General features: G+C 45.7%; 1 protein-coding gene across 4 annotated transcripts; it reads left to right on the forward strand.

Moving 5' to 3' along the window:
• The first annotated feature begins 107,967 nt into the window (after positions 1 to 107,967).
• EVA1A (eva-1 homolog A, regulator of programmed cell death) lies at positions 107,968 to 826,905 on the forward strand. 4 transcript variants are annotated; one of them, XM_069236050.1, is made up of 9 exons: positions 107,968 to 108,251; positions 276,672 to 276,886; positions 352,675 to 352,798; positions 445,219 to 445,371; positions 461,177 to 461,320; positions 667,684 to 667,848; positions 673,386 to 673,559; positions 686,664 to 686,776; positions 709,683 to 709,877. In XM_069236050.1, the coding sequence occupies exons 1-9, from the start codon at positions 108,152 to 108,154 to the stop codon at positions 709,734 to 709,736; spliced, it is 1,242 nt and encodes a 413-aa protein (XP_069092151.1). In that variant the 5' UTR covers positions 107,968 to 108,151; the 3' UTR covers positions 709,737 to 709,877. The 4 variants fall into 4 exon arrangements, with proteins under 4 accessions (XP_069092151.1, XP_069092152.1, XP_069092150.1 ...); XM_069236051.1 differs by lacking the exons at positions 686,664 to 686,776; positions 709,683 to 709,877 and adding an exon at positions 825,982 to 826,905; XM_069236049.1 differs by lacking the exon at positions 686,664 to 686,776 and having other exon boundaries at positions 107,970 to 108,251; positions 673,389 to 673,559; positions 709,683 to 711,173.
• The last annotated feature ends 326,528 nt before the right edge of the window (positions 826,906 to 1,153,433 follow it).

Below are 1,153,433 nucleotides of genomic sequence, written 5' to 3' on the forward strand. Positions count from 1 at the left end.
TGAGAGCGCGCGGGTGTGATTTACAATTGCTCATCCGATGGATCTTCAGTTGAGTGAAACGCCGAGGGAGTTAACAATAATAAATCAATTTTCGTGAAGCCCATTTAGCCACTCAGTAGGGACCTGTAGGTGACTGAAGTTAAGAAAGTTTATTACCAATTAAAAATCAATCCAATATATATTCATGCCAGGAGAATATTAAAAAGATTCAAGATTACAGCTGGCAAGCTGAATTCTCGAAATAGGTTTAGTCTCAATAGAATAAGATATAAAACAGTACCAGTCGTTGCAATTCAGAAACTGAGAATTAGAAATACGCATTCCACCAAGAAACTCCTGGTTCTCTCCTAAACATGAAATGATTCTAAAATCATCTAATCAGAATTCTAAATAAGGAATGAGGATGGTTTGAATAAAGTCTTAGGGAAATAGGGAAATTTGGAATTGCAAGAAGTTGTCAGCATAGTGAAGGCTTCAGTAGAAGTCTTCCCAAAAACAGGAATAAGTGTTCAGCATAAAGCGTCACACTTGCAAGAATAGAGGAAGCAGAGAGGTCTGTACCCCTCAAAGTCTAAGGGAATCTGCTCCAACCTCTAACAGAGGGAACATTAATTAACACATTATTTAGACAAACAGAAACTTCAGCAACAATGGTATCTCTGCCCACCCCACCAGGAAGCAAAAATTTAACTTCTTGTGGTATGCATTCGCAACTCCACCTGGATTCCCCATTCCTCTTAATTTGGACAGTTACAGCAGCCTTCAGCATCCCCCGGTTCCTGATATGCAATGAATAGGAGACTTCATCTGCTCATTAGGTCTTCACATTTTTCCCCAAGATTTCTCTTTTCAGGCTCTACTATCAATAAACTAATCCATACAACAATACTCCTTTCTCTAGCTAATGCAACCATGTGAAATCACGCTAACAAAGCAATTACATTTCAAAATTAAGGTCTTAGTCAGGTTCACTTCAACTAAACAAGTGTATTTTGAATATAGGCTTATACATGCAAACATCTAACTTTCATAATAAATGCGTAACATGAACAAAATATATGCATGGTACTTCTGCAAATACAACTTTAAGTGTAAACATGAACATTAACAATGAATACACGAAAACAATTTAAATGAACATTAGTCCCCACATTTATAAAACTTCAGTTTCTCTGTGGGTACATTTCATTAGTGCATTTAAATGTTCACACCCGTTAATATTCTTAAAAGTACACAGTAAATATGTCAAAAATAAATTGGAAATTGCACAATGATGACGTGTAAAGGTGGAGTCTAAATTGAGCTAGCTGCTATGATATCCCAGCCATGAATGTCGTATTTCAGTCCCCTTATTGACTATAGGGACTCTATTCTGCTGTCCGCCCCCAGAAATATTTTAAACACCTTCAACTGATCCAAAACGCAAATGCTCATTCAGTGTGTAGAGCTCCCAAACGCCAACATATCTCACCAACTCTGAAAGGTTTAAATTGGCTTCTTGTTCAGCAAAGAGTTATCTTCAAGTCAATGATCACTGCGCACCTTGCAGTTTGCCAACAATTTCCATTTTTTATGATCCCCTGAATCTGAATAGTACAAGGGCTCTAGAAATTTGAGATTTAGGGACAGATGTATCAAGGAGGCCTTTTGCGAGTCGGGAATAGCGATTTTTAGGAAATCGCTATTTCTGATTCACAAAATGCAATGTATCACATTTGCGAATCGGTAATAGAGATTTTAAAAAAATCGCAAATGCTATTACCGAATTGCAAATTGCGATACCGGCCCCATTCGCACCTATGGGCCTGTAGGCCCATATCCGCGATTTTTTTGCATTTCCAAAATTGCGATTTCTTACCAGAAGTCGCAATTTTGGAAATGCAAAACCCCAGGGTGCTGGGGGCCTAAGGCCCCCTCTACTGCACCCCAAAATCATTTTTTTTAAACATGTGAGGTGCACACATGCCAAAAGGGCATGTGTGCTTTACATGTAAATTTTAAAAATGCATTTTAAATGCATTTTTAAAATTTGCACATGGTTACCACCAAGTTTAACTTGGTGGTAAATAGCGATTCCTAAATGCCCAATTCACATTTAGGAATTGCTTCTTACATGTGCTTAGAAATCACTAATAAGGAATCCTTATTTACGATTTCTTATTTAGAGAGTTGCAATTTGCGACCCGCTAAACAGGGCCGCAATTTTAAGGAATCGTTATTTTAGCGATTCCTTAAAATTGCGTTCAGAATGTCTTTCATACATTCTGAACTGGCTTTTTGCCTTTGCAAACGGGCATTCACACCATTTGCAAATGCAAAAAGCTTTCATACATCTGGCCCTTAATGACCAGTTTCTTTTAAAGGTCCCTGCAGCATCTTCCCCAGCCCTGGACCACATACATGAACGACGTCACACAAGAGCTGCGTTCAAATGTTACTTTATTCCTCAGCATACACTAATGTATTGTGCATTACATCATACATTCTGTTAACCACACCTTAACACCTCCCAACCATTGCATACTTCCTGTTCAGAGTCTGCCTAAAACTACGAGGGCTCTACATTCAATATGCTACATCTCACCCTTTGTTAAATGGAAAGTGGTAAACCACCAAAATCACATGTCCTCGATCGGCAAGATGCTCTCACTTGTCTGCCAGCTAGGGAGGTTCGAGATGATTGTGGTTCACCCTGATCCAGCAACAGCACCATAGTCTCAGGCTCTGGAGCCGGACTGGCAGGCAGGGTCATTAAAACAGCTTCAGGAGTTGATGAGTAGGTAGGTGTTTGAAATGTAAAGAGTCTGAGTGATGGATTGTCCAAGATGATGTGCTGTCACCATATGCCCTTTGAAATCCACAACCTGCAAAGGATCAGCAGCAAAAGGAATTACCATTTTCTGTCTGTGTTTCTGCTTAAACAGTATCCAGTCTCCTTTGTGAAAAACTCTCTCTTGTATATGGCAATGCTGATCTGTGTCTGTTTTCATTTTTCACTTCCGAGCTGTTGGTGTCTCAAATCTTGTCAGTATTCACTGATCGATCCGGAGTCCATTGAAGGAGTTTCATTCTGATAGCTCTCCCAAATAGCAAGGTGGCTGGACTCTCACCCATTGTGGATTGAGGAGTTGATCGATAGGACCAAAGGGCCTGACACATGGGTTGAATCAAGTCAATTACATCCATGGACGCTCGTTGAATGACTTTCTTGAGGGTGCTCATGAATCGTTCGACTACACCATTGGCTTGGAGCAATAAAGACGTACTCTATTGGTGTTTGACATTGAGACAATTGAGGAATTCTTTAAACTCTTTGCTGTGAAAGGGTGGGCCATCTTCAGATTTGAACATTTTGTGGATGCCCCATTTTGCAAGAATATCATCAAGCCGTTCTAGGACTTTGTCAGGAGTTGTCAAGGATAGGTTTTCCACTAAAGAGAAACTTGAATTTTTGTCTATGACTACCATGAGATGGTGTCCATTTCTAAAGGCCAAAAAAGTCAACTGCAACTCTCTCCCAGGCATAAGCAGGACGATCAGACATTGTTTCTGGATGTTGCATCACTTTTGGTGATAGACATTTGCAAATGGGGCATACCGTCAGGTCTTTCTCAACTCTCTCATTTAGCAGAGGGACCCACACTTGATCTCTTAGTGCTCTTTTAGAGGTCACACCACCACAGTGTCCTTCGTGATCCAGATGAATGACACACTGTCTGAGGCTTCCAAGTAGGACAATTCTCGAGCCTCTTATTATTACGTCTTCTCAGGTGAGTGCTAACTGCTCCTGTACATTCTTGAACTTTTGGAACATCCTCAGCCAGGGGTTAGGTCCTTCTCCTCTAGGACTGTTTGGTATTAAGTTCTTTTATCACATTCATGTCTCTATCTTCATTGGTCGCATCAATGATGTGTTCCATCAATAGAACTGCTGGTTTGCTCCAGTGGAGATATGCTTCAGCTGTCTTGGAAGTCAAACTGAGACGATGCTGTGGCACTCACGAAAAATAGTCTGCTGGGTTTTGATCCTTCTACAATTTGTGTACTATGCGAGGGGGCATCTCAACCTTCGGTTGTAACGTTGTACGTAACTCCTAGTGATCCGTGATGATGGTGAATCATTTTCTGTAGAGGAATACATGAAAGTGTTTGTAGGCCCACAGCACAGTAAGACTCTCCTTCTCTAACTGAGAGTAAGCAAGTTCTGTATCAGACAGGCTTCAACTGGCATATACCACAATGTGTCTTGGAGCATCTTGATAGCCACTGTGTTGAGCAAGGATTACCCTTAGCCCTACATGGCTCACATCAACTGTTATTTCAGTATGTAACTTGGGGGTCAAAGTAGGCCATGTCCGTTGCATTTTTAATTGCATGCTTAATGTCTTTGAAACTCTGGTTGCATTCTGGAGACCACTGTAATGGTACATTTTGCTTTGTCAAGTCCCTCACTCACTGAAGCAAAGTTGCGGATATATCTTGAACAATAATTGGCCGTGCCTAAAAATTGATCTCAGCATGGTGACATCTTGGGGGGGCAAGTGGATGATGTTGCTCGCACCTTGACTGGATCTGGAGTCATCCCCCATCAGAAAATATGTGCCCAAAAATATGAGTTGCTCTTGTGAAACTCACTCTTTGCAGCATTCAGAATGAGGCCTGCCTTAGTGAGTAGCTGGCCCACTTGAGTCAGGGTTTTATCGTGTTCTTTGTGTGTTCGCCCAAAAACCAGTATGTCGTCACTGTAATTGAAAGGATTGAATTACTCTGTGAATAACATCCTGAAATATTTCAGCAGCTAAAAATACCCCAAAGCTCAGGTGGTCATTCCGAGTTTGACGGTCATTGCCAAAGATCGCCATGCAAGCGGCCGCCGAAAGACCGCCAGTGATGGCGGTGTGAAGACCGCTGCATTACGAGTCACCCCAACAACACCTACCAAAATACACCCAAAAAACGACACCATCGGCCGAAACTATGGTGTGAAGGAGGCGGCTGCACCACCAGCACTGCCACGTGAGAACATCCAGCCCACCTAATAATGATTCACAAATCAGCACCGTGGTCCCAACACAGCGGCAATCCATTGGCGATCTGAACCGCCGCTAGAGTAAAAGGCACCACCACTAGAACACTGCACCACATTGGACAATATCATTAACCAACACCTGAGACACATACACACACCTGTCCACAGCACTACAAAACACCCCCCCACACATACCCAGAACCCTTTGTAACCAGAAACTCTGATAGAGCAAGGCAAGAGCACACTGAAAGGAGGCACTGCACCTAGAGATTACAGGCACCACCACACTGAACACACATCACACAACACACAACACACCACTGCACACAAACACCACAGAGCTCACGCACATACCACTGCCCAAACTCACACCAACAAATAGCACACCCAGCATCCCTGCACAACATACACCCCTACCCACAACGCAACCACCATGGCCCCACAAAAAAAAACACGATTCCGAGACGAGGAGCTGAGGGTAATGGTTGATGAAATCGTCAGAGTGGACCCATGACTGTTTGGAGCACAGGTCCAGCTGACATCTATTGCCCGGAAGAACGACTTATGGCAGAGGATAGTCATCAAGGTGAATGCGGTGGGGAACCATCCAGTAGAAGAGAGGAAACTAGGAAGAGGTGGAACGTCCTACGTGGGAAGGCACGGGCCATGGCTTCCAGGCACCAAATCGCCGTCATGAGGGCTGATGGTGGGCCCCCACTGCCTACCACAGAATTGTCACTGTGGGAGGAGAAGGTCCTGGCCATTCTACATCCAGAAGGGCTGACTAGAATACCTAGTGGACTGGACACTAGTAAGTCAACTGTACTCCCCGGACAACGTGCATTTAAATCGGGCATTTATTTTAAAAGAATATTTAAAATATGTACCCCCAGTACCCTCTCACCCCGTCAGACCACCCTAACGTGCACAAACCCACCATGGACTCAATACTCATCCTTGCATGCCACAGCCCCCTACTGATACCATTCCCTCACAGGCCCACCTAGTGCATCAATACCTCACACTGCAGCAAGTACCACAACTACCACAATGCAACACTCCCTACCCTTGCATGACTGCTACATCCATTTTGCATCTCTGCAATTGCACGTTAAACCATGTCACTCCCCATCACCAATAAGTATAAGGAATGCACATCAGTACATGGCAATGACAGTAGCACGACAAACATTAACTATTCTTCAAAATAGGCCCATCGCAACATTCCACTGATGGTAACACAAGCAGTGGACTGGTAACTGTCAATACCATTACTGCCCTGCAAATCCAGTCAATGATGGCATACAACCATGTGTGTCACTGCTACAATACCATCATCTGACACAATACCTCTCATTACACAGGTCTCCCAAGTACTGCCACACAGCAGAGGAGCCCAGTGATAGAAATCCCAGGCCTGGAAGCAGTTCCAATAGGGGAGATCTCCCCTGGAAGTCTGGACATGGATGACAAACCTGGCCCATCAGGCATGAGTGGTCAGTCCACCACCACCAACCTCACCCTGCCCACAACTGAAACCACCTCCCCTGTGGCAGCAAATGCACAGCAGAGCCCACCTTCCTATACCAGTGTCTCAAGGTCATATCAAACCTCAGTGTGCCCCACAGGACAGGGGCATGAGTCAACGGTGCAAACCGAAGACAATGACTGTCCTGGTGTCAGTGGGAGGGGGCAGTGGGCCAGTGGGAGGGGAATTGTGGGCCAAGGGACAAGGCAGGTACACAACACGACTGGCAAGGAGGCCGCCTCCAGAGTCCTGGGAGCCTACCTGCAAACCCAGGACAAGATGGGCCAGCTACTCACCTCCTTGCAGGACACCCAAAGGCTGCAGGGGGAATAACACCAGGAGGCCTTGCAGCAGTGGCAGGCACTCAATGCCACCATGGTCTCCATATTAGGGGAGTTCAAGGAACTGAACAATATCCTGCAGACATCCTCCACCGAACAGCAGGCCCCATCCAGTAGTCAGATAACACCACTGCTATCAACATCAGCACCTGCTACTGGAATGGATGCCCAGCAGGAGGACCCACAGGCCACCAGCACCGCTACCCCTGCAACTGAGGGACCCCCCCCATAAAAGAGGTTGCCCATCCAGACACCTTGCAGGACCTGAGGCCAAGACCAATCCCCCCACCAGGAAGTGATCCCTCTTCTGAACTGTCACCCTTGTGTGCCACTGTTACACCCTGTTGGCTGTCCAAAACCAAGTTCATATCATACCGGGCAAATGGATACAGGACCTGTGAGACAAACAGCTGTACCACCCACTCTGATCAGCACCCAGACCATTACCCCACTCCTCTATGCTGTTATGTCATATACCTAACAAACACAAATTAACACAAGCCATGGTGAATGTCTCTTCATTGTATGTAGTGGCAATCCTGTTTCCAAGCAGCAAATATTTACACATGTCGGCACCACAATAATGTTGAAGTGACAGATGTAGTGGACACCCCAGCAGGTGTGTAAGTACATCCAAATTGTAATGATATCCAGTGTCAATGATGGCAACAAACAACACAGTAATCAGCTTGCAGACAAAGATGTGACCTGTAGAGGGAAAATGAAATGGAACCCGGGCACAATGTTGTAAGGCATGTGAACCAAGTCATACAACCACAGCATTTGAACACATACACAGGATGCCTGCCCAGCAGCTATGATACCACATATGTAAGGGCCTGCATAGGCACTCACACATGTATGGGACAGGGAAGATGTAACATAGGTAACATCCTCTATTGTTCACCTACCTGAGTAGTAAGGAACAGGTACTTGCCACAGCAGCTGACAATGTAGCATGGCATGCCTATGCAGCAGGACAAGACTGACAAGTCCCCCTAACATTTCCCCAAACAAGCAGACTGAGGACTCTAAACCTTTGGTACAACTATAAGGCTGTACCGCAATGGCACCAGCATTCCATACATGTCCTTACCAGCAGTGCATTTCCAATACCACTCATGGTAAGTCACCTACCTTTCAGGGTCGGAAACCAAGATGGAATGCTGTAGTCCCCAGACACACCTTGATGCATGCAAATACTGGCTACAGACTGGCTTCAGCAATACATCTTCCATGTGTAGATGACATACAATTCACACATAGCTGGACATCATTGAAATTAGTGATGAATCATGTCAATCCTGTTGTCATGTGCCTCATCCTCGTCTGCCTCCCCCTCAGCATCAGAGTCACCGGCCCCAAACACTGCACCACCATCAATGTCCCCCTCCTCCAACAGTGGGATGTGCCTTCTCAGGGCCAGATTATGGAGCGTGCAGAATGTAACAATGATCTTGCAGACTTTTCCTGGTTGGTGCTGTAAGGCACCACCGGACACATGTAGGCAACGAAATCTAGCTTTCAAGAGACCGAAAGTCCGCTCAATCACTCACCTCCTTCGGTCATGTGCCTCATTGTACCTGTTCTCCCCTCCTGTAGTTGGATGTCTCACAGGTGTCAGGAGCCAGAGCAGGTTGGGTTATCCGGAGTTACCTGTATGGAAAAGGGAACATGACTATAAGTAACAATGCTAGACAGAGTGCTGACTGTGTTTGGAGGGGCACAAACGTCTGACATGGAGAGCAGTACACATACCTTTGAACCAGGCCATTTCTCCCTGTGGCTGTGACATCATTGCAGGGACACTGCTGTTCCTCAGGATGTAGGAATCATGTACTGATCCTGGGAATTTTGCATTTAGAAGTGTTATGTATTCATCTGCAAGACACACCACTTGTACGTTGACTGAATATGTACTCTTCCGGTTTCTGTAGACCTGTTCATTGGTCATCAGAGGTACCAAGGTGATGTGAATCCCATCAATGGCCCCAATTACATGTGGGACATTTGATATGTTGTAGAAGGCAGCTTTTACAGTGGGAAATTCAGGACGTTGTGGGAACCTAATGTACCTGTGCACATGCTTTAGTAGGGCATCCAGCACATCCTGCAACGCCTTACTGCACTGGGACTGTGAAAACCCTGCAGCCGGTCCCACTGTAACCTGAAAAGAGCCACCCGCCAGAAAACGCAGGACTGACAACACCTGGACTGTTGAAGGAATGGCAGGGGGATTTCTCAAACCCGGCAGGAGGTCTGGCTTCAACTGGGCGACCAGTTCCCTGATGCACAAACGATTCAGTTGATAGGTCAGGATGATGTGGCGCTCTTCCATGGTATCAAGATCTACGAGTGGCTAGTAAACTGGCGCATTCCTCATCACTCCATTGTGGCGATATCTGTGCGGGGACACAAACAACAGTCTGGGAACCTCTCAAAATGTAGGGCACCAAGTATGACATACGACAGTCACAAAGTTTTATTCATGCAAGTTGGCTGTCATGTTGTGGGAAGACACATTACTCCACAATCCATTCCTAACCAGATGATGGCACATAATACCTGTGACAATGGGTGGATACAGGAAATGTACACTTACACCTTCCATGTGTTCCACTATACGGATCATATATGCTCACAACTGTAGTGACAAGTGTGGTGATGTCACCAGACACTCACTACATGTGTCATTACCCACAATGTGTGACCTAATGTATCTATTTGTGACGCATGCAGGTAATTATGCAGTGTGAACCCAGGACAGTCATGTTACAGACTAATATGTAATCCGCCTGTCCGGCATGCATTGGACAGCTGAAAGTGACCTTGTTCCGCCAGCGATAGTCGCCATGGTGGAAGGCTGTCTGAACCGCCATGCAACTCCTCATTGGTTAACATTGACGTCTACGGGAGACTGGGACCACTGACAATCACCACCGGCGGTGACGGTCATTACCGCTGCGGTTGAAAGCACCATTTTGTATGGGCTAGCTCACTTGACTCCTGGCATTTGGGCAAGACAGACCTCCACTTTGTGTGCTGCTGTGTCCTGTATCTTGGAGCAACAATGGCATGCACTGCGGGGGATAGGGCCCCAGCCTTCACTACAGAGGAATTAGAGAAACTGGTGGAAGGGGTCCTACCCCTGTATGGGTGGTTGTACGGTTCTCCAGGGCAACAGATCAGTACAATGTCCTTTGTCGCACATGTCGGGTGGTGTTTGATGATATATGTGTGTGCACATTGACATGTCATGATTGATCAGGTGTTTTACATGCACATGATATGTGCGGGATATTGGCAGTGTGCATTGTCCATGTATGTTGTGTATCGCCAAAGTATACAGCTGTATTGGTATTATTTACATCATGTCCCCCATTTTCAGAATGTTTCCCAAGCCAGTCAGTGTCCACCAGAAAAAAAAGTTATGGAGAGCCATCGCCAAGGAAGTGCAGACCCTGGGGGTCCATAGCCGGCGAAGCGCCCACTGCAGGAAGCGGTGGGAGGATCCGAGATGCTGGGCCAGGAAGACCGCAGAGGCCCAGCTGGGGGCGGCCTCCCAACGTGGAGGGGTGCCTGTCGGACCCTGACCCCCTAATGGCCTGCAAACTGGCGGTGGCCTACCCAGAGTTGGACGGGCACTTGAAGGCAGCACAGGAGCCACAAGGGGGTAAGTGTGACTGTAAGGTGACTTCTGCATGGTTGTGTACTGACGACCCTCACTGGGCTTAGAACTTCCGTGGTCAGATGAGATTTAGGGAAGGTACAGTCCTGGTTGTCACACCAATCATGTTGGAGTGTGACACGTTAGCTATGTTGAGCCATGCAGGAAAAGAAGTGGTGGTACTGTGACACACGTTCACCTGTATGTACGTGTTGCTCAAGTATGCCATCATGTCACTGGCTGCATCCTCCATCTCTGCGTGTACTCTAGTAGTACAAGGTGGTCATATTGGCAGTGTATGTGGGTAATGACAGGCATGTTACGTGAACATTGTAATTGCTTTACTTGCCACATCAATGGACGTTGTACTACATGTACTCCACACATTCCTGTCAATTAGTTAGTGTACTCAGTCCCTTTGAACTCAGGTTTGTATCATCCTGTAATGAATGACACGTGGTTGGGTACGTTCCTGGGCTGGATTGTTGGATAAGTCATTTAGGCAGTTGATAGGCATGTAGTGGTCTTCATTCAGGTGTTTAGGCTGCAGGGTTGAGATGATTGCTGTTGAGTTTGGGTATCGCTTGCATGAATCAATTGTAATTGATTGCAAAATGGTCTCTTGTTTGCTCGGCAGGGCATGTAATAGGTAGTGTTTGTATGTGAAGTGGATGTGTGGGTTATCACCATTTCCTCCCTTTCTGTTTCTACCACCCTCCTTCTCTAGCCACCTCTGTCTATGTGTGTGTTAGCATCATCTGACAAAGGAGGAAGGGCACCGGCGAGTGGGGATGCAGCAGCCCATGGGACCCAGGAGGTTGGCACCAGCGAAGCCGAGGGGACCAGTGGGACGAGGGTGAGGGGAGCACCACAGGGGAGACTAGAGCAACCAACATATCTGATACAGATTCCTCCTCCGATGGTAGCGGACCCATCTGGGAGCACCCCAGCACCATCCTTGTCCACCACCCACCTTACCAGCACTCCCCTCCCTGTAGCACCCCTCCCAGTTGCCCGTGCCCACTCACCCAGGAGATCCATCTCTGCGGGGCAGACAACCATCGCGAATACCATCCAGGGACTGGAATCCCAGATTCAGCAGTCCAGTGCGTTCCTGGAAGGCATTCACAGTGCCTTGTCTGGCCTACAGAGCTCGTTTCAGGCTCCTCCTCGTTGACGGCAGCCAGTGTCCCTTTATCTTTCATCCCCCCTCCAGCTACCTTTTCCAAATCCACAACCCTTCTCCCTTCACCCATCCGAAGCACACCTACAGACTAGCATACACCCACTACAACAGACAAGGTGCACAAAGACTGTCATAGGCATCACAAATGTTCACACAGGCATGCACACACACAACACACATCTGCAGACACAAAAACAGACACCTTCCCCTCCACCTCCTCCCATATAGTCACATCTCCACTCACACCTGCCAGCACTGCATCATCACACACTGGTCCTGCTAGCATTCCTGTCATACCCTCAATCACCACAACAGCAGACTTACAGACACACACCCCACACACCACATCCGCACTCACCACAACTACATCTCTGCCACCTGCAGCACATTCACCTCACTTGCACACACCACCGTAATATTCACTCACACATCTCCCATTCCCTCTCCCTGCATCTCTACCCCCACCTCCCAATGAATGCACACGCACCCACTCACCCACCCAACATTGACCCACCACATACATGCACACATTGCACACACCAGCATCCACGTACAGCACACCAACATGTCAGACAAGCACTCCCTCTATATCCACTCCCAACCCTTAATCATGTGACTGCTCCTTGTACCTAAGAAAGTTTTCCTTGCTGCCCTCGACCTCTTTCCTACTACTCTCCCACCCCGGATTCCTCGTAAACACCGTGCCCCCTGCCCCTCTCAGGCCCTTGCCATTCCTCGGGCACCACCTTTGGTGTTTCCCCTACTCCTCCACCCAGCAAGAAATCCACCCCTCTCAGTGCCAAAGTCACCCCTCCCAAGCCCAAACCGAAACATGCCCCTTCCACATCCAAGCCACGTCCACACCCCTGAGGTGCCTGCCTGTCCCATTGATGCCCCTATGATGTGGAGGCCTATTTGCTGTCAGGAGTCAAGTTGGGGGTCATGATTTTTGAACAATTCTTCCTGAATTTCTGGACATTGGACTTACCGTTGGCGCATATTGTATATAGTTTATTTTTCTATTTTGGTGTTGAATACAACTGCCTACATTGCTATGGTTGTCAAGTTGAGATGCTTGTCCTAGTTTCCTTCTACATTGTGGTGTGACATCTGTGTGCAATGGTGTGTGAGGTTGTGTCTGTGTTGTTGCATGTGTGGGTAGATGGGTTGTGCATGTTGTAATGTGTCGGACTGCTTGCTTGTGGGATTGTATGGGATGTAGTGTGCGTCCGTGTGTATGGTGCTGCATGTGTGGATTTGCTTGATTGTTGGTTGTATGTGATGTGTCACCTGTGTCATTGTTTGGATGTCTGTTCACTGCTATTGATTGTGTGTCATTGCTACATACAGTTCATGGTGTGTGTGTATGTGTGGTTTTGCACAGTGTGCCTGTCTCTGCCTGCGTTGAGGTGTTTCTGGTCTAGTTGTCCTTGTGTGGTGTTTGTGTGCGTTGTGCTGTATGTTTGGCACATATCTACTTGGCTTTGTGTGTGTATTAGGTACTTGGCATTAACAAATATTGTGTGTGCCTGTGTGTGGCCTTCGCTGTCTGTGGAAGGAATGTGTGTTATGTGTGGGAGTGTATCACTGCCATTTCCTCCCCTCTGTGCTAGGCGTACTTCCAGTTGTTATCTTCGTCATTGTCGGTGGCCCTGAGGGTGTATGAAGTGATACAATGCTGGGAAGGCTAGCAGTTTGTTTGCCATGGCAGCCGCCGGTGCATCTCTGTGCTTGGAGGTGGGTGTCTCCTTTTGTATTTTCTGTTTCCACCAGGTTTTTCGTAGCGCCCAGCCCGCCCCAGATATCCTGGTGGTGTGGTGACTCGGAATATGGTAGGCAGGACCTTGGCTTTCGCCAGCATGGAGTTGGCTTCCGCCGCCGGTTGTTGCTCGTCGGCGGTGGCAGTGCTGGCGGTGAGTTTTCTGTGTTGCGTTGGGTTCACCTCCTTACTCGTTATATGGCGGTATGCACCACCACCCTGGCGCCGGTCATAACACCACTGGTGGCGTGGCGGTCAGGTTAACACCAACCTCGGAATGAGGGCCTCAGTCTCTTATAACTGAACATGAGTTGAAAAGGCAGTAATGTACCTGCAGTTTTCCTCTAAATTGAGTTTATGGTACCTTCTGTTCAGATCAAGGTGGGTGGCTTTGTTCCATTGCATGATCATGTTTGGTACATGTGTACCAAGAAGTCTCACCTTCTCAATGACTTTGTTTGCCTGGCACATATCAACGTAAATGCACATCGCTCTGCTACTGTCCTTTTTTAGTACTTTTACTATAGGTGAACCCCATGGTGTGGGGTCTGTGGAGCATTCAATGATGCCATGTTTTAAGAGGGCTTCCAGCTCTTTCCCTACAGCTTCTTGTAGATTTTCTTGAGTTTTCACAGGCCATGGAATAATGGGAATTGGCTCGTAATTTCCAGTTGGACACAGAGGTTGTAGTTGAGGGTTATCAGTCCCATACCAGCAGCAGTGGCAAAGCTGAGTAAACAAGCACTCAACGGAGTCCCCTGTAGAACGCAAATGGTTGCTTGCACCAAGCCCTTTTTGTACTGCATTGTCGCTAAGAATGATCCTTGGCTTTGCAGTAGTTTAGGAGCAGCCCAAGTATATATCTTTGTGCCTGATGGAGGTAGGCAAATTACAGGGGATAGGCTGTTAAACTTTTCTATTGGCACAATGTTAATCGATGCACCACTGTCTATGATGAAGGTTATTTGGTGATCATTGACCTTCAGCTGGATTTTAAGACAGTGTCCAAATGAAATTTGCTGTTCTGTTTGGTGAACCTTCTTTTAATTATGATCCTCTTCATGTATAGCTAACCCTACATGTGCATGCCATCTTTTGGTGGATATCATCGTTGCACATTCATCCTCTTTGCTGGTGCTTGATAGTGATGTTGAAGTACCTTTGTACGATGAACTCGATGATGATTGATTTTGCCTGGTTTCTATTTGTCGTACCTGATGTTGCTTTGGGGCTTTATGGCTGTGGAGCAAATGCTTCTGGAACATTCTTGTGGGCATTTTCTCTTGTCATCGTGATGCATTCCTCTTTTCTGTGTCTCAGCACACAGTTATGATATGGTTCTCTCTTCCACAACCTTTGGAAACCTGTACTCTGGCTGGACATTCACCTTCATGAGGAAACGAAAATCCACATTGGACGTGTCAGAAACTGGGTCTCTAGTTGGCAGAGGTATACACTCATGTCCAAGTAGGGACCACGATCCTAGTCAAGGTAAGTCACAACACAATCCAAATTATGCTGTGCTTACCCTCTGTTAACTTGGCACAGAGCAGGCAGACTTAACTTAGAAGGCAATATGAGAGCAGGCACACGTAACTTAGAGAGGTAATATGAAAAGTATTTGTGCAATAACCCATACAGCAACACAGTAAAACACCACAGAAATACACCACATAGGTTTAGAAAAATAGGTAATATTTATCAGAATAAAATAATATAAAAATGACAAAAATCCAATATGCACAAGTCAAGATATCACTTTTTAAAGGTTTAAAAGAGTCTCAACCCTTAAGAATCAGTGGTTGTATCCTTGTAATACAGTATCTGGGATGCATCAAAAATAATGATTCACAGGGGCCTTAGAGGAGGAGATGCATGGAAAAATAAGGCGCTGCAGCGGATTTTCCGGTGTGGCACTGAAAATGTGTTTTTTTCTTTCCACGCTGCAAGGTCATGTGTTAATTTCTTGGTTCCTCACTGTGATGAGGGGATATTTTGACACCCAGGGACGATGCATTAAAAATCTTTGATGCACTGGTAGAAGGAGCAGATGCTGCGTCAATTTGGTAGGCGATGTGGTGATTTTTCCACTGCGAGGCAGGCGCTGCATCGATTTCTGCAGGTGTTGCATCGATTTTCTGACGCACAGGGATTTTCTTCTCTGGGGTGAAGTCTCTGTTGCCCTAAGACTTCAGAACAGGAGGCAAGCTCAATCCAAGCCCTTGGAGAGCACTTGTGGAAAAGGCAGCGCCCTTCCAGCACAGTCAGAGGCCAGCAGGCAGCAGTGCAACAAGCAGGGCAGCAGTCTTTTTCAGGACACAGTCAAGATGAGTCCTTTGGTCAGCCAGGCAATCCCTACGATGGAGTTCAGGTGTAGATCCAGAAGTGTCTGATTTGGTGGGGCCAGAGACCCAATATATATGCCCAAAAACGCCTTTGAAGTGGCGGAAGCTTCAAAGAGTAGTTTTGAAGTGCACAAGTTCCTCTTTCAGCCCAGTCCTGTTTGCCAGGATCCTTGTGGGGAGTTGTCAGTCCTTTGAGTGAGGGCAGGCCACTGGCCTTTGAAGTGTAAGAGAGAGCCCCTTCACCCTTCCTGCCCAGGGAGACCCATTCAGTATGCAGATGAATGCAGATGTGACTGAGGGGCATATTTATACTCCGTTTGCGCTGGAATTGCGTCATTTTTTTTGACGCAATTTCGACGCAAAACTAACTCCATATTTATACTTTGGCGTTAGACGCGTCTAGCGCCAAAGTCCATGGAGTCAGCGTTATTTTTTTGCGTGGACACCTACTTTGCGTTAATTATATGCAAGGTAGGCGTTCCCGTCTAAAAAATCGACTCCGAGGCATGTGCGTCGGATTTATACTCCCGGGCAAAAATCACACCCGGGAGTGGGCGGGTCAAAAAAAATGACGTACGGCCGCTTTTGCGCCGTTTTTTAGCGCCTGCAAAAGGCAGGCGTTAAGGGACCTGTGGGCTCTGAAGGAGCCCAGAGGTGCCCTCCCATGCCCCCAGGGACACCCCCTGTCACCCTTGCCCACCCCAGGAGGACACCCAAGGCTGGAGGGACCCATCCCAGGGACATTTAGGTAAGTTCAGGTAAGTGTTTTTTTAATATTTTTTTTGTGGCATAGGGGGGCCTGATTTGTGCCCCCCTACATGCCACTATGCCCAATGACCATGCCCAGGGGACAGAAGTCCCCTGGGCATGGCCATTGGGCAAGGGGGCATGACTCCTGTCTTTGCTAAGACAGGAGTCATTTCTATGGGGGTTGGGAGTGAAAACAAATGGCGCAAATCGGGTTGAGGCGCAAAAATTGCCTCAACCTGACTTGCCCCATTTCTTGACGCCCAAGCCCCATATCCCCCTACGCCGGCGCTGCCTGGTGTACGTCGTTTTTTTTAACGCACACCAGACGGGGCAGGAGGCTAACGCCGGCTAACGTCATTCAATAAATACGGCGCCCGCATGGTGCTTCAGAATGGCGTTAGCCGGCGCTAATTTTTTTGACGCAAAACTGCGTTGGCGCAGTTTTGCATCAAAAAGTATAAATATGGGCCTGAGTGTCCTGTGTTTATGGCTGTCTGGGTGGAATGCACAAGGGGAGCTGTCAACCAGCACAGACCAGACCTGGATTGGAGACAGGTGTAAGGCACAGAAGGCAGTAAGTGCAGCAAAATGCCCAATTTCTAAAAGTGGCATTTCTAAAATAGTAATATTGAATCCAACTTCACCAGTAAGCAGGATTTTTTATTACCATTCTGGCCATACTAAACATGACAGGGGTACTCCTTTCAGATGAGAATCTACCACTTAAAAAATATATAAGGGCAGTTCTGATGCTAGTCTATGAGAGGAGCAGGCCTCACTGTAGTGTTAAATGAATTTGTGAGTTTTCAACCCCCAGGACATATAAAACACATAAGTACATGTCCTGCCTTTTACTTACATAGCACCCTGCCCTATGGGCTACCTAGGGCCTGCCATAGGAGTGACTGATATGTAGAAAAAGGGGGGGGGGAGAGTTTTAAGGCTTGGCAAGTTTTTTTAATGCCAAGTCGGAGTGGCTACTTATGTGGGTGGCACACTCAGTGCTGCAGGTCCACTAGTAGCATTTAATTTACAGGCCCTGGGCACATGTAGTGTATATTACTGGGGACTTACAGTTCAATAAAATATTCCTATTGGGAAGGAACCAATTTTACCATGTTTTTAGGGAGAGAGAGCACATGCACTTTAGCACAGGTTAGCAGTAGTAAAGTGTCCAGAGTCCAAAAGTCAACAAAAATGAGGTCAGAAAAAGAGGAGGAGGAAGACAACAATTTTGGGGTGACCCTTCAGAGAGAGGTCCATTTTCCAACAGGAAGCATAGCTTTATTTTCTTTAAAGATGTTGGCTCATATGTATCTTGTTGGTGCTTGTGCTTGCTTTTCACAATCAGGGCTGGTTTATTGTGTGCTGTTCCTGTTTCAATGTCAGCAGCTTGTCGGTATGCACATTCTTCTGCTCTCCCAGCCACCAGCATTTTTTCTAGACTGTGAGTTTCTTTCAGCATGCACCTTCTAAATGAATCTGTAAGGCAGCCATCAATAACTCAGGAAGCTTGGCTTCTTCAGTGAAATCGCAAAACTTACAGTGTTTTTAATAACTACATTAAGGGGGTCATTCCGACCTCGGCGGTAAAAGTCGCTTACCGCCGGCCAGAAGGCCGCCATAACACCGCCGCGGCTGCGGTAAACCGCCACGGTCATTCTGACCCGCAACTGGCAAACCGCCAAAAACCCAACATCCACAATATTCCGCCACACCAAAGGTCAGCGGGAAACTGGCGATGACCAAACCTCCACCGTCACGCCAACAGAAATACGCCCATGCCATTCCGACCCACAAATCCCCGCAGCGGTCTTTCAACCGCGGTATTCCATTGGCGGTACACACCGCCGCGCTCAAAATACACAAACCTTTACAAAACACATCCACATTGGATAATTCAAAATACACACACCTGAGACACATACACACACCACTCCCACACACCCAATCCAGTATAAAACACACACCCACATCACCCACAAACCCCTACGACCACAATTGCGAGTGAAGGACAGAGAGAGAGAGCACAGCATAGAGTACACCATCACACAGAGGCAAATCACAACATCACCCACACACTTTCCACGCACAAAACATCATACACCACCACACTCACCACACTCTACAACACATACACCACCCCTCACCTCATCCACACCACCCCATGGCACCCCAAAGACACCCCAGGTTCTCTGACGCAGAACTCAGGATCATGGTGGAGGAAATAGTACGTGTAGAGCCCCAGCTCTTCGGGGCACAGGTGCAGCACACCACCATTGCCAGGAAGATGGAGCTATGGAGCAGAATAGTGGACAGGGTCAACGCTGTGGGACAGCATCCACGCAATCGGGACGACATCAGGAAGCGGTGGAACGACCTACGGGGGAAGGTGCGTTCCATGGTATCAAGGCACAACATTGCGGTGCAGAAGACTGGCGGCGGACCCCCACCTACTCCCCCAGAATTCACAGCATGGGAGGAGGAAGTCTTGCACATCCTGCATCCTGAGGGCCTCGCAGGAGTAGGCGGAGGAATGGACTCTGGTAAGGCAAATCTTCACTACTTCATTCCCCCCACCCCACCTGCTTGCCAAATCATACCCCCACCCTCACCCCCACCCCATCACACCAACGCCTTGCTAATGGCTCACCATCACAACCCACCCATCCCAAAACCCAGCCCTGCATGCCTCCCCAAAGCATGGACACCCATCCCCAAAGCATGCCCACTGCACACACCCATCACCCCCACAAGCCACCGTCACAAAAGCCCCCACAAGGGAATGCCAGCACTGGGGGACACGGCCACCCACCCATTACACGAAATGCCACACACAGAAGCAATAACCATACTCTTATACCCCTGCAGGACCCGAACGCCTCCACACCGCCACGGAGGGTCCAGAGATGTCCATCCCACCCCCAGAAGAGGCCCCCAGTAATGACAGCAGCTCTGTCTCCCTGGACCCTGATGACCAGCCCGGCCCATCGGGGACCTCGGGACAGTCGGTTCCCCACAGACAGCCACAGGCTACACCAGACCTAACCCCCTCTGGGAACACCAGCACAGCTCCCACCCAGCGGGCCCATGCCTCTGTCTCCAGGACACGTCAATCAGCGGTGTGTCCACCACTACAGGGCACCCAGGTTGACCCACCACCCCAACAACAACAGGGACCTGGGGGCAGTGGTAGTGGGCACAGCGTCCAGGGGACAGAGGCCCAGGGAAACAGGGGAACTGGGAGGGCTGCTGTGCGACAGGGGGGGACAGGCCCAGGGAACCGACTCTCCAAGAGGCCCTCTCCTCCATCATGGGAGCATACCACCGCTCCCAGGAGACGATGGCTACGGTACTGGCCAGGTTCCAGGAGATCCAGGTCATGCAGGAGCAACAGTACATGGGGTTCAGAGAGGAACTGAGGAACATTAGTTCCGCAATGGGGACCATCGTCGTGGCCCTAACCCAGATAGTCACCACATTGCGGGACCATGTGGCACCACAAAGGGCCCCTGTCACTAGCCTGGACCAAGAACAGCCTACCACCTCCGCCGGCGCTAGTGGACAGGAGGCCCCCACACAACGACGGGCCACCAGAACCCCACCTCCTGCAGAAGAAGAACCACCCCGCAAGCGGAACCTGAGATCTCACAAGAAGACAGAGTAGGATTGCAAGACCCCCGCCAGCAAACAATACCCCCTGATGTCATCCCACTGTCCCACATTGTCACCCTGTCCAACCTTGAACTGCCCCTGCTCCATCCTTCCACAGGCATATGGACAATGCACCTGTGCGACTGAGAACTGGACTCTGCCATGGACATTACTCCACCATCACCCATCCCCGTTTTACAATCATGTTCCATAAATTTAGCACTTGAATTAAATCACTTTTTGCACTAAAAAAATCTGGAGTCTGCTTGTAATTTGAACAAATGTATTAGACATAACGGTGCCAAAATATTCAGTTACATTGTGATGACAACATACCACTGTCACACAGCTGTAGTACATGGGCAAACAAAGCAGAGGTCACGCAGTGGGGCCCACAGCTCTGAAAACGGAAGGGAAAGTCACAACTCAGTTCACAGGAACTGGGGGGGAACTCAGACAGTAGAGAGGCAGGAGACTTTAAGTAAATGTAAAATGGCGTGGTTGATTCGTACCTGTGTGCTACTGAAAATACTGTTGTATCACTGTGTCCCTGTTGTCTGTGTCGTCCCCGTCGTCCTCCTCCTCTTCACTCTCCACAGGCTCCACAGCTGCTACAACACCACCATCTGGACCATCCTCCTGCAGGAAAGGCACCTGGCGGCGCAAAGCCAGGTTGTGAAGCATACAGCAGGCCACGATGATATGGCACACCTTCTTTGGTGAGTACATTAGGGATCCCCCTGTCATATGCAGGCACCTAAACCTGGCCTTCAGGAGGCCGAAGGTTCTTTCTATAATCCTCCTAGTTCGCCCATGGGCCTCATTGTAGCGTTCCTCTGCCCTTGTCCTGGGATTCCTCACTGGGGTAAGTAGCCACGACAGGTTGGGGTAACCAGAGTCACCTATTAGCCACACACGGTGTCTCTGTAGCTGTTCCATCACATAAGGGATGCTGCTATTTCGCATGATGTACGCGTCATGCACTGACCCAGGGAACTTGGCATTTACATGGGAGATGTACTGGTCAGCCAAACAGACCACCTGGACATTCATAGAATGATAACTTTTTCTGTTCCTGTACACATGCTCACTGCCACTGGGGGGAACCAAGGCCACATGTGTCCCATCAATGGCCCCAATGATGTTGGGGATATGTCCAAGGGCATAGAAATCACCCTTCACTGTAGCCAAATCGGCCACCTCAGGGAAAACAATGTAGCTCCGCATGTGTTTCATCAGGGCAGACAACACTCTGGACAACACCTTAGAAAACATAGGCTGAGACATCCCTGATGATATGGCCACTGTTGTTTGGAATGATCCACTTGCCAAAAAATTTAGTACTGACAGAACCTGCACCAGAGGGGGAATCCCTGTGGGTTGGCGAATGGGGGACATCAGGTCTGGCTCCAGCTGGGCACACAGTTCATGTATAGTGGCTCGGTCAAGTCTGTATGACAGTATGACATGTCGTTCTTTCATTGTCGACAGGTCCACCAGCGGTCTGTACACAGGAGGATTCCTCCATCTCCTCGCAAGTCCCAGCGGACGGTGCCTAGGAAGGACAACATGGAGCACAGAGTCAAGCAACCCACAGGCACGTAACCACAGCTTGCACAGTACACGATTCGCTATGCATTGAATGGCTTGTATGAGTGGCAATGCAAGGCCTAGGCCTGTGTGACGCCATAGGAATTCAGCCATGTGGGCCCTTGAAATGGCAGCTGCCTGACCTGTGAAGTGTGACAATGGGATGTGAGGTCAATGCGCTGGCGTGGCACACCGTGGCGGTAGGCGGTCGAAGACCGCGGCGGAAAGCAGCATTGGTTAACATAGAACCCTATGGGTCTCAGGAGCCAATGACGATGTGCGCTGGCGGTCGCGGTACGCACCGCCGCGGTACGCACCGCCGCGGGCGTGACCGCCATTTTCTAACTGCTTAATCACTCGAGACCTGATCATCCACAGGAGAGGACCTATACTGCAAGTGCTGCTGTGAACTCGGTCTGGAAGAGACAATAGCTGCTGCGACTGGGGAAAGGGCCCCTGCCTTCACATCTGAGGAATTGGATAAACTTGTTGATGGGGTCCTCCCCCAGTATGCGCTACTCTACGGTCCTCCAGACCAACAGGTAAGTACACTGGGAGCACGTAGTATGGGCTATGCCTGTGTTGAGTGGGGTGGATGTAAGATGATGGGGAGGGGAGCGTATGAGGATAGCAACGCACGACAGATGAGAGCATGTGCCACATGGCAAGGTTGGGGAGGGGGGGGCCACTCACATCGACCATGCAGAAAAGTGATGATATTTCTTTTTCCACCCTGTCCATGTCACATAGGTCAGCGCCCATCAGAAGATCGACATTTGGCGTGCCATCGCCAAGGACGTCCGGGCCCTGGGGGTCCACAACAGATGGGGCACCCACTGCCGCAAGAGGTGGGAGGACATACGCCGCGGGAGCAGAAAGACCGCCGAGGCTCTGCTGGGGATGGCCTCCCAACGTAGGAGGGGTGCCAGTCGTCAATTGACCCCCCTGATGTCCCAGATCCTGGCGGTGGCCTACCCCGATTTGGATGGGCGCGTGAGGACATCACAGCAGACTCAAGGGGGTGAGTATCAGCACATTCTGCTATATTAGCGCACAGTGGAGGCGACAGGGTGGGGGAGGAGGGCTGTGGCTATCTCTAGGCCAGGGCGGTTTCTGTAGGCTAGGCCCCTCCGTTAGACATGGCCCTGTGCCCCCGCCCCCCACCTCTGTAGGGTGCTAAGTACAGCTATCCATGGCCCGGGCTCACCTATGTGTGCATTTGTCGTCCATAGACTTGTAGGCCAAGTCACAATAATTGAGTAGTGTACCCCGAGTGCACGGCGTAGTGCAGGGGGCTTCTGTGTCTGTCCTCTCCGCCAATGGTGCCGCCAATGCATGCACTCAACATGTCTTTCTTTCTTCTCTCCCCGCCTTATTTTTTGGTTTTCCTGCTCATGTGTGCATTAGCATCATCAGGCAGAGGAGAAGTGGCATCGGCGCACGAGGGAGCTGCATCTCACATGGGCCTGGAGGGCCCTGCAACCGACTCGGACTTAACCAGTGAGACGGAGGGCGAGGGGGGCTCCACAACGGGGACCCGTGGAGACGTCAGCGACACCGACACGTCCTCGGAAGGGAGCTCCCTTGTGGTGGCGGCACCATCCGTGCCCACCGCAAAAACAGGTACAGCCGCCACCCAGCGCACCAGCTCCGCCCTCCCAGCAGCCCCTCAGCTTTCGCCCCGTGCCCGCTCGGCCAGGAAGCCGGCCATCTCCTTCACCCCTGGCACCTCAGGTCCTGCCCCAGTTACCCCAGTTACCCCTGCTGCCCTCAGTGAGGAGGTCATTGACCTCCTCCGGACGCTCATTGTTGGGCAGTCTACCCTTTTGAATGCCATCCAGGGGGTGGAAAGGGAGGTGCATCGGAGCAATGCATACCTGGAGGGCATTCATTCGGGTCAGGCTGCCCATCAGCGATCGTTCAACGCTCTGGCCTCAGCACTGACGGCAGCAATTGTCCCTGTGTCTAGCCTCCCCCCTCCAACTTCCTCAACCCAGTCCCACTCCCCTGTTCCTCTGCCTATCCCAGACACACCTACAGACCAGCCTGCAAACACATCAACACACAAGGGCAGCTCATCCAGACATAAGCACCACAGATCACACAAGCATTCACCCAAGCAACATCCACATGCAGACACAGCAACACCCACTGCCTCCACTGTGTCCCCCTCCTCCTCGTCTCCCTCCTCCCTCCCTGTGACGTCTCCACTCACACCTGCATGCACACCACCATCAGCCAGTACGTCCATCACCACCACACCCACCAGAACAGTCCGCACACGTGCAGTCACCACCCCCACTACCATTTACACGTCCCCTGTGTCCTCTCCCAGTGTGTCTGTCACCCCCTCTTCCAAACCACACAAACGCAGGCAGCCACCCACCCAACAGCCATCCACCTCACGACAGCCTCCGTCACAAGCACCTGCACCCAAAGACAGCACACTTGACTCTCCTACAACCACATCCTCTTCCTCCACTCCCATACCCACTACAACTACCCGTCCCTGTCTTTCGAAATTGATTTTCCTTTCCAACCTTGACCTCTTTCCAACAACTGACCCACCCCCTCCATCTCGTAAGAGTCCAACCAGCACCTCAGCCACCACAAGCCCTGCACCTACTAGGACCATCGTTCAGGGCTATTGGAGTCCACCAGCTCCTAGGGCAGGAACATCGGCCAGAAGCAAGGGGACAGCCAGCCCACCCCCTGGGAAAAGAAGCAAAAAAGTGAAGGGCCGGCGCCACAGGCCTGAGACGGCTGCCCCCAAGGACACCAGCCTTGCACCGTCACCTGGCCCATCCACCAGGGGAGGCAAGGGCCCCAGAGATTCTTCCAAGGAGGGCAAGGGCCCCAGAGATACTTCCAAGGGAGGCAAGGGCCCCAGAGATTCGTCCAAGGAGGGCAAGGGCCCCAGAGATACTTCCAAGGGAGGCAAGGGCCCCAGAGATTCGTCCAAGGAGGGCAAGGGCAGCAGGGCGAAGAAGTCCGGCAGCAGGCGAGCTGCCCAGGAGGGCCCCACCAGCCCCATTTGGGGTGTGACGGAGGACACCCACGGGCCCAGGAGTCCAACACAGGAGGGCCCCGCAAGCGATAGGTCGGATGGCGACTGAGCGGGAATGATTGCCCATATCTGGTTCCCTAGGAACACAAGACAAGCACCGCTGAACAGGGCCCCGCCGTGAGAGGCACCGCTCCGCTGGGCCCCGCCGTGAGAAGAACCGCTGAACAGGGCCCCGCCGTGAGAAGCACCGCTCCGCTGGGCCCCGCCGTCTCCTGTCAGGCACCGCTCCGCTGGGCCCTTCCTGTCAAGCACCGCTCCGCTGGGGCCTTCATCTCAAGCACCGCTCCGCTGGGCCCCGCCGTCTCTGCACCGCTCCGCTGGGCCCTTCCTGTCAAGCACCGCTCCGCTGGGCCCTTCCTGTCAAGCACCGCTCCGCTGGGCCCCGCCGTCTCTGCACCGCTCCGCTGGGCCCTTCCTGTCAAGCACCGCTCCGCTGGGCCCTTCCTGTCAAGCACCGCTCCGCTGGGCCCTTCATCTCAAGCACCGCTCCGCTGGGCCCCGCCGTCTCTGCACTGCTCTGCTGGGCCCTTCCTGTCAAGCACCGCTCCGCTGGGCCCTTCCTGTCAAGCACCGCTCCGCTGGGCCCCGCCGTCTCTGCACCGCTCCGCTGGGCCCTTCCTGTCAAGCACCGCTCCGCTGGGCCCTGCCGTCTCTGCACCGCTCCGCTGGGCCCTTCCTGTCAAGCACCGCTCCGCTGGGCCCTTCCTGTCAAGCACCGCTCCGCTGGGCCCCGCCGTCTCTGCACCGCTCCGCTGGGCCCTTCCTGTCAAGCACCGCTCCGCTGGGGCCTTCCTCTCAAGCAGCGCTCTGCTGGGCCCTTCCTGTCAAGCACCGCTCCGCTGGGCCCTTCATCTCAAGCACCGCTCCGCTGGGGCCTTCATCTCAAGCACCGCTCCGCTGGGCCCTTCATCTCAAGCACCGCTCCGCTGGGCCCCGCCGTCTCTGCACCGCTCCTCTGGGCCCTTCCTGTCAAGCACCGCTCCGCTGGGCCCTTCATCTCAAGCACCGCTCCGCTGGGCCCTTCCTGTCAAGCACCGCTCCGCTGGGCCCCGCCGTCTCTGCACCGCTCCGCTGGGCCCTTCCTGTCAAGCACCGCTCCGCTGGGGCCTCCCTCTCAAGCACCGCTCCGCTGGGCCCCGCCGTCTCTGCACCGCTCCGCTGGGCCCTTCCTGTCAAGCACCGCTCCGCTGGGCCCTTCCTCTCAAGCACCGCTCCGCTGGGGCCTTCATCTCAAGCACCGCTCCGCTGGGGCCTTCATCTCAAGCACCGCTGGCCCATTGGCAGGGCCGGATCTGTGTCGGGCAGGGCTTCACGAAGCACTCTGGGCACCATGCCTCCTCCATAACCAGTGGAGTCTGTAATCCACCAGATGGACTGTGGCTTTGCACTCCCCAGGATGGTACAGTGGGCAATCCACCCACTGAAAAGACTTGTGAGACTGTGGCTTTGCACTCCCCAGGATGGTACAGTGGGCAATCCACCCACTGTAGAGACTTGTGAGACTGTGGCTTTGCACTCCCCAGGATGGTACAGTGGGCAATCCACCCACTGTAGAGACTTGTGAGACTGTGGCTTTGCACTCCCCAGGATGGTACAGTGGGCATGGAGGCCCCTCGTGGATCTGGCGTCGTGGACTCATGTGGCTGAGGTGCCTCCCCCTTCCCTTCCCCCTGAGGTGCCTGTGGTTTTATTATCTGATGCCCCAGCAGTGTTCTCTCCAATGGAATCAGGTTTCGTGTGTGGGCTTTGCCCATGTGTTTATGTACATTGGCCCACGGACAATGGCATGTAGCCAATATGTGCCGGACTTTTGGACTATGTTCATATTCTTCATGTTGTGATTTATTTGTTTTAATAATCTAATATTTCACTTAAGTTCAAATATGCTTTAATATACTTCTATTTTAATGATCATTTTATTTTGTCTTTGAATTATTCCAGGAGGTTTGGGGGGTGTAAATCTGACTTGTTGCTCTGCATTGGTGTGTGGGGATTTGGGGGGGGGGTGTTGCGTATGTGTGTGCCCGTAATCTTTTCTCCTCCCCCCTCCCCTGTGTCGTAGGTGCAGTACTCACCGTTGTCTCCTGCGGCGGCGTTCGTGCTCCTGGTAGAGGAGCAGGTAGACAATCGCTGGTAGGATGTTTAATTCGGGTTCCATGCTGTCCAGATTCCTCATGGAGTGTATAGAGGTGAGCGTTTTCCCGTTCGTGATCTGTTTCTGCCGTGTTTTTATCGTCGGGGCTCCCGCCCCGGAAAAGGTGGCGGATTGGTGGGTCGTGATAGGGTGGGCGGTACATTGTCTGCCGCCTGTCTGTTGGCGGTGACCGCCGCGCTGTTTGTTTGCCCCGCCGTGGCGGTCGGAGTGTTAAAGTGGCGGGCTGTGTTGGCGGTTCCCGCCAGGGTCTGAATTCCATTTTTTTTACCGCCTGCCTGTTGGCGGGTTGGCCGCCGCTTTAACACCAACCGCCAGGGTCGGAATGACCCCCTAAGTCTTTCAACAAACTCTTTTTAAAAAATATATTTTTATTGAAATTTGCAAAACAGATCTCTGTGCCATGCTTTTATGATCACATTAACAGGATGCGGTTGATCTAGTGGACCCTTTACATTCAAACAACTAAAACAAAACAAAATGTACACATCTAGGTCCAGTTGTATCATTCAGTATTCTTGTCTGCTGCTTCTGGCTGATACGTCTTATATTTTATTTTAAGTTAGCCCCTCATCCCTCCTGGGGTCTACTTGTTAGTGGTGGCCGGGGGTGCCGTTCTGTTGGAATATTAATGGCGTGTGTTGGAGATGTGCATGTATGTGAGTTCTATGTATGTGTCCTTCACTTGGTGGCTAATATGGATGTCGGCGGGTGTAGGGCATTGATAGTGAGATTGGATATGTCCACGACTGGTGTGTTATGTCACGGACGGCTGCGTGACAGTATTGTAGGTAGGCGGGTGTTATCTGGGTGTTTGTGTTGTTCATGGTGGTTTCTCATCGTTTTTTGCCTCTAGTTTGGCTACTAGCATTTCCCATGCTTCACAACCTGTGTGTTGTTGACCCTCCTGTGCTAGTTTCCTTAGTACCTGGTGCTCTGTGCGGGACCAACGCAGCGTGAGGGTGCGCCAAGCTTTCAGATCGGGCGCGTTGGGTGCTTTCCAGTTCATGGCTATCAATCTTTTGTACATCACATAGGCCAGGTCTGCAAACTTATGTAGGTGTTTATGTTTTTTTTCCTTTGTCCTAAGTCCTAACAGGCAGGACTTGGGGTCCACTTCCAGTGCGAGTCCCGTCATTTCTGTGATTTCTTTTACCACCCCAGTCCATTCCTTTTGTACCCGAGGGCAATCCCAGACCATGTGGTAGAATTGTGCCATTGGGGCATTACATCTAGGGCAGGCCGGGTCCGACCCAGGGAACATTCGGTTAATCCTGGCTGGCGCTAAATATGTTTGATGTGTGTAGTTGAACTGTGTGTAACGGAATCTGGGATTTCTCTACACCCTGCGGGTGTAGTATAGGGCTTTTGACCATTCTTCTTGTGAAATCGGGTCCGGTAGAACAGCGTTCTACCTATCCCTTGCCTTCTCCAAATTGGGTTCAGGGGACTTACTCAAGAGTTTGTATAGGTTCGACACTGCTTTTGTTTGGGTGTCATAGTTCAACATGTGATGTAGTGTGGGAGAGATCTCTGGCTCTTGATCTCCGGCCGCCCATGTTTTTTTAATTGAGTGGCATATGGCGTGGTAAGCTAAAAATTGTCCCGGGTTTACTGCTGTGAGGGCTTGTATAGATTCAAATGACATTAGTTTTCCTTCCTCAAAGCAGTCTCCCACTGATTGTATGCCCGCTTCTGACCAGACCGTGGGCGAGTGCGACCCAGCCTCGGCCCAGCCAGGGAGCCGATCTAGTGGGATGAGCGGCGAGTAAGGGAGGACCTTGTATCCTTTTTGAACGTACCTCCCCCAGCATGAATGTGCCACTGCCATTAATGGGTTATCGATCGCACTGTGTGTTTTTTTATTTGTTAGCCATGTGAGCAGGGAGCCCCCTGAAGTCGAGCCAACAGCCAAGCGGACTCTGCCGACTCGGGCCTGTGGATCCAGTTCAGTATCCACTGTAGCTGTGCAGCAGCATAGTAAAGTTCAAAGTTGGGGGCGCCCAGACCACCTGCGCCAATTGGACACTGCAGCGTGGAAAGTGCAACCCGCGTCCTACCCCCTCCCCATATGAGCTGCAGTAAGACCCCATTCAGCTTGCGGAAGAAGCTCCTAGGGACACTGAGTGGCAGTGCCGCAAAGTAATATAGCAGCCTGGGCAGTATCAGCATATTCGCTACAGCCACTTACCCAGTGGTGATAGTGGTAGTTTATTCCAGAATCGCAGCGACCCCTTCATGGAGGCCAGTGCTCTCCCCAAATTGCCATCCCTGAGATCCTCTGTTTTATGATATATGTGGACCCCTAAGTAGTTAAATGTGTCGAAGAACCATTTCAGGCGTCCCACTGGGGCATTTTCTTGTTTCGGCAGGGGCCATCTAGTTAGTGGGAACACGCACGATTTTTCCCAGTTTACCACTAGGCCTGATATTCCTCTGTACTCGGACAGCAGTGATATTACTGAGGGCAGCACCTCACTTACTCTCCATACATATATTAAGGCGTCGTCTGCATATAGTGGTATAGCGTGATATAGCCCATTTCTGATTATCCCCCACCTTTCCATCATCGCGCGTATTCGCGTGGCTAGTGGTTCCATTGCTATGGCGAACAACAGGGGGGATAGGGGGCAGCCCTGCCGTGTGCCCCTAGTGATCGGTAAGCTACCTGATATGACCCCTCCCGTCTTCACCCTGGCTTGTGGTTTGGTGTATAATGTCTGTACCCAACGTATATAGTTAGGGCTGATTCCCATTCGCTGCATGGTGGCGAATAAGAAATCCCACTCTAGTGTGTCAAATGCCTTCTCGATGTCTAGTGAGAGCACCATTTCATCGTATGCGTTCGGGTGAGTGTCTCCCATTACGCTCAGCAACCTCCGGATATTTAGGAAGGCGTTACGTTTTGGGATGAATCCGTTTTGGTCCTCATGTATCAGGGTGTGCATGCAGGGCGCTAACCTGTTAGCCAATATTTTACCTAATATTTTACAATCTAGGTTTAGAAGCGAGAGTGGTCTGTAGGATTTGAAGTCCGTGGGATCGCGCCCTTGTTTAGGAAGGACCACTATCATTGCCTCTCTCTGTGTTGGGGGTAATATCTTATTGGCCCATGCCTCCTCGAACACTTTCAGCAAATGAGGCTACAGGCGTGTTGTAAAAGTGGAGTAGTATTCTAGCGGGAGGCCGTCTGTGCCTGGTGCTTTGTTTCTGGGCATTTGCGCCAGAGCTAAGTTTAATTCCCCCAGCGTCAAAGGGGCCTCCAATGTCTCCCTATCTGCTTGTGAGAGCTGCGCCAGGGGTGAGCCCGCCAAGAAGGACTCAAGTTGTTGGGTCGTGCATGTTGTGCGTTTGGTATATAGGCTCGTGTAGTATTCCCTGAATGTGTCGTTTATCTCTTCCTGCGTGGTGGCCATTGTGCCTGCGCCTGTTCCTATAGCCCCAATGGGTGACCGCTGCCGGTCCTCGCGTAGGAGCCACGCCAGCAACCTGCTGGATCTGTCTCCTTCCGTTTGTAGTTGCATTAAGTGGTATTTATGGTCAGGTCGGCGGAGTCTGGTATCAGCCTCAGCGTACTCTGTGCGCGCTTCTTTTAGCACCGTGTAGGGTGTTTCATTTCCCGCTACTGCAATTTCTATTGCTCTCAATTTCTTTTCCAATTTGCTGACCTCTGCGTGTAGAGTGTGTCTCACTCCCCAAGTGGTTGAGATGCAGTGGCCGCGGACCACTGCCTTTTGTGCATCCCACTCTACCGCTCTTAGGTTTGTAGATTCGTCATTTATTTCCCAGTACTGTTTCAGTGCTGTGCTCAGTGCTTCTGTGAATGCCTGATCATGGAGAGCTTCCACCTGTAGTCTCCATATGGGGATCGCTGGGCGCTTCCTACCCCAATTCAGTGTTATTTTAAGCGGTGAGTGATCCGATAGTGTCTTGGCTAAGTATTCTGTCCTGTTAACCATTGTACATATGTCCTGGGTTCCCCATATTATGTCTATTCTGGTATGTACCTTGTGTGGTATTGAGTAAAATGAGTATTCCCTCTGTTGTGGGTATTTCATGAGCCATACATCATAGAGTCTCATGTCGCCAGCCCATGCCTGCAGTGGGCATCTGGCGTTTCTGTTTGCTGTCGCTTTCGAGAGGGTGTTTGACCTGTCTAATACTACATTCGGTATGCTATTGAAATCGCCGCCCCATATGGCCGGGGCTTCAGGGTTTACCAATAATGTCGGAGTGAGTGTACCCAGGAATTCAGCTGTCGCGCTATTAGGGGCATATATCCCAATCAGCGATAACTGTTTGCCGTCTAACCGACCTTCCACTGCCACATATCTGCCCCCTTGGTCTATCCTGTGTGAAGTTTGGAGATATGGGACGCCTCCAACAATCCATATCAAACTCCTCTAGCAAAGGCCGAGTATGATGTGCCTATGATCTGTCCTCCCCACTTACCACGCAACTCCTGTAAATCAGGGTCCAGAAGGTGGGTCTCCTGTAGGATGGCAATGTGTGTGCCCTGGCGCCTGAGGCGTGCGTATACCCGGGACCTTTTGCTTGGTGCTCCCAGGCCCCTCACATTCCAAGTGACTATTTCATATTGATGTATGGTGTGGTTTGCGTTTTGAGCCATGTGCTAGTGTGCGGTGAAGCTGCGTGTGACACACTCCAATTTGCTAAACCCTTCCAGGCACCTCCCGGCCCTGCCGCGTATATAGTTAAGCCCATCAGCCTCAGCAGTGTTTCCTGTGTTTTGAATGGACCTATAGTGTACAAGTTAACTGTTTCCCCCCCCCACACCAACTGGTTCCCTAACCCAACTATATACTCGTGATAAACTACACACCCCACAGGTGTGTGAACAAACTTGTGTCCATGTGGATATCTGTGAGGGAGCTATTTTACCGACCAGATGTGGCTCTTTTACGGGGCTCACATCCTTCCGCAGACCTAGTCTGCAAATGCAGTTGGGCGCTCCCGGGATGGTTGCCCCCCCCCACTCACATTTTCTGCCGCTTCAAGCAGTGCGCCTAGTGGACAGAAGAGAATTTGTTCAAAAGATACTCAACGGCTGAAGTAACATCCTCCGACGTTTATTTGCGCACACAGGTGTCCTATGCTGTCCTTCAAGTTTAACAATCGGTTCAAGTGGAGGAGCAGCTCAGCAGCTTACAGTCAGAGTGCAACCGCAGACCTGGGAGTGAGCTTCGGGCCCTTTAGCACGTCTGTTAATGTAGAATCCGAGCTAGCCGAGTCTGATTCCAAGCTGTCCTCGGGGATCGCCCGGAGAGCCTCGAAGGAGTTCTGTGTTAGCAGGGGAGTTTCTTTCAGAACTTTCGCCCTTTCCTCTGCAGCCTGTTTCTCAGTGGGTTGTCCCTTAGTTTGTTTCTTGGTGTGCTTCCGCGAGGAGGAGATTAGCCATTCCTCGCCCTCGTCAGTGCCCTCCTGGGATCGTGCGAGCCCTTTGGCGTGGAGCCACGTCCAGGCATCCTCTGGGGAGGTAAACACATGAGTGCGATTGTCTGATATCACTCTTAATTTAGCAGGAAACAGTAGGGCATACTTGATATCATGCTCACGTAGCCGTTGTTTAATTTTGGCATAGGAATTACGTTGTCTCTGTACCTCCTGAGTGAAGTCTGGATAAGCGTTAACGACTGAGTCCTCATATCTGAATGGGCCTTTGTTTCGGAACTGCTGCAGTATTGCATCGCGGTCTCTGTAATTTAGGAATCTGGCTATCAGCGGTCTTGGTGGTTCGCCCGCGGCCGGGGGTCTCCCCGGGACTCTGTACGCCCTTTCCACAGAGAAGAACTTCGATGGGACCCCATTTAGTACTTCTTTGATTAGCCAATGTTCTAGCTTTGGTCCAGTGATTTTTCGGGGAATCCTAGAAAGCGTACGTTGTTGCGGCGGGATCTACCTTCCGCCTCCTCCACCCGTCTCCATAATGTCTTCACCTCTGCATCCAGGCGTTGAATTTGTTTTTGATTATCTGAGGCCGTGGGGGTCAGCTCACTCAACACCTCTTCCGCTGATTTCACTCTCTCAGACAGTTTGCGATGGTCCAATCTAAGTAGGTTCAAGTCTTGTGATACTGTGTCTATTCTATTTTCCAGTGAGGATTTAGTGTCCATGATCGCCTGTAACACTTTTTTGAATTGTGAGGAGTGGGCTTGGAGTGTGCTTTCCAGTGACTGTAAGGTTGGTATTAGCTGTTGGTCGCTAGATGCTGGTCCATGTGTATTTCGGTCTTGACTTTTCGCTGATTTGGATTTCCCAGCCATTTTGCTTTACTGTTGGGCACCTTCCGAGGTGCTGCGCAGCGCTGTTAAATATTACTTAGGCGGCAGATTGCACTGATGGTGCGCCCTCGCCCCACCGTGTGTGACTCTTTAGCTTTCTCGTGCTCTTGTGGCCTCTTGTGTTCACTCCGGGCAGGCCAGGGAGCAGCGGCGCATATCGCCGGCAATTAACTGTAGGGCGCACAGCGGCCTGAGGCGTCCCCACTCGTGTGGCCCTCTGTGTGTCTTCTGGGTGCCGTTATAGCCTCCGGCTGGAATGGGGGGGGGCGGCAAAGGCACCCCAGGAGCAGGGGCGAGGAGAAAGGGGGGGCTGCTCCCTCACTTCCCCCACCGATTCCCCCACAGGCGCCGTGCCCCCATCGCCGGCTCCGCCAGGAGGGGGAAGAAATCTTCAATTAGTGCCGGGCAGGGGGCCACGGTCCCGGTCTCCAGATGCCCCTGATGTCACCGCCGCAGCCGGGTGCACAGACACTGATGCGGCGCCGCGCGCCTTCCCCCGCATTCGGGCAGAGACTGTTCTTGTTGCTGTCCCTCAATTGGAAGACGATGGGCACAGCGCGCAGCCCCCAGGCCTTCGCTGGGGACCCGCCGTGCAGCAGAGGCCGGGGCGGCACGCCCAGAGACCGGGGCGCGGGAGCCGCGGCGGCCGCCTCCTCTCGGCCCCAGTAGAAGGGAGGGGGGAAAGGGGGGGGAGAGAGCCCGAGCCAAGGCCTATCCCCCCTGGGTGGGAGCCCCCCTCTGCAGCCGCTCACTCACCGCGCTCCCGTCCTTTGCTGGCAGGGCCGCAGAACGAGCCCCGCTCCGTAGCGGCCACCACAGCCTCCCTGGGTCCTCCGGGCTCCACGCGGCCCCCGCCCGATCCGCGTTGCCGCGTTTCCTCACGCGGTGCTGATCGGCTCCATCGTTGTGGACCGGCCCCCCGAGCCCAGTCACCGCTCCCGCGGGCGCCGAATGCCGCTCCGGGAGCGCCCTTAGGATATTATCGGCGAGACGGAGCACACGATTAGGAGTCCTTCTCGGCTGCCATTTTGGCTTTTCCCCGTCTTTCACCAAACTCATTCATTATTTCACCAAACTATTGTCGGGCCTGACTGAAGATATACCTTTCATTTTAGACATTTAGCATTGGACTGAACTTGGCCTCTAATGCTTCTTTTACCTTTTGGTATGATTATACATCAGTCTGTGATGACATTTTCTTTAGCACTTCTTTCGCTCCATCGCCTGCAAGGTTTTTTTAACATATTTGATGATCTTCTTGTCATCCTATTCCTTTAGTGCATCTATGAAGTCCTCGAATGTTTCAATCCATTCAGCCCACCGGGCACCACTGTTTTGCAATTTAGAAGTGATCAAAGGCGGTCTTGCCTTCAGGAACACAGCCACATTATATTTTGCGCTCTCTTTTGCCACCAGGAGAGCACATGCTGTTCTGACACATTTCACTGCACAGAGTGGCACTGACAACTTCTGCAAGCGGAGGTTGCTTGAGGAGTCTGTATCACTGGGAGCTTTAATCACCCTTGATCGTGAGTACATTTTCTGTATTTCGTACCTTGCTGATGCAATTGTTATTTCTTGCTTCACCTGAATATTTGTTCTGTATATGATGCATGGTGCAAAGTCTATATCAACCACCTCCTTTGCAGTTTTGCCAAGCATCTTGAAATGTGCTCCTTCGCAGGGCCTTATATTTCTTCCCCCGCTGGTATGGCTGGAGCAGAGCCTTGATTCTACATATACCAGTAGCAAACCACTCTATATTGATTTTTACCACATGTGGCATGCACAAGCAATTTGCTGTATCATTGCAAACTCTCAGGGAGAACAGTCTTGTCTACTCGAGGCATGTATCTGCTACTTGTCGCCAGTTGTAGGGTCTTCCCCAGCCGTGGAGCACACACATGAACAATGACACATTGGAGCTGCGTTCAAACTGTGCATTACATCATATATTCTGTTAACCACACCTTGACATCTCCCAACCAATATGCAATTACTGTTCAGAGTCCACCCAGAATCACAAGGGCTCTAGTTCGCATGCCTTTAAGATGCTACAGTCCCTAAGTCAGAATATACTCTTTTGGTCACCGGACCAAATCAGTGGCCTTGTCTAGACTTCAGAACTCATTAATGATAGCCCTTCATCCTGAACCCCTACTCAAGCAGTTCAGAAGACATTTGTAAACATTTCTGTTTCCCTAGCAAGTTAGTGGTAACTTGCTTATGGGCCGGGTTATTTAGCGTCAAGGAACTTCGGAGAACATGTGCTTTACAAATAACTAATGAAATTGGAGCCTGTAGGTGTGATTCTAAAAGGTTACTGGAAGCCCGTAAAGAGGAGATCAAGGCTAAGGCATGGAAGGAACTATTTAAGGCCAGTGATCTGATCTGATTCAGTAAGGCAAACTGTGTGCCACCACGATCGAGTCTCACCGCAGGTTCCAATGTGACGTATCACAGTCATTCCTGCTCTCACTACAGTGGTATTGGAGCCATTTACCTTACTGAATCAGATTTACTTTTACTAATACTGTGACCATTCACATTGGGAACTGGCTTCACTTATTGCTATGTGACGATACCACATCAGGGATGGTACTATTTTGACAGTTGTGTTCCAACGTCTTTCCACAGACTCGTTGTGGTGGGTAGTGAACCCACGAGGTCACTACATAAGCCCTGACTTCACTTAGACTTTTTACAGAATTGCGCTCTTTGGTGGACGTTGAACAACATTTATATCTATTTGAGCCTAGAGAAAGTTGTCAAAGATGAAACAGGTGTCCGCTGCCAGCTCATCGTGGAAACAAATAATTCTTCTGAATCATTTTGGCTTTATATACTAATTGGGAACTATATTTGATTGTAGTAATATGTTGAAAATGTATTTTTGCTCTGGGTATTATATGGATTAATACAACTGTGGATCAGCTCATTCAAAATGTTTAGACACTGTTTAGGTAGCACAGTTTACCTGTTGAGCAGAGGTTTTTAGGCTTACAGGTTTATTGCACGCTGACGTGAGGTGTGGTGATTTCAATACCACTGCTACCCCTCTTGCAACAGCATTACATCGATGATATATTTCTATTGACACCCTTTAGAATGGATTTAAACCATGTCCTAGCTTTGTAGCCCACTGTTAATGATATGTTGTGATGGAGTGGCAACCCAAAGTGCACTACACTTCTTAGGTGCAACCATGACCGGCTTTAGTGCTGGTGGCTCCTGGTGTGACAATTCTTTTTGGCACCCCCCTCCATGACCTCCTCAAATTCCCTCACTACCACTCAGCAAATGTGCCCCTCATCTCTCCATAACCCCTCTCTTACATACATTTCATTTGTTTTAAAGCACTGGTAAAGGCTGGCTTTACCTATCCACTCAGCTATCCACATAAAATATAGATCTGATCCTTGTAGTAGGTATATTAACCATCTGCTCTACTTTATGGTGAGTCAAACCTGCCACTAGACAAACCTCCATCCCTTTCTCTAGCAGGAACATTAATCACAAGAGTTATCTTGACATTTTTATTGCTGCCTGAAAGCTGGATGCACAAGAAACTCTGCAGCAGATGCTTTTATATTTTAAGTTATTGCTAAACACAGCGCCCCCCCATGAGGTCAGTGGCCCCTCTCCAAGTCATCACCCGGTGCAGCCTCATCATGTAACACTGACTGTTTCTATGTTTTTAAATATTTATTGAGATGTATTTCTGTGAGTGTACTCATGTTCTTTTAGCTGAAAATTGAATAAAGTTATTGAATTGAGTTGAATTGAATAAATAGCTATATCATAACATAAAATCTAGAAAAATAGAGAACAAGCATTTTCAATGCAATAGGTCTCACATTTACTTGAGTTGGAACTATTGGCATTGTAAATGCATAGTTGGACTTTTTTGCCACATTAATTGGTCAACCCTCCCACATATTTTTGCCCTTTCTGCCACATAATTCCAGTGACCCTGCATATAACAAGGCCTACTCTCAGGCTCAAAACATATTTACTTGGCAGTTGGTACAGGCGACATTGCCCGTGGGGCAATGAATGAATAATTGACCTCCAAGAATCGTGCTTACTGGATCACTTTCCCTTTACCGCAGTCTTGGGAGTTAAACAAAACGCCTATGATTTTTCACACGCTTGAGGAGAGCCATCTCACATGATATTAATGATCCTCAGTTAGTCTTGAAGTGAAATATTAGTTATAAAATATTGACCATTGTACAGCATAATCAACTGTAAGCTCCCCTCAAGGTTAGTTTTATGAATAGACGCACACACAGCTCAAGTTTCACAGACTCAAACGTGTGTAGTTCATCTAGTCAGGTTTCTGCTTTGTATACGCAGCTTGTATCATGTGATAAAAATAAAACTACAAGTCACAGACTGCAAAGCAAAAACATAAACTAAATGAGGGAATCACGTTTTGAACTAGGGAACTGAACAACTCTACAAATACTACTCCAAGGGCTGGCTTCCAACTTTACGATATTACAGTTGGAATGCCCTCTTGAATAGTAGTGTGTCATAGTAAAAACACAGCAAGCCAGGATTTCAGCACATTATCTGATCGTTTTCATCACAGACTGCAGCTACAGATTATGAGCTGGGGTTGGCTGCCTGCACAGGGTTTGAAAACAGCAACAGTGCACACATTTCTATTTAATAAGGAGTTCAGTAAAGTTGTACTATTGCTCTGAAAACAAATAACTCATTATTCCTGGAGGCCCAAAATAACAAACATCTTCAAAGCAGAAAATAGCTTTAAAGCGCTAGGCAGTAATACGGCTACTGCATATAAATGTTAAAGCACTACATACTGAGGCAATGTAATTTTAAAGCTATATCAGGCCTACATATACCTTGTCTAGCCACTCCAAACCTCTTCGGCTCACTTTACATCTGTTTTTTGTTTTCATTTGTGACATTTTTCTGTATAGAGTGCATCTGATGTAAAAATGTCAAACTAACTCTGGTGATTAATGTTCTTTCTGGAGAGAGAACGTACTTTTGTCTAGTGGAAGCTTGGACTAATGATAAGGTAGCACACAAGGTTGATGTGCCTGCTGCAAAGAACGTGTACTAGGCAGATCACAAAGTGCATGTAATATAAACATGTCATAATAACTCTGGCGATCAATGTTCTTTCTGGAGAAACAACATACTTTTGTCTAGTGGAAGTCTGTAGTCATCATAAGGTAGAGCAGAGGGTTAATGTGCCTGCTGCAAAGAATGTGTACTAAGCATATCAGAGTGCAAATAATGTAAAAATGTCAAAATAAGTCTGGCAATTAATGTTCTTTCTGGCGAGAGAATAGCTTTGTATTTCTGCCTCTGGGTCAAATCTCGACTAAGAAGTCACATGAGGTCTCTGCTATGTGTGCTGGTGACCCTTTGTTTTGTCCATGCACCCTACCCTCAGGTTCTGACTTTACAGAGACCTCATTTCCCACACTGGACACAGTGACACCCGCCTACAGCTTGTCCAGGCATGATAGGCAACGTTGCTTTTAACACAGCTCGGGATCTGGAAAGAAAATGCTTTCCGATGTTCCTGGAAGTGCTAGTACTAATAAGACCAAATACATAAATATTTTCCATGAATTATCCGAGAAGGTAATCAGGTAACTGTCAACACCAGAGCAGTACGCGCTCTACTGGTGACAAAAATGCAAAAACCCAGCACTCTCAAAACAACATAATTTATGCATTGTGCTGATATGTTGTGGTTTAACCTTTTGCATTGCAGAGTTCAATCCTGAAAACGTATTTTTAATATGCTTACAAATACTGTTCCTTTGCATTGTATTGCTGCAGGTTTTCAGAGTGTGTTAGAGTGTGGCCCCTTTTCAGGGCCTTCCAGAGACTTTCCCTGCAACATGCCTGGGCGTGGTTCTGGGCTGGGCCAAGACTCTATAAAAGAGAGCCAACCCAACTCCCAGGGCTCACTATTCAGAGGTCCTGGTGCACAGCAGCAGCTTCTTCCTGAGCTCCTGTCCCGGCGGCCTATTTGGATCTTCCAGTCTTCTGCCCTTCATCCTTCATTGGTGATCATTGTTCCAGGCGGTAGAACGGTGGTTGGACTGTCCCGACACCGTTATTGAGAATTTTCATATTCTTGGTTTAATTCTGAAATGAGTAACAGATTACTTGCGCGCTACCATTTCATGACATTTATATGGTAGTTTACAAATAGGCAAGACGCGCGATTCATTTCATAAAGGTTTGACTTTGTTATTCATTGCGTGCTACCATTTCTTGACATTGGCATGGTGGCTTCAAGAATCGGCAAGACGCGCGATTCGTTTTATGGTGTTTAAACATTGTTGTCCATTGCGCGCTACTATTTCTTGACATTTACATGATGTTTTACGAATTGGCAAGACGCACAACTCGTTTCATGAGGATTTAACTTTGTTGTTCATTGCGCGCTACCATTTCTTGACATTTACAGGGTGGCTTAAGAATCGGCAAAAAGAAGCGCGATTCGTTTCATTGTACTTTGATCTTGTTATTTATTGTGAGCTGTTATTTCTTGACATTTACATTGTGTTTTACGAATCGGCAAGACGCGCGATTCGATTAATGATGATTTGACTTTGATATTCATTGCGTGCTACCATTTCTTGGTATTTTACATGGTGACACTCAAATCGGCAAGACGCACGATTCTCTCCTCGAGTTTAATTCATGTTGTTTATTGTATGCCACTATTCTTAGATATTTATTATGTAATATTCGAGTTGACAAGTTATGTGATTTGTTTCCTGAATCCATATTGTGTTATTCATGGTGCACAATCCTTTTATGGTGTTTACTATATATATATATATATATATATGTATATATATATATATATATATATATGCAATATGCGCAATTTGTGTTGAAACATTTTAAGAGTACACAGAAGGCCAGAGTTTCTAGATGCAATATTGTATGGTCCTAGTATACATTCTCAAAACAGGATTTATATGACTGGTTTAAAATTTAGTCAGAATGTTTTTCTGATTCTCATGTAAAGGAAAGTACTTGAATAAGAAAGTTTTCATTTAATTCATCTTGATTCCCCTACAGGTATCCGGCCATCTTGAAACTTAGTCATTTTAAACTTAACTCTTAGGTTGTTCATGTTTCAGAGTGACTAGGCTTAGAATCATAGTCTAGTATTGATTTCAGGAGATATAATTTTCATATTGTGTGTTCTAACCTTTTTCTTTCTACAGGTCTCCTTCCCAGCTGTTCCCTTCCTAATCCGCTCTTCCCCTCTTGAACTCTCTCAGTCTCTGTGATTTATCTATCAGAGTCTTGGAGCTGTTCAGTGGTGGACGTGTTGGGAACTTGCACAGACCCTGAGGATCTGGTGACTCTGACAGTAACCTACAGATCACATGAATAAAAATAGTAAGAAGCATGTCAAAGCACATTTAATAAAAGGAGTGGCCCGGTAGCAAACAGAAGTTATTGTAAAAAGTAAAAAAAAAAAGCAGAATGAAAAACAATGTGATTGGAGCAGTGAAGGAGCAGTGGACGGGTTAGGGCAATAAATCACAACACCTACAGGCAGAAATGAGGAAGATAGAAGCCCAGGGTTAATAATAAAAAAACTAAGCCAGATGGAGAGGAGTGGATGAACCAATGGAGAAGCAAAGGTGTGGGGAAGAAACGGAGAGTACGTAAGGAAGAGATTTGAAGGGGAAAAGCAGAAAACAGATGGGAAAATGCAAGCACTCTTATCGAGGGCTGAAAAGCAAAACAAAATGTAGTTTCCAGAATGCAGGCAGAGGAAGGATGCAAATCATGCACCAAAAAGGACAGTGAAGGGGCAATGGTCCAGGGAAGGAACAAACACAAGAAGAGTAAGGAAAGCCATTGACTAAGAAGCCAGCAGATGAGGTTGGCAAGAAGGCCAATTATAAGCAATGGGCTGACTCAAAGCTTATTGTACATTTTGGTATTGGTATTATACACAGTAGGTCTTTCAGCAACAAAAGACTAAAAGAAATAACCATGTTTGTCAAACATTACTTCTAGATTTGCTTAAAAATTTGGTAGCTACAACAAGGTGAATTTAAAAATGAAAACTAGTGCGTATTCTGTGGTTATTGATGTTGTAAGTGAAAGTATGAACATTTCTGATTGAATACTTTTGATCAGTGTTTAATCGAGCCAGTGGTTGCAGGTGGGCTCATGGGCACTCATTTTTGGGGGTTCAGCACTTACTTTTCCTCATAAGACTTTGACTGAAAGCATTAGAAAGAAAAAAACAAATGGAGGGAAGGAGGAAGATAAGAGAAGGAGAAAAACAGAAAAACAGAGATACGGAGAGAAAGCAGGAATGAAACTATAACTTGCTAGAGAAATAAAGGAGCAGGGAAAGAAAGAGGCATGAGGTGAATCCAGAATATGCAGCCTTGGTATTCTGCAATCCTGACATTCATAAGTGCTGGCTGCAAGCTTCTGAGAAGAATTTAGGCACCTGCACTTATCATTTCAAAAAATTAAACACTTCTTTTGATACAACAAAACTGTAGTGAATCAAGTGGAATAAAAAATGAAGGAGACTGGTGGGGGGATGGTGTGGTTGTTCAAAAGTGATATGAAATGAAGGTCCTCATTATGACATTGGTGGTAAATCCCGCTTACCGCCACAGTCACGGATGCCAACATACCACAGCGGAGGCGAAGATCCGTTCGCCAAATTATGACGCACACACACCAGTCTGACAGAATACTGCCACATACACAAATACACCAGCCCAAAGGTCAGTGCTAAAGTGGCGGTACCAACACCCATACCGTTACACCAACAAAACAACGCCCACCACATTATGACCCATGAATCACCATGGCGGACATTCAGTCGTAGTAAACCATTGACGGTACACACCGGCGCACACAGAATGGACACCCATATTCTAAACTCATACACACACCACACACACCCACCCACAGCACTATAAAACACACACCCACATTACCCACAACCCTCTACGAATACAAATTATTGCCACCAGACTGACACCAGTACCACTGCGACAACTAGACACACATACCACATACACCCATACATCTCTCACGCACCCCACTTCACACACCCAACGACAGTACCCAACACCCACACACTTACACACACCACACAACACCCATGTCCCCACAAACGCACCCCCGTTTCACAGGTGAGGAGTTGCGGGTCATGGTGGAGGAAATAGTCAGGGTAGAGCCACAGCTGTTTGGAGCACAGGTACAGCAAACATCCATTGCCAGAAATATGGAGCTATGGCGGAGAATCATGGACAGGGTGAATGCCGTGGGATAGCATCCAAGAACAAGGGACGACATCAGGAAGAGTGGAACGACCCATGGGGGAAGGTACGCTCTGTGGCAGCAAGGCACCAGTTCGCCATACAGAGGACTGGCGGTGGACCCCTCACCTCCTCCCCACAGCTCACAGCATGGGAGGAGCAAGTCTTGGCATTACTGCATCCTGAGGGACTCACTGGAGTTGCCGGAGGACTGGACACTGGTGAGTCAACATTTACTACCTATCAACCCCCATACGTGCATGCCATCTCACCCCCTCACCCTCACTCCCTTCACTCCACTCCATCCCACACACTGCACTTACACATATGACTAACCCCAATGCCAAGCCCTGCATGCTATATCAATGCATGGACAGCCCTCCCAGCCCTGTAGAGACCCATCACAAAAGCATGCACAGCATGGAGAACAAAAAATCACACAATACCTCACCATACACAAACAAAGGTGGCAGGGCAACAGCAACAATACAGGGGAAGATAGGGATGTACAATATGTCACAGACATGAAGCATAATACATCAGTTACATCCCCCCAGGTGCCCCAGCCAATGTCAGAGGAGGTGCCACGAAAAAACCAGTCCCCCAACAGAAGATGCCCCCAGTGATGACAGTAACTGTGGACTTCTGGATCTGGATGAACTACCTGGCCCGTCAGGGACCACTGGTCAGTCGGTCACCCCATCCCACTCCCAGTCAACCACAGAGCCTCCCTCATCAGTATCCAACACCTCTGTCCCCAGGACACATCGGTCAGCAGTGTGCCCACCTGTACAGGGACCCCAGTCCACACCTCGCCCCCAAGACAATCAGGGACCTGGGGTCAGTGGCAGTGGGCACACCGTTCAGGGGACAGAGGCACAGGCCAACATGGACACTGGGAGGCCTGCTGTGCACCAGGGGGAGGACAGGCCCAGGGAACTGACTCTCCAGGAGGCACTCGTCAAGATCCTGGGGGCCTACCAACAATCCCAGGACACAATGGGCCAGATCCTTAACAACATGCAGGAGAACAAGCGGCTACAGAAGGAACACCATCAGGGAGGACTTGCAGGCTCTCAGCACAACCATGATCTCAATAGCAGGGGTGCTGCAGACATGGCAAACAAAACGAGGGAATCAACAGCACACCAGGGGGCCCTACCACTGGCCAGTCAACTGACCAGCCCTCCACTTGAGCTGCAGCTAGTGAGCAGGAAGCCTTGCACAGGACCCACAGGCCACCAGCACCCCTCCCCCTGCAGAAGGTGAATCACCCACAAACGTTCCCTGCGAGCCAGACAGAAGCCAGAGACACTTGCTAAGACCAAGACCACCACCAGGAAATGAGAATCTCCTGATTGTCCCCCTTGTGTCCCACCCTGTCACCTTGTCCACTTTGAACTGCCTTTGCTCCCCTTCCTATGGCCCCTTGGACACTGGACCTGTGCTACAAACAGACTGGAACAATACCCTGGGTGTTTCAGTCAATTATTTGCACTACAATAAACACCCTTGCACACAGCTTGAGTGACACCGTTTTATGTGTTGGAAATGTGCATTTATGGGAACAGTCACATCTGGTGCAAATGATCTGAACACTGTGATAGCATACAAATAATGCCCTTTAGCTGTCTGCAGTAAACACACCAGGCCACTGTTGTCATATCACCAACATCTGTTAAATGACAATCCATATGTGACAGTAAGTCGCCTTCATGATACAGCCACACAGAAAATATCAATAGTCAGAGTAATGGTCAGTTCCACTGTCTCACCTGTGTGTCATTGGAAGTATTGTCGTATAACTGATGTTCTGTTGTCCTCATCCTCATCGTCTGCCTCCTCATCCTCACTGTCCTCAGGGTCCACTTCTGCCACAGGGCCATCTCCAGTCCCCTCCTCCTGCAGAAAAGGCACATATCGTCTGAGGGCCAGGTTGTGCAACATGCAGCATGCCACTACTATCTGGCAGACCTTCTCGGTGAGTAGCACAGGGATTCACCTGCCAGATGCAGGCATCTGAACCTGACCTTCAGGAGGCCGAAGGTCCTCTCGATTGTTCTCCTGGTTCGCCCATGTGCATCATTATAATGGTTCTCAGCCCCTGTCCTGGCATTCCTCACAGGGGTCAGGAGCCACAATAGGTTTGGGTAGCCAGAGTCACCTGCAAGTATTGAGGGACAAAATGTAGCCTTACACAATGCAATGCTAACACTTGAAGGCATACACTGACATACAGTGGATGGGGACTCTGGCTCACCTATTAGCCACACCCTGTGCCTCTGTAGTTGGGCCATCACATTTGGGATGCTGCTATTCCTCAGAACGAAGGCACCGACCCAGGATACTTGGCAGTAACGTGGGAGATGTACTGGTCCTCCAGGCATACCATTTTCACATTGAGTGAGTGGAAACTCTTCCGATTCCTGAACACCTGTTCAATCTGGCAGGGGGGACAAACGCAATATGTGTACCGTCAATTGCTCCAATAATATTTGGAATATGTCCCATTGCATAGAATGCCGCTTTCACAGTGTCCAAATCTTCCACCTGGGGGAAAGAAATGTAGCTGCACATGTGTTTCACCTTGGCAGACAATACTCTTGCCAGCACGATTGAGAACATTGGCTGTGACATTCCTGCTGTCAAGCCCACTGTCAGTTGGAAAGAACCTGTTGCCAGGAAATGGAGCACTGATAGAACCTGCACAAGAGGGGCGATCCCAGCGGGATGACTGATAGCTGATATCAGGTCAGGCTCCAATTGGGCACACAGCTCTGTGATTGTGGACCTGTCCAGTCTGTAGGTGAGTATATTGAGCCTGTCATCCAGTGAAGCCAAGTCCACAAGGGGTCTGCATACGGGGGTATGTCTCCACCTCCTATTCATCCGCAGTGGTAGGTATCTAAGGGACACGAGAGTGAGTAGGCTGTCACAATTTGAACAATGGAACCACGTCAGTGTACATAGGGATTTTATGTGATGGGACAGTGGTAATGGCGAGGCATGTCCTAATCTAGGCTGTTACCCAGTTAATATCCATATGACCATTTCCCTCTGCCATGAAATGGCGACCGCCTGTCCTGTATGTAGGGACAGGTGGAAGTGAGGTAATTCTGCCGTCGTTTGGCGTTGTGGCGGAAGGCAGTCTTGCACCGCTGTGCAATTTCTCATTCGATAATATGGGGCACTATGGAGTACAGTGGCCAATGGGGATCTGCGCTGGCGGTGTACACTTCCGCAGACGTGACCTCCATTTTCTATCTGATTCCTTACTTTTTTTCTGACCTTCAACATGAGAACACCCACACTGCGTGTGCTGCTGTGACCTGTGTCTGGAACCTACCACGGCCCGTGTGACCGTGGAAAGGGCCCTTGCCTTCACTTCGGAGGAGTTGGAGCGATTGGTGGATGGGGTCCTACCCCAGTACGGACTGCTGTATGGCCCTCCAGACCAACAGGTGAGTACACCTTGGGCACGATGCATGTGGGTGGGTTGCATGGAGATGTGTGTTCAGGCATCGTGTCATATGTGGGGTGGTATGTCTGGTGGTAGTGTACATGGCGTGCGCCGGGTGATGTGTCTGCCAATGGATTTGGAAACAGGATTTGGGGGCCATATGTGTGACAGGCTGGATTGTATGTGTAATGCTGTCCTCCTGTCTGTATTACCTCTGCAGGTCAGCGCCCATCAAAAGAAGGGATTGTGACGTGCCATCGCCAAGGACATGCGGACCCTGGGAGTCTACAGCAGGCAGAGCACCCACTGCAGGAAATGGTGGGAAGACCTGAGCTACTGGGCATGCAAGACCCCAGAGGCCCAGCTGGGGATGGCCTCCCAATGAGGAAGGGGTGCCTGTCGGAACCTGACCCCCCGATGGCCTGCATACTGGCAATGGCCTACCCAGAGCTGAATGGGTGCTGGAGGGCATCACAGCAGCTACAAGGGGGTGAGTACAGTGGGCATTACTACAATCATTGGTAAGTGGCATGGGATCCGGGTGGTGGTTGTGAGTTAGTGGGTGTCCCTTAAAGACAGAACAGACATTACAGTGTGATCCAGCTCAAGGGTAATAGGTGTATGGAAAATGCAGGTAACCTAGCTCGTTTGCATTCCATGTCAGTCTGGGCTTTGTGTGTCCCAGGAGGTGTACAGTTGGCGGTATTTGGCCCTCATCTTGCTGTAGCATTTAGCCAATTCAATGCCAGTGCAATGCATAGTGCTCAATCCTGATCCCTGTGTGTGACGGTGCTGTGTATGCCAACTGTGGTGTTGGTGCAGTAATTGATCCAGTGTTTCCTTTCTCTTCCCCCTTTTTTTCTTCTGTCATTCTGTTCATGTGTGCATTAGCATCATCTGGCAGAGGAGCTGGGGCACCGGCAACAGAGGGAGAGACAGGACCCAGGAGGCAGAGTCGCTCGGAGTCCACCGACGCCGAGGGAACCAGTATGACGGAGGGCGAGGCGAGCACCACTCTTACTTTAGGTATTGTTTTAAAAGAAGTATTGCTCTAAAAGAAAAGTTTTCAGTTTTATGTGAAATTTCAGTAGGCATCTCAATGCGACTGAATTGTAGCTCTTTCTGAACAGGAGGTATGTGGTCAAATGTTCTCATTTCAGTTAAACATTAGGCTGTCTAATGCCGTACCCCCATCAGAGGGGAAAGTGTGGATTTGGGAACTCCCATGAAGATGCCATTCCCATAATCACTTCAAGAGATAACCGGGGCTTTTACCACTAGTCAGAAGTCAGTTTGCAAAAGGTAGAGCTTGGTATTTTTTTTAGGGAGAGTAGTGTTGCTCTGGTGGATTTGACAGTACGGTCAAACTGAGTTCACAGAGAGAGTGATCGATCCAGATTCCCAACAACTTAGATTCATATTTTAGCAGTGGGTTGAAACCCTCAGAATTTAAGTCATTAACCCATTTGTTGTTGAATTTGTGCTTTTGGTTTCTCTGAAGAAGAATATATTGGGTCTTCAAGGGGTTAAGTCAGAAGACATTTAATGCCATCCAGTGAAGAAGTTCTTGAGGCATACTTATTGGATTTGGATATCTTTGATAGAGTTGGTTTTCAAGTAGATGTGGGTGTAGTCTTTTTATTTGTGGCTCGTTATGTCCCTCTTCTCCATTAGGTCCTTCAGTGAGTCCATGTATGGACTAAGCCACATAGATGCTAGTATAAAGCCCCGAGGAACTCTGCAAGTGTTTGGTTGAAGGTGGCGGCACCCATTCTGATGTTTTTTTTACAGCAAGTGAGAAAGGAGGTCAACCATTTTAGGACCTTGCCACCAAGACACATACGTATTGTTAGGTTCTTGATGAGCCTTTCGTTGTCCGTGGTGTCAACGTTTGCCCAAAATCAAGGAGAATGAAAAGGCACATGCCGCTATTGTGTAGAATACTGTGTATATTGTCTAGGATCTTCATGGTAGCCCTTTCTGTGCTGTATCCCTTACAGAAGTTACATTGGTAAGAGGCTGAGGTTGTTTGGTGGTTTGTGAAGATATCTCTGTTGCCACTATTTTCTCTATGTCTTTGCCTAGCCGTCAGAGTTCAGTGATTGATCTGTAGTGGTGAGATCATTTGGGTCTGTCCTGATGTTTTTTTTAAACCAGGTGGTTTGGCTACTCTCTAGTATGTCTGGAAGATACTCTCATTTAAGGATGGATCTATTAGCTGGCTCCATATCGTTTTGAAGAGATTAAAATTATTTTTGATGATGTAGACTTGGATGAGGTCATTGTGATATTAGGTTGATTGTAAAAAAAAAAATTATACTGAGTTGGCTACCTTCTGTGGTTAATTGAAAGTCAGACCATGCGCTGCATCAGTGGCAGGGCAAGTTAATCCCTATGTTTGGATGCAGTATGAATTTAATGTCTCATGGTTTCTACTTTATTGAGGAAGAATTGTTGGATTTTTTTCACAGTTTGGGTTGGTTTGAGCTGGATATTTTATTTTGTAGGAGGTGTCAGGTTTTTTAAAACTATTTTGTAGAGGCCTTTACTTTTGTTAAGCAAATTGTGAATTTTGTTTTTGGGATACAGAGATGTGTGTAGTTTATAACGGCGTGTTTGTATGTTTTTCCTGATGGCCTTAAGGACAAAAGGATCGTGGAGTTTTGTCAGATCCTCATTTTTTTCTCTATTTTTCAGTCTTTTTTCTTTTCAGAAATAAGTGGAAGGACCAGGGATTGACCAATTTGGGCTAGTTTTCTTGAGTTGGTGCAGCTCTACTTTGTTAACTGCTTAAGTGAACGTTTTATTATAAAGGATGAAAAAGGTAATGGTGGAATTTCCTTTTTGGAGGCTCATTGTAACTGTGGCTATTGCAAATGTAAAACCGTCTTTGGAGACACGTTCGAAGGATTTCATTTAAATAACTTTTTAAGAGGGGTATAAGGTTTTGCATGGCTGTCTATAGAAGTCATACCTATGCTAGCATGATCAGACCAAAACATTTTTATTGGTTTGTGGCAGATTACGTTGGCGTTGTCTGCAATTACTAGGTCTAATATCTTGCCTTTGTTAGGGGTAGGAAGTTCACGTAGTTGTTTTCTGCTGAGAGTTTGGAAAAGATGTTAAAAGAGAGGGATGTGGTATCTCCATTCGTTTTTAAAGTCACCCAGGTAGATATTTTTGCACAATAGATTTTGTTATTCTGTTCTATAGTTTTATAATTCATTAAGGAAGTATTTATACTTCCTTGGAATGTGGTAGAAGATGCGAAGGAGAACAGTCTCAATGGCAGAAAATTGCCATTACATTTTTAATAGTACAAATTAATTGAACAAGCAAGTTTCTTTTTTGCATGCAAAAGAGTTACTACGATGCCATCTTCTGAAAATAAGTCCCTGTCTATTCTATTTAAAGTAAACCCAGGAGAAATTAAACATCCATGGGTTCAATTGTTTATAATGTATATTTTGCAATGACCACAAGGTGGCACTATTTTATAATAGAATGAACTTAAACCTCTAAAATGTCTTGTGAATATCTATTAAGCTATGTTCCTGAGAGGAATATGAGGTTTATTTAACTTCATCTCCTGAATTTTATCAATAATGAAAGCATGATGTGCGTTCGCCAACTTCTAGTTTTAAGTCCTTAGTTAACTGAGTTCGGAGTCATTTTTTGCATTGTTTTACTGGGTATCCCTAGGTAATGTTTGGTGATAAACTGCCTTTGGGGATCTGCCTTGATTTGTTGGTGTGGGTGATATTTTGTGATAGTAATGGAATTGACATTGCGATTGGTGGTTTCTATATTGGCCAGGTGTGTTTTTGTGAAGTTGTATTCTCTGCCTTGGGGATCTTTCTTGTTTTGTTGATGTGAGTGACATTTTGTGATAGTAATGGAGCTTACATTGTGATTGTTGGTTTCTCTGTTGGTCTGCTGTGTTTTTGTGAACTTGTGTTGTCAGGAGAGACTAAAATTAGAATTGCCTGATCTGCTGGGTTGAAGTAGTTGTCATGTTTATTAAAAGCAGCTGACATAGTTCTTAGGGGGCATATTTATGAGCCCCTAGCTCCACCTTGGCCACAGTAGCGTAATTTTTGTTTATGCTAATGTGGCCCAATGAGGTCAAAATCCTGCATTGCGTCACTTTCTAACCCTTTGCGCTACATTATTCCTGCACCAGACATAATGTATGCAAGGGTGGCGTTCCCCCATTAGGAGGACCAAAAAATGTCGCAAGGAAATCTAACAGATTTCCTTGCATCATTTTTTACAGCACTTTTAACGCCTGCACAGAGCAGGCCTTGAAAGGGGAATTCCATTATTTATAATGGGTCCATATGTACTCTGCAGGAGTAGCACCAATATTTTGGCGCTACTCCTGCAGAATACATCAATAGCTATTGCCCCCTACCCTGCACCATGGTGCGTGTATTTTAAACACTGCGCACACATGGTGGCGGAAGGGGGGAGCTAAGGGGCACAAGGAAAGGGGTGCTGCACTAGGTGCAGCGCCACTATTCTTAAATATACCCCTAGGTTTTTCACTGTTCATTGCTGCGACTTCGAGTGAATGAGCGGTGCGACCTGAGAGGAAAGTGGTGGCATCACTCAGGCATAAAAATGAGAGTGTTCAATAGTTTTTTCATGAGAGAACACCCAAATAGTGAGTGAAAGACAGGAATTGCAAAAATATTTTTTTTCTTAATATATTTTGGATAAGGTTGAGCCCAGGATGGCTCCACCTTATACAAAACATAAGAATGACAGTATGATTGCTTCCATTCTCATCTACCCAGGACGCAACGCTGCACCAACAGACAAAATCCAGGGGCGGCTCCTCCGCTAAGGCAGAGGAGTGTTGCCCCACTGGATTGTGGTGAAAGGAAAATTAAAATGATAATAACGTAACATTACGTTATTATCATTTTATTTTTCCTGGGAGAAGGGGCGGGGCTGGGCTGAAGGGAGGGGGGTACATGAAGTGCACATGTTTGTTTGGCCGGCTGTGTTGGGATGGCCAAAAAGACATGCTCACTTTGCATGTTCTCTACCCGGCTGTATAGCACAGCTGAGTGGAGAACATGCCCACGCCGCTTGGACCAATCACGACGCTGCTGCTGCTGGTGACATCGTGATTGGCTGAGAGCCAGGGAACAGGTAAAGGACGAGGACGCGTCTCCCCGACAGATAAGCTTTTAATTTTTTTAATTCACCCCGTTTCTCCCTTCAACCCCTGCCCCACCCTGTCCCCCCACCGCTTTACCCCTGTTCAGTGGCAGCCACCACTGTGTTCCCCCCGAAGCCCTCTTCACACAGAAAACGTTCTGCCTCTTAGGGCCAAACCTTTCAAATTTTTAATAAGGTCCATCTCACCTGAAATTAACCTGTTGGTCGTCTGTGAACTTTCCATTGAAATGCATTGGTCTGAAGACATCATTTGTAGGTCTGCTGCAGGGCAATAGTAATGTCTTAATGAATTATGAGTGTAATTTGGACTTTCCACATGAGATTTGACCAGCCTTTTAAGCTCATTTATATTCAAAGGGGTATATCTCTCTTAATCCAAGTACCCACTGCACGGCTCCCTACGCTGGATGAAAAAAGTGCGAGGGATTAGAAGGGAAAACTGGCACAGTTACTCAAGGATCACTCTTGTGCATCCATCCTCCAATTCATCTCTGCAACATACTTTCATTTATAGCAAAAACCCAGACCTTTACCTTCATCAATGTGAAAAAAACGTACAGCGCTTTCTGGCACTTTGCTTGGCGCACAATACACACATGTTAGAGCGCACACATACACCTGCACTTCATTATTTACTTGGTGCTTGTTACCAATGTCTTGTAGTTTTGTAGCACTATAAAATGTGCTATTATTACCCAGATCACTGGCAATCATTTTGTTATCCTAGAAGGATGAAACGCCAGGTTGCATGCAGCAAAATTGGAGCCTGCGATTACGGCAGTAAGAACAGTACCAATGACAACAGTATCTGCTGGCCAAGCAGATCTGCTTACATGCTGGTCCTCGCTGCATGGATCGGTCTAGCACAGGATCTGTCCTGGAAAGATACCCTTCCAGTATGAGGGGCATATTTACAAGCCCCCCCCTACACCTCCTTGCACCACACTAGTGTCATTTTTTTACGCTAATGTGGCGTTAAGGAGGCAATTTCCCCACGCCATATTTACAAAGTGGTGCTATGCACGCATTGCACCCCTTTGTAAACCCTTGCGCTACTTTATGCCTGCGCCAGGCACAATGTATGCATGGGGGACGTTCCCACGCAGGGAGGTCCAAAACAATGGTGCAGTGAAATTTACTAGATTTCACTCCTCCATTTTTGGCGTAATTTTTAATGCCTGCTCAGGGCAGGTGTTAAAATGATGCACCCATAATCTCCAATGGGCCTCCCTGTGCTTTGCTGGCTAGAGTCAACATTTTTGGCGCTAGTGCAGCAAAGCGCCGCAATAGCACCAAAAATGTTGACGCTATTATGATTTTGTGTGTCATGGTGCGCCATATTGTAAGTATGGCGCACCCATCATGGAGTTCTTGTAATTATGTTAGCGACATATGTGTCGTTACTGAATGTCACCATGCACGAAATTTGCTAAATTTCTCGACATTTCGCTTTAAGCAATTTTTAATAATTTTTGCATGCACAAGACTTGTTTGCACAGAAAATGTCTCGCCAAGAGATATTTTCTGCTAAAACAAGTCTCCTGTCAGGATCTTGTGGGCCATTCTTATGAAAAGTACATACTTGTATAATAAAAAAAAGTCACATCAGATACTGGAAAATCACATTTTGTAGAGTTTTGTAAAATGTTTATGGGATTTTGGGAACTTTCATGAAAATAACATGATATTGCACTTCCTTCATTTGCAAAGCGAGCCAGAATGTCTGACTGCAGCTCCTGCTATCTGCTCAATGCTGCAGGCCAGATCCTCTGGGTGCAAGGAATAATTTACTGGTCATAGGACATGGGCTCAAGCAATTGCTTGTGACCAGTGCCTGCTGGGATAGCCATGTCCAGCGGGTACCAGAGACAAGGGGTATTTTGATTCTGACTCAGACTAGTGGCATAACATTAGCTCCCACAGTCCCCGTAGCACAGGGGCCTGATCTCCAGGGGGCCCCCTAAGTGCAGTAGGCCCCTAACATAAGAACTCCTGACTGGATTCTGGGGGAGAGGGTGCCCCTACATGTACTTTGCAGACTTCCATTCCCCCTAAACGGATAAGCTGAGTTCCGTAAATTGGACAATAGCACATCTGTCATGTTTACAGTGTTTAGAAATGGCAGAAATGCAGTATTTAGTGGGGCATACAAACAAGTCATTATTATCATTTAACTAATTTTAATATAGCATATATGTTAGGAAATGTGTCACAGCAAGAAAAAGCAAACCACTAGAAGGATGTTCTAATTGTATACACATGTTCATTCACTTTTCTTGAGAGTGTAAAAGTCATTTTCACATTGTTTCTATCTGACCACTGTTGTGGGAGATAAACCCCAATATTTTGCTGCACCGTGATATTTTGATCACCCCTACATTTTACCTCTGGCAACTCAGCTCCTTCTCCCTTGGACTTGTGCTAAGAGTGACCACCCTCCTTGACATCAGGCCCAAAAATCATTTTAGCAGAGTAATAAAAATAGGGACTGGGATCAAATAATAACTGAGTTCTAGATTAAAGGGTTTCATTAAAAAAATCTCAACATAGCCATTACAGTGAAATGCAAAATATATGTCAGGAAGGCTCAGATACAAAATGCTTTGTCAGAAATCTGAATTATTCTAAATCTAAATATGTAACAAAATCCATAAAAGAACGGACGGCATCCTTAGCTAATGAATGTTCAGGAAAATCTTTGGCTCACACCAAAACCCTGGGTTTTTATACACATTTTATGAATAAGTAACAAGCAAAAACTGTAAATTCAGCATGGCATGACTAGGGATAACACATACTGAGCAGATCAGGATAGAGACACTAATACCTTTCTAAACAAAAAAGATAATTCCGTTAGCTTCCACAGCAACAGCACAGTCCAGAAATGTACAACAAAATATGAAACATTTTAAAACTTGGGGCCAGATTTACAAGGTCCTAGCACCACCGGAGCGTCACTTTTTGTGATGCTCCGATGGCGCTAACCACTTCTCCATATTTACAAGGAGGTGTAGCACTACTTTTTGTGGCTTTACGCCTCGTAAATATGGGCCCTCTGATGCAGTTTTCTGCGGCAGAGGGGCGTGCAAAGGGTGTTGCAGTGGGCGTTCCACCGCAAGACCCATTGCTTTTGATGCTGCCCCAGATTAACAAGAAGGCCTAAATCTGTGGCAGCTCCAAAAACTAATGCCACCTCAGGTGTGGCGTTAGCGTGGCACAACGAGGAGGAATACTTTTATTCCTCCTTGTTTTTTGCGTTTTCCATGTGTGCTGCACTCTGCAGCACACAAAGAAGAAGCAAAATACCATGGATGAAGGTTTATGTGCACATAAACAATGACACCCCTCAATGTAGACACCCTTGCACTATGGTGCAAGAATGCCGGCGTTGGCGAAGGCTGCTTAATTTAGCACCAGCACAGAGGGAAACGCAGGGAGATGCTGTATTCTTGTAAATACAGTGCATCCCTGTGTTTCAAAACTGGCGCAGCACGGCACAGGTAAGTTTGGCACAGCACCGCACCAGTTTGTTGTACATCTGGCCCAAAGACTCATACACTAGTTTATGCATCGAAACTTCCAGTGGATGTGTCCTTCAGAATGATACATTCAGTACGTGATGTAGTTTCATTCACAATACATGCCTTCTATGGAAAAAAAACACATGCGTCACAGTGTCCTGCGCTCTGTGATGACTGTGGGAAGAGAAGACATGCAGGGGGTGAATTGATTGGGGAGGGTAATGAGCAGGAGCAAGATGAACAGGGCACCAAAACCACACCCATATTAATACAACAGTAGCTCTGCAAAAAGGTGACATAACTAAACTGCATTAAAGACACACTTCTAAACCTCTAAAAAATTGATCCAAGTGCAACGCTAATAATTCATCAGTTACAACTATATTAAATTTGAAAATCATAAATATTCAATAATAATTTTTCACCCAAAATTGCACATTTATAAAAGGACCTTGTGATGAGATATTGCTGTATTCTTGTTTTCTGTAGTGGGGGCGTCAGAGGATACCCCTACGTCCATTTATCCATCATATCTCTGCTTCAGTCTCTGATGACTTTACAGATGACACCAGGCACTTAAAATAGTGCAAGTCATTATTGGTTATCATGAAAGTTAAGTGGTTAGGCTAAGAGAACATGACTGTAGACCCTGTATGGGCTATTACAAAAAATAACAAATGGTGACTTTCTACTTGTGAAAAGACCTCGGGTGGGCCTTTAGAGTTCCTTAGGTGGGCCTCGTCTTCCTACCTTTCAGATCCCCAACTTAAAACTAGGCTTGGTGCTGTAGCTGGAAGTTTTATGGGGACAAGGTGGTCAACCATTGACAGCCAGTGATACTCAGCATGGCTATCATCTTCATACAAGCGAGGAGGCTGTTGTCTGTTTTCACTGTGATAACAGAGAGTGCTACAGCAGATGACCAGTCACTAATGTCATATTTCCAACCCCCTTCCATGGATACTATTAAAAAGAAGATTCTTGAAATTAAATCGGGCTCCCCTCTGGATCCGTGTCCTCCTTCTATTTTTCACTTGGTTCCGGATTTAATGGCACGGATGTTGGTCCCCATTTACCAAGAGGTAGCTATGTCTGGGGAGTACCCATCTATCTTGAAAGAAACAATAGTAGTACCCCTCAAGAAAAAACCAGAGGGGGATAATCAGGACATGAGTAATTTGCGGCCAATAGCACGTCTCCCGTTTTTGGCAAAGATTCTAGAAAAAAAATTGAACTCTGAATTGATCGAGTTTTTAACAAAAGCGGATGCTCTTGATATCTCCCAACACGGGTTCAGAAAAGGGCATAGTACTGAAGCCGCCCTAATCTCGAAGGATGGTTGATGAAGGCAAGGGGGCCGTTTTGGTTCTTTTAGATTTATCCGCTGCCTTCGACACTATCTCTCCCACACTATTAATGTCCCGTTTGCATCATGTGGGTTTGAGGGACAAGGCGCTTAAACTTTTGAAGTCTTTTCTTACAAATAGATGGACCACAGTTAGCTGTGGTGATTTCAAATCTAGACCTTATCTTCTGCCATGTGGGATTCCGCAGGGATCTTCCCTCAGCCCCACATTGTTTAATGTGTATGTAGCGCCTTTGGCTAGTCTAATTCGTACTTTTGGTTTCATTCCATCTTCCTATGCTGATGACTCCCAGCTTATTATTCCTATTAATCAGCCATGGGAGGAGGTTGCAGATCGGTTTAGTAATTGTATGGTGGAAGTGAGTAAATGGATGAAGACCAATTGTCTAAAAATGAATGCCACCAAAACTGAAGTTTTATGTTTTGGACCTGGAAAGAATTTATGGAACTCACGGTGGTGGCCCTCTGAATGTGGTAACTGCCCTGTGCCCACTACTGTTACTAGAAACCTAGGCATCTTGTTCGACGAACATCTGTCTTTTAAAAAACAGATTAATCATGTGGTAAACATCAGTTTATGGTCAATTAAAATGCTCAGAAAAATTCCCCTATCTGTTACATGAATGGGGAGTATCTGCTATCCTGGCATTGGTAATGTCCAAGATAGACTACTGTAATGCACTGTTCCTTAATCTGGATAAGGGGCTGATAAAAAGACTCCAATTAGTTCAGAATTCCGCTGTCAGAGCGGTTCTTAATCTCCCACGATGTACATCAGTTAGAGAGAGTCTTAGGAAATTACATTGGTTACCAGTTGCGCAGCGCATCCAGTTTAAGTTACTCTGTCTTACTTTTAAGGCAGTTCATGGACTAGGACCACGGTACCTGACTTCCAGACTCCTCCTGCATGTACCTAAAAGAAGCTTGAGGTCTTCCCAAGCTTACTTGATTCAGGTCCCTCGCACACATAAAGCCAAATGGGGAGACAAAGCTTTTACAGTAGCTGCAGCCAGAGGATGGAACTCTCTCCCACAGAATATTAGGCAAGAATCAGGTTATATGAAATTTAGGAAAATGGTGAAAACTTGGCTCTTTCCTCGTTAATTTTTTGGTACATCAAGATCAGGGTCTTTGATTTAGTTTGTTTCAGTTTCTTCTATTGGATGTTTTTCTATCTTCATTATTTCTGTTATTTTTCTTATCCTCTGTCTATTTTTTACTACGTGCTTTCTTCCCAGTGCTTCGATGCTCTCTGAGTAGGAACGCGCTTTATAAATCTCGAATTACATTACATTACATTACTGTAAACTGTAGACACCAGGTTATCATCAGGCTCATTATTTTGGAATGTATCTGTGGTGGTCAGCTTCAGAGCTCAGAACTAAATTTTGTTGGCAGGATAGTTTGGGGCTGATTTAAAAAAAGTGGCACTGCACCCAGTGCGGCACCACTTTCCTTGCGGCCCTCAGCACCCCCCTACTGCCACCATGTGTGCGCTACTCCTGCAGAGTATAAATGGGCCCATTGTATCCAATGGCATGCCCCCTTTTAACACCTGCTCTGAGCAGGCGTTAAAAGTGCCGAAAAAAATGGCGCAAGGAAATCTCTCAGATTTCCTTACATCATTTTTTTCGGCCACCCTAACGGGTTCTAATGCCAAACCCCGGTTACAACTTGAAGTGTAAGCTCCATCATCCTTACCTGTATTCTTTACTAACCTAGACATACTCCAGGTGCCGCCAGAATCTACAGTAGTAATGTTTTTCTTGATGACCACAATAGTGAAGGGTCCCGCAAACTGAGTTACACCCTTCTTTTCCCATCATAGTTTTTCACCCATACTCTGTCACCAACATTCCACTTCCTATACCTAGTGGCAAACTTAGCATCATACATTCCCTTGTAGTTCCCTTTATACCTCTTATACCTGCTTTTCCCATTATGCTCACCTTCTCCTCTAATTAGCTTGAGGCGTATAAAAAGCTACCTTATGTTGGACAATTGCCAAATCTTTCAGGAAACCCTACATTTCTTGAGACACAAAGGGGCATATTTATACTCTGTTTGCGCCGGAATTGCGTCGTTTTTTTTTACACAATTCCGACGCAAAACTAACTCCATATTTATACTTTGGCGTTAGACGCGTCTAGCGCCAAAGTCCATGGAGTTTGCGTCATTTTTTAGCGTGGACACCTACTTTGCGTTAATGATATGCAAGGTAGGCGTTCCCGTCTAAAAAAGTGACTCCAAGGCATGTGCGCCATATTTACACTCCCGGGCAAAAATGTCGCCCGGGAGTGGGCGGGTCAAAAAAAATGACGTCCAGCCGCTTTTGCGTCGTTTTTTAGCGCCTGGTCAGGGCAGGCGTTAAGGGACCTGTGGGCTCGGAAGGAGCCCAGAGGTGCCCTCCCATGCCCCCAGGGACCCCCCCCTGTCACCCTTGCCCACCCCAGGAGGACGCCTAAGGATGGAGGGACCCATCCCAGGGAACATAAGGTAAGTTCAGGTAAGTATTATTTTTTATTTTTTTTGTGGCATAGGGGGGCCTGATTTGTGCACCCCTACATGCCACTATGCCCAATGGCCATGCCCAGGGGACAGAAGTCCCCTGGGCATGGCCATTGGGCAAGGGGGCATGACTCCTGTCTTTGCTAAGACAGGAGTCATTTCAATGGGGGTTGGGAGTCGAAAAAAATGGCGCAAATCGGGTTGAGGCGATAATTTTGCCTCAGCCTGACTTGCCCCATTTTTTGGCGCCCAAGCTCCATATTCCCCTACGCCGGCGCTGCCTGGTGTATGTCATTTTTTTTTACGCACACCAGGCAGCGCCGCCGGCTAACGCCGGCTAACGTCATTGAATAAATACGGCGCCCGCATGGCGCTTCAGAATGGCGTTAGCCGGCGTTAGATTTTTTGGCGCACAACTGCGTTGCCGCAGTTGTGCGTCGAAAAGTATAAATATGGCCCAAACTGTACTCCATTATCTGTCACAAGGTACTTTCATACACCTTCACAGGCAAATTCATCCTTGAGGATAGCTAAAACTAATTTGGTACTTTATGCAGATACACATCTGATTGAAGCCCATTCAGAAGCATAATCAACCAGCAACCGAACATTTCTTACTGTGGATGGTAACAGTTCAAACGGAGCCAGGATATCCTAACCCAGTTTCACCCCGGCATCCTCTGGAAGCAGTCTTGGAGATGAAGGCGTGTGACAAGATGGATGCTAATCCATTGAACTTTTCACACATGGGTTTGGCTCCCATCTGCATCACCAGTGTTGCGATGTGAGAAGGGCACACAAAACAGGTGGCCTATACAATTGGATTTATAGGTTTAGTTAAGCATCACCAACAGCTTGTCTCAGTTCAGCCTCTGGTCTACAACTACACTTCTAAGAACTTGTCCTGATCAACAAGATGTCAACATTCTTTGCATATGAAGAGTTATATGATAACATAAATGAAGGACTAACAAAACACAGTTCAAAACACAGTTTGTTACCACAAAAGTAGCTCCATTATTTTGGTTCCAAAATTAACTCATGGCCTCTGTAAAGCCATTGGATAATTCCAAAGTTCTCTTATGTGTGGGCTCAGCAAATTCGAAATAAAAGTAACTAATGTGATTAAATTATTAAAATCTCAGGTGTACACAATATATATTGATATTGATTATGAAGATTTTTGCTTCTCCGTACTACTATTTTTTTTATTTGCAATCCATACACTTGATTCGTTGAAATCGATAATTTTTACTATTATGCAATAAAAAAACTATGTGCCAGATGTACGATGCCTTTTACTAGTCACAAACAGGGTAAAATGCTTTTTGCTATGCACCAACCCTACTTTGAGAGTCGGTAACCTATTACCCCTTTGCAAAAGGGGCGCAAACATTTTTTAAGAGCAGGCAGTGGTCTCCCTCCCCACTTCTTACTCTTAAAAAAACGAAAAGAAAAGTTTTCATTTTTCTTTTTGTAACACCCCCCCTTTTCCTCTAACGAAAACGGGCTGCATTACAAAAAAAAGATTACTTTTTTGAAAAAGAAATCACAGACATGGTGGTCTGCCGCCCCCAGCAGGCAACCATTCCAGTGATTATGGCCATTCCCAAGTGGGTCGCAAATTGGGAACTGCCTCATGAATATTAATGAGGAAGGTCCATAGCGACACATTTGGGAATTGCAAACAGTGTTAAACACCCTGTTGTACATAGCTGTTTGCGATTTCCTAATAGCGAATCACAAAAATTAGCTATTAGGAAATTGCAAACGCCAAGCTACCTACCTCTGGCCCCAGTTTCATAATAAAATAGCAAATTAAGATGTAGAAGTAAGTATAACATGAGCGAGCCTCCTTAACACAAAAGCTAAAACAAAAGTTAATCATTGATTCAAACTAAAACTTGCGCTCTAAAGTATAAACATGTCTACTATGCTACAGGAAGAATATGCACTGATAAGTATCTCTGCCTGGGAAACAGCACTAGACCAATTTATAAGTTATAAATCTCCAAATAATTAACTCAAATACTGGATTTGTTCTTAATAATTTTCTCACGCAGTGGTGCTTTGATAGTGCAGTTCTAAGATTTTATCTTCACCCAGTGCTTAATTTGTGCTTGTTGTTTCCGGTGCTGAGCACCAGCACTTATTTTTTAGGGCCGGTGCTTATTCTCCTGTCCCAAGCATTTACTGAGAGCAAAAGACACATATTGGAAAGACGGAGGAAGAGAAAAAAGAAAAAGCGTCACAATGGGAGAAAGAAGACAGCTGCAAGAGTGAGCTGGAGGGGCAGGGAGTGGCTGTAAATGGATTGAAGAGGCCCGAGATGGCTTCAGGATTATGCTCCCTCAACATTCCATGCTCCCACATTTAATTGCAGCAGCGACGTGTTTAAGAGGAGGTCTTTGAGCATTGGCACATTTGTATTTACAAATTAAGCACTGGCTTCACCTAAGTTGTATATTAAGTTGTATAAACCCCAGAGGAGTACAGAACTGCCAACTCGCACAGTGCCACTGTGTGACACATGATATTGGCTCCCCTCACATGGTCTTCCGGTGAGGAGCCAAAAGCACACAGTGGCAGGGAAAATTAGGTGAAAACCATGGTAAGCAGCAATTTTAAGCTCGTACATCGGAGGCTTTTAACAGCCAATGTCCATTAATTGGAGTGAAAACAACCCAGGACATCTGACAGTAGCCTCAGCAAGCTTGTAATTTTTTTAGGAGGATGTTTGGATCCGGGGTGGGGGCAAACATGCCTCTTAAGTGCTTGAGTTAAATGTTATATGAAATATTCATACTGATTTACACGGTCAACATAACTACCAGAGATTGTCAGACTTTTAATCTTGCTTGATTACAAATGACCTTCCCATAATGTCAATTGGCATAATATCATTCGCATACCTCCAGGTTTTGCCTAAAGCCTAGTTTTTGGGGGTTGTGACTCAAAACGTAGGTTCCACTGTGCCTTCATGCATATCATTAAAGGCTAGAATGTTGTTGAAAATGTCTAGGTGAACATACAGTCTTATAAATAGCCAAATCATATTGATACCTAGAGACTTTGAACAATGACATCACAAGCGTACTGTTAAATGTATTTCTTGCAGTATAAGCTGTTGTGAGAAATGGGGTTGTTTCTTTGAGGGGGCCAGGGTGTGACCCCTTCTCAAGCAACATCCACAATCCTTTTCCAGGATGAACCACAAAAGTAACTAAATTAACCTGTGTTTAACCCTCTGGCAGCTTGGCACAAAAGCAGTGAGTCTTAAGTTAGAGGCAATGTGTAAAATATTTATGCTGCACTTACATAGTAATAGCCCCACACCAAATTGGGAAAAATAGAGTAAAATTTAATAAGTTATTTAACATCAAAATGACAAAAATCCAATCAGTATAACTGGAGATGTGAAATTTCAAATTCATGGGTAAAAGTAGTGCCAAGAACTGCAAAGGGCCTTCTGTAATTATCTGATCCCACCAGACAGGGACAAAATCACAAGCTCAGGCCTACTATGATGGAGTGCAGGCCAGATAAAGGACCAAGTAAATATCACTGAGAATTATACCGTATGTCCTTGATACGTAGCATTCCGTCATGCATCGTCAGCTCCGCTGAGGAGCTGTGGGGGCTGCAAAGTGAGGTCCTGCATTGAGTTGAGTTCTGCTGCACCAGTTCTGATGAGGAGCTGTGAGGGCTGCGATGTGAGGTCCTGCGTTGAGTAGCATTGCGCTGTGTCAGTTCCGATGAGGAGCAGAGAGGGCTGGGAGGCGAGCTTTTGCGACAAGTTGCGTCATGCTGCGTTTGTTCCGATGGGACCACCGATCAGGGACTGAAAGGTACTGCTACGCGAGGTCCTGCATCACCCTGTTTCGAGTTGCATTGCATTGCGTCAGTTCTGAGGAAACTCATAGTTGGGTCAGGAGGAGTACACTTTGATACCAGCTAAAGATCTATGACCGGGAGGCACCTCTTGGCGATCAGGGCTCACTCCAACAGAGGCTAGCAGCAGGGCCCAGGCAGGTCCAGTTGAGTATGGGTGCTGAGCAAGTGCAGGGCAGCGGTCTGGAGCTTGTTATGTTCCTGCAGCTCACACCAGTAGGCTAGTCACTAGTGTTCAAGGAGCAGGTCCAGTCTTCCTTCCTCAGGCAGCAGGGCAGCAGAGTAGTCCTTCTTGAAGCAGGGCACCAGGGCAGTCCTTCCGCAGCAGGGCAGTAAAGCAGTATTTCTTCTGAGTCTTCCATACATGCAGATGTGATCTGAAGAGTGGGTCTAAGGGTCCAGTATTTATACCTGGTGCTAACTTTGAAGTGGGAAAAACTTCTGGAGGCTTGCCCCCACAGAAGTGGTTGGAATGTCCTGCCTCCCAGTCCTGGTTCCAGGATGTAAGGGGGCACAATAGGCTAGTGTGCAAGTTTTTAGCAAGTGGGACTGTCCACAGATCGCCCCCTATACTGCTTTCATGGCCCATCCTGCAAACATCCAGTCCCTCTATTATGAGGCTGTCTAAGAGAAATACACAAAGGCCAACTGACAACTACACTTAGCCGCTGACCCATGAACAGGCACCAAATGGTTAGGACAAGAACATTTCATTTTTGTAAATGTGGCATTTTCAGAAGGGTGACTTAACGGTCGAACTTACTATTGAAGAGGATTTTAAATTACAGTTCCCTAGACACCAAGCATGATATTCCTACCTCTTCCCATACAAATGTTATCAGTTGTTAAAAGTAATAAGGCAACCCAAGGTTATCCTATGGAAGATGTAGGCCTCACAGCAGAGAAAAACAAATTTGTGAGTTTTTTACTACCAGGACATGTAACACTGAAAAGTATATGTCTAACTTTTTAAATACACTGCTTCCTGCCCTGTGGGCTGTGCAGGGGCCCCCTTGGGGGTGAAATATGTATTAAAAAGGAAGGTTTAGGCCTGGCAAAAGGCTTATGTTGCCAGGTCGAAATGGCAGCTTAAAACTGCTCACAGGCTGCAATGGCAGACCTGAGTGAAACATGTTTAAAAAGGTTACTTAATTGGGTGGCACTGTAAGTGCCGCAGGCCCACTAGTAGCATTTAATTTACCGGCCCTAGGTACATGTAGGATCACTTTACTAGGCACTTATAATTAAATGAAATGTACCATTTAGCTGTAAGCCAATTTTATGTTGTTTAAAGGAGACCACAAGTAATTTAGCACTGGTAGGAGTGGTAATGTGCCCAGAGTCCTAATGCCAAAAATACAAATTCAGCAAAACAGAGTGAAGGCACAACGTTTGGGAGTGACCATGCAGAGAAGGCGGAGTCCAACAGCTGTTCAGCTTTTATATTGTCTCATGTGAAGGAGAAGAGGGAAGGTCTCAGAGAGAAACTATACAAGCCTAGGTCACCCTCAAAATGAATGGAGCCTTAAGAGAGAGGGAGGACACATTCTGTCGAAAGGCCAAACCTGCCAACTCACATGGTGCCACAGTGTGACACACAATATTGGCTCCCTTCACACGGTCATCCGGTGAGGAGCTCATATTGTGTGGTGGCAGGGAAAACAAGCTGAAAACTACTGTAGACAGTGGATTTTCAACTAGTTTTCATAGGCTTTGAACTGATGACGCCCATTAAGAGGTGTGAAAACACCCTAGGACATTGGCATGAGCCTCAGCAAGGTTTACTTCTTTTTCTTTGGAGGAGGGGGTTTGGGACTGGGACAAAAATGCCTTGTAGGTACTTCTCGGCACTAGGCTCCACCCCCTCCTCAAACGGTGAATATTTTGTTTGGGTTTGCAGCTCTGAGATGCACTTGAATTAATAAATGGAGGATAAGGTCTCTCAAGGCTTTAATCGAAAATATGAGCAGTAAGACTAAACAGATTCAATTGACTTTTAAAACTGTGGAAGTAAAACTACAGGATGTTTCTGGAAGAGTAGTGTGCTTGGAACAAGCCCAAAAGAAGATGGAAACCAAACTAGGGTTAATGGAAGAGCGTAATTCAACTCCCTTTTAAAAATGTATAGTAGGGAGTATTCTGAAAATAAGAGCACTGGATAACCTGCTGAGGGGGTCACCACTGTGAGTAGTGGGAGCTTCTTCCTCTATAGATGAAGCTGAACTGAAGATGGCACTAGGAAGACTTCTTGATGAAATGAAGGCACTGGAAATGTTAGGTGAAGTCAAGTGGCTTTAATCAGACGCATGAAAAGAGGATGCAGACCTGCTCCTCCACTGTGTACTGCAACTGTCTCATTAGAACCTCCCTATCCAAACCTACAGTCGTATTCTACACTTTCCTGGACTTAAGACACTTAGGGGGTCATTCCGACCCTGGCGGTAAAATCCGCCAGGGCTGTGAACGACGGAAAGCACCGCCAACAGGCTGGCGGTGCTTTCCTGCCCATTCTGACCGCGGCGGTAAAGCCGCGGTCAGAAAAGGGGATCCGGACGGATTTCCCCTGTCTGGTCTGAATCTCCATGGCGGCGCTGCAAGCAGCGCCGCCATGGAGATTCCGAACCCCTTCCCGCCATCCTGTTCCTGGCGGTTTTTACCGCCAGGAACAGGATGGCGGGAACGGGTGTCGTGGGGCCCCTGGGGGCCCCTGCACTGCCCATGCTACTGGCATGGGCAGTGCAGGAGCCCCCTAACAGGGCCCCAGCATGATTTTCGCGACGGGTGCAACTGCACCCGTCGCACCCCTGCAACACCGCCGGCTCCATTCGGAGCCGGCTTCTATGTTGCAGGGACTTTCCCGCTGGGCCGGCGGGCGCTCCTTTGGCGGGCGCCCGCCGGCCCAGCGGGAATGCCAGAATGGCCTCCGCGGTCTTTTGACCGCAGAGCGGCCAAATGGCGGTGACCGCATGGCGGGCCCAGAATGACCGCCTTAGAGTCTGATTTAGAACTCATGGATGGGTTACTCCATCACAATGGTGGCTGATATCCTGTCTACCGAAATCTAGATCCCATTATCTTCTATGGGAAGAATTAAACCCAATTAAAACCAAGGGCACAACAAACATTGGCAAAACCAATAGGTTTCTTTTTTGAGACTGGATGAAGGAGAGCTGCCTCAAGCTCAACTCAGACAAGACCGAGGTCCTCATCCTGAGATCCTCCACACCAGCCTGGAACGACTCCTGATGGCCTTCTACACTCACCCCCCCCAACAACATGCAACCTCAGCTTCATCCTGGATTCATTTCTCGCCATGACCCACCAGGTCAACTCTTCCGCATCCTCCTGTTTCCACACACTCCGACTTCTCCGGAAGATCTTCAAATGGATCCCAAATGCCTGCTGCAAGACAGTAACCCACACCCTGGTCACCAACAGGCTCGACTATGGCAACGCTCTTTATGCCGGCAACACGCAGAAGAATTTAAAGAAACTACAGCACACCCAGAACGCCTCCGCCAGACTCATCCTGAACACCCCCCACTGCGAACACATCACCAGACACTTGAGAGACCTCCACTGGCTCCCTGTCAAGAAAAGGATCAACTTTAAACTCCTCGTACATGCATACAAGGCTCTCCATGACCTAGGATCCACCTACCTCAACCACCGCATCACCTTCTACTCAACCTACCAGACCTCTCCGCTCTGCTCAACAGGCACTAGCCACCATACCCCGCACATGGAAGACCTCGGATGTATGAAGATCCTTCACCTACCTCATTGCAAAGAGCTGGAACACTTGCCTCTTCATCTCAGGCAGTCACCATCGTCACCTCAATTCAGGAAGGACCTTAAGACCTGGCTTTTCAACTGAAGCAGAGAGGACTGACCCCCCACAGCACCTTGAAACCCTTGCGAGTAAGTAGTGCGCTCTACAAATCCCTGATTAATTGATTCATATTTGCTATGCCAATGCCTTTTGTTCCTGCTGTACAGCATCAGCAAAATATGTCAATGTTGTAGTGTTGATAACAGTTTTATTTATGAAACAAAAAGGTCAGCAGCAATTTGCTTCCTGCCCATCCACACAAAAACCCTAAAATATTTTTAAAAGATAAGACCTGAGGAGTGAAGCGTTTTTGGGGAGAGGGTGGAAAGAAACAGCATGCTTGGGTGGTAGGGGGGGGAGAGGAGGGAAAAAAAGCAAAGGAGAGATGGTGTAACAAGAATGATGGGGGAACTCACATGAGGGCTAGAACAACACTGGGTGAAGGGAGAAGCACATGAGCAAGAGCAACAGAGAGCAGGATGACAGAAGCACATGCAGGAGAGAAACACATGAGGGAGACAGCTGGAAAACACATGCATTCTTAGGCAGTGCTTAAGCAAAATGGACAATGTAGGTGACTTAACTTGAGCAGTGGAAGGACACAAGAAAAGTGACTTGTAGGAAAGTGCCCTCTTTCTTGGCATGGTTACCCCCATGTTCTGCCTGTTGTCTGTGTGTGTGACTGTCTTCACTGGGATCCTGATAACCAGGACCACAGTGATTATGCTCTCTCCCTTCTAACTTGGTTGCTAGAACCTTCTTCACCCCACATTTGGCATACTGGTACCCCCATATAAGTCCCTAGCATATGGTCCATAGGTACCCAGGGCATTGGGGTACCAGGGGATCCCTATGGGCTGCAGCATGTATTATGCCACCCATAGTGAGCCCATGCAAAGTGTTCTGCAGGCCTGCCATTGCAGCCTGCGTGGAAGGGTGCATGCATCTGAGTGGCCAGGCCAGGCAGGTGACGTCAGAGCCCCCTCCTGATTGGTGCTTACCTGGTTAGCTGACCAGTCCCCCTTTCAGGGCTATTTAGGGTCTTCCTCTGGGGTGGGTCCTCAGATCCGACTTGGAAGATTCCAGCAGGACTCCTCTGCAACCTCTGCTTCAACTTCTGGACACTGGAAATGCGACTGGACCCTCCAGGAACCCACAAGCTGTATATCCACAAGGAAGACTCTTCTGCAACATTGTATCCAGAGTTCCTGCCAGCTTTGCAACAGTTCCCTCACCATGCATCCTTAGAAAACTGCAACTCTTCAGCCTGCACAAGAAGAAGAAGGAATCTCCCTTGGAGTGAAGGAGTCACTCCCCTGCAACCGCAGGCACCTACAACAACCAATGACTCGCTAAGTGGATCCTCTCTCCTGCTGAACTGCATGGATCCTGCATCACAGGTGGTAGTCCGGAGCAGTCCTCTTGGTCCTCTCTGCCAGCTGTCCAACTTTGGTGGAGGTAAGCCTTTGCTTCCTATGCAGGACAGTACACCCCTGCACCACGTCTCTTGCAGCTGCCAAGGCTTGTTTGTGTCTCCTCCAAGGGATCTTTAGGTGACGTGCAGCTCCAGTCCGCAGCACTCCTTCCTGCAAATCCCAGCCTCTTACGTGGTTTTCCTGAGGTGTGGGATCCTTCTTTGTAGTGCAGTGTGGGCTCCTTCTTGCACCTTCTGTGTCTCGTGGGTGATGCCTCTGCTCCTGTGCACTCTCTGCAATGCTGAGGATCTCCTGTGACTCAACCTCCTGGGTTGAGTCCTCCTGGGCCTTGCTGGTCCCCAGCAGCACCTCTTTTTCTCAAACTGCGAATTTGCCTTTGCCAGGGCTTGTTGGTGGGAATCCTTCACCCACACACATCTGCAATCTTCCTTTCAGCATGGGACACCTTCTGCATCCATCAGGAACTCTTCTCCAGCTTCTGGGCTGCTGTGCTGACCTGTTATTCTTCACTGTTGACCAACTCCTGCATCATCAGTGTTGGGTAGGGGCTCCTGCCACCACTGAACACTGTTGTACCTTCTGGGCTTGGTCCCCTCTCTTCACAGACCTTCTTTCTTCAGGAATCCACCGCTGGTTTTCTTGCAGTCTTCTCTGGGTGTCTTATTTTTCTTATTTTTCTCCTTTTGGGTGGTTTGGGGAAAATCCAGTGTTTTACTCCTGCATTCCTGGTCGCTGGGGGGTGCTGTGTTACTTTCCTCTGTGGTTTTCTAATACACCCAGCTCCCCTCGACACAGTTTACTTACCTAGGTGGGGGTACCTTGTTCACATTCCATTCATTTAGTATATGGTTTGTGCTCCCCCTAGGGTCACTATTGGTTATTACTATTTGTACTGTTTTCTAACCTTTGCTATGCCTATTTCTGATTGCTAGTATATATGGTTACTGTATTACTCCTATGGGTGGGTCACTTGTCTAGTTTTTTGTGTGATTTGTGTAAAAAATAAAGTACCTTTATTTTTGTACAACTGAGTGTTTTCTTTCATGTGTATAAGTGTTGTGTGACTACAGTGGTATTGCATGAGCTTTGCGAGTCTCCCAGATAAGCCTTGGCTGCTCATCCACAGCTACCTCTTGAGAGTCTGACTTTCCAAGGCATGTTTAATGCAATATTTGTCAGATAAATCATGAGGTGCAGGCAAGATTTATCACTAAAAATTATAACCATGGAATCAGGGACATTGCAGTTATGGCTGCTATGTATTAACTCTGAAGAGGGATTCCAAATTGATAAATTCATTTTCACATTACTCTTGGCAACCTTGAGTGATGCACTGAGATAGTCACTGCTGATAAGTTGCCTCAGTGCCCTCTAATACGTGGTCACTATTACCAGACTAATAATATCAGGAGCTCGGTTTAGGAGCCCGGTATGATTTTCATTGAACATAAGTAGTTCTTATTACAGAAGAGGTTGGAGACCCCTCATTTAAGAAACAATGTTTTGCAGAGAGAGACATCAGTTTTCCTACAGCATGGCAAAATCCACTAGGTACATCATCAGGCTTGATCTCAACTTTGGTATCACCCTTGATTTCTTGCCTCGGAGCCTCATGCCAGACTATGGGCCTGATTATGACTTCGGCGGAGGGTATTACTCTGACTCAAATGTGACGGATATCCCACCCGCCGAATTACGAGTCCATTATATCCTATGGAACTCGTAATACGGCGGGCGGGCTATCCGTCACATTTGGGACGGAGTAATCCTCTCCGCCAAAGCCGTAATCAGGCCCTATGTTTCTTATTCCACAACTTTCCACCTGATATACATAAAGCTGACTTGGAAACTTCCTGCATTCTTTCCTCAGGTCAGAACTTGACATCCCCTTGTCTTGTACCACTGGACAATGTGATACACACCATGTCCACAATCTGGAAGTCACTTTGCTTCAAATTGTGCAGCACACCATAGCATGACTTGAATAGGAATTGAAAATTACATACATGCATCATCAGAAAATCCCTGCCAAAGATGTTATTATAAGGGACATGTTGAGGTCTTATGATTCTACTCCGAATACCACAAAGGGATTACACCTACTGAAGCGTGAAAAGGATGTAAAGGGATTACACCGTTTGAAATCTTGCTGGCTGACGAGGCGAGAAGATCAAGGAGAGTGCACGAAATGTAGAAAATGAACTGATGAGAGTAGAGGGAGAGAAAACCAATTCAGGCCTACACTTTTGACAAGCATGAGTTCTAATACTTTGATTGGCGGCAATAGCTAACAGAGTGTACAAGATTATCAATTTAACTTAGAACCAGGTTGTCATTAATCATGCTAACATAACAGAAATGCAGTGGAGGGGAAAACATCCATTCTGCTATCCCGGGGAGCTCTGCCTAGTAACTAACTTTGCAAGGCCATGTGCCCACATGCAGAGCAAATGTGGAAGGAAATCTGTTTTGATAAATTTGCATTCCTTCTGGAAATTTCACTGGCTCAGGCATTCTTCGTTCTATGATGTGGATGTGAGAGACTGCACAACATCTTCCCCTTCCCGCCATTCTATTCTATGCAGCACTTATACATAGAGCGCGTAGCTACCCGTAGGCCTCCCAGTGCTCCCATACAGAATCATTGGGAGATAGGTGTAAAGAGATGCAGGAGTTTGGGAGGGCCAGACACAAAGAATGGTTGCTTGGGGGAAGATAGATGGCAGTCGTTGGACTGCATGCCGGGAAGGACATAACACATGGGGTGATACCTGGCTTGGCATACATCAGTTAAGGAAAATGCTAGTCATTCATTCAATACCATAACCATGGTACTGATAATAATATAGATGGTGGCATTGTTTTTTGTTATGGCCACTATGATTACTCTAATAATTTTCATCTTTCTGATACAAAAGGTTTGTGTGCTGATTGTGCTAAGAAATAACCTTTTATTATAAACCAACACCAGCTGCGAGTGTTTACTGCAGGAGGTGGAGGGTGGAGTGTGGATTCAGCTTCCATAAATGTATGTGTGAGTCCATATGGGAGTTAGATCAGATACATTGGCATTGGAGCAAAAGGCAAGCCAGACGTTTGGACTCCTTGGAGAAAGCTTAGAATGGATCTCCTCCAGAAAGGAAGGTGCATGTAAAACTCGTAGAGGTGATGCTTTTGTGTGTTTGGATGACTGTGGGAGTGCTGTTGTCTGATTGGCTGATCTGTCTGAATGGGCGCATATGAAGCAAAAGGAAGTTTCCATTTTCTTCAGATTTTTCCTAAGTTCCCTACTTGGCTACTATTGTGTCTAGACAAGTGCCAAGAACCCTCCCACGTAGTGGCCCTTTACGAATGCAGTTAGTCAAAGAGGTAGAAAGAGTCATTGCATCAGCAGGTGGTCTCCGGTGCAGGCGGGGAGCGTGTGTGGGTGCCTCGCGCAGGGCCCCTGTCTTTGCTGAGTTGGAATGAGTGTCATTTCCACGCAGTCAGTCTTTGGAGCAGAAGCAAGGTGCAGAAGCCGGACCCACCAATTTTATGTTATGTTATTTACGTTTATTAAGCGCGCGAATCACCCCCGAAGTGGTCCCTCGGCGCTCGAGCGTCACACAGGTCAGGAAATGATTGAAACGTACATTTTAAAAAGTCACGTTTGTAAAAGTTTTTTGAACAAAACTAAATGAGAATGTAGATATAGAGGTAGCTGGTTCCAATATTGGGGAGCCAAAAAGGAAAATGGGCGTCCCCAAACCTCGCTGTACAAATGCACCTGGGATGTAATAACAGTTGCTCACTGGATCTGAGACTCCGGGTGGGGATGTCAGGCTGCAGCTTATTTTGCAGGTATCCTGGCCACTTCCTTGCAAGGGCGTACGGAGCACGCATAAAAACGTAAAAGGAGCGCGCGCTCTTATAGGAAGCCAATGCGAAGAACTTCAACGTAGTTTCAGAAGGAGCTCGCGCGCGGTAGGTTGCAGATCAAATGGGCGGCCGTGCTCTGTGTGACTTGGAGCTTGGAAAAGAGACCCTCTTTCATTGCAACCATTAAGGCGCTTCCATAATCCAGACAACTCACGATGAGTGCCTGAATGAGATATTTCCTGGTCTGTGAAGGTAGCCATTGAAAGGCTTTCCTGAGCATTCGCATCAGAAACATGAAACATGTTCCAGAGAGTGAGTTCACATGTTCTTGCATGGACAGGTGGAATACCTAGGGTTTTGACTTCTTTTTTTGGGACAGGAGTAGGCCCCAGCTTCCAGTGGTCATGATGTGGGCAGTAATTGGTGAACGTGGAGCAAGTCACACCTAAGGGCTGGTTAGCCAATGCACACAGTTACAGGGCACCAGGGAAGGTTTAGGTTTTTGGGTGGGTATGGGTTTTGGAGTGGTAAGGGCATTTTTAGGTTTTAGGGTAGGTAGGGGTTTTAGGTGGAAAGGTGTATTTGTATATACACATGTATATAGAAATGTACATATATTACATAGATTGGTAAATTTAGTAGTTATAGCTACTAAGCCACATCTCCTGAAAAGTTACAATAAAGTCAGCAGGCATGACTTTTCTTTTTTTAAAGGATATGTTAACATCAATAGAGATTTAATGGTAAATTAAAATCTGCAGAGAGGTATCTCACAGTTTACTGTCATATGCAAGGATATTAATGTTGTTTACTGCCAAAGGTGGGTTCTGCCTATTTAATCCCCCTGGATTTTTTGCTTACTGACTATCTGTTTTTTCCTGTATCAACCTCATGGTAAATTCTGTGGAAATATACAGAGACTGCTAGCTGCCAGTGGCTGCCTTTTAGTACTAGACCACTGCTGAACAGCTAGGGGAGATGCTCTGGGCTGGTTACAAGTGAACATGTGAGCCCATGTATGTGCTCACTTGTGGAGGCTGAGCATGTGAGACATCAAATTAGCTCCGCCCAGTACCTATGCACAGGTAGCCTGTCATAGAAGGGACTCTTCGGACATTGGTGCTGACCTGTTATAGTCCTTATAATGTGAGTGGGCATTCATAGTGTAGGTCTGTGGTGCTTACTGAAAAGGTTGCAGGTTCACTGTGTCATACCTTATGGTTGATATCTGTGCCACCACACAGTTTCTCTGCACTCAGGGTAAATATGTACACTGAGTGCTGATCCACCACCCCTTATGTGATAAATGTACTCCTTACTACACTTTACTAATTGTCATATTTCTTTCCCTGGCTCAGCCATAATCAGATTCCAGGCCTAGGCCAAGTTAATTAGTCTGCAGGCCAGAAGGAGGATTAAAGGCCTCCCCACACAATAGAGCCATTGCCAGTGCTCTGCCCACTTCATGGGAAAAGAAGAGGTGGGGAGGACAGTGGCTTGTCTCAATTAGCCCTTCACACTGCAACCAATGCTGGAAATCCCAGGCCCACATGAACAAAGAAGGAAGGCTGAACTCTACAGCCAAATACAGGAGGGGCTCCTTTTTGAAGTTTTTGTGGGACGGGATAACGTAACTGAGTATGTTGGGAATGTGGCTGGAGCTCTCAGGGACGGTCTTTCCGTAGACCACCTGAAGTTGCCATGTTGCAATGTTCCAGAATGCTGTGCAGGAGGGCTAGGGCAGGGGTGGAGTGATGATGTGACACTCTAGGTTTGGGCAAAGGTGCCTACCTTCCAGAACGTTCCACCCCACTTACAGACCCCTGCACAAGAGAGAGACATTTGAGAAGATAATGCACCTAGAAATTAAATGCAGGAAGAAGGCCCTTGAACCTCTGAAAGGATGGGCTTTGGGACTCTGAAACCTCATCTGGCACCCAGGACTAGGATGAGTCTCTTCAGGGATAGTGGCTCTGGCCCATTTATGTCCCCTAAGGAACAATAGGTGGAATGGACCTGCTGGAGGAATTTCATTGGAATTCTGTGGACTAGCCTCTGACTCAGCTGACAAGCGGGTGCCTTGCAAGTAGTTAGAAAGCTATGAGACCATGGGAGCGCAGCAAGGAGGGTGTTCTGCTTGGCAGGCAAGCAAGAGAGAGAGAGCAGCAGCTCAGGAAAAGCACAGGTTTCATAATTCCCAATGAAAAAAGTACAACTTAGTGGCCAGGAGACCTAAAGAAAATGCCCTGGTGACTAGGGCTGGACACCAGGAGCAAAAGGTGACCAATATTAATAGAATCATCCCAGAGACACATGATTCTGAACTTCGGTCCCTTGCTGGGACCGAGTGGGAAAAGGAGTGAGTAGCAGCTCTGCTACCAACATTTTAAATTCCTCCCGGGACGGCCAAGCCTGCAGGGTTCAGTGCATTCTCATGTCATTGATTACTATAGGGAGGGGGCATGCATGCTGTCCCCTTCCCAAGATTCTCTATGGCCCCAGCACACTATCCACCTGGGCCCAACTTGCGTAAAGATTGTCCGGGGAGCCACCATCCACCAGGACAGAAAGAGCAAGGAGCCAGGCTGTTTGTGGGGCAGACCAGAGTCACATCGATCGGTGGTGTCCCCCCTGCTCCCCTGTCTGTTTCTAGGGGGAGGGGAGCACAACACCAGCACCATTCCTCCCTCAGGCACAGGTGGGAAAAACACTGAATCCTGCTTCTGCCCGTGCTGATGCCATTGAGCAAGAGCACAGAAGGATCCGGCAGACCATGTGGGAGTAGCCTGTCCATGAGGCCACAGCCAAGCACTGATGCCTGATGCCCGAATAAAAGGGGTAGGGGACCCCGGCCTCTAAAAAATGAAAAGTTGCGGTGAAAGGCTACATGACTAACAAAACAAAGCACCTCCAACAAGTGGCAAAATCACTCATATAAAATTCACTCCTTGGAGGAAAAAGGTGCCCAAGAATCTTAAGGGGCACTCCAACAAAAGTACCTACTTGTTCCCTGTGGTGCTCCAGGAAAGGCAAGGGCACCTCTAACATTTAGAGAGTCCATTTGGGGGCTGTGGGGAGTGAAGCAGCCCCCAGAAAGTGTTCACCAAAAGTGTCCCTGAGACTTTTTGTGTTGTTTAAAGTAGACCTTGAGCCTATAATTTTACACATGGGCTCTGGAGTGTAGCGGCCGCTATTGATTGGTCCTGAAACTGCATTTGCAGCTTGTTAAAAGTTGAAATAAGACTCTACGACACGTTATTCAATCGATTGTTTAATTGTCATTGTAGATGATTCACAATGCAAGGGTTTATATTCTAAGCAATTGTATAAAATGTTGGTGCTATCCACATTGATTGTAATGGTGGATTATAACATGTTTTCTGCTTTCAATAATATAACTGTGAAATGTGTGTACAATTTATGGTCCTTGGTATGTTGGGGAAGCCAGAAATGGCATAAAACATATCTTTGATTGCAGAAGATGTATGTGAGTCAAGGGGGAATATAGGGCTAGATGTGCAAAGCTTTACCAAATCGGTAACCAGTTGCAAACTGGTTAACGACCGCTAAAATTGCATTTTTGAATGTATTAAAAGCATTTGTTGTGCTATTGTGCCGAACCGACAAGCTACCTGTACTTTAGCGACCAGGCTTTGCGAGTTGCTTTGACTGACTCCCTAATTCCGGATCGCAAATTGTATGTATCAACCATTCACAAATACCGACCAGCTGCAAACTGAGGATTTTGCACATGCAAATTACCACCAACTTGGATCAGGCTGTAACCTGGTGCAACATATATAAAAAGGCCCAAAATGCATCAGGGTGTTCCACGATGTCTGCGCTGTATGTGATTGCCAGAAGGGTGCAGATTCTCAATACCCTTCAGATAAGGAGGAGGAGACAGGAACAGACATTCAGAGTGAGGGTTAAACTTTTCCAACAAACTGAGGATGAAATATACAATACAGGCTGAGAGGTGCAGTTATCTTAGATTTGATTGCAGAAATAAGGCCTCAGCTTGAGAGAAAACTCTCAGAAACAATGTCATACTTTCCCATGTGCAGGAACTATGCTCACTCCATCTTTAAGCCTTTAGGAGTTACCAAGGTGTCATTGCTGCTGCAGGTGGGGTATCACAGCGTGCCTTTTCTAGGTTTGTAAATGCTTTCCTGGATGCGATGGTACAGAAAATTCATATTCATATAACTTTCCCTAGCACAGCACAGGAGTTGCATTTAGCCAAATTAAACCTTTACTGCATTGCTCAATTTCCTCAGGTAATAGGATTTATTGATGGTACCCATGTTCCCATATGCCCTCCATGTTACAATGAGTACAGATTTAGAACCAGGAAAAAAAGAATTAATTAAATATCCAAGTGGTGTGTGATGCAAAATGTATCATAACAGACCTTGTTGTAAAGTACCCGAGCAGTACACACAACTCATTCATGTTCAGGCACTGCAGTATATACTCATACCTTCTCCAAGGAGAGTTAGAAGATGGGTATCTACTTGGTAAATTTGGCCTATGAATATGACATAAATGCCCTAAATGTCTAAATTCTAGCTATGGTAACCACATTTCCGAAATGTTTTGTAGGTGACAGTGCATATGCCCTGAGAACATGGATTATAACACCACATCTTCATCCTTCAAAACAAAGTGAGGTACGCTACAACGCAGCATACAAATGAACCCGGTCTGTCACTGAGAGGACATTTGGATTAATGAAAAGTAGATTTCACTGTCTCCAAAAAAGTGGGGGTCCCTACAATATTCTCAAGAAACAGGTTGCAAGATCGTGGCTACTTTTGCAATGCTTCATAATATAGCAATGTGGAAAGAATTGCCAGAAATTATGTTTGATTCAGAATCTGATGATGATGAACCCCAAAACCCACCAGCACAGGCAATGCAGGAAGGTTCATTGGGAGCAGGGGGAAGAGCCGGGCACACGGCTATTACAGACCATTACTTTTAAGGTATTATGTTTGTTACGTTTTGCGCAAAGCTAAACACCAGAAGTGGTGTATTAAACAATATATAACCATTATTTTTCAGGTTGTAAATTCAAGTGAAAGAAAAACATCAGTACAAGTTACTGAACTAGTAAAATATGACAATACAATATGTAGTGCAAATGTAAGACTTATTTATTACTGTTTGGGTGCACTATGGACTGAACTTGGTTGCATAGGTGCAGTGGAGCCTTCGGTAACAACAACACTACCTCATGATCTACTGCAACGCACACTCATTGGCTCATTCAGGGACAATGCTAATACTGGATAACTACCCACTTTCTGCAGGTCCAACTGCTCCAGCTCATGCAATTTGAATGGTCTGTAAACTTTCCACCACAGTGATTACTTGCACAAGGCCCCGTGCAAAATCACCACTATAGTGACTCACTTCAATCTGCAGTCCTAAAGTACAGTTTGAGAGGGTTGACGTAGCCTGAGCATGGCGATTTATTGACCAACTTAAAATATCCATATGTGAAAATAAATGATATTGAGTTTGTCTGTGTGTTGCATTGTCTTGTTGCATCTGTCCACCTAAATAGTTCATAGTCTCTGTCATAGAGCCCATGTTTGCCTCCTTCGAATTGTGGACTCTTCAATGGTTGTCGCTAGATGTTGGAAGCCACTTGTGATGTTCTGTTCTAGTCCAGAAATATTTTTGGTTCATTATTCTCACTTGCTTGTGTTGTATCTTCAACATAGAGGCTTCAAGACCTCTAAACAATTGTGTGGAATCTCCTTTATCTTGTGTGGACCTTGATCTAGGATTAGGCTGCCTGACAACACTGCAATGTCAGAAACGATTACTCCTGTGCACTTGTCTGCACTTCACTGTAGGTTCTTCAGTGACATTTGGACTCCCTGCATCATCCACTTCTTCAATGGGCAGTGTGTGACTGCTATGTTCAGGACTGGGACTTTGCCTCTGGGGTGATATATGTGGCATATTGGACTCATACCCTTCGATACACATCTGTGAATCTTCCTGACCATCTCCTTCAGACTCATGGCTTGTTTGTGCTGGAATAGCAGTTTAGAAATGCAATATGAAAAATATTTGTAAATAAATGTTGTTATGTATACCTTTGTATCATTTAAAGTATGCTAAGCTTGCTTTGTACTTTAGGTGTTTACAATGGAGTACCAATGTGAGAAAGTAGCCTCTTTCTAGCATGGTTACCCCCACTTTGGGCCTGTTTGTGAGTATTTTTCAGTGTGTTTTGCCTGTCTCACTGGGATCTTGCTAGCCAGGACCCCGGTGCTCATAGTTTGTGGCCTATGTGTGTGTTGTCAGTATGCTTAACTGTGTCACTGAAGTTCTGCTAACCCGAACTCCAATGCTTATGCTCTCTCTACTTACCAAATTTGTCACTATAATTTAGTGACTTCATATTCCAATTCCGATTGGCACACTGGACCCCCTTATAAGTCCCTATTATATGGTACCTAGGTACCCAGGGCATTGGGGTTCCAGGAGATCCTTATGGGCTGCAGCATTTCTTTTGCTACCCATAAGGAGCTCAGACAAACCTTTCTTCAGGACTGCCACTGTAGCCTGAGTGAAACAGTGCCCACACTATTTCACAGCCATTTTCACTGCACTTAAGTAACTTATAAGTCACCTATATGTCTAACCTTCATTTACTGAAGGCTAGGTGCAAAGTTACTGAGTGTGAGGGCACCCTTGCACTAGCAAAGGTGTCCCCACGCTGTCCAGGGCCAATTCCCCGGACTTCTTGAGTGCGGGGATACCATTACATGCGTGCACTACATACATGTCAATACATATATTTAACTTCACAATGGTAACTCCGAATATGGCCATGTGAGGTGTCTAAGATCATGGAATAGTCCCCTCATTCCAAATCTAGTATTGGGGGGCCAATCCCATGCATCCTGGGGCCTCCACCATGGACCCCCAGTACTGCCAACCAGCTTTCTGTGGTTTGCACTGCAGCCCCAGCTACTGCCACCTCACAGACAGGTTTCTGCCCTCCTGGGGACTGAGCAGCTCAATCTCAGGAAGGCAGTACAATGCATTTCCTTTGGGAGGAGGGTGTTGCTCCCTCTCCCTTTGGAAATAGGTGTTACAGGCTTAGGAGGGGGTAGCCTCCCAGAGCCTCTGGAAATGCTTTGAAGGGCACAGATGGTGCCCTCCTTGCATAAGCCAGTCTACACCAGTTCAGGGACCCCCAGTCTCTGCTCTGGCATGAAACTGGACAAAGGAAAGGGTAGTGACCACTCCCCTGCACATCACCACCCCAGGGGTGATGCCCAGAGCTCCTCCAGTGTGTGCCTGGCGTTAGCCATCTTGGATTCCAAGGTGTGGGGACACCCTGGAGGCTTCTGAGTGGCCAGTGCCATCAGGTGATGTCAGAGACCCTTCCTGATAGGTGCATACCTGGGTAGGTAGCCAATCCCCCTCTCAGGGCTATTTAGGGTCTCTCATCTGGGTATTTCGTCAGATTCAGCTTGCAAGACTCCTCCAGGAATCCAATGCATCCTCTGCTTCAGCTTCTGGCCGGCGGATCAACTGCAGACTGCTCCATGAACCGCTGTAACTGCAGCAAAGTATCTAGGACAACACCTGTGACCTGCAACTTCAGCTCCACCCAGCATTTGCAACAGTTTCCAAGGTGTGCACGCTCTGAGGACTGCCTGTCTTCATCCTACACCAGAAGAACCAAAGGAATCTCCCGTGAAGTGACAGAGTCACTTCCCTGCTTCTGCAGGCACCCTTCTGCGACAACGACCGGTACGTTGGGACTCCTCTCCTGATGACGAGCATGCTCCCTGGAACACAGGTGGTGAACTGAGGTGACCCAAACTGTCCTAAGGTCCAGCTGTCCAAATTTGGTGGAGGTAAGAGCTTGCCTCTCCGTGCTGCGACAGTACTCCTGTGCACTGCGTCATCTCTAGCTCCTTGGGCTTCTGTGCACTTCTTCCAAGAATCCTTCATGCATAGTGTAGCCCAGGTGCCCAGCACTCCATCCTGCGACGCACAACTCGCTGAGTTGTTCTCCAGTGGCATGGGACCTTCCTTTGTTGTGCTGCAATGACCGCACTTTGCATCTTCTTTGTCCCCGTGTCCTGGGACTCCTGTGGGTGCTGCCTGGTCTTCTGTGGGCTCACTACGGTGCGGAGAGCCCCCTCTGTCTCCTCAGTCCAAGTTGAGACCCCCAGGTCCCTCTTGGGTCCAGGCAGCGCCATTTTGATGCAAACTTGTGCAAACCAAGGCTTGTTGGCGGAATCCAGCGACGCAAACTGCCTGCATCCAACAACTCGACATGGGACATCTCCTGCATCATGCAGGAACCCACAGCCATCTTCTTTGGTGCTCTTCTGTACTCTTCTTCTAACCAGAGAATCCACTTTTGCACCATCTGCTAGGTTGGCAGGGTCTCCTGTCCTTCCTGGAATCTTCTGTGACTTCTGGACTTTGTCTCCTCTCTTCACAGGTCTTCAGGTCCAGGAATCCACCAGTTGTTGATTGCAGTCTTGCTTAGTTCTTGCAATATCTCTTATCACGACTTGTAGTGTGTCCTGAGGAAACTTGCAATACTTTACTCCTACTTTCCTGGGCTCTGGGGTGGGGTACATTACTTACCTTTGGTGTTTTCTTACACTCCCAGTGCCCCTCTAAACACTACACTTGCCTAGGGGGGAGTTCATGATTCGCATTTCACTTTCTTAGTATATGGTTTGTGCTGCCCCTAGGCCTATTGCATTCTATTGTATTTTCTACTGTTTGCACTATTTTATGACTGTTTACTTACCTGATTTTGGTTACTACTGTATATACTGTGTGTAAAACTTATGTCCAGAAGGAGTATTGCCTCTACGATATTTTTGGCCTTGTGTCACTAAAATAAAGTACCTTTATTTTTGGTAACACTGAGAATTGTCTTTTATTGGGTATAAGTACTGTGTTACTATAGTGGTATTGCAGGAGCTTTGCATGTCCCCTAGTTCAGCCTAAGCGGCTCTGCTACAGCTACCTCTAGACAGCCTAAGCTGCTAGAGCACTGCCTACATTTCACTTATAAGGGATAACTGGACCTGGTATAAGGTGTAAGTACCCTAGGTACCCAGTACAAACCAGGCCAGCCTCCTACAACTACATATTTCATAATACACTACTAGGGTAAACCGAACACTTCTAATGGTATTTTTAATGTAGTATAGTCTAGGTAAACATTCCCCAGCCTAAAAAGGTTACAGTGTTGCCTCACAAATTGCGGCAAACATGTTATCGTGACACTGTAAGTGTATGCATGACTCTTACCTTTTGAAGTAGCAGGAACCTTCGAAGTGACAATATTGCTGACGCCAGGCACAGTTTCTGGCTTCATGGTGGACTTGATCATTTCCTCAACAGGAGTTGGTGGTGATCCTGCCGCCTTTTATGGATCTCTTTGATTTGTCTCTGAGTGACCTCCACAGAGTTTTTGTGCTCCTGGATGCTGAGCCAGATTATTTTCTTTTGGGACTCTGGCACAGATAGAGATGTTTTGCCAAACAAGGGATCATGATGGGATACACACTCTTTAGTGAGTATTTCCAACTCCTTCTTTGACATTTTTAATTTTCTCTTCCTCCTTCCAAGGGCCTTCTCCTTCTCAGGATTCTGCTGGGACATTCTCCTGCTTTCCAAGGCTGGATCGCTGAAATTGGTGCTGATCTCAATTGGATTTGACTAGCAATCACCTATCTCAATGCTCTCCCGTGTTCTTATAGCCTGCTGCTACCCTTCTTCCTGTTTGTGATGTCATCATTTACTGTCAGGTAAAAAATTGGTATTTGCGACTCAATTCGCTATTTACTGAATCGCTATTTTTGATTCCTTAAATTGCAAATGCAACTCATGACAAATTGATAATGGACAGTCAATCACATTCTTACATACTATTAGACCTGTCAGTTCTTGGCATGGTTTCCCCTGCCTCTTTGGCTTCTGACCTTCTGTTTTACTCCTGTGCTGAACTTTGTTTTTGCTGACTTTAGGGTTCTGGGCACTTTACCACTGCTGACCAGTGGGCTTGGATTGGCAATTGGTTCATACATAATTACCATAAGTCCCTAGTAAAGCGCACTAGAGGTGCCCAGGGCCTGTAAATCAAAGGTTACTAGTGGGCATACAGCACTGATTGTGCCACCCAGGGCTGGCTTTAGGGCGGTGCGAGTGGTGTGGCCGCCCCGGGTGCTGACCAGGATTTGGGTGTACTGATCTCAGAGGGCACTGTGTTTAGCAATAACTTATGAAACTTGCAATTTAAAAGCACCTGCCAAAAAGTTCCTTGTGCGTCCAGCCTTCAGGAAACAATTAAAATGTCAAGATGCCTTTTGTGATTAATGTTTCTGCTAGGGAGAGAGAGATGGGAGTTTTGTCTAGCTGCAGCTTTGACTCACTATAAAGTAGCATGGAGGGTTAGTATGCCTGCTGCAAAGAACAGAACTATATTTTATGTGGACAGCTGAATGGATTAGTAAAGCCAGCCTTCACAAGCGCTTTAAAACAAATGAATGTAAGTGAAAGGGGATCTATGGTGAGACGAAGGGCACATTTGATGCGTGGTAGTGAGTGAATCTGAGGAAGTGATAATGGGGTGGGGGGTGCCCAAACAAAACTGTCACACAGGCGTCACCAGCACTAAAGCCGGCCCTGGTGCCACCCACATGAGTAGCCTGTAAACATGTCCCAGGCCTGGCACTGCAGTTTCTGTGTGGGCAGTGTGGAACTTCCAGTTTGGCCTGGCAAGTGTACCCTCTTGCCAGGCACAACCCTTCCCTTTTACTAAATGTACGTCACTCCTAAGGTAGACCTTAGGCAGCCGCAGGGGCAGGGTACAGTGTATTTAAAAGGTAGGACATCTGTTTGCGTTTTACATGTCCCAATAGTGAAATACTGCTAAAATCGTTTTTCACTATTGCAAAGGCTATCTCTCCCATAGGTCAGCATGGGGATTGCCTTGAAATATCTTTTAAGTGTAATTTCCTATTGGGAGTTTGGGGTATCTGAACTCACAATTTAAAAATACATATTTTGGTGAAGTTGATTTATAAATTGTACATTTTAAAATGCCACTTTTAGAAATTGGGCATGTTCTTGCTTAACCATTCTGTACCTCTGCCTGGCTGCGGAATACGTGTCTGGGTCAGAATGGCAGGTGGGCTGTTTGTGAATTCACTCTAGGCAGTCATACAAAGGGAGCTGAGGTGTGCCCTGCATATCCTGATGGGTCTTCCTGGGCTAGAGTGTGGGGAGTAACTGTCCTTACATAAAGTAGTCTCCAATCCCTTGGTGTGTGTCTGGGGCCAGGGCAGGAAAGGCAGGGTCTTGTGCACTACAAAGACTTTTCTTTGAAATTTGCCTACTCCAAAGGCAGAAATGAGTATAAGTATTGGGCCTCTGAGACCATATCTTCAGAACACTTCTGGAATGAGGACATTCTGCCAGGAAGAAGAGCTGCATGCTGTAGGAGGAACTGCCACTCTGCCTGTTGCTTTGTTGTGTTGGCCAGCTGCTTGCTGCTTCTGTCCTGGGAGTGAAAGAAATGGACTTTGCTTTCTACATTCTACTTTCCAAGGTTGTCCAAAGGCTTGAACTGACCTTGCCTCCTATTAGAAGTCTCAGGGACATCAAAGACTTCATCTGTCAGTGTCTGTACCCTCCTCGTCTGAGAGTCCTGATTTGCCAAGTGGGGTCAAATTCAGTCCATGGGCCCTTGGAGGTAGAAACTGGTGTCCCGAGGAAGAAAACCCATCTATCAGATTGCTGCGGCTGAAAATCGATCCATCGCCTGGCTTGCCGCAGAAGAATTGACGCAGCGCCTGCATTATGACTGAGGAACCGGCGCAGTGCCAGCCTGTGGTAGAAGGATTGATGCAGCACCTGTAGGACTGGTGCAGCGCCTGTTCACCCACGGCTCTATCATCACAGTGTGCCTGAATTTTCCCACGCATCATCCCTGGGCATCAATTTTGCATTGACCCTGCACTGCAGCAAGTAACCAAGGCTGTGTGAGCAGACACGATGCATCCCCTCACCTGTGGGGAAAGAAACAATGCATCGCCTCCTCTGCCAGTGAGGAACTGACGCATCACCTCTCCTGCGAGGGCAGAATCGACGCATCACCTCCCTGTGAGGAAGGAACTGATGCCTCTCTTCCCCTGAGCAGTAAGGAACCATCGCATTGCTTTGTTTTCTGGCGACTCACCTCCTCTGTGGCCTGCATCATCTTTGTTTTTGATGCATCCCAGGTACTGTGTGTTATAATTAGAAAACCCTTTTTTTTCCTCTGGATTAAGACTCTTTGCAACTTTTTCAAAGTGCTATCTTTGCTTGTGTATGTTGGGTTTTTGTCATTTTGTTCTTATTTAACTCAGATAAATATTAGCTGTTTTCCTAAACTGGTGTTGAGTGTTTTTGTGGTGTTTTTACTGCCTTACTGTGTGTCTGTGTGTGTATACAAATACTTTACACACTGCCTCTGAGATAAGCCTTACTGCTTGAGCCAAGCTATCAAGGGGGTGAACAGGGGATATTGTAAGTGTGTGACCCCCTTGCCCTGACTAGAGTGAGGGTCCCTACTTGGACAGGGTGTAAACTGACTGCCAACTAGAGACCCCATTTCCAACACGTACCAAATACCGATTCATAATGTGCGATTTGGTAACAATTGCAAATTACAAATTAGTACTCATTTGCTTCGTACATCTAGGCCATAATGAAGAAAGCTGCTGTCACCTAGCTTTGTATTTTTTTAAAACCTGGGTGTGACAGTCCATGCCCTTGTATGCTGTATTCTGCATGTTGCAAGGAATTCAAGCACTCCCAGAAATTCAAAGACCCAGATTTACTAATGGCTTGGGTTGCCCTTGCAGCATGCAAGGCAACTGAAGCCCTTAAATCAGATTTGCTAAGCTACGCAAAGTCACCTTGCAAAGCTCTGAAAAGCTTAGTAAATCTAGAGTAACGCAAGGCAGCGCATGTCGCTTCCTTGCGTTGCTCTGCAGTGGGAAAGTGTTACGTGGATGGAGTGTGGTCATTTCCAAGCATCCTCCCATGGATTTTGGTGCATTCCGTGAATAGTAAACCCCTGGAATGCGGCAAAATGGTACTCCATCCCAACAGAGGCATGACAAGGAGAAATATGTTTGCTTCTCCTTGTTATTTCCTTTTTCTACGTGTGCTGCATTCTGCAGCATACATAGAAAGAAGAAAATGCCTCTGAGGATTTTTTTTGTGCAGGAAGGTGCCCCCACCTTCATCCACAAAAATAATCCTGCCTGTAACATAGGCACCCTTACACCATGGCTTAAGGGTGCCTGCATTGGCGCTAGGCAGCACTCAGTGCACCAGCGCAGAGAGAGAACAGGAATGCACCATATCTTAGTGAATATGGTGCATTTTTGCTCTTTTTATTTGACACAGCAAATTGTCTTGCTGCTTTGTGTTGGACCAGATGTTAGTAAATATGGGCCCAGGAGTGGAAGCGTGGCAGTACGCAGACCAATACTGGGATGCAGAATGTCTCCTCTTGAGAATAGCAAATGCCATATTGTGTCCATGTCACGTCTGCAGGAGGTGAGTACCTCTGCTGGCACGAGGGAGAGGGGATATAGCCATGGCCTCTTAATCCAGGAGGCCCTCTGTCTTTGCCTCCTTGGACGCTGCAGCACTGCCAGACTCCTTTTGTGCTGGTGCACAATGTCCTACTGAAGTTTTGGTTTTAGGCACATGATCAAGACGTGTTCCAGTTCTGTTGCATTCATAGTGTGTAACACAAAATCTGCCTTTCATGTAGATTTGTTTTGAGTCGATTTGTCAAACCTGTGCTCAGATCATTGGGCTTGTGCACTGGTGTATCTGATTGTTATCTGCTAGTTGTTCTAGGTTATTTTCATGATTTGTAAGTGCCAGTTGCTAAATGTGCTTTTCAATGTATATTTGTTGTCCTTGCTGTTTACAACTTTTATCACATTTGTGTGGTGGAGTAAATTTCAGTGCTATTTTCCGGTCCTTTTCATAATTCAAGTAGATATGAGATAGTTTTTACCTACACTGGATACATATTGCCTGCATTATATATCGCTATTGATATGTATTCCATGTGTCATTTATCACATATGGTAAATACTGGTGATAATATTTTACACATACAATTTTTATCACATGTGGCATTTCAGCTTTTGATTCTGTGGAACGCTTTCTGCCTGCATTACTTGGCGATATGTGTGTAAATGAGTTTCTGCATTAGAAGTAATGAGGGCTATAAAGTTTGAAATCTATTTGCAGGGAGTTTTCAAAACATGTTTTAGAGCAGCAAAAGCACTTCTTGCAGCAGCCTCTTACATTTATTATTTTGCAAAGGCTGGTGGCGAGCCGAAAAGATGTATGGCCCAAGAGTGCATTCAGGATGGATGCATTTGAAAATGAGGCTACAATAATTTATGTTTCAGTATAAATTGGGGCTTGGTTCCCCGGTAACCAATCCCTTCCCAATCAAGTAGAAAACAAGCATTTGGCTTTATCAGTGATTACTTTGGTTTGTCAGCATTTTTGCTAGGGCAGCTGCTGGGCCCTCACCAATGTAAAAACTAAATTGTTGCTTGAAAGAAATATTGTTTTGCCCCAAATAGCATACATTACCATAGTAACCACGAGCACTGAAGGGAGCTCCTTTGTGTGTGGATATACTCCTAGTGAAAGAGCAGAATACTATCACTCACAGTGGTCAGCCTATGGCTGAGGTGGGATGACCCATTGCCCCAAATGGTGTACTGTATGCAGTGGAATTAAAATGCCAATGAGAGAAGAACAAACCAATGGATGAAGAGGGCTGACTGAACTCCTATAAGTATAATAAAAACTAACCTTAAGTAAAATCAAACGATCTTGGCTAACGCCAGACCTAAAAACACACTCATATAGGCAAGTGCAGCAATTTGCAGATATATTTAACAGTGTTGCAAACACTAACTCTCTCTCGATGCGGGTGTTGGTCCTGTGGTGATTGCTGCTTTCTCTTTTTCAACAGGCGGTGCCTCCCCTGTACCCCGGCTCCTGTTCCCAACCTGTTGACAGGTATTTTGCCACACACAACTGCAGCACTAGTTAATTAGCAGTTGCAGTGCATGCTGTGAAATATCTGTGTGTACCCCTTTCCCAATCTACTTCACACTATTGCTCCGCTTCATTGTAACACTGAAGCACAAAACAACATCAGTTCAAGCGACAATTCATGTATACAAGGGACAACATCCAGTGCATGCCTCCTCATTTCTGCCACAGCAGCCGACATGGGACTAATATCCATTAATTATCGCCTGTGCACTGACTCTGACATTTCTCAAAGATTCCCATCCTATTTCATGGTTTTGGGAAACTAAAAGACACACGATTATTTGCACATCAACAAGGACATTTCCCGGGTTGCCAAAAAACATCGTAGAGTTGCTTTTCATTTACAAGGAGCTGTGAAAAAAGAACGACTATCTCTTCTGAAACATGACATCATTAAATGTTCCACAGGACCCACCCCATGGGTCTCAACCATAGTTGCAATGCCAAAAAGGGACAACAGTGGGGAGGTACGCATTTGTGTTGATGTGTGTCAGTCAAACAAGGCCATAGAACATGAAAGGAACCCAGGATCTCACATAGCTGGCATGATACAACTCAATGGTGCCAAAGTCTTCTCCAGACTTGATTTGAACAAAGGGTATCACCAATTGGAGATGAAGGAAAATTGCAGATTCATTACCACCTTATCGACACGTCAGCCTGTTCAGGTGCAAACAACTGAGTTTTGGTGCCTATTCGGCTTCTGAAATTTTCTCGAAACGTTATTTGCAGAATCATCCAACCTGTGCCGAATTCTCTCAGTTACAGTGACGACATTCTGGTTTTCGAGAGGACTCAACAAGATCACGAGAGGGCACTCATAAAAGTATGTTAGTTGTGCGCTGATGCAGGGCTTACATTGAATGTCACCAAGTGCGAGTTTCACATGACCAAACTCAAATTCTTCAGTCTGATTTTCTTGGAAGGCGGCATGAGACTTGATCCAGACAAATTGAAGGTGTTATCAGCAACATGTCCTCCTCAGGATGTGGGGAAGCTGTGATATTTCCTGGACTTGGCCAGCTATTACGCCCGCTACATACATGACTATGCCACTGTGAGTTCCCACATCTGCGGGAATTGACGAAACAGATTGTGTCTTTCCAGTGGCTGTTGACCTTCTAAGAAATAAAGAATGCTATTGAAAAAGCAACGATTATAGCCTACCTCAATTCCAAGCTTCACACAGAAGTTACTATGGATGTGAGCCCGGTAGGTTTAGGAGCCATTCATGCACAGCATAGTGGTCATTCAGTGCTCAGAGACATGTTCTTGCATATGCTAGCAAGAGTGTGTCTGATGCTGAACACACATTCTCCCAGCCAGAAAAGGAAAGCTTGGCCAATGTATGGCCCGTGAAACACTTTCATGTTTTCCTATATGGTAAAAGATTCACAGTCATCACCGATCATCAGGCTCTGCTTACAATCTTTGGGAAGCTCAGGGCTAGGGTGCCTCCTAGAATTGAACGGTGGGGGCTATGCCCTCAAGAGTATGATGATGGCATTGTCCATAAGCCCAGAAAGTTGCAGAACCCAACTGACAACTTCTCTCAAATTCCCTTGCAACCAACAGTGTTGAAGACTTTGTTAGCGGAGAAATACCTCAATTTCATACTAAGGTCGCACACTCCCCTGGAGCTATCAGAGGAGCAGATCACTGCTGCCACCAAGGACCCAAGGACGATGAAGACATGGCCATGTTCAAGAGATTGATTGATACTAAAACAAAGACACTGAATACTAGACAAGACGCGGAGTCAGAGGAGCTCCAAAATTTCCACAATGTTCTGGAAGAACTAGCAGTAACTTAAGAAGGGATTATACTCTGAGGATCAAAGATTGTCCTTCCAGAAACCCTAAAACCGAGGCCATAGAACTGACTCATGAAGGACATCAGGGCATGGTATCCACAAAAAGAACTCTGAGAAAGAGGTTATGGGGGGTTCCAAAGTTGGAAGGGAGAGTGGAGAAGGAACTGAAAAAATGCCACATTTGCAACTGTCTGTCAGCAAAAGTGACACAGCACCCTCTAACAATGTCAGATCTCCCAACTCTAACATGGGAGAGCCTGCAATTGATTTCTTTGGACCTTTGGAAGATGGCCAACATTTGATGGTCCTCATCAATGAATATTCTCGCTTGTCGTTACCCACAGGACATGAAAAGGTAATATAAAAAAGCTAGATGTCATCTTTGCAACATAGGGGCATTCCCCGGGTCTCACAGTCAGACCATGGACCCCCCTTTCGAACAGAAAAGAGTTCAATGAATTCCTAACTCACCTTAATGTCAAACATCAAAAGAGTATACACCATTGTGGCCTCAAGCCAATGGTGAGATTGTAAGGTTTATGGGCACTCTCAAAAGAGCGGTGCAGAGAACTGTAATGGAAGGGATGGACCTGAACCAGGCACTGTGTCAAATCCTGCGAGCTTATCACTTGACTCCTCACCCTACGCGAGGAGAGAGTCCTGCCACCCTCATGTTTAGGAGAGCAATTAGAACAATGATTCCTCAGTAGACGGTGGAAAGGCAAGAAGATGTTGAGAAACTTTGCAGTACTGATGCCTCTTGCAAAGATAAAATGAAGGCATACTCTGATAAGTAGTGACAAGTTTGAGAAATGGCACTTAACAAAGGGGACTGGGTGCTTGTGTGACAAAGGCAAAGATGGAAAATGGATATTCCTTTTGCCGTTGATACTCTAAAAGTGGTGGAACAAAAGGGACACATGGTAATGGTGACATGATCAGGGAAATCCATAACCCAAGATATGGTACATTTCAAAAGGATACTGACTCCCTCAGACTCATCATGTCCTGATGCTGGAAATGCATCTCAACAACTCCTACCGCCTGTCTAAGGATCAAAGTCTGAAAATCCATTGGTGTTATACCTTCTTAGACTGTCAACGCACTATCTGGAAGATCAGTATGCCCACCTTGCAGACTAGTTGAAGAAATGTAGTTGGGACATTTGGAGTTTGGGCAGTTGGACCCCTAGTTCTCTGACTAACTGTGGGGGGGTGGAGAGGTGTAGTGTTGAGCCCTAAGACCCTGCAGGGTACTCCAGTCTACCTTGGAAAGGAAAAAGGTTGTAGCTGGGGTGTGGCCTGAGGGAGGAAATGGGGAAATGACGTAGGGGAAGAAGAGTGTGTGAGAGGCTACGGAAAAAAATTAAGAAGTTGTTCCTCCTACAGAGTGTTGGTATGACTTCTTGCCACACCCATTGTTTCCTACTCAACAGTAATCATTAGCAGTGAAAAGAACTCCTTTGTGTGTGGATGTGCTCCTTGTGAAAGAGCAGAATGCTATCACTCACAGGGGTCAGCCAATGACTGAAGTGGAGTGACCCATCTCCCCCTGCGGTATACTTTATGAGGTGGAAGAAAAACATGAATGAGAGGAATCACAAACAAATGGAGGAAGAAGGCTGAATGAAAGCCCCTATAAGTATATTAAACATAAATGTTTAGAAAAATCAAAAGGTCTTGGCTAACACCAGACCTAAAAGGCACACTCATGTGGGCAAGTACAGTGATTTGCAGATATTTCACCGGGGTTCAAACACCCGCTCTTGATGCTAGTGTTTGTCTCGCAGTGATTGCTGCTTTCTTTTTTTAACCGGGGTGCCCCCCATACTCCAGGTCCCCTTTCCAAACTGTTGAAAGGCTTTTTGGCATCTACAGCTGCAGAACTATTTAATTAGGTGCTGCAGTACATGCATTGAAATGTCTGTGTGTACCCCTCACTCACCCATTCTCCAATTTCTACCTCCCACTATTGCTCCCTTCATCCCTGTCCTCCTACCCGCTTCCTAGTCTAACACCTTCCCACTCCCCACCCCCGAAATGGCTGATTTGACGCTGTCTTGTAAGATACGTGGGGCTCCGCGTAGGGCGGAGCAGCAAGTAACTTGCTGCGTCTCCCTGCGCCACTGGGAAAGGGCAAAAATGTGCGGTATCTACAAGATACAGCACATTTCTGTCCTCTCCCCTGCACTGGTGCACAAATTAATGCCTAGTGCCAACACAGGCACCCTTTCACCAAAGGCACCCTTGCACCACGGTGCAAGGGTGCCTGCATTGGGAGAGGATTGTTTTTGTGAAGGAAAGGACACCTTCCTGCACAAAAACGATCACAAGAGGTGTTTTCCTCTTTCTATGTGTGCTGCAGAAAAACTGGGAGAAATAAAGATATTTCTCCCCATTGTGTCATTCTTATGCCACCCCTGATGTAGCGTAGGAATCTGACGCATTCCCAGACTTGTAAATCTGGGAATGCATCAGATTCACTGGGTTGAATGGGTGTTGTGTTGAAACACCCCAAGCATCACCCTTGGGACGCCCCTTCCATGCGGTGTTATGCATGAAACAAGTCCATATTTACAATGCTATGAAAAGCCACGCACAGTGTTTTTGCGTGGCCTTGTAAAAAAACAACGTGACGCGTTGGTGCACAGTGTGCCGCTAGGGCCTCGTAAATGAGGCCCATGGTTTTTCTGACTAGATCACTCCATTTACAAGACTCCTCCCTCTTTCCCTTTCTGCTCTTCCCTCCTTTCCTCTCTGCTAGTATCTCCTTTCCATCTGTCAGATATCCCCGTAGTGCTTTGATACTACCTTGCAGCGGGCTAAAGCGCTGTACAACCAATCGTGATTTCTTGGAAAAGAGATTTTGTAAAACGACTCTTTTTGCAATGGTTGTTATTATATCTATGTGATGTAGGAAAAGCCGGCATAGTGTTTGTTTCAACCCACAATCAGTACGAGCCACTGCATTCCTTGTTCAAAGATACATTTATCAGCAGTTCTTCCTGTGCAACTCACAAGAGGGGAGAACTGACAGAGAGAAACCGAGCGGCATCTTTGAGGAGGGAATCTGGATCAAAGTCAAAAAGATACAATCTGGACTTGTTGAGTGAGCTCATCATGGCGGAGACTTTACTGTGTGTTAGATTTATTTCATGCACACAGCCGGTTCACAGCTGCTCCTTGCGACGAGCAAGCTTCACCTATTACCACCCGGGCAGGATTTCCCGGATCTATCTTTAATGTTCTTGCAATGAATGCGCATGCGCCATTCGTGTGAATCCAGAGTCTTTGAAGATGTTGTTTGAGACGCGCTTCATCCTGCCAGATTCATTCAAGATTTCATCTGCAACAACAACATTTTCAACTGACTCTTAACAAGGCAGTTAATAGATGACGAGGTCGCCTAATGTGCTGAAGATTCTTAGATAAGCCTATTTTAAGGCTCTGAGCACAGAGGCTTTTTTGAAAATAAATCGCCCAAAAAGAAATCCATTATTAACATTTGAGTGGAGTACACGCGTTCCTTCAATCATTTTTCAAGAAGATAACTGTTTTATTTCCTCCATCAGAATTCGGCCTGGGTGATAATCCCTGTCGATTTTGTGGAATATTGAAGACGCTATCTGAAGACAGAGTCGGACGAGCCCAATTACGTCAAAAATGTGGGTGGGGAAAGATCAAGGAATGCGCGGCAAACGCCATTGTGCGAAGACGGGAGTCCGCGTGAGCCCTCGCAAGAGGGTGGTCGTCGACCCACGTGATGGGTAATACTAATTCATGCACAATCAGGAGCCCGACCTAATCCACTTATCAGATAGTCCCCTGTTAAAACCTGCATCATTGTGTGTGTGTGCTTTTCCAACAGACAGTTGATGTTATTAGAAATATTGGGTATTAATTAGAGGAGTTGGACCTATGTAGTAAGGCCAGGGCCGGCTTTAAGACTGGTGGCGCCCTGTGCAACAGTTTATTGTTGTGCCTCCCACCCCATGGCCTGCTCCTCGGTTTCACTCACTACCACCCGGCAAATGTGCCCCTCATCTCTCCATCGCTCCCCTTTTACATACTTTCATGTGTTTTAAAGCACTTGTAAAGGCTGGCTATACTAATCCACTCAACTAGCCACATAAAATATAGGGGCATATTCAAGAGCCCCTAGCGCCATTCTAACGCCACATTAGCGTCATTTTTTTATGCTAATGTGGCGTTAGAAGGGCAAAAACGCCGTTCCGTATTTACATAGTGGCTCAATGCATGCATTGCGCCTCTTTGTATCCCTTTGCACTACATTATGCCTGCACCAGGCATAATGTATGCAATGGTGGCATCCCCCTGTTAGGGAGGGCCAAAACAATGGCACAAAGAAAGCTGGGAGATTCCTTTGCGTAATTTGTTTCTGGCACTTTTAATGCCTGCCTAGAGCAGGCGTTAAAAGGAGGCTTCTGTTGGTAACAATGGGCCTCTGGGTGCTTTGCAGGATAAGCATCAACATTTTTTACGCTAATCCTGCAAAGTGCAGGACTAGCGTTTAAAATTCTGACTCTAGTCCCCAACTACCCCCATGGTGCGCCATATTTAAAATATGACACACTTGCTGCCGTTAGGGGGGGTGATAAAGGGCGCAAGAAAAGTGGCGCTTAATTTGTAAATAAAAAGGTGTTGGTGCTCAAAGCCCTCCTCTTAAACATGCGGCTGCTGCAATTAAATGTGTGAACATGGAATACAGAGGCAGCGTAATCCTGAAGCCATCTCAGGCTTCTTCAATCCATTTACAGGCACTACTTGCCCCTTCAACTCACTCTTGTGGATTTCTGCTTTTTCCCTTTGTGACGCTCTTTCATTTTTCTCTTCCTCCGTCTTTCCCATATGTGTCTTTTTCTCGCAGTGAATGCTTGAGGCAGAAAATTAAGCGCCGGCCCTCAAAAATAAGTGCTGGCGCTCCGCACTGGAAACAACAAACACAAATTAAGCACTGACATAGGGGCACATTTAAATGCCCCAAGTTCCATCCTAACACCACATTAGTGTCATTTGTTTTACACTAATGTGGCGTTAGAAAGCCAAAAACGCGACGCCATATTTACAAAGAGGCTCAGTGCATGCATTGCACCACTTTGTAACCCTTTGTGCTACATTATACCTGCGCCAGGCATAATGTATGGAAAGGGGGAATCCCCCTGTTGGGGGGGACAAAGAAATGACGCAAAGAAATCTGTTAGATTTCTTCGCGTAATTTTTTTACGGCACATTTAACGCCTGCTCAAAGCAGGCATTAAAAAGAGACTTCTGGGGGCGTGGCTTTGGGCGTCAAGATGGCGGTCGCACTCTGAGAGTGCTCTGGACCCCTCCGTCATCCGCCCTTAACTACCGCGGTCCAAGGGAGCAAAAAACGCTATACATGGCTCCCCGGCGTCCCGGGGGCCCATAGAGAGGTCTGCTGGGGCGATCTGGTGGGAAGCCGGCGTCCCGCCTTCACATAGCGGTCCGGCCGATCCCGTGATGAAGTGTTCAAGATGGCGGCCGCGGCGAGATGCGCCCGGCGGAGCTGATACGGGCTTGAGAGCCCCGCCGGAGACGAGTGCTGCAGGTTGGAGAGCGGCAGGAGGCCCGGAGAGGGCTGGGGCGTGCTCCGGCGGTGGATCCCGGCCGCTGGAGTGCCGACGAGCCCCCCGCCTCTCGTCGAGGCGGAAGACGCCAGGTGAGCGCCGACGCGCGGAGGCGCGGGTGCGGCCCGAGCAGCTTGCGGGACCGCACTGAGGCCGCGGCAGAGGCCCTTCCCCCCGGGGTCCTTCTCCTAGCTGGAATTAGGAGCTGGAGGCGCGCTTGGGATCGGGACACGACCGGAGATCCAGGTGGTGCCCCGGGGGGGCAAAGACGTAAATCGGAGATCAGGAGGGGGTGGAGGGGAGAAGACAAGCAGTGATATCCCCACCCCCCCATCCCTGCAGCGGCGGGAGAGGGCCTGAGGGCCTGGAGGCCTGGTTCCGACCTCCCTCGGGCCCGGATCCAGACGGAGCACGAGCTGGACTGCGGGCTGAGCAGTAGAGAACAACACCTTGGGGCATTCGGATACCCTGGTCAGAATCGACTCGAGAGATTGAGAGCCCGGTCGTGACGGCACGGGGCCTACGGCGGGGGCAGAGAGGCCTTAAGGTGGAGAAGCCTGGGTCTGGGTCTTGGACGGGTCCCCCCCACCCTGATGGAGAGAGCGAGAAAGGGACCTGAAAAGAAGGTGCCAACGGTGCCAACGCTGGCCGCCCTTGCGTGATCGGACACTGCAAACCCCCATACAATCCAAGGCACCGGACAACACACCGAATTCTCAGGCTTGAAACCGCATTAAAGAAGGTGTGGCCCACCTGACACCCGCTTCAAGTGCCACAATGGGAAAAGACAAAACGAACAAACAACCTCCGCCCTCCCAACAAAAAATCGACCAGTTCACAACTACGATGGGCCAACGGGGAGGGGGAGAAGTGGCTGGTGGGGGCCCGGCCCCAGACGGGGTGAGTGCCATTCTCCAAGCTATTCAATCATCGCAGATGGCTGTGGAAACGAAAATTGGAGAGGTGCGAGTGGACATGGGCCTCATTAGGCAGGACCTTAGGAATGCAGTAACTCGAATTACGGAGGTGGAAACCCGAGTTTCCCAAACCGAAAGTGATTTGTCTGACCTCAAAACCAAAGTAGCCCAACTACAATCCCGAACAGGCAAGCTTCACCGCCGCGCAGAAGATGCGGAAAACCGGGCCAGACGCAACAACCTACGCTTCATAGGTTTCCCGGAGGGCATAGAGGATGACAAGGCCGTCGAATTCCTGGAGAGGTGGATTAAATCTTGGATGCCGGACCAATCCCTCTCGCCCCTGTTTGCAATTGAAAGAGCCCACAGGGCGCTCGCGCCTCGCCCACCCCCGGGCGGCCCGAAGCGCCCGATGATCGCACGATTCCTTAACTTTAAGGACAGAGACAATATCCTCAGGGAGGCGAGGCGGCAAGATGGTACGCAGTGGGAAACCCACAAAATCCTAATTTTCCCGGACTACACCAGAGAAGTCCAAACCCGCCGTAGGTCGTACGAACATGTTAAGCAAAAACTTAGAGCAATGCAACTCTCGTACATGCTCCTTTTCCCCGCAAGCCTCAAAGTCCTCATGGCTGGGAAAGCTTATTTTTTTGAATCTCCTGAGGAGGCTTGGGACTGGCTGACAGAGGAGGGCATCGGAGCCCGAAAGGGTCCCCCCATAACCACTGGAAGAACCCCACATGTCGAGCCCTCGCCGTCGGGGGGCCCCGGAGGAGCCGGCGACGCACCAGATCCCGGAGAGGCAGACAGAAAGACTCGATCGCTCCGGCAGAGGATGGAACAGCCCGGGACCCCAATCCTCATACCGAGACTAGCACTGAGGCTCTTCCGATGCCTCGGACACCGTCCCAGCCCGCCGAGGACGGGCGATTGAGTCAGTCTCCGGTACTCGGTTGACGGGATATGTGAGGCCCCTGCGCGAGACGTGGGGGGATTCGGGCTACGTTTGATCCACTCAGGCGACCCCTGGCGAGACTAACATTGATAGCACCGAAGACTTCCTAGAGTATGGTGTTGAACGCTTGATTTGAGACTGCTAATTGCAATTGATCCGAAGGAAAGGAGGGGTCCATCACTCCACTCCAACGACAGCTCCACTGGCTGTCTGGTTTTGGTTGGGTACATGGGCGACAGATGCTTCCGGGGGGGGAAGTATGGGGAGGGGGGGAGTTCAGGGGGGAGGGGAAGTTTAAGTTAGGTTTAAGAGGCGACAAGTTAGTTAGCCTGGTTTGTAAATTTAGAATTTCGCTGTCACGTTCGAAATGGTCATCCCAGGGCCTGCACCCACACATCCAAACATGCCCAACATCGGCACACCTCACGCTTGGTCCTCAGTAACCCAGGTCCTCTCCTGGAATGTAAATGGCCTATTAGACAAGATCAAAAGATCGGCAGTATTTAATACCCTCCGCAGGTATTCCCCCTCAGTGGTTCTCCTGCAGGAGATCCATCTTCTTGGGTCCAGATGCCCTATGCTTGAGAGGGGAGGATACAATAGGGTATACCATGCAGGATTTTCCAGAGGCTCTAGAGGAGTGGCTATTCTGCTCCATCGATCTCTGCCCATGGTGATCACTTCCACGCAATCTGACTCACAAGGTAGATTCATGGTAGTCACAGGGACTCTTCACGGACAACCGCTAAACTTGGTATGCGTATATGCACCCCCGGCAAATCTTGACTCCTTCCTACTTTCGCTCCACTGAGTAACCTCAGGATTACCCCAAGGAACCACCCTACTGGGCGGCGACTTCAACGCGGTCCTTGACCCAAAGCTGGACATCTCTGGGGAAACTACCATAAATAGATCCAAGCGGGCCTCAGCCCTAAGTAATTGGGCGGAGAGCCTCGGCCTGTGTGAAGTGTGGCGCACCTGGCATCCCAGAGAACGCCACTACACACATACTTCGGCAGCCCACCAGACGCAGTCCAGAATAGACCTGGTGTTCATGCCCGCCCTAGATTTCTTAAAAGTCGCAGGGGCAGAGATTCTTCCACGGGGGGTCTCCGACCATGCACCAATACGAATCCGACTGGGCAGAGCAGACCTTACCAGACGGCCTATGTGGCGCTTAAATGCGTGGCACTTACAAGATAAAGAGTATACCCAAGATATCAGGTCGCACCTCGGCCAGTATTTCGAATTAAATGAGGGCTCGGTTCGGTCCCCGGGAATGCTATGGGCTGCCTGCAAGGCCACTATTAGAGGTCACGCCAGAAGCATTCTTCGGTCCCGTGAACGGGATCAAAACTCACAGATCACCGAGCTAGAGAACAAGGCCCGGAGACTCGAATGCCAACATGTAAACTTGGCATCTGTTTCGACTATGAGGAAACTGACCAGGGTAAGAGAGGATATCAAACATATAATGCTAGAATCGGCCAAGCACATGTGGAGAGACTCAGCAGCCCGAATCTATGGATGGGGGGATAAGAACGGGAAGCTACTGCATTGGCTGGCCACCCGCCCCATGGCTAACAGAATTATACCGGAGATCTTAGATGACTCGGGCACCCTTGTCAAAACAGCAGTGGAAATTGCACATAGCTTCGCCTCCTACTACGCCCGTCTATACGCCGGACACCCACGCCCTGCTGTTGAGAGAGAGTCCCCCCTACTAAATGAGATTACCCTTCCCGGGGTATCCCAAGAGGCGAGAGACAGACTGGACGAGGCCATTGGTCTTGTAGAGATCTGCAGCGCAATATCGGGCCTGGCATCAGGCAAAACACCAGGCCCGACGGCTTTCCAGCGGAATTTTACAGTAAATGTAGTGATATTCTGGGCCCCCACCTGCTCAACATGTACGAAGAAGCGGAGAATCAAGGCCGCTTCCCAACAGAGATTGATCAAGCCACTATTGTGGTGATCCCCAAAACCCAACCCCCATCACGACACTGTTCGGCGTATCGGCCTATCTCGCTCCTAAATGTGGAAGTCAAGGTGCTTTCTTCGATCCTTGCTTCCAGACTGAAGGAGGTAATGCCCACGCTGGTGCATCCTGATCAGTGTGGTTTTATGCCCACTCGTAGCACAAGGCACTGCATCAGACGACTACACCTTGCTTTGGCACACCGCGAGGCGCTATCGCATACACAATTGGCACTGCTTTTACTCGACTTTGAAAAGGCATTTGATACGGTAGATTGGTCCTACCTCGAACAGGTCCTATATAAAAATGGGCTTGGACCTAAATTCCGGGGATTGGTGAAACTCCTATACTCTAACCCGACTGCCCGTATCAGGGTGAATGGAGTGGTCTCCGATCCAATCCCTATTGGCCGTGGGACTCGGCAGGGATGCCCGTTATCTCCCCTGCTCTTCGCACTAGTAGTAGAGCCACTGGCGATATTACTGAGAAGCGATCCACTGATCGAGGGCTGGCGCTGGCCCTCTGGTTCGGAGGACAGAGTGGCCTTGTACGCGGACGATGTGCTCCTGTACATCTCCAACCCATCCAAAAGCGGCCCACGCGTTCTAGAGATCCTTAGACTTTTCGCGGAAGCTTCAGGACTGACCCTGAACCCAGCCAAATCTTTGCTGATTCCCCTTCATTGCGCGGGCGACTGTATAGATTGGCAACGAAATATCCCTGTACGGAAAAACAGCTTCAAATACCTCGGATACACATCTCACTTCTCCCCGAGCTAGCGTGGGAACTCAATGTCACGCCGCTTACAAAGAAAATCAAAACCGACCTTCTGCGCTGGAAGGCCCTCCCCCTGAATCTACTTGGTAGAATAGCGCTGTACAAGATGATGATCCTCCCCAGGCTCTTATACCTCCTACAAAATTTCCCACTCCCCATCCCCGTGAGATGGTTCAAGGAGATGGACTCTTTAGCACGCCAATTCATATGGAGTAGCTCACGTACAAGATTGTCGCTAAGAACCTGTCAGAGGGATGTATATGAGGGTGGACTGGGCATGTCGAAAATTCAATACTATTATCTAGCGATGCACACACTTGTAATCAATGACTGGATGGGAGGTGGATGGACAGACCCCGCATACCAACTAGAATTACAGACAATGGGCTACCCACGGATCCTTGACACACTCTACGGGAGCCCGATACCCCGAGGGACCCCAGATGTGACCAAAGTGATACTTCTGGGATGGCGTACTGCCCAGAAAGTGACGGGGTGGTGGGGACGTCTAACCCAACAAACCCCGCTTTGGCATGGAAAGCAGCTGATACATGTGGCAGGTCTGGAGGGCTTTCAAAAATGGGACACCATAGGGATCTCCACACTGGGAGATATTTGGAGAGGGTCACACATACGATCTTTTCAAGACCTCCAGAAACAATATTCCTTAAACAAGACACAATTCCATCGATATCTCCAGTTACGCCACGCTCTACTAGTTCACCTACAGACAGGAGACACCATACCTGAACATAGCCCCATGGAAGCCAAGGCACTGATGGGAGACCTGGGAAGGGGAGGGGTTTCTCAGATTTATCGCACCTTAATCACCGCCGCTGGGGGACCCCTGAAAGAGCTTCGCCAGAGGTGGGAGAGTTTGGTGGGACCCATGGAGGAAGCGGACTGGACAGAAGCACTAATGGCCCCACGCTCCCTAACAATGGCTACACGCTTCCGGTTAATACAATCCTATTTCCTACATGCTGCATACCTCACACCCGCCATGTTACATAAAGCAGGCCTCCGCCCCACAGCGGAATGCCCCCGCTGCAGGTATCATACAGCCGATTTCTACCACATGGTATGGGCATGTCCGACTATAACGGCCTATTGGGAAAAGGTGGTGCAGGAGACATCCCGGGTCCTACAGGAGGAGGTAAAGACGTCACCACTGCCCCTCCTTCTCGGGGTCATGGGAGATACAGAGCTACGAAGAGCAGATCGGTCCTTCTTAGGGGTGGCATGTCTAGTGGCCAAAAGGGATATAATGGCAGATTGGAAGGCCAGGGTGGCTCCGACATTGGCTAAGTGGAGACGGGGTGTGGATTGGTGTGCGCAGCGAGAGAAACTAGTGTACGAGGCCAGAGGCTGTTTACACAAACACAAGAAGATATGGGGGAAGTGGGAGGACGTAGCAGGCCTTTAAGCGTTGATGGTGAGCAATATTTAGTAATAAAATGTGGCAGGGACCGAGGATTTGACCATTATTGTTTGATGCCCGTTGGCATCATGTTGTACTGTAAGCACAATTGTTTTATGGAAAATTAATAAATTCTCTTTATCAAAAAAAAAAGAGACTTCTATTGGTTACAATGGGCCTCTGGGTGTTTTGCAAGATTACCGTTAACATTTTTGATGCTAATCCTGCAAAGCGCCGGACAAGTGTAAAAAATTCTGACGCTAGTCCCCTAACTACCGCCATGGTGCACCATATTTTAAATATGACCCACACGTGGTGGTATTAGGGGGCACTAAGATGTGCAAGAAAAGTGGCGCTGCACTTCTCTTAAATATGTCCAATAGTTCTGTTTTTTGCAGCAGGTATATTAACCCTCTATGCTACTTTATGTTGAGTCAAAGCTGCCACTAGCAAAACTCCCATCTCTCTCTCTAGCAGGAACATTAACCACAAGAGATATCCTGACATTTAATTGTTTCTTGAAGGCTAAACACACAAGGATCTTTTCAGCAGGTGCTTTTAAATCGCATTATGGAAGTTATTGCTAAACACAGCGCCCCCCTGAGGTCAGCGTCCAGTGCGGCCCAAAAGCCGGCCCTGAGTAAGGCTTAGCATTTTGATGCATTCCCAGATCTACCACTAATGATAAATCTGGGAACACACCAAAATCAATGGGTGGATGCATGGAAACACCAGCGGTCCACCCATGTAACGCCACCCTGTCGCAGAGTAACGCAAGGCAGCAACTTGTGCTACCTTCTGGTACTCCAGATTTACCAAGGACCCCAGGGCCATGCAAGATGGCCTTGTGTGGCTTGGTAAATCTCATCTAGGTTTTGTGTGACCCTTCCGTTACATTGAGTGGCGCAAAGGCCACACAAACTTCGATACATACGCCCCTAGCTTTCCACCTGCAGATCCTCAGCTGGCTCCACTGGCAGACACCTCTGACAGGCAGCTCATCTAGCACAGGGCCTTTGATCAATGCAGGTCACAAACTGCCTTAATTAGGGCTGTCTTTCTAAAGCTTGTTTTTAGGTCGAGCCTAGGCAGCACGCATGTGCTGTCTTCGACATGTTGTAATCTACTTCTGTGGGCTTTCACCACGCTCAGCTCATGCCCATCACTTTCATTCGTCCCTTGGCCTGCCTTTCAAAATTTATTTGATTTCGTAAGTAAATGCTTTGCGTTTGTCTTTTTAAGCTCTCATGGCTGGAACTTTTGTTTTAAAGCTGGGAATGCTTTGTCTTTTTAAGGGCCTTGTTTGTAATATTATTGCAATAGGCCTGCTAGGCCTGAAAGTGTGTAAGGCACTACACCCTCTAGGGGCTAAATACATGATTACATCGTATTAGAACATTGGAATGCTGGGGGCTCCATTGGAGACAATGGAGTGCTGCGGGCTTTTACTGGCCGGTAAAAGCCCGCAGCGCCAACATTCCAATGTTCGCTTTGTTCACAGCAACAGCTGTGAACAAAGCCTCACGGAGCCCGAGGGGATTTAAATCCCCTCGGGCTCCGTGAACATTTTTTTTTTTAATAGAACATTCTGCCCTGTGTGGCAGAATGTTCTAATAGCCTTAGAACCCGCCGTAGCGGGCTCTACCGGCTATTAAAGTCCCTCTCCCTTGTTAAATGCCCTCGCCTTCGGCTCTGGCATTTAACGCGGGGAGCGGGCCTTTAATAGCCGGTAGAGCCCGCTACGGCGGGTTCTAAGGCTATATTACATTCTGAAATTCTCTTTCAAGTTGTTAAACTCTCTAGGGGCTTACTAAATAGTTACATGACCATATTTCTTACAAAGGCTATTTTTACGGTGGTTTCCTCTAGGGGCTGTCCCGAGTATTAGATTCAAAATACTGCAATATTCGCTGCACTTGGAATCTCGCCCCATAATCCTTTGCAGGGCATTCCTTTTACAAAACATGTTTGCCCATAACTCATCGTGTGGTGGTCCTAGGACAATGGGACCACCATCAAAATGGTCAGCACGACATTCTCTTTCTGTCTAGGTCGTTTCTGGGTTCCCACACTAGGTTGGGGGACCCTAAAATAATAATATATATAAATATAACAAATAATGGCTATATTTTCAATATTTTAATGGCAACATTTTCAATGTTTTCATTTTTTGTTGCAGATAGAGGAAGAAGGTAAATGGAAGTACTTTAGTTATATGCATGGCCACTGGAATTATGTGGCAGAGAGGACAAAATTATGCGGCAGGATTGACCAATTTATGTGGCAAGTAAAGTCCAGCTATGCATTTACAACGCCAATAGCTCTAACTCACACAAATGCGAGACCTATTGCATTGCAAATGCTTGTTCTTTTTCAAGACCACCAGGAAGAGCCTTTTGGTACAAACAGTTAAATTAAAAAAACATATCGCATGAGTTGGGAGAAAACTCCCAACCTGGCATAGCTATTGATTGCTTGTTTTTCAAGAACAAAATTGCTCTTTAAGTGTTAGTTAGTGAAAAACACAAATGTTTGCAGTCCGAGCTTATCAAACATGGCTCCCACTTGTCACAGCTTTAGTGCCTTGAAGATATATGGACATCATTTAGGGGCTTCTAGGGGTTGCAGCTGCTACCCCTGGCTTGCCCTTTGCAACCCCTGGCACTGTCTTTGCGACCCCTGTATAGAGAGGTGGCAAAATCAGCACCAGGAACACAGTAGCAGCACATCCTTATGGATGTAGGATGGGGCTCCTTTCTCTTTGTTTTCTTTCTTTTTTAATACACTAATAGTAAATAATGTTTAATTATTCACTTTTAGTATAATAAAAATGGAGTACAATTAGCTGGACAGGCAGCTGACGTATGTGAAAAATGCTTTTAAATGTTTGTTGAGTGCGTGATAAGGGTAAGTTTGTGTTTACATGAAAATGTGTGTGAATGTGTGTATGTGTAAGCATGTGTATGTGAGTGAAATTGAAGCACAAAGGGGGTGTGTGATGTCACTTCCGCTACCCCTGGCATTTTGGTGAATTGACGTTCATGTGAATATGGTGATGGTGGTGGTTACTGCGCTGAAGGCAGTGTGATCGCCACCTTTCCAGCAGGTGTCTCAATACATGGCAGGCCAAAGCCTCAACGTGTCAAGTGGGTTGCCCGCCATACCTTAAATGAGCTAGAAACAAAATTGTGTTTTTGTTAAAATCTGCACATTATGCAGGAAATGATGGAATATGAGGCAAATGCAGCAAAGTTTTAACTATGCAAAAATTGCTGCAGCCGCACAATCGTATAAATCCAGTGGCCCTGCCCATAATCCCTCTTGACCTATACACTCTCTGAAAAGTACCCATATTTAATTGTATATGTTATATATGATAAGTAACTTCACAATATATAATAAATCGACACATTCTCAGAAAACAATTCAGTTGAAAGGACATACTATCTGAAATATAAAAAACACACTGAGGTTCACAAGTTAAGGACGTTAAGCAGCCAAAACTTTCTCACCAATTCACTGGCCATACCCTCACACATGATATTGCAATTTATATATTCAATGTATTAGCACATCTCCCATCTGCAGTTCCACCTGTATGCAATCTCCCACCCCTTTGGGCAATGCCTTTTGCCATATCCAGGAGTTATTGGGGTGCCAGGCAATACTACTGACTATACTATACTCCCAGTCATGCATACCAACTTCCTGTTAGGCATAGCTTTGGGCCCTGCCCAAAGGGTATAGCACAGGAAATGGCCTATGCCCAATCACCTTCCGAGGGACCCAACCCGCAGTATCTGCTGGGGATATTTTACTGCAGTAGGAAGAAGACATGATTTGGTTGTTGGCCCAGAAGCCGCTGAGCACAGGATGTGGCCCTCACAGACCTCGAGGCCTAGTATTTGGCCTCATTGCCCACGGGGCACGTTTTGTGCCATGCCTTGCACCACTTAGCACAACACATAGCTTTCATACAAGTTTAGTGGTTAGTACTGAAAAAAATCTGTTTTTTCTTTCTTACTCATACAAATTTGCTCTAGTAATTTCAATGGAAAGTGCAGCCTTGGGAACCCACCCCATAACGTATTCCCTCTTCAACAGTTTGTATGCCTCTCTCCATAATCCAACTTAAGTGGACATATTTTGCTTTTGGTAAACTAATCCAAATTTGTATTATAGAGTGAAAGAAAAATTCACGAAATTATTTTTCAAAGGCTGCACACAAATCCAGTGTGTGCAGTGCATACTGGGCATGGCCCTCTACATTGTACATACCGCTATCAGTGCAGACTTCAGGTTATGAATAGGGTCAGGGATAGGGTTAGAGCTTAAGTGTAGCCTACATTATTCCGATATTGTAGCTACTGAGTTGAATACACTGTGTATGGAGATGCACACCTTATGATAATTTGAAGGTGCTGCATAATTTATAAATGTAATGTATAACTATAACTTTAGCATTTCTAATGTTTGTGTGGCTTAAGTTTTGTTTCTATAGAACGAATAAATAAAGTTTTACTATAGCGGAGGTTTAACTTTTTTTTCAATGATTTATATAAATATAAATAAATATATATATATATATGTCTATATATATATATATATATATATATACACATGCACACTCAAATGCACTGCAGACATTGTAAAAGAAAGGTTATTGCTCCTTTCTTATAAATAAAAAAAACATTGGTTTTAGATAAACTAAATTCTCCTGCCAATCTGGGTAATTATAGAGGCCACTTGGCTCTCTCCTAATGTGGAAAAGTGCAGGGTCTCTAGTTATCAGTGCTTAAGGCACTGTGGTGCGTCACTTGAATCAGTGGAAAGCACAAAAAAACAAACAAAAAAATACAAATCAAAATACTCTAATGTATTACATAGATAGTGCAATGAACTTATGATCTCAGTGTAAAATTGGTAATCGTATGTGAGCACCAGCCAGACCTTTAGCAGATGTAAAAATACTAAACAGTATTACAACTAGGGCCCAAGCTGCATTGTATCCAATATTTGTGAACATCTTTGTTTTTTGTCGATAAAGGGGTTCTAAGTAGTAGTAGCAAGTTGGCCTCTCTGTATCAAGTCTGTTTTAGCCACCTTTGATCCAGTTAAACTTTTGGACTTTACTGAACTGCTGTGTTCTTTGAAGTCTACATCCTACCTGTATGATCCATTCCCATCTAATTTTTTAAAGCCGTATCCCAGGTTGATTTGCATCTATGCACGTTGGTTGACCGGTCTTGGCCAACCAATTGTTTCCCTTCCAATAAAAGATGGGATTCATTTCCATTCTTTTAAAAAAAGGTGAATCTTGACCCTTGTCCAGAATAACTGTTATCCCACTGCCAGCTCTTCTTTTGATTGGAAGGTTACTGAGAATCCAGTGGCTTTGCAACTCCAGGATCACACTGCTCACCTTATTAATATGGCTTTCAGTGCAGACACAGTGCATAGATGGCCAGTTTCCATGTGGTGGATGACCTTCTATGAGCTGCTGTTGACCTGGGCACCAAAGCCTGGAAAGGTGGGAGACAGGCATTGGAAACTGGGTTCACATAAACACTAGGTTGCACAACCAATTTAATCTTACATCCCCACCTCCTGGTAAATTTGATTATTTCTGGGATGTTAGTGGGAGAGGCATGGTTACTGTTGTCCTCTGCTTCGCTTTAGTATACATCTGTTTACATGTGCTTTCACTTTTGCTGCTTTCTCCCTTTCTGATTCCTCGTGGATAGGGTGTCTCTTTCTTCCCTTCGTGGCCTATCAGTCTTTGTGATTGGCCCCTTTTGTTTTCCTGCTTACTGTTTTGATCCTTCGCTTCTGACCTGTGCTCTGCCTTTCCGGAGTTCCTTCCTGGAATCCTGGTCTGTTGGGAGCCCATTTCAACTCATTCTGCCATTACAAAAGGTAAGCCTTATTCTATCCATCTGCCAAGTCTTCCTGGCAATCCTCTATCGACCATATTCCAAACTTTTAAATGTGTTCTGTTTACCCTCAATCTAGGCCATAATGCCTTGAGATTCCAAAGATTACATGCAAGAAGTCCCCACGGCACCACTAATTGACCAAATCCACCTAGTGTTAGAGTCCAGTCCTGGTTTTATCTTATCCCATTCCCTGTTTTCCCCTGGTTCTTACCAACATTTCAGTTGCCCAATACTTACATGCAGTAATTTATGGGCACTAGGAGTTTTCAGCAGATCTGACTACTTGGAACCTGACAGTCTGCTTTTGCTACTGGATCTCTCGGTGTCTTTTGATGCTGTAGAGAGTGGGACACTAGTACCTATTCTTGACAATTATGTGAGCTTAAATGGGAGGTAACGTGAATGGATTTCATGTTTTGTCACATTTAATATGTCCAGATAAGTTCAACAACCACTCCATCCCCTCGCTGCCAAAATGCTGTGGTGGGCTGTGGTGGGCCCCAGCCATCCACTTTGTCTCTCATTGTTTTCGGTATGCATATAAATGCAAGTGCTTTAGTTATATCCATGGCCACTGGAATTATGTGGCAGAGAGGACTACATTATGTGGCAGGGTTGACCAATTTATGTGACAAGTAAAGTCCAGCTATGCATTTACAACGCCAATAGCTCTAACTCAAGCAAATGCGAGACCTATTGCATTGCAAATGCTTGTTGTTTTTCAAGACCACCAAGAAGAGCCTTTTAGTTACCTTGCCTGTAAGTCCCTAGTATATGTGTAAAACATACACCCAGGGCCTAAAGTTAAATTCCACATGCATACTGCAGCACTTGTTGTGTCTTTCGCTATGGTGGCAGTGTACACATGGCTTCAGGCCTACCCTGTGTAGTCTGACTCATGAACTGTAAACATGCATCAGGACATGTCAAAATAAACCCTTTTTTAAAGGTAAAAAAGCCTCCCTTTTAAATATTAATAGGTTACTCCAGGTGAGCGTGTAGTCCACAAGATAAGGGGCAAAGGACTTAAAAGTGGGACAGGTTCAAAGTTAATGGTACTGTGTCCTTACAGTGACAAAGGCATTAACATATTTTCACTGTAACAGGTCTAGCTGCTTTATGTAGAAAAACAGAGTACAAGTTATAATACTAATACTGTATATCAAGAAAGGGACCAGCTAGAAAAATTCCTAAGCCTTAATTTTTAATAGCTATTAATCTCCAAATCAATGGTAACGTCAGATCTTTAATAAATATTAAGGAAAGGTATATTCTAGAAATGTACTCTTTATTTGCCTGAACTCTCAGAAGATTAATCAGTGTAATTCTCTGCCAGCTCTTAGCCTGTGCCTTAAATATGTGTGAAAAAGGTGTATCTCATTGAACCAGCGTGGTCATTCATCATTCCTTATAAGTAAGGACCAATCAATGTGTTCAGTGTTGCGGCTGAGTAGGTACGTTTTATGGCCTTGTATACAAACAGGTGCTTGCTGCATCCCACGGACACCTTTGAGATAGTTCAATGATAGCTCACACTTCTAGAGTGAGCCTTTGCATCACCAGGGCTGGTGGCAGGAAGCGGGGGTGTTTAGGACCCCGGGACTCCTCGTCGGCTCAGGTAGGGCTCTGAAGTGCGCTGAAGTTTCTGCCTGGGAGTTCTCCGTCCCATTCATTCCCCGGGAGTGTGGGAGGCACACGGAGGACCGGGACTTCCCTGCTCTCTTCACTGGCGATGGGACGAGCAGCTGCTGTCCGCCCCGCGGAGTAACTGGCTGGAGGGGGGCGAGGGGCCGGACCTGCGCCCAGTGGAGAAGAGTGCAGGGGCGCTGGGGCGTCGGGATGGGCGCCCCTAACCCATGCCCGGCTTCTGCCCTCGTCCTGGGGGTCGTGTACCTCGCAGCCTGCAGCCACTTTGTCAGGACGTCTCCCGACTTCTCAGGTAGGGGAGGAGCAGGGAGTGTTCCCCATAAGAACAACGTCTCCTCTGGGCTTGTGGTGGCACTCCAGAGGTGTGAGGTGCGTTGCAGAACGATGGAGTAGTAGTTGTTTACTTTTTCAGTCTGGGGAGGAATATTGTTTTTCCCTACAGGACTTGCACAGAGCAATATGTTTGATGCTTCAAGTGTAGTTGGCTATAGAATGACATGTTTACATGCTTTGTTCTTGACCTGTGGATGCAATTCCATACTTAAAGGCAGAGCGAGTGGATGTTGTGTTTTTCATGTATAGGCGGGGGTGGGTGGTGTCTGCCTTCTGTAACAGGGACACTGGTGGCTCTAGGGTGTATCTCAGTTGGTTGGCAGCACACGCTTCTCGCGGTATATTTCATTGTGGACAGAACAGGTCAATTATTATTATTTTGTAACAGTTTGCAGTTTCCGTTTTCTCCTGTCGCGTTGGTTTGTGACCGAGGTGTCGTTGCCACACGTAGAATGGAGGGACTTGCAGGCGGGGGGCGTCCGCCACTTGCACGTTGTATTGTTGATGACGATGCTGCGTTGGACTGTGGGCGCGGAAAGCACCATGTTGGACGGAGGGGTCACGAGAGGGCAGCCGCTCATCCTGTGTGGCATTTCTGCATTGTGCTGCTCAGCCTGACAGCCTCTGCTCACAGCGCATTCCTGGTGTCCTAGGGCTCCCGCGCGCAAAGGCGCACACCGAGCATCTGTCAGGGCGGCCGTCTCCGCATAGCTGTGAGGCCTAGGAGAAGGCTGAAGTGACCCAAGCTCGCCGCCTGGCACATGTAATATAATATAATAAAATAAAATATGACATAATATAATAATATATTAATATAATATATTATCACTATCTGGTATCTGCATAGCTGTGAGGCCTACGAGAAGGCTGAAGTGACCCAAGCTCGCTGCCTGGCACATGTAATATAATATAATATAGTATAACATAATATAACATAATAATAAAATATACCATAATATATTATACTTATAATATATTATCACTATCTGGTATCTGCAGTCTAATTTATCGAACCCTTACTACTGTGATTAATCACATTAATGTTAATACATTTATAAATTCATATTTACATATTCAGATTTGTACCACTTAGTTTGGTTATAGTTGCACCTGCTATTCGCAGCACTACAGGACATCACAATTGAGACACAAACAGCTATACAGACCAGACTATATTACAAAAAACCCAAATTATTATTTATGATTTTGTATTGTTGTGACAGACTTGCTAACTGCCAGCATCTAAGCACTTCCTTGCTTAAATAAAACGGACATGGTCAATGTTCTAATCTGTTTTAAGTTCTTTTATTTTGTCGTGGGCTAAGCACCAAAAGGAAAGACTATTTCTGTGGTGTAAGTTGTGGTTACAAATATGTTAAGTAAACCAAAAAAGTAATGTTGGCAAAATGCTTCACTGTGCAGAAGAAGTGGTTTAATAGCTAAAAGACTATTCCAGGGCCAGATAAAAACCATTTGCAACTGGTCAGCCGGAACTTCCACCAGCCACCAAATAGATGAATACTTAAAAACGCACGTTTTTGTGATATAATCACCTGAGTGTTTCTGTCTGTGATCTGTGTTTTTTTGTTGGCAGGACCTCTGTAGACCCGTTCCCCTGGCCACTCGGGCCTTTCAATGAGTGTGGTCGGTGTTGTGACGAATGCTGCGAGCGGCATGTGTGGCTGGCAGCGTTTGTTGACATGGCGCTTGCAGCCCTTTCCCTGCTCCGGGGCTCGGTGGAACACAGCCCTCCTCGCCATCGTCTGTCCACACTGTCCCTGCCAGCTGAGGAATTTGCATTTTTACTGAGGGGATTTTATTTTGTAAAAGGGGTTGCTTTCTGAGGCCTTCCATTGAGAGGGGCTTGGGCTACAGTGGTCTCACGCCATTCACCCAGAGGAATGAAAGGGACTGACCTGCCTGCTTCAGTCCCCCGCGGCCCCCTCCGTCTAGAGGGCAGGGCAGTCCTGTGACTCTTATTCACAGAGGATTGCCTGTGCACGGAAAGCACCAATGTTTTTCCAGGACGATGACATTTATTGTGAAGGGGCTGGGGCAGGGCGGTGATGGTACATTGATAGAATTAATGGGACTTAACACACCATTATATGTTCCTCGTCAGGCACGTCCGGGGCTCTGCTACTGACGGAATGACGATTCATCTGGCTCGCCAGCACTAGGGCCACTTATGGCCCCTGCATCAAACTGTGAAGGGCCGAAGTGGCTCTATAAGGTGCAAACGTGGCCCAGTGGACTAATGCATCATTTGACCAAAGCCTCACTTTCAAACTCTGGTGGTTCCACTCAACCTTTCATCTTTCCGAGGTAGATAGAATGAGGACCGCTGAGCTAAGTAAAAGGAAGCGTTTGTGTCTGTCAGTAGCGCCAAGAGGAACCCTTGGGGTGAATCTACGCGCTACAAATATACCCGTTCGGTTATTGTAAGCAGAGGGGGCAGTGCAATGTCGCTTCACCTTTAGCAACAGAGTAGCGTGCTACTCGCTGAAAAGCGCTTCGACGCCTCGTCAGGGGCAGTGAGCGCTATATAAATACAATTACAATACAGCGTTTCACCCACTCTGATGCCATGTTGAGAAAGGCATATCTTCCACATGGCCTCGCGTTTTATGTGACGTTTCAGCCAAACCTTATTTTTTAGCCAGGAGCACATTGCAGTGCGGGAGCTGTAATTTCATTTCAGCAGTGGGTATGTCTGGAATCAACAATACTTGCACACAGAGTAAGGTAAATCCCTCACTACATGTCATTACACACACCTTTTTCGCAAGGGCGTAGCTTCGGGGGGGTGGGGGGGGACAGGGAGGGGGCGGTTCTGCCGGGGAGAGGCACTCCCCCCTAATAAATGAGTTTTCTGATAAAAAGTTGGATACAGATGTTGAGATATCTGACGGATTTCACCAGGGATTTTTACATTAATTGAGACAAAAACGCGCCCTCTCAGTTTTTGAAGTCGTCAAAAAATTGATAATTTTACAAAATATTGTTTTCCCCCTCTGTTAGTACCCCTACCAATCTGCATTCCTCTCTCTATCCACTGCCCCTTAGGCCCCTCCCATGCACCCTGCTTGTCGTCGAATGTATTTTTATATTATATGCCAGTCTAATTGTCAGAAAATCCGAAACTCCCCCCGCCCCCAATCTAACTGACCAAGTTACGCCCCTGCTGTTTCATTTCTGGGCTTTTCACCTGCGAATAACTGGCCTCAGATGTGTTAGTCTATTTAGAGCACTGGATGCAAACCAAGGCCACAATACTCAGAACGCATTAGGGTGTCACACAGAAGCTTGACGTGGACTGAGGTGGTCATCATAACATAAAGTGCTGTTTAGCCAAACAGCCAGGAGTGGCTGAAGGTGGCACACTCAATACGTGCTGCGGCAGGAACAGAAAGAATAGTCCACAGCAGTGGTCCACATTTAATTGGCTGTGGCGCGTTAAGCTGTGAGAGGGCTAACATGCTCGACAAAGGATTTCATGGGATGAGATTGTGAGTCTGTGACTAGTGGGTAAGTTACTTACCTTAGAAACTGGAGAATTGTCTTTTTTAAATTGTAGCTCAAATTCTTTTTTTATTAATTGCATAATAATGGTACAATAAATAAAAACAAAGAGCATTATATTGAACAATGTAGAATGTGACACCAATACATTAGACCTGTAAATTAAATTAGTAGCAATATAAACACAGACATGTTACATGTAATAAAATATGTTTAGGAAGGTTATGGCCCATATTTAGTAGAATGCACTGGTGCCCTAAAAAATAATAATGGATGCATTCAACAGCAACATCAGAGAACAGCCAACAGTGGAACGATACAGCCATTATCCTAAAACTGTACATTTAAAAATAATAGCAAAAGTCAAGGACGTTATAAATTATTCAGATACAAATCAACTGTTGATCGCAGATCTTTTACAATTTTGATTTATATTGGTGGCTACAAATGTATTTGCCTCTTGAGACGTTGGTTCCAATCCAAGCTTTTGCACCTGACCAAACATTGTGTGATTCTGGACAAGCGCTGAGATCCTCCTGTCCTGAGGTTTGCAAATATGTGTAATTTAATAAAAATGAATGAAATGTGTAATGTGAATTATATCTGGTGTTTGCCTCGCTCATCACCTGTTACCCCCATCACTGGCCTTCATAACATTACACCAATTATGGTGTGATGTACTCCCATGTTTCTGTGTACACCGTTTCATGTGCCAATTGTTTAATATATGTACATATATGCTGTGGTGCCTCTGCCTCATTTGGCATCCATTACTCCCCGCCTCTGTTCGCACACACACCCACCCGCTATGGTAGTGTGCCGAGGGAACTGGTCCAATTAGGCGCGGACAGACAAAGGAGAACAGAGGCTCCATAGAGTGACAAAATAATAAATGAAACAGTGCAACAAAAAGTTTCTTTAGCTTTAATCCTACATTCAGCCCTGTTGAATGTGGGCGGAGCAGACAGATAGACTTATTTCCAATCTTAGACAGAGAAAATAAAAGCATTCTTGGTTTTAGCAAGCTGGGTTCACCTCTGATGCCTTCCCCAGCACCAAAAAAGGGAAATGAGTACAGGGCTGCAATGAATAGGCCTCTGAGGAAATGAAACAGGGTTGATCAGATTCTGTCCATTGTCTTGGTGCAACAAATATCTATTCACAACTGATTTAATGGGCCTTATGAAAGGGTGTGTGGACATTGGGCAGTGAGGTTGGTCAGCAAGTTTTGTGACTGGGCTTTGCGCCTTTGATGCAAGGTCAACTCTCCTGTGTAGGCATCACGACTTTTGCTGATATTCGGCTACTGTGTAATCTGGGGCCAGATGTGGCAAAGGTTTTTACCCATTCTGTGTCTATGGGAAAAAGTGTTCGTACATATGGCCCCAAATGAGGTAGGATCTCTGTTTTCTTCAACAGAAGGTTTGGGATTCGTTTGTGGTCTTAAAACGTCAATTCCGTGCTCTCAATTTTTTGGAAACTTTTATGGAAGACTTCCTAGTGACCGGACACCCCTGAAGAGACTCCGTGCTTCTCCTCCTGCACCCACATCCCTCACAAACCGCGCCCGTCTGCTGCATCCCATCTCCATTTAAGCTTGTGGTTGCCGGTGCTCAGATGCAGGCCTGGTCCCCACCGTGCCCCTCCCTCAGCAGCTATCCCCTCCCTCAGCAGCTATCCTCTCCATCTGCAGCTCCTCGCTGGCTCCTTCTCGCCCAAGTAGTTGATTTTGTGCTTTACTGCATTACTGTGCTTGAACACCAGTCCACTGCTTTGCAACAAGGTTCACGCTTTTTAAGTTGCTAATATACCTATACTAAATTGTGGTGCTTATGTGTGTGAACCCGGGTCCGTCTGCTGTTTGTACTATCTGGTGATCTGACCTAAATATATGATTACACAACTGTACAAAGAAATTGTCTCTGACTCTCCAAGTACTCACAGTCAATGACGTAATCAATCCTTATTATAACTACACTAACAGATATTTACTTCTAATAGATTCTGACCATTTCCCGACTACCCAATTGATCATACATACAGAATTTATCATTTTTTTCGTCAATACACCCATTATATACAATAACAACAATATACTTATTAATTTAATTCACTGCTCTTATCCTACTTTGAGTTCATTTCACATCATTTAATAGAAAGCGACTTTTGTGTTCACAGTAATGGGAAGGATCATGAAACTACTTCCCCATTCAGTCTCTTCTTAGTTTAAAGCATTGGTTGTTGTCGCCACATACGGCTAACGTTACTGACTCTTCCACGGCTCCACTGGCTTTTCACTGTCTTTGTCTGGCAAACCAGCCTTTCAGCATATCCTCCAGTATTTATTTTAAACATGACTGCCCCTATTTCCACACAAGAAAAATATCAACATTAAACTGGTGGTAAGGTCTCCAAGCATCAGCTTCCACAGAGCGAAATCGGTTAAGATCAATAGGTGCAAACTGTTCTGCGGAACTCCTTTCAGTGGGTATATGGGCTGTGTGGAAAATGTCACTTTAATAGACATTTTAATGTGGGTGAAAATAACTCGTATGTGTGTGTTAATGTGGGTAGCATCTAGGCTTAACAATGCATCTTCAGAGTCACTCCTGCCTAACAAAGGTTGCACCAGGGTCACACCTATTGACTGAAAACTTCAGGAATGGTAAGAGAAACCATTAACAATTCCTTGTAACTTTTCTAGAAGAATTGTTTGTTTGACCCTCATACAGGAGCATTTGCCATGTACCCCAAACCCAAGGGGCTTAGCTTGTGTTTAATTTGGCTTTTTTGTTTCGCAGACAAAATGCAGAAAATCCAAACCGCTGTTATGCGAAGCGGTGCATCCAACTAATGACTGAGTAGTCCCCGTCAGGAGCCCACAACATTCCTCCATCCCACCAGCCAAACCTTCATACATTCAAACCCAACAAAAAGGCTCAAGCTAACTGTACTTTTACGACTGCAGCTAACACAGCGAAACAATGACCAACCCAACAATAGCATCCATAGAGAGGAAGATGTCACAGCCATATAAGTGCTCACTACTTAGCAGGTTGATTTCTAAACTTGTAGTCAGGGGCACTGGCGTTATATAGCATGGTTGAGTAAGTTATGCGGCAAGAAAAGGCAACTTTTCTGTCATTACGCGGTACATTTTGTGAGTATTACTTCATTATTTAGTAATTTTTAGGTCGAGCAGATAAAGGAAGAAGGTAAATGGAAGTGCTTTATTTATATGCAGGGCCAATGGAATTCTGTAGCAGGAATGGACCAAATTATAAGGCTGGATTGACCAATTTATGTGGCAACAATTTACAATGCCAATAACCCTAACTCTCGCAAATGCAAGACCTATTGCATTGCAAATGCTTGTTTGTCCATCCAGTCGGTTTTGGCAGTCCAAATCCTGGCCTGTTACTGTACAGTCAGCAGATGGTACAGGACACTCACTGTCTGAGCCGTGGTAATTTTGGTGGAGGTAGGACCATGACACAAGTGTTGTCATCTTAAGTAATTACATTTAAAGGCCACAAACCATGCCAGCAGCATCGAGAAACATGTGTTCCCACACCAATCAAAGACCATCAGGGCGATATGTCACAAGGTAGCACTGTATGAGCGTTCTGTAATTAGAGATTCATTTTTATCAATTACCCACATCGTAAGCACTGCCATGTATGCGTACCTCTAGCACTTAATGGTGGTTGTGTTAGTTCAGTGTACCGTACATTCTTCCTCTAATGCTACTGGATGGTGATGAAGGTCAAGACTGATTTGCATATGGCTGGGTCCAAACTGTGGTGGCATGATGGGCAAAAGACAATGGATTAAACCCAGATCTGTGACTGGGGGTAAATGTTTGCATTGTTCAGCATTCCACCCATCATCTGTTCTTTTTGTTTTTGGTGATGAGAGTAGACAATAGTCTAGCCATAGCACCCATTGAAACAGTTGTTGGGATGGTTATATGATAACGCTTGTCTACCATGGGTGAGAGGTTTTGAGCACCAGATCATCTCTTATGAATATTGGGACGTAGTTCTTTAGCTCTAGGTAGGGCTTGTTGTTCTGTGCCATCCCTACACAGAGGCCAGATAAAAATTTAGGGGGTTATTACAACTTTGGAGGAGGTGTTAATCCGTCCCAAAAGTGACGGTAAAGTGACGGATATACCACCAGCCGTATTACGAGTCCATTATATCCTATGGAACTCTTAATACGGCTGGTGGTATATCCATCACATTTGGGACGGATTAACACCTCCTCCAAAGTTGTAATAACCCCCTTAATGTTTATTATGCCAATGGTTGTGAATTGTAAATTCATTAAAATATGTTTAAAAAAACACAAAAAAACCCAGAAGATATGTTACAAGCTGCCACGATTTGCTACTGAGGGTCACTTTTTTGGTGTAGATACCTTTTTTTGGTGCCCAGATCTATTTTATACCCCTGTGCGACACTGTTTGTGGGTGCTGCAAACATCACTCTCTCAGCCCCAGCACAATATCCGTTCACTAGGAGAATGAAATCTGGACTTGTGTGATTCTGTAACAGTGGCTCTGACTTTGCAACATAATCGTCCATCTGCTGGATAAAATTCAAGATTTTAACAAAAAACTGAATTGTTTCTAGGACAAAGGGATGAAAAGTTATTAAACATGTCACACTCGGAAGCTTGATACATTGCAAAAAAGTAACTGTTCAACTTTCAACTGCTGATTATTGGCATAGGCCATCTGAAGAGGTGCTCATTTTGGAAAGATGCTATAGACACTCCCAAATGAGATGCTCAGGGAAGTGCTTTGTCTGCAGCAAGAAACAACGTTTTGAATATCTAAAAGCAATTACAAGTGGTAGTCATAATGATTTCTTCTCTGTCATTAAAATATTTGGTTTAGAATTCGCACAAATTCAGGCTTACATCACAGAGAACATTGTGAAAGCTAAATCGCCTTCAGAAGAGTTCTCGAGAAGAATTCTGAACATGTGTGTTTTTTTAAGGTCTGATGTGTTGAATCCCCAAACACTTTCCAGTGAGACATGTACATAATACATATGGAGTGTAGTGTGCGATTCTGTAGTGCTGGTTGTTTACTGGGACGGGGTGTTTTCTAGAGATCCCATTGAGAGAACTCTGACGACATGTTGTGAAATGTAACTGGAATGCACTGAGTAAATGTGACACACCTTTTATTACAAGATGTTTGCAGACTCAGTTTTTGATGAATTCTAAAATGTATATAATGTACATATTGTCCCCAAACCAAACTGTTTTTAACTCTGGGCAGGAAAAAGGACAGTTTGAATAAAATGATGCACCTCTGAATCCTTTCAAAGTGAAATCATCAGTTATTGATGAATGCCATTTTGCATAATATGTGCTGAATGTTTAAAGTTTTTTTAGTTTGGGCCTACGTAAAACCCATGTATTCTTATAGAATTCGGATGCCTTTTGTATCGATGTGTGTTAAAATATCAAACTAGTTAATACTGCTGTCGAACATTCTCTATACTTTGTTTTTCTTTTCATCCTATGCAAAAAACTTGCCTTGAGTGACCTCATAATTTGCTTTTCTTTACCATATCATTTGGCTAACCCTACCGCATAGTTTTGCCCCTCCATTGCCACATAATTTCAGTGGCCCTGAATAGGAGGCATTTGAAGATTTATCAGGAGTATCCCAACTTATAAACAAGCATTTTCAATTCAACGGGTCTCGCATTTGCTTGAGTTAGAGCTATTAGCGTTGTAAAGAAAAAAAAAAAAAGAGAAAATAAACAGATAGAGTAGTCCGGACTTCATGCTGAAAACATCGAGCCTCGTAGGTTTTTAGTAGTTTACCAGTGCTGTGTAGGTGGGCTCAGTGCTTAATTTGTGCTTGTTGTTTCCGGTGCTGAGCACCGGCACTTATTTGTGAGGGCGGGGCTTATTCTTCTGCCTCAAGCATTTGCTGCGAGCAAAAGACACATATGGGAAAGACAGAAGAAGGAAAAACGAAAAAGCGTCATAAAGAGAGAAAGTAGAAAGTTGCAGGATGAGCTGAAGGGGCAGGGGTTGTCGTAAATGGATTGAAGAGGCCCGAGATGGCTTCAGGATTACGCTGCCTCTGTATTCAGTGCTGCCAGATTTAATTACAGCAGCCTCCTTGTTAAGAGAAAGACTTTGAGCACCGGCACCTCTTTATTTACAAATTAAGCACTGGGTGGGTTAAACACCGGAAAAGGCATGACGTATGCATGCTTTTCACAAATGAAAGCAAGCGGATTTTAAAAGGCAAGCCCATGAACCAATGAAAATGACTGACGTGACATGGGCATGGTTTGAAGCCCAAAGAGAGATTACAGAATGGGACTGAGCGCCCATAAAAAGATGTAAAATCTTTGACATGCCTCAGATTTCTTACTGCTCTGCAAGGAGCACTGTTTTTAGGGTCTGGCCCCTGTTGTAATCTCTCTGTGGGCTTTTAACCATGCCCATGTCATGCCCGTCACTTTCATTGATTCGTGAGCTTTCCTTTTAAAATCCCCTTGATTTCATTAGTCGAAGGCATGCATACGCCATGCCTTTTCCGGTGTTTAGCCCCCCTCGAGCGCACCGGTAAAGTACTGAAAGCATACGAGGCTCCATGTTATTGGTGGCATTGGTATGGTTTCTGGACTACCTTTTCTTTTTATTTCGTGTGCAGAGCGATCTTGCTGGGCAGTAATCGACCACTTTGCATGGCTACCAGTTTACTTCTATTGTTTATCCTTACACAGTGCAATCACACAGTTTTTTTTATTACTATGTAAAGGCGAACCCGGTATGGTTTCTGGACTACTTTTTCTTTTTATTTCGTCTGCAGTGAGATCTTTCTGGGCAGTAATCGAGGGCTCTGCATGGCTACCAGTTCTATTGTTTATCCATGCACTCCTTGACGAATTCAAGGTTTTACACGGTGCAATTGCGCTCATGTTTTTTTATTACTATGTAAAGGCGAAACCGGATGGACTGGTGTTCTTACTCTGATTAGTCTCCTTCACGCTCATGGCGTGGCACTTTAAATCGGCTCCCTTATGTGAAACTGTATTACTTTTCATTTTCAGTTTATGTGGCAGGAAAAGTCTGGTTAGGCTAATAGCTCTAACTTGAGCAAATGCGAGACCCATTGCATTGCAAATGCTTTTTGACCTCGCTAGCGTGAATACATTCATACAGCTCACATTATATTTTCCATCAAGTCCTTTATTTGTTAAAACTTAACTTTTGAAAGAATTCTGACATGTTTGACTAACACTCAGTTCACAACAATGGTGGAATTATTTTCTCCACTATATTGTTGAAATAGATTTTTGTCACTACTAATGATTTAATTTATACAAAGCACAACAACACCTCTCTCTCACCTTAATGTAGCTTTTAACATGTGGCTGGTGGTGGGGTTTATCTTCTGAGCCTCCAGAGCCACATTTGGATTCCCATAAAACAACTACTGATCTCTTGGAGATAAATAGTGTTTGCTGTGATCATGGATTATGAATCTTATGTGGCAAGCCCCACATTATGCTGATTGCATTAGCTCCAGGATTATTTTAAGCAGTCCTTGTGATTGATACTTGTGAACGCTGCACGCTATGCAATGTAAGTTACGAATGTATGGCTGTGTTGGTTGGCTGCACTACGTTGATATAGTCAGAACCACTAGAAATATGTACAATGGAGGACTAAATTATGTGGCACTTTTGAGTAAATTTTGGGACAAGAAAAGGCAAAATGTGGAAGTCATTCAGCATCTCTTCCCTTTGAAAGTATTTTTGCAGACCGATATAATACATATAACACTTTTTTAGCAGGAAATATTTTAGGATTCAAAACGTGGGACATCTGAAGTTCTGTTGAAATAATTCCCACTTTTGGAACAGTGTCTGTGATGGGTGTATTACTCAGGAGCAGCTCCCGGGGCATGAAAGGGGTGGGGCGGTGCGGGGGGGATAAACATTAAAATAAATTAAATTAAAAAAATAAAAACACTTACCTTGCTCCTCGCCATGCCCGTGCTGCTCCTTTCCTTCATCTTGCTGCAGGCCGAAGCTGCCGCCTGCCCTGCGGCCAATCCTGACGCTGCTCAAAGCAGCATCAGGATTGGCTGGGAGAACCAGCCAGGGCGCTCCTAGGCAGATTGGGAGCCTGTGCAGGCTCTCTCCAGGTTGCCGGGCTGGAGAGAGCCCACTGCGCATGTATGTTTAGCCAGTCCGAGTCGGCCGGCCAAATACATGCACTTTGAGGGGTAGTGCTGCTCCCCCCCTCCTCGTTGCTCGTCACCCACGTGGCCCCACCTCTTTAAAAGAAAAGGATAATAAACAAAGTTCATTATCTTTTTCTTTCAAAGGTTTTGCAGCTGCTGCTGCTGGCGGTAGGGGGGTAAGGGAGGTGATGCTCCTCCACCCTAATGGAGGAGCCACCCCTTGTATTACTTCAATCAACGGCAGAAGGTGACCATTTAAGTTTCACAAAGTACCTAACTCAGAATTTCTCCCCTTGTGAAGTGATTTAAATAACTTTAGATCTGGTGAAGCTAGATCCTACCTCGCCTCCAAAACCTGGAACACCCTCCCCACCAACCTTCGCAAAACCAAAGACCTCCTGCTCTTCAGAAAGAACCTCAAGACATGGTTGTTCGATCAGTGACCTTCCCTGCCCCCCCTCCTTCATTTTCTCCCTCCCCCCAAGCGCCTTGAGACCCTGACGGGTGAGTAGCGCGCTCTACAAATGTTTTTGATTGATTGATTGATTGAACCACATGTTTTTACAAACTGCAAAATATTTTAATGATGAATTATGCAGCAAATGCAGCAAATATATTTTAATATGAAATGCATTGTGGCCACACAGTTATGTTTCTCCAGTGGCCTGGTTTCTACATAATTAGGAATTTACAGCAGTTGTCTCATAATCCATCATCTGCTGCATAATTTGCAGATTTCAACGAAAAATGGTTTCTACCTCAAAGGGATAAAACTCACTAAAAACTCTGCAAACTGTGCATTGCAGTGCCAGACCCATTTCAAAGGTTAACTTTCGACCTTTTAGTTGCTGATTGCAGTATTCCGGCACTAAACTGGTAGTAATGAGATGAACCTTATGCTCACACTATTAATTTATCGCAAAATGGTAAAATAATCATGCCACAAAATGCACATTACAACCCACAAGTTGCCTTTTATAGCTCCATAATTCAGTGAACTCTCCTGTATAATTTGGTCCATCACTGCCGCATAAATCCAGTGGTCCTGTGTATACTGCCTAGGCCGGGCATATTGGCTTTGCCAATGATTGTTTTTAAAGTAGCGTTGGTTCTCTTCAGAAACATGTAAGGAAAGTTTAGTGTGTGGGAGTGCAAACATGGAGATTATGGTTTGCTGTTCTCTGTGGGCCACTATCCCTGTAGCCAACCACAGAGGACATGAATCAAGATCTGCCTAATTAATATTCACTGGGCAGGTAGTTCTGAGAGACTCCCTGTACCTAGTGATTTAGCTATACAACCTATTAGTTCACAGGTCATATAGCAAACTTAGAGTCAGGTTGGTACTGGATTTACAAACTCTACTTGTGTCCTGTCTCTTTGTACATCAGGCCCCAAATTCTTTATCTTATACATGCATTATATACAGAGAGCAATCATTGTTGTGTTGCATTTTTACTGCAGCAGCCTGTCTTAAAAATATTTTACTGATGGCTCAAAATGCAAGCCAGACCTACTGGCATTGCCACCAATGTTTGTTTTTTAGGGTCGAGCCTGCGATAGCATGCGCCAGCACATGCGTATCGCTTGCAAGGCGCTGTTGTATTTAGAAAAGGGCTTTGAGCCCGCCTGTGGCTTATCATTTGTTAGACTGCATGGCACTCTTCTTTACAGCTTCACAACTTGTCACGGCTGGCATTTCACCATTTTCATTCCTGTACGTAGAGCAGGGACTAAGCACTGATTGATTCAACTAAATCAGTGCACGTCTGCAACCCCCGACGTGGCTGAGGTACTATTATGTTCTTTTTAACTTCTAGGGCCCTGCAAACAGAAGGCACATGACTGGCAAAAACGTGCTCAGCAGGACAAACAAAATGGCAGAGATGTATTTTCTAAAGCTAACGTTTTGCTTTATTTTGCCAAGTTTTCTTTTCTCATTTTGCACTCATGTTTTGTTTTGTATTTGCTTTTGGACACTGTTCTCGAAAGTTGACTATTGTCTTGTTATAAATATTGCAAAGCAACATTGCTTTTCTCATGTGTAATTTTTTTAATGATGCTTTAGCAAATGATAGTGCAGTACACCCCAATCCATCCCACTTCAATCCAGTCCGCCCCACTCCAGTCAAAACCACTCACCTCAATCCACTCCAATTCACCACACTCCAATCCTCCCAACCCACCCACTCCAATCTGCCCTACTCCAGTTCAAAACAATCTGCCCAACTCCAATCCAAAAAAATCTGCCTACTCCAATCCCAAAAAAACTGCCCCACTCCAATCCAAAACAATGTGCCCCACTCCAATCCAATCCACCACACTTCAATCCTCCCAGCCCACCCCACACCAATTTGCTCTACTTCAATCCTAAACACTCTGCCCCCACTCCACTACTGCACTCCAAAACTATCTGCCCCAATCCAATCCAAAACAATCTGCCCACTCCAATCCAAAACAACCCACCCCACTCCAATCAAAAACAATCTGCCCCTCTCCAATCCAAAACAACCTGCCCCACTCCAATCCAAAACAATCTGCACCACTCCAGTTAAAAACAATCTGCCCCACTCCAGTTAAGAACAATCTGCCCCACTCCAGTTAAGAACAATCTGCCCCACTCCAGTTAAGAACAATCTGCCCCACTCCAGTTAAGAACAATCTGCCCCACTCCAGTTAAGAACAATCTGCCCCACTCCAGTTAAGAACAATCTGCCCCACTCCAGTTAAGAACAATCTGCCCCACTCCAATCCAAAACAACAATTTAAAACAACCTGTCCACTCCAATACAGAAATTCAAAACAATCTACCCCACTCCAATACAGCAGTCCAAAATAATCTGCTACACCCCCAAAACAAAACAATCTGCCCCACCACAACACAAGACAATCTGCCTCACTCCACCCTCTCCCACTCCAACCCAAAACAATCTGCCCCTCTCCAACCCAAAACAGTCTGCTTCACTCCAAACTAAAACAATCTTCTCCACTCCAACCCAGTCTTCCCCATTCCAATCTGATCCACCACACACCACTCCACCACGCCCCACTCCACTAGCCACACAACAAACCAGTCTGCCCCACTCCAATCCAGTCTGCCTCAGTCCAGTCCACCTCACCCAGATCCACCTTACTCCATCCCACCTCGCTCTGCCACACCCACTCCGATCCGCCCCACTTCGATCTGCCCCACTCTGCCACACCAGCTTCAATCTGCCCCACTACAATCTGGCTCACTCCGATCTGCCTCACTCTGATCTAAAACAATCTGCCCCACTCCAGTCCAAAACAATCTTCCCCACTCCAAACCAAATCAATCCGCACTACTCCAATCCAAATCAGTATGCCCTTCTCTGATCCAAAACAGTATGCCCCACTTCAATCCAAAACAATCTGCCCTACTCTCGTCCAAAACAACCTGGTCCACTCCAGTCTGTCCAAATACAATAAAAAAAATCTGCCACTACAAATCAAAACTATCTGCCCCACTACAATCCAAGCTATTTGCCCCACTACAATCCCCACTGCAATCCAAAACAATCTGCCCCACTGCAATCCAAAGCAATCTATCCCACTACAATCTGTTCCAGTACAATCCAAAACAATCTGCCCCACTCCAATCCAGAACAATCTGCCCCACTCCAATCCAGAACAATCTGCCCCACTCCAGCCTCAAACAATCTGTCCACTCCAATCCAACACTCCAATACAAAACAATCTTCCCCACTCCAATAAAAAACAATTTGCCCCCCTCCAATCCAAAACAATCTGCCTCACTTCACCCTCCCCACTCCAATCCAAAGCAACCTGCCCTGCTCCAATCAGCACCACTCCAGTCCAGTCGACCACACTCCAATCCAGTTCACTTCACTCCATCCCAGTCCACCACACTCCAATCCTCCCCACCCACTCAAATCTGCCCCACTTCAATACAGTAATCCAAAACAATCTGCCCCACCCCAATCCAAAATAATCTACCTCATTCCAACCTGCCTCACTCCAATGCAAAACAACCTGCCCCACTCTAATCCCAAGCAACCTTCCCCACTCCAATACAGCAATCCAAAACAACCTGTCCCACTCTAATACAGCAGTCCAAAACTATCTGCCCTACCCCCCCAAAAAAACATTCTTCCCCACCCCAATATAAAACAATCTGCCTAACTCCAATCTCTCCCACTCCAACCCAAAACAATCTTCTCCACTCCAACCCAAAACAGTCTGCCCCACTCCAACCCAATTCCAATCTGACCTGCCACGCACCACGCCCCACTCCAATCCAGTCTGCCCCACTCCAGTTCAGCCTGCCCCACTCCAATCCAGTCGGCTTCACTCCAATCCAGTCCACCTCACCCAGACCCACCTCACTTTACCCCATCCCACACTGCCACACCCACTCCAATCTGCCCCACTCTGCCACACCAGCTCCGATCTGCCTCACTACAATCTGCCTCACTCTGATCTGCCCCACTCCGATCTGAAACAATCTGCCCCCCAGTCCAAAACAATCTGCCCCACTCCAATCCAAATTAATCTACACTACTTCAATCCACATTAATCTGCCCTACTCTAATTCAAAACAGTATGCCCCACTTCAATCCAAAACAATCTGCCCTACTCCAGTCCAAAACAATCTGGTCCACTCCAGTCTGTCCCACTACAATTAAAAAAATCTCCCCACTACAATCCAAAGCTATCTGCCCCACTACAATCCAAGCTATCTACCCCACTACAATCCAAAACAATCTGCCCCACTGCAATCCAAAGCAATCTGTCTCACTCCAATCTGCTCCAGTACAATCCAAAACAATCTGCCCCACTCCAATCCAGAACAATCTGCCCCACTCCAATCCAGAACGATTAGCCCCACTCCAGCCCCAAACAATCTGTCCACTCCAATACTCGAATACAAAACAATCTTACCCACTCCAATCCAAAACAATCCGCCCCACTCCAATCAAATACAATGTGCCCACTCCAATCCAAAACAGTCGGCCTCACTTCAACCCTCCCCACTCCAATTCAAAGCAACCTGCTCCAATCAGCCCCACTCCAGTCCAGTCCAACACATTCCAATCCAGTCCACTTCACTCCATCCCAGTCCACCACACTCCAATCCTCCCCACCCACTCAAATCTGCCCCACTTCAATACAGTAATCCAAAACAATCTACCCCAATCCAACCTGCCTCACTCCAATGCAAAACAACCTGCCCCACTCTAATCCCAAGCAACCTGCCCCACTCCAATACAACAATCCAAAACAACCTGCCCCACTACAATACAACAATCCAAAACAACCTGCCTGCTCCAATGCATAGATTCAAAACAATCTTCCCCACTCCAATACAGCAGTCCAAAACAATCTGCCCTACCCCAAAACAAAACAATCTGCCCCACCCCAATATAAAACAATCTGCCCCACTCCAACCCAATTCCAATCTGACCTGCCACACACCACGCCAAAACAATCTTCTCCACTCCAACCCAAAACAGTCTGCCCCACTCCAACCCAATTCCAATCTGACCTGCCACACACCACGCCCCACTCCAATCCAGTCTGCCCCACTCCAGTTCAGCCTGCCCCACTCCAATCCAGTCGGCTTCACTCCAATCCAGTCCACCTCACCCAGACCCACCTCACTTTACCACACCCCACCCTGCCACACCCACTCCAATCTGCCCCACTCTGCCACACCAGCTCCGATCTGCCTCACTACAATCTGCCCCAATCTGATCTAAATCAATCTGCCCCCAGTCCAAAACAATCTGCCCCACTCCAATCCAAATTAACCTGCACTAATCCAATCCAAATCGATCTGCCCTACTCTAATCCAAAACAGTACGCCCCACTTCAATCCAAAACAATCTGTTTTACTCCAGTCCAAAACAATCTGGTCCACTCCAGTCTGTCCCACTACAATTAAAAACATCTGCCCACTACAATCCAAAGCTATCTGCCACACTGCAATCCAAAACAGTCTGTCCCACTGCAATCCAAAACAGTCTGTCCCACTGCAATCCAAAACAGTCTGTCCCACTGCAATCCAAAACAGTCTGTCCCACTCCAATCTTTTCCAGTACAATCCAAAACAACCTGCCCCACTTCAATCCAGAACAATTCGCCCTACTCCAATCTGCCCCACCCCACTCCAATCAAAAACAACCAGCCTCACCCCAGCCCAAAACAATCTGTCCACTCCAATCCAAAACAATATGCCCCATTCCAATCTGCCCCACTCCAATCCGAAACCAGCTGCCCCCTCCAATCCAAAATAATATGCCCCCCTTGAGTCCTAAACAATCTGTCCCATTCTAATCCAAAACAATCTGCCCCCCCCCTACAGTCCAAAACAATCTGCCCACTCCAATCTGTTCCAGGACAATCCAAAACAATCCTCCCCACTCTAATCTGCCCACTTCAATCCAGAACAAGCTGCTATACTCCAATCTGCCCATTTCAATCAAAAACACTCAGCCTCACTCCAGTCCAAAGCAATCTGCCCCACTCCAAGCAAAAACAATCTGCCCACTCCAGTCCAAAACAATATACCCCACTCCAGTTTGTCCCACTGCTAACCAAAACAAGTTGTCCCACTCCAATCTGCCCCACTGAAATTCAAAGCAATCTGCCCCACTCCAATCCAAAATAATCTGCCCTACTCCAGTTCAAAACAAACTGCCCCACTCCAATCCAAAACAATCTGCCCCACCCCAATAAAAAACTGCCCTACCCCAATTCAATCTACCCCTCTCCAATACACCACAATCCAAACCACTCTTGTCCAACCCACCCCACCACAGTCTGACCCACCCATCTCTGTTCCATGCCCACCCATCTCCAGTCCAACCCACCACACCCCAGTCCAGTCTAACCCAATCCACCAGTCTTGTGCCAGTCCATCCACTCCAATCAAATCCACCTTAATCCACCGCAGTCCATTCCAGTTCACCTTAATCCACCCCAATCAAATCCAAACCACCGCACACCAATCCAATCTACTGCGCCCCACACCAATCTAATCCAACTCCATCTGATCCAGCTCATCCCACTCCATTCCAATCCTCTCCACTCTACTCCATTCCAGTCCATCCCACCCCAATCCAATCCACCCCACCCAATCTAATCTGCCTCACTCACACCAATCCAATCCACCCCACTCCATTCCTGTCCATCCCACTTCGCACCAGCCCACCCCACTCCAATCCAGTTCACCCCATTCAATCGACCTCACCCCACTCCAATCCAATCTACCCCACCTCAATGCATTCCACCCCACTCCAATCCATACTACTACGCCCCAAATCCAAACTAACCCACCCCACCACAATCCACCCCATCCATTCCATCACACTTCAACCCACCTCACCCCACTCTACACCAATCCACTCCAGTCTACTCCAGTCCACCCACTTTACTCCAATCCACCACACCCTACTGCAGTCCACCCTGATCCAATCCAATCCACACTACCCCAGTTCAGTCCATCCCACTCCAAAACTATCCACTCTACTACACAATCCATCCCAATCCAATTCACCTTAACCCACCCACTCCAGTCCAATAAAGTTCACCTTAATCCACCCCACACTTGTCCAGCCCACACCACCCCAACCCACAGCAATCGAATCCACCCATACACCAATCCAAACCACCCCAATCAAATCCACCCCAATCCAACCCATTCAATCCAATCCACACCCCTCAATCCAATCCACTCGAGTCCACCCACTCCAGTTCAATCCACCACAATCCACCCTGCTCAAATCCATTCCACTCCAATCCACCCGACTCCACCCCACTACAAAAAATCCATTCCACTCCAATCTACCTCATCACACCCCACTCCAATCCACAGCACCCCACTCTAAGCCAACCCACCCCACCCCAATCCGATCCACCTCAATCCAATCCAGTCCACCACAACCCAGTTCACTCCATCCCTCTTCAAGTGCAATCCACCCCACCTCAATCCACCCCACTGAAATCCATCCCCCCCACCCCAGTCAACACCACCCCACCCCTAACCACACTGTAAATCCAGTCAACCCCACTCCAATCCACCCAACTCCAAACCACCCCACTCCAGTCAATCTAACTCACTCTACTCCATTCAGTCACTCAGTCCACCCCATTCCACTTCAATCCACCCCACTACCCCAGTCCACTCTAACCCACTCGATCCTATTCCACCCCACGCGACTCCACCCCACAACACTCTCTGCCACTGAATCACTGAACTGTACTCTACTCCACTCAACTCAACGACACTCTACTCCCCCTACTCCACTCTACAACACTCTACCCTCACTACAAAACACTCCACCCCACTAACCTTTAGCCATGCTGAACAGCAGCCACACTGATGTACAACATGGCAAAAACACATTGCCAAAGCCAATAGCTCTAGTATAGGTGAGATCAATTGGCTGTGCCAACGCTTGTTTAAAGTGCTTTAAGGAACAAGCTGGAAAGCGCAAACAGGATAGCATGCTGTCACTATTGTACTGAACAGTAAATGCCTATTTGTTCCGCTTTTATATTATTTTAACAAATTAATTGAATTCTTAAGGATAAGAAAAATCAGTCTAATATTTTTCCAGGTTTACTTTACTTAAAGATGTTTCTTATTTTTTGCCATGGTTTTCAAATAATGTTAGAGGGGGAAGTCGTATATTTCATTTAACAGAATTTATTTCCGAATATGAAGAGCTAAGAGATGAAGATAATATGTCAGCTATTGCAGGAGCGGCTCTTGGTGCTAACCGGGGGCGGGGCGACGCTGGGGGATTAGGGTGTGGGGGGCACCATTAGCACCGCCGCCATCACACCTGCACCGCTCCTCTAACGCAGGCTGCAGGCTCAGGCTCCCATTCCAGCCTGCCCTGCGGCCACTCATGACGCTGCTTAGAGCAGCGTCAGGATTGGATGGGAGCGCCCAGCCAGGGTGCTCACAGGCAGACTGGGAGCCTGTGCATGCTCTCTCTAGCCCGGCAACTGTGTTGCTGGGCTGGAGAGAGCCTACTGCGCGTGTGCGTGTGACCAGCCTGAGACGGCCAGCCAAACATACATGCGCAGTGAGGGTGAGTGCTGTGCACTCCCCCTCGGTGCTCGTCAAGCCTTTGGCCCCACTCCTTTTACCAAAAAACGATAATAAACATAGTTTATTTTTTGGTAAAAGACTTTACAGCTTCTGCTGCTGGTGGGGGGGGCAACATACCTCCATCTTAGTGGAGGAGCTGCACCTGGGCTATTGGATGCACTGACATATATATTTGTCAATGAATGTAGTAGCTGCTAAGGGGGACGTATAATTTCAAATTTGACTAGGTATTATGGCATGTCTTTATGAGATGCCAAATCCTTGCTTTATATGTCCAAGGGATGGTTGTGGTTTATATTTCAATGTTTTATAATGCCCTCAGGTCAAAGCTTCCACTTACAGTCACTTTTAATTTTGCCTTTTTATATAGGAGTCTCCAATTGCTATATTAATTTGCTCTTTGCTGCTATTTACTAGAGTCCAAGAAATACAAATCAATGGAGTTGGCTGAAGAGTTAGAACTGTTGTGCAGGTTTCTTAGGACTGACAATATTCGCTCCTTCTACAAAAGTCAGATGCATTTCATTTTGGTGACAGGGCAATTAGTAGGAGGCAAGGGGGAGTAGATGGAAAGTTGAGAGGCCCGTGTTACTAGGAAAATAAGTAAAATAAATGAAATCTTGAAAAATACCTTAAATTAAACTGAGTGTCAACACAGTGTATTAAAGTAGACCTTTGCACAATGTTCATAACATAATAGCGCTGTTCCAATACACTGATGACAATTATATATTCATTTATTTCATTGATTGGGTCAGTCTGATTTATATAGTTCCATGAATTTACACAATAATTCCTATGCTTGTTCAGTACCACTTTCTCGCTTTCTGGGCGCTTGAAAAGGGCTGAATTTGGTGAGACAGCGTTTCCATTATGGTCCAACAGTGTACAGGACTATTACTTGTGGGATACCATAGGAGAGTTACAGGAATAACTATGGTTCTGTTGGTTGGCTAGTCTTATCCTTTTAGTACATAGCTTGTTGGGAGAGCCTGGTCTCAAGCATCTTTTTAGGTCAAGCGCGCAAGCGCTTTGACCGGTTGCAAGTATTTTGGGCTTTTAACCATGCCCATCACTTTAGTTCGTTCCTGGGCTTGCATTTGAAAAATCACTTGATGTCATTGGTACATGCTTTACGTTTGTCCTGCCTTGAGGCTGTTTTTGTCACGCCTTGCAGGCTGCCCCTATTACATGGATTATTGCATGATTGTATACTTCAGCTTGGGCAAACAATTTTTTTTAATGTTGTCTCTCCCCTTCATGCTGCATGGCGGCCATGGCACTCACAGCGCGAACAGGTACAACAGCATGAACACGATCTGTGGTATTGGAGTGCTGGTTACATTGATCACAGTTACCTAATTAGAGTAATTTTTTGTGGCTCTCCCCTTAAACACTTGAAATTAGTAAATGCTTTACATAAAACAGAAATCCTCAAAGCAGGAGAGCCGATACTACAATATTCACTGCACTTGGGAAACTCGCCCCATAATGCTTTGCAGGGCATTACTTTTACACAATATGTTTGCACATAACTCAGCCTATGGTGGTCCTTGGACAATGGGACCACCATCAGAACATTCAGCACAACACACTCTTTCTGTCTATGTCATCTATAGATCCCCACACTAGGTTAGTGTGGACCTGAAAATAATAATCCTCACACTTTTCAGGGTCTTTTTAAGTGCTGTTAAAGGCTGGAACTTTTGTTTTATAGTTGGGAATAGCTTATGTTTTAAGGGTCTTGTTTGTAACACCATTATTATAGATCTGCTACTCCTGAAAATGTGTAATGCACTACATTCTCTAGGGGCTAAATATATGGTTACATTGCATTATTTATTATTGTTTTCTTTGTGTGTGTTTATGTCTTCTAGGGGCAAACTAATTACATGAGCAAGTTTCTTATAACTATGATTTTCATTGTGGTGTCCTCTAGGGGCTGTTCTAAGCATTACAGTCATAGCAACATACTAAAATATTCATGGCATGGAAACTTGCCCCATAATGCTTTGCAGGACATTATTTTTACAAAACATTTTTGTGTGTAACTCAGCCTGTGTTGGTCATATGACAATAGGACCACCTTCAAAACATTGACCACAGTGTGCTCCTTCTGTCTACAATATTTCTGGGTCCCCACACTATGTTAGTGGTGACTCCAAAATAATAACCTCTTTTTAAGTTCTCACATGGCTGGAACTTTTGTTTTACAGCTGGGAGAGGTTATATGTTATGATCCTGACATGTAATATTATTGCACTAGGTCTGCTAGCTTTCAAAATGTGTAATCCACCATGTTCTCTAGGCATGACATATAGGGCTACATTGCATTATTTTTCTCACTCTTTTTTTCATGTGGGTATGCTCTCTAAAGGCTGACTGTATAGTCACATGAACATGTTTCCTCCAAATGCTATTTTTATTGTGGTGTCTTCTAGGGGCAGTTCTGAGCATCGTAGTCAACATAATATAATATTTACAGCATGAAAACTCACCCCATAAAGCTTTGCAGGGCATTAATTTTACAAAACATTTTTGTTCATAACTCAGCCTGTGATGGTCCTAGGACAATGGTACCACCTTCAAAACACCCTTTATGTCTACATCATGTCTGGGTCCCTGCACTAGGTTAGTGGTGACCACAACATATTAACCCCTTCCCATGTCTTTTAAGCTTTCTTATGGTTAGAACTTTTGTTTTACAGCTGGCAGAAGTTTTGTTTAAAAGGCCTTGTTGGTAATATCATTGCGGTAGATCTGCTAGCCCTACAAACACCCTATAGGAGCTAAGTATATGGTTACACTGCATTACATTCTACTGTTCTTTTTCCATGGAATTATGCCCTGAGGGGCTAACAATATTGTTACATGACCATGTTTCTTACAAATTATATTTTTGTTATGGTGCACTTTAGGGGCTGTTTTGAGCATTACAGTCTAATGCCAAATGTTTATTTCTGTAAAAGATTTATATGATAACTGTATATGTTTTAATAAATCTCCTTATTACATTTATGACCATGAATCAGGCCAACGTACCATCTTTATCACACTATGACTGTTTGAACACTCTTGATAAGTTTGGGTGACCCTTCTAATTTATTTCTCCTCTTTGGCTGTCTTGCTCCTTTTTGGGGGGAATTGTGTTAGCCACCCAGCAACTCTGATAGTGAGGTGGTAAAAGTGGTATTCTATTGGAATTAGCATGGCAGATTTTAATTAGTTTGCTAAATGGCAACATTTCCATTTTTTGCTGCAGATAGAGGAAGAAGGTAAATGGATGTGCTTTAGTTATATGCAGGGCCACTGGATTTATATCGCAGGGAAAGACGCAATTGTGAGGAAGGGCTGACCAATTTATGTGGCAAGAAAAGTCCAGTTATGAATTTGCAGTGCCATTAGCTCTAACTCAAGCAAATGTGAGACCTATTGCATTGCAAATGCTTGTTTAATTTAAGAGGGCTGCTTTAATCTCTTAGTTCCGGGAGGTGGGCATTCCAACCTGTTGTCTGTCATAGTAGAGGAGACTGTGTCCCAGTCATGAACTTTTGTGTTCAAATATTTTTATTGCTTTTTGCAACAGAAAAAAACTGAAGTTCCTAAATAAAATGATCAAAAACAAATCATATTGAATGGCTATGAAACAACTACCCAACTTAATATATTAGTATATTATATAACTTCCTATTGCCTATTATTCCCTTGCCCCCTCTCGTCACATCCTTCATAATTATCCATGTCTGTTTCTTCTTAAGTAGTACAAATATATCACCTTCCAATCCCCCATCTCAATCCCGAGGTACTCTTGTTTGCATGCCTGTTTCCTCACTTTATTTGCACCGGCTGTGTGTCTCTCAGCACCTTCAAATGCCAGGGGTCCATAACCTCCTTAAATTGAGTTGATAAAATATGTAAGCATGGCTTCCACATTTTTAGGAATTATTCTTGTTTCCCTGCCACCCATATAGTTATCTTCCCCATTCCTATAAGCTCCCGAATTCTATATTGCCATGTCCTATAGCTGTGAACTTCAGGGCTTCCCCAATCGCTCCGTACGGGCGATCCCCAGTAATTGTCCAATTCCACGATGTCCTCCAACTGCTCCTGTCCTCCTGCAGCCCCGAATAGGGCCTTCCAGCAGCGGTCAGGGTGATATACCGCTGCCTGATTGAAAAGCATGCAAGGTAATGAAAAGTAGACAGTGGTGCATGCCACACCTTCAATTGGTCACCACTCATTCCGCCTCCCTGCTAATCCTTATGAAAAGCTGGGAGCTGGCCATGCTGAACAGTGCCACTAGATTTTCCTCCTAGCAGGGTGTGTAGGGGACCGAAGGCCACCAAGAACCAATATTGTTATACAAATTGAATATAAGATACCCCCTCTGACAAGTTTAGGGGCCACATGACCTATTGCATGAGTTTGTGACTTCCTAATGGCGATTCTTTGTGACTCGCAATTAGAAAATTTAAAATTGCGTTGTACAACAGTGTCTAAGACACTGTTTGCAATTCCCAGATGGGTCGCAAAGGAACTGCTTCATTAATATTAATGAGGCAGGTAGCAGTCTACGATTCATTGGGAATGGTGGGCACCACCAGGGATGGTGGCCTGCTGGGGTCAGCAGACTACCATGTCTGTGACTGCTTTTCAATTAAAATATATATATATATATACTTTTTAAACGCAGCCCGTTTCCCTTCAAGGGAAATGGGCTGCGTTTAAAAAACAAAAGAAAACTTTTACGTTAATTTTTTAAGAGTAGGCAGTGGTGCCTACTCTGAAAAAATGTTGGCGCCCCCATTCACAAAGGGGATGGGGTCCCTTGGGGACCCCTTCCAGTTTGTGAATGGGTTATCACCAATTTGAAATTGGTGGTAAACTGCAAATGTTTTGCAGATGGATTTTAGTTGCAAAACTTCCACACATCAGTCTGCAAGTCCGTATTAGGAAGGGACTGCCTTGACATGCCCTTTCCTAACACTGAATTGCAAATCCTATTCTGCAAGTCAGTAATAGTTTACCAACTCGCAAAATAGGGTTGCTACATTTCAGAAGGTCATTTAGTGGTCCCAAACTGCCAAATTCGTAGTTTGCGACTGCTAAAGCCTTTCGTACATGTGGCCGTAAAAGCTTTGTGAGGTCATGGGATTGCTAGAGCCAGAGATATTGCACATACAGGTACTTAGGAGGTTAAGAGATGGAGTAAGGTTTAAAGGTCGATGTGGACTAAATCTTACACATTTATACGTTTGCCTGAATATTTACATATCTGGTCATATTTCCTGACCGTGCTACTGTGGTCTGGTATGACAACAATCGTAAAAAAAGCATAGTTTGTAATACTAGTTTCTCAAAAAGATGCATAACAGTGCTGTTCGCGTTTATTTCACGACTAGTGTTCACAAAGATTTTGCTAAGAGATGGTGTGATGTACTCTGTTGGCACTCCTAGCTTATTTTTGGCTTCGTTCTGGAATTCAGGAGTAATCCAGGAGTGCAATTAGAATAAATTACAGTTAAATCTTTGAGAATCAGATCTATTGAGTATGATGTCTGGGTACAAAAACTCTAGAAGACTTTATTACCCCTACCTGTGAAACTCTTTTTTAATGCCCCACCCTTCAGAGGAGGGTCCTGTGCATCTTCAAAACCCTAATTAGTATTTGGATTGTTAAATCCCAACACTGGAAGAAGCTTTGGCTTGTTCAAAAAAGTGCAGAAATCTCTGCTTCTCTGACACAATTTGAGATCATGGTCTGGAATGGTGCGAGGATTATTAGCACCATAGCCACACTGCAAAACAAAGGCTGCACATGCCATACCCAGGTTCACTATGACGCTCTTCACTGCCCCCTGCTGGTTGTGCCTTAGGAATGCACCAATGGGGTGTTAAGAAGGATGACACTGGTTCATTATACCAGGGCCTTTTGTTGCCTCCTTTTCTGCCTCTTTATAGCTGCATTAAGTACTCATTGGGAAGGACCTTGGCTTACCACGCAGAGTATACAACACTAGCCACTGCAAAACACCTACAACCATACATATACACCAAAACAACATGTTAGCCACATCACACTGCTAGTGATCCAAATCAGTCAGAAAACCGACTCTGGTCCGTGACGGAGACCAAGGACTGGAGACATTCGAAGTCCAACAGCACTGCAAAGCTATACTAATGGCTATGTGGCGCTATACAGATCTGTGTAACATAACATTTGCCTGCCATAGGACTGCCTGGTGAGCACAAACAGGGGTTAGTGTAGCACCTGTGCTTGAGCTGTGTTCTATGGTTTATCGTGTCTGGAAGTTTTCCCAGGACTGCAACCTGTGTAGTGCGCCTTAGTGGAAACATCTTTTTGAGTTCCTGTGCTGTATGACTCCTGTGTCTGTGAATAGAGGGAAAGAATGGTCCTCCAATGCCTGAACCTTACAGAATAAGCTCTGTGAATTGACAGTTAGTTTTGGAACTAAAGACTGAAAGGGATTGCCAACCACTTTCATCTGAAGAGAACTTCACACATGTAGTTCGATGGATTCTTTAAATTAAACCCACTCAGGACCACTCTGATGATGGATCTCGATAAAGGTTCCTGTGCCTAAAATCTTCGCCCAGATTCTTATCACTGGCGCATTCTTTAGTTTGGCACTGGCAGGCGAGAGGGTGTCTTGACCAACACTAGATAGACTGTGGAGTTATAGAGTCTTTGCATAAAGCAGCAGTGAGGGGAGGCGTAAGGATTCACCTTGGGATACTAAGAAGCTAGCGGGTTGGACACAATGTACGAGGAGAGTGGATGCTGTAGGGTGAAGTCTGTCATTGTAATCAAGAATGACTGAGTATCTCAAAATGAAGCCTGTTGAGAAAGTGTTACCAATTCAAGGAGTGTGAACACTGCCAGTGTAAGGTTATATCATCACAGAACACAGAAATCCTGGACTTGGAGAATGAGCACATATGAGGTTTTGTGACATAGTCTGATGACTGAGCAAGACAATATATGTTTGTTATATTCAAAGTCTTTAAAAAGTTCAGCTGGATACTTCCTCAGTCTGTAGGAAATTATGATATGAAAGTTCAGAGCATCTTTATAAAAGACTTGGGCCCTCATTACGAGCGGCCCTTAGATTCCGATGGGCCCATTGAAATTACGATTTTTAAGTTTTGGTTTTTCACACTGAAAGCAGCGGATATGTCTGTGTGACACTCCAGAGGAAAGCATGGGGAATCGGCACAGAACGACAAATCCCCTCATAGTATTCCTCAAAAGCATGTAATTCCCATTATTTCCCGCCCTTGGAATTACAGTGACTCCTGGAAAATAACGGGTATTATAACGGGCCGGTCATTATGGGGACTTGGATTTTTTTCAAACATAAAATAAGGAGAGTGGCCCTAGGCTGTGTACTCCCTTGTAACACAGTTAAAAAAAATTATTATGATTTACTACAGAACTATTAATTTATTTATCCATGATTTGGGGTCTTTTTATTTGTGACATGTTATTGCCTTGGGTTATTGCAGTGTGTGTAATATACACACTGACAGATAGTCACCTAAGAAGTTGATATCCCACATCCTCACACACGAAATAATGCATGTAACCTTAAAGGCATTAAAGAAGAAGGGTTCCTTTATATATTCTCGTAATTTTATTAACTATGAAAATATGTTTATAACCACTTTGTAGTTTATTAAATAAATAGAATCTTTTTACTCATAACCATGCTTTGGAGTGGGCAGTCCTTTCTAAGCTAACTCATTTTGGTTATCCAGCAGACAGTATCTTAGCAATAACTTGATCGATTGGTGAACCAGGAATAATGTTGGATAAAGAAATATTTCTAGGATTGTAATAATATGTTATGAATGAGTGAAGGCACATTTGACATTACCTTAAATTGTTATGTTTAGAAATAGTTTACATCCTTAATCATTGTTTTAATTAATCTGAAAGGTTGGAAATCATACTCACATCACACAAAGTCCCATATGAGTACTGTAAATTGAAGCGCTGAGGTCTATTTAGCCTTGACCAGACAAGAGAATGCCAACCCCACTCCTGAACACTGCACAGGCTCCAGCACAATAGTTAGAACTGAAAAAAGTTAAGCACTTTCTATCACACGATTAGAAGATGGAGTGGGCAGCCACTACAGAGGAATACACTCTTGATGCCATCCTTGTTGAAAACTGTAGCTGCCTGCATGATTTATTCCTATCGATTCTCTAACACATCAGAAGAGCTGGCTCCAATCACAGGAGTATTACTCTCTTACCTTATGCCATAGACTCTTTGGTGCATCCTTCTGCCTCCTATGAGGTGCTTAAATTGCAATGCTAAAGGGGCTATTTTAGATCTCAAAAGTACACTGCATCTTCACACATTAAATTATTTATCTCATACATGGGCCATTGTTTTTTTGTTTTGTTTTTCACTGGGTCAGGCTTTTAGAACAGGTTTAAGTCAGGACTTTGAGCCAGATCTATTTGCTTCGACAATGCTCGTGGTCTGTATGCCTTTATTTTGGTGTACCAGTGTGGCACTTGTGCATCTTAATACACCACATAATTGCATCTCTATCCACTTACAAACTTTCTGGCTTTCATTTCCTTAACGTGCTACTTTTCTGCTCTCATGTTTCTGTAGGTTAGTGTGCATCAGTTTTAGATCACGTTTGTAGACAATTATGTGAGTACCACCAGGAGAGGGGAGCCAGGAGTACATATTTTGATTAGGCAGAAGTTGTTTGCTTCCACAAAAAAGTTCTTACTTGTCACACAGCTTTGGTCATTTTGTTTATTCATCTAGCTGTCTGAGATTGAACTTTAAGGGGCACCATTGTATTAAAGTGTCTTAGATAACTAGATAATTTATGGTGTATTTCTGGCAGCAGCACAGATAGGAAGAGACAGCCATTAACGTACATGGATTTCTAGGTCTGGCTTGATAGGACATTCATAAGCAAGACCAATCGGCATTGCCAATGCTTGTCAAAGTCTGCATCAAAACGTGCATTCACTGTTGGTTATGGTGGAATTGGCAAACAACCGAACCATGTACCTGTGAATGGCAGGATGCGGCATAAAGTTGTAGGTGATATGGGGTCATTAGATTTTTGCGGGGCCCAACAAATTCGGGCATAGTTAGTGCATTTCACTGGAAGTCTTGTGATTAAACTCTTGACAGCAACATGTGCTTATGTATTTTGCTCTCTTCCTGCCACATAATTACCGTAGCTCTTGCATTTAGCACGGGCACTTGGCAGCAGTTGACTGGGCTACATGAGACCCTAGCACTATTTCCATCCACCTCCTATTGGGTGCTAGTTTTGATACAGGTGGAAATGGCATTTGGCCTTATTGTAGCCATTCTACATTGGCTAGATGATCCCTTCTGGCTGACACACTTTCAGTACAGTGCAATAGATGCCAACACCATTGCTGCAGTTTGTATAGGCACCACAGAGAAAACATCATTGTTCTCAGTTCACAAAACAGTAAATGAATCTATGCCTGAATTTTGGGAATTCTCGGGGAAGCCTAGGAATATACCTTGGAGGGTGTGACAGTCACAGCTTTCCAGAAATACTCAAGATCTTAAGCAGTTGTGCATAGATAATTCTAGTTTAAGTTAGTTTCTTTTAACTCAAAGTGGTGAACTAACACCTTCCTCTGTGCTTGCACCAGTTGTGTGAGTATTCTCTTCCGATTCCCACTCTAGAAACTGATCTACTCCCATGGAATTAGGAGTAAATCCCCAACCATTTCCAGGGTGGACAAAAACTTTGTGCATATGGGTGTGCACCAGTTTTGTAGGCACCCATATTGGAAATGGCCACTCATCGCTACTGGAAGAAGATTTACTCACACACAAATCTAGGTGAGTAACTCTTTCTTCTTCTACAAGTGTAAAACTTGTTTTGCTTCAAGCTCATCAAAAAAGGCTGTCCTTTCCTTTAAATAACTTTCAAATGGATTTGTGAATCCTGACCAAGGTTTCTTCTTGACAAAAAAAAAAAAATAGTAAAAGTCGACTCTGGTAAAAATCAGTAACACTATGAAAGCATGCTAACAAAAAATGAGAAACCAGACTGCTATCATTTCACTGTCAAGGCAGACTACACAGGCTGGAGGGACGGGCCATGCCCATAGGTCAGGCTGCCACATGCCTGCCTGCCTCGGTTTATTAGGGAGAATCCGAGCCCGCCCATATTAATTAATGCCTTCTCTCCAGCCCAGTGCTCCGGTGCCCGAGCGTGGGACGTGTTTCTTCATGCCTTGCGCAAGGAGAGACAGTTGGGAGACTTCTGGAAATTAAAATAAAGGAGGTGGATTTTTGGTGGGGGAGGCGCCGAAGACGAAGGAGGGGTGGCGGTAGGCCTTGGATAAACAAAAAGGGGTCGAAAGAACATTTTTGAAAGTTAGGGGGGCCAGCTTTGTTTTCATGCACACACAAGGAAGGATTTTTCAGACGTTTGAGGGCCAGCGGGGAGGGAAGAGTGGTTTGAAAAAATTCCACACTTTTCCTCTTGAGTGACGAGGTGTGGAGAGATGGGATAAGTGATTGGAAAGAGGTGGGAGCTGGGGAGCCAATAAAATGTGATATCCAGAAGGGAAATGTTTATGTAGGAAGCAGTGCACTCACAGAGCAGCTTTAATGACAACAGAAGCAAAACACAGTTATAAAACCCAAAGTAAAACAGATCCCCAAACTAGTATATATTTATACTCACTCTTCCTTGTGTATAACTACGCGCATGATATTTACGACGCAGATGTCAAAATCACCCCCCAATTCATTAATGTAGATTAATTCCTAACAAACTTCGCTTCTCCTTAATGAACTTTTTAAAACTTCTGGAGAGCTCAGAGAATTAAATACTCACTGCTGACATCTACCACAATGTGCAGCTTAAAACATTACAGGGTGTCTATCCTTTCATTGTCGGTAAATTAAATAACCTTAGATTGAGCAAAGGCAACGTCTGTTGTTTAGAAACTTAGAAACCTTGCAAGTGCAGTATGAAGCACTACATAGGTACAGGTTTTACATATGATATCGGGAATCATCGACCTGTACCTGGGTTCTTGACTAGTAGCGTAGCCAGTGTGTCAAAGGCCCTAGTGCAAGGAAGGAAGTGGGCACTCTGGCTTTTGTTTGAATTGTAAAATGAATGAATGGATGAAATGGGATTTATATAGCGCTCAGCTACTCCTAGGACTGTCCTGGAGCTAAGCTGATAGGTAGAACCAACAACACCTGACAAGACCTCTTACTCTTGAACAAACAGCCATGTCTTCAGTCCTTTTTAGGGTCGAGCCTGCGTTGCATGCGCTCGCGCATGCGTATCGCAGCGAGATGCTTTAGTTATTAGAAAAGGGCTCGGAGCCCTGTCGACGTCACGTCAGTGTGTTTCATTGGTTCGTGGGCTTGCCTAGTAAAATCTGCTTGCTTTCATTAGTGGAAGGCATGCATACGTCATGCCTTTTCCGGTGGTTAACCCTCCTCGAGTGCAGCGACCAAGTACAGAAAACATGCGAGGCTCGCTGTTTTCTGTCGGATCGTGGACTACTTTTTCTCTATTTTCCTTGCGCGATTTCGCTAGGCAGAAGTTGAGTGCTTTACACAGTTAATTTCACTTTTTCGGTTTACGTACATAAAAGCACTTTTGCCGATAGATGAAAAGTCGGGCTAGGAGTTTACAACGCGATCAGCTCTAACATGAGCAAACACGAGACCCGTTGCATTGCAAATGCTTGTTTAGACATGGTGATTAATTCCAAAGAGCGAAGCTCAAGAGGGAGCTTATTCCATGCTGACCGCCCCAGATAGGAAAGAGCACCCTCCTGCTGTGGCGTGGCGAATCCTGGGAACCCTTGCCCGCAAGCTGTTCCTGGTGATGAGGTAAAAGGTAATTCTGGCACCAAAGTAGCCTGAACCCGTGTGATGAAGCGCTTTATGAACTAAAACCAGTGCTTTAAACAGGATCCTCTTCCTCAATTGGAGCCAGTGAAGGGCGTGAAGATGAGGGGACCGATGCGTTCTCAACGACAGGTGGAGGAGGCCTGGACTGCCGTGTTCTGGACCACCTGGAGTCTATTAACCATGCAGCCATGAAGTCCCAAATACAAATCGTTCGCATAGTCCAACTTCGATGTGATGAGTGCCAGGATGACTGACTTTTTGGCAGAAAATGAGAGAAAATGCAGAATTTTTTTTTTCAGAATGCGAAGCAGACCAAAGCAAGAGCCTATCACAGAATTAAGTTGTGCTTGAAAAGAAAGATGGCTGTCACATCTGACACAGAGATTTTTGACAACACCACCCTGAGGGCCTGGTTGCGGGCGCCATCTGGCCAGAAGATCTGCCAGGTTGCTGGGGATTTTGAACGAAAAACAAAATTTCGGTTTTGTCTGCATTACACTTCAATTGGTTGATGGCCATCCAGTAAAATACAGCAGATAAACAAAATTTAATTGATTGCCTTGCAATCTCTTCTCCCTTCTACAGGAAAACAGCAACTGTGTCATCAGCATAGATCACTTTTGCCCCCAAGACTTCTGCCAGCTGTGTTAGATAAATATTGAACAGCATGGGGGGCAGAGCCCTGAGCCACCTCCACAATAAAATATAGCAATAATCTGGGTTCAGTGAACCCCCCCCCCCCCAAGGCCCCAGGTGCCACTGCACCTGCTGCACCAATGGAAGCTTTGCCCCTGTTCATGACATAAAAAGTACATATTTACCATTCATATATTATTCAACTAACAGCAATTCTAGCTGAAAGTCAGCCAGTTTTTAAGTCTGGATACAGACAGCTTGTTATGGTCTCACTACAAAGAGCTTCTACTATCTATCGCAATATTACAAAGAGTGGGTCAGCTTCTTGCTGATAACTGGATGGCTTTCCTGACTATGTCAGTTCCCGTCTCCTTACTGAATGGTGTTTTCCCTATTCTGTGTTTGTTCCTCCCTGAAACATAGCATTTTTAAGGTCGAGCGTGCAAGCACTCTAGCCTGCTGTAATCTCTCTTTGGGCTTTTAACCATGCTCACCGCACACCCATCAGTTTAATTGGCTCGTAGGCTTGCCTTTTAAAATTCACTTGATTTTATTAGTGAAAGGCATGCATATGTCATGCCTTTTCTGGTGTTCAGCCCTCCTCGAGCACACCAACCAACTACTGAAAACATACAAGGCTTCATATTTTCCGCATGGCTTCTGAACTACTTTTTCTTTTCATTTCCTATGCACCGCAATCTCGCTGGGCAGTAGTCGAGCGCTTTGCATGACATCGACCCTGTTACATGGATAATTGCATAACTGCTGATAGGTTTGACTGTGAGCGAACTTCTGTTTCCTTTTCACGCTCATGCTATGGCGTTTTAAATCGGCTCATTGTGTGAAACTATTTTACTTTTCATTTTCAATTTATGTGGCAAGAAAAGTCCGGTTAGAACTTTACAACACTAATAGCTCGAAGTCAAACAAATGCGAGACCCATTGCCCTGCAGATTCTTGTTTACTATTGGTAGTCACTGGATAAAGCGTCTCCTTCCACTTCTAATGTCATGGAACTAATTTCCTCTTTTCTTTCTTTCCCGCTTTCATTCCTCATTTAGCCTTCCATTGGAGTGCTTATACTATTTTCTCTGGCTTTAATAATTCAAATTGCGCTTGCGCTCCTTCCCTGCTTCCCAAACCTCCTCACCGCTTCCACCATCCCTTCCAGTAATCCTCAATGGTTTGCGAGGAAGTAAATGGTGTGCATAGTGATGCCCTGGATGAGGTCCAGCGGCCTCAAATTTCTCCGAACCAGTCTATCCTCTATCACTTTCCTATTACTTCTGCATGAGCTCCATATGCCAGATGGTGAGCTTGGTGATGTCCTGTTGTACAGTCCTGTGCCTTGTGGTGCTCATTTCGCTGTCTTCTCTCCCTTCTTGCCACCCTTTCCTGCTCCTGGTTGGCTGCTTTGGCCAATGTCAGCTACTTTTAAAATGTGCAGGCGTTGGCAAAATTAATAGAAGTGACCAGCCATCTTAAAATGGGTCCCATGGTATTGGACGCAGCCTGATGATGCAACCTGGCAACCATCATGAAAGTATAAAATACTTTATCAGACTTTCAAGGTAGTAGCCATGTTGCGTCATCACATTGTGTTATGCAAAATGGCAGCCATGTTGAAAGTATAGAGATTATTTTTTCTATGATTTCAAGATTGCGGTAGTGGTTCATCTTCACATTGTCTCATGCATCGTGGCAGACATCTTCAAAGTATCAAAGCATTGCTTTCTATACTTTCAAGATGGCCGCCATGTCGCATCATCACGTTCTGTCACACAATGTGGCAGCCATCTTGAAAGTATAGAAAACAATGGGCTCTTTAGTTTTAGGATGGACATTAGTTGTTGTTGGATTTGCCAGTGCCAGAACACTGTAAAAGCATCCGGCCACCAGCATTGGCAGAACAAGAACAATTGGCTTTGCGAGTGCTTGTTTGTGTGTCTAGTGGACAAACTTATTTACAACGATAAATACTTTTCAGTGGTCTCTTTCCACTCTGACTTTCTTTGTGTGCCTAAACTGTGAAGGTGGTTGATTAGCAGGGGTGGATAGGATTTAATCGCAAAAGAATTGTGTCTGTGGTTCAAACTTCCTGCCGCTGAACAGCACCACCGCATCATGCCCTTGGGAGGACGAATATATGTGCTACAGGCGTGGGTCATTTCCAGCGCGAGTGTTGCCCATAACCTTTATGCTAGTAACTGACATATAGGGGGTTATTCTAACTTTGGAGGAGTGTTAATCCGTCCCAAAAGTGACGGTAAAGTGACGGATATACCACCAGCCGTATTACGAGTTCCATAGGATATAATGGACTCGTAATACGGCTGGTGGTAAATCCGTCACTTTTCCGTCACTTTTGGGACGGATTAACACCTCCTCCAAAGTTAGAATAACCCCCATAATGTCTAAAACATATATGAAAATATGCTCACCTTGGACTTTTTTGTGTTCTTAAAGAATTCATGACATGATTCTCAATAGTATTTGCACACTTAATTTACACTTTTAGCAATAAACATAATTTAATAGTGTAAATCCACGTTACTGACTCCCAGGGCCCGAATTACAAAGATTTTGTTCTTAGTCAGTGTGACTTGCTGTTTTAGCGCTTACTGCGTAGTCTATATTTTGGAGTCAATATATATGTCCAAGTCAATATTTCTGGGCGATAAAAACCACAACTCACGAATTAGGGGTAAAAGGCTGTTTTAATAGCACAGGTCTGGAAAAATAACTTTGGCATTAAGCCTTACAAAACTAAACCTCCTAATACATGTAACATCCCAAACCCCACCCCTACCTTGTAATGAACTTACCCATAGATACCCCCTTCCCATCCTCACCTTGACCTGCCTAATCCAGTACCCATCTGTTCTGCTGTCCACCTTCTGTAGTTACCTTTGCCTTTTCCTCCCTTTGTTCCTTCTCCAAAATCCCTGACCTGTCATCTTTGTAATCTATACCCTTCCCTCCCAAAGCACGTCTGTAAAAACCCACCACACAGGAAAACCTGCTAGTTGTTTTCCTGCCCGACCAAAAAGGATTTATATCTCTCACCTATCCCATAAATTTTCACCCAGGAGATCTGCAACTTGCATCCTAAGATCCAACAAATAATGCTCATTAGCTAAAAATGATAAGTGAACCCCATCCTGTCGAAAAAGCTTGATGTCCTGAAAGCCAACCTCCTCATGATGTAATACTGAAATATCTTGCGAATAACAAAACTCCCCTCATTTCCATGTTCACCTTTTTATGCTGTTTTTCCATCCCCATGAAAGGTCTAGCACCCCTCCAAACCCTCCTAGGTACCAACTCAGTCCATATAATGTGTGTCCCTGCCAATTCCTCCTCAATCCTCAAAAGATCCATTTTCATTGCCTTTAAGAGACCCAAACCTGACAAGGCCACTAAGCCATTTTTTCCCAAATGCACCACTAGTAAATCTGGACAAAACCATTTAGCTAATTTTTTAGTAAGAACATATATCAATTCCCCCCATCTCATGTCACTTTTCCCCACCCAGTAAACTTTTATTCTTGCCCCGTCCAATCCCAATTGCCGACCAAAATGCCTCGCTGAAGCATGCTTCTCTGCCTAACGCATGAAGGAATGCCCCACTATCCACATTGAACATACTGTTCTGTCCGGACCAGCCACACAACCTGAAAGGTAAAAGACAGACAACGTACCCCAAAAAACAAAATACAGGATATAATTAACATAAACTTGAAGGACTAGGTCTCACATATCTCTTATAGCATTGAGACCTCCAACGCCCTAAATCCATTATAGCCCTGTCTGATAAACCCATTTTTCTTGCTTCGAAATGAAATGAAATGAATGAATACTGTAAAATTGTTGTGGCAAACCCAATTTTCCATCTTTAAAACTGACTATAACTGGTGTGACTGACAATGTAGACCATTTTGATGAACGAATACAAACCTGGAGTCCTGCGGTAAAAACATGGAAAAAGAAGACCAACAATACACTGGACCCAATGGGGGGGTCATCACACTGCAAAACCACTTTATAACCTTTACCTTGCTGATCCATTTTGGAAGTCAGTAACTACAGATAAATGACCCCCGGCCTCAAACACATGTCAGAGCGCCTAGTACCCGTCTTACCTTTTACAGTTCTGATACTCTAAAGGCCCCATGGAAAGGCCATGACATACAAAGTGACAAGCTGAAAAACAAATTTCCTCTAAAATTTAAATGATATCCCTAAGCAACTGCAACGTTATGGGGCTCTTTGATCACACCTTGCATCCCCTCGCCTCGGCCATCCTGCCATTATCCATCAACAATTCTCCTCTTCCATTGGATCATAACCCCAGAAATACTTACCATAGAAGGGAATCCCGGACAACTTACCCAATATGGTAACCGCAGAGAAACCCAACTCAGTTTGCTGCATAATAACTCTGACTGCATCCTCCCATCTTTCTCTAAAAACAAAGGGCCCACCCGACCTCTGAACTGCACCTGACTTTAAAAATTCTGCCCAAGCCTTATCATAACTTTTTTGTGTAGACGGAGTTATGGACTGCTGAATCAGCTCCAACATCCTCAAATTCCTATCTTCCATAATGAACACGGAATTGCTTTCTTCTGTGCATCTGCTCCCGGTGCAAGACCACAGAATCTCTGCCACTGCGAACGAGATAGCGCATCAGCAATGTCATTATTAACACCTGGAACATACTTAGCCCTGCACATTATATTAAACTTTAGACAATTCAACATAAACACCCTTAACAATTTCAGCACGTTCTCATCTTTAGCTTCTTGAGATGTCACTAAGTTCACCACAGCCTGGTTATCAACATTAAAAACAACATCCCTATTGGCTAGTGTTTGCCCTCATAATGACAGAGCCAAAGGAAAGAACTCCAAAAATGCAATACTATCCCTAGCCTTTTTCCATGAATTTGGCCAACTCTCTGCAGCCCAATGACCATCCCAGAACAAACCAAAACCATGTGAACCAGAAGCATCTGAAAATATTTGAACCTGCCATAGCCAATCTTCATCATCCAAAAACATAGATACACCATTGAAATCCTGTAAGAATGAAATCCATAACTTCAAATCCGCCTTAACACTGGCCCGTATTCGAACATGATGATGAGGTAACACAGCACCACTAAGTGTAAAATCCAACCTCCTGCAAAAGGCCCTTCCAACTCTCACCACTCTACAAGCAAAGTTTAAGTGTCCAAGTAAAATTTGCACCTGCCTCAATTCCAACTTAGGTTTCTGTACTGCTTCACTTAATAATGTAATAAGAGTAAGCACATTCTCCTTTGGCAAATGCACCTCCAGTTTTTACAGAATCAAGTTCAATGCCAAGAAAATTTAAACAAGTGTTAGGACCTTCAGTTTTCTCTGGAGCCAGCGGAACTCCCATCTCAGTCATAGCATCTTGAAAATCCTGCAAAGCTCTCTGACAATTTCCTGATCCAGCCGTACCCACCAAAAAGAAATCGTCCAAGTAGTGGGTCACATACTTATACCCACTCTGTGCCTGATAAAACCATTGCATAAATGAACTGAATGTTTCAAACAATGAACATGAAACTGAGCAACCCATGGGCAGCATTCTGTCTACATAAATGGCATTCTCAAACTGAATGCCTAACAAGGAAAAGTCATCCGGTTCTACCGGAAGTAGTCTAAATGCTGACTGTATATCTGATTTTGCCATTTCATCACCCTTGCCACATCTTCTTACTAATGCAATTGCCTCATCAACTGACGAATATTGAACCGCCGAGTCTTCCTGGGCAATAAAATTATTAATAGAAGCCCCCAGAGGCCATGACAAATAGTGTATCAATCTAAATTCACCTTGTTGTTTCTTTCGCCCAGTGGCGAAATTGTCAAGTTCAGCAAAGGTCAACCATCAGATTGGCCCACAATTCGACCCAATTCCAATTCCTTATATAACTTAGACCTAACCACCTCTGGTTTTTAAATAGCCGATCTCAAATTTCTCGCCCATTTCCGAATTCTTGGTCCTTGATAACATAGATGAAAAACCTTCCTCAAAACCCAGAACAAAGTCTTTGCCTGATATCCCATAGGATAAAATTGCAGCCAATAATTCAATGTCTCCAATTTAATAGGAGTAGGGCCCTTTACCTGCCACATGGTGCATGGCACCCCTACCTCTCTCACCACCCCGCCTTGGTTTCCTTGCCATCCCCAATGCATTCCACCGAAACATTGAAAAACTGGGTGCTTACCCCCACAGTTGGAGCAATCATGCCTAAATTTGCATTGCTGTCTTGTGCACATTCCGCTACTAAACGACCAGCAAGCTCCGTTCTGAGGCAGCTGTCCTTTTTGCACATTCCCCTCCCCATATTGGGTGGGACGACCATGAAAGGGTTTATATTGTAAAGGCAAACCACTAGCGGTATGCATTACTGGCTTATTCTTAGCAGTGCTAAGCCACTGCATCCATAATTCATTATATATCTCACCCCACTCCTTGTCAGGATAAATCGCCATCCTTGCCCTAACATCCTCATCGTACCTAAACCAACCGAAACCACCATAATCCATTTGTGCTCTCCTCACAACGTTCATGTATTTAAACAAAGCCAAGCACCTTTCCAGATAACTCTCGCACTAAACGCTCGCATATATCAAAAAGGCCGAAGTCCAATTCTCTATAGTGGTAGGTACTTTGGGCCTACGTGCTAATTCCCACTCTTCTTCTTTAGAACCCTCCTTTGTCTGACCTTCCCTATGGAGTAGTTTAAAAACATCAATAAATTCACCTTTACCATTTTTTTCTTTCAAATTTTGAGTGAGATGCGCCCCCAAAGGCATCGACCCTCCCATATAAGGTAGCTTTTTGTTCCTCACACTTCCAACATTATCCTCTTTTCCCGTCTTACTTTCTTGGGCCTGACTTTTTCCCCTCTTGAAGCAAGGCCGACTTACCTGCAAACTCTACTGCATCTGATCCTTGCTGTTTTAAACTGACTTTACCAATGATACATTCTTCCTCCATGACCACTTGAATCCCCATATCCTTTTCCACAGTTTTTTTGCCTACTTCATCCCGTATCCCATGAAACATTTCCCTTTTTTCCACTCCTTTCCTTCTATTCTCACCTCTAGGTAAGTGTACAGCACCGACAGTCCTCTTCGTCATACCCTCTCGCCGATCGCTCCAGACCGCCTTCTCTGTATTTTCCTGTAAAACACCAAAACTTCCATCCTCGTTAGCTCTAAACCTCCTCCCACAATCATTTCTTTTTTCTGTATGCTAAACAATCTCCCCTTCCTCTGTTTCATCCTCATCATAATGCAAAACTTCATCTTGTAAGTCATAATTATTCGCTATGAGATCAGCGCCCTGGCTGGTAGACGGTTTCTCCAATAAAAGTTGAGAATCAGATCGAATTGGCGCCCTCAATGTCAGGTGAGTCGCTCTAGGTCTCACCCTCTCTTCAAAACGTGTCCTAAGGGTGCCCTGACCCCCACTGTCACTTTTTGATGACCTGCAGACCACCCAAGCCGCAGCGATGACACCAGCTCCTCCTGTGCACCCTTGGTATGAGCACTGTCCATCATAAACTGAGGAACATTTGCACCTGACAGCCAAAATTCCATTCCAACCTGTGCTATGCCTGTCTGACCACTAACGTCATTTTGTCTATACAAATTGCTTCCCATCACCAAACCACTTTTATCATTTATCACGCTGTACTGCCCTGTTCCATTCAATGCCTGATTATTAACATTGCATTGCTGTACCTTGTGCAACATGGGACTAACTAATCTAGGGATAACTTGCAGCATTGTACCTCCTTGTACCATGAAATGCTGTTCTTATGGCTGAAATTCCAAATTGGGACCCCCTGCAGCCGGTTGACATTTTTCTTCTTCATCTGACACGATCCTCATTGTGTCCCGATGAAAATCTATGGGCGGCGCCATACTGGATGCCGCCCTTAACTGTCTTCGCCCTAATGGAGCCTCTCCTCGTTCCTGGGTTGTTTCCGAGGGGAGTAGAACTTTTTTAGCTCTTCCCCTCGTGACGCGATGCTTACAGTTCGCATGCATGTCTGAATTCTCGCCCCCATGCGGCTTTGCGCTGCCACTGCACCCTGCACATTCATATCTCGTCCTCTCCCTGCTACGCGCTGTCGTAAAGATGCTCCAGAACGCTGTGCAAACCGCAGACCACCTCTCCTGGCTACAATACTTCTAGCCGGTAAGCCCATTTCAACATTGATCGCTCTGACAGCATCACGCTCCGGTGAAACACTGACCTTTCTCCCACTCACACTTTTTTGCTTAAATTTCTTGCTCTTTTGAGGTGACACACACGCTGTAACAGCTCCCGCCACACCTTCTGACGATGCCCTCTTTGGCCTTTTCAAACATACCCATGCATGTTCTAGAACACCTTCAAACAACAAATCCTCCCTACCTTCAATGTGCAAAATATTAAGAGCCTGTATAACTCTATTATTATCCATGCCTACTACCAATACAATTAACACAACTAAACCTCTTTAAAAAAAAAAACGGAATCTAAATTTACTTAAGCCTACCTCACCCCCAAATCTCTATCTCTGGGTGTGACAAAACGGCCAAAGAGGCCACCCACACCTTGTCCCCTATATATAAACCCCTATCTAACTCCCGCCCCCTGTTCGCCTCAACCAATAATTTCTTTGACGTGGTGGATTCTACCACCGATGCCCGATCAGCCCGGGGGGAGACCGGGCAAGCCCTAACTCACCCCAAACCCCCATTTTGACATATAGCTGTCACCTTACTGTGGAGTGCTGCTGGCGCTTAGTGTATTCTTCTGTAATTGTTATGTGCTCTGTGTTAAAGCCACATGACACCCATGATAGAACTATTAACAGTGTCAAAGTAGGAGAAAGGTCCACTATACTGTGGGGACGAAACGGGCCACATGACATGACTCCACACCACTAAGGACACCATATCCCAGTCCTGTGACTCCAAGGCCTTCAATGAACTGCTATAGGCTTAATATATTGCATTGTAGTTGCATTTATTTAGCACTTTCTCTGTCCTCCCCTCTCCTATATACTTCATATATATTCCCTTGAAAGTGCAGGTTGCGTTCTTGGTCTACAGAGAATAAAAATGGGCTAATTCATTCAGTTCCTTCCAGCCCACACAGCGAAAGAGGCCATCTTCATGTGATTTGTCTGGTTTTTTCCTCCTCCTTTTTTCCCTGCCTAGTTATGGATTTGCTGCATTTGCCATATAATCTGCAGGCTCGACAAAAAATTGTTTCTAGTGCAAACGGTTCAAAAGTTACTAAAAATGCAGCAACATATGTTGCGCAATGGAAGGCCCTCTGCAAAGGTTGACTGGTCACCTTTATGTTCCTTGTTGCTATATTTATGTGTTAAACTGGTACCAATGAGGTGAAACCTAAGCCCAGAGAGTGTTTACAAGTGTAAAATGACAAAATAATGAAATAATACTATCACAAAATGTGTCACATAATTTAGTCAAACCTGCCGCACAAGGTGGCCCTCTCCTGCCACTGGAAGAGAGCCCCCCCAACATGGGGGGGTCGCAGCCCCTTAGGGGTCGGCAACGCCGGGGGCCGGACCCTCCGCACTAAATGTGCGCCGGCTGGCCAATTACTTCCGCCTGCACGCCTCGGGCCGACGTTGTTGCCATTCCAGTTTGGGCCGCCGCGCGCCAGTGAGGGGCTTATAAGTGCCCCCCAGAAGGCTCGGCCTTCTTCTTTCCAGTGCGGCGGCCCGGACTCACGGAGACACTTTGTTGACCCACCCACCCTCTCCCTAATATCAGGTGGAAGAAGAGGTATTAAAGTAACCTGGAGCAACAGAGGGGTCCCAAAGGGTGGGGCCCCTGTATAACAACAGAGATGGGATCCTGAAGTCCTGGACCAACCTGCGGATGTACACACCAGATTGTGGGTAGGGAGCCCAGATCACTGGGGTGGTCACGGGGCCCATGCCCTGGGACGCCCCGGTACACCCCTTGGCGGATTGGTGTTTGGAGAGGGGGCGGAACCCTGAGCATGGGTGCAAGGCACAGAGGAAGCAGGGGTACCGCCCCCCCCTAGGGATACAGGTGACGTCCAGTTCCTGTGTGGTCCAATGGTGGTTCAGGACCGGAAGGGATCCTGTCAAAATGATTTATGGTTACAGATGAAAAATTGTATGAATTCTTTTGATATTAATTTTGGATTTGCAGTAAAAAAAAATGTTGGAGCAATATATGAAAATGATTAATGTTTTGAATTTAATGAAAGTAAATAAATAAATACTTCTTCCAACTAAATGAGGTGTCGGCCTGTGTATGACCGGTGTTGGGGCAAGGGCCTACTGGCGGCTTCCGAGTCCTAATAATTCCAGCGGCCCTGCAAATAGTGGAGTCAGACTTAAAACCATTTTATGGTCCTTGAGAAGAGACCAAAGAGTGAGGAGAGGGAGGAGAGGGGAAGAGTTTGTTGGTTCGTGGGTCACACGCTGCCTGGGGGGAACGAACACATACCTCATGTGGCAAGTTCTGGGTCTATGAAGGGTTATCAGAGTAAGGGAGGTTATTGTTGAGTAATTGGTGCATTAGCCTATCAAAGGCTCTACCTGCATCTGTCCTAATGCCAAGACTTGATATGTGGTTAGGTTGCCCCCCCTCCCCTTATGGATGAACCGTGCATGTTATCAGAGTCCGCGAGTTATAAAAATCTTTGCTGCTCCTCGTGCAGGTGGAAGAAATGATGTTTCCTTCCAGAACAGTCTATGTGCGCCTTGTCCTCTGTTTACCTTCCTCTGAGGCGATGGAAGGCCGTGTTTTGTCTCCGTCACACACAGATGTTCGGATACGGGGGAGACGGGGCGGAGAGATAATACAGTTTATCTGTAAACTCTCGCCTGATCGACGTTGTCTCGCCAAGGGCGGGCATTCCACACTTAGAAAGCAACCAAGGGTGACCCTTCCACGAAGGTGGGCGCTGCAGCAAGGGTCGACACCTCAGGCAAACGAGTTCTGGATCAGTAAACTTGTTTATCGGGGGTGCCCTTAATTATACAATTAACCGCCCTTCATTACAACGACACGTAATCTGTAGCCAAGTGTCGTTTGAAGTGCTGATAATGACTCATTAATCAACGTTTCTCGCAATTACACACGGCCGAACAATGGCAGGGTGGCCACAAAATGTTTAACTAGTGCCGTGAAGGGCTGCCCCCCCCTAATGTGAAATGGAGAGCCCAGGGTGTCACGGGAGTCCTTACAACACACACACGTTCAGGTCTGAGGCGTCGTCGCACCTGGCCACGTGCTTCTTTTGAGACCCCCCCCCCCCCCCCCCCCCCGCAGGTTATCAGCGATCACTAGTTTAATGTCTACCTTCCCGACGCCATGTCTAACTAACCCATAGCTAGCCAACCTCTAGTCTAAGCCATCTCTAGCAATACCTTAGTCTAACCTTTACCTAACTGTTCTTTATAATTACTTAACTACAGCTAGCCAGTCTCTAACCTAATTAACCTCAGGCTAGCGATCTCTAGTCTTACTAATCAATAAAGAGATCACCTTTCATTTTTCTACAGCTATCTGATCTCGTCTTTGACACCTATAGTATACCTAGTGACTGTGATAAGGTATATCAGCTACCTATTGGTGAGGTAGACTATATAGCTAGTGATTTATAGTCTAACCCATAGCTAGCTGATCTGGAGGCTGACTCACAGCAACAGAACACTCGTCTAATTAGCATTTAACTAGTTGATATTTTGTTTTTCGTAATTATGGTTATCTTATCTCTTGTTTCACTAGTCTGTAACTCGCAGAGCTCCAGTCAAAGATATTGCTAGTAGATTTAATTAACTGACCCGTAGCTTGCAATAAGTAATTGACTGTACCCATAGCTACTTGACTTCTAGTTTCTTTAATCCTTATCTAGCTGATGGCTAGTCCTATGAAACAGTGGGTGATCTCTAGTTTAACTGACATGCAATGTACTGATCAATAGTCTGATCGCTAATTGATTTCTAACCTGTTACAACCTAATCTCTTCACTGACAAATAACTAGCTAATCTCTTTGTATGACCTACCTTTAGCTAGATCTGTGATCTAACATAGCTAACTGATCTTTAGTCTGCCTCACAGTTAGTTAATCTCTTGGCTAACACAACTACAATGAATAATTGTGTCGTGAGCCTTTCTGTCCCAGGGTGCTGTGTGGATGCTGGGCAAGCCCTAATGGCCCATGTCAGGCACCGTGCTAGATTGAGGTACGCTGTACTTTGGATAAGTTCTGTCTGCGTTGAAAGGTTTGTGGCTTGGTACCCAGGCTGTGAGAATCCAAAGAGCTCTGATTTCCGCCACACTCCTCCTGCTTCTTCTAGTCACTGCTTTCAGAAGATGGCTCGGAGTCCTGTGAACAGGCTCCTATGTCTCTACTTGTACTCATTAATTCAAGCTTCATTAAGCCCATCCGGTGTCCTGGGCTGTGCCATAAATGACCACAGAGCCAGAAGTCATGCTGTTGTGTCTGTCTAGCTGGAGAGACGACCCTTTACTCGGAGAGGCGCTTAATTTGCAAAACCTGGAGCCAAGCGCAGGCCACTCTTTGGATGTTTAACGGCTTACTTCTATGCAGTACTTAATTTGTGTTAGTTTTTTCCGGTGCTGAGCACCGGCACTTATTTTTGAGGGCCGGGGCTTACTCTTCTGCCTCAAACATTTGCAGCGAGCAAAAGACACATATGGGAAAGACGGAGGAAGGGAAAAACGAAAAAGCGTCACAAAGGAAGAAAGTAGAAAGCTGCAAGAGTGAGCGCAAGGGGCAGGGAGTGGTTTTATATGGATTGAAGAGCCCCGAGATGGCTTCAGGATTACGCCGCCTCAGTATTCTGTGCTCGCACATTTAATTGCAGCAGCTGCGTGTTTAAGAGGAGGGCTTTGGGCACCGGCGCCTTTTTATTTACAAATTAAGCACTGCTTGTGTGGTATGGCCACTCACAATAAAACACAGATGAGGCTGAGGGAGAGCTTTGCGATGGTAAGGCTGGGTGGAAAGGTGGTTGCAATGATGGGGTAATGAATGGATGGCACCGGATGAATGGAAGAATGAATGAGCGAGCTGGACGGTGGATAGAGAGAGGAGGCTGGACAATGGACGCACAAGAAGACAGATAGGTGTAAGTTTAGATGGATGCATCAATGATCTAATGAATAGCTGGATAGGTTGAGGAAGTGTGCAGATGGATGGAGGTCGAATGGTGGCGTGGAATGATGAATGGTTCGAGGGATGAAAAGATGACTGGGAGAGTGGACGTTTTTTGTAAGTATTGATGGATGGATGGATAAATGAACTGATGGATGTCAAGATAGATGTCGTGATGGTTGCCGTGAATGATGTAGAAGGAGGGATGCATGCATTAATGAATGAGTGGGTAATGGATTGACTGGTTTGTGGATGGATGGTAAGATGGATGACTGGAGATATAGATAGATGGGTGGGGAGGGGAGAGGTGTGAGTGAAAATTGATGGCTGGAAGAATGGATGGATGAATGGACAAAAGAACTGAAGAATGGAAAAAGGCAGGCGTGGATAGTTGGATGATTTTATATGTAGATGGGTAAATGGATGAATGATGGATGTGCAAGCACATATTTATACCATAAAATATTGTCCCATCTGCTCGCCAATCGGGAATTTCAGTTAGGAATATTTATAATATTGATTTATGTAAATATTTTGAATTGTACCAATACTTGGTAGATGGTACATATTGTTTAATTGTGTTTTTGGAAATAAATACGGCCTGAGAATGTTATTCTCAAGTCCGGGTCATGGGGCTCTCTGGCGGTTCCATTGCTGAGGTACTGATTGGGGTATTAGTTATGGTCTGAGTGTCTGGGTTTTCCCGCTCAGCCTCGGAGGGTTGCTCGCGCAGGGTGTATGGCTGCTCCCTTGCGCCCAACGAGATATGCGGCCTCTCTGGCTGTTTCTGAAGGTCCAGTCATCGCCACAAGACAGACAGACCTCAGTGTTCTCTGAGTGCTGGCAGGAGGATGACTTGGGGGGGAGAGGGTGCGACAAGGGGCCAAGGAATGACAGCAGTTGAGGCTCTGCTCACTGCCGGAACCAGCCGAGTTGTGAAAAAACAACAAACACCAGATGTAGGTGCATAGCTGCCAAATTTCCCCGATCCATGCGTGATATGCCGCTCTAGTCCGAATTTTTCTTTGAATTCAGTGATTTGTAGCCCTGTTTTAGAATGGAATAAGCAAGACTACAAGTCCCAGAATTCCAAGAAGAATACAAAAATCCTGGACTACACCAGCACCTGACATGAACCTGGGAAATTTGTCAGGGCTTCGGGTGCTCCGGAACATATGAGAAAACACAGCGGGCCAAACGAATCTGATGGTTATCAGTGCGGTGCGAGCTAACCAGCAGGCATTTCGAGAAGCAAATTTCGAAGGAGAGGCTGAAGTGGGGGTGCACACAGAAGTAGATGTCCCAGCAACCTCTTATTCTGTGCTCCGTCAAGAAAAATGTGTCTTCCGTGGGATTGTTTCTGGTTTCGTATCTTCGTCGTTTCAGAGGTCTCTGTGGCTGAGACCAGTGGCGTAATGTAAAATGACTGGGCCCCACTCAGAATGTGAAGAGGGGCTATGAGTCTCCCATATAGCACAGATATATTGACAGGCTTTGGGCCAGAATGTGAGACCTCCCCCCCTCTCAACCAAGCAGGGGTTGTAAACGGTGCTTAATTTGAGCCGGTGGTTTTAAGTGCGGGGCACCGGCACTTATTTTTCTGCATTAGGTATTTACTGCGAGCAAAAGACACGCATGTGAAAGGCGGAGGAAAAGAAAAGCGAAAAAGCGTCACGATGGGATAAAGCTGACAGGGCAGGGAGTGGCTGTAAATGGGTTAAAGAAACTCGAGACGGCTTTAGGATTACGCTGCCTCCGTACTCCTTGCTCTCACATTTAAATGCTGCAGCGTGTTTCAGAGGAGAGCTTTGGGCACCCGCACGTTTTTATTCACAAATTAACCACTGGCTGCAGGAGCTCACCATACTCCCCTGACTGAGCCTAGAGCTGACACCTGGTATTGTGGGTGTTTTTATTCATTGGTGTATCTCTAAGGTTATTGTAATGACGTCAACATAGCCAGAGTAACTTCTAGGCGCTTGTCCTGATGTCGTCAGAGAGAGCTCATAAAAACCCACGTCTGCAAATTGCGGCCTCTCTTTTGTTTTCCGAGTCAAGGTATCATGACGGGCTTAGCTGGTATGAAAGTGCTCGGCCGTTGGAAAATAAACGACCCTCGCCCTGAATCCCCTTACCAGACGGTTCCCGTCTATCCTTTGTGGTCACGGTGTTAGAAGTGGACAAGGCACGCTGACCTTTGAACTCCTCTCGGATACAATGGCCGATTCCCACAGTAACTTTTCTTTTCTTTGTGAATGGGGGTAAAAGCCCTGCCCATTTCGTTCTTCCTCCTCTCACGCGCCCACAAACCCCGCTTTTTCCTCAGCTCTGCATCGGTCAGCAGGTTTAGGGCCTTTCAGGGAAGCTCCGCCCCCAGAGGTGGAGGATTCTCCCAGAAGGCTCCTCTAAAGGTTTTGCGTGCTAGTTGTTTTCCAATACCTAACTTGAAGCTCTGAAGGGCGTGTGGGGGCAGAGAGGGAGGTTGGGTGCCAATGTGGTGGATGTAGTTGGGTTTGGTAGGGAGGGCTTGTTCCCACTGGTGTCTTACATTCCCTGAACCAAGTGCTGTACTTTTGAGTGGCAACATGGCAAGGACCTCTCAGGCAAATCCCACCCAGACGAGCTTTTTTGAAAACACTGATCTCAAAGGGAGTACATGGGGATAAGTAGGCTGTATTATTTTTCAGTACATAGTGGCTGTCGAAAAAGGGCTTGATTTAGGCAGGGTGTTAAGGTTAAAATCCTCAGATTTGTGGAAGAAGTGCTAAATTCCGAGGAGACAATCCACAGGTGGAATTTCCTCCTCCACAGTGATATTATTTGGAAGAAAATTCGAAGAATGACTGGTCTCTTGGATTTAGAGCTTCTCCAAGAAATCGGAGGAGTTCCCTCTAATATTCTGCTCTGTATCAGGCCCCATGTACCACACAATATGTCCTGGAAAATAGTTGTACATTTTATGTGCGTGTTTTTACTTATTACAAGCATCACTTCACCAGTTTTGTTTTCACGAGAGACGATAACACCAATGACAATTACTTTTCTGTTCTTCTTTCCCCACAGTGGCCCTCAATTTGAGTGACACATTTAATTCCGGTATCTTCAGTAACAGCTGTCATAGCACATGCCTGAATTATAAGTTTTGTGGCCAATATCACATCCCACAATTTTCCCCGTTAAATTTCATCAAGTCAAATCTGGGGAAAAATTCTCACTAATTGCTGGAACTTGCAGATTTTAGTGCAATAAGCAGCAAAATCCACAGGTTGTTCAACAAAAACTTGCAGTTGATGTGATTTATCACACCCGGTAAATTCTCACCTCTGCAGAATTGGTTTTTATCAAGTGTGATCAAAATCTTCGCCAACACTAAGCCACTTTTTATTTGGGCCTATGTCTCAAGTCAGACAGCTGTAAGCAATTGATGTAGCACCAAGATACCCTAATGTGAAGGTATAGGTCGGACCTTCTAAATGACCCGTTATATAGATAGAATATCATTCTAAACTAGAAAATTACTAGATTCTGTAAAATAGAATGATTAAGTGGTCCTTATATGGGTTTTTAGTTCTCCTGCCCATCTGAAATCATTAGACTCAGAAACATATGTTGGAAAAGGCGCATCACCCCCTATAAATAGTGACGCGGTTTGTTCGCATGCAGAGGTTACCCTGTAGGAAACAGATAAGGCCACAAAAGATGCCCTTCCTGAATCTCTATGTAGTGATGAGGAAGCTCTTTGAGGGTCGATTTTGAGGTAGGTTGGGGTAATCTAATGGGCCTTCTCTCTACAAATGATCTGCAGTGTTTATTGTTGAAGTGTAGTGTACTTAAATGCAGTAAAGGCAATGCTTGTGCTGTAGAGGCTTGTCCGCGCTATGAATGTCATAGTTTAAACACCAGGAGGATGGACTCGCCTCGCTGAGTATTATTAAATTGGGTAACAATGACTTTAGCAGTGCTGAAGAGTCCCTGGTGTTTTTCATTACACATGCACCACTTATTATGTCTGAAATTACATTTATTTAGTTGATATTATCTGCAAAAACTTTTTTGTATGCAAAGTATGTGTTGGTAGCCTGCTTCTCCAGCGAGCTGAACTATCCGGCTTGCACGCAATCATAATCTTTCAAGCTACACAGATCCTGTCTTTGGGGAGATTACCATGTCTCAGGATACAGGAGGGCAGAGTGCAGGAAGTGGATGTCTGAGGCTTGATAAGGGGTCCCTCACAATAGGGTATATGTATATAACCAGCACTTTATCACCATCTCCTTGAGTGACTAGTTAAGCTCAGCATACAATTCACTTATTGTCTCGATTATAGGTCTTACAAGACATTGTCAAGTTCTTCCGCGAGGAGTGTTTTTAGCTATTCAGTAAAGCCAGCGATACCGCAGGACCCAGAAACCGCCGTGTAAACAGCACGTCTGTGACACAAAGACTTGTTGCTGCAGATATGAGTGTGAATGAGATTTTAACAGGCTGTCCTGCCCAACAAATGTTCACCTGACAGATAAAGTCCTTTAAAAGGTTTTAATAATCACATTGAGCCTTGAAGAAGTGTTGGGATATGTGACGTCCAGTCTTCTCTTTTTATAAGAAAGTAGAAACTTTTCAGCAATCTTTGGGTGCATACCTCTCACTTCACACGCAAGGACGAAGGCACTCTGGAGGGTGTTCTGCCCTTGGGGTCACCTTCCCAACAAGCCAGATGCTTCCATTAGACTTTACTGTGGTCACTTGGTCTGCAAACCTGTCTAACCCTAAAAAGAATTATCTTGTTGACTTTAATGGGATCATCCTTCAAAAACATCTACAGTCACCCACGTAGATTGGAAAATCTATGGACAAGGTCTTTCTTAACTACTCAGTAAGTGGCCTCGTCATGCGTCTGGTCAACCTCAAGAAATGCTTAGAATCAGGCATCATTTAGCACTCGAAAGGTAACAGTATCGGGCATGTTGATAGTTTTTTTCTGTGTTGCTCTTCTATAGAATTGTGTGACTGTCAATAAATGATTGTCTTGAAAAATGTGCATGCTATTGGGTCTGCAAATCATTTTAATCGTAATGTTTAAATTTGATGTTTATAATATTGATAATACATTCTACAAGCTAGAACTCCCGTAAGAAAAAAAAACAACTCCTGATATTTGGCAAGACATGTTCAAAAGTGTGTATTCTGTGGTTCCCAGTGTACTTCATGATTCTCTCTGGTTATTTCAATAAGGCAAAATCTTCCTGGGAGTACCTGGAACCGTAAAAGTGTACAATTAAAAACATCAAATCAAATTCATTAAAGTAACCAAATGATCATAAAAGGTACCCCTACAGTTGTTCATTTTAATAGCAGTTTCTCCAGCTATTAAAATGAACCACTATTACTTATTATTGCATGTCAATTGCCTTTCAACCACTGTTTATTAATAAGCTGATCCTGGAATTTTTGGTAAATATTCTCTTTTTTCTAAGGCTTTGCAACGTCACTTCTTGTGGTGTCATTAGAGACCAGATTACATGTGATGTCACTTCCCATATGCTTGTGACACAGTGTGACTATTTTATGGTTCTTAAAAGCCCTTCCAGGTGCGCATCATTGATTCACATCATCCTTCGCTGTTTCTTACATTTTATAATTATTTTTGTTTTGGATTTTACAGTCACCTGGAATGTAAAAGAGCAGCAGATGTTAGGATGGGTATTTAAAATCCAGCTTTAGATGAGGCTTTTTTATGCAAACAAGCACCCTGAATGGAAGTAAGAGGCCAACATTCTGGGAATAAGGGTTTACACAAGAATACTCTTCTATGGATAAATATGGGGAAGAACACCTTACGTTTTCAGTTGATATTAGGACTAGGGCGACATCTAGTTGTAAATTAGTGGATACCATGGCTCAGATTTCCAGGCCTCAGTGCATTTTCCTATCACTCCTTAGCTCTCGAATGAAGTTTTAGCAAGAGTGGTGTGGGTGAATAAAGACTGCCAGAGAAGAATGGAAGATGGAGGACAGAAACGTTTGGTTTCTAGTGTGGACAGGCTACCAGGGTTGCTGAAATGCACACAAATCAGTAGTTTCAGAAAATGCAGGTAGGTGCAGGATTCGAAGGAGGACCTAAAGGTCCAAGTGGTATGACCAAGGAAGACTGATGGATTAAGAAAGGGTAAAATGATCAGTAGATTCAGGATGATGTAGGCTTGTTTACAGCACAAACAAGCTAGATGAAGAAAGGAAGAGAGGCCATTGAGCAGGTAAGCTGTTGAGGACCATAAAGTCAAGGATTTAAAGTATGCCTCCAGAAGATACAAGGAGGGATAGGTAGAGGAGGCTGGTAGATTAAGTAGAAGAAAGAAGATATGGCGTAGAATTCATACATATGGGGTTGAGCTTTCGAAGTAATTGTTTTTATGCTGTGAATGGTAACATTTGAGTGAGTAGGATAGGGTGTATTAATTGGTCAGTAAAATATGGTGCATAGGAGGGAAGGAGAGAGTGGATGTTGGCCAAACATGCATTAAGGTGTCTTGTTAGCAATGGTGAGGGGGAGGAGGGCATGAAGGCACATTAGTAGGGAGACCTGAAAGTTAGGGAAGTTGCAAGTTCAGTGGTCCTTGGCAGAGTGGCATTATACCTATCAGTTTAGGTACGGAGACTTGTAGTGTGAGAATGTTTAGACAAGATATTATGACAGAGTAACGGACAGTGTGTGGGGATAAATTAAGGATGGAAATTCCTTGTGGGGATTCCTGGGGGATATTGGGAGTTTGAGTGACAGGAAGACTAGTAGGCCCCAGTGGTAAGAAGACCAGTAGTACCAGGTGGAGTGAGGACTACTAGTTCCACGAGGTCTAGTTCAACTAAGAGGTTTGAAGATGATTGGTTGGCTAGCGAATAGACTGGGTGGCTTGGAAAAGTAAATGAATAAAGGGCTTGTGGGAGTTAGGGACGCCTAGAAGAGGACAAGCGTATACGTGGGGTTGAGATGGGGTTGTAGAAACAGTTAAACCACAGTGAGTTATGAATTTCTAGGTATTATGTTTGCCTGTTTGGGATAGTTTTTGAAGGCCAAGACCCGGGTTTAACTACGTTTTGTGAGTTGAGGCCGTTCACACTAAAGTACCCTTTCACAGACTACTTGGCTGTCTGTATTCGATTGTGTTGCTTCGTCTAAAGTAATACTGGCACTCCGTGTCTACATTATGCAAGAGATGGCTTCTGTCGACTGCAGCCATGTCATGAGACTGATGTTGAGCTAGTCCTGGTCTTTCAGCACTAACTATGCTGAGACATGCACCCGCATAAAATCAGGGAAATTATAAATTACTTGCCCCAGCATGATAATTGCTGTTGAGTGAACTACTAGAACTGCCTCGAAGTCACCCATTTGAGACTGACCTATTCAAGAGTTGCTCAGTCGTATGGGACGAAGGAAAGAATCCAGTACAGTTAGCAGTGTTCAGAGTGAGACAGGCGAATGGTCTCCCAGTCCACAAGCCATGAAATAATCCTTGTCAGAGCAGCAACAATCTTTTAAAGTCATATAAATTATCTGATGCTGCTATGTATTGATGTATTGGGATATTTAATATTTTTTCAGAATGTCCTTTAAAATCATTGACATTTCAACCAATATATCTGGAAAATTGTGCTGAAAATGTAATAATTTATTTCCATGTAAAGAATAAAGCTTGGACGATTGTTAGGTCATCAGTTAGTATGATTTATTTAATTATCTTTAGAAGTTTTAGTTGATAGTGGGTCAATTTTTAGGCTGAAGCCTACCAGACAGGCAGCTGTCTGGCTGTGAAAAGGCTTCTTGTGGGCATTATTTTTTATTTTTTCATGCACTTTTGCACAGTAACTCTTTTTCAGGCACTTTGTTGTTTTATAAAGAAGCAACCATTGTATTTCAAATGATGTGTATTTATTACTGTTTTCTAATACAATTGGAAGTGTTTTGCATAAATGTGCTTTTTTGCTTATTTTTCTCTCTCCTCTTTTCCATGAATGAATATTAGATTACTGTATAGGATTGAAGATAATACATTCCTCTCATTGTTTACCATTAGCTTTGTGGTTTGTAACTCACATTTTCTGGTTTTCTGTTTGCTGGCCTTATTTGTTTTAGGCTTTCCAGTGTGTCCTTGTCTCTTTCTGTGGAGCAAAGCATGTTCACCATGGCTCCTTGTATTCTTCCACAAGTCGTAGCTTTCTGCAAAAAGACTTTAAAATGGTGTTCTTATCTCGTCACATTTGCTGTGTGTTCAAAGACAGAGGTCAAATGTCAGGCTCAAAGACAGAGGTCAAATGTCAGGCTCTGTCTTCTGAGGAAGCTTGGTGTTTACTTTTCTTTCTCTGACTTTAAAGTGAGAGGATTTATGTGACAATCTTGCTGGGTACTGGGAAAGAAAAGTTTTATCTGGCACACAACAAAGTTTAAATGTTTGTAAATGAACTGTGCAAATATTTCAGAATATATCAGAATTAGGAGACACAAATAAAGCAATTTATTTTGTAATTCAGAAGTGCAATGGATACAAATATTGTAATATGATTAAAATAAATTGGTATTCTAGGTGATATCATTTCCACAGATTATTGTTTGTGCGCTGTAGAGTTTTATCAGTAAAATTGTATGTCTAATGTACCGGTCATTTCAAATGAAAATGTGCTGTCTGTTATGGCAGTGTGCTAACACACCATGCATACTGCTCTCAAAGCCACTTCACTCTGTGCCACTCCACTTAACTCTACGCCACAACACTTCACTCTACATGACAACAGTCCACTCCACTCCACTCTACTCCACCACAAAACACTCCACACCACTCCACACTACTCCACAACACTGTATGCCACTCTGATATTCCATGCCACTTTACTCCACTCTGCCCCTCCACGCTATGCCACTCCACTCTGACACTTTACTCCACTCTGCACTATGCCACTCTATGCTACACCTCTCCACTTCACTCTACAGCACTCCACTCTGATACTTTACCACACGACCCTCCAATATATGCCGTTCACTCTACTGACCATCATCTCTACGCCCCTCAACTCTACTCCACACTATGCCACTCCACTCTACAACATGCTACGCCACTCCACTCTATGCCACTCTACTCCACTACATTCAACTACACTCCACTCTACTCCACTCTATGCCAGTTCACTCTAGGCCACTGTTCTCCACTCCTCTCTATGACTCTAGTCTACTCTTTGCCACTCTATGACATTCTACTCTACACCACTTTATGACACTCCACTCTACTCCACTTTATTCCACTCTACACAGTATTAGATCTCTGTATAGGATTGAGGAATAATAATTGATGTATAATCTCTGTGTTGCTAGTCCATGGGGCCATTTTGTTGCATGTACTAAAGTGAGGAGTAGGCTGGATTTGTATTTAACCCTTTGATGCTTGAGATTTTAGACAGCGTAAGAATAATTCATTTTGAATATTAATGCTCCAGACACTTAGGTCTTGTATCTCTTTAAAGAATGTGAGCCACGCTTTGGTAGCTCTTTTTGAGTTCTTTTTTCGAAACCAGAGGTAGGGCATCCACAATGGCTAGACTGAATGTTGTAGTGTTCTAAAGAGTAGGCCTACTTCTGCTACTGGGTTAGACTAGTTAGTGTGGTAATAGCTGTGTGTAGTACCTCGAGGCAAACAAAATGTATTCCTTACCGACTGTACTGGGCTTTGAAGTGGGTTTGTACAGATTTAGTATGGATGGTGAGAAAGAATGGGATTATAAAGTGATCAAAATATTCAATATGAATAAAGCTAATAGGTTCAGCAATAACTAGGTCATGAGTAGCTCTCTTGCGATGAGTGTTCTTTGTGGCAGCTATGTTCAGCCATTATCCAGGTGGAATGAGGACAGCTTAGTCACTAATGCATCTTTGTTATCTTTAGAGGGTAGCATTGTATTTGTGGTGAGGGCGGGTGGTGATACAATGCAGTGGCATTAACCTGCCTGTATTTAGACAGCTGAAATTTAGATAGAAAGCATTGTACGTAGTTTATTGTTAAGTGAACTGCGTATTATGGCCAGCCAGTGCACCTCCCAATTTTAGGTCGAGCGCACAAGCGCTCTGACATGTTGTAATCTATCTGCGGGCTTTTAAACACGCCCACTGCAAGCCCTCCTCTATCACTCATTAATGGGCTTGCCTTTAAAAAATCCTTTGTTATCATTGGTAAATACGTTTGTCCCTCCTGGGGGCAGTTTTGTTACCGCCTTGGCAATCGACTCTGTTACAGGAATAATTGCATGTTTGCTGATACGTTTGACTGCGAGCAAACTTCTTTTTCCTTTTGTGTCTCTCCTTTGATCTCATGGCGGCCGTGGCGCTTTGAATCGCATCGCTCATGTCAACTGTTTTACTTTTCATTTTAAATTTATGTGGCAAGAAAAGTTCAGTTAGGAATTTACAACGCTAATAGCTCTAACTCGAGCACATGTGAGACCCAGCAGAATTTTGGATCCCTGATGGACCAACAGGTCACTGCAGGCTTTGCTGAGTGAGAGAGACAAGTTTAACTCAAATGGCTAGAGCGCACCCCTTCAGGATGCGCAGCATTAGGACCCAGGGCCCGCGTGGGCCTGCACCCTACCCTGCTCTCACAATTCTTTGGCCAGGGAGCTAGAAGAGAGAATACAGGTCCACAGGTCAGGCTTTCTGACCCTTGTCTTGCGAGTGCAGGCACAGGATGGGAAGCAGGGAAGGGACTGCGCAAGCTGCTTGTCACTTTCGCCATGGCAATATGCGCTTTACGCCCGCATCGGCGTGGCCTCGGCCTTTTTGACTTGGCCATCACAACAGGGGGTTTGGGACAGCTGCGGCGCCCTGCAGTGGGGGTCTCCGGGTATGGTTATTAACCTGTTGCTGTCATCCCGGTCAGGTCCTCTACAGCCCAGTGAGCTGATGGTTTTCAATCTCAGTAAAGAATGGTGCTCATAGTCTTTTCTGACCACAGAGTGCCACCCTAGGTCGCATTTTGTGCCACAGGAAATCCTCGTTGCACATTCAAAATTGTGTATAGTGAGGTGAAAAAGACAAAAATCTACAGACCGTGCTAGAGGGAACTCAAAGCAGGTGCAGTGCTTAATTTGAGCCGGTGGTTGCAGGTACGTTAAGCACTTATTTTTGGCGACTCACAACTACTGTTCCTCATGAGGCTTTGATCCAGAACAAGAGAAGGAAAAACACAAAAGGAGGAAAGAAGAAGTAGGAGACAGACGGGGAAAAAGTGCTAAAGGGAGAAACCAAGGATGAAAATGAATCTGCAACAGTGAGATCAGGAGGCAGGGAATGGTGAAGTTAGGAGGCATGAGGTGAGGCTGCCCTGTCCTGGTATTCAGCACCCTGACCTTCCATAGCACCAGCTGTGGGCTTCTGGCCAAACTGTGGGCCCCTGCCCTTAATGTTATACAAACTAAGCAGTCAGCCGTGTCCTCTCCAGAGGTAAGCAGAGTACGACCCTTTTGTGGCCCAACAAGCAGTGTGCTTTTTATAGGGTGATTGTTACACAACCTCTCAGTATGTGCAAAGCTGACAGACCGAGACAGGACAGTCCCCAAACACAAACAGGAAGCTATTAAGTCATTCGCCGTTTTATGGCTTTAGGAGTTGTTTTTAGTTCACTTTGAAGGTCAGGGCTTATATATTCCACCCTCTCTGCACTATGCATCAGGTCTGCCAGACAGAATGAGGTTTTTCACGGTTCCCCTGGAGTTCAGGGACGAGGAAGTAGCTGGACTAATACACCTCGGAGGACTCTTTCAACAAATGTCCAGACACGGGTGGTCCATAATTTACCGGGGTGGTGGTGGTGGTGGTGAGGGGGGGGGGCAGATGATCTCTGCCAGGGGAGGCTCTTGTGTGCTGCTGCAGCACATCCAACAGAGTGACCGGGGCATCTTGCAAGAGGCATTACTTACAACAGGAGGCTCTGCACAACGCGCCTATCTCTTGTCTCGAGCTAGAAGGATTTTGATGAATGATGAGTTTTAGTTTTTTCGGACCTGTGAAATCCTGTACAGTTTCTGTATTTTGCCACTTTCTTTGAAGCCGAGATTTCTTTACGCTGTCGACAGGAGGTACCCAGAAGCCTAATCCATGAAGGCAAATAAAAAAAGCAACCTTTCCATTACTAAACCTAATAGCACTGTAATAATGATAGCATCAAAAATATCATATAGCCTTAAAGCCCACTGCCCAGGGCTATACCTGTTGTTAAGGCCCTGAACGTGAAATACAACAAGGGTGACGGCCTTTAACAACAAGTATAGCCTGAGAAATGAGGGTATAAGGCTTTTAGAACATTCCACTCAATAAGGGTTAAATGTCCTTAATTAACAAGCATTGGCAAAGCCTATAGGTCTTGCCTATGCAAGAGGTATTGGAAAGCCATGTTGTTCATCAGCGTGGCTGCTGTTCAGCATGTCTAAAAGTTACTGGCATAGGGGAGAGTGGTGTGCAGTATCGTAGAGTGGAATGGTGATAGAGTGGAGTATAACGTAGGGTGGAGTGGAAGAGAGTGTTGTGTATTGGAGTGGTATAGTGTGGAGTCGCGTACAGTGGCACACACTGGAGTGGCACAGAGTAGAGTGGAAAGGTGTAGAATGCATTGGCGTAGAGTTTTGCTGAGTATAGTGGTGTAGAATGCAGTGGCATTAAATTCAGCAGCATACAATGCAGCATCGTAGAATTCAGTGGTGTAGATTAGAGCGGTGCATATAGAGTGGAATGACGCAGAGTAGAGCTGCCCAAAGCATAGTTGCACAGAGTAGAGTGGCACAGAGCAGAGTAGCGCACAGTAGAGTAGAGTGCAGTGGCGAAGAGCGGTGCAGAGTAGAGTGGTGTAGAGTTGGGTGATGCAGAGGGCAGTGGTGCAGAGTAGAGTTGAGTGACATAGTGCAGTGTCATAGAGTACAGAGTAGAGTAAAGTGGCATAGAGTGGAGTGGCGTAGAGTGGTGCAGAGTAGAGTAGCATAGAGTGGTTTAGAGTAAAGTGCTGTATAGTGCAGTGACATACAGTAGAGTAGCGTAGAGTGGAGTAGTGCAGAGTAGGGTGGCTTAGAGTTCAGTGGTAGAGATTGCAGTGTTTGAGAGTAGAGTGTCAGAGTGCAGAGAGTGGCGTAGTCAGCGGTGGCATAGAGTGCAGTGACACAGAGTGCAGTTGTGTAGAGTGCATTGGTGTAGAAAGCAGTGGTTAAGAGTAGAGGGACTTAGAGTGCAGTGGCATAGAGTGGAGTAGAGAGGCGTAGAGTGCAGTGGAGTTGTGCAGAGAAGATTGCTATGGCCTACAGGTGGGGGACCGTATCGATACCTCCAACCAAATAGCCAAATAGTTCACACTGGTTCCCATCTATGATCCTCTCACCTGGAGGAGCGTACTTAATTTTTACAGTAAACAAAGCAGGCTGAAACCTTCCTGCGATAAAGAATATAACAATTCTCAGGCCGTATTTATTCACAACCACATAAACATGACATTAAAAAAAATCATCACATTTACTGTATTTTCTTTCATCCTTAATTTTCAATATGTATTTGCAATATGCATCTCAAGTCATAGTTTAGGTTCTTTAAAAGGAGTCATGGTTGTCCACCCACCAGGCACCTGTGGCATCGACTGTAGACTGTGTTCCCCCCAAACCAATTACACTTCACAAGGTGAGACTCACCTGCCCCCTCAAGATAGAGGGGGCGCAGGCCAGCATGAAAACTGTCCCCCAATCCAACCATTCCAGAGCCAACCCTAAGCAAGGTATCCCCCCTGGCACCCGATGGGGATGGTCCTGGGCAACCGGGCCATACATTGGTCCCCTGGTGCAGTCTTCATCCCCCCCAAATTCAAAATTCCAGGGCCATGTAATGGAGTACCGTGGGGGAGCTATGGACATTCACGGTAGCAGTCGTCCCAAGCCCATTTCCTACACCCACAGCACCGCCACCCTGGTTTGAGCCAAAAAGCTTCCTACCGTCTTGAGTTCGCCTGCACTTGTATCCTTGATGCCGAGGTTATCCACCTGCTTAGTGCCCAAACATGACTCCTTCCCTCCCACAGGCCTGGTTGGTTTCCCGACCAACCAGGCCTCCCCCCAAAGACAAAATGATGAGTTCTGAGAGAGACACTGTATTGAAAATGCTACCAGGTTTTCAACAAACACAATATGTCCACCATCCGACAGGTGTATTCCATCTTCGTGAAACATTGCCTCTCCTGGAAGGCACCCGTGCACAACAGTCCTTATCATTTATGTGTTTAGAAGCCATTTCATGCGGCTGTTCAGCTGTCTGGCTGATTCATTCAATCAATCAATCAATCAATCAATCAAGGCATTTATAGAGCGCACTACTCACCTGTGAGGGTCTCAAGGCGCTAGGGGTTTACTGCTGCTCAAAGAGCCACGTCTTGAGGCGCCTCCTGAAGGCGAGGTGGTCCTGGGTAGTTCTTAGGTGAACGGGAAGGGAGTTCCATGTCTTGGCTGCCAGGTAAGAGAAGGATTTACCTCCAGCGGTGGTTCTGCGGATACGAGGGACGGTGGCGAGAGCGAGGCTGGCTGAGCGCAGCTGACGGGTGGGCGTGTAGAACGAGAGGCGTCTCTTGAGGTATTCGGGGCCCTTTTTGAGGAGGGCTTTGTGTGCGTGGGTGAGGAGCCTGAAGGTGATCCTTTTGTTGAGGGCCTTTGTTGAGCGCCCTGACCTCCAAATCCACCTATCCACCTAGGAGTGATATGGGACCACAATGTGATAGCCCCTGGACACTGTTTTGCTAACCTGGAGATCTCCACCATCAAGTCCTCAAAAACCATTCTCCTCCCAATTGTTGGCAGATCATTGCCTCCCACGTGAAGGATGATGAGCGCTGGCGGCAAAAGCCGCCGTCGCAGAACCACCTCAACGAGCTGGTAAAGACCATCAAGGCGCAGACCCCTCTTGCTATTCAAAGAAACCGGAGACCTGCGTCCTGCGCCTGACTGCGGTACAGGTTGAAGAACGCCCGCGCCCAACGCACAAAGGAATGTCCAATAACCCAAACACTGGCGGGAGCCATGTGCCCAATGGTAAATTGAGAGATCCTGATAACAGAAAGGAAAAACCGTTACACATGTGATCATTGGCGTGTGCCCAAAAATTGTTCCTAGATCATATGGAGGCGTACATAGCGCTTATAGCAATCTGACTTCCACCTCCCAATTCCTTTGACCGTCTCGGTATTGAGCCCTGCCCCCACTGGTGATGTTGCCGCCCCTATCCTAAATGAATGGGAACTAAATTTGCCATGCATGCCAATCGCCAGCAAGGCTTTTCGTAATACTTGGGAAAACTGATACCTAGTGAGTGGGACACCAGATGCATGAACCAATAAAGAGGTAGAAGAAACCTGGGGACGAATCTGCAAGTACCTTTGAACTGCACACACTGGGCAACCACTGAAGTCACCAGCCCTCCCCAGTACTAACTGTTCTCCCCTCCCAGACTGGTCTGTCTTGAACCATGGTAAAGAAATGACCAAATTCCCCCCCTTTCCAGAGAACATGAGTCACCAAAATTCTGCCGTGAAAGTCCTGCTTAGACCTGGCCACAAGTTCTGAGACTCGAAAAGCTCTTTAAAAGGCAAGCGCGAAGGCTTCTGAGAATAAAGTGGCTTCGAAATCAGAGTCACAGATCCCTGCCAGGGCCCCCAAGACCTTTTCCAGCTTGTCGACGTCAATGGGGCCCCGCTGGTCTGGGATTGACTCTTCCAACCTTTCCCATCCCTTGAGTGCCTGTCTGATAAGAAAAGATCAAGAATGATCAGCCCCCCCGTCACTAGTTTGGTAAAAAAGGCTACAGCTGGGATGTGGCACCTGACACTCGCAGCAGATTTACCCTGACCTCACAAGAGCTCATGAAAACCCAACCAACTACTCAAGGAACCAGGCTGCACTAGGGGGTTGGCAGATGTGTGATTTATGTAACTATGAAATGCATTCTCATATGCCCTTCTGGTTTTTGGTGCGAGGCTGGCTGCCACTAGATCTGCCATGGGTGAGTTCCAAGATTCCACAGCTGTCCCAGGAAATATGTGGGCTCCAACTCGGCCCCTGGATGGAACTGCCGAAAATCCTGTAACTTGAAACAAGACAATGCATCAGCTGCGTTATTAAAATTACCTGGTACATGTTTCACCTGAAAAAGAATGTTATTCTTCAAACAGATCAATACCAGCTCTTTTAACAGTCTTAACACCCTTCTGCACTTAGCATGTTGAAAATTAATACTTTGGACCACCGCCATGTTGTCAGAGCAAAAAACCACAGATTGATTGCGGAGTTGGTCTTACCCATATGTGTAGTGCTACCACTATAGGAAATATTTCAAGGAAGGTGATGTTCTTAACCAACCCGGATGTCTGCCGAATCTGAGGGCAGGCTGGTGCGCACCACCTGGTACCCAAAATGGCCCTGAAACCACTACTACCCGCCGAGTCAGTAAACAAACCGAGTTCCTGATTGGACTGCCGAGGGGCCGGCCACACCACTGCCCCGTTGAAATCCTGGAGGAAAGCCAAACAAATCCTTAAATCAAGTGGAGTTGTGCAGAGTAGATTGGTATGGCCTAGATTGTTTCAGAGTAGAGAGAAGTGGCATAGAGTGGAGTGGTGAAGGGTAGAGTGCAGTTGCGAAGAGTGACATAAAGTGTTACAGAGTGAAATTCATAGCGTAGAGTGTATTGGCATAGAATGCAGTGGTGTAGAGTGCAGTGTTCCAGAGTGGCGTGACAAACAGTGGAGTTGTGCAGAGTAGATTGGTATGGCCTAGACTGGAGTGCTGTAGAGTGCAATGGCAAAGAGTGCATTGGCATAGAGTACAGTGGTACCGGCTAGAGTGGAGAGACCTAGTGCCTGATTTATGAAAAGATAGCACCGCCTTTGCGTCATTTTTTGACGCAAAAGCGACATAAACTTACAAAATATAATTATAAAATAAATTATATTTTGTAAGTTTGTGCTGCTGTTGCGTCAAAAAATTACGCAAAGGTGGCGCTAACTTTTCATAAATCAGGATCTTAGTGTGAAGTGGCTTAGAGTGCAATGGTGTTGAGTGGAGTGGTGCAGAGTGCAGTGGCATGGAGTGGTGTAAAGTAGAGTGGTGCAGAGTAGAGCGCAGTGGTGTGGAAAGATGCAGAGTAGAGTGAGTGGCGTAGAGTGGTCTTTTCATGGTGCAGTAGCACACTGCCATTAGAGACAACACATTTTCTATTGAAACGACCACTACATTTCCACAGACACACACTTTTACCAATAAAGTATACAGTGCACAGACGAAGATGTGTGGCTATTGCATCACCTAGTGTAATGATTTGTTTTGATCATATTAAAGTATTTGTTTCTAACACACTTCAGAAATAACAAAAAATGTGCTTTATTTGTGTTCCTAATTTTGATATATTCTGAAATACTTACACAGTTCATTTTAATGTTGTGTGCTAGAAAAAAACTATTTTCTACCCCAGTATCCAACACTGTTGTCACATAAATCCTCATACTTTGAAGTCAGAGAAAGAAAAGTAAATAAGCACCATGATAGACAGCGGCTGACAGTTCACATCGGTCTTTGAATGCACACAAAATGTAACTAGATAAGAACAAGATGTACAGGCGTGTTTACAGAAAGGGAGCATGCGGAAGGATACTTAAGCTGGGCAGCCTAAAACAAATCCAGTCATCAAATGGAAAGCAAGAAAATCTGAGTTACAAACCACAAAGCCAATTTCAAGCAACGGGCAGAATGTATCTCTAGGTCAACTTTCTCAATGTCCCCAAGAAGCCTTTAGCAAACCAGACAGCTGCACTGTGTGGTAGGCTGCGGCCTAAAAAGGGGGAAACAGAAAGACAAACATTGGAATGTTAGAGCTCTGGGCTTATACCAATCACTATATGTCCAGAGTTACTCCATTGTCTTAAATGGAGCTCTCAACATTCCAATGTTCTAATTTATAATAAACAACACTAGTGTTAACAGTAATAGCGATAAAAGTAATAGTAATGATAGCTGTATTAGTTATTATTGTAATAATTACTTCAATAGTAATACATGTGTCTATTAATAACTTATTTTATATAGTGCTCCTGTATGCAGTGTAAATAACAATTATCACTATTGGTCAATGAAGGGCACACAGTTAACCAATCTTCGAAAGACAGCAGGGAGCTGTGAGGAGGGGTGGGTTTCCGGGACAGAATCCAGCAGGGCCGACAAGGCAGGTTAGAACAGTGAGGCCCACCATGCTCCAATGCCTCTCGGGGTGGGGCTGAGCGACTGTCCATGCCCCCAGACACTCAAAAGGAGGGTCAGGAGAACAGCATGATGTCTGAGGAGCAATGCAGGAGGAAAGACGTGTGAAAATTAGGACCGGGAGTGCCAGCTACAGATGAAGAACAACAGCAAGAGGAAGCCTCAAGGGACGGAGCAGTCAGCTAGGCGGGAGAAAGAGCCGCTGGAGAAGAGGATGCGACGTGGAGGGATTGCAAGGCAGTCCGCTTCACCAAGGAAGCAGAGGAGGCTGCAGGACGAGACAGACTAAGAAAAGCTGCTGGCTTCCAACACAAGCCCGGAGGGGAGGCCATTCCAGGAGATCCGGTACTCCTCTACTATGTTGTTACGCGCAGCAGCCAGAGAAATGACACGGACGCACAGATCCCAATGCCACGACCCAGGGAGTAGGTCGTGGCCAGAGACAGGTGCCAGGGCCATGCATTTGTTTTGGTGGAAGGACATGCGCACCGCAAAATAAAGCACCAGTGGGCTTGGCACTGCACTAGGGTGAAAGGTGTTCCTTAACATGTACATAGAGGGGAGACAAACCTGACTCTAAATAAATACGTAAGGAAACATTAATCAGTGGGTCCTCCTCTCCTTTCACTACCACAGCTGCCTTTTGGGGTTTGAACTTGTGATGTTGAAATTACTGCAGATGTCAGCAACAAGCTGATTTACTTACCATATTACTGACTAAATGCCCCCAGACAGGCCCAACAGTGCCTGGAAAGGGCAGTGGTGTTAATTTAGTCATTTCTTTGGCTTTATATATTCTGTGTGTCACTACCTACCCCACAAGGGCCTTTTTACCACCAAGCATGATTTTGTAATATGAAGCATGTGCACTTGCTAAAGGATTGAGCCCCTCATATGCATGGTGCCAGCCCTACATACAATGAAGGAGTGCAGTCCATTGAGTGGACGCCTACTCAGCTCCTTCTGTAATAATAATTTCAACCTCTTTAGGACAAATGGTCCGTAGGTCAGTTTATGCATGGGGTGCAGATTCTCTAATGTATTGTAACATCTATATTATGTAGTGCTTACTATCCCAATGTGGGGCACTGAAGCATTTCCCTACATGGGTTGCACGCTACACTGTGTATGGGTGGACGACAATATGTGGTTATCATATTATGGGACACAGCTCTCAGAAGCATGCTAGATGAAGAAGTATGAGATACAGATGCGCAATGTGTGGTTTTCAATAAGTTTGTACCTTTGATCAGCTCTGCAGGTAAACTTATGTTATGTATTAATATCACATTCCACTGAGACGGTTACCGCAAATGTTTGTTCATTCTGAGGTTTTAGTTTAAGTTTAAGGAACTGAACAGGCTATGTACTTGTGGGGCTGTTCTTTAGCTGTAGATTGTAGACTGTAGATTGTAGTTGAAGAAGTGATTATTGTTCTGGGTTCGGTCTCAGTTTTATGGGATGGTGTAGTTATCTTGGAAACAATCATAGTTTCCCCTCTTCTCTAAACTGTAAATGCTCCTGGATGCTTAAAATATTGGCTGGTACTAAGTTCCAGAGCTTGGTGACTTGAACTGAGAAAATGGTGACTCCTATGGATTTCTTATAGTAAATCGGTATGATCTTGAGTGCAAGCTTGGAGCACAGAGTCCTATTTTGCTTGTATTACTTGATTTAATCTTTAGATATAATGGTCCTTTTCCTTGGTAGGTTCTGTGGCCAATGTAAAGTGCCTTGAACATTGCTCGTCAAACTACAGGGAGGGAGTAGAGTGTTTCAGGACTGGGGTCGTACGTTCTTTTGGGTGGAGGTGAAAAACAGTCTGGAAGCAGGATTTTAAGTGAATTATATTTTGCGTATGATTAAAATGGAGATGCTGAACTATATGCGGTTGGCATTGTCAAGCTTGGAGAGTACAAAATTGAGGGTAGATTGTAGCTTTTGTTGATATCCAAGGTATGGGAAGATGTTGTGCAATAATTTCATTGTGTAGAAGCTGCTGTTTGCAACCCTGATGACAAAGATTGGTCTGATTCCATGGTTACCCCTGCATTTCTTACCTCTCTGGTTGTAGGTTGAGGGCCTTGGGGTTCATGAGCCATAGGGAGGTAGGCTTTTGTGCCATTCTTCACAGGTCATGAACTGTTGTTGCAGTTTTAAGCTTTTGGTTCTTAAGATCCGGAGACCGCCAGACAGCCCACACCCCCCCACCAGCTATACGCAGACCGACAATCTTACTTGTTAGAAGAAGCTTTTTATTACCACAATTTTTTAGTATTACATCAAATCATAAATCACTTCACTTAAAACTTCAATAATATTTACAAAACATGAGATACAAATCAGCAACCATAAATCTTTTTCGGACAGGATCCCTTCCTGTCCTGAACCACCATTGGACCACACAAGTGAACCGTACCTCACCTGTATCCCTAGGAGGGGCGGTTACACTGGCTACACCGTTCCTTGTCCTCACGCTCAGGGTTCCTCCCCCCCCTCGAAACACCAATCTGTCTCGGGGTGTAACAGGGCAGCCAAGAGCGGGAGCCCCATGGCCCCCCAGCGATCTGGGCTCCCTTACCCCTTAGTCTGGTGTGTACATCCGCAGGTTGGCTCAGGACTTCAGGATCCTATCCCTGGTGTCCTCCCAGGGCCCCAGCCTTGGGGACCCCTCTGTTGTTTCTGGTCACTTTAATACCTCACTTTCACCTTATACCTTTCTTCGCAACCTAAATTAAGGAGAGGGTGGGTGGGACAACTGCGTGCCCCCGCAAGCTCCAGCTGCCACGTCACCGAAAGAACAAGGACGAGCCTTCTTGGGGGGCTCTTAAATAGCCCCCCACCGGTACCCGGTGGCTAGAACCGGCTAGCGGCTAACGCAGCCGCTACATTCTTTTTCCCAGTCTGACTTCCGCCCTCACGCCTTGTGAGGCGTGAGGGCGGAAGTACCCGGCCAGCCCATCGCACAACTAGTGCGGAGGGGAGTGTCGGGCCTCGGTGGCCCCGTCCCCTAATGGGCTGCGACCCCCATGTTGGGGGGGGGCACTTTACCCTACACATTATGCACACATTTAAGGCACAGAGACAGTTTTCTAATCTTGACTTGCATGTAGAGTCTTTCTGCACCCATTTTTAGAATGATTTAAATATAATTTTCATAGTTGTAAAGTGAGGTTGGACAATGTAATCGGGATCCGGTAAGGTAGATAATGACTAAGTGAGGAGATATGATCGACCCCTGAGGTGTGGGATTCTAGGGACTGATATGAAGGTGAAAGGTACACCTAGCTTTGTCTTTCTTTGAAGTATGAGGTGATCCATTTAAGAGTATTTTCACAGAATCTGATTTGATGGAGTCTTTATAGTGGCGGATAATGGTGAAAGGTGTCAAATGTCACTGATCGGTCCAGAAGCTGTAGGATGCCTGCTCTGTTCTTGTCTTCTGCAAGTTTGAGGTCATCCTATATGGATATAAGGACTGAATCTATGCCTCAACTGCGTCTGAATACAGATTGTTGAGCTGATATGTAATCAATTTCCTTGGTAATCTTGGAAAGTTGAGTAAAAAATGCTCTTTCAAATATTTTATTTTGAACAAGTATTTATATATTGTTCTGTAGTTTGCTGGGTCAGATGGGTCGGTTCTTCTAGAGAGGAGTGGTCTAATTTAGAAGGTTTTTAACTTGGGTGTGAAACAACCTTTTTCAGGGACCTGTTGAATAACCTTAGAGGGTTCTGTAGGAAGTTGGCTCTGTATGCACTATTTCAAAGTAAGGAATAGTATGCACAGAGTCCAAGGGTTCCCCTTAGAGGTAAGATAGTGGCAAAAAGAGATAATACTAATACTCTATTTTGTGGTAGTGTGGTCGAGCAGTAGGCTTATCAAAGGAGTAGTGTTAAGCATTTGTTGTACATACACACAGGCAATAAATGAGGAACACACACTCAGAAACAATTCCAGGCCAATAGGTTTTTGTTATAGAAAAATATATTTTCTTAGTTTATTTTAAGAACCACAGGTTCAAATTCTACATGTAATATCTCATTTGAAAGGTATTGCAGGTAAGTACTTTAGGAACTTTGAATAATCACAATAGCATATATACGTTTTACATAAAACACATTTAGCTGTTTTAAAAGTGGACACTGCAATTTTCACAGTTCCTGGGGGAGGTAAAGTAATGTTAGTTCTTGCAGGTAAGTAAACCACCTACGGGGTTCAAATTGGGGTCCAAGGTAGCCCACCGTTGGGGGTTCAGAGCAACCCCAGAGTTACCACACCAGCAGCTCAGGGCCGGTCAGGTGCAGAGTTCAAAGTGGTGCCCAAAACGCATAGGCTTCAATGGAGAGAAGGGGGTGCCCCGGTTCCAGTCTGCCAGCAGGTAAGTACCCGCGTCTTCGGAGGGCAGACCAGGGGGGTTTTGTAGGGCACCGGGGGGGACACAAGCTCACACAAAAAGTACACCCTCAGCGGCACTGGGGCGGCTGGGTGCAGTGTGCAAACACGCGTCGGGTTTTCAATAGGTTTCAATGAGAGACCAAGGGGTCTCTTCAGCGATGCAGGCAGGCAAGGGGGGGGTCCTCGGGGTAGCCACCACCTGGGCAAGGGAGAGGGCCTCCTGGGGGTCACTCCTGCACTGGAGTTCCGATCCTTCAGGTGCTGGGGGCTGCGGGTGCAGGGTCTTTTCCAGCCGTCGGGATTTTAGAGTCAGGCAGTCGCGGTCAGGGGGAGCCTGGGGATTCCCTCTGCAGGCGTCGCTGTGGGGGCTCAGGGGGGACAACTTTGGTTACTCACAGTCTCGGAGTCGCCGGAGGGTCCTCCCTGAGGTGTTGGTTTTCCACCAGTCGAGTCGGGGTCACCGGGTGCAGTGTTGCAAGTCTCACGCTTCTTGCGGGGATTGCAGGGGTCTTTAAATCTGCTCCTCTGGATACAAAGTTGCAGTCTTTGTTGAACAGGGCCGCTGTTCTCGGGAGTTTCTTGGTCTCTTGGAAGCAGGGCAGTCCTCTGGGGATTCAGAGGTCGCTGGTCCCAGGGAAAGCGTCGCTGGAGCAGTTTTCTTTGGAAGGCAGGAGACAGGCCGGTAGGACTGGGGCCAAAGCAGTTGGTGTCTTCTTTCTTCTTCTGCAGGGGTTTTCAGCTCAGCAGTCCTCTTCTTCGGTAAGTTGCAGGAATCTAAATTCTTAGGTTCAGGGGAGCCCCTAAATACAAGATTTAGGGGTGTGTTTAGGTCAGGGAGGGCAGTAGCCAATGGCTACTAGCCCTGAGGGCGGCTACACACTCTTTGTGCCTCCTCCCAAGGGGAGGGGGTCACATTCCTATCCCTATTGGGGGGATCCTCCATCTGCAAGATGGAGGATTCCTAAAAGTCAGAGTCACTTCAGCTCAGGTTGCCTTAGGGGCTGTCCTGACTGGCCAGTGACTCCTCCTTGTTTTTCTCATTATCTCCTCCGGCCTTGCCGCCAAAAGTGGGGCCATGGCCGGAGGGGGCGGGCAACTCCACTAGCTGGAATGCCCTGTGGCGCTGGAACAAAGGGGGTGAGCCTTTGAGGCTCACCGCCAGGTGTTACAGCTCCTGCAAGGGGGAGGTGATAGCATCTCCACCCAGTGCAGGCTTTGTTACTAGCCACTGAGTGACAAAGGCACTCTCCCCATGTGGCCAGCAACATGTCTCGAGTGTGGCAGGCTGCTCAAACCAGTCAGCCTACACAGGTAGTTGGTTAAGGTTTCAGGGGGCACCTCTAAGGTGCCCTCTGGGGTGTATTTCACAATAAAATGTACACTGGCATCAGTGTGCATTTATTGTGCTGAGAAGTTTGATACCAAACTTCCCAGTTTTCAGTGTAGCCATTATGGTGCTGTGGAGTTCGTGTTTGACAGACTCCCAGACCATATACTCTTATGGCTACCCTGCACTTACAATGTCTAAGGTTTTGCTTAGACACTGTAGGGGCACAGTGCTCATGCACTGGTGCCCTCACCTATGGTATAGTGCACCCTGCCTTAGGGCTGTAAGGCCTGCTAGAGGGGTGACTTATCTATACTGCATAGGCAGTGTGAGGTTGGCATGGCACCCTGAGGGGAGTGCCATGTCGACTTACTCGTTTTGTCCTCACCAGCACACACAAGCTGGCAAGCAGTGTGTCTGTGCTGAGTGAGGGGTCCCCAGGGTGGCATAAGCTATGCTGCAGCCCTTAGAGACCTTCCCTGGCATCAGGGCCCTTGGTACCAGGGGTACCAGTTACAAGGGACTTACCTGGATGCCAGGGTGTGCCAATTGTGTAAAACAAAAGTACAGGTTAGGGAAAGAACACTGGTGCTGGGGCCTGGTTAGCAGGCCTCAGCACACTTTCAAATCAAAACATACCTTCAGCAAAGGCAAAAAGTCAGGGGGTAACCATGCCAAGGAGGCATTTCCTTACACAACCCCCTCCCCAAACGAAAGAGGATGAGACTAACCTTTCCCAAGAGAGTCTTCATTTTCTAAGTGGAAGAACCTGGAAAGGCCATCTGCATTGGCATGGGCAGTCCCAGGTCTGTGTTCCACTATAAAGTCCATTCCCTGTAGGGAGATGGACCACCTCAACAGTTTTGGATTTTCACCTTTCATTTGCATCAGCCATCTGAGAGGTCTGTGGTCAGTTTGAACTACAAAGTGAGTACCAAAGAGGTATGGTCTCAGCTTCTTCAGGGACCAAACCACAGCAAAGGCCTCCCTGTCAATGGCACTCCAACGCTGCTCCCTGGGGAGTAACCTCCTGCTAATGAAAGGAACAGGCTGGTCAAGGCCATCATCATTTGTTTGGGACAAAACTGCCCCTATCCCATGTTCAGAGGCATCTGTCTGCAGAATGAACTGCTTGGAGTAATCTGGAGCTTTTAGAACTGGTGCTGTGCACATTGCTTGTTTCAGGGTGTCAAAGGCCTGTTGGCATTCTACAGTCCAGTTTACCTTCTTGGGCATTTTCTTGGAGGTGAGTTCTGTGAGGGCTGTCACTATGGATCCATATCCCTTCACAAACCTCCTATAGTACCCAGTCAAGCCAAGGAATGCCCTGACTTGAGTCTGGGTTTTTGGAGCTGCCCAGTCCAGAATAGTCTGGATCTTAGGCTGGAGTGGCTGAACTTGGCCTCCACCTACAAGGTGTCCCAAGTAAACCACAGTTCCCTGCCCTATCTGGCATTTGGATGCCTTGATAGAGAGGCCTGCTGATTGCAGAGCCTTCAAAACCTTCTTCAGGTGGACCAGGTGATCCTGCCAGCTGGAGCTAAAGACAGCAATATCATCCAGATAAGCTGCACTAAAGGACTCCAAACCAGCAAGGACTTGATTCACCAACCTTTGGAAGGTGGCAGGGGCATTCTTTAAACCAAAGGGCATAACAGTAAACTGATAATGCCCATCAGGTGTGGAGAATGCTGTCTTTTCTTTTGCTCCAGGTGCCATTTTGATTTGCCAGTACCCTGCTGTTAAGTCAAAGGTACTTAAGAATTTGGCAGCACCTAATTTGTCTATCAGTTCATCAGCTCTAGGAATGGGATGGGCATCTGTCTTGGTGACAGAATTAAGTCCTCTGTAGTCCACACAAAACCTCATCTCTCTCTTTCCATCTTTGGTGTGAGGTTTGGGGACTAAGACCACTGGGCTAGCCCAGGGGCTGTCAGAGTGCTCAATTACTCCCAACTCCAGCATCTTGTGGACTTCCACCTTGATGCTTTCCTTAACTTGGTCAGACTGTCTGAAAATTTTGTTTTTGACAGGCATGCTGTCTCCTGTGTCCACATCATGGGTACACAGGTGTGTCTGACCAGGGGTTAGGGAAAAGAGCTCAGCAAACTGCTGCAGGACCTTCCTACAGTCAGATTGCTGTTGGCCAGAGAGGGTGTCTGAATAGATCACTCCATCCACTGAGCCATCTTTAGGGTTTGATGAGAGGAGATCAGGGAGAGGTTCACTCTCAGCTTCCTGATCCTCATCTGTTACCATCAACAGATTCACATCAGCCCTGTCATGGAAGAGCTTAAGGCGGTTCACATGGATCACCCTCTTGAGGCTCCTGCTAGTGCCTAGGTCCACCAGGTAGGTGACCTGACTCTTCTTCTCTAGCACTGGGTAAGGGCCACTCCATCTGTCCTGGAGTACCCTGGGAGCCACAGGCTCCAGAACCCAGACTTTCTGCCCTGGTTGAAATTCAACCAGTGCAGCCTTTTGGTCATACCAAAACTTCTAGATGTTGGCTGGCCTCAAGGTTTTTACTTGCCTTTTCCATGTACTCTGCCATCCTTGAGCGAAGGCCAAGTACATAGTCCACTATGTCTTGTTTAGGCTCATGAAGAGGTCTCTCCCAGCCTTCTTTCACAAGAGCTAGTGGTACCCTTACAGGGTGGCCAAACAGAAGTTCAAAGGGTGAGAACCCTACTCCCTTCTGAGGCACCTCTCTGTAAGCGAAAAGCAGACATGGTAAGAGGACATCCCATCTCCTTTTGAGTTTTTCTGGGAGCCCCATGATCATGCCCTTTAATGTCTTGTTGAATCTCTCAACAAGGCCATTAGTTTGTGGATGATAGGGTGTAGTGAATTTATAAGTCACTCCACACTCATTCCACATGTGTTTCAGGTATGCTGACATGAAGTTGGTACCTCTGTCAGACACCACCTCCTTAGGGAAGCCCACTCTGGTAAAGATACCAATGAGGGCCTTGGCTACTGCAGGGGCAGTAGTCGACCTAAGGGGAATAGCTTCAGGATACCTAGTAGCATGATCCACTACTACTAGGATGTACATATTTCCTGAGGCTGTGGGAGGTTCATGTGGACCCACTATGTCCACACCCACTCTTTCAAAGGGGAACCCCACCACTGGAAGTGGAATGAGGGGGGCCTTTGGACGTCCACCTGTCTTACCACTGGCTTGACAGGTGGTACAGGAGACACAAAACTCCTTAACTTTCTGGGACATGTTGGGCCAGTAGAAGTGGTTGACTAGTCTCTCCCACGTCTTGGTTTGTCCCAAATGCCCAGCAAGGGGAATATCATGGGCTAAGGTCAGTATGAACTCTCTGAACGCCTGAGGCACTACCCCTCTCCTAGTGGCACCAGGTTTGGGATCTCTTGCCTCAGTGTACAGGAGCCCATCTTCCCAATAGACCCTATGTGTTCCAGTTTTCTTGCCATTGGACTCTTCAGCAGCTTGCTGCCTAAGGCCTTCAAGAGAGGGACAGGTTTCTTGTCCCTTACACAACTGCTCCCTTGAGGGTCCCCCTGGGCCTAAGAGCTCAACCTGATAAGGTTCTAACTCCATAGGCTCAGTTCCCTCAGAGGGCAGAACTTCTTCCTAAGAAGAGAGGTTCTCTTTTTGTTGTTGTGTTGCAGCTGGTTTCCCAGCTGGCTTTCCTTTTCTCTTGGTAGGCTGGGCCCTTTTTCCAGACTCCAGCTCTACTTTTTCACCCTGAGCCTTGCACTGTGCCCTTGTCTTGACACACACCAGTTCAGGGATACCCAGCATGGCTGCATGGGTTTTCAGTTCTACCTCAGCCCATGCTGAGGACTCCAGGTCATTTCCAAGCAAACAGTCTACTAGGATATTTGAGGAGACCACCACCTGTTTCAGGCCATTGACCCCTCCCCACTCTAAAGTTACCATAGCCATGGGATGTACTTTAGTCTGATTGTCAGCGTTGGTGACTGGATAAGTTTGTCCAGCCAGGTATTGACCAGGGGAAACCAGTTTCTCTGTCACCATGGTGACACTGGCACCTGTATCCCTCAAGCCTTCTACACTTGTCCCATTAATTAAGAGCTGCTGCCTGTATTTTTGCATGTTAGGAGGCCAGGCAGCCAGTGTGGCTAAATCCACCCCACCCTCAGAGACTAATGTAGCTTCAGTGTGACACCTGATTTGCTCTGGGCACACTGTTGATCCTACTTGGAGACTAGCCATTCCAGTGTTAGCTGGAGTGGAGTTAGAAGTGGTAGTTTTCTTGGGACAGGCCTTGTCTCCAGTTTGGTGTCCAGGCTGATTACAGCTACGACACCAGGCCTTTTTGGGATCAAAGTTTTTACCCTTGTACCCAAAATTGTTTTGTGAAGAGGCTCTGGGCCCACCCTCCTGTGCAGGTTTGTGGGGGCCTGAAGAAGACTCTTTACTATTTTTGTTTTTGGATGTCTCAACACTCTTCCCCTGGGGAGGCTTTGTGACCCCTTTCTTTTGGTCACCCCCTGTGGTAGTCTTGGTCACCCTAGTCTTGACCCAATGGTCCGCCTTCTTTCCCAATTCTTGGGGAGAAATTGGTCCTAGGTCTACCAGATGCTGATGCAGTTTATCATTTGAACAATTACTTAACAGGTGTTCTTTCACAAATAAATTGTACAGCCCATCATAATTATTAACACCACTGCCTTGAATCCAACCATCCAGTGTTTTCACTGAGTAGTCCACAAAATCAACCCAGGTCTGGCTCGAGGTTTTTTGAGCCCCCCTGAATCTAATTCTATACTCCTCAGTGGAGAATCCAAAGCCCTCAATCAGGGTTCCCTTCATGAGGTCATAAGATTCTGCATCTTTTCCAGAGAGTGTGAGGAGTCTATCCCTACACTTTCCAGTGAACATTTCCCAAAGGAGAGCACCCCAGTGAGATTTGTTCACTTTTCTGGTTACACAAGCCCTCTCAAAAGCTGTGAACCTTTTGGTGATGTCATCACCATCTTCATATTTAGTTACAATCCCTTTAGGGATTTTCAACATGTCAGGAGAATCTCTGACCCTAGTTATGTTGCTGCCACCATTGATGGGTCCTAGGCCCATCTCTTGTCTTTCCCTTTCTATGGCTAGGATCTGTCTTTCCAAAGCCAATCTTTTGGCCATCCTGGCTAGCTGGATGTCCTCTTCACTGGAGTTATCCTCAGTGATTTCAGAGATGTTGGTCCCTCCTGTGAGGGAAGCAGCATCTCTGACTACTATATTTGGAGACAGGGCTTGAGAGGCCCTGTTCTTCCTAGTTAGGACTGGTAGGGGGGAATTTCCCTCCAAGTCACTATCTTCATCCTCTGTGTTGCCATCATCAGAGGGGTTGGCCTTTTCAAACTCTGCCAAAAGCTCCTGGAGCTGTAGTTTGGAAGGTCTGGGGCCCATTGTTATTTTCTTTATTTTACAGAGTGACCTTAGCTCCCTCATCTTAAGATGGAGGTAAGGGGTTATGTCGAGTTCCATCACATTCACATCTGTACTAGACATTATGCTTCTAAAAGTTGGAATACTTTTTAAGAATCTAAAACTAGTTCTAGGTTCTAATTCAAACTTTCACAAAACTTTTAAACTCTAAAAGGAAATGCTAAACAGGGACTAACACAAGGCCCTAGCAGGACTTTTAAGAATTTAGAAAAATAGCTCAAATTGCAAAAATCAATTTCTAATGACAATTTTTGGAATTTGTCGTGTGATCAGGTATTGGCTGAGTAGTCCAGCAAATGCAAAGTCTTGTACCCCACCGCTGATCCACCAATGTAGGAAGTTGTAGAGTCCAAGGGTTCCCCTTAGAGGTAAGATAGTGGCAAAAAGAGATAATACTAATGCTCTATTTTGTGGTAGTGTGGTCGAGCAGTAGGCTTATCAAAGGAGTAGTGTTAAGCATTTGTTGTACATACACACAGGCAATAAATGAGGAACACACACTCAGAAACAATTCCAGGCCAATAGGTTTTTGTTATAGAAAAATATATTTTCTTAGTTTATTTTAAGAACCACAGGTTCAAATTCTACATGTAATATCTCATTTGAAAGGTATTGCAGGTAAGTACTTTAGGAACTTTGAATAATCACAATAGCATATATACTTTTTACATAAAACACATTTAGCTGTTTTAAAAGTGGACACAGTGCAATTTTCACAGTTTCTGGGGGAGGTAAAGTAATGTTAGTTCTTGCAGGTAAGTAAACCACCTACGGGGTTCAAATTGGGGTCCAAGGTAGCCCACCGTTGGGGGTTCAGAGCAACCCCAGAGTTACCACACCAGCAGCTCAGGGCCGGTCAGGTGCAGAGTTCAAAGTGGTGCCCCAAACGCATAGGCTTCAATGGAGAGAAGGGGGTGCCCCGGTTCCAGTCTGCCAGCAGGTAAGTACCTGCGTCTTCGGAGGGCAGACCAGGGGGGTTTTGTAGGGCACTGGGGGGGACACAGGCTCACACAAAAAGTACACCCTCAGCGGCACTGGGGCAGCCGGGTGCAGTGTGCAAACACGCGTTGGGTTTTCAATAGGTTTCAATGAGAGACCAAGGGGTCTCTTCAGCGATGCAGGCAGGCAAGGGGGGGGCTCCTCGGGGTAGCCACCACCTGGGCAAGGGAGAGGGCCTCCTGGGGGTCACTCCTGCACTGGAGTTCCGATCCTTCAGGTGCTGGGGGCTGCGGGTGCAGGGTCTTTTCCAGCCGTCGGGATTTTAGAGTCAGGCAGTCGCGGTCAGGGGGAGCCTGGGGATTCCCTCTGCAGGCGTTGCTGTGGGGGCTCAGGGGGGACAACTTTGGTTACTCACAGTCTCGGAGTCGCCGGAGGGTCCTCCCTGAGGTGTTGGTTCTCCACCAGTCGAGTCGGGGTCGCCAGGTGCAGTGTTGCAAGTCTCACGCTTCTTGCGGGGATTGCAGGGGTCTTTAAATCTGCTCCTCTGGATACAAAGTTGCAGTCTTTGTTGACCAGGGCCGCTGTTCTCGGGAGTTTCTTGGTCTCTTGGAAGCAGGGCAGTCCTCTGGGGATTCAGAGGTCGCTGGTCCCAGGGAAAGCGTCGCTGGAGCAGTTTTCTTTGGAAGGCAGGAGACAGGCCGGTAGGACTGGGGCCAAAGCAGTTGGTGTCTTCTTTCTTCTTCTGCAGGGGTTTTCAGCTCAGCAGTCCTCTTCTTCTGTACGTTGCAGGAATCTAAATTCTTAGGTTCAGGTGTGTTTAGGTCAGGGAGGGCAGTAGCCAATGGCTACTAGCCCTGAGGGTGGCTACACCCTCTTTGTGCCTCCTCCCAAGGGGAGGGGGTCACATTCCTATCCCTATTGGGGGGATCCTCCATCTGCAAGATGGAGGATTCCTAAAAGTCAGAGTCACTTCAGCTCAGGTTGCCTTAGGGGCTGTCCTGACTGGCCAGTGACTCCTCCTTGTTTTTCTCATTATCTCCTCCGGCCTTGCCGCCAAAAGTGGGGCCATGGCCGGAGGGGGCGGGCAACTCCACTAGCTGGAATGCCCTGTGGCGCTGGAACAAAGGGGGTGAGCCTTTGAAGCTCACCGCCAGGTGTTACAGCTCCTGCAAGGGGGAGGTGATAGCATCTCCACCCAGTGCAGGCTTTGTTACTAGCCACAGAGTGACAAAGGCACTCTCCCCATGTGGCCAGCAACATGTCTCGAGTGTGGCAGGCTGCTCAAACCAGTCAGCCTACACAGGTAGTTGGTTAAGGTTTCAGGGGTCACCTCTAAGGTGCTCTCTGGGGTGTATTTCACAATAAAATGTACACTGGCATCAGTGTGCATTTATTGTGCTGAGAAGTTTGATACCAAACTTCCCAGTTTTCAGTGTAGCCATTATGGTGCTGTGGAGTTCGTGTTTGACAGACTCCCAGACCATATACTCTTATGGCTACCCTGCACTTACAATGTCTAAGGTTTTGCTTAGACACTGTAGGGGCACAGTGCTCATGCACTGGTGCCCTCACCTATGGTATAGTGCACCCTGCCTTAGGGCTGTAAGGCCTGCTAGAGGGGTGACTTATCTATACTGCATAGGCAGTGTGAGGTTGGCATGGCACCCTGAGGGGAGTGCCATGTCGACTTACTCGTTTTGTCCTCACCAGCACACACAAGCTGGCAAGCAGTGTGTCTGTGCTGAGTGAGGGGTCCCCAGGGTGGCATAAGCTATGCTGCAGCCCTTAGAGACCTTCCCTGGCATCAGGGCCCTTGGTACCAGGGGTACCAGTTACAAGGGACTTACCTGGATGCCAGGGTGTGCCAACTGTGTAAAACAAAAGTACAGGTTAGGGAAAGAACACTGGTGCTGGGGCCTGGTTAGCAGGCCTCAGCACACTTTCAAATCAAAACATAGCATCAGCAAAGGCAAAAAGTCAGGGGGTAACCATGCCAAGGAGGCATTTCCTTACAGGTTCTTGCTACCTCCCCTGCGTAGGTTGTGTCAAAGATATCTTTAAGTATTTTTGGAGGTGCCGGGTCTTTAGGTTATACTGATGTTCTGCTTGCAGTGATAATATTATGAACTTCTTTTTTAAGAAGGTAATAGAATTGGTGGAAGATTGGTTTTGTCTTTTTTGGTGGTTGAGTCATGTGCAAGAGTAGAGTTAGCTGTGTTTTAACGAACTGCCAAGTGACTCTGTGGGCCTGGTTTCTGTGTCTCCTGGCAGTTCTCTGAATGGGCCCAAAGAAGAGCTAATGTAAGTTCTGAATGAATAAGCAATGTGACCTACAGGCAGATTTTGCCTACGTCTACGTTCAACAAATCCATTTATTTTTCAGAAGGAGAATGTTGTAAGTACTTTGCAGATTTCCTTGGGAGCCTTCCTGTTGTGTAGTTTTTCGTGAAGATTGTACTCACAGCATACTCAGGAATAAGTGCTTTAAGCAGCTGCTCGGCCTTCCACTTTTTTGGGGGCAACTGCCTGTACTTCAGAGAGGGGACAGAGATCCCTCTGCAGACTTAGGGTTATGTCCGGGGAGACATGAAACCCCCTCTTCCCTCCAGCGGGCTGTCCTCAGAGGTCGCAATAACTGTGCAACACTTTTTCTGTGGCGCAGCCACTGCGCCTCCTGGTAGTCGCTGTACCTCTGCATCAGTGTACGTAATAAAACTAAGGGCCAGATGTACGTAAGGATTTTACCCATTCTGTGTCTATGGGAAAAAGCTTTCGTACATATGGCCCTTTGTGTTTCCCTGATTTGCATGGGGCCATGCCTCAGTGCAAATGAGGGAACATCCTCTTAAGACAGTGCTGGTGTTATGTGTACACTGGCTCTATCTTTATAACAGTAGGCACAGCCCTTTTTTTAATACAGAAGTGCTTCGCGGCGCAGAAAACAGGTGCGTATGCCCATTGTGCCCCTGCGCACTGTTGTAATATGGCCCCTGCTTATCACATGCTTTGTTTCTTTTCCAACTTATTTTTCTTTCTATAATTTGTTCAGGGAAAATTGTGGATGTGCAGGAATTGCCATAAATCTAGGAAAACTGACTCGCAAACTCCTGTTTGCGCTTAAATTAGGACTTTCATGGCGCTTTCTAGAAGGACATTGATCTTCAGCCCCATCCTTACTTTGATCCAACCTAGCTTCCTAAATGTGGTCTACACCAGTGGTTCCCAACCTGTGGTCCGGGAACCCCCGGGGGTCCGTGACTACTTAGAAAATTAAATAAAATGAACAGATTAGGTCCCCAGCTTTCAGTAATGACTCAGTGGGGTGTCCACAGGTTCCTATAATGTTTCAGTGGGGGTCCCTATATTCCAGTAATGATAAAGTGGGGGTCCACAGAAGTCAAAAGGTTGGGAACCACTGGTCTACGCCATGTAGATTTCTACATTATTTGATTTGTAGTCCACAACTCATCCCATGTATGGGATGTCAGATTACTGATTTACTTGGTTTGGTTAAAAAACAAATTGACCTGAGACTGGAGACATTCTTAACCTATAAATAAATGTTCTTGTTTTATGGGAACGTCATGTTAATACTCTCTTTCTGTGAGGGGTTGCAGCATTTTTGAGTGGCAGGCGATTTCATTACAGTTTTCCTTTGATCTTTGCCTCAAGTGGTATTTAAGTTTTCAAAAATGCCATTGTTTTGGAAAAAGAAAGTTTTAAAACTTTTCGATGTTCCCGTATCTATTTTTGCGTTCACAGGCTCAACTTTTGGAAGAGGCGGGAACCGCCTTAACAGGAAGATTTACGTTAATGTGCGTATTTGACTATTTACATTTACAAATTAGGGGGCTGTGTGTGTTAGTGAAAGTGGATTGCGATGGGAAATGCGCGCAGGCAGCCACGAGCCCTGCAGGCCCCTTTCTAAGTGGTGTTTTCCTAACACTAGCCGCTGCCTTTATAAATGGGACCTGACACAGCTGTCAGGGCCGACGCGGCTGTGATAGATGGCGGGGAGGGGCGCTGGAAGCCTGCAGAGTTCAAGGAGGGCCCTGACCTGCGAGGGAACAAAAATCCACCACAGTTGATTAAAGCCCCCTGTTTATCCGAAGGGGAAAGGTCACGCCCCGCCCAGATAGGCCCCCCGTGCTGGGATAGGACGGGGGGGGGGAGGCACTCTTCTTTGCTGAAGATTCCAACGTGGGTCCTGTGCAAATACTCACAGGCATGGAAATAAGGCCACTGCCCTATCTTTTGAATTACATGGCAACACCAAGCAGACACCGGTACAGTGGGGGGAATAATGCTGTTTCGAGAGGATTGAAATCAACATAGCATACAGAAGATTGTACCCTTCCGCCATACCACACTATTGTAACTTTTTATGTAGCGCTTCATACCGTACTTCTGCTCTTTCTAAGCGCTGAAAAGTACAGATGATACTATTGTCCAATCCGTGATGCTCGAATTTGAAAATAACACACATTTTGCCACGAAAACCCAAACAGCATTTTTTGGGGTGGGGGAAGGGGGAGGGAGAGGAGAATCCCACAGTGGCCAGCAGTGGAAGGGCGTATATGTAAAAAAACACCAAACATTTGCAATGCAATGGGTCTCGCGTTTGCTCGAGTTAGAGCTATTGATGTTGTAAATTTCTAACTGGACTTTTCTTGCTACATAAATTGAAAATGAAAAGTAAAACACTTGACATAAATGAGCCAATTCAAAGCGCCACGGCTGCCATGAGTGTGCGCGCAAGAGTTATTGGATCCCTGCGTGAATGTCTAGAAAGGATCATGGCTGGGATGAAAGGCAAACCGAAACCAGAGAAGGGGCAAACGCACGCTGTAACAGGAGGAAGCGTGACGTAGTGTGATGGCCAACAAAAATGTTCACTTAGTGAAATCGTCTGGGGGGGACCCAGCATGCAAAGGAGGGACATTTCACAAAATGCACCAATAAAAAATGAAGCATTTAAGACTAGCACAACAAAGAATGAATAGCAGTAGTGACCGTGGTTAAGAGCCCACAGAGAGATTACAACAGACCAGAGTGCTTGCGCGCTCGACCCTAAAAATGGGATAATGGTTTCTTGGTTTCAGCATTCTAGATTACCACATTGCAACAGCTGTTGGATTTGGAACACTATTCAAGATTAAACAGTCTTTTGGAAGAGTGCCCCCCCAACATGGGGGGAGCGCGGCCCCTTAGGGATCGGGGACGCTGGGGCCGAACCTCGCACTAGTTGTGCGCAGGCTGGCCATGGGCTTCCGCTCGCGCGTCTCACGAGACGCGCGAGCGGAAGTTCGACGCTTGGAGAGCGGAAGTTCGACGCTTGGAGAGCGTCGGTGGACGGGGCAGTGCTGGACCGGTTTGGGCCACCGCGCACTGGTGGGGGGGGCATAAAAGCGCCCCCCCCAGAAGGCTCGGCCTTCTTACTTCGTGCGCGGTGGCCCGGGACAGGCAGACCTATCGGCGATTTTCTTCAGTTCCCAGTAGGATCAGGGAGTTGCAGCACGGCGGCGAGGTCAAGTGCCTTGGAGGCAGCATGCTATCCTTGATCGGGGGTTCGAATCCAGCCCATGCCGGGAGGCGCCTGAGGACGGACCTGTCGGCAATTAGAGCGTCTTGTGCGAGAAGGGAAGCAGCATTACCGGAATTCTTGTCGTAGACGAAGAATCAGAGGGTGCCTGAGGATCGGATAGCAGAGGAGCGACCTTGTAGAGTCGGGTGCAGCAAATCGGAGGCATAATTACAGGCGCAGGAGAGCGACCTCGTCAGTCATTCGTGTGGGCAAGTAAAGGAAAGCGAGGTGAGTGAGCGCACAGAGGCTAACTCCGTTGTTAGGAGGTTGTTTTGTGCGCGCTCTCACCTGCTAGGGGTTTCACCCCAGGTCAGTTAGTTAAAGGGTTTCTCCCTACTTTTAATAGTTAAAAAAAAAAAAAAACATTTTGTGTGCCACGTGGGAGAGGGCGGTGGCGCTGGGGCAAAAAAGTGTTTGTGGCAACAGATATTTGTTCTCCTCCCATTTCTCTTCAGCTTTGTGGTAAAGCGAAAGGGGGTCATATATTCAATTGTTGAAGGTGCTTATTTGCAGGTATAATTGTGATATTGGTAGGTTGGTAATTTTGTCATTAATTTGATTGTGTTTAATTGTGCATTGCGTGACAGTGTCCTAGGACTGTTATCCACTGTATTGTGCAAAAAGTGCTGTTGGCATTGGGCTAACAGATTATTCCTTTTAGGTTAATTAATTTAGAAAGTTGTCTTACCACTGCTTACAACTTGTTTACCTAATATTGGCATTATGGCAGCTAATAGGGTGAGAGGAGGTAAGAGGAAGGGCACAGATCCTGATCTTGCCCAACTATTAAAATTGGTCCTAGCTAAGTTAGGGGGCGGGGATTCAGAAGGGGAGGCTGCTCCTTCAGATGGAGATCACGGTGAGGTAGGCGCTTCCCGCCCGCGCCGCGCGAACGTAGCACCACCTGCAGCTTTTCTTCCAGTTAAGCGTAGGAATAAAAAACAGACTGGGGAGACGGTAGTTCAACAGCCTACGCCTTAGGCAGTTCTGGCCCCCCCCCCCCCTGTGATTGAGTTAGTCACAGTGGTGGCCCCCAGTAATGCAGCGGCTGCGCCTTCTGAAGAAATTGCTGGGCATCACGCAGGGGTAAGGTCATCTAGCACGGGTCCGGCGGGAGGTGTGGAAGCTATGCTAGCGGATATACGGCGTTCTGTAGCAGCATTAGCAGCACCAGCCAATGATGTACCCACACAAGCATTACCCATTGCGCAGGGAGTGGCACCAGGAGCTAGCGCAGTCACAGAGCAGGGGCAGGCGGCTAGGGCCCATCCAGGGGCATCCCAGGACCTGACAACCCAAACATTGGTGTCAGTATCACAGATGTTGGCCAACCTCACTGTGCCAGTGCCAACACCACCACCCACGACCCCATGGGCTAGTGACCCATTGCAGAACTCGGTACTTGAACTTAAGCGCCAGGTGGAGGCATTGGTAGCAGCGCGTAATGTTCCTTCATTGCAGGTGGCGACCTCAGGCCCCAGTGTCAGCCAGGCACCGGGCCCGCTGTCACAGACTAATCCAGGTGGAAAAGAACATGGTAAGGTCATAGAACAGGGTGGTAACACCATAGTAATACCGGCTCCAGCTGAAGTCACGGTTGCAGACACATTGCTATCTAGGCCGGGGAAGTTAGCTGCACATGTGGCTTCTGAAATCAAGGAAAAAATTTGGAAAGGGGATTTTGTGGACATTTTTAGCCTGGTAAGGGCTAAGAGAAGGGAAATAGAATCAAAGGATAAGGATACTAAAGCTTCATCATATACAGATAAAAAAACAAAGATAGAAGACAATATTACAAATTGGTTATTCGGTTTTAATGTGTTTATGTCAGTCATGCTGGAAAAGAAGCCTGACATTGGTCTGTCAATGATATTTTATGCAAACAAAATTTTAAAAGCTCACCATATGTACGGTGGGAACGCTTGGCTGGAGTATGACCGTGATTTCAGGTGGGCAAAGGTAGAGGATCCAGCAATTGGTTGGGACCAGACTGAAGTAAATGTTTGGCTGGAGTGCGTGAACAACAAATTACCCAACAAGCAGCCCTTTCGAGCACAGTATACAAGCGACAAAAAAGGGTCTTGCTGGGCGTTTAACAAGAAAGTATGTTCACGCCCCCCTGGGACGTGCAAATTCAGGCACTCCTGTGCATTTTGCGGGCACCCCTCTCACCCCGAATTTAAATGCCTTAAAAAAGCAAAGGACAGAGCTAAGGAAGGGAGTAAATCCAGTACCTAGTTCTTCATTGCCTTCTCCCATTCACTTAGAGTTTTTGTTGCCTTGGCTGAAGGTTTACCCAGTCAAGGCTTCAGCTGAGCTACTGATTAAAGGTTTCTCACAGGGTTTTAGAATTCCAGCATCCCAGGTCCCCCCCTTAGGTCACTGCAGAAATCTTATGTCTGCCGTAAAAAACCCCGGCGTGGTGGCTAGGAAAATTGCAAAAGAATGCGCTCTAGGGAGACTGGCTGGCCCCTTCACTTCCCCACCCACAGCTAATTTTGTCTGTTCCCCATTAGGAGTAGTACCCAAAAAAGAGCCGGGACAGTTCAGATTGATCCATAATCTATCAGCCCCACGCGGCGCCTCAGTGAATGAGGCAATAGACCCGACTTTATGTTCAGTGCGTTACGCTACCGTAGACCAGGCACTAGTGTTGCTGAGGGGTCTGGGGCGGGGTGCGCTCTTAGCAAAAACAGATATCGAAGCAGCTTTCCGGCTTTTTCCAGTTCACCCTGAAGATTACCATTTTTTGGGATTCCAATTTAATGGGGAGTATTTTTATGACAAATGTATGCCCATGGGATGCAGTGTGTCCTGCAGTTATTTCGAACAGTTCAGTTCTGCTTTGCAATGGATTTTCACCAGGCGTACAAGTCATGCGAATGTTATACATTATTTGGATGATTTCCTAGTGTTGGGCCCTCCTGAGTCAAACAAATGCCTTTGGGCCCTGCAGTCTCTGACAACCATGTTCAGTGAATTCGGGGTCCCAATAGCCCAGGAAAAAACAGAAGGCCCCTCCACTTGCATCACTTTCCTGGGCATAGAAATTGACACCATAGCGGGGGAGTGTCGCCTTCCGCTGGACAAGTTTCAAGTTTTTAAGGGGTCCATCAGAACTGTCTTATCCCATTCCAAGGTCACCCTGCACCAATTGCAAGTCCTGGTGGGTCAATTGAATTTCGCCCTGAGGATCATTCCCATGGCCCGCCCCTTTTCCAGATCCATAGCTAGGTCTATGGCAGGGTTGACCGAGAAACACCATCACACCAGGCTGTCTGCTGAAGTAAGGGATGATTTGAGAGTGTGGGAAGCATTCCTTCAAGACTTTAACGGGGCGGTGATCTGGCCTCTTCCCCCTGCCGACAGCCCTTCTCTTGGCCTATTTACGGACGCTGCAGGCAGTGTGGGCTTTGGGGCTATACTTCGTTCTGCATGGTGCCGGGCAGATTGGCCAACTGGTTGGGTAGAGTTGGGGCTCACCAAAAATATAGCATTCTTGGAATTATTTCCCATCATTGTAGCGGTTTCTGTTTGGGAGGACACATTGAGAAACAAGACAGTAGTATTTTGGTCAGACAACATGGCAGTCGTGGAGTCAATCAATAGACAAAAAGCTAGCTGCAGATGGGTGTTGAGACTACTTAAGTATCTGGTGCTGCAATGTTTGAAACTCAACATCACTTTCCGGGCGAAACATGTTCCTGGGGTAAATAACAATGCAGCTGATGCCTTGTCTCGATCATTAATGCAGGATTTTCAGAGGTTCCACCCACAGGCGTCGGAGAGGATGACAGAGTTTCCAACATCACTGTGGAAGATTGGTGTCCCGCGCTGTCAGCCCTAGTAGGGGCTTCTTTGGCGACACGAACAAAGGGGGCATACGAAAGGGCCTTCTTGCATTATAGACTGTTTTTGAAATCAGTGAACTCCTCAGATTGGTTTTCATCTGAAGCAATCTGTGCCTTTTTGCAACATTTAAAAAACAATGGTAAACCGGTCTCGTGCGCCAAGGCCAACTTGGCAGCCATCCGTTTTTTCGCCAAGCTAAGAGGGCAAGACGCTAAACTCCATGCCTTTATTATTAAGCAGGCACTGGTGGGGTGGTCAAGAGCGGAGGGCCCCAAAGTAGACTCCAGGCGGCCTATAACCCCCCAGGTATTAGAGAAATTGCTGGGTGCAGTTGCTGTAGTTTCTTCCTCCCCTTTTGAGACTGCCTTATTCACATCAGCTTTTTCAGTGGCCTTCTATGGGGCCTTCCGTATTGGGGAAATGTTAGGTACTTCCAAGAACGACCATGCAGGGGGTCTCCAATGGCCAGATGTAATAATCAGTAATAACTCCGCCACCATACTGCTGCGCAAATCAAAGACTGATCAGTTAGGAAAAGGGGCGAGGATTGCTCTTCGGGCAGCGCAGGGGTCTCTTATCTGTCCGGTTGCCAACCTAGATGCTTACCTAACCCTTTAGAAAAATCAACGGCGTTATTCATACACGCAAATGGGGACTGTTTGTCGCGCTACCAATTTACAGAGGTAATGAAAATATAATTAAAGGCAGCAGGCATAGAGCCTCTAGGTTACTCTCCTCACTCGTTCAGGATTGGCGCAGCTACGTTAGCTGCGGGGGCAGGCTTGCCCATCTCTGAAGTCAAGGCCATTGGCAGATGGTCGTCTAACTGTTATAAGCGTTACGTTAGGCCAGAGCTGGTCTAATTTGGATTGTTTGTGTATCTTAACATTCTGTATCATTCCTCACACAATTTTCCCTTTATTGCAATAGATGGCTCCGCGTGTGGTTTGGGTACTGGGGCATTCATTCGTTCGTCGGGCGGCGTACCGGTTGCAGCAGCTCCGTAAACCGAATCCGGCGACAAACTTAGACGTGGCCTTCAGGTGGTGCGGGGTTGGCGGCAAAGGAATTAAACAGCTACAGCAGCTGGTTGGTTTGGCTTGCGGATGTGCAGAGCTCCAATCCCCGGACATCATCATCATTCACCTTGGGGGCAATGACCTGGTACATCTGGGGCGAAAAGCCCTCAGAGAGGCAATATTCCTAGAAATAATAAAGCTTGCTAAGCAATTTCCTAATGCAGCCATCGCCTGGTCTCACATGGTGCCACGGAAAAGATGGGGCCCAGGAATCAAACCAAGAACAATCAATGTGTCAGTTAGGCGGCTTAACGCGGAGATGTCAAAGCTTTGCCCTGGTCCAGGCCGTTTGTGGAACATCCCACATAGACAATTGAAAGGACCTGAAATGTTTCATAGGGATTTGGTTCATTTATCCGATGCAGGTACTGACCAATTCATGGCAGACATGTGGTTTTTCGCTAAGTGTTTGTTTTCTGGTGGGGAGGGCGTAGGACCCTGGGGCCCTGGTCGCCCTCGTGGCGCAGAAAGAGAGAATAAAGTAACCGGAAGCAACAGAGGGGACCCCAAGGGTGGGGCCCCGGTATAACAACAGAGATAGGATCCTGAAGTCCTGGACCAACCTGCGGATGGACTCACCTGTTTGGGGGTAGGGAGCCCAGATCACTGGGGTGGTCACGGGGCTCATGCCCTGGGCCGCCCTGGTACACCCCTTGGTTGATTGGTGTTTGGAGAGGGGGCGGAACCCTGAACATGGGGGCAAGGAACAGAGGAAGGAACAGAGGAAGCAGGGATACCGCCCCCCCTAAGGATACAGGTGACGATCAGTCCCTGTGTGGTCCAAAGGAGGTTCAGGACAGGAAGGGATCCTGTCAAAATAATCTATGGTTACAAAGTAGCGTCTATAACAGTTTATATATATTAAAGTTTGCAGTGAAATGTTTTAGTTGAGTAATGTGCATATGATGACTTGCATAAATTGTGTTTATGAATGTTTATGAAAGTATATTTGAAAATAAATACTTCTTCCAACAAACAAAACTGTCTTGTCGGTTGGTGTATGACCGGTGTTGGGGTGAGGCCCCTATGGCGGCCTCCGAGTCCTATAGCTTTTGTCTTGGAAACAATTAAGAAACATATTGCCACATAGATGTCTTGGAAAAGTTACTGTTTGCCTCCAGTAACCATGATGAATACTCAATCATGACGGACTGGAGTTTTCTCTGCAGTAGCCCAGTAGCTACTTACAAATCCATAAATCTTGGTACACAGGCTTAAAATTAACACCTTTTGACAAAGAACATGCACTGATCTGGTTATGACTGACTAAACACTCTGAACAAGGAACAAACATAAGTGGTCAGTGGCTGCCACTTTGGAAAAGTAGTGGTAGGGTGGAACTCAATTAAAAAAAAAAAAATACATAAAATAAAGGTTCACTTACCTGTGAAAGGCCGCTGCCTGTTCTCTGTCTTCTTCCCTTCCTGGAAGCATGGAATCACACAAGCACCCAGACTCCCCTAAACCAATCACAACGCTGCTGTCACCAGCATTACAGCAGTGTTGTGATTGGTCTGAGTGGCCTGGTTCGGCGCTCAGGGAGTAGGAACCTGTGCATGTTCTCCACCCGGCTGTGCAAAACAGCCGGGAGGAGAAATGCTAAGTGCGCATGTCTGTTTGGCCGACCGTACAAACCATCATGCGCAGTTATGGTGCACATACCACTCTTCCTCCCTGTGACAGCCCAGCCCACCTTAACCTAGCTCGCACTGAAAAATAAAATGATAATAACATTGTGTTATTATCATTTTATTTTTCCTTTTTTGCACTGCTCAGGAGAAGCATAATCCACCACCAACAGAACTGATAAGGCCGGCACTCAACTAAATCATTATCAACTATCACAAGAACCGATGATGCTGCCATTCAAAATAATTCTTATCAGCTGTAACTGGTTAAGCCCTTGCTCAGAAGAATCATCACCTAGTACAGATGAGGCTGTCACTCAGGAGAATCATCACCAATAGAACTGATGAGGCTGTCACTCAGGAGCATCATCACTAATAGAACTGATGAGGCTGTCACTCAGAAGAATCATTATACGGTACTACTAGAACCAAAAGGTGCTGCCTTAATAGAATCATTATCAGGGGCCCTCACTTAAGACAGTTGTTACCAGAAACCACAAGAACCAATGAGATCAACAATCAAAACAATCATTGTCAACCCACACTGGAACTGACAACCGAGAATCAATGAGGCCATAACTCTGGGGAGTCATTATTAGCCATCAGTAGAACAAATGAAGCCCTTACTCCACAGAATGCTTATCAGCCAACACTAGACCCCACAAAGCCCTCTCTCAGGCGAATCCTTATCAGCCACCACTACAAACAGCGAGGCCATCATTCAGGATAATCATTTCACCCACCACAAGAACTGATGAGACCCTCTCCTCAGGGGCTCTTAGGACTGCAGTGGAACTAACAGACGAGCAGAGCTGGTGAACATGACTGCAGCATCCTCAATGGTCCAGAAGGGCTTCCTAGAGGTCCTTCAGTCTTCACTGATCTGGGCTTGGAACAGAATGGGAGATGAGTAAAATGTAGTAATGATATACTATAATGTCCGTACCAGAGCTAGCCAAGCCATCTATTGGACCATTCCACATCTGCCCCCTCTGGCGGGTGAGGGATGAAGCATGAGACATGAATACTACTGCTACTGTTATTAATACCACTAATAATAAATAATCGAAATAACCTTGTCCGATGAGGTGCAGAGGTGTGAAGAGTAAAGAAAAAGAAGTGATGGATGACAATTGAGGGATGAGAAGAACACTGCTTAGTTTGTTTTTATATTGTGTTTCATGAAACACTTGTGGCGTGTGGGATGAAAATTGAAATAACAGTATTGAAGGATGAAGGATAAGGTTAAGCAATGAGAAATAAGATGTAATGCTGATGTTTTAGATTTTGATAATAATAGTAATAATAACAATAAAAGTGACTGTAAGGATAATGGTAGTGCTAATAATTATATGTCCTTATTTTTAGGTCTGGCTTGACAGCACATCTGTTGCTAGACCTTACGTGATCAGCCTAATAAAAATGTTCAGGAGTACTATAGGGAGAGGCTGTAGCTTCATTCAAATATTGGGGGACAGCAGTACATGTTCTGATTGGGCAGAGGTTGGGTACTTCTACAGAAAAAGTGCTTGCCCGCCATGCAGCTGTGATTATTTTGTCTGCTTATCCTGGTGTATAAGCAAGCAACAGTATAGCTGTCCAACTGAGGCTCACTAACATGCAATAACATATTGAGCGAACAATGGAATAGAGCTTGAATTTTCAGAGGCATGCACATGACACTTTTAAAGTGACTTAGGCAGGAAGACAATTTACATTGTTTGTTTTTCTCTGGCAGCAGAACAGACTTCCTTTGCTTTTCATCTTTAACTTTAGACTTCAGAGTACAGTTGTGTGTTTGAGAGCTGTATAGGATGCCCAGGGCTATAGCAATCTACATGCCTTTTTAGATCTGCGTTTACAGCACATTTGTCAGACTGTATATGATCAACAAATAAGAGCGTTCAGAGAACTACTGGGACAGGGGCTTAGGCTCCATTCACATGTTATTTTCCCTTAGTAGAGGATTTAATTGAGCTGAAGTTGTACGCTTCCACCAAAAAGGGTGCTTGTATTGCACTCTTTGGCTTAGGACAATGCTTACACTCGGTACAGCAGGACAGTTAGGGTGTCATACCAATGATCATAGCCATAGGCTTGTGTTTATTATGGAATTCTATAAAAAGGACAGTGGGCCTGATATCTTTGTTGTGGAAAGCATATTTTAAAGTCAATAGGAATCTAAGGGTGGATGGTTATTACTTAGTATTAAAGTCTATCTCTAGGTATTGTTTTACATGGAATCTCACAGATTACTGTAGCAGACAAGGATTTGGTGTTGGTTACTGCTCTGGGTAAAAGATTTGCACTGTGGGAATTCCTTGTTAGGCTGTTTAGGGGAGATATTATTTTACTTAGTCAATTGTAATTTTATGCACAATTAAACATTTTTGACAGTATGGCTGATGGTTCCTTTGTGGGAAAGCTTCCGCTCAGTGCAGTAGGCCTGAGTTGGTTATACTGACAGGCCAATCATAACACCTATGGGCTTGATTGTTGCACAGGTAAACGTTATACAAGATTACATAGGTCTGATCTGTTTATTATGGCACGTTATGACAAAGGAAGTAGGCCTGGCTTATTTTTTGTGAACAGCATTTGTTACATCCAATAGACCTCTAATAGTGGATTGTTATCACACTATGTTAAAGGCTGTAGACAGGTATTTGATTGCACGAAATCTCAGAGATTACCATAGTTGGAAAGTGTTTTGGTGTTGGTCACTCACTCTGACAACCTCTGGGAATAGAAGACTTTCAGTGTGATGATACTTGTTAGGATCTCTTGAGAGGGGCAGCATACTGTGTTACCACCTGTAATTCTGCATCTATTTGTAATGTTATAAGTGCATGCATGTGTGCAAAGGTGAGTGCACATACGATAACTTATTGAGAGCCTAAACCCATGAATGGCACAAAAAGGCAAGCTTATTTAGGTAGTATGTATGTGTTGATTATTTATTTGACTGTTTCACATTTTCGCTTGGCATGTTCTATGCCAGGCTGTTGTTATGTTATGTGGATTTGAGAGGGTATCCAGGAGCTGGACGGATGAGAAGGGTCCCACCGGCATAAAGGCTGTGACTACCTTTGACACAGGGTTACTTGAAGAGCCAAAATTCAAGAAGCGAGGAGGAGGCCCTGATTGTAAATTGTAAATGTATTTATATAGTGCTTCCGGACCCTGCCAAGACATTGAAGCTCTTTCTCTGCAAGATAAACAGCATCCAATCAAAATACTTAAAACAAAAGACTATCTTTCCCATGAACCCCAGTAGTCCATAATGTCCACCAATCACAGGTCTGACCCCTGTAAATCTGTCCCTGTTAACACAGTCCTTCCTCTTTCTTTGCAACTCAAAACCAAACAAGTACTTGACACCTTGGAACTGGAATCTCCTCGAAAAAACTGGAACTCTGAAGATGTCATTGATTATCCTCCTGTCTGAAGAATATCCAGATTCACTTCAACCATCGTTACCACACAACCGCTCAGGTACCTTTGTTCTCAGTACCTAGAAATAAAGAGAAATGCAAATCAATAGCCTTTTCCAGAAATTATATAATGGGTGGGCATGCAATTAATTGAACATAATGCATAAAATTTCAACAAGATAATGACACAATAAATTATCTTCAGGGTGGGATAATCCTCGCCTCCGTGTCCTTAATAGAATTGAAAATACTTGACGCATAAGCTAGATTTTTTTTTATTCTATTTCAGGACCGGAGGCTTTGGATTATGCTAGTTCAAAGGTGATCCACCACTGCGGAAACAACATCAACAATAGGTTTGTGATAGAAAACTTTAAATGTGAAGTCTGATGACCAATCAGCGCCTCTCCTAATGTCCTCCAAACGAGAACCAACAGAAAGCGCCTTAGATGCCATAGCTCCTTGATCTGAATGTGCCCCAAACATAGAAACATCTATCCCAGCTTCCCCCAAAATCCATCGAACCCAACGTGCTAGAGTAGCCACAGAGACTGGACCAAAAGGTTTCTGCAAAGAAATGAGCAATTGTCCCTGAAAATCTCTACGGATTTCACAGGTACACTCCTCATAAGCTTTTAAACATTTAACAATGCATAACTTCTGATGATGAGGAAAAGCTGGTTAAGAGACATATCTAGAAGCTGTCTTGGTACGGTTTGAAATAGTAAATGAAACTCCCGAAGGAGTAAATACTCTACCTGCAAGATCCAGTGCATAGACATCCGATACTCGCCGGCAGGACAGAAGACAAAGAAAAATAGTTAGTTTCGCTGAAAGTTGCTTACGTGAAAGATCTTCATTACACGGCCAAGCTCGCAGGAATCATTAGACTACATCTACATCCCATAGAAATGAATATCTGGGTTGAGGTGGTTTAACCATTCTAATATATGCATCATTTTACATATTAACGGGTGTTCCCCTAAGGGTTTCCCTTCTATATCGGGATGTCCCGCTGAAATCGCCGATCGAAAATTGTTAATGGTTCTGTAAGCTAAACCCTGTGAGGCTAGGTCGGAAAGAAAATTAACGATCATACTAATAGAAGTCCCCAGGGGATCAAGACTTGTTCACCACACCAACATACCCATCTCTTCCATGAAGATTGATATCTCTCGTGAGTGGCCGGTGCCCAAGATTGTGACAAGCAAAACAATGCTATGTCCGAAACTGCAGGCACTTGCCATCATCTCCGGAAACTCTGCACGCCATCAGTGACAAAATTGTCCCATTAGTATCAGAGCATGTGGATATATCGCTGGCTCCAGCAACACCTGAGGATCCCGTGTGATCACAATTGGACATGCACATGACATTGACATCGCCACTGGAAACCACGATTGCGCCTTCCAAATGGGTGTCACCAAAATTAATTCTGCCTTCTGTCTCCTCAGCTGAGAGAGTACTCTCTGAATCATGGCGAAAGGCAGAAACGCATAAAGCATCCCCTTCCCCCATGATTACAGAAATGCATCCATTCCCAACGCTAAGGGGTCCGGCCTCTAATTGAAGAAGTGAGTCATTTGAGCATTGAGCCTCGAGGCAATGACATCTATCAAACAAGGGCCCCAGTGAAGGTTTAACCTGTAAAAAACTTGAGGGTTGAGTTTCCAATCGCTGCCATCTCTGAGAAAGCGAGAGTTCCAATCCACAATCAGATTGGTTTGATCCGGAATATATTCTGCCGTCACAGAAATGTGATGTTGCAGGCAAAACTGCCAGAACTCCTTCGCGATTTCCACCAGAACCTGAGATCTGGTCCCTCCTAGACGGTTTACATACTGAACCACCGAAATGTTGTCCATTCGAAGAAGAATACAACATTTCACCTGTCGGGGAGACAGGAAGCGAATTGCAAATGCCCCCGCCAATACTTCCAGGCAGTTTATATGGAGTTTCAATTCATCTGGAGACCACCGGCCTCCTGTCTGGACTGAACCACAATGAGCACCCCAGCCCCAACGACTGGCATCTGACTCTATAATCATCTCCGGGACTGATGCAAAGATGGCTCTGCCATTCCACGCATCTATGTGTGCTAACCAATAGTCGATCTCCGCTCTGGCTTCCTCCGACAGAACAATATATTCCGGGTAGGATACGCCCTTGCAAAGATGCATGATCTTCAGGCGTTGTAAAGCTCGGTAATGAAGAGGCCCTGGAAAAATCGCCTGAGTGGATGAGGCCAAAAGACCCACCAATCGTGCTAAGGTCTTCAATGATATAGTCAGAGAGGCAAGGGCTCTCCTCCACTCATTCTTGATAGAATTCCTCTTTGTCGGAGGTAATAATAACTGGGCCTTGACAGAGTCCACCTGCAACCCTAAGAATTCTGTGACTCTGGAGGGGGTCATTATTGACTTGTCCGAATTGATAAGGAACCCTAGCTTCTGAAGAAGTTGAACTGTCCAAGACAGATGTAACAAGACCGACTCTTCTGTCTGAGCCATGATCAGAATATCGTCCAGGTAAATAATGAGGCAAACACCTCTTTCCCTGAGGAATTGTACTACTGGTCTTAAGAGATTGGTAAAACACCATCCAGCGGAGGACAGACCGAAAGGGAGAACGGCAAATTCATACCATTGGTCTCACCACTGGAATTGGAGATAACGACGATGAGGTTCGAAAAAAGGAACCGTAAGGTATGCGTCTTTGGGATCTAAACGCACTAAATAATCTCCCTCCTGAAGAAGATCTCTTAAGAGATGAATACTCTCCATCTTGAAATGGCGATAGACCACCCATGAATTGAAATCCCTTAGATTGAGGACCAGGCGAGATCCGCCACTTTTTTTCTGAACCAGGAAAATAGAACTGACAAAACCTGAAGGGAGAGGACTTGATCTGAAGATAGCTTGTTTCTGAAGAAGGGATGCTACTTCTGTGTCCATGAAAGAACTCTCTATTTGGAAAAAATAAATGGGATGAGGAAGAAACCTCTGCTGAGGGGAGGTGTAAAATTCTATTTTGTAACTCTGCACCGTCTGAAGGACCCAAGGGTCCTGTGAAACACGCTCCCAAGCCACAATGTGATCCTTCAACGTTCCCCCCAGAAAAACCTCTGAGAAAGGAATAATTCTCACCTGTGGAAGTTCCTTCGGAGGAGTTAAAACCTCTGTTGTTGCGGAAGACCCGACCTCTACCTCGCCAAGCTCTCGTTGGATAGAACCCCGAACTGGAGTAAAAACTATGGCTCTGTTGATTGTAACCTCCAGAGGTCTTGTAGTATCCGCGGCCTGGCGCTCGACCTCTGTAGCGTCCGGCCCTGAGAAAAAGGCCCCTGTTGAACATCTTCTTCATTGAAGATTGGGCTTTGTCCAACGCGGAAAAGGTGGCCACCTACTTCCCCAAATTCTTGACAAATTTATCGCCAAAAAGCAAACAATTCACCAAAGAACCAGCCTCATTAGTGGCCAATTCCGCTAGCTTAGGGTCAATGCGCATCAAGAAGGAACGCTCCGTAGATATAGCATAGGTTGCATTGCCCAACAAACAGACGGCTCGCTGAGCCCATTCTAACAGGGTCTGGGGATCTAAAGGAGTATCAGATTCCTTAGCCAGGATGGCCAGTTCTAAGATCTTTGTGAGTGGGCCAGCTATATCTAACAATTTATCTTGCCAGCCTTTCCAGGCCCAGTCCAAGCCCTTCTTCGGACTTTTAGAGAATCTTTTGATGAAGGTTGCCATGTTTGGGTCCAAATCAGGAATATCTGCCACTTTGCCCAAAAAAGAGGGGCGAGGACATTCCGAACGCAAAGTACTGCGCACGTCACGGTCAAAACCCTTTCTAATGCGATCCTGCACATAATGAGCTACCTGTGCCATGGGATCCCTTCAGATGAGCGGAGATGGATTATGCCTTCTGAATCGAATGATAATGTGCGGGGAACTCGGACACTCTCCTGCATATTATGAGGCTTACGTTTACGCTTGCCCGACGGCTTAGGCTCATCCTGCTCCTGGTCAGAACCTGAAGAGTGAGAGTCAGAAGAAGGAACACCTTCTGTCAAACTGGAGGACTCTAAACCTGTCTCAGACACCTCCAATGCTGGAAAAGAACCATATTCATGGTCCTTTATCACAGATGCAGCCATCTGAGCCAAGATGTCTGCAGATGAGGCTGGACCTTTTAAGGCTCCCTGGGCACGGCTGGTCTTGTTGAGACCCCGATTCAGGAAGAGAGCCACCTCTCCATTGACTTTGGCCAAATCTAACAAGAGGTTGGGTAAAGGGTTTCAAAGCCTTAATAAGAGCCTGATTCACTGAGTCCTGGACATGATACCCCAGGGCCTCAACCAATCTCTCCTCCATATGGTGTTCATCAGTTACCTCAGGAAAATCCTGATAATACTCATCCTCTTCAGCGTAGTATGCCATGATTGCTGAGGATGGGTGAAGGAGTTCAAATGGGGGGCAAAACAGTTGCAGCAGGAAAATCCTCACAAATTGAAAAGCACAAAATAAAATAAGCCTCAATACGATTAAGCGCCCCATGGGGCGTTCAAGGGCTATAAATATTGAAGAAGCAAAAAGACGTGTGTCCAGCGTTCTCCCCAATCCGATCGAGAAACAAAGGAGATCTGGGGAGGATGCATGCGCACCGTAGACATAAAAAGAGGACAAGACATCTTTCGATACGGTCGCGGTCTAGGAGTCCTCAGGACTCCTAAGTTGTTACTCGGGCAGGACCCGTATACGGAGCGCAATGAAGACGCCTCAGTCCGCTCCTGTAATGAAGGGGCTGGAGCCTGACACGCTAAACGATCGCGGGAGAAGCGATCAATCGTGTCATAAAAACAAGGCAATCAAAGGATAATAACAGCACCGCAATGCGTTTCAGAGCCTTGCTCCCGCTCCACGATGTGATATTTATAAAAAACTAGAATTACAAGCGATACGAAAATGTTAACAAGCATAGGACAGTCGCTTATCTGTAGGCTGCAAGCAGCAAAGAAAGAGGAAGGGCTGTGTTAACAGGGACAGATATACAGGGGTCAGACCTGTGATTGATGGACATTAGAGACTACTGGGGTTCATGGGAAAGGTAGTTTTTTGTGTTAAGTGTTTTGATTGGCTGCCGTTTTTCTTGCAGTAAAGAGCGAGAAGCATAATATGAAGCCTCCAGTCCTGACATAGAATTGAAAATATAAACAACACAACTCTGTCCATGTTCCCTAACCAATTATTACTTTTCTGTCACTCTCAGACCCACTCCATAATTGCACAAAAAAAATTGTCTAGTTTGCTTAGAGTAGTATAGGCAGTGTGTATTGGACCTTCGTGCAAGGAAGCAAATGGATCCCAGGCTCTCTTTTTATAATAAAATGCAGCAATAATGGGACCCCTTAAGCCTCTGTGTCACTGCACCTGCTGAACCAATGGATGCTACTACACCCATGTTTGCTTATAGGAAACGTTCTACACGAATCACATTACAATATTCTGTACAGAGCGCAATATCTGGTTTGTATGATATCGGCACGGCTCCATAGTTGATCTATTTTATTTTTGGGAATTGTGTTCATGGCTTCTTTTCCCCCGGCCCCTAATACTGCACTGTTTAGGTGATTGTATGTGCCTGTACGTATAGAAGTAATATACAACCGTACAGCAAAAACGCACCAAAGGCCTGTATTCTAAATACGCTTCCGTTGTATTACGTTTCACGTGCATGGCTTCGTTGTACCTCGATAGCTCCAAAACCGAAATGTTTCATAAACTATGTGTTTTAATCTCATTCACGGCGGCTCCAAGTGTCCCATTTTATCGCTCGATTGACTTCAAAAGTGGTTTGCGGTAACTTGCCATCCTTTCTTTGTGTCGTGGTGAAGGCAGCGAGATCTTTATTATTTTCATGTCTTTTTTTCAGCGAACATTAGGACAGGCCTAATGAGCTGTGTGAATAACCGGAGGCAATTTACAAGGCCAAAGCGGCCAGGCGGCCTCCCTTCCCCCACCTGGCAACTAAGATTCTGTTTGGGGCTTACACGAGGGTCCGCGCTTTCTGAATGAAATGCAGGTTCTGTTTCTGAGAAGAACTTGTTCGGTGCTCGTGAGATCCCTCGCAGTTCACAACCTGACATACCTTGGTTTTGCTTCCTGGGTTAAAGTTCAGGCATCATTCATTGTATGGGCATCTGTCAAGAAAGTGTGATTTCTGTTGGGTATTGAAGGATGAAATATCAGTTAACTAATCGGCCTTTCTGGTTGGAAGAGAAAGGAATTTCAGTCACACACCCTCCCCCCATACGGATTGCATTGGACGCTACTTATTGCTGAGTGAATTGTTGTTATTTTATGCATAAAACCAATAACATTAGGGCTGTGCTGGGTAGTAAAATCCAGTCGTTTTCAGAATAACAGCTATTAATATGCTTGAGAAAAAATGGCCTATTAGGAATTTCAGTGGAAGCTGCTGCTTGGTGGCACGTGGAGCCCTGGGCAAAAATAATATTTTAAGAGACCTCCCTCAGGAAAGACTCTTGGCTTGAAAGATAACTCCTCCCTGCGGGATCTCTTTAACAGTAAGTGCCTGATAGAAGAGAGGGGATATTACATTAGATATTGCACGAACTTCACGCATCACAGTCTATTTTACAAATGTAAGCGTCTGTGAAAAAAAAATTGGCATTCACCTCACCCACACCTTAGTAAATCAGAGCAGCCGCAGAAATGAACGGGTTAGACCTCATCCCTCCTGGGCTGGGTGGTCGGTTTTGATTCAAGGGAACACCTTCCCCATAAAGGTTATATGTGACCTGACCCTCGGGGAACCTTTTGTTGGTGATTCAGAGAAGCCCTGCCTCGTTGATTCTGTGGTATCTTTGGATCTTCAGAAATCCTAGCATATTGTTGGTGACCTCTCGTTTTAACTAAAAGTGCCAGCGCCTAAGTGCGGGATGTTATATGGGAGCTATCACAGTCCATAGCAGCATGCGAGTCTGCTTTTATAAGTAGTCTGGCCTACTAATGCGTTCGCGCTAAACACACTCGTACGTATGACGTCAGAAGCATAGATTGTAAGAAAAAAACACTAGTATTAAAACACATTGTGGACAACTATTTTTTATCAGTGCATATGATTGTACATTAATTTATTTCATAGCTGTATCTATTAAAGGAAAGTGGTTAGCTGGTTGAAGGAGCGTGGTTAGCCGGTTATTATGGTTGCTTGCAGTGGGTTGGTGTTCTGTATGTTGGCAACCCCGTGTTTCCACGGCGTACGCTTGCGCATGAAGCCTATGTACAAATTATGGCCCATATTTATACTTTTTTAGCGCTGCATTTGCGTCATTTTTTTAAGCAAAAGCAGCGCAAACTAAAAAATATAGGTTCATATTGATACTTTTTAACGCCGCATTTGTGTCGTTTTTTGACACAAAATCAGTGCAAACTGACAAAATACAATTGTATTTTGTAAGGCTGCGCTGCTTTTGCGTCAAAAAATGATGCAAATGCAGTGCTGAAAAAGTATAAATATGGGCCATAATTGTATTTTGTAAGTTTGCGCCACTTTTGTGTCAAATAATGACGCAAATTCGGAGCTAAAAAAATATAAATATGGGCCTATGTGAGAGACACCAGTATATTTTTGATATCTTAGCTCGCTAAAACTCAGATTCCTTCAGTAGGTCTCCAGTGTAAATGTGAATATATGTGAAGGTACTTCCAACCATATTTTAAACTTTTCGTTCACTAAGGTATTGGTATATATATTGGTATATGTCAAAAGACTATGAGTGTGCATACATACTCATCCGTGGTATGTTTAATCCAAGCATCTCTTCACCTCTTTCTATTTCATGTATTTTCAAAGGTGGCCGTATTTCAATACCTTCTCTCACAAGGTAGTGAGGTGTCGAAATACCATTAAATGTTTCAAGATAGAATTATTTGCTAGTTGAACTTTATTCTTGCAAATCTTTTGGGGGAAGTGTATTTTTGCATGGCCACAAATATCCTTAGATTGAAGTTGCAATACTAAATAATTCTGTTCTGGAATATTTGGGGTATTTCTATGCATCCCTTTCACTCTTAAGGAGAGGCATAGAAATACAGCTTGTTTCACCAGGCACAGAAGCAGCAGTTTCTATACTTCTCCTCTGCTTTCTAGAGGGGAGGGGGCTATAGAAAATGGCAGTACATATACTGTAGTATTTCTGTGCCTCCCTAAGCTTCCTATGGGAATAGAAATTCAGGGCTCTCAAATGGTTAAAGCACCGGTGCTAATTTTGGCTAGCATCTCCAGAACCCAGAATCTTTCAATGAAAGGTCTATGGCAGGGGTTACCAACCTTTTGACTTCTGTGGACCCCCACGTAATCATTATTAGAACTGGAGACCCTCACTGTATCATTATTGGAATCTGGGCACCCCCCTCCCCCACAGAGTCACTTCTGAAAGCTGGGGATCTTATTTGTTAATATTATTGAATTTGTGAAGCAGTTGCGGACCCCCTGATGAGGCTTCCCGGACCCCTAGGTGTCCCCACACCACAGTTATGGTACAAAATGAGCTAATAGAAGATGTGTGTGAAAAAATATCAACTTCTTACATACCTTTAATGTCAATGTATTATTCTTAAAAGTATTTTAAACTTCAGTTAGTCTTCAATTTCAATTAGTGTGCAATTTCAGGAAATAAACAGATTGTGCATACATGGTATGGGGACACACACCAAGTACTCAAGCTCTAACAAAGCCAGTCGTTTGAGCTTTTGTATGGAGATTAGATTATGTGCTAGTGCTTTTTAAATAGTTTTAAGTAATCAATTCCTTACTATACCCTATAGGGAATCAGTCACAGATATACGTGGTTTGCTGCAAGTGTGCTTTTTGCTGTGGAATTCTCCCAGATTTCTTTTATTGCTTGTGCTGAAAAGTAGGCATTAAAGTGTGTAATGCTTAGATCGCAGGCGTTGCCATGTATTACCTTTACAACGCAGCAATTACCATTATGCAGGTAAGTACCGCACATGCCATATTCTGGCACCTTACAATGCGGGACATAAGTACCCAGGTATTGTTTAGTTAGGTTCTGAAGTTACTCGCACAAAAACATAGAAATTCAGCAGTTATAGATCGAGTTATTTCAAATACTACTGAACGGATTTACGCTAAACAACAAAAAGACTTCTTTATGGACCAAAAGCTACCATTCTGCTAAATTTGGTGTAATTCCATCCAGCCGTTCGGCATGGGTAGCGGAAGTGACATCACACGATAATCCATCTTTACTTTCACTCACACACATGCTTACACATACACACACATACACTCATACACACACACTCTTGCACATAAACACAGTCTCACCCGCAAGCATGAACACAACATACATTTAAAAGTGTTTTTACATACCGCAGCCACCAATGAGGGTCATATTACAGCTAACTGTACTGCATTTTTATTACATCAGTAGTGAATAAAATATTATTCACTATTACTGTAAGAAAAAACTGATTAAAAGCAGGGAAGTGGAGCACCAAGTGACTCCAGAGAGATGAGCTGCCCCAGTGTTGCTGGCACTGATGTTGCGACCTCTGAGGCTAGGGGTCGCAGAGGCAGTGCCAGAGGTCACTAGGGTCAAGCTGGAGGTTGTAGCTGCGACCCCTGGCAACCCCTAAATAACATCCATGCCGTTTGCACTGTAGTTGTGTTCAAAATCCCTATGGGAATTATACTGAAAATCACTCTTTTTTTACCCCTCCCCCGCTTTTTCTTAGCCCCCGCTTGACAGATCACAGCAAAACTTCCCATGTACAACAAGATTCTCTGTAACGCTTTTATTGAAAAATTTTTGAAGATTCATCAAACGGCACCAAAGATATAGGCAAGTCAAAAAACAATTTTCCCATGGAAACTAGGTCCTCACTATATCACTACCTATTATTTCATATTTGGGGGGGTGCGCCCCCCATGCCTTGTGAAAGCCCTGGGGAGTCCATCCCTAGGGATGAGTTGTAGTTATAGGGGAGGGGGGCGTTTGGCCCACCTCACTGAACCTCTTAAAAGTCCCGGGGACCCCATCTCCCAGGGTCACGTTTTTAATTCTTGGGGTAGGGCATGCAGCCTCCTCTGCGAGCTGTTCACTAGCACTGGGGACCCCATCCGCCGGAGTCCAATGGGACTGGGTCACTGGTGTTCCCTGCCTAGGAGAGTGCAGGCAAGGAATGTATATTTTATTCCCTGCCTACACTGTCCTCAGCAGGGAACACCAGTTTTACTCCTGCCTGGCAGGAGCTGAGAAATAAGCTACTCCCGCCCAGACGGGAAGAAATGAAGGCTGCTCCCACTGCAGCCAGGATGGGTGCTGGCCGAAGAGCCAGCAGAGGCCTCAGGGACTTGGGGCTCCCCCGGCTGCCCGTTTTGTGGGTGTTCCAGGTGGGCACCAGGGCACCCACTGTAAAACAAAGATGCTGGCTCCCTCCGGCACCTGGTATGGGTGCTGGTTGGGGAGCTAGCAGGGGCCTCAGGGTCGATGGGACTCCACCTATGGCCTCTGACAGTGTCTATGTTGTGGGTGCCCCTGGTAAGCCCCTGGTAAGGTCCATGCAAGGAGCGTCCCATAATGCCCAGGACTTTGTTTTTGCTGGGGGGTGGAGCTGCGGGAAGTGCAGGAGCCCCTCATCAACAGAAAAAAAACACAGTAAGTTCCCTGGGTCATTGAATCAATGATTCCAGAGAGCTTACCATATATTTTTTAAGCATTCTGAGCTGTAGATGTTTGCTCTGAAGCTGGGGAGTAGGGATCTCTTGTGGCGGGTTCTAAGGTTACATTTTGAGACCTGAAAAATATTTTTTTTAAATTAAAAAAACTGTTGATTTTTTTTTTAGTAAGGCTGTATTGAAAATATTTTATGACAATCACTTATTAAACATTTCATTGTCTGAATATATAAAATAGAAGTTTGAACATAGTTATTGGTGACTTTTTGACAAAGACAATAGATCTGCCTTTAGGTTGCGGTGCCTTTGATAAAGCCAGTAGGCTTACTTTTTATATTTTGGTGTTCTGTCCCTTTGAGAAAGTCAGTAAGTCTGCCTTAGTTAAAATGACAACTTTTATATTCTTACATCACATAGTCAGTTGTGCCCGCCCGCAGGAGTTTGCTGTGCATTGGAGGGTTGGACACCAGGCCGAGCCGCAGGCCGGGCCCTGTGCCCAACCCCGCACTGAGCACAGAGATGAAAATCTTACTCTATGTTGAAAAAAACAGAAATTCACTGAAAAAAACAAAGGTTAAAGTGATGATATAGTTATGAATTCTAATAATATATATTACTTTAAATTAAAGAATACCCTTAGAAATTCACTGTAAAAACGATGGTTAAAAATACATTATAGTTAGATGAAAATATTGAGTGTATAGGCATAGTTGTGTATGTCTGGGTGTTAAATGTGTTGTGTGTGTTATCAACAGACAACTCCACAGACACCCACCCCACAATGCTTTTTCATGTAGGAAATTGCTTGTGAAAAACTTGTTTTGGTCCCCCCCTTTTTCTCGACTGCTGCTTGTTTTAGGATCACACCAAAATTTCTAGAAAAGAGCTGAGGCGGGTAAGCCTTCTTTTGGAAACTTTCATTAAGATATGTCAACCCGTGCCTAGGTTGTTAGCACACCAAAAAATCAATTTCTATGGAAACCTGGTCCCAACTATAACTGAACAGCAGTGACCACCACAGTGTAGCAACTGATATTATATTCAGCATGAAGGATTCAATCACTGTCCGCAAAATAGTGTGTAATTAGGTGGTGTGAAGGTTTTGCTAGATTATTAGCGTAGTTCTTGCTTTCACTTTGCTTCTCATTGCCCACAATGGTTTCTCGTACTTTATGTGGTGAAGACAGTAACTTGCCAGCATTTTGTACACAAATGCATATCTTGAGGAACTTTTCCTCGCAAGTCCTTCGACTTCTACAAGGGAAAAGTGCAAACCAGTAAGAATGGGGATTGTGTGAATTTCACCCAAAAGCCCAATTGTGTAAAAAATTGTGACTGTTGCATATCAGCCATACTTTTTGCAAGAAATATGGAATGGTCGCGGGGAAAAAATCCTTTGTACATCCCTGGTATAACCCAACCAAATTCAAACACTTTTACCTATATGACCTTTTGAACTGCATACTGCATGAAATGCACATTGAGGTAGCAAGCTTTTTGTGTGCGCTTGAGGCCGCTCAACTACAAAGCGCTCTGATTATTTGAAGCATCGGCCACATAGTGATGTATGCAGTTCCGAGTGCATTGTCCATGCTGTAAGTACACCACAGCTGTGTGGATCTCGTGCTAAATAAGCATGCCACATGCACCAATTACATTAGTTCCAGGAATAGGTGTTGCTGGTCTACATCTTGGTGTAACAATTGGAAGCGTGATTGAGCCCAGTGATCTGAGTCAAGCTTTAATCTAAATTTTTCTTTATTTGTTATTGTGCTGCAGTTGGGAGCTGGTGGGAGCTGTGGGAGGGTCTAGAATCTAAGTCAGGCCACACACAACAAGGAGGGATGATCCTTTTAGTACGTCACCACCGAGGAGATGTTAGGGTATTGAGTTTTATAAAGCTAATGGCTGCCCCCAACAGTGCTTTCAGCTACTAAAGAAATCGACCAGTAGGACCATCACTTGAGCTTTGGTGTAGATACAGAGGTGAGATGTTGCAAAGTAGGGATGCTATAAATCTGAAAGAGCCTCCCCATCCCTCCGCCTGGCTCGATGGATGCTGAGGTCTTGGGCCATCTTGAAGAGTTGACAGTACATTGCTTAGGGTCACCTTGAAGATGAGGAGGAAACAGAGTTTGTGTTGACTGCAGGGAATATTTCTTCTGCCAGGGGTCTATTTATGGGAAGGGTCGGTAGAGGCAAATGTGAGGGGAAAGACAGGATGTAAGCCAAGCTTTTCTGGTTTCCGTACAATCCAGGATCACAAACCCATCCAGCAGGCTGTGCCGTGCAGGGAGCAACACTTCAGGCCTGTAATGAGGGGGGAAGCGCGCCTTGAGCAAGTAGCAAAGGATGGGATTATTTATAGCGATGGCGGCCCAGACAAAAGGCTGAAAGGCGCATTCATGTGTCTTGGAGAAAAGGACCGCAGGACTCCGCCTTTCAGCTTCTCCAGTGGTCGCCTCTGAAAGGGAAACTGGATATCCCTCCGGTCCTGGGAGGCGGCCGAAAATTAAACTGGAACTACATTCCTCTTGGGGCACACGTTTATTAAGAGGCATCTGTCCTGCCTCTCAGCTTTGTTTTGGGGGCTTTCTGGTAAAAGCAGTAAACTGCTCCCAGTCTACATAAACATGATTTCCCAATCGAGAAGGTTGGCAGCAATTTGACTGGAGCTCATTCTGAGATTGTACTCTGACACTAATTGCCTTGTGTTGTCACAATGCATTCTGGTCTCTGTAGTTTGTGAATCGCCTCTGAGAAACCCCCACGAGTATAAATACTTCTTTGACGGCTTAGAGAGCCGGAAGTACGAGAGCACAATTTCAGGTGATTTAACAGCTCTGCTTAGCATCTTGTGTGAGGTCTCGGAAACAGAATTGCTCTCAGGAGGACGTCCAACCGTGCACTTCAGTGAGGCCGGAAGTGATCTCCTTTTTGAGCCCCCAACAATGTCCCTCCTACATATAGTATAAACCTGTTTCACATCTCAGGGCTAGCTAGCATCCTGCTAACCCTCTGCATTCTTAATCCTAGCTCGTGATTGGTTTGAAAATGATGGAGCAACTGCAACACGTACACAGACAAGGATCCTGACTCATTCTTGGTCCTTTAGCTCTTTAATAGACAAGTTGGATTCATACTATCGACCTCAGTGCATCTTCTGATATGCATCAGTTTACTGTAAGAAGCTTACAGACTTTGCCTAATTTAAGAAAACAAGATTTATGCCGGTTAATGCTACATATAGTACTAGCAGGTGGTCTTTACACAGTAAAACCACTGAAGAAGGTGATAAATCTATGTGATGAGATCACATCACGTTGCCCAAAACTGCCTATAGTACCCACAATTTGAAGAACATTTCTAGCGCTAGACATCTGTTTCGGAGTTGGGACAGCTGTGAGTGAAATTAATTTGCATAATGTTACACAGTCCGTGATTATTCTAGAATGTGGCATGGATGCAGCCCTACAGAGAGCAATAGCGCAAGGAGCCAGCAGAAATGCACCATCTCTTAGTTGATTTCTTCTGTCTCCCTTTCACGCAGCATAGCGCCGAACGTTTCATGCAGTCAGGTTATGATTTTCTTTCAAATAGGGATCCACTTGTACAAATTGACTCAATGTCAAATTGTTCTCTCCACTCCAAGATGTTGCAGAGACACATTTAGCCTTGTTCGGCCTGGTGTGCGCTTGTAAATCCTCCTCTGTGTTCCCACAGCGCTAACTTAATGATAAATGTCGATTCAGCACCAGCCTGTTCGCAGTGCCTATAATCTGGGCAACATTGGTTTCTCTTGTGGGAAGGGCAGTGCAGAGCCTGCCATCCTCTTCATCACTAGAGTTGGAATAAGAAATTTGTGCTTTTCATCCATTCGTCCTTTTCTTCTATGACGATGTAAGCATCACACAGATATTTTCTTATTTGTCATTTTAAAATGCAATCCAACTTTTATGTGATTTGTATTCCCAACCATGGTTGGTTTCCAGGAAGACATGGAAAAGATCCCTTTGTCAACAATGTCACTTTAGGGGAAGGGAGATAATAAGAGTGAGATCAGGGGTGTTTTGACCTAAACTGTTAGAAAGGTACATTCTGATACAGACTTCTAGCCGCAGGATCCCCACCTTTTTAATATTCTCCAGTCATCAGCCTGGATCGGAAACTTTTTTCATAGTACCTCTGCACACCAGACGGTGGCGCTATGGGGCACTCCGGATTTGATGCACCGAGCCTAAATAGGCCTTACTCCTGCACGCTAACATCAGTTCCTTTCTTTCTCACTACCAGACAAGGATCCCAGGCTTCTTCTTGTCTTTTTTCTTCTTTAACATTTTTTCAGTGTGCAAAGGATGTCAACCCCTAAGATCACAGGTTTTGAACCCTGTATGGACTGTTGCAAGCAGATGTTTGTGACAGATCTCCACCAGGTATGCCTGTGGTCCCTGAGGTCGAACCAGGGCATCAAGACCTGCAGAGACGGGGTGTCACTGAACCCGAACGCTATCAAGGAACATGAGGCAAAGCTTTATGTTGCCAAGCACAAGAAGACACAGTGTCAGGACCACTTCAAGTCCTGCTGCAAGTCCAAAGCACAATCCAGGTCCCTCTTCCATTCCTGGAGTCGACTGAGCTGCTCTAGAGGTCAGTCTTAGTCGTGCTCCGAGTCCTCTGATGAGCATAAAAAAACACAAGAGGTCGAAGTGAAGCTCCGCTCCTTCACGCCATTCCCACTCCCTTGGCGAAGCCTATGGTCAAAATCAATGGTCTCCCATCCTCCTAGATGGCTGACTTCAGAGCCGATTCTGCAGCTGGTTCCGGCACAACCCAGGTTTCTGAGGCCTTCAGCCATGCTGCACCAGATTGAAGCGTTCTATGCAGCTGTGCTCTGTCTTTTTGGAGCGCTATCGACTCCCTCTGGTGTGCCTTTGGGACTCACGGAGCCGAGAGGCCTTCCACTTTGGCTACAACCAGCAGGTTTACCCTTGGTGCCAGCTGGACCCTCTAAGCAATTTCAGCCCTCACTACAGTTCTGACACTGCCCCAGTACTTAAACCCACTTCAGGCCTAGGTACATTGATGCCGATGCTGACCCTGTTCCCAAGGAAGCGGTTCTAGATTGTCCTTTCTGATACTGCATTGATGCTGTTCTGAATTCGAGTGACTCTGCACCCAACTCCAAATGAGGCACCAGTTCCTGCTTTCGAATTTCCACAGGGCAGACAACGTTCACTGCATTTCCTCTTCTACACTGAATTTGACAATGACTATGACCAGGGTGCTGAGTTCATCCAGCCCTATGTCGAGGAGAACTGGTTTGAGGATTTGCAGGAAGCTAGTGGCCTATGTACCTCCTCAGAGACAGCTTTCTCTTTTCCCGGCCAAGCCATGGAAGAATCTGCCTCGAAGCTGACTGAGGTCCTCCAGCCAGGCTATAGACTGCTTCCGAGCCCCTCCTCCCTTTTCATGAGGCCCTGACAGATACCCTGCTAGGGGCTTGGGCAAGCCTTATACTAGCCCTCCAGTTAACAAACAAATCGCCAGGCGCCATTGCCCTTCTGCAGCTGACCCGCCCTCTTTGTCGCACCACCCTTCTCCAGAGAGCCTTGTCGTGCCAGCCTCCCCAGCCAGGCCAACCCCAACAGTTTTCTTTCCCTCTCCCTGACAGGAAATCAAAGCAAGTGGAGACATTCAGAAAGCGCCTCTTCTCATCAGCCAATTTGGCCCTGCGGTCGATCAGCGCCTCCTGTTTGTTGGCTCGTCACACTCATGGCCTTTGGGACTCAGTGGCCAAAGTCCTCCTGGTCTACCAAAAGACCTTTGCCCTGCCTTTTTGCAGGAGTTTCAAGAAGGTTGTGATGTGGCCAGTTTACAATTTGTTGTGGCTTGAACTCCACCAGGACTGTTGGGTGAGCCATTAGCACCAGCGTTGCCATTTGTTGCCATGCTTGGCTGCTATCAACTTTGTTCTCAGACAATGTCCAGCCTTCCCTGATGGACATGCCATTCAATAGGGTACACGGCTGACTGTGCCCTTGAATGCTTTAAGGAGAGTAGGGCTACTGCTTGTTCTCTGGGCCTCTCTGCCCGGCATCACCAGCTGCAACAATTTCACCACTTCTTTTGTGGGTTTGGCCAAAGCCTCCCTTACCACCAGCTTGTCCCACACCAGCAGGGATCCCAGCAGTTTCGCAGGAAAGCCGAGGTGCCCACAGCCCCCTGCAACCAAAGTCCATGTGCCACTCTGTCCACTGCCTCACCCTCGCCCCCACCCGTGCAGTCCCACCTTCAGCCCCATCTTCAGTGTACCCTTACAGGGCCACAGCCAACTGGTGGGAGGCAGAGGCATAATCCACTGTTTTTATCTGGGTTGGCAAGAGATCAAGTTGAACAGGTGGGCCCTACAAATTGTTCGCAAAGAATATGCCTTACTTTTCCTTTCTTCCCCACTGCACCACACCCAGTGACTTACTGAGGATCATCTTTCTCTTTTGCATCAGTAAGTGCAAGCCCTTTTGGCCAAAGGGCCTATTGAGGGGGTGCCTGTACCAGAGGTAGGGCATGGTTGCTATTCCCCCTACTTTCTGGTGGCCAAGAACGATGGATGCCTTTGTTCTATGCTAGACCTGCGTCATCTCAGCTGTTCCAAGAAATGAAAAGAAAGGGTGCAAACCACAAAACTTCCTGTATAGAAATGCCTTTTCATAAAGCTGGGCGTGGGAGCTTAACCAGAGGACATGGACCCTAGTCCCCCATGAGAAGATACTTGCTAAAAGAAGGTGAGGTACCTTCTTTTAGCTGCGTCATCTCAGCACCTTCCTCCGGAGAGGAATGTTTACCCTGCCCCCAAGTCTTGTCTGCCTTCGACCTAAGCAAATGGATGTTAGTGTTGGACCTGCAGGATGCCAATTTTTAATTCCCGTCCTTCCGGGCCATCAGCATTGCCTGTAGTTCATGGTTGGAGAGGAGCATTTTTCAGTTCGCTATGCTCCCCTTTGGCCTCACCAGCACCCCTCGGGTGATCACGAAAGTGGTGGCTGTTGCGGCAGCACACCTTTGGACTTTAGAGATGCCAGTCTTCCCCTATCTTGACAATTGTCTGTTAAAAGTCGGCTCACCCCAGGCAGTCGTCAGCCACCTCTAGACTAAGACAAACCTTCTGTCATCTTTGAGATTCACTATAAATGTGTTGAAGTCGCATCTGCCTTCTTCTTAGACACCCCATTCTAGACACAGTTCGGTTTCGTTCCTTTATCCCGGGAAAGAGTCATGGACATTCAGGGAATGATCTCGACCTCTCAGCCTCGGTTCGAGATTTCAGTGAGCTCACCTTTGAGGCTGCTGTAACTGATGCATACTGCATTCTGATGGTTGAGGTGGCATATCTGCACTCTGCAGTGGGATCTGCAGCAGGATCTGAAGACCCAGTGGGCCCAACATCTAGGGAACAACTCCAACTTGGTCCAGATTTTGGAGGAGGCTGCAAAAGATCTGCAGTCCTGGTTACTGAATTGTAATTGGATCAGGGGCAGACCTCTCTCCCTTCCCCAACCGATGTGTCACTTCTGGACTGGGGCAGTCACCTGGGAGAGGTGGTGATCAGAGACCCCTGGTCTGCAGTGGAACCCCAGCTCCATTTCAACCTTCTGGAGCTGAGGGCTATCCTCTTGGTGCTGAAAGCCTTCCTGCTCTCCATCAAGGAGAGGCTAGTACAGATGCTTATGGACACCACTGCCATGTAGTACTGCAACAAACATGGCAGGTGGGGGTCACAGACCCTGTACCATGAGGCCTTGGACCACAAAGGAATCCTCCTCCTGGTAGTCTCATTGAGCACCAGGGTGGACAAACCCAGCCGTTGGCACTTAGTGGATCACAAGTGGCTATTACACATGAAGATGGTGCAAGGTCTTTTCCACAAATGGCAAGAACCCTGGCTCAATTCATTCACCCCCACTGAGAATGCACTTCACTACTTCTGAACATTGGAGTTTTCAAAGTGTCGCTCGCTTGGAGATGCATTCTGCTTTGAATGGAACTCGGAATTCCTCTATGCCTTTCCACCAATACCACACTTGCCTTGAGTTCTCAAAAAGGTCAGGACCGACTGGACCCATTATACTAGTGGCTCTGGACAGGGCACAGACAATATGGTATTGAGAAATCCTGGGCTTGATTATCTGTCCTCCAATTAGGCTGCCTCTCTGGGAGGATCTGCTGTCACAGCAGACTGATCAGGTTCTCCACCTGGGCCTTTGCACTTGCCACCTTCATGCATGGAGGTTAAGCTGCGAGAGCTGAGCACCTTCGACCTTCCTCTGGAGATAGTTGATGTGATCTTGGCAGCCAGGCACCCCTTGATGAAGACTGTAAATGCCTGTTGTTGGGACTAGTTTGTGGTATGGTTCGGCACATGCCAGATTGGTCCCCTCCAGGCCAAACTGTCTGATGTGTCTCTTGTCCAGCACATTCTTGCTTTGGGCATAGTTAGGAGTTATCTTTCAGCCCTTTTGACCTTCTTATGGTTGCCTTATCAGCTCTGATCGTTTAAGTCACCCGTTGATGCAATTTTTTTAATGTTCCCTTCTTCTCCTTTTATTATGCCACAGTGGGACCTCAATCTCGTCCTTACTTATCTAATGTGCACTCCGTTTCAGCCTCTCCACAGCTGTTCGTTACAGCTCCTTACCATCTACACTGTGTTCCTAATTGCCATTACCTCAGCACGGCGTGTAAGGGAGCTTCAGGCATTGTGTATCCAGCATACATCACCTTCTTTCCTGACAAGCTAGTTCTGCGGACTAGAGCATCCTTTCTGCAGAAGGTTGTGGTGCCATTCCACGTTGGTGAAGCCATCATCCTGCAGGGATCCTGTGCTCTGTCTCACCCCTCTGAGGAGGAGGACAGACTCCACCACTTGGACCCCTAGCGAGCTTCTTTATAGATCGTACCAAAGAACACTGGCTGGGTGACCAGCTCTTTGTGGGTCTCACTAGAGTGAAAAAAGGCAAAGCTCAGCAGAATCATACCATATCCAGTTGGATGGTGCACTGCCTTAAGATCTGCTATGCACTGGTGTTGGACCAGGCCCTTCTTGCAGGGTCATCCCCAAAGTTTTTGCCTCCTTCCTCCTAATTTTTGTTTGACCAGCTTTTGTTGGCTTTAGGACTCTGGGCACTTTACCACTGCTATCCAGTGGTAAAGCGCATATGCTCTCTGTATAAAGTGTATTGGTGATTGGTTTATCCACGATTGGCATGTTTGATTTACTAGTAAGTCCCTAGTAAAGTGCACTAGAAGTGCACAGGGCCTGTAAATCAAATGCTACTAGTGGGCCTGCAGCACTGATTGTGCCACCCACATGAGTAGCCCTGTAAACATGGCTCAGACCTGCCACTTCAGTGCCTGTGTGTGCAGTTTTAAACTGCCAATGCGACCTGCCCAAACCTTCCCTTTTTACACATGTAAGGCACCCCTAAGGTAGGCCCTAGGAAGCCCCATGGGCAGGGTGTGGTGTATATTAAAGGTGGGACATGTACTGATGTGTTTTACATGTCCTAACAGTGAAATACTGCCAAATTCGCTTCTCACTGTTGCAAGGCCTATCTCTCTCATAGGTTAACATGGGGGCTGCCTTTAAATATCTTTTAAGAGCAGTTTCCCTTTGGGAGCAGATAGAGATTTGGAGTTTGGGGTCTCTGAACTCACAATTTAAAAATACATCTTTTAGTGAAGTTGGATTTTAGATTGTCAGTTTGAAAATGCCACTTTTAGAAATTGGGGCATTTTCTTTCTTAAACCATTCTGTGACTCTGCTTGATTGTGTATTCCCTGGGTCAGACTGACAGTTGGGCTGTTTGTAAATCTCCACTAGACAGTGACACAAAGGGATCTGGGGTGTAGCCTGCATATCCTTATGGGCCATCTGGGCTAGAGTGGAGGGAGGAGTGGTCACTTACACCTGAATGGGCTTTGCCTTCCCTCACCCAATGCAGTCTCCAACCCCCGCTTGTAAGTCTGGAGCCAGGCCTGGGCAAGACAGGATCTTGTGAACAACAGAGACTTTCCTTTGAAGTCTGCCTACTTCAAAGGCAGAAAGGGGTATAAGTACTGGCCCCAAACCCCCAGATTTTCAAATTACTTCTGGAACCAAGAGGAACCTCTGCCAAGGAGAAGAGGAGGAGTACTGCTCCTTTGCCTGTGACTGTGCTTTGCAGGGTTGGCCTGCAGTTACTGCTTCTACCTGAAAGAGGACAAAGACTGGACTTTGTTGTATATTCCTGCTTGTGAAGTGTGTCCAAGGGCTTGGTCTGAGCTTGCCTCCTGTTTTTAAGTCTCAGGGCCATCAAAGACTTCCTCTGCCAGCACCTGTGCTCTCTGCTGAGACTCCTGCCCTGCCAAGTGGTGCCCTATCCAGTCCCTGGGCCCTTGAAAGGTGAATCTGGTAGAACAAGGACTGAAATCCACGCACAGGATACTGTGCGGGGAAAATTTTGACGCACCACCTGCAACGCGGCTGTAAAAAAAACGACACGCCACCCGCCTCGCTAACTCTAGCAAACGCGAGACCCATTGCATTGCAAATGCTTGTATTTTTACAGGTGCAGCGTGCACCGGCCCAGAGAAATGCTGGGTGTGTCCTTTGCTGCCGACTGGCAGCAGAGAACTGGAGCAGTGGCTTGACTGGACTTTCCAAAGTCCACATGTCACTTTGGCCAGCTGTTATGGGAAGTGGTGGGGCACTTCACTCACCCGACACTTTCATTGGGTACAAGCCAGCTCTGCTAGTTCTACTCCAAACAGACTTCCATACAGTTGCCAGGTTGGACGTGGAAGTAAGACAGTTAAACTGCAGTTCAGTGATTCATTTTTTTCCTTAAGTGTCCCCCTCCCCCTGTGGATGGACTCTGATATTGCTGTTCGGAATTGTTTCTTCATCTGACCGCAATTTGACAGCAATACACAAACCATCTATAAAATAAACACTATTTTGTTAAATATGCCTTGATATGCTCATCCGGAAAACTGCTCCAAAATGTTGAGTTGTATGCATGAAGTGAAATAAAAATTAGGCAACCTTGCTATTTGGAAACCCTGGCTTTTGGCTCAGTGGCGGGTTCCAAAGAAATACTTTGGGCCCCAGCGCATATTTATTTATTTATGTATTTTGCACAGTAAACACTGGTTGCAGCCTAAAGATCCTCTGAGTTTATATTGTGGAAATCTGAATTTTCAGATACGGTCCTAGCTGAATAATTGTATAGCACCAGGGCGCGAGCCAGTCTTTTTGGTTTCGTGTGACGCGCGTGCAGACTGGCAAACTGTGGGACGTAAGCGGTGCCACAGGGATCTAAGATTGCACATTGTCCTGCCTCGAGTCTAGTTATTGTGCGAGCTGGTCTTTCATCCTTTGTGAGGGCGGCGAGGCACAGACTCCTGTCTGAGCTGGGCTCCTTTGAAGCGCTCCTGTCAACAAAACATAAAAATGGTGTTTTCTTCTGGTAAGGATCAGTCAGACAAGTTTGGACCGAAGATTAGTGTAGTTTACAAGACCACACCGCCTATTTCACCTGCTCCTGTCAGACACCACAGAAACCCTTGAGCACTGGCGGGAAAGGCAGGGCGAGCTGGCTTTATTCACAAGAGGCAGCTGTCAAAGTCATCCTACCGCATGTTTCATTATCCGGAAGAATACCTTTAGTCTCGTCTATTGTACCTCAATTTGCTTCCTCCATCCCTGTATTTTCTTTTTATTTAAGAAAAACGGCTTTTTGCCCAGCTTTGAAAAGTTATGGATTAACGGCGCTCAAAATTGGATTATTTTTCATGACAACCTTTTAGACTGTTTTCACCACAAAGGAAAGAAAAAAAACACAGCGAACAAGAGGAAAAAAAATAAGATGGGCAAAGGGGGCGCGCCAGCAGCACGGATGCAGTTGCTTTGTCAGGCAGGGGTAGATGTGGCGGAAAGTTTCTAAGGACTGCTTTGATTTAGTCAATTGCACGACTATAGCTCCTGAAAAGACACTGTGAAGTTGGGCATCCCTCTGGAAAAACTAAGAAATCAGAGACAGGAAGCAGCCATAGCGTGACTTCTTCAAGCGCTTCTTGTTTTCCTATATTTTTTTATTTCGTGCTAACACATGGAGGTGATGCTGAACACAGAGCCTGCGCACAGTAGGAAAATGTACAGGGTGCCCTGACTCCCCACCTTCCAAGAGACCCCTGGGAAAGGGAGCTTTCTCTATAGTTCACTTCTGTGTATTTCTGTATCTCAACCTTCAACATATAATTCAGTATTGTTAGGCCACAAAGGGACTGAATTACTAGGAAATAGGTTATAAAATTCAAAGTTGTTCCAGACAGGGCCCCCTAAATATTTCTTTCCATGGGTCCCAAAAATCCTTAAAATGACACTGTTGAAACTTGGGTGACCAAAAGTCGTGTGATCCTGGACAGATCACATAATTTCTCATTCCACTGTATGGGTAACAACAGTTTTTGCTAGAACGTGGTTTTGCGCCCGAATCCTTATTACAGGTAATAAACTTACAGACTTGGCAGCCACACATATTACGGCAACTTAAATATAGCAATATTTGTGCAGTATGTGACTCCAATTTTCTGCATTTTGCAGCCATAAATGGGGGTAAACACGTGGTTCTGCTAATACATTAAGCAATATTTGTTGCATACCTAGGTTACCACCGTAGGATCCTAAAAGCTGGATCTGTGCCAGATTTTCAAGCTATCTTCATGAGGTAAATTTACTTTCAATTAATACACGAGAAATAGGCATGTGATCTTGAATCATCTCCCAATCCCTCAAATGATGGATAGCAATCAATTGCCCCAGCTCACCATCTGCTAAATGGACACCAAAACATGCACAAGTGTACATTTCATTTCAATTTTGGCTATCCTTCTGTATTAAATGGCAAAATGAATCCCATTTTATATCATCGTGTCTGCTGGCTGCTTTACATTTATTGAAGGTTACAGTCTGGTAACCTTCATAGATTGTTTGCAGAATGAGAGGCTCAACTGGAAATGTATTCACTTCTTTGTGCTTTGCGACAGAGGTGTCAAAATTTCCCCTCACAACCAATGTGGATGGCATGAAAAAAGTTATGCCTCGATCCGTGCTTCCGAGGTTTGCTGGATTCGCTTCACCAGTTTTAAAATGTTTGCTTAGGGATAAATAAGGGCCCAGATTTAAAAGGGCCTAGCGCCTCCTTGCGCCACATTAGCAGCATATATTTTTTACGCTAATTTGGCCCAAAGAGGCCACAATTACAGCACCAGATTTACAAAGCGGCACAATGCATGCAGTGTGCCACTTTGTAACCTCTTGTGCCGCATTATGCCTGCACCAGGTATAATGTATGCAAGGAGGGCGTTCCCGCTGTTGGGGGGGGGGGGGCGAAAAAATGGCACAAAGATTTATTTGCGCCATTTTTTGCAGCATTTTTAATGCATGCACAGAGCAGGCGTTAAAAGGAGGCACACCATTATTTATAAAGGGCCTCAATGTGCTTTGCAGGCCTAGTGTCAAAATGTTTTACGCTAATCCTGCAAGGCGCCAAACTAGTGTAAAAAAATTTGAACCTAGTTCCCTAACTACCGCCATGGTGCACCGTATCTTAAATAAGGCACAAACATTGTGGCATTAGGGGGGCTCTAAGGGGTGCAAGAAAAGTGGCGCTGCATTGGATGCAGTGACACTTTTCTTAAATCTTCCCCAAATTTCGATAGCGTGCCTCAATCAATGGATTCAGTGGATTACAGCCTGCCTGGACCAAAGGTGATTCTATCCATCTTACCACTATTTGCATTTTAGCTTACAGAAACACCAGTCCACCAAACTTGTTTTGTAGTGGCCTCAACTTTCATCATTTGTCAATAACATTTTTATTGTTTCACATGTGGGGACAACACCTGCATGTGGGCAGTTCCGAAGTCAATACATTAGAGGTCCATCTTGGGGTCTGTCGTGTGGGGGTACAGGGGTGTGTGTCTGCTGGCGAAAAATATTGAATAGCTTTTCATCTCAAATTGTGTGCCATATCTCTTGAGTTAACATACTTGTACTGGTCCATTGCTCATCTGAAATGCCCTTAATGTTTACTGTGAATACTGTAGCAATGATAGGTCCTTTTCAGTTCTGTGCACCCTTTTTTTACATAATACTTCATCATTGCTGTGACTGGTGGTGCCTTGGATAATTGCGGTCTTCACCTTAGCATATCTATTATGTCTGTGGAACGTGAGGTAAACCACAACCTGAAAGTTATTTTGTATTTTATAAGAGAGACCAAAAAAGGGGTATAAGTGTAACAGGGGACTAGGCTAACTGATACCAACCTCTATGTGAAGTTTTCACTGTACACTCCAGTGTTCCTTTATGAAACATACAATGACACAATGAGGGCGCCGTTTTAGCTTGACGTATTTATGGGAAAATCACTAGGTCTCATCCTCAGGTACCATTTCTATGTTAACTGGACAGTGCATGCTCTACCTGTTGCCAAACATGTTGTGGTTTACCAAGAACACAGAGGGGCTTGGACCCCACCTATTGTTTACCACTGATTGGATTTCCTTGTTACTCTCATTTCCCTGCTTCTTAATTTGTGTCCCAGCTTGTCAGTCATGTGTTAGTGTCTCCCGCGATGCATTGCCTGTTTACGATCTCGGCACCGCAAATCGCATGGCTAAAAACCATTGGCAAGCCCAGTAGGTCACAAATGCGAGACCTATTGGCTTTGCCAATGCTTCTTTGAGTTTTAGTGATGTGATTGCCTTCTTGCTTACTGGACAATATGACCTGTGACTGTCTATTAACCTAATGGTTTGGCTTGTAGCATGGCTATAGTATTTTCTTTGCTGGAGAATGCTCCAGTGATAATGACAGTATGGAAGACATTACTTTAGTCTTAATTATGCCTTTAGCAATGTCAAAAGAGGGGTTGGAGCATGGTGATCTTGTAAAGTGATGCATAGTTCCTCGCCATCTCCAGTGTTCGACTGCCAGGTGTAGGTCACAAGTCCCCACTGAAGCATATCAGGCTGATGTAGAGTCAGGTTGAAACGGATAATCTTCTTATTTGTGGGCAAGGTTTTAAAAGCTCAGTTTTGAGAGACTTCCCTGTGGTGGAGAATCTGGCAGCAGTGTAACTACTGCAATATTATACGTATCCCTGTGGGGGTGATTTAGAAGTTGTTGGGAATGGGAAATCCTGGGATTTGCGGAGGAAGTGGTAACCAGCAGCAGTTGCCCCCTACCTCACCCACTGCAAGCCATGCAGGCAAAAATAAAATGACAATGAAAAGATTTGATTTGAAGCATTATGTGGTGAGTTTCTCTAGTGCAATGAATATTTTAGGATCGTGCTGTACCGGGAGCACTGTGTTGTGGATTTCTGTGGTTTTTCTGTTTAAAATGCACCGGTTTGTATATTTGTGTATTTTTCAACTGCTAATCAGCCACTATATTTGTGCTTTTATTGACCTTCCTCTGCTGGACGATACATTCCCTGGGGCTGTACCCGTGATCCCAAACATCCGCAGAGTGAGGACTGAGCTGCCAAGGTCCCCGGCGCATCCACGTTGGCGGATCCTGTCGAGTGCTAATACCCTGTCGGATGCGCCATCCAGTGACAAGCAGAGCGTCAGCAGGGCTGATTTGTGGTGTGGAGCAGCCTTCAAGCAGCTAGAAGATTGGGGGCCGCTGAAGTGCTGGGCCATCCCTCTCCCTTCCTGTGACAGCAGCAGATTCTAACAGAGGGCAGGCTCCCACTGACTACGGGGTGATGTGACTGTCACCAGGGCTGCCACTCGGCCTGTGGTGTTGTAAGGCCACGTGGAGGGCCTATCTCCCTGTCCCCGCCTTGTGGCATTGCAGGCCTCATCTGAGATGTTGGAGTCACAGCTGAGCAATCTTGGAGCTCCCAGTTCTGTGCTTTTGCTGCTGCTGACTCCCGGGCTCCTAAAAGCATCTTGTTCTCCTGCTTGCCTTCAGAGGGGGCTGATCTGGACCTGAACCTCGTTCTTTCGCACCCCCCTCCATAGTTGAGCCACTGGGTGCTGCAGCTGAGAGCTGTAGTGATCACTCTGTGTGGTCTGGTGTGTGCTGTGGTCTGATCATCCTTGACACCACTCTGCGAGATACACTTGACGACTTAAGACTATGTGTGCAGCATGGTATGAGGAAAACAATGGGCTTCTACTGATCCTGAGCGTCTTGCACTGCCAGTGACCTTATTACACTCAGCCTGCCTCCGCTGTACTACACACCTTCTGTAGGTGCCTTGCTGCTTGAGCTACCATAAATTCTGCAGCAAGTGGGCTGGGCCCCTGAACCACAGCTTCCGGCATCTCCTCCATGTGTGTACATGGGAAAAGACAAGGCCCCCCATGCCCACTTCTCCCAAACTCGGATTGATAAATATGCTACAGCAGTGGAAACTAAAATCGAGGAGGTCCATGTGGTCATGGCACTCCTCTGCCAGGACATGTGTAACTCCACTAGCAGAATTACAGAGACTAAGGGACAAAACTCGAAAGGAGAAGGTGAAGTTTTTGACCTTAAAGCTAAAGTCTCTCACCTCATGTGTCAAACAGCAAAACTGCACCACCGGTTGGAAGATGCCAAGAACTGATCTCAGCACAGTAATCTCAGGTTTGTTGTATTTCCAGAGGGGACAGAGATGGCGCAGCATGAAGAGTTCTTGGAACAGTGGATTTGATTCTGGATGCCACTGGACAAGCTGTCTCCCTGGTTTGTGGTGGCGTGGGCACATAGAGCCCTCACACTTAAGCTGCCCCTGAGGGCGCCGCATAGACCCATGATCGTATGTATTCTCAAATTTAGAGACAGAGACTGCCTCCTTCCTGAGGCCCAGAATATCAAGGAACTGTACTGCAAAGATGCCAAGATCATGGTTTTCCTGGACTAAATAAGAGAGGTGCAGGCAAAACGGAGGTCCTAAGCGGAGGTCAAGCGAAAGCTAGAGGCCATCAACCTGTTTTATATACTCCTCTTTCCTGCGTGGATGAAAGTGATCTATGATGGAAGAACAAATTTCTTTGATATACCAGAAGCTGCCTGGGATTGGCTCACGGGAAAAAAAAACTCCACCACCTGAACCGACACATCCAGCTACTGAACGGTTATCTTCAGTGACAAAACCTGGTGCTGTTCAGACGAAGTGGAGAGTCCGGACTCGCTCCCACAAGGGATGTGGTTGAGTGAAGACTGGCTCGCCTAGTCTATCTTCACTCAAAATGCCAACATTCACAGACTTTTACATTTTGTCATGGAACATTAATGGACTTCTAGCTCACATTAAACGATCCACGGTCTTGTCTTATGCCGATCACTTCCTTCATGCAATTCTGATGCTTGAGGTGGCTCATTAGATGGGTACCCACTGTCCCTTTTTACTTCATCAGGTTTATAACCACTTCTATCATGCTGACTACGTAAGGGGGTCCCGAGGAGTAGCGATTCTCCCTCACCATTCCTTCCCTCTGACAGTCACTGGTGGACTCCCTGATCCCCAGGGTCGATACCCTGTCCTCAGGGGCAGGGTACAGGGCAGTAATCTGAACCTACCATGTTAATATGCCCCCCTCTGCAGCCAAATCCTTTTTGACTACTCTCACTAATTTAAACCTGGCACTCCCCAGGGGTAACACTGTGGTGGGGAGGGACTTTAATGCAGTCCATGACCCTGAGGCTGACTCTACCAGTATCCCCTCCAGATCCCGCTGTGCAAGAGCCTACCAGCTCTCCAACTGGGCAAATGCCCTTGGCTTGTGCGACACATGGCGATTGTAAAAACCTGGGAAACGGCAGTACACACACACCTCAGCAGCACACCTCTCCTTTGCGCATATAGATCTCATATTTATGCCAGTCACCGACTCCCTGCACGTTTCTGAGATACAGATTCTCTTGCAAGGGATCTCTGCTCAGCTCCCGTTCTCCTGTGTCAGGGCTCTAGGAGTGCTGGCCTGCGCCCGAAATGGTGACCTAACGCATGGAATCTTCAAGATGAGATGTATTCCCAAGTCCTAGCTGATGAGGTCCAAGCATACTTCCTGACTAATAAGGGCCCAGTGCTGTCTGCCTGCACCTTATGGGTGGCTTGTAAAGCACCCAATCAGAGGATACACCAGGGGTATTCTCAGGGGGAGAGAGAGGGTCAAACTTCAGCAAGTGACCATGTTAGAGCCCTCTCCTGTTAGCTAGAGGCGCAGCTCCCTGTTGACTCCCGGGGCAGGCTTAACAACAAGTTGAGCTTTTCCAGGCTGAGATTCGCCGCCTTTCGCTTGAGGCAATGCCTTAAGTGTGGTGCACCTCCACGGCGAGAGTATATGAATGAAGTGAAAAGAACGGCAAGCTGTTGTATTGGTTAGCTGCTAAGCAGGCTATGGCCAGCCAAGTGATTTCTGAGATATTGGGTGAGGCACCTTGACCATTGTTGAGAAGTCTGCAAGCTACTACCGCCGCCTACACACAGGGGTCCTGCACCTGCTGGTTGAACTTGACTCCTCTCGTTTAGAGGATGTACCATTGTCTAGGATGTCGCGAGTCGAAAGCATACTCTAGATCAGCCTATCTTGATTGAAAAAATTGGCAATGCTATATCTGCCCTGGCCGCTGGGAAGACACTTGGCCCTGACGGATACCCTTTCGAATTCTATAGCAAATACAGCAAGATTCTCTCTCCTCACCAGCTTACCCTCTCCAATGAAGCTGCTGAGATTGGCCACTTTATATAGGAGCTTGACATGGTCACCATTGTGATAATCCTGAAGTCGACCACCCCGCCCAAAGCTTGTGCGGCATATCAGCCCATTTCCCTAATTAACAGAGCGATTAAGATCTTCGCCACAGTGTTGGCCACAAGCCTGAAAAAGAATCTTAAGACCAATGTGGCTTTATGCCAGCTAGGGGCACAAAACACTGCCGCAGATGTCTCCATGTTGCGCTTGCCCACTGACACCTCTTGACACCCTCAATGGTCTTACTACTAAGAGACTCTGAGAAAGCATTTGACTTGGTAGATTGGAGTTACCCGTCTCAAGTCTTACAGAAAGCAGGTATGGGTTCCGGCTTTTGTGGCTATGTTAAATTGCTTTACTCCAACCTGACAGCACAAATTCAGATCAATAGTGTGGTTTCTGACTCATTCCCTATTTGCCATGGTACGAGATAGGGTTGTCCCCAATCCCCCCACTCCACTTTGGTCTCGCTATTGAGCCCCTAGCCCAGCTCAGCTGATGTGATGCACAAGTGCGGGGTTGGGAGTGGGACCCGGGACATGAGGGCCGTATCAAACTCTATGCTGATGATGTGCTGTTCCTCTCCAAGCCTCAAGTGCGTGGCATGCATTTTATTCATCTTCTTATGCTCTGCGCCGAGGCCCCCAGTCTACAAGTTAACCACACAAACTTGATACTGGTCCCGTTGCTCACCTCTCAGGAGTGTGTCGAATGGGAAATCACCATACCAGTGCGGCTGCTGAGCTTCCGATATCTAGGTATTCAAGCTGTGTCCTGAGTTGGCATGGAACCTTAACTTTACCCAACTCATCTGTAAGACGAAGGCAGACCTGAAAAGGTGGCAATCTTTCCTGCTCCCCATGGGAAGCGTTGCTGTTTATAAAATGATGATACAGCCATGATTTCTTTACTTTTTTCAGAACTTCCTGCTGATGGTGCCCCAAAAATGGCCCAAGGAAATTGACTTCTTGGCGACATCCTTTCTCTGACACAACTCCAGGCTGTGACTGGCCCTTGCAACTGGCAACGAGCACTGTATGGCTGCGGCCTGGGCATGACTAACTTATGCCTTTATTATTTAGCATCTCAGAAGTGATGTGGAGGATATTGTTCTCAAAACCATAAAGTTGTTTATAAAAAATAATCACTGAGTATTGAGCACTGTAGGCCTGTGAGTGTGTTGCCAAGACCGTAGCATTATCATACACAACCTTCCAAAATCCGGGAATCCATTTGGGTATCGCAGATAGTTTATAGGGACCACCTATATCAAAACACAATCAGACCTGAGCAAACAGAGGGACCTTCTAGACCCTTATTTATGTATTTATTGGTTTTGTGATTTACATGTCTACTTCTGGACACTTCCTTGTACACATGATTCAGACAGTGCGAACTGTGGAGGAAAGCCATGCAGAACTGGAAACAGGTCAGATCTGGACAGCAGATCCAGGTGTGTAGCTTGATGACTGCAGATCAAAGGCTCTGGTCCCTTTTTGAAGGAGACATGATGGTAGTTCGAGAGTTGCAACTGTACTAATCAAAAACCTTCTTGCTTAAATGTGCTCCGGTATGTTCTTAAAGGAAGGTAGGGAGGATTCGTTTTTCAGAAGTTGGTTTAGGTTGTTCCAAAGCCTATAGACCTCTGCCTTCTTTTTTACTTGACAGATACGTTTCTTTGTAGTACGTGGCTGCCAGTTCCCAAGTGATTGAGTAATCTATCAAGTGAATCCGTATCTCCCAGCCACAATTAAACCACCACTATACCCGGCTCGTGAGTCACTGCACTGGCAAATTAATTTGACTGGCAGGTGAGGCAGCAGCAATCAACCACAAACCTAAACCACAGACCTAGAGATATGCTTTGTTGCAGTGAATCACTGTAAATGAACGATTATGATTGGCAGATGATGCAAAAATGAACAACCACTAATTTGACGGTTCATCACCTTGTCAAAAGCCATTGGTTCACATCACGTACAGAGGGAGGATGAACTTTTCGTTGGTTGAGACATAAAAATCCTGTGCTCCTAAATGAATGTTATTTGCACAAAAATTTGCATTTGGGTCCACAAATGACAGAACCTGGTGAAAGTACTGCAGAAAATCTAGCAGAGAGGAACGTGAAAAATATAAATATGGGTATGCTGCAGGAAAAGCAATGTTTTCATAAAATGCCCTACATGGTGGCGTTGATATTGTGATTAACATCCACAAAGTAGTGTGACACAGGTGGGGGCGATATGCCACGTCACTCATATAGGAAGCAGCCCCCGCACAGTTCCTATGTACAGATAGATGTTATGCATTATTGTCGTCACATAATGATTAGGAATATCATGCAGTTACTGTACTTTGATTCTTTTGTATTGGCTTTGTAAACTCCATATTATAAATGCATCAGTTATTTTAAATTCTGGCCGTTGTGAGTTGCCATGTGCTAGCGGGGTGGTAATTCTGCACCCATAAACTGAGGTAGTGTGCTAGAACACTCAGCCAGTACTGTGCAGTTAGGAGTTAATCCCCGTGGAATGGGGAATAACTGTGGGGATTAACTGTGTGGACCCAGTTTTACTTTGCAGAATTCTGCATGATATCCCCTTTTATGGGTGAGTTCAAAGCGCTCTGTCCCATGCGTTAATCTCTCTTTGGGCTTCTAACCACGCCCATGTCACATCAGTCACTTTCATTGGTTTGTGGGCTTGCCTTTTAAAATCCGCTTGCCTTCATTTGTGAAAGGCATGCACGCGTCATGCCTTTTCCGGTGTTTAGCCCACCTACACAGCACCAGTAAACGACTGAAACCATTCGAGGCTCGATATTTTCGGCATGGTTTCCGGACTACTTTATCTTTTTATTTTCCACGCAGCGCGATCGCACTGGGGGATACATAGCGCAATTACGCTCATTTTTTGCGTTTTCAATGTCAGCGCGGTCGCGCTACATTTTACATAGCGCGATCGCGCTGTGGTTTTTTTCTTGTAATGTTTGTGGCAAGAAAAGTCCGGTTAGGAGTTTACAATGCTAATAGCTCTAACTCGAGCAAATGCGAGACCCGTTGCATTGCAAATGCTTGTTTTTGTGGGGATTAACACTCACATTTACCACCAGCTCTCAGCAAGTGCTGCATGCGAGCGGGGACAGGATCCACGGTGGAGAGAAAAGGTAGGATAAGGAAAGAGGGGACATTGTTTGGTTGTGGGGCGCATTACATGCACCCCGTGCCTTGAGAGGGGTTCGGACAGGGTCCAGCAAACAGTGCCGGCTGCGTCACAATCCCTTCTGAATGTCTTCTGCCAGGAAAGACGGGGAAGACATGGAAACAAAAATGGGACAATAAGAGGGAAAGGAGAAATGCACACGCTTTGTGCAAAACAGAAAGCACCATTTCAGTGCTCCCACATAAAGTAAAAAATGTAACAGAAGAAACAACATATAGCAGAAAACATATGACAGAAAAATAATCTTGTTTAATTTACATGTGCCGTGGGTCACAGCACTATTACATTTGGGGAACTGCAGAGCTAGCCTTCATCGAAAAATGCCCTACCTGTTCTAACTGTGTCCACGGAGTTGTCCATCGTAGACAACAGCAGCAGCAATACATTTTCTCACTGTGCCATTATATTCAAGCTAGCCTTTCTGATGGTGGGTGATACCCTGAAACTGGTCCTGGGATGCTTGTTTCCGGTCCAGGGAGGACCTAGCCTGGCGTTTCGGGCTGGACTGTTCCCATGGGGAGCAGGGTCAAAACTGATTTGCATATGGCTGTGTCCAAACTGAGGTGACATGAAGGGCAAAAATCGATGGATTGAGATGTGCGCCCGAGTGATTGGAAATGGCTGAGATTATTTCAAGCACTCCAGCCATCACCTTGTGTTTGTATTTTTTCTCAGGCCATTTGATTTGCAGATTATGTGGGTCCGAGGCGAGGCTTCCAGATTACAGCATCTGCCCCGTGTAGATACTCCATCACTTGCTTCTATTGTATCAGTTAGTGCACCTTATGAGGCCTCTTTATTGTATTTTGATTTCTGCAGCAGTGGTGCAATTGAGAGGCAGATGTTGCCATTACCAACCTGTATATAGTTTTTGATCACACAAGGTCTTCTTGTTCACAGTCCACACCTTTAGGAGCAAACTCATTTAATGTCCTGCTCTCTGGTTCATCATAATCCCAGTCCACACCTATTTCAACTCTGCAGACATATGTTGTAATTTGGTTCCTGCTATGGAAGGTATTGTCCTAAACCAGCCATGTCCAAGCATCCTGAAGTAAACAACCTGACATTATGTCATGTCAATGCCAACATTCAAACAATACCTTTAGCTAAGCATGTGTTGTGTAAAAATTCCACCAAAGCCATCCTTCTCTTAGACTCTCCCTGAATGTTCTGGGTCTCACCACCCAAAGCAACAACCCCAAGCTGACCGTCCAGCTGATTACACCTGACAGGACACCATGAACACACCAGACTGGATGCCAAAACAAACCTGCGCCAGCCCCTGAGTAGCCGCATGAGTCCTTAGAGTTATGTGAGAAATAATAGATGTACAATTATAATACTTGGTCAGAAGTCTACAACATATTCTATGAAATACTCTTAGGAATTGAAGTTTCATCCTGGATGATTTGTGGCTTCTGCAGCTTTTTTTTTTTGTTGAACTGTTTTTCCGCATGGGCTGAGCGCATACGATAAGTAGCACTGTTCCATTCAATCGCGAAGGCTTGCAATCCCACAGACTTGGCTCACAGTTGAACAGCATGTGGTTCATTAGGTTAGAATAACCTTTTGGAGCTACTGACTGGGTGGTAATCTGATTTACAAGCCTTCCCTACACCTCCTTTGGAGGGTATTTACAGTATTTTGCTTTCTGTCATCAACTTGTGGTACTCTAAAGCGGTTGTATTCATCGTAGCCAGCGATCAATTTCCAGGCTATGTGGGAGCACTGGATAAGTGAAGGCAGAAGAGAACTAACCCTTAGGGATGCAACCTTAGTCTTTCTAGCTACTTTGTGGGAATTTTATTACATTCCTACTCCGTTGGAAGCATGAGTTATACAGCAATTGTTTTGTACAGGAAGGCTCTTTAAATTCAGGCACTGGGTCATACATTCTCCTTCGAGCTGCAGCTATACTCATTTTATTGGATTGTCAGTATTGCCCTGTCATAAGAGGCATCGTATGGTAACCAGTTTTGGTCTCTGCATTACGCTGCCTTAGTTTGCTGTGATTTTTTGTTTTCTTGCTGTGCTCATGCCAGGTGACTTTGAGGGAATGGTGAGTTCAGGGGCCATAGTGTCTCTGTCGCATGCTGATAGACTGAAGCTATCACAGGCCAGTGTCTGTGAGAGACTCATGGTCGCCTGCTGCAGCCATGTGTGCTCAGCCATGGCACTGAGCCAACCGCAGTAAGGATGAACCATGATGTCTACAGGAACACTAGTGGACTCTTTAGTGCCAGGGTAACTGACTGCCTCACTAAGAAAAATTCCACTTCTTGCCCCATCAGATGATGATAGGTCAATCAAAAGCATCATACCTCAGGTCTTACTTTAAGAAGAACACAGTTTATAAACACTATCATGTCCAGATTCTTTAGAGGTATTTACTATAATGCTAGCCAATGGGGGGATTCTGTTTTAGGTTGGAATGCCATCATAATGATTTTTGGTTAGGCACCACTATAGTTTGAGCTCCTAATATAGGTTCAAATATTGAGTAGTAATACTCTGACTTTTATCCCTTTGTGGCCAATTAAATTTACACTGGTGCTAACAGATTGTTATTGGATGCTGTGTCACTGGAAAAGGGGGTGCCCTCTCTAAGCGTTCTTGTTGTAAGATATTGCACCCTGTGAGTTACAGTCTTGGTTGAATTTAATTGACCTAAACTAGCAGGCTACACTTGTTTTGCTGTTGATGTACTTATGTCCTAAATTTTTTAAGATAAATTCATTAGAACAGTTTGCAATACTTGGAATTGTTTTCTAAGAGTCAACCCTTTTTTAGGTCGAACGCGCAAGCACTCTGACCTGTTGTAAGTATTGTGGGCGTTTAACCATGCCCACCGCACGCCCATCACTTTCACTCATTGGTGGGCTTGCATTTCAAAAGTCCTTTGTTATCATTGGTAGATGCTTTACGTTTGTCCCTCCTTGGGGCAGTTTTGTTACCGCTTTGGCCATCGACCCTGTTACGTAGATAATTGCAGGTTTGCTGATACGTTTGACTGCCAGCAAACTTCTTTTTCCTTTTCTGTCTCTCCTTCACACTCATGGTTATGGCGGCTGTAGCGCTTTGAATCGGCTTGCTTATGTCAACTGTTTTACTTTTCATTTTCAATTTATATGGCAAAAAAAGTCCAGTAAGGAATTTACAACACTAGTGGCTCTATCTCGAGCAAACGTGAGATCCATTGCATTGCAAATGCTTGTTTATTTTATTTTGCAATGCAAAGGCCAGGCGTGCGTGTGTGCATATGGGTGGGAGTGGGTGCCAGTCCTGAATTTTTGTCCAGAGGAAGTTTTACTCCACGATATTTTAAGGGCATTTATTACCAAACTACTACTTTGAACAGACGAGGATATTTTTTTATGGTTATCTCATTTCATGGACAGAACTGTGATAATGTGCTACACATTGCCTCAAAATGTCACACACATGAGTTACCCAAGAGATGATTGTATTGTGACCCAACTGTGTCCATTTATGTCATCACTAAATTAGTTTGGGACTGCTACATATTTGAATGACCCCGTCTAGGTAATCTCATCACAGTCTCGCCAGCCCACTGGTGACTCCACCCAGAAGGCTGAAAACTCTGGCCTTCAATGCCACAGACTGGTCCTTCTTGAGCTTATGATTCTGAAAGGGTCTAACAGTTTATACAAAGAATGTGATTTTTGAACAACCTGTATAAGATGCAACAAACAAGTGATTGTAATTCCTGGGTATTGCTATGTTATTTTAAGTATGTAGTTTAATTGTTTTAATGCATATATTATTATTCCTACCATTGAGTTTGTTAGGTAGAGAAAAATGATATGTGGCCAGGGGCTGTAGTTTTCTGGTCTCCCAGGATATACCGTAGTCTTTTCCAGATGACCTGCCAGGGGGCAACCTGGCCAAACCTGAGCAAACACTACATGGGCCCCCGGAGGGATAGACGGCCTGACATGTGAATAAAAGAATGGTTTTGCCAGTTTGTTTGTGTAAGGTTTCCCACACTAGTATTGGATGCTGGAAGAATGTTTGCTTCTCCAACAACCATAATATTCCTAAAGAGGAAAAGACTATTTGGGGTCAAATGCGTCAGCAGATACCAGTAAGGGAACATAAGGCCTGGAAAGGAACTTGCCCAGTGAGCAAACAAACTAAACATGAAAAATAAATAAGACATGAATCAAACAAACAAACAAAAATTATTGTCATTGTCTCCGCTTGTGGAGAGGCAAAGGTTGGTGCAGCAATACTGTAGTGGTTCCCAACCTGTGGTCCGCGGACCCCTGGTGGTCCGGGAAGCCTCATCAGGGCGTCCATGACTGATTAGAAAATGAAGTAATATTAACAGATTAGGTCCCCAGCTTTCTGTAATGACTCAGTGGGGTTCCTCAGATTCCAATAATTATTCAGTGGGGGTCCACAGAAGTCAAAAGGTTGGGAACCACTGAAGCATGAAATGCTCAGCTCTCTGATATAACTTGTTTTCCACATTGACAAAAAAGAACACTCCCCTTCGATCTCTTGCTGCACCATACATACACCCCACGAGTAGAAGCAGTGAAACCTACGGACATAGTCAAGGGATAAGTGACAAGAGACATGCCACATCCCTGTGCGTTATCCATCTCAGGAGTTGAAGTCAAGAAGCTCATGGACACAGAGAAGGGACAAGAGAAAGTCCACATTCCGCTGCGTTATACATCTTAGGACCTAAAGGAGTAAAACTCATGGAAACAGACAAGGGACGAGAGACAGACCACATCTCAGGAGCTGCAATAAGTGAACTCTCTTGGATACAGTCCAGGGAAGAGGCGCAGAGCACAAGACGAGACGCCGCAAACAGCTGTCCAAACCTTTTTAAAATGGAGCCGCGGGGATCGAGGCCTAGCTGCTCATTTCTGAAGTTGCCCGCTGTGATGCATGGAGGGAGGGCCCAGAGGCGAAAAGCATACGTTACACGTGTTTGGTTGTATTCCTTCTCTACCTAGTTTAGCCCTCTCTGTCTAATGAAGACCCAATAAATTCTCAAGTAATGTCCTGGCTCCTTGTTAAATACAGGGGACAATCACTAAAGGGTTTGGGACCAAATGGAGAAGCAATTAAGACGCTATCAAGCAGAAGGTGAAACTTTAAGTGTCCAAATCTGTGACTGTGTGAGTTCTTTAAATGTCACCATTTCGGACAGTTGTCCAAAGGCTGCCCTTTCTAGCGTGAAGCGGGTGTCAGGCACATATTTACTCTGTCTTCCGAGAGACCGAATCCACTAGGTCACGGACAGGAGAAAATAATATATATTCTACCTTCTGCCCTTCAAGTCCTGCTACGTCCAGAGAGATGGTAAAGGGAATAATAATAGGAGAAATAGAAGGTGAAATTAATGGGGCACTGTAGATGTATGTGACACTGAGCAACCTTTTGTGGCTTTTGTGTGTGAAAGGATACCATGTACTAGGGTGCCTGATTCAGGGCTCCCAAGTTTCCTCATTCCATCCGTAAGTACCTCATCCACTCTAGGCTTATTTTTTATATGTTTGGTTTTTCAGATCCAGTTTATGCTAATGTAAAATCTGGACTACTACAAGTACCATAATGCAAAGGAAAAGCAAGGGATAGTACAGCTACTCCTAGAAACGGAAGCGCTCTCTGTCGAGATGGCCCGCGTGGGTTCCGAAGAGCTCACAGTGAAAGGTTAAGGAGAATTTCATTGGGATATAAAATATGTGGGACATGATTTAATGAGATAGTTGGAGATAAAAATCCTGGAAGTTGGTAACAGGAGAAAGGCGCAGGTGTAGGATTTAAAGATAAACATACCTTGAAAGCAAATTCGGATTGTCTGATTGGGAGAAAGAAAAACGGTCCAGTGATCTAGGCCAGGGAGTGGCAGCTAAAATGTTTGGGTGATAATTCATTCTCAGGAGTTGCACTACAGTCCTACCACTGAGCACGGATCATTGCATCTACTGTGGTAGTGGGAGGACTGTGGTGTTTACGATAACTGTGAGGAGAAGTAGACTCTTGCCCCTACATCTGTGTAGCTCACTGCTGCCACTGGTTTGTAATTTTGATCTGAATGCACTACTTTGTTATCTGGAGCATGCATAGTACAAAAGTGCACGATTGTTGTATGTCCCACATGCGAAGAGTTGGGTGTTATGCGTGAGGACCAGAGATGTTGACCAGAGAGGACCAGAGATTGTTGCACAAATGTGGCGTATCATCTGTGCGACTAGATGTCACACAAAGGTGTGCTAGCATTGCATGACAGACCTTCACGGGCCCTTGCATCAGGTATGTCGCCTATGGAATCCGGGATGCATGCGTTTACAGTCCCAGAGGATTATCTAGAACTATGACCACCTCTACCCAACCAAGGTCTCTCCCGATGAGCTTTACTCCATGTGAGGCCCATCTAGGTCAGTGTACAGAGATGTAGTTGTAGCAGAGGATTACTCATTACACCGCCCTCCCTTGTGCGGTAAACTGAGATCTGCTCTTCCTTCTGCGCTATATTGAGATATTGGAGGGGGACTGAAGGTGGTTGAGAACACCCCCCCTTCTTGATAAATGGTTATCAGGAACACTGTATATAATAATGGAGGCTCAGCAATGGGACTGCATCGCAGCCTTCAACATAATTCACACTCAGCAGTAGTGCTGTGTCACTGAGAATTATGCTCTGCTGTTAGTATTCCACACTGAGCAGTAATGCTGTAATCCTGACAGCAATCCAGGCTCAGCAGCAGCACTCTATCAGAAGGTAATCCAGACTCAGCAGCACCACTCTATCACTATAGTAATCCAGACTCAGCAGCAGCACGCTATCACTATAGTAATCCAGACTCAGCAGCAGCACGCTATCACTATAGTAATCCAGGCTCAACACCAGCACTCTATCAGAAGGTAATCCAGACTCAGCAGCAGCATGCAGTCACTATATTAATCCAGACTCAGCAGCAGCATGCAATCACTATAGTAATACAGACTCAGCAGCAGCACTCTACCACTATAGTAATCCAGACTCAGCAGCAACACTCTATCACTATAGTAATCCAGACTCAGCACCAGCACGCTATCACTATAGTAATCCAGACTCAGCACCAGCACTCTATCACTATAGTAATCCAGGCTCAACAGCTGCACGCTATTACTATAGTAATCCAGGCTCCGCAGCACCACTCTATCACTACAGTAATCCAGACTCAGCACGAGCAGGCTAACACTATAGTAATCCAGGCTCAACAGCAGCAAGCTATCACTATAGTAATCCAGGCTCAGCAGCAGCACGCTACCAGAAGGTAATCCAGATTCAGCAGCAGCACGCTATAACTATAGTAATCCAGACTCAGCACCAGCACGCTATCACTATAGTAATCCAGGCTCAGCAGCAGCAAGCTATCACTGTAGTAATCCAGACTCAGCAGCAGCACACTATCACTATAGTAATGCAGGTTTAGCAGCAGCATGCTAACACTATAGTAATCCAGACTCAGCAGCAGCAAGCTATCACTGTAGTAATCCAGACTCAGCAGCAGCACACTATCACTATAGTAATGCAGGTTTAGCAGCAGCATGCTAACACTATAGTAATCCAGACTCAGCAGAACCATTCTACCACTATAGTAATTCAGGCTCAACAGTAGCACGCTATCACTATATTAATCCAGACTCAGCAGCAGCACTCTATCACTATAGTAATCCAGACGCCGCACCAGCACGCTACCACTATAGTAATCCAAGCTCAACAGCAGCACGCTATCACTATAGTAATCCAGACTCAGCACCAGCACGCTGTCACTATAGTAATCCAGACTCAGCACCAGCACGCTGTCACTATAGTAATCCGGCCTCACCGGGTTTAACAGCAGCACACTATCACTATAGTAATCCAGGCTCCGCAGCACCACTCTATCACTATAGTAATCCAGACTCAGCAGCAGCACGCTATCACTATAGTAATCCAGACTCAGCACCAGCAGGCTAACACTACAGTAATCCAGGCTCAGCAGCAGCAAGCTATCACTATAGTAATCCAGGCTCAGCAGCAGCACGCTATCAGTATAGTAATCCAGGCTCAGCAGCAGCACGCTATCAGTATAGTAATCCAGGCTCAGCAGCAGCACGCTATTAGAAGATCTTCCAGATTCAGCAGCAGCACGCTATGACTATATTAATTCAGACTCAGCACCAGCACGCTATCACTATAGTAATCTAGACTCAGCAGCAGCACGCTATCACTATAGTAATCCATGTTTAGCAGCAGCACGCTACAAGAAGGTAATGCAGATTCAGCAGCAGCACACTATAACTATAGTAATCCAGATTCAGCAGCAGCACTCTTTCACTATAGTAATCGAGGCTCAGCAGCAGAACTCTATCGCTATAGTAATCCAGGCTCAGCAGCGGCACTCTATCACTATAGTAATCTGGGCTCACCGGGCTCAACAGCAGCACGCTATCACTATAGTAATACTGGCTCAACAGCAGCACGCTATCACTATAGTAATCCGGGCTCAGCAGCAGCACTGTATCACTATAGTAATCCAGGCTCAGCAGTAGTACTTTATTATCACTGGTAATAATCCAGTAATGATGTCTAACTAATAATAATCCACATTTAGCCGTAGTGCTGTATCACTATAGTAATCCAGGCACTGCAGTAGTGCTGTGCATCCCTGATAGTAATCCATCCTCAACCCAAAAATACCAGTCTTGAAAACTTTGGTATTTCTGCAAGGTGAAATTACCATAGTTATGCGAGTTTCAGTGTTCGGAATGGATAATTACAGCAGGAACCGGTTTACACACTCCAAGTGCCGCACTTTTTCCACCTCATTCCGAGCATTTGCCTGTGCACATTTTGCCAGGATTTTCCTGGCAGAATGTGCGGGAAATCAACTTTGCTGTGAAGTGTTTCTGCACAATTCAGTACTAAACACAGTGCTTTAAATTGAACCAAATAAGTGCAGGTACTCATCAAATTGAGGTGGGGCTAGGGACGGGGCTAGGTGGGAGGAGAGGGGGTGGGGGGCATGATTACAAAGAGATTTCGGTAATCTGTCCAGTATTCATTTTGTCCTTGTATTGCTTTGTTAACAGTCTCGAATTTCATATGTTCAGATTCCCTCTGAACATGTAGTACAGGACTTCTACAGACAATTAGTAACAAGCAGGTGTGAACCTCTGAAATATGTATACAGCCTATTGCATTTAAAGGCACATGTTAAATTGCACTGTCCTTTTTATGCCAGGCTTAGAACTCTGCACAGTGGTCAGCATGGTGTGAAATTAAGCTTGTTTTGACCAAGGTAAAATGCTGTTTTATTATGGGCCTTGCTGTGTGATCCTGGACCAGTACCAGTGCTTAATTTGAGCCAGTGGCTGCAGGTGGGGCCCACTGCTGCTCATTTTTGGGGTCAGAAACTTATCTTTTCTCATCAGACTTTGATCCAGAGCAAGTGAGAGAAAAACATGAAAGGTGAAAGAAGGAGGAAGAGAAAGTTGGAAAAACAGTGACAAAGAGAAAAAATGTGCAGGAGGGAGATAGAGGGGCAGAGTCCGTCAGTGTGGCTGTGTATTAAAGAAGCATGAGGTGGAACCAAGAACACGCACCCTTGGTATTCGGCACTCCAACATTTGAAAGAGAGGGTTGCAAGCTTGTGAGCAAAACTTTAGGCCCTGGCGCTTATTCTTCACCAAATTTAGCACTGATCAGGAATATCTGATTCTTTGTAAGCACTGTGTGAGCCTATTCCTCTCCCATCCCCCACATCAGGTGAGTCATCACTAAGCACACCAATTTTTAACACTGGAATATCTTTGGTTTAGACCTACAACAGTCTGTTCTGTTTGCCTGTTCTTAACACCAAGGTTATTGTCAACCACTATCATTCTCTGTCATGATTGATTACTGAGCATGTCTGCTTCTCTCATTTGGAAAAGTGGAAAAGGCTTTTAACATTTGTAGCTCCACATCACTGCTGCCACCTGGCTGCATCATCTTTAACCCCGAACTGGTATGATATATACATATAGGTTAATCCCTCGCTCACTAGTCCCTCCCAGTCTAAAATGCATTTTTTGTAAACAAACCAGTTCTTGTAGACAAGATGTTCATACTAACAAGCTCATGCATCGGGCTAAAGGCATTCGATTTTTAGCATTTAGGGCCAGACGTAGCAAAGGTTTTTACCCATTCTGTGTCTATGGGAAAAATTGTTCGTACATATGGCCCTTAGTGTCATAATTACATTTATATAGCCCAAGGCTTTGAAATGCTATAGAGAAATTCAGTGGGAATTTAGGCAGCGTTCTGTGCCACATAATCCCACTCCACTCCACTTCACAACACTCCACTCATTGCCACTCCACTCTACACAGTGCCACTCCACGCCACACAGTGCCACTCCACACAGTGGCACTCTACTCAATGCCACTCCACTTCACTCAGTGCCATTTCACTTAACTCCGTACACACAGTGCCACTCCCTGCCATGCCACACAATGCTACTTAATTTCTCACAATGCCACTCCACTCCACTGCACACAATGCGACTCCACCCCACTGCACTCAATGCCACTCGATTTCACTTAATGCCACTCCATTCCCCTCAATGCCACTCCTCTGCACATTGCCACTCCATTCCACTCCACTCCATGCCACACAGTGTTGCTCCCCTCCATGCATGCTGCACAATGTCACTCCACTCTAGCCCATCCTACCCGACTCCAGTCCACGCCACACAACACTCCACTCCATGCCACACAGTCACTCCATTCCGCGCCACACAGTGCCACTCCACTTCACACAATGCCACTCCACTGTCCTTTGCTAGTACTAAATATAGGAGCATGGTAAGGCAATTGATTTTCACACACACTATCTCCTAATTGTCCCCATCTGTTGTTGGCCTTTAAGCCATAAATGTCAATTTTATTGGGTGTCCTTATTTATACAGAATATTTTCAGCCAACAAGTGGGCCATGGGGTTATCACTGTTGACTTTAAACAATTGTAATTGTACCTACTTGAAACACAATCTCACCTGATTATGTGCTGCAGTAAGGACAGGCTCCTTGAGTTTGAAGTAGTTGTGGAGGTAAGTTAGTACATCTGGTGTGAAGTTCCTTTGTATCTGAAACAGGGAGAAGAGGGAGAAGACTCTGTGAGTTCTGTCTAAATGGATTTCAAGGCCAAGTAGGACTTTTTTATGTTGTTATGTGATGTGTATCAGTAAAGCACAATATCACTAGCGAGGGTATCCTGGCACTGAGTAGGTGTGTGCGCCCAGCCCTGCCTATGGTAGGTCGGATTATTGAAAATCAAAATCTTCAGCTTCTTGTGGAATTCAAGAAGAGAGGAGGAGGCTCTGATTTGCGGCTTTATGGAGCCTCATCATAGTCCTCTAGGTTTAACCCCTTGACAGCCAAGGACGTAACGGTTACATCCTTGGCTGCGGCGCTGAGGTGCCAAGGACGTAACTGTTACGTCCTAGTACCGGCTCATGGGGGGAGCGCTAGCGCTCCCCCCATGAGCCTCACCTCAGCACCCCCGCTGCAGGGATGGAAGGAGAATCTCTTCCCCTTCCAACCTCGCCCTCCTAGCCCCCCTGTGGCATCTGATGGGGTCAGCGCGTGATTGCGCGCTGACCTCATCAGAGGCCTGCCCCTCCGCGCTGGAAGGATCGGAAGAGAAATGCTTTTGCATTTCTATCTGATCACTGGAGGGGCCTAGAAAGGCATGAAAAGAGAGGAAAGGCCTTTCCTCTCTTTTCATGTCTCTCTCAGCATTTCTGCTGACCGATTGCAATGCGATCGGGCAGCAAAAATGCCCACTAGACACCAGGGTATTGTTTTTTTTGTAGCAACTGACATGAGGGGAGCGGCCCCTTGTGCAAGAGCCGCTCCCCAGGGGGCAAATTATTTTTAGGCCTTTTCTGTCCCCGTCCCCCCCCTGGGGCAGAAACACCCTAGACACCAGGGATAATTTTTTTTCTTAATTTGTATTTTGTATATGTGGGGAGCGACCCCTTAGGCTAGGGTCCCTCCCCCGGGGCAAAATTAATTTTAGGCCCACTTGGAATGGTGAGGGCTGCACTTTTTGGACTTTGGGACCCTGCCATGTAGAAAAATCCACAAGACCTAGACACATCTGAAAACTAAACATCTGTGTGAGTCCAGGGTGGTGTGCTTCACATGCACACTGCACCATTTTCTGACCCACATTGTCCTGCAAACCTCCAACTTTGCTGGAAATCACACATTTTTTCCCACATTTTTGTGATGGAACCTTCCGGAATATGCAGGAATCCACAAAATTCCTATCTCCCAGCATTGTCTCATCTATACCAATAAAAATTCTGCTGCACTTGTCAACCTAAATTTTTTTTTTTCAAAGTGCCCTTTTGGACCCACTTTGGTTCCCCCTCGATTTCGACATGTTTTAGGCTCTTCTCTGTCACAGGCACTTGTCCCACCTACACAAGTGAGGTATCATTTCCACTGGGAGACTGAGGGGAACGTTGGGTGGTAGGAAAGTTGTGCCGGTGTGGTGATCTCACACAAAAATGTGGGAAAAATGTGACTTGTTAGCTAAATTTGAGGTTTGTTGAGGATTCTGGGTAAGAAAGCATTGGAGGATCCACGCAAGTCACACCTCTCTGGACTCCCACAGGTGTCAAGTTTTCAGAAATGTCTGGGTTTGGTAGGTTTCCCTAGATGGCTGCTGAGCCCAGGACCACAAACGCAGGTGCACCCCCCCCCCAAAAAAAAACAGGTAGTTTTGTATTTGATAATTTTGATGTGTCCAGATAGTGTGTTGGGGCATTTCCTGTCACTAGCACTAGGCCTACCCACACAAGTGAGGTACCATTTGTATCGGGAGTCTTGGGGGAACGCTGGGTGGAAGGAAATTTGTGGATCCTCTCAGGTTCCAGAACTTTCTGTCACCAAAATGTGAGGAAAAGGGTTTTTTTGGGCCAAATTTTGAGGTTTGAAAAGGATTCTGGGTAACAGAATCTGGTGAGAGCCCCACTAGTGAACACATCTTGGATTCTCGTAGGTGTCTAGTTTTCCAAAATGTTTAGGTTTGGTAGGTTTCCCTAGGTGCTGGCTGAGCTAGAGGCCAAAATCTACAGCTAGGCACTTAGCAAAAAACACCTCAGAGTTCAGTGTAAGAATGTGATGTGTCCATGTTGTGTTTCCTGTTGCGAGCATTAGGCCACCCACGCAAGTGAGGTACCATTTTTATTGGGAGTCTTGGAGGTACACAGAATAGCAAACCAAGTGTTGTTGCCCCTTGTCTTTCTCTACATTTTTTCCTTCCAAATGTAAGATGTGTAAAAAAGACATCTATTTGAGAAATGCCCTGTAATTCACATGCTAGTATGGACACCCCGGAATTCAGAGATGTGTAAATAACCACTGCTTCTCAACACCTTATCTTGTGCCCATTTTGGAAATACAAAGGTTTTCTTGATACCTATTTTTCACTCTTTATATTTCAGCAAATTAATTGCTGTATACCTGGTATAGAATGAAAACCCATTGCAAGGTGCAGCTCATTTATTGGCTCTGTGTACCTAGGGTTCTTGATGAACCTACAAGCCCTATATATCCCCGCAACCACAAGAGTCCAATAGACGTAACGGTGGAGAAAAATGGCTGGTTTTTTCACCTCCATTTCAATATTTTTTTTATTTCAGCTGTTATTTTCTGTAGGAAACCCTTGTAGGATCTACACAAATTATCCCTTGCTGAATTCAGAATGTTGTCTACTTTTCAGAAATGTTTAGCTTGATGGGATCTAGCATTGGTTTCACACCCATTTCTGTCACTAACTGGAAGGAGGCTTAAAGCACAAAAAATATAGTAAAATTGGGGTATGTCCAAGTAAAATGCCAAAATGGTGTTGAAAAATGGGGTTTTCTGATTCAGTCTGCCTGTTCCTGAAAGCTGGGAAGCTGGTGATTTTAGCACCGCAAACCCTCTGTTGATGCAATTTTCAGGGAAAAAAACCACAAGCCTTCTTCTGCAGCCCTTTTTTCCAATTCTTTTTTTTTACAATATTTTCGCTGTATTTTGGCTAATTTCTTAGTCTCCTTCAGGGGAACCCACAAAGTCTGGGTACCTCTAGAAGTCCTAGGATGTTGGAAAAAAAGGACGCAAATTTGGCATGGGTAGCTTATGTGGACAAAAAGTTATGAGGGCCTAAGCGCGAACTGCCCCAAACAGCCAAAAAAAAGGCTTGGCACCTGAGGGGGAAAAGGCCGGGCAGCGAAGGGGTTAAGGTTGTCACATCTGTTGATACTAGGGATACAAATATTATTTACCTTGAGTGGTTTTCCCCATTGTCAATTTTCGCTATCATTTCAGCTTATTTTTTATTCAACTGAGGCAGCTCTGGCTGAAAGTTCGTCATGTGCATGAAGTTGTCAGCCATGCATATTTTCACCTGGCCCAAATTTTTCTCTGCTTTTTGTAAGAAATTATTTAGGTTAGGGAAGGACTTTGCAAAATATTGTCTCAGTGTTGTTTTTCCTAGTCAGGGCTTCCAATATGGGCTCTGAAGCCACTTTCTCCACACCTGCTGTCGACATGTTGCTAAAGGTGTGGGAAGAGTTTTTTTCCTTTTGGGCTTTATTGATGCCACTTATATTGCTCCTGTGACTCAGCAGCTCTTGCAGAATAGATTTATTGTTGTCTTCTGGACAGATAGGTGGTGCAGATGTGGGATACCACCATTCTAGGGAGCCCTCAGCCCGGAGATCAGTAGAGACGCTGCATGTCATGTCTCTGCCAAGGCCACGACTATATGTTTTAAAGAATTAGTAACAACAGGTTAACAGATAGATGCATTTTTCCAACCAGACCTAAAATGATGCAAAGCTTCTTGAATAATGAAACCAACCAACGCTTCCTCTAGCAAACAACTACCACTCGATACTTGGCCATGAAGGAGCTTCCTTAAACGTGCGGTCATTGTACCTATTGACGTCCCTGTTTCAGAGCCACAAAGAAGCCTGCCCACGGGCACAAGGACTAATGTCAGTCTTACTAATAACGCCAACCCGTATTGCTCATTTCCTGTGATGTGACCAAGGTGTCACATGCAATGAAGGGTCTTCTAGAACAGCAGACAAATACCAAGAAAGAGTCTTGCCCTTGGGGCAGTGCATGGTCTGTAAGCCCAAGCGTGACCTCCTTTACTTTGAACATACATTAGCGCAGAGTTTTGCGACATTTGAGTTCTGTGGATGACTGTCTAATATTACAAGTGGTGGAAAGTGAAACAGAGAGTGGCTTTCAGATCCGAAAGACAAACAATTCCATAAACTGAGCCGCTGATATGCTAAACCTTTTTACTTCGCTTAACAAAAAGAGATTTGTTGGGTGTCAAAGAGCTTTGAGTCTATTAGCACATTTTTAGGTTTTACCTTCTTCCTTAAGGGCACATGTTTTTATCAAGCTAAGTGAATGGCCACAGAGATCATTTCTGGCTAGAAAGTCCATGTAATGAGAGGTGATGAGCAGTGCTTAATTTGTAAATAAAAAGGTGCCGGTGCTCAAAGCCCTCCTCTTAAACACGCGGCTGCTGCAATTAACTGTGTGAAAATGGAATACTGAGGCGGCGTGATCCTGAAGCCACCTCGGCCTCTTCAACCCATATAAAGCCATTCCCTGCCCCTTCAGCTCACTCTTGCAGCTTTCTACTTTCTCCCTTTGTGACACCTTTTCCTTTTTTCCCTTCATCCATCTTTCTCATATGTGTCTTTTGCTCGCTGCAAATGCTTGAGGCAGAAGAATAAGCCCCGGCCCTCAAAAATAAGTGCCGGTGTCAAGCACCGGAAACAACAAGCACAAATTAAGCACTGGTGATGAGGTGTCAGGACTTTATATCTAATTTCTAACCATGGAGGGTGGAGAATGACATTGGGGACCTTGAGTCCTTTCAGGCTCTATCTCTTCATGTAGGAGGGAAGGTTCCATGCTCTGGCGACTGCCATGATCCTTTGCTAGTTTGTCGCAGACCTGAAACTTTATTTGAGCCGTGGTATGTGGAGCTCAGTATGCCATATTTAATGGTTTTCTTGTTTAGCATGCGGCTTCTTGTTTAGTGGCGGCTAAAGTCTGGGCAACGTATCGGTGTGGGGGGGGGGTCCCAAAACAAAAAAGACACAAAATAAAAACAAAATGCCTGCTGCCTCGCCACAGGTCGCTGCTCTTCTGCGTCCCTTGCTGAAGGCACAGGCTCCCAGCCTGCCCTACGGCCAACCCTAACACTGCTTTCATTCTGCTGGCAGCATGAGAGCAGTGACAGGATTAGCCTGAGCGCTCTCGATTTGCGCTCCCAGGCAGACTGGGAGTCTTTGCCTGCCCTCTCCAACCTGGCAACACAGTGCCGAGTTGGAGACAGCTCAGTGCACATGTGTGTTTGGGCGTCCTGAGATGGCTGGCCAAACATACATGCGCACTGAGGAGAGTGCACCTACTACTCCTCTTGGTGCCTGTCATCCCCATGGCCCTGCCCCACAATAAAACATAGGCCCAGATTTATGTAAAAGTGGCGCATCACCTCTGATGTACCACTTTTTCTGCACCCCTCTACCGGCACCTAAGGACACCATGATTGTGCGTATTTAACATGTGTCGCACCATGGCGGTAGTTAGAACGATAGCGTCAACATTTTTGAAGCTATTGTGGCGCTTTGCTACACAAACATCAAAAATGTTACCGCTAGTGTAGCAAAGTGCAAGGAGGCCCATTGATTTAAATCAATTTTAACACCTGCTCTGAGCACGCGTTAAAAATTACTGAGAAAATGGCGCAGTGAAATCTGTTAAATTTGACTGTGCTATTTTTTTCGGTCCTCCGATCACTGAAACGCCCCCATTGCATACATTATGCCTGGTGCAGGCATAATGTGGCGCAAGGGGTTACAAAGTGGCACAATGCATGCATTGCGCCATTTTGTAAATATGGCGCAGGGGAAATGCCATCTTAACGCCACATTTGGATTAAAAAAAAAAAAAATGTGGTGCAAGGCGGTGCTTCTTAAATCTGACCCCTAGTTTATTATTGTTTTATTTTTCAACTTTGCAGCTGCTACTGCTGGTGGGGGTGATGGTGGAGGAGCTGCCGCTGCATGCTACCCGAGGCAGTTCTTGTTAGAGCATCCTAACATTATGTCATTTTCCTGTGCTTCTGCCTAAAATTAATGGGTTAGCAATAGGATACTCCTCAATGAAAACATGACTGTCCTCCCTGCTTGTGACTTGATTCCTCAAAGAAACTTCGCAATGGGACGAGTCTTAGGGTGCGCACAATGGGGTAACGATTACAGGGATTGGCCCTGATTTGTTACATGTTTTAACCAGAAACCATTTTTTCCACAGTACAGGTCTTGAATATCAAGAAGGGAACAAAAATATCGACAGGTAAGTATGTAGAGATTTTCTATACTTCATTTCACATCTATTTATCTTGAAAAAAAAAAAAATATATATATATATATATATATATATGGTCAGAGTATACAGATATGAAATTAAGAATAGTAAATCTATACTTCACTATCTGCATTTACTCATGTTTGTCTTCAATATATTGGCTGCAATAATAAGGTATATTGATATTCACTACTTGATATTCCAGACTACGGCCTTTATTCACACCGTCTTTCCTTGTTTTGCCCGATTGTCTTCCTATTCCTGGGTTTCAGGGGAATGACCTACTAAACTCCTCCGCATATCCTTGCCTCTATTACATTACTACATTATTCTGAAGAGAAAACAGTTATAATTGTGATTCTATAGATAATATAGCCTTATAGCCCGCCGTAGAGGGCTATACTGGCCATTAAAGGCCCACTCCAGTGTTAAAGGCCCGAGCCAAAGGCAACAGCTGTGAACCTGACAGCACTGGAATGTTGGTGCTCCGGGCTTCTACCGACTATTAGAAGCCTGAAGCACTCCCATTGTTTTCAATGGAGCTCCCAACATTCCAATGTTCTCATACATCTGACAGTACTTTTTTAATGTTTGTTTTTGTTTGTTGGTCAGGTTCCTTCACACGATGCAGTACACTACATTTCATGTGTGATCTAAAGTGCAGGTCTTAGTCGCGCTTAACTACTTAAAGACATGCTAATTTGCTAATTTTTTTTGTTATAGCCCATGTATATCCTTTTTCACTCTTCTAAAGTTGCCAATTAATTATCAATGATGAGGGATATACATTCTCATAAACAGGTGCGGACTTTGCCTCTCCCCCACCCACAAGCATGAGTCAAGTGAAGATGGTAGCCGGGTGTGCCACAGGGTCCCAGGATGTTTCCAAGCCCTGCTTTGTGGGTGGTAAGCAGTGTTTGTTTTGAGCTCAGACTGCTGTTCTAAAGGTTTCTGCAAAGGGATCACGAATGTTGGCAGGAGAAGGAGGGAGTGCCCTGCTAGCATGCCACTCCTTCTCACATGCCTTTCTAAGCCATAACTCCCCTTCGCTTCAGCCTTCTGGGCAGATGAGCAGCTTTGAGTGCAAAATGGTGACTTATATGGGGTGTAATGGGATGAGGCTGGTCGACCCTGACTGCATTTACAAATATAGGAGCTGAAGATTAAAATCAGTAGTGTGGAAATCAGCACTTGAGTAGCGCATGGACTTGATGCTGCAAGGGCCAGTGCTGCAGGGAGGGCAGAGGCATAGCTTCTGGGGAGTGTTTGGGGTGGTACACCCCCGTAAAAAGTATTCTGTAGTAAATAGTTGGGTACAAGTGCTTTCAGTTGAGTATGGTGAGATGTGTGTTGGATTTCACTGGCAGTTTTACATACACACAGACAAAAACACAAACAACACACTTGCTCTCTTGTTTTTGTTTTGAAGGTCATATAAAAATGTTGCTTGGTTTGAAATATATTGTGTTTTAAGTACCCCTAACAATATTCACTCTCACTTAAGCCCTTCTCGTGTCCTTCTTCTGATACAATGTATTTTTACAAGATATGCCAGCGTTAATGTCGGTAAATCTAAAGTTCACACCCCTTCAGTCTTACTGACCAAGCTACCAGGCACGGCTTCTCTGCTGTGGCGGAGGAGAATTGCCCCCCTTGCCAGTAGCAGCAGCTGCAAAACTTTTACTACAAAATGATAATAAACTATGTTTATTATCATTTTGTAGTAAAAGGGTGGGGCGGGGAACAGCGTGCATGCATGTTTCGCCGGACGTCTTGGGCCGGCCAAACACACATGCGCACTGTGCTCTCTCCAGCCCGGCACTGTCTTGCCGGGGTGGAGAGAGCAGGCACAGGCTCCCAGTCTGCCTGGGAGCACCCTGGCTGGACGCTTCCCAGCCAATCGGAAAGCTGCTGTCAGCAGCATTCGGATTGGCTGCAGGGCAGGCTTGGGAGCCTGTGTCTGCAGCTGCAACAGAGGAGCGGCGTGGCGGCGATGCAGGTAAGTGTTTTTTTTTTTTTTATTAATCCCCCCTACCACCAAACCTCCCACGCGCTGCCCTGCCCTAACAAAGCCCTGCAAGCCTCTCCTGCAAGCGATGCCCCTGAGGGAGGGAACCATCTCCTTGGTTATTTCCTCTTGCCCTGTAGCTGAAATCACTACCAACTTTTCCAGTTCTCTACTTATTCTCGCTTCCACGCCGCAGTCAGACCTTTAATTTTGAAAGTTAAAGGGAACCAAATATAGTTGAAGAGAGGCCGCGAGAAAAGACTCACCGAAGACAGCATGGTGGCCATGTGCAGCACAGCCAGGGCATGTGGCCCACACCATTTGCTGATGACTGCACACTGGCCATGTATGACAGATTGACCACAACACACACCGAAGGAAACACATAAGCCAGGTGCAACATAGAGCATCATAAAGTGGGAATGGAGGCATCAGCACTTTTGCATTCGCACCGAACCAATTGGTCATGTGCAGCAGTCATGCACACAAATATAGACGAGTCTGTCTGGTCCCAGCACGTGCTTAAGCATGTACATATCCCATTCATAGCTCATGCTATGCACTAAAAGAAGCACACTGATTAATTTGTCAGTGTCACAAACGTCATTCCACTTGGCCACACCGAAGGCAGCACATGGACCATGCATGCAGAGTGACACACAGAGGAGGATGTGTCGGGCCACGTGACACATAGAACACGCTGATGGAAGCACAGTGGCCATTTGCAGAAGACTGCAGCTGTAAATATACACATACGTGTGCGCGCACACATGCACATACAGCTGTGATCTTCTTGGGTTGCATTTGTATGGATAATATCAAATTGCTTTACCTAGGTACGGTAAGGCCACAGTTGCTGTGGCACAGATTTACGTTACACTGAGCCACTTGCATAGTGTGTGTCCCCCTCCACATTCAGTCAACCCACTTGAAAAAGAAAACTGCTGTCTACATCACATAATGTAAAAGGTGCTCCTGTTACAATAAAAAAAAAAATCTTTGAATGTAGTTTTAAACACTGAATAACACAGTTTCTAGGAATTTTTGTGGCGCTTACAATTTAAGAACCGATAACCACTGAATTTGTGAAAACACTGGAAAATACCTACTTTAAATTAAAAAACAAGCACTGAAAACGGAATGCTTTATTTATGCAAGGCATGTAACTAGCTGGACAGTGCCCAGTAAGTGCAATCATGAATGCTGATATCCCAATTAAGTTCTGGCTTAAAATTACATCAGGTGCTGAAGTCTGGTGATGTGCCTCATGCATAGGAGTAAAACATGTCTGTCCCATGAAGCTCAGGTACACTCCCCCCCCCTCCCCCCCACTAGGATTACCCTTGCCGCCGAGTAATGCCCTCCCCTTACATACTGTTTCAACGTTTCATCATAGCGGGCATTAATGCACAAGTGAGAGAGGAGAGAGATGCAAGAATATATGCCAAGCAACGCTTTGATGTGGGCATCCATGCCTCGCTTTGTAGGCAGGGAAACCTGGGCTTGACAATTTATTAGTGAATTTGCTCCCAATAGTGGACATTATCCTGGGCTGGCTTCTGTGCTGCACTGTTTGCATCTGTATTGATGGGATGTGCATCGCTTTCTCTCAGAAAACGTCTGCTGTCAGACTGTTTTACAGTGTGACGTGGCACGATCATGTACATATTAAGACAACCACCATACAACTGAAGCAAATGGAGGTAAACAAATCTTCAGAATCAATTTTACATTTTGGCATGTGTTTCTCTCAAGAAAAGTGTTTTTTATGAAGTGCGGCTACTTATGTCAGGCACGCTAACTTTCTTTTTTTCCAGGCGCATTGCCTTTTTTAGCAGTTCGTCAAAATCCACTGCGGATGAGTATTAGTCTTAAAAATTTGTGAAACACCCGAATTCAATCAAGAACTTGAACCTTATTCCCGGGTGACCCGAGTAGAAGGTTTTAAATAATGCTGAGATCCTCAGAGACGTCCTTTGGAGAGCCTTTGCGTTGACCACAAGTAAGGAGGCACTGGGGAGCTAAGGTTCCATGGGTACGTTAGTTGGGTCCTTTTGCAGCTTCTGAGGTGACTGTCTTGTTAGACAGCACAATTCTGAAGCAGGGCACGGTGGGGACTGCATTGTGTTGTACTCCTGCTAAGTCAGGAGTACAACTAGTGGAGGTACCAGATCGGTCCATGTGCTTTAGAAAGCAGATACTTTCAAAAAATGTCTGCACTACCTTTTCTGTACCTGTGCCCGGTGCATAATAGGGTCATTATACGATGCCTACTGACTGTGTTATGTTCTTAGCATACGTACAGTCCACATTCTGTCATGGGCTGATGTCACTGTAATGACATACCAGTGATTGTCCATGTGATTAGAGTTTTCCATTACAGACCGGAGTCCATTTCAGCTTGTGATTGTGTTATACTATGTTACAAGCATTAGTATAGCACAGTTTTAGCATTTGTGTGATCCTGTTCTGTTTTCGGAATCTAGCGCTTGTTTCAATTCTGGGATCCTTGTTGATTGGAATCAAAGGGACCTCTGTCTTGTTGGCATGGAGTGCTATACTCCGCTAGCAGACAGTGTCTTATTCACTGAGCTGTCAGTGTATGCTTTAGATGTGCAGTGGATTAGCCACAGCTCTGTACTAATCACGTGGACATCTTCTAGGTCGGTAGACTTGCCCATTGCCTGGTGGATGGAGATGTGCATGAGATGTTGTTGGCCACCAAGACGGGAGATATTAATGTGCCCATAACTTCAAGTAAATAGATTTGTACATAGTTGAAGGCCTGCAGCGGTGATTGCATGATCAACTAAAGGGCGGTAATGTAATGGTGTTTTCTGTATCACTGGGTCCAACTTCCTTCGGATTTACATAGACCCAGCCCGTTCAGTTTTTCCTGCGTGATCAACAAATGCACCGTCTTTGGTACTCCACCTTCCACCAGTGCAGTGGAATATCAAAGAATGCCAACAAGAATAAATAAAAAGCTGCCACTGAAGATAATCTACCATGTCTAGCCGTACTAGTTTGTGGAGTGCTCAGCGCTGTTGAGACTCACACTTTGGTCAAAAATATACATGGAGTGTTTACACCACTTCTCAACGTCAGAAGTGTGGTGTGATGTGCTATATACAAAGTTATTTAAGGGCCGTTGTTCATAAGCCGAATCTCTTGCTATACCCACCCAGTACCTGCCCTAGCAATGTCAGTGCAAGGAGCGCTGGTACCCTAGGTGATGGGACTGCTCCTCCCCACCTAGGGCCATATTTGATGGAGCGCATCTTGCATATCAATACCAGAATACCACCAGAATATCGATGGGACGCATTATCGAGGACAAAATATTGAAAATAAACAGGTAAATCTGGGTTTTCTATACCGAACTCCACACATATGTACCTTGGTGATACATTTATCTTCAACGTACATAGATGTGGAGTTTAGGATTGTAAGTCTATACTTTGCGTATGCACCTACCTGTTGATATTTTTCCCTCTATATTCTGTTCCCTGTATTCTTGTACCACAATGTTCTGGGGGTCGATATTCATTAGTACCTCCATATTTGACGCATCTAGGTGCAATAGAAGGGCACCTCCTTGCTTTCGCTGCTGCACCTCATCTCATAGCTCCTTGAAGCTAGACCCAGCCTGGGCCGCAGTCCCTCTGCAGGGACAGAAGGCTTTTCCTCACGCCTGGCCCCCTCCATAAGGTACCTCAGGAGATGCTCATTTATCCATCGGCTCGGGATTATGTGTCTTTTAAAGAGTTTAACAAGTTGTGTTGTTATTGCACCCCCTTTCTCTTCCCACCCTTTTACAAGCACGTCCCAGGGGATGACCTGCCCTCGGCTCCAGCATTGTTCCGACCCACTCAATAAACAGCACTTTGTTTGTCGCGTCATTAAGTCGGAAACCGAGCCCCGGTTTGCTGGAAGGCTGCCGGCCTCAAGCCCTGATTTATGCCCGCGCTGTCCTCCTAAAGGGCCGGTTCTGCTTCACGGGCCGGGAGGCATCTGACAGAGTCCCCTCTCCCTGGCAGGTTGCCCCGGACCCCTGACCCCGCCGCCATTGTAGCCCCTAAATCTGAAGCGGAGGGAAGATGGAGTTACTGTTTATCTACCTTCTTCGCGGCCCGCCCTGTGTCCCCCCCTTGTCGCAGATACCTTGCATGCGGCTCTCTTTGCATTAGCTGGGCGGGGGCTGAATGCCGTCCCTTCATCCTATCTCCCGGGGTGTCTTACACCCTCTGCTCGACCACCCTCGTTTCAATTCCTCTCGGGCTCCCGGTGCGGAAGGAGACACCGTCGAAGCAGCTCCGCGTGCTGAGATAGTTCTCGTCAAAGATTATAAACTTCAGGGTAACTTTACCCAGGTGTCACTTTGGGTGTTTCTGTGGTCCACGTGACACACCAAGTCTAATAGTAGATAACGTGTGTTTAGGAAAAATGGCCGAATGTGAGAGCCTGTGGTGGGATTTGAGAAAGTCGAGCACATCTTTATGGTCAGGAATTTGTAATGGAAGCTTGTTGAGGAGATAATGCTGAGATTCATCTCTCTCCTCCTTTCCCCCTCCCCATTTCCCTCCCTATCCTCCCTCCCCTCTTTTATCCTGTCCTCCCCTCTCCTGTTAAATATCAAGAAAGCTCTGCCCTCCCTTTTCTTTCGTTTTTTTTTTGAGAGGGATAAAATCCCAAGTAGTGTGAAATCCCATAGGCCAAACCTGCATATAAGGCAAGAAGCTGTAGGTGTGACTTGTAGTAAAACATTTCTGTGGGACTCGTAGCTGGTAATATTCATGTCTTCTCACGTATTATTTACCGTCCAGGAATCTGTATATGGATACTGTGCTTCTATGTAATTCCATTATCCCAACACTGCTGCCCATCTTTCTAAGCAGACCCAGGATGAGCCTGGAGTTCCTCGCTCGTGGGATGATCTTGTGTGTCGATATGGGTTCCTTCTCCGAGTCCTTGGGACGAGTTGCCTTTTGGTGAAGTCCCCTTCTCCTGACAGTGTTGCATTGCAGACAGTCCTGACTGTACCATTACCATCTGAGAGAGCTCTTTGGCCGATGCTGTGAGTAGAGCTCAGTTCCTCTGCACTGGAGTTGATTCCCCCCTTACTTGGTACTTCCTATAATGGTCAGGTGTTCAGGGCAGCTCCTCACATTTATACCTCTCTATGTCCCTGCCTGGTCCTTCGTGTACATCTTCCCACCCAGAACTGCAATTGAATAGGTTCCTTAGGCTAGAAGGGGGGTGGGAGCACACCACCCGCCACCACAGCACAGTTCGCCCCTTTGCATTGTGGTAAATGAAGTACAAGGTTTGTGCTTATTTGAATAGTGCTGCACACCTCTAGACACGTGTTTCTGGATTTTATCCTTCATCAGAAGAGATCAAACAAAGTTTCCTTAGGTTACATCGCTTGACTCTTCTTGACAACTTTTAGTGGGTGATTGTAAAGTTATCTCCTACTGGGGCATTCTGTTCGGGTCTGTCTTGACCGTGCAGTCAAATGCATGCATGCAAACCCTTAACAATTCTTTAACATATACCTAGAGTGAGCTTCAGCTCAAACAAGCGGGTAATTCTTTCTCACCTCATGATATTGTTTTTTGTTGCATCATTCTGCCTCCTTGAGAGTGGTTTAATTGCCGAGCATATGGAACTATTTTAAATCTCAAAAGTACTCTGAATATTTACAAATTAAGTTCATTATCTCATTGATGCATTATATACATTTTTGTTTTTGGTAACATCCTACACAAAGCCAAAAAATGTCCCGGAGAGCTGTGCCGGGGAGGGGTGGTGGCGGGTAGACAGCATACATGTGATGTGGCTACAAAGCATAAATGCTACAATATTTGCTCATCAGACTTTCACCCAGAGCAAGAGACAGAAATAAAAGTGGGAAAGAAAGACAAAGAGAAATTTTCTAAAAACAGTGTTAAAGGGGGAAAAGCAGGGATGAAAAAGACCCTGTAAGAGTGAGGTAAAGGGGGAAGACAGTTTAGTGTGGTGGGTGAGAGAGGCAGGAGGACGACTCAAGACTGCACATCCTTGGTATTTACCATCCCAGGTATTTGTTGCACCAGTTGCAGACTTTTGATCTGCAGAACTTTGGGCCCAGGCACTTAGGGGGTTATTACAACTTTGGAGGAGGTGTTAATCCGTCCCAAAAGTGATGGTGAAGTGGCGGATATACCACCAGCCGTATTACGAGTACATTATATCCTATGGAACTCGTAATACGGCTGTTGGTATATCCGTCACTTTACCGTCACTTTTGGGACGGATTAACACCTCCTCCAAAGTTGTAATAACCCCCTTATTGTTTAACCAATTAAAACGTGCCTAGAGAAGAACACCACTGACCAATAACAAGCAAGAAAACGAACTGGAGGAAAACAGTAACAGGTCTCAGACATCTGACTGGACCCCTATACACCACAGTGGGAGACTCAGTAACTTGGGCATCTGAAGACAACTTGGTTACATTTGCAATTTGAAGACTATTGGGCCTGCAGACGAAAATGCCAGTTTACAAGCTAACTGGCACTACACCTTTTTGTGGGGGCCACGGACAAACCAAGGGGTATTACATGCTTTTATTAACAATTCACATCGCCCAGATAAGTCCTAGCGTCTGAAGTAACTACATAAACATTACTAAGATGACAAACTTCTGTCCTTACACTAAAATATTTTAAAATAAACACACGTCCAATCCTTCATCAATAATGCTGTAATGAGCTTCAGCCAGCCTGTGGTGACCAAGGCCCGGCCAGCGGTGCAATCTTAAAATAACAGGGAGGCACTGGCAGTCTGCATGATCACAGACAGCAAGTGCAATAAACGAGGTGTCTCCATTAGCTGTCTGTCTGCTTTTCCAGTGATGAACTCCAGGCTTGAGGTTCATTGCTCAGAAGTCAGTGTTTCTCTTCCTCTGAAAGCTTAAGCATTGATATGAAACAATAATACTGTTCTAGTGTTTTTGGCTGAACATGGGCTATGCAAATGTAGGCAGGGGATAGTGACAGAAAACACAAGAGCGCATTCCATGAAGAAGAGAACACTACAAAGAGAAATAAAAAAAATACATTGGCAAAGGCAGTAGTTCTGGTGTTTTGCTGCCTGTCTTTTGGTTTTGTGAATGCTTGTTTTGTTTTGTCTTGGTGAAGCTGCTGGACCCTGTCAATCTTAAAACAAGCATTGGCAAAGCCAAAAGATCTCACCTATGGGATGGCTATTGGCTTTGTCAATTTCTTTTAGCTATATCATACAGCAACATGGCTGAGTTAGACCACAAAGGGGGAGGGATCCATTTTCTTTGTATGGGATTACTTTCTTCCTTCAGTGTGAGCTGAAATTTGCTGTGCTGGCCCCACATGAAGACAGTGCTATGAAAGCCATGCACAGCACGTAGCGCATCAGCATCTGCATCTATTGCATTTGAAATCCACTGGTGAAACTTTTGGGCACTTTTTTCCTGGTGGGATGGGGGGGGGGGGCAAGCAACAAAGTAAGAGCGGGTGGGGAGTGGATGAGACAAGCAACAATGGGGGAGGGGCGGGGTGGACTGGGCAAGCAACAACACAGGAGGGTGGTGTGGGGGCTATTCAAGCAACAATGCGGAGACTAAGGGTAGAATGGGATGTAAGTAAAGGGGAAAAAAGAACCTCTGAAAAACAGCGAGCAGTAGAAGAACACTGGGCCAGGGAAGCAGTACTTGGGTCGTGCTCCAAGGTAGGGACAAACATACGAAAAGGAAGTGAAGCTGGCACTTGCTGACCAAAGAGAAAAAAGGAAATGAGAGTGAGGATGAAGCCAACCAACCATAAGCAGTAGGCAGATTCTAACTGCCTGTAAATAAACAAAATATCTTGCAAGCAATAGCGCATGTGCTGTCTCAGGCGAGACCTAAAGTGTAGGGTGTTGGGGGAGGTTGTAGAGAAGAAGCAAATTGTCAAAGATGCAAAAGTGCCAGCCAGACTCACTGAATGGCATAAAACAACGAACAATGCCCCCATAACATTTAGGGGCGCTGGGGTGAAGGTAGGAGAGTGTTATAGGAAGGGGCAGGGATGTACCCTGCCTGAGAGGAAGCAGACTTTAACATGAAGCCTTTACCACACCGGACCTTTACTGCACAGTCTTTACCATGCAGGTAAGTATTTGTACCTTTTAATACGCAGTACTTTACGACACAGATTTCTTATATTATTTCAAAAAAGTGATTTTAGGGATGAGTAGAGATATAGGAAGGTGAGGATGATGATGGCTCAGGTGGATAGAGGTAAAGGAAGGTACGGGTGACTTGAGGGCTCGGGTGGAGAATAGAGGTAAAGGGAGGTGAGGGCGACCTGAGGGCTCGAGGTGCGTAGAGGTAAAGGGAGATGAGGGTCACTTGAGGGCACTGGAGTGGGTAGAGGTAAAGGGAGATGAGGCTACTTGAGGGTACTGGGATGGGTAGAGGTAAAGGGAGGTGAGAGTTCTTGATGGCTCGGTGGGTAGAGGTGAAGTGAGGTGAAAGTCACTTGCGGGCCAGGGGGTGAGTAGTAAAGGGAGGTGAGGGTGTCTTCAGGGCTCTGGGTGGGTAGAGGTAAAGGGAGGTAAGGTTCACTTTAGGGCTCGGCATCGGTATAGATAAAGGGAGTTAAGGGTGTCTTGAGGGCTCAGGTGGATTCAGGTGAAGTGAGGTAAGAGTGACTTGAGGGTTCAAATTGGTAGAGGTAATAGGAGGGAAGGCTGACTTTAGGGGTTATGGGTGGGTAAAAATTAGTAAATGTGATACAACGGCAAATGTTAATTCAGAAACATTCATGATGTATGGCAACAGCCCTGAAAGAAGGGAGTATATTTATAGCTACATCATCAATAAAAGTGACAGGTGGCTGACGTATGTTTCGGAAATTGGTCATGTGCCACAAAGTTTAATTATTTCTAGTTGTTTGTGTTCAGCTCTTGGAAATACCCAAAAGTGCGAGCTTGAACTGTGATTGTTTCAAGTAGTCGTGCAAGCAAAAAAAGTACCACTATCCGAGCACAATCAGCCCAGAAGAATGCTAATCAAGGAATTAATCAGTACTTGATCCCTGCTCCAGGGAAGAAAATAGAAACACTAAGAGACAAAATAAAGCTGTCAGGCGCTGACACTTGGTCACTAATGAAAAGAAAGAAAATAAGATTGACAGTGAAGCCAACCAATAGTGAGTAATGGGCGGGCTAATAGCCCCTTTTTAGAGTTTTATTTTTCAGAAACAATAGATCAGTGCAAGCGACAGCGCATACGCTGTCTCGGGCGAGACCAAAAAAAATAATTGGCTAAAAGCATAAATACTGTTTTGGTCTCAAAAAGCACTCATTGAAATAGTAGTTGCTGGTACTTAATGGAATTACTCTGTAAGGGGATGTGCGAAAGAGAAGACTGCTATCCCTAACAGTGAAGTTGCCTCGTGTTGTATGCTCTGCCGGGCACAAGAAAAATGTGAATGACAGACCATTAGATGAAGAGCACTGGCTGAAAGTTCATAAGTTAAAGATTTTTTTTTTTTTTATATAGGTCAATCCAAAAAAGAGTAATAAAATTGGACAAAAGTTGAATGATGACCAGCTGCAAAATCATACAACTCAAAAAAGAAATCAGTATGTTATAGTAACTGGGGCGTAAACATCAGAAGTGCTGCATGGCATTTGTGGGGGGAAATTGTGCAGCCCCGTTTTTTACCGAGTTAGGCGCTGATAATGACAGTTCTGGAGCTAAGAAACTGTTTTACTGCAAAGCTAGGCTTTTTGAAACAGCACAAGGGAAATCCAGCATAGCCGTGCAAGAGGTTTGTCTTCCAAGATACACTTCTAGCACACATTTAAAAAAAACGGACAACCATCCAAGTGTAAGTCGCATGAAATGTGTAATTTCACAAAAATTACTCATTTTACACATCCATGGGTGTTTGCACTGTTCCTGCCGCTTTATGTCCCTTGTGCTTAAATAATGAGGAAGGATAGTGCTCTGTGATGCAAAATGATTTGTGCACTGTGTTCATGTCAACTTCTGACACAAAGTAGTTTTGCACACAAGAGTTGACAGCACTGCCCCTTATGCAGCTAAGCGTCAGTGTGTCGTGTCAGCATCTGCACGTACACATAGTATATATGGGCCAAAGCCTCCCGTGATAGAAACCTCATGTCTTGTACATTTTGATGTGTGAGCAGACCCACAGTGTGGTGGTCCATTCAAAGGGTACATATGGGGTGCAGAACTTTCCAGTCTCATAAGAGACCATTCTTTGACACCACCTTGTTCTTCTGGGTCCCTCAAACTTCGCGAGGCTTGGATGTTACAGTGACTTGCGTATGCTGTTGAGACATCCTTAGGAGAGGATGCTTCATGGTGTGGTTACCCATGAACATTTTATGAACAAGCGGAAAATCTGAGATTGGGGGTATTCGCAACCACCTTTTCTACCCTTTCCCACCCTGGCATATAACTGGATATTTATTCTGGTCTAAGGGAGAAGTGAGTGGGAAGAAGAACGGTTTATATCCCAAATTTCGTGGGATACAGAGAAATGTGTTCTCCCACAGGGGAAAATATTTCCCCGTTGAGAAACACAAATAATAATATTTGCCATTACATGATGCCTAATAGAACTAAAAATGCGATTTCGAATTTCAGGAAATGCCAACCAACTGCAACATCCAAACCGAATTTAACAATTTTATTTTACCATTACACCGAAAAAATTTCTAGCTCAACTTTCCAGGCGTAACCTAGGCAAGTTTTCTGAATCGTTAAAATGCATTTAACTGCGCTTATGAAGGAGTGAAAAACATCTCTGTGCGACATTCAATACATTTGTTTGTGAACTGCGTCTATAATGTTTCAGTAATGGCACTTGTCCTTGAAGGAGTGATGCAGCCTTGGAGTTGAAGAGCTGGGAGGGCGCAATAAGGTAGTGCAGGGTCCGTTTATATGCTCACCCAACCTACACGGGTGGCTGAGTACTTCTGTGGATTTCCAATGTCTTAGCCATCCAATTCGATTGTGTATACAATTGACTCAGTCACCTCTCCCCAGTCAGGATAACCTGGGTGGCTCAATTGTCTAAAGTGCCCAGCATTTGACATAGGCACACGCTGCCTGCTTCTCTTCACTAGATGTAAGGTTTTAGGCCTAGGCATTGCTGCTTGCCTCTTGTGATGGAGTACATACCATCACAATGCTCTGGGGAAGGATATGTGGCCAATATCCAACTTATAGAAGAATGATGACGGTGGTTACCATGGCGACTGCATCCACCACCAGTAATAGATGCAGCCCATACCTGCGGATCCAGCTCAGGTTGGCGGGCATAACGAGAGGCTGGGGAGGCAGAAAACTAAAAGGGACTATGGACACGGCTTGTCTGGGATTCGTGTGATGGGCAGTTAAAAGTTACGAGCCAAATGGTGTCACAGGTGGTATGCGTTTTGTAACTTGCTTGTCGGAAGCAGTTAACATCCTCGGGCTTTGAAAACGTGTTGCTACTTTCAGTGAAGGAGAGCGCACCTCTTTTCCATGGATCCTGTCGCTGGTATACACATACTTGCAATTTTGTGCTGATAGAGGCAAAATGCGTCAAGCACATGTTCTTGATGGTTTTTATTCTATTCTTTAGACTTTCTAATTTCACTTAAAGTTTGTGTTCTTTTTGGCTATGTAATATTTGTTGACTTCCAGAACATTGGTTCAACGGCATCCAGCGGATGGCATCTACACGTTGGTACATACAGTGCTTAATTTGTAAAAAAAAAAAAAACGTGCTGGTGCGCAAAGCCCCCCTTTTAAACACGCGGCTGCTGCAATTAAATGTGCGAACACGGAATACTGAGGCAGCGTAATCCTGAAGCCATCTCGGGCCTCTTCGATCCGTTTAAAGCCACTCCCTGCCCCTTGAGCTCACTCTAGAAGCTTTCTACTTTCTCCCTTTGTGACGCTTTTTCGTTTTTCTCTTCCTCCGTCTTTCCCATATGTGTCTTTTGCTCGCAGCAAATGCTTGAGGCAGAAGAATAATCCCCGGCCCTCACAAATAAGTGCCGGTGCTCGGCACCGGAAACAACAAGCACAAATTAAGCACTGGACATATAACGAACAGCTATTGAGACATTTTCAGCAGCAAGCTAACTCAGGTTTAGATGTCTACGGGTGTCTATTTAGTTCTTCAGATAATACATTTTAATCATTATTATTTCGCTTCTGGAAATAATATCCAGTATCAACTATCCATATATATGCAACTGACCTGCTTGATTTTCAGCAGCGATATAGTAAGATAGCTCTAAAATGCGAATCTGTTGTATTATGTAGTGATACATTTTATTCGTATCATTGTCAGATTTGTGTGTATGAGACATGTTGCAGAGTATTTACTTGGAAACCATAGACTTATGCACTTTTCAACGATAGGAGGGGCGCAGTTGCTAATTTGATCCTGACACACAGGGCCCGAATCACAAAGGCAAATTTACACATTTATGTAAGTTTACTATTTTTTTTGCTATTCACAAACCCCAACTTAATAGTAAGTTTACGAAAGACTCCGCAGTCGCGCTGGAGTACTCAGCACAAAAAAATAAAGGACTGGCCTATCTCTTTCTGTGTGGGGTTCTCCGCCCCAACTGCGGAGTCTCCGCAGTTGTCCACAAAGTCTGACCTAATAGTAAGTTTACGACTGTGGAGACTCTGCTTTTACTTCAAAGTGGCCAAACCAAACGTTAGGAGATGATTAGTTTGAGGCTCCCGGAATATTTCAGGTTACGTCCAGTTATTTCCATGATGTTGGAGGTCTTGCCTTGTAACAAGAACGGTCTCTGTTCTCTCTCCGTCCATTCAAAAGAGACAGATGGTTATGAGTCTGAAGGGTTGAGAGTCCTGTCCATGCTGAGCCTCGAGCCAGCAATTCTGATTCTCCAGATGGTTTATTAAAGATGGATGACCCATCCTGGATAGGACCAACATCTGAATATGCAGTGGAGCCTTTTCAAGCACATCCCTTTAACACAGGGATACCGCCATTACATTGTAATCCTAGCTTGGCTTCCAGCAAACTGAAATAAAGTTATATGTTATCCCTGGTACAAATGTAAGATAACACCAAATTAGTTTAATGCAAGGAAGTTTCATCAAACTTTTACTTACTTTTGAACATTCACGTTAGCCGTCCTTGCTACCAGGAAGACCTCTCAAATGCCTTTTTAGCTATATGCAAAGGTTTAGTAGCACATGGACTGTAGGCTTCTTTGAGTACACATGTGCTAGCAAGACTCAGAACACAGACTGACAAAACACAGGGAGACAGAAATAGATGTTTCCCTTGTGTGCATTACAAGGTCCAGTGCAGGTTAACTTGGTGTTATAGTAACATGGCATGGCCTTGTTACCAGTTTAATCTGCACAGGAAAGATTTCTCTCTCCATTTAAAGAAATAGGCGAGCGCTGAGGCAGTTACACAGGCCTCAATATTCGGTGGAGGTTAAACTGAGGTGCACAAATGCCAAAATGTTTGGGGTTCAAATACAGAATATATAAAAATATGTTCATTTGATCTGGGCATACTGTCCTGTTGTGAGGATCTACTGAGCTCCGTGACACTGATTTTCTACCTACACAACCTAAAAGCAATTTAGATGAGCACAGCTCTGGGTCATGTAAGCAGCACAGGTCTGTAGAGCTTTAAGGAGTGTTGTTTTTGTAATAAACCTTGGTTGAAGCATTCCAGGTCACAAATGCCTGACTTCGGCTAATTTAACAATTCTGACGTATTTATGGAGAGAGCCCAGGGCGTTGGGAGAGTTGTCTGGTTACTAATTCAAATGCTTTGGTCTGACATACAATGTCCAGGGCTTGAAACCTCACGGGCATTTAAAAATAAGCCACTTCTCTAAACACCACCCCCCCCCACCAGTAAAAATCCCAAGGCGAAAGAAACGAGAGTGTGAAATGTAAACCAGCCCAGAGGTCCAGACGAGGCTTCAGGACTACAATCAGACAAGGAGGCTTCATTAGAGGAATAAATAAACAGTTCTTCCTACTTAACAGTTCATCCAGACTTAACAGTTTGTAATTGAGCAGCAGTCAAGGGACTTGTAACAGGAAACATCTGCTCTGGGCGCACAGCTGCCACAGTGTCCAGACGGGCAGAGCCTGTGACCTAGGGGCAAGGCCATGCCAGGCTTCTTTTCTGCAGCTTTTTTTCAACCATAAGCAGGAAAACATACGTAATGAGGGAATTCATTTGAGGAAAATGTATTTAATTCACTTGTACTTAACTACTGGAAAAGGGGCCACCTTCTCTCAACCGGAGAAGAAGGTGAAAAAAATGAGAACGATTGTATAGTGAACAATGAAAGATGAAAGTCTAACTGGCTCAAAATGTCAAACTGAGTACTGTTACACAGGGCTATAGTAACATCAATTATTTATGGCCCTTTATGTTATGAATAGACCTTAAAAACAGCAAAGATGTGGTTTATAAGCGCTGTGATAAAATAAGTTATTATTGCTATCATTACAAACAAATTTGTGTACACATTAGTTGTAGCACAAAACACAATTGGAAATTTTAACCATATATCACCTCAACTCAAAATTCTCTTGGCGAGCCCCAACACAAAACCTGTCATCACAGCCACAGTCAAACACAGTGTCCCCAGACGTCCACCTCACTTTACTAAACTGCGCATCATAACAAACTCTCACGCCTTCTCCATCGTTCACAAGCAACGCCCACCTCTCTAAAAGGACAACACACTACACCATAACACAAAGCGGGTCCCAGTACTCCAGCATGCAGCCACACTAGCTGGCCAAGCCAACATGACCAAGTACCAGGAAGAAGAAAACATGCTCCACCACAACTAGTAACATAAACTTTGATTCCCAAACAACAGAAGTCAACTTACATGAAAGCGTAGTAACTCCACACATGCATTACCAATAAAATGTACGTAGTACATGTCCCTATGCAAAAATAATATCAACATATGCCCCAACCTAATAAACCTCAGAGTTAGTGGGAAATAAGGAACATTTCTTAACAGAACCACATAGAATAATACGAACTAAACGAATGCCAAATAACTCTGAAGAATAATCAAATGAATTACATAGTTCAACAATGCAGTTAGACAAGTGTCGGACAGGTAAGGTTTCCGCTTTCCATTGTTTCCGCACACAGCATACCCTTGTACACACAGTTCATATCTATCTCCAGTATCCTTGGAAATAGTCCTAACTCTTTGCAAAGTAACCAGAAGGCCTTTGATAGTCTTTCTTCAATGTCCCCAGACCTGTCCTGATCAAACATCAACTTAGCATCCTCCTTCATAAGTGTACATAGCCAGCGCCTCCAATCTGACACCCAGGCCTTGATCCAAAACACTGGTGAGTCTCTTTCTCAAGCACATTGCTCTGCTATGTCCCCAAGTACCACATCCTCTGCTTACAGCCCTGGCTGACTCACATGAGACAGGGAAGTTTCCATTTACCAGGTGTTTCGCATTGTCACAAGACCTCTGTCGATCACCTTGACCACAGTGATAGCAGGAACCACACCATTTCCTCTGCTCACACTGAGTCTCAAATGATAAAGAATGCCTTTAACCAGCATTACAACAGGTGCAACATAGCATCTGTATTTTGCCACGGAACCACCCTGCACAGACAATTCTTCACTTATCTTCTAAAACACTTCCAAATCTTCTGATAAAATTTTTTCTCTGGGCTGCCTACGCAACAGATAATTCTTCAGCTTGTTCATTATAACATCTTGTAAACTTGCTCACCTTCAGACCTCTTTGTCGCAAGCACGACATCATCATCACCTCCTACGCGGACGACACGCAACTTATACTTTCCCTCACCAAGGACCCCGCCAGCGCCAAGACCAACCTACAAGAGGGTATGAAGGACGTCGCAGATTGGATGAGGCTCAGCCGCCTAAAGCTGAACTCTGAAAAAACGGAAGTCCTCATCCTCGGCAACACCCCGTCCGCCTGGGACGACTCCTGGTGGCCCACAGCCCTCGGCACCGCACCGACCCCCACAGACCACGCCCGCAACCTCGGCTTCATCTTGGACTCTCTTCTCACCATGACCAAGCAAGTCAACGCCGTGTCCTCCGCCTGCTTCCTCACCCTCCGCATGCTCCGCAAGATCTTCCGCTGGATCCCTGCCGACACCAGAAAAACCGTGACCCACGCCCTCGTCACGAGCCGCCTGGACTACGGCAACACCCTCTACGCCGGGACCACAGCCAAACTCCAAAATCACCTGCAACGCATTCAAAACGCCTCGGCCCGCCTCATCCTCGACATACCCCGCAGCAGCCACATCTCCGCACACCTGAGACACCTGCACTGGCTCCCAGTCAGCAAAAGGATCACCTTCCGACTTCTCACCCACGCACACAAAGCCCTCCACGACAAGGGACCGGAATACCTCAACAGACGCCTCAGCTTCTACGTCCCCACCCGCCTCCTCCGCTCCTCTGGCCTCGCACTCGCTGCTCTCCCTCGCATCCGCCGCTCCACGGCGGGTGGGAGATCCTTCTCCTTCCTGGCGGCCAAGACCTGGAACTCCCTCCCCACCAGCCTCAGGACCACCCAGGACCACTCCGCTTTCCGGAGACTCCTAAAGACCTGGCTGTTCGAGCAGCGATAACCCCCCCCTTTTTCCCCTAGCGCCTTGAGACCCGCATGGGTGAGTAGCGCGCTTTATAAATGTTAATGATTTGATTTGATTTTGTTAATACCTGATTAGGTCGAACGCGCAAGCGCTCTTACCTGTTGTAATCTCTCTGTGGGCTTTTAACCGGGCCCACCGCACGGTCATTACTATCACTCGTTCATGGGCTTGCCTTTCAAAAATCCTTTGTTATCATTGGTAAATGCTTTACGTTTGTCCCTCCTTGGGGCAGTTTTGTTACCACCCTGGCTTTTGACCCTGTTACGTGGATAATTGCATGTTTGCCGATATGTTTGATGCGAGTGAACTTCTTTTTCCTTTTGTGTCCCTCCTTCGATGCTCATGGCGACCATGGCGCTTTGAATCTGCTCACTTATGTCAACTGCTTTACGTTTCATTTTCAATTTATGTGGCAACAAAAGTCTAGTTAGGAATTTACAACGCCAATAGCTCTAACTTCAGCAAAAGTGAGACCCATTGCATTGCAAATGCTTGTTTACCCCTGCCATCAGTAAGACGCACTGCACACTCTTGACTACTGACCTTGGTCAACATCACATCTTGACCAATAGACAACCTGAAAGACTATCTGCTCTAAGACTGCACAACCCAGCAATGAACGAGACCGTAAGACTGTACTCATAACTTTGCTAATCATCTCATCAACCTCAAAGACGCCTTGGCCACTCCATTTTTAGACAGCAGTGACTCTAATGGTTCAGATCTGTTCTCAGCTGAAACTCTCTTCCCCACAAGTACGACTTGAAGAGCTCCAAACTCCAGGCACACTCAAAGCATCCCTCTCAAACGTATAATATTTCTTCTCTGCCTCCGGCAATGGTGTGAATGCAAATGCTATAGTGCATTGGACACGCCCTGTCTCTTGACTCAAAACCACCCCACTCTTAGCCTGAATGGTAGAGACCCACGATCCACCTGTCACTGGGCTCCTCAGCCCGCCGAAGAGTAACATCAAGGCACGTTTTCAAAAGGAACACACACGAAAATAACGCTTTTGTCATTGATTGTAACTAAATTTGCCTCGTATTCGTGGCGCTGAGAGGATTGATCAGTGAGTGAATTCCTCAGTGAGTTAAATAATTTCTGCTAAGATCTGATGTGATCTGCAGGGCAGAGATCAGAATCCCGGGCAAGTGCAAGTAATCTCCCTGGGGTCGTTACTCTGAGTAGCATTAAATTGGCAAGTAGTTAGGCCTCTTACTTACAGCGCTTAGAAAAGGCAGTATTTCCATAGCAAACACTGTATAATAAAGAAAAGTTATTCCTATATCCGTTGTGTATTCCCTAGAAACCTGACTGGGTTTTGCTGTTCGGCAGGTGGTTATTCACATCCCGTGTTTTCAATCAGGAACCACTATGGATGTTTTAAATTACCCAGTGGTGTCCAGTGAAAATGTGTACAAATGGAGGCCTGGTTTTTAGGAAAACCACAAAATGTAAATTCGTTCCATTTCGATTTCCTGTTTGGCATTATTCTTATCTGTAGATCAGAAAATCTGGCATTGATCTGACTCCTGGACCAACGCCGGGGCGCCCCCAATCGCTCACCCCGCGTCCCCACTAGAGTTGTGGGTTAAGTTTGTGGGAAGTCAGTTCCCAGAAGCCTTGCGGCAGAGTGGTTGCCAGGAGGAGGGAGGGTGCCTGCCAACTCGTGTATGATTAATATACAGCGCCAGATTAAAGTTTACAGAAAACAGAACTAAAAAGTCCAGGCAAAGACGCATAAAAATAGAGTGAAGTTTTCCTTATGATAAGAAGGGGCCGAATTCTTCACAGGTCACGAAGTTGAACCGAGGCTTGAAATGAGTTCTTGTCACCCGAGCTCTGTGTGCACGAGCGTCAGACCACACAGCCGGGGTGAAGCGCGCGGCGCTGGGAGGCTCCGTAGGCCGCGAGCCACTCTTTCCTGAAGGGTTTCCCTCGCATGACGCGTCCCCAGTCTGTGTGAACGGCGCTTCGAAGCCGTTGACTCATCGACGCTTCAGCGGCGCTGTTAATCCCTTCATCCCATTCTCTGCCAAGCAGGGAAGGCCGCCCCGTGGGGCTGGGAGGCTCAATTTGTTTACACAACTCTGTGCGGATTATCTACCTGTTGAAGTGAGGGTTGCAGGGCGTTTCTGACTAGACACCCCCATTTTAGGCCCAGAAAGCAGTTATTTATGTGCAGGGATCGAAGTGCATTAAGAGAAGTGTGGGAACTTCGATTCTGCCTGTAGCGGGGGCGGGGTAAATGGTGTGGCTATAAAAAATAAAATATTCAGTACTTTTTTTTTTGGTCTTTCATCATCCGGTATCTACATATAACATAACATGCAAATTAAATGAAAAAATTCAAAAAGTTGTTACTCATTGGGACATGCACTATAGTGCATTATGAAACCTCTATTAGTTAATGCACTGCAGAGGTCTAGGTGTAATCAGAGAGCCACAGAATCGTCTTGGTGCAGTGGAGAAAAGTGAGGTGTATCTTTAGTGCTACGAGGTCACAGTCTGTGACAGAAAGCTCTGTGAATATATGTCATTATTTTAACCTTAAGCTGCCACAAAGTGTGCAAAATGTTTTAAGAGATAATGGTGCTTTAAAAATATAGATTTTAATAATGCCAAAGTGTACTAATGCATTTTTTTGCATTACCGTCCTTTCAACACCTCCAGGTGGTTTACATACAAAAAATATGATTACAATTACAATTAAAAGCAGGCACTTCACAGCCCGGTTGTTAACTTTTTATAGCCAGTACACCCCCCCTCCCATCACCCCCCCCAGCACCCTTTACATTTGCAGATTAACTCACAGTGCACATTTGCATTTCTTTCAGGCAAGCAGGCACCCTGGCAGGAAGGCTTGTTTTCCCAAGCTGCCTGCCCGCCTTTGGTTTCACACAGGAGACTCACTCAATGTTACTTCAGCTGAAGCATTTAAACTATGGGAATTAACCGTTGCAGGACGGTTGTGTTTCTGCAAAAGTAGGGGAACGGTGTTTCATAAATCAGAAAAGTATGGGCACAACCTGGCCCACTTCGACCACTGTTTATGTGTGAGGCGTGATTCAGACTGTCAGAAAATTCCTGACTGTAGCTAATTTATCTTTACCCTGGTATCTTCTCGGTACCCCAGCTGTGCCACATAAGGTAACAGAGACACAGAGAGTTAGAGTAATTTGCCACAGATCCCACCTGTGCCTCAAGAAATGTTACAGGTACAGCTCTGTGATTCTAAGTTCATCATCCTTAGATCTGCACTGGCAAGTCCAGTTTGATGCCCACAGCTGAGGTGTGTCTTGGGAATCCTGATAAATGCACCCACCAGGTAGCTCCTCAGAGATGATTTGGCCAAATTAAATCTTAAGGCATTTAGAGATTTGCCCAACCACACTGACTTGCAGCAGCAAAGGGGTACAAATAAGTATTTGCATTCTACATTGCGAGGTTCGTATTCAGCATATGCTCATCATTTAATGCATTTTCCCCTCTTCCCTCTTAATCAGGATTATGGACCCTAGAGGCCATTTATGACTTTCTGGTCGGCAATGTGTGTAATTGACCAGCAATGATGAGTCGTGGCTCCTTATGGCTAAAACAATGATTCTACACTGCTTGTGCCTGACCTGTACTTCTACAGAATGTTAGGACTGCAGCTAAACATTCTGACAAGCTGCCTTTGAACCCTCAAGAAACCTGAGAAGCCAGGCCTGCCTTGCGGTTCTTTTTCAATTTCCAAAGCCAAGAGGAACGCTTAGGTTCAGCAAAGATACAGAAGTGAGCAGGTGTGCCCATACCATGTTGACAAGACTGCGTTACGAACTATAAACCAACCCTCAGCGGTATCTCTCTTTCTTACCACAGCCATACAGTAAACATGTTTTTTTCTCAATAATGTCAGCCTCAACATGCCTGAAACCAGATCTGGGATTCTGCTGTCACCATGACTGTGGAAACATGAGAATGACTAATATCACATAAAGAGATTTGTGCTGGCGGCATTGGAATTAGTCTGTGGTATGAGGTGGGTCATATGACCAGTATGGCTATTTGGGACATTGTTGGCAGTGTTGTCTGGGTCACATGACTACATACATGCTGGAGACGTGGAAATGTATTGGCAGTGAAAGCTGGCAGCAGTATTACAATTTGTAGGGTGCTTGATGTTAGCATCACATTGGCCCACATAATGTATTATTGTTGTCACTGACATTTCAGTGATCAACACTTTGCTCATCAGATTAGACCAGTGGTTCCCAACCTTTTGACTTCTGTGGACCCCACACTTTATCATTACTAGAACCCAGGGAACCCCCACTGAGTCATTTTTGGAATCAGGGTACCCCCCACTAAGTCATTACTGAAATCTGGGTACCTAATCTGTTGTTATTATTTAGTTTTCTAAGCAGTCGCTGACCCCGTGAGGAGGCTTCGCGGACCCCAGGGGTCCACCGACCACAGGTTGGGAACCACTGGATTAGACTATAAAGATAACTTCTGGTGGTGAAACATCCGAATACTGCTACAAATCTGATTGTCCTAGGGCACTGATCGACAAATTCAAATACCATCATCATGAAACTGCGTGATTCGTCCCATGTTTCGTATGTGTAGATAGTCATCAAATGGGGCTGAGAACTCTCCCGGTTTGCAAGGAAGTAACTTATATAATTTAGCCAATTTCTTGTTCACCAATGGGAAGCTTCCTCCGAGCGGTTAGTACAAACCAATTGGCACATGATGATGAGAGCAAAACGTCTCTGTTTTGAAAAGTAAGAAGGAAGTATGACTCCTAACCGCAATAGAAAGCATGATTTGTTACCTCATACTTCACTCATTTACATACTTCTAAATATAGCTATCACTATATTTCAGTAGAATTTTACCTGCATATCAGAAATTTAATTTTTGTATTGAAATTGTAATTGCATTTATATAGTGCTTACCGCCTCTGACGAGGCATTGTAGCACTCTCATCTAGACTGCTTGATGTCCTTTATCGATACTGGTGCCCGAGGAAATGAAGGCCTCTTGTAACTTAATTCTCACATTGTCTTCTCCTGTTGTTGCAATGCATTGGCCAGCCTGATATTCTTTGTGTTAAAGCTACCCATCTTTCCATGCCCACCCACATGTGTCTCATGCCTGCTTAGAGACACCCCTTTATTTCAGTTTCCCTGCTTGCTCCGGCATGGCACCCAAAATACATTTGCCCTGAATATTCAAGGGCTGTTGTTAGAATAGTAAATTATTGTTTTGTTGAGTGTCAACGCACATTTCTGTGCCAATGTTCAGAGAAAATATATTTAAAACAAGCATTGGCAAGTCCCACAGATCTTGCCCATTCAAGCTTTTTTTGTCTTTGTCAGTGCTGTTTTTTTAGCCATGTTATAGGAGTGCGGCTGCTGTGCAGCATGACTGCAAGTAAAAAAAATGTTATGACGTGGTCCAGAAATACTGTATATTTTTGTGCACCGTTAGACACCATTAACACAAAGGACTGTTTGAAACAGGGTCCAAAATACACCTTGTTCTGACTGGAATTTTATTGAAGGTGGCTAAATTAATCACTTACTAAGGACCATGTTCTGTTCTAAAGATTGTCCTGTTACTCCATTTTGTAAATGAGTTGTTTGGCTGAACCTCCTGAGAATTGTTGAATACCGAGCTAGCCTTGTCTGGTGTGTGTGGCTAGTTTTCTAAGTTTTCACAATTATGTGGTCAATGGACAGAGGTCTTGTTCATTTTGGTGTACAATTAGTGTCAGAGTATTACAATACATCTTTCAAGAGATGGATCCCTCAGCAAAAAGGAACAGCGTGTTCTTCACAAATTCACTGCTTTCAATTTCATTGCTTTAGAAAAGTAGAGCTATCATTGCAGTGCATGGATAGTAAGGCGTCTACTTAGTATGGTGAAGATGCACTCATCGAATTCATGCTATTGACTTTCACCATCTTGCAGTGGCAGCCAGAGCTTTGGTTAACATAGTTGTGTTGCCGTGGCTGGAAGTGAGGCTGCAAGCGATGGCAGAGTCTCACATGCCCACGGTGCTGGCATGGCAGGGGTGTACTCCAACTCTATTTGCACCTTTCAGTGTGTCCCACTTCTGCACAGGCCCCTGACCGACCCCATTAGACTTCCCACAGTCTAAGGGGCAATTTTCTCTGAACACAGGAGACACAGATTATATGGTCTCCCTACAATCAACCACTGCCACATAGTGGGCGAAAAATGTAGGTGTCCAAATTGGTTGTGAAACTGCACAGGCTATGATGGTCACCATCGACAATGTTAAGATTTTGTAGATATTTACTGGAGTCCCAAAGGCTACCCCTCCCCGCCCTGCTTGGAACACTGATTTTTCCACCTCAATGTTAACACTCATTGGTTGGTTTGCCTAAGTTGTGCATTCATAAACAATCATAAATGTCTGCAAATCTATGGTCTATGAATAAGTACCTATCGTTTCTACTCATGAAGGACACTTTTTGAGCATCTAAGTGAAACTTGGGTGTGCAAATGTTATGTGAATTCTATCATGTCAAAATCACGTTTGTGTGGTATCATAAAATCTTAACAACTTCTTGTTAAAATTTCCTATACTATATTGCACTCTACAAGAAGCCTTCTGCTACACACTAACTGTACGCCTGATTACTGGAGCATTTGTTTGCCTAGTACGTACTTGGGAGAGTAATTGTGTTAAATTATGAGGTCCTTTATGTTAGTACTGTAAACTGACATTAAATTACAAGGATTAAAGGTTTTTTTGTTTATTTCCTTTGGCAGGCTATATTTCAAAAGTATTAAGAAATTATACAGACCACGCCTGCGATGGGGAATACATTTCGCTTCGATGTCCTCATAGAACCACCATCAGTATACAGTCTTCCTTTTATGGCCGAAACATGCCGAGCCACAAGATGTGCCCTTCTCGGTATCCACGGTCCTACGCGATGTTCCTGAAGGAAGACGTCTCTTGTTCAACTGATACGTCACTGCAGGTACAGAAGGGGTTCATGGTCTATGTTTCACTCATCCATTTAGTATGTTATAACACAGTCTGCCTTTAGTATGACCTTGTTTCGGTATCAGCTGTAATATCAGATCTAATATTTTTCTTCACAGTGAATATTATGGTGAAGTTTCGGCCCTTCTTTATAAGGAAGGAAGATAGTCGCTGTTTAGATCCTTCATATATCCTGTTTGGCTATAGCCCATTATCTTTTGGTGTTGCTATAGCCCATTGGTCTTCAAACCTTTTAACGCTACCCTCTCCCCCCAGTGAAAAAAAATTATTCGAGGCCCCGTCTGAATTTTTCACAATTATGCTATTAAACTGGCAATGTTTAAATATGTCTACACTTACTTAAACATTGCAGTTCTGTTACTGTTTCAGAAATGTAATCAAATATATGATGCTAAACATACTATTCTGGTCAGGCCTAGTGATGTAATAAAGGTGCTCCTGCGGTGCGGGGGGGTGTTAAGCTTTAGGGCCCCCCTCAGCACAGTGCAGTGACCTGCGACCTCCTAAGTGAGTCCAGAGAGGAGGATCCTCCAAATACTGTGCAGGGGACCCCCTCAAGTTTTGTTACGCCACTGAGGCAAGGGTTACTAACTTGTAAAAGTATCCACAGCATGATTATTAGAAGTGGGGGGGTGGGCTTTGAAGAATATTTGGAGTCCCTTCCCTTTTGACACATACTCCCAGCTTGGGTATAAATGACAACATGTGTGGCGGCCCCTTACAGAGAGGTTAACTGCTGCCCAGTTTTTTCAGCTTAAGACAAAGCCCTGTTATAAGCACATTGCTTCTTTTGGCCAGAGCCTGGCGCCCTCCCAGGGTTCACTTGAGGCCTCCCTAGGAGGGGCCGCCACCCAGTTTGAAGACCCCTGCACCGCTGCCAGATGATTCACAGAAGTGTGCCACTTTTCTAAACAATCGTGCCCTCGGTTTGGCCACTTTCTTGTCCACAAAAGGCCAAGAAATGGATAATCGAGAGCTGGATTTTAACTCTGATGTTTTCGGTAATTAACATACAATCTGGTTTGTATGTAGGTAGCTCCAACGTGTCATTGTGTTGAGTTAATCTGAAATGATAACAGCAGACAAGCATGTGTACGTTTTCCGTGTACGTAAATATACTAACATACATGCCAAAAGACCTGATTCAGGCTGGAGACTACCGATTTTGTTAAGCTAAGAGGTCTTCATTTCAGCTGACTCCCATTTAAATTTGTCTCTGCTTTAATGTAAGTCAACAGGGAGAATACATTGCCCCATGTTTTGTCCAAATCCCCCACTGTCCAGATTTAAAGTGTTGGCATGCATGTACTGAAGTGAATAGTAGGGCAGCTGTCAGGATGACAAGTGTGTGAAATAGATATTGTATGTTGTTTGTTCATTCAGTGTAGTCCTTCACGTAAAAAACAAAAACAAACGACAAACAAACCCTCTAGTACTTATGTAGTGGAATTCACTAATCACAAGCCTAGCTGGGGCACAACCAGGCACTGTACATTATTACATTTTTGAATTACCCAATTAAATTTCACATATTTACATTTGCGTTTCATATATTTATATTTGTGGGCAGAGGGCGATTAAAGGGTTGCTAAAACTCACACGATTTTCTGTTAAGTGCCAAGGCCGGAGTTCGAACTTCAGACCTCAGGTTCAAAGTGTGCACCCAGTGCATAATTTATAAATAAAAACGTGCCGGTGGCCAAAGCCCTCCTCTTATACACGCAGCTGCTGCAATTAAATGTTTGAACAGGGAATATGGGGGCAGCGCAATCCTGAAGCCTTCTCGGGCCTCTTCAATTTATTTACAGCCACTCCCTGCCCCTTCGGCTCACTCTTGCAGCTTTCTGCTTTCTCCCATTGTGACGATTTTTCGTTTTTCCCTTCCTCCGTCTTTCCCATGTGTGTATTTTGCTCGCAATAAATGCTTGAAGCAGAGAAATAAGCGCCGGCCCTAAAAAATAAGTGCCGGTGCTCAGCACCGGAAACAACAAGCACCAATTAAGCATGGTGTGCACCTTGACCGCTTGTAATTTTCTCGAGTAAAGGAAGAAAACTGATGAATTTATGATCACTTAGGCAGTGGCCAGACACACTATACATCTTCAGTTCCTTCATAAATCAAAGATCGATAATACTCTGCAACAATGTATGTAATGGTGAGAACGCGTTGTTTGAAGGCAGCCTTTGGCAACGAAGTCAAATTCCTTTACTCTAACCTCCAGGGTCCGTAGGAACGCATTTTTTGTTGGCTGCCTATCATAACTGTTGTACATTTTGAAATCTAATAGCAATCTAGAATGTAACTGTCTGAACATGACAGATGACTGTAATAAATGAAGATTACTGACATGCATGTTTAAAAAAAATAAAAATCCAGACAGGCTGCTACGGTCTTATGTGATGTAATTCAAACTTTACATTGTAAATGAAGCACATAGCACGAGATTTCGAACTTGAACATATTTTGAGTCGCTTTAATGATGTGAAACTAATGCAAGTTTATTGCGCTCCACTCCCAACAATCGCATAGGATCCTCTACAAAAGTTGGCCAGTGAGTTAACAAATTTAAAAACAAGTCAGGATTGCGCCATAAACAAGCACTGGCAAAGCCAATAGCTAGCAGTTTTAAATTCGTGCTCTATTGGTTTGCCAATGCTTGATTTTATAGGCAAAGTAAAAAGAAAAATCCAAAATGGCTGCCAGTGCATCACAACACAAGCGCGCATGTGAGTGGCCATCTTGCAGTATTTTGTCTGCAAGAGAAAAATCATTCCAAGAGATGAGTGGGAGAGTGAGGTGGTGAGTAGATGTTGGAGAGGGCGAGAATATGCTTGCTGTGCATCGCAAGTGGCATGTGACCAAATTATTTTCGGTTGATGAGTAGGGTGTGAAAACAGGCACGGATACCTACTGTCTCCAACACTATTTCCTGTAGCAATAAAACAATCCTCATGCAATGATAGGAGGCACTGGGTTTAAGAGATGAAATACCACAAAGAGGCACAAGCTGGACCATACTCCATTTTCTCTGCTTCCTGGAACCCCGGCTAGGAAAGGCAGGGCCAAGGACCCGCAGGTTGCCTCACGGATAGTGCTCCAAGAGCTCCTTACTGCCTACACTCTAGAAGAGTCTAACCTTCAGAAACATGCACTCAAGTCCCTTCAGAAACCACTTAGCAGACTACATTCTCTCAAAATCGGCTTATTTTATGAAAATGATCTTTATTATCATTTTCATAATTTCAGCAATTCATGTGTATGTCTCAGTGGAGCAAATCATGTGCCAGTACGCCATTTACAAATCAAGGATATATCTTCCTCCAGGTCCCAGTCATTTACATTCCTGACAGGCTACATAATCTGACCAAGCTTTCCTGGACTCTGGAGCATGAGTTTCTCGAGATGAAGGCATGCCTGCACGAGGGGATACCGACCCATCAGTGTGGTTCCCGCTGTGTGGGTTGCGATAGGGCTTCTCCTGAGATCACCAACTTATTTGCTTTACAAAATCTTACCACAATGAACAACTGGATAACAATATCATCTAACAATCTGAACCATGACCATGGCTGGTTTTAGCATAATCTATTCAGTATTTGGATCATGGAAGGACACAGTTGGTGTGCTTTCTTTAATCTTATAAACGATTATGGGGACTCTGCTCAACATGTTGCATGTTCGTGCTATTACCTTGGGTGATCTCACCTTCTATGTGGGTATGGGTGCCCGCCATGTCTGCCCTCCCCAATAAAAGAAGTGAGTGGTATTAGCTTGTATTTTGGTAAATATTTCTGGTTTATCCCTGCCTTCGTCTCATCAGCTCCCTCCCTTTGGGTTTAATGAGTCATCTTGGGTCTTCTCCGGGGCTGTGGTGTCTGCATGTGTTGTGTGGACCCTTGGAGGTCTCGTTCGTCCAGGTCTTCCAACATGTCCATATCTCTATATCACGTTCTGCGTGTTAGTCATGTCGAACCATTCCCAGCCGTCTGTCTTCGGCTATTTCCCATTCCCTAAGGTCTGTTCTCCATTGCTGTAATTTTGGGGGGTCTAGTCTGAGCCCAGTGTATCATGATACGACGTTCAGCCAAGACCAACCCTCAGCTGCACGAATCCGTAATGCCTTTTCTTCCCTCTTTTTGGGAGAGGAAGTAGGTTTAATAAGCAGTGCGTGGGTAATAATTCAATCTGTAGTGTTGTTATTTCTTTCAGGTTATCTATGACATTTGCCCAGAACACGTGTAACGGAGGGAAATCCCAAGTTATGTGTATGAAGTGTGCTGGTTTGTATCCACAGCAAGGGCATCCGGGCATATGTGTTTAACAAATTTTGTGGAGTCCCTGGGGAATGAGGTATGTGCAATGGAGGTAATGGAACTGGGTTTGCTTAAAGCGAGTGTTACTTGCTACTTTTCAAACCTGTGCAAATGCCCTTCGCCATTCCGATTCACTGAGGAGAGTTTCCAGGTCTGGTTCCCATCTACCCTGCACCCTTATCATATCCACCCTACGATCGGTCTTCAGGGCTTTGTATATTCGAGGCGTTAGACCTCTGGTTACCTCTGGATCTAGAATTGTGCACAGTGTGTGGGATTCCTCTGGTTCCTCTGGGAAGCTGAGCCACACTTCCCTGATTATATGAGAAATTTGATAAGTGTAGGAGGCTGGACTGGCTTGTAGTGAGTACCAAGGGAGTACTTGCACCTTGCACCAGGCCCAGTTATCCCTTATTAGTGTATAGGGTGTCTAGCAGCTTTGGCTGATAGATAATGGTAGCTTAGCAGAGCAGCTTAGGCTGAACTAGGAGACGTGTGAAGCTACTACAGTACCACTTAGTGTCATATGCACAATATCATAAGAAAACACAATACACAGTTATACTAAAAATAAAGGTACTTTATTTTTATGACAATATGCCAAAGTATCTTAGAGTGTACCCTCAGTGAGAGGATAGGAAATATACACAAGATATATATACACAATAGCAAAAATATGCAGTATAGTCTTAGAAAACAGTGCAAACAATGTATAGTTACAATAGGATGCAATGGGGAAACATAGGGATAGGGGCAACACAAACCATATACTCCAAAAGTGGAATGCGAACCAAGAATGGACCCCAAACCTATGTGACCTTGTAGAGGGTCGCTGGGACTATTAGAAAATAGTGAGAGTTAGAAAAATAACCCTCCCCAAGACCCTGAAAAGTGAGTGCAAAGTGCACTAAAGTTCCCCTAAGGACAAAGTAGTCGTGTTAGAGGAATAATGCAGGAAAGACACAAACCAGCAATGCAACAACTGTGGATTTCCAATCTAGGGTACCTGTGGAACAAGGGGACCAAGTCCAAAAGTCACAAGCAAGTCGGAGATGGGCAGATGCCCAGGAAATGCCAGCTGCGGGTGCAAAGAAGCTTCGACTGGACAGAAGAAGCTGAGGTTTCTGCAGGAACGAAAAGGGCTAGAGACTTCCCCTTTGGTGGACGGATCCCTCTCGCCTTGGAGAGTCGTGCAGAAGTGTTTTCCCGCCGGAAGGACGCCAACAAGCCTTGCTACACGCAAATCGTGCGTTTGGCGTTTTTGGACGCTGCTGGGGCCCAGGAGGGACCAGGAGGTCGCAAATTGGACCTGAAGAGAGAGGGGACGTCGAGCAAGACAAAGAGCCCTCACTGAAGCAGGTAGCACCCGGAGAAGTGCCAGAAACAGGCACTACGAGGATGCGTGAAACGGTGCTCGCCGAAGTTGCACAAAGGAGTCCCACGTCGCCGGAGACCAACTTAGAAAGTCGTGCAATGCAGGTTAGAGTGCCGTGGACCCAGGCTTGGCTGTGCACGAAGGATTTCCGCCGGAAGTGCACAGGGGCCGGAGTAGCTGCAAAGTCGCGGTTCCCAGCAATGCAGCCCAGCGAGGTGAGGCAAGGACTTACCTCCACCAAACTTGGGCTGAAGAGTCACTGGACTGTGGGGGTCACTTGGACAGAGTCGCTGGATTCGAGGGACCTCGCTCGTCGTGCTGAGAGGAGACCCAAGGGACCGGTGATGCAGCTTTTTGGTGCCTGCGGTTGCAGGGGGAAGATTCCGTCGACCCACGGGAGATTTCTTCGGAGCTTCTGGTGCAGAGAGGAGGCAGGCTACCCCCACAGCATGCACAAGCAGGAAAACAGTCGAGAAGGCGGCAGGATCAGCGTTACAGAGTTGCAGTAGTCGTCTTTGCTACTATGTTGCAGGTTTGCAGGCTTCCAGCGCGGTCAGCGGTCGTTTCCTTATCAGAAGGTGAAGAGAGAGATGCAAAGGAACTCGGCTGAGCTCATGCATTCGTTATCTAAAGTTTCCCCAGAGACAGAGACCCTAAATAGCCAGAAAAGAGGGTTTGGCTACCTAGGAGAGAGGAAAGGCTACTAACACCTGAAGGAGCCTATCAGCAGGAGTCTCTGACGTCACCTGGTGGCACTGGCCACTCAGAGCAGTCCAGTGTGCCAGCAGCACCTCTGTTTCCAAGATGGCAGAGGTCTGGAGCACACTGGAGGAGCTCTGGACACCTCCCAGGGGAGGTGCAGGTCAGGGGAGTGGTCACTCCCCTTTCCTTTGTCCAGTTTCGCGCCAGAGCAGGGGCTAAGGGGTCCCTGAACCGGTGTAGACTGGCTTATGCAGAATTGGGCACATCTGTGCCCAACAAAGCATTTCCAGAGGCTGGGGGAGGCTACTCCTCCCCTGCCTTCACACCATTTTCCAAAGGGAGAGGGTGTCACACCCTCTCTCAGAGGAAGTTCTTTGTTCTGCCATCCTGGGCCAGGCCTGGCTGGACCCCAGGAGGGCAGCTGCCTGTCTGAGGGGTTGGCAGCAGCAGCAGCTGCAGTGAAACCCCAGGAAGGGCAGTCTGGCAGTACCAGGGTCTGTGCTACAGACCACTGGGATCATGGAATTGTACCAACAATGCCAGGATGGCATAGAGGGGGCAATTCCATGATCATAGACATGTTACATGGCCATATTCGGAGTTACAATGGTGAAGCTACATATAGGTAGTGACCTATATGTAGTGCACGCGTGTAATGGTGTCCCCGCACTCACAAAGTTCAGTGAATTGGCTCTGAACAATGTGGGGGCACCTTGGCTAGTGCCAGGGTGCCCTCACACTAAGTAACTTTGCACCTAACCTTTACCAGGTAAAGGTTAGACATATAGGTGACTTATAAGTTACTTAAGTGCAGTGTAAAAATGGCTGTGAAATAACGTGGACGTTATTTCACTCAGGCTGCAGTGGCAGGCCTGTGTAAGAATTGTCAGAGCTCCCTATGGGTGGCAAAAGAAATGCTGCAGCCCATAGGGATCTCCTGGAACCCCAATTCCCTGGGTACCTCAGTACCATATACTAGGGAATTATAAGGGTGTTCCAGTAAGCCAATGTAAATTGGTAAAAATGGTCACTAGCCTGTTAGTGACAATTTGGAAAGAAATGAGAGAGCATAACCACTGAGGTTCTGATTAGCAGAGCCTCAGTGAGACAGTTAGTCACTACACAGGTAACACATTCAGGCACACTTATGAGCACTGGGGCCCTGGCTTACCAGGGTCCCAGTGACACATACAACTAAAACAACATATATACAGTGAAAAATGGGGGTAACATGCCAGGCAAGATGGTACTTTCCTACATTAAGCAGCCACCATTGTACCATTTTGTAAGATACATTACCGTTTGTGCCTGTCTGAAACTAGGTAGCCACTGTGTGGAGTGTAATCTTGCATATGGGGCACATTTTAGTACAGCTATATCCGTCCGTTCCCATATCTCTGCAACCTGGCGTACCAGAAAAGGGTAGCTGGGGTGCCTTTCATCAGGTATCCGGGAAGGTCGTCCACACCCGCCCAGTCATCCACTAGGTCTTTCTCGACATTCAGCCCTTCCCCACACCACTGCACAGCATATTGCAAGATTCCTGCATAGTAACACAATTTCAGATCCAGGACTTCTATCCCTCCCATTTCTGGATCCAGTTTTAACACTTCCAGTTTCACCCTGCTCTGTTTCCCCCATATAAAGGATATCAGAAGTTGGTTGAGTTTTCTAAATGTGGGTTTGGGAACAAGACATAGCAAATTCTGAAGCACCTACAGGCAACATGGGAGGAGAACCATCTTGCTCAAGGCCACCCTCCCCATTATGGAAAGTGAAAGTTTTTTCCAAAAGCCAGTGGAGGTCTCCAGCTGTTGTAACGTCACACCCATGTTTAGGTCATAATGGCCGTGTCTGTGCAAGCTATCCGGATGCCCAGGTATCTAAAATGCTTGCACTCCCACCTGAGCGGTGCCTGAGGGAGGCCCGTCACAGCCCGCATGTCCCGTCATCGGGGAAAAGTAATGATTTGGGTTGGTTAATATGTAGGCCTGACATACTGCCAAACTCTGTCAGGATATCAAGCAGTATGGGCGTAGAGTGCGTCGGGTTTGTGAGACAGATTAATGCTCCATCTGTGTATAACAAGACTACATGTGTGCGTCCTCCCACAGTCACCCCCCCATTCCGCCATTTCCTTCCTCCATTTTTGTGCTAGTGGCTCTATCGCGATTGCGAACAGAAACGGAGACAGGGGGTAGCCCTGACGGGTCCCCCTTTCCACACAAAAGGCTTCAGAGATCGTCTTCCCCTTTCGCTCACGTGCAAACGAATGGGTGTAAAGGAGGCGAACACAGGCAAGGAATTCTGGCCCTAGTCCCATCGTCTCCAGAACCGTCCACATGTATTCCCACTCAACAGTATCAAATGCTTTTTCTGTATCTTGTTCAGCTACAGCCACTAGAGCAGGGTTCCCTGCCATGGAGTGGCGGACATGTGATAGTCACCTCAGGTTCATGTGGGTTCCCCTGCCCAGTATGAAACCACATTGGTCTTTATGAACCGAGTTGGGTATGACTTGTTTTAGCCGTGTGGCCAGGACTTTGGCCAATAATTTGGTATCCACACAAAACATGGAAAGGGGTCTATACGAACCCAGCTCCTCTGAATCCCTGTCCGGCTTAGGGAGCATGACGATCTGGGTCTCACAAATTGACTGGGGCAAAATGCCCAATTTTTTTTGATTCAATAAAAGTCTTGAGCAGCTTGGGTATCAGTTGATTCCCATAGATCTGATAATATTCCATTGGTCACCCGTCTGAGCCTGGTGCTCTTTGGCGCGCTAGATCCCCTACTGGCTCTGTAAGCTCCCAAATCTGCAGCTCCACATCCAAGCCCTCTCGTTGCGCCTCTGTGAGATGAGGAAGGTTTAGTGTAGCCAGGTACATTTGTATCTCAGGTATCTGAATTCCCTCCCTTAACGTATACTGCCCTCTGGTGATCTGTCAGTAGTTTATGCCATTTTGCATGGTCACTCTTGTTCCGTCTACCCTTTTCAGAGACAAAATAAGGAGGAATCGTCTCTCCCGGCGAAGCAGCCAGGCCAGCAAGCGATCCAACCTGTCCCCTTCCCTATGTAGGAGCTGTTGATATTCATGTGAAGTCAGTTTATCAAGCCTGTCCCATAATTCTGTGATGCAGCGACAGATCTGTAGTTCAGTTTCACAGGTCCCAGCTGTGTCTGGACATGTCTGCTGTGTGGTGGCCAGGGAGCACTCAGCTTCCCTGAGATCGGACTCTAAGCGTCTACGTGTGCTAGAAATTCTGGACATGTATTCCCCTTGTGCAGTGACCTCTAGAGTATCCCACTCCAGACCCCTGGTTTCTGTAGATAACCAGTTTGCGGCAAAATATCCCACTAACACTTCACTAAGGTCCTCCGTGAAGGTGGGGTCTTTTAGAGTTTCCGGCCATAATCTCCAGGTTGTGACATGGGGCCTATGTCCCCCTCCCCCCGCTTGCCATTCTGCAGACACCTGAGAATGGTCTGACAGTAATCTACCCATGATTTGGACATTAGTGAGTATTGTTGCAATGTCGTGTGATACCAGAAATCTGTCAAGTCGGCTGCAGGTATGATGCATGGTAGAAAAGCATGTGTATTCTCAGTTGTCTGGATGAGTGATTTGCCATAAGTCTGTGCATTGTACCCGGTCCATGACTGTCTGAAGAGAAGTGGTTATGTGCGGTTCAGTTCGAATCTTTAGGGGGTGTCTATCCATTTCTCCATTAAGGACACAGTTAAAGTCCCCGGCCATATCAAAGGTATCGCAAGATAAGGAGTCAGCTCGTGTTTGAGTGCAGGGAAGAAGTTTCCATCATCTACATTTGGGGCATATACAATGAGTAAGCATATTTCCAACCCATTTAGCAGTCCGTGTACCCATAGGTATCTGCCATTGTGGGCAAATTCATTTAAAGGCCTTGCGGGCATAATTGGAGTAAGTAGCAGTGTATAACTGTCTCCTCAAATCCTTATGTAGTTTGGTGACCTCAGTGTCTGTCAAATGTGTCTCCTGGAGGAGCACTATTTGTATGCCATTTCGGCACAGGCATGTTAGAACCCTATGTCTTTTTATGAATTAGTTCAGCCCCCTTACATTCCATGTCAAAAGTCTATTCTGAGCCCCCATCTTAATTTTTACAGCCCTATATTGTCCTGCAGCTCCACTGCAGGTGTCAATTTCTCTACCTTGTAATTTGTGTAGTTGGTCAGACTAGCCATGTCTTCCCACCCACCTCTGGGTACACACATATGGACAATCTATGCATCCCCAACCATCATCAGGGTCCCCCCTTCTTGAGTCAACCAAATCAATGAAATATGAACATAGAACAGGGAACAGATCCTAACATCAACACTGTTAGACATGGGGTCTCTAGTTTGCAGTTGGTTTGCACTCTGCCCAAGTAGGGACTCTGACTCTAGTCAGGATAAAGGAGATACCCGGCTCAGATAACTCCTGCTCACTCCCTTGGTAGCTTGGCACAAGCAGTCAGGCTTATCTCAGAAGCAATGTGTAAAGCATTTGCACATAACACACAGTAACATTGTGAAAACAGTACAAAAGGACACCACACCAGTTTTAGAAAAATAGCCAATATTTATCTTTACAAAGCAAGACCAAATACAATAAAAATCCAGTAGTAGATATATGAATTATGTAAGATTTACTCAAAAATACAGTTCCTTGAAGTCAATAGCTTCACCTGGGGCTATCACGGTGTCATGATCAACAAAACCAACAGTTTAGGCTGGTTCTGGCATCGCAGGACAGCTATGGTGTCGGGAAGACCTGCAAACAGTACCTTTGGAATTGAAGGGCGTCGTGATCCTCGCGATGAGATCCAGAGAGCTGCGTCGCTGGCTTCGCGGTGTCAGTTCCGGAGTCGGTACGAGGGTTGTTGGGCCTTTGAAGTCACACGTGTTGCGGATCGAACACCGGGCTTATGAAATCAGGAGCGCTGGCGTGGATGCCTTCAGAGCTGCGGTGCAAAGCAGGACAATGTGACATGTGGTGCCCACAGGTCAAGGTGCAGGCAGCGACTTGGTGACGGCGTCCAGCAGCATCGGTGAGACCAGGGCTGCGGTGTGATGCGGGTGACATGCGGTGTCACCAGGTCACGGTGCAGGCAGCGGCGGCGGCGTTGCTGGAGCGATGTCATCGGTAGGCCCAAGCTGGCGGTGCGGAATGGGACGGTGCTACGTTACCCTCACGAGCGGTGTCCACAGGCCATGGTGCAGGCAGGGATACCTGCTGACGACACTGGAGTCAATGGTGCTGGCGTCGGTGGACCGGGGCTGCGGTGCGGGGTGGTGCGTTGTGTACCTTACAAGCGGTGTCCACAGGCCACGGTGCAGGCAGCGGCGCTGGTGTCAGCAGTGGTGGTGTCGTCAGGGGTGTCCAGGCGGCGGTGTGAGCAGGCAATGCAGAGTGTGGGGCCCACAAGTTGCGGTGTGAGCAGCGGCTCAGTGAAGTAGTCTGATGACGGTGTCAGTGACACCATTGTCGTGGTGCGAAGTGGGGCAGTGCTGCTCTGTGCAGCGTTGACAGGTCACGGTGCAGGCCAGCAGCTTCATTGACAGTGTTGCAGTGGTTTTTCTTTCTTACAGCACAGAACACACAGTTCCCAGTGCTGCAGGTCGAGGAAAGTGAAATCTTTGGTGTCCCTGAGAATTCCAACAGGAGGCAAGCTCTACTCCAAGCCCTTGGAGAACTTTCTCAAGCAGGATACACAGCAAAGTTCACCCTTCGCTCGCTTTTAAGGCAGAAGCAGCAACTGCAGGCCAATCCAGCAAAACAACACAGCAAAAGGACAGTACTCCTCCTCCAGCTCTTCAGCTCCTCTCCTTGGCAGAGGTTCCTCGTGATTCCAGAAAGATTCTAAAAGTTTGGGGTCCAATACTTATACCGCTTTCTGCCTTTGAAGTGGCAAACTTTAAAGCAAAGTCTCAAGTGTTTGCAAGATCATCTCTTGTCCAGGCCCCATACACACACCAGGGGGTTGGAGACTGCATGTGTGTGGGCAGGCATAATCCTTTCAGGTGTGAGTGACCACTCCTCTCTCCCCTCCAAGGACAGATGGCTCATCAGGATATGCAGACTACACCTCAGCTCCCTTTGTGTCACTGTCCAGAGGAGAGGTGCAAACAGCCTAACTGTCAAACTGACCCAGAGAGAGAATCCACAAACAGGCAGAGTCACAGAATGGTTTAAGCAAGAAAATGCCCACTTTCTAAAAGTGGCATTTTCAAACTAACAATCTAAAAACCAACTTCACTAAAAGATGTATTTTTGAATTGTGAGTTCAGAGACCCCGAACTCCATATTTCTATCTGCCCTCAAAGGGAATCTGCGCTTTAAAGTTATTTAAAGGCAGCCCCCATGTTAATCTATGAGAGAGATAGGCCTTGCAAAAGTGAAAAACACATTTGGCAGTATTTCACTGTTAGGATATGTAAAACACACCAGTACATGTTCTACCTTTTAAATATACAGCTCCCTGCCCCTGGGGCTACATAGGCCCTGCCTTAGGAGTGCCTTACATGTATAAAATAAGGAAGGTTTGGGCCTAGCAAGTGGGTTAAAGCTGCACCCACAGACATTGCAGTGGCAGGTCTGAGCCATGTTTACAAGGTTACTAATGTGGGTGGCACAACCAGTGCTGTAGGCCCACTATTAGCATTTGATTTACAGGCCCTGGGCACCCCTGTGCATGTTACTAGGGACTTACCGGTAAATCAAATATGCCAATCATGGATAAACCAATCAACAGTACAATTTACATAGGGAGCACTTGCACTTTAGCAGTGATCAGCAGTGGTAAAGTGCGCAGAGACAATAAACCGGCAAAAAAAAAGAGTCCAGTATACCATAAAAACAGGAGGTCAGAAGGCAAAAAGACAGAGGAGATGCCAAAAAGCTGCTGGTCTAACACCTGCTATACGGTAGTCTTTCAGAGTTACAGTGTTCATTGCCACCTAAATGAGGGGGGTCAGTCCACCACCAGGGGGGATTCCCTGGGTTTCCAGGCACCCAGCAGGCTAAACTATGTGGGTCGAAAACGTATTCCTGCAAGTTGGCACAGAATTGTATGGCCAGCGTCTCCTACAATGAGGGAAGAGTGGGGACCTCCACCCCATCCTTATATTTCTGAAAAGTTCAATGCACTAGTGTCACTTCACTGAGGGCCGTGCATGTTACTCAGGTCCCTTAATGTACCTCTATGTGTGCTTTTCCGTGGGCCTCGCTCTTGCCTATATTTGTCCCCCCGTGTTGGGGGTCGCAGAGCCCGCGGCGGCCCTTTTCTCCGGCCGAGGGCTGTTCTTTTGGCCCTGGCGAGACCTGAGGCCCAGGATTGGGCGTCGATCCTCGCCACACACAGCGCGCGACGCGGGTGTTGTCGTGGGGTGTCTGCGCCACCCCCCAGCATCACACGCTTACCGGGTGCCCCATTTCAGGGCCTTCCTTTCCTCCTTATGATTCCTGGAGCCATGCCTTCTCCTTCCCAGCACACCTTGCACCTCTCTTTTCCCTGCATGCATCTGCTCCCTTTTTTACTATGGTGCCTTTTCCTATCTATTACTATAGCCCCTTCCCAATCCAAAATGGTGGTGTTACTTCTTTCTGTCTATCACTTCCTGTCTACGGGTATATAAGGGGAATCAATTCTTCTTCTCATTGCGTTGCAACACTTCTGCTGTGGTGGTCACGCTCCGGCTGGTCTTTGCTTGGACTCCAGTTGTTCCTGTTTTTCCTCTGCTTTCCAGAATTTCCAGGCTTCTGAGTGCTAATTCCTTGCGTCCTCCTTCTGTTCCAGTGAGTTCCTGTTGGAGGTTTTTTCCCCTTGGGGTTTTTTCCTCTGGGACGGCTTCTGAAGGGCACGGACTGTGGTGGCGTACTATTGTCAACAGCACCGTGGCTACCGGAAGGGGTCGCCCCTACCTCGGTCAGAGTAGGACTTGCAGGAACCGGGGCCGCACACCGTCCCTTTCTGATACAGACGGTAAGCCGAGGGTGAATCGTGACAATATTAGATTGGGATCCCTGGAGCCCTGCAGCGACCCCACAAGGGCTACCGCCAGTCCCAGCAGAGGCCCCACACCCTCCAGGGCAATCTCCCCTCTGTACTGCTTCTCTGGTCACCTTAGGGCCCAATCCACCACCAGATCTCCGCTGGCACACTGTGGATGATGGTCCTCCCATCCCCCCCTCCTCACCTCTGGGACCGTTCAGGTCTTCTCTGCTCCATTACAGGTGCCTACAGGCCGCTGTGGTGTCCTCGTTACAGTCCAAGCAGGCCGCGATCCCACGAAGGCCGAACAGCAGTCCTTGCGGCTAGCCTGCCCTCCAATGCTCGTCCCTCAGCATATACCTCTCCAGCTCGTGTGGGCATGGTAGCCCAAAGTGGCACTCATTCTCTCCGTGGCCGTTAACCACACGTCCTCTCTGGGCAGCCGCTGTTCAGCCCACGTCCTGTGGGATTCTCAGCCAGGGCCGGCCCATCGTGTCCACTGGGCCCCTTAGCGATGCCGGGATATTAGGGGTGCATATTTCTGTATGTGGAGTATCTGGCATGCAGAATTCCTTAGGATTATTGTGGGGCTGCTGCAGAGCTTAGAGGCAAACCTACGCACAGCCACCATCTTGGCCATGCCCCCCTAAAATCGCCTTATAACATAACCCCTTGCTGCATCCTTCCTCCTATCTAGAGACCCATTGCTAAGCTTCCTTCTCGGTCCCCCAAACTATGGCTCACATAGGACTCTTGTAGGAAAGTCCTCCTTTTTGCCCTGGTCACCCCAAACATTTTGGACAGATACTGGTGGTTAGTGACTCTTGCTTATCAGTCCCAGGGCCGTGCTCTGTGTAAAGTGGATATGCAAAGTAGGCTAATTATAATTGGCAATAACAACTACCTATAAGTCCCTAGTATGAGATACCCAGTGTCCTTTTAAAGGCAGGCCTGCATTGCTGGCTGCTTTTAAACTAAAGTTACATGCAAATTCGACTTTGGAATTAAAAGTACTTCCAAAGTCTTAAACTACCTTATTTGTACATATAAGTCACCCACAATGTGCCCTATGTGCCCCTAGGGTTGGGTGCCATGTAACTATAAGCAGGGACCTTATAAAATAGTTTTATAAGCCCTGGTGAGGTAAAACAGCCAAATTTGTTTTTCCCTCATTGCAGTGAATGGCCTCCATAGGCTAAAATGGGGAGACTTTATTTTAATTTATAAAGTCCCCTTAAGTGTCAGATACTTCAAGTTTGGTATCAAATTAATTGTTATAATAAATCCCACAACTTACAATTGTTGGATTTAATATAACTTGTTCAGGTAAAGAGTTTTAAACTCTACCTAAAAAGTTGCCAACTTCAGTCCTGTAGTGACAACAGTCAAAATGGGGAGCACCCTGTCTTCTATTCCAGCATTTGTGACCCCAAGGCATCATGGTAAATGCAGTCATTAGCACGAATTTGAACAGAGTTTTAAAAGTTTTTCACCATAAGTTGGTGCGGCGAGTGCCGTATCTTCGGACACGTGTTTCTGGCTATTTGGCCGTCGTCAGCGAAGAGCAACGTGTAGCTGGAGGGGTTGCTTGAAATGCCGCCTTGAAAGTATTCACAGGTTTATGTACCACTCAAGAAGGCGCACAGGTGCTTCACCCGAGCTCGTCAGCTCAGAGGCTCACGGGAGCCTTAATTACAACAGTCAAAATGGGGAGCACCCTGTCTTCCATTCCAGCATTTGTGACCCCAAGGCATCATGGTAAATGCAGTCATTAGCACGAATTTGAACAGAGTTTTAAAAGTTTTTCACCATAAGTTGGTGCGGCGAGTGCCGTATCTTCGGACACGTGTTTCTGGCTATTTGGCCGTCGTCAGCGAAGAGCAACGTGTAGCTGGCGGGGTTGCTTGAAATGCCGCCTTGAAAGTATTCACAGGTTTATGTACCACTCAAGAAGGCGCACAGGTGCTTCACCCGAGCTCGTCAGCTCAGAGGCTCACGGGAGCCTTAATTACAACAGTCAAAATGGGGAGCACCCTGTCTTCCATTCCAGCATTTGTGACCCCAAGGCATCATGGTAAATGCAGTCATTAGCACGAATTTGAACAGAGTTTTAAAAGTTTTTCACCATAAGTTGGTGCGGCGAGTGCCGTATCTTCGGACACGTGTTTCTGGCTATTTGGCCGTCGTCAGCGAAGAGCAACGTGTAGCTGGCGGGGTTGCTTGAAATGCCGCCTTGAAAGTATTCACAGGTTTATGTACCACTCAAGAAGGCGCACAGGTGCTTCACCCGAGCTCGTCAGCTCAGAGGCTCACGGGAGCCTTAATTACAACAGTCAAAATGGGGAGCACCCTGTCTTCCATTCCAGCATTTGTGACCCCAAGGCATCATGGTAAATGCAGTCATTAGCACGAATTTGAACAGAGTTTTAAAAGTTTTTCACCATAAGTTGGTGCGGCGAGTGCCGTATCTTCGGACACGTGTTTCTGGCTATTTGGCCGTCGTCAGCGAAGAGCAACGTGTAGCTGGCGGGGTTGCTTGAAATGCCGCCTTGAAAGTATTCACAGGTTTATGTACCACTCAAGAAGGCGCACAGGTGCTTCACCCGAGCTCGTCAGCTCAGAGGCTCACGGGAGCCTTAATTACAACAGTCAAAATGGGGAGCACCCTGTCTTCCATTCCAGCATTTGTGACCCCAAGGCATCATGGTAAATGCAGTCATTAGCACGAATTTGAACAGAGTTTTAAAAGTTTTTCACCATAAGTTGGTGCGGCGAGTGCCGTATCTTCGGACACGTGTTTCTGGCTATTTGGCCGTCGTCAGCGAAGAGCAACGTGTAGCTGGCGGGGTTGCTTGAAATGCCGCCTTGAAAGTATTCACAGGTTTATGTACCACTCAAGAAGGCGCACAGGTGCTTCACCCGAGCTCGTCAGCTCAGAGGCTCACGGGAGCCTTAATTACAACAGTCAAAATGGGGAGCACCCTGTCTTCCATTCCAGCATTTGTGACCCCAAGGCATCATGGTAAATGCAGTCATTAGCACGAATTTGAACAGAGTTTTAAAAGTTTTTCACCATAAGTTGGTGCGGCGAGTGCCGTATCTTCGGACACGTGTTTCTGGCTATTTGGCCGTCGTCAGCGAAGAGCAACGTGTAGCTGGCGGGGTTGCTTGAAATGCCGCCTTGAAAGTATTCACAGGTTTATGTACCACTCAAGAAGGCGCACAGGTGCTTCACCCGAGCTCGTCAGCTCAGAGGCTCACGGGAGCCTTAATTACAACAGTCAAAATGGGGAGCACCCTGTCTTCCATTCCAGCATTTGTGACCCCAAGGCATCATGGTAAATGCAGTCATTAGCACGAATTTGAACAGAGTTTTAAAAGTTTTTCACCATAAGTTGGTGCGGCGAGTGCCGTATCTTCGGACACGTGTTTCTGGCTATTTGGCCGTCGTCAGCGAAGAGCAACGTGTAGCTGGCGGGGTTGCTTGAAATGCCGCCTTGAAAGTATTCACAGGTTTATGTACCACTCAAGAAGGCGCACAGGTGCTTCACCCGAGCTCGTCAGCTCAGAGGCTCACGGGAGCCTTAATTACAACAGTCAAAATGGGGAGCACCCTGTCTTCCATTCCAGCATTTGTGACCCCAAGGCATCATGGTAAATGCAGTCATTAGCACGAATTTGAACAGAGTTTTAAAAGTTTTTCACCATAAGTTGGTGCGGCGAGTGCCGTATCTTCGGACACGTGTTTCTGGCTATTTGGCCGTCGTCAGCGAAGAGCAACGTGTAGCTGGCGGGGTTGCTTGAAATGCCGCCTTGAAAGTATTCACAGGTTTATGTACCACTCAAGAAGGCGCACAGGTGCTTCACCCGAGCTCGTCAGCTCAGAGGATCACGGGAGCCTTAATTACAACAGTCAAAATGGGGAGCACCCTGTCTTCCATTCCAGCATTTGTGACCCCAAGGCATCATGGTAAATGCAGTCATTAGCACGAATTTGAACAGAGTTTTAAAAGTTTTTCACCATAAGTTGGTGCGGCGAGTGCCGTATCTTCGGACACGTGTTTCTGGCTATTTGGCCGTCGTCAGCGAAGAGCAACGTGTAGCTGGCAGGGTTGCTTGAAATGCCGCCTTGAAAGTATTCACAGGTTTATGTACCACTCAAGAAGGCGCACAGGTGCTTCACCCGAGCTCGTCAGCTCAGAGGCTCACGGGAGCCTTAATTACAACAGTCAAAATGGGGAGCACCCTGTCTTCCATTCCAGCATTTGTGACCCCAAGGCATCATGGTGAATGCAGTCATTAGCACGAATTTGAACAGAGTTTTAAAAGTTTTTCACCATAAGTTGGTGCGGCGAGTGCCGTATCTTCGGACACGTGTTTCTGGCTATTTGGCCGTCGTCAGCGAAGAGCAACGTGTAGCTGGCGGGGTTGCTTGAAATGCCGCCTTGAAAGTATTCACAGGTTTATGTACCACTCAAGAAGGCGCACAGGTGCTTCACCCGAGCTCGTCAGCTCAGAGGCTCACGGGAGCCTTAATTACAACAGTTAAAATGGGGAGCACCCTGTCTTCCATTCCAGCATTTGTGACCCCAAGGCATCATGGTAAATGCAGTCATTAGCACGAATTTGAACAGAGTTTTAAAAGTTTTTCACCATAAGTTGGTGCGACGAGTGCCGTATCTTCGGACACGTGTTTCTGGCTATTTGGCCGTCGTCAGCGAAGAGCAACGTGTAGCTGGCGGGGTTGCTTGAAATGCCGCCTTGAAAGTATTCACAGGTTTATGTACCACTCAAGAAGGCGCACAGGTGCTTCACCCGAGCTCGTCAGCTCAGAGGCTCACGGGAGCCTTAATTACAACAGTCAAAATGGGGAGCACCCTGTCTTCCATTCCAGCATTTGTGACCCCAAGGCATCATGGTAAATGCAGTCATTAGCACGAATTTGAACAGAGTTTTAAAAGTTTTTCACCATAAGTTGGTGCGGCGAGTGCCGTATCTTCGGACACGTGTTTCTGGCTATTTGGCCGTCGTCAGCGAAGAGCAACGTGTAGCTGGCGGGGTTGCTTGAAATGCCGCCTTGAAAGTATTCACAGGTTTATGTACCACTCAAGAAGGCGCACAGGTGCTTCACCCGAGCTCGTCAGCTCAGAGGCTCACGGGAGCCTTAATTACAACAGTCAAAATGGGGAGCACCCTGTCTTCCATTCCAGCATTTGTGACCCCAAGGCATCATGGTAAATGCAGTCATTAGCACGAATTTGAACAGATTTTTAAAAGTTTTTCACCATAAGTTGGTGCGGCGAGTGCCGTATCTTCGGACACGTGTTTCTGGCTATTTGGCCGTCGTCAGCGAAGAGCAACGTGTAGCTGGCGGAGTTGCTTGAAATGCCGCTTTGAAAGTATTCACAGGTTTATGTACCACTCAAGAAGGCGCACAGGTGCTTCACCCGAGCTCGTCAGCTCAGAGGCTCACGGGAGCCTTAATTACAACAGTCAAAATGGGGAGCACCCTGTCTTCCATTCCAGCATTAGTGACCCCAAGGCATCATGGTAAATGCAGTCATTAGCACGAATTTGAACAGAGTTTTAAAAGTTTTTCACCATAAGTTGGTGCGGCGAGTGCCGTATCTTCGGACACGTGTTTCTGGCTATTTGGCCGTCGTCAGCGAAGAGCAACGTGTAGCTGGCGGGGTTGCTTGAAATGCCGCCTTGAAAGTATTCACAGGTTTATGTACCACTCAAGAAGGCGCACAGGTGCTTCACCCAAGCTCGTCAGCTCAGAGGCTCACGGGAGCCTTAATTACAACAGTCAAAATGGGGAGCACCCTGTCTTCCATTCCAGCATTTGTGACCCCAAGGCATCATGGTAAATGCAGTCATTAGCACGAATTTGAACAGAGTTTTAAAAGTTTTTCACCATAAGTTGGTGCGGCGAGTGCCGTATCTTCGGACACGTGTTTCTGGCTATTTGGCCGTCGTCAGCGAAGAGCAACGTGTAGCTGGCGGGGTTGCTTGAAATGCCGCCTTGAAAGTATTCACAGGTTTATGTACCACTCAAGAAGGCGCACAGGTGCTTCACCCGAGCTCGTCAGCTCAGAGGCTCACGGGAGCCTTAATTACAACAGTCAAAATGGGGAGCACCCTGTCTTCCATTCCAGCATTTGTGACCCCAAGGCATCATGGTAAATGCAGTCATTAGCACGAATTTGAACAGAGTTTTAAAAGTTTTTCACCATAAGTTGGTGCGGCGAGTGCCGTATCTTCGGACACGTGTTTCTGGCTATTTGGCCGTCGTCAGCGAAGAGCAACGTGTAGCTGGCGGGGTTGCTTGAAATGCCGCCTTGAAAGTATTCACAGGTTTATGTACCACTCAAGAAGGCGCACAGGTGCTTCACCCGAGCTCGTCAGCTCAGAGGCTCACGGGAGCCTTAATTACAACAGTCAAAATGGGGAGCACCCTGTCTTCCATTCCAGCATTTGTGACCCCAAGGCATCATGGTAAATGCAGTCATTAGCACGAATTTGAACAGAGTTTTAAAAGTTTTTCACCATAAGTTGGTGCGGCGAGTGCCGTATCTTCGGACACGTGTTTCTGGCTATTTGGCCGTCGTCAGCGAAGAGCAACGTGTAGCTGGCGGGGTTGCTTGAAATGCCGCCTTGAAAGTATTCACAGGTTTATGTACCACTCAAGAAGGCGCACAGGTGCTTCACCCGAGCTCGTCAGCTCAGAGGCTCACGGGAGCCTTAATTACAACAGTCAAAATGGGGAGCACCCTGTCTTCCATTCCAGCATTTGTGACCCCAAGGCATCATGGTAAATGCAGTCATTAGCACGAATTTGAACAGAGTTTTAAAAGTTTTTCACCATAAGTTGGTGCGGCGAGTGCCGTATCTTCGGACACGTGTTTCTGGCTATTTGGCCGTCGTCAGCGAAGAGCAACGTGTAGCTGGCGGGGTTGCTTGAAATGCCGCCTTGAAAGTATTCACAGGTTTATGTACCACTCAAGAAGGCGCACAGGTGCTTCACCCGAGCTCGTCAGCTCAGAGGCTCACGGGAGCCTTAATTACAACAGTCAAAATGGGGAGCACCCTGTCTTCCATTCCAGCATTTGTGACCCCAAGGCATCATGGTAAATGCAGTCATTAGCACGAATTTGAACAGAGTTTTAAAAGTTTTTCACCATAAGTTGGTGCGGCGAGTGCCGTATCTTCGGACACGTGTTTCTGGCTATTTGGCCGTCGTCAGCGAAGAGCAACGTGTAGCTGGCGGGGTTGCTTGAAATGCCGCCTTGAAAGTATTCACAGGTTTATGTACCACTCAAGAAGGCGCACAGGTGCTTCACCCGAGCTCGTCAGCTCAGAGGATCACGGGAGCCTTAATTACAACAGTCAAAATGGGGAGCACCCTGTCTTCCATTCCAGCATTTGTGACCCCAAGGCATCATGGTAAATGCAGTCATTAGCACGAATTTGAACAGAGTTTTAAAAGTTTTTCACCATAAGTTGGTGCGGCGAGTGCCGTATCTTCGGACACGTGTTTCTGGCTATTTGGCCGTCGTCAGCGAAGAGCAACGTGTAGCTGGCAGGGTTGCTTGAAATGCCGCCTTGAAAGTATTCACAGGTTTATGTACCACTCAAGAAGGCGCACAGGTGCTTCACCCGAGCTCGTCAGCTCAGAGGCTCACGGGAGCCTTAATTACAACAGTCAAAATGGGGAGCACCCTGTCTTCCATTCCAGCATTTGTGACCCCAAGGCATCATGGTGAATGCAGTCATTAGCACGAATTTGAACAGAGTTTTAAAAGTTTTTCACCATAAGTTGGTGCGGCGAGTGCCGTATCTTCGGACACGTGTTTCTGGCTATTTGGCCGTCGTCAGCGAAGAGCAACGTGTAGCTGGCGGGGTTGCTTGAAATGCCGCCTTGAAAGTATTCACAGGTTTATGTACCACTCAAGAAGGCGCACAGGTGCTTCACCCGAGCTCGTCAGCTCAGAGGCTCACGGGAGCCTTAATTACAACAGTTAAAATGGGGAGCACCCTGTCTTCCATTCCAGCATTTGTGACCCCAAGGCATCATGGTAAATGCAGTCATTAGCACGAATTTGAACAGATTTTTAAAAGTTTTTCACCATAAGTTGGTGCGGCGAGTGCCGTATCTTCGGACACGTGTTTCTGGCTATTTGGCCGTCGTCAGCGAAGAGCAACGTGTAGCTGGCGGAGTTGCTTGAAATGCCGCTTTGAAAGTATTCACAGGTTTATGTACCACTCAAGAAGGCGCACAGGTGCTTCACCCGAGCTCGTCAGCTCAGAGGCTCACGGGAGCCTTAATTACAACAGTCAAAATGGGGAGCACCCTGTCTTCCATTCCAGCATTAGTGACCCCAAGGCATCATGGTAAATGCAGTCATTAGCACGAATTTGAACAGAGTTTTAAAAGTTTTTCACCATAAGTTGGTGCGGCGAGTGCCGTATCTTCGGACACGTGTTTCTGGCTATTTGGCCGTCGTCAGCGAAGAGCAACGTGTAGCTGGCGGGGTTGCTTGAAATGCCGCCTTGAAAGTATTCACAGGTTTATGTACCACTCAAGAAGGCGCACAGGTGCTTCACCCAAGCTCGTCAGCTCAGAGGCTCACGGGAGCCTTAATTACAACAGTCAAAATGGGGAGCACCCTGTCTTCCATTCCAGCATTTGTGACCCCAAGGCATCATGGTAAATGCAGTCATTAGCACGAATTTGAACAGAGTTTTAAAAGTTTTTCACCATAAGTTGGTGCGGCGAGTGCCGTATCTTCGGACACGTGTTTCTGGCTATTTGGCCGTCGTCAGCGAAGAGCAACGTGTAGCTGGCGGGGTTGCTTGAAATGCCGCCTTGAAAGTATTCACAGGTTTATGTACCACTCAAGAAGGCGCACAGGTGCTTCACCCGAGCTCGTCAGCTCAGAGGCTCACGGGAGCCTTAATTACAACAGTCAAAATGGGGAGCACCCTGTCTTCCATTCCAGCATTTGTGACCCCAAGGCATCATGGTAAATGCAGTCATTAGCACGAATTTGAACAGATTTTTAAAAGTTTTTCACCATAAGTTGGTGCGGCGAGTGCCGTATCTTCGGACACGTGTTTCTGGCTATTTGGCCGTCGTCAGCGAAGAGCAACGTGTAGCTGGCGGAGTTGCTTGAAATGCCGCCTTGAAAGTATTCACAGGTTTATGTACCACTCAAGAAGGCGCACAGGTGCTTCACCCGAGCTCGTCAGCTCAGAGGCTCACGGGAGCCTTAATTACAACAGTCAAAATGGGGAGCACCCTGTCTTCCATTCCAGCATTTGTGACCCCAAGGCATCATGGTAAATGCAGTCATTAGCACGAATTTGAACAGAGTTTTAAAAGTTTTTCACCATAAGTTGGTGCGGCGAGTGCCGTATCTTCGGACACATGTTTCTGGCTATTTGGCCGTCGTCAGCGAAGAGCAACGTGTAGCTGGCGGGGTTGCTTGAAATGCCGCCTTGAAAGTATTCACAGGTTTATGTACCACTCAAGAAGGCGCACAGGTGCTTCACCCAAGCTCGTCAGCTCAGAGGCTCACGGGAGCCTTAATTACAACAGTCAAAATGGGGAGCACCCTGTCTTCCATTCCAGCATTTGTGACCCCAAGGCATCATGGTAAATGCAGTCATTAGCACGAATTTGAACAGAGTTTTAAAAGTTTTTCACCATAAGTTGGTGCGGCGAGTGCCGTATCTTCGGACACGTGTTTCTGGCTATTTGGCCGTCGTCAGCGAAGAGCAACGTGTAGCTGGCGGGGTTGCTTGAAATGCCGCCTTGAAAGTATTCACAGGTTTATGTACCACTCAAGATGGCGCACAGGTGCTTCACCCGAGCTCGTCAGCTCAGAGGCTCACGGGAGCCTTAATTACAACAGTCAAAATGGGGAGCACCCTGTCTTCCATTCCAGCATTTGTGACCCCAAGGCATCATGGTAAATGCAGTCATTAGCACGAATTTGAACAGAGTTTTAAAAGTTTTTCACCATAAGTTGGTGCGGCGAGTGCCGTATCTTCGGACACGTGTTTCTGGCTATTTGGCCGTCGTCAGCGAAGAGCAACGTGTAGCTGGCGGGGTTGCTTGAAATGCCGCCTTGAAAGTATTCACAGGTTTATGTACCTGTCGCGCCGCGCGGTGCGGCGCGAGCCGAGAGCTCGACTTCGACCGGGCGTTCGGCTCGGGCCGCGCACCGCGTTATTAAGACGCGGCGCGCCCCCAGCCTCTCCTGCGCGTTTCGAGGCCCCAGATTTGCTTGGGGCCTCGTTCTTCCTTCTGCCTTTCACTGTCCCAGGGGTCTCTGAACCCTCTTACCTGTTTTTCTTCGTTTCTTTGTCCTTTCTTCTGTTTGCAGTCTGTTGTGTGCCTTTCTTTATGTCTTTTCCTCCTTCCCAGATTCCTGTGCTTTCCCAGCATTCCTTGTTCCCTATTCTCTATGGTTCCTCTACTATTCTGTTCTATATATTGTTTCCCTATCTAAGATGGTGTCCTTTTACTTCCTGTGGGTCACTTCCTGTTTGTTGGTATATAAGGGCTGTGTTTTTTCTCTTTCCTTGCGCTGCAACACTTTCTGCTCAGTTGGTGTCTTCGCTCCTGATTTCCTTGCCTTTTGGTTTTGGACTCAGCATTCTGTATTTTCTGATTTTTGCTCCTTTTGGATTCCTGTTTGTTGTTCTTGTTTTTCTCCAGGACTTTTCCTGTTTGGAGGTTTTTCCCCTTGGAAGGGGTTTTTCCCTCTGGCGCTACTTTCTGAAGGGCACGGTCTGTTCTTGGTGTCTCCATTGCCTACAGCACCGTGGCTACCAGAAAGAGTCGCCCCTTTTTGGGCCAAAGCCGAACATTGAAGATTCACGCCACCAGATCTGCAAATTCCAGGCGCAGGCAGCACGTGAGTCGTGACAGATTGCAGCGCCTAACCATTCCGACGTCCTCAAACACCATGGATAATACAGTGGCGGCTGCTGCAGATCCGGAGCAATCTCTGTTAACCACGATTCAGCAACAAGCCCAGGAGTTGCAACAACTACGTAATGAAAATGCTGCGTTACGACAGGCTTTGGCCCTCCGCACCAGTGATGTTCCGACAATCTCCGCTTCTACCCCTTGTTTCTCTGGTGAACCAACCAAGCTTCGCGAGTTCTTGGATGCTTTAACGGTGTATTTCGCCTTCCGACCTACTCAATTCTCCCACGACAGGACCAAGGTGGGTTATCTTATCAGTGCCTTATCCGGCCCAGCCTTGGCCTGGGCAACCCCGATGGTGTCCTCCGACGACCCTGTATTGTCAGACTATTCCGCCTTTGTGAGTCGCTTCAAACAAATGTTTAGCCGTCCTGGATTGGAAGCCTCCGCTGAAGAAGCCTTGTGCGACATCCAACAAGGCTCCCAAGACGTCCTGCAATATATAACCCGTTTTCGTCAGCTGGCGGCAGAGACCACTTGGGTGGAACGTACTCTGGTAACATTATTTCGTAGAGGACTCAAAGAAGAAATAAAGGATGAACTAGTGCATTCTACCAGAGCGGAAGATCTTCGTGGCCTGATGGATCAAGCACTGTCCATCGAATATCGTCTTCAGGAACGGAGATCGGAAAAGAAAAGGAGTAGAGGGTTTACCCAACCAAGTAGCTCCCGTGCATACCTACAGCGTTCCGAGGAACCTCGCACTCCTGCTAGAGACATCGAAGGGGAACCCATGCAGGTGGATACTACCCGAGGTCCGCTCTCTGCTAGTGAACGAGAAGACAGACGCAAGAGAGGGTTGTGCCTGTATTGTGGTTCTGCTGGTCACATACTCCGTACCTGTCCAGTACGTCCGTCCAGACCTTCGGGAAACGCCACCTCCCGTCCTCTGTAAGAAGGGAGGGGACGGGATCTACAGCTATACCTTCCATCAGCTCCTTTAATGACAATACAACTGCCTTGTTCATCTTTCCTGTCCTGTTACAACTTCCTGACGGTCGTCAAGAAAAGACTATGGCATTACTAGACTGTGGTGCTAGTGGTATATACATGGACAAGACATGGGCTGCTGCTAACCTAGTTCCTACTCAAGCAAAAGAAGTACCCGAACAGGTACACACTGTGGATGGATCTTTGATATCCTCTGGTCCTGTAGACACCACTACCCTGATGTTAAGTCTACAGGTGGGAAACCATCAAGAACACATCTCCTTCGATCTTATTACGTCCCCTAACCATACCATCATTCTTGGAATTCCGTGGCTCATTAGACATAACCCATATATAAATTGGGTTACCCGGACAGTCTCTTTGTCTTCGCAATTTTGTCACGAGAACTGTTTTACTTCCGACAAGTATTGGTCTCCGAAAAGATCCTTAGCTACTGAAGGTGCCACTGGTATGTCCATTAATACGGTCCAAGGGGTCCCAGACCACTATTTGGAGTTTCAGGATATTTTCCAAAAACCGTCAAAACCTGTGCTACCTCCACATCGAGAATATGATTGTGCAATTCCATTAGAACCCGGCACAATTGTTCCTTTTGGGAGGATGTACTCCCTCACGGAACCCGAAAGGGAAGTTCTAAAGGAGTATCTGGACAAAAATATACAGAGTGGTCTTATTGTTCCATCGTCGTCTCCGGCTGGGGCCCCTCTCTTTTTTGTGCCCAAGAAGACTAAGGATCTTTGTCCGTGCCTGGATTTTCGAGGTCTGAATAAAATCACCATTAAAGATCGTTATCCTTTGCCTCTCATCAGGGACATACTGGAAGCAATCAGAGGGGCCCAACGTTTTACTAAATTGGATTTACGAGGAGCCTACCACCTTTTACGCATAAGAGAAGGCGACGAATGGAAGACAGCATTCAGGACCCCATTTGGCCATTTTGAATATAGGGTTATGCCGTTTGGTCTTACTAACGCCCCGGCAATCTTCCAGAGATTTATGGACTCAGTGTTTTCAGACCTACTTAATCAGACAGTCGTGATCTACCTAGATGACATTCTTATTTATTCTAGAAATCCTGAACTCCATACTTCCCATGTGAAACAAGTTCTTCAAAGACTTCGTGATCATCAACTATTTTGCAAACCAGAGAAATGTGAGTTCGACATAACGGAAGTCAAATATCTGGGCTATCATTTAAGTCCCACCGGCATAGCTATGGACCAAGAAAAGGTACAAGCTATCCTAGAGTGGCCTTCTCCTTCTACCATAAAAGAAACACAATGTTTCCTAGGTTTAGCAAACTTCTATCGACAATTCATTCTAGACTTTGCCAGTCAGACTAGCCACATAACTCACACCTTAAAGAAGGACAATTTAAAGAAGGGATTTGTCTGGACTGAGGCTGCTGAAGCAGCCTTTCAAAGCTTAAAGAGAGCCTTCACCCAAGCCCCCATCTTAAGACATCCAGATACCACCAAGCAATTTATAGTAGTAACTGATGCTTCTGAGAGAGCCATCGGAGCTGTCTTACTCCAACGACAAGAGGATGATGGCCTTGAACATCCTGTTTTCTATTTGTCTCATATCCTTTCCACAGCTGAACAACATTATTCCGTACTTGAAAGGGAATTATTGGCTCTGAAAACAGCCTGCCTTGAGTGGAGGCAGTTTCTGATGGGTTCCAAGGAACCATTTGAGGTGAGGACAGACCACCGTAATTTACAATGTTTAAGAAATTTTGTATGCCAGAATAGTCGTCAGGCCCGCTGGGCCTTTTTCTTCAGTCAGTACGATTTTTATATTACATATATTCCAGGATCCCAAAACATTCTGGCTGATGCTCTGTCTCGCCGATATCCAGAGTGTTCTCCTTCCTCATCCCAGTATCTTCTAGAACCCAGTAAGATCATTGGAGTGGCTCAGTCTTTCTTGGAAGAAGTACAACAAGAATACGCCAACCAATCGGACCATGACATAGAAGAACTAAGACCATTATTGTACAAGAAACAAGGATATTTTTATTACCAAGACCTGATATTCCTCCCTACAAACAAGGTGCAAAAGAAAGCATTACAAATGTGCCATGATTCCCCTGTAGCTGGTCACAGAGGCATCAAAGCCACACAAGAATTACTTTCACGATTTCTTTGGTGGCCTACCTGGAAACTGGATGTGGAAAGATACGTTCAGGCCTGTCCCATATGTGCCCAAGTCAAAATACCTCACACCAGACCGGCAGGATTACTACAACCTTTGCCTGTTCCATCGGCCCCATGGCATACTATCTCTACTGATTTTATGTGTTCGCTCCCACCATCAGCAGGAAACCGGGTTATCATGGTCACAGTGGATTCTTTCACAAAGATGGCTCATTTCACTGGCCTAAAAAAGCTGCCTACTTCCCAAGAACTAGGTCAAATATTCATAGATCATGTCTTCCGTCTCCATGGACTTCCACATACCATAATCTCTGATAGAGGACCTCAGTACATCTCCCGATTTTGGAAGCATTTTTGTAAAACACTGAATATGAATAGAGCCCTGTCTTCAGGGTTCCATCCTCAGACCAACGGACAGACTGAGCGTCTGAACCAAGGACTAGAGCAATATCTTCGATGCTTTTGCAATTCTACCCAAAGTAACTGGAGCACTTACCTCTCTTTAGCTGAATTTTCCTACAATAACTCAGTCCATAGTGCCTCCAAGGTCACTCCCTTTTTCTGTTCCTATGGTTTTCATCCTACCTCTTTCCCTACTTCTCCACAATCCAACTCTCCTCTACCTGCTATTAACTATTTCTCCAAACGCCTTCTCCAACTCCATAAACTAATTCGATCTAATTTGTTGCATACCAAGAGGTATATGAAGAAGGCTGCAGACAAGAGACGTACAACCAATCCAAATTATCATCTGCAAGATAAAGTCTGGCTCTCCTCCAAATTCTTGCCCTCACGTCTCTCTCAAAACAAGTTCACACCTCGTTACTATGGGCCTTTCCGTATTCTCCAGTTGGTCAATCCTGTCACTGTCCGTCTTCACTTACCCCATACATGGAAGATCCATCCGGTTTTTCATGTTTCTCAGCTTAAACCTTATGTGCCTGATCCTTACTCACGTCAGTTTCCTTGTCCACCTCCTGTCCTTGTGAATGATGCTCCTGAATATGAAGTGCAGGAAATCTGTGACTCTCGTCTTTTTCATAAACGACTTCAGTATCTGATTCATTGGAAGGGTTATCCTCTCAGTGAATGTTCATGGGAAGATGCCTCTTCCGTTCACGCTCCTCTCCTGACTCAACGCTTTCACTGTTTATTCCCTCTTAAACCTGGGCCTTCGGGAGGGGGACCTACTGTAGCTGGCGGGGTTGCTTGAAATGCCGCCTTGAAAGTATTCACAGGTTTATGTACCTGTCGCGCCGCGCGGTGCGGCGCGAGCCGAGAGCTCGACTTCGACCGGGCGTTCGGCTCGGGCCGAGCACCGCGTTATTAAGACGCGGCGCGCCCCCAGCCTCTCCTGCGCGTTTCGAGGCCCCAGATTTGCTTGGGGCCTCGTTCTTCCTTCTGCCTTTCACTGTCCCAGGGGTCTCTGAACCCTCTTACCTGTTTTTCTTCGTTTCTTTGTCCTTTCTTCTGTTTGCAGTCTGTTGTGTGCCTTTCTTTATGTCTTTTCCTCCTTCCCAGATTCCTGTGCTTTCCCAGCATTCCTTGTTCCCTATTCTCTATGGTTCCTCTACTATTCTGTTCTATATATTGTTTCCCTATCTAAGATGGTGTCCTTTTACTTCCTGTGGGTCACTTCCTGTTTGTTGGTATATAAGGGCTGTGTTTTTTCTCTTTCCTTGCGCTGCAACACTTTCTGCTCAGTTGGTGTCTTCGCTCCTGATTTCCTTGCCTTTTGGTTTTGGACTCAGCATTCTGTATTTTCTGATTTTTGCTCCTTTTGGATTCCTGTTTGTTGTTCTTGTTTTTCTCCAGGACTTTTCCTGTTTGGAGGTTTTTCCCCTTGGAAGGGGTTTTTCCCTCTGGCGCTACTTTCTGAAGGGCACGGTCTGTTCTTGGTGTCTCCATTGCCTACAGCACCGTGGCTACCAGAAAGAGTCGCCCCTTTTTGGGCCAAAGCCGAACATTGAAGATTCACGCCACCAGATCTGCAAATTCCAGGCGCAGGCAGCACGTGAGTCGTGACAGTACCACTCAAGAAGGCGCACAGGTGCTTCACCCGAGCTCGTCAGCTCAGAGGCTCACGGGAGCCTTAATTACAACAGTCAAAATGGGGAGCACCCTGTCTTCCATTCCAGCATTTGTGACCCCAAGGCATCATGGTAAATGCAGTCATTAGCACGAATTTGAACAGAGTGGCTGCTCTCTGCTGATGACGGGCTAAACCTAGAAACACGTGTCCAGAGATACACAGCACTTGCTGCACCTACTTAGGTGAAAGACTTTTGATTACTTTTTCAGCACAAAACGAAGTGACTGCATTTACCATGATGCATTGGGGCTAACTTTTTGCTTGAGTGTGGGGCAGTGTGCTCCCTTTTTTCTTTTTGTCCAATGACTGCTCCCTTGAGCTAACGAGCTGACGAGCTCTGGTGAGGCACCTGTGCGCCAGTGAGTGGTACATAAACCTGAGAAGACTTTTGGCGGCATTTCAAGCAACCCCACAGACGTGGCTGCTCTCTGCTGATGACGGGCTAAACCTAGAAACACGTGTCCAGAGATACACAGCACTTGCTGCACCTACTTAGGTGAAAGACTTTTGATTACTTTTTCAGCACAAAACGAAGTGACTGCATTTACCATGATGCATTGGGGCTAACTTTTTGCTTGAGTGTGGGGCAGTGTGCTCCCTTTTTTCTTTTTGTCCAATGACTGCTCCCTTGAGCTAACGAGCTGACGAGCTCTGGTGAGGCACCTGTGCGCCAGTGAGTGGTACATAAACCTGAGAAGACTTTTGGCGGCATTTCAAGCAACCCCACAGACGTGGCTGCTCTCTGCTGATGACGGGCTAAACCTAGAAACACGTGTCCAGAGATACACAGCACTTGCTGCACCTACTTAGGTGAAAGACTTTTGATTACTTTTTCAGCACAAAACGAAGTGACTGCATTTACCATGATGCATTGGGGCTAACTTTTTGCTTGAGTGTGGGGCAGTGTGCTCCCTTTTTTCTTTTTGTCCAATGACTGCTCCCTTGAGCTAACGAGCTGACGAGCTCTGGTGAGGCACCTGTGCGCCAGTGAGTGGTACATAAACCTGAGAAGACTTTTGGCGGCATTTCAAGCAACCCCACAGACGTGGCTGCTCTCTGCTGATGACGGGCTAAACCTAGAAACACGTGTCCAGAGATACACAGCACTTGCTGCACCTACTTAGGTGAAAGACTTTTGATTACTTTTTCAGCACAAAACGAAGTGACTGCATTTACCATGATGCATTGGGGCTAACTTTTTGCTTGAGTGTGGGGCAGTGTGCTCCCTTTTTTCTTTTTGTCCAATGACTGCTCCCTTGAGCTAACGAGCTGACGAGCTCTGGTGAGGCACCTGTGCGCCAGTGAGTGGTACATAAACCTGAGAAGACTTTTGGCGGCATTTCAAGCAACCCCACAGACGTGGCTGCTCTCTGCTGATGACGGGCTAAACCTAGAAACACGTGTCCAGAGATACACAGCACTTGCTGCACCTACTTAGGTGAAAGACTTTTGATTACTTTTTCAGCACAAAACGAAGTGACTGCATTTACCATGATGCATTGGGGCTAACTTTTTGCTTGAGTGTGGGGCAGTGTGCTCCCTTTTTTCTTTTTGTCCAATGACTGCTCCCTTGAGCTAACGAGCTGACGAGCTCTGGTGAGGCACCTGTGCGCCAGTGAGTGGTACATAAACCTGAGAAGACTTTTGGCGGCATTTCAAGCAACCCCACAGACGTGGCTGCTCTCTGCTGATGACGGGCTAAACCTAGAAACACGTGTCCAGAGATACACAGCACTTGCTGCACCTACTTAGGTGAAAGACTTTTGATTACTTTTTCAGCACAAAACGAAGTGACTGCATTTACCATGATGCATTGGGGCTAACTTTTTGCTTGAGTGTGGGGCAGTGTGCTCCCTTTTTTCTTTTTGTCCAATGACTGCTCCCTTGAGCTAACGAGCTGACGAGCTCTGGTGAGGCACCTGTGCGCCAGTGAGTGGTACATAAACCTGAGAAGACTTTTGGCGGCATTTCAAGCAACCCCACAGACGTGGCTGCTCTCTGCTGATGACGGGCTAAACCTAGAAACACGTGTCCAGAGATACACAGCACTTGCTGCACCTACTTAGGTGAAAGACTTTTGATTACTTTTTCAGCACAAAACGAAGTGACTGCATTTACCATGATGCATTGGGGCTAACTTTTTGCTTGAGTGTGGGGCAGTGTGCTCCCTTTTTTCTTTTTGTCCAATGACTGCTCCCTTGAGCTAACGAGCTGACGAGCTCTGGTGAGGCACCTGTGCGCCAGTGAGTGGTACATAAACCTGAGAAGACTTTTGGCGGCATTTCAAGCAACCCCACAGACGTGGCTGCTCTCTGCTGATGACGGGCTAAACCTAGAAACACGTGTCCAGAGATACACAGCACTTGCTGCACCTACTTAGGTGAAAGACTTTTGATTACTTTTTCAGCACAAAACGAAGTGACTGCATTTACCATGATGCATTGGGGCTAACTTTTTGCTTGAGTGTGGGGCAGTGTGCTCCCTTTTTTCTTTTTGTCCAATGACTGCTCCCTTGAGCTAACGAGCTGACGAGCTCTGGTGAGGCACCTGTGCGCCAGTGAGTGGTACATAAACCTGAGAAGACTTTTGGCGGCATTTCAAGCAACCCCACAGACGTGGCTGCTCTCTGCTGATGACGGGCTAAACCTAGAAACACGTGTCCAGAGATACACAGCACTTGCTGCACCTACTTAGGTGAAAGACTTTTGATTACTTTTTCAGCACAAAACGAAGTGACTGCATTTACCATGATGCATTGGGGCTAACTTTTTGCTTGAGTGTGGGGCAGTGTGCTCCCTTTTTTCTTTTTGTCCAATGACTGCTCCCTTGAGCTAACGAGCTGACGAGCTCTGGTGAGGCACCTGTGCGCCAGTGAGTGGTACATAAACCTGAGAAGACTTTTGGCGGCATTTCAAGCAACCCCACAGACGTGGCTGCTCTCTGCTGATGACGGGCTAAACCTAGAAACACGTGTCCAGAGATACACAGCACTTGCTGCACCTACTTAGGTGAAAGACTTTTGATTACTTTTTCAGCACAAAACGAAGTGACTGCATTTACCATGATGCATTGGGGCTAACTTTTTGCTTGAGTGTGGGGCAGTGTGCTCCCTTTTTTCTTTTTGTCCAATGACTGCTCCCTTGAGCTAACGAGCTGACGAGCTCTGGTGAGGCACCTGTGCGCCAGTGAGTGGTACATAAACCTGAGAAGACTTTTGGCGGCATTTCAAGCAACCCCACAGACGTGGCTGCTCTCTGCTGATGACGGGCTAAACCTAGAAACACGTGTCCAGAGATACACAGCACTTGCTGCACCTACTTAGGTGAAAGACTTTTGATTACTTTTTCAGCACAAAACGAAGTGACTGCATTTACCATGATGCATTGGGGCTAACTTTTTGCTTGAGTGTGGGGCAGTGTGCTCCCTTTTTTCTTTTTGTCCAATGACTGCTCCCTTGAGCTAACGAGCTGACGAGCTCTGGTGAGGCACCTGTGCGCCAGTGAGTGGTACATAAACCTGAGAAGACTTTTGGCGGCATTTCAAGCAACCCCACAGACGTGGCTGCTCTCTGCTGATGACGGGCTAAACCTAGAAACACGTGTCCAGAGATACACAGCACTTGCTGCACCTACTTAGGTGAAAGACTTTTGATTACTTTTTCAGCACAAAACGAAGTGACTGCATTTACCATGATGCATTGGGGCTAACTTTTTGCTTGAGTGTGGGGCAGTGTGCTCCCTTTTTTCTTTTTGTCCAATGACTGCTCCCTTGAGCTAACGAGCTGACGAGCTCTGGTGAGGCACCTGTGCGCCAGTGAGTGGTACATAAACCTGAGAAGACTTTTGGCGGCATTTCAAGCAACCCCACAGACGTGGCTGCTCTCTGCTGATGACGGGCTAAACCTAGAAACACGTGTCCAGAGATACACAGCACTTGCTGCACCTACTTAGGTGAAAGACTTTTGATTACTTTTTCAGCACAAAACGAAGTGACTGCATTTACCATGATGCATTGGGGCTAACTTTTTGCTTGAGTGTGGGGCAGTGTGCTCCCTTTTTTCTTTTTGTCCAATGACTGCTCCCTTGAGCTAACGAGCTGACGAGCTCTGGTGAGGCACCTGTGCGCCAGTGAGTGGTACATAAACCTGAGAAGACTTTTGGCGGCATTTCAAGCAACCCCACAGACGTGGCTGCTCTCTGCTGATGACGGGCTAAACCTAGAAACACGTGTCCAGAGATACACAGCACTTGCTGCACCTACTTAGGTGAAAGACTTTTGATTACTTTTTCAGCACAAAACGAAGTGACTGCATTTACCATGATGCATTGGGGCTAACTTTTTGCTTGAGTGTGGGGCAGTGTGCTCCCTTTTTTCTTTTTGTCCAATGACTGCTCCCTTGAGCTAACGAGCTGACGAGCTCTGGTGAGGCACCTGTGCGCCAGTGAGTGGTACATAAACCTGAGAAGACTTTTGGCGGCATTTCAAGCAACCCCACAGACGTGGCTGCTCTCTGCTGATGACGGGCTAAACCTAGAAACACGTGTCCAGAGATACACAGCACTTGCTGCACCTACTTAGGTGAAAGACTTTTGATTACTTTTTCAGCACAAAACGAAGTGACTGCATTTACCATGATGCATTGGGGCTAACTTTTTGCTTGAGTGTGGGGCAGTGTGCTCCCTTTTTTCTTTTTGTCCAATGACTGCTCCCTTGAGCTAACGAGCTGACGAGCTCTGGTGAGGCACCTGTGCGCCAGTGAGTGGTACATAAACCTGAGAAGACTTTTGGCGGCATTTCAAGCAACCCCACAGACGTGGCTGCTCTCTGCTGATGACGGGCTAAACCTAGAAACACGTGTCCAGAGATACACAGCACTTGCTGCACCTACTTAGGTGAAAGACTTTTGATTACTTTTTCAGCACAAAACGAAGTGACTGCATTTACCATGATGCATTGGGGCTAACTTTTTGCTTGAGTGTGGGGCAGTGTGCTCCCTTTTTTCTTTTTGTCCAATGACTGCTCCCTTGAGCTAACGAGCTGACGAGCTCTGGTGAGGCACCTGTGCGCCAGTGAGTGGTACATAAACCTGAGAAGACTTTTGGCGGCATTTCAAGCAACCCCACAGACGTGGCTGCTCTCTGCTGATGACGGGCTAAACCTAGAAACACGTGTCCAGAGATACACAGCACTTGCTGCACCTACTTAGGTGAAAGACTTTTGATTACTTTTTCAGCACAAAACGAAGTGACTGCATTTACCATGATGCATTGGGGCTAACTTTTTGCTTGAGTGTGGGGCAGTGTGCTCCCTTTTTTCTTTTTGTCCAATGACTGCTCCCTTGAGCTAACGAGCTGACGAGCTCTGGTGAGGCACCTGTGCGCCAGTGAGTGGTACATAAACCTGAGAAGACTTTTGGCGGCATTTCAAGCAACCCCACAGACGTGGCTGCTCTCTGCTGATGACGGGCTAAACCTAGAAACACGTGTCCAGAGATACACAGCACTTGCTGCACCTACTTAGGTGAAAGACTTTTGATTACTTTTTCAGCACAAAACGAAGTGACTGCATTTACCATGATGCATTGGGGCTAACTTTTTGCTTGAGTGTGGGGCAGTGTGCTCCCTTTTTTCTTTTTGTCCAATGACTGCTCCCTTGAGCTAACGAGCTGACGAGCTCTGGTGGGGCACCTGTGCGCCAGTGAGTGGTACATAAACCTGAGAAGACTTTTGGCGGCATTTCAAGCAACCCCACAGACGTGGCTGCTCTCTGCTGATGACGGGCTAAACCTAGAAACACGTGTCCAGAGATACACAGCACTTGCTGCACCTACTTAGGTGAAAGACTTTTGATTACTTTTTCAGCACAAAACGAAGTGACTGCATTTACCATGATGCATTGGGGCTAACTTTTTGCTTGAGTGTGGGGCAGTGTGCTCCCTTTTTTCTTTTTGTTCAGTCCTGTAGTGCTCTGCTCTGATTGGCTAGCCTCTGGCAGCCTGGCCAGGCTGCATTGTTGAGGTGTGAAGTAGCCTGGGATGAACACAAAGAGATGTGCCTGGGGAGGAGAACTTCCCTCAGCAGATGGAGAAGCAGGAAGGGGGAAGGCTGCCAAACTGGTCTTCATTGGCAGGGAAGGACATTTGGAGCAACTCAGCACCTCCTTCACATCCTGCAAACCCAGACAATTAGGTACTACATTGGTTAGATTAGGAAAGGGCAGGCGAGGGGTGTGTTTAGGATTTTCAGTCAGATGTAACCTCCAAAAATAATTTCCAGCCATGATGGGTTTTTGAGAAATGTTGCTCCCTGGGTTTGATTTTTGCCACACTTCCCAGGAAGTGGTCATCACAGGGGGAAGGGCCTTGCACCTGATTGGAGAAACAGGACACCCCTGTTTTTCACTCGGGAGCAAGGATAAAACTGGCAGACCTGCACCCACATCTCAGATCCCTACAAGGAAGAACTACAGGAGAAGAAGGACTGCCCTGCTGGACCCCTGACCTGCACCTGGACACTGCACTCTGGAGGACTGCACCAGCTGCTCACTTGGGTTCACCACAAGAAGGACTTTGCCTGGCTTCATCTGGTTCAAGGAGGGACTCCCTGTTTACTACAGGTGGAAAAATTGCTAACCAGAATCCCCTGCACCAACTCCTGAAGAGATTGACCAGCTGACCACTGGCCAGAGGCCAAATTGAAGTTTGCGCCAGGTGCATTCTGGGAGTTGTAGGCCGCACTCTCAAGGAGCATCTCAGAGCTTTTGGACCCTTGGGGTGAGCTGTGGACCTTGAAAAAACCTTAAAATAACTTCTGGGAGAAGATCCAGAAGTTTGGAGAACTTTTTGAAAAAAGCTCCCTAAACTGTAGCCGGCTTGCCTTAACCGCGACCCGGCCTGACTTGCAGGTTCGTCCTGGTGAAAAAAATCTCAGAAAAATTGACTACGTCCAAACGTAGAAAGTTGATCGGGACCTCCAAGGCAGTGTATCCAAAGAGGGCTCCAAGGACGTCGGATCAAGATTCAGGTTTGCCCCGGTCGAAGGATTTTCATCTCGAAAAAACGACTAAGTTCAAAGGTAAAAATCTCCACCGAGGGCTCCCGTAACGCAGTCGGCCTTAAACTTTGACTTTGCCCCGATTGAGGTGCGACCAGATGACCAAATTGGCGCTATTAGTTTCTAAGCGCTGAAAAGCATTAATTCTTTAAAAATTCATATCTCTGGTTCCCTTTATCCGATTGTATTCATTTTAAAGCTAAAATTATTTCCTATTCTTAGAAATTGGTTTCGGATTTTTAAACTGTTTCCTCTGTTTTATTTAATTACTGTTTTGTGATATTTTAATGCTTTACGCTTTGTCTCCTAAGCTAAGCCTTGTCGCTCGTTGCCAAGATAACAACGGTTGAGCTAGGTTTAATTTATTGAGACCCAACTGGACCTAAGTGGAGGTTAGTGGCCTATTACTAAGTGTAGGTACTTACCTGCCCTTACCAATAACCCATTTTCCAATAACTCTGCTGCCATCTTTCTGCATTCTACATTCAAGCTAACATTTACACTTACGTATATGTGAAGCAAGTTGTCCAGAGACTAATGGGACAAATATTTCACAGTACTAAGTATAGTGCCAATTAGGGGAGTATGGGTGATTACAAGGAAGAAGTGGCCACAAGAAATGTTCACACACCCTCAAAGTTGGGTTTTTATGGTTATTTACAAACATTTTGCGGGCTTCAACACCATTAACTATTAAGTGCTACTTAAGTGCTTGTATGGTTTTGATATCAGGGGCTTAGACCTTGCTTGGCTGGACATTTTATTGTCAAACTGCACCCCAAGTCTCAGTGGACTTTTTAAAAAATGTGAAATAAAAATTCTGATTTATGGAGTTCCGTAAGCATCAGTGCTATCCCCCTTATCTTTTAATTTATTTATGGTCCCTTTGGCCCATTAAGTACAGTCATTTGGGCTGACAACACACAAATGCTTTTTACAGTGGACAGTAACTCTCATATGAAATTGTAAAATGTGTGTAATTGTTAGACAAAAGTTCAGATATGGATTACACAATACTGTTTGAAACTTAATGGAGAGACAGCAGTAAATATTGCTTATTTTTGTAGCTTATCTGTGTGCAGCGGTTCCCTCTGACAATTGCTAATGGATTCAAAACCTATACCAGTGGATAGACACTGTTAGAAACCAGGGTGTACGATCTGATAGTGCCTCAAACTGAAAGAGCAGATTGTCATTGGTGAAGGCTTTATTTTTTCAGATTAAAATTCTGAAACAAATTCTAAATTTTATCTCAATTCCCAAAGAATTCCAATCTTGAATACGCTCATTTCTATTAGATTAGATTATTGCAACGCAATATACCTACCCCAGAAACTGATGAATACATCACAACTTGTACAAAAGTCTCAGCATGGGTGATTTGCAACCTTAATAGATTTTATTCTATATTTCCTGCTCTTGTCAGACTTCATTGGTTTCCAGCAAAGAAAAAGATATTTTTTAAGGCCCTCTAGTTAATAAATCTTTGTATGATCATCGGCCATGTCTACTATCAAAGCCATGTTTATTTTACAAACTAAGGAGATCTTTGAGATCTTAAAAGACGTTTCTCCTAGCTGTCCCTTAGTTTCTGTTTGGTCAGTGTGTATGCACCCAACACTGATGATGGCGAGTTTATGGGTATGCTGGTAATCACAATGCAAGTTCTGCCTAGAGAAACTATACTGGTAGGGGACCTCAATTGCGCATTAGATGGGAGATTAAATAGACTCCCCCTCATGGGAGTAAACCACGCACAATGACAGCCCCTATATAAACACAAAAAAGTCTGCAGGTGATTGACATATAAGCGGTAATTCCTACCTTGGCGGGCGGTGGCGGGAACCGCCAGAAGACCGTACCACGGTCAAAAGACCGCGGCGGTCATTCTGACTTTCCCGCTGGGCTGGCGGGCGACCGCCAAAAGGCCGCCCGCCCGCCCAGCGGGAAAGCACCAGCAACGAGGAAGCCGGCTCCGAATGGAGCCGGCGGAGTTGCTGGTGTGCGACGGGTGCAGTTGCACCCGTCGCGATTTTCAGTGTCTGCCAAGCAGACACTGAAAATCAATGTGGGGCCCTGTTAGGGGGCCCCTGCAGTGCCCATGCCAGTGGCATGGGCACTGCAGGGGCCCCCAGGGGCCCCACGACACCCGTTCCCGCCAGCCAGGTTCTGGCGGTGAAAACCGCCAGAACCAGGCTGGCGGGAAGGGGGTCGGAATCCCCATGGCGGCGCTGCAAGTGGAGGATTCACAGGGGCAGCGGGAAGCCGGCGGGAAACCGCCGGCTTCCCTTTTCTGACCGCGGCTTTACCGCCGCGGTCAGAATAGCCCCAGAAGCACCGCCAGCCTGTTGGCGGTGCTTCCTCTGTCCCCTACCCTGGCGTTCTCGGACCGCCAGGGTAGGAATGACCCCCATAGTGCCAGCGCCACCCCAACTCAAGCATATATTCTTGTTATACACCTGCCACGTACATCCTCCTAGACTATTTTTTTGTTCAGTCAACTGCTGCACATAGAGTGGTGACAATATAATATCTGGCTAGATATATCTCAGACCACTCGCCTCTTATTCTTACCTACTCACTGAATAGGCAGCCTCCAAAGATGCCATTGTGGAAACCTAATGCCGAAACATTGACGGATTTTTTTTCAGGCATACACCGCATTGACACAATATTTTGACAAGAACTGGAAATCTGCGGGTGGACGGGCAATAGAATGGGAAGCAATGAAAGTGGTGATTAGAGGGGTGTGCCTGACCACTTCTGTAGGAGTGAAGTGCACAGTAGAAAATGACATTGCCCGACAGGAAAAGGTAATCAAAACATTGGGGATTACATTGCCCAAGAATCCAGCTGAATTAAAACAATAGGATAATCACAAACAGAAGTTGTATGATCTTTGGGACCAATTAAAGAAGTTCACAAGAAAAACGGTGCAGAGGAGGTGGTATCTTGAGGGGCGATAAGGCCGGGAGGATGCTTGCATGCCTGATTAGGTCAGACACAATGGGTAGTACATGCAACAGGACATTAAAGCCACACAACCTCGAGTACTATTTGACTACCTGGGGACACTCTTACTGCAAAGCTTGGACCAAGTGGAGAGGCAAGCATTGGCGTTTCCGATTACAAGACAGAAACTCCAAGGAGCTGTTAAGGCCTTGAAGCCAGCAAAATCGCTGGGTGGTGAAGGCCTACTGGCAGAACTTTATAAATGTTACCCCAGACACTGCTAGACATATTGCTTGAAGTGTTTGGTGAGGCTTTTGATAAAGGGGAGCTACCACAATCGATGAGGGCGGCACTGATAACGGTGATCCCGAAGCCAAGCAAGGACCCATTGGAAACGGGATCCTACAAACCCATCTCCATGTTAAATGTTGAACTTAAAATCATATGCCATCTATTGGCTCAGCGCCTCCTCCGATATTTACCATGACTGATACATGATAACCAGTCTGGGTTTGTCCCGCATAGGAACACCTTGCGTAGTTTTAGTAGTTTAGCACAAGCATGACACTTACTGGGTTCACTGGACGGTCAGTATGTGCTGGTGTTTTTAGATATTCAGCCGGGGTTTGATTTGGTGACCTGGGACTACATCTGGCAGGTGATGGCAAAGATGGGGCTCGGTCCTCGCTTATTTAGATAGGTTCAAGTAATTTACACAAGTCCCTGAGAGGGGTAAGCACCGAATGCACTGTATCTGCAGAGATCCATTTACAATGTGTCACCAGGCAGGGGTGCCCCCTATCTCCCCTGATCTTTGCTGCAGCCATGGAGCCTTTAGTATGCAGAGTCCAACATATACTTAAGGGCTGGGGTATAACAGTAGGAACTACGGAGCATATTGTTTCACTGTATGCCGATGATGCAATGTTGTATCTCCACCAGCCTGATATCTCGTTCCCAGTTCTATTAAATTTAATGGCCTCATTTTGGGACTTAAACTAAAAATGAACAAATTGGTCCTGTTCCCAGTGAGTCAGTTGGTTAATCAACCGCTTACTCGACTACCTAACATGGGGTTACAGTGGAAAAGGTTAAATATTTGGGTCTTTTTATTACACACGACCAGACTCAATTCTATAATAACAACATGGGTCGAGTACTGGAGAATCCGAGACCCTCCATCCGATTTTGAAATACGCTGCGCCTGTCCCTGATGGGGGAAAACAGCTCTTATAAAAGTGGTGGTGTTACCACGATGTTTATATATCCTGCAAAATGTATTTCATAAATTACCTAGGACAGTGTTCAGGGAGCTTGATAAATTATTACTAGAGCTCTTATGGCAAGGTAGGTGTTGTAGAGTAGGTCCATCTACCTTTAAGCGGGTATGAGGGAGGAGGACATGGAACTCCCAGACTTGAATTATATTACTAAGTGGCCCATAGTTGCAAAACAGCTTATTGCTATACATTGGACGAGCACGCATTCTCCCACATGAGATCTTGGAAGTTGGATATGGTGGAATGAGTGGGAGGTGAGGAAGCCAATCGGAAAAAGACAAGGTGCGATGAGAAAGCACATGAGGTTATTCATGATGGCTTGGGCTGCCATGACGTAGACTTAATTAGAGACATCAGACTCCACCCCCCCACCCCCGATAGGTGCTCTGGAGTAGGAGAGGGAAGTCGAACAGGGTGGGTGGCGGATCCTGATATTTGGTCCCAAGGGATGTGCATGCTGGAAGAGATGTAGGACCAACAGGATGAAGTGTATTTTTGCATCTGTGGGAGCTAATGGGGTGGATTGGGAGGTGGGAGGGAACGGGGGAGTTATTTAACCCTTTGCCGGAAGGAATTAAGGTTACAGTGCAGGATAAATAGTGTATTGCAATCTTCATCATATCATTCAAAAACCAACCTGTATGATCACCATTTACAAAGATCCGAATTGTGTTTTAATGCAAAATTGTTATTAAAGAAATATTAATACATTAATAAATACATGTAAAAAATAGTCATTCTCACCCTCCAAACCCTGGTGTAGATAAGTGTGATTTCATAGAGGAAACGATATACACATACTCCCCTATTCCATGGGGAGGGGATTTTTCCACTTGGAGAAAAAAAATATGCTAGAAGGAGAAGAAAGGAAATGTTACACCAGCTAATACATTTTTCTGCAAATCCTACTCCTGTGCATTTCCCACTGTGGACATTATGCAGGGCCGAGCATAGGGAAGGACTAGGGGAATCTTACATTTGCATTGACTCATTAGTAGGGCACTTCTGGGATGTTTTTGAATTCGCTAAAAGGTAACTGTATGTGAAAATCACAGACAGAAACCCTATAAAGCACGCTGTAAATCCTGCGCTTTTAAGCGTAACATGGCTTCATCCATAGTTTGCGTCTATATTTAAGTACATAGCAGTATCTGAGATTATCTCATATCTAAAGAAAATGCTATATAATCTGTGCTGCTTTCAGCAGCTTTTCTTTCAGAACAATGGCCTGGATTTAGCCTTTGTAAGCATACACGTTATTCTGATGGGTGGGACAGGCGCTGCACTGTGAAGAAAGGCCGGCACGTTTCCACCAATTGTGGGGATTAGTGTCATGCTTTATACAAAGCATACCCAGTGGAGAACCATAGACAACTCACTAGATCTGCTTAAGTGAAACTCTACAGACAGTGTGAAATAAATAAATGTTATTATAGTAACATTATTGTTCTGGGAGGGGAATGCATAAGACTCTTTTTTAAACTATCCTGCAACACACACCCTTTAGGAATTTCAAAATAGCATAACTCTGTTTTATAATTTAGGCCAGTGTTTAAAAAAGAGACCGGAGGGGGTTGCCATTTATGGTTCTCGCAGTATCGTAAACCTCAACATATTATGGCCCTCATTACGAGTTACCTGGAGCAGTAACCCCAAGGGATACCCTTCCGAGCAGCTACAAGTGGTTGGTTGTTTCTGGACCGCCGGACACGGTTTTAACAGGTGTTGATCTGGTTAGGGTGCCTAGTTTTGGGATGATTCTCCTACAGTTGGAGCCTTGAGGTTGTACATTTCTGCTGTGCAGTGAGGGTCAGACTGGGAATCTGCTCACCCAGCCGGCCCAGCATCCCATTGGTCCAAGCCCAGACTGAATAAGTCCTGTGGCCACTTGCCTGTGAGTGATAGTTTGTTGCATGTAATGTAAAATGCATACAAAATATCATTTGTCTGAAGTTGTTGTGAGGTGTATATCCTCTGAAGTTGTTGACTCAGGGCTTGATTACGGCCTTGGCGGAGGGGATTACTCTGTCCCAAATGTGACGGATATCCTGTCCGCTGTGTTACAAGTTCCATAGGATATAATGGAACTTCTAACACGGCGGGTGGGATATCCGTCACATTTGGGACGGCGTAATCATCCCCGCCAAGGTCGTAATCAAGCCCTAAGTATATGAAGATATGATTACGATGTAATCGGCGGGCCTGGTGCGTGAGTCTTTCAAGCAGCGCCTGGGTCACTCATGATGTGGGAGAGTGTATGAAGGTTTATGAGAGTGTCTGTGCCATTGACCCACAGAGCCTTTTGGTGATAGGATGTAGATGTCTGGTAGGGTGCAACTGTATTTAGCAGGGTGCACCGGTGACAGTCTGCCTTGATTTTTGTGGCTGTCTAATGGAGGATGTCACACTGCTTACGCGCCTGTTGGTGTGAGTAGGAAACTGCCACGAACGTCCACACCTTCTCCTTGTATCATTGTCATCATGATGTCCTGCACGTCACACACACGTACAGCGCCTCACCCGGCATCAGCTATTCTCAGAGCTGCCATTTCCCAATGCTGCACTATTTCCTTCTAAATGCAAAAAACAAGCATTCCATTTCTGATGTACTCACTTGCAGCACATCCCATTTTTGATATTTTTTATGCACCAGTTCTTTCAGAGCTTATGGTTTTTAACAAATTTAAATGTAAAATTAACCACTTAACCAACATTTTCAGAATTTTCTCAGGTGAGAACCCTGTGAACCGCGCTTAAGGAAGGTAGGCTCACTCACTTCATTCTATTTGTGCAATCGGGAATTGTGGGTTGTTCAAATTGGTAGCAGACTGTGCCAGTGCTAAAAATGAAAAGCACCCCTGGTGAGTGGGTGTCACCACTGGGGAAGTAGGTGGTGGACTCCTGAGAAAACACGCAGACAACCATGCTTATCTGCATACAAACCGAGCATTGAAGGTACCTGTGCTTGAGGGCTGTAGATTGCACCATCGGGCCACTGCGTAGATTAATCAACTGTTCTTTCCAACATCCTAAGCCTGAGAATAGGCGTCATTATTCCATGAGGAGATCATCCTGTTTGCATTCTTCCGCTCTCAGTGTGAAGTGAATTAGGCAGAAGATGCTGTGGTGGTGCAACGGATCAAAGTACTGGTTCCACTTTTGATTACATATAAGTTGGTCTTCACTCTTTGTTCCCTATGCCACACTGGAGTCCCAAATAAACCTGCTAGCAGGTGCTAGCCCTCCAGATGGGTTGATGTGGGTCTTTGTTAGATTTGGCAGGAAGATTTCACTTGAAGCTACCGCTTTCTGTCCAGCACCCCTCTGAGGGTGAAGTCTTTGACGCATAACCCTGGTATGATCGATCTTCACTTGGGTTGTGACATCCTCGACTTGACCTGTCGGCCTACATAGTATATCTGTATTATTGCTCAGTGGAAGAGGCTGTTGGTGCTGGTACATTCTTCCTCTCCCCTGGTCACTGTACCCCTATCTTATTGGGCTCTTTTTTGATCTTGGGTGGTTCTGTTTGATGCCGGAGCTCGCAACCCGGTTGTGGAGTGACATCATGGTGCTATCTCTGTCAAAGTATAAAAGTTTCATAATTCGGGTTAATGTTTGTGGATTGGAGTGTACCTATAATGCTGTCACCTCAATATCATGATGATTGTCAGCCCAATGTCAGGAGGATTCTGAAACATTTTGGAGATTTTCTTACCCGCATAGTGTGATAAAAGGGGCTGATTCACTCCACTGTCAATTTCCCTAGTTCTCTTAAAAATATTAATGCGCCCTATGCACACATACCTCTGAAAGCCCCTGTCCCAGTGGATTTTATCTCAGTAAATGGGTGTGTCCTACTCCATGACTCCTTGGGACGATCACGCCTTCCTGATTTCCACTCTCCATTTCACAAGAACGATCAGCCTTTCAGACGTGGAGGAGCCCGATAGGGAAATTACGTTTGTCACAAACACTCCTCCATTCTCTTGTGTATGTTCCACTTTGGACAATCTCCAGGTCTAAGCATGGGGAAGTATGAATCTTGCATATCTTTTTTATCAGTGCACTTCTGGGAAATTTTCTTAATTCCCCAAAAGGTAGATATCTGGGCAAATCTTAAAGGAACCCCTATGAAGAAGTGCGGTTTCAGCAGATCACAATTAGCTGAGTCCGGAAAGACCTGGGTGAAACGCCCCATGGTGAAGGAAAGAACATCTTCATTCTCTGTCTTGCTTCAGATTGCAGCACTTGTTCTGTGCATCCTCGTAAGTCTCGCCTCAAGACAGATTTTTTCTCTCTGTCAAAGAACTCTTGAGGACAATGACAATACTTACAGTGGGCTTTGGACCAGCCCTTGCTTACCCTTGATTATCTTACGTGTCATTCTCCTTTGCTTCTTATTCATTGGATTTCCTTCCTTCTCTTGTGTGACCCTTTCCTGGAACATAGCTTTTTTATCATACGCTTAATATGATGATTTACATCCTTCCACTACTCACATTCAGGCAACTACTTTTTTCTTTTTTCTTTTTCCTTTAGCACTCGATGTGAGTGCATGTGTTTTGTTGCGTCTACCATTGTGTTCTGCTTTCCCACCCCCCACTCTCTGTGCGTTGCTCTTCAGCCTCCACATGTTATCTGTTGCTTCCCCCACCTCTCAGTTGTGTTTTTATTAGTTATTTTCCAACACTGCTTTCCAGCCTCTAATATCTTCCCCTCACACTCCCAGTTACACACAACTTTTGTTTTTTTTCCTAAGCAGTTCCTCAGTTGTTGCCTAGCAGCATGTGCATTACCGCTGACCCGTCTACTATGACTCCCCTACCCCTTCGCTGGGCCATCCTATCTTTAAATTTTTGGGGGAGGGTCCCCCCCCTTGCAATTCACAGCCACGCTGCCTTTTTTATTAAAATGTGTTTTCTTGCACATTTCATTTGGCTGCTTTCATGGAATGATAAATAGAAAACAGCAAAATGGCTGCAAACACGTGCAAACACATAATTATTCTGTTTTATTTCTTTTTTTTGCCGGTCCTGTTCAGCATCAGAATACAAAGATTTTTTTTTTGTTGACATTATGGAACATGAACGTCAATTCACCAAAATGTCTGGGGTAACGGAAGTCACATCACATGCCCTTTGACCTTCAGTCCTACTCACACACACATGTTTACACATTACACAGCCACGCTCTCTTCTGTAAACACATACTCACCCGCAAACACGCACACAACATATATTTGAAAGCTTTTTTTTTTTTTACTTATGTCAGCTGCCAGGGAAGGTCATATTCCAGCAAATTGTACTCCATTTGTTTATTATGCTAACAGTGAATAATGGAATATTATTCACTGTTAGCGCAATAAACAAATTGAGAGAGGACAAAGAATGGAGTTCCAACTGACATCCACAACAAGGTGCCATTGCGTTCCTGGCACTGATTTTGCCACCTCTGAGACCAAGGGTCGCAAACAAAGTGCTAGGGGTCGCAAGGGACAAGCCAGGGGTTATAGCTGCGACCTCTGGTGACCCCTTGCTGATGTCCATGATGTGGAACAGCATTGAGAAAATACATTGGCAAGCCAAATGGGTTTGCATTTCGCAAAGCCAAAAAGCAAGGCCTATTGGCTTTGCCAATGCTTATTTTATTTTCCAGCGTACTTATACCCGGCTGCGAGGGAGTGTGTACATCTGCTTCGGCACTATGGTGTCTTAGGCCAGGCGAGTGCACCAGTGCTAATATATACCATCTTCAGCCCACTTTGCTAGTTTTTTTTTTTTAAACCTGCGAAAGGTCGCTTTTTAGGATCTCCTTTCAAGCCTTCATTTAATTAAGTGTCTGTGATATTTAATTTAATCCCTGGGTGATTTTTGCCCATCTTTTTGCTCCTTTTTGTAGGTCGAGCCTAGGCAGCGCGCATGCGCTGTCCATCAACATGCTGTAATCTACATCTGTGGGCTTGCACCATGCCCATCACACGCCTGTCACTTTCATTAGTTTTGTGGCGTGCCTCTCAAAATTCCTTTGGTTACTTTGGAAAATGCTTTACTTTTGTCCGGCCTTTTGGCTGTTTTGTTCCCACCCTGTTACATGGATTATTGCACGATCGCCCATATACATTCGTGTGGGAGCCATACTTTTTTCTTTTGCTTCGGCTTGTTTGTTAGTTTCTTGGTCATGTTCTGCTCCGTACCCGCAATGGTTCGTTTCAGGGCACTTGACTCGTGTCCATGTAACGCATTCAGCTGATGCCATTTGACAACCAGATTGTAGCCATGTATGCTGTGTAAACAAACTTTAACTCCCAATACCCTTTTGGAGCCACGGGGCTCCGTGCCATGCTTAATGTTTTTTATATTATTGTTCTTTTTTAATTAACTGCTCCTTGGAATGAAACGTAAGTTTTATAGTTTTTTTTTTTTTTAACTGCTGATGCCGAGACTTGAACCTGGCTTCCCAGCTCCAAAGTTGGCATCTCTAAATGTTTTGCCATATCCTTTCTCCAAGACAGTTGTCATTTTTTGTAGGGTTATGTGTAGCAATTGTATAGCTCTTCAATCCTTGGCAGCACAGCACCCAGGATAACATGCTGCATGGTTAAACACTATAAGGTCCCAAAGGCGAGACCTGTTGGCTATGCCAATGCTTGTTTATTTTTCACTGTAGTTTTACTGATTAATTTTTTCACCTTGTGAACTTCTTTTGTTTTTAACTACTTCAGTTCTTCTCATTCAATCGCTGGGAGATTTTTATCCATCCTTTTGTACGTCCTTCTTTTAAATTGCATTTTTATTGATTTTACCATATGGATTTCGTTTCTGACTCTACTACAGTTCTACTCGAGCTCTTTATTTGATTGCAGCTTCATTACCTTGCATAAATAAAGCAAATGTGGTGAAGTGAGGTACTGTATTAGAGGCTGTAAAATGCACTGATTTGTGCCTCTATTGTTGGTTGTATATTGAAGCGCTTCCTGCCTTCAAGCCTGAAATGTCAGATCGAAATGTGTTGAAAACAAGATGGCCCGCTTCAGGCCCTGTAGGTGAAAAATGTTAGGGGAGGGAATGAGATAATGAGATGCATGAATCACAGGGGCAATGCGATTGGTGTTTATTTTGCCTCGGTACAAGGGCCAGGGCCCTTTATCTCCCTGCATCTCCGGGTCCCCTCCCTGCATCTCGAGGGCCTGGGCTCCCCTCCTGGGCACTGCCTGTCAGGCTCGGCTCTGACTTCCCACTTGAACCCAGGATTAAGCTGTGCAGTGTGTCTGTTTTCACCCCCCTCTGCCTCTCACCCCAGGCATCATTCCGCCCTCATCTTCATCCAGGATATGCTGGTGTGATTGAAGGAGGGGACCTTGCTGTAAAATTCCGCTGTTTGACAGTCTGACAGGTAAAATCATTCAGCCTGACTAATTCCTGTCTCTGAGAAGCATGCACTGAGCACAGACAGGCCGGCCATTGTCTGATGCTCTGAGCTACCCAAGCTCCTTGTGCAGGAACAGCCTAGTGGTAAAGTAACGATGCTGGTAGGTATACCAAGCCTTTCTGGGAAGAAATATCAGGCGAAACTAGGGGAAAGTTGTGTGGGAGATATTTACCAACCTTTGCTTGCAGTGTCCTGGAAATACCACTGATTAAGAAATGACCAGTGGAACACAAGGAATTTAAAGCAAAAAGAGGTGTTAACTACTCTTAGGGCCAGATGTAGCAAAGGGTTTGCGCCTCGCAAACGGCGAAAAACGCCGTTTGCGAGGCGCAAAAGCCTCTCTGCTATGCAGAAATGCATTTTGCGAGTCGGATACGACTCGCAAAATGCATTTCCGACTCGCAAATAGGAAGGGATGTTCCCTTCCTATTTGCGACTCGCAATGCTATGCAATTTCATTTGCGCCCGCGAAAGCGGTCGCAAATGAAATCGCTGTTACCATCCACTTGAAGTGGATGGTAACCCATTCGCAAACGGGAAGGGGTCCCCATGGGACCCCTTCCCCTTTGTGAATGATCACAACAACAATTTTTCAGAGCAGGTAGCGATCCTATGGACCACTGCCTGCTCTGAAAAATACCGAAACAAAAGGTTTCGTTTTTTTTTCTAAGTGCAGCTCGTTTTCCTTTAAGGAAAACGGGCTGCAGATAGAAAAAAAAAAACTGCTTTATTAAAAAGCAGTCACGGACATGGTGGTCTGCTGTCTCCAGCAGGCCACCATCCCCGTGAGTGCCCATACACGCAATGGGGTCGCAAACTGCGACCCACCTCATAAAAATTTATGAGGTGGGTCTTTGCGACCCCATTGCGAGTTGCAGAAGGTGTCTGAGACACCTTTCTGCATAGCAAATTGCGACTTGCAATTTGCGAGTTGCACGGACTCGCAAATTGCAAGTCGCAATTTGCTTTTTTCCTACATCTGGCCCTTAGAGCCTATTACAGACTCGCAAAATAGGGTTTGCGATTCAATATTAAGAAGGGACGTGCCAAATGTGAGTTGTACTGGTATGTAGGAATGTTTTGCAACCGGGAGTGCGGTCGCAAAACATTCGCAACTACCACCAACTTCAAGTTGGTGGTAAGCCATTCGCAAAGGGGCTGGGGATGTAAACATTTTTTAAGAGCTGGCAGTTGTCCCACAGACCACTGCCTACTCTCAAAAAATAAAAACAAAACATTTCATTTTTTGTTTGAAGCACATCTCGTTGTCTTTTAAGGAAAATGGGCTGAATTACAATAAAAAAAAAGATTGCTTTATTTAAAATCAATCACAGACATGGTGGTCTGCTGACCCTCAGCAGACCACCTTCCCTGTGATTGTGGCCATTCCCAGTGGGTCGCAAATTACGACCTGCCTCATGAATATTAATGAGGCAGGTCTTTTGTGACCCATTTTGGAATTGCAAACAGTGTTAAACACACTGTTATGCATTGCAGTTTGCAATTTCCTAATAGCGAATTGCAAAAATTCGCTATTAGGAAATCGCAGACCTTAAGCTACAGCATCTGGCCCTTAGTTCTGCTTGTGTCTCAGTTTCCCTGTGCATTTTCCCTCAAAACATTTCAGCACGTTTGACCTGTCGAAAATTGGCAGGGAAAATTGCGGGTGGGTGTTTACCTTAATGATGTTTACCACTCGTGCAGGGATCGGAAATGATCACCCTGTTCAGAATCAGGGTCTTAATTGTGCAATTACACCTTGTATACTGTACGACGAGGCTCATGTGACATGCATATTGTATGGCTTTGCATGTGCATAGATTACATCTGTTCGGACATTCTTTTGCATTTCCCGGGTAAGTATGCACAAGATACTCTTGTACTACACCAGTCCTCGGTATTCTTGAACTACGCTGCTTTAAAATACTTTTTCTTTCTTAGTGTGCATGCTGCACATACGCAGTGTTAGGAAATGTTCTTACCCAACAGTGTTTCCATCACTGCTCCGATCCTTAGGGCAGTTATAATTACTTGTTTTTATATATAGCACTCCTTACCACACTAATGCCATTCCTAAATTACCCAGTTTAGTTTTGGAAGTTAATTTCGGGACCTCGGAAGATGAGTTGGATTCGGACTGAAATTCGGTTCGCCACATTCCTCACCAGCAAGCTCTCAACGCTAAGTACCGTATTAACCTAACATCTGAACTTAGTTGTAAGTCAGGCGCCTACATAAGCGTGGGAAATGCATTCCCAGTGTTGTAAATATCACCGCTTTACTGGTGTTTGGTTATTTTGTGTTGCATGACTTTGGCTGTTGCTTCCACAGGTATTTGTAACCAGCACTTTTCCACACACCCTTCAAGATTACGTGTATCTGAAAAGAACATGAATTGTGTGCACTATTAAATAGAAGGCATTTACCTGCCTGCATTCTGTGTTTGTGAATCATACATAGAGTGTACATGTGTGCTTTACTGGTCTGTCCAGACTTAAGCTAGAACTAAGACTGGATTAAAGCTCTATGGCCCTATGCAAGCAGCCAGATGCAATCCTCTCTTGTTAGGCACAAACCCACACAGAAGATGGTGTTCATTCAGTCACTCCAATCTTCTACACCGTCATCACATCTCCGCTCCACCACACAACGTCGTAGCATCCACTGGTATTCGCACCACCTCTCACCCTTTCCTCCTTTCTGTTTCTTTTACTGTATGTGTTTATATAGTATTTATGAAGTGCAGACCGAGCTGGGTAGTCACAGGGTGCTCTATGTCAATTGAGGATTTGCACGTTTGCATTTCACAGTTGCATTAATTGTCAGACCTATTTACAAATTTGGACATAGGGAGACTAAGGGAAACCCAGATTGACACAGAATACTGTGCCAGAGCCAGGAATGGGACCGGTGCCCAGAGTCCAGCGTTACCAGTGTAGTTGCTAGATCATATCCCACGTATTGTTAATGCACTTTGTACAGCACTCTGTTGTAGGGTGAAGACTCCTCAGACCATAAATAGAATTGACAGTGTTTTCTTGTTTCTGTTCGTACTGTTAACTTGTCTTCATGTCAATGGTAGCGGAAGTGACAACACATAGCCTTACGCCACTGATGTAATCAGAGGTTTGATTAGGTGTCCCACCAGAAGCAACCCAGCAGACTCCTGTTGCTGCTGAGTGACCAGGGAAGGGCCAAGAATGGACCCTTTTTAGGGTTGAGCCTGCCTTGCATGCGCTCGTGCATGCGTATTGCAGCGAGATGCTTTTGTATTTAGAAAAGGGCTCGGAGCCCTGTCAACTTCACGTCAGTGTTTTTTATTGGTTCGTGGGCTTGCCTAACAAAATCTGCTTGCTTTCATTAGTCGAAGGCACGCATACGTCATGCCTTTTCCGGTGGCTAGCCCTCCTCGAGCGCAGCGACTAAGTACAGAAAACATGCGAGGCTCGCTGTTTTCCATCGGGCTCGTGGACTTCTTTTTTTCTAATTTACGAGCGCGATCTCGCTTGGCAGAAGTCGTGCGCTTTACATAGTTAATTTCACCTTTTCGGGTTATGTACATAAATGCACTTTTGCCCGATAGGTGAAAAGTCGGGTTAGGAGTTTACAACGCGATCAGCTCTAACATGAGCAAATGCGAGACCCGTTGCATTGTAAATGATTGTTTCTGTTTTCTCTCGCTGCTCCTATGACCACTAATATCAGTAGTAGTAGTGACGTCATTTCCAGAGGTACTGAACTACAAGCTGGGCCGTCTTGGCTCCATGGTTCTCCGTTCATCAACTTCTGCAAAGCTCTGGCACTCTGATGGCCGATATAAAACTGTACCAGTAAACAAGTAACTCTGAAAAATGTAATCCATGCCCAATACAGCATTAAGCAGTGATAGAGCGTTCCGTCCTAATAAATTACCTGTATTTGGACGCTCTTGGGTCGATGAATCTTTTGACCAAGTGGGGCTCTCTTCACCCGAGATTAGTCAATTTAATCAGATCAATAATCAATAAGGAACATAAGCAATGCCCTGATCAACATAACACTTCACAATTAATCCAGAAAACATTTTGGCGAACCATGACCTTCCGGCCATGAATAACCACACCAGTTTATTCAAAGTTAATGAATTTATTTCCCTATATTAACAAAGCTAGCAAGATATAAATGTGTCTCAACACCAAATGATATATGTAAATGAACATTAATAGCTGTCCATAACGGCGAAAAAGATGCAATCTATGCAGCATTTGAATAACAATACATTCGATGATAGCAACGCAAACCACTAAAACTATAATCTGTAATGTGCTAATTGCATACATTAGTCAGCATAACAAGGTCTCAAATTGCATCGTGCGACAAATGAATCCTCATCTAACCTCAAATTAGCATCTGCATGTGGGACTTCATGCAAAAACAATTTAGCAACATTGATTTGGAAAACTCCTAACTAGGGCTCTTATCAAAAATCAGCAGTTGGTTACCTAAAAGAAACACAATGCAATTGTACATTTTCCTTTCATATTTACCAAATTCAATCAGCATTCAAGGAAGTCTTCGTCTCACAGGTACCGGTTTCGATCAGCATGGGACGGGGGCAAAGGGGCAGGGTGGACGGGGCAATTGCCTCACAGCGGCAAGATAAAAGGACAAAACTACTACTTTATGCAAAGGGGCAAATCGAAGTTAAAGTCTCTAGGGCGAGAATTACTTAAAGTCTCTTTCTCTCGATTAGAGAAAGCATCAAAGTCTCATTCAAAATGGCGTCGAACATCAATTGGCATCGTAGAAGATGGCCAAATGACGAGGTCGGCAAGATGGGCCATAATGGCTGCAATGTAATGGCTGGTAATGGGTAATGTCCAATGTCCGCTTTCTTCTTGTGCACCAGGTTTAAATAAACAACAGTTCAAATCCAGTAGGGTCTTCCATTGGAGGGTTCATAGGTTGGCTTCAAATTGTCCAATCAAAAACAACAATTCACAAGCTTCTACCTAGGCATACATTATCCTTGGAGTCGGGAACGTAAGTTGCAACATATTTTACCAATTAACTCACTTTCAGAGCTTCCATTGTCTGCACCTGCAGATTGACCTTGGAGCAAAGAAGAAGATGCCAGGCTGGCACGAAACCTTAAAGATAAGCATGTGAACCGATCTCACTGGAAAAGTACAGCTTCAAGCAAGAATACACGTTTTATTAGCACATTAGAAAAACACGAGCATCTAAACCGTGAGACAAGGCAACTAGGCCGAAGCCTCCCCTAAAGTTATGCTAAGTTAAAACATTTCAAACAAGCAAATCATGGCACACGTTTACGGTTATGTCAGATTAGTACAATTCTAATACATCACGTTATATAAAGCACGCTTATAAATGTTGGCGAACTACTCTGAGGGCACATTTGTCCCCGTACAATCTTTATTAGTTCGGTTAAAGTCACACTTGATTATTGCGGCACTACGTTTATGCGCTAATAAATGTAAAACCTTCGTTTCTGCGTCATCAATCCCTCCTCTGATGACTATTTGTCATCACACAAAATCATTCCCACAAATTTTATTCCATTAAAATTCTGTCAGTTCTCTTTGCCTTTTAGTTCCCCTTTTTCTTGCCTTGTATTCTTCTGCCATTCTTTTCATTATTTTCTCTTCCTTCCTTCTTTTAATTCTTGCCATGATCATTAGTATTCCCCTTTTTATTCCCCAAATCCCAAAGATGCAAATTAGTACTATTAGTATTCCCTGTATTATTTTTAGTAATATTCCATTCCAAATGCCACCAAGCCAATTTCCCACTGAAGCAACTCCCTTTCCAACCTTCTCCCAAACTCCTGGTTCTTTCAATTCCTTCAAGTCTGCACTCTCTTTTGTTAGATTTGCAAGCATTGTTTTAATCTTCACACTGTTGTCTGGTATATACGTGCAACAGTGACGCGCACCAAGCATTTTGCAAACGCCGCCATCCTTTGCTAAAAGAATGTCTAGGGCAAGCCTGTTTTGAAGAGTCATAGCTCTTTCCGCTGCAAGTTCAGCATCCATCAGGATTATAGCACCTGAAAACTTTGTCAACATGTTATCCACTATAGTAGACAACTTTCTTATTTTGATGGAATTCAACACAACTCCCAATGAAGGAATCATGGCTCCAAATATATCTCCTACCACAGCAGCTGCGGTCTCTCTTTTCTGGATACGATGAGATCCAGGCGTCTTTGGAATCACCGATAGGTCATCCAGTTGATAAACCTTTGGGAACACTATACCCAAATAACATCTCCCCCACCATCCCTTTGGAAGACGATAATAGGCATTATGCCCACAAATGTAATATACACCAGGTATGACAGGGTCAAGTCCGTTCAGCATGAATGTCCATTTGGCCTTAAAGATAAACGTAGGTTTACATTCACTCGCTCCCACGAAAATGTTATCATAATAAGATTCACCACGATATATACAAAATTTCCCTACATGCCAAGCGTCTAAAGCTATTTTCCCTTGTGTTTTTATTGCGGCAAAAGCATAATTATCTACTGAAGTCCTCTTACTTCGCTCTTTTTCTAATTTCGCATTCATTTGTGCCCTTCTATCATCTGTGCGATCTAAAAAGCTTATTTCTACTGCAGAGAGCGAGCAGGTAAGGTTTTCCCTATGAGCGTGAGCTGTTTCAAAAGGTTGCATTGGCTCGAAAAATTCCCTCATTATTTTAGCATCCCAATCTTTAGCAATCTGGCTTAGTTGCGTTATTATAGGAACATATGCAAAGGTAACATCATAATTTGAGTAAAAATACTGTATGTTAGTTTGACCATAAAATCTAGAAGTTACTAAACTACATGTAATCCCATATGTAAGAGGCATGTGGTGATAAGTCACCCCTTCCGTTACCGATGTCGGTATCTGTGTACACACATAACAATCTTTCGCATCCATAGTCTCAACATATTCTGTTAGTAGGCGATAGAAAACATTATACGAAAGTTCCTTCTTATCATGCAAGTGTCTCTCATCTAACTCTAGTCTTTTCAATGCGGTTAGTTCAGTGACAGTAACAGGAGCAGAAGTAGAAGCATCAATTTTCTCATTCTCACCCTTACCACGCGTTGCAAGCACTATTGCCATTATTATTAGTACACATGCAGTTATCAAGCCTATACACGCATATTTATAATATTTCACTCTACTGTTTTGTGTAGCGTACTTAGTCATGATCTGTATAGAATCAGAGAGCTAGAAGCACTTATAAAAGAAACTATTTAGCAATTAGTTACAAAGCTGAACGAGCGCAATGTTCACACAGTTTTCCTCAGGAGCCCAGTCACTTATCGGTTAGCAGCATTTGTCTCAATTCGGCAATAACTCAGTCTTTTATCAGTTAGCAACGTTGCCTCAAATCGGGTTTAAGAGTCAATCAGGTTATCAAAGTCTTATCAAGTTAGCAAATGTCTCATCCGGTTTAGCAATGTCTCAGCTGGTTGTATCACGTTAGATTATAGCAAGCAATGTCATTTATCAGTTTTTCAGTCAATAGTGTCCATAAAACTTTTCTTTTCTATTGGTATCTCTTCTTCTTCGTTCTCGAGGCTAAGAGATACAAACTCGTCGGTCCAATCGTCATTGACTACATATGCCCATTCTGGACCGGAATATCTCCTGTTTGGTATCCTTTTCCTTTTCAATTTTGCATCTCTCTTTGATTCTGCCTCACTGGTACTTTCCTCTTTGGCCAAGTCTTTTTCTTCACTTGATGTTGGTATCACGACAGACACTTCCTTTCTTTTCAATTTCACTCTTGGCCCTTCACTGTCATTCAACGTTTCTCTAGTTCTCAGTTTTATTGGTGATATACTTGGTCTTCTCTTTGCACTATGTCCACTTGATGGACCTGCGATCTCTTCTGAAGAAGTTTGAACAGTTTCGTTCTGTTCTGCCTTGTCCCCTCCTTCTGGGGAGTCAATCAGGTTTTCCTTTTCTTTTTCTGTACCGTCTGCTTCTGGGAAAGCCCTCCTCTGATCAGGCTCTCCTGCTTCTTCACCTCTTTCAAGCCCTTTGTCACCGTTACTTTCTTCAGGCTCTTTGTCACTTTCAGCTGCTTCAGGCTCTTTGTTACCCTCAGCTGCTTCGTCGCTGTCTGAGGCTTCTCCTTGGTCTTCCCCAAGTGAATCGGTTGTTTCGTCCTCAGAGAATATTTCTCTCTCCTCTATTTCTGTCTGTTCGCTTCTAGTTCTGTTTTGCTCTGTCTCAGCGCTCGGCACTTTGTTATCAGGTACTGGCAGTTTCAGCGCTTCAACTTCCTCATCTGTGGGACACAACACTTTCTTTGTATGACTGGCGTGGATCCAGTTGGGAACTCCCGCACACTTCACAGCGGTAGTGGTCGTCAGGATCACTTGGAAAGGGCCTTTCCAACGGGGTTCCAGACACGACTTCCTCACGTGCTTCTTTATCACGACCCAGTCACCTGCTTTCAGTGTGTGTCCTGGACCTTGGATCGGTGACAAGGTGGTTGCTTCCACCTGGTGAGAGAAAGAGCGAACCACGTCAGCCACACCTTTGCAGTAGTCTAACACCATATCATCTGTAATATTCAAAAGCACGTTTGCGGGAACTGCAGGAAGTCTCATTGCCCTGCCCATGAGAATTTCGTGCGGGGACAATCCAGTCTTTCTGTCAGGGGTGTTTCTCATTGACATTAACACCAAAGGCAATGCGTCAGGCCATTTCAAATTTGTCGATGCACATATTTTCGCCATTCTTGATTTCAGTGTACCATTCATTTGTTCCACCAGTCCTGAGGCTTCAGGGCGATAGCTACAATGCAGTTTTTGCTCAATGTTCAGCGCTGCGCAAAGTAACTTTATCACCTCGTTATTGAAGTGACTTCCTCTATCTGATTCTAAAGAGATCGGGAATCCGAAACGTGGTATCAACTCCCTCAACAATAGTTTTGCAACTGTAAGGCTGTCATTTCTACGTGTGGGGTATGCTTCAATCCAGTGACTAAAAATGCACACAATCACCAACACATACTTCAGACCTCCATGCACAGGCATCTCAATAAAGTCCATCTGCATTCTGCTGAACGGGTCACCCGCCCTGCCAATGTGGCTCACGTTCACAACCGTTCCCTTTCCTGGGTTCATCTGCTGACAAATGACACAACGATGGCAAACTGCTTCTGCAACTTGACGGAATCTGGGGTTAAACCAATCAGTTTTGAACAATCTTATCATGGCATCTCTCCCTAGGTGAGCCTGCCCATGATAGAACCGCGCTAGCTGCGATAAGAGACTATTTGGTAAAACAAATTTTCCCTCATTTGAAACCCATAACTCATCTGGTCTCTTTGTACATTGTGACTTAATCCAGGAAACTCTTTCATCCTCCCTGACGCTATTCTGTAATGCTTTTAGTTCATCCATTGTATCCACAACCTTCAAGGCAAATGCTTCAGCTGGTTCGAGTTCTGGCTCACTTATCAAATTCCATTCATCCCTGAGCAATATACAGTTCAAGGCACAAAATCTTGCGACCTGATCCGCATATGCATTTCCCAGGGAAACATAGTCCTGTCCTTTTGCATGAGCACTACACTTTACCACTGCAATTTCGGCTGGCATCTGAATGGCGTGTAACAATTCCCTTATTCTCTCCCCGTTTTTCACTGGGGACCCTGAAGAGGTCAGGAAACCTCTCTGTGACCATAGTTGCCCAAAGTCGTGCACAATTCCAAACCCGTACTGACTGTCAGTGTAAATGGTAACCTTCATCAATGTAGACAGTTGGCATGCTCTTGTAAGGGCTACAAGCTCTGCTACTTGTGCGGAATAGACTCCTTGAAGCCAGGACGCTTCCAAGACACCTGTTACAGTACATACAGCATATCCTGCTTTCAATATTCCCAATGCATCTCTTAAACATGACCCATCAACAAAAACAATTTGGTCATTTTCATCAAGCTTAGTATCCTTAATGTCAGGTCGGGGTTTTGTGCAAAATTCAGTCACCTGAAGGCAGTCGTGCTCGACGTCTTCAGCGTTCTCAATTTCAGCATTTTCACCGGGAAGCAAGGTTGCTGGATTCAACGTAGTGCACCTTTTCAGCTGCACATTCGGTGAGCCCAGAATTATTGTTTCATACCTTGTGAGTCTTGCTCCAGTCATGTGTTGCGTTCGGGAGCGGGTCAAAAGTATCTCCACTGAGTGAGGGACCATGACTGTTAATGGGTGTCCCATCACTATTCCTTCACTCTGAGTGAGGCTGATACCAACTGCTGCTACGGCGCGCAAACACCCTGGCAGTGCTGCTGCGACCGGATCCAAAGTAGCTGAAAAATACGCTACTGGTCTGTTTATGCCACCATGGGCTTGGGTCAAGACAGAAAAAGAACATGCATCACGTTCATGACAAAACAATGTGAAAGGCTTTGTGTAATCAGGCATACCTAAAGCTGGAGCCCTGCACATGCATTCTTTCAATTCAATAAAAGCATCCATCTCATCTCCTTTCAGCTCAATTTCATCCAAGGCATCCTTCTGGGTCAGTTTCAGTAAAGGCTTTGCTAGAGTTGAGAAGTTGGGAATCCACTGGCAACAGTAGCTCACCATCCCCAAAAACTTCCTCACCTCCCTCCTCGTCTTTGGTGGACTCATTTGAAGTACACTTGTTATTCTTTCCTTCATTATTCTCCGTGACCCTTTCTCTATTTGATGACCCAAATATTTCACTTTCTTCTGACAGAACTGCAACTTTGAAGGAGACACCTTGTGTCCATTCCTTCCCAAATGGTTCAGTAGAGCAATGGTGTCGGCTGTGCAGCCACTTTCTGTCTTAGATGCAATCAGTAAGTCATCAATGTACTGTACTAGGGTTGACTCGAATGGCAATTCTAACGCTTCCAAGTCTTTCTTTAGAATCTGATTGAAAATTGACGGTGACTCAGAAAACCCTTGAGGAATTCGACACCAACTGTAAACTCTGTATAAGAATTTGAAACAAAAGAGAAATTGGCTGTCCTCATGAAGAGGCACCGAAAAGAATGCTTGTGACAAGTCGATGACTGAGAACCACTCGGCATCGCAAGGGACTTGAAACATTATCACAGCTGGATTCGGTACTACAGGGCAGCATTTAACTATGATGTCATTTATTTTCCTCAAGTCCTGCACGATTCGGACCTTTCCACTCAGCTTTATTAGTCCCATGATTGGTGAATTACATGGACTGCTTAACACTTCTTTCAGTACTCCCTGTTTTACAAACTCGTCAATGAGTTGGGCGACTTTCATGAGGGTGTCTTGTGCCATGTGGTATTGTGGGGTCTGGGGAAAGGTTACATTGGGTTTTACGGTCACTTTCACTGGTTCCACTCCTTTCACCAATCCCACCTCTTTTCCTGTCATATCCCACACTTCCTTTCCGACTGTTTCCCGTAATTCAGCTGGAATATCTTCTTCAGTTATCATCGGAAAAAGGTTAATCAGAGGATATTCTTCATCGACAGTTTCCATCTCATCCCCTTCTACACTGTCCTCTTCTTCCCCATCACTGCTCGTCTGAATTCTAATTCCATCGTTCGAACACATAATCGAACATCCCAATTTGCACAATAGGTCTCTCCCTAACAGTGCTATCGGGCTTGAGTCACATACCACAAAATTATGTAACCCTTGATAGTTACCAATTCTGACTTGTACTGGATCTGTGATTGGGTTCGTCAGGTGCCTGTTTTCTACTCCCACTACTTGAACTGTTCTCCCTGAGAGTGGCAAATTTGGTACTTCAATGCTCCTAACAGTTGAGCGTGTGGCTCCTGTGTCAACCAAGAATGAAACACGATGACCCATAACTCTTCCCTCCACATATGGACCCTTTTGATCAACTTCCAAGGATGCTGCAAGCACACAATTTCCCTCCTCATTTGAACTTTCGCTCTCCCATACATTGTTTATTCCATTCTCACTGTGTAGTGGGAACTGTGTACTGTGCCATTTGTATTCATTACCTGACCCGAGACCTGAGGAACCATCACTTGCTGCTGACTCATTGGTGCCAAAGGTATTTGCATTTGCTGATTAGGTACCATGGGAAACTGCTGTTGCATTGGCTGCATTTGCGTCATCTGCATACGGGGCATCTGCACCTGCTGCGGCTGCATGGGCTGTAATCCCTGCAGCTGATTTATGGTCTGAAAATTTGGGTTTGGACCTCTCATTTTCGGTCCCCTCATTGTCTGGAATGCATTGACATCATTGTTTTGCTGACCAACACCTGCACCTTCCTGCATCACCATCGGGCACTCGCGTTTCCAATGCCCGACGATTCCGCACACGTGACACGGCATCACCCTTTTCATTGCCTGCACACCATTCGGAATCGCAACAGTGTTCAAATCCGGACCATTACTCCCAAAGCCTCCTCTGCCTCTCGCCTGTGGCTGAAACACCATGTTTCCCTGCGGCTGCGGTATCTGCTGTTGGAACCCTTGCAACCCTTGCAACCCTGTCTGAGCTGCTTTAAGTTGCATCACCATCACTTTCTCTTTCAACCTTTTCTGTTTCACTTCAATTTCGTCGCTACAGTATTTCGCATAATTCAACACCTCATCAATAGGTTTCGACTGCCAACAAATCAAATGCGTCTTTATCATCTGACTTATCTCTGGTCTCAGCCCTTCCACAAATCTAAACACAAAATGAAGCATGTCCTTCGCCTCTATTGTTTCCGTGCCACTGTAGTTCTTGAACGCCTTCAACAACCTCTCATAGTAACCATGAATCGACTCTTTAGCCTCTTGGGCAGTTCGATCAATCTTCTGCCAATCCACATTTTTCGCTTGAACCTTCGTCTTCAAATGCTCAATCACCTTATAGTACAAGCTCATTACCATAGGTGATGGTGCACCCGTATCCCTGTCTCTCTCTGGTTCACTTGTCGGCCAACCTACAGCCCTTTTGCAGTCTTCCCACAAATCTGCCGGAACCACAATCTCAAAGAGGGTGTTCAAGTCTTCCCAAAGACATTTTGCAAGCTTCACAAACCTATCAGTCTGTTGATACCATTCAATCGGTTTCTCTCTCAGTTTGGGAAAATCATCCGTAAAAGACTGAATGTCACTTCTGTGCCACAGTACATGTATTAATTTTCCCCCTGCTGTCTCCCTCATTGGTAACATGGTTATTGCATCACTACTCTGTGGTCTTTTCTCCTTGTGCTCTGGGACACTGTCTTTCTTCTTTTCCTTTTTCCTTGCCCACCTGCTCTCCCATTTGTCTAAGCACCTCCACACTTGTGCACTCTGCAGCAATTCTCTAAGGTGCATTTTCATGCCTGCTGACCTCATGTGTTCAAAGTCTGTGGTCCCGAAATCCAATCTATAGCTCCTGCTCAAGTGTTTTGTCTTGTCTATCTCAACCCCGTTTTTGTCAGCTATTTCTTGCAACCTTCTATGCACCTTGTTCACTTCTCTCGTAATCCTGGGACATAGATACCTCAGCTCTTCTTCCGAGTAGGACTCTAACCTATTCAAACCCATAGTCCCTTCCACCAATTCTTCTGCTTCCATGTTCAACCTTACCCTATTCAGATAGTCTTCTCCCTTCCCACTGGCTGAGCTTTGTGTGGAATTCAGACTGTTGAACCACTGTGTTAGCTGTTGCGCATTCAACCCCATCAGTGTAGCATTCACATCGACTGCCATTGATGGTTGCAGCAACTTTTCAGTGTTCGATGATAGCGGTATCATCAGTGGGGGACTCGACCTCACCACTGTTGACTGAGCACATATGGGACTAAACTCCATCAAGGACCCAGATCCAGTTGGCTGAGCCGCTATCGGAGTTGTCTCTGGAGTGTTTTCTATGCACCTCCTTTCCGTCCCATTCTGCACCACTGATCCTTGACCGCTCATACCTGAGTTAGGCTGAATGTACAAAGGTACCGGTGGACCTACAGTAATGGGTAGGGATATCGCATCTGGGTTCTGTCCATTTCCCAGGTTCTGAGGCATGTTCATTCCCACACTATGGGTCATCATTGCCGGCATGCCCGTCTGACTCCCCGTCATCTGAGCATGTGCGGTTCCCCCCTGCATCTGCTTTTGAGGCATCAAAAACTGAATTGATTCAGCTTGTGCCAATGTTGGGTTGCGACCATTCTGTACTCCCATTACGGTTGGATCTAGAATCATTCCCGTACTGTTGTCACTGCTGTAGTACCTTGGGACCTGCGGCTGATAATTTTCTGCTGTTTTCAATATAGGCACATCTGGATATATTCTCCTAACCTGCGGTATCTGCGGGGTGAACAGTAAACTCGGGTCCTTAGATACCGATGGCGTTTCTGAATTCGGAGTTTCATTATTCTGTACCGGTGCCGGAGGGGCAGAACTGGTACTTGGACCTTTTTCACTCTCTGCATAAGGTGGTGGACGGTCGTTCAGCAATTGCATGATGAACTCCTCATCCTCTGACTCGTCTTCTCTATCTTTGGAACACCTCCTGTTTGTCTTACAGGTAGCTTTCTTGCCTGTCGCCTCTTCTTCCTTAGCAATTGCGGGAAACAATTTTATCCCCTGCAATATATCTGACCTCCACACCTTCTGTGCATTATCCCACCTAGCGTCCGCTAGTGTCTTTTCTACCTTTCTTATCCTGGCCTCGAACTTCTTTTGCTGTTGCTGTCTAGCCATTAGTTCCCAAATCGCTAGAGCCTCAAACTGTGCTGGCCTTGGAGGTACCTTCATGTCGTACATCGCAAATCTCAAATTCTCTAGGATCCTTATATTGAATGTCCCATGGATCGGGAACGCTACGCTCCCATGTCTCTCTGTCAGCTTGTGCCATTGCTTTAGCCAAAGGCACGGAGCTACCCCCCTTTCCTCCATTACAATGTAAGCTGGTGTACCTTCGGGTGGCGTCTCCTCTCCTACGCTCGCTTTAATGTAAGACTCCCCCTTCATCGCACTCTTTAATGCTTTCAAAAATTTCATTTTCTCGTCTTTTATTTCACAAAATTTGTAATCAATAAGTGACTTTAATTCCCGGAATACTCTTCGCTTGCCTTTCCCCTTCCAATCGAGCCCCACGGACTGCGTCCAATCCGTGCGCGACCCTTCTCTGCAACCGACCTATCCCAGCGCGGCTCCTAGTGACGTCACACTCACACACTCTGCGGCTGACAAAGCCTCGCGGCTAGTCCTCCTTCACTCAGCTCCTCTCGTAACAACTTCTGGCATGTATCGCGAGCAACCAAATAATAATAATAAAACAGATCTGTTGGTTTACTACAGGAAGGGTAACACAATCGCTTCAGGACCTTAGGGATTTTTCACTAGCCTCGGCAGTTATTCCATCTTTCTCGGTCCCCACTTTCGCAAGCAAATTCTGACCCGCAGATTCTGCTCTCAACTTGTCAGTGATCTATTCTAGTGCACTTAGAATTTGTCAAAGCCCGAAGTCGAAGTTTTCTTTCACTCCCTTAACACACGTACCGACTCGTTGACCACGCCCGGTCAACCTATTAAACCGACCAGACCACAACATAAAACAAGTGTCTCATACACTTTTCAACATACTCCGGAGTCTCTTGACCTCGCAGGGCCCGTCTCAACAACAACAACCACGTGGACCTTTTTCTGCACAAAGCGCCACATGCACATGAAGTTCGACGACTTCCCTACTCTCACACTCGGAGTCGCACCTCCGCTATTCTCTAAAATCCTCGCAACCTTTTCAAACAATCTGCGGCAATAAGCTGTGCAAGCGCAAAACCCTGACTTCACTCATACTGTCACTAGTACCGCCAACGCCGATTTCACACCTCCATTCTCTCCATTCGCAAGCTCCGAGATCCCGGGAAAGTCGCGGGGGACTTAGGGCATCATCATTCTCTCAATCTGTTTTACCCAAGAAAAATCTAATTCAACACCATATACCTCTCGAGTGGGGTCCCAAAGAGCGCAACCGTTACCTCTCGAGTGGGGTCCCAAAGGGCGAAACCGTCCTCTGCTACCATCTACTGATAGAGCGTTCCGTCCTAATAAATTACCTGTATTTGGACGCTCTTGGGTCGATGAATCTTTTGACCAAGTGGGGCTCTCTTCACCCGAGATTAGTCAATTTAATCAGATCAATAATCAATAACGAACATAAGCAATGCCCTGATCAACATAACACTTCACAATTAATCCAGAAAACATTTCGGCGAACCATGACCTTCCGGCCAGGAATAACCACACCAGTTTATTCAAAGTTAATGAATTTATTTCCCTATATTAACAAAGCTAGCAAGATATAAATGTGTCTCAACACCAAATGATATATGTAAATGAACATTAATAGCTGTCCATAACGGCGAAAAAGATGCAATCTATGCAGCATTTGAATAACAATACATTCGATGATAGCAACGCAAACCACTAAAACTATAATCTGCAATGTGCTAATTGCATACATTAGTCAGCATAACAAGGTCTCAAATTGCATTGTGCGACAAATGAATCCTCATCTAACCTCAAATTAGCATCTGCATGTGGGATTTCATGCAAAAACAATTTAGCAACATTGATTTGGAAAACTCCTAACTAGGGCTCTTATCAAAAATCAGCAGTTGGTTACCTAAAAGAAACACAATGCAATTGTACATTTTCCTTTCATATTTACCAAATTCAATCAGCATTCAAGGAAGTCTTCGTCTCACAGGTACCGGTTTCGATCAGCATGGGACGGGGGCAAAGGGGCAGGGTGGACGGGGCAATTGCCTCGCAGCGGCAAGATAAAAGGACAAAACTACTACTTTATGCAAAGGGGCAAATCGAAGTTAAAGTCTCTAGGGCGAGAATTACTTAAAGTCTCTTTCTCTCGATTAGAGAAAGCATCAAAGTCTCATTCAAAATGGCGTCGAACATCAATTGGCATCGTAGAAGATGGCCAAATGACGAGGTCGGCAAGATGGGCCATAATGGCTGCAATGTAATGGCTGGTAATGGGTAATGTCCAATGTCCGCTTTCTTCTTGTGCACCAGGTTTAAATAAACAACAGTTCAAATCCAGTAGGGTCTTCCATTGGAGGGTTCATAGGTTGGCTTCAAATTGTCCAATCAAAAACAACAATTCACAAGCTTCTACCTAGGCATACATTATCCTTGGAGTCGGGAACGTAAGTTGCAACATATTTTACCAATTAACTCACTTTCAGAGCTTCCATTGTCTGCACCTGCAGATTGACCTTGGAGCAAAGAAGAAGATGCCAGGCTGGCACGAAACCTTAAAGATAAGCATGTGAACCGATCTCACTGGAAAAGTACAGCTTCAAGCAAGAATACACGTTTTATTAGCACATTAGAAAAACACGAGCATCTAAACCGTGAGACAAGGCAACTAGGCCGAAGCCTCCACTAAAGTTATGCTAAGTTAAAACATTTCAAACAAGCAAATCATGGCACACGTTTACGGTTATGTCAGATTAGTACAATTCTAATACATCACGTTATATAAAGCACGCTTATAAATGTTGGCGAACTACTCTGAGGGCACATTTGTCCCCGTACAATCTTTATTAGTTCGGTTAAAGTCACACTTGATTATTGCGGCACTACGTTTATGCGCTAATAAATGTAAAACCTTCGTTTCTGCGTCATCAGCAGTCATACTGTCCCCTTTGTGGAACGAAAGCAAAGCTCTTAAAACAAGAATAAAGTTTACCGCAGGGGTAGTAAGTGAGGCAGCCTGTTCTTTAAAAGACAGACTTGAGCCATTGTTCTAGCGGTGATTAAGATTTGTTTTTCAGATGCCCTTCAACCTTACACACCTGAAAGGCTGATACAAATATTGCCTCTCACCAAAGTATTTCAGGCGTCTGGCACTTCCTGTTGCACAATAGACGCTATCACTTGATTCAACAAGTGAGTCAACACACAGCAATGTGCGGCTTGTGAGAGCCTTTTGTGCTGCAGGAAGGCCGTGCTACCTGGGTTACTGAAAAGAAAAGCGAGGTGGAAAGTGTGGTTTGCTGTAATAACGCGGAGGTGCTAATCTAATCCAAGTTATCCATTTGACACTTTTGTTGAAAAGCCAAGACTGGAAAAAAAAGTAAATGTGTGTGCTGTCTCCACCTGCACAGACAGAATATTGTCTCTTAAGAAGCAGGCACTCCTTTGCTAATGGTTCATATTTCCCGGGCGGAGGACATAAACATCTGATTGCATACACAAGCCACATTGGAATGGAATTTAGATTTCTAGGGCGCTTCCCTCTGGCAGTTTTGTTTTCTAAGGGGTTCCAAGTCTGTAAACACAATGCAAGTTAAGCTTAATGTAATCAGATAAAAACTACTGACCTCCGATATACATTGTGTGTAGTCTGGTAGCAGCAGAGCAAAGAAACCCTCCCAGCCACTGACACAGAAGCCCTGGAATGCCGGATGTTGAATGACAGACGGATGAGTGGTAAAGTATAGAGCAAAAGGCTCAACCTAAGCCCACAACCAGGAACTATGACAATGTCCATGAACAAAGCTACTCGGTGGGCCCGATCTAAAGATGTATCATGTGGGTCCATCCATCACAACACATCCTTCGATAGTGGGTGGCATGAACAAGTAACACAAAACCCCCTTGTTAGCGTGCTCATCAGGTGGTATGCATGCCAGGCTGAACACTCTACTGGGCCTGCCACTGCTTCCAGTTGCTGCCCATCCCCTCACATGTCCTCCAAGAGGGATTAACCACGAGAGAAAGCTCACACACCCGCCCATCCTAGCTCAGAGCAGAAGCTGGGCTTCTTCTAACACCTTCCTCGCCAACCATCACCTTGGTCCAATGAGCATTAGATACTTCCTACCACCTCCTTGCACGAATGCTCTGGTTCTTCAGGTGGAACCCTGCCAGGTCAGCCACCGACTCTCAGATTCTTGAATAAGGACAATAGGATGCTTGAGAAAGCTCCTGGAACTGCTAGTAAGCTGAACCCAGGCCCTTCTGTAAGTCATCTCCAGATCTACATGCTTCTATCTTGCGGGCTGTCTGGAGCTGAAGTTGCTTTGCCTTTGTAATTGCTAAGGAAATGTGGCCAGATTCAGGGTCTGCAGGAAATCACAGTTTTCGATCTACAGTAAACGTGAAACCCTAGGTACAGCTTTGTCCCTATCTGTTGAAAGCTACATTTTTCTTCTCAGTGTCATTCACTCTGTAACATCATCTACCAGTCTCGACCTTTTTTTCTTCCTTTGATCTGTCGTATTTCCTATAATTTTTGTTAGACAATATAATAAAGGTTCACTAGGGATGGCATGGCGTTTGAGTTATAAAAAAACTATATTTAAGATTAAGACATTAAACCTGGAAAAAACCACCCTCTGTTCGGAGTATCATAACTATTGACTTCCAGCTCTTGTGCGGTCTCAGCTCCCTCCTCTGTGTAATGATCAGGGGTCGGCTGTAGTTACACCCCCTTTCACCATTGCAGATAGAGTTGTCTGTAGTTCTGTGAGGGAAGAGTTCCTGAAATCAGACATTTGAAAGTAATTTATTTCATTTTTATCACTTTTAGGCTTTTTTTTAGTTACCTGTGTACATTGCAATGAAAATCAAACAATGTCATTCTGATTCCAAGGTAACACATGAAATCATTTTATGGAACGCAAATGCAGTCGAGAATATCTGGCTGCCCAGAGCAGGGTGCAGGGCATTAGATTTTATGAGGGAACCTTACAGGGCAGCTACATTGTACATTTAATTTGTTCCATGAGACTGTCCCACCCAGTCACACCTCTGGCAGGATTCTTTTTCATTAAAGAAATCACAAATTCACCTTCAGGGATGGTGGTAACCTCCTTTTGATCAAGCCATCCAAGCAGCCCTGCCTCACCACTTTCGGGATAAGGGAGTAAGTCCACCACAGCTACACTCGGCCACCTGTTCCTTGACATCAAAAGCTTGTGAGAGGGCAGAGGCAGAAAAGTGAGGTCATGATTCACCATGGAGACCGTTTCCTGTCCCATCCCATAGAGACAGGTGACAATTAAGATCTGTGGTCTTCTGGCAGAATTATCCGACAACACCAAGAAGGCACTGGCCTGTGGAAGAAACTAAATGACATCTATCCTGGACAGATCACAGCCACCTTTTAAGATTACTTTTTTAATTATTGGAGCTGTCTGCTGGCATAATCTTATTATTTCAGATATATATTTAGAGTGGGTTTGGCTCCACCCAGAGGTGTATTACTGGCTTACCTCAAGCTGTTAGCTGTATCATTCTGCATCCTGTGGAATGTTTCCATTTAGAATGCACAATGAACTACGCTACCTCTGAACATACACTGAACGATCAAATTCTCCATCACATACAATTCTTATATACATTCTGTACAGGAAACAATCCTTTTTAGGTCAAGTGTAGGCAGCGCGCACTGGGCTGTCTTCGACATGTTGTAATCTACTTCTGTGGGCTTTCACCATGCCCATCACTTCCATTCGTTCTTTGACCTGCCTTTCAAAATTCCTTTGATTTCGTAGGTAAATGCTTTACATTTGTCCCGCCTTGAGGCTGCTTTGTTACCGCCTTGGAGAATTACCCTGTAAAATTGATTATTGCACGATCGGCCACATACCTTAGTGTGGTGCACTACCTTTTTCTTCTTTGTTTGTGTGCCTCTCAGCTGCGTGCTCCATGTCCGTATGTTGTTTCTTCCTCTTCCTTGTTTTTGGGCATGCAGCTGTTCCTTTGTGGTGTCGGTGCGAAAAGGCTGCAAGCTGGAGGGTGGGTTCTTTATTTATGTATTTTTTGGGGGGAATTTTCATATAGCATGAGCTCAATCAGAGGAGCACTTTACGTGAGTACCACTTATATATGTGAAGTCTCATATAGCGCAAATGTGACTGGAGGAACGCTTTACATGAGTACCACTTGCGTACAAGTTTAGAAGTTGAAAAATATACAAACTGGCTCATTTTAAACAGAAAAAACACAGAAATCCTCAATGCTGCACTCCCGACACAGCGGGAGAGCCGATACTACAATATTCACTACACTCGGGGAAACTCGCCCCATACTGCTTTGTGAAGCATTTCTTTTACAAAATATTTTGGCCCATAACTCGGCTTGTGGTGGTCCATGGACAATGGAGCCACCGCCAAACCATTCAGCACGACATGCTCTTTCTGTCTAGGTATGGGTCTGCCTAGGTCTGGATTCCCACATTACGTTGGGGGGGGGGGATAAAATAGTAACCTCTCCCACCATTCAGTGTCTTTTTCAGTTCTTATGGCTGGAACTTCTGTTTTATGGCTGGAAGTACTTTGTGTTTTTATTATTGCAATAGGCCTGCTAGGCCTGAAAATGTGTAAGGCACTACACCCTCTAGGGACTAAATATATGGTTACACTGTATTACTTTCAGCTATTCTCTCTTCTTGTGGTTATGCCCTTTAGGGGCTGACTGTAGGGTTATAGGATCATGTTTCTTACAGTTGCTATTTTTGCTGTGGTGCCCTTTAGAAGCTGTTCTGAGATTACAGTCCAGATACTACAATATTTGATGCACCTGGAAGCTTGCCCTATAATGCTTTGCAGGACATTCCTTTTATAAAACCTTTTTGCCCATAACTCACGGTGTGGAGGTTCTAGGACAATGGGACCACCATATAAACGGTCTGCATGATGTGCTCTTTCTGTCTAGGTCATCTTTGGGTTCCCACACTAGGTTGGGAGGACCCCAAAATAATACTATAAATAAATATAATAAATAATAGCAATATTTTGTTTTTTTGCTGCAGAGAGAGGAAGAAGGTACATGGAAGTGCTTTAGTTATATGCAGGACCACTGGACTTATGTGACAGAGAGGACCAAATTATTTGGCAGTGTTGACAAATTTATGTGGCAAGAAAAATCCAGTTATGCATTTACAATGCTAATAGCTCTAACTCAAGCAAATGCAAGACCCATTGCATTGCAAATGCTTGTTTGTATTATTGCCCCTGTATTGGCCAAGTCTGTAGATCTAGATTTAATGTGCTAAGCTTCATTTGGTCATGCAACAAACAAAAAAAACATTTGTGAATGCCTGTGGTTGTGTGCGTTGGCACTTTAAACCCAGGCCCATTGACTTTGATAATACTTATTTATGAGGCTGATAAATGAGATAAAACATCTCATGGTGCTAAAATATACCTTGGGACTGTGCATTTAGTGAGAGTTATGTAAACATTAATGCAAACCACAAAAAACAACATTGCAAAGTGGCGTAATGAAGTTTGGGGAAACTTTAGCGGTCAGTTGTCTTGTAGGCTGCACTCCGAATAGGGTTTTCGGAAACTACAGATAATGGTGGAGTCTGTTGCCATCTTTGCTGAATTGTTTTGAATGACTTTCTGTTCCTCGATATGTCCTTAAGAAAAGCCATTCTTTCAGAAAGGTCAGGGTATTACAACTGCTAGGCTACAGGGAGATCAAATAGTTGACTACAGTCTGGTCACTAGGAATGGGTGGATTTAATGTCACCACTTCAGACTCTGCAACAATAGTGTATGTGTCTGATTTGCGACAAGGGTCAGTTGAAAAGAACAGTGCAGCTTTTATGAAATGGGTATACCTTCTAATATAGAGCCTTGATACCTAGGGGCATATTTAAAAGCCACGTGGCGCAGGGCAGCACAGCAAGTAACCGTGCTGCGCTGCCCTACGCCACATGGAAAGGGCAGAAATGCACAGTATCTATATGGTACGGTGCTTTTATGTCATTTCCCCCTACGCTGGTGCACAAATTGCTGCCTAGGGCCAACACAGGCCTCCTTACACCATGGTACAAGGGTGCCTGAGTTGTCAGCAGGTTTGTTTTTATGCAGGAAGGGGCACCTATATGCAAAAAGAAAGAGGAAACAACGAGGAGAAAGAAACCTATTTCTCCTCTTTGCACCTGCCCTGGGGAGGCGTACAGTTTTAACGTATTCCCAGGTTTACAGATTCTTGTAAATCTGGGAATGCGTCAAAAACCATGGGTGTTGTGTGGGAAAATCCATTGCAATTCCCATAGAACGCCTCCCTGATGCAGTGTAAGGCAATGCAGCAACTTCCACTGTGTTGCCTTACACCATATTTACAAGGCCATGAAAAGCCACACAAAGTGGCTTTGGTGGCCTTGTAGATACGGGCCTCCACCTTCACCAGACCTGCACCAGTGTTTCCAGGCCTGAGCATTTCACTGACACATCATTGTTATTAGGTGGGGTGATCTAAATATATCAATGGACTCCCTCCCACAATCCTAGGACTGGGAATTGTGTCCATAATGACGTGGAGTGAGGTGATCAAGAGAGGCCAAAGAGCACTGTAGGTCCCAAGGGTCATCTTTAGTTGTATTTAAGAAAAGATGCTATTGGCGCCAAGGAGAAGCTTGGTCTTTAAAGAAGGGTCTAGTGGTCCAGCTTGCCAGCTGGTGTTGAGAGGCGGAGCATAACCCGCAATGAGTGCTTATGGAGGCTCATGGTCATGCAAGACACGGACGCAATGGAGCGATTTGGGGAGATCATAAGTTAATTACTTTGGCTAGAAAATGTGTTTGGCTATTATCTTGTACTTGGTATTATCCATGATGTTTGGGCTGGTCCTTCATAGAAAGGGGCGGCAGTGGCTTGATTTTGTTCAGAATACATACTGCCCTTCACTGGTATTCTAATTGCTAGGAACGTGAGAATGGAGCCTACATTGAAATAGAGTTATTTCAGAGCCAGATAGTATATTGGATTAGAGTACAGGTCAAGGTCTTGGTCGTGGGTGTTGCAAGTGTTGTTTCTTATGTCATGAGCTGCTTGAAGAAAGGAAAGTGGCTGATGTCGGTGATGGCATAATAGGGTATAATAGTCTGTGATGTGTATGGAGGGTCACCTGTTGAGGTGAGGTTTGACGTGTCAGTGGACATTGGATAGGGCAACAAGGAAGTGTTGGATATGCTACAGGGGTACAGTTTAGGGATGTGATTTGTCCTCAGCATGTTTAGGGTGTAGGAGGTATTTCATCTGTCAGTTCCGTGTGGGATGAGTAGTTTGATGTTGAGATAGGGTGAGGATTCTAGTGTCCCTCCAAGGAACACTTTCTAGGCCTTCAGGAGTGCTTCTTTGTATGCCTCTTTGACATCCTGCTGATGGGCAGCAGTAGGGCACTGTTGATTGCTCTTGGCAGTTCACCACCTCTGATGTTGTTAGTCTCATTTTCTTTTTTACATTCTTTTGGTGGACCATGCTTGTGTCATGTTTAGAGCTGGTACTGTGATGTTTTTGAAAACTATAGGCAACTTAGCGGGCCACATTGTACTCTTGCTCTGACCATTTGATGAGGAACCGGGCAAGGAGTTGTGAGGTATGACTAACATTGTTAGAGAATTGCTACTGCATTCATTCCTTGTTCAGACCCTTGTTAGACGCACATCCTTTGTGTTGATACATCGGAGCAATCTTAAAATGCTTAGTGTATCTGTCATTATGAGGCCTGAGTGAGAAGTTGAAGATGAAACCTTTAGATAAGGAGTGTGTAATACAGTCTAATTAATCATTGAATTCATTAAACCATAATTGTGTGCTATACTTTTGTTAATCTGAGAATGAGTATGGGAGAGATAAAAAACAGTGCTCTCATAAATATAGGATTGATATAGCCCCCTAGAAGAAAGGATGTGCATGTATTTACCTCGCTCAAGCTATGTGAATTTGACATTTATTTTTTATAGAAAATCAATAATTGCTTATGCCACCTCAATATATGTTAAATGTTTTCTGGCCATAGATTCGTTTAAAAATGCCTCTATGGTCATTTTGTGTACTTGCTATGAGGTAAAATATATTTAAATTAGACATATTGGGCCAGATGAACCAATCATTTTACCGGTCGCAAATGGCCCATCAGGCCGTTTACAACCGGTAAAATGCATTTTACCATGTACAAAAGACAAAATGCGACTCAGTAACTTATTACTGAGTCGCATTTTGCTTTTGCGATTTGGTATTAAGAAGAGGTATGTTTAGGGCGTCCCTTCCTAATACCGAATTGCACTGGCATTTATGAATTTTTTGCGAGAGAAGTTGCAAAACATCCATACTTTACTGACTCCGTAGAGGAGGTGGTAACCCATTCCAAACGGGAAAGGGTCCCCAAGGGACCCCTTCCCCTTGGTGAATGGGGGTGCCAATTTTTTTAAGGGCAGACAGTAGTCCCAGGGATCTCTGCCCACTCTTAAAAATTGAAAAGATAACTTTTCATGTTTTTGTTTGAAATGCATCCCATTTTCCATTAAGAAAATGGGCTGTATTAAAAAAAAAACTGCTTTATTTAAAAAGCAGTCACAGACCAGGTGGTCTGCTGACCCCAGCAGACCACCATCCCTGTGAGTGCTGGCCATTCTCAAGGACCTGCCTCATGAATATTAATGAGACAGGTCCCTTGCGACCCATTTGGGAATCTCAAGCATTGTCTCAGACACTGTTGTCCATCAGTGTTTGTGACTCACAATCTGCGAGTGGCTACAAATTGCGAGTTTCAAACACTGACGGTCATACATCTGGCCCATTATTCTTTGGTATATTCTATATCCTGTGTTAAAAGCTGGATTTCTCACTTGTGTCTAATTATGTGTTTTTTTGCTGTGACTGGATTTGAGAGAATTCCCTGTGGCGTATGTCGAGCATATTAATACTGACTTGGATCGGTAACTAACAAAAACAACAAAAGAATGCGGCTTCATTTTCTAGGTGCATAAGCCTGGCATTGTAAGTAAATTAATACATATATATTTAGCTTTAGCTATGCTGCGACTGGTTTGCAGCCAGGCTAACATTCACTGGCAAAGCCACTAGGTCAAAAAGGTGTGCCCTATTGACTTTGACAACTTTTGTTTCAGTATGCAGACATCTGAGAATTTGTTAGAGAGATGTTTTGTTGTTTCGTTTGGCGAATGGATTTCGTCTCCAGGGGCATCGATCGTACAAACCCTGCTGAAGTGAAAGACAGATGTAGTGCAACGTTAAACGAACTGACAATTGAATTTAAGGTCATGCTTAATGGTCACCATTTCAAGCCAAATTGACTCTGCTTATCTATCTACTGAAATCTTAACTAGCAGACACACTTTGAGTTAGAAGACTACATAAGCCCTCCTAAGATGAAGCCTACTCACCTGGCCTCAAACTGATTTTAGACTGAACAATTTCACAAACTGGGCCACTCATTGTTACATGACAGTGCAGAATATCTGTGCCCTAAATATAATGATTACAAGATGCATGATCTCTTAAGAGTCTGAAAATGTTAGCTGAAGTGTATTTTTACTGAACCTCACGTTTCTGCAGTCCAGACCCATGTTAAACCTGAAATAAAGACTGATTGTCCCCCGGGGGCTCCCGCTGCACATACTAAAGGGCCTCTGTTTTCTTCTCTGTGCACCTGCCTTTGTAGAAAATGTTGGACGAGTGCCAGGACCGAAGGAGCTGCCAGTTTCTTGTTAATAGCCGACTGTTTGGTGCAGACCCGTGCCCCGGAACCAGCAAATACCTTGTTGTGTGGTACAAATGCAGGCCCAGTAAGTATGTTTTACTTAAATGTCACCCAAATATTTCCTGTTTTTCATCTGTCGGCCATTTTAGGTGTCCTACTGAAAGGAAATACGATAAAAAGGGTTTCTGTCTATTTGAACAATTGCCAGTAGACTAGGCAAAATACTGAGGATGTATTTGCGGACTGTTCCGGCCCAAATAACAGATCTATAGTATTTGTTGAAACCAGGGAAGGTCGCTTCATGTTTGTGGGTTCTGAACTTGCCTGAGGCTGAGCCACGTAAAACACCCTCTAATTGAAAGAGCGCTTCTAAGTGGGTGGACCCTCACAGTAGGGGAGCAGCGGGTAGAGTACATGTGACGATTCAGGTAAAACCTCTCACAGGTGACAAGATGTAAGCAACAAATCGCAGAATGCATATTGACTGACTATTTGAGAACAGGGAAATGATGACAGGGAGCCGCGGGGACCACAAACAGGCTGGAAGGTGGTACAGGATTTCGAGTTGCATTATGCCCCACGGCTCGTTCCTTTCTGGTGTTTTATTTGGTCTTTGTGCATTCTTCCTGGACATTGCAATAAATTATCTTGTCCCTAAAAAACAAATGGAGGTATTTGCAACTACAAGAATAGGTGACTTTGAAGGTACGGTTTTCAGTTCAAGGTGAAAGCACTAGGACTCTAGTCCATGAAAGGAGAATGGGTGCCTCGCTTCTAAGGCGTTGACCCCTAAATTTAGGATCTAAAATCTTGGGATGTTAGAGAACATTGGTGAAAAACCTTAGTGGTCTGGAGGAGATGCGAGCAGGAAACAGCTCAAAAGAACAAGCATTGGCAAAAGCAGTAGGATTCACCTTTGGGACTTTTTGCTTTGCCAATACATTTTATCCATGCTCCACAGGATCCCTGGTGCTGTGCAGCATGGCTAAATAAGGGAAAATAAAATACTGCATAATTTTGCAGGCACAAGCACCACTCATGCATGCGCCTTCCAAATGACACAGCCTCTTTTTTCTTCTGTTTATTTCCAAATCCAACTCAGACTAATATACTAAAGGTTTTTTTGGAAAGCAGGTGGGGGAAGCAACACAGGACAAAGAAAATGAGAAAGCAACGTGTGTGGAGGGGCACAAAAACAAATCAAAGGGGCCAGTGGGGCTGAAGCAACATGGTGGGCCAAAAGCAGGGAGAGGGGAAAGCAAAAAGAACAGCATGGGGGTTCAAACATGTAGGAGGGAGAGCAACATGGAGCACGGAGGATGGGGAGAAAAGCAAATGAGCAAGAGAGAGAGTAGCATGGGGCAGCGAGAAATACAAGAGCGAGAAAGCAATGCAGGCTGGGGAGCACACAAGTAAGAAGGCATCATGGAGGGTGGTGAGGGAGAAAACACAGGTGAGAGAGACCAGCGTAGAGAGGGAAGGAGAAGCACACTAGGGAGACTGCTAGAAAACACATGCACTCTCTTGCAGTGCCTAAACAAAAAGAAAAAAATAGCACCCGAAGCAAGCAGTGGAAGGACACAGTAATGTCCAAGAGAGGGACAAACACAAGAAGAGAAAGAAAAACACACACACTAACGAATAAGAAGCAAGCAAATGAGGTTGACAATGAAGCCAACCAATGGTAGGCCATTAGCAGCTCTAAGCTCACTGTAAGCTAACAATATATCATGCAACAGACAGCACATTCTCTGTGTAGCAGGTGAGACTTAAAAATGTCAGGACAGGTGCTAGTGTGATGTCAGAAAGGGGAGGACCAAGAACAATGGTCAGAACATCCAGAAAAAGTTCAGTGGAAGAAATCATGAACAACTTGCAAAACCCGACTATAGTAGTTCTGGGCTACTATAATGAGTAAGTGCAATAATCAAAGTCAGAACGGGGTAGTAATTCACAGGGGTAGAAACACAGTACACTTTAATCTGGTCATATCTTCCTTTTACTAAGTACTTGTGGTCCTCTGGCACCAATGCAGCTGCTACTGTATACTGTAAGCTTGCAAGAGTTGGAGACGTCCACGAAGGTGTGAAAGGGATAGAGGAAATGGTTCACTGTGTAGGAATAAAGCCACTGGCCCGTATTGTCTAGCATAAACTCTGAAGTGGAGGAAAGATGAAAGAGGAGGACCCTAAATTCAAGTAACCATTATAGAACTGAGAAAGAAACAAAGGGAAGGTGTCACAAGAACCTTTTGACATCAACTAAGGTATGGTTGTACATTCATTCTCTGTGATGGGGCATTAAAGGTGAAAAGGGTTAAGGAAGGAAAAGCCCTTCCTATGCAACATGATCCTGACAATTAGTAGTTTAAGAATCTGTGGCCCATCTGTAAGAAACTGAAGAAAAGTTAGTAAGGTATAGTGTTGAGTGAAGGGACGAGGAACCACTAAGATTAGGGTGACACCTCTGATACACAGTGTTGTAACTAGGCCACCTTCCAGGCCCCTCCTGAAGCACTTAGGAAGCTGTTTCCTTGTGACAAGATACCAGCACTTACAGATCTGCTGCTGAGCAGAGATGGTGTTACATGGTTGAGCTTACTTCTGTTTAGTATAAATGGGTGCATCCTAGACAAGCATTAGCATAGCCAATCGGTCTCGCCGTTGGGACCTTATAAGTGTTCAGCCAGAGCTATTGCCTTTGCCAATGTCTTTAAGCTATGTTGTGGAGTATTGTGACTGCTGTGCAGCATGTTGAAAAGTTAACATACAAAAATAAGCTATCCAAAGCAGTTAGTGCAAAATATAGAAAGACAAGGGGAGATGGGGTGAAGATGCCAATGCAAGGATTAAAGTTTTTTTTTATTTGTACTAGTTAGCAAAATTAATTGCAAACATTTGCATATCACGAATGCAAAACTAGTTATATTAATTTTCTGAGGAGGGATCCCAGGCCCTAACGTAAGCAACAGATGTGCCTGTTTTGCCACTCAAGCACCAGGACAACATTTGCTCTAATTCAAACACCAGAACTCAGTTTGTTCTACTGGGCAGTGTGACAACCCCCACGTTCACTTTAAAAAAGTATATGCAGACACATAAGTGTATATATTTTTACTGCGGATCTGGAGAGAAACCGAATACACTGGCTGAAACACCCGGTTTACCAAAAGGAAACAGATGGGCAACTAAATAACAGGCCACGTATTATTTATTCTGACAAATATGTATTCTTTATTTGTGGCAGATACAACTGAAGAATGGCTCATAGAAGACCTATGAAAAGTAATACTTGTCATGCTATAGAGAATAATAGTTATCTTACTGTGCAAGCTGGATTAGAGAGCATAATCAGGGCAGCAAGGGGCAGGGATTGTGGGAGCTCACTGATGACTGGTGCCACCAGATGCGCCCTATATTATTGATGATGATGATGATGCAAACACTCCAACATGAAGGAAATGGTGCATAGATTAAGGCCCATATTTATACTTTTTTAGCGTTGCATTTGCGTAATTTGTTGACGCAGAAACAGCGCAAACTTGCGCAATACAATTGTATTTTGTAAGTTTGCGCCGTTTTTGCATCAAAAAGCGGCGCAAATGCGGCGCTAAAAAAGTATAAATATGGGCCTAAATGTGTTTACTTATTTAGACAGCGTGCCCAGCTGACTTCTGCATGCAATTGAGATATGCGCCACTGCCCCCCCTATCAGACCTTACAGATCATTGGGGCACTCGAAGTCCAGTGTACATGACACTGAACCACAGCTAAAGGGTAGAGTAGGGAACTGCCTTGGATGGGATGGAGTTGCACGAGAGTATGCGAGGCTTGGTGCTGCATACTTCCTCTGAAAGGATACTGCAACCTGTTGCCGGTCCTGGTGGTTACCTGGGGCTGCAGATCAGCATAAAGCAATCTGTGTGTGCAATAAGCTGCAAACAACAACAGAAACAAGAATAAAACATATCTGTGTCACCCTGATGGCACAGTGTGGGTAGGAGATATTGACCAGAAGTGTGTTAACATCGGAAGCAGCTATGAAAGGCAAAAAGAAGTTTGATGCCCAGAAATGAGCTGACCTCGGGAGTGCTTATTAGGAAAAAATGAGGAAAGCATCAAAGAAGCTTTAGCTCTGCATAACAAACAGACAGGTCTGTGCTCACAGGAGGGGAGATGTGTGTCCAGTGATGCCAGTACAGGCCGGATGGCTCTGTGCAGCACAATGCGCACTACAGCACAATGCGCAGCACAGCACAATGCGCAGTACAGCAGTGCTGATAAAAGCAGCAATGTGCAGAGCTTCCAAACAATGTTTGCTGTCCTCATAGCAACGTAGAATGTGTCTCCAGTTAATTACAGGCGGATTGGCACTTGGTCGGTGGCAGAGGACACCTCACATGCTGCTCGGCCATGCAGTCCAACAAATAATTATGAAAACAAGCTGCGGTGGTGCTGGACTCGAGCACTGCCACCTGTGGAAGCCACCATCGCCCTTCACTTCGGAGCAGCCTCTGCGGGGGCATCTCCCATCTATGCCCACCCCTGAAGGAGCACCAACAGATATAAGCAGCACACACCCTACCTCCTCGTAAGAAAAAAAATGAAAACATCACTCGTTTTAAATGGGGTGAAATGACTCACCTCGTAAGAACAGACGAGCCCACAGGTGCAGTCAATGAACTCGTGTGTATTTACTGTCAAAAATAAAATTTTAAAAAAGCTGTGAATGTCAGTGAAGTGCGTTTGTTACCGCAAGACAAAAGACACAACAACTCGAGCAGCAGCAAACAAAAAAATAGTGCATGAAAGTAACTTAAATAGGCAGAAGCGAAATGAGACATGTAACAGGGCCAGTCGTATGGGAGGGAACAGTACGCCAAAAGGAGAGACAAAAGGGAACAACTTACTACTAAAATGCGAGAATTTTTAAAGGCACATGAAGGAACAATAGAAAAGAGTTGGGCATGGTAAAAGCCCACAGATCGAAAACAGCATGTTTCGAAGGGACAGTGCATGCGATGCCTGGGTGAGACCTAAAAATGGACAGCAGCTGGTAGTTTACCCATGGCAATAATATGGGCACTAGTAGACTCAATAAATTACTTGATTAGCACCAATATGCAATTTTTGCAGTTGCAAGTCACTTAAGCAAACAAACAACAAAATATACACTTTGTTGATGTTCTTGAGGCAGGGGCTTAATAGAATTCACCCCTTGGATCCAAAATAGAAACCTTGGTATCTGTCTAGCTTGTTTCTGGTGCAATCATCGTCCCTAGTGGAGGTCTGCCACACCCTGCCTCCTCCTCCTCTCCATTCTTCCAACCTAGAAGCCAGATTGGAATATCCTAGCAGGCTACTGATTCTTGCTGCAGGACTCAAGGGTCTAAGCTTTCATCTTCCTTAGGTTCCTGGTGACATTTTGCCTACCTGTGGTCAACAATTCAGTGCAGTTGGTTTTTGAGTTTTTAGTTGGAGATTGTCAAATCTCAGGCCGTATTTATTACACTCAGACATATCAAATTTCTTTATCCTTCACAACTAAACTCAAAAATATAAATGGTTTTACATGTTTTTCCCTATGTTTAACACTCAGCTAGACATTGAGTCACCTAGCCCCTCTACCACCTTGGCAAGCAACTTCTGTGAGCTCGTGGTTGGCTTGTACCTGGATCACCTCATGCCGTAATCTGGATTTAACACTCTTACGTGAAAATCCCTATGCTTCTCTTTCAAAGCACTGTTTACACGAGATAGTGGAGCCAATCTCCATGTAGGAGTCCTGCTCACCCCAGAGTGCTCACTCCTCAGGCACCGCTCGTGTCCATCAGAGTGCCAATTAGTGCAACCAGGTCATGCCTTTGTCCCCTAGTACTGACTGCATCCTGCATCCTCCAACACCCCAAAGGGCCAGTGTCCCAAAGCAACAATGCAGTTGTGTAAGGGTGGGCTCAGCGCTGCAGGAGCGACCACCCTAACTCTGCCAATTGCAGCTTCTCTAACAAATGCTGCAGCCACTCCCCCTTCAGGTCCCGCTGACACTGATCTCGTGAGTGTATTATTTTGTGAAATGTGCAGGGTGACCCTGAAAAAGTCCCCAACAACTATGAACTCACCCCACCCAAGTATGACAAAAGGCATCTGGAATACTTGACAAAACATGCAAGGCAAAGGAGAAAAAAAAGAAATCACACAAGCAATACAACTGCGACTTGGAAACAAAAGGCCCTTCCCATGACCGAAAAACACACACCCTCCTGGCATGAAAGGAGAGGGTAGGCTGGCCGGGGAGAAAATCAGCTGTGGCACGATGACGGGGGGACTAGGGGCGAGATGAGGCGGCAAAGCAAAAGCTGAGCCCCCATCTCACCCCCTTTTTAATTCCACTCCCTGCGGCTCAGCCCATTGCCCTCCCACTAGCACAAGGCTTGCGATGACCAAAGGATCACGAGGACCAGGACATCAAAAGATGGCGAGCCATGCCCCATCTTGAATTGGCGCTTGATCCTGCCGCGGCCCCCCATATCTGTTAAAGCTCCCCATTTTTCGGCATACTTGTTTGTCAACTATGAGAACAAGATATATGTAGAATTTGCTTTTGATGTGGTACAAAAACTTTGCTTTATGCAAACCACAGGACTGGCCCTATAGCCTGGCACACCAAGACATTTGCCCGGGGTAACAGGAAATAAGGGGCAGCAACATAATTTCTTCAAAGGAAACCGTTTCATCTCAGCTTGATGCCTTCTTTGTAGTGGTGTCAGTTATGTGTCTTATAGGCAGCCTTCAGTGTACTGCCACTAAGTAAAACAAGCATTTGCAATGCAACAGGTCTCGCATTTCTCCGAGTTAGAGCTATTAGCAGTTGTAAACGCCCAACTGGACTTTCTTGCCACATTAAATGAAAAAAAAAAAGAGCGCAATAGTTCACTCGTAGTGAAACCTATCGGCAAAAGTGCAATTATCTACGTAACTGGCAAAAGTGCAATTAACTATGTAACAGGGTCGATGTCATGGAAAGTGCAAAATTTTTGCCAAGCAAGATTGCACTGCAAAAAAAGATAAAAAGTAGTCCACAAACTGGACAGAAAACAGCGAGCCTTGCATGTTTTCAGTACTTGGTTGCTGCGCTCGAGGAGGGCTAACCACTGGAAAAGGCACGACGTATGCATGCCTTCCACTAATGAAAGCAAGCAGATTTTAACAGGCAAGCCCACGAACCAATGAAAGACACTGACGTGACATGGACGGGGCTCCGAGCCCTTTTCTAACTCCTAAAGCGTCTCGCAAGCAAAACGCATGCGCATGGGCATGCGACGCAGGCTCGACCTTAAAAAATACACTTCTTGATCTTTCTTTCTTTAAAGGTGATGGTTTTGTCTGTAATTTTTCTCTCTTAAACCCAAAACCATTACACTTTTTTATTTTTGAAGGAAAATAAGCTGCATATTTTCCCAGTAAAAGCAATAGTGGCACATTTTACATGTGCTCATCAAAGTAACTCGGCATTTGTTTAAAAATGCGTCCACTTATAAAATGTGCGCTTCACAGTCTGTTTCTCTGGGGCTCGTCAACCAGTACTTACCTGAGGCACATCACCCAGTACCCCCATGAGGTGCTCCCGGGGTGTATCAGTAGTGCTGCTGTGGTCTGCACCGCATTGTGCTTCACAAGCATGTGACTGTCTTCTCCCTTGGGGCACATCTGCCAGTGCTTCCCTGAAACGCAGCACCCATTGCTCCCACACGGCAGACCAAGTGGTCCTTTCCTGCACTGCATCATTAGTGCTCCCTTGGTGTGATGCCACAATATGCTCATGGAACACATCACCCTCTGCTGTGCTAAGGCACATCACCCATTGCTCCCACAAGGCACATCAAGCAGTGCTCTTTTGAGCTGTACCTCTAGTGCTCCATCTGTGTGCCACCACACACTGCTTCTGAAGCACACTACCCTGCGCTCTGCTGAGGCACATCACCCAGTGCTCTCCGGAGGTACGTCAAGCAGTGCGCTCGAGCTGGATCTTTAGTGTTCCATTTTATGCCTGCACACAGTGCTTCCTTGGGCACGTGACCCAGTGCTTCTTTGCGGCACATCAAGCGGTGCCCTCTAGAGCTGTATCACCAGTGCTCCCATTGTGTGCAATCATACTGTGCTCCTCTGAGCAGGTGACCCAGTGCTTCCCTGAGGCACATCACCCGGTGCTCCCACAGGGAACATCAAGCGGTGCCCTCTAGAGCTGTATCACTAGTGCTCTCCTGGTGTGCAATCATACTGTGCTCCTCTGAGCAGGTGACCCAGTGCTTCCCTGAGGCACATCACCCGGTGCTCCCACAGGGAATATCAAGCGGTGCCCTCTTGAGCTGTATCACTAGTGCTCTCCTGGTGTGCAATCATACTGTGCTCCTCTGAGCACGTGACCCAGTGCTTCCCTGAAGCACATCACCTGGTGCTCACACAGGGCACATCAAGCGGTGCCCTCTAGAGCTGTATCACCAGTGCTCCCATTGTGTGCAATCATACTGTGCCCCTGTGAGCACGTGACCCAGTGCTTCCCTGAGGGACATCACCCGTTGCTCCCACAGAGCACATCAAGCGGTGCCCTCTTGAGCTGTATCACTAGTGCTCCCCTGGTGTGCAATCATACTGTGCTCCTCTGAGCACGTGACCCAGTGCTTCCCTGAAGCACATCACCCGGTGCTCGCACAGGGCACATCAAGCGGTGCCCTCTAGAGCTGTATCACCAGTGCTCCCATTGTGTGCAATCATACTGTGCCCCTCTGACCACGTGACCCAGTGCTTCCCTGAAGCACATCACCCGGTGCTCGCACAAGACACATCAAGCGGTGCCCTCTTGAGCTGTATCTCTAGTGCTCCCATGGTGTGCAATCATACTGTGCTCCTCTGAGCACGTGACCCAGTGCTTCTCTGAAGCACATCACCCGGTGCTCGCACAAGGCACATCAAGCAATGCCCTCTTGAGCTTTATCCCTTGGTGTGCTGTTACACAGTGCTTCTCTTGAACGCATGGCCCAGTGTCCCCTCGAGGCACATCACCCAGTGGTCACTTGGCCCAGGGTTATGTATGATTTATGTATTGGTACCTGCATGTTTGTTAAGACTGTGTGCTTGGTTTCATCTATACTGGTTGCTGTTTGTGAAAATGGCTCTTAGGTGTGTTTATTTCTATGTGCCTATGAACATGCTCTATGCGTACCTATAATCGTTGTGCCTCTCGGTGTATGCACTATACAAACCTATTGCCTTTGTCAGTAATTGTTGACTCGTGTAGAAGAGTTTGACCCTTGAGTATAAACTTCCTGAAAAATCATTTCCTGTTGTGAGGGGAATTGGAACCACTAGAGCTGCAGTTTTCCCTCTCCATGGATTGACATCTTCCAGTGAAGCCCCACCTCAATAAATACACGCTGGCATAACTGAAAAGAGCGTATTGGTGTTTGCATAGCGCCTTCTCGTCTTTGTGAGGCGCAGAGCGTTTGATAAGTGCAATATTGTGATGGTTACGGTTGTGTTTACATGGCGCTCCTCCCCCATGTCGCCATGCTCCGATGGATATGACATGGTACAGCACGTCACCTCCTGCATAATTGGTCTCTCTGATTTCTGCCAGAGGTCAGTGCCAAGGTCACATTCTTGCAAGTGTTGAGCCTCAGAGCATCCTTTAAACTTTGGATTAGCTTGAAATCGATTAACTCTTTGTGTCCCGTCCCTTTGTAACTGCCAATTACCATGTCCTAATTCAATATGGTACGTCGCCGACCAGCCCTTTGGGAATGTAAGCAGCTAGAAGGACACGGACTCTCACTGGGCTGTACTCGCTGTCGTGTTTGTATTTGTCGAATTTGTGTATTTTCTCTATTTGGACTGAATTGCGCCCTAAGGGATCCGAGCGCAGTACATGGCAACTAAATGCAGAAGATTGAAACACTGGACTACAACGGAGAGTTTCTATGGCTTATGGTTGAACCCGATGCGTTTTCTGTTTACAAATGAAAAAGTGTAATGCAACAATTTCTCCTCGTTACAATAACAGATTTTATATAACATGTCATATCACCCTTATATCTTTCTTAGCTCTTCAAATAACTATTTGCGAAAAATGAAGTGAATTGCCGACCTCAGAAGGATGAAAGGCTGAGTTGACCTTGCAGGTCTCCACACTGGTGCTGGGTGTTTTGCATACTGACCTAGCCTGCTGACATACCTTCTGGGTTGAAGTGTCATAATCAGTATGATTCAGAAAAGGCTCGATTAATACACTTTTTAGAATTTTGTATACTGCATGCCAGATTCTCTTTTAGCTGTGTTTTCCTCCTGAGATTATTAGTTTGTTTTGGAGGTTCATGAAGCAGTAAAGGTTTACACATAGTTCAGGAATTCTTGGCTTTATTTTTCTACTTTTGTGGGCAGCCAGTGAATGATAATCAAGGTTTTTAGGTCTGGGTTTTGACATCTTAGCTGTTAAACATACCTTTTGCTAAAAATATACAAATAGTGGGTGTTGGGTTTGACACTTCAACTATTGGTGTTCTTCGACCAGCCTCTTTCCGTCAGTGGCTTGAGACTTTGGGCCTCATTATGAGTTTGGCTGTCAGACCGCCAGACCGCCATGTTGGCGGTGCTGAAAAGACTACCACACTGGCGGTCTTCCAGACCATCCTATTACGAGTTATACAGACAGGACTGCCGACTGCTACGCAAAAAAGGCGGACTGCCAGTGGCGCAATGGCCTGGATATAGGCGACCCAACCTTCAGCTCTGCAGCCAACCACTGAACATATTACAATCACACAGTCGCCATGGCAGTCCCCTAGTGGCGGTCAGGACTACTGTGGTTTGCGGCCAGCAAAGTAACAGACAAGTGCACATTGGACGGATTACAAAACAGCACAGCTGACGCACATTGGCCGAGTGGACACACCTACAAAGGACACTATAGAACACACCCCTTCAAGACCACAATCCTTTGCATTTCCACTGCAAGACAACAAAACCCAAGCACCTTTTTTGAAGAGTACATAGATTAGACACCCTTGTATTCACCATCCCTTAGAACACCCTGCACACAATTTTGTCCACTCACACCATATTGCACTTCCCCTATTAAATAAGTCCCCGTCACCCTTTTTCTTTTTTTTCCACCATGTCACATTAAAAAAATCCCTGTTTTTCAGAAGATGAGTTATGAGTCATGGTGGATGAAATCATAAGAGTAGAGACGCAATTGTTTGGAGCACAACCCTACGTACACAGGGAGACATCAGGAAGAGGTGGAATGACTTCAGGGGCAAGGTCCGTTCCCTGGTCAGCACCAGCTGCAGACCAAGAAAATCTCAGGACTCATGGTATGTCTCAACATGTAAATGTACACCCAAACCTAAATGTAGTCTGCGTACAGCTACGTAATAGCCAAGATTTGTACAGTGTGTGTAGTAGAAAGAGTGACCTGACTGCAACTCCCATGTGGCCTTGTGACTAACTCCAAACACCAGCCCAGGATTCACTTGCCCAAAGACCCTTGTTTGTCAACTCCCAAATGAAGTTTAATCACCTGGGGTGATAACATTTGTATAGTATGTGTAGTAGAGAGAGTGACATGACTGCAACTCCCAGGAGGCCTAGTTTCTGTTACTCCAACCACCAGCCCAGTGTTCACTTGTCCAAATACCCCTGTTTGTTAACTCCCAAATAAAGTTTACTCACTATTTGTCAGGTGTGTGAAGTAGAGAGAGTGACCTGACTGCAATTCCCAGGAGGCCTTGTGTCTGTAACTCCAAACACCAGCCCAGGGTTCGCTTGTCCAAATACCCCTGTTTGTGAATTCCAAAATTAAGTTTTCTCTCCTGGGAGGATACCATTTGTCAAGTGTTGGGAAGTATAAGGAGTAACCTGACTGCAAAGCCCAATCTTCACTTGCCCAAATACAACTGTAAGTGAACTCACAAATAAAGTTTACTCACCTGCTGGGAAAACACGTGTCAAGTATTGGAGAGTAGAGAGAGAGTGAACTGACAGCAAACCCCAGCAGGCCCTGTTCCTTTAACCCCAAGCACCAGCACAGTGTCCGTTGTTTGTCTACTCACAAAGGAAGTGTACTCAACTTGGAGTGATCAAGCACAGATCATGCTCAAATCAGAGATGTGGATGATTACATAGCTCTATCTTGACTTGCTATGCCAAGATGAAACTATTGAGGACAGGAATTGTACCTTACCCAGGGTGTAGAACAAGTATTCATAAGGCCTCAAGATGCATCACTAGATTGGCAGGAGCAGCAGCAAACACATTGACAAAGCACTGTGCACATGATGATTCCAGTCACATACACAATAAAGGTCTGGGTTTGCCTGCATCCCCCTCAACTAGGCCTCAAAATGGCTAGGCCATATCTTGACTCTGCACTGTGTTGGCTGCACTGGTGGTAAAATGTCATTTTCATTCCATCCTCCAAAGTGCAACTGATATGCACATCTCAGCAGCTGCTTCAGTCAAATTGGATTGGCCTGCTTCACACGTTATATCAAATCACCCAATACATGATCACATCCCACAGTTGGAATAACTACAACTTAACTTTGGTCAAGGTCTCTGCTTACTGTAACACTAAACCGTTGCAGCTAGATGTCACAATTCAACCAGTAACAATGTATGTTTTACATGAACAGTTGGATCTGCCGCTGGTCACACAGAAGCCACGGAACAGACTGCCCCCCTGGATGAAGCCCTCAGTATCAACGACACTCCTGGATGTCTGGACGTGAAGGATGATGCTGGCCCATCTGGGCAACCTGGTCAGATGGCAACAGAGAGTCTCACTGTGCCCACAAAGTCACCTCCCAGCCCTGTTGCTTCAACATCACAGGCAACCATTCAACCTCCAACCAATGTCCCTAGCACCTCCCTAGTGCCGCCAGTCCTGGATCCTGAGATGCAGCGCAACACTTCAGGCAATGAGGGTCCAGGAACAAATTGGAGAGGGCCCCCTGTGGCAAAGACACAGGCCAGTGGGTGTAGGGTGCATGGGAGGGATGCTGTGGACCAGCAGGGTGAGGCCACTGGGGCTGCTCTTAGCCAGGACGCCATCAGCCACGTCTTGGGGTCTATTAGGAGTCCCAAGGCATGATACGTGAGGTGTTGACCAAACTCCAGGAAATCAAGCAGCTACAGAGGGACATGCATAGGGACATGTGGGAACAGATGGAGGCCCACAATACCAACATGGCATCCCTAACAGGGGTGTTGAGGAACATACACACCACCCTGAGCAGGGCTATTCAACACCACTCTACTATTTCCTTTGGCTCATCAACAGCAAGCCCATCAACATCGGAGCCAGCCACTGAATGGGAGGCTCTGCCAGAGGAACAACAAGCTCCAGACACCCTGCCTCTGTAGCAGTAGATCCACCCCATGAAAGCGGGGACATCCAGGAGGTGCGAATGGAAGACACTCACAACTGCAAGTAATAACCCTCTTCCTTAAGGCCCTCCTTTGTGTGTCACACATTCACTCTGGACTGATCTGAACCACCTACAACTTCCAATGAGAGGAGAACTCTGGGCTTTGGACTCCCAATGGTGTGGCATCTACTCCAATGATTTCATTCACCATGTCTGACCCCTTCACATTAGATTTCTTTTTTAGTCATATCACATATATTTTATGTTAATCATAGCTGCCCAATAAATTCACACTTCACTGACTCATTGTCTGCTGATTTTGATTTCACATTTAGCCATGTAGATATGTCAGACCATGTGAACCATACAATGATGATCGAAGGTACTTGTTCAAGATTGGATATGTTGCATGTAGGCAGTGTCCAGCTCAGGATTACAACCATTACACACCAACACATGAGTACAAGTGTCTGCTTAAGCTAATAATTTTATTACAGTGTTCAGCAAATAGGCTATCAATATGTCTGGACTGTTGGAAATCATGAATGATTGTCTCATACTGAGTAAATGAACATATTGACAGGTACAGACACCCAGACCACAGAAGGAAGGGATTTATCAGGCATTGTCCTGTAGAATAGGCAATCATTGATGTGGTTGATGTCATTAGCTTGGCCTTATCACATACCACACCAAAGTATTTCAACATCACATAATCCAAGATACAGACAGATGAGAGTACAACAGTCCCTGATCACAGGGCCATCATAAGCCATTGTCCATGCATCTGGTGGTATGACACAAACATATGTCAGTGTTGTGGCACAGGCATTGTGGCCTACAATGATGAAACACATCTACATCTACATACAGGTCATACAAAAAGAGTGTGTAGCCAATGTGAAGGACTTGGTCGTGGTCTAGGACTACATATTTTATGCCCACATGATGACACACATGATGCATCAGGCCCACTGCAGCACACAAAACAAGTCCAAACACTGTGCAAGCTGCCTTGGCACCCGTCTCATACACCCAAACTCTTTAACCTAGATTACCTGGAACAATCCATGTCCACTTGGTATGTTGGAACAGCAACACATCCCTGCAAATGTCACAACTCTGAAATGTCCACATGAAGATGTCATGGTGAAGCTACCTGTACATCGAACAAAACAAGGAGTATAGGCTTCAAACCATACAAATGGCACAAGTCACATAGCAAGCATATGGAAAACAAAGTACATTGCAAGGAAACTGACACAAACAAAGCAACATCATCAAAGTGCGGATGTGTCAAAAGCTATCTTATCAAGCAGACTTTGGCTGAGTATCACCTCCATAGCTGTATCCAAAACACTCAACTCAACACATTTTCCCAACTACAGTTCATTGTACAGTCACAGTCTTGACATCATGTGACATAATTCCACTCATGAGAAGATGCTGTGGCTGAGATCTTCTTGCAAGTCATCTTCTTCCTCTGCACCACTATCCTTCTCAGTTGGCATTTCAGGATTCTCACCCGATGGCACTGCAGGCTTGCCCTTCTGTGATGTATGGGATATTCTTCCGCAGGGCGATGTTGTGGAGCATTCAGCATGCTACAGTGATCTGACACACTTTCCCGGTTGAGTAGAGGAGGACTCCACCAGTCCTGTCCAGACACCTAAATACGGTCTTCAGGAGTCCAAAAGCCCGCTCCACTGTCTGCTGTGCTCTTTCATGGGCCTCACTGAAGTGAACTTTCCCTGGCGTAGGTGGATTCCTCAGCGGCTCCAACAACCAAGGACGGTTTGGATATGCTGAGTCTCCTGTTAAGGAATGGGGCATAAGTGCAACAGTGAGTCACTCACTTTATGATTGTACCACCTGACATTGCTCACACACAATCAGGACATATGTGATCACCAACCAGCCAGGCCCTCTATGGGTGGAGTTGTGGTATCAGCTGGGGTATGGTGCTTTTCTGCATTATGAAGCAATCATGGGCTGATCCAGGATAACAGGTACACACATTTGAGATGTAGAGATCTGCTAAAAGAGACAACTTGCACATTGATGGAATGGAAGTTCTTTCTGTTGCCACAGACTTGCTCGGTGGCATTCGGTGGCACCAAGCCAACATGTGTGCCATCAATGGCCCCCACAACATGTGGGAGGAGGGCAAAACCATAAAAGTCAGCCTTCACATTGCCTGAGTCCTCACATCGAGGGAACCTGATAGAGCTGTCAATGTGTTTCAGCATTGCTGAGAAGAAATCCTGCAACACCAGACTAAACATAGGTTAGGACATACCAATAGATAGGGCCACTGTACGCTGGAAGGACCATGTGGCCAGGAAGTGCAATACTGCTATGGCTTGTACAATGGGTGGTATGCAGGTTGGATTACTGTTAGCTGGCATCAGATCTGTCTCCAACTGATGGCATAAGTCCACTATTGTTTGCCTATCCAGACAGTATAACTGGATGTTGTAGGGTTCCTCCATGGTCTGAAGGTCTGGTAGAGGACAGTAGACAGGAGGTTGTCGCATCCTCCCTCTCCCAGGGTACCTATGTGTGACAAGACATGATAAGTAACATTAGACAGTGTGGCCACAGCAACATACATGATGCATGCCAACAATATCATGTGACAAAGCAATTCTGACTGGATAGACACAACACACAGTATACACATACCAGCTGGCAAGTACACAAGGGTCATATGTGATTCCCATGGTTGTGGACACATGTGTCCACCTCATGGATTCGGGCGAAACCCAACTATCTGCTACACAATTGCCCTTCAAAATGTGACTGTATTTCCGACTGCCAAAAATACCATCAGCAGTAGTGGGCCGTGCACTGCCGTCATATGCCATGTGTGCCCTACAACACACTACACCGGTGGTTGTGTAGTAGGACCTACATAACAAGACAGAATAAGGATGTTTGTGATGATCCAATACATATATTTTAGGTGTAACACAGTTTATGGAGCCATATACAGTATTTCAGACAAAATGGCGAATCCACTTGACATTAGGAATGGCCCACAACCGCCGGCGGAAGTCGTCTGAGCGGTAGGCAGTTACAGACTAATGGCTGTGTCCGTCGGCAGTGATGACTGCGTATGTGGCAGACGTGACCACCATGTTGTACAAATTCACTCATTTGATTCCGGACACTGCTGCCAGCAATACCTTCACTACTTGAGCTGCTGTGTGCCACCTCTGGGAGCAATCGTGCCACATCCAGCAGGTGAAAGGGCCCCTGCCTTCTCTCCAGAGGAGCTGGAGAGGCTTGTGAATGAGGTCATTCCCCTGTATGGACAGCTCTATCGCTCCCCAGAGGAGCAGGTCAGTACCTCAGAGGGACAATTGTCTTTGTTCAAAACCATCTTTTCCCTCCTCCCATGCTACAATGTGCCCCTGGGTGCCAGTGAGACTTCTTGAGTGCCTGTTGTTGCAGCCGGTCTGGCATCAATGGGATGTACATGGTGCAAGCTTTGGTGACAAGTACTTTATGTTGTGTTCATTAACATTTGTGTTGTGTGATGTTTTTGGTGTCCTAGATCCTTCTTGTGTTGGATGCTCATAACTAGGCAATGAGACTTTACTGCTATCAAATGACATTTCTTTCTTTATGATGGTTGTAAATGTTAGACAACAAATATGTGCATCACAGCATGAGCCGTGTAAGCATCTTGTCTGAGTCATTTGAGGATCTTGGAAACAATGTGTATAATGCCACAGATCTTTCAACCCACATCTGGCCTTGTAAAACTGTTGTCTGGAAGGCATATCATGACTCACTGTGCCCTTCAGGTTGCCAAACAAACCACAAGCCACATTGATGATGGCCACATGATATACTGTCATGCATGGAAGTGATGGAAATATGAGTGTTGTGTAGGTTCTGTATGCTCAGCCTGCAGAGACCAGGCCCTGTTAAATGTATCTCCCAGTATGAGACATAGTACAGGCTGTGGGAGAGTCACTGTGGCTATCCAACTGTGGCACTGTTCCCACTCCCTGTACACCAGCAGACCCTGTCAAGTGGACAATATGAGGCTCTAGTGGCAAAACTTGCCCTGAATGCCTCAGTCCATTGACTAGATTAGGAATGGGTATAGAGGTACATCCCAGAAGTAGTCCATATGTGCATTTTGCATCATTTTCAATGTGTGTCTTTAAGTTATGACAGGTCCCTTACTCCCACAGCTCTGTTCTCAACTTCTAAGAAGTCATAATTGGCCTGTACAGACTTATTGCACAAATAACAGACCCACAGTGCAGACAGTGTGTAGATTCTTCGAGGCCATGACGCGACTCAGTAGCTTGGTCACATAGAAATTTTAACAATGCATACTAGTGTATGTTGGATGCCATCTCTGTAGTTTAGACACATATGTCCAAAGGAGTGTTCTGTGGTCCCGGTACATATCACAGACTTCCCCCCCCCTCAAGAGGCATGAGTGTGCATTTGGTAGGCCACATGTCCACACATGTACAGGGAAGACACTTTCTGTACTCACTATGTCAGCCCCTTCATTGTCATGTGACAAGTGTAAGGGTGCAGTCTGTACTATGGAAGTTGCCTGTAGGGACTGTATGCAGTGAGTCAATCTTGCAGAGTGTGACTGTGTTGGTTCAGTCAGGCCTAAGGGGTTTATCCTTCAGAAGCTACTTATGTGTGTAGTGTTTCATTGTGGCTCACATCACAGTACACGTTGCTGGAGCATGGGCTACCTGACGTGAGTAGGCTTGCTTACTCATTGTAGGCCATGAGCAGGGTAGTGGGTTAGTCTGCAGAGTGAAACAAAAGTTTATAACCATGTCCCTGTACTTATTGGCTTGTGTGCTTTACACTTGTGGTGTGTTGACAAATTTACCATTTTTGCTTGGTGTTTCTGACATGTGTGACACAACCATTTTGGCAAAAACTTGTGATTGTAATCGCTTGATTTGTCTCTTGCATCCGTACAGGTAAATGCACATCAGAAGAAAGAGATATGGAGAGCAATCACCCGGAAGATGCGGACTTTGGGGGTCTATAGCTGGTGGAGTACCACTGTCGCCAGACATAGGAGGACCTGAAATGCTAGAACCAGAAGATCGCGAGGTCCAGCTGGGGCTGTCCTCCCAACGTAGGCAGGGAGCACATCAGACCATAACCACACTAATGGCCAACATTGTGGCTGTGGCGTACCCAGACCTTGATGGGCGTTTAAGGGGAGCACAGTAGCCACAAGGGGGTGAGGATAGGGCATGTCCCTTCATGTCATATTGCCAACTTAATGTGTTAGGTTCTGAAATCTCCCCCTGAAGATTAGGGATGAGCCATGTGTGGCACAGTAGATGAGTAACTGTTTGTGTAGATATTTATTGTGGTGCATACTGATGTGCCTTGCCTATTAACCCAGAGACCTAAGACACAACTGTCTACAATCCACAAACAACTAGCTCTCCAGTGACAACACATGGGTGTGTGCATTGACCAATCAATCAAGTAATGTTTGTTGTGAGTGTAAATTCTACTTTATAGCCCACTACTCCTCAGTGTTACAGGGCAAAGGAAAAGAAGTGATGGATCACTGTCCTCAGCCATGTGTCTGGTCAAATGAGTAAATTGACAGCTGCCCCCCAGAGGCCACTTGTCTTCAGTGTGTGATGAGTGCTGGTGCCTCACTACTGTCTGTAATGTGATGATGGCCATCATAAATGTAACAGAGCATACATTTCTCTTTGGGTCAGCTACAGATCAATACTTTCCCTTGGTAAGTGGGTAATGTCCATTGACATGATTTATGTGCCATCACTGTTGCAAACATTCCTTGTGCCTACATGTTAGCATGTGTCCATGAACATCTGCATGGGGGACTCAGTACAGCCTGGTGTGTAGACTCACAGTGCAGTGTAACACTACAGCCACTGTAGTGTTATACTGCCTGCACTAGTACAGCTACGGCCCCCCCAAAAACAGTCCGGCACATCCCCTTCCCTTGAGAAAATGTCTGCAGACTCCTTTCTCTTTTGACAAAATGTGTGCGCTGCTATTTCATGCATTGCCTACCTGTGTTCATTGGATGATTTTTGTATTCCCCGACATATATGTGCATGACAACATGTGTTTGGAATAGGACATTTCCAATGGTGCTATATTTCATGTGGCACCACAGACAGGAGTGTGTCACCATTGACTGGTGGCTGACACATGCCCTCACCCATCATAGCATGTCATTTGGCATGTACAACTGCAGTAGCAATGAGAGCCATGACGGGTAGGACTAGAGTTTTTACACACACTGTGCATTTCCATGCCATTGATCAGGCATCATGTGGAAAAGTGCACTGCACATGTGTAATGGGTAAGGTTTGTTATCTAACTGTTTGCATGCATGATGGAGTGACTTGCAGTTATGTTGGAATCATGTGTGTTTGGGTACAACCATTCATCCACATACTTCTGGGTTTGCAGGACCAAAATGGAGATAGTGATGTAGTTTCCCATTGGCAAAACATGTTGAGGGCCGTCTACAAGTACTTGCAAATCTCTGGGCATCTCCAGCCTACAAAGGACTGCTGGTGTCTACTGATGCAATCAGAGTATGCCACTTTAAGGGGAGCTAGACACATTTTAGAGACATTTCTCCCTGACATTTTGCACATTTTGTCTACAGTTAACATTTCCATGGCAAATGCGTAGCATATCTTAATACTGCCTCTATGACTCCATTAGGACAAATTTCACATGGTGAAGTGTGCATTGTGGATATGTTTCCAGTGTGACATGGGTATTTCCATGTCACCTTCTACAGGCTGCTGTGCTGTTGTCAGCAGCATGGTAGGATTTAGAACCATCATTTCTTATTGTTGTGTTATTGTGTATGTGACAAATAAATGTCTGCATACCTCGTGTGAGATCTGTTGGACTGAAGTTGGCATTGGCCTACAATTGTATGCAAAAGGTAACGGAGGTATGCTCCATTAGCCAAAGCATTGATGGTGATGTGGTCTCCTACTGTTCAATGGTTACTGTGATTGCACAACTTCAGCCATGCAATTATAGCTGTCTGAGATCCTGATTTTCATGTGGGCAACTGTTGACAGTTCAGATGGCATGAATGCATATGGTATGGTACATATAGGAGGCACTTTGATGTAATTTGTTGCTGGGGCCTACTTGACATCATGATAATGTTTGCGTTGACCCTTTTCCTCTTTGTATTTGCAGCATCATACCAAGAAAGTGAAGGAGACAGGGCACAACGAAATGGGGAAGCATCCGGCCATGGTACTTCCAGTCATGAAACCACTGACACGGAGGGACCCAGTGGCCTGAAGGGTGAGGGGAGTGCCACAGAGGAGACAGGATCAGCGTGATCATTATCGGAGTCTATCTCCAGTGGCCACATTCTAGTGGTGGCGGACCCATCAGAATATATTCCTGTACCATCTTGGTCCGCCACCCCCAGTTCTATTGCCACCCTCCCTGTTGCTCCCAACCCAGTTGGCCGTGCCCGCTCACCCAAGAGAGTGGATGTCTCCTTTGCCTCAGCACCTCAACCCCAGCCCTTGTTACCCCTGCTGCCCTGAGTGAGGAGGCTATTGACCTCCCGCGGAGCATCTCTGTGGGGCCATTGTGAATGTCATACAGGGGTTGGCCAGCCAACTTCAGCAGACCAATGCGTTTCTATAAGGCATTCATAGTGCCATGTCTGGCCTACAGAGATCTTTTTAGGCTCTGGCCTCCTCACTGATGGCAGGCAGTCAGCCCCCGACACCCCACCTCCATCTCCCTTTTCCAAGTCCAAATCCTCTATTCCCCTACTTGCCCAAGCACACAGACACATCCGCACACACCCACACCCACCTCAACACACACAAGCAGCACACATCGACACAAACACCACAAGTCTCACTGGCACTCACGCACTAAACATACACCCACAAACACAACATCAGACACTACTTCACCAGACACCCCCACCACCTCGACCTCCACTGACCCATGCATCACATCCAGCATACCCACAGACACTACCACAACAGCCAGTGACACATCCACCTCACCCACCATCCACCCAGACACCAGCACAACACACACAGACACATCCACCACATCCACCATACCCGCAGACACTACCATAACACCCACACACATCCACCATATCCAGCATACCCGCAGACTCCATATCCACAACATCCAGCATACTCAGACACCACCCCAACACACACATATGCACCACTCCATCACCCAGCACCTCCACCTCCCAGCCCCCCAAGACACGCAAATGCCCACACTCACACACACAGACACCACCCAAACAGAAGCATTCCTCACACATGCCCATACCCAAGATATCTACACCCACACACAAGACAACCACTCCCTCAACCTCCAAATCCCCAACCCCTTCTGCAGACCCTCCCCTGTTTCCCTAGGAGAGTTTCCTTTTTGAGCTTGCCCTTTCCCCTGTTCCCTCCACTTCCCCTCCCAAACCCAAGAGACCCCCAACCACATCCCAACCCATCCCTTCCACATCGAAGTCCTCCCCTGTCAAACCTGCCCCCCGCCAGCACCCATACTCCTCCCCCCAAGAAGAAGCCTACCCTTCCAAAGAAAAAGCCTCCCTCCAAACCCTCCCATTATAAATCCGACCTCACCCCACCCAAGGGTGATCACTAAGGTGCCTTCCTGCCCACTTGATGCCCCTTCCTGTGGGGGTTCCCTGGCAGTGATTGGAGTCAAGTGTGGGGACAGTGATGTGCATGGACATATCTATATGGACTGGCCAATGGCCTTTGCTCTTATGCATTTTGAGTTAATAAACCTAAGTTGTTGTTTTTTTTGGGTACCAATTTGTCCTGTAATTTCCTTTCTACCTTTATGTTGTTCCTGAGTAACTTTTGTTGTATGCCTACAGTTGTGTGTGTTTCAGCCTGATTGCTGATCCAATTGCTGTTGTTTGCAATATCTGACTTTGTGAGCAGTGCAGGTGTTACCCAAGACAAAGGTAGATGTTGACTGTATGGATATGTGGGTGTTAATCTTAATGGGGTGTCATTGCATTGTGTTATGCTTGGTATGGTGAGTATTTCAGCGTGGGTTGTCCAATGTCAGTACGTATGGTGTTAGACTTGCCCCTCTGATATGGATTGGACATTTGTCTCTTATGTGGAAGCTTCAGTTTTGTTTGTTCACACGTGGAGGGTGTTCAATTGTGCTAGCTTCCTTTGCATTTGACTGTGCATGTGTCCATTTTGATGTGTGTACCTTGCAGCTACTTCATCTAGATGCAGGGCCCATATTATTGCTTTTATATTTCCTTTATTGTCTTGCAGTTCCGCACTATGCAGATAGGCATGTTACTTGGCTCTGCTGTTGTTTGTCCCAGAGATAGCTGAAGGGCCAGTCCCTGTGCAAATGTTGTTTTAGGGGTATGTGCAAAGTGCAATGTGTCAAAGGCAGCATCCTTCCATGAGTGCTCCTGATGCCCCCATCCCAATTGTGCAGGTATTGCTTATATAGTGAGCTTTGTATATTTGTCTTTCAAACTATTGTGCATCCCATTGTTCTTCCTTTGTGTTGCAATGTGGGTGATGTGTGGGTCCATTGCAAGGCTGTTTCATGGGAGGGCTGTTTGTGTTCCATGACACATCCATACATACGTGTGTTCAATCTAACCACAGTCCCTGGCATGTGTGCAAGTTAGGGTGTCAGTTGTATTGGTAAATGTGATGTTGATGTGTTGTTGCTGTTGTGTGACACAATGTTGTAGACACTTCGCTGTCCCTGTGCCTGAGATGGGCAGACATGTTTTTGTGGAGTGTGGCTGTGCAGTGTCAGTGACCTCCCCAAAAGGGGCTTTTAATGGCTGTGAATGTGTCATTCTTTGTGAATGACTCAGAGTGTGGACACAATGATACGTGTACTTGGTGCCCATTGTGTGGGCCCCATATCATGTGGATGATGGCGCGACGATCCATTGTTAAGGTTAATGACACAGGTATGTGTGTGTACTTACCGTCGGTTGCGTCCACGGCGGCATGGATTTTGGGCGCCTTCGATGAGCAGCAGCAGGATGTGTGTGGTGGGCTCCATGGCGGCACAGGAAATGTAACGGTGTCTGCAGGTGAGTTGCTTCCTTTATGCTCTCCATTTCTGCCAGCTTGGATGTAGTGGTTGGATCGCCATGATCACGTTGGCGGTGTACAACATCATAATGAGTCCGGTAGAAACACTAGCTCTGCCGCCCTGTCTGCCCTGCCTCGTCACTGCGGTAATCTGCGCTGCCTGGTGGTGCTGGCGGGACGGCGGCGGTCTTTGCTCTATTGGCCCGCCATCATCGAAATACAGTGGTCCGCTCGTCAAGCTGATGGCGGTTGGTCCGCTGCTGCTGCCATGGCAATACACGTACCGCCAAACTTGCAATAGGCCCTTTGTCTATCATGTTGTGGCTCAGCTCAGTAAAGTATACTTCTCTCACCTATCTCCATTAGCTGTTTTGTCGTATCCTTCCACTTCCACTTGAATGCTTGCATTGAACTGCATGAGGAGCCAAAGCCCTCTCTGGCCGCTACTGCTGGCTTCCTCCAGTCTGTCTCACTCTAATATGCAAACGCTGCTTGTATTAGCACATTAAACCCAGACCAGTTGGCTTTTGCAATGTTTATTGTTATAGCTTCCATTACTTACCTGGATACTGATTGCATGAAGACCTTTCTTGGCACAGTGGCTATTTTGACATCTTCTGTTAGTGATTTTGTATTGTTGAGATTTTGAGGAATGTGGCACCAAAAGCAATGTACAGTTTTATAATTAATTATTATTCTGCAGATGAACTGCCCAAGGAGTCACACCTGAACATCATGGAAATAGATAATATATAGAATGTGAGTTAAAGGAAGACATTCACACAACACAATTTTGGACATTTAAATGCCCACATACAAAACCCCACAATCATCCAGTGATTATGGGCCTGATTACAACTTTGGAGGAGGGTGTTAATCCGTCCCAAATGTGACGGATATCCTGCCCACAGTATTACGAGTTCCATAGGATATAATGGACTCGTAATACGGCGGGTTGTATTTCCATCACATTTGGGACGGATTAACACCCTCCTCCAAAGTTGTAATCAGGCCCTATATGTTTTGCTAGGTTAATTCAGTCACAATTTCAAACCTTACCACCAGAAAGTGAACACTTTGTAGCTGCATCATAATGTTGTCGTAGTTTGACTCTTGCTCTACGCAAGATTGCTGGTTTAAGGATGACAGTACTTATGTTTGTAGGTGACTATGCCCGTCCTACAACATGTCGCAACTGTCGACCCAACCCTCCCGGCTCACAAGTAGCACCTCACCAAGAATCTAAACAGTAAAAGGTTATTTGTGGCAGCCTTTACGCATGGACTCAAGAGTGTGACAGCTCAGGGATTGTCGTGGTTAAACGGAAATTACCCCTTTCTCACATGAACAACATGTCTCAGTCAAACACAGGCAATGAAGGAGATATGCAGTAGAGTTTTCAATAGGTTTTATTAACAAAACTGCTATCTATGATAAGTTGCATGGGCTGCAGTGATAAAGACAATGAATAATGCAAGAAACAGAATTGTGAACACTAGAGTCATTAATACAAAGACCCCCACCATCTTGCAATAACATGAAATGACATCAGATATGAAATATGCCCTAATACTCTAGCATGATGAACCTGAATAGCCTTGATGGCATCTGGTAGGAATCCCTCTGACTGTCTATGTGAAGTGCATTTATGTAGATCTGCTCGGACCCCTGAAGTAGGTCTGTTCCCAAACAATAGATAACACGACATTCTTGGGGTGGCAATCACATAAACAATTCCCTCAAAAGCACAAAGTGGGAAAGTACCTAATGTGACTAACTACATCTTATCTATCTCTGGCACTGATAGTGACGCCCTAGCAGAGTGGCACTGATAGCACAAAACTAAAACATTGTCCTAACTAAAATCAGTGCAGCCAACTTGGAAAGATATAATTAAATAATTGCGCTAAAACAGAGCAAGCTAAGTAGGGTAAAAGTCACTGGGTGACGGGGCACAGGCCTGCAAGCCAGAAAGCTAAGCTAACTCCTGCTTCCCATTAAAACAAGATAGGATTCACTACAATGTAACAAGGTATCTATATATTTGCATTGATATAGCTGGAACCTACCTAGAAGCAAAGAAGCACTGTCCATTATGGAGGAGGGGGAGAACTGGCTTTTGGAATTCAATGGAAGAACGTGTACATTAAGTGGGGATTTGCATTTTATTTAAGTGGACAGTTGCATTGCTTTTTAGATTGTTTTTAGACACAGGGCGAGTAATTTCCCACCTCTTCATCGCTATATTTCACTCTGTCTGAGTGCTTACTTGCATCACCAGTACACCGCCGTCCTTTTTTCGCTCTCCCTGTAAACACAGCATTTTCTTTTTCTTTGCTGCTGTCAATCTTCCGCCAGCTGTGTACCTACTTCACACACGTTCACATAAAATGGCAATTACGGTTGGCACATGTATGATCATCATGCTGTGTGCTGTGCTGAGAGGGCAAGGGCTGGATGAGCATGCAGGCAGTGCACCTTAAAGACCCACTGACGGGCACTGTGAGAGTGTAACACTGCCTTCAGCCTCAACTCCAGAGCTTCCACGGCGCCCCCTCACAAACACGCGCACACAGTCCCAACTCACCCACACACCACAAGGCGACTCAAGCCACAGTATGCCCTATACAAGTCATATGTTTCATTAAAAAAACTTACAGGAAAACATATAGAAAAAGCAACTACCCCTAGGGAATGCAAGATGAAGTAAACATTTGAGATGGAAACATGGACTGCATCACTGACAGGGATTATCCTAAGGATTTTTAGCATCATTGTTGATAAATCGATTCATGTTTTTGCCTGTAAAGTGAAAGACATGAATATAGAACCCGAAAGGGAACTGTTTTAAAATGTTTAACTACTGCCAGATCTGAGGCTCTGAAAGACCCACCCTCTTAAAGCCCTGCATGTGACAGTCAGGTGGCCTGTGCTGCACAGCATCTGATTGTTCAAGTGCGAGTACGAGACTGGATCAAAATAATACACAATTAAGTTTTCTCTAATCCTAACCAAGCATAGAAACAGCATTTGTGCAAGCCTGTTCTTGCATGCTTCACCACAACAAAAGCAGACCTGTTGGCTTTGCCATTGCTTGTTTTTATATCAATCAATCAATCAGGGATGTGTAAAGCGCACTACTCACCTGTCAGGGTCTCAAGGTGCTGAAATTTCATATTTAATATTTTATTTTTCGGTGTGGTTAACTGCTAACGTTTGTTCTATTACGTTTGCATAATTTGCATATTTTATGTTTTTGTTCGATGAAGTCTTGAATGGAGTTATTCATTGGTGAGTTTTTTTTAAACTCATTATGAATGTTTTGCCTGACCAAGGTCTATATACTGATTGTCACATTTTCTGACATGGTCCAAAAAGACCTTTGCAGATTGCAATAAAATACCTACTATGTCCAGTTTGCTCCTGTCAGCATAATCAGACTTCCTCCTGTTACCTGTCACTTGTGAAGCTCTCCTCTGGCCATGTTCAAAAGTCCGCCCCCTTAAAAATATGGTTAACGAATAAATAAAAAAAGATATTTAACCCTTACAGCTTTCAGGCAAAAAATATTTTATTTACCCAGTGAGCATGTGTTCTTTTCCTAGCTGAATAAGCAACAAAGACGACGTAAGATAGAATCTTGTAATTAGTCCTTGTTGCACCATGGCAAAGACATGTAGACACATGTTCAAATAATAATAGCCTGGGGAGTTTACTCGGGTTCCTGCGAATAATATGAGGTAATGTCGGTGATACGCTGTCAAAGCCTTATCTTCGGAAATATTCTAAATATGTTGCACAAGGCGTCCAAAGGCAACCCTGGTCTGCTTGTCTGTCTATCTTTAAAAAACATGTCTTTCTTGTTCACTGTATCAGATAGATTTTCTTTCTAGATGTTTTTCCAACGTTGATAACGAATGCAGACTGAATGTGTTACTCCAAGTTCTATCTAAATGTTAGATATTTTGAAAAAAAAATCCTTTGAGGTCATTTATAAACAGGATATGGCCTGTCTCTGTTAAGTATATCTCTGCTGACTAAATTAGGCCCTTCTCTTTAAAGGCCACGTGTAAAAAAAAAAAAAAAGGTCAGGGCGCAGCCTTGTGCCTGGGCCTGGAGTGGGAAGGAGGGAGGGGCCATGTCACTTTGACCAATTGCAGGCCATGCGCCATGTGGAAGCCATTTATCTGTGTCAGCCATAGTGCAAGCCTGCGGGGCATGGAAAGTGCGCCCACAGCGCACAGAGGCCGCGGATGGGTCTGAAGTCTCCACCACTTTTGTATCCGAGGTCAGGGGTTGTGACCTTCGACTCCCAGACGGAATGCTGTTTACCCACCTACCATTGTGAGGGGCTGTTCTGAGAGACAGGAATTGCTTTGGTGCATTGTCATCTCTCAGAGTTAAAATGGAGCTCAGAGAGTTTAATGCCTCCATTTGACGCTGGGGTGCCATTGCGAGGGCGGGGTGCAGACTGAATGCTGCAGGTGCACGGGTCAACTACTGCACCTCCCGTTTACTGCTTGTGGTTAACTCTAGAGTGATTTATAGGCACGGAGCTGGCTTAAATGGTGTTCGCTGCAGGTCTGTGCCACTCATAATTTCTCAATGACAGGAAAATATTATTCAGATTTTGTTTTATTCTCAAAAGATTACACATTGTTTCGGTGTTCTTAGGATGTTATTGTATACATTTACTTTTGCAATACAATCCTTCAGTAATATCCTGACAAGTTAAAAACAGTTTTAGTTTAAGAGAAGCAATTCTACGGGGCGAGCAGAGAGCCCAGCGCTGTACTTCTTATTTAATTTATGCTTCAAAATAGCTATTAGGGCTGCTTTTTTTATTTTTTATTTTGTCATGTGTCCATCTGCAGCCACTGCAAAGTGGTGCCTTATTCTTAACCCCTTAGCTGCTGGGCCTTCCCCCACCCACCCCTCTGTGCTGAGCCCTTTTTTGGCTATTTGGGGTAGTTCGCACTTAGGCCTTCATAACTTTTCGTCCACATAAGCTATCCACGCCAAATTTGTGTCCCTTTTTCCCAACATCCTAGGGATTCTAAAGGTACCCAGAGTTTGTGGGTTCCCCTGGGAGAGACCAAGAAATTAGCCACAATACAGCTACAATTTTGTTTTTTTTCAGAAAAATGAAAAAAAAGTGCTGCAGAAGAAGGCATGTGTTTTTTCCCCTGAAAATGGCATCAACAAAGGGTTTGCGGTGCTAGAATCACCATCTTCCCAGCTTTAGGAACAGGCAGACTTGAATCAGAAAAACACATTTTTCAACACAATTTTTGCATTTTACTAGGACATACCCAATTATTACTAATATTTGTGCTTTCAGCTTCCTTTCAGTTAGCGACAGAAATGGGTGTGAAACCAATGCTGGATCCCAGACAACTAAACATTTTTGAAAAGTAGACAAAATTCTGAATTCAGCAATGGGTCATTTGTGTAAATCCAACAAGGTTTTCCTACAGAAAATAACAGCTGGAATTCTTTTTATTGAAATTGAGGTGAAAAAAGCAGCCATTTTTCTCCACGTTTTGCTCTAACTTTTTCCTGCGATGTCATATTTTCAAAAATAATATACTGTTACATCGGCTGGACTCTTCTGGTTGCGATACATAGGGCTTGCAGCTTCAACAAGAACCCTAGGTACCCAGAGCCAATAAAGGAGCTGCACCTTGCAATGGGTTTTCATTGTATACCACGTGTACAGCAATTCATTTGGTGAAATATAAAGAGTGAAAAATAGGTATCAAGGAAACCTTTGTATTTCCAAAATGGGCACAAGAAAAGGTGTTGAGAAGCAGTGGTTATTTGCACATCTCTGAATTCTGGGGTGCACATACTAGCATTTGAATTACAGGGCATTTCTCAAATAGACGTCTTTTTTTACACACTGTCTTACATTTGGGAGGAAAAAATGTAGAGAAAGACAACGGGTAATAACACTTGTTCTGCTCTTCTGTGTTCCCCCAAGTCTCCCGATAAAAATGGTACCTCACTTGTGTGGGTAAGCCTAGTGCCCGCGACAGGAATAGATCACACCACAGTCAATGTTGGTCCTTATATGAGGGCAACTGTTGACCCAGGTGTGATCCATTCCTGACACAGGCACTAGGTACAGGCACTCAGGTGGAGTAGCGTTTTTATCAGGACAAGTGGGGAAACAGTGGGTGGTAGGAATTTTGTGAATCCCAGCATATTCCTGTAGTTTGTGTGACAGAAATGCAAGAAAAAATTGAGTTTTTATTCAACATTTCACCTTTGCAGGGTATTCTGGGTAAGAAAAGTTTGGGGAATCCACACAAGTCACACCTCTGGGACTCCTCCGGATGTCTAGTTTCCAGAAATGTGTGGGTTTGGTAGGTTTCCCTGTATGGCCACCGAGCCCAGGACCAAAAACGCAGGTGCCTGCCTTACAAAAGCAGGTTGTTTTGTGATAGATCATTTTGATGTCTCCACGATACGATTTGGGCGGTGGGATTTGGGGCTGAACTAAATTGGGGAGCTCCCAAGAGAGCACTCTCTCTGTGCTTGCTGCCGCATGCACCTGTGCTCTGGGTTGGGCTAACCCGCTTTTGTTCCGCTGCACAGACTGTCCTTGTGAAGGGACAGCAGGACTGTCCTCATCACCTCCCTCATAATCAATGGAAGATGAGTTATTGACTGGGACTCCTCCAACTGAAAAATCACTCCCAGAATCTGCGCCATTGTCCTATCCCTCAGACGATGTCTGACCCCCCCCAAGTGATATCTTTTGTGTGTAGTGGGGTTTCCTGTCCCTCTGGGGCCAGTAAACCGGTTCAGGAAGGCCTCATGTGAAAGGGGAGAATTTTCCCTTTCAAACAATGCCTTTGCGAACATCGGGGAGGTCGTTTGGGCCTGTTTTCCCAGCAAGGCCGCTTCCTGTTCCGGTGGGGAAAACAACTCTTCGCGGCGTGCTGATGTCAGAAAGGGGCAGGTGGTGGGAGACACGGAAGATCTTCTGTGTCACCCACAGTTTTTTTTAAATAAAAAATAATCCTGATTTTTGAACCCCCTACCTGGTGTCGGCCACTGGTTGTGACCTGCACCAGGGAGGTAGTGTGGGCGTCGGCCAATGGCCAACGCCCGGACGGAAGCGGTTAAGCTGCCTCAAAATGCATCCCAGGATTTTGTTTTTATTTTGAAAGAGGCTGCTCATGCTTCCAGGAAACCTTAGCGGGGTGGAAATCCCTTTTTTATGCAATGTATAGTCTTGTATAAAACAAGTGTGTGTTGTGTAAAATGAACAAGCACGTACGGGAAATATAGTGATGGCAATTTTAAAGAACATATATGCTAACGATGTAAAGAGGAAAGTAAAAAAAAAAGGTTCAGTGAAAGCGCACGGCAAGTGGAAGGACACTAGTGGCCGGCCACTAACCACCGCCAGAAAAAGTACTTCGTCCAAGCTCTACGGATCTGCAGAAGCCACGGAAAGAAGATAGGAAATGGTGTGAGAAGCTGTTGCTGACCAGTGACAAGCAAGAAAACAAGTGTGACCAGTGAAGCTACCAATGGTAAGTATTGTGAGCTGTGGGCGGGCTGTAAATCCCTTTTAAGATTTTTTTTGTCACAAAAGATTTCTCAAGCCCTGCGCACGTGTGCAAACGAAACCTAAAAAATAAGATTGAAAACAACAAATGTATGTGTTCTTCTGAAATCTACTTAAAGCAAACATTTCTATATATATATATTTTTTTAATCTCTTCTTCTCTGTGTATGTTTTGATAATACATTTAAAAACCAGAGATAAGTAAGAAGTTAATAAAGGTTTACCTGGGAAAGCAAGCCTGAAACAAGTAAATTATATATATGATTTACATTTTAAAACGCTAATATGATATACTAAAGCTCCTTAAAAACCTGTTCCTTTCTGCACGTTTCTGCTGTGTTGCTAGTGTGCACTGCTAGTTTGTTTAAATTTACATACTAAAACAGGGAAGCAACTCTGACATGAAAGTGGCGCCTTTCACTGGTTCGGGCTTCGTGTAGTTCACGAGGAGGGCCTCAAAAAAAGGTCCTGGGGGTGCCTGTGGCCCGTACAGTGAGCATCAGTAGCCTAGGTGGTGATATACACCATGGAAATATGAACCCCTTCAAATTATTATCGGACTACATCAATAGAATGCCAATTTGCTGTAAAAATGGTGCTTAATAGTGATGTTCAGGCGTTTACTTTCCTAAGAGTTCCCATACAAGAGATACCGCGGCGTAGAGAGTGAGAGTGGTTTGTCTGTGTAGCGTCGCGCGTTAGGAGCTCCCGTGCGGCTACAGCAATTAAACACGCTTGGAGCCAGGTGTGCGTTTACTCCGTTTATTACTCCGTCACAATCCCCGACTGACTTTCCCGCTCTTCCCCTCCTCCCTTTATGCCCTCCCCCTCCCGTCACTGGTGCAGACCACCTTGCCCTCGTTCAGTAGGGGTCTCCCTCCGGACCCCCCTCTCCTACTTGCTCTCTTTGGTGTTGACCACATCCGTTGTCAACACTACATCCCTCCCCAACGGGAAGAGCTGAAGATTTTAAACATTTTATTAAACTAACGAAACGTTAGCTGAGACAGCTCAAAATCTCTAACTTTGTAAGTATGTACGACTCTGGTCATAACAGTATGAAACAGTGATCAGTCACATGCGAAGTCCGCATACCGCCGTGAAGGCCTAGGATTGTGCCGTAGTGAGTATCTCTTTGCGCCCGACCGCCCTGATGTCTGTGTTTCTTCTCTGCTTGGTTCGGACGCTTCTGCTTCAGTTGCTTGTGCTTGTCTTTGTTCTGTTGTTGGTCTGTTTCTTGGTTGTTCTTGACTTAGTCCTGGTCCATCTGGGGTGATGCTCCAATCGTTTAGTTCTATGTCTGACTCGGTTCTTGTCTCTCGGCTTGGTGTCTGTGGTGTTAGACGCTTGAAGAAAACTACGTTCCTGGTTACTTGTTCTTGGCCTCTCTGGGCTGTCACCATCGTGCCTTTTATGGTGACCACCGTCCATGGTTTAACTTCGAAAGGTAGTCGGAACTTGCTGGCTGGATGGCGGTCTTTCACTAGCACCGTGTCTCCCACTTGCAACGTTGTGTGCTTGGCTCCTCGTTTTTGGGAGGCATACTTGTTCGTGGCATTCCTCCTAGTTGTTGATTTGCTGGCTGGTTGTGTGCTTGCTGCCCAGGAGGGGTGATGTGGGATGGCATCTACTTCTGTCCTGCCGAAACAGAGCCGGCTGGGCGTGACTCCTGTGGTGGCATGTGGTGTTACTCTGTACTCCCTCAGGAACACATATATTGCTCTCTCAATGTCTCTGGCTTCTGCCACGGCTATTCGGATAACTTTATTGAGTGTCCTCACGAACCTCTCTACCTCGCCGTTCGCTTGTGGCCACCGCGGGGTGATGCGTCTGTGTTTTGTGTTTGTGGATTCCAGGAACTGTGCCCACTCGCGGCTATTGAACGGGGGTCCGTTTTCTGTGCGAATTTCACTGAAGAAACCGTGAGTGGCCATGATTTTTTCTACTTTGGGAATGACTGCTTGTGCTGACGTTGATTTTACTACTTCCACCTCCGGATACCGTGAAAAGTCATCTATCATAATGAGCATGTGCGACCCGTCTGGTAGGTGGCCAAAATCGGCACTCACTCTCTGCCATGGTGCCGTCGGGTCTTGTTCAGTTATGATGGGCGCAGGGGGATCTGGGTTCCCACTGGCTTGGCAGGCCATGCACTTTTGGACTGTGTCTTCCACTAGTTTGTCTAAACCTGGAAACCAAACTTTGTTCCTGATGCGGGTTTTTGATTTGACAACCCCTTGATGTGCTTCGTGTGCCAACGATACTACTCTGTCGGTGAGGCTGGTTGGTATGACTAGACGGAGTCCCCTGAGCAGGCAGCCTTCGTTGCTTACTGACAGTTCTTGGCGCACGTTGAATAGTGCGTGCAAACAAGCTTGAGCTTGTTGCGTGCGGAATGAGTCTGGTCTTTGGAGGGCTCTCCATTCTCCTGAGCGGGTTGCCGCTATGGCCAGTTGCAGACACTCGTCTTGCTTGGTTGCTTCCACTACCTCTTGGAGCGGTATGGGTGCTGGTCGTGCTCTTTCTACTATCAGCCTCACATATTCTTCTGTGTCTTTGGCTTCCTCTATTTCTTTCGGGGTGGCTGGGCGGGCGTGCCTGGATAGGAAATCCGCTGGGTTCTTCGTTCCGGGCTGATATGTGAGCGCGAAGTCATACTCTTGTAGTTGCAGGATCCACTTTTCAATTCGCGGGGGTGGTTTGGATGACGACCCTTTGAACAGTGGAAGTAGTGGTTTGTGGTCTGTCACTATTGAAAATGGCTTTCCATAAAGGTACAGGTGGAAGTGTCGGCATCCCCAGTGGATGGCGATGGCTTCCCTTTCGATTTGGGAGTACCTTTGTTCCGTGGGTGTGAGCGTGCGGCTTGCGAACGCGATGGGGGCCCATTCGCCACAGTCTTGTTGTTGTCCCAGCACTGCTCCTAGCCCTGTGGGGCTTGCGTCTACTACGAGTTGTGACTGACGTCGGGGGTCGAAGAATGCCAAAGTGGTGTCCGCTGAGAGCGCTTCTTTGGTGGCCTGGAACGCGGTCTCTTGCTCGTTCTCCCACACCCACGGGTGTGCGGATTGTGTGAGCTTTCTCAGGGGCGCTGTGATGTCGGCCAGATTTTTCATGAATCTCCCGCAATATGTAACCATTCCCAAGAAACTCCTTACCCCTGTGACTGTCGTTGGTGCTGGAGCGTCTTGGATGTCTTTGACCTTCTGTGGGTCCGGTCCGACTCCTTGCTTTGAGAATCGGTATCCGAAGAAGGAGATTTCTTCTTTGAGGAACTCACACTTGTCTCTGTGGAGTGTCAACCCTTTGGTCTGAAGTCTCACGAAAACAGCTCGTAGTCGTTTCATGTGCATTTCGATGGTCGGGGCATGGACTAAAATGTCGTCACTGACGTTTAACACACCTGGGAGGCCATGTAGGACATCCTTGATTACTTGCTGGAAAATTTCTGCGGCACTGGATATGCCAAAGTTCAGTCTTTTGTAGCGCCATAGGCCGTTGTGTGTGGAAAATGTGGTGATGGGCCTCGAGTCGGGGTGCAGCATGATCTGGTGGTATCCCGATCGGAGGTCCATTTTTGAGAACCAACAGGACCCTGTCAATTCGCTCAGGATGTCATCGATTGTGGGGGTGAGGTGGCGCTCTCGTTTTATTGCGAGATTTGGTACACGCATGTCCACACAAATTCTGACCGCGTCGGGTTGTTTGGCCTTCTTTGCGACCACGATCGGGGACACCCATGGTGTTGGCCCTGTGACCCTTTCGATGATTCCTGCGTGTTCCAGCATGTGAAGCTCTTGTTCCACCTTGGGGCGGAGGTGGAAGGCAACTCGCCGGTGTCTTAGTGCTGTTGGGGTGACCGATTCGTCAATGTGGAGTCTTAGAGGGGGCTCTTTGAGGCACCCAATTCCGTCAAAAAGGGTCTGGAATTCTTTTGTGAGTTGGAGTAATGTATGTGCATGTATGCTGAAAGCAAAATGTACCAGTTCTAGGTCCTGGGCCGTTTGGCAACCCAGGAGGAACCCTGTTCCGTCTTTTGATACATATATTTTCGTAGGTTTAGTGGCGTCGTCATGGCTGACCTCGGTGGTAAATGTCCCTGCTATGTGTAGCGGTTGGCTGTGTCCGAACGCGAACACTTGGACGTTTGTGGGTCTTAGCGGTGGCCGTGGTTTGGGTAGGGTGTCGTACACATCTGAGGCCATTAGGTTTATTGATGCTCCGGTATCCACCAATGCTGGTACTTGCATGCCTTGGAGTGTAATTGTGCATGTGGGGAGACGCCGGCCTTTTATGGTGTGTATAATGTGTACCACGTGCGATTCGTTGTCGGTGTCGCTCTCTGAGTCGGGGTCCCAGGTGGTGTTCACCATTTTGATTGTGGTTTTAGGGGCTGCCGGGTGCTGTTTTGGAGTTGACCTGCACACTTTCGCGAAATGATTCATCTTCCCACACGCACTGCACATTTTCCCCCACGCTGGGCAGGTCGTTGGGTGTGGCGCTAGTCCTCCGCACCATTTGCACTTCCTGCTTTTGGGTTTGTCTTTGTATGTTTCTTTTCGTCGCGTGGACTCCTTTGTCACCGCATTTGCTGTTTCCACGTTCGGTTGGGCTGTTGAGGGCTGTTCCATATGTGCTGCGCGAGCTCGTGCTAGCTCTTGTGATCGTCCGAGCGTTAGTATGTCTTTCATCGTCATATTGGGCTGTTGTAATATGCGTTCTCTGAGTTTTGATGAGGAGCAGCCTTGGATGAACTGGGCTCTGACTTCGTCATTTTCATCAGGCAGTGTGCAGGTGCTCGCTAGCTCTTTTAGTCTGGTGTAGAACACGTCCACTGACTCATCAGTAATCTGTCGAGCCTGGCGCAAAAGAAACCTTTCGTAGTCTGCGTTTGCATACGGTTCGAAATGTGCCGTGATTGCTGCCTTTAGAGTGTCGTACGTGCGAGGTGTGGCCTCGGTGACGGTCTTGAAGATTTTATGAATGTCTGCTCCTCCTATATGGAGAAGGAGTGGTCTTTTCCTTTCTGCCTGTATGCCCAGAGCTTCGAAGTACGTTTCTAGGCGTTCCACCCAGACTCTCCATTTCGCTGCTTGGGTGGGGGGGGCACCTGTGACTTGAAATGGCTCTATGGGTGGTATTCCGGCCATGCTGGCTAGCGGGGTGTTGCAGGGGGTGTTATGCACTGCCTGCTTTCTCTTTTGACTTTTTCGCCAGTGTCCTTTTTGTACTGCCAGTGTGAAAGTTTTTTTTTTTTCTGCTCGTTTCTGACTTGTTCTGTTTTTCTTGCAGAGTTGCGCAGCGGGCGTTTGGGGTTTAGTGTTGCTGGAGGGCTTCCAGGCACGTGCGCGGTGATTTATAGTGCAGAGTTGTGCAGCGGAGCGTTCGAGCGTCGCTCTGAGCGTCTCACCTGGTGTGCTGCCTGTTCACCGATTATGCTCTGGGGCCTGCAGGAGGACGTTTCTGCGGTCGGCGCATGGCTTGTTGCGGTCTGTGGAATGCGCGTCCTTCCGAGCGGCAACTCGCGTCAGTGTTGGCGTCATGCAGCGCCGTGCCGACGCGTCTGTGTGACTTCAAGAGGGCTCTTTGATCGCCGAAACCCAGCGGGGGAGAGGTTTCTCACGGCGGTGAGCGTTTTTTTCTTGACCGCCGTCTCGGAGAACGGAGATCTTGGTGTGGACCAATTTCTCCTAGGTGTCGTGGCAGGTGGGTATCGTTACTACCCTCGTCGCCAATTGTAGCGTCGCGCGTTAGGAGCTCCCGTGCGGCTACAGCAATTAAACACGCTTGGAGCCAGGTGTGCGTTTACTCCGTTTATTACTCCGTCACAATCCCCGACTGACTTTCCCGCTCTTCCCCTCCTCCCTTTATGCCCTCCCCCTCCCGTCACTGGTGCAGACCACCTTGCCCTCGTTCAGTAGGGGTCTCCCTCCGGACCCCCCTCTCCTACTTGCTCTCTTTGGTGTTGACCACATCCGTTGTCAACACTACATCCTGGGTCCAATAGTTTTTTTTCACCAATTCAGTAATCTGCATTCCACTTTAATACATTGCTAAATTAAAACTTTATTCATCGTTTTTATGTTGGGAATGGAAAGATCGGGGAGTGAAAAAAGAGTGGAGCCTGTTTTGGAGCTGTGATGGGGGTGTTACCGCAGGAGTAGCAGAGATATGCAGCATTTCCTGGTGTCTTTCAATCAAACGTTACTCCGCGTCCACCGCCCACTGAAAGCAGCTACAGCGCTCCGAACAATGGCTTGAACTTCTCGTGCCACCAATAAAACTGTCTGATCAGCAAGAGTAATGCTTTTCTAAAAAGGCTGATGAGCAGCGAATCACCAATAAACGCCAGCACGCACATCAATCACCACGGCCAGAAAACAAGCAGAAGCACGTGATCGGGTCCCCGCTCTGCTTCTTTCTGCAGCTGCAATGGAGCCGCGTAACCCAACCTTTTTTGGAGTAACTTTACAACTGTACCCTGGGTGCAAAGTGCTTATTAGCACCACAAACATACGAACGAATGATCTGCGCGTTTATCATGTCAGCCCTCTGTTTGCACCTCATCATACAATGGCAAATAGGTAACTCTGAAAGATTTTCTATAATTCCAACTATCTCAGTTCTGTGAAGCAGGAATTGCCATTTCAAACCCTAAATGCATTGTCTTTGCTGTCTCAGGGCTTGATTCACAATGGTAATGTACACTTCTGTGTAAGTTTAGGGCTGTTTGCTATTCACGAAGATATTTTGCTAGTAGTATCTTTACGAATGCAATCACTGCTGATTCAATAATATCATAATTCCAACCTAAACGCATCGGATAATTTTCATGGGTTCGTGACTTACGTGACTGTCGTGTTGTTCTCTCGGTCTGCCTTTGCTGTAGCAAACAGCAGACATATTAGAAGGTCTTAAGAACTGTCCATTAAAAGAATGTTACAATGAACTAACAGGAAAGCATATTCATAGACAGTGCAAGATGCATTCAGTGATGCTGGCATTTCCAATGTCATCAATTATGTCATTGCTCATGTCCTACGTGGTGACGTGCTGAGGTCACGAGCAGTGCACCGGGCAAGTTATGTTGCCTAGTTACTTTAACCAGTGACGTGCAGGAGAGAGGGTTTGTGATTTTGTACCATAATATTACCACTATTTCAGTCATAGAACTACAATCCTGTTCTTTTGGTGGGAAGGTAGCCTTACCATTCAGGTAACACAAGTTTATTAACTGAATTTCATTTGATTTGTAGTACTTTTATATTCCACTCAATATACACCAAAACCTGTTAGCATGATATGGCTGTGGGTTGACTGCTTAGTACATGTACATGGTACACACAGTAGCGGCCACCAGAAACATTGCTGAGATCCACCAAACACAGGCCGTATCCTTCATTCGTGTTTAGTGCATGTGTAGGGCACACAGACTGCAAAGCCACACTCCATAGAAATGCTGAACACAGGCTGTAGCTTTTGATTCCTTTCTTATTTAGTTTATTTGCACGATCCACTCACACAGTGCATCGCTGCCGGTGCCACTCCAGTACACCAAACTCTACCTACAGCCTTCGGAAAGGGGCCATGTTCAGCCAGCAGAAGTGCATTGTGCTCGACATTCAAATCCACAAATCATGGCCTCAGCAGTGTTCTGCAATCTGTGCTTAATGTATATGCAAGGTACACATGCGCGCTTACCACTAGGTTATGCTGCACGTGGTCTGGATCATCTGACTCAAGACCATTTTTTATTAGAGTATGTGTAAAATAATCAGAGCGCACCCCTCATCTGTGGGCCATATTTACTGCATGTGTGTGGTCCACACAGACAAAACACAGCCCACATCCCTTTGCTGCAGACTATGTTTAAGTGCATGCGTGGATTACACTCAGTCCACTACCCGTGTGTGGCATGGGTACCACTCAGATCATCAGGCACAGCCATCAGCCACTGGCTATTGAGCTCTTGTGGTGTATTTGCATAGCTCATTCAGATAAACAAAGCAAGGCCTGCCATCATAGGCTGTAGACTGTGTTTGCTGGGGGTCTATAAAATGTATAGCGTAAAGCCATGCACAGATTACTCCACTCATATACACCTTACTTTGCCTTTGTCTGCAGATAGTGTTTTGGAGTAAGACCATGGCCAGTTTACCCATGCCTATTGGGAAAGCACTGCGGGTTAATAGGTGTAGTATTTCCTCCCCAAAGTAACAGGTAACTCAGAATGAGACCCTTAGTGTTCATGGAAGAAATAATTTTATGCTCCGGATGTTTTTAGGAAGTGATGAAGAGCTGACAGAAGACGAAGGGGCCAATTCACAAAGACATAAAAGTACATGTAGAACTCTTTTGCTTGCTTTTAAATGTCTTTGTGAATTGGTCTCAAACCATCTAAAATGATAATAAAAGAGGACCATTCAGGGAATATTCTTATACAATTAGTACAAATAGAAAGGACTGTGCCCTCTCTGCACTTTCACTAATAGGGAGGTGGACGTTTTGGGGCTGATTCACAAAGGTAAGTAAGGGTATGTAAATGAATACTCCTGCAGCAGTATTTCCCCTGATCATAGATGCTTTTGTGAATCGCTCCCAAAATACTTGAACTCAGCAGAAATATTCCAGTAATCATCAAATGACATCCTGTGGGTGGGGTTATTAAACAGCATAAATGTGAGAGCTTGCTGGGAACTGACAATATTACATTCATGGTATCAAACCTACAGCAATGTTGTAGACATTGCATCGTCCTTATTTACCCAAATGCAACGTCTTCAGTTGCACGAGCATTAATTATTACCCTTGGCTTCCATATTGTATGCATCTTTCACCACACTTTGGTGCCCTTTCCTGGAAGGAATGCTGCTATTAATATTACTTCTTAGCAGTACCTGCACCAAAACACGAGTATCTTCAAATAAAGGCAGGGATTCTGCAAAGAAATCCTCTACCGTAAGCATTTTTTTTTTCCATTTCAGTGCACAGTGAAAGTAAGTAGACATAAAATCTCTTAAGACCTGTTAATACCATTTTGTTTTTTTGTATGCAAAGGAGACTTATGAAATGCATTGTATTCAATTAATCAACATTTCTGATAGTCTTCTATAAGATAACCCTCTTGTGTCAATATACATCACTTCAGAATTCTCCTTTAACACCAACCCAGTGAGGTCACCCTCCTAAATGTCTTACTTTACCCTTATTTAAAAGGTTGACTTCTGGTACCCAACCATTAATTGCCTGCCTATTGTGAATGACCTCAGCATCTGTGCTGATGACCTTAACATCTTCACCCAAATACCCTTAACATCTTCACCCAAATATTCTCCAAGGTGCCTTTTTTGCAAGTATTTAGGACATGGCCCATCATCACCCAAGGCAGAAACTGCCACCACTATGAAGTCCATCTACTTAGGGGCTTCATCAGACCCCCGCACCATGCTTACTCCAGAGGGCTGCATCCCTTCAGGGTCAGTCTCATACCCATTGCAAATGTCTATACCTCTTCTGCGCCTTTGTCAGATGCTTGGAAACACAGAACTGTCCTCTCACTGCTGAAGAAAATCTTCTTGGACCTTTCAATGCTTGCCAACAACAGACCGATCTCCCTGCTACCAATCCTGACCAAGGTCTTAGAGCAAGTCATCAACAGACGTCTCACAGAATAACTCAAGGGCCACCAACTCCTCGACAAGCAAGCTAGGCTAGGGGAACACCCTCGATGTCAGGATTGACATAAGCTCACCAGAAAGTTGCAGACCAATCAGAACTCGGCAGGCAGAATCACGCTCAACCTCCTATGCGCCACTCACATCACACCACATCAGAGGAGCTCCACCACCTCTCCTTTCACAAACAAGCACAATCCAAGGCATTCAATATAGGAATGGCAGCACTGGCCCCTAGTCCCCCCTCATCCCCATCTACATAAGAAGCCTCAGTCATCATTAAAAAAAATGCTAAATAACAATCTCGAATTCCGGTTCACACAGAAGGCCATCTTGAGTATTCCCAACACTGCAAAGGCCCTGGACGCCATGATATGCATGAAACTCTCTGTACAACATAGAAGCCAAAAAGAAACCTGACCAGGCTGTACAAGCAAAATCACTACATTGCTCATCTTCAGATAGGAACTATTCTCTGCTATAGAAAAAGAGTAGACCAAGCATTCCCCTGTTACTCTTCTCAGCAGCCTTTGACACCATTGCCCACACTATGTTGATTGAAAGCCTGGCATATTAAAGGGCTGAACCTAGAGATTAGGCATGTACAAATATTCACAGGGCCTCTGTGCACTCATGTAATCAATTTTCATAACCATTACTAGTTACCAATTTTCCCATTGCCCTAACAGGCTATTGGCCCACAATGCCATTTACCGTCATGACTCACTATGCCTATATCAGAAGCTTCCATGGTGCCCTTTACATAACATAACCAGTTTCTATAATGCTTCAATATGCCCACATTACCATTTTCATTAGGCCCCAGTATACCTACTGAATCAGTTTCTACAGTGCCCCATATAGTAGCATAACAAGTTGGCATAATAGTATGCTGGGCCACATTACCAGTATATAAAATGTTGCCATCATCCAGTCCACCGTATTACGAGTGCACTGATGTCAATGGCACTCTAAATACAGCGGACAAAAAATCTGCCACTTTCTGGTGGGTGCCCCAAATTCTAAATAAGCCCCTCTGTCTGGTTCCATAATTCTAAAGATTCCTAATGTCAGAGATTGTCCAAACAACCAGCTTCCATGATGCCCAATATTCCCATACCCTTTATGTAATGCCCCGGCATACACACATTTACAAATCTAGATAAGGTTTCTATCCATTTAACATACCACCACACCGCCACATGCCCACGTTAAGTGTCCTTAATGTTCATTGCGTTTGTATATATTTAATATTAATAAAGCTCACCCTCTATTAAACTGACGGTTCTTTTGGAGAACTTTTGAAAGGAAGTTCCTTACCGGATAAAAAGTGGATTTCTCAATATCATTGCCCAATGTCTCCTACATTGTCCTTCATGTCTCCCCAGCAGCATTACTGTCCCACTGACCTCTAGTCAGTCATGCATGCTTTGCCCACCAGCCCTGCGTCTTCTCATCAACCCTGCCCGCCTTTCCATCAGCCTCTCTTTTTACCCACCAGTCTTTCATGTATTCCTAACAGTGCCACCATTCCTCGTGGCTATAAGTCTCCTGTTGAAAACTCGTGTCTCCTTAGCAGCACCGTGTCACGCTGATGGCAGACGTTATCTTCTCCATGTTTTCTGGGCCATTAAAAATAGCTCCCTATTTCGGTTCCATCCCTCCCCAATCCTTGTTCCATTCAAACCACTGAGCTTCCTCATACCTGCCTCAGCCACTAGGTCTTTCCATTGGCTGCCGTATTTCTATCATAGGCATAAAAAAGGAGAAATAACTTATGAGAGGGTCTTTTTTTTAGGAAAGAGTGAAATGTTCCATTTCAGCTTAAGTTTGGTTGGAAGATGATTCCAGGGCGTGGGGCATTGGACACGTAATCCTATCTTCCCCCAAATTAGCTTGTAACCCAGCTACTCCAAGTCTGCTATGGCTGACCTGACATGGCTGGTTCAAGAGCGAATAGATAGAGAATTTAAATGCACGGGCACCACCACAGTCTGCTGCTGATGAGGCACATAGCGCATACGCCATGCCTTGCAAGTGGCAGAAAATCACCTGAAAAGAGCCTGGAAATAAGTTCAATAAGGCCGTACAGATTTTGTTCAGTTACCACTCACTCCAAAAGCTTGGCCATGGATATCAGCCTGAAACCAGCAGGATCAGCAGGAAAAAGATTTGATTTTGTAACTATGGTTGACATTAAGCCAAATACGAGGGAGGTAATAGTGGTGGCTGGTATGTGTGGGGTGCAATTATTTCAAGTAGCTATTAAGGCCCCCATTATGGGTAGTTATTCTAACACTCCTGATGTCTCAAGGCCCCTAACTACAGGTCTACAGATTCCAGACCCAATAATTCCAGGTCCAGAAACATCTGGCCCTGACTTTAGAGCAGAGCAGTGGGGCCAGATGTTCAAAAGACATCTACCATCTGCCTGCATGACTATTTAATTTTTCCTGGAGGGGTGGGGAAATACACAGATTTGGATCTAGTGTTCCTGGCTCCTATATTATTCCCCATTCTGGGGCAAATAACTTGTGATGCCTGGATGTAGGGATGGGATGTAATTTGGATTATGGGATGCTGCCCCTCCAGTATCTCCGCCCCTAAATTCAGGGACCTTCGCAATGGAAGGCCTACAGGCTCATGGTCGCCATGGACAGAATTTTCATGATCCTTGACAGAAGAGACTCAGCAGCCCTCGTTCTCCTGGACCACCTGCAGCATTTGCCATGGTCTCACACTCCCTCATCAGGCACCTGCACAATGTTGACATCCAAGGACTCACTCTCCGCTACATCAGCTCCTTCTTAACGGACAGGACAAGTTGTCAGCCTGGCACCTTCACTGCTCAGAAAACTGCAAACTTATACTCTCCTTCTCCGAAAAGACCCCCAACACATGAAACAAGCTGCATGATCAAAGTTGCTAACTGGATGAAAGCCAACTGGCCCAAAGTTAACACCAACAAGACAGAAATAGTAATCTCCTGCATGAACATGGGACCATGGGACTGTCACTTGAGGCCGGTCAAACGTGGACCCACACCCGGCACCCACACCAGGAAGTTCGGAATCATAATAAACAGCAAACTGGACATGAACACACAAGTCAATACCGTGTCTGCAACCTGCTTTCATACCCTGACGCTGGTGAGGAAGATCTTCAAATTGCTCCTGAGAAACACTATCTCTCACACCCTACTCACCAGCAAGTTGGACCACGGGAGCACCCTCTATTTAGGGACTAGACTAGAAACCATCCAGAACTCTGCATCTAGATTCATCCTCAACCTACCACACAGAACTCACTTCACACCACACCACACGTTAAGGAGCTCGCTCCACTAGTTCCTGATACACAAACATGCTCACTTCAAAGTCATCACACACATTCAAGGCACTACACATGTTAGGCCCCCAACTACCTGAGCAGTCACATCTCCTTCCACCAACCACCCAGACAACTCTGCAGGGCTCGCCCACATGCCGCGAACACAGAGACCAATCAGGAGAACAGGCATTCTTCTAATTCACTGATAAAGCATGCAATGACCGTCCACTACAGATGAGAGCCCCCGCCTCTCTCCCTGCTTTCCTCAAAAAGCTGAAGACCTAACTTTTTAATTAACAACCTAGCCTAGTCAGGGCTAAGCACACACCTGCTCAGCGCCAGGAATCCCCCTCGGGTGACAGTGTTAATACATAGAACAAATCATAAATATGTTCAGTGAATTAGTATACCACCAACTATAAACCAGGCAAAAAGTGTGAAAGGTTAGGCATTTACTCAGCGTTAGTGAAGGAACTAGACTTTGGAACAGGCAACATAGTTCATTCCGAGTAGATGCCATGTTCCAGGTTCTTTAGGGAATTAGGTTTTTTGTTTTGTGGTACTTGATGCTGTATTCCCCGCTCCTGAATCTGATACAGTGAGGGTGAGGGGCATGAAAAAGAGGGAAAGTAGTCCAGGGAGGGAGAGAATGGGCCATTTGAGGGTGGTGAAAGGGATGCTTGGCAGTAAGCCTGGTCCATCATATTTAATGTCTGTAATGGCAGGGAGGGAGAAGTGAGTAGACAGTGGGCCTATGCCATGAGCAGGGATGTGAGATAACGGGATCTGTTATTCCACAGTGGGGGTAAGATGACATAAAATGCAAGGCTGGAATGGATGGTTTCTCAGGAAATGGAGGGCCAACAAAGTGTAGCAATTAAGGGGTGTTAATTAAAGTAAGAGCACGAGACTGGCGTCAGTACCGTGCAGGTTGGACATGCAGGACAAACCTAGAGCAGTGGGAAAGCTTCTAACAATTCACAAATCCCTGTGCCAGGACTTCTGCCCAAAGTTTCAGACTGACCAGCAGCAGATAAGGGTGCAGCCCTCCTTCTTTTACAGCCCCTTCCCAACATGTCTTAACTTGCTCGTATAACAATCCCTCACCCATAGCATGCAGGGTATTAATGCTTACTTTACAGTTCCATGTATAGCATGATCTACGCTCACAGCAGCCCCACCACTGCCGGAGCTGCCATCTTCCCCTCAGTCAGTATCAGGTTCTACAGAGTTGGCTGACAGGAAATGCATGTCACCCTCCTTCTCTAGCTCAGTGTCAGCACCAGCCTCTACTCAGTCAACCAAAAATGTGCACTGAAAGTGCCACCGCTGAGTTGACAAGCAAGCCTGAGTGGTAATCCTACTCCAAGAAAAGCAAAAAAGTGATAGGTGGAATGCTTGAATTGATATTGGCCTCTGATGATCACTCTGGGTTGCATTTTAGTCCATCATTTGTTTGCTCATTATGTCACTTCAGACAGGGAGCAACCATTTGCAAATGAACTTGGTCCTCTTTTAGTGCAAATACTCCATCCTGAGCTGCAGGTCCATGTCCCATTTGCACAAGCAATCCCAGGTGGTCTTTAGCCTTGTAGGGCTGCCTCACTGTGGTGCAGTTCAAAGTTATGATGCTATTCTCGCACACTACTACATCAACTTAGGTGATGCAATACTGCCAACTGTGTTAGGGACTGTGGGGGTGGGTCCTTTTTCCACATCCTATGGGCCTGTCCCACAATTCAAGAATACTGGCGAAAGGTGACACACATTATGACCAGGGTTATCGGGCACACGGTGAAGCTGGAAGCCTGTTGGCTTATCCTACATATAACGGGTGAGGAGGTGTGGCACAAGCACAAGAAGCCCTGGTTAATGTTGGCAGTGGGAGTGGCAAAGATAAACATAGCGATGTCATGGGGAATAAACCGCATGGAAGGGTCACATGGATTGGTGCCAACGAGCTAAGCAAGTAATCTATAAAAGTCTCAGCTGTCTTAGTAAATATGAAAAGATTGGGAATTCCTGGACAATTTACAGAGAAGGAAGAGGAGCGTGGAAGGGGACGGGGGTGCCCAGGCATCTTTAATGCCCCCCCCAGCTGTTTAGGGTCGAGGGCGGGGTGGGATGGAATGCACTTCTGACATACATTGTAAGACAATAGTAGAAATTATGAGGAGTGGTGTGGTGTTCCCTCTTGCTTGTGTCAACACATTGGTTCATAATACTGTCAAGTTGGTGTACTGAGCAAAGGTTAAAAATAAAGATGTATTAAATAAAAGAAAAATTATGGTGCTGTGAGCTACAGGGCCCACTTCTGGGTATGACACACTGAGCAAAGCAAAAATATGATGGCAGAATGCTTGAATTAATATCAGCATTCCTGTCCGTCCGTTGTTCTTCGGCTCACTGTGCTACTTCCGACAGGAGGCACGTATATGGAAATGCGCACAAGTAGGAGCGGTCCAACCGGACTGCGGCCACTCCCCTTTGGAACGAGAACACAAGCAGCTCCAGAGTGAGTTCAGTCTTACCAGTGACCTGCACCTTCCTGTGGTATACCTCGGCATACCTTGAGCATGTTGCAAGTACATGCCAAGTGGATGGTGGCGGAGGCTCCACTTGTGCTACATGTGGGGCAGTGATGGCCGCCATGCTATGCTGCACCTCCTGGGAGCGCTGGCCTGTTGATGTCACGTTCGTGATAATGAGGTGCCTCTCCTACTCGTGTTTAGACTCCCAACCACATGGCACATCACTGACCACACCAGAGTGTCCCTGTGGTGGACTTCTTGCCACCCCGGTACAACGCATTACATGTGAAGTGAGTCAGTAAGAAGGCTACGTTTTGTCACTCACGCTGCCTGAGGCCACAGCAGTGAATGGCTGTTGAGTGGCCTGATCTAAACCTGATTGGCTGAAGGGATCCCACCCACTGCCTAATCTTATGTATAGTGTACTGTGGGGTGGGCTGATCCAACATGTAACTGACACTCCAGCTGAGAAATGACTGAAGGGGGCTAACCTCAAGCCTCTCTCTGTGCATTATTATATATATATAATGTATTAGTTCCAAGAAGTCTGGCAAGACAGCTAAAGCAATCCTTTATGCCAAACCTAAAAATGAAGTATTACCATATGCAAAATGTGCAAAAATATATGTTTGCAATAATGCATGTTTTCTTTATTTCCGGGTTGACCAACAAGGTGCAAAGGAACCTGCAAATCACGTGTTTCTTAATTTCCAAGCAGAAAAGAAATTACTTGCGTGGCAAAGTGACAAACGCACAAAGAAGGTGCAATTTTGCATTCTACACCACTCATGTCGTTATAAGGTATGTAATGTCACGAGCTCTCTTTTGCTTGACAAGAAAGTCCAGCTCAGTAACCCACTGCTATCCTTGGGAAATGATGTCTGGCATTTTTTGAAAGCTTGATTACACTTCCGTAATAAAATGCTGGAAGACAGGATTCTTACATAATGGACACGGCAGGGTGAGTGAGTGCTTGAAACAGTGCAAGTTGGATGAACACATCACTTGGATTGTTTTTTACAAGGCCAGGCACGTTTAACCACCAGGGGCGTTTAGATTTAGATACAGTTTAGCAGTGAAATCTTCATTTTGACGGATTGCTGGTAATCGGTTTTTAAACTCGGCTCAGTGGTACGTGGGGCAGATATGCACACACAGTGCTTGTTTTTATGAGCTTTACCAGGTTGGGTTGGGAATACTTGCAGTTTTCTGCTTTCTGTGGGAAACGTGTGTTTTAAACATAATGAACTGAGTTATTTGTCCATAAACACAAAAAAAAAACACCAATGTGGTGTTCTTTTTGTCTTGCCAATAAAAATAAACGTGGCTCAGTAAAGCATGGGGTCTGGATCAACTGTCCTAAAAGCCCTACGAGATCTGTTACCACAGTGCAAAGGTCAAATCCAGTGCTATTGATATGGTGTTGCCTGATGTAGGCATCACCGCCTCACAGAGGTGTTGCCATGGGCGTTATGACACCAGGAACGGGGGCACGCGCCAGTCTCACGATACTTCAGTATGTTTCTTTGGAGCAATTAGCGATTTAATTATTACCCAGAATAGTCAAGCACTGCACTAGTAAAGCAAGTTAATAACTGAAACCAAACAACGGCCATGGGTCTGGTGAAGAACTCCTCTTTGGCGTACTTGGCATCCCCCTCCCCGCCTGAGCATTAATATGATGGGTCTGCCTGGGCATCTTAGTTGGGGCTGCAATGGTTGGTGCTGTCCTTGGCATTTGAGGCTGTGCCTGGACACGTGGGCCTGTCTCTAGACATGTGCTGGTTTTCCCTGGGTGTTAATCTGTGGGTCTGATTCACAAAGGTAAGCTTACACTTAAACGCAAGTTTCCGATTTTTTGCAATTCACAAAGCAATTTTACGAGTAGTATTTTTTTACGAGTAGTATCTTTATGACTGTCTATTTTTTTTATATGCGGAGTTTCCGCCACAAGTGCTGAGACTCCACAGTCGTAAAGATACCACTCGGGAAATTACTTTGTGAATGTAAAAAAATAATAAGTTGTCACTAACGTGTAAGTTTACCTTTGTGAGTCAGGCCCTGACGTGGGAATAGGAGGTCTGGACATCTGGGGCTGTAAACCAGCGTTTGAAGCAGTGAGTGGGCTTTTGCTCGTCACTGAATATATTTATTGACTGTATGGCCACCATAGCTCAACTCCCAGTGGCATTTATATTATGATATACTTCATTATATAGTTTATCTGCAATAGAAACCTTTTTTCAGGTTTAGTGATGTAATTTGCTCTGATCCAACAGTACTTCCATAATTTTAATTTGTTTTCAGTAAATTGACATGAACGGCACAGGTATGCCCAGACTTGCACCCCATAGCTCACTATGTCATTGAAAGTTACGTTAAGCCTCAATATGAGGCCCAGCAAGAGTAAATGGTTCAGGCGTTACTTGTGTTGGTATTCAAATTGATCTCAGCCTGTCAATTCCGGTTGGACTGTCCTTTTTTGAGGCCGGGTTAAGAGTAATTTTAATGTAGTTGGTTCCCTGTCTGTCATGGTCCAGTGATTAAAAAAAAACAATGAAATGGAACTCACACAAAGGGCCTGACTCACAGAGGAAAACGTACACTTTTGTGTAAGTTTACGATTGTTTGGTATTCACAAAGGGATTTGCAGGTAGTACCTTTATGAGTGCGGAGCCTGCGCACATAAAAAGACGGGACTGTCCTATCTTTTTAAATGCGGAGACTCCGCAGTTGTAAAGAAAATACTCGAAATAATCAATTATTTTCACTTCTTGTGATGCCATTAGTGTGAAAGGTCATAGGACATTACTTCCTGTGATCTCATATGTAAAATCAAAGAGCCTGTGTTGCCATGTCCATTGCCTCTGACATTTTGGTGAATTGTTGCCCATGCTGCTGCAGGGGACCACAGGTATGTGAGAAATGTGAGATGCTGTTGCATCTGGTTTGGATAAAATGAACTGTTACACTTATAATTGTATTTGAGATATTAGAAACAGTATTTTGAGGATTTAGATTGCCAGAGGACATAGGAGAGAAGGGTCATATTGGTAATATTCTACCAAACTTCACTACATTGCCACTCGTTCTTTTCTAGTAATTGTGGCCTTGAGTCTTGCATAATTTATTTTTGGTGAAAAATAACGTATTGTTAGAGGTGGCAACTTGAGGAAAAAGGGTAGAGAGTGATTCATCTTGTTTTAACCAATAACAAAGAACATAAGAAGCTGGTCATGTGGGAAATATGACGGGGAAAGTGTATGTACTTCAGGTAATGCACACATGTTAAACATAAGCTAAATTACCTACAACTGTAAGACAAGCAGTTGTGATGAATAGAGAAAATTGTAATCCTTTTCTACATTATAAGAATATTGCATCCACTGGAGAGTTCTGTGACCATCTAGATGTAGGTCGAAGACCCTTTGAAAGGTCCCGGAGTTCCACAGTGCTTTGCAATATCCTTGTAAGGCGCAGTAGATGTTTTTTTCGTTCTGTACAATACATGGCTGCACCATCACTCTCCCTGCGACACATTATCAAACTTTATCTTGTTCCTTCTCACAAAAGAGGTCTTTTGACTTTAAGTAGCACATATGGAATAAGAGTTGTAAAAATATCCACTTCTGTAATTTTCCATAATCAAATCCAGTTTTGTGGTGTCGAATGAGTGGTAACTTAGAGCCAAATTACTTTTCAACTGTAACCAATTACATTAGTGCAATATGTAAAAGCAGAGCCATTAATGACTCCTTTTCAGCTAATGATTACGCCTTTAGGCAAAATCAAAAGAAAAAGGACTGAAAAGCTACTATTCTTTTAATTGTATAAACTGCAGTTGATGTTCTGCAACTAAAGCTAGTTTTCACACTACTTATCTACATGCTTTGGCAGCAGGCCCTGTGATGTCACACTTCAACTGTAAATATTACAGTAGGGTAGTGATGTAATTGTATTGTTACAAGTGAGAATTTGCCACGTTTTTTAAAGTAAAGTGGCAAGGGTGATGCTTTTACAGCTCACTCCATGTGGTGAGCTGTGTAATGCGTATTGCCTGCAAAGTAAATTGGAAGTTACTCCGAAAACATGAATATCTTGCGGTGCCGCAACGGAGCAAAAACATCCAGGGACCAGCGGAGAGGGCAGTTGTAGGAAGTTGGCTCTGTATGTGCTATTTCAAAGTAAGGAATAGCATGCACAGAGTCCAAGGGTTCCCCTTAGAGGTAAAATAGTGGTAAAAAGAGATAATACTAATGCTCTATTTTGTGGTAGTGTGGTCGAGCAGTAGGCTTATCCAAGGAGTAGTGTTAAGCATTTGTTGTACATACACATAGACAATAAATGAGGTACACACACTCAGAGACAAATCCAGCCAATAGGTTTTGTATAGAAAAATATCTTTTCTTAGTTTATTTTAAGAACCACAGGTTCAAATTTAACATGTAATATCTTGTTTGAAAGGTATTGCAGGTAAGTACATTAGGAACTTTGAATCATTTCAATTGCATGTATACTTTTCAAGTTATTCACAAATAGCTATTTTAAAAGTGGACACAGTGCAATTTTCACAGTTCCTGGGGGAGGTAAGTTTTTGTTAGTTTTACCAGGTAAGTAAGACACTTACAGGGTTCAGTTCTTGGTCCAAGGTAGCCCACCGTTGGGGGTTCAGAGCAACCCCAAAGTTACCACACCAGCAGCTCAGGGCCGGTCAGGTGCAGAGTTCAAAGTGGTGCCCAAAACGCATAGGCTTCAATGGAGAGAAGGGGGTGCCCCTGTTCCAGTCTGCCAGCAGGTAAGTACCCGCGTCTTCGGAGGGCAGACCAGGGGGGTTTTGTAGGGCACCGGGGGGGACACAAGCCCACACAGAAATTTCACCCTCAGCGGCGCGGGGGCGGCCGGGTGCAGTGTTAGAACAAGCGTCGGGTTCGCAATGGAAGTCAATGAGAGATCAAGGGATCTCTTCAGCGCTGCAGGCAGGCAAGGGGGGGCTTCCTCGGGGAAGCCTCCACTTGGGCAAGGGAGAGGGACTCCTGGGGGTCACTTCTGCAGTGAAAGTCCGGTCCTTCAGGTCCTGGGGGCTGCGGGTGCAGGGTCTTTTCCAGGCGTCGGGACTTAGGTTTCAGAGAGTCGCGGTCAGGGGAAGCCTCGGGATTCCCTCTGCAGGCGGCGCTGTGGGGGCTCAGGGGGGACAGGTTTTGGTACTCACAGTCGTAGAGTAGTCCGGGGGTCCTCCCTGAGGTGTTGGTTCTCCACCAGCCGAGTCGGGGTCGCCGGGGGCAGTGTTGCAAGTCTCACGCTTCTTGCGGGGAGATTGCAGGGTTCTTTAAAGCTGCTCCTTTGGATAAAGTTGCAGTCTTTTTGGAGCAGGTCCGCTGTCCTCGGGAGTTTCTTGTCGTCGTCGAAGCAGGGCAGTCCTCAGAGGAGTCAGAGGTTGCTGGTCCCTTTGGAAGGCGTCGCTGGAGCAGAGTTCTTTGGAAGGCAGGAGACAGGCCGGTGAGTTTCTGGAGCCAAGGCAGTTGTTGTCTTCTGGTCTTCCTCTGCAGGGGTTTTCAGCTAGGCAGTCCTTCTTCTTGTTGTTGCAGGAATCTCAATCTTTAGGTTCAGGGGAGCCCTTAAATACTAAATTTAAGGGCGTGTTTAGGTCTGGGGGGTTAGTAGCCAATGGCTACTAGCCCTGAGGGTGAGTACACCCTCTTTGTGCCTCCTCCCAAGGGGAGGGGGTCACATCCCTAATCCTATTGGGGGAATCCTCCATCTGCAAGATGGAGGATTTCTAAAAGTTAGAGTCACCTCAGCTCAGGACACCTTAGGGGCTGTCCTGACTGGCCAGTGACTCCTCCTTGTTATTCTCATTATTTTCTCCGGCCTTGCCGCCAAAAGTGGGGGCCGGGGCCGGAGGGGGCGGGCAACTCCACTAGCTGGAGTGTCCTGCGGTGCTGTGACAAAGGGGTGAGCCTTTGAGGCTCACCGCCAGGTGTTACAGCTCCTGCCTGGGGGAGGTGTTAGCATCTCCACCCAGTGCAGGCTTTGTTACTGGCCTCAGGGTGACAAAGGCACTCTCCTCATGGGGCCAGCAACATGTCTCTAGTGTGGCAGGCTGCTGGAACCAGTCAGCCTACACAGATGGTCGGTTAAGTTTCAGGGGGCACCTCTAAGGTGCCCTCTGGGGTGTATTTTACAATAAAATGTACACTGGCATCAGTGTGCATTTATTGTGCTGAGAAGTTTGATACCAAACTTCCCAGTTTTCAGTGTAGCCATTATGGTGCTGTGGAGTTCGTGTAAAACAGACTCCCAGACCATATACTCTTATGGCTACCCTGCACTTACAATGTCTAAGGTTTTGCTTAGACACTGTAGGGGCACAGTGCTCATGCACTGGTACCCTCACCTATGGTATAGTGCACCCTGCCTTAGGGCTGTAAGGCCTGCTAGAGGGGTGTCTTACCTATACGGCATAGGCAGTGAGAGGCTGGCATGGCACCCTGAGGGGAGTGCCATGTCGACTTACTCATTTTGTTCTCACTAGCACACACAAGCTGGTAAGCAGTGTGTCTGTGCTGAGTGAGGGGTCTCTAGGGTGGCATAATACCTGCTGCAGCCCTTAGAGACCTTCCCTGGCATCAGGGCCCTTGGTACCAGAGGTACCAGTTACAAGGGAGTTATCTGGATGCCAGGGGGTGCCAATTGTGGAATCAAAAGTACAGGTTAGGGAAAGAACACTGGTGCTGGGGCCTGGTTAGCAGGCCACAGCACACTTTCAATTGTAAACATAGCATCAGCAAAGGCAAAAAGTCAGGGGGCAACCATGCCAAGGAGGCATTTCCTTACACAACCCCCCCCAAACGAAAGAGGATGAGACTAACCTTTCCCAAGAGAGTCTTCATTTTCTAAGTGGAAGAACCTGGAAAGGCCATCTGCATTGGCATGGGCAGTCCCAGGTCTGTGTTCCACTATAAAGTCCATTCCCTGTAGGGAGATGGACCACCTCAACAGTTTTGGATTTTCACCTTTCATTTGCATCAGCCATTTGAGAGGTCTGTGGTCAGTTTGAACTAGGAAGTGAGTCCCAAAGAGGTATGGTCTCAGCTTCTTCAGGGACCAAACCACAGCAAAGGCCTCCCTCTCAATGGCACTCCAACGCTGCTCCCTGGGGAGTAACCTCCTGCTAATGAAAGCAACAGGCTGGTCAAGGCCATCATCATTTGTTTGGGACAAAACTGCCCCTATCCCATGTTCAGAGGCATCTGTCTGCACAATGAACTGCTTAGAATAATCTGGAGCTTTTAGAACTGGTGCTGAGCACATTGCTTGTTTCAGGGTGTCAAAGGCCTGTTGGCATTCTACAGTCCAGTTCACTTTCTTGGGCATTTTCTTGGAGGTGAGTTCAGTGAGGGCTGTCACAATGGATCCATATCCCTTCACAAACCTCCTGTAATACCCAGTCAAGCCAAGGAATGCCCTGACTTGAGTCTGGGTTTTTGGAGCTACCCAGTCCAGAATAGTCTGGATCTTGGGTTGGAGTGGCTGAACTTGGCCTCCACCTACAAGGTGGCCCAAGTAAACCACAGTTCCCTGCCCTATCTGGCATTTGGATGCCTTGATAGAGAGGCCTGCAGATTGCAGAGCCTTCAAAACCTTCTTCAGGTGGACCAGGTGATCCTGCCAGGTGGAGCTAAAGACAGCAATATCATCAAGATAAGCTGTGCTAAAGGACTCCAAACCAGCAAGGACTTGATTCACCAACCTTTGGAAGGTGGCAGGGGCATTCTTTAAACCAAAGGGCATAACAGTAAACTGATAATGCCCATCAGGTGTGGAGAATGCTGTTTTCTCTTTTGCTCCAGGTGCCATTTTTATTTGCCAGTACCCTGCTGTCAAGTCAAAGGTACTTAAGAATTTGGCCGCACCTAATTTGTCTATGAGCTCATCAGCTCTAGGAATTGGATGGGCGTCTGTCTTGGTGACAGAGTTGAGCCCTCTGTAGTCCACACAAAACCTCATCTCTTTCTTTCCATCTTTGGTGTGAGGTTTGGGGACTAAGACCACTGGGCTAGCCCTGGGGCTGTCAGAGCGCTCAATCACTCCCAATTCCAGCATCTTGTGGACTTCCACTTTGATGCTTTCCTTAACATGGTCAGACTGTCTAAAAATTTTGTTTTTGACAGGCATGCTGTCTCCTGTGTCCACATCATGGGTACACAGGTGTGTCTGACCAGGGGTTAGGGAGAAGAGTTCAGGAAACTGTTGTAGGACTCTCCTACAATCAGCTTGCTGTTGGCCAGAGAGGGTGTCTGAGTAGATCACTCCATCTACTGAGCCATCTTTTGGGTCTGATGACAGAAGATCAGGGAGAGGTTCACTCTCTGCCTCCTGATCCTCATCTGTTACCATCAACAGATTTACATCAGCCCTGTCATGGAAGAGCTTAAGGCGGTTCACATGGATCACCCTCTTGGGGCTCCTGCTTGTGCCCAGGTCCACCAGGTAGGTGACCTGACTCTTCCTTTCTAGCACTGGGTAAGGGCCACTCCATTTGTCCTGAAGTGCCCTTGGAGCCACAGGCTCCAGAACCCAGACTTTCTGCCCTGGTTGGAACTCAACCATTGCAGCCTTTTGGTCATACCAAAACTTCTGGAGCTGTTGGCTGGCCTCAAGGTTTTTGCTTGCCTTTTCCATGTACTCTGCCATTCTAGAGCGAAGGCCAAGTACATAGTCCACTATGTCCTGTTTAGGCTCATGAAGAGGTCTCTCCCAGCCTTCTTTAACAAGAGCAAGTGGTCCCCTTACAGGGTGACCAAACAGAAGTTCAAAGGGTGAGAATCCTACTCCCTTCTGTGGCACCTCTCTGTAAGCGAAAAGCAGACATGGCAAGAGGACATCCCATCTCCTTTTGAGCTTTTCTGGGAGCCCCATGATCATGCCTTTTAATGTCTTGTTGAATCTCTCAACTAAGCCATTAGTTTGTGGATGGTATGGTGAAGTGAATTTGTAAGTCACCCCACACTCATTCCACATGTGTTTTAGGTATGCTGACATGAAGTTGGTACCTCTGTCAGACACCACCTCCTTAGGGAAACCCACTCTGGTAAAGATACCAATGAGGGCCTTGGCTACTGCAGGGGCAGTAGTCGACCTAAGGGGAATAGCTTCAGGATACCTAGTAGCATGATCCACTACTACTAGGATATACATATTTCCTGAGGCTGTGGGAGGTTCTAGTGGACCAACTATGTCCACACCCACTCTTTCAAAGGGGACCCCCACCACTGGAAGTGGAATGAGGGGGGCCTTTGGATGCCCACCTGTCTTACCACTGGCTTGAAAGGTGGGGCAGGAGAGACAAAACTCCTTAACCTTGTGGGACATATTGGGCCAGTAGAAGTGGTTGACTAACCTCTCCCACGTCTTGGTTTGTCCCAAATGCCCAGCAAGGGGAATATCATGGGCTAAGGTCAGAATAAACTCTCTGAACGACTGAGGCACTACCACTCTCCTAGTGGCACCAGGTTTGGGGTCTCTGGCCTCAGTGTACAGGAGTCCATCTTCCCAATAGACCCTATGTGTTCCATTTTTCTTGCCCTTGGACTCTTCAGCAGCTTGCTGCCTAAGGCCTTCAAGAGAGGGACAGGTTTCTTGTCCCTTACACAGCTCCTCCCTTGAGGGTCCCCCTGGGCCTAAGAGCTCAACCTGATAAGGTTCAAGCTCCAAAGGCTCAGTTCCCTCAGAAGGCAGAACTTCTTCCTGAGAAGAGAGGTTCTCTTTTTCTGACTGTGTTGCAGTTGGTTTCCCAACTGACTTTCCTTTTCTCTTGGTAGGCTGGGCCTTTCTTCCAGACTCCAGCTCTACTTTTTCACCCTGTGCCTTGCACTGTGCTCTTGTTTTTACACACACCAGTTCAGGGATACCCAGCATGGCTGCATGGGTTTTTAGTTCTACCTCAGCCCATGCTGAGGACTCCAGGTAATTTCCAAGCAGACAGTCTACTGGGATGTTTGAGGAGACCACCACCTGTTTCAGGCCATTGACCCCTCCCCATTCTAAAGTTACCATTGCCATGGGATGTGCTTTAGTCTGATTGTCAGCGTTGGTGACTGTATAGGTTTTTCCAGTCAGGTATTGGCCAGGGGAAACCAGTTTCTCTGTCACCATGGTGACACTGGCACCTGTATCCCTCAGGCCCTCTACACTTGTCCCATTAATAAAGAGCTGCTGCCTGTATTTTTGCATGTTAGGCGGCCAGGCAGCTAGTGTGGCTAAATCCACCCCACCCTCAGATACTAGAGTAGCTTCAGTGTGGACCCTGATTTGCTCTGGGCACACTGTTGATCCCACTTGGAGACTAGCCATTCCAGTGTTACCTGGATTGGAGTTTGGAGTGGAACCTTTCTTGGGACAGGCCTTGTCTCCAGTTTGGTGTCCAGACTGACTACAGTTTCGACACCAGGCCTTTTTGGGATCAAAGTGTTTACCCTTGTACCCAGGATTGTTTTGTGAAGAGGCTCTGGGCCCACCCTCCTGTGCAGGTTTTTGGGGGCCTGTAGAAGACTCTTTACTATTTTTATTTTTGGTTGTCTCACCACCTTTCCCCTGGGGAGGTTTTGTGACCCCTTTCTTTTGGTCACCCCCTGTGGAAGTTTTGGACACCCTAGTCTTGACCCAATGGTCCGCCTTCTTTCCCAATTCTTGGGGAGAAATTGGTCCTAGGTCCACCAGATGCTGATGCAGTTTGTCATTGAAACAATTACTTAACAGGTGTTCTTTCACAAATAAATTGTACAGCCCATCATAATTACTTACACCACTGCCTTGAATCCAACCATCTAGTGTTTTTACTGAGTAGTCTACAAAGTCAACCCAGGTCTGCTCGAGGATTTTTGAGCCCCCCTGAATCTAATCCTATACTCCTCAGTGGAGAATCCAAAGCCCTCAATCAGGGTACCCTTCATGAGGTCATAAGATTCTGCATCTTTTCCAGAGAGTGTGAGGAGTCTATCCCTACACTTTCCTGTGAACATTTCCCAAAGGAGAGCACCCCAGTGAGATTTGTTCACTTTTCTGGTTACACAAGCCCTCTCAAAAGCTGTGAACCATTTAGTGATGTCATCACCATCTTCATATTTAGTTACAATCCCTTTGGGGATTTTCAACATGTCAGGAGAATCTCTGACCCTAGTTATGTTGCTGCCACCATTGATGGGTCCTAGGCCCATCTCTTGTCTTTCCCTTTCTATGGCTAGGATCTGTCTTTCCAAAGCCAATCTTTTGGCCATCCTGGCTAACTGGATGTCCTCTTCACTGGAGTTATCCTCAGTGATTTCAGAGTTGTTGGTCCCTCCTGTGAGGGAACCAGCATCTCTGACTATTATTTGTGGAGTCAGGGCTTGAGAAGGCGTCCCTTTGGAAGGCGTCGCTGGAGCAGAGTTCTTTGGAAGGCAGGAGACAGGCCGGTGAGTTTCTGGAGCCAAGGCAGTTGTTGTCTTCTGGTCTTCCTCTGCAGGGGTTTTCAGCTAGGCAGTCTTTCTTGTTGTTGCAGGAATCTCAATCTTTAGGTTCAGGGGAGCCCTTAAATACTAAATTTAAGGGCGTGTTTAGGTCTGGGGGGTTAGTAGCCAATGGCTACTAGCCCTGAGGGTGAGTACACCCTCTTTGTGCCTCCTCCCAAGGGGAGGGGGTCACATCCCTAATCCTATTGGGGGAATCCTCCATCTGCAAGATGGAGGATTTCTAAAAGTTAGAGTCACCTCAGCTCAGGACACCTTAGGGGCTGTCCTGACTGGCCAGTGACTCCTCCTTGTTATTCTCATTATTTTCTCCGGCCTTGCCGCCAAAAGTGGGGGCCGGGGCCGGAGGGGGCGGGCAACTCCACTAGCTGGAGTGTCCTGCGGTGCTGTGACAAAGGGGTGAGCCTTTGAGGCTCACCGCCAGGTGTTACAGCTCCTGCCTGGGGGAGGTGTTAGCATCTCCACCCAGTGCAGGCTTTGTTACTGGCCTCAGGGTGACAAAGGCACTCTCCTCATGGGGCCAGCAACATGTCTCTAGTGTGGCAGGCTGCTGGAACCAGTCAGCCTACACAGATGGTCGGTTAAGTTTCAGGGGGCACCTCTAAGGTGCCCTCTGGGGTGTATTTTACAATAAAATGTACACTGGCATCAGTGTGCATTTATTGTGCTGAGAAGTTTGATACCAAACTTCCCAGTTTTCAGTGTAGCCATTATGGTGCTGTGGAGTTCGTGTAAAACAGACTCCCAGACCATATACTCTTATGGCTACCCTGCACTTACAATGTCTAAGGTTTTGCTTAGACACTGTAGGGGCACAGTGCTCATGCACTGGTACCCTCACCTATGGTATAGTGCACCCTGCCTTAGGGCTGTAAGGCCTGCTAGAGGGGTGTCTTACCTATACGGCATAGGCAGTGAGAGGCTGGCATGGCACCCTGAGGGGAGTGCCATGTCGACTTACTCATTTTGTTCTCACTAGCACACACAAGCTGGTAAGCAGTGTGTCTGTGCTGAGTGAGGGGTCTCTAGGGTGGCATAATACCTGCTGCAGCCCTTAGAGACCTTCCCTGGCATCAGGGCCCTTGGTACCAGAGGTACCAGTTACAAGGGACTTATCTGGATGCCAGGGGGTGCCAATTGTGGAATCAAAAGTACAGGTTAGGGAAAGAACACTGGTGCTGGGGCCTGGTTAGCAGGCCTCAGCACACTTTCAATTGTAAACATAGCATCAGCAAAGGCAAAAAGTCAGGGGGCAACCATGCCAAGGAGGCATTTCCTTACAGCAGTGAAACAAGGTAATATTGCCACTGTTAGCTAAGAAGGCCCCCCTGCCGGTCCCCACCACTTGAGCTGGATGACGGCAGCCTCCACAAGTATTAGAGCACAGGAGGAACACGTCCTCGCTGGTAGAGACCCTTGGGGGAGCAACGCGGGGACCTGTTGTTGGAGGAGGCACCGAGGTGCCCATAAAACAATGAGTGACTGGTGTGAGACTCGTCCCCGGGGGGGCCCTGAAAACATTGCCTACATGACACTATGAGGAGGCAAAAAATAATAGCCAGGCTGAGACAGAGAGGAGAAGGCCCAGGCCAGCGCGCATAATCTCCGGAGGGTAAAGTATATCCTAGCGACTACCATAGGGACCCCTACCACAGCGCGTTCCACTATTGTGCCTAACGGAGTGACCAGACATAAACACTTTCCATCACACCTAAACTAGTGGGCACTACTGGGGGCAGATCGAGAATGAGCTGAAAGGACCTGTGAGCACGCACCAGGACCTGAGACTGTGTGTCCCCAACTGCATGAAATTGACACCCATTGGTGAGAGTATTGCCTCATTTTTGGGGGCTGGTGACAGTTGAACTCCCAAGCAGTGCAACATAGCTCCGAGTGAGCACACGGGACCCCATGCGAGCCCTACCGCCAAGGGCTCCTGGAGCCAGATAGCCCGGCCAAACAAGCTACTGGAAGCAGGGCTGTTCAAGATCCTCCGTACTACCCAAATAAGTGTATCCTTATGCAGCATTCACCGGACCAGAAGAGTAATAAAATTTAAAGACCGCTGCATAAAAGTAAACCATGGGGAAAGCGCTGAAAAAGAAAGACTAGGAATGAGAGGATCCCAGCACCTGGGGACCGCTGGACAGACACCAGAGCAAACCTATATAGGAATAGCAGCATCACAGGAAGCTCTGGAAGTTAAGATTGATATGCTTAGCAAAGATTTGGGACTGTTGCGCAATGACCATAGACGCCTATTAGAGAGGGTCACCGCGACTGAAAGGGAAATTTCTGAAACACTACCTACAGTGGGGGCTGCAGGAGGACGAATGGACTCTATGGAATCTAGGCTGCACGCCCTTGAGAGCAGAGCAGAAGATGCAGAAAATAGAGCGTGCCGCAATAACATCAGAGTAGTGGGGCTACCGGAGACAATTGAGGGGACTAATATGGTACGATACCTGGAGGAATGGATCAAAACGGAGGTGGCTCCAGAGGGTCTCTCTCCTTTCTTTGCTTTTGAGCGTGCACATTGGGTCCCTGCTCGGCAGAGGCCACCAGGGGCCCCTCCCAGACCAGTGGTGGCGCGGCTGCTTCATTTTAAAGTTAGAGACCATATACTGCAATGTGCTCAGATGGGTGGTGACCTAACTGTGGACAACAATAAAGTCTGCATATTTCCTGACTTCACAAGGGGAGTGCAACGCCAAAGGGTGGCCTTTACATCCGTGAAAAATAAACTGAGGGAAGCGGGAATCATCTATTCTATGCAATTCCCTGCACTGCCAAGAGTATGAACTCCCACAGGAGTACAATTCTTCGCTTCGCCCCAAGAGGCCTGGGACTGGGCGAAAGGACAGCCCAGCCCGAGCAGACCACCTCGCCTGCAGAAAAGGAAGCAACTCCCCCACACATGAAGACAAGATCAGTCAACACCATCTGGGTCACCAACGGCACAGGAGGCAAAAGAGGTCGACATGCGGCTGTAGCTGCGGTAGCATCCTTGGGGGATCATCACCTGACCCTGGATCTTTATTGAGGGAAGTGAGTGACGATGGCACGGATTCAGACAGAGACTCGGTGTCTTCAAAAACCTGCCAGCGAGATTTTATCCATGGTCACCCCACGAACTTCAGACAAGATTATTTAATCTGAGACCCATCGGAACAATTAATATTACTATGGACATGGCAGCACAGACGATGCCTACTTGTCTACAAAATTAATCTGTAGATAACCAGACGAAGTCCTTAATTGCACGGATTATGACATTTTATTCTAAATCTATATCTTGGTGACTCGGGTAGGTGCCTGGAGAGCCCGGGACTGAGAGCAGACAGAGCTACTGACCCCCCCCCGCTGAACGAGACCCGAATATCAGGGGGCACAACCATAGTTGAATATGTTATGGTTGACTGTTTGGACGAACGGCTCACACTTTTTGCCCTGGGGAGTGGGAGTTGGGTGAGGTTTCTGTTTATTTTGTTGGGAATTGTCCACTGCTGCATATGTCTGTACTTGTTAGTGATATTCTGGGAGGAACTCCAGATAGAGAAGAACATGGGCGCTTTGCGGTGCCCACACTCTGCCCTACCTTTCTTTAATGGTTGACCCCTCTACTCTTAAAGTGCTCACATGGAATATCAGAGGATGCATTCAATGGGTAAGTGGCATAAAGTATGGTCCTACCTCACAAGATGAGAGATACATACAGCCCTCTTACAAGAGACACGCTTAGATGCCAAAGAGTGGAGAGCACAGCAATGCAAATGGAGAGGACAAGTTTATTATACTACCTACTCTACTTATGCCAGAGGGGTCCCTATCTGGATTAAGCCTGGAATACCTTTTCAATACACTGAATCTGTCATAGATCCCTTGGGGGATATATCCTGATAGCAGGGAGGTTAGATGGTCGAGACATAGTGATAAGGAGTATTTACGGACCTAATGTTGATCAACCCGGATTCTTGAGGACTTTGTCTGATCGTTTGGCCTCCCACCTTATGGGATCCATTTTACTAGGTGGGGATTTTAACTGCATTTGTGATACAATACTAGATAGATCGCACCCACATCTGCAGTAGTCCCCCCATTCGATGCACCACTAAGGCATTCGGGGAATGGCAATGAGTACGGGGATTGATAGATTCCTGGCACGCTCACCACCCAGATTAGAGGGATTATTCCTTTTATTCCCCATTGTATGACCTACATTTGCGATTAGATACTTTCCTGTGTTCCCTGGATGTCCTTGAATCGACCAGCGCAACCGCGTATTTGAGTAGAATGATCTCAGACCATAACCCCCTATTGTTGAGACTGTGCTGGGCACTCCCCCATCCTCCAGTGCCTATGTGGTGACTTTGATTGGAACTATTAGAAGACCAAGTCTTTAGGACAGACATTGCAGCGGAAATAACTGCCTACTTTAATGATAATGAATGCACTACAGACACAAGACTTCTAGAATGGGACACCTGCAAGGTAGTCATAAGGGGGAAATGTATCTCAGCTGCAAAAGGGGTTCGATATATATTACAACGGGATATAGAGAGGACGGAGCAAGAACTGAGGGAGATGGAGAGTGCCCCATACAGCCAGGACTCTGAACGTCTGTTATAGACGCATGGGAGAGGAGTGCAGTAGGAGTTGAAAGACTCCGCTGCTACGACTACAAAACCTACCTAACGAAAAAACATGCTGAGGGCGACCGCGCAGGTTCACTTCTGGCATGGTTGGCAAATCTGGCAAAAAGAGGGTCGAGCATAGTGGAATTGGATACATCCATGGGCCAGCAGGTCCACAGTCAGGCTTCAATCAATCAGGAGTTTTATAATTACTATTTAGAGCTTTATAAAAGTAAAACACATACTACAGTTACAGACATCCAAGAGTTTTTATCACATGTCAACCTTCCGACGGTTTCTGAGCAAGAAGCTGAGTCCCTGGGACAGGCAATAGAATTGTCAGAGGTGAAGGCTGCCGTAGATAGTATGGCACGGAATAAAACGCCGGGCCTGGCTGAATTTTACCTGTCGAATTTTATTCTGTGTTTATGACTACCTTGGGACCCCAACTGGTTGGCATGTATTAAGCAGCTAGGTCGGTTGGGACCCTTCGTTCTTCAGCGCGGGAGGCCCTCATTGTCCCCCTCCTGAAACCTACAAAGCCATCCACTAATCAATGTTATCAATGTTGTCTGTGGACTACAAAATCCTTAGTAAAATACTTGCGACAAGCTTCTTACTATATATGTCTATGTTGAACCATACCGATCAGATGTGGTTCATTCCTGGATGATGCACGGCGATGAATATTCATCGACTTTCCTCGCTGCTTGAAGATAGTTCCTATAATAGGACAGATGCAGTGGTCTTTGCAGTAGACTTTGAAAAAGCATTTGATAGTCTCAAATGGCCCTATTTATACGAAGTACTATGCAAATTTAGCCTAGGTGAGAATTTTGTAGTCTGGACGTGCTTATTGTACGCTGAACGCGGGTTCGTACAGGCAGCACCATATCAGGGGACTATCACGTAGAACGGGGCACCAGACAGGGGTGTCTGCTCTCCCCTCTCCTCTTTGCTCTGGCCGTAGAGCCAGGGAAGGTAATGCCTATAGAGGACTGAGGATGGGAATGATACCCATTATAAGGCCTTATACGCAGATGATTTACTATTATTTCTAGCAGATGCAGATGCGGCATTGAGAGGAGCGCGACAATTACTAGATCGGTTTGGATCATTATCAGGCCTTCAAGTTAACTGGTGGGAAATCTAGCCTATTTCCCATGACCCCAGGCTGAGAGGCCCCACAAGATCTGAGTGAGAGCCACATTTTTGATTTACCTTGGGGTGCATGTCTATCATAACAGGACTGACCTATATGAAGGCAATATAGGATGAGCGTTGTGGGATCTTAGTAGTAACATGAATTTCTGGGGATCATTGCCTTTAACAGTTGCAGAGCGAGCAGCACTAGTTAAAATGGTTGTACTGCCACGATTGCTATATTACCTTGTTACACTACCTTTATGGATAGTCCGGGCTTTCTTTAAGACTCTGAATTCATTGATTATTGGGTTCCTGTGGGGAGAGGGTAGACGTCCGCTGGCACTTGAGCATTTCCAGAGGCCGATGAACGGCGGGGGCCTGGTGGTGCCCGACTTTGAGGCCTATTACCTTGCGGACCAGCTGCAATGGCTAGCCGGCCAGGCTGGCGACACCTTTTACCTCAGATCTAGAGACCTTGGCACGAGTGGTTCTTCGGATCGGCCCCCCCGACCAAGACGTTTTCAGCAGAACTCAGGGTGTTACACTCCTGTTGGTCACTCTACCTTCGTAGAACACATGTACCTTGCCCTTACACCACCCGGAGATTCCAATGCTCTTTTTTATCAGTTTTACCGCATGGAGGAGATTGGGGTGGAATTGCGGCCTGGGTAGAGGCTGGGGCAAATATCCATGGGGACACGTTTTGAGGCAGACGCACTACTACCCTTTGAAGAGTTCAGAACATGATATGACTTACCACGGGGCATTTTTTGGTCCATAGAGTGACTACAGAGGCAATCACTAAACACTGGCACACGGGACGAACACTTTCTTTCTTTTTCAGTATTTGCCAATATTTGACTAGTAGTGCAGGCACATATAAAGCTGTAACTTTTTTATATGGGAAGATAAGAGAAGTTCTCTATCCACCACTCATAGGCCTTAAATTGAAGTAGTAGGAGGGCTTGGGCACGGAGATAACGGAGGTGGCCTGGGAAAACATACTGACATGGATCCCCAAGGCGTCTAGGAATGCCCGGGTTCAAGCTCATTAACTTATACATACTCCACAGGGCATACCTAACACCAGGGAGACTTCAACGCCATTTTAATTTTATGGAAGTCAAATGCCCGAGATGTGGAGAGGAAGCAGAGGAGTTTTTTCATATGTTGTGGACCTGCCCTAGGATGGGGGACCTCTGGTACTCAGTGGTCAATACGCTAATAGAAGTTATTGAATGAGAAGTCCCCTACGATCCCAAATATTGTCTACTTAGTGATTATCCACATACACCCAAGCAAAAGGTGTCTAACCAGTTCCAGGACCTAGATCACTTGTTAGCCAAACGGGAGATAACTAGAAATTGGAAGCAAACAAAGGGCCCCAGATCGAGAGTTGGGGGAGGGAGGTAATAAAGTGGGCAAAAGATGAGGAGGTGGTGAGAGACCGAGAGGTCAAACGAGGCAAGGGTTGATTGAGTGCTTTGGTGGGCCGAATAGAGGAGGTGGATAATACTGCAAATAATGATATACTATCCCCTTGATTGATAACCTCTATGATATATTATATGGTTTTAGTCAGCAGTGAGTAATGGAAGATGACACGAGGAATATACCCTGCAGGGCCAAATAGGATTGTAGGAGTAGAGCTTTTTGGAGAATTCTGAAGAGAGGATGAGACCAGACCCAGGAACACATGGAGGGCTTAAAGCGGCAGTGGACACATGGGTAGGGGGAGGGATTAAGGGGAGGCTCCAGAGCTGAGGCATCTTCCTATATGAGCAAATACATAAACGATGATCCATTGACACACTATAGAGACTCAGAGACCAGTTTTTATTAATTGGTTCATGTCACGAATAATATGCAGGTTTGTCTTCATTAATGTGAAATATTGAAGTGTGTATGTTATGCAATATATTGACAATAATTGGCTAATGTTGAACGGAACATACCATTGTAAAGCTCTGGAAGTGCCTAACTGTTATGATTAAAACTGCAATAAAAAGTGTTTAAAAAAAAAAACAAGCTTGTGTGACTGCTCTCGAGAAGGTAATGTGAGCTTCTTCCTGTTGGCCAATACAATAGGTCAAACAGTATCTACCATCACGCTGGAGGCATGAAGTGGGTGAAATAGAGCACTTTATAGATATGCCGGGCTGGTCACATAGGATACACTGAAATGCCATTTTTTAGAGTAAAATTGTTTTCTCAATCATTATTAAAGGGTGCCTTGTTGAATGAGCTTTACGGAGTTTTGCAGTCTGATATGAGACAAGCAAGTAAGCAAATGCTTATATCAAAGTAGTCCTGTAACCCAATTCTTTCTAGAAGCATTCAAGGTACACACACCAGATGAATTGAAAAATGAATGTCAACGGTACACAAGGAAATCAAGCACTCATCTGAGGTAGAGAACAGTGACATAATAATATAGCACTTTTTTTTTTAATTGACAACTGGGAAGAGTAAATTTGGATCAAGAAATTGAAACATTGGCCTCTTCCTCATCTTTATTTCTATGCAGTACTGACAAACCGATATTGGGGCATGTGGACACCATATAGCCTGCAGGCAGCAAGGAGGACTCAGGAAAGCAATGTTTTAATTAACTTCCTGAAAGTGAGAAAAACATACTCTTATCGTAATTTGCATAGTTGATTCAGTGGCTGTAGTTTGCACCTTGTAAGCATTAGCTTGGAAAGTTAAGAGGTTTCAGATAGGGTCTGAGGGCAAAATTGCCTCCAGGTTTAAGACATCCCAGAATGGAAATGTATGCTGAAGAAATAGGCGAGAGACATTGTCCTCCCCGAAAGTGCTGAATGCCAACTTGAGAAGCAAATCATTGCCCATGGGATCATACGACACCACCTGCTTACATGCAGACCGGATGCAGTCATCATATACCAGGGCTTTAGCTGGCCTGAAAGCCTTGATTCTTATAAAATAACAAACAGGAAGAACCAGCTACCTCTTGCCTGTTTCTGTTCTGAGAGTTGATGCTGAAAGCCATCTGACAAGGAGCACTTAATAAGAGGGAACCCATATACTCAGAACTGAGACTGTAAATATGGATTCTCCTGCACAAAGGGAATTTGAGGAGGACCTGAGTGAAGATGCATAGGAAGGGAGAGACCCAGTAACTTTGCTGGTGAGATAACACCCACACATAGCACTCTGCAGGGTGGACCCCCGACCACTTGTAGTATGAAATAACTAGAGTGTGGGAGGAAATTCATTATTGAGATGATAAACATTTGAATCTAGCTATGAATTTGCAAGGTGAAGACTCAGAGCATGAATTGATGGTTCTCTATCTGGAGTTTATTACAAACCTCTCAGTCCACAATCTAGCTATGAAGACTGACAAGCCTCAGAGACCAGATCTGAACTACTCCACCAACCAGGTACAGCCCATGTGACATCTATAAAGGACGTCAGGCCCCAGTACCAGGGGTGCGGGAATCTTCTAACCCTATTTTTGGTCTCTACCCCAAATGCATACTTTGACATCAGATATAGCCCACAGACTTATGCGAGGGGTGTTAGTCTACAGGAAGATGACTAGGACACTGTGTGTAATCTCTCCAGCAAGTTTAGAATGTGATGTGGCCACTGCCAACCACGAGGAGAGAATTTGGGTGCTTCCCAGCTGAACAGCCACCAAGAAGCCTTGCCTTGATCGAGCAGTGTAGAGAAGGAACGCTTACAAATGCTTAAAGGCACTTGGGGAATACACGTCTTGGTTCCCTGAGAGATCTTCAGTGAGGTGGATCTGTGTATGAGGACCTGGGTGTACAGTCGTCACTCTGAACATCTGCTGTAAATAGTTGGGAGCCTTGACCTTCAGGTCCACAAAAATGAGGTCAGAGATAAAGTACAAACTCTGGTACAACAGCTAGACCATTTTCTAGAATAAGGTAGGCCCTGACCTACCTCCAAGGATGTATGTCGAGCCTTAATTAGCAACCCATCAGTTCTGTAGCAGCATTCTCAATAAGCCATAGCAAGCTGAGACTATGCGTTGCTGTTTCTGGGCCACAAGAACTTCTTGAGAATGGGGCATTCTTGCCTCCATGAAAACTGTTGCAAGGATTCATAAACAGCCAAATTCACCTTTTTCTGTTCTGTCTCACGAGACAGCCCTTTTAAAGTCCTTCTTCCAAGTTGTTAATATTCTCCCTCATTTGGCACAGATAGGCCAGAAAAACGTATTGTTGGGTATCTGCTTTAAGGGGTCACTGATCACAGCAACAAAAAACAAGTATTGTAAAATCCAATAGGTCTGCCCTTGGTGAGGTAGTGCAATGGTTATTTTTTTTAATGTTTATTTCATGTTTTTGCTACAAAGATAAAAAAGTAATAAAAATAAAATAATGTTACCAGATACACATGATTGGTATATGCTTGCAATAACTTTTTAAATTGAAAAATGTTCACTTATGTGGCTGTTTTATTAGTTATGCTTTAAAATAATAAGCCTTCCAGTTGTGATACATATTTTGTTTTTTATTATTTGGGAAGGAGACAAGAAGAAATCGAACCAAGTAACGAAATCCGGGGCAGCAAATGTTACAATGCCATTTAAAAGGAGACAGAAAATAAATCATCCTTATTAAAAGTTAATATAAAAATTTAAGAAAAGCACATTTAAACCAGCTGTATCACCAAATAGAAAGGGCCTATATTAGGCTGATGTGAACAATGTGCACAGGATTTGTGCAGTTAGTCAAAGTGGAGGGAGTCAGTCGATGCAGTTGGCTGAGCCGTTGCCTCATGCTGTTTGCTGTGTTGAGCGGAAGCAAAATGTGAATGACAATTTAACAGACCAGTGGATGAAGCCCACTAACCAAAAGCCCCACTATGCTTGTATATTATTTATTAATATTTGGTTAAAATAATAGTCCAGCGAGACAGCTAAATCTATCTCATAGGGCAGACCTAAAAAGCGTAAAACATTTGTGCCATGCACTGTCCCTTTTTGGAAGAGTGATCATTTGTTTTTTGCGTGCCCCTGCCTGTTGTCACACTAAGAATTCAGTGAGACTTGGGTGACTCTGCAGCATGGATGCGGAGTGCTAATGTTGACGATTAGAAAATGTTCAAGTTCAGAGGACGACCTGCTCCTTTTCAATTTTCTGATAGCCCAGTCCCCCCTCTTCACAGATGAGCTTATGGACTCGATAAAATGAAGGCAGCAACCTCCAGATAGGATGCTGCCCATGCTGGATCCCTGGCTCTAATGATGTAACAATACAAATATATATAAAAAAAAAAATATATATATATATATATATATATATATATATATATATATATATATATATATATATGTTATGGATCTTCTTATTATTTTAACTTTTATGTTGTAATAGTAAAGTCGTGGCTCACTGCAATAAGAGCACCACAATAACACATAGTCAAGTTGACTTTGTAGAGAGCTTCAGGCGTCCCCTGATTTCTCAGCTATATATTCCAGCAACTCCAGTTGTTCCCAGTTCCACCAGTCACTTCTTTAGAAGGTATCAGTTCTGCCGTTCCTAAATTCCATTTATACCCATGTTTAATCGGGTAGCTTCCCTCAGTTTTTCACAACAGGTTATGTCGGTGCCTGTATCTCCCATCAAGAATGACATCAGTTTTTATTTAGTGAGTAGGACTCAGGGCTAATCGAACAAATTCAATATCTCCACTCACAGATCTGCACTGGGATGCCTACGCATTCCCTTCTGCATGGCTATGCTGTGGTCACCCACCTCACTTTACCATCTGCTATGGGACGGTCCTTCAGGTGAGCGCCAGTGCATCACTGTGGCTTTCTTGGTCAGTACTAGGGTCAGGTCCAGAAACTTGTTGCCAACATTTTGGCCTTCGGGTGAGGATACAGGCCCAGTAAGCAATACCTCCAAGCTGCTAAGATCGGCCCTATTTAAGGTTCTTCCCAAGTTAGCTGTAAGCTATTACCAGACACAAATTATTATAGGGCAACTCCAGGCCATATGAAATAAGTCACAGTCCACTAGCACGCTCCTTGGACACCGTTTGTCTTTAGTCCCCACCAATGCTTAATTTGTAAATAAAAACGTGCCGGTGCGCAAAGCCCTCCTCTTAAACATGCGTCTGCCACAATTAAATGTGCGAACACGGAATACTGAGGCAGCATAATCCTGAAGCCTTCTCGGGCCTCTTCAATCCGTTTAAAGCCACTCCCTGCCCTTTCAGGTCACTTTTGAAGCTTTCTGCTTTCTCCCATTTGTGACGCTTTTTCATTTTTCTCTTCCTCCCTCTTTCCCATATATATTTTGCTCGCAGCAAATGCTTAGGGCAGAATAATAAAAGCCGGCCCTCAAAAATAAGTGCTGGTGCTCAGCACCGGAAACAACAAGCACAAATTAAGCACTGGTCCCCACAACAGTGTTTAGTTTGTGGGGTGTTAGTTAAGTAGTATGCAGACAATTAAATGGTGTCTACTGTACTTTAGCGTTCCTGGAGATCCTGTGTGGATATTCCAGAAAGGTTTACCATTCTCCATCCCTCCAGTCCCTGGCTAAGTTCCCTTCCCAGCCAGTTCGTAGATTTCTCAAGCTTCATTTAGTCATTAATAGGAGGCTCTATAAAGGCCTGATACCAGTCTACATCAACTCCTAAATGTGAGGAAAACCTGCAGCACCTCATGTGTTTATGGCCCCGATCGCCCACTCCCCTTGTCACTTTATTATTAACTGCACATCCGCTCGATTCCCCAGGATGTCCAGGAGTTTTCTGAACACTTCAAATGTATCAGTTCAAGTATCTCTTCTTCAAACACTTCTTCATCAGACCATTAATGCTTGGGAAGTGTTTCACTTTCCCAAAACCGTATACTTATATTCCAATCATTAGTGTTTATGATACTTATGCAAATTATGCCCTTGTGATGAGTGTGGCTTTTCATTTAAAAAAAAATCTGAATATAACTATTCACTACTCTAATCGTGTACTTCCGCCCTTACCTGGGTATCTTTTGTTATTACATATCTCATGCCAGCTTGGCACAACGTTTCTTTTTACACATAGAGGTGCCTGTGGGATTAAGGGGCGATCAGGGATGGGTTTATGGAGATTCATTTGTGCCTGCACACTCTGCTGCCTAAATGAATAAGCATTAAGGCAATTTGAGGGGCTTATTCACCCCCCTCGGTTTTAGTTCCTTCCTCTCCTGCATTAACCACATGCTTAGTTTTGATTCGATACTTATGTGGTATGTTCTACACCGCATACATTAAAAAAAAGGTTCTTATTTTAGAATCTGTGTGGGAATTCTGTCCAGCATCCAAATTGTCTTAAAGAAGCATACTTACATTTAACTTTAATAAATATGAAAATATTTCATGAGGTTTAAGATTAATCCCCTAGCCAGTGTGCATTGCTATGTTTTTGTTTTGCGTCTATGCAAACCTGTGCGTAATTGCTGTATCTACCTGCTATAAAAGCATAAATGGAACTCTACTGAAACTACCAAAACTCTAATTAGGTATTTGTCAACTTGATTGAGGAGTGCAGAGGGGCAGTGGGAACTGCACTCCTGATAACCACGTTTATGATTTGTACCACCACTTGTGCACTTCACATACCCACAACAAGCTTACTACTTTCCAGTTGTCAGTCACCAAAAAGCGCTTCAGTAATTGCTCAGGTTTCTAAACCACGAATTTGCAAAATGATAACGTAACTGAAAAATCGCATCACGAGGGGCAAAAAATACAGGAAAACAGAATGTAGCTTCTTATTCAATATACATTATTACAAATAAACGAGATCGCATGAATAAGCTTAGGACCAGGTTCATTAAATCCTCTTAAATATGCAAATTTGGCATCTGCTATATCTGTGCCATACTTGTACGTGTTGTCCGCTACTCGCTGAGCAGTGGTTGCGAGATTGCTTTTCACAACATTGTGCAGCTTGAAGACAGTAGTTGGCACATATTCGTCTTTCTGCGCAGGATGCAGGGTTTGATGTAATGCAATCAAGGGTCAGAGCCCACTGCCGAGAGAACTAACAGTTGTTAAAGGCCCAGGACCAGATTCATAGGTCCAAACTGCAGATGAGGGCCTATACAAGCATGAGGGCTTTTAACAACTGGTATAGCTGGGGCTGAATGACTGTAATGTGATTAGATCCTGCCACTCACTTGGATAGAATGTTATAAAAAGGCATAAACAGAAAGGCAAACATTGGAATGTTGGAGCAGAGGACCAATACCAGCCATTACGGGCCCTACACCACTCCACGGGCTTTAATGGAGCTCTCAGAATTCCAGAGTTCTAATATGATCTCACTTGCCCCGCAAACTGGCTAGGGTTAATTAAAAACTCTACTTTGTCGTCCCAGACACCGGCTTTAAAAAATGTGTCCCACAGAACCAGGAAAGATTTGTTTACGCGGAATTCAGTTATTTACCTTTTTAGGGTCGAGCCTGTGTTGTATGCGCTCGCGCATGCGTATCGCAGCAAGACGCTTTAGTGTTTAGAAAAGGGCTCGGAGCCCTGTGGACGTCACGTCAGTGTTTTTCATTGGTTTGTGGGCTTGCCTAGTAAAATCTGCTTGCTTTCATTAGTGGAAGGCATGCATACGTCATGCCTTTTCCAGTGGCTAGCCCTTCTCGAGCGCATCGACCAAGTACAGAAAACATGCAAGGCTCGCTGTTTTCTGTCCAGCTCGTGGACTACTTTTTCTCTAATTTACTAGCGCGATTTCGCTTGGCAGAAGCCGAGCGCTTTATATAGTTAATTGCACTTTTTCGGGTTACGTACATAAATGCACTTTTGCCGATAGGTGAAAAGTCGGGTTAGGAGTTTACAACGCTATCAGCTCTAACATGAGCAAACGCAAGACCCGTTGCATTGCAAATGCTTGTGTGTTTTGTAGCAGCCACAACTGCAGTAAGCCACAGGCGTCATCATCATCAGGGCCAAGATCACCAAATTATTGGTGGGAGACTATCTCAGGTCATTTTGAGGTCACTGGCAAGCTGGGAAGCAGCCTACTGTGTGATTTATTTTATTTTTTTGCAATCTGAATGCATACTAGTAGGTAACTACCATATTTGACTCCTACAGGCCTCCTTTCAGTATCCAACCACCGGGCTGTAATCTCCAGATTACTGTCTTGTTGAACTGTCCCATCCGCTCCTCCGTGGCTCGGCTGGTGGCATCATCAGCTAGCACTCCAGACTAGGATGCGGCTTTACCATAATATTGAAGTTTAAATATCAACCTGCTCTCATATCGACTCCACAATATTCACTCAATCAATCTGGTCTTTTGTAAAGCACGGCTTGTCAACCGTGAGGGTATCCAGGCGCTAGGAGCGGGTCTTCACTCGAAGAGCCAGGTCTTGAGCCCTTTCCTGAAGATTGACTACCAACATTTTGCCAGCTGAGCAGATGTGGAAGAATACAAAATCTCTGCTTTGCTGGGTATGACTAGGGATGCTTACCTGCCAGTATAAACCTTGTGAAAGGACATTTTGCCTTTGGTCACCAGTACAGATTGCACTTGTTCTCCCTCAGCCTCCATGTTTGAGTGACTGACAACCGTAGAAAATTCACGTTGGCTCCAAACATGGCACGTGTCCTTTGTGTGTGAATGACAGCACTGGGCAGCAAATGTGGTCCTTCACTCAACTGCTATAGAACAAAGGCCCTTTTGTTAGTTTTGCCACCCTGTACTGTCATTCACACTGAACTTTACGCCCGGTCTGCTGCAGCCTACCCTGGCAGACAATCACCACGCGATTCTTCCAGTGAATAGGTTGGCTGGGCTCCATCAGAGACCGGGCTTTAAGTGGGGCGGGTCCTGTTGGGTCCTAGTTCCAGTAATAATTAAAAAGCGAGTTGAAACTTTTCTCTATTGCTCTGTATTCAGCGTCTTAAGTCTAATTTTACTGGCAAAAACACTGATCGATTTCTCAATAAAGAATATAAAAAACCTTATGGCATTCCATGTCAGCGATGCAATTCTTGTACTCATTTCAAATGTTTTACTTCATCTTGTTTTCCCTGAGAATATTGGCTTTTTCAAGATGCTGTGTTTTTGTAGCATTTTCCATGCAGCATATGGTTCAGTTATAGTACATGCTTTAAACTGAGTTGCTACCAGGTTTCTGAGTGAGTTCAGTTGTTAGTGGGGGGTTTATAATGGTACACTCTTCAGAACTATGAAGATGAGGCACAAAACTATGTGAGTTTCTCACAGTGTCTGTCAGTGGATCGTAAAGGTGTGGAGACTACATAAACATCCAATCCTTGGCCTATTTGCAGAGTGCATAGAGCAATGGACAAATAAATGCTAATTGTAGGGACCTGTGAGATAGGCAGATGGTGGATTTCTGAAAGATGTTGGGAGAAAAAGGGCATAACTGGCTAAGAGAATGACTACACAAGGAAGTGGTGTGAAGGGGTGAATAGGAGTGCATGAGACACTCTAAAGGCCTCCAATTCACCCACAGACCTTGGTAATGTTTAATTCACTGTCTCAGAATTGAAACGTTTTCAATTGTAATTATTCATAACAAAACCCTTGCTGTTGTTCCTGTATCTGATTCAGCTAACATGCATTGGCAAAGCAAATAGGTCTTGCTTGTTTTAATTATCAGCGTTGGTTGTTTTATGAGATGTCTAGAAGCAATAACAGAAAACTTATAGAGAGGCACTCATATACTAGTCAGGTGGCTCCTTGTGTGAAACACAGGATTTTAGCTTGCATGTTTTAAGCCACACCATTAGCTGTGTAAGCTATGCTTTTTTAAAAGGATTCCTAGTTTGGTCACATCCCTTTTAGAAGCCCCCCCATTTTTTTCATTACACTTAAAGCACTAGTTCCTCAGTCTTTGACCCCTGATCTTCGATAGAGCGAAGATTGTATCTAACATTAGAGTGAAAGTGTGCATGTGTAGCTAACCACTCAGACAGTACCATGTGGACACTTTAATTCATTGTGTCAGATGCTCCCTGTCAGTCATGATGATGTGAGAGGGATTAACCTTCCCCATGTAAAGCATGATTATCTTCACGCGGAGGGTCAAACAGGCTGACCATCATAATATAAAGGAAAAGTCAAGGGAGTAAAAAGTAGTCATACACAGTGTTGGACATCAGGTGATGGGTAAGCGCCCCAATACAATATGAACGAGCCTTGTGAGAGGATTTTTCACTTTTGGATCACCTGGTTTTTGACCTTTTACTCTGAGTGAGCCTCATAGTTTGGGACTCACCCACAGTAAACTTATGGTAAAATGGACTGCGCGTGTTTACTGCCGGTGCCACCTTGTTAAGCAAAGGCAGCTGTGAGGCAGCAAGGGTAGAAGGCTCAGAGCTGGCTACACGTGATCATGTGCGCAAACACGTGTGCACCCATGTGAGTGTTGCGCAGGGAGGATTCCTGGCGTGTGCAGCCCAAGAACTGCGTTTAGGTAGCTTGCCACAGAAGGGACCATGCAGAGTGGGTGGTGACCTGGAGTAGGCCTTTTGAGATAGGTGTACACATGTGAGGGATAGTAAGTGTGCTTACTGTCTTGATTGCATGAACACTTGATTATATGTCAATGGGAAAGTCTGGCTCCAGTTCCTTAGGGTACATAAACTCCAGAGTCGCACCAATGTACACTCTAACCTGTACGAAAAGAATAATGCAGTAGGTTACAAAACCATGTTTGTATAGCTTATGGGTCATTTAGGAATATCATCGTTCTCTGACTCAGTTTAGGATTAGAGCCAATTACTGCTGTGTCCAGTTGCAGGAGCAGGACCTTACATCAATCAGCCAGCTGTCATTCCGTGCCAGGAACTGGGCCTGAAAGGCCCGGGTAGGAATGGCAGGGAGGAGGGTCTGAGTCTCTCAGAGCACATGTGGCAACTGACTCTTGGAAGGCGCCATTTTGAGCTATCCGGTAAGACTGTGCAGGAAGGTTGGGACAGGGGCAGAGAGGTGATGAGGCACATCTGGATAGGCCAGAGGCGCAGCTCTGCTGGTCACTTCCGCCCCCACTTAAAAGGTTTTGCACAGGGGAGGGCTCTCTCTCTTGGCTCTGCTTCTCTGAAGGACACTGGGATTGAAGACGGGAGCCATGGACAACCAGAAGGAAGAACCTCCTGACTACTCACTGCAACGACTCTGCCCCTGAAGGACTCCAGACCCAGTGGGGCACACTACAGGGCCAGGTGAGCTGGCCCTCTTAAACTCCCTGAGGACCAGTTGGGGACAGAGTGGGTCCGGGCGCAAGGAGAGTCACTGTCTAGAAGAAAAGAAGGCACCCATAAGGAACCAGTGGGACTAGCTTCCTACCAATTTGGGGAACCTCTAGGCCAGGAGGCCTGAGGAAACTGTTTCTGGTGGCAACGGCTCGCCACCAGGAGTGAAAAGACACCAAGATCTTCGGGGGCCTGAGATGTCCCTGGTGAAAGGTAAGTCACCATTGACCCCTGGGGAGAACCGACAACGAAGCACGTGGGGCTCCACCGCCAATGCTACACCTGGCGTGGGGCAGGGCCTAGGGGCTGCCCCAAGGAAGAACAGAGCCGAGAAGCGCTGTCGCTCATCTCCGGTGAGAAAAATGTAGTAAGGAGGGAGTGCCGTCATGTTCCCGCAAAGATGAGGGGCCCCGGACTCCATCCTGGGGCCCCACAAGGAAGCCAAGTTGGGGGGCACTGTAGTGCCCCTCGTGAAGATGAGGAGGGAAGCCCAGGACCCCATCCCAGGGCCCTCCACAGAAGTAAAGGCAGGGGGTGCCATTGCGACCCCCCCACACGAAGATGAGGAGATCGGCCCAGGACCCCATCCCAGGCCTGTAACTAATCCAAGCCAGGGAGTGCCATCTCACTCCCTGTGAAGATTCTGCATGGAGGGGAGGGGAAATGAGGACCCCATCCCTGGGCCCCCCCGTGGCCGAAGATCGATGGTGGGAGTGCCGTTGACAGGTGGCCAGGCTGGCTGCCGCCAGGATTGCATCTGCCTGCAGGAGCGGGCAGAGAGAAGAAGATGAGGCAGGGGAGCACCGATGCACCTACCCCCTCGCGGTCGACTCCTCCTGGTCTGCCGGCAGGAGTGGGTAGACAGCTGCAGAGTGCCGGATCCTGCTGCACCACTGGGGTGTGCTGGCCACGTGGGAAACCAGTGGGAGCGGCCGTGGGTCGGCTCCCTGCGCCACTTCCCCAACAGGAAACTCACCTGATGTGGGGGGTATCTGGGTGGGACCAGAACCCCCGAAGAGGAGGCCTGACTACACGGTGCGAGACCGCCAAAGGAAACTTACCAGAAAAGGAAAGAGGCTCTCCCCAGCGCACCAGGAGAGCCGCTCATCAATATGCACGCTCCAGTGAGGAGGGCACCATAATTTAACCCCATAGCTGCCCATTTTGGGCTTGTGGTGACCCCAGGAAGATGGGGCCACCACCAACATGCCACCAATGAATCAATGAATGGGGGGCTGCAGGAGGAGTGCAGCCTCCCCCTGAGGAGTTGCCCAATGTCCCCACCTTAGGTTGAGAGGGACTTGAAAAGGATAACCGTTCATGGGCTCCAATGTGTTTTAACCAAAGTCTCAACTGGAACATTTGTTCTGGAGCGCTGGAACTGCACCTTCTAGGGGCGAAGATTATGGCTGCAGTCCTTGTGGCCTGAATGATGATAATAACAGGATTGTTATAATGGTGAACACCCTCTAAGGGTGCAAGTCTGTAACTACAGTTTATTTTTTATAATAATTAAGTCCCTTAGGGACTAAAGCTAAAATGATAGCATGGTATGCTAAATGTGTTTTAAAATGTACTGACACCCTCTAGGGGTGAAAGATGATATTACATCATGATTAACCAGCAAGTGATGTCCTTTAGGGACTGGGTCAACTGTGCATCATTTTTATGTTGAACAATTCAATGTGGATTATGATGAACTTTGGCCACATCCTTTAGGGGTGTGGGTAGAGTGTGTACATCATGCTGAGGGTAATCCTAGCAACACCAACCACTCCAGCCTGCTTAGACATGTTCCTTATTGATGCATATTAGAGTAATGAGTCTGACAGCCAGTGATCAAAGTAGATGTACTTTATTGCTAGTATCAGATGCTCTCTCTCCCAAGTTACAGTCAAATATTGCATTAGACTACAAGTGAATGTTCTGCCATGTAGGTTGTTGGTTTATATCTCCCCTTGGGAGAGACAAGAATGATTACGCAGTGCCATCCAAAAGCAATTACATCGACTTGTGTTTATTTGTAAATTGTTGCATATTATTGAGTAGTGTGTGTGTGTGTAATAATTGTACTTTTACTTTATCAAAAGAAAAAGCACAGACTGGACAACCATTGATTGATTATTATTCTTGTGTGCTAGTGAATGGTGATTACTAGCCCACACCACCTCCCTTGAGAAAGCCTTGGACTGCTCCGCAACGCTACCCTATGAGAGTCAAGCGCTACAATGGGCTGTTTGGTTCCCAGTGGTGGTTGAGTGTGGACCCATTAGTTGTGCAGGACACACAACTACTGATCCACCCTCCAACAAGCCTCTACTGGCTGTATGCATGTTATTGTTCAAATACAGATACTTTCTGTGCTACACCACAGCGGTGCAAAAAGAAACGTAAAACCTCTGAAACAAACACCAAACTCCCAGATGTACAGATGCTCTCCTTCGTCCCCTTGTCCTGGAGGGGGTAGCTGTAGAAAAAGGAAAATGAAGCAAGTGAAAAACATTTTGCACATTGGACAACCTACAGTCATACGCAGAAGGGCCCAAGAGAGAGAGCTCAGGAGGGCACATGTGGAGCCTTCTGAAATGTGTATGTGCAATTCTGTGTCTCATTGGTGGCACTTCACAAGAAGTTGCTCATTACTGAATTAACTGAACACCCCAAGAATTGCAATCTCAAGTACTGAATAGCTGGGTAAACACCACAGAATGCAGTCTGAAAAGAAGAGCAAGAGTCTGAAGTACAATAGGTAGGTACATTTCAACCGATTCCAGGATGAAACATCCTTCTTCAGTATTACTCTAGCGGTTCTCTTATCAATGCCATACAACAGCGGAATGCCTCTCTAAAGAGTTCAGTTGTCAGGTGTTTTCTGAACATTAAGTGGGTTGATGCTACTCTTAGGATAAAGTCTGAGGGTTCTCAGGGCTCTTCCTCCATATTTGTTTGCCGTTAGAATGTTTTTTGCTGGAGGAGGTGTAGATCTGTCGATTGAAGGTTCATGGGTGCCTAGATTTTTAAGGAAGCTGGATCCTTTCTTCTATTGGTCCCCATGGGTGATAAACATGACTTTGAATTTAACACTAATATCTACTGGGAACGAGTGGAAGGACATCAAAGCCGGTTTTTCATGGTAGTGTTTCTGGAGATTGTGGCAGAGTTTGACTGCTTGGTTTTGCAGACGTTCAGTAATCTTTTTTTGGAGACGTCTGTAAATCACTTTACATAAGCCCAGTCTACGCATTACTGAGGCTTTTTTCAGCTCTTTTCAGTGATTGGATTGGAATACTGGCAAGATCTGCCAGAGTGAGGTGTAAGTGAATGCCACTAATAACAATGCTGGCTTACGCGCAGAATGAGAGATCTGAATCAAAGATAGTCCTCAATTTGTACTTCTTGAGATACTGATGGTGAAGATGATTGTTTTTGAACCATACAAAAAGAAGCTTGCAGGGCACCAAGCACCAGGATCTGCTTTTTAGATTCAGTCAGAGAAAGGAATGCTTCTTTCATCAAATTGAAAATGTGGCCAATACTTTCCATGATGTTTGTCTAACCTTCAAGTTGTTGTCCAATCAGAAGTGGATTTGGGTATCATAGTATATAGTAGTTTGTTGATGCAGGTATAGAGGTACTCACAAACTTATTGTCAGGGGTCAGAAAGTATGGTCTGTAGTGTCATTGAGGGCCTCATTGATGCTGCTTAGGACTGGTGGACTATGATTCTCCACCATCATCCTCTGGGATAGGCCAGATGCACAAAGAGTAGGAATAGCGATTTCGAATAGCAATTTTATCTGAATCGCTATTTGGAAATCACTATTCCTTATGTATGAAACTTTTTGTTTCATAATTGCGATTCTTAGTGTTTCGCAAACCGACCTACCTCATGAATGTAAATGAGGTATGTTACAGTTTACATCCTATTAAGTACTGCAGCCATCACAGGGATGGTGGCCCGCTGAGGTCAGCAGACCACCATGTCGGGGATTGCCTTCGATTAAAGTTTTATTTTTGTTGAAATGTAACATGCTTTCCTTAAAGTAAAATGGGATGCGTTTAAAAAAAAAAAGAAAATTACACTTTTTTTTTTTTTTTTTCCCTAAGGACCACTGCATGCTCTTAAACAATGTTTTTCCATCATTCGCAAAGGGAAAGGGGTCACATGGGGACCCCTTCCTATTTGCAAATGCATTACCACCAACTCTGAGTTGGTGGTAAAATACTGAGGTTTTGAGACCGCATTTCGGTTGCAAAACCTTGATACGTGACACTGGTTATCACTATTTGGAAGGCATGCCCTAAACACGCCCCTTCCAAATAGTGATGTTTACACTCAAACTCAGATTCTGGAGAATCGCAGTTTGGATGTTTGTACATTTGTAAAAGCATTTTTGCTGGCAAAAATGCTTTGTACATTGACTCTTAGTCACTTAAAGGGATACAAATCTAACTAAACACTGTGTTTCTCAGCTACGATTATTGTGTTGTACTGTATCTTAGTTTGTATCGGTTTATCTTCTCCTGGAGTTATTCTTTAAGGCTTACCATTAATACCCTTGAGAGTTATTTGTACAAGTGGAATGCCTTGGTTATCCAAGTAGCATTTAAATAGGATTGGGGCAATGCTAAACAATAGAATGCAACACGCGTACTGTGTGGTAATCACCTAGGCGCCAGCACCCACAGGAAAGACTGCACATTCTACACCTGTGTTATTATTCACTTACCTGCCAACAATGAGGCTGAGAAAAAGGCTTAATTAAGTTAGTGAGTTCTATTAAAAAAACAAAAACCTTGAAACAAGGTGGTCAATTTACTGAGATGGGTAAACACCACCCACAGTTCCCCCGCTTAGATGCTGCACAGTGGGTATGATTTAGACCTGGCTCTAGGAGAGCTGTCCTGTCATCTCAGCTTTACAATTGTGTAAAAATATTTGAAAATCTGGGCAGAGCCCTAGAAATTGTAATTTCCCTGTGGATTTCGATCTCTGGGCCTCACCGGTGGAACCACCACCACCCAGGAATGGTGCAGGAGGCACGCAGGGAATCAGAAGTTGTGGGGTTTAGTCAGTCAAGGTGGTTCTGTGAGTTGAAGAATTTGCTTATGACAAATGTGGTGCTCAGAAGGTCACTAGCTTGAATCCCAACAGACATCCGCTTTTCGTCCTTCTATCCCTTAGATGTCAGTAAATTGATTGCCATAAATTGATTAGTAGTAGCATTTGTTATTTACATACTTAGAATTGTTATTGAATGCTATAAAATTATAATAACACGGTATCTAAAATTCTGTATCTTAACTTACATTGTGATCAGGGTAGACTGGTAAGGAATTATTAAACTTCCAAAACTCAATTAGTGTTGGAAACAAGATTCCTTTTTTTTATAAAGAGATTTTTATTGTTTTGAGGAAATAAAACGTGACACCATGTACAAATGTCAAACAAGGGAAATACAATACAATACAATACAATAAGGTAAAATAAGGTAGGATGAAATAAAATAAAATAAAATATATATGTTCCTTATCAATAAATGCTGAATGGTGTGTATTTTAAGTGCTTGAATTATTTTGATGTAGGTCGACCCGGACAAATTGAGGGCCTAGCTCTTGGTGTCTATATCTCTCAGTGGCAGGAAGATAGTTGTTCCCGGGTCCCAGGCGAGTGTAAGAGTAAGGATAGGGAACTGGTCGGGGCACAAGCCCACCTGCGGGACGAGTGTTTCAGATGCGTGTTAAGTTCTATTCTGCTCTAGCCGTCTGCCAAGGCCTCCCACCCTCCCCAAACCCTGTCGTATTTACCCCAGCTGCCCCTGGCCTCATACACCAACCTCGCCTGCTGTGCACACTAGTCCATTCCCTGTCTCCATTTATTTAAGGATGGCGCCTCTCCTGCCTTCCATTTAGTCATTATATCCCTTTTAGCAACCAGGCATGCTATTCCCATGAAGGTCCGTTCTGCTCTCCTTAGTTCTGTGTCCCCCTTTACCCTCAGTAAGAACGGGAGTGGGTCCAGTGCCAAGTCAGTCTGTAGGGCCCTGGAGATCTGAGATTTGATTGCTCCCCAATAGGTCTCTATGATTGGGCAGGTCCATGTCATATGAAAGAAGTCAGCCTCCGGCTGGGAACACCTCGGGCAGTCATCTACGGAGCGGAGGCCCGCTTCATGCAGTCTCTTAGGTGTCAAGTATGCAGTGTGTAGGAAGAAGGACTGCACGAGACGGAGTTTGGTGGACACAGTCAGGGCTCTGGGCACTATCAGGGCCTCCTCCCATTCTCCCTCTTCGATTTTTCCCACCCATCTCTCCCATCTGCGACAAAGCCTATCTAGGGGACCGGAGGTGTTAGTTAATAATGAGCGGTATATCTGTGAGACTCCTCCTTTGCCGAGGTTACCCATTAGTACTTTCGCCTCCATGGGGGAGTGTTCAGGGATGTGCCCATCAGTTCGCATGTGTGTCATCAAGGCATGGCGTATTTGGAGGGATTTATAAAATTGTACTTTGCTCAGCGAGAAGAGTCTTAGGAGGTCCTCGAACGACTTCATGTGGGATCCCTCCCAGACATCTCCAAGCGTAGGGATCCCAGTGTCGTCCCATTTCTGGAACCCCTGTAGTCCCGCAACTTCAGCGAGAAGTTCACCATGCCACAGTGGGGTTTGTTGGGTAATTCGCTTCCACCATCCTGTGATTCTCTGGGCATCTCTCCATCCCAGTAGCGTCACCCTAGTCACCTCGGGAATGGATCGAGGGATTGGGCACCCATAGAGGGCATCGAATACGCCGGAGTAGTTCAGCGTGTGGAGTTCAAGTCGGTATTCAGGGTCCGACCAACCACCTCCAGCCCAGTCGTTGAGGACAATCAGTTGCGTTGCGAGGTGATACTAGTATAAGTTTGACATTCCCAGCCCTCCATCGTAGACATCTCGCTGGCACGTGGTGAGTGCCAGTCGGGGACGGGTGTCCTTCCATAGGAATTGGCGGATCATTGAATCAAGGTTTTTAAACTATCGCTTGGGGATTGGATAGGGGACGTTCTGTAGCAGGCAGAGGAGTCTAGGGAGGACCATCATTTTAAAGAGTGCAATTCTCCCAAGGAGATTAAAAGGTAGGGTTTGCCAGCATTGGAGGTGAGCTTTGGCTTTGGCTATGAGTGGTGTGACATTAAGCTCCCACGCCAGCTCCGGTATGAGGGCAATGGAGACTCCCAGGTACTTAAAACTGTTTTGACGAACGGGGATGGTCTGCTGCCAGTCAACACAGTCTCTTGCGGGGTGTAGCGGGACCAGCAGAGATTTGCGGTGGTTTAGTGTGAGGCCAGAGGCTTCTGAAAATAGGCCCAGGATCTGCAGGATACGTGGACCGCTTGCGGCCGGATTAGCGATATACAGGAGAACATCGTCGGCGTATAACGCTACACGATCTTCTGAGCCAGTGGGCCAGGACCATCCTTCGATCAGGGGGTCCTCTCTGAGTAGTTTTGCTAGTGGCTCTATTACAAGCATGAAGAGGAGTGGGGACAGAGGGCAACCCTGGCGTGTACCGCGACCAATGCGGAACGGGTCGGACACAACTCCATTGACCTGCACCCTGGCCTTTGGATGGGAGTACAGTAGTCCCACTAGCCTTCGGAACCTGGGGCCTATCCCGTTGCTCTGCAGGACATGGTGCAGATATGACCAGTCCACAGTATTGAATGCTTTTTCAAAGTCAAGGAGGAGTAGAGCCTTGGATGAGCTAGATAGGGTTTCACGGTGCGCCAAGGCCAGGTGCAGGCGCCTAATGCAGTGTCTGGTGCTTCGGGAGGGCATGAGGCCACATTGGTCGGGATGAATTAGCGATCGGAGGGTGGGTTTTAGTCGGGATGCAAGGATTGAGGAGAGTATTTTAACTTCGATATTTAAAAGGGAAATGGGCCGGTACTCTGAGCAGTGTCGTGATGGGGGCTGGGTTTTAGGGATTACCGCAATGGTGCCTTGGTCAATGCCTGGGGGGGAAGCGCCTGTTACACTCGGCTTCCTCATACATGTTGAGGAGGTGTTGTCCTAGTATATCGCTACATCCCCTGTATAGCTCCGCTGGAAAGCCATCTGGGCCTGGGGTCTTGCCCGAGGCCATTGCGGCTATTACATTTGTTACCTCCTCTAGGGTTAATGGCTCATCGAGGGTATCTCGCACCGTGGGGGAGATTCTAGGGAGAGTGATCTCGCCAAGGAGAGGAGACTCTCTCTCCACTTGTGGTTGGGGCACTCTTCGTACAGCTGTGCATAGTAAGCCGCGAAGTTCTGTGCGATTTCCCTAGGGGTCTTAGCGAGAGTTCCAGATTCATCTGAAATTTCAGATATCATCCTGTTGGCCATGGGCCGTGTAGCCAATCAGTGCAGGAGCTTCCCATTTTTGTCCCCCCAACTGTATACTCTGGCAGTAGATGCCCTCCACATATGTTTGGCGGACTCTAAGTTGTGGGTTTTGATCTCCTTGCGCACCTTCAGGAGCTGTCGCAGGTCTTGGGTCGAGGAAGAGGCAAGGTGTTGGTGTTCCAGGAGCATTGCTTGCTATTCAAGTTCTGCTATTTGGGAAATGAGGGCGCGTTCCCGCACTCGGATGAGGTGCTTGGCATGACCCCTAACTGTCGCCTTGCACGCAGCCCAGATCGTGCCCGGAGATTGTACCGATCCCAGATTTCCATCAAAGTATTGTGCTACTCGGTCTCTCACTGCTTTTTTGTACTCCTCGTCCTGTAGGTACCAGGCGTTTAGCCTCCAAATTGGTCTACCAGTTGGGGGAAACAAGATTCCTAAAGTCAGAAAGTTGTGTTTGGTATTTTTTTCTGAAACTAAAGCTGGCCATGCTCAGGTTTCATCACATCCCCTTGATTGGCCAATAATTATACTAATGTAAAGATTTTAGGTTGCCTGCTTGTTTCGGACTGTTTTGCAGTAGTAGGGCACACTTTTCCTTTTAGCGTTACTGACCATACGAGCTTTAGGTGCTGCAGCTTTTAAAGAAAGGACTGGCTCTTCATGTGAATCTTTGTGCAGCTCTTGGTCACAAAGACATCCTGGCAAGAACCTCAGGCTTCACAGCCCTTGCCTGCATCTTCTTGATTGTCTGCTGTCCCTTAGTAAACAGCAGCAGAAAACTCCTGATTACCAGGGGGTCGCATGAAATTGTGTATCGAGTTGCAAAAACCCACGGGCCGTATACTGAGTATCCATGCGCTAGCAGGTGTTCCAACAGAGCTTAGAAATATTGACAGGTAGTGGTGAGAAGGAGGAACCCCTTTTGGCCACTACAAATCCCAGTTAATACTGAGGATCAATTTGTTCTGATTCACATTCTAGCTGACACCTGTTAAGGAGCAAAGATTAAATTCCTTGTGAGGCCATGCCAGGTTAAGACTGCAAATTGATTGAGCCTATTCCAACAGATCTCGACGCCCATAGTTTCATGCGGTAGAGAGAATACAAGGGGGATTAGAGAGCTTGCTTCCCTACCTCAACGGTGGAGAGGTCTCCCCTAATGTTGCCATTGTGGTTTCTAGACCTTCTCTGCATGGATTTGAAGTGCTGATGTAGGTCATTTAGTGACAATAACCTACATCAGTAGGGCAATGCCACTTACGCAGGAACCACGACCAAGCTCCAGAAGAGACTGCAACGATACAGAACGCCTCTGCACGCCTCATCCTGGACATCCCCTGCCACTGCCACATCATAGCCACCTGAGAGATCTACACTGGCTCCCGTCAACAAGAGAATCATGTTCAAACTCCTCACCACGCTCACAAGGCACTGCACAACACTGGACCAGAATACCTCAACTGAAGGCTCTCCTTCTACACCCCAACCCGACAGCTTTGCTCCGCTGACCTTGCCCTCGCCACTGTCCCACGCATCCACAGAACGACCACTGTGGCAGATCTTTCTCCCACCTCACCACCAAGACATGGAACACTCTTCCCACCCACCTGTGACAGACACAGGACCTACTTACCTTCAGGATACACCTCAAGACATGGCTGTTTGAGCAGTCGCAGCCCCCCCCATCAGCGCCTTGAGACCCTCACGGGTGAATAGTGCAATTTACAAATGCTCTGATTGATTCATTGATTGATATTTAACTGGACTCAGTGTCTTCTTGAAGCTGGATAATGTTTGTCTTTTACAAGATGTTGCTGATACACAATAGGTTAGACAGTGCCCAAGGTCTTCTAGATTTGCTATGGGCTTTTCCAAGATTGCTGCAGTGAAGGTGCATTGAAGTTGGTCAGGAACCTATTCTCTGGAAAGAGATAGGTTAAAAACCTGTGTGATGTCACATGCCAAAATGTTCTATAGTGGTACCGCAGGACAGGGTTCGGCATCCAGGTTGGAGACTCAAATTTTTAATGCAAAAAACACTGCTTAGTCTGTTTCCACCTCTTTGAAGGATGAGAAAAGAACTAGAAAGGGAGGACTGTATCAATGTTTGTCAATACCTGAAGACTGTGTTTGAAGTCTGGGTGTTAGAAATGTTGTCCACGAAAAACCTCAGGAGATCCTTGCAATGCCTTCTAGAAGGACACAAGATTGTCTTAAGGGCTTCTGAGTTACTCTTTTAGTTTTGATTGATGCTGACAATACATTTTGTATTGCTAGGTACCTCCTTGATACAAATAAAAATGTAGCCTTTTTGGAAGTTGATATCCTCTCCTCTGTTTCTGTTGTTTCTTTTAAGTGGCCTTAACCAATGCAGACAATAATTTACATCAAATGTGTTTTAAATTATGGCAATATTCCTTTAGATTGGCCAGGGTTCCAGTAAACCATGTATTTAATGCTTTTAGTCCATATTTTCATTGATGCTGGTTGATGGGAGCAACCACGTCAACCATGCCCATGATGCTATGATGCAGCCTAGGTAGACGGATCAAGGAGTCGGAAATGCTTTGTGTTTCCCTGCTAGCAGTGTTGCTCGGAGCTTTAAAATGTTCTCCCATCAGCTCCCATCTGCTCCAAGTGGTCTTGGAACGTGTCCTTGTGTGCAGGAGGAACATCTGAGCAGGCTTCTGCGGCTGACTGTAAGTAGCCAGATTTGCCAATACCAGCAGTGTTACCAAAGGGCTCTTGACTTCAATATTGACTGTGAAGACCAAATTCAGGATGTGACCTGCCGCATGTGTGAGTTTGCTAATAAACATTACAGACATGCACTCAAATGACGTTTATCACAAGTCAGGTATTACTCTGCAGTTAGAATCTTGTGTTTTCTACTGCCCAGGTCTGAAGGTGAGTGCACACTGAGACTACTGATAGAATGCTGACTGCACGCTGGAGGTTGTGGGGCAAAGTGGGCTCTGGGAAGTATGGACCTGTGGGAGGGAGCAGGTTTTAAAGGCAGCTACTGTGGGAAATGATTAGCTCTACAAACCTCAGAGAATCCTACCATCCCCAAATCACACAGGGGCAGAAAAGGTTTGTAGGAAGAGTTCAGGATTTACTATTTATTTATTTGATATTGTGCCAACAAGGCAACACAGACATTACAAATTATTATACCAAAGACTTAAAAACCTTGGAAAATTCATTATATACGTTTCAGTACACAAAACACTTTCCATAACAAGAGACAATTCATTCCACTTATACACCAGAAATATCAAAATAACGCATGAAATAAATCCCTAAAACTCACGGAGTACAGAACGTTATCATAATGGGTATATGATTTTAAATTCATATATCTTAGGAAGAGTTACAAATTCTGGTATCACTTTGGAAACTCCCAAAGATATGTGTCAATTGTAAACGGAAAATACTCGTGTTTACTTAGGAAAAGGCAGTGGCAACTCTGGTAGAACAAGCAGAGAGGAGGGAGACACTACACAAGAACAGCTGTACGTATCATACCAGACCCAATTTCTACATTTATCTTAAGCACCATAGAGTTGTGAGCATTTTGTAGTGGGAGAGATTGATAACTAACTTACATGAAGACGAGACTGGCGGGGAGAGCTGCTGGGGCCTGAGCAGTTGGTCAGCCAAATGACCACTTGGCAGACGGGGAATGGAAGAACGATTGAACACAGGGAACGCTGACCTCCATCAACCCCGGGTTCCAACTTGTTCAGTTGTTCTACTTACATACAACCTAGATCACACCACAGAGCTTTCCAGACTATACCCACATCGATCATCAGCATGCACCAGATGTGGGCATGCTGGTGTGGCTTTAGCACACAGTCTGGGACTCCCCCAACAAATAGAGGTTCTGGGATGCAGTGGTGATCACCCGGCGCTTAAAGCTTCATTTAGAGTTTGGCAGGGAGGTCACTCCGTCACAACCGTGATAGATATCCCCTCCACCAAATATAAATCACATTATATCCTATAGGATTTGTATTTCGGCTGACTAACCCCTCTGCAAAACTCTAAATCAGGCCCTTAGTGACTGATTTGCTGCCAGAATAAACATGAAACAATGTCTGTTTGGGAAAACACAAAATAAGGCCTAGGTTTGTGGGACTGGGAACAGTGTTAGCAAAGCATAGAATATAGTTTCTTTGATGCAAAGAGAGAGCACGGAGATTCAAATCATGGAGATAAGACATTTTAGAGTGGACATTGGCAGAGGAACAACATATCGGAGCAAGGCGAAAATATCACAGGGCGAATGATGTTCTTATGAAATGGGCAAAAATACTGAGAAGTCTGACAGATCCACCAGATTCTAGGCCACCATGAATGGGATTTAGGACCGGGGTAGTATTACATAATTTAAATGTTATGAAGGAAGGAAACGAGAAGTTAATATCCATGTCACTAAATTTTTCTAGAAACTGTCTAGGAAACCTGAGAATGTGTATTAGCAGAAAGAAAGATGTAAGTCCGGAGATGGGGAACGTATCAATGATTTGGTATGTAGCCTATGGTTTTGATGATAAATGTATATGTAATAGATCGATCAAATATGTTGACATCGTATTGTTGCTTGTTTCTACCCCTTGGTATTTAGTATAATGTAATGCTTACACAATTCAATAAATATATGATTAAAAACAGTACGGGCAGTTTGTGTATTCAGGGCCGGCTTTAGGGCTGGTGACTCCCCAACCCCTTCACCTGTTCCTCGGTTTCACTCAGTACCACCCGGCAATTGTGCCCCTCATCTCTCCATCGCTCCCCTTTCACATACATTCATGTGTTTTAAAGCACTTATAAAGGCTGGCTTTACTAATCCACTCAGCTAGCCACTTAAAATATAGGGGCATGTTTAAGAGCCCCTAGCGCCCTTCTAACGCCACATTAGCGTCTTTTTTTTTTTCACACTAATGTGGCGTTAGTAGGACAAAAACACCGTGGCATATGTACAAAGTGGTGCAGTGCATGCATTGCGCCAGTTTGTATCCCTTTGTGCTACATTATGCCTGCGCCAGGAATAATGTATGCAAAGGTGGCATTCCCCCATTGGGGGGAGGGGAAGGCAAAAAAATGGCACAAAGAAATCTGGCAGATTTCTTTGCATCGTTTTTTTACGGCACTTTTAACGGCTGCTCAGAGCAGGCGTTAAAAGGAGGCTTCTGTTGGTTACAATGGACCTCTGGGTGCCTTGCAGGATTAGCATCAACATTTTTTACGCAAATCCTGCAAAGCGCGGGACTAGCATCAACGATTCTATCACTAGTCCCCTAACTACCACCATGTTGCACCGTAAATACAGCGCACTCATGGTGGCGTTAGGGGAGCGCTAAGGGGCGCAAGAAAAGTGGTGCAGCACTGTGTGCAGCGTCACTTTCTTGGGGCATACTTAAGAGCCCCTAGTGCCATTCTAACACCACATTAGTGTAATTTTTTTACACTAATGTGGCGTTAGAAGGCCAAAAACGCTGCGCCATATTTACAAAGTGGCTCAATGCATGCATTGCGCTACTTTGTAACACTTTGCGATACATTATGCCTGCGCCAGGCATAATGTATGCAAAGGGGGCATCGCCCCATTAGAGGGGGGCCAAAAAATGAAGCAAAGAAATCTGTCAGGTTTCTTTGCGTCATTTTTCTCCGGCACTTTTAATACCTGCTCAGAGCAGGCATTAAAAGAAGTCTTCCATTGGTTACAATGGGCCTCTGGGTGCTTTGCAAGATTAGCGTCAACATTTTTTACACTACAAAAAATTCTGACGCTAGTCCCCTAACTACCGCCATGGTGCACCGTATTTTAAATATGACGCACACATGGTGGCGTTAAGGGTGCACTAAGGGGTGCAAGAAAAGTGCCCCATAGTTCTGTTTTTTGCAGCAGGCATATTAACCCTCTGTGCTACTTTATGTTGAGTCAAAGCTACCACTAGGCAAAACTCCCATCTCTCTCCCTAGCAGGAACATTAATCACAAGAGGTATCTTGACATTTTAATTGTTTCTTGAAGGCTAAACACACAATTAACTTTTCAGCAGGTGCTTTTAAATCGCAAGTTTCGGAAGTTATTGCTAAACACAGCCCTCCTCCTCCCCCCCCAGAGATCAGCGCCCAGTGCGGTCGCACCGCTCGCACCGCCCAAAAGGCGGCCCTGTGTGTATATATCAAAATGTCTTTACAAACACGAACCCTTCTAAAAAAATATATATATATAAACATGATTCACAGATAGTAAAACAGTGATTTCGATGGCTTTGCACCCTTCGTTTGTAACAAGACACAAAGAGATGGGACCTAATTTCGAGTGCCTTGGGTTTTCTCCTGTATTCCCCATTCCACCGCCCATAGGTTACTGATACCAAAGATATTGGTAACTCCAGCGGAGGTAAGATTGGGGGATTAGGAGGTGTACCCTGAGGATACCCTCAGTAATGACTTCCAGGGGAATCCATAATTCCATACCTCTATCTCCTGATAATTCCTTATTTTCCCATGGAATTTCACCAAATAGTTTTGCCTTCTTGGAGCAGGTAAGCATGATGAACTTCAAATCTGCTGTTGATCTCTGGATCTCATAAATGCAATGGTGCCAGTACCCACTGTTACCGGCCCCATCGGAATTGCAGGAGCACTTGTAATAAAGCCTATTGCACATGGGTTACTTAAAGCGCTCCGAGCCTCATTACGAGCCTGGCGGTCTGATGACCGCCAGGGCTGCGGTTGGACTCCCGCCAATGCCAGATTACGACTTAACCTCGGCCTGGCGGTGCTGGTGGTCCTAATCCACCAGGACAGAACTGCAAGCAGCGCTGCCCTGGGGATTACAACACTCTTCTCCGCCAGGGGTTTCATGGCGGTAGCACTGCCATGAAACGGCTGGCGGAGACGGGTGCATGGGCAGTGCAGGGGCCCCCTGGCCAGCCCTGTCGCTTTGTTCACTGTCGGCTTTGCAGATAGTCAATCAATCAATCAATCAATCACAATATTTATAAAGCGCGCTACGTACCCGTTAGGGTTTCAAGGCGCTGAGGGGAGGGGGGGGGCTGCTATTGGTCGAAGAGCCAGGTCTTGAGGAGTCTCCTGAAGGTGAGAAGGTCCTGGGTCTGGCGCAGGGGGGTCTGGATGGAGTTCCAGGTCTTGGCGGCGAGGTAGGAGAAGGATCTGTCGCCGGAAGTCTTGCGTTGGAAGCGGGGAATGATGGCGAGAGAGAGGTTGGCAGAGTGGAGTTGGCGGGAGGGGACGTAGAAGTTGAGTCTGTTGTTCAGGTAGGCGGGTCCGGCGTTGTGGAGTGCCTTGTGCACGTGGGTGAGGAGCTTAAAGGTGATCCTCTTGTCCACCGGGAGCCAGTGGAGGTCCTTCAGGTGGTGGGAGATGTGGCATCGGCGGGGTACGTCGAGGACCAAGCGGGCGGAGGCATTTTGGATGCGTTGGAGTCGTTTGATGTCTTTTGCTGGGATGCCTGTGTAGAGTGCGTTGCCGTAGTCAAGTCTGCTACTGACGAGGGCCTGGGTCACCGTTTTTCTGGTTTCCGTCGGGATCCATTTGTAGATTCTACGGAGCATGCGGAGGGTGTTGTAGTGAACTTTGCAATGGGTGCTGGTGCACTCTACGCACTACAGCATTGCCGTCGACTATTACTAGCTGGAGACAATGCTGTAGGCTGCTATTCGCTGGGCCAGTGGGCCGAAACTGAGTTTCTGCCCGCTGAACCAGGGGAAAACTCATAATGGCCCTGACGGGGAGGCTGCCACACTGGCTGCAACCTACCCGACGTAACTTGAGCGGACAGGCTTTTCCATCCGCAGAAGTTGTAATGAGGGTAAGTATCTTTAGAGGCGACAAGGGCCAAGTGTTGAAAGCTAATTGTTGCGTTGTCTCTTTCATATATATTGTAAACTGAAGATGTCTTTCTCTCTCTGTAGATGAGTACAAGAGCAAAGTGGCCTGTGAAGATGACAAGCTGCGACTGAGCTGCAAGAGAAGCATGGTGATTGCCATCTATTCCGCCCTCTTTGGAAGGTCTCAAGGTGGCAGCCTGGAATGTCCCTATCGAAATCTGGTAGCTCCCACAATAGGTAAGATGGGCATCTCTAAGCTAGTCCCACCTGTTGCCACAAAGAAGTGCAATAAAATGACTCTAGAACAAGTTAACATCAGAGAGTGGAATGGGTCTAGTATTTGTAGCAGGGGTAAGCTAAGGGACCGTGGCCCCTGGACTGGGACAAGCAGGGAGGAAGAGAGTATTGATTTTGGAGGCAGTCCTGGCCAGTCTGTTATGTCCTCAGCCACCAGCCAACTGTTAAGGCGTGATGGGTTTGCCCGGATCACTGGGAGTCCATGTGGGGGATACTTGGGGGTGGGAACGTGACCAGTCTGGAGTTCTGCCACATCAGTTCTTTGATTTCGTCCTGAAAACATATTGTGACCAGAATATCGACTACCATTGTATAGTCAACCGAAATATATATCGTTACATCTATATTTACTACTATTAACTTCTCATAAGGGTACCTTGATGATAAATAGAGATTTACGATATTTGGTGCTACGAATAGTAAATCTATACTTACGTATGCACGCTCACTTTGACAATAAAGTGGTATTCATTATATTGGTATACATGCTTTTTGTAGAGAAATATATCTGTCCTTAAGTTTGTGTATACAACCACAAATCTGCCTTTGTCAATGGGGTTCTAAGCATAGACAGCCCGAGTGGTAAAGGTGCTGCTGGGAGTCCAGGGATTCCAAAATTAGTGCTTATGCGGTAATACCACACTTTTTCTACACACAAATGTTGCCAGGTAAAACCTTCCAGATTAGCTTGGAAGAAGCACCACAAATTCAGAGGTTTGTAGCTCCGACAGAGGGGAAAGTGTGGTATTACCATGGTGTTCTCATGCTGAGATGTGGAACCTAGAATAGGGTTGATACCAGTGCAGTATTAATATCCCAAATTAACTGAGCAGGTGTAATAAAGACCTAGATGCTAACTTTGCATTGATCATGTAAACTACAACTGCTAACTGTGCTTCACCAACAAAAGGATATTAGTTGGTGATAATTACGAATTTAGTTCATGACAATTTACTCCAACACCCTCAAAATAATTCTTAAGAAGCAAAATACATATATGATCAAGTTGTAGAATGCTGGAAATACACATCTTATCATATTGTAATAAGGTCCATCTACTTACGAGAGAGTTGAGCATCCACACCCGATCAGGTATCGTGGCACACGCAGAACTAGCAGCACATGGAGGAAATCAAAGAGTAGCCTTCTACTCCATGTAACCATCTTCATCCCATGTCCTATTATGGAGCCAGCGGCTAAACATAAAGATAAATATTGTAACAATGTTTCCGCTTTCTGTAGTTTGTTGACTTCTTCAAAATATTGGCCTAAACTGTAGACAAAATAGAATATATCACCATAAAGCCCTTTGCAACTCTACCAGGAGTGTGTTCTGCACCCACCTGTGCCTGTTACGCACCTCCACCTCCATTGCCTTGTAGCTTGCCTAGCTTCAAGGCAATGGAGCTTGTATAGATCTCCATTGCCTTGTAGCTTGCCTAGCTTCAAGGCAATGGAGCTTGTATAGACCTCCATTGCCTTGTAGCTTGCCTAGCTTCAAGGCAATGGAGCTTGTATAGATCTCCATTGCCTTGTGGCTAGTTTTGCAACGAATAGCTCCCGTAATACTTTTATGGACACGTATGAGTAATTCATTCAGTCTGTGACTGGTGCTGGTAATGATGATCTTCAGGATAACCTTTTTTTCAAGATTAACCTTTTTTCTGGTTTGAGATCCTTGCAGTAAATAAATAAGGTTCTTCAACACTCAGTTGTGCTTGTCTTTTGTCCTGTTCTCATTAGGTCTTGCTAGACCGCTTAACCTGTCTGCAGACATATTGTTTCAGTACTTTAATATATGCTTTGAGAGGGCCTTCGGTCTGCTTCTTGCTCATGATTGGATGGCTTTCTTGTCAGTCTTATCTCCCTGCTTGCAGTTGGATGGAAGGTCTCCCTATTCTTTTGTTTTTCCCATCCAGAGGATCATTTCTGTCTCACCATGTTTTGGTTAGTTGATGTTTTGTATCCTTTTGCTGTCTCCTTGACTTAATAAACATGGCCACCCACCTTCCACCACTGCTGCCTGATACTTATCACTGTGGGTATTTGCTTTATAAATGTAATAGGCTTTCAGAAAGCCAATATTGACATCAGAAGCCATCTTGGAATTCTATTATAGTTTATTAATCTAAATACAATGCCATGTTATATCGTATTTCTCATAGACACAATGCCACTCAGTATGGTGTAGTGTGGCGGCCATCTCGAAATTCTGTTTGTAGTACTAATTAATCCATTTATACCGTACCAAGATGGCTGTTAAATCATCGCTTGGTACAATGTTATGGCCATCTAGAAATAGTGTCACTATATTATACAACAAAAGAAAAAAGAGTTCCAAGATGGTCACCACATCATGTCATATGCATATAGATGCAACGTGATGCAGCATGACACAACGTGGCAGCCATCTTGGAATTCTGTTTTAATTGTATTATTTAATATTGGTTATACTGCTCCAAGCTGACTGTTATGTAGCTTTGAGGTGCAAAGTGATGGGCAGCAGTGCATGATTAGCTCTGAATATTTGCACTTTTGGCCAGTGAAGAATTTAAATTTTAACAAGCACTGGAAAAACAAACAGATGCATTAGCAAAGTCAGACTAGTTGACTTTGCCAATACTTGTTATACAGTTGAAAGGAAAGAGTCTGGATCCAGCAGCACAGTGGGTAGAACTTCGGTATTACCTTTCCAGAAACCTATGCTATCTTGCTTTACATTTATGGTCCACAAGATAAAAACTCCCAGACTGTAAACATTCTAACCTGACTAATAAAAATTCTGTTCAGTGGAAATGTTTCTAATTTAGTATATTTCTGCTTATCGCTGTGCTTTTCCTGGAAGAATTCTGCCACACTGTGCTGGTCTTCACAGACAACATAAACTGTAAACATTCAATCAGTGACAAAAATAGCCAGCCATTGGCAGATTATGATCCAGTTCTCTGATTTCTACCTCATGTATATCGAAATGCAAAACTCACCTCAGCACTAGATCAAGGACTTGTAGTAGCTCTAGGGAAAATGACATTTTGCCGTTCAAGCGCTTCACTTCCCTTGAGCATAATACAATTTTTAAGCCATAAATCTGCCACTCCCTTGTGATTGTTGTGGCGCAGTAATTCAGCTGCTTACCTTTGTTTTTTTAGAGCACTAGCCCTGATGGAGGCATGCTGCCCAAACAAGAACTAAGGCCAACCCTACTTTTTTGGATTTCTGATATTTGCTGTATTTTCCCTTGTGTTACCTGCTCTTCTTAAAGTCACGGTCTGCAGACCTATATCAAAGCATGACAGCCAGTCAGTGCTTAATTTGTAAATAAAAAGGTGGAGGTGCTTGTGCCCAAAGCCCTCCTCTGAAACATGCGGCTACTGCAATTAAATGTGCGAGCAGGGATTACTGAGGCAAGTAATCCTGAAGCCATCTCAGGCCTCTTCAATCCATTTACAGCCACTCCCTGCCCCTTCATCTCACTTTTGCAGCCTTCTGCTTTCTCCCATTGTGACGCTTTTTCGTTTTTTTCTTCCATTGTCTTTCCCATGTATGTCTTTTGCTCACAGTAAGGGACATATGTACCGAAGCATTTTCCCAATGGCACAGAATAGGTAAAACCCTTTGATACATCTGGTCCTAAATGATTAAGGCAGAAAAATAAGTGCCGGCCCCCAAAAATAAGTCCTGGTGCTCCGTACCGGAAACGACAGGCACAAATTAAGCACTGCAACGAGTAAGTACTATTTGCAGGTAGAAACACAACAGAGCTGGGTGGCTTTTCAGGGGCAAGATCCCTGGGCTGCAGGGAAGAGCGGTGCATGCCGGGATACCCAGTCAAAATGTGTATGGCATCCAGTGAGACAGGGAATATTATTTATTCGTCCTGCCCAAAATTGCAAAAGATATAGCCTTAAGCTACACTTCGTTCTGTTTCTCACAGAGTGCGGGATAATAATGGACGTTGATCCCTTAATCCAGCCGCCTCCGACAGGGATGTGAAATGCAGATTAGTGCTGAATGAGAGGCATAAATCCGTGTTTGGTAAAGAAAGTGCAGCTGTGTGTACAAGGATGAACTGGGAATGAAAGACACGAGTCTCAAGCTCAGATTTTTATTTGCAGTTAAAGTGCTCTCACTTTTTTAAGACGCCGTTTTCAGGGCCACTGGAATTATGTGGCACGGGAGGGCCAAACTGTGCGGCAGGGTTGAGTAAATTTACTTAGCAAGAAAATGCAAATTATATGGCTTAATGTGGCACTTTTTTTACTAGCATGCCTTATTTTTTCATATTTACACTTATCAATGTCTAGGAATTGGTTGCACCTCGTTTGATCCAGAAAAAGACTCAAATATAGCAACAGGCCCAAAGGGTCTTCCACAGCGCAACAACACGTGTCACTGCACTTTCAGTAAATTTTGAACTGTTTGAGCTAAAAACCATTTTGTTTTGTTAAAAGCTGCAGATTATGCGGCAGATGGTGGATTATGTGGCAAAGGCGGCAAATTTACATGTGAAAAATGCTGCGGCCGCACAGTCTCATAATTCCATTGGCCCGGCCATTTTCCACAACGTTCATTCAACTGCACGCTACACTGCTGATGCTATGTTCACAATGATATATACTGTGACAACAAGAAAAGTTCATCTCTTGTGTGTGTTTTACGGTTTTTCGTCTAATGCTTAGTGAAGTGCGGCTAGTGTTACACCAGGAAGAGAAAGTTGCAAAACAACTACTCATTAGGAATTGTAGCAGGAAATAAAATCCCCCACGTTCCTTGGTAAACGTGAGTCACCCCCCGATAAGAGTCTGGTGGGGAGACGTGGGGGCGTCGGGGTGAGACTGGGAGTAACAAATCAGGCTGAGAACCACAAATCCTATATCCTGAAACAGGACCACGTAATGAGGTCATTGCCCTTCTCGTAAAGCTAGCTGGTCTCCTTACTCAGATTGGTAACAATGAACTCAGTAAGTGAAGTCACGCGCATCGAAACAACAGTGAAGTCACGCGCATCGAAACAACAGTGAAGTCACTCGCATTGAAACAACAGTGAAGTCACGCGCATTGAAACAACATTGAAGTCATGCACATTGAAACAGTGGGTGTCTCTGTACAACTTAGGAGTCACCCTAGAATTAACAAATACAGTCATGCTTAAGAATTCAGATAGGTATAAAAAGTCGTGATTTTGCCTCCATTTATTTATTCTTATGTTTTGGGCACATGCCCAACTCTTATGGAATGCTGAAAGAATTTCAAGAGTACTCCTGGAAAACTTCAGCGGTCCGAGTATGCCAGGTGTTTTCAAACCTGTGACCTATGCATATGTAGAATGTTCACTTGGTGGAATAACTACTCAGGGAAGTGTAATATAAAAGTGCATTAGCATTTGAAACTTTTTTTTCCCAGGGGGGGAAAACATTTTGCCCATGGAGAAATCTCTTGCATACACCCCTACTGAATACTTGGGGATATCTCCCTTTGACTGTCTCAGAAACATGTTTACTCCTGTGCTTTCAAACAGTGCATTTTCAGATTTTGCAAAGCAGGGGTCTCCAACCTTTTCTGTAATAAGAGCTATATATATTCAATAAATAGCTTCCTGAGCTAGTAAGATTACTAAGGTTATAATAGTTACCACATTGGGCAAGATTGCTGCCCAACTGAATGGGTGAAATGCTTGAAATGGAAATTCAACTTTTTTAGACAAACATCCATTTACATGTTCTGAAAATAAACACATTTTCATCTCAAATACGCCCTCTCAAGTTTGGTATACATATTTTAATTCAACAAAGTTCAGGTTTCGTATTTAGAAGGCTGGGCTGCACGCAGGAGAGCTACTTACAGGCTGCCAAAGCGACCAGCAGCTCAGGAGCTACTCTTTGGAGAAGCCGGTTCTAGAGTAGCACACTTCCTGCAAATTGTTACTGAATATCCACAAACCTAACAAATATCATACACTGACTTTCATATGAACCCCCACAAACGCTCCTCTGCAACTCAGTTTGTAAACGCAGGTGGTGTGTCACATTTTGTGGAGGGAAAATTACATGAATGAAGATTTTGTGTATTGACATTGCACTCAGGTGCACAAACTTTGTGAATGGAATCCTGCGTGAGCATGTTTTACCCTTCTGGCGTACGTCTACCCTCTTTTTTTTAATTTTTCTGAAAACATTACGTATGTATAATTTAAAGAAAGTGTCACTCCCAAGATGCCTATAGCTGGAGGGTGAAATATTTGACCTTATTTTGCTGCAGATTGCAGAGTGGGGTGTTGACAGAATGACTGGGAGTGGAACAGTGGTGGGGTGTATTAAAAACAGGCAGACAAGTCTCAGCCTCAGAAAGTGGCACACCCGTTTACTTTTAGGACGGGTCTTAGGCAAAGAAAAAAATAATTTTTAATGGCTAACGTATGTTCGCTTATTCTTAAAGAAGAAAAGAAAAGCCTCCCATATGGCCTGCTCGTGGAAGGAGTCAAGTTGTGCGCTGTACAAAGTAAACTTTGCATTGCGTTTGCATTTATACAGCGCTTCTTACCCTGATGAAGTGCTGGGGCGCTTGCAGATGGTTAGCAGGCTGTCCTGCTGTGATACCCTGGATGACTGGTGTCTAGTGCCTCAGTTTTGTGTAAGGACTAGAGGTCTGCTCTCATCTTGTCGTTGTCACTGCCTGTGCGTGAGGTGGAGACTGAAAGAATTAAGAGAAGTCGCACAGGGGGACATACAAACAGTCTCATAAACTCAGAGTTTGTTATAAAAGAGTACAATAGTGACTGTCAATGCCATCACAGGCATCACAATTGACATTAGTAGCAGTTTGGGTCCATTTAAAGGGGCTGTATGGTGAATGATGTCACAATATGTCTCAAAGCCCAAACAAACGTCATCACACAAAGGCGCATTCTGGAATGCTGACTGGTGGTCGTTAGTGATGCAGGACTGGGGGGAGGGAATGGTTTTCTACGCTGGCCGGCCTCTTTCAAGCTTACTGAACTCTGGTAGTATAATTCCAGCACTGGAAGAAATACTGTGCTTATAGCGCTGTGAGGGTACAGTGCGAACTCAGTCGCAATATAACCATTGACACTTGCACTGAAATTATAAAGTGTATGGGAACCCACAGAACTCATGCTGGACTGAAGATGGTTTCATGTTGCCAGGGCCTAGAAAGCATGTAGGCCACCACGCTCAGACAGAAGGCAACGGAGGCACAAGTCCTCAAATTAGGGGGTGTTTCCATGGGAGATGGGACCAACGAAGGGGCCACCTACTGGGGAAGTTGATGGGCAGGAGCAACACTCCAGAGAACCAAAGCAAGGCTCTTAGCTTCCATGAAGATTTAATTTGGTGACAGCCACCACATGGAAAATTAATCAGCTAAAAAAATCTTAGTACAACTTTGAAAGGTCCACGCCAGAAACTGTCTGCCTGCCTCTGAGAGTGCACGCCACACTAAGCTCGATCTCAGGCGATCCCGGAAACGCTGGCTGTCTTTCCTGATCAGGTCTTTGCCGCATAAATGTTCTAGATTGAGAAGTATTGGGCATTAGGCAGGAACACTGGCTTTAAAAGCCTGGCCCAATGGCGTCTTACCTTGTTCTGTCCCAAGTACCGCCCCAAGGATATTGCGTGGCCATCTTACCCACCAGTGCTGCCTCCTTTTGGTTGCATTTGGGAAGAGATTCTTCACCATTATCTTCAGGTCATATTACCATGCAGCACATCCTGCTATTAACTTTAACTGTCTGCACACACCATTTCTATATTCCCTTTATGTGTTTCTTCTGGAATGAGCAGCCATCATCTGTCCCTTGTAACTTACTTCAAAGCTAGACGTGAATATAAAAATAAGCCAGTAAAATAGCGCTTGTTTACTTCTTGGTGAATCCTAGATGAATTACAGTTTTTTTTTATTGTTAGTTAACTCAATGGTACTCATTTTATCGACTTCCGAAGGATGAAAAACTGAGCGGCCCCACCAGTGTTTGTACCCGTGGCTATGAGAACAAACACAGGTTCCTCAGGGTAGATGCACTAGACCACTAAGCCAGCAGACAAGGGAGTGAGAGTCAGGCCAGCATGCTGCACTACTTGACACATAATAGTACCAGGTGATGAAGAGCGGGTCTGAGCAGGCTTTCAGTACAAGGCCACAACAGGCCTTTGACCTAGAGGGCCCTGTGGTTAAACCACTCTGACACCCTCTGCTGTAGTCCAGCCCACAAGCGGCTGACCTCAACTCTGGGTCACTGAACTTAAAGCACATTCATTACTGGCAGCTTCAAGCTGACAAGCGGTGTTCATTGAACAGAGGCTAACCTTGCTCCTTTCTCACTTGTATCTACTAAAACAAGCATGTTCAATGCAAAGGGTCTCGCATTTGCTTGAGCTAGAGCTATTAGCGTTGTAAAGAAAAAAAAATGCAGCGCGATCGCACTATGTAAAATGCAGCGCGATCGCACTATGTAAAATGCAGCGCAATCGCACTATGTAAAATGCAGCGCGATCACGCTGCGTGGAAAATAAACAGATAAAGTAGACCGGACACCATGCTGAAAACATCGAGCCTCGTATGTTTTTGGTACTTTACCGGTGCTGTGTAGGTGGGCTAAACACCGGAAAAGGCATGACGTATGCATGCCTTTCACAAATGAAAGCATGCGGATTTTAAAAGGCAAGCCCACGAACCAATGTAAGTGACTGACGTGGCATGGGCGTGGTTGGAAGCCCAAAGAGAGATTACAGAATGGGACGGAGCGATTTGCGCTCGCCCATAATGACCTGCTTGTAGACAATACTGGCATTGTAAGTGCATGCACATCCGTGGGTGGCCCCACAGCTTTCTGACTTGGCCCTTTTAAAACTAACTTAGGATCAGTATTCAGTCTTTGCTTTGGGAGCTTCCTCAGCCTGTCGGCAGCCTATCACAGCCACTCCTCTGCAACACAGTAAGCACATGCCACAAACCCTCTTAGTTTGTACCTTTCAGATTCCATTGTTGTGTGTTGTGAATACTTCGTGAAAAATTCCTCTTCATTGCGTTAAAGGAGGAGTTCCCTTCCAGTGAGGGGAAATTCTGCCCACCCGTAGTTTGGTTAAAACCTTATAGGACACTGAGTTTTTTCAGTACTGATCATTTTGGGTTTTTGAGCTGTTGTTTTTATTAATGTGTTTGACATGGAATTTTATATTGAAACCAAATACAAACAATAAAATAACACACTGCCAAATCCAGCAGTACTTGGTTTCAGGTCTGACAGCGGACCTGAGGCAGCAGTGATATTGAATATTGTCTGCCACATTGGCTATCGCGGACCACTTGATCCTCTTCAAGCATGTAATCCACTCAGGTTTTCAAGATCCTGCTTTGAAATAGCACAAATCCTTTTGCTATAACTCATCCTCCACTTTCTTATCAATTCATGCATTTAGGTCTGGATTTACTCCTCTGAGTTGTGGGGGCTCGCGCGGCTTGGCTCATTGTTTCTCTAATCAATTCATTAGTTTGGATTGTCTGCTTACAATTGTGCCAATGTTACTTGGATGACGGACTTTTAATCTGTTTTCCGGAGGAAATTCATCCAGTGGGAAATCCAGTGGTTTACAGTTGGCGTTAAGATGGGAATGCACCTTCACATTTTTCTTTTTTTCCCGACTAAAGCAAAACTCAAAACACACATTTTTAATTTTGTAGTAAACAAGATGATGTTCTAAGCTAAAAAAAAAATAGTGAGATAATGCATAACATGTCAATCTAGAATAACTTCAAGCAGCAAAACTATTGCTAGGGGGAATGACATGCTGTTTTCTGCTCTCCATGAAAAATGAGTGTGTTTGCACACCTAAAGAATCTTTTTTGGATAAAATGTAGGTGTACAAATTGTGTATAAAAATCCTTAAGGAGGAATTTGAATACCCTGTGCCTTCCAAATGGACCACAACCCCACTCCGGCAACTCCAACTTCTACTCTTTTGCTAAATTGAAACTCTACTGTACTGATTGATTTTCTGTTGTCAAACGTCAAATTTGCCGACTTACCATTTACAGATCCTCATTCTTCTTATAAGGATTTGCGATTTACTCCCACAGATTAAAACCTTTGTTCAATTAAATTGCACTTAATTGCACAAACGTTTTTGTGACTCTGTCCATAATATCCTTGTGTTTCTGTACGTTCATCTGCTTGATTGAGAGTGCCTAGAAACAGATTGAGCTCCATTATAAAGCACACAAACATAAGATGTGACCATACGGCTTAGCCTAGTTACATTTTTGTTGTATGCAAATCTTTTCCCTGAAACATGTCATTTATGGATGTTGCTGACTCGAATAACAATCCTACAGCATGTGAACACATTGGAAATGTAACCAGCATTTGCAATGCAGTGTGTCTCGCGTTTGCTCGAGTTAAAGTTATTAGCATTGTAAATTCCTAACTGGACTTTTCTTGCCACTTAAATTGAAGATGAAAATTAAAACAGTTGACATAATCAAGCCGATTCAAAGCGCCATGGCCGACATCAGCGTGAGCGCGAATGAGAGACACAAAAAGAAAAGGAAGTTCGCTCGCAGTCAAACGTATCGTCAGTCGGCATTTATCCATGTAACTCGGGCAGTCTGCAAGGCGGTAACAAAACTGCCCCAAGGAGGGCCAAACGTAAAGCATTTACCAATGATAACAAAGATTTTTGATTATGTGTTTAATAATATTTCCCTAGCATTAAAGACTTAAACATCCTCTACATATTTTCAGTCCTTATTGGTCCTATCAGCCTAACCAACTTTCCTTCTAAACACAAGTCTCTCTTATTAAAGAGCTCCAGGGAGAGCCATTTGTGAAAAGTATTTTTGGCTGTCACGATGAGGCGGGAACCACAATAAAACATGACACTTTAAAGGGCGAAGGACTTCATCTTTGTAAGTGAAACCCCCATAAGCTCTATCACACTTATTTCATCCACGATACTAGGATTGGGCTACTTGATTGAATCATCTAAACCTTAATTTGGTGCCAGCTTCTCTTTTTGGGATTATTAAACCTATTGCAGTCTCATACAAACTTCACAAGCTAGGGTGGCCCCCTTTATTTAGGTCATCATGGACACTGCTTTCAGCCCTCAACTTTTGTGTGATAGCCTATTGCATTCTGAGTGTTTTAGTCGTGTTCTGCATGCATTGAACTAATTAGCTGAACACCTTAAATCAGTGATTTGTTGGTGAAACGTTCAGGACTGGAGATGGTGTCCTTAATGACCTGGAGTGAGGAATTAACCTTGCTAGCAGAAATGTTGTGATATTTTCACATAAAGGCTCCCAAGTTGTATTTCGCATTAATTGAAGAACAGTAGAATTTCTACAAGAAACGCTGTGCGCGTGGTGAAGTGCTACTGTATATGGACATGATTCGCTTGGACTATGACGGGTACATAAAGCTGTGTGGTTAAAGGTGAGGAGGAGGATGAATTCAAACAAAGAACAGGACACTGCTTACATTAATATAACTCTTAAATAGCACACATTAAGGAACATAACACAATTTCATATTAGGAATACAGAGTTACATCCTTCCAAAACTGGCCACAGCTAATATCAAGTCTTCATGGTTTGCATCCGCTACCTGCGAAGCTGTGTCTCAAAATGCCTTTGCATTCTGCTTTGTGCACAAAGAGCCGCTACACTGCGCTGCTCCCGGCCTGGAGCATTTGTGGCCTCACCCACAACTCCAAAGCCCCACCATTAACAGGCAGCACTGCAGATAACACCTTTTCATCATCCATGCCCTGGAAGATTGGGTAACTACCTACTAGACCAGGTCAGGGGTGCTTTGAGGCCTTGACAAGAGCTAAGCGCTATATAAATGTTGAAAAAGAGGAAAGCCCTATATAAATGTCACAATACATCACAATGCCAACTTCTCCCGTTTCTGTTCCTGCTAACACTGACCATTTTTTTTAATTGACGCTTTTGCTTGTTGAGCTGATGTGAACTTGGCCACAAATCAACAAGTGTCATGCAGCCTGCTCTTTCGAGAATGTGGAGTTTTTCCTGGTGAAATAGATTGCATCAAACAATAGCAGAAGAACCTCCCTCATATTTTCATTCATTCATTTTCTCAGTCCCACACAAGACCTCCCGCCCCCCAGGGAGCACATGCCAGGAATGTGCTCTGTGAGGACCGCCCGGGGCGGGTCGTTCATAGTTCAATGAGGTCACTGCGCTGACGACGCAGAGCGTGCGTACACGTAACCCAACTCAACGTCAATGGGACCCTCTTGTGAACTGAGCCTAGAGCACAGAATTTGATATTGGCCCGGGAAGCTAACACCGCCCTCCTTGCCCCGGTGGATACCACGGACAGGGCTCTCTGAAAGGGCGGCCTGTCATGTCCAATAGGGAAGGAGCCGGCATGATTTATGGCCGAGGCTGAGAGTCATCCATCACCCAGCTGTCGGACAGATGTGTGGCTGACACCTTCCACTCACGTGAGGAAAGGATACAGGCTTCGATTATGACGCGGCAGGACTCAAAAGAGTCAGCATCCCTTTTTATGGCAGTCTTTGAAGTAATGCTCGGTACTCTTACTGCATTATCGAAAAATATCTGGAGGGAATCCATATGTAATATGACTATACTTCCCTTTTTAAACTCAATCCATGTTTACTTTATAAAACATGACACTTCATCAGAATTTTTTCTTTGGTCTGATTTTTGAGTTTCATTAACTTTTAAGTCAGGTAAAAACCACACTCAACCCTGGGGAAATATTGCTACAAACAGCATTTTTGCTATTGTTATGCAACGCAGTGGCACTCATTTGATTGTCTACAGAAGGATGAAAGGCTAGGTGAATTCACTGTGTGTCAAACCTGTGACCAGGAGGTTGAACACAGTTTTTTTCTGGCGAATACACCGCTTCACCGAGCCACCGAACCCAGTTAATGTAAGGCGCTGTTTCAGTTAGTGGTTGAATGACTATATGATACAAACAGTACCTGTTCTAATGTTTCCAACTTACTGCCTTACAGCCCTCTTTTTTTCCATACTTAATAATAATCGTCTGCTCGAGATGCCTGTGGAAACTTCCTGACAGGAAGTGAAGCTCTGGAGGCATGGGGGGAATTATGAGGCTGCAGGCCTCCGAGGTCCATGCTCCAATCTTACGAAAAACTGCCCAAGTCCATTCTCTCACAGGCAGCTCTCTGTGATGGGAAGTCCCCCTCTTGGTGTACAGGTATCGCCCCCTACCCTGAGTTCTGACTGCTTGTATCTAGTATCATGGCACTTGATTTTTGGCCCCATCCTTACGCTCACCTAGCGTGTGAGCGGAAGCCCTAGGCCAGTGGTTAACAAAACGTGAGTGGGCTCCCCTGCAAGATATGCTGAAGGCCCCCCCCACATTCACATCAGATGGGGTTGATAGTTTCGCTAATCCAGAGCCCCTCACTGCACCGTGGGGCTGCAGAGGCCTCTGGTATGATCCTAGGCCTGTCCCCTGACAAAGGTAAGGCCCTGAAGGGAATACCAAGCGTGCACATGGTGGACTACTGTCATGGGTTGAGCACATAGAGTGGTGGTGGCAGAGTATTTTGTGGATCTATAGTTTGACAGTCCTGTTTAGCTGTACCTCTAGAGTGTAGGACTGCTGGCCCACTAATGAACTTAGTCTCCGGCTTTATAACTTTGTAAAACTTTCTGTTTTGCCACAAGCCTTGAAATACACACACAGGGCTCTATGCCCATGGCTCGTCCATTTCTATGAAAAAACGACTATTTCTGATCCCCAGAACATGCTGTAGCGGAAAGGACTAACAGATTCACAAACCCTTTGTGGCACATCACTTGACCGTGAGAAAGAAAACTGGAGACACACCCTATTTAACCTTTGTGCCCCTCCCCTTCAGCGAGGAAGCACTGAGAGGTGGTGACATCAGCTCACCAGAATGCCAGTGACAGCGGAAGTGAAAGCAATCGCCCCTTCAGACCGTTCTATGGTGTCAGAGGAAGTGACATCACATGACCCTTGATCCTGATGATATAAATACTGCAACATGACTTTTGACGCTCGACATAGCACATGAAATGATTTTGTAAAACCAAGAAGGACCTTTTTTTAGCCCTTTATTGTATTTTTAGTTGCGGTCGGTAGTTTTTTTTAGAATAGCAGGAAACTGTCTGCGCTCTATGGTATATATGTTTGTATTGTGCTTACTTTACCTGAAGAGGCGCTGAAGCGCTTTGCAGGCGAGTAGCACTTTATTTGGTGGGAGCGCAGTACTAGTGATTGTCACGTACAAGGATTACACTTTGTCATGCTGTTTTATGCAGCGCCCTGCCTTTTGCATTTTGCTTCACGTGCAAATTAATTGGGCAGTTCGTCATAAACAGAAAGAATTGTGTGTTTTGAGTTACAGGGAATGCTTTAGATAATTAGGGCCTTTTTTTGTCAATACAGATGTTAGTGTTGTGATGCTGCTTGCCTTCTACACGTCATGCCATTGGTGTGCAGTTCTTTATACCGTTAGTTATGAGCGCCTGCACATTTAAGGCAATTTAAAAGTATTTTATTTTGCTTTGTTTGAAGTTCTGCTCCCTTTAGTTTGATTCCATTCTTTTACAGTGGTGGCTCCTACGGAACGGGGGTAACAGGTTGGGGGGATCAAAAAAGAACACCTACCTGCTCCGTCGGAAGACAGGTTCCGTCTCTCCTTCGTCCTCGTCCTCTTCCTGACTCCTGGCAGCACACAGGCTCCCAGACTCCCCTAAGCCAATCACGACGCTGCTGTCACCGGGCCAGGTGGAGGAATGCTAAGTACGCATGTCTGTTTGGCCGGCCCAACATTTATGGTGCACTCCACTACTCCTCCCTCTGACGTAGCCCAGCCCCTGCCCTAACCTGGCTGCAGCACTGAAAAATAATATGATAATAACACTGCATTATCATTTTCTTTTTCTTTTTTGCAGTGCTTAAAGCAGTAGGGCAACGCCACTGCAGTTCTTTTATGCCACCATGGAGGAAAGGGCGTATTTTGGAGGATAAAAAAAACAGTTTAAAGTGAGTAATAATAAACTGACAGGTAGCATTTTAGAAAGAGGGGCTGCGTAAAATGTTTCTATGCATTTTTCATGGCCCCTATCAACTAAGGGTTGGGGGGGTCAGAGGCGTTTTCTGCCCCATAGCATTCAAGCTACAGCGCACTAACAAGGCACAGCAGGGTCAAAGCCAGTCTGGGGTCGCTTGTGTTCCCCTTTGATGGGGGCCTCGCCTGGCAGCTCAGGGTGGACAGTTCCCCTGATGAGCAGGGTCAGTACTGATTTGCATAAAGTAAGCTTATGTCTAGAATGGCATAGAGGATAAAAGACAGTGGGCTGGAATGCTATCCAGAGGGATTGTCAGAAATTCAGATTATGTGAAAGGTTTTACTCCATCACATTTTGTGTGCCCTATAGCATTATTGCCCTTCTGCCTTGGCCATTGTGGTTGTTAAAAGTCCTCTCTCTTGTTGTAGTCCATTGCCCACAGTTCAGGGCTATGGCTTCACAAGCATGAAACCTCTCGACAGCGGGATGTAATGCTTAGTTACATCATTTGTATGTTGTCCTAATCGTCTTTTGTTTGTGCAAATTCTGAGGATGAATTCACATAAATGATATAGTGAGATACTTGTAAATCTCATCACCAGATCCCCTCAAACATTGTCAGATCAGCTTTGTTGAATTGTGGTATTTCCATGCTTCCTTTCAGAGTGCCAGTCTGCCTCCGCCCTGCAGTTGATGACACGGCGCTGCCACGGCAGGAGAAGCTGCAGCGTATTTGCCAGTACTTATGAATTTGGAGATCCCTGCTACCCAGGAATCCACAAACACCTCAATGTCATCTACACCTGTGGTAAGGCAGACTCCTCCTGAGACATAATTTGTTATCCATGTTGTAAATGCTAGTGTGTAATACGCAGCAAATGCTTACCCCTAGCTTGTTCTTACAGTCATGATTAGCACTGTGTTTGGCCTGTGATCAGGTCCATTGGAATTATGAAGCAGGGTTGGACCAGATTATATGGCAAGGTGACTAAATTATACGTAAAGAAAAGGCAAAATATGCAGCATAATGCAGCCCATTTTGTGATGGTGTGTCTTCAGTATTTTGTCATTTTTAGATATGCTAACACTTTCTGAGCAATGGTAACCTCATTAGTACTAGTTTGACACCCAAATGCAGCAATTAGCAACTGGGAGGTGACCAGTTAACCTTTTCAAAGGTCCTTCTATTGTGTGGCAAAATGTGTTGGTGCATTTATACCAACTTTTGATCTGTTTGAGCTAGAAACATTTTTTGTTAAAATCTGCAGATTTTGCAGCAGATGATGGATTATGTGGCAAATGAGGCAAATCTACACTTATGCAGAAAAAAACGTGGTCACTGAAACAATTCCGATGGCCCTGCCTATGCTCTCTCCTGCATGGTAGGGTAACATGAAAACGTTAAATACAACTGAAATCGCACTGTTTTCTCTTGTTTCGTGATGATGTTTGACTGGCTTGCACACACAACATGTGAATGTAAGGTTATCTTCCCAAGGATGGATCTTTGCATAGGCAGAAATACTGTGTGAAAGCCTACTACTGTGCATAGTCATCTGCATAGTTTGTGCAGTGTTTTTGTGTTGGTGGCAGGGGAGATCGAAGGAGTCACGCTTGGAAGGGAGATGGGAGAGAGGGAGATGGGAAAGAGGTAGATGGGAGAGAGGGAGATGTGAGTAGTGGTGTTCAGAGTGATATCATGTTATTTGGTGGGCCTCTTTAGTCTGTGTTGAAATAACATACTTGCTTTCTTTGGAGTTCATATTCTTCATAGTGTTTCAAGAGAATCATATTTTTAGTTACATTTAAGGGTCACACACACACACATACACACACACACACCCCTAGCCACTTGCCGCCCAACCCCAAGGTCCGTACACTGTTTATTAATATTGTTGAGTGTGGGGAGGGGCCAGGACTCATGAGAGACGTGCATCGGAGTGAATCGAGTGCTGGGAGTGTGGCACTGTGCTCCCTCCCTCCTTTGTGTGATAAGGCTCCCTTGAGATGATGAGCTGACAGCTCTGGTGATGCACCCGCGCTCAGTGAGTGCTGAAGAGACCCATGAAGACTGTGAGCAGCATTTCCAGCACCTCTAAAACTACCTGTTGCTCTCCACTGAAGAATCCTGAAACCCATGTCTAGAGATACACAGCACTGAAAAGTCTACAAAAAGTAGACCCCTAAATGCTAAAGTCAGCCTATTTTGCATTTACAATGGCCTCTTGTGTGTGTCACCCATTTGCACCAGAAATACAATACTTTCAGGTAATACGTCTAAGCTCAATTCACTGACTTAAATGTTTTATTTTCAGGCAACACGGTGTATCCAATCAATTTTAATACACTGTGAAATATCTTGTTCAAACGAAATCCTTGCAAAAGGCAGGCTTTGGATAAAACAAATAGTTAGAAATCCTTGTCGGCGGAGGTGGAGCAATGCATTGCCCACCTCCATGGGTCTGGACTCGACTACCTGCTGGAGTCCAGGCATAAAATCATTTTCATGAATAAATGAACAATGGTCCCAAGAGGTTCCAGCCGTGTCACAGTGCAGCCTCTTCTGGGCGCTACAGCGCACCTCTCTCTCAAACATTTCCACTGGGAAGTAATGCCATCTATGTCTTTCGATGTGAAGGCTTAACTTGTAACTGCATTTTTAGAATTGTTAACACCTATTAGTGAATCTTTTTCACATGCATCACCTAAGCCAGGTGGTATCCAATGTACATAAAAAGATAAGTAAAGTACAGAAGATCAGGTTCTCAGCTGTATGCCACAAACCCATGAAACCTACATGGTGAAGTGTAGCTGTGCATCACATAGCAATTGTATGGTAAAGCTCGTATGGCCTGTGCTCTTATAACAGATGAAGGAGTGTCCCTGGCTTTTTGATGTAAGGGTGTTCACAATTACAGGCTGCTAAGGGATGGAGCGGGCACCGATGACAGTCAAATGCCTCAGTGCTTCTTGTGACCACATTGGTGTTCCCAAGGAAAGTTACAAAGCTTGCCCAGAGGGGTTTGGGCTCATCCTTGACTGCCATAGTGCCTTGCTGAGGGATGGCCATGCTGCGCTAGCGACTCTCCAGAGGAACCAAGTGGCAGTGAAGGCCCACCGCTGCTTACATGGCGATTGCCAGGCTTTTCGGCAAGCGATGTGCATTATCATCACAAACCATGGCAGGTTGCTAGCGCTCTGTTGCTCTTTTCATGGATCTTCCTTCTTCTAATGTCTTGCATTAGTACATGTGGATCGTTTGGATGTGACTTGGGATTGCTGGTGTCTGTACTTTAATAATCTCTGAGCTGAATGTGTGCACGAGTCACTGGCTTCATTGATGGGGATATTGATGCTGCAGGAGTATACATTCTGCCCTTGATTAATGTGCTTTCTTCGTAACAACGCATCCCTTGTACTTTTCATGTGTGCTCTGCCGTTTCCCCCACACGTTTGTGTGTCTGTTCTCTCTTTATTGTGGTGAAGTGCTTATTGAGTGGTTGTTACGTAGTGGGTGGGTGTGTGAAAGATGGAAGTCCTCATCATGAAACTGATTTAATCTTTGTGGGGCTTAGTCCTCGATTTGAATTAGCAAATACGGTTTGATTGGAAATATCTTCTCTATTTGATCAATTTAATATCCTGGTGGTTACTCTGGATTTTGGAAGTATCTCTGGTCAAGTGACTCTTTAATCACATTTTTCATGTATGAGTTTGATGGATCAGACGCAGAGAATTCATTGTTGCAAATTATGACCCCGTTGTCCTCAATAACCAGAGTCCGGTTGCTGGGTTCTCTGAAGACTTGAGAAGTGCTTTGTCACGTAGCTGCGCAACATGTTAAACAAATCCTACACAAACATCAGCCAGGATTTAGGCCTTGACATGGAATGGAAACAGGACTGTTAGCTGTGATGGATGATATTCTTGCATGAGTTAATGTATAAATGAATGGATGAATATAAGTCATCTCAGTAACCCTAAAGGGTATTCTTAAAGAGGTAGCTGATAGGATTATTTCTTCTGTCCTTAGCCTTTCGCACTGTGGATCACATTGTCCTGCGCAGAAACACCTTCCCCGACAAGCCCCTCAAATAAGAGAATGTTGCTTTTCCATTTACAACCTGGAAAGACACGTACTTTTGCCCATGACAGGAGTAAATTTGTAACATTTCAGGGGTGAGAGACTATCTGCAAGGCCTACCTAAATACCTACAGAACCGAGTTCCAATTAAGATTTGATTGCTCCATAATGGCGTGCTATAGAGAAACGTCTCACATATAAAAATAATTCTCAAGGACAGAAAATGAAACGTCACTTGTTTACTTTTCAGAATATTGTCCTCCTTTCTGCTGTCACCTCTATCACCCATAACCCTCTAGGACCCCAACAGCCTTCATCACCATCACCCATTCACTCTCCCTTGGATGTGAACACCCGCCTCTGCCACTCGTGGTTGTTGGGACATATTAGATGTAACCTTTTATATTCTTACAGACTAAGATACACTCCTGTTCCTATTGTAATATCCATTTGGGGATGCTCACTCTTTTCAGGGGACCATACTTTTGGTTCGATGTGATGGATGTATAATTAGGAATATTTCATTGTAGGAGGGAACCTGCATCAAAAAAATGGAATGGTAATTTCAGTGGTGACCTATGTTGTCTGAATTAGTGAGGAAAGGAAAGAAAAGTACCTGTGTGTTCATTTTATTTTTTATAGCAAACATTTGCTGCAGTCACATGTATTTTGTAAACAGACGCAGATATATGCATTGTGTGTTTCTTCTTACGATTTGGATACATTTTCTACTTTTAGGAGTTTCACAAAGACCCCCAGGATTCCAAATGGACATCTTTGCATATCATGCATAATCCATGTTCTTCCTCTTTCACTATACGTATTCCTGAGGTTTGTCATCTAAGCAGACAATATATAGGGCCTCGGACTTGTGCATTAGAACATGTACTTTCTTTTTTCTAATTTTCCACCTGGAAAATAATTTTCAGAGTGGAGAAATCCTTTTATGTGCCCACCCATAAATGATGCTTACAGTTTCTAACCTGGAAACACACTTACCCTTTCAGGAGAGGGTGTTGGGTACTTCCAGGGTGGCTGTTGCCATGCAAATGTTTGTGGATATTCCCACTTCATCATCCACCACACTGCTAGGTGCTGCGTTCCAGAACACAATAACTGCACCTCGGTGGTCCTCACTTACAACATGGAAACACTCTCCACATAGGATCAACGAATAAAGACTACACCCTTCCAGCCACGCACCCTACTTGGCGTAACCTTTTCTACAATACAATGTAGTTCAAAGTTCAAACTCAGAGATTTATTTAGAGATAGGTGGAGATGGGACATCTGCAACAAAGGGCCAGATGTCATGTCTTTTGCATTAAGAGTGCATTGATGTCAATGGCACTCTACTTGCGGCGGATGGGACAGCCGCCATCTTTTAGTGGATGTCCCTTTCCGCCAAACTATAAGTTACGTGGTTACTGGTGATCCAAGCATTTTGTATGGCTTCTCTCTTATCTACCTCCTCTGTACCCTCCCAGTACCCCGCGCTCACAACCTGCAAAAAGTCCACTGTGGTAGTGAATTTTCAGCCAATTCGCAATCCATTCTAGTGGATTTTGTGGTTCCAAATATATGCAATTTCTGAATCTGTGAATCAGATTTTGCAAATTCAACTTTGGTATATAAACCTTGCTCCTACTGGCACAGAAAGTCATGTGCATTGGATCCCATGTTCTTAGGGGGGCGTGACGACGCTGCCACCATAGATTTTGTTATTAACTAGTACCGGCTGCATGTATCCTGCAATGTTTCATCTCACTTGGGTATTTGTGCTCTGTGTTTCTGATGCCTGCCCTCTTTGTTGTCGGACAGCGTGGAAAGTGATGTCTAATTCTGCACCATAAATCCAGGGCCTTCTGCAGGACATCTCTGGCCACAGAAGTAATAACCAGGATCTTCCGGCTTGCTAGTAAGTGTCAACTGGGATTAGATAAGAAAGTTTTATGTCCATTAAGAGTCCATTAGCCCAGGCAAAATAACAGGTGCTTCAAGTTGCGAAAAAACAAAAATTCCAAACTTACAACCCAGAGAGGCCGAGGTATTAGGGCTGGGCACAATGCCAACCTGACACAAAGGTATGGCATGTTGGGTGGATTTAAGAGTTCAGCTCAGCATAGCGGAACTGACGAGCGAAGAGCAAGTCCATTCAAGATGAGATGAAGGAGTGATGCACGGACCACCTTCAGACCACCCCGTGGCTGCGGTAAGTGCTCGTTTGGAAGAGCATCTGTGCCTTTACACTGCCTCCTGGGTGCCTGTCATGTGTCAACAGGATCACTGATTTACAGTAAGTGAAAGATAGCATCGGGGCATCCAAAAGAAATTGCATTTTGGGCATCCTACCAAAGATTGCGCGCGTACACGTTCATTACAAGGGTTCTTCTTTTTTACGTTTCTCAATATCTCCCTTGCAGGCTTCCACATGACAGTCGGTAAATCACCAACAAAAGACAACAGCGCCCTGTTTGAGAGAAGCGCTATATAAATCAGGCCCGGCTGGCTGTGCATCCAGGAATCATGCACCCACTGTAAGTGGTGACAGGGTTGAAGCTCACACTGTAAGGATTCCCCCAAGTGGGAATGCTAAGGTTTGAAGTGACAAGGGTACCCTCTGACGTCACTATGCAACTTCTGAGTAGGCAAAGAGGCCCTTTTAATTTACGAATATTTGATAAACCTAGTGGCAGTGCTCTCCCCAACACCACTGAACACCTATATTGGGAGCTTAAATTACAGAAAAATAAGTGCCAAGGTGCAAGGTATTTCTCAGGAGGTCACTACAGCATTCACCACCGACTCTCTCTACCAGTGCTGCCAAATGCCAGCACCTGGGCCAACTACTTACCATTACACCCCTGCAGATCTGACAATATGGACTACTCCTGGCCTCCCACCGCTGTAAGAATGGTGCTGGCATTATTCTTTTTTTCATGTATTTTGTGTATTGTTAAATAATTTGCGTATGTTTAAAAAAGAAACCGACAGCGCCACAGTGGGGTAGACTCTCATAAATATGTGCCAGTGTCCAAGAATAAGTGCAGATGTCGAGCTCCAGCAAACACCGGCACAAAATAAACACTGTCTATATTGAAGAACACAACCTGGTTTTGTGTATAACATTATTTGTATTGATTAGACATTTAATGCAGAGGGGTTCCTGTCTCTCACCTTATGATCACAGGAGCCTGGGTCACTGAAAGGAACTCCAGGAGTGTTCTGTGGACTACCAACAATCTACGCCCCCTCTCTGGCAGGCTCTCCACATCTTCCGTTTTGTGAAGGCCGCTCTTCTTATGTAGGAAAGAGGAAAAAGCCGGCATCCTTTACCTTAATTATATGCTGGTACCAGTACTGTTCAATCCCTTGAAAGGACAGAGGTTACTCTCGATTAAAAAGGATGCTCTTCTAATGCCCCTCTTTGAGCACGGATGCTCCCACACTAGGCATCACATCACAAGCCTCTGCCCTTTATGCATAATGTTCGTGTATGCTGAAGCAGAAAAGGGTTCAAAATGCACGAAGGCTTGTTAAGAGGAACTCAGGAAAGGGGCACACCTTGCTTTGAGTCATGCAAATCGCATTTCTGTCCCAACAGTGTCCATAATAATATAATCTGCTCTAATTTTATTCATTGTATTGCAGGTGTATTGGGCTTGTCAAATAATGGACTAGATTGTAAAGATTTGGGATGCACGATATCACGCTTTTGTGAAAGAAATACACAACACGCTGATAGTCAAGTGTACGAAAAGCCCAGTACCTGAGCAAAGAGCAGTGGATCACATGTGGAGTGACACTATAGTGACCACTATTTAAATGCGCAGGGCACCATCTTAGGATGGTTTTTTATTGTTAAATCTTATATGTGGTCGATTGTGTATGTATTGTGAGTTACATTTTTGTTTATACTTATTTATGTGATTTGTACTAAATCTTATATTTGTTTACCATAGATCCTTTTTGCTACATTAAAAAATCTTTGAAATAAATATGAGAAAGAAATAAACCCAGAAGTAACAGAATTAAAGACTGTTCTTACAACTTAGGATTGAATTTGTCCCTACCTGTCATTCTTCCCTGTTTTGATTGCTAATTTTATCAAGGTGCAGATTTAAGAGCCCTTAGTGCCTCCTTGCGCCACATTAACGGCATTTTTTGTTTATGCTAATGTGGCCCACCGAGGCCAAAATGGCTGCACCAAATTTAAAGTGGGGCAAAGCATGCATTGCGCCACTTTTAACCCTTTGCGCTACATTATGCCTGTGTCAGGCATAATATATGCAAAGGGTGTGTTCCCCCAGTAGGGAGGGCTGAAAAAATGGTGCAAAAAAATCGAAGAGATTTCTTTGGTCATTTTTTGGGGCACTTTTAATGCCTGCTCAGAGCAGGCATGAAAATGAGGCTCACCACTGTTTACAATGGGCCTCAATGGGCTTTGCAGGATTAGTGTCTACATTCCCATCAATGAAGGTTTTTTTGGTTTCCCTAAAACATTTTATGGGCATTGCACTCGGTTAGGAAAAACATAAGAACAAACTTTCTCTTCAAAGTTCCTGTGACAGGTCTCCATCCCTGCTGTAAAAACAGGCATTGGCAAAGCCAATAAGACTCGCTTAAGCGAGATCTACTGGCTCTATCAATGTTTTTCAGCCATGGTGCACACCAGCCCGGCTGTTGTGAAGCATGGTTGAAAGTTTAACAAAAAAAAAAGTGATATGACATGGCAAGCTTTGACCGTGTCATCACACATATATTTTTGTTTACTTTCAGCCATATTGCACAGCTATCAAAGTGTTGTACATCATGGCTTAAAAACAAAACACATTGACACAGTCAATAGATCTTCCATAGGCGAGACCTACTGGCTTTGCCAATGCTTGTCCTGTTAGTAATTCTGTAAAGAACGAGTGAGCGTTAACGGTAGGAGCCCAGTTATGTGCTGGTCGCACAGATCTGGTCTGTGCAAAAGCACTCCATCTTGGGTGCGCTTGAGCAGACAGAACAGTGTGCTCAATTATGGAAAAAATGCCGTCCTGAGAAAAGTCACCAGTACTGGGGAGAGCCCTACAGAGAAAGGAGAAGAGGTTCATGGGGCCCTTTTGTAAATAAAAGAAGGAACACCTGATGCAGGCGCAAAACACATCTCTGCTGGATCTATATTACAGAAGAGGCCACAGAAGTGTCTTCATCCCCTTCCGGGGTACAGAAGGCCCTACAGTCACATCTGATTGGTGCAAATGCCCGTTGCACTCTGGGTACTTGTGTAACACAACAGGAAAGTAAGCCCTACAAATGTCTTCTTTATTGGTTGACTAATGGTGCATTGTGGGTGTTAATCCTCTGTTGCTTTGGGTGGACTCGTAGCATAGATCTTGGTGTACCCACTTTCAACATAAGCTGTCCATGGTGGCATAGGATTCTTACCACTAATAAAATGGTGAGTATGTGCGACTGCCTCCATTCTAACCCGCTACGTGATACCTCATGCTTCTATTGAGCGCCAGTCATCGCACCGTGTTTGAAGCACAACTTCGAACCTGATACATCTCACCAAACATCTTCATACAGGCCATACCACACCCAACCCCTTTCTAACCATGCGCTCCATAATAGGGTCCAAGAATCTGATGCATATTGCAGCAGTTTAGTAGCCTCACGTGTGATATGAAGCACTACATTAATGCTACAATACAATCTGAAATCACAAATATACCACAGATAGATGAACCACAGTAAGTTCTCCATTAACAACAGCTCAGATTTACATATAAAAACTAATGCAGCCCATAGTTTGAGCTTGCACTTATGCGATGCTTTCGACTATGTCCCTTTGCATGATGTGCCCATGATGTTGGGGATATGCGTAGCTCCATGGTGTTCAAACATGTTTCCAGTTTTTGAGTATTTCCATCAAATGTACTCAGATCCAGCATCAAAAACATTGTGGAATTTCAATTTTTTTAAACATTTTTTCCTGAGCTGAAATAGTTATTTGTATCCTGTAAAATAATAACCGTTTGGAAGTGTTTCTCCTACTAACAATGCTTCTTTAGTGTCAGTGAGTACCCCAGAAAATGTGCAGGAAGAACATTTCCAATCTTTTGTCACAAGTTGCAGTGTTAGTCCTATGTGGGCAAGAGCCTCGCTTGCATTGTTTTTTCCTATTCATCCCTCTGTTATGCCCTTGTTCCTCCCTCTGTGTGAATCTAAGTCAGAATGTGCTTGTGCATACATTGCCTATAATACATACACCTATGGCTGTCATTCAGGCATGTGCCCGCTCCCTCTGGTAAGTAATGGTATGTGCTCCTCTGCACATTATGGCACTTTCTAGGTGTAAGCATTCCTTAACTCGTAAAACTAAATAATTAACAAAGCAAATAAATAAGTAAAAGCTTTTCTTAAGAGGCCGCTACAGGCGCTGTCAAAGGCTAATTTGCTGAATATCAAGTCTGGCTAGCCCTAATCCATCCCTATGTCTCCCATGCAGAGCCACTAGGCAAAGACTTCGAATTAGAACATGGAGCAGATTTATTACCGTTTGCACCATTGCAAAGTCACAAAAAGTGATGCAAACCGGTCAATGTTTTGATAGACTGTTAAGTTCCCTTCACAAAACTTGCTTTACTCTTGTAAAAAAACGTACCACAAATACAGGTTTGCTGTTTGCATTACTTTGATTCAAGGGGTATTCAAGAGGTGGTACCTGGGCGTTCCTATGCAACCACTCAGGGGGTCCGAAGCAAAGCCCTAGCTACTAACAATGGTAGACAAGCCACTGCTCCGAAAAATGATGCCCCCCTCCAGGCAGGTGTTCAAAATGAGAAATGTTCATTTCCCCTAACTTTTCCAACATTGCATGTGTGCTGTTCTGTACACACATTCAGTGCTGGAAGTGTTTTACAGTTAGCCTGAGGACAGTATCTTATACTGCAAGGGCGACCTTCCAGTACAAAATCTGTGGTGCACATAAGACACATACCCTTGGAGTAATGTGACAATTTTCTTCGCTGCCCCCCACGAAGACATATTTGATGCTGCGAGTTGTGTTTTGTCATTGCAGGCCTTTAGCCTTTATCTGCCCTAGCCTGTCCGTACTTGAACAAGCACAGGAACATATCTTCATTGGAGTGAGAATATAAACAAAGGAACACACAGGTGTCAGATCACTTAAATAATTTGATTCCTTAAACTGTTCAGCTAATGCAGATGTGCCACCACTAGCCATGCTGGAGACTTGTTCACTGAGGCACGTGACACCGAACCACAAACCCAAGCCATCACTCACAGGGGGACACGTGCAATGCAGCCTCACAACTTCAGATCCTCTCATTCACAGACAGATCAAAAAGACGACAACTGCAAAAATGTTCAGGTTAAAGGCAGCCCTCTCATAAATTGTCCTCCTTGGCTTATTATGGGATTCTAAGTATAATGATGACATTGACATAAGGTGACACTCAACTGAAAACTATGGGCATTCTACACATTTTGTGGGACACTCCTGCTTATATTTTGAACATTAGAATCCTAACTGTAGTAGTGACGGATGTTAGATGTCCATCCTTGGCTACCATTTGGCATCTTGAAATATGGTAGACATCCCTCAGAAGTCGGTAGTCACCACTAAGATGTTGTATGCATCAGTGATTCGTAATTAATAGGTAGCTGAGGCAGATTTTGTCAATGAGAGCAGTAGTGAGCAATTGATGAATTGACAATGTAGTGTTTAGGAACCAAACTCACGAATTCACTTAAAATTAAAAACTGGTATAAATGTAATGAAAAGTGAATTGAAAAAAAAACGGACAGATTTTTATGAGGAGGATTATGTGCTCAAAATATGAACTGCCATTTGGAAATAACATCTGTGTGTTTACATGGTTACAGAAAATGTCTATTATTTGAGTATAAAACTTGTGTATTCACAAAAGGTAGTTGTAGCTGCGTTTTGAGTGATAATGCATGCCACGTTGGGTACGCCTATGGCTAATCTTATTTCCTGGGTGCCAAAGGGCAGTTGCTACTATATATTTAATATCATGGTTAAAGTGAAGGTATTTCATCACCTGTATTGATAAAGAAAATCATGATATTTTTGTCACTTCTATTGGGGCCTGTAAGATTTGGGTAACCTTGCAGCTATGTGTGTTATCAGAACATATAAGGTATTTGCAACCCTATGTGGTAACTCCATTGCCTAAATCTGGGAGAGATGGCTACCCTGAGGGGTTGCAGTACAGTCCACTGACTGAAGTTATAAGATCTGTGCAGGTTTGAATTTTATGGCAAGACCGGTGGATAACATTTCTTGGTATCTGGAAATTATTTTCGAGGGGCACGGAAAGGAAATTGAAAAAAGTGATGGTAGAAGCAAAGAAAGCTGTTAAATGCGTGTTGTTAAAAAATTATAGCAGGCCATGTGAAGACGCATGCGTAGATTACCTGACCTTGCAAAATATTTGCTTTTTTCTAGCCAATTTTTGCGGACCCCAAGGATACTTTGCATCACCTAATAGCAAAGTTTAAGAGGGCTACATGCAACTGCCTTCTAGTGGCGCATTTTATCTTTCTCCATAATCGTTCGATGGTGTATTTATTTAAATAGATGTGCTGTATGGTTTTCACAACTAAATATTTTCAGGGCCCTATTTATTGGGCAGTTTACATAATTCTGTAACGCGATAGTCCCTGAATGTCCACCAAACATCTTATACTGCATCTAAATCTGAATATTAGCTAGCACGAGTCTGATGCTTAGGGGACATTACTCAACTTGTTTTCTCATGTGAGTGAGCCCCTTTTCAGTCCGCAGCCTGCACACTTTATAGGGCACATTTACAAAGTTTAACTTGTAAGCAAAAAAATGTAGGAGTCAAGAAAACCACATTTGTCTGAAAGAAAAAAGTGAGACAGGAACATAAGTAAGGTAGCAATGTATTTATTTGTAGGCATCTGTTTGTATTGCCTAAAGTGACACGTATTTTTAAGAGCGCACAGCGCCACTTACAGGCCAGTGTGTAAAATACCATTAACACAATTCCTTTTATTATGTTCTTGGCTCGGGTTTTCAGGCGGCTCCACAGAGGCCTTGGAAGATAATGTGTTGAACTTAGATTTAAACCAACGGGGCGGAGATTGTAAATATGTGGAGGCAGTTCATAAAGCGAAACACAGAACGAACTGAATATGCAGAATAACGTGGGTCCGATTCGTACAGACACTTTCGCCCGTAAATGTATAAATAGTGCTGAAAATGGCTCAATTTACGCCTGCAGGGTATTTACAAAAGGTTACCTGGCAGGTGAAAATACTTGTAGTATTGTGTAATTGTATGCGATGCCTGCATACAACCTTGCTGCAGTAAACTCACTGAAGGGCCGAGAGCGAGCGGAAACTTTGTGAATGTCAACAAACTTCTGAGGTTGAGGGAATTCGCAAACTCCTCTCTGACACATCTTCATTGGTATGAGAATTAAAAAAAAAGCACGAAATAGGAGTATTGTGTCAGTTCACTTAAATATGATAGTTCATTTAAACTGTTCAGCTCATGCAGATGTGTCACCACGAGCCCTGTCGGAGAATAGAGGGCAGTAGTGGCAACGTGTTCACTGAGGCACATGACACCGTACCACAAACCCAAGCATCACTCAGAGAAACATATGTGCAGTGCAGTGTAGTGCAGCCTCACAGCTTCTGCTCCTCTCACTGATACCTAGATCAAAGAGAGCACAGCTCTTACAGCGGCGGCGCCTCTGTTATGGCGGAGGAGCGTCGCCCCACTGCTGAAAGGGAGCAGAAAACAGAAAAATAAAATGATGCTAAAACTATTTTATTTTCATTTTATTTTTCACTTAGCCAGTCCGTCAAGTCTAGGGTGGTGCGGGGTCGTCCTCAGCAGGGAGGAGGTGTAGTGTGCACCGTTAGTGCACATGTCGTTTGGCTATCCGTCTTAGGCCGGCCAAACCAACATGCGCACTTAGAACTCTCCACCTGAGCTGTGTTACACATCCCGGTGGAGAGCCAGCGCAGGCTCCCAGTCCCTAACTGAGCAGCATTTCAGCCCGCTCAAGCCAATCCTGGGCTTATTTCATGCTGTCTAACAGCATGAGAGAAGCATCTGGATCAGGTGGGTTGGAGAGCAAGCAGAGAAGTACTGACGTGGCTGGAGCAGAGGAACACCGAGGCATGCCCGGCAGCGGTAGTTAAGTCGTTTTATTATTCCCCCTCTCACCCCACACTTCGCATGCTGCCCCACCAAGCGTTATTGGCAGCAGCCACCACTGGACAGCTGTGCTGTGCTAAACTCCTTGAAGGGCAGGGAGTGTGGGGAAACTTTGTGAATGTCAAAAAATGATTGAATTTTAGTGCATTCACAAACTCCACTCTGACTTTTTCCCACTCTAGAAATGTTCTGAGATTTGCTACAGAATACCCACAAAGTTCTTGGTTGTGTTGGAGAAAACATCCTCTGAGGAGAGGGCTACTCTTCTCCAGTGCAAAGGTACTGTGCATACAACGCCACAGAGCGGAAAACAGCAACTTGAGAGAATGTCATATTGCATTCCCATGCAGTAGATCAAGAGAACTGTGAATGGTGCTCCATGCGTACTACTGGGAGTGTTCGTTAGTTTCCAAAACTTGTAAATCTACCCCTGTCCTGAAGTACAAGTATGGGTGTATTTATAAGTGTCCTTTGTAAATCGCACACAATTTGACCTTGAAATCCAGACTGAGCAAAGACCTGTTACATCCAGTAGTATAGCGAGGCTGCCATGGGCCCTGGGGCAACAAAAGAAAATGGCTGATTTGACTGCAGTTGGGGCTGTAAAATCCAGCAACTATCACGGCTCACTGGGTCGTCATTGCGCTGGGCCGCAGTGCCACTGTACCTTCTGAACCAACAGCAACTACACTTTTGATCAGATTACACAAGTGTTCCCAGGACAGACAACGCCAGACTAAAAAGTTACCCGGTTTCACAAGGACATATATCCACTTACCATAAAGCCCTAGCATAATCGAGGGCACTTAATTTTTTCCTGAAAGTGACAACATTGAAAATGAAAGTTCAGAGTTTCAGATTTTCATTAGTCTCATGCGCAGGGCAATGGCTCGGTTTCATTTTAGGGTTAGCAATAGGCTTGTAGGCATACAATCAGCACTAGACTTAGGCCCAAGAATTAGGGTTGCCTTAGTCTTAGGGGCAGGATGAGGGTTAGTTTTTAGATTAGGTTTTAGTGAGGGCTAGGAGTGGGTATAAAATTAAAATTAGGCTTAGGGTCAGGTCTAGAGTTACGTTTAGGCTTAAGGTCAACATTAGGCTCACGTCTAGTGTTTGGGATTATCATGCATTTTAGGGTCAGGGCACCAGGCTAGGGCTGCTATAACGATCATGATTGGATCTACAGTCAGGACTAAGGTTAAACCTATTATAAGAGTTAGTGTTAATCCCTGGATTCAGGTTATGTTTAGTTTTGTAGTTAGCATAAGTTTATAGTTATGGTTTGAGTTGGTATTAGGCTTAACGTTTAGCGCTACTTCATTAGATTTGGTTAATTAGATTTGTTTTTGTCCTTTTTATGCATTTTCAGATTTACATTCTCATCATTATGGTAATATTTATAATCTTGGTTTTGTATAATTGCATTTCATTAATAATAGATATGTCTGCATTTCAGTGTAAATTTTGTGATCTACAAGAAAAGAACTAATCTACAGCTGCAACTGGAGACACATGTGACAAAATAAGAACCCTAATGAACAACGTGCCCAGAAAGGGTCTAAACATTTACTTATTGACTTATGTGTATGTAATTGTAATTCTATTTATGTAGCGCTCACTACCCATGACGAGGCTTTGAAATGCTTTTCGGCAAGTAACACGCTACTCCAGAACCCAAGAGGAATTAGTGATGGATTATTATAGGGAAATATGAGTACAGTTTTAGTATTATTATGAATTAATTTGAGTGGAGGATATGTGAGTTTGTTAGTTGGATTGAAAAGAGTAATGGAGGGATAGAGAAGAGAAGAATCCAGAAGTGTTAATTGGGAGTTTATATTATTAGGATGAGGCTTGGGAAGAGTAAAGGAGAGATGGAGGAGGGGAGAGTCTCTAGAAAGGGGTTAGGGAGGTCATAGCAGTAGAAGGGGTATGTCTGTGGTATTTATACCAGACCAAAGACAGGGGTACAGTTAATGAGCGACTGGAGGGGGTAGCTTGGTGCTGAGAGTGAAAGTGAACTGTTAGTGCACATTGATTTATTGTTCCCCAAGAAGGTGCATCTTCACCTCTTTCCTAATGCGGAGCATGGTTGTGGAAGTGCTGATGGATACGGGATGTCATTCCAGATCCTGAGGACATAGCTGGACAAGGCCTGTATCTTGATTTTGACAGCGTGCCTCCCCAATAGGGGAGGCGCGGTGTTTAGGACCCGGGGCCAACGCGGCCCTGGCCTCCTACGCCCATTCAGTGTTTGCTGAGGGGTGACTTCCGCCCTGCCCGTCTCGCGAGATGGGCGGGGCGGAAGTGTTTGTCACGGGGCTCTGGGGAGTGGTGCCCACGAAGCGTGTCACTTCTGCCCTGCGCCGCATCCCTGGGGGGGTATTTATTTATCCCTCCCCGAGTAGATTCCACCTTTCTGGTGGGTGCGGCATGGGCGGTTGGGCGCGGACTGGTGCATTATGCATGTCTTAGATCCTGTACAAATCTCGGCTGCATTTTTGACTATGATCGTGCTACAGGCAATGCTTTAAGTGGGCCGGTACTGTCTGGTACTGAATACCTGCATTTTTTTAAATTTGAAAGTTAGTGTACCTGCGCTTTCAGCACTGCTGCAGTACATTTAATGGGAGAGTACTGGCACTTCTGAGGAGAAAACCGGTACTCTAAAGAGTGAGTACCTGCACTTCTATTTTTCCATTTAAAACACTGGCAATAGGGATACCACATATATGCAGCAGTAAGCATGCTGGGACATGTAGTTTTTACTTTCCCATCACGAGTACAGGCCTGCTAGTCCCAGCAAGCTTGTCTCTTACATTCTAATTTAGGGTGTTTGCCTCACAGATGAAGATAAGCCCTTGTTTTGCACCTTGTGTTCTTCGAAGAACCCCACGCCTCTTAGAAAGTCAGCCTCATGATATGGGGCCAGCTGGATATGGCATCTGGTTGGTTTTTACTGACCCTCTTCGGCCCTGCCAATTTTCCCAGGTCCATGCGTGATGTGCTGCTGCATTTTGCCATTGAATTCTGGGACTTGTAGTTGTATTTATTCCATTATAAAACATTACTACACTTCCAGAACTCAATGCAAAAAAAATACCTGACCTGGAGCAGCGCATCAGGCATGGACCTGGGAAACTTGACAGCTATGTCTCTTTGCGCGCGGTACTGCATTAAACCATGAGTGGAAGCAGAGTTCCTTTGTTTTTATCATGCTTTTAACCTCTTAATTAAAAAAATGTCTGTCACATTCTTCTCACAACACGACTGGATAGGAGCCCAGCGTGGATGAAAAGTCTGCCCTCACAGCCCCACGGAGGAAGCCAGAGCGCAGTGACACGATGGCGTCATGAAATCTGCCCGACCCGTCGCGCCCTGATCAAAGGGGCCCGGCTCCCTTCCAGTAAAGCCAAGGAAGAAAGGTGAAATTTCCCGTCGTGTGAGTCAGTGTTTGGGAACGGTCTGTGTACGGCTGGTATGACGGGAAAATGGAGGCGTCCGACCCGCGGTCCAGTTACTCCTCCGTGAAGAGAAGGCGGCCTCCTCTGAAAAAATGGCCCCGCGTTGTGAAATTCATGTTTCCCATCACCGGTGCACATGACTGGTGCGTCGTCTCTCTGGCACACTCGGGGCCCACTCATCTCTCAGACCGGCAGAGCGTGGGCCTCATTGAAGCCATTCGCCGACCCCTGTTAATTTCTGCGCAATGCCAACACATGTCTCGGATTAAAGCTAATGCGTAATATCGTTAGGTGAGATAAAGTGTTACTTTGATCAGAGCAGGCGGATAAAGAAGAGAAATGTGGCAGAGGCGGGCTTTGGGTTTAATGTCTGTAATGTTCATTTGTATTTATCTCATACAGTCCCATCATGCATCACATTTTTGTTCGCTGGGTGTTTAGGGGAAATATTACCGAGTGAGCCATCCGTACAATCAGATCACTTGCATGAGGGAGCAAATGCATTTTCGTGCATCTAAATGGGAGTTGTGGCCAGCGGCGAAGTCTGGTTTCGTAACGCGCAGTTTCCTTTTTACATCTCTAGAAGCTTCTATTGCGCCTTCATTCGGAGGCCTCCGCTATTGTTTGGGGACCTGTCACGGATGAGCCGGTGGCCTCCATCTCAGTGGCAATGGCAGCCCTGCCAGGTTCGAGTGGCCTGAACACTCGACTGCGAATGGCTTCTCTGCGCCTTCATAGGGGACCAATGTAAGTTAAATGGTAACTTTACGGTCCTGAAGGAATTCTGGTCGAAGGTCTTTACAAGATAGTGTCTATGGACCGGATGTTGGCCTAAAAAGCATTTATCGGTCCTTCCGTTTCCCGCATGCTTCCTGTTTTTAGAATACAGCACAAACTGATGGGCCGTATAGATGGTTTGTGACGTAACAGTGTCCTGACAGCTGAAAAAAAGACAGGAACCCCCTGTCTCCACAGACGGGGCCACGGGCCACCTACTTCAGCAAAGGGGGGTGGGAGCCATTCTGTTTTTCAGCTCGGCTTCACTGCCAGCAGGCGGAGTAGGGACCTGGAAGGGGCCTGTGATCAGAAAAAGTTGCAGATCTGAGACTTGACAGATAAGTTAAATATTATGGTCACCGTAGTGCCGCCATCATTGCCCCCCACCAGTCAAGGCAGCATGTGTTCAGCTCTCTTTCCCACTTGAGTGTACCTTCCCAATTATTGGGGTAGCCCTTTGAGGTCGAAGAATGCAAGCGCTGTGCGCTCAAAGTAGCTGGGGAGATTGAGAAAGATGCTTGCAGTTGGGAGGAATTGAGAGTAAAGCCGGGGCCTCAGTGAAGCAGTAAGCACTGCATTCATGCACCAGGGTCACCCAAAGTTACGCAAGCGCTGCGTTCCTCTAGCGGAGGCGATACACTTGTCCACTGCTCCTGTGCATGGTGCGTGGGGTTTCAGGCTCTCATGGACTCAGGTCAATCCGGACAGCTACACATCCAGTCCTTTCACTATTTAAGGTAAAATGAATATTTTAGATGGGGTTTATTTTTATTCTATACATTTTACAGATATCTTGAAAACCAGTTACCCATTTCACTTAAATTACATTTTGTGAGATAATTGGTGTCATGGGTCATGTGAAATGACTGTGTAAAGCCTTTAAATATGCCAGCTAATAGTTACTTCTACGAATTAAAAAAATCTCGGCGCTCCGCCATTATCCCCTTCTTATTTAAATTGTTACTACTCTGGGGTTTGGAGTTGATTGTGGCCCACACTTCTAATACACTGTGAAGTGACCCTCACTCCCAATCCTCCTCATCTCCCGCCCCATGGCCGAGGCTGACACAGAGCCAAATGGCACTACTGCATCTCCACCACTGAGGGATATTACCTCCCCAGGTCCACAGCTCCTTGGTGAGTGTTCACAGTGCCACAGTGTGAAAAAGGCACTGTGCTACAATGAGTAGGTAGGTAACCAAGACAGGTCTAGTGAAGTCAAGCAACGAATGCCATATTTTCCATTTAACTCAGTCGCACATGGCTAGTACACAGTAGTAATTCTTATAACTTCTCAAAGTTATGCTTATGAGAGGTAGTTATGGTCCGCTACAGCAAAATATGAACATTAACTTAACTTAAAATTTGCATGTGCATACATGGCCTGCAAATATGATTTCAGGTCAACCACAGTCAGCCAATCAAAATCAGCACGTTAAGTGTTTGTACCAATCCATGCCAACTTTCAGAGCCAAGTGAGTTAGTATGATGCAGAAAGGAATTTTTTTAAGTAATAAAGGAGCAACTCTTGAGAAAAAAAAAACGAATCGTTTCCTATATTAGTTTGTGTTTTTACTGTACAGTTAAGTTGTACTCCTAGGAACATATGTTGTTGAGTAAATTCACATCAGTGGTCGCACTTTTTTAAATTCCACCTAAGCGTGTGATTGACGTCCAAATTATTTCTGAGACTACAAAGCACATTTGAACCACAGAAAAAGCATGATTTACAATCTAGATTTCTGGAAGCAATGACTCCAAACGAAAACAAATCGCTATTTTGGCCTCAGAAGTGAACCCATTCATTCTGACCGCACTTAGGACCAGTAGGTGCATGCTTTCATCAGCTTTGTTTCCAGTGGAAATTGCACCACCGACCTAAGTGGAAGTGACAGTAAGAATTGAATTACATCACCTAATGAATGATTCACGTTAAATGTAACAGTAGGTTTCATGCAGATAACAAAGGAGTGATGTTTGAAACAGGTAATTGAATTGGCGTGCGACAGTGCGTGTGACAGTACAAATTTAATTAAAGTCAAATTGAGAGCGTGTTGATGACAGTGAGTTTTCAATCCATCATGAGCTACTCCTTCTCAACCCAACATAGGACATCTCTTTTCTCGTTGATGAACTTGAGAACTGGAGTGACTTCTCTGGGATATGCTAGGGTCTTATGTACAAATCAAGTCCAATGGACTGTGTCATCGGCGCTTTTGGAATCTGTCCATTTCCACATCCAATATTCTCGAGGCCTTTTTAATATGTTTTTAGGTAAACTGTCATTCTGGTTGGCAGAGATCTTCTTGAGCTCTGCCTGGAATGCTGTGTGACTATTATTACTTTTTTTTCTAATGTAGCTGGGTATACCCGCGTGTTTCTGTTAGATAGAGAGATAAAACAGGAATATAACTATTTGGAGTCTGTGTTTCACCATGAGGCCAGCATGGATTCAGAGCTGGGTGGTGTTGATTGTGACTTATCTGTTTGTGGCATGGTTGCTCAGAATACCTAGATTAATTGCTTCGGCAGACAGGAGGAACCTGGTAAAACCAGAACTGAATCTATTACTAGGAGCTATGTGAAGGATTGCACCACCCAAGCTGCGTACCAGAGTTCTCAGAAGAGAGGCAGAAAATGCTCTTGCCAGGAGGATTGTGGACACATGTGTTTCTCAGCCCAGAAGTGCTAACAGCAATATTAGTATGCCCCAAAGATTGGACAGGCCGCAGGACAGACAGCTTCTTGAGTAGGGCCTACGGTACATTAAAGGCAGCAGGAGAACTAGACGCTTGATCTGAAGATGAAACCTCTTACTCAAGCTCAGAGGCTAGAATGACTCACAATTTTCACAGGGCACATGCATTAACGAAACGTAGAGAACTTAGAGTAAACTTGTTCCCTCGGCTCCCACTTACATTTATTCAGCTCTGGGCTACATCAAGGCCTTCATTATAAGTGTCGTTCATAATTCCAGTATGTGCAATAATTAATGTTATAGCACATTGAAGAATTATGAGTTTGGTGGCTATTAGCACAGTTCCGCATTTTCCCCTATTACATTTTGGCAGGTAAAAATTTATTGAGGTACACATGTCTGATAAGCACCAACATTGTCAAGTTATTCCCCGTTAGTTGTGTCAAATGTTAGATGGAGCTAGCAACTCAATTTTTGCCTATTTACCAAGACCTATGAATCTGCTTGAATTCAAGAAAGAAGTAGTGTTTGTTAGAAAGAGCTGGCTACAAGACTCTTATAGGACCAGAGAGTCTGTGAGATTATGGAACTTTTCTGTAATGAGGAATGTAAATTATGCATTAAATGTTGTGTGTATGGGTAATATGAAAGAGGCAAAAGAGACATAGTTAATCCCAGGTTAAGGCCTGAATCCATTTTAAACCCAAGTGTTGTTGCTGGCAATGGAGGGATCTGGTAGTTGCCCCACTGAGAGTGGCCAGAAAGAAAAGGAAAGGTCCTCAGAGTTCTGCATTACCGCCACCAACACTAACTCCTTTTATTATCATTCATCTTGTGCTAGCTCGTGCTCATCAGGTTGTTCATCTTGAAATGACATGAAATAGTGAGTCTAATATACATGTTGAGGGGTGTGGCTGCCAGCCACATAGGTAGAGAATGAAAAAACCTTTGAGTAATAAGGGAAGCTAAAGAGCAAACACGCTTTATGTACAGAGTGACGACAGCTCCAAACTCCTATTGTCAGCGGCCGGGCTCTGGAAGTCCATGGAACCTTAACGGTGCTCAGTTATCCAGATACAAGTGAAGACAGTCCAGTAGAGAACCTTGATCCTCATCTCAGTCAGTCAACTGATTAAAGAAGGAGAAACACCAATGAGTGATCTGATAATACCAGGCCCCTCACTCCACCACTATAAACAGTCAATCACAGGCCGTCAAGGGCAGACACCAAGACGGACTCTGTAATTGCCCACAGCAGAACGCAACTTGTTGATCGGCTCAGTGATCATTCATCATCATCTTGCAAACCTATGATGACGTCCTTTCCAGAAACTAACCAGAAAATTGCATAGTCATTAAAGTTTCTAGTAGTGTTTTTTGGCAACAGAAGTATCATAAATCATTTCAGAGATTTAGGTACTGAGCCTGAAACAAGGAGAAAATTCATCACTTAAGCCATTGAATGTCTACCACCTTTGTAGAAGCCTTCTAGGCTAGTGATCTTGAAGGAAAACATTTTAATACTGCAAACCAGTGATATAATTTTAGATAAGGTGAGTATTTGAAGTTTGCATGCCAGAATTTACACACATCTTTTACATAACATTGTAAATTTTTTCTAAAACATACCATACCCCCAAAAAGTGTCTTTGTGGCACTGAGTCACATAGATCTAGAAAAGCAGGGCTTGGTATCGACTGGAAGAACAAAAAGATGAATTCTCAGTGGAAGATAAATGTCCTCAGGCTTTCCTTAAGGCTAGATGTCTGTCTGTCCTCCCAGTCTTTAGTGGTAGCTTGTGCTACATCTAAATGAACCACCACAGCTTTCTCTATTTATGCTTAGAATCCGGAGTTACCGAAGATTCTCTGACTGTAGAAAATGAGCAGACCCGTGCTTTAGAAGGTGACTAGTATGATCCACACCCTTGCGACTCAAAAAATAATTATTTACGAGACATAAGCACATAAATTGAACCTGCTGCTGAACTGCCGTGCGATCTATACCTCTGCATACCTCAGAGACGTGATCACATTTACAGGGTGTTCACACAATTTTAACTGCAAAATAAGTGGTGTACCTGTTGCAAGGTGGTAAGAAGGCAGTCAGGCAGACCCAGAGATGGACTGTTTCAGCCATCAAAGCTCAAGGAAATAAATATATGCGGCAACAGCGGGGAGAATCGCCCTTAAGAGGGTGGAAGCAGGAGCTGGAGGCTTCATTGTCCTGCACTTTCATACAGACAGTCTGGACCACAATGACCCTCTATGTTTTAATTTTAGGGGCTGGTCTAAGAGGAAACTCCATTCTGCGAGGCCGATGCTGCAAGTGGGCGGAGGGTGAGGGGTGCCAATGTCCATACGCTCAGTGTTGTCCACCCTGAACTTCGAGAAGTTGTGGCCCGTGCATTTTTGGGTGGCATGTCCAGGCAGGAGATGATGCTTCTCTTTTGAAATTAATAATCTGCTGTCTTCGCATGAAAGTGTCATGCAACTGAACGATCTGGGCAACTCTGAGAGGGGGCTTCGTTCGCTTTGTCATTCTGTGAACATGTGCATTAGTTTTAATTCTTCTACACTGACAGAAAATATCCCAACACAATTGATGAACCCTGATGCAGCTTTGTGATGGTGTGTGGTGGTACCTTACAAATCACCCCAAATAGATAAATAAAAATACTATATTGAGGTACATATTTGTTGACCAACCCACCGTGTACATTCAGAGCTGAAACCTTCCCCTCTGGCTTCCTCACAACTACAGGAATGTGGGGCAGATTTATGAAAAGTGGCACTGCACTATGTGCTGCGCCACTTTTCTTGCACCCCTTAGCCCCCCCCTAACACCACCATGTGTGCGTCATATTTATTATACAGCGTACCACAGCGGTAGTTAGGGAACTTGTGTCAGAATTTTTTATGCAAGTTCATCGCTTTCCACGAATACTATCAAATATGTTGACGCTAATCTTTCAAAGCACCCAGAGGCCCATTGAAACCAATGGGAGCCTCCTTTTAACGCCTGCTCTAAGCAGGCATTAAAAGTGCCGAAAAAATGAAGCAAAGAAATCTCTTGGATTTCTTTGCGCCATTTTTATGGCCCCCGCTAACAGGGGAATGCCCCCTTTGCATACATTATGCCTGGCGCAAGCTTAATGTAGCGCAAAGGGTTACAAAGTGGCACAATGCATGCATTGCGCCACTTTGTAAATATGGCGCTGCGTTTTTGGCCTTTTAACGCCACATTAGTGTAAAAAAAAAGACGCCAATGTGGCGTTGGAATGGCGCTAGGTCCTCTTAAATCTAGGCTTAACTTTGACGTACAATCGAGAAAGTGCAAGAATCCTCCGTGCCCAGGGATCTGGATAACAGACTGGGATGGGGGTGGGAGAGGTGGAAGTCACATCATCTTCCAGTGGTCTGGAGTCAGCATTGCAACAAGGGTGTGAAAATGGTTGCTGGTAGCTAGGCTTTGGAGGTACTTAGACACATTTTACAGAAACACCTAGGACTCTGAGGACACCTGATCCTCACTGCATGAAGCATCACTGACTGTGTTTTATGTCTGAGCAGATTCAATTGGTTCCCTTCATCTCGTATATGAATGAAGAGTGGAGTATAGGTAAGAGACATCACGGACCGCACAAGCAGGCTTTGGAGTCAAAAGCCTTCAAGAAGGAGTTTTAAGGGAGTATCCTTGGAGCGCCATCTGGTGGTAGACCTATATTACTGCAAAATGCTTGAAAGGCTTAAAAAAAAAAAAGTATATGCTTATAGGGATGTCTCCCGCGAGTACGTTTCCGTTTTGCCTGGAGCATTGAAAGTCTTTCCACAGGCGAGAGCATAGAGGTCGTCACTCCCATTGGTGGAGTAAAAAACATACAGACTTCGAATACAGCTCATCTGAACTCTCAGAGTTTAAGTGGCCAGGCAGGTGTGGGTGTGAGTCGTGAGGGGGCATGTGTATTTTGCAGTTGTGAACACTGTTACCTTAAATTGACTACCGTGGTATCCAGTGCCACTGCCTCAAAAACTGTAAAAATGTTGGGGACTGGTACCTGTAGACGGGCCCTAGACCCCTCCGTGGACAAAAACTATGACACACGTGCAGTGGTGCATGTGGGACTGCCGGGTCAGCAGCCCCTGTTTTATTTTTATAACCTTGGGCTAACGCCCGCCCTCATGCCCTCAGAGGGCAACAAAGTATGGGAGAGCCCGGGTGACTCTCTACATCCCTCCAAAGCTTTAGTCAAAAGAACTAAAATAGGAGGCAAAGGAAAACCACATCAATAAAACAATGTACATAAACAAAACGCCTCAGTTGAAGCGGTTGCTTCACATAACATGCTCGTTCCAGCAGGATGTCCTCAACGTCTGGATGTCCCTGTCCACTATCTGGGTATAGGGTTCACCTGATCAAAGCCCTTGGCTCAACAAGCACAATCTCTCAGCCTTCTGCTGGGTGCAGAATTGGGTCGGAGGTGATAACTCTCACTCCGACCGACCAACACCCTATTGTCTGTTTCATCAGAATGGTCTGCCCTCGCGTGGGGCAACACTTCTTGTGCATCGATCCTTTCTTCTGCTCCACGTTCCGGTGCTACGGCACCCTCCTCCTCCTCTTCTTCCTCACCTTCGGTTACCTGTGAGGCACCAGCTCGCTTGAAATGCGACACGTTTCTTGTCACTCATCTCTCTCCCCGGCAGGCAGTCGCCATCGATCCTCGGACCGTTACCACCTCCCACACCTCCGGTTCAAATGGTGTCTGAAACTTTCCTCCGGGACGTCGGTTTATCACGACCACACGATCGCCCACCTGAAGATCACAACGACTGGTTCTCCTCCTCTCATTCGCCTTTGGTTTGTTCGCAACCGGCGCTGTTGTGTGGCTTCCATGACCAACTCTGGAGACTCCCATTGGGAGTCAGCCGGGATGCAATCTCTCTGAGCTACCTTGGACATCAGTGCAGCCGGGGCACAGCCAGTCGTACTGTGAGGTGTTTGTCTATATACTCTCAATAATTAGTGCAAGCAGTGTTCTCCATCTTCACTTCACTCCACACCAATTCTCAATGCGCAGTTAAGGGTCCTCATAAACCTTTCTACATCACCGTTAGCCTGGGGCCAGTAAGGCATGGTCTTGCGGTGATGTATTGCGAGCTTGTCAAGGTATGTTTTGAAATCCTGTCCCTGAAAAGGGGGACCATTGTCTGTTCTGATTTCATCTGGGAACCCGAAGACCGCAAAAGTTTTGTCCAATATCGGTCTCTCATTTTCGAAGGAAGTAGACACCACCACCTCCACGATGGGAAACTTTGTGAACGAATCAATCATGGCTGCTGTCAGCCTTCTGTCGGGAAAGCTTCCAAAGTCCATACTTAGTTTTGACCAAGGCTTCCGACTGGGAGGTTCAGTGACTATTGGCCCAGCAGGCTGTTCTTTGAAGGTGATTTTACACGAGTGGCAGCTCCCGATGAGAGCGTCTACCTTCACGCCAATGCCAGGGAACCACACCTTGGCTCTAAGCCGCGCTTTTGTCTTGGCAGCTCCCTGGTGACCCTGATGAGCGAGCTCCACCACTCGGTTCCATAGAAAGCGAGGCAGTACTATTCTTCACCCTCTTAGGATGAGACCATCGCTGCCCACAGATAATTCATCCCTTACTTTCCACATCCCTTGCATGGTAGCCTTTTCCTCTGGGTCACTTGTCCTCACCCCACCTAGGAAGTGTTTCCATTGCCTCCTGCAGAGCACTTCTTTGACGCGATTAAGCACCTGTTCCCTTTCAGCAGCCTCAGCGATGTCCGTCACCGTTAGAGCCACGGGACAGGCCGACTGGACAACCATGCTCACAAAGTTCTCAGTGCTCTTCTCATCCGCTTCTTGGGATTCATCAAGTGTGCTTGTTGAGGGGTGTCTGGACAGATAATCAGCCGGGTTGTTCACACACCTGGCCTGTAGACGACTCTGAATTGGTAGAGTTGGAGCAGGACAGCCCAGCGTTCAATCCTTGGGGGAGTCAGGCGCATAGTCCCCGCAAATAGTGAGAACAGGGGTTTGTGATCTGTAACTACTTGGAATTCTTGCATGCCCATCGAATCGCCAACGCAGCTCTTTCGATCTGGGCATAATGGGTCTCTACAGCCGACAGCGCCCTGCCGGCATATGCCACTGGGGCACACTCCTGATGACGCTGCTCTTGCAGTAGGACAGCTCCCAGTCCCACCGGGCTAGCATCCACCACCACTTCAGTCCGCTTCCGGGGGTGGAAGTACGCCATGGTCACTTTATCAAGTAGCGCTTCCTTCACATCATGGAATGCCTTGTCTGCTTCAGGGCTCCATTCCCACCGGTGATTTACCCTTGTAAGCTGCCTGAGTGGTTCTGCCATCGTGGCAAGCTGAGGTATGAATTGGCCACAGTATGTCGCCATCCCCAGGAAGCTTCTGACTTCAGTCGCACCCTAGGGGATTGGGGCTTGGCGGATGGCATCCACTTTTTGCAATCTATCTGAAGTCCTTCCCTCGAGAAGATGTATCCAAAGAAGTCAATGGATGTTTGGTAAAATGCACACTTTCATTTAAGAAGTGTGAGACCTGCGTCCGCGAGTCTCTGCAGAGTGGCATTCAGGCGGCGATGGTGCTTCTCACTTGTCTCAGAGAAGATTAGGATGTCATCCCTCAGGTTGATAACTCCCGACAGACCTGATAGTGTTTCTCTGATGGCATTTTGAAACACTTCCGCTGCTGAGGACACCCCAAAGCTCAACCTCTTGTATCGTCTTAACCCCACCTGGGTTGAGAAGGTGGTAATGTTCCTACTGTCCGGGTCCAGCTCTAGCTGATGGCAGCCAGAGTTCAGGTCTAGCTTCGAAAACCACTGTCCGCCGTTTAGGTCTGCTATTATGTCGTCCATGTTGGGTGTGATGTGACGCTACCTCCGGATGGCACGATTGCGGAGACGCATGTCAACACAGAGGCGTATGGCCCCTGGTTGTTTGGGCTTGGGCGCGATCACTAATGGCGAGACCCAGGGGGTGGGCTGATCAACTTTTTCTATCACCCCTTGGTCTTCCAACATCTGAAGTTTTGTCTTGACTGCCGGTCTTAGATGAAAAGGCAACCGCCGGTGTCTCAGCGCCACTGGTGTTACCTCCGGGTTGATGTACAGCTTAACACGCTTGCGTCTGAGTTACCCCAATCCTGCAAACAGCTGCGGGAACTCACTGAGAAGAGATTTGGTGCGCGATTCATACACCTGGCGGGCAAAAAAGACTAGTTCTAGGTCTTCTGCTGTGTGGCATCCCAGCAGGGTGCCTCGGTCTCCTTTGACCACATAGAATTTAGCACAGGTGGTGTTTTGTTCATTGGTTACGGATACTTCTATTGTGCCTTGCAGGGGAAGCGGGTCACGTCCTCCGTACGTGTAAATCATGGTGTTATTAGGGGTAACGCATGGTTTGGGAGAGAGTTGTTGATACATTGCATCGGCCAGCACGTTGACTGATGCCCTTGTTTCAAAGAGCACTATTGCTGGGGTGTTGTTTATCTTCACTGAGCTCATGGGGGACGGTCGACTCTTGTGCTGCCTTAATCCTGTGAAGCAAATGACAAAAATGTCCTCTTCCTTGTCCTCCTCATAGATTGGCATTTTGGTGGTCATTTGCCCACGAGGTGTGTTGTCTTCTGGGCTCACGTTCTATACCGTGGCCGCCTTCTCTTTGGATTTTCACTGCCTACCTCTCCCCGTCCGGCACACCTTGGCAAAATGATTGCTCTTGCCACACTTATTGCACGACTTCCCTCTTGCCGGGCACCCTCCCGACGTTTTGTGCTCATAGCCGCAGCTGCCACATGCTCCCTCTCCCTGTCTCGAGGCATTCTGATGACGTACGGGAGTTTGGCGTATTTGGATAGTGTCCACCTGTTCCTCTTTCACTGGGGGTGGGCGTGCCGCTGTTGCTGCAGATAGGGATTGCCCCTCACCACGGCCATGGCATCGGCTTTGACGGCTGATAGTTCATGTGAGTGTGCGTAAATTAAGATTTCATCTAGGGAGATGCCAGGTTGAGGCATGATCAGTTTCCGGAGCATGTTGGACCGGCACCCTTGGATGATCTGTGCCCTGATCTCCTGATCTACCGACTCAACGTCCGTTTGCTGTGCCTGACACTGTTTGAACCGCTCATAGTCAGGGTTTAGCTGAGGGTCAAAGTGCTTATTGAGCACTGCCACCACAGTGTCGTAATCCGCTGCGTCTCCTGTGTTTGGGAGTGAGTCAAAGAGTTCATGGAGTTTGTCGCCTCCCACATATAGCATCAGTGATCTGCGTACCGCCCCATCTGTCTCTCTGGTAGCGCAGAAGTAGTTATCTAAACAGCCGAGCCAGAGGCGCCAATGTGGTGCTTCTGTGGCAGGGTCTATTAGCTGGCTAAACGGGGGTAGTGCGGTTACCGAGGAGTGGGCACTTGGAGGGACAGGTGCCGGTTGCTGCTCCCAGTTCTGCTGTGGGACACTCATTCTTCCGTGCTCTACTATGTTTTTTTTTTAACAGTCAATCTGGCTTACCGTATAGTGATGGTTGTCCGTCATTTTTCTGTTTTTCACTTTTTTTTTTTTTTGCAGACTCTCCGTGTTCAGAGGCCTCAGTAGATTAGAGAAATGCTGCCTGTGCTCTCGCTTTTTTTTTTTTTTCACCTGCAGGCTGGCGGAGCTGTGCCCAGTCGTACCACCAATTCCTCTTTTATTGTGACTGCGTACACTCTTCTATTTCGGGAGCAGGCTGGATTTGCCTCGCTCCTGATTCAGTCCTGGCAGGCACTGCAGCAGACACCCTCCTGGGTCCTCCCAGCCGACAGGCCTTCGAGCCGGAGCCGCGTCACAGGACTCCTTGCATGCGGGAGGATGTTGACGTCGTGCCGGCACTGCAAATGTGTTGCGCCTAGCGCGGCCCAGCGAGAGCGCTCGCACCCTCGACAGCCGCGAGGACCGTGCAGCCTATTCAGTAAGATGCCGCCGCTTTCCGCAGGCCGTGGTGCTGGGCGTACGGAGCGCGCACCTTCCTGAAGCGGGCGAGGAGGTCACCGGCGGACTCTCGTGCGTGGGCATAGGTTTCTTTTGCCTTTTTTTTTTTTTTTTTTCTTTTCTTACTGATCCCGCCCGTCGTCGCCAGTCTCCGCGGACAAAGACTATGACACACGTGCAGTGGTGCTTGTGGGACTGCCGGGTCAGCAGCCCCTGCTTTATTTTTATAACCTTGGGCTAACACCCGCCCTCATGCCCTCAGAGGGCAACAAAGTATGGGAGAGCCCAGGTGGCTCTCTTCGGTACCCTAAATTCCTTCTGAGAGGGTTCATGGGAAGGTGGATTTGCATCTATTTGACTTATTCATTGTTCAGTTCATTCGGTACACTGACTGACGCTTCGTGTTTTCAGTTTTCAATTAACAATGCCTTATGTTCTTAGCAGTGCTTGAAATGGGAAAATAGAAGTGCAGGTATGCTGTACGTGAGTACCTGCTTGTTTCTGAGAAGTGCTGGCACTGTCCAATTAAAAGTATTACGTTTTTATTGAGAAGTGCAGGTACTCTACCTCTCAAAATAAAAAAGTGCCTGTACTCAGTACCGAACAGTACCAGCCCATTTAAAGCACTGGTTCTTAGGCCAAAGTCATGCGGCCGAATTACATTTCGTGAACTAATTTCCTTTGAACTTTCCTTTCGCTGGGGTGTGAGTGAGCATGCGCACTTACGAAGCACCTCTCTGCTAAATTACCACTGGGGGCAACCTTTCCAGGGAGCGCTGCTTGAGGGTCGCTGGTTAATCTGAACACTGCAGGCACAGAGGCACGTCAAAGCGTACAAGTCTCGGGTCATGTCCATGCCACACTGGGGCTCCGTCCTTCCCTTTCTGAGGAAATCTTTCATAGGCTCAGGCTGCAGACAGTCAACCTAGTCTGGCTGGCGACTACAGCTTGGTTTATTACAGGGATGCAATCATACTGTTCTTCAGGCATTCACAAATTGGTTAGGTTTAACTGTCAATCATCATGTATGGATTTTTTTCCTCCCTAGTTTTGGCTACTGCCCGGCAAGAGGGTTCAAGAACTTAAATGCTGGCTGCTGCCATCTGAATGTGACCTGCAGGTCATGACTTCGATTCCTGGCAAGGCCAACTCGGCCTTTCTTCCTCCTGATGTCGGTTAACTATATACAGTGAAATTATGACTAGTAACACTTAAGAGCAAGGTGTAGAAATGGCAAAAAGTTAATTTAAGTGCTAAATGAATATAAATTATTATTATTCCGCACATTTAATCCATGTGACCTCGCACTGCCAGCTAGTGAGCAAATACCCAATATTTATTAAGGGAAGTCATAAATATAGTGTATGATGTACTGGGGGTTATTGCTGACCTGCATATTTACATCGAAAGTTATAGCAGAATAGAACATCGCTGTCTTAAAATATAACTATTTCTGCAGTTTTGGGGCGCTGTTCACTTTATAGCTTTACTCTAGCGCCGACTAAGTGTAATGTTCTCTCCCTCCCCGAAGTATAATTTAGTGATGAGAAAAGGGGGAGAGCCATTCTCTAAGCAAAAAAAGGTGTCAATGCTTTAATCCTAAAATGTTCTGTGGGGAGATGCCAAGGCCTAGGAGATGGTCAGGGTCTCGTGCCATCAGTACGTGGTTTAAAAGAGTGGGTCTCATATAGACAGAAGCACGCCCAGGCAGGTTTCGGGGAGGCCTGAGAACGGATCAGAACCTGCGGGGCACAGAGTGAAATATGGCAGTGGAACTCTTCCTGTTTGAGCAGACTGTCAGATAACCCTCCCCCCCCACCCCCGCACACACCTCCTGAAAGTCTCCTTAGATTAAATGACCAATCGCCTTGCATATCACCTCTTGCCCTCTGGCCAACAGATGCATTTACAATTCCATCCCTCGGTTCTGCCCTATTTAGTTCAGTCTTCGGGAGAATCTTACTTAGTGACCTATTCTGTCCAGCAGGTGGCGCCCTGGTGCCCACAAAACTAATTTAGACTTTATTCCTGCCCTTACCCCCCCCTCCCCCCCCCCCCCCCCCCCCCAGTGCCGGCTAGTGGTTATCATCACACACTCTAACTTCTAGTCAGTGAGTCTGTAGTACAGGCCCCCCACCCAGGACGGGGCCTCTGTACCTGCCAGAGCATGTACAGTCACAAGAGGGTCTTAAAGAAGGAATGACAAGAGAAATGGCTGCATTTGATCCCATTTTCTCTGTTCACGTCGAATTGCCGCGTGCGCTGCCCTGTGTGGAGCCCGGCCTTGCCCGCAGTGCCAGCCGGGGTGGATCGTCGTGTGCTGGCTCGGCAGCTCAGTCCCTCCCTTCCTACCCTGTCTGCTCTGGCGGTAACCTCTCGCCCGGTGCGCTCAGCTGCCCATCAGACTGCTGCTGATTTCTCAATCCGAGTCCAGGCTCCGCGTGCCCGTGACGCACGCAGCAGATGGGCACGCGGAACATCCCACCAGCTGGTCGCCTGCTAATTGCTGACATATTATTTTAATGTTTCTTTTAGGGTAATTGCAGTTGTTGTGATAGCGCTGCAGATGAACTGTATCTCGGAGACTCCTCCTCCCTTAAATTGACTGAGGTCAGGAAAGGTACAAGCACTATCAACTGTACAGATTAAAATCGAGAAATTACTTTTTTTTTGTTGGTGGTGCTTTGCCATACAAAAATTACAGCGTTTGCTGTTCTCTGGGCCAGATTTACAAGGCCCTTGCACCACACTAGCGTCATTTTTTTTACGCCAATGTGGCGTTAAGGAGGCCATTTCCCTGCGCCAGATATAAGCAGTTGCGCAATGCATGCATGGTGCCACTTTGTAACCCCTAGCGCTACTTTCTACCTGCGCCAGGTATAATGAATGCAAGGGGAGGCGTTCCACCCTCGTAGGAAGGCCCGTGAAAATGACGCAGTGAAGTGTACAAGATTTCACCGCAACATTTGTTCCGTCATTTTTAACACCCGCTCGCGTAATCTATGGGCCTTCCTAGTGTTCAGCTGTACTAGCGCCATCATTTATGGCGCTAATCCAGCAAAGCGTCAAGATAGCATCATAAATTATGACGCTATTGTTGAAACGAGCGCCATGGTGCACTGTATTGTAAATACGGTGCAACCATGGTGTTGTTAGGTGGGGCAGGGGTGGCGCAAGAAAAGTGGCGCATCAGGACTGATGCACCCCTTTCTTGTAGGTTTGGCGCTCTGTTGCAAAACAATGCTCTTGTTGTCCTTGCGCCTTCTTGACACGGACGTGGCCGTAGCATGAGAGGCAGGGTGTAACACCGGCCCCGGCAGCGCAGGGGAGGGGGGGGTTCCCAAGCCTCCTCTGGGTCCCCATCCCTTCAAGAGGGGCTCATTCAGTACAAGTTTAATGAATATCTGTGAGATACGGGAGTCTCAGGGGCCCCTCATCACATTATACAGGGATCCCCATCCTTTTGCCTTCGCCACTGAGAGGTAAGGTGTCAGATTAGGCTGATATTAGTTGGGTTCAAGGTGCAGCTGTCCTCAGGGGCTTCGCTCTAATGAGGAGGAGGGGGAAGTGTTTTGGGTGTACATTTCCTAATAAATGTATCTTTTATTGGATAGTTGGGTTTAGGGGCTCTCAGGAGGTTGCATTCATTTATTAGGCACGGGGAGATTAATTAATATGCCCAGGATCACAGCATGTTGAGCCGACCTGTTTCCCCCTTCTCAATTCAGCAGCTCTGGCCATAACACCGCATCCTTTGCCTACCACCCCCGAACCCTATTCCACATGTGGCCCATGTGCTAATCCCCAGCCTGTGCCATGTGTAAAATCTCCTCACAGGCCCACTTTTAGAGCAAACAAGGCCCAAGGTAGGGTGACCAGACGTCTTGGATTTGCCCGGACAGTTCTGTGCTTTTAAAGTCTGTCCCGGTGTCCTGACACTTTTACTGTAAATAAACACATATCACATTTTTTTTTAGAAAGGCCCGGGTGAGAGCGCATATTAATAACCATTTAGTGCATCATACAATGCACATATAAAACAAGAAAAGGGTAGTAGTGGTATATTAACTGCACCTCCTATGTATGTCAAACACAGACAATAGTATTGTCCAGGTAAATCAATAATTGGGGAAGATGCTGAATGGTTCCCAATGCCCTACTACCCCAAGGCACAGAACATGTACTCAGCGGAGTACATAAAATACAATATACCAAGGTAGAACCACAGCACTCGGTATAAGTCCAGTGTAGTATTTGTTTGCAAAAATGAAGTCACGGAAGTTCCAATGTATGATCCAGTCTTTTTAATAGATGAGTTCTTACAAAGTCAAAGCATCAACAGTTTCAATCAGGTAGAGCCAGTCCTTCATTCTTCAAACTCATCGACAGCTAACACGTGTTTTGTCACTACTATGACTTTTTCAAGGCATCAAGTAGCATAATAAAATGCGGCTTATTGTTAACGAGAGTCATCCACATCCAAGTAACTGTAAATATATATCAAGGTCGAAAGGTATAAGCCTTGGGGATAGAGTAACCAGCACTCCACTCCTCCAAAAGTGTAGGAAGCAAATCGGATCAGTAATCCAAAACCAAAATACAAGGTTATTCAAGTGCGATGTAGGACCACGATACGTCCTAATCCATAATGTAAGCAGGAAGCAAAGTGGCCGCGTCGTAGGAGTCTCTTCCGACTCTCACGACCTCCAAATGTTAAAAAAATTTTAGTGCATACTCACATATTCACCAAACCTCGTCCCTTATGGGCTGGAACTGAATTCTTTAAACAGTCACCTGCCATGCTACCTCATGTCATTGACGCAGCACAGCGGGTTTTAAAGAGGGCAGATTCAGCATCTCAGGAGCCATCAGCCAAGGCCACACATGCCCTGGTTCTCCTCACAGCGCATCTGCTGTACAGAGGTTGGCACAAACGGACCCTCAATGTATTTTCTTTTTTGTATTCTCAGTGGAAATACACATTAAGGCTTATACATTCCCTTTTTCATGTTTTGCCTTCTGGTACTGGTAGCCCTGTACCACCATAAATACAGGACTTCACTTCCCAGAATGCTAGGCAAGTTGGGTTATGCTTTTCTTGGGTCATGTTAAACAACTCGAAATCTTCGCTTCCCTTGATTATTTGGAAAGAAGTGCACAGCACTTACAATGCTTGTCCTTTGTACATGTAGTCTTTTAACTAGGTTGTCTTGTGTGTCAGTGTAGTCCTTCTGTGATGGCGGGTGCTGTACTGTGCACCATCATTGTCCATGATGGGCATAAGCAGTTAGTCCTACAACTATGTCTCTGGCCGCCACGGTTTTTGGTTCAGAAAATGGTCACCCCAGTCCAAGGGCATTGGAATGCTTTAGGTCAGTGGTTCCCAACCTATGGTCCGGGGACCCCTGGGGGTCCGCAAAGCCGTCTCAGGGGGTCAACGAGAGCTTAGAAAATAAAAAAATATTAACGAATATTGACAAATTAGGTCCCCAGCTTCCAGTAATGACTCAGGCGGGGGTCCCCGGATTCCAGTGATGATTCAGTGGGGGTCCCTGGGTTCCATTAATGTTAAAGTGGGGGTCCACAGAAATCAAAAGGTTGGAAACCACTGCTTTAGGTGATCCCTACCAACATTACACAAGGGCATGATGATGTTCAATGAAAGATGGCAACAGAAGCAGCCACTCATCAGATGGTTTACTTAAACCAACTGCGGTGCTGAAAAAAAAAAGCCCTGGGGCGCTGGCAGTATGACCTAATGCATATAATATATTATTGATACTTCACCCACGATGCTGTTAATCATAGTCCAGGCTTGTAAAAGAAAACACTCAAATTTAGCTACAAATCCCAGATCAAAGATCCCTAACTGCAGCCCTTGCAGGTGGAGGTTGTTGTGATGACTGGGCACGTGCAGCAGACGAAAACGTCTGTTGTTTTTGGATGTTCTCAACATACCTTTAATCACAGTTTTCCAGATTTTCAATTGATAATCTACTGCATTGTGGGAGTATGTAGACTTACATCTGAAAACAAGGAAGGGTAAAGGAGGAGACGGGAAGTGAATCACAGTGTGGAGGCATCTAGTACCAGTTAGGGTAAGAAATGACCCCCTATCATAGGAATACCATGATCCAGCCCTGGGCTTTCCTCTCACAACTGCACTTGAGTGTCTTCGTCTCATTATGGGATCAGCTAAAACCAAACAAGACTACAAGTCCCAGAACATGATGTTCACGTCGCAGCGTACGTCTTTTATGTAAAGGGAGAAGCATCTCTTTAACACAACCCGCGTCTGTGATGCGTAGACCACTGTAAATAGTTTATCTTACAAAGTGACTGTCATTGGGAACATGCTTATGTGAATGGGTTTCACAGGGTGCATTGTGTCACACGAGGAAGCATTCTTTTATTAGTCACGGGACATAATGGATATGCCCAGGATCACAAGATGCTGAGCGGACGCCGGGACTCGAGTCTGGGTCCCCAGTTCCAAAGTCGACAACCCTAGCCGTAACGCCACATTCTTTGCGCCGCAATTTTTTCTGTCAAGCTGCTAAAAAAACAAAGCACTGTCAAAGCCAATAGATCTGCATATGCTTTGTCAATGTTTTGTTAGCATGTTGTACAGTGACACAAAATGCACTATAACGCAGTCGCCACTGGCACGTCATAGCGCATTCCTTTTTTTTTTTTTACTTACAAACGTGCTGCCCAGCAGCCGTTTGCTCGAGTTAGAGCTATTGGTGTTGTAAATTCTTATAATATAATATAATACACTGTTCCAAAAACTAACGGGAGGAAAAAGAGAGGGAGTCCTGATAGGAGCAAGAGTCCTCACACACCACATTTGGTGTCATGCTTCATCATCGGACAGCTCCTCGTCAGGCCGGCGCTGCAATGCCTGACGGGCACCCCCCGAGGGGGGGCTCTTTGCCGGAGATCTTTTTGTTAGCGATGATGCCGCGGAGCCAAGTATGGATCCAAGAGTGAGGAAGGAGAAACAAAAGAGAAAAGTAAAATTGGCTCAAGACCCTCACTAAATAATTTATTATTTGCTGTTGGGAAATGGTCAAGATTAAAAAAGTAACAACGGAGTGAAACAAGAGATAATGCTCAGACACTCACACAAAAATCAGAATAGAGGAAGACGGTGATTATCCGAAATCCCTCAATATATGGTCAATATGCGGTCGACATGTTTTGCGTCTCTTATGGTCCAACAGGATCCCCTGACGCTTCTTCAGGACCTACTTAAACATTGGATATCACCAATTGAATACAAAGGCAAAACAAATTTCCAGCTCCTACAATCTAGCGCTCACAGTCAGAACGTCCTCAGTCACTTACTGGAGGTAAACCGGACTGGCTTTCCTTTCCTATCAGTCGCCCATCATGCTGCAGCCGCAGGGGTAGGTGCTGTTCTGAATGCTGGTCATCTCACAAATTTCCCGTGAACCGGGCAACAGGCCTGCGTGATCCCATGAAGCCCTTTTTCTAATGGAGATGGGCGACTGATAGGAAAGGAAAGCCAGTCCGGTTTACCTCCAGTAAGTGACTGAGGACGTTCTGACTGTGAGCGCTAGATTGTAGGAGCTGGAAATTTGTTTTGCCTTTGTATTCAATTGGTGATATCCAATGTTTAAGTAGGTCCTGAAGAAGCGTCAGGGGATCCTGTTGGACCATAAGAGACGCGAAACATGTCGACCGCATATTGACCATATATTGAGGGATTTCGGATAATCACCGTCTTCCTCTATTCTGATTTTTGTGTGAGTGTCTGAGCATTATCTCTTGTTTCACTCCGTTGTTACTTTTTTAATCTTGACCATTTCCCAACAGCAAATAATAAATTATTTAGTGAGGGTCTTGAGCCAATTTTACTTTTCTCTTTTGTTTCTCCTTCCTCACTCTTGGACCCATACTTGGCTCCGCGGCATCATCGCTAACAAAAAGATCTCCGGCAAAGAGCCCCCCCTCGGGGGGTGCCCGTCAGGCATTGCAGCGCCGGCCTGACGAGGAGCTGTCCGATGATGAAGCATGACACCAAATGTGGTGTGTGAGGACTCTTGCTCCTGACTATCAGGACTCCCTCTCTTTTTCCTCCCGTTAGTTTTTGGAACAGTGTATTATATTATATTATCAGGTTAACTGGAGGGCATACACTGGACCTTAAATCCTCCTATCCCCACCTTTAGATATAAAAGTTGTAAAATTCTTAACCAGACCTTTCTTGCCAAATACATTGAAAATGAAAAGTAAAACAGCCGACATAAGCAAGCCACATCAAATTGCCACGGCCGCCATGAGCATGAAAGCGGAGAGGCCCAAAACAGAAAAAAAGTTTGCTCACAGTCAAACGTATTGGCAAACATGAAATTATGCATGCAAGGGATTGATAGCCAAGGCGGTAACAAAACCGCCCCAAGGAAGGACAAACATAAAGCATTTACCAATGATAACAAAGGATTTTTGAAAGGCAAGCCCATGAACGAGTGATAGTGATGGGCGTGGGGTGGGCGTGGTTAAAAGCTCACAGTTTTTTAACATGTCAGAGCGCTTGTGCGCTCGACCTAAAAACATTAACAAAACCAATAGGTCTCGCTTAAGCGAAACCTAGCACCAATGCTTGTTCAAAATATTGTTTTATTTCACTGATACCCTCAACAGCGACAAACCCTCCATCCTCTCACTGCCTCCTGAGCACATCTGGTGTCACCATTGGTGATTGTCAGGAAGTCTCAGGCTCACCTCTCGTCCCTCAGTGCTATTGACCAAGGTGCTCTTCTGGGCGTCCTAAGCCGAATCCTGTGATATTGAATCCAAATACTGGGATGATTCAAGCTTTAAAAATTGAGGCCGAATATACATCAAGTAAGGGGGGCGATTGTTTTGTGTTTCTGTGAATTTGCATAGTGCAACTCTTGCAACAACCTGGCTTCCTGGTGCTTTGTAGAATTCAGAATAAGGCTGAGACTGTTCTTGTGAGCTCCAAATCTTGACTCCTTGTCAGTAAGGTGGCACACAGCCCCATACCCTAGACAACCGAGGGTATCTCAAAAGTCAATGCGTTAGGAACTTTCTCACCACCCAGGGCATCTCCTCCCCTCAGCCCGCCATTTTGGGATATTATTACATCTATTTGCCGAATCAGGCATAAGGTGAGGACTCTTGGGCTATTTAAGTGTGCTATAACGTGCTACTCCTTTCCTCGCCTGTAGGTGCCATAGCAACAGACCTTTGCACCATCTAAATGTGTAAGAACGATGTGAACCATCCACCCTACCGACTGACATGCACAGGTGCTGATACAGCCTGATACCTGATCTGTGTACACCCTCTAGCCCATGGGAACTCACAAACATTTTCCCAGGGGCCGCACTATTTGGTCTGTGTTGTGACTGAGGGCCGCATTGATGCCAGCAGGGCGGCGGTCAGAGGCCTGGTGGTGGGGAGGATTAGTGATAAAGGGTTTGTAGGGTAAGTGAAGCATATACATCTGGTGTCTGAAATGCGCAATGTGAAACCATAAACTTGGGTATAAATCCCAGCTTCTTCCCTTTACCAAATTGTGTGCTCGTAGGCAAATGTTTGACTTCACTTTTCCTCCTTTTTCTTCATCATCACAAATAAGCACCTTGAAATACATCTTCAGGATGTATGCGGCATAATACCTTCTGTGTATGATTTAATAAAATATAATGTTGTTCACGTACAATAGAAACCCAGCCCTCCCAAAGAGTTCACATAACAGCTAGCTTGCCTCTTAGTTCACAGTTCACATTGTTGTCAGGGTGTGGGGGAAATGGAGGATGAAAGTTTCTTAATTTATGTTTTAAAACTATCACTCTAAAAATACATCTCAATGCAGTGATATCATTGTGAGTACTAAGGTGAAACGGTTGTGCAGGTTAATGAAATGCACTTTTTGAATTTCAAACAGATCAACAAACAGATACTTTTATATTTTTGCTGCACGATGTCTTTAATAATGAAGGTGTTTCTAAAGTTGATTTCCAGGACACCCTAATTACTCCCTTTTCAATTAGCCTCCAATTAAATACTTGCCCATTTAGTTAGCAATGTTTAGTGCTGGTGCCAAGTCAGATAAACAGCAGCACAGTGCTGCTGTTGATCTGGGGGCCACATGTAAATGTCAGGAGGGCCGCATGCGGCCCCCGGGCCGTACTTTGAGTATCCGTGCTCTAGCCTAATAACTGTGAAGCATGCATGCTCTACAGCACAGTGCCACAAACATGGACGGGGTTCCGAAGGCATCACCGGCCTCATCTTTGTACAAGAAAAGTACAAAATATGTAAGCAAATATTCCCTAGTGGTCCAGCTAAAGTTGTGGGTATCCTATTTGTGTTTTTTCCTACTTACTAGACTGCAGACTGGATGAAATCTCATCCTTCTAAGACACAGGTGAGCTCAAGTAGAGTGACAGAGAGGTCGGTGGTTAAGAAGTTAACCACACATTTCTAGCATTCCCACTCATTTGGAATTCTGCCGGAATTCTGCATTTCTTCTTAGAAATTACCACTAGGCAAAGGTTGGTGGTGTTGCAGAAATAACAAGTGGTAAAACATGCACTATATCAGGTGAAGTCCTCACATTCACTGTTCAGCTTCTATTTCTGCCTTCTTTTTACTTTAAATCATATTATAATGTTGAATATCCCAAATGCTGGAACATTATTCACGTACAGCGGTGTTAGCCCAGGATTCAGCTCCCAGTGCTAGAAGCGTGTTGCTGTACTACAAAGAGTAAGGATGTCTTTGGAAACCAACAGTATTTCTCAGCAGTGGATTCTGGAAGAACAGTGTGTATCTGAAGAGCAAGACTGAGGATTTTGTAGTTATTGCAATTATGGTGTGCACCCTGAATATTGAATCAACAATATTGATGGGACAGAATAAAGTACGTAGGTGCAGAGTTAGGAATAGTAAATCTATAATTAGCCGCATGCACTTACCTCTCAATATTTTGTCCCTCAATATTCGGTCCTTGATATTAGTATGCCACAATATTGTTGGTGTCAATATTCAGTAGTACAATCCCCAACTATGTAACTGTAATTTAGCAACCATACCCAGATATACCCAACTATTAACTGTCTAGTTTACACTCCAGTGCCATGTGAGTAACAAGCCTTGGCTGACTGACACAATGGGCCTCATTCTGACCCTGGCGGACGGCGGAGGCCGTCTGCCAGGGTACCGCCGCTGAATGACCGCACCGCGGTCAAAAGACCGCGGCGGCCATTCAGACATTTCCTCTGGGCCGGCGGGCGCTCTCCAAAAGAGCGCCCGCCGGCCCAGAGGAAATGCCCCTGCAACGAGGACGCCGGCTCAGAATTGAGCCAGCGTAGTTGCAGGGGTGCGACGGGTGCAGTTGCACCCGTCGCGTATTTCAGTGTCTGCTTAGCAGACACTAAAATACTTTTCGGGGCCCTCTTATGGGGGCCCCTGCCGTGCCCATGCCATTGGCATGGGCACGGCAGGGGCCCCCAGGGGCCCCGCGGCACCCCCTACCGCCATCCTGTTCCTGGCGGGCGAACCGCCAGGAACAGGATGGCGGTAGGGGGTGTCAGAATCCCCCATGGCGGCGCAGCAAGCTGCGCCGCCATGGGGGATTCTAAGGGCAGCGGTAAACCGGCGGGAGACCACCGGTTTGCCTCTTCTTCGGCCGCGGTCAGAATGCCCTGCGGGGCACCGCCGGCCTGTCGGCGGTGCTCCCGCCGACCCTGGCCCCGGCGGTCTTAGACCGCCGGGGTCAGAATGACCCCCAATGTCAGGTAGGCCACTGACTCTGAGGCCACCCTTCATCTCAGTCGCAGATATCCGATTGGTAGACCAGATAGCGGTGAAAGTTCAAGGCTGCTTTTGTGTAGCACAGCTGCATGCTTGCATCGGCCACCTGAGCATGAAAGAGAGGATGGTCAGAGGGAAGCCGCTGTTTGCGTGGCCAATAAGAGCAGATAGCAGGGGACGGGAAGGAATGGTGATTAACCAATTAGGTGAGACTGAAATTGATTATGATAGATTTACATAGTGCACCGCTACCCAACGGGATTTCCTGGTGCTAAGAGAGAAGTGCATGCTAAAAAAGAAGAAAAGAGACAAGTCTGGAAACTCGTCCATAATATTCTGTAGTCTTGGTGTGCCTGAGAGATATTGGTGGTGAGATTTAAAGCTTGGACAATTGGCAAAAAAGCAGAAAAGCAGCTGATGGGATAGACTTTTAGCTTGCCCTTGAGGAAAGGAGGTCTAAACTCTCTACAGGTCCAGTGGGCTACACAGATGGATTTAATGACCAGATCTGAGAAGACCTGCTATAAGAGGTCTGATATGGCTGTGAAACCCCACTCCTTCTTGGACCAGAATCTGAGTTCCACCAGAGTAGATGTAAAACTCAAAGCCTAGAGACCGATAGAAAGTGCCGACACAGACCAAAGTGTTCAACAACACTGCACCCTAAGACGCAGAGGTCCGCGGCAATGAGGAAAAACCATTTGTTTACTCTGCACAGGGTATATTGGTCACCGGTAAGAGTGACGGCCATTGGGAAAAGTAAAAAAACTGCCCGCAATGTGGGGATGCTAATGCGGATGACCTTCACATGTTTTGGTGGTGCCCGAGGTTGGTTAGATTTTGGGAAGGCATAGGAAAATTCTTAAGGAAATGTTTGGTGGAAATTTGGAGATAAGTTCTTTATTAGTTATATTTGGGTTATGTGATTCAGAGTCTCAAGGCCAGAAAATCTCTGTGCAGCAAGAATTATTTGTTGTTTGTATTGATACTCTTAGCTCGATGTGAAATTTGTTGTAAATGGGTTTGTCCATCACCTCCCACAGTCCAGGAGTGGCAAATGTCGGTAAAACGGTTATGTAATCTGGAACGAGCAGGTCCTTTTAGTAAAAGGGATGAGTTCTGGGCGATTTGGGAAAATGCTCATCAGCATCAAACATGACTTGCCTGTGTTAAGTGGTTCTTGTTCTTCAGCAGTTAAGTCCGATGATTAAAAACTCCCCTCCACCTACTAGGTGGTGCTCTGGTATGATCACCATGCGAGCAAATGGCACTGAGTGGCCAATGACATATGTGGGAAGACTCAGTGCGTGTCGAACAGGTGGTTTGGCTCGTTGATATTGAGGGGTCTGTCCCTGGAAGGTACAAACCAAAGGTCTCTCCTGCTGAAGCGGGGGTAGTGAGATGAGGACAAAAAAAAAAAAAAAGTTGCAGAGGTTGATGCCACAAAAAGGCCCTGTTATTCATCAGTAAATCATTAATAAATCATTGCTGCCCATTCATCCATCTGTACACTGAACAAATCGCAATGCTCATTAGATGGGAGAAAGGACATGACACCAGACCGCCCCACAGGCGTATACATAAATATTTCAGACTGTGTCTGCCACAAACAGAAACAGATGTGCAAAGCATTCTATTGTCTCCTGCCTAAGCCAAGGCAAGCTATTGCTTTTGTGAAACACAATTTCATATAAAGCGGCTTTTCTTGCCGAACTTTGGTCTCCTTGATGAAAGCCAAGCTCTAGAATTTTGTGCTGTATTTGGCTGGAAGAAGAGAGAGAAAATGTGCAGAGACTCAATTTTGTCAGATTACTGCCCCACAAAACTAAGTTTACCGCTCAGCCTTCGGAATTTCCCACGAGTTCTCTTGCCAGCAATCCAGCCACACGTCAGCTGTTTGCGTTATAATATGGATTGCCTCGATAGTTTGCCCTCTTGCTCAGAGCCTGTTATTTGGTGCGGTAATACCTCAGGTGATACAGATACTGCCAGGAGTGTGTTTGCGTGATGCCGCATTACCAGATCATTCTCCGCTGCACACCTCAGAACGGGGGCCAAGGTAGCAATACTGCATGTCAGATGTGCACATTTTCCAGCTTTTAACTGCCAAGAACCGGACAGGGAAAAATCTGTTGATTGCGGTAATTCACACTCTGTTTTAAATCCCAATTCGAGTGCAAACTATTCTTTTCGCCTCAATGGGGCTTAGAGAGGGTCAGAAAGAAGCTCTGTGTCCTTTCTGCTTTTAGCAATGAAAATTATTTATTGATTATCCATTAGGCAGAATACTCCGAGGAGTTTTCCTTCAGTGAAGATGGCAGATGAAGGGGAGGCCCACTGTTTGCTGATCTCCCTGAGCTCTGTCAAACCAGCTTGCCAAATTGATCCCTGCTATGTTGAGCTACACAATTTGGGAGAGGGGCGTGGGATCACTGACAGAACGAGTTTAGCTGGTCTCCCAGGAGGGTACCGCAGCACTGCTATAGCACTTTTTACTTTTTTGGGCAGCTGGAAGACTTGCAGCTTAGACTAAAGAGAGTCGAGAGTAATTGTCCATTCACAAAACCTTTTTTTTGCAACTGAATTTTACTTAGAACAGAAAAAAAGTTTGATTTGAAGTCGGAAACATAAAATCCAGATTGCCAAAAAGAATTCTTTGTTGTTAGGACGTCTGACAGTAAAATCTTCTAAAAACGGGTGCTTCATCTGTAGATTTCTGGTTAAGAGGGATAAAATGAAGGTGCTCGTATGGGTGTGTAGGAACATAGCAAGCACCCACATATTCGATGGTTTGTGGGTATTCATATACCTAACTGAGAGGTATTTGAAAACTTAATTTATGCACCCAGGTTTTTAGAGCAACACTATGAGTGGGCCATAAAACGCCCCAGTATCCACCTTTCCCGGACATACCACTATTGTTGGTATGGTTAATTCAGGGGCAAGGAATTGTCCCCTATTACAAGTCAGACCCCAGTGCTTTCCAAAAAAGCAGAAGCAATGGGGAATCAGGAATACCACACCAGTTCCTGCAGGCATTCCCCACTTCCACCAGGAGTTTCACCCAGACATTCTGGCTACTTTCTTATAGCTTACGTGTCCAGGTAAGACACCCTGGATCCATGTAGTTACCACTTATCCTGCAATGCTATAGATCCAGTTATCAATTGCATCCAGATTGCGCAGTATTCACAATAAGGCACTGTAGAAAACACCCTTAGACCCTCCATTTCAATTACCTGTAGGGAGATGGTCTTGTCCACTTGGAAAACATTCTTCAGGTGAAGAAAAAATTTGAATATGCTCATGCACGCTTCCACCACACTCATACCTGTGGAGTATCCACTCAGTGTACAGTCCACGAGAATGATCATGGGGATAGGGGGGCATGCATGGACAGTCACAATTTTCAAAGATTTCTAAGCACACTCTTTGTATTTCTGTGAATCTCCTAAAAGTCTTACATTTGTGCAGATAATAGAAACAGACCTACAATAAATACGTTTCTGATTTTCCCAAAATTACTTTGAGAATTGGGCACATAAAAAACTGCTAAGCACCTGCTCTTGGCTCAGTGGCTCTTTAATGCAAAGTGTTTCTGGGAAAGGGCCCTTCCAGATGTTAGCAATGCCACTAAAATAGTTTGTTAGGGAGAGGAGACAAAACCATTGACTTACCTTCTTCTGCCACGGTTCTATGACCTCTGTCAGACTTGGGGCCAGATTTAACAGGAAATGACGTTGCGCGTCGCTGTGCCAAATTTGTCCGCGTCGCTCACCGTCATTTTGAAAACACAGGGTTGTGTTGCCTTTAATAGAATACGGCGCACCCCTGTGCTCCCCCCTGTGCCGGCTCTAGATTTGTTGCCGTGCGCCAATGCAGCTACCTTTGCACCATAGCGCAAAGATGGCTGCGATGAGAGGGAGATTGTTTTTGTGCAGGAAGGAACATCTTCCTGCACAAAATCAAACTTAAATGGCGATTTGCTCTTTCTATGTGTGCCGCAGAATGCAGACACATTGAAAGAGCAAAAAACGAGGAGAAATGAAAGCATTTCTCCTCGTTGCGCCATGCTAACACCACCCCTGTGGTGGTGCTAGATTTTGGCGCTGCCTCAGGTTTACGAAAACACATAAGTCTGGGCCAGCGTCAAAATGCAATGGGTATTGCTGTGGCACGCCCACAGCAACACCCATTGCACGCCCCTTCCACGCAAAGAGCTGTGTGTGAAGGGGCTGTATTTACAAGGTGGTGTTAAACCACAAAAAGTGGCATAATGTCACCTTGTAAATACAGCGCAGGGCATTGTGCCACCAGAGTGTCACAAAAAGTGATGTTCCGGTGGCTCTAGGGGCTCTTAAATATGCCCCTTGGTCTCTTGGGGGCATATTCATACTATGTTTGCACCGAATTTGCTCCCTTTTTTTACGCAAATTAGGTGCAAACTTAACTCCATATTTATATTTTGATGCTAGGCACGTGTAGCGTAAAAAATTGGAGTTTGCACCATTTTTTGGATGCATGCACCTACCTTGCACCAATGAGATGCAAAGTAGGCATGCCCATCTAAAAAATGGTGCTATACCGATAGCCCAATATTTATCCCCCCATGCTAAAATGATACACGGGCGGGAGGAGGGGCTAAATAATGGTGCAAAGCTTGCTTTGCACCATTATTTAATGCCTTGGTCAGACCAGGCGTTAGGGGACCTGTGGACTCATTTTCATGGTTAGACACCATGGAATGGGTCCACAGATGCCCTCCCTAAGCCCCAAGAACATCCCCACACACACCAGAGGGACACCAGAGGATGAGAGACCCCATCCCAGGTAAGTAGGGTAAGTATTGGTTAGTATATATATATATATATATATATATTTTTAAGTGCCATTGGGGCCCTAACTTGGGGCCCCCTGTATGGCACTGGGTGCAATGGCCATGCCCAGGCGACCCTAGACCCCTGTGCTGGCCATTGGGGTGGTGGGCATGACTCCTGTCTTTTCTAATACAGGAGTCATGTTAGGATGGTTGTGTGCCAAGAAATTACGCTAGTCTGATTAGAGGTATTTTTTTGCCTCTACCCAGCCTAACGTAATTTTTTGAGGCAAAACCCCCTTCACCCCTACCGCCACTCCCACCCGGCTAATGTAATTTTTTCTGACACTAGCTCAACCTGAGCGTCGGCTTGCGGCATTCCATAAATTTGGCGTCCGGCTTGCACTTTGGAATGACGCAAGCCGGCGCTATACTTTTTGCCGCAAAACTGCATTTGTGCAGTTTTGCAGCAAAAAGTATAAATCTGGGCCCTAGTTTTTCAAGATCGCCAACTGATTACAGCGCCGATGCCTCGTAGCAAAGCTGGCTTTTCCATCAGCGAGAAGCACCCGAAGCATGGATAGAGACTTGAACGCCTGAGCAATAGTCAAAAGGAGGAGATCTCAGTGCATGCATGGTTTCAAATTATATTATGTGCACTTGAATACAGCTAGTGTTTGATAAAAAACCAAAATATAACACACAGACAATTAATGATCCTTGAGCGATAAGAGTTTACCAGATTGTATTGAAGATTAAAATTGGTCTGTGATTGGTTGTAATGCGAACCCCGTGACCACCAAGTAGGTTGTTCCCAGGGACAGTGTTTTTCATTTTAGAATGTATCCTGCCTGTGACTTCACTACCCATTGTGACTTCCGGTTTCATATTTGAACATCTTTTCTGAATGTGTCTGTTTTTGGCTGGCCGTCAGCTTTAAAGTGAATCGGATCAGTCAGTCAAACAAAGACATAAATTGTACTTGAATTGTCATTGATTTTTTTTTCCGTGTGGCGCTTTGCACTACTGATGGGCCACTTCAAAACACTTTGTGTGAGACAGAACAGATCATGGCTTGATGCTGGGGGGATTCTGCTGATCGATGAGTTTTCCAAAATGAGCTTGATTCTGGGATGACTTTCAACGATAAAAGGCTGTGGAGGGCTGTGTGATGGGCAGATGTTCATGCAGCCGCTTTCCTATATACAGCTGTATATCCATGACAATAGTGGCCACGGCTTGTGCCTGTGTAAGTGTGTGTGGGCATGAGGGACTGACTGGCAGCTGAGCTCCTTTTCGCCCATCTGTCAGTGGCCTAACAGGATCACCCCCGTCTCTGATCCCCGATGCAGGGATAGGGCATTTCCATTAAAACTTTAAAACCATAGGTGCATCACGCATCGGGAACAAGTGGTAAAAGACCTCCACCCATGCCACGTCTTGATAATTCAGTGGCCTTTGTTGAAGTTCAGAAGGCATCCCAGGCTCCATAGGCTATTGAGTAATGGGAGTCCCTGTTGTCACTGATTGAATTTCAGAAGGCTTCCTATGGTCCACAAACCACTGGCTGATGTCCTTCGTTGAATATTATCAGGCTACCGTTGAGTAATGCGGGATCATTGCGTTTCGGCAGGCATCCGTAGGATCCATGCGTGCTTGTGTCATGAGAAGGTGCTGAGGTCATTTATCGAAGTTCAGAAGACTTTCTACTGGACATATACCGTTGAGTAATGGGAGGGTACTTCCCAACGTGTGGATGCAGAGTCAGATCACAGTGGAACAGTACTCCTGGATTGTACACGTAAAACTGTTAAACTTTGCACTTGTATAGCGCACTGCTCACCCGTTAGGGTCTCAAGGCACTGTACTCATACCGCTATGGAACCCCTCCTGGCTTTTCCCTGTGAGGTGCCCACTCCTGGGCACCCCCAGGGTGAAGCCAGGCATCCAAGCGCTGTTGGGGCCGTTGTGGAGATTAAGCAAGCTATTGCCCAGAGTTGCAGAGTGGGACCCATTAATTAGATTAGGCACCGAGAATTATCTGGTCCAGGGGAATTGAGCCCAAGACCTGCCGAAGCGGGATTTGAACCCTGGTATTGAGCCAGATCTCTGCTTCAGGGTCTGCCACTCTAACCATTGTGCCACACTTCTCCACATGTGACATGGGCAGTGAGAGTGCCATAAATATTTGTGGGATTGGACGGGCCCTGTTTTGCCTTCAAACACTACTCAGTCTTCACAGTGATGACGGGAGTCGAGCCCTCACACACAGTAGTGATAAAGTCCAATATTTGCCCACCAGGAGAACTGAACCTTCGTGTTACAAGAAAACTGGTGGCACAGCTCACACTTAGTCACAACAGTAGCTCCCGCCATCCTTGTTTGTACCATAATGCCAGGAATAGAGACGTGTAGAGCACTGTGAAAAGTTCTGGGGCACAGGTCCATGCAAGAGTGCATGTATTAAGAGACCACCTTATAGGGCTTAGCGTGTATTGGGCAACACTGCGAGGCGAGTGTTCATTGAAGGAGAAACTTGGCCACACTTTCTCAACCCACAAATCGGTGTGTCAGCATTAAATCCACCATTAAACAGGCACTGGCGAAGATCTCATCATGGCCATAATCCAGAGCACATCTGCAAAAGAGTGGTAGCTGCATATGATTTCCTGCAGCTACTGCAGTCCCACAAGAGAAATGAAAAATCTTCAGACTTTCCGTTAGCGTGTGTAGTAGCCACCTACGCTTCGACAACCGCATGGCCCTCGCGTCATAATAAACACACTCCCTTCCTTCAAACCCTTGTTTGCTTCTTGGGCTCGTGGTGTAGACTTGGACTCGACGAATGTATCACATGAAAACCACAGCTAGGAAAAATCCCTCCGGATAACTTATTCATTAACATTTTTACAAATGATATTCTCCATGTGTATGTCTCTTCCTGACAAATTGCTTGGCGTGTGGTTCCAGGCAGACATATTTACAGTCAGTGGAATACAGATGTTTTGCATTAAAATGGCGAACGCCCTGGCCTGGGCTGTCAAGATCAGTTTTTTAAAGGGCAATCCTGTGAATGATGTCACAGTAGGTCTCAAAGCCCAGGCGGACATCATCAAAGGGACATCCTGGAATGCCTATTGTTGCTGATGGTTAGAGATGCAGAACTGAGTAAACAGTTTCCCCTCTGTATTCAGGATGCCCCCTTCAATGCATTCTACTTACCCTGAGAAGGGCCATACAACCCACACAGGATGTAGCGCTTATTCGAGCTTCATTTTGAGACATATTTTGGCACTATTTCCACTAACTCTTCAGTTAGAATGTTTTTAACAGCTGTTGAAGGAGCGAATATAATTGTTTTCACTAATGTTTTTCACATTCTGTTTACCTTCATTTCGAACCATCTTGCTTGGAATTTTAATAATTTCGTCCCAAGCCCAAATTACATCAGTGGAAGGAATGGAGTGGCAGCCAAGCTGCGGGTCTAAAAGAAATGTGGACCCTTAGGGGTGGATACTGAACACGAGGGTGGTCGCTTTTCCTGAGCTGAGAACACGCTTGAAGCCCATGTCTGTTTTGTGCCCTGTTGACGTATAAAGGGTCTTTGTGGGAGCTGCAGTCTCAAGCATGTGCCCTGAATTCTGCCTGGTTAGTCGTTATATCGCAAAAGAAATTAGGTCGGTAAAATACTGCTGCCTGTTTAAGAACTATTTATTTATTTAGAAATGATTCATCAAATTGTGGTATTTTTTTCATTCCAGCTTCTGGCTCTGCCAGTTGACACTGCTGGTGCTCAATCACACTGAAAAACAACAAGCCACAGCCTGGGGACAGACACATTTCACTGTCATACTTTGTACACTCAGCACATTCACTGAGTCAGTCACCAGCTTGTGGTAGGGGTTTTGTATTTGGAGTGTATTTCTGAGACTTTGGGTCTTTCAAAAACTGTGTAGCATATGTTGTGGCTTAAAATCAGAGTTCGGTTCACAGCATGTTTGATATTAGTATGCACTGGGACTTTATACCGTGGAGGCAGTCAACATCTTTCACATTGAGCTGTACGAGAAGTGTTCGGTCTCTGCTGTTTCAGGGACTCTTTTCTAACTCCCACTGGCGCTCTAACATGTGTTGGGAGGTGGGGTGGAGGGGGAGGTATGTATATTGCCAACCTTACTTTAAACATTCTTTCATAAAAAAGACAAAGCTCCATGTTAAATAAATGTTGACAAAGTCAATAGGTCTGGCCTTGGCTGCCGAGCTCATGGATTTGCCTATGCTTGTTTTGTTTTATTTATTTATTTTTTGCAAAACGTTATCACAGTGGAAGGTGCAGGGCCCTCATCAATCTACAAGAAACATTGATTGAAAGAAAAAATACATTTAAGTCTGAAAAGCTGATGTTGCCTTAGCAGTCTCTGACACTGAAGTGAACTACTTTGTGTGTGTATATGCTCCTTGTGAAAGGGCAGAATGCGATCACTCAGTGAATGTAGCCAATGGCTGAAGTGGGCTGACCCATTCCCCCATGCTTCCAGTAGCAGGTAGAAGAAAAATGTGAATGGCACAATAACAGAGCTATAAAGTAAGAGAGCTGTGTGAGAGCCCCTAATAAGAAAGTACATTATACATATGTAGGTCAGCTGGAATTATACGACAGGGGAAGGACAAATTATGTGGCACGGTTGAGTAAATTATGCAACAAGAAAAGCCAAACCATGCAGCATAGAGCGTCACATTTTGTGACAGTATTACTGCATTATTTTGCCATTTTTACACTGGTTTACTATTTCAGGGCATTGGTTGCACTTCATTAGTACCAATGGGAAACCCAAATATGGGAATAAGCAACAGAAAGGAGGCCAGTCAACATTTGCAAAGTGCCTTCTACTGTGAGGCGAGAGGTGCCGCTGTGTTTTTAGCAATGGTTGATCTGTCAGAGCTAGAAACACATTTTTTTGTTAAAATCTGCTAATTATGGAGCAGATGACAGATTATGTGGCAAGTGTGTATTGTGAACCACTTTTTTGAGCTGTACCACGTAGGGCAGCTGCCACTCTTAGCATGGGAAGAATCAAACAGTTAAGAGAACGCTTCCGAAGAGATGGAGATTTTTATACACTAATTATTTGGAAAGAGCTACAGGAACAAACAGAAGGCCTACATATGGGGAGGCACCTTGCATGTTGACTAATGGGAAAGGCACCAGGTCTGTCTTTGGGAAGTATATCATTTTAAGGTCTGCCTTGGCAATGCAGCTTTTGTCAGACCCATTGTTACCCATTCTTTGAAATACACAGAACGTGTGCTTTGGCTACACTACCCTTATGAGTATTTCTCCCTCACCTCATGCTCTTGGCTCTTTGGTTTATTTTTCTGTAGCCTAGTGACTGCCTGTACCATAATGACCGAGGGACTGTTTTACATCTCAAAGGGACATTAAATAATCTTGCACTAAAACCTTTATGTCGTATATGAGATGTTGACAAAAACAATCATTTTCTTTTATTATTTCACTACAACTAGCTTTATTTTAATGGTTTAGTCAGGAATCAAAATGTAAGCCAGACCTACTTGCTTTGCTGATGCTTGGCTTTTTTGCAAATGTATGCAATAGTATTCACAAGCTTAGAAGTAAAAAACAAAGTTCACGGGTTACATGCTGTATGGCTATGGTGAGTGGAGGAAAACTGACCAGTAGATGAACAGGGTTGACCTAATGTCCCTCTTTATGTGTAGATATCTCTGTATAATTATTTTTAAACATGGGGTTGGCAAGACAGATAAGGTTGCCTTTAGGTCATATATTAAAAGGCGATTCTGTCGAGGAGCAAGTAATGTTGCAGCAGTAATTATCTGTGGTACACACAGCGTGACATCCACAGGAATGGGGGCTAGATTCTAAACTTTGCAACATTTGGAATATCACAGAAAATTTCTAGAAGAGAGTCGTCCACCAGATGGATGAAAGCTTGTATCCAGCGTTGGCGGCTGGAGACAGATGTACCTTCAGGAATGGACCGAAATGAGTACCTTCTTACCCTTTTTAGGGACATTTGCTCACCAGTATATCATACTGGACAGCAAGGTTGCCTGCCCCAGGGGTAGGGAAAATTAGTTCTGTTACCACCAGTGCTTGATTTGTCTAAACAAATAAGTGCAGGACCCAAAGGTTTTCTTAGAAGCCTGGCATTTGCTGGCATTGCTAAATCCCAAGACTGACTCATTGCTCTTTCTTCCACCACCCTACACGTCTGTCACTCCATCTCACTCTTGCAATCTCTCTCTTGCTCTGGGGATGTCTGATTCAGAAAAATAAGTTCTGGTCCACAAAAGTAAGTGGAAGTCCCCACCGTCCGCAACCACCGGCTCCAGTTCGGAACTGATTACATCTTCTGAAGAACTTGTCATTGTGAAGATCAGAAATACCATTGTGACCTGTGTCATCAAAGAACCACCTGGAATAAAACTACCCAGCATAAAAGTCTTAGTTTCTCATTTGTTCTTGTCTCCTTTAAGTTTGTCAAGATTTGGCTCTGGACCAGAAAAGAAGAGCCTTAAGTGGGCTGTCAGTTCACAGCAGAGATAACTGAAAAGACACAGATAATATTATTATGATTTATATATTTCAAATGGCAAGCTGGCATGAGTATTATACTGCGATAATTTTATCCTCGATTACGAAGGAAACCCGTTAGATGCATGCATGTGCTCCTTGCTGACAGGTTTAATCAGTATACAGTTGTCAACAGTTACAATAAATGAGAGAATATTCTTTGCTAAAGTGATCATGAAAAAGAAAAACACTTCTAAAGATAGGGAAACACCAGTAGCATTCTAACCATGGAGGGTGTGTTTGGGGAAGGGGTGACTACGGGAGTTAACCTTTTATTCTCTGCCAGGACATTAGCAATAGATGAGACTTTGGCTGACATCAACCTTTGGTGCCAACACAAGCGGGAAACATGAAGGATGTTCACGGAATAGCTTATGGATATCTTCCAACGAAATTTTAGCCTTACTCTTCATAATGTAATTCTGGGCTCATGCACCTTTGTACAGACTTTGAAAAGTGAAGAAGAAAGAAAGAAGATTCCTTCCTCCTTTGCCGACAGTAAACAAGGAGAGCTGCTGTGATGCCTGTTTGACTCTTTGCTGTATTAAGGACTTGTTACCAGAAATAGGGAAGGTAGTCTCCATATGAACTTTCAGTCCTAGCGAAAACTGTTGTCTACTGCCTGCCCTGGTGAAGGTTGAGAAAGACATATGTGACTGATGGACAATCTAGTGGTGAGTTCTCAGATCTCCCCACGTGTTAAAACTAACACCGGAGAATGTTAGTAGCAGAGAAAACTTTGACCCTTTCAGAAATCCATCTCAGGACCGAGGGAACCCACTGTCATTAAAACGAGAAAGATGTGATTTTATTGACATGGGTGTATATCCTGTCTCATTTTGAAGAAACACTAGTCAACAAAGGTGGTCAAGAGGAGCTCCTGAGCCCATAGTCTGAGACCTGGAGATTTTGCCTAATACAGATCATCAGCACTGGCTGGTGCCTGTGTGAGCTCCAAGATATCCGCAAAAGGTGAACCAATTGGGGGAATGCACCAGGTCAATGCGACAAAGTTGCACTGCACATGACCTTTGAAATGCTTCTTCGTCTGGCTTGAACTTTTGACTACTGATTTTCCTTCTTCATCCCAGGCTTCTGCTCAAAATATCTGGACCTGCTGAATCCTTTTCAGATGCACTCTTCAGCCTCGGCCCGTTAAAAGAACACAGGCTTCATTCAGAGTTTGGTAGAGCAGGTGAACCACTGCACATTGGTAGATCAAACATTCCATCAAATTTATGCTCCCCCATCGGCCACATTTTGAGGTTCACAACTCTTGGGTTTCCTTCAGCAGAGCCTTGGCTGGCTCCACCAGTGTAATCCCTTGACCCGGTGGCTGTCTGCCACTCGACCTCCTGGTCATACTGTGGGTCACAACGTTCCATTAAGGGCAAGGAGATCATCACCACAGTTTTCTGCTTGGGACTGCCATGAAACGCATGGCACTCTCATGCAGGGAAATTGGTAGGTGCCCCCCAAGTGCAGAGAGAAAACTCTGATCATCAGCGCCGTTGATTTTTTGTTTTTCAAGAACAAACTCCTGCTTTGGGGGTTTATTCTTGAAAAACAAAAAAAGTGTGCTTAGCGGGCACAACAAATGTGGTGTCCAATTGGCAAACTCTTAAGCCTTCAGAATAATCACTTCCATAGCAGTTGCTTTAAAGGCATAGGGATCCCCAGCAGGGAGGTGAAGAACTCTAAATCTGGTAGTGGTCCTCGGCCCAAAGCCTTGTGTCCAGAGCACAGTTTGTTTTATTGTTTGTAGTTATATATAGTATGAACACAACTCCAGAAAGTGTTAGAGACCTCTACGAAGCAGATAGTACATTGATACCCTAGAATCTAACAACATAAGGCAGGTACAATACAATTACATTTGTCACAAATGGAATACTTTACAGGCGACTGAAATAACAATGGAAAGGGCAAGCACAAAGACGCAAAGAAATATACACTTAAAGGGTCATGTGAACACGTGCATTCTGCAACAAATTTACATAAATAAATATGTGTATATAAAAACAAAGAAGCAAAGTCCTGTTAAGTAACATTCATCTTTCTGAATTGAGCGAATGGGTGAAATTGGATTATTCTGTATTCTTAGCAGGAGGGAGCTCGAAGGTGCTATAAGATGCATTGGTTTTAATCTGTTTTCTTTGTTTTCTGGTGGTAAAGGCTAGATAAACCGAAGGACTATTAAATTGACAACAATATGTTGTCTTGGAACCCATTAGTAAATTATTTGATCATTTGTTGCATAGCCCAAGGCAGACCTTAAGGTAATTGTGCCATTGAACCAACTCAAGATGTATCAATAGACCTTTGACCTTAACTCTGCTTGCTCCAAGATCAACCTCTTTATAAAGACATGAATGTTTCCTAAGTTTTTTTTAATGAGGGCTCATTTTGAGCTGATATAAAAGCACTGAGTGCAATCATTCATCTGTAACTTGTACCTTTTGAACAAACTGTGCATTAAAGGACTACCAATGAGAAAAGTGACAGAGACTGCTTCTTTGATCCCAGAACCTGACATATTGTTTTGGCTTAATCTGTAGTATCTCCCATCAAGCCGATCCAACCCTGTGCATCCCTCTGTGGACATCCCCTTTAACGTTTCATGCTAGTTGTGAAGCAGCCAGGAGATACCCAGCACATGCTCCTGTTGCCTTCTTATACTGCCCCACCTTCTCTCTTCTAGAACTTAATTATCTTCTGAATCCCTCGCCAACAACAACGCCCCCCAAAGCAATCCATGGCTATGTGACCCTCTCAATAATATACTGCTACTAGCCTTCTTCCTGCCTGAACTGAGTGGCAGCTTTTCCCTTTTGGCCCAGCCCTATGTGCAGCCAGCCACTCTTCTCTCAGAGCTCGGTTTGACTTGGCGTGCCATTGATTGTGGTCCCGCTAAGCCCACCCACAAGGAATTTCAAAAACATGACTATCCTTTTATTGAATTAAACTGGATCCACTATAAAATGTTAAAGGCTATTTTATTCCTATTTATCTAATTTTCACTCTCCTGCTTTCAGTGATTTAGTACAATTGTGACTGTTCATTTCTTCCTTTGCTAACACCTCTACAGGAATGGGCAGCCTTATCTCAATGATGCTTTGGTTTCCCTGTGAAATAGCAAGATTCATGGTGTGTCGAAGCTCTCTTGCCCCAAGCACACTAAGCGCCCAGTAGGTTTTCTGCCTCTCCTCTGTCTGTGATGTCACGGTAGAGAACCCGACAGGTTTCTCCCACAGAGACAACATCCATCTAAGTGGTATCAAAAGGATATTCTGGAATTGGCTTATAAATATTGTGTTGAATATAACTTATTTTGAAAATTTGAAAAAGAAGGGGTGCTGGGAAAATGTTTTGTGGTATAAGCAATATTTGAAAATTACAGGTCTGATATTCCTCAACCTTGAAGCCCTCATTTTTTGTACCTGAGCTTTTTTTATTGAATGATTGTGTTTATATCTTGTTTTTATAATGTTCTAACTACTTTAGTTTGTTTAATCACCTAAACTCTATTTACTTTTAGCTAGCCAGATGATTCTCTTGTCGTATCATGTTTCTTTGATTTGTTTTAAATTGACGTAGGAAGTTGACACTACCTTAGATTCAGAGGCAGGAAAAAGAGTTTCAAATATGGAACAACTCTTAACAACACAATTACTGCTCCAACTATGGCAAGGAAATGAAGAGTGGCGAGGGGAGACCAAGGCCAAGTAGTTCTCTGTTTAGCAGCACGTTCAAACCACCCCGCCCTCCTCGTGCAGCCCTGCACATGGAACCAATCACTGGGCCAGTGATTGCTGCAAATGAGGGACCCGGCCAGCTCGCATTGTAATTGACGTGGCGTGGCAGACTTGAGAATGTTCTCATTAGCTCTGAAGATAAGGGAGGGAGGATCTCTGATTGGTTTGATTTGCCCTGAAATTACTTCTAATTAATGCGCGCAATGCAGCAATTATGGTTACGCCTTGTCTGTTCAGCTCAGCAAGCTGGCGTCCACAAGAGGTAATGCTTTGGTAGTAAATACACATGTAGCCCAAAAGACAAAGTATACTGAGTGCAACATTAAAAAGGCAGACTTTGGGTTACTTTGTTATTTCTGTCTCAGCCTCTTTGAAGGTTACGGAAGATATTGGACTAGTATTAGCAGTCTTTAAACGAGAAGCCGCCCAGTCTTTAGTTTGTAATTGTGGGCTGGACAGGGGCGTAACGCTGGCCCCTGCAGCCCCTGTGGCGCATGGGACCTCCAACCCTTCCAGGGACCTCATTGAGTCCAAGACCAATGAATATGTGTGAGATATGGGAGATTCAGGAGTCCCTCATCACATTAAACAGAGGGGCTGCAGTTTATTTATTAGGAAGTTTTTTTAAATTAGTAGGGGAACCTAAGTGACCATATCCAGTAGCCTTCAATCGCAACCTCTGGGTTGTGTTAAGCTCAGTTAAAGGCAAGTCTTAATAGTTTCAAGGTTTCCAAAACCACTTGTAGTTTGCTTCAAATCTCCTGCTGTTGCTGAGAAGGTCGAAGAGGGCTGTTGAGTTGTTCACAAAGCTCCTGAAGTTATGTGATTGTCCAGCTGTAGTGTTTTTCGGAAGATTATGATGATTCGTGTCTGTCTACGTTTTTGTAATAGGGTTTCTGGCGTTTTTAATTGTCTTCATACTCATAATAATGTGATAATGAAGTAACAATTCGTGCTCCAATGAACCTCATACAATTTTATGCCTTTTGGACATATTAATATGAATTTTAAAGAGAAACCTTAAAGGTTTGCGATGTAAGGTGTATTGAAATAATGCTTTGCTGTATTACGTTAACGAATTTCAGATCGTGGCCATACCTATGAGGGCGAAACGGGTCACTATAGCAGAGGAATAAAACACAACCCCTGCTGTGGTGTGCCGCTGTTGTGGTAATATATTACGGGTTGTTTAGCTCATATGGTTGGCACAAACAAAAATGACGGTGCTCTGCAACAAGAGAAGAACCAACATGCAGGAAGGATACTTTACAGAAAAGCTAGGTTCAATTAAAGACACAGAGGCTAGTCCCAGAACATAGGAAAACAGAAGGGAGCTATCTGATTGGCTCACTGATAAATAGTATCTCAGCCTCATAGTGTGTCATATCCTCTAGTGGCTCCTCCCCTCTTTTGTGGCGATTCACACTGAGAACAGCGATAACCAAGTGGACCGCATCAGGATGACCACACGTCCTCTCATTCGAAGAGTTGATAAATCTCCTGCATCTTCCAATACATTGTCTTTTAAGCTGACATTAGATTGCTATCTAGACATACATGATTTAGAAAACATGGATGTGACCCACAAAAGCCTCAAACATAAAGTTTGTTTACCACGTCTACAGACATGTTTGTGCAGTTGGGGTTCATGTTTCCAGAAAATGGAACTCTTTTTACTCAGGATGTATTAAGGAATAATTTTTCAGCTACATGGTGTAGTAGAATTTAAAACAAAAATAATGATCTCATCAAACATTATTTACAAAGCCACGGACATGATTCCAATACCCAACATGTGCTAGGAATGTTTGTTTCAGACTTCAGTAATCAAAGCAAGATATCCCCTCCAGATCATTATACGAAGGACTGGGATGAGATATTTACCTCCATGGCTTTAAAAGAATCTAGGCTTTCTGGTATATTGTCTTGTAAAAACATTATTAATCTATGTTAACACAAGAGGATCATATACATTTTTTAATGCCACGATGAGTGAACACAAAATATCTTTCAGCTTTACTACTGCACCAAAGCCGTGAAGACGATGACCCCTGTAGCTGAATCAAGACCAAAACCATAAGTGTCAATTTAGATTCAGCTTTGTCTTCATTTCCTTAACACACTTAGCAATCTTTCTCAATTCGTCAGCAACAAAATCACTGCCATTTACAGCAACTTCAACCCGCAACTGGAACCGACAGACCTCGCCAAACACCTCCTGGTCTTATCCAAAGAACCAATGCTCACCACACGACCCATCATCACCCCAGAAATAAACACCGCCGCCATAAAGTTCATTCACTCAGGGGACCCACTGGATTGCTGTCCCCACCACACCTTCTCCAGAGGACTTTAACCCAAATGCACCATGCTCATAGCCATTCGGAATGCATCCACCTTTTCCACAACCTTCCCATATGTTTGGAAACACACAACTTTCCTCCATTTACTGAAGACACCCTCTGCAGACCATCCAAGGCTTGACAACTACAGACTTCTCTCCCTGCTGCCATTCCCGACCAAAGTCTTAGAGAAAATCATCAACAAAAAGATACCTATCTCACCCAATACCTCAACGACCACCAACTCCTTGACACCACTCAGTCAGGTTTCAGACCCAACCACAGCTCAGAAACTGACCTTATCACTGCCACAGATGGCCTCTGTGTGACTATGGGTGGAGGAGACTTGACGGCCCTCATCGCCCTGGACCTATTCCCAGCATCTGACACAGTCTTCCACCCCATTCAATCCAATGCCTACACGGCATGGGAATCCAAGGACACGCACTCCAGTGGATGTGGTCCTTGCTGACTGGAAGGACCCACTCAGTCAGCCTGCCACCAAACCCTTCAAATACCCATGAACTTATCTGCGGAGTTCCAAAAGGACACTCCCTAAGCCGACCCTCTTCAACTCATACATGACCCCTCTAACCAACATCATCCACTCTCACAACATCAGTGTCCTTTCCTACACTGATGGCATGCAAATCATTCTCTCCCTCATGGACAAGAGGCCCATTACCAAGATAAAGTTCAGTGCCCCCTGGATGAAGAGTAACTTTGTAAAGCTGAACATCTACAAGACCAAAATTGTAATCTTTGGGAAGAGCATATCACTGTAGGACTTCACCTGGGGGCCAACAGCTAGGACCGACACCCTTCCTACCACCCACGCCAAAAACCTCAGGATCATCATTGACAGCAAACTCAACATAACTGCCCAAGTAAATGCCCTCCCTTCCTCATGCTTCCACACCTTGAAAATGCTGAGCAAGATTTTCAAATGGCTCACAATCAGCACCTGGAAAACTATCATGCACGCCATGGTGACAAGCAAGCTGGACTACGGAACACCCACAATAAAGAACTCTCCAGAAGGCTGCAGACATTCAGAACTCGACAGCCAGAATCACCATCAACCTCACTCACATCACACCGCATCTGAAGGAGCTCCACTGGCTCCCAGTTCACAAACAAACATTCAGAGTCCTAAACCATACTTTCAGGGACTGCATAACACTGGCCCAGCATGCCTCTAAAATTGCATATGCCGTCACAAACCTTCCAGACACCTCTGCTCATCCACACTCCCACTTGCACACATCCTACACATTTGCTCATCCACACTCCCACTTGCACACATCCTACACATTTGGAAAACCAGATCTAGAGATTGAACCTTCGCCTGCATCTCTCCTAAGGTGTGGAACGCCCCGCCACTACACATAAGAGCCTCCTCCTCACTTTTTGAATTCTGAAAGAAGCTGAAGTCCTGGCTTTTCTTGTAGTCGTACGAAGCTCTAAGTGTAGCTAGACTCACACATGCTGAGTGCCTTGATACCCTTCCTGGTGATAGTGTGCTCTACAAATCTACATAACATACCATAACACAACATAACATAACATAGGGAAAGAAACGGTGCCAACAGATCTTCTGCCCAAAATAATCTGTCAGCTCAAGCACTGTGACAGCTGCTTTCTACTCCTACTGTTAAAAAAGTTGAAGCCACTTGAAATACATAGCTGACTTTTGAAGGTTGGGAGGTGGCTGCAAGGCCTGTTTGTCAGCTGCACCTGTGCTCAAACCACCACGGATGACAAACTGCTGTGCATGGTTGAAGTCTGTGCCAACTGGGAGTTGGTAAAAGGGGTTGGCCAAAGGGCCTGTGTCTTTCCCCAGCCACCTGCTTTGGGCAGCCAACCCATGTTGTGCATGGCCATTGGAGGGAGTTGGCTGCAGGGCCTGGTCTACTGTAGGGTTGGCAAACCTGTGCTGACTTATGGAGCCATTTTGGACCTTCCACTCAGTTCACCCAGGTAGAATACCAGGGACCCTGCAGAAGGTCAAATATGGGTCTAAGGTACTTGATCTGAATTTGCAGTACCTTGCCCTTTCCTAAAGTTCTCGCACTGGGAACCATAAAATCAGTTTGTGGTTCTGCATACCCTGTAGTAAAAGCATATATTTTTTTTTATTTTGACAGAATCAGCTTTGGGTTCCCATCCCGAAATGGATGATGAGCTAAAAAGCCCCCTTGTCCAATCAGATTTGAATATTTGTTTTAATTTATGGCCTGCAGAAGATCCACAAACCCAGGTTCACTGACCTATGGGATTAATGGTCCAGATATCTCTATAAGGTAACCCTTTCAAGCCCACTTCCCAAAAAAGTAAACACTTCTCTAAAACTATTGGTTGGATTTACACTAATCCAAGCAAAGGCAGTTCTTTGACGCTTGGTTGGTTTTGCATGAAACTTGCCCTCCCAGACCCAAATCAGATGAACGTTTTAATAGAAAAGATTCATGCAGATTCGCCAAACTGCAACAAAGTTATATAGAACATAGAAAATGTCTTTTCACGTGAAATTCTGACCTAAGCGTAACTACAGAGGCTCTAATATATAAATACATAAAAAATAAAAGTACATATTTTAGTCATGTATGTAATTTGAGGAAAATTTGAAATAAGCAAAGAAAGTGTAGTTTGAATGTTTTAGACTCGTGTGAGGTGTACATCTTTCCCGCACATTTTAGATTACAAGCAAAGCTTTTTTCAGTTAATTACCCCATAAAGAAATTTGAAATGTCAGAGGGTTATAGCGCTGCACTAGAATCACGACGGAGACATTTATTTATGCGTCTTAACCATCCCCACCCCACACACAAACCATATTTTCTCACTTTTCTGGCCAGTAAATAAATCCCTCTTCCCGCAAAATAACGAGGCGGTTAGAGCAGACAGGGCCATTTTCAACCAAAAAAACCTTGTTTGAAATGCCGGGTCAGAGACGTTTATATAAGGGCACAAGGCCGACAGCTGGCCTGACTTCGACATGGCTGCGCGGGGCTAAAAAATGAGGCGTCTAGTCTCGGCTTACTTAACCAGCGAGCACGAGGCCCTCTGAGAACAAATAAACATTTGAGAAGTAAAGCTCACTGAAATTTGCACTGTTGAAAAAGTGTGTCTGGTGCGTAAGATAAACAGAGTCTTGCGTTTCAGAGCATTTTAATGGGCAAATGGTACAAAATGAGGCACTTTTAGTGAAACGTGACAAATGATCTCACCACGTTGAACAGTGTCCACCAGACCAGATACCCTCAGGATGGTGTCTACTTAAGGGCAGAACCTTACAGTAACATCTTTATATTACACCGACTGCAGGATTATGTGTGGCCTGTGTACTGGAAATTTCTTGGCAGAGCCAGGCACCAGGCAGATCTTTCTGGCATTTCACTGTAAGACACGTGTTTTGCTTTATCTGGGCATCATAAATTAAAAATTGTAATTCATTTATTGAAAGGAGGAGGGGTTGCCCAAGCTCCACATTTTTGTTTCTAAACCTATGATGTCAACCTTATCACTTTGGCCTTAAAAAGTTGCTTTAAATCCCAGTCTGTCAGTTCTCTTATCTTCCCAAAAATGTATATCACTTAGAAAAAACGTTATCCTTAAAGGTAGGAAATATGAAAAAAGTGGGATTTCTCATTCAATATTGAAATTGAGGTGGAAAAAAGAGCCATTTCTGTTCACATTTTCTTCTATAACTATTTCCAGCTATGGCAGATCTTTGAAAGCAATACATTGTTACGTCTGTTGGACTCTTCTGGTTGTGGGGATATATAGGGCTTGTAGGTTCATCAAGAACTCTTGGTACCCAGAGCCAATAAATGAGCTGCACCTTGCAATGGGTTTTCATTCTATAACGGGTATTCAGCAATTCATTTGGTGAAATATAAAGAGTGAAAATAGGTATCAAGGAAACCTTTGTATTTCCAAAATGGGCACAAGATAAGGTGTTGAGAAGCAGTGGTTATTTGCACATATCTGAATTCCAGGTCCCCATACTAGCATGTGAATTACAGGCCATTTCTCAAATAGACTTCCTTTTTACACTCTGTCTTACATTTGGAAGGACAAAATGTAGAGAAAGACAAGAAGCAGTAACACTTGTTCTTCTATTTTGTGTTCCCCCAAGTCTTCTGATAAAAATGGTACCTCACTTGTGTGAATAGGCCTAGCGCCCGCGACAGTAAACGCAACATGGACACATCACATTTTTACATTGAAATCTGACGTGTTTTTTGGAGAGTGCCTAGCTGTGGATTTTGGCCTCTGGCTCAGCCGGCACATAGAGAAACCTACCAAACCTGTGCATGTTTGAAAACTAGACACCTAGGGAATCCAAACCAGGATGGGGTGACTTGTGGGGCTCTCACCAGGTTTTGTTACCCAGAATCCTTTGCAAACCTCAAAATTTGGCAAAAACAACACTGTTTCCTCACATTTCGGTGATAGAAAGTTGTGGAATCTGAGAGAAGCCACAAATTTCCTTCCATCCAGCATTCCCTTAACTCTCCAGATAAAAAATGGTACCTCACTTGTGTTAGTAGGCCTAGTGTCCTTGACAGGGAACACCTGAAAATGCAACATGGATACATCAACTTTTTACATTGAAAACTGACATGGATTTTGGCCTCTAGCTCAGCCGGCACCTAGGAAAACCTACCAAACCTCTGCATTTTTTAAAACTAGACACCTAGGGGAACCAGGGAGGGGATAACTTGTGGAACTCCCACCAGGTTCAGTTACCCAGAATCCTTTGCAAACCTCAAAATGTGGCAAAAACAACACTTTTCCCTCACATTTTGGTGGTAGTAAGTTCTAGAATCTGTGAGGAGCCACAAATTTCCTTCCACTTAGCATTCCCCCAAGTCTCCCGATAAAAATAGTACTTCACTTGTGTGGGTAGGCCTAGTGCCCCCAACAGGAAATGCCCCAAAACACAACATGGACACATCAAAATTATCTATGACGATACTACCTGTTTTTGCAAGGGGGGCACCTGCGTTTTTGGTCTTGGGCTCAACGGCCATCTAGGGAAACATACCAAACCCAGACATTTCTGAAAACTAGACACCTGAGGGAGTCAAGGGAAGTGTGACTTGCCCCAGTGTTTTCTTAGACAGAATCCTCCACAAACCTCAAATTTAGCAAAGAAATTCACATTTTCCTCACATTTCTGAGTGGGATCACCGAACCAGCACAAATTTCCTATCCACCCAACTTTCCCCTCAGTCTCCTGATAAAAATGATACCTCACTTGTGTAGGTGGACCAAGTGACTGTGACAGGGAAGGGCCAAAAACATGTTGAAATTGAGAGGGAACCAAACCGGGTCCAAAAAGGCAGTTTGAAAAAGAAAAACGTTTTTAGGCTGACAAGTGGGGCAGAATTTTTATCAGTATAGATGCGACTGTGCTGGGTGGTAAGAATTTTGTGGATTCCTGCAGATTTCAGAAGGTTCCATCCCAAAATTTGGAGAAAATGCATGATTTCAAGCAACGTTGGAGGTTTGCAGGGCATTTTGGGTACGAAAATGGTGCGGGGTGCATGTGAAGCACATCACCCTGGACTCATCCAGATTAGTTTTCAGATGTGGGTAGGTCTGGTAGATTTTTCTAGGTAAATGTGAGACCTATTGCATTGCAAATGCTTATTCTGGATGAGGAAGGTGTGCTTGTCATGCCCCTATAAAGTAGCACCAGCCTCTCTTTTGTTCTCGAACGATGTCCGCAGATGACAGTACAGTTCCCTGTGGATGTCACATGCTGTCCTACGCTAGATACAAGGCACCTGGAATTTTGTGGTTCAGCAGCTTCAGTATTTTCTTTATAAATATGGATCTCCCACAGTTGTCACACAATTCACAGTTTGGGGATTAATTTATAGATTTCAATGAAAAAACTAGTTACTAGCACATATGAATCAAAAGTTACTAAAAAAAAAAGTGGTACATGGCAGTGTCATACCCTTTGCAAAGAACGGGTCACTTTTCAGAGGTTGATTGCTTCATCTTAAATTTACTTGGTACTAATGAGGTGGAACATTGGCCCAGACACCACTAATGTGTGTTAAAATGACACATTAGAGAAATAATGCTGCTAGAGAATGTGCCACATTTTGCTGCGCAATTCGCCCTCTCTCGTCGCATAATTTAGTTAGTCATTGCAGCATAATTCCAAAAGTCCTGGGTATAGATAAATACAATTTTTGAAACTTCAGAAAAGCACTGAACTGGTCGCACTATTCTTTTAAAGTGCACATAAGAAACTGAGCTCTGCACATAGCAAACTTGTTGTTATTCTTTCCTGAAGATTTTTCTGTAACTCATCCAAAAACTCCCTTTCCTGGACAACCTGGAGGCCCTCCACTCTTGACCTCCCACCCACAGCCAGCTCTACCCCTCATGGCCAATCTGCATGAAACCTTCAAGGATCAAACAATTGAATATAAGTTCTATATTTTTTGTGTTAAACTTCCTGCAGATGTGTCAAACAATGGCAAAATTATTATTATTTTAAAAAAGTGTTTTCCCTATTAATTTACCAATTTAACCATTAGTAATCATGCCCTCTCTATGCGACATATGTTTCTATATAGTATCTAAGGTGAAGATTGGCAGTGAAGTTACTTATTAATGCAATCAACAGACTGCATCGATATGCACAGAGCTGCACTTGAATAGACAGGGAACATGAGCATGTTTTTTTAAATGAAATCATTTGCATACCAGAGCTGAGAGGTGTTTCACATATCTGGGTATTTCTGTGCATGGCCTATTGCCTAGCAAGAAAAACATGAATGGACTACAAATACCCTGCAGGCAGCAGAGAGCTGCATTATTTATGGACGCACAGTTGCTCCTGTTGCCAGGGGCTGCCCCACCCCCAGGTTTATGTTCCCCTCCAGCGATTTGCCCCACGTTAACACTTGTCACTCAGAGGTTGGCATGATTTATTTATTTAAAGACGGGCTGGATTATTTATAAACCACGTGTCTTCAATCATCTTGTGTGCAGCAGTGTCCCCCCAGTGTACACATTTTTAATTGTACAGGTTAATTATTAGCTAGCTTACCCCCCTGTGAATGCAGCACTTTGCCTGGGGACCAGATGTACTGTAAATTATCAACGCTTTGTAATGCACGTGATTAGGAATGATGTTCACTTCCTGTTTGCGACTTCTGAAGCTGTCTGCAGGCGGATTCAAGAAATGATTCTTATATGCCCTGAAGCAGGAACCCTCACTTGGCATTTGGCACATGTAAACATCAAAAACCAATACAGCTGCGAGATATTTCTATTTTCATTTATTTTCAGGAATGAATATATACATCTACAGTATTTAACAACTAACTAAAAATATGTCTATTTTTTAACTATAAATGAAATAGCACCATTGGATGTTTTTACAGAGACCCAATGAACAAATACAGAAAATCCTGGAAAAATAGGGAGTCGTGGAAATCTTAAAATACATTTTTATTTTTTATTTTGTTCATGTGGTATCCGAAGCGTAAAATGTTTGCCCACCTACAATCAAATTGTGCACACAAATAAGATGGCTGTGTGAGTAAATTCCCACATCCACTTGCTGTTGGACTTTACTCTTGTAAGGCGATTTTGTAAATATGGAAATTATTCCAGAGTCGTGAAATTTCCACAATGGATAATTATGTGTTATGGCAGTTTTGTGGGCATTTCTCTGCAGTCTTACCTGCAAAAGTAAGTATACAAACTTGTATATTTACGGGTGATCCCCTACCTTTTGCAGATAGTTTTCCATCCGCTCGGAAGCGCACACAAATGTATTCATGCAAGAGGCAGGAGTATAGACAGGGAATTTGCGGGGTCGTAGAAGAAGCATTTTCTCCATGGGTGTAGGAAAGTAGCCTCTTTCTAGCATGATTACCCCCACTTTTGGCCTGTTTGTGAGTGTGTCTCAGTGTGTTTTTACTGTCTCACTGGGACCCTGCTAGCCAGGACCCCAGTGCTCATAGTTTGTGGCCTCATGTATATGCCTGTGTAGTGCCTAACTGTGTCACTGAGGCTCTGCTAACCAGAACCTCAGTGCTTATGCTCTCTCTGCTTTTAAATTTGTCACTGTAGGCCAGTGACTACATTTACCAATTTCAATTGGCATACTGGACCCGCCTTATAAGTCCCTAGTATATGGTACCTAGGTACCCAGGGCATTGGGGTTCCAGGACATCCATATGGACTGCAGCATTTCTTTTGCCACCCATAGGAAGCTCAGACAAGCCCTTGCACAGGCCTGCCATTGCAGCCTGTGTGAAATAATGCACAAGTTATTTCACAGCCATTTTCACTGCACTTAAGTAACTTATAAGTCACCTATATGTCTAACCTTAACTTGCTGAAGGTTAGGTGCAAAGTTACTAAGTGTGAGGGCACTTTTGCACTAGCAAAGTTGCCCCTGCATAGTTCAGGGCCATTTCCGCAGACTTTCTGAGTACGGGGATGCCATTACACGCGTGCACTACATATAGGTCAATACCTATATGTAGCTTGTCAATGGTAACTCCGAATATGGCCATGTAACATGTCTAAGATCATGGAATTGTCCCCCCATTCCAAATCTGGTATTGGGGAGCCATGTCCATGCATCCTGGGGGCTCCACCATGGACCCCCAGTACTGCCAAACCAGCTCTCTGAGGCTTGCACTGCAGCTACAGCTGCTGCCACCTCACAGACAGGGTCCTGCCCTCCTGGGGTCTGGGCAGCCCAGTCCCAGGAAGGCAGAACAAAGCATTTCCTCTGAGAGCAGGGTGTTACACCCTCACCCTTTGGAAATAGGTGTTACAGGCTGGGGTGGGGCAGCCTCTGCAAATGCTTTGAAGGGCAAAGATGGTGCCCTCCCTGCATAAACCAGTCTACACCGGTTCAGGGACCCCTTCTTCCCTGCTCTGGTGGGAAACTGGACAAAGGAAAGGGGAGTGACCACTCCCCTGTCCATCACCACTCCAGGGGTGGTGCCCAGAGCTCCTCCAGTGTGTTCCAGACTTCAGCCATCTTGCTTTGCAAGGTGTGGGGGCACTCTGGAGGGCTCTGAGCGGCCAGTGCCAGCATGTGAATTCAGAGACCCCTCCTGATAGGTCCATACCTGATAAGGTAGCCAATCCCCCTCTCTTCAGATTCTGCTTGCAAGTTTCCTTCAGGAATCCTCTGCAACAACTTCAGACTCTTCTGACCTCAGATCAACCGCAGCCTGTTCCAAGAAACGCTGTAACTGCAACAAAGTGTCTACAAGAGACACTTTCAGCAACCTCAGCTCCAAGTCAGCAACTGCAACAGTTTCCACAGTGTGCATGCTCTGGGGACTCCCTGACTACATCCTGCACCAGAAGAACGGAAGAAATCTCCTGTGGAGTCCTCTTACAATGACGAGCGTGCTGCTAAGGACACAGAGGGTGGACATCATCGACATAGACTGTCCTGAGGTCCTGCTGATGCAATTTGGAGGAGGTAAGACCTTGCCTTCTCCGAGAATGATGGTACCCCTGTGTACTGTGTCTTCTTCGCCTCCTGAGGCCTCTGTGCACTCTTTGTAAAATTCCTGCACAGCCTGGCCCAGGTCCCCAGCACTCCATCCTGCGACGCTCAACTTGCTGAGTTGTACTCCAGTGGCGTGGGACCTTCTTTTGTTGTGCTGCATCAACTGCGTTTTGCACCTCCTTTGAACCCAGATCCTGCAACTCCTGGAGGTGCTGGCTGGCATCCTGAGGGCTCTCTAAAGTGCTGAGACCCCCCTCTTCCTCCTCACACAGAGTTGAGGCCTCCAGGTCCCTCCTGGGACCATCCAGCACCATTTTGATGCAAATCGAACTTTTGTCGTAGTCAAGGCTTTTTTGGTGACTTCCGCCACAAAATTTCATCTGCAACGATCTTCACTCCGTGGGACATCTTTTGAATCATGCTGGAACCTGTTGGCATCTTCCTAGGGTGCATTACTGCAGTCTTCGACTAACAGGGAACTCTTCTTTTGCACCCTCTTCTGGGTTGGCAGGGGCTCCTGTCCTTCCTGGAACTTCTTTCGGCTTCTGGACTTGGTCCCCTTCCTTTGCAGGTCTTCAGGTCCAATAATCCAGCAGTTGTTCTTTGCAGACTTGGTTAGCTGCTGCAAAATCCCCAAAATGAGGTGTTGTGTGTCCTAAGGAAACTTGCAGTACTTTACTCCTGCTTTTCTGGGCTCTGGGGTGGGGTAATTAACTTACCTTTACTGTATTCTTACTCTCCCAGAGATTCTGCACACAGTACACATGTCTAGGGAGGAATTTGTGATTCACATTCCACTTTCTTAGTATATGGTTTGTGTTGCCCCTAGACCTATTTTCATCCATTGCATTCTATAGAATTTCCTACTGTTTGCATTGTTCTATGACTATTTACTTGTCTAATTTTGGTGTCTAGTGTTTATATTGTGTATAATACTTACCTTCAGAAGGAGTATTGTCTCTAAGATATTTTTGGTACTGTGTCACCCAAATAAATACCTTTAGTTTTGGTAACACTGAGTATTGTCTTTACTTGTGTATAAGTACTATGTAAGTATAAGTGATATTGCATGAGCTTTGCATCTCTCCTAGTTGAGCCTAAGCTGCTCTGCTATAGCTACCTCTATCAGCCTAAGCTGCTAGAACTCTACTGCATTTCACTAATAAGGGATAACTGGACCTGGTGTAAGGTGTAAGTACCCAAGGTACCCACTACAAACCAGGCCAGCCTCCTACAATGGGGAAACATAGGCCCAGATTTAAGAGGGCCTAGTGCCTCCTTGCTCCACATTAGCCTCATTTTTATGTTAACGTTAATGTGGCCGAATTAGGCCAAAATGATTGTGGCAGATTTACAAATTGTTGCCTTGCTCCCCTTGTGCCACATTATGTCTGCGTCAGGCATAATGTTTGCAAGGGGGTGTTCCCCCCCCCCATTAGGGGGTGTGTGAAAAAATGGCATGTGCGGCATTTTAACGCCTGCACAGTGCAGGCGTTAAAAGGAGACACACCATTGTTTTCAGTGGGCCTCAATGAGCTTTGCAGGACTAGCATCAACATTTTTGACACTAATCCTGCAAAGCGCCAAACTAGCATTAAAAATGTTGACGCCAGTTTCCTAACTACCGCCATAGTGCAGCGTATGTTAAATATGGCACACACCTTGTGGTGTTAGGTCAGTGCTAAGGGGTGCACGAAAAGTGGCGCTGCATCTAATGCAGCGCGACTTTTCATAAATCTGCCCCATAGTCCCTGTGCAGAGAATAAATGTGTCAATGCACATTGGATCATATTGTGAGTGCATGACAGATGAGGGTCCGCATGCTTACATTTCAAATGTGTGAATAGTGCTGGAGGATTACGGCTGGGATAGCTTTCCAGGAGTACACAGTGGATTCCTTATGAACCATGTGAAAGTCGTAAATGTAATCTAATTGGAAAAAATCGCCCCAGCAGAGCACATTTTTGACTTTGAAAAGCTGGCCCTTTGTTAATTCGGTGAAAGCGCCTAGACTCCACGGGCTCACCCGGATACAAATGTCCAAGACCCTCCACGGACTCCTCTGTGACCAGATCTTGATTGAAGGTGAGGGGTGAGTAAACCTTTGCTTAGGAGGCCAGCAGTTCCAGGCTCTTAGGTTTACACATGAAATCACCCACTGTCCATGCATGGGTTGTTCTTAGGAGTGTGGACCTCTGATAAGAGAACAAAGCAAGTCCCATTGGAGAAGAGAACGTTATCACTTTAAAGTACAGGGCGGATGTTCCAAAAAGGATGTTAGGAAGTATGATGTTAAGTTTTATATGCTAATGCATTGATGTGCAACATAGGTCCAGGAGGGCCAGATCCACGTTAAATGTCCAGGATACCCACATAACATGTAATGCATTAAATACTCACTCATAACTCACATCGTTAGCAGTCATCCTAAAAATCTGCCATGGAGCTGCCTCTCCCAGGAGCCAAATAGTGACCTGTCATCTAAAGAAATCTGTGACAACCCATGTTAGTGTTTGTCTTCCCCAGTGCAGCTTTCGGGGACAGTGTTACATCTGTTTTTCTGGGTGTAAAGAGGGAGTTCTTGGCTATAATTGGCCTGTGCTGGAAAGGAGCAGTGACACAACAAAACTTGATGGAGCCCCCTGCAAAGTACCTGGAGCGGGTCCCCTCCCCTCGGACCCAGTCAGGGGCCTGCTACCCATGCACAGTGTACTCTGGTGGGGTAGTCCCTAGAGCTCGGGCCCCTCCCCACACCATGGTGGCCTGCTGGGCCCTTTGTTAGGCCAGTGGAAAGGAGTGCATTTAATGTCAGTACAAGTTCTTCTAAAGTTTCTGCTTGAGGGATCATCTTATTTTAAGTCAGGGATGTGTAGATTCTTTAACGCAAACTCATGCAACAGCCTCTATATTGTTATTTTGGGCACTCCCTTCACGTTGGTTGTGTTGGGTCATTTTGTGGAAAATAAGAAACACACTGGTGTTTCTATTCTTCACGGGAAGGCACCAAGCGACCATAAGTGTCCGCGGATCCTGGCGAGGAATCACATATGCAGCTGAGGGATTTCCATATTCAAGGTTGATCTGGCCTCCTCCATGTCACGTGTTGTCAGGTCCATGGTGGTGGATTGCTTTGTGATGTGCTTTGAAGTTCACCATAGAATAGGCAGAGTTATGGCGATATCACTGGGAGATGGCAAGTACTCAATGATTTGATATGACGTTTAAAGTTGAAGAAAAGTCCCTTAGGTATCAGGAAATGTTTTATGTAATTGTGTTTGGGATTTTCAACTTCGTAGCCTGAAGGAAGATTATCTGTTCTTATTTACTAAGACCCTAATTACGAGTGACCAGAATTTAGTCCAATATTTATTGCACCTAATAAAATATGACTATACTTGCGCAATAAATAGCACCTAAAACGAGGTTTAGTGGTATAATGTGGATTTTGGTGCTTAGTGCCAGGACATAACTGGAAACCCAAAGCAACCCTGACTCCAAAGGGTGTATAGCAAGTGAGCCTGACCGCTACAATGGGGATTGGGGGCTTCTCCCCACCCCAAGAAAATTTGAGGAAACAAAATAGCATAAACAGTGCAATCTACCCCGCATTTTTCACTATATATTCAATTGTATTAGTGTCTAAAGCATAGCAAACGATAACCTCACAGTGCACCACGATACAGCAGTCCTTATAAGGGCTCTTCAATGATTCCCCCACCATCACCCTCTAACAGCGCCTCTCATCTCTCCATAGCCCCTCTCTCACATGTATTCAATTTGTTTTATAGCGCCTCTCTTACCAGCGTAGGGTATGGGAGGACTTTACATCACATATACAGAGACAATGAATCATATGATTCATATGAGTGTATAATTGTATAGAAAATGTGGACAAAGGTCCACAAGGACATAAGACGTGGAATTCACGTGTCATCCATACTGATAGGCATTTTTTAAGAGTGCTTGGCCTGGGGATGCATAAACGCAGGATTCAGAACGTAATACAGTAGTTACGGTTGACTTTACTAATAACAATTTATTTCTACCCAAAACAACCCCTTTTTAGCAAAATGAATATAATCAAAGATTGGGAAAAAAACTTAACTTTGTAACCTGTACCATGCAGTTTGCATGCAGCTGTTTGATGGCAGTTCATAGCTCACTGTGCTATTGTATGATTGTAGGTCATGAACTGCACAGTAACAAAAAGAGCTGTGTGACAGATGCAATATCCCACTGAGCTGTGCACATAAAATACTGTTCTGTGATCTGCCTAGTACACGGTCTTTGCATTAGGCGTATTAACCCTCTGCGCGAACTTAGATGAGTCAAAACTGACGCTAGATACAACTCCATCTCTCTCCAGTAGGTAAATGAATCACCAGAGCTATCTTGGCACTTTTATTGTTCCCTGGAAAATGTTGAATATACTTACAAGGAATTCAGCAGTGCTTTTAAAACTGGTGCACTGCTATAAAACCGACCCTTAGTAACAAAAGCGGCCTCCTTCCAGCCTCCCGGGGAAACGCCTGATGCTCCGTAAGGCCAGCCCGGCCTTGCTTACCGCACCACAATCAGGCTTTTCCTTCAGTAAATTTCTACAGGTTTGCTGTACCAAAGATTTACCTGGGGGAAATTGTGGCAGTTCTCTTTTAACCGCAAAACTAAAAGTCCCATAACGGGACTTATCACACATTGTGGAATTCAACAGCTTACCACACATACTGGAATTAAATGGTTGCACGACAGCCATGTTGAGTGTCAGGATTTTTCTGTTTTGTTCGGTGTTAGTATATTTGTCATGGGGTGAAATGGTAAAGAATGTGCACAAGCGTCACACGTCTAATGTGTAATTATGCATGCAATAGTTAAGCTTTATATTTTTTATGCTGCTTGGTTTGAGTTTCAGTATGTGTGCAAACACTTTGCTTGTATTTGTGTAGGCATGCTGAATTATTTCCATGGTCAGGTATCTTAAATTAATCCATGTATTCTATCTAAGGAAGATTCTCCTTGCAAATTGCTGTGTGCTATGTTTTGTTCATTGCACCCATATGGTATGTGAATGTTGTGCTTGAAGGGATGTTAGAGAAGTTGCTGTTTATACTTCGGTTTACCTATCAATGTGTTTATATTGTGTGCCATTTTCATTAGTTTGCCTTTGTGTGTTAGGAAGGCAGGGACCTTGCTTATTGAAGATGGATTGAAGTTGGTGTTTTACTGTTTCTGAACATATGCGAGTCTTTTCAGTGCTGTCGAAGTGTAGTTCCTCGTTCGTTGACCATGGCTGTGTGAACATGTATGAGGGTGTGGGCTTAATGTACCTGTTGCTGAGGATACGCAACTAGTTTTGCTGTGTGCATGGGTTTATGAGCCCCAGTTGCTGCCCTAATGCTGAACTAAGAAATGCCATGAGTTGATCCCCATTGAACTGGACAGTGATGACGGTGATGACCTGCTGAAATGCTGGCTTCTTCTGTGTGTATTGTTATATCTTATGATATTTAGGGGATGTGCCGTGGGACTTGGGTTTTAGTTTGTTAGTATGAATGCTCCTGTATTTAGCTGTTGTATAGAAAGTTTGTTTAGTGCTGGAAATGTGTTATACCCTAGTGTGTTTCCCACGCAGTGTCTGGGTGAGTGCGGTGGAATGTGGCGGGTCAGAAGGTTGGTAGTGGTAGTTTGTGGTTGAAGCTGAGAATTTATGGCAGCCAGTAGCTGATGGAACAAGTGTCCAATATATCTTGTCTTTACATGCAACCTACAGCACAGACAACTAACTACCATCTTTTCTTACCAGAGTCAGTTCTGCACCTGGCTTAACACCATTTCCAATCCCCCAAGTTTCCCTTTGCTTTGTGGAACCCCTTGTTGTGTATTTCACACTTCATCTGTTACTTCTGAATGTCAGGTTTCTGTAGCACTAATTTGCATGTTCCAATGCATTATGCATTGGAGCATACATTATGCAATGTGCATTCTCATTGTAGATGTTTATGTGGCGCGTGTTTCCTCTGTTTGTTCCATTGCAGCTCCCACTAGGAGTTGTGCTCTGTTTGACGCTCATCGGAGCAATGAGCAATGTGTCTGTGTTGATTTGTAAGCAGTTAAATAGCAATTAAATAGTCACATTGCGTAACGTTTCAGTAACTTTTCCAAGAACAGCCTGTGATGCAAGATATCATCTACCACTGGGCTCCGCATGGGCAGAGCAGCATACCTGTAAATTATTCAAATGAAGTGCGACAAAGCACTAAATGAATGCACAATCTGAGGGCCATATCCAGTCCCGCCTTCAGAATTTCTGCAGGTAATATTCATGATACCATTTTACATGCAGTGTATCTGAACTCAGGTCATTTGTATATTTGTTATTTATACTGAACACCTAAGTTGGACCATCATTAAGGACCATCAGAGAGTAACCAACGCTCAAAAGAAATTATGTGGTTACGTGAGACACCACGACCGGCATCCCCGCTTATCTTGCAGACACGCTCACCACCTCTGCTGGTTATTGGCACTCACACACCCAGGACACCATCGGCCCGCAGCTCAAGAAGTGTAAAAATTATAACATAAGGAAGCAGGTCTTTTCCATCTATGCACCCAGGACCTGGAGCACCAAGACTGTATCCAGCAGGACCACCCTAATGCTGCTTCAGTTTAGGAAATAGATGAAGATATACATCTTCAAAGAACACCACTTTACATGCGTTAACCATCCTCAAACCAGCAACCCCTTCTATCACTGGTTGACTTTCTGCTTCTTTTCGACCCTTTACAACTCTCTGCTGACATTTGGCTTGGTTCGTGCTATAGAAATACTGTATACATATATGATATTTTGCATGGGAATCAAAGGTCGAGTCATCCAGATACTACTCATTTTCATGGCGTGGAGATGTAACCACAAAGTGTGTCCAGGATGTAGGTAAGAAGGATTTTTATTTAATTTTCTATAGACCAAGAAGGAAAAGCTAGGAGAGGGCTAGAAATTGTTCCTCAAACTTTAGTAAGTTTGTTGGTAAAGGCCATACATCACAGATTTATGTATAGTTTCTAAAATAATATAGGTAGATACATACAAGGGACCTCTATAGTTAATCCATTTAAATAGCATCCAAAAATGCAAAAAAATCACATTCATGTTGTACAGAGTCATATTTACCACATAGTTAAGGCTATGAATTTGTGCATCAGGTTCACTGTCTGAACCACCTTCTGAGTGTCCTGTTGATCTTGGTAATGGCACGCTGGGCACTCCACTCCCTGTGGCTAGTGAAAAAGTCTTTTTACCAGTTTGAAGACATTTCATACTCTGCAGAGGCCTCCCTTCATGTTATGCCATTGTGTCCGTTTTTTATTTCCACTGTGGATAATATGTTTGAATCGCTTTTGCATACACATGCAGCAGTTCGCGTGCTGTTTGTTTAATCTCATCATTGCCTCTTTGTAATGAGGGAACAATGCATCTCAAAACTTCCAAAGGCAACGTGATAAGTCTGTGGAACAGAGGATGCGATTAGAGCCCCGCTATAGAAACCATTTCATCTTTGAATTGTCTGAGCACAAAGGTGGGCTGAGTCACTGCGCCTCTGACAGGGGGAAAACCTCGGCATGGAGGCCTGAGCTCCTCTGGTAAAAGAAATGTGAGCTGAAGGGAAAGTTGCAGACACCGACGTTTCTTTATGGCAGTTTCTGAATTGTAGTGGCGGGCGATGTACGACTATATTTGGATTTCTGACATTGCGTTGACGGGTTTCTTCATAGGGCTGAGTTCTTTACCCCCAGGGCACGTTCTGCCACAGTCCAGGCAGCGTTGAGACAGAATACAGTCATTGTGCGTTACTGTCATTCAACTGAATTACTGCGGCCTCTTTATATGAAATCATTGTTCTTTTTTAGGAACTGTAGCAAACGTTTTGCTCGTCTAGGATAACTTTCAAAAAGTTTCTTTAGGAACTGGACCCTTTTTTTAAGGCAATAAATATCATTGGTCGTGTTTTAGGATTATCATAAAATATGCAAAGTCACAAGATCATGTATTGAAATCTCAAATGTGTTCAAATATATATGATGACTTTATTCATGAATAAAGCTGTACTTTTACTCAGGACATTTCGCCTCAAGATCTTGCAACGAGTATTGTGTTTTGTTCCTCCAACTATTGGAACTGACGTCTACAAGCTAAACGAATTGCCAGCCACTTTCCCTGCTGGCTTAGACCTTCAGGGTGTAGTAAGGTTGAACAGCCAAAGCTAATTATTGGAAGTTGATGTGGGATCGAGCATTAATATAGCTAGCAGAAGGATAACACACAATAGATACTACGAGTTTTCACAGCAGTGTTACCAATTTTTAACAATAAACAAAAGTTTTATATATGTTACCTTCAGTTGCTAAGTCAAAGTGGTTTGGTTAGTAAAGTTATGAGAAAACTCAATCTCAACTGTGTAAGATTCTTCTGAAAGTCTTTCTGCGCAGTTGTGCCTTTATGCGTGCTAGCGGGGCTGGTGTGAGCGCAGTCTCACGCAGGCTATGCCTGATTGATGAAAAAAGGTCATATAGCTCGCTATACCCTCACTATGCAGCATGTGTTATACCACAAGACACACTTTATGCAGCTACAGCAACTCAACCACTATATTGCTTTTATGTCTAGCAGGTTGATGTGGAGGTAAGAATGGAATTCATATACTTACCAAGACAATGTAGTGGTAAGCAATTTAGTAGATGTACTTTTGAAGTAGGTCGAGATCATCTGCCTTTATGTATTGTCATAAACCAATAGCTCAGTTTAGTAGTCTTACTCATTTTGGCGTGCAAATTGACCCATTAGATAGATCTTGCCTATCTCCAGAATTTGCAGTTCTTATGCAAGTAGAGAGGTGCAGTGGCACTCAACAGGATCTGTGACCATATAACGAAGACTTCTAATATCCTTTTGCTGTTGCGGTCAGGCAAGGGTGGTGGTGAACGCTGCTCCCGATGCTGGTAATCTTGAATCTTGCTGGTTGGTGGAAACAGATCTGTGCAATGCTTTATGATCAAAAACCTCAGAGCCCCATGCAAGGCATCTGGGCTTGTAGTTCTGGGATTGAAAAGGTTGGTTCTCAGCATACCAGAAAATCTGTCTTTTCCAATTTGAGTCTTGGCAACAGTATATCTCTTCCGACATCCTTAAGCATGTTCCCAAGTCCTTTACGGGAGACAGACAATCTTCCTGCTGTAGATCTGCCCTTACCACTGTGCGGGTGAACGGGAGTTCCTTCAAGTCACAAGGTGAGTATTTCACCTAGCTCACCGCGTCAGCTGTGTTTAAAAAACTATGTGGCAGTTCGGACCAGGCCAGGCGTCCATTCAAATTCACATGTGCCTTCAAACTAGGAACCAGTCAGCATTGTGCCCATCTTGCTGGATATGGTGTTGAGCTACCTGGAAATCAGCTTTCTAAAAAGTCATTCTAAGAAGGTCACTGAAGATGTGTAACAGGGCCAGAGAGTCTCCTGCCCATCAGGTGCTATTGTTTGGCTTCTTCTGTCTTGGCAGAACTGGCACACAATGTGTTGGATTGTAAGGCAGCCATTCTTCTCTGTGAAGGTGCGTTGTATTGATCCAGCCTTTTGCCACAGCCATTTTTGGGGACCTGTCTGGAAGGACGCACCTGAAATGATGGAAATTAGCTTGATCCGGGGGACACAAAAAAACGTTCTTGCTTTATTGAGTGGGATGTGAATCCAAAATTAGACGCACAACACCTGGCTTTCAAAGGCTAATGCAGGTCAGAGGAAGATGATAGAAAAGCACGTGGGGCATACAGAAAAGAGTGGACATCGCTGTTTGTCACCACCATCAACCCCACGAGGAACCGTATAACCTTGCATCTTTATATACACAAAGACAGGGATACCTCAAAACTGAGGTACCTTCACCCCTCATGCATGCATCCACTGTGTCATTCACATTCCATTCGATTATACCCAAGGGTAATAAGGGTGCCCAGTCATAACATGAACAATAATAATATTAATGATTAAAAAAGAGATCATCATAAAACCTGCACCGAGAAAGAGGGAGCAATTTTTATACAAACTAAGAAAGCATGCATATATGAATGTTATAGACTTTTAGGAGGCACCAAAAACTATCGGGTGCTTGAAGAGGCCTCAACTAACACACTGAAATTGAGATGATAGTGAAAGCAGAGGACGCTAACAACAACCAATGGATTTCAAAGGATGGAAGACCTTAGGATGGGCAGTAGAAGTTGCTCTGTCATTGCTTTCTTCCATCTTGGTGCTTGAAGTACACTCAGCCCCTTTGCTTCTTGCTTTCTACGCCAATCCCGGATCCACAGAAAAATAGAGCATTCCTTGTAACATAAACCCACGGGGGGAAGGGGAGAAGGTGCCATTCACTCTTGTTATCCGAGGAGGGCTTTTAATCGCCCGGATCACATAGGCAAAGAGTAACAGACTTTGCTGCCACTTTAATCCTTCTGTTTTGAGAGCTCATGGATCCAAATGTATCTGCTGTGCTCACTGCCCTTTTCTATCTCTTTAAAGGGCAGAAGTCATAGTTAAAAGGACAGAAGCAATGTGAGAGATGATACATATATTATATTGCAGATTGCAATCCTAAATATTTCTTGCTCATTTCACCTTAACACCCTGTAAGTCAAACACACACACACACACACACACACACACACTTTCTCTCTCTATTTCTCTCTCTCTCCCTCTCCGTCTCCCTCCCTTTCTCTCTCTTTCGCTCTCGTTTTTGTTTGTGGGGGGGATTACCCAATGAGAAAAGCATAAGCACCAATAGAAATCTACAGATCGTAGACCTGTACCACGGAGCAGCCCTTCCTTATTTTGCAGCCTTTCTGGCAATTTATGCATAGTAGTCTATTTATTCTATTCCCATCCAGACTCTTCTTGTTTATTTTACCACCTCGCTGACAGCGAGTTATGCTACTTTTATCATGTCATGAACAAGCCCTCTCCGTGCTTCATGCAAAAGAAACTAATAATGATGAACTGACCACTGGTGCAGTCGCGACTCCTTAAAAACAGATACATCTTTTGCAAAAACGTATTCTCTAAACTGTAGACTGTCAAACTCTTCCCAGCAAATATTTCGACTTGGATTTCATTTGTGAATCCCACCGAAATGACATCCCGAAACCAGTGCTGCCTCGACTCACAATTCTAACTTCTCCCAGATGTTTGGGCAAGTGGTCGATAGTGGTGGTGGGTGCACGCTGAAATAGTTGTTGGGGGGTAATTCTGTAAGGTTGCGATTCTGACTCTTACGTTTTGAATCCGTTTTTACAACGCATCTTTTCAGTTCCATATTTTCGTAGCTTCCCTTCCCATAATCCATTGACCCATCGGGCCAGCTGTGAACAAATGATCCTACATTTAACATCTGGAAGCTTCGTGGGTTTCTTGGTAACGGGATGCTGGGGTGAATGGACATTGCAGAGTCTGCAAGGCCAGTCTTGGTATTAATATTAATAGGAATAAAGTGACATGGTTCAAAGGGGGCAATTGCAGCCTGGAGGAAACCAGTGTGTGTTTGGGGCAGAAGAAATCCACCCACCCGCTACTCAGATCCAGGCACCGCGGGCAGTACAAAGTTGCTGTTCCTCTGGATTCGCAATGACAAGGTGCTATAGAATCTATCCGCTGTCATTCTATAGTCAGGTCAATACGTGCAGCAAAGGGTGGAAGAGATCTAGAACCCCGGCAGCAGTCCTAGCTCTGATACCATTGGAGCTGGTAACTTGCATCTTCCTTGGGCATGTCATTTGTGTGACCCTTTCTTTTATATAAAGTTATGATATGTAGATATCCTGAAGATCTGTATTGATCTGGACATACTTTACATACTAATGTTGTAGAACGGAGCTTGTGGCCAAAAGAACCTCAAGACCAATGTTCCTACCATATCCTCATATCCTTTCAGCTGTCTTAAATGTATGTATGTATCCTCCAAAGATGTCAGATCAATTTTTAACAAGTTGTTGACGTTTACTTTCTTATCAGTCTTTTGATATTTTGACCATGGTTTTATTATTCTTTGTGCTCGTGTACTGTGCTGAGATTCCCTGGCTGTGTTTTAGTCTGTGCTCTGCAATTGTGAACTTTGCCTGGCACTTTAATGCACTTAAGGTTCTGGGCCACCTTTCCTTTGGAATGTTCCACCTTCGACAGTTCAGGCGCTGTCTTACCAAGATTAACTATTGGCTTTGATTTAACAATGAACATGTGAAAAAAATAAAACACGAGGACCTCCACCTGAGACTCTGCCGGCAGGTCTGCCCTCGGTGCCAGCCGGAACCCCGGGACCCACTACGGATCCTGCACTAGCATTGGCACCATATCCGATTTTAGCGCCACAAGCCATATTAGACCGTGGTGCATCGATGACGATGATGCCAGTCCTGGATGACAAAGCGCAACCCAGGGTGATTTTTGACTTTCAGTCAGTGCCCCTTTAACCTCGATGAAACATTGCCATGATCAACCTGGGCTACAGCCCTTCAGCAACCTGTAAGACTCTGATACATAGCCCCTCTTCAGGAAAGGGCCCACGTTCTTCTACATTATTCTGAACAGACTCATATAATGATGTTTATGATGCAGAGGATGAGTTTGCACAACCCTGTACCAATGACAATTGGCACGAGGGTCTTCAAGATTTCAGTGGCCTGGAGACTTCACGAGGCAGTGGGCTGGTTTCCCCACCTGGCCCAGCCACGGACGAAAGTGCCTCATTTGCAATGGTAATGCAAAGGACAGCCGACATTCTTGACCACCAGTTGACCACCATGGAGGTGAAAACAAACGTCCTCACTGAGGTACTTTAGCCGGGGTATTGAACTTCTTCTGCCATTTAACGGAGCCCCCACAGTCTTCTTGGGGCTTGGGCTATGCTTTGTTCCACACCACTGGTTTACAGACAGATAAGATGATGCCATCGCCCAGCCTGAGCAACCCTGCCTTCCTAATGCAAAGTCTATTCTAGAAAGACTGGTGATACAGGCATCCAGAAGCGGAATAAACTCCAGTGGCCTCCATACCACTCCCCAGATAGATACTCTAAGCACATCCAAACTTTGGAAATCACATGCTCTCTTCCACCAGCTTGGCATTACATTATTTCAACCCAGCTGCCTGCTGGAGTGCTACCCCCATCCTTTGCAACTCGGTCTCTCAGGTAGTACCAACGGTGCCAAATGATCTGCATTCCACCCTTATGCAAGCCATTCAAGATGCCCAAGATGCGGTGATGTTTATCATACATTGTGAACTGGGTATTACAGATTGCCTTAGCTGGACAGTAGGCACTATTTGGCTCTTCGGAGACACACCAGCATGAGATCTACAGGCTTCAATGGGGATGTCCTGTTTAGCGCTTCAAAGATAGGAGGGCCAAAGCGTGCTCCTTGGCCCTGTCTGCTCCACTATGCAACAGTTTTGTTCCCTACATGGCTAGAGTAGGGTCTTTCCACCAACTACCTATGCAGCCAGCCCAGCAGCCACTGCATCTTTTGCAGCAGGGGCAGTGGTACCCATAGGTAATGCAGGAAAAGGGGGGCACAGCAACCGAATCATCCACTGTCTGCAACACCTCTCTGGTGGACCCTTCCAGGCACACAGCCAGGAGGCAGGATCTGATATTTTCTGTCAGGGTGGCAGGCATTTGCTTTGCATAAGTGGGTCCTGCAATTATTCACTGGGGATATGCCCTACCATTTCACGTCACTCGCTGCATCTCCCACCACCCTGATGGAGGACCATCTGTCCTTCTTGCGGCAGGAAGTGCAGGCCCTTTTGGCCAAAGAAACCATATAGAGGGCATTAACATCAGAATTAGGCACTGGTTACTACTGCTACTTTCTGGTGCTAAATAAAGACAGACTCCTCTGTCCTATCTTAGATCTTCACCCTTTCAGTGCTTTCCTGAGGAAGGACACATACAAGAAGCTCAACCAGGCCTAGGTCTTGTTTGTTCTCGATCCAATATGGTTGTGTTGGACCTGCTGGATACTTATTTTCACATGTCCATCCTGCAGGCTCACATGCGCTATCTATGGGTGACAGTGGGACAGGAGCACTTCAAGTTCACTGTGCTCCCCTTGGGCCTCAACAGTGCCTCTCAGGTGTTCACAAAAGTGATGGCAGTGGCTGCAGCACATTTTGGAAGGTCAAGGGTTCCAGCCTTTCCCTACCTTGAAGACTGGCTGCTGAAGGCGCGCTTGACCCAGGCAGTTGTCAACCACCTCCAGACTACGGCGAATCTCTTAACATTGTTTGGGTTCACTAGCTGTAGGAAAGTACCATCTTGCCTGGCATGTTACCCCCATTTTTCACTGTATATATGTTGTTTTAGTTGTATGTGTCACTGGGACCCTGTCAGCCAGGGCCCCAGTGCTCATAAGTGTGCCCTGTATGTGTTACCTGTGTAGTGACTAACTGTCTCACTGAGGCTCTGCTAATCAGAACCTCAGTGGTTATGCTCTCTCATTTCTTTCCAAATTGTCACTGACAGGCTAGTGACCATTTTTACCAATTTACATTGGCTTACTGGAACACCCTTATAATTCCCTAGTATATGGTACTGAGGTACCCAGGGTATTGGGGTTCCAGGAGATCCCTATGGGCTGCAGCATTTCTTTTGCCACCCATAGGGAGCTCTGACAATTCTTACACAGGCCTGCCACTGCAGCCTGAGTGAAATAACGCACACGTTATTTCACAGCCATTTTACACTGCACTTAAGTAACTTATAAGTCACCTATATGTCTAACCTTTACCTGGTAAAGGTTAGGTGCAAAGTTACTTAGTGTGAGGGCACCCTGGCACTAGCCAAGGTGCCCCCACATCGTTCAGGGCCAATTCCCCGGACTTTGCGAGTGCGGGGACACCATTACACGCGTGCACTACATATAGGTCACTACCTATATGTAGCTTCACAATGGTAACTCCGAATATGGCCATGTAATATGTCTATGATCATGGAATTGCCCCCTCTATACCATCCTGGCATAGTTCGCACAATCCCATGATCCCAGTGGTCTGTAGCACAGACCCTGGTACTGCCAAACTGCCTTTCCCGGGGTTTCACTGCAGCTGCTGCTGCCAACCCCTCAGACAGGCATCTGCCCTCCTGGGGTCCAGCCAGGCCTGGCCCAGGATGGCAGAACAAAGGACTTCCTCTGAGAGAGGGTGTTACACCCTCTCCCTTTGGAAAATGGTGTGAAGGCAGGGGAGGAGTAGCCTCCCCCAGCCTCTGGAAATGCTTTCATGGGCACATTTGGTGCCCATTTCTGCATAAGCCAGTCTACACCGGTTCAGGGACCCCTTAGCCCTGCTCTGGCGCGAAACTGGACAAAGGAAAGGGGAGTGACCACTCCCCTGACCTGTACCTCCCCTGGGAGGTGCCCAGAGCTCCTCCAGTGTGCTCCAGACCTCTGCCATCTTGGAAACAGAGGTGCTGCTGGCACACTGGACTGCTCTGAGTGGCCAGTGCCACCAGGTGACGTCAGAGACTCCTTGTGATAGGCTCCTTCAGGTGTTGCTAGCCTATCCTCTCTCCTAGGTAGCCAAACCCTCTTTTCTGGCTATTTAGGGTCTCTGTCTCTTGGGATTCCTTAGATAACGAATGCAAGAGCTCATCCGAATTCCTCTGAATCTCTCTCTTCACCTTCTGCCAAGGAATCGACTGCTGACCGCGCTGGAAGCCTGCAAAACTGCAACATAGTAGCAAAGACGACTACTGCAACACTGTAACGCTGATCCTGCCGCCTTCTCGACTGTTTTCCTGGTGGTGCATGCTGTGGGGGTAGTCTGCCTCCTCTCTGCACTAGAAGCTCCGAAGAAATCTCCCGTGGGTCGACGGAATCGTCCCCCTGCAACCGCAGGCACCAAAAAGCTGCATTACCGGTCCCTTGGGTCTCCTCTCAGCACGACGAGCGAGGTCCCTCGAATCCAGCAACTCTGTCCAAGTGACTCCCACAGTCCAGTGACTCTTCAGTCCAAGTTTGGTGGAGGTAAGTCCTTGCCTCCCCTCGCTAGACTGCATTGCTGGGAACCGCGACTTTTGCAGCTACTCCGGCCCCTGTGCACTTCCGGCGGAAATCCTTTGTGCACAGCCAAGCCTGGGTCCACGGCACTCTAACCTGCATTGCACGACTTTCTAAGTTGGTCTCTGGCGACGTGGGACTCCTTTGTGTAACTTCGGGTGAGCACCGTTTCACGCATCCTCGTAGTGCCTGTTTCTGGCACTTCTCCGGGTGCTACCTGTTGCTAAGAGGGCTCCTTGTCTTGCTCGACGTCCCCTCTACCTCCTGGTCCAATTTGCGACCTCCTGGTCCCTCCTGGGCCACAGCAGCATCCAAAAACGCTAACCGCACGATTTGCAGCTAGCAAGGCTTGTTGGCATTCTTTCGGCGGGAAAACACTTCTGCACGACTCTCCAAGGCGAGAGGGATCCGTCCTCCAAAGGGGAAGTCTCTAGCCCTTTGCGTTCCTGCAGAAACCTCAGCTTCTTCTGTCCAGTAGAAGCTTCTTTGCACCCGCAGCTGGCATTTCCTGGGCATCTGCCCATCTCCGACTTGCTTGTGACTTTTGGACTTGGTCCCCTTGTTCCACAGGTACCCCAGATTGGAAATCCAGCATTGTTGCATTGTTGGTTTGTGTCTTTCCTGCCTTATTCCCCTATCACGACTTCTTTGTCCTTTGGGGAACTTTAGTGCACTTTGCACTCACTTTTCAGGGTCTTGGGGTGGGCTATTTTTCTAACCCTCACTATTTTCTAATAGTCCCAGCGACCCTCTACAAGGTCACATAGGTTTGGTGTCCATTCGTGGTTCGCATTCCACTTTTGGAGTATATGGTTTGTGTTGCCCCTATCCCTATGTGTCCCCATTGCATCCTATTGTAACTATACATTGTTTGCACTGTTTTCTAAGACTATTACTGCATATTTTGGTATTGTGTATATATATCTTGTGTATATTTCCTATCCTCTCACTGAGGGTACACTCTGAGATACTTTGGCATATTGTCATAAAAATAAAGTACCTTTATTTTTAGTATAACTGTGTATTGTGTTTTCTTATGATATTGTGCATATGACACTAAGTGGTACTGTAGGAGCTTCACTCGTCTCCTAGTTCAGCCTAAGCTGCTCTGCTAAGCTACCATTATCTATCAGCCTATGCTGCTAGACACCCTATACACTAATAAGGGATAACTGGGCCTGGTGCAAGGTGCAAGTACCCCTTGGTACTCACTACAAGCCAGTCCAGCCTCCTACACTAGCAACATGCCAAAATCACATCTGACTCCTTTGCAGACACTCCCATTCATCTGAGCCATTCTAGACATAGGGCACATTGGCACCATCCCCCTGGAGCAGAGTTCAGAACATTCAGGCTATGATCCTGGTGTTTCAGCCTCAGTCCTGGATACCACTGCAGATGACTCTGAAGCTGCTGGGACTGGTGGCCTCCTGAATACTGCTGGTCAGGCATGCCCAGTGACATATGTATACTCAACAGTGGGATCTGAAGCCCCAGTGGGCACAACGTCAGGAAAGACCACTGCAATCATATGCCGATTTCAGAGGAGACTCCAAAAGACCTGCTGTGATGGCTCCTAGACCATGATTGGGTCAGTCCAGGCCCCTCTTCTTACCTGACCCTGAACTGACAGTAGTGACTGACGCATTGCTTCTGAGTTGAGGAGAGCAGGAGATCACAGGCATGTGGCCTCCTGAGCTCTGGTGGAGGCCCAGCTCCCCTTTAATCTGCTCAGGTTGTGGGCTATCCGCTTGGCATTAAAAACCTTTCTGTCATCCATCAAAGGGAGGCTGGTGCAGGTGCTCACGGACAAAACCATTGTCATATGGTAATGTAACATGCAGGGCGGAGTGGGGTCATGGACCCTGTGTCAGGAGGTGCTACACCTTGGGATGTTGCCGGAACACTAGGGGACTTTTCTGTTGCTACACCACATGGCCGCATCTTTATACACCAGGGCAGATTAACTCAGCTGCTGATGCCTAGCAGATCACTAATTGCCACTACACCCGGAGGTGACGCAAGGTCTCCTCCACGAATGGCTCTCTCTCAGAGACGCGTTACACCTAAATTGGTGCTTGGGACTCGTGTATGTCTTTCCACTGCTACCGCTCCTCCCCTGAGTTCTGAAGGAGATGAGGAACGACAAAGCTCATTTCATCCTAGTGGCACCCTATTGGGCAAGGAGAGTGTGTTATCTAGAATTCCTGGCCTGAGCCTCTCTCCTGTGAACAGAATGCCACTTCAAGGGGATCTTCTGTTGGTGCTACAGGGAAGGGTTCTGCACTCAGGCCTGCGCAACCTCCACCTCCCTGCTTGGAGAGTGAGCAGTGTCAGTTGACTGCATTCGACCTTCCTCCCGAGATTGTTGATGTTATCTTGGCAGCCAAGTGTCCTTGCATCAAATCAGTTTACGCCTGCCATTGGGAAGGGTTGTGGCTTGGTGCGCTACTCAGCTGATTGATGCACTTCAAGTTGAAACTTTCTGAATTGTTGCTTTTTGCATTTTCCCTAGCTCAGCGAGGTCATGCTTTCAGCAGCGTTAAAGAATTCTAGTTGACTCTTTCAGCTTTCCTGTTCTTGCTGGATCCACCCTGTTTGTTTAAATCACCCACTGTGATGAGTTTTTAAGTGTTTGCAACATATGTTTCCACCCTCTCCTTTTCTAATGCCTTAGTGGGAGCTCAACGTGGTCCTCACGTTCCTAATGTGTACACTCTTTGAAACGCTGCACCAAAGCCATTGCCACTTCTCCCCCTCCAGATGATTTTTCACATTAACATAACATCTGCACCATAACATCGGCGTGGCAGGTGAGCAATCTACAAGTGCTTTCCGTCAGCCTTTCCATAAATCACATTCTTTCCAGATAAACTAGTTCTGGGAAGTCAAAGCTCATCTCTTCTGAAAGTAGTGGCTCCTTTTCATGTCAGCCTTCTAACTTTCTTCCCTCTGCCTCACCCCTCAGACCACCCCACGGCTTTTAGATCAATCACACCAGGGAACGCCATGTGGACAACCAGCTTTTCATTGGATTAACTGGGGTCAAGAAAGGAAGGCTGTGCAGAGGAGGACAATGTCTTGATGGCTAATTGTCTGCATCAAAATCTGCTATGCAGTGGCCAAGAAGCAACACCCAGGCAGTCTTGTGAGCTCATTTCACTAGAGCCGAAGTTGTAATCCCTGCGTTGGAATACGGAGTGCCTGTTCTGGACATCTGCCAGGCTGCTACATGGGTGTCACGCCACATGTTCATGAAGCACTACTGCCTGCACAGCCAGGTCCGTAGAGGTGGGCACTTTGCCTGCTCAGTCCTGCAGAGTTATGGCTTGAGCCAGGTCACAGACCCTCCACCTGGGAGATTCTGCTTTGGTACCTATTTAAAAGATGAAGAATCTGCAGTAAGAAGTGTCTGTCAGAAGGACGATTCGGTAACGCTCTTTCTGTTAAATACTCTATCTAATCGCAGATTCCTCACCAACCCTCCAACCTCCCCGTTAGGAGGTTTGGGCTCTTTGTCCATCAAATAAGGTCCAAAGTTTAGATATCTGCACGCTGTTCAAAGCCAATTTGCTGTTGGGCTCTGCGTCTGGGGGTGGGGGGGCAGCCTGCCTAAAAAGCAACTGACAGCGTGAATGAGTGGCGCTTATATGTGGCTGTGTTTGTCACTTCTGGAGTGGAATGGTGGAGGCAGGGGGCTGCATGACACCACCTACTGGCATGGAGGGGTACTCCTAGAGATTTTACAGCTCAATTCTGATGCCTGGAAAATATTCAAAGGGTGAGGAAGCTGTGGTTAGATTGAGCATCTACCATAAAGAGTGCTCTCAAAGGTAAGAAGTTTGTTCAATGAACACAATGTATGTGTACTTTGTGTTCAGATTTTGTTATAAATCCCCATACGGGAGGTGTTGAGTTGAAATTATCTAGTATACCCGGTTTGCATTCGTAGCCTTAGAACAGAAAACATTGTAAGGAACCTTCTCTGTCCAAAATGACAATACACACTAAAATGAAAGCCAGTTTAATAATTAAGATGGAAGAGTATTAAAAAGTCATAGCACGTAATTTATTACATTATTTAATAATGCTTTGGTTGTTTTGAAATGTACTGCACCCTTTGTATAGTGCTTCATGGTTTACATAAAGTATTTGTGTCATGCAACAGCAATGTGAAGTCATCTTTAAGGCATGAGTCATGATTATGCAATGCAGCCTTTAAAAACCTGTCTGAAATCCTTTATACATTGCATTTATAAGCCTGTCCACACTCAAAGCCTCTTGATCTTACTCAAATTATATATGTAAAGTACATCCTTATAAGGGCTTTCGTCCACCCCTCTTCATCCCTTGGTCTGTTGTTGTGTGATTCACATTTTTCATCTGTCCACTACAGCATACCACAGTCACTGGCTAACTTCTCAGCGAGTGACAGCATTCTGCTGTTTCACAGGGAGCACATCTGCACGCAAAGTACTTCCCTCCAGTGCCAGGCACTACCATTGCCATGTATGCATTATGAGACCAAAATATTTTTGCTTTTGGCCTCTTTTTATATTGACTAGGACCCGGCAGTCTCCCCTATAAAAAAGTTTAACAAAAGTCATGACAAAACAATTAATGACAAAGTCAAAAGGCTTGCTGCCACACCAGATCTATTGGTTTTGCCAGTGTTTGTCTACTCAGCATTCAAAGCCTATGCTGTAATTATAAATAACTTATGCCCCTCCCTTTTCATTGTATGTCATATGCACCTCAAATAATCAAGTAACGAAACATGTTAGAGTCAAAATGGTCTGTCAGAGTTCACAGTATTTTATATATTTTTTTGCACATGATTTTCTGTTCTGATTTATAGTGTTTTGCAAGTGCAGTTATTTTTTTATTTTTGGGAGCAGTTGCTATTTGCAGATGCTTAGTACATGAATAATTCACAATGTGGTAATCACAATTTAAATTTTACAGGTAGCAAAGCGCTTCTGTTTGCTATGCAATTTTTGGCTTTGGAAGCAGCAAGGTCTGAGTGGGCCCTGCAAATCTGCAAATGCAGGTCACACTGATATTGAGGGAGCGAGAGCTGAGCTTACAGAGCTACCTTACCAACTAGATTAACTGGTCACATGTCTGTCATCGCCCCCAGATGGGTAGGATACAATAACACCGGGTCAGGGATCTGGACACGCTTCATTCAATCAATGGGTAGATATTGACAAGAATGACGAAAAGCCTCGGTCCTAGTCCAGTGCTACCCTAAATCCCACTAATTCCCCGCTCTTAGTTTCAGAGAGAGCTCCCTTGTCCTGTACACAGTCACCCAGTCAAATAAATCTGATTGGTCGGCTCTGCTGGTTGCCTTTGAAATCCTAAACACTGCTGTCCTGTCTCCCTTAATCTTCTTAGTTCTGGGTTAAACCTAACAAAAACAGCTCGTCTTTCCTCATCCCTCCTCTCCGACAACCTATTTGTCATTCATGGATCCATTACAGTTTCTTTTCCTTCTCTTTGGGCCTGAACACGCCAAATGCAGAATTGTTGCATTTTTAAAAAAAAGGTGGTTACCCATTACATGGGCCTCCCTTTGCCTTTTCTGTTCACAGTTCTGTTATAGAAATGTTCTTTCTTGGCCCATGGTACATGGATTGAGAAATCCACTTGAAACAGCAGTGCAGCGCCTGTCTGTGAATTTATTTCATTATGTATCTATGGGGCCTTATTGGACCTTTTACCATATTACCTCTCTCAACAGGGCCTGAGGAAAGTACACAAGAAGGGTGACCAGGCGTCCCGGATTTTCACCCACTGACCCAGCAGATTGTGGGAAATTTAGCTCATGTCCCTGTTTTTAGAGAGGGTCGCCTGAAAACGGTGGGAAGTGAATTGTTTTAGTTTCCTAAAGCACAGATAGTTATCAGGAAGGAATTTAATGAACAGGCATTATACTGACCTAAAAAATTGCATTTTATGTATGATCTTAGTGCCTGTTCTGTAATTCAGTGCTGATGCGTGCTGTCATTCTGTGCGCTTGGTTAAAGTAAAATTGTAGTCCTTCTTCTACTTTTTGTGAAATGTCCCGGGTTTTAGCTTTAAAAATCTAGTCATCTACAAGAACATCTTGTAGTATTTTCAGTGCTGCATCCATGCAAAAGGTTTGGGGGGTTGGAGGTTGTGGGTAGACGTTGGAGGGTTAATTGGTTGGGTTCTTTAGAACGATAAGGTTGGGTTTTTGGTCTTTCCTGAACATTGTTAGGGATGCAGGCAGCTCTGACGTGCTAGTGGTGAGACAGGCAGATAAAGCGATCTGAACCATGGGAGAAGGAAGGGGGTGCGTGGCAAAGGTACAAATGGAAGAGAAGTGTGGCTCAGTGCGAGGGAGGGGTGAGAAGTGAACTCGCTGCTAAGTGCCTCCATCTTGCCGACATCATCAGAAGGAGCCGAGAGGCTGAGTTCTAATCCTGGCTTTCACACCTGACCCACATCCAGGTGGTTCTGGACACATCACTGTGTCTTCCTGTGCCTTAAGTGACCAAAATGTTGAATGTAAAACTGTGGACTGTAATATGTACAATAGATAGTACACATTCACCTCCGACCACCTTGGTCAGTTTCTCAAGTAAGCGGTCTGGCTCCAGTGACAGGCCATTAATACATTGTTTCTTCATAATACTTTATTTTAAAATACATAAAAAGGAGGCATGTCACGTGTTGAGGAGCTGGACTGGCAGTGGTGATGGAGGTGAGTAGAATGGGTCCTCAGGGAGCAGAGCCATCGAGTGTCCAATGGCCGTATAGCAGACAGAGATTTTGGTTTGCAGAAGAGCTCATGGACGTCTTTAGGGGTCGCAGCTGCAAACCCTGGATTGCCCCCTGCGATCCCCGGCACTACATTTGTGACCCCAGGCCTCAGAAATAGCAAAATCCGTGCCAGGAACACAGGGGCAGTTTGTCTGTGTGGACATTGGAGCTCCAATATCCTTATTTTTTGTTAATGTTTTTATTACACTATGAGTCTAAGGACTACAATTAGCTGGAATATGACCCTCTCAGGCAGCAGAGGTAAGTCAAAAATACTTTTAAGTGTATGTTGTGTGCATGCCTGCAAGTGAGAGTGTGTTTACGTGAGTAAGAGTGTGTGTATGTGGAAGTATGTGTGTGAGTGAACGTAAAGGTCAAATGGTGTGTGATATCACTTCTGCTACCCCAGACCTTTTGGTTCATTTGGGGTGTGGGTGAAAATAAAAAACCAAATGCTTGATTAGAGGGAGAAGTGGGGAAACCCCAGGATTGTTCTCTAGGGCACACAACGTTGCCCAGTCAGTGGTGAAAGAAAAGAGCAGCAAGGGCTCCAGAAGGAGCGGTTTATGCTCCAGGAAGAGACATGTCCCAAAGTCTTGGCTGTCAACTCTAGGGAAGTGAGGGCTGCCGTCACGCAGAGCTGAGTAAGTGTAGAACAAAGCTGGCTGTGCTGCGGAGAGGTGAGATAGTTGTGGAAGTGCATTAGGGAAGTTTCACTAGAATAACATTAGTAAAATCCAGTGCTTTTAGTGGGCACCAAGGACAGGCCATGGAAAAACCAAACAAGCATTTGCAATGCAATAGTCCTCTTATTTGCTTGAGTTAGAGCTATTGGTATTGTAAATTCATAACTGGAGTTTTCTTGCCACATGAATTGGTCAACCTAGCCTCATAATTTCGTCTTTTCCTGCAATATAATTCCAGTGGCCCTGCATATAACTGAAACACTTCTATTTACGTTCTTCCTCTATCTGCAGCAACAAATGAAAATGTTGCCATTTAGCATCCTAATTTAAATCTGCCATGTTGATTTCAATAGAATACCACTTTCACCACCCCACCATCAGTTTTGCTGGCTGGCTAGCACAATTCCCCAAAAAAAGACACAAGACAGCCGCAGATGAGAAATAAACTATAGAAAGGTCACCCAAACATATCAAGAGTGTTCAAACAGTCATAGTTTATAAAGATGTTAAGGTGGCCTAAATCATGGTCATAATTGTAATAAGGAGACAATATTAAAACAAATAAAATTATCATATAAACCTTTATCAGAAATAAATGTTTGGCATTAGACTGTAATGCTCATAACAACCCCTAGAGGGCACCATAACAAAAATATAATTTGTAAGAAACATGGTCTTGTAGCCATATTGTTAGCCCCGAGAGGGCATAAACCCATGAAAAAAAACAGGCGATAGTAATGCAGTATAACCATATAGTTAGCCCCTTGAAGGCATTTTTAGGGCTAACAGGCCTACTGCAATGATATTACAACAAGGCCTTTAAAACAAAACGTCTCTCCCAGCTGTAAAACAAAACTTCTAGCCATGAGAAAGATTAAAATGCACTGAATGGTGGGAGGGGTTATTATTTTGGGGTCCCCGCTAACCTAGGGTGCAGACCCAGGGATGACGTAGACAGAAAGAGCATTTTGAAGGTGGTACCATTGTCCTAGGAGCACCACAGGCTGAGTTATGAGCAAAAATGTTTTGTAAAAGTAATGTCCTTCAAAGCCTTCTGGGGCGAGTTTTATAGTATGTTGTCTGCAATTCTCAGAACAGCCCCTAGAGGACATCACAATAAAAATAGCATTTAGAAGAAACATGGTCATGTAACCATATAGTCAGCCTTTAGAGGTCATATCTGCATGCAAAAAGGACAGGAGAAAGTAATATAGTGTAACCATATATGTAGCCCCTAGAGGGCGTAGAGTTTTACACATTTACATGGCTAGCAGGCCTGTTGCAATTACATCACAGACCAGACCCATAAAATATAACTTCTCCCAGCTGTAAAACAAAGGTGCCAGCAATGAAAGTGCTTAAAAAGATAATGAATGGTGGTAGGGGGTTATTATTTTGGTGACACAGAGAAGATGAAAGAGCACGTCAGGTGGAGTTAGGAGCAAAAATATTTTGGAAAAGTAATGCCATGCCAAGTATTATGGGGCAAGTTTCCATGCCATGAATATTTTAGTATGCTGATATGACTGTAATGCTTAGAACAGCCCCTAGAGGACACCACAATGAAAATAGAATTTGCAAGAAACATGGTCATGTAACTATATAGTTAACTCCTAGAGGACATAACTACCCCAGACGAAATGGCAATAAATAATGCAGTGTAACCATATGTTTAGCCCCCAGAGAGTGTAGTGCATAACACATTTTCAGGGGTAGCAGGCCTATAGCAATAATATTACAAACAAGACCCTTAAAACACAAGCTATTCTCGACTGTAAAACAAACATTCCAGCCATGAGAGCGCTTAAAAAGGCACTAAATGGGGGGAAGAGTTATTATTCTGGGGTACTCACTAACCTAGTTTGGAGACCTAGACAGAAAGAGTGTGTCGTGCTGAACATTTTGGTGGTGGTCCCATTGTTCTAGGACCACTACAGGCTGAGTTATGAGCAAACATGTTTTGTAAATGTAATGCCCTGAAAAGCATTATGGGACGTGTTTCCCAAGTGCAGTGAATATTGTAGTATTGGCTCTCTCACTATGCCGGGAGAACCGCTTTCACTTGAGGATTTCTGTTTTACATGAAACATTTACCAATGTCAAGTGTTTTAAGGGGATGGCCACAAGAAATGACTCTGATTAGGTACCTGTGAACAATGTGACCAGCACTCCAGTACCGCCAATCAAGTTCAGGCTGTTGTGCCTGTTCACGCTGTAAGCGTCATGGCCGCCATACAGCACGACAGGAAGAGACAAAAGAAAAAAATGTTTGCCCACGCTGAAATATATCAGCAATCGTGCAATAATCCATGTAACAGGGGCAGTCTACGAGGCGTGATAAAAACAGCCTCAAGGTGGGACAAACGTAAAGCATTTTTAAAAGGCAAGCCTAGGAACGAATGAAAGTGATCAGCGTGAGATGGGTGTGGTTAAAAACCCACAATACTTACAAAAGGTCAAAGCGCTTGCGCGCTCGACCTAAAAATGGACATTTAACCATAGCCCTATAGGGCTCCCTATTTCTTTCATTCACTGGTTGGAAAAAAACACCCTGCCTGTCACATGCTAGTGCTGCAACGCAACTCACCGGAAGTCCCTAAGTGACCGGTGGCCACTGTTGTTTATCTTTGGCGTTCCAGTGCCTAAAGCATTATTTCATTTCAACTTTATAACTAATGTACTGCTACTTACTTTTAAACTCACCTTGTCTTGTTTTTTATTGCTTTTAGCCCTGGTTAAAGGTTTTGTAAAAGGTTATTTGGAGCATAGCGACACAAAGTCACTTAGTGCTCAAGCACTGTGACATAGACACTCAGTGCTCAAGCACAGTGACATGAAGTCACTCAGTGCTCTAGGATAGAGACACAAAGACACTCAGTGATCAAGCACAGTGCTGGGAAGAAACTCAGTGCTCAAGCACAGTGCCGTGAAGAAACTCAGTGCTCAAGCACAGTGACATGAAGTCACTCAGTGCTCTAGCATAGCGACACAAAGTCACTCAGTGCTCGAGCAGAGACACTCAGTCGCTAGCATAGTGACATGAAGACACACAGTGCTAAAGCATAGCGACACGAAGTCACTCAGTGCTCAAGCACTGTGACATAAAGACACTCAGTGCTCAAGCACAGTGACAGGAAGTCACTCAGTGCTCTAGGATAGAGACACAAAGACACTCAGTGATCAAGCACAGTGCCGTGAAGAAACTCAGTGCTCAAGCACAGTGCCGTGAAGAAACTCAGTGCTCAAGCACAGTGACATGAAGACACTCAGTGCTCAAGCACAGTGACATGAAGTCACTCAGTGCTCTAGCATAGCGACACAAAGTCACTCAGTGCTCGAGCAGAGGCACTCAGTCGCTAGCATAGTGACATGAAGACACACAGTGCTAAAGCACAGTGGCATGAAGACACTCAGTGCTCAAGCATAGCGACACAAAGTCACTCAGTGCTCAAGCACTGTAACATAAAGACACTCAGTGCTCAAGCACAGTCACATGAAGACACTCAGTGCTAATGCAGCGACACTCAGTGCTCTAGCATAGTGACATGAAGACAGTGCTCAAGCACAGTGACGTGAAGACACTCAGGGCTCAAGCACAGTGACAAAGTCACTCAGTGCTCAAGCAGAGTGACATGAAGTCACTCAGTGCTCAAGCATAGCAACATGAAATCACTCAGTGCTCAAGCACAGTGACATGAAGACACTCAGTGCTCAAGCAGAGACACTCAGTGCTGTAGCATAGTGACATGAAGACACTCAGTGCTCAAGCACAGTGACATGAAGACACACAGGGCTGAAGCACATTGACACAAAGGGCCTGATTCTAACTTTGGAGGACGGTGTTAAACCGTCCCAAAAGTGGCAGATATACCACCTACCGTATTACGAGTCCATTATATCCTATGGAACTCGTAATACGGTAGGTGGTATATCCGCCACTTTTGGGACGGTTTAACACCGTCCTCCAAAATTAGAATCAGGCCCAAAGTCACTCAGTGCTCAACCACAGTGACACAAAGTGCTGAAGCACAATGCCATGAAGTCACTCAGGAATACACTAACACATTGAGTGCTCAAGCACAGTGACACAAAGACACTCAGTGTTCAAGCACAGTGACCCACAGACACTCAGTGCTCAAGCACAGTGACATGAAGACACACAGTACTCAAGCAGAGACACTCCGTGCTCTAGCATAGTGACATGAAGACACTCGGTGCTCAAGCACAGTGCCATGAAGACACTCAGTGCTCAAGCAGAGACACTCAGTGTTCTAGCATAGTGACATGAAGACACTTAGTGCTCAAGCACAGTGACATGAAGTCACTCAGTGCTCTAGCATAGCGTCACGAAGGCGCTCAGTGCTCAAGCACTGTGACATAAAGACACTCAGTGCTCTAGCATAGTGACATGAAGACACTCAGTGCTCAAGCACAGTTACATTAAGTCACTCAGTGCTCTAGCATAGCAACACAAAGTCACTCAGTGCTCAAGCAGAGACACTCAGTGCGCTAGCATGGTGACATGAAGACACCCAGTGCTGAGGCACAGTGACATGAAGACACTGCGTGCTCAAGCAGAGACACTCAGTGATCTAGCATAGTGACATGAAGACACTCAGTGCTCAAGCATAGCGACACCAAGTCACTTAGTGCTCAAGCACTGTGACATGAAGACACTCAGTGCTTAAGCACAGTGACATGAAGACACTGCGTGCTCAAGCAGAGACACTCAGTGCGCAAGCACAGTGACATGAAGTCACTCAGTGCTCTAGGATAGCGACACAAAGTCACTCAGTGCTCAAGCACTGTGACATGAAGACACTCAGTGCTCAAGCACAGTGACATGAAGTCACTCAGTGCTCTAGCTTAGCGACACAAACTCAGTGCTCCAGCAGAGACACTCAGTCACTAGCATAGTGACATGAAGACACCCAGTGCTGAAGCACAGCGGCATGAAGACACTCACTGCTCAAGCATAGCGACACGAAGTCACTCAGTGCTCAAGCACAGTCACATGAAGACACTCAGTACTAACGCAGCGACACTCAGTGCTCTAGCATAGTGACATGAAGACACTCAGTGCTCAAGCACAGTGACATGAAGACACACAGGGCTGAAGCACATTGACACAAAGTCACTCAGTGCTCAACCACAGTGACACAAAGTGCTGAAGCACAATGCCATGAAGTCACTCAGGAATACACTAACACATTAAGTGCTCAAGCACAGTGACACAAAGACACTCAGTGCTCAAGCACAGTGACACACAGACAGTGCTCAAGCACAGTGACATGAAGACACAGTACTCAAGCAGAGACACTCAGTGCTCTAGCATAGTGACATGAAGATACTCAGTGCTCGAGCACAGTGACATAAAACACTTGGTGCTCAAGCACAGTGCCATGAAGACATTCAGTGCTCAAGCAGAGACGCTCAGTGTTCTAGCATAGTGACATGAAGACACTTGGTGCTCAAGCACAGTGACATGAAGTCACCCAGTGCTCTAGCATAGCGTCACGAAGGCGCTCAGTGCTCAAGCACTGTGACATAAAGACACTCAGTGCTCTAGCATAGTGACATGAAGACACTCAGTGCTCAAGCACAGTTACATGAAGTCACTCAGTGCTCAAGCAGAGACACTCCGTGCGCTAGCATGGTGACATGAAGACATGTCACCATGTCTCAAGCAGAGACACTCAGTGATCTAGCATAGTGACATGAAGACACTCAGTGCTCAAGCATAGCGACACAAAGTCACTTAGTGCTCAAGCACTGTGACATAAAGACACTCAGTGCTCAAGCACAGTGAAATGAAGTCACTCAGTGCTCTAGCATAGCGTCACGAAGGCGCTCAGTGCTCAAGCACTGTGACATAAAGACACTCAGTGCTCTAGCATAGTGACATGAAGACACTCAGTGCTCTAGCATAGTAACACAAAGTCACTCAGTGCTCAAGCAGAGACACTCCGTGCGCTAGCATGGTGACATGAAGACACCCAGTGCTGAGGCACAGTGACATGAAGACACTGCATGCTCAAGCAGAGACACTCAGTGATCTAGCATAGTGACATGAAGACACTCAGTGCTCAAGCATAGCGACACAAAGTCACTTAGTGCTCAAGCACTGTGACATAAAGGCACTCAGTGCTCAAGCACAGTGAAATGAAGTCACTCAGTGCTCTAGCATAGCGTCACGAAGGCGCTCAGTGCTCAAGCACTGTGACATAAAGACACTCAGTGCTCTAGCATAGTGACATGAAGACACTCAGTGCTCTAGCATAGTAACACAAAGTCACTCAGTGCTCAAGCAGAGACACTCCGTGCGCTAGCATGGTGACATGAAGACACCCAGTGCTGAGGCACAGTGACATGAAGACACTGCATGCTCAAGCAGAGACACTCAGTGATCTAGCATAGTGACATGAAGACACTCAGTGCTCAAGCATAGCGACACAAAGTCATTTAGTGCTCAAGCACTGTGACATAAAGACACTCAGTGCTCAAGCACAGTGACATGAAGTCACTCAGTGCTCTAGGATAGCGACACAAAGTCACTCAGTGCTCAAGCACTGTGACATGAAGACACTCAGTGCTCTAGCATAGCGACACAAACTCAGTGCTCGAGCAGAGACACTCAGTCACTAGCATAGTGACATGAAGACACCCAGTGCTGAAGCACAGCGGCATGAAGACACTCACTGCTCAAGCATAGCGACACGAAGTCACTCAGTGCTCAAGCACAGTCACATGAAGACACTCAGTACTAATGCAGCGACACTCAGTGCTCTAGCATAGTGACATGAAGACACTCAGTGCTCAAGCAAAGTGACGTGAAGACACTCAGGGCTCAAGCACAGTGACACAGTCACTCAGTGCTCAAGCACAGTGACATGAAGACACTCAGTGCTAATGAAGCGACACTCAGTGCTCTAGCATAGTGACATGAAGACACTCAGTGCTCAAGCACAGTGATGTGAAGACACTCAGGGCTCAAGCACAGTGACACACTCACTCAGTGCTCAAGCACAGTGACATGAAGTCACTCAGTGCTCAAGCATAGCAACACTAAATCACTCAGTGCTCAAGCACTGTGACATAAAGACACTCAGTGCTCAAGCACAGTGACATGAAGACACCCAGTGCTGAAGCACAGCGGCATGAAGACACTCACTGCTCAAGCATAGCGACACGAAGTCACTCAGTGCTCAAGCACAGTCACATGAAGACACTCAGTACTAATGCAGCGACACTCAGTGCTCTAGCATAGTGACATGAAGACACTCAGTGCTCAAGCAAAGTGACGGGAAGACACTCAGGGCTCAAGCACAGTGACACAGTCACTCAGTGCTCAAGCACAGTGACATGAAGACACTCAGTGCTAATGAAGCGACACTCAGTGCTCTAGCATAGTGACATGAAGACACTCAGTGCTCAAGCACAGTGATGTGAAGACACTCAGGGCTCAAGCACAGTGACACACTCACTCAGTGCTCAAGCACAGTGACATGAAGTCACTCAGTGCTCAAGCATAGCAACACTAAATCACTCAGTGCTCAAGCACTGTGACATAAAGACACTCAGTGCTCAAGCACAGTGACATGAAGATACTCAGTGCTCAAACAGAGACACTCAGTGCTGTAGCATAGTGACATGAGGACACTCAGTGCTCAAGCACAGTGACACAAAGTGCTGGAGCACAATCCCATGAAGTCACTCAGTGCTCAAACACAGTGACCGGAATACACTAAGACATTGAGTGCTCAAGCACCGTGACACAAAGACACTCAGTACTTGAGCACAGTGACACAAAGACACTCCGTGCTCGAGCACAGTGCTCCTCTAGGTGAGAGGTGTAGCTGGAGACTGGAATGGAGAGCTTTGCTTCTGGAGAGGCCTAGTCCTGAGTAATTGTGAAGTGATTCATATTTCTCTAAGCAGGAGGAGGGTTGGGGCTAATGCCAGGTACTTGACGCAAGAGCTCTCAGTGTTGTGAAACCGGCGGCCCCCGGAGGAGTGCACAGGGGGAGAGGGACTGCGCGCGCTGCACAGACACCGTGTGAAGCCCTGCTGGTGCCACAGATTAGTTCTCTTCCTGATTTGCTTTTTAAAAGTTTAGTTTTAGGGAGTCATGTTACTCTTATGTATGTTACTGGCCGTTTAAACAGTCGCACCAACCCGTCAAAATGAGTTGCCTCCACTATTCCAAGCAGTCCGCCAAAAAGCGCATTAAGAGGCCCTGAAATTTGTCTTCTTTGACAGTTCCTCCAGTGAAACTTGCCTCAGCAGTCCTTTGGCTGCAAGTCTAGCGCCCTGAAGTAACCGGACACAAGCCGGCACCCGTGTATAAAATCTACAATTACAAAAATAAGTCTGTGGTATAGTGCTTTCTTTCTGGCATGGAAGGCTTCATGAAAAAGGCCACTCCACCACCACAACCACCGGTCCCCAGAGGTGGACTGGCGTATGGCTAATTGGAAGGAGTTGTTGATTTTGCTCCAGGCTTGTAATGTAGGCACCTTCGGTGTGCGCCAGGCACTGTCTACAGTGGGTCCCTGCTACCCTTTGTAAAATTGTGACACAGACGACCTGAGAACAACAATAGTGACCCACGTCAAATTGTGCATAATGTCAGTAAGGCACAGTCTTTCCTGGAAACTTCTAAACTTTGCAAGAGGGCCAATCTACGTCACATTTAAATTACAATTGACCAGTTTCAAGTGAGTCCCACGGGGTCCAATTGGTTCCACATACAATTTCAACGAAGAGCATCGCTTGTGGTCAGTGTCCCATCTTGGGACTGTTTCTAAGTGTTTAATTGAGCCTGTTGGTTTCACTTGATATTTCCTTCTTACCAAATGGAGCATTCCTTGCTTTCCCTTCTGGACACATCTGCCCAGTGTTGACGGACCCCTGTGCTGCACACAGAGCGAGCAGAGGGTCTTTTGAGATGGTTACTTGGAATTTCCATCAGGGCCTTTGGGCGCCCCTGCGATCCTCTGACATTTACAGGCCCGCTCTTGAAGTTGGTTCATTTGGGGCTCACTGAGCCATGCCATGGACCAAATGCCTGCAGACAAAAACAATTTTCACTGGATGTTAGCCCCCAAGTATAAATACATCTTTATTTAGAAAAAGAGCAAAGTCACACAGAAGTGAAGGGTTATACACAGGGGCGGGTCCTCTGCTACGGCGGAGGTGCGTCACCCCTCTCCACCCCCGCCAGTCGCAGCTGTAGGCCTTTAAAAATGAAACGATAATAAACGTTTATTATCGTTTCATTTTTAAAGGAATGGGGCCGTGGGGGTGATGAGCACCAGTGCGCATGTGTGTTTGGCCGGCTGTCTCGGGCCAGCCAAACACACATGCCCGCAAGGGCTCTCTCCAACCCGGCACTGTGTTGCCTGATTGGAGAGAGCAGGCCCAGGCTCCCAGTCTGCATTGGAGCGCCCAGCCAGGGCGCTCCAGCCAATCATAACGCTGCTCTGAGCAGCATGAAGATTAGCCGCAGGGCAGGCTGGGAGCCTCCACTGTGGTGGAGAGCGGCGGCGCGGACGTCTGCTTAAGGTACGTTTTTTTGTTTTGTTTGTTTTTCCTTTTATTCCCCCTGCTCCGCCACCATGCCCAGTCACCAGCCGTGACTGGTTATACATGTATTTTATTCAGGAACATCAGCTGTGTCAACTAGGACGATCTATGTAAAACTGTAGAAAGCCCATACCAGAAAAACAAAACACAGTAATAAAACCCTGTTGCCAAGAAACCATTACCTGGATATTATTAATAATATTTGTCACTACTGGCCATTTATTTCACAAGTGAAATAGCCCGAACTCCACTTTTCACCTCAACTGCGTGTATAGAGCGTTCCAGGACGGCCCCTCCCCACTCTAACATGCGCACTCCCCTATATTCGTGGTTATGCTTTTTCGAAGATAGCTTGTGCACATACTGGCAGCAAGGCATGACCGCTGTTTTACATTTGGACTTGCAAACGTTATAGTAATGCACATGGAGTAATTTTTCCCCTCCTTTGGTTCAAGTTGTGAATATTCGCCTTTGGCACATCTGCAGACTCGCTTTGATCATCTTCCAAGCCTCATTTCCAGCCGCACGAGTTTTCCCAGTCTGGCGGGTGCCCTGTTTCCACACACCCAGTCACTGCAGCTGGATAAGAACATGCTTTTGGTTCACAACATGACTATAATTTCTAAATAATTTCTCCAGGTCAGAGCACCAACTCAGGAGGGATGGATAAAGCCGGAACAGTTCGTTCTGTTCTTTTTTTTTTAATTTAGCTTCAACTCAGTAGCAGGTTTCGTGTACTCGATGATTAATGGTCACCACCTCTCCTCCAGGGGCCGCTCACGGTTGTCAACTTCTGATCAGTGTAACAGTCATCAATATGTGGTCAGTTAATACTCAATATTGACTGCTTGATTTAGAACAATGCAGTCAGCTTCAAAAACATACAAAGAGCTTGAGATATGTGGGGATTGCAGTGTTGTGACTAGTCCCAAACCTTGTAAAGACCTCGAGGTAAGCTGGGAGGATGGCTGAGTGACCTGAACACTTGCCAAAAATATGTGCCAATATGCAGTTAACTAGTTCAAATCCTGGCATGGCTGTATCAGACTAATAAGTTATCTAGTAGAGTCGGCGCAGTGTTAAAGAAAAAGTCTCACGCCTACTTGGAGTCTGTCCAAGTTTATTAAAAGCAAAAATCAATAATCTGTCAGTCACATAATTGGGCAACAATAGGTTCCCTGGTAAACATGAAGATAGAACAAATGTATAGTTGTTTTTATACACAGGTACCACTAGGGATCGCATGGCTCTAGCCAATACTACACAAATGTTGCAGGTGCTGACTGAGCCCAGGAAGCAGAGAACATTCCACCTGTAAAATAATACAAAAATTTAAACTTTCAGGTTCTGAGCAAGCAACTTGAGAATGCTCACTCGCTGCTAGAAGGCCTGAAAGTGAGGCTTAATACATCAGAGGCAGCACACCTTGGAAATGTGGTAAGCACAGGCAAATATAATGGTGTCAGGATCACAGTTGCTGAAAAGGCAAACCAGAAAAAAATCACGATTTATAATTAAGTGCCAGAGCGCTTGAAGATGACCAGAAGCTGTTTGGCTGGCCTTTGGGTTTGGCTCAGTTGAATGCTTTGATGAACTGTTAGGTTTTCAATGTATCTTTGCAGATAGAAAGAAGACCTGGATGAAAAGACTCAGCTTGCAGTTTTCCAAAATTTGGGGGCGCGGCATCTGCCAAGGAAAGAAGGGTTCTGCTGATTCAACAACCCTACATGATTTCCTTCCAGTCTTTTTTAGGTACTCCTTAATGGTAGGTCAGCCCTCAAGCATTCTTCTAGCATCAGACAGCTGAGTATCAAGTACTCTATCCTTCCGCTGTCCATGACCTGGCTGTATCCTACAACGGATCCGTGCATACTCCGTCAGCCTCCTTCCACCATCCAACACCTGGTTCAAGCAATATCTAACATAGATTTTACAGTCAAGTCCCACCTCTCTGCATTATCTTGTGTAAAAACATGACCTTGGCAGGAGAGGTGGATCTTCTATTGTGTCCACTGTTTGTAACAGTCTTAAAGGGACTAGCAGTGAGAATGTAGACCACCTCATTTGCAGATAGGACGCCATTCCAGATCCCTTTTTTATTTGCTCACTGGTCTACCACACTACAAGAAAAGCCTCTCGACATTGTGATCGAACCATTTCCAACACTAAGACTTTGTCAAAATAGCTATTCTTCTTCATGACGTGTATGTGGGCTGATAAGCGTGCAAATGCACGTGCCCTAGGAATAGTGTGCTACAAGGAAACCCGAGGCTTCCAACAATCAACAAAAGACTCCACACACAGACTTAGGGACATATCCCTGATGTCCTGTTGTCCCTCATGTTCACCTTCCATCACACTGCCAAACCAACTGCATCCCTCCCAAAGGCCAAGAAACTGGAAAACTTCACTGCTTGTCCACAGCAACCAAAGAGGTGTGGAATTCTCCTCCATAGAGAAATCTTTCAATCTCCATCGGAGTGCCTGCCTCAAAGTGTTTCTAGAACCTGCAGTACTTTAATTCCAGCTTACCGCCAGTTGGTGGGGAGGGGGATAAATACCACCATTCGTAATTACCACCAGTGGTACTTGAATTTCGATGTACCTTCAGTTGGTGAGGGGTTTATACTGCCAGTAGTAATGAACACCAGCAATACTTTGTCTGGACTGCATCCATTTTCATTCTGGTGCAAGGTTGCTACTTCAGTACTTCAATTCTGGTGTACCCCTTATTGGTGAGGAGAAATACTGCCACAGTAAATACCACCGGCAGTACTTTCATTCCGGTGTACCTCCAGCTTTATTAAATAAATACTGTTTTTACTTGGCGCAGGTGTAAATACTGTCAGTAGTAACTAAGTATTAGTGCAACTGTTTCCATGAATTTAGCAAGTAACCAAACAGTACTAGGGGTACAATTCACCACAGGTCGGTAAAAATGTAGCTGTCGAAAAAAAAGAGTTTGGGGGTCAGGAATGGAGTCTCTGCAGAACAAACCCCCCTGCATCATTGACCTTTCAGTGACCAGGCAGAGCCAAGTCCATCGGTTTACCGCATTATTTCTTTCCGTAAAGTAGATTGGCGGCAACCAAAGAACACTAGACCTGGGAGTACCTCACGCGTCTGCCTAGATACTAACTCTCATCCATTTTCATGCTTTCCTGTTACTGTTCCTCGCTCTGAAGTGGCTAAATCACATATAATGCTATAAAAACACTTGTAGCGCTATTAAAAAAAAACACTTAAGTAAATAATGCTGTTGACACTGGTAACATTAACATAGTATAGCATCCGGCAGAGAAGATTTCACAGACAGAGGCACAGCTATCCATGGTGCAGTTGCACCGGGGCTCTGAGCTTTGAGGGACTTTCTGCACCCCAATTATGGATGTTTTTACCATTTAATAAGTGGCAAGGGGGCCATTTCCTATGCTTGGATTAGGGCCCCTGGCACTATCGCAACAGCACTGTGGACAGAAGTACTTCTAATGGGTGGCTGTTACCATCAGCTGTAGTCTCAAATGCCACCTTAAATATTACTAGTACCTTATAAATAGGGTCATGAGAATTATGCAACTCTGTGGCTGCAGCTTTTGTCGCATATTTATACATTTGACTCAGTTGTTGTAATCCATCATCTGATGCATAATCTGCACATTTTTCCCAAACAAAATGTTTCTAGCTCAAGCGAATCAAAAGTTACTAAAAATGTTACAAGATATGTTCATGTGTAGTGGAAGGCCCTTTGCAAAGATTAACTGGCCATCTTTCAGTTACTTATTTCTCTATGTGATTGTTAAGCTTGTAGTAATGAGGTGAAATCTTTGCCGTGACAGTAGTGCTATGTGTAAAAATTACAAAATAATGATGTACTACTGTAAAAAAAAAAAAAAAGGGCCACATTGTGCCGCCTAATGTGGCTTTTCTTGCCGCATAATTTAGTCAATCTTGCCACATAATCTGATGCTCCCCTGCCTCATGATTCCAGTGGACCTGTTTATAAGCACCTAAACCCAATGTTGTCGAAATAAGAGTGTGGCACATCGGTGACCGTGGGATGAGGGTATGTCTCTGCTCGTTGAGCCACGACGAAGGCCAAGGTGAGTATGAACTGCATGCCCAGAGGGATGTCCCGCGCTCGCCCATGCCCCTGTCCGCGCGCCTGAGCAGCCCGCCGAGAGCCGTGGCCCAATCACAACAAAAACAGGAGCACGTGCTCATCTGCAGCCTGCTCGGTGCACGGCCCAGTTATTTTATTAACCACTGTTCAGGGGCCCCGCGGGCGCTGGCCCGAGCTTTCCCACTAGAGTGATGCTTATGTCATCCTTCTGGCAAAACAGCCTTTTAAAGCATGAGTACCGCAGAAGAAGGCCGGCCCGGGCCTGGGAGGACTGAATGTTACAACCCTGAAATGTTTTGAGCTTTCCCAGGGTGTTTTATATTTAGAATGGTGACGCTGGATTTGGCGACTGTTTTCAACATTTGAAATTAAATAATCATTTTGGTGCGATCCCTGGAGCAGGATATGATTGCTGCTGCGACTTTTCAGATGTTGTGTCGCCTCCGGGTGTTTTTAACGGGCCACGAGTTGAGGCCAAAGGCTGTACGGGTGTCTCACCCTGCCTGTTAGTGGGCCAGAAGAGGTTCAGGATACATGGCCATCCACTCCTTGGCCTCTCTGCAGAGCACACAATATTCAGAGAACAGGAGTGACTGAGACACTTGGAGGACCACTACCCCTTCCACAGCCCACAGTAATGTGTAATTCACGGTCCCATATTTAAAACATTTTCAATAATAATTATTTACAACAAAATCATTGACAAAGTCAAAAGTCCTGGCTGGTTTTAGGAATGCCAGTTATGGTATTTACCTAGATGCAATAACACAAGGCTCAGAGGGGCACCAAGATACACATCGAGTGGCACACTATGGAAATCACAGCAAAGTATTTTATGTGTTTAAGCCACACCTTCAATTACATAGGCCATGTCCTTTTAAAGACCCCCCCCCACCTCCACACTTTTTTCATCCCACTTAAAGCCCTTTGTAGGGTGGTGGAAGTGGCTTGAGGTGGAGTAAGAAGTAACTCTTTGTGGCACGGGTGTCAGGCCCATAAGAAAACATTTGGACCCTCCTCTTAGTTTTTCACAATTAAGTATAGCTTACATTCTAACTGTCGATTTATTGGCTCCTTGTGCCTTCGCTGCAGGCACATGCTTCCCTGCTGTCATGCTGCTGGCAGCATGACAGCAGCGTTCAGATTGGTCGGCTCGCCCAGCTAGTGTACTCCAAGGCAGGCTGGGAGCGTCTGCCTGCTCTCTCCAACCCGGCAATGTAGTACAGAGCTTAGTGTGCATGTATGTTTGGCCAGCCCGAGACGGCTGGGCAAACATACATGTGCACTGAAGGGGAGTGGTGAGCACTCTCCCTTGTGCTCGTCACAGCCCCTGGCCCCGCCCCTTCTACAATAAAACGATAATAAACATAGTAACGATAATAAATTCAGTTTATTGTTGTTTCATTGTAAACTCAGTTTATTGTTGTTTCATTGTAGAAGTTTGACAGCTGCTGGAGGTGGGGTGTGACGCTTCTCCGCCTTAGCGGAGGAGCCGCGCCTGGCTGGGGCTTTATCAGTCACACACTTAAGGGTCATCACCTGTAACTAAATCTGGCCCAAGCAGTCAGGCTTTTGAAAGAACTAATGTGTCCTCAAATTAGTTGGACTTATCAACAAGCAGGCCAGTAGGGGTCAGGAGGCGCCACTCGCTTATCAGGACTATGAGATCTTGTAACTGAATGAGCCAGATAAGTAGGAACCTGGCCTGTAGACCTTTTTAAGAATGATAAAAATGAAAAACTAATTTCAATGATAAAAGCATAAACAGCTCAGTAGAACGCGGTACAGGTATTTACAAGAGTCTTGCTCCCCATAAAGAGTCAGCTAGACTTCGACATCCTCACCAGTGAAAAACATTGGTCGACCAAGTGGTAAGGAGCGTGGCAGGTCCAGCAGGCAGGTGGTGTCCTTAGCTTTCCTGCCATTGTTGCATTAACCGTGTAAAGGAAACCTTAATTCACCAAATACAAACGGTCGACACAAGTTTTGTTCTTGAATTCCACTCTTCGACTTGCAAGTTGTATCCATATCCAGGCATCGGCTCCTCAACCCACTGAACTATCCTGCCACAAAAAGAAATAATGTTTCCATTCCTACCTAAAAGAACTAGCCTTTAGGGAAACGCAGAGTTGTGTTGATTCACAATAACATTAAAGCCTGTGTACAGAAAACTAAAAAAAATCGTAGATTTGTCTGTGTAGGCATAAACCCAAATAAGGAAGTATTCCCCTGGGCCAAAGTCTGCTGCTGTAGTTTTTCCCTTCACCTAAAAAATGTTTTTCCAGGTGGAAATTCCTCTTGCCCCACAGCCCCATTCAATATGTTTTGTTTATATTCTTCGACACTCTTGAAGGACCCTTTTTAGAAGCAGCTGTGTATGTGTGTTTCCAGGAATAACTGTTCACGCAAAATATTTCTGAATGTCCACAAAATTCTGACTTTGTGAGTGTTCCAGGCGTTTTATTCTCCCTTAGCCTCTTTTTCTCCATGCACTAGTCCCAAGAAACATGACTTCAGAAAACCCAATATGCTTGCACTTTTCGCCTACCCATAAATTGAATTTGTAGCTAGAAGACTTTGCACATCTTGACTCTGGGTGTCAGGATTTTTTACTCCTGTCAGTTCAATGTTTACCATCAGAAGTGACAGTTGCATCGAAAATTGTATGAAACGGGGTCGCAATAAACAAATGTCCAAACTATTTGGGGCAATGAAAAAAATCTTTATATGTAAGTATACAACTAAGGAAGGGTAGTGACAGAAATAATTTTATTGGGAAACATAAGAATTAAGATCTCTGCAAAGACAAACTACACCTCCTGACCTGAATGTATGTTTTTTAAGTAGACAAACAAATAGACTGTGCGCTCGCGCCTTTGTCTCCGGTATGACCTGTCCCTGTGATATTTGACCCTGTGGGTGGGCATTAGGTATGCGCCTGGGAGCCAGGCACTCTGTCTGAGGGCATTTGCCGCCAATTCCGCACGTGGTGCAAAGGTGCCAATGGATACAGAAAGCGAGCGCCTCAGCACCGGACACGACGATTGGTTAATCCAGTGCTGAGCACTTCTTATATTTCATTGACTAATTGGGAATCAGCGCTTGTTAGCTGTGAGACAGCTGATACCCAAAACCCTCACATTCAGGTCTCCCCTGAAGGTCAAGGAAGTGCGTCCAGGGTTACGCGGGTCGTGACCCCGGCTAACATCAAAGCGATCGGAGGACAGTGGAGGAATGACAGATCTTTGGAAAACGTTTTGTATTCCGGGCTGTTTGGGCTTGGGTTGAACATCCGATACCTCAGTCATAACAACAATGGCTATTTTTCAGAAGGAATTTATGCCTGGCGCTGTCAGGAGACAAGAGGATGTTTATCCACGTAGCCCCCACCTCTGCTTCTGGGGGCCAGGGATCAAACACCCGCACTAAAGGGATCGCCAGCAGGGAGAATGGGAGTCTCACTGTTATGTTTTAGATATTAGCAAGTTCGATTTTTGATTCCAGAATTCTAAATATTGAGGTTAAAAATAAAAGGTAAGCGGACATTTTAGGTAATTTTAAGAGCCACAGTTCTGGACGGGGCAGGCGGAGATTGAGTGACTTTGAAAGTAATGCAGAAAATACGTGTCCACGGGCGAATCAGTATTAAATCGGCGTTCAGTATATTTTCAAGGCGGAGATGCTCTTCACAGTGGAGAACCTGCAGACCTTATTGCCAACATGTCCAGTCTTCGTAACATGCAGACATCCATGTAGAAAACTTGTGGAAAGAAGAGTCTCACGATTTTCTGACATTTTAAGATTTTTCCACATCCTGTATCTCAAAATGACATAGCCTTAAGTGGATAAACTAACATTTTTTGAAGTAGTTCTCCAAATCATCCACTTTTCACCGTTAAGTGGTGTTTCACCAGTAGTCAGATTTGCATACCATGACAACACCTACCAGGTTTTTCACCATTGTTAATACACTTTGCTTTTTGTAAATTCCACTTGATTCTGTGATTCAGGAAGTGGATTTTTTTCTTATATTTTTTTGCATTACTGAAGTACACTACAGTGTGCAAAAACTTTTGTGAATCGGCTTACAGGTGATTATTTTAAGAAGAGTATGATATCCTACTAAGGGCATCAGTGGTTCCATTGCTGTGGTCCATGTTGCTAGTGTGCGGTACCACAGTGTGGAGAGGGAGTGTTCGGAGCCTAGGGATGTTTTTCATGCCATGCCCCACTGGAGGCCTTTCTTTTTCTAAGGGCATATCTTACTTTTTGTACCAGGCCAAATGCACATGCCTGCATTCAGAAGAAGATCTAATTAATGTTTTAGGTTATTAAATAGATGAGGTTTATTGCAGAAGGGCCAGACTGGGAACCCAAAGCAGCCCTGGCAAATTTTGCCAGACCAGCCTCCATAGGGTACATAACACTCGAGCCTGACCACTGCAGTGGGGCTTGGAGAGGTGGAGTTCCCCTCCTAGAACATTTGGGGAGAAATGGCAAAAAATGTGCATTTAACAACACACTTTTCATTATATACTCAATTGTATTCATTTTTAAAGCATAGTAAATGATGACTTTCCAGAGCACCAGGCTACATCAATCTTTATTTGGGCTCTTCTATGATTCCCTCACCTTCACCTTCCAGCAGTGCCTCTCATCTCTCCAGAATCGTCCCCTCGTGTATTTCATTTGGTTCACAAAGCCTAGGGTGTGGGAGGACTTTACATCACACACGGAGAGACAATGAATCATATGTGCGTACATTAGTGTATATAAAATGTGACACATAAGACAAAGGTGACTATAAGACGTAGGATTCACGTGCCATCCTTAATGGTAGGGATTCTTTAAGAGTTCTTTCTCTGGGGAAGCATAAACTCAGGATTCAGAATGCAACACAGTGGTTAGGGTTGACTTTAACAATAACAATTTATTTCTGCCCAAACAAACCCTTTTTAGCAAAATTAGGATAATCAAAGACTGGGGAAAAAACATGACTTTCTAACATGCACCATGCAGTTTGCATGCAGCTCTTTGATGACACCTAATACCTCACTGTGCTAGACCATGACTGTATCTTATGAAGCGTACAGTAACAAAGGGTCTCTTTAACAAGAGCAGTATCCCACTGAGCTATGCACATTGTTCTGTTCTCTGCCATTCTTTGCAACAGACGTATTAACCCTCTGCGCTACCTTATATGAGTCAAACCTGCCACTAGACAAAACTCCGATCTCTCTGCAGTAGGTACATAATCACCAGAGTTATTTTGGCACTTTTATTGTTGTCTGAAACCTGTTGGATATGCAAGGAACACTGCAGTGCTTTAAAAACTGCTGCACAGCTACAAAACCGACCAACAGTAATAAAAGCGGCACCCACCCTTGCAGCCTACTGGGGAAGCACCTGATGCCCGGTATGGCCAGTCCAGCCTTTGATTGCAGTGTTCTTATGTGTTTTGTATTAAAGGCTGAAATCTGTCCATGCCGGTTTTTTTGTGTATTATATGCAGTTGTAATGCAATGTGCTTCTTTAGGAAGTCCGCACATCATACCTTAAATTACAATTTTAAGGTTATTTTGACCAGATGTTTCAGCTATGGACTCATCCGAGAGTGTTAGCTGGGCCATGAGGTTTGCTGGATGAAAAATAACGAACCAGTTGCCAGTCTAGTCAGAGGTGTCATAGTCAGATTTGCAGTGTCTAAATTGGAACTTCACCCACCCTTGCAAATAACTCCAGTCCTGCTAATGGGCCTTCACCTTGGCACTACTTTGTATGCTTTTGAAGCATTTTGGATTGATACTTACCTTGGATGATGGTAGTTACCTGTCGCCATCATCAGTCAATCTTACCCACCCTGTCCTGCTTGTTCACTGCTTACAGTAATATGAAATACACAAGATAGTGCCTCTCTGTGTGTTGGGTGCTGGTGTGTTTTGAGTGCCAGTGCTATGTAGTCTGATTGGAAGTTTGGAGAGTATTCACTGTCAGCTTCTGAGATAATTAAGACCACCATGGCCCATCCTAAATAGTCTCTTGGAGTATGTGTTGATGATCTTTTGGGATATTTTTCTGCTCTAGTTGACGTCCTCTTTAGCTATGCTTCGGGATGTAGTTGATTGTGTCTTCTTAGGTGTATATTATTTCCTTTGGTTATCTGATTACAGGAAAGGGTATCCTAAGGCACAGTTGATTCAAACATGATTAGTTTTGCTGTGCTCCCTGCCTAGACATTCTTGTTCCGTGACCACCAGGAAGTGGATCACTTTCTTAGACCCTATTACAGACAACTCATTCCTGCACATCTCCCAACCTAAATAACTCTAGCTGGGATTACATTCAGGCTTATCCTTAGGTCATAAAGCCTTGATAAAAGCTGGAGGGAAAACTCTCACTATTGAGCAAAACACATCCACTATTGAGCAAAACCGGTGTCAGATGTATGTTTTTCAAGTTTCTTCTGGTCAGCCTCTGGGTGAAGTAACTTTGATACATGGACCGATGTCTACGACAGGTCAGGCTTCTCCAAAGACTAGCTCTTGAGCTACTCGTAACTCTCCAGCTACCTGCAAGTAGCTTTCTGTGTGCGGCCCACCCTACTACGTAAGAAGCTGTTTCTTGGCTGAATTAATAAATGTATGCCAAAATTGAAAATTGTGTATTCTAGATGAAAATGTGTATTTTCAGAACTCGTAAGTTGATATTTGGGGGAAGAAAAACGGTTGAATTCCCAACATGTTTTAAAGTTGATATTTGAGTGATAAATAATGTGGCATTAGGGAGACTTTTTACTGATATTAATACCTTGGTGCCACACTCATTATAGCTATAGCTGTTATGTGTTTTACTCTCCTCTATGCCACTGTACTCTACTCTGCTCCACTCTATTCTGCACCACTACACTCTATGCCACTGCACTCTGTGCCTCTCTACTCTTAACTACTGCACTCTATGTCAGTACACTCTACACAACTGCACTATGTGTCAATGCACTCTACGCCACTGCACTCCACTCAGCATCACTGTACGGTATGCCACTGCTTTCTACCCCCTCTACTCCACTCTGCACTTTGACACTCAAACCTGCAACACTGTACCGCTGAACTCTGCCACTCTACTCAGCACTGCTCTACTCTATGCCACTGCACTCTATGGCACTATACTCTACTCTGCACCATTCTATGCTACTCTACTCTGCATCACTCTACCCCACTTCACTCTGTGTTACTCGACTGTACTCTGTGCCACTGCACTCTACTCCACTCTGCGCCACTCTACTCCACTTTGTCACTGCACTCTACTCTTAACCACTTAACTATACGCCAGTGCAGTCTACACAACTACACACTGTCACTGCACTCTACTCTGCTTCACTGTACTCTTTGCTCCTGCTTTCTACCCTACCCTACTCAACTCCCCTCTACACCACTGCGCTCTAACACTCTACTGTGCAACACTGCACTCTCTGCCACTGAACTCTACGCCATTCTACTCCGCACTACTCCACTCTACGCCGCTGCACTCTGTGGCACTGCACTCTAAGCTGCACCACTGTATGCTACTCTACTCTGCACCACTCTGTCACTGCAGTCTATGCCACTCAACTCTACTTTGCACTCTACACCACTGCACCGCATGCCACTTGACTCTACTCTGCCACCACTGCCCTCTGAATCACTCAACTTTACACCACTCCACTCTGTACCACCCTATGCCATTCTACTCTGTGCCACTATACTCTGTGCCACTTCACTCTGTGCCACTTCACTCTGTGCCACTGCACTCTGAACCACTGCACTCTACTCTGCACCACTCTAATCTATGCCTCTGCATTCTGCGATGCTCCATTGTATACCGCTGAATTCAATACCACTGCACTAAATGTCACTGCACTCTATGGCACTATACTGTGCAACACTCTACGTCCATGCACTCTACACCAGTCCACTCTACTCTGCCACTCCAGTGTATGCCACTCTACGTGACTCCACTCTATGCCACTCCAATACACAACACTCTCTCCCACTCCACCCTACCACACTCTACTCGCCATTCCACTCAAGGACACTCCACACCACACTCCTCTATGGCACTGACTTTTAGCCAGGCTTGTGAACAACATTGCTGAAACACAATGGCAAAGCCAATAAATAGCACTTGCATAGTCGAGACCTGTTGGCTTTGCCAATGCTGGTTTAGAATGTGTTGGAGATTTCTTGGAAAAGATTCCCTCAAATCCTTGGTTTCAAGAACTTCATCTGAAGAGTGATAATTTGCAGAATTGTGCTTAGTCAGCACACGAAGTATGTAATTTTACACGTATTACAAGGGTGAAAACAACTGCACCGCTTATACACAGAAATTACCGAAAAGGACTATTAAATGCGAAACAATAGGTGCAAACACAAATCAACACCCATTGCTCGAGTTTAGCAATAAATTAATAACACAAGGCCGGGCCTGCCCGGAGGTTTGTTCGCCAGCATAAAATTATTAACAATTTGTTTTTAAATGCAGCACGTAAACCAAGAGTTTTAAAGTGTTCCGAGGTTATCGATAATAGTTAACCCCCTTGGTGGCATTCCTATCGACCTTGGAAAGATGAGAGACGGCAGACGTCTCTAGTAGGATTTAAAACGGCGTCAAGCCCAACAGTTTCACTCGGATCTCTGCAGTAGGCGCATTAACCCGCTGAAATGTCTGTGCAGCGTTAATATGTTATTACGCATCGTACCTATTTGCCCTATCAGGTATATTTTCAGGGGGTACCTAAAGTTATTGCAAGGAAGCTTTGCCCTCTTAGGCAAATCGATAGTTTGCTGCCTTCTGCAGGGGGCATCCTTTTAGGGCCTCTGTGGGCACGATTGACCCCTTAGCACCCTTGCATTTTCCAGGTGGGCTGTAGGTGTCTGATTTCAGAGGTGGGTGGACTGCCAAGACCAACCCATGAAAGGCCCCATTTTAGTCCACCCCTCCTCGGGCGTGGGGCAGGGCTGCCTGGCACATTTCTGTCAGGACTGACTTTAGTTTCCAGTCCGGCCCTGTAGATTCAACCTGGTGCCCCCTGAAGGGGGCGCCCAGGAAGCCTTGCATGCACCACCTCCCACTTTCTGGAACCAGAGACACATTACTACCCACCCCTCGAGGTGGTGCACTCCCGGCGCCACCTAATCCAGAGCCCATGATGCAGATCCGTGTGCGCATTAATCTCTGCGCCAGACCGGTCATACCTGTCTGAAGCCACGTCACCGAGGAATACATCAGTTCACTTGGCCCTCAAAACAAAACGGTGAGGGTGGGAGGGTGTGAATGAACGCGTAACCCCTGGGTCTGTCCCCCCGGACTCCTCTGCACACCGCCCTGGCTGCTAGAGGCTGACTTACAACACAACCCGAAACTTACGTCCGTACTCCGGTTTGAAGCGAGGACTGCGTGCTCCTCGGCACATCCCCTCGTCCACATCTGCCTCGGTCCCACTGGCTGCCAAAGTTAGGAGTTCGAAGAAACGGCAGAAGAACGGGAGTGCAAATGTTGCGTTGTGTGCGAAGGAAATGTGGTAAAAAGTGTTTTCTAAAAACGATATTTGCCTTCGGTGCCCGGCTAAGCCTGGCACCGTTACAGCCTTGCTCGTTGGTTATTGCTAGCAGATGGCATAAGAGTTCGGGGGCTCAGAGAAGAAGGTGTTGGCACTGCCCCGGGGTGGAGGGGAGCCGGCTCCTCTAGCACTTTGAGTGCAGCTTGGCTTCTAGCTGCTATCTCTGCCTCCCCTGCAGTTTCCGCTGGAGGCGGCTCGGAGAAGGGGGGGCGCCGCCCTACAAGCGGACCGGGTCGGGACTGGCTCTCGGTGTGGGGCTCCGACTCATTTCCTGTTTCTGCCCAGGCCTTCGCCGCCCTCTCTCCTCCCCCTGGCTTCTCTCCTCCCCATCCCCCAGTGCCGGCTGGGTCAGGCGCCGCTGCTGGGACTCTCACAGGCGCACGGAGGGACCGCCCGGGTCTGCCACCCTCTCCCGCTGCCCACCGACCCGAGGTAAGACCTCACTGAGACCCGCCTCGCAGCGCTATGTGTCCTCGCCGGAGTTATGCCGTCTTTGCGAAGAGTTTCGTGTGCAGCTCCATCTTTTTGGGGGTGACGCCGGCAGCTATCGGAAAATCTTGTTCATAGTTGTAGGTACTTTTTCCATTGTTACTCCGGTGCCTAAGGAAGCTGTAGTGCGCGGGGAGCTAATGCATGTAATCGTTGCATCTTATTTTCGGATATTGCAATAAAGCGCACCAGTCCCTGACATCTTTATGCACAGTTCGTATCTGGAAAGCAAGCCTCGCCCACAGCGCTCGGTCCTGGCGGCCGAAGCATCCCATTAGCCCGTGGAAGCAGAGCGGAGAGACATTCTGGAAAGGGGGAGCTGTACCCCTCCATCCGGCGCATGTCCACAGCCTGGGCAGGACGGGGTCTGCTACCTGCCTGACCTCGGACCTACCGCGCGGTGTTACTGTTATTATAAGTATTTTATCGCTCGGCCACGCCCCTTTTACTTAATGTCATTATTTCAAGGCTTTTATTGAGCGCAAGCCTCTGGCCGCAGAGTTTCATTGCTGTCTGTACGCAGCTCGCATGGGCAGTTATTTCTTTCACTGTGGATGCACACTTGGTTTTCACAGTGGGTGCACGGTAAGGTTTTCAGCGTGGATGCCCACCTGTGGATGCACAATTGGTTTTCACCGGGGATGCACACTTGGTTTTCACTGTGGCTGTACACTTGGTTTTCATTGTGGATGCCCATCTGACTTTCACAGTGGATGCACACTTGGTTTTCAGAGTGGATGCACATGTGGTTTCACAGTGTATGCGCGGTTGGGTTTTCACTGTGATGTGCACTTGGTTTTCACCGTGGAGGCACCCTTGGTTTTCACGGTGATGTGCACTTGGTTTTCACAGTGGATGCTCATGTGGGTTCACAGTGGATGCACAGTTAGGTTTTCACAGTGTATGCACGCTTAAGTTTTCACAGTGGATGCACTGTTAGGTATTCACAGTGTATGCACGCCTAGGTTTTCACTGTGTAGGCTCACTTGGTTTTCACTGTGGATGCACACTTGGTTTTCAATGTGGAGGCACTTGGTTTTCACTATGGATGCACACTTGGTTTTCACTGTGGATGCACACTGGGTTTTCACTGTGGATGCACACTTGGTTTTCACTGTGATGCACACTTGATTTTCACAGTTGATGCACAGTTGGTTTTCACAGTTGGTACGCACTTTGCTTTCACAGAGGATGCACACTTTGGTTTTCACAGTGGGTACACACTTTGGTTTCACCGTGGATGCACAGTTAGGTTTTCACCGTGGATGCACTGTTAGGTTTTCACAGTGTATGCACGCTTATGTTTTCACCGTGGATGCACTCTTGGTTTTCACTGTGATGTGCACTTGGTTTTCAGAGTGGATGCACACTTGGTTTTCAGAGTGGATGCACTGTTAGGTTTTCACAGTGTATGCACGCTTAAGTTTTCACAGTGGATGCACTGTTAGGTATTCACAGTGTATGCACGCCTAGGTTTTCACTGTGTAGGCTCACTTGGTTTTCACTGTGTATGCATTCACTATGATGCGCACTTGGTTTTCACCATGGATGCACACTTGGTTTTCAATGTGGAGGCACTTGGTTTTCACTGTGATGCACAGTTGGTTTTCACAGTGGGTACTCACTTTGGTTTCACAGAGGATGCACGCTTTGGTTTTTACAGTGGGTACACACTTTGGTTTCACAGAGGGTGCACGGTTAGGTTTTCACCGTGGATGCACACTTGGTTTTCACTGTGATGCACATTTGGTTTTCACCGTGGATGCACTGTTAGGTTTTCACAGTGTATGCACGCTTATGTTTTCACCGTGGATGCACTCTTGGTTTTCACTGTGATGTGCACTTGGTTTTCAGAGTGGATGCACACTTGGTTTTCAGAGTGGATGCACTGTTGGGTATACACAGTGTATGCACGCCTAGGTTTTCACTGTGTAGGCTCACTTGGTTTTCACTGTAGATGCACATTTGGTTTTCAATGTGGAGGCACTTGGTTTTCACTGCGGATGCACACTTGGTTTTCACTGTGGATGCACACTTGGTTTTCACTGTGATGCACACTTGATTTTCACAGTTGATGCACAGTTGGTTTTCACAGTTGGTACGCACTTTGCTTTCACAGAGGATGCACGCTTTGGTTTTCACAGTGGGTACACACTTTGGTTTCACAGGGGATGCACAGTTAGGTTTTCACTGTGGATGCACTGTTAGGTTTTCACAGTGTATGCACACTTGATTTTCACAGTTGATGCACAGTTGGTTTTCACAGTTGGTACGCACTTTGCTTTCACAGAGGATGCACGCTTTGGTTTTCACAGTGGGTACACACTTTGGTTTCACCGTGGATGCACACTTGGTTTTCAGTGTGGATGCACACTTGGTTTTCAGTGTGGATGCACACTTGGTTTTCAGAGTGGATGCACTGTTAGGTTTTCACAGTGTATGCACGCTTAAGTTTTCACAGTGGATGCACTGTTAGGTATTCACAGTGTATGCACGCCTAGGTTTTCATTGTGTAGGCTCACTTGGTTTTCACTGTGGATTCACACTTGGTTTTCACTGTGGATGCACACTTGGTTTTCACTGTGGATGCACACTTGGTTTTCACTGTGGATGCACACTTGGTTTTCACTGTGATGCACACTTGATTTTCACAGTTGGTACGCACTTTGCTTACACAGAGGATGCACGCTTTGGTTTTCACAGTGGTTACACACTTTGGTTTCACAGGGGATGCACAGTTAGGTTTTCACTGTGGATGCACTGTTAGGTTTTCACAGTGTATGCACTGTTAGGTTTTCACAGTGTATGCACGCTTATGTTTTCACCGTGGATGCACACTTGGTTTTCACTGTGATGTGCACTTGGTTTTCAGAGTGGATGCACACTTGGTTTTCAGAGTGGATGCACTGTTAGGTTTTCACAGTGTATGCACGCTTAAGTTTTCAGAGTGGATGCACTGTTAGGTATTCACAGTGTATGCACGCCTAGGTTTTCACTGTGTAGGCTCACTTGGTTTTCACTGTGGATGCACACTTGGTTTTCAATGTGGAGGCACTTGGTTTTCACTGTGGATGCACACTTGGTTTTCACTGTGGATGCACACTTGGTTTTCACTGTGATGCACACTTGATTTTCACAGTTGATGCACAGTTGGTTTTCACAGTGGGTACGCACTTTGCTTTCACAGAGGATGCATGCTTTGGTTTTTACAGTGGGTACACACTTTAGTTTCACAGGGGATGCACGGTTAGGTTTTCACTGTGGATGCACACTTGGTTTTCACTGTGATGCACACTTGGTTTTCACAGTGTACGCACGCTTATGTTTTCACCGTGGATGCACACTTGGTTTTCACTGTGCTGTGCACTTGGTTTTCAGAGTGGATGCACACTTGGTTTTCAGAGTGGATGCACATATGATTTCACAGTGAATGAATGGTTAGGTTTTCACTGTGGAGGCACACTTGGTTTTCACTGTGAATGCGCACTTGGTTTTCACAGTAGATGCGCACTTGGTTTTCACTGTGATGCACACTTTTTTTTTTTTTTTTTTTACAGTGAATGCACGGTTAGGTTTTCACAGTGGGTACACACTTGGTTTTCACAGTGGATGCTGTTAGGTTTTCACCATGGATGCACACTTGGTTTTCACTGTGAATGCGCCCTTTGTTTTCACCGTGGAGGCACTTTCGGTTTTCACAGTGGATGCACACTTGGTTTTCACTGTGAATGCGCCCTTTGTTTTCACCGTGGAGGCACACTCGGTTTTCACTGTGATGCACACTTTTGATTGTTACACGGAGGTTACAATGACTGGTGTTTTAAAGATAGCACAGTTGGTTACAGCAGTGGCAAGGCTGGCATGCGGATACAGTGTTTGCTGTTTTCAATGCAAAAAGACATAAAGTGTAGCACCATTTGTGAAAAAGGTTACCTTTTCCTCGTTTCGGACAATTTCCTTCATGCTCGTCCTCTGCCCACTGCGCCTTTTCTCCTTCGCTATTTTTTCTATCTCTCTCCCTCTCTTTCCCTCTGTGCCTGCCCCTCACCCCCAAGCAACAGCTAGAGAGAACACCCGAGCATTGCTTCCAGCTTAGCACACTCCCAGAGTCAGCAAAGTCTGGCGCGGTGACGTTTGGACTTGCCTCGTTTTCAAATTAGTCGATGAGTGAGTGGGCGCAGACAGGGCCGATCAAGGAAAGCGCTACGTCACCTGACAATGCTCCCCCCAAAAAAGCCCCCTACACCACATAGCATGCAGTCCATGGCACGACCCCCTCCCACCCCCTCCCAAGAAGATTTAAAGAGTTTCGCAGATGAAGCGGAGACAGAGAGATTACATTATTTTTTGGTGTATTTGGAAAAAATATGGGTGACCCCCCAAAAAAATATTGTCTACCTTATGAGACCTTGAGATTCAGGGGTTCAAACCTAGGCTTGTAAAGAGCCAGGGTTTAAGTTTCTTGCGGAATTGTAGCTAAGAATTCAGACTCCTACTATGGACTCGGAGGGAGTTCCAGAGCCTAGATGCAGCAACTGAAAAAGCCCGGTCACCCCCTCTTGCTTTCTTGCAACGTGGTACCGATGCCTTAAAGAGGCCTGCAGATCCCAGGGGTCGACGAGGAGTACACCACATCTGCGCATGCCCAGATCCCCGAGAGGTAGGTTTTTAATTCCTTGGAGGGAGGTAAGCAGACCAACGAGTTCATGCTGTATCTTTTGGCTCCCTGGCACATCACTGAGTTTGTGTCCACTGACAGACAAACGCTTTTTGCATTTTTGTTAATTGGGCTAGGTTTAATGACACCCTTAGTTAGGGGGTTGGGAGCTCTGCTCTGCTTTCGTGTTCCTCACAAAGTAGAGGGCGTCTTCAAACTATTTTCTCCTTCCTGGTGCATGAAGCATCTTCATTAAATGTCAATTCAAAGCCCTTATTGGCAATATCTTTTGCATTTTCTGGTTTCTTTGTGTTTCCTGTTTGGTTCTGGTGTCAGTATTTATTCGTCACATGCTGAAAGGTTGTTACAGAGGATGCCATTACTTATATAGAGGCTTGTGTCATAAACCAATATTGGTCGTCTCATCAAATCCCTTTTTTATGGGACGGAAGATGGGCACTTTGATCATGGCTAAGGGTTTTTAATTTGAAATAGCTTTATCCAAGCCGCTCTTCGCCGTGAGCCCCCTTAACTGGTGCTGCCATATGAAGAACAGCACAGCGCACCAAGTGTATTATATAATAGGCAGGGGGTATAGTAGCATATTTGTTTAGTTTCTTTTTGTTGACGGTGTTGCACAGACAATTTGTTAGGACTTCTCCATTAAAATATGCCACGAAATGAGTTAAAAAGTTATTTTTGTACGGTACCAGATGACTCCACGTCACATGAATGCATAATTCCAGCCTAGGGTTTTCCTTTTACACATCCCCCTTTTCATCTTTGTTAGTAAAATTGATTTTGTTGAATTGAACCAAGACTACAAGTCCCAGGATACAATGATTTGCTAAATGCAAAACCTTGGACTGAAAATATGTTAAGTTGCGTTACTGTGGTTTTGTAAAGTGCCGCATTCACCCGAAGGTCTCTAGGTGCAGAGATGCAGCTGGCGCTTACCAAGAGGAATGGAAGAGAAGAGTTTTGAGGTTTTTTACACTCCAGATGAGAGGCTGTGACTTTTACACTCAGGGGTAAGACTATCCAGGCCATGTCCAGGATATAAAAACGAGGGACCACCCAAAGTTGATTTATACATTATTGGTCCATTCAGCAAGCGCCAATGGTTCCGGTGGTAGTGTGAAGCAGGATTCTAGAGGAGAAAAAGATGAGGGGTGGGTGAGTGGATGAACTGTTGAATATTGCTGAGGGCCTTCAACTGGACTGTAGTGAACGGAAGGGGCGCGGTGTTCTGGTAAAGCCGTGTATGCTGGGGAGGGCAGAAAAACAATCTGGCAACTTAGTTCTGAATGCAGAGAAACCGATGCAACAGGTTTTTGCCAAGATCAAGGTACAATGAGTGGCAATAATCCAGCCTAAAGCTCATGGGGCTGCGACAGAGGCTCTGCATCATTCCGGAGAGATTTTTTGTAACTAATATAGATGATAATTGAAATGAGATGCCACTGGAGACACCTTATCAGACTTTGTGAATTTGTCTTCTAATTTAACACCTAAGCTTTTCACAGTGGATGAAGTAGCCGAAACTGCGGCGAGTGTGGTGGACCAAGACAGTGGTCCAGACTGCAGAAGTGCCGCCTACTTCTTAAGTTTCAATCTTTTCCTAGTTGAGTTTGTCAGTTTTGGGACATCCACTATTTGTTCTAAACGGAGACAGGTCACCTTCACCTTGAGGGGTTCCATTTAGAAAATGGAGCAGCTGCGTGTTGTCTGCATAGGATTAGGATTTCCAGCCAGAGGATCGACTCAAGGAAGCTAATAGACGGTAAACACTGAACAAGTAAAGGGGCAAGGAAGAGCCCTTTGGGACCCCGTAATCAATAGTGGAGACTTTGGGAGTGTAGTAGCCAAAATGAATTCTTTGTGTACACTTCCTTAGTAAGGGGGAAACATGGCATCCTGGTGACGGGACATCTTGTAACCCTAAATTTGGGAGAAGGAAATGCTGTGGTGACCGACTGACATACCACCCCACAAGATAACTTCTGGGGTAATTTGGGCTATCTGAACGAAGAAGAACTCTACGCTCCTGTTCTACCAGTTAAATTCAGAATCATGATTTGCTTACAGAGTTTAGCAGCAGCTGGAGCGATGGTATTTGAAAGAAGACCTCTGCTGCTAGGTATCTGCACCTGGAGAAGAACAGAGGGTAAAATGCTCTATTCAAGAATCCATGTCTTTTGTTTGGTTGTGGCCCTAAGAACTCAGCAAGTACCCGGGCTGTAAAACAGGACAAGTACAGTGATTTGGCTATAAAACACACACAGTGTTGCAAAGCTGAAAAAGTCTGTGCCAATGTCCAATCCACATTTCTTAATCTGTTTCAACTGAAGGACCTTGGCTCAGGCTGTCTGTGAAGTGGTCGTAGCAGAAGGTTCTCTAATTTAAGAACTTCAGAGGTACCCATTCACCTATACAACTGAGGGACACATTACTGCACCATGTTTCCCATTGGTTCACCTGTGACCTAGATTCACTGTGGCTACCAATTTTGCTTGACTTTGTAAATACTCAGGCAGGAGGTACTGTGCTCAGCTTTGCACTGTGTCCTTTGTTAACAGTACACATCAAAGTGAAATAGCTAGCAGTTCGTTCTCAAAGTTGTCCAGAGTGTGACATCAGATGGCAACAAATACTGTTGTGCGCAGGGAAGACTTGCAGCAGTAAACAATCACATTTCCTTGCTGGCTTTTTTCTACTTAATATCTCCTTAAACTGTTTGCACCACCAGTGCCACAATGCAACCAACACCAGCATGCCACCTCTGCCACCATCCTTCCTCCAGCCTCGGTGGCCTATGATGGGTCTGTGGGTTGTCTGTAGCCCAGCCCCACGCACACAGGTGCATCCAGCTCAGAAGAACGAAAAAAAACACACACCACCACAACCACTAAAAATTGTAATTGATGCTAGGGATCTATCCTGGAAGTGTCTCGCAACCTGCCTGGAGCAATTCCAGACCCAGGAAGGTGCAGTCCAGAATCTTTGGGTTGGCTTGGATGTAAGTTTTCCGGAGTGTGCATGAACCTCCAGTCTGTGTGCTACAGGAAACACTGTTCTCTGTAGTTGTAGCAAGAAGAACAGCGAGATATGGGTTTGTTGGCCTGCAAACTGCCTTTTTCTGGCATTGGTTAGCAGTAGCACTGAGAATACTCAGTACAGAGTACAGTGACACACAGTTGTACCTCTTGGCGTCGCATTTGACATCTGATTGCATAACTCTTCTGTTTTAATTAAAAACGCGGATCAAGAGGAAGGAAGAGCCGGAAGCAGGAGGATTAAGGACAAGGAACAGACAAGGTTGCAGGATATCTTTGTTGTCTTTACCTTGTCGCTTCCAGGTTGTCACTGAGAAACTATGAATCTTCATTTTGTTATATCCATGCTGCACCAATAAAGAGCTGCACATTAGTAGTTTGTGACACCTTTCATTAGACAAAACCATTAAAAACAAAGCCAGTATAACACAGCAGCTTGTGGTGGTCTGTATGTCCTGTATATACGTTGTCTGTATATCCTGGTAGCACAGCCTGTTCTGTGCATGCAGCAGCAGCCAGATAGAAGTGATCTGCCTGCATCCTTATTATATAAATATTTTACAAAACACTTCTTTTCCTAGCTATGATTTTGTTTGCGCAACCTCTTAAAGGATACCTTTCAAAGGTGTTATCAAATGCTGTATTATCTTCGGGTCTGTTAGAACTTGCACAAGTCAGCTGGCAGGGATGATGCAAGCCTACCACAGTCCCCTGTACCTGAGGGGTCGGGGTGGCGTGCTGCTAACAGATCGACAGCATCACCCCTCCCTTATGCTCCCCTCCCCCCTCTGTGACCAAGTACTGTTTGCCCCTTTTATCTTCCCTCTCCTTCTGGGATATGACACTGGTTGACTGGGAACCCAAAGCAGCCCTGGCAAGTGTGTCATACCAGGCCCCCGCATAGGAGCGGTGTTACATTTTATATCTTTAAAAAAAAAAAAAAAGCAGTTGTGTGCAAGCGTGAAGCACTGGCGGGCCCTGGGAGGCTGGAAACAGAGTGAATGGATTATGCTGACTTGCTGCTTTTGTTCCTGTGGGCCGATATTGCAGCACCGTCCCCACCCTTCCAGCCTCCCTGGGAAATGCCCGATGCCCGGTACGGCCAGTCCAGCTCTGACAGGTTGTATCTGTGCATGTCAGATGCTTATTTTTCAGTCTTGACCCCAGAGCCTTAGAAAGGAAGGACAGCCAGGGCGCTTTTGGCCGGATCCGTCACGAACTGGGAGCCATGCCCGTGGCAAAACATGCAATTTACATACCAAAATTAGGTATGATTTATTTCTTAATGATGCAGCTAACTCTGCAGCACCAGTAGGCGGCGCCAAATACAGTGGTTTCCCTTTCTCCAGCGTATGTGTTTCCTAAAAGAGCCCTGCAAAATCCCTGGACCTTGATCTCACCAAAGCTTCTGATGTGCCGACTTGCCTCTAATAACATTCAGATGCTCCCCACTCCTTTACTTCCAGTTGAAGAAGTTCAGGAAGAAGCTGTTATTTTGGCTGATTGACAACATACAGGATAGTCATGAAACATGCTAATGACATGTTCCATGAATGGCTGATTGGGTCACTATCGCTTTTGTGTCACAGATCATTACAGAACCTGGCTCCCAGCAGTAGTAAAAGCGATCCCTGTGTGTGGTGATGTGCCTAAGAATGGACTCATGGACGTGGCACTGAGAGGAGCGGGGGACAGGGGTGCTTGTGGGGTGATGCCCACCATATAAATATATTCTTGGCTTGGTAGTTGGGCCTGGGGCCCGAGTCAGATCTGCTATGTCTGCGACTGTTTTTCTTATGATCTTGATTTCACTAGGATGTATTAAATTGTTCATTTTTTGGATCATGATTTTGAACATATATAGTGACAGGTCTACCAAATTTACAACCTCTTGGAATTCACAAACACTGGCAGTAGTAGGCTTGGAAAGCTATGCCAGACTCAGGTTTCAGGCATATTACTGCAATCAAACACTCAAAAGGTGATGGGACAAATGCTTGAAAATCCCTTGGGGTAACATTCCAAACCATTGTTTTTAGCCAACTGTACCACTCTAGACAGAGGGTGGATGACTTATAGTTTGACAGATGGAGTAAAAGCAAACAGGGTAGAGGAGGACTTTGCTGCTTTTCCTCTTCCCAGCAAATTTAGAGATGTCATCCGGCCTGCAGACATCTCTGTACATTACCACTGTATACAGTGTAGGAAACGTTTGACAGACTGCACCATCAAACATGATAGCAGGCCATCAAACTTTACCAACGTTTTTCATTTTTCAAAAACAAACTCCCAAAGCAGAAGCTTGTTTTTGAAAAATAACTAAAACTAAAACCCACCACACCATGCGATTTTTCTTTCATGGTTCAGGAGGGGGTGGCCATTTTTCTTTTTTTTTTAATGTCCCTCACCACCGGAATGTACGTGGCTGGGATAGACAGTAAATAAAAGCCACTCAACTGTCCACTCTAAATAGGTGGGCAGTCAGATGGCTTATTTCTGACTGCACCTACTTCATTGGCCTATCAGAGAAAGTTGGTGTAACACTTGCGGTCTACCTGACTCAAAATCGGGTGGGGGGACATTGAGTTTGGTGGACAGTGTACTTAATCACCATGCAATGGAGAACACCTGTCCGTCAAACTTTAAATCAGCCTCAGAGTCCCACCTAATTGAATACATTACTGACCCTGCTCCTCACTGGAACAGTCCATCCAAACCTTGAACACCTCACCAATTCACCCTGCAGCCCACTGCTTTTTAATTTGGAAAATTTGAGATTCACAGCACTGGACTCTCACTGACATGACTATTCCCCTGAATGGACCAGCCAATCACAGGTATGGGATGGCTCAGCAGAATGGCTCACTTCACAAAGCGCGCGCTCTCAGTCCCTTTTCTAGCTCGGTACCTCAAGTACACCAGCGTGGAGTGCTACTGCTCTGCCCTCCTTCTGGTCTCTGACGACACTCGGGCTGGAGGTTTCCGCACAGCAATGCTTCTGTGTTCAGTCGCACTCAAGCGGAGCTTGCAGAGCTCAGAATGGAAGTTTGCTTTTCTCATTCGAGCAAGAGAGGAGAGTTGGTCAACTTTTTTTTGTTCCTCTGTGCTCGAGCCACGAGCCCTTTGTGTCGCCCTATTATTTGTGTTCTGTAAAGATCCATCTGATAAAAAGAAAACCTTGTTTCCTTTCTAAACTTGTTGCCGGCCTCCTTCTGTAATATGCCTGCTTCTGTTACATTTCCATTTAGCAAATAAAGATGTGTCAGGCATGTAAAATACTCCCTATTGCCAGTGGAATTGCACAGGTTCTTTTCCTGTGAATAACCAAATCATATTCAAGGCATCACATTTTACTTGCAATGCTGGTCGCGCTCAAGTTCCCAGGTTTATCCAGGAAAATATTACCTGCTCATTCCAGTTGTCACATTCAGTTGTTCCTCTGATCTCAAACGCCTTTGGGTCCAAACTGGAATCTTGCTGGCTTGTGCACGTTCATGGTCCAGACTGTGTAAAGACTCGTGTGCCAGCGGTCATCGAGGTATGGCTATTCGGGCATTCTGCTGCGCTGTACGCTTTCCATCTGAGATTCAAGGTTCTTTAGCGCCCTGAGGCCACTGAAGCACCGTATGCTTTTCTCAACACATACATCAGCTTGAAAACCTATGGCAGACCCACTATTGAGTCGAAAGAAGTAAGTGGTCATGTGTTTTGGGAAGTGACAGCTGACTTGTGGTTACACTTTCTTCCTACTGGAGCTTCCTGGGTTCCTATAACTTAAGTGCTTCCATATTTGGCGACCAGCATAGGCTCCGCATGGATGAGCGATGGAACAGCACCCTAATACAAGCTTTACGAGTGCTTCCATATTTGTCGACCAGCATAGGCTCCGCATGGATGAGCGACGGGCACCCTAATACAAACCTTGACACTGGGGATTCCAGTCACATAATCAGAAAGGGGTTGATGTTCAGAAGGTAGCATAAAGGTAGGGTGTCCTTGTTTCATTCTCCCAGAATAGGGCCAAAAATAGCATGTGGCAGTTAATAAATACACTTAACCTACCTTCTACCTTTTATTTACTCATTGATGTGTATGTGGTTATCACAAGAGGGGCTCTACACCCAAGTGCCATGGTCTGATAGGCCACTAGAAGTTATTGCTTCACCTTGAATCCTCATATGGCTGACGTCTCCTAGGACCTTACTGTCTCTGTGCAACGGCTCATTGCTTCACCATTGATGCACATATGGCAGACCTCCCATAGGTCTTCTGTTCATTAAGCAACGGATCATTAGCGGTCACTATTACAGCACTGTTGGCATACAGCAGACCTCCCCTAGAAACTTAGTGTCATCGAGCAAGGGGTCATTAGTGGTCGCTGTTTCACAATTTATGGGCAAAAGACATATCTCTATTAGAACCTTTGTATTCTCAAGCAACAAGTTGTTAGCTAATATCCCTGAGCTCATTGGTGCACTCACTTTTCAAAGAGCGATCAAACACAAGGATTGTGTACAAACAACTGTAAAACAAAACAAATTGGACCCGATTAACAAAGGGGTGTAGGAGTGTTCACAAGAGTGCTCCTCTAGTAGTATTTTACATACTTGTACATCTTAGTGAATGGGCTGATTGGTGTTTGGAGGGGGGGCGGAACCCGAAACTGGAGGACAAGGTACCGTGTAGTCGGGGTAACCGTCCCTCCTAGGGATACAGGTGACACATGGGTCACCTGTGTGGTCCAAATGGTGGTTCAGGACAGGAAGGGATCCTGTCAGATTGGTTATGGTCACAAGAATTTCTCAGTAACATGTAAATAAAAACTGTTTTCCCTGTTGACTAACCTTGTCATGCTTGCTATTTGATGTTTGGCTTATTGAAGTTATGAGTCATTTTGAATTATGTCTTTTTGAAATAAAAGATACTTCTTCCAACGAGTAAAGCTTGTCGTCTCGTGTATTCCTGGCGTGGGGAGTGTGGGCCGTTTTGGAGGCCTCCGGATCGTATTACAAATAGGGAGCTGTACGTTTTAGGCCTACCATCAAAGGCATTTAAGAGTACATGAAGGACTACGTGAAAGAGTACTTCTGTGGTACTACTCCTATCATAGATTATTTTGTGAATTGACCCAAAGGATTGTGCACAACAGTAGTGAATCAAAGCGAAAAGTGCATTGTATAGTCAGTGTAATTGGGTAGGAATTTGTGTGAGATATTAAGAAGGCAGTTTGATGTCAGTGAATTGTCGTATTCTGGTGTCGCCACGCAATGTCTTACTCTAACTCATGGCTTCAGATTGAGGACGCGTGTTCATTTCACATTCTGGGCCTCTGGGGCAACCTTGGTCTTACATGCTTTCTTTTTATCACTCCTATGTTGGACCTGGGAATAGTCGCTCTTCACCCACAATGATGATGCTGTTCTTTGTATCTGGTCATTCCTGAATATTTAGTCTCTTGAGCATTTTCAGAGCATACAGGGACACGTTTGCCCCATCATCCATGTCCCTGAGGATCCGTCTGTGTTTCCTCGCTTTTTGCCTGTACGTGTTTGTAATCGCTATGGGCTTGATTCCCAAACCTTTTTTTTGTGAGTAAGTATGTTTTCATCCGGGACATCTGGGTCTAATTCTGAAAGAGATTTGCACAACCAAGTAGAATTTAAATACACAAATACCTGTATTTCTTAGTGCAAGCTCATATTTCTAATTCTAGAAATCGAATGTTACACTTGCAAACTAAAATGTGGCCACACTGAATTATATTAGTATGATGTAGTTTTATGTGTGAGAAAATCTGATCAAAGGTGCAGGCTCTGAGAGTTCCACAGCATCAGTGACTGTAAATAGCAAAGAAATAGGAAAATATTTCGCTATGGTATCACGTATGGCATTTGTATTAATTATAGGACACATCCATAGTCCACAAACACTCGATGTAAACAGACATTCCAGCATGACACTGCATTTCCATGCCAAAAAAAAGTTTACTCCAGTACAGTTGTTTAGAAACAAAGCTGAAGGAAAATAACCGAGTGCTAATGGTGAGCACACACTTAGGCATAGCATGGGTAGCGTGTAGATGTGTGGCTCCGAGGCATGAGACCATTTAGAAAACAGTAACCAGAAACCAGCCTATGCAAGACGGAAAAAAATCTTGTTCTAACTGCTGAGAGTGTCAGCCGTGTTTCGGCTTGTATATTACCGATGGGCCACCATCAGGAGGTCTGAAATGCACGGCTCTTGAACAGGGTTTGGTACTTTGGGCAAATTAATGCCACACGAATGATGCCCTCAGGGGTCAGGAGCAGTGGAAGACAACCAAGCCAGCCAGCCCTGTATGTTCATCTTCCATTGTGCAGCCAGCACACATTAACTTCATAGTCTAGACATGGGCCAACCAGTACTAAGTGTACCGGTGTTATGCCACTCAGCCGCATAAGTCGTCCATAAGGCATGTCTTGAAGAGAGCAACTCGTTCCAGCTAAGGGTTAAATAATATGTTACTAAGATGGTTTAGTCAATGACTAGTTTAGTCCGGGGGAAGAACTGCAGCAAGGAAACACCAGTGTCCACTGTCCACCAGCAATGACTGGCATTTCCCTTGGGAGCCTACTCCTTCTTGACCCAATTAAAGGTTGACTGACTCAACTTGGTAACAGATTAGTCTACCCTTAAACAGACCAAGGAACCCTGTTCAAGAAATGCTTAGAAACGCAGAAACACACTTTATATACCCTTTGCATCCTTCTCCGTTCATGATTTCGCTGACCTTCTAGTTTCCGCCCTCAAGACGCAAGTAGGCCAACTATTTCACGTGTATATTGATGGGAAGAAGAGCATCGTCGGCGCGTGCTTGTGATGGGCCGTGTCAGGGCGCGCGCCGGGGTACACATCCCACCGCCCGCCTTAATGTGGAGTGCTGTGCTCTGCGTGTGAGGAAGCGACTCTCACTGGGGCTTATCAGCGCGAGCTCATTAAAAGTACATTAGGCCGTAATAAAGCGCATTCTTCCTTTTCATGTGTCAACAAAGGAGAGACTTTGCGGGATGGAGTGAAAGGCTGACACCGCGGTACAATCACATCTTGTCCTCCCTGAAAAATGCACACATTTGGACAACACCAGCTTGCTCCTAGAAATCTTTGGCTGTACGCAGCCGAAAAGGAGCTGCGCCCTGCTCTTGTGAGAACTTGCAATTTCTGGGGGCAGCCCTCCTGTTAGATTTTGTTTCTTTTGATTTAAATAGAAAAAAATGATTTCCTTTAAAAAAAAATGTATTCGCTGTTTCTTGCTGTGCTGTCTGGAATCGGGGTTTTTCTTGCTCTGACATCCCCCACCAAAAACTGTCACCTTGTAATGGGGCCCAAGATCTTTAAAAAAAAAACAGAGGGATCCGGTTGAACTAGAAATACGTGCATACACATTAAATGGATAATAATAGATGTATGAATATACATACAAACGTTAGAAGCAAGTGGAAAGTATTACACAAAGATATTCAGTTTGTGTTGTGCTGACTAAAGTTGAGAGCACTGCATAACTATCAGAAAGCAAATACTCAAAACAGCACTAAAAACTTTATGGCATCCAAATCCCTAAAATCTGCCTAGATGTTTCTCAGACAGTAAGTATTCTGGCTGTGGACGTCCTGGCACCTTCTCTTGCCCAGTTTTCTGAAAAAAAGCACGATTTGTGTCTCCTTAGCAGCCTGAAGTTTTTTTGTGAAAATCAGTTTTATCTGTAACACACTGGTAAGGCATCATTTAAGTAAGGGAATTCTAAAGAAACAACTTCTTGGAAACAAGATTCAGGTCTGGAGAAACCCTGGATAGTTACAGCACCTCTTTAAAGGCTGCTGATCATTAACCATAAGGAGACAGAAAATACAGTTCAGCAAACTGTAGTCAGAACCAAAGTTAGCAAAGAGTGAACATAATACATGAAGAATTAGAAAAGCCGCAGAATTGAAGGAGGTAGGATGGGAACGGTTGAGCCAGAAGAAGTTGACTTGATCGTGGAGATACTCTAATGTGGGAACATTGTTACAGCGGATTAGTACAGGCTTCAACAATTGAAACCATTTTTAGTAACCTCACTTTATCTAGTACCATTACTTGTAAAGTGAAGTTCACAACACTTCCAGGGGCTTTAATATGAATGCAGCGGTTATGTAGCTAAACTCCCCCCGGGTGATAAACCAACATTCAAAGATCTACCTGGCTGCCTTTGCTTCTTGCAGTCAGTCTGGGGAAACACGTTAGAATTAGAAGGCTAGGGAAAAAATTATAAAATTAAGATAGAACCCTGAATGCTGACCCAGATCTGGCAACAGAGTCCCACCTGAATTCCTCCCAGGTCCTAACCTGGTAGCTCGTTGAATCAGTTGGGGAGCGTCTGAAGCTTGCTTCCTTTTGGGATTGGAAAGTCGCTAAGCTTGGGAGTCGTGGTATTAGTGGAAGTCTTGGGAGGTAAAAGAGGATGTTGCATTTGTTGTGGCATCTACAGCGCACTGATTGGATGTTTGAAAGGTTGTAGCTAATGGTCTCACCCTACTCATTTCCACCACTATTTGATTCACTAAACCAGCATTGGCTTTTCACCTGAGCCCATTCCCGTTTTTCAAGATCCACGCAGTTGAACAGACCAGGAAGAAACAAGCAGACCCACCTGACCCCACTGTATGTTAGATGTACTATTGATAATCCAACAACATGGCACATTTCCACCCACATACGTATAGCCCTAAAGATTTGCCTGAAAATAATAGTGAGTACTGTAAGCACTACACCTAGCTAACTCATAACATTGCTACCTAATCTCCCTATTGGTTTTCGAAATGTTAGTATTTTGTCACTTTGGGGGAGCTGGAAGTCGAACCATTGCACATCCTCCAGAAAGCAAACCAGAATCCACAAAGATACGATGGCATACAGGACGACTATAGATTGATTGTGCAACAACCTGGTAACCTATGTGATGCAGTATATATTGGATGAGGACGCCTCACCAACACTTTTGTGGCACGCTCCATCATAGGTATCTATGATGAAGCGTGCCACAAAAGTGTTGTCATTCCAATGTATACTGGTTCCAGGGTTGTTGCCCAATCTAGAGGTTCCTAGGTTGTTGCCCGATCAATCTACAGCCCTGCATGCCAATGTATCTTTTTGAATTGTGTTTCTAAATGTTAGGCCTGTATCAGTTCGTGCAACCGACTTCTGTGACTTAATATAGGCACAAGCAGGCTAGTCTTCTTAGAAGCTTTTGTGGGGCCTGGGTTACTAACATCATGTGCGGCCCAGCCTGGTGCATGACCATTTCGTTCAAATGAAACAATGCCGTGCCACACATTTCCAGCGAGCTCCAGTATATAGTGCCACCTAGTTGAAGCTGACGTTACCTTTTTCATGGGTATAATACTACAGTGACCATGTCTACGTTTGTGCTATATAATTACATTTAGCAATGACAGATAGGGCCTTGCGTAAACAACCTGGGACCTCCTCCCTCCCACCATTATGGTCCTGGTAGCATGCATGTGATCTGTTAGCAATCCCTGCGGCATGGTTGCATGACATACTATGATGAGCTAAATATGCTTTGAAGTATCACAAGACCCAAACCTCTTTAATAAATTCAAGAAGTGCCATGAAATGCCTAAAGACTGGATGGATACTTGCGAGTGGAGTGTGAAAAGCAGCGAAGACAGCGCTCAACATATAATAAGTCTAGTTTTGTTAAATATTCTTCTCTTTACGCGTCACTCACTATGAATTGATAATCTAAGCTTCCAACCACTGTGGCAGTCATGACTACGGATGTCAGTTCAGGGGAGCTAAGGGCCACACGTACAAAGCATTTTTCTAGTTGCAAACGGGTTGATTCTCAGAATTGGCCCATTTGCGACTAGAAAAATGCTTTTTGGGATGTACAAAGCCCAAACTGCGATTTGGTAACTTGTTACCGAATCGCAATTTGGATTTTGCAATTCAGTATTAGAAAGGATTGTGTTCAGGGCTTCCCTTCCTAGTACCGAATCTAAATGGTATATATGATTGGTTTGTGATCGTGAATGCGGTCGCAAAAGAATCGCAGTTAGCACCAATTTCAAAGTGGTGCTAACCCATTCACAAAGGGGAAGGGGTCTTCAAGGGACCCCTTCCCCTTTGTGAATGCATGCGAAATCATTTTTTAAGGAATGACCTATACATTCATGGTACTGAGTAGCTTTCAGCAGCCCTCAGTTGCCCTGACGATAATACGTACAATGTTAGACATAAACCATTAGACCTTAGAAGCAGAATTATCAAAGTTTGCCACATGTGTCCTCTCAGATTGTCTTGTGGTCATTTCTCTCCACATCAAGAGGAAAGGACATATTCACATTGGAACATTTTAAGAAAGTATGGTATTGGTTGGGGGGGGGAGGGAGTGCCCACCTCAAGCAATAACCAAATAACCAGCACTCTTGTCAGAATGAACCACTTAAGTCACTAAGAAAACCTGAGCTTAACCCCCGGTAGCTATGGCATAGAACACCCAGGCTTAACTTTGACACAATGTGTAAAGTATCTACGCAGTATGAAACAGTAATATAGTCAGAGCACAACACAAAAAATCACAAACCAATTTAGAAAAACAGGGCACATTTTAAGAAATACAATAACACCAATATGACAAACATTTAATAAGGAAAAACAGAGTTATGAATTGTTACAGTTTAAATTTAAAAATAGCACCAGAAATCGATAAGTGCTAACCGCGGTCATCTGTTGCATTTGACCAGTACCACGGAACATGTTAAGGCTGACTGTGATAGAGAGTGGGTCAGATTCAGAAACCAGGTTTGACCCGGTCAGAAGTTTTCCCTTCGGACATAATTTCTCAAATGGAAGTTAGAATTTCTCAGCCGGTCACAGCAGCAGGCTGTGGCCAGAGTGGGCTCCACTGGACAATGTTCCGGTAAAGTTGTTGACTTTTGGGGGAAAAGCTCATAGTGAGAGAAATTTGAATTTGGTGCCCAAGGAAGGTCCCTCCCCGGCTGGATTTTTTTGGCGCCTGGTGAAGATTTCTACGCTCTGTCATATGTCACTTTTTGGAACTCAGATTCTTTCAGCGGGGCAAGGCTGTAACCAAAACCAACTCCACATGGCCGGATACCTTCATTACGAGGTAATTCTGAATTGGATTTGATACTATGGAAAAGCTCCAATCAGGAGCAACCTGAATCTTTAGCCCAGGAGCAGTGCATTTTCATCAGCTCGGATTGGTGGGTTAGACCTGGTCCTTAGGAGGTTCTAGAAGTAAAAAAAAGTTTTTTATTCCCAGGTTGTTGGAATGTTAGGTGGGGTGCACATTGACAAAAGCCAAGGGTCCAGACCCTGGGGACAGCACCTAGGGGCTAAGACTCACTCCAGCAGAGTCCCGCAGCAGGGTCCAGGGCAGGTCCAGTTGAGACTGGTCAGCTGAGCGGTTGCAGAAAAGGCCTCTTGTAGTCTGTTGTGTCCCTGTAGATTGAACAGGAGCTCAGACCTATGACCCCTGGAGTCCACTTCTTTGTCCTGGGTACAGGAGTACAAAAGGGAGAGTAGGTCCAGCTGTATAGGCACACCTCAGGTCACCACAGCAGTTCTTCCACAGGTTCAGAACGTGCTATGAGGAGGGCACTGGGTGATGCCATATGTAAGCCTGGGACTATCTTGTGGGTGGGGAAAACCTCTGTCCACTCCTTAACCAATGGGATTAAAGTTCCAGAGGAACAGACACACCTCCCCAAGCCCAAGGTCTGAGAGCAACTTACCACAGCTCATGAATGGGACTATTCAGCTACAGGTGATAGTTTATCATGCAAATGGGCTTCAAGAGGCTTTAGGCAGGGAAAGGATAACTTTCTAAAAGTACCTTTCAAAATATATATTATAAAGCAGAGTTCACAAGTGAATTGGACCTGTAATAAATATTTCAAAAAGTCTAACAATTAAATTTGTAGGTGTTTCCTAGTTGGCGATCACATTATTAAATGTAATATTGTATCTCAGTGCTCTCCTGTGGAACAGCCAAGCAGCCCTGCTACAGTGAAAATAGCTTTCTGGGCCTTATCACTGTAAGGACATTTGTAACATTAAACTTGTACATGTCCTACTTTGAAATGCCATGCACCCTTGGTTATGGGCAATAAGGCCTACTTACGGATGACAGATTCATATTTGAAAGGAAGGTTTTGACTAATCAAAGGCGAATATTTTGATAGCTCTAATTTGCAGTTTGAAACTGCTTGTCTACAAATGGTAAGTCTGGGGTCATGTTTGCACTGTCGCTGTGGTGGGTGGGAAAATGGGTGATGTAGTCCACAGGCCTTGGACACACTTTGTACCGTATACTAGGGAGTTGTAGGTAAGTTTTGTGTATCAATAACAGGTATGCCAATTTCATCATGTTGAAAGCTGGAGCAAAGGACCTTTATCACCGGTTAGCCGGGATAAAGTGCACAGTTCTACAGCTAGGAAAAAATATAGGGTGCATTAAAAGGCCAAAAATCTGGGGTGGTCGTACAGAAAGAGAAAATTTACAGCAGTGGTTCCCAAACTGTGGTCTGGGGGTCTGCAAAGCCTCCTCAGGGGGTCAGCGACTGCTCAGAAAATTAAATAATATTAACAGATTAGGACCCCAGCTTTCAGTAGTGACTCCGTGGGGAGATTCTAGGATTCCAATAATGATTCAGTGGTGGTCCCTGAGTTCTAGTTAAGATAAAGTGGGGATCCACAGAAGTCAAAAGGTTGGGAACCACCGTCCTACAGTTATAGTAACACTGCTTGACCTGTCTCTTCTGGCAATAGAACAAAATCTGAAGAGCTAAATCAAAATGTCGAGTGGTCTGTTTTTTTGCTAGCAAGAGTTGGGTTTGTGGCCTTTGTGGTATGTTTTCTTAAAGGTAAGTGGATGCTACAGTTTTCAAAGGAAGTGCGTCGCCCACGTACCACTTGGATAGTATGTCAAGAAAAGTCTTGAATCTCCATTCGTGAATGTTGGATGATTTTCTCTTTAGTGCTTGTGGTGGTTTTGTTTCAGTCCAGCCCAGAACTTAGAAGCTGCATATGTACCTTCCATAGTGCTATGTAAATGCATGTTATCATCATGGACGTCAGTTCACCAGAATGCCGGGGGCAGCGGTAGTGACATCACATTAGGGTGGCCAGGCATCCCGGTTTTTCACCAGCTGTCTAGGCAGTTTTAGGCAAATTTGGCTCGTGTCCCGGTTTTTGGAGAGAGTCAACTGAAAACCGAGGAAGGCACTTGCAGGGCTATTTAGCAGCTATTATGAGAAAGAAATGTAATGAAAATGTATCTAGGTTTTAAAAACATGCATGTTTTTATGTTCTTTGTGCCTCTTCTGCGACTCAAGGTTGACGAGGGCTCTGATTCTGGCTGCTCGTTTGATCTAAAATTGCAGTCCTTCTTCTGTTTTTGCCAAGTGTCCCGGTTTTTGGGTTTGAAAATATGGTCGCCCTTCATCACATGCCACACTCCACCTTTACTGTTACCCACACATGCTTACACTTATACTTAAGCGAATTTTACTCCATTTTTATTACACAAATTGTGAATAATGTTATTCAATATCTGTGTAAAAAAAGACAGAAAACCAGGAAAGTGGAGCCCCAACCGAGGACGAGGTACTGCTGTGTTCCAGCACTGATTTTGTGACCTCTGGAGCCAGGGGTCGCAAAGGCAGTGCCAGGGGTCGCAAGGGACAACGACCCCTAAACGACGTCCATGGTTATTATACACCCATTCCTTTGGGTGGAGGCGTCTTTCTGTAAAGCTGTCGCCAACCTGTGTTGTCACCCTCGAGCTGATCCTGGTGTTTGGGCCTCTGTGTACCACAGAGCCGGGTAACGTGGCGCGCGGCCAGGGGGCGAGAAGTGGCCCGGGAGGGTTCACGCGCCGGGTCACGAGGCCCAGCTGCCACGAGCCCTCCCATCCTTGCATTCCTGCTGACAGGAGGCGCCGCCAGGGGCCCGAGGAGCGTGTATTTCTGGAATAACGTGAAAAGCCGTTGACCCCCGCAGTTGCTGATGCTGCTGGCCCATCACTCACGGTTTGTCAGCGGTGCAGGGAGGGCCGGTGCCAATCAGCCGTGATTAACGGACCTTGGGGGGAAGAGTCGGCGTTTTACCCGGCGACCACTCCGAGTGATGGCGAGTCAAGCCAATAAACTTCTGATAACGAAACCCACGGGGTCGAGGGCGCAGCGCTCATCTAATCCTGCAATAAACAGAGCAGTGTGTGAAACGCGAGAGTCCGTACTTGGTCACAGGTGCTGCACAACACAGCTGCTCCCTGTCTCTGTGGTGGGGGGAGCTCATGTATGCACCCACAAAGCCCACAACGGAAGGTCTGCTGCTGCAAACCTGCGAGTAGCCAACACACTGTAGGTAGTAAACATCCTTCCGTTTGACTTCCACAATATGGAATCCACTTCTGGTCTTTCCCACTTAAAACTGCATGTCTTCCGGTAGACCAGCGAGGCTGTATTAGACCTGCTTGTTAAAAGTAAATGTGCCTATACCTATAACTAGATATAGATCAGTACATCAGATGTTGGTGCTAACCAAGTTCTGATAACCACTTTTCTCACCTGAGAAGGATGCACTCAAACTCATGACAGTAAGAGCACTTAATTTGTCAGTGGTGAGCATAAGCGCACTGAGCCATCTCCCCGCATATGCATCTGAGCGCACCGAACCTCCCAGCCCAAGGGGTGTGTAACCAGGGGTACACTACAGTGGGGCGAAGAATGTATCAATCATAAGATTACTTCTGTCCACTTCATCGGTACATATTACACGCACCTACGTCTGTGGTACACCTATGGATAACACCTGCCACAAAGGTGGAGTTTCTCCTGCATCACAGTATGGACAAAACACAAAAGTTCTCCTCGATGATACGGGAGAATGGATATTGGCTGGATGTATGAAGCAGCTGGTAGGGGTTGAGCCCAGTTTCTATATGAGCATTTATTTTGCATTCAGACAAAGCACATTGTTTTTAAAATTGATTTTTCAGTAGCGTTCACTGTTTTGCTTTAGGAAATATGCTGCCTGTGCTCTAACCAGGTTTGTAGGCTGCTTTTACCCATGGGGATGTACACGGTGTGAGCCACTTAGGGTGTGCGACTGCTCTGGTGGGCTCCGTTTATTAAACACCTGCAAACAAAATTGATACAATTTCTTGTGTCTACCGTAGGCACTAGTAAATGTGATATTTCTTGTCTGTTGTAGACATTACCAAATGTGATAGCATTTCTTGTGGCTACAGTAATCATCAAAATAGCAAATGTGATAAGATTTCTTGTATCTACAGTGCTCCTGTGCATAGCAAGCGTGATAGCATGTATTGTGTCTACAGTGCTCACTTATACAGGGAAAGTTTGTTCCTCTATTGTCAGTACAGTGTGCGTTTATTGACATTATAATTGAACTAAAGATTGCTTTTTCGCTGTGCTCTGTTGTATATCCGCCATCCCATGATGCACTTAGCTTTAGGATAAGTGGATTTGGCTGCTACTAAGTAGGTCGAAAGGAAGCCAATTTAGTGTCTGCCGTATTATGGTGTGGTATTCTATGCCTCTCGACATGCAGATCTGTTTAATAAGGACTCTTATCTTAAAATTCCTTTTGAAATATATTGCATAAGATCATTCCTATCAAGCATAAGCCTCAAGATGGCCGAAGAAAGAAGAAGCTGCCTCAGTGTATCAGTATTACACTCAGGTGTATGCGTATGGTTGGGGCCACTGGAATCATGCAGCAGGAGAGGGCCTAATTATGCGGCAGGGTTGACCAAATTATGCATCAAGAAAAGGCAAATTATGCAGCACATTTTGTGCTACTATTACCTCGTTATATTGGCATTTTGAAACACATCAACACTGGCTGTGGTGCATTAGTTGCACGTTATTAGTACCAGTTTAACACCTAAACATAGCAATAGGCTACAGAAAGATGACCATTCAGTCTTTCCAAAGAACCTTCCACTGCGCGACAACACATGTTGCTGTGTTTTTACTAACTTTTGAACTGTTTGAGCTAGAACATTTTTTTTAGTTAAAATCTGCAGATTATGTGGCAAATGATGGATTATGTGGCAAATGTATGATTATGCGAAAAACGTCGCAGCCACACAATTACACAGTTCCAGTGGCCCTGAGTATAGTGAGTCAGTCGGATGGATGCTCTCTTATAAAATTGAAGACATCACCTCTGTTAAGTATTAAGTGATTAGGGACAATAAAAACAAAGAGGTTATGGAGGCTTTACTACTAGTCAGTTTTAGAGCCTTTACGAGCCATTGTATCATGTGTATATATGTTTGCACAGAATAAGACATAGTTATTTTTCTTCATACCGTTTCTATAAGTGTGGCTCTAGAAGAGGTTGCCCTTTCGGAAGCCCCAAGCACAATAGAGAAAATCAGAACCCCCTATATTTAGTCTATCTAACGGTAACACTACTGGGGAGGGTTGCATCCCAGCCGAGTTTTACAGGACTAGAAATTGCCCATTTCATTGAGGGTCATTAATGCTTTATTTGAAGGAAGTGAAAAACTGGATTATTGAAACTGTGTATAAATACTTGTTTTAAAAAAAAAAGGTGTGAGCCAAAGGCTGATCGGGAATCATATTGGCTAAATTCTTTAATTAACCAAGATGGAAAAATGAATTCAAAAACTCTTGCAACCCGTCTTGGTTAAATGATTTATAATATAGTGTCTCGTCAACAACACTTTATACTTGATTGTGATACCAAGTTACATATAAATATGTTTTTTTATTTTTTGACACATCAGAGATTACGCAGAGGAAAACATAGAACCCGGAGGCCACCAGAGAGCCCTCACCCCAACATGTGCCACACGCAGACCCACAAAACCTATTTGTTGGAAGGAATTTTACCAATTATCTCATAAACACAAGCAGTAATAATTCACCTGAAAAACAATATTCAAAACATATTATAAAAACCATTTCAATAAGGATTATTCATCAAACCATAAATCAATGTGACAGGATCCCTTCCTGTCCTGAACCTCCTTTGGACCACACAGGTGAACCGTACCTCACCTGTATCCCTAGGGGGGCGGCTCCCCCGACTTCACTGTTCCTTGTCCTCTTGCTCTGGGTTCCGTCCCCTCCCCAAACACCAATCTGCCAAGGGGGTGTAATGGGGCGGCAAAGAGCGGGAGCCCCATGGCCACCCCAGCGATCTGGGCTCCCTACCCCCGAAGCTGGTGTGTACATCCGCAGGTTGGTTCAGGACTTCAGGATCCTACCTCTGGTCTTATCCAGGGGCCCAACCTTGGGGACCCCTCTGTTGGTTATGGTGACTTTAGTACTTCCTCTCCCGCCAAATGCTGATCCCGGGTGCTCCGACCACCGCAACCATAAAGGCTGAGCCTTTCTGGGGGAGAGGTGCTTAAATAGTCTCCCCTCCAATGTGCGGCCACCGGGCCCAGAATTGACACGGCCCCCACGTGCCCCCAAGGGATTACTTCTCCCCCCCACACCTCGCGAGGTGTAAGGGCGGAAGTGCCTATGGCCAGCCCGACGCACGACTAGTGCGCAAGGTTTCGGGCCACGCCGGCCCCGAGTCCTAAGGGGCCGCACTCCCCCCATTTTGGGGGACGCTCTACCAAATGCAAAAAAAGCTTTCGATTTGGCCTCATGGGGCTATCTTTGAGCAGTTCTGAGAGGTAGGAGTTTTGGTCCTTTTTATCCGCAGAACAGAGGGATTCTAAAGAAAACCAGCAGCTAGGATTCTTGCAAAGGGGATTGCCTTGGAATCATTTTCAGTTTCTAGAGGCATCTGACAAGGATGCCCAGCTTCCCCTCTTCTTTTCGCTTAGTAACTTGAACCCTATCTGCGGCAGCTTATTTCGAATAGTGACATTCAGCCGGTAGAAATGAATGGATACAGTATCTTATGCCCACATGTGGCAATTTATACAGGGAGTGTAGCAGTGGCAAGTTCATTTATTGAAGATACTGTTAAAATATGGATATATTGCAGGTTACTATCTAGATGTACATTATTGTTACTTATGACATAGATGTGAATAACCCTTGTTATATTGTAAGCAATGTTAGATACTAATGGCGCTATGTTCTTATTCGTGGCGGTCCAAAAATAAAAACGAAAATCAGGTTGTTGAAAAAAATAATTATTTAGGAGTTCATGTGTTAATAAAATTGATGAAGGTTTCAAACTAAGTGATGAGCTTATGCTGAAAGATAGTGCAGCGTTAACGTGCATCTGGGCCGGGCTTCTAATCGTTTTGATGGGACGGTCTAGTGTCGAAAAGATGATTATTTGTGTTAGTTTTTATTTTTTTCGTTCTATTCCCGTGATGGTGCCCAGTGTCCTCTTTCACTGCCTGGATTTATTAATCTTCTTCAGTTTCATTTCGGGTGATGGGAGGGCCCATCCAGCTATTAATTTGTTAAAATTGCTAGGGATGGTGAGTGTTTTCGTTTTTATTGTTGGTCTGCCATGATTAGGAGAACATCAACCTTGGTAGCTATCGCTGCAAAACATGATACCCCCCTGTTTAACAGGAATGCTTTGGTGAATATACAAATGATTGTTTTCTGAGATACAACGATCCCAACTACTACAAGAAGCTGAAATTCAAGGTAGTGATCACCAGGTTACAGACATGGAAAGCACTGAGCAGGATATTCATCATCACAAATTATTAGGAATATACACCATTATGGGGGTAAAACGTCTCTTCCCGATAATTTGTATGTTGTTATTTATCCTATATGGGAGAATGTGGGCTGTTTAATTTGGATCTGTTATTCCATAGTGGGAGGGAAATGCGCTCATTTTCTGCTAAATGTGGATGCATTAAATGTTTGGTGTTATTTGCAAGCTGTCAAAGATTCAGTACATTGAAATCTTAACTTTGGGATCGACAGAAATGACTACAAAAATGCATCCAATAGTTCCAGAGACACTCCCTGATGATGTTGACTAAATGGCCCCTTGCTGGAGCAAGAAAATGAATAAAGAGATTTTGGATGATTTGCTCCCGAGAAACATTATCAGAAGCACAGAAACTTTGTTAGCAATACAATGCTATATACTTATAAAGCGCACTACATACCCGCAAGGGTCTCAAGGCGCTGGGAAAAAAGGGGGGAGGGGTGCTGCTACTGCTCGAAGAGCCAGGTCTTGAGGTGTCTTCTGAAGGTGAGCAGGTCTTGGATCTTTCTTAGGTCGGTTGGGAGGGTGTTCCAGGTCTTGGCGGCGAGGTAGGAGAAAGATCTGCCGCCGGAGGATTTTCGTTGGATGCGGGGGACGGAGGCGAGGGCGAGGTTGGAAGAGCGGAGCTGACGGGTGGGGGTGTAGAAGCTGAGTCGGTTGACTCGGCTTCTACAGCTTTTAGCAGCGAACCTACACTCATAACACTATATATATATATATATATATATATATATATATATATATATATATATATATATTATATATATATAAAATATCCGTAGTGAGTTATGCTGAGGGGATGTCGGGTGGACCCAAATTGTCCTAGATAAGATATGGATGATCTGCACATGCTCATCAGCTGTCACACGGTTCTGGGATACTATGTTGTATATGGTATGTGACAACAGTCCTGTTTTGAATACTATATGTAGGAAAATGCCTCTCATGGCATGGTTACCCCCTAACTTTTTGCCTTTTGTTGATGCTACTTATGATTGAAAGTGTGCTGGGACCCTGCTAACCAGGCCCCAGCACCAGTGTTCTTTCCCTAAACTGTACCTTTGTCTCCACAACTGGCACGGCCCTGGCACACAGATAAGTCCCTTGTACGTGGCACCCCTGGTACCAAGGGCCCTGTGGCCAGGGAAGGTCTCTAAGGGCTGCAGCATGTATTATGCCACCCTGGGTACCCCTCACTCAGCACATGCACACTGCCTCACAGCTTGTGTGTGCTGGTGGGGAGAAAACGACTAAGTCGACATGAGACTCCCCTCAGAGTGCCATGCCAACAATCCACTGCCTGTGGCATAGGTAAGTCACCCCTCTAGCAGGCCTTACAGACCTAAGGCAGGGTGCACTATACCAGAGGCGAGGGCATAGTTGCATGAGCACTATCTAGCTACCTCCCCCAGGAACTGTTGATTTTTGCACTGTGTCCTCTTTTAAAATAGCTTATTGCCATTTTTGTCAACACTGTGTATACTACTGTTTTAATTCAAAGTTCCATACTTACCTGTGTGAAGTACCTTACAATTTATGTACTTACCTAAATTCTGAATCTTGTGGTCCTAAAATAAAGAAAATAATATTTTTCTATATAAAAACCTATTGGCCTAGAGTTAAGTCTTTGAGTGTGTGTTCTCATTTATTGCCTGTGTTTGTACAACAAATGCTTAACGCTACCCTCTGATAAGCCTACTGCTCAACTACACTACCACAAAATAGAGCATTAGTAATATCTAAATTTGCCACTATCAACCTTAGGCGCTGTGCACACTATCTCTCACTTGGAGATAATATATACAGAGCGAACTTCCTATAACTATTTGGTATTAATGAACATCTGGATAGAGACAATGCTGTGCTTTGATTTATTGCTATGATTGTAATTCATGTATGCATCGCCAGGCACTTGAAGAATCAAGATCCTAAGTATTGAAGAGAGGTGGACATCATTGTGCAATATTTATGAAATTGAAATTTCGTGTTGTGGGAAGACGGGTCAGGCGGGATATGAAAGGGACTTGCTATATGAAGACCACTGGCAGAATGGCTGTTGTGAAGGCTAAACTAAGCAATGTACCATAGCATGCAGAGGTCTGTTTCTTCCTGCTTGTTACTTGTACTTCATATTTTCATATTTTTGGTTGTTCAAATGTAATATATTTGTTACTAACACAAATAAAAATAATTAAGGATAAATTCTGTAGAGGGTCTCGGTAACAATCACCATCGAGGGACCACATATTGTGGGCAGCCTGTATAGGATAGGTATACCCAGGTGTACTGCTACAAATTTATATAGTTTATGTTTTATGAGCTACTTAAACAATGACAAAAGATTTATAGCAGTGAACAGGTTTGAAGTTGGGCAAGTAGGGTTGAGCTCATCTGGCCAACCAATTGTAAAATCCAACCAGTTGTAAGGAAAACCACGCTGAATATCTATGTTAAAAATGTACGTATGTGATTTTTTTGATTTTTCTAATATTGTTAAAAGTTTTGCACCCCCCTCCTACATTTAACTATTTGGTTGTTCAATGAAACGAGACATTACGGTGCTAAAATATTGGAAATAAATAGGTGGTACTTGACAGGAATCTGTGCTCACGTTTCATATTTGAAGTGTTTTTATTTTATAATAACAATAATACCAAGAACAACAAAAATAATAATTATTTCAGCCGGGCTAGTGCACGATTTTCCAAGTTCTGCAGTGTAGCAAGTATGAGGGGGTCCCTCTGTCTTATCTGGCCGTGGTGCAATTTCCTCTGTCTCGTGCTGGTGTTTTGAAGAGCTGTCAACGCTTCCGGCTTCCTCTGAAGAAGATATATGGCCGCCGAACTGAGTGACTTGTTAGTATTAGATGGCTCCCAGCAGGCAGCGGATGGCGCAGACCAATAACAGCGTAATATTACATAACGTGATTTTGGCATCGGTGCAAGAAGCCTAGTACTCGCTATTCACATCTTGCATCTAAAGAGCTGAAAGATGAGGAGAAATAGGCCCCTCAGCTCTGGCACGCCTGCCTGGGCTGCCTGACCTCAGAGAGAAAGGACGTGCGGTGTTGAAAGGTCTTCAACGAGCAACAGGATATGAGCCCTCGGGATGGGGAAGCTGAAGTGATGCGCAAAATCTCCAGTAATAACACTATACTTATGGTTACAATATTGTAATTACATTTTTTATAGTGAACAGGTACCCTCACCTACTCTCAACAGGCATGTGAGGGGGAAGAAATTGGGGAGGGTATGTGGGGGGGCGGACGAGAGAGGGGAGTTGAGGGGTGGGGAGGGAGTCCAAACTCGAAAGGGGAGGGAGATAGATAGTAGGAAAGGAGGAGAGGTGGGGAGAACTCAGTGTAATATCTCTGAGGAGGGCCAGTCCACTGAGGAGGGCGGAAGGTGGTCGCCCGCATAAAATAGCATGCACTCCCGTCTTCTAGGTGGTGGAGGCACCTAAATATCTGTGGAAGATGAGTTCTATGAATTCCCGGGCCAATATTTGTACAAAGGGTCTACATTTTATCAGTCTGCAGCAGGTTGTTCTCCACAGCGGCTGTCATCTTTCTCATCCCCACTAGGTCCCAAAGTTTGTGCATCCCTTCCGAGTGGGTTGGCGTTTTATCTGTGCCCCGATTAGCTAGAATCGCCTGTTTCACTGTTCAAAGAGCGAGTGCCATCGCTCTCCCCTTGCAGGACCCGAGGGGGTATGACGGTACATTGGGTAAACCCAAAAAAATGTAGCTGGGGAAGTGTGGAAGTTCCATGTCAAAGATTCCTTTGATGTTGTGTAGAACTTCTTCCCTGTATCATCATTTTGGGATGGGGACGCGCACCAAGGCATAGTGCACCCCCAGGACAGGTGTGGGGCGGATCAGACCGGTTTCGACTGGCGGCCCAACTGTGGCCACAGCGCAATTTTTTTTAAATAACGCTCACCCCGAGGAGTGCGCCGATTGGCTGAAGGGGGTGTGGTGCGGGAAGGTTTCAGTCTGCTTTGTTTACTGTGAACATTAAGTACGCTCCTCCAAGGAGAGTATCATAGAGGGAAACCTGTGTGAACTATTTGGCTATTTGGTTGGAGGTATCAATGCGGTCCCCCACCTGATCTGAAGTGCACAGTTCCCATGCCGCTACTCGAGCTGGGGTGTAATACCAGTAGTTAGTAATCTGGAGTAGGGTTTCCATTCCCCTCGTGCAGAGGAGCAGATTCTTTGCAGAATATCTGCCCGGTAACACAATTTTAACATAATATACCAATATTGCTATTCTGCTGTTTCATAGTGCTGTAAACAAAATATGTTGTCATTTCCTCATTTAATATTGCTCAATTTACCAATGTCAAAAGGATGGAAGGCAAAGAATGCCCAGAGGCATAATGCAGGCCCCTGTAGCTCCTGTGGTGCAGGGGGGCTCAGCCCTCCAGGGGACCCCCAACCTTCCAAGGGGCCACTGTTCAACCTAAGGCCAATGAATGTGAAATATGGGATACTGGTGACCCCTCATCACATTCTGCAGGGGACTCCATCATTTTCCATTACGCCTCTGAAATGTCTTTCCATGATTCAGACTTGTGGCAGACAAGTCATTAAACGTCACTGTCCATTAGCTAACTGAGCCTTGCAGGGTAAGAGTGTTATGGAAACCTAGCAAAGTCATAGATTACTACTGCTCTGGGAATGTGCATTAGAACACAATTTGTTTTCTATTTTTTTCTTTGTGGACCAGAAAAATATTTTTCCTGATGGAAGTGTCTCTACTCTGCCAGGCCAATATTAATTAAGTGAATTTGTGGGTGTTTTCATGCTAATTTACACCCGAAAGGCAGCACTTTTTAGCACTGCATTACACAAATTGGTTGCCCAAACAATTGGCAAAGAATATCCACAAATGTATAACTGTTGATTGTTCACTACCTTTTTAATGGCAACACCCCCTTGCCCTTTACCAAGGTAACACACTTGTTCTGAACATTACCCTCAGCTTGGTAAAATATCTGTAGTAGGGGCTCATTTTCCTGAAATGCTGGAATTTCTCTCAGCCACTGATAATTACTTGTGGCCGCATTCCAATCCATTATTTTTTTTTTGCCCACCATGTCACCTCTGACATGAACTAGCCATGTGCACCTTAGCCTTGGTCCTGCTCCAATTTAGGAGCTGTCCAAACTAAACTGACAGGCTTGTTACCCTCTGGGACGGACGAAGGGACGTTTTGGCCTCGTCAGAGAGGTGTACCTTGAGTCCTGTGGCACAGTGAGCACGAGACCTACGTCTTGGCACGGCATCCTAGCCCATGTTTTTTTTTTCCACAATACGCCACACACATGAAACCTGACATAAGAAAATCAGCCTGGATCTTGCTCTAGTAGGAACAGTCTAGTCCGAATGCGAGCTGTCAGGCATTGAATAGTACACATTATGCAATCACCAATAGATCATTTACCTTTTCTTGCTGCATAATTTGGTCAACCCTGCCACATAATTTGGCCCTCCCCTGCTGCATAATTCCAGTGGACCTGAGAACATCGTGGCTTGTATCAAATGTAGAGTGTTGTTATATTATGCGTATGACACTGTTCGCCATCCGTGCTCAACTCCCAGTGAAGATGAACCAGTTCCACCCAATCAGAGAGCTCGTTAACTTAGAGGTTGCAGTGCTCTAGCTCTCCTTCCTGTGACGTATTTCCCAGCACTATCACTCTCATTAAGGATGTAAATTTCACACGTGAGGACTACATTTCGATGGCAGTCTCCCAGGCTCTGTTTCCTGAAGTCTGCTCTGTCACAGGTTCACCCATGTGGAACATTTTCTCTCGAGGCCAATAGTCTTCTGGGAGTGAACACGCTACAAGCACACGAGACATTTTCATTTTGTCGTACCAGTTTCTTTTAGATACAGGAGGTGCTCCGGAAATGTGGGGCATTGCTTTTTCAGGCAGCAGTCTCCTTCATGGACATGAGAGACATGCTCCAGAGATGTGGGCCATGTATTGTTTTGCTAGCAGTCTCCATCAGGGACATGATCCAGAGATGTGGGACATATCCTCTGGAGGCAACAGTCTCTTTCCGGGACTGGCGCATTTACTTCAGACATTTGAGAAAGTCCATAATGAGGGAACAGAGCCACCTCTAATAGTTTACTCTCAGATCTGCGCTACTGTTGCCTAAACCCTCTCAGCTACCTTCTGGGACCATTCTACAGGAGCAGGGCATAGGCTGGGGCCAGCACCCTCTCCCCTCGTCTACCGCCTGTGCCTCCTTGCCCTGTACTCTGTAAGGCTGCTTAGCTGTTCTGTTACTGCTCTATCGCGACAGAATGATTCCTATCAAAGTCTCTTTACCACAGTACCCACAGCAGTGAGGCTGTGGAACAAGGTGGGTTTTAAATCACACCCACAAAACTACCCCCTACGTCATTGCATGCCTGAGGTTCACTGATGCATCTTTCTCCTAAATCCATTTTAAGATTGGCAGGTTTAATGCCCCACCTCCCGAATTAATCTGTCTAATGCAAAATCGGAAACGCTTCCTGACCCCAGCTACACATCTATTCGACTTTCAACATTAGGAAGTTCTGCACCCGCACCACCAACATAAAGAAAACAGTCCACTGTGGAGCGTTTGCACTCTTTGCATTCACCACTGTTGTTTCAAGCCAGCTCTGGACAAACGTCATTTCCAGCTGCCCTGTGTTCTTGCCCCTCTGACCCGGTGGCCCGGTTCCCAGGGAGCAAATGTTGACATAAGTGAAACCACTTGTCCCTCTTGATGTCACTACCTCAAGGGGCATGAATTACAAGCCCCTGGGGCGTCGCCTGCATTACCTCGTGTTCACATGCAGACCTGGGCTATGACCGGGGACTTGGTGGGGCAGCCGCAATTCTGGAACAAGCATTGGCAAAGCCATTAGGCCAGGTGTTGGCTGCCAGCCTTATGACTTTGTCAATGTTTGTTTTGCTTTCTCATAGTTTTTGCAAAACTTTATTGTTGGGGTGTCTGCCACGACCTTGAAACAACGGCTAAACGCAAAAATATTTTGGGCTGTAAGAGCAAACTTTGCCATAGAAGCCCTGGCACTGAAGGGAAGTACTTTGTGAAAAGGAAGAATTCTGTCACTAACAGTGAAATTAACCAACTCCTGAAGTGGGTTGATCCACCTCCATGCTGTACGGTGTGATGGGTGGAAGAAATATGTGAATGACACAACAACAGACCAATCGGTAAAGAGGGCTGGCTGAAAGCCCCAATAAGGTGTTGTAAAATCAAAATTACCTTGCTAATGCTTGAGCTAAAAATTGTGATTGTTCAGTGTTTATCCTCCATTAAAGTCATTGATAAGGGATTTTGGGGGTTATTACAACTTTGGAGGAGGTGTTAATCTGTCCCAAAAGTGACGGTAAAGTGACGGATATACCACCAGCCGTATTACGAGTCCATTATATCCTATGGAACTCGTAATACGGCTGGTGGTATATCCGTCACATTTGGGACGGATTAACACCTCCTCCAAAGTTGTAATAACCCCCTTTAGGTTCTTTACTGTATCTCTTGAAGGGACCTTTCTCAATCTCCAACCACTCAAGCATTCGGTGGGTAGGCTGGCATGATGTCTGGATACCTCTAATGATATCTGTTATTGCGTCCATTTTCTAGTCCTGCTGAGTTTGAGTTTTTAAATGACTTTACATATATAGAAGGTGTATTATAGGTACATGCATCTCATGGTCCTACGATTCCAATTAGTGGCTCCGGAGACATCATAATAGATCACAAGTCTAAACCCTGATGAGTTTGAAAATGTCACCAGAATGCCAAGATGGCATTACTGTTCCATAATACACGTTACGAGTGATACTGATCCTCTGTATCTTATCCAACCATCCCAGACTCAAAAACGTTTCTGGGAACATCCACAAGCCTCATAAAGTGGCTCCTCGCCTCGGAAACTGGCTTCTTGCGGATGCAGCAGAAGTCCATACACACACCTCCCCCCAGAATCCAACATTATAAAACGTTTGTGGCTTAGTTGTCTTCTTAGACATCGAGGAGGTATGTCCTTTGTTATAGGCTCTACCTTTTTCGCTGGATGACTAGTTCTGTTTCTCATATATGTTCTGGTGTTAAAGGCTCTAACTTTTTCAAGTTTCTCAACTTTGTCAAGTTCTGTTTTTTTCAAATTCTTCTACTATGTGGGCTGGAGGCATCATACAGCAAGCCAAATCTCCCGAGATTGTACACTCAGCGGGAAATCCTGCAGTAAATATGTGTTGACTGGTTGAGCACCATTGACCTCAAACTATGCCTGCTTTTGGATTGCATGAAGTTGTTCAAACCCAAGAGTTTCATTTCATGTTGGGGTCTAACTAGATGGTAACTACCCCATTGGACGGTTCATGGTTAGCAGGCACAGCAAAAATCTCAGGGTAGCAGATCTCCCAGCTAGAGGGGGCTCAATGCCAGCAGTCCGCTGAGGGAACTGTGCCACACTTACAATGGAGTGATTGAGGGAAATGGCACTGTTGTATGATAAATGACAATCATTGTGGCTGAAAGCAAAGTTTAGTTTGTCGTATGCAGAGCAGCAGTGGGCAACATAGTAGGCCATTTTTGGTGTGGTAAATCGACATCCCGAGGGGGAAGCCTGGGTACATGATAGGTTTGCCTGTGGTTTTCAGGTTAGTCCAGATTGTCCACATATTGATGATGTCTTATTGTGAAAAAAATTAAGTGTCCAGTAGAAGGACCAGTTGAGAATTCAGTAGTTCTGATTGGTCCTATATTGGTTGTCACTGCAGTAGCCGCTGAGGTTAGTGCTGGAGACAGACCAACCAGAAAACCCTATTGAAAAATTCTGAATGTCAACAAGTTGGGATCGAAAGTAATTTTATGACTATGGGTTAACTCCGTGTTTGTGACAGCAATGCCTAACCTATTTGACAGTCTTTCCAATAAGCTACTGTGTTTATGCTCCTGTTATAAGGTGCAATAATCATTTGATAATCTCCTTCAAACACCCTTGGCCAAACAGTGATGTCTTCTTGATGCACCTTAGAACAGGACAGACAATTCAGTTTTATATTTAAGAACAGACCACGCCAAGGAGGCACTATGGAGTCGCTGCTAAAAGAGTGGGTTATATGCTAATAGGGTGTTTACCTGTATCTGGTTAAAAAAATAACTGTGTCTGCTCTCTTTTGTTCTCTCCGCCTCATTCTTTGGAGCACCTGACCTGCTTTCCCAAACCAGGCCCATTAAATGAGTTCTGGGGAAAAAAGGCAATGCAATGATTCATTTTGCCTCCACTCCAAAGGGGAAATTTAGAATGTTTAATTTATAAACAACAACAAAAATGAACAATAATAACAAATGAAAAAAAGTGTAGGGGAAGAAAAGTGTTCCTTAGGAGCCCCTGACTCTGCTGCCGAAATTCGGGGGTGCTGAGTTCTTAAGATGCCTACTCTAGATTTGACCTCATGCCTCTTTCGCCCACCACCCTACCCCTTCCTGTCTGTTTACCTCACTCTAGCACCTTTCCATCCCTGGCCTCTCTGTTTCTCTTCTTCATGTTCTCTTTTCAGCCTTTATCTCGCTCTTGCTATGGGTGAAAGTCTAATTAGGAAAAAACAGCCTCAGTCCCAAAACATGGGAGAGAGTTCCTGCCTCATCACTTGCACAAATTAGGCACTGGAAATCACACAGTGCTGATGAAGTAAAGTTGCAAAAATAGCATTTTGTTTGTATGCCAGAGTAGAAAAACATATTCGGTCAGACATCAAAAGCCCCTAAGAACTTCACCAGAGAGAGAGTACTGCCTGTGCCTGGAGGAGAGATGGTTTATGCATTACAGAATATCATATAGCTACCTGTTCCTCAACCCAAGAACACAGACTTTAATGTGGTGAGTTCATCATTTATTTTCCTGCGCTCTGTTCACTGCACCTGAAATAAACAATGATTTCCTATGTAGCGAGGCCCAGAGTTCTGGGCGTGGGCTGTTTGTAGTTATGTTGCTTGCCATACCTACTAGGTGTGCTGGGTTGAACTGTCCTATAGGGCAGTCTGGCAGTGAGGGCCAATTTTGGGGCTGTTCGTGGCCTGTTTTATGGTCTGGTGGGCCGGTTTATTGGTTGATACTCCCCACATTAGTACAAACGCTACCCGCAGCAAGTCTCCTATGCACTGCAAAGCATCTATACAGTATAGCATGTTTTAGAAGTTCAAAACTGTCCCTCTTTGCAGATGTCGGCCACTTTTTTGCCTATGATTTTCTAATTTTGGCCATTTTTATTTTGGTGTGCAGGCCTATTTTCTCTCCCAGACTGACACTGAGGGCATGGACCTCTAACTGTAAAGAAAAAAACAAGCCAGTATTTCTGTGCAAAAATTGTGGGTTTAATGTTATTACACACACAAAAAAATTCACAGGTAGAAAAAGATAAATTAGAAGATGTTATTTTTGTTGTCTCATAAAAAGAAAATCTACCCCTAAACTTTAAGCCCATCTACCTTAAAAACTGGTGTGCACCAACTGACCTTCAACATTCATTTAGGACATGTTCTGGGGCAACTAGCAACAGTATAGACCACAGCCCAGATCACTAACCCTGCCACTGGGCAAAACAACATCTCTAAAACATGGAACTGATTTAATTTAAATATCCACAATTTCTGAAAGGAAAATGATTAAAGATATCATATTTTCTCTAAAACGAACGTGACTGTAGAACCATATTAAAATATTTTTAAAACCTCACAATCAAAACAAGCTGTTGACCCATCACCCACCAACTAAACAAAAGCCTAAATAGATATGAAAATGGATTGGAGCAGTGCTAAAAAAATGGTGATCTCTAGTGGCTTGGAGAAGGAGCCGGGGTGCATTACCATCCACTCCCACCCAAACCCTAGCGACGGACAGGCACGTTAAGACGTCACTGCCGGTCTGCGGCGGGTGTGTGCCCCGGAATCAGTTCCATTTAGGGTTCAGGGGCTATAAGCGAGTACAACATTGTAGGAACAGTGCCATCTCCAGGGGTCCCCATTTTCACGTTCAACCGAAACCTTGTGCACATCCAGGGTTTGCTTTGCTTTGATATTTGTAATGAACCTGCAGACCTCTGTCATCTGTTTCCTATCAAAAACATGCCGATTTTTATTTTATTTTTGTAGTTAAGTAAAATAAACATGCACTGGATTGTGTAGTAGAACAGAAACATTCCCAAACTCCAACTACACACCATGCATGATGGGTAGCCCTAAACAAAGTTTTTTTGCCTACGAATGAGGCCACGATTCGAAAGTGTGGTTGTGCGAGGGACTTTTTCTGATTTCAGTCATTTTGAACATGGCTGCTAACAGGGCAACGCAGGGGGAGCTGCATTAGCCAAAGAAGCCGCAAACACGTGGCACGCGCCGGTAGGGCGCCTGGTCAGCAAAATGCCCCCTCTCTTTGTGAAACAAAACCACTGACTGTGGCCGCGACTCGAAGCAGGGCGAATCTGACATAAAGCACACGACCCCCTCTTATTAAACCAATTACATCTCGAATGAGTTGAAGCACGGCAGTCACATCCCGTATGTTTGCAGAGCTCCAGCCTTCTTTGGCTTTCCACAGTCGTGCAATAATTGGGGTGCCTTGTAGGGTTTTTGGCTGGCGAGCGGTCCCGCCCCAGACCCCTGCCCTCTGACCCCCTCCAGAGCGCGGGAAGTCCGCCCTGGCTGGTTGCGATCAGGCTTTGCTCGTTGTGTCTGAGGTGGCCTCAGAATGCGATTCGCACATGTTTTCCCAGGGCTGGGCCTAGATGAAAGGCGCCCCTCGTCACCTTTCTCCCGCTCGGCTGATCCCAGGCGTCCGCGGAAGTGCAGAGAAAGGCAAACCCCTCGGCTAGCTCAGAGGACGCATGAACCTTTAAAGGAGCCTTTTAAATGTACTGTATACAAATCTGAGGCTTCTACGCATTTCAGATATTCAGGCTTAAGGAGTAGAGTCCCTGCACAAACAGGCATTCCATTCAATCGTTTTTGCATATATTCCCATTTTGTGACTATATCTGACAAAGATTCAGAATTAGTCCACTTATCCATGTCGTAACACAGTATACGTTGTATAGCACCCACAGTGAAAAACCAGAGCGTGTGCAATGAGACGAAAACTCTTTGGGTGTGTTTAACGTCATGAAGTGACAAGCCCCCAATGGGGTAGCAATCGACGTGATCTAGACACAAAGCACTCATTGCATTATGACAGTGGAGCCTTCTAAAAGGATGTTTGAGTGTAAACTTCTGTTATATTTATTTACCGAAACTCTCTAATCCAGCAGTTCTAGGTCGACAAACAGGCTTCAAAGCTGAAAAGTGAAAAGGTAACCAAAAGCATGGCTAGAACTTCAAGAAGAATGGAAGTTTCCTACTCCAGGAAGGTGTGTTAATGCCACTGACTGCTCTGAAATCTGGACATGGCCTTGGTTTCAGGGGTATAGTAAAGAGACGCCTGTGATCATTCTTGAGAGGCCGGGTGCAGCAGCTGAAAATACGCTGCACCTTCTCACAGACCAAACCATTGATCTGTGGTGTATGCGCCTCCGCCCACTCCAGAGTTCATACTCCTGCTAGCTGGTGTGGTTGTTGCACTCACTTTGAACGTTCATACATACACATACCAAACCGTGCACCAGTGGAAGGTAAGGAGACACAACCTGGGCCTGTATAACCAAAAGTGCTCCTGGTGGGCATAGCGGTCATGTGCACACATTTTTTGTACCTCAAGGCACTTTGGTAATGCAGAAGGGTCTACAGGCAATTGTGCAGCCTTTTCTGTAACGGAAATTGTGGTGGTGCTAAATGCGCGTATGTTTGGTTACAAGGAGGCGTTCCCTCATTTGAAAGTGCTTGTGACCCTGTACAAATGAGGAAACACCTTTTCACCGTATAACAAATGGGTGCACAGAGGCATAGAGTCAGGAGGTGCACTGATTGTGCTCCACAAAGAGGTGGAGCACATTACGGGAGCCCCTCTCTTGCACCACTTGTGAGGTGGGGAGAGGGTTCAGCGATTCCTCAGACATACTCCTGCAGGGGGATCTCTGGCATCTCCTTTGAAAATCAGACTAAGGGCCTAATTTAGATTTTGGCAGATGGCGTGACGTCAACACGAATGTGACGAATATCCCTTCTATTGTATTACGATTACATTGTATCCTATGGAAATCATGATACAGCTGGAGGGATATCTCTAAATCAGGCCCCAAGTCTCCTCCTGCACAGTGAAAGCACACCGGCTGCTTGAAACAGCCAATGTGCCTTTCAGTAATGTATTGTTCCTAGTGCAGGCGTAGCTTCACGCCTGTGATGGAGGCAGCACATTAATTGTGATAGGGTGTACTGATCAGGTATACTCCTGTTGCAAAGGTGCTCCATCTCTCAGACCAGGGCAGAGCGCCCTAAGTGTTTTAGATGGCCCAGGTATACAACTGTCTTGTGAGATTGTTAGATGAATGAAAGATAGTAAACTGGTCTACAAAAAAGTGGAAAAATAGAAATACTGCTGGAGGGGACGAGGGACAGCAGTTTCTTTAACCCACACATTATCTAGTTAGAAATAGTGAAATCATCTCCTGTGCCAGTACCAACAGTGAAAAATCTCAGTATTCTCCTAGATCAGGGTCTATTACCAAATCTACTCTTTCTTGCCATATATGGCAGACTGGCACAATGGGTGGAATTCATTTTGTCAAGTCGTAGCTATGCAAGCTTAAGGTTTATAGACATTCCAGCATTTTCTGTGCACAGGCTGCAAAAAAGTTGGAACACAGCACTCAGGGTACCGTTTATATCAAGCGGACAAGATTAACTTGCAACGGCTCTTGTTAAAGTCCATTGGTTTCCATTAAAATCTAGGGTTGAGTTAAAGGTGGTGAGCTCAGCTAATAAAAAGGTTTGAATTTTAAAAAAAGGTGTTGAGAAATCCCTAAAGAATGCGTGTCAGCAAGAATCTTTCTCTCCAAATGTTCCAGCCAGATTGGGGAGATCATGTTTGGGTGTTAATGGTTTTGCCAGAATTACAGGGGCCTGTGGCTGCGATAAAATGCCACGATGTCGGGGGAGCAATATTTTGGTACACTATACCAAGAGAAATCCAATTAGTGGAAAACCATTGGATCATCTACCAGAAACTCAAACGCCTACTCTCTAGAAAAAACATATTAAGAACATGATACTGTTTAAGTACTTAGTAGCAATTTGTAGACACATGGGGAGTCCAACCCGCACTTCTAAGCACCCTCTGGGAAGCAAATCCTAGATGACCTGACATAAGGAAGTATAACCCCCTCCAGAATACTGTTCCGGCATGAAATACAGATGTGTTTTCACCCACACATTAAGGCCAATAGATTATAGACAGTTCTTACTACGCGCATTAAACGCTCTGCTAATGTCACCCAACCATGCAGTAAAACAATACCGTTGGTTAGAGGCACTACATGATCTGTACCAGTGCTTTAAATGGAAAAATTGAAGTGCAGGTACTCTGTACCAGAGTACCTGCTTGTTTCCGAGAAGTGCCGGTACTCTCCAATTAAAAGTATTACGTTTTTCTTGAGATATGCCGGTACTCTCCCTCTCAAAATAAAAAAGTGCCGGTACTCAGTACCGGAGAGTACCGGCCCATTTAAAGCACTGATCTGTACACAAGCGTGCTTTGATGCAATATTATTGGCACTAAGTGCTATAGAAATTAAAATAATGAAACACATGATGCCTCTTTTATCAGCATATGTTCTCCCAGTGCATTCAGGATGTCACACCTTGATTTAAATTATCTGGAAAGGATCACCACTGTCTATGCACAAAGGGTCACAGTCTCACCAGCAAAGCACACGCACACATTTTAGTGTTTATATTGATATGAACGAGGAATAGATCCTTCTTAATTTGATAGTAGTAATTCACTCCTGGGATCCCAAGACAGACAAACGCATCTCACACAGACACATTTTCCATCCTTCACTAGTTCTGGCTGGTAACTCGCAGTAGGATATGAGCACTCGTTAGTTGCCAATGGTGGTCACAACAGTATACGGATCAGGGATTGAAGGTCTTCTATTTTCAGTGTAGAAAAGCTCAAATTAATTTTCTAAATTTGGTAAGTCACATGGAAACTCGTATGTTACTATTTTTTTTAATGTTCTTCTGTAAACGAGACAAACTTCCACTTATGGTGAATTCAGCATAATCTGCAAGTAATGGAGGGAAATGTAAACAAGGGGGCATGAACAGTCAATATGTAAAAGACCACATGGAAAAACTACGTCTTGCAACTGGTTTGAAAAATTGCAAAGCAAGGAGTGCACTGAAGTTTGAGTTATTTTGTCAGTCCATGAGGCTTCCCACTTTCTCTGAAGGTATAAAGCTGGTGTTACTAGACCCTTGATACGTCAGTTGGCAGTACAGATGTTTAGATCTAACAAAACACTTATTGCCATCTTTGCCTACTATATTGTTCACGGGTAACCACTGCACATTCCACAAGAGAAATACCTAAAGCCCCAAACTTGAGATTCATTTCAGCACCCGCTGCTGTGTTCTGTACTAGCTGAGGTTCCCAGTCACACTTATGGGCAGCTGTCAGTAAAGGCGCTACTGAAGTAAAGATCTGTAACACATTTTGGAAGCGGGGAATTTGTCGGGTTGAATAATGTGTAAAAACCTTTAGTAAAGCTCAGTCTTTGTCATGCAGAAATATGTGGGAGGGAGTGTGCAGCATGGATGACCCATCACCATGGTTTTTCGATGTTGATTAGTTCAGAATGATCCTAAATTCTCTTTTTATCTTGCGCAGATTATGTACCTTAAAAACAACAGGAGTTTAACTGGGACAATCTCAAAGTATGATGACTCTTTGCAGAGATCTCTGAATTCCCTCAGTGTATTCATATGTCAGTGTCTGCAGTCCCATCAGTTTCCTGGGGTTAGGAGTGTGTTAGACAATAGGGCCCTGACCTGCCTTCCATATGCAGATAAGATAACAGATCACTGAGCTGAGGCAGACTGGGCCTCATTTCTCAAACCACTACTTTCTTTGCCAACAGGAATGTTTCTTGACCACAGGTTGAAGAACTAGTTTGAGGTTTCAGTCATGTGCGATTTAAGTTTTTGTTTTTCCTGAAACTTTGCATTTAGCAAATTGGCCAGTATAACCGGTTATTGGAATGCCTGCTACAATGTTTGTCCGCAATTTTTCTTTTCTGTTCTTTTTAAAAGGGCCTATTCATAATGGTATATTAGAATAGAAAATTAGTGCTCATGAAGTACTCGTTTAAACACTTCTGCCTTTATGAATCAATCCCAGTACATCTAAAATGAGAAAAAAAATGGGAATAGTCACATAAAAGGACTGTGCCCTCTCTGCACATAATAGTTCACCCAGATATATTGTGGTAAATGCAGTGCATGATAAAACTCACTTTATTTGAAATGTTTTCTGTTTACCATTGTTGGTGCAGCCAGTGCTGTGTATCTCTAGACATGTTTCAGGATTTTTGTCCTGGTAACTTTACCAAAGTGGGGATAGTTGTCACATCATGATATCCTCGATCTTGGTGTTCTGTCATGCAGAATCCATAAGTGGTTCTGAAGTGTTGAGTGGCAAAAAAATGGATCAGTTCCCTCCTTTACATTCAGATTGAGCCTTTTCACAGGGTTCTGCAGAATCCTTCGTCTATGGATTGCCATGTGGTGTTCCCAAACTTTCCACAGTCTTATTCAGTGGTTACATGTGGCTCCCGCCTCAACTACTTGATCAATACAAAGTTCACTTCCAAATGTGCGCTCTTGACACACAAATGTACGTTTTCCTGCGGAACAACTTAGAAGTCCACCACATTACCAATCGCCTCAACTACATGGGAAGAATGGATAAGAGAAAGTTTCCTTTGCTTAAACATTGTCTAAACAGAGGGCTTCCTCGCTAACATTTCTCTAAGCTTTCAGTTCAGAACAATCCCCCACCACTCAGATAGCAAACAATCTGGGATTCATCTTTCATTCAATAATTCATTCACCCCCACAGCCCCTACAATCAATACCACAATCAAGTTGGTAAGTGTGCACCTCTCCTTACTCCAAAAAATCCTCCCTCTTCTGCAAACCCTTCACAGACCTGGAACTGAGGATGTGATGTGCCTTACTTTAGGGGCAGTTTAATTATTGCAGTGAGAACTATAAAGGCTTGCCAAAGGATTGGACCAATAGACTCCAGGACTAACAACATCAAGCTGCCAAGATTTGCCCAAACCATGGTAAATTTCAGCATACAATACTCTGAGTGTGCTCCGCTGGTACCCAGGAGGGGTAATTCTGCATTATCCACTAGGACTTCATGAACAAATGTCCAGTATTCATACACAATCTGGCTCTCATAACATCCCTGCTGCAGGGAACCTCATATCAGCAGCTTCACGCTTGATTGCTTGCTGTCCCTTTAACCATCAGAAGCAATGAATCGATCCTGGGGACTGCTGTGCCCGAAACTCTGGAATGCCCTGAACCAAAACTTAATACCGCACCTAATTACATCTGATTCAGAAAACTCATCTAGACCGAGCTACAAAAGCCAGACTTTGAGGCTGGTTCAGAATTGGTTAGATGGGTACAAGATCTCAAAAGTAACACATACTTTGTCCAGGGCTGGCTTTAGGGCGGTGCGAGTGGGGCAGCCGCACCTGGTTCTGACCTTGGTGGGGAGCACTTTGTTTAAAAATAATTCATGGGTTTGAAAGCACTGAACTGCTTTGTGCTTCAGCAGCTTTCAGGCAACAATAAAAATGTCAAGCTAACGCTGCTGATTAATTTTACTGCTGGTGGGAGAATGAATTTGTCTAGCGGCAGTTTTACTGATCATAAAGCAGCGTAGAGGGATAATGTGCCTGCTGCAAAGAAGGTGTACTGTGCAGATCACAAAACTGAGCGAACTATGGGTAGCTGTTTAAAAAAAAATTAAATGTGTGTCAGAGAGGGGCAGTGGAGAGGTGAGGTCACTGGTGGAGAGTGGTAGAGAAGGAATATGTGGAGCAGGAGGTCGTGGGGGTCACCTAAAAAGACTGTCGCACCTGGCACCACAAGCGCTAAAACCAGCACTGATTTTGTCCCTCATTTTACACGTCTATTTGCATATAATGCACTTGTAATTAGGCAGACAGGCGATCCGTCACATTTGTGGTGGAGTGTCCACCTGCCAAGCTCTAAATCAGGCCCTTTGTCTAAAATGATAACAGGGTCCACGATGGTAAAGATGCCCGCCACACCTGACTAGCCTCGTAACAGGGGCGTAGCTTCAGGGGAGGGTGTGGGGTGTTACACCTTTCCACAAATAAATGTATTGTGTGTTAAATAGTTGGGTGCAGGTGCTTTCAGCCAGGTATGGTGAGGTGTCTGTCGGATTTCACCAGGATGTTTTACAGACACACAAAGACACACTCTCCTGCTCTCCGTTTGGAAAGACTTCAAAAATGTTGGTTATTTTACAAAATAATGCACTTTCTCTCGCTTAGTACACCCACCAATCCACATTCCCCTCTCTCTCCACTGCCTCTTAAGCCCCTCTCGTACCTTGCTTGTCGTATAATGTATTTTAACATCCTGTGCCAGCCTGATTGTCTAGAAATCTGAAGCTGACCCCCTCCCAATCATTCTGACCAAGCTGCTTAACAACTTGGCCACTGACCTAATGTACGGATTGTAAATAGATGTTTTCCCCCCTGTGATCTGTAGTGTCAGCCCTTCGAAGTTACCGAAAGATGACACTCGGCGCTTTACTAAACATGATCTACATATATAAATGAAAGGTGCACATCTCGCTGGTACCTACGGATGAGTCGGTTCAGGTTTCTTTGAAGGGCTCGCGGGCCCTGCCAGCACACCTCACGAGTCCATGAGGAGGACCAACCCACCAACAGCCACAACACCACCTGTGCAGAGCAGTCCGGGAGGAAGGTGGAGCCGGGCCTGGGACAGAAATGGGATGGTCTCTTCAGAGAGGCTCTCCCAGCTTGGGATGCCTGACCCGGCCCGGTGCCTCTTACGGTCGTGTCAGTGCCTGTCAGTGCCTCTCTCTTGGATCGTGGGGATGGGGGAAATGAGAGATGGTTCCTCCATGCCTTAACTCATCGTCCTCTCCAGGTATTTCAACAATGTTGTGTATACATTGTGCTGTGCACTGAACTCTTGCGTGTTCAAGGGTAAAAGGAAGGAGCGATGAATCAAAACAGACGTAGTAACGCGCCGGCGCTAATGGGGCCTGCCAGGGCCTTACCTTTCACATTGAACTAGTCACCGAGTGCTTTCCGCGGAGGAGCGTGTGATGTGCGTATGACTGCGGAGTGTGTTTTGTATGTAAGTGTGTATTTGTGACTGTTAGTGCCCAGTACTTCTGGCTGTATTAGAAGGTGGCATAGTGAATCTCTGTCGGCATGTCTTTGGTGTGCCTGTGTGAGTAAAAATAGACTGGGGGAGAGTTGGCTGGGGGTGGGTATTTTTGTTTGGTATAGTGCGGAGGAACAGACATGCTATGTGTGCGTGGGGGTGGTATGTGCGTGAGTGGAGGGGTGACTTGGTTTGTGCGTTTGGGCAAGACATCGAGCGTTGTTCATTGAGTGCATGTTTGTGGGGACGCACGTTTGCAGTGCGCCGCTTTGTATGCGCTTGTAACAATGTGTGCCTTGCACACGGAGGGGTGGGATGTAATGTGTTTGTGAGCGAGTACGAGGGATGCCGGGGTATGTTTCGAGTGGTCAGGAGCAGACGAGGCGCGTGTGTGTGTGTGTGTGTATGAGGGGGAGGTGTACATTTGCGCCTGTGTGCACTTTTGCCTGCGTACGTTTTTGCAGTGCGGCCAGGCCACGGCACACGTGGGTGTTTTGACAGTAAGAGGGTCAGCATGTGTGTGTGGGAGGGCGCGTTGTATTCCGTGCATGGGGAGGGCAGGTGACGTCTCTGAGTGTACGTGGGGCTGTTTTCCCCGGCCTGCCTGTGCTATTTAGGTTGGGGCCGCGGCTCGGTTCCTTTCATTCATGGGAGGCTGCTGCTGGAATAACACAGATAATGGGCTTAGCGCACTCAACTCACAAAGCAGATGTGCCTGACCCCGCGCCCGCCGCCGGGGGATGAACCTCTGCTTTGTCCCGCTGCGCAGGCTCTTCTCACGGGCCTCGGGAACAGCGGCTCCCCTTTCATAGTGTGCTCCGGAAGAGACCCCCGACCAGCATGGTCGGCCTCCCCTCCTGACGCACAACGCGCAGCCCACGACCTCGGGAACACGCAGCACGGATTGAAGGGACTGTGTAGCATTTAACTTGCAGAATTGGAGGTAAGGTTTTGGAGACGAACTGCAGGAAACACCCCCATTCTGCTCCCCTCCTTTTAGGCCTTATTCCTCTATTCCGGTAGATAAGCGAAGCAATGCGCAGGCAGGTAAAGTGATGGCCAGGCGCTTACAAGTTTGCCAGTCGGGGATTGAAAGGCCTGTCTTGTTAGGAAGTCACTCGAGAGAGAGGCCGAGTGCATGTCCAGGTTAAGAAGCGCTCTTGTCACTAAGAGCCGATGTAGGAACATCCTGTCGAAAAATACTGGTTGCAAATGGCGAGCAGTATTTTTGTGAGCAGTAAAGATATTTACGACCTCATCAGTGTACCAGTAGTTTCGCTCTTTAAAATTCGAATCGAAATCCAACCTCCCTCAGGAATGTGGCAGGCTGAAAATTGCAATGCAGTATAATTGGGGCCAACCCAGAGACTGCTTGCTGCCTGATGGGGCAAGCTCACCACCTTGTCTGTGATTGCCTTTCAATAAAGTACATTTATTTTACTGTAGCATGTTTTACTGAAAAGAAACAGGACTAGCATAAAAAGAAAAGCTTACTTTTGTTTGTTTAAGAGTTGGCAGTGGTTTTGTGGACCACTGCCTACACTTTAACTATTTTTTTTTTTAATATTCCCCTTCCAGTGTTGCTACCCTCAGTTACTTAAAAAAATGATTTTGCATGTTGATTTATTTTTATTTACCAATCCAATCTGGATCGCTAAGTAAGGAAAAAAGCTCTGGTGTAATTTAGTACGAACATGCATGCGTGGGGCACACGCCTACAAAGTGACCCACGGGGGGGGGTCATAATCTATTTTTTATTCTTGTGTTTTTTCATGGTGCACAACATCTGGGGTGCTGTACAGCTTTGCCAAAATCATTGTCAGTCCAATAAGTTCCAAAGGCAAAATCGGTTGGCTTGGCCGCAAATGCTTGTTCTTTCTTCTGGTTGAAGATGGAGCCCCGAGAATTTGCACCAGTGTTTTGTAATCCATTACCCCTACATCTCATAATGGCTACATGTCCCCTGCCCTGTTAGCACTTTACAGAAAACAAATCTGCAGCATCCACTGCCTGCAGTCACCTCCTTGGACTACCCCTTGCTTCTCTCTCCCACCCATCCCCCTTGGGATCACACACATTCTGTCACATTGAAGTGATTTGCTTGTCTCAGCTGGGAACAACACCATTACCTGTGTCTGCTTGAGCATGTGGGAAATTGGTCTGCCTCCTGTTAGGCTGGCCCGGCTGCTCCACCCCCACTGAGCCCCTGCCCTTGTGCACGCTAGGACTGCCAGCCAAACACATGCGGTAATTAATCAAGGTTTAAGAGGAATGGCCACCATCAAAGAGCAGAAAAAGTGGCAGAAAGAGATCAGCTTCTTTTTTTTGTTTTTGGAGCAATATCCAAAATCCTACCATTGGTATGGCCTCTTAGCCCTTCCACCATTTTGGACATGTTCTACATAGTTCCAGGGCTATCATACCAGACTATAGAGGTTTGATTCATTTTCTACAGATGTGTCATGGGTATTGTGTTCTGGCTGCATTCTTTCATCAGCTGTGGGTGTGGGCTTTGGTCAGATATGCTTGTTTTAATTTGTTTAAGGTTCAAACTGACCCAATGCCATTCCACGTTTGATAGAAGAATTCATTAGATTTTTCTGAGGTCTTGCATAGAAACTCTTTAGCTGTGATTGAAGTACCAACACCTACTGTGGGGGTTGGGCCATGCATTTGCTGTCAAGTTTCATTTGCTTGCTTCTTATTCAATAGATTTGTTTCCTCTTGCATTTGTGCAACATGGAGAATAGCTTATTTGCCCCGGACAGCGGATACAGCTATGCGATCAGCAAGTGCCGGTGTCAGCTAGAGGACGCATCACCAGAGGGACAGATCTAGGGCAGGTCAGACATGGGCTGCTAAAGCCCTGCGTGGATTGAGGCACATGTCCTCCAAAGAGAGTATCAAGAATACAGTGCAGGAGAGGCGAGCTAGGCAGATGACAGAACTATTCATGTTTAAGGGGTCAATCACAATACAAAAAGCAATACATTCCCAGTGAAAAGTAGAGTGTCCAACGTAGGTCCAGTAGAGCTAGATCCAGGCCACATTTTTTAGATAACCACTTGAGTATGTGAAACAGTTCCATTTAGATTCATTGTATGCAATTGTGTCTTATGTGGATAGCCTGAAAATCCGACATCGATCCATTTTTCCTAGATCCATGTGAAGCACCCGTGTCTTACACATGCAACTCATGTAAAATTATTAGTCGAGGCTCACAGATGAAGTGTTCATTCTTTGAGGAACCTTTCAGCTCGAGTGGTGGAGAGAAAACACAGTATTTGGACTCATATAGGGAGTGGTGGGCAAGGATAAAGCTGGAGACCATGTACAACCTAGAAGAAAGACCAAGGAGGAAACTGGCAGAGGTAATGGGTCTGTCACAGTGCATGTTCGTTTATTGTGGCAAAGGATTCCGGGTGATGTGGTCTAGTTTCTAAATAGACTTTTGGATTCTGGGTACCTGAGCTCTAATTCTGGGTTCCGTGCCCGACTAAACTATCATGTGATTCTTTGAAAAGCACTGACTCCCCCTTTTGCCTAAAACTTGTCACTAATATGTGACTAGCAATGATATTTCAAGTCTGTGTAAATTCACGTTTGATGAATATGATCGTAATTCGCCTCACAAATAACCCCCATTATTTAACTGAGATCTGTTCCTTTCCCACTGTTTGTAATGTAGACAGAGCCATTTGAATTATTTGATTTTGCGACCAGAGCATTTTCTAGATAATTAGGAATTTTCTGCATTTGCCACGTAATCCCTCATCTCCTGCAGTCTGTAGATTTCAGCAAAAAAAAAAATTCTAGCTCAAACAAATCAAAAGTTACTAAAAACACAGCAACGTGTTGCGTGCAGTGGAATGCCAGGGTTCACGGATCACCTTTCTATTGCTTATTTCTATACTTGGCTATCAAAGTGGTACTAATGATGGGGAACCCTGGCCCAGAAAGTTTTCGCATGAATGAAAATTCTCAAATAATGAGGTAATACTAAAACGCTGTATATTTTTCCTTTTCTTGCCACTTAATTTAGTCAACCATGCCCCACGTAATGTGGTCCTCTCCTGCAGCATAAATTGAGTGGCCTTGACTGTAGACGTTTTTAAACGTACATACACATAACAGAAGGCGCCTACCTCCTAACTACGTAAGAGCCACGCTGCTGAGTTCGTACACCACACAAAGGCCAAGCAATGCATACATTGACTTGGCGTATTACCTAGTCAGGGTGGCAGAGTTGTTTTGTTGCTGATCATGGGACACGTGCAGAAATGACTCATGAGCAAGTTCCCACTCTGAAGTGCTCCAAATGAAATCTCCATCCTGCAGCTTTGAGCTTCTGTGGGAATGGTGTTTACTTAGGGCAGATATACCATAGCCATGCAGACACTGAATAAAATTATGGAGACCACACCAGTTTTTGGTTGGAGGAAATGATACTGCAGGTTTTTGGGCAAGATAATGGGTTAATTTAAAAGCGATCCAAGGCCAACCGGTTATGATAAGACATAAGCGGGCTGCCAGCCTGGTTAGCCAACAAACACAATGACTACACAATTTCTGGTGCCTAACCATCAGTTTGCCTCCCATCTAATCCACATGGTCCCGGAAAATGAGCTCCGATGCAGGGGAGAGCGATACCAGGCAGATCCTCATTCCTCCGCTGTAAGGTCTCCCGGTTATTGTCACGAAGCACCCCTTTGGGCTCCTCCTTGTGGTTGCTCTCTACTCCACCAGCCTCTTTTGTTTGTTCCATTTTGCAGGACATACACATTACATACAATTTAGGAACTCAGTGTTGCTGCGGCCAATTGTAGGCAAAACGTGATAACACATGAAAAGTAAATATGTACAGAGTGAGTTAGGTTTACGCATGTGTCTATGTTAGTACGTGTATTTGTAAAAGACACCTTCACCCCTTGGAGCTCAGTAACAGACATGTATTGTTATTCAACTCAATGGTATTTATCTTATTCACCTCAGAAGGATGAAAAGCTGAAAGGAGACATCGAAACTATGAGCTGAAGCACTCACTTCGAGACTGAATGCATCAGTTCACATAGTCAAAAAGACAAAGCTCTGACTTTATTTTTATATCTTTTTATGTATTGCTATGTTGTGTAGCAGCATTTGTGAACTGCTGCTCTACCATTTGCGTGGAGCAGCCATGCTTTTGGAGCCTGGGCGCCCTTTCTGTACGGTTCTGGGTTTTTAATCAAACAGCCGGCTGGATTAGTTTAGTGGATAGTTGGTTGTGCAGTGCTTAATGGTTCATATTAATTATTGTTAAAAATAAAATGCGCCTGATCCCGTCAGTTGCATGTAAATTGACCTTATGTATCCGACAAAGAATTGGTAGTGCCTAGAAGCGATTCTGTTTAGTATCCTCCAGTCATCAACAGGTATTAATTCACAGTGTTTGTTCTATTTTGCGTCCCAAACAACACACATAAACAACACACACAAAGCACCAGCAGACAAAATCTACTTCACTTTTTGTGATTCAGGTATGCATCCATAAATTATATTATTTTTCTGGTGCTATTCATCTACGTGACATCACAGGAAAGGTGTTGTTTTTCTTTGTATATATTTCCCTGAAAAAAAAATAGGGAAATAAGCTTTTCTCGAAAAAAATATATGTAACCTTAGTATTTCCCACTCATACCCTTTCCATTACTTTCTTTCAGACAAAAATGATAGATTGAATTTAATTAGAAAATTTACCAATTCTTTATAAGTAATATTATCTGGATTAATAAAAAATATTTTCGAGCCGGATGGTTGAAAAAGATCATAGGCACATATGCAATTCACCCTTCTCTAATATAAAATACATTTTCAACCAGGATAACATTTTTCATTTCTCTGCAGGATTTTCAACTCATTCACTTGACATTTTGGGGTGAAGCTTGGAGAAGGCGGTTACTAAACCTGGGGTGATTGAGAAATCTTAGTGGACCCCTTGGTGCTCACTATGTGATGTTGGCCGTTCACCGGTGACCGTGTGAAGAGAGACAATATTGTGTGACACACAGTGGCATTGTGTGTGTTGGCTGTTCAGCCACTTCATGGCTACTGATGCAGCCGAACAGAAGTTCAAGAGCACACTTCCCCCAGGAGTTGAACATTGATGCTCTCCTATAAGCAGAGTACATCATAGGCCAAATTACTTATGTTTGCACCGGTGCAGAACAATTTTGCACCAGTGTTCACAGTGACCAACCAGTGCAAACATGACATTTTCGCAGACCAACAAAAAATAACACTTGCACTGATTGTCACTTAATACAAGCATTTTGATAGGTTAGTTGATGCAGATGCTGTTATTGCACTACTCTGTTGGTTGAAAGTCAGACCAAAACTGCCTTCTGCTGAGGAAATGTATGGAATTGGCGTCATACTGAATGGTTCCTGAGTGACTTTGTATGCAAAGAATGGGGCTAGCTTCTAGTCAGAAGTGAGACGTGCTGAGTGCCAACAGCGTTTCATAAATCCTGGACCTGCCTGATCTGAGATTTTGCTTTGACAAGTGTACAAATCCAGGTTGGACTGAACTGTTTTCACTGCAAGCCTTTATACAGTTTGTACAGTTTTAAATGTAATCCATTTCACCCCCAAGAGGCAGTGAATTTCCTTCAGGGCAAAGGTGATATGACCTGACCATCCAAAGATCTGCAATTAATGAGCTGATTAGATCCGGATCCTCTTAGACTGTTTGGATCTGTTATTTGGTGCTCAGGTGTTTAAAGTGTGTTTCAGTAGCCTGATTTGGGGAACATTTGCACCAACTGGGGTCCATTCTTGCTTCGGCTGCAACAGCCATGGGATTCTCTTGTGCAAAAGGAGCTGAAATTTCAGACTTAATACAACGGCCGACATTGACCACCATTAGTCATGAGGGGTCAGATGTGTATTGATTCCAATGCCCAGGTTCTTTTCTGTCATAACAGGGCAGGTGATGTGCCCAGCCCCTGTGGTAAACTGTTGACCTTGTTGTTTCCGGTCACTGAAATTTCAGTCTAGGACACGCTGTGGCAACCAAAAAACACAAACCTCTACCTCATTCAGTTTCAATAATATGTCATGTTAGGTGCATTTGTATAGTGCTTTAATACAATTTTTATGGTCCCATTACACTTTGTGAATCTGGGCATGTATTATGCTTCTGTGATACTCATTGGGAGAGTCAGAATGGTTTGCTTAACTTTTGTTTGGTTGTGCGTCCTATTGTTCAGAGGTGAGTCCCACTGGATAGTGACTGGAGAGGTTAGAACTGATAAGTGCTGTTTAGTGATAGACTGTAATGGATAGAGGTGTGTTGGCCCTTGGTGCATGTGTTGAACGGGAAATGCTGTTACCTTGTTCCTATCCGGACCGCTTTTCTAATTTATGCAAAAATGTCTTACTTGATACAGATCTGCAGATGATTCACATTCACTGTGTTTTCATAACTCCTGTAATTAACAGATATCATTCTTACCCAATGTAAGGATACCTGATCTGTTTCAGTAGGATGAAAGCCTGGGTTGGTCCTGCTAGCTTTTGGCCATGTATGCATGGAGGATATGTAAAAAGCAGAAAGCAAGCTGGATACAAACTGAGGGCATGTAAGACCTGCTAACCATGGGAGAGTTCTCTATACGTGGTGAGCAACAAACCCTTAGCTTGCTGAGACAACTTTCCAGCAGCACTGTGGCTTTTACTTTTCCTGTTGTAAACATAGCATTGCCATCCAAGTTAACACACGGTTTTGTGAGCTAAAATGCCAGGACTTCTTGGACACCGTACTCCAGGAAAAGAACAACTTCAGAGCCATACTTATATTTGTTTTGGAACTATCAGATTTTTATGCGAGTAAAGTATTTTTTTCTGTAATTTATACAGGGCTTTGAGTATGTAATTATAAGACAAGCAACCAGTAATTTGCTGTAATAACTCTGCCCCTCCACCATTTATGGTAGAACCTGCCTCCTTTAACACACTTACTTGTATACCTCCAGTGCTTAGAATGGTAAATAGCACGTGCAGGTCAGGACTTGCTTCTGAAAGCGCCAAGACAGCCTCATTAGAAGTAATGAGGCCCTAGTGAGAAAAGCCAGTGCTCTGCCTTCTTATTACATTATGTGATTTGTATAGCAGAGTGTGTTCCCTCCTTGAGGTTTCTCTGCACAGGACCCGATTATCTGACAGACATAACCCATCTCTTCGCAGGAGCTACCTTGTACCTCACACTGGAACCAGAGCGGTCTTCAGTGATTTATGAAACCGGAGGTGTTTACTTCTCTCTCAGGCTTAACGGGAGCTCCTTCTGTGCCTTTGTGCACACATCCAAAAAGCCACAAACAACCACATCTACTATTACTGCTTCTAGTATCTGATGACATAAACCTTAACCTTGGCGAAAAGATAACAAAGAAAGGTCAACAATGCAGAACAGTATAGACAACAAAAAAAAGTCATAATGGCCACCCCAGTATGATTCTATACATGCGCCTGTGCTACCATTCGAGCTTGTAGCATTATGATGCGACTTTTTGTTTACTTTAATTTCCTGTTCAAAGATTGCAAACACCCTTCTTGAAGTTGTGAATTAAAAAAAAAGTACATAAAAGTGCATAATAAAGAGCGGCTTGGTTGCAGGCAGCAGCCCTCCACCCACCCCACAAAAAAGAGAGAAGTTTGGCATGGGGGGCACAGAGGGAAAGCAAGTCAACACTGTGAAACAACAGGAAGCAACAGAGTAGGTGGTGGTTGGGGAGCAAGACAAGCAGCACAGGGTGAGGTAGTAAAAGCAAGGGACACGCTGTGGGGCAACACAGAAAGCACAGGAGAGTGGGGATGTGTCCAGAGCCAGCACACTGCAGAGAGAACAAGAAAACACTTGCTTTCCCATGGAGTGAGGAAATAAAAAGAAACAAGCATTTGCAATGCAGTGGGTCTCGTGTTTGCTCGACTTAGAGCTGTTAGAGTTGTACTTTCCTAACTGTACTTTTCTTGCCACATAAATTGAAAATGAAAAGTAAAACAGTTGACATAAGCAAGTCGATTCAAAGCGCCACGGCCGCCATGAGTGTGAGCGCCTGAGTTAGTGGCTCCCTGAGTGAATGTCTCGAAAGGATCGTGGCTGGGTTGAAACACAAGCTGAAACCAGAGGAGGGGCCATCACATGCTGCAACAGGAGGAAGCGTGACGTAGTGTGATGGCCAACAAAAATGTTCACTTAGTGAAATCATCTGTGGGAGGGAACTCAGCACACAAAGGCAGGGCATTTCACAACATGCACCAATAAAAATGAAGCATTTAAAACAAGCACACCAAAGAATGAATAGCAAGAGTAGGCGTGGTTAAGAGCCCACAGAGAGATTACAACAGGCCAGAGCGCTTGTGCTGCTCGACCCTAAAAAGTAGTTCCTTGATGTTAGCCAGGAAGGGATAGAGGTCCTCCATTGAAAAGGATGTAAAGAAGATATTATGTTTCTGGGGAGAAATAAACACAAGAAGAGGGAGAAAAAACATTGAATAGGAAGCAAGCGAATGAGACTGATTAGACAGAAAAGCAATGCGATAAACAATGGGCTGACCCACATCCCACTCTAAGTATTGAGATCTAGTAAAACACTTCCTTACATTTACTCCTGCATTTGGAGTAAATGTATGATTTTTCTATAATTCTTTCTAAATAGCAGGAGTACTCTGGGGAAGCTATGACAGTCACCGTTTTAAAGGAGTTCTCGCCATTGTAATCATTTACTCTAGCCTATGTTTGTATGATATACATTTAATGCCTCTATAAATGAATATTGAGTACATTTGCCTTGCTAACCTTTCTCCCCAAGAATGTATGGAAAAACTGTACTCCACCACCAATTATGGCAGGTGTCCTATCCCCGTTCCCAATCTGGATAGCGATCTGCATTTTCCTTTGCCAGGAGTAAACCTCTGCCACGTTCACAGTCCATGGCATCGCCACCCTGGAACACCCAAGTAGAATAACTCCCACGTAAAAATTACACATTAGTGGGGTAATTGTGTGTCTCAGTAAATGAGACTGGATCCGCATTTTCAGAGTTTGGCACTTAAATGTACTCCTTTAAACCATGCCCTTTGCGTAATTTAGCTGAATCTAGGTGTGAAAATGTGTGTTTGGATCAAGCTGGAGTGTGCTAGAGTTTGCCATATCACTTCCCCTCTCACCCGGGCCATGGATGCAAATACCTTCTCAAATGTGCAATTGCGCCCTGCTTTCCCAGGGCATGGAAGTTGCACTCAAAACCCTACGAGGGCCGGGAGAGAGGAAAGCCTTGCACCCTAGACCACAGGCAGGCCCTCCAGAGCTGCAGATATTGTAATTAGTCTCCCAGCAGACGCCAGAGCGCTAATCCGGCCACTAAACTGCAAATTGCCTCTCTGCTTAGTTTGTCAGACAGATTGCTACACCAGGGCTGACGGAAGCCGTCCCGGGGCGCGCGCCGAAAAGGTTATGACGAAGCGCGGCTCCTCCGCCAATCAGCAGCCAGCCTGAGGCACGGCGGACATTCTTCATCAGTGTCCCCTCTGGTCTCAGGGCTGGAGCTGTGTGTCTGAAACACACATATCTGTTTCCTAGGAAGTTACTTCTCATAATGATAGGGCTTGGAGGACTTTGTAGGCGTCACCCGTTGTTAGTGGCCCGGTTTCAAGTGGCTTCAGATGGGTTAATGGCTTTAAAAAAAAAAAAAAAATGACTAGGAAAAACAACGCAGAGTCAAATAGTGAAATAATAAAAGACAACTGTTGGACACATGCAGCTGTGGCAAGTTACACCGTTTTACACTTTTTTGAACTCTATTCGTCTCAACATACAGAAAGGACTGTTCACTTGGCGAAAAAGGTATCGCAGCTTTTAAGAATACTGAAAATTATTCTAATCGGATCGCAAGGTTTGGGAAGCCAGTTTAGCCTCGATAAGACACTCAAGTGCTGAACGTCTTGGCTGTGGAAGTAGAATCTTCGGGTTACATCAGTTCAAAGCACATGGTGCCATTTCTTTGCACCAGTATAAATTATATTTTGCTGAGATCTAGATTAAAAATAAAAAGAATCTATATATCTGTTCCACCTACACTACCCTGTTAGGAAGCTCCCAGACATTATGCAGGATAGTTATTATTATTAGTTTTTTTTGCATTTAAACTTTAATTGGAAACTTATGTCAGACACATTTAAGAGGCAGCATGTGTTCTTTTTTTTTTTTTTTTTTGTGGCACATACTTGTAGAAAGAAATAACACTAGCTTTTTACTGCCATACCTATAGACATAGGCCGTAACAATGTTTTTTGTTTGTTTTTAGAACCAGAGGCTGCATCAGCAGCTGTACCCCCGAGCAGCTCACTCGGCAGCCCCTCACACTCCCTGTGTTTCCCTGCACCGTGCTGCTCGCCCTCTGAGCGCCCACATGCACTCCTAGCTTTGGTTTGCCCTAAACAGGCTGCTTTGCTTTGAGGAATGCGAGCCACCATTGGGGCTGGGAGGGGTGGAGGTGGGGCTCAGAGGTGGGGGTGAGGGGCACTTTTGAACTGGCAGGAGCTCTAAGCATCAAAGAGGGAGAAAAAGAAAGTTTAAAAAATAATTGGACCAAACACAGAACAATGAGAGGCACAGAGTGAGTTGGACAGAAACCAGCCGTCCCAGCAGGGACTTTTTCTTTGCCCCTCCCCCACTGCCCGGGGATTCTGCGATGCTCTGTTCTCTGTACCAGTTCCTGGAGGGCTTTGGTAACCTACCTTCCTCGGATTCTGCCTGCTCTTGGAAGTCTGTGGAGTCCCTTTGTTACGTCACCCCCAGCGTGAGTGTAGCCATGAGAATTAGTACACAACAGAAGCAGGTGGGCCACGTTCTCCCTGTCCATAATACATCAAAGCGTGGGCACGCAAAACAAGATTTAGGAACGTTTAATAGAAAACATTAGAGAACAGAATTTGCTGGGAGGGAATTCTGTAATTTTGCTTAATGAGTAGTGATTGAAGATCCTCCAATGTGTTTTTTAATTGTAGCTACCCTGGGAATCATCATTCCCAGGAGACCCAGTAATTCCAGGGGTGAGGGAAGGGCTAATGGGAGAATAATGGGTAGTCTGAGATTTTGGGAGAATAAGATGCGTGAATCTGACATAGCGTGTCGTTTCCTGTCTATTTTTTACCATGAGTAGTGGAATCTCCAGGTCGCATAGCTCGAATTTCAATGGGGCTGATAACTTCTGTTGCTAGCTCCATTGGAATTACCTGTCTATTCACAAATGGGGTTTAGGAGATGTATTGTGTTAGGTAGTAACTTGCTGTGAAGTATCTCATTGATGGTGGGGTTTGTTAACAAGTAATCACCTCAATAGCACTGACTTTTCAGGGTATACTTTGTATAGCTGTTCTTGACTTCAGCTGTAGTAAATAGATGGCTGAAACTAAAGTGCTTTGCTTTGGGGTTGGCAAGGAGGCACGTATTTGTGTGGCTATTGTGTTGGTAAGTGTACTAATAGGAAGCACATAGACCGAGAATTATCTGGAGGTATTGCCAGAAAACACACCTATCACGGAGGCTAGCTCAGACTGTGTATCATCATGGGGGGTGGTGGGGGCAGCAATGGTGGCCAGGACCAACACGGGTTGGGAACAACACAGAGGGGCGGGTATGAGATGTAACGGGCCAGGCAGCAGCTTGGAGAAGATGAGGGAGAGGCACATGTCAAGCAGGCATTGTGGGCAAGTACGAGTGTGGGAACGAGAATGGGCAAAGTGGAGAGTGTGGTTGAGAAGGAGAAGCAATGGGTGAAAGAGCAACATGAAGTGGGCGGGGTGAAGTGACAAGATGGGACACGAATAAGGAGCATACAAGTGAGAGCAATAGAAAACCAACCAATGGTAAGCAATGCGTGGGCTTCCAACCGTGTCTGTTCTTGGGAAGCACACAGTCTGTCTCGCAATAGTGCATGTGCCGTCCAGTAGGCAAGGCCTAAAAAATAGATGTTAACAACTAAGCTGGTCCAGAAAAGAACTGTTTTCCATATTTATTTGTGTGGTGAAAACATGCAATTTAGAACTAGTGCAACTACTTGAACTGTTTTTTTTTTTAATTTATATTGCTTACATTAGTATTCATGTGGTTCTGCAATGAGTTGCGAAATCAGTGGGATCCACTTACATAAGCAATGCTTATATAGGATATGCATCGAAACACACTGTCCCATTACATGTTTTGACCATCAAAATCATCCCAGTTTTAAAAGGCTCAGCTTCAGGCTGTGGCCGTTCTCTCACTGAGCCCCTCTGAGGTCGGCGGGTCTCTCTTCCCCTTGTCCTTTGTGACTTTCATAACTCTGGATACAGGTTGCATGCATGGCTGAATGTGTGGGAAGCCATACACAATGCCCTGTAGGCTGACAGAAAGAGGCCTAGCTTGAGACATATGCTGGGGTGAATACAAGAGGTGGGATATATCCTCTGCATTTTAGGTCACCTCTCATCCTCCATGCAGTCAAATTCTGAAGCCACTGATAGAGCAATGCAGGGAGCAGTGGGATATTATTAATTAAATGCATACAGCATTGAAGCATTATAGCCTACTCACCCATGAACTCAAAGCCCTGGAGTCTACCCCTGAAGGAGACATAGAACTAGGACTTTCCTTTCAATAGCGATCACACAGCTGGCCCGTCCAGTTCCACAGAGCGTGGGCAGAGAGGCCAGTAGCTACTATTTCAAAAAGGGGTGCCCTTTAGGTGCCCCTCACAGTCAATTTAGTCAACCTATCCATCGGCTTGGTGGATTGTTAGGCTCTAACTGGAAAAACACCAAGACTCTTCAGAGTCATACAGGAGACTTGACGTCTCAGCACTGATGTAAAATCATAAATAGAATGGGATTTTTACTGGACTGTGGGTGAATGTAGTTTGGACATTAAAGGTGGTGGGCATGGCGGATTGCCAGCATATGATTTGAGGGCAACTTTACAGCTGCTGTGATTTCTCACAATGTGTTGGATACTTTGGTGGTGAATAGGGCAGTTAATGGCAGATTGTGTCTGTCCCATTGGTTACAACTGGATGGGTATTAATGGCAAATTTAATAGGAGGGTTGTGGCGTGTCTCCCCAAAGGAATGATGGGGAAATGTGCTGTCATGGAGTAGCACTTGTGAAAACTAAAATTGGAAGTACATTTTCTAGCGTGAGTAGGGGGGAATGGGGGGGGGCTTGGTGAATTTTGGGTATTGCTCCAAGGGCGTTTTCAGCACGTAGGTGCATCTTTTGGCATTTTAAAGTTCTGAACTGTAAAATCCACTTAATTCAAAACAATTTTACATTTTAATGAGCCTTTGTTAGTTTTAGCAAACAGCAAAAAGTACGTTGGGGAAAAAAGAGGTGCCTGCCACAAGCAAAATTCTACTCATAGACATAAAAGAAATGTATATGGGTCATAGTAGGCGACTAGCCATCTGCTTCATTTTTTTTTTTTAATGTCCTCCTTTCAAGTCTCAAAATATTTTAAATGCATGTAGAGGTTTTGTATGTAGATTTTGTATGTGGGTACTAGTTTTCCAGAAAAGGCGTATTGGTGGAATTTGATTGATAGGTCTTTGATTGCATATTAAAGGAGCATTTTAGATTTAGTATGGAACATACTAATTTACAGATCAATATACGAAACACATAGCTGCATGCTTCTTTTTGAAGGAAATAGGTTTGGGCAGGAAAACAAGGGATCTAGACAGCAAGACTTCTGATAATATGAATAGCCCCCCGTTGATGCCCTAATCACAGCAAATGCGAGGGTTTTACAAACTAATTAATTGAAGCACGTGACATTGGTCAGCAAAATATTTTACTAGTGATGCATTAGAGATCTGATTGTTAAATTTGTAGAGAAGAAACATGTTTTTGCTTATTCACAATAAGGTTGTATTATTTTCCATTCGGTCTATAATTCTGCTATCATCTATTTTTACGCATTGGACAAAATGTCTTCCTAATTACAAAAAAGATGTACTAAAACCAATAGGACACTTGGGCTTCCCCACAGAGAGTACAAAGAATTCACTGTCACCGAGGTCTCTAGCTGTCTCAATTGTCGGGCATGAGTACACCATCTGCTTCTGGTATTTGTAGTCCTGGTAAGCATAATAGAGAAACTAAACTACAAGTACCAGCATGCAAAGTGTATTATTGCCCGCAGTGTTGTGCTGACATAGGAGAGACATTTAAATGAGAGCTGCTGTGTAAGGAACGCTAGAGGAAAGGAAATAAGAGTTGAGATATGGACTGTTTAAGTGAAGTGAAGTCAGGTAAATATAGATAACACCTAAAGTGGCTTTGATAGCAGATGGTGCAACAAAAAACACCGGTAGAGTGTTCAAAGGGAGGTGAAGAGGCATTTTTAGATTTGCTTCCGATTCTCCTGTTGTCACCTAGTGCCCACATTCCACTATTGTCATAGCTTCTTTCGTCCTGTCTTGATTTTGTATTTGCCTGCCTCAATTTTAGTTATGTCCATGTGGGATATTTGTGATCAGGCCACGGGCAGTTCTTAGTGGCTGTTTCAAGAGAGTAGCCAGAAAATAAAAATACCCCCCACTTTGAATTAAAGCTCTGATCACATCAAGCAAGCAAATTGAGCGTGTCCAATCGTTCCTAGAAGAGCTCCATTGGCGCTTCCATCCATGCATATAATCATTCATCATTTCACTCTTCCATCCACTATTTCACCTTTACTGACTTTCATTCAAACTTTCCCTATCCATCCAATCACCCACTCTGCCGTTCATTGATCCATCCACCCACTCTGCTATCCATCCATCCACTCTGCTACTCATCCATCCACGCCTTCATCCATCATCCATCCACTTTGCCATTTGTTCAACCATACCTTTACCATGCCTTCTTTTTACATGTCCAGATACCTATTCATTCCTTTACTCCACCACCCCTTCATCTGTCCATCCACCTATCCATCCATCTCCTTATACAGCCATCCTTTCACCCCTGTCCGTCTTTTTACTCATCCATTCATTACTTTAATATGTCACCTGTCAATCCAGCAATCCATGTATTCTGCCATCCTTTCACCTATCCGTCTACCTAGTCATTCCCTCATCTTTTCACCCTCTCACCCACCTATCCACTCATTCATCCACTCACTCATCTATCCATCCTTCCACTTAATTTTTTGTTCCTTCCCTTTTCTATTTGTCCATCTTTTTCTCCTCCTGCTTGCTCGTGTGTTCACGCGTTAGTCCTAATCGTGTTAATTATGAGCTTCTGTATGCCAAGTTGCAGACAGAAGAAGCACGCAGTGAACCCCACCCCTGCTAGAGGTGGTGGGGAGGAGGCGTGGGTTCACGACGCCCCTGGATGTTTGATAATATCCAATTTTTTGCGATAAGTGTATACACTTAAATTCGACTTTGATAAAGACCATAGACGCGTTCTACACGCCGGGCTTCTGTTACGAGCATTAGGTCAGTCAGGATAACAGTAAAGATTATAGGCGTGTCATAACTGAGTGACAATAAAATACGATAATGTAAATACTGGATTGTAACTACAATAAGGAGTAGTAGAATTGCCATTTGTACAAAGCCAGTAATGCTGTACATGGAGCAGGCCCTCGTTTTGGTGGCAGAACTGCTCCAGGTGAATACCAATACTGCTGTATTTACCCGGCGTGTATCACCCATTTAGATCTGCGGATCAGAATGAAGCATGAGTCGCGCTATCGGAGCTTTCGCACCGGATTACTGAATTGTGTCTATTTCCGAACAGTTTTAATCTGACAAATTATGGTAGAATTTTCGTATCAAAATATAAGGGGGGAAATGAAAATGTGTTATTACCTCCAACTTTAGAATCCTGGCTTGGGTGCAAACTGTTGCTTGCACCCAAACTGGGATTTGCACACCACTCAGAGAGAGACTGTGACTGTTATTCTTCACGGTTGACAAAAAACAGAGACCCATCAAAACTTGAGGAGTTTTCAGAAGTAGGCAGCCCTTTAGAAATGGTTCAGTACAGTGCATTAGTGATATCAGTCTCAGTAACAAAAACAAAAAAACGTGTGAAACATTATTTTCGATAGCTACGTCATCTCAGAACTTCGCCTACATTATTACAGTCTTGATTTTACCTACTGTTTTTTTCACTAAGAAACAGAAAAATGTGATTGCTGTTTTCTGTATGGAAGCTTACTGTAGCACAGCCGTCGTTCATGGATGGTGTCGGAATTCTAATAAGTGCCTTTTAAGTAAATGTGAAAAAATACTTGCAACTTTTTCGTGGAATATAAGCAAAGGTGGCTATTAAATTAGCAAATCAGTTAGAAAATGAATATGGTAATGTGAATGGAAATTTCATAAAAACGACACATAATCATAAAGCCACGGGGAAGATGGGCACCTAGGCCTTTAGCCAGCTCGAAACTCTGGACGTTAATACCAGAGTTTGTATAACACCCAACTCGGTGTTGACTATTCGTGCTCTTCGCTCTCTGGCGGAACGCCTCGTGTAGAATGTTTGGCAGTTTCAATGCGCCCTTGACACGCCGTGCGTGGGTGTGAAAGGGTAAAGTTCACGCGCACAGACGCTGCATTGTGCCGGGGTCTCTCTACACCTGAAGTGTGAGCAGTGAAGGCCCATAGCGTAACTGCGCAAAAGAATGTGGGGAGCCAATCGGTCGGCTTTGATCAGGCGCGCGCTGCCCGCCGATTGGCCGGGCTGCTTCCGCCTCCATTGTTCTGCTGTCTCACCTGAAACTCGGTGACAGATGTCATGCACGCCTCTAAAGGGAAATCGAGTTAAAAGCATTCCACAAAATAATGGTGAAAAAAAAAGTCTGTTGGAAATGAAAGGCACCTTGCAGTCGTGTGGGAGGGAGAACACTGATTATCGGTCTTCCAGTCAGCTTACTTTTCACTTTAACTGACCTGCGATTGAGTTGTTATAATGGGTTACCAGTTAGGCTGCTGCAGTTATGGAAGTAAAATTCCTGTGCAATTTGAGCGGATGTCACAGTGTATGGCGATGGGCAATGCCAGGTGTGCATTCTGTTTTTTTCGTGGCCAATAAGCGTCATGTTTTAAAAGAGGCAATTTAAAATCTAAGACTTCGCTCCTATCACTTGGTAAATTAGTATTCTGTAACTGGTTTTGCGATTATAGCACCCAATTGTATTCTGTTCTTCAGGGTTGGGCTTGACTTATTGAAAATGTATATCCTGTGGTGTTTTCTGAATGATCAACAAGTATGCCGCTATCTCTACTCTGTACCATCGGTAAATTTAGTTTACAAATAATCCTTGCAGTTATACTGAAAAAAATGGCTTGATTTTAATATTCAGCTGGCAGACATCCACTATATGTGCTTAACTCAAAAAGTGGTTTCTGGGGCTCAGCCCTGCAGAACTGTAGGCCCTGAGTGTCAGAAGCAGGAAAAAAATCGACCATTGATTCAACACACAGTCTGTTCGGTTTGCACAGGTGTTCAACAACTTAGTTGTCATTTAAAGTTACGAACCAGGCTGCAACTGGAGAAGGTACAACTTCCTCTAGAAAACATAAACTTAGTAGCACAGTCAAAAAGGTGCACATTTAAGGACACTTCGTTCTCCTTCCTACCACTTTTTCTGACAGTTAGCTCAAATATGAAGGTGTGCACAGGACTCAGTTTATTTTACATGGCCTGTATGGTTAATGGTAACGTTTTTTTAAACATATTATTTATGTTATGGTAGTATTCAGCTATATACCATACGAACACAAAGTACAGGTAACTTTGGCATCTTGGGTGTCTGGAACACAATCTGAGCCATTAGCAGCATCCGTTGTGTTACTGGTTCCGATAAGACTTGTGTTCCAGGGCGCCTGCCCTTATCTGGCATTTCTAAAGGGGTAGCCATCAGCATTTTTATATTTCCTGACACATTGTCTCATGCTGTATGCTGCGGTGAGCAGAAGCAAAATGTGAATCACAGTTTACCAGTTCAGTGGGAGAGGCACCTCTGTATAGCTATATTATGTTTAAAAAAAAAAAAAATTTAGGCAAAATAGTAGTGGTGTTGCAAAGGCCATATCTAAAAATGGGACGCTGGATTCAATTGGTATGTTTCTTCATGGCTATCCTACTGATGTGCAAGGTGACTTGCACTGAATTAATAGCAGTTTACACCTGGAAGTACTTCACAGTGGTTCAATGACAGGCTGTCGTTGGCCATCAGATAGTTGATTTACCTGTACGCTGTGACAGAACACCTGGGTGAGACAGAAACTTACCATGCTGTACGGTGGACTGGAATGGCACAGACAGGCGATATCTTCAACATTTATGAGACAACAACACCTGTGCTTGAGATTAGAAAGATTCAGATTTACCTGTGACAGTTTTCCAAGGAAATGGCCTGTGACAGAAGACTCTGGTTAGACTGTAAAGTAACGCAGACTTACTTACCATGCTGTACAATGGACTGGAATGGAATGCATAGGTAAACTCTGTTTCATTTATGAGAAGGCACCACCTGTACTCGATCAGTCTTCCATCTCGATCAATCTTTTGTAGAAATAGGATCACACATTGAGGTATACCAGTGAGCTGCTGCTCAACTAATGGCTTACTGACAAGGGTAGCTGTCTGCAGGCATTTGGACCCAGTGAGCCATTAACTCATGCTAAATGGAGCGTGAGGGTCAGAGCATGTGATATCAGATGTCCTCGCTGGTTATGTTTCAGCTTCATTTCTCTGATACATTACTTGTGACATTCCTGTGCGCTTGGTGATTCCTTAGTCGAGAAGCAAGAAGCATTAAATGCAGCGGTAAACCATTTTATTTTCGTCTTTTTTTTTCCTTCACGCTATCCAGCTGCAGGGTCACTGTAATTAGTACATTTTGCTCAGACAAATCTTGATTTGAATATCTGTGTTCAATGCAGACAGGAGGATTGTTTCAGTCACATGGATCAGTTTTAATATATAACGATCAAACTCAATTCTGTAATTGTATTTAAAAACAAGCATTGGCAAAGGTAATAGGTCTCGGGTTGTATGATGGAACAAAGCATGCGCCAACCACGCATGCCTGAACAACGCAGTCGGAAACAACGACCGCGTTGGTTCCACACATGCCTTTACCACAATTGTTCGTTGGAAAGGCATGCCTAGTAAAGGCATGTGTGGGATGACATACGTGTTTTTCCCATGCCACTCCCCCACCTGCCCTATAAACACAACTACCCTGACTCCGCACCCGCCTCAAAACACGACTACCTTGACCCCCACTCACAAAATAAAATTACCCTGACCCATAACCCCCCCCACAGACACCAAAAATAAAACTACCACGACCCACCCCTAAAAAATACACCGATACCCACCCACCCTGAGCCCTAAAACTTACCCCAACCCGCCCTAAAAACAACTGACCCCACCCCTAAAAAAAATAACCCACCCCTAAAAACAAAATTACCCCGTGCCCCCGCTCTAAAAACCATAGTACCCCGACCCGCCCTAAAAACAAAACTACCCCACCCCTGCTCCTTAAAAAGAAAAAACACCCAACTACCTCACCCCTAAAAACTACCACCAATCCTCTCCCAGCCCCACTTACCTGACCGCATCCTACCCCGACCCGCCACTCCCGCACCTAAAAACAAAATTACCCGACCCCCACCCCTAAAAACCAGACCCTCCCACCCGCACTAAAGACAAAATTACACCAACCCGCCCCTAAAAACCCAAACCCGCCCTAAATACAAAATTACCCCACCCCTAAAAACAAAATTTCCCTGACCCCACCACCCGCCCCTAAAAGCCTGCCCCCACCCGCCCTAAATACAAAATTACCCTGACCCGCCCCTAAAAACAAAATGACCCTGACCCCCCCACCCCTGCCCCTAAAAACTTGACCCCCACCTGCCCTAAATACAAAATTACCCCAACCCCCTGCCCCTAAAAACCCGCCCCTCGTTGCATTTGGCGCATTGCAAGTGATATTTCCCTAGGTCTCGCCTTTGCAACATACTGGCTTTGTCAGTGTATTTTGGGCATGTGCTACCGCATCAGGCCTTTTCCCCAATACTGTGCAGCATAATCAAATAAATAATAAGGTGTGATGATGTTGCCACTGCTGGCGGTTGAGCCATTCTAGTGGCATGCACATGCAGGCTTTTTTCAGAAGCATACGTGTGTCAGGAGAATGACATGAGTGCCATTTGCTTTCATTTTTTATTTACTAATCCAAGCTGGATGACCCCACTTGGATCAGTAAAAAAAGAATAAAGATTAACCAAATAAGAAAAAGAAAATCCCTAAAAGTGACTCAGAAGGATAGAAGCCAGTTAATCAGAGATATATTACAGAGGCTGTGGTCTGGGGGAGGGACAAACAGAAGATAGACAAGCTGGGTCAAGAAAAGCCATTGAATAGTAACTGAGTAAAGCCGATTGACAGTAAAGCCAACCAATTGTAAGCAATGGGAGAGCTATGAGCCCCTGTAAATACTTGTTAATCCCACACTAGATTTTATGCAACCGACGTAAGAAAGTGGTTGCGTACACTTCAATTTTTCTTATCTTCAGTTTTGCACAGAAAATAAAAATGATGCGCTTGTAAATAACCTCCCAGCTGCATGTGTTACACCCTGTTTACAGAAAACAAAAATGTATGCGCTTGTGAACGAGCTTCCAACTATATGTGTTACATCCTGTTCGCAGAAATGCCAGTTTCTGAAAACTACTTGTCCAAAGAAGTTCACTGCAGAAAAAAACGCCCAGCTTAAACAATAGCTAAGATTGTTTGCTAAAGTAAATAGAAGACAAAACATCAATGTGGGCCTTCTGCTTTTTTATCACTATGTTTCTTCACATCATTGTTTCCTCCAATTGCGTTTGTTCTTTTCCAACTGCCTCATTTGTTTTATCCTTGCTTTTTATTCCCTGCTCATCATTTTTCTCCAATTAATTTTGATCTTTTTTAACGACAGTTTTCCTCCACATCCCTAGCATATTGAAACCTGTGGGTTTAGGTTTTTATTAAATCCACTTAACATAATCATTATTTTTTCTTCCCATCTGTGCATTCCAAATCCACACGTACTCTGTACTGGAATGTGTGTGTCTTCACATTTTGACTTTCCCTTACTCTGCTGCATTTAATGCTGTGATAGCTCAAAAAACTCCCAACCAGTAGCATATCTGGTTTCTCCCTTTCCTTCCTATTCCAGAAACTTCGTGTTCTCCTCTTGCTACCACCCAAGTCCGATCTCTCCTCCTGCCTTTGTTAGCTCGTTCAGTAGGTAACTTTATGTGGGACAGATTTCCCCAAAATTCATATTCATGGACTAAATAGGGAGACCAGGATTAATATAGTAATAACAGGCCTTTCACTTTGTTACTCCTGGATTGTCGTACAACAAATTCAGGAGAGCAAAAGAGCTATGAAGATACGCCTCACTTGTATATTTGTTCAGTGATGATCGGATCTGCTCTCTGCTGTCAAGATGAAGCTCTTTTGGGTTAGTTTCTCTGAACAGAACTTTAAATGTATTTCTGTAAGACATAAACGTGAAGTCTGTAATGTATTGAGTCTTAAATCTGTCAGGCTAACTATTGATCTGGAAACAACTGCAGTATTGTTTTTCATTTTCCTACTGGTATGATTCTATTGTAATTATCTAGAAACATCATTGTGTTTGTACTTTTTAGGGTTGAGCGCAAAGCGCTCTGTCCCTGGTGTAATCTCTCTGTGGGCTTTTGACCACGCCCAGCTCACACCCATCGGTTTGGTTGGTTCGTGGGCTTGCCTTTTAAAATTCGCTTGATTGCATTAGTGAAAGGCATGCATACGTCATGCCTTTTCCGGTGTTTAGTCCTCCTCCAGCGCACTGGCCAACTACTGAAAACATACGAGGCTCGGTGTTTTCAGCATGGCTTCTGGGCTACTTTTTTCTCTTTATTTCACAGCGCGATCTCACTGTTCAGTAGTAGAGCATTTTGCATGACATCGATCCTATTACATGGATAATTGCATTTTTGCCGGTTGCATGGATATTTGCACTTTTGCTAATACCTTTCACTGCGAGCAAACTTCTGTTTCCTTTTGTGTGTTTGCTTTGTGCTCATGGCAGCCATCGGCTCATTTATGAGAAACTGTTTTACTTTTCAGTTTATGTGGCAAGAAATGTCCGGTTAGGAGTTTAAAACCCTAATGGCTCTAACTCAAGCATACGCAAGACCCATTCCATTGCAAATGCTTGTTTGGTGTGTTGTCCAACTGCCATTTTCATTAGATAGATGGTTAGATAAAGTCAGTGTATTTACATTCATGCAGTGGTACACATATTCAGGAGTTTACATAAAAGTAAATAAAGAAAGTAAATAAAATTGGTATCATTATTCAAAATGCCCACATAGATGCAAACCTCGTTGAATTCAAGGGCAGTGGGAAATTGTGTAACCGTTCATATGATCAGGACCCCACCGAGACATCTGTTATCATGGTTTCCATAGCTCTTTCCATAAGGGCTGATTACTGGGATAGACATCTACACACATTTGACATCTTCTGTGTTTGGGTGGGGATAGGAAACTGATTACAGTCATATGCCCTCTATTTAAGATGCCACTTACCGGCATACATTCTCTACTGAAGTTGCGAATTACAGGCGCACATCTTCTGCTGAACGGTTCTGTTTGCTAGCATATGATCTCCTCTGAGAGGATGAAACTGATTGCATAGATGCAACTTCGGCTACAGGAGCTGATTACAGACATCTGATTATAGACTTGTAACTAATAATGAGGGTTCTAATTGGATACATATTACATCTGCTAGAGAAATGGGTAATTACATCTATATAACAGGGAAACGGTGGTACAGTTTATATAGTAGCAGTATGACATTTATTTTGTTAAGAAAAAACTGTGGAGTGCTGCTCTAAAAATAGAGATCCAAAGTTAAGCAACATAACTCTTGAAAAGGTTAGTGTAATTAACCTTCTTTCCCAAAATTCAGATTGTTGGTTATCCTTCTTGCAATTATATAGTGCTTATTACCCTAGAAGCCTCTTCTAGCCCACTCATCCATGTCATCCCTGCCCCACCTCCTGCCCCATGATGGTAAGTCATCAATGCTGCTATGTATCATTCTGATCTCAAGCACACTTATTTGTCAAAAGAAGTACATGCAGAAAAACCAAGCACGAATGCAACCCTTTGAAAATTATATTACACTTTGCCATTAAAACTGAATGTAAAATAACAAGTGTATCTTCAGTGTTTAGTTAATTTGGTGTAGTGCTGCTTTAAGGACACCTGAGTTAAACCATTGCATTAGTATTGTACTTAAGCAACCCCAGACTGATTTCAGTCTATTTGTGCCTTACCATTAGGGTGCAGCTTGAGTTCAAGGGCACACTGAGGGCACAGTGAGGATGGAACCCACGCTTAGGCATGCTCATTGCACTGAGAAAAACAATAAAGTGATGGGTGGAATTCTTGAATTAATCTCGGCCACTGGTAATTACTTTGGGCCGCAATCCATTCCATCATGTTTTTTGCCCACCTTGCCACCTTAAAACCAGTCATACGCAAATTATCCTTGGTCCTGCTCTACCTGGAATTGTCCAGTTTAAACTACCAGGTCAGGCCCCTTTGACCGGAAATACAAGTAACACCAGACCAGTTTTGGCCTATTTGGGCCTTGTCAATAGGGTGCAGCTTAAGTCATTTTAGAAAAAAACTAAATAATTTTAGCATTTAATAGCGCTCCACGCTATAAAGGTCAAGCCTAAAAATTATTTTTTTAATAAGGAATGAATTAGGTTTATTTTAAATTCCACAGCCATGAAAACAGTCTAAAATCTGATTGCCATGGAAACAAAGATTACTTTTCAAATCGATCAGGCTAAGTTTGCTAATTAAATATTCTCTTTAATGTGAATTTGTCAATGTTGATGATGGGAAGATAATGGGGATAGCAAGTTCATATACGTATATGAAAAAAAAGTCAAAGCCACTGTCTAATATAAAAGCTTTAGGGGGGAATGGTGGCATTGACGGAAAGCTTCAGATTCTGCTGCAACATCAACGAAATGGCGAAATGTTTTTGAGGCAGATTTCATTCTGTCGGCTCTATTAATAGGAGATACAAGTCAAATTGATTCTTGCTTTTGTGTGTCGTGAGCTGCATTGCTACAGCAGCTTACCAATAAGACAAGGAGGCCTCACGTGCATTAGTGCATCCTACTTGCACCAGTCAAAGGGCCGTGTGATGGGGTTGCAAATGGTCTCTCTTGGTAGCTGGGAAGGGGTGCAAATATGTCCTTGGTGACAGGGGTGGTGGAGTCTTCAAAGGGGCTGTAATTCCAGGCGAGGTGTGGTCGAGCAGATTCCACAGCCTGCCATCATGGTCTGCATCGCTGCACCAGCCCACCATCTAGAGTACTCAAGTGCATGTCGACCAGGTCTGCCACCTCATGCGTACGGCTTTGGTGCCAACAAGAGAAGGTGCAGTGTACCAGCAACTCACTCTGCTTTCTCACAGATGCTGCAGTGCGAGAGGACTTTCACAGTTTAGCACTCTGCCTCGGGTCCTGGATCATGTTTGTCTTTCTAGAAGCCATTTTGTGGACATGCGTACATCAATTTGCAATTAAGGTAAAAACCTAAAAGGTCCTACCTCACACAGTCTTATGATATCAAACAGTCCAAAGAACTGGGAGCATTACATATGGCCAGTCAGATAAGTTAGTGCATTAAAGTTAGTTATAGCCACTCATATGAAGATGATGCAGACTTGACTCTCCAAGTTTTAAGCCACCTTCAGGAAGGTCTCCTGACAGCAGAAGCAGGGCGTGCTCTAGCAGATCAAAATCAAACTTGGCTAGTGCCGCATGTTTCATAGCTTGCCACAGAAGCTCCCAATTGATTTACAAGGTTTGCAGTCGGATGTGGCACCACACCAGGGGCTTCAGGGCAGGTGAGACAGCATAGGTAGAGTGGCTCTTAGCAGAATATGGATAGCTTACAAACTGTACACGAGTCTCCTAAAAGGACATTGTCGAGACAAGCCCATCATTGAAGCAGACAATCACATACAAAATACTCATAGAAATGGGTACTGATGACCCCTGCATAGGTAATACTAACCTCACTTGATATGTGCCACCCCATAACTGCCGACGCACAGATGTGGCACTGTGCTGACCTCTGTGCAGCGGAAGCAGCTCGCCTAAACTGGAACCTTCATTTGGTGAGTCCTTCGTACCTGGAGCTTACTCCACTGATCTGTATTGTATTGTGTTGCATCACCCATATAAAGCTTACTACCCCTATGTGCGGTGCTGAAGCGCTTGCCTATTTAGCTAGCACCCTACGCCGTGTAGGGTGTGTTGTCGGAAGGGTGTTGTCTTTGTTCTGATCCTATGTGGGAAGTGTTTGAGGTCCAAGAATATTTAGCACTTGTCCACAGGCTGTGGCTTCAGTTTCTGATTCGTGACTCCTAATTCACTGAACCGAATGCTAAGTTGTGATACCTCTGCCCAACGGAGTAAAACCCTGAGCTGCTGGATGGCCCGGTTTTAAAAGTGAACATCCACTGCAATCAGATACAGAGCAGAGGACTCGCCCAGAGCTGCCATTACCTGCCCTGGGCCTGTTTTTCTTGGTTAGAATACTTGCACAGGTGCTTATTAACTTGTGAAAGGACCTTACACCATACATTGTTGTAATGAATGTCTAGTACTAACAAGGACCCATAAAAACTCTTCCTTACATATGATTATGAAAACCTGCAGCTACTCCTTTCAGGGAAGAGAAAGCGAGGTTCCTGCGGGATATCATAGCTGTTTCTGAAACGAGTGCCTGGCACAATAGGCCTCAGCCGGAAAGGGGCGCGGAGTACACAAATACGAAACAGATGCACAGAACAGACAAGTTAGATTTTCACTGAATAAATACAAACTTCCGAAAGTATTGTTGGTGATTGACTAGTCCAAAGAATGTTAGTTAGCTGCAGACTATTGATGACAAAGCAGAGGTTTGTTTTGGAATGGGATGAATGATTTATGTATAGCTCTGCGGGTTTGCTGACAATACTCCAACTTGCCGAATGGAAGTTTCCTGGCGTGTAGCCATGCTGTCATAGGGACTGCCGGATGCGTGCAGACCGGAAGCGCGCGTGCTGGGGGTGAGATAGTAAATCTCGCGCGCCGTGGAGTGGCTGCAGTCAGGTGCATTACTTAGTGCTTGGGTAAGCTTTTCAGAGCAGTGCGCATTCCTTGTGGCCATGACCGGGGCAGCCAACTGGTTCTGGTCCCTGGGAATGCACACAAGTAGAAGTGTAGCATAACCTCATTGTTGCCAAAGGGCTGCGGCTCGTAACTAGTGAGGCCCGATTCAGAAAGGAGTCCAACTGCTGTGCAGAGGCGTAAAGGGGTTTTAGAGCTACAGCAGACAACGAGCATTGGCAAAGGCAAGAGATCTTCTTTATTTAAAGGAGTTAACCGGCCTTTTGGCTTTGTGCTTGTTGCTGATGCTAAAAAGCGTTGGCAAAAATGAACAAAATGCTTGGGATCATTTTGGCCTTTGGCCCCAGTGTGATGATATATGCGTGTACGTGTCACGACACGCGAGCACGCACATGCATTACGATGGGGCAGGCATTTGTTTTTATTTAACTTAAGTTTCGAAGACGGTGCACGACCTTCTTGAAGTGCTATATTTTTTTTAAAAAAAAGTGCACAAGGTACATTTATTGAAAGGAGAGTCTCGGCAGCAATTTGCACCTCCTAACAAGTAAAGCAAAGTTAATATAAAAATTAAAACATGACGGAGAGAGGGGGAAGAAGCAGTGGAGGAGTGGGGTTTGACAGGAACAAGTCAAAGCTGTCCGACAAGTGGTAGTGAGCAAGACATGGCGGATGAATACTAGAGGGGCCTGGATCCGGAATGTTGCAAGGTATAAAATAAATAGCCGAGCCACACGTGAAAATGTGGGGGGACACAGCGGACCAGCTGGGGATAGGTTTGCGAAGGGAGCCCCACACAGGAGAGAGGACAGGGCGCAAGAGCCAGAACAGAGATACACTTACACGGAGTGCAGAAGTAAAAAGGAAAAAAGTAGTGCCCTGAATGCAAGCAGTAGAAGGATACCAGTCATCCAATCGAAAGGATGCTAAAAAAGCCTTGTTCTGTGGGTGTGACAAACACAAGAAGAGTCTAGAAAGCCATCAAAAAAGAAGCAAGAACAAACATTGACAAACAAGCCGAACAGTGGTAAGCAGTGGGCTGACCCAGAGCCCACACTTAAGCATTGCTGTTGGTCTTTCAGCAGTTGCGTGGGCGAGATCTAACTAGAAGGTTCATGTTGGGAACTTTCTGTGCGCATCTTTAAATATTGTGAGCGCAGACAGAGTATTCCTGTGCACGCTTGGGCCACTGTCATTAAAGCTGTAGTACCCCGGTTGTAACAGATATGTACACGGCTAGCGCAAACACGAGCGTCAGCACATCCTTTTCACGGGTCATGCTTTCATGTATCCCCCCAAGACCCTGTGTACTAAAATATTAACCGTGCCCAGTCTAATTTCCTGGAGCCAACTGTCTCCCCTCGCGAGATTCAGAGGCGGGAGAACTGATTGTGAGCGTGCGTGCACCGGTGTGTAAATGTGGGTGTCCACGGCGAGGATACCGTGTGCCCAGGTGTAAGCAAGGGGAATGGCCCCTTTGACTGCTGATGGGGTAATAAAATAACAAAATACAGCAATTGTCGAGATTCAGTGGGGCCCTCAGGACTCTGGGCCTCGGTGCCACTGCACTTGCTGCACCACGGGTAGCTATGTTCCTGCGAACGACTCACTTGGCCCCATGTCTGGCCCCGAAGGGAGCCTGGCCAGGCAGAAGGTTGCGAAATAGGGACCTGTGCACAGAGGTTCAAACAGACCCTCGTTACTGTGCAGATTGTGGTGCTGTTTCACTGCGAGGAGACGCAGTGACATCGTCTGGCTTCCAGCTCCTCCAGAGACCGCCTCGGCATGCTCTTCGCCCGGGGTATTCCCTGCAGGTCAAATGTCTTCCTCTCGTACGGTTGCCTGCGGCCTGCGGCCTGCTGAACTTCATCAATGGGCGCTTGTCAAGATTGGCTCGAGGAGCAGGAAGTCTGGCCTGCTGGGTCCATGAGGGAGCCATTGTGCCGTAGCCAAGGACAGAGAGGCCAAGCAGCCGCCGGGCCCTCAGGACGAGTTCATGAATGACACGGACTCCCGCAGGATGGATGAAAGGCCGTTTCCGAGCCCGCGCCACACACAACATTGATTTGTGGGTGTTTCATGTTGTCTTTATCAGAGGACTCCCCTCTGTTTGGCCTGTGATGCCACCTCCATCCTCCCCTCGGGGGTCTGAGGATTGGTGGCTTTTTCTCGGCACACTTGTGAGAATTGCCGCTGCATTCAGTTTCTGCGTCCCCGGTCTGTGCTCTCTGCTCTTGAGTGCATGCTGGCTTCAGGTTATTCACACGAGACATTTACAAACACAAAGTCTATATGGAAATCGTTTCGTCAGTAGTTATCCTCAAAAACTGGAATGGATTTGTCCCACTTAGACCCATGACGCATTAGTGGAACTGGAGACCATGCTATAGGGTGATGTAAAATGAATGCATCAAAACCACTCGTATCAGCTAAAATCTCAGTTTTACAAGACCTTTAACCTAAAATGCACCACTAAGGAGGCAGGGTCTGTGAGGATCAGAGCTACTATGGAGTCCATATTACACGCAAATAAGAAAGTGTATTCCTTTACTGTACTTCCATTACATGTATGATCAATACGTGCAGCCCACCACAAGGAGGGGAGATGTATATTGAGGGTCCCAGCACACGCTGGTGGAATTCTGACTGGCTCCGCCGTGGCTCGATATTAAAGTCACAGTCATGAGTGAAAAAGCATGTTGGATTTCGAAAATTATGTGGTGATAAACGGCATGTGTGAGAGCCATATATTTTATAACTTACACACGCACACATACATGCTCAAGTATTTGTATGCCTTTTCAATGGAAAATGCATCTCAACCTTCACCATTGATATCACCGATTGTGTAATACCTATTACTAAAAATCTGAACATTTAGACATGTTGCACTTAGTATTGGTAAAAGATGATTTCAGAATCAGTGCCTTCACCTAAAGTCATCAGCCAACCTAATTTGTGATAAAAGATAACTTCTCCCTGTGGCATGGAAAACTAATGTTCATGTTGTAAGGGTATGCGGCGCCAAGGAGTCTGGCGATCTAGCTTGCCAGGCTGGCATTTAAGATTATCAGGTGACTCCATATCACCAAAAAAGCAGTGCTGAAATACTGGGCGTTCACCAAACAGTGTAATGCATTCTGGGAATTGTAGTCCGAGTTGACATCGGTTGAGCCAAATAAACTGACCGGCCAGTTCCTCTGATTCAACTGATAGTTTGGAAGAGCGCCCCCCCAACATGGGGGGAGCGCGGCCCCTTAGGGATCGGGGGCGCTGGGGCCGAGCCTCGCACTAGTTGTGCGCAGGCTGGCCATGGGCTTCCGCTCGCGCGTCTCGCGAGACGCGCGGGCGGAAGTTCGACGCTGAGAGAGCGTCGGTGGTCGGGGCAGCGCTGGACCGGTTTGGGCCGCCGCGCACTGGTGGGGGGGCATAAAAGCGCCCCCCCCCAGAAGGCTTGGCCTTCTTACTTCGTGCGCGGCGGCCCAGGGACAGGCAGACCCATCGGCGATTGAGGACGGACCTGCGAGAAGGGGAGCAGGATTACCAGAGTTCTTCGGGTGCAGCAAATCGGCGTAATTACAGGCGCAGGGGAGCGACCTCGTCAGTTTAGTGTGGGCAATAAAAGGAAAGCGAGGTGAGTGAGCGCACGGAGGCTAACTCCGTTGTTAGGAGGTTGTTCTGTGCGCGCTCTCACCTGCTAGGGGTTTCACCCCAGGGTAGTTAGTTAAAGGGTTTCTCCCTATAATTTTAAATTTTGTGTCCACCCCAGGTCAGTGAGTTAAAGGGTTTCTCCCTACTTTTAATGGTTGAAAATTTTTGTGTGGCACGTGGGAGAGGGCTGTGGCGCTGGGGCAAAAAAGTGTTTGTGCCAACAGATATTTGTTCTCCTCCCATTTCACTTCAGCAGTGTGGTAAAGCGAAAGGGGGTCATATAGTCAATTGTGGAAGGTGCTTATTTAATTGTGATATAATTTTGTCATTAATTTGATTGTGTTTGTTTGCGCATTGCGTGACAGTGTCCTAGGACTGATATCCACTGTACTGTGCAAAAACGTTGTTGGCATTGGGCTAACAGATTATTCCTTTTAGGTTAATAACTTAGATAGTTGCCTTACCACTGCTTACAACTTGTTTACCTAATATTGGCATTATGGCAGCTAATAGGGTGAGAGGAGGTAAGAGGAAGGGCACAGATCCGGATCTTGCCCAGCTATTAAAATTGGTCTTAGCTAAGTTAGGGGGCGGGGATTCAGAAGGTGAGGCTGCTCCTTCAGATGGAGATGACGGTGAGGTAAGGGCTTCCCGCCCGCGCCGCAACGTAGCACCACCCGCAGCTTTTCCCCCAGTTAAGCGTAGGAATAAAAAACAGACTGGGGAGACGGTAGTTCAACAGCCTACGCCTCAGGCAGTTCTGACCCCTCCCCCACCCCCCTGTGATTGAGTTAGTCACAGTGGTGACCCCCAGTATTGCAGCGGCTGCGCCTTCTGAAGAAATTGCTGGGCATCACGCAGGGGTAAGGTCATCTAGCACGGGTGTGGCGGGTGGTGTGGAAGCTATGCTGGCGGATATACGGCGTTCTGTAGCAGCATTAGCAGCACCAGCCAGTGATGTACCCACACAAGCATTACCCATTGCGCAGGGAGTGGCACCAGGAGCTAGCGCAGCCACAGAACAGGGGCAGGCGGCTAGGGCCCATCCAGGGGCATCCCAGGACCTGACAACCCAAACATTGGCGTCAGTATCACAGATGTTGGCCAACCTCACTGTGCCAGTGCCAACACCACTCCCCACGACCCCATGGGCTAGAGACCCATTGCAGAACTCGGTACTTGAACTTAAGCGCCATGTGGAGGCATTGGTAGCAGCGCGTAATGTTCCTTCATTGCAGGTGGCGACCTCAGGCCCCAGTGTCAGCCAGGCACCGGGCCCGCTGTCACAGACTCCTCCAGGTGGAAAAGAACATGGTAAGGTCATAGAACAGGGTGGTAACACCGTAGTAACACCAGCTGAAGTCACGGGTGCAGACACATTGCTATCTAGGCCGGGGAAGTTAGCTGCACATGTGGCTTCTGAAATCAAGGAAAAAATTTGGTAAGGGCTAAGAGAAGGGAAGTAGAATCAAAGGATAAAGATACTAAAGCTTCATCATATACAGATAAAAAACCAAAGATAGAAGAGAATATTACAAATTGGTTATTCGGTTTTAATGTGTTTATGTCAGTCATGCTGGAAAAGAAACCTGACATTGGTCTGTCAATGATATTTTATGCAAACAAAATTTTAAAAGCTCACCATATGTACGGTGGGAACGCTTGGCTGGAGTATGACCGTGATTTCAGGTGGGCAAAGTTAGAGGATCCAGCAATTGGTTGGGACCAGACTGAAGTAAATGTTTGGCTGGAGTGCGTGAACAACAAATTACCCAACAAGCAGCCCTTTCGAGCACAGTATTCAGGCGACAAAAAAGGGTCCTGCTGGGCGTTTAACAAGAAAGTATGTTCACGCCCCCCTGGGACATGCAAATTCAGGCACTCCTGTGCATTTTGTGGACACCCCTCTCACCCCGAATTTAAATGCCTTAAAAAAGCAAAGGACAGAGCTAAGGAAGGGAGTAAATCCAGTACCTAGTTCTTCCTTGCCTTCTCCCATTCACTTAGAGTTTTTGTTGCCTTGGCTGAAGGTTTACCCAGTCAAGGCTTCAGCGGAACTACTAATTAAAGGTTTTTCACAGGGTTTTAGAATTCCAGCATCCCAGGTCCCCCCCTTAGGTCACTGCAGAAATCTTATGTCTGCCATAAAAAACCCCGGCGTGGTGGCTAGAAAAATTGCAAAAGAATGCGCTCTATGGAGACTGGCTGGCCCCTTCACTTCCCCACCCACAGCTAATTTTGTCTGTTCCCCATTAGGAGTAGTACCCAAAAAAGAGCCGGGACAGTTCAGACTGATCCATAATCTATCAGCCCCACGCGGCGCATCAGTGAATGAGGCAATAGACCCGACTTTATGTTCAGTGCGTTATGCTACCGTAGACCAGGCACTAGTGTTGCTGAGGGGTCTGGGGCGGGGTGCGCTCCTAGCAAAAACAGATATCGAAGCAGCTTTCCGGCTTTTGCCAGTTCACCCTGCAGATTACCATTTTTTGGGATTCCAATTTGATGGGGAGTATTTTTATGACAAATGTATGCCCATGGGATGCAGTGTGTCCTGCAGTTATTTCGAACAGTTCAGTTCTGCTTTGCAATGGATTTTCACCAGGCGTACAAGTCATGCAAATGTTATACATTATTTGGATGATTTCCTAGTGTTGGGCCCTCCTGAGTCAAACAAATGCCTTTGGGCTCTGCAGTCTCTGACAACCATGTTCAGGGAATTCGGGGTCCCAATAGCCCAAGAAAAAACAGAAGGCCCCTCCACTTGCATCACTTTCCTGGGCATAGAAATTGACACCGTAGCGGGGGAGTGTCGCCTTCCTCTGGACAAGCTTCAAGTTTTTAAGGGGTCCATCAGAACTGTCTTATCCCATTCCAAGGTCACCCTGCACCAATTGCAAGTCCTGGTGGGTCAATTAAATTTCGCCCTGAGGATCATTCCCATGGCCCGCCCCTTTTCCAGATCCATAGCTAGGTCTATGGCAGGGTTGACCGAGAAACACCATCACACCAGACTATCTGCGGAAGTAAGGGATGATTTGAGAGTGTGGGAAGCATTCCTTCAAGACTTTAACGGGGCGGTGATCTGGCCTCTTCCCCCTGCCGACAGCCCTTCTCTTGGCCTATTTACAGACGCGGCAGGCAGTGTGGGCTTTGGGGCTATACTTGGTCCTGCATGGTGCCGAGCGGATTGGCCAACTGGTTGCATTCTTGGAATTATTTCCCATCATTGTAGCGGTTTCTGTTTGGGAGGACACTTTGAGAAACAAGACAGTAGTATTTTGGTCAGATAACATGGCAGTCGTGGAGTCAATCAATAGACAAAAAGCTAGCTGCAGATGGGTGCTGAGACTACTTAAGTATCTGGTGCTGCAATGTTTGAAACTCAACATCACCTTCCGGGCGAAACATGTTCCTGGGGTAAATAACAATGCAGCTGATGCCTTGTCTCGATCATTAATGCAGGATTTTCAGAGGTTCCACCCACAGGCGTCGGAGAGGATGACAGAGTTTCCATCATCACTGTGGAAGATTGGTGTCCCGCGCTGTCAGCCCTAGTAGGGGCTTCTTTGGCGACACGAACAAAGGGGGCATATGAAAGGGCCTTCTTGAATTATAGACTGTTTTTGAAATCAGTGAACTCCTCAGATTGGTTTTCATCCGAAGCAATCTGTGCCTTTTTGCAACATTTAAAAAACAAGGGAAAGCCGGTCTCGTGCGCCAAGGCCAACTTGGCAGCCATCCGTTTTTTCGCCAAACTAGGAGGGCAAGATGCGAAACTCAATGCCTTTATTATTAAGCAGGCACTGGTGGGGTGGTCAAGAGCGGAGGGCCCCAAAGTAGACTCCAGGCGACCTATAACCCCCCAGGTATTAGAGAAATTGCTGGGTGCAGTTGCTGTAGTTTCTTCCTCCCCTTTTGAGACTGCCTTATTCACATCAGCTTTTTCAGTGGCCTTCTATGGGGCCTTCCGTATTGGGGAAATGTTAGGTACTTCCAAGAACGACCATGTAGGGGGTCTCCAATGGCCAGATGTAATAATCAATAATAACTCCGCCACCATACTACTGCGCAAATCAAAGACTGATCAATTAGGAAAAGGGGCGAGGATTGCTCTTCGGGCAGCACAGGGGTCTCTTATCTGTCCGGTTGCCAACCTGGACGCTTACCTAAAGGTGCGCCCTTTAGAAAAATCAACGGCGCTATTCATACACGCAAATGGGGACTGTTTGTCGCGCTACCAATTTACAGAGGTAATGAAAATATCATTAAAGGCAGCAGGCATAGAGCCTTTAGGTTACTCTCCTCACTCGTTCAGGATTGGCGCGGCTACGTTAGCTGCGGGGGCAGGCTTGCCCATCTCTGAAGTCAAGGCCATTGGCAGATGGTCATCTAACTGTTATAAGCGTTACGTTAGGCCAGAGCTGGTCTAATTTGGATTGTTTGTGTATCTTAACATGCTGTATCATTCCTCACACAATTTTCCCTTTATTGCAGTAGATGGCTCCGCGTGTGGTTTGGGTACTGGGGCATTCATTCGTTCGTCGGGCGGCGTACCGGTTGCAGCAGCTCCGTAAACCGAATCCGGCGACAAACTTAGACGTGGCCTTCAGGTGGTGCGGGGTTGGCGGCAAAGGAATTAAACAGCTACAGCAGCTGGTTGATTTGGCTCGCGGATGTGCAGGGCTCCAATCCCCGGACATCATCATCATTCACCTTGGGGGCAATGACCTGGTACATCTGGGGCGAAAAGCCCTCAGAGAGGCAATATTCCTAGAAATAACAAAGCTTGCTAAACAATTTCCTAATGCAGCCATCGCCTGGTCTCACATGGTGCCACGGAAAAGATGGGGCCCAGGAATCAAACCAAGAACAATCAATGTGTCAGTTAGGCGGCTTAACGCGGAGATGTCAAAGCTTTGCCCTGGTCCAGGCCGTTTGTGGAACATCCCACATAGACAATTGAAAGGACCTGAAATGTTCCATAGGGATTTGGTTCATTTATCTGATGCAGGTACTGACCAATTCATGGCAGACATGTGGTTTTTCGCTAAGTGTTTGTTTTCTGGTGGGGAGGGCGTAGGACCCTGGGGCCCTGGTCGCCCTCGTGGCGCAGAAAGAGAGAATAAAGTAACCGGAAGCAACAGAGGGGACCCCAAGGGTGGGGCCCCGGTATAACAACAGAGATAGGATCCTGAAGTCCTGGACCAACCTGCGGATGGACACACCTGTTTGGGGGTAGGGAGCCCAGATCACTGGGGTGGTCACGGGGCTCATGCCCTGGGCCGCCCTGGTACACCCCTTGGTTGAGTGGTGTTTGGAGAGGGGGCGGAACCCTGAACAAGGGGTCAAGGAACAGAGGAAGCAGGGATACCGCCCCCCCTAAGGATACAGGTGACGATCAGTCCCTGTGTGGTCCAAAGGAGATTCAGGACAGGAAGGGATCCTGTCAAAATCTATGGTTACAAAGTAGCGTCTATAACAGTTTATATATATTAAAGTTTGCAGTGAAATGTTTTTAGTTGAGTAAAGTGCATATGATGACTTCCATAAATTGTGTTTATGAATGTTTATAAAAGTATATTTGAAAATAAATACTTCTTCCAACAAACAAAACTGTCTTGTCGGTTGGTGTATGACCGGTGTTGGGGTGAGGCCCCTATGGCGGCCTCCGAGTCCTGTGTGGCTGAGGGCTGAGCACGTCCTTACCCGGAAATACTAGACTTTTGGGGACAGGAAGGCGTCAGTGTGAAGGCGGTCTTGATGTATATACATAGCCCAGCAGCAGCTGTCAGTCAGGGGAGGTAGAAGGAGGGTTATTTGAGTGTAAAAACGGTTCTGTTGTATAATTAGTACAATTCAGAGGTCATAGAGTGGCCATACAGTCGTAATAATAATGCTCTTAGTTGAATTATATAAAAAATAGTAATAACTTTAAGTGTGGCATTATGTAAACTGGAACTGTCTGTAGCTACCGAGGCATTCGGTGGCAGCCTATTAAACTAGGATAGGAGGCAAATCGGGTGTGATGTCACGGATCTCAGAGGGACTGGATCCAACGTGACGTGATATTATAAAGTAAGTAGTAGATACCTGATTCCATTTTGACTATTTACAGCTTTTGTTCTGTGGCTGGCTGAACTTAAATCATGAAGCTCACTTTGGCCGTAGGCAGGGCCATTGAAATTATGCGGCAGGAGAGGGCCAAATTAAGCGACAGGATTGAGCAAACCATGCGCTAAGAAAAGCCAATTTATGCGGCATAATGCAGCACATTTTGCAATAGTACTACTTCATAATGTAATCATTTGTAAATTTGGTAACACTTTCTGAGCATTGGTTGCACCTCATTAGCTCCAGTTTACACCAAATATAGCTATAAGCGACAGAAAGGGGACCTGTCCCGCTTTGCAAAGGGGCTTTCACTGCACCCCAACTCCTGCCGCTGCATTTTTAGTACATTTTGAACTGTTAGAGCTAAAAACATTTTTATTTGTTAAAGTCTGCAGATTATGCGGCAGATGATGGATTGTGTGGCAAAAGCAGCAAATCTGTTATCGTGCGAAAATCACTGCAGCCACACAATCACATCTTTCCAGTGGCCCTAGCTGTTGGCCTTGTCTTGCAACATTATACCTACAACTTTAGTTAGGGATATTTTTGCTTTGATTGGTACTGGCCTCTCTGAGAAGCTTCCCAAGCACCTAAAACAACAACATTATCCTTTCCTGTTCGAAAAGAACATCAAACATTCCCCTTTTCTCAAGAATATAATACCATGTGTTGTTTTTTCCCTTTATTTGTTGGATCTAGGCTGCGTTTCGATTGGCCGCTGTTCTGTCACATAGACTTCATCCCCTTGCTGCTCAGAATAGGTTTCTGTGGGATTATTTGCTCTGCTTTATTGGCATGCCTTCAATTATGTATCATATACTTATTCAGGCTACTCTCATTTCCTTTCACTTGTACTGATGTTTTATTTGGATGTTGCTTTCTTCATTTATCACCCATACATAATATTTTTAAATCAGGCATGCGCTTGGTTTCAAAGGAAAAATACTGACAATTCTGTCCACAGCGGAGTTATTTTCAATGAGAATAATCTATTTTAGAAATATGACAGTAATTCTCCATTGGAACCTGTTACATTTTAGGGAACAAATGCATGTAATTTATCTTTTCCTCTACCAAACACACACAGAGTCGTGCACATTTTCCATTTTAATCTATTTAATTTCTGCAAAAGAAAAATAGGCTGTAAGAGAGATTTTCCCAAATGTAGACCCCCTGCGTCAACATTCAGGTAGAGCCAAGTACCCACCATTGGTGTATAGGTTTGTATCACTTAAAGACTGGGACAATGGAATTATGCGGCAATGGAGGGCCAAATTATGCAGTAAGAAAATTCAAACTATGTGGTATAGCATTACTTCACTGTATATCAAACAAAGTTGATGGAAGGATGCTTGCAATATGTTTGACCTCTGGCATTCGCTCAGGAAGCATTCCATCATTTTTTTGCACACCATACCTCCAATTAGACCCAGCTATATGCAAATCAGTCTTGACCCTGATCCAATACAAACAGTCCAGTCCAAACTGCAAGCCAGGTCCTCTCTGAATTGGAACACAAGCAACCAAAGACCAGTTTCGCCATGATTGGGGCTCTTCAGTCAGATGCAGCTTGTTTCCAGTGGCATTAACTACTATGGTCATTCACTTAAGCTCACTATATGGTCATTTTACACATTAACAATATCTGAGAAAAGGTTTCACCTCATTAGCACCAGTTTAACACTCAAATACAGCAATAACCAACAGAAGCTGATCAGTGATCCTTTGCAAAGAGTCTTGCACGTTATTAGTAACTTTTGATCTATTTGAGCTAGAAACATTTTTTTTTTATTAAAATCTGATGCTTTTGCAGCTGATGCTGAACTATGTGACAATCCTTAGCTATGCAGAAAACACTGTGGCTGCGAAAGTCACAGAACCAAGTGGCCCTACTTAAGAGCCCAGAATGCACATTGTATAATGCAAAATGTTTGTCTATTTTGTGCTAGGGCCGCTGCTTTTTTCCAGAGAAACATACCAACCATTATTCATGTTTTAAATTTCTCTAAATTCCCAGACATGAAACTTAAATAGAACTTTAAATAAAGCGACCTGTTTTCACTGTTAACCTGGCCTTTCTGCCTTTAATATTTATATTATTACCCAGGGGTCCCTAAGGCAGCTCTGGAACACACTGTAAAGTGAATGTGCACTGATAAGTGATACAAAAAATAAGGGCTTTCAGTGATTTTTTTTTCTTCTAAATTTTGTACTGACCAGACACAAAAATAGTACCCAAGATGGTAAAAATCTGACTAGAAGGTACCCAGTCTATGGAAGTAATGTATTAGCTTATGCTTGTTGCCTCATTTGCAAATGCGGGAATCTCCGTTCGTTCACATTCTGTTGTTATCGAAGAATGTGTACAGAGTGAAGGTATTGACAAAAAATGTGCTACTCTGAGCCCTGAAGTCCTCCTGCAGTAGGATGCTGTCTGGGACTCCACCCTTACATAGGGTGACCAGGCCCAGTTTCCTAAGCATCTCAACTTTTTAGTCCTTCTGTCTCAATACTACCTCACCGAGGGAAATCACCTCCTTCTTTGACTACTGATCCCAACCCACCAGGAATTTCTCGTCCCCCAACCTGCTGGTCTCAACCAAACCTCTATTGAAAAGTCCAGAGTCTAGGTCTCCCTTCAGTGGAACTCACTGCCTCCTGGGACCCGTGCTAGCCCCTCACCAAGTGAGTTTAAAACTACCCTGAAGTGCCACATAATGTCATGAAAACACAACTACTAAAGACGCACCTTTTCTGTTTGTTTTGATTTGCTGTCGATCCATTGCAAACATCATCATTGGACCCCCACCCCTCTCTGTTTTATGGTATCCATCCCACCTGCCCACCTAGCTAGGCGCAGCTGTTGTTCTAGTGTAGGACGTTTCTGTTACAAGTGTCTTGCTGGTCGTACAACTAAATGAGCAAATATGTATGTTTTGCATAAATTGACTGAGCGTATTCAGGTCATGCGTTTATTCTGCCATTAGTTGAAAAGAAAGGCAGTGCTTAATTTGTGCTTGTTTCCGGTGTTTTGAGGGCTGGTGCTTAGTCTTCTGCCTCAAGCATTTGCAGCGAGCAAAAGGCACGTTTGGGATAGACGGAGGAATAGAACATCGAAAAAGCGTCACAAAGGGAGAAAGCAGAAAGCTGCAAGTGTGAGTTGAAGGGGCAGGGAGTGGTTTTAAATGGATTAAAGAGGCCCGAGATGGCTTAGGGATTAAGCTGTTTCAGTATTCCGTGTTCGCACATTTCATTGCAGCAGCCGCGTGTTTAAGAGAAGGGCTTTGAGCACCGGTACCTTTTTAATTACAAATTAAGCACTGAAGAAAGGCCATCATGGCGCAGGGATGTTCCGGTGACGGACTACGGCACGTGCAAGGTCACTGAAGTCATGGGATAAAATGGCTGCCTTAGACCTGTTCAAGAACAGCTGACATAGATGTGCGGGGTCGGGGGTTGATGGATAAGGTTAGGCAAGACTTGGAAGCACTGGGAGGCTCAGAGTATTTCCCAGAAATTAAACATCCCTTCTTGGTGTGCGTCTTATGTGCGTGAGTCATTTGCCACGTCTTCTGAAATTCTGTACTTTTCTATTTAATATGTCTGCCTGAGGTTAGCCGTCTCCGGGCATTCTTCGGCATTTAGTTTCAAAATGACGAGTCGGAGCGAAATCTCTTAATGTGGGTAATTTTTCAAGCAGTTAAACGTATGATCTCATTTGAACTACAAAATATCTCATTTTAATTGTTCTTTTTCGGTGGCAAAACAACAGTATCATTGTGACTTGTGCAGAAAATTGAATGTTTGTAAATACAATTTACAAGCCTCTCATTCAATGAGGTGGTACAGGTTGAGTGCATGAGATCTGATAATATCGGTATAAAACCACAAACCTCAGTGCAAGTTTTACAAACCCTGCTCTGACAATAAGAAGTAATGGTTTAAAGGCAGACGTGGCTGGCGCTGGGGACATTCACTTTCAATGAGTTCGTCTCACATTTGTTGGCAAGCTGTGGGTATCCTGGCCTTATGGGTCAGAAAGTAGAACATATGTGTAAACAAGCATTTGCAATGCAATGGGTCTCGCATTTGCTCCAGTTAGAGCTATTAGCCTAACCGGACTTTTCTTGCCACATAAATTGAAAATGAAAAGTAATACAGTTTTACATAAGAGAGACGATTTAAAGCGCCACGCCATGAGCATGAGTGTGAAGAAGCACACAAAAGGAAACAGAAGTTAATTGCAGTCAAACATATCGGCCAAAGTGCAATTGTCCATGTAACAGGGTCGATGTCATGCAAATCGCTCACCTACAGCCCAGCGAGATTTCGCTGTGTAGGAAATAAAAATAAAAAGTAGCCCAGAAGCCATACGGAAAACATGGAGCCGCGTAGGTTTTCAGTAGTTTACCGGTGTTCTCGAGGAGGGCTAAGCACGACGTCTGCATGCCCTTCACAAATCAAATGAAGCGAATTTTAAAAGGCAAGCCCACGAACCAACGAAAGGATGCCTGTGACATGGGCGTGGTTAAAAAGCCAACAGAGAGATTACAACAGGGGCCAGAGCGCTTGAGTGCTCAACGCTAAAATGAAGCCTCTCTGAAAACAACACTCGCCTCCTTCCATGCAGTATTTTTAGGTCTGATATTGCCAAAGACCTTTTGATATCACTAAAATTATATACATAATATAGTTACTTATATGAGCGTTCAGCCAGACCTCTTCATCCACTGGTTTGTTGTTGTCATTAACATTCTTCTTCCGCCTCCTACATAAAACAAAAGTAATGAGTCAGTCCACTTAAGCCCTTGGCTAAGTTCACTGTGAACATTGACATTCTTTCCTTGCCAAGGAGCACATCCACACACAAAGTAGTTTGCTTCAGTGACAGGGACTGCACTGGAAATGTTTGTTTTTTGAGTCCCCAAATTTTTTTTGCTCTTCGCCAATGTTTTTTTCTTAGATTGATGAAGGCCCTGCAGCTTCCACAACAATAAAGTTTTTCAAATACCATGACAAAGCAAAACAAGCATCGACAAAGGCTGGAATTCAGCCCCACACCAATTCACTTGGTCAACCAATCTGCCTTTTATAAAATCTGCCTTTGCGTTTGTAGGTCTCACCTGCAAAAAGCTTTTAGCTATTGTCAAAAGACTAATTGGGTAAAACACCAATACTTTACATGGGGAATGGTTAACCTCATAGATTACCATTGGTTAGTTGAATTATAAATCTCGCTTGAATACTTCTTTTTCAATGATTTTCCATCCTCCTTTTATGTTTGTACCTTTCCTGGATCAAAATCCCATTACCAGTATTTTGATTTGATGACTTGTATTCGTCTAGTGCTTTCATTGACAGAACTACTTTTTCGTTTTGCTTTCAGCACTTTATGGGAGTGCATGTGTTTTCTTGCTCTCCCTCCCTCTCCCCGCTGTGCTGCTTCCCCCATCACAGTCCAGCTCCCCGCACTCTCCGTGTTGCTTTCTCATCTTCCATCTTCTCATTTGCTCATTTCACCACTTCTCATCCCGCTCAACTTATTATTATTCCCCTCAAACTCCTGTTTTGTTCCCGCCTCTTCGGGCCGCTGTCGGCTGTATTGATTTACACCCCCCACCACCATCACCTCAGTCCTCCATTTTCCCCCCATTTTTATTTTATTTTTATTTTTAGGAGGATCTTGCCGCTGCAAATTGCTACCACGCTGATGCTTAACTAAATGCGCTCTCAGGCAACTTTAATTTTCTTATCTACTGGTTCAAGATGGGCGTCCAGTATCTCGGAATAGCTGGAATGGTAAATACAAAAAAGGACACACCTGCCGCGTCATGAAATATGTGCAAGAATGCGTGGTCATGCATACATCATCCCGCTGGGGTCAAAAGGAAAAAAAAATCGCTGATGTGTCATGTTGTTTACATGCTTGGAGTCACATGTACATGCATACCTGGGGCTGAATTTTGGCTTTTTATGGCTAATGTTTTTTAGCATCAGCAACAAGGATATTCTTTTTGCCAAAGATGTTAAGCAAAGGCAGAGGTCGCCTAACGCCTTTCAACTGGGCTTTGCTAATTCTAGCTTTGTTTCCTTCTGTACACCACTTCTATATGTATTAAGGGTTTCTTAGAAGACATTCTAGTATTAAAATAATGACATGCGGTTTATTAAGTGCTGATTTTATAAGACTTAAGAGACAGAAAATTATTTTAATTAGCCCAGTTTCACAAAATGAGAAATAAAAGCAAATGTAATACCGATTTGTATTTTTATGTGCCCCTTTCTGTGAAAGCGACTGAATAAAGCGAACAAGGCAGAGTTATATAAAAGCAAACATATTTCCCCACACAAAAAACGTAATACGCTTATTGAGCCTCAAAAATAAAGTTGAAAAAAGTATGGGAACTTGTTTTTCAATCGGTGGTTGTTCAGCACATAGCTACTTTTGCGAGTTAGTGCCCCCACCCTGCAAAAAAGCAATAGGTGAATTAGGGTCAGTGTAACTAATGGGTGTACTGCTGGCACCTGAATTTAGAAAGTGTCTTAGCCATGCTTTGCGACTAATTTATCACGTTTTTCGTGTGCGTAAACCGCGCCTAAGACCTTTACATCCATTGCGCAGGATAGTGTTGCAGCGGGTGTAGGAAATAAGACTTGAAAAAGCTGACACTCTTTGTGTCAAAACTTTAGAAACATAATTGGGAATTACCTCTAATATCTTTATTTTGGAGTTTCTTTAACCATTACAGAATTGCAATGTTTTAGTTACAAATATTGGAATCCAGGGCAGAGCTCCTGAAGGCTTACCGTCTAGGCCCATTCACGGGCTGGGCGCTCCACGCCACTCTCAGAAAGATGGTGCTTTGCACAATCCTTCAAAATAAGCTACAATTGTTGTAAAGAAAATACTATTATTATGGGATTACTCCAGGGGCTCACGGGATAGACAGTGCGATGAAGTCACGAGAAATCAAGATGTGTTGTAATGTTAAGATTACCACCTCAGGATCACACCATAGCTTAAAAAGTCACACACACTGCCACGTTCTCAGATTCGCAGACTTCCCTGCAAGAACAGTGGCTTTTGGAAACTAGTTTCATTGTTCAGTTCATAGACACAACTACATTACAAGTGGGAAATACAAGAAACAGCTTCTGAAGTGAAGTCAGAGGTGATGTCTTCCTGTGTTTTTTCAGATTTTACCTAAAATATCGGCTACTTAACGTACCAGAATGAATGGATATCAAATGACTTGTCGTTATTTTCAGAGAACTATCACTCGGCCAATATTATGTTTCCTTGAGCTAATGGGCCTGCTGACGTCATCTTTCTGTAAGAGTACACACTAACTGGTTTAGACCTCTTTGGGCTCGTCTTGGCATTTCATCTTCCAGAGGTCGAGAACAAGTGCGCTAAAACAGAAAGTCACAACTGACTCATTACACACGTTGAATTTCACTGACTGTCAAAGGGAGCACGGTCCTTGGTAAGCTGCCTTGTCAGTGGATGTGCAAAGATCTTTGTCACCGGTGTGGCCTACTCTGATAATTGTAACACTTAGTTTGGCACCTTAGTACTCGATAAGGAGCTATAATATTCCAGCCTTTGTTCGAGTTTGTTGTTGAACATAAAACATTAACCCACAGTTTATTCCCTGGTTCAGGTCTGCACTCAGTGACCCTCCACCTCCTAATGTTTCCATCTTCACGCTCCTTCTCTTTCAGTGCCTAAGAAACTCCTACATGAATCCCAGCCAAGGCCAACAAACTACCAGGGACTCCAGAGACCACATTTCCCACAGCTGCCGCGAGCCTATGATCCCAACGTGATAGGCGATGGTGCTTTCTTCCCCGACGTCTCTCATTTCATAACACAGCACAGCCAACCAGGTATTGTAGCCACAACTCGAGGTTTTACAATTGTTTCTGGATTATTTTTCATTGTTGGACCTCAGTTGCGTAACCCTTGTTAATCGCGGCTTGCACTAGGTCGAAACTGATGCATGGAGCATTTCTAGGTATTGGTACCACAGCGAGGCTGTCAAACAGACCTATTGCTAGTAGTATACAGAGTGGGCTTTCCCTCCATACTTTTCAACCATTGGCTTTCTTCATGCGGGTCCTTCAGCCTCTGCCTTGATACTGTGTCAGTTGCATCCTGACTTACCTAATAGAGTATTGATCTGTTACTTAATGCTGTTGGCTTTATGGGTTTATCCTTCCACTTCTGCACAAGTGCTTCAGTTGAACTACATGAGGGACTACTTGACAACTGTATCTCTCTCCCTTCCCTTCTGCTGGCTCCCTCCCATGTGTGTTATTGATAAATGTGTTAGCACCTTACACAAGACCTATTAGCATTGCCACTGCTTGTTGGTGGATGGCTTCTTCCCGCACTAAGGCTGGTAGTTATTAGCCCATGCTAGTTGTTGAGAGGATGAAGTGGCTGAGTACATTAAAGAGCAGGGACTCTGTTTAATGACAATGGTCTGTACAAGAGTCTTTAATTCAGCTCTGCAGTGCAGGCCTATCTCACTGAAAACCCTTCATCTCCTATCCAGGACTTAAGTTCGTTCTTGTTTACTTGAAGACAAAATGTGCGTTTCTAAGGGTTGTCTTGGTGAAACGAGTAGATGTGTACGCACTGCTGTGGCAACGGGGGTGGTCTACATGGCTGCTTGTGACATGGATTTTTGTTGCCATTCTGTAAATTCCTGATTGGGATAGTTAATGAAGGCTTGGTCGTGTTACAGATAAACACAGATCTCCTGCACGTCCTGTCTGATCCAAGTTTTTCTATGAGTATTTTTGCACTTTATTTTATAGCACCTGTACTGCTTACATCAAACACTCGAACGACTGAGGGGGAACACGGATGGCCACATGAACCACAACGACAGGGAGAAAAAGGCTCTGCAGCCCAGCTTGTGGTTGCTGCTTGGGGGGGGGGGGGGGGATTTTCATCATGTTTGTGGAGGAGATGCGAAGAGGCCGGTCTCGATCTCTGGTGGAAGATTGTTCTAGAGCTTGAAAAAAAATGGATCGGTCACCTCTCCCTGTTTACCTGGAGTTATGAATTCTTAGGCAGTTGTGCTTCTCCAAACCTTTTGGTTGGCCACGGCATATCTTGAAATATTGTCACAGAAGCTGGTGAGGGCATTTTTTCAGGCATTTGTGAATTAAGCAAATACATCAGGGTTGACCCTACCACTTATTGGGAGTCAGCTGGGTTTGGCGAGAATTGGATGACGTAGTCTGCTTTTTTAATAAGGGTGGATAGCACATTGACTATTAGTTTAACTTTTTGGGAGTTTGTCCAGTTACATACTCTGAGACACCAGGTGCATTGGCTTAGTTCACGTTGGCACCAGTGAACCCACCAGTGACAAGCAACATGGAGGACTAGCTTAATGTTGAGTAAAGCCTCCTTTCTTTTGGCAATGCACTTACCTGTGTGGCCGTCTGCATGTCACCTCATTGGTGAAACACTACCTTTTTCACTTGGTTAGAAGAACAAAGGGAGGGGAAATGACAATGCAAGGTAGAGATCTTGTGGTCAACGACTGAGATCATTCAGTTGTGCTTGGGGCATCCAACGAGTATTATTCTCAAGTCCTCCATTTAAACTGTTTGCTTGTTCAGTCAGGCCTATCTAAAGTAATCCGTGTCCAATTTTCATTTCTGTCGTCTGTCCTCTTAGGCTGGAGACAAAGCTAAGTTGCAGGGGGTAGGAATATTCCCAGACACTCTCCTGGTCACATCCCTTATGCATCATCTGACAGTACTGGTACCAGTCTACCAGGGAGTGGTAGACAGCATTAGCTCACCTGTCACCTGTTTTCTATGTATGCTGTGACTGCTGATACTTTTACTGTTAATAACTGGAATGAATTATGTTAATGTGCATATTTTGCAAGGAAGAGGCCACTCGTGTCTCCCTACCTGTAAAGATGCAGTAGGGGGAATTGCTGAATTAATGTACTCTTCATTTCATAATTGTTATATCTGAAACTTTGTGTGCCACCTCACACGACAGACAATGCTAGATCTAATGCCGTGTATGTTTTCCCTAATACTTCTGCTGAATTCACTGTGTCATTATTTTGACCCTTTCACTGCCATTATATTAACCCTTTCACTGCTGGTGTGTTCCTGCACGTACATGCCTGAGTTCCTTTTTAAAAACATCAGTGTTAGGTTGTTCAAATCCATGTACCTCTTAGGGCTCTTTGTGCCCCTCATGCAAACTATATGTCTTTTTGGCACATTCACCATTATCTATTGGTGCAGACCCTTCATCGATATAGCTTGGCAGCCTGAAGATATAAGGAATAATGAGGATACGTTTTGATTTTTTAACAAATTGTCTCAGTTTTTTGTTAGAATGTTATAAACCTTAACCCCAGAACACTAGCCAGGGAAATGGTGGCCTAAGCGCCTAGAGTGTGGCAGTACTAAATATATGTGGCTTTTCCTAGTCGGCACAATCAATTACGATATATAAGCGCACATCACTAAATTGAAGCAGAAACACCACTTATGGTGCACTGTTCAATTAATGGCAGATATCGAAATTAGGACTATGTGCAAAGTATTTTATATATATATATATACACATACACAATAGTGTACTGCGTAAGGAATCTAGTGATGGAATCAGCCCTCCCTTGCAGTGTACCACATGTATAGGGACACACAGTTCTGTGCCCCAGCAAAGAATCAGACATTGTTTGGATTTTTCTCAGGGTTAAAAAAAGAAACGATTCATGCAATGTCTGTCTCAGGTCTGGGGCACAAACACACAATTCTCTGCTCCAACAAAGAGCCATAGGAATCTGGCTCCTTCCTGAGGCACAGAATTTTGTGTCTGCGTCCCAGAAAAGACGACGAATACTCTGCTTTGTGTTTTTTTTTATATTCTTTGAAAAAGTTCCAAACGCTGTCTGACTTTTTGCTGGCGCGTAGGCACACAGGTTCTTTCGACAGTGCTTCTCCCAGATAGGAAAGCATTGCGACAGCCGCAAGAAACTGTCTGCCTACAGCCTAAGAAGGAACCAGGCGCTGTTTGCATTTTCCTTCGGCTAAGAAAACCAGCATTATCAATGCAACGGGTCTCGCATTAGCTTGAGTTAGAGCTATTAGCGTTAAGAAAAAAAATGCAGTGTGATCGCGCCATGTAAAATGCAGCGCGATCGCGCAGCGTGGAAAATAAACAGATAAAGTAGTCCGGACACCATGCTGAAAACTCGAGCTTCGTATGTTTTTAGTAGTTTACTGGTGCTGTGTACATGGGCTAAACACTGGAAAAGGCATGACGTATGCATGTCTTTCACAAATGAAAGCAAGCAGATTTTAAAAGGCAAGCCCACAAACCAATGTAAGTGACTGACGTGGCATGGGCGTGGTTGGAAGCCCAAAGAGAGATTACAGAATGGGACTGAGCACTTTGCGCTCGCCCATAAAAACCAAAACCGCTTTTACCTCTGTACTGCATGCCCGTGCTGGCAGCCCTGTACTACTGCACATGGCTTCTTCATTGACAAAGGTGAACCTGCACACTTGGGCAGTTGTCTGTGCACAGAAAGTGCAAAATTAATGTGCTGTGCAGCTTAGCCTAGACTCCGACAGGCAACGCTGTTTTGGTGCTGCAATTTAACTGTATTGTGGAATTTTCTTCACCCTAAGCTGAAGGCTGGCACATGGCATGCCAGAAGTGATGCCAAGCATTACTCGATGTTCCAGTTTGAGCCAGGCACGCACAGCATCAGTCCTCTGAGCCATGAAGGACAAAATGCTTGTTGTGCTGACTACTCTGCGTTGATTGTACATAATCACTTCAGTGATGCACTGAAAATTGTACTCTGACCGTGGCTGCCACCATCCAATATGATGCTCCTTTAATCTGTTAGCAACAGAACCAATACAGTGTCAACAGACCACTTTGACTCCAGCCAATAAAATCCCAGATCAGGTAAGGGTACCAAGGCTGAAAGTGGTAAGGGCAGTGCTCATCCTCGAGATACGGCTATACACATGTAGGTAACAACATAGCAATGTATTTTGCGGCATGTGAAGTGTCAGCATAAGACAAAGCTGTGCTACCAGTTGCAGTATACACACTGACGGGTCTCTCTGGGTCTCTGGTAGTGATCCCCTTCTAGGCTGCAGTCTTCGACGAACAACATCAAATCATTAACCAGCACCCACTCCCCTGCCCAGGGAAACCTGTGTTCTGGAAAAACTCAATGACAGCTTACTCTGAAAGGAGCAATGAGCCTGGGCCCACCCTGTTATTAATACAGAGCTGGGGCATGGCCTTTCCATAGCAGCGCCATAGAATCTGGGTGAAGCAGTGCGCACGTGTAGGCCCGAGTCTGCCCCGGGCTGTCTGAACCACTCCGGCCTGTGTTTGCTACAAAGCACTTCAGAATGACGCTGATAGCGCCTCTTTGATTTTCCCCAACACAGATTACATGTTTGCTTTACAGCTACTAATTTAACTTGGTGGGTGTGTTCAGTGTGTAAAAAAGCAGGAGGGCGACAGAGAAGATGAGAGGACAGTGGGGGGAGAAAGCACTGAGCAGGTAGGAGCTGCTAAGGAGGCGAGCGATGGAGAGGGGGAGGGAGGCGAAGAGGAGGGGTGGCAAGAGAGGGAAAGAACAGGAAAGCGAGCGAGGGGAAAAGAAAAGGACTCGTACAAGAAGGGGGCAGAAGGCTGGAGAGGGACACGAGGAGAAGGAGCTGACCAGTGCAGTCGGTTAAACCGGAGGGAGGAGGCGGCGGGAATCGAGGGAGCATCTGTGCCACCCAGAGGGGCAGGGTTGCTGTGCGGGAGGACGGTGATTTAGATGGAGTAAGGTGAGTGTGATGGAGAGATGCAGGGCACCTGGGTAGAGAGAAAGCTGCGGATAGTGGTAGGGTAAGAGACGAGTAGAAGTAGAAAGGCAGGTAGTGAGCCAGGGCAAAGCTTCCTTTGGAGCAGCAGGTGCAGTGGCACCGGGGCCCATTCAACCCTACTTATTGCTATCTTTTACAATTCAGACACTAGCTAGTTGGCGGCCCATTTCCTTCCTTGCACTAGGGCCCATGACACACTAGCTGGTAATTGTAGAGAGCTGGAAAGGGATTTGGGTGTGAGCGGCGAGAGACCAGAAAGAACGGGAAACAGCACAGAGAATAGAAGTACAAGAGAGATATGGGGAGGGAGAGAAATAAAGAGAGAGGCGGGTACAGAAAGAGAGAAAGTTGTTTATCATTGCACGATGTTGGCTCACAAGTATTTCACCATAAGCCCTGTCCTGCCTCACTCAAAGAGCCGGCAGATCTCGAGCCACCCATGTCCAATCTCCTTAGGAGACTTGAAGGACTAGTCTGAAGGACACGACCGACTTGGACTTTAATCAGCCTCTTTCCTTTCCACCGCACAGCAGAGAAGAAGAAAGGGAGGTCGGCAACCTTTTACCCGATAGAGCGCCCGCTGCTGCCAACTCTGAATGAGACGCCAAGGATGGGCTTCAACACCAGCACTGACCCCGTGGGAAGAGTCAGCACGGAAATGGCGTTGATCAGCAATCTCCTGGCGGCGTACTCCTTCATCTCAGGTAGGTGCAGCCCCTAGCGCGCATGCGCGTGACCTCCATGGTTGCCTAGGCCTTACTCTACGCCATGGCTGACATCTTCCTTATGCGCACACCCAGGACCCGGAGCGTCTCTGCGCGAGGAGGCTTGCAGCCCATATCCGCTCTGCTTTGGCTAGCCGCGCTGTTGCAGTTCAGTGAGTTTCTACAATTTCCCAGAAGGCATTCGTAGGCCCTCAACATGCGCATTTATCAAAGTAAAGCTGTATTGAATTACCAAGCCTCTCTTCCCTGAATATTCTGTTTGCCTTACCTGTTCAGAACAGGCTGTTATTATGGAGCAATGGAAGTGGCGGATATTGTTTGTACCAGTGCTTTAAATGTGCAGGTACTATCCGGTACTGATTACCTGCACTTTTTTAATATGAAGGGGCGAGTACCTGCACTTCTCAGCGCTGTTGCAATACATTATAGTGTATGCGTACCAACACTTCTCAGGAGCAAGCAGCTACTCTAAATAGAGAGTACCTGTACTTCTATATTTCCATTTCATGCACTGATTTGTATCCTACTTACTCAGGGCTGCCAAGTTTCCAGTCTGCTTAGATATGACGTTGACAGTGCGCTCATGTGTGACATTTCCCAGACTCGTGTGTGACACTATGAGTGACACTTTATTGCAAACACGAGTCATTGACCCAAGCAGAGAAATTTCGTTCATGAGTAGTACAGCCCTGCAAAGTTCACAGATCCTTGTGTGACTAGCTTCTCCTGTCCACGTTTTTCTTTGCATTCTGGGCTTTTAGGCTGATTTGTGTCCTTATAAACCCAGGGCTACAAGTTCCAGAATGCAAAGAAGAACCTAGACTGAATGGACCTGGAAACTGAAACTTGGCAGCAGGAATTTCCTTCACAAGTATAACCACTGCTTCCTAGCAGTGGACTTGCCTTAACATCAGCAGGAATTATCACAGCAGCACAAATTGACTTTATTGTTGCCTCTCACATCAGTGGGAACTCCACTGCCAGGAGCAATTCCCTGATGGTCACCCGCCATCATCACTTACCTAGTAAAATATTAGGCACAGCCCCACCTCCCGAAGGTCTCTAGAACGTGTGCTGCTATGGTGTCACTGACTAACTCATACACTGGAGGTAGATCATATATTGGAAATCTAAATAAATTCAAATAATCCATGCTGTGGTATGTTTGTGCTTTGGAAGGTCCCAACATAAAAAAAAAAAACATACTTAAATGGACACAAAGAAGGAGAAGGAACACAAGTCCCTAATGAGATCCACAAGACATTTACTAGGCCTTTATATGGAAACTTTACGTTGTTCAAGGGTAACCCGTTTATCCAATTCATGCTCATCTATCGCATTCTGGTATTTGTAGTCTTGTATCTAAAATGGCAAAAACAAAACTACAGTATCAAAGTGCACATAAAAAAGACAGACTCACACCTGACATGAGACAACATGAGCTCTTTACAAAGGAAGGCTTTAATGAAAGTGCTTGTTCATATCACTGATGCTGTTTGTATGAAGGTGAAACAATTTGCTTTGTTTATTGCGCCTGATTTTCTAAAATATCAAATAATAAAAGCTGACCATGTGTATACACGCTTGCCAGTTCTGTTCTTTTAACTTCATAGTCATGACATCTATTTATTCCAGGAATGTTATGCTATTTATTTTACTTTCCTTCTGACGAATGTCCATTTATCCAAAATTTGCGACTATAATCTCTGTTTTTCCGCCTATATAGCTGTGGTTTTCAAAAATGCAATGGCAGATTGAAACGCAAAGTCAGTCCACAGTGGCTAACAAATTTTCTGTTGTTGCCTTTGATTGCCTGACGTTCCATTCACTATTAAATGTGAATATATTTTGAATAAACATGTTAACAATGTTTAGCTGCGAAGATGTCCTTTATCATGTACCTCCTGCCAGTACTTACTTTAAAATCCCGTTCTAACATTAAGATCTACAAGTCTTAGAGATCTTCACTGGCTTAGCAGACTGATCTAATTTAAGACCTGGTAATTCGCCTCTAGGGCTTTCTCTAATACTGGCCCAGGCCAATCTGATCATCTCCTATATTTCCTCAAGAACCCTTTGGTCATCTGACTCTCTGTTGGCCATGGTGCCTCGAATTTACAAAGTGAGGGAAAGAGGGCGCTCGTTTAAATACCTAGCCCCCCAAACGATGGAACAACCTGTCTCTTCGCTGCAGAAGAACCCCTCCAAAGCAATTTGTAGAAATATCTGAAAACATGGCTTTTTTAATGTTCCCACCCATTTCAAATTAGGTATTCCACCAGACAGAATCCTGGGACTCTTTGTTCAAAGTAGCCATGCACACTGTAAGTGAAATAAATATAAACATACACATACGCACATTATGACGGTGCACTGTCCGTTGTGTGTGCATTCCACGGTGTAGGAGTAGGTAAAATGCACATTTTGCCTATTTTTTGTTTTCCGCACAGAATACGTGTTCAATGTAAAGAACTAACTTACCATACATCCCTAAAATGTTGTTGGGATACTTTTCCATAGTTATTGCATGGCGTATGGCTCCTTGATGTAGGCTTAAATTTAGAGGCCCAAACTGGGAAAAAGCAATGCCAATTAAGGTCAGGACGTTGTGGGTGTCAGCCACAGTGTCAATGAAACCTCCCATTGCACTCCACTGCCCCACCCCTAATCCACATCACAACTGCAGAAACTCCAACTGCCTGGCAGACTTTCACCAAATGCCATTTGAAGTTCCAGAATACCAGTGATCGTGGTTTCTGTGAATCGGGACATGCAATTTGCACATGCACTTTTCAGTCCAGTTTTCTGACTGCATCTAGTGCACTTCTGCAGTCTTCCAAACATTAAGAAGATATACGTTGTGGTGTGCCTGTAAAGACAACTATACGTTTCTGGCCTTCTATTGGCTGCTTCAGAAATAGTTCAGTGCTTTTAATCGTTTGTTGACACTGGACAACTAAGGTCCCAAGAAAGCACATTAGTGGAATGGGTTCTGCTGCAGAAACCACAACATGCGCTTTACATTAAGGAGAATGGACCGCGTCATAAGAATTGAAACTTTACAAAGCATGAATTTCAACACTTTATGCAACAAGAGCTTCTCTGCGGCAGATAGAATAAAACTAAGTCAGGGTGAAACAGGAGTCAGACATCAAATATAAGACAAGCTGTATGACAATATTTGAGGCAAATATCTAGCTTTTCTGTACAGTTTTTTGCTAGAAAGTGTAAAGGCACACCATCCTATCAAAGGGTGGTCAGTGTGAAGGACAGTCCAGTGGTGAGCACAGTCTTCCATTGTTTTGACTGAAGCAGGCTCCTCAGTCCAGAATGATGCCAAAATGTTAATTAAGGAAAAATAAAACTTCCTAGGAAATAGAAAAGTCACCTTTTTAGAACGGCAAAGCTAAACCAGGTGGCCATCCATAGAGGGCTCTTCAGAGCATAACTACAGTTTTTGGGCAACGACGGGCTCTGGTCTAGGTAATCTGGGACCAGATTCAGCAGGGGTTTGGCACCACAGCCAGTAGAGAGGAGTGGCATAGCGCAAAATGATGGTGCTCCCCGCAGAATGTGATGAGCGGCCCTCCAGTCACCCATATCTGACCAATAGGCTGAATGGGTGCCTCTTGAAGGTTCAATACCCCCTAAAGTGTTGTAGGGGTGGGGTTTCTGTGTTATGCCTCTGGTAAACAGTGCACGCCTGGTTGGACTGCCATGCAGGTGGTAGGATTCTGTGGAGGTGGGGTGTTGACTAAGATCAGCAAAGATGCTTCAACACGGGTTGACGGATCATGACATTTATCTTCATGTGAATAGAAGATCTCAAGTTCCTGAGGTCTCACACCTGTATCTTTAGTGTCTGCGTGCCTTTTGGCTTGAGGTCAGAAACTGCTAGCATCTGTAGCTGCCTAAAAGGACATGCCAGTATGTGAATGAATGTGGTCACATATGTTCTCATTACGCTGAGCAGGTTGATTGGTGGGTGAGAGCATTTGTCAGTTGTGCAATCACACCGTGCTAAAAGATTCTATGGATGTGGAACAGGTCACAACTGCAGTTTAAATCTCCTAGTGATGGTGAGTTTTAGGTTTAGGATTGGAGGGTTGTAGGCTTGCTTTAGATGTTTAAATCTGGCTTTGTGTGTATATGATATATATATATATATTTATATATATATATATATAGATAGATATATATAGATAGATAGATAGATACATAGACATATACATACATACAGAGCTATATTAAAAAAATGTAAGAAAATATGTAGACTCCCGTCTTGCCCCAATCACTGCTTTGCTGTGAAGGCAATACTGTGTGTGCCAAGATGCAGTGCTTTAATTAATTTATTTTTTTAGCTTTGCTTTGTTGCCTCCTACATTCAACAGCTGTTTTTGTGGGATCGAAAGAGGGCCAGGGCAAATGGAGCTGGGGCACGGCCCCCATCTGGGCCCCCTCTACAGATGCCAGTGTTGTCCGCTCTTAATCACGTAGGCAACCAGGGCACCCTATATTGCACAGCCCTGCCTGCCCCTCGTGCCATGTGCGGCGTACACACTGTGGTATTATGTCTGGGAGGCTGGTGGTGTCCTGAAGTGCCCGGTGTGGTTTATCATCGATATGCCCCTTCATGGTGGCCATTTTCCCACTATCCCCTTTGCTTTGTAACATATCAGCGGGAGGGGGTTATTTCACTGTGATTATTTCTTTTTAGATTAAAAGCAAAATTATTGCTGGTGCAGTGGCAATTTGACTATAGAATTTAGTAGGGAAAACACTGTTGATTCTGCTATCTTTATTTGAAGGGAAAACAGTATATTTTAGTTAATTGGGTAAGAAAATAAATATTAAAATACCACGCGTACTTTCCAGGGATGAATTAGAACATAACACTAATGATATGACAAAGTTCACAGTGGCTCATGGTGTATGTTCTCTTAACAGATTTGAAGTGCTGTTAGAGCCTATTTTACACGTACATAATATCTGTATTAAAAGAGAAGGCCTCGTGAGCTTGAGGGAAGGGAATGCAATTTAATCTAAATAAGTACAATTGTGTAGCTAAAACTAGAAGTGGAAAAAGTTAATTATCGTGAAAGTAAATTAGTATATTCATTAAGCACATGAATTTCAGAACATCCAGTCCAATGGGCAGGGCACATTCTTAGAAGAGAGACCCAGCATAAGTACCAAACAGAGAAATACAAGTTGTCTTCTGGGGCACTCCTGGTCTTACCTGTCCGTCTTTCATTGGTCTCAAATAAAGAGTGAGGCGATTCTAGATTATATCTCCCCGCACCCTCAGCCCCCCTTTTGCTTTTTCAAATTGGGGATCCCAGGTAGAGAGTGCCAACCAAAAGGGATGGGTGGGTTGGGGAGTCCACAAATGGGCAGCACAAATACCCAGGACATTAAACATAATCCTGGCAGAAATGGGGAGCAGGTGGGATCCCTTTCTCAGTTGAAAGTAAAGGATGCTATTCTGCTGCATCCCTGTAACCTCATCTTTACTTTTACACCACACAAAGATAGTAAAGAAGGTGGTAGGGAAGCCCATAAACCCACAGTGTATTTCGATATTCTCAGCCTGTATTCACGGTAGGGCATATGTTTACAGTATTTAGACGAGGGCATTATTAACTGGTTTTGGTTGTTGGAAAAGTTGAACAGCATAACAGAGTGGCTAGTCACTGCCCTCACAAGATTTTCCTGTGAGGGGAGTTTACCTTCTAGCATTCTGAACATTCCACCGTTTCACATATTTTCACTGATGGCTTATCTTGGCGGTGCCTACAACCTGTTTACCTTAAGAGTTTTCTGCTGATCTTTGTGATGTGTAAAAGTGTTGCCTCGCCTTGTCTCGTCATTCGGCTTCATTAAAGATGCATTCTCCACTGCATAACCTCCCTATTGTGGGATTTCAGCCCCGCAATTCATTACGCTTAACAGATATAAATATGAATATCTCTATTGTATGACCTTGTGTCACATGATAGGAGCTATTTATGTACTTATTCCCCCATATTAGTGCTATTTGCTGTAACTGGGCAATTCAGAGCACAGATGTGTATTCTGATTCAGGGATGTGATCTGCAGAGGGCTTACCTACGTGTTCTGTTTTTGTGTCAGCCATCATGTCACTCCATTCTTATTGTCCATGCTTCAGCATTGCCAGCTGTGATCAACTGAGATCATTTTCTTGGTTTTGAAGCATGAATCTAATACAGGCTCGGAGAGCCCCTGGGGGGTGTAATCCCAGTATGGAGTGGCAGGGGTCGAATGGCATCTTGTTTTTTTTGTCAGCTACAAAAAATGTACCCATCAACAATATCTAAAATAAAATGACTCCCTTGGAGCAGCAGAAACCCTTAACACCACACACCCCCTTGAAGCCATGTGCTTTTATTTTTCGATATGACAGTATGAAAGTCATCTGCAGATGCATTGTTACAGGGAAGTAGCTTGTTTCTTTTCTAAGGATCGTGAATAAATTATAGAACAACAAAGAGGATCTGAAGCAGAATTGCTGGTGACGTTCTGTTTATTTTATTCTATATTCTTGGTTAGATTACAGTTCTTCTGTTACACGGGTGCCCAGAAAAAAATGATGATTCAGTATATTTTTTAATCTAAATAGCGAGCCTGTGTAAAAAATGCATAACAATTATGAAGTGATCTAACATGTAACTTGTCTAAATTTAAATTATGGTGGGGAGGCTAATCCTCAGCAGAGAGAGTTGATTCTGATAAGAACTTGGTATTAGTATCCGATTTTGTGTCCAGAGGATAAAATATCTGATGAACTGGTTAGTTACTAAAGGTGTAGCTTCATGTAGGCTTGTCTCGACATAGTATAAAATAATTGCCATCGCCAACTATTTTTTCATGTGCTTACACATTTCAGGGAGAATTCCTTTCTTTACTAAAAGTTTCAAGAATCTATCATAAACCTTCACGTAATATATTCCATCTTCTCTGCTCAAAAATACATATTGCTATACTTTAGGCCAGACATTATCTTGTGCTGGGTAAAACAAATGCTATTCTATTCTCCCCACTGTTTACCTTTGTCCTTTTTCAATTCAGGACCATTTAATGCAAGAACTTCTGACACGCTTTTTATTTTTGGCTGGAACAACAATGATTTTCTTAGGGTTTTTCTTTCTTTTTGGCTTTTGGGAAGGTCAATGTGCCATTTTGTTAAGCCAGAATTATTTCTATGGTATGGCAGAGCAAGCACGTTAAAATCACATCAGCCTGCCAAAGTACCTCATTGTCAGGCATGCAAGCCAATCTCCTGTCAGCAGTGTTTTCATGTGCCCATGACGGGTATGGTGAAGTAGCTTATGCCCCATGAGCTTCAACTATTCCATGCACTAAGTATAAAATAAGATTTAAAATTCACATGGGGCATTTATATGCACATATATGAGAAATCCTTGGGACATACCTCAGAAAGAAAACCAGAGCAGACCTGATGCATAGCCTAGACTGGAACCTCTTCTTGGATATATGACATTTGACATCCTGAAGAAGGTACCCACATTTTAAGTATTTCCTACCAGAATGTGAAAAATCCTGATTTTCTTTCCTGGAAACCATCGCTGGGTATGTCTACCCTGCTCGGTCTGTTTAGTAGATTTGGGCAAGCATTAATCTATATCTTACCTGAAATCATTTACCCTCTTGGAGGTGTATTTTTTAGGGGAGGATGAGGCTGTCAAACATCATCTTTTCTATCTTCTTGAAGTTACTTTAAAAAAAAATTCTGACCTTTCTGGTGTCTATGAATTTGTCTAGGATTTGTTTTAAAAAGAAGATGAAATGACCCTCTAAATATAGGGGGTCATTCTGACCCCCGCGGGCGGCAGGAGCCGCCCGCCTGGAGGGAGCCGCCATATGGCCGCTCCGCGGTCGAAAGACCGCGGAGGCCATTCTGGCTTTCCCGCTGGGCTGGCGGGCGACCGCCAGAAGGCCGCCCGCCAGCCCAGCGGGAAACCCCTCCCCACGAGGAAGCCGGCTCTGAATGGAGCCGGCGGAGTGGGTATGTGCGACGGGTGCAGTGGCACCCATCGCGTATTTCAGTGTCTGCAAAGCAGACACTGAAATACAAAGTGGGGCCCTCTTACGGGGGCCCCTGCAGTGCCCATGCCATTGGCATGGGCACTGCAGGGGCCCCCAGAGGCCCCACAACACCCCATACCGCTATCCTGTTCCTGGCGGGCGACCCGCCAGGAACAGGATGGCGGTATGGGGTGTCAGAATCCCCATGGCGGCGCAGCAAGCTGCGCCGCCATGGAGGATTCTGCAGGACAGCGGAAAACCAGCGGGAGACCGCCGGTTTTCCTGTTCTGACCGCGGCTGAACCGCCGCGGTCAGAATGTCCTGAGGAGCACCGCCAGCCTGTTGGCGGTGCTCCCGCATCCCCGGCCCTGACCCCCATAGATGTTTGAATCAAAAATTATTTTCACTGGTTGTCGAAACACCATGTACCTTAAACTTCAGGACATCACAAAAGCTGCAACACGGCAGTCAGCTCTGGCAAAACTATGGCGGCAGGCTAGCATTCACCATCAAGAAATAGGAATCTAGTACATCTACATGGAGGTCCTCTATTTCCTATTTGCTGTGGTGTATGGCATGAGGTCACATATTGTCTTATTTCTTGTTTTAGGTGATCTAGCCACACTTTATCCGCAAGGGAAAAACTTACAGGCTAAAGTGCAGCCTCCCAATCAGCACTGGATAAACAGGATTGTTGCTCAGATTCATTACCAAAGGCTGAGATTAATTCAATCAATAAACCCAATACTTTTTGTTTTCTTCATTGCTACACCCTAAGCGCAATGGGTAGGCGCAGCGGTGCAATCTCATGCTCATTGTGCCATAGTATTCAAGCTGTACCTTACTGAGGAAACCCACATAAGCTGAAACTGATGTGGAATGCTTGTTTTCTCGTTCAGAGGTGACCTAGTTTGACAGTTCAAAGGGAATGATCCTACTGGAAGAGGACCAGGGCTGATTTGCATATGACAGTCTGAGGTGGCACATGGGCAAATTTTTCCTCCGTGTGAAGCCCTAGGGGCGATGGGTTTACTAATTTTGTCATTCGCCTCAGAGTCCCCTGCTCACTTTGCCTTAATACTTCATAATGATGATGAGGGCCAAGCAGACGGAGCCTGGTCTGTAGTTGCTTCTGTGCCTAGAATTTCAGGCTGGACTGTTCCCATTGGAAGCAGGACCAAGGCTGATTTTCATATGACTGGATCCTTTCTGGGATGGCATTGTGGGCAAAACAATGATGGGCTGGATTGTGGCCCTGAGTAAGTACCAGTGGTTAAGATTAATTTAAGCATTCCACTCATCACTTGTTTGTGTTCCCTCGTATGCAACTATGCCCAGACATGGGTCCTGTACTCACTGTGCCATAGGACTCAAACTACACCATACTGCTGAGGCCCAAATACGACAGATCACTCTGGGGTTGCTTGTGTTCCCATTCAGAGGGAACCTGGCTTCCTATTGGAGCACGACCAAAGCTGATTTAAATATAGCTGGTTCCTGTCTGAGGTGACATAGTGGCAAAAAATAATGGACTGGATTGTGACCCAGAATAATTGCCAGTAGATGACAGTGATTAAAGCTACCCACCCCTTACTTTTTTGTTTTCCTCAGGGCTACTCCTGAAATCATTTTGTTTGTTGAGTCATGGAAAACCAGACATTCATTTCTTTTGAAACATGTACAAATTTAGCTCATGAAAGACTATTAATTGGAACACATTGTTCTTTGTTGCGAATCGAGAGATATAGAGCTACTGGTGCCTGAAATGTAGACAGCCTGACTAGGAAAGCTGGGATTGGCCTAGGCAAATCGCTTCACTTCACTGTGCCTTATTTTCCTTGAATGCAAAATTTGGGAGCACCTTAAATTATCTGAGTTCAGAGCATGTGCCGTGCAGGCACAACAACCTCTCAGGGGTATAGTTTAGTAAACTACTATAATGTTGCTCTATACATAGATACATTTTAATATTACCCGAACATACAGTGCTCATGAGATACTGACTTGTCGCTAAGAACACACATGGCAAATATGTCAGGGGAGAGAATTCTCAAATCTTTTTTAGCCACCTTTCAGTCACTATTATTTTAAGATATGGGCTCAATTCACTTTTACGTCAGAATATCGAGAACACAAATGCCTAAATGCAAAAATATTGCTACCAAGGTGCCGACAGGTATTGTGAAGATAAGAATATATAGTAAGTATACAAGTACTGTTCTTAAATATACATCTTCATACATTGAGGATGCATAGATATCTCCAGGGTACAAATATGTGAAATTAGGTATACTGAATCTATACTTACGCACATATACCCACTGTCTTCAATATTCAATATATTCAATATTCAGGGCAATATATTTTTTCATGTCGATATTTAAAATCCCATATTCTAGCACTAGATCCTCAATTCATTGATATAGTATGATATACCATTTTAAAATATTAGGTCAATAAAAGCATTCTGTTCACTTTTAAAAAGTGGTATCATATTCATATATGAGATCTGCTGTGTGACTTGCATGACAAGTTCTTCAGTGACTTCGCTAATGATTTGGCTCCTAGGACAACGCTGGTCCCCTGGCTAGCCCACCGGTGCAAATCATAGTAAATGATGCAACAAAATGAAGAAAAAAATCCTCCGGGTGGTGTAGTTATATTGATGATATTTTAAAATATAAATACAGATTGAGTGGATCATGCGCCGACCACATGCTCCAACAGAAACACTTGTTAATCAAAAGATCCATGCAACTTTGGTGCCATATTTGGTTAAAATAACTCTGACCTCATAACTTTATTGGGTGCATAATAAGCGAACAATAAATTAACATTGAACTCTGGATAAAATCTGCTTAAGAAAAACACTAACTCGTTTGAGCATTTCCATTTATAACTCCTCAAATCAGCCTGAAATGCAGTTACAAGAGCTTTATTTATGGGAATAGTGGGTTTAAGGTCCAGTGTCGTGTTCCATGATTAAGAAAAACAGAATAGTTCTGGTAAGGTTTGAGCATTACTTAGCAAGGCTCCATTAACAAATTACATGACCATTTTATCCAGCTTGCAATAAAAACATCACTAGATGCAATATGAAATCCATGGACAAAAGAAACATCCTGGCGTCTAGAGTTTGGTCATGACAGATTTGCAACACTTAAAGAAGCTGGAGGAAATTCGCTAAAAGGATAGACAACTCGAGGGTGATTCTTTTGCTGCTGCACTTCTTTAGTCTAATTCAAGCAACAAGCATTGGCGAGCAACAGGCATTTTGAGTTCTGATTAAAATATTATTTAAAAACGCGCTACAATGAAAAATTAAATTTTGTGTGCAGTGCATGTATGCTGCTGAACATTTTAATGTGTGTTGATTCAGCGATGATATATCATGCTGCCAACCACTTTGCTGTGCTGTGAAACCAGATCTTAACAAGCATTGGCAAAGAAAATGGGTCTCACATTCTGGGGCTACTGGCCTTGAAAGTAGTTTTATCTGTGTCACATGATTAAAGAATATATTTTTTTTAAAAAGCACATGGAAGAAAAGTTAACGTAGGTGTGGTGGAGGACAAGAACATGGGTAAGACAGAAGAACATGGAGGGCTGTAGGAGACAGTGGAAAACACATCCTCTCTCATAGACTGCTTAAACAAAAAATAAAAAGTAGTACCTGAAAAAGGGAGCCGTGAAAGGACATAGTAATGCCGCCATGTTCAGGGGAAAGACAAACACTAGAACAGGAAGCAAATCCCACATAGTTAATAAAGAAGAAGCAAGCAAATGGGAGTCACAGTGAAGCCAACCAATGGTAAGCAATGGATGGGCTTTAAGCCTACTGTTAAATAACAGTGCGTCTCACAACAGATAGTGCATGCATCGTTTTAGGTGAAACCTAAAAGTGACCTCATCTGGAACATGCATCAGTCAACTAAACATGTCCTTCAGTTTCTTTCTGGAGGGAAACAAAAGATGCAGGTACAGTAAGATGTGGTTATATTAAATGGCGTAAAGAGGAAGGAACTGAACAACTAAAATGCATTTGAACTGTTTTTCGATTAACTTATATTAAAAGACTAACAACATCTATTATTTTTGTAGTGTCTGGCTTACTACTATATTTGGCACTTGACAAAAAGTTAGATAATGCATCACGCTTCTTTAGAAGTCGGTTTATTTTCTCACGGTTTTTGCTTGTCTCATTCAGTTGTGCCTGTTGAGTTACTGGATGTCTGGTTTTCTTCTGATTTGTGGGACATTTGTTTGATCCGTTCTCATCTGATATAAAAGTCATGAAATGTATCTGTGGTATTGCCAATGGAATGTCATTCTTTAAAGATCAAAGTGGGTTTATTACCAAGTTAGGCCATATATTAAATGGATAAGTTTAACATATCAATTGTCAAAAAATGAACGCTATTAGATAGCCGGGCCCATCTGACAGAGCGCAGAAACCTAATACGCCGCATGGTGTAATTACTATAATCCCCATTCTTCTCTTAAAATAAAGGGCAGCCCTTTAGTCCTTAATGTGGTTTGAGTTGTAAACTTAGCAAAAAAGACACAGTTTAAAAAAAAAAAAAATTGTGCTTATGAGCACAGCCTGAATAAAAAGTTCTAAATGCTCCAAAGGCAGACCTACATCTGGGTGTTTCAAACATTTATGACTTTCTCAATTCATAAAAATCACAGGCGCCTGCCAGACATCCACATGGCATGGCATTAAGAAAAATAGGCATTTGCACAAGTCCTTTTTTCCTAACAAGGAGATCTTTTTTTGTGTGTAGATGTTCTTTCCCTTGCACTTAAAAATAGTGTAGTAGCACTTTTGTATACTTACTAAACTATTTGCACCAACTTCTTTAGTTTTAATTTTACAAATGTGGAACATATGGAAGAAGGTCTTTGTACAACCACAATGTTTTCATTACCCTCTCCTTTCACACATCATGGGAAAAAACAGTTTCTCTAAAATACAATGGTGACTAAATCTGCATATCTTTTTATTGTTCCTAGTCATAAGGGGAATCTCCACCAAGAAATATCCACAGATCTTGAATTTTGGGGCTCAGGACCTCGGATTGACTAGCAAAGATTCCACGATTTGCACACATAAGTTGCACCTACATGTGAGTTTGTGATGGCACCCGCCATTATCTAATTTGTGCCTTTTTAGGGTTGAGCCTCCGTCGCTTGCGCATGCGTCTCGCTTTAGGAATTAGAAAAGAGCTCAGAGCCCCGTTGACATCACGTCAGTTGTCTTTCATTGGTTCGTGGGCTTGCCTGTTAAAATCTGCTTGCTTTCATTAGTGGAAGGCATGCATACGTCAAGCCTTTTCTGGTGGTTAGCCCTTCTCGAGCGCAGCAACCAAGTACTGGAAACATGTAAGGCTCGCTGTTTCCCGTAAGGTTTGTGGACTACTTTTTATCTTTTGCTTGCAGCTCGATCTCGCTTGGAAGAAGTCGAGCGCTTTGCATAACATCGACCCTGTTACATAGTTAATTGCTCTTTTGCCGATAGGTTTCATTACGAGTGAACTGTAGCAGCGCAATCGCGCTGTTTTTTTCTTTCCATGTGGAAAGAAAAATCCAGTTGGGAGTTTACAACTACTAATAGCAGTGCGATTGTGCTGTTTTTTTTCTTTCAATTTGGAAAGAAAAATCCGGTTAGGAGTTTACAACTGCTAATAGCTGTAACTCGGAGAAATGCGAGACCCTAGTGCATTGCAAATGTTTGTTAGTTTTACCAAAGAACTGCATAGGCTCTCACTTCTGAGATGTATTGTTAAATTCTATTACCTCTCATTGGCTTCATTGTCACTCTACTGTGCTACCTCCTAATTAACCACCACGAGCCTGGCATAATTTCCTTTTCTTTTTGTGGAGCATGGACCAAACACAGATTGATTCAACTTAATTATTGTCTGCACGCTGATTGTGCTGTGATTGAGGTACACATTTCAGGATGCTTACTCTGTTTCCAGATCTCGATCTGTTTTCTCCATTCTTTCTGTTTTCAAACATATTTTTGTAATTTTTGTATCTACCCCTTTATCTTTTGGCTTACTCGTACAGCTAACATACAATTACATTTTATGTGGGTAGGATTAAGTCATTATAATGTATAAATGTCACACTAACAACACATTTACACCATCATGATGCTTACCACTGCAGACCTATTTTCATTGCCTTTCAGCCATTCATCCCCTTTATACCTCATACTTTGCATTGATTTTACGTTTTGTTCCTTGTTTCGGTTACGTACACCCACAACTGTACAACACAACTCTACACTACTCCTACTCTACGCCACTCCACAACACTCCATTCTATGCCACATCACTCCACTCTATGCTACACCACTCCGCCCTACTCTATGGCATTCTGCAACATTTCAGTCCGTGCAGTGCCACTCTACAGAACTTTATTCTACTCACACAATGGCATTCTTTGCCACTCTACTCCATCCTACTTCACTATGCCATTTCACTTTACACCATTCCACAGTATGCCACTCCACACAGTGCCACTCCATTACATACAATGCCGCTCTACTACATGCCACTTCACTCTATGCCACTCCTCACTGCTCCAATCTGCTTCACTCCACTCTACGCACTATACATCACTCCACTCCATGCCACTTTACTCTGCCACTCCACTCTACTCCTCTCTACACCATTTCATGCCTCTCAAATCGACGCCACTGTATTCTATGCCATTCTACACCACGTCACACCACTCTATGCTACTCCACATTACTCTATGCCATTACATTCTGTGCCATGCCGCTCTACTCCACGGTATACCACTCTGTTCTACGCCACTCCATTTAACTCTACTCTGCCACTCCACACCACTCCACTCTCCCTTACTCTATGCCACGCCACTGTACTCTGCCATTCCACTATACTACTTTATGCCACTCCAAGCCACTCCACTCATCACTCTACAGCACTTTAAGCTGCTCCATTCCACACACTCTATGCCACTTTACTTCATACCACTTTTTTCTGTGCAACTCTACACCTTTCTACCATATGTCACTTCAAGCCACTCCATTCCACACAATTCCACTCTATGCCACTCCATTCCACTCTGTGCCACTCCACGCCACACTACTCTGTGCCAATCCACACCACTTTACTGTACGCCACTTGATGCCACTCAACTCTGCACCACTCTGTTCTACATCACTCTACCACTCCACACAACAGTACACCATGCTACTCTACAATCTGTACCACGCCACTCTACTCCACTGTACGCCACTCAACTCTATGCTGTTCCATGAAATTCTGCTATATGCCACTCCACACCACTTTACACCACTCCACTCACTCTACTCTATGCCACTCTACTTTACGCAACTCCATTCTGCTCTATGCCACTCTACTCTATGCCTCTCCACTCTATGCCACTCATCTGCACTTTCATCTTTGCCACTGTACGCCACTAACTTTGTAGCCATGCTGAACAGCAGCTGTTCCTCTGTACAACATGGCTAAAAGATATTGGCAAGGCCAATAGCTCTTGTATGGGCAAGGCCTATTGGCTTTGCTAATGCTTGTTGGTTAGTTGGGCCTAATATCAGCTTGAGTCCCCATGTAGTTCCAGCCCCTGTGTGCAAGCTTTTTTTCAAGCCTTAAATTCACAGGCACTACTGCCTTGAAGTGTAAGGCATAACATCAAGTGACTCCACTTATTTAAATTACAAAAATAGTTGCTGAGTTCAAAACCAATAAATGGAACAATTAATTAAATATAACTTTGCCATCATGCAGTTAAGTTTCATGATGTGATCTGCCATGCTTTGACACCACACATCTTTGACATGTTTTCTCATCACTGGTATCTTGTTGATGGCTCCACAGTAGCTTCATGATGGCGTGATCCTGGTGTTCACAACAAACAACATAGTTATTGTTGTTTTGTTTGTAGCCTCACTGGGGTTTTCTTCTATGTAGGAGCATGTCCATAGGTTTTTAAAGTTAAAACACGACCTAATTCCTATGAAAGAAGTTTAAAACAAGCCAATCCATACATTGTTGTGTGTGTATATGTTTTTATAGTAGAAATCTAACAGAGCGGGGAAGGACATCCTGCATTGCAATAGTATTTTGTATAATGTGACGTCCTTAGCACGTGTTTTCAGAACAAAAAAAAATAAAAAATAATATATATATATATATATATATATATAAACCACAGGTTACAGGGACGTTATAGTTAGGGAGTAGAATTAAAACTAGGAAATTCACTAAAAAACTAAAGATTACAGAGACATTATAGTTAGGTTCACATTTTACACATGACCCCCCTCCGCAGGCTTGATTTTGACCCCAGTGACCCAAGATCCAGATTTCTGCCCTTTTTAGGTCGAGCATGCAAGCACTCTGATGTGTTGTAATCTATCTGTGGGCTTTTAACACACCCACCCCACGCCCATCACTATCACTCATTCATGGGCTTGCCTTTCAAAAATCCTTTATTGTTGGTAAATGCTTTATGTTTGTCCCTCCTTGTGGCAGTTTTGTTACCGCCTTGGCCATCACCCCTGTTAAATAGATAACTGCACATTTGCCAATACGTTTCACTGCAAGCTAACTTCTTTTTCCTTTTGTGTCTCTCCTTTGCGCTCATGGCGGCCGTGGCCTTTTGTATTGGCTGTCTTATGTCAGCTGTTTTACTTTTAATTTCCAATTTATGGAAAAGTCCAGTTAGGAATTTACAACAGTAATAACTCTAACTTGAACAAACGTGAGACCCATTGCATTGCAAATGCTTGTTTTAAATGGAGCACCCTACAACACCTGAATCTGCTCACCTCAAATGTCTGTTTTTGTAGCAGATTTTTTAAGCATAACATAACCGCAATCCACACCGAGCTAGAAATTGGCAAAGCCTTTTTTTATAGGAATGTCTTTAAGCATAGGATTAGCTTGTGCTGTGTATGTCGAGCTGAAAAATGACAAAAGTCTTTTACCACTCCAGGCACAGTATTACAGCTTTAGATTGGTAAAATGCCATCAAAGCCAACCTGGAATGAATAAAAGCAGACCCTGACACATTGGCATATGTCCCACGGATTCACAAAATTTCAGTCTGTGAAAACGTGCGCAATTTGTAACACTTGCTGTAGTATGGACATCTGGATTGTTCAGGTGTTAGGTTTAAATGTTCAGATATTTATAGGACATGTTTTACAAATGTTTGTTAATAGCTGTAAAGGCATGCAGTTCCTAACACTTACTGCAGCATTTACATGGAAATGCCCAAACCCAGGTGCAAGATATTTATGCCTTGATGAATTGCCACTCAATCCCATTTAAAGAGTGGCTAGAGCCTGGTGAATTATTGCATTTGATAATAGTGCACCTGGTAATATCAATACCAGCAGTGTTGGTAATACCTGATTACAGTGAGAAATATAAATGAGGTAATACCACCTGGGGAAATGCCACAACTGTGGGGTGTGTTATTTCCGTGGTTTGCTTTTAAAACTAGAAGCTTAGTTGGGAAGGTTAGAATTGGGCATATTGTGTGGTAATAAGAGTTTGCACATTGGATTACTTTCAATTTTGGCTTTTTCTGTTCTCTATTCCATTCAAAAAATTCTCCAGGTTTGTCCGGGTAACTTGTTATTTTGTAGGTGAATACGCACTACTTGTAATCGTGCGCAACTCTACCAATTGAGATTACTATGCACTCCTAACCTGGCCACGGAAACGCATATGAGTTTACCAACTCGCTACCAGAAATGTTAGGACGTGAATTCAAGAGTCAAGGCCATCTGTTTTGTTTGCAAGTGTAGTTTGTGGCAGGTGATAGGTTTGATCGTGTCAGTGCAGGGTCGGCCTTTGGCCTTCAATAAAACAAAAGAAATTGGCATTGTATAAAAAACCTAGCTGCCGGGTGGTTAAAACCATCACCTTTTCTGTTTTTTAGCCAACAAGACTTTTCATTCTATAATTTTTGTACCATACATACATCACCAGAATTAAAACCACAAGTCTCAGAAGGGAACGGGCTGTTGGATTAAAAAAAAACAATTGATGGCTAAGGGTGTTTAGAGGCCACGTGGCTTCTCCGTGGGGAATAGCATCCTGTGTTGTTAAGAAGCTTCGAAGACCACTGCATTCCCCTTTAGGCGCTGTACACATCAGTATATTATCAGTATCTAGTATCGGGAGAGATGACCACAGCTTTAGGCTTTGAAAGACTTGCAAACTACTAGTCATGCTGTGCATTTGCGGCAGAAGATTGTAAGTGCTGCTGGATTTAGTAAACAATCCCCCCACTGTGCAGCTGCTCTGCCTCCGCCGTGCCTGCAGGCAATTGGTGGAAACAGGAAGACGCTCGTGCTTCCGGATCTCATTGACCTCCCAGCGCGCGGGCATCATTAGCGTCCTGCGGTGCCGGCTGCGGCCATCAGAGGCCTGGGACACCTGCCGCTGGCAACTGGCGGCTCTTCAGGTGGCCCAGGGCGGTGCAAGTCAGGGGCCTAATGCATCACAGACGATCGCACCTCAGAGCCCTCCCCATCACTGAGCAACACCAGCCACAAACAGAGCGACAGCGCGAGCCGCGCACCACTCATTCAGTTTGTCAGTCGCGCGTCGTTTTGGTGATTTGTGCCTTGTATTGTTAATATTGTGTTTGTGACCCGCAGGTTCCATGCGTATCTGTGCCAGGATTAGAATTTGTGCCTGGCCGATCGGGCACAGATTACAGTTGGTGCCGTGTAGACTAGGAACAGATCTCTACCGCAATTAGAATTTCTGTTCTGCAAACTAGGCATGGATTGGAGCCCAGATTAAAATGTATGTCCTGAAGTTTAGGCACAGTCTCTCCCACGATTAGAATTGGTGCCCCGCAGAACAGATACAGGTATCTGCCACGATAAGAATTAGTGCCCTGCAGACTAGGCACAGATCTGAGTTCAGATTGGAATTTGTGCCATGCAGATAAAGCACAGATCTGTGCCACGATTAGAATTGGTGTCCTGCTGACTATACGCTGATCTCTGTCACAGTTACAATTTGTGCCTTGCAGACCAGGCACAGAGTTGTCATAATGTAGATTTTCCTAGTAATTTATGACGGAAAGTCTTAATTTTATTAAAGACACGGAGGCGAATATTATGCGTTCTTTTCATGCTTTATTTAAATAGCAGCAGTCAAGAAAACTACAACTCCCAGCAGAGTTAGCGACCTCGTAACCAATGGGAGTAAAACTGTAAAGGCAACCAGCCAATCACAACAATACATGAACTATAGAGAGTACGCTTGACTGCGCACAGCCCTCTTTTCTTGAGCGAGCAAATTTAGTTAGAAACATAAAACAGCGGATAGATGAGTCCAATAATAGCAAATGCCAATGAGATTGAACAGAAGTCCTGCAGCATAGTGATGATGCGAACTGTATGTGGATGAATTTGTAGATCCCTCGAAGTTTGCGATGATACGTCCTGCGCCGTCCCGCTGCATGATGAGAGAATAGAGCCGGTAGATTCATCCTGAAGCTGGCGGAAGAGCCGGAGTCGCTGGGAGGGAAGAAACAAAGTACAGATTAAAAGCAGTACTTGTGGTGGGATAATATTCGCCTCCGTGTCTTTAATAAAATTAAGACTTTCCGTCATAAATTACTAGGAAAATCTACATTTTATGACAAGACCGGAGGCTCTTATTATGCGCGTTTAAAGCTTATCAACAACAATAGTAGCGGCAGATGTAACAGGTTTACAGTAAAAGGTTTTAAACACGTTATCATTGGACCAATCTGCGGACCTGAGAATGTGCTCCAAGCTGGAACCCAAGGCAAAAGCCTTGGAGGCCATGGCACCCCTGGCTGAATGAGCCCCAAACACTGAAATATCAATCCCGGCCAGAGACATAATCCACTTGACCCATCGAGCCAACGTAGCCGCAGACACAGGCTTATGGGGCTTACGAAATGATATTAACAATTGGGAAGATGAAGACGTTCTCAGGACCGCAGTTCTTTTTTCATATTCTTTTAAACAAAGACCCACACAGAGATTTGGTTTATCTGGAAAGAAAGGATAAAAGACCGAATGTAGATTAGTCTTAGTACGTCTGGAGATATGAAACATAACTCCCGATGGCAAATATTGACGGGCGGAAACATCCAAGGACTTAACGTCCGACGTTCTCTTCATGGATATTAAACACAGAAGCATAGTAAGTTTAGCAGACAGCATTTTGAGTGTTAGGAAAGAATTATCCGGCCAATTGACAATAAAGTTCAATACCAGTGAAACGTCCCAAAGATGTGAGTATTTAGCAGAAGGGGGTCTGGAAAGCTTAACGCCTTTCAGGAGGCGACAGATCAAAGGGTGGGAACCGATCGGAGTACCTTCCACTAGAGAATGATTAATAGATATTGCCGATCTGTATAGATTGATTGTCCGATAAGATTTGCCTAGACCCGCCTGGGCGGCTAGAAAGTTAATAATCAGGTTGACATCCGCTGAAACGGGATTGGCACATTGTCCCACACACCAGCTTGACCAAAGAGCCCAAGCTGACTCGTATGCTCGTCTTGTGCCTGGTGCCCATGCATTGTTAATAAATTCCGTAGCTTCTGACGAAATCGGGAAGGATTGTTGGGAAGGCCGGAAACAAACCATGCTGACAGAGTTAGGGAACCGTCTAGAATTAGATTGTGGGGACGCCCGACTGGGTCCAGGAGAAGAGATGGGAAATTCGGAAGAAGAATTGGAAAATCTACCGCAAGTTCGAGAAGAGGAGGAAACCATATCTGTGATTGCCAAAAGGGAGCCAGAAGAACCAAGGACGCCTGTTGGCGTCGGACTTGATTTAGAACCCTGTTGATAAGGATAAAAGGAGGAAACGCATAGTTTAGAGACTGAGACCAGTCTTGAAGGAACGCGTCCGTGGCTAGGGCTAGAGGATCTGGACGCCAACTGAAGAAACGGGGAAGCCGAGCGTTGAGTCTGGAAGCAAATAGATCTATCTGAAATGGGCCCCACTTCCTCTCGAGATACCGGAAAGCTGAGCGGTGCAACATCCAGTCGCTGTAATCGGATAAATGACGAGAATGCCAGTCTGCAGTGGCGTTCAAGGAACCTGGAAGATATTCGGCTATGAGAGAAAACTTGTGAGCCAGGCAAAATTCCCAAAGACTCTTGGCCAGAAGTGCCAACGGTCTGGATCTGGTGCCCCCGAGGTGATTGATATACCGAACTGCCGCGATGTTGTCCATACGAAGCAGGATAGCGCATTGAGCTCTGTTTTTTGTAAAGCTTTTGATCGCAAAGGAGCCTGCAAGAAGCTCTAAACAATTTATGTGCAATCTGGACTCCCCTGCAGACCATGTACCGCCAGTCGATATCGCCCCACACCGGGCGCCCCAGCCTGTGAGACTTGCATCTGATTCTAATACAAGATCTGGCACAGAGGGGAAGATGCACCTGCCGTTCCAGGCTTCTAAATGGGATATCCACCATTGGATTTCCATTTGCGATTCTTGGTCGAGAGTCACGAGGTCGGAAAAAGCCAAACCTCGGCGAAGATGAAGAATCTTGAGGCGTTGTAGAGCGCGGTAATGAAGGGGCCCCGGGAAGATAGCCTGAATGGAAGAAGCGAGGAGACCTACCACCCTTGCAAGGGCTCTGAGAGAAATAGAGTCTTTTTGAAGAGTTAAAGCTAGCTCCTTTTTGATTGCTGAGATCTTTGCCTGAGGGAGGAGCAAGGAAGCTGACACAGAATCTATCTGGAAGCCCAGGAACTCTATCTGTTGTGAAGGTATGATTGCTGATTTCTCGAGATTTATTAGGAAACCCAGATCTGAAAGAAGGGTAGAAGTTATGTGAAGGTGATTCAGAAGAGAAGCCTTGTTCTGGTGCATAATCAGAATGTCGTCCAGATAAATGATAAGTCTGATGCCTAACGACCTGAGATAAGCTACCACTGGTTTCAATAACTTTGTAAAGCACCAGGGAGCGGAAGACAGGCCAAACGGAAGGGAGGAAAAATGAAAAGTTTCTGAATTCCACTGAAATTGAAAGAATTTCCTGTGGGAAGGATGAATGGGAATGGTTAAGTATGCGTCTTGTAAATCCAATCTGACTAGCCAGTCGAATTGGAGCAAAATATCCCTGAGATGGATGATAGTCTCCATCTTGAAATGACGATAAACTACGAATTGGTTGAAGGCCTTCAAATTGATCACTGGACGAAGTTTCTTGTTCTTCTTGTGAACAAGGAAGATAGAACTGAGGAAACCTGACGGATCCAGACTGCAGTGCTGGATAGCCTTTTTTGTGATAAGAGATTGAATCTCTGCGGAAATTAGAGAAGACATTTGGAGGGAGAACTTTGGGAGAGGAGGGGGAGAGGATTGAAAGGGGGAAGAAAGAAGTTCTATGCGATATCCCTGTACTGTGGAAAGAACCCATGGGTCGGAAGAAATTGATTCCCACTTCTTTTGAAAGAAACGAAGCCGACCTCCCACGGGAAGGCCAGAAGGTTGGTTTACCTTGGTTGTTGGCCGATCTGGCGAAACGTTGGCCGCGACCGCGGAATCCCCTTGACCGCTGGGGGTAAAATTGAGGCTTGAACTCTTGTTGGTAGGTGCCATAAGAGTTTGGATATGCTCTGGAGCCTTGGTTCCTGTAGGGACGGCCGGTAAAGCGACTCCTACCTCTACCGGCCCGGGCGAAAACCCGCTGATTGAAAACCTTTTTCATCGATTGCTGAGCCTTATCAATAGACGAGAAGGTTGAAACAAACCGGTTTAGATCCTTGATGAAGGAACTGCCAAACAGATTGCCCTCAGCGTGGACACCGGGGTCCCGAGTGGCGAGATTGGCCAGTTTAGGATCCATCTTTAAGAGAAGACCCTTCCGTCTCTCGTGAATTATTGCCGAATTAGCATTTCCTAAGAGGCAAAAGGCCCGTTGGATCCATAGCGAGAGATCTGCAGGGTCGATTGACCCGTTTTCCATCCTTGCTGTTTCGGCCAGATCGAAAATCCTCGCTAGAGGTCCTACCACATCCAAAAGCTTATCCTGGCACGTGGTCCAGGCTTTATCAACTCCCTTACGGGGGTCCTTTCCGTATTTTGTAAAAAATGTGATGAGACTCTCATCTATAATTGGAGTGGCCGTGATGTTAGAGTCCAATGCCGGTCTGGGGCATTCCGATTTCAATTTGGCCCGAGTCTGCTTATCCAGGGGCAACCGTAAACGAGCGGAAATATATGCGCCAACATGGTCCAACGGGAGCCATTCCGTTGAATTTGGGTGGTGGATAAGGGATGGGTCGAACATAGGAACGCCATCGGCGTCCATTACACTGGAAGTGGGTTCGTTTGAAGAAATTTTTGCCCTTTTTCGAGGTGGGGAAGGAAGTGAAATTGCCTCATCCGGGTTATCAGACTGGTCTGACATGTCCATATCATCATCATCTGTGTCCAAAATTTTTTCAATCACTAATTTACTTGGCGCTGAAATATGCTTCGCTTTGTTCTTGCATTTTTTGTGAGGTGTCGCAATGGGCACCGAAATCCCCTCCTTGGAAGGAGGCCTGGGAGGAAACAAGTCCTCATCCTGGTGTGAGCAAAGCTCACTTGCCTTAACTGCGCCCTTACGTGATTTGTTCGACAATATTTTCCTTTTTCTGCTTTCCCCCGCAGAATGGGCCTTGGCTTTGGACACCATGGACAATACTGAATTTTCGATGTTCTTAGACATCTTATCCATCGTTGCTTTAAAAGCACTTTTCATGGAGGAATGTATAAACTCACTTATATCTTGTTTGAGCAAATCCTCCTCCTCCCCTGATTCTGACAACGAAGGGGAATTAGAATTCATTATTATCTTGACAATTTAGACCAAGAACGGATGAAATAGAGTAAAAATCACCAAAACTGGTTAATGAAGAGTTAACTAAGGAGCAAAACGCTCCCAACTGAACAGGCACGCCCCCAAGGGCTGGAACAGAGTCTAATGGGCGGAGACAAGGCGTGTTCCCTGAGGCGAGAGACGCGTGAAGAATTTCAGAGGAAACCCGACCGTCGAAGGGGCCTGACGCGGTAAGCTTTCCTCAGCCGCGCAATGCCGTGCGCGCCGCTGACAGGAGCAGGAACAGCTGTTCGAACGCGACCGTTGAGTCGCGCTCGACAGCAGGACCTGAATAACTTGACGGTGGTGGGGGGGGGGGGAAGAAAAATAGACGCGTGAAAGCGCGCGACACTAAAAAGGTTGGAAACCTTTAATTTATCTGCATTTCGGCAGAAATGTAACTAACACATACCAACATAAGCATAAAACAATTCCTGAGGAAACAAAGAGAGTACTTATCTCGACTGCGCAGCAGCAAGAAAAGAGGGCTGTGCGCAGTCAAGCGTACTCTCTATAGTTCATGTATTGTTGTGATTGGCTGGTTGCCTTTACAGTTTTACTCCCATTGGTTACGAGGTCGCTAACTCTGCTGGGAGTTGTAGTTTTCTTGACTGCTGCTATTTAAATAAAGCATGAAAAGAACGCATAATAAGAGCCTCCGGTCTTGTCATAAAATTAGAATTTGTGCCACACTGGCTCAAAAAAAAAAAAAAAGCAAGTTTTAGGATTTGTGCGCTTCAGACTGCAGGCTACACACTGTTCTGCTCCCGATTAGTTGATGCCCTCCCGACAAAACACCAGTCTCAACCCAGATCAAAATTTGTACACTGCAGACTACAGACAGATGTCAGTCAAAACTAGAATTTGTCCCTAGTCGCTATGACCACATCTGTGCCCCAATTAGTAAGTGTTTTGCAGAATACACACATGATTCAGACGAGATTAAAATGTGTTACCTGCAAACTAACACAAAATGTAGACCAGAATAGAATTTGCTCCCAGAGGACTTCACACAGACCTCAGATTAGAATGGGTGCCCTGCAGACATTGCACATACCTCGGCCAATATTAAAATGTGTGCACTGCAGACTGCGTCCAAATTTCTGTCATGATTAGTGTTTGTGTGATGCAAAATACACGCAGAGTTAAGCCCAGTATAGAATTTGTGCCCTACTGACTATGTGCCATGCGGACAATGCAGAGATCTCTGCCAGGATTAGAAGTTGTGCTTTATGGATGAGACGCAGGATTACAATTTTTGCCCTACAGACTACATCTAGATTTTTTCCCAGATTAGAATTTCGGATCTGTAGTTTATATTAGATTTTGTGAATTTAATAGTATAGACATCCCACTCCAGATTAGAAATCATGACCTGCTGACAACACATGATAACTGGCACATTCTTCATATGTTCCATCAGATAAATGTGCAACCCTGTGATAGTTCACTATTCCCATAATACATTGGCTTATAAGAAAAAGGGGATGGTGCTTGCTCCGTGTTTACTGGCCACTTGGCCATTCTTGTGAAGAATGTGGGGCACACGAGGGATGTTTGATGCTGGGTGCGTCCACCCCTGCCCAGGTTGCAGTTCTGCCTTTCATTGAGCTCTTACTTGTAGGTTTAGGTGTTTGGTGTGTTTCCCTCCATCTGGGATGAGTAGGCCTTCAAATCGCAACTCCCGCCAACCTCTAAAGGGATCATTATGCAATATGAAAGCACCACACAGGAGAGCGCTTGCTTAAAACCACTCTACAGACGTGCATCATTTCTGCTCCACCGTGCCCCAGCGGTCTTTGTTAATGCACTAGGATTTATATTTTGCCAAACTCATCAATTTAATCTAGCTGTACCTTAGGTGGGAGACACTCTTTCTAATTGGCACTCTGTGCATGGACGTACCTCATTTAGGTTCTCGGCCCCTAGAACTGCAAAAGCAGTGCCAAGAATAGAATGCAAATAGTGTTCTAATGAGCACATTTTTCATTCTGCAGTATGGGGTTACACTTTCAGTTGAAAAATAAATAAATTCAGAAATACAGTGTGCACTTTACACTTGTGATGTTTGATTAAAAAAATCTTTGAAACGCTGTCAGGTGTCCTCTTTGGATGTGATAATTCCTTACAAGTGACCTTGTGATGTAGTTCAGCATGTGGTAAGTGTGAGGATGTTAACTGGGGTTTGTGCTGGTGTTGGGGAGCCATGCCACCCATCTTCTGGGCTTGATGAGTTCTTGTTATCATGTTTTGTTGACTGGTTTTGGGGTGAAGTGTCTGAAATCAGGATCTCTATTTTGTTGTGGTGCAGTAAGCAACTCTATGTGGCCAGTATAGCGCTGTAAGCAAAATAGTGTTTTTTTGCACTGTTGGCTGGTAAGTTACCACTTGTGATACAGCCATACTGCCGACATTCAGAAGGGTTGACCATATAACAGTTAAGTTAAAAAGGCCCAAAGCTGTGACTGAATCCTTCCATAGAGTGACATGGAATGTACCATTGGACCTTGCATTACACAATGTAGCTGTTCACACACCACATCCCTCCCCGCAGAGACATTTTGGTGTAGTCCGTCACTGGCATTTTAATCCACCTCCTTCGGGGCATTGTCTGATTAGTGTCAGGAGACTCACCTTAAGTGCGTATTTTCATTTTCAGAATCTTGATACGTGTCTCTCAACTACGGTGTAGCACGGATCCATAGGTGCCTCCGGGCAGGTGTCAGATGGAAAGTGCGGTTAGGTGGAAGGGGCAATGACGAGAGAGAAGGACAGGGGTCAATGGGGGAAGCTCAGGTAAACTTTGATTCCAGGCAGAGTTAACACTTGGGTGTGTCTCTTGTCTACTCTGGTGTAATGAAAAATGAGGGCCCAGATTTAAAAAGCTCTTGGGTCCTGGGGTCACTACTGATGGGTGCCACCACCTGGACACCGACAGCTTCCAGTATGCCGTGAGTGCTGCTTCACTGCGTAAAGTTTGGTGAGCTGCCGTATAAGGCTGTGGGTTGTCTCCAGTGTGGACATTGTTTGATGTTTTTGTTTGTTTTGTTTTTTTAACAATTCAGGGCTAGACATTTTTTACAATTGTTGGAGCACAGGTGGACACCTTGGCACTTGAGCTACTCTTGGCCTAAAAATGATACAGAGCACTTTGTGCCACACCCGGCTTTCTTTCTTCATCATCATCATCAAAGATGGAAAAACAGATGATGCTATTGGAGATGAATAATGTGCAGGATCTTCTGTAGTCCGTGCACTAAGGTGGGAAACTGCTAGGTATATTACATGCAGATTTAGCATAGTTATGTTTAAAAGAAAATGTGCATTCTACAGTTTCTGTTTGCATAATGCAATCACTAGAACATGTACTATTGTCATTAGAAGAATATCTTCAGAATCTGCAGTTTTTGTTAATGATATGCCTACGTTAGTAGCTCTGAGGAGATTAGGTTAAGGTAAGCAGATACATTAGAAGTGGTCAGAAAATATGTTAGCATCTCAAACCCAAAATTTGGTGATGGAGATACAGTCATGTTGTGTTAGCAGAAATCCATTTGAGAAAATAGCAAAATGTTTAAACACCAGAAAGTACTCCGGATTGAGGAGTGGAAAAGTGATAGAGACTGGTGCATGCTGGCTGAAAAGGTGATCTATGAGGGGAGGGGATGTGCCCGTAAGTGGACAAAAGCGTGGAGCAAATGGAACGCGTACAGGGGGAACCTGTGTACGGACATGAATGAGTCTGTCGGTGACCCCATAAATGGGGATTGTTCTGCCTTTTCGGGAGGTAATGGATGGGTGAGGTTGGATGGATCAAACAATGTCCAAGAGACTGTGGAATGAGAGACCCTCTGCCTTATGTACTATCCTCTTACTATTGAAATATATGATGCTCTGCTTTTGTTTTTTGTTGTTGCTTTGTAGTAACACTTACATTAATAAATAGATTCTTTTTTTTTTTTTTAAAGAAAGTACTCCAGATTGAATGAACAGGGAGTTTGGTTCCCTACTAATCCAGGTAAATTGTTAGAGAAGATTAGATTAAGGCAAGCAGATATATTTGGATCGCTCTAAAAGGATTTTGGTTATCTTCCTGTGACTCTAGCTGTCTTTGTTACTTACAGCATAAGGGTTGGTGTGTCTGCACATGAAAGTTTAATATCTGAGTACAGGAGATAGTATGCTACAAGGGGGGAAACAGCTCTCACGTTCCTGGGTCCATATATCCAGTCCAATTCAGAGGAGTTAGAGGCAGCCTTAGCTGTCTTGGTAGCCTCGTGTTTTCAAAAAAATAATATATATATATATATATATATATATATATATATATATATATATATATATATATATATATATATATATATATATATATATATATATATATATATATATATATATATATATGCACACATGGGATTTCGGGCACCTGTCTTTATCTGCACATTGATAAAAAATCAAATTAAACCCAGTCAAGGACTAGTGGATTCCCTTTCATCACACTTTCATAGTACAATAAGAGACAAGCTTAATAAGATGTTGTCTCATTATGTCTCTCTCTCCAGTGTCAAATATTAGAGTAACGCTTCACAAAGTTATTGCTATCACAGAGGAAGAGTACCACAACCCCAATCTAGCAAAGCATCTGATTCGCCGCAGGACATCAGCCCAGCCTTTTGTCTCAGAACCTTTGCTTCACTCTTACCTCCAGGGAATGTCAGATCATTGATGCTTCCTTAGCTGATGGATATGTTCCTTTATGATTTTTAAGAAGACTGACATTGCACCCATCGTAAAAACCCACTGCAAGCCATGAAGATCCTGCAAACTTTAGACCTATTATCATTTGTCCATACATCACTGAAGTATTAGAAAAGTATTACAAGCCAAATTCACTCATATGTGGAGGTTATGCAGGCCTTGCTTTGCCAGGATGTTGCACTGAATCCATCATTACTTCAGCGAAGGATGATCCAAGGACGAGTGATGATAATAGTGGTTCAGGAGTAGCAATACTCCTGGACTTAGTCTCTGAGTTTGGTACTTGGATGATCAGACCCTTCTGCACTGACTCGGTCATCTCCACATAATAAGAGATGCCTTTTCTCGGCTTGAGTGCTAACATTCTCCCATAAGGTTACAATAGCAAACACATATGTACAGTCGAGCTTGGACTACGGGAGTTGCCTCTACTTTGGTCTCCCAATTATTTCCTTAAGCCACCTTTAAAAGATCCAAAATGCGCTAATGAGAGCAATCTTCAATCTCAAAGAATTGGAGCCGGTTTCTAGCTGCCAACCACCCTAGATGCTGTATAAAAAGCATCATGTGTAAAGCAGCATGTATGATGTATAAAGTCTTCCAGGATGCAGCACACACGGTCCTCGCCAACAAACGTAGAAAGAACATCTCTGTAAAAGATCTCAAACCGCCTCTAAATTAAACTTTGTAATTTATCGCTTTAAGTTTAAAAAATGAGGCGGTTGAGCCTTCTGGACACTAGGAGCTCAAATCTGGGACTCAGTACAGCTCGATATCTATTTGCACATAAAATGATAAAATTCAGAAAATCATTAAAACCCATGAGCTTCCAGTTCTCTCTTTCTAGGCTACTTCGCCAACAGCCTCCTTACAGATCGTTACTTATGCTTTACAAAAAAATCCAAACAAATCAATACAATTCATTCACAGTTTGCTCCATGGGACAGTGGGTCAGTCGACTTCAGCTATTAGTTTTCTTCGCTGTGAGTGGCAGCATTTTGATCGTGCACATATGCCTGGAAAGTAGTCCACTTCGCTACAAAGGCTGGTCTACCAATCTGTTTTCCTTTACATTTTATGTATGCCACTTTTAGATAGTGACATATTTACCTTTCACCTTGTGATGTTTTTTCATACATTTGCTTAAAAGAAATAAACATTCAGTCTTCCTTGTTTAATTTGTGTTTTCAATGCAGCAGGCATTTTTAAATATTTTAGTCGTGACTGAAAATAAAAGCCAGACCTATTGGCTTTGCAAATGCTTGCTTTCCTTAAACTATTATAATTTCAGGACTACCTATACAAGAATGTAAAGAGAAAACCTCGACTGGCTGAACTTCTCATTCCTAGAGTAGGAGACCTGAAAGCTCTACAGAATGCACATCTTCAGGGAGAAACATCTATTAGGACATAATAGGTGCATGGCCACCTCAGCACAGACCGCTCAACAGGGCATCATCTCTTAGACATGATTTTGGTGTTTCCTGGTCTGAACATACAAATGCACAGCGTTTGTTTAGGCCTTGATTCAAGGATGTAAAGCTTTTTACTGGCATGTGCATGTTCTTGTGTATGGCTGCTTCGTGATTCCATGGCACCCTGACACTCTTTGGCTCTGTGCTTTCATTTACCAATAGGGACATTTCTGTAAGAAGTTAGTTCTGGAAGGTCTGTGCATTTTGCTCGAGGTTATTTGCATAGTTATAAGTCATTCTAAAAAGCCACTGCATGCTTTGTCTTCCTGTTTGTTGGGTCGGTGAGCCCAACTCTGCTAACCATTTGCTCCATGTAACTAAGAACTTCATGTTCCACTTCTGGGCTTTGCTTTTACAGGTTTTACTTGTGTTGGTTCAGACGGTCCCGTTGAAGAGATCCGAGAGTACACTTCCCAGAACACATTTGTCCGATGGAAATTCCCAGAACTGGGCATAAATAGTGCCTTGTAATAAAGAGCAAGTAGTGACTATTACATCCAAGCCCGTGTTGGCACCACGCCATGTTTCCAATCCGGGACGTTTAGGAGACATTACAGTTGCTACAAATTAGTTCAATGGAATTAAAACAAGACTACAATTCCCATGAGGCCTTTTTGTAAAATGAAAGCCAACGATTTCGGTTTTTAAAAGGGTTACAAAGTGAATAATGCCGCATCAGAACTCAAAACGCAGTTTGCAATCCACATTGTTGAGGAAACAGGCGGTGGGAGGAGTTATATTCAAGAATAAATATTTTGGGCGGGGTTAGGTAAGTACGAAAGAGAAGAAACGCAGATTTCTAGAGTGTGTATTCAGGCTCAGTTGTAGTTGTGTTCGTAAAGGGGGGGAGGTGCAGGGAGAGAAATCAGCCCCTCCGAAACCGCCCAGACTGTAATTTAATCTTCTCAGCCCTGTCGGCTGCGTTTGACATATGGCTGTGGTTTATGAGACCTTAATAATGAACGTTTTTTTCTGGAGGGAAAAACCATGAGCCCCGTTGCTGTGCTTGGGGTCCTCCAATTCAGAAGCTAATTGGGAACATATTTGAGCAAAGCGGGAATCGGAACCTCGGTTTGCAAATCTCTCCCATTAGTCATGTGAAGTTCGGATCTTTCCCTGGAAACCCTCCTGAAGTCATCAACAAAGAGAGGTCTCTCAAAAGGAGAAATATTGACCACTTAATAACGCCTTTAAATGAACAGGGCGGGGAGTTTCTCCAGCGGGAGAGGGGTTTATGTCTAAAGTTCGGCCCTTGCTGGAGTGTGTGGTTAGCGCGCTCTGGTGGTCTGGGAACAGCGCCAGTCTGTTTGCGTTAAGATACACAAATGCGGACTGTAGAAAGTGTACTGCCTTATTGGTGAAAATGTCGTTGTTTTTGGCACGTCAAATCCTATAAACAACCAGTTGTGACGTTGGCGTCAACTAAACAAAAGAGAATACATTTTGTGGAAAAGGCAACATTCCGCTTTCTTTTGTAATATCTGTACTCTTACTGAATTCCCTTAGTTTAAGTGCAGTTTCACCACTTTCTACATGCGTATATTTATTATAATTCACAGCCAGGGCGTTAAAATTAAAGACGGGACTCGACTCCCCCCCCAGATACAGTTTAGAAAACTATTAAATATTGTGTTCTCAAGTTTCCAGGGGTTTATGCGAGAGTACGTCATCCTCTCGGGGTAATAGTTTGCATTCTGGGATTAGTAGTCCTCAATTTATAACGAGTCAAACCAGAATGGAAGTCACAGAAAAACATTGCTTAATTTTTACCGGTGCTTTCCGGTGCTGCAAGGAGGGTGTACAATAGACACATTCCCCTAGAGTGCAGACAGGCAATGAAGTGGGTTAGAGAGCAAGGAAGCACATGCCCCTGGTGTGCTGGCAGATAACAGAAGCAGGAGAGAGAGCAAAGGAACACATGAACCCCTATGGTGTGCTGGGAATGAAGTTATCTGTAGAATATAAAACTCAGTAATCACAAGATTGCAGGACTGAAGTGCTCCTGCGTGGAACAAACACAGTAACGGAGAGGAGAGACATTCAAACGAGGAGGCTCTCGAGATAGAAAACAAAGCCATCCAGCCATGAGCAAGTGTTTGACCCAAGACCGGCTGCAAGACTGATATTTATTAGAAGCAATTGTTCTGCTAACGCACAACTAAAGCAGTCTGTAGACAAGAACTTAAAGGATCTCCATTTGGGTACTCCGAAAAATAAAACAATGTGAAAATGTATTTTGATATTTTATAAGCTTTTTTCGAATTGATATCCTACTGAAAGGCTCTCTGGACGTCACAGAAGTCAACACATGATCAGTGAATGAAAAACCACACTGGATTGAATCCGGACCAGACAGCATTCCAAGAAAACCAATGACTCATGTATTACAGTCAACAGAATTGTACTACAGCGAGATCAGGGTGCCTCAAAGCTAAGTCTAGTGACTGTGCAGTGCCCAAGTGTCGCACACATGATAAATTAAATATATAAAAAAATAATAGGCAAGCACCGGCAAAGTCAACAGGTCTCTTGCTTGAAACCTATTCGATTAGTAAACACTTTTAATTTCCCTCTGACGATTGGCATTTGTATGCACACAGGTGCAAAGGCAATCTTTAACGCACCTTGAGACCCTCACGGGTGAGTAGTTGCGCTTTATAAAAACTGATTGATTGATTGAGGGGTGAAAGAAAGAATGTTCATTGAAATGTGGCCACCTTGTACCGGCATGCGTACTGATGGCTTGGCAGCCGTTTTTAATTTTTTTATTTATTTACTGTTCAAAGAAGGTTAACACCTTTTTTGAATGGTACAAAAATGTTTGCATGTCTGCTACACAAACGAATAGTAGAGAGTTGCCAAGTAGCAGTGTGTAACCCTGAGAAATAATGTCCAAAAATATATATCACATGGAGTCTTTTGGGCAAATCATGTGGCAGCAGGTGGTGAATGGCTTTTGGAAATAGCTAGCGCAACGAGGCAGCTGTTAGGCCGTCATATAAAAGATTAAAAGGAATACATGAAAATTAAAGCTGGGGAATATGAAAGACAGTAAAAAAAATCAATAAATTCACAGAAAACTCCTATGTCCCTGGTAGCAATGCCCCCGAGTCGGGCGGGAACTGTTGTCTTCTACATTGGCTGCCCAATTTCTGACATAATTTTCGAGGGTATTGCACCCACATCACAGCATTCCAGATCTAAGGAAGACCCCTTTAAATAATTTACTACCTTAAGAGTCAAAACTTTAGCATACATGCTGTCGGACTGCTTAAATTTCAAAACGATATATGTCTTCCATTTGTACATCACAATACTATCAAATGAATACGATAGAATTACGATTCTTTTTAGTCAGACTGGCAGCCTCTAATGTATTCTTCATACTTCATTCACCACACGTGTGACATGAGCACGGCGCCATCACATCACTTTGCTTCGTAGCACTTTGATGCTACGAACCAATTCTTTTGCCTATATTGCACGGGTTATTGGTTTTCATTGATCACTGTCTGGCTTGACCTAAAAACTGCATTTTTCATTCATTGTACGTGTGGACCCCTCTTGACCTTCACATAGTCTTTTAGTTGGATGTCAATTTATAGAATCCTGTACAAATCCCAAAATATTTTTTCTAGTTATTTGCTCTTTCCAAGCTCCCAAACAGGCCTTTTTATTATTGATGCTTGAAGCATTTATTCAGGACCCTAAGATGAGTGTGTTTGCACCTTCTCTTATTCACCCCAGTTTTGTTGACTGCATCCCCATGAGAATGGAAAAGCAGTCAAGGAAGTCAAGAGAATTGGTTAGTAAACTGGAACATGCCTTAAAACAATGGTACTGAGAGCAGATGACCAGTAATTCGTACATGCATATACTTAGTGAGTAAGAGGGGTGTATATAAATATTGAAGCGTGGTACATGAAACAAGTATATTTTAGCAGAATAGTATCTCCAAGAACTACAGCTCTCTCAAATTGTTCCTTGTCAGACATGACTTACTTATACAGTAGCAAGTTTGTTCTTTGCATTCTGATCATTATAGTTTTGCCTTTTCCAAAATATGCAGAATAAAATACCTGCTACCCTGTTATAAGGGTAATGTAATACCTGCTACCCTGTTATAAGGGTATTGTAATACCTGCTACCCTGTTATAAGGGTAATGTAATACCTGCTACCCTGTTATAAGGGTATTGTAATACCTGCTACCCTGTTATAAGGGTATTGTAATACCTGCTACCCTGTTATAAGGGTAATGTAATACCTGCTACCCTGTTATAAGGGTATTGTAATACCTGCTACGCTGTTATAAGAGTATTGCAAGCCACTGAGGAGTTCAGTGCTCATATAGAGGAACAAGACTGTAGACCAAGTGTTTTTTCCAAAGTCACATAGCCTTATTTTAATTAAGCTCTTGCCACTTACTGTTCATCCAGCCCTAACAATTCATCATTCGTTGCTATGATCTGGTTGCAGCCTAGGCCAAGCTGTAGTCTGACTGAAAGCGGACCTTCCTGCAAATTCATATATAAGTGGAATCCCTGGAACTCTGTCCACATGGATATTGAACAGGCCAAGGGATAACGCAGTACCATGCAGATCTTTATGGCCAGTCAAGAAGGAACTGGAACATTTGAAAACAGGGCCTCTGTGTCCAGTGGCATTCATTTATTTCAGAGGCTGGTATGATGAGTCGATAACCACCAGCATCTGAAACAAGATGTGGGTCACCAGTGACCACAAGAAGTACTGATTCTGTAATGCAGTTCTACAAAACACAATGTGAAACCAATCAAAACAGTTATTGGATTCAGCACTGGACTGATTAATGGAACACAGGGAAAGATCCAATAGACTGAGGACCAGGGGTAAGTTTGGGTTTTGGAGATGGACAGATCATCAGCTATCCAGTCTGGCAAACAACCCTGAGAGAAGACGTACAAGTTTCTTACAGGCACACATAATTTGCCCTCTACATCCTCCTGGAGACAGTTGGATTCACTCGCTACACTCTCTCGGTAAATATGTGGCATCTTTTCTAGGGATGCGTGTAACTCACAATTCACCGCTGATCGGATTCTGCACAATTCTGAAAAACTGCACAAGGGTGCACAAAGAAAAGAACAGAGTGGCTTGGGCACTTGGGAAAAAATATGTCTTTGTTATGAAAAACAACATTGAAATTAAATTGTGGTAGTGTGTTGTTGAAGAGCGACAGATGAATGGGGATAATCAGGAGGAGAGTGTCTTCAAGAGGAAATGAGAGGTTTGGGTAGGGCAAACCAATGACATTTTCCATCCCATGGTGTGCTAAATATAAAAGAAATATAATAAAAATAAAGTGTGAAGCGATGGGAAAGCAATTGAGATAGTAGGGTGTAAGCAACATTTACAGCAAAAGAGGGGGCTAAAATGTAAAATTAAACAATCATACAAGGGAGAGGGAGGAAAAGCACAAGCATTCCCAGGGAATGCTCAAAAAAGAAAAAAGTAATTTCCGTATTGTAAGCGGTGGAAGGATACAGTGTAATTCAGCTATGCTCCAGGGAGGAGCAAACATAAGAAGAAGAAGGCAAATCATTTAATAAGTAGCAAGGAAATAAGATTGACAAGAAAGGTAACCAATGATAAGCAGTTGGCTGATCCAAACCCCACTCTTAGTATTGATATTCTTTACAGAGGAAACTGTATCGAGGTTCTGTGCAATAGTTCTTTCAACAGTAGACAGCGAAATGTTTCTGTAGGCGAGACCGAAAAAAAAAGGTGAATTAGTTAATTGCACTATGCTACAAATATTATATTTCATGTAAAGTTTGTGTAGATGTTTTATTCACTGTATTGTAACTCCGTTCTTAGCTCTGATGTCTTGGTGTGATGCTGACTACTGTCTTTTCTTTGTTTTCCACCAGAAAATCCAGAACGGGCTGCTCTCTACTTTGTGTCTGGTGTGTGCTTTGGGCTGATACTGACACTGGTGGCTCTGGTGGTGCGGATCTCCTGCCAAACAGACTGCAAGCGTTCCACTGTGAAGAAGACCCCCCGAAAACCAGACGACGACAGTGACAGCAGCGACAGTGACGACAACTCTGACACCACCTCTGATCTGTCAGCCAGGCGGCACCGCCGCTTCGAGAGGACTTTGAACATGAATGTGTTCACGTCGGCCGAGGAGCTGGAGCGGGCACAGAGACTGGAGGAACGGGAGCGGATCATCCGCGAGATCTGGATGAACGGGCAGCCGGATATCCCAGGGACTCGAAGCCTCAATCGCTACTACTAGTGCTGCAATGGGGTGTGCAGCTCATCCTATCACCTACTACCACCATTCAGAAGCTAAGGACCTTTCTGTGTCTACAGAGGAAACCAGATGGTTGGTAAAGGAAAAGGACTCACTTTCTTGACTCTGCAAAGTGGTCATTCAGTGATCAAGATACTTAAGGAGCACAGTTGTGCATAAGGTATTTTGTTTACCTTTTATGGTCACCCAGAAGATCTGATCGAAGGCCAAGCAAATTGCCAGCAAGTGTTGTGCCGCAGAGTTCTATTCACATGGAATAGCGACAAGCAGGTGGGAGGGCACTCTCCCTCTGCGTACTCACCGTCGGGGCTTGGTGCAACGACAGAGGGACAGAGATTAAAAATAAACCTAATAAACAGTTTATATTTCAGCTGGTTATGCTGTAGGGAACAACTATGTTTACCTAGAATGGATGCTGAACGATCTGATTGGACAATGAAGAAAATGGCTATATTTTCTAGATGCCGGGCGGGAGGGCAGGGGTTTTATCTGGGCAAATTCTGAAGACTTTGAAGGGATATGATGCTGAACGTTTGGCAGTAGCATGACTGCTAAAAGAAAGACAACATTAATATAAAAAGAGCGAACTGATCAAGCGTCCTGAGGCTTTGAGGGAAAGGAGATCAAGCTGGCCGATGTGACTTTATAGTAATTGGAGACTCCCAGAGAGTGATATCATCTCGACATTGAAGCAGTATCCATTCTGTTCTGTTATTTAACACTGTCAATCTTCAGTGGCAGCATTTTTTACTGACACCTCAGGGATGAAATCCTATTGTGTTTTAGAAATTTGTGGACAGTAAAATATGGTATTATAGGAGACGTGTCAGAGATCCGTAAAGCGATAACCTCAAAGAGGTTGTTATTTTAAAGATATGAAAGTATATATTTTTTTGAAGTCGCAGCACAGTGATGTGCCTTATTCTTTCTCTGTGTTCTTTTTGTTTTTGTCGTTTGATCAAATATGAACTCCCCATGGATAGCAATGCACAATGTTTTATATATTTTATTAAAAAAAAAGGTTTGTAATTCAGCGAGTTAACCGGGGTTGATTGATACCAATTATGATGCTAAGAAAAGAAATAAACAAACTTCAGCTTTACATGTGATGCCTCACGCCGCTACCGAGAAATGGATTGCTGAATCAATGACAGATAGAACCCCTGGTAAAGCACCTCCAGGTCTGAGTCTGGAACTCTCCGAAGCCAGTGGGATGTATTTCCTTTGTAGTTAGTGCAGTTTATATATGAAGAATGGCAGAAGTATACTAACACTTTATAGTATATTATCCTTTAAATTATGCAGGTCACAGGATGTGAAATGGGTGCATAGCATAAAGACTGGAGCAGAGTTCTCTGATCAAGTTAAGATAAGTGATTAATTGGTAGAGTAAGTAACAAAGTTTCATGTTTCAGATGCTGAATTGACTGAGTTTGGAATATTCAAAATCTTGGGCTGGACATCAACTGGACATCAGCCAAGATCTCCTTCATTTTGCCCTTCCAGTAGAGATATGTGAGGCTTTCTCGCCACTGAGAGCACAATGTCGCTACTACGCACGTTTTGCATAGAAGTTCAATGTATTCTATGAGCTATAATCTCTTGCTTCACTTCAAGTGAGTCACCCAGACCAAGAGACACAATGCAGTATTTCTGAAAAGAAATTTCGGGTTCAAAATATGGTGACATGTTGCATCTGAAAACCCTGTATTCAGCACATAATAGTACAGAAAATCAGGCCTTCATAAACGTACTGCAATTTCGGGTAGAGTGGAGAAGTAAAAAGTCAGTATTGTTAAATGGAGCTGAAAGCATATTTTTGGAGTTTTTAATTTTCCAATAGGAGGTCTTCAGAGCTGTAACCTGGATAACATCCGGATCCTCGGCCAGTCTAATTGGCTAAAAGTGTATGTGACATACTCATATACTTTTTATGAGTGGTGCAACTGGTTGCTATTTCTGCTTCACGAATCTAAAGCAAGCAGTGAAAGAAAACAAAATAGGGAGCATGTAGAAATCAAATGTTGAAGTACGATCTTGAAATATGTGGTGGGCTACCAAGAAAGATTTCCAGTACCCATGTGACTCACGAGGCAAGCATTAATTGAGGGAAGGTCAAGAGAAGCTTGTTGGTGCCTAAAATTCATCACTGAGTTGATCAGAATGAATCAGAAACCATTCAGTCACAACCCTGTTACATACATTTTAAATCCATATTGTTACTAAAGCATTGTTCAAGGTGTAACAAACCATTTATTGATATCAATCACATTTGTATTGCTATTACATATCGTAACATAACACCCAGCATTAGCAGTTTCTCATCAGATTCATGGATGTCGACCACAATTTAAATCCCGTACTGTTATCAACTAGCAATACAAAAAACAAACAAAGGTGATAAACCTTTACAAAAATGATTTAGACATATACTTTAGTGACAGATGAGCAGCAGGACCAGGCCTATACATTGATTACATGGATGTATTTGATAAAAAAAAAATAGGCACATTGCTCTGACATCGCACCTTTGGCAGATACAGATGATTCATGGCTCTAAGGTTCTGTTTAGTTTTATGTACTCATAGAGAATGGGAATGTCCATTGAAAATGCTACATTGAAACAAATTTTGCAGAATGGAATTATGAAATACTGAAAATCAGTATCAGCATCCCTTTTGTTCTTTGTTAATAAATTGAATGGGGAAATAAGACCTTGAAATAACAGCAGAGTACACTGGTAAGATCAAATATTATCTGCCAATAATATCGGCTCTTTTGGACCAAATGAAGGAAACCACAATTTATTCCAAAATGCACCTCATACCATAACACCTGTCTCAAGCATGAGAGGGGACTGAATACACCCTTTTTCATACCAGTATAGGCTGCTTTATTACCAGGTTATGTCATTTTATTTTTTGCAGTGTTCTGACAGGTTTGCTATTTTCTAAATCAAATCTTAGGAGATCTTCTGGTAGATGAGGCATTGACCATAGAGGAACTTATTAAATCTGCGTTGCAATGTTTAACTTGAGCGAGTATACACTAAATAAATAGGAGAAGCGTTTATTCTCTGTAACTGGGCTGTACTATGTTGTATTGTAGCTTTTAATGGCAGCTTGGAATCAGTAATTGGGTTGCCAAGCACTCCAATATACAGTGAGTTCTTAGGGCCCTTTTGGAGTGCATGGGTGAAAACGGTGTTGGCTGTTCATTTTTGTATTTGGGAAGTGATTAGTGTGGTTGATGAGCTTTAGAAAAATGCCCCAAAGTTAGAGTTTTGACTTTGCTGCACATACGTGAAGTGTAGAGAGGAGTGTGAGAATAGAAGCAATGGTGCATGTGAATGCCTACTCATTTTAGTTGGGTTAATTATAACATAGAAGTTATAAACACAGCAAGAGCCTGGTTTTTAGTGCTCTTGTGAATTCAAGTACCCAGGAGTAAGGTACATATATTATTCATTTGAAATGAGAAGGGGTTTTCTCTAGTATGAGGTTTATTGAAGGAGGAGACGGATCGGAGTGGAGTCAGCCTAAATTGAAGAGCTTCAGGTTGGTAGGTACAGAGCTTTTGCTGAAGGAAGCAGGGACTTGAGCCATGAATGGCACAGGGATCTATAAACATTGCTTTGACTGTGATATATCTAGCCACAGTCTACCAGTGTAGAGACTATAGTGTTTGTGTAAAGCACGGTTTGATGCCAAGGAGATGTCTTGAACTATTTTCGAAATTATCTGTGGTTTCCGAATCACTAGGTGGGAGGCTCTGAGATGTATACCATTGGGTAATTTAGAAATGAGAGCACTAGATTTCTGGTGGCTCATAAGTTTTGGTGGAATCCTGGATAAGGCATGATTTGACATAGGCATTTGTTCATGTAAGAGTATCCTTTTGTAACTTTGACTAACTGGATAATTTGAAGTTTTAGTCACATTTGAATGTTTTCTGTGTAGTTATGTCAGTTGAGGTTGAAGGGGGAAATCAACACTGGAACAGGTCTAAGCTATATGGAAAAGAGGAGGCAGGGGATGGTTGACCCTTGAGGAACTCATTCAGTTGATGGAAAAGGTTAGAGCAAAATGGAGGCATGGATAGAATTAGGGATCTGATCATCAGGGTGGAATCCAGGAAATAAAGGTATCTTCTATGCTTATTGATTCAAACCTCCACATTGGACTGGAATGATGGATTGTGTCAAATGCAGAAGAAAAATCTAATGGCAAAAGTACTGCTGCTCCATTGCAGTCCAATTTGGTCTTGATAAAATCCCAGGTTGAGGTAAATGAATACTGTATACCCCTGGAAGTTGGAGAAAGCCAGGGTTCATTGCAAGGGATCAAAGGCGCACACCACAGGGGACCCCCAGTAACTGGGCAGGCAGGTGAAATGCTGACCCAAGGGAGAAGCATGAGCGGGGTTGGTATCAGATGATGAGGCCACAGATGGGCCCTCAATGGAAGCTAGTCCGCCAGGCTGGGAGCAGGCTTTGTTGGCAAAAGATGGTGACGCCCCACACCGTGCAGCAAGTAGAGTACTACATGCATTAGAATGTTAAGATAACCAGTCTGAGCAGGGCATTCATGTTTGGCATGGGAAAACCTGAGTTCCACGATACCTTTCCCCTTGTGATAGCTTTCTGATATACAACTAAGTGGACAACCTTTAAAACACTCGGCATTATCGACTTTCCTTATATCCAGTCTTTTTCTATAACTATTTTGGATAAACTAGATGTTAGGCAAAGGGTTGAAACAACTGGGATTCATGTGGGCAGAGGTCTCCTCCCCCCCCCCCCAACTCACTGAAATTTCACACAATTTACCAAACCACACAAAAGGGATCCAGTTGTCCCTTCACCCTGTATCAGATTGCAAAAATATGGCAGCCCTTGCACCAGTCTGCCACAGACCCCTACTTCCAATCTGACCCAGTGCTACTGACCTACCTTCCCCACACTTACAACTCTCAAAATATCTACCAGAGATTCATCATCCGAAAACCACCACTCTGCCCCTACCCCAGGTGAGCCAGTGACTCGCTTTTGAAGGTTCACAGCAACTAGTCACTGTCCCCCATTGTCCTAACTCTGCCTGAATACTGCTGCCCCTGTGCCGGCCGGTTTCACCTTACTCTCAAAAGATGTCCAAAGGGCCGGTTCTCATAAACTGTCAAAGCATAAAAGGCAGTTCTTGTCAGTGGGTTTACATTTTTAAATCTATGAAAGCCAGCTCCTCTTTATTAACGGTGTGAGTGAATCTGAGAAAAGGATTCGGTTTAAGCCAGCTAACAAATTCAATAGCTGTGCTTTTATTCCTTGTCAAGATCATAAAAATGTAGTCTATGTATCTACAACTCGTACATACAACTCATACATAGTTCTTTTCAAAAAGCGTACTGTCTATGTAGATGGTTGCGGTTTCAGAGCGATGGACATAGAGACATGCCACATTGCGGTAAAGGTTGTCCCCATAGATGTATAATGTATTTGATGATAAATTACCCTTTCAAACGCACAATGTTTATTGAGAATGCCAGTCGTGCACAGTCTGTAACAAAGTGTGTACTGAATCATATGTGATCAAGAACTGTTGGTAAGAAGACACTCATCCCGGTGGGATGCTTGCTTAGGGTGATTTTTTTAGTATTCTTTCTTCATTGTGGTTAGTACTGAAGAGTAAAACATGCACTGGCAACTGTAAGGCAGAAACGGTCAAGTCTGGACAACAACTCTTCCTTTCCCATTCATAGCAGCAACTTGTAACATCATTGACCGGTGCTGAGTAAAACATCTAAGTGAACAGTGATTGAATGCCATGCCGAATCATGTGTCACTGTTAGAGTTATAAACCAGATTCCGAATGAGGTTTAACATATCTTTAGTTCCTCGTAAAGGAGGTGACCAAACGTCTCATGTACTTATCACAGAGCTTAGATAAGTATTTGAGAACTAATCTCTTGTCTGAAAAGATAGAGCCTCCCGGTGATGGGCATCTGGCTCTTTCGATCTTAGGTAGGGAATCCGACGCACCAAACAAGTCTTAACCGTAACCACTGAAGAGATGCATGCACTAGAGATACAAAATCAGATTAGTTTTAGTTTTAAAACACGTTTTGCAGCTGAGTTCTAGACTTATTGTGGTTTCCTTACTGGTTTATCTGGTAGATCAAGATAAATTGCATTGCAATAGTCCAATCTTGCAGCTATAAAAGCACTTGATATCTGAATTTAATGAGAAGAGGAGAGAAAGTGGATGATACCCTTTAAAACTTGAAGCTCTATCTGATAAAGTAAGTCCTGAATCAAATGCTCTTCCCAGATTCTTTACACAGATGAGCACCTGGGCAAGGTGGCCTGAAGAAAAGATTCCTCACTTTAGATGCACGATTTAAATGCTGAATACAATTCTATGTGTTTACTTGCTGTACAACAGGCTAAGATCTGAACTGAAATCACCTGCAATGTTGAACAAAATTATGTAAGAAAAATGAAAACCCAAAATGTTGAAGAGGGTGCAAAACGACCACATAAAGAGTAAACAACGGTGGTGAAAGTGTTGATCTGTGCAGAACATCGCTCATTAGAGTCTTTGGATCAGATACCAAAGGTGGAACAGAAACATGGACTTGTCGCTCTATTAAGCAGAGTTTGGACAGGTGTGGCATTTGCGATATAGGTGGGTAACTTGGAGAGTACCTCTGGCACAGAAGAAGTTTCTCGAGTAACTTGGGCTGTTATCAACTGAGAGGGGATAATGCCTGTAGTTCAGGAAGCATTTATGATAATATGTACCCCTCCATGGTTAATTTGTAACAGGTCGTCATGTGGTTTAGCTGATGTGATGTTTTTTTTTAAACTTCTTTTTATTACGAAAACTTCCTTTTATTACGAATTTGCATAACGTTAATGCAGGCATAGATCATCATAAACAGTATTGACTGCTCATCTCGTGTTGAATGTTTTATCATTCTGTAGTTTGTAATTCTTCTGCTCAAAAACAGAGGCAGGTATATATACACGGCCTTTCTCACTTTGGCACCAATCCATATCTCTCCGCCATTCCTTGAGCATAGGAGGTTCCGTCACCCCCCACATTTTTGCAATATTTCTCTTTGCCACTACGACCACCACCTCCAGCCAGATTGTAGTATATTTCGCCATGTCCACTCCTCCTTTGCATTCAGGAAAAGCCAATTGGCATCCAAAGGATTTTCTACTGCTCTCACTCTCGCCATTAGGCCTATAACCGCTCCCAATAAGTCTGAATCATTTAAGTCCACAATACATGTATAAACGTACCTTCCTGACCACAGCCTTGTACACAGTCACATATAGTATCCCTCCCCATCTTATACAGCAGTGTTGTTTCATAACATGACCTGTGTAAAAAGCGTGATTGGACCAGGTGGAACCCAGCATGAATAGCTATGACTCTTGGACTTTGTAGGGCTTCTCCCCGCTCATCATCCTCCATGTTTCCCACAACCACCTCCCACCTGACCCTCAGGAGACCCAGAGCATGTGGGGCATTATTCATAATTATTTTGTACGTTAAGGAGATGGCCTTCTCACACATAGGGTATAGCAAGAGTCTATCCTCATGTGGGGATGATTCCCTGAGTGAGGTGGGCCCTTTGGGCGTATGCCACTTGCCGACAGTGTCAGTGTTCCAAGACAATTAGTTGAAACGTCCAGGCCCCCCATCCTTCCAGATACCTCCTAGTCTGTCTATGCCTATGATTTCCCATTTCAAGAAGCCCTTCAGGCCCCCCCACCTCTGAAAAAATGTCACTATAAGGGAGTTTGTTCCTTTCCTTGCCCATCCCAAGAACCGTGAGGCTGACCTCCATGTATCCGCAACTGTCCAAGTATGAATCGGCTGGGCCTGTCTAGATTTGGTCTTATAGAGTATTGAAGGGTAGCCAATAGGCCCCATCGCCTCTCTGTCAACCAGTAACGCCAGCTCTTGACGATCTGCATACACCTAGCCATTAATAACCACCAATTGGGAGGCCCAGTAGTATAAAAGAATGTCTGGGACCACCAGCCCCCCATCATATACCCCCCTCTGGAGTTTGTGAAGTGTTATTCTAGCTGGTCCTCCATCCCAAAGCAAAAGGGGGACTTCCTAGTCCTCTTTTTGAAAGAAGGAGCGTGGTATGGGGAACAGTGTATTTTGCAGTGCATATAATAGATGGGGCAGAGCCCTTATTTTATACAAAGCAGCCCTGGCCATCGGGGATAGATACAGCGTGTGCCACTGTCTTACGTCCCATCAGAGTCTGTCGAGTAACCCGTATAGGTTCTTCCTCAAGAACTCTGCCGCATCTTGAGTAATATACATTCCTAAGTAGGTGTATCCTTCTGGTTCCACCTACTTAGGAATATATATTACTCAAGATGCGTCTGGTTCCACCGGCAGTGTTATTGCACTCGGCAAGCGTGGTACTTTACCTGCCAATGGGAATAAACAGGATCTGTCCCGATTTATACACTACCCAGAGTGGTCTCCGAATATGCGGAAGACCTGTAGAACTCTGTCAATAGACATGGTAGAGTTACTTGGGTAAAGCAGAACATCGTCCGCAAAGAGGGAGATGTGCTCTACCCACTCTACCTGGCCTCCGATTCCCCAAATGAGTGGGTCACCCCATACCCAGGCTGCCAATGGCTCCAGCGCAAATATCATGGGTGATAGTGGGCACCCTTGTCGGGTACCTTTACCCAAGCTGATCTGTATGGATAGCACACCATTACCTTTGACCTGTGCCACCAGTTTTTTGTATAAAATACGGACCCAGGCACCAAAACCAGGGCCAAAGCAGAAAAGTTGAAGAACAGCAAAAAGTTAATCCCATTCAATGCTATAGAAGGCCACTCGCGTGTCTACAGACAGGACCACGGCTAGGTCCATTGGGGCCTCTTGTGTTATGTGGAGTACTCCATATAACCATCTCATATTGAGGCGTGTTCCCCTATGAGGCATGAACTCGACTGGTCAGGGTGTATTATCGTAGAGGTAACCTTGCGGAGCCGTAGTGCCAGTACCTTGGCCAGAACCTTAGCCTCTACATTCAGGCAAGATATAGGTCAATAGGAGGAACACTCTATTGGAGTTTTTTTTTTTAGATCATTACGATAGTCACCAATCTTTGGTCTATGGAGAGCTCTCCCCCCTGAAGTGCCACGTGGTACATCGCCAATAGGTGTGTGGACACCTTTGATACCATTCCTTTAAAGAATTCGATCAGTAGGCCATTGGGGCCCATCGCCTTTCCAACTGGTAGGGATCTCAAGGTTCCTGTGACTTCATTTTCGGTGATATCACTCTCTAGTGCTTCCCTGTCAGCATCTGATAGGGTTTGGAACTGATTGTCTCTAAGAAACTCAACACATTCTTCTGGCGTGATCCCGGAAGATGTTGTGTAAAGAGTCTCATAGTAATCAGCAAAATCCTATGCTATTTTATCAGCTGATCCAGAGAGTTCCCATTCTTCATGTTTCTTGGAAAGACCTTCAGAGATTACTTGGAACTTGCTCTGTTTAAGTTGGAGCCTATGGCTCTGCTGTGCTTGTGCCTGGTCTTGGGCACTACTCTCTAGCTCTTTGATTTCTTGCTCTACGGCATCCAATTCTTTTTGTTGTTCTTTTTTGATTCTCACGATCGTAGAGATTGCCTGGCCTCACATTACCATTTTGAACGCTTCCCACATTATACAAAAGGACTGTACTGTACCCACCTTGTCCCAGAAGTATTGCACTGCTACCTTTTTTAGCTGCATCATCTAATTTTTGTCTTTGAAATATCATGGATGTATATGTGGTACCGCTTCTCGTTGAGGAAGTGACCCTCAAAAGGTCGCCTCTAGTGGTGAAAGATCAGATATGCCTCTGGACCTGTGTTTGGAGCCCACAAATCTATGTGTATTTGTGTGGTGGGTCATTAGTTAATCCAAGCAACGAGACTGACAGAGCACTATGTCACCGAAAACCACCATCCCAACCATATGGAATGGGTGGTCATAAATCAACTCAAACCCACAGTAACAAATTTAAAACAAAAGTTACTACTCTACGAGCAAAGATGGGTATGGAGGCTTCATACCGACATGAATGGACTCAATGACAACATCCAGTGGTCCACCCTGGGCTAACTCCCTTACCATACTACTGTCTGAATATATAGAACTTATAAATTGTATATATTTTTAATCCAGAATTTTTTCCATTTGAACCATCTCACAATCATGCCCTTTTGAGCGTAACCATCAGTAACAGATATCTCCTGTTGGGTTTCTATCTCTTCCATGGGTCCCTCCCGCCACTTCTTTCTTCTTCTTCTTCCTCTACTTATTCTTTTTCTTTTTTCCTTTCCTTTTCTCTTTTCATCTCTCTCCTACCCCCTTACCCCATACCAACCCCCCCCACTGCTTCACTTCTCCTTTCTGCTACCATCCACTCTCTCCTTCTCCTCCCGCAGTTTGCTTTTTATTTCTCTTTTTCCTCCCTCCCTTCCTTTTTCTTTTTTCCCTCTTTCTTCTTCCCTTCTTTGCATTTTTCCTCCCCTTCATCTTCCGACTAACCAGCCCAGGTTAGCCCTTCTTTCTGGTCGTCCGGGTGCATTTATTTTTCTGTGCACTCGGACTGCCAGGGCACCGCACTACAGCCCCCAGGGAGACTAGCACTCAAATGAGTCTCACTCCCATTTTTTAACCTTACCTGCATGCACCTTTATTAAAATACTTAATCAATTGAGATAGGTGATACGTACGGTAATTTTATTCTTACCCCATCTGGATCCCTGATAATTATCCAGTAAGATTTATTTCAGCACTCCCTCTGTCGTTCCTTTAACAATGAGGTTGAGTCCGCCCAGGTAGTACCATCTTACCTGGGTGGGGCTAGGTGGTCAAATGATGACATGACACTATTATGTGTGTGAGACCACCTAGTCCGTAAAAGGAACTCCCCTTTGTAAGACACAGCCACCCTTATAGAGACACTCAACACACACCTCCCCATAGAATTAACCCACGCCTAACCGGTACTACTAGCTGAGGGTACATTAATCCAGTCTCACCCTCACTTCTGACCACCCCACACTTACAGTGGCATATGGATATGTAGATTTGCCTTGGGAGTATGTGTGGGGCGGTATGACTCCCACAACTCTCTTTTGTGTTTTATTAGAATATAATACCTTACATAATCTTGCATCCAGTTCTGGGCAAAAGAAATGGACACTGCTTGGCATTATTCCAGACCTTGTTTACCTATTAACTCTGTCAAAGCTTATCAGAATAACATGACTTGGTTAATGAGGCCATTAGAAAAAGAGTATATTATGATGTTAGAAGAAAGGAGATTAGTTCAAGAATATGTAAAGCTATTAATGCTAAGGATTGTTATGTGTGTGCGCACTTACAATCTGTGGCTGAGGAGGTGACATACCATCACATTCCTTTATCCTATGCAATTTCCTGTTGTATATTGGTATGTTTTGTTTATAGACAGCAACACTTTGAGTACTATTATTCAAATGATGACATGATTCTTTCCAAAGTACCTTTGCAGAAGAGCATGCATTTACACCAACAGGCAAAAGAAATGGACATTGCTTGACATTTTTGTAGACCCTATTTACCTATTACCTCTGTTGAAGCTTACCAGAATAACATGACATGTTGACTGAGAACATTAGAAAAGCAGTTTATGATGATGTTAGAAGAAAGGAGAACATATTTTACACACAGTCAGAATTCAAATTATGATTTTTTTAAAGAATGTTTTGCAAAAGGAACACGATGATATTAAGAAGAAAATAACAGATCCAAAACTTAAAGTAAGCAACCAAAGCAAAAGGACAGTATGTGTTTTTAGAAGAAGATTTCAAAACAGAAAGCAACATGTAGCGAATAATAATTGTGAAGATACTTTTTAATTATCAGGTGGAACTTTGCAGACTTTACAAGATGACGATCCAGTAATTCTAATTCCTGGAGTATATTTAATTTGTGGACAACGCAAAGACTTCAGATTACCTACAGTGCGGGAGGGTGTATGTTATTTAGGCTTCTTGTTTTTGAAGATATTTACAAGTTTACAAGCTTTAACGATGACTCCTGCACACAGATACACTAGAAGTTTGAATGAAGAAACACAGTTAGTAGGAGACATTTTTGGTGCTATTACTCCAGCTGGGGGAGTGATCCTGAATCATGGGAAAATCACAAAGCTTTCAACAATAGTAGATAGACTTGCAACTAGTACAGCTGGAGCTTTGCTACTCCCCTACACAGAACTAGTAGCAGTTAGGTCAATGGTTTTTCAAAATAGATATGCTTTAGACATTGTGCTCTCTGAGAGGAGTGAAGTCTGCAAGCTTTTAAAATGAGGAAATTGCTGTACATTCATTCCAGACGAGAGTAAGAAAATCAAAGAATGTGCACAGAACATTTCAGACTTCAAACTTGGCCTGCAACCATTAGAAACCACTAGGACAGTGAAAAACCTCACAAAAGGAGTTTCTACAATAGGCAATTGGATATCAACTGTAGGAGAAGGAATCCTCAAAGCTATATTATTACCTGTATTAATTCTAATTGTGTGCTTATTGACCACACTAGGTGTATATAAGGCACTTGGTGTATATAAGACACTATTGCAAAAGAAGAAGAGCAGAGAAATAAACAAGCACAAAAAGAATGATTTGGAGTTAAATGACTGCATTAACAGGGAATACCAAAAATTAAAGGAAAGGGAAACTTTTATATGGAAAAGAAAAGACTCAACTGAAGATGAAACTGAAATGTGAATCATCTGACAATGTTATGATGGTTAGAAACCATCAGACAGGGGAGGTTGCTGAAGCGTTTTAATTAGCAAAATATTAGGTACAGAGTTTAGCATGTAGAAATAAGGTATAGTCCTGAAAAACAAGATAATACATTTCCTTTTCTTTCTTAGCAGTCAAAAAGGCATAAGGCTGTCATATCAGCATGTGCTTAGTTAAAGAATGTATGATCATGCATATTTCATTTTTTTGTTGTCCCTGACCTAGGTCGAGAATTCAGTTTGAATAACTAGTAGAATACAAATGTGTTAAAGAAACAATAGACTATTTCAGAAAGTAATAGATTTTTTTTTACCTTTGCCCATACATAAGTTCATTGAATATAAAATTGTAATGAAATGTTTAGTTTAATATTTACAAAATGTATTCCTTATGAATGAGCCTTTTAAATGTATGCTTATAAGAAAGGAACAAAATCATGACGTTATATATTGCACTATCCCTGAACTTTTTGTCTGCCATTATAAGGCTGTATGCGAACCAACACTAATTTAGATAGTTTTATTTCTATGTATTAATATTGTATTAAAATGTTTTAGTAGTCCTATGTTAGATAGTTTAGACAGCGGAAGAGCCTCCCTCTTCCCATGATGACATTGTACAGTGATTGAAGGAGTCAAGCAAGACTGGACACAGAATGTTGCTAATGTCAGATAATACATGTTATAAGAGTGTGCGGCTCTAGAGAAGGCTAAGAACTCTCACTTCGGAGACTCTTTATTAAACTTGACTTTCCCTCGAGCTCTGCCAGATCTTCTGCAGATCCCTTTATTCTGAGAGATTCTTCTATTGCTTAAATCTTTGCTGATCTGAAACTTTACCAAGTTTTTTGGTGCTTCACCGTCTTAAATTCTTGAGCTCTTTACAGGTTCAAATTGGCTCTCATTTCCCATTTTAAAGACTTAGAATTGGGAATTAATTGTATTGAACATGCTTTATGCTTTGTTACATACTGTACTGGTGCTTTGATTAATATTTGGAGACTTTTCAATAAAGGAATATTTACTAAAATATTATAATAAATCTTTTAAAACTAAAGCAAAATCTCACTGAGTCCCTAAAAACGCAGCTAATTATGTATGAATTTATGAGGACTGTGATTTGATTTGCAGATTCTGATTAATTTCCATTTACCACAAATGTTACATCCACAGAGTGAGGACTCTATGTATTCAGAGATGTGTGGGTAAAGACCTGTACCCTAAACCCAAATATATATTCTGAGTCCCTGCTCCATTCAATCAATCTTTTAGTGAGTGTTTCTTTTTTTGTAAAGTCTCAAAAGGTTAATCAATGACATTAATACAATGCAGAACAAAGTATATAGGGGGTCATTCTGACCTCAGCGGTAAAAGCCGCTTACCGCCGGTCAGAAGGCTGCCACAATACCGCCGCGGCCGCGGTCAGCCGCCACGGACATTCTGACCAACAACTGCAAAACCTCTGAAAATCCGCCCTCCACTGCAGTCCGCCACATCAGCGGCCAGCGGTAAACTGGAGAAGACCAAACCTCCACCGCCACGCCAACAGAAATACGCCCATCCCATTATGACCCGCAAATCCACGCGGCGGTCATTCAACCGCGGTATTCCATTGGCGGTAGACCCCGCCGCGGTCAAAATACACACACCCCTACCACATTGGACAATTTGAAAGGCACACACCTGAAACCCATACACACACCACTCCCACACATCCAATACCATATAAAACACACACCCACATCACCCACAAACCCCTACCAACAAAAACCAGAGACGAAGGAGAGAGAGAGACACATCAGAGAATAGATAGCCAGACACACAGAGGCACACCGCAACATCACACACACCACATAGAAGCACAAAGCACCACACACCAACACACACATCATCACATACACCACCCCACACCTCATACACTCCACCCCATGGCACCACAAAGGCACCCACGCTTTTCGGACCAAGAACTCCGGGTCATGGTGGAGGAGATCATAAGAGTGGAACCCCAGCTCTTCGGCTCACAGGTCCAGCACACCACCATAGCGAGGAAGGCGGAGCTCTGGCAGCGGATCGTGGACAGGGTCAACGCGGTGGGACAGCATCCCAGAAATAGAGAGGACATCCGCAAACGATGGAACGACCTACGGGGGAAGGTGCGCTCGATGGTCTCGCGACACAACATCGCAGTGCAGATGACTGGCGGGGGACCCCCACCCCCTCCACCCGAATTCACAACATGGGAGCAGGAGGTACTCAACATCCTGCATCCTGATGGCCTCGCTGGAGTACACGGAGGAATGGACTCTGGTAAGTACAAGGCCAACCACTTCACCCCACCCCCAGCATGCTAACCCCCACCCTCACCCCCAACCCCCCAGCACACATCCTCCCTGAGAATGTCTCCCCAGCACAACCCACCCAACACCAACCCCTGCATGCCACCCCCAAACTATGGACACCCATCACCTAAGCATGACCACTGCACATACCCATCACCCCCCCCCCCACAAAACACCCTCACAACACCTCCCCCAAGGGAATGCCAGCACTGGGGGACAAGGGCACCTATAAAACGCAAGCTAATGCACACACAGAAACAATAACCATACCCTCTTACCCCATGCAGGACCCGAACGACAACACACCGGTCAGGAGGGACCAGAAATGTCCATCCCACCCCGGAACAGGCCACTAGTGATGACAGCAGCTCTGTCGACCTGGAACCTGACGACCAGCCCGGACCATCGGGGACCTCTGGGCAGTCGGTTCCCCTCACCCAGACACAGGCCACTGCAGACCCAACCCCCTCTGGGAACAACCGCACAGCTCCCACCCAGCGGGCCCATGCCTCTGTCTCTAGGACAGGTCAAGCAGCGGTGTGTCTACCACTACAAGGCCCCCAGGGTAACCCACCAACCCAACAACAACAGGGACCTGGGGGCAGTGGGAGTGGGCACACCGTCCAGGGGACAGAGGCCCAGGGAAACAGGGCAACTCGGAGGGCTGCTGTGCGACAGGGGGGGGAGGAGAGGCCCAGGGAACCCACTCTCCAAGAGGCCCTCACCACCATCATGGCTGCCTACCACCACTCACAAGAGACGATGGCGACGGTACTGGCCAGGTTCCAGGAGATCCAGGCACAGCAGGAGCAACGCTACATGGGGTTCAGCGACCAACTCAGCAACATCTCAACCGCTATGGGGAGCATAGTCCAGGCCCTGAACCGCATAGAGGACACGTTACGGGACCATGTGGCATCACACAGGGCCCCTGTCACTAGCCAGGAACAGCCTACCACCTCCGCCGGCGCTAGTGGACAGGAGGCCCCACCACAACGACAGCCCCCCAGAACCCCACCTCCTGCTGAACAACAACCGCCCCGCAAAAGGAGCCTGAGATAAAAAAAAACGACAGAGTAGGATGTCAAGTCCCCCGCCAGCATCACATACCCCCTGAAGTCCTCCCACTGTCCCACATTGCCACCCTGTCAAACCTTGAACTGCCCCTGCTCCATCCTGCCACAGGCGTATGGACAATACACCTGTGAGACTGAGAACTGGACTCCGCCATGGACATTACTCCACCCCCACCCATCACTGTTTCACCATCATGTACCAATATCTATGCACTAATAATAAATCACACATTGCACTGAAATCAATCAGGACTCAGGCTGTCTTATTTACAAATGTATGACACATTACATATCAATTACGTATTGTGAACATTGTGAATTACACATACTGAGGTAACTTAGCATTAGTCCATGGGCCAACCAAGCCGAGGTCACGCAGTGGCTCATACAGCACAGAAAAGGGAAGGGAAATTCAAACATCATGTCCATAGGTCTGGGGGGAAACCGACAAAGTTGAGATGCAGGAGGCTTTCAGGAAATGTAAAATGGCATGGGTGATCATTACCTGTGTGCTACTGGAAATACTGTGCTATTACTCTGTCCCTGTTGTCTGTGTCGTCCTCTGAGTCTTCCTCCTCTTCACTCTCCGCAGGCTCCACAGCTACTTCAACACCACCATCTGCACCATCCTCCTGCAGGAAAGGGACCTGACGTCGCAATGCCAGATTGTGAAGCATACAGCAGGCCACGATGATGTGGCACACCTTCTTTGGTGAGTACATCAGGGATCCCCCAGTCATATGCAGGCACCTAAACCTGGCCTTCAGGAGGCCAAAGGTCCTTTCGATGATCCTCCTGGTTCGCCCATGGGCCTCATTGTACCGTTCCTCTGCCCTGGTCCGGGGATTCCTTACTGGGGTCAGTAGCCAAGGCAGGTTGGGGTAACCAGAGTCACCTATTAGCCACACACGTTGTCTCTGTAGCTGCTCCATCACATAGGGGATGCTGCTATTTCGCATCACATACGCGTCATGCACTGACCCTGGGAACTTGGCATTTACATGGGAGATGTACTGGTCAGCCAAACAGACCACCTGGACATTCATCGAATGATAACTTTTTCTGTTTCGGTACACCTGCTCATCGTCCTTTGGGGGTACCAAAGCCACATGGGTCCCATCAATGGCACCAATGATGTTGGGGATATGTCCAAGGGCATAGAAATCACCCGTCACTGTAGGCAAGTCACCCTCCTCTGGGAAAATGATGTAGCTCCGCATGAGTTTCATCAGGGCAGACAACACTCTACTCAAAATCTTTGAAAACATAGGCTGAGACATTCCAGATGACATGGCCACTGTGGTCTGGAATGAGCCACTTGCCAAAAAATGGAGGACTGACAAAACCTGCACCAGAGGGGGAATCCCTGTGGGTTGGCGGATGGGGGACATCAGGGCTGGCTCCAGCTGGGCACACAGTTCATGGATAGTGGCACGGTCAAGTCTGTATCGAAGTATTATATGGCGTTCTTCCATTGTCGACAGGTCCACCAGCGGTCGGTACACGCGAGGATTCCTCCTTCTCATCGCAAGTCCCAGCGGACGGTGCCTAGGAAGGACAACATGGAGCACAGAGTCAGCCAAACCACAGGTACGTACAGACAGCTTGCACAGTTAAAGAATGGCAATGGGTTGAAAGGCGTCTATGTGTGGCAATGCAAGGCCTAGGCCTGTGTGTCGCAGTCAAAATTAAGCCATGTAGGCCCTTGAAATGGCGGCTGCCTGACCTGTGAAGTGGGACAATGGGATGTGAGGTCAATGCGCTGGCGGGGCACACCGTGGCGGTAGGCGGTCGAAGACCGCGGCGCAAAGCCGCATTGGTTAACATTGAAGCCTATGGGTTTCAGGAGCCAATGACGAAGTGCGCCGGCGGTCGCGGTACGCACCGCCGCGGTACGCACCGCCGCGGTACGCACCGCCGCGGGCGTGACCGCCATTTTCTATCTGCTTAATCACTCAAGACCTGATCATCCACAGGAGAGGACCTATACTGCAAGTGCTGCTGTGACCTCGGTCTGGAAGATACAATGGCTGCTGCGACTGGGGAAGGGCCCCTGCCTTCACGTCTGAAGAGTTGGAGAAGCTCGTGGATGGGGTCCTCCCCAAGTATGCGCTACTCTACGGTCCTCCAGACCAACAAGTGAATACACCGGGTGCACATGGAATGGGCTATGCCTGTGTGGATTGGGGTGGATGTAAGTTGGTGGGGTGGGGGGCGAATGAGGAGTGCAACGCCCGACACATGAGAGCATGTGCCATATGGCAAAGTTGGTGGGGGGGGGCAATCACATCTAACATGCAGGTCATTGATGATTTCCTCCTTTCCACCCTGTACATGTCAAATAGGTCAGCGCCCATCAGAAGATCGAGATTTGGCGTGCCATCGCCAAGGAAGTCCGGAACTTGGGGGTCCACAACAGACGGGGCACCCACTGCCGCAAGAGGTGGGAGGACATCCACCGCGGAATGAGGAAGACCGCAGAAACACTGCTGGGGATGGCCTCCCAACCTAGGAGGGGTGCCAGTCGCACCATGACCCCCCTGATGTCCCGGATCCTGGCGGTGGCTTACCCAGAATTGGATGGGCGCTTTAAGACATCACAGCAGACACAAGGGGGTGAGTATCAGCACATTCTCCTATCTTTCTGCGCAGTGGAGGCATCTGGGTGGGGGAGGAGGGCTGTGGGTGACATTAGGCCAGTGCGCTTTCTGTAGTGTAGTCCTCTCCCTTAGGCATGGCCCTGTGCCCCAGGCCCCCACCTCGGTAGGGTGACAAGTACAGCCATTGAAGGTCCAGCATCTCCCATGTGCGCGTTTTACGTCTCTTGGCCTGTTGTCCTAGTCAGTAGTACTGAGTAGTGTACCCCGAATGCGCGGCTTAGTGCATTAGGCTCCTGTGTCTGTCCTCTCCGCCAACGGTGTTGACATTGCATGCACTCAACCTGGTCTTCTTTTTTCTCCCCCCACCCTTTCTCTTCATCTTCTTGTGCATGTGTGCATTAGCATCATCAGGCGGAGGAGATTTGGCATCGGAGCACGAGGGAGCTGCAGGACACAAGGCCCCGGTGGGCCCAGGAACAGACACCGAGGACACCAGTGATCCGGAGGGCGAGGGGAGCACCACGACGGGGACCGCTGGTGAGAGCAGCGAAAGCGACACGTCCTCGGATGGGAGCTCCCTAGCGGTGGCGGCAACATCCGTGCCCCCCGCCTCTACAGGTACAGCCGCCACCCAGCGCACCAGCCCCGCCCTCCCAGCAGCCCCTCAGTCTTCGCTCCGTGCCGGTTCGCCCAGGAAGGCGCGCGTCTCCTTCGCCCCAGGCACCTCAGCCCCTGCCGCTGTTGCCCCTGCTGCCCTCAGTGCGGAGCTCATTGACCTGGTAAGGACGCTCATTGTTGGGCAGACGACCCTTTTGAATGCCATCCAGGGTGTGCAAAGGGAGGTGCAACAGAGCAATGCGTACCTGGAGGGCATTCATTCGGGTCAGGCTGCCCATCAACGAGCGTTCACTGCTCTGGCCTCAGCACTGACGGCAGCCATTGTCCCTGTTTCCAGCCTCCCTCTTCTTACTGCCTCCAGCCTTTCTCTGTCTCCTGTTCCTCAGCCTATCCCATCCACACCATCAGACCAGCCTGCACACACCTCAACACCCAAGAGCAGCTCATCCAAACACAAGCACCACAGATCCCACAAACACTCACCCAAGCAACACCCAGATGCAGACATGCCAACAGCCACTGCCACCCCTGTGTCCCCCTCCTCCTCGTCTCCCTCCTCCCTCCCTGTGACGTCTACACTCACACCTGCATGCACCCCAACATCAGCCAGTGATTCCATCACCACCTCACCCTCCAGTACAGTCCACACTTGTGCAGTCACCACCCCCACTGCCATTTACACGTCCCCTGTGTCCTCTCCCACTGTGTCTGTCACCCCCTCTTCCAAGACACACAAACGCAGGCAGCCACCCACCCAACAGCCATCCACCTCACGACAGCCTACAGCACCAGCACCTTCACCCAATGACAGCACACCTGACTCTCCTACAACCACCTCCTCTACCTCCACTTCCATCTCCACTTCTCCTACCCTTTACCTTGGCCCTAAAAAACTTTTCCTGGCTAACCTTGACCTCTTTCCCCCCGATGAGCTCCCCCATCCATCTTCAAAGAGTCCCAAGAGCACCGCAGCCACCACCAGCCCAGCTTCGGGTGTCACTGTTGTGCATGGGTTCTGGAGCCCACCCTTTGCCAGCAGTGACACATCGATCAGCAGCAAGGACACGTCCAGCCCCCCCCCGGCAAGAGGACCCGCAAAAACAAGGGCCGCCGTGCGAGGACTGACAGGGCTGCCCCCAAGGAGCAATGTGCGGCCACTTCACCACCCACACTATCTAGGGGAGGCAAGGGCCCGAGAGCCCATCAAAGGAGCGGAAGGGCAGCAGGAGCGCGGAGAAGGTGGACCCCACATGCCACATCCCAGCTGGGAAGGAGGACACTAAGGAGGCCAGGAGTCCGTCCCCGAAGGGTCCAGAAACGTCACGGTCCGAGGGCGACTGAGCCGGGAGTCCAGGCCAGGTCTGGCTCCCTTGACCTGCTGGATGAGCACCGCTGAACAGGGCCCGCGGGGCAGAAGAGCACCGCTGAACAGGGCCCCGCCGTGGAGATAGGCACCGCTGAACAGGGCCCGCGGTGCAGAAGAGCACCGCTGAACAGGGCCCCGCCGTGGAGATAGGCACCGCTGAACAGGGCCCGTGGGGCAGAAGAGCACCGCTGAACAGGGCCCCACCGTGGAGATAGGCACCGCTGAACAGGGCCCGCGGTGCAGAAGAGCACCGCTGAACAGGGCCCGCGGTGCAGAAGAGCACCGCTGAACAGGGCCCCGCCGTGGAGAAGAGCACCGCTGAACAGGGCCCGCCGTGGAGAAGAGCACCGCTGAACAGGGCCCCGCCGTGGAGATAGGCACCGCTGAACAGGGCCCGCCGTGGAGAAGAGCACCGCTGAACAGGGCCCGCGGGGCAGAAGAGCACCGCTGAACAGGGCCCCGCCGTGGAGATAGGCACCGCTGAACAGGGCCCGCGGGCCAGAAGAGCACCGCTGAACAGGGCCCCGCCGTGGAGATAGGCACCGCTGAACAGGGCCCGCGGTGCAGAAGAGCACCGCTGAACAGGGCCCCGCCGTGGAGATAGGCACCGCTGAACAGGGCCCGCGGTGCAGAAGAGCACCGCTGAACAGGGCCCCGCCGTCTCAAGCACCGCTCCGCTGGGCCCTTCATCTCAAGCACCGCTCCGCTGGGCCCTTTATCTCAAGCACCGCTCCGCTGGGCCCTTCATCTCAAGCACCGCTCCGCTGGGCCCTTCCTGTCATGCACCGCTCCGCTGGGCCCCGCCGTCTCAAGCACCGCTCCGCTGGGCCCTTCATCTCAAGCACCGCTCCGCTGGGCCCTTCATCTCAAGCACCGCTCCGCTGGGCCCTTCCTGTCATGCACCGCTCCGCTGGGCCCCGCCGTCTCAAGCACCGCTCCGCTGGGCCCTTCATCTCAAGCACCGCTCCGCTGGGCCCTTCATCTCAAGCACCGCTCCGCTGGGCCCTTCATCTCAAGCACCGCTCCGCTGGGCCCTTCCTGTCATGCACCGCTCCGCTGGGCACCGCCGTCTCAAGCACCGCTCCGCTGGGCCCTTCATCTCAAGCACCGCTCCGCAGGGCCCTTCATCTCAAGCACCGCTCCGCTGGGCCCTTCATCTCAAGCACCGCTCCGCTGGGCCCTTCATCTCAAGCACCGCTCCGCTGGGCCCTTCCTGTCATGCACCGCTCCGCTGGGCACCGCCGTCTCAAGCACCGCTCCGCTGGGCCCTTCATCTCAAGCACCGCTCCGCTGGGCCCTTCCTGTCATGCACCGCTCCGCTGGGCACCGCCGTCTCAAGCACCGCTCTGCTGGGCCCTTCATCTCAAGCACCGCTCCGCTGGGCACCGCTGTCTCTCCACCTCTACGCTGGGCCCTTCTTCTCAAGCACCGCTCCGCTGGGCACCGCTGTCTCAATCACTGTTTATGGTTCACTGTGCCCACCATGCCTCCTCCTTGACCAGTGGAGACTGTCATCCACCTGATGGACTGTGGCTTTGCCCTCCCCAGGATGGTCCAGTGGGCAGCCCACCCACTGTAGAGACATTGAGAGACTGTGGCTTTGCACTCCCCAGGATGGTCCAGTGGGCAGCCCATCCACTGTAGAGACATTGAGAGACTGTGGCTTTGCACTCCCCAGGATGGTCCAGTGGGCAGCCCACCCACTGTAGAGACATTGAGAGACTGTGGCTTTGCACTCCCCAGGATGGTACAGTGGGCAGCCCACCCACTGTAGAGACATTGAGAGACTGTGGCTTTGCACTCCTCAGGATGGTCCAGTGGGCAGCCCACCCACTGTAGAGACATTGAGAGACTGTGGCTTTGCACTCCCCAGGATGGTACAGTGGGCAGCCCACCCACTGTAGAGACATTGAGAGACTGTGGCTTTGCACTCCCCAGGATGGTACAGTGGGCATGGTGGCTCCTCGTGGATCTGGCGTCGTGGACTCATGTGGCTGTGGTGCCCCCCCCTTCCCTTCCCCCTGAGGTGCCTGTAGTTTTTACATCTGATGCCCCTGCAGTGTTCTCTCCAAAGGACTCAGGTCTCCTGTGTGGGCTTTGCCCTTGTTTCTCAAAACTTTGGCCCACGGACATGATGAATTCGTAGGATGTGCAGGACTTGTTGCTTCAGTTATACACTGATGTGTATGTCATTAGTTTTGTTGTGAATATCTTTCATGGTTGTACGATAATTTTCAGGAGCTTTTTGGTACATAAATATTTATTCCAAATTTGATTATGTCCTAGCATTTTTCAGGGGTGTTTGGGTGGTGTCACTGTGACTTGTTGCTCTGCATTGGTGTGTACATAGTTGGGGGGGGGGGGTCGCATATGTGTGTGCCCGTAACCTTTCGTCCTCCCCCTCCCGTGTGTCGTAGGTGCAGTACTCACCGTTTTCGTCTGCGCCGGACTTCGTACTCGTGGTAGATGAGAAGGTAGATGAGAGCAGGTAGGATGTTTAATTTGGGTTCCATGCTGTCCTCCTTCCTCCTGGAGTGCGTAGTGGTGAGCGTTTTCCCGTCCGTAGTCTGTTTCCGCCGTGTTTTTATCGGCGGTGCTCCCGCCCCGGAAAAGGTGGCGGAATGGTGAGTTGTGATAGTGTGGGTGGTACATTGGCTGCCGCCTGGCTGTTGGCGGTGACCGCCGCGCTGTTTGTTTGTACCGCCGTGGCGGTCGGAGTGTTAAAGTGGCTGTCTGTGTTGGCGGTTCCCGCCAGGGTCAGAATCCCATATTTTTTACCGCCAGCCTGTTGGCGGGTTGGCCGCCGCTTTAACACCGACCGCCAGGGTTAGAATCACCCCCATAGTGTGTTGCATAAGATACTTTCCTATTCTAAGTCTAAAAAATAAAAGAAAGGTATCAATCAGAACCTATATAGAGCACCAAATAAAGATGTGAAAGCATCAAGAAACTCAGTAAAGTTTCAAAGCAGTAAATAATTCAGGCAAGGAAAAATGAAAAGATCTCACACAATGAATGTGAGAAGCATCTGCAAAAGGGCTCTGCAGAGAGTCTGAGAAGTTAGTGATAAGCTCTACAAGTAGAAGGGGTTGGCGGCTGGTTGGCTTGGTTCGTTCTGTCCTTTTTCTATCAGCTCTGTCCTGTCTACTCTGGGAACACACATTTTTATAACATTCTTATATCTAGCATTTGCAACATTCTGTATCCAGTCTCATTCAATTACTCCAATCAATGTAAAATGTCTTCATGGGAGCAGGACAGCTTCCGTAATCTACGCTATCTAAACAGAGGACTACTGCACATTTAATACATTTTGTGTTACAACTGTGATAAAGCTATTCTAACTAGTACACGTTCCCATCATCTGTTTTCCTGCAAGACAAAATGGTTCAGGATTAGGTCTGTACATCACAAATGCAGTCACTTCTTTCCCATGCATTCAAAGTGCCAAACTCTATTCATGAAGAAACATCTTACAGAAATTGAACTAAATGTTTAAATACTTATTATATTTGATGAACTCATGTATAATATTGCATTCAATATTTTATTAATTAAAACTCTTCAGCACTTTCTATTAGCAGATAAAAGCAATATCCCACTGATAATGCATCCTTGATAACTGAACTACAGTCCTCTTTTAACCAAGTCTCAATGAGACATAGTTTGTCCAGGTTGAATTTTGAAATTATATTGTAAGTGCTGTTGCAATAAACTACAGTTGGGTGGGCATTAACTAACCTCTCTCTCTGTGATTTTACCAGTGAAGAAAAACAAATCTAGTGCAATGTCTATAAAAATGTGAAAACATTTAGAACTGTCAAGTGGCAGAGTTCCACAATGCTTTCATTGTGTGCAGTTATAAACTTCTCTTTGGCTAGTTTGATCAACAAATGTAGTGGTGACTACAATGATGAAAGCAGAACAGCTACTGATGGTTAACTAATCTTTACTGTCCAGTGAAACATACAAACTTAAATCAGTCATCAGTTGCTTAACAGCATTGCGGTCCAATGACCCTGAAAAGGACTTGTTTTGGCAATGTTTTCTTATGATATTTTCAGAACATAGGAAAGTTGAATAATTTCTTTAGGGTCCAAAATTTGATTTGGCACCCTTTCCCAAATAACTCCACCAGACAGTGCAAATATAGTGATGTTAACCGCATGAAAGTCTCTTTTAGCTTGGTCTGAAAACTAGTGTGTTTGCAACTCCTGTATTAAAAAAAGAGAGTCTCTGTCTTTCCGGAAGATAATGCCTATATTCCCTCAATAAAATGATAATCAACATGGTAAACCAAGCAGATAAAGTTGTCATGGTCCCAGCAACAGGTGAGAATCCATCCGTAGCATTGACTATTTGTAGAAGTAGCTGTTTCATGTGTTTCATGGAGATATGGGAGAAAAACAGCTCCTGTTTCAGGATTTGGATTGTTCTTATTCCCTCCACACTGCGATTTCTTTCATTGGTTATATTTTCAGTTGATGTAATTCTTTCAGTGGTGCACATAATGTTGCAGTTTTAGCAAGCATATATACGTATGCGCGTAAGTGTATCCTTTTTTAGAAAATGTCCTAGTCATTAATTTATATAAGGGCTTCAGCCACTTAACATAATGTTGCAAGTGAAGTCTTACAAAGTTCAAAATCCCCATCAGGATGTGCAATTTTCCCAGCATATTTGGAAGTTATTAATTAGCACACCTCTGTAGAAAATCTGGTGTCCATTATCATTGCTGGTTAATCCATTTCTAGGCTTCCTTGTTTTAGGTTTAAGCCTGTATTAACTGATTAAACAACACCAAAAGAAAGATAACAGAAGTTTGTACGCTTTAAATATTCAATGTAATGTGTAGTGACAGGTGCCTGTGAAAAATCTGTGCACACCATGTGCACGAAACATTTGTGAACGATTGACTCAAGACTGCCTACATAACGAAGCAACAGAACAACACACATTCAAGGCTGTAGGGTGTTCCATAATCATGTGTTAAATACTCAGCTTATCCTGACTTTTTAGCCAACTGCACTTTACTGCTGGGGGTTTCAGCTCATTCTTACAATGTAAAAGCCAAATCTCATATACTTCAATATAACGTGATGCTAGTTGAGAAGTCAGGACTGATTTACATTTTCACTCTCAACATCAGTTTTCAGGTGTTTTAGAATCCAGAAATACAAATTAATACAATTCAGTATTGTAAAAGTTGTGCAAAGTACTATGATGTTGATAGGATTAACTACTCCTACAGTGTCATCATACTAAATAAGGAGTAGGTGAATCACTCGACAAATGTGTCCAGGAAGTTGTGTATCAAGAATATGTTAATATAACACTTTGTTAATCTATTATTAGTCCTGTAAACCAGACAGAGTTCTAGGAGGTGAGTGTGAGAGGGAACCGGATTTGAAAAGTCTTGTGAGAGACACTCTAAGCGTGAGTGAGAGTGCAATACAGATTGGTATGCTTAGCACAGTCTACCATAAGACAAAAGAACACACTGCTAGTGGAAAGAGCAGGCTGAAGCCAATTTACCATCTGGATCCAGGAAGTCAGGTGGACCGTAACACACGTGCCTCCTATGATCATAATTATTAATGATTTCTAGAACCTCTTTTCCCCTTGGTTGAATACAAACTATAGGCCTGATTCACAAAGATGAGTCACACTGTTGAGTAAATTTACATTTTTGTAGTAAGTTTACTACTTTTGGTATTCATCCTTCCTGTAACTCTCCCTGACCCTACCTAAGCCACTCTTACGCCCAATAAACCCATCCGCATTGTAGTAAGACCACCCCTTTTCCCATCCACTCCTCTGTGTCCCTCCCACATTTACCTCTAACATCTCTTCTCACATGTGGAGACTCCACATTCGGGTTCGAGAGCTCCAGACACATAAATATAGGCAAAACGTACTTTTTGCATTACGTTTTGTAGTACAACAAAACACACTACAAAGTGCAGTTTGAGAATCTTCCCCTATATATCGAAAATGTTTTATTAATATTTAATGCCCTAGTGCAGATTATATAATTAGAGGTATCTACAAAAATAAACATAATGGTTGTAATAAAACCAGTGATTCAATAGTGTATTAAAAAGTATTGCGAACTATTAGATGGATTTTAGATGGTGTTCAATAAATAAGACAGTATTGAATGATAACACCAGCCTATGCTAAAACTCTCTCCCTCTGGCCTCTTTCTAAATCTTCTTGGCACCAAAGTCTCCATATGAGTTTTCCAGGTGGCCACTAGCACATACACGTTTGCTGGAAAATAAAGGTGTTTTTGATCAGGTACTGTGCTTTGAGAAGGACTTGTCTTTGCTCTGTTAGTTGTAAAAAACACAGATAAAGCTGGCAGGGCCAAACCATGGCCTTTAGGTAGAATGTTTGCAGTATACATCTCGCTCAAAGCTCCCAAGTAATACTGAATATGTATCCCACTTAAGATGCCTTTGGGTCAGACTTAAATACCGTTTGCTTCTTATTAGGAAAAGTCCAGACCTCATGTTTAATTATATATAATGCAAGAATTAGCATGGCTATTTTATTGCACATTTACTTAAATCTACTATATTTTATTATCTACATTGATACATGGTATATAAGTATTTGGTGCACTGCCAACTTGTAATAAAGCAAATACTCTGTAATAAACATGTGCCATCAATATTAAATAAAGCACATGTTTATTACAATTCCTCCAGCCGATGCACTTTATTGCACTTTGTGCTCTGTGAAACTATATAACACTACATGGATATGATTGCTGGTAATTGCAGCAAAACAATTTGTATCAGGAGTCATTACTGCTAACATAGAACCCTGATATCTGACCATAGGGATTATCACTGCTGTGCACCACAGTAAAACAATCTGAAATCATGACAAGAACAACTAGGGTACTTCTGTCAGTATCACTTTACAGAGAATTCTACGATTGGTTGCTGCTATCACAATTGCTATGACGTTCTTATACGTTTCCAAACTATGTTTGACTGCAGGGGGTGTCATTATCACTTTCCCTTCATGAGGTTTAGACCCTTGTTGCCTCAGGATAAGACATGAATATTCTGCTCACATTACTGTTTCTCTCACTTTGATGTTTGCAGTGATACACTAGGGTGCAGTGCATCTATTGTGTGACCACTAGATACACTTCTTATGGTATGATTTTCTTTACTTTCCATTCTGAGAAATGTTGGATTGCAGAAGGTTTTACAAAACAGTCTATCCTTTTAATTACTTTTTCAGGTAATTTTTGCAGCCAATAAACCTAAATGCAAGTAGTCTAGTCTAGGAAATGTATAAAGCGCATGGCTACCTGGAGGCCTCCCAGCACTGGTAGAGTGCCACTAGAAAAGACAGCAAGAAGTAGTTAGTGAATAACCAAGTCTTTAAGGCCTTGTGGAAAGAGAGATCACTGGAAAGTGACCGCATCTCAAGAGGAAGGGTATTCCACAGTTTGGGGGCTAAATATGAAAAGGACCGGCCACCCCATTGAGCTTTCTTCACTGTCGGGATTTGAATCAGCTGGGCAGAGGAGGATCTAAGCAGACTGTTTGGAATATAGGATGAAGCCAAATATCTCAATAGTAGACAGATTTATGCAGAATGCACAGAGCCTTAAATTGGATACAGTTTTGAACTGGCAGCCGGTGCAGAGTCTTTAAAGCTTTCCTCACAGAGTGGTGTCTAGACAGATCCATCAACAATCTAGCAGGTGCATTTTGAACAACCTGTAGCCTATTGGTGACATAATCTGGTGAACCAAGATAGAAAACATTGCCATAACGAGGCGTGAAATGATGAGGGTCTGGACAATAAGGCCCATATTTATACTTTTTTAGCGCCGCATTTGCGTCATTTTTTGCCGCAAAAGCGCCGCAAACTTACAAAATACAATTGTATTGTGTAAGTTTGTGCCGTTTTTGCGTCCAAAAGCGGCGCAAAAAGGGCGCTAAAAAAGGTTAATTACAGGCCTTAGTCTCCTTGCTAAAAAAAAGTAGAATAGAAAGGACCTTTCTCAGACGTCTGAGTGCCCCAAAGCAGTATGCAGCCAGCTTTTTGGCTTGACACTCCATATTAAGGCTACAATCAAGCCACGTTCTAAGACTTTTTATCACCACCTTTGGGCTCGGCAGACCTTTTAGGCAAGCTGGAGGAGCAGCTGGAACCTCTTTACTGTGGTTATTGCCTAAAATCATAACATCAGTTTTATCTTCATTAAGCTTACTGTTGGTCATTCAGCTTAATACTGCTTGTAGGCAAGCTGCCAGGTTGTGGTGACTGGAACTGGGATCACGAGAGATGGACATCACCAACTGAGTGTCATCGGCGTAAGAGATTAAAAACAGCATGTTTAATGTACAATGTCAGCCAGTGGCAACACATACAGGTTTAAAAGAGTGAGGCTAAGGGAGGAGCCCTGCAGAAACTCTACACCTTAGAGGAAGACTGTCCGAATAACAGGAGTGGCCAAGCACCTGAAAGGTTATGTTTTCCAAAAAGGAGGAAAGACTCTTGAGGGCAGAACCCATGACTCCAAAATTAGAGATTCTGTGAATCAGATTTTAATGATCCACCCTGTTGAAGGCCTCACTCAAATCTAATAAGATCAGAGCTGCTGTACCTCTGTGGTCCAGCAAAGATCTGAGTTCCTCAACTACAGTAAGCAGTTCTGTTTCTGTGCTATGTTGTGGTCTGAAACCCATTTGTGAGGGGTGGAGAATGCCATTCGTCTCTAGAAAAGAAGAAAGATGGTTGACATGTTTTTATGGATTTTTGATAGACCGGGTAAAAGAGAGGTAGGTCTAAAATTACTTAAAAAGCCCAGATCAAGCCCCATTTGTTTTATTAAGGGTTTTACCACAGTGTGCTTCCACTGTGGAGAAACTTCACCCATCGTAAGAGACAGATTCAACAGGTCCACCAGTAGAGGGGCAATGCCATGAAGAGCCTGCTCCAGAATATGTAAGGGGGCGGTGTAGGAAGTTGGCTCTGTATGCACTATTTCAAAGTAAGGAATAGTATGCACAGAGTCCAAGGGTTTCCCTTAGAGATAAGATAGTGGCAAAAAGAGAAAATACTAATGCTCTATTTTGTGGTAGTGTGGTCGAGCAGTAGGCTTATCAAAGGAGTAGTGTTAAGCATTTGTTGTACATACACACAGGCAATAAATGAGGAACACACACTCAGAAACAATTCCAGGCCAATAGGTTTTTGTTATAGAAAAATATATTTTCTTAGTTTATTTTAAGAACCACAGGTTCAAATTCTACATGTAATATCTCATTTGAAAGGTATTGCAGGTAAGTACTTTAGGAACTTTGAATAATTACAGTAGCATATATACTTTTTACATAAAACACATTTAGCTGTTTTAAAAGTGGACACAGTGCAATTTTCACAGTTCCTGGGGGAGGTAAAGTAATGTTAGTTTTTGCAGGTAAGTAAACCACCTACGGGGTTAAGATTGGGGTCCAAGGTAGCCCACCGTTGGGGGTTCAGAGCAACCCCAAAGTCACCACACCAGCAGCTCAGGGCCGGTCAGGTGCAGAGTTCAAAGTGGTGCCCAAAACGCATAGGCTTCAATGGAGAGAAGGGGGTGCCCCGGTTCCAGTCTGCCAGCAGGTAAGTACCCGTGTCTTCGGAGGGCAGACCAGGGGGGTTTTGTAGGGCACCGGGGGGGGACACAAGTATACACAAAAAGTACACCCTCAGCAGCGCGGGGCGGCCGGGTGCAGTGTGCAAACAAGCGTCGGGTTTCCAATGGGAGTCAATGGGAGACCAAGGGGTCTCTTCAGCGGTGCAGGCAGGCAAGGGGGGGGCTCCTCGGGGTAGCCACCACCTGGGCAAGGGAGAGGGCCTCCTGGGGGTCACTCCTGCACTGGAGTTCCGATCCTTCAGGTGCTGGGGGCTGCGGGTGCAGGGTCTTTTCCAGCCGTCGGGATTTTAGAGTCAGGCAGTCGCGGTCAGGGGGAGCCTGGGGATTCCCTTTGCATGCGTCGCTGTGGGGGCTCAGGGGGGACAACTTTGGTTACTCACAGTCTCGGAGTCGCCGAGGGTCCTCCCTGAGGTGTTAGTTCTCCACCAGTCGAGTCGGGGTCGCCGGGTGCAGTGTTGCAAGTCTCACGCTTCTTGCGGGGATTGCAGGGGTCTGAGGGGTCCTGGGGAAAGCGTCGCTGGAGCAGGGTTCTTTAGAAGGCAGGAGACAGGCCGGTAGGACTGGGGCCAAAGCAGTTGGTGTCTTCTTTTCTTCTTCTGCAGGGGTCTTTCAGCTCAGCAGTCCTCTTCTTCTTGTAGTTGCAGGAATCTAAATTCTTAGGTTCAGGGGAGCCCTTAAATACTAAATTTAAGGGCGTGTTTAGGTCTGGGGGGTTAGTAGCCAATGGCTACTAGCCCTGAGGGTGGGTACACCCTCTTTGTGCCTCCTCCCAAGGGGAGGGGGTCACAATCCTATCCCTATTGGGGGAATCCTCCATCTGCAAGATGGAGGATTTCTAAAAGTTAGAGTTACTTCAGCTCAGGACACCTTAGGGACTGTCCTGACTGGTCAGTGACTCCTCCTTGTTATTCTCATTATTTCCTCCGGCCTTGCCGCCAAAAGTGGGGCCGTGGCCGGAGGGGGCGGGCAACTCCACTAGCTGGAGTGCCCTGCGGTGCTGGAACAAAGGGGGTGAGCCTTTGAGGCTCACCGCCAGGTGTTACAGCTCCTGCCTAGGGGAGGTGTTAGCATCTCCACCCAGTGCAGGCTTTGTTACTGGCCTCAGAGTGACAAAGGCACTCTCCCCATGGGGCCAGCAACATGTCTCGAGTGTGGCAGGCTGCTAGAACCAGTCAGCCTACACAGGTAGTTGGTTAAGGTTTCAGGGGGCACCTCTAAGGTGCCCTCTGGGGTGTATTTTACAATAAAATGTACACTGGCATCAGTGTGCATTTATTGTGCTGAGAAGTTTGATACCAAACTTCCCAGTTTTCAGTGTAGCCATTATGGTGCTGTGGAGTTCGTGTTTGACAGACTCCCAGACCATATACTCTTATGGCTACCCTGCACTTACAATGTCTAAGGTTTTGCTTAGATACTGTAGGGGCACAGTGCTCATGCACTGGTGCCCTCACCTATGGTATAGTGCACCCTGCCTTAGGGCTGTAAGGCCTGCTAGAGGGGTGACTTATCTATACTGCATAGGCAGTGTGAGGTTGGCATGGCACCCTGAGGGGAGTGCCATGTCGACTTACTCGTTTTGTTCTCACCAGCATACACAAGCTGGCAAGCAGTGTGTCTGTGCTGAGTGAGGGGTCCCCAGGGTGGCATAAGCTATGCTGCAGCCCTTAGAGACCTTCCCTGGCATCAGGGCCCTTGGTACCAGGGGCACCAGTTACAAGGGACTTACCTGGATGCCAGGGTGTGCCAATTGTGGAATCAAAAGTACAGGTTAGGGAAAGAACACTGGTGCTGGGGCCTGGTTAGCAAGCCTCAGCACACTTTCAATTCAAAACATAGCATCAGCAAAGGCAAAAAGTCAGGGGGTAACCATGCCAATGAGGCATTTACTTACAGGCGGTATCAAGGGGTGAGCCTGATTTGAATGATGTTAAAAGATCGGTAAGAAGATTAACCGACAGTTGAGGGAAGGCTGAGAGAGCCCTCACTGGCCGTACATTTACGGGCTTAATGCCAGGTGCATCCTCGATAGTAGGACTGATGGGGAAAGAGGAATAAATATCCAAAACATTTTTCTGAAAGTGATCAGGTGATGCCTCCCGGGCAATAACCCTTGACTTTAGGATCTGAAAAATCTCCCTAGGAGAGTTGGCAGAGAGCTCAATTTTTGCGAAATAATAAGCAGACTGGGCAGATTTTATGGCGGCGTGATAGCACTTAACAGGCTTCTGTATTCATTTTTAAACCTCTCATGATAAGCCTTCTGCCAACGTCTTTCCAGGTGTTTACACTTCTTTTTAAGGGCAAGAAGGTTTCTTCTACGAGGGAGGGGTCTTGATTCTCTTAACATGTAATATCATATCCAAGAAGTTTGAAATCCATGTATTGGAACAGTGAGCGGAGGAGTTGACTGAATCCTGTTAAAGGAGTCTGCTAGACTGAAGAGTAACAGACCAATCCTCTGGTTTTAGCTTGGACCAACAGTGGGGCAGTTGCTTGACCAAGGACTTGGATGTCAGAGGTCGAAAAACCCATAAGGTAAATGGGACTAAGAAGTGGTCCAACCAAATTAAATGGATGGGATCCTGTACTTGGAGATAGTGTTACTAAAAACTATCACCTAAAAAGTATCACATCATAATTATAATTACTTGTGGGTACAGTTAGCTACATCCTAGCCCACCCATATTGGACCTAGGTATCCCGAGGACCTGATGAATGCAATATATCCAGTTCAGACTTAGAACATGACCAAAACATGTTGACGAGTAGATGATGAGAGTGACAGCATTGCCAAACATCAAATTCTCTCCCATTTTATTCTTACCAGGAGCTACTCTAATAAATGCCAGATTGGTTGACTTCTTGGTAACTTTATTCCAAATTCAAAATAGGTTAGACCCCATCCTTATCCTCAAGTTCACTTTTTAGAAGAAAATAAAAAAATATACTTATGAGCTCTGATCAGCGGTTGTCCATTCATATAATAAGTGTGATGCCTATTCTAAATGAGGAGGGAATCCAGTGATGAAATATGCCACATTGGAGGGTGAGTGTTCCATGTCCTAAAAATGACTATTTTCTATTGAACTACAATCATAAAGAACACGTTCACCATTCCTTTAGTTTTTAGTTTTCTGTTATTGACGGAGAGGGTTTACAAAGTCCTCTCACTTCCTCCATTAGTATGTAAGGAAAATAATTATTTCCATTTGAAATATGTCAAGTGAAGGTTGCTCTTTCAACTTTCGTCCCTCAGGGTTAGGATTACGTTTTTTGGTGTCAGGTTCTGTCATCACCAACATGCCTTTTTTGTAGTAATTCTGCACTTTACAGGTTTAATAAATAACTATATAAATAACAATCTCGTTCTCACCAGAAAAGTCTTTTCATGGCGATCCTGCGTCCAAAAATCCAAATACAACCTTAGGCAGATCTTCATCTTTCTGGAGTACCAGAAAACCTAAGATACGGAGGTTGGAAGCTTTTGTTGCATCTTTTGACCTGTCAACTTTCCTCTCCTGCTGAGCAATAGGAGAGGGAGTGCAGGTCTTAAATTCAATGTGATGTTCCTGCCCTTTACGCAGTGCCTGTATTTGTGAGATGCCTCTCCTACCTACTGCAAGACCTCTTGTACCTTCCTCTTGCTGTTCTCCATTCGGATCTGCATGTTCTCTAGCATATTCTGCATCGCTGTCACTTTATTTTCACATTGCTAGTCATAGATGGAGCTTCTTAATGGTTGCCAAAGGACATTCTCAGTGGGTGAGATCTGATTCCCATGCCCCATTACCTCTGTCTTCATCACCCCACATTCTGGAATGACTCGGATTAAAGAACAAATTTTCGTCCCGTTAGGTCTGTTTTTATCTTCTTTCCCGAAGCCCCAGAAATAATGAGCAACAAATCAATATAATGTTGCAAGGAAGAACCCCAAATAAAAAGTGCAAAGTCCAGTGTGTGAGAGAACATTTGCAGAGTTAATAACCATCGGCATCACTCCAGTACGCTGTTGCCATACAGTGGATTCTTTAGGGATCGACAATCTCCTGAAATGAAAACCGGTGCAGTGCCATCTACACTGCACGCACCCAGGCACATTTATGCACGACCTCTGCCCACACCCAGGCCTCTTGCATGCTCCGCGATCCAAGTGTCCAAAGTTACAGTCCCCATGCTCATAGTTTACACCACTCCTTTGCTGCCACAGATGACCCACTGCTTTCACCCGCTTATATCCTGGGGAGAGGCTGCCAACTTGAAATCTCCATGTTGCAAAAGATCCCCACTTCTACATTCTGCTCTGGAAGTCCTAATAATTTCACTCACTGATTATATATTCAAGGAAGGCACCACTGTCTTCATCGCCATGGTGTCTCACGTCAAACTCTGGCAGGCCTGGGCTGACCAGCGCTGGCGTGCTCGCGGAGGTCTTCTTCCCGCCTCGGGTTCAGAAACCACAAGCACTCTGGTGAGACACCATACCTTATCCCACCACTGCAAGTCGACTGGATTTTTGGACTCAGTAAGGAGTGTAGTATAAGACATATTCAACGCAAATCAATAACATAGGAACCATAGGTAATTCTAGACACCATGAACAATTTAAACACTAAATCAAACTCCAAACCAAATAATGTTTCAAAGCTTTATTACAAACCTAAAATCAATGTATTGTATATGGTGTAGAAAACTAAGTTATAACATACATGAAAACCATTGGCTGACCAAAACGTCTAAAAGATTTAGCCTACTAAACATCAATACTGTTAGACTCTCGAAAAGAATGACATAAGTCAGCAAAACTACAATATACACATTAATTTCAGATTTCAAAGCAGATGATGGTGTCTCAGTAAATCATGAAAATACAATTTTGAACAATCAGTTTATCAGGGCTGGGCAATCCTTACTTCTAACAGAAATCTAGACCTGCATGTGTGGGAACGGGTTAGCACATTTGAGCAAAAGCAAAAAGGAAAAGACTAAAATAATTTGGAAAATCATCTAACTAGGGCAACTCACTATACAAATATGTTGGTGTAATTATCTTGGCTGAAAAGGAAACAAGAAACCACATTTAGTTATATCTCTCCTCATGGGACAGCAGACAGAAAAGTTTCATCTAGCAGACTGTTCACCTTCTCACATCAGTAGACAGCAGCACCAGGACACTGCAGAACACAGGCTGCACATAGGACGAGTAAGCAGTTCATAATTGATTAGGCATATTAGTACTGAACAGCATAAGCAAATGGGGCAATTAAGACTGAGAGAACTCATCAGAAGACTTGGAGAGGGACAGGAGGAGATAGCAGCAGACTCAAGGCAGGAGTAGACTAGGCTGACTCTGGCAGACTGGCTAAATGTTTCATAGTCTCTCACTAATTAGAAATATCCAAAGGTTTTTGATTGGACCTCCAGGTGGGCTCATTTTACGCACAAGATTCAGCATCCAACGTTAGCCGCTGACACCATCCAGTTTGCAACTATTCTGGATCCTCTCAGAGGAAATACATTTAGTCATTTCAATGATTTCATACAGTTCTGCCAAAATATTACATTTTCTAGTTGTTACTCCAGAACTCTTTCTCACAGTATACAGGATGAGCTACACAGTTCTCACATGAGGTTAGTAAAATTTCCTGTATTGTTCAACACCTAGAATAAATATAGTTACATGGTAATACTGAAACGTTCTTCATCTTCAATACAGTAAGACATTTAACATTACGTGAACAAACTAGGAAAACATTTCAGGTCAAAGGAAACAGAACAAGTACGTAATTTTCCTCTACTGCTACGAGAAGGAATCCTCAGGCCTAGTCCAGTTAAGAAAGCCTAAATGCATATTGATATAATTAATAAACTTATAAAATCTATTGCATACCTTACAATTGAATCAAATAAGCAAAGCAAATTATGTCTCTGCAAAGATTATTCATGACATATTAGAACACAATTTAAACATGCATTTATTTTCCTGCATACATGTAACTCACGTTAATAAATTAATTTAATTCAATATAAGTATGATTAATTCATGATCATCTAATAATCATAATATACTTCATATCTACTGTTTCTCTTAAAGATAACACTTTCCATGTTCTTATCAATGATTCACTCAAATATAAATGCACAATATCTTCAGGTTAAAATGTGATGTTTTACATTTCCACGTTAATTTCTGTTAGGCCTTTAAATAAAGGCTTGTAAGTCACCATATGCTAACTTCTATGCCACTAATGTATTAGTAAAATTTGATCTCTATCACCAGAAAGGGAGTCTGTGCCAGAGCCCCAGGGAATAACAAGTACCGGAAAGCTCAGCTGGCTCCACCCATCCTTGGTTGCCTTTTTAAAGACACCAAGTGCTGGAACCCACATATTAGTCAAAGTAATCTTTTGAGAAGACATTGATATGTGTAAGCGAAAGCCAGTACCCGTTCATAGATGTTATCCCAACACAAAAGATACCAGGAATAAATATGAGGGGCTGTTTGCTAGCATTTTCCTGCGTGTGAAGGTGGCCTGAATAAATCACCAGGTAGATGGAAATCCCATGCTAAAATATTACAACTGTATTTTTGGCATGGTATCTTGCTAAGTCAGTCAGAAGAAAGGAAGGCTGGCACCCATTATAGATTCCTTCGGTCTAAAAAATCTGAAGTTATAATATCTTGTCACTAAATAAGACAACACATAAGCAGGCATGTCTAAAAGTTTGTCTTGACATTCTTCACTTGAAATGCCTACTATGTCTACATGCTGGATATCTTAAGCAGTAAATATCCAGTCCAAATTTCCCTTCTTGTAGTAATCCCTTATGATGGAGAGAGATGTTACTGAAAAAAATTCAGCTATTTTCTGTGAGGTCTCTTGGTCGGTCTACCAGGGTGATGAATGTCTATCACCCACCAAAAGAATTCCTTGGATATGAATGGATTGAAAATATACAGCTTTTCTATGCTGTCATTGTAGTGTTTATATCTACCTTCAATGGAAGCATGTCCTAGATAACTTGTCCGTACTGTCAGTTATAGCCAGGGTTGGTGTTAGATACCAGGCAACTGAATTAGGGATTCACCACGCAGGGTACCAAGTACCAAGTTGTATTTAGAGACTTAAAACAAGTCCCAATTGCTAGGGGAGGGGTAGTGCCAAAGTGGCAAAATGTAATTCAAGCTGTGTCCAGCAAAGCCTTGCATTAAGGCTGAGTAGTACACATTTAGGAAGTCTGCATTCCAGCACTATCTACTGGTGTGGAGATGTAACACCAGTCACAGACACACAGGAAGGAGCTTCTGCTTCAGCACTGGCAGTGTGAAATGAGATGCATGCATAAACCGTGAAAGCTTACGGAGGGAGGGAATGACAGTGGGATCACAGACGGTTGTATTCCACTAACAGTCCGACGCCATTGGGTGTACACTTCACTATGAACAGGGCTGCTGAATGTGACTTGGGAAAGTCACTGTTTCTTGAATCTGGGGCCTCAAGTCACAAAGATTTTGTATGAGCAGGTGTGACTTACTCTTGTAATACTTCTGGCGTACACGTGAACCCTGGGAGTAAGCCCTAGGCACACTAGTCTTACTACTGGAACTTAGGTTTAAGCCAGAGGTACTGCAAAACAAAACAAAGCCAGAGCAATGCCTTTGTAAATCCAGCCCTGGGTGTTGCTCTGCTGTGGTGTCGCATCAGAACCTCTCATCTATCATGAAGAACACAAATATTACTGGGCCAGATGTCCTCAACTTTTTTGCACTTGCAACCACACAGATTCTGAGTTTCTGAGTCCAAAAAATTAATTTTCTATATCAAATTGCACTCCGGCACACCAATTGCCCTTTGTGAATTGGGGTGCAAGTTTCAGGGAGACCACTGCCAACTCTCCGTGAAACTTTTGAAAAATTAAAACTTTTAAAAGCCGCTATGTCTCTTTTAAGAAAATCAAGCTGCTTTAAAATAAAAAGTTTTCATTTTTCTAAACCAATCACAGGGATGGTGCCAGTGGAGGCTGCCACCATCGAGAGAGTAGACAACCATTCCTCAGGAAGGGTGCCTGTTTACTGGGGGTATTTCACAATACACAGCTGTTTTGTGCATTGTAATGTTGTCTATTTAAAAAGCATTATGCTGCAAATTTGTATACATTTTTGTAAGCTGTGCTGTAAATTTGGGAGCATTTGGGACTATTGGGAACTCTCTGGAATCACCTTTTGCTTGTAGCCCCCTAGTCTTTCATATGTGAAAGATCACTTTGTATGCTTATTCCTTGCTCTCTCCCAGTGCATCTGGATGTGAGGATCTATCATTCCAAACTAGTACAGCCTGTGTATTGCTTTTTTTACCACATCCCTTGCATTCCTTGCCCATATGAACCCCGTTACCATTTCAGTCTGTGCCTGGGTGTAGATTGTGTACTGCTTTGTGAAATGCTACCTGCTGGTTGATTTCCTGCAAATGGGTGCATCTAGTGAGCTCCCTCCCTCTGTACAACATGTGCACCGATTTGTGAATTTCTACATCCTTCACATGTGGGTAACACCTAACTACCTTCTGTGAATGGCTACGTCCTTTCTTCCCCCTGTCATTTGTTCTGCATCTGACCCTTCTTTCTAACTGCACAGTTATAAGGTCGTAACTGTTGTCATGACTGGGATGTCTAAATGGTAAGGAAAAGACTTCAGAAGAGATGTATCCAAAGTATTTTGTATTCCAACGGAGGAACTCCAGCCACAACAGAGCCACATATAATCAGCCAACCAACTGACTTCATTGCTTCTTAATTGAAGAAATCATGATACAATAATATAGGTACAAGATGGAATAACCAAACAGGCCTAACACATGATAACACTTAGGGCTGGATTAGGAGTTTGTCGGATGTCGAACACTGGCTACCTCCCTGCCGGACCCATTAAGAGTCCTGCTAGACTGGAGAGCGGAAACCTAGGTTTCCATCCAGCACCCTAGCGGGAAACAGGTTACAGCATTGTCTCCAGCTCGTAATCGAGCCGGCGGCAATGCTGTGGCCAGCAGGGTGTGGTGTTATGGCCATGAAAAGGCTGGCGGAGAATGAGGTTGTGATCCGCAGGGCAGCACTGCATGCAGCAGTGCCCTGGGGGATTTGGATCTCTGCCTCTCTAGACCGCCGGGATCCAAGTTCCTGGCGGTGCTGATGGTTCCCTGGCAGTTGGACCACCGGGGTTGTTATGTGGTGGTCCAGACCACCACACTCGTAATGAGGCCCATAGTCACCCATTGTGACAAGGCCTAGGTCATACCACTCACTTCGCCTCAATTAGAGCACATCTCTGGTGCTCTCTGTGTCACATACGGGTATGAATACCCCATATCTCAAGCAGACAGTAAAACACTGCCAGCTTCCACAACACCCCACATTCACAATGCAAAAGCTATCAGCTAAGCTGCTCACTACCTTATTCCCACAATACACATTAGTTGAGCTTAGCTGCTGCATCTTCCCTGCAATACAATTGGAGCACATATCCTCTACTGACAACAATGTCTCAAAAGGCAATAAGGTAGCTCGTATACCATTGTAGTTTATCTCTTATGTTTCACACGCGCCGTTCACAAGCACTAATTGCACGATCACTTTGTGTTCATGTTCACATCCCTTGTTCATGAGAAATGTTGATGCTGCTCAACTCCTTATTGCTATATACTAACAATATAGACTGCAATAAGATCATGAGTGCTTCCCTGTGATATTCTATTATTAAGTAACTAAATTGTGGTTGTAAATAATACCTGTTGAGACATTTTCGATCTGCGTCGCAGTCCCTATGCAAAGTGCCCAGAATTCACAGACCACATTTGGGGGAGCCATTCATTTGCTTACCTAGTCCCCAAGTTGTGGAATGGTCTGCCAGAGACCTTATGGAATAGTCTGTCTTTGATGACATTTCGCAAGGACCTAGTGGGTTTGGAGTAGGGGGCGCTTCACTTTATATGGCTCCGCGCTGGGTAGCTGCGCACTTTATAAGACATGAAACAATAAATAATAATTGTTGCAGATACTTCCTTGTACCCGGGTCTCGACTGGGTTATCGGGATTCCCCTGTGGTTGGTTTTCCTTTACTACCTAAATAGCCCACAACAACCAACCGCCTTTGTGCACCTGCATGCCTTCGATGGTGAAATAATAGTGCTTAAGGCCACAAGAGAGGCAGCAATGAGTTATATTAAATGGCAATGGCAGTGCAAAGACAATCTGAAACCAGAAGCTAGGATGAAGGACTGCTGCCCTTAGAAGGTTTTCTTCCCTGCTTCCTTGGCTGTGCAATCATGCGCTACCTGTTTCACATGCATGTGCTCACTTTGCACCATGCTCTAATAGTACATCCAGTGCAAAGGGCGGACTAGTGCAGGAAGACTATCTATCTATCTATCTATCTATCTATCTATCTATCTATCTATCTATCTATCTATCTATCTATCTTTCTCTCTCTCTCTCTATATATATATATATATATATATACATATATATATGTCTTCCGGGATCTGATGCATCTAACTCTCTAAGGGTGCATTGTCTCTTAGCACAAGAGATTGCTGAATTACATTTGCCTAGCCACCGAGAGAGACATTTCAGAAAAGCTTGATTTTCCGCATTGATACATGGGCATGCCATGGGCTATTATTAACCTATTTGTTTAAACTGGTTGCATAAGATACTTAAACACTGGGCATTGTGCCAGCCTTCTGCCCTCAGACCATGCTAGTCAAAATAATGTCCGATGGAGCTCATCAGAGGCTTTTGCAGTTTGTGGGAATGTCAGTTCTGAGCTATGTACTTTAGTAGGTCACTTAAATTCTGCATATGCCACAGATTTGAAAGGAAACTTTTCTTGAAAGAGGGGAAGGCAAGAGCAAGAGAGAGATATTATTTCAGCTTTTTTTCCAGAAATGTTAATTTACATCTTTATGGAATGTATTGACAGTAACCATGTAATATGGACTAATATTCCATCTGGAGTTCTGGTGACATCATAAACCAAGACTGCTTTGTTAATGTCGCCAGAACCCCAAAATGGAAATATAGAACCACACTACACGATATTGTGGCATCAGCGCTCACTGCATAATTCAGGATTAATTACATTTGCTACATAATTTGCATAGTTAAGAGAGGTCACAAAAATGTTAATTGCAGCTCATATGGATGTAAGCAATACTGCCAAAGTTTAAGCCAGGGTGTTCTTCATATGTAAACCAGGATGCGACAGGTTAACTTTGTGCAATGAGCTAAATAAAATTGAACAGGTTTCCTGACTATTTGGGGAGTTGTTTTCTTGTGCAAAGTCATTAGAACATGCAATAGTTAAGGCAGCAAACCTCGCTTTTCTCGTGTCAGTCTGGAATTTGGCCTCTGCACTGCAGTAATAAATGTGTGCATTGATTAGTACAGTTTTCTATATAAGTTGCATTACTGGCCCTCATTAATTTTGTCATAGTTAGGTACGGTACTAAAGCCTTCGTTTACTTTAAAACGAATTCCAGATATTCACTGAAAAAAGGGTAAAGCAATATTATAGTCAGGTGTTGCAATAACACAAAAACTAACATTTAAAAAACCAAAAACACTGAAATTCACCAAATTATACAGAGCTCATGTTTAGCCTGCACCCCCACCATGCGCTCCTTATCATCTCACATATTGCACCATTGCTTGCCATTGGTTGTCTTTTTTGTTACTCTCATTTGCATGCATTTTAGTCATCAGTCTGTGTTGGCTTTACTTCCTCTTCTTGTCTTTGTCCTTCCCCTGGAGCATGGATGCATTACTCCTTCCACTGCTCACTATCAATGTACCACTTTTTTCTTTTTAATTAAGCAGTCCACAAGAGTGCATGCGTTTTTCAGTTGTCTCTCGTGGGTACCGCTATTCACTCCTCAGTGTAGCTACCTCTCATCCATGTGCTTCTCCCATGCCCCCTTCCATGTTGTGCTCGCTCTTGTGAGCTTCTCTCCCTGCATTGCTTTCTTGCTTATGAGCTCCCCCCCCCAGCAGTTCCACATTCCTTTCTCCAGCCCGTATGCTGTTGTCTCCTCGCCCTCCATGCTTGTCTCTCTTACCCATGTTGCTTCCCCTTGCCTCCATTTTAGTTCCGTCCCCAAGCTCTGTGTTGCTTCTGCCTCGTATGCTTCGCCACCATATTACTTCCTTCCCCATCTACGCCCTCCTTGTTGCTTCTCCTTACTTGCGCACTCCGTGCTGCTTCTACCCGCCTGCACCAAAAAAAGAACTCGGATAAGTAAATAGAAAGGGAAAAAGTGCCTCCACCATTTGGTAGTCACCTACATGTGCTGCACGTGTCTTCAAAGTGAGGTGGATGGACGAGTCATATCGCCTTTTTTATTTTGTTTACTCTTTAGCCATGCTGCACAGAGAAAAAACATTGCCAAAGCAAATATGTCCATGTCAAGAAAATAGCTCAGAATTAACTTTTGCAGAACTTTATTATATCACGTTGCACTGCAAATCACTTTACAGTCTCATGCAATCCTACATCTCATTGCTTAAAACAAACCTGATTTGAGCAAAACGTTCTAGTGCGCTTCAAATATTTCAGAAATAGTTCAAGTTTAGTCCCAGAGTTCCACGAGCAGCGGCCATCTTAGGTGGATCCCCGAACAAAGGGAGGTTACACCCAGAGGCATGCTCTCAGTATTCATTTTTTCAGCAGCAAGTGAGGATGGTAATCAGGATCTTTAATGTTCTGGTAGGAAAAAAGTTGCAGAATGGGATCTGTTGCCTCAAAATCTTGGACAGGATTGCAGTGAGTTCAATTGGAGATGGGTAGGTAATCCCCTTTTGGATTTCTTAATTTAGTGTTCAAGTGGTTTAGAGTTAGTTATGAAGTCGAAGAGTGCAGATTTGAGGATTAAGTATGTTTCCAGACAATACCTATAACCTTAGGAAAGATTGTGATTAAAGTCAAAGGACTAAGCACTTCAGAATTTAGGAGGAAAAGATGAACTTGAAAACCATGAGGTCATGGTTTGTGAACCTTAATTGTGTTCCTTGGGGGGCTGAACGTATGCTAATCTGCACATTTTTGTCAATGCACCCAGATTCTAGATAAAAAGACTAAAAGATCCACAACGTGTATGCGCAGGACAGTTCTCTAGCTATATTTACAGATGTGTGTTTGTTGAGAGTTGAGGTGATTATATCAGACTTCCTAACTTTTTTATAACTCATACCTGTTGTGGTTCATGGCTTAGTTCCTTTATACATTTCGTACATTGCATATTTAAGAGCCACTTTTTCATTTTAATGACCAACAATCAAAAAGATAACCTTCAACATTGGCTCTTGTTATTAAGCACAACATACAGCTAGGAGACACCTGTCAGTCAGTCAGGTAATAAACATTTATTCGGCAACAGCCATAAAAAGTACATTTCATCATTCTAAAAACATACAGTATCAGCATGCTGTATATGTATATATACAAACAGCAAAAGTTTATTACAATGTTTTAAACATTGATTATTATAAATATCCAAAAACAGTGGTGGGTATAGGGGGAACATCATCCTGTTATACATATATAAAAGTTCATAGGCACAACATTACTGTATTTAGCCTCAAGAGGCATACTTAACTATTATTCTTAACGCCCCTCGAATATAACTGACTGTACAATAAGTGGAATATTACTCCACACACTGCAAAATTTGCAGACCTCAATTATAGGACCTAATATTTTTGCCACGTAACATTAGGCACAGAAATTGTGATATAGGTGCCTTATAAAGCTTACAGAAGAGCATAAAATGTATAGTATACTGAGGTGACATATTATCACAGGGGACAGCACGGCAAAAAAGAAAACCATGATCCTTGCTGAGGAAACGCTGCTAAAAAGAGCACTGGGCATGATCGAAAATCTATGTTCAGGGCAACCTATCCACATGGGAGCAGGGAATGATTCTAATTTTATAAAATCTACACCTTGGAGATGAGCTGGCAAAATAAAATGTCTTAAATTCTCAGGACTCAATAATAATGAGGGTTGTGGTAAAATTTTTAAGGTTTTATTAATCATTAGTTCATAGTTTGTTTTATATCTTAAAAAATCAGGCAAAAATTTCAGAACATAGCATAACGCGTGTCCCATAAATCTAAACCTTCCTCTATAATTCGAAATCAGGAAAGTTTAAGGTTAGTTTAGCAAGTTTTGAGATCGCAATGCAGGTCAAGCAGTTGATAATGAATATAACAATATAACTTTATTAGCATAGGAGGGTTGCTTCATTAAAAGGCCATGTAAAAGTCACAAAGAAATATTTCTGCTGAGCTAAAGCAGTTTGGAATTTGTTAACGTTACCAAATTGAGCAAGTCAAACAAATGCTGGTCATGCAAAGTTTAGAAAGAAAAATTCATGTTTAAAATCAGCTTTTAGATAGGCCTGCATTTTGCTTATACAGGTTATTAATTAAATGGATTTTATTTTTATTGAAATAGCTAGCACACATTAGGTATGGTTCCGACCCTGCTGTAGTCAAAATCATGGAATGTTACAGAACAGAGTCCATTGAGTGTCAACAAACCACCCAAGGTCACTTCTATGCTTTAAACAGATTTTAAAAATGGGTTTTAGAATTAATATCAATTGTCCCGGCAGAATAAAAAAAGTTTGGGAGCCACAGTCCTAGAAAAGCTTGTATAACATAAAGTAGCCACGGAATCCTGTCCATGTGGTCCAGGTTAAAACAGTCTTCAAGTATCAAGTGTGAAAAACTTGCCTCTGTGGTTTGCCAAATCTTTAGCCAGAGAGGTAAGGGTAAGATTGTAACAGAATCTTCAATGTAGAGTAAGCCTAATTCGGAGTGCACCATATAGCTTGCTGTACTCTTGGGCACTGACAGCACCCTACACAGAAATCTATTTTCTAAAATTTGCTAATACCCTGGATTGACAGACAACCTCTTCATAAAGACCAATAGAGAGACATTTGCTTTTGTAAAGCTGGATCATTTGCTTAATAGGCTTATGTCCAATTTTTCCTGCAAACTTAAATATTGCTTTAGAGGCCCCTAAACCCTGCTGTACTTTTAAATTTAATAGTTTCCTCCACTTTAATTTAGAATCAAATATAATACCCAAATAGTTAAAATGTTTGACCTTGCTGTCTGGCCCCATCAATCATGTAATCCAGTCCTTCCCAAACTTTTTCGACCTGCGGCTCCCTTGACCTATTGGCCGCGGCTCCCCATTATGTTACTTTTTTTTGGCGGGTGAGGGGATGTAAGCCCAGCCTTAGGAGTACTTCCATTTTTCTCCCTGAAAATAATTAGGATGAAGTCGATGATGACGGTAGTAGGTATTCAGCATGTTAGGAAATGTCGTGTAATTCATTGTTTCGTGCCAAAAGAGGGAGTGGGAGCAAACGTAATTGTAAGAGGAAGCAGTACTCCCTACCTATCATGTAGTAAAAGAAACAAAACTATTGCTTGCTCTTCACAGTGTTCTGGGACTATGTGATACACAGTTTATGGCTATATAAGGTCACTCCTAGTTAAAATTCGTTGAAACCTCTCTCACTGCATGTGGCATATTTCACCATTGGCTCCGCTTCTATGTTGAAATGACCATCCACTGTGTAAGCTTGTGGTAAGCTGTCAAGTTGCTTCAAAAGATGGATAACTTCAAAAAGGAAACATGCGTATATAACTAAAGCAATCCTTATTACCATCTCATTCTTTTGCTAAGTGCCTGGTGTAGTTGTGATTGCTAAATTACAATAACCACAATGCACAACAAAAGTTCTGAAACATAGACCTAGGAGAGCATGATGTGGGGGAGATTATTATTGCAGCCACACGAGATACATGTATGTGCATTGAAGTTATAGGTTGTTATGAAAAACCGGCATGGCTGTGGCCATCTTGGACTTATATTGGTCTCCCCCTACTCTACATTTTCCCCGTTGCCTCTTCAGTTGAATTTGCCGGATTTTGTTTAACTGAAAATGTTGAATCCCGCCATCTTTCCTTGAGTGCAGCCGGTGTCTTGCATGTTATTTTTGCTTGAGCACCAACCACCCCAAGGAGCTGGTTTTGGTGAAATCACTGAATTTTTAATACCAAACTATTTTTTCTCTGCGCCCCCTCCAATAGTGGTGTTACCCATTGCTGTGCTTTCAACTGCTGAGTAGACGGTTTACCATAAAGATTTCCTTCCCTCCTCAAGACCACGAGGTGCCCTCCTGGTCCAGCAGTGGGATTCCTACAGCAGGAATACAGATGATGCCTTTGATCGGCTCCCCTGGAGGCGCCATGATGCTAATATCCCTCGATTTTGTCTTTTAAGGCAACTGCTGCGAGGTGGTAATTTTCACTTTTTTAGGTAAGCGTCCTGTCCTCATTAACACGTCGTAATTAATGGAGTTGGGGGTGACTTGCAGTTGTAATGATTTCTAAGCATAATCATGTCCTCTTTTCTAATATGTGAGCACTGCTGGTGTTTCAAAGCACGCCAAACCAACTATACATTTATTCACTCCCCCCCGCATTGGGTTTAATAGTAGTTGTTTACGTAAACATACATCCCATTACTGAATATCTTGTCGTGATATTAACTTGGAGCCACTCAAACGTAGGCCCATATTTATACTTTTTTAGCGCCGCATTTCTGCCGCTTTTTGACGCAAAAGCAGCGCAAAATTACAAAATACAATTGCGTTAAAAAGTGGTGCAAATGTGGCGCTAAAAAAGTATAAATATGGGCCGTAATGTTTGGGGGGAGCTTTAATATGAATGAGGGAATGCAACACTGGTATCTGTGCTGTGTGCATCTGTTTGCCCGTCTACTTTTGATGGCGGCGCAGTTTGGGAACCGCTGAGGTTATATTTGGATCTTGTGTTTTTGACACCACTAGTCATCACATCAGATTTGTGGTGTTTCACTTTTAAACTAAGGCCCATATTTATACTTTTTTAGCGCAGCATTTGCGCCGTTTATTGACACAAAAACGGTGCAAACTTACAAAATACAATTGTATTTTGTAACTTTGCGCCGCTTTTGCGTCATAAATTACGCAAATGCGGCGCTAAAAAAGTATAAATATGGGCCTAAGATTGTTCACAAAACTAGTAAAAGTATCCAGTAAACTTTGAAGACCATTCGCAGTGCAGGTAATGAGCACATCATCATCGGCATATGAAGGAACGCGGATGGGGCACGTCCCAGCCTTTAGGAGATCATTGTGTAGCAATTAGTAAGTGCTAGAAGTTTGAGATAGAATTCTTCATGAACAATCTTGAATGTAGTGAGGTTGGAGGTATGTAGGGGGTTGTATAGAATGTTGGGGGATGAGTAGTCACTGGTGCTTGGAGGCGGTTATCCAGTGCTGTATGTATCCTTGTTACGAATAAAGAAGCAACAAACCAACTCTATATTGCATGGAAATTACTACACCTTCCCTCTTCCTACTAGCTCGCCACCCAGGCCGTTGATATTAAATCGGAATAAAAAAGGTGCCAGAATACAGCCCTGCCTAACGCCATGATTCGACCTAAGAAAAGAGGAGCATTCCATGTGATGACCCTAACAAACTTTCCCCGCTATGCCCGAGTGCAGACGTTGGAGTAAATCGAGCATGTAGCTATTAATGCCCATGTTCCCCATCAAGTCCCACAGCATACCCCTGTCCACCATATCAAAAGCACAGAACAGGTCCATAAAGGCCATATGTAGGGAATCTCTCCTGGCTTTGACATATTTTCCAATTAACAGGTAAAAGTTTAGGGATTGTTCCACTCTTCCTGAATCAGGGTGGAAACCAAATTGGACTTCAGAAAAACAGTCATTTTGTTCTGCTCAGTCCTCAGGTTTTTGTAGGATGACCCTTCCTAATATTTTAGATGAAGTCCAGATTTAGAGCCAGATGTACGAAATTCTGTTTTTGCATTTCCTAAATGGTGAATCCTAAGAAATCTCTATATAGGAAATGCAAAACAGAATTACAAAAATAGAGATTTCATAATAGGGATTACTACAGTGTAGGAATCGCTATTAGGAAACTGTCATTTAGGAAATGCTACACCATTCGTTTCCATAGGTATTAATGGTTTTGCAGTTCCAAATTTGCAATTTCCTAATAGAAAATCGCAAATTAAGAAACACAATACCAAGGGTTCCTATGGGCTAACAGTCCCCCTTGAATCACCCCAGGGAAAAGGGGTACACATGTAAAGCACACAAATGCCCCAGGGGCATGTGCGCATTGCATGGCACTTTAAACAATGCATTTGAGGTGCCTTTTTTAAAATTGCACATGGTTACCATCAACTTGGAGTCAATGGTAATAGCATTTCCTAAATGCCTATTTCTCAGTTACGGAACGCTTTGTACATGTGCTTAGGAAATCCCTATTTGCAATTTCCTATTTTATTCTACTGGGTAGAAATCACATTGTGCGATTCCCTATCTGCCGTTGTACATATGGAAAGGCAATTTAGCATTTCTTAATGTACCGAAATTGTGGTTATATGAGAGTTTAGCCTTTCTGATGTCCTCTATATTAAGGAGTCAGGCATTTGTTACAGACCTGAGGTGTCTGTAGGCCACCGAACATGCAAGATTAAACCATCTAAGGTTGGGAGTGCCCTTACAGGGTTGTTTTTTTGTGTCAACATACTAAACATTGATTGACAGATTTCTACGAAGATATTTACTACTTCCCTTGGGTCGGCCTCATCTGATAGACAGCTCTTGATCCTTTCTTGGTTTTCAGTAATGAGTTTAGTAAAAAAAATGTATTGGGTCAATTCTGTTCCATTTAACTCATAACACTTTATAAGGACAGCAAATCAGATTTGGTTGTCTCTTTACTCCTTTGTGGGCGATAGTCAAGACCAATTGACAGAAGATTGTGATCGCTTACACCTGCTATGAGGACATGGGAATCTAAAATGTAAGGTGCAAAATCAGAGTAAAGTAATATAAAGTCTATATTACTGCCCCTCCTATTGCCTCTAAATGATGGAGGGTGAACAGATTCTTCCTGTAAGAAATCTGAATAAAATAACAGGTTATTTTTTTATTGTAAGTCGGTTCAGTGCCTCCCTATATGGTGTGTGAATGAAATGTGATGTAACCACCCCTTGCACGCCTGTGACACCACCTACTGGGGTGCCACTATGGTGGCATCTCTTAATGTTGAAGCCCTCGGCCCAAACTACAGCCATATGACCTGGACGTCTCCAAAGAGAATCTAGAATAGAAGCATCTAGATCTTTAATTAAATTGACAGGCTGTTTAGTGAAAAACTTATAATAAAAGTTAACAGCGGGTCAAGGAGGCCAGGTAACGACAAATACAAAATCTGAAACCAGGGAGTGCTTGTTAACATTTCTATTTTCGTTTTTAGGCTTTCCAGATAAATCCACACTGCGAGGCCCCCTTTCGGTCTGGCTGATGGAGATGTCGTAGCGGAGATGCAAAATGATCTAAAACCATTTAGGTGAAAGTTCTAAGTTGCCCAGGTCTCCTGACATCAAATAAATTCAAGGTCTTTTACCAGCGACAGACAATCTTCCTTTAGCAGTTTTGAGCATAGTGCAAACCAGCTATCTTCCATGACAAGATGCTGACGGCGTCCGTTTCTGGATTAAGGTCCATCCTGGCTGTTATTTCTGTCTGGCAAAGAAATTGGCAAAGTGAGGTTCCATTTACTCGGTGTTGGTGTGTCCAGTCACTCATTATCGGATAATCCACACAGGGCGCAAAACGATTCTGTAGTGGGAGAAGGTTACTAGACTGTTCTGCCAATTTTTGACCTGAACTCAGATGAATGTTTACAGCTCCTGGTGGTATTTGAAGTAGTGAGCTGTAAAAGTGACCTAAGGGAAGGGCATGGACCCTAACATGATAGTTTGCTCAATAATTTAAGAGCTGCAACAAACTGCCAACCAACTGTGGGTTTTTATAATGAACTACGACTCAGTCATCCTATGAAGGTTTCAGCAGATAGCCAATCCAATCAACTCTCCGTACCATAAGTATATCATTCACTAGATCAACAGGCCAACCAGAATTTTTCTTGCACCAGTGGGACACCCAGGGCTGGCTTCAGGGTGATGCAACCGGTGCGGTCCTGGGGAGGGGGTAGTGACTTTGGGGAGGGGGTGACTGTGTTTAGCAATAACTTACGATTTAAAAACACCGACTGCAGAGTTTCTTTTGCGACTAGTATTCAGGCAGAAATTAAAAATGCCAAAACAACTCTTAGGCCTGAATTTATACTTTTTGGTGCAAAACTGCAGGAACGCAGTTTTGCACCAAAAATCATAGTGCCGGCTTGCGCCATTCCTTAGCGCCAGCCGGGCGCCAAATTAATGGAATGGCGCAAGCCGGCGCTCAGCTTGGGCTAGCATCAACTAAAATGACACTAGCCGGGTGGGGGTGGCGGTAGGGAAGGAGGAGGTTGTGCTTCAAAAAATTATGCTAGCCTGGTTAGAGTAAAAAAAATGCCTCTAATCAGACTAGCGCCATTTCCTGGGGCACAACCACCAAAAACATGGTCCTGACCACAACCCCAATGGCCAGCACAGGGGACAAGTGTCCCCTGGGCATGGCCACTGCACCATATGCCATGCAGGGGGCCCCAAGTTAGGGCCCCTGATGGCACTTTAAAAAAGAAATAAAACATACTTACTAATACTTACCCTACTTCCCTGGGATGGGGTCCGCCATCCTCTGGTGTCTTCTGGTGGGGTTGGGGGTGTACCTGGGGCTTGGGGAGGGCACCTGTGGACCCACTGCATGGTGTTTAACCATGGAAATGGGTCCACAGGTCTTCTAATGCCTAGTCTGACACATGCATTAAAATAATGTTGCAAAGCCTGCTTTAGCCCCTCCTCACACCCGTGCATCATTTTAGCACAGGAGAATAAATATGGTGATATGGAGATAGCACCATGTTTTAGGTGGGAACGCCTGCCTTGCATCTCATTGACGCAAGGTAGGTGCACACATGCAAAAAATGGAGCAAACTCCTATATTTTGACGTTAGACGTGTCTAACATCACAATAGAAATATGGAGTTAGGTTTGTGCTAAATCTGCCTAAAACAATGACCCTAATTCAGTGCAAACAGAGAATAAATATGCCCCTCACTGTTCCTGCTAGAGAGAGAGATCAGAGTTTTGCCTAGTGGTAGTTTTGACTCAACATAAAGTATCGCAGACGGTTAATATGCCTGCTGCAAAGAACGCTACAGTGCAGCTCACAGATCTGTAGTTTATGTGATTATGTAGTTATGTGTATTTTGATGCTATTGTTGCACTTTGCTGCACTAGCGTAAAAAAATATTAACGCTAGAGCAGTAAAGTGCAAGTAGGCCCATTCATTTCAATTGATGCGTCCTTTTAACACCTGCTTTGAGCAAGTGTTAAAAATGACACCAAAAATTGTGCCATGAAATCTAGATTTCATGGCGCCATTTTTGTGAACCTCCTAACCCCGGAACACCCCCTTACATACATTATGCCTGGCAAAGGCATAATGTGGTGTGTGAGGTCGCAAAGTGGGGCAATGCGTGCATTATGCCACTTTGTAATTACAACACAGCGATTTTTGCCTCATTGAGCCACAGTAGCTTCAAAAAAATTACTCTATTGTGGCGCAAGGATGCGCTATGGCCTTGTAAATCTTGCCCTATATATACGCTGTAGCAGCAGATTGCATCACTGTGTTCTATCAAGGAGGATATTCATCTGACTTTACGTCTAATTTCACTGTCAAGATAGCCCATTCATCATTTGCTGTGCCTGCTTCTGCTCTGGCCCATGCTTTAACAACTCAGCCATAATCTTAAACTTGGTATGCTAGTTACCTTCCATGTCATCGCTATCCCTCTACTGTCCAATACAAACTTTAGATCAAACAAAGTGTATATATTGTCCCAATTTAGAGTGGCACAAAAAGTGGTGCAAAAATCTTTTTATAAGTTGACCAAGGAAACTAAAAAATCTTATTTCACATCTCAAGTCAAAGAGGCCCATCACGACCCTTACCATCTTCAACATCTACAAAGTATTCCTTCAACCTAAAAGCCTGTCAAGAGAAATTGCACAATTGCAGGCACTTTGTGATCAGCTCTCAGCCTTCTTTGTGGCCAGGATACAATCCCTACAACAGAGGTCTCCAAACTTTTTAATGCTCCGCCCCCCCAGCTGAAAAATAAAAATCATTGGGCCCCCTCCTCAGAATTTTTCACAATTATTGTATAAAGGTGGCAATGTTTAAATACGTATAGACCTATTTAAACATTGCAGTTAAGTAATGCAACCTTTTTAAAGATGCAATAACATGCTTCTGCTTAAAACGAAGGCCTGTTATTTGTATAATGCTTCTTTTGGCCAGAGTCTGGCCCGCCCCCAGTTTGAAGACCTCTGCCCTACAACAAGAATTTAGCGCCACCCCCACTATTAACTCTACAACCAATGTCCTCCCAGACATTTCTGGCAGCAACTCAAATGTGGGACTGACTGCTTTCCAGAAAATCTCCCTACCCCAATCTCACTAAGCCATTCTGTTGTGCAAGTCTGGCTCCCCCCACGACCCATGTCTGCCGTCAATACTGCATGCAGCCATAGACCCTGTCCATCTACTTATCAACCAGATTCTTAATGCATCTGTAGCCAAAGCAGAAGTGCCCCTAGACTGGAAACTGGCAATCATAAAACCTTTACAAAAACCTCTAGCGGACCCTTCCATCCTGTATACCTTAAGGCCAATGTCCCTTCTCCAAGTCCTAAGAAAAAATATTGGAAACATTTTCCTTGAAACACTCCACCGAGTCAGCCTTATTTGAAGTTTCTGAACCCATTAAAATGACTCTCGATTCCGGTAACAATGCTGTGTTGATACTGCTGGATCCTTCCTCAGCATTTAGTACCATCTCTCACATCATCCTTCTCCAATAGATCCAGGATATGGGGATCTCCCACAAAGTCTTATCCTGGATTTAATCATTTTTGACTGGTAGGAGACAATCAGTAGCCTTAGGATAATTCTCGTCTGCAGAAAGAGCAGTCACTATGGGTTTACCACAGGGCTCATCCTTTAGTCCTGCCCTTTTTAACATTTATGTGGCCCCCATCATTTCATTGATCACCTCATATGGAATCGCCACTACAACATAAACTGATAATACTCAGCTGATACTTTCGCTAGATAAAATTTCGGAGCTCAACATCCAAAATTGTTTTTCCAACATTATCCTCTAGATGGAAAACAATCACTTAAAATGTAACACCGAAAAGACTGGAATTCTACTTTTTGTCAAATCAAATCTTTTCTCCCCCACAAATTGGTGGCCCAACTTCACACCTCCAATACCCACCACGGTGAAGATAGCAAATTACCTTGGGGTCAAATTTCACCCACAATTCTCACCAGTGACAGGTATGTGTTTCAATCTAGTCAAAACTCTAAAAACAAACTTCCACTTCCTCCGTCTTGCCGACAGGAAAGGCGTAGCCTTTGCCCTAATAACATCAAGACTCAATTATTGCAACAGTCTGTACGCAGACTGTTCCAAACACCTAATTCATAAGCTCCAGATAGTACAACATGTGGCAGCTAGACTAGTGTTACAACTTCCTAAAAGGAGCTCCGCATCAGCCGCCCTAAAAAACTTCACTGGTTACTCACCTATAAAAGAATCTTATTCAAAATTCTACTGCTAGTATTTAGAGCCTTCAAGTCCAACGGCGCTGTTGGAAATTGGGCTATTAGTTGTGTAGCCTGCACAACTAATAGATCCATAATTGTCCATACTGTGAACCAAACACCCCTTTTGTAGCGCTTGACTCACACAGGGTAGTGGAGCTGAGCTTTTTAAGGCCTACTCCAGGGATCTGGTGTGGGCTAGTAATCATCAATCACTGGCAAACAATAATAACACTCAATAAATTATTGTCCATTCAGTACTTTTTCTTTGGAAAAAGGAAAAGTATGTTTATTACACACACTACTACATGGTGATTTACAAATATATACATTGCCAGATGGAACATACCATAGATTACATTGTGTAACCACTGGTGACACCCTAGAGGGGTCACCCAAACATATCAATGACTTCAAGAATTTGTTTTATGCTAAAACACATTTAGAAACCTTAAGCAGGAATTGTCATTATTGCAGTGATCAATAAAGCATTCTAAACCATTATTATGAAATAAAGCATTTGCAATCATTATGGTGGACCAGTAAGGCATTTGTCATCAACATACTCTGTGTTTGTGAATTTCATGTTTTTTTTGTACCAAAGTGCAATTATAAAAGCATCCCCTAGAGGATATCACTTTAAAATAGTATTGTATTGCAACCCTATGTTGCATAGACATTACATATGTCAATTTTAAGGCCTTCCTGAATGTCACTGTACGCATGGCCCGTAGAGAACACAGCACTCCCAGCTGAAGAGCAAAAGCTCCAATCATGGAACTGCTTAATCCAGGGGAGATAATAATTTTGGATTCCCCCAAACTTAGTGTGAGGGCTCAGAAAGTACCTTTAGGAGAAAGGGGGGTATTTTGCTGAATTGATTGGTGGTAGTTCAGTTGTCCTGGGGTCACCACAAGCAGAAATATAGGCAAACAATGCACTCCAAATAACAAGGCCTTACAAGGCATTATGGGGCAATGAGAGTGTAGTGGATATTATAGAAGCAGCTCTCCCACTGCGCTGGGGAGAGCCAGTCAGGCTCCCTTGGTGTGTTTTCTTTTTGGTTTTATTTCAGCGTCCCTGTATTGGGTTCTCAATCCAGTTCTCTATGGCAGTCCCAGGATCCAGCAGCAACCTGTGTAAAAATCTGCAGGCAAGAGAGAGTCTCCTCTTTGCTTCTAAAGGTGAGAGGAAGGTTGCAGAAGAGAGGCAATCCTGGCCAGTCCTAGGGTGCCACATCACTTCTCCACCCCTGTCCCAAACCCTCTGCACAGCATGCTTGGACAGGTCAAAATGGTGTCATCCAAGATCCACTGGTCACATCAGCTCCTGGGGTCTCAGCTCCACCCCTCGCTGACATCAGTGCCAGGGACTTGCACACTAGAATTTAAAAGGGAGCCCCTGGTGGGTTGGCTCAAGTTGTCTAGGCACTCTCCTTTGTTCACTGCCCCTCCCTGGTACAATGTGATAGATGGGTGATTGATACAGATCATTCCGCCCCACCCCTTTCCTCCTCAGTAGCTGAGAGTACTGCTAATTGCTCCTTTTGTGTGGGGCAGCCTCTGTTCCTGTTGCTGGAGAAAATGAAATTAACTGGGCACAGCAGGGTGACACAGGGCCTGTGCTCTCATCTTTAGCTGAGCCAGGGAAATATGGAAACTCTGAATGATCCATAAGATGTACAGTTATCATTTTGGATGTTACATATTTAGTTTTCTCGCACAGGTTACACTCCAATTCAAGACGTCAATATTCTCTGTTGGCCCAGGGGAAGTGAATTTAACCTCTAAGGCAGTTCCTTCCCTATTTGTATAATGGGGTGCAACTATAGCTGAAACAGTAAAGCACACTGACTTTCACTATTAATGTACACTACCCTGATAAAGCCTATCCCAGGTGAATACCTAATACTGAAGTGTCTCCATTGCACCAGGCTACCTTTGCGCTGTTACAGTAGTCTCCCATGCACAGCCAGCACAGATGTGCAAACGTATGCGCACATGTGTACACGATTAACCACCCAAGTGCCCCTTATCCTTGCTGCATCGCAGCAGCCTTATCTTAAAAGGCGGACAATGGCGGTAAACAAGTGCAGTCCGTTTGTCAAGTGATTACCATGAGACACCGACGGTGAGACTCATACGCAGTAAAAGGTCCAAAGCCGGGTGATCAGAAAAGCAAAATAATCCAGGCATATTGAAGGGACTCAGTGGTCTGGGGGTGGAACCCATCCCAAATATCTTACAACTTGATTCTGCCACTACACAACCCAAAGAACATTAAGATCTTCCAACACCAACCTTTTGAGGCCCCTCTACTTTCAGACTGAAATCCAGAGGTAGAAAAACATTCACAGTGCTGGGGTCGAAAGCCTGGAACCTACTCCCCAGCTCTATCCATTTCTTTGAAACTGAAGAAATATCAACGAAATCCTTAAAAACATGGCTCTTTCTTGCCCCCGATGCACTGTGTCACTCCCTCATCTAACCAAGCATTCCCTTCATTAAAGGATCCCTGTTGATCCCCAGCATAGCGTCAAGATGCTCAATTACGAATGACAGTGGGCTCTACAAGTCAAAATGAGTTCATTCTTTTAAAGATTTAGGCCCAGATATACAAGTGGGACATCAGCTGTGATGCACCACGTTTCTTGCACCCCCCCCTATTGGCACATAACGACATTATGGTTGCACTGTATTTATATTACGGTGCACCATGGCACACGTTAGGACAATAGTGTCAAAATAAATTGTGGCGCTAACCCTGCAAAGTAAAGGGAGGCCATTGAAAGCAATAAGCACATCATTTTAACACCCGCTCTGAGCAGACATTAAAAGTTACAGTAAAAGTGGATTATTTTTATGGGCCTCACTGCGCCGGAACGTCCTCTTTGCATACATTATCCCTGGTGCAGGCATAATGTGGCACAATGCAGCGCAAAGTGGCTCAATGCAAGCCGTGCACAGCAGGAGTTGGCCGCAAGGCCTGACCTGATGCCAGGCTATGCAACCAACCCCACGTAGGCACCCAATCCTGCGCCACGCACGACCACAGGGCCTGTGGCCAATCCCCCAAAGACATCCAACACCCTGTAGACACCCAAACCCGCACCACGCATGTCTTTTGGCTGTGCATGGCGGTAGTTGGCTGCAGGCTCCTGTAAACACCCAACTCCAAGCCCAGATGGCCTTCAGTCGTGCGCAGTGGGGGATGGACACCCAACTCCACACCACACACGAGATGGGGGTTTGTCCGCATAGCCTGCAGCCAATACCCCATAGCACCCAACCCTGCACCATGCACGGCCTTTGAAATGGCTAGGTGGCTGTAGGGCCTAACCTGCAGCCAGGCCATGTGGCCAACCCCCTGTGGGCACTCAACCCCATGCGGCAGAGGTTGCCCGCAGGGCCTGGCCAGTGGCCTGGTCCTGAGGTCAACCCCGCATAGGCATCCAACCTCATTCAATGCTTGGCCTTTGGTCATGTACATCTGGAGTTGACTGGAGGGCCTTACTTGTGGCCAACCCCCATAGGCAACGAACCCCACACCACGCATCAGCGGTTTGCCACTGCCAACCACCTTAGACACCCAATCCCCATAGACAACCAACCCTGTGACACGCAGGGCCTTTAGTAGTGCATGGCAGGGGTTGGCCACAGGACCTGGCCTGCAGCCAAGCCCTGTGGCTATACACGCCCAATCCTGTGCTACTCATGGCCTTTGGCTGTGTGCAGTGGGGGTTGTCCGCAGGGCCAGGCCTGAACTCTAGGTGAGGCCCTGCAACCAACACCCCTCGGCGAGGCCCTGCAACCAACCCCCCCACAGACACCCATGCCTGTGCCCCCCTCTGCCTTCAGCCATGCACCCCGAGGGGGTGTTGGCCACAGGGCCTGGCCCCACATTCATATATGAGAGAACGACATGCAACCCACTTCGCTCTGCCTATTACGGCCCCGGGAACCCCATCCTCCAGGGCCACCCAATAACTAAAAGGGGATGGGGGCCAAGCAGTTCCCCTCCCTGAACCGATATCAGCCATGGGGACCCCATCCCCCAGGGCTTGGCCAATTAGTAAAATGGGAGGGGACCCCCTCCCTGGGCCAATTTTGGCCATGGGGACCCCATCCCCCAGGGCCCAGCCATTTAGTTGAAAGGGAGTGGGTCATGTGCCCCCCGGGCCTATTTTGGCCCCTAGGGATCCCATCCCCCAGGGCCTGGCCAGGAAGTTGAAGGGGGCTGAGTCGTGTGGCCCCCTCCCAGGGCTGATTTTGGTCCTGGGGACCCCAATCCCCAGGGCCCGACCAATTATTGAAAGTGGGATGGGGTCCTGCTGCCCTCCCACCCTCACGGCCAATTTTGGCCCCAAGGACCCCATCATACAGGACCCGGCCACATGTTGCTGGGTGCCATAGCCTCACCCAAGGCACACAGTGTGCACTTTTTGAGACCACGGGGATCCTCAAAACCTTTGTGGTCCTTGCCGGCTCCACACCGTCAGCGGGAGCGGCATTGCTCCCTCATGCAGGGAGCAGCAAGAAATTATTTCATCTGTTTGCCTGGCTGCTTGACAACAGACAGGAAATCAGATGAAAAGTCCACTCCCAGTGAGCGGGAGCAGTTTCCCTGGCCCTGCCCACTGTGAGAGAACTTACTATTTGCTGTCACTTGGTGAGAGCTGTCAAAGCTCCCTCCAAGCGACAGCAAACCTCTATGTCCAGAGGGTGGGCACCTCGGAACAAAGGGAGCTGGCCCTGGGGGAAGGGGGGTCCCCAGGGACATTAATGGCTCCAGGAGGAGGGTGGGGCCGGCCCCCCTCCTTTCTATTTTCAGTGCCCACCCCTGGGAGATGGTGGTCCCCGGGCTGATTATGGCTTGGAAGTAGGGGGACTTCCGTATTCAAATTATAGCCAAGCCCCAGGGTGGTGGCCCCCAGGGCATAAATGACCCAGGGGGGGGACCACCCAGCCCCCATCCCCTTTTCCATCTATCAGCCTAGCCATGAGGAGGTGGTAGTCCCTGGGGCCATAAAGGGCCCTGGAGGAGGCTCTGTGGGCCCCCCTCCCTTACTTTTTAATTTATAGGCCTTGTCTGGGGAAGGTGGTGGTCCCCGGTGTTGTATTCAGGGGATTGTAGCTGGGTAGTTTAATTGCTGCCTGGCAAGGAGTGATGGAATGTAGAAGGTGAATAGAGTGTAAGGCGGTGGTAGTTGCTGCTGTGATCCGATAGGGTTGAAGGCTTGTATCTTGTTCAGGAATAAAGAAACTATTAAGGAAACCAACCCAGGATACGTGCTTCTTTTAGTGGTGACGACGATGGGATAAAGGTGTTGGATCAACCCTTGCAAGGGCCACGTGATGGCCACATGCTTTTGATAGTCGACAGTAGCTGAAAGGAAAAGGACTGATCACAGCAGGATTGTTCTCAGTAGTGTTGTGTGAGGACAAGTGGTGGAAACATAGGCTGGACATCGCTGGTACAGGCATCCGTACCAGTGGCATTTAGGGTATACCAGACTCTGGTGAGCGGCACAATCGTCAAGTGTATTTGTGTTTGGGAAGGCGTTGGCATGGATGGTGGAGTGACAAGAGCGTCTGTGAAGAGGATCGAGATTGCGTAAGATAAGCGAGCAAAATTATCAGTTTGTGTTTTGAAGCGCTGTTATTTTGCCTATTTAGCATAACAAAATTAAAAAAAATATGTAGCACAAGCTTTCCATGCTTACCTCGTGCTGTGATGGACGTTGACAGTCCCTATTGTAAGTAAACTCGGAGCGCGAGCTGTTGTCTGATGTTTTTTATGTACGTCGGAACAATGAGGAAGTAAACGACGTGGGAGATTTCCTGTAAAAAGAGAACCGGGCGTGTAATTTGAATATAACGCTGAGTGCAACGCTGTGACCGACGCCTGTTATACGCATGCTACCATTTACATTAGATATATTCATATATATTGTGTGATAACGTGGAGCGCGGTGTTTTGGATTTTGTAGCAGTTAATTAATTTTTCACAGCATGGTGCCAGCACGAGTGCTGTCACCATAATTCAAGAAGTTTCATCGTGTGGAACCAAGACTGTGTGGTAACCAGAACTTAAAAAAAAAAAAAGGGGGAGAGTTGTTCTCGATAGCAATCATCCAGAACGTGTTGGACAACAGTGATAGTACAGTGTGGTTTTCTTCCAGGACGAACGTATTGGACAACAGTGACTACTTTCCTTATGTTAATTTATTGTTTTGTCTTATAGAAACTAACTATTCTACAGGAAAACAACTCTATTGTAGTACAGAATGCAGGCCATAGCACCACTACCTGTTTTTTTAACAATTCCAGGTGAACCGTGTATGCCTTGGGAGGACTGGCAAGAGGCATTTGAAACATATTTGGAGGCCTTGGGAGGAGCTATTTTTACAGCTAAAAGAAAAGTAGCTTTGTTAAAACAAAATTTAGGGGTGGAGGGAAGGAAGATTTTGAAAACCTTGCCTTCTGTGAATGCAGTGGCGAATGAGAATGGTTGTTCGGATGATAAGGGTGAGGAGGATGATGTATACACCAGAGCAATGGGGGCGTTAAGGGATCATTATGGTCGTAAACTTAGTGTAGTGGTGGAACGTCATAAGTTCTTTTCAAGAGTGAAAGCCTCTCATGAATCAATTGATCAGTTCGTAAGTGCGCTGCATACGTTAGCGAATACGTGTAAGTTTACATTACATGAGGAAATTAACAGAGATCACTTGGTAAATCGTACGAAAAGTTTACGAATTCAAGAAAAATTATTGAGTTTAAAAGACAAAGCTATATCAGTAGCAAAGCGGGTAGAGGATACTTCAAGGTATGTTAAGGAATTAGGAAGAAATGAAACAGAGGATACGATGGTGTAAGCAGTCATTATGAGGAAACACAACAAAAACGGCAACAAGGGGGACAACAAAAAAATGCTATAGATGTGGAAGTGTAAAACATTTGGCATTTGCTATGAGTTGCCCTGCGAGGGAGGCCAAGTGTTTCGTGTGTGATAAGATGGGACATTTTTCAAAAGTGTGTAACCAAAAAAAAGGTTCAAGTAGGAAGAAAAGTGGCAATTGTTTGAATGATAATTTCCAGGAGGAAAATAGTCCTTCCAATGAAGGGGGCGATGATGACGACTTCATAGAAGTATTTATGATTAATGATATTGCCGCATGTGAACAAATACAGGATAAGAGAAGTCCTAATTTGGAACAAGAGAAATATAATCCCCTGAAGGGTGTGGTCAGTATAAATGGTGAGATGGTGAATGTGTGGGCAGATTTGTGCTCTCCATATACACTCATAGATAAGGTGACGTGGCTTAAACTAGGGCAATGTGATTTAGTCAGCCCTAAGATAGAGTTGATGGGATATCGAGGCAACAACATTCCTCTAATGGGGTGTTTTCATGGAGAAGTTGCATTCAAACAAAGGAAAACAGTATGTTGGGTGTATGTGGTGGAGAACGGTCGTTGTTTATTGGGATGGAACGAGCAAAAGGCGTTGAAAATAGTGTTGAATCCAAATGATGAAGAACAAGTTTTGGTAGTGCAGGAGGGGGCAAAAAATGGAAAATTGAATTTCCTGGTCTGTTTAGTGACAAATTGGGTTGTTTAAGAAAATTTCAGCATAAGATTGTGCTGAAAGAAGGTGCTGTACCAAGGGTGCATAAGGTAAGACGTGTATCTGTGGTGTTGAAGGATGCCTTGAAGGATGAGTTGGCAAGATTATTGGAGTTAGGAGTAATAGAGAAAATTTATTCATCAGAGTGGTTGAGTCCACTAGTTTTAGCTCGCAAACCTAATGGCAAGATTAGGATGTGTGTGGATTTGAGAGATCTTAATGATAACATATGGGTAGATAGACATCCCATTCCCAACATAAATGAGTTGTTGGCTGGAGTTCAGGGTGGGAAACTATATTCAACCTTGGATTTGTCAAGTGCATACCACCAAATCTTGTTGCATCCAGAATCAAGACATCTAACGTCTTTCATCATGACAGAAGGAGCATTTAGATTTATATGCATGCTGTTTGGTCTGGCATCGGCCTCAGCAGTCTTCCAGAGAGTTATACATAGTTTATTAGGTGAGATTGAATGTGTGAGATGCTTTTAGGATGTTGTGTTGGTATGGGGGAAAAACGTGGATGTGCATGACCATACATTAAGGGGAGTATGTTGCGTATTGGAATGTGCGGGACTGACTGTTGAGGTGAATAAATGCAAATTTGCATGTCAAAGTGGTGAATATTTAGGTCATACAATATCTGGGGATGGTATAAAACCTAAAACCAGTCTGATAGAAGCCATTGAAAAAGAACCTAATCCAGTAAATAATGATCAGTTGAGTTCATTCCTAGGGTTGGACGACTATTATGCCAAATTTGTCAAGAATTTTGCCGATGTAGCACAGCCCTTGCAGGTACTGATGAAAAAAATCAGCATTATGTTTGGTTGAACGATTGTCAACAAGCTTTCCTCAAACTCATAAGATGCATTGTTGATGCGGTTGAGTTGAAACCATTTGTAGCACAAAATCACACTATAATTTCAACTGATGCAAGTATGTTTGGTTTGGGTGCAGTGTTGATGCAGTGTCACAGGGGAAAGGAGCATGTAATAGCTTTTGCTTCACGAACTTTGAAGGGAGCTGAAGCGACGTATTTTGCAATTGAGAAGGAAGCTCTTGCTTGTGGGTGGGGAATTTAGTATTTCTGAAATTATGTATGGGGGAAGAAAATTTGAATTATGGACAGACCAGAAACCATTAGTGGATACGTTCTCCACAAAGGGAGATGGCCGTGCATTTTCAAGAATTGCGAAATGGTTGTATAGATTGCAAGAGTATACATTTAATGTGAGGTATGCACCTGGTGTGGCTAACGTGAATGCTGATTGTCTGTCTAGATTGCCAATTGAGGGAAGGTCTGATGTAGAAGATGAAGAATGGGTGGTGGCAGATTTACAACACAAGTGCACGAAGGCCATGAGCGAAGAAGTATGGAAAACATTGTTGGAGGAGGATGCGGAATTGCAAATTGTAAAAAGGAATTTGTGCAAGCATTGGTCGGAGTTAGGAGAGGAAGGCAGGATGGTGACAAATTACAAGAACGTGTGGTCTGAATTATCTGAGCAGAACAATATTATGAAAAGAGGAGACAAATTAATTGTGCAGTACAAACTCAGGGGAGATATTTTGGAAATTGTACATGATGGACATGGAGGTATGAAGAGGAAGGTGAGAGAGGATTTCTGGTGGCCAGGAATGGATAAGGATGTTGAGAGATATGTGCAAAATTGTGTGAGTTGTGCATGTAGTGATAAAACGCATGTTAGGGAGAGGACACCTGTGGTTCTTATTCCTTTCCCTACCAAACTGTGGCAGAAAGTGGGAATAGATGTGTGCGGTCCTTTTGAATTGGGTGGAAGTGGAAAGAGTTTTGCGATTGTTATGGTTGACTATCATTCTAAATGGCTGGAAGTAAGTGTGGTTAAGGGCATTAAGTCAAGTATGATCATTGCGTTTTGTGAGGAAATATGGAGAAGGGAAGGTTATCTGGAAGAAGCAGTAACGGATAATGGTCCGCAGTTTATTTCAGGTGAATTTGAAGAATACATAGTTGGATGTGGCTTTTAGCACACTAGAACTGCTATAGCACATCCCAGAGAGAATGGTTTGGTGGAAAGGTTCAATCGGGTCCTGGGTGTGAATATACAATTGTCAGTCCAAAATGGTTTGGATTGGAAGAGAGAAATAAGGAACTTATTATGGAATTATCAAACTACTCCACATTCTTTGACGTTGGAAACACCGTTTATGTTACTGAAAGGCAGGAAACCCTGTACCAAAGCTGTACCGGGTTGGATGGGGAAGGCAGGAAAGAAAAGAGTGGATGACAAGAATTTGTTGCGTCGAGTGGAAAAGATGCAAGGAAAGTATGATGAAAGATTGAAAGGTAAGGTGAAAGAGTGTAAGGTGGAGGTTGGTGAATGGGTGTGGACCAGATCAAGTCAGGGTACCAAACAGGGTTTGTCCAAATGGTCGGAACCTAAACGTGTGATCAAAGTAAGGAGATTTAGGCCCTCATTCTGATTCTGGCGGGCGGCGGAGGCCGCCCGCCAGAATTCCGCCCTCCAAAATACCGCGCCGCGGTCAAAAGACCGCGGCGGGTATTTCAAGTTTTCCCCTGGGCTGGCGGGCGGCCGCCAAAAGGCCGCCCGCCAGCCCAGGGGAAAACGACCTTCCCACGAGGATGCCGGCTCGTAATCGAGCCGGCGGAGTGGGAAGGTGCGACGGGTGCATTTGCACCCGTCGCGTATTTCACTGTCTGCCAAGCAGACAGTGAAATACTTGTAGGGGCCCTCTTACGGGGGCCCCTGCAGTGCCCATGCCATTGGCATGGGCACTGCAGGGGCCCCCAGGGGCCCCGCGACTCCCCCTCCCGCCATCCGGTTCCCGGCGGGAGAACCGCCAGGAACTGGATGGCGGGAGGGGGAGTCGGGGGGCAGCGGGAAACCGGCGGGAGACCGCCGGTTTCCCTTTACTGACCGCGGCTAAGCCGCCGCGGTCAGAATGCCCCGCGGGGCACCGCCGGCCTGTCGGCGGTGCCACCGCGTCCCGCGGCCCTGGCGGTTCTATACCGCCAGGGTCGTAATGAGGGCCTTAGTGTGGAGTTGGAGGACGGCAAGAGGTGGAATATGGCAGTGTGGTCAAATGTTATGGCAGGGAATTGCGAGGGTGGAAGGAACACGAGTATGGAAGGTCGGGAGGTGATGAGGAGGAATTAGGGCGGACAAGGATGGAAAAGAGGGTGGTCAAAAAACCAGAGTTCCTAAAGGGATTATTTCACCTGTTAAAGTGTATAGAAGTGAATAATGAGTACATAGGTATTTATATTTAAAAAATGTGTGTAGAAGTGTTCATTTTACTGTTAGTATAATTTATTCTCATATAATATTAGTTGAGGGTATTGTAAGGGGGGAGACCCGGGGCTGTAAACAGCCTGAGGAGGGGGGCTGCTCCCACCCACTTCATACAATATATTTGACTGGCCTGGCCCCAGAGAGATGGCCGCCTCTGGGGCCAATATTGGCTAATCCTCCACAGTATTATATAAATTGGCCCCCGGGACATGGCCAACCTGGGGGTCAGTTTAAACAAGAACAGGAGACCGCGCTTCTTTTTAAAAAAAAAGTTTTGCTGGATCCATGGATCTTCTGCAGGTTTTGCGGCAAAAATTAAAACAAAAATACTTTTTGGCCTAGGTGGGGTCCCTGGGGGAACCCACAACCAGGCCTAGGGGGTCATGGTATTCCTAGCCTGTCCCCCTTTTTTAACTTTTGTTTTGTGGCTTAGCTGAGTTCAAGTCCCAAAATGCCTGCCAATACTTCCCGGTTAAAATGTTGGCAGCCTATAAGATCTCAGCATGAGATCTGTCACATCCACTGGCGCTCTCAGGCCCTAGATATACAATTTTCTTTTTCCTTTAATTACTCAAAAACTACTGAACACCAAATCACAAAAAGGGCTCTTTCTGGACCAAGAGTCCGCTTTCTGCCAAATCTGGTGTAATTCCATCCAGCGGTTGGTGCTGTAGTCATGTTTAAAATCCCTATAGGAAATTGCATGGGGAAAACGTGTTTTGGGACCCCCCTTTTACTCAGCCCCCACTTGACGAATCACCCTGAACCTTTCAAAACAGTACCCCCTTTTGTTTGCCCCCGCTTGACGAATCACCCCAAAACACAGCAGCTGAACTCAGGTGTCTACTAGTTTTGAACATTTTGTGAAGATTTTCAAACGGCACCAAAGTTATTTGAAAAACAAAAAACGATTTTCCTATGGAAACTACGTCCTGGCAATCACCAGTAGGTGATACATTTTATATATACATATACACATATATATATATACTGGAAGATGAAGGATCACAAGAAAACAACAGCTAGCCAGGGCAAAAATCTGGATCCCAAAGGATACAATGAGTCACAAGAAAATGTAATATCCAAGAAAGAAGTGACTCAAACAGATGATCTCACTAAAGAACAAAAATATATTTCTACTACAACGTTTCAGCTTCCGCCTTCCTCAGGTAGTATAAGATGGTTTGCTCAGTGGCTGCACAGCTGACACTGGTGGATTTTCAAAAAGCATCATGAGTGAAGATTCCAATTGGAATGTGGAATCAATGCAGTCCTGAGAACTCTTCAGATATGCAGAAATCAAGTGGTATTGTCAGTGATGTTCAGTCCATCTGGATGCAGTGATTTTAAACGGTATATCCAGAAATTTTCTCTGATGTCCAGTAGTTCTTCTTTTAAAACATGTTCCACAGGGAAAATCTTCAAATCTGATAGTAAATGGTCCACAAGGTTAAAATGGTTGGCTACAGGCTGGTCAAGTTTCTTGTTAATTATTGCTGATTTGTGGTTCCTGAATCGTGTACGGAGGTCATTCACAGTTTGGCCTACATATTGTTTTTTACAGCTTTGACGTTGGCACTGAGGGCCAGATGTACCAAAGGATTTTACCCATTCTGTGTCTATGGGAAAAAGCTTTCGTACATATGGCCCTGAATCACATAAATAATGCATGCTGAGCGACATGTAAGATGCTGTCTTATTCCATAGGTCCTTCTTGTAACAGAGCTAGTTACTGATGATGTTTGTAAAAGGTATTCACATGTGATGCACCTTTTGGAATCACAGCAATGAACTCCTGCATTTGTTACCGATTGCTTTAGTTCAGCTCTCACAATAAGTGATCGTAAATTGGGAGCTCTGCGGTAAGCAATGACTGGCGGTTTTGGAAAAAGCTTTTGCAATTTTTCACAAGTAGATAGTAAGGGAAAAGTTGTTTGTATTATATTTCTGTAGTTGGGAGCTGATGGATGATAGTCAACCACAAATGGGATTCTGTCACTTTTGTTTCTTCTGTTGGTATTCCAAATAAGTGCTTCCCTCGGTAACTGCAAAGACTTGTCAATTTATATATATACATGTATATATATATATATACATATATGCAAAACAGAAGAGAGAACTCTGGGTAGTTCCCAAGTTTAGATGGAGAGCAGTTCCAGTAAGGAGCACCCTGCAACACTAGCGGCACTCTAGATTTGCTCACCTAAAATGTCTGTTTTTCTAGCAAAGTTTTTTAGCACAGTGCCATCCACGCAGAGCTAGAAAGTGACAAAGTATTTTGCCATTTGTGCAGCAAAAGCAACACCTGACACATGTTTCAATGTCATTTCATCTCTTCAGCTAAACCTCCCTCCATGCCACGCAGGTCCTATGACTGTGGGCAGCGCAGGTTGGCCACAGGGCCTGTCTCTGTCAGTGGACCTGTGAGTGGGTGTGTGAGTGTTTAAGTGGGTCTGAAAGTGGGTGTATGAGTCTGAGAGGGGGTGCAAGAGTGTCTGAGTGTGTGTGTGAGTGGACGCATGAGTCACTGAGTGCATTATGAGTGAAAAAATTAGTGTATGAATGAGTCTGTGTTTTTTTTCAAAGCTTTCCATATTTGCAAATAATTCGCAAAAATCCTTGAATTTTTGTGAATATTGCGCATGGTGATGCAAAATTATTTTAAACCCAAATTTGCACCTAAAACACACCTATATCACACCCCTAGGGTCAGGGTACCTTCACCCTGACCCCTTATGCCACTTTCAATCTGGATTTCCACCCCCAGGGACTGTGTCCCGTGAAATAAAATGGTAGCTGCAACTTTGTAGACAGGTTGAGGTCAGCCAATTGCAATGCTTCTTTTTGCATGCGTATTTGCAAAAAAAATCACAAATTCCGCAAATTATTCCTGGCCAGCGATATACAAATGTATTTCCCCTTCAATGTCTCAAAAACTACTGAACAGATTCACACCAAATAAGCGAAAGCATAATCTGCATCCCGACAGCTAGCTTTCTGCCAAATTTGGTGTAATTCCGTCCAGTGGTTCGGCCTTAACCATTACATTTATTTGTGCAAATAATAAGCCTTGGAGTGCGAGTTCTTTGCTGTCCGTAAACCATAGCACGGCACCTTCTCTGTATACTTCTGGCGGTATTTGATGTCCGCAACTCGCACGAACCCCGTTATGGTGAATGTGGCCGGGAATGCCAGAATTGATGCTATATATATATATATAGAGAGAGAGAGAGAGAGAGAGGGAGCGACAAAGAGAGAGAGAGAGAGAGACATATGAACATTGAGAGAGAGCGTGAGGGTACTCTTAACAGTGTAACTGTGTAATATGGTCCAATGATGTGTCTAAGGGTTCTGGTTTCCTCATAAACTATGATGCCAATTGGTTTGTAACTCCCACTGGGTTCCGTAGATGGTATATAAGACCATATTAGACATGTAACTCTTTATTTATTTCTGTTGTTGAATCATTTAGAGCATAAATATGGATTCACTACATGTGCCACATAATTTTCCCCATAATTTAGATAATTTGCAAATTTCAACAAAAGGTGCTCTATCTAGGTCAGGCACAGAATCACATGAAAATAAGTTTTATTTGTATTTATCTATTATTTTATTATTTTTCCTCTCGCACCCCCTCCGTCTCCCCGCCACGCGCCGCCCCGCTCCTTTTAATCCCCGCGAGCCGCGACCGTCCAAATGTACATGGAATATAAAAATACATAAAGGTTGACGTGATATGGACCTATCCTCCAAGCTCAGGGTTCTGGTGATGTTTACAACCTTCACCCTTGTGGTTTGTAATACAAAGTACTACGGGAAAATCGAGCACGAGAATAGAATGCATGTGAAAACTTTGGGATGGGTGAAGCGATGGCATTACATATATAATACACAGTCGCGTAGCAAGGATGCCATGGGTCCGGTGCAAGGAAGGAACTCCCCCCCTCTTTGACTCCTGTTAGAGTGGTAAAACACAGCAATTATCAGGGGCCAAGGGCCCCCTCAGGGTGTGGGTCCTGGTGCCGCTGCACCAGCAGCACCAATGGTACCTACGCCCCTGATATGTTAGAATGCCATGCACAATACAATTCACAATTATGAATAAATGCTGGCTTAACATTACATAATGTACAAAAGCATTGTTTCTGTCTGGAGTCATGGAAACAAAAAAAGTGAATTTTGCCATGAAAAATATCAGAATGTGACGCGTGCAACTCCTCTGCAAATTTTTCCTTAGCCCCACAAAATGATATTTTGCTGTTTGGGCAGTCCCGTTGCAACAGAAGTAAGGGTTTAATGGGGGTCATTTGTCGCAATGTGGTGCCCTCTCATTGACTTATAGTGGCATTATGGTAGTAGCCCTGGCCTTGAGCTCGAATAAATGCTCTCTATTCCATGGGGCTTGCATTGCTGTCTGTCTCAGTCTGGCAATGAAGAGGACGCGTACTAGCTAATGCTCGGTGTGTAGGTTTTAGCATAAGTACGTCTTGTAGCGAAATATTAGTTTATATTTTATATATTTCTTTGACCATGTCACGATAAAAGCTTTGCTTTTCTCCTTGGCGTGCACCCGGTGCATTTTCAGTCCTGCCTCCAAGCCCTGCGCCCCGCCCCCCGTGCCTCTAACATTTCTATAACACAGAATACATTGACATGAGTGGTTGCTTACCCAGGACCGTCTCACGCATTTGCTGAGTGCGCGCGAGCCAGACCACCCATGAAGGTAAACGCCGGTGACTTGGAAAGGCATCTAACATCAGCCCGGCTTGATTTCTTTGTGCAGGGGACTCTGAAAGCTTGCAGGCAGTGTATTATTACGGACTTCAAGGCATAGTAATTGTTGGCTGCCTCGCCTTCTTCGTTTTCTTTGTTTACGAGCCAAGCGTGGATCAGGGTCAGGAGGGTCCACGCTCAGGCATCAAAGACTGGTTTATAGCAGCAGAAATAGGCCCATGAAGTAAACTGTGGGTCCTTTTAATGGAATGATTACTGAACCATGCTACATAGCGCTCTCATACGCTAATATACATTGAGCCACCCATTGGAAGCTCAGACATTGGCTTGCTTTATAATTAGGGTTTAAGTAGCTGTTAAGGCACAGATTACTTACTTGTAATCTTCATTACTCCCAGTGCACTTCTTCATTCTAGTACTTACACCATGTTAGTGAGCCACCTCCCTACAGACACAGCATGACCTAGCATTAAAAACCCTACTCTCTGACCTCTCCCTCACACCCCTCCCTTCAGAGAGAAACTAAGGGGCATATTTAAGAAAAATTCTTGCGTCCCTTAGCGCCCCCCTAACGCCACCATGTGTACGCTGTATTTAAAATACGATGCACCACGGCGGTGGTTAGGGGACTAGCATCAGAATTTTGACGCTAGTCCAACGCTTTGCAGAATTAGCATCAAAAATTCTGACGCTAATCCTGCAAAGCACCCAGAGGCCCATTGCTCTGAGCAGACGTTAAAAGTGCCAAAAAAAATGGCGCAAGGAAATCTCTTAGATTTCCTTGCACCATTTTTGTGCCCCCCCTAATGGGGGAATGCCCGCTTTGCATACATTATGCCTGGTGCAGGCATAATGTACTGCAAAGGGTTGCAAAGTGGCCCAATGCATGCATTGCACCATTTTGTAAATATGGAATGGCGTTTTTGGCCTCGTTGGGCCATATTTGCATTAAAAAAATGATGTAAATGTGGCACAAGGAGGCGCTAGGGACTCTTAAATATGCCCCTGTGCTTTTATATGCTCCTCTTGTCCTTCCCCACAAGGAGGAACCATAAAATGGAGGGACTCAATAACACCTTCACCTAACATTACCACCCAGCGGGGACCGCAGTCTGAGATCAAAGGGAAAGCGGGTGGGCTGTAAGTACTGCGATGAAGAAGGGTGATTGGAGTAATGAACATTACTGGAAAGTAATATACGCATTAGATCTTCAGCCCTTCCTCATGCTGGTCCTTGCGTCCTGGAGTATATGTGAGAGCAGTAAGCCCATGACCGGATCCCCATGTAGCCCGTAAGACCGCTGAAGCAACGTACGATGCCTCACCAGGAGACGTAAAACACAACAAACAGGAACAACACAAAACTGGGGCAGTGGGATGCCAACCTAGAACAATACAGAAACCAATGAGGAGTAAAGCTGAAATCACCAATGACCAGAACCTAGAAGAGAGGGACCAAGAATCCCTACAACTCATATCATAGCTGGGAGGGAAGGCCACAAGGAAGAATGCAAAGAGAACCACCCAATACAGCACCACCCCAACCAAGAGGCCCAAAGACAGACCCCGGCCCTGCTACAAACCCCAAACAAAGCTTCAGGAGGGACAACAGGTCAAAAGAGGCAGCCCCTGAGGCCCAACAAGTCACTTGAGGGCTCAAACAGATGCATGCTAAAGGAGGCTCCAAATACAGTACAGAGTGACAATCCTGAGGAAAAGAAACCAACCTTGACCATGCTATTGGGAACCATCGAAGGCAAGAACCCCACCTATAGGTCACTAGCCAAACAACAGTGAAGTCTAAAGCAAGAGCAAAGGGCAAGAGCAGAATGAGAAGTGGTCACCCTAGACAAAGAATAATGCCCAGAGGCAAGCCTAACGACCCCAGGAGGCAGGCGACCAGAGTTTCTGGAGTTTCAATTATAGACCACCAAGAGAGAGCATGGGCAAAGGAGAGGTCAGATTAGCAGCCTGTGCACACACCACTTGAGCCCCTACCTGCCACGAGACAGTGACAGACAGACCAAACACCAACACCCACACCATGCAGCCTTCAAGCCCAGCTTAGAGTCAGGGACAGAAGAAAGAAACAAAGAGAAGGTGCTACCCATACCAGCCATAAGCCAAGCCATACTCTGGAACCAGAACTACTTAGCCCGCAATCCCTGCAGGAAGGCAGTGGCACCGGAGAAGATTAAGGAAACGGGCCACCCTCACAAGCCCCATTGAGCCCCAAGCACAGTGGAAAGCCAATAACGAAGAGGCCAAATCAAAGCTGCCATTGAACCTCCAAGCCCAGCAGGGATGCAGCACACCATCCCCACAAGCCCAAGCACAACCGGGAGCCAGGCTACATATGATCAAATTTCCAGTCCAGCATCATATTGCCCCCAAGACCAGCAGAGAAGCAAGCCATATGAGAGGGCCTGAGAGAGAAATCTGCTGCAACACCCACTAGCCTGAAGCTCAGCAGGGAGCCAGGAAAATAGAGGGCAGCCCCACAACTAGTACCAGAAAACTCCCAAGCTATGCAGGGAGGCAGGGACACACAAGAGTACCCTAGACATGGTCAAAAGGCAGCTCCCCCTCAGAACACAAAGGCCAGCATGGAGCAAGGAAATGAGAGTCCTATCACAAAACCTGCAGCACATGGCCCCAAAATCCACCAGTGAGGCAAGGGTACGGAAAGGAAACAGCGAACAGAAGTGAGGGTTGCCTCCTGGGCCCCAAGCCCATTTCGAGCACAGTGCGGTCCTATTCCACACTTCAAGCAGGGTGGTTGGAGCAGGCCTCAAGGGAGAGCTTGAACAAAGGACATAGATCCACACAGCCCCCAACAGGCACAAAGGGCACCAAAGTCCAAAACAAATGAAGGCCCGACCCGACCACAATTAGGCCACCAGCAGATCCACTGATGCCACCATAGGAGAAGACAAACACCCCACCACGCCCAATTTATCCCACCAACTGAGATGGCTGAGACAAATGACCATAACAGCACCAAAATCAGGTGAGACAGGAACAAACAAAAGCTTTTCTGGCTGCAGGAGCAGAGACGTGAAGTGCCATACCAAGGGGTACTGGAGGCCCCGCATAAAGCCAGAACTAATTATACGCTACACCCCTCCAATTGCATGAACAGGGACTGCTGGTAACTCTAAATCAGAGGCAGCATGAAGTGCCCAGAAGAAATACAGTCAGATAGAGGAGTGAGCACAGGGAGAGCCCACATGATAGGCAGATCACTGACAGAATATCAAGGACAAAAATATCATGTGGACAGAATATTGGCCCTCATTACGACTTCAACGGTCTTGCAAAAAGACCGCCAAAGCCGCGGCCGCGGGTGCCACAATACCGCCAGTGCTGGCGATATTGGTGGCTCCCTATTTTAACATTTCCACTGGGCCAGCGGAAAAGTCACATCAACATTGCAGCCGGCTCATATTAGAGCCTGCAGCAATGTTGATGTGCAGCGGGTGCAGCATCACCCGTCGTTCATTTCACTGCCTGAAATTCGGGCAGTGAAGTGCGCGATAAGGCTGTGCCTGGGGGCCCCTGCACTGCCCATGCCAAGTGCATGGGCAGTGCAGGGGCACCTAGGGGCATCCCGAGTCCCCCTTACCGCCAGCCTTTCCATGGTGTTCACCGCCATGGACAGGCTGGCGGTTGGGGGCTCATAATCACCAGGGCAGAGCTGCTTGCAGCGCTGCCCTGGGATTATGACCACCTGGCCGAAGCCTGCCGCTCAAGTGGAGGAGTTGACGGTATGGCCGTGGCTAATGCACCACGGTCATAATACACTGGCGGAACACCGCCAGCGTACTGCCGGCCGCCAGGGTCGTAATGACCCCCATTGTGTCAAAAATATCAAAATATTAAAAAGGTAAGTGCAGATAGGAAAGTATAGGTTTACTATTCTTAACTCCACAACTATGTACTTTATATATATATATATATATATATATATATATATATATATATATATATATATATATATATAGTCAAGGTGCATATATGTGAACTTAAGTATAGTAAAACTTTGCTTTCCCACAGAAACTTACCTTCACAATATTCATGCCCTTGATATTTCTGACATGATAGTTTGTCCACGATATTTTGGACTTGATATTTTGTCAAGCACCATTATAAGCGCAGCGTCAATCCCATTAAGGCTAACAAAGCCCGTAAACCATTCACCCGCGATCCAAGCAGGAAAGCCTGGGACTGACATCTGCACCTGGATTGGTGTGAAGAAAGTCGATAACCCGAGGGGCAGACAACACACCGATTTTAAGGGAGAATGGGCAGGCCAGTAAAGAGTGACTCTGAAGAACGTCAGGAACTAGCCTACTGATGCACTGTGTACCTGCAGGAACAGCCAGACTGACTGTCTCCCAGAAGAAGAGAGAGCGGTCCTGGGGCCATCCAAACAAATGGAAAGAAAAGTACAGAAAACAAAAGGAAACAGCCAGTGTAGGACCAGTCCAGCACAATTTTTTTTTATTGCTGCTTGAGCATCTCAACGAAATACAGTTCACTGAGTGCATGTGGTTCAGTTATTACTGATCTACAAAAAATATAATGTCTGAAAAGGGAAGCATCTTATCGGGACTGTACTAAACAGTGCATGTTTTTATAAATATTCATACTGCATGCATTTATGTTTTGAGGCACAGGGAGGTGAAATGATTTGTGAAGAATTCACCTCTTCACTAGGCTTAGGTGTTTTGGTGGTAGGCACAGTCAAAATGTAAGTGCTAACTATTGTAGGGATGGCACAACTAGTTTATGTAGCCCAACTCACATGAAATACAAATTATCAAAACCCATTTCAGAGGGCCACAGGCAAGCAGGAGCTACTGGTCCCACCAGTGGGTGTTGAGGGCTTTGGTTACTGTTGTCCCGGTCTCTAGCCTATTATGGATCCTGAGTAACTGGGCCGAGTACCCCTTTAGAAGTCCTCATCTTTGGGAAAAACACCTCGCTATGGAGAGATGAATGGTGCCCTGCTGAACTCGGCCTATCCCCCACCTCGACAGACCACGCCCTCTACCTCGTCATCATCTTCGACAGCAAGCTATCTATGAAGAAACAGGTAAACGGAGTCACTTCTGCCTGCTTCCACACCCTCCACATGCTCAGCAAGATCTTCAGGTAGCTCCCAGTCAACACCAGAAGGACCATCATGCAGGGCCTCGTCAAAAGCCGCTTTTTGCTGCATCCATGCGGGGAACAGAACTTGCTGCCTGGTGCTTATACAAGACCCCAGCCTGTCCACCCCTGTATCCACTGCTGTTCGAGGGTGATTCTATCCCGGCACGCCACATGCGTGATGGGAAGCACGATTGGAGGAATTATGGCCTGGCCTCTATACTGACCTATTCTTCTGCAAGGTCCATTCCCATCCCCTACCTAATTCTATGTGGATTCTATCATGGGTTGGTTTACTCCTTCCAAAAGGCGAACAGTACTCGCGGGCCCTTAACCACCGCCTCCACTGACCCTCTACTTTTAAACTTCCTCAAGCCATACTGGCCTGGTCATCGCTGCTTGTTCAGTATTCCACAGTCTCTCAGGCACATCCCATGTCCTGATGATGATCCTGGTACTAATTGTGGGATCAAAACGTTGTTGACTAAAGTTCAGTGACTCACAGTGTTGTATCTAAGTTAATGTGTATGAGCATGGGCAACATATGTATGTGACTTAGGTGGTCATTACAACCCTGGCGGTCGGTGTTAAAGCGGCGGTAAGACCGCCAACAGGCCGGCGGTAAAAAAAATGTAATTACGACCGTGGCGGAAAACGCCAACATAGACAGCCACTTTAACACTCTGACCGCCACGGCGGTACAAACAAACAGCGCGGCGGTCATCGCCAACAGACAGGCGGGAGACAATGTACCGCCCACAGTATCACAACCTACCAATCCGCCACCTTTTCCGGGGCGGATTCACCGCGAACAAAAACACAGCGGAAACAGGACTTCGAAGGGAAAACGCTCACCTCTACACACCCCGCGAGGAACCAGGACACCATGGAACCCGAGCTCCACATTTTACCAGCCTTTATCTTCTTGCTCCTCTACCAGGAGCACGAACGCCGGCGGCGAAGACCATGGTGAGTACTGCACCTATGACACAGGGGAGGGAAAAAACAGTGACACACACACGCAACACCCCCACCCCCACCCTTACCCACGACAACACACACACTAATACAGCATGATACATTACAGTTACACCCCCCAATCCCCCCAGAAGAATGCAAAGACAAAAGGAAATGAGCTGAACGATTGTAATATATTAAAATTCAGTAGTCAAATAACATACATACACTATTTACAAATGTATACACCAAGAATATTAGTCCAGGGTATTCCACCCTTAAAGTCCGTGGACCACTGGGCCCACACTGCATGAGCGAGGCCCACACAAGATACCTGAACATGACGGAGAGAACACTGCAGGGGCATCAGATAGAAATAAAACAGGCACCTCAGGGGGAAGGGAAAGGTGGGGCACCTCAGCCAGTTGAGTGCACGACGCCAAATCCACAAGGGGGCCCCATGCCCACTGTTCAATCCTGGGGAGTGCAAAGCCACAGTCTCACAAGTCTCTACAGTGGGTGGGTTGCCCACTGTTCAATCCTGGGGAGTACAAAGCCACAGTCTCACAAGTCTCTATAGTGGGTGGGTTGCCCACTGTTCAATCCTGGGGAGTGCAAAGCCACAGTCTCACAAGTCTCTACAGTGGGTGGTTTGCCCACTGTTCAATACTAGGGAGTGTAAAGCCACAGTCTCTCAAGTGGATACCAGTCTCCACTGGTTCAGAGTGCTTCATCCTGCCAAGGACAGAGGTAGTGGATGTGATACTCCACTGGTTCTGGAGGAGGCTTGGTGCCCAGAGTGCTTCATCCTGCCAAGGACAGAGGTAGTGGATGTGATACTCCACTGGTTCTGGAGGGGGCTTGGTGCCCAGAGCGCTTCATCCTGCCAAGGACAGAGGCAGTGGATGTGATACTCCACTGGTTCTGGCTTGGTGCCCTGAGTGCTTCATCCTGCCAAGGACAGAGGTAGTGGATGTGATACTCCACTGGTTCTGGAGGGGGCTTGGTGCCCAGAGTGCTTCATCCTGCCAAGGACTGAGGTAGTGGATGGGATACTCCACTGGTTCTGGAGGGGGCTTTGTGCCCAGAGTGCTTAATCCTTGCAAGGACAGTGGTAGTGGATGTGATACTCCACTGGTTCTGGAGGGGGCTTGGTGCCCAGAGTGCTTCATCCTGCTCGTGGCGGCCTCAGTAGCATCAGTGCTTTTGGCGCTCATGGGCCTGCGGTGCTTGTGGCGGCGGTGTCTTTGGCAGCGGTGCTTGTCGCGGCGGTGTCTTTTGCAGCGGTGCTTGTGGCGGCGGTGTCTTTGGCAGCGGTGCTTGTGGCGGCGGTGTCCTTGGCAGCGGTGCTTGTGGCGGCTGTGTCCTTGGCAGCGGTGATTGTGGCGGTGGTGTCCTTGCCAGCGCTTCAGCTGCTGGTGGTCCTGTCTTGGGCAGCGGGGCTGCTGGCGGTCCTGTCTGGGCCAGTGGGGCTGCTGGCGGTCGCCTCCTGGGCTGCAGGGTTGATGCTGGCGGTCGCCTCCTGGGCAGCGGGGCTGCTGCTGGCGGTCCTATCTGGGCCAGCGGGGCTGCTGACTGTCCTGTCTGGGCCAGCGGGGCTGCTGGCGGTCGCCTCCTGGGCAGCGGGGCTGATGCTGGCGGTCCTGTCTGGGCCAGCGGGGCTGCTGGCGGTCGCCTCCTAGGCAGTGGGGCTGCTGCTGGCGGTCCTGTCTGGGCCAGCGGGGCTGCTGACGGTCACCTCCTGGGCAGTGGGGCTGATGCTGGCGGTCCTGTCTGGGCCAGCGGGGCTGCTGCTGGCTGGCTCCTGGGCAGCAGGGCAGATGGCGGTCTTCTCCGCCGTGCTGATCTTCCCAGACTTGCCGGGTTTCTTGTGCCCCTTCGCCTCCTTGGAAGGTGTCGCAGCTGACTCCACACTCCCACCTGTACCCCTGGGAGTGGCTTTGCTGGCTGTTGTCTTCCTCCTCTCCTGCCGAGCACTGTTTGTGTACCTTGGGAGGTGGCGTCAGAGGCACACTGGGAGAGGACACAGGGGATGTGTGAATGGTAGTGGGGGTGGTGACTGCACGTGAGCGGGGTGTGGTGGTGGGTGTGCTGGTGATGGAAGTAGTGGCTGAAGATGTAGTGCATGTAGGTGTGAGTGGAGACGAGAATGGGAGGGAAGAGGGAGATGAGGAGGAGGGGGACACAGTGGAGGCAGTGGATGTTGCTATGTCTGCATTTGTGTGTGATGCTTGCGTGAGTGCCTGTGGGATGTGTGGTGCTTATGTTTGCCTGATCTTCCTTTGTGTGTTGAGGTGTGTGCATGCTGGTCTGATGGTGTTCTTGGGGTAGGCTGAGGTACAAGGGATTGGGTCTGGGTGGAGGAAGTTGGAGGGGGAGGCTAGAGACAGGGACAATGGCTGCCATCAGTGCTGAGGCCAGAGTCTGAAAAGCTCGCTGAAGGGCTGCCTGACCAGAATGAATGCCCTCCAGGAATGCATTGGTTTGTTGCAACTGTCTCTCTAGACCCTGGATAGCATTCAAAATGGTAGACTGCCCAACAGTGAGGGACCTGAGGAGGTCAATGGCCTGCTCACTGAGGGCAGCAGGGGTGACTGGGGCAGGGGCTGAGGTGCCTGGGGCGAAGGAGATGCCTACCCTCCTGGGTGAGCGGTCACAGGGCAAAGGCTGAGGGGCTGCTGGAAGGGCGGTGCTGGAGGGGGGGTGGCGGCTGTACCTGTAGATGCTGGGGGCACAGATGGGGCCGCCACCACAAGGGCGCTCCCATCAGAGGCGAGTCCGTATCACTGGTGTCAGCTCCTGTCCACGCCGTGGAGCTCCTCTCGACCTCCATCCCACTGGTGAAATCAGACTCCGTAGTGTCGCCCTCCAGGGCCATGTGGGATGCAGCTCCCACCTGCTCCGGTGCCACTGCTCTTCCGCCTGATGATGCTGATGCACACATGTACAGGGAAGCCACAAAAAGGGGGGGGGGAAGACAGAAGAAAGACATGTTGAGTGCATGCATTACCGCTACCGTTGGCAGACACAACAGACACAGAAGCCCCCTGCACTACCCAGCGCACTTGGGGTCCACTATTCAATCCCTGGGACATGGCCTACAAAGCTATGGCCGATATCTGCACACATGGATGTCACAGGAGCCTGACTAGGTGTAGTTGGTACTGTACCCAGGTGGGGTGGGGTGCCACAGGGTCTGCCTGAAAAAGGGGACTTAACTAGCACATTCGCCCTGGCCTAGGGAAACCCACAGCCCACCTCCCCCACTCAGACACCTCCACTGCGCGCTGAATCAGCTGAATGAGAGTGTACTCACCCCCTTGTTGCTGCTGTGATGCCCTCAAGCGCCCATCCAACTCCGGGTACGCCACCGCCAGGATCCTGAACATCAGGGGGGTCATGGTGCGATGGGCACCCCTCCCACGTTGGGAGGCCATCCCCAGCTGGGCCTCCACCATCTTCTTGTTCCAGCGGCGAATGTCCTCCCATCTTTTCCGTCAGTGGGTGCTCCGTCTGTGATAGACCCCTAGGGTCCGGACGTTCTTGGCGATGGCACGCCAAATATCCTTCTTCTGGTGGGCGCTGACCTACATGAATTGTACAGGGGAAAAAGAGAAATTATTACCAACTGCACCGTCACAGTCATTGGCCCGCATCCCTAGCCTTGCCATGCGGCACATGCACTCACCGTCGTTTCATGCACGCATCATTCTCCCCCCCCATCTTTCATCCACACCACTCCACACAGGCATTGCCCATACAGCATGCTCCCAGTGTACTTACCTGTTTGCCTGGAGGACCGTAGAGTAGCGTGTACTGGGGGAGGACCCCATCCACGAGTTTCTCCAACTCCTCCGATGTGAAGGCAGGGGCCCTTTCCTCAGATGCACGAGCCATTGTCTCTTCCAGACTGAGGTCACAGCAGCACTTGCAGTGTAGGTCCTCTCCTGTCGAAGATCAGGTATCGAGTGATTGAACAGATAGAAAATGGCGGTCACGTCCGCGGCGGTGCGTACCGTCACCGCCGGCATACATCGTAATTGGCTCCTGAGACCCATAGGGTCCAATGTTAACCAATGCAGAATTGCGCCGCGGTCTTTGACTGCCTACCGCGACGGTGTACAACGCCAGCGCAGTTACCTCACATCCCATTGTCCCACTTTACAGGTCAGGCAGCCGCCATTTCAGGGGCCCACATGGCTTTATTTTTAACTGCGTCACACATACCTAGGCCTTGCCTCAACACTCATACAGGCCAAATTCGGGTTATGAATGGTTTTCTGAGTAAGCTGTGTTTACGTACCTCTGAGTTGGTTGACTCTGTGCTCGCTGTTGTCCTTCATAGGCACCGTCCGCTGGGACATGTGAGGAGATGGCGGCATCCTCCGGTGTACAGACCACTGATGGACCTGTCGACAATGGAGGAAAGACATGTAATCATCACCTACAGGCTTGATCGTGCCACAATCCTGGAACTGTGTGCCCAGTTGGAGCCAGACCTGATGTCAGCTATCCGCCATCCCACAGGAATCCCCCCTCAAGTGCAGGTGCTGTCAGTACTCCATTTTCTAGCAAGTGGGTCTTTTCAAACAACTGTGGCCATAGCATCAGGGACGTCCCAGCCTATGTTTTCCAACGTGTTGTCCAGAGTGTTGTCTGCCCTGCTGAAACACATGCGGAGCTACATCGTGTTCCCTCAGGTGGAGGATTTGCCTACAGTGAAAGGTGACTTCTATGCCCTGGGACATATCCCCAACATCATAGGTGCCATTGATGGGACACATGTGGCCTTGGTCCCCCGCAGGAGTGAACAGGTGTACAGAAACCGGAAGAGTTACCATTCGATGAATGTGCAGATGGTGTGTTTGGCCGACCAGTACATCTCCCATGTTAATGCCAAATTCCCGGCTCAGTGCATGACACTTACATCCTGCGGAATAGCAGCATCCCTTATGTGATGGGGCAACTCCAGAGGCACCGTGTGTGGCCATTAGGTGAACACCTGGAACCAAATCAGTAGGAATATTTGTCTGGGGATATCCCTACAGGTTAGTGTGTGTCTAACAGTTGTCCCTCGCCATTTGCAGGTGACTCTGGCTACCCCAACCTGTCATGGCTACTGACCCCAGTGAGGAATCCCAGGACAAGGGCAGAGGAACGCTACAATGAGGCCCAGGGCGAACTAGGAAGATTATAGAGCAGACCTTCGGCCATGCTGAAGGCCAGGTTCCGGTGCCTCCATATGACAGGTGGTTCCCTATTCTACTCACCAAAGAAGGTGTGCCAGATCATCATGGCCTGCTGTATGCTTCACAACTTAGCTTTGCGACGACAGGTGCCTTTTCTGCAGGAGGATGGTCCAGATGGAGGTGTTGTGGCAGCTGTGGAGCCTGTGGACAGCGAAGACGAGGAAGCAGAAGAAGAGGACATCGACAACAGGAACTCTGTGATCCTGCAATACTTCCAGCGAGACACAGGTAAGAATACAAACCTGCCTACTACATGTACTTTAACACTACTACCTCTCTACTGTCTGTCCTTTTCACCCAGTGTATGGTCACTGAGTTGTCACTTTCCCTTACGATTTCACAGATGTGGGTCCCACTGTGTGACATCTGCTTTGTTTCCTCATGGACTAGAGCCGTGTGACATAGGTATGTTGACATTACAATTGAAAGAGCATTTTGTCACTGTAATTGCTAATACACTATTTCGAAATCACAGACAGACTCCAGATTGTTTTGTGCTTTAAGTGTGTTTATTTAAGTGCTCAATATTGGAGGGGGTTGTAAAATGGTGAGGGGTGATGGTGGAGGAATGTCCATGGCAGAGTCCAGTCTATTAGTCTCACAGGTGCATTGTCCAAAGGGGCATAGGAAGTGGAGCAGGGGCAGTTTGAGGATGGACAGGGTAACAAGGAGGGACAAAAGGATGATATTCAGGACGGTCTCATTTCTTGGCAGGGGTCTTGGCATCGTTCTCTGTCTTTGTCCTGGATCTCAGGGACCATTTGCGGGGTGGTTCTCCCTCTGCAGGGGGTGGGGTGCTGGTGTGGTGGTCCTGTGGCGGTGCCTCCTGTCCACTAGCGCCGGCGGAGGTGGTAGGCATTTCATCGTCCAGGCTAGTGTCAGGGGCCCCTTGTAGTGCCACAGTGTCCCTCCTGGTGTTGAGGACTTCCTTCAGCACCCCTAAGATGGTGCCCACGGTGGAATTGATGGATCTGAGTTCCTCCCTGAAGCCCAAATACTGTTCCTCCTGCAGCTGCTGGGTCTCCTGAAACTTGGCCAGTACCGTTGCCATCGTCTCCTGGGAATGATGGTAGGCTCCCATGATGTTGGAGAGGGCCTCGTGGGTTGCCAGGGCCTGTCCTCCCCCTGTCGCACAGCAGCCCTCCCAGTTCCCCTGTGTTCCTGGGCCTCTGTCCCCTGAACGGTGTGCCCACTGCCACTGCCCCCAGGTCCCTGTTGTTGTTGGGGTGGTGGGTTAGCCTGGGTTCCCTGTAGTGGTGGACACACTGCTGATTGACGTGTCCTGGGGACAGAGGTATGGGCCCGCTGGATGGGTGCTGTGCTGGTGTTTCCAGAGGGGGCAAGCTCTGTAGTGGCCTGTGCCAGTGTGAGGGGAACCGACTGTCCCGAGGTCCCAGATGGGCCGGGCTGGTCATCTAGATCCAGTTGGACAGAGCTGCTGTCATCACTGTGGGCCTCTTCTGTTGGTGGTGTGGACATGTGTGGACCCTCCTGTGCGGTGACGTTGGGTAGGGGTCCTGCAGGGGTGTAAAAGCATGATTATTGCATCTGGGTGTACCATGGTGTGCAATGAGTGGGTGACCGTATACCCCAGTGCTTGCATTCCTGTGTGGGACCTTGTGTGATGATGGTTTAGGGGGGTGTATGGGTATGTGCAGGGGCCATGCATTGGTGATGGGTGTCTATGCTTTGTTGTTGCATGCAGGGCTTGGTGTTGGGTTGTGTGGTTTGTGATATTGGGACATTTGTGAGGAGTAGGAGTGATGGGGTGAGGGCGAGGGTGGGGATATGTGATGGCATGCAGGTAGGGTGGGGGATATCATAGTTAAGGTTTGACTTACCAGAGTCCATTCCTCCAGCTACTCCTTCGAGGCCCTCAGGATGCAGAATAGCCAAGACTTGCTCCTCCCATGTTGTTAGTTGTGGGGGAGGAGGTGGGGTCCGCCGCCAGTCCTCTGAACCGCAAGGTGGTGTCTTGAGACCACCGAACTCACCTTCCCCCGTAGGTCGTAACACCTCTTCCTGATGTCATCCCTATTTCTTGGGTGCTGTCTCACTGCGTTGACCCTGTCCACTATTCTTCCCCATAGCTCCATCTTCCTAGCTATGAAGGTATGCTGCACCTGTGATCTGATTAGCTGTGGCTCTACCCGGATGAGTTCCTCCACCATGACCCTGAGCTCCTCCTCAGAATACCTGGGGTGTCTTTGCCGTGCCATGGGGTGGTGTGGGTGTTGTGTGGGGTGGTGTGTGTTGTGATATGTGGGGTGATATTTAGTGGTGTGTTGTGTGAGGTGCGTGGATGTTATGTGGGTGATGGTGTTGTGTGCCTGTGGATGCTTGGTTGTAGATTGTAGTGTCTCTCTCTTGCCTTCTGTCGCAATTGTGGTCGTAGGGGTTTGTGGGTGATGTGGGTGTGTGTTTTATTTTGTATTGGGTGTGTGGGAGAGGTGTGTGTATGTGTATCAGGTGTGTGTATTTTTAATTGTCCAATGTGGCAGTGTTTTGTAAGAGTGTGTGTATTTTGAGCGCGGCGGTGTATACTGCCAATGGAATACCGCGGTTGAAAGACTGCCGTGTGGATTCGTGGGTCGTGATAGTGTGGGCGTATTTCTGTTGGCGTGACGGTGGAGGTTTTGTTTTCGCCAGTTTATCACTGACCTTTGGTGTGGCGGACTTGTGTGGGTGTCTCAATTTTGGCGGATTCCGAGCTGTGGGTCATAATGACTATGGCGGAATTCCGCTGCCGCAGCGGTGTGTTAGCGGTCTTCTGCACGGTGGTAAGAGGCTTTTACCGCCAATGTTGTAATGACCCCCTTAGTCTGTATTTCTGTCATGTCACAATGAACTTGTCTGAGGATGGTTACTTTTAATGCTTTTGGTTTCCCAAGTTATTTGACTATTTAATAAATGCAAATACCATTTTGAAACAATTTATTCCCCTGTTTTCATAGATTTCATTGCAACTTTATGATTATTGCGTTCATCTTAATTAATTCATAGACCATTGTTCCTTTAGAGTTACCTTACCCAAGGTCTCTGCTTATTTACGGGCTCCGTTGTTTTTTGCAGCACACAAAGTAAAATATGGATTACTCAAACAATACACACAGCCCCCTGAGGTCAGGGCTCTAGTGTTTAATAGGCAGTCCTCCGATTCTTACTTTCCTTTCACTGGCAGTAATGGTCATTCCCCAGTCACTATTGGGAGCATTCACGTTAGGTTCCACTAGCAGTCCGAGTCTGAGGAGTCCCACACCAATTTTTTTTTAGAAAAGTCAAAAGAGTTCCAGCACTGAAGAAATATCTGACAGACAAATTCCCCCAGGGCCTTCTGGCCCTTCAGTCAGTCTTACCCACACTACCAGGGACTGCGTGGCCAGGGTCTTCGAGAGCACCTCACTCACGGGCGTGGAGATTGCAGGAGCTGCCTTCGTTGATTAACACTTCCATCCGTGCAGGGGCAGTGGCTGGGTGAGCTTGCCTCTCCTCCAGTGCAACAGTAATTTTCTTTTGATCCTTCCCACAGATGGCACAGGTGGGTTTTAATGGCTTCTGGTTTCAATCCAAAGTCAGGGCTCAGGCCAGCATGGGTTACCACAGCATCAGCGAGGTTATAATCCTTGTGTTTTTTGATGACCCCCTTGGCACTGCGGGAAGGTCCTCTTCACAGCACTCCTCGCTGGTATACAAGGTCACCGACTCTGCAGCCGCCCATAAGCAATGGCCCAATCGGCATAGCTACCTTCACGAGGACCCCCTCCGGCATACAGGGTTGCCGACATATAAATCGCACGCGGGCAACAGCCTGAGTGACACAGGGATCTTCACGGCGGCCCACTCTGGTTTACGGGGTTGCTAGTTTACACACTGCACAAGGGAGATGGCCTGATCAGCACAGTTAACTTCACAGCAGCCCCCTCTGGCACACGGGGTCACTGACTTACACACCGCACTCGGGCGATGGGCCTATTGGCAGCAGGTTCCTCTTCCCACACCTTGCTACAGGGATCCACATATCAGGATCTCCCACTGGACCTCACTCCCTCCAGCAATATCCTCTTCCTCAAAGGGCATGCTGGGCTTGGCAAGCAGATAGGCATTGGTGCTCCAAGCTCCAGGGGCGGGTGGTCTTGGATTTTTCCTGGCTGATGTCCTCTCACCCAGCTGGGAGACTGGCAGGCATTGGCCCCTAGGCCTAGTCACAGGCAGAAGTCTTGCAGAGCTTCTCCTTCCTGCATAGCCTGAATGTCTGCTTGACAGTTGACAATTTTGGAGACCTTGAGGTTATTGTAGTCAATTACCAGATACCAAATGTGATTTAGGTTCTGAGTTTTTTAAGTTTATGTCAGGGGTCTGCTTGCTTTTGTGCCCCCTCCTCTACTCTGCCCTTCCTCCAGAAAGCAGTATGTCACAGCAGGAGTGACACTAAGGGCCTGATTTATTCTTTTTTAGCACCGCATTTGCATCATTTTTTATGCAAAAGCAGCGCAAGATTACAAAATTCAATTATATTTTGTAAGTTTGCGCCACTTTTGTGTAAAAAAATAACGCAAATGCAGCGCTAAAAAAGTATAAATCAGGCCCTAAGTCTTATAGCCCCGCAACACAGTCTTTGGAAGTGATTAGATCTTCCAGGATGTCAGCCACAGTGCTATGCGTAGAAAAAGTTACACCGGGGCTGCAACCCTACTCTTTATGATTCTCGTATCAGTCACATCTGCTTCCTGAGATGTGCCCAGGCCCTTTTCCAGTGGCCACTCTGTGAATCAAAAAGCTCCCTTTGAAGTGTACTGAAGAGCCCGACTCCTCTTCTTCCAGTCTGTTTACCCCACCCAGCTTACATGAATGCAGCAATCTGCAAATCTGTCTTTGGGTGGGGCCTCTACCTCCTCAAGCTCCTCCAATCAGCGCTAGGTCTCCCAAAATGGAACATAGAATATTCATTATATTGTACTATTCACATGTACACATACACCCAGCACATGCATAAAACACACATGCACTGCACAGCACTACATACTAACTTGATTTAGGCTGAGGGTGAGTTAAGCACACAGCAGTAGAACTTTACGTGAGTGAGCATGTCGGTCTCACTCTAGTGACACAGGTAAAAAGGGCCTGTTTACTCCTACTGACCATTACACAGTATGCTGCCACCACCCCACTTCTGCTGCTTAACTCCTGTCAAAGGCAGCAGGCTCTCACCACTATGAAGGTACAGCTCTGGGCACCCCACCTGGTCCAACAATACTGCAATTCCTGGGACAGGCCTATGTCTTGGCGTACACACATGATCCGTGTTCACCCATGACAACAAAAGTCAGCACCAGTGATACAGGCATCGTTGCAGCTGGTGCTCTAAGGGCAATGGTGCACATCCGTCACCATGCGAGGGACTTTTCACTAATCTTCTAACAGTGTTATTTTTTTTAGAAAAATATCTAAGATATTTGTCATTACTTGTGTGACATGCTCAGTAACTTTAATACATTGTACGGCACAGACATTACTCTGAATGTCCATTTTGTTACTCAGGAATCTTTTTATGCTTCTGAGGGCAGACACACATTTATGGGAGCAGTAGAAAAGGTACATCTGTAAATAAGCTGATACCTGATTCACAGCAGCAGTTACACAGACCAAGGTCTGCCAGCTCAAGGAAGAGCAGCAAGCGCAGCTTGGAAACAAGCAGGAAAATTAAAAGTGGCAGGGTAGGTACACAGATTTGGGCATTGCGAGCGACTTGAAAAGAGGAAATTTGTTTTAGCAGCAAAAGCGGGGGTGCATCAAAGGGACCAGCGGGTATTTGCTTATGTCTGCATTTGGACTGGCAGTTCGGACTGGACTGTTCCTATTGGAGCAGTGTTAAGACAGATTTGCATATGGCTTGGTCCAAACTAAGGTGGCATAGAAGGTGAAAAACAATTGACTGGGGTGCGGCCCAACTGATTACCGGTGGCTGAGATTAGTTCAAGCATTCCACCCTTCACTTTGTTGTTGTTGCTGTAGATGCCCTAATTGTGACGGGTATTTGGGCATTTGGTTTCATGATAAGTTATCTTTTGATCATCAAATCACTGCACTAGCTAGGAAATGTTTTGGGCTGCTAAAAATCCTCAAGAAAATTTTAGGTTTTCTGCCAGAAATGCTCACAAAACCACAGCCCAAACTCCCGATTATATCCAGGCTGGACTACTGCAATGTTTTCTATCTTAGCTTGGCCCATTTGTGGCTAAGCAGACTCCAACATGTCCAAAATGCTGCTGCATGTCTATAGCTGAATCTTCTTAAATGTGTTTCCACCAGGGCTGGCCTAAGCAAGCTGCACTGGCAGACAGAGAATTATCTTCAGTCGTTGGTTAAACCCTATGTTCCATCTTGGAATCTGAGATCAGCTGAAGTCAAGCTAGCCATCATTCCTAAATGCAAAAGAGTCCCTTTAGCCATCTAGAGCCAAAGCTGTGGAACACTCTTCCTTTTACAATTCGACAGGCTCCATCAAAAGCATGTTTCAGGAAGCAGTTAAAAACATTTTTCATACCTGGTTTTTAATGGCTTAGATCTTTGGGCGCACTTCTCTCATGGGATTAGGATCCTAGCGCTGGAACACTTTGTTCTAGAGCAGCTATGCGCTCTACAAATCGTCCTAATATTATTATTATTATCATTATTATTATTATTATTATTCCCAGACGTGGGTCCCGGGCTCACTGTGTTACTGGAATCAGCCAATACCCAACTGATAAGCCCTAATGAGGGCAAAACCCATCTTGGGCTGCTTACGTTACGGTTTTGGGAGGACCTGGCCTGGCAGTTCAGACTGGACTGTTCCTATTGGAACAGGGTCAAGACAGAATTGCATATGGCTGAGTCCATGCATACCACCATGGGTGCCTTGCATTGCACTAGGGTGGCATGCAAGGCAAAAAACCATGGTCTAGGATGCGGCCCAATTGATTGCCAATGGCTGAGATATATTCAGGCATTTCATCCATCACTTTGGTTGATGTTACATCTGGTGTTGAGTCACTTAATCTAAATCTAACTGTCCACTGAGATTCAAAATTATCCCCAAATGTGTTAGGGGCATCGGGGAGGGGCAAAGTGCACTAATATTTCAGGTGTAACACAGTTCCATAATGACCAACCACAGTGCAGCTATCATGCTTGCTTGTGTATTGTTTTCTAGACAATTCTTTGGCTGTTCACGTTTTGCTACTATGGTCAACTTGCTCTAGAGGGACATGTTTAACATGATATAGGACTTTGTCAGATAACCTATCTCTTGCATTTGGTGTTCAGGCTTTGCCATACATTTGGCCACTAATTAATTTATATATGTTTTCCTAAAGGGTGCTTTCTCTGTACCTGGTTTCATTCTGCTTGGTGAACTAAAAAGGTGAAGAGGAGAAAACAAATAGAAAGAAAAAATAAGAAGATATAGAGATGCAATCAGAAGACACTTACAGAATAGGCGTGTTTCAAGAGACCCTTTCAAGCATGGGTATTCTTTAACAAAACATGTAGGTAAAGGCAATGTATTCATCAGATTGGGTCAAAGGAACTGAAGAATCATGAACCTCGTCTGGCTCTGTGGGCCTGGGTGATCTTCAGGAAGGCATTGCTGCAGAGCGTACATTTCTGGCTGCCACGAGCCACCATCAAGTCTAATCGGAAAAGTGGACTGGTGCGAAAAAACACACAATGTGTGAAAGAGAAAACCTTAAAAGGGACAGTGATTATGTTCAAGTAGAAACACTGGATAGATATTTTAAAACACCAGACTTTGTTTACAGAACCTGTATTCAAATTTAAAGGGATACTGAGCAGATATGTTTCTTTGGAATCAATGAACAGATTCATATGCTATATTACTCAATGAGGAAGATGCTCCAACTTCGGAGAAAGTTATAATTGGAGTATTCTATGTGCTAGTTTCCACCCACTGAAGGACCGGTAAGCCAGGAAATGAGCATTACTAATGGCTTCAGTGCTGAAAAAGAATCAAGTGATTTGGGATAAAAATGCATTTTTACATGTGAATCCCATGCAAGATAAACTGCAGGTTCAGAAGCAGTATTCAATGGAACTAGCATCAAAGCAGGATCTAAACCAGATTCTATATACATTCCAATATCAAGGGATACTTAGCCCATGTCTATCTGCCATGGACACCCATATTTTACTGGTTTGAAACCAGGTAAGTACTTGAGGATGGTACAGGACTATCGTAATTTATAGCAGTATTGTAATTGTAATGTGATTTTCCTCGTATATGAAGTATCCAGTGAAGGGAACGGACTTGTACCAGAGTTCCTGGAGAACGGTGGGACTTTGGAGCCCCCAGACTCTCTCAGACATTTACAAACAGTAAGGATTTTTCAGAATTTCAGATGAAACGTTCTCCCACATTATACTGAAAGAGTGAAGCCATTGTACTAGATGTGACTCCCTCACTTACAGGAAAGAACAGAAAAGAAGAACACATTCAGATCCTCGGGGATCTACAGGAAGGCATGATTTGTATTTTGTATTTGTAAAGCGCGATTCCGGCCTAAGCATCGAAGCGCTAACTAAAGAGGAGAAGGCGCAGAGAACGCGGGAGAAGGAGATCATGACAGGGAATTAACGTGGATATAACCAAGTTTTAAGTAGCTTCCTGAAAGTTAGGAGGTTGTGTTCCTTCCTAATTGTCATGGGGAGAGAATTCCAGCACTTAGCTGCAGCTACCGTAAAGGCTTTGTCTCCCCATTTTACTTTGTTGGTGCGAGGAACCTGGATTTTATAGGCTCCTGAAGATCGAAGGGGCCGCTTGGGTCTGTACCAACAGAGTTTAGAAACTAAATAATTAGAGCCAATTCCATGAACCGCTTTATGCGTTAAGCATAGCGTTTTGAAGAAGATTCGCTGGGCCACTGGCAGCCAGTAGAGTTGGTTTAAACTGTTGCTCGCAGAGGCAGAGCGGGGGAGGTTCAGGATAGCTCTAGTAGCCATATCCTGGATCATTTGTAGCTTATTCTGAGACAGTTTGTCTATAATGAGCAACAAAGCGTTGCCATAGTCCACTTTAGACATTACCAGTGCTAAGGTGACGTAATTTTCCATTCCCTATGAAGATATGGGAAGACTTTCTTTAACATTTTTAAGGTCCAAAATCATGTTTTCACCGTGTAATTGACATGAGATTTGAAAGAGAGGTGGTTGTCAAATATAATCCCTAAATTTCTAATAGCTTTGGAGGGAACTGGAAGAGTGCCACAATCAGTCGGCCACCACCGTGGGTTCCACCGTTCACTACCAGGACCAAAACAAAGTATCTCAGTTTTGTCACCGTTTAGTTTAAGCCAGTTCGTTTTCATCCAGTTTTTGACTGCCTGCATGCAATTATTAAAACGATATGCCACTTCCTCCCAGTTTTTATTGACTGGGATGATCAATTGGGTGTCATCAGCATAGGAAGAAGGTATGAAGCCAAATGATCGGATCAGATTGGCAAGCGGGAAGACATATAGATTGAACAGGGTGGGTCTGAGTGATGAGCCTTGGGGAACACCGCAGGGTAGTAGGTAGGCCGGAGAACTGAAATCGCCACAGCTGACTGTGGTTTCATCTATTAGTCAAAAAAGATTCTTGGAGCTTGAGAGCTTTGGCCCTCATTCTGACCTTGGCGGGCGGCGGAGGCCGCCCGCCAAAGTCCCGCCGTCAGGTTACCGTTCCGCGGTCGAAAGACCGCGGCGGTAATTCTGACTTTCCCGCTGGGCTGGCGGGCGGTCGCCTTCAGACCGCCCGCCAGCCCAGCGGGAAAGAGGCTTCCACGATGAAGCCGGCTCGGAATCGAGCCGGCGGAGTGGAAGCTGTGCGACGGGTGCAGTTGCACCCGTCGCGTATTTCACTGTCTGCGCAGCAGACAGTGAAATACATGTAGGGGCCCTCTTACGTGGGCCCCTGCAATGCCCATGCCAGTGGCATGGGCACTGCAGGGGCCCCCAGGGGCCCCGCGACCCCCCCTACCGCCATCCGGATCCCGGCGGTCGGACCGCCGGGATCTGGATGGCGGTAGGGGGGTCAGAATCCCCGCGGCGGTGCAGCAAGCTGTGCCGCCGTGGAGGATTCAATGGGGCGGCGGTACACTGGCGGGAGCCCGCCAGTGGTGCCGGTCCGACCGCGGCTTTACCGCCGCGGTCGGAATCCCCATTGGAGCACCGCCGGCCTGTCGGCGGTGCTCCCGCGGTCCTCCGCCCTGGCGGTCTTTGACCGCCAGGGTCAGAATGACCACCTTTATCTCTAATGCCTCCTTGATGCAGTCGGGTTAGCAAAATTTGCGAAGAGATAGTGTCGAAGGCCATGGACAGAGCGAACAAAATCAAAATAGCTCCATGACCTTCATCCACCATTCGCCGAATAGAATCCGAGGAAGTGATAAGGGCTGACTCAGTACTATGAGCTTTCCTAAATCCTTGTTGGGAGGCATCAAAACCTTCAGATTCTGATAAAAATTTCACTAGTTCATAATTAATATGTTTTTCAAATATCTTAGCCAAGAAAGGGAGCAAGGCAATAGGCCGTAAATTATTGAGATTCTGGCTGTTGCCGTTTTGCTTCTTTTTCAAAGGGATTACTGTGGCCTACTTCCATGATGCAGGATAAGCCCCCGTGGTGAGGACCTCATGAAAAATAGGAACTAGGGCTGAGGAAATTAAGTTGGGGGCCAAGTGAAGAATGGCAGGGGGGCATGGGTCCAGAGGAGAACCAGATTTTGTTTCCAAGATCAGCTTCTTTATGCGCTCCGGGGGAGGAAGTTGAAAGGTGGATAGAGTGAAATGACTGGCTCTGGAGCCTGTCTGAGCCGTAATGGAATGGCCCATTTCTACCTCACAGGAATTGAAATTGGCATGAATATGTAAAAAAAATTTTCAAATAACGTAGCTACTTTTTTGCTGAATTCCTGTGAAATTTCCAGATCTGATCGTGTGGGGGGGGAGACAACGCTTTAATTACTTTAAAAAGTTCTCTAGGGGCGTTAGAAGCCTCTTTGATTTTAAGAGTAAAAAATTCGGATTTGGCTTTAAAACTAGCTTCTTTATAATTTCTGAGCACAGTGTTCAGTATAGCTTTCTCTCTTGGAGTTGGATTCAGTTTCCAGCGTCGCTCTTGTTGGCGATACTTCCTTTGAAGAAATTTGAGGTCTTTAGAGAACCAAGGTTGACTCAGCTTCTTAACAATGCTTGGTACAAAAACCCTAGGAGGAGCCAGTGAGTCCATGGCAATTGCGGTGCCATGATTAAACCTCTCTAGAGGAGATAAGGACGGCTTGTATGTCCTATTCCATCCATCTTCCAAAGCGGGCCCTAACTGTTCTTTTTTGACCCGTTTCCAGTGCCTGACCAGAATACTGCTGGATTTAGGTGACTGGAGGGGCTGGCCAGTGATGAAGTTAAAAGTAAGTAAAACATGGTCAGTCCAGCTTAAAGGGGCATTCAGCAATGCTAGCTGGTCCTTAGAACGGGAAAAAATCCTGTCAATTAGGTGTCCTGCTACATGAGTAGCAGAAGATACCTTGAGTTCCCAATCCAGGGCCACATGAGATTAGTGAATTCTGTCACAAATGGATTATGAATCTCATCAAAATGAATGTTAAGGTCCCCTAGAATGATGCTTTAGAAGGCATGGCTAGGGGTTCTAATAGTTCAGTCAGATCTGAAGGAATTTAGATGGTGGGCCGGGAGGACGATAGATCAGTAAGCCTTCCAAGAGTAGCAAATTATGGTGAGACATTTTGAAGGATATCGCTTCGCATATGCCAGAGGAGGCGGGGTTGGAGTTAGTCCATAGGTATGTGAAATCTGACTTGCAGATAATTGCCAATCCGCCTCCCCTGCCAGAAGTCCTGTCTAATCTATGGAAGGCATAGCCTAAGGGAGAGGCCTCAATAAAGTCAGGGTTTGAGTCTGGATTTGCTCAAGTTTCCGTGATAAATAGGCACTCAATGTTATGAGTGCCTATCATCTCCCTGATTTCTACTTTATGTTTAGGGAGTGAACAAGCATTGATCAGGGCATAACTTAGAGGTTTCCTGCTGCCCATCTTGTCACAAAGGGGTTTACTTCCTGTCTTGGAGACCCCTGAGTTCTGGGCTCTAGCCTCCTCTAAGGTTTGAGGAGCTGAAATCTTCCAATTACAGGAACTCCAACTCCAACTAATGGCGTGTTCACGATCCTTCTAAAGGGGACAGGGTTTGCCTGCAAGCAAAAGGAGGTATGCAGCGGAAAGGGGGCCCATGTTGGTAAATTGGGCAGTGTCCCTAGTCCTCGGTCCCGGGCGCGGACAGGCGCAGACGGGCTTGCCTTTGGCGTGCCAAAAGCGTGCCCGCTGCGCACACCTGCTGCGCGGCTGCATGGAAGCTGGAAATATATCACTGGATCGAGAGAACAAAGCTCTTGTGACCCCCGGCGTCTGGACTGCCAACCAAGCAGGCAGTTCAGCAACCGGAAGTAGGGCTCTGACAGACCCTAACTTCCGAAGCAAAGACAGGGAAAAAGCACCCCCACCAATCTCCCCGCAACCCGAGTCGCCCCGGCTAAAAGGGGTGAACAAAGTGCAGCGTGAAAGGTAAAATGTTTTTTAAAAGAATAAGAATATAAAAACAGTAAAAAACAGGCAGTGCAAACAATATTACAAAAATAAGTCACTCCAAACAGCAACCGCGGCAAAACGCGCTCACCTCCGATTGCGGCCTGTATGGAAACCGGAAATATATCATCGGGTCGAGAGAACAAAGCTCTTGTGACCCCCGGCGTCTGTACCGCCAACCAAGCAGGCAGTTCAGCAACCGGAAGTAGGGTCTCAGACAGACCCTAACTTCCGAAGCAAAGGCAGGGAAAAAGCACCCCCACCAATCTCCCCGCAACCCGAGTCGCCCGAGCTAAAAGGGGTGAACAAAGTGCAGCGTGCAAGGTAAAATGTTTTTTAAAAGAATAAGAATATAAAAACAGTAAAAAACAGACAGTGCAAACAATATTAAAAAAATAAGGGCCATATGTACGAAAGCTTTTTCCCATAGGCATAGAATGGGTAAAATCTGTTGATACATCTGGCCCTAAGTCACTCCAAACAGCAACCTCGGCAAAACGCGCTCACCTCTGATTGCGCAGCCGCATGGAAGCCAGAAATATATCACCGGGTCGAGAGAACAAAGCTCTTGTGACCTCCGGCGTCTGGACTGCCAACCAAGCAGGCAGTTCAGCAACCGGAAGTAGGGTCTCTGACAGACCCTAACTTCCGAAGCAAAGACAGGGAAAAAGCACCCCCACCAATCTCCCCGTAACCTGAGCACCACTGCTAAAAGGGATGAACAAAGTGCAGCGTGCAAGGTAAAATATTTTTTAAAAGAATAAGAATATAAAAACAGTAAAAAACAGACAGTGCAAACAATATTGAAAAAATAAGTCACTCCAAACAGCAACCGCGTCAAAACACGCTCACCTCTGATGATTCCAACAGTACCTTTGCAAAATGGTACAAGAAATACCATTAAGTAACAATCACAGTTCCTAGCCAGGCAGGATTCACTCACATAGGGGGTCATTCTGACCCTGGCGGTCGGTGATAAAGCGGCGGCCAATCCGCCAACAGGCCGGCGGTCCAAAATATGCAATTCTGACCCTGGCGGGAACCGCCAACACAGCCCGCCGCATTAACACTCCGACCGCCACGGCGGAACAAACAAACAGCGCGGCGGTCACCGCCAACAGCCAGGCGGCAGACAATGTACCGCCCACCCTATCACGACCCACCAATCCGCCACCTTTTCCGGGGCGGGAGCACCGCCGATAAAAACACGGCGGAAACAGACTACGAACGGGAAAACGCTCACCTCCACATACTCCACGCGAGATTACGGCAGTATGGAACCCGAGTTACAGGTCATCCCCGCACTCCTATACCTGCTCCTGTACCAGGAGCACGCCCGGCGGCGCGGAAGACATCGGTGAGTACTGCACCTACGACACAGGGGAGGGAAAAGATTACCGGCACACACCCACCCACCCACACCCACTACAACACACACATCAATGCATTCCCACAGATCACTGTCACAACCCACAAACCCCCCCTCCGAAATAATGCAAAGACCAAAAGAAGAGATCCTAAACGGGCAGATATATTGAAAAATGGACAGCAGTAATCCAAATAAATAAATAAACTATGTACAAAATATATACATCAACTATATGTAGTCCAACCACTGTCCGTGGACCACAGGGGTCCTGAGCAAAGGGGCAAGGCCCAGTCCCACGACAAGAACTCCATGGAGAGAACACTGCAGGGGCATCAGAAAGAAAAAAGGACAGGCACCTCAGGGGGAAGGGAAGGGGGGGGCACCTCAGCCACTTGAGTACACAACGCCAGATCCACGAGGGGACTCCATGACCACTGGCCCATCCTGGGGAGAGCAAAGCCACAGTCCATACAGTCCATACAGTGGGTGTCCTGCCCACTGGGCCATCCTGGGGAGTGCAAAGCCACAGTCCATACAGTCCATACAGTCCATACAGTGGGTGGCCTGCCCACTGGGCCATCCTGGGGAGTGCAAAGCCACAGTCCATACAGTCCATACAGTGGGTGGCCTGCCCACTGGGCCATCCTGGGGAGAGCAAAGCCACAGTCCATACAGTCCATACAGTGGGTGGCCTGCCCACTGGGCCATCCTGGGGAGTGCAAAGCCACAGTCCATACAGTCCATACAGTGGGTGGCCTGCCCACTGGGCCATCCTGGGGAGAGCAAAGCCACAGTCCATACAGTCCATACAGTGGGTGGCCTGCCCACTGGGCCATCCTGGGGAGTGCAAAGCCACAGTCCATACAGTCCATACAGTGGGTGGCCTGCCCACTGGGCCATCCTGGGGAGTGCAAAGCCACAGTCCATACAGTCCATACAGTGGGTGGCCTGCCCACTGGGCCATCCTGGGGAGTGCAAAGCCACAGTCCATACAGTCCATACAGTGGGTGGCCTGCCCACTGGGCCATCCTGGGGAGAGCAAAGCCACAGTCCATACAGTCCATACAGTGGGTGGCCTGCCCACTGGGCCATCCTGGGGAGAGCAAAGCCACAGTCCATACAGTCCATACAGTGGGTGGCCTGCCCACTGGGCCATCCTGGGGAGTGCAAAGCCACAGTCCAAACAGTCCATAACAGACTCCACTGCCACTGGAGGAGGCATGTTGGCCAGAGGACATCCTGCAGCCCTGCCCGAGACAGATCCTGCCCTGCCACGTCTGCCAAAGGGCCAGCGGTTCTTGCCTGGAAGGGCCCAGTTCAGCGGTTCTTGCCTTGAAGGGCCCAGTTCAGCGGTTCTTGCCTTGAAGGGCCCAGTTCAGCGGTTCTTGAGACGGCGGTCCCCAGCGGAGTGGTGCTGGAGCCGGCGGGGCCCAGTTCAGCGGTTCTTGCCTTGAAGGGCCCAGTTCAGCGGTTCTGGAGACGGCGGTCCCCAGCGGAGCGGTGCTGGAGCCGGCGGGGCCCAGTTCAGCGGTTCTTGGCTTGAAGGGCCCAGTTCAGCGGTTCTTGCCTTGAAGGGCCCAGTTCAGCGGTTCTTGAGACGGCGGTCCCCAGCGGAGCGGTGCTGGAGACGGCGGGGCCCAGTTCAGCGGTTCTTGCCTTGAAGGGCCCAGTTCAGCGGTTCTTGCCTTGAAGGGCCCAGTTCAGCGGTTCTTGCCTTGAAGGGCCCAGTTCAGCGGTTCTTGAGACGGCGGTCCCCAGCGGAGCGGTGCTGGAGCCGGCGGGGCCCAGTTCAGCGGTTCTTGCCTTGAAGGGCCCAGTTCAGCGGTTCTTGCCTTGAAGGGCCCAGTTCAGCGGTTCTTGAGACGGCGGTCCCCAGCGGAGCGGTGCTGGAGCCGGCGGGGCCCAGTTCAGCGGTTCTTGCCTTGAAGGGCCCAGTTCAGCGGTTCTTGCCTTGAAGGGCCCAGTTCAGCTGTTCTTGAGACGGCGGTCCCCAGCGGAGCGGTGCTGGAGCCGGCGGGGCCCAGTTCAGCGGATCTTGCCTTGAAGGGCCCAGTTCAGCGGTTCTTGCCTTGAAGGGCCCAGTTCAGCGGTTCTTGAGACGGCGGTCCCCAGCGGAGCGGTGCTGGAGACGGCGGGGCCCAGTTCAGCGGTTCTTGCCTTGAAGGGCCCAGTTCAGCGGTTCTTGAGACGGCGGTCCCCAGCGGAGCGGTGCTGGAGCCGGCGGGGCCCAGTTCAGCGGTTCTTGCCTTGAAGGGCCCAGTTCAGCGGTTCTTGCCTTGAAGGGCCCAGTTCAGCGGTTCTTGAGACGGCGGTCCCCAGCGGAGCGGTGCTGGAGACGGCGGCCATTCTATGGCCAACTGCTCATTGCCTGGTGGTGCCCTCCTGGGCAGCGGGGATGGTGCTTCTTCAATGCCCACCTGGGCTGTGGGTGGTGGGGCCCTCCTGGCCAGCTGGGCTGGGTCCTCCCTGGGCAGCGGCTATGGGGGTGGTGGGCTCTCCCTGGGCAGCTGTGACGGTTCCTCCCTGGGCAGCGGCTATGGGGGTTGTGGGCTCCTCCTGGGCAGCTGTGACGGGTCCTCCATGGGCAGCAGGCCTGCTGCCTGACTTCTCCGCCTTGCTGCCCTTGCCCTCCTTAGTCGGGAGTCTGTGGCCCTTTCCTCCCTTTGGAGCTGTGGCTGTTGACGGTGGCTGGCTAGTGTCCTGGGGGGATATAGAACCCGGGCTCCTGCGGCGGCCCTTCCGCCTTCTGCTCCTCTTCCCAGGGGGTGGGCTGCCTGTCCCCTTGCTGCTGGGCGAAGATCCAGACATGCGGGCTGGTGGGCTCCAATACCCCTGCACCCTTGTCAAGGGGGCTGCAGGGCTGGTGGTGGCTGAGGTGCTCTTTTTACCCCGACGAGAAGGAGGGGGGGGGCTCAGGGTCAGGAAAGAAGGTAGCAGTAGAGAGATAGATTTTCTTGGGACAATGGAGAGTGATAGGTACAGTGGGAATGGGAGTGGAGGGAGAGGATGTGGTTGTAGGTGAGTCACGTTTGCTGTCGTTGGGTGCAGGTGCAGGAGGGATAGGCTGTCGTGAGGTGGATGGCTGTTGGGTGGGTGGGTGGCTGCGTTTGTGTGGTGTGGAAGAGGGGGTGACAGATACAGTGGGAGAGGACACAGGGGACGTGTAAATGGCAGTGGGGGTGGTGACTGCACGTGTGCGGACTGTTCTGGTGGGTGTGCTGGTGATGGAAACACTGGCTGATGGTGAGGTGAATGAAGGTGTGAGTGTAGACGTCACAGGGAGGGAGGAGGGAGACGAGGAGGTGGGGGTCACAGAGGTGGAAGTGACTGTTGGCATGTCTGCATCGGAATGTTGCTTGTGTGAATGTCTGCGTGATCTGTGGTGCTTATGTTTGGATGAGCTGCTCTTGGGTGTTGAGGTGTGTGCAGGCTGGTCTGATGGTGTGGGTGGGACAGGCAGAGGAACAGGAGACTGGGAGGAGGGAGTTAGTAGAGGGAGACAGGAGACAGGGACAATGGCTGCCGTCAGTGCTGAGGCCAGAGCCTGGAACGATCGTTGATGGGCAGCCTGACCCGAATGAATGCCCTCCAGGTACGCATTGCTGCGATGAACCTCCCTCTCCACCCCCTGGATGGCATTCAAAAGGGTAGTCTGCCCAACAATGAGCGTTCGGAGGAGGTCAATGACCTCCTCACTGAGGGCAGCGGGGGTAACAGGGGCAGGGCCTGAGGTGCCTGGGGCGAAGGAGATGCCCGGCTTCCTGGCAGAGCGGGCACGGGGCGAACGCTGAGGGGCTGCTGGGAGGGCGGAGATGGTGCGCTGGGTGGCGGCTGTACCTGTAATGGCGGGGGGCACGGATGTTGCCCCCCCCGCAAGGGAGCTCCCTTCCGAGGACGTGTCCGTGTCGCTGCAGGGTCCAGTCGTCCCCGTTGTGGAGCTCCCCTCGCCCTCCGTCTCACTGGTCCAGTCAGACTCTGTGGCATGGCCCTCCTGGGCCATGTGAGATGCAGCTCCCTCCTGCCCCGATGCCACTTCTCCTCCGCCTGATGATGCTGATGCACACAAGCACAGAAAGACAAACAAAAAGGGGGGGGAGAGAGAAATAAAGAGATTTTGAGTACATGGATCACCGGTACAGTTAGCGGACATGACAGACACAGATGCCCCCTGCACTAAGTTGCACACTTGGGGTCCGCTACGCATTCCGTGGAACATGCCCTACACGCCTAGAGTTGACAACTGCACCCATGGATGACACGGCCCAGGGATGGCTGTACTAACACACTACTGAGGGTGGTGGCTGGGGACACAGGGGCTTACGGGGGTGCCCAGCCTACAGATATCGCCCTGGCCTAGGGGGACCCACAGCCCTCCTCCCCCACCCAGACACCTCCACTGCGCGACAACAGAGTAGATTATGCGTGTACTCACCCCCTTGTGTCTGCTGTGCTGCCCTCACGCGCCCATCCAAATCAGGGTAGGCCACCGCCAGGATCCGGAACATCAGGGGGGTCAGTTGACGGCAGGCACCCCGCCCACGTTGGGAGGCCATCCCCAGCAGAGACTCGGCGGTCTTCTTGGTCCCGCGGCGGATGTCCTCCCACCTCTTGCGGCAGTGGGTGCCCCGTCGATGGTGGACCCCCAGGGTCCGGACTTCCTTGGCGATGGCACGCCAAATCCCGATCTTCTCATGGGCGCGGACCTATGTGACACGTACAGGGAGGGAGAAATACCACGTTCAAGTTTGTCTGCATTTTCGTTGCCAGTGGCCCAACGCCCCCCATCCCCGCCAGGCCCCCCGCCATGCCCCCTGCCAGGCCCCCCGCCAGGCCCAACATGCCCCCCATCCCCGCCATGCCCCCCGCCAGGCCCCCCGCCAGGCCCCCCGCCAGGCCCAACATGCCCCCCATCCCCGCCATGCCCCCCGCCAGGCCCCCCGCCAGGCCCAACATGCCCCCCATCCCCGCCATGCCCCCCGCCAGGCCCCCCGCCAGGCCCAACATGCCCCCCATCCCCGCCATGCCCCCCGCCAGGCCCAACATGCCCCCCATCCCCGCCATGCCCCCCGCCAGGCCCCCCGCCAGGCCCCCCGCCAGGCCCAACATGCCCCCCATCCCTGCCAGGCCCCCCGCCAGGCCCCCAAGCCAGCCAGTGGCCCCAAATCCATATTGAATTAAACTCACTTGTTGGTCTGGAGGACCGTAGAGTAGCGCATACTGGGGGAGGACCCCATCCACAAGTTTCTCCAACTCTTCTCCAGTGAAGGCAGGGGCCCTTTCCCCAGGCGCAGCAGCCATTGTCCCTTCCAGACCGAGGTCACAGCAACACTTGCAGTATAGGTCCTCTCCTGTGAAAGTTCAAGTCGCGAGTGAATAAGTAGATAGAAAATGGCGGTCACGCCCGCGGCGGTGTGTACCGCGGCGGTGCGTACCGCCACCGCCGGCGCCCTTCGCCATTGGCTCCTGAAACCCATAGGCTTCAATGTTAACCAATGCGGCTTCGCGCCGCGGTCTTCGACCGCCGACCGCCGCGGTGTGCCACGCCAGCGCATTGACCTCACATCCCATTGTCACACTTCACAGGTCAGGCAGCCGCCATTTCGAGGGTCCACATGGCTCAATTTCAACTGCGTCACACAGGCCTAGGCCTTGCATAGCCACTCATACACGCCATTCACTGCATAGAGAATCGTTTACTGTGCAAGCTGTGAGTACGTACCTGTGGGTTGCTTGACTGTGTGCTCCATGTTGTCCTTCCTAGGCACCGTCCGCTGGGTTTGGCGAGGAGAAGGAGGAATCCTCCCGTGTACAGACCGCTGGTGGACCTGTCGACAATGGAAGCACGCCACATTATCCTGACCTACCGGCTTGACCGTGCCACTATACATGAACTGTGTGCCCAGCTGGAGCCCGACCTGATGTCCCCCATCCGCCAACCCACAGGGATTCCCCCTCTGGTGCAGGTCCTGTCAGTACTCCATTTCTTGGCAAGTGGGTCATTTCAGACAACAGTGGGAATTGCTTCTGGGATGTCTCAGCCCATGTTTTCGAAGGTGTTATCCAGAGTGTTGTCTGCCCTGATGAAATACATGAGGAGCTACATCCTTTTCCCTGAGGTGGGCGAATTGGCTACAGTGAAGGGTGATTTCTATGCCCTTGGACATATTCCCAACGTCATTGGTGCCATTGATGGGACCCATGTGGCTTTGGTTCCCCCAAGAGACAGGGAGCAGGTGTACAGGAACAGAAAAAGTTACCATTCCATGAACATCCAGGTGGTGTGTTTGGCTGACCAGTACATCTCGCATGTAAATGCCAAATTCCCTGGGTCAGTGCATGACGCCTACATCCTAAGGAATAGCAGCATCCCTTACGTGATGGAACAGCTAGAGAGACACCGTGTATGGCTATTGGGGGACTCTGGGTACCCCAACCTATTGTGGCTACTGACCCCAGTAAGGAATCCCCGGACCAGGGCAGAGGAACGGTACAATGAGGCCCATGGGCGTACTAGGAGGGTGATCGAACGCACCTTCGGCCTCCTAAAGGCCAGGTTTCGGTGCCTGCATATGACAGGTGGATCCCTAATGTACTCACCTAAGAAGGTGTGTCACATCATCGTGGCCTGCTGCATGCTTCACAACCTGGCTTTGCGCCGCCAGGTGCCTTTCCTGCAGGAGGATGGTCGAGACGGTGGTGTTGTGGCAGCTGTGGAACCTGTGGAGAGTGACGAGGAGGAAGACGACGGGGCTGAAACAGACAACAGGGACAGAATCATTGAACAGTACTTCCAATAGGACACAGGTAACAATTCAAACATAATTTAGTAAATGTGAACTACTCTCCTGCATTTCTGCTGCCTGTCTATTTGCCCAACATGATGACTGAGTTGTGGCTTTTCCCTCCCTATTTCAGATCTGGGGTCCCCACTACGAGTCCTGTGCTTCGTTTCCCCATGGACTACAGCTTTGTGGCAGCTGTTTGTTGACTTCACTATGTACAAGGACATATTTGCACTGTCATGTCAATTACAATATTTTGAAATCACAGCCAGACTCCAGATAGTTTTGTGCAAATAGGTGTTTATTTCAGTGCTCAAAATGGGATGGGTGGTTTCAAGTGGGTGGGGGCTATGGTGAAGGAATGTCCATGGCAGAGTCCAGAGTAACAGTCACACAGGTGCATTGTCCATAGGCCTGTGGAGAGATGGAGCATGGGCAGTTCAAGGATGGACAGGGTGACAATGTGGGACAGTGGGATGACATCAGGTGGTATCCTTTGCTGGCGGGGGTCTTGACATCCTACTCTGTCTTCTTGCGAGATCTCAGGGCCCTCTTGCGGGGTGGTTCTTCTCCTGCAGGAGGTGGGGGTCTGGTGGGCTGCTGTTGTGCGGGGGCCTCCTGTCCACTAGCGCCGGCGGAGGTGGTTGGCTGTTCTTGGTCCAGGCTAGTGGCAGGGGCCCTTTGTTGTTGTTGAGTGTCCGTCCTGGTGTTGATGAGTTCCTGCAGCAGCCCTACCATGGTAACCAGGGTGGAGGTGAGGGCTCTGATGTCCTCCCTGTACCCCCGATAGTGTTCCTCCTGCAGTACCTGGATCTCCTGGAACCTGGCCAGTACCGTCGCCATCGTCTCCTGGGAGCGGTTGTATGCTCCCATGATGGTGGTGAGGGCCTCGTGGAGAGTGGGTTCCCTGGGCCCGTCCCCCCCCTGTCGCACAGCTGCCCTCCCAGTTCCCCTGTTTCCCTGGGCCTCTGCCCCCTGGCCGGTGTGCCCACTACCACTGCCCCCAGGTCCCTGTTGTTGTTGGGGTGGTGGGTTATCCTGGGTGCCCTGTAGTGGTAGACACACCGCTGATTGACGCGCCCTGGAGACAGAGGCATGGGCCCGCTGGGTGGGAGCTGTGCTGGTGTTCCCGGAGGGGTTTGGGTCTGTAGTGGCCTGTGGCTGTCTGAGGGGAACCGACTGCCCAGAGGTCCCCGATGGTCCGGGCTGGTCATCAGTGTCCAGGTCGACAGAGCTGCTGTCATCGCTGACGGCCTCTTGGGTGGGGTGTGTGGAGAATTCTGGGCCCTCCGTGGCGGTGTGTTGGCGGTCGGGTCCTGCAGGGGTATAGAGGTATGGTTATAGTTTCAATGTGTGCCATATGGGTGTATCTGTGGGTTCCCGTGTCCCCAAGTGCTGGCATTCGTGTGTGGGGGCTTTGGTGAGGGTGGCTTGTGGGGGGGATGTGTATATGCATTGGGCATGCTTTGGTGATGGGTGTCCATGCTTAGTGGACGCATGCAGGCCTAGGTTTTGGGATGTGTGGGTTGTGATGGTGAGACATTGGCAGGGAATAGGTGTGCTGGGGGTGGGGGTGAGGATGGTGGTGGGGGTGAGGATGGTGGTGGGGGTGAGGATGGTGGTGAGGGTGGGGGTGAGGATGGGGGTGGGGGTGAGGGTGGGGTTCGAGGATGGGGGTGAGGGTTGGGGTATGATTTGGCATGCAGGTGGGGGGGAAGCAGTATTGAAGCTTCAACTTACCAGAATCCATTCCTCCGCCGACTCCTGCGAGGCCGTCAGGATGCAGGATGTTCAAGACTTCCTCCTCCCATGTTGTAAATTGTGGGGGTTGAGGTGGGGGTCCTCCGCCAGTCTTCTGCACGGCGATGTTGTGCCTGGATACCATGGAACGCACCTTCCCCCGTAGGTCGTTCCATCGCTTCCTGATGTCTTCCCGATTTCTGGGGCGCTGTCCCACAGAGTTGACCCTGTCGACAATCCTCTGCCATAGCTCCGTCCTCCGGGCAATGCTGGTGTATTGGACCTGTGTGCCGAAGAGCTGGGGCTCTACCCGAACGATTTCCTCCACCATGACCCTGAGTTCTTCGTCTGAGAAGCGGGGTGTCTTTGGGGTGCCATGGAGTGGTGTGTATGATGTGTGGGGTGGAGAATGTGTAGTTAAGTGTGTTGAGTGTGGTGGTGTATGTTGTTTTGTGTGTGGATATTGTGTGGGTGATGGTGTAGTGTGCCTCTGTGTGATGGTGTTCTGTGATCGCTGCTGTGTCTCTCAGTGCTTCTTTTTGGATTTTGGTCGAAGGGGTTTGTGGGTGATGTGGGTGTGTGTTTTATATTGTATTGTGTGTGTGGGAGTGGTGTGTGTATGTGTATCAGGTGTGTGGAATTCAAATCGTCCAATGTGGCTGAGTTTTGTTCGTTTGTGTGTATTCTGACCGCGGCGGGGTGTACCGCCAATGGAAAACCGCGTTTGAAAGACCGCCGCGTGGATTCGTGGGTCGTAATGGCATGGGCGTATTTCTGTTGGCGTGACGGTGGAGGTTTGGTCACCTCCACTTTTCCGCTGACCGCTGGTCTGGCGGTCTGTTGTGGCTGTCGGATTTTCGGAGGTTTGGCTGCTGCGGGTCAGAATGACCGTGGCGGATTACCGCGACCGTGGCGGAATTATGGAGGATTTCTGACCGGCGGTAGGCGCCTTTTACCGCCGAGGTCAGAATGACCACCATAATGTATGATGAATGCTAGACTACACTGATTGCATACACATCACATTTATGCTCTTTAGCACAGAAGCATTTTGCTCCAACACTGAATATTCTTGTGGAAGTGCAAACACATTTTTAAAGAAAGACCCACTGCACAAGGCAAGAAATAGATTATAGATTGCATTTACCATTGATAGAGGCAGCTACTAAGGCAAGTATACCAAATTCTAAAACCTTTCATGGTGCAATGTGCAAGCCAAGCCAATTCAGATACCCATTTTGAATATGATCTTTGACTAAGCACATAGGAATTTCTTCAGTACCAACAGGCAATTCCATACACCTTGTCAGTGAGACCGTTAAGTGATTATCACACCATTTCCTATACAGACAGCTAGCCACAACTTGTGAACGGCACAAAACGCTAATATTTCGCTTCCTGTGCAGCTGTAGAAGGAATATTCACAGATTTTGAATTTAAAGAAAACTGTGCATGTTAAAGAAAATCTGCACACACATCAATTCGAACTCTGTAAGTGTATGTTAACACAAATAAAACCAGACTATGAATCAGAGAGTTGGGTAAAAAATGGATCCTTTAGCACCCCCAATAACCATAAAAGCTATGCAATCAGAAACAATGCACTAATCTAAATGCTTTCATACATAAGGCTTCAATGGAGTTCTATAGTGACACTGAAACAAGGATGTATTTCAAGTGCAGGATCTGAGGTCATGGGTGAGTGAACAACCTTCAAATTGACACAGAAGTGTAAACTCTCAACGTTGCACTAGCTGTTCATAAAATTCATGCCTACAATGCCAGCAGTTGTGTCTTGTGAGTATGTATGATGGAGCCTTTTTGGATCCCGTAGAACTCTGTAGCATGATGAGGTGGGTTTTAGAACATGGTGAAGTGAATGTAGGTTTAGGATATTGAGTTTGCAGTTCCATGCTGAAGGATACAGACGTGTAATACAGATCTCTGTGTGTGGCGTATTCATTTTTGGGTACCAAGGCTGGGGAGGACACTACAACTGGTGACGAGATAGGGGATATGTAATCCAAAGTTCAACAGTGCTCTCCTGCAGAGTTTGCTGTGGTCTAAGCAAACTGCTTTTATGTGCCACGTGTGCCTTCGTCGAAGTGCATAATCAGTGGTTGGCGTATGTGGAGTGAAAGCGCAACTCCAGCTAGTGTGAAGCAAATGATGATAAAAAAGGCTTCACTGTGAAGTCTACTCATCAGTAGTCAAGAAATCACGATCAAGGCCATAGCAGAAGGTACTGCGCTACTATGCAATATAGAGCTTTACAGTATATGGAGCGTTACTGCTGAAGGCAGATACAGCCATATTTTGAAAGTGCAGCAATTAGCAACGGCAGAACACGCAATAATGCAGCAATCAGAAGTGCTGCAAGGCAATGATCAACCAGGTGTTAAAAGAACATTAGGAAAGACTGAAAACATGACCACTCAGGTGCATGAAAGGGTCTGCTTACCTGAAATGAATAAACAGAGTCACACTGCTGCCGAAAGTGACTTCAAGAGGAGTGCCTGGGGTTGTGCTTAAGAAGCTGTCTATACCTGCAGTGATAAGAGGTTCAGCAGAAAGTCATTCTGCCAATGGAGACCATAAAAGATGACCCAGAGGCCAGCACATCACAGAGCCACAGTAGGGGTAGGGATGGAACAGATCCTGATTCCTGGCAGAGGAAGCCGGAAAGAGCTCCAGTTGCAGTGTCTGCCAATCCTGAGAAAAGTTACAATACTGCTTCTTTTTTTAAACCACCACCACCTACCGATTCAATACTGCCAAAAAGCAAAATATTGGCAATAGATGGACTGCCTGGATTGAGACATTTGATGATTTAATTGATGCAATCAAAGAAACAGATAAAAAAAATGATTAAATACCTGAAGAATCTAGCTGGTGATGATGTAAATATAGTCATAAAGGAAATACCGCAAGCTGATGAAGTTATACACTGTCAAATTAAATAAACCTTGAATCTCAAGTTCAATCCAATGCCAAATGTATATTATGAAAGATACATTTTCAGTCAAGAGCGACAAAGAGTTGGGGAAACCATAGATGAATTTGTTGAGAGACTGGATATGCTCATCAAGAATGTAAGTTCAATGAATTTAACGATAATGAAACAATATGTCTCAGAGTTATTGACGGATTTTGTCAAATTCATTCAGAAATCAGAAGACGAATGCTGAGAGAAACTCTTAGTCTGGAGCGAGTTCTCATGGCTGCCAGAGCTGAAAAACATACCAATCGACAAGCTGCTGACATGGAAGCCGGAGGTGCCTAAAGTAAGTCACTCATGAACATAAAAAGCAAGCAGAAACACAAGGCTGAAGGACACAAAGTGATGTCTCCAAGGAAAAAGAAGTTGTGTTTCAGGTGTGGATTAGCTTTTCAATACGAAGGTAAATATCCCACATTGGACTGATAAGCAAAGGCTGTGGTAAGATAACAGTTTGCAAGGTGAAGGAAAAAGTAAGAGCGTCACAGCGGGATGTCAAAATGGCCGACTGAATGTTCCAGAAGCGACGTTCGATGCTCGCCCACCAGGCCAAGCGACAATGTCAGTTGAGACAAATCGACAACAAACATAGTTGATCGTCATCTAAATCATCATCAAAAAGATTATCAGTAGCAGTATCAAGTGAAAGTGAAGAAGATGATTGTGCAGTATCGAGGTTTACCTAGGAAAAATGTGCAGATGTTAGACTGGCTGCATGTGAGGAAAAATACCAATCATAGAAAAGTTGACATGAAAAAGCACCAAAATCATTCAAACATTGTCTGAAGATAATACTGAGAACAAATGGTTGTTCCGTACCTTTCATCGAAGGAGGTGCGACAATAAATATTATGCCTGAGGAGAAATATAATGAACTGTCTCTCTCGCCACGACTGACGCCATTGAAAAAGTAAACAGTACACATGGACTGTATCAACAGCTTGGAAAGTGAAGGTTCATTTGTAGTGACTATGAAACACAAGAAAACTAAAGTGCAAGCGCCCAGCCACGTGCATCAAGGTATGGCATCAAGTGCCTGTTTAATCAGTTTCAGCAAGGCTGCTGATATAGGACTGATCTCAGCGAACTACAGCATGAATGCCTATCACAAAATAGTAAGTCAGTTCCCTCTGTTGTTTCATGGGTTAGGAAAACTTAAGACTTTGAAAGTACAATAGCATATTAATGAGGATGTTCATCCTTTTGCTTAAAGACACAGAAGAATTACATTCATATACAAGAAGCTGTTGAAAAGCAACTCAAATCATTATATCATTGAGCAGTCTACTGGTTCGATGCCATGGGTTTCTCCCATTGTGGTAGTGCCCAAAAAAGACAGTGAAGGAGCTGTACGCATCTGCATGGATATGGATCAAGTGAGCAAGGCAATTGAAAGAGGGCAACATCCAGGTCTGCACATTGCTAACACGATAACACAATTGAATTTTGCAAAAGTCTTCTCTCGCCTTGATCTAAATAAAGAATATCATCAGTTAGAACTGGAGGTATATTGCGGATCCATTACAATCTTTTCTACACATATTGGTCCGTTTCAATACAAAAGTGTCAGTTTCGGCATGTCATCAGCTGCACAGATTTTTCAAGATGTCATTAGACTTATAATGCAGCCTGTCATGAATGTTTTCAACTATAGTGATGACATCTTAGTTTTCGAAGCTACACAGAAGGAACATGATACAGCTCTCAGACAAGTGTGTCATTTACCTGTTGATGCAGGTTTTAACGCTGAATGCTGAGAAATGAAATGAATTCAATAAGACAAAGCTGACATTCTTTGCCTATATCTTTTCTGATGGGGGCGTGATACCAGATCCAGCTAAAGTGCAAGAGCTGTCAACTTCCAGTCCCCCACAAGATGTTTCCATGTTATGCTCATTCCTTGGCATGACAAGTTACTGTTCCAGATAAATACAAGACTTTGCCACTGTGAGTGCTCTATTGACAGAGTTGACAAAAAAGAAGGTTTCATTTCACTCGTCACATGAATGCAAGCAAAGTTTTGAGAGAATCAAACAAGCTAATGAAAATGCTACCGAAATGGCATATTTTAATCCAAAGCTACATACAGAAGCTGTTGTTGACGCTAGCACGGTTGGGTTAGGCGCAATCCTTGCACATCACAACGGATACCCAAATGTTTGAAGACATATTGTGGCATATGCAAGCAAGAGTTTGCCCCAGACTGAACATGCTTATTTACAACCTGAAAAAGAGAGTTTAGCTGTAGTGCAGGCTTGTGAACATTTCACGTATTCCTATACGGAAAACCTTTTATGCTTGTGGCAGATTCTCAAGCCAAGATGCCTCCTTAAATTGAACGTTGGGCTCTATGATTAAAGAGTACAACTTCAAAATCGTGCATCAACCAGGGAAGGATCAAAAGAGACTATTTCTCAGTGTCAAGGTACCCCTTCAAAGACAGCTGAAGCCTACATTACTTTCATTGTGAAATGAAGCACGCCTGCTGGCATTTTGTTGGAAAAAATTGTTACTGCCATGAGTCAAGATAGGGCATGTAAAACTGAAAGATATTATTATACATCAGGCATGGAACCAACATACTTGACCTCTCACCACTGAGAGCGAATATCAGAAGCTTAAAAATGTCAAAGATGGACTGTCTGTGACACAAGAAGGCATTATCCTGAGGGGTTCGAGAGTTGTCATTCCTGAGAGTCTGCGACAGCAGATAAATCAAGTGTCCATGAAGGACATTGTGGAATTGTTGACACAAAACCAGCTCTCCAGGATCTAGTTTGGTTTCCTCATCTTGATGAAAGAGTTGAAAGAGAATTAAAGGCTTCTCACCTTTGCAACCGACTGTCGTAGAAAACCATTCAACACTCCTTAAATATGTCAGAGTTGTTAAAGTATGCATGGGAAAGAATTGCTGTTTACTTTTTTGGTCCACTTGACAATAGACATCACCTGCTGGTAATTGTGGCGGAATACTCTTGTTTTTCATTAGTAGAAGATCTCTCATCTATCACTCAGAAAAGAGTCATTGAGAGATTACAAGACATCTTTGTGACATGGGGCATTCCTGCGATTTTAAAAACTAACAATGGCCCGCCTTTTAAAAGCAGAGAATTCAGAGACTTCCTCAAACCGCTTAAGTTGAAGCATCAGAAGAGCACACCTATTTGGCCAAAGGCTAATGGCCTTGTTGAAAGTTCAATGAGTACGTTGAAGAAAGCTCAACCTCAAGACTGTCTTGAATTCTACTCTACAAGCTTACTGTTCGACTCCTCACTTGACCACAGGTGAAAGCCCTGCATCATTGATGTTCAGGAGAGTGCAGTGGCGTAGAGAGGTGCAAGGTAGAGTATAGTGGTGTAGAGTAGAGTGGCATAGATTGCAGTATTGTAGAGTGGAATGCTGCAGAGTACTGTGGCATAGAGTGCAGTGATGCAAAGTAGAGTGGCATAGAGTGCATTGGCATAGAGTGCAGTAGTGCAGAGTAGAGTGGCATAGAATTCAGTGGTGGAGCATGCTATGTTGCCGAGTAGAGTGTCGTGGAGTGCAGTGGTGTTGAGTAGCATAGATTGCACTGGCGTAGAGTACAGTGGCATACAGTAGAGTGGCATAGAGAGCAGTGGCCTAGGCTACAGTGATATAGTGTAAAGTGCAGTGATGTAGAGTGCATTGGCGATGAGTGCAGTGGTTTAGAGTAGAGTGGCATAAAGTGGAGTGGTGTAGCGTGGAGTAGAGTGGTGTAGAGTGCAGCAGCATAAAGTAAACTGTTTCAGAGTAGAAAAGTGACGTAGAGTGGAGTGGTGGAGGGTAGAGTGCAGTGGCATAGAGTGGCACTGAGTGTAATGTGTAAAGTGGTGCAGAGTACAGTGTGATAGAGTGCAGTGGGGCAGAGTAGATGAGAGTGCCATACAGTGGATTGGTGTAGAGTGCAGGGATGTGGAGTGGTACAGAGTAGAGTGCATTGGCGTAGAGTGTATTTGCATAGATTGCAGTTGTGTAAAGTTCAGTGTTGCAGAGTGGTGTAGAGTGGAGTGGCAAAGAGTGGAGTTGTGCAGAGTAGAGTGGAGTGGCCTAGACTGGAGTGGTGTAGACTGCAGTGGTAAGGAATGCAGTGGTGTGGAATAGAGTGGCATAGAGTGCACTGACATAGAGTAGGGTGGTACCGAGTAGAGCAGAAAGGCATAGAGGGATGTGGTGTAGAGTGCAGTAGCATAGAGTGGAGTGGTGCAGAGTGGAGTAGAGTGCAGTGGTAAGGAGTGGTGTAAAGTACAGTGGTACAGAGTAGAGTGGAGTGGAGTGGCATAGAGTGGAGAATGCATGAAGTGGTAGCACACCGCCATTACAGACCACACTTTTCAATTGAAAAGACCAATACATTTGTACAGAGATACAGTTTTGCTAATAAAAATAGAGCACACAAAGAATAATGTGTGGAAATGTCATCACTTAGGGGGTTATTCTAACTTTGGAGGAGTGTTAATCCGTCCCAAAAGTGACGGATATACCACCAGACGTATTACGAGTTCCATAGGATATAATGGACTCGTAATACGGCTGGTGGTAAATCCGTCACTTTTCCGTCACTTTTGGGACGGATTAACACCTCCTCCAAAGTTAGAATAACCCCCTTAGTGTATTGATTTGTTTTGATCACATTAATGTATTTGTTTCAGTCACACTTAATTAACAACAAATGTGCTTAATTTGTGCTTTCATAATTCTGATATATTCTTAAATACTTGTACAGTTAATTTATATATTTTTGTGAGCTAGTAAAAAAAACCTTATCTACCCCCACCAGCCAGCAGATTGTAACATAAATTCTCTCTCTTTGAAGCCAGAGAAAGAACGGTAAACACCAAGCTCCCTCAGAAGACAGAACCTCACATTTGACCTCTGTCTTTGAATGCACAGCCAATATGACAAGATAAGAACAAGATTTACAGGCCAGTTTACAGAAAGGAACACTCATGGAAGAATACAAAGAGGGGTAGTGTGAAAAGGATTTGCTCCTTGAGAGGGACAAACTGAAGCTGGACAGTCTAAAACAAATAAAGCCAGCAAATAGAAAGCCAGGAAATGAGAATTACAAACCACAAATTCATACATTGCAATGTTTAATAATAGTGGTTGTCACAAATTATTTTCAATAAATCATGTTTAAAAAAAATCATCAACATGTGTTTGAGACTTTTTAAACATTTTTCAGGCCACAAAGTGCAGCCATAGAACCAACCAAAAATGGTCCCTGCACTCCAGGTGAAGAGCATACAGCTCTAGCTTGGAGTGCTTTGAAAATAATTGCAAGCTTTCTTCAGGTTATGGATTCAATGACCCAAGAGACTTACTGACATTTTTAAAAACATATTAGGGGTACTGCTAGGTTTCCTGTAGTCCCCACAACATTGTAAAAAAGCTTGGGAGCTTGGGATTACCACCAGCATCACCAAATACTAAAACAAACTCTTCACAAGTGAAATGGTGAATACTCTGCTCATTTCACAGTCACTGTTTTTAAAAAAAAATTTATTTATCCATGGCCAGGAGGACCCCATTCCCTGGGGCCAATTACTGTTTTTGATGGGAAGGAAACTATTTTTTTAGAAAGGGGACCCCATTCCCAAGGGCTGATTACTTTTTCAAGGGCGGGTGTGGAGCCCCCTCCTTGAGCCTCTGAAATTCCCCTGGGATCCCATCCCCCTGGGCCAAATTGTTTTTGGAGAGGGGAGGTATGGTGCCCCCATCCAATCCTTGGAAGGGCCCCACGGACCCAAACCCTGGAACAAAATTATTTTTTGTGGGGAGGGAGGGGTGTGGGCCCCCCTCACAATTCCATTTCCTTCATGGCAGAAGTGTCCCAGGGACTCCATCCCCCAGGACACTGCCGTGCCCTGCCAGCAAGAGCGCAGGCAGGGTGAACTTCATCTCCCTGCCCGCACTCTTGCTGGGACGGAACACAGGTTTACTCCCACCTGGCGGTAGCAGAGAAAAGCTGCTCCTGCCAGATGGGAGCAAACAAATGTAGCTGGTTCCTGCTGCACCCAGAATGGTTGCTGGCTGGTGTGCTGGCAGGGGTCATGGGCAGCCGCCACAGCCCAAAGTGCTGTGATTTCAGTGGGTGTCCTGAGTGGAACTGGGACACCCACATCATTTTTTGTTGAGGCCCTGTAGCCTCTTAATGGCCAATGGAGGGGTGAACATGCTCCACCCCTCCATAAAATAAACATGTGGCCCCAGGGAATGGGATCCCAGGGCCATATAATGGCTCTGGGAGAGGGCCGACACAACCTCTCCCTATAAACTTCACATAGGGCCCCAGGTTATAGGGTCCCCAGGGCTTAGTAAAAGCACGAGAGGGAGAACTGCACACTCTCAACCCTAAAAATAATATTAAAAACAATCCCCACTGGGGGGGCATTAAAATAAAAAGGGTGAGAGCCAGCCTTTTCTTTTTTTAACAAGACTGCAGATCCACGATTCCGTAAAAAACAAAAGACAGTTTTTGGCCCCAGAGGTCCCTCTGGGACCTGCTACCCAGGCATAGGAGGGCAGGGTATCTCCCCCTACCCCGTATATGTTTTTTATTGTTTTTGCAGAACAGGGGACTCAAAGTCCTAAAATGGATGCCACCGTATCTTTGTTGTTGTGGTGGTACCAATCACATCTTATCTTTAGACCTGTTGGATCTGCAGAGGATCCGGGTACCTACATACACACACATTTTGAACCTTAATTTCTCAAAAACTACTGAATGGATTTAGACTAAGATCTAGCTTTCTGATAAATTTGGTGCAATTCCATTCAGTCTTTTTTGCAGTAGTTCTGTTAAATTTTCCCGTGGAATATTCCATGGTAAAAATGCATTTTGGGACCCTTTTTTTCTTGCCCCGCATGAGGGATCACTCTAACACTTCCCATGAAGGAACTGAGGTGGACAAACTTTTTTGGGAAAGTTTTGTGACGGTTCGACAAATGGTGGCAAAGTTATAGGCAATCTCCAAAAATCAATTTCGTATGGAAATATGGTCCTACCTATAAGTACCCAATGGTGACTGGCACTGGGTTTAATTTATATACATAAAGTGCAGCCACTCCCACGCTACACACACTTCAGTGGGGGAGGTTAGCCAGAAGGTCTGCAGCCAGGCCAGTAAAGGCAGCCAACCCAATACTGTACAGGGCCTTCAGTCATGCACGGCATGGGGTTGGCCAACCCTCCACGTGCAGCTAACCACACCCTGCGCACAGCCTTTGGCCATAGGTGGGAGGGGGTTGGCCAAAAGACCTTGCCTGTGGCCAGACCCTGAGGCCAACCCTTGTAAAGGCAACCAACCCACACTGTGCAGGGCCTTCGGTCATGCTCGGCAGGGGAATGGCTGCAATGCCTTGCCTTGGTCCTGGCCCTGCGGCCAACCCCATGCTGCGCACAGCCTTTGGCCATATGTGGTGGGGGGTTGGCCACAAGGCCTGGCCTGTGGCCAGGCCCTGTCACCAACCCTCTCAAAGGCAGCCAAGCCCACACTGCACATGGCCTTTGGCCCATGTGAGGTGGGGGGTTGGCTGCATGGCCAAACCCTGGGGACCCCATCTCCTGTGACTCTTTTTAAAGGCGAGGGGTGCCACCTGGCCCTTTCCCAAGTCTTATTAGGCACTGTGGACCCAAGGCCTTTTTATAATTAAGGGGGAAACGGGATGTGGCCCCCCTCCCAAAGATTTATTAGGCCCTGGGGACCACATCCCCAGGGCTGTGTTATTTTCGCTAAAGGGGAGAGGGACTGTGTAGCCCCCCTCCATGAGCCTTATTAGGCTCTGGGCCCTAACTCCAAGCCTTGTTAGGCCCTGGGGACCCCATCCCCTAGGGCTGTTTTTATAAACTATGGGAAGTTGGACCAGAGTGGGGTCACATGGCCCCTTCCCTGAACCCTGTTAGGTCCTGGGGTCCCTATACCCCAGGGCCATGACTAAAAATAAAAGAGAGACAGGCCACGTGGCCACCCTTCACAAGTTTGTTTATGGGGACCCCATCCCCAGGGCTTATGTAAAAATGGGAGAGGGTGTGTGGCCACTCTCTGAGCCGTTATTGGCCTTGGGGACCCCATCCTCTGTGGCCCACGGTTGTAAAAGGTGAGTGCCCTGTACCCACCCACGCCACCCACCATACTCTCCCTGGGGACCCCAGGGGTAGACCCAAGGCCCCTGCAGCCTCAGCTAGCTCCCTACATGCAGGCAGAGCCAGCATTGCTTCCTCCCACAGGGAGCAGGTACCACTGCTGCTCCCTGCAGACAAGAGCAATATTTTATTCTATTTCCCTGCCTGCATCAGTGTGGACAGGGAAGCAGATCAAATGTCTGCTCCCAGTGAATGGAAGCATTTTCAAAACTCCCGCCCCCTAGGATCAGGCTTAAATGAAGTTTACTCACCTGGGGGAAGAACATCTGTCAAGTATTGGGGAGTAGAGAGAGTGACCTGACTGAAACTCCCCGCAGGCCCTGTTTCCGTAACTCCAACCATCAGCCCAGTGGTCACTTGCCCTTATACCCCTGTTTGTCAACTCACAAATGAAGTGTACTCACCTGCGAGTGATCAAGCGCAGATCTTGCTTTACTCAGAGGTATGTCTGTTCACTTAGCTCCATCTTGACTTGCTATGCCAAGATGAAACTATTGAGGATAGGAATGACACCTTTCCCAGTGTGTACAACAAGTATTCATAAGGTCTCAAGATGCATCACCAGGTTGGCAGCAGCAGCAAAAAAAATGACACAGCACTGTGCACATGACTCCAGTCACATATATAACAAAGTCCTGGGTCTGCCTTCATCACACTCAACTAGGCCTGAAAATGGCTAAGCCACATCTTGACTATCCACTGTGTTGGTTGAACTGGTGGCAAGATGTCACTTTCAGGCCATCCTCCAAAGTACAACTGATCTGCACATCTCAGCAGCTGCTTGAGTCAGATTGGATTGGCATGCTTCACAAGCCATGTGAAATCACTCAATACCATGATTACTTGCTACAATTGAATTAATCACAGCTTAACTTTGTCCAAGGTCTATGCCTTCTGTAACGCTAAACCGAGGTAGATGTCACAATACAACCAGTAACAATGTACGTTTTACATCAACAGGTGGATTTGCCGCTGATCACACACAGTCCATGGAACAGATTGCCACTACCCCCCTGGATGAAGCTGTCAGTCACAATGACACTCCTGGATGTCTGGACATGGAGGACAGTTCTGGCCCATCTGGGTAACCTGGTAAGATGGCAACAGTGAGTCTCACTGTGTCCACAACTTCACCTCCCAGCCCTGTTGTCTCAATATCCCAGACAACCATTAACCCCCCAACCTGTGTCCCTAACACAGTGTCCACCATCTCATGGCCCCCAGTCCTCGATCCTGAGTTGCAGCACAACTGTGAGGGTCCAGGAACAAGCTAGAGAAGGCGCCCTGTGGTAAGGGCACAGGCCCGTGGGGGGAGGGTGCATGGGAGGTATGCTGTGGGCCAGCGGGGTGAGGCCACGGGTGCTGCTCTTGGCCAGGACACCATCAGCCATGTCTTGGGGTCTATCAAGAGTCCCAAGGCATGATGGGCCAGATTTTGACTGAACTCCAGAAAATCAAGCAGCTACAGAGGGACATGAGGGAACAGATGTAGGCCCACAATACCAACACGGCCTCCCTAACTGGGGTGTTGAGGGACATACATACCACCCTGAGCAGGGTTTTTCAACACCAGTCTACCCCTTCCTTTGGCTCATCAACAGCAGGCCCATCAACAGGCCCTGCCAGAGGAACAAGCCACAGAAAACCCTGCCTCTGTAGCAGCAACCCCACCTGCCCCACACAAGCAGGGACATCAGCAAAGAATCCAAGACAACCACCACTGCCAGTAATAACCCTCTTCCTTAAGGACCTTCTTTGTGTGTTACACCTTCACTCTGGACTGATCCTGAACCACCCACCATTTTCAATGGGAGGAGTACACTGGACTTTGTGCTCCCAATGGTGTGGAATCTACTCCAATGATTACATTCACCATGACTGACCCCTTCACATTTGAATTTTTGTTGAGTCATGTCACATACATTTTATGATAATCATAGCTGCCCAATAAAATCCCCCTTCACTGACTCATTGTCTGCTGAGTTTGATTTCACATTTAGCCATGTAGATATGTCAGACCATGTGAACCATACAATGATGATCCAGGGTACTTGTTGTTCAAAATGGGATATGTTGCATATACACAGTGTCCAGCTCAGGATTACAACCCTCCCACACAAACACATACATATAAGTGCCTGCTAAAACTAAACATGTTATTACAGTTTTCAGCACATAGGCTGTCAATAGGTCTGAACTACTGAAAAACCTGAATGATTGACTCATACTGAGTAAATGAACATATTGACAGGTACAGATCCCCAGAACACAGAAGGAAGGGATTTGGCAGAAATTGTCCTGTAGAATAGGCAAACATTGATGTGGTTGATGTCACATAATGCGAGATACAGACAGATGACAGTACAACAGTCCCTGATCACAGGGCCATCATTATCCAATGCCCATGCATCTGATGGAATGACACAAACATATGTCAGTGTTGTGACACATGCACTGTGGCCTACAATGATGAAACATATTTACAGCTACATACAGGTCATACAAAAAGAGTGTTTAAACAATGTGAAGGAAAAATGACTTGGTCGTAAGCTAGGACTACATATTTTATGATCACATGATGACTCACATGATGCATCAGGCCTGCCACCTCGCACTTCTGACCTTCCACCCAAACACTGTGCAAGCTGTCTTGGCACAGGTATCATACACACAAACCATGTCCACTTTGTATGTCAGAACAGCATCATATACCTGCCAATGTCACAACTATGAAATGCCCACATGAAGATGTCTTGGTAAAGGTATCTGTACAACAAACAAAACAAGGAGTATAGGCTTGAAGCCATACATATGACACAAGTCACATAGCAAGCATCTAGACAACAAAGTACATTGCAAGGAAACTGACACAAACAGAGCAACATCATCAAGGTGGGAATATGTCAAAAGCTATCTTATCAAGCAGCCTTTGGCTGATTATTGCAGAGTGTCAGCTCCCTCGCCTTATCCAAAACACTGATCTCCACACATTCTCACCAGGCCCGGCTCCAGCAATTTTCATCTAGATTGGCCAAGGGTGCATTCGGGTAGGCCACGATGGGCCCAACTTTTGCCGCCTGTGGAGGTGGTGTACAAGCCCTAGATTACATGGTATCTACTTCCAACAGACAGCACAATACAAACAGTACATTCTTTGTGTATACAGAGCATATAGATGGTAGGATAGTGGTAAATTGAGCTAAGGTTAATTTTAGGGTTTAGGAGTGGGAAGTGGTAAGGGGGTGTGAGGGTGGATTTAGGGTTTAGGGATTGGCAGTGGTAAATTAAGCTAATTTTAATTTTTGGGTTTACGGGTGGGTAGTGGAAAGGTGATGAATGGGTAACTTAGGGTTATGGGCTGGAATGTAAATGAATGTAAGCATTTTGTGCGTGTTGGTCTGAGTTTGCTTCTATTGCATTAATTAGACAAACACTAAATAGCAATGATTTGTGAGTTTGAAGTGTATGTCTGGAAACAATGTCCGTGTTAACATGGAGGGAAGTTGTGATCCTACACATAGGCGAATGCTTCTGGTACCTCTAGAAAGCTTCCTAAATGGAATGGGGCGCAGGCAGAACTGCTGGAATTGAGATTGAAATCACCAGCTCTCTAGCCTACAGTCCCCCTGTCCTTTGCATAGGAATTTGGGGACATCATATTACGTGGAAGTGTTAAAACAGCATTTCTACCATCTTAGCTGAATAAAAGTAGTAAGGAAGATCAGCAAGAGTAAGTTAACATAACAAAAACCTACAAGAAGTGGTGGCAAAGCAGAAGCTCAACAAGTGAACATGTGCAGAAGAAAATCCTTGAGATCAAACATTGAGGGTCCAGAAGAAGTGACTGAACCCAGCGTAACCACGGTCTACCTCCAACGAGCTCCTATCCCATGAGATTTAGGATGCCATTTAATGATAATTTCAAGAGGAGGCCTCTCAACAAGATGGCACCTTTCATTCAAGGCAGACCTGAAGCTGTTTGCGGGCACTGTAGTAGACAACCATCAGATTCTTGGTAGCTCACTCTAGGTTTATCTCTCCTTCAGTCTATTAGTGCAACTACACAAAACAATTAGCACTGATGCTGGCTGTGGATTAGAGCCAAGACCAACTCATCACCACAAGCACCAGGCTTGCAACTGGCTCACAGAACGGCCTACATCAACTTTAGGGTATGTGCCTCTGTCATATTAGTTGGTTGCCACTTGCTGCAGGAGATTTTATTTTCCAAATTTAAGTGGCCATCCTAGTATACAGTTATATACAAATGGTGACCACTGATACTGCATTAAATGATCTATGCATTTCCAGCAATCAGAGTCCATAAAAGCTGATCAAAGCTTCCCTTTTAACTTTTCATTGATAAACTCCAATTGTCCTTTTGCAATTTAAATTTGAGAGCTGTGTCCCAGACCACCTTAATTCTGCATATTTTTACGCTGGTCATCTGTGGCGGCTGGTGCATTTTAAAATTGGTGGAGAAGAAAGCCTTACGCTGAATATAACATGTGAGCTAGAATCACGTATTGTAGGAAAGTACCATCTTGCCTGGCATGTTACCCCCATTTTTCACTGTATATATGTTGTTTTAGTTGTATGTGTCACTGGGACCCTGTCAGCCAGGGCCCCAGTGCTCATAAGTGTGCCTGAATGTGTTACCTGTGTAGTGACTAACTGTCTCACTGAGGCTCTGCTAATCAGAACCTCAGTGGTTATGCTCTCTCATTTCTTTCAAATTGTCACTAACAGGCTAGTGACCAATTTTACCAATTTATATTGGCTTACTGGAACACCCTTGTAATTCCCTAGTATATGGTACTGAGGTACCCAGGGTACTGGGGTTCCAGGAGATCCCTATGGGCTGCAGCATTTCTTTTGCCACCCATAGGGAGCTCTGACAATTCTTACACAGGCCTGCCACTGCAGCCTGAGTGAAATAACGTCCATGTTATTTCACAGCCATTTTACACTGCACTTAAGTAACTTATAAGTCACCTATATGTCTAACCTTTACCTGGTAAAGGTTGGGTGCTAAGTTACTTAGTGTGAGGGCACCCTGGCACTAGCCAAGGTGCCCCCATATTGTTCAGGGCCAATTCCCCGGACTTTGTGAGTGCAGGGACACCATTACACGCGTGCACTACATATAGGTCACTACCTATATGTAGCTTCACAATGGTAACTCCGAATATGGCCATGTAACATGTCTATGATCATGGAATTGCCCCCTCTATACCATCCTGGCATAGTTGGCACAATCCCATGATCCCAGTGGTCTGTAGCACAGACCCTGGTACTGCCAAACTGCCTTTCCCGGGGTTTCACTGCAGCTGCTGCTGCTGCCAACCCCTCAGACAGGCTTCTGCCCTCCTGGGGTCCAGCCAGGACTGGCCCAGGATGGCAGAACAAAGGACTTCCTCTGAGAGAGGGTGTTACACCCTCTCCCTTTGGAAAATGGTGTGAAGGCAGGGGAGGAGTAGCCTCCCCCAGCCTCTGGAAATGCTTTCATGGGCACATTTGGTGCCCATTTCTGCATAAGCCAGTCTACACCGGTTCAGGGACCCCTTAGCCCTGCTCTGGCGCGAAACTGGACAAAGGAAAAGGGAGTGACCACTCCCCTGACCTGTACCTCCCCTGGGAGGTGCCCAGAGCTCCTCCAGTGTGCTCCAGACCTCTGCCATCTTGGAAACAGAGGTGCTGCTGGTACACTGGACTGCTCTGAGTGGCCAGTGCCACCAGGTGACATCAGAGACTCCTTCTGATAGGCTCCTTCAGGTGTTGCTAGCCTATCCTCTCTCCTAGGTAGCCAAACCCTCTTTTCTGGCTATTTAGGGTCTCTGTCTCTTGGGATTCCTTAGATAACGAATGCAAGAGCTCATCCGAGTTCCTCTGCATCTCTCTCTTCACCTTCTGCCAAGGAATCGACTGCTGACCGCGCTGGAAGCCTGCAAAACTGCAACATAGTAGCAAAGACGACTACTGCAACTCTGTAACGCTGATCCAGCCGCCTTCTCGACTGCTTTCCTGGTGGTACATGCTGTGGGGGTAGTCTGCCTCCTCTCTGCACTAGAAGTTCCGAAGAAATCTCCCGTGGGTCGACGGAATCGTCCCCCTGCAACCGCAGGCACCAAAGAACTGCATCACCGGTACCTTGGGTCTCCTCTCAGCACGACGAGCGAGGTCCCTTGAATCCAGCCACTCTGTCCAAGTGACTCCCACAGTCCAGTGACTCTTCAGTCCAAGTTTGGTGGAGGTAAGTCCTTGCCTCCCCACGCCAGACTGTATTGCTGGAAACCGCGACTTTTGCAGCTACTCCGGCCTCCATGCACTTCCGGCAGAAATCCTTTGTGCACAGTCTAGCCTGGGTCCACGGCACTCTAACCTGCATTGCACGGCCTCCTAAGTTGTTCTCCGGCGATGTGGGACTCCTTTGTGCGACTTCGGGTGAGCACCGTTTCACGCATCCTTGTAGTGCCTGTTTCTGGCACTTCTGCGGGTGCTGCCTGCTGCTGAGAGGGCTCCTTGTCTTGCTTGACGCCCCCTCTGTCCCCAGATGCAATTGGCGACATCCTGGTCCCTCCTGGGCCACAGCAGCATCCAAAAGCCCTTACCACACGATTTGCAGCTAGCAAGGCTTGTTGGCGGTCTTTCGCTGGGAAAACACTTCTGCACAACTGTCCACGGCGTGAGGGATCCGTCCTCTAAAGGGGAAGTCTCTAGCCCTTGTCGTTCTTGCAGAAACCTACGCTTCTACTGACCAGTAGCAGCATCTTTGCACCCACAGCTGGCATTTCCTGGGCATCTGCCCATCTCCGACTTGCTTGTGACTTTTGGACTTGGTCCCCTTGTTCCACAGGTACCCTCGACTGGAAATCCATCGTTGTTGCATTGCTGGTTTGTGTCTTTCCTGCAGAATTCCCCTATCACGACTTCTACGTCCTTTGTGGAACTTTAGTGCACTTTGCACTCACTTTTCAGGGTCTTGGGGTGGGCTATTTTTCTAACCCTTACTATTTTCTAATAGTCCCAGCGACCCTCTACAAGGTCACATAGGTTTGGGGTCCATTCGTGGTTCGCATTCCACTTTTGGAGTATATGGTTTGTGTTGCCCCTATCCCTATGTGTCTCCATTGCATCCTATTGTAACTATACATTGTTTGCACTGTTTTCTAATACTATTACTGCATATTTTGGTATTGTGTACATATATCTTGTGTATATTTGCTATCCTCATACTGAGGGTACTCACTGAGATACTTTTGGTATATTGTCATAAAAAAAAGTACCTTTATTTTTAGTATATCTGTGTATTGTGTTTTCTTATGATATTGTGCATATGAAACAAAGTGGTACTGTAGGAGCTTCACTCGTCTCCTAGTTCAGCCTAAGCTGCTCTGCTAAGCTACCATTATCTATCAGCCTACGCTGCTAGACACCCTATACACTAATAAGGGATAACTGGGCCTGGTGCAAGGTGCAAGTACCCCTTGGTACTCACTACAAGCCAGTTCAGCCTCCTACACGTATGCAGAGAGGCAGCGAGGGTGTTTTCCCTTGCAAGAAAATGCAAGAAAAAATGGTGTAGATGATGCATTTTCGCATATATTTCAAGGGGACCTGGAAAACAAATGTGTAAACGGACTCACAAAGATTCCACTCACCCTGCAGTCACACGCTCATCGTTCCGTTCAGCCAGCAATCACACACAAAAGCTGCTTTACACACCCTACATTCACTTACCATACCACCCACAAGGGAGACCTCTCATCTAGTGCATTGACACCACTCACCCTGCACTCATGAAGGCATATTACTCTGTATTCCTACAGTCACACAACTCACTCTTCGCTCACACAAGCACACCCTTCACAACACTCAAAAAGGCATATTCTGCAATCATACAATCTTAAAACTCACCGAGGGGCCTCTCATTACTAACCATGTACACATAAATCCTTTCTACTACTTTCATCTCCTAAATAACTCTGCCTAAGCTCTTCCCTCCGCTTCCACATCTAACTCACCAAACCTCACTCTACTACCGTGACCTCCCACACAACCCTACTAAATTCTCCCGCATTTATCTCACCCTGCTACTATGCTCTCCCTAACCCTTCCACATACTCTTCCCTCCTCCATCTCCCTTTTCTCATCCCAAGCCTTTGGGTTGAGTAAATGAAGGATATACTCCTAATTAACACTTCAGGATTTCTTTCCTCCTCCACCCCTCCATTACTCCAGTCAATCTAACTGGCAAACTCTCATATCCGCTGCTCAAATTAACTCATAATAATACTAAAACTGTACTCATTATTTCCCGATATTAATCCATCACTAATTCTTGTTGGGTTCCAGAGTAGCGTGCTACTCACCGAAAAGCGCTTCGACGCCTCGTCAGGGGTAGTAAGCGCTACCTCTCTCCCGCACTATTCAATCAAACATCTCACTCTGCAGTCATGCACGCGCATCCCTCACTGTCCACCCTGCATGCGCACACACCCCAAGCTGCAGCTGCAATAAACCCTCTGCCGCTCACCCCCCCAAGCAGAGTCCAGTAAGAGTACTCCTACGAACTGAGCGGTGCTGCGGAGGGTATTTTTATGAAGGACAAGCAGAGGAACAAGTCCTCGGAACAACAAGGCTGCAGGAGGTCGCGAGGACATGCTAACGATGACCCCCTGGGAAGTGGGTAGAGCAGGAATGTTCTGTGGTCTGGCAGCCTCCCACCCCTTCTGACACCGCAGGAGCTTGAGCCATTCTACTGACAAATGATCAATGACTAAATAAATAAAAGCAGCATGATCCGGTTACAAATTAATGTTAGTGCTATTTAAGTACATTGTCCGGGCCATTGTAGCCTCCTAAAACAAACAAATGGCCTATATTTTTACACACCTGATGGTAAGGGGAGATATTAATAATCACGAAGGTGCGCTTTTGCAATGATAACTTTCAACGTCTAGGCACTATGGTAGCAGACTCCGCTATCAGTCTTAATAGTAGTTATTTGTTTGTGTCTGAAGTATGACTGGCGATGTTAGTCCATCATATATAGTCCCTTACCTGTGTTTACCCAGCTTAATGGTCCTCATGTTACCTACATCAGGAAGGATGAAAGGCTGAGTCGGCTCAGCCATGATTCAGACCTATTATCAGCCATAGGCCGTTTCTTGTGTAAATAAACAGCTGCATCCCCTTTGCCTTAGAAACATATTTTTATTTACATCCATGACTTACTTGTTTTTTCAAATGTTTTACTCCGAATTCACACCAATTTCAGCAGGAACTGCAAAAACTCTTGTGGTTTCCAGGGTGGGGAAACAAAATCTAGGGATGGTTCTAGGCGGTAGGAAACCCATCAGCCAGGGGACTCCTGTCAGGCAACAGGTTGTTGCAGAGACCAGTGAGAGTTAAATGAGGCTGTCAGGCATCATGAACATTATATCATAGCGACTTTGTATTTGCATGGCCCATTCAGCACCTGGTTGTAGACTGCAGCTTCAAAGCGCTATAGAGAGCATCTATTTCTCTGAAGTTTACATCACGACCTGGAGTCTGCCATGGAGCACTGACGTCTTAGGGTGGAGGAGTCACCTACCTGAGTGGAACTTCCTGCAGATCAGTATGAGATGCTCCGAGGCAAACAGCATCATCTTACCCAGCATTCCAAGCGCACTCCGGGAGAGCGCGCCCTGGAGGCAACGTCACAGCAGCCCCTCGGGTGGGGAGCACCCCCAGTGCCCTCATGGAGAAAAGTATTGAAAGAAAGAGCATCTGAATTAAGAGATTCTCATTCATTGTGCTACCTGGTTTGATAGAGTTACCTTTTAAAAGCGGCTTGGTTTTTAGGGCCTGGAATGCTCTGTCCTCTTCTCTCCTATGTGCCAAATGCACTGTTGACTCCCCCCCCCCCCCCCCCCAGCTCGTATTCTTCCAAACAAATGTTCAAATCCATATCGGCATCAGGTGGGGGAGGGGCTCGCACTTTTGCCCCCTGTTTACTGAGCTGTGTAAACCCCTGCTGCTGTGCCAGGCCTCAGAACTAAGGGTCGGATTTATACTTATTAGCGCCGCATTAGGATCATTTTTTGACGCAAAAGCGATGCAAGCTTACAAAATTCAAATAGTTTGCGCTGCTTTTGCGTAAAAAAAAGACGCAAATGCGTAGCTAAAAAAGTATAAATCAGGCCCTAAATGCCCAAATATAAGCAAATACGCTAGCATACCTACCGCACTGACATCACCATGCTGCCTTGTGTCTCCGGGGCCAGAAAACCTTCGCCCAGCCAAGATACATTTGCAGCTGGATACCCTCGAGTTCCAGATTACGGCCCGAAACTGAGCATCTCCTACGCCTATGTTAAGGTAGCTCAGTGGATTTTTTTCTGTTTTTGCTAGTGGGGCAATGCCCACTTTCCCTCTTACTACCAGCTTCCTAGCTTAGAATAGAATGCTCAAAGGTATAACTCTGTATTCTTTCAGTGAAGGTGTGCCCCCAACCCTCTGTGGGGCCCCTCAACCCTTCAGAGGGCTCCATTCATTCCAAAAACAATGAATATCTGAGATATTGGCCGCTCAGTGGCCCCTCATCACTTTCTTCAGGGAGGACCTATCATTTAAAGTTACGCCACTGGGAATGATCTCACTCCATCAGGGTTCAGGTGTTCCTGTCACACCAGTCTGCTGACCCCACTGTGGTACTGATAAAGGTGCACTGTGTTTCATGTCACGAGACCTCTAATAGTTGAGGAAGAAGTTACAGTGTTCAGCTATAATATTAAACTTGAAACAAAATGTAGAAAGCCTCACTTCCAAGAGTCTTCATTTTTGGCAGCTGTCAGTGGCATAGCCAGTGTGTCATGGTCCCTAGTGCAAGAAAGAAAGTGGGCCCCCTATTTGAACTGTGATCAGGGTTCAGCGAGCCCCCTTACCCCTGGCCTACGGGCCCTGGTGTCACTGGTCCTGCTGCACCCTGGTATCTCTTGCCTTCTGCTTACCAGGGTACCTGTCCTACCCTCACCCTAACATCCGTAGCCTCCGTCCAAAGTATCCAATCTCACTAAAATAGATCACTGCCTTGGTCCATATCCTACTGCTCAATATTCAAACATCTGGAAAGTGTTTCATCCCACACATAGGGTTGCCACATAGCCATTACAGACAGGCCTGGATGAAATTGTACTATCCCAGCCAGTTAAAAAAATAGTAAAATCACCTAAGGCTGGTATTGTTTTGCCTTTCATACTTAAAACAGTAAATATAAGACAAATGCAAATTAAAATGTGTTCACGGTTACACATATGGCCAGATCCATAATTAAAGTAATCAAAATCAGAAAGGGAATGTTTAAAATGAAAGTAAACAATTAAGTTCTATTTATAGATAATGTCCAAGCCTTTACAGAATCTCAAAAATATGAGCAACTGGTCAGTATTTTTGTGTGGGAAAAGTGTCAGCCCGCCCCACACACACCCATGTAGCTCTGCCCCCGCAACATGTTCTTCTTACTTGTTTTGAACTTTACAGTCTGTCACACAGCAAGATCCGATAAAACAATAGCTGCAGTGTTGAGGAAAGGTGCTATGCTGTAGCAGGCTTGATTTCTGTCCAAAAGATCTGGAGTGCAAAGGTGAAGTCCGCAGATTAGCAGGTAGGGCTGGCTTTTGGCATGGACGAGCTGGGTCCAAGTCCTACGGACAATCTTCAGAGGGATGAAAAGAACTGTTCGCATAAAGGTGCTGCAAACACCAACACCACCCACCTTGGCTCCGGTAATTTCATTTAAAGTGCTTAAAATCTTTCTTAAGGTGCTGCAATCAATGTTTTTTGCAACCTATCAGCCCCCTACCTTGCACTCCCATCTACCTCTCACCCTTTTCTGCCACACATCAACACCCCCTCCACTTCCCAAGAAACAACTTGGAACTCCTCTGAGGAAGCTCAGTTGTGGGTGATTAAGGTTAGCTGAGGGAGGTGCGGAAATGTGTGTTCTGAGGCCAGTCGTCCCTTTGATGTAGCCAGGCAAGGAATGACATGTGATAAGGGCAATGCTGCTTCAATTTATTCACCAGCAGCAGGGACATTTGAAGGATTTTGGGGGGCCTGGGTCAAACGTATTTTGGGGCCACTGTTTGGAACAGCTTTGAATTGAATATGACACTTCAGCTTTTTCATGCCCTCTTAGGCAAGGCCACTGGCAGTGCACAGACACACTGGCCTAAATTCTAAATATGTTTTCATCTCATATTCAGGGATAGTTATGTGTGTTTTCAATATTTTAACATCGCAGCAGCTCACTAATATTACTGCCAATAATCTCTGTGACACCCGCCCATTACTCATTTGTGAGGTCCTATTTTGATCTAAAATAAACTTTTTTATGGAAGTTGCGTGAAACATAAACTCAGCATTTCTCTGAAAAATGTTCGTAATAGACTCTCACACATCACCCACATTAAAATAACTATAACTTAAAGGGAAACGGTGTTTAAAGAATCTGTTTAGGAACTATTCAAGGTCGTCAGAGCAAGACTCTGCAGAGCAGAGATGGGTCTATCAGGGCCCCCCTGAAAGGCTGTGGCCCTGGGCAGGGCCCACTTTGCCCATGACTTGAAACGTCCCTGACCAGCAGTAGCGAGGGCGGCACGTTTATTTTTGCCCAGGGTGCTATTGGAGCGAGGGCCGGCCCTGGTAGCAGACACGGCAGGATGGAGCTCCCAAAAAGCAGTAAAAGTTGCTCTGGAAAAAGAAGACAGAGCAGCTAGAAATCAAAATGAGAGTATGACACGAAGAGAGGAAACAATTTATTTCCCTCACCATGTCCCTAATGTACTTGCACTAGCAGGTGGAAAAAAAACCCACCTCTCTAAAAGGAGATGCATATCTGGGTCTCCTTTGAGAGAGAGACCCTGGCCCAATCACACATCTCAGGTACCAGTAAACAAGAGCTGTGAAAACACTACAAAGTTTGTCCAACAGCACAGAGTAAGTTAGAGGAATTTAGCATGCGTGTTTTGCCTTGGCTTTTATGCCGTGACTGGGAGGGCCAAGGGTCATGTTTGGATGGGCCTGGCCCACCTGGCCCACTCGCTAGAACTGGCCTGATTCTCATAACTACAGTTCATTGTACAGTCACAGTCATGACATCACATGACTTATACTCATGAGAACTAGCTGTGGATAAGATCTTCTTGCACAGTCAGCTCCTTCTTCACCACTGTCATCCTCAGTTGGCATTTCAGGATTCTCACCCGGTGGCACTGCAGGCTCGCCCTCCTCTGGGATGTATGGGATATTCCACCGCAGGGTGATGTTGTGGAGCATGCAGAATGCAACAGTGATCGGACACACTTTACCGGGTGAGTAGAGGAGGGCTCCACCAGTCCTGTCCAGACACCAAAATCTGGCCTTCAGAAGCCCAAACTCCCACTCCACTGCCCGCTGTGTTCTTCCATGGGCCTCATTGAGGCAGATTTCCCCTGGCGTTGTTGGATTCCTCAGCGGCATCAACAACAAAGGATGGTTTAAATATGCTGAATCTCCTGTTAAGGAATAGGTCATAAGTGCAACAATGAGTCACTCACTTCATGATTGTAGCACCTGACATTGCTCACACACAATCAGGACAGACGTGACTTACCAACCAGACAGGCTTCTGTGGGTGCATTTGTGACATCAGCTGGGGTATGGTGCTGTTCCACATTATGAAGGAATCATGGGCTGATCCAGGATAACATGCACTCACATTTAAGAGTTAGAGATCGGCCAGACAACTTGTATGTTGATGGAATGGAAGTTCTTTCTGTTGCAATAGACTTGTTCAGTGGCCTGCGGTTGCACCAAGCCAACATGTGTGCCTTCAGTGGACCCCATCACATGTAGGAGGTGGGCAAAACCATAAAAGTTAGCCTTCACATTGGCTAAATCCTCACATCGGGGAAACCTGATATAGCTGTCAATGTGTTTCAACATTATTGAGAGGAAATCCTTCAACACCAGACTTAACATAGGTTGGGACATACCAGCAGATAGGGCCACTGTATGTTGGAAGGACCCTGTGACCAGGAAGTGCAATATTAACATGACTTGTACAATGGGTGGTATGCAGGTTGGATTACTGTTAGCTGGCACCAGATCTGGCTCCAACTGACAGCATAGGTCCACTGTTGTTTGCATATCCAGGTGGTGTGACTGGATGATGTGGCATTCCTCCATGGTCTGAATGTCTGGCAGTGGACGGTGGACAGGAGGTTGTCACATCCTCCCTCTGCCAGGGTACCTACACGTGACAAGACATGATTTGTAACATCAGTCAGTGTGTCCACAGCAACATATATGATGCATGGCAACAATATCATGTGACAAAGCATTTCTGACTGGATAGACATGACACACAGTACACATGCCAGCTGGCAAGTACACGTGGGTCACATGTGACCCCCATGGTTGTCAACACATGTGTCCACAACATGGATTCAGGCGAAACCCAACTATCTGCTACACAATTGCCCCTCGAAATGCGACTGTATTTTCCAACAGCCGAAATACAGTTGGCAGTGGTGGACCCTGCACCGCAGTCACATGCCATCTGTGCCCTGCAACACACTACACTGGTGGTTGTGTAGTAGAATCCACATAAAAAAACAGGATAAGGATGTTTGTGAGGATCCAACACATATTTACGTGTGATGCAGTTTACGAATCTTTATACAGTATTTCAGACCGCGAAAATGGCGGATGCCTGACCTACTCCACTGAACAGTAGGAGCTACCCACAACTGCAGGCAGAAGTCGTCTGCGTGGTAGGCAGTTCCAACCGCAGTGGACACAGCCATAGGCTAACATTGTTGCCTGTGGCGGTTGTAGTGCAATGGCTGTGTCCATCGGCGGTGATGACCGTTTATGTGGTGGACGTAACCACCATATTGTGGAAAATCAGTTTCTTGACTCCTGACACTGCTGCCAGCAACATCCACCAACACCTCCACTACTTGAGCTGCTGTGTGCTGCCTCTGGGAGCAAATCTGCGACGTCTGCAGGTGATAGGGCCCCTGCCATCTCTCCAGAGGAATTGGAGAGACTTGTAAATCAGGTCCTTCCCCTGTATGGACAACTCTATGGCTCACCCGAGGAGCATGTCAGTACTTCATGTGCACAATTGACTCTGTTCAACACCATCCTTTCCCTCCTCACAGGCTACAATGTGCCCCTGTGTGCCAGTTAGACTTCTTGTGTGCCTGTTGTTGCAGTCTGTGTGGCATCAATGGGCTGTTCCTAGTGCAGGTATTAGTGACCAGTACTATGTGTTGTGTTCATTAACATTGTGTTATGTGATGTTTTTTGGGGTCCTAGATCCTCCTTGTTTTGAATGCATATAAATAGCAAGGAGACTTTACTGCCATCCGATGACATTTCTTTGTTTATGATGGATGTAAATGTTAGACAACATGTATGTGCATGACAGCATGAGTTGTGTATGCATCTAGTCTGAGTCATTTGAGGATCTTGTAAGCAATGTGTATAGTGCCACATATCTTTCAACCCACATCTGGCCTTGCCAAACTATTGTCTAGAAGGCATATCATGACTCACTCTGTCCTTCAGGTTGCCACACAAACCACAAGCCACATTACTGATGGCCACTTGATGTACTGTCATGCATGGAAGTGATGGAAATGTGAGTGATATTTAGGTTCTGCATGCTCAGCCTGCAGAGACTAGGGCCTGTCAAATATATCTCCCAGTATGGGAGATGGTCCAGGCTGGAAGAGAGTACCTGTGGATATGCAACTGTGCCCATTCCCTGTACACCAGCAGATCATGCCATGTGGCCAGTATGAGGCTCTAGTTGCAACACTTGCCCTGAATGCCTCAGTCCATTGACTAGATTAGGAATGGGTACAGAGGTACATCCCAGAACTAGTCCATGTGTGCATTTTGCATCATTGTCAATGTGTGGCTTTGACTCACGACAGGTCCCTCACTCCCACAGCTCTGTTGTCACCTTCACAGAAGTCATATTTGTCCTGCACAGGCTTACTGCACAAATGACAGACCCACAGTGAAGACAGTGTGTATATTCCTGGGAGGCCATGATGTGTGACTCAGTAGCTTGGTTACATAGCAGAACATGGACAATGCATATCTCTGTATGTTGGATGCCATCTCTGTAGTTTAGACACATATGTCCAAAGGAGTGTTCTGTGGTACAGGTACATATCACAGCAACCTCCCCCTGAAGTGGCATGAGTCTGCATTTGGTAGGCCACATGTCCACACATTCACAGGGAAAATACTTTCTGTATCCACCATGCCAGCCCCTTCATTGTCACTCAAGTGTAAGGGTGAAGTCTGTACAATGGAAGTTGCCTGTAAGAGTTTAAATGTGTTGGTCTAGTCATGCCTAAGGAGTTTACCCTTCATAAGCCACATATGTGTGTAGTGTTTAATTGTGGCTCACATCACAGTACATGTTACTGGAGCATGGGCTACCTGATATAGACTTGCTTAGTCATTGTAGGCCATGCGAAAAGTAGTGGGTTAATCTGTAGATGGATACAAAAGTGTGTAGTCATGCCCCTGTACTTATTGGCTTGTGTGCTTTATACTTGTCGCATGTTGACAAACTGACCATTTTTTTTGGTTGGTGTTTCTGACATGTGTGTGACACAACCATTTGGGCAAAAATGCGTGATTGTACGGGCCTGGTTCGTCTCTTGCATCCATACAGGTAAACGCCCATCAGAAGAAGGAGAGCCATTGCCCGGAAGGTGCGGACTCCAGGGGTCCACACCCGTTGGAGCGCTCACTGTCACAAGAGGTGGGAATACCTGAGACGCTGGGCCCGGAAGATTACTGAGGTCCAGCTGAGGCTGTCCTACCAGTGTGGGTGGGGTGCACGTCAAACCATGACCTCCCTAATCACCCGCATTCTGGAGGTGACAACCCGGACCTTTATTGGGGTTTGATAGGAACACCACAGTCACAAGGGGGTGAGTATAGGGCATATTCTTTCCTGTCACATTTCAAAGTTAATGTGTTCGGTTCTGACATCTCCCTCTGATGATTAGGGATGAGCCATGTGTGACACAGTAGATGAGTAACTGTTTGCATAGATATGTAATGTGGTGCATACTGATGTGCTCTGCCTGTTGGCCTAGGGACCTAGGACACAACTGTGTACAATCCACAAACAATTTTCTCTCCAGGGACAATACATGGTTGTGTACATTGATCAATCAAGTACTGTTTGTTGTTGTGGGTGTCCATTCTATGCTACAGACCACTACTCCTCAGTGTTACAGGCCAAAGAAAAATAAGTGATGGATCACTGTCCTCAGCCCTGTGCCAGGTCAAATGAGTAAATTTGCATCTGCCTCCCAGAGGCCACTTGTCTTCAGTGTGTGACAAGTGCTTGTGCCTCACTACTGTCTGTAATGTGAAGATGGCCATCATACATGTGACGGAGCATACATTGTTCTTTGGGTCAGCTACAGATCAATACTTTCCCTTGGTAAGTGGGGAATGTCCATTGACATGATTTATGTGCCATCACTCTTGCTAACACTCCTTGTGCCAACATGTTAGCATGTGTCCCTTTCTCTTTTGACCAAATGTGTATACTGCTGTTTCATGCAAGGACTCCCTGTGTTCATGGGATGATTTCTGTATTCCCTCATATATATGTGCATGACAACCTGTGATTGGAATTGGACATTTGCAATGGGGCTACATTTCATGTAGTGCCACAGACAGGAGTGTGTCACCATTGAGTGTTGGCTCAAACAAACACTCACCTGTCATAGCATGTCATTTGGCATGTACAACTGCAGTAGCAATGAGGGACATGATGGGCAGGGCTAGAGTTTTTACACACAATGTGCATTTTAAAGCCATTGATGTGGCATTGTGTGGAAAAGTGCACTGCACATGTGTAATGGGTAATGTTTGTTACCTGACTGTTGGCATGCATCATGGAGTGACTTGCAGTTATGTTGGAATCATATATGGTTGGGTACAACCATTCATCCACATACATCTGTGATTGCAGGACCAAAATGGAGACATGGATGTAGCTTCCTATTAGGCAACCTGTTGAGGGCCTTCGACAAGTACTTGCAAATCTCTGGGCCTCTCCAACATACAAAGGACTAAAGTCGCCTACTGATGCAATCAGAGTATGTCATTGTAAGGGGTGCCAAACATTGGTGGTGATATCCCTGGGGCTTGCAGATTCATTGTGTTGTGGATTTTAGGGACATATCTCCCTGACAATTTGCACATTTTGTCTACAGTGTACATTTCCATGCCAAATATGTAGCATATCTGAGCAATATTAGTACTACCTCCATGACTCCATTGGGATGAATTACACTTGGTGAAGTGTACACAGTTGATATGGTTCCAGTGCTACATGAGTATTTCCATGTCACCTTCTCCAGGCTACTGTACTGTTGTCAGCAACATGGCAGGTTTTAGGAGCATCATTTCTTAGTGTTGTGTTATTGTGTATGTGACAAATAGATGTCTGCATGACCTTGTGTGGGATTTGTAGGAATGAAGTTGGCATTGGCCTACCATTGTATGACAACAGGTAAGTGAGGTATGCTCCATGAGGCAAAGCATTGAAGGTGATGGGGTCTCCTACTTGTTCAATGGTTACTGTAATTGCACAACTTCAGCCATGCAATTGTAGTTGTCTGAGATCCTGATTTTCCTGTGGGCAACTGTTGACAGTTCAGATGGCATGCATGCATATGGTATGGTACATGTAGGAGGCACTTTGATGTAGCTTGTTGCTGGAGCTTACTTGACGTCATGGTAATGCTTGCTAATCACAGCTGCTGGTCAAGTCTGATCAGGAGCATGTGGTGATCCTTTTCCTCTTTGTATTTGCAGCATGAGCCCAGGCAAGCAAGGGAGACAGGGCACAACCAAGTGGGGAAGCATCTTGCCACGGTACTTCCAGTCATGACACCACTGACACAGAGGGACCCAGTGGCCCGAAGGGAGAGGGGAATGCCACGGAGGAGGCAGGATCAACGTTGTCATCATCAGATTCAACCTCCAGTGGCCACTCCATAGTGGTGGTGGACCCATCATGACCTACTCTTGTACCATCTTTTTCCGCCACCAGTTGGCCGTGCCCGCTCACCCAAGAGGGTGGGCACCTCCTTTGCTGAAGGCAACTCCGCCCTAGCACTGTTACCCCTGGTGCCCTGAGTGAGGAGGCTATTGACTTCCTGAGGAGTATCTCTGTGGGGCAGACTGCCATTGTGAATGCCATCCAGGGGTTGGCCAGCCAACTTCAGCAGACCAATGCTTTCCTGGGAGGCCTTCATAGTGTCATGTCTGGCCTACAGAGATCTTTTCAGGCTCTGACCTCCTCACTGATGGCAGCCAGTCACCCCTCCACAGTTCTCCCCCTCCCTCTTCCCAATCAAAATCCCCTACTCCCCTACCTGTCCCAAGCACACAGACACATCCGTAGACACCCACTTCAACACACACAGGCAGCACACATCGACACAAACACCACAAGTCACACCAGCATGCAGGCACTCAACATACACCCACAAAAACAACATCAGCCACCACTTCACCAGACACCCCCACCACTCCCACCGACTCACACACCACATCCAGCATACCCACCACCACAACAGCCAGTGACACATCCACCGCACCTACCATACACCCAGACACCAACACAACACACACAGACACATCCACCACATCCAGCATACCCGCAGACCCCACCCCAGCAGTCACACAAACATCCACAACATCCAGCATACCCGCAGAAACCTCCTCAACAGACACACAAACATCCTCCACATCCAGCATACCCGCAGACACCACCCGAACAGACACACACACATCCACAACATCCAGCACACCTACAGACACCACCCCCACAGACACACACATCCACCACTCCCACATCACCGAGCACCTTCACCTCCCAGCCCCACAAGACACGCAAATTCCCACACTCACACATGCAACAGACACCACCCAAACAGAAGCATACCTCGCACATGCACACACCCAAGGCATCTTCACCCACACACAAGACAACCACTCCCTCAAACTCTAAATCTCCAACCCCTTCTGCAGACTCTCCATGTTTTCCCAACAAAAGTTTCCTTTTTTCGTTTGCCCTTTTACTTGTTCCCTCCACCCCCAACCTAAGAGACCCCCACCTACATCCCAACCCATCCCTTCTACATCAAAGTTTCCCCTGTGTCACCTGCCCCCCTGCAAGCACCCATACTCCTCCCCCAAGAAGAAGACTGCCCCTCTCAAGAAAAAGCCCCCCCCCAAACCCAAACCCACCCATCTCAAATCTGACCCCACCACACCCACGGATTATCCCTGAGGTGCCTGCCTTCCCACTTGATGCACCTTCCTGTGGAGGTTCCCTGGCCGTGATTACAGTCAAGTGTGGGCACAGTGATGTGCATGGACATCTCATTGGACTGGCGAATGGCCTTTGTTCAGAATAATTCTGAGTTAATAAACCCAAGTTGTGTTTTTTGGATACACATTTGTCCTGCAATTCCTTTTGTGGGTGTGGGTGTTAATCCAAATGGAGTATCATTGCATTGTGTTATGTTTGGTATGGTAAGTATTTCATCTTGTGTTGTCCAATGTCAGCATGTATGGTGTTAGACTTATCCCCTGTCTCATGTGTGGAAGCTGGAGTTTTGTTTATCCACACACGGAGGGTGTTCAATTGTGCTAGCTTCCTTTGCATTTGACTGTGCATGTGTCCGTTTTGCTGTGTGTACCGTGCAGCTACTTCATCTTGTTGTATAGCCCATTCTGTTGCTGTTGTTTTTACTTTCTTGATTTGTACTTGCACATTATGCAGATAGGCATGTCACTTGGCACTACTATTGCTTGTCCCTGAGAAACATGAAGTGCCAGTTCCTATGCAAATGTTGTTTTAGGAGCATGTGTAAAGTGTAATGTGTCCCAGGGCAGCATCCTTCCATGAGTGCTTCTGATGCCCCCACCCCTATTGTATTGGTATTGTTTGCATAGTGAGCTTTGGATATTTGTCTTTCAAACTTTTGTGCATCCCATTGTCCTTCCATTGTGTTGAAATGTGGGTGATGTCTACGACCATTGCAGGTCTGTTTCGTGGGAGGGTTGTTTGTGTTCTACGACACATCCATACATATGTGTGTCCAATCTGACGACAGTCTATGACATCAACAAGGTGTGGGAGTCAGTTGTATAGGTAGATGTGATGTTGATGTGTTGTTGCTGTTGTGGGACACAATGTTGTGTACACTTTTCTGTCCCTGTGTCTGAGATGGTCAGACATGTTTTTGTGGAGTGTTGCGGTGCAGTGTCAGTGCCCTGCCCAAAGGGGGTGTTTTGTGGCTGAGAATGTGTCATTCTTTGTGAATGACTACGACTGTGGACACAATGACATGTGTACTTGGTGCCTGTAGCGTGGGCCTCATATCAGATGGACGACGACGCAACGATCTGTTGTTGAGATTCATGACACGGGTAAGGGTGTGTACTTACCGTCGGTTGCATCCATGTCGGCATGGATTTTGGGCACCTTCGATGAGCAGCAGCGCAGGATGTGTGTGATGGGCTCCATGGCAGCACAGGACGTGTAACGCTGCCTGCAGGTGAGTTGCTATCCTTTAGGCTCTCCGTTTCCGCGAGTTTGGATGTGGTGGTTGGACTGCCACAGTCACATTAGCGGTGTGAAACATCATTATGAGTCAGTCTGAAACACTGGCTCCGCCAGCCTGTTTGTCCTGTCTCGTCTCCACGGCGGTCTGCACTGCCTGGTGGTGCCGGTCTGACCACAGCGGTCTTTGCTCGATAGACCTGCCAACATCGTAATACAGTGGTCCGCCCGCCAAGCCGATGGCAGTCGGACTACCTCCATGGCGGTGCACTGACCGCCAAACTCGTAATCAGGACTTTAGTGAGTCATACAAAGTTTCCTAAGGAAGATTTTCCTTTTTGATCATACCAAATGTTAAATGTTGGGGCTGGCCTAATGTCATCTCAACTTCCCAGATTGAATGCCAGTCTCACATCCTTATTCAGGCGGTACTGTAATTTCTTCACTGGATCCATAGGAGTATCTTTAAGAACAACATTGGCACAGTCCAGATGACCAGAAACGAATCCCTAAATCAGAGAAATTGTAATGGGTCTGTGGTTGCAAATAAAGATTTTTTTGTCAAACAACAAGTTCAAGTTTCATTCATTAGAAAATGAGTCTGGTCACTGTCCTAGTATTAAAAGACAGTAGTACGGGACTTTGGTCGATAATTCATCTAACACAAAAGATCTCTAAGTAAGGATGCGGCTTCGTTGAACATAGTGATTTTTATACATTGGAAGAGAGAAGAAAAATTTGCAGTGCCATGCTCCCTCTAGTGGAAGATTGGCGCAAATGCAGGAAACCAAGCTATGTTCTTACTGCACATAGAAGGTAGACGAAATGAATTCTATCCTTCAATAGTTCTCTCAGACTGCATTTTCACACACAAAAACGCAAACATAATTCATATGGTGTTATGGTTAGATATAAAAAAATCTTGTCTTCCAGAAACGTTCAAGTTTCTCTGGGCTTCCAAAGACTGTATCAGAAAGAGAACACTGAAAGCATCGATTGAAGACAGGTCTCTGTCTCAATTTTGTGCTGGCTAGTGTCTTAAATACTTGAGGAGCTGGAGTGGAGCAGCGGTAAATTACAACCTTATACAGTGGTAAATGACTATATGTCACTGGAAATTCAAAGACGTGTGCTGCTTTTGGCTGGAAATGTAGCAGCATTAGTTGTCATCTCTGAAAAAGAGGAGAGCAGACCAAAACACAATCACATTACACCAAATTAAAATATCACAAAAAAATAACAAGGCACAACCCAACAAAATACTCAAAAGAGAATGCAAAAGAACAACCATATTACACTGCAACAGTAATACAATGCAATAATACAGCGCAAAACACACCACCATAGAGCATCACCACAACAAATGCAACATCCATTATCACTTCCATAGGTCTGCCTTCATAATACGGCGGATATGTAATGACACCAGTCAAAAATATTTTGTAATCCGGCACCCCGAAATATTGGATTGGGTGAAACACACAAACACCGCACAGGTTAACTAACGTGGGCTTCAGAAAGTGTGATCAAGCATTCTGCCAAACCGTCTGACTTTTGTTGTTGGTTATTGATCTGGCTGACAACAGTGCAAACCTATTAAAACTACATTGAATAAAGTTGTGTTCGAGTGTTTCAATGAAAGGGTGCCCTTTCATCCAAATTTGCTGAATTCCAAATGTGGAAATGGAAAAAAAAAAGCATAATCTTTTAATAAAGAGATTGCAATTCTGTAGGGTGATTAAATTATTTTGGTTAGATACAAGCCTTAATTTGTACTGGTGTCTGCAGGTTGTTAGCACCAACACTCATTTTGTGGAACCTATGCGTACTTATTATTATCAGACTATAGTCCAAAGCCAGAGAAATAAAGGCAGAAAAAGCAGAAAGGAGGATGAGAAACAGGGGGGCAATGAAATATAGAGAAAGCAGGGATGAAAAAGAACATGCAAGAATGAGATAAGGATTTCCAGGGATGAGGATGGCTCAGAGGATCTGGTGCTTGACTGACGAGGCCTAACAAGGCCAAATCATGCCTGGCACTGTTTGCTTTCCTGTGCGTATGGCCTAGCTTTGTCCTATATTCTGTTTCCAAAACACCTCTGTTTTGGCAACATGGATGTGCCTAGTTTGTTATTACCTAGACTAATGTCAAATATAGGATTTGTATGGGATATTTATATAGACAAAATCTGCCAGGCGAATACAGTGTTCACAAATTAGCTTGTTACGTCAAGTATAATTATACATGTTTTAAATACATTTAGATTAACAACTTTACTATATTGTGGACAATTAATTTTCATATTTTATCCTATGGGTTACATGAAATATCTTTCCCCGTTGGTAGATTTTTGCCAATGTTGATCATAATTTTCATTTTATGTATACATTTTTGAACTTAGGCCTGTTCGTGAATCCAGTTGGGAACTCCTGCACACTTCATAGCGGTGGTAGTTGTTAGAATCACTTGGAAAGGTCCTTTCCAACGGGGTTCCAGACACAACTTCCTCACGTGCTTCTTTATCACGACCCAGTCACCTGCTTTCAGGGCGTGTCCTGGACCTTGGATCGGTGGCAAGGTGGTTGCCTCCACCTGGTGAGAAAAAGAGCGGACCACATCAGCCAGACCTTTGCAGACCTTTGCAGTAGTCCAACACCATATGATCTGTAATAGGGCAATAGTGTCAACCGTACAGTCATTTTCTGTCTTGGATGCGATCAGTAAATCGTCAATATACTGTACTAAGGTTGATTTGAATGGTAATTCCAATGATTCCAAATCTTTCTTTAGAATCTGATTGAAAATTGATGGTGACCCCAAAAACCCTTGAGGAATTCGACACCAACTGTAGACTCTGTCCAGGAATTTGAAGCAAAAGAGAAATTGGCTGTCCTCATGAAGAGGCACAGAAAAGAATGCTTGGGACAAGTCGATGACTGAGAACCACTCTGCATCACAGGGAATTTGAAACATTATCACAGCTGGATTTGGTACCACGGGACAACATTTGACTATTATGTCATTTATTTTTCTCAAATCTTGAACAATTCGGACCTTTCCACTTGGTTTTATTAGTCCCATGATTGGCGAATTACATGGACTACTTAGTACTTCTCTCAGTACTCCCTGTTTTACAAACTCGTCAATGAGTTGGGCGACTTTCATGAGAGTGTCTTGTGATATATGGTATTGTGGAGTCTGAGGAAAATTTACATTGGATTTTACAGTCACTTTCACTGGTTCTGCTCCTTTAACCAATCCTACTTCTTTCCCTGTCATATCCCACACTTCTTTTCCAACTGTTTCCTGTAATTCAGCAGGAATATCTGCTTCAGTGAGCATTGGATAAAGAGTAATCAGGGGATACTCTTCATCAACAGTTTCCACTTCGTCTCCTCCTAAACTGTCCTCTTCTTCCTCATCACTGTTTGTCTGTATTTTAATTCCATCATTTGAGAACACAATCGAGCATCCCAATTTGCACAATAAATCTCTCCCTAATAGGGATATCGGACTTGAGTCACACACCACAAATTTATGTGACCCTTGAAAGTTACCAATTCTGACTTGCACTGGATCTGTGATTGGGTTTGTCAGATACCTATTTGTTACTCCCACTACTTGAACTGTTCTCCCTGAAAGTGGCAAATTTGGTACTTCGATACTTCTGACTGTAGAGCGTGTAGCTCCTGTGTCAACCAAGAATGAAACGCTGTGACCCATAACTCTTCCTTCCAAATACGGTCCCTTTTGATCAACTTCCAAAGATGCTGCAAACATACAATTTCCCTCCTCATCTGAACTTTCACTCTCCCATACATCGTTTATTCCATTCTCACTGTGTAACGGGAATTGGTGTACTGTGTCATTTTGATTCATTCCTTGACCCGTGACCTGTTGAGGAAGCATTACTTGTTGCTGATTCATTGGTGCTAAGGGTATTTGCATTTGCTGATTAGGTACCATAGGAAACTGCTGTTTTGCCATTTGTGCCATTTGTACACGGGGCATTTGCACCTGCTGTGGTTGTATGGGTTGTAGACCCTGCATCTGATTCACATTATTTTGGGAATTTGGATTTGGACCTCTCAATTTCGGTCCTCTCATATTCTGAAATGTATTGACATCATTGTTTTGCTGACCTACACCTTCCTGCACCATCATTGGGCACTCCCGTTTCCAATGCCCGACGATTCCGCACGTGTGACATGGCATCACCTTCTTCATCGCCTGTATACCATTTGGAATCATAACGGTATTTAAATCAGGACCATTATTCACAAAACCTCCTCGGCCTCTGCCTCTCATCTGTGGCTGAAACATAGCATTTCCCTGTTGTTGCTGCTGTGGCAACTGCTGTTGGAAACCTTGCAAACCTTGCAAACCCGTCTGAGCTGCTCTAATCTGCATCACCATCACTTTTTCCTTCAACCTTTTCTGTTTTGTCTCAATCTCATCACTGCAGTATTTGGCATAGTTCAACACTTCATCAATCGACTTTGACTGCCAACAAATCAAATGCATTTTAATCATTTGGCTTATTTCGGGTCTCAATCCTTCCACAAATCTGAACACAAAATGGAGCATGTCCTTTGGCTCAATCGTTTCCGTACCACTGTAATTTTTAAACGCTTTCAACAATCTCTCATAGTAGGCATGTATCGACTCTTTAACCTCTTGTGCAGTTCTGTCAATTCTCTGCCAATCCACATTTTTCGACGCAACCTTTGTTTTCAAATGCTCAATCATCTTATGGTATAGATTCATTACCGTAGGTGATGGTGCACCTGTCTCCCTATCCCTTTCTGGTTCACTTGTTGGCCAACCTACAGCACTTTTACAATCTTCCAACAAATCTGCCGGAACCACAATTTTGAATAAAGTATTCAGGTCTTCCCAAAGACATTTTGCGAGTTTCACAAATCTATCTGTTTGTTGATACCATTCGATCGGTTTCTCTCTTAATTTTGGGAAATCATCCATAAAGGACTGAATATCGCACCTGTGCTACAGTACATGTACACGTTTTCCCCCGGCCGTTTCTCTCATTGGCAACTTTGTTATCAGATCATCATTCTATTGTACTTTCTCATTCCGATCTGGGGTACTTTCTTTCTTTTTGTCCTTTTTCTTAACCCACCTGCTCTTCCATTTGTCTAAACATCTCCAGACCTGCGCGCTTTGCAGTATCTCCTTAAGGTGTGTTTTCATCCCTGCAGATCTCATGTGTTCAAAATCTTTTGTCTCAAAGTCTAACCTGTAACTTCTGCTCAAGTGTTTGGTTTTACCTATGTCGACTTTGTTTCTGTCTGCAATTTCTTGTAACTTTTTATGTATGCTGCTTACTTCTCTTGTAATTCTAGGGCACATGTATCTCAACTCTTCTTCTGTGTATGATTCTAACCTGTTCAGATCCATCGTTCCCTCTACTAGTTCATCCGCTTCCATGCCCAATCTTATTTTATTCAAATATTCTTCTCCTTTCCCGCTGGGTGTACTTTGTGGGAAGTTTAGGCTGTTCAACCATTGTGTTAACTGTTGCGCGTTCAGTCCCATCAATGTAGCACTCACATCGACTGCTACTGATGGTTTTTGTAACGTTTCTGTTTTTGAAGTTAGTGGTACTATTAGTGGTGGACTTGACCTTACTACAGTTGACGGGGCACAAATTGGAATTGGACTAAATTCCAACAAAGACCCAGATCTATTTGGCAGTGTTCCTACCGGAGTTGTTTCTGGAGTATTTTCTATGCATCTCCTCCCTGTCTCATTTTGTGTCATTACCCCTTGGTCGCATACATTCGGCTTTGCTTGTATATACAATGGCACTGGCGGGCCTACAGTGATAGGCAAGGATATTGCATCCGGATTCTGTCTGTTCCCCGAATTCTGTGGCATGTTAATTCCCATATTGTGGTTCATAATTGCTGGCATGTCTAACTGGTTTTCTGCTATTTGAGTGTACTTCGGCACTTCTTGCATCTGCTTTTGAGGCATCAAAATTTGTGTTGATTCGGCTTGAATCAATGTCGGTCTTTGGTAATTCTGTCCTCCCTGTGCCATTAAACTAGAAGTCATTTCCAAATTATGCTCATCATAATAGCGCCACTGAACCTGTGGCTGATAATCATTGACAGGTTTCAGTTTAGGCACGTCAGGATGTATTCTCTGAACTTGTGGTATTTGTGATGTAAAAGACATGTCAGGACTACTTTGCCTCTGCGGTATTCTCAAATTTGGTGTTACAGTACCCTGTACTGGTTCTGGAGGGGCAGTACTAGTGCTTGGGCCGTTTTCGCTTTCCACATATGGGGTGGTCATTTAGCAATTGCAGAATGAACTCCTCATCGTCTGATTCATCTGACCTTTTCGAATTTCTATTATCTTCTCTATCTCTAGACTGACTCCTGTTTGTTTTATAGGTAGCTTTCCTTCCTTCCGTCACTGCTTCGTCAGTAATTGCTGGAAACAATCTAATTCCCTGCAATACATCTGATCTCCAAACCTTTTGAGTAGTATCCCATCTAGCATCCGCTAGTGTCTTTTCTACTTTTCTCACTCTTGTTTCAAATTTCTTTTGTTGTTGCCTTCTAGCCATTAGCTCCCAAATTGCTAATGCTTCAAACTGTGCTGGTCTTGGAGGTACTTTCATGTCGTATAGCGCAAACCTTAGATTCTCCAAAACTCTTAGATTAAACGACCCATGGATAGGGAACGCTACACTTCCATGCTTTTCTGTTAATTTACACCATTGCTTTAACCAAAGACATGGTGTGACACCCTTTTCTTCAATTACGATATAAGCTGGTGTACTCTCAGGCGGTGTTTCCTCTCCTACATTTGCTTTAATATATACATCTCCCCTCAAGGCACTCTTAAGTGCTTTGAAAAATTTCATCTTTCCGTCTTTTATTTTCTTAAAATGTAATCAATAAGTGACTTTAATTCCCGGAATACTCTTCGCTTGCCTTTCCCCACCAATTGCGCTTCACGGACTGTGTCCAATCCGTGCGCGTCAACCAACCTATCCCAGCGCGGCTCCTAGTGACGTCACACTCACACACTGCGGCTGACAAAGTCTTGTGGCTTGTCCTCCTTCATTCAGCTTCACTCAAAACTAATTTCTGCAATATATGGCGAGCACTAACCAAAAGAAGAAAACAAATCTGTCGGTTTACTACAGGAAGGATAATACAATCACTTCGGAAACCTTAGGGATTTTTCACTAGCCTCGGCAGTTATTCCATCTTTCTCGGTTTCCCACTTTCGCAAGCAAAATTTGACCCGCAAACTTTACTCTCAACTGATCAATGAACTATTCTAGCGCGCCTTTGAATTCGTCAAATCTCAAAGTCGAAAATTTTCTTTCATTCCTCAATATTCATACTGACTCGTTGACCACGCCCGATCAACCTATTAAACCGAACAGATTACAACATCAATCAAGTGTCTCATACACTTTTCAACATACTCCGGAGTCTCTTGAGCTCGCAGGGCCCGTCTCAACATCAACAACCACGTGGACAATTTTTCCTGCACAAAGCGCTACACACATGTCTTCCCTAGTCTCACACTTTGGAGTGTCACTCCTCTAAAATTTTGATTGGAGTTCGTAACCCCCCCTAAAATCCTCACAAACTTCACAATTCATCTGCGGCATAAGCTTTGCAAGCGCGAAACCCTGACTTCACCCATACCGTCACTAGAAACGCCGAAAACATTCTCACACCTCCATTTCCTCCATTCGCAAGCTCCGAGATTCCGGGAAAGTCATTGTGGATTTAGGGCATCATCACCTCTCCAACTTGTTTTATCAAAGAAAATTCTAACTTGAACCCATCTATTGTTCGGATGGGGTCCCAAAGGGCGAAACCATCAATCTCTGCTACCATCTACTGATAGCGCGTCCAGTCATTATAAATTGCTTATACTTGGACACGCCGGAGGTCGGTGAACCTTTTAACCGAGTTGGGCTCTCCTCATCCAAGAATAGTCGGATCACTCAAATTAATAATCAATATCCATTTATAATCAATAACCAATACTCAATTAATAGATCAAACAACACATTAGTAATCAATAACAATCAGTATTTTGACACACCATGACCTTTCCGCCATGAATAACCACACCAGTTTATTAAAAGTTAATGAATTTATTTCCCTTTATTAACAAAGCAAGCACATATAGATGAGTCTCAAAATCAAATGATATACGTATACAAACATTACTAGCTGTCCATAGCGGCGGAAGAAACGCAATCTACGCAAAATCTGGATTATAATGCACTCGGTTATAGCAATACAAATCACTAATATAAGTAACTGAATTTGACTAATTGCATACATCGGTCAGCATAACAAGATTTCAATTTAGCATGGTGCATCAAATGAATACCTCAACTAACCTCTAATTAGCATTGGCATGTGGGGCTTCATGCAAAACAAATTTAGTCAACATGAATTTAGAAAACTTCTAGCTTGGGCCCTATCAAAATAAGCAGTTGCTACCTAGGAAGGAAAACACAATGCATAATACAATTATCCTTTCATATTTACCAAATACAATCAGCATTCAAGGAAAAGTCTTCGTCCTTCAGGTACAGGTTCGATCAGCATGGGGCAGATTTCAAAGGGGCAAAGTTAATGCAAGTTTTTCCTTGCGGCAGCAAGGAAAATGGGGCAAAAGTTATCACATGGGCAGGACGGGGCAAATTAAAGTTAAAGTCGCTAGGGTGAGAATTCTTAAAGTCTCTTTCTCTGCGACAGAGAAAAGGCATCAGAGGGTCGTTCAAGATGGCTTCTTGAATCAGGCTTCAAAATGGCATCAAAGAAAATGGCTGATTTCTCTTTGTCTGGTGGGTTTAAGTAAGAAACATTCCAAATTCTTCAGGGTCTTCCATTGAAGGGTTCATAGGGTGGCTTCAAATTGAGCAATGAATTGTATCTTTCTCTTAGTACTCATTTTTACATACATTGTCCTTGGAGCCCTGGAACACAAGTTGCTACAAAGTTTGCCAATTAATTTTATCTTAGTGCCTTTATTGTCTGCGCCTGCAGGAGCTGACCTTGCATCAAAGAGGATGAAACCAGCCTAGCACGAAACCTTGAGATAAGTGTATTAGTCATTTCTACTGGAAAATTACAGCCTTAAAATAAAATAATGTCTTTGTTAATGCAAGTGAAAATCACGCAGTTAAATTTGAGACCAGGCAACTAGGCCAAAGCCTCTACTAAATTTAAGCTAAGCATAAAACAGTTTCAACAAGAAAATCATAGAATACATTTGCAATTATGACGGATTACTACATTTGTCAATTCTTCATGATTAATTAAGCTCGTTTATAATAATGGCGAACTACCCTGTGGGCACATTTTCCCACGTACATTATTTTTCTTTACTAAAATCACACTACCTTATATGATTTTGGATACTTAATATATGAATATTTGTTAGCCCTTCTTTTTCTGCGCCATCACATGTAATGTACCAGACTGGCTAGAAACATGAATTTATCAAGCTGGCAAGTAATGGGTAATGTACCAGGCTGGCTAGAAGCTTTCTAGAAGCATGTAATGCACCATGCCGAGTGAGCATGCATTAAATAGTCTTTTTGTCTTTCCCTCTATGCTTGCAAGAGCTTTACCCATTAGTCAATGTAAGGGCTATATTACTAAAAACACAGGACTATTTCTTGGTTATTCACGCAGACCATTTCATTGCAGTCCACCAGCCATTTAGTTGGAGCTCCAGTGCATTTGTCAAGGGAGGAGTACCTTGTATTGCCCTGGGGGTCAATGCCCCTCTGGTAGTGGGGGTGAAGAAACTGTACTATCTTAAATTCTTAAGTAAGTCCGTGATCATAATTTAAAGATCATACCTGTAAGGTTTCATCTCTAGATACCTTGAAGTGTTGACATTGATGGGTGGTGGAGTACAGCTTGCTAGGGGACAACATCACTTTGGAGGTTTCACATTTCAAGCAACTCAGAGGCAGGAGTAGATGGAGGAAGTATGTTGGTCATGGCGTCTTGTAGAAATAATACAGCACCACAAAATCCATTCCAGGGCCCAAAGGGCAAACTATCTCATTTGAAGAAAATTGGCAATGCAAGCACCTCTGATTTCTAAAGAAGTGCTGAATGTGGAGGAAAGCCAGCCTGTGGCTTTCCTTCACCATCAGGGTAGCACTACTGTATTCCCAGGAGATTTGACTGTTAATAGCCACAGAATGTTACCACTTAGAATGGGGCACCATTCTCTTCTCTGAGAAATGTAATTTCTCTCAAACATCACAACAACAGCTGTATCAGTCTGAAGATGCTGAGTCCTCTCCTTTCCTAATTAGTACCGAATCCTGCTCAAAATAACATTTGTAAATAATTTCTAAGTTAACATTTTCCTGGGGACCCAACCTCTGCTGCTTGGTGGCCGAGTCCCTTTGCAGTCAGGCTGTTTCCTAGATAACTAGACTGCTGAAAACATTCATTGGTAAGTTTGTTAGATCCCTTCGCGCTTTCATCCTTAAATGTATACTTTAAATAATATCATTCTGGTTAAACTGCTACTATGTTATTTAATTGTGATCTACTTTGTCCTGCATCCACCATCTCCTGCAGAATTTAAGCCTTGGACTCGGCCACGCTACCAAAGAGTAAAATTCGATGTACCTTGAGAAGACTTTGATACATCCATATTGACGTCAAGCAGAGTCTATGGCTCCACTCAACTAAAGAGCTTCACGGTGCTTGCTTGGTGCAAAGCAGTGGAAATCACGGCATCGATCAATTTTCAAATGGTAAAGTTTGTAATTGCCAACATTCGATAGTTGCACTGCAGAAAAAACTCTTTTTGCCATGGACTACTCCCCTGCTAGTGTATGAAAAAGGCATGCCATTGGCAGAACCATGTAAAAGTAGGTTTTAATGCAAAGCCGGCCAACTACAGTATCCTGACTTGGCTCTACATCAAAACATAAAATGGAGTGAAACCAGATGTATGCAAGGGCCCAAGCAGTAACACACAAACGGAACCCACATGGGGCCTGTAGGCTTTTTGTGAAAGGCCAAATTTTATGCGGCTTACCCTCCTGCAGTTGTTTACAAGTGGGGATTTCTACTGGAGTGTGCCTCGTATGCTAAACATCGCTTTGTCGTCTTTTTGCTGTGGTGCAGTGGTTCCCAACCTGTGGTTGGGGGGCCCCTAGCAGTCCGCAAAACCTCTTCAGGGGGTCCGCCGCTATTTAGAAAATGTTAAAATATTAACATATTAGGTCCCCAGCTTTCAGTAATGACTCATTGGGCGGGCCCCAGATTCCAATAATGATTCAGTTGGGGTCCCCGGGTTCCAGTACTGGTAAAGTGGGGGTCCACAGAAGTCAAAAGGCTGGGAAACACTGCTATGGTGCAAGGCTCTGCGTGATGGAAGGCAACCTTTTTAGTGCCAGCGCTTCTGATGACATCATCAGCCGGTGGTTCCCTTTCAATCCAGTGCTGCAGACTTTTCTAAAAGTCAAGTAACGCAACCCTGTAATTCTTTATGCAATGCTTTATTTCTTGACGGATTCTAAATCTTGGCCTCTGTGTGCTGTGAGCTCAGGTGTAGCATAGGAAGCATTTGGTTCTTCTCTCACTTTTCAGGCCTGTGACACCCTAACACAATCATTCTTCAGGGCTCATAACTAAATAATATAAGATCTTTTCACACCTATTTTTAATCATTAACAATGGTGTATTTGGCTAGGTTCGACCTTGGAAGACAGGGGCATAGAACAATGCTGGAGTGTTCATGTAAGTCACTTTCAACTGCACCTTTGTTATTTCAAACATTTGTTACCTCCTCCACCATGACCTGCATTGGTTCTATGCAACTGCCATAATCCAAGCATGGATTACCCTTAATCCGTCCTCCTTGTCCCATTCCTGACTTTATGAGGAGTTTTGTTTCCTGCACAGATGTATACAAAGGAAAATAATTCCAGTCCCCTTTCTATTTCCATAGTTTGTAGCATAAGACCCTCCTCCTGTTTATAACAAGCTGAAACAACACATTTGGAGGTGTAAAAAACTAAGAAGGGACGGGAGGAATTTGGACTGGGACAAGGTGGACTCTGATTCAGGGTAATTCTATGTCAGGCCCGGAGGCTCTGATTATGCTTCTGTTTCTTCACTTTTAATTACTTCAGCAGCAAATCAGAAAATCAAAAAACAAAAAACTACAAATCCCATGAATATACATATCCTCCTATATAATGCTCACAACAAAGTATCATCTTCTCTTTCTTTTCTGCCAGTCGTTTCTTCACAGTAAAACAGCTCAGACCATAGCACTCAAAGCACAAATATTTACAAACACGAATGTAAAGTCTGATGTGAGAGGTCCGTAAGTGAATAGAACAGTAGCCTTCTTTGTATTCCTGAAAATAATTTATTTGGATCAGCAAATACTTTGTATAGTTGGATCAAGCATAGGCCATGCATAGTGACAGCCTTTGGAATATATATGTGTCCATACACAGTCAACACGTGTTTCGTCACACAGTGACTTTTTCAAGTCTAGACTGTAGACCAAATAGCAACATGTCCAACTAGACATATGGTGTAAAACAACTGTGACGGGAACAGAGAGAAAGAAACCAACTGTATCCAAATTAGGCGAGCGAGGAAGTATGATGTACAGGTGATGTACAGGTGATTCAGAGCGATAGTAACCATAGGTATGTATCATCCGTGTGTGATAAAGAAAGTCATCAAAGAAAGAGAAAATGGGACCATGGTAAGTCCTGCGTAACTAAGCTGAACGTACCCTTTATTGTACGGAATGTATATTGTAGTGTTCATGACATATTGCTGTGTTTATTGTTGCTGTTAACATTTTAGCATGCGGTTTCTATTTTAGGCAAGCTTGCCGATTTGCACGCCGCTGGGTTGCTCACTCGGCAGAGTCGCGCAATCTCGAACCAATGCGAGGTTTTATTGGGCACGTCTTTACCTCTCATATGCAGCCTTCTCAGACCGCGTCTTTGCAGTGGAGTGGGAACAGGGGAGTGAGGACGCCCAGCTTTGCAGCGCAGTCCTCTTTCTATTTTTAAGCAGCTCTAAGGCTTCCGTGCATGCGCTAAGAAAAATCTATTGGCGAAGAACATGTTGAGACATGTGTGATCGTCTTGTAGCCCTTACAAGAGCTTGCCCTCCCCGCATTATGCCCCAAGGGCTCTATCCTTGGGGTTGAAATAATTTTGAGACAGGCTGGGCCTTTTGCTTTGTGGGCAGGGCTCCCTCCACATCCAAACTTAACCCTTGTGATAGCTCCCCTGTTTTTGCAGGGTTTATTAACCTGCCCTTTGGTCTGTATTACACCTGTGGACTGCTCCCTTGGAGTCTGAATTGCCTTCCGTCAGCATGGCTGCACATAATGAAGAGATGGGTGATGAATATTATATGGATGATCCTGCTGGATCTTTTGAACAGGACCTTGTCTATGCCTTAGATGCTGGTGTGCATCACACAGTGAATCAAGCCTTGGCCCAGGCTACTTGACCTATTTAGGATCATCTAATTGGCTTTGCCGAACAACTGGGGTGGGTGGCCCCATCGGGGTCTCAGAATACGGAAGAAACCTCCCTGTTTCTCAAGTCACAAAGGGGGATAGAAATCAGCATACGACTGATACGTTTTTGAGAGCCTTATCCGATCCCTGACTTAGGAGCATGAATTTAACACCTCTGCTTCCACCCCAAAGTCTAGGGCTCGGGAGAAATCTGACTCCTCCTCATCAGTCCATTCCTCAGACCAAAGGGAAGATCCTCCCCGGAAGCGCAAGAAGAAGACACACCACCCAGAAGAAGCCGTTATTCTTCTGAAGGTACTTACCTTTGAGCCGGAGGATATAATCCACCCCAGATCTACTCTATGGCTGCCTCCTGCTGAGGTCACAGACTATGTAGAGTCCCACATTCAACATGGGTTCGAGAAGGAGGTTCACTCTCGCTCTGTTCTGAATATCCAGACCAGATTTTCCTTCCAAGGCGACGGAGACTCCAGAGCTTGACCCCACACTGGTCATGTACCTAAAAAAGTTTTCAAAGGATCCCAAGAAGGGTATTTACCGTGCGTGGCGTGGTTCCCAGGAAAAACTCCTAGATGTGGCCGGACCCTTAACTAAGATGCAGTAACTAAGGTTCCAAGCTAAGTAATCAGGAAATTCCATTGACCCTGATGTTCTTTTGGGGTGGACTCAAAGGGCCCTATGCTACCTGGGGAACGCTAATTGTGCGATTTCAAGCTAAAGTCGTCGCTCCATTTTAATAAAGATGGAGCCCAGTTAGCGGACCTCACTTCCTCTGAGTCGGGGCCTTTGGCCCAAGGTTTGCTTTTTGGTTCTCCTTTCCTCAAGGAGCTCTCTAAATTTGCAGTGACTTACGCCAATCTGAACAAGGCCCAAGGTTCTATCAAAGAGGTGCTGCATCCACTTTTTCAAGGGGCCGGACGCTACAGAGGGCGTGCTTTTGGCCGCTTCTTCAATCAAGGCCCTCAGTGAGGTTACTATCAGCAGGGCAGAGGGGGTTTCCAGGACTATGGCTCATCCTTGCCCACTTTCTACACCTCTTGCCTGAGAGCAGGTCACTCCGAATTCCAAAGAGGGTGGTCCGGAGGGAACCAATCCTTTTCCCAAGGCTCAGGATCTACAGGTGAACCTTATTTCCAGTTCAGAGGTTATTTTGAGGGGCAGGACTGGTTCTTTCCTTCAGGCTTGGCGCAAGGTCACTCACGACTCTTGGGTTTTGGAGACCATACACGGTTTCAATATAGAATTTTACAATTCCCCCTCCCAGTTGACCCCTTTTCATCCGATGTATTTTCCCTTCTAGATCTCAATTTCATTTCTGCAGAAATTGCAGAGCTCTTGAAAAAAGGTGACATTGTCAAGGCTTAACCTCACCCGGAGGGTTTTCTCAGTCTGATCTTTTTAGTAGACAAGAAAGGCGGGGGTTCCCGCCTGGTTGTGAACCTCAATGGATGGCTTGTTTATCGCACTTCAAAATGGAGGGCATTCACATATTGAGAGACATTCTTCAGGAAAGGGACTGGATGGTTTGTTTAGGCTTAAAGGATGCTTACTTGACCATTCCTACTTATCTCCCCACCGTTGGTTTCTCCAGTTCCTTTAGGAGGGCCATTGTTACGAATACAAAGTCCTTCCTTTTGGCCTCTCATCAGCTCCTTGGTGTTTCACGAAGGTGCTGAGATCCATTGCAGAACTCCTTCGAGCAAGGGGGGTTTGTCTGATAATTTACCTCAATGACATTCTCATCATGTCTCAATGCCCCCTCCTTGTCCTCTCCCATCTGTAGTGGTCCATCTCCGGTCTCCAGGATCTGGAGTTCATTGTCAACACTCATACGTCAGTATTTATACTGTCTCAATAGTTGGATTTCCTGTGTTTTCGGGTGGACTCTACCCTAGCTCAGTTCGTCCTTCCCCTCAAAAGATCCATTCAGTCAAGAGGGAAGTGAGATTACTATTGTCCAGACAGACTGTGTCATTGAGGGCGATTGCCCGCAAGATGGGCCTGCTCTCTTCCTTGATTCAGGTGATTTTTCCAGGTCCCCTTCACTACAGGGCTCTGCAGCATTTGAACATTTCTCATCTTCAGAAAGGCCTCAGTTATGTGGATCAGGTTCCCCTCTCGGGGGTGGCTCAGACGGAGATGCGCTGGTAGTTGGACCATACGGAGGCTGTTAGAAATGGGGTCTTTGGTTGCAATCAGGTTACCCCCTGTCCAAGCAAGGACACTCACTCTAGTCAGGGAAAAGGAGAAACACACCTGGTTATCCCCCACTGACCCCCTTGGTAGCTTGGCCCGAGCAGGCAGGCTTAAATCCGAAGCAATGTGACACAGTAATACAGTGAAACACTACAAAATGGACACCACACCAGTTTAGATAAATATGGAATATTTATCTAAATCAAAGTAGACCAAAACTACAAAAATCCAACATACACAAGTTAAAATATGAATTTTCGAAAGAATAAGGGTCTTACTCCATAGAAAACAATGGAAACAATGATTTTGCACAAAGTACCTGGTTTGCCTCAAAAATAAAGCCGCACGGGCGAGCTTGCATCAGAAGAGTCAGCAATGCGTCAATTCCTTCCTCGCAAGGGAGGCCGTGCGTCGTCTCTTCTACGGTCAGGCCAGCGGTTCATAGTTTTTCTCTCTTGCAAGAGAGCGATGCGACGATTTCTAGACGGGGCACCTCGGATCTGTGCAGAGCCGGGATGACTTTGACGCCCAGGGACAATGCGTGGAAAATCTGGTTACACAGTGTTAGAAAATTGCGCTGCATGGGGTTTGCGTCGTTATCAGTAGCCGCAAGCGGGTATTGCGTATCGTTTCTCCAGCCGTGATGCGTCAATCTCCCAGCCGCGTCGCAGGTGTAGCATGGATTTCAGCCTCGAAGCTGGCGGTGCGTCATTTATCAGCCGCAAATGTTGCAAATGGAGCGTCAGAAATTTCCCCACACTGCATTCTGTGCATGGATTTTCAGCTCTTGTTCTGCCAACTTCACCATTCAAGGGCCCAGGGACAGGATAGGACACCACTTGGCAGGGCAGGAATCTCAGCAGAGAGTCCAGGTGCGGGCAGAGGAAGTCTTTGATGGCCCTAAGACTTCAAATCAGGAGGCAAGCTTCTTCTCAAGCAGGAATGCACAACAAATTCCAGTCTGTGTCCCCATTCACAAGTAGAAGCAACAACTGCAGAATAGCCCAACAAAGCACAGTCACAGGCAGGGGCAGCACTTCTCCTCAGCTCTTTAGCTCTTCTCCTTGGCAGAGGTTCCTCTTGAATCCAGAAGTGATCTTGAAAAAACCTAAAGTATAGGGGATTGGGTCCACTACTTACACCCCTTTCTGCCTTTGAAGTAGGCAGACTTCAAAGGAAAGTCTCGGTTGTTCACAAGATCCTGCTTGCCCCAGGCCAGGCCCCAGACAAACACCAGGGGGGTGGAGACTGCATCGTGAGAGGGCAGGCAAAGCCTATTCAGGTGTAAGTGACCATTGCTCACTCCACTCTAGCACAGATGACTCATCAGGATATGCAGGCTACACCCCAGCTCCCTTTGTCTCTCTGTCTAGAGGGGATTCCAAAAAAGCCCAACTGTCAAACTGACCCAGACAGGGAATCCACAAACAGGAAGAGTCACAGAATGGTTTTAGCAAGAAAATGCCTACTTTTTATAAGTGACATTTTCAAACTAAAAACCAACTTCACTAAACAATGCATTTTTAAATTGTGGGTTCAGAGACACCAAACTCCATATTTCTATCTGCTTCCAAAGGGAATCTGCACTTTAAAGTTATATAAAGGCATCCCCCATGTTAACCTTTGAGAGAGATAGGCCTTGCAACAGTGAAAACTGACTTTAGCAGTTTTTCATTGTTAGGACATGGAAAGCACATCAGTACATGTTCCACCTTCAACATACACTGCACCCTGCCCATGGGGCTACACAGGGCCTACCTTAGGGGTGCCTTATGTGTATGGAAAGGGAAGGATTAGGCCTGGCAAGTGGGTACACATGCCAAGTCGAATTGGCAGGTTACAAATGCAGACACTGCAGTGGCAGGTCTGAGCCATGTTTACAGGGTTACTTAGGTGGGTGGCACAACCAGTGCTGCAGGCCCACAGGTAGCATTTGATTTACAGGCCCTGGGCACCTCCAGTGCTCGCTACTAGGGACTTACTAGTAAATCAAATGTGCCATTCATGGAAAGCCAATTACACATACATTTTACAGAGGAGCACTTGCACTTTAGCAGTGGTTAGCAGTGCTAAAGTGCCTAGAATATCAAAAACAGCACAAACAGAGTCCAGCACACATCAACAACCTGGGAAGCAGAGGCAAAAAGCATTAGGGAAGGCCACGCCAAGGATGCCAAGTCTAACAGTGGCCTGGAACGGCAGAGCAATCTTTGGGTCCTCCACAGAGATTGTGATAGAGTCCGATGCCAGTCTTTGGGGGTGGGGAGCCCGTTGCAGACCAGTTTTCACAGGGGTTCGTTGGTCCAAAGCGGAGTTGGACCTTCATATCAATTGTTTGGAGCTTCTTGCGGGCTTGTTTACGATCAGGAGTCTATCCCCAATCAAGACGGAATGTTGTACACTTTTTCGAATGGATATCTTCGCGGTGAGACATGGCAACAAACTGGGTGGGACCAAGTCTCGTATTCTAACAGAGAGTGCCAAGGGCTTTTGGCATTTCTGTCTGCAACACCGGATCTCGGTGCTGGCAGAGTATCTGCCCAGGTGCAATAATTTGGTGGCGGATTGGATTCCTCTCCATCTTCGGGACTAGAGCGACTGGAGACTTGGTCCGAAGGGTTTTCAAGTTCTCCAATCCCTGTGGAGTCCTCTTTCGATAAAATCTCTTTGCCTCCGGCCTGAACCATCATCTGAAGAGGTTTTTCAGCAGGATACTAGACCTGGAAGCTCTTGCGACAGACGCCTTCCTCCAGGACTGGTCTCTGGATCGGGGTTTTGCATTCTCTCCTTTCTGATGATCCCCAGGGTTTTGGCTCAGATCTGTCATCAGCAGGCCAATCTCATTCTGGTGACTCCTGCCTGGAGAGCCCAGGTGGGGTTTCCAGTGGCTCTGGCATGAGCTGTGCACATCCAGCATTAATTCCGCACAGGTCGAACCCCCTTGTGGATCTGCTGGGTCTTACACATCCTCTAATCAAATCAGGTCAACTAGCTCTGATGGCGGGCGACTTTCAGGGAATGATGGAGTCACCCAAGCCTTTTACAGGAGTCTTCAGATTTAATTTCAGGAGCCTGGCCTTGTCGCATGGGCTCTCATTATCCTAAATGAGACTACTGGATGTCTAGGCAGCAGGATTGATAACGATGTGGGGGACTGAGTCTGACCCACTTGTAAAGTACTCTGTCACCCTAAATCCGGTTTTTGCTCCGGCTAACTAGCAGTGCCTCATTTCTCCCAGGGGGAAGAAATGATTAGGCAGCCGAGCGCATGACATCTTTGGAACTTCTCAGGGAAGTCGTGGTCACTCAGATCCAAACCAACTCTCTCATTTACAATATGGTCTCATATACAAATGACAAAGACAGTATAAGTTTTATATAATGTTTTAATAAAACGACTGTATTTTAGATAATAAGGCGTGAGCCGCATTAACCAGAACAATACAACATAGTAGGATTGAAATAGTCACCAGGAGAGTAAAACATAAGAACAAAGCTATCGTATTGCCTAACAGTTTCTACTCTCCCTCTGCTTGTTCTATTTAGAGCACAGCATGTTAAGCTTTTAGCTTGCCTTTCTGACTCACTGGGGAGACATAAGCCCTCATACCTGAGCAAAGGCCTGTGATCTGGTTCAGCATCTGCAACGAGGCAGTCAGCGTCTAGCTGTGGGTCTCTGGTCGGAATCTCCCTCTTGCATGTATTGGGACAAGGAAGTGATTTTATAACTAACGTCATCGTGATCACAAAATGTCCCTACGCAGGAATGCCAAATCTAAACTCCTACCACGTCTATCGGCAATGTACCAGACTGTATCCTTGACTGAAGCACAGAGTGAATATGTTATGAAGAACTCCAGTGCTGAAGTAGGCAAAACAGTGTGATATGAATAAAAAACAACACCGCAGAACTGGCTATTTGAAAAATAACAGTACGAAGCCTAATAAAAAGCATTTAGAGCAAAGTGCACAGAGGCTCTAAGCTGTCAGCAAATGAATAAAATACATTCAGGGCAAAGTGCACAAAGGCCTAAAGCCTGAAGCTAATGCGCAAAGTATACGTAAAACTAACCACACTACACCCTCCCCTTGTCGGTAGCAAGTGGTTCCAATAATATAAAAGCATGCCCCAAATATAAACAATATATATTTCGACAAGGTAAGAAGACAGCAAAGTCATAAATTTAGGAAACATGTGACGATAAAGCCAAATTCAATATAGTGTCAATTTTGCCGAAGAAAAAAAAAAATCCAACTGTCAGACTGAAGCAATAGAACGTAGGAGCTCCTCCACTTCGATATATGTTAATGTCGGAAGATCCACGCCACAAAGTACCATGGAGCAGGTGTGTTCCAAAGCCCCAAAACCATTCAGGGCGGCACCCCGTGCAGGGCCTATGAAAGAGACAATACCATCTTCCTCCAGGAAGGGAATCTCATAAACCGCCTCACGAAGCAAACGCAACCATAGTGCACAAGTCTGGGAATGAGCCCTAATCGGGAACATCAACAGATCAGGATCGACCACCGGAGGGCGCTGCAGTGAGAGACAGAAAGCCAGTGCATGTTCAAACGAGCACCAAAGGCACCGAAACACGGGTTGCACACAATCCAAAACCGGTCTGAATGACAGAGACCAGTCACACTCCAAATGGCCCAGGAGTGTAGCTCCAAAATGCTGCATCATGCGTTCACGACACAGCTGCGCTGATAGGAGCAGCAATATAGGATCTCGTCGTGGCGGGACAGCCATTGAGAAAAAATAGCAACAATAGCAATACTCCAGCCAACAAAGCCAAAGTAATCGGGAAACCCCCAAAAATGCTTCCAAAAATAGAGTGTATAGCCGAAGGTATCAAACCGAATATGGAAGAGAAGGTGTGAGCGAAACCAACACCAACGGCTTTGAAAAAATGAGCAATACCAGCAGTGCTGGATGCATTAAATATACGTCCCACAAGTTCACCGAAGTGACTTGGAAAGTTAGTATTCAAAAGGGACTGTATCTCCGCCGATGACCTTGCCACCTGAAGTGCGTAGGTCTCGCTAGCAGATGTAAGGGCCACATGCTTTTGAAACAATAAAGCTTTCAGCCGACTCAACTTGTCGAAATCAACCTTGGAAGTAGCAATATGAGGCCAGATGTCCGCTACCTCCCTAATTTGAGTGGGGGGAAACAACACATTCCCACAGCACGTAACGGCCTTGTTGACAACGACAACGTAAACTATTCCGGCACGCATGCCACAGCAGCGTTCGCTGTTAAGAACAATGTAACTGCCGTCAGAAAGCACCTGGAAAGTGTTTTTAATAACCGGGACTGGAACACCCTTCAAATAACAAGCTAAGTTAGCAATCGAAGCGTTACACGCTCCGTGCAAGGACAGCTGTTTACAAACCATGGAATGGCTGACAGAAGCTTCGCATTCGCTACCGCTAAGAAAAACCTCCCTCAAACCATTAACACATCTGTATTGAAAGGGAAGCTCCCACACCTCGTGTATGTAACTGTCTCCCAATAGTTCATATCTACCCACCGGAATGTGCGTCAAACAAGAAGTAAATTGCAGAGTGGAGATAGGCAAATTAATAACCCCATGAATCAACCACTCAGCTGACGGAATCTCAGCCACCGTGAAAGGCAGTTTCTCCAATTTCTCAATATTCAACATAACATATGTCGCTTCCTTTTTAGCCATCAACTGTTGTTGACGAGTCAAATTGAAGGAGATAAAGATCTCTCTGGCACGAATGTGCTGCCATGGAACGCGACCCGCCTTCAAGGTTTGAAGAGTCCAACCCAGCTGCATGATGGACCGCGTCTGACTCTGCCCATGATATAAAGAAGACATGTCCGATTTAATAATGTCAATAGCAGAGGAAACAATGCTGTCAATCGTGTAAACACGGTCAGAAAGGGTATGCATGCCATTATCAACAACAGACAAAGGTGGTCATTCTGACCTCAGCGGTAAAAGGCGCCTACCGCCGGTCAGAAATCCTCCATAATTCCGCCGCGGTCGCGGTAATCCGCCACGGTCATTCTGACCCGCAGCAGCCAAACCTCCGAAAATCCAACAGCCACAACAGACCGCCAGACCAGCGGCCGGCGGAAAAGTGGAGGTGACCAAACCTCCACCGTCACGCCAACAGAAATACGCCCATGCCATTACGACCCACGAATCCACGCGGCGGTCTTTCAAACGCGGTTTTCCATTGGCGGTACACACCGCCGCGGTCAGAATACACCCAAACGAACAAAACTCAGCCACATTGGATGATTTGAATTCCACACACCTGATACACATACACACACCACTCCCACACACACAATACAATATAAAACACACACCCACATCACCCACAAACCCCTTCGACCAAAATCCAAAAAGAAGCACTGAGAGACACAGCAGCGATCACAGAACACCATCACACAGAGGCACACTACACCATCACCCACACAATATCCACACACAAAACAACACACACCACCACACTCAACACACTTAACTACACATACTCCACCCCACACATCATACACACCACTCCATGGCACCCCAAAGACACCCCCGCTTCTCAGACGAAGAACTCAGGGTCATGGTGGAGGAAATCGTTCGGGTAGAGCCCCAGCTCTTCGGCACACAGGTCCAATACACCAGCATTGCCCGGAGGACGGAGCTATGGCAGAGGATTGTCGACAGGGTCAACGCTGTGGGACAGCACCCCAGAAATCGGGAAGACATCAGGAAGCGATGGAACGACCTCCAGGGGAAGGTGCGTTCCATGGTATCCAGGGCACACCGGCCAGGGGGCAGAGGCCCAGGGAAACAGGGGAACTGGGAGGGCAGCTGTGCGACAGGGGGGGGACGGGCCCAGGGAACCCACTCTCCACGAGGCCCTCACCACCATCATGGGAGCATACAACCGCTCCCAGGAGACGATGGCGACGGTACTGGCCAGGTTCCAGGAGATCCAGGTACTGCAGGAGGAACACTATCGGGGGTACAGGGAGGACATCAGAGCCCTCACCTCCACCCTGGTTACCATGGTAGGGCTGCTGCAGGAACTCATCAACACCAGGACGGACACTCAACAACAACAAAGGGCCCCTGCCACTAGCCTGGACCAAGAACAGCCAACCACCTCCGCCGGCGCTAGTGGACAGGAGGCCCCCGCACAACAGCAGCCCACCAGACCCCCACCTCCTGCAGGAGAAGAACCACCCCGCAAGAGGGCCCTGAGATCTCGCAAGAAGACAGAGTAGGATGTCAAGACCCCCGCCAGCAAAGGATACCACCTGATGTCATCCCACTGTCCCACATTGTCACCCTGTCCATCCTTGAACTGCCCATGCTCCATCTCTCCACAGGCCTATGGACAATGCACCTGTGTGACTGTTACTCTGGACTCTGCCATGGACATTCCTTCACCATAGCCCCCACCCACTTGAAACCACCCATCCCATTTTGAGCACTGAAATAAACACCTATTTTGCACAAAACTATCTGGAGTCTGGCTGTGATTTCAAAATATTGTAATTGACATGACAGTGCAAATATGTCCTTGTACATAGTGAAGTCAACAACCCGCTGCCACAAAGCTGTAGTCCATGGGGAAACGAAGCACAGGACTCGTAGTGGGGACCCCAGATCTGAAATAGGGAGGGAAAAGCCACAACTCAGTCATCATACACTGGGGCAAATAGACAGGCAGCAGATATGCAGGAGAGTAGTTTACATTTACTAAATTATGTTTGAATTGTTACCTGTGTCCTATTGGAAGTACTGTGCAATGATTCTGTCCCTGTTGTCTGTTTCAGCCCCGTCGTCTTCCTCCTCGTCACTCTCCACAGGTTCCACAGCTGCCACAACACCACCGTCTCGACCATCCTCCTGCAGGAAAGGCACCTGGCGGCGCAAAGCCAGGTTGTGAAGCATGCAGCAGGCCACGATGATGTGACACACCTTCTTAGGTGAGTACATTAGGGATCCACCTGTCATATGCAGGCACCGAAACCTGGCCTTTAGGAGGCCGAAGGTGCGTTCGATCACCCTCCTAGTACGCCCATGGGCCTCATTGTACCGTTCCTCTGCCCTGGTCCGGGGATTCCTTACTGGGGTCAGTAGCCACGACAGGTTGGGGTACCCAGAGTCCCCCAATAGCCATACACGGTGTCTCTCTAGCTGTTCCATCACGTAAGGGATGCTGCTATTCCTTAGGATGTAGGCGTCATGCACTGACCCAGGGAATTTGGCATTGACATGGGAGATGTACTGGTCAGCCAAACACACCACCTGGATGTTCATAGAATGGTAACTTTTCCTGTTCCTGTACACCTGCTCTCTTTCTTGGGGGGGAACCAAAGCCACATGGGTCCCATCAATGGCACCAATGACGTTGGGAATATGTCCAAGGGCATAGAAATCACCCTTCACTGTAGCCAATTCGCCCACCTCAGGGAAAAGGATGTAGCTCCTCATGTATTTCATCAGGGCAGACAACACTCTGGATAACACCTTCGAAAACATGGGCTGAGACATCCCAGAAGCAATTACCACTGTTGTCTGAAATGACCCACTTGCCAAGAAATGGAGTACTGACAGGACCTGCACCAGAGGGGGAATCCCTGTGGGTTGGCGGATGGGGGACATCAGGTTGGGCTCCAGCTGGGCACACAGTTCATGTATAGTGGCACGGTCAAGCTGGTAGGTCAGGATAATGTGGCGTGCTTCCATTGTCGACAGGTCCACCAGCGGTCTGTACACGGGAGGATTCCTCCTTCTCCTCGCCAAACCCAGCGGACGCTGCCTAGGAAGGACAACATGGAGCACACAGTCAAGCAACCCACAGGTACGTACTCACAGCTTGCACAGTAAACGATTCTCTATGCAGTGAATGGCGTGTATGAGTGGCTATGCAAGGCCTAGGCCTGTGTGACGCAGTTGAAATTGAGCCATGTGGACCCTCGAAATGGCGGCTGCCTGACCTGTGAAGTGTGACAATGGGATGTGAGGTCAATGCGCTGGCGTGGCACACCGTGGCGGTAGGCGGTCGAAGACCGCGGCGCCAAGCCGCATTGGATAACATTGAAGCCTATGGGTATCAGGAGCCAATGGCGAAGTGCGCCGGCGGTACGCCCCGCCGCGGTACGCACCGCCGCGGGCGTGACCGCCATTTTCTATCTACTTATTCACTCGCGACTTGAACTTTCACAGGAGAGGACCTATACTGCAAGTGTTGCTGTGACCTCGGTCTGGAAGGGACAATGACTCATGTGTCTGGGGAAAGGGCCCCTGCCTTCACTGGAGAAGAGTTGGAGAAACTTGTGGATGGGGTCCTCCCCCAGTATGCGCTACTCTACGGTCCTCCAGACCAACAAGTGAGTTTAATTCAATATGGATTTGGGGCCACTGGCTGGCCTGGGGGCCTGGCGGGGGGCATGTTGGGCCTGGCGGGGGGCATGGCGGGGATGGGGGGCATGTTGGGCCTGGCGGGGGGCATGGCGGGGATGGGGGGCATGTTGGGCCTGGCGGGGGGGCATGGCGGGGGGCCTGGCGGGGATGGGGGGCATGTTGGGCCTGGCGGGGGCATGGCGGGGATGGGGGGCATGTTGGGCCTGGCGGGGGGCATGGCGGGGGGCCTGGCGGGGATGGGGGGCATGTTGGGCCTGGCGGGGGGGCATGGCGGGGGGCCTGGCGGGGATGGGGGGCATGTTGGGCCTGGCGGGGGGCCTGGCGGGGGGCATGACGGGGGGCCTGGCGGGGATGGGGGGCGTTGGGCCACTGGCAACGAAAATGCAGACAAACTTGAACGTGGTATTTCTCCCTCACTGTACGTGTCACATAGGTCCGCGCCCATGAGAAGATCAGGATTTGGCGTGCCATCGCCAAGGAAGTCCGGACCCTGGGGGTCCACCATCGACGGGGCACCCACTGCCGCAAGAGGTGGGAGGACATCCGCCGCGGGACCAAGAAGACCGCCGAGTCTCTGCTGGGGATGGCCTCCCAACGTAGGCGGGGTGCCTGCCGTCAACTGACCCCCCTGATGTTCCGGATCCTGGCGGTGGCCTACCCTGATTTGGATGGGCGCGTGAGGGCAGCACAGCAGACACAAGGGGGTGAGTACAAGCATAATCTACTCTGTTGTCGCGCAGTGGAGGTGTCTGGGTGGGGGAGGAGGGCTGTGGGTCCCCCTAGGCCAGGGCGATATCTGTAGGCTGGGCACCCCCGTAAGCCCCTGTGTCCCCAGCCACCACCCTCAGTAGTGTGCCAGTACAGCCATCCCTGGGCCGTGTCATCCATGGGTGCAGTTGTCAACTCTAGGCGTGTAGGGCATGTTCCACGGAATGCGTAGCGGACCCCAAATGCGCAACTTAGTGCAGGGGGCATCTGTGTCTGTCATGTCCGCTAACTGTACCGGTGATCCATGTACTCAAAATCTCTTTATTTCTCTCTCCCCCCCCCCTTTTTGTTTGTCTTTCTGTGCTTGTGTGCATCAGCATCATCAGGCGGAGGAGAAGTGGCATCGGGGCAGGAGGGAGCTGCATCTCACATGGCCCAGGAGGGCCATGCCACAGAGTCTGACTGGACCAGTGAGACGGAGGGCGAGGGGAGCTCCACAACGGGGACGACTGGACCCTGCAGCGACACGGACACGTCCTCGGAAGGGAGCTCCCTTGCGGGGGGCAACATCCGTGCCCCCCGCCATTACAGGTACAGCCGCCACCCAGCGCACCATCTCCGCCCTCCCAGCAGCCCCTCAGCGTTCGCCCCGTGCCCGCTCTCCCAGGAAGCCGGGCATCTCCTTTGCCCCAGGCACCTCAGGCCCTGCCCCTGTTACCCCCGCTGCCCTCAGTGAGGAGGTCATTGACCTCCTCCGAACGCTCATTGTTGGGCAGACTACCCTTTTGAATGCCATCCAGGGGGTGGAGAGGGAAGTTCATCGCAGCAATGCGTACCTGGAGGGCATTCATTCGGGTCAGGCTGCCCATCAACGATCGTTCCAGGCTCTGGCCTCAGCACTGACGGCAGCCATTGTCCCTGTCTCCTGCCTCCCTCTACTAACTCCCTCCTCCCAGTCTCCTGTTCCTCTGCCTGTCCCACCCACACCATCAGACCAGCCTGCACACACCTCAACACCCAAGAGCAGCTCATCCAAACATAAGCACCACAGATCACGCAGACATTCACACAAGCAACATTCCGATGCAGACATGCCAACAGTCACTTCCACCTCTGTGACCCCCACCTCCTCGTCTCCCTCCTCCCTCCCTGTGACGTCTACACTCACACCTTCATTCACCTCACCATCAGCCAGTGTTTCCATCACCAGCACACCCACCAGAACAGTCCGCACACGTGCAGTCACCACCCCCACTGCCATTTACACGTCCCCTGTGTCCTCTCCCACTGTGTCTGTCACCCCCTCTTCCACACCACACAAACGCACCCACCCACCCACCCAACAGCCATCCACCTCACGACAGCCTATCCCTCCTGCACCTGCACCCAAAGACAGCAAACGTCACTCACCTACAACCACATCCTCTCCCTCCACTCCCATTCACACTGTACCTATCACTCTCCATTGTCCCAAGAAAATCTTTCTCTCTACTGCTACCTTCTTTCCTGACCCTGAGCCCCCCCCTCCTTCTCGTCGGGGTAAAAAGAGCACCTCAGCCACCACCAGCCCTGCAGCCCCCTTGACAAGGGTGCAGGGGTATTGGAGCCCACCAGCCCGCATGTCTGGATCTTCGCCCAGCAGCAAGGGGACAGGCAGCCCACCCCCTGGGAAGAGGAGCAGAAGGCGGAAGGGCCGCCGCAGGAGCCCGGGTTCTATATCCCCCCAGGACACTAGCCAGCCACCGTCAACAGCCACAGCTCCAAAGGGAGGAAAGGGCCACAGACTCCCGACTAAGGAGGGCAAGGGCAGCAAGGCGGAGAAGTCAGGCAGCAGGCCTGCTGCCCATGGAGGACCCGTCACAGCTGCCCAGGAGGAGCCCACAACCCCCATAGCCGCTGCCCAGGGAGGAACCGTCACAGCTGCCCAGGAGGAGCCCACAACCCCCATAGCCGCTGCCCAGGGAGGTACCGTCACAGCTGCCCAGGGAGAGGACACCACCCCATAGCCGCTGCCCAGGGAGGACCCAGCCCAGCTGGCCAGGAGGGCCCCACCACCCACAGCCCAGGTGGGCATTGAAGGAGCACCATCCCCGCTGCCCAGGAGGGCACCACCAGGCAATGAGCAGTTGGCCATAGAATGGCCGCCGTCTCCAGCACCGCTCCGCTGGGGACCGCCGTCTCAAGAACCGCTGAACTGGGCCCTTCAAGGCAAGAACCGCTGAACTGGGCCCTTCAAGGCAAGAACCGCTGAACTGGGCCCTTCAAGGCAGGAACCGCTGAACTGGGCCCTTCAAGGCAAGAACCGCTGAACTGGGCCCTTCAAGGCAAGAACCGCTGAACTGGGCCCTTCAAGGCAGGAACCGCTGAACTGGGCCCTTCAAGGCAGGAACCGCTGAACTGGGCCCTTCAAGGCAAGAACCGCTGAACTGGGCCCCGCCGTCTCCAGCACCGCTCCGCTGGGGACCGCCGTCTCAAGAACCGCTGAACTGGGCCCTTCAAGGCAAGAACCGCTGAACTGGGCCCTTCAAGGCAAGAACCGCTGAACTGGGCCCTTCAAGGCAAGAACCGCTGAACTGGGCCCTTCAAGGCAGGAACCGCTGAACTGGGCCCCGCCGTCTCCAGCACCGCTCCGCTGGGGACCGCCGTCTCAAGAACCGCTGATCTGGGCCCTTCAAGGCAAGAACCGCTGAACTGGGCCCTTCAAGGCAAGAACCGCTGAACTGGGCCCTTCAAGGCAGGAACCGCTGAACTGGGCCCTTCAAGGCAGGAACCGCTGAACTGGGCCCTTCAAGGCAAGAACCGCTGAACTGGGCCCCGCCGTCTCCAGCACCGCTCCGCTGGGGACCGCCGTCTCAAGAACCGCTGAACTGGGCCCTTCAAGGCAAGAACCGCTGAACTGGGCCCTTCAAGGCAAGAACCGCTGAACTGGGCCCTTCAAGGCAGGAACCGCTGAACTGGGCCCTTCAAGGCAGGAACCGCTGAACTGGGCCCTTCAAGGCAAGAACCGCTGAACTGGGCCCCGCCGTCTCCAGCACCGCTCCGCTGGGGACCGCCGTCTCAAGAACCGCTAAACTGTGCCCTTCAAGGCAAGAACCGCTGAACTGGGCCCTTCAAGGCAAGAACCGCTGAACTGGGCCCTTCCAGGCAAGAACCGCTGGTCCTTTGGCAGACGTGGCATGGCAGGATCTGTCTCGGGCAGGGCTGCAGGATGTCCTCTGGCCAACATGCCTCCTCCAGTGGCAGTGGAGTCTGTTATGGACTGTTTGGACTGTGGCTTTGCACTCCCCAGGATGGCCCAGTGGGCAGGCCACCCCCTGTATGGACTGTATGGACTGTGGCTTTGCACTCCCCAGGATGGCCCAGTGGGCAGGCCACCCACTGTATGGACTGTATGGACTGTGGCTTTGCACTCCCCAGGATGGCCCAGTGGGCAGGCCACCCACTGTATGGACTGTATGGACTGTGGCTTTGCTCTCCCCAGGATGGCCCAGTGGGCAGGCCACCCACTGTATGGACTGTATGGACTGTGGCTTTGCTCTCCCCAGGATGGCCCAGTGGGCAGGCCACCCACTGTATAGACTGTATGGACTGTGGCTTTGCACTCCCCAGGATGGCCCAGTGGGCAGGCCACCCACTGTATGGACTGTATGGACTGTGGCTTTGCACTCCCCAGGATGGCCCAGTGGGCAGGCCACCCACTGTATGGACTGTATGGACTGTGGCTTTGCACTCCCCAGGATGGGCCAGTGGTCATGGAGTCCCCTCGTGGATCTGGCGTCGTGTACTCAAGTGGCTGAGGTGCCCCCCCTTCCCTTCCCCCTGAGGTGCCTGTCCTTTTTTCTTTCTGATGCCCCTGCAGTGTTCTCTCCGTGGAGTTCTTGTCGTGGGACTGGGCCTTGCCCCTTTGCTCAGGACCCCTGTGGTCCACGGACAGTGGTTGGACTACATATAGTAGATGTATATATTTTGTACATAGTTTATTTATTTATTTGGATTACTGCTGTCCATTTTTCAATATATCTGCCCGTTTAAGATCTCTTCTTTTGGTCTTTGCATTATTTCGGAGGGGGGGGTTTGTGGGTTGTGACAGTGATCTGTGGGAATGCATTGATGTGTGTGTTGTAGTGGGTGTGGGTGGGTGTGTGCCGGTAATCTTTTCCCTCCCCGGTGTCGTAGGTGCAGTACTCACCGATGTCTTCCGCGCCGCCGGGCGTGCTCCTGGTACAGGAGCAGGTATAGGAGTGCGGGGATGACCTGTAACTCGGGTTCCATACTGCCGGAATCTCGCGTGGAGTATGTGGAGGTGAGCGTTTTCCCGTTCGTAGTCTGTTTCCGCCGTGTTTTTATCGGCGGTGCTCCCGCCCCGGAAAAGGTGGCGGATTGGTGGGTCGTGATAGGGTGGGCGGTACATTGTCTGCCGCCTGGCTGTTGGCGGTGCCCGCCGCGCTGTTTGTTTGTTCCGCCGTGGCGGTCGGAGTGTTAATGCGGCGGGCTGTGTTGGCGGTTCCCGCCAGGGTCAGAATTGCATATTTTGGACCGCCGGCCTGTTGGCGGGTTGGCCGCCGCTTTATCACCGACCGCCAGGGTCAGAATGACCCCCAAAGTCTGCAGAAGATTTTCCTGATCAATCTGCCTCAACCGGGCTGCAGCCTCCTGTTGTGAAAGTTTCCAAATCTCATTATAAACTTCGTATAAAAACCTTTTTTTCCGTGGTACCTTCGGACCTGACAAAAAATCTTGTAAATTAGTACCATTAGACAGTAACTTGAGATGTGACTTAACTGCATCCAGCGTGGATGACTTCAACCATTGTTGACAAAGCTTCCCCACGCTGTGCGTAGTTATAATATCAGCATGTTCTGGTGAAATGTAACGAGGGTCTGCCCTACTAGTCCCGAACCCCCCTGAAGAGGTGACAAAACGTTGATGACACTCATTAGTGTCTACGAGCCATAATAACCACCCGCCCGGATGTAACGATGAAGTGTTAAGCGTACCATTCTGGACCCAATGCGTAAATTCACTAAAAGTAGCATTCACATAGTGCTGCCAGTTGTTTAATTTGGAAGGGACAGGTATACTAGGCAAAGTCAACTCTCTAATTGTCGCCAAGCCCAAACAGCTAGTCTGTTGTACCGTGTCATTGAGGAAAATCATTTGCACAGGGATAAGACATGCTCTAAATAATGTATCCCTGCCTTGCATCTGCCAATTTTTCGTACCCCAAACACTTTTCAAGTTAACAGTCTTTAACCAGTATTCATACCCCTCGACCGAAAGTTTAGATACAAACAAATTTGAATACAGTAATTTAGTATCGGTCAATAAAATTTGCTTATTAGAATACGGTGCAACTTTAAAATAGTAAGACTTAGCATTCCGCTGATCATGCCCAGAAAAATATGCAAATTTATCATAATACGTTTTCGAACTCCCTTGTGGAGGAGTCGAGCAATGTTCCCATTGCACATAATTAAATATGGACTTAGGGCTACTAGCTTTATGAATAAAGTGGTGTCCATAATAGTTGTAGCAAAACATGTCACCATGATTATCTCTAAATTGGTAAGCATCTTCATCGTCATAGACAGTATAATATTGCAAATCTGTTTGCATAGAATCTACTGTCTTCACATCCCAATCATCAGAAACAATGCCTGGTATAACAATATAATTCATTGATAACTTGAGGAAATACGGTATTTGAATCAATTCGGTGGGACCATATATATCAAACATTACTTTATCCCACACAATCCCATCCGGAATCGGTATTGTAGAAATGTTCACATTGGACAAGTCTCTTCGAACCATATGAGATGAAAAATGTGGTCTCAACACAGTCTCCACGTGCTCAATGTCAGATCGATCAGGAAGAAAATGACCATGTATTACTAGAAAAAAAGTAACTACAAATCCCAACCACAAAAAAAGAGTCATTACAGCCAAAAAAAGCCACAAATAGTTCCAAGGAAAAACAAAATATGTATGTTTAAGCCAACTCAGCAGCTTTCGTGGACCTCGGACAGAAGACATCGAGGACGAAGAGCTGGACACTGCTACATCAGTGTCGTTGAAGCAGCCAGAGGCAGTTCTTGCAAAAGGTGCAATTGTGAACGAAGAAGCAGATGGAGGCTCTCTCCTAGGCACGTTATAAACCACATGTTCAGTAGAACGTACAGCAACTTGATCAAAAGATTCCATATTAATTGTTGTCTGTGGAACAATCGCAAGATCATCTTCCCCCTCCCCAAGCTCGGAGAGGAAACTGTCGGTGTAAATCACCTGCAGCGGGACTTCTTCCCCAGTAGTGAGAGGGATGCCGGAACTACTGGGTGTCTCTCTTGGTCTGCTGTGCAGAATCGGCCACATGTTGTAACTTGACATTATCAATGGAAACAAAGCGATTTCCTTTGGCCCCTTGCAGCGGCGGTAAAATCACAGTTCTCGTGCCGCTCACCCCTAACACAGGGACAGGTGCTCGATAAAAAGGACCAAATTCTTTCTTATTACTGCGACCTTTTCACGCACTAGATCCCCAATCCTGGGTATCCAACCAGTAGGTGTTACTGGCTCATCCTTAATTCCTGAGGAGGCAGCACTTGCAGAAGAGTTATCTTCACTGAATTGTTGTAAATCCTGCAAAACAGTGACACAATCATTTATGTCAAAGGGCGTAACTGCCACCTCCACACCAGCACCATCTAGATCAGGAACATACATTTGGGTTCCAAACAGGCACTCATATGAAGTACGACCCCCCAGTGACCGTCTAGGCAAGTTATTAAGTGCTCTCTGTACTCCATATAGGTGGGCTAGCCAACTACGACCCGTACCTATAACTCTGGCCGTTAAGGATTGCTTTAAATCACGATTTAAACGCTCCACGACAGAATTTCCCTCGGGATGAAATGGAGACGAGAATTGGAGTTGGACCCCCAACGAAGCCATGGTGTCCCTGAATGCCTTAGAGGCGAAAGCAGGGCCCTGGTCCGAATGAAAAGCCGCAAATGCAAATGTATCGACAAAGATGCGCAAATCTTTAATAACAGTCCGAGCGTCAGCCGAGCGTTGTGGCCATACCCACACAAATCTGGAGCACGAATCTACAGCAACCAATATATATTTGTATGCACTATCTGGTGTCAGCAGACCACAATGATCCAAGTACACACACTGTAAAGGTTTGTTTGAAATCAGAAGGGGCGTCTGCTGCGGGCGTCTAGCCGACGAAGCTTTAATTTGTTGACAGACGTCACAACAAAGGACATACTGCTTTGTCTCTTTATAGAGACCAGGCCACCAGTAACGAGCCTGTAAAAGTGAAATCGTGGCAGCCACACCAGCATGTGCAGATGTCACCCCCTCATGTGCTCCAGAAATTAATCGAGGTCTCTCAATTCTATTGGGTAGTTCACGTACACCAATGCCTGGAATATTAACAACAGCATTTAGCGCACTACTCAAGCAGTAACCATATTAAGAAGGAAATCCTTTAGGAAACGGCGTGCCATTAGCCGTAGATTTTATGGCAGCCGAAATCTCTGTGTCCGGTTTGGAATTCGAATGAGTCACTGCGGCCACAGTGGCGACAGCCACTGCCGACTTTGCGGCTTCATCAGCCAAAGTATTCCCAGCAACGTGTATTCCAACGCGCTGGTGTCCAAGTGTATGCACAACATGGACCTTAGGAAGCGTTTCTTTCCGATCCACAACCTTACCCCACAACAATTTATGTTTAATGGTGTTGCCTTTAGAATCTCTGAACCCATTCAGCTTCCAATAGTGCAGATATTCATTGAAAGACTGAACACAGTAGTAGGAGTCACAGACCAGCAAGGTCAAAATCGCCGGATCCGCGTGCTCCAACGCTAACAAAAGAGCTTTGAGCTCTGCCAGCTGCGCCGTGCAATCTCCCAAGGTTTTAGTATAAGTATGTCGGGGCAGAACACCTCCCCCTCCATAGTGCCACTCACCACCGCACATGCAGCAGAATACTGTTGTTTAGTCCCAACCGCTGGTTGCGCAGAGCCATCGGTATACATGACCACTTGATATTGGTCAATAGGCAATGTGCCAGCAGGAACTGGGTACTCTATTTCATATTGAAGAAATTCTTGAGTCTGCAGTTTAGGGTCAAATATATAATCTACATCAGTGGCTGTCAAAGTCGTAGCCCATTGTATCCATCGCGGGTGTAAAGCTTTCGAATTAGGAACACTCGCTTTTGTAACAGCCTCTAAGGCCGGAATCGGGGAAACGACAATGATGCGTTGGCCCTGGGCAAGCGGTCTTTCTTTAATCACAGCCATCTGTACTGCAGTGAGTATTTTCTCAATCTGTGCTAATCGTTGTTCTGCAGCAGAATACAAGTGGGACTTGTATGCAATCGGGACTGTCTCACCCTCATTAAAGGTGACATACGTAAACCCAACAGCCCCAGGTATCACCCTGATGACTAAATGTGTCTTATTGTACCGTGTGTGTAAGTGTTTAACCGCTAAGAGATCAGTCTGTAACTCTCTCAGTATGTGTGTATGCTCAATCGTCCAAAATGTACTCGAAAAATTCGGGCAAATCAGTTCGTATAAGGGTTTTATACGCGTAGCATAATCAGGAATGTAAGTTCTGCCAAAATTCAGACACCCCAACAATGACTGGAGCTTCCGAACCGTATTAGGAGGCTGCAATAAAGCACATTTCTCCAAAAAATGTGGCGCTAGGCTCTTGCCCTCACTCGATAACTCATATCCCAGGAAAATGACGCTGAGGAAGGCAATCTTTGATTTCTTAAAATTAAACTTATAGCCAATATCAGCAAATCCCACAACAATGCGCGATACGCGCCTTAGATGTTGCAGAATCTCATCGTCTGTCAAATATATGTCATCAACATATGATAACGCTTCAGGGTCCAACTCGTGCAGCATTTCAGTCACACGAGCCGAAAACAGTCCTGGGCTATTTTATTATACCCCTGAGGCAAACAACAAAATTTTATCTGAGAGCCAAACGCACTGAAACTGGTATAGTCCCGAATTTCGGGCGCTATATTTTGGCAGAAAAATCCATTCGAGATATCCAACGTTGTTTTGTATTTTTTACGCACTATATTGTTCATAAGCGCTGCGCTATGTGAATTCTGTATTGCATATGTGCGTGTGTGACTATTCAAATGTCAGTAATCCACCACTATCCTATATGAATGGTCCGGTTTAGCAACCGGAAATAAGGGATTATTCATCGGTGAGACACAGGGCTCAATTACACCCTGGTACTCCAATTGTGTAAGAACTTTCCGAACCAATGCCCTTGTCTCAAATTTAATAGGATACTGCGGCTGTGGCTGAGGTGTGCCCTTTATTGGAATTACATGATAAGGTGATTGTCTATCCCACCCCACATTATTTCTATATAGGGCGGGAGCCTGTGCTAGAGCCCATGTTTTACCATAGGACTCCGCTAGCTCTCTCGGAACAAGTGGTGAGAAGGAAGGTACTATAACATCCTCCCCAACCGGACAGTCGCGAACAAAGTCAGGTGGCCAACCCTGTTCGGCCAACAGAACATCATATGATTTTACCACATGGTCCCAAAAGATGGCGTGTACAATGCGGTCAATGTCCCCTTCTAATCGTAGAGTCACTTGATATACTCTATCAGGATCAGAGACTCGCATATCCGCTGTTTCGACTTGTATGAAGTCATCAGTTGCTTTCACCTCCAGATGCTCTAGAAGACTCCGGCGAACTATTGTGACCTCTGCAGCGCTGTCTAACAGTGCTAACGCCCATGTCTTGTTCATCAAGAGAACTCTCTTCTTGAGCGGCATGTCTAACTGAGACTGCTGCCACTTTTTTCTTTTTAAATTGCTGTTTTTGTTGCAGCGGTTTCTCTTCTTGTTTAACAGAAACCTCCGCTGAGCGTTGTGAATCCTGTCTCGGTTTCACGTACTCCGTCCTCCGCTCTGACCGCCCACCTCTCTCACTTCTCTTCTCTGAGGAGTCCTGAAAGGAACGAAATTGGCGTGTATCAGTATATTGATATCTATCAGGCGTCTTCAAATTATCCCTATTCCTGAGATTATACCTATTCTGCGGGGTCTCCGGTTGCGGAGACTGACCCCATCTTTTTTAGGTGTTTGCTGTTTCTTTTCCCCGCGCTTTTTTGTACCCTCAGGTTGCTGTTGCTCAGCATTATCTTTATTATTGTTACCCTGCAATTGGGGTTTCTGCGGTCTAGCCCCTAGGCTATCGCGACTAATACTTGAATATGTCTCAGCTATTATTCTCGGAAGTTCCCGTTCTTGATTAATCTGCGGAACATCCCAAAGACGCATTCGCACGGCTAGTGCTACTGCCTCTCCCTTGAGATTACTCAAAATAATAGAAGAAACTGCTGCAAAATTGCCCATCAACTGCATGCCCAAATCTAAGGCAGGGGCAGCCCCATATTCATCTTGAATTTGTTTAAGCACTTCTGGTAAATTAGCCAAAGTTGGTGTACCGTGTGCTGTAGAGTAGAGCGCGACAAACACCGTGCCCCAAGTATTACAAAGGTCCACCGGAGGAACCATCCCATACGGCAAACACATCATCAAAATTCTATGTTTATCCTGAGGTCCCGTATGGGGAAATACTGCTTCCAGCGTATTAATTTTTTGCGCCAGCCAAAATGGAGTCTCCTCACGTTTAGCCGGTACCTTGCCCATAACTGAGTGTACAGTGGCCGGATTGATTCCCGGAACCACTGCTTGTGGGTGCGCCGGAGCAGCACGCGTTGCATTAGTATTTAATGTCTGCATCACAAACTGAACCAGTCTTCTGTATGTTGTTGCTAAGTCTATATATAAACGACGCACATCAGCCACTGCCAAATTTGCAACTGCAGGATATGGTGTGTAAGTAGCCAATAAAGGCCAGGTCGGACCATCATTACTCAACGGACCTAACCTCACTTGTGCTACTGTATGTGGGAGGGCGCCATCAAGCCAATTATGGTGTTCTTGATAAGATAGAGGTATCTCTAAGTAAGCGTAAGCCCTGTATTGTCCAGGGACATTCGCAACACTGTATTCGTGAAAAGTATTTGTACCCCCATCAGCTGCTGGAAATATGACCCAAGAATAAAAAAAGTTCTGTTCTACAGGCTGCATGGGCGTCCACCACAAAAGTGACTGGACCCCCCTGGACTGTCAGTCCATGTGCTATCAGATGTCCTGTGAGCGGGTGACGCATATTGATTGCTATATTCACTACATTAGGATTAGCCATTTGTAAAAAATAGCTCTAGGTCAGAGAAGGCACACCAATATCGGGGTTTTTCCTTTCAAAGTTCAAGCTTGAACAACCAACCACTAAGCAATAGGAAGTACCTATCCCGTGGTGGCGGAAACCCTCAGCCCCACGGACGTCTCCGCGTACGGAACCGAGGAGTCAAAATATATATGAGACCGAGAGAGTCAGTCGGACCTAAACATTAGAGCCAGACCAATCGTTGGCGGCGCCATGTCGCGTGGGCTCTCATTATCCTAAATGAGACTACTGGATTTCTAGGCAGCAGGATCGATAACGATGTGGGGGACTGAGTCTGACCCACTTGTAAAGAACTCTGTCACCCTAAATCCGGTTTTTGCTCCAGCTAACTAGCAGTGCCTCATTTCTCCCAGGGGGAAGAAATTATTAGGCAGCCAAGCGCATGACATCTTTGGAACTTCTCAGGGAAGTCGTGGTCACTCGGATCCAAACCATCTCTCTCATTTACAATATGGTCTCATATACAAATGACAAAGACAGTATAAGTTTTATATAATGTTTTAATAAAACGACTGTATTTTAGACAATAAGGCGTGAGCCGCAATAACCAGAACAATACAACATAGTAGGATTGAAATAGTCACCAGGAGAGTAAAACATAAGAACAAAGTTATTGTATTGCTTAACAGTTTCTACTCTCCCTCTGCTTGTTCTATTTAGAGCACAGCATGTTAAGCTTTTAGCTTGCCTTTCTGAATCACTGGGGAGACATAAGCCCTCATACCTGAGCAAAGGACTGTGATCTGGTTCAGCATCTGCAACGAGGCAGTCAGTGTCTAGCTGTGGGTCTCTGGTCGGAATCTCCCTCTTGCATGTATTGGGACAAGGAAGTGATTTTATAACTAACATGTCATCGTGACCACAAAATGTCCCTACGCAGGAATGCCAAATCTAAACTCCTACCACGTCTATCGGCAATGTACCAGACTGTATCCTTGACTGAAGCACAGAGTGAATATGTTATGAAGAACTCCAGTGCTGAAGTATGCAAAACAGTGTGATATGAATAAAAAACAACACCGTAGAACTGGCTATTTCAAAAATAACAGTACGAAGCCTAATAAAAAGCATTTAGAGCAAAGTGCACAGAGGCTCTAAGCTGTCAGCAAATGAATAAAATACATTCAGGGCAAAGTGCACAAAGGCCTAAAGCCTGAAGCTAATGCGCAAAGTATACGTAAAACTAAGCACACTACAGCCTTCCAGCACCCATAAGAGATATGCTTCCACTTGGAAACAACGGTGTTCTTGGTGCAGTGCACGGAAAGCAGATCCTTATTCAGTGGATTGCAGTTTGATCCTGAACTTCTTATCCTACCTGGCCTTGTTTGGTTTAGCTTGCAGGTCGGTCAATACCTATCGGTCTGCTACATCTGCGGGTCATTTACCGATGGACTGTAAACCGGTGGGGGAGTTAGGCATCGTTTGCAAGTTTCTGAAGGGCATCAGGATGGCTAATCCCCTTCGTCCACGTCATTCTACCCTTTGGGATGTGAATATAATTTTGAGATATTTGGAATCTTGGCCAGCTAATAGATTCCTTTCTAGAAAACAACTATCTGCCAAGCTTACTATTCTGTTGTGTTTAGTCTCTTGCAAACATGTTTCTGATGTTAGAGGCTTGGATTTGGCAGGTAGGGTTTTCTCCCCTGAAGGAGTAACTTTTTCCACACCTCGCCGTACTAAATGCATTTTAAAATCGGTGTCTTACCCTTGTTTTGTGGACAATCCTAAGTTGTGTGTGGTGCAATATTTAAAGGCGTACGAGGTAAGTACAGAAGAATTTCATTCTGCTGTCGGGGACAGTTGTATTGTCAGCTACTTTGGCAAGATGGGTTTGTTGGCTCTTGAGCGAGGCTGGCATCGAAGTTTGGTGCCCATTCAACTAGAGGGGCCATGGCTTCTAATTCCTTTGCCTTGTGTTCCAAATTGGAAGACATTTTAAGGGCAGCAGATTGGTTGTCAGAATCTACATTTAAATCTTTTTATTATAAGCCTATTGTTGACATTGCTTTGGTGGTTGTGGTTCAGCTTTAAACAAGAATAATCGGAGCCTCCGGTCCTGTCATAGAATAAAAGATTTTCTAGCATTTGCACTAAGAAGTTTTAAATTTGATTAAGGACACGGAAGCGAGGATTATCCCACTTGCACTGTTTAATCTGTTCTTATTACTGTACTATTTGTTCTATGAAAATATTGTATTTGATGTGGATATAGTGCTTTTCCCTCACTGTTACTGTTACCATTGTTTTTGTTGTAGTTCAGTTTTATGGCTTGTTCCTTGTCATCTCCCTTCAGGTAATGACAATAAATGATCTGTTGGCGTGTCAAAAGGAGTTCTCCCTGCAGTTTGGAGCCGGTGTCGTCTCTTCAGCCCTCTTCGTTCTTCCAAAGTTGGACTTTCCCTTGGGACTTCTTCTACATTTCTAGTTTGTGATCCTCAAAATTATGCTGTTGTTACTGACTCGTGTAGCTGTTCCTGTAATGTTTTGTGCAAAGAAAGATGAGTTGATACTTTGTTGTGAGCATTATTTAGGAGGGCCTCTCTATGGTTATCATGTGTTATGTATATTCATGGGATTTGTAGTTTTTTGTGGTTTTACTTTCTGATTAGCTGCTGAAGTAATTAAAAGTGAAGAAAGAGAACATAATCCTCGCCTCCCAGAGGCGACCAAGTTACTGCTCCGCAGATCTCAACCAGAGAAGCTCCTTCTTCTTCTGCCCATGCGGTCGAGATAGACCTGGTAGAATTCCCTGAATATGGTCCGGTGTATCCAGAGTTAGTGATCCGTAAGACTGAATGATTGCCAACTTAACCGATCTACTAAGTGTGGGAAACCAAAACCTTCTCTCCCTTATTCGCCACCCTAAAATAAACAAATCTTGCATTAGATTTCTGAAATACATTAGTATGATCTAAATACATCAAGAGGGATCTACTAACATCTAGAGTTGAATGAGTGAGTATTGCTGTAAAACCAAGTGGACTATCTCCTGTGATACATGGAATTTTGAGTTGCGGTATCAGGCTAACTTCCAGAATTATCCTGTGTGCATTTTCAGCTTTGTCCCATCGCAAATGCTCTAGACCTTTATCTAATGTATGGCACACTAGTCGTAGGGTACCTTAGAAAAAAATGGCCTTCCTCCTAATTAGACTTTATCTACAAAATAAACATAATATCTATTTGGTATTTAAGCACAGGAAACAATTGGTGATATAATTAGTCAAATTTATGGTAGTTTCAGGAATTCAAGCCCTTGACCTGCAGTGAGAACAAATAAGTCGAGAGCAAGTGCTTAGCTCACTGTGCTACCTTGCAGGGTTTATGTTTTGACCTCAGATCATTGACAAACCTCAACCTTTCACTGGGTGCTCACCTGTCAAACAAATGCATTTTTCTCTTTCCAGCAAGAATCCTATCTGCAGACCGATCAGTAGGGAGAATGTGCAAAACATTCAACAGAGATGGAATGAGAATCAGAGAGACAAGCAACCCAAGTTAAGAGGTAAAAGAAAATGTATCTTTGCTGTATCATGTTTTTGTGATCCCCACCGTAATTTTCAAGAAAGACAATTAAATGGTACATTTGTACATGCAAGATCTGGCCCAATTAAAATGTTTCTCTTTTACAATCCCGTTCCTTTCTTATCTTGGAGCAGGCTGATATCACACTGATTAAGTTAGCGGTAGCTCTTTTAATAACCGATAGCCTATGCAAACAACCCAGTATCAACAGTTTATTGAAAACTAAACACCTTTGGAATAAGCCAGACTAAACAGGAAAAAATAAACTACATTCACCTTCTTTCCAAGTAACAGTCATAGAGCAGGAAATGACGTCATTTGCTCATGAATTAATCATCAGAATGGAACAGAGTGCAATAAATAAACTTTTACCACAACCCACACTGAAAATAAATCTTTGCTTACCACCAGTGATACATTTGCTTAACACAATCAGAAAGTTAGCAAAATAATTCGCAGTGCAGAATGCCATTTGTAATGGACATAAAAAATGTTAATTAAAGGTAAACTATGCTTAAGCTAAGAACACCTGTATTATCATAAAGTGCAGAATACAACAAGCGCCCTGCTTACCGAATGTGTTTTTATGAACTGGAAGCTTATATTTAAGTTTCATGCCAATGGCGCAAGGTGTTGTACTAGAGTATCATTCTGAGACTATCGGGCCTCGTTGTGAGGCTGGTGGTCCAAGGACCACCAGTCTCATGGTGAGGGTGGGAACGCCGCAGCTGTGGTGCTCCGACTGCCACATTACAACTCTAGCAGGTGGACCCGCCAGGGGACTGCTGTCCCTGCCAGGAACATGGTTCCCGACGGGGTGACGGCAGTAGGAGTTGTACTCAGACCGGGCGGCGCTGAACCCAACACTGCCTGGCTGATTACAACTCAGCTTTCGGCCAGCCTTTCCATGGAAAGGCTGACAGAATGCCAGTCCTGGGGGACTGAGGGACACAGGGGGTGCCCTCCACTGCCCATGCCCATTTCTATGGCATGGGCAGTGCAGGAGCCACCCTGCCCAGTACCATTGGAATGCACACTGCGCATTCCGATGGTGCTGGTGTGCTATGGTATTGAGCACTGTTTCCACAGGTCAGCCCGGTGGGAACACATAATACAATGTTCCTGCCAGTTAGCCCTGCGGGAACATTGTAATACGCTCGTGGGGGATGCCACCGGTATGACGGTGGTGTCCTTCCCACGAGTTTGGCCTTCAGCTTGTTTGGCCGCCAAACTCGTAATGACCCTCATAGTTTGACATACATATAATTTTGCCAATATAGTCTACTGAACTATTGCCCCATCGAAGACGAAGTTAAAATACAAGAAAGTTTGAACCCAATGGGGTGGTTTATGTCAGACAATATTCTTGTATTCTGATATACAGCCATTAGGCAAATTTTGTTACCAAGGTGAGGAAGCTACTCACCTTTATCAATATCTGTGCGGCTGCTGAAAGATTCAGAGTTGTTGATACAGTGAAGCTGGCATCCATTAAGCAGAGGTAACACTCAGGCCATGCTTTTCTCCTCCTGCTCTGTGAAAAAATACCTTTCTCAGTGAGGAATCCACTACCCTTTTTATGGGCATGACATAATTCCTGTGGATATGGTGAACGATTTAGGGGTTATTTTAAACAAACACAAAGTGGTGATAGCGGAAGTAAACTCAGGCCCTGATTATGAGTTTTGTAAGTGGAAAAGCCTGCACACCAAACTCCCACGGTCGGGTTACCGCCTTTGCGGCAGCCCTCCCAAAACCCCTGTTAACAGTTTCCCACTGGGCCAGCGGGCAGAAACAGAGTTTTCGCCTGCTGGCCCAGGGGGAAACAGCCCACAATATTGACGCTTGTTATCTAGCCGGTAGCAATGTTGCGGTGCGTGGGGTGTAGTTGCACCTGTCGTACTTTTCACTGTCTGCTAAGTAGACAGTGAAAAGCGCGACAGGGCTGTCCATGGGGGCCCCTGGCATCCCATCTCTGCCAGCTTTGTAAAAGCCGGTGGAGAGAGGGACTCGTATACCCCAGCACTGCCCTGTCAGATTAAGATCACCGGCCCGCCAGACCGGTGCCGGTGGTCCGACTGTGGTGCATTCGCCACATTCATAATGTGGAGGTCGGACCGCCGCATTGGCACCGGTCCGACCGACACTGCGAGTCTGGTGGTGCTAGGACCACCAGACTCATAATCTTTATTAAATGCTCTTGCTGGTTTGTTAACCCCTTCTGTGCCCAGGACGTAATGGTTACGTCCTGAGGCACAGTGCTGCTGTGCCCAGGACGTAACCATTACGTCCTGTGCACAGAGCCCAGAGGGAGCGCTCTCGCTCCCTCTGTGGGGTTAAAGTCAGGGATGAAAGGGGAAGCCCTTCCCCTCCCACCCCCGACCCCCCCAACCCCCCCTGTGACGTCAGCGCGCGAGCGCACGCTGATTAGTCACAGGGTCTCCCCCATCGCGCTGGAAGCAGAGCTTCCAGCGCGATTGAAAAAGAAATGCTTTTGCATTTCTTTTTCAATCCCATGGGGGAGGCCCCGAGACGCTTCAAAGGGAAGGAAATGTATTTCCTTCCCTTGGAAGTCTCTCACAGGTTTCAAAAGCCGGATTGCTTGCAATCCGGCTTTTGAAACCCCACTAGACACCAGGGATTTTTTTTTTTTTCAGTGAAATTGGCAAAAGGGAGCGACCCCTTGGGCAAGGGTCGCTCCCGGGGGGGGCATTTTTTTAGGAAGGCCTTTTCTGCCCCCCCTGGGGGCATATTGGCCTATTATTAGGCCGATCTGCCCCCGGGGGGGGGGGGCAGAAACCTCTAGGCACCAGGGACCTTTATTTATTTTTTTTTTTTTTTGTGATGTTTTTTTTTTTTTTTTTTAGGTGGGGAGCGATCCCTTAGGCAAGGGTCGCTCCCCTACGGGGCAATATATATTTAGGCCATTTCTGCCCCCCTTGGGGGCAGATTGGCCTATTTTGATGAGGCCAATCTGCCCCCAAGGGGGGCAGAAACCATTAGACACCAGGGAGTTTGTTTTTGCGCGCGAATTTCACGCAACGGGAGCGACCCCTTTGGCAAGGGTCGCTCCCAGGGGGGGCATTTTTTTGGGAAGGCCTTTTCTGCCCCCCCTGGGGACAGATCGGCCTATTATTAGGCCGATCTGCCCCCAGGGGGGGCAGAAACCTCTAGGCACCAGGGATCTTTTTTTTTTTTTTTTTGTTATGTTTTCTTTTTTTTTTAGGTGGGGAGCGACCCCTTAGGCAAGGGTCGCTCCCCTAGGGGGCAAATTATATTTAGGCCATTTCTGCCCCCCTTGGGGGCAGATTGGCCTATTTTGATGAGGCCAATCTGCCCCCAAGGGGGGCAGAAACCATTAGACACCAGGGAGTTTTTTTTTTGCGTGAATTTCACGCAAGGGGAGCGACCCCTTAGGCAAGGGTCGCTCCCTGGGGGTGGGGGGGGGATTATTTTAGGCCATTTCTGCCCCCCTGGGGGGGGGTAGATCAGCCTATTTTGATTCGGCTGATCTGCCCCCTTGGGGGCAGATTGGTCGATTTTAGGTCAATCTGCCCCCAAGGGGGGCAGAAACCACTAGGCACCAGAGATCTTCTTTTTGCGCCGTCACACAAGGGGAGCGACCTTGTAGTCAAGGGTCGCTCCCCGGGGGGTGGGGGGGGCCAAATTATTTTAGGCCATCTCTGCCCCCCCTGGGGGCAGATCGCCCTATTGGTATTAGGCCGATCTACCCCCAGGGGGGGCAGAAACCTCTAGGCGCCAGGGCAAATTTTTTTTTTGTGTGTTTTTTTGGTTTGGTTTTTTTTTTAGAGATGGGCAGCGACCCATCAGGCAAGGGTCGCTCCCCTGGGGGGCAAATTGTATTTAGACCATTTCTGCCCCCCTCGGGGCCAGATTGGTCGATTTTAGGTCAATCTGTCCCAAGGGGGCAGAAACCACTAGGCACCGGGGATTTGTTTTTTGGCGCCAATGTCACGCAAGGGGAGCGACCCCGTAGGCAAGGGTCGCTCCGGGGGGTGGGGGGGGTGGGTGTTTGGGGGCAAATTTATTTTAGGCCATTTCTGCCCCCGGGGGGGGCAGAAACCTGTAGGCGCCAGGGCAATTTTTTTTTTTGTTTGTTTTTTTAGAGACGGGGAGCGACCCATCAGACAAGGGTCGCTCCCCTGGGGGGCAAACTGTGTTTAGGTCGCTTCGGGGGGGGGGGTGTTCGGGGGGCAAATTTATTTTAGGCCATTTCTGCAGATCGGCCTATTATTAGGCCGATCTGCCCCCAGGGGGGGCAGAAACCTCTTGTTGCCAGGGCAAATTTGTTTTTAGTGTTTTTTTTTTAGTTTTTTTTTTTTTTTAGAGATGGGGAGCGACCCATCAGACAAGGGTCGCTCCCCTGGGGGCAAACTGTGTTTAGACCATTTCTGCCCCCCTTGGGGGCAGATTGGTCGATTTTAGGTCAATCTGCAACCACTAGGCACCGGGGATTCGTTTTTTGGCGCCAATGTCACGCAGGGGGAGCGACCCAGTAGGCAAGGGTCGCTCCGAGGTGGGGGGGCAAATTTATTTTAGGCCATTTCTGCCCCCCCCTGGGTTTATGAGATTATGAGGAACATGTGTATTTTTAGCCAAATTTTGAGGTTTGCAAAGGATTCTGGGTAACAGAACCTGGTCTCAGCCACACAAGTCACCCCATCTTGGATTCCCCTAGGTCTCTAGTTTTCAGAAATGCACAGGTTTGGTAGGTTTCCCTAGGTGGCGGTTGAGCTACAGGCCAAAATCCACAGGTAGGCACTTTGCTAAAAACAGGTCTATTTTCTGTGATGTGTCCACGTTGCGCTTTGGGGCGTTTCCTGTCGCGGGCGCTAGGCCTACCCACACAAGTGAGGTATCATTTTTATCGGGAGACGTGGGGGAACGCTGGGTGGAAGGAAATTTGTTGCTCCTCTCAGATTCCAGAACTTTCTGCCACAGAAATGTGAGGAAAATGTGTTTTTTTAGCCAAATTTTGAGGTTTGCAAAGGATTCTGGGTAACAGAACCTGGTCCCAGCCACACAAGTCACCCCATCGTGGATTCCCCTAGGTCTCTAGTTTTCAGAAATGCACAGGTTTGGTAGGTTTCCCTAGGTGGCGGCTGAGCTACAGGCCAAAATCCACAGGTAGGCACTTTGCTAAAAACAGGTCTGTTTTCTGTGATGTGTCCACGTTGCGCTTTGGGGCGTTTCCTGTCGCGGGCGCTAAGCCTACCCACACAAGTGAGGTATCATTTTTATCGGGAGACGTGGGGAAACGCTGGGTGGAAGGAAATTTGTGGCTCCTCTCAGATTCCAGAACTTTCTGCCACAGAAATGTGAGGAACATGTGTTTTTTTAGCCACATTTTGAGGTTTGCAAAGGATTCTGGGTAACAGAACCCGGTCCCAGCCACACAAGTCACCCCATCTTGGATTCCCCTAGGTCTCTAGTTTTCAGAAATGCACAGGTTTGGTAGGTTTCCATAGGTGGCGGCTGAGCTACAGGCCAAAATCTACAGGTAGGCACTTTGCAAAAACCACCTCTGTTTTCCTTCAAAAATTTGGCTGTGTCCACGTTGCGCTTTGGGGCGTTTCCTGTCGCGGGCGCTAGGCCTACCCACACAAGTGAAGTATCATTTTTATCAGGAGACGTGGGGGAACGCTGGGTGGAAGGAAATTTGTGGCTCCTCTCAGATTCCAGAACTTTCTGCCACAGAAATGTGAGGAACATGTGTTTTTTTAGCCAAATTTTAAGGTTTGCAAAGGATTCTGGGTAACAGAACCTGGTCCCAGCCACACAAGTCACCCCATCTTGGATTCCCCTAGGTCTCTAGGTTTCAGAAATTCACAGGTTTGGTAGGTTTCCCTAGGTGGCGGCTGAGCTACAGGCCAAAATCTACAGGTAGGCACTTTGCTAAAAACAGGTCTGTGTTCTGTGATGTGTCCACGTTGCGCTTTGGGGCGTTTCCTGTCGCGGGCGCTAGGCCTACCCACACAAGTGAGGTATCATTTTTATCGGGAGACGTGGGGGAACGCTGGGTGGAAGGAAATGTGTGGCTCCTCTCAGATTCCAGAACTTTCTGCCACAGAAATGTGAGGAACATGTGTTTTTTTAGCCAAATTTTGAGGTTTGCAAAGGATTCTGGGTAACAGAACCTGGTCCGATCCACACAAGTCACCCCATCTTGGATTCCACTAGGTCTCTAGTTTTCAGAAATGCACAGGTTTGGTAGGTTTCCCTAGGTGGCGGCTGAGCTACAGGCCAAAATCTACAGGTAGGCACTTTGCTAAAAACAGGTCTGTTTTCTGTGATGTGTCCACGTTGTGTTTTGGGGCGTATCCTGTCGCAGGCGCTAGGCCTACCCACACAAGTGAGGTATTATTTTTATCGGGAGGCTTGGGGGAACATAGAATAGCAAAACAAGTGTTATTGCCCCTTGTCTTTCTCTACATTTTTCCCTTCCAAATGTAAGAAAGTGTGTAAAAAAGACATCTATTTGAGAAATGCCCTGTAATTCACATGCTAGTATGGGCACCCTGGAATTCAGAGATGTGCAAATAACCACTGCTTCTCAACACCTTATCTTGTGCCCATTTTGGAAATACAAAGGTTTTCTTGATAGCTATTTTTTACTCTTTATATTTCAGCAAATGAATTGCTGTATACCCGGCATAGAATGAAAACCCACTGCAGGGTGCAGGTCATTTATTGGCTCTGGGTACCTAGAGTTCTTGATGAACCTACAAGCCCTATATATCCCCGCAACCAGAAGAGTCCAGCAGACGTAACGGTATATTGCTTTCGAAAATCTGACATTGCAGGAAAAAATTACAGAGTAAAACTTAGAGAAAAATTGATGTTTTTTTCACCTCAATTTCAATATTTTTCTTTTTCAGTTGTTATTTTCTGTAGGAAACCCTTGTGGGATCTACACAAATTACCCCTTGCTGAATTCAGAATTTTGTCTACTTTTCAGAAATGTTGCGGTTTCTGGGATCCAGCATTGGTTTCATGCCCATTTCTGTCACTGACTGGAAGGAGGCTGAAAGCACAAAAAATCGTAAAAATGGGGTATGTCCCAGTAAAATGCCAAAATTGTGTTGAAAAATTGGGTTTTCTGATTCAAGTCTGCCTGTTCCTGAAAGCTGGGAAGCTGGTGATTTTATCACCGCAAACCCTTTGTTGATGCCCTTTTCAGGGAAAAAACCACAAGCCTTCTTCTGCAGCCCATTTTTCCAATTTTTTTAAAAAAAACGAAATTTTCACTGTTTTTTGGCTAATTTCTTGGCCTCCTTCTGGGGAACCCACAAAGTCTGGGTACCTCTAGAATCCCTAGGATGTTGGAAAAAAAGGACGCAAATTTGGCGTGGGTAGCTTACGTGAACAAAAAGTTATGAGGGCCTAAGCGCAAACTGCTCCAAATAGCCAAAAAAAGGCTCGGCACAGGAGGGGGGAAAGGCCTGGCAGCGAAGGGGTTAAAGTTGCTATTTTCTGGCGGTTTGTTGGTTTGGAAGTTGTTTTTTTTCCTTTTAAGTAGTCTATGTAAAAAGATAAACATTCAGAATGTGTTAATACTTTTTTGTTAATTCATATTTTTAAGTTTAATAACAGTTACATGTTAGTTTAAATATGAGTGTTACTTACTTGGGTATGTAGTTGTTGAGATTTACTTATTTTATTTCATCGCTTATTGTGAGAATCCAGCAGAGTTTCCTCCTCTTGCACCGTTTGCAATTTTTTGAGTATTTAGTTGTTCTAATTAGTGTGTCTTTTATATTGTTGGTTTAATGGTTTGAATGTATTGGTTAAAGTTGTTTTTAATGGTATTTTATTGGTTGGTTTAGTATAGTTAAAATGTTTTTATCAGTTGAGTTCTTGTTTGGAAAACACTAACTTATGTTTTATTTTTGAATTATGATATATAGTTTGTTTTATCTACATATGAATGTATTGGTTTATATAAGTTAATGAATATTTAGGTTTGTTTATAGTTCATGTCAATGCTTTTGGTGTTTCTTTTGTATGTATTTTAGATGTACAATTTTTGGGTGGATGTTCAATTATGGTTGATGTAATATATTTATATTTAATTAGAGATATTTATTACAAGTTGTGGGTTTATTGAAAGTTTTTTTTCTGTTAAAACTGTTTTTCAAAATATTTTTTAAGGATTCATTGGTTATGTTGCCAATAATATTGTAGTCAATATTGTGTGAATCAATATGTTTTGATATGTTATATGTTTATTTATAGATGACAATATTGACGTTTCCTATTTTTTTGTTATCGGTATATGTAAAAATTTGTATTTTTGACATCAATATTTCAGATTTTTATAGTTAGGTATATGGAGTCGATATTTTTGTTATTGATATTTAGTTTCTGATATTTGTGTAATACGTGATGGATAAATACTACATCAGCGATCCAACCTTCCAGTCTCTGGTGAGGGGGAGAGATGGCATCTGTTTTTTTTATATGTGTTGCTGGACACCTTGGTCTGGCTGGGGGGGGCTGTCAGACATGTAAGGTCAGTACTGCAGTAGGCCAGCCTAGAGGAGCACCAGCAGGGCCTTCAGAGTATTCCCAGCCAAGAGGAAGTGGACAACACTCAGACCTTCATTACGAATTTGGTGGGCGGAAAATGCCACCCGCCAAGCTCCCATGTTCAGGACACCGCCAGTGCAGTCTTCTTCCCGCGGCCCGTATTATGAGTTTCCAACTGGCTCAGTGGGAAACAGCCCACAACATTGATGCCGACTTGTAATCGAGACGGCAGGAATGTTGCAGATCGTCGGGTGAAGCAGCACCCATCGTGCTTTTCACTGTCTGTCCAGGGGGGTCTCTGCACTGCCCATGCCAAGTGCATGCGCAGTGAAGGGGGCCCCATGGGGCTCCTGTCACCGTGTCTCCGCCAGCTTTTACATGGTGGTACAAACACCATGTAAATGCCAGAAGAGGGGGGACTCGTAATCCCCAGGTTCAGCCTGGAGGGAACATTGTAATACGACAGGGGGGGAGCCACTGGCATGACCGTGGCATCCTCCCCTTAGTCTAGAAAAGAAATCCTAGAACTTGGCTATTGCAAGGTTTGATTATAATTCATAACTGAGCTATAATCCAAACTACAAATTGGGAACAATCCTTGAGGCTGGGATCAAGACAGAATAAGAACTTAAGAGATGCTTTAAATAAGGTGTGTGTGTCTAGAGGGTTATGATGGAACTGAGATCGTAATTTTGATATCTGTAAGCAATGCACATTGTGCTCATTGTGTTTCCTCTTTCACAGTATCTAAAACATGAGAAAAGTAAACCACAATAAGGAGCATATGAGACAAGAGAGTGAGCCACTGGGAAGGAACACAGCAAGCTCAATATTCTGGCTGATCATTTCTCCGATCCTGTTTCCCCCCCACCTCCCCTTGACGCTGTCTTGGACTGCATGTTGACCTCACTTGTTCTGGAAAGTGTGGTGGGGCATAGGTGACATATCCTCCTACATTGCTTCCGCTGGGCCAGCGGATCACAGTGATATAAGCACTCTAGGCAATCCATTTCTGACAACATCAACTGTGAAATCAAAACCAGGATTTGAAATATTTCAAATAACCAGAGTGAAAAGAAAAGTGGACATATGTCTTGACTCAAGTATATTGCTTAAGAGGCAGCCCCTCTTGAGGACCTTAATTGTTTTCCTTAATGAACAGTATGCTTCAAGTCATAGCATCTATTGATGAGCTGTACCTTGAACAATGGTATACATTTCATAGTAATGTATTGGATTAAATGAATCCATGGGGCAGGTTTACAAATATGTTATGCAAAGCTGTACAGTAACCAAAGTTACATTCTCGCACACAATCGCACACACACACACCTTTGCACAATGGTGCAAAGATGTCAGCATCATGTTAAGCATGGGTATTTTACTGAAAGGGTACAGTTCCAGTACAAATTGCTATAACTAGACAAACTTGAAACTTTTTTCACCTTGGATGTGTGCTGTACAGTGCAGCACAAATGCAAAGTCGAAAAAGTCTGAAGAAACAAAAGCATTCCTCCAAAGTAATGCCAGTCTCAAAGAGGCATTATTTTATTCCACCAAAACCCTGTCCACTATTGTTATAGATAGGGCTTTGCACCAAAAATCCATGGGTGGTTGCATGAGAACCCCCATGTACCACCCACTGAAAGCCCCCTCCCAATGCAAAGTACTTTCTGTCAACTTTCTAGTGCAAAACAAGTTATGCACTAGAAATTAAATTCCAAATAAGTATTTTGCACTGGTTTGTGTCAAGTTTGTGATGCAAACTGGGCACAAAAGTTTAGTAAATCTGCCCATTGAGTTTTTAGCATGGGAGATACTTGAATTAAAATGCAAACCCATAATGATTGTTAGAACTTTAGGTGCTGTGTGTCTGGAAGAGATACATGCTTGAGAAGAAAGTGTATACAAGATGAAGGTTTGAATTTGGTATATCCTAGAACTGTGGATGTTCACTTATCTATAAAGGGGATGAGAAACCATAGCTAATGAATTAATTTAGGGCCATATGTACTAACCATTTTTGTAGTCGGAAATGCTTTTACATATGCATAAAACACAAATTGTGATTCTGTAACACGTTACCGAATTGCAATTTGTATTTGTGATTTGGTATTAGGAAGAGGCGTGTTTAGGGCGTCCCTTCCAAATACCGGAACTGAATGTAATGCATAAATGTTATACGAATGACTTACGGTCGCAAAACATTCATATTTTACTGACTCCTTGAAGGAGGTGATAACCCATTTGCAAATGGGAAGGGATCTCCAGGGGACCCCTTCACCTTTGAGAATGGAAAGCAAATATTTTTTAAGAGCAAAATGCAAATTTTAAGGAAAATGGGCTGCATTTAAAAAAAAGGTTGCTTTATTAAAACGCAATCACAGACATGGTGGCCTGCTGACCCCAGCAGGCCACCATCCCTGTGATGGCTATAATTCCTAATGGGACACAAATTGCAACCTACCTCATGAATATGCTTGAGATAGGCCTATTGGCTACCCTCTAGGGATCGCTAAGGTAACTCAAGAGTTTCCTACATTAGAAATACCAATTTCCTAATTGCGATTTGGAGATAATCGCAATTAGGAAATCAGTATTCTCAATGTTGGTACATTTGGCCCTTTGTGCTGAAATTTAAATGAATTGAATGCACAATTTGTATAATTAATAATCATGAAATTACATACTTAATCCGCAGATAAATCGAAATGCCCAGAATTTATTACTGTGTGCAAAGGCAAGTTCAAGTGGAAAACCAAAATGTTGCCAGTATGAAAAGTCCAATGTCAGAAAGAATCACTGAATCAGTGATCGATCTTGATTGTGATGTATCCACAATTGTTTTTAATTAGGTCTGCCCTTCTAGACATCACATGCGCTCTCTGTTGTGAGACGATTGTTTGTCGTACAGTGGTCTTAGAGTGCGCCTAGTTCGTTCCATTGGTTGGCTTGCCTTCGATCTAATTTGCTTGCTTCGTATACGTTACCTTGTGGCTATTTCTTCCTCTTCTTGTGCTTGTCCCTCCCCCGGAGCAGGGACGCAGTTCTTGTATCCTTCCATGGCTCATTTTTACGGAGCTCTTTTTGTCTTTTTCTAAGCACTACATGAGAGTGCATGTTTTCTAGCTGGTTTGTTTCTGTTCCCCACTCTGTGCTCTCTTTTCGGTGTACTTCTTCCCTGCCCACTCTTCTTACTCTCTCGCTTGTTTTTCTTTTCATCCCCTGCACATTCCTCTCTCACCCCATTTGTCAGCTTCCCTTCCTGAGCCCTCAGTGTGCTGCCTTCCTCTTGTGCCCCATGTGTTGCTTCTCTGCTCTCCTTTTGCTTCTTGCACCCCATACTCTGTGATTCTGCTCATTTGTCTTCTACGTTGCTTCTGCCCCCCCCACTCCATGTGCTGTCTCACCTGTGTTTCTCCTTTTCAACTTGATACCCAGAGAAACTGATGATATTTGGATCTGCTTCTCCAGGGAACAAAGGATATGCATGACTTTTTGATCAACTTTACTGGAGAACAAATACTGCAGCTTCATTTGTAAAGGGATGAAGTGGCACCAAGAACCCTGTGATCTACAATCATTGTCTGGGGTGCCGCAGTGGAGGAGGTCAGGCCCATGTCTTCCTCTGAAGTTCAGATAGTGATCACCCCTTGTTTATCCCCCACAAGTTTCAGATTTTACACTTTGGGAGTTTTCGACAAACACATGCCTAAAACAAGCCAGACCTATTGGCTTTGTGCCTCTTAGCAGTTTTATATAAAAGAGCAAAAACGATTTTGTTGTAAATAATTAGAACTGGTAATTACACATGGTATATATGTGACCATCACTATGTGTGCACTGTAAGAGGCCTAGGATTGGATGAGCATCTAAACTCTGTTTTGGCAAACTTACATTGCCTTCAGCTTCAGCGCTCTCAATCGTGCCCATTTATGAAAAACCTCCCCCAACCAGAACTCACCCAGACACCTAAATGTGACTCAGCTTACACGTAGTTTATAAGTACTGGAATTCCCAATAGCTTTGCTTTTCTGAGCTGAGAACTTTCATCTTTGCAAATACTTTTCCTATTACAAAACAAAATTGCACTAAAGGAAGGAGAGATTTCAAATGTTAACATTAGGTCTGTAGGCATTTAATGTTACGTGTTGTTTGAAAATACCTTGAATTAAAATCTGGAAATTGTTTTAACTCGCTTTTAACATTCTGGTTTAAACTGAATTTGAATTACATTTGTTTTAAATTGTTTGAACTTGAATTTGAATCTGAATTGCTACTGTTTCCCACACTCGCAAACTGCGCCCAATCCATTCTTTTAGTGATCGCAGCGAATGGAGCGCCTGCACCTCTAGGACGCACACTGCTCACTCTCATTTTTGCCCTCTTGGTGTTGGGGACCCCTTTATTAGGCCCTAAAACTAGAATCGGGCACTTTATTGGAGGGGTACAATCAGGTGCTGAGGTACTCAACTTGTGCCATTGGAGCCTCCATTTTGAGGCATGCAGCGCTCTAGTTGTTGGCAGTGGGATGTCCGTAGCCTACTTAAAACGAACCGGTGCGCGATGCACTGTTGGTACGCCAAATGCAAGTCCGTCTGTGCCCGTCCCCACTCCGACCATGCTCAGTTGCCCATTCTCAGTCTTTTCTGAGGAGGCGGCTGGCTCACACTTCGGCGGAGCTTCTTTTACTATGCATTGGCACTCACTGAGATGGTATGGGCTTTAATCCCCAAACAGGCCTAACCCCAGTGTGCGTCAGCTGTTCTAGATCTTTACCAAGTTGTAGCAGGTCTACGAATATATTCTGTGATCACAAGGGCTCTACATATTTGTCTAGGAAGGAAGTAGAGATATGGGTTGCAATAATTAATGTGCAGTCCCTGTATAAAAATGAACTCTACATTAGCGAGCTTATAATGGGTGATGAACTAGATGTGCTGTTCCTCATGGAAACCTGGCTATGCGAGAGTTCGGCACTGCACATCGCTATGGTGATTCCAGAAGGCTATGGTATGCTCCACTGCAACAGGGTGGTCAACAAAGGAGGAGGGGCAGCGATGGTTTTTCAACAATCCCTCAGATGCACCTTGTTTGAGGTTGCCCAGGATTTTAATAGACTGACCACCTGGTTATATGGGAGAATGTAGATTTTCCTAGTTCATGACGGAAAGTCTTAATTTTATTAAAGACACGGAGGCGAGTATTATGCGTTCTCTTCTTGCTTTATTAAAACAGCAGTCAAGACAACAAAAGACTACAAATCCCATGTGGCCAACACAGACAGCCAATGGGATTGAAAACGTAGTATAGAACATGTTGACCAATAGCAGTATTCCCCATGCTATTGTGACGTCACTTGACTGCAAGCAGCCCTCTTTTCTTGCAAATAAAGTCAATTGCTGAATAAAAGTGGAAACAGCGTACAAAGAATAAACAATGCCATTAGGAAAGTAAACACATCTGAAGAAAAGTCCAAAATTCTACAAATGAAGGCATATTCGGTGAAATCAGGACAGGATCCTGAACTTGTAATGAGCGAAGGATTCACACGATGTGAGGAAATCCTATTAGGATGCTGATGGATTGGCCGGACTTGGCGCTGGAAAAAAGGGAGGGAGAAACAGCATTTATTACCAGTGGTGGGATAATACTCGCCTCCGTGTCTTTAATAAAATTAAGACTTTCCGTCATGAACTAGGAAAATCTACATTTTATGACAAGACCGGAGGCTCCTATTATGCGAGTTTAAAGCATATTAATTACATTAAGTGAAACATCATCAACAGGTTTGCAATAAAATACTCTAAAGGTATTGTCATTAGACCAGTCTGCAGATTTTAGAATATCCTCTAAACGGGAACCCGCCCAGAAAGCTTTGGAAGCCATTGCCCCTCTGGTAGAATGAGCTCCAAATCTGGAAATATCGATACCAGCTAAGGACATAATCCATTTCACCCAACGAGCTAAAGTGGCAGATGAAACCGGGTGGTAAGGTTTCCTAAAATAAATAATTAGTTGGGAAGAGGATGTTCTCAAATCTGCAGTCTTTTGTTCATAAACTTTAAGACATTGGCCTACACATAATTTTGGTTGCTGCGGGAAATAAGGATAAAAAACTGACGATAAATTGGTTTTGGTATGTCGAACAACCGAAAATAATAGCCCCAAAGGGGTAAACTGACGGTTGGAGACGTCAAGTGCTTTTACATCTGATAAACGTTTAATAGAGATTAGACATAATAACATTGTTAACTTAGCAGATATCATTTTAAGAGATAACAACGTGTTATCCGGCAATGAGATTAAAAACTTCAGAACAACGTTAACATCCCATAATTGATTGTAATTTGGAAGAGGAGGTTTGGAAAATCTTACTCCCTTTAATAATCTGCACACCAGTGGATGCTCGCCTATGGGTTTACCGTTGACCTGGATGTGATTAGAAGAAATAGCCGACCTATTAAGGTTAATGGTACGAAAAGCCTTGCCTTTACTGGCTTCTGCGGCTAGGAAGTTAACTACAAAAATCACATCTGCTGAAAAGGAATCAAGTTGCCTTCCCAAACACCAGCCGTCCCATAAAGACCAGGCTGCTTTGTAGGCTTTCTTGGTACCCGGGGCACATGAATTTGAGATGTATTGAGAAGCTTCTGACGAAATGACAGGGCTAGATTGGGGATTCCTGAGATCTTCCAGGCAGACAGAGTGAGGATATTGTCTACAATGAGGGGATGGGGATGCTGAAAGGGGTCCAACAGTAAGTCTGGGAAGGATGGGATTAACAAGGGAAAGTCCACTGAGAGTTCCAGTAAAGTAGGAAACCATACTTGGGATTGCCAGAACGGGACGATGAGAATAAGGGATGCATTCTGACGTCTGGCATGAGCTAAGACCCTGTTGATCATGATAAAGGGGGGAAAGGCGTAATTGAGGGAGAGAGACCAATTTTGAGAGAAAGCATCTGATGCCAAGGCTAATGGATCTGGACGCCAACTGTAAAATTGGGGAAGTTGAGTGTTCAGTCGGGATGCGAACAGATCTATGGAAAACGGACCCCATAAGGAATGAATCTTGTGGAAAACTGAAGGATGAATTCTCCAATCGCTGGAGTCTTGGAGGTGACGAGAATGCCAGTCTGCGATTGAATTGAGAGCTCCTGGAAGGTACTCTGCATGAACCGAAAGATGGTTTAAAAGGCAAAATTCCCACAAACTCTTTGCTAGATCTGCCAGAGGTTTTGATTTTGTGCCTCCAAGATGATTTATATACCTGACTGCAGATATGTTGTCCATCCTGAGGAGGATTGCGCAATGAACTTTGTGCTTTGCTAGGCTTCTGATTGCAAAGGAGCCGGCAAGCATCTCTAAACAATTGATATGCAATTTGGACTCCTCGGAAGACCATGTACCTCCAGTCGATATGGGACCACATCGGGCCCCCCAGCCCAGACGACTTGCATCGGATTCTAAGACAAGATCTGGGGCTGATGGAAATATACTTTTTCCGTTCCAAGCGTCCAAATGGTCTATCCACCATTGAAGCTCTGTTCGGGACTCTACGTCTAAGGGAATGAGGTCGGAATAAGATAGACCTTTTCTTAAGTGTTGAATCTTCAGTCTTTGAAGGGAGCGGTAATGAAGGGGACCTGGAAAAATAGCCTGAATAGAAGAGGACAGCAGTCCTACTATTCGAGCTAAGGTTCTGAGAGAGATGAGAGAGCTGCGAAGAATTTGCAGGATCTCTGACTTTATGGATCTTATTTTTGACGTGGGAAGAAGGAGAGTAGCTGAAATGGAATTGATTTGAAATCCTAAGAATTCTATGGTTTGGGATGGAGTTAGTAGGGACTTCTCTCTGTTTATTATAAAGCCTAGATTCTCTAGAAGAGAGGAGGCTGTTTGTAAGTGAAGTAGAAGAATTTGAGGAGATTGGCTTAAGATTAGGATATCGTCTAGATAAATCAGAAGCCTTGTGCCCTGGGATCTTAGGAAAGCTACCACATGCTTCAATAGCTTGGTGAAACACCAAGGGGCAGATGATAGACCGAAGGGCAGAGAGGTAAAGTGATAGGTTTGGTCGAACCAATGGAACTGAAGGAATTTCCTGGAGTCTGGATGTATCGGGACGACTAAATAGGCATCCTGGAGATCCAGTCTGACCATCCAGTCGTTTTGAAGAAGTATGTCCCTGAGGTGAAGAATTGTTTCCATTTTGAAATGTCTGTACACCACAAATCGGTTGAAGTGTTTTAAGTTGATGACTGGACGCATCTTTTTGTTTTTCTTTTGAACTAGAAAGATTGGTCTGGTAAACCCTAAAGGATGTGGTTGGGTGACTGAAATTGCTTGCTTTAGTAAAAGGGAATCTACTTCCAGAGATATTAACTGGGTCATTTCTGTGGAGAATTGGGGAGAAGGAGTGTAAAATGTTTGAACTGGGGTGGAATACAGTTCTATTGTGTAACCTTGCACAGTATTTAAAACCCATACATCCGCTGTAATTGTTAACCAATTTGAAAGAAAATGGCAGATGCGACCCCCGGTTGGAAAAGAACCAAGCTGAGGGCTTACCTGTAGAGTTGGAGGCTTTGGAGTGTCTAAAGGATCTGGAACGATAGCCTCTGCCACGCTGGGGATAGAACTGCAGTCTAAATTCATGTTGGTAGGAACCGTAGTACCCTCTGGAGCCTTGGTTGACGGAACCTCGGCCGGTAAAGCGGCCCCTGCCTCTACCGGCCCTGGCAAAAACCCGTTGGTTGAACATTTTCCGCAGAGACTGTTGTGCTTTGGCTAATGAGGTAAATGTGGCAACGTACTTGCTGAGATTTTTGATGAAAGAATCACCGAAAAGCTGTCCTTCAGTATGAATTTGGGGTTGGACCGTTGCCAAATTAATCAATTTAGGGTCCAGTTTGATCAGGAGGCCTTTGCGTCTCTCGTGTATGAGAGAGGAGTTAGCATTCCCCAGAAGGCAGAAACAATGTTGAACCCATAAGGATAACACTTCTGGATCTAGAAAGCTGCCATCCAGCCTGGCTGAATCAATCATGTCAAAGATTCTTGTAAGTGGACCTATGACGTCCAATAGTTTGTCCTGACAGGACGACCATGCCTTATCTACTCCCTTACGAGGGTCTTTGCCCTGTTTAGTGAAAAACGTTAACATCTGTTCATCAATGGAGGGAGTGGACGTAGCTTTGTGTGGAAGGACGGGGCGTGGACATTCGGACTTGAGCTTGGCTCTGGTCTGCTTATCTAGGGGAGAAAATAATTTCTGAGCCAAGTAACGACCGACATGGTCAGCAGGGAGCCATTCGGTGGAATTGGGGCGAAGTATGTTGGAGGGGTCAAACATGGGAAAACCTTCTGCGTCAAACAAAGGGGGGGAAACAGAAGGACCTTTGGGTTTCTTAGGAGGAGGTGAAAAGGAATCAGTGTCGTCTTTGTCAGAGACATAGAAATCTGAATCCGCATCTGGGATATCATCATCCGAATTAGGGGTAGAGGTATAGGGATTGGGAAGGGGAATGTGACGTTGTTTGGCTTTACGTTTCAAAGAGGATTTGGAAACCATATTGTTATACTCCTTGGTAGGAGCCTTGTGAGGAACCGCGTCCTCTGTCATATGTGAGGTAAACTCACTCTCCGTTTGTGCCGGAACCATAGGGTTGGCAGGCTGGCGCTGACTGTATTCCCCCGCAGACTGGGCCGAAGATTTGGATAAAAGGTTAGAAAAATTTGACTTAGATAATTTCTGCATAGATGACGCCATAGCCTGTTGAACAGAACTTTTGATAAAATTACGTAATTCGTTTCTTATGTCCTCAATTTCACTGGGAACACCCTGTTCCATAGCTGAGGAGTTGGTTTCCATGTTAAAGTTAAATTAACAAGAAAAGGAAAAAATATTTCCCTGGTGAAAATATGGCTTTTAAATTACAGGAATTAAATTTAACAGAATTTCCTATGTGAGCTGGGCAGGCGGGGGTTAACTAAAGAGAGGACCGAATGAAAACAAGGAAGAACCCTCCTACACGAGGGCGGGGCCAAGGGAATTGGTGCCGTGAGAACCCGGAAGGCAGCCGATAAAGGCACAAGGGCGTTGAGGTGAGGAAGCGTTTAGGAGAGCGCTTCGTAGGGTTTCCTCTGCTCGCGTCAGGCAACCGAGTGACGGTTGGTCCTGTACGCGAGGGGAATCCTTGAAGGAGCAGCGCGCGCAGCGCGCGTTGCGCATGCAGAAATATTTCGAATTCCTGCCTCAGAAGCACCCGCAGTGTGCTGCAGAGGACAGGAAAAAACTAAAGCACGAGCGCGAACAAGCGCTTATGAAATATAATGCGGCAACATGACGACCACAGTAAATAACAATATATTTATATGAATAAAACGTAATAAATATAAAAGAAAGATATGACGATAGAAAAGCGTGACTTATCTTGACTGCAGCAGCAAGAAAAGAGGGCTGCTTGCAGTCAAGTGACATCACAATAGCATGGGGAATACTGCTATTGGTCAACATGTTCTATACTACGTTTTCAATCCCATTGGCTGTCTGTGTTGGCCACATGGGATTTGTAGTCTTTTGTTGTCTTGACTGCTGTTTTAATAAAGCAAGAAGAGAACGCATAATAGGAGCCTCCGGTCTTGTCATAACATTCTTGGCATCCATATACGAATGCCTATTCAAGTACCTTCTGAAACATTCCAACTTCACCCTGTTGGGAGATTTGAACCTGCACCTGGACAATGCCTTGAATCCACGCAATGGATTACTTCTTGAAACTATGTCCTCCTGGAATATGAAAAAGTTAGTAAAGTGCCTCACCCGCTCAGCCGGTTACATTCTCAACCCAATTTTTACTGACGGTCACATAAAAGTCCTAGACATTCTTATGAATGATTAGACAGACCATACCATGGTCCATTTTGCATGGAAGGTAGAACAGGGATCGTTAGGAAGAAGAATTATTCTAGCCCTTCCCCACAGAAACGTGTCTAAAATATCGACCAAACTGATAACAACCACTCTCTGCTTCAGTATCCCGAAAGTACGCTGGGATATTGAGGCAGACTCTTGAGTGAATAATGATTGGCTACAAGACATGACAAACACGGTGGCACCACTGTAAGAGAGCTCTGGCATAGATCAGAAGAAGATGCTTATCTGCCCCTTGTTTGAATGATGAACTTAGGGCTCAACTCAAGCTCTGTAAGTAGTAAGCTCTGTAAGTAGTAAGACTTGAAAGTAGCTGGAGGTCTACCTACCAGCAGACAAAGAAAGTTACAAAAATGCACTGAAAGATTATCGTCATGCTATTAAAAGGGCTCAAGTTTACTTTTTTGCTAGAAATGTGGCAGACTCTGACTGCAGGCCCAGAGATGTCTTTAAAATAGTGCAAACATTACTCAAATGCACTTCAGATACCTGTAAAACCTTCTCCAAAGCAGTGCTCACAGTTATCAGACTTTTTCAATAATAAAATCGATGATATTGAGGAGGCGCTCATGGGAACAACCTGCCCCCGCGGATACACTGGGTGTGGTAGAGCAGCCATCAACCACCACTCAAGCTATGGCTTGTTCTCCACATGAGCTGTCTGATTTTAATCAAGCGTTAAGAGCTCGCAAATCAGGATCATCTGATGATTCGTGCCCACCATATATTCTTGCGGGCAACTGCAGATGATTAATCCCATCCTCAATCATAACTAGTTCCCTTAGCTCGGCTAAATTGCCCAGCTGTTGGAAACAGGCAAAACCTATTACCCTGCTAAAGAAACCATCAGCAGATAGGTCGGTATTGGCTAATATTTGTCCTATCTCGCTGTTACCAGCCTTCTCTTAGATTCTGGAGAAGTGGGTCAACCAGCAACTCTCCGAATACCTGGAACAAAATCAGTTACTACTCCCCTCCCAATCTGGCTTTAGGCCACGTTTCAGCCCAGAATCCACTCTTGTTGAGGTCTCGGACACCATTACATTGGCAGTGGACCAGGGAAAGCAAGTGGCACTGCTTCTAGCTGGATCTATCAGCAGCTTTTGATACTACAACAATTAGAAACATTGGTGTGAGTGAACTCACTCTGGACGGGCTTTGGTATTTTCTATCGGACCGTAGTCAAGCGGTACGGATGGCGCTCTACCCATCAGAACTTAAGCCCCTTGTGTTCAGTGGTCCCCAACGGTTGGCCTTGAGCCTACCAATATATGATACCGCTTACTGCGCTAATTGAAACCTTCGGCGTGCAAGTGGTCTCCTACGCGGACGACACACAGATAGCCCTCCCATTAGAAAAAAATGCTCCTAATTCCTTAACTAACTTCAAGGCATGACAATGGACGCTCATTAGCAATCTGCAATGTGACAGTAGTAAAATGGAGATACAACGTTTTGGTTCACCCCCTCAATATGGAATTGTTATTGCTGGCCCAGTCACTTTTCTCCGCCACTGGCCCCTCCTGCTGTAGTGCGGAATCTCTGAGTAAAATTCAATAACAATATTTAACACACAGGTCAGTGCTGTTGTAGAAATGTGCTTTGGCCTTCTAAAGTCCTTGAAAAATGTTTGTACCTTTTACCTGGGCAATATCAGAAAATGATAGTTCATGCTATTGTCACGTCTCGATTGGACTACACAAACACCCTTTACTGGGGGTCCCAGCATTCCAAGTGAAGAGATTGCAGGTTGTTCAGAATACAGCAGTTTGGCTTCTTTTAAAAGTGTGTAAAGAAATCATATGCAGCAGCATTTTAAGAGCTACACTGGCTTCCCATCAAAGATTAAGTGAAATTCAAAGGACTTATTTTGACTCACAGAGCCTTCTACCACTCTGGGCCTCGGTACCTTGTGAAAAGGATAAGGGTGCATCATCTGGCCTGCCTTATGCACACCTCGGAAGTGCTGTCAGCAGTGGTCCCAATGACTAAGAGGAAAACGTGGGGCAGTTCATCTTTTTCGTTCTTTGCAGCTACCACCTGGAACTCTCTCCCTTTGCAGCTTCGCACAATAAAGGAATTCTCCTTTAAACGCCATCTGAAGACTTGGCTGTTTGAAAACGTATTTAGATGACCTGTTGTGCATGAATAGTCTACAAGCCTAGTTAGCGCCAGGGCACTCACTGAGTACCTGTGCGCTTTATAAGTCCTATTTATGTAAATACTTTGGCCCCTATTTATACTTTTTCACGCAAAACTGTGCTAACGCAGTTTTGTGTCAAAAAGTATAGCGCTGGCTTGCGTCATTCCAGAGCGCCAGCCGTGCGCGATATTTAAGGAACGGCGCAAGCCGGCGCTAAGGGTGGGCTAACGTCAAGGAAAATGATGTGAGCCAGGTGGGGGTGGCGGTATGGGGGAAGTGGTTTTTGCACAGAAAAATGACTTTAGGCTGGTTAGAGTAAACAAAATGACTCTAACCAGCCGACCGTCATTTCTCAATGCAAAACCTACCATACCACATGACTCCTGTCTTAGAAAATATAGGGGTCATGCCCACCAGCCCCACTGGCCAGCTCAGGGGACGAGGGTCCCCTGGGCATGGCCATTGCACCCAGTGCCATGTAGGAGGGCCTGTTTCAGGGCCCCCAATGGCATTTTAAAGAAATAAACAAAATACCTACCTCTACTTATCTGGGATCGGGTTTCCCCATCCTCCGCTGTTCCTGGGGTTTGGAGAGGGCACCTGTGGACCCATTCCATGGTGTTTCACCATGGAAATGGGTCCCCGGGTACCCTAACGCCTGGTCTGACCCAGGCGTTAACCATTCTTTAGCCCCTCCTCCCACCCATGCGTCATTTTAGCACCGGGATAAATATGGGGCAATGGAGATAGCACAATTTTTTAGATGGGAACGCCTACCACCTTGCATCTCATTGACGCAAGGTAGTTTCACGCATCTAAACAATGGTGCAAACTCCAATATTTTGACGTTAGACAGGTCTAACGTCAAAACATAAATATGGAGTTAGTTTTGCGCTGAATTTGCTAAAATAAATGACTCAAATTCAGTGCAAATGGAGTATAAATATGCCCCTTTGATTGAAATTCAAAGTCTTTACATATGTTCATAAAATATGCAATGTATATATAGTAAAATATTGCTAAAACCATTGACAAAGCCAATAGGCCTCCAAGTTGAGATCCATTGCCTATGCGTTTTTTAGCATTGAAACACAACGGAAAGCCATTGCTTCTGGGGAGGATGTATGCATTCATTTGAAAAAGGAAAATTGAGTAACCAAGGGCGAGTCAGGCAGAGTGAAAGAAGGGTAACAGATCATTTTGGTTGTCTGATTGGGAGATGGTGCAATGGCAGCTGTGACTTTGGATGAGGTAAGGAAAGGAAATAAACTGATTATTTAATAAGTATATTCATACCAGAACAAGTTCAATAACTGCAATCAAGCTAATCCGGTTAATGTGCTGTGCATAGGCAAAAGGACTGCTCAAGTCATGTTGCCCTCGTAGTTTTTTTTGTATTTTATACTTTAATCAAAATTCAATTTAAAAATCAGATGTTCTTTTGGTTTCCTTTTGTTCACATTTGGTTAACGGTCTTAAGCCACCATCTTTTTCCAGAACTTGTTTTAGGTCAGGACCCAAACAGGGCAGCATGCGCTCCATTGCACTGATTAAGTAGGTCCCAATTGTTCCAGTTTGAGTGAAGTGTGGCACCATCAACATAACGCCTCAGATTTCACTTCCTTGTTTCATAAATCACAAGATGATTTTGCAAAGCTGTTCCATATTTATTTCATGCATTTATGTCTTTTTCCCCTTCCAGTTTTTCCTCCTATCTTACAACCTTGAAAATAAGCTCTGCTCACTGTATGGCTGTTGCCATAGACAACAAGGGTTTTCCTGTTGCCAATGGTCACACAGAGCCCACAGTCCAGGGTCCTTTCCTAAAGTCTGAGCAGCCACACTGGCCCTGATTACAAGTAATATAGATGTACAGGGATACCGTGCTGCCAGCAATAACATTGCTGACTGTTGTTCTGCACGCAGATCCAGCTATTGTAATTTAGTTAGTCCCTAGATATCAGCGAATAACTGTGCAGACTGTGTTTTTCTGGGTAGAATTTTGGTTGGAATTCTCAATTCTGTGTGGGTTACTGGTACAGTTTGTGACCTGCTCTGAGGAGATGGTAAATGGTTAGAAACAACAATCACATGTTCTGATGTACTTCACTCTTACTGCAACCAGAAATGGGATTTTGGAGAACAACGAACTCAGTATTGTATCCATGAATGGTGTCTTTTCAAGGACCTCTCACTCTTCTTCCAGGAGAAGAACCTGCCACCTTCTCATTAGATAAGTGTTTTCTGAAGGAATTATGTTTCTGTTATGTGATTAGGTTCCATAGACTTGTACAGAGAGAAAGCTTGATATACACTGTCCTAAATTTCATGTGCTGTAGCCAGGGGCGCAGTGAACCCCCACTTTAGGAGCTACAGTGGGAATGGGATTTTTTATGGGCCTTCTATCTGAAACTTGGCAGGTAAGAGATCGTGTTTAACTAAAAGGAGGAAAAAAGGTGGGTTGCTAGAAAAGGGACAGAATGGATGGATGAGTAGATACCTGAGAGGGTGAAAGGATGGATGGATGATGGGTGAAACTATAGGTCGATGAAAGGATATATGGATGAATGAATGGGTAAAAGCATGGGTAAGTGGGTAAAAGAGTGGATGGATGAGTGGGTGAAAGGAGGGGTGTGAGAAAGGATAGATATGTAAAAGAATGGATGGATGATTGATGAAAGGATGGGTGGATGAAAAGATGAGTGGGTGAGAGGATGGGTGGCTGGGTGGGTGTGTAAAAGGATGTGTAGAAGGGTGGATGAAAGGATGCCAAAGTAAATGGAAATATGAGAAGATGGATGGATGGATGGATAGTAAATGGAAACCTGAGAGGATGGATGAGTGGGTGAAAGGATGGCAGAGTAAATGGAAATCTGACAGGCTAGATGGGTGATGGATGGATGAATGAATGGACAAAAGATGAATGAATGGACAACAGATGGGAGGTGAATGAATTGGCAAAAGGAACAATTCATGGCTGAAAGGCTTTATTGATGATGGGTGTGTGTATGGATGTATGCATGCATAGGTGGTGGGTGTGTGAACGGATGAATAGATGGATGGAATCACCACTGTATGGAATGGTGAAGGATTGAAGGATGAAAGAATAATGGATGAAAGATTGTAAAAGAGAATTGGTGGATATCAGCAGGTATATGAGGGGGAAACGATGATGGATAGATGCTTGGATGGAAGTGGCAAGGCAGCTCTTCTAAGGAGGTTCGGGCACCCTTGGTGCCATCAGAGCTTTGGTTCAAAGTGGGGGGTGTTTTAATTTTCCTGCTATTCCCTTGACTGTAGCAATATTCTCTGACCGACCCTTCTCTAGTCAGTTAAAATGACAATTCTCGTTTGATTATTTGCTATGCTGCTTGCTATTTTTGCATTAAACGCATGTTAGATTGGTGGGCTTATCAACGTGTTGTATTTGAATTTTAACAATGATGGTAAGGGGCCTGTGCAGGGCAGTCGATGGGAAGGCTTCTGTAGGTACAGGACGCTATGGCCTGGCCAGGAGACCATGGGAGGGAGTTTGGTAGAGGCGAAGGAACTTGGTTGCACTTGAAGCCCAAGACCAAATTGATTTTAGCAGTCAAAGCTACTTAGGAAATCTAGGTGCTGGAATCAATCAATCAACCAGGGATTTGTAAAGCGCACTACTCACCCGTGAGGGTCTCAAGGCGCTGAGGAGGGGAGGGAGGAGGAGGCAGTGGGAGGTGCTGCTACTGCTGGAACAGCCAGGTCTTGAGAATTTTCCTGAAGGTAAGGAGGTCTTTGGTCTGGCGCAGGTGGGTGGAAAGTGTTCCACATTTTGGCGGCGAGGTGCGAGAATGATCTACCGCTGGTTGTAGTTCTGCGGACGCGTGGGATGGTTGTGAGGGCAAGGTCGATGGAGCAGCGATGCCGGGTCCAGTTATAATTGGGCAGAGTGGTATGCTGTCCGGTGATACCGCTCCATTAAGCTGGTTTCTATTGTGGGATAAAATCTATACATTGAGTACATTTCTATATATTCACTCACTCTGTAGACAAAACAACATACATAAATACTAATCCTGAGGTTGGTTACAAATGACCTCTTCAATAATAAGAGAAGTACTATGGAGTCATTCTAATATGCACTAGCTCTGAGTTTGTAAACTGCAAGGAAAGTATCACTGAGGGCTTCATCATGGGGTCTCCAATGTGGGGGTCCGCACCTCTGAGCCAACGATACCGAGGTACCCTTAGAACGGATGAATTACTGGTCGAGAAAAATATTTTTCCCAGGAGAAGCATCTACAGTAATTTCAGAGATGTCAGAATTCCTGATGGGGTCTGTAACAGTTTTACTATGGAATTAAGGGTTTTGCATAATGATGACTTAGGTGTCTTTTGCTTTATACTTCTTTTCAAAATAATGATAAATACAGTGAACCAACGTGCCAGGCAGAGTTAAGCCACAGCAATGGACAGAACCTTGCCTTGTATAAAGGAGTATTGTTTGTGGGTGCAGGTAGTAGATTAAGTGAGGATGCCATCAGATGAGACCTTTTTCAGCTGATGCCCAATGGCAGTGAATCAGACGTCGCCACGTTTGAAACCACAGGGGCGGGTGAGTGGGGCTTAAAAGATACAAGTGTGAGGGTGCAACTTAGGCAAGAGGAGAAGAGGCGGGAGAAGAGCTAGAGGATTTCTTCCAGGTCATGGGGAAAAGGACATGCGGAAAGAAAAGGCATCACAGATACATATGTGTGAGGAGAACAGTACTGCACAAACATTTATCTACACATACATGACAGCAAATGTATGTATGCAATTTAATATATTACTATACCTTACTACACACACACAGACTTGGAGTCCTTCAGTGTCAGCTATCCAGGACGACGAACTGATATCAGTAACTAGTGAAGGGTCAAGAAGAGTGCTGCACAAGTAAAATAAACTCAGTTGGTGTATATGTTGGACTATAGTGGAAACATTAACACTAAAGGCTCCGAGACATCACAGCAGTTGGGAATCTCATTTAGTACTAGACCAGAGATCCTAGCATTAGAAACAGAAGACAACCAGTAGCTTTCTTTAGAGTCAGAATGCATCAAAAATTAAACTAAATGTGAAATATTGTAGAGCTGCGAATTAGCAAACAAAGATGATGCAATGACAAAGCAAATTGTGTAGTCCCTTTTCTCTTTTCAGAGAAATCTAGGTGAATCAAACGTTGGTGAGATGATGTCAGTCTTTTTACAGTGGTCGTTGTCACAGTCTGTCTTTCCAGTAGATTGTGATATTAGGAATGAGATTGAGGCTAGCGTGGTAAGATCTTTCTTCACTGTTGACAAGGTCGGGTACTTTGTTATAATCCACCCACAATGTATATAGGTCAGGCAGACAGAACAGCCTGTTGATCAACACCAGGAAACAGACTAGACTGTGACAGCAGCAACCTATAAAATATGTACACTCCAATAATTAGGCAGTGCAGGAGGTTCTCATTGCAGTCAAGGGAAACCCTCGAACAGTTTATTATGGGACTATACAGAAGATCTGCTAAGCGGTTTTCAGCATACTAACCCAGAGAGAAGATACACAAAGCCTCACAAACACGGTGTCACAAGCAGGCCTCGTATTAAAGAAGAGATTACTTGTTTCCTATCCTGTAGCTCACCTCCTGTAGCCAAATCAGAAGAACAGACAGGACATCTACCTGTGGCTCTAAAACAGGAGGGAATCTGCAGCTGGTATTCTGTCTCCCTGAGCAGTGTCTTGTGGCCAGAGGAAAGGAAACCTCCAAGCCGGACAACGGTGTGTGAGAAACACAGGAGAGTCCCAGTGGCCATAGACGAAGAAGTGCAGGACCCCAGTTGACCATACAGAGCTCAGTCAGAAGGCTCCAGGAAGCTCAGGGAACTCAAGTAGTTGCAGTGAAGGTGGCAGGTGGGAGCTCCCGAGAAGGCTGGTACCATAGGCTACATGGACGAGGCCGAGACAGCACGATGCTCGACCCACGCACCACAAAACAATGGTCACACAGCTGAGGTACGCTCACTGCTCAAAGGAACATGCATGGGGACAAAGATCCATCCAGTCGCTAAATGCACCCAGTGAGTGATTATTTATTTCCTCTGGCTGTTCAGAGAATGGGGATCTGACAATCAGCGGTAGCACTTCTGCTCCGCCGATGCCAGATCAGAATCGCTGTCTCGTAACCACATGAGCTAGCATGCATAACCCCCCAACTGGAAGAGCCACAGCTCCAGGCTGGGGATCTGACCAACGCAGTCGCTCCTCCAGCATTAGCACCTACATCTCTCTGAGTGGGATCACCTCACTTCTGGCCACAGACCACAGCACTTCCTCTGCAGCGTTGCAGAATCACCAGGTCATGGGTAGATACCCGCAAATGTCTGCGACAGGATACAACAAGATTCTGCTGGTCTGGCTGCCTTTGGATAAAGTCTCTGGCCATCACTGCCAAGTCTCTGACATTGCCCAGCCACAAGGTCACAGGGCCTGTTCCAACTCTGGCTCCAGTGGCAACACAGAAGACCAACATGGAGCATGCATGGAAGGTGCCATGGGCGAGGATTCCAATTTCACTGAGTCTGGTGATGAGGCCTTTCGAGGAAGCCCGCTGATGGAGCTCACCTCTCCCCACCTGGTGCTTCCATTAGGGCACAGATCGACAGTTAGGTCTTCACTTTTACTTATATTTAAGTTAAACAGTATATGACATACAACTTACTCAGTACTATTTTTGTGTTTATTCTAAAGACCCAGTTTTTGGGCTCCCTCAGTGTTGGACCTGGTCATGTTTGCAAGGTAATCCCCAAACATTTTGCCTTCCTCCTATTTATTCTGACCTCTTGTTGTTGGCTCTAGGACTCTGAGCACTTTATCACTGCTGATCAGTGCTAAAGTGCAGGTGCTCTTCCTTCTAAACTTGGTATGATTGGCTTACACCTGATTGACACATTGAATTTACCTGTAGGTCTCTTGTACAGTGGTATTGCTATACCAAGGGCCTGTAAATTAAATGCTACTAATGGGCCTGCAGTGCTGCTTGTGCAGCCCACAGAAGTAGCCTTTCAAACCTGTCGCAGGCCTGCTAGCGCCTGCAGTTTACTGCCACAGGGACCTGGCATCTAAATTTACTTGCCAGGCCTGGAAGTCCCCTTTTATTACATGTGAGTCGCCCCTAAGGTAGGCCCTAGCTAGCCCTATGGGCAGGGTGCTATGTATGTAAGAGGAAGGACATGTGCCTGGTTGTGTGGTCTGTCCTGGTAGTGACAAACAGCCTATTTGGTTTCCCACTGCTGTGAGTGCTGCCTTCTCATAGGATTGCATTAGAAATGCCCTGCCTTATATCTAGGGGGTATTGTCTGATCTATCAGGGGTGGCGTATGCATGTTTGGTATTGTTGTAATGGTAGTGAGAAATGCTGCTTACTGGTTTAGGTGGATTTTTATTACCATTATAGAAATGCCTGGGCTTTGTGGATACTTTCCAGACAGCCTGTACACAGGTAGGGTGGAGGTGTCACAGTGGTGCATCTGCATATTGAATGGTCTTCCTGGGCTGAGAGAAGGAGAGGCGGGGCACACCTGCATTTGTAAAGGTTGTGCCGTGGCATTACACAAGGGGCTCGTTTACCCCCAACTGATGTCTGGAGCCTGTGTTGGAGGAGAACGGGGAGACTCCTAGAACCAGTTGGAACTGGTTGGAACCTCTTCTTCCCTTTTTGTGAAAGCTTGTGCAAAACTGAGTATAAGTACAGGGGGTTTTCCACATGTGAAGAGAGACACTAATGGACTACTGAACTGGACACAAAAGGTTATATGTTGAAACCATGAGTGCTTCAACCACCCATGGCTCAGCAACGAGTTTGGAACAACGACCTTGTTGGTATCACTAATGCCTTTACCAGGAATGCCTTTACAACGATTTTTCGTTGTAAAGGCATTCCTGGTAAAGGCATTAGTGATCAGCTTGCACGGTTACAGCATGCGTCCCCCCTAGCCCCAACACCTAAAATTTACCGCAACCCTCCCACCCCCACAACCAGCCCAACCCCATCCCCAAAATTACCACAACCCCAACCCCCCTCCCCTAAAACCTAAAGCACACCAACCCCTCAACCCACCCCTAAAACCGAAACCCTGACCCCCTCCCCTCTAAACCCTAATCACCCCAAGCCCCCACCCCAAAAACTAAAAATACCCTGAGTCCCCACCACACTCCTAAAACCTAAAGCACCCCAACACCCCAACCCACCCCTTAAACCTAAACCCTGACCCCCTCCCCCAAACCCTAATCACCCCAAGCCCCCACCTCACCCCCCATAAAACACCCCCAGCCCCAGCCCAACTTACCTTCTCCTTCAAAGCGTCGACTCCCTTCTTCTGTGCCTTAACCACACATGTATGTGGTTCACACATGCGTGGTTAAGGCCCGAAAACCAGGAAGTCGTGGAAAACAAAACCGTTGTTTCGCTTTCGTTTTCCATGACTTCGTGGTTTAGGGGTTGTTTTTCCAGGTGTTTCCCGACATAGAATGCTGCTGGAGGGACTCACAAGGAACCGCTTTGGAATGCTGCTGTTGTGCTGACCTATGATCTGCTGGTTCACTAGGAGGAACTGTCACTGACTGCAACTCTTTGTGCTGGTCTGCTCGTTTGGGCCCTACCGCCCTGTGCTCACTTTGACTGTTCCAGGGGCTGGGTTCTCAGGCCCCCGTTTCCTGCATCACAGCAATAGAAAAGCGCCTTATTCCCAGCTTCCCCAGCATGAGGGAAGCGTTGTGGACTGTGTGCTGAAAGCGCCAGAATAGCGCTATATTTGAAGGCTCTTGTGTAGGAGCGTAACGCTGATTCCCTTTATTTCTTTAAGAGCGTTGGATCGCCTTTCTCAAATTCCCCAAGAGAGTAATCACCACCCCAACCCAGGTGGGTCTAGTACGTCCGAATGCACTTTGTGGAGAGCCCCGGGGCACGGGAGAACAGAGTCCGGAGCGAGCACGCTCCTGGTGGTGCTGAGGAGAGTGCCCCAGGGGCGCTGACAGGCACCTATATAGGATGCTTCACCCCTGCTGGTTGCCCGGAGGTGAAGCTGAGGCTGGGATCGAGATGCTCTGAGGGGGAACGCCCCCGACTGCCGCTGGTTGCCCAGAGGTGAAACAGCCTCCAGGAGTAAGCAGAGAACTGCTGGCTGGGCAGATGAGATGGCCTCCCAGTCCTGAGCGGACTCGAAGGCCGGACCATCGTAGTGAGAGAGAGGTGCGCAGTCTCCCAAGATGTGGGAAGCCGTGCGCGCTTCCTGGACCTCGCTAGGTGGGTCCCAGCTGAAGGCAGCCCCAGTGTGAGGAGTGGGGTCACCTCCGCCTAGGTGTGGGCTTCCTCTGTTGCTCTTTCCCCATCTCCCCGGGCTCATTCTAGGGATTGCAGAGGGTCTTGATTCTTGGGGGCATTACTTTGCGAGATGGACAGAGGCCTCAACTGAGGCCCTGTCCCGCTGAGGGCCATTTTGCATCCCACAGAACTCAGAGCAGAGGAGCTCCACTATCAGGACACGGACGTCCCCGTTTTCGCCCTGGGCATGGCAGCCCTGGTTATTAGGCTGACCAATGCCACCTTGGAACAATGGCTTTTATGTGCACAATGGTGCAATGTGTTGATGACCTGTGCATACTAGGAATGTTCTCATGATTTGCCATGTTTTCTCTGATGATCCTGTAATGGGCATTTATGATGCTATGTTTATTATGACGTGCATTTTTGTGGTAAGGACAACTTAACTACTGCTTATGTTGTAGGATAACCAGTAACCTGTGTGTTTTATATGACTATTGCTGGCTTTTGCAGAGTACTAGTAACTGGGTAATATTCTGACAACTGCTTGGGTAGCAGGGTATTACTGACATGTTGGGTTTGGTCTAATGATGTTGTGTACAATACACAACTTGGTGTTGTGTTTCCTTTGTGGTGTAAGTGTTGTGTTACGTGTGTCGTGTGTGCTGTGCAATTGCCTTACACATTGCCTCTGGGATAGGCCTGACTGCTTGTTCCAGTAACTTCGATGTGTAACTCCCTCGTCCTGATGAGGGTGGGTGGGTTTTGTCTGGCTTAGGTGCATAGCCTAGCCAACCAGAAACCCCATTTCTAACGCGGAGAAAGTAGAGTTTCTTGTTTTTCTGCACTTTGGGTGTTTCCCATGGATGTTAACCTCATATGTAATTTGGAAGGCAACATATAAAGGAACAGTGTCAATGAGTATTAATTATGACACATAGGGGGTCATTTTGTGGCTGCTAGGGTCACAGTGGGGGTCGGACCACAGCGGTCGTGGCGGTCTGACTGCCACATTATGACTGTGGCAGAGCCGCCACGGTCCAACTGCAGACACCGCCTGGCTGCCACTGTTTCTGCCTGCTGGCCCAGGGGGGAACTCATGTGGCCTGATGACGGAATGACATTCCGCCAATGTCATAATGAGGGCCATAGTTTTGATTCACATTTGGCTCCAGGGTGGGTAATATTATTCTGTTTTTCTCATAGTTGTCCCTAACATTGTTGCTCCTGATGTGACCCTTTATCCAATAAAGGGTTGAGATCGTTGCTGACATTTAAAACACATAAACTGATTTTGTATATATGTATTTTAGATTATTTTAACGTTTTAGTTCTTTTTTTCACATGGGACACATTGCAACTGCTTGAGATACACAATAAACAATATACATCATGCTGGGTCATAGCCTTTCTTTATAATTGACTTTGTCTTTCCTTGAATTTAATTGTGATACTTGAATACTGCCATTGTCGCAATTACAATCATTTATAATTTCTGTTACTAAGTCTCAAATGAGAACCTCTGTTTGGAAAAGGATCCAAGCTTTGATTATGAATGTATGAACCTTTTAACTACAAATGGCCTCATGGTCCAGATTCATTGTCTTTGCAGTAGGCTTCTTCCCTGGACCCCATTCCTCTCACTGCCCTGGTTGTGCTGACCCTCCATATGCACAGTGGATGAAGAGCTGAAGCATGCAGCTGCCCCTCTTTTGTGCCCTTCAGAAGCCTAGCACCCTGTTGGCAGTTCTCCCAGGTACCACAGCTCCCTCATCCCACTGGGAGCTGCAGACCTGCCAGCTCACATGATGCCACTGTGTGTCACACGATTTCAGCTCCCTTCACACAGTCACGGGAGAGGAGCCAAAATCACACGGTGGCAGGAAAGACACCTGGAAAGCACAGCACAGAGTGTCTTTCCAGCTCTTCTTGGAGGCTGTAAGCAGTTGATGCCTATTACGGGATGTGAAAACAACCCAGAACATCATCGAGAGCCTCAACAACCCTTTGTTTTTCCAGGTAGAAAGGGGTGTGAGGGGATTTGTGGAGGGCACGGTGCTTCTCAGGTAGCTCTAGGCACAAGGCCCACCCCTTCCAAAGCCCACTCCCTCCTTACACTGTGACATTTGTAGGTTGGGCGCGCATGCGCTCTGGTGTGTTGTAATCTTTCTGTGAGCTTTTAACCACGCCCACGGCACACCCATCACTATCATTTTTTCATGGGCTTGCCTTTCAAAAATCCTTTGTTATCATTGGTAAATGCTTTACGTTTGTCCCTCCTGCAGCAGTTTTGTTACCGCCCTGGACATTGACCCTGATACATGGATAATTGCACGCTTGCCAATACGTTTGGCTGCGAGCAAACTACTTTTTCTCTCCCTTGCGCTCATGCTCATGGCGGCCAATCGGCTCCCTTATGTCAACTGCTTTACTTTTCATTTTCAATTTATGTGGCTAGAAATGTCCAGTTATGAATTTACAATGCTAATAGCTCTAACTCGAGCGAATGTGAGACCCATTGCATTGCAAATGCTTGTTTGTACGTTGGCAGGTCTGCACCTGCTGCCCTGTGTACAGAGGGCTTCCTTTGAGTTATGGCTTGAGAGCCGGGAGGACCTCTTTCCAAGATGCCAAGCTATTCAATGAACTGTCTGCTCTAAGAACACAAGGGTGTGATTAAAGTTTATATTTGTTATGTCAGCATTTAGACATTTTAGAGCCCATCAGTCTTCTACACTGCCTGGAAGACAAAAACAAACTAGGCCTCCTGACAGGATAGAACGCCAGTAGTTGGAAACTGCCTGCAGTGAAGGGGGAGCTGAGAGGCAGCTGTGAACAACACTAGCAGGGAATGGAGGAAATACGTTGTGAGAAGAGGCTGACTGCAGACAAACTGACTAGGCCTGCTGTGGCCATGCTGTGAGCACAGCCTCCCAGGCTCTCCAGTCCCTTGCCCAGCCAGATTGTATCTCCTCAATGCCTCTGCGCCTCGCATCCTGTCCATAAGAAGGGCTTACTTAAGAGGAGAGAGAAATGGAAAAGAAAATAGGAGAAGACTGAAGATGAATTAAAAGCAGAGAGCACTGGAATGCAATAGAGAGGAAGAGAAAGTGCGTGAAGAGAGAGAGAGGTGTGCAGGGGTGAGTGTGTGTTAGAAAGTGCAGGTGTAACTCGGTTTCTCTGCTTGTAAGTACGCACACCTGTGAGCGAGCGTTTTCGGACAGGGATTGAGGTCTCAGAAGTACCTAATGAGGTCATTCCATGATGGAAATGCGAAATATACCTTCATTTCAGAAAAAGAGCAGTAAATCTATCCCTGAACATGAACATCCTTAATTATGTTTACTATAATTGATTGCAGTTTATTGAAACAACAAATAAAAAGCGTAACTGCCAGATGAATTAGCTGCAGAGCAAATGCACCTGAAGCAGGGCTACGAAAGATCACCCTTGTGCAGAAAGGCTGTAGTGCCATGGACAGGGATGTCTGAAGAAAATCTCCCTGCTATACCTCCACATCCTGCTTTTTTATCCTAACTTTCTTTCCAAGTGTGCAGGGAAAAGGAAAACTGCTGGGCGAAATGCAGAGATTTTCAGAGTCGAGCAGGGCATCTGGCAGGCAGCATAACCTATCCAAATTCAACTCGAGAAAAGTTTTTGATGGTGGATTTAGAAGACGCCCAGCAGTTGCTTTGACAAACATTTCAGAGTGAAGCAAATGCGTATTTAAGAGACAGCTGGCTATTAACTCCCTCTGAGGAAGGTAAATTTGTTTAGCATATGAAACTCATTGCAATATTCAGCAATATCCCCTTAGAACAGGTGTTTTTAGGCTATTTCTTTTCTCAAAATAGTGCATTAAAATGCAACATTGGACACTTTTTGGACACTTTTTCACCCAAAACGTTCACGGGGAGGCAATCCCCTAAAATAGGTAAAACGTGCTTGATTTGCTATTTCACTTTAATACGGGGGGAGGGGAAGGTGGGTATTTGTTCCCCGCCCCTTCCAAAATGCACCCATCAATAATATGGAAATGTTTTTTGAGAGCTGGAAACCACAAGTGAACGTTGATTAATGCAGTGTTGTGAATAATCCATCTGAGCAGGTCTGGGCCTGAGCAGAAGCGCGGTAATGCTATGTTTTGTGTACAGAGCAGAGAAAAAATATAACATTGTTTCTTAAACTGCAACATTGATATGTAGAAATATAATCTGTGACAAATGTACTTCACCCATTTGTGTGACCACTTGGCAGGCTCCTTACATCCCTTGAATTTGTCAGATTACCTTATGGCTATTTTTTAAGGACTATTACAGCTCAGTAATTTACAGAGACATTTTCCTAATTCAATTGTTATATTTTGTGTATTTGCCGAGTGCATTATCACACACAGGGGTATCCTGGCGCTGAGCGGGTGTGTGTGCCTAGGCCTGACTATGGTAGCTTGTTTCATGAAAAGCCAGGTCTTCAGCTTGGTACAGAATTCAAGAAGAGAGGAGGAAGCCCTGATGTGGGGGGCTGTTCCACAGTTTAGGAGCGCTGTAAGAGAACAGCCGTCTCCCTGATCCGGTTCTGTGTACGTGTGGGATGTATGCGAGTAGGAGCCTTGCAGAGCGGAGGTGTGTTCTGTTCAGGTAGGTGGGGCCTGAGTTGTGTAGTGCTTTGAATGAGCATTCTGTAATGAACTCATAAGGGTCCAAAGGAATAGCCAGAAAAATAAAATAAAACCAGCTATATGCTGCTGATGAGTGAGTTAGCAAAGCCTGCGATTCCAACCATTTCAAGGAAGGTCCCCAGGAATTGTTTCTTCAAAGGAAATTTTCTTCCTTCCTTATTCTTTTCCTACTCTTTTCTCCTATCCAGTTCTGTTTTATTTACAACATTTTTTCCCTCCTGTACATTTTTTTAATTCCATCTTTCTTTTATTCTTTGTATTCTTCTTTTCTCCTTTCCTTGACGCACTCATTCCATTTGCCTCTCACTTACATTTTCATTGTGATACATCATTTCCCTTTTCTCTGTATCCATGTTTTGTTTCTTTGTCACCCCTGGGGAAGCCCATCACTCTTTGGCACCCCGTCACAATTGTCTCATGGTGACTTCTTTTGGTTATTTATTTGTTTCTGCTTCTGTCTTGTGACCTGGGAATCACAGTTCAAAGTTAAAAAGTGCTAAAAAAACAATGTCCCTGCTCAAGATGGGGTAGCAGGTGCTTCCCTATGCCCTTGAGTGGGTCTTCAGAGACCAGAAGCCATGGAGAAAGGAATTTCGAGGCAGATGTACTTGCTACTAGGACACAGAAGACACAGCCAAGTTTTGTTTAAATGTATTTTCTTATGCAGGTGTATTGGAAGGGTTTATGTAATTTCAACACATGTACTTGTTACAAATGTATTTGTCCAAGATACATTGTTGCTGCAGCCAAGACCTCACTATCATACATTTGTTTTGAAAACCATGGATATTCCTTTCCTTAGAAAGTTTGAGAAAAGGTTTGAGGCTGAATACAATGAAGCATTCTAAGAAATCAAGCTGGACTCTTGAAACAAACTTGAGTTATTTAAAGTACTATACAGAGAAAGCCTTCATGGGCTACAATCCTGTTTCCCAAATGTATTAGAAAGCTTTTTGTGGAGCAGAAATGATCCTCAACATTTTTTTAGTCTATTGTGATGTTTATGTTTTATTTAAAGTATTGGTATGTGCTTCTGTGAATGCACACTGTACCATTTTGACAAAGATTTGTTTTTGTTACAGCTTGAGAAGCTACCTGAATATAGGTAAGACACCAGAGAGAATATAAGTAGTTGTGTTTACTCTTGTCTGCCTGCGCCTGCACTCACTTCGTCCTGCCTGCCTCCAAACTCATCCTTTGCATGCATTTTTGTTGCTCTGCATGATCAAAGCTGCTCATCACTGCTGTGCAGGGCTTAATTTGTAAATAACACTGTGCCGGTGCCCACAGCCCTCCTCTTAAACACGCGGCTGCTGCAAGTAAATGTGCGAGCACGGAATACTGAGGCAGCGTCATCCTGAAGCCATCTCGGGCCTCTTCAATCCATTTACAGCCACTTCCTGCCCCTTCCGTTCACTCTTGCAGCTTTCTGCTTTCTCCCATTGTGACACTTTTTTGTTTTTCTCTTCCTCCTTCTTTTCCATGGGTCTCGTTTGCTCACAGTAAGTGCTTGAGGCAGAAAAACATGTGTCGGCCCTCAAAAATAAGTGCCGGTACCCCGCACTGGAAACAACAAGCACATATTAAGCACTGCTGCTGTGAAAGAAAGACTCTCAGAATGCTCTCTTCACCCAGCTGTTTTATAACGACATGGGAAGGAAGCCCATTACTCCACCAAAATGGCACAAAGCATTTCCCCCAGAAGGGGAATCTCTACTTCTGATGGAGTTCCATATGGCTCAGCCCTTAAGTGTAAAGAATGCAGTAGTACCCTAGGGGAGGGGGTACTTTATGCTCGAGGCTGGACTTGTACTGACAAGGCTCATAGCTGCTTGTTCTCTAAGTTACCTTTTTTTCAGTACAGGAAATAAACCTTTGCAATTGATATTTTCTGTTCAGGGTAATTAAACGTCAAATGTTTATGTTACTGGTGTATTTTGTGAGGGGCAGGCTGTGGATTCTGCACCTGTTGGTGCCTGCCTTGGTCTCTCTCTCAACTCATTCTCTAAACCCCCCACTGCAGATGTCACAGCTCACAGGTGGAGGGAAGCTAGAGGGGAAGTGCATACAAAATTACCTGGAGGTGGTTTACATTACACATGGGCAGCCTATCTGAACTCTGACATAGGCAAAACAAACCATTGCCCATAGCACCCCCTGCTGGAGGTGGTGAGAGGGAAGCCGATGACCTGGGATCAGGACCATCACAAGTGCTAAGTGACTTATCCCCTATGCTTCAGTCCTGGTTTAAGCAGCTAATCAGAAGATACTGGTTCACATACACACTATGAAGATGGCATGACTGGGACCTTGTGACTGCTGAAGGCATCATGGATGCTCCTGGATAGAGATATGGCCCTCATTACGGGCTAAGGGCCACAGTCCGATCCCTGAGCAAACAGGTGTTTGCACAAGAACTGTAATTACTAGCTGTCTGATAATTATCACACCCTCAAGATAAATTCTGGCAAAGTCAGCCCTGACGAAAAAGGGGAAGAAGCCCAAAAAAGGGAAACCATGCGTATTTCAGTGGGTTAGAAACCGATTCTAAATGTTATGCCCCATTTCCCTTTAAAAAACTGGCAACAGGAATTGTTTTCCACACGTGGTAAATACCTCACCATGAGATAAAGGTATTCACTACATGGTAAATACCCCACTCTACTCCAACACACTCGTAATGAGGACATACGTGTTGTTGTCTGCCCTGGAGTCGCAGGGGTGCTGCAGCTCAGCATTCATAGTCTGTGAAGCAGTTTCTGGGCCCTAGTGCTGAGAGGCCAGAGAGTGCTGCGGTTCAGCAACTCGTGGATGAAATGTGTAAACAAATATCTGCTGTGAGCGCACTAAACCCCTGAAGTATCTCAATAGATTTATATTCCTTAGCCAGCAGTATTTATTTAAGACTTTTATATGGTGCACCTGGACGTAGAGATTAGGAGCACTTCATTTACAACTCTTAACAGTAGCACACATAATGCCAGATAGTAGTTCAGTCGAGAACAAGTAAGAGCAACACTGTGTTGGGAGCTGAGCGGATCTTCAGAGGATCATGCCACATGTTGGTTTCAGAATTGTGGAAAGCGATCCACAGCTGGTGAGCTTGCCAAGTCCATGTGTGACTAGTTAGTTCAGACACTGTAGTTCTGATATTTAGAGGTGGATGAGCCACTGAAAGCTTGAGCCAGGCTTGCTCACTAAGCCTGGCTCTGGCTTAGCGTGGGGTCCTGTTGGAACCTCGAGCCCATAACAAGCTGAGCTTTCATGTGGATTCTGCCTCCCTCCCTCTACCCGGATGTGGTGTTACAGATACAGCTGCCAACTATGGAACTTGGGAACCACTTTCGAGTCTCGGCGTTGGCTCAACATCATGTGTTTCTGTGCAAATCACTTATTCTCCACATGCCTGTAAACAATGCATGTGACCTTCTGTAATATAACTGGTGCTCACATAAAGCACTCCGGTACCTTTAGGTCGAGTTTGCTCTATATTTTAAAAACTGCAGAAGAGTGCACTAAGAGGTAAAATCAAAGTCTTAACATAAGGAAAGTCAAATATACACAATTTACTGGCTGATTTGTACAGAGTGAAATCAGAAAACCTGGATAAATTGCAGAATCCTTGCTTGAATTGTGTGATCTTATGCAAATATTTTATTTCACCAAAACTCTATTGTCTTTATTATTGTATGTGAAAGCACTTTCAAATATGTGAGTTCAGATTACCAGTTGTACAAAACTAGCACTTTAAATACTTCTCAGTGCAGTGGTATAGTGTTCCCTATTAATGTCAAACTTCCACGTCAAAGAAATACTAATTTTTGTACTTCGAAGAGACTTTATCATATGTTCTGTGGTTTGTTGTATAATTTACATAATACTTATTTATGGGGATCGGTTCATGCATAGGCTCCAAGATCTCAGCCAGACCCCTGGCTCTGGCTCAGCTCTACCTGTTAAATTTTGGCTTGCCCACCTCTACTGGCATTACACTGGGTTATATAAGACTACAAATCTCAGAGTTCTAAGGAAAACTGGACTGGCCCAACTTGTCACACATGGACCCGGGAAACTTGACAGCTATGGCACTGTTTGCTGAAGGTCTTCTGCGATGTTTGTGTCAGTAATACTGAGGACAGAAGGCCTAATTTAAGAAAAGTGTTGATGCACCCTGTGCAGCATCACTTTTCTTGCACCCCTTAGCGCCCTCCAAATGCCACCATGTGCGCGCCATATCTAAGATACGGCGCACCATGGTGGTAGTTAGGGAACTAGCATCAATATTTTTTACGCTAGTTTGGAGCTTTGCAGGATTAGCATACAAAATGTTGACGCTAATCCTTCAAAGCTCATTGAGGCCCATTGTAAACAATGGTGTACCTCCTTTTAACGCCTGCTCTGTGCAGGCGTTACGACTGCTGAAAAAAATAACGCAAAGAATTCTCCTAGATTTTTTTTCACCATTTCTTCGGCTTCCCTAACGGGGAAATGTCCCCTTTGCATACATTATACCTGGCGCAGGCATAATGTAGCACAAAATGTTACAAAGTGGTGCAAATTTGTCACTGTGATTTTGGCCTAATAGGACCATATTAGCATTAAAAAAATGACACTAATGTGGTGCAAGGAGGCATGGGGGCTCTTAAATCTGCCCCAGAGAGTTCCAGCTTATATTGGAGACCTGCATGAAGGATTAGTAGCATGCAGACTGGGTTGTGAATTTGGATATGAGATGGAGACATGGGTGGCTGCTGGTGATAGCACTCAGTGGGGCGTAGGGGTTTGTGGGGGGGGAGAATAATCATTTAAAAAAAGCACTTACCTACTGCATGCCACCTTAGTGTTCATTGCCCCCTCAGTGCTTCTCTGCTTCTTCTCTCTCCACCCAATCTAGGTGACCTAGCATGAAAAAAGAGGCTGGAATGGGCTGAGCAGGCTTAAATGCCGCTCAGTGGGGGCCTGGGAGCCTGCACTTGTTTCTCACCGGGGCTGTGCAACACAGCCCGGGTGAAGAGTTCTAAGTGTGCATGTTGATTTGGCCAGCCTAAGACAGTCGGCCAAACCGACATGCACACTTAGGGCCACTTTTCTTGCGATCCTTAATGCCCCCCTAACGCCACCATGGGTGCGCCGTATCCAAGATAAGGCACACCATGGCAGTAGTTAGAGAACTGGCACCAACATTTTTGACACTAGTTCGGAGCTTTGCAGGATTAGCGTAAAAAATGTTGACGCTAACCCTGCAAAGCCCATTGAGGCCCTTTCCGAATAATGGTGTGCCTCCTTTTAACGCCTGCTCTGAGCAGACGTTAAAAGTATTGAAAAAAGATGCAAAGAAATCTTTTAGATTTCTTTTAGCCATTTTTTCTCCCCCCCTCACGGGGGAACGCCCCCTTTGCATGCATTATGCATGGCGCATGCATGATGTAGCACAAAGGGTTACAAAGTGGTGTAATGCATGCATTGTGGCACTTTGTAAATCTGGCTGACTTTTTTTGGCCATCTAACGCCACATTAGCGTCAAACAAATGATGCTAATGTGTCACACTACACCTCCTCCCCCTGGTGATGAGGATGGACCCACCACACCCTACACTCGGCAGACTGGCCGAGGAGGAAGGGAAAAATACAATGATAATACAATATTTGAATTATCATTTTATTTTTCTGCTGCCTTTCAGCAGTGGGGCGACGCTCCTCCGTCATAATGGAGGGGCCGCCCCTGATTCAGGTATGGAGGGATGTTGCGTATACAGATATCCTGGAATGCTGCAATAGTGCAGTCGCGGTTCGCGACAACCAGATGGGACGGGGTGGCACGTGGGGCACGTGGGGCACGTGGGGGTAAATAAAAATTAAATAAAAAAAATATAAAAAGCTGTGCTGCTCCTCTGTTCCTCGTAGCTCCAGGCTGCAGGCCCTGCGGCCAATCGGATTGGCTGGGAATGTCCAGCCAGGGTGCTCCCAGGCAGCCTGGGAGCCTGTGCAAGCTCTCTCTAACCCGGCAATTGTGTTGCTGAGCTAGAGAGAGAGCCTACTGCGCATGTGTGTTTGGCCAGCCCAAGATGGCCGGCCAAGCACATATGAGCTCTGAGGGGAGTGCTCTCTGCACTCCACTCAAGTGCTTGTCACCCCCAAACACAGTTTATTATCCTTTTCTTGAAAAGGCTTTGTAGCTGATGCTGCTGGCAGGGGTGGGTGGGTGAAGGCGGGTGGTGGGGGAGACGCTCCTCCTCCCTAATGGAGGAGCCGCCCCTGCAATAGTGTAACTTCCTGCCTATTGTAAGTGGGTGAAGAGAATGCCATCAGAGAAATCTTTATACAATTAGAGAACCTCCAAACCTTCCAAACTACTCCAAATTAGGACTGACACAGCTTTGCTGCATGAACGTGAGCCTGGATACCAGGAGTACAGTGTCATTGCTTTTTTCCCGCTTGTTTTAATTTTTCTTTCGCTATTCAATTGCTGGGTTATAAACTGAAGAGCTCGCTGAGGACTTTATTTATGCTTCTGACGTGAGAAGAAAACGAAGGCATCAATCACTCAAAATGTGTTGTTTTCCGCATGGGCTGTACTGTCTCACTACTGACCACCAGAGGGAGCGCATGTATTACATTTTGCTAAAGACGAATAATTGTATAATTTCTAATCGCACACAACAGAACTTCGCCCTCATTCCGTCCTATATCTGTTTTTTGTTAGTTACTTTCAACTAAGACTTGTGAAAACCCAAACGGCTGTGTTTTTATATGAATATATTTTTTTTATGTATTATCAATGTGAGATATGTGACAATTTGTGCCTGGGTTTCGCGTGAGCTCTGGTTATGGAGATATGGGGACCAGGACTGTATTTTGACGTCTGGGGAGCCTCACCCCTTGGTATGCCGGATTTGAGAGCTCCTGATCTCTGCACGAAGCCTGCGAACCCAGGGCCAACCGTGTAGCTCAGCAGAAATCCCGCTCCTGAAGTGGCACTAACACGTCATTCCCTTTTCGGCGTCAGCACCCGGTATTCACGGACTTGGCTCGGACGGCTTTCACTGCTGGAAAGCGCATGCAGTTGTGACCCGGCACACGCCATCCAACGAGCAGCACAATGTTGACATTACTGCACTGGCTGACATCACCGCCGTTGTGTACATGAAAGTGACACAAGAGCCTCGTAGGTTTTCCTGCTGCTCCAGCTTGGCGTGCAACAAACCCAGGGACAAATTGGTCTGTATGTATGTATCAGGGTTTTGTTGAGTGTGGATCCTAGAAAAGGCTCTACCCGAGAGTATTGGGCAGTGTAGAGTCCTGTTGACTCATATTAGGGTTTCGATAATGATGGGCTTCCACCAGCCACTCCTGGAGGGCTGGCTTCCACACTCACCCCACACCCATCCACCCCACACCCATCCACATGGTCAGGTGACCCTGCTAATAAAAGAGCCCGCGCGCACGTGCTCATGGCCGGTTACCAGTACCGTAACCGTATGCCTGTGTCGTTCCTGAGCAAGCATGAGGGCCTCGGGCCCCCAACAGTACAATGACGACAAGCGGGTTGGACATGCTGCAGCCCTGAAGGTTGGCGAGGAGAAAGTGTAGTGTGTGTGTTGAAGCCACCCCTGACAACAAGTGGCACCAAGTGGGCGAGGAAGATGGTGCCTGCCTGTGCATGCGCCTGCAGCAGCTGCCTGCCATGACCCAGCGCCAGCACACCAACAGAAGTGAGAAGGCAAGGAGATGGGACGAACGGGCATTCTGAACTACTGCTGTGACGGCAGCAAAGCAGTGGTGGAGCGGGAACAGTGCTGAGCCGTAAAAGGGGGTGGAGTGCTGCAAGAGCCAGTGGGCGCCCACAAAGTTTAGCGCCATGTCAACACCTAAAACAAACACCCTCCCTCCTCAAGTGCCTGTGTGGACGGAGAGATGGAACCCACAGCGAGGCTGCCGAAGTGACAGTGGGAATGGCCTCCTCCGTAGTTTCAGTAACGCCTGCAGCCCCTGGCCAGCTGAAATGAAAGTGGAGAGCTGGGCCCGCGGAGAGACAGCAGAATGGTGAGAAGCATGCTGCTGGGTGCAATGAATACCAGGCAACGCCTCTCCCGCAGGTGACAGGATTGTGGATCGGCCTGTGGTTGCATCCAGAGCACCACTCTTCCTCAAGTCGAGCAGAGCCAGCAGGAAAGAAGTGCCTGCAGCATTGAGAAGGTTGCTGCAGCCCATGGAATGGTCATAGTGCCCCTAGTGGTTGCTCAGCACGCTGCACCTGATCGAGTGACTGCAGCTGAAGTGAACGAGCACCCTCAGTGGAAATACCACCTTTTGATCCAGAGTTTCAACAGAGAAGGATGCAGCAGGGCTATTACACTCTGTAATACAACGTTAGCCTAGTGGCACGCCTATAATTTAGGATAGGCTTTTCTAGATCACATCCATCTGATGTGAAACTTTTGTGAGTAAGTCAACTCATTTTTTTGTTTCTTTTTGATTTCCCACACACTTTTAGTCAAGATCTCCGGCAAAGAGGCCCCTTGCGGGGCCCGTCAGATATTGCAGTGCCAGTGTGAGGAGGAGCAACCCTATGATGAAGAATGACATCTAGTAAGATGTGTGAGGGTTTTTAGCTCCTGCATATAGGAGTGCCTGCCGATGTTTCCTCTTTTATATTTTTTGGAACAGTGTATTTTTGTTAAATATCAAGATTGTTAGGGAGAGCGTACACTGGACCATTGATTCTCCCTGTCCCTGTTTTTGATTGTATTGCTTGACAATAGACCCTGCTAGTAACTGCACATGCTGAACGAGAGCTGCAAGTGGTAACAAAGTCCCTCTATTCATCCTTTCTCCAAGCAAGACATTGCCACCTGTCACTCAAGTTGTTAGATTGTCATCACTACCAGGTGCATCACCCGAACCCCCTAAGGAGCATCACACCACCAAAGTGGAGTCATATGTCTGCAAAACAACAAGATGTAAATAAGGTGTCCCTGGCACCGTGGAAGGCTGACCACCCAGAAATCTACTGTAAGCCCATGTAGGCCTGAGACCTGCCAAAGTGAGCATACTTGATCACTGAACTATCCGGCCTTGGGGTTGCACTAGGCTTGGACGTGGCCCTCTTGAGAGGTCCGCAGAGACCACCTGACGTGACTTGTTAAAGGCCCCGCACAGCCCACACAGTCCAGGGGCAAGGGCCTCAGGTGAATTCCGGTGACAGGGGAGTCCTGACAAGAGAGAGGTGTCAGAAGCAGCTCCACGACAGGCACCAAGAGGCACTGACAAACAGAGACTGGTCACCCAAAGCCTATCAGATAAAGACCTGTGCACCTGAGTCCTAAAGGCCAGAGCACATAGACAACAACCCTTTGTGGCTGCAAGCGCGATTTGGATGTGGCCCTGTGGGCAATTCCTCAGTGATGCCTTCGCGTGGCCTACAAGAGGCCCCTCCACATAGTCCCCTGGCAGCCCGGCAGAAATAGCCTCAAGGAGATTCTTGTGAGATGGGGGACTTGGCACGAGAGGGAAGTCTGAAGCTGCTCTACCAGCGGGCACTGGAAAGCATTATGGCCTTCAAGGAAGACACCCATTCATCAATCTCATCCTCAGTCTTTACAGGTTTGCTGTCTGTGGAGCCTGAGCAACTTCAAAGGGACCTCTGCAGTGGACTCCCCCACCGTTGGTGATGCACCCACATTGTACTATGCAAATAGACTCCACCACTTCTCAGGATGTAACATCATAGTGGACTTTGTAAATAAACTCCAACACTGTGAGACTAGGCGGGACAGGACGAACAGGGCCCAGGTGGATTGTAACCTCATGGACAGGCGATTGAGAGATTCGGACTTCATCAACACTGCTCTTCGTGCCCAGAGTAGCCTGGTTAAACTACAGAGGCGAGCCGTGATGCTGGGTGCCCCCAGTTGCACCTGTCCATTGATCATGTCCAGCTGACAGCCTGAAGAGACTCAGCTGTGTTTAATTTAGTGTTTATTCTTTCCTACAGGTTGGACTTTTTTTAAATGAAATTTGGGGGGGATGTAGAGCCCCGTTAGACTCATACTAGTGGTTTGATAATGATGTGTTTCCACCAGCCACTCCTGGAGGGCTGGCTTCCACACTCACTCCACACACATCCATCGCAGGCATTACCGGTTAGGTGACCCTGCTAATGAAAGAGCTCAAGTGCACATGCTTGTGGCCAGTTACCAGTACCGTAACTATGTGTCCGTGTCGTTCCTGAGCTAGCATGATGGCCTAGGACCCCCAACACTACAGGCATGACTTATTGATTTGAAATTGATTGATTGGAAACTGGCGCACGGACCACCTGCCTGCACCACAGTCTAAGCAGTTTTATTCAGTAGGATTTTGATTGAGGCTGACAACTCAAGCAGGGTTAAGAGCTGTGAAATCCATCTAATCGTCATGGTGTTCACTGGTAGGTCATCTAAAAAGGGTACTTTATCTATTGTTTTTTGACAGACTCTCATCATTAAACTGAACTTTTATGCCTGCCATGAGGTTGCATGTGATCATGTGCCCTGTGAATGTAACAGTTTTATTTAAGAAGACATGTTAGGCATACTGTATTAAATTTCTTTAATATGGGCTTTTTCCTGTTCCCCTCTGTAGGTTGTCAATTAAAAGGACTTAAAAGCTTGCATTTACATCCACTATATGTACTAGACAATTCTTATTTTAATGCATAGTTCTAAAATTGCAATGCAAAATATGTAGCAGGCAAGGTGGGTAGTAATTGCATCTTTGGGTTGTGCCTCTCCTGATTTTTTTTAAATGTTGGATCTTATTTTGACATCTACGCAGTTACATGTGTCCTGAACAGCTCTCCACTGCATGTTGAGTAAAAACAATTTTCTACTTGAAGAAACATGATTTATTCTTTGGTAAGTAAGCTGTAATGTGTGCACAGTTGGCGCAAGCTGCACAAATGTTGTATTTCAGAAGTAAGTCTGAACAAGATAAGTGCTCTGAAGCATGAAGATCCCTTGTGTTTATCTCTGTAAGCTATCTTTTCCCTCCCCACCAGGAGATGTGGATTACCGAATGATCCTTGACTAGAGTGCTGATACTGAGTGTAAGAAATTGAGGGGCTTACTTACAGGAGGGTTGCGCTGCTGAAGCAGCACTTTTTTAAACGCTCCGGTGATGCAGGCCTCTCAATCATATCCATGAAGCGACACAAAGTCACCCTGCGTCTTTTTGAATGGCCTCATAGATATGGAGTATGGTAAGGCAGTGCAAGGAGGCATTACATGGGCATTGCGGTGGGTGTTCACACGCAACACCCATGAAATTTGATGTTGCCCCATGTTTACAAAATAACGTAAACCTTGGGCAGCGCCAAAATCCTACACCTCCCCAGAACAGGCGTAATGAGGAGAAATGCCTCAATGGACTGTTATTGTGCAGGAAGGTGTCAACAACGCAGACACTCTTGCACCATGGTGCAAGGCTGCCTGCGTTTGTGCTCGGCACCAAATTGTGCACCGGCTGAAAGGACAGGAATGCACCATATCTCGTAAACACGGTGCATCCCTGTCCTTTTGATTTGCCATGGGACAGCGCCGCAAAAAGACTTGCGGAGCTGCCCTACGCCAAATCTTTGTAAATGAGGCCCTGAGTTTTTGGTTGACGGGGTGGAAGCCCTACTCAGGCAATAATCACAATCCTTGCCAGATTGAACCACAGAAGTCATTAAATGAACCTATGCCTAACACTCTGAGGCTTAATCTAAAGACAATGTGTGAAGTATTTATGCAGCACACAAACAGTAATAAAGTGAAAACACACCACAAGAAAAAAAATCCCAACCAATTTAGAAAAATAGAGTAAGTTTTAGTAAGTAAAATGATAGTAGAATGACAAAAATACAACCAATCGAACCTAAGATCTTGAATTGTAAAGGTTTGAGTAAAAATAATGCAAACAAGCAGAAAGCAGCAACTGTGGGTATCTGGTTGCGCTGGACTTGGACAAAGTCACAAGCTCAGTCTGACTACAATGGAGCCTAAGTCAGGCACAGGACCAAGTTTGGCTCACTAGGAGTTGTACCTTATACCCTTGGTGTGAGGTCTGTGCGGCATGGCTTTGCAAGGGTGTGCATCCCTGGATGTCCAGTGAGGCCTTCAAGTGAGTGATAAGGTTTTGCAGGGCTTTGTGCCGCTTGGCTTCGGTTCTATTGAAGCTTTGAGCAGTGAAGTTAGACTTTGAGATGCCTAGCATTGCTTGGCATTGGTTCAGATGAAGTTCTCAGATGTGTGGTGAGGCTTTGCAGGGCTTCACCGGGCTTAGCATCGCTTTGCGCAAGATTTGACGGAAGCTTGAGCTAGGCATGGTAGAGTTCTCTCTAATGACAGCCACAGGTCTAGGACATGGATTACACATCTTGGGGATCGGGACCCACTCCAGAAGAGGCCATCCACAGGGCTCCGTCAGGTCCAGCAGGCAGGTCAAGTTGCAGCAGGCCAGCTGGGCAGTTGCAGGGAGGCATCCAAAGATTGTTGTTTCCCTGCAACTCACACAGGAGTTCAGCCAACTGACTCTTGAAGTCACTCTGGGTATCCTGTGATGAAGGCAAGCAGGTCCAATTATCCTTGTCAGACAGCAACACATGTCCTACATTTTGAATAAAATGCATTCTGTCCCATGAGCCTTCAGGGCCTACCCTATGGGTGACTTATAAGTATTACATAAAAAAGGGTTTACGCCTAGCAAAAGGTTTACTGTGCCAGGTCGAAATGGCAGTTTATAATTGCAAAACAGGCTGCAGTGGAAGACCTGAGGCATGCTTTAAACAGTTACTTTAGTGGGTGGCACAATGTGTTCTGCAGGACCATTAGTAGCTTTTAATTTAAAGGCCCTGAGCCCATGTAGTACCATTTACTGGGGACTTACAAGTAAAATAAATATACCCATTAGGTATAGTCCAATTTTTCACATTTGAAGGAGCAAGAGCACAAGCGCTTTAGCAATGGTAAAGGGCACAGAGTCCTAATGGCAACAAAAACAGGTTCAGCAACAGAAGGCAAACATCCAGAGGCGACCCTGCAAAAAGGGAGCGGTCCAGCACTGAAGCAGTATGAACATTCGTTCTGGCACAGAGATGGGCGGAATGGTCGTCTCCCACCATTTTCCCTTGGGTTAAGATTTGCTCTATTTGTATATAGTCTGGTTTTAACTTTTTAACTTTGTCCCTCACTATAGAGACAGACTGCTTACCTCTCAATAAATACGTGTGCCCTCACGTTACTCTGCAGTTTGCTCACAGGCCTGCCTGCCATACAAGAGGCTTGATACTACACTCTTTTGCTGTGTACAGTATTTCACTTTGCATAGAGCTTTCCCCTAGTCTGTTTGTTTAAATTTGTATGCGTTTTGTTGTGTTGTGTAAAGTGCTTTGATGCTCCGGGACTAGTATGGACTCAATAAATATGTACAAATATATTACATTAATAGGGACTTTTGATCAGCATTTGACACCCATTGGTCTGTTCATGTTATTCACATTTTACCTGCACCCACCATAGCATACAGAACAGGTCAATGTGTCATCACACTTTGTCCCAAGACTCCTTTGTACTGTGAGTGATGCAACGTCGACTGATCACATGTACACATTTGACAAAAAAGATGTACGCTTCAGTGTTCTTTATTTTTCAATTTTTAAAAATTCAAAGCTAATAGTAACTTTTCTTTGCTCGAATAAGAATCCTATTTTGTCCTCATTCTTTCATGATAAGTTCATTAACATTTATAGAGACTTTGGTAACCAGACAACTTCCACCTATCTAGGTGCAAGCAGCAGCCATACAGGGCCAGAAGGCTCTTGTAAACTGGATTGATTTGCAAAGATTTCTGAACATGTGGTCTGTACCTTGCTTTCCACAGTAAAATCTGGATCGGCTGATGATCCAGGTCCACCCCTCTTGCTTTCCACCTTCTCTTCTCTTTCTAACATCTCTTTGGACTCGGCAAGGGTAGCAAGGAGCTGGAAACATGCTGTTATCCTCTCAATACCGAAAAAACATCAGCAGACCCTGCTAACTTGTTGAACTATCTGCACATTTTGCTTCTGCCCTAGCTTAACAAAGTACTGAAAACATAATCAACTGTCAACTTTCCCAGTACTTAGATGAAGACAACTTAAAGAATACATCACAATCTGGCTTTATGGCTGCACACTGCATGGAAAACACCTTATTGGCAGTCACGGATGCTTGTAGAACTAGCTTAGGTGTGGGAAATGTGTTGGTACTAATACTTTTAGGTCTATCTTCACATTTTGATATGGTATTGCATTTGAACCTACTAAAATGGCTGGATGACTTTGGTATCCATTCCCAGGCCCTAGCCTGGCTGAGAGATTTTCTGACAGACAGAAACCAAGTGATTGGTCCTCCTATAAATCTCACGTTGTTAAGAACACTTTCTGGGTGCCAGAGGGGTCATCCCTAAGCCCCACTCTTTTTAACATATATGTAGCTCCCCTGGCTAAAATTGCTTGAGAATACGGCTTAGAGATTCTATCATATGCCGACTACACCAATTTGGTGGTGTCTAAAGGTCACAACCATGATGCCAGAATTAAGGGACATATTTATGGAAAGGTGGCGCATCTTTAATGATGCGCCACTTTTCTAGCGTCCATTGCGCCACCCTAACGACACCATGTGTGTGCTATATTTACAAAACGGTGCACCATGGCAGTCGTGTTCACATTAGCGTCATAATTTATGGCACTAATGTAGAACTTTGTTGGATTAGCGCCATAAATTATGTCACTAATGCAGCAAAGCACAGGGAGGCCCATTGTTTTCAATGGGAGTGTCACCTTAACACCTGCCCTAGGCAGGCGTTAATAATGACGTTAAAAATGGCGCAGTGAAATCTAGTAAATTTCACAGCATAATTTTTCTGTGCCTTCCTACGTGGGAACGCCCCCTTGCATACATTATGCCTGGAGCATGCATAATGTGGTGCAAGGGTTTACCAAGTGGCGCAATGCTTGCATTGCACCACTTTGTAAATATGGCACATGGGAAATGCCATCTTAATGCCACATGTGCGTCAAAAAACTTAGGCAAATGTGGTGCAAGGTGGTGCTAAGGGCATCATAAATATGCCCCTAAGTTTGATAACTGCCTACGTGATGTGGCAAATTGGATGAAGCAGAATTGCCTCCAGCTTAATGGGGACAAGACTGAGACTGTCCTTTTTGGTAAGGCTCTTGAGAAATGGACTGAGGACTAGTGGTCAAAACAGTGGCAGAAAATCTGGGCATTCTGTTGGATGACAAGCTAAGCATGACAGATCAAGTGTTTGCTTTTAGCCGAGCCTGTGTGGGAATCCTTTGCATGCTCAGGAAGATCTTTACCTGGATGTCTTTGATTTGTGGAAAGATCATTTTTAAGGCCCTCATACCAAGCCACCGCGACTATGGAAACGCCTCACTGGTAACGACTAATGAAGCACTGCAGTGCCACCTGCAGCTAATGCAATATGCAGCAGCTAGATTGGTATGTCCCTTACTCCCAAGGACCCTGGCAGATCCAATCTTAAATTTTTTGCATTGGCTTCCCATTATGAAGCGATACTCATTTAAACTTTTGTGTCGTGTCCACTGAGATTTGCTTTGGGATTGGTGGGGTATGATGTACGGGGATAACTGTTGGAGCAAAAGAATGAAACACTGCTACTGATGCCCTTTTTTGTGAATGTGACAGCTTTTGTTCAGGAGATCGCTCCCCCATGTCCGCAGCACCACCAAGCTGTGCCCTTGTCCTTGACCCCGCACACGCTGCCGCTCACGTGTTCGAGGCCCTTCTCCACTCGCAGGCATCTGCCTGCGCCTCATCCCTGGTGTCTAGTGGGCTCTGGTAAGCGTCACTAGACCTCTGCTTTGTGCCGTTTAAGTTATTGTGACTTGTTCTCTTTGCCTCAAATTATTGTGCCGTTCATGTTATTGTGACCCGTTCTCTGTGCCTTGAATTAGTGTGCCGTTCATGTTTTTGTGACTTGTTCTCTGTGCCTTGAATTAGTGTGCCGTTCATGTTTTTGTGACTTGTTCTCTGTGCCTTGAATTGCCGTTCATTCCTCAGTTTCCCTTCTGTGCCTTTTTTCCGTTTTTTCTGCCGCTTTTGCCCCTTGTGCGCTCCCCTTACCAGCTCTCTCTGAGCCGTTTTCCCCGCCGCTGCCTCCCTGCGGCCCCGCCCCCCTCGTGCCCCCATTCGCCGCTCCCTCCCAAGCCCATCTGCGCCCGTCTGCGCCCGTCTGCGCCTGGACCGCGCTCAGCGCTACCCCCCCTGGTCCGCGAGACCCCTGCACCTCCAGACGCCGCTACACAGCCGACCAACTCAACGTCCTCAATCCTGGTATCATCACAGCATGCTTCCAGTCCTCACCAAGGAACACCAACGGACCCTTCTCATGCCGCACCTGCAGATTCACCTGCGACAGAACAGCGAAACCATCAAAGACCGAAGCTAACCACCTCCACTGCATACTCCTCAACACCGGCTCCGCACGCAAGCACGCCATCAAGCTCTGGGACCTGCTCGACTCCACCGCCCCAGACGTAGCCTTCCTGAACGAAACCTGGTGGAACGACTCCTCGGCGCCCGACATCGCAATAGCCAGCCCGGACGGCTACAAGATCATCCGTAGGGACCGCACCAACGACATCGGAGGACGAATAGCCATCGACCACAAATCCACCCTCAAGGTCGACACCCACACTGACGACTCCCTCAAGACCGCCGAACACCTACACTTCCGCATCCACACTGACCCCAACACCACTCTCAGAGGAACGCTCATCTACAGACCCCCCACACCACGAGCACCATTCAGCGAAACCCTCACCGAACTCACCAGCACCCACGCACTCACATCAACGGATTACATCCTCCTCGGGTACCTAAATTTCCACCTGGAGAACAACAACGACACCAACTCCACTACTCTGATCGACAACCTCACCAACCACGGCCTCAGACAACTCGTCAACACACCAACCCACATCGCTGGCCACACGCTTGATCCCATCTTCTCCTCAAGCGCCCATGTCACCGTCAACCATACCACCGTACTCCACTGGACCGACCACCACTGCAACACATACCGAGCACCATCGCACCCAACAACCAACCCGCCGATGCTGGAGCAAAGTCACGGAAGACCAGCTTACCAACACCCTCGCCCAGAACCCACCCCCGACCCCACCGACGCAGACACCGCCGCCCACAACCTCACTCTATGGATCAACGACTGCGCCAACACCCTAGCGCCACTCAAGAAATCCACCGACAACTAGACCAGAAAAAGAGCCACCTGGTTCACCAACGAGCTCCTAAACTCCAAACGCGACTCCCGGAAGCTAAAAAAGGAATGGCTCCTCAAACGCACACCTGACAGCCTCACACCCCACAAGTACGCCACCCGCAAGCACCACCAACTCATCAGACAAGCCAAAAGATCCCACCTCAAAGACCGCCTGGACAACAACGCACACAACAGCAAAGAGCTCTTCAGCATCGTGAAAGAACTCTCCAACCCCAACGCCAACGTCAATGACATCCCTCCATCCCAAGAACTCTGCAACGCACTGTCCACCTTTTTCCACCAGAAGATCACCGACATCCACAACAGCTTCAACGCCAGTCCCACGCCAGACCCCACCCCCGAACACTCCACCTACGCAAACCGCCTGACCTCCTGGACCAACATCAACGACACAGAGACACGCAAGATCATGAACTCCATCCACTCCAGATCTCCTTCAGACTCCTGCCCCCACCACGTATACAACAAAGTAGACTCCACCATCGCCCCCCAACTACGGAAGGTCATCAACATCTCCTTCGAAACAGCAACATTCCCGGAAAGATGGAAACACGCCGAAATCCGCACCCTCCTCAAGAAACACAAAGCAGACCCCAACGACCTCAAGAACTTCCGACCCATCTCCCTACTCCCTTTTCCAGTGAAGGTGATTGAAAAAATCGTCAACACACAACTAACCAGCCACCTCGAAGACAACGACATCCTGGACCCCTCCCAGTCCAGCTTCAGACGAAACCACAGCACTTAGACCACCCTCCTCGCCGCCACAGACGACATCAGACGCCAAATGGACAACGGCGAAACATCAGCCCTCATCCTCCTGGACCTACCTGCCGCATTTGACACAGTCTGCCACCGCTCCCTGAAATCACGCCTCCACGAAATCGTAATTCAAGGAAAAGCCCTCGACTGGATCAGCTCATTGCTCTCCGGCAGAACTCAGAGAGTCCGCTTCCCCCCCTTCCACTCCGAAGCCACCGACATCATCTGCAGCGTCCCCCAAGGCTCATCCCTCAGCCCGACGCTGTTCAACATCTACATGGCCCCCCTCGCACAAGTGGCCCGACAACACAACCTCAACATTCTCACCTACGCCGACGACACCCAGCTCATCCTCTCACTCACCAAAGACCTGCGCACCGCCAAAACCGACCTCCACGAGGGAATGAAATCCATCGCCGAATGGATGAGAAGCAGCCGTCTGAAACTGAACTCAGACAAGACGGAGGTTCTCATCCTCGGACCCACCCCCTCCGCCTGGGACGACTCCTGGTGGTCTACCGCACTAGGAACCCCATTGACACCGACCGACCACGCTCCCAATCTAGGCTTCATCCTCAACTCCTCCCTCACCTTGTCTAAACAGGTCAACGCAGTCTCCTCCTCCTGCTACAACACAATACACATGCTCCGTAGAATCTACAAGTGGATCCCGACAGAAACAAGAAGAACGGTGACACAGGCCCTCGTCAGCAGTAGGTTGGACTACGGCAACGCACTCTACACAGGCATCCCAGCAAAAGACCTACTACGCCTCCAACGCATCCAAAACGCATCTGCCAGGCTGATCCTCGACGTACCCCGCCACAACCACATCTCCCACCACCTGAGAAACCTTCACTGGCTCCCCGTGGACAAGAGGATCCCTTTCAAGCTTCTTACCCACGCTCACAAAGCACTCCACGATACCGGACCAGCCTACCTGAACAACAGACTCAGCTTCTACACCCCCACCCGTCAACTCCGCTCCTCTAACCTTGCCCTCGCCGTCGTTCCCCGCATCCGAAGAAAGACCTCTGGCGGCAGATCCTTCTCATACGTCGCCGCCAAAACCTGGAACACCCTCCCCACCAACCTGCGACAGACCCAAGAGCTACTCACCTTCGGAAGACTCCTCAAGACCTGGCTCTTTGATCAGTAACAGCAACCCCCACCCCCCCTCAGCGCCTTGAAACCCTCACGGGTACGTAGAGCGCTTTATAAATCCAATGATTGATTGATTGATTCCCCATAAACCTAGCTCTTGCTGTGGTTGCCCCATCCATAGAAACTTTGTAGTTTTCCAAAGAGCTATTGGCTAACCTAGGCTATTTAATCTGTGTTTTGGGTAACTGGGAGATCAGATAGTTTGCTGGAATGATGGAGCAGGGTACCTAAACCTTAATCTCTTGGTGTAGTCATCAAACAGAATACCCCACTGGCCATATGGACTTTGGTAGTCGACTTGAAGCTTTGAGGGAGAGCTAACATTCAGAATTAATTTGCAATTCAATGAAAGCAATATAATTTCAAAACAATAACAGAAAGGATGGCATGCAACCATAAAGGTTTTATTTTCAAATCATTAGTTCATTACAAACTGCGGAATTGGCAAGGATTTATGAAATGTATCATTACAGGGAAAATGTTAAAGCACTCACGAACTCTGAATTTAAGTAATATAAAGTACAGAATGCATATAATAACTATGTAAAGAATGCAAATTGTCGAAACTGAGTGTTCCATAAAGAAACTAGGTGCAGCTAATTTGTGCAATGAAAATGCAAAGGGGGTTTCTTGAGGGGGAAATGAGGAAGGTGTCCGCATCATGTGAACCTCAGTAGAAGTTCTGAAAAAACGAGTGTGTTTAGCATGAAGCTTCACACTCTGGGAAATCAGAAAGGAAGACAGAACTGCTCTCGTCCAAGTCAAAAAAGGGTCTCTTGTCTACCTACTATGGAACACTAATTAAAAGAACATTCCATATCTCAGTCCCACAGCCCAGAGCCTATCCCGTTGCAGCATTTATCAGGACCTGGGAACCTCCTAACTTCCCATCCCAACCCAATTAGGTGCACATCTGCTTGCCCTTGAGTGTTGCATCTTCCTGGTACATTGAGTACAGGAGACTCCTGTAATTGTCATTTCTCCATATCTGCCGTCATCTTTTCATCTTTATGACTCACCATCAATCTAGTACAAAATGAGGAGCCTTTCTTTAGCAAACAAGGGACTTGATAACACACCTGCAGAGAAAAGAACAAACAGCATACTAACAGTATAAAAATGTGCAGCACTAGGCTAAGGCCTAATGTCAAGCTAAGTTAGCTCGAGAATCAAAATGGGAGCAGGTTGTAACATTATCAATCACAGAAAAGCAAGCTGCAATCACTATACCAGATATTCCACCGCTGCCAAGATCATCTGCAGAGTCCCCCAAGGGTCCTCCCTCAGCCCCACACTCTTCAACATTTACATGACCCCCCTAGCCAACATCCTCCGACCACACGAAATCACTATCCTCTCCTACGCAGATGACACCCAACTCATCCTCTCCCTCATCTGCAACCCCACCACCGCCAAAACCAACCTACACTCTTCTCTCCTCAACACCGCCAACTGGATGACAACTAACCACCTCAAGCTTAACTCCAACAAAACCGAGAGCATCATCTTCAGCCCCAACAAAACCATATGGGACGACTCCTGGTGGCCCACCGCCCTAGGCCCCGCACCCACCCCCGCAAACCACGCACGCAACCTCAGCATCATCCTGGACCCCTCCCTCTCCCTGACACAGCAAATCAATGCACTAACCTCCTCCTGCTTCCACACACTCTGCACTCTAAAAAAATCCTTCAAATGGATTCCCCCAGAGGCCAGGAAGACAGTCACCCATGCACTCATCAGCAGCAGACTAGACTAAGGTAACGCCCTCTACTCCGGCACCACACTCAAACTGAAACGCAAACTCCAGAGAATCCAGAACATAGCTGCACGCCTCGTCCTTGGCCTCCCCCGCCACAAACGAATCTCACCACACCTCAAATCCCTTCACTGGCTCCCCATAGACAAGAGAATCACTTTCAAGATCCTCATCCACGCACACAAATCCCTCCACCACACCGGCCCGGCCTACCTCAACGAAAGACTGAACTTCCACACTCCCACCCGCAATCTCCGATCAGCTGACCTCGCACTAGCTACAGTCCCCCGCATCCAACGAACCACCACAGGAGGCAGGGCCTTCTCTTACCTCATCCCCACCACCTGGAACTCCCTCCCCACCAACCTCCGCAAAACCAAAGACCTCCTACTCTTCTGAAAAAACCTCAAGACATGGTTGTTCGAACAATAACCCCCCTCCCCCCACAAGCGCCTTGAGACCCTCACGGGTGAGTAGCGCGCTCTATACATTTTTTGATTGATTGATTGATTGATATTCAATAAATATAAATATTTAATAAATATTCAATAATTATAAATACATGGGTTGCCTATTCACTTCAATACAACTACATTGTAATTTGTAAATGCGCACAACAATGTTATCTATGATAATGTTTAAATGTGAAACACATGATGTAATGAATTAAGGCACACATTGAATAGATAGCTTGTATACTGTAACACATGAATACAATATATGTAAATGGTGGGGCCTAAACTACACTGCTCCAGGAATATTGTGTTTTGTTCGAGGTCATCTCCTTCAACTAGTAGGCTAATGACACTTAGGTGTAACAGACGGTGTCCTCCATAAGAGATGTCAGGGTTTTAAAAGGGTGCCTGTAGGACACAGAGGACTGGATGGTGATATATTTCATTCATCTAAAACCATGTAAGATTGAATCTGTAGCTATGGGCTGACCTATCAGAGGCTAAAATACAACAGCGAGAGGAAGCGTGCAAAATGTATCTTGCTGTTGTACTGCATGTAAACAAAAACCCTTTGCTTCAGATTAAATTCTAACCTGGCCCTGCTCAGTGCACTCAAAAGACGTGCGATATGTATATCCACCAAAGTAAATAACACATCGTCACACTGATTGAGTTCCATCGTATTGCACACAACCTAGTCCTAGCCCAAATATATTATACATTACTACATGTAGGTTTTCCAAGTGGCATCATAGCATCTCGAAGCATCTTGAAGCGCCTTGAAGCCCACTTGTAAGAATAGCCACGCTATTTGCCTGCTTCTGCTAGATTGTTTAGGTTTGGAGCTTAGAATTTCTTGCGTTGTTTGCAGAGTTTAGAGTTTGCCAACAACGCCCAGTCCCATGTGGTCTTTATAATTGGTAGGCTTTGCCCTCAGTATAGTTCGTATTAATACAGAATTTATCTAAGTGAAAGGCCAGTTGTGATAACTGTGGTGCAGAAAACATCATTCCCACATTTCGCCGTTTATCAGTAAGCTTTAGATAATGCACAAACAGTTTGGTAAATATAATCAACCCAAGTATTAAATTTCTTATGGAGTTTGACCTGTCCTTATGGAGTTTGACCTGTCCTTGAACAACCAACCTAGTTTTGTGGCTTTTAAGACCGAATGGACCCTGTCACACTTAGGCCCTGATTTATACTTTTTGGTGCAAAACTGCACTAATGCAGTTTAGCACCAAAACGTTTCGCACCAGCTTGCACTATTTCTATGCACCAGCCGGGCACCATATTTATGGAATGGTGCAAGCCGGTGTAAAGGGCAGGCTAGCTTATTTTTTTTTTTTACGTTAGTCGGGTGGGGCTGGCAGTATGGAAGAAAGGGTTTTTGCACCAAAAAATGACTTTAGGCAGGTTAAGAGTAATAAAAGAAGGACTCTAACCTGCCTAGAGTCATTTTCAGACGGAAAACCATCCATACCACATGACTCCTGTCTTAGAAAAGACAGGAGTCATGCCCACAATTCCAATGGCCAGCACAGGGGACCAGGGTTCCCTGGGCATGGTCATCGCACCCAGTGCCATGTAGGATGACCCATTTCAGGGCTTCCAATGGCACTTAAAAAAAATGTACCTGGGCTTACCTATACTTACCTGGGATGGGGTCCCCCATCCTCCGTTGTCCCTCAAGTGTGGGTAGGGGTGTCCCTGGGGCCTGGGGAGGGCACCTGTGGGCTTATTCCACTGCAATAGGACCACAGGTGTTAAAAAATGGTGCAATGGAGGCTTTGCACCATTTTTTGAGCCCTCCTCCTTCACATGCGTGATTTTGGCAAGGGGGAATAAGTATGACGCTAAGGCCATAGAGTAGTTTTTTGTACAGGAATGCCTACTTTGCATCTCATTGACGCAAAGTAGGTTTCCATGTACAAAAAATGACTTTAACTCCATAAATTTGGCATTAGACAGGTCTAGCGCCAAAGTATAAATATGGAGTTTGTTTTGCACCGAATTTGCGTTAAAAAATTATGCAAATTCATTGCAAAACAAGGATAAATATGCCCCTTAGTTCTTTTTGAAAGTAGGCCCCTGGCAGACACACTGACCTCTCAGGGATAATGCTGTCAGACGTTGCTCCAATCGTTTTGGAGTGTACCCGAAAATACCCCCTTCAGTGGATGAAGTTAGGAGGTGAAAGAATGTTCCCTAGTCCCGAATTTGTCACCTGCCATGTTGGTTTTTAACTCACCAAGAACTGTTAGAAGAACATGGTGCCGCTTGTTAAAGGACCTATGCCCTGCTTATAAAAAGTAAGTAAGGGGCCCTAAGGAAACTGTTTAGCTATCAGTTTGGAAATACCCATCATGGTACATTATTTGTCATTAGTGCTTTGCCAACTGGCAGTTCAGGCATAACTTGAACACAGGCTATATTGAAAAATTGCTGCCTCATGCATAAAGATTTTCCTGCAGTAGCCAGTGTAGCATTGGAAAATTCTGAAAACTCTTCCACTGACTTGACAATCTCTGCCCAGGACTTTGTTGCATAACTGGGTCAGTCAGGGCCCGATTCACAATGGCACTTACAACTTGTAAAGTTATGAGTGCGCTGTGTGCTGTGTGGAGATTCCTCCCTGATTGTGGCTATTCGTCCACAAGTGTGTAGACTCCACCCTGAGTTGTAAGTTCCTTTGTGAACTGGACCCTGTAGGAAGCTGGCCTGGCTTATAGTGGGTACCAATGGTACTTACACCTTGTGCCTGGTCAAGTTATTCCTTATTAGTAGAGTGTAGTAGTGTTCTAGCAGCTTAGGCTGATAGAGGTAGCTATAGCAGAGCAGCCAAGTCTGAACTAGGACGTGCACAGCTCATGCAATACCACTTATATCATATACTGTAGATACTATATCATAAGAAAGACAATACTCATAGGGCCAGATGTAGCAAAATAACATTTTGCGACTTGCAAATTGCGAGTACTAGCGACTCGCAATTTGCAACTCGCAAAATGTCATGCAGAAAGGTGTCCCAGACACCTTCTGCGAGTCGGTATGGGGTCGCAAAGACCCACCTCATTAATATTGATGAGGTGGGTCGCAAATTGTGGCCCCATACCGAGTCTAGGCACTCGCAAACATGGAGGCCTGCTGTCGTCAGCAGACCTCCATGTTCGTGACTGCTTTCAATAAAGCAGTTTTTTTTTTAAAGTGTAGCCCGTTTTCCTTAAAGGAAAACGAGCTGCACTTAAAAAAAAAAAACGAAACCTTTAGTTTCGGGTTTTTTTCAGGGCAGGTAGTGGTCCCTTGGACCACTACCTACCCTGAAAAATTATTTGTGGGTCCATTCACAAAGTGGAAGGGGTCCCATGGGGACCCCTTCCAATTTGCGAGTGGGTTACCATCCACTTGAAGTGGATGGTAACTGCGACACCATTTGCGACCTCATATGCGGTTGCAAATAGTATTGCATACCACTCAGAATCGCAAATAGGAAGGGAACACCCCTTCCTATTTGAGATTCTGAAATGCATATTGCGAGTCGGTCCCGACTCGCAATATGCATTTCTGCATAGCAAAGAGGCATTTGCGCCTCGCAAACGGCGATTTTCGCCTTTTGCGAGGCGCAAATCCTTTGCTACATCTGGCCCATAGTTACTAAAAATAAAGGTACTTTATTTTATTGACAATGTGCCAAAAATATCTCAGAGGATATACTCCCTTAAAAGGTAAGTAACATACACAAAATATACACAACAAACCAAATCAGATAAGTAAAACAGTGAGAAAGTAGTGCAAACACTGTAGAATACAATAGGATGCAATAGGCCTAGGGGCAACACAAACCATATACTAAGAAAGTGGAATGCGAACCACAAATGGATCCCTAGGCTAGTGTAGTGTGTAGAGGGTCGCTGGGAGTGTAAGAAAACACTAAGGCGGTCATTCTGACCTTGGCGGGCGGCGGAGGCCGCCCGCCAAAGTCCCGCCGTCAGGTTACCGTTCCGCGGTCGAAAGACCGCGGCGGTAATTCTGACTTTCCCGCTGGGCTGGCGGGCGGTCGCCTTCAGACCGCCCGCCAGCCCAGCGGGAAAGAGGCTTCCACGATGAAGCCGGCTCGGAATCGAGCTGGCGGAGTGGAAGCTGTGCGACGGGTGCAGTTGCACCCGTCGCGTATTTCACTGTCTGCGCAGCAGACAGTGAAATACATGTAGGGGCCCTCTTACGGGGGCCCCTGCAATGCCCATGCCAGTGGCATGGGCACTGCAGGGGCCCCCAGGGGCCCCGCGACCCCCCCTACCGCCATCCGGATCCGGCGGTCGGACCGCCGGGATCTGGATGGCGGTAGGGGGTGTCGGAATCCCCGCGGCGGTGCAGCAAGCTGCGCCGCCGTGGAGGATTCAATGGGGCGGCGGTACACTGGCGGGAGCCCGCCAGTGGTGCCGGTCCGACCGCGGCTTTACCGCCGCGGTCGGAATCCCCATTGGAGCACCGCCGGCCTGTCGGCGGTGCTCCCGCGGTCCTCCGCCCTGGCGGTCTTTGACCGCCAGGGTCAGAATGACCCCCTAAGGGTGTAAAGGAGAAAGTTCTTCTTCATGCAGAAGATGTCCCACGGCGTTCTGGAGGATGCAGAGTTGTTTCCTTGGCAAAATACCACAAACAAGCCTTGCTAGCTGCAAGAGTTGCGGTTGGATAAAAGGGTGCTGCCCGGGCTCAAGAAGGACCAGGATGTCGCCACTTGGGAGAGGAGACAGAGGGGGTCCTCAGCAACGTAGAGAGCCCTCGGACAGGAAGGAAGCACCCGCAGACGTCTTTGAACACAGGTTCAAGAAGTCTGAACACGGCGGTCATCTCAACACTGCAAAGAGAGGTCCCACGACACTAGAGATCAACTCAGGGAGCTGAGCATCGCAGGGCGGAGTGCTGGGGACCTAGACTCAGCTGTGCATGCAGGATTTCTTGGAAGTGTGCACAGAAGCCCTTGTAGCTGCAAATCACGCGGTGCACAGGATTACTGTCTGGGGAGGGGAGGCAAGGACTTACGTCCTCCAAATTTGGACAGTTGGACCACTGGTTAGTCTGGGTCACTTGGGTGCACCACCTGCGTTCCAGGGGCCCAGCTCGTCAGGATGAGAGGGGCCCCAGAGTACCGGTGAAGCTGAAGTGTGGTGCCTGCTGAAGCAGGGGGAAGATTCCGTCGACCCACAGGAGATTTGTTCGTGTCTTCCAGTGCAGGGTGAAGGCAGGCAGCCCTCAGAGCATGCACCACCAGGAAACTGTTGAGAAAGCCGGCAGGATTAGGCACTATAATGTCACTGGTAGTCTTCTGGCTACTTTGTTGCAGTTTTGCAGGCGTCCTGGAGCAGTCAGCGGTCAATCCTTGGCAGAAGTCGAAGAGAGAACTGCTGGATTGTTGCAAGTCATTATCTGAGGAATAGCCCACTGGAGAGATCCTAAATAGCCCTCAGAGGAGGACTGGCCACCTAGTCAGGTAAGCACCTATCAGGAGGGGTCTCTGACGTCACCTGCTGGCACTGGCCACTCAGAGGCCTCCAGAGTGCCCTCACCCCTCTAGAAACAAGATGGCAGAGGTCTGGGGCACACTGGAGGAGCTTTGGGCACCGCCCCTGGGGTGGTGATGGACAGGGGAGTGGTCACTCCCATTTCCTTTGTCCAGTTTCACGCCAGAGCAGAGACTGGGGGATCCCTGAACCGGTGTAGATTGGCTTATGCAAGGAGGGCACCATCTGTGCCTTCAAAGGCTACCCCTCCCCAGCCTTTAACACGTATTCCCAAAGAGAGAGGGTGTAACACTCTGCTCTCAGAGGAAATGCTTTGTTCTACCTTCCTGGGACTGGGCTGGCCAGACCCCAGGAGGGCAGAACCCTGTCTGTGGGGTGGCAGCAGCGGTAGCTGCAGAGAAAACCCCAGAGAGCTGGTTTGGCAGTACTGGGGGTCTATAGTGGAGCCCCCAGGATGCATGGAATTGGCGCCCCAATACCAGATTTGGAATGGCGGGGGCAATTCCATGATCTTAGACATGTTACATGCCCATATTCGGAGTTACCATTGTGAAGCTGCATATAGGTATTGACCTATATGTAGTGCACGCGTGCAATGGTGTCCCCGCACTCACAAATTCTGGGGGAATGGCCCTGAACTCTGTGGGGCACCTTTGCTAGTGCAAGGGTGCCCTCACACTTAGTAACTTTGCACCTAACCTTCAGCAAGCGAAGGTTAAACATATAGGTGACTTATAAATTACTTAAATGCAGTGAAAATGGCTGTGAAATAACATGTGCCTTACATCACTCAGGCTGCAATGGCAGTCCTGTGTAGAGGTTTGTCTGAGCTTCGTATGGGTGGCAAAAGAAATGCTGCAGCCCACAGGGATCTCCTGGAACCCCAATACCCTGGGTACCTAAGTACCACATACTAGGGAATTATAAGGGTGTTCCAGTATGCCAATTGAAATTGGTAAACATGGTCAGAGAGAGCATGAGCACTGAGGCTCTGATTAGCAGAGCCTCAGTGACACAGTTTTGCACTACACAGGTATACACATTCAGGCCACAAACTATGAGCACTGGGGTCCTGGCTAGCAGGATCCCAGTGAGACAGGCAAAAACATACTGACACACATGTAAAATTGGGGGTAACATGCCAGAAAGATGGTACTTTCCTACAGACCCCCACTGTCTGACTGTTTCCGCAGAGCTATATATGGACCTGCTAATGTTTGGCAGGCTGTTGGCGGCAGAGGCCTGGTTTAAGGCTCTGTGGGCTAGGGAGATGGTAAGGCCCATATTTATACTTTTTGCTGCAAAACTCCACTGACGCAGTTTTGCATCAAAAAGTTTTTAATGCCAGCTTGCGTCATTTAACAACGCCATCCGGGCGCCATATTTATTGAATGGCGCAAGCCAGTGCTATTCTTGGGCTAGAGTCTCAGAAGAAGATGCTAGCTGGGTGGGGGTGGCGGTAGGGAAGGAGGGGGTTGTGCGTTAGAAAACAATGCTAGCCTGGTTAGAGGCAATTGCACCCTGTGCCATGAAGGGGGCCGCAAGTTAGGGCAAAAAAAAAGAATTAACAAGTACTTACCAATACTTACCCTACTTACCTGGAATGGGGTCCCCATCCTCTGGGTCCCTCTGGTGTGGGTAGGGGTGTTCCTGGGGCTTGGGGAGTGCACCTGTGGGCAAAGTTCATGGTGTTTAACCAAGGAATAGGGTCCACAGACCCCCCAACGCCTGGTCTGACCCATGATTTAAATAATGGTACAAAGCACACTTTGCACCAGTATTTAGCCCTTCCTCCCACCCGTGCGTCATTTTAACACTGGGGATAAATATGGGACTGTGGGGATAGCACAATGTTTTAGATGGGAACGCCTACCTTGCATCTCATTGACGCAAGGTAGGTGCACGCATCCCCAAAAATTGTTCAAACTATTGAACTCCTATATTTTGACGTTAGACGTGTCTCACATCAAAATATAAATATGGAGTACGGTTTGCACCAAATTTGCGTAAAAAATGATGCAAATTCGGCTCAAACAGAGTATAAATATGCCTCTAGATTCATGGAACCAGAGGGAGTACTAACCACAGAAACCTGAGAAAACAGTGGAGTTTTTTTAATCAGCGCTGAAGATTTACAGCAAACCCATATTCTAATAAATCCACTAAAGCCTGGTAACAGGAAGGTCTCTGCTTAGTTGGAGGATTCCCCCAAACTTTGCCGTCATCCTTATGACTTCTAGCTGCTAGAGAAACACATGAAGCGGTGTTTCTACATGCCTCAGAGCTTTGAAATTCCCTTTATGGGCAAAGAAAATGGTTTCGTATTAAAAAACCCTCAGTCTCTTTGAATGCTTCAAGGAAGAGGGTTGACGGCTTCAAGCTATCTTATAGTGGGGTTTCGTACTATGTGCAGCCTGTCTGCTAGATGCACCTCCAAAGCCACCCCCTGTTGACTTCATTCATTCAATTGTACTGTAAACCAAAGACGGTCAAGTAAATTGAATTTTTGGACAAACTCTTTTAGCCTTTATTTTTTTTTATTACTTCGGTATGCTCGGAAGTTAACCTTGATGTTGATCTCTGCATTTTTTATGCTGTAACTGAAGTGTGGTTTGGTTGTACTCCGACTACACACATCTTCTGCACGGATTACCTGGCTTCTGTGGTTTTGCTATGTAGTGGACATCAAGGAGCCTCATAATACCCAACCTGGAATCGCACCCAATCCTCGGGACGCCCACCTTTAATCACAGTCAGTGATTAGTAGGATAGGAGGCAGGAGAGTGTATCCAGTGGTGTAACAAAGGCCCCCGCGGTGTGTGTGAGTGTGTGGGGAGCTCCAGAGGGTCCCATCAGCACAGCACCTGGCCTGAGTGAATCCTGAGGGCCCCCCCTCCATGCTCCTTGCAGGGACCCCCCATCCAGTATTGTTACGCCACTGAGTATATCATTCTCTCCTCTGTTATTTGGGGTAGTTCTTTGACTCCCTACCGAACTGTGGTGGAAACCCATGAATACGCGCACCTCCGGGAGGCATGGACAGACGGGGTGTTGGATAGTTAATATACCTGCATTACCTGAGATTGCTGGCCAGCACCAGCCCCCTCACACAGCCACTCTTAACCACACACCCTCCTTTGGGGTTATAAATACTCTTTGATGCTTTTTGGCTGACAGGATGTGCAATAGAATATAACTCCTAATAGAAAAAGTTTGCACCGCAGTCGTGGAGTGAATTTCACATTTATGTCGGTTAAATGAGGTAATAGTAAGTAAATGAATCCCTAGTGCGTTCAATGCTAGCACAATCCAATTAATCCAGTTCTTCATTCTTCATAAGTAAGTTACAGCAACCCAGTGCTATTTAGCATATAATGCTACAGTAATTTAAATATATGGAACATTTTCTTTGACGTATTTAAATTCTTCTTTCAAAGTACTTGGAAATACTCTTCCTGGGAGAAATGTAAAAATTATTTCGTTTCACTCATTAAGGAAATGAATCCCAATTCTATTCAGCATTAGCCAACTTTGATTATTCCAGCCCGTCCTTCTTCGGAGTTGAGCTACAGCAGCCTAATGATATTTAGAATATAACATTACAGTGATTAAAATATTTTTCTTTGAAATATTTAATTCGTTTTTGAAAATACTTGGAAAATGTTATTTCAAAGGTTTGTTACAAAATTGGGCAAAGTTGGCTATTCAGTAACTGCTTTAAGCCTGTTTTACACTTTGAGTTGGGTCACATGCTTTAAGATTTCTCTCAAAATTCAATGACAACTTTCCAGGTTTGTTCACTAAGGGGCCCCTATATTCCCATAGCTTCAGAATTTTGTGCTGCATCGTCAGGCTTTTCTAATAGTAAGTACATTTTTGTGATGTTTTGGTTCACTTTGCCTCACTTTGTGCTAAATGAATTTGGCTGAAAACCCTGAATAAAGTGCCCCCTAATTTCCATCTTAGGTGCAATTCGCAAATTCATCATGCAACCTAATTTGTTGTGCTACATTCTGCGAGAGGGAAACACCATACAGTGCCATATCCAAAAAGATTGGAGTGCTGCTTGTGACATTTCATGCACTGGTGCACCAAATGGGCTACTTCTGGTAACACACCATGGTGCAGAGATGAATGTATGCTATCTAGCATTAAGGGGCATATTTATACTTGGTTTGCACCATTTTAGCATCATTTATTTTGATGCTAAACCATGGCAAACGTAACTCCATATTTATATTTTTACTCTAGACCAGTCTAGCATCAAAATATAGGAGTTAGTATCATATTGTGGATGAGACAAACTACCTTGCACAAAATAGATGCAAGGTAGGCTTTCCCGTCCACAATATCACGGTAATCCCCTACTGCTTTATTTATACTCCAGTGCAAAAATGACGCGCACGGAGTAGGCGGACCACAATAATGGCGCTAAGCCTGCTTAGCGCCATTATTTAATGCCTCGGTCTGACCAGGCATTAGGGGACCTGTGGACCCATTTCTATGGCTAAACACCTTGGAATGGGCCCACAGATGCCCACCCGAGCCCCCGGAACACCCCTACCCACTCCAGAGGAACACATAGAATGGGGGACTCCATCTTGGGTAAGTATAGGTAAGTATAATCATTTTTTTTCTGTGCCATTGGGGGTCCCTTACATGGGGACTCCTGCCTGGCAATGTGTATTATGGCCCTGCCCAGGGCACGCTGCTCCCTTGGCCTGGCATTGCGGTGGTGGGCATGACCCCTGACTTTATGAATACAGGAGTCAACTTTGGGTGGTAGTGTGCCTAAAAATGATGCTAGGCTGGTTAGCGGCATATTTATTGCCGCTATCCAGCCTAGTATAATTTTTAGACCACTAACACCTTTTCCCCTCCAGCCATCCACCCCGGATAGCGTCTTTTCTTTAGACGCTAGCCTATCCTTTGCACCACCGTGCACCATTCCATAAATATGGTGCCCGGCTGGTGCAATGGAAATGGCGGTAGAAGGTGCTATGGATTTTGATGCGAAACTGTGTTAGTGCAGTTTTTTGGCAAAATCCATAAATATGGGCCTGAATTTGTACTGGAAACGTACCAGATTCCTGTATTTAGGCATACAAACAGCTTAAAGGAAGTAGCCTGCTTGGGGAGCAGTGCATAAAATGACACCAGCAGGCATTAAATGTGTGCTGTGCTCTGCAGCATACGTTTAGTGAGTTGGGATTTTAGAGAAAGCAACACATTTCCCCTTGCTTGCACCTACTTCAAGTAGGTGCTATTTGTTGATGCAAAGCCAATCTGCCTAAAATAGTAGATCAGGCTTTGCATCAAAACTTATGGGTGTGTATGCTGATCCTCCAAAATAATGCAAACTAGTTTTTCGGCTGTAAACAGTCCCCTTCTTATTACAAAACATCTTTTGCTCTGGATAGCATTTAGTACGATCCACTGTGTGCTGCCTTGCATTGAACTACCACCGGCAGAAATCCTTAGACAAACTGTGTCCAAAATATTATTCTTGCAGTGGTGCATTGAGTGCCCCTTTTAGAGTGGGTCTGTGCATACATAGTAGATTACTGAAAGGATAGGAAAGTAACTGGGGCTCCCTGTGGGCTGATAAAGATGTGTGTGTATTAAACCTACCCAAATGGACATTAGAGTTGGGCAGACCTTCCTGAAGTGGTGTCATGCATGTACCTATTCTCTACCCCCATGTATGAAATTGGGAACAAAGAGTGCTTGATTGTGTGAGAGGATGGAGGATGCCGCATGCAGCTACGCATGCCATTGGCTGCGCTCAGTGACAGAACGAGTGCCGCCAAAGAGCAGGAAACCTGCCATTTTCGAAAGTCGCCCGTGTACAGTTGGTTTGTGGGTCTGAACTTGTATTCAAAAGTATATTATCTAATTTGCTGGGGATGATTTGACCGGAAAGTTGCTATAGCAGCATACTGCCAAAATATTGTAGCCTAAATAATGACTACCAAAATGTTGTGTAGGTAAATGTACATAGGCAAGTATAGGTTTACTGCATTTAAGTCCTCATACTTATATACTATTATGACTGTACATATATCTTCAAGGTTTTAAGAACAGTAGATCTATTCTTATAAATACTCACTTCCATGATATTTTGGTACCCGGTGTTTAGGCCATGATATTTTTGTATGTCAATAATTTTTCTCACAATATTAGGACATACATTCTGAAGTAATATGTAAATCACTTGCGACTTAAGAGAATCAGGCTGCTACATTGTTGCATCGTTTCTGAGAAGTAGATTCTACACTTGACTTGGTAATAGGTGGCAAGTTCTTCAAAAAAGAACATCTATGGTCATGCAACACATTAGCGGTGCAGCAGCAATTTGACTCTTGTTCAGAAGGTAAGTGACCATCCTCCACGACCATTAAATTAACATAACAAGCAGGAAATGTGGATAGCAGAAGCAAAAAACTAATCTGTTAGGGAAAATAGAACCATATGTAATAACTACAAGCAATAAAGAGAACTGGATGATGTGTTCCATGGAAAATGGCAAAAATCAACAGAACTGTCTCAGGCTTATCCCACCTAGTTCAAATTTTCACCCCCAAAACTCTCAACTTTTAAATCTATTCAAGACCATAAGGAACCCTTACTGACTACACTATAATACAAGGCTAGTGATCAAAAGGTTAGTGGTGACTCTGGCTGGTGATGGCAACATCATTTAAATACCAAGAAAGATATAATGCATTACTTTTTCTCTGCTGCTAATTCTAAATTTAAGAATGACAATAATTATTCTAATGGGTGATAAGGACCTTGTTTTGTGAATCAGTACCTTTTGGATAGGCATGTGGAGGAGTGTAGTTCATGGTCCAAAGCAAACCCAAGGTGCTTCTGGGATACACATGAAGCCACCACAACACTTTAAATTTCTTCAATATACTGGTTTAAGAGATTATTAATTTATTAGGTAAAGGTGGTGCCTTCCTACTTGGGCATATCTCCCTAGAAGAAAAATAAGGAACTGATACTGAAAACTTTAAGTCAATGTTGAGAAGCAGTTTAAGTACAATCTGTCCTTCCTTCAGGGTGGATGTGATGGGTATGTTGGGATTATAGTGTAAATAAGGTGATCTGTGCAGGAGTTGTTGAAAGTAGAACATTACAACTAGTCCGGTACACTTGAAGAAAAGAGAGAGGCTAAGATCAACGCTGTCTAGATTTTTTTAAACATGAAAGAACAAATGAAAAAAGTTTACTAGACAAATAAAAATAAAATGCGACGCCCGAACTGGCGGTATGAGATAGACTAGACGAGTGAAGACAGTATTCAAAGAGCAAAGTGTGTGAGAGGAGTCTGACAAATAAGATATTGAGAGTGTAGACAATGCTTGACCACCATGCAATAGTACAGCTTAATTGAGGAATAGAGGTACTAAAATGACCTGCCCAGAGAAGATGGGGGCGTAGTCCAAGGTAATGACACCAGAACAAAAAGAATAATCAATAGTTTTGGAGGTAAAATCGATTGAAGATAATGAAAATAAGAACTCAGGGGCAGATTTATGAAAAGTGGCGCTGCACATAGTGCAGTGCCACTTTTCATGCACCCCTTAGCGCCCCCCCTAACACCACCATGTGTGCGTCGTATTTAAAATACAGCGCACGATCAGGTAGTCAGGTGTACTAGCGTCATAATTTTTTATGCTAGTCTGGAGCTTTGCAGGATTAGCACCAAAAATGATGACGCTAACCCTGCAAAGCACCCAGAGGCCCATTGAAAAAATTGGGAGCCTCCCTTTAACGCCTGCTCATAGCAGGCATTAAAAATGCCTATAAAATTATGCTCTTAGATTTCTTTGTGCCATTTTTTTGGCCCCCAGCGCCAGAACACCCCCCTTGCATACATTATCCCTGGTGCAGACATAATGTGGTCAAGGGGTTAAAAAGTGGAGCAATGCAAGCATTACTCTCTTTCTAAATATGGCACTGTGTTTTTGGCCTTCCAACACCACATTAGCGTCAAAAAGTAACGCTAATGTGGCGTTGGAATGGCGTTAGGCTCTCCTAAATCTGGGCCTATGTAGGATAAAATTACTGGAGAGCATATCATGCAAGGATAGAGTTATGATCCTGAAAACAATCTTGGTTACTCCTATATTTTACAGTTTAAACAGACGGTCACATCTAAACACATTGAAGACCTTCCACATCATACCGCAAGCCTCCACAAAAGTTAATACATGAAGTACTTTTATTGAAAGTGCTTCAAAATCTAGCAGTATTCTAACTAAAGTGAAATTTGTTTCTTCTCAGCTAAAATATATGTGATGACATACTTGAGAGAATTGAGGATCAGATGTAATAGATATAGTATTAGCAGTACCGAGAAGGCACACTATACCGTAATAGATGTTGTATACATACCAACAGAAGTACTGTTATCATACACAATGACATAAAAGATATCCTAACTTAAGTACTCTTAAAATATGCCATTAAGTAATAAATAAACCAATGCAATCACTGATATGATACAATGCGATGTAACCGATAAACCAGTAGAAGTACTGATCTGGTACACTGCAATGTAATAGATGCCATTACTAGTACTGATATAATACACTATAATTTATTAAATACACCGATACAAGTATTGATATCAAATGGTATGATGTTACACCAAAGGCAGTAGCCACCACTGACGTGAGGCACACGGGCAAACCAATCAAATGTTAATGCAAAAAAAGAAGACCCAAATTTAGGAAATGTGGCGCTGCATCAAATGCAGCGCCACTTTTCTTGTGCCCCTTAGCGTCCCTCTAACGTCACTATGTGTGCGCCGAATTAAACATGCAGCGCACCATGGTACAGGTTAGGGACAATAGCATCGAAATGTTTGAGGCTATTGTTGTACTTTGCAGGATTAGCACCAAAAATGGTGGCGCTAATCCTGCAAGGGACATGGAGGCCCATTTTAAATAATGGTGTAGTTCCTTTTAACGCCTGCTCTGTCCCGGCATTAAAAAATGCTGCATAAAATGGCGCAGTGGAATCTCATAGATTCTACTGAGCCATTTTTGCGCTCCCCCTAATGGGGGAACACCCCCCTTGCATACATTATGCCTGGCGCAGGCATAATGTGGTGCAAGGAGTTACAAAGTGGCGCAATGAATACATTGCGCCACTTTGTAAATCTGTCATGGTGAATTTGGCCTCGTTGAGTCACATTAGCGGCATAAAAAATGACGCTAATTTGGTGCAAGGAGGCGATAGGCCCTCTTAAATTTGAGCCGACATGTCTTCCTTCAAAGGGCATACTAATAGAGCCAGTACATAACAATGTGTTAGAACACTATAATAATGGACACTGCCCACTTTGTACTAATTTAAAGGTCAGGTGCCATCCAGTCTAACTTGTGCTCATTAGAGAATAAATAGAGTATAATTTCATATACCTGTTGCTTTATTTTGTCACACAAGTATGCCTTTACATGCACTGATTTACTATGCAGCCAACCTTCAATGTTATTCTTGAGTTAATCTGACGTGTTCATTTTCCTTAATACTCATAGTATGTCTCATGATTCTTCTAGGCCCGGAAGCCATTTTGTTTTGTGTGGTAGATTTGCAAATTTTATTCATCTCATATTAAGCAAAACATGATTTACAACTAAGCAGTGTGCTCCTCACCATGTTTATGCACTTGTATCTGTTTTTCAGGGGCCACTAACATTCTTCATGCGAGAAGATCCTGCCGCCTGATAATGGGGTAGTTTGTTGCAGTAACAATTTCTATCTCATGTTTGTGGTTCCGTTGACTTGTATTGAGAGAAAAGTGCATAAAGATAAATCAGAAATGCATAGATATCAGCATTAAATACTGCAAATGGCTTTTGCGCGGATGCTCTGGTCCCTCCATTGAAATGAAAGTTTTCAGTTACTATTTTGCTTGCATAGTGGATTTGTTTTTTCATTAAATGCATGTTAGGCCCTGAAGAGCTGTGTTTTATTTTACAGATGGTCAGCAGGAAAATGTCTCCACATAAAGAAAGCAGGAGGGTGCTGGACCTGGCTCCACCTGGTGACTCTACATACCATCAGTAAGGGAGACATTTCCCCAGGGTGGCTAGGGTGGAATCATGGCCCAGCACTGGACCTGGAGAATTGGCTACACATACAGTAGTGTGCATGTTAAACAAAAAGACTGGTAAAGTCTAACTGTGCTTACTTTATATTTGCTTGCTTGCTTTGCATGCCTGGTATTGTTCTATGGTTGTCAATGCTTTATTAAAAAAGACAGACACAAATGTCATCAGACTACGAGATGACACAGAAAACACTAAGGGGCATATTTAAGAGCCCTATCTCCTCCTTGCGCCACATTAGCGTCAATGAGCCCAAAATCCCCGTTCCATATTTACAAAGTGGCGCAATGCATGCATGGTGCCAATTTGTAACACTTTGTGCTATATTAGGCCTGGGCCACGCATAATGTATGCAAAGGGGGCGTTTCCCCATTAGGGGGACCCAAAAGTTGGTGCAAGAAAATCTAACAGAATTCCTTGCATCATTTTTTTCTGCACTTTGAACGCCTGCTCAGAGCAGGCGTTAAAAGGGGCACACCATTGCTTACAATGGGCCGCTATGAACTGTGCAGGAGTAGCTGCAAACTTTTGGCGCTACTACTGCAGAGTACATCAATAGCGTCATAATAAACAACGCTATTGCCCCCTACCATGCACCATGGTGGCAGTAAAGGCGCAAGAAAAGTGGTGCTGCACTGTGTGCCGTGACACTTTTCATTAAATATACCCTAAGTGGGTTGGGTAGATAGAAATGGGAAGAGTCGGGTCAGCAGGGGCATGTGAATGCACGTAAATCGATGGATTAGAACAATTGTTCTTAACTTGTGGCCCGGGAATCCCCGGAGGTGGGTGAGGCCTACTCTGGACTGATTAGAAAATGATATATTATCAGCAGCTTAATAAAGTATATATAACTAAAAAAAACTAAATGTGAAGTTGATCATCTTAAAAAGGTCTGTAAATGTGAAGGAATTTGAAATTGGAGGCTAAAAGTTAAGTTGACATCATGAGCTTGTTCCTGGGAGCAGCACAAGTACAACAAATGGATTACAATATGGCAGATGGGTGGCCTCCATTTAGGTACCGACTAAAAGAGAGCATGCATTAAGAGCAAAAAAGAAAACAATATGCCAGAGTCTAGAAGTGAAAGGCTCCAACCTTCCCATTAAAACTAGCTTTTTTAATGAAAAGGTTGGCGTCCATATATATTAGATTGTGAATTGAATACAATATTAAATTATTTGTGTATTTGTTTGATATATACTTGTTTTTGTATTTTTGTGTTTTATTTTCGAGGTTCATATGGTAGAAGTTGCTTAGGACGAGGTTCCCCTGCTTCCAGTAATGACTCAGTGACGGTCCCCGGATTCTAGTAATGATTAAGTGGGGGTCTATAGAAATCAAAAGTTTAAGAACTGGTGATAAAGAGCAAGCAGGCTCTAGAAATAGTGCACAAATGGGGAAGAAAGGCACGAGTGCCATGGCCCACAGCCCAGACCCTTGACGGATGCATGTGTGAGAGAAAGAGGCCCTCTGATCCATCGTCCCTGGCAGGTTCACAAGTCCCACCCGGTATTGACTAAAGGCAAAAACACTGACTCCAAGTGGACCTTTAAGTGTGAAGATATCCTACCTCACCACTTCCAACAAAATAATTATAGAAAATAACGGTGGGAAGTTCTGTTTCCAACTTCCCTTCCTTACCCTCCCTCCACGGGATGAGCTGTGGGCACAAGGCCAAAATAACTGTTTACTTACTACATGTGTGAAAGGCAGAAAACAGTAATGGACATAAAAATCTAAATGTAGCAATTCCCCACTCAAAGGGACTCCTGCCCAGTATGTATCACCAATATGGTAAAGGCACATGCAATTATTTAAAGGAGTGGGTGGGACTCACTAACAAGGATGGGAAGAAGTCATTTCCTGAACATGGTATCTTTGAAATAGAAAGATTAGCTAACCTTTGCTGCCTGAAAGTTTAAAAATTTGTCTTTTTTGGGAGCAGTTCAAGACTTTTTGCTCACTTCCAAGCAGACTCTATTCCAGACTGTTTATGCTCAGACGTTTCTCACTTTCTAGCTAAGCAGCCTCTGTGTCATTCTGTTTCTTGATTTATATTTAGACTTTTCTTGCTTTTTAAACTGAGCAGGTTTATACTAGTCCTCTTTTTAAACAATACTTTGGTTATGGCTATGTGCTTGCTTGGAGGTTTACCTTATGTTGATTCACATTGATTGATGCAATATTGATGTTGATTAAAATTTGACTAAATAACTACTTTCTACATGCTTTAATAACACTTAGATAAGAATAATTCTTTGTGGTTTTGACTTTGAATTTTGTCATAGAAATGTTTCTTTTATTTGCACCTTTGCATAGGGCCATTGTCTTATGAGACTCACATAGCCCTGGTCCTGCTTTTCAACCCTTTTAAATGTATAAATTACACTGTTAGAAATTGGATAGTTGGTTGAAGGGGGTGAAGCCCTGCACGGGCAACAAGTATGATCCTTGCCAGAGTGAAGCACTAAAGTAATTAAATTAAGCTGTACTTAATCCCCTGGTAGCTTAACCCAAAAAGCAGTTAGGCTTAATTTAGAGGTATTATGCATTTATGCAGCACACAAACAGCATAAAGTGGAAACACAACACAAGAAAAATCCCACGCCAATTTAGAAAACAGAGAAAATTGTGATAAATTACTTGACACCAAAACAACACAAATCCAATCAGCAGAACAGGAGTTATGAATTTTTAAATTCTAGAGTGAAATCTAACACCTAAAAAAATCAAAGCACCAACCACGGACATTGTGTAGCGAGAGACTGGGGCAAAGTTGAAAGTTATGGCCGACCGTGATGGACGGGTCACATGCAAGAAGTGGATTGGGCCTTGTTAGAAATGGGGTTTCTGGTTGGCTAGGGTTTGCACCTCAGCCAGGCTGAACTTACCCACTCTAGTCAGGGCAAGGGAGTTACACGTCCACGATAACCCCTGCTCACCCCCTTGGTAGCTTGGCACGAGCAGTCAGGCTTAACCCGGAGGCAATGTGTAAAGCGTTTGCACAACACACACAACATATGTGACGCAATATCCCCACCACAAAGGAAACACAACACCAGATAATATGAAAATATATGTATTGTACACAAGGCAATTATCAGACCAAACATCACATATCAGTACTATCCTGCTACCTTAGCAGTTGTCAGAACGTTACACATTAGTTACTCTGCAACCTAGCAGTAGTCACACATAACACACAGGTTACTCAGTATTCTGCAACATAAGCAGTAGTCAGGAAAACACGTTATTACATCACAGCACTTGTCATAAGAATATCATAAAATGCCCATAGTAGGAACATTAGAAAATATATGGCAAGTTAGAAAAACATATTAGCAAGCATGTCCATAAAAGGAACATTTGCATACACATATGTAAAAACATCAAACGCAGGTAGGTAATATATGAATCAAACAAAAGTCTGTAGAAAGAACTTTGGATTGCAACTATATTGGTCCTTTAAACAGTACCTGGTTGGATGAAGGCACCTCCAGTGCCTAGAAGGCGAACAATGGTGCCCCCGGCTCCCCTATGCGCAAAACGGGGGCCTCCCTTATACTCTGGGGTCAGAGGAGGGCGACATGCACCTCCTCTCTTTTATAGACAGGCCCCTCCGGGGACCGTGATTACTGGGGGCCCCCCAGGGCCTCAACCGGCCCTCACGAGGGGGGCCAAAGCCAGCAAAAACAACTTAGGGCAGGAGGGGGGCACCACGCACCCCCTCCGGTTTAATGACAGGCCCCTCCCGGTACCCGCGATCTCTGGGGGCCCACAATAATGCCCGTTTTACCTAACAGCAGAAAAGGAGCGTCCTGCTCCTAACGCAGAGGCCAGGGGGAAGGGGGCACTCCCCGCGCCTTCTCCTGGTCCTGCCGTGAAGCCGCAAGAAGATCGGACCCCTCCTGGGGCCCGAGCAGACACTCGCCTGCACCCGATGCGGTGCGCGAGTGTTCTTCCAGCTTCCCGGGCCGCTGCGGTGATCTTATTTAAAGGGGCACAATGCAGCAAGGAGCCTACGAGCTCCCAAGGCTCCATAAGCGCGCTGCAATCAGCGCTATGGTAGCCGCAACCACGGAGAAGCACCCCTCGTGAAGAAATGGATGCAGGGGTCAGGGGCCACAGCACCCTGCCCCTGGGGAGCAGAATCTTAAGACAAGGTCCTCAGGTGGAGGGCCCAGCTACAGGCCAGCACAAGGGAAAGGCAGCAAGTGGCAAGTCCTTCACAGTGACCAGGCAGGTCACAGGTCAGCACAGCAGCAGCAGTCCATGGCGGTTCCTGGTGAGTCCTTTCAGCCTTTGGTGTCCAGTTCCAAGATGATTCCAAGAGTCTCCAAATTGTGGGGAAAATTCCCCTGTACTTATAGTCAGTTCTTACAGTCTTTTACAATGGTAGGGAGAGGAGGTTCCAGCAGGTTACAACTGGTTCTGGGAGTGCCCCCTCTCTCCTTTCAGCACAGGCTCCAAACATCAGTGGCGGGGTTAACAACCCTATTGTGTGAGGCCAGGGCACAGTCTTTACAAATGCAGGTGTGCCCCGCCTCTCCCTTCTCTCATCCCAGGAAGACTATTCAGTATGCAGATGCACTTCTGTGACACCTCCACACTCCCTGTGTACAGGCTGCCTGAAAAGTATGCACAAAGCCCCAACTGTCACTCTGCCCAGACGTGGATTGGAGTCAAGCTGCAAAACACCAGGGTCATAAGCACAGATAAATGCGCACTTTCTAGAAGTGGCATTTCTGTGATAGTAATAAAAAACACACCCACACCAGTAAGCAGTATTTATTATCACCATCACAACCATACCAAATGCGCCTACGCTACCCCTCATAAATCAGACAATACCCCTACACATAAGGCAGGGCATTTCTAATGCAATCCTATGAGAAGGTAGCACTCACAGCAGTGAGGCACCAAGTTAGGCTGTTTGTCACTACTAGGGCAGGCATGCAATATGGCACATGTCCTGCCTTTCTACATACATGGCACCCTGCCCAGAGGGCTAGCTAGGGCGTACCTTAGGGGTGACTTACATGTAGTAAAAGGGGAGTTCTGGGCCTGGCAAGTAAGTTTAGATGCCAGGTCCCTGTGGCAGAAAACTGCGCACACAGGCCCTGCGCTAGCAGGCCTGAGACAGGTTTAAAAGTCTACTTCAGTGGGTGGCGCAAGCAGCGCTGCAGGCCCACTAGTAGTATTTAATTTACAGGCCCTGGGTTTAGAGATACCACTGTACAAGGGACTTATAGGTAAATTAAATATGCCAATTAGGTATAAGCCAATCATACCAACTTTAGACGGGAGAGCACCTGCACTTTAGCACTGGTCAGCAGTGATAAAGTGCTCAGAGTCCTAGAGCCAACAGCGAGAGGTCAGAAAAACCAGGAGGAAGGAGGCAAAAAGACTGGGGATGACCCTGCGTAAGGCAAAAAGTCCAACAGGCCTAGTCTCCACTTATCTTTGGACTTAGAAGAGATTTCAAGCACAAATGTCTGAGAAGGTAAAACTCAGTGGGGCAAGGCAGCTGGCGGTGTTCAAGGAGGTGTTGTCGTCGTCGGGAAGCCACTGGGCGAAGTTGCAGTGAAGAATCCTTCGTTCTGACTTGAAAATCTCCAGTGGGATGAAGCATCAGGCTGGATTCCCCTTCTGTGAGGAGCTGCTGAACAGGATTTGCTGCTGCAGAGAAGAATGTAGAGGGAGCTGCTGCAAAGTCAGACCAACGGGTGAGGCACCTTGGGTGGATTGATGAAAAAGTAAGTCCTAGTCTCCTCTCAATCCTCAGATCACTTTTTGGGCAAATGTTTGGGCTATCATGGCACCCTTAACACCACTTCCCAGGATCCAGGACTGGTGAGGTACCACATGGGAGGTCTGAACTCATGCAGGAAGGGTCCATTTGCGGAGTCAAGACGGTTGGAACATCTTCTGGCCCTGAGTCTCTTATCAGGAGGCCAGCCCAATAGACCGTAGACTCACTGTGGAAGTCCTGGGTTTAGGTGAAGTGCAGGGCTCAAGCAGCAGGGCTGACCTCTGGGGTGCAAGGCAGACTTCTAGGCAGCAGAGCAGTCCGTCCTTCTTGGTGCAGAAAACCAGTCTTGAAGTACACAGCAGGCCACAGCAGCAGGCAGTCCTCTGAGAGTCTTTCTACAGCTCCAGAAAGTGAACAGAAGAGTGGGTCTGAGAGTCCTCTTTGTATACCTGATGCCTTCTTTGAAGTAGGAGAAGTTTCTCCTTTCAAAAATGCTTGGAATTTCCTGCCTCCCAGCCCTGATTCCTTAGAGGCACAAAAGACTAGTGTCAAGTGAGGCTATAGGTACTAGTAAGCTTTTTCCAGTGGCAGTCTCACCTAATTCTGATTTTTACAATTGCCTTTAGTAACCCTCTTTTGTGTATATGTTGCTTTTGTTTTGTGGCTCTGTGTAGATTGCTGTACCATTTACACTTCATTCTACATATTTCCTTTTGGCCTGGAACATTTATTTCCTGCCTCTGTTGGTATATTTGTGATTTCACTGGTGTTCTAGTGGATGGCCAGTGCAAGGTATATCACATACATGATGAATACTTCAAGGATGGGTGCATGTGTAACCTTACGCCTGGCTGGGCAGAAGTGCTATTTGGGTACCGTTTCTCTTTTGGGACCTCCTCTTTTGTACGCCTGTTGATGGGCTTGCATGGCTCTCTTTATGCCATTTCTTGATTTTTCCCCTTAATACCCCCATTGTTAAGGAAAATGTGCCTATTTTGGGGCCCCAGCTACTGGCCACATCCACGTGTATACCCAAGTAGTGCATTTTTTGTGTGCTTACTTTGGTGAATATTCTGAATGTTGCAAACAGGCTACCTCTGCACATATTGTTTAAAACGAGGCTTTGAAGATTGCAATTTGATACATGCTGTGACAAATAGCTTTGGTAATTGGACCTCATTCTCTGGTGCTGCAGCACTTGCATACAATTCCCCTCTCATTAATTCGAGATCTAGTCAAATCTTTGTGTTTTAAATCTTCATAGTGATCAACAAATCATTATTAACATTGTAACGCTCAACCACAATAAGTTAAAATCTTACTACAAATTTAGAAAATCTATAAATTTAGATATTTATTCTGAGAAAATAATACAAAATGCGGCCATCCTTCACTGATAAAATACTGTATTCGAGAAAAAGTGGTTGTAAAAACTGTCTACTTCATGTTCTTAGAGCATGTCAATGACAACATGATTAAAATACAGTAGTCCATTACAACATAGAATGCAGATGTGCTTGTGGTGAGGTAATCCCAGCCAGACTCAATTTAACACTATAAATAAATGGATTGGCATTTGCCCTCAGCAGTAGTGGCATTCATGTACTCCCTAGTCAATTTTAAGCTCATGTTAGTGCAGCACTATTTAATCATGGTCGACTCCACTCTTATTTATTATTTACTCATGCCTGCGCAGTATTCTGTATCAAGTTTTCTTGGGAAACTAAAGGCCTGATTTGAATCTTGCCAGTAACAAACCAAGCCGTTGGTTTTTAGAGTGAAAACCTTTCCACCGGCTTGGCGGTTCGCCTGCCCGATTTAGATGTTGGCGGTCCCATAGATAATAGACTGCCCGTGTTTCGCCATCTCAGCCAGGAATCCTCAGCTGCCGTGACCGTGCCATTGGAAATAGTGGATGGGATGGGAGCGCAACTCCAGCCACTCTGTCTGCTGAGTAGATTTAGATGTGGCTTACCACCAATCCAACTATGGTGGTCTGACCTCTGCATGAGTTGGTGAAGTGGGGGGAGGGGTGAATGAGCTAAAAACATGATTTCACTTTTGTTTTTGAGTTTTTGACTGGAGATGACTGGACAAGACATTCTGTGCCTGCTGTCACTGGACCACGACCCACCCCCTCATCGCTGGACTCAAAGGTAGGAAACCTGCATTGCCTGTGTATGTTGTGGGGTCACTGTACACGGGCTCCGGACCACTGCACCTACAGTAATACACATGTTGCAATCATGTTTTAAAATTACTGTGACATGCATATGTCGGGAGCACAATTGTGTCAAACATGGATGAGGGCACACTGGTACATGACACATATCACACACATACACAACCTTCATTATGCTGTCACTGTTCATTGCCAAATTAATGCTGGCACCACAATAACATCACAATAACACTTGTGAACTATTTCCATGTGTGCACACGCCAAGACGACATGTAGGGCCTGATTCTAACTTTGGAGGACGGTGTTAAACCGTCCCAAAAGTGGCGGATATACCACCTACCGTATTACGAGTTCCATAGGATATAATGGACTCGTAATACGGTAGGTGGTATATCCGCCACTTTTGGGACGGTTTAACACCGTCCTCCAAAGTTAGAATCAGGCCCGTAGTGTTGTGCTACCAGCAGTGGTGGCTGGTGAAGTTTGAAAATGGTGGGGCATGAAGTAAAATCACCAGTGTTCCATTAATGAGTCCGCATGCACTGCTTTTCAGAGAGGGCAAAAGCAAAAGATGTATGTGCAGACTGCAGTGTTTGTGAACAGAAATGCTCAGTTCGCAGAGAAACATGCTGTTTTTGAGTGGATAGGTGTGTTCTGATAATAATGGCTCATATTAAAATCTTTAGTTTTAATAAACAGAAGAGAAGAAGCATGGGGTTCAAATGCCCTTTTTATGTGTTTATTAGTCTGTCACCAAAACCCTCTTCGGAAAAGAATAGATTAACAAACGTATTATATAAAGCAGTCATTTTAAAATCATGCTAAAAGGAACATCATTATGTACTATGTTTTATCCTGTTGCCTCTGCAGAGAGATGTAGCAAAAGACTCACTAAACATGACATAAAAGAAACCACACATGCACTGGTTGCCAGGACTCTAACATATGCTTGGGATTTATAGGTAAGCTACATAAGACAGTCATGGGGTGTGTCAATGCCATCATGTTGAAAGGGGGAGCAGATGCCCTTTACCACTGGTTAGCAGGGGAAATGTGCACAGAGTTCTACATCTGGAAAAAAACACAGTGCCCACCACATAAAGGATGGTCATTTCCAACAACAGGCCACTCATAATAAGGCAATAATCAGACAAGGTGTTGCGTGCACAGCTGTATACACAACAAATTCCAACAGGACACCTTCAAACAGGCCTGGCTTTTAAATCAATAGAAAGGTGCACTCTGGAATTTTGGCTACCACCATTTGAAGTGTAGGCCTCAAGTTTCCTAACATGTTACCTAAAAAAACACACCCACCTCAAACTGTAACACACTAGGCTGCTTTTTAGCTATGTATTTAATCTTATAAACGCTAATCTCTGCAGTTACATGGGTATTTTGAAGCCCTCAGAAATGAAAACATAGTTGTCTGTCCCAAAATTAGAACAAATCCTAAGGGATGTGAAGAGAAAGAAGGACAGTGATTAGACAGCCACAACTTAATCAAATATAGTGCAATATTAAATTGAATAAATAAATTTTCGTAAATTGCAAAACTGAAAAATTACTCCAAAGAAATCTGTGGTTTTGTTCTATTTTTAAAAGTTAGTTTGTTGATGTAATGTGGCCAGTACAACAAGTCCAGATATGGATTGCATCACATCACTCTGTAAGGAATTTTTACCTGTAGCGTTTCTTTACAAAACGACATTCTATTTCTGGTGACTTTATTATTACTCACTATCTTCTACTGCCCCACGTACTCAGGAAAGGCTCATGCAGCACTGAAAACAGGTGCTTCGTTGAAAGGGATGCTTTTGAAAGTGCACGCTGTATACTGCTCTGAGTCGTAACACCTGCTGCACTTCAAATTTACCTGCTATGGGCTCGCTCTTTCAGTGGACTCCCACTGTGGGAAGGACAGTGCAGTCCCCTCTAACGAACTGTCACACTCTAAAGATAGCGCGGAAAGCTAAGCACTGGAACCTGCACAGTTTCAACCACATTTTTGATGACTAAACTGCGCAGCCTCCAATGCAAATTTTTCTGTGTTCAGCCTCTAACCCCACCCTTCCACTAATCCTCACAGGGAGAGGCGTCAGATTATCTTTCTGACTCCAACCCATGCTGTGACGTGTTGTGAAAGGGCGTGGTGAGGTGACTCCAGTCTCTGACTGACATGGAGCACTGGCGCTGCAGCGCTTCAGCCTGAAGCGCCCGGGAGCAAACTTTGCTCTCACGTCATCAGGGTGTTGGAGTTTAACACAAAGCCAATGCCTTTGCTGAGCTGATGACCTCACAGGCCCCTGGGCTGTGAACTCATCAGCTCAGCAAACGGTGATTGCTGGAACCTGCCGGCTGATAGCTGCTCATGTGCAGCATCTGAAAGTGATTTGAGGGTGAGTGCTGTAAGCGCAACCCTCTTAACTTTATTAACACTTTTTAAAAAATAATTTGGAAAATTAGAAACAATTCTGTGGCTAAAAATAAGTGGGGGAGAGCCCCAATGCTCTCACGGACGAGCCGCCCCTGGCTTCCAGTTGTGTATGTGAGTCAGTAAGTGTATGTGTGTGTGAGATTGGATTCGCTGGATGAGGCGGGAGGAGGTGTAGTAGGTGAATTGGTAGTGTCAAATTGGGTGCCATTTGCATGTGGGTCTGCTGCTGTATATGTTTGGTTGTGTAGTGTGGTGCATGACATTTAGTGACTGTGGTTGTTGTGTGGAGGTTGTTGTTGTGATGTGTGTAGTTGGGATATTGTGTAAGTGTTTTTGTGTAGATGAGTGTGTAGTTGTGTTGGTTGCCGTGGTTGTGTCCTGTGTGGGTGTAGAGTCAACAGTGTGTGTTTTGTGTCATGAATGTATGGTAATGTGTGTTTTTGGCATGTATGTGTTGTAGTGGAATGTCAATGGCTATTAGTGTGTTGCGTAGTGTGTTGTGCAGGGGGGACACATATGGCTAAGGTACAATTTATGTGTGTATCACTTACCTCTATTCCATAGCCACTGTCATTGTTCGAAGTTGATTGGGTCCCACAATGTCCTCCCTCTGTCAGCAATCCGTCCACCAGTACACTGCCTGTAGGACTGTAGCATCTAAACATGGGTAGTGGAAACCCGCCAGCCTGATGGCTGGGAAGAGCACTCCATCATGGTGGTTGACGGCTCAGCCACAATACATCTAAATACGGAAGTTGGAATGCTGTCTGCTTGACAGAGTACTCGGGCCCGCCGCTGAGGCAGATTGGCGATAATGCCATGAAGATCTAAATCAGGCCCTTGGTTATTACAAAAATATTTTAGTTGGCCCGGGGGTACCCATTTAGAAGGGTATCAATTGAAACCCCAGTGACTCACAGCATCCATGCTCGCTCCAAAGGAACGCTGTAATCCAAGCTCAAGTCTCAGAGTTTAAATTCAAGATTGAAGATTTCCAAAAGCAGCAGAAGCTTAGCAAAAGCTTGTGTTCTATTTTATTAAGAACATTTGATGAGGTAAATGGGATTCTTCAACTGAACCGACCCTTTCTCATCATCACTAAGTATTAAAAAAAACAACCGTTTCTGTCTCCTCTTGAACTAACATGATAGTCATCTTCATGATGGACTGCAAAGTAAGGTACCAAGGGCAGATGTAAGAAAAGTGGTGCTGCACCCTGTGCAGACCCACTTTCCTTGCACCCCTTAGCGCCTCCCTACTGCCACCATGCGTGCGCCATATCTAAAATTTGGCGCACCATGGCGCAGGGTAGGGGGCAATAGCGTCAAAATTTCTGACGCTATTGATGTACTGTTCAGCATTTTGGCGCTAACCCTGAAAAGTTCATAAGGGCCCATTGTAACCAAAAACCAATGGTGTACCCCCTTATAATGCCTGCTCTGAGAAGGCATTAAAAATGCCACAGAAAATCATGCAAAGAAATCCCTTAGATTTCTTTGTGCCATTTTTTCACCCCCCTTAAAGGGGGAACGCCTCACTTGCATACATTATGCCTGGTGCACTGCATGCATTGCGCCACTTTGTATATATGGTGTGGCGATTTTTTGAGCCTAACGCCACATTAGTGTAAAAAAATGACACTAATGTGGTGCTAGAGCTTCTGAAATCTGGGCCCCAGTTTTTATCCAGAAACGGTTTGATGTTTCAATTAATGGCTTTATTGAGAGCTTGGATGTGTACTGCATCACAAACATGGCAGATGTCTCATCTGACATTTAAGAAGCGTAATATGACCAATGGCAGTTGTAAAACAGTGGATGGGATATCCACCACAATTGTGACAGAGTATCCTGTCCGCCAAACTCTAAATAAGGCCCTAAGTTACATTTACTGCACTTATTACCTTAGATAGTTTCAGCCTATGTTTCCTGCAGTGTTATCCGATACTCTCCTTGGCATAGGAGGTCTGTATTAATCTGTTAAATAAATGACCAATAAACTAATGAGAAACAAGAGCTACATCTTTAAATATAATTTTACACTTTCATAAGGATCTTGACAAACTCATGTTAAAGATTTGGCCTTTTTCCGTTTCCAGGATTTTTGTGATGAAAAGGCTTGCGATGCTGCCAACAACGGTGCAAGAGCAAGGTAAAAAATGGAATTCTCAGAAGTGCGATAGATCTGTCTTGGAAGGATGTGGAACAAAATGGCAGCCTGTTACTTTACTGTTTATTTTTGTCTTTCTGACTTCCATTAAGTGCTAAGTGAAGACTGTCTGCCACAGCTATCAACAGCCCCTCATCAGTCAGCATTATAAAGAACTAGTCTGTGAACATATTAGGAATTTAAGTGAATGGATTCACTCTTTATTGGATAATGGCAAACGCTCAGATATTCTGGCTCAGTCCTGACTTTTAAAACTGGCAGTTCAAGCACTGAGCCCTAAGTGCATTATGCCGGGAGTTTTGCAAGATGTTTGATCTCGCAGCACGCTACAGGGCATATACAATGAGTGCTTTCCCGTCACCTGCAATTTGGCAAAGTTGTGTTGAGTACCTGCCGTCACAAATAGTAACGTTTATAGCATCATTCGTCTTTGTTTTCTCTGAAAAACATTTCACATGATGAAACATTTAGAAGAGTTGGATGTCTTCAACCATTTTAGCTGAGGTGTTATATTAGATGATGGTCTAAGATGGACGTGCTTGAACTGTGTACACTATCCCTTAATTGATTGAAAGTGTTTTCATTGCAGAAGTGGGCATTTTTATTTGCATTTTTATTTCAATTCGCCCTAACTAGGCTGAGTGGGAGAAGAAGCTTACATTTCACTTAACCATTTTAAGTGGCCTTTGTGCCAGACAGAATTAATCGTTGGTCTGTGTAGCTGAATATCGTAATTGGTTTTGTGCAACATTTGATTTGTATTGTTTGTCAGTCCCGCCATCTTTACATAGCAGTGGTGTGGCCAGTCACGGAAAGTAAGAGGATTTCATATCACACCTACAATTATGAACTTCTAAAGTTCTAATGCTACTCCCTCTCTGAACCAAATATCTAGTGACGAGTGTAAAGCGATAGGGCCTTTTTAAATAATGCATATGTAGACATATATGTATACATATCAATATATACATTCTTATGTATATATATATATATATATATATATATATATATATTATGGCACAAATCATGCAGTACTACTTGCAACATCTGCAGTAGGAAAATTTAAAGTGTAATATGTGGAAAGCAACAATATAATGATTTCCCACGTTTACCAGTTCTTTCCCAGTTTCATATTAAAATAAATTAGCTTATTGCTTGGGAAAGGTGAAAAAGCTCCACTAAGATAATAAAGCACCACTAAGATAATAAACGCAATTTTTGTCAGGGTGAACAATCCTCCTACAAGCTTTCGTTTCTGAGAACCAAATGATCACTGAGGAGACAGGTTACACCACACTTAGAAAGAAATCCTTCTGTAACCTTCCACTCACTTACATTCCACCCGAAATCCTGACCTTTGAGCAGGCAGTTATAAGATATATCGAGGGGCAGATTTAAGAACAGTGGCGCTGCACCTAGTGCAGGTCCACTTTTCTTGCGCCCCTTAGCGCCACCATGTGTGCGCCGTATTTAAGATATGGCTCACCATGGCAGTAGGTAGGGAACTAGCGGCAACATTTTTACGCTAGTTTTGGAGCTTTGTAGGATTAGTGTCAAACATTTTAACGCTAACCCTGCAAAGCCCCTGGAGGCTCCAAAGGCGAAAAGTGCCCAAAAAAATTACGCAAAGAAATCTCTTAGATTTCTGTGCGCCATTTTTTCGGCTCCCCTAATGGGCTAACACCCCCTTTGCATACATCATGCCTGGCGCAGGCATAATGTAGCGCAAAGGGTTACAAAGTGGTGCAACACATGCATTGCGCCACTTTGTAAATTTTGCATGCCGATTTTGGCCTCGTTGTACCACATTAGCATTAAAAAAATTATGCTAATGTGGTGCAAGGAGGCGCTTTTAAATCTGCCTCATAATCTCTAGATATTAACAATGTCCGGTTTCATTACCTTACCACCAAAGAACAGAAACCGTGACCAATTTAAGGGCTAGAGAGGACATCATTATCAAACCAGCAGATAAAGGAGGGGCAGTTGTGATCCAAATCGTAGACAACTATAGAGTAGTGTGTAATACCTTACTTTCGGATAGGCGAAACTACACAATTCTAAAATAAAACCCAACAAAAACCCTTCAGTTCGAATTTAAAAGTCTAGTGCAAGAAGCCATAGATGAAAGATGGACCACTGAAAAATAAGCAGACTTCCTGATAAATAAGGAATCAAAGACTCACAAAAGGAAAATCCCAGTACCCAGATTCCCCACTGATTCAGGGATAGGGTCAGTTTTAACTATGGAGAAGTGCGAATGGAGCACACAAAAAGTAGTATCCCTCTATTATCAATATTCCAGTAGTCACTACTCACTTAAACATATCAGAAAAACGTAATATGAGTTTCCACAAGAGTGGTATCAGTGCAAAGTATAATAATTGAAGAGTTAAAAAAGGCAACAATTTTTTTTTTTAATAGATAAATCATAAATATTAAGTTTGATGTGTCACAAAAGAAATTATTTCCAAAGGAATTTGTTAACAATAAAACTAGAGTTTCATAACAAATAACCTATCCATATATACAAGAGTTCTCCAGACATTAAACAGATGTATGTGTTAAATCAACATAAGAGTGGTTCGTCCCCTACTATGATCATTCAAAGTCCAACAAAATGATTATAGGGGTAGAAACTATCCACTCTGATGATTAGGAAGCGGAAGGAATTATCTTCATCGCTGGTGTTCACGTAACTAGTTAGCATGGAGGAGTCTCGTTCATTATCGGAATTAACCAGACAAATCGCTCCACCAACTAAGAACGGCCATGCTTCACCAATCTGTCAATCCTTTCCGTGTCCGAGCCGGGTGAGGTTTCCCGTGTTGTGTCAAATTAAGCCGCAGGCTCCACTCATGGTGGTGCCCTTCCGTCAGTTTTAGAACTCGTCCTCATTTTTATGGATTTGTTCCTAAGACCCTTGGTGATAGAGAGGCCCTTGTACATTAAGGACACAAAACACTTACTGAACATCTTCAGTGGTATCAGCTACAATCCAGACACTGATTACAGGACTAGATGTAGAGCTCCTTTATATCAGCATATCTGAAGACAAAGGCCTTAGAACTGTTGAACAAGTAGTAAGACAATGACAATGGAACTGGGCAGCACCAACAGAGTTCATTATCTCACTATACACTGGCCCTAAAAAAGAAATATTTTGTATTTGAGTATGTTCTCTATGAAGAGAAACACTGCACTTCACTGAGAAGCACCTTTGCACCCAGCATAGCAAGCCTCTATGTCTACAGTTTTGAGAAGAACCACATTTTGGAAAACAACCCTTTCCACGGGGAGATCAGACTATGGCTATGATACATAGATGATGTCCTCATTATTCGGGAAGGAACATCAGAAAGGACCAACACATTGCTAGACTGTCTAAACTCAAAAAAATGAAGTTTTGAAATTCATTCTGACATAGGACAACTGTGATTTACCCTGCACTGTCTTGTGTATATATATATATATATATATATATATATGTATATATATATATATATATATATATTGTCATCTTCCCATGACGCCTCCCCAGCAAGGCATAATGGCATGCCTCCTAACTAGACGCTCAGGCAATTACGCTAGCCTCACATCATGCATGCCCCTGTCCTACATGTGTGACTAACAATAAATGACAGAATAGACAAAATCATCTTGCTCAAAACTGTGAAAGTAATATTGAGAGAATGAGGTTTGATTTTCAGTCCTGATGAAAGACTGGGACCAGGCCTTAATAAGGGGCTGAAACATGTAGATTTTTCTATAGGGAATAGGGACAGTAACTCCTCCTCACCTAGTATGACTTTTAAGTAATAATAATATTACCAGTGGTACCCAATAATACTAGGGATTCGGGGGTAACCACTATGCATTTATAAGTATTCTCCCCATTAGACCTGGAGATTTATCCAAAGTGCTCCCCAGAAGATGGTTGAGCGCACCTTGGTTTATAGGGACCAGGGTGCGACCCAATGAAGCACGTCACCAATAGGGTGTGTGGGGTCCACAATAAAAATATTTCATATTTTAAGTGAAAGAATGGGACGAGGCCCTCATTTTAAAGCCACTGATCTCAGGGTGGAGGATACCTTTGTTGAAAGAGAATCTTCCTAGGAGCCATGGTGTCACCCTGCACAATATTGCACATCTGAAAGCTGTCTGGTGTCCCACATACAATATAAAAACTATTAAGGTAAAAAAATTTGTCAATTTAAAAATACTTGCCCTCAGATGAAGAATTATGTAGTAGATTCACCAGGCATTAAACTCCTTCTAACGTGAAGAAGAGAGAAGAGCCCAGTCAAAGAATCCAGAAGAAAACCCAAGTGGAATCCAACTCCGAAAGGCAAGAATCAGGGGCTAAATGACCAGCTACGCAATGAATGTGAATAAAAAGCAGATTGCCTTCACAGTATAGGATTTAAAAAGGAACTGACATCACAGTAAAGAAGCTTGCACTGGAAGGTTGTTAAAATATGTACTTGTTCCTGCAGGCTAGTATGCGCTCTAGCCACACTGTGTGACAACAACCGTTTAGTGGGGCACTAAAAATATGCCTTCAGTGCTTCTAATGGGTATGGCCATTGTAGTGTACTGCTGGACACAACAAAGCAGCATCTCCCTAGAGGCTGTACTTACATCCATCCCACACCCATCCATTATAGGCATTATTAGTCAGGTGAATCTTCTGATAAATGCAGCAAGCGCACAAGTACTGGGCCAGTTTGACTACCCTATTACCTGGTGTCTGTGTCACATCATTTATCAGCATGTGGGCTTAGGGACCCTTGGTGCCACATTAGCGAAGAGGACAGTTTCCCACACTGGTCTCTCCACATATTCCAGGATGTCGGAAGAGGGTGTGCCCTGTGATGCCCTACTGGATAGAGGACTGATAGAAACACCACAGGACACAGTGAGAAATTTCAGCCCTGCTGAAAGGGAGCAGCAACGTCTGTGTGGAGTGGACGTGAGGTGCATTTTGGCTCTGCAAGAAGAAGAGGTGTCACCAGTGAGGTTGAAGTGGAACACCCTAATGGCTGCATGTGGACCTGGTCAGCATGAGCTGGCAGAGCTCCCCATGACCACGTCCTCATGATGGAAAAATCAGACCCCTCACTGGGTGAAAGCCCTGAGAAACATGTCCACCACACATGTGGTGCCAATACCTCAGGGATGGGAGAGACTGACAGTACAGGCCAGCCCACCACACATGGAGGAACGATCTCAGCCTGACTACTGTGGTTTGACACATATAAGTAGGTAAATAGAAAGACTGTAGGCACCTGCACCATGATGGGAGAAGGAGAACAAGAGCTGGACACCACCCTCCACAAAACACAGAGGTTCAAACTGAAAACGTTGGGGCACCAGCTGGGAGGGGCACCATCCAAATGGGTAAAATCAAGACTGCTGATACAGACTCCCTGGGCCACCAACAAAGGAGGGCACTACAGTCCAATCACCCCACTGCCACCAACCAGTACCCAGGAGGCTACAGGAGCAAGGAGGAGAAGGTAGGAGGGTAGCCGGATGCATGAGAGGAAAAGCAAGAAGTGAGCCCCATTTCTTCTCAGCCCCAGATACAGATGTATGGTTGGCATCAGGTCACTACCTATCCAAGAGAATGCAGTAGAGAAGGAGCCAGACCTCCACCTTCCTTGCCTCACAGTTGGCCAGCAGAGACCCCAGGAGAATAAGGCAGGAGGGTGTTAACACTGATTTTATTAATGAATATTAATGCATTTTGAGTGTTGAATTTGCATAGAAAATGAAATAACATTGGGAAAAATAATGCACGCATTTGAAGGTGCGCCCACTAGTGTGGCCGCCAATGTTCACAAAGTGTACTTATTAATGGCTTATCAATATGAAATGTTGAGCTTATGTTTGAACAATGTAGTAATATGTCATACTAAGGGTTATGCATTATGTATTTGCTTTATCAATTGTAGTCCTTAACTTAGCAGAGGTCTTGCCTAATTGCATGGCCTCATGCCAAGCTGCATTGCTTAGATTGTTTAACAAAATGGCTGTCTAAAGAATTAAATTGTGATTTTCCACTATACGGTTCATGTACTTGAAGCTAAAAATCTTTCTCATGAGAACTGCTTGCTAGGAGATGATGTACTAGCTAATGCAACATTGTTTGATGAAATGTGTGTAAGACAACTTTCCCAGGAGAGGACAATGGAGACTCTGACTGGTGTATAAGCTGCAACAATGTGAACCATGTAGTAGTAGAAGTGTAGATTTGAAATTTTAGTTTTATTTAAAAAAGTATGAACATGCAATTCTTGAACCAATTAGGATGTGGGAAGTAGTTTTAGGAAATCTAACTTAGCCAGACTGCACTGAGAAGAGGATACCATTTGCCCATTTTTTATCTTGCCATTAAGACCGTCATTATTTTCTTGACTGCCTTGAGAAGAGATGTGCTTAACTTTACTGCTTGATAGGACTTTGCCTTTTCTGAACTTTGTTGATGCCTTGCTGACCCAACTGATGTCCTGAGGACGAAGACTGTCACCGCTTGCTGATCCAAACTGAGGATAGGTATATTGACTATGATGATGTTTGCTATGTCTATTTGCTTTTGTTTCTAGGTATCAACCGCTATTTTGATAGAGCCATAGTTAGATGTTTTCCAAATTTGTGGTGACTAAATTGTTTTGCATGAAGCCCAAACATGCTATTCTAATCTGGTGTTAGTTAGGGTTCTCACTGCTAAAGTTTGTTTCACGTAATAACAGCTGATGTCTTTTCTTTACGGAATCTGAATGTATGTAATATCATTGCGCAGTTATTCTTCTTATTAATTTGCACTGTAATTTTAGAATGTGTAGTAGTTCAAGCTTTGATTAGATTGCGATTCTTTCGCTGCTCGGACAACCAGTGTTGTTTCTGTATGTTTATCATTTAATCTTGAGAATGAGTTACGTGACCTTCGCATTGTTAATATAGGGAAATAAACATTCTAACTTTTACATACAAGGTGTGGTTATTCATGACTGGAAGGTCATGATGTGTGACAATTACTGACTCTTATTGATTACTAATGTTATTGATTGTTATTGATTATTGATCTGCATGTACAGGATATATGGTGGGTGTTAGAAATGGGGATTCTGGTTGGCTAGGGTATGCACCTCAGCCAGACAGAACTTACCCACTCTAGTCAGGGCAAGGGAGTTACACATCCAAGATAACCCCTGCTCACCCCCTTGGTAGCTTGGCACGAGCAGTCAGGCTTAACCCGGAGGCAATGTGTGAAGCGTCTGCACAACACACACAACACATGTGACGCAACATCCCCACCACAAAGGAAACACAATACCAGATTATATGAAAATATATCTTCCGAGGATGGAGATTTATTAAAGGCTCTGCGAAAGGAAAGGAGACTTCTGAAAATGGAGATGTCGGCTTTTAGTACACAAAGGAATTATAAGACCAAACATCACATATCAGTACTATCCTGCTACCTTAGCAGTTGTCAGAAAGTTACACATTAGTTACTCTGCAAATTAGCAGTAGTCACACATAACACACAGGTTACTCAGTATTCTGCAACATAAGCCGTAGTCAGGAAACACGTTATCACATTAGAACACTTGTCATAAGAATATCATAAAACACCCATAGTAGGAACATTAGAAAACATATGGCAAGTTAGGGAAACATATTAGCAAGTCATGCCCATAAAAGGAACATTTGCATATGCCCATGAAACACCATCAAAAACAGGTAGGCAACATATAAATCAGAAGAAGTCTCTAGTAAGAACTTTAGATTATATATATGGACCCCTTTTTAGGGAGTACCTGTTTGGGTGGTAAAGGCACCTCCAGTGCCTGAGGAACGGAACAGGTGCAAAATGGGACCCCCGGCGCTCCTGTGCGCGAAACGGGGGCCTCCTCTATTTTTTTAGACCTGAGGAGGGCTGCACGCCTCTCCTCTCCTTGGTGCGCGGGCCCCTCTGGGGACCCATGATTATTAGGGCCCCCCCAGGCCTCAACCGGCCGCCCTCACGGGGGGGCAACGTCCTCTCAATAAGGGGGAGAAGGGGGGCGTCACGCACCCCCTCCAACTTTGTTGCGGGCCCCTCCAGGGGCCCATGATCCCTGCGGGTCTCCCCCGGGCCTGTCCTGGCCCTCCGCTATGGGGGGAAGGCCCTGACTGTAGGGGACGGCCCTCGCGGGGGCCCTGAAGGCTCCGGGGCGCGGCGAGCCTCCGATGAGGCTGCTGCCGCCCCGGGGGACAACTGAAGCCTTCCGCGGCTTTGCCAGGTGAGGGAGAGGCGTCCTCCTCTCCCCTCGTCTCTCTCCGACAATTCTCCGGCCCAAGGCAGGGCCTTCCGTGTTTGCTGCTTGGTTACTGGGAACCGGATTCTCTCTGTGCCCCGGGGGCACTAGTCAGCGTGTTTCCCTTGCGCTGTATAAAAACAGATTCCCCGGGTTGCGGCGGTGATCTGCGTCAGAAAGAGCGCTTTCAATCGCAAAAACGGGCACCAGGAGAAGCGCTCCTTGTGTGCCCAGTGCCAATATTAGCAAAAGTACCTTCCAGGCATTTTACAGCCACAGAAGGAGCAATCCTCGCCCTGAATGTGGATGCAGGGGTCAAGGGCCACAGCATCCTGTCCCTGGGGAGCAGAATCTTAAGACAAGGTCCTCAGATGGAGGGCCCAGCTACAGGCCAGCACAAGGGAAAGGCAGCAAGTGGCAAGTCCTTCACAGTGACCAGGCAGGTCACAGGTCAGCACAGCAGCAGTCCATGGCGGTTCCTGGTGAGTCCTTCAGCCTTTGGTGTCCAGTTCCAAGATGATTCCAAGAGTCTCCAAATTGTGGGGAAAATTCCCCAGTACTTATAGTCAGTTCTTACAGTGTTTTACAATGGTAGGGAGAGGAGGTTCCAGCCAGTTACAACTGGTTCTGGGAGTGCCCCCTCTCTCCTTTCAGCACAGGCTCCAAACATCAGTGGGGGGGTTAACAACCCTATTGTGTGAGGCCAGGGCACAGTCTTTACAAATGCAGGTGTGCCCCACCTCTCCCTTCTCTCAGCCCAGGAAGACTATTCAGTATGCAGAAGCACCTCTGTGACACCTCCACCCTCTCTGTGTACAGGCTGTCTGAAAAGTATGCACAAAGCCCCAACTGTCACTCTGCCCAGACGTGGATTGGAGTCAAGCTGCAAAACACCAGAGTCATAATCACAGATAAATGCGCACTTTCTAGAAGTGGCATTTCTGTGATAGTAATAAAAAATACACCCACACCAGTAAGCAGCATTTATTATCACCATTACAACCATACCAAACACGCCTACGCTACCCCTCATAAATCAGACAATACCCCTTACTCATAAGGCAGGGCATTTCTAATGCACTCCTATGAGAAGGCAGCACTCACAGCAGTGAGACACCAAGTTAGGCTGTTTGTCACTACTGGGACAGGCCATGCGATATGGCACATGTCCTGCCTTTCTACATACATGGCACCCTGCCCATAGGGCTAGCTAGGGCGTACCTTAGGGGTGACTTACATGTAGTAAAAGGGGAGTTCTGGGCCTGACAAGTAAGTTTAGATGCCAGGTCCCTGTGGCAGAAAACTGCGCACACAGGCCCTGCGGTAGCAGGCCTGAGACAGGTTTGAACGTCTACTTCAGTGGGTGGCGCAAGCAGCGCTGCAGGCCCACTAGTAGTATTTAATTTACAGGCCCTGGGTATAGAGACACCACTGTACAAGGGACGTATAGGTAATTTAAATATGCCAATTAGGTATAAGCCAATCATACCAACTTTAGATGGGAAAGCACCTGCACTTTAGCACTGGTCAGCAGTGATAAAGTGCTCAGAGTCCTAGAGCCAACAGCGAGAGGTCAGAAAAACCAGGAGGAAGGAGGCAAAAAGACTGGGGATGACCCTGCGTAAGGCAAAAAGTCCAACAGTGGGGAAACCTCGAAGTGAGTCAAAAGGTTTATCGACCTATTTGTGTCTCCCTTGTAAGTTTACTTAATAAGATCTGATACGCTAACATGAGAGAGGTGTGGCCCAGCCAGGATGTGGCCAGAAAAGTAACAACACTGCCTGTCCTCAGCCAGAGTGCTCCCAGAGGGCGCACAGACACTGATTTGCGGCATGGTCTGGATGCTGTACCATCGAGGTACCACAGTACCAAACAGCCTTCATCAGCCCCACCACAAAACTGCCCAAATCCCATTGTTTCACGAGGTGAGGAGAGGATTAGAGGAGGCCTGTGGTGCAAGGGAGAATAGCACTCTAGCTCTGCCTCCACTCGAGGAAGGAGGGAAGGTATCACAAAAGACATTGATATCTCTAGGTGCAACTCACAGATTGCCACACACTAAAAAGACAAAGTTGTCACATTCCCTCTGCTCCCCCTCACCACCTCCCCCCAAGCCATGAACCCCTGGGATTCCCCCATACCAATCAAGTCTTCGATGAGGACATGAGCCCAGGCAGGATATCAAGAGAAAACAGGTCTGGACTGAGAGGATTTGAGCACACTTCATCCAAGACTTGAAAGCAGAAGCACTGCACCATCAAGGGAAAGTGAGACAGGAGCAATGATCACCACGGTCCATAGAGCAAGAGCTAATGAGGAAACAGGGGACACATGGCCTGATGCCACGCCAACTGGAGCATCAGAAAGGCCCCTGATGTGGAAATATAAGTTACGTGGCTTGACATTTCACAGACGTCAAGGAGAGGAGAATAGAAGAGTGGATCATTGTCTGCCCCGATCACCACAAATGCTGAGCCAATTACCCTGAGGCCTTTGGCCGGACTAGAGAGACAGTCATCCACCTAGAGGCCCTGCTGGGTGTTTCCAGAAGGTGCATACCATCATGAAGTCTAGATGGAGGTGTTGAAACATAGGAGTAGTAAAAGTTTCAATGAAAATTGATTGAAGAACATGAAATGGAATCTTCCGTGGAGGTCTCCTCTTACAAATCTTATCAAACAAGGAGATAAAAATTTTGCCAGAGAAAGGGTGCCATGTGTGGGTGACAAGACACATTGACAGAAGGCTGGACAATCAGTCAGTCCTTATAAGAAAGCACAGTGGCAACCAAAGAGAGCACCAGCTCAAGGCTCTCAGTTCAGGTCCCTAAAATATGTTACTTGGTTGGGTCCATACACCAGGAAAAATGACTGAAGCTCTGCTGCCCCTGATGCAATGCAGAATAGGATTGAAGAGTGCCATGGACTTTGTTGGAAGTGAGGGACTATCTGTCTAAATGAGCACTGAAGGCGGTTCTTAGGGAGCGGTAATTTCCATTGGTCGAATTGCAGGTGAAGGGCAAAATGATTTGAAAGTACTGGAGTTCTGTTCAAAAGCATAAACATTGCTTCACCTTAATCTTCATTTAAAATGAAGCCCCTTTTCCTACTCAAATTCAGTGTGGACTCCATTGCTGTGTGTATGCGTACAGTGCTTGAAATGGAAATATTGAAACGCATGAATTCAGTATCGTAGGACCAGAGGTTACCAACCTGTTTGACTTCTGTGGACCCCCACTTTATCATTACTGGAACCCGGGGACCGCCGCTGAATCATTATTGGAATCCTGGGACCCCCCAGTGAGTCATTACTGAAAGCTGGGGACCTAATATGCTAATATTATTTAATTCTCTGAACAGTCACGGACCCCCTGAGTAGGCTTTGTGGACCCCCAGGTTGGGAACCACTGTCCCAGAGTATGTATTGCTATTAAGAAGTTCAGGTATTTTTATTAAATGTATTGCACCAGCACTGATAACTACAAGTGCTCTCCCATTCAAATTTAAGAAGTAACGGTGCTCAATTCCTGACAGTGCCTTCCCGGTTAGAGCAGTGCATGTGTGCCTACTCCATCGACCTTTTTGACGTGATAGTTTCACTTTTTCACTTTAACTTTAAGATCAGACGACACCTGAAGCCAGCGAATTCTCTTGTTGCAGTGCAAAAATGGCTCATCTGACATTTGACATTGTGCAGCAAATTGCTGATAAGCATTTCACTGTACTTATAGATTCATCAAGAGAGAACCTTCTAACATGAAAGGTTTGAAAAGCATTAAATTATACAAAGGCATGTTGCGGCTCCTTATAAAGGAGGTAGTAATAGTTTGTTATGGCATGATAAATTGTCACGAATGAAAGAATGCCTTCCACCTGGATGGACAGAAATTGGGTTAAATCTTAAAGTAACGCCTCACTATCATGGCTGCGGAGTCTTTGTATAAATATTTATGACATTTTAATCAACAAACATGGAGAGAGGAAAAATTGCATTTGCATTGATATGTAAGAATGCAAGGAGGCTTTAAACCAGAAGTCATTTAATAAATTACTAAAGAAACAGTGTGCGTCCGCGTCCTGAGCTGCATACTAAGGTGCAAAGGATGGAAGGACAGAAAATATTTATGTACTTCGAAACTCATGGTTTTACTATGTGTAAGTGCAGTGCAGTGCAGTGTCATAGAAAGAAAAGTACTGGCAAAGATAATAGGGTTTGTCTTTTAAATGCGGGCATAAAGCTATTTACTACTGCAATGCTTTTTTTGTCCCAGATGGTGGCCATCTTGGAACGCTTTAAGATAAAGCATTTTACTATGATTGCTGTGTGTGCATGCTTCCGTGGACACACAAAAGGACTATCTCAGACCCCTTGAAATACTTGAAATATGTTTTGAAACTATAAAAAACTTCATTCCAAGGTGCATCTCACTTTTGCCTTTAACAGTGAAAGTGTTAAAAAAAACTAGTCAACATACATCTTTCATGCTTTCTGGAAAACTACATCCTCTTTGACCAATCTCATTCGGTTCTCAGGGCCGTCCACAGTACTGAAACTACTTTATCGCCAACCACTGACATTTGCCGCATGATGGATTATATGCCACATTAGTCCTTCTTGATCTATCTACTGTCTTTTAAATGGTCTCTCATGCTAATCCTTAAAGCACATGCATGAGTTGGGCATCTGCCTCGATGCCCTCAAATGGATGAGATCTTTTCTCTTTGAGAGTTTGCCACCTGTATTTCTTCCACCTGACCTTTACAACTGTATTGAGGCGCTTTGCTGAGTACCCTAGGGCTCGTCATTGAGCCCTACCCTCCCCAATGTGCAAATGGATGATATGTATGAGAGATTTTCAAAAGAGGATATCCAAGATCAGTCCTGAATGATGCTTTACGAGGAGCAGTGCAACGCAAGAGAGATTAATTATTGATACCTAAAATTAAAAATAATCATGATGACTTAGGAGTGAAAGAAGTGATAATAGATGAGAATGTGGTGATTAATCTTTCCTCCAAATGCCTTGACGATAAACATCTGAAACTATTGAATAAGGGACTGAGTTTTTGTCCGATTACATCTATGGACCTAGCAACTGCTAGGTTTGATTTATACAAATTTTCCAGGAACTTAAAATTGAGAAAATTCTATGCATCCAAAACAAAGAAACAGGAGATAACCAAATCCCAATGGATATCTCCATTGGAAACATCGGATTTGTGATCATTAAGAACTTTGTCGGCTTTAGAATAAGAATCAGAAGGAAATCCCAGGGAAATAAATTATAAAAACTTATCTGATCATGAACTATGTCTTTCTTTGGGTTTACCAACGAATGTAACTATTTCCAGTCAATGTAAACCTAAGTCACAATTCTGCCTCCAACTTCCAGCTGGGAATAAGATAGACATTTTTCAAGAAATAATGACTGATGGATTAACAAAGATGGCTGTAGGATTGTCGAAGAAATCTAGAAAGTGTGGATATGTGAACATGACACAGGAAGATTGGAGTGCATTGAAAGATGTACGAGAAGACAATACAATTGTCATTAAGCCATTGGATAAAGGAGGGAATATCATATTGATGAATAGTATTGACTACATTAAGGAAGCCAAAAGACAATTAGGAAATAAAGAAAGCTATAATGAATTGAAAAGTAACCCCATGGAAACATATATTATGGAAATCATCAGAAAGGACAGATATGGTTAGATAAAGGAATATTGGAGGAAGAAGAATATAGATATCTTAAGATGGATCATCCAATTATTCCCATGATATACTTTTTGCCAAAGATTCACAAAAATAGATCTAATCCACCTGGACGTCCAATTGTAAGTTCAATTGGATCATTACTTGAGAACACTTCCAGGTTCATAGATATCTTCTTGTTCCCATAGGTTTTGAGCCTTCCATCTTACCTAAGGGATTCTATGGATTTTTTTAATAGGATTAATAATATACCTTAGAAAGACAACTATATAATGGCTAAGATTAATGTTGTTTCTCTCTATATTTCAATTAAACATAAAGATGGTTTGGAAGCCTGTCGATATTACTTAAAATCTAGATCCATCAGCCTTTTGGAACATTTTGAAATGTTAACAGAAATGTCACAGTACTGTCTGACCAACAATGCCTTCATATTTGATGGTAAATGTTACAAGAACAAGGAACAGCTATGGGGACTTCATTTGCCCCAACATATGCAAATCCTCTGATGGGCATGTGGGAATCAGATGTAGTGTGGCAAGAGAATAACCAAGAAATACTAGATCATATTATCTTGTGGGTACGCTATATCGATGATCTCTTCCTCATATGGGAAGGGGGACAGGAGACTTCGGTGCAGTTTATATCTTCTCTCAATGATAACCCCCAACAACTGAAGTTTACATATGACATGAATAATTTGGAGATCAATTATTTAGACATTGGGGTGTACATTAAAAATGAAAAAGTTTGCACAAAAATGCATAGGAAACCAACAAGTGCAAACAGCTTGTTATATGCAAATAGCGGACACCCGAAGGCTTTAAAGTGGAGTGTACCTATGGAGACTTTTTGAGAGTGAAGCATAACTGTACAGAGGAAACGAAATTGAAAGTCCAAATAATTGATATGTATGAGAGATTTTACAAAAGAGGATATCCAAGATCAGTCCCGAATGATGCTTTAAGAAGAGCAATGCAATGCAAGAGAGATGAATTATTGATACCTAAAATGAAAAATAGTCATGATGACTCAAAAATGAATGATGTGACATACATCATGCACTTTGATGCAGGTAGTCAAATGACAAAGAAATTGTTGGAAGACAACTGGAAATTGTTACTATTGGATGAAACATTATACAAGTCTTTGCCTAATCATCCTTCAATTACCTATAGGAGAGCACCAACATTGGGTGACTACTTAACAAGCAGTTACATGATTCCACAGAAGAAAAATGGATCAAATTGGCTGATGTGTAACCAACAAGATTTCTGGAAATGTACAATGTGTAAAGCATGCACCTTTGGGAAGAATATGACGCAGTTTAAAACAATTTATGGTAGAATAATGAAAATTATGGAAAGAATAAATTGTGAAACTCCCTATGTGATCTATGTATTGGAGTGCATCTGTGGTAAAAAAATATTTGGGTAGTACAGTGAATAAACTTAAACTGTGCATATTACAGCACCTCAGGGCAATAAAGAATCAGGATCCAACATTTTCAATGGCAAAACACATTTGGGAACAACATCAAGGTGAACAAAAGGGATTAAAATATTATGGCATTCAACATATTAAACAGAATGCTAGAGGAGACGATCGTGAACAAACATTCAGGAGAATGGAATCTAAATGGATTATCCTGATTGGAAGTGAGATGCCCTGGGGTCTAAATATGGATGCGGAACTACATAGACATTTATGAAAGATCAAAATTTGGAATGACTCAGATGAAATAAATGAGTACTAGCCACTGCTAAAGGAAAAAAGTATAAAAAGGGAATGGAAATTGATTAATAAACGTATCATTTGAGAATAGAAGGTGATTTTGAAAGCATATGATTCAGATGTACTTCATTGAGAACAAATGACCTAGATAGATATTTCGGACTAAATATATTATTTACATGTTTTAGAACTATTGTGTACATATGAAGAGTACATAAGAACACAAAAACGTACACCTGGTAGATATACTATATGTGTTGTGAGCATTTAGATGTAGTTAGATTCTTGATTAGATTTAGATGTCCATTGAACATTTTATGGCTCCTGTGAATGCTGGGAAAATTCTTTGGGATGATGATATATAAGCTGTAAAAAGAAGAATTTGGCAAATATCTGTTAATAAGATCTTTTGTTTATCACCTCCAGGTCTAAAGAAATTAACTTGTTCCCTTTACCGATACAAGAAATTCATACTAAGCCTGTTTGATATGAGGTAGGATGAGAAACTATTAATAAACATGTTTAAATTTGATAGGGGAGTCTAGGTAGCAATTATAATGAATTGTTCACCATGTCTCATAGTATGAAATCATGTAGAATTGGGTACTTTACCTATTTGTAAGAAAAGGTGAAAATTGTAGACACGGACATGGATAAGAATACTTAAGACTTTTAAATTGTTAAATAATATTGAATAACATCACCTTATCATAGTCAGTGAAAGGCATAAAACTGTAAGAAGTATGATAAATGAAAGTGAGAGATAATTAAAGAATTAGCGATCAAAAGTAAAAAACTGACTTTAATTGGTGCATGGTGGGTGGTCACATGATTTAAATACACCAGTGGTGCACACAACTCTATGGCCAGTCGAAGGCTCAGGCCGAAACGCGTTGCCATTGATTTCGTAATTAGCACTCAGCACTTTATACTTTATATAATGAAATAAAGAGAAACATTTTTGGATTTGGATTGGCGGTGCCGGCGTCATTAATGCAGCAAGACTTTGAGGAAACCTGGTTCCCATCTGTTATGAAGTGATTTGTTTGTAATATATATATATATATATATATATATATATATATATATATATATATATACATATTGTCCTTGTCCCATGACACCCCCCAGCAAGGCATCATGGCATGCCTCCTAACTAGAGGCTCAGGCAAGTAGGCCAGCCTTACATCATACATGCCCATGTCCTACATGTGTGACTAACAATAAATGACAGAATAGACAAAATCATCTTTCTCAAAACTGTGACAGTAATATTGAGAGAATGAGGTTTGATTTTCAGTCCTGATGAAAGACCGGGACCCCATGTGGGCCGTAATAAGGGGATGAAAGATGTTGATTTCTCCATAGGGGATAGGGACAGTAACTCTTCTGCACCTAGTATGACTTTTAAGTAATAATAATCTTACCAGTGGTACCCAATAATACAAGGGATACGGGGGTAACCACTAGGTATTTATATGTATTCTCCCCATTGGATCTAGAGCTTTATCCAAAGTGCTCCCCAGAAGATGGTTGAGCGCACCTTGGTTTACAGGGACCAGGGTGCAACCCAATAGGGTGTGTGGGGGCCACTATAAAAATATTTCATATTTTAAATGAAAGAATGGGACGAGGCCCTCATTTCAAAGCCACTGATCTCAGGGTGGAGGATACCTTTGTTGAAAGAGAATCTTCCTAGTAGCCATGGTGCACCCTGCACGAAATTGCACCTGCTGATGGTGTCTGGTGTCCCACATACAAGATAAAAACCATTAAGGTGAAAAACTTTGTCAATTTGAAAATACTTGCCCTCAGATGAAGAAGTATGTAGCAGATACACCAGGCATTAAACTCCCTCTAATGTCAAGAAGAGAGAAGAGCCCAGTCAAAGAATCCATAAGAAAACCCAAGCGGAATCCAACTCTGAAAGGCAAGAATCAGGGGCTAAATGACCAGCTACACAATGAATGTGAATAAAAAAACAGATTGCCTTCACAAAAGAAGCTCGCACGGGAGGGTTGTTAAAATATGTACTTGTTCCCACAGGCTAGTATGCTCTCTAGCCGCACTATGACAATCACCAGTTTTATTATATTTGTATTTAGTGGAGGCACTAAAAATATGCCTACAGTGCTTATAATGGGTGTGCTCATTGTAGTGTACTGCTGGACACAACAAAGCAGCATCTCCCTAGAGGCTGTACTTACACCCATCCATTATAGGCATTATTAGCCAGGTGAATCTGCTGATAAATGGGGCAAGCGCACAAGCCCTGGGCCAGTTTGACTACTCTATTACCTGGTGTCTGTGTCACATCATTTACCAGCATGTGGGCCTAGGGTCCCTTGATACCACATCAGTGAAGAGGACAGTTTCCCACACTGGTCTCTCCACATATTCCAGTGATGTCAGAAGAGGGTGTGCCCTGTGATGCGGTACTGATAGAAACACCACAAGACACAGTGAGAAATTTCAACCCTGCTGAAAGGGAGTAGCGACGTCTGTGTGGAGCAGACTTGAGGTGCATTTTGGCTCTGCAAGAAAAACAGGTGTCACCAGTGAGGTTGGTGTGGAACACCCCAATAGCTGCATGTGGACCTGGTCAGCATGAGCTGGCAGAGCTCCCCGTGACCAAGTCCTCATGATGGAAAAATCAGACTCTGCACTAGGTGAAAGCCCAAAGAAACATGTCCACCACACATGTGGCACCAATAGAGGGGAGTACAGGCCAGCCCAACACACATGGAGGTACGATCACAGCCTGACTACTGTAGCTTGGCACATATAAGTAGGTAAATAGAAAGGCTCTAGGCACCTGCACCATGATGGGAGAAGGAGAACTAGAGCTGGGCACAACCCTCCCCAAAACACAGAGGTACAAACTGAAACTTTGGGGCACCTGCAGGTAGGGGTACCATCCAACTGGGTAAGATCAAGACTGTTATTACAGACTCCCTGGGCCAACGACAAAGTAAGGCCCTACAGTCCAATTGCCACAGGGCCATCAACCAGTAGCCAGGAGGCTACAGGAGCAAGGAGGAGAAAGTAGGAAGGCAGCCAGGTGCCTGAGAGGAGAAGCAAGAAGTGAGACCAATTTCCTCTCACTCTCATATACAGACGTATGGTTGGCATCAGGGCACTACCTATCCAAGAGACTGCAGCAGAGAAGGAGCCAGACCACCACCTTCCCTGCCTCACAGGTGGCCAGCAGAGACCCCAGGAGAATAAGGGAGGTGTGGCCCAGCCAGGTCTTGGCCAGAAACATAACAACCATGCCTGTGCTCAGCCAGAGGGTGCACAGACACTGATTTGCAACATGGTCCGGATGCTGTGCCATTGAGGTACCACAGCACCAAACAGCCTCCACTAGCCCTACCACAAAAAAGCCCGAAGCCCATTGTTCCATGAGGTGAGGAGAGGATTGGAGGAGGCCTGTGGTGCAAGGGAGAGTAGCACTCCAACTCTGCCACCACTCGATGAAGGAGGGAAGGCATCACGAAAGACACTGAGATCACTTGGTGCAACTCACAGATTGCCACACACTAAAAAGACAAAGCTTTCACATTCCCACTGCCCCCAGCCATGAACCCCAGGGATGCCCCCATACCAACCAAGTCTTCCATGGGGACATGATCCCAGGCAGGGAATGAAGAGAAAGCAGGTCTGGATTGAGAGGATTTGAGCACACTTCACCCAAGACTTCAAAGCAGAGGCACTGCACCATCAAGGGAACGTGAGGCAGAAGCAATGCTCCCCACGGTCCATGGAGCAAGAGCTAATGAGGAAACAGGGGCCACATGGCCTGATGCCATGCCAACCGGAGCATCAGAAAGGTCCCTGATGTGGGAATATAAGAGACGTGGCTTGACATGTCACAGAACTCAAGGAGAGGAGAAAAGAAAAGTGGATTGTTGTCTGCCCTGATCACCACAAATGCTGAGCCAGTTACCCTGAGGCCTTTGGCTGGACTAGAGAGATAGTCATCCACTGAGAGGCCCTGCTGGGTGTTTCCAGAAGATGCATAACATCATGAAGTCTAGATAGGAGTAGTAAAGGTTTCAATGAAAATTGATTGAAGAACATGAAATGGAATCTTCTGTGGAGTTCTCCTCTTACAAATCTTATTACACAAGGAGATACTATTTTCGCCAGAGAGAGGGTGCCATGTGTGAGTGACAAGACACATTTCCAGAAGGATGGATAATCAGTCAGACCTTGTGAGAAAGCACAGTGGCAACCAAAGAGAACATCTCAAGGCTCTCAGTTCAGGTCCCTAACATATGTTACTTGGTTGGGTCCATATACCAGGAAGAATGACTGAAGCTCTGCTGCCCCTGACGCGATGTAGAATAGGATGAAAGAGTGCCATGGACTTTGTTGGAAGTGAGGGATTATCACGGCTATCTGTCTAAATGAGCATTGGAGGCGGTTCTTAGGGAGTGGTAATTTCCATTGGTCGTATTGCAGGTGAGGGGCAATATGATTTCAAAGTACTGGAGTTCTGTTCAAACGCATAAACATTGCTTCACCTTAAACTTCATTTAAAATGAAGCCCCTTTTCCTACTCAAATTCAGTGTGGACTCTATTGCTGTGTGTATGCGTACAGTGCTTGAAATGGAAGTATTGAAACGCATGAATTCAGTATCGTAGGACCAGAGGTTACCAACCTTTTTGACTTCTGTGGACCCCCACTTTATCATTACTGGAACCCGGGGACCCCCACTGAATCATTAGTGGAATCAGGGGACCCCCCCACTGAGTCATTACTGAAAGCTGGGGATTTAGGGGGTTATTCCAACTTTGGAGGAAGTGGTAATCTGTCCCAAAAGTGACGGTAAAGTGACGGATATACCACCAGCCGTATTACGAGTCCATTATATCCTATGGAACTCGTAATACGGCTGGTGGTAAATCCGTCACATTTGTGACGGATTACCACCTCCTCCAAAGTTGGAATAACCCCCTTAATCTGTTAATGTTATTTAATTTTCTGAGAAGTCACGGACCCCCTGAGTAGGCTTTGTGGACCCCTACGTTGGGAACCACTGTCCCAGAGTATGTGTTTGCTATTGAGACGTTCAGGTATTTCTATTAACTGTATTGCACCAGCCCTGAAAACTACAAGTGCTCTCCCATTCAAATTTAAGAAGTAAGGGTGCTCAGTTCCTGACAGTGCCTTCCTGGTTAGAGCAGTGCATGTGTGCCTACTCCATCGACCTTTTTCGAGGTGATAGTTTCACTTTTTCACTTTAACTTTAAGATCAGACGACACCTGAAGCCAGCGCATTCTCTTGTACAGTGCAAAAATGGCTCATCTGACATTTGACAACGTGCAGCAAATTGCTGATCAGCATTTCACTGTACTTATAGATTAATCAAGAGAGAACCTTCTAAGATGAAAGGTTTGAAAAGCATTAGAGTATACAAAGGCATGTCGCGGCTCCTTATAAAGGAGGCGGTAATAGTTTGTTAAGGCATGATAAATCGTCACAAATGAAATAATGCTTTCCACCTGGATGGAGAGAAATTGGGATAAATCTTAAAGTAGCGCCTCGCTGTAATGGCTGCGGAGTCTGTATAAATATTTATGACGTTTTAATCAACAAACATGGAGAGAGGAAAACTTGCATTTTTATTGATATTTAAGAATGCAAGAAGGCTTCGAACCGGAAGTACTTTAATAAATTACTAAAGAAATTGTGTGTGTCCGCGTCCTGAGCTGCATACTAAGGTGCAAAGGATGGAAGGGCAGAAAATATTTATGTACTTCGAAACTCATGGTTTGACTATCTGTATGTGCAGTGCAGTGTCACAGAAAGAAAAAAATGACAAGTGTTGGCAAAGATAATAGGGTTTGTGTTTTAAATGCGGGCATAAGGCTATTGACTATTACAGTGCTTTTTTTGTCCCAGATGGTGGCCACCTTGGAACGCTTTAAGCTTTAAGATAAAGCATTTTACGATGATCGTTGTGTGTGAATGCTTCCATGGACACACAAAAGGACTTTCTCAGATTCCTTGAAATACTTGAAATATTTTTTGAAACAATAAAAAACTTTTCACTTTTTCCTTTAACACTGAAAGTGTTAGGAAAACTAGTAAATATACATCTTTCATCCTTTCTGGAAAACAACATCCTCTTTGACCAATCCCATTTGGGTCTCAGGGCCGCCCACAGTACTGAAACCACTTTGTTGGCAGCCACTGACATTCGCCGTATGATGTATTATATGCCACATTATTCCTTCTTGATGTCTCTACATTATATGGTCTCTCATGTTAATCCCTTAAAACACATGCATGAGACCTTTTCTCTGTGAGAGTTTTTTTCATCTGTCTTTCTTCCAGCGGACTTTTACAACTGTATTGAGGTGCTTTGCTGAGTACCCTAAGGCTCCTCTTTGAGCCCTACCCTCCTCAACCTGTAGCGGATCCCCTCGCCAAAAGCGCCAGAGCTTAGTGCTTTGGAATAATCTTTTGTGGTGGCAATACCCAGATCATTGTTTTCTTCTCCAACAACATCATAGGCTACCCAAAACAGTTTCAGTGCCAGTATCGGAATGGATGCAAAACAATAGCCTTAAGCTGAATGGTGATTAAATCCAAAGTGATGTTGTACGGTAAAACTACATCTTATTGGGCTGAAGGCTTGTGGCCCTCAAAGCTGAGGGAAACCCTTCGCCCCATCAATACTGAAAGAAATTTAGGTATTGTACCGGACAACAATTTGTCTCTGGTGGAGTAAATCAATTCAGTCCCTTCTTTTTGTTTTGGCATTCTGAGAATGCTTAGGAAGCTTAGAAATGGGGTCTCTAGGTGGCAGTCGGTTTGCACCCTGCCCCAGAAGGGACCCTCACTCTAGTCAGGATAAGGGAGATACCCGCTTAGAAAACCACTGCTCACCCCCTAGGTAGCTTGGCATGAGCAGTCAGGCTTATCTCAGAAGCAATGTGTAAACCATTTACACATAACAAACAGTAACACAGTGAAAATGCTACAAAAAGACACCACACCAGTTTTAGAAAAATAGCCATTTTTTATCTATGTATAACAAGACCAAATATGATAAAAATCCAACATACAGTAATAAAAATATGAATTCTGCAAGACTTACTCAAAAAAACAGTTCCTTGAAGTCGATAGCTTCACCTGGGACTATCACGGTGTGTGATCAATAAAACCAACAGTTCAGGCCAGCCCCGGTGTTGCGGGCCAGCTCTGGTGTCATGAAGACCCGCAAAGAGTAACTTTGGATTTGCAAGACATCGTGATCCTTGAAGTGAGCTCCAGAGAATGGCATCGCTAGCGTCGCGGTGTCGGTACTGGATTCGGTGTGGGGGTCATTGGGCCCTTGAAGTCAGATGCATTGCGGATCGAACTCCGGGATGATGAAGTCACGAGTGCTGGCGTGGATGGTGTCGGGCTGCAGTGCGAAGCGGAACGATGCAACGTGCGGTGCACACAGGTCAGAGTGCAGGCAGCAGCTCGGTGACGTCATCCAGCGGTGTCTGTGAGACCAGGGCTGGACTGTGAAGTGGGGCGGTGTGACGTGCGGTGTCGCCAGGTCACGGTGAAGGCAATGTCGTCGTGGTTGCTGAAGCGATGTTGTCGGTAGGCCCAAGTCGACTGTGCGGCACAGGATGGGCTCCGTGCAACGTCCAGGGGTTGAGGTGCAGACAGGGCGTCTGTTGATGACACTGGAGTATATGGTGCTGGCTCAGGTGGACAGGGGCTGCGATGCGGGACAGGGCGGTGCTTAGTGTTCCTCACAAGCGGTGTCCACATGTCACGGTGCAGGCAGCGGCACCGGTGTCAGCAGGAGAGTCATCGTCTGTGATGCCCAAGCTGCGGTGCGAGCAAGGCAAAGCTGGAGTGTGGGGTCGACAGGTCACAGTGCAAGCAGTGGCTTGGTGATGCTGTCAGATGGTGGCGTGAGTGAGACCAGGGATGCGGTGAGAAGCAGGGCAGTGCGACTCCGTGAGGCATCGGCATGTCACGGTGCAGGCTAACGGTGTCATTGGCGGTGTTGCAGTTATTTTTCTTCTTGAACAGCACAAAACACACAGTTCCCAGTGTTGTAGGCAGATGAAACTGAAGTCTTTGATATCCCTGAGACCTCCAACAGGAGGCAAGCTCTACTCCAAGCCCTTGGAGAACTTTCTCAAGCAGGATGCACAGCAAAGTTCACTCTTTGATCTCTTTTAAGGCAGAAACAGCAACTGCAGGCCAACCCAACAAAGCAAAAGAGCAAAGGGGCAGTACTCCTCCCCCAGCTCTTCAGCTCTTCTCCTGGGCAGAGGTTCTTCTTTATTCCATAAAGATTCTGAAAGTCTAGGGTTTTGGGTCCACTACTTATACCCCTTTCTGCCTTTGAAGTTGCCCAACTTCAAAGGAAAGTCTCTGTTGTTGACATGATCCTGTCTTGCTCAGACCAGGCCCCAGACACACACCCGGGGTTGGAGACTGCATTGTGTGAGGCAGACACAGTCCTTTCAGGTGTAAGTGACCACTGCTCCCTCCACTGTAGCTCAGATGGCTTATCAGGGTATGCAGGCTACACCCCAGCTCCCTTTGTGACACTGTCTAGAGGAGAGGTGTAAAGTGCCCAACTGTCAAACTGACCCAGACAGGGAATCCTCAAACAAGCAGAGTCACAGAATTGTTTAAGCAAGGAAATGCCTACTTTCTAAAAGTGGCATTTTCAAACACACAATCTAAAAATCAACTTCACTAAAAAATTTATTTTTAAATTGGGACTTCAGAGACCCCAAACTCTACATTTCTATCTGCTCTCAAAAGGAATCTGCCCTTTAAAGTTATTTAAAGGCAGGCCCTATGTTACCCTATGTGAGATATAGGAGATATAGGCCTTGCAACAGTGAAGACTAAATTTAGCAGTATTTCATGGTTAGAACATGTAACACACATCAGTATATGTCCCACCTTTAACATACACTGCACCCTGCCCATGAGGCTACCTAGGGCCTACCTTAGGGGTGCCTTACATGTAGTAAAAGGGAAGGTTTAGGCCCGGCAAGTGGGTGCACTTGCCAGGTCTAATTGGCAGTTTAAAACTGCACACACAGACACTGCAGTGGCAGGTCTGAGACCTATTTACAGGGCTACTTAAGTGGGTGGCACAATTAGTGCTGCAGGCCTACTAGGAGCATTTGATTTACAGGTCCTGGGCACTTCTAGTGCACTTTACTAGGGACTTACCAGTAGATCGAATATGCCAATCATGGATAAACCAATCACCAATACAATTTACATAGGGAGCACTTGCACTTTAGCACTGATCAGCAGTGATAAAGTGCGCAGAGACAATAAACCAGCAAAAACAAATCAGAAAAAATAGGAGGAAGAAGAAAAAACGTTTGGGGATAACCCTGCACAAAGGGCTATTTCCAACAGGAAGGTCATTAGATGGATTCCTAGTGAATCTCTTAAAACTGTAACTTAGACTCTTGTTACCAGCTGACTTGGTTACTGTTACGCATTATATGTTACTTGACCGAAAGATTCCAAACTACCCAAACTACCCAAAATAGGGCAGGTCCTCAACCTGCAGGCACAGGCCTCTAAGTCACCTAATGTCAGGGCTTTCTGTTCAGAAAATGCCATCTACAAGCTTCTTTGTCATGCTTATTAAGGATTGCACAAGACTGTCTCGTATCTCTATAAAGGAATTCCCTTTCATCAACGCCTCCACTTTTGCCATCAGCACCTGCCTGCTATTCCCCACATTCATCTCATGGGATTTGGAGGATGATCCTTTTCTTACCTGGCAGCCACTAGCTTGAACAGTCTCCCCCTTGATCTGTGACTGATCAACTCTGTCTCAGTTTTCAAAGAGAAACTAAAAACCTGGCTAGTTAGCCATACCTTCCCATGAGTTCAGTCTGGCATCCATTTCTCAGTGCTAGGATACCCTCTTAGGTGAGTATTTTTCAAATCCAATTAATATAATAACATACCAAAATGGCCACCTGTACATGTGCATTCAAGAACGTATGTGCAGGAATGCTTCACAAATAGAGAGAAATGATAGAAGTGCATGGGTGCCAGGCTCTTAAAGAAATACTTTTTAAAAAGTGGGTGGGAAGAGAAAGGGTGGGGACCAATGGAAAAGCAGGTAGCCTAGTAGCAATGTGCACTTGCAGGGCTCTCACAAAATCAATAAAAAAATGCTCAAGTAAAGGGAGGGGGAAGGGTGGGAGTGCATCGGATAAGTGGGGATGTTTACTATCTTTTCACAGATCTGTAACTCTCTTCAATAAAAGAGAGCAATAGCTTTCATTTCAGACTGGGTAGTGAAATAGATTTTAATACCAAAAAGAATAAAGACAATGTTTATGGAATTTAATGGAGTCCAGCTCATACTCATCCAGTCCTTATTTTTGAATAGCTGAATCTAAGAGTCTAAAGCTGAAAATTTAGCCTCAGCCTGCTTCAACTCCTCACCAGTTATGTTGAATACAGACTTCAGGATCATATCCCATGGGGCAAGATTAATAAAGTGATCTTTCTGCCAAATGAAGCTACTTAAAACAACTATGCCATTTACCTACCCAAACAAACACATAGTAAACTCCTATGATTACTGCTACTATGCTGCTCATACTAGCATGCCACTATACCAACTGCAAAGCCTAAAGGAACCACAGATACTATGGGACATCTTATCATTAGTCAGAGGCCTTCCCTGGCTACCTGCACAGGTTAAAACCACATTCAAATTATTAAATGCTTGGATTATTCGGACAACATATTATTCAGAATATCAAATGCTTGGACTAATCGGATGCCACTACATTCAGAATATCAGATGATTTGGTTTATTTAGACACTGTCATTTCACATGCCTGGATTATTTGGGCACTATCACATTCAGAATATCAACAGCATGGATTATTCAGACATCACAAAGCTCCAGGAAAGGTTCAACTAGCATCCACCCAACATTCTGTTAAGCTAGCCTTTTTTTGGTGCCTAGATAGGTTCACTCAGCCTTTTTACCTTCTGAAATTGATAGAATATGTGCCATTAAACATTGAATATTTAGGTGGTCATTACAACCCTGGCGGACGGTGTTAAAGCTGCGGTAATACCGCTAACAGGCCGGCGGACAAAAAAAGGGAATTATGACCGTGGCGGAAACCGCCAACATAGACAGCCACTTTAACACTCCGACCGCGGCGGTACAGACAAGCAGCGCGGCGGTTACCGCCAACAGACAGGCGGAAGACAAAGTACCGCCCACAGTATCACAACCCGCCAATCCGCCACCTTTTCCGGGGCGGATTCACCGTGGATAAAAACACGGCGTAAACAGCTTTTGCAATGGGAAAACGCTCACCTTAACACACTCCACGAGGAAGGAGGCTACCATGGAGCCCGAACTACAAATCCTCCCTGCGCTTGTCTTCCTGCTCATCTACGATCACCAGCAATGTAGGCGCCGAAGACAACGGTGAGTACTGCACCTACGACATAGGGGAGGGGCGAGGCAAAGGTCAGGGGGACACACACGCAACACTCCCACCCCGACCCTCGCACACTACAACACACACACCAATGCACTTCCAAAAAGCACAGTAACAACCCCCAACCCCCCCGGAAGAATGCAAAGACAAAAGGAAATCAGTGCAAACATTGTAATGTATCAAAATACAGTAACCAAATATATACAGATAGATATACACTTTCCAAATATATACATCACGATTAGTAGTGCAGGTGTGCACATTTCAATGTCCGTGGACCACTGGGCCCAAAATGCATGGGCGAGGCCCACACTAGATACCTGTCCACAAACGGAGAGAACACTGCAGGGGCATCAGATAGAAATACAACAGGCACCTCAGGGGGAATGGAAGGGGGGGCACCTCAGCCGGATGAGTGCAAAGCCAGATCCACGGCGGGGCTCCATGCCCATTGATGTATCCTGGGGAGTGCAAAGCCACAGTCTCTCAAGTCTCTACAGTGGGTGGGTTGCCCACTGTTCCATCCTGGGGAGTGCAAAGCCACAGTCTCTCAAGTCTTTACAGTGGGTGGGTTGCCCACTGTACCATCCTGGGGAGTGCAACGCCACAGTCTCTCAAGTCTCTACAGTGGGTGGGTTGCCCACTGTTCCATCCTGGGGAGTGCAAAGCCACAGTCTCTCAAGTCTCTACAGTGGGTGGGTTGCCCACTGTACCATCCTGGGGAGTGCAAAGCCACAGTATCTCAAGTATCTACAGTGGGTGGGTTGCCCACTGTTCCATCCTGGGGAGTGCAAAGCCACTGTCTCTCAAGTCTTTACAGTGGGTGGGTTGCCCACTGTTCCATCCTGGGGAGTGCAAAACCACAGCCTCTCAAGTCTTTACAGTGGGTGGGTTGCCCACTGTACCATCCTGGGGAGTGCAAAGCCACAGTCTCTCAAGTCTCTACAGTGGGTGGGTTGCCCACTGTTCCATCCTGGGGAGTGCAAAGCCACAGTCTCTCAAGTCTCTACAGTGGGTGGGTTGCCCACTGTTCCATCCTGGGGAGTGCAAAGCCACAGTCTCTCAAGTGGATAACAGTCTCCACTGGTTCTGGAGGGGGAGTGGTGTCCAGAGTGCTTCATCCTGTGAAGGACAGACAGAGTGGATGCAGGTCTCCACTGGTTCTGGAGGGGGACTGGTGCCCGGAGTGCATCACGCTCCCTGTGACGATCCCTGTTCCGTCACTGTCCCAGCTGCACATGGGCTAACGATGCTTGATGTGGCGGTGCTTTGCCCTGTTCAGCGGTCTTCACCATGTTGCTCTTTGGCCTGTTCAGCAGTGCTTTGCCATGGGGGTGCTTTGCCCTGTTCAGCGGTCTTCACCATGTCGCTCTTTGGCCTGTTCAGCGGTCTTCACCATGGCGGTGCTTTGTCCTGTTCAGCGGTCTTCACCATGGTGGTGCTTTGCCCTGTTCAGCGGTCTTCACCATGTCGCTCTTTGGCCTGTTCAGCGGTGCTTTGCCATGGTGGTGCTTTGCCCTGTTCAGCGGTCTTCACCATGTCGCTATTTGGCCTGTTCAGCGGTGCTTGCCTTTGCTGTCTCTGACCTGTGCAGCGGTGTGTGGCATTACGGTCCATCAGTGCCCAGCGAGGCTGTGGCTGCTGGCGCCCTCCAGGTCACTGACGCTGGCGGTGGTCTCCTGACCTGTGATGATACTGGTGCCCTCCAGGGCACTGACTCCGGCGGTGGTCTCCTGACCTGTGACGATACTGGTGCCCTCCAGGGCACTGACTCCGGCGGTGGTCTCCTGACCTGTGACGGTACTGCTGGCACTGGCGTCCCGGCCGGCGGGGAGGATGGCGGCCTTCTCCTCCGTGCTGCTCTTCCCAGACTTTGGAGACTTCTTCTGCCCCTTCAACACCTTTGGAGGAGTCACAGCAGACTCAGCACTCCCCCCGGGACCCTTGTGAGCTGTTTTTCCGCCAGGAGTCTTCACCCTTTCCCGTCGGCCACTTTCCAACTTAAGGTGCTTTACAGGGGGTGGACTGGCAGTGCTTTGGCTCTGTGTCACACTGGCTGCCCTGGTGGCCGGTGCACTCCACACACCTTTAACACGCACCACTGGTACTGGACTTTTTTTGGCTGAGGTGCTACTACGGGACCTATGAATTGGAGGGGTGGGGTGGTGGGAAAGAGCTCTACGTCGCTGAGGAAGAGTTTCTGATGAACACTGGGATGGGTAGATGGAGGGGGTCTGGGAGTGGAGGAAGAGGAGGTGGTTGTAGGAGGTGTCACTTTAGGTGATTTGGGTGCAGGTGCAGGTACTGGAGGCTGTCGTGAGGTGGATGGATGTTGGGTGTGTGGGTGCCCGCGTTTGTGTACTTTGGGAGGGGGCGTCACAGACACACTGGGAGTGGACACAGGGGAGGTGTAAATGGTAGTGGGGTGGTGAGCGCAGGTGAGCGGGTCTGGTGCTGGGTGTTCTGGTGCGAGTCCTAGTGCCTGTAGATGTAGTGCATGCAGGGGAGAGTGTAGACGACACTGGGAGGGAGGAGGGAGACGACGAGGAGGGGGACACAGTGGAGGCAGTAGATGTTGCTGTGTCTGTATGTGGGTGATGCTTGCGTGAGTGCCTGTGGGATGTGTGGTGCTTCTGTGTGCCTGAGCTACTTTTGTGTGTTGGGTGTGTGCATGCTTGTCTGATGGTGTACTTGGGATAGGCTGGGGTACAGGGGATTGGGCCTGGGTGGAGGAAGTTGGAGGGGGGAGGCTAGACACAGGGACAATGGCTGCCATCAGTGCTGAGGCCAGAGATTGCAGGGTTCGATGAAGGGCAGCCTGACCAGAATGAATGCCCTCCAGGAATGCATTACCGTGTTGCAACTCCCTTTCTACACCCTGGATGGCATTCACAATGGTAGACTGCCCAACACTGAGTGACCTGAGGAGGTCAATGGCCTCCTCACTGAGGGCAGCAGGGGGGACTGGGGCAGGGCCTGAGGTGCCTGGGGCGAAGGTGATGCCCACCCTCCTGGGTGAGCGGGCATGGAGCGAAGGCTGAGGGGCTGCTGGGAGGGCGGTGCTGGAAGGGGGGGTGGCGGCTGTACCTGTAGAAGTGGGGTGCACAGATGGTGCCGCCACCACAAGGGAGCTCCCATCGGCAGACGAGTCCGTGTCGCTGTTTGGTGATCCGGGGACCGACGTGAAGCTCCACTCGCCCTTCATCCCACTGGTGTATTCAGAGTCTGTGGTGTGGCCCTCCATGGCCATGTGGGATGCAGCTCCCTCGTGCTCCGGTGCCACTGTACCTCCCCCTGATGATGCTGATGCACAAAAGAACAGGGAGACCACAAAAAGGGGGGACGACGACAGAAGAAAGACAGGTTGAGTGCATGTCTTACCGCTACCGTTGGCGGACAATACAGACACAGCAGCCCCCTGCACTACGCCGTGCTCTTGGCCTCTACAGATGCAATTCCTGGGATATGGCCTACATGGCTATGGTGGACATCTGCACACATAGATGACACAGGGGCATGTATACCTGTACTTGGCACTCTACAGAGGTGGGGTGGAGTGCCCCATGGCATGCATTACGGAGGGGCCTATCCTACCTAACTCGCCCTGGCCTAGGGAAACCCACAGCCCTCCTCCCCCACCCAGACCCCTCCACTGCGCGCAAAGTCATCAGAATGTGAGTGTACTCACCCCCTTGTGTCTGCTGTGATGCCCTCAAGCGCCCATCCAACTCAGGGTAGGCCACCACCAGGATCCTGAACATCAGGGGGGTCATGGTGCGACGGGCACCCCTCCCGCGTTGGGAGGCCATCCCCAGCTGAGCCTCCGCCGTCTTCTTGCTCCAGCGGCGAATGTCCTCCCATCTTTTACGGCAGTGGGTGCCCCGTCTCTGGTGGAGCCCCAGGGTCCGGACGTCCTTGGCGATGGCATGCCAAATGTCCTTCTTCTGGTGGGTGCTGACCTACATGACATGTACAGGGGAAGAAGAGAAGTCATTAACAAGTGCACCGTCTAAGTGAGTGGCCCCCATCCCTACCCTTGCCATGTGGCACATGCATTCTCAGTCCTTCATGGTCGCTTAACTCTGCCCCCTTGCTACTGACATCCAGCCCTCTCCACCCAGCATAGCCCATACCACGTGCTCCCTGTGTACTTACCTGTTGGTCTGGAGGACCGTAGAGTAGCGTGTACTGGGGGAGGACCCCGTCGACTAGCTTCTCCAACTCCTGAGCAGTGAAGGCAGGGGCCCTTTCTCCAGACGCAGCAGCCATTGTCTCTTCCAGACCGAGGTCACAGCGGCACTTGCAGTATAGGTCCTCTCCTGTCGAAGATCAGGTATCGAGTGATTGAACAGATAGAAAATGGCGGTCACGTCCGCGGCGGTGCATATCATCACCGCTGGCGCACTTCCTCATTGGCTCCTGGGACCCATAGGGTCCAATGTTAACCAATGCAGCATTGCGGCGCGGTCTACGACCGCCTACCGCGACGGTGTACAACGCCAGCGCAGATACCTCACACCCCATTGTCCCACTTTAGTGGTCAGGCAGCCGCCATTTCAGGGGCCCACATGGCTTCATTTACTACTGCGTCACACATACCTAGGCCTACACTCAACACACATACAGGATGAGTTTTGTATTTGGTGTCGTGTTCTGGGTGGCTGTGTGTACATACCTGGGATTTTATTGACTCTGTTGTCGCTGTTGTCCTTCTTAGGCACCGTCAGCTGGGACTTTTGAGGAGATGGCGGAATTCTCCGGTGTACCGACCGCTGGTGAACCTGTTAACAATGGAGAAGCGACATTTGATCATCACCTACAGGTTTGACCGTGCCACAATCCAGGAACTGTGTACCCAGTTGGAGCCAGACCTGATCTCACCAATCCGCCATCCCACAGGAATCCCCCCTGACGTGCAGGTGCTATCAGTGCTCCATTTCCTTGCAAGTGGATAATTCAAACAACAGTGGCCATGGCATCAGGGATGTCCCAGCCTATGTTTTCCAACGTGCTGTCCAGAGTGTTGTCTGCCCTGCTGAAACACGTAAGGAGCTACATCGTTTTCCCTCAGGTGGAGGATTTGGCTACTGTGAAGGGTGACTTCTATGCCCTGGGACATATCCCCAACATCATAGGTGCTATTGATGGCACCCATGTAGCTCTGGTCCCCCCACGCAGGAGTGAACAGGTGTACACGAACCAGAAGAGTTATCATTCCATGAATGTACAGATGGTATGTTTGGCAGACCAGTACATCTCCCAGGTAAATGCTATATATCCCTGGCTCAGTGCATGACGCCTACATCCTGCGGAATAGCAGCATCCCGTATGTGATGGGCCAACTCCAGAGGCACCGGGTGTAGCTATTAGGGGACTCTGGTTACCCCAACCTGTCCTGGCTATTGACCCCAGTGAGGAATCCCAGGACCAGGGCAGAGGAACGCTACAATGAGGCCCATGGGCGGACTAGGAGGGTGATCGAATGCACCTTCGGCCTCCTGAAGGCCAGGTTCAGGTGCCTCCATATGACAGGTGGTTCCCTATTCTACTCACCAAGGAAGGTGTGCCAGATCATCATCGCCTGCTCGATGCTTCACAATCTTGCTTTGCGACGCCAGGTGCCTTTTCTGCAGGAGGATGGTCCAGATGACGGTGTTGTGGCAGCTGTGGAGCCTGTGGAGCCTGTGGACAGTGATGAGAATGAAGCTGAGGAAGAAGACATAGACAACAGGGAGTCAGTCATACAGCAATATTTCCAGTGACACACAGGTGAGAACAATTTTTTTACTATCACATTCATCTTCACACTTCTACCTCTATCCTGTCTGTCAATTAGTAGCAGTATATGGTAACTGAGTTGTACATTTCCATTACGGTTTCACAGGTGTGGTTACCAACGTGTGTCATCTGCTTGCATCCTTCATGGGCTTATGATGTGTGACATAGGTATGTTGACATTACATTTTCGAACAGATTTGGCCATTGTCATAGTTAATACACATTTTGAAAATCACAGACTGACTCCAGATTGTTTTGTGGTTCAAGGGTGTTTATTGAAGTGCTAATTATTGGAGGGGGCAGGAAAATGGTGATGGGTGATGGTGGAGGAATGTCCATGGCAGAGTCCAGTCTATTAGTCACACAGGTGCATTGCCCATATGGGCATAGGAAGTGGAGCTGGGGCAGTTCCAATGTAGACAGGGTAACAAAGTGGGACAGTGGGAGGACAATCAGGGGGGTCTCATTTCCTGGCGGGGGTCTTACCATCTTGCTCTGTCCTGTTCCTGGATCTCAGGGACCGCTTGCGGAGTGGTTGTCTGTCTGCAGGGGGTGGGGTGCTGGTGTGGTGGTCCTGTGGCGGTGCCTCCTGTCCACTAGCGCCGGCGGAGGTGGTGGGCAGTTCATCGTCCATGCTAGTGTCAGGGGCCCCTTGGAGTGCCACGGTGTCCCTCATGGTGTTTTGTATGTCCTTCAGCACCCCTACGATGGTGCCCAGGGCGGAGCTGATGGTTCTAAGCTCCTCCCTGAACCCCAAATACTGTTCCTCCTGCATGCGCTGGGTCTCCTGAAACTTGGCCAGGACTGTCGCCATCGTCTCCTGGGAGTGGTGGTATGCTCCCATGATGGAGGAGAGGGCCTTGTGGAGAGTGGGTTCCCTTGGCCTGTCCGCCCCCTGTCGCACAGCAGCCCTCCTAGTTCCCCTGTGTTCCTGTGCCTCCGTCCCCTGGACCGTGTGCCCACTACCACTGCCCCCAGGTCCCTGTTGTTGTTGGGGTGGTGGGTTATCCTGGGTTCCCTGTAGTGGTGGACACACCGCTGATTGACGTGTCCTGGGTACGGAGGTATGGGCCCCCGTACCCAGGAGGTATGGGCCCGCTGGGTGGGTGCTGTGCTGGTGTTACCAGAGGGTGGAAGGTCAGTGTTGGGCTGTGCCTGTGCAAGGGGAACCGACTGTCCCGAGGCCCACGATGGTCCGGGCTGGTCATCTGGATCCAGTTGGCCAGAGCTGCTGTCATCACTGTGGGCCTCTTCTGTGGGTGGGGCGGAGATGTCTGGACCCTCCTGTCTGGTGACGTGGGGTAGTGGTCTTGCAGGGGTATAAAAGCATGATTATTGCATGTGTGTGTGTCATAGTGTGCAATGGGTGGGTGAGCGTGTACCCCAGTGCTAGCATTCCAGTGTGGGGGCTTGTGTGATGATGGTTGGGGGGGTGTTAAGGGTATGTGCTTTGGGCATGCTTTACTGAGGGGTGACCATGCTTTGGTGTTGCATGCAGGGCTTGGTGTTGGGATGTGTGGTTTGTGTTATGAGTACATTAGTGAGGATTTGCCGTGATAGGGGAGGGGGTGAGGGTGGGGGTGTGTGATAGCATGCAGGTAGGGTGGGGGATATGATAGTTAAGATTAGACTTACCAGTGTCCATTCCTCCACCGACTCCTCTGAGGCCCTCAGGATGTATGATGGTCAAGACTTGCTCCTCCCATGTTGTTAGTTGTGGGGGAGGAGGTGGGGGTCCGCCGCCAGTCCGCTGAATCGCGATGTTGTGCCTGGATATCACGGAACGCACCCTCCCCCGTAGGTCGTTCCACCTCTTCCGGATGTCCTCCCAATTTCTTGGATGCTGTCCCACAGCGTTGACCCTGTCGACGATTTTTCGCCATAGCTCCATCTTCCTGGCTATGGAGGTGTGCTGCACCTGAGCTCCAAATAGCTGTGGCTCTACCCGTAGGATTTCCTCCACCATAACCCTGAGTTCCTCCTCGGAAAACCTGGGGTGTCTTTGGCGTGACATGGGGTGGTGTAGGTGATGTGTGGGGTGGTGTATGTTTTGATGAGTGTGGTGATGTGTGGTGGTGTGGGGTGTTTTGAGCGTGGATGTTGTATGGGTGATGGTGTTGTGTGCCTCTGTGTGGTGGGGATGTCTATTAATGTAGTCTCTCTTTGGCCTTCTTTCAAATTTTTGGTAGTAGGGGTTTGTGGGTGATGTGTGTGTGTTTTATATTGTATTGGGTGTGTGGGAGTGGTGTTTGTATGTGTATCAGGTGTGTGTATTTTGAATTGTCCAATGTGGCCGTGTTTTGGAGATGTGTGTGTATTTTGAGCGCTGCGGTGTGTACCGCCAATGGAATACCTCGGTTGAAAGACGCCACGTGGATTAGTGGGTCGTGATAGCATGGGCGTGTTTCTGTTGGCATGACGGTGGAGGTTTTGTTTTTGCCAGTTTATCACTGACCTTTGGTGTGGCGGAGTTGTGTGGGTGTCTGAATTTCGGCGGATTCCGAGATGTGGGTCATAATAGCTGTGGCGGAATTCCGCAGCCGCGGCGGTGTGTTGGCGGTCTTCTGCGCGGCGGTAAGCGGCTTTTACCGCTGATGTTGTAATGACCCCCTTAGTGCCACAGTGCCCTAGAGGGCTGAACATCCACTTAGCAGATACAAATGTTAGGTGTTGCAGCTGCCGTCCTAAGCCATTGTTACTACTAGGCCTGATCACTGTAACTGAGATCAGCAGCCTTGCCTTCTAACCGGGATGGGATGCCTCTCTGCTCTAGTGCCAAACAGTAATCATATTTAGCAGTGCACACTATAAATTAACAAATATAAACTCCTTCTCCTTTCTTTAATGGCTGAGAGTAGTTTGGCAACTGGTCTACCTTTGCTGTGAAGTATATAGACTGAACATTGCTTTACTTCATTTCTTTGCTAACCAATTCCAGCACTAGATATTACAGCACTGACCCAGCAACAGTTGAAAAAAAGGGCCTGCTTGGCACCTTCCATTCTCTACAGAGGGTCTCCACAAATTCAAGAAACCCCTCTCCTTCCACCAAAGTAAAAGGGAGGAGGGCTAGCCCTAACATTCTGGCCTCCTTCCCATTGTGTAAATAGACTGACTTATGGCTGAACATACACTTGATAGAGAGGGCTGTGGCAGTTAACTTTGGAACAATCCAAACTCATATAGCCTATAGGAAGCAGGTACACTGCTTGGACATTTTGGGGTGATGAGATCCTTCTTTTCCATGTGCTGTGCCATGATGGCTGCAGGTGGTGACTTCATACCAAGAGAACGTCTTTGAATGATGGTGAGATCTTCTTCCTCAGCACCACCTCCCTCTATCTGTTCTATTAAATGCTTCTGTCTGTGCAGCTGCTATCCCTATGAGGTGCTCATCCCCCACAATTGCATGTTGGTTTTTCAGATAGACCTGTCATAACCTGCACCTGGCTTCCCACAATGCACTGGTTTGCGGCATATTGTGCTATTTGCTATGTGTACCTCATGTGACCTAGGTTTAACAAAGTCCCACACCAGGGAGGAGCACTTCCTTATAGAGCCGAGGCCAGAAGAAATTGTTGTGGTGGAGCTAGGTAGTTGTTGTGGGTCTCCCTAGTGCAGGCTGTAACTTTGATAGGGAAAGAGGTTGCTGCAGGCTTTGAGGTTTTTGAAAAGATGGAAGTAGATGGTGATAGTGGCACTTCATGAATCAGAGTGGGTTGAATACAGTGATCATCACGTCCTCTTTGTTGCTCTCTGGATTAACAATCACTGGCCCCTATGGGAGGAAGGGGCCCAGGCAAAACCCGGATACATTAAAAGATAAATATCTGATAACTCTCCAGTGCCTATGGACCCCTATGGCAGGCAGGGTAAGGAGTTGGCAAAAATGAAATAATAGATTAAAAACAACAGCTATGCACTACAAAACACTACAATCAGCCACAAGCACAAATATATGTATTCTTAAATGAACAAATGTGACACGGGCGTCTTAATATTATTGCTCCTAGAAAATGGCTTTCAAAAGTGGAATAGAATGGTTAATAATCGGGAACACACACTGGCTCCAGAAAATGTTGGCCACTCCCCACCACACACACACACACCCCACTAGGGAAAACAAATAGAACATGGTGCCCTGTCCTGGCTGGAGTACCATCCACCAACAAAACCTGAAGGATTGTAGGGAAAGTAGTCCAGGAATATACACCCAATATAAGGGGGCCCTTCATGACACTTAAGTACACCATTAATAAAATAATAATAATAATAATAATCTAAAATAAAATTCAACCAAGATCCAAAATATAATATTAACACGGCAAAGTAGAAATAGTATAAAAAAAAGAGTAAAATCAACTTTAAAAAATCCCCAACCACAAATAGCACTATGTCACAATTACCCCAACAAAATATGTTTAAATGTGGAAGGAAAACAATTAATAAAGCTTCTAACGCAAACATACATGCAAAAAGGCAGGCAAGCAGAAGCACATGGGGAAGAACAAAGGAAAATGTCTAGCTTCATGGACGACGGAGTTTGCAAAATGCTTAATTCGAAGCATTGCTGCTCATATATTCCTGATAATATCAAACAAATTAGAAGCTTACTTACTAATCTGACTAATGAAAGGGCTGATTTGAAAGAGCTCAAAGAACCAGGTGTTTGGGAGAATGTTGGCAAAGGTTTTGCTTTTTTTGCGTCAGTTGGAAATTGGCTCAGCAACATGGGGAAAGGGATAATATTGAAAATAATACAAGGGATATTGATTATTGAGATTTTCGTAATTGGAGCATGGGGAATATGTAAATTGTTTTGCATGATTAAACTAAAGAAAATGAAAAATGATCAGAGGAGGGAAGAAATGAAAAGAGAAAATTTGTTTAGGGAAAATTCAAGGAGGGAACGAAGATTAAAAGGGATAGAGATGACAAATGTTTGCTGAAGCAGAAAATTTGTGTGGGAAGATGTAGATGTGATGACATATTTAGTCATCAGAGAAGGGATTGTTAATGCTGAATTTTTATTAATGAATATTCATGCATTCTGAGTGTTGAATTTGCATAGAAAATGAGTTAACGTAGAGAAATGATACACACATTTGAAAATGTTCCTCCTTGAGTGACCACCAATAGTCACGAAGTGTACTTATTAACAGCTTATTAATGTAAAATGTTGAGCTCATGTTTGGATTAATTTAGTAGTATGTCATATTAAAGGTCATGTATTTTGTATTTGCTTTATTAATCTTAGGCCTTAATTAATCGAGGTCTTGGGCCTAGTTGCACAGCATCATGTCAAGCTGCATTGCTTAGGCTAATTATAAAATGGCTGCTTAGGAAAATTAAATTGTGATTTTCCATTCCATGGACCGAATGTTAGTAACTAGATTTCTTTCCCATGAGAACTGCTTGCTAGAAAATGTTGTACTATCTAGGGATACATTGCATAACTTAGAGTGTGTAAAGATGACCTTCCCTGGACCAGACAATGAATGCACCTAGTGGAGTATAAACTGATACAAATTTGTTACCTGACGGGCCCAATAACAAGAACATGAGAAGAGGAGCCAGTCATCGACTTGTGAACAGTGGTCTTGTAAATTCTTAGATTTGGGGTTCTACTTTCATTGGACTAAATGTAAGCGTACGATTCTTTGACCAATAGCAATGTGGGAAGAAGTTTGCCCAGAGATGCCATTGTCCTCATTCTTCATGAGTATTTAGTTATTACCATTTCCGAACTGCATGAAGAGACTTTACTTTCCTGAACTTTAACACTGAATTCCGATGTCTTGCTGACTGAACCGATGTCCAATTGACAAAGACTGTCACAGCTTGCTGAACCATACTGATGCAAGGTACAGGATGATGTTACTGATTGATATGTCTATTTGCTTTTGTCCTTAGGTGCCAACTGCTAATTTTGATAGAGCCATATTTAGATGTTTTTCCAAATTTGTGTTGACTAAAATTGTTTTGCATGAAGTCCAAACATGCTATTCTAATCTGAAGGTTTGTTAGGGTACTCACTGATAATGCTTGCTACACATAATAACAGTTGAAGTCTTATCTTTGCTGAATCTAAATGTATGCAATTTCTCTTGTGCATCTATTCTTGCTATTGATTTGTACTGTAACCTTAGAATGTGTAGTGGTTATTCAGGACCGAAAGATCATGGTGCATGGAAATTACTGACTCCTATGATTATTGATGCTATTGATTGTCATTGCTATTGATTTGTATTGGTACGGAGACTCGTGGTGGGAACTACTCTAAGTGCAGTCAAAAGGTCCATCGACCTACAAACGCGCCCCCCTTATAAATTAATGTAAATTAACCAAATAAGGTCAGACGTGCTAACAGCCCCGCAAACTGCCAAGACAGCAACCGCAGAACCAGAGGAATGGTGAAGGATATGTTCTGGTCTAGAAAGAAACTTGCTGAAGCTTCATAATTCTCCTGGTGCATTGATAGTGAGCTGACAAAAATGCACAATAGGAAAAATATCTGTTTCAATGAAGCACATACTTTCAAATAGGTTTCAAAGGAACACACACACGGTAATGGCCATAGTCAAATAGAATAAAGCCAGGGAGGTGGTTAGCCATCAGCATGAACAAGTGAAGCTTCACAGCTGGAAAGCATATAATGGCGGCTGAAAACCCAGGTGAAGAGGGCAGCAGAGTAAACAAGCCAGGTAAACAATGGATTATAAGGGCTGGTCATAGAGTTTAGAGCGAACACTGAGCCACATAGGATAGCGAAAGCAATGCAGGGGAGGTGAGGTATAAGAGTAACTAAACAATGTACTGGCTGTATCAGTGAGAGGAAGGCCAGGGGAGATATAGTTGACTAGCATTGTGCAAGATGGAAGGAGAATGGATGCTCTTGTGGACTGGACAACAGCACAAATAACAGGGGATGAAGGCAAGCAGGAGTGCCGGCAGGACAGAGCATAGTACCAGTTGCTGAGACCTGCAGGGAGGGCCTGTGACTCATTATGGGATGGATCTAAGGAGCAGGATTCTGGTGTAAGGCTCAGAGGTAGGGGTGACATTAAAAACCTTGATGAACTTTGGATTCCAATGTCAAGGGCATCCTCAAAATACCAAAAAATGAAATGGGGCATGAGATATATAAGGGAACTGAGATTATGGAGTGTGTGAGATCAAACAATTTCAGGGCAAATAACAGTAAGAGACTGGACAAGAGCTCAAGAGGAGAACCTGGAACCATTACTTATGGCTTACAGATGCTGGGCAGAAGAGAGGCGAGGTAGAATTTACTAACGCTTAGGGTTCGTGTCCGACATCTGGTACAATCTACCTGTCAAAAGCTGAAAACCTGGCGAGGCAGACTGAGCCTTTCATGATTAGGCGGTTAGTAAATGGAGTGCCACTCCACCGAGTAGAAGCAAGGCGTGTTATTTGTAGCACCTAAAAACAGCTGAAGTGTGGTAAAAAGTGTTATTTTGAAAACAAAGTAAGAAGATTAGGATGGCAAGCGCTGGACAGAGAGGTTGTGCTAAGAGGCAAGTCCGAGGAAGCAATGTGGAAAGGGAAGAGGCGGTATCAGGGCAGAGGCCAAAGTTGAAGGGGTTAATGAAAGTATAGGCGAGATGTGACACCCTGACCCGAGGAAAGTAGAGACACGCACTGGGGAGAAAATGTGAACTGAAGTGGGTGCATTGAACTACATATGGGAGCTGAATAGAGGTTACAGCTATAGTGTACAGCTGCAGGAAAAGAATTACAGGGTGCACCGAGACAGGGTTGAACAGAGTAGAAGACGAATCAGCAAGAAGGCTTGCTGCTAGTGTCTCCTGTCATCTTCGGGCCACAAAAATGAAATCCCAACATGGCAAACTCAGTCTTCCATCTTTCCAAGGTCGGTAAACGGAGTGAGCAAAAATAACATTGCGCTTAGAAATGACAAAGATGTGAAAGCTTTAAAAAGTTATTATTGAGAAACCAGGGACCTGGTATTAGTCAGGGGCATATAGGTAAGCATGCAGTGGCAAAGCTTAGTGAAATACGGAGTGCGGTATCCATGGCAGGGGCAGAAGTACCAGAGGAAGTGGTGGGAACAAAGCTGGCAAGATAAATAATAAGCATTTGCAATGCAATGGGTCTCGCGTTTGCTCGAGTAAGAGCTATTAGCATTCTAAACTCCTAACCGGACTTTTCCTGCCACATAAATTAAACATTTTAATTAAAACAGTTTCACGTAACTAACCGGACTTTTCTTGCCATATAAAGTGAAAAGTAAAAGTTTCACATAAGTGAGCCAACGGCTGCCATCAGAGCAAAGCAGGCACACAAAGGGAAATAAAAGTTAGCTCGTAGTGAAACCTATCGGCAAAAGTGCAATTACCCATGTAACCGGCAAAAGTGCAATTATCTATGTAACTGGCAAAAGTGTAATTACCTATGTAACAGGATCGATGTCATGCAAAGCGCTAGACTACTGCCCAGCGAGATCGTGCAGCGAAATAAAGACAAAAAGTAGTCCAGAAACCAGATGGAAAACATTGAACCTTGTATGTTTTCAGTAGTTGGCCAGTGAACTCGAGGAGGGCTAAACACCAGAAAAGGCATGACATATGCATGCCTTTCACTAATGAAGGCAAGCGGATTTTAAAAGGCAAGCCCACGAATCAATTAAAGTGACTGGCGTGACATGGGCGTGGTTAGAAGCCCAAAAAGAGATTACAGCAGGACATAGAGCGCTTTACGCTCGTCCCTAAAAATGGATGCATTTCATGGAGTACAGACCCACAGAGACAGGGTAGAAGGAAAGCAAACCGGCGAGATGCTTCAATGGGTTGAGGCTCATCCCTCTTGTGTGATCTGCAGATCAGTAATTGAAATCCCGGTAAGTAAGACACCACCTCCCATCCTTGCCAGGTTAAGTGGAATTTCATTAAATTTAGCATAAGCTACATGTTATTTATTGCTGCTAAATAGGAAAGCACTGTACTGAAAACAAATTACAGGGATTATCAATCTTGAAGAAGGCAAAGGTTGCAACTAATGGGGAGAAAATGGTGCAGTGGCATCTTCAAAGAAATAATGTAGATCAGGGCAAAGACCATGGCTGGATGGGCAATGGGCAATATAGTCGAGAGAAGGGCATTTGGGGAATCATTTTTTGAGATCACCCGGAGTCAGGTGGGTGGGTCATGGCGAGGGGTATGGATAAAGGAGGCACATGGGCGGAGCAGAGGTCCTGAAGAGAGGCTCAATGAAAGTGAGCAAGTAGCAGCTGGATGATCGTGCAAAGCACTGGTGACAGGAACAGCTAGGGGGAAAATGTACAGATTTGAAGAATGGAGACACATGGGGGATTGCAAAGGGTGGCTGGACTAGACCTATGTAAGACCACTGTGGAGGTTATTGCAATGGTGTACTCCTTTGGGATCACAAAGAGGTCTTACACAGAGAGTATTGGGTTTACGGAGTGGTCCAGGGTGTAGAATTAGGTTGAGGCAGTACACAAATAGCGAGCACTGTAAGTAAAGAAAATGTAAGCAGGTACTAGGCACAAACAACAGAAGGATCTTGGGCAGAGTTTGGGGAAGCATCAAGAAGTGCACCAAGCAGGTATATAAGTGAATAATGTGGCACAAATGACCCTGGTACTTACAGATCAGAATTCGAACACTGTGGGCTGGGGGTTGGAGAGGTGAGAGCAGATGTTAAAGACAGACCAGCTGTGAGAAAACAGGGCTGATTGCAGAGGCCCCATAACTTTTTGCCCCCATTTTCCACTTTTTGCTGGTGTTTTCCTGACTTTAAAGGTGCCCTGGGTACTGCTAACCAGTCCCAGGGCCTGTGCTCTGTGTAAAATGGATATGCAAATTAGGCTAATTATAAGTGGCTAAGTTAACCTACCTATAAGTCCCTAGTATATGGTAGGGCATGTAGGTTTAGGGACCACAGCATAGGTGGTGCACACCTAGGTGCATTGCTGAGGTGCCCAGTGTCATTTTAAAAGCAAGCCTGCCTTGCTGGCTGCTTTTAAATTAAAGTTATATGCAAATTCGACTTTGGAATTAAAGGTACTTCCAAAGTCTTAAACTACCTTATTTTTACATATAAGTCACCCCTAAGGTGTGCCCTATGTGCCCCTAGGGCTGGGTGCCATGTAACTATAAGCAGGGACTTTATAAAAATAGATTTATAAGCCCTGGTGAGGTAAAAACAGCCAAATTCGTTTTTCCCTCATGGAAGTAAATGGCCTTCATAGGCTAGAATGGGCAGACTTTATTTTAAATTTTAAAGTCTCCTTAAATGTTACATACCAAGAATTTGGTATCAAATTAATTGTTGTAATAAATCCCACAACTTCCAGTTGTTGGATTTAATATAACTTGTTCAGGTAAAAAAGTTTAGACTTTACCTAAAAAGTTGCCAATTTCAGCTCTGCATTGTTTTTGCTGCTGTGCTCTGATTGGCCAGCCTGCAGCAGCTTCTGCCAGGCTGCCTTGATGAGGTGTGAAGTGGCCTGGCTTCACACAAAGGAATGTGCTTGGGGGAGAGAATCTCCCCTCAGCAGATGGTGAGGCAGGAAGGGGGAGGGCTGCCAAACTGGTCTTCAAAGGCAGAGAAGGACATTTGGAGCACCCAGCAACACCCCCACATCCTGCAACCCCAGACAATTAGGTGCCCCCTTGATTAGATTAGGAGAGGGCAGGAGAGGGGTGTGTTTATGATTTTTAGCCACACCAGTGGGTGGGCTCAGCCAGATGTAACCTCCAAAAATCAGATTCATCCATGTTGAATTTTTAGAGACTGTTGCCTTCTGGGATGGATTTTTGCCACACTTCCCAGGAAGTGGTCATCACAGGGGGACGACCCTGTCCCTGATTGGAGAACCAGGGCCCCCCTGCTTTTCACCCAGGAGCAAGGATAAAACTGGCAGACCTGCACCCACACCTCAGATCCCCACCAAATTTCAAGAAGAAAGAACTTAAGGAGAAGAAGGACTGCCCTCCTGGACCCCTGGCCTGCACCTGGAACCTGCACTCAGAAGGACTGCACCAGCTGCACACTTGGGCTTCACCACAAGAAGGACTTTGCCTGGCTTCAACTGGTTCAAGGAGGGACTCCCTGTTTGCTACAGGTGAAAAATTGCTAAACCAGAGTCCCCTGCACCAACTCCTGAAGAAAGCGACCAGCTGACCACTGTCCAGTGGCCAAAAAGGAGTTTGCGCCAGGTGCATTCTGGGAGTTGAAGTCCGCACCCCCCAAGGACCATCACAGAACTTCTGGACCCTTGGGGTGAGCTGTGGACCCCAAAAGAACCTTAAAAGAACATCTGGGTGAAGCCCCAGAAGTTTGGAAAAGATTTGAGAATTTTTGGAAAAAAGCTCCAGAGAGGGACCGACCCGCCGCGGAAATTCTAGCCGGCTTGCCTCAACCGCGACCCGGCCTGACTTCGTGGTTCGTCCCGGTAAAGAAAAACATCCAAAAAAGAGACTAAGTCCGAACGTAAAAAGTTGACCGGGACCTCCCAGCCATCGTATCCAAGAAGGGCTCCATGGACGTCGGATCAAGATCCAGGTTTACCCCGGTCGAAGGATTTTCATCTCGAAAAAACGACTAAGTCCGAAGGTAAAAGTCTCCACCGAGGAAACCCACATCGCGTATCCGGACAAGGGCTCCAGGAGGTCGGATCCAACTGGCAGGTTCGTCCCGGTGAAGAAAAACTTCAAAATAAAGACTAAGTCAGAAGGTAACTTTTTAACCGAGGCCTCCCGCGACCTGTAGCCGAGCAGGGCTCCATCGCGGTCGGCCTGAAAGTTTGACTTTGCCCCGGTCGAGGTGCAACCAGATGACCCGATTGGCGCTTTTTGTTTCTAAGCGCTAGAAAAGTAATAATTCTTTAAAAATTCATATCTCCGGTTCCCCTGAACCGATTTTAATCGTTTTTGTGTCATTTTAAAGATAAAAATATAAACTATTTTTATAAATTGGTTTTGGATTTTTAAACTGTTTCCTGTGTTTTATTTAATTACTGTTTTGTGATATTTGAATGCTTTACACTTTGTCTCCTAAGTTAAGCCTTGACGCTCGTTGCCAAGCTACCAAGGGTTGAGCTGGGATTAATTTACTGAGACCTAACTGTACCTATGTGGAGGTTAGTGGCTTGTTGCTAGGTGTAGGTACCTACCTGCCCTACCAATAACCCATTTTCCAACACCAGCGCTCTTAAGTGTCCTAGGTCCCTGAGTGAGAGGTCTATCCAGGCTTTGATGTTTTCTTTGCATTGTGGTTCTTGTAGTCCTGATTTTCTAATGGGATAACTATACTATTAATCCCAAAATAAAAAGGAAAAACCTGGTGTAGGTAACTAACAAATGATTCAGGGAACGGTAGAGCTGAGCAGAGATTGCAAGAGTCAGGAATCTAAGAAAATTATGGCAAAAGGGTGAAGCTGTAAGTGCAAGCACTGATCGGATCAGAGACTGGTAATCTGATCAAGTGGGTGCTGCCTGACAAGGAAGGACAGGCAGAATATGAGCTTGGAACATGACAATGAGCTCCCAGAAAGCAAACAGTTTGCCGTATCAAGGGAAAATCCCCACTCCTCAGCCTCCTTTTGGCAGATCACTTCAACAAAGGTTGTAAACAGTCTAAAAGAAAGCTTCCAATTTACTCCCACTCAGCTCTCGCTTCCATACCATCAGCAAACTTGAAACAGTAGCATTCAGTCCCTTGACTGCCCCCTTAGCTAAGAGGAAACAGACCATGTAATTCTGGAACTGCCACCTGCTCTATGTTGGCCACTTGAGTTTTATGTGCAGGGCTGCAACTCAGCCCCCACCCCTCTCTCAGCCGTGGATTTCCTCAATATTTTTACAAAGTGTCCTGTTTATTTCAGTCCCTGACCCAACTTTCAGTGATGATCAAGAGCTGATGGAGCTAAGTGCGCATTTAATGTCTTTCAGTCAGTGAACTGAAGTGGCAATTTCCTTGAGCCAGTAAGAGGCTGTACGTTTTGTGCCACAGGTGGATTATCATTTCCCACTCATTGATTGACTTTGAGCACGATGGTGCCCAGAGTTCTGTTAAATCATTACTATTTTTATACACAAAAAGTGGCATTGATGAGCATTCAGACTGTAAAATGGAACTTGGCTTTGTGACATTACTAGGAGCAGGAGGGCAAGAGATAACATCGACTTGTCTGGTAGACTAAATGGACATCAAAACTTCAGTCAGGACTGCAGCCAACCCTTTATAACCACCCAACTGTGTGCCACGCCCGGCCTTTGGCCAGGCACGTTGGGGATTGTCCTGCGGCCTATCCCCTATAACCACCAAACCTTGTGTCATGCATGCCCTTCGGCCATGCAAAGCAGTAGTTGACAGCTGGGCATGATCCTGCGACCTACCCACTCAATCCCACACCACTTGTGAAGTATTTCTTTGTTTGGTGGGGATGTGATCATATTCCTGTGCATCAAGAACTGGTCTCCAAAATCCTTCTAGTAAGCTGTCCATCATATTGGGAAATGGCGGGAAGATGTTGCATACCACTATTGTATATGAGGTGGAGCCAAAAGAGTGGGGACTCTAGGCCATTTTTCATACTTGTAGTTTTGAAAAGGGGGGAAAACTCACTCGTCACAATCACTACATGAGATTCTGTGCTAAAAGAAAAGCAAGGATGCAAACACCTCCATCAAAGTTTACAGATAACTTTTCAAGGAGGAAATGCAGAGAAAAGACACTTGCTTTGCCTTCACTATGCGCAAGAAATGATGATGATTAGTATTTTACAGAAGTGGAGTTTGAACTTGGGCACCTGCTGTGTTTATATTCCATTGAGGTTTGATTTCTGTGAAATGAGCATCATGCCAGAATGAATCCTGTCCTGTGCATTTATCCAAGAAGCCACCATTTTCTGCAGAATGTCTAACCAACTGGAGTACCTTCTACTGGGTAATTAGTAAGTGCTACCTCATTGGGAAAATGTATAGTGCAACTCCTATGCAACAGCTGTTTAAGGATGCTGAGGGAATGTTTCCAGTAACCTTGAGTGTCTGTGACTTTACCAATGTAATTGTTCCTTGAGCATTACCATCAGATAACTTTTCGAGATGGAGCTTCAGAGAGAACACACTTCAGTGTTTTCTCTTTTTTAAATATTGTTAGGGCATGTGGGGGAAAGCGTCAAGGCCCCTGCAGCCCCAGCCAGCTCTCGGACTCTTGTGGGAGCCGGAATTGCTCCCACACACAGGAAACTACTGGAAATGCAGCTCCCTGTGTGTGGGAGTAATACTTTTATCTATATCCTGCCTGCATATCTGCAGGCAGGGAAAGAGATGAAAATGCTGCTTCCAGCAAGTGGGAGCATTTTGACAGCTCCCGCTTGTTGGAAGCAAAGTGTGTGCTTTTGCTTGGCAGGAAACTATCACAGCCCTGGGGGTTGGCAGCCCCCAGGGCCATAAATGGCTCCAGGAGGTGGGCCGCACAGCCCCCCTCCTTTGTTCTGCAGGGGCTGGCCCCAAGGAGGTGGTGGTCCCTGGGGCTGTATATGGCCTGGGAGTACGGGCCGCATGGCACCCCTCCCTTCTGTAAAATATTTAAAGGCCCCAGGTAGGTGATGATCCCTGGGGCATGGGGGGTTCATATGGCCCCCCACAATAATTTTGTAATTGCCCTGGGGAGGTGGCGGTTGACAGGGCTTTATATAGCCTGAGGGGCTGCGCCCATGTGGCCCCCCTCCTTCCTATAAAAAAGCCAGGCGAGGTGGTGGCCCCAGGGCCTGGGGGCTCTGCACAGACAATCTATTTAAAAAAAAAAAAATTAAACTGGCCTCAGGGAAGTGGTGGTCCCCAGGGCTTTAGAAAGCCCTTGGAGGGGGACCCCGTGTACCCCTCGATTATTTCAATTATGAACTAATGCTCCCAGACCTGGCCCACCCATATGCTTCATTAAAAACACATAGAAATTCAGCAGGTATAGTTATTCTTATAGTTATATTTATTTAAATAATGCCCCTGTAACCTTTGGTATTTTCAGTGAATGTGTATGACTTTTTTAAACATAAATTAATATATAATTACCATGCATTAATACAACCACTGCTGCCCAAGCTTTTTGCTGTGCACTGTGGGGATTGGCTACAGGGCCTGGCTTGCAGTGAGGCCCTGCAGCCAACCACTTCACATGCATCCAACCCCATAACGCACACAGTGTTCAGACGTTCATGGTGGGGGTTTGGTATATGAATGGGTGTATTTATTTTTTGCTTTATTGTGCTACATATCTGCGGATCCATAGCAAATTTACACTGGGGGCTGCATTGAGCACTGTAGTGGATCTGCTGATCCACAGACGGGCCCAATAAAATACTTGGGCAATTTTTGTCCATGAGGGGTCCCTTAGAGACCCCTCCATTTGTCCTGTGGGGTCAGGATACCTCTATCCTGACTCCTTATGTGAGGTTTTTTTCATGTTTTCTCCCCGGGTCCCAGCCAAGAAACAAAATGGCAGCTGCAACTTTTGCTTCAGGTTGTGGCCAGCCAATCAGAGCCTTTCTTTTGACTCGATTCGGGATCCGCAGATACTCCTTGAGTGATTACACATTAATTTTTCTTTAATGACTCCAAAACTATTGAAAAGATTTCCACCAAATAACATAAAGATATTTATTGGACCAAGATCCAGCTTTCTTTAAAATTTGGTGTAATTTTATTCAGTGGTTTGGGCTATAGTAGTGTTAAAAAAACTGCAAAATCCCTGTAGAAATTGCATGGGAAAAAAGCGTTTTTGAGACCCTCTTTTTTTCTCAGCCCCGCTTGCTAAATCACCCCAAAACTTTCCAGATAGCAACTACCTTGACTGGCAAACTAGTTTTGACATTTCATAAACTATCTACTGCCAGTAGGTAACATATATATATATCTATCTATCTATATATATATATATATAGATAGATATATATATATACATACATATATTCCGAAAGTTTCCACACTGAAACCGACTACATCCACCAAATGAGGCTGGTGCAGACCAAACGGTTGTGGCCCGCGTTTAAGTAATAATCGAAAATCCTTAAGTTTCTCCAAGAAAGAAAGGTCGCACCCAACGTGTCTGCTTCTTAAATTCAATATTTATTGGCAGCTATGCGTTTCAACACCAAAGTGTCTTCATCATGGCCCCATTCATCATTGTACGCAATCCCCCATCAAAATAAATACTCCCAATTCATGGGCATTGAAGAGATACTATCAAAAAACATTTGATAAGTAAAAAACACATTGTTAATTGTTCTCCCAATCTCCAATATCACTTTGAACCCAAGAATTAACAAAGGCATGTAAATTAGTTTTGTTTGTAACACCACATGCTATTGCTATTCACTCTTACACCTAATAGTGTCAAAATCTTGGCCAAGTGGCCTTTAAAGAAAAGAAAAAATGCACAATTCACTGTACTTATATCCAATTTAAAGAAGGCGCTGAATGAAACGTCTTCATAATGAAGACCTATTGCTGAATAAATCTAGAAGATGAATACAAAGAAAAGATAAAAATCCAACAATTATTATAGTTCAAAAATTATTAGCATCAACTGTATCCTCTACAATGAATGCCAAAATGTATTATTTAAAAACAGTAACAGTCATTGCAAATGTACCCCATCAACCCAACATGCACATGAAGCTCCTCATCCTCATTCAGGCCCCCAGAGGACTTACTCCCAAGAAAAATAATATACTCCGACTCCTTCATTAGCTTCTCTCTATCCCCTCCGCGTTTAGTTTGTTCAATTCTATCAATCCCAAAAAATGCCAATGAATCAGCATTTTGATTATGTACTTGGGCCCAATGTCTAGCAGCAGGATCTGCAGTATCATGATTTTTAATAGCTCTGTAATATTCCAAAATTCTCTTCTTCACAGGGGCAATAGTGCTCCCTACATACTGTAGTCCACACGGACATTGTAAGACATAAATACAGTTGTCTGAACCACAAGAAATACATTTACTTATCTTCTTGGTTTCCCCCAAGGCTGTCTTGTATATTTTCTCCTTTCTACGGTTTTTACATGTCTTACACTTTCCACAATTAAAAAATCCTTTCTGCTCACTCAGCCACCCACTCTTTTTGATTTGTCCTCCCAAATAACTGTGAACCAAAATGTCACGTAATGACCTCGACTTACGGTACATGAACCGAGGATAAGGGGCAAGAGTTTTCCCAATCACAGAGTCATTCCAAACTAAATGCCAATGTTTCATCACCATTTTCTTAATAGCTGTACTCTCTTGATTAAAAGTTGTTATTACTCTCATCTCTGGTATATTCTCCTTTTTCTTATCTTTTTTAATTAAGAGAGTCTCCCTGGTAATTTTCACCACTTTATCACTAGCCACCTTTAAAACCTTACTTGGATAGCCTCTCGCCCTGAATCTATGGATCATTTTATGTTCCTCCTCTCTATAGGCTTCAATGGTGCTGCAATTTCTTCTAGCTCTGAGCATCTCGCCATAAGGAATGTTCCACTTCAAATTGGCAAGATGATGACTGTTTGCATGCAAAATACTGTTTCCTGCTGTATGTTTATGGCATAATCCAGTATGTAATTTCATCTCTTTCACTTCCAATGACACATCCAAAAATTCCATTTTAGTAGGATGAACCTTTTTATTAAATCTAAAATTCAAAGACTTTTGGGAAATATATTCCAAAAATTCATCCAATTCTTGTTGCGGACCCTCCCAAATAATGAACATATATATATATATATATATATATATATATATATATATATATACACACACACACACACACACAGCATTTCTTGTTTTGCTAATAACTTTGGCACAGTCTGATGAATATTCAAGATATTTTCCTAAAAAATATGATGCTCACTTCATCATGTGTCTGGAAAGTTTTGGGGTGATCCATCAAGTGCAAGCCGAGAAAAAAGGGGTCCAAAAATTCTTTCCCCCATGCATTTTTCTATAGGGATTTTGAACAGGAATATTGCCAGAATCACTGGACGGAATTAAACCAAATATGGCAGAAAGGTAGCTCTTGGTCTAGAAAACACTCTTTCTGTTATTTGGCATAAATCCATTCAGTAGTTTTTGAGAAATTAAAGAAAATCCAAATTTGTATATATAGGGACATGAAGGCTCTGCAAACACTGAAGATCTCGTGCTGAGATCTGATTGGCTGCCAACACTTCACAAGGAAGTCTAAGGAGATCCTTGTAATCAGCTTCACCCCTTTTGCCTGGAACAGCTCTTGGTGGCCTACAGCCTGGGAAATGCCCCTGCTCCCACCGACCGCACACGCAATCTGGGCATCAACCTGGACTCCTCTCTGTCCATGACCCTCCAAGTCAACACCATTTAATCATCATGCTTCCATACCTTTCGAGTGCTTTGAAAGATCTTCAAGTGGATCCCCACCAAGACGGGGAGGACAGTCACCCACACACTCATCAGTAGCAAACTGGACTACCGCAACGCACTCTGTGGCCGCCAGGAACAGGATGGCGGTATGGGGTGTCGTGGGGCCCCTGGGGGCCCCTGTAGTGCCCATGCCAATGGCATGGGCACTGCAGGGGCCCCCGTAAGAGGGCCCCACCATGATTTTCAGTGTCTGCTATGCAGACACTGAAAATCGCGACGGGTGCTACTGCACCCGTCGCACGCCTTCAACTCCGCCGGCTCCAGTCGGAGCCGGCTTCCTCGTTGAAGGTTCTTTCCCGCTGGGCTGGCGGGCGGCCTTCTGGCGGTCGCCCGCCAGCCCAGCGGGAAAGCCAGAATCACCGCAGCGGTCTTCTGACCGCGCAGCGGTGTTCTGGCGGGGGTACTTTGGCGGGCGGCCTCCGCCGCCCGCCAAAGTAGGAATGACCCCCTATGTTTCCATAGAAAAAGCGTTTATTGACTTGCCTATATCTTTGGCACTATTTCATGAATCTTCAGGAAAATGTTCCAAAAAAAGCATGCTGGTGATTCTTGTTGCGCATAGAAAAAGGGAAAGGGGTCAAAAAAGTTGAATTTTCCATTTTAATTCCTATAAGACCTTTTTACATGACTACAGCCCGAACAGTTAGACAGAATTACACCAGGTTTGGCAGAAAGCAACCCTGGGGACCACCACCTCCCTGGAGCATTTAACTAATATGGCGCAGGGGAGCCACTTGGCCCCACCGCAGTGCTGGGGACCACCACTTCCCCGGGGCTTTTAACTAATATTGTGTGGGGGGCTTCAAACTCTCTGACAGCTCCCACCAAGCAAAAGCAAACATAGCTCCACTTTCTCACAGCAGATCTGTCAAACAGATCCTGCTTTCTGAAAGCAGAGCTTTCATCTATCTTCCCTGCACACAGATATCCGTGCAGGGAAGATAGATGAAAACATTGCACCAGCAAGCAGGGAGCTGCTATTAAAAGCAACTTCTTGTTTGCTGGAGCAATGCCGGCTCATGCAGGAGGCGGAAGCCTGCTGGGACCCAGATAGGCTGAACAGGGAAAGAAAAAAAAAACATTTGACAGGGACTGTGGGGGAGGCATTGAGGCTAATCCCATGGTCCTAGGTAGCCCATAAAGGGATACAAAAAAATACAAAAAATACTTATGCCCTAATGGCTAAGGTTTCAGACCCTCACACTGGAAGTTGAGGGTTCTACTCCGGGCGTGTCTGTGATCATTTCCCTCCTTGAATTTTTTTTAACTTCAAATGTTTTAGGCTCATACTGAAAGGGGATCTCACTCTTAATTAACATATACATTTTTCTTTTCAGCCAGAAATATCTCATTATAAGTATATCATCTATCAAATCATAAAAAACTGGCGGGGCGCGAGGTATAGTTACCTTAGGGCACTAAGATCTGAGGTTAATTGAGATAACTCTAAAAGGTGAATTTCTGTGGTTTTGTACGTTTAAAATGTGAGCCTAAGTGTAACGTCCCTGTAACCTTTGTTTTTTTTCAGTATATATATATATATATATATATAAGTTTTCTGTAAACGCAGTACAATGCTGTAGTTTATAATTGGATGGAATCCAATTCCTCAGTAGAAAGGCTCCTATAAATCGTGTATGGAGGAAGAAAGTCTGAAAATCCACAGTAATCAGTTTCATAACAGTAGTGTGACAGATAGTGTGATGGAGAGCTGCAGGTGTTTACGAGTTCTGGTGTTCTGAAAGCCCAGGCTTGTCCTCTTAAGACAGTGATTGAGGCATCATTCTTAGACGGGAGACAGTCAAGGCAAAAAGCACAATAAGGCTGAAAAATGAAGCACAGGAAGAATATGTCTGCCCAAAGTAAAAAGATTGTAACAGGACAGGTTCGAATGATACATGATTTCTAGTGTATAGGACCAGAGTGGCCACAAATCACATGCATGTAAAGCTAGCCTGCAAAGGAAGGTAGAAAAACAATTAGAGATGCTATTGCGTAGCTTCATGCCTCCCCGTATGATACAGCATACAGAGCAGTAAACTAAAATATTTCATTTATTCCTGTGGGAATTCCTGCTGGAATCACACTTATTTCTATGAGGCAGAACATGACACAGGAAGAAAGAGGGCAAATGTCGCTCATACTTCTTCAATGAGGCAAAACCTTTCACGTTTTACCCATATCTCTTCATGTAACAACATTTTGAAAGTTCCTATCAGAACTGTAAATGGAATCCAAGACTGCCTCTGTGGTGCATTTGAGACACTGGAAAGAGAGAGAGCACAAGTGAGACATAACCAAGGCACAGGCGGAGGAGAGAGGTGTGTTTGAAGTTATAGGACCTGATTACAAGTATACCCGATCATTAACAATACCCTTGGGTTTGGTATTTTTCTGGTGCGATAAGTAGCACCTGTTACGATTTTTCCTTGGTGTATAACATGGGTCTTTAACGCACCAAAATGCGCGTGTTAAGGTCATTACCGTGAGGGTTTTCCCTTTTGGACAGGCCTGACCTGTCGACATTTAACGAAATTTGAGATATTTAACGCATCCGATAATCATCAGATGCCTTAAATACCTTCAAACTTGTAATTCCAATTCATGCGCAAACAGTGGTTTTACGCGTGGGTCTGAATTAACCGACCCGATTTTAATCAGGCCCATTGAGGGACAACTTTTTTTAACAGAAAAACTTTTTCTGTTGAAGTTGAAAAACAGTCACAAAGTCATCATGCGAAGGGAGACGAAATCACGCAACTGCTGCTTTTTTCAATCTCTTAAAAATGTATGCCTTGCGTGTTTGTGATCGAACCTCCACTGTCAATACGGTGGCGTGTTGTTGCTTTTGGAAAAAGTGATCCTACTTAAACAAAAATGAAAACTGCTGTTGGTGGATGAGATAGTTCCACAACCGATATTCCACCATCGATTTTAGACACCGTATTACCAGAAAAATAATGGACTAAATATTGTGCTCCAAAATATAGGCAAGTGTAGGTTTTATTAACATATCATACCATATACACCTTGCCAAAATGCTTTTATTCAAGGCACATAGATGTGGCGGGGAGAACAGTGAATCTATACTGTATATGCACTTACCTTCTCGATGTTTGGGTCCTTGATACTTTGGGCACAATATTTTGGTAAGATGATGTTTCTACAATTGATATTTCAACACACAATCATCACAGCCATTGGATGGGCCAGGATTCTTCTAGAGCAGTCACTGGCCTGAATTTAAGAAAAGTCCAATGCAGCACCACTTTTCTTGCGCCCATTAGCACCCCCTACCGCCTCTATGTGTGCGTCGTATTTAATATACGAAGCACCACGGAGCTGGGTAGGGGCAACCGCGTCAACATTTTTGATGATATTGATGTACTGTGCAGGATTAGCGCCAATATTTTGGAACTAAGCCTGCAGAGTCCATGGGGGCCCATTCAAAACAATGCTACGCCCCCTTTTAACGCCTGCTCTGTGCAGCCATTAAAAATAGCTGCTAAAAATGGCACAGTGGTATCTTTTAGATTCCACTGCGCCATTTTTGCAGTGCGCCTCATAGGGGAATGCCCCCTTTTGCATACATTATGCCTGGTGCAGGCATAATGTGGCACAAGGGCTTACAAAGTGGCACAGTGCATGCATTGTGCCACTTTGTAAATTTGGCGCAGCAAATTTGGCCTTGTTGGGCCACATTAGCATCATAAAAATGTATGTTAATGTGGAGCAAGGAGGCACTAGGCCCTCTTAAATCTGGGCCATTGTCTTTCAGTCTCTCTTTTTTGCTCACTGGTCCTCAAATCTGTAGTTAAACAAAGTTTAATTTCTACTGATTTCTCATTGTGTAGTTTGTGACTTCTGCAGAGTAGCAGCACATCATGGTTGTTGTATGCCAACTATATTCAGAAATGTGGCAGCGAGTGCAGTCGCACTAGGCAAGCCAATTTAGCAATCAACTGTTGGATAATGGCAGGATTTCTCGAATATCTGTTTTTCTTAAAACACTTTTCAACACTGAACTGTGTAGCATCAACTTTTTGGCTGTTGCCAATGCCAGGGCTCCAATGTGATGCTACAATCTGAGTAATTTTACTATCAATGGCACTAGTCACTAAATAAGGACAAGATGACATCTGTAAAGCTTCTTGGAACACACGGATGTGGATTACACAATCAGATTAGCAACTCTGGCTCTGTGGAACTGTAGTTTTTTTTTCTCTGTGAACAGTGAGTCTCCACCATGATGAGTGATTTTCCCTTAATCTGCATTCCAGTCTGCAGTGGGCGAAAATGTCTGGATGTCTGATTCAAAGATGGTTTAAATGTTAATTAAATGATTATGTGTTTGACCTCTTAAACATAAACATGGAGGCACAGTATTAAGGTAATATAATTTTGGCCCAAACATCCCCACTTTTATTTTACCCACTGGGCTTTGTCTTAGTTAAACAACTGTTTATATGTGCACATAATTAATCCATTCAGACTGTGAAAATGGCCTACACAATGGAGGGCAAGTATTAATTATTTGATTGAGTTATTCCCTTATATGGTAATGGCCCCAAATGGTCTCTTTGAGCTCTAAAGAAGTGTACATGTTGATGGTGCTAGTAGTGTTTCTACCTGACATTTTGGGCCTCATTTTGAGTTTGCGGTCGGAAAAGCCTGTCTGCCAAACTCCCGACAGGGTGGCTGCCGCTGCAGTGGCGACCACTCTGCCTGAAATATTAGATGTTTCCCGCTAGGCTGATGGACAGAAACCTTGGTTTCCGCCCATCAGCCTAGCAGGAAACAGGTGGCAGCATTGTCTCTGGCTCATAATCCTGCCAGCGGCAATGCTGCTGCCGCAGGGTGCACTAGCACCTTTTCTTCTTCCTCAATACCCTCTTTACCTGGCCTGTTTTTTATACCTCTTCTCATTTTGCTCTCTCTCCCTTTAAATCTGTTTTTTCTCCTCATGTGTCTCTGTCCATGTCTACATCTCTGTCCTTTTAACCCACTTTAATTCACTTCTTTAGCGACATTACCTCGCTACCTCTCCCCCATGGAGTCCTGTACACCTCTGTATCTCACTACATTTCATTCAAATGGCTACATCATCTCTGTCTCTACCCCTTTCTCCATCTACTTCACATCTCTTGACATACTGTTCTCTTTAGTTCTCTTCCCATCTCTTGTCTTCTGCTCCTTCTAGTTTCTCTTACTCAGAGGTGGCACAGGTAACTGCCTCGCCAGAGAAGTGCACATATATATAACGAGGAGAAGGGGCCAGGGCTCCACAAATCCCTAAGACGTCACTGTGCACCTTTCCTTCTCAATGCATTAATGTATTGTTTTTGGGATCTTTTTTCCAGGGTGTATAGCTTTGCAACATACCTTCATCATCTTCATCACTGTATGTATGGAAATAGGGAATGATTTTTGGAAAGCGCATCATGTCTGGAAATTAATGAATCAATGAAAACGAGCCCATGCGAGTGTGGGAGTGAAGAAGTGAGTCTTCACACAGTAAATTCTCTACATCTACAGCTGAGGAAAATGGCTAATACTTTTCAGCAGCTCACATGCAACATCATCATATTCATCATTAAAGTCCTCTTCTTTGTCAAAAACTCCTTTTTTCTGTTCACTAGTTTCTCCCCAGATATTTCACTGTCTTTCCCTGATTGACTCTTCCTTCTTCAGCTTAAAAGAGTTCCCCCTTCTCTTCTTTATCTCCTATACACCTGAGGAAAATGGCTAAAATGTATCCCCCTTTTCTTCTTCATCTCTTATACACCTAAGGAAAATGGCTAATATTTTTCAGGAGGTTAACATGCTACATCAACATTTTCATCATTAAAGTCCTCTTCTATATCAAAAACCTTATTTTCCTGCTCACACGTTTCTCCCTAGATCTTTCCCTGATTGAGTCTTCCTTCTAATGCTTAAAATATATTCCCCTTCTCTTCTTCATCTCTTCTAATGGCTATTTGTTGCCAGCTTCATACTCAACATGCTGTGTGTTTCGTATGCTTATCTTATGACAATCAACATAGCAATATCAGAAATTTAGTGAGCAGTAAAGGGGAAGGCCATATCTTAAGACACACCTCTTCTGGAATTTCTCATGTGTTGCAACGACTTAAAGTGGTTTTTAGTGGTATCTCCAGTGCATAGTGCTTATTGCAGGTCTAGAGATGACTGCTCCTTTCAGGTGTTAAACTGTTAGATATTGGTTTTAGAGAAATAACTCTCTTCTTTTATGATGAGGGTCCCTCTATTTTTAAAACTTTAGTAGACTGACACGAAGACAGTGATTATATCCATCTATACTAATAAGGTAGCCAACACGTTTCTCTTGGGCTTGCAATATTCCATGGATCTTTTTTAAGGCAATAGTCCACTGAAGATATGCATTATGCTAAAGAATGTTGAAGTTTATTCAATAGCATAAAGTTAGATTTTTTGGTAGAGATTACTCAGTCCGTTTCATCAGTCACTGGTTAGTCACCCACCGGTCCTAAAACAATCCTGCACACTTGAGGGACACAACTTCACAAATCACTCATCTGGAATTAACAAAACTAGCAGCAATGATGGTTTGATATGAAGTCCTACTGAACGTAAGAGTACCGCTAAGCTCCAGGTGTCAGTAATTCTCAATATTATTTCCTCCTCTAGTCCACAGTCAGAGACAACATTTTACTTTTCAGTGGAGACCATGATACTTTTCAGTGGAGACCATGATGCACATATCGTGGTGTAGTTTTAGCCACAGTAACCAGTCTTCCTCTTTCATGGCTGCCACATCCCTCTTTGACACATTTGCTAGACATTCACTTTCCGATGCTGGTTGACAGATGTTACCAAGCAGAAGATTTAATACTAAGACCTGAATCCTTGAAATTGTGTCAGAAAGGATTTTATGACTTTGGAACGTCCAGCTGCAAGCCTGCCTTTGACCCAAAGTAAATAATGACAACCTACAACTGTGAGAATATACACTTCTATACTTTCCATATAATTTTCAAGCTCACCAGTCCAAATATCTCTTGCACTCCTGCTTATTTTCTATCACCTTACACAAAACCCTGAACTAATAAAAAAAACCTAAAGATCTAATGCTGCCTACTGATTCTCTTCATTTGGATCAACTGACAAACCTGCCTGCAAAAATATCATCAACTTCTTTGGTGCTTTCTTGGTGCTCAAACTATGAGACTAGGAGACCAGTAGTGGAGGAAAAATGCTGCATTTTCTAAGCCTTCCTGTGTGAGTATCACAAGCATTGCTATTGGCCCAGCCCTCTTCGATTGTTCTGACCGTGGAACATCTGCAGTTACAAATTCCACCTGCACCCATTAATGATTCTGCAAATCAAAATCTGTCACCTACAAGAGCAACGTTTTGTAGGTAAATAAAAGGTTCTGTGAATTGGGCGTTATTTATTGTACAGGTTGATGTGGCAGCCAGTGGTGTCATTCTGTGGCCCTTACTACTGCAGGCAGTGTGCAACTGGAATGCGGCTACACCTGACTGAAGAGGCCCAATCAGGCTGAAACCTGCCTTGTGTTGCTTGCGTTCCGGTTCAGAGAGGACATGACTTAGCAGTTCGGCCTAGACTAAGTCTATCAGAGCAGGACCAAGACTGGTTTGCATATAGCCTGGTCTAATCTGAGGTGGTATGTTGAGTTGGACTGCTGCTCCAATTGATTGACAGTGTTAATATTTATTGGAAGCATGCCTCCCATCAACTTTTGTGTTTTTGTTATCACACCCCAATTGATCCAGGGTATGACAAGTCATGGGTCCCTTGCTCGCTGTACCACTGGAACAATGTACAACTGACAGAAAAGGCCCAATCAGGTCAAAAGAAGTCTTGGGTTACTTGTGTTCTGTTTCATAGTGGCCATGGCTTGGCAGTTTGGGCTGGACTGTGCCTATTGAAGCCAGACCAAGACTGATTTGCATATGGCTGGGTCTAATCTGAGGAGGCATGGTGGGTAGAAGAAAGATGGGTTAGGATGCTACCCTTAACAATTGCTAGTGGTTACACTTCTTGCAGACTTTCTTCCCATCACCTTTTGTGTATTTCAACCACAGCACAATCCATTACATATCACCTCTTGATAGCTGTGGCCCTGAGGTGCATGGTCCTTTACTCACCTATCTATACCTTAAGGGGCCAAATAAATTGATGCATGAATGTTAATTCATGTTTGGTAGTTTCCAAACAGAAATTTACACCAACAAATAGAATTAATTACATTACAATTACACTGCTTGAGGTGTATTTTTATCTGTGTGTGTAATGCTGTTCACATTTGTTCACATTTCTCCCTTCTTAATGGCTGGCGCGCCGGAGGCGCGCCAGAGGCAAGCCCGTCTGCGCCCGTCCGCGCCTGGACCGCGCCCAGCGCCACCCCCACTGGTCCTCGCGCCCCCGCGTCCGCTACTCAGCCAACGAACTCCGCGCTTTCAACACCGGCTCCTCCACGGAGTGCTTCCTGGCGTCCCCGAAGCACACTAAAGGACCTTTTTCCTGCCGCTCCTGCAACTTCTCCTGCATCAGAACGACAAAACCAACAATAGAATCACTCAACCCCAACCACCTGAACTGCATCCTCATCAACACCCGCTCCGCACGAAAACACGCCATCGAGCTCTGGGATTTGCTCGATTCCACTGCACCCGACGTGGCCTTCCTGACCGAAACCTGGTGGAACGACTCCTCGGCTCCGGACATCGCCATCGCCTTACCGGACGGTTACAAAATCACCAGAAGAGACCGAACCAACGGAATCGGCGGCGGAATAGCCATCGCTCACAAAGCTACCCTCAAAATCCACACCCACTCTGACGACACCCTCAAGACAGCCGAACACCTCCACTTCCAGATCCACACAGACCCCAACACGACCCTCAGAGGAACCCTCATATACCGCCCTCCAGGACCAAGAGCCCCCTTCAGCGACACCATCGCTGACCTCGCAAGCACCCACGCCCTCGCTTCCCCGGATTACATCCTCCTGGGAGACCTAAACTACCATATGGAAAATAACAACGACGTCAACACCGCAGCACTGACCTCCAACCTCCTCAACCTCGGACTCCGCCAGCTGGTCAACACTCCCACCCACATCGCTGGACACACCCTCGACCCCCTCTTCACCTCAAGCAACCACATCTCTTTCAGCCACACCTCCGAACTCCACTGGACCGACCATCACTGCGTCCATTTCTCCTATAAGAAAATTACCGAGCAGTACCGCATCCATCTACCCCCCTACCGCCGCTGGGGCAAAGTCACCCAAGACCAACTGACCAGCACCCTCGTTAAAAACCCTCCACCCGACGCGACCGACCCGAGCACAGCCGCCATCAACCTCCATCAATGGATCCTCGACTGCGCCAACACCTTAGCCCCACTCAAGAAGCCCACCTCCAACCAAGGAAAGAAAAAACCAGCCTGGTTCACAGACAAACTGACCACCTCCAAAAGCCGTTGTCAGAAGCTCAAAAAGAAATGGATCCTAGAACGCACGCCCGACAACCTCGCCTCCCTCAAAGACGCAAACCATGAACACCACCAACGGATCCGTGTCGCCAAGCGCGCCCACTTCACCGAACGCATCAACAACAACGCCCACGACTGCAAAGAACTCTTCGGCATCGTGAAAGAACTCTCAAATCCAAAAGCCAACGCCAACGACATCCCGCCCTCCCAGAAACTCTGCGACGACCTCTCCACCTTCTTCCACCAGAAAATCGCTACCATCCACAACAGCTTCAACACCGGCCCACCACCAGATCCCCCCCCCGACGTCTCCAACCGCGACTGCCGCCTCACCGCCTGGACCCACGTGGACGACGCAGAAACCATGGCAACCATGAACACCATCCACTCAGGCTCCCCCACGGACCCATGCCCTCATCATATTTTCAACACAGCCAACGCCACCATCGCCCCCAAACTCCGCAAGATCATCAACCTCTCCTTCACTTCCGCCACCTTCCCGGACAGCTGGAAACACGCTGAAATCCAACCCGTCCTCAAGAAACCCAAGGCCGACCCCAACGATCTCAAAAACTTCCGTCCGATCTTTCTCCTCCCTTTTCCAGCAAAAGTCATCGAGAAGATCGTCAACACACAACTCACCCACTTCCTCGAAGACAACTCCATCCTGGACCCCTCACAATCCGGATTCAGACGAAACCACAGCACGGAGACTGCTCTCCTCGCCGCCACAGATGACATCAGACATCAAATGGACAACGGCGAAACCTTGGCCCTCATCCTCCTCGACCTATCAGCCGCTTTTGACACAGTCTGCCACCGCACCCTACTGACCCGCCTCCAGGAAGCCGGCATCCAAGACAAAGCCCTCCACTGGATCTCATCCTTTCTCTCCGACAGAACTCAGAGAGTCCGACTCTCCCCCTTTCGCTCCAAAGCCACCAACCTCATCTGCAACGTCCCCCAAGGATCCTCCCTCAGCCCTACTTTGTTCAACGTCTACATGGCCCCCCTCGCAAAACTGGCCCGCCAGCATCACCTCAGCATCATCTCTTACGCCGACGACACCCAGCTCGTCCTCTCCCTGACCAAAGACCCACTCACCGTCAAAACAAACCTCCACGAAGGACTAAAATCCATCGCCGAATGAATGTACAACAGCCGCCTGAAACTCAACTCCGACAAGACCAAAATCCTCATCCTCGGGCGCTCTCCTTCGGCCTGGAACGACTCATGGTGGCCCGCCGACCTCGGACCCCCACCCACCCCTGCCAGCCACGCAAGAAACCTCGGCTTCATCTTGGACTCTGCACTCACCATGTCCAAACAGGTCAGCACCGTCTCCTCCTCCTGTTTCAATACCCTCCGCATGCTCCGCAGAATCTTCAAGTGGATTCCAACAGAGACCAGAAAGATGGTGACCCAAGCCCTCGTCAGCAGCAGACTTGACTACGGCAACGCACTCTACACAGGCATCCCAACCAAAGACATCAAACGACTCCAGCGTATCCAAAATGCCTCCGCCCGACTGATCCTCGACATACCCCGCCGATGTCACATCTCCCCTCACCTGAGGGAACTCCACTGGCTCCCGGTGGAGAAGAGGATCACCTTTAAACTCCTCACCCACTTCACAACGCCGGACCCTCCTACCTCAACTCCAGACTCAATTTCTACGCTCCCACACGTCAACTTCGATCCGCCAACCTCGCCCTCGCCGTCGCCCCCCGAATCCAGCGCAAGACCTGCGGCGGCAGATCCTTCTCCTTCCTCGCCGCCAAGTCCTGGAACTCTCTCCCCACATCTCTACGCCAGACCCAGGACCTCCTCGCCTTCAGGAGACTCCTCGAAACCTGGCTCTTCGACCACTAAATGCAGCACACCTCCACCCCCCCCCCCCCCTACCCCCCAGCGCCTCGAAACCCTGACGGGTACATAGCGCGCTTTATAAATATTGTGATTGATTGATTGATTGATGTGGGATTTCCAGGATGAAGATGTCTTCAAGAGTACCTTAACACTCACAATAGGGTGCGCTTTTCCATCTTTACAAACCGTTTTAAGGCACATCCTAGCTCTCAATACAGTCTTAGTATTACCTATGAAGTCCAGTGTGGGTGTAGCAAGGAAGCACCCCCAAAGTTGGTGTACTTGTGAAGGAGCGGGTTTCACCAAAGGAGATTTTTTTTTTCCTGGATAAAAAAGAAAACAAAATTTTAAAAAAGAGAATGTACACCTACCACGTCTGCTCATTCATGAGTTTGTGTTTACTCCTAGAAAGCTGTGACTATTTCAACTGCTTTTCTTTGAACTGAATAGAAAATTATAGTTTACACCAATATAGAAATAAACCCATTGGAGCATTTGTTTTACTCAAGTTCGCAGCCTGTGTCAATGAGGTGAGTAGTCATTTTTTGTCATTGAAGCATCCTAGAGTGGGCAGAATCTCTATGCCACATTTTCAAATGATAATTCTCTGGCATGTCATTGCTTATTGTTGGACCCACTGAAAACTGTGGATGGTGGACATTCCAGGCTTTCTTGCTAGATCACCTTTAATCTCCAATGTTAATTTCCTCCAAATGCTATTCAGAATTGACTCAGCCTCCTGGCATTGTGAATAATATTGTCTCATTTGAGATGCAAATCCAGCATGCTGTAATGTATCTCCGGGGTCCAGTGTCAGCAATTTACTATGTTTCTTAACAGGAATCATGCTTTTTAAGAGTTGGCCTCATTTTTGTGTCTTAAAATACATCTCCATCTACCCTTTGCATTTCTCTTTGCTTCACATGAACCCTGACCCAAAGGGTGACAGATATACTAATAAAGGAAATACACAGCACGAGCAGAGGTAAGAGGCCAGATGGGGCAGTTTAGGAAGAAAGGCATTCAGATAATGCCAGTAACTTTTGCAGGATTGATGACTTGATGACTAAATGATAGCTGCTTCAGATCCTTCTGAAAAAAGGGGAGATGGGAATCAGATAGAAGCGAGTTCAAGATCCAATGTGCACCTTCAAAAAATGTTTGTATCAAGCATACTCTTGTTTGAAAGTTTGAGTCTCCAATTGCAGTAATTTGGTGCAACTAAGGGACTAGTCAGATACTGAACTACGTAATGCGGAAAGTTTGAATGCAGAATTTAGCAAAAATGAACTGGAAATGTGAACAAAAATTGGAAGTCAACTGGAAGGTAATTTAAGAAGATCATGACCAGCATGATATGGTTAACTTGGAGATTGCTCTAGAGTAAGCAGGATGCTGCCTGGAGTGCCACCAGGAGGATTACTAGCTTGTGAATGACTGTGGAAAGGGTGATCTGAGAATCTAATGCCGCCCAAACTAGAGTTTGAAACATTGTCTTGACGTCTGATTGAGGCATGAAGTATGTGACACCCCTCAGCAGCCTAAGCTAATATTGAGTATTTTTAGCCACATTTTTAGAACTTGAGTGAAGAAGTAGTTTTCAGTTAAGACAAAGTCCTCCCATTTGTAGTTGTTTACAAACGAGAGCAAGATGTGAATAGCAGAAAGGGCTAAATACTGATTGGGATGTTGAAGGAGATGAAAGAGAAGAGAAGGAATTCATTTTTGAATTTGCAATATGTTTTGTATGCTTGATTCTTGGGTCATCTTCAACGATGACATTTTGTTATCAGCATGATGATAGTACGATGTGTCAATATAAGATAATAGACTATCAAGCAGCTTCATGTAGTGGTTGACCAGTATTATGCAGGGATGTAATCTTGGGGAACACCGAAGGACATGAAACAAAGAGAGTGAAAGAATCCTCCATTCTCCCTTGCTGACAGATATTTTTCCAGTAAGGAACACTCATTCTAGTACTTGTAACTCATTTGCTAATTGAGTTCTCAGTGTATCAAGGTGAATCTCCTGGTCATCCCTATCAAAAGCTGCAGACAGGCCAAGAGACATCAACAGGCACCGAACACCTCTGGTAGATGATGTGCAGGGTCAATCAACCATATTCTATCAGAGAATTTTTGCATTTTCCCATGTGTTCTAACCAGTGGTCGAAGTGCATTAAAAATAGTAGGGGAACTGTGATTCTGCGTGCAAGAGAAGAGAGGTGACTGACCATGGAGGAGGGGTCAAAGCCATGGAAAAAAAAAAAAACTCCATCGACTTTTTTGGTCTTTCACCGTCAGGTAACTACATATAAAATAATGCACAGCTTAAATGAAAAATAAATGCAAGTTACTTTAATCCGTGGGAAATGCACTATTGTACATTATGAAACCTCTATTAGTTGATGCACTGCAGAGGGCTGTGCCTGTAACCAGAGAGATGCAAAATGTAATCCTGTTTGGTGCAGTGGAGAATAGTGACCTGTTTATGTTTTGTGCTATGAGGTATCTGTCTGTGAAAGCACTGTGAACATGTAAGTCTTATTTTAAACGTATGTGACACACTGTCTAAGATAGGGTGCTTCGAATTGAAGAGAAAGGTTCTGGATAAAAACTGCTTCCAAAATATAGTTTTTCCCAGATTGTACGTAGTGCAGATATTTCCTATAACTGAGTTTTAAAGGCACAAACTTCACAGCTCAGCTAGTTGCTCCCTCGCAATACCACTCAAAAAGAATAAATGTGTCTCATCAGGAAGCTTCAGGTGATTCCATCCATTAAAGCAAATAGACGCTTATAAGCACCCCTTGCGTTGACCAGTTTCACCCATTTACATCTCTTTCAGGGAAACATGCACCTGGCAAGAAGCCTTGTTTAGCTGTCTGCACCCCTCTCGTTTTCTCAGCACAGGAGACTCTCTGCTTTACACTTCAGCTGATGCATTTTAACTGCTGGAATTAACCGTCCGAGGACGGCTGTCTTTTCACAAAAAGTAGGGACACTGATTTTTTTTTAAATCAGAAAAGTATGGGCACGTCAGGCCCCTTTGTTCCCCCCCACTTCGACCACTGGTTCTAACTTGCTGCTTCTCTCCCAGAAGGCCTGTGCTGGACTTACACCACTTGTATCCTAGCCCATGCTGCATGGTTTATGAATCAGTCTGATTGCTGAAACAACTGCAAAGCAGCCATTTTCCTTTCTGTCATACCTCCTTATCTTTCCCCAAAAATCCGAAAGCACACCTTTTTGGGCTCTTTCTACAGTAGAATTATTCTTTATTTTCGCTAGATCACGGTTACTCCGATTCGTCCAGAATTTAGTTGGAAGCTGAAGATGCTTTTTTGTAATTGAATTTTGATATGTACAATAACCCACTGCTACTGTGTCTAAAGTTGTTTTATCAATGAAATAAATAAATGCGTAAATTAGTTTAAAAATAATTTCCTTGCTGGAAAGGGTTGGATTCCCTTCGCCAAGCCGGAGAGGCAATGCAGCACTAGTGTTGAGGTCAGCAGCTGCACTGGAGCATGCTGGTCCGAGTGCAAGACAAGAGAGTCCTGAGCCAAGCATGAGCCTTGTTCCACTCTGCTGAGCCCCTCTGATGAAATGGGATCTGATGGAAATGTACAAATGCTAAAGGAGTCCACTACCATCACACACTGTGATCATATCTGTGGAGTGATTCATGCTCAATATGGTGGGTTGCAACCTGAGCATTATTACTCACTCGGTAATTAGGATGAGGGAGGTCAGTGTGGAGTTATTTAGTGCACTTTTAGAATTTCAGTTAATTTTAGTTTACCCTATTTGTTTGTCCCAGCGATGCCATTCATGCATCTTTGTACCCAGGACTACTTGCTGAATTATAACTGGGGGATGCTTCAACCTAATGGGCATTCCATTTTGTGTTGTTTTGCAATTGGTGAGAGATTTTCATCTGAGGTGCTTGGATCTGAAAGTAAAAGTGACTTTGGTTTAGGTGGGACAGGGCTGAATTTAGAGTAGCAAGACCAGTGCATCAGCAGTGGGCGCCTGACCTGGGGAGAGGGCGCTGACTTGGGGGGCGGTGCTGTGTTTAGCAATAACTTACCATTTAAAACCACCTGCTGCTTGTGGTTCCAGCTTTCAGGCAGCAATAAAAATGTTAAGATAGGTCTTGTTATTAATTTTCCTGCTAGAAAGAGAGATCAAGTTCTGTCTAGTGGCAGTTTTAACTCACCATAAACTAGTACAGATAGTTAATATACCTGCTGTAAAGAACGCATACCGTACAGATTACAGATCTGTATTTTATGTAAATAGCTGAGTGGAATACTGCTTTTGTCACAGATATCCTTTAGTTACCGCAGTTCATAAGATACGACCCTAATACAGAACAGTGACTGTTATGACCTTTCATCAAAGAGCTGCGTCAAAAGTGCATAAAATAGGTTAGGACATTATTATTTTTTTCCACAGTTTTTCATCATACATTCCTAATTTTGCTAAAAAGGGTTCGTTTGGGTAGATATACATTCTTATTAGTAAAGGCAGCCTTTGCCAGTGCTTTAAAACAGATGAAATGTATGTGAGAATAGGGCTATGGATACTTAAGGGGCACTTTTGCCCAGTGGAAGTGAGAGAATCTGAGGAGGAGGCCATGGGGGTGTGTGCCAAAAATGATTTTCGCACTGGGCACCACCAGTGCTAAAGCCGGCTCTGAGTAGGGAAGAGTGGCATAGTTGCCCCCTTGCAGTGGAAAAACCAGAAAAGTTACTAGTTAACTATGAGTGTAAGTTTGAGAAGCATTAGACAGTTTGGGGTGATGGGACTGGGGGCACTGCTCTTCTGTCTCTTCTACCTCACAGTTTTTGGTCACTATGCATTCAATGAGATGGAGTTCTCTTTTCATACCATGTTGAAGTTTCCCAGTCTGCGAGGGTCTCTAAAGCAAACCAGATTGAATACGGACCTAGGAGTCTGTAGGAGGGTCTCTTCTAAGCTCCAGCATGAACCTTCTATTGACCCATAAGATGGTGTTACCCACCTATGTTTGAAATGCTTCTTCCAGTAGGTTATCTCTAACCCTCCAGTCCTTCCGCGTGATGAGTGCAGGTGTAGCCCCAGGAGAACAGTGCTCACAGTGCCTCCCTTCGTTCCATCCTGCAAGAAAGAAGATCCATTGCTATCCTGTCATTCAGGCAAAGTTATGGAAACTAGTGACCTGACAAAGAATTCCCTGTCCTCAAGCCATTTTCTGAAATGGTCTCAGGATTCAATGGATCTGCTCCACATGCATCATGTATATCTTTATGCGGTACCCGGTACACAGTGGTCCTCCTCACTGCATCACATGTTATATCATATGACAAAAAGATTTCATTTGCTACATTGACCTAAACACTACACGGCACAGTAACAATGGTGTAAGTAAACGTGGAGTTGAGAATGCTAAATATATATATACCTACCTTGATATAGTGTTAGGTGAAGTACAGGATGCTCTGTTTTTGTTGGTCGATGCTATCAACTTTAATATAGTGTCATACAGCCTTGCTTATGTTCCTTGTATTTTATACTGCCTTCATATTGTCTTTTGCCTGATGTTTTGGTTCTTCACTACCCCTCCTGTAAATAAAACCCTGAACATCTTTCTGCAAACTATGCTGTATACATGTTAGCGCGTCGGAGCCTTAATAAGTGAACTTACAAGGGGACGCGTTTAGGTCGACAAACCTTTGGACCACGTTTGGGAACTTCCCAGTACGAAATATTTTCTTGGCATCACCAATCAATAGATCAATAAACAATCAATAATAACAATCACTAATCAATAAACATTAATAAGAATTAATTATCGAACACACCATGACTTCTCAGTCACGAATAACCACACCAGTTTAGTCAAAAGTTAAGATATATTTTTTTCCTATTGGTTACAATCTAACATCATGTCTGTTAATCTCATTAACAATAAACCACGCCAATACAATCCTAATTAGTAATCAAAGCACGACTTAATCAATGCATCGGCTATGTTCATTCAGTATTTAGCCACATCATTTATATGAAGCAACTTAGCAGAGTCTCATTAGTACATGATTCAACAAAGCAAGAACTCAGTCATTTGTCTATTTGCACAATATATTAGTGAACGCCTTAACTAACCTCAAATTAGCATTAGCATGTTGGACTTCATGCAAAACATTTTAGTGAACACAAATTTAGAAAACTTCAATACTAAGGCCTCTATCAAAATTGCAGTTGGTACCTAGCAAGAAAAGGCAAACAGACAATCACAATTTGCATCGCATAGTTACCAATCCAACAGATCAGCAAGCAGCGTCAGTCTTGTCCTCAGGACATCAGTTCATTCACCATCAGCAGAGATGGGACGGGGAAAAGTCTCAAGATAGCATAGCTAAGGAACAAATTACTTCCCTCAGATGGAGGAGAAGTTAGCATCAGGCAAGAATGGGGTAGAGGATGGTTTAAAGTGACAGGACAATTAAACTAATATATGGCAACTAGCAAAAGATACTCTAGCAAAAGTCTCATAGCAAAGAGAATGGCAAATGGCATTGGTAAAAGTCAAAGTTAAAGTGTAAGTGTGATCCCGCTTTCCTCGGGTTACGTCGTTAAAGCAAAACCGTCTAACTATTCCCTAATTCCTCACTGGATAAAGTTTGGTGGATTATTATTTCTGATTCGATAAGCACCTTACTAACATTTTCCACAGTTTACAGTTCCCATGTCACGGATTGGTCCATGTTATTGACGTCTTCAACGGTTGGAATGTCAGGTAGAGAATGTTACACTGTGAGCTCCAGTAAGTGTCTTCATTGTCTTCTCCTAGGAGAGTATCCTTGCACCTGTTACAAATTACACTGTTGCATCTAGCAAGAACGTCGCCTTGAGCAAGCTGGTTCTCATGAGAAAGAATTTACTACGGCGACACACATATAACTCTTGGAAAAATACAGCTTTATGTCCTTCAGGAAAACAGCACATTACACGTTCGAAAATACAATTCAATATGAGGCCAGGCAGTTAGGCCCAAACCCTTGCTAAGCTAAGGCCCTTGTTGTTGAATAAAGTAAACTCTTAACACATAACTCTAATTATGATATACTAATACAAATTCAAACATTATTGCATAAAACTCTGAATAATAAGCCTTTTCATTAGTCTTCGTATATATTGGTAGCCACTCCCAGTGGGCACATTTCAAATGTGTGCATTATTTTCTATGTTAACACATTTTCTATGCAGCTTCATTACACAATATATTGCAAGCGTTGTATTAATATTGCTTTTAAAAAGACACACTCCAACAATCCCTCCTCTGATTACACTTGTCATCACACAAAACCTTCCCCACAAATTTTACAGCAGTCAAAACTCTTTCATTTCAATCTCTTCACTTATTGGCTTCCCCTTTAATTTTTCCGTAAACAATTTTTCCCTTTCTTTTTCTTCCCTCCTCTTATTATTTTTCGCCTTATTCAATTTTATCTTTTTGCTAATTTTACATGCCACCCATAATCCAAATAGGCAAGATATAACAATCAATATCCCCTGTATTATTTTAGACAATATCCCATGCCAAATGTTGCTAAGCCAATTCCCCACTGAAGCAAAACCCCTTCCAACCTTTTCCCAAACACCAAGTTCTTTAAAGTCTGTACTATCCCTAGTCAAGTTAGTAAGCATACGTCTAATCTCATTACTATTATCTGGTATATATGCGCAACAATTACGCTCATTAAGCATCCTACAAACTCCGCCATTTTTCGCTAAAAAAATGTCTAAAGCAACCCTGTTTTGAAGAGTCATCTCCCTCTCCGCAGCAAGTTCAGTATCCATTAGGAGTATAGCTCCCGAAAAATTTGTCAGCATGTTATCCACAATAGTAGACAACTTTCGAATCTTTATTGAATTCAAGATAACTCCCACTGAAGGAATTATCGCCACAAATATGTCTCCCACTACGCCAGCAGCAGTTTCTATCTTCTGTCTAGTACGATGTAATTCAGACAATTTCTGAAACCTTTTCAAATCATCTAGTTGGTATATCTTTGGGAAAACTATCCCCATGTAACATGTCCCATACCATCCCTTTGGAAGACGGTAATAAGCATTAAGCCCACATATGTAATAGATCCCTGGGATCGCCGGATCCTGCCCATTTAACATGAACGTTCATTTACTCTGAAACAAAAACACATGCTTACATTCACTCATTCCCATAAACACATTGTCATAATATGATTTCGGCCTAGATATACAAAGCTTCCCTACGTGTAATGCATCTAAAGCTAGCTTCCCTTGCTCCCTAATTGCACCATAACTTTCACTTCTAGCAAAAGCTTGCTGCTGTAATCCTTTTTCTAATTTACCCTTTAATGCCCTCTTTCTATCCTCCGTGTGATCTAAAAAGCTTTTCTCTACAGGCGTAAGCAAGCATGTCAAATTATTGCGATGTGCATAAGATGTACTAATTGTCAATGTTGGCTCAAAGAATCCTTTAACTAACTTTATACTATAGTATCTAGCTACACCACTCAAATCCTCTATTATAGGTACATAAGAAAACACTAAATCATGATTAGAATAGAAGTATTGGATCTCCTCCAGGTTATAAAATCTTGTTAGTAGCAGTCTACAACTTATCCCATAAGTTAATGGCAAGCTATGATAGGTAACCCCCTCTTGTACCGAAACAGGAATCTGTGTGCACACAAAGCAATCCTTCGATTCCATTGTCTCAACATACTCACTCAGCAAGCAATAGAAAACGTTAGTAGAAAGTTCCTCTTTTGCATTAGTTCCCTCATGTAAGTATCTCTCATCCAGCTCAAACCTCTCCCAAGCTGTTAGTGCAGTGGTAGTCTCAGGAACTGTAGCATTGTTAGTCCCACTCTTATTCCTTAGTGTCATACCCACAATCACAACCACAATGAATATCACACACACAATACTTAAACTAACACCCAAGTATTTACAACGCCTACTCCCTCCATTCTCCTGCCTAGTGTTAGCCATGATCTGTAAAGAATCAGAAAGTGAAGGATAGTTAATTCAAAACAACAACAACAGAGGATGGTTAATAATTCTCTACTGGATGGTTAATAATTCTCTCCTGCAGAAAAAGTCAGAACAAGCAAAATCTTCTTTCAGCAATTATTTACAGCTTTCAATTTCACTCCCAGGATCCCTTGTCAATTCATGTTAGCAGCTTGTCAAAATCTGTTTTCAAAAGTCAACTCAGGTTCTCAAAGTCTCATCCGGTAATTTCTCAGTCTCTTTTCTCAAGTTCGATCTTAGCTCAAATCTTTACACCCCTTTCAGATCCTTCCGCCAGACTCAGGTGCCAAAGTATTGACCCGGGACTTCTCGATCAAAACAGAATGGCAGGAACTCCTGTTGCCATTCAGCTGTCGTTGCATACGCCCATTCAGGACCTGCGTACCTTCTATTTGCTACTCTCTTCCTTTTCAATTTGCGATCTCTTTTCAACTCTCCTTCACTTAGATCTTATCTCCTTGTTGTGTCTACTTCTTCCTCTATTGCATCTTCGACAACCACTTCTCCTTTTTTCACTTGTAACTCTGGCCACTTGTCTCCTTTCTGTATCTCTTTAGTCTTTGATCTTTCCTGTGGCAGCCCTTCTTCCTCTCTTTGCTCTAGGGTGTTTTCGCTCGATGGACCTGCAGTCTGCTTAGGGGGAGTCTGGACCATCTGACTCTCCTGCAGCTCAGCTCCTTCGCCTTCTGGGTCTTTCAAGTGCTCTGGCTCATTCTCATAATCGTTTACTTCTGGGAGAACCTCTCTTTGACTAGACTCCCCTGTTGCCCCAGTGGAGATAGGCTCACCGTCACCCCTCTGGATCTCTTCTCCCTCGTCTCTTACTGGAGTGACCAAGCTGTCCTCATCAAGCTTTCCTTCAGTCTCAGTTCCCCTTCGATCATTCTCCGGCCCTGAGACTTCCTTGTCTGTTGTTGGTACTTTCAACAACTCAACTTCCTCATCAGTTGGGCATGTCACCTTTTTTGTGTGACTGGCACGGATCCAGTTCGGAACTCCTGCACATTTCACAGCAGTGGTAGTCGCTAGTATCACTTGGTAGGGTCCCTTCCAACGTGGCTCCAAGCACATCTTCCTGACGTGTTTCTTGATGACAACCCAGTCACCAGCGTTCAGGTTGTGTCCTGGATCATGAATAGGTGGCAGGGTGGTAGCTTCCACCTGGTGAGAAAAAGAGCGGACCACATCAGCCAGACCCTTGCAGTAGTCCAACACCATATCATCCGTGATATTCACAAGAGCATTCGCAGGCACTGCAGGCAGTCTCATAGCTCGACCCATGAGAATCTCATGTGGAGACAGTCCTGTCTTCTTGTTAGGTGTATTCCTCATTGACATTAACACTAAAGGTAATGCGTCGGGCCATTTCAAATTTGTGGCTGCACACAGTTTCGCCATTCTCGATTTACCATTCATCTGTTCCACTAGTCCTGATGCTTCAGGGCGGTAGCTACAATGCAACTTCTGCTCAATGTTCAATGCTGAACACAGCAACCTAACCACCTCATTATTGAAGTGACTTCCCCTTTCTGATTCTAAAGAGATCGGAAAACTGAAATGCGGTATCAATTCCCTAAGCAACAACTTCGCTACTGTGAGGCTGTCATTTCTACGTGTCGGGTAAGCTTCAATCTAATGACTAAAGATACATACAATCACCAACACATATCTCAAATCTCCCACACAGGCATCTCAATGAAATTCAATTGCATTCTGCTAAATGGACCTCCGGCTCTCCCAATGTGGCTCAAATTCACCACTGTCCCTTTCCCTGCGTTCATCTGTTGGCAGATGATACAATGATGGCATATCACCTCAGCAGCTTGTCTAAATTTTGGATTAAACCAGTCAGTCTTGAACAACCTGATCATGGCATCCCTCCCAATGTGTGCTTGGCCATGATAAAATCTTGCAAATTGTGACAAAAGACTGTTCGGCAAGACCATTTTCCTTTCCTCTGAAACCTACAAATCATCTGGTCTTTGTATGCATTGCATCCTAACCCAAGAATGCTTCTTATCTTTGCTGCCCCACCCTGCAACAATTTCAGCTCTTCTAACGTGTCAATCACCCTCAATTCATAACCTGTGCACGTCTCATTTTCTTTTTCAGGCAACAATTCCCATTGATCCTTAAACGATATACAGTTTAATGCGCAAAACCTTGCGACTTGACCCGCATATCCATTTCCCATTGAAACAAAATCTTGGGACTTCAGGTGTGCACTGCATTTCACCACGGCAATTTCATGAGGTAACTGAATCGCATGCAACAACTCCTTAAGTCTTTCACCATTTTTCACTGGAGAACCAGAAGAGGTCAGATAACCCCTCTGTAACCACAGTTGGCCAAAATCATGAACAATTGCAAATCCATATCGACTATCAGTATAGATAGTCACTCTCATATGAGCAGAGACGTGGCAAGCTCTGGTAAGAGCTACCAGTTCAGCTACCTGAGTGGAATACACTCCTTGAAGCCAGGACGCTTTCCAGGATACCAGAAAGCGTGCATACAGCATATCTAGCTCTCAGCATGCCTACTGAGTCTCTCAAACATGAGCCATCGACAAAGATAATTTGGTCATTTTCCTCCAATTGGGTATCCTTAATATCAGGTCTTGGTTTGGTGCACATTTCTGTTACCTCAATACAATCATGTTCTACATCTTCCATATTTTCAACCTCTGTATTTTCACTTGGAAGCAAAGTTGCCGGGTTCAACACTGTACATCTCTTTAGCGTTACATTTGGTGACCCCAATATAATCGTTTCATATTTCGTCAATCTTGCATTTGTCATGTGCTGCATTTTTGTTTGTGTCAGGAGGATCTCAACTGAGTGAGGGACCATGACTGTTAGAGGATGTCCCATCACTATGCCTTCACACTGTGTGAGGCTTTGTCCAACTGCTGCTACTGCATGCAGACAACCCGGTAAGGCTGCTGCAACTGGGTCCAAAGTAGCTGAAAAATATGCTACTGGTCGATTTACACCTCCATGGACCTGTGTCAAGACAGACAAAGAACATGCATCACGTTCATGACAAAACAAAACAAAAGACTTCGTGTAATCAGGCATACCCAAAGCTGGAGCCCTACACATGCTCTCTCTCAACTCAGTGAATGCTCTCATTTCCTTCTCTCCCAAAACTATGGCATCCTGATTCTCCTGGACCGTCAGCTTCTGCAATGGCTTAGAGATGACTGAGAAATTTGGATCCACTGGCGACAACGCCAAGGTTTGCAGAGGAACTAATTTCAGATAATGGTCCTCAATTTGTGTATAAGAAGGATTATTTGTTGTGAGCAGCAGCTAAACTTCATTGGCTCCCTGTACAGCAAAGGAACCATTTCAAAACATTCTTCCTAGTTCATAAGGGCAAATACAGAGGAAACATATCCCTCTAACACCTGTTTCTTTTTTAACCCTTCGAAACATAACCTGAGATCGACAGAGACGCTACTGATAAATGTTCAGAAATTTCACAGATCAGCACTGGAAGGCAGATCTTTCTCAGTAGTTGCTGTGAAACTCTGTAAGGCCATTCCATTGCAAATTAAAACCAAAAAGTCATTATTGAAATTTAGAAGCTGAACAATACCTGGCTTTTTGTTGAATACGACCTGATTTATTTGTGAATTTTCAGCTATTAAATTAATAACAGTGCTTTTTTTCACTGCAGGGTTACCCTTTGGTGTTTGTTCGCACATTCTCAAAAAATTGAATCTATGACTTATAAAGTGCTTTAAATGGGCCGGTACTGTCCGGTACTGAGTACCGGCACTTATTTTATTTTGAAAGGGAGAGTACCTGGACTTCTCCAGAAAAACGTAATACTTTAATTTGGAGAGTACCGGCACTTCTAAGAAACAAGCAGGTACTCTGGTACAGAGTACCTACACTTCTGTTTTTCCATTTCAAGCACTGTCTATAAGTAAATAAATACCATCTGCAAAACTGATATTTTGTTGCTTTGTTGTGAGCATGCTGTAATGATTTTTTTGCGCTGTTTGAATTCGTGATATAACTTATGCTAACACCCACAAGATATGCATTTTCATAAGAGCATTTTTAAAAAATTGACCAACACTATGTGACTTGCAAACACATACGGATTACGGGCATTTTCTAGACTTAAAAGATGAGGCCCTGTTTTAGAGTTTGGTGGTGGTGGATGAGGGTTACTCTGTCACAAACTTGAGGGATAGCCCGTCCTCCGTATTACGATTCCATTATTTCCTATAGACATCGTAATACCGGGGACGGGACATCCGCCACGTTTGTGACAGAGAAACCTGTCTGACAAACTCTAAATCAGGCCCCTAGTCTTTGCAAATCAAGCAGAGGAGTCACTCTCAGAATAAGAGGGTTTGCCATGAATGAATGAGTTAATGAGTGGATTTGAAGAGCGCAATAGCTGCTCTGAAGGAGAGTCCCAGTGCTAAAAGCCCATAGGAAGCGACATTAAAATCAAAAACAGGCAGAGAACAACCACGTTTTCAGGAGTTCCCTAAAATGTAACTCATGGCACATACAATGAAAAGTCAACAGGCTTCCAAGCTTTGTTTGCGGAAAAGCAGAAACAGCGCCCTCTTCTCCCGGAGTATATGAACCTGGGGATTCGAAGTACAAATGAGCATCAGAGGATGTTAAAATTCTAACTGGAGTGTGTGGTAGAAAATGATCAGACGAATATTTGGGTGTGAGTTATAAAAAGCTCCATGAGGCAACAGGAGACCTTTAAAGCGGATCATTTTTTGGACAGGCAGCCAGTGAAGAGATTTGACGTGGTGCAATACTGATGCCTGCCGGGAATCTTTACAATTAGACAAACTTCTGAACTGTCTGAAGCTGGTTGACCAAGTAGTCCTGTAAACCAAAATATATAATACCGGGGCAGTCGAGGCTTGCCGCCATCAGGGCATGGACCACTGTTGTACAAAGTGTGCAGAACGCCCATATTCCCAAATATTTTGCATAGCATTTCCGTGGGAAAACATGCAATACTATGCCTTTAAAAGGAAGAGAGAAAGAAATGGAACTAAAGCATGTTGTCTGCCCAGCTGACCATCTTCAAAGTAAAGTGAAGAGGAGAAGGAGTGCGTTTCCAATTTCGTAATTTGCATGCATTTCCCTGCATAGTTAAATATTTAGAAAGTTGGAAATGCACCTATGGGTATGTGTATTTCTATGATTAGTAGATTACTGTGCTTATGTGTTTTTGGAAAGGGCCCACACATGTTAAAGACTCGTATTCCTTTAGTTAACTCAGTTGCCAAAGAGCCACCGCCCAAAGGGCTCTAGTTTTCTTTACAAAATCGCAGTAACTGGTGGTTTAAACTTACACGAATGGTGGTGACGCTTTGCCTCTATTATCCATTTTGCATAGTTTATGTATTAATCTGCAACACATATACAAATATATAGTATTATTTTCACGTTGTTAGCCATAGTTAATGTAGGCCTCAGTTTGAATGATTGACATTAACATAAAAAATGTACTTGTGGATAAGCTGCAGTAAGTTGTGTTACTTATAAAGTTACAAAATGCTTTAGTTTCTGTGTAATTGTTTAATTGTACGTGTTTCATGGAGAGTAAACAGTGAATTTCAACACCTGTGCCTGGGACATACTTACTGCATGTATCATCCTGCTACGAGGTATCTCTTGAAGGTCGTGCAGTAGAAAACATTCATTGTGGAATGGCTGGAAAGAAGGGTGAAACAGTATTATGAGGGAACCTTCGATCCTGATTTCCCCCTCACCATGGGAAATGGGGGGAGTGTTTCATTCTGTCCAGGATTGTGTGTTTTATTTGTGTATTGCTGGGCTAATTAGATTCAAATGCCCCTTTCCGCCCTCTTAAGAGTAGGGACCAGACGTACAAAACTATTGATTTGCGATTTCCTAATTGCAATTATTTTGCAAATCACAATTAAGTAATCGCTAAACAGAATGTACGATCAATTTGCAACACACACTAGTCGCTTCTTTACTGTGGTAATCACGTTTTTTCGATTACCAAAATTGCAATCTTAGACGCAAATTGCGACAGTGACCACAAATACTGAGAACCACTTGCTGTTTTTGGGTAATGACCACAAAACCAGAGAGTGCTTCTCAATTCAATCCCAGAGAGCAGACAGAGAGGAGGCGGTGCACAGTTTCCAGGGCAATTTGCAAATCTGAGCAGCGAGCTACAGCTTACTACACCAGAAATAGCAAGCCAATAGCCTGAGAAGGAGGCAAGGGCCAGAAAAAGAAAACTCAAGTTCTCTGAGGAAAAACTCAAAATATTACCAGAAGAAAGCGCATGACCTCCTGTTTGGGAGGTCATCCATGACCGTCCCAAATACAGCCGGAAATGCAGTAAAAAATGAATGCTGTTAGAGTAACGCAGTGATTCATTGTCAAAATTAGACCTCAGGTTGCACACAATGGTGAAGGTTGCGACTTCGCTATATAAGCCCTGTGCAACAGGAGGTGGTCCCTCGACTGCCTCACTCCATTTCCCACTGCACTGGAGTCGAAGGTGATGACTAACTTGGAGCCAAAGGCTGTTGTGTGTTTAGGAAGGATTGATACATCTGCTCCTGCAACATCTCAAAGTAAGTTTTTTATTATTTTATTTACACTTCTGTTACCCTAAAATGGTCTTCTACGTGCTTGAATTATTTATCATAATAAGGAGTTTGTAAACATTAATCAGAATTACAGCTGGGGAGAGATTGGGGGCCAGATGTATGAAAAAAACCCTTAGCGAATCGCAAATAGTGATTTTTAAGAAAGCGCTATTTCTGAGTCGCAAAATGCAATGTAACAAAATTGTGATTCAGAAATAGCGATTTCTTAAAAATTGCTAATGCAAATTGCGAGGCCCAAATACCGAATCGCAAAAATATTTGCGATTCGGTATCTGAAAATCGTAAATTGCAAAAACGGACACCTGGCACAGCCTGATGACATCACAAGCAGGAAGTGAGTCAGCCCAGGCTGTTTCCAGGAGCCACACCCAAAGGAGCAGTGAGGGAGACACAGCCCAGCCCCAGGGAGCAAGTCTGTGAGCAAGCCAGGACTTTACATCACCATGGCCAATGCTGCTAATGGGAAGGAAAAGGGAGAGAGGAAGAGAGGAAGAGAAAGATTAAGTTCAGTGAGCAAGAACTGGAGGTGCTCACTGAAAAGGTGGTGAGGAGCCATAACCGGCTATTTGGGAAGAGCTCACTCCAGGTCCCAGAGAGTGAGAAGCCCAAACTCTGGGCTGACATCCAGATCAAAATCTGCGCAGTGGGGGTTGCGCAGCGCTCAGTGGAGGAGATAAGAAAGAGGTGGTACGACCTGCGTTCCCATGCCAAGGAGAGGGTGGCCAGCAGACTACAGGAGGCAAGGAGCACAGGAGGCGGACCATCCACCAAGACACTCTCCACCCCCATGGAAGACCTGGTGGAGTCGACACTGCACTCAGAAGCTGTCAGTGGGGTCACTGACATAGACACGTCCGACACACCCAGCACCAGTAAAGGTAAGTCCAATATTGATATGTAGCCCCATATGTGTATGTACAAATGCCCCTTAGAAAATAGCAAGTAGTGCAAACCATTGTGATAAGTACTCCATTCCACATCTTAGATGCGGCACAACAATGCCTTATGGGAGTGGTAGTCTACAACCCAGAGCTGAAAGTAGCACATAGAATGTAATTAAGTAGAGCGACACCTAGAAGAACACAACACCCACTACATAGTAATACGATGTAACTGTACATTTATTACCATTGTGCAACATTTGGTGATACACACATAAATGACATGCTGGACATTGTCGTTGCAGATGGCCCAGGCCCAGCAGCAGCAGATTGTGCCTTTGTGGGGGATGCTGAAACACAGCCTTCATCAGACTCCAACACCAGCAAGTCATTGAGTATTGCACCAATCAGACGCAGGGCAAGGGTTGTACCTCTCCCCGATTTGAGCCTGGACTCGGATGACATGCAGGATGAAGGCCACACTCCATCCCCAGAAGCCAGATCCACCTGAAGGCAGCAGTCCCTGCCCCAGCGTCACTCAACACCCCGCAGGAGGCCTCACGATGCAGGCACACAGCACACGGAAGTAGGTGAGGGCTCATCATTCTTCGGTGGCCTTGAGGCATCAATACTCAAAGTGCGGCGCCTGCAAAACAAGAACATGAGGGCAATGCACAGGCAGATGCAGGCACACAATACCAACATCTGGGGTCTGCAGAAGCAGTTGGAGTGTCTCAATACCAACATTTGCAAGCTGCATGAGGGACAGCTAACTGCTGCGGAGAACACCAGGGAACTGACTAGTGCAGTAAAGGAACTCTGTAGTGAGATAAGGCATGAGAGAGTCACCACCACAGGCATGAAAGGCGATTCATGGGGATGTTCAGTGGCTTTTGTAGATCAGTCAATCGCCTAGCTACATCTACTGCCCTCATATCACAGCGTGCTGTGGCCGCACAGGTGAAGGCAGCACATAGCAGTCGGGATATAGCCCATGGACTGGTCCAGATTACAAACGTTCTGGATACTATGCTAACAAATTGCAGTGCTACACCCAGTGAACTTGGAGATACTGAGGAGTCATCTAGCCTCAGCAGCCTTGCAGTGCCCACGATGGATCCTAGGCGTCGCAGTGCCAAGCACAGCACTGCCACTGAGGCTGATACAAGAGGTGCTGGCAAGGCCACTGCGCACTCTAGTGGAATGCGTGGCCGTGAAAAGTGACTTTGATGGCCACAGGGGACTAACTGCACATGTTGAATTACAGTAAACTATGAAGACAATAGTGCAACACTGTAAATGGCTCATTTATCACACGTGGATTGCTTTGTCCTAGTGACACGTTTGTTACCTGAAGTCAAGGTAATAAAGGTGCTAACTACCAGAACACATGTCAGTGAGGTTGTGTTGTCATGACTTACATCTGAAATGGTTGTGCGTGATGTCAGCACGCCTTTGCCTGCCCTCTGCTGCACTGGTCCTGTCTTCTGGCTGTAGGGATGGTATGGGATCATCATCATCATCTGGGTCTGGCTCTGATATTTCCACAGGTATGCCCCTGGTGGTAGCTATATTGTGCAAGATTGCACATGTGGCCACTATTCTATTGGTCGTGTCCGGGCTGTACTGTAGTGCCCCTTCACTTTTGTGGAAGCACCGAAGCGACTCTTCAGCAGGCCAAAGGTGCGCTCCACCACATTGCGGGTTGCCCTCTGTGCTGAATTGTATTTCCACTCTGCTGGTGTTGCAGGATTTAGGTAGGGCGTCATCATGTAGGTGCGCACTGCGTAGGCACTGTCTCCTGGAAAGAACAGAGGGTGTAATGAGTAGCTGAGCCATCTGACTTCACACTGCCATCAATGCACCATTGCGAAGAGGAAAAATACCTAGTAGATAACCTTCACCAAATTCCCCAGCTAGCAGTCTTGTGTGAATCCCGCTGTGGCAAAAGATGTACGAATCATGTGTGCTCCCTGGGTACCTGGCCACGAGATCAGTTATGATATAGGATGCATCGCATATCACCTGTATATTCATTGAATGCTGGTATTTACGGTTGCGGTACACATACTCTGTGGCCGATGGTGGACAGATTGCAACATGTGTCCCATCTATGGCACCTAGGACGTGGGGGAACTGTGCTATCTGGTAGAAATCTACTTTTGTCTCTTTTGTCTGCTGTATTTCCTGTGGGGTGTGGGGGAATCTGATGTACTGGTGTATCCTACTCTGCATGGCGTTTAGAAATACATTGAAAAATCTAGAGAGGGCACTTTGTGATACCCCTCCAGCTGCTGCTATGACCCCTTGATAGCTCCCTGAGGCAAGTAGGTGCAGGGAGCATAATACCTGCACATGGGTGGGTATGCTATTGGTCCTGTGTGTTGTGCGCTGCAGTATGGGTTGTAGCTCAGCCATCAGGTCAAGTATCATGGCTGAGTTCAACCTGTACTTCTCATATATTTCCTCCTCAGTCTGGTCAAAAAGGGTAATGTGCACTCTGAAAATGCGCTCCTGTCTCCTCCTCCCTCTCCTCAAACCTGCCAAAATCCTCATTCTCCTCGCCATGACTTAGAGTGCAGCCATTGTGGAAAAGAGTCTGAGGCATTCTGGGCCTCTTTATATAGGTTGCACCTGGTTACCACCTGGTTTCAATCTGTGGTAAATTGTATGTGCAAAAGGCCATTCTGCGAAAATTCGCAATTTGTGAATTTTTGATGCATCGAATTGCGACATGGCTTTGCGTTTCGCATTTTGCATCTCGCAATTTCCGACATGAAATACCGATTCTGTATTTGCGAGTCGCTATTCCGACTCGCAATTTGCGAAATGCTAATAGCGATTCGGGTATTTCATGTCGCAAATTGCGAGACGCAAAATGCGACACGCAAAACCATGTCGCTTCGCAAAAAATCGCAAATTTTGCAATTCCTTGTTTTTGGCCTGCGAATGCCTTTCATGCATTGCAGACCACGTTTTTGCATTCGCAAACAACCGATTTCTGCGATTCGCACCGTTTGCGAATGCAAAACTCTTTGATACATCTAGCCCTATGTCTCAAGAGAGAGTGCACTCCAAGCTTTGACACAGAGTTTGGTGTGAGGCAAGGGTGGGTTACTCACATCATTATTATTCAATCAATTTATTAATGATGTGGGTAACCAACTACTAGTGCTAAACCTGGATGTCGCCATGATTGAGGGGAAAAAAGCACCCATCTTGCAGTTTGCTGACGATGCCATCCTACTGGCCTGGGCAGAACCTTCTATGCACAAACCTCTCAAAGATTTTGAAATCTATCGCCCCCAAGAAGAAACTCAAAATAAGTAACTCAAAGACATAATATATACAGGTCAAGTTACGGCTTAGTTTGATAAATGTATTTAAAGTATATAACCAGCCGTTGGACCGTTTTGACTAATCATTATTTAGGGATAAGGTTAGAAGCTCAACTAACTTGGGGTAAACCGATAAAAAAGAGCATGCCCCAACAATCCAATGCCATCCTTTGCTCTAGCAGTAGTGCGGGTTACGCCAGCACTAATGGTCTATCATGCTAAAGCAGAAACTGCTGGCTTGTGCTGTGCCGACATTTGGGGAAGCAGCAAGGCTCCAGGTCTCCAGGAAATCTAAAATCAATTTCTTCGTTGACTGTTACACTTTGGAGCTGGGACTCCAATGCCAGCACTTAGACATGAGCTGGTCATGAACAACATTGAAGTTGTTGCAGCACTTGAACCATTTCTATTCTGGCATTGAATATGGTCCAAACCAATTTGGTTAATCTACCTCAATTCGAGAACTTTGGAAAAGCAGCAACTCTCATTAGTTACTGTGGCTTAAACATATTGCAAGTACTTTAACAAGCATTGGATGCTCTGAGTATTGGTCCAATCTTGAGGCCAGGGGATATTCATCCCTGGATAGAATAAAAGAGAAAGACTGGTTGTGGTTTTTTTAACAACATCATGGCAAATTGCTGCTTCTATTGAAGGAAATTGAACCCGCACCTGGCTTTGAGGACTATAAAGACCAATTATGCCAGTCTGTAAAGACAGCATTGTTCATAACAGTTAATCTAGGGCATCCCCCTGTAAAGACCTTTACATGGAACTGGTCAAAGTCTAGTGGCGATAACACCTGTCCCTGCTTGCAAGGTGGCACCGAGATCCTTATGTACTTTGTTATTATGCTCTTTTTTCTCTGCCAGCTAGGAGGAGATATCTTTGATCACTTTTTAAAAAGTATGATATCAGACTTTGTTATGCTGCCCTGAACGTATGCCCAAGAGTTTGTACCAACTTTTTTTTAACCTAGTGGCCTTTTTTATCTATGCAGCATGAAAAAACATGTCGCCATGACTTAGTAAAATGTTCAAATTCTAGTGCTTAACATACTTCCAGAATATTGTGTCACAGAACAGATATTCAGTTGTGATGATCCTGCATGCTTATACATCAGGGATAATGGGCATCGGGCCAAGATTAATTTAGTAGCAGTAGGCTTCTATTTTGTTTTTTTTAATTGTGAAATGTTTTATTGTCCTCTCTCAAAGATGTAGAGGTGCTCTAATTAACAGTAATTTAATGTGGTCATGCTGCTTTTATTTGCCACATTTTAAAGCTTTAATTAACTATCAATTTTACACACAAAGCACTTCAGCAAGGACTATTGTCATACTTTAGAAGCCACTGGCTTGGTTACAGAATGTTTTTATGTGACTTGATTGTTAAGGACATTTACCTCGGAATTCCTTAATTTGTTTTTTATTATTCTGATCCACCCTAGAGACATTAAATTATAAATTAATTTTGTACATGTTGTATACATTAGAACATTGGAATGTTGCTAGCTCCATTGAAAACAATGGAGTGCTGCGGGCTTTTACTGGCCGGTAAAAGCCCGCAGCGCCAACATTCCAATGTTCGCTTTGTTCACAGCAACAGCTGTGAACAAAGCCTCATGGAGCCCCAGGGGAATTTAATCCCCTCGGGCTCCGTGAACATTTTTTTTTTTAAAAGAACATTCTGCCCTGAGTGGCAGAATGTTCTAATAGCCTTAGAACCCGCCGTAGCGGGCTCTACCTGCTATTAAAGTCCCTCTCCCTTGTTAAATGCCCTCGCCTTCGGCTCGGGCATTTAACGCGGGGAGCGGGCCTTTAATAGCCGGTAGAGCCCGCTACGGCGGGTTCTAAGGCTATATTAGAACATTGGAATGTTGGGGGTTCCATTGAAAACAATGGAGTGCTCTTGGCTTTTACTGGCTGGTAAAAGCCTGCAGCGCCAACATTCCAATCTTCTTGGTTCACAGCAACAGCTGTGAACAAAGCCTCATGGAGCCTGAGGGGATTTTAATCCCCTTCGGTTCCGTGAAGCCTTTGTTTTATTTATGAGAACATTCTGCCCTCTAATGGCAGAATGTTCTAATAGCCTTAGAACCCGCCTTTGACTGGGGTCTTTAACGCAGGAGCGGGCCTTCAAAGCTGGTAGAGCCCGCTACGGCGGGTTCTAAGGCCATATTAGCGAGCCGCTCCTGATTAGTCAAGAAGAGCAGTGGGTTAAGAACAAGCTGCCATGAAATTGCAAATTTTCTTCTTGTAGGATTCGGGGTCATTCACCAGTAATCAAAATGTGCGAGGCACTTAAATAGGGTCCTTTGATGACTCTTTGCTGCAACGGCCATGCTCACCACACTTAGGGGCATATTTAAGAGCCCCTAGCGCTATGCCCTGCGCCGTATTTACAATGCCCACCTTGTAAATACGGCCCCTTCACATGCAGCACTTTGCGTGGAAGAGGTGGGCAATGGGTGTTGCTGTGGTCGTGCCACAGCAACACCCATTGCATTTTGACACTGCCTCAGATTTATGAGTTTTCATAAACCTGAGGCAGGTCCAAAATCGAATGTCACCCCAGGATGGAATGCTTTAATTTCTCCTCGTTTTTTACTCTTTCCATATCTGCTGCATCATGCAGCACACATGGAAAGAGCAAATCGCCATTTAAGATTGTTTTTGTGCAGGAAAGTGTTCCTTCCTGCACAATAACAATTTCCTCCTCAACTCAGCCATCCTTGCACTATGGTGCAAGGGTTGCTGCGTTGGCGCACAGCAGCAAATTTAGCACCGGCGCAGGGGGAATTACAAGAGTGCGCCATATTCTACTAAATACGGCGCATCCCTGCATTTTGCAACGCTGCCACATTTGGCGCAGCACCACACACCGTCATTTTTTATTAAATCTGGCCCTTAGTAGGTTTCCTAAATTCCTTTGGCAAGCATTTTTGGAATCGCTTTCTCCATTATACATTTAGGCCCTCATTACAACCCTGGCGGTCGGTGTTAAAGTGGCGGCGGTAAAAAAAATGGGATCACGACCATGACGGAAACCGCCAACACAGACAGCCATTTTAACACTCCGACCACCACGGCGGAAGCAACAAACACCGCGGCGGTAACCGCCATCAGACAAGCGGAAGACAATGTACCGCCGACACTATTACAAGGAACCAATCTGCCAGTTTTCCAGGGCGGTACCAACGCCATCAAAAGCACGGCAGAAACAGTACACAGAAGGGAAACCACTCACCCCTCGACACCCAAGGCAAAACTAGGACACCATGGAGTCCGAATTGCAGATCCTACCCATGTTGCTGTATCTCTTAATACACCACGAAGTGGAAAGAAGGCGGTGGCGGCGGTGGCGACAACAACGGTGAGTACTGCACCTAGCACACAGGGGAGGGGAGGAGGGAAAAGAGAGTGACACACACATGTGACACACAACGCCCCCACCCCCCACCCACAACAACATACACACACACATATCCAATAACATCACGGATACACCCCGCCACTCCCTGTAAAAACGCAAGGACCAAACAAAATGAGTTTAACTAGTCTAATATGCGAACAATCAGATAGATACACAAATATTTACAGCAAGTACACAAGTCCGTACACTGTCCCATGAAATGTCCGTGGACCAGTGGTCCCAAAAAGCATGGGCAAGGCCCACACATGACACCTGCCTCAAACCTGAGAGAACACTGCAGGGTCATCTGGTCGAAAATAAAACAGGCACCTCAGGGGGAACGGGAGGGGGGCACCTCAGCCAGATGATGGTACGACGCCACTGCTCCTCGAGGGGGTTCCAAGCCCATTGCCTGGTCCTGGGGAGTGCAAAGCCACAGTCTCTCAAGTCTCTCAAGTGGGTTTTGCCCACTGCTTGGTCCTGGGAAGTGCACCGCCACAGTCTCTCAAGTCTCTCAAGTGGGTGGTTTGCCCACTACTTGGTCCTGGGAAGTGTAAAGCCACAGTCTCTCAAGTCTCTCAAGTGGGTGGTCTGCCCACTGCTTGGTCCTGGGGAGTGCAAAGCCACAGTCTTTCAAGTCTCTCAAGTGGGTGGTTTGCCCACTGCTTGGTCCTGGGAAGTGCAAAGCCACAGTCTCTCAAGTGGGTGGTTTGCCCACTGCTTGGTCCTGGGGAGTGCAAAGCCACAGTCTCCCAAATGGATGCCTTTCTCCAATGGTTCTGGAGGGGCTTTGTGCCCAGAGTGCTTCATCCTGCCAAGGATTGGGTGAGTGGATGCCTTTCTCCACTGGTTCTGGAGGGGGCCTTGTGCCCAGAGTGTTTCATCCTGCCAAGGATTGGGTGAGTGGATGTATCTCTCCACTGGTTCTGGAGGGGGCTTTGTGACCAGAGTGCTTCATCTTGCCAAGGATTGGGTGATTGTATGCCTTTCTCCACTGGTTCTGGAGGGGGCTTTGTACCCAGAGTGCTTCATCCTGCCAAGGATAGGGTGAGTGGACGTATCTCTCCACTGGTTCTGGAGGGGGCTTTGTGCCCAGTGTGCTTCATCCTGCCAAGGATAGGGTGAGTGGATGCCTTTCTCCACTGGTTCTGGAGGGGGCTTTGTGCCCAGAGTGCTTCATCCTGCCAAGGATAGGGTGAGTGGATGTATCTCTCCTCTGGTTCTGGAGGGGGCTTTGTGCCCAGAGTGCTTCATCTTGCCAAGGATTGGGTGATTGGGTGCCTTTCTCCACTGGTTCTGGAGGGGGCTTTGTGCCCAGAGTGCTTCATCTTGCCAAGGATTGGGTGCCTTTCTCCACTGGTTCTGGAGGGGGCTTTGTGCCCAGAGTGCTTCATCCTGCCAAGGATAGGGTGAGTGGATGTATCTCTCCACTGGTTCTGGAGGGGGCTTTGTGCCCAGAGTGCTTCATCCTGCCAAGGATTGGGTGAGTGGAAGCCTTTCTCCACTGGTTCTGAAGGGGGCTGTGCTCCCAGTGTGCTTCACCCTGCCAAGGATAGGGTGAGTGGATGTATCTGTCCACTGGTTCTGGAAGAGGCTTTGTGCCCAGAGTGCTTCATCCTGCCAAGGATTGTGTGAGTGGATGCCTTTCTCCACTGGTTCTGGAGGGGGCTTTGTGCCCAGTGTGCTTCATCCTGCCAAGGATAGGATGAGTGGATGTATCTCTCCCCTGGTTCTGCAGGGGGCTTTGTGCCCAGTGATGCTGCACCTGGGGTGTGGCAGTTGACTTCGTCTCACCTGGGTGTCTCAGCCACTCGATATACCTGGAACAGGGAGCATGATACTCCATGGAGGCAGAGCCACACGCCATCCTGCAGTGACTTAGGTTGCTGGTTCGTGTCGGTGCTGAAGGTGGTGTCTCAAGTGGCGTGTCCAGGGTTCAGGATGTCACCTGCAGACTCTGGCGGCTGCCCACTGGGGATGGGGCTGACGTCCGACAGAGTGGCATCGGCTGTGGCGGTGTCTGCGGCGGAGATGCTGCCAGTGCTGGCCGTGGTGCAACTGACAGTTGTGGTGGATGGAGACACCATACCGTCTCCGGCAGCCTCGGATGGCTGATCCTTGGGGAGGATGCTGCATACTGAGGTTGTGGCAGCGGCGGTGCAGCTGGCGGTGCAGTTGGTGTGGCAGGTGGCGGTGCAGGTGGTGGTTGGAGCGGCGGTGGTGACTGTGGTGCATGTGGCTGCCATCCCTGATGATATGGTGGTCACCAGCCCCTCACCAGGAGACATCGTGCCCAAAGGTGATGTGCCCTCTGGCTTGTGGCCCTTCCCGATTTGGACACCTTGGCACTGTCCACTCGGTGTTTGGGAGAGGCCTTTCTGGGTGGGTTGTGTGACTGTCCCCTGCTGTAAGCCGGCCCCTTTTTGGCCTTTGCAGGTGGTGGAATAGGGTGGTCCTTCTTTTCTGTCGGTGTCACACTGGCAGCTCTGACGGGTGCCCCCTTAGACCGTACTGGAGTAGCAGGGACTAAAGCAGATGCAGATTTGGTGGCTGAGGTGCTGGGCTGGGATCTAGACATCCTGGCCCTAGGGGTAGGACGGGGGGAGGTATAGGGAAGAGGTAAATGTTTGCTAGGAAAAGTTTTTTTGACACACTGGGACGGGAAGATGGACGGGGGGACGGGGTGTGGGAGTGGAGGAAGAGGAAGTGGTTGTAGGAGGTGCACGTCTGCTGAGTTTGGGTGAAGGTGCATGGGTTGGAGGCTGTTCTGAGGTGGATGGCTGTTGAGTGGGTGGGTGCTTGCATTTGTGTACTTTGGGAGGAGGGCTTACAGACACACTGGGAGAGGACACAGGGGACGTGTGAATGGTAGTGGGGTGGTGATTGCACATGAGCAGTGTGTAGTGATGGGCGTGCTGGTGATCGAGGCAGTGGCTGATGATGTAGTGCATGCAGGTGTGAGCGGAGACGAGACTGGGAGGGAGGTGGAGCACATGGAGGAGGGGTACACAGTGGAGGAAGTGGATGTTGGTATGTGTGCATGGGTATGGTGCTTGTGTGAGTGTCTGTGGGATATGTGGTGCTTATGTTTGCCTGAGCCACTTTTGTGTGTTGATGTGTGTGCATGCTGGTCTGATGGTGTGCTTGGGATAGGCTGAGGTAGAGAGGATTGGGTCTGGGTAGTGGACTTTGGAAGGGGGAGGCTGGACACAGGGAAAACGGCTGCCATCAGTGCAGAGGCCAGAGCCTGAAATGCTCTCTGTTGGGCCACCACGCCAGAATGAATGCCCTCCAGGTATGCATTTGTTTGCTGCAAATGCCTCTCGACACCCTGGATGACATTCAGAATGGTTGACTGCCCAACAGTGAGGGATCTCAGGAGGTCAATAGCCTCCTCACTGAGGGCAGCAGTGCTGACTGGGGCAGGGCCTGAGGTGCCTGGGACGAAGGAGATGCCCATCCTCCTGGGTGAGCGGGCACGGAAAACACGCTGAGGGGCTGCTGGGAGGGCGGTGCTGGTGGGGGGGGTGGCGGCTGTACCTGTTGTTGGGGTGGGCACAGAGGTGTCCGCCATCGCTAGGGAGCTTCCATCAGAGGAGGAGTCACTGTCGTTGGTATCCCCTCTTGTCCCTGTCGTGGAGCTCCCCTCGCCCTCCGTCCCACTGGTGCCTTCACCCTCCGTAGATTCACCCTCCAGGGACATGAGGGATGCAGCTCCCTCTGTCGCCGGTGCCTCTGCTCCTCCACCACATGATGCTAATGCACACAAGGACAGGGTGACAAAACAAGAAGGGGGGAAAGACAGAAAACACACATGGTCAATGCCAGCAACACCACTACCTTTGGCGGACATAACACACAGGTAGCAGCCCTATGCACTAGGCCATGCACTAGCAGTTAGTAGGAAATTCACCAGGCATTGGGGTATTATGCCTAACACCATTTGCTGCACACCTGGAACCCACAGGAGCCAGCCCACTAAAAATATTGGGGTTGGAGTGCCTCAGAGTCTGCCCAACATGGGACCTACCCTACCAAGTTCGCCCTGGCCTAGGGGAACCTACAGCCCACATCCCCCACCCACACAGTTCGTAAACCGCGCAGAGTCAGCTTAATGACACTGTACTCACCCCCTTTTGGCTGCTGTGATGGCCTCAAGTGCCCATCCAACTCCAGATATGCCACTGCCAGGATCCGGAACATCAGGGAGGTCATGGTGCGACAGGCAAGCCCCTCCACATTGAGAGGCCAGCCCCAGCTGGGCCTCCGCTGTCTTCTTGCTCCAGTGGCACAGGTTCTCCCATCTCTTGCGGCCACGGGTGCTCCGTCTATGATAAACCCCTAGGGTCTGCATTTCCTTGGTGATGGCACTCAAAATACCCTTCTTCTGGGTGGCGCTGACCTAGAGGAAAGGTACAGGAGGAAAGGAAATTACTTACCCGTCCGGACCGTCAAACTCATTGCCCACCAGTTCCCACCCATGCCCTGACACACATACACTCACCATCCTCACATGAATGCCTCAGGCCCCCCCCCACGTGTATCTTCCATCCACACCACTCAAAACAGGCGTTGCCCACGCATCATGCTCAAAGTGTACTCACCTGTTTGTCTGGAGGACTGTAGAGTAGCGTGTACTGGGGGAGGACCCCATCCACCAGTTTGTCCAACTCCTGTGCGGTGAAGGCAGGGGCCCTTTCCCCAGACACTCGAGCCATTGTCGCTTCCAGACTCAGGTCACAGCAGCACTTGCAGTGTAGGTCCTCTCCTGTTGAAGGTCAGGTATCAAGTGAGTGAACAGATAGAAATTGGCGGTCACGTCCGCGGCGGTGCATACCGTCACCACTGGCGTACATCGTCATTGGCTCCTGGAACCCATAGGCCCAATGATAACCAATGCTGAATTGGTCTTCGTCCGCCTACCGCAACGCTGCACAGCGCCAGCACAGTTACCTCATTTCCCCTTGTCCCTCCTCACAGGTCAGGCATCTGCCATTTCAGGGGGGCACATGGCATGGCACCTAACTGCGTCACAGCACAATTTGTCAGATATATGGACAAACTACACCACACACGGATTTACTCACATTACTGCAAACACACTTGTGCAACCTATGTGGTACATGACCCTCTGCTCACTATTCTCCTCCATAGAGCACATCCGCTGGGGCAAATGATGAGATGGAGTCATCCTCCGGTGTACAGACCCCTGGTGGACCTGTCAACAATGGAAGACAGACACATCATTATCACCTACAGACTTGATCGTGCCACAATCCAAGACCTGTGTGCCCAATTGGAGCCAGACCTGATGTCAGATATCCGCCATCCCACAGGAATCCCCCATCTAGTGCAGGTCCTGTCAGTGCTCCATTTCCTGGCAAGTGGCTCCTTTCAAACGACAGTGGCCATGGCATCTGGGATGTCTCAGCCAATGTTTTCTAACGTGTTGACCAGAATGTTGTCTGCCCTGCTGAAACACATGCGCAGTTACATCGTGTTTCCACAGGTGGAGATTTGCCCACAGTGAAAGCTGACTTTTATGCCATGGGACATATCCCCAACATCATCGGTGCCATTGATGGTACACATGTGGCATTTGTCCCCCCGCAGAAATGAACAAGTGTACAGAAATCAACAAAGCTACCATTCGATGAATGTTCAGATGGTGTGTTTGGTAGACAAGTACATCTCTCATGTGAATGGCAAGTATCCTGGCTCTGTGTATGACGCCTACATTTTGAGGAAAAGCAGTATCCCTTATGTGATGGGCCAACTCCTGAGGCACGTGTGTGGCTAAAGGTCCCCACACAATATGAGTAGGTGTCTGGGTATGGGGTAGTCCCTAAGGGTTAGTGTGTCTAACAGGAATCCCTCGACATTTGCAGGTGACTCTGGTAACCCCAACCTCTCATGGCTACTGACTCCAGTGAGGAATGCCAGGACAAGGGCAGAGGAACGCTACAATGAGGCACATTGGCAAACTAGGTGTAGTATTGAGAGGACGTTCGGCCTCCTGAAGGCCAGATTCCGGTGCTTCCATCTAACAGGTGGCTCCCTATACTACTAACCGAAGAAGGTGTGCCAGATAATAGTGGCATGCTGCATGTTGCACAACCTGGCATTGTGACGCCAGGTGCCTTTTCTGCAGGAGGATGGGCCTGATGATGGTCTTGTGGCAGTGGTGGAGCCTGTGGACAGTGAGGAAGAGGAAGCAGACGAAGAAGATATTGACAACCAAACGAACATCATCATGCAGTACTTCCAGTGACACACATGTAAGAGACTGTGGGGGTCATTCCTACATTGGCGTGCGGCAGACACTGAAAATCTTAGTGGGGCCCTGTTAGGGGGCCCCTGCAGTGCCCATGCCAGTGGCATGGGCACTGCAAGGGCCCCCAGGGGCCCCACGACACCCGTTACTGCCATCCAACAGGATGGCGGTAAGGGGGTCGGAATCCCCATGGCGGCGCTGCAAGCAGCGCCGCCATGGAGGATTCCCTGGGCCAGGGGGAAACCGGCGGGAAACCGCCGGTTGCCCTTTTCTGACCGCGGCTTTACCGCCGTGGTCAGAATGGCCAAGGAAGCACCGCCAGCCTGTTGGCGGTGCTTCCGTCATTTTAGCCCTGGCGGTCGCCGACCGGCAGGGTTAGAATGACCCCCTGTAACTGCTCCTCACATTTCTGAATACTGTAGGACATTGTATGAGTCAGCCTCCTCACCTCTGTCTATGGACACTGACAGTTCACTTTGGATTTCCATTTTTCAGATATGGGTACCTCATTCTGCCTTCTGCTATATGTACTGCTGCCCAACAACATTACATTCATATTTGTTGGTGATGTTGTAATAATACATTTGTGAAAGAACAGAGAGACTCCAGATTGGTTTGTGATTCAAGGGTGTTTATTTAGTGGCTAATGTGTATAGGGGTATGTGGAAGGGGCTGGGGTGATGGTGGAGGAAGGTCCATAGTAGAGTCCAGTCTCTTGGTATCACAGGTGCATTGTCCAATGGGGCATAGGAAGGGGAGTAATGGCAGTTCAAGGTGGACAGGGTGACATAGTGGGACAGAAGGGTGACAATCAGGAGGGTCCTATTTCCTGGTGGGTGTCTTGGAAATGTTCTCCGTCTTCTGCCTGAATCGCAGGGACCGTTTGTGGGGTGGTTCTCCTTCTACAGGGGGTGGGGTGCTGGTGGGCTGTTGTTCCTGTGGCGGGGTCTCCTGTCCACTAGCGCCGGCGGAGGTGGAGGGCTGTTCCTCGATTTGGCTAGTATCGGGGCCCTTTGTTGTGCCACTGCCTCCCTCATGGTCTTGCCTATGTCAGCCAGCACCCCTGCTATGGTGACCAGGATGGTGTAGATGTTGGTGAGGTTCTCTCTGATCCCCATGTATTGTCCCTCCTGCAGCCGCTGGGACTTCTGAAACTTGGCCAGTACCATGCCCAGGGTCTCCTGGGAATGGTGGTATGCTCCCATGATGTTTGATAGTGCCTCGTGGAGGGTCGGTTCCCTGGTCCTGTCCTCCCCCTGTCGGACAGCAATCCTCCCAGCTTCCCTGTTGTCCTGTGCCTCCATCCCCTGAACCGTGTGCCCACTGACCCCAGGTCCCTGATAGTCCTGGGTTTGTGGGGTTGCCTGGGGTCCCTGTAGTGGTGGACACACTGCTGATTCACGTGTCCTGGGGACAGTGGCATGGGCCTGCTCGGTGGGTGCTGTGGTGGTGTTTCTTGAAGGGAGAGGTTCTGTAGTGGCTTGGGACTGTGGCAGGGGAACCGACTGTACAGAGGTCCCTGAATGGGCCAGGCTGGTCATCTTGATCCAGGCGTCCAGAGATGCTGTCGTCACTGTGGGCTTCTTCTGTGGGGGGACTGGCACCTCCTGTCTGGTGACGTTGGGTAGGGGTCCTGTTGGGGTGTAATGCGTTGTTATTTTATCTGTGTGTGCCATCTTGTACAATGGGTGTGTTTCCCTCTATTACTGTGCTTGCACTATCGCCTTGGCCCTTGTGTGAGTGGTGATTGTGTGCCCTGGGTGAGTCTCTCTATTGGACATGCTTTGGTGATGGGTCTCCATGCATGTCTGTGATGGGCATCTTTGAGGTGCGATGATGTGGTGTGCGTGATGTGTGAGATGATGGTTGATGTGATGTGTGGGGTGATGTGTTGGGGTGTGTGGTGTGTTGTGCGTGGATGGTGTATGAGTGATGGTGTTGTGTGCCTCTGGATGCTGGTGTGGTCTTTGCTTTTTTCTCTCTCTGCTTCTTCAAACATTTTCGGTGTAAGGGTTGTGGGTAATGTGGGTGTGTGTTTTATAGTGTTGTGGGTGTGTGGGTGTGGTGTGTGTATGTGTGTTAGGTGTGTGTATTTTGAATTGTCCAATGTGGTGTAGTTTTGTAAATGTGTGTGTATTTTGAGTGCGGCGGTGTGTACCTCCAATGGTGTACTGCGGTTGAAAGACCGCTGCGTTGATTTGTGGGTCGTGATACTGTGGGTGTATTCCTGTTGGCGTAACGGTGTGGGTTTTGCTATTGCCATTTTATCACTGACCTTTGGTCTGGCGGAGTTGTGTGGGTGTCTCTATAGTGGCGGAACTCTCAGTGTGGGTCATAATACCCGTTGCGGATTTCCGGCGCGGACACGGTATGTTGGTGGCCGTCGGCATGGCGGTCAGAGGGATTTACCGCCAGGGTTGTAATGAGGGCCTTAATGACTAAAACTGCATACAAACCTTCTGCTAATTGTAATGAACCCTTCGTTAGATGTATTTCACTGCTTTCAGTTATACTGGATGAGCTCACAATATGTCTACAAACCATTCTATTGCCAATTGTTTTTACACTTGTGCATGACATTAATCTGTTGTTATCTATAGCTATCTATTTCTTCTCATCAATGTACTTGAATGAGGATTTATTGTTTTTATATTGGATGGCTTATGTTTATTAGCTGACACAATAAATTAACTAGTAAGGAAGCTTTGCACAACTATCATACTACATTATGGGGCACATTGTCAATAATTCACTCCCTATTGCCAGTCTTAGATATGTATCTAACAAATTATAGTGAATAGTAAAGGTGCTTTTCTACACAGAACATAATTTTAAGTTAATTCTTTAAACAGATTAACCTGACCGAGATAATGATGGCTCAAATGTGGAGGGACAGGATGACTCACACGTTTTGATGGAAGATCCCATTGAAATAGGCAGTCAGCCAACCACACCTTACTGCCACTGTAGCTGTGTTTTGTTCTCCCCACAACCACCATCACTGGATAAGGACGAAGTCCAACAGCCTCATAGTCCAATCCTACAGCCAGTTGTGGGGCCACAATACCAGCGTGTTATAGTCGGTGCTCACACTTGGCACTGGGAGCCATCTCATGGCAACCAAGCATAAGTGTCAGAAAGTACAGCTGCAAACACCCAGTTATTCGATGTACTTGAGAGTTCCATGCTGCAAGCTCAATGTCTGCAACATAAGCAGATAAAAATAGTCAGCAATGCATTTAATTTGGCCTCAATAATGTGGCCAATCAACTGGTGCAAAACCAAGAAAAGATGGACCCAAAAATGGACAGCCTCCCCAAAGTTATTGAGAAATCATCTCTTCAAATGACATAGTATAATGCCAGTCAAAGGCAAAGAGAGAGCAGCATGGATGTGATGCTTTAAGCAGTTCCATTGGGAGATTGGCACATGCCACTTCAACCTAATTGAGGCAGACAGTCAATCTCCAAGTGGAAATGGGCCACTTTGTCAGGACATCTCAAGGGGCTTAGGTCAGATTACCTCTGCAGTCAAAACACAACAAACTTCCAAATAGCTAGTGGGGTAGCTGCTGAATATCAAGATAGTGAGAACACTTCTAGTATGAGCACCATTTCTGCTACCGATGCATGCTCACTGCGAAGCAGCAGCCATACTCCTGCTGCCCAACATGTGGCCATAACACCTTTGAGACACAACCTCAAAAAGCAGTAAAGATCACTGTATGGGAAGTACCAATAGTGCTTTCTTTTTGTGTTTTTGTATTTTTGGTGACGTAACCAATATTTGATTTCACCATTACTAACATTTAAATGTTAACATAGACTATTTGTTAAAACTAACTAAAAAACTTGACAATAAAGGTTGCTTTACTTTGAAGCATAAAACAAGCATTGGAAAATTTATCTTATTTGTAATTCACTTTGAACCATAAAACACGCATTGTAAAATGTATCTTATTTGTACTTCTCATATGATTTACTTTGAAAAGTAATTGTTAACAATGTGGTCCCATTACTGTCTCTCCTCCAGCGTTATCCTCTGTTGGCAGCTAAACAGATGGCTCAGGATCTTCATCCTCAGATTCTGACTCGGACACAGTAATATGTAGGCTTCTCCAGTTTGCAATGTTATGTAGAATGACACACGTTGCAACTATTTTGCATGCAGATTCCAGAGCATATTGTACAGAACCACCACTTATATGAATGCACCAGAATCTACTTTTCAGCAAGTCAAATGTCCTCTCAATCACCCACTTGTTTAATGATGTGCTATGTTATATTGCCTTTCATTTGGGTAGTGGAGGTAGGCATGGTGTCAGAATCGATGGATTTAGGGCATAGGCACTATCACCTAAAACAAGAGTTATCTTTCATTTTGCCATTTGATACGCTCAAACATATGTGTCATTGCTCAAACATATGTGCCATTATGTCTAATTTATTTACCTAACAAATAGCCATCATCAAACTCACCTCTTTCCAGCCATCTGTACATTCAACTGTGCTAAACATGGAGTCATGTGTGCTTCCTGTGTACTGTGACAAACTATCAGTTTTTATATTAAATAATATATTATGCACACCACTTGAATTTTGAGAGAATGTGTGTTTTCCCTGTTTCTAAACAAATATTGTAGATGAGATGGAGGACAAATAGGTTCCATTCATATACCCTATGACATGGGGATATCTAGCAACTTTGTAAATTTTAAGTTTAGTGGATTGAATTTCCTGTGCATTTCTAGGTAAGTAAATGTAGCAGTTGATATAGAGCAGCATGGCATCTGCGGAAAAAAGCAAAAGTGCACTTTGGGAAACCCCTTCAGCAACAGGAATCACAACTGAGTAACTGCCAGAGGCCAAAAGGTGTAAATAGCATAATACCTGAACATGGGTGGGAATAGAATTGCTGATCAGAGCACTGCTTTCTAGATGTGGCTTTAGAAGTGCAATATTCTCGAACATTACAACACATCTTAGTCTGTGTTTGTCATAAATCTCATCCTCAGTTTGTTGGAAAATAGTCAGCCTGAAAAGTATCTCCTGACTTCGGCTCCTCCTCTGCAGAGCAGCCAGTGCTCGCAACCTCCTCGCCATCACATACAAAGCAGCCATGGTGGAAACCCAGGATGCATTCTGGGCCAGCTTTTTGTAGTTCGCACACAGTTACCACCTGAAATGGGTTGATTGTAAATTGCATGTGCAAATAGGCCGTTTTGCAACAAGTCGCCAATTGCGACAGCCCTGAACATAAGGTTTGTGAGTTACAGTTATAGATTCTATAATTGTCATTCGCAAAATAGGGTCGCAAAAATTAGCGGTTACAAAAAAAGCCACATTGAAAAAAAAAATATTGTGTATGGCTATCTCACTTTGCAAAAAGCCACTTTTTCTGTCACAAAGCCATTTGAGACCAAACTGCAATTTGTAACCGCTTTGTACATCTGGCCTGAGATGCCATATTTTGCTCCTGCTACAAGAGTTAGACTCCTGAACAAATACATTCTCATTTATCTGACTGTATCTTTGTCTGAGTCTGCCTTTTAGAGGCTTTATTTGATGACAGCGTCTGCTTGACTGCTCTCAAAAATCTTCTCAATTCCCTTTAGTATATTCTCTTCTTGGGAGACTAAGGGGCATATTAATACTTGTTTTGCATTGATTTGCATCATTTTTTTAAAATCAAATTTGGTGCAAAACGAACTCCATATTTATACTTTGGCGCTAGACCCGTCTAGCGCCAAACTTATGGAGTTAAAGTCATTTTTGGGATCCGGAAACCTACTTTGCGTCAATGAGATGCAAAGTAGGCGTTCCCGTACAAAAAATGACTCAATCGCCTTAGAGCCATATTTATCCCCCATGCTATAATCATGCACAGGAGGGAGGAGGGGTCAAAAAATGGCACAAAGCTTGCTTTGCACCATTTATTAACGCCGGGGTCAGGGCAGGTGTTAGGAGACCTGTGGGCCTATTTCCATGGTGGAACACCATGGAATAAGCCCACAGGTGCCCTCCCCAGGCCCCAGGGACACCCCCACCCACACCAAAGGGACAGCGGAGGATGGGGGACCCCATCACAGGTAAGTATAGGTAAGTACAGTGAAGTGAGATGCCACACACAAGGGTACTCCAAAGAAGTGGTTTATTCAAATAAGGTCCGTCTTCACAGGGTGGGCACCGAGCAGCAACTGACAACACATAACAAGCGCAGCAACTGCCCCTCATTCTAACTCCAGAATCTCCCAACTTTCCACATTCTCCTTTAACAATCCAGGGTTGCACAGCTAACCTCTCTTTGTTCCACCATTTACCATCATCCATTCTAACCACACGTCTTTTTACACAAACCACCTTTTTAGGGGATGAGAATTTGGAATTTCCCTTGACTACCATCCATGACAACCTAACTCGAACCCAATCACCTTCCTTTATCTCCAAGCCACTTTCTTCCTTCTTTGTGACACTTTGATACTTGTTCTGAGACCTTTCCCGTTTTTCCATGATCTTCCTCCCTTTATCTTCTGACACAACCCCATCACTCATCGACGGGTGAACCAGTTTTTTCACAGCTTCCCTTCCCTGAGTAACGCAAATGGCGACACCCCCGTGGTCACATTGGGAGTGGTACGTAGAGCCCAAACCAACTCTCCCACTTCCTTCTTCCAATTGAACTCATTCACTAACGATAACTGAATATTGTCCTTTATCACACGGTTACACCTTTCTACCAAGCCATTGCTCCTCGGATGATACAGAGAAGTAGTAATATGTTCCACACCCCACTCACACATAAAGTTCCTGAATTCCCTGGAGGTGAATTGTACACCATTATCAGTGACAATTTGTCCAGGCGAGCCTTCTCCCATGAATAGATCACGTAAAAATATTAACAGAGTGCTGGTGTCGGCTACCTTAACAAACTTCACCTCAGGCCAATGAGAAAAGTAGTCCACTAAAACAATCCCAAATCTACAGTTGTCATTGAGCATATTCATTGGTCCAATAATGTCCAAACCCAACTTGTACCATGGTTTGTTTGGCATAGGTACCGCTTCCACAGGACTGGGAACAGTTACCTGTGACTTATTGCTTAACGCACAAGACAAACATTCCCTAACCCAATGCTCGATGTCCCTGTCCATGCCTGGCCACCAAAATGTATACCTGATCCTTCTCTTCATTGCACTCATTCCAATGTGTCCATCATGTGCCAATTTCATTGCCTTTCCCCGCATAACCTGAGGTACAACCAATACATTTGCTTGTCTCAAAATTGCATCCACTAGACTCAACTCCTGAAAAATTTCCTTGTAGACTTTTACTCCATCATCAACTCTAGTCTTGGGCCACCCAACTTCTAACCATCCACACAATGATTGAAAAACTTTGTCCTTTGATACTGCATACCTCCATTCCTCTTTCAACACACATTCTTTTTCATCCAACATGGTACAAGCCACAACTGAAAAATCATCCTCTCCCTCCTCTACATCCGACGCCATCGGAAAGCGAGACAAACAATCCACAAAAACGTTTTTTGCCCCTGGAAAGTAATGCACACCCCACCAACAAGCCAAAGCTTCTCTCTCAATAACCAAATATGTTGACTCAGCCCCTCTTAAAGATCGAGACGCAAAAGCTACTACTTCCTCTCTACCATTCCTGGACTGCATCAACACAGCACCCAACCCAAATTGGCTGGCATCCATCACAACAATACTCTGATCCTGAGTATCAAACGGTTTTAACGGCAAAGCTTCAGCAACACTACACTTCATTTCATTGAACTCATTTTCAGATTCCCTTGTCCAATTGAACTTGACCCCCCTCTTCAATAAAGATCGCATAATTGAGGTCCGTTCAGCACATTTCGGAATGAAACGTGCATAGAATTCTAAGAGGCCAAAAAAAGATTTTAACTGATCCTTATTCTGAGGAGACGGAAAATTCATTATAGCTTTAACAAGAGTCTCCTTTGGCTCTACTCCCTTCTCTGACAACTTATGACCCACATATTCCACACTTTTGACTCCAAAATGACATTTGCTTGCTTCCAAAGTTACTCCTTTGTCTTTCAAAACCATCTATACTTTAACTAATATCTCATCATGTTCTTCATCATTTGAACCCCATACCAAAATATCATTCTGGAAACACCTTACTTTATCAATTCCTTTGACAATGGCCTCCATCACCCTTAGAAATACCGACGAGGCCGATGCCAATCCAAATGGCATGCGTTTAAATCTATAAGCCCTATTACGAGTAATGAATGATGTTAAATGATGTGAATTTTTGTGCAGTACCACTTGATGGTAGGCTGACGACAGGTCAAGAGTCGTAAATACTTTTGCACCTTTTAATGTGGACAACATCTCTGTAATGTTAGGCAAGGGATGCCTATCCACCCAAATCCTCTCATTGAGACCCCTCAAGTCTATACACATTTTCAATTTACCATTCGATTTCCTGGCTAAAACCACAGGAGATAACCATTCTGAACTCTCAATGGGTTGGATAACATTCTGATCGCACAACTTTAGTAACTCCTCCTCCAATTCCTGCCTATCCACTATGGGAACGTGTCTGGGTTTGTGTACAACCGGTTCCATTCCAGCCTTCAACTGTATACTATGGCAGAATCCTTTGATTTTGGCAAGGGCACCCAAAAAAAAACAGGAAATCTGTCCACCCAAACACTATGGTCCACTGAAATAGAATTATCACATCCTTGCATAGTAAAACTTGTTCACTACTATTTGGATCCAAAACAATCTCCAAATTCTGTTGATCTAACCACCCCAACACATTTCCTCCTTTAAGAGCCACATACACAGTTGATTTTGTTCAATTTCCCTTGAAATCCAAGGCTGCTTCAAATTCTCCAACAACCTCAAGAGATTCTTAAGCTATTGATTTAACTTTAGACTCATCCAAACCAATTAAAGCAAACAGGGACCCAGAGTCAGCCATCATTTCACAACCCGCCCCATTAATCACGATAGAACACCAGGGTTTCTTGACAGACTTTCCAGTCCCCTGTAATTCCTGAATCGCAAAAACAACCCCATCTTCATCAGAGTCGCTTGGACATTCAGCAGTACCTTCCACTACATTATACACTGATTAATTCACAGAATCTGAAACCCAATTGCCTTTCCAAACCTTGATAAAGTGATCTTTTTTTTTACATTTATTGCAGAACTTATCCACAGCAGGACACCACTGTGAATTTCCTAAATGTCTTTTGCTACCACAACGATAGCACTCCATGGGTTTCTTTTTGTTGCTACCGATGTTACCTTTTTATCCAGTTGTTTTCTGGTGTTCTGCGACTGAACGCTATGTACCTCCGATTTAATACTCATCTGCTCCATGAACTTTGTGGTCGCTTAAATACTGCTTGCAACTTCTATCGCTTTTTCCCAAGTGAGATCATCAATAGTCAAAAGTTTTTCCAGAATATTCCTGTTGTTAGATTTCTCAACAATTTGATCCTGTATAACCTCATCCATGAATGACCTAAAGTCACAAGTTGCAGCCAACACTCCTAAATCCCCCACAAAGTTTTCTATAGACTCACCAGGCAATTGTTGTCTCTTATAAAATGTATGTCTCTCCATTATGACATTTTTTTTTCTTGAAACGTACATCTAAAGCTTTCATGACTGACTCATTGTCATCTAGTTCATCCCCTTCACCAGTAACCAAAATTTGGGGTAAGTTTTTTAAAATGTCCTACCTTCCATGCCTTAGGAATGCTTCAACAAGGCATATTTATTTTTCTGTGTAAATAGTTCTCATTCAATAGCATCTAAATATGCCTCAAAACCCTCTTTCCATTGCTCCCACTCCACAAGTGGCAAACCCGGTGATGCCAAAAATGGAGTGGGAGGCATAACAGACTGATGCATTGTACCCAATACAGAACCACAACTTAACCAATAATTCTTATACACCCCTACTGAAGTTAACAGTCAAATGCAATTGTAAATAAAGATAGACAAAAAAACAACAACAAAAAAACAATCTTAATCCTAAAATATGTCCTATACGGTCTTTAGCAAGGTGTGCAAATCACCGTTGATGTACCATGGATACTTTTGAAAATGGTGTGCGAATCACCGTCAAATTTAAAATGACTCGCTCAAACCTTCCACAGAGTCTTCCAATAAGATTCTTCCCATTCGCCGTCGAAACCGACAGAAGAACACTCCGTCGGGAAATGGGTCGATGAAATTATGAAATCCCCCCAAAAATGTGAGGATAGCGTTCATTACGCGTTGCACACTGCCATAGCAACCTCGTATGAGGCGCAGCATGTGTAGAGAATCTGAACGTGTACACAGCGTTCACAATGCTGCCATGGCAACCACACCCGGGACGCATCGTCCGATACATGTCAGGCACGCGTCGCTACTGAGATGCGTATCCCAGCAACTGTTTACAGCCCGCGGCGCGCACGAGACAAATAAAAAAAATAAAAAAATCTTGCGCAGAACGTAGATTGAATGCGCCTTTCCATTTACTTGTATCGAAGATAGAAATAAAAACAGGAAAGCTGACACCATCCTTCCTGTTGTAGACGCCGATCCGGGTCAACTGTGCTGCTCCCACAGCAATCACCATACGATCCTCCAGAACAACAGTCACCGTTCGAAGATGTGCTCCACCCTGTGTTAATATGGGTTCTAGCTCGTCGCCAATTGAAGTGAGATGCCACACACGAAGGTACTCCAAAGAAGTGGTTTATTCAAATAAGATACGTCTTCGCAGGATGGGCACGGAGCAGCAACTGCCAACACATAAAAAACACAGAAACTGTCCCTCATTCCAACCCCAGAATCTCCCAACCTTCCACATTCTCCTCTCACCCTCTAGGTTCTATGTTCATCCCAATACAACATACAGGTCAGTATTTTTTTGTTTTAAGTGCTATTGGGGGCCCTGAAAAAGGCCCCCTACATGGCACTGGGTGCAATGGCCATGCCCAGGTGACCCTAGTCTAACCGGCCTAATGTCATTTTTTGGTGCAAAACCCCCTTCTTTCATGCTGCCAGCCCCACCGACTCACGTCATTTATTTTACGCTAGCCTACCCTTTGCACCATTCCACAAATATGGTGCCCGGCTGGTGCACAGAAATGGTGCAAGCCTGTGTTAACATTTTTGGTGCAAAACTGTTAGTGCAGTTTTGCACCCAAAAGTATAAATCAGGGCCTGGATTTACTTGAATTGCTTATGGCAACATTAGACAGTCTGTCTTGGTATTTGCTATTTTGAATCGCTCTGACCTATGCATTTGTATGATGATTATTGATATAAGACGAATTTGGAAAGTTTTGTGTTTGTAACTTTACTAATCTGCAAATAAACCTTCATGGTTAATCAATTACTTCCTGTCATCCTTATGGGGTGAAATGTGCTTCACTGTCATTGATGTATTGTTGATTTGTTGATGTTAAACTTCAGCCTGGGGCTAAAGAGCCATATGTTGGAGTGCAGCTTGTACTTGAGTTTGCACTAACGATCTGCTTGGTACAAATCCCATCCCAGCTGCAACAATAGTCTGCTGTGTTCAGGGTCGAAATGGAACAGAATAGAGGCCTGGGCACCAAATTAAAAAAAATCCTCATCAGCGACGGACGTAGGTGGAAATGTGGCCCAGATTTGCAAATCGGGCAGTTTTTAACTCCTAAAGACACATTGTGTAGCTGTTTTGCAAGATATGAGAGACTGCATACATTTGTGCTTGCTGCAGGTAATGTTTGTGATGATTGCACAGAAAATAACCATAAAACCGACCCACCAAGCTGTATAACAGGAACAAAAAACACAGGCTCATGCACTCAGCTGTCAGATTAGTCGTTCAAGCGCTGTCAGATTACCCTATGGGCTAGCCCCACACTGACTGTGTTTACAAATTAGGGAAACATTTAACATACTTCAAAAGACCTTAATGCTGTGCATTAAAGCTGTTTTTAATGCTGCAATTAAATTAGGATAGGTTTATGAGTTGTTGAAATTTAGCTTCTAATAATGAAAATAATGGCAACATACAGTTATATAAAAAACAACATAAAACACTGAACTAAAGCAGTGACACGCAGCTCCAGTGCAACTGAAAACACAGTTGAAGCGGTTTAGTTATTACCCTCACTAAATAGATTCAAGACAAACACCTGCATTTCAGAGAAGCTACACTGTAAATCAGGGAGGCATGCCCTTAAATCAGCTTTTATGTTTCTCCTTAAAAAGGCCTGGTGTAAAACAGATTTATATCAGATGCTAATGAGACCTTCTGTGCTGGTTGGAGTTCTAAGAATTTATGCCTCACTATCTCATTTACTTAAAAAAGTACAACTTGTGATCATAGTGGTTTCCCAACCTGACATTTTAATGTAGTACTTGACGCCTCACAGTATCCATCCATCCATCTATCCATCCATCCATCTATCTATCTATCTATCTATCTATCTATCTATCTATCTATCTATCTATCTATCTATCTATCTATCTATCTATCTATCTATCTATCGTACAAACATTCAGGCTTCATTGACCAGAAAAAATGCTCCAATAAAAAAAGTAGCTTCAGGGACAACAGAAATCTTGTATACTGTAGTACTGGCGCCACTTAACTCCAGGGGAGTCCAATTTGGTCCAAGAAGGCACAATTCATGCCAGATTTTTGGAATATCCAGAAAAGTTTACTTACATTCGAAATGCAGCACGTTTACCTAGTTAGTGGAAAAAAACACATGTACATCGTCGATTAACTTGAAAATCTGGCATGCATCTATGCTATACAGTATGACACCCTCCATGCCTTGGAGGTCTGATATTTTTCGGAATATAAATATATTGTCTTCATCCATTGTCGCTGTAGGGGCAGTTATTCTTTGTGCAAAGCATTCTACAACCTTCCTCTTCAACTCTTGCCAAGAGTGACGTGATGTGACATGTCCTGAACAGTGCCAATGAGCCCAATGGATTCAAGGAGATGGGATCCCAGGCCCTGTAGAGTTTTTATTAGGAGGAGGCTGATGGGATGGTAGGGAGTTGTTATCCATCACATTGGCTGCTGGGGGAAGAGTATATCCTGTTTTAGGGCTTGTACATTAGCATCACTCTCACTGCTGCTTTGTGTGACCAAAAGCAACCCAGACAAAAATGTTCAAACCAGCCCCTCTCTCTTCAATACCCCTCCAAGGCTCTCTCTTTCCTCCCATCCATTCTCTCTCTCTCCTCAGCTCTCTCTCTTCTCTGTTGGCTCTCTCTCTACATTTCACTCCTGTTCATTCTGTCTTGAAGCAGCCTCTTTTCTGCTGCAACTAACCTCGAGGAGCAGGGGAAAGTGGCAGAGGCACCAGGGGCTGCCCGCGCTTTCAAGATCAGCCTTCAAAGGCTGCAGCCCACCAGGATACAGGGCGTAGCTTGGCCAGTAAGACTGGAGGGATGTGAGCTGCAGGTTTTCCAACAATCATGCTGGCATATAATGTTAAAATATACAGCAAGCAGGGCACACCAGAGGGGCTTAAGGGGCAGTGGAAAGGGAGAGGATTATGGATCGGTAGGGGTACTAAATGAGAGAAAACACAATATTTTGTAAAATACCAACATTTATGAAGACTTTCAAAACAGAGAGGAAGAGAGTGTGTATGTGTTTTGGTTGTATGGAAAAGTTCCTGGAGAAATCTGACAAACACATCACAATACCCAACTGAATGTCCCTGTAGCCAACTATTTACCTCAAAATACATTTATTAGGGGGTGTAATACCCCAATCACCCCCCAAAGCTAGGGAAATGCCTGGTGAAATAAAAGGCCTGTCTGGTCCTGAACACTCTCCTTTCCTGTCAGACCAGTCTTTCCTAGACAGGCACTGCAGCATTTTCGCCTTCTTTTTATGTCCACTGAGTTGGTGCGAGTGACTGTTTCTCTGTTATAAAGAGTGGATGGTTTCAAATTTTCACTGGTGCCCTCTGTCTCTATTGAAGACATTTCTTCTTACAGTACATTGCCTGGAGAGCTACTGTACCTTATGTAAAGTCATAAAAACCTCGATCGTCCAGAGGTGAATTAATCCATTTTGTCGTCTATGGGATATTCAGCACCAAGATGGTCGTGGTGGGTGCACCTCAGCTCAAGAACTGCTCATAGCGTACTACAACACCTAACATATAACTCAACATATAATACAACACAAAGGAGACTTCTCACCCTGCACCATCCAGATCAGAGGATTCTATAGTAAGATTATTTCATTTTGAAAACCGTGTGGAACCGGGCTGTCTCTAGACAGGCCATCTAAGGAACTGGTAAGAAAATATTAAACCGTGTAATATGTAGTATTATTAAACAGCATTAAGTGCCTGGAAATGAGATACGATCCCCAAGAAAAGGAAAAAAAAGCTCAGGACAGGTATCCTACATAGGTGTACTCACAAACCGTAGCTGGTGGTGGCCTTCAGTCTTCGCCCTAATCGGTATTACAATTTTTACGTAAATTATAATATACACATACAAATTTCCCTTTTTGCTTCAGGCAGGGAAAGCCTCAAGCAATGTGAAAGGGAAAAAATCTCGAATATATCAAAAAATAGAAAGACTCATGTAATGCATCATTCTGAGCAGCAAGAAAAACTCGTAGTGGTGTGGTAATTGAGCACCTGAGATGACTCGTTAAATATTATTCCCAGCAGGTTCGGTACTCACCTTGGGGCTTATTTACAAGCCCTTTGCGCCGTCGGTGCATTTCAATTTTGTGATGCACCGGAGGCGCATCGTGCAAGCTCATTTATCTATAAGTCCATGCAAATTCACTTTGCGTGGCTTTTCATGGCCTTGAGATATAGTGTAAGGAAACGCACGTCACTCTGTTGCTTTACACTCCCTCAGGGAGGCGTTCCGTGGGCTTTGCAAAGGGGTTTCCAACGCAACACCCATGGGTTTTTGGTGCATTCCCAGATATACAAGCCATTATAAACCTGGGAATACGTCAAAATCTTACGCCTCCGTAGGGGAGGTGCAATGAGGAGAATTACCTTTATTTCACCTCTTTCTATGAGTGCTACATTTTGCAGAACACATAGAAAGATGAAGAAGCCTCCATGGACTGGTTTTGTGCAGGTGTCCCTTCCTGCACACAAACCATCCTGTCTGCGATGCCGGCATCTTTCACTATGGTGCAAGAGTGCCTGCGTCAGTGATTTCGATTGCCTGATTGGCATCATATAAGACTGTCAAAATTACTTGATTTGGACAGTCAGGGGGGATGGTGCTCTCTTTTTGTCCCCTAGATGTAGAAGAAGTTGGAACTAGAGTGGTTACCAGTGCGCTTGTACAAAAATATTCATAAACTTGTGTTGGATTATTTGTTGCTTTGCTTATCTAAGAACATTGATGAATATATAAATATTTTCTTTTCTTAGAGAAACAAAACACTGTGGGCCTTATTATAACCCTGGCGCACCAATGACCACCAAGGTCACGGTGGCGGTTGGACTAGTTAGAGTAAGTAACAAACACACCCTAAATTAACCTGTGCTCACCTGCTGGTAGCCTGGCACAAAGTAGTCTGGCTTCACTTAAGATGCAATGTGTAAAGTATTTGTGCAACACTTCAAACAGTAAAACAGTGAAAACACCAAACAAAAGATACCACACCTGGTTGGAAAAATGGAGCTTCACTTATTGAACAAAACAAAATTGAAACAACAAAGATCAAATAAGGAGAACTTGAGATATGAATTATTTAAGAATAGACTGAAACATAGTGCTTAAAAGTATAAAGCACCAACCAAGGCTGTCTGGTCGCACTAGACTGGGTCACATCTGAAAGATCAGGCCGGCCACAATGGAGCACGGGTACAGGGACCAGCATCTGCCCTCTGAAAAAGTATTTTGTTTGCATCAATGTTGCGTAAGATGCGAAGAGCACTGGAGGTGATCTAGTTGTTGTTGATACTTGGATGGAGGCGATGCATCAACTCCGAGCCACACAAAGTTGGAGATGCATCAGAAATGGAGTTGATGCGCCATGCAGTCAGCCACGCATTGCATTTGATCCTCACAGCATAGGCAAAGGGTCAGTGTCAATGGAGATGCACCTGTTCCGGGCGTTGATTCGGGGTTTCTGGTTAAAGAAGCACTTTATACCCACTTCCAAAGGCCTAGGACTGGATTGGATCTTGGATGAGTAAGATTCACAGATGACAGAGTCCTGGTGTGGAGAAGGAACGTTGGGAGTCTTTTGTGTCCCAGAGACTTCAGTAAACAGGAGTTCAGTCAGCTGGCCCTTGGAGTCACTCTGGGTGTTGGGTTCAAGTGATGTGGGTCTAGTCCTTCTCACCCAGGCAAGGAGAGCAGCAGGTCAGTGCAGCAAGAAATAAGTTCTTCCAGAATCCAGCAGAGTGGCAGTCCTTGTAGCATCATAGCAGTGATTCTTCTTGGCAGAGTATCCACAGGCCAGAGGTGTGCTGAGTTAGTAGGGTCAGAAGTCCAATTCTTATACCCAGTGGTGCCTTTGAAGCAGGGATACTTTAAAGAAGGGCTCTCAAGTTCACAGAGGTCCTCTCTTCCTGCCCTGACTCCACAGGGGGTTAGGCAACCCTTTTGTGTGGGGACAGGGCACAGCCTATTCAGTTGTAAGTGTGAGGCTGTGGCCAGATCCTTCCTTCCATCCTGCCCAGGATGGGCCTGCAGGATGTGGATGGCCCATCAAGTCACACCCAAGCTCCTTCTGCGGATGGTTGTGTAGATGAAATGCACAAAGCACAGGTGTCACCCATCTCAGACATGTATTAAAGATGGGCTGCAGGCACAGAGGGCTAAGAACAGGAAAATGCCAACTCTCTAAAAGGGGAATTTCAAACTTTTAACAATAAATCCGACTTTACCGTTAAGGAGGATTTATGATTACAATTCCATAAGTACTAAACATGACAGATCCACCTCCTCCTATTCAGGAATTGTAGCTTATTAAATGTAATAATGAACCCCCAATGTTATCCTTTGAGAGGGGTAGGCCTCACAGTAGTAAATCATAAATTGGGAGTTTTTCACTACCAGGACATGTGAAACTTAAACGTGCATGTACTTCTTTGTAATTACACAACACCCTGCCCTATGGGCTAGCTAGGGCCTAATGTAGGGGTGATGTATATGTAGCAAAAGGGGAGTTTAAGGCTTGGCTAGGAGTTGTATATGCCAAGACAACATGGCAGTGTAACACTGCATTCTGGCTGCAAAGGAACGCCTGGGACATGTTTTAAAGTGCTACTTAAATGGAAGACACAAGTAGTGCTGCAGGCCCTCTAGTAGCATTTAGTTTACAGGCTCTGGGCACATGTAGTGCACTTTACTAGGTACTTATAAGTAAATTAAATATGCTAATTAAGTATATACCAATCAAAGCATGCTTTAAGGGCAGAGCACAAGCACTTTAGCACTGGTTAGCAGTGGTAAAGTGCACAGAGTCCTAAGTCCAACAGAAACAAATTCAGAAAAATTGGAGGCAAACTGGCAAAACGTATGGGGCAAAGCCACCCTAAAGCTCTCAGGTCTAACAGACGATAAGGACTATGGAAAATGTACGACATATAGAATTGCTAATCTTGCAAAATGAAGGATAGCTCGGGGATGGATGACAACAATTGCCCCAGATTTTACTGCATGGAGGCAGGACCTGTTCATATGGATAGGGGTGAAAATAGCTGCGATATCAATGCTCCAAAACCACCAGGACAGACTTTGGTTGAGATGCCACCTTGAAAGGTATGACCTATTCATGTGCGCAGAGAGGTCAACGAGTTGTGACTATTGCTTATTTTTAACAAAGTAAGTTCCAGGGCCCTCACCAGGGGGCCACTACAGCTTCTATTACCCACTGCCTGTGCCAGCGCTGCCAATGACAGTACCAATGTGTAAGTGTGACAATCCAGACTATTTGAGGCCTCCAAAACGATAAGAATGGTTGGGGCGGCAGATATTGGTTGTTTTTATTGTATATTGAAGTAATAAATAACTGTTGTTCTGCTCATCTCTAAATAACACAAACAGCACCACCATGTGTAAGTTGTCTAAAGTGTTGACAATTAAGTCCAGGTGCCGGAAACTGATGCCGAAAACCACAGGTGCGGCTCCTCCGCTAAGGTGGAGGAGGGTTGCACCGCTGGATTTTCAAAAAAGGAAAAATAAAATGATAATAACGTACACTACGTTATTATCATTCGTTATTATCATTTTATTTTTCCTTGTAGTAAGGGATGGTGATGGGCTGGAGGGAAGGTGCTGGAGGAGGTCTATGTACATCACAAAAATTGTGCATGTTTGCTTGGCCGACCATGTTGGGCCAGACCAACAGACATGCACACTTTGCATGTTCCCTACCCAGCTTTATTGCACAGCTGAGTGGAGAACATACACAGGCTTCCACTCCAGTCTGAATGCAAAGCAGGCCGCTCAGACCAATCCCAATGCTGCATTCATGCTGTTGTTCAGTCTACTATTGTCTCGGGTAGTGGGGGAGGCAAGCTTTATTGTAATAAATAGAACACATAGGACACCATCTTTAAAAAAATACTTTTGTTTTCGAGTAGTATACTTTGTACACAACAAATTTTGATTATAGATCTGAACAAAGAGCACTGCAATGTTTATTGTTACTTTATTTAATTTTTTATTTTTCCTCTTCATACTTTTTTTCCATGTTCACGTATGGGAACCTAACACATTGAATAACATTCTGTAACCTGAATTAGTCATCAAGACACAAGCTCACTTATATGATGATAATTTTAAGGTGCAAGAGTAGAAGGTCAAGTGATGTGTTTTAGTTAGATGTGACTAGTTTCCTGACAAAATGCAATGCTGTACATAATCTGTATCTGGCTACTATCTGCATTAAATCAGTAAAGATATGTTAGAAATGGGGTCTCTGGTTGGCAGTCAGTTTGCACTCAGTCCAAGCAGGGACCCTCACTGTAGTCAGTGAAATGGAGAAACACACTAAGATAACCCCTGCTTGGCACCGGCAGTCAGGCTTATCCCAGAAGCAATGTGTTAAGTATTTTCACCCATACACACCAGTTTAGAAAAATAGGAAATATTTATCTAAATCAAACAAGACCAAAATGACAAAAATCCCACATACACAAGTCAAAACATAAAATTTCAAAAGAATAAGAGTCTTACTCTATAGAGAACAATGGAAACGTTGATTTTTCACAAAGGACCTGGTTTGCAGTAAAAATAAAGCAGCACGGACGAGCGAGCATCAGAAAACTCAGCGATGCGTCGATTTCTTACTCGCAACTGAGACCGTGCGTCGTTTCTTCTCCATTCGGGTAGGCGATGCATCGTTTGTCTCCCTCACAAGAGAGCGATGCACCAATTTCTGGACAGGGCACCTCGGATTCACGCCAATTCACAATAACCTTGATGTCCAGGGATGATACATGAGAAATCCGGTCACACTGTGTTAGAAAACCGCGTGGCATGGGGTTTGTGTCGTGATCAGCAACCGCGAGCGGGTATTGCGTCATTTCTCTAGCCACAATGCGTCAATCTCCCAGCCCTGATGCAGGTGGATCGTCGATTCTTGCCGCGAAGTGGGTGGGGCTTCGTTTATCAGCCGTGTTGCAGATGGTGCAGCAAAAATTTCCCCGCACAGCATTTTGTGCGTGGATTTCAGCTCTTGTTCGGCCAACTTCACCTTTCAAGAGCCCAGGGACTGGGTAGGGCACTACTTGGCAGGGCAGAGTCTCAGCACAGAGTCCAGGTTCTGGCAGAGTAAGCCTTTGACAGCCCTGAGACTTCAAAATAGGAGGCAAGCTCAGTTCAAGCCCTTGGGGATTCTTCTGCAAGCAGGAATGCACAACAAAGTCCAGTCTTTGTCCCCTTTCACAGACAGAAGCAGCAACTGCAGGATAGCCCAACAAAGCACAGTCACAGGCAGGGGCAGCACTTCCCCTCAACTCTTCTCTTTGGCAGAGGTTCCTCTTGAATCCAGAAGTGATCTAAAACTCTGGGGTTTTGGGTCCACTACTTTCACCCCTTTCTGCCTTTGAAGTAGGCATTCTGCAGCACACACGGAAAGAGCAAAAGGCCATTAATGATTGGTTATGTGCAGGAAGGTGTCCCTTCTGACACATAAACATAAACAATCATTCAATAATGACAATTTGCTTCTTCTATGTGTGCTGCATTCTGCAACACACATAGAAGTGCCAAATCACCATTGAGATTGTTTATGTGCTGGAAGGGACACCTTTCTGCACATAAACAATCATTACCTTCAATGCAGACACCCTTGCACTTTGGTGCAAGGTAGCTTGCATTGGCGCTGTTTTTGTAAATATGGTGCATCCCTGTGTTTCAGAACTGACGCAGAGTAGCATTGCCAATTTTGGCATAGGTCAGCGTTGTGCCAGTTCCTTATAAATCTGGCCCATAGCACCTTGAGTTGTGGGGTAAAGGAACACTGATGGAAGCGTACTAGCAGACTACTGTAATACACACATTTGCTAAGTGCAAAGGAATTAATTATGGCCTACACGTATGGAACAGGAAGCGTGGTTTCATTTTTATGATCTGGTATGCTGCTATACTGGTGGTCATAATAAATAGTATTATGTACATTGAAAGGTTGAACAGTACTCCTAGATTCTTAGCGAAGAAGAAAAATGTCAAGCTGTTGGAAGAGAAGTGGATAGAGTTTGGAGATGTGGTGGGAGTAGAGGAGAAGGGAAAGACAAGAAATACTATTCTAGAAGAGTTGAGCATAAGAGAAGGGTGAGTCATTGAATGTCGAATTGCACCGAGACAGTCAGAGATGCATGATTAGAGCTATGGAGTGAAGGTTTTAGAAAGAGAAGGAGATGTGTGTTTCATCTGCATAGATATGTTATGAGAAACCGAAAGAGGAGATGAGGGCATCAAGTGTGGTGGTACAGTGACAGAAAAGGAAGGAACTAGAATTGTTCTTTGGGTGACAACCTCTGGGAATTGTGTTGGTGGGGTCTTTTTGAAAAGTAGGAGGTATGCCACTGTACAGATATAATAATGATAATGGTTTGAAGGGAGAAGAATAGAGTAAATGTAATCCACAATGTCAAAATGTACAGATAAGTCAAGAAGAATCAGTTTATAACATTGGGAAATGTGGTGAGCAGAGGAGATGAAGCTGGTGATGATAGAGTGCTGTTTCCCTTGAACGAAGGGTACAGAATCTGGATTGGAGGGCTTTGAGATGTTTATTGAATAAGAGATCTGTGTGAGTCAGATTTTGACTATGCACTCGTACGTCTAGAGAAGAAAGAGAGGAGTGATACTGAGGGAGATGGGGATGAAGTGCCAGCAGTAGTTTTTTTTTGTGAAGGTAAAACCGCAGCTGATATGAAACACTGTGAGTAGGGAAGATGTAATTTAGGATGGAGTGCCCTCCATACTACTGAAGGCATGTTATCAACTATATCTGTAGGGTCTGTGTAGTGCCCCTTTGTACCCCATGGACCTTTTGCCTTTTGTTGATACCAGTTATGACTGAAAGTGTGCTGGGACCCTGCTAAGCAGGCCCCAGCACCAGTGTTCTTTCCCTAAACTCTACCTTTGTTCCCACAATTGGCACAGACCTGGCACCCAAATGAGTGCCTTGTAAATGGTACCCCTGGTACCAAGGGCCTTGATGCCAGGAAAGGTCTCTGAGGGCTGCAGCATGTCTTATGCCACCCTGGTGACCCCTCACTCAGCACATGCACACTGTCGCACAGCTTGTGTGTGCTGGTGGGGAGGGAATGACTAAGTCAACATGGCACTCCCTTCAGAGTGCCATGCCCACCTCACACTGCCTGTAGCATAGGTAAGTCACCCTTACAGCCCTAAGGCAGGGTGCACTATACCACAGGTGAGGGCATCTGTGCATGAGCACTATTCCTCTACAGTGTCTAAGCAAAACCTTAGACATTGTAAGTGCAGGGTAGCCATAAAGAGTATATGGTCTGGGAGTTTGACAAAAACACAAACTCCACATTTCCATAATGGCTACACTGAAAACTGGGAAGTTTGGTATCAAACTTCTCATCCCAATAAATGCACACTGATGCCAGTGTGGGATTTATTGTAAAATGCATCCAGAGGGCATCTTAGAGATTCCCCCTGAATACCTATCCGACTCCTAGTGCTAGGCTGACCAGTTTCTGCCAGCCTGCCACAACCCGATGAGTGTCTGGCCACATGGGGAGAGTGCCTTTGTTACTCTGTGGCCGGGAACAAAGCCTGTGCTGGGAGGAGGTGCTTCTCACCTCCCCCTGCAGGAACTGTAACACCTGGCGGTGAGCCTCAAAGGCTCATGCCTTTTGTTACAGCACCCCAGGACATCCCAGCTAGTAGAGATGCCCGCCCCTCCGGCCACTGCCCCCACTTTTAGTGGCAAGGCTGGAGGAGATAATGAGAAAAACAAGGAGGAGTCACCCACCATTCAGGACAGCCTCTAAGGTGTCCTGAGCTGAGGTGACCCCTGCCTTGAGAAATCCTCCCTCTTGAGATTGAAGGATTCCCCCAGTAGGATTAGGGATGTGCCCCCCTCCCCTCACAGAGGAGGCACAAAGAGGGTGTAGCCACCCTCCAGGACAGTAGCCATTGACTACTGCCCTCCTAACCTAAACCCACCCCTAAATTTAGTATTTAGGGGCAACCCAGAATCCAGGAAATCAGATTCCTGCAACCTACACAAAGAAGAAAGACTGCTGACCTGAGAGCCCTGCAGAGGCGACAGAGACGACAACTGACTAGCCCTACCGGCCTGTCTCCAGACACAAAGAACCTGCTCAGCGACGCATTCGACAGGGACCAACGACGTCTGAAGCCTCAGAAGACTGCCCTCTACCGAAGGACCATGAAACTCCCAAGAACAGTGCCACTGTTCACCTACAGCAACTTTTTTGCAACTTTGAAGCAACCTTTAAAGAACTCACTCTTCCCGCCTGAAGCGTGAGACTTTACCCTCTGCATCTGACGCCCCTGGCTCGAGCTCCAGAGAACCAACACTGCAGAGAGGACTTCCAGGAGACTGCAACCTCGTGAGTGTTCTTCCTGGGCATGGGTGTCATTGATGGATTCTCATGCCCAAAACCGTCCCACCTTACCTGTCAGTCCTAGGAAAAGACAAATAGGCCCTCATTTTGACATTGGTGGTAAATCCCTCTTACCGCTATGCTGACTGCCGCCAACATACCGCCGCCGTGGCGGATATCTGTTCACCATATTATGACACACACACACCAATCCATCACTATTCACCGACAGACACAACCCCGCCACACCAAAGGTCAGTGATAAACTGGCGGTATCCAAAATCCACACCGTTACACCAACAGAACAATGCCCATCACATTATGACCCAGGAATCACCACGGCGGACGTTCAACGGTGGTAATCCATTGGTGGTACATACCGCGGCACTCAAAATACACACACTCAAACAAAACTACACCACATTGGATAATTCAAACTACACACACCTGACACCCATACATACACCACACCCATACCACTATAAAACACACACCCACATTACCCACAACCCTTTACCATTACAAAGAATTGCCACCAGAGAGAGACAGCAAGACCACAGACAAGACCAGAGCCACACACCACCATCACGTATTCACCACCCACGCACCTCACAACAAACACCCCTGGCACCACAAAGACACCCCAGATTCTTTGAGGAGGAGCTAAGGGTCATGGTGGAGTAAATCTTCTGGGTAGAGCCACAGCTATTTGGAGCTCAGGTGCAGCAAATATCCGTTGTTAGGAAGATGGAGCTATGGCGGAGGATTGTGTACAGGGTTAACGCTGTGGGACAGTACCCCAGAACAAGGGATGACAACAGGAAGAGGTGGAACAACCTACAGGGATAGGTACGTTCCATTGCAGCAAGACACCAACTCGATGTACAGAGGACTGGCGGTAGTCCCCCACCTCCTCCCCCACAACTAACAATATGGGATGAGCACGACTTGACAGTCATGCATCCTGAGGGCCTGGCAGGAGTAGCAGGAGGACTGGACTCTGGTAAGTCAACTCTATACTACTATCACCCCCCTACCTGCATGCCATCACATACTCCCACCCTCACTCCCATCACTCCACCACTATCCACACACCCCACCATCACATCTCACTCATCCCTATGCCAAGCCCTGCATGCACCACCAATGCATGGACACCACTCACAGCCCTGTATGAACACCTATCTCTAAAGCATGCACACTGGAGAGAATCAGCTAGCCCACCAAATACCAACTCACACAAGTGAAAGATGCCAGGGCAAAAACAACCATAGAGGGCAACCCATCCATGCACAATATGTCACACACAGAAACAATAACACTGCATTTATATCCTCACAGGTATCCTAGCTAATGTCACCAGAGAAGAGGTGCCAGCAGAATCCAGTCCCCCCACAGAAGAGGCCCACAGTGATGACAGTGACTCTGGATCTGGATGTCCAACCTGGCCCACCAGGGACCTACGGACAGTCAGTTACCCAGCCACAGTCACACACCACCACAGAGCCTCCCCCCTCAGGAAACACCACCACAGCACCCACCCAGTGTGCCCATACCTCTATCCCCAGGACACGTCAATCAGCAGTGTGTCCACCACTACAGGGACCCCAGGGCACACCACAAACGGAAGACAATCAGGCACCTGGGGTCAGTGGCAGTGGGCACATGGTTCAGGGGACAGAGGCACAGGAGAACAGGGAAGCTGGGAGGACTGCTGTGCGCTAGGGGGAGGACAGGACCAGGGAACTGACTCTCCAGGAGGCACTCACCAAGATCCTGGGAGCATACCAACATTCCTAGGATACGCTGGGCCGGATCCTGGACAACGTGCAGGAGAACAGGTGGCTGCAGGAGGGACAGTACCTGGGTATCAGGGAGGACTTGAAGGCCATTCACACCACCCTGGTCACCCTTGCAGGGGTGCTGGCAGACATGGCCAACATTATAAGAGAGGCAGTGTCACACCAGCGGGCACCTGCCACTAGCCAGACATCTGAACAGCCCTCTACCTCCGCTGCCGCTAGCGGACAGGGGGCCCCACCACAGGACGAACAGGTCACCAGCACCCCTCCCCCTGCAGAAGGAGAACCACCCCGCAAACATTCCCTGCGATTCAGGCAGAAGCCAGAGACTATTGCCAAGATCCCCGCCAGGAAATGAGACTCTCCTGATTGTCACGCTTGTGTCCCACTCTGTCACCCTGTCCACCTTGAACTGCCATTGCTCCCCTTCCTATGCACCCTTGGGAAATGCATCTGTGCTACAAATAGACTGGAACTATACCCTGGACTTTCCTCCATCATCACCCCAGACCATTGTACTTCTCCCTTTTCTTCTTAACACTGCAATAAACACAATTTGAAAAAATACAACTATGGAGTATGTCAAATGATCGAAGTATGTATTCGTTTAACAAGGTTTAAATATTGCAATTCAACTGTATAGTAATGTTAACATAGGATAGATCTGTAGTCGGCTGCAGTGACAACACCAGGAGCGATAGTGGGGCACCAACATTTGCAAAAAGAGTTGCCAAAGGTACAGTGAGCGGGCATAGAAGTGGGAAATCACAGCCTGCCAGTGACAATGTGAAACAAAAAATTGGCAATGAAATGTGAAGTAACACTGTCTTACCTGTGTGTCATTGGAAGTATTGTCTAATCACTGCAGATCTGTTGTCCTCATCCTCATCCTCTGCCTCCTCATCTTCACTGTCCACAGGGTCCACTGGTGCCACATGGCCATCTCCAGCCTCCTCCTCTTGCAGAAAATGCACATGGCATCTCAGGGCAAGGTTATGCAACAAGCAGCATGCAACGATTATCTGGCGGACCTTTCAGGGATCCACCAGTCAGATGGAGGCACCGGGACCTGGCCTTCAGGAGGCCAAAGGTACGTTCAATAATCCTTCTTGTTTGCCCATGTGCCTCATTATAACGTTCCTCAGCCCTTGTCCTGGGATTCCTCACAGGGGTCAGTAGCCATAATAGGTTGGATAACCAGAGTCACCTGCAAATATTGAGAGACAACTGTTAGCCACACACTATCCCTTATGGCCCACACCATACCCATATACCATCATCCACTGGGTGGGAACTAGGGCTCACCTATTAGCCACACACAGTGCCTCTGTAGTTGGGCCATCACATTTGGGATGCTGCGGTTCCTCAGGATAATGGCATCATGCACAGACCCAAGATACTTCACATTGACATGGGAGATGTACTGGTCTGCCAAACACACCATCACATTCATCGAGTAAACTTTTCTTCGATTTCTGAAGACCTGTTCATTTTGCCAGGGGGGGAACAAATGCAATATGTGTTCTATCAATCACCCCAATTATGTTGGGGATACGTTCCATTGCATAGAAGTCAGCCTTCACTGTGGGCAAATCCTCCACCTGGGGGAAAACAATGTAGCTGCACATATGTTTAATCAGGGCACCCAACACTCTTGTCAGCACTATTGAGAACATTGACTGTGACATTCCTGCTGCCAAGCCCACTGTTACTTGCAAAGAAACAGTTGCCAAGAAATGGAGTACAGATAGCATTTGCACAAGTGGGTGGATCCCAGTGGGGTGACAGATAGCAGATATCAGGTCAGGCTCCAATTGGGCACACAGCTCCGTGATAGTATCCCTGTCAAGTCGGTAGGTGAGCAAATTGTGCCTGTCGTCCACTGTTGCCAAGTCCTCCAGGGGTCTGTACACTGGGGATTTCTCCATCTTCTATTCATCCACTGCGGCTGCAATCTATGGGGCAAAAGGGTGAGCAGCCGGTCACAAAATGTACATTGTAGCCACTACAGTTCAATGCATGATGTGTACTGTAAATGTATTACTGCCATATGTCCTGTATGTACAATTGTGATCTGTGATGCAGTTATGTTCCTTGCACTGCCCCCCCATGAAATGGCGTCTGCTTGTCCTGTATGGAGGGACAGGTGGAAGTGAGGTAATTCTGCTGATGTTGTGCGCCGTTACGTGAGGTGGTCTGGAACCGCTGTGCAACTCCTCATTGGTTATAAATGGGCCCTATTGGTTACAGTGGCCAATGGTGATGTACGCCGGCAGTGATGGTGTGCACCGACACGGACGTCAACGCCATTATCTATCTGTTCACTCACTTGCTACCAGACCTTCAACAGGAGAGGACCTACACTGCATGTGCTGCTGTGACTTGTGTCTGGAACCTACCATGGCCCGTGTGACTGGGGAAAGGGCCCATGCCTTCACCTCGGCAGAGTTGGAGAGTCTAGTGGATGGGGTCCTACACCGGTACGGACTGCTGGATGGGCCTCCAGACCAAAGGTGAATACACTGGGAGCACAATGCATGGGGCATGAATACATGGAGTGGTGTGTGTGAAGGCCTCGTGTGTGGAGGTTTGGTGAATGGGCCCTGTGCAGCGTGCAGCATGTATGCTGGGCCATGTCAGTGCGAAAGGGGATGGAAAGGGCTATGGTGGGCCATGAGTGTAACAGGCAGGACGGTCTAACTAATACCTTTCCCTGTCTGTATTTTCTCTGCAGGTCAGCACCCATCAAAAGAAGGTCATATGGCGTGCCACCACCAAGGACGTGTGGACCCTGGGGGTCTACAGCAGGCGGAGCACCCACTGTTGGGAACAGTGGGAGGACCTGAGATGCTGGGCATGGAAGATGGCGGAGGCCCAGCTGGGGATGGCCTCCCAACGAGGAATGGGTGCCTGTCAAACCCTGACCCCCCTGATGGCCCGCATACTGGAAGTGGCCTATCTGGAGCAGGATGGGCGCTTGAGGGCATCACAGCAGCCACAAGGGGGTGAGAAGAGTGCCCATCATTACAACTCATGCATGGTAGGGTGGTATCCGGGTGGGGGATGTGTGTCTGTGGGTGCCCCTAGGCCAGGCCTGACATCGCAGAGTAGGTCCCATGTTGGCCAGGGTTCTGATGGGTAAATCCTCCAACCTAGCTAGAAGGCATCCACTACTGGGCAGGGCTGTGTGGGTCCCAAGTATGCTGCAGTTGGCGGTATGTGTCCCTCCCCAATCCCTGGTGACCAGCATTGTTACTGATGTGCATTACATAGTGCATAGGGCTGTTCCCTGTGTGTGAGGGTGGTATGTACACCAACGGTGGTGTTGGTGCAGCCACTGACCAAGTGTATCCTTTGTCTCTCTCCCCCCTTTTTGTTTTGTCACCCTGTCCTTACGTGCATTAGCATCATCTGGCGGAGGAGCAGAGGCACCGGTGGCGGAGGGAGCTGCATCCCAGGGGACACAGGAGGCAGAGTCCACCGACGCTGAGGGCACCAGTGGGATGGAGGGCGAGGGGAGCACCACGTGGAGACAGGAGGGGCCAGTTCGGACACGGATACCTCCTTCGATGGGAGCTCCCTGGTGGTGGCGGACACCTCTGTGACCACCCCAGCTACAGGTACAGCCGCCACTCCCCGTACCAGCACCGCCCTCCCAGCAGCCCCTCATCAAGTTGCCCGTGCCCGCTCACCCAGGAGGGTGGGCATCTCCTTCACCCCAGGCACCTCAGGCCCTGCCCTAGTTAGCCCTGCTGCCCTAAGTGAGGAGGCTATTGACCTCCTGAGATCCATCTCTGTAGGGCAATCAACCATTATGAATGCCATCCAGGGGCTGGCAGCCCACATGCATTTCTGGAGGGTATTCACACTAGCCTGGCGGCCTAACAGAGATCAATCCAGGCTCTGGCCTTCTCTCTGATGGCAGCCATTGTTCCTTTTTACACCCTCCCCCTCAACTTCCTCTGCCCAATCCCATTCCCCTCTACCCCAACCTATCCCAAGCACACAGACAGATGAGCATGCACACAGGACAACACACAAGAGTGGCACAGGCAAACACAAGCACCACACTTCATCCCACAGGCACTCACACAAACACCATTCAGATGCAGACATACCAACATCCACTGCCTCCACTGTGGCCCCCTCCTGCTTGTCCTCCACCTCCGTCACAGTTGCGTCTCCACTCACACCTGCATGCACAACATACCTCCATCGCCAGTACACCTATCAGAACACACACCTCACTGGCAGTCACCACACCAACATCCATGCACACGTCCCCTGTGTCCTCTCCCACTGTGTCTGTGCCCCCCCAAGGTACACAAATGCAAGCACTCTGACACCCAACAGCCATCCACCTCACAACAGCATCCAGCCCATGCACCTGCACCCAAACACAGCAGACACCTCCTACAACCACTCCCTCTTCCTCCACTCCCAGACCGTATCCCTCTTGCCGCCCCAATGTCCCTAAGCAGCTTTTTCTCTCCACCATTGACCTCTTCCCTCCCACTCCCCCGTCCTTCACGTCAGGCCAGGGTGTGTAAAGCCCAGGCAAGCATCTCAGCCACCCAGTCCACGGGCCCAGTAGTGTCAACAGCAACTTGTGGTGGTAAAGGATCCACACCACCAGCCGGCCACACAGAAAGTGCTGCCAGGAAGGGCAAGGAGCCCTCCCCAGCTGCTGCCATGAAGGTCAAGGTGCCACACCCAGCTGCTGCCAGGAAGGTCAAGGTGCCACCCCCAGCTGATGCCAAGAAGGGCAAGGAGGAACCCCCAGCTGCTGCTGCTGCCAGGAAGGGCAAGGAGCAATCCCAAGCTGCTGCTAGGAGGAAGGGCAAGGAAGAATCCCCAGCTGCTGTCAGGAAGGGCAAGGGGCCTGCACCAGCAGGCAGAAGGGACAAGAGGCCTGGTGCTGGGACTCAGTCTGAGCCCCCACCACCAACCATGGTAGTGCAGCCGTCTGAATCTGCAGGGGATGGGTTGGAGTCTCCCCCCACCACGATCAGCATCAGCAGCACCGTCACCACCAGCAGTGGGCAGCCGTCCGAGGCTGCAGGGGATAGGCTGGAGCCTCCCCCCACCACCATCAGCAGCAGCACCACCACCACCAGCAGTGGGTAGCCATCCGAGGCTGCAGGGGGGTGGGCTGGAGCCTCCCCCCACCACCATCAGCAGCAGCAGCACTACCACTGAGCAGCCGTCACCGCCGGCAGACAGTCTATTGTCCTGCCTCCTTGGGCTGAGGTGCGGCCTGCCACATGCAAATCTAGTAGGTATGACACCCACCTGAGAAACTGTGACCTTGCACTCCCCAGGATCAAGAGCACAGGGCATGTTGCCCTCTCCTGAACCAGTGGGAAAGACACCCACTTTAGAGACTGTGGCCTTGCACTCCCCAGGACAAAGAGCAATGGGCATGTTGCCCCCTCCAGAGCATGTGGGCAAGTCACCCACTTGAGAGACTGTGGCCTTGCACTCCCCAGGACAAAGAGCACAGGGCATGTTGCCCCCCTCAAGAGCATGTTGGCAAGTCACCCACGTGAGATACTGTGTCCTTGCACTCCCCAGGATCAAGAGCACAGGGCATGTTGCCCCCTCCAGAGCATGTGGGCAAGCCACCCACTTGAGAGACTGTGGCCTTGCACTCCCCAGGATCAAGAGCACAGGGCATGTTGCCGTCTCCAGAAAGAGTGGGCAAGACACCCACTTGAGAGACTGTGGCCTTGCACTCCCCAGGACAGCGCACAGGGCATGTTGCCCCCTCCAGGACCAGTGGTGTTGTACCATCTGTCGGCTGAGGTGCCCCACCGTTCCCCGTCCCCCTGAGGTGCCTGCCTATTTTCGAACTGATGGACCTGCAGTGTTCTCTCCGTGTTGTTGCAGGAGTCAAGTGGAGCCTTGGACTTTGTAATGTGGCCCTGTGGCCCACGCAGATTAAGGACTGGGCAGTGTCCCTTGTTTGTACATATGTTATGTTATGTTACACGGTTTGCAGAGCGCATTGATACCCTCGGGTTTCCCAGCGCTAATGGACCCTAACCACAGAAAGTACACAGGAGGAAAAAGACCAGATCTAAAACAACCATGTTTTCAAAGCCTTCCGAAACTCAAGTTCATGTTTCAGCAGCCGAAGTTTAAGGGGCAACAGATTCCAGAGTTTGAGTCCTAAGAACGCCAGTGTAGACCCACCCCATCTGACTTTCTTTATTTTAGGTGTAGTTGCTAAAGCTATTGTGGCGGATCTCAAATCTCTGTTCGGCTTGTAAAAAGTGGCCAAATTCTTAAGGAGCGGGGGTCCCCTGTCATACAAAGATCTATGTATATGACAGAGGGCCTTGAATTTGATCCGTTGCTCTACCGGCAACCAGTGCAAGGAGGCTAACACAGCTTGCACAAATGACCGTCTCGGGATGTTCAGCAGTAAACGAGCTGCAGCATTTTGTACTCTTTGTAATTTCTTCTTCATATAAGCTTGGGAACCTAAGAAGAGGCCATTCCCATAGTCTAACCTTGATAGGCTGATGGCCTGCACAATAAGCCTTCTTGCCAATGCCGGGAAGTCTAAATCAGCAGAAGTTGTTGATATGTGCCTAGCATGAATGAAGTATATGTATATACTTTTAGATTGAATTTTCTTGTTTCTATTATATTAACCACTTCGCTGCCAGGCCTTTTCCCCCTCCTGTGCCAGGCCTTTTTTTGCCTATTTGGGGCAGTTCGCGCTTAGGCCCGCATAACTTTTTGTCCACATAAGCTAACCAAGCCAAATTTGCGTCCTTTTTTTCCAACATCCTAGGGATTCTGGAGGTACCCAGACTTTGTGGGTTCCCCTGAAAGAGGCCAAGAAATTGGCCAAAATACAGGGAACATTTTGTTTTTTTCAAAAAAATTGGAAAAAGTGGCTGCAGAAGAAGGCTTGTGGTTTTTCCCCTGAAAATGGCATCAACAAAGGGTTTGCGGTGCTAAACTCAGCAGCTTCCCAGCTTTCAGGAACAGGCAGACTTGAATCCGAAAACCCAATTTTTCAACACAATTTTGGCATTTTACTGGGGCATACCCCATTTGTGCAATTTTTTGTGCTTTCAGCCTCCTTCCAGTCAGTGACAGGAATGGTCATGAAACCAATGCTGGATCCCAGAAACCTAAACATTTCTGAAAAGTAGACAAAATTCTGAATTCAGCAAGGGGTCATTTGTGTAGATCCTACAAGGGTTTCCTACAGAAAATAACAGCTGAAAAAGAAAAATATTGAAATTGAGGTGAAAAAAACATAAATTTTTCTCTACTTTTTACTCTGTAACTTTTCCCTGCAATGTCAGATTATCGAAAGCAATATACCGTTACGTCTGCTGGACTCCTCTGGTTCCGGGAATATATAGGGTTTGTAGGTTCATCAAGAACCCGAGGAACCCAGAGCCAATAAATGAGCTGCACCCTGCAGTGCGTTTTCATTCTATACCGGGTATACAGTAATTAATTTGCTGAAATATAAGGAGTAAAAAATAGCTATCAAGAAAACCTTTGCATTTCCAAAAAGGGCACAAGATAAGGTGTTGAGGAGCAGTGGTTATTTGCACATCTCTGAATTCCGGGGTGACCATAGTAGCACGTGAATTACATGGAATTTCTCAAATAGATGTCTTCTTTACACACACCCCTATATTTGGAAGGAATAAATGTAGAGAAAGACAAGGGGCAATAACACTTGTTTTGCTATTCTATGTTCCCCCAAGTCTCCTGATAAAAATGATACCTCACTTGTTTGGGTAGGCCTAGCGCCCGCGACAGGATATGCCCCAAAACACAACGTGGACACATCACAGAAAACAGAGCTGTTTTTAGCAAAGTGACTACCTGTAGATTTTGGCCTCTAGCTCAGCCGCCACCTAGGGAAACCTACCAAACCTGTGCATTTCTGAAAACTAGAGACCTAGGGGAATCCAAGGAGGGGTGACTTGTGTGGCTCGGACCAGGTTCTGTTACCCTGAATCCTTTGCAAACCTCAAAATTTGGCTAAAAAAACACATGTTCCTCACATTTCTGTGGCAGAAAGTTCTGGAATCTGAGAGGAGCGACAAATTTCCTTCCACCCAGCATTCCCCCACGTCTCCCGATAAAAATGATACCTCACTTGTGTGGGTAGGCCTAGCGCCCGCGACAGGATATGCCCCAAAACACAACCTGGACACATCACAGAAAACAGAGCTGTTTTTAGCAAAGTGACTACCTGTAGATTTTGGCCTCTAGCTCAGCCGCCAACTAGGGAAACCTACCAAACCTGTGCATTTCTGAAAACTAGAGACCTAGGGGAATCCAAGGAGGGGTGACTTGTGTGGCTCGGACCAGGTTCGGTTACCCAGAATCCTTTGCAAACCTCAAAATTTGGCTAAAAAAACACATGTTCCTCACATTTCTGTGGCAGAAAGTTCTGGAATCTGAGAGGAGCCACAAATTTCCTTCCACCTAGCGTTCCCCCACGTCTCCCGATACAAATGATACCTCACTTGTGTGGGTAGGCCTAGCGCCCGCGACAGGATATGCCCCAAAACACAACGTGGACATATCACTGAAAACAGAGCTGTTTTTAGCAAAGTGACTACCTGTAGATTTTGGCCTCTAGCTCAGCCGCCACCTAGGGAAACCTACCAAACCTGTGCATTTCTGAAAACTAGAGACCTAGGGGGATCCAAGGAGGGGTGACTTGCGGGGCTCAGACCATGTTCTGTTACCCAGAATCCTTTGCAAACCTCAAAATTTGGCTAAAAAAACACATGTTCCTCACATTTCTGTGGCAGAAAGTTCTGGAATCTGAGAGGAGCCACAAATTTCCTTCCACCCAGCGTTCCCCCACGTCTCCCGATAAAAATGATACCTCACTTGTGTGGGTAGGCCTAGCGCCCGCGACAGGATATGCCCCAAAACACAACGTGGACATATCACAGAAAACAGAGCTGTTTTTAGCAAAGTGACTACCTGTAGATTTTGGCCTCTAGCTCAGCCGCCACCTAGGGAAACCTACCAAACCTATGCATTTCTGAAAACTAGAGACCTAGGGGAATCCAAGGAGGGGTGACTTGTGTGGCTCGGACCAGGTTCTGTTACCCAGAATCCTTTGCAAACCTCAAAATTTGGCTAAAAAAACACATGTTCCTCACATTTCTGTGGCAGAAAGTTCTGGAATCTGAGAGGAGCCACAAATTTCCTTCCACCCAGCGTTCCCCCACGTCTCCCGATAAAAATGATACCTCACTTGTGTGGGTAGACTAGCGCCCGCAACAGGATATGCCCCAAAACACAACGTGGACATATCACAGAAAACAGAGCTGTTTTTAGCAAAGTGACTACCTGTAGATTTTGGCCTCTAGCTCAGCCGCCACCTAGGGAAACCTACCAAACCTGTGCATTTCTGAAAACTAGAGACCTAGGGGAATCCAAGGAGGGGTGACTTGCGGGGCTCGGACCAAGTTCTGTTACCCAGAATCCTTTGCAAACCTCATAATTTGGCTAAAAAAACACATGTCCCTCACATTTCTGTGGCAGAAAATTCTGGAATCTGAGAGGAGCTACAAATTTCCTTCCACCCAGCGTTCCCCCACGTCTCCCGATAAAAATGATACCTCACTTGTGTGGGTAGACTAGCGCCCGCGACAGGATATGCCCCAAAACACAACGTGGACATATCACAGAAAACAGAGCTGTTTTTAGCAAAGTGACTACCTGTAGATTTTGGCCTCTAGCTCAGCCGCCACCTAGGGAAACCTACCAAACCTGTGCATTTCTGAAAACTAGAGACCTAGGGGAATCCAAGGAGGGGTGACTTGCGGGGCTCGGACCAGGTTCTGTTACCCAGAATCCTTTGCAAACCTCAAAATTTGGCTAAAAAAACACATGTCCCTCACATTTCTGTGGCAGAAAATTCTGGAATCTGAGAGGAGCTACAAATTTCCTTCCACCCAGCGTTCCCCCAAGTCTCCCGATAAAAATGATACCTCACTTGCGTGGGTAGGCCTAGCGCCGGCGACAGGAAACACCCCAAAGCGCAACGTGGACACATCCTAAATTTTGGAAAAAAACAGAGGTGTTTTTTGCGAAGTGCCTACCTGTAGATTTTGGCCTCTAGCTCAGCCGGCACCTAGGGAAACCTACCAAACCTGTGCATTTCTGAAAACTAGAGACCTAGGGGAATCCAAGGAGGGGTGACTTGCGGGGCTCGGACCAGGTTCTGTTACCCAGAATCCTTTGCAAACCTCAAAATTTGGCTAAAAATACACATGTTACTCACATTTCTGTGGCAGAAAGTTCTGGAATCTGAGAGGAGCCACAAATTTCCTTCTACCCAGCGTTCCCCCAAGTCTCCCGATAAAAATGATACATCACTTGTGTGGGTAGGACTAGCGCCCACGAAAGGAAAGGGCCCAAAACACAACGTGGACACATCACATTTTTTTATAAAAAGCAGTGCCTACCTGTGGATTTTGGCCTGTAGCTCAGCCGACACCTGAGGAAACCTAGCAAACCAGTGCATTTTTGAAAACTAGAAACCCAGGGGAATCCAAGATGGGGTGACTTGCGGGGCTCTGACCAGGTTATGTTACCCAGAATACTTTGCAAACATCAAAAATTGGCCCAAAAAACACTTTTTCCTCTCATTTCGGTGACAGAAAGTTCTGGAATCTGAGAGGAGCCACAAATTTCCTTCCACCCAGCGTTCCCCTAAGTCTCTCGATAAAAATGGTACATCACTTCTGTGGGTAGGCCTAGCGCCCACAAAAGGAAATGGCCCAAAACACAACGTGGACACAACATATTTTTTCACAGAAAACAGAGGTGTTTTTTGCAAGGTGCCTACCTGTGGTGTTTGGCCTGTAGCTCAGCCGGCCCCAGGGGGGGGGGGCAGAAATGCCCTAAAATAAATTTGCCCCCCCAACCCCCACCCTCCCCCGCCGGGAGCGACCCTTGCCTACGGGGTCGCTCCCCCTGCGTGACATTGGCACCAAAAAACAAATCCCCGGTGCCTAGTGGTTTCTGCCCCCTTGGGGGCAGGTTGACCTAAACTCAGCCAATCTGCCCCCAAGGGGGGCAGAAATGGCCTAAATACAATTTGTCCCCCAGGGGAGCGACTTTTGCCTGATGGGTCGCTCCCCATCTCTAAAAAAAAACAAAGAAAAAAAAAAAGAAAAAAAAGAAAAATTCCCCTGGCGCCTAGAGGTTTCTGCCCCCCCCCCCGGGGGCAGATCGGCCTAATAATAGGCCGATCTGCCCCCCGGGGGGGCAGAAATGGCCTAAAATAAATTTGCCCCCCCAACACCCACCCCCCCCCCGGGAGTGACCCTTGCCTACGGGGTCGCTCCCCCTGCGTGACATTGGCGCCAAAAAACAAATCCCCGGTGCCTAGTGGTTTCTGCCCCCTTGGGGGCAGATTGACCTAAAATTGGCCAATTTGCCCCCAGGGGGGCAGAAATGGTCTAAATACAATTTGCCCCCCCAGGGGAGCGACCCTTGCCTGATGGGTCGCTCCCCATCTCTAAAAAAAGAAACAACAAAAAAAAAAAACACAAAAAAAAAATTGCCCTGGCGCCTAGAGTGTTCTGCCCCCCCCCGGGGGGCAGTTCGGCCTAATAATAGGCCGATCTGTCCCCCGGGGGGGCAGAAATGGCCTAAAATAAATTTGCCCCCCCAACCCCCACCCCCCCCCCGGGAGCGACCCTTGCCTACGGGGTCGCTCCCCCTGCGTGACATTGGCGCCAAAAAACAAATCCCCGGTGCCTAGTGGTTTCTGCCCCCTTGGGGGCAGATTGACCTAAAATTGGCCAATCTGCCCCCAGGGGGGCAGAAATGGTCTAAATACAATTTGCCCCCCCCAGGGGAGCGACCCTTGCCTGATGGGTCGCTCCCCATCTCTAAAAAAAGAAACAACAAAAAAAAAACACACAAAAAAAAAATTGCCCTGGCGCCTAGAGTGTTCTGCCCCCCCCCCGGGGGCAGTTCGGCCTAATAATAGGCCGATCTGTCCCCCGGGGGGGTAGAAATGGCCTAAAATAAATTTGCCCCCCCAACCCCCACCCCCCGCCCCCCGGGAGCGACCCTTGCCTACGGGGTCGCTCCCCCTGCGTGACATTGGCGCCAAAAAACAAATCCCCGGTGCCTAGTGGTTTCTGCCCCCTTGGGGGCAGATTGACCTAAAATCGGCCAATCTGCCCCCAGGGGGGCAGAAATGGTCTAAATACAATTTGCCCCCCAGGGGAGCGACCCTTGCCTGATGGGTCGCTCCCCATCTCTAAAAAAAAGAAAGAACAAAAAAAAAAAACACAAAAAAAAAAATTTGCCCTGGCGCCTACAGGTTTCTTCCCCCCCTGGGGGCAGATCGGCCTAATAATAGGCCGATCTGCCCCCAGGGGGGGCAGAAATGGCCTAAAATAAATTGCCCTCCCCCCCAGGGAGCGACCCTTGCCTAAGGGGTCGCTCCCTTTGCGTGAAATTCACGCAAAGAAAAAACTCCCTGGTGTCTAGTGGTTTCTACCCCCCTTGGGGGCAGATTGGCCTCATCAAAATAGGCCAATCTGCCCCCAAGGGAGGCAGAAATGGCCAAAATATAATTTTCCCCCAAGGGGAGCGACCCTTGCCTAAGGGGTCGCTCCCCACCAAAAAAAAAAAAAAATGAAACAAAAAAAAACAAAATGGTCCCTGGTGCCTAGAGGTTTCTGCCCCCCCTGGGGGCAGATCGGCCTAATAGTAGGCCGATCTGCCCCCAGGGGGGGCAGAAAAGGCCTTCCCGAAAATATGCCCCCCCTGGGAGCGACCCTTGCCCAAGGGGTCGCTCCCTTTTGTCAATAACAATAATAAAAAAAAAAAAAAACCCTGGTGTCTAGTGGTTTCTACCCTCCTTGGGGGCAGACTGGCCTCATCAAAATAGGCCAATCTGCCCCCAAGGGGGGCAGAAATGGCCAAAATATAATTTTCCCCCAAGGGGAGCGACCCTTGCCTAAGGGGTCGCTCCCCACCTCAATAAAAAAAAATGAAACAAAAAAAAAAAAAAAAAAAAAAAAAATGGTCCCTGGTGCCTAGAGGTTTCTGCCCCCAGGGGGGGCAGAAAAGGCCTTTTCAAAAAAATGCCCCCCCTGGGAGCGACCCTTGCCCAAGGGGTCGCTCCCTTTTGTCAATTTCAATGAAGAAATAAAAAATCCCTGGTGTCTAGTGGGGTTTCAAAAGCCGGATTGCAAGCAATCCGGCTTTTGAAACCCTCAGAGGGACTTCAAAGGGAAGGAAATACTTTTCCTTCCCTTTGAAGCCCCTCCGGGCCTCCCAAGTGATTGAAAAAGAAATGCTTTTGCATTTCTTTTTCAATCACGCTGGAAGCTGAGCTTCCAGCGCGACTAGGGAGGCCCCTGTGACGTCAGCGCGCGCTCGCGCGCTGACGTCACGGGGGGGGTGGGGGGGGGTGGGGGGTGGAAGGGGAAGGGATTCCCCGGTCAGCCCTGACCTAGGGGGGTGGGGGGGCGTCCCTCGGGAGGAGCGCTAGCGCTTCTCCCGAGGGAAGCATTCAGGACGTAATGGTTACGTCCATGGCGCCACACGGGCGCTGCCATGGACGTAACCATTACGTCCGTGGCGGGGAAGGGGTTAATAATATTGCACTCACTTTCATGTATTCCTGTGGTCCTTGCATTATTCCTAAGGGATACGGCGTAAAATATGTTATGTTAGTGCACCTGCTTGTGTGTATGGTGTTGGGGGTGGGGTGTTGCATGTTGTGTGTGTGCGTCACTCTCTTTTTCCTCCCCTACCCCCCTTGTGTGCTAGGTGGCTGTACTCACCGTGGTCGTCTTCGCCGTCATTGGTGTTCGTGGTGGAGCAGGACGTAGAAAATAATTGGAAAAATCTGCAGTTCCGGGCTCCATGGCGGCGTGGTTCTTCCCTAAGTCTCCAAAGGTGAGCCGTTTCCCTTCTGTGCAGTGTTTCCACCACGCTTTTGATGTTGTTGGTACCGCCCCAGAAAAGGTGGTGGATTGGCCTGTCATAATACAGTGGGCTTCCGCCTAGCTCTTGGTGTCTACTGCTATGGTGCCTGTTGATTCCACTGTGGCGGTCGGTGTGGTAAAGTGGCTGTCTGAGCTCTTTCCGCCATGGTCATAATTTAGCGGTATTTTCTGCCAGCCTGTTGGCAGTATTACCACTGCTTTATCACTGACCGCCAGGTTTGTAATGAGGGCCATTGTGATGGTTGTCCCGGACCTTGATAGGGCTGGTGACCATCACTGTGACCCAATGGCCCTGTAGTGGATGGACCATCAGGTCAAAAGTATACACAGGTCAAGCCAGCTATTTTATTTCTATGGGATGTTCGCTCGCATCCTGTGCCCGCATGGATTATACTCAATTGCCTGTATATATGTCACAAGACAGGACCATGTTTACTACGCACTTCGAAATTCACTCCCCATATTCTTCATGATCAGCTTCAGTCAGTTTTTTGGTTCTCATTCATATTTGACAAACAGAGCTCTGTGAAAGAGCCTTTTTGTACGGCTAGGCAAGATCTGGAATTCGTATCCTTTGACCTCGCACAACAAAATCATTTGCAGTTCTGCAAGGCGATGACGACCTTTCAGTTTCCATTGCCTTCTGTTCTTGCCTCAGCCTACCACATTTCTGTTTGTTAATTGCTCCTTGATGTGTTGGTTAAGAGAGTGTAACTCGCCACAAGAAAGAGATTGCGCCGACGGTGACCAGAGAAGAGGAAAAAACAAACTCCTTCGTTTGGACTCTTTGGGCGGCAATGGATTGATTTACTTTGCAGGCCAGTGTCATAAATGTTAATGATAACTTCTGTTTAATCACATCTGAAAAATGGAGTAAATTAATATGAATAAATACAAATTACAATTATCAGCAATTGTGGTGTTTTTAAAACCAGGCTGGAACTGCATGTACAGAATTACATTTGCATATGCTTCGCGCTGAAAAGCTTTCATTCAGCAGGCACATGACAGCTGAAAATGCTAAGTCTGAATTAATTGGTACATCAATTAGTATGAAAAACTCTAAATCGCTGCCCAGCAGATCGTATTGTGAAGTTATAAGCTCTGCTTGGCATGGTTCCCAGCTGGAGAGTGTTTCTGAATCCAGTAAAATGAACCCAGGACAAGAGCTTCATGAATTACCAGAGGAATTGAGAACATCAGGCCTGATTTGCCAAGAAGCTCCTCATTTCCTTGTAGAGTTTCACATGGAGTTTTTAGGTGCTTTCAGCAAACAAACTCTGGACAAAGGGTGTTTCGGAAGGATTCACAACGCTAATGAGGCTGCTAACTTACATTGCTGGCCCAAAGGAGTAACAAGCATTGGCAATGCCAATAGATCTGACTTTAAATCAATGTTGTACGGTAACATGAAGCTTTACAAGTAAATAGCACGAGAATCAATATGTATTTGGGTGAAAGCAGAAAACTGTTGAATAATATTGGTGTAGGTTAAAATGTCAGGTGACAGTGGCATTGTAAAGCCAGACCTAAAAATTCATATAGGTCAATGACTTCCCTCCTCTCATTTGTGCTGCTGCTAGAGTAATACAAACACCATAAATTATCTAGTTATCTAAAACACTTTTACAGCATTATAATGTCATGTGTATGAATAAACAAAATGATCACAGCCGGTGGAAGGCAAGCACTTTTTGTGGAAGCACACAATCCCCAGTCAAAACATGTGCTCCTTGCTCCCAACATGTGTGTGGAGCCGGAGCCCCTCTCTAGAAACAGTCACATAATTGTTGGGTGACAGCTGCACTGTAAAGCCATACCATAGAAAAGGGACTGAAACTGAGACCAAAGCGAGCTACTTTCCTAACTTATTACGCACTTGTCTAGCTGTTTGGCAGTACTGCCATGGCTACATAGTCAGCCTTTCGTATTTCTGTACCAGGGGTGTCCTTATCAGATTCTCCCTGCTCTTGGTATTAGCTGATTTTTGTTCCACGTTTTCATGTGATATTCAATTATTTGTGTCCACCTGTTAGTCATTTGTGGTCTATTGCAGTATTTTTATCTCAAATCTGCATCTTCTCTTTGTGTGCCCAGTACAACATTACATTATGTGAGTAACATCATTTCCTACCTGTCTCTCTTTTGTGTGATTGTTAGAAGGTTGATCCCACATTCAAACACCCATGATGCTTAGCTCCCTGGTTTACACACCAGGATCTAAGGTTTGTTTATTGTTCCAGTTACGCCCTTTTTAGATATGTCATTGTCCTGAGAAAGTCTAAAGATATATAAGGACATCAGACAGTAAGCCGACGACTTCCATAGAATACATTATGTTTGAAGTATGACTTCCAACTCTGGACCATGAGAAGTTTTCTTAACTGGCTGGAGTCCAGTTTTATTTTTTCTGGGGGTGGTTTCTTAGCTTTTGATAATGGCTTTTCAGAATATTAAGTAATATTGGGGGTCATTACGACCTCAGCGGTCTTTTCGCGAGACCGGTGAGGTACCGCCGTGCTGAAGACCGCCAGTGGTGGCGGTCTTCCGCGCCGCGTATTATGACCGCTGGCAGCCCACCGTCCTTGTACGTACGGAAAGCCGCCAGCAGCCATACTGGCGGACAGCGGGAAAGTGGAGGTTGCTCAACCTCCACCGCTACGTCAACAGAAACTGCCCACTGAATCACGTCCCATGATTCGGTGTGGCGGTGTTCTGGTAACGGTGTTCTGGTGGTGGAGCTGCCCCCATGGATCCCGTCCCCTCCCAGAGTATCAACGAACAAGGTAAGTTGATCGTCCGTTAGGGAAGGGGGTGGGGGGGTGATGTGTGTTGTGTGCGTGCATGGGGGTGTGCGTGTGAGAGTGTAGAGGGGGTGAGTGAGTGAGTGTATGCATGCAGGGGGTGTTTCTGTGTATGGGAAATGTGTGCGGGTCGGACGGTGTGCATGTCTGTTTGTATGTGTGCAGGTATGTGTTGTCGGGGTGTATGTGTGCGTGGAGGGGTGTGTATATGTGCATGTTGGGGGGGTGTGCGTGTAGGGGTGTGTATATGTGCATGTTGGAGGTCGGGGTGGGAAGGGGGGTTGTTCCACCTTTGGGGGGGGCAGGGGGGTGGGGATGTGGGGGGAGGATTCGTGGGGGGTAGCAGGGGGTGGGGGAGACCCCTATCAGTGCCAGGGAAGGAATTCCCTGGCACTGATAGTGCCTACCGCCATGGATCTCGTGGCGGTTTCCAACCACCCGAGATCCATGGCAGTATGCAGGGTCCTGATACCGTTGGTGGTCTAGTGATGACCGCCGGGCTGGAGACCGCAATCTTCAGCCCAGCGGTCTTCACCACCATGGTGGTCGGAAAGGTGAAGTGGCGGATGTCCGCGGCGGTCATAATTCCATTTGTTTTTCCGCCGGCAGGTTTGCGGTCTTACCCCCGCTTTACCACCGACCGCCAGGGTCGTAATGACCCCCATTGTCTCCTAAATTTCCTCTTAATGTGTATACACTGTATGAACTCCTTGGCTTCAAATGCAAAGTAGTTTTGTATTTTGGGAGTTGTTGTTCCTTCTAATGAAGAAACCTTAGTGCTACAATCCTGGGTAGATAGTTGCTATTAATATTGTTGGTTCAGGCAAAGTATATTTTGGCTACTAGAATCTGAGTGAAATTCCTTTTCTTTTTCCTGAGCTGATAGCTTAGACAATAGGTGATTCAGTTACACTCCACATTTTGACCTATTTTTCATGCCCTCGGAGCACACTGCAAATACATCTTGGCTCGTTTTGGAAAATTTAAGCAAATCAGGCCTCTTCCATTATAATCATAATAATAAAAGGCCACGTTTGTATTGTGGTGCCTGCACATTTGAATATGCAAATAAAAAAGGGACCATATTGCTTCTAAATGACAATTGTGATGTGTGAGAAGGCTGATTGGGTTTGTAGCTCCAGGTATTCCAAACCTTCTACTCTTTGTACATATGAGCAGTGGTGTCTGCCTTCTGCTCTAATATGCAATGAGTCTCTGAGCTATGTAGAGTCATGTTGCTTCCATGACAGAGCCTGATGGTATCAGGATGCTCCCACCATGGAATGACCTGCCAATACATATAAGAGGCTCCTCCTCAGTTCTTGAATTTGTCAAGAATCTGAAGACCTGGCTTTACTAGCAGTCCCAGCAGGCCCTAGGTGTGCCTAGACTAACTCCTGCTGCGCACCAGGATACCCTCATGGGTGAAAGTGCACTCTACAAATCTGCATAACATAACATTGCATCAACATCACCAATAAGAAGGTCATTGGCATATGTTATGTTATGCTTATTTGAATATCGAGCTAATCACCAATGAGGGTATCCAAGCACTTTGCAGGTGGAGAGGCAGTTGTCTCGTAGGAGAGACTTTTTGAAAGAGCCAGGTCTCCAGCTTCTTGCAGAACTCCAAAAGCAATGAGGAGACTCTGATGTACTGTGGGAAGTTGTTCCATGCTTTGCAGGAGATGTGTGAAAAACCACAGCTGCTGGCAGTAGTCTTGCAGATGTGTGGTATGTGTGCTAGTGAAAGTCTGATTCAGCGGAAGTGTCTTGTAGGAACTTGGAAATGTATGCAATTGTTGAGGTAGGTCAGACCAATGTTGTATAGTGCTTTGTAACTGTGAATGAGCAGTTTGAACTGAGTGTGGTTGTGTATGGGGAACCAGTGGAGTTGGCTGAGATGTGGGATTATGTTGGCTCTGTAAGGAAAATTGAGACCGAAACTTGCTGTGACGTTCTGGATGGTCTGGAGTCTGTTCAGGAGTTTCTTGGTGGTTCCTGCATAGAGTGAGTTGCTGTAGAGCAACCTGCTGGTGATCATGTATGCTTGTTTCTGTATTTTATGTGTGTTGTTTTGTGTTTCAAACGGTCCCAAGCTTCCCCCTTGAGGGGGTCCCGGCTTCAAATATTGATTCAGAGTGGATCCCGGGGTTTCAGTACTGATAAAGCAGAGGTCCAAAGAATTCAAAAGGTTGGGTACCACTGATGTAGTTGTTGAATCATGTTGCACTCAAGGACAATTCTTGGGGGGCTCCGCAGAGTAGGTCCTTGGGCTCAGAGATGTAGGAAGACAGGTTGGCTCCCTGGGTTCTTCCTGTGAAGAATGACTGGATCCAGTTGAGGGCAGGTCCTTGGATATCTGTGTTGTGTAGTCTTTTGATCAGGGTGGGGTGGGAAACCATGTTGAAAGCTGCTGAGATGTCTGCTGAGAGGTCGAGTAGTATGAGAGTTGCTGGGTCTCCATGGTCTAGGATCATCCTGATGTAATCTGTGGCCGCAATGAGGGTTACCTCAGTACTGTGGTTGGGTCGAAAGACTGATCATGTGGCATCTAAGAGCAGGTGCTTGTTGACATGGTAGGCAAGTTGAATGTTGATTGGTTTCTCTAGGATCTTGGCTGGAAAAGGTAGGAGAGAGATCTGCCTGTAGTTTGCTAAGTGGTTTGGATCAGCCTTGGTTTGTTTAGTAGCTTGTTAACCATAGCGTGTTTTCATTTATCCTAGCCCTCTTCCTTGTGGTCCTTAATTGCCCTGCACTTGAGAATGCATTAAATTGCACCTCAACCCATAGCTTAGGAGAAAAATGTAATTTTAAGAGAATTAACGCTAATTATTTACCTGAGCAATGGAGCCAATGGGGCTTGCAATGCTATAATGGAACATTTCTGTCCTTCCTCAACTTTCCAATTTCCACTGCGCCAGTCTTGAATCAAGCAAGGCAAATGCAGGGGACTGGGCTGTCTGACAGACACAAATCTAACTTCAACCCTTTATGAAAAAGAGAAGCAGAAACAAATTTACCTACTTCACCTCTTGCCTTGACGTTGAGGGCAGATTTCGTTTTTGGGCATTCACTAGGGCAGGATTTTATATTACCTCAGTCTCCAGCAGCGTGGGGTTCAGGCGTGGCATGTCCTTTAGGGCTGAGGGGCCACGCCCCCCCACCTTTTGTCCCTCATGAAGAGTGTCTGTCAGGCTGAGCAAAGGTCAGCCTGACAGACATTCTTCATGTTTAGGTCAGGCAGCCAGGAGCAGACATGTGTGATTTGCACAGACTTCTGGCCGCCTGAGCTGAACTTTGCTGAGCTGAAGAGGTCACAGCTCTTATTGGCGTGCCCTCCTCAGCTCAGCAAAGGTGCCTCGAGGCCCTCCCCTCGGTGACGAGGAAAGCGTCCCCCATTGACTTTGACCCGGGCCCTTCAGGTTTAAGCCCTGAAGTGCCCAGGACGATTGGCAATCAGTGACACTTTGTCACAGAGTTGGGTGGGGTCAGCAGTCTCACTGACCCTATCCCACTCTGTGACGAGGCTGGGACTGCTGCCTTCCCTCACTGGCTGACCTAAGGACCTAAGTTCAGCCAGTGAGTGAAGGCAGCAGTCCCAACCCTCCTGGGACATCCGAGGCTGAAGGTAAGTGTGTGTGTGTGTGATCTTTTTTAATGAATGTTTGGTGCATGCCGGTATGTTTGAATGTTGATGAGTGTTGTAAATGGATGTGCATGCATGCGTGCGTGTGTGTGTGTGTGTGTGTGTGAAAGTGTGAGTGTGCATTCTGCCCGCCCCCTCCCTCCTAAAACTGCCAGCCGCCACTGCTGGGGTTAATGGCAGCTGGAAAAAAAGAGAGCGACAGTGACAGAGAGAGGAAAGAGAGGAAGGAAAGAAAGTGACAGGAAAGACAACAAGGGTGTAGGGTCTGGGTTGATCATTTACTGGGTTCTAGTTTGAACAGATTGCTCGTACAGCTTTTGGTCACAGTCCAGGCTTCCACTTAGGTTTTAAAAGAGTACCTATTTCAAACCTGCATACATTTTGTGCATTTGCAGCTTCACATTATCAACTGGCGCTTGCAGAAGAAAAGCTTTCCCCATGAGTACGCTAGAACTGATGGGAGAACTATTTTTGTGAATTTCCCTAAAGGTTCCATAGTCTGGTGAGGGTCACACGTTCCCATAGGGCAGTGGTTCCCAACCTTTTGACTTCTGTGGACCCCCACTTTATCAATACTTGAACACGGGTACCCCAGCTTAATCATGATTAGAATCCGGGGATCCCCCACTCAGTCATTACTGAAAGCTGGGGACATAATCTGTTAATATTATTTAATTTTCTCAGCAGTCACAGACCCCCTGAGAAGGCTTGGTGGACCCCCAGGGGTCCCTGGACTACAGGTTGGGAACCACTGCCATAGGGCATTTAAAAACATCAAGACTGTAATGCCCTGAGGACACCTAGCCTCCCATGCAGCTCATTAAAAAAAACTAATTGGAGTTGTCTCCTCCAAAAAGCATTGAAAAGCAAGAAGGTGTAAGTAAACCCTCCACAAAGTCGACCACCGAAATTAAGAACACAGCCAAACTTCCTGATCCCACAACCACCTGCACAGTTGTTGAGTTAGGGTGTGACTGATAATGCGTCCCGTTTTAGGTAATTTACTTAATCTGGGACTCGTTTTAGGCCAATGAATCTTTTGACCCTGATTGGAGACACCTTAAGACGAGATAACTAATCAGCATGTCAATCAATAGATCAATAACCTCATCAATATTCACAATAACAAATCAATCAAATTGGTTAGGGACATTAATGAAAACGAAACACCCCATGACCTTTCAGTCATGAATAACCACACAAAATTTAGTAAGATTTATGATATTTATTCCCTATTGATTACACTCTACTACCAAGTTTATTAGTCTCAATACCAGAAAACACATCAACAATGTCACAATATGGCAACTCGGATAAGATTTCATCAAAGCAAAGATCATAAACATTAGAACAAAGCACAACGTCAACATGGACTGATCTTAGCAGAGTATCATTAGCGCATTATTCAACAAAACATCGATTCAGTCCTTTGTCTATTTGCTTCCATCTTAGTGAACCCCTTAACTATCCTCGAATTAGCATTAGCATGTTGGGCTTCATGCAAAATAATTTAGCAAAACAAATTTAGAAAACATCTGACTATGGTCTCTATCAAAAGAAGCAGTTGGTACCTAGAAAGAAAAGGCAAACAGACAATTACAATTTCATTATCATATAGTTACCCTCCATTATGGGTCAGTATACAGAGTCAGTCTTCATCCTCAGGACATCAGTTGATTCATCATCAGCCAGGAAACGCAGCAAAGTTCAGCAAGACAGGTAATAAGGAACACTTCCCTCATAAGGAGGAAAAGTATAAAATGGGCCAGGCAAGGGTAAGGATGGTTTGAAGAGTCAAACAGCAAAGTCTTTAAGACAGAGTGACAAAGTGGCTAGGTACTAGCAAAGAATGGCAAGTAATGGCTAGGTAATGGCAAGGAATGGCTGATTTCTCCTTGTGACACGGGTTATATTACTCTTGCTGTACAGTCTATTAATTTCCAATTGGGTAAATTTTGGTGCATCATTATCTCCAACCAATAATTGACTTGTCACCTCACTAGGATTTTCACTTTAGGACAGTTCTCACGTAGTTCATTGGCTCCTGTAATTGACGTCCCCAACGGGTAGAATGTCAGGTACAAACTTTTATTCTCGCGGGCTCAGTCAGTAGTCCGATTGTCTTTACCAGTTCAGGCGACCTTGTACCTGTTGCAAGTTTATACTGTTGCATTCAGCAAGAATGTCTCCTTGAGCAAGTTGAGTCTCATGAGAAAGAATTTACTACGGTTACACACATCTTCTAGCTTCTGGAAAAGTACGGCTACATGTCCTTCAGCAAGTCAGCACATTGCACGTTAGAAAAACACATTTAATATGAGACCGGCAGCTAGGCCCCGACTCATGCTAACTAAGGCCTAGTAATTAATTTTAGCAAAATCTTAACATATAACTCTTAATGATAATACAAAACCACACATTAGTACATCAATAATTAATTATTAGTCAACTTCATTCATCATCGTATACATTGGTGGCCACTCCCCGTGGGCACATTTCAAGCACGTATGTTAAAAGCACATTAATACATTTTCTATGCGACATCATTATACATTAATTTGCAAACATTGCTTGATAATTTTTGATTATAATAACTACACTCCAACATGACCAGGGGAGGTTCTGCCAGGCCTAACTTCAGACAATAGAACGAGTTACAGGAGACAAGTAATATTAACTCTTCACTAGTACACAGAGTGGCTTGTGTTGTGTGCTTTATAAATCGTCAATATTATTATTATATTTATGTAGCAGAAGATTGTTCTGCTTTATTTCTCTGAAACGAATTATAGAAATGCCAGTTTTTATTGCCTATTCAATATTTAACACATAATTTCTAACATTCATGCCCTTGACTTTTATATGCTGTAAAGCTTGTTTTATTACCCATTTATTTGTTCACATAAATACATAATTCACGAGTCAGGGCTCATGGGTGTTGGAGCCCAGCACAGCAGTGGTAAGACAGAAGTGCAGATTTTATACATCAGGAATCTAAAAACATGGTAATGTAAGGAGCAAGCACATGCAAATGGTTGAGTACAATTAGTCTCCATAGTGCAGAAGCAACCACACGTGTACAATATGGGTAGAATGTAAAACCACTGCAAGCAGGCAGTAGCCAAGGCAGAATAAAATTTGAGCAAATATGTCCAAAACTTGTAAACTGCGGTAGTAGGTACACTGTAGGCATTTATATCTGCATTGTTTCACCAGTGTATCATGTGAGAATATGTGGAGAACAGGTAACCGGATTGAAGGACCTCTTGGGATCCTTTGGCTATTACAGTAAAGAGTTGATTGAGTGAGATATAAAAAGGGGATCTGGTTGAGAGTGGGTAGTAATCTGCTCTTTCTCTGGACCTTTAGTAAAATAGATTTGACTTCCTTCTGGATAATTTTGATAGTGGGCACCTCCCTGATGAAGAAGGGCTTTAGGTGGCATTCTTAAACAGGCCTGCTTCTAGATTTTGTGCTTTCTAAATCTTGGCACGTTCTTTTCTCCTTTCTGGACTAGCGTGAGCCCCCAAACACCTAACATCCAAATACAGCATATTTTGGTACGTTCAAGTAGACACCTTGTTTGTGATACACATCTTGTGTCAAGAGGAAGCCACTGACAATTATTTCTGACAAGGGTGAGGGCTTCAAGGGTACTTAGCTAGACATAGAAAGATATGCTAGTATGGTTTTGCATAGACTATTCCACTTAGACTAATACAAATGTCTTTAGGTCTAGCTTTTGAAGTGCCTTAGTATCTTGTTATTGGGTCCCCTTGACAGTATTTTTATGTTGTTGTCTGGGTGTAGCCCACTGTCTAGTATGAAAGGCAGTAATTGTGCCTTTTGAACCATTGCAGATGAGAGCCCTAACATTTTGAAGGAGGTAAGTCTTATGAGAGTTGCAGAATTTTCATAGGACGAAGAAAGTAGGATAAACTCAAGGGCATGCAGCAAGCCACCTTACTGCATTTTGTTAAAGGGAAAGGACAGGAATGTGTTGCGTTTAACATGATACAGTGCATTCCTGTCTTTTCCTTGGGTGACGCACAATTCTGCCAATGCAGGAACCCTTGCACCATGGTAGAAGGGTGCCAGCGTTGCAGGCAGGATTGTTTTTGTGCAGGAAAGGGCACATTCCTGCACAAAAACAATCCCCAGAGGGGATTGCAGCACGCTTAGAAAGAGGGAACAACAAGGAGAAATAAAAATACTTCTCCTTCGTGTGCCCCCCCCCGGTAAGGTGTAGCGTTTTTACACATTCCCAGAACTCCCAGTGTTGGTAAATCTGGGAATGCACCAAAAACATAACACAAGAAAAAAAAACACATCAGTTTAGAAATATAGAGTAAAGAAATAAAGTGATACCAGAATGACAAAAATTCAATCAGTAGATCCCGAGATATGCAATTTCAAGTTTTAGGTAAGCATAGCACCTATAAGCACAAAACAACACTTGAGATCATCTGGTCGTGCTAGATTGGGGGAAAGTCACAAGCTCATGCCGACCACAATGGAGCATGTGCCAGACTCAGGGATCAGGTCAGTCCAGCTGAAAAATTTGAAGAGACCAGTTTGTTCTGGAGGAGGATGCAAAGAGCAGAGGGAGTGTCATGGATGGTTGTGGCTGTCGCATTAAGAACAGGTTGGGCATCGCAGACAGTAGTCGCTGAAGCACTAATCCAGTTGAGCGATGTGGATGGTAATTGCTGGAGCTTCGCGTTGGCTTTCACTATGGCCTGTCATTACTGTAGTGTAAAATGCAGATTTTGTGCTGCCATTTGCCACTGCCAGTCTCTGTAGCTCAAAGAGTCAGGATGGTCGTCGCTGCAGACTTTCGTGGCTGTAGCACGAAGTGCAGATCTTGCATGGCCAGTCATCACAGGAGGTCGCTGTAGTCTGAAGATTTGGGTCTACTACAGTTTCGCATTGATGGTCATGGTGGGCAGCTGAGTCTGACAGGCCTGTCCGTGGTCATGAAGAGCCCCAAACATTAGGACATCTTTCCTTTCAGAGGAGTGCACTCTGATGCCAACCATCCAGGACCTGTGAGGCACCTCTTGGGGATGAGGTATTTACAAGAGCAAAGGCCAGCAGGGTTCAGGCAGGTCCAGTTGCAGGTCCAGGTAGGTCCAGTTGCAGCAGTTCAGCTGGGCAAGTGCATGGAGGCCTCTGGAGCTTGTTGTGTCCCCACAGCTCAGAATAGGAGGCCAGCTAACTAGCCTTTGGAGTCACTCTGGTGGTCCTGGGCTCAAGGAGCAGGTCCATTCTTTATTTCTCAAGAAGCAGGGTAGCATGTCAGTGCTTCCAGCAGCACAACAGTCCATCCTGCAGAAGGGTTGCAGAGTAGCCTTTCTTTTGAGTCTTCCACAGGTCCAGATGTGATCTGATGAGTGGTTCAGGAGGTCCTATATATGTATATACCTGGTGCCAGCTTTTGAAGTGAGGGAACTCCCTACACCATCACCACATCTGGTTCTGGAAAGTTCCTTCCTCCCCCTGCCCATATTCCAAGGGGTAGAGGGTGACGATGGGCCGGTGTCAGGTTCTTTGTCACTGTGCTGGAGACAGCCCATTGAAATGTAAGTGGGGCAGGGAACAACTCCCCCTCCCATCCTGGCAGGATGATCCATCCTGCCAACACCTAGACCTCCCTTGTCTCTCTGTCTGGGAGGCCAACTGCCAACTTCACCCACTCATGTGACCTAGGGAACAGCCTGAATGCTCCAAATGATTAGCAAAAGAAAATACCAACTTCCTAAAAGTGGCATTTTCAGATTTTTTACTTAAAATCCAACATTGCAAGTAAGGAAGGTTTTAAATTACAATTAATTTGAGGGTAAACATGGCATTCCTATCTGCTTCCAATCAAACGTTACATGTGGTACCAATTTACTAGGGACCTACAAGTAAATTAAATGTGCCAATCATGTGTATCCAAATTTTACTGCTACATTTTTCTTATGCAGTCTGCCACAGAGTCCTCAAACATTGGATAAAATCACACATATTCCTCACATTTCTCTGAGGGTTCTATGGAATCTATGGGAATCCAGTAGATTCCTACCACCCGTGATTTCCTCACTTCTCCCAAAACAAACGGTATCCCACTAGTGAAGGAGGGCCTAGTACCTGCAAAAGGTGCTGATAAAAACTGGGGTCATATGAACAGAGTATGTTCTTTGCATGGTCCCCGGTCTGATCTGTGACCATAGTAGGTGCTAAAATGTGGGGTACCATTTTTATTGAGTGAAGTGTGGAAAAGCTGAACAGTAGGAATGTTGTCAATCTTTCTCTCAGATATGTGAGGAAAATGCATGACTTAGCCAAAGTTCAAGGTTTGCAGTGTATTCTATGAATTAAAACCTAATGGGATTTACACAAGTCATACCACCCTGGACTCATTTAATTATTGAGTTTTCAGAAATGTCTGGGTGAAGTAGATTTTGTTGAATGGTGGCCAAGACATGGCCCAAATACAGCAGCTAGCTCATTTAAGTATTGAGTTTTCAGAAATGTCTGGTTGAAGCAGATTTTGTTGAATGGTGGCCAAGCCATGGCCCAAATACAGCAGCTATCCACATCCCATAAGTGACTCAATTTTCATGGCAAATACTTGATGTTTCCAAATTGTATATTGGGGCCTGTGTGTCACAGGTGATACGGACAGCCAAACAGGTGGGGTATTTGTTCGTAAATCGGTCATTAGGGAAAATATTACAGATTAAAACATTATCAGCTATTTCTATTTTTTCCAATTGTTTTACATAATGTTTTATTTCAATGATTACTTTCTTTGGTAAGCCATGAGCTATCTACACAAATGAACCTTTGTAGAATTTGGAATGTTGCCTATATTCCAGAAATTATATCTTTCCAGGTTCCCCTCTGAGTGTCACACCTGTCTCCTCAACAAAACACAATTAGGTCAAAACCATAAAAGATAGGAAACATGGGCTACCACCTACAAAAAAAAATGCAATAGCTATAGTAAATATTTTTCTTTCGAACTGGGAAAAGGATGATGTTAGTACAACAAAAGTTTGGTTGATGCTCTTTTTATTTTAAAAAATAGCCATTCTTGCGCAACATTTGTATCTATTTTTCTAAAGAAAACCACAATGGTGCTATATTTTTCCTATTTTCACATTTGCCACAAGGGGAATCCAGAAACCCCGGGTACAAGCTGCCTCCCTTTCAAGGAAGATTAACTTAGCAAGTGTGCGTACAATCATTTACATCACCCCAATTTTAAAATGATATGGGAAAACGAGATAGTCACCTTATTTACAGGCAGCACTAAACAAGGAGTTGAGGGTGTATGTTCTAGAGCACGACTCATTGTAGTTTCAAATAACAAGTTTCGCTCTGATTGGGCACTAATAGTTTGCATCAGCTCTGGTAGATTTTTCGATTACAGAATAGTCGATGCTCCATTTGCTATTTTGTTTACCGGAGTTTTTGAATTCAGGACACACTTTATTAAAATTAATGTTAATAAAGGACAGAATCTCTGCTTACAAAGATGCTCTGGATTTCTATATGACCACTACTGTAGCTGTGACCTAGGCACACTTTCGGAAGTTTATTTCCACCGCCATCAAGTGTGACAGTTCTGAATAATCTAGCCATGGACGCTGCTGCTTGGCATACATTTTACACCTTTTATTCACATCTATTTAAGTGCCTTTGTGGCTTACAGATGTTTTTATATGACATGCACAATAATAGTGTTTCTTTTTTTTAAAGATTTTTGTGATAACAGGACAGAGTCTATGCTCTCTCTGCCATTGGGTTGCTCAGAGTTGTTAAATCAAGGTTTAAAAAGAACAGGATCTCTGCTTGCAAAGATGCTTTTGATTACTATATGACCGCTGCTGTCCCCATAGACTTGACATGCTTGGGAAGTTTGTTAATACAATTTTTACCATCATCCAGCCAAAATACACTGAGCACTATAATCGTGGACACTGTTGCTTGGCTGACCTTTTACACCTTTTAACCACTTTATATAAGTGTTTTCTCTGTTGGAGTTGTTTTTATGCTGATTTACACAATCTAGGGGTTCCATTTACCCATGTATTTACTTGCATTCCAACTCCATAGTCTCATGTAATTGTACTAGTTTTAAATAATTTGACATTGACATTGACATTAAGGATGATATCTTTAGAATTCCAAACATGTGGAAAAAAGGATGCAATTTTGGATACCGTTTATGAAAAGTTGTGAAGACGCGTGTAAAAAGTGCCCTAAATCTCAAAAAAGGGCTCCGGACAGGGGTGGAAAATCATCAGCAGCTAAAAGGTCAATTTACACAGATTCTGCTATAAGTAGGATTTTTCATCATCTGGCCTTTGTGCCATTTGTGTTTTTTTAAAATTATTTATCAGTATTCTCTGGTGTTGCTCAGCTTGTTGCAGCTGGCTAGTGATGTTGCTGGGATGGGATTTATACTGGCTTATATATATATATATATATATATATATATATATACATATATATATATATATATATATATATATATTTCAGTACTGTGAGTTTGTTGTAGGCTGGAATGAGCTGTGTGCTGAAGAAAATATGTTTATCCTTGTACGCGTGGTGTTTCTAAAATCTTATTTCTTGTCTGAGGGAATTAAGTTTATTTAATGTTGGGATTTTTGCCATTTCCGCTGCCGAATAACTTTGCTTTGATTGTGTAGCTCTTTGGAGGGCCAGTCAGCTGAACAATTATTTTACTTTCTTTTATATTCTAGTATAGCAATGTTAATAGCTAATGATAGTCACATTGTAAAGTGAGAAAAGGACTGATGCATCATCTAGCTAGTTAGATGGGTTAGTACAGGTGTTGATACTAGTGAGCTTGGGTGGCGATCTGATGCCCAGCCCTTGAAAAAACCTCTTCTTTCAGCTGTTCACTTGTTTCATATTTCTTATGATTCATAAAGCAAAGAGGTTGTGGCAAGGTCAGCCTACAATCAAATGGTTTCTGGGCAGTTTCCGCTTACAATGAATAATTCAAGGACACTGCCTTTGATGTGGGTTAGGTAGAGAGAGAGATAAGATAAGATAATATTTATTGCTCGATTAATAAAAACCATTGCAATATGATACAAAGTCAGAACGTTCATTCGAGGTGAATAAAATAAAACCATGGTATCACGTGAGTGAGTGACAGAAACAGTGACTTCTTCAGGTTCTAACAAAACAGAACTGTCCTTTGCAATACTTCGCGTTTATTTTTCACGATGGCTGACTTTACAAAACTCATTTCGTGAAGGGGCCTTAAATACCTAAAACTTTTACTGGATCAAACCTGCCTAGGGGTCTAGATGATCTTAAGATACAGAAAAAACTGAAAGAGATACAGCTCTATGTATCATGGCTAATGTCCCGGGTCGACCTTGGTCAGTTTCTTTTGAAATAGTTTAAAAAACTTTACCCCCTGCAGCCAAATGGGATTGAGTCATCCTTGAGCCAGATAATGACCGCTGGTCTGCAGGAGTAAATGTGGTTTGTTGAAAAGGCTAGTTTTAGCAGCTTCCTTCTTTCGGGACCTAGAGCTGGACAGATGCAAAAGGCTTGCAGCAGTGATTCCTGATGGTAACCACAAAGGCGGCAGTTCAGGTCAGAGTACTACTCTTTCCAGGATGGGCGAGTGTCTTTGGTGTCAAAAAGGCCCATGTGATACAGCAAAAATTGTTTTATTCAGGTTGAAAAGTGTTCAGTTAGATGGCGTTGGGGAGATGGGAGCGAATAGGACCCTAGGACTGCCCAGGTGTGCCATCTTCTGGCTAGGGAAGCTTTGTTGGTGATGAGAGAAAGTGAGAGAACTGAGAGGTTGACTAATCTCTTAAATTCAGATTTTCCTATGCTGCTTTTCCAAACATCTTCCATGCCCAGACTTGATTTAAGTAGCTTCCCCAGGAGCCTTTTCTATTACAGTTTTGTTGAGTCTGGACTTCTTGCCAGCAGGAATGAAGTATGAAGGTATTCTCTGCCAGCCGTAACCTCCATGATACTTTGAGGAACGCTCCCTGACACTGAAAGATCTGATTTGTTAGGGCCATCTCCAGCCTTACCTGAGGAGGAGAGACATTTTTTGGTATGTTGAAAACGGCCTTGTAGGTTCTAACTTGGCTACTGTTTAGTGATGAGATCTCCCGGCCCTGTAATACTTCGGTCCCGTAAGAAATGGCTGGAAGCAACTGGGCTGACATGATTTTTAGAAGGTGCGACCAATTCGGGCAATTGAGCTTTCTCTTAAGCAGCTTGAAACTATAGGTTAATGAGTTGGCCTTTGCCTGGGTTGACAGCAGATGGCGTTTCCATTTCAGGCGTGGTTCGAGATGGACTCCCAAATATTTGTAAGATTCTACCACCTCTGCCTTTTTGTCTCCTGGGAACCAATTGAACGATTTGTAATTCATCCAGAGGAGCCTCATCAGTTTTGTTTTGGCCAGGTTAATTTCTAGACCTTGCTGCTCCATGAAGGTTTTGAGTGCCGATAGGCTCTGTTGCAGGCCTCTAAATGTGATCTGTATATTGTAGGCATCCGATTTTCTCTCGGCCAAGGGCTGGGGGATGAGAGTTTACTTTTGCCATTATACCGGCGAGGTCTGCCAGATTTAAGTTAAAAAGACGTGGGGCCAGGATGCAACCTTGCTTCAGGCCAGTCTTTGTGGGAATTCTTTTTGTGAGTCCAGTGCCATTGCCAATTTTAACCTGAACCCAGGTGTAAGTGTATATGTCTATAATGGCCCTTAGCAAGTTGGGAGGAATGCCCCATTGAGCCAACTTGCACCAAAGTCTTTCCCTGGGGACCCGGTCAAAGGCCGATTTAAGATCGATGAAGCATGCATAAAGGCTCAATTTCCTGTGGCTGGCCCTTTCCACAATGAGGGACAGGGCAATTAAGTTTGTTGATGTTCCCAGGCCTGCCCTAAAGCCCGTCTGAAATCTTGGGAGGAGCATGTTCTCATCAGCCCAGGCTTGCAGGTGCTGCAACAAGTGGAGCTGAATAATTTGGCTTGAACTTCAATGAGTGCTATTAGCCTGTAATTCGTGGGTAGGGCTGGGTTTCCACTTTTTGAAGATGGTTTGTATAATGCTACCTCTCCATGAATCTGGAATGCGGCTGGCCAGAGTAGTGGTAGTGAAAAGGGGCAAGAAGTACTGTGCCCAATCCTCTGGGTGCATTTTAAAGAATGCGTTTGGGAGCCCGTTCGGACTGGCAGCCCCCTCAGATTTCATCTTCCTAATCAGGCCGGCTATTTGGTCTGATGTCCAGACTGGGACCTGGTGATCCTTCTCAGCGGTGGTCGCTGCTTGCTGGCCTGCTATGTTGTTGTGGCTCAAGGGCGGTTGCTCCCCTTTCCGATTGAGTGGGATGATTCCTTTCCTACTTGTTGGGCCATACAGGCTACGGATATGACTCTCCCACATGGCCGGGTTCACCCCATAACTGAGAAGACATTTTTTTCCCAGGGCCAGGTCATTCACCATGCCCCAGAAGGCATTGTTGTTTTTCATTTTACTAATCTAAAGTAGCTTGGACCAAGAATCTTTTAAAACGTTTTTCTTTGCGGCCCAGCAGACTGCATGATACTTTTTTTTCATGGACTTCAGGGAGGCTTTGTTGCCTTGCGCACCCCGCCTGGTGGCATTTGCCTATTTCCTGGCTTGCTGCGCAATATGTGTTTTCTGTAGGCGCAGAGCTTTATTAAACCAGGATTGACTGTCTCGAACCCCTTTTTGAATCAAAGGGCAGGCACTGAGAAGGAGCTTTGCGAACAGTTGGAAATTTTGAAAGAAGCCCGCCACTGTGCTCGGCCCAGGCATCAATCCAATGTGCTTTGGAAATAGGGTCCTTTTCGTGCTTGTCTGCTTTGTTTGTTCTCTCCTCTAAAGACCTGGCCTTTTGATACACCTCATCCACCACAGCCGTAATCCCTGTTTGGTGCCATTTCAATCTCTTGAGGTTGAATATTGCTGGGGTTGAGAGTAGATCATTCAAGGTCTGTAGTTTCTCGGATTTATGAGCCTGCTCCAATGACTGTGGAAAATGATCGCTCTCAGCTCTGCATTTTATTTGAAAGGAGTGCACCAGGGGTATCGCAGAGTTGTTTATCAGGGTGAAGTCTATGGTTGAGCTTGTTTTTCTGCTTACAAAGGTTACTGCTGCTGGAGAGTCCATTTGGCTGTTGCCTTTTAATAGTGTTAGACCTAAAAGACCCAGGTATTTCCTGTGGGTGCTTGACAATCGGTTTTTCGCGGTTCCTCCTTTTGAGGGGAGCAAGTTGATATTGAAGTCACCGCTGACGATAAATGTGGACTTGATGTGTTGCCTTTGTAAGAGCTTGAATAATTCGCCCAATTTTTTGAAATTCTCCCCCCCTTTGAGCCTTTTTAGGTTGAATGTATACATTTATAAGAATTAGATCTAATTGACTATTTTGCTGACTACTAAGTGTGACTTTGGTTGCCTGAATCCAGTGTGACTCTGTGTCGATTGCGATTTTGTGGTCTATGAGGGCCGAGGAGATCATGGTTGTCATGCCTCCTTTTGCGTGATCATATTTGCTTGAACTCTTGGCTGGGATGTGAAAGGCAGTGTACCCAGACACCGCGGTCGGATCGAAACAACAGGTTTCCTGGAGTAGGATGATAGCGTAATCCTGGAGAAAGGCCTGGACTTCTGATGTATTGACTCAATGCCATGTACATTCCATGAACATATGTTAATGTGTGAGCTGAGAGGGCCCCAGCCCCCTCACTGTGGATCATGGTCAGGGATATTTTTGTGAGCAGGGGGGAGCTCTTTTGAGGCCCAAAGAATGTGGCCTAAACCTGGTTCGCCCACGTGATTCACTACCATTAGGTTGTCTGTGGTCAATGCAAGTGTGCCGGCTCCTGTTGCCCCTCTTAATATAGATTTGTTGTGAAATGTGACGCCTGCAGTGGTCCCGGGTATCGGGGATTATCCACTTGTCACAGTTCGATACTCCATGAATAAAAAATTTCAGAAAAAGTAACTAGTTGGTCTACTAAGGCTGCCGAAGACCATGAAGTGAGTGTGGCCTCTTGATCGGTCCTTTGTGGATGTGGTTTGAATTTGACAGAGAGAAGATCTGCCGAGGTTATCTGAGATAGGTCACTTATTTCCCCTAGCAATTTTAGGATGTTTCCTCTATTGAGAATGTCGAAATTTCCCTCTGACTTGAAATATGGAATGAGGAGTAGTTTAAACTCCTCTGAGGACGTGATGGGTGTTATGGCCACTAGCTGGGACTCCCTGCTATAAATCGATGTAAAGTTATTGGAGCACACTGTTGAGCGGTGCTGGGGCAATTGATGTAATTGCTGACTCAGGCCGGGTGGACTCCTCTCTTTCCCTCTTTGGTCCCGCAGCTTCTGTATAGAATAATCTGTTGTTACGGGCTGCCAAGCTGTTGCACCACTAAATTCGGTGCTTATGGGAAGGCACACTGGAGTATGTTTGGTGTTGACTGGCTTTGGCTCACCTGGCTTACTGATTCTATCAGCCTCTTTGTCTTTGTTGATTGACCTCAGTGCTGGATGACTGGAAGAGGCACTTTGGGTTTTGCTGTTCTGACCCCCCTCGTTGGTGGGTGTGGATGGTTTTTGGGGGCTTGGGTCCAAGATGGATTGATCCTTTATGGTGCTAGACTGATCATGGTCAGGTGGTGAGGATGATTCTGCACGAATGTTGCTGGAATTGGTCTGCTTCTGCTGCTTGAAAAGGTGCCAAATGCTTTTCTGCTTGTCCGATCTTTCTTTTTTCCGTGCCTTCTAATGCTTTTTTTTCCCTTTTTGGTTTTGGTGGTGTTGCACACTGAGAGAGGCAGCGGGAGGCGCTGTTATTCTCTGAGTGATGGACTCCTTCCTGTAGGCAGGACTGAGTCCAGGGCTGTGGACTACCAGAGACTGTGCGCCCTGGGAGTTGTGAAGCTTTTGGCATTTTGTTGACTCTCTTAGAGACTGTTTCATGGGCATGATCTTAGCTTCTTGTGCTGGTGCTTCTATGACTCAAATTCATTCCCTTGTGTTAAGGGTCTGGGCCCTGACGTCTGTGAGGATTTCGTTAAGGATGGGAGTGATGACCTGGGGCTTGTTCCCAGAGGTACTGCAATTGCATCTTGCTTGTTGGACATAGTTGTACTTCTGAGCTCGAAGTATCAGATCATTGAGTGCTTGCAACTTAGAGTCAATGCCCACGATGTATTTGGCCATGATGTTGAGTAGGTTAACTTGGATGTCTTGTTTGTTGACCTGGTGCTTTATTGCCACTGCCATGACGTCAAGTGACTACAAGAGGGAGCCCCATGTGTTGGCGGGCACCTCCGAATGTTGCAGAGGATTTTGTGAGCCGTCCAGGAACGTGCTTAAAGAGTCTATGCTGTTTATGGGCTCCACCTCTTGCTTTTTTGGGGTTTCCATGGGATTGGTGGTTGTATCCTGTGCAATGCTAAACGCCTCACCAAAAGAAACTCCGTGTAAATCCGTATCAGAGGGTTCTGTTAGAGGTGGAGCATGGCGTCTATTCCTCCCTTATGCTCAAACGTGAGGATTGATCCTCCCAGGTGCTGAAATCCAAGACTGAGGCAAGCTCTAAGGGGGCTGCTTTGGTGGGTGCAGCCTTCAAGCTCCCTTCCATGAGGGGGATGAGTGGATTGGAGTTATTGTTGCTAAGGGCCGGCCATTCTGGCTCTTGCGGGTTGAAGATATGACTTGTGAGTTGACATGTGGGTGAGCAGACCCTTTTAAATTCTTTATCAGAGGTCTTCCCTGTGGTTCTCAAGGTTCAGGTGGGTCCTGAGAGTTTGAGGGCAGGATAGTTAAAAAGTCAGTGATTTTGTAACCCACTTTTTTTGCTGAGAGAGCTGGGGTGGATTTACACAAGTTCGCCCTCTGTTCCATGAGCTGAGCTCCTTCATTTGGTGAGGAGACTGTAAGAGCTGACGATGAGTACGCTGGGGAGCTCTGTCTGGTCGTTTCTTCCCTCTGTTGGGGCCCCCCGGGTTCTGCTGGATCGCATTTGCGCTGGCCTGCTGAGGGCACTGGAGCTGAAGAACCAACTGCTGAGCAAATTGACAAAAGTTCTCAAGCTCTTCGCTTGGGGAGGTGAGGCTGCTGCTGGATCAGCTTTCAGGTGGGAGGAGGGGGTGAGCAGGTTTCACTTGGGGGACACAAGCCGCACCCAGACCCAGCTGGGCCGCTTCTGTGAACCCCCTGGGCTCACACTCAGCAACAGCTGACTACAGCCGCTGCGCTCAACCACCCCCTGGGGGTGCCTCCATGCCAATATTGTGGAAAACCGGGGGACCTGGAGTGACTAGCTGTGACGATGTATGCCACTACGAGGGCTCCCGGGATTGCTGCTGGTGTGGGTGTTGGACTCTCGCCTTTTCCTCTCCCTCTTTTGAAGGAATTAATTTGGAGGGGAGCGAGGTGCAAGGCGACTTGTGGCGGTCTGTGGCGAAAGGGATTGCTCCCCAAGCCTTTCTGTGGGTTAATGGCTTGCTGGGCCCCTCCTCCTTGAATCTGGGGCCCTGGCCCCCAAACCCATGGCCCGCCCTCCACTGGCCCTCCCCTGCGTTGGACAGCGTTGGCTGTGCTGGGATGGGACAGGGGTAGTGGCAGGCGTGGGGCGTTCACGGCCGTCAGGGAGGGGTCAGGCGAGTCCTGCCAGTGGGTCTGGCAGCCTGGCTCCGCCGGGTTACCTCTGGCCTCTGCCGTTGTCGGGTGCTGTCGGGTGCCGTTCAGCACGCCGTCCACACCAATGCTGCTCCCGTCCTCCACTCCTCGCCACTCACCACGCAAGCCACTCCGGCCACTTCGGCTCCGCTCCAGCTCCGCTCCGGATCTAGAAGTCCACTCGCTTCTGCGATCACTCCTGCTGCAAGTCACTCCTTGCCTCTGTCAAGCTGGGGTAGTCCTTGACATGCACTTCACGATTTCCAACTTTTCAACCATGGAAAGCTCTGACACTCAACCCAGATGATTCAGGGCTGTGGCCTGGCGCACAGCACAGGTCCACATCATGCGACTAGGCCTCTTTTCTCAGATAGAGAGAGAGATGAAAGAAGCCAGTATCCCTCAGGAACGGGTTTTAGGCTAAGCATAGTTGAAATTATAGTCATCTAAGACAGTGGTGGCATTAGCTGGTGTGAGAAGATTTGGCATTTGTTCAATGTATTATTAGATGAAGTTTTTTTGTACTGGATCCTGGATAATCGCAAATTGCACTACTACGGACTGACGATGAATATGAGAATCTAACATTCTGTGTCAGGCATTGGAATGGTGCATATTTGTGGGAGATGATAGGTGTGGAACTGATGTGAGGTGTTAATGCCATCTCTATCACCCTCTCCTTCTCTGTCCAGACGCTTCATGGATAAACTGACCAGGAGCATTATTTCAGTGTTAGACTGGGATATTTCATTAAACCAACCTCGGTCAGAATGAGCTGGACTCATTTTTTGTTTAAGAGTAAGTGATGAACTTCACTGTGATGAACTTTACAAGAGTGACAGTTTTACACTGCTCCATTTAATTGATTGTTTGATGTATTGGTAGAAAAGGTGTGAAGAAGAGGATTGATTTCACTGAGGCTACTCTTAAGTCCATCTGTGCTCCATGCAGTGTTTCATAGAGCAAATGATTGGTATAATTCTTAAAGTTTGTGAAGGCCCTATTGAGAAGGTGTTAACATGGATCACATCATCTCAAAGAGCGTGATGGAGGATAAGTGATTGGCTGAGTTCATTTATGCTTTGATAGGTGGTAGTTCTTTCTTTGGTGTGCAGATGATAGTCTATTTTGTTGTGTCAGAGTCTGCAGTTTTCCTGAGGATAGAGTAATTAATTTATTTGACTACTAAGTTACTTAAGGGTCTTTTCATAAACGGAGATTTAGGGGGTGATTCCGACCCCGGCGGTCCTTGACCGCCAGGGCCGGGGTCGGCGGGAGCACCGCCAACAGGCTGGCGGTGATCCTAAGGGCATTCTGACCGCGGCGGTATGGCCGCGGTCAGAAACGGAAAACCGGCGGTGTCCCGCCGGTTTTCCGCTGCCCTGAGGAATCCCGCCATGGGGGATTCCGACCCCCTCACCGCCATCCTGTTCCTGGCGGTTTCGACCGCCAGGAACAGGATGGCAGTGAGGGGTGTCGTGGGGCCCCTGGGGGCCCCTGCAGTGCCCATGCCAATGGCATGGGCACTGCAGGGGCCCCCGTAAGAGGGCCCCACTTTGAATTTCAGTGTCTGCTTAGCAGACACTGAAATTCGCGACGGGTGCTACGGCACCCGTCGCACACCTTCCACTCCGCCGGCTCCATTCGGAGCCGGCTTCCTCGTAGAAGGGTGTTTCCCACTGGGCTGGCGGGCGGCCTTTTGGCGGTCGCCCGCCAGCCCAGTGGGAAACCCAGAATGACCGCTGCGGTCTTTTGACCGCGGTACGGTCTTCTGGCGGTTCCCGCTTGGCGGGCGGCTCCTGCCGCCCGCCAAGCTTGGAATGACCCCCTTAATCTTTTAGGTACTTAATCCTAGCTTTAGGGACGTCAGGACTCTGATCCATGGACTAACTTCATTACAGAGCTGGTATCAGAGTTGGTGAGATAGTCACTTTTAAGTTGAATATGCTACATGGGGAGTATTTCTATCACAAGCTTGAACCTCGGGCTTCTCTCGTGTGGTGGTCAAACCTGAACCCAGCAAACTAAAATTAGAAGTTTACCTAGCCTTACATTTTTTATTCATTTGATTAGAAGCTTCACCTAATCTGCTCTCCACTTCTAGTTCCAGAGCTCAGAATTTATAAGTGGTGCAAAAATATTTGGAGGGAGGGTGTGTAGTGTGTCAACCTTTTAGAGAGAGATAGAATTCATGAGTTTTGACTGAAATTGGCCACTATATTGAATTGTTTGGTCCTCACTACAATCTTGTGGCTTGTGAATGTTAGCTGTCAGAGTTTTCACTTAGGACTTAGGTAAGTAAGCTTTCAAGTTGGCTTTGAAAGAATTAAAGACTTAGTAAATAGTTCATAAACCTAGGTCATTTGCTTGGACCATGATTTTCCCATTTCAAACATGGTAAAGACGATAATAGATATGAGTGTGTGAAATTATACCGAAATGTTGAAACTGTTAGAAATCTCCATTGCATATAGAACAATTAATTTATTTTAGGGAATGTCTATTTATGGTGCAGTATCCATAGAGGGGAAAATGAAGCCAGTTTTATTGCTGCTACGTTTAAGACTCTGGTAGTTGTGTGCAAAGAATTTATTGAGGTTAGATGTGGTAGTTATATATCTCAAGTCTCTTGTAGTCTTTGAAGATGTACTTAAGATAGTAATAAAATGATACCACTATCACCTCTCCTACTCAACCTTACTGCTTAATTTTCTGTTCAGTTTCTCTTTAATGATATGTGCAGACTGCTATAAGCAAACATGAATAAATAAAATATCTAATTAGCAGAATTTGCAGTGCTTTCAACATTGTGGGAGCCATTTGTGCACAGAGTTAAATGTTCACGTGCATTATACAAAGCAACGTGTTCATTCAGCATATCAGCTAAAATACACTAAAGGCAGGTTTATGAAAGGTGGTGCTGCACCAAGTGCGCCACTTTTCTTGCACCTCTTAGCGCCCCCCTAACGCCACCATGTGTGCGCCGTATTCAAAATACTGCGCATCATGGCGGTCGTCAGGGATGCTAGCGTCATCATTTTTTATGCTAGTTGGCCGCTGTGCAGGATTAGCATAAAAAAATGTTGATGCTAATCCTGCAAAGCACCCAGGAGCCCATTGAAAACAATGGGAGCCTCCCTTTAACGCCTGCTCCTAGCAGGCACTAAAAATGACAATAAAAATGACGCAAAGAAATCTCTTAGATTTCTCTGTGCTATTTTTTGGGCCTCCCTAGTGCCAGAATGCCCCCCTACTATACATTATGCCGGGCGCAGGTAGAATGTGGCGCAAGCGGTTACAAAGTGGTGGAATGCAAGTATTGCGCCACTTTGTAAATATGGCGCATCGTTTTTGGCCTTCCAACGCCACATTAGCGTCAAAAGAATGACGCTTATGTGGCTTTGGAAAGGCGATAGGCCCTTTTAAATCTGGGCCTATATCTGAATGTAGCATCAATTAATACACCATTAGTATTACATCTAGATTGCTGGCCCGTCAATTTGTATTGTCAAGTTTCCAGCTCTGGTAGGCATAGATCGCAGCTGTATTGTGTTGGGGAAACTATTACTGACATATTTCTGAACTCAGTAAAAGTGATCAACTTAAAGTGCCATATGAAATTATCAGGGAGTTGGTAACACCACACCTGCATAGTATCTCCTCATTTCCCCACAAAGTTTCGCTTGGAGATTTCAGATCCTTTCAGCAACTGCAGTCTCCGCGTGCAAAACACTGGACGCACGGTGATCCTGCAGGAGTCAGAACACTGATGGGGCTGTTAGCTTCTATTGGTGGACCTACTAAAATAATAAGGGACTTATAAGTGACCCGAAGCATGCTTCTTTCCTAACGTGTCACACACATGTCTGGTTATTTAGCAGCATGCTATGGGTACATATTCACCCATTTACATTTCTGTCCCTTTGAGTCCATATTGGATTTTACCTGCTCTTGATATCAACTCGTTTTGCTACCATGTTGTGAAGTGATATCCACTTATTGGGGTCCACCCATTGGGCATTTATGATCTCATGCCTAAATGAGATAGCTATAGTTTTTTCTCAAATACTGATCAGACTATAAAACTACATTTCACGACTGAAATCATTCTCTATTTGTGACCCCTTTGAATGAATGGTAGAAGGCTGATCCCATTTTTAGATGCCCAAGTCATTGCCTCCTTGCCTTGCGGAGCAGGATTTTAGAAATGTTCATTTCTCCAGTTAAGCCCTTTTCGATGTTCTGAGAAAATTCTAAAGACATCATTAATTTAAGCAGGAAGTTGAAGACTTCCATAGATAGCATTATGGTTGAAGTATGACTTCCATACTGGGAGCCTGCGTAGCAATCTTCAGCAGCCGGAGTCCAGTTTTACCACCCTTTCACATTTCGATGTGTCCACATCGCCAGTCCTACAGCAGATTCTTACAGCCTTTACTGTCTCCCCTGCTTTCCATTTTGCTTTTAGAACTGAAACGCTTAAAACTAGACGATTCTGGCTGGCATCTCACCTAAGGGCTAACTTCCATTATTCCTGTCAAGCTGGTCATTTGCGAGTCTCTAATTGCGATTTTTTGCGAGTCACAATTAGAGGCTCACAGATAGAAATGTATAAATGTGTCTCAGACATATTTAGTGATTCCCAATGGGGTCACAAATGACCCACCTCATTAAAATTCATGAGTTAGGTTGCAATTTGCGACCCCATTGGGAATGGGCACAATCACAGGGATGGTGGCCTGCTGTGGTCTGTGATTGCTTTGCTATAAATGGGACCCCTGCCTGCTCTTAAAAATGCTTAAAATGTTTTTGCTATCATTCTCAAAGGAGAAAGGGTCCCCTGCTACCCTCACCAATTGCAAATAGGTTACCACCAACTTGATGGTGGTAACTGAGAATGTTTTGCGACCGCATTCACGGCCACAAAACATTCATACATGGACCTGTGACTCACTATTAGTGACTAATAGTGACTCGCAATCTCTCCTTTTTGAGTCAGTAACAAGTTACCAACTCACAAAATAGGGATGGTACATGGCCAGACTCCTTTTACTGGTCGCAAACGTCCCAGTTGGCCGTTTGCGACCGGCAAAACTGCTTTGCACATCTGGCCCTTAGTCCGCAATTTGTAACACAGACTAAATGACTTCCTTTACAAAGAGTAATCAGGCCTTTTGATGGTTTTTAAGTGCCTCTTGAGTGAGGCTTACCGTCCTTGAGTAATGGTTTGATACGTCAAATCATCAATTTATGAGATAGACTAGACTACAGTTGCGTTTAGTATGTTCCAAAGGATCAGCGCTGATAGGTAGGCTTCATTTCTAGAAGAAACTGCCTTTTTCTTTTCTTGGCTATTATTGGATTTTTCGGGATGAAAACAAAGTATGTGACAGGCAGTCACCAATATTACAAGTTGTGATATTTACTTTGCCAATGCATTTCAATCTGTTAGTTAGAGGTCTACCTCAGTCCCCAAATGCTTACCCACTAGCAGTCTCCTTCTTTTAGAGTTTGTTCCAAGGGTAAAACGTGTGATGGAAATGCTTGCAAAAGGGCTTGGGAAAATCCTGGCAGTATACCCACCGAGCTGCATTCCCTCACTTGTGCACATGTAAGAGGGCACCAACCATCTGCCTTTCTCTACTTTAAAGTAAATAGCCTGATCAAATTACTAGACCATTTTTTTCTACAGAGAAACAAACAGCTGTAGGCTTCTGTTGCTCTCTGCAGCTTTGCCATTGAAATGTTAGCTTGAATGTCTGTGCACATCCGTCGAGATGGAATCCTTTATTTCTCTATAAAACAGGGTTGTTTTGTGATTAGACAAAATTGGTACCCAGAGTAATGTCACAGTTTGTATCTACAATTGTAGTGTAGAACATTTTGAGATGCAGGGGCGCATTTATCAGTATTTGACACAGCGCAGAAAATTACTTTGCTGTGCTGCATGAAAGGGAAAGAGAAGGAATATGCAGTTTTTAAAAGAATACAGCACAATCCTGTACTTTCCTTGCGCTGGCGCCCTTTTGGCTGCCTAGCACCAACACAGGCACTCTTGTGCCATGGTTCAAGGGTGCCGGCATTGCGGACAGGAATGTTTTGTGTAGGAAGAGGCACCTGCCAGGAACATGGTTCCCAACTGGGTGACGTGGTCGGAGTTGTACTCAGCCAGGAAGGGTCTGAACTCAGCACGTGGGACCCTGCCCTGGTAAGGCTGGTGGAAAGCGAGTGCCGGGGCCCCCCCTGCTCGGCACCATTGGAATGCAGTGCGTGTTTTCCGATGGTGCTAGTTTGCTATGGTGTTGGCCTCGGATCCCTTACAGGAGCTAAGGCTAATATCATAGCATAGTTCCCACCCATCAGTCCAACAGGAATGTATATTACAATGTTTCCGCTGGTCAGCCCGTCTGGAACATTGTAATATGCTCGGGGGGACACCACCGGTATTACCGTGGTGTCCTCCCCATGATTTTGTCGGTAGGCTCGTCTGACCACCAAACTCCTAATGAGGCCCTAGTCGTCCAGAGAGGAATTATTGGGACTGACTTGACGAGAAGGACCAGCCAGTAGTGATTGAATACATTTAATGTCAGTCTACACAACTAGTGAGAGCAGACACGTCCAAATTTGTAGTCTGCATAAAGCTTTAACCCAGCATTTCTGAATTACTACCACTGGCCAACGCTCATTAGATAGTAGAAATTCACTGGCAGATGAGCAGTGATGTGCATTATATCTCCTGACACAGTATTTGTCTCGGCATTATTTCTCTTATGATCCTGTTTGCTTTTAATGTACTAGTTCGGCGAGGCAAACAATTTTCTGGTGGAAGCATAAATTACTTTTTGGTTCCTGAGTTTTATATTTTAATATTTACTTATTTGTCGCTTTTAATTCCAGAATCATTCCGTTCTCAACTACAAAAAAGACAATAGGACAGTAAAATTAGGAGAAGTGAACTGATTATTCAGGGCAAAACACATTGCAAAACTAAAGCCCATATTTATACTTTTTTAGCTCCCCGTTTCCATCATTTTTTTATGCAAAAGTGGCGTAAACGTACAAAATGATATTGTATTATATATTGCGCCTACTAAAAAAGTACAAATATGGCCTAAGTTCGACTGCCAAAATGTGCTGCAGTGCATTAATGTAGCAGGGAACAATAAACACGTTTGTGGAAATTGTACAAAAGTGTCACCAGGTGAATGATGCAAATGTATTGTTCTTATTAAGGAGCATTCTGCATTAAGAATGAACAGTACACACATAGATAGCATAACGGTAGACCTGGTTTGAGTTAGTCTACCACCACAGCTTAGAATAGCCTCTCTCCAAGGCTGGACTGGCCATTCTGACATTGTGGCATTTCCACAGTGGGCTGCAAACTTAGAGCTGCTTTCAGAGCAGAATGGACTGTCACGATCCAGCCATGTGTCCTTGGCCCCATTTTATAAGCAGCCTCCTGCAGTTTGAGGCTCTTTTAAACATATTTTATTGTAAATTACATTCCAGCCCCACCTGTCGAAGATGGCAACTCCTAACAGGAGGGAATTGCATGCATACAGGATATCATGAATTAATGCATGCGAAAAGAAAATGGAGACACAAAGGGGCATATTAATAATCCCCTAGTGCCACTGGAGCGTCACTTTGTGTGACGCTCCAATGGCGCTAACCACTGCTCCATATTTACAAAAGGTGTAATGCCACTTTTTGTGGCATTAAGCTTCCTTGTAAATATGGCCTCCACCGAATCAGTATTCTGCATCAGAGGGGCGTGCAATGGGTGTTGCTGTGGGCGTGCACGGAATATGCTCAGTTACATCCTAATTCACTCTTCCTGAACATAGTTTATATCTTGAAGAGGTGCGTTAAATCTGGGTCTGGAGCTTGACGATGTGTAGCATCTGTACATTGGCCAGAAACCAGGGCTTTTGGGGTTTTGCTTGGTGGCCATATTCCCTTACTCTATAGTACTTTCTAGGTAAGTGATCCATATGGAGCAGTTGTTAACTTTCAGCCTTGGACAGATGTTTGTGTGAACAATCTCCAGACTCCAATGTGTATCTTTAAGCTGCTTGCTGAATGCTGCTTCAGTAGCTGAAACATCATAACTTATAAGCTCTTCCTTTTGATTCTTAAGCAGTTCCGCTAGCTAATTGCTGACTGTCTTGAATGTGCAGCTGCTGAGGTATAATGATTCAAAGTTTCTAGGCTGTTCTTGAAGTACTAGATTATTTCTGTTACTCCCTTGAGAGCTTTCTATTATGAAAACCTCTTTAGCTAGTTCATGTGGAAAATGTATTGTAAAATGTCTCATTTGGCTCTATTTTGAAGAAAAGCACATTTATTTGGAATTTTATACCTCTCCGTCCACAGGGGATGCCTTACATACTGGACCTATTGGACTCACTGTGCGACTCTGGATCTTTTCACTGATTCTATAATTTAGGTGAGAGCCTTGGCCATCCAGCTCCACCCGAGCCAAACAGCCCCCACCCCCTTCAAAGGAGAAGCCCACCCCCTCTCCACCCTCCACAAGAAAGTCAAAGGCCCACCCCACTCGAAAATCCCCACACCCACCACTCCCTGCCCCCCTTCCGTGAGGTGCCTGGATCCCCATATGGTGCCACGTTCTGTTGAGTACCCAGCACTTGTGGGAGTCAGGTGGGTCCTGTTGTGGCCCATGACAATTGGGATTTTACGGACTAGCCATTGGCCCTGTTTGCACTGTTTGGCTCAGTGAGCTTCTTATTAAAGTTTCTGTGTGGCCTGTGTTTGGGCTGCACGCAGTTACACCCTGGTGTTTGTTTTAATTTTTTATGGGTGTGGGGCTTTTGTATATACTATGGTCAAGTTGCATTAGCCTTCGGTCCGGTACGTACCTCTTGGTGTGGGGTGTATGACTTGTGCTGCTGGGAAGGGTTGGGGGGGCGTTGCCTGATGGGTGGAGTGGGTGGGTATGTAACTGTGCCCTTTCCTCCCTTGTGTTGTAGGCTGCAGTACTTATCGTCGTCGTCTTCGTCGGCGGTCTTGGTCATGTAGGTATATGGCAAGGAGCAGGGCTGGCATGATCTGCAGCTCTCTATCCATGGCTGCCGCTGCACGTTCTGTGGGACTCCGGTACATGGTTCCTTATATTTGGTTAATTTCCGCCTGGCTTTGTGTGGCGGTGGTTCCCGCCCCGGAACTGGCGGTGGAATGGTGGTTCATTATTTGATGGACACGTTAGGCCTTTCCGACGGTCTGTAGGTGGACTCTGCCGTCGTCGTCGGCACTCCTCTCCTGGCGCTGGGTGGTTCGCGGGATGCCTGTGTTTCATTTGGATCATTATTTGGCGGTCCGGACCGCTCCTCTGTTGGCGGTTTCTACCGCCAGCGTAGCGGAACGGACTGCCATGTTCGTAATATGGGCCTTAATCTTTTAGGAATTTAATCCTAGCTTTAGGGATGTCAGGACTCTGATCCATGGACTAACTTCATTACAGAGCTGGTATCAGAGTTGGTGAGACACTCACTTTTAAGTTGAATACACTACATGGGGAGTATTTCTATCACAAGCTTGGACCTCGGGCTTCTCTCGTGTGGTGGTCAAACCTGAACCCAGCAAACTAAAATTAGAAGTTTACCTAGCCTTTAATTTGTTATTCATTTGTTTAGAAGTGCCACCTAATCTGCTCTCCACTTCTACTTCCAGAGCTCAAAATTTATAAGTGGTGCAGAAATATTTGGAGGGAGGGTGTGTAGTGTGTCAACCTTTTAGAGAGAGATAGAATTCATGAGTTGTGACTGAAATTGGCCACTATATTGAATTGTTTTGGCCTCACTACAATCTTGTGGCTTGTGAATGTTAGCTGTCAGAGTTTTCACTTAGGACTTAGGTAAGTAATCTTTCAAGTTGGCTTTGAAAGAATTAAAGAGTTAGTAAATAGTTCATAAACCTAGGTCATTTGCTTGGACCATGATTTTCCCATTTCAAACATGGTAAAGATGATGTTAGATGTGAGTGTGTGAAATTATACCGAAATGTTGAAACTGTTAGAAATCTCCATTGCATATAGAACAATTAATTTATTTTAGGGAATGTCTATTTATGGTGCAGTATCCATAGAGGGGAAAATGAAGCCAGTTTTATTGCTGCTACGTTTAAGAATCTGGTAGTTGTCTGCAAAGAGTTTATTGAGGTTAGATGTGGTAGTTTTATATCTCAAGTCTTTTGTAGTCTTTGAAGATGTACTTAAGATAGTAATAAAATGATACCACTATCACCTCTCCTACTCAAATAGCTTGCTTAATTTTCTGATCAGTGTCTCTTTAATGATATGTGCAGACTGCTATAAGCAAACATGAATAAATAAAATATGTAAGTAGCAGAATTTGCAGTGCTTTCAACATTGTGGGAGCCATTTGTGCACAGAGTTAAATGTTCACGTGCATTATACAAAGCAACGTGTTCATTCAGCACATCAACTAAAATACACTAAGGGCAGATTTATGAAAGGTGGTGCTGCACCAAGTGCACCGCTTTTCTTGCACCTCTTAGCGCCCCCCCTAACGCCACCATGTGTGCGCCGTATTCAAAATACAGCGCATCATGGCAATCGTCAGGGGTACTAGCGTCATAATTTGTTATGCTAGTTGGGCGCTTTGCAGGATTAGCATAAAAAATGTTGATACTAATCCTGCAAAGCACCCAGAGGCCCCCTGAAAACAATGGGAGCCTCCCTTTAACGCCTGCTCCTAGCAAGCACTAAAAATGACAATAAAAATTACACAAAGAAATCTCTTAGATTTCTCTGTGCTTTTTTTTCGGCCTCCTTTACGCCAGAATGTCCCCCTAGCATACATTATGCCGGGCGCAGGTAGAATGTGGCACAAGCGGTTACAAAGTGGTGGAATGCAAGTATTGCACCACTTTGTAAATATGGCGTAGCGTTTTTGGCCTTCCAACGCCACATTAGCATCAAAAGAATGATGCTTATGTGGCTTTGGAATGGCGCTAGGCCCTTTTAAATCTGGGCCTAAATCTGAATGTAGCATCGATTAATACACCATTAGTATTACATCTAGATTGCTGGCCCGTCAATTTGTATTGTCAAGTTTCCAGCTCTGGTAGGCATAGATCGCAGCTGTATTGTGTTGGGGAAACTATTACTGACATATTTCTGAATTCAATAAATGTGATCAACTTAAAGTGCCATATGAAATTATCAGGGAGTTGATAACACCACACCTGCATAGTATCTCCTCATTTCCCCACAAAGTTTCGCTTGGAGATTTCATGTCCTTTCAGCAACACACTGGACGCACGGTGATCCTGCAGGAGTCAGAACACTGATGAGGCTGGTAGCTTCTATTAGTGGACCTACCAGAATAAAAAGGGACTTATAAGTGACCCCGAAGCATGCTTCTTTCCTAACGTGTCACACACATGTCTGGTTATTTATCAGCATGCTATGGGTACATATTCACCCATTTACATTTCTGTCCCTTTGAGTCCATATTGGATTTTACCTGCTCTTGATATCAACTCGTTTTGCTACCATGTTTGTGAAGTGATATCCACTTATTGGGGTCCACCCATTGAGCATTTATGATCTCATGCCTAAATGAGATATCTATTGTTTTTTCTCAAATCCTGATCAGACTATAAAACTACATTTCACGACTGAAATCATTTTCTATTTGTCACCCCTTTGAATGAATGGTAGAAGGCTGATCCCATTTTCAGATGCCAAAGTAATTGCCTCCTTGCCTTGCGCAGCAGGATTTTAGAAATGTTAATTTCTCCAGTTAAGCCCTTTTCGATGTTCTGAGAAAATTCTAAAGACATCATGAATTTAAGCAGGAAGTTGAAGATCTCCATAGATAGCATTATGGTTGAAATATGACTTCCATACTGGGAGCCTGCGTAGCAATCTTCAGCAGCTGGAGTCCAGTTTTACCGCCCTTTCACATCTCCACGTGTCCACATCGCCAGTCCTACAGCAGATTCTTACAGCCTTTACTGTCTCCCCTGCTTTCCATTTCGCTTTTAGAACGGAAACGCGTAAAACTAGACGATTCTGGCTGGCATGTCACCTAAGGGCTAAATTCCATTATTCCTGTCAAGCTGGTCATACGGGGCCACATGTATGTCTATTTTCATTTCCGAGTCTCTAATTGCGACTTTTTGCAAGTCACTATTAGAGACTCACAGATAGAAATGTACAAATGTGTCTCAGACACATTTAGTGATTCCCAATGTGGTCACAAATGACCCACCTCATTAAAATTCATGAGGTAGGTTGCAATTTGCGACCCCATTGGGAATGGCCACAATCACAGGAATGGTGGCCTGCTGGGGTCTGTGATTGCTTTGCTATAAATGGGACCACTGCCTGCTCTTAAAAAATGCTTAAAATGTTTTTGCTATTATTCTCAATGGAGAAGGGGTCCCCTGCTACCCTTCCTAATTGCAAATGGAAGTAAGAATGTTTTGCGACCGCATTCATGGCCGCAAAACATTCATACATGGCCCTGCGACTTACTATTAATGACTAATAGTGACTCGCAATCCCTACTTTGTGAGTCAGTAACAAGTTACCAACTCACAAAATAGGGATGGTACATGGCCAGAAGCCTTTTACAGGTCGCAAACGTCCCAATTGGCCGTTTGCGACCGGCAAACTGCTTTGCACATCTGGTCCTTAGTCCGCTATTTGTAACACAGACTAAATGACTTCCTTTACAAAGAGTTATCAGGGCTTTTGATGGTTTTTAAGTGCCTCTTGAGTGAGGCTTACTGTCCTTGAGTAATGGTTTGATAGGTCAAATCATCAATTTATGAGATAGACTAGACTACAGTTGGGTTAGTATGTTCAAAAGGACCAGCACTGATAGGTAGGCTTCATTTCTAGAAGAAACTGCCTTTTTCTTTTCTTGGCTATTATTGGATTTTTCTGGATGAAAACAAAGTATGTGACAGGCAGTCACCAATTTTACAAGTTGTGATATTTGCTTCGCCAATGCATTTCAATCTGTTAGTTAGAGGTCTACCTCTTTCCCCAAATGCTTACCCACTAGCAGTCTCCTTCTTTTAGAGTTTGTTCAAAGGGTAAAACGTGTGATGGAAATGCTTGCAAAAGGGCTTGGGAAAATTCTGGCAGCATACCCACTGAGCTACATTCCCTCACTTGTGCCCATGCAAGAGGGCACCAACCATCTGCCTTTCTCTACTTTAAAGAAAATAGCTTGATCAAATTACTAGACCATTTTTTTCTACAGAGAAACAAACAGCTGTAGGCTTCTATTGCCCTCTGCAGCTTTGCCATTGAAATGTTAGCTTGAATGTCTGTGCACATCCGTCGAGATGGAATCCTTTATTGCGCTATAAAACAGGGTTGTTTTGTGATTAGACAAAATTGGTACCCACAGTAATGTCACAGTTTGTTTCTACAATTGTGGTGTAGAACATTTTGAGATGCAGGGGCGCATTTATCAGTATTTCACACAGCGCAGAAAATTACTTTGCTGTGCTGCATAAAAGGGAAAGGGAAGGAATATGCCGTTTTTAAAAGAATACGGCACAATCCTGTTCTTTCCTTGCGCCCTTTTGTCTGCCTAGCGCCAACACAGGCACCCTTGTGCCGTGTTACAAGGGTGCCAGCATTGCGGACAGGAATGTTTTGTGTAGGAAGAGGCACCTGCCAAGAACATAGTTCCCAACTGGGTGACGTGGTCGGAGTTGTACTCAGCCAGGAAGGCTCTGAACTCAGCACGTGGGACCCTGCCCTGGTAAGGCTGGTGGAAAGCGAGTGCCGGGGCCCCCCCTGCTCAGCACCATTGGAATGTGCACTGTCTGCACTGCAGACAGTGCGCGTTCCGATGGTGCTAGTTTGCTATGGTGTTGGCCTCGGGTCCCTTACAGGAGCCAAGGCTAATATCATAGCAAAGTTCCCACCCGTCAGCCCAACGGGAACGGGTATTACAATGTTTCCGCTAGTCAGCCCGGCTGGAACATTGTAATACGCTCGGGGGGACACCACCGGTATGAAAGTGGTGTCCTTCCCGTGATTTTGTCGGTAGGCTCATCTGACCACCAAACTCCTAATGAGGCCCTATGCATCCAGAGAGGAAGTATTGGGACTGACTTGACGAGAAAGACCAGCCAGTAGTGAGTGAATACATGGAATGTCAGTCTACACAGCTAGTGAGAGTGGACACAACCAAATTTGTAGTCTGCATAAAGCTTTAACCCAGCATTTCGGAATTACTACCACTGGCCAACGCACATTAGATAGTAGAAATGCACTGGCAAATGCACAGTGATGTGCATTACAGCTCCTGACACAGTATTTGTCTCGGCATTATTTCTCTTATGATCCTGTTTGCTTTTAATGTACTAGTTCGGCGAGGCAAACAATTTTCTGGTGGAAGCATAAATTACTTTTAGGTTCCTGAGTTTTATATTTTAATATTTACTTATTTGTCGCTTTTAATTCCAGAATCATTCCGTTCTCAACTACAAAAAAGACAATAGGACAGTAAAATTAGGAGAAGTGAACTGATTATTCAGGGCAAAACACATTGCAAAACTAAGGCCCATATTTATACTTTTTTAGCACCGCATTTGCATCATTTTTTAATGCAAAAGCAGCGTAAACTTACAAAATTATATTGTATTATATATTGCGCCTACTAAAAAAGTATAAATGTGGGCCTAAGTGCTACTGCCAAAATGTGCTGCAGTGCATTAATGTAGCAGGGAACAATAAACACGTTTGTGGAAATTGTACAAAAGTGTCACCAGGTGAATGATGCAAATTTATGGTTCTTATTAAGGAGTATTCTGCATTCAGAATGAACAGTACACACATAGATAGCATAACCGTAGATCTGGTTTGAGTTAGTCTACCACCACAGCTTAGGATAGCCTCTCCCCAAGGCCGGACTGGCCATTCTGACATTGTGGCATTTCCCCAGTGGGCTTCAGACTTAGAGCTGCTTTCAGAGCAGAATGGACTGTCATGATCCAGCCATGTGTCCTTGGCATCATTTTATAAGCAGCCTCCTGCAGTTTGAGGCTCTTTTAAACATATTTTTTATACGTGCCAAGGATGATTGTAGATTCCATTCCAACCCCACCTCTCTAAGATGGCAACTCCTAACAGGAGGGAATTTCATGCTTACAGGATATCATGAATTAATGCATGCGAAAAGAAAATGGCGACACCAAGGGGCATATTTATAATCCCCTAGCGCCACAGTAGCTGAAACATCATAACTTTTAACCTCTTCCTTTTGATTCTTTAGCACTTCTGGTAGCTAATTGCTGACTGTCTTGAATGTGCAGCTGCTGAGGTATAATGATTCAACGTTTCTGGGCTGTTCTTGAAATATTAGATTATTTCTGTTACTCCCATGAGAGCTTTCTATTACAAAAACCTCTTTAGCTAGTTCATGTGGAAAATGTATTATAAAATGTCTCATTTGGCTCTATTTTGAAGAAAAGCACATTTATTTGGAATTTTATACCTCTCTGTCCACAGGGGATGCCTTACATACTGGATTCCAAGAAAGAGGGGGGGAAAAGATATATAGGGATGGCGCTCACAGAAACTACACCAATAGTTAGTAGTCAAGCAATTATTAGAATCACAATGCTCCTGGAATGAGGGCCCTCCCAACTCCTCCACAAAATTCTCAAAGACTCGTTTTAGGCCAATTAATCTTTTGACCGCGTTTGGGGACTTCCCAGAACGAGATATCCGTTTAGCATTTCAATCAATAGATCAATAACCTAATCAATATTCACCATAACTAATCAAGTTAACTAATCAATAACATTTAACAAGGATAAACACACCATGACCTTTCAGCCATGAATAACCACACAAATCTAGTAAGAGTTAGGATATTTCTTCCCTATTAGTTACACTCTAACATATATTTATTAGTCGCAACATCAATAAGCACATCAATACTACTATTATTTGTTTACTCGAGTAAGACTTTATCAAAGCATAGGTCATGAACATTAGAATAAAGCACAACGTCAACATGAACCAACATTAGCAGAGTATCATTAGTACATTATTCAACAAAGCAAGGATTCAGTCATTTGTCTTTTTGCACCCGATATTTTTGAACTCCTTAACTAACCTCTAATTAGCATCAGCATGTTGGGCTTCATGCAAAACAATTTAGCAACATGAATTTGGAAAACATCTAACTATGGCCTCTATCAAAAGAGCAGTTGGTACCTAGAAAGAAAAGGCAAATAGACAATTACAATATATCACCAGATAGTTACCCATCCAAATGGGGCAGCATACAGTGTCAGTCTTTGTCCTCAGGACATCAGTCGGTTCGCCATCAGCCAGGATAAGCAGGTAAGACTCAGCAAGGTATAGCAAAAGGCTCTTCCCATAAGAGGCAAAGGGGTAAGGTGAGGATGGATTAAAGTATCAGACAGCTAAAGACAAAGTGGGTCATTACAACATTGGCGGTAAAAGCCACTTACCGCCGTGCAGAAGACCGCCAACACACTGCCGCGGCCGCGGAATTCCGCCATGGTCATTATGACCCAAAGCCCGGAATCCGCCAAAATCTAGACACCCTCACAAGTCCGCCACACCAAAGGTCAGTGATAAACTGGCGATAACAAAACCTCCACCATCACGCCAACAGGAATATGCCCACACTATCACGACCCACGAATCCACACGGCGGTCTTTCAACCGCGGTAATCCGTTGGCAGTACACACCGCAGGCTCAAAATACACACACACTTACAAAACACTACCACATTGGACAATTCGAAATACACACACCTGATAAACATACACACATCACTCCCACACACCCAATACAATATAAAACACACACCCACATCACCCACAATCCCCTACGACCACAATTGTGACAGAAGGCCAGAGAGAGACACCACCATCTACAAACACGCATCCACAGGCACTCAACACCATCACCCACATAGCATCCACGCACCTCACACAACACACCTCTAAATATCACCCCGCACATCACAACACACACCACCCCATGGCACTGCAAAGACACCCCAGGTTCTCTGAGGAGGAGCTCAGGGTCATGGTGGAGGAAATCATCCGGGTAGAACCTTAGCTATTCGGATCACAGGTGCAGCACACCTCCATAGCTAGGAAGATGGAGCTATGGCGAAGAATCGTGGACAGGGTCAACGCAGTGGGACAGCACCCAAGAACTAGGGATGACATGAGGAAGAGGTGGAACGACCTATGGGGGAAGGTGCATTCCGTGGTCTCAAGACACCACATCGCGGTACAGAGGACTGGCGGTGGACCCCCACCTCCTCCCCCACAACTAACAACATGGGAGGGGCAGGTCTTGGCTATACTGCATCCTGAGGGCCTCGCAGGAGTAGCTGGAGGCATGGACTCTGGTAAGACAAATCTTTACTACTTCATCCCCCAACCTTCCTGCATGCCATCACATACCCCCACCCTCGCCCTCACCCCCATCACTCCAACTCCTCACACATGTCCCAATATCACAAACCACACATCCCAAACCCAAGCCCTGCATGCAACACCAAAGCATGGACACCCATCACCAAAGCATGGCCACTGCACATACCCATACACCCCCCTAAACCATTATCACACAAGGTCCTACACAGGAATGCAAGCACTGGGGTACACGGGCATCCACCGATTGCACACCATGGCACACACAGATGCAATAATCATGCTTTTACACCCCTGCAGGACCCCTACCCGACGTCACTGGACAGGAGGGTCCAGATATGTCCACTCCACCCACAGAAGAGGCCCACAGTGATGACAGCAGCTCTGTCCAACTGGATCTAGATGACCAGCCCGGCCCATCTGGGACCTCGGGACAGTCGGTTCCCCTCACACTGGCACAAGCCACTACAGACCTTCCCCCCTCTGGAAACACCAGCACAGCACCCACCCAGCGGGCCCATACCTCTGTCCCCAGGACACGTCGAGCAGCAGCGTGTCCACCACTACAGGGAACCCAGGCTAACCCACCACCCCAACAACACCAGGGACCTGGGGGCAGTGGCAGTGAGCACACAGTTCAGGGGACAGAGACACAGGAGCACAGGGGAACTGGGAGGGCTGCTGTGCGACGGGGGAGGACAGGCCCAGGGAACCCACTCTCCACGAGGCCCTCTCCAACATCATGGGAGCCTACCACCATTCCCAGGAGACGATGGCAACGGTACTGGCCAAGTTTCAGGAGACCCAGCGGCTGAAGGAGGAACAGTATTTGGGCTTCAGGGAGGAACTCAAATCCATCAATTCCACCCTGGGCACCATTGTAGGGGTGCTGAAGGAAGTCGTCAACACCAGGAGGGACACTATGGCACTACAAGGGGCCCCTGACACTAGCCTGGACGATGAACTGCCCACCACCTCCGCCGGCTCTAGTGGACAGGAGGCACCGCCACAGGAACACCACACCAGCATCCCACCACCTGCAGAGGGAGAACCACCCCGCAATGGGTCCCTGAGATCCAGGACAAAGACAGAGAACAATGCCAAGACCCCCGCCAAGAAATGAGACCACCCTGATTGTCATCCTTATGTCTCACCTGGTCACCCTGTCCATTCTTAAACTGCCCCAGCTCCACTTCCTATGCCCCTTTGGACAATGCACCTGTGAGACTAATAGACTGGACTCTGCCATGGACATTCCTCCACCATCACCCCTCACCATTTTACAACCCCCTCCAATATTAAGCACTTAAATAACACCCTTAAAGCACAAAACAATCAGGAGTCTGTCTGTGATTTTCGAAATAGTGTATTAGCAATTACAGTGGCAAAATGCTCATTCAAATGTAATGTCAACATACCTATGTCACACAGCTATAGTCCATGAGGAAACAAAGCAGATGTCACACAGTGGTACCCACATCTGTGAAATCATAAGGGAAAGTGACAACTCAGTGACCATACACTGGGTGAAAATGACAGACAGTAGAGAGGTAGTACATTTAAATCAGATGTAGCAGGCAGTGTTGTCTTCTTACCTGTGTCTCACTGGAAGTATTGCAGGATCACCGTGTTCCTGTTGTCGATGTCCTCTTCTTCTGCTTACTCGTCTTCACTGTCCACAGGGTCCACAGCTGCCACAAGACCTCCATCCGGACCATCCTCCTGCAGAAAAGCCACCTGTCATCTCAAAGCCAAGTTGTGAAGCATACAGCAGGCCACGATGATCTGGCATACCTTCTTTGGTGAGTAGAATAGGGAACCACCTGTCATATGGAGGCACCGGAACCTGGCCTTCAGGAGGCCGAAGGTCCGCTCTATAATCCTCCTAGTCCGCCCATGGGTCTCATTGTAGCGTTCCTCTGCCCTTGTCCTGGGATTCCTCACTGGGGTCAGTAGCCATGACAGGTTGGGGTAACAAGAGTCACCTGCAAATGGCGAGGGACAACTGTTAGATACACACGAACTCATAGGGACATCCACAGACCCAGACAACTATTCCCACTGTATTGGGTCCATGTGCTCACCTAATAGCCACACCCAGTGCCTCTGGAGTTGCTCCATCACATAAGGGATGCTGCTATTCCGCAGGATGTAAGCGTCATTCACTGAGCCAGGGAATTTGGCATTAACATGGGAGATATACTGGTCTGCCAAACACACCATCTGCACATTCATGGAATGGTAACTCTTCCGGTTCCTGTACACCTGTTCACTCCTGCAGGGGGGTGTACCAAGGCCACATGTGTCCCATCAATGGCACCTATGATGTTGGGGATATGTCCCAGGGCATAGAAATCACCTTTCACTGTAGGCAAATCCTCCACCTGAGGGAAAACGATGTAGCTCCGTATGTGTTTCAGCAGGGCAGACAACACTCTGGACAACACGTTGGAAAACATAGGCTGGGTCATCCCTGATGCAATGGCCACTGTAGTTTGAAAAGACCCACTTGCTAGGAAATGGAGTACTGACAGCACCTGCACTTGAGGGGGGATTCCTGTGGGATGGCGGATAGCTGACATCAGGTCTGGCTCCAACTGGGCACACAGTTCATGGATTGTGGCACGATCAAGCCTGTAGGTGATGATCACATGTCGCTCCTCCATTGTCGACAGGTCCACCAGTGGTCTGTACACCGGAGAATGCCGCCATCTCCTCACCTGCCCCAGCGGACGGTGCCTATGTAGGAGAACAGCGAGCAGAGAGTCAACCAACTCTGAGGTACGTAAACACAGCTTACTCTGAAAATATTAGCAATTCGAAATAGCCTGTATGAGTGTTTAGGCAAGGCCTACATATGTGTGACGCAGTAAAAAATAATGCCATGTGGGCCCATGAAATGGCGGCTGCCTGAAAGTGGGACAAGGGGATATGAGGTAACTGAGCTGGCATTGTACATCGTCGCGGTAGGTGGTCGAAGACCGCGGCGCAATCCTGCATTGGTTAACATTGGTCCCTATGGGTCCCAGGAGCCAATGACGATGTACGCCGGCAGTGACGGTACTCACCGCCTCGGACGTGACCGCCATTTTCTCTCCGTTTAATCACTTGATACCTGATCTTCGACAGGAGAGGACCTACACTGCAAGTGCTGCTGTGACCTCAGTCTGGAAGGGACAATGGCTCGTGTGTCTGGGGAAAGGGCCCCTGCCTTCAGCACGGAGGAGTTGGAGAAACTCGTGGATGGGGTCCTCTCCCAGTAGATGCTACTCTACGGTCCTCCAGACAAACAGGTAAGTACACTGTGAGCATGCTGTATGGGCAATGCCTGTGTGGAGTGGGGTGGATGAAAGATGGGGGGGGTGAGAATGAGGCGTGAGGCGTGCATTAAAAGACAGTGAGTGCATGTACGTCATGGCAAGGGTAGCGATGCAGGCCAATGACTGTGACGGTGCGGGCGGTAATATCTTCCCCTTTCCCCCTGTACTATTCCTGTAGGTCAGGGCCCACCAGAAGAAGGACATTTGGCGTGCCATCGCCAAGGAAGTCCGGACCCTGGGGGTCTACCACAGACGGAGCACCCACTACCGGAAAAGATGGGAGGACATTCGCCACTGGAGCAAGAAGACGGCCGAGGCCCAGCTGGGGATGGACTCCCAACGTGGGAGGGGTGCCCGTCGCACCATGACCCCCCTGATATTCAGGATCCTGGCGGTGGCGTAACCGGAGTTGGATGGGCGCTTGAGGGCATCACAGCAGCAAAAAGGGGGTGAGTACACTCTCATTCTGCTGATTCAGCGTGCATTGTAGGTGTCTGGGTGGGGGAGGTGGGCTGTGGGTTCCCCTAGGCCAGGGCGAGTTTAGTAGGCAAGGACCCTACTTAAGGCAGGCCCTGTGGCACCCCACCTGTGTACATTGCCAACTACACCTAGTCAGGCTCCTGTGACATCCATGTGTGCATAAATCAGCCATAGCCTTGTAACCCATGTCCCTGGGATTGAATAGTGGACTCCAAGTGCGCGGCGTAGTGCAGGGGGCTTCTGTGTCTGTCGTGTCTGCCAACGGTAGCGGTTTTGCATGCACTCAACATGTCTTTCTTCTGTCTCCCCCCCTTTTTGTGGTCTCCCTGTTCTTGTGTGCATTAGCATCATCAGGCTGAGGAGCAGTGGCACCGGAGCAGGAGGGAGCTGCATCCCAAATGGCCCTGGAGAGCGAAACCACGGAGTCTGAATTCACCAGTGGGACGGAGGGCGAGGGGAGCTCCACGGCGGGGACAGGAGCTGACACCAGCGATATGTACTCCTCCTCTGATGGGAGCACCCTTGCGGTGGCGGGCCCATCTGTGCCCCCGCATCTACAGGTACAGCCGCCACCCCTCCTACCAGCACTGCCCTCCCAGCAGCCCCTCAGCTTTTGCCCCGTGCCCGCTCACCCAGGAGGGAGGGCATCACCTTTGCCCCAGGCACCTCAGACCCTGCCCCAGTCACCCCTGCTGCCCTCAGTGAGGAGGCCATTGACCTCCTCAGGTCCCTCACTGTTGGGCAGTCTACCATTTTGAATGCCATCCAGGGTGTAGAGAGGCAGTTGGAACAAACCAATGCATACCTGGAGGGCATTCACTCTGGTCAGGAAGCCATTCAGTGAGCATTTCAGACTCTGGCCTCAGCACTGATGGCAGCCATTGTCCCTGTCTCTAGCCTCCCCCCTCCAACTTCCTCCACCCAGACCCACACCCCTGTACCTCAGCCTATCCCAAGCGCACCTTCAGACCAGCATGCACACACCTCAACACACAAGGGAAGCTCAGGCAAACATAAGCACCACACATCCCACAGGCACTCACGCAAGCATCAGACCAATGCAGACACACCAAGATCCACTGCCTCCACTGTGTCCCCCTCCTCCTCGTCTCCCTCCTCCCTCCCTGTCTCATCTCCACTCACACCTGCATGCACTACATCCTCAGCCACTACGTCCATCACCAGCACACCCACCACCACACCCCGCTCACGTGCAGTCATCACCCTCACTACAATTCACACGTCCCCTGTGTCCTCTCCCAGTGTGTCTGTGAGGCCACCTCCCAAGGTACACAAACACAGCTACACACCCACCCAACAGCCATCCACCTCACAACAGCCTCCAGCCCATGCACTTTCACCCAAATTCAGCAAACGTACACTTCCTACAACCACTATCTTTTCCTCCACTCCCAAACCCCCTCCAGCTACCCGTCCCGTCCGAAGAAACTTTTCCTGGCCAACCTTGACCTCTTTCCCTCACCTCCCCCACCCCTTCAGTCTCCTAGGGCCCGACTGTCCAGGTCCCAACCTAGCACCTCAGCCACAACATCGGCGGGACCAGTGGTGCCAGTAGTCACCGGATTATGGAGTGCACCAGGCAGCAGGGCAGGCAGTGTGGGAAGGAGCCAGAGTACGGACAGTCCCCCACCTGTCAAGCATAAAAAGTTGGCCATTGCCCGGCGGGAGAGGGGAAATAAATCAGCCACCAACGCCGCTCCCAGGGGTACAGTTGGGAGTGTGGAGACAGCTGCGATACCATCCAAGCTGGGGAAGGGGCACATTAAAACCGGCAAGTCTGGGAAGATCAGCACGGCAGACAAGACCGCCAGCAGCAGCCCCGCTGCCCAAGACAAGACCGCCAGCAGCAGCCCCGCTGCCCAAGACAAGACCGCCAGCTGCAGCCCCGCTGCCCAGGACAAGACCGCCAGCAGCAGCCCCGCTGCCCAAGACAAGACCGCCAGCAGATGCCCCGCTGCCCAGGACAAGACCGCCAGCAGCCCGCTGCCCAAGACAGGACCGCCAGCAGCCCCGCTACCCAAGACAAGACCACCACCAGCCCCGCTGCCCAAGACAAGACCGCCAGAAGCAGCCCCGCTGCCCAGGACAAGACCGCCAGCAGCCCCGCTGCCCAAGACAGGACCGCCAGCAGCCCCGCTGCCCAAGACAGGACCGCCAGCAGCAGCCCCGCTGCCCAGGACACCACCGCAGGACAGTGAGCGCCAATGATTACTAAGCTACTGAGGCCGCCACGGGCAGGATGAAGTACTCTGGCACCAAGCCCCCTCCAGAACCAGTGGAGAGTTACATCCACTACCTCTGTCCTTGGCAGGATGAAGCACTCTAGGCACCAAGCCCCCTCCAGAACCAATGGAGACTGTTATCCACTTGAGGGACTGCGGCTTTGCACTCCCCAGGATTGAACAGTGGGCAACCCACCCACTGTTATCGACCTGAGAGACTGTGGCTTTGCACTCCCCAGGATTGAACAGTGGGCAACCCACCCACTGTTATTGATTAGAGAGACTGTGGCTTTGCACTCCCTAGGATTGAACAGTGGGCAACCCACCCACTGTTATCCACTTGAGAGACTGTGGCTTTGCACTCCCCAGGATTGAACAGTGGGCAACCCACCCACTGGAGAGACTTGAGAGACTGTGGCTTTGAACTCCCCAGGATACATCAATGGGCATAGAGCCCCCTCGTGGAGCTGGCATCGTGCACTCATCCGGCTAAGGTGCCCCCCCTTCCCTTCCCCCTGAGGTGCCTGTTTTATTTCTATCTGATGCCCCTGCAGTGTTCTCTCCGTCTCGTTCGGGTATTGAGTGTGGGCCTCTGTACTGCCATTTGATAAAGTTTGTTTTGACCAATGACTTTGTGTTTCACCACTGCGCATATTAGTTGCTCAATGTTCACCAGTAGCACATGGTATGTTTTGTTCAGTTGAGCCGCCTATGGGCTTTGACATGGCATAAGCCATTACTTTCTGTATTCAGTTGAGCCGCCTATGGGCTTTGACATTGCATTAGCCATTACATTCTGTATTCTGCCTATTGGCTTTGACATGCTGTATCCAGTCTAGCCGCCTATTGGCTTTGACATTGCATTCCTATTGGCTTTGACATGATGTATTCAGTTTAGCTGCCTATTAACTTTGACATGCTATTAGATATTCTGCCTATTGGCTTTGACATGATATTATACATTGCATATTATATCAGCTTAACTGCCTATTGGCTTTGACATGATATTATACATTGCATTTTGTATTCAGCTCAGCTGCCTATTGGCTTTGACATGATATTATACATTGCATTTTGTATTCAGCTCAGCTGCGTATGGGCTTTGACATGATATAAGACATTGCATTTTGTATTCAGCTTAGATGCTTATTGGCTTTGACATGACACTAGACATTGCATTTGATATTTAGGTTAGCTGCCCATTGCCTTTAACGTGGAGTTAGACATTGCAGTTGAGAATCCAAGCTGTATTTTTCCAAGCTGTGTTTTTGCACAAGATGAACCAAGATGTTTTGTTCTCACAGTAGACTAGACCTGATAAGAGAGAGTACATGGGTGTTTTTCTCTTCGCTTGAGCTTGGGAACAGGAGTAGTCTTGGAGACCTGGCCAGTCTCCAAAAGGCTTGCTCAGTTTCCCAGGTCTGAGAGGAGGGGGCACACCTTTGTAACGAATGTAACAGGCTGCAGAGAGTCAGATTCGAATCTGCCGGACCTCGTGCTGGAGCTTGGCGCAGGCTGCCAGCAATCCCGTGTGGGTAGATGAATCTCTTTCTCGCGGCTGACAGGGGTCATCAGCTTGCAGACCTTAGAAAGATGAAGCTGTAGATAGTTCCCACACGGTGAAGTATTTGTTTTGCTTTGCATTCAATATCTTATAAATATAACCTGCTGTGTATATTGCAAACTGATATATTTTGTTTGATTAACGCGGACTTGAAAGCTACTAATTCGTCATTCATAAATATTGTGGTTGGGGAAGAATTAACAACAATAAAAGTCTTCTTTGACCTCAGAAGTGCATTTCTGTTGTGTTATGTTAGTGCTTAGCAACTAGATAAGAGGAAAGCACTACAATTGGTACCAGAAGTGGGGTGTCGGTCATTAAGAGGTGATTAAGAAGGGTTTTGACGAGTTAGTAGATTTCTAAGTGCACACTTTAAAAGTGTAATTGTTTTTTTGTTGTTTGGAGAATTACAGAAATTGTTTTCTGTTTGGAGAATCACAGTAGCACCGCAGACAATGTCTGAGAATGCATGTGTTGATAAACTGCCTGATGGTGCTACGAAAAACTGTGAATAGTTTTCTGTTTGTGGAATTACAGAAGAAAATGCATGTGTAGCTAAAATGCCTGATGGTGTTTTGAGAAATAATTCCTGTTGTACATATGTAGAAAACGTGTCTTTTGGAAGTAATGATGACAGAAAGGTCTGGATACCTTTATCTGCTTACAGAGAAATGCAGGAGAAATGTAGGAAGTTGGAACATGAAAATAGGAATTTACGTGAGCAAATTAGCCCGACTGAAAGTTATAAAAGGGCTGTTTTTGAAGAATCTTTCTTGTCCCATTCCAGTAATGAGGGGGTTAAGAGAGCTCCGAGCTGCACTGAGTTTTCGTGTGAGCCAGGGTTTTTGGCAGACAAAATGCATTCCTTAACTGATAACATGGACGAGAGAGACCAGAATGTGATTTACGAGTTACCGTTGCAAAATGCACAAGTAAAACGAAGGATTTTAGAGCAAGACACCCCGAGTTTCATTAGCTTGTTTGATTTTTGGAAAAAGAATAGCCCTCATTTGAGAGAAATCCTAACACTTTTGTATATGGTCACTGTGAAAAATTATATGCAGCTGCGCGCTTGTGATTTGGCAAATGAAATAATGCAGACTTTTGGTTTTTGCGCAGTGCAAGAGGAAAATACTTATGTACATGTAAATCAAGAACAAGGAAAGAAAATAGTGCCCCTAGCTAGAATCATACATTGGATCTGGTACTTGCAAGACAGGGCTAGAGTACCACAGGTAAAAAAGTTATCAATGAAATTGTGTGCACCATTTGAATTCGTGTCCACTGAAGATAAAAAGCATGTTTGTTTTACTAATGATTCATTGACTGAAATGTTGTTTTCTGGCACAGTAGAAGGAACAGCGTTGTATAATGTGTGTCAGATTTTAAAGCAAGAGCTACGTGAGATGTGTCATTTTTCTGCTGATTTTTGGTTCATTGCTAATGTTTTAGCACCTAACTGGTTCAATTACCTTGCAGATGTTAATGAGAAAAATTCAGAGAGAGAAGTGTACACCCAGAATTCTGCCTTAGTGGGGATGGCTAAGTGGGTGCCCCAGAAATGTGAACAGCTGAGAGAAAAAGCCACTTACAGGTGGGCAGAGATGAGAGAGATGCACATTCCCCTAGATTTGATAAAAACTGTGCAGCACGCACAAAAGCAATCTGTCATGCAAGCAGTCACAGAGCAGTTGGGGAGAGGAAAGTTACCAGGACAGAAATGGCAAATTAATCAGGTTTTAGGGAAAGTGATTGCTGCAGATTACCAAGGAAAAATCGAAATTATGCTGATACCTAGAAAAGAATCTGATTCATTCATACAAATTGGAGACAGAATGGCCCAAATTGACAAAAATGCAGTGAATGGAGGTTTGGTAAAGAAGGAGTCTGCCCCAGCCCTTCTGACAGTGCAAGAAAAGGGAAGCTGTGGCGCAGCAGATAAAAACCTCAGTGCAGATGTGTGGGCTGAAGCCCCAAGTGATCCTCCAGAACCTGCAGAAAATATAACAAAGGGCCCCAAAAACGTCCTGCTGATTATAAAACAGGGAAAGAAAGAGAAAGGGTGCAGTTTAAATGAAAAATGTTGTTTGCAAGAAAAGTCATACTTGTTTCTTTTGCAGATCCTACCACGTTTCGCCA

This window comes from Pleurodeles waltl, chromosome 5 (assembly GCF_031143425.1).
Source record: "Pleurodeles waltl isolate 20211129_DDA chromosome 5, aPleWal1.hap1.20221129, whole genome shotgun sequence".
NCBI lineage: Eukaryota > Metazoa > Chordata > Amphibia > Caudata > Salamandridae > Pleurodeles > Pleurodeles waltl.

Coding starts and splice junctions, on each gene's coding strand:
- EVA1A (XM_069236048.1), top strand. CDS start 108,152: ATGGGCGCCCCTAACCCATGCCCGGCTTCTGCCCTCGTCCTGGGGGTC. Junction 445,372..461,176: donor TCTGGTAGCTCCCACAATAG/GTAAGATGGGCA, acceptor GCTTCCTTTCAG/AGTGCCAGTCTGCCTCCGCC. Junction 667,849..673,385: donor AACACAGCACAGCCAACCAG/GTATTGTAGCCA, acceptor TCCACCGCACAG/CAGAGAAGAAGAAAGGGAGG.